The sequence below is a fragment of the Equus caballus genome, chromosome 16 (assembly GCF_041296265.1).
Source record: "Equus caballus isolate H_3958 breed thoroughbred chromosome 16, TB-T2T, whole genome shotgun sequence".
NCBI classification, from domain to species: Eukaryota; Metazoa; Chordata; class Mammalia; order Perissodactyla; family Equidae; genus Equus; species Equus caballus.
This window is the reverse complement of record NC_091699.1, coordinates 32,514,445-33,667,877: the sequence shown is the minus strand read 5'-3', so window position 1 is coordinate 33,667,877 and position 1,153,433 is coordinate 32,514,445. Positions and strand designations below refer to the sequence as shown.

The 1,153,433-nt window shown below is 39.0% G+C and overlaps 4 protein-coding genes and 4 long non-coding RNA genes across 11 annotated transcripts; 4 read left to right on the top strand and 4 right to left on the bottom strand.

The window, feature by feature from the left end:
* Positions 1-45,246: 45,246 nt before the first annotated feature.
* SUCLG2 (succinate-CoA ligase GDP-forming subunit beta) lies at positions 45,247-305,323 on the bottom strand. The gene is made up of 11 exons (XM_023620105.2): positions 304,981-305,323; positions 243,367-243,508; positions 173,342-173,441; positions 172,346-172,436; positions 166,947-167,099; positions 165,334-165,423; positions 157,178-157,274; positions 147,732-147,893; positions 145,422-145,564; positions 66,015-66,135; positions 45,247-46,346 (listed from the first exon to the last, which is right to left on the bottom strand). Exons 1-11 carry the CDS (start codon positions 305,062-305,064, stop codon positions 46,231-46,233), a joined length of 1,299 nt encoding a protein of 432 aa, XP_023475873.1. The 5' UTR covers positions 305,065-305,323; the 3' UTR covers positions 45,247-46,230.
* Positions 52,531-82,977, top strand: LOC138918216 (uncharacterized). Its single transcript, XR_011427257.1, has 3 exons — positions 52,531-52,812; positions 57,486-57,587; positions 81,677-82,977. It is a non-coding gene; the product is annotated as an uncharacterized lncRNA (long non-coding RNA).
* On the top strand, positions 121,977-128,727 carry LOC102149587 (uncharacterized). The gene is made up of 3 exons (XR_288531.4): positions 121,977-122,174; positions 122,920-123,121; positions 127,168-128,727. It is a non-coding gene; the product is annotated as an uncharacterized lncRNA (long non-coding RNA).
* LOC138918215 (uncharacterized) lies at positions 305,171-314,343 on the top strand. Of its 3 annotated transcripts, XR_011427255.1 has the most exons (5): positions 305,182-305,856; positions 306,318-306,374; positions 307,425-307,565; positions 309,637-309,760; positions 312,453-314,343. It is a non-coding gene; the product is annotated as an uncharacterized lncRNA (long non-coding RNA). The 3 variants fall into 3 exon arrangements; XR_011427254.1 differs by lacking the exon at positions 306,318-306,374 and having other exon boundaries at positions 305,171-305,856; XR_011427256.1 differs by lacking the exon at positions 306,318-306,374 and having other exon boundaries at positions 305,191-305,856; positions 312,182-314,343.
* Positions 314,344-497,045: 182,702 nt separating this feature from the next.
* LOC138918214 (uncharacterized) lies at positions 497,046-501,639 on the bottom strand. The gene is made up of 2 exons (XR_011427253.1): positions 498,075-501,639; positions 497,046-497,397 (listed from the first exon to the last, which is right to left on the bottom strand). It is a non-coding gene; the product is annotated as an uncharacterized lncRNA (long non-coding RNA).
* A 7,371-nt stretch (positions 501,640-509,010) lies between these two features.
* On the bottom strand, positions 509,011-624,788 carry LOC138918141 (uncharacterized). The gene is made up of 5 exons (XM_070238350.1): positions 623,676-624,788; positions 604,262-604,363; positions 595,920-595,990; positions 573,752-573,794; positions 509,011-512,859 (listed from the first exon to the last, which is right to left on the bottom strand). Exon 1 carries the CDS (start codon positions 624,786-624,788, stop codon positions 623,949-623,951), a length of 840 nt encoding a protein of 279 aa, XP_070094451.1. The 3' UTR covers positions 509,011-512,859; positions 573,752-573,794; positions 595,920-595,990; positions 604,262-604,363; positions 623,676-623,948.
* LOC100063855 (Krueppel-like factor 17) lies at positions 578,698-579,918 on the bottom strand. The gene is given in 1 exon segment (XM_070238650.1): positions 578,698-579,918. A coding segment is annotated over 1 exon segment (1,188 nt). The 3' UTR covers positions 578,698-578,730.
* TAFA1 (TAFA chemokine like family member 1) lies at positions 620,632-1,086,245 on the top strand. Of its 2 annotated transcripts, none has more exons than XM_070238651.1 (5): positions 620,632-621,112; positions 623,044-623,164; positions 984,390-984,527; positions 1,079,393-1,079,517; positions 1,085,131-1,086,245. In XM_070238651.1, the coding sequence occupies exons 2-5, from the start codon at positions 623,047-623,049 to the stop codon at positions 1,085,146-1,085,148; spliced, it is 399 nt and encodes a 132-aa protein (XP_070094752.1). In that variant the 5' UTR covers positions 620,632-621,112; positions 623,044-623,046; the 3' UTR covers positions 1,085,149-1,086,245. The 2 variants fall into 2 exon arrangements, with proteins under 2 accessions (XP_070094752.1, XP_023475869.1); XM_023620101.2 differs by having other exon boundaries at positions 984,387-984,527.
* The last annotated feature ends 67,188 nt before the right edge of the window (positions 1,086,246-1,153,433 follow it).

Sequence of the window (1,153,433 nt, the reverse complement as noted above, 5' to 3'; positions counted from 1 at the left end):
AACACACTCTGTATGATTTCAATTCTTTTAAATTTGTTGAGGTTTATTTTATGGTCCAAGTTATGGTCTATGTTGGTATATGATCTGTGAATGCTTCAACAGAATGTGTATTCTGCTGTAGTTGGGAGGAGCGTTTTATATGCCTTGATTAGATCCTTTTGGTTGATGGTATTGATGATATATCCTTGCCAATTTCTGTACAGTTGTTCTATCAATAACTGAGAGAGAGATACGGAAGTCTCCAACTATATAATTGTGATTTTGCCTATTTCTCCTTTCAGTTCTATCAGTTTTTGCTTCATGTATTTTGTGACTGTGTTGTTTGGTGCACAGCCATTCAGGATAATTATGTGTTCTTGTTGGATTGACACTTTTATCATATGTATTGCCCCTCTCTGGCCTGGGTAATTTTCTTTGGTCCAAAGTCTACTTTATCTGATATTAATGTAACCACTCCTTCTTTGTGTTTCTTTTTACTTTATAAATAACAGCTTTATTTGTATTTAATTCAGATACCGTAAAATTCCTTCTTTTAAAGTGAACAATTCAGTGGTTTTTCATATAATCATAGAGTTGTACATCCATCATTAATATCTAATATTGCACATTTTTGTCACCAAAACAAGTCTCAATACCATTTTTTCCTCCATCTAGCCCCTGGCAACAATGACCTACTTTCTGACTCTATGGATTTGCCTAGTCTGGATATTTCACATAAATGGAATCTCACAATCTGTGGTCTTTTGTGACCACTTCTTTCACTTAGCACAATGTTTTCAAAGTTCCTCCATGTAGTAGCATGCATCAGTATTTCATTACTTTTTATGGCTAAATTATATTCTATTATATAGATCCACCACATTTTATTTGTACATTCATCAGTTGTTGGACATTTGCATGGTTTGACCTTTTGGGCTATTATGAATAATGCTACTATGAACATCAATGTATAAGTTTTTGTGTAGACTTACGTATTTGTTTCTCTCGGGTATACCTAGGTTTGGAATTACTGGGCATATGGCAATTCTATGTTTAACATTTTGAGGAACTGCCAAACTGTTTTCCAAAGTGGCTTTACCATTGTACAATCTCACCAGTCATGGGTGAGAATTCTCATATTCCACATCCTCACTAAAACTTGTTATTGTCTATCTTTTTGATTTGGCTACCCTAGTGAGTGTGAAATAGTATCTCATTGTGGATTTGATTTGCATTTTTCTCATGAGTAATAATGTTCAATATCTTTCTGTGTGTTTATTGGCAAATGGCATATCTTGTTTGGAGAAATGTTTATTCAAACCCTTTGCCAATTTTTAAATTGGGCTATTTGTTGGGTTGTAAGAGTCCTTTATGTATTCTGGATAAAAGTCCCTTATCATACACATGATTTGCAAATATTTCTCCCATTCCGTGGATTGTCTTTTCTCTTTCTTGATGGTATCCTTTGAAGCAAAAATGTTTTAAATTTTGATGAAACCCAACTTATCTACTTTTTCTTTTATTGCTTTTGCTTTTGGTGTCATACTTAAGAAACCGTTGCCTAGGTCTCAAAGACTTACTCTTATGTTGCCTCCTGAGAGTTTTAAATAGTTTTATTTCTTTCATTTAGGATGAAGATCTATTTTGAGGTAATTTGTGTATGGTATGATTAATGTTTGCATGGTAAATCTCTATTCATCCTTTTACTTCCAACTTACCTGTACCATAATAATTAAAGTGAGTGTTTTTGTAAACAGAATATAGTCAGGTCATGTTTTTTAATCTACTCTGCCAATCTCTGTGTTTTAATTGGTGTACTTAGACCATTTAAATTTAATGTAATTATTGATACATTGCTGCTTAAGCCTGCCATTTCATGTTTTGTTTCCTGCAATTTTTCTTTCTTTTATTTAAAAATTATTTCTCTGTTTTCTTTTTCCTGTACACCTATGAGTTACTTGAAAATTTTTTAGAATTCCATTTTGATTTATCTACACTGTTTTTTAGTGTCCCTCTTTATATGTATAGCTCTTTTAGTGGTTGTTCTAGATATTACATTGTATATAAGTTATTACATAACTTATCAGTCTACTGGTGTCATCATTTTACCAGTTTGAATAAAGTGTAGAAATCTTACTTCCCTTGACATCTCATCACCCTCCCCCATTTAGAATATAATTGTCTTAAATATGTCTGTCCTCTATACACTTTGGGATCCACATTAGATACGGTTATAATTTTTCCTTCAACTGTCAAGCATAATTTAGAAAATGCAAGAAGAGAAGGAAAATCTATTATGTTTTTCTCGTTCCATTGTTCTCTTTTCCTTTTTGATATTCCAAGATTCCTGCTTTTATCCTTCCCTATCTGTTTAGAGAATTTCCTTTAGCCATTCTATTAGGGTAGGTCTGCTGGCAACAAATTCTCTTAGTTTTCCTTTATTTGAGAATGTCTTGATTTCCTCTTCATTTTTGAAGGATATTTTAATTGGATATAAGATATAGAATTCTGGATTGACATTTCTTTCAGCACTTGATAAATGTGTGCCACTTCCTTCTGGCTTCCATGATTTCTGATGAGAAATCTGCTGTCATTTGAAATTTTCTTCTTAAGTTAATGTATCTTTTTATTTACTGTCTTCAAATTTTTAATTTGTCTTTAGTTTTCTGAAGTTATGATGTATTTTGACTTGGATATCTTTGGGTTTATCCTGTTTGGGATTTGCTCATCTTCTTGACTGTAGGTGAATATCTTTTACCAAATTTGGGAACTTTTCAGCTATTAGTTCTCTGAATATTCCCCCCCTCCCATTCTCTTTCACCTCTCATCTTGGATTCCATGGACATGATTGTTAGATCTTTTTTTTTAATAGTCCCCCAGGTCCCTGAGTTATATAGATATAGATAAAAATTCCCTCTCTGTGTTGTTCAAATTGGGTGTTCCTATTACTCTATCTTCAAGTTCATTGATTCCTTTCTCTGTCCTCTCCATTCTGTTGTTGAGCCTCTTCACTTAGTTTTATATTTCTGTTCTAGAATTTCCATTTTGTTCTTCTTTATATCCTCTATTTCTTTGCTAAGACTTTCTATTTTTTCATATATTCCAGGTGAGTTCCTAAGTGCTTAATGAAGCATTTTTATAATGGCTGCTTTAAAATCTGTCAGATAATTTTCACATCTTTGTCATCTTGGTGTTGGTGTCTATTGTCTTTTCTCATTGAAGTTGGGATCTTCCTGGTTCCTGATATGACGCCATTTTTTTAATTGAAACCTTGACATTTTGGATATTATATTATGAGGACTGTATCTTATTTATGTCTTCTGTTTTGGTAGGCCTCTTATGGCACTGCTCTGCTAGGAGAAGGGGATGCCACATCAATACCACCAGGTAGGGGTAGAAGTTCAGGCTCTTGACTAGCCTTCTGTTGACACTTGGCCTTGAGGGCCTCCTCACTACCCCAAGGGGAAAGGGAGGGGCATCTCTTTATCACCAAATGAAGGTGAGGATGCAGTTTCTCTGTGATGTGTGGCTAACATACAGCAGTTATTTTCTAAAAGTATTTTTGTCTTGTACAGCTTCCCCTTTCCTAGTCCTTCAACTAGAGAGAGCAGGCTTTTCTGGGGCTTGTGTTGTTTCACGCATTGGCATATCTGGGTTGCTAGCTTCTTCATCTCCAAATCTGGGATATATGAAGCTAAAAAGAAAACTCTTGGAACTCATCACTATGTCATTCATGGGTTCCAAGGTCCCTAGCTGGTTTTCCTTCTTTTCTTCATCTTTCAGAGTCTTCTTATATTTGTTTAACCTGTAATATGCAGGATGTTTAGCTGTAATTATTGGGAAGAACAGGGAAAGATACATCTATTTTCATCTTTCTAGAAGCAGAAGTTCCCATTTAGAAAATTTTCCAAAACGCTGTTGCTCAAATCCACACTGGCCAGATTTGAGTGGGATTTATGATTCTTCTATGATCTCATTAGGTGCCCACTTCCCTTGCTCTAAATTCCCCTTCTGCTGTGGTTAAAGTCATTTCACTATGATGTCTTATAATAAGAAATGTTAATCTTTTTTGGAGAGATCCAAACCCAGCCTTTGCCTCAAGATTCTTGCCAAAATTAGGAGCCAATTACGAAGTTTTTGGAAGTCTTGTTTTTTGTTCTCAAATTCCTTCAAGCTTTTCCTTATCTCTCAGTTAAGGTTAGTCGAGTATTTTATGGTTGGCCTGTTATTAAATTATTCTCAAAGTGACAAAACTATGCTAACCTTTTACAAAATCTACATTACTAAGATGACTATTTTTAATGATATTAAATCTAAGCCATATACAACACCCAATAATAAGCACAAGTCTATGATTGGTGAGTTGGTGTGTCAATCAGTTCTGACAGGAAACATAGAGCATACTCAAATTAAGATAGAGAAGAGTTCATTTTGCAAAACTATTTACAGAAAACTATTTATAGAAAAATACTTAAAAAAGTGATATTGCAAGAATAAAGTGCTTATGGCAGCATGGCTGTAACCATACCCAGGTCTGCAAGGATGGAAAGAGCAGTTACCACCACATGGAAGGAAAGAGTCATGAAAAGTCTACTTTGAAAGTAATTTAGAGAAAATGTAGGCCAAGGAAACCTCAGAGGGAGGAATAATAAATATCCAGACCTCTCTTTCTTCTCCCTCTCCAATTTCCTCTTAGAGCTCCTAATGGTTACACTCAAAAGTAAGCCAAAGGACAAGGAAGCTCAGATCAGCCTCTTGGGACAGAAAACCAGGTGAAAAAAAGGTACATAGGGGATCTGTAGGGGCCAATGGAAAATATTCATCCTAGGTGGTTTGTTTATTAGTATCCAGGTACAAATAAGATAGGTTGGCTAGGTGGGTGCTGAGAGAAGGTTGAGAATCAATTCTTGAATCCTATGAAATCTTCAGATGAATATTACCAATTTGAGTAAGTGGAAAGTCACAATTTGAACAAAAGCTAGTGCATATGAAATACTGGTGATGCTTTTAGCTAGTGTCCTTATAATCAGAATATAAAGAAACCTGGGCTCAGGGTTTCAGGCTACCCTCTGATGAATTTACTTGGAAAGTTAATCATGATTGTCAGGCAGAAACTATTGAATAACTTTCCCATCTTCCAGTTTCTCCTCTCCAGCTTCTGCCATGGTTTCTGGTACTTAAGATCCATCCCATATTCACCTCTTAATACAGAAAAGGCTGAAAAAGTAGGTGAAGAAGGTGGCATATAATTGCTTTTGTATTCCTACCTCCTCACAAATTTCAGCTGAGTAATTGGGTGCAGCGTTCTCCAGCATTAACACTGTAATATTATTTTTAATCACCTACTATAGGACACAATTAGAAGATCCTTTTTATTTCCCGCTACCTTGAGCTCACATGGAAGGTGATTTCAAAGGAATCGCCTTTGGAAGCAGCATGGCTACATCTTTAGTATTCAGATGGTATCGCATCTACAATTACCTCGAGCTTTGAGATAGAGGAAGCATCTCAAACCCATGACTGATATTAATGCCAATATCTTCCTGTGGAATAGGAGGACACAGAACAAATAGGGATGGGAAAAGAAGGTGGACTGGTGATTACAAAAAAGGCAATAGACTACAGAACCTCTATCTTCTTAGAAGATATACCGAAGCCAACATACTTCATGAGATAATGTGTTCCAGAGTGAAAGGGAGGAGGGCAGTGGGAAGAAACAATAGCCCAGGGAACCGATGTTAAAGGAAATGAAACTTCCAGAGATGGAAAGTCAGGGGGATGCCATTCAATCCCGTCTGTCACCATGTCGACAATGGAGAGGGAGCAGAGAAAGGGAAAAATCTTTTTGGAAGAGTATTGGACAACCTATTGAGAAAATGCACTTAGCTACTAAAAACTACTGATTTGAGACAATTTAGTACTTTACTGAGGAGGATATAGAAACTAATACCTTTTAGTAGATATGAGACCATACTGTAGCATACCAAATCAACTTTGCCGTAATTAGCTCTGGTTAAATTATTTCATTTCCAGTGTTAGCTTTTTCTCATTAGGGCAATTATTTTATGTAATAAAAGATAGATGGTACTTCACCCTTATGTTCACTTATTCTAGTTTTTGGTATTGTTTAATTTGTCTCTTTATTGGTGGATAAAGTACACTACCATATGTTTTTATATTGAAAAAATACATATTTTTAGTGAGACATAGCAGTGGAAATTCCTGAAGGTTTTATGGTTTCCTGTGAGTTTGTGGTTCCTCTAACAACTTGTGGCAGAAGATTCAGGTAAAGTATGAAACAAACCAATCTGGGGCTTTCCTTAATAGTGAATCATGAATAAGAGAGTTAATAAGAGAGGTTTAGGCTAGGTATTCTTTTCTTCGTTTCATGTTCCTCACTCATTTTCAGTGAATAGTTTATGGATTAACATAAAATTCAAAAATATTGACTCTTAAGCACCTGTTATTTACCTAACTCTTGTCAACGAAAATAATCCATAACCAATCTATAAATGAAAATTTGGGTGAGTTTATTCTGAGCTTAAATCTGAGGATTATAACCTGGGGCCTTTCTTCCCGAAGGAAGAAAGGGCACCAAAGAAGTGGGGTGCACAGAGTGGTTATATACCCCCAGAGAGGATGTTTCACATAGGATTGAAATGTCCCTTTTACAATAGTGGTGAGACTGCTCTGTCTGCACAGCAATTGATGAACACAGCAGGTAGGTCTTCTGTCTCAGTGAACACAGGAGGGTGGCAGTCTGTTGTCTCCAGCTGAGTGGTGACAGGTGAGCTGGGTGGTCAAAAGTGAGTGCAGCAATCAGTTCCTAGCTTAAGGAAAAATGCTTATCCCTAAGGAAATGCTAATGTGGGGGGAAGTTGCACCTTTATCTCAAGGGCCTTTGTTCTGGCCATAGGAAATGTCTAAGCAGATATACAATGCGTGCTCAATAGCCACAGTCAGGCCCTTTTGGAAAAAACAAAGTCAGGCCGAATTAGGTTTATACCAAATGGCTTCCTCATATACTCCAATAGATCCTATTGCTTGCCATTTTTATTTGTCACCCTGAATGTCATAGATTTATTTATCTAAAAAGAGAAAACCTATCCACTTACCAAATGGGAATTTACACGAAGTGACAAACACCAAATAGTTTGGGATTATACTTTACATCTTGAAGGGGTCCCTGAGACTTCTATACTCAACATGAAATAAATATTTACCTAAAAATAGTTCTACTCACCTAGAAAATATCAGTCTCAGGGATGATAATGAGAATAATCTTTTGTTTTTTGGTGATGAAGATGGTTCTGAGCTAATATCTGTGCCAACCTTCCTCTCCTTTGTATGTGGATCACCACCACAGCATGGCTTGATGAGTAGTGCAGGTCCACGCCCAGGATCCGAACCTGTGAACCCCAGGCACAGAAGTGGAGTGCACATAACTTAACCACTACGCCACTGGTGGCCCCAAGAATAATGTTTTAATATAGCTACTAATAATCATTTAATATAATATCTTTGGAAAGCTAATAGAAAAGATACTCATTGGAAATAATTAAAAGATTAAAAATATTTTCTTCTTTGCTCTTTGCTATGTGAAATTGATCCATAAACTCAATGTTAATAGAGGGGGGTGGTCCTAGCCAGAACTTCCTAACCAGTGTGCCCTGAAGGGATTAAAAATATGCAGTGATATTAGTCCCTACAAACTCCAGGGCTGCTGGTTGGGGGCCCCCAGACCACAGACATCCTCTGGTATCTTGAATATTTATTCTACATATGTTTTGACAAGAAAATATCTAGAAAGCACTTGTCCTAGTTAAAAACTCTTACATCAAAAAAATACATGAACTGTTATGTATATGAAGCTTGACCAGGACAATATGAAGTCAAGTCTGCTTATAAAAGTTCTCTTTGTAGTGATATACTCCATTTGAAGGGGAAAATATATTTTCCTCTCAAAATTTGCTCCCAAGTTTAAAAGGCTAGAGTTCACTTTCAGCTTAAGGGTGAAACTTCATATTTGGCAGAATGGAATGAGGGTTTATAAATGATTCCAGTACAGTCACGATGTCTTCAATTTGGCGATGATCTAATTACTACGCAGCTTCATGTTTAGAGCCTGAATACCAGCAAAGATGGTTGGTAAAACTATCCCTCATGATACATGATCTCTTTATGCCACACGGGTTTTCCCAGGGGAGGAGCTTGAAAGATGCCAGGAAATCTAACCCTGGATGAAAGGCATTTGATGTTGATAGCATTTGACATCAGTAGTTTAGATATGTTTTTTCATTCTAAGCAACGGCAAAAAGGGGAGAAATAATACACAGCTTTTGTAAAAACTAAAGCCAAAAGATGCATGAGATCTACACCTCTCTTCATAAAATTATGATTTAGACTGGTGAGGATATTTCATTCCCAAGAGAACACTCACTGGATTGAGCACAGAGCCAAATCCACCCCTTTTCACGAGGGTATTCAAAAATCTATGCAATGTTTCTGAAAGCATGCTATATACTGTTCATATAGTTTCCATGGCGGCCTTATCTGTTCCACTGCGTAATCACCCCCTGATTTCCCTTCCATTTATTGTCTTCAGCACTTGTTCTACACAGCTTTTTAGTAACTGCATACGTAATTAGCAGTCATAATAGGAACAGGGGCTGAAATGACTGATGAATTCCACAGAAACAGAAACACATTTTTTTCCGGTGCAACTTGTCTTCAAGCAATGTTTTATGTCCATGAAAAAATAATTTCCCATTAAGAAAACAACACTACTCATTTTAATTAATGCATTTTCTCTAAGTAATCATTAAAAAGGCCAGATGAGCTCGTGTTTATAAATTCATATTTTTAGTAGGAGTGTTTGACTACTCCATAGATCTTTTCCTCTGCCTAATTGTTCCTTTAAAATATCCTGATTTATTATGATTAAGTGAAAACTAGGGTGGACGATTAATTGATTAAATTTGAGTTAAACCAAGACATTAATAATGACATTAGAAATAAATGTCTTGGGTCTACATGCTAAACAGAGAGCCTCTGATGTGAAATTTTACCTTCTTTGAAGCTGACTCTACCAGGAATTAAAACAGGCAGCCCCTGGGTTGAATTCAGCCTACATTTTATTTTCTTTGGACTGCATAGTATTTTTAAACAAATTGGAATTAGTGACTAACATTTGAAAATCAAGAGATTTTACATTAGACAAAGGTTGTCTTTGATTTCAGTTAAAACATGGAAAGTTCCAGCAATGCTAGTCTCATGTCACCTCTTAGCCACACTGAGCCTGCGATCTGCAGAGACTCCTTAAGTCCCTGCAGCTGCCCCTTTAAGCTGGTGTGAACTATCTATTTTGTTAAGTTTTCCACTCAGTCCAATTCACTCATTCATCCAGATATTCATTCAATAAATATTTGCCGAGTAAGTACCATGTGCCAGAAGACATTATGCTAGATTCTGCCGTCCTAGAACGTACAGTCTTAGGGGATATGGACAGTAAACGGTTCTATGAAATGGCAAATTTAAAAGAGGGCCATGTTGAAAAATGTAGAGGGTGCTATGAGAGTATTTGCTAGGGGGTCCTGAAGTATTCTGAGGGAAGAGGAAGAGTAAGAGACAGTTTCTCTGAAGGAGTTGAACTCTGGGCTGAGATGTGAAAGACAAGGAGAGGTCAACTATGCCCCGTGTGTTCTAGAGGGAGGGAACAATAGGAGGGGAGGGGAGGGGAGGATCGATTGTTCAAAGACTTGAAAGATGTGCACAAGATGATGGATAAGATACAATGACGCTGGGGCAGGGCTACACAGGATCAGACCAAGAATCTTATGGGTCATATTAAAATGATTGCCCTTTGTCTTTAAGAGCAGTGGGTAGATATTGAGGACTTTCCCAGCAAGTATATAGCAGGAGAATTTGTTTTAAAAATAACATTCTGATTACTGGTGGAAAAGGGTTTGTGGGAGGCAAGTATGGAAGCAATTGAGGATGATATGCACTAGAGCTGACCCCATGTAAAAGGCTTCAACAATTTACTTGCATGTTAAAAACTTGAATGACACTGAAAATGGCACAAGGCCACAAAGGGAGACCTTCAATTTGCTACTCCAAATCTACTTTACCCTTCTATGTACCCAAGAACCAGACCCACAGGGACTTCATCCACAGGCTCACTCACTCACTGCCTTCTGGTTGTGTTCAGCCAATGGGTGGCACCAGCAGATCGGAGGGTGGCAGAAGAGTGAGGCCAGGACATTTATTTACTCAGCTCTCTCCCTGCTGGATTGTTAGTGGTTGGATTCCTCTTCCAAAGGGCATGGGTCTTGTCAGACTATCCTCTCTCCAATTTCCTCAGCCTCTCCCTCTCCTGGCCCTTCAAGCTTAGGGGCAGTGATGGCTTTCCACTGTTGCCCAAACAAGGTTGTCATCACTCACTGTTAGTTTCCCTTAACTTTGTCCATACATTCTAAATAGTCCCTTCATTAAACTCTCCTTGGTTACCCCATTTGAGTGTGCCATTTGTTTCCTGTCAGGATCTTTGGCCCTAACCCCAATGTTGAGCATTAGTTGAAAAAAGTCTAGCTAGGTGCTAAAACTCCCAATCCTAGTATCTTTAAAGGTAAAGAGACAAAAGAAATGATAATAAAATCACTATGACAAATCCAAAAGAAAAGCATTCAAGAGCCATCATTCTGCCTGTCATGTCTCCTACAATGAGGTCAAGAAAGCATCAAGGACTGATGAGCACATGGGACAGATGCGAAAAGGGAATTGTAGTGGATTGCGTTTTGTGGCAGATGCTGTGGTGTGTTGCATAGATACCCCCTTCAGGCCTGCGCCTCATTCCTCACTCTCAGTTGCTGGGAGTGTTGGTGGCTGATGGGTCTCAGCTTAGTTTCTCTCAAGGACATGCCTTTAGTTGGAGAGCTTGGTTGATGAGGACATAGAAAGGCCCATGTACGCCATCTCTGAATGGGCATTCCAGCTTTAGGCTGAGGTTCTGCTGCAGCCACAACATCCTCTTTCTGCCCAATCCTGCCTCCCTTGCCCCTCGCAGACACTGATCTCGGGGCACTCCCCAATAAACTTTCTACACGCTAATCTCTATTTCAGAGTCTGCTTCCTGAGCAACATGACTTAAGACAGGTATTATGAATCATTTTCTTCCACAAACATAAAAGTCTCAAAGATCAGAATTTCATGCTAAAGCATGATAATCAAAAGGCATAGGGAATTTTATAAAAGTCCATGCAGTGTTGATACTTTTAATGTGGATGTCTATGCTAGGAACCAGAGGTAGCCAACTTGTTCTTTTGCGAAAGTTATTGACACACAAATCCTGTGTTAAAAGCACAACACGCATGTGGTTTTGGAAAGTAGTATTATTTTAAGGCTGATTAAGATGAATGACCTTCTGAGGAACGTGCCCCATGGAAACACATCTCCCTCAGTAGGCTGGGGACAGGGACAGACAAAAGCATCTGGTATGATATGGATTTCACCTAGAACTTTTGTAAGTTTAGCTGCTGTTTTCTCAGCTCGTACTATATCCCAGGCCCTGTGCTAAGTGCTCCATGTGCATTGCATAAGGCAATCCTCAAAATAACCATTTGAGGTAGACGATTTTATTATCCCCGCAAGTGTAGTAGAAGAACACCAAGCCAAATGGAAGACAACATGGATTCAAGTCACTGAAACTCCCTGGGCATCAACTTCTTCAGCTGAAAATGGGTATGAGAATTACCTACAGAAGTGGGGTGGAGACTAAATGAGATGCAATAGGCTTATGGAAATGCTGTCTGAGGTCAGTTGTTATGCAAATATTACAAATGATAATCAATGTAGTTTATGTGGGTACGCATGAGTGAGGGAGTGTGTGGGTTTGAGAGAGAGAGAATTGGTATTCAAAAGACCAGCAAATTGGCACCTTCATTTTATCCATGAACAACAGTGATATAGGAATTAAATTTTCTATTTCAAGTTATTTATCCGACACCAACAAGATGATCATATGCCAGTAGGAAGAAAAATGTAGGGTATAATATCAGAAAGAAGACAGAATTGAAAGACAGTTTTAAAATACACGACACACTTTTTGCTGCCCCCTTTTCCTTTCTAAAAACAGTATTGATAACTATACTTGCTATTATTCAAGGTAGAATGGTACCCTTTCTACATTCTACTGAGTGCCCAGGTCCCTCTGCTCCCTGCCGGTCAAGAATACATTCACTTGAAAATACTCCGCCCACCCTCTTTAAAAAGTTACCTGATCAGAGCATTTTTAAATCTTGCCAGTTCATTTTGGAGTGATAAAACACTCCTCGCAAAGCCAAGAGCAGTTTCCCAGCCGTGTGTCGTGGTGATTGGTAGGATTCCTGTCAGAGTTTTGTAAGAAATACAATAAGTTTCATTTCTATCAACTGGAGTGCTGGTTCACTGGGAAACATTTATAACTAAAGGTGTTGTTCATATGCAGGCTATGGAAGAAGAATGCAGCTCCAAATGGAAAATATGCTGAAAACCTACCCGCATAAATTGAACTTAATAGTACTAACTTGAGCCGATAGATCATTGCTCACAGGCCTGGGTGAGAAAAACCAGTGTCTTAGAGCCTGAATTATAGGGAGAGGAACATTGGCTTATAGGGCAGACTTCAAATGCAAATGCAACACAGAAATTTCCACAGATTCTGTTCTGATATAAAAAGAGGTGTTTTTTTGGAGAGCCTTGGAGAAGGCACTTGCATGAAGTGGTGACTTGGCTGTAACGTCTGCACGTCTACGACAGCAAGAAGGAGACAATCTCGACAATGATTTTTCAGGAACCTCGGGGAGTGTTAAAAAATTTGGCATGGTTAGCTCCATAGTACTGTCTATATCTAGACAAAAAAAAAAAAAAGGGAAGAACCTTCTAGTCTTCTAGGCTTCCTCCGGGAATGACCTAAATCCTCATTCATTTATTCATTCCTTCATTCAATATGCAATGTTTGAGCAACTACTATATTCCAGGTTCTGTAGATAGCTGACCATAAAAAAAAGAATAAGGCATAATTTTTTGTCCTCAAAGTGCACACAGACTTGGGAATCATAGTGTGAAGTGAGGTAGACCCTCTTTCTCTTTTCTGGACAGTAGGTATTTCTTCACTTTCGATTGTGTGTTTGTCATGAGTTACAATGGGAGAATGAAAGGAATTTGGGAAGGATGGAGAGAGGAAGGGAAGAAGGGAAAGAAGAAAAAAAATAAAACAAGAAGAAAATCAAAGGCAATGTCATCATGGCTGCTTCAGGGAAGACAAATCTTGATGCAGAATTGAGCTACAGTTGCCCCAGAACTGATCAGCTCAAAAACACTCTTGGATCTCTATTTTATTTTCCCTTACCTCTAATCCTCTTCCTTGGGATAATTTCTGAAAACAAATGACTACATGCAAGCCCCTCTCAAACACTGTATTTAGGGGGAATTTAGCTTAAGACAAGGCCCATTTAGACAAAGTTTAGCTGAGGTTGGGTCCGCATCCACTGATCTCTGGCTAATTTAAACACACAGATATGTAACAGGTACTGTGGCCCAAATAGCTGTTATCTATGAGACCAGGTCCAGCCTTCTCTGAAAGTAGTTATAATCTTATTTATTTTATTATTCAGCATGGGACAGTGGACCAAGTTCTGAGCTGGCAAATAAGCAGATGAAAAAATGCTCAACACCATATATCATTAGGGAAATTTAAATTAAAACTCCAATGAGATACTACTATGCATCTATTAGAATGGCTAAAAAAAAATCTGACAATACCAAGTGCTGGTGAGGACTCAGAGCAATTGCAATTCTCATATGTTGCTGGTGGTTATGCAAAATGGTACAGCTGCTTTGGAAAGCAGCCTGGTGGTTTCTTATAAAGTTAAACATACATTTACCATATAATCCAACAATCCACTTAATCTAAATATCCTTCAGTTGATGAATGGATAAAAAAAATTATGGTACATCCATGCTATGAAATACCACTCAGCAATAAAAAGGAATGAACTGATACATGCAACAACATACATGACCATGAAATGAATTATGTAAGTGAAATAAGCCAGACTCAAAAGGCTACAAACTGTATGATTCCAGTTATATGACTTAATTATGAAGGCACACAATAGAGGCAAAAAACAGATTAGTGATTTTCTGTGGCTGGTGGTGGGGAGAAGGGTTGATGACAAAGATGAATTGCAGAATTTATAGAAGCTATAAATGTTCTATATCTTGATTATAGTGGGGGATGCAGCACTATATTTGCTTGTCAAAATCCATTGAAATTTGCAATAAAAATGATCCATTTTATTCTATGTAAAATATATTTCAACAAACCAGACTCAAATGAGGAGGTTAGGTAGCAACCATCAAAAACATTCCTCAGAGTTTCATCTATTTTTAATTTATCTGACCTCTAAAGATACAGCTAATTCTTTTCAGACAAATATAGAAGTTCACTTTCTTCTAGATTTATTAATATAGACTTCACTGTTAATCACAGCCAAAAAGCTCACCCAATGGAGAGCAATAAATATCATCCTCACTGAATGGGAAAAAAAAAGAAGTGAATATGTGGATAAATGATATAAAGACATCAAGTTGAGAAAGTTAATGGCAAATTGTCTTAATTTTCTTACTGAAGCGGTATTGTTATGAGAAGAAGGAGTGAATTAAAAAGTAGGAAAAAATATTCACAACAATTGATAAAGAAAGAGGGAAAAGACATTAGTTAGGAATGAATAAAGGTCTAGAAGAAGATGCAGCACGAAGAGTTTAGAAATATTAGCAGTAGCTATAGGCGGAAGCAAATACACACAAGCCAGGAACATTCTATTAACTCCACTTCGTCTGATTATCTAGTTATGCAAAACTATTGTATGCCATGTATCTTCTCCCAGCTGTAGCTTCTAAGTCTAAGAAGAAAATCCATCTTATTTTCCATAGCGGCTGTGCCAATTTACATTCCCACCAACAGTGCACAAAGCTTCTTTTTTCTCCACATCCTCGCCAACACTTACTATCTCTTATCTTTTTGATAATAGCCATTCTAACAAGTGTGAGGTGACAAACTGCAATATATAACTGTTTCAAATCAGAATGCTATACACCTTAAACACACACAATGTTATATGTTGATTCTCCCTCAGTGAAGCTGGAAAAAAATAAAGCCTAAGAAGAATCCAGACTAGTCTTAACAGTGATGTGCTTATGAGCAAGCATCCTATGGATGTACTTGCAACAACTTCAGCTTCACAGTTCTCAGAAAGGCTGCTTTTGCCAAGGTCTCTAAGTCATAAAGACCAGGATAGTAATTTCCAGGAAGCAAGTATATGCTTGAGATAGATAAATAGAAAAATAAATATAAATGTGTGCATGTCTGCTCCTGTATACTGAAAACACCTTTCTGTTATCAGTTTGTTCTTTAGAAACAACAGTACTAAAATTCTCTTTTTATACAGTAGAAAAGGCGTGATGATAAGCCCAGATCTTGCTCCAGAATTAATGTGATTGATATAACAATCCTCAAGACAACACACAAAAGTATTTAGCAGGTCTCAATATATAAATTAAAAGAAGCCTTCAACCATATAGCCATACTCTGTTCCAATTAAACTGAGCACATTTCCTAAATTAGCTGCATAGAAAATTAAACTATATTACAAGTAAATGGAAACTGGAACTCACATTTCAGTAATAGGCAATCCACACAGTTGTAGGAAAAATCACTCCCACACAAGGAGTGATTTAAAATAGCATTCCTAGAAGAAAAAGTGAGTCTTTATCCTTGTGGAGAATGAAAGGTATAGAGGAGAAAGTAATGTCCTATAATCCACTGATATTCAAATACAGCTCTTAAACTCACTTTTAAAACAAAGCAAGTGTTGCTTTGCTTGATTTAAGAAAAAATATCCACCTTTGTTCTTTCTATTACAAAAGTAGAAATTTTAGTTTCAATTTCAAAACAAGAAAAAAAATCAACAATTTGAATTTCTAGGTAAAAATCTTCCCACAAAGAAAACCACAGTGTTCACTAGTGAATTCTACCAAACATTTAAAGAAAAATACAATACTAATCCAGATAAACTCAGTCAAGAAATAGAAAATAAGTAAACACATTTCATAAGGCCATCCAACCCTTGATACTAAAACCGAAGACATTACAAGAAGTCGTAATTCCAAACCAACATCCCTTATGAGCATAGATATAAAAATCCTTAACAAAACATTCATGAATTTAATCTAGCCATTTATAAAAAGGATAAAACATCATGGCCAAGTGAGATTCATCATAGGTTGGCAAGTTGGTTTAGCATTCAAAAATTAGTGTAATTTATCATATTAATAGACTTAAAAAAGTCATATGGTCATCTCAATAGATGCAGAGAAAGCACTTGACAAAATTCAACACCCAGTCAAGATAAAAACTCTCAGTAAATTAGGAATAGGAAAGAAAGGATCTTCCTAAATGTGATAAAAAGGCATCTACAAAATAGTCTATAGCTAATATTCATATATATTTTGTTTCCTCTAAAACAAAGAACAACTCAAGATGTCCCGCTCACCATTTTTGTCTAATACTATATTGTATTTCATTGTAGCTAATGCAATAAAGCAAAAAAAAAAAAAAAAAAAAGATAATAAAAGCATACAAATTGGGAAGAAACGACTAACTCTCTTTATTCATAGCTGGCATGATTGTCTTTGTAGAAAATCCTAAGAAATCTACAAAAATACCACAAAACAAATAAATGAGAAACTTTTAGAAGAAAACATAAGATAAAAACCTTTGTAAGTTTGGGTTAGGCAAAGATTTCCTAGGAGAGAAAGAACATAAATCATAAAAGAGGATTTTGATAAATCGAATGGCATCAAAATTAAAATATTACAGGACAGTGTAACAAAACGAAAAGAAAGTCACAGACTTGAAAAAATATTTGCAAGAAATACATCTGATAAAAAATAATTTTATCTAGGATACAAGACAAACTCTTACAATGCATTAATAAGAATATGGAAAATATAGGGGCTGGCCTGGTGGCGTAGCAGTTAAGTTTGCTTGCTCTGCTTCAGCAGGCCAGGGTTCGCCAGTTTGGATCCCAGGTTTGGACCTACTCATTGCTTATCAAGCCATGCTATAGCAGGCATCCCACATATAAAGTAGAGGAAGATGGTCATGGATATTAGCTCAGGGCTAATCTTCCTAAAAACATTTTTTTTGAAAAGTTAAGAATATGAAATATATAATTTAAAAAACAGGCAAAAGAGTTTAACATTTAATCAAAGAAGATACTCTAAGGCAAATAAGTATATGAAACAATAATCAACATCATATTCATTTCAGAAATGCAAACTAAAAGCGCAATTAGATACTGTAACATCCACTAGAATGGTTAAATTAAAATGCCTAACAACACCAAGTGTTGGCAAGGATGTTGAGCAACTGTAATCTCATATATTTACTAGTGGGAATGCAAATGATACAGACATTTTGGTAAAAGAGTTTGGCAGTATCTTATAAAGTTAAATATACATGTATCCTATAATCCTGGAATCCCTCTTCTGGCTATTTTCTCAGGAGAAATAAAAATATATTTCCACAGAAAGTCTTATATGCAAATGCTTATATCAGATTTATTCATAATATTCAATAATTTGATACAAACCAAATATCCATCAACTAGATAATAGATAAGCAAATTGTGGCATACCTATACAACGGAATATTATTCAGCATTAAAAATGGAACTAGTGATGAATGCAACACAATGGATGAATCCTGAAGCATTATGCTAAATGAAAGGAGCCAGAAACAAAAAAGTAGCTATTTTCAGTACAGAACACATGTTAAGCCATATAGCAAATCTCAATAAATTTAAAAGGATAGAAATACTACACAGTATGTTTTCTGACCATAATGAAATGAAATTAGAAATCAATAGCAGGAAAATCTCTAAATATGTTGAAATTAAACAACAGACTCCTAAATAACCAATGGATCAAAGAATAAATCAAAAGGGAAAACAGAAAAATACTCTAAGGTGAATGAAAATAAAGACATAACATACCAAAACTTATGTGACAGTGCTAAAGCAGTGCTTAGAGGAAAACTTATAGTTGTAAATTCCTATATTAAGAAAGAAGAACAATCTTAAATCCATAACCTAATGTACTACTGTAAACACTTGAAAAAGAAAAGAAAACTAAATCTAGACCAAGCAGAAGGAAGGAAATAATAAAGATTATAACAGAAATTGATAAAATAGACATTAGAAAAATAATAGAGAAAATCAACAAAACCAAAACTTGGTTTTCTGAAAAGATAAACAAAATGTATAAACCTTTAGCTACATTGACCAAAAAAAAACAAAAACAAAAACAAAAGAGAGAGAAAAGACTTAAATTACTAGAGCTAGAAATAAGAGGGGATGTTACCACTGACCTTACAAAACTAAAAAGGGTTATAAAGGAATCCTATGAAAAATTGTATGCCAATAAATTAGATAATTTAGATGAAATTGATAAATTCCTAGAAAGACACAAATTACCAAAGCTGACTCAAGACAAAATAGACAATTTTAATAAATCCATAATAATTGAGGAGATTGAACAGTAACCAAAGACTACCAACAAAGAAAAGACCAGACTCAGATGATACTACTGCTGAATTCTACCAAACATTTAAAGAAGAATATCAACTCATCACACACTCTTCCAAAAAACTGCAGAGAAGGAAACACATCTCAACTCATTTTATGAGGCCAGTATTATCCTAATACCAAAACCAGATAAAGACATCACAAGAAAAGAAAACTACAATCCAATATCTTTTATGAATATGAATGCAAAAATCTTTAACAACATACTAGCAAGCTGAATCCAGCAACATATAAAAAGAATCATACACCACAACCAAATGGGATTTATTCCTATAATACAAGCTTGGATTACTATCTGAAAATCAGTTAGTGCGATACATCATCTCGATAGAATTTTTTAAAGTTATATGATTATCTCAGTAAATGTAGAAAAAGCATTTGACAAAATCCAACACTCTTTCATGTGAAAAACACTCAACAAACTAGCAATAAAAGGAAATTTCTTCAACTTGATAAAGGGCATCTATGAAAAACCCACAACTAACATACTTCATAGTAAAAGAGTAAATGCTTCTCCCCAAGAACAAGGACAAAGCAGACAAAGTCCTATTCAACATTGTACTAGAGGGCCTAGCAAGGGCAATTAGGCCAGAAAAAGAAATAAAAGGCATCTGGATTGAAAAGAAAGAAGTAAAACCACCTCTATTTGCAGATGACATGGTCTTGTACATAGAAAATCCTAAGAAATTAACTCAAACTATTAGAACTAATAAATGAGTTCAGCAAGGTTACAGGATACAAGATCAAACACAAAAGTCAGTTATATTTCTATAAACTTGCAATGAAGTAGTGAATCAAATTACTAATGAAAATAATTAAGAAAAATTTCATTTACTATAGCATCAAAAGCAATAAAATATTTAAAAATTAACAAAAGACCTGCAAAATGTATATTCTGAAAACTACAAGAAATTGTTGAAAGAAATTTTAAAAGATCACAATAGTTGATCACATCCATGAACATGGATGGGAAGACGTAACATAGTTAAGATGGCAATACTTCCCAAACTGATCTATAGATTCAATTCAATCCCCATCAGAATCTCAGCTGACTTTTTTATAGAAATTGACAAGCTGATTCTAAATTCACATGGAATTGAACAGAAACCAGAATAGCCAAAACAATCTTTAAAAAGAAAAACAAAGTAGGAGGACTCACACTTTCTGATTTCAATATTTACTATAAAGCAATGGTAATAAAGACAGTATGGTATAAGCACAAGGGTAGACACTTGGGTCAATGGAATAGAATTGAGAGCCCCAAAATGAACCCATACATCTCTGACCAATTGATTTCAATAAGGCTGCCAAGACCATCCAATGGGGAAAGAATTGTCTTTACAACAAATAGTGCTGGGACAACTGTATAACCTTGCACAAAAGAACAAAGTTGGACCTTAACCTTAAACCTCCTTGACACAAAAATTAACTCAAAATAGATTAAAGTCCTGAATAGAAGAGCAAAAAATAAAAAATCCTTAGAATAAAGAAGGTGTAAACATTTATCGCCTTGGGGTTAGCAAAGGATTCTTGGATATGGCACCAAAAGCATGAGTAACATCCGGGAAAATAGGTACATGGACTTCATCAAAATTAAAAATGTTGTGCTTTAAAGGACACCATCAAAAAAGTAAAAAAACAGCCTACAGAATGGGATAAAAATTTTTCAAATTCTATATCTGATTTGTATCTACAAATTTGTATCTAATCTAACACAAGGAACTTGTATCTATTATACATAAAAACTCCTACAACTCAATAATAAAAAGACACACAACTCAATTTAAAAATGGGCAAAGGATTTAAACAGACATTTCTCCAAGAAAGACATACAAATGGCCAGTAAGCACATGAAAAGTTGCTAAACATCGTTAGTTATCAGGGAGATGCAAACCAAAACCACAAGATACCACTTCACACCCACTACAATGACTAGAATTAAAAAAATCAGATAATAACAAGTGTAGGAAAGAATGTGTATAAATTAGAATCCTCATATACTGCAGGCTGGGATGAAATATAGTACAGATGCTTTGGAAAACATTCTGGCATTTTCTCAATTGATTAAACATAGAGTTAACACATGACCCAGCAGTTTCACTCTACCCTGGAGAAATGAAAGCATATGTTCACGCAAAAACTTGAACATGAATGTTCATAGTAGTATATTCAAAATAGCCAAAAGGAGGACACAATTCAAATGTCCGTCAACTGGTGAATGGATAAACAAAATTATAGTGACAATAAGTAGATCAGTCATCACCAGGGACCAGGAGTGGGGAGAGGGAGTTGTCTGCTGAGGGGCCCAAGGGGAATTTTTGAAGTGATGGAAATATTCTATATCATGATTGTGGTGGTGGTTACCTTACTGTATACATTTGTCAAAACTCATCATTTGTACATTTAAAACTGAAGACTTTTAAGGTATGTAAATTATGCCACAAAGCTGATTTTAAAAAGGTAATGTTAAAAAAAGAAATACCAAGTGGTCTAGGAATTTGCTAGGCCATAATTCTTCTAGATAGAATCAATGCCAAGTGGTGGCACAAACATTTTGATAGCCTTGGTAAACACTAAATACTTTATCTGTTTCTTTTAAAAAGCAGAGTTTATATACCATTGCAAAGTATTCCTCCATTAGGCAGGCAAACAGACATTGCAACATTTGGTCATAAATAGACCCAAAAATGCAAATCTATTTTTTGGATAAAGACTCTTGGTTATATGATGGAAGATATAAGGGGGAAATTGCATTTGTATATAAGGAATTTTCTTCCCTAGACTAGTTCTTCAGAAACAGGGAGTTTTGTTGTATTCAAGTCTTGATATATTCTCTCATTACAGGGTGCTTTCTCAAATGCTTTGTTTTGAACCTGATACAATTGGTTCTTTAAAAAAAGAGAGAGAAGAAAAAATCTAATGCATTTAGTATTTTTTAGTTTTTCTGAGAGGAATGATCTCACCATGGCAAAACTGGATATTACTATAAACAAGCTTTTAAAAAAGCAATCCAGAAAGTGATTACATTGTGGAGATCAGGAACATAAACCTACAGACAAATGATGACCCTCACTTACTCATATGCTCTAGCAAAATTAATCTATCAAAGACAAATGGGATTGAATTTTAATAATCTAACATTTGAGGTCCACGCGCGGTGACCGTAGTTGTCATTGCTATTAGGCAAATTCACAGTCATGCTCTCTGAGCCTAACTTACTGGTTCCCGCTCTGCCTCAGGAGAGAGACTCAACAGACCAATGAATATGCCAGAACTAAATAGGAAGCTACATCTGGCTTTGCGTCTCTGACTTGAGACCAAGACATCTGCTCATCAAAATTGTTGCCAATTTCACTGTTAGTGGATGTGCAATTTTCACCAGGGACACTTTGAAAAGTCAAAAACAGACCATTAGTTTCCCAGAGAATGATCAATAAGAATAATACAGCACAATTTTAAAGGTGGTAGTTTCACACATTGAAATATTATTTTCCACAATAGAGGCCAAATAGCATAATGGTTGTGAAGCAAGGCTTTGCATCTTGGATCCATGATTTATAAATCATTAATCTCTTTGTACCTCAGTTTCTTCTTGTATGAAACGAGGCTATTAGCAGTATCCATCTAGAGGATTGTTGTGGGGCTTAAGTGAGTTAGTAAATGTAAAGTGCTTAGAACAATGCCAGGCACTATTTAAGTGTCATTTATCACTTGAGGTAGGTTAGGCAGACGTTATTATCCCCATTTTACAGATGGGGAAACTGAGGCTTAGAAAGAGTGAGTGTGTCACACAGCCAGTCAGTGGCTGAGCCAGAACTAACATCTCTAACTTCTTACTCTAGGGTTCTACCCCCTCCGTAATACATCCTTCAGTTCAGAGTCAAGAAAGATGGGCTCCTCTTACCCAACTGTAAGAAAAGAATTATCAACCCATTCACTTTCTGACTGTGACACTCTAGAAACTGCAAGAAATTGCTTAGGCTATTAGAACACTGCTTTTCAAAATGCTAGTAGTAACCCATTAGTGGGCCGAATATTCAATTTAGTGAGTTGCAACCAGTATTTAAGAAAAACAAAAAGCAACAACACAATAGCAAATATCAGAATGTATCAAACACAGTAAGAGTAATTACTATTCTGTGAAATTTGGGTTCAATTACATATGTACTCATGTATGCATACATGTACTGGACTGTATTATTTTCCACAAATATTTCCCTTCCTGTCTCCCCTACTCCCCACCATTCCTCCTTGAAGGAGTATTCAGCCCTCCTTGTTACCAGTTGACTTGCAGGGCTCCTGTGAGAGGGGTGTGCTTTTGCGCTGGTGTCTGGGAGGGGCCGTGGGACCTACTAGAGTCCATGGAAGCTGCGCATGTGAGGTAGGCCAAGCATGAGCAGTAACTTTCAGAGCAATTATATAATTTGGCTCAGAGTTTTACTCTTTCCCTCTGCCATGAGCACATCTCAGGATGGGGCTGCTCCTTTAGCCTGAGTCCTGGAATGACCAACTACTTGGAGCAGAGTCACAGCTTCCCTATAGCCTGGGAGAGAGAGCTACAGCCCAGAGCAGAGCCACTGTGGATGCACAGTCTACACGTAACATAATGAGCCAGAGACCTTTGGTTTGAAGCCACAGAGATTTTGACTTGTTTGTTACCAAAGCATAACCCAGCCAAAGACGACTAATAAAGATGTACAGGTATATTGGGTTGATAAGATGCAATGTATTTCTTACTGAGGACAGTGGTCAAAACATTTATAAATCACTTCATGGAATGACATTTGGGAACTTGACTCTTTAAAATAGTAGTTTGGCTCACTTGATTCTTAGGAACACTTAGCTGTTTCTGTGGATTTCCCATCGATTTACGCTTCACTTTTATTTTTGTCTGCTTTCCATTGGACAGACTTAGACATATTCTATCCCTTAAAACTTAGATCAGTATTTCTCAAATTATGGCATTCATAGATCAACTAATAGATTTTCAGACATGCACATCACCATATTTAGTCAATTAAAATATGTAAGAACGCAACAGCATTTACTATTTAATGGTAATAAAAGTCAACATCAATGAAAGAGATGGTTTTTATAACACACTAATAATATAAGCTAATATCATAGGCTAAGTAAGGTATACATAGCCACTTACATTATCTGTAAGAAAGCTGCCTCACCCCCTCAGTTTATTTTTGTATCCTTTATTTCTATAAAATTATAGTATCTAGGCCAACTACAGACCCAGATTACAAGGAAATTCCTCATTGAAGACCATGTCGGCTCACAGTCTGATACTGAAGATAATAACTATATCACATATCACACTCAAATGCTGGGAGGCTGAGTGTTTAACTTGAAGGATCATAGTGAATGGAATCCTAATCCACTCTGGTTGTCTTCAGCTCTAGGAAGTATTTTTCCTCTTGTTGCAGCCTTTGGATGGGTTTTGAAGCATGCCCAATAATATGTCAATGATTTCCTTCATAGACAAGCGAGAGGGAAAACACATTAAGCATTTGAAAAGAATTAAATATGCAAAGACTGTAGTGTTTGCACCAAAATTTGTTGTTCTTAAGAAATCCTGATGTCTTATCTCCAACAACAAAAAATGATAATGTTTCCTTGAAGCGATGGGTGCATGCATTCAAGGTTCTGAATGCATCGCTAAAATCTGCCGCTTGAACAAACCATCTGAAATCATAGAAACAGTCTTTACTGGCATCATCAGTGTAATGAAGAAATGTATTTTTTCTCATCTCTCATTTTAGAGTTATGCAAGCATCTTATTCCTCAACAGCAATGTGGAAAAGCAGAGTTTTGAAATTGCTATATATGCACCGTATTCTGTAAAGAGTTAAAATCAATTGCCATGATTTAATCTTTTTTTTTTTTTTTTACTATTTCTTCAATACTAAATACAAAGACATATTATCGAGTACCATTTATTCTCTGTAAATAAAGTGGTGTTGGATTGATAAGCAGGCACAACCGTTTTAATTCAGTCCTTCATTGTGTCACATGTCGTTGGTGCTCTTGGGTACTGATTACAACATACGTTTTCTATTCTACCTCATAGCTTTAGAATGATCATCGACCACACAAAATCTCTCTTCTTTAGAACGGATGCTCATTGGTAAGGGGAACAGAGAATCATCAAGCCCTTCTCTCTCTTAGATATACTATGCATATACCGAGAACACTTAGCCTGTTATCCAGTTGTGATGCACAGCACCTGCCAACTCCCACAATGCGGCTTTATATTACCCAGTGTGTGCCACTTGCATTCAATAATGGCCATCAGCGTCACTTGATAAAGAAATTGTGCTGGAAGTTCACTCAGCTCTCTTTCCAAGTATGTATGTCACTAACTCTGCTGCTTTTTGCCATGAAGCCTTTGCATGATGCCTCTAGTTTTGTTCCCTTCTCTGTCGTTATCAGCACGATTCATCCATTTTTTACTGGAAACTTTATTTTGCATTCCTTTTTCTGAGAAACACTTAGTTTACCAGCATCCTATTTGAAAACGATAAAAGTGTAAAATACATTATGGCATCATCATAAAAATTGATAATGCAGTGAGCATTGGGCTACCTATTTGTCCAATAAATTCTAACTTTTGGATGTTCATCACTGTACTTCTTAGACCTATTTTGCTGTTTGGGCTGCCTGGGTAATCTCCTCATGCCTGTAAGTTTGCTTGTCTCAGCAAACACAGATTCAGATTCCGTATTACATCCTAAGCTTTACAACTTCATCTTAAGCTGCAGTAAATAAGAAAAGGTAAATAATTTTACTTTTCCTATTACTCCTTTTAAGCTTAAACTATTTCTAGTCATTTATTCATTTTAGTGAATTGGTGGAATAAGATAACAAAATAACAGCAAAAATGCATACAATAATTATAAATAATAGCACCAAAGTCATAAAAGTACTATAGCTGAGATGAAATAAACCCTGCTGTCTACTTGGAAAAGCATTTTGAAAAATGTTTTTATAAGGCCTATTAAATGAAATCTAAGCTGATGCCTGAATAGGGGGATTGTTGGCCAGTATTCTCATCTACTTCTCCATTTTCCAATTTTAGACCTCCTTTAGAAAGTCACCCAAGGTACCTTCACACAGCCTGATACTCCATGTTATCATTCTTCTCATTTGAAAAATTGATGAATACTAAGAGATAAGTTTCTCCTATCAAAAGGGCCAGCTTTTACTTTTCTTTTTAATGGTTTATGTGTTCAGTGTCTTATAATCAATATTTTTAAAAGTTATTGATGGATATTCTGAATACTGCAATTTTTATCATCTGTAAAGAGGTAATTTTGTAAAATGAAAGAACCACAAAGGGATACCTTTGCATATTCTATGATGCAGAAAATCAGAGGTACTGTTTTTAGAGAAAAAAATAAAACAATGTTGAGAAAAATCCCATACAAAGATCTCTGATGCCTTGGCAGGTAGTCATCACACCAGCTGCAATCTTTCTAATGGGGACCATTTTGCTTAATCCTTCTTAATGTTTAATAGAATGATGATTCAGCCAAATGGAAATGTATGTGAAAATAAAAAACTTGCCATCAAATATTTTCACCATAAAACACTGTTGTGTGAGATATTTTAATCTGCTACTGATGTTTGACACAGGTTGATATTTTTATATTTAGATAGCTATCTGGTGTATTCATAAAGTGGAATTTAAGATACTTATCATTACTAAAAATAAAATGAATAGTGGTCAAAACTTAGGCTTTGATGTCAGATTGAACTGGGTTAAAACACTGGGTTTTTGCAAATGGTGTGATCTTGATCAAGGAAATCAACTTTTCTAAATTCAACTCAAGCTGCATAAGTGTCAGGACATTATCTACCGACCTCATAATTATATCTACAAAATTTAATACATTACCTGGTACATTCAAAGACTGAAATAACGAATTTAATAATGGGGATAGTCACGTACTTTACCTCGTGGGGTAGGTGTGAGAATGAAATATGATTAAGGATGTAAGTGTTGAGCACAGATCTGGAATTTAAATATTAATAATTAGTTATTATTAGGGTGACCATGTAATTCATCATACAAATCTAGATGCTTTTGAGAATGAGAAGGATGCTATTATTAATAACTACATAGGGACAAAAGCTGTAAACTAGGACCATCCCAGTTGAACTGGGATATGTAGACACCCTAGCTCTTGCTATTATTATAGGAAACCAAGAGTAGAGAAAAATACGTAATTATAGGTCTTCTTTGAAAACATCTGCAAAAGAGACAAATAGGAACACAGTAACAGTGTCTAATCTGACAAACAGTCCCCCATCTACTTGCCCAAGGCATTAGAGAGAGGAAACACTTAAAAATAACTTCCTGGGTCCAAATTTTCACATTTTTTATTTTGGTTCCTTTAATTTACCAAATCCAATTAGATTAAAAATTCTCTTTTCAGATTCTTTATCAAATCTCTCATAGTGATTGTTTTATACCTTCACCCGTTGTAGACCCATTCCTGGCCCTGCCTTCTCTAAGTAGAAAATCTCGCTTTCTAATCTAATAACAGCTTACTTATTAACCTAGGCTTCTCAGTCAACATTTTATCTTCCTCAGGATCTTTCTGTAACATTATCTTTCCTTTTTGCACATCTCCTGTCTCCAAGGAACACAGATCCTTCCTTAGGCCATGACCCAACCCTCCCATGGGCTATTCATCTCATAGGCTCTATGGTGTTCCCCCATCAATTATTCACTTCCATCTTATTTGCATCTTCAATAGCTCCATCTTGTCAAGATTCAGAAGTTCAGATTTTATGCTCCAGAATCAAAAATTTAGGCTCATATTTTGGCTTTCCAATGTACTATTCTTGTGATCTTGAGAAAACTGTTTAACATCATTGAGCCTCAGTTTCTTCATAGATAAAATGGCAATGGTAGTATCTACTTCAAAGCATAGGGATGAGGATTAAATGAGATGATGCAAACAAAATATTCAGGCAATCTCTGGGCAAGATGGCACCTTAGATTTAAGCATTGGTACACTTCCTCTGCTCTAACAAATAACAGTGACGGGCAGAATATGAAAAGAGAAAAGCAGTAAGATATGCTGTGGCTCAAAAACAAGATAAGTATACCCTGAACCAAAATAAAACAGAAATACAAAATGGTAGATGGAGCTGAAATTGCAGGCCTGCTGGAATCTGTTTCTGAAAGTGGGCAGTGGCTGTCAAGAGCTAGGCTCCTATGTGTTAAAAGGCACCAAAAGACATGCACAAAAGAGAGACAGTTGGAGTCAGGTTCACTGCTAGAAGCTAGGGATAGGGTAGCTGGGGAGAAAAGTTGCACACAACTTCATGGGACTAAGGCTTTTAGCAAGTCGTAAGCCTCAAGGGGCAGGATGATAAATACAGAGCTGTGTGAATGGAAATTTAGTCAATATCCCTGATATCACAGCCTCAAAGTGACATTATAAAGACTCCAGGTCCAGCTCCAAATGTCAGCAACTGAATGAGGGAGAGAGAGAAAGGAAAAGAAGGAGGGAGAGGGGCCGGCCCGGTGGCGCAGTGGTTAAGTTCGCACGTTCCGCTTCTCGGCGGCCCGGGGTTCGCTGGTTCGGATCCCGGGTGCGGACATGGCACTGCTCGGCAGCCATGCTGTGGTAGGCGTCCCACGTATAAACTAGAGGAAGATGGGCACGGATGTTAGCTCAGAGCCAGGCTTCTAGAGGAAGATGGGCACGGATGTTAGCTCAGAGCCAGGCTTCCTCAGCAAAAAGAGGAGGACTGGCAGTAGTTAGCTGAGGGCTAATTTTCCTCCAAAAAAAAAAAAAAAAAAAAAAAAACAAGAAGGAGGGAGAGAGGCAAAAACAAAAATTGAAATACTGGGTTTTTTTGTTGGCAAAATTCATTTTCTTTTCTTTTTTTTTTTTTGAGGAAGATTAGCCTTGAGCTAACTGCTGCCAATCCTCCTCTTTTTGCTGAGGAAGACTGGCCCTGAGCTAACATCCATGCTCATCTTCCTCTACTTTATATGTGGGATGCCTACCACAGCATGGATTTTGCCAAGTAGTGCCATATCCACACCTGGGATCTGAACTGGTGAACGGCCCCCGAGAAGGGGAATGTGCGAACTTAACCTCTGTGCCACCTGGCCGGCCCCATCAAAATTCATTTTCAAAGAAATTTATTTTATAGAACAGCTGACAACAACTTTAAAATAAATGTTTAGGATATTTAAAGACAAAAATAAAGGACTAAAAGCCATTAAAGTAACAGATTATGACGCATAGACTTAGAAGACAAACGACGACTAAAGAAACTTATGAAATATATCAGTAAATTTAAGTATTGACTATTTGGGGCATGTGTTAAAATTGTGTTTAGATGAAAACAACAAGATAGGAGAAGAGAGAAGTTTGGTTAGAAGAAGGAGGATAGAAATATTTTTAAAACTTTAGAATTGTTTAAAATATTTACATTTAAGTAGGTATGTGTGAAAAAATTAAGGGTTGCTACTAAAACTAAAGAGTACAATGAATGCCTTCCATATGTGTTTCTTACTGCCGTACAGCAAATTACCACAAGTTTAGCTGCTTAAAAATAATATGTTCAATATCTCAGAGTTTTTGTGGTTAGGAGTCTGGGCACAGGTTACCTGGGTCTCTACTCAGAGTCTCACAAGTCTGCAATCAAAATTTTGGCTGAGCTGCATCCTCATCTGGAGCTCAGTAGGGAACGATTGACTTCCAGTCTCCTTCAGGTTGTTCGCAGAATTCATGTTTTTGCAGCTGTATGACTGAAATCCTGGTATTCTTGCTAGCTATTGGCTGAGGACCGGTCTCAGCTCCCAGAGGGTGTTCTCAGGTCCTTGCCATGTGGCCCCCTCCATAGTCAGTTCACACCGTGACTATTTGCTTCATCAAAACCAGTAGGAGAACCTCTCTGACTTGTTTTTGACCTCTAGACCTTTATTTGAAAGGCAAACATGATTAGATAAGGCCCATCCAGGATACCTTCCGTCTGGATTAGCTTAAAGTCAATTGATTAGAGATCTTAATTATATCTTCAAAATCTTCTCACCTTTCCCATATAATACACCTTAATCACTGGAGTGCTGTCCCATCATATTCACCAGTCCTGCCCATACTCAAGAGGAGAAGATTATATAGGGTGTGTTCATCAGAAGGTGGGAATCTGAGAGGCCATCTTAGAATGCTGCCTACCACAGGTTGCTCTTTGATCCCCAACAACTCACCTCCCTCCCCAAGACAACATTCATTTATCCTCCCAAGGTTCCCACAAGTTTCATCAGCTCACAGTTCAGCAATAGGGAAAAAAATAAAATAAAAGATTACAGTAAATTTTATCAACTGAAAAGGACAAATAAAACATAAACAGAATAAGATGTAGAAAGAAATACAAATAACACAATTATCACAATAAATATAAAGAAATTAAATTCACCTTTAAAAATATATAGATTTTCAAAATGGCTAAAATCCAGCCATATGTTTCTTACAATGGAAACACTAAAACAAACATGAAAAGATTAAAAGCAAAGAAATGAAAGAGATATGCCAGTAAAATGGTAACACTCCAAATCTGATGTTATATTATAACATCAGAACCTAAAAGAAAACCTAAGTCCAAAGCATTACTGGAGATAAAGAATACTACTAACAATGGTAACACAAGGAATAGCTCCCCCAAAGATATAATAATCATTCACTTACACACATCTAACAATGTTATCTAAAATATATATAAGGACAAATTGAAACTGGGAACTTGCAACATAACTCTATTAAAAATGAATAGAACAAGCTAATAGAAACTTAATGAGGATAGAGAGGATTTGAAAATGGAATTATTATGTTTGATTTAATAGCAAAATATCGAATTCTGTACCAATACATTCTTTTCAAATACAAATGTGTCATTTACAATAATTCAATATTTCATAAAGAAATGTCAACAAACTTCAAAGTTTCACTATCATACAGAGTATGTTCTCTGATAGTAATTAAATTAAACTAGAAACCAACAATTAAAAAATAGTTACAAAGACCACATATTTAGACGCTTAAAATTTTCACTGCTATACAATTCCTAAGCCAAAAAGAAAATTACAGTGAGAGAATTATAAAATATTTAGGGCAGAACATCAATGAAAAGGCAATATAACACACCAATGGGATGTAGATCAAAAAATACTTGGAGGTGAGTTTAAATGCATATGTTCAATATCAAGAAAGACTAAATATAAATGAGTTAAGTATTTAAACTGAGGATCTATAAAAATATTTTAGAAAAATTAAACCCCAAATATCAGATGAAAAAATAATAAACATTATCAAGAAACAAATAAAATAGAAAACAAAAATACAATAGGAAGGGTTACCAAAACCAAAAATTAGTTCTCTGAAAACAGACAAATCTCTAGAAAGACTAACACAAAATAAGAGAATGCATAAATAAACAATAACAGGAACAAAAGGGAGTCAGAAACACCACAGATATTAAAAATTTGTTTATCTGAGATTCAAGGTAATTCTATTTCTCTTGTCTGTGTTTGAAGTAGGAAGAGACATATGACAATTCCTGTGAAAAGGACAAGACAAAATGGAAACTTTGGTAGAACTCTTCTAGGAAAGTTTTTCTTTTTACTCTTAGGAGATATCACAAGACAAGGAACTTCTTCTTCCTGTCTTTGGATGTTGTTGTCTGAAGAAGTGATGCTTGGTGTTGTGGCAGCCATATTGGATCATGAGGACAAAACTAAGGGAATCCGAGAAGCTAACAAGGATATTGCTGAGCCCCCAGAGTAATCAATCTGAGAACTATCCTACCTTCAGATTCCTGTTATGTGAGATAATACATCCCTTATTGCTTAATTAACTCTCAGAAGAGTATTCTATGAGTTGGAGCCAAAAGCATCCTAATGGACATAGCATTCTGTAAGCTGTTTCTTAATTTTATTTTAAAAAGAGGGATACAATGTAAAATCCATGGCTTTTCTTCCAAACAGAACAGAATAATCTGAGTTGCCTTCTTTCTTGGATAGTAAATTTGATCTAGGAGCCAGGAATGGAGAGAAGATGTTACAGGATGACAGCTGTAGAATCTTCTGAACTCTACCTCTTTCTCATCAAAGCAGTGAACAATGAATGGGATTCACAAGTGATGTCACATAAGACGTCCAAAGAGAGAGGATCAATGGCCCATTCTCCACCTAATTAAGAAGCCAAGACTCTTGGCAAATCTGATCATAGTCCTTGATTACAAATTCCCTTCTTTCCCATGGCTCTTCAAATGCCTTAATCAAACAAGTACATTTCTTCCACAAATTTCCTACCTAGACACAATCCTAAAATATTCTTGGGGATTGCCCAGGTAGAATCACGTCCTTCAATTTTCTAATTACATTACCAAGTAGCTAAACTTTAATGTAAAAAAGAATAACTTTGTGACAGTACTCATTAATTTGTGAAAGCAATTTTAGCAAATGTATCTTAACAAAATCAACCTTTAACATAAAAAGATGTCAATGGCACACTTATTCAGAGTTTGGAAGGTGACATGCTCTTAAAGACCAGTTATATTCCCATTTGAGTTCTCTGTTTCTTGCATAAGTACATACAACTTCCTTATTTTTCATGAGTACTTGAAATTAGAGTCATGATTTTTCTTCTTGCAATATATTTAGATATTCAAGATTACAGGATCTATAACGTCCTGTTAATACTCCCATTCATTGACGGAAAATAATGGATCACTGGTTCTTCTCTCACTGGAGGAGTATGCCATGAAAACTACACTTTTTTTTCTGTCTTTCCCTCATTTGTTAGGGAAACAACTCCATAGTCCCATCAGATTGCTGACATTTGGATAAGGCAGAATGTAACAGGTGAATTTTCTTGTCTCCAGACAGAAATAGACAGTACACATAGGATTTTCTTATAAAACAGAGAATGGAGTGACTATAATATAGCCCAGACTAGAAGTCAGGAATTTTGGGTCCAAGTGTTCAGTCTTAGACTTTTTCTAAGATACTGGGGAAAAAGATCTGGGCTGCACCTATAAATGGTAATTATACTTTCCTATTATAGAGTTCTCTACCATCTATTGTGATATGTAACTATCTCAAAGGAGTAGTTGACAGCTTAGTTAACGCATGGAGTATAAATCACTTTGAGCTTCTCATAAGAACGCAAAATGTACATTAAATCCAAAGTCTAGAGGTACAGGAAGGGAAACAGAAACTGTGAATCACGAACACGGCACTAACAGATGTCTTAGGACAGGGGTTATGTGGAGTACAACTGCAGCCTGTAGTTGAAAAAGGAAATTGATGCAACTGATGGGATGGGTTAATCTCTAAGGCAAGGCTGAGTAGATGAGGCAGACTTCTGCCACAGACTTGCAAATGGGCAATTGTGTGCACCATGGTAACTCTGGTAGAGCCCATGAGGTCCAAAGTGGTATGACCTTTGCCCACTTCTCTGTTACTAGATTAATTACATTAATGGCCAATTCTTCATCCTTTCCTGCATTCATGCCTTCTATTGTGGGATTTTAAGCAACTCTTATGTAGAGGCAGAAGCAGAGTATACTTACGGTATCTTGATTCTGAATTTTGGTCATGTGACTTGCTTTGGCTCATGGGATGTTAGTAGTTATGATGCAAACAGATGCCTAAAAAGTGCTTGCATGTTTTTGCTCTTCTGTGATCGTGAGGAGAACCCACCCTGGCTAGGATGCTGAAGGATGAGATGTGGGGAAGAGAGCCAAGTTGCCCAGGTGTCCCAGCCAAAGTCAACCTAGATCAACTATCAGCCAGTTGCTTTGCAGACATGTGAATGAGCCTAAGCAACAAGGGCCCAGACTAAATCACAACTTAGAATCAAGAGCAGAATAAATGTTTATTGTTGTAAGCCACTGAGGTTTGGAGATGATTTGTTATACAGCATTCTTTTGGCAAGTGATTGGATATACTCTCCGACACTTCCCCCTTGCTTTCTGTACAATTTAAGAGAATGTGCTGTGTTGCCTGCACAGGATCTTTGTACATGCTATTCCCCCTCTACCTGGAACTGTCTCTTATGCTTCTCCCCCTAGTCACTTACGTTAGTCAGTGTCTTAGTTGAGTATATTTATTCATCAGTTCCCAGCTCAAAAGTAGCTACCTTAGGCAAGCCTTTCCTTTCATCCCTAAGTCAAATTTCTTTACCATATATTCACATTACTTTATATCAGAGCACTTTTTACTGACATCTCTGCTAATAATTATACTCTCATTTTTGTGATATTGCTTTTTAAGTCAGTCTCCTACACTAGATTGCAAAGTCCAAGAGTTTAGAGGACACAACTCTTATCTGGTTGTCCATTGTGCCTTAATGCAGTGGACAATACCTAGTAGAATGACTAGTGCCAGTTTTTATTGAAGAAAGAAAGAAGTTGTAGCAGATGGATCTATCCTCCACCTTCTGTGGGTGATGACAGTTAACAAGTTCAACCTGTAGCCTTCTCCAGAGACGTGCCTTTAAGTGACAGAAGCTGCCTTATTCAGAAACAGGTTATCCAAATCAGCCTTCTCCTCCAGGGGGAGCCCATAACCAATGACTGAGGGATGCACGTATTGAATAGTCCCGACTGCTCCCCTCTGGGTGGGACAACCTCTGTGGTGCAATGTATGCTCTAGAGCTCGCATGGGATCAGGCTTAGGCTAGACTTCTCCTGAAATCACCTCTCTTCTAGTCCCTTCCCTTGCATTGTGCTAGTCTCCTCATCCTCTTTATGCTTCTCCAGAGAACTTAACCCCAATAAATCACTTGCACGAGAATCTTTGTTTCAGGTTTTGCTTTCAACCAAACACAACCAAAGACATGAGTTCAACTTGAGAATTTCTTGTTCATTCAAGAATGAAAACTAGGTTAGAACCCTGAAATATTATCTATTTGGATAAATCTTTAGATAGAGGGAAAAAAGAGCTCACTTTTCTCAAAGGGCCCAGAAATTCACAGACATCTAATAATTTCAGAGTTGGTTAGAGCGGCTATGGTTATTAATACTAACTGTTTCAAATATAAGATTTTTAGGGAGCAAATAAAACGCAGGAGCATATAGCAAAGTTTTATTCCTTCCTGGAAATGTGCGCTCCCATAACTGAACCACTCCACGATAATGCGTTTCTCAACAGAATTGCGCAGGTAGAGAGCATGTTTGATATCTGACTACCAGGATTTTTGTCTCACCCCTATATGTGGGTTGCTGCTTTCAGGAGATAATTAAAGAGGTGGTGGTGGCTGCAAAAATACCCATCATATACTGTTAAAAGAAAAGTGATACAAAGCTAAACACAGTGCAATCCTAAATAGCACAACAAATCTCTCTCTCTATCTGGGCATTGAAAAATGAGAGAAAGGAAGCATACCAAGAGGTCAACAGTAGCAGTGGAATTATGAGATGTTAATTTTCTTCTTTACATTTTTTTTTAATTTCAAAAGTTCTAACAAAAAGCATGATTGTATTATTTTTAAACGGTAAAAAAAAAATAAAAATGAGAAACTTAGCAAAAAGATCACAGAGAACAATGGCATTTTTCTTCTCCTAAATGAACTCAGTTCAAGTCTAAGAAGGGAGGTTTCCACTTCCGGGGAGGTGGAAGAGATGTACTTCCCTCTTTTCCTCCCAATAAGTACAACTCAAAATCTCGCACATTATGTATTAAATAAACATAAGACAACTCTGAAAGGTGAAGGAAAGAATATCTCCTAGGGACCCCAGGAAACAAGGAATAATAAGCTGGTGAGTTTCTTGGGTTTTCTTTTTGCCCCATGCATTCCAGAGCTGGAGCTGGAGAAGCTGCCAACCTGGAAACGCCGAAGGGGACAGCCAAGAAAGGACCCAACAAAAGCCTGTTGTCTTTGCCCAAAGGACAAGAAAAGGAGCAGCCTAGCAAGACATTAAAGATCTAGACTCTCACTTCTCTACTTCAGTCAGACACCACAGAAATGACCTGTGACCCACCCCTAGCCAAGCCAGCAAAGGCCGAGTGGGGAGCCTAGACTTCCACCGTCACCAGGCTGTAAGGTGGTGTCCCACCCTCCAATGTCCAGGCCAAAGTGACTAGCTATTACAGCTTCAGCTAGCCCAGGAAGATTCAGAGTTAAGCAGAGAAATGTTTACGATACCCCAATGCTCTATTTGAGTGGTAAAATGATATTTTGGCACTTGTTATGCCTAAGAAATATTTAGACTAACAGGTCAGCATCATGTTTCCATTCTAACATGTGTGACTGAGCACTTGATAAAGACTTGGGATTTTCAATTGAAATCTTACTAAGGATGCAAACAATATCAGCACATTTAAGATAATTTAAGAATGACTATTTTAAACTTAAATTTAATTTATTTGATTTATGAGAATTACGTAAGTGCTTGGGATGGCTTGTCATAAAATTGAGAACACTCAAAAAGAAAATGGAATATATTAAATTTGTACAGACAGTTTGAATGTTTAAAGGAATTTCACTAAGTTTAAAAACAGATCGAAATATAAATCAAAGGCCCCTTAAAAGTGATTTGCTACAATTGGATAGATTTTATATAGACTAAGAAGATCTATAAATTTAGGAAATAGGCTTTAAAATTTATAACTTAATCAATTATTAACGTTTTAACCAATTTAAATCTCTGAAAAATCTTTTCAATGCACAAAATCTGCCCCCAAAGGCATAAAATCCCTCACACTGACATAAACATTACGTGAACACGTGGTATGATTATTGTCAATGGGAAATTCTTGTTAGGTTTTTCTAGTGTTTCATTCTCCATCACTTCTCCAAGTCCTGTCAAGTTCCGGTGAGTTGTTCTACGCATATCTGGATTATCCACTCCTTGAGGAGACAGTTTTTCTTTATTTAATGTTTTCTCGTAGCAGTTGCCATGTTGCCGGGGAAGAGCAGATGTTAGACAAACATTTGTTTGAAGTAAACTTAATTAGCTACATTTTCAAGCTCTATTTTAAAATGGGCGTATGTTGGGACAGTGATCTTGAAGAGGTTTTGTGTTTGTGGCACACTTTCAAATACTAATTTTAGATATCACGCTTCAAAGGAGGGAAAGACTCAGAAGAACCTGAAACACACCAGCCGTATTTGCAACTTGAGCACTGAGGTGATGACAACTTTGAGCAGCATTTGGTCCTCTCCTGAACTCCGGGGCAGTTTGGGAAAATCTGTTGACTGTTTTGAACATGCTTTGTTATGTACTCAGGAGGCAAAGTTCTGCAATGTTCCCTTAGCCAGTCATGTTTCTGAGGTGCTAGCTTGTCCTTACACCACGCTTCTTCCTAAACAGCAAGTTTTACTCCCACTAAATGCCGCAACATAGATTCACATACTGTTGGACACTCATCGCTGGATCACAATGTGGCTCAATTTCAAATACTAGAATTTTAGGCACCACACTTTAAAGGTTTAATGGACTCCAAACAACATGGAACACACCATTAATACATCGCAACTCATACTGTAGAAAAAGTAATTTCTATGTATTGAACAATATTGGGGGCATATCCATGAAACATATGCTAGTTGAGAATCACTAACTATTCCAATCATAGGCCTAAGACTAAAATTAGCATTTATCCTGAGGCACTACAATGTAACGTGAGTGAGGAGGTTTTTAAAAGTTATTTAAATACACCAGTTTAAAAACAAAATTTACTTCTGTCTGTGTTGACCATATTTTATTTTCTTTTACAATATTTATTCTTCCAAAACAGAATATTACTTAAAAGAACAGTATAACTTACATGTTTTTACTCTTATAGAAGATTTGCATTGCAAATTAATCCAAGACCCCTAACACGGGACTGTATAAATGAATTTATATTGTTTTAAGTTGAATGCATTCACCTGCTAAGGAAATTCTTCCCCAGTTTCACTTTATGTAGTATTTTTCTGTTGGTAACTTCATTTTTATTATATCAGTAACCCATATTTACCATAGTAAACTAGTAAATACAATTAAATCAGGGTTTCTCAATCTTGGCACTATTGATTTTGGGCTGATCGATTTTTTGTGGAGGGCTGTCCTATGTGTGAGGATATTTAGCAGCATCCTGAATGCTATTAGAAGTGAGTGCCATTCTCCCACTTGTGACAAAAAAAAAAAAAGTCTCCAGATATTGCCAGATGTCCCTGGGGTAGCAAAATTGCCCCCAGTTGAGAACCGCTAAGTTAAATGAAAAGAAAACAAAATTGCCTATTTTTCTCCCAACTTTAATTAGTGTATAACCTTATGATTACTTTTCTATGTATACATATATAAATATATGGATAAATTTTTACTTTTCCATAAATAAGCCTATGTCAGCCTCATTATTTTAATTGTTACCAGGTATTCCACCGCTTGGACAGAATATAATTTATTTGCTCAATTCACTACTTTTAGATATTGAAGTAGTTCCCAATCTTTCTTTCTCACAGACAATAGTGTGATAAAGGTGTTCATTTGGTTGGTTAACATATGCTTGGCTAATACTTTCTTTTCCTAAGAATTTTACAGATTCTGTTTCATTGTCTTCCAGTGTTAAAAGTGGTTGAAGAGAAGTATAACTTCAGTACAATTGCTTCTCTCTTGTATTTTCTCATTTGCATGTTCAGTCAGGACACCTGAAGGATTCTGTCTTTATCCATGCAGTTGAGAAATCCTGTCTTTAAAATATCTATTTTTGTCATTGATATTTCCTGGAATACAGCGTTCTTTTTGAATACTTAGGCACAATACGACATTCTTTTCAATGAAATTTTCTTCTATTATATCTTTAAAATAACTTTCATTTTCAGTTATTGGTTTTCCTAATTCAGGGACACCAATTATCCTCATGTTGGATTATCCCTGTCTTTCTTATTTTTTTTGAATTGCCTTAATTTCTTCATTTTCCCCTCTGCATTTATTATGAATCATACAATCCTTCATTTCATGTCAGTGTTTCTTTTCATTCTTCATGTCTGGTGATTCTCTCTCTCTTTCACCTCTGCTGGGTAGCACAGACACCGTGCTCTTTTTCTCCTCCTTATGATTAACATAATCCACTCCATCTACCTTCTCTTTGTTCTGATACAGTGTGTGCAAATTCTCTTTGATTCCCTGCCCACCTTATCTGAAATTAATTGTCTACTTCTCTGAGGGCTGAGAAGTACATATTCCAACTCCTCTCCTGAGTCTGTGTGCCAGTGGTGGGAATACTAGGGGGTTGATGGAAACTGTTCAGCTAGGCCTGTCTATAGTCTTGGAAGAACTACGCCATGCTCCCTCCTCTGTGACTTTGCTAAATGTCCTGGGACAGGGTTGCCTCAAGCTAGTTAGGAGAGTATGCTGTTACCATTCACATGACCTTGATGGTGGTAAGGAGAGAGACCCTCTGGCATCTGATCATTCCTGCTTTCAGCACAGACCTTCCAGCCTTTGCTTCAGCCAGACAGATCATCCCAAGTGTTCCCTCTTCCTGTTTTTCCTGTAGTCAACCAGCAGCCATTTCCAAACTCTGAAAGAGGTGTAACTATGAATATTTTTAAGGCTGTTAATCCGTAGCAAAAAACTGCCCTCCAGAAAGGTTTTAGTGATTATATAGCAACTGCCAAATTGAAGAGGTGTATCTATTTCTCTAAACTCTTACCAACCTTACTTATTAGCATTCTTATTGTTAATACAACTGGATTTTGTTAAAAAATTAAAATAAAACTATAAGAAAACATAGTTTAATGCATTTTAAGGTATTCAAATATTTTACATATATTCCTTTTTTGAAATCTACATGCAATATTCTGAAAGCTTACAAACGTCATCGTGCCCAAAGTGTTCAATATTCTAAACAATTAACAGAAATTTAATCTTGACATTCATATATTATAAATCAATGTTACTTTAATAAAATTAATTAAATTAAAAAAGAATTTAAGGGTTCTTATTTAATTAATGTACAGAAAATCCAGTGAAAGGCATCTTTCAAAGGCAATCTTTAAAGCAACTATTTAAAAGTAGAGTTTATTTTAAAAAGAACAACATACTTAAATGCTTCAAGACATAGAGTTGAAGGTGGGAAACAATGACTTGTAAAATAGAGGTCTAAATGTTTTTCAAAAAGTAATAGATTTTTTTCATTGGAATCCAGAAACTACTCTTTCCATGAACACATACAAAATTAACATCAACTGGTAAGGTCACCTGATTGTATCCATTGAGATCATATAAATGAAGAGCAGGAAATAAACTCAACCTAACCTATGCTTTTATTAACACATGCAACTCCTAATCCAAGGCCTGCTATCTATCTATCTATCATCTATCTAAAACAGCTTTATTGAGAATAATTCACATACTACAAAATTCATCCTTTAAAAGTATACAGGTCAGTGGTTTTTAGTACATTTGAAGAGTTGTACGACCACCACCACTATCTAATTTCAGAACATTTTCATCAGCCCAAAAGAAAACCTATATCCATTAGCAGTCACTCTACATTCTCCCCTCCCTCCAGTCCTGGCAACCACTAATCAACCTTCTGTCTGTATAGATTTTTTTTATTCTGGATATTCATATAAAATGGAGTCATACAATATGTGGCCTTTGTAAGTGGATTCTATCACTCAGTATAATGCTTTCAGGGCTCATCCAAATTGTAACATTCCTATACTTCATTCCTTTTTACGGAAAAATATTATTCCATTTTATGGATATACCTGGTTTGTTTATCCATTCATAGGTTGACGGACATTTGGATTGTTTCCAATTTCTAGAAAATTCTTCTGGAAACTTTTATTTCAATGAAGTCCAGTTTATGTAGTCTTTGTCAATGTGCTTTTAATACAAAGTCTTTTAAAACTGTTCCCCGCCCCCTTTTTTTGCTCAGGGCAAATAATTTTAAGGATAGAGCACATGAATATTCAACATTAAAAGATAAATGAAAACAAACTCCAAATAAGAACCTTGAATTCTTCCAGTCCCACGTAGTCTGTCTGATCTCAGAGAATAGATCTCTAAATGACTGCTACATAGACTTGACTTCATTTCTTTCTCCCTTAGGAAAAGAGTTAGAAGAGCTCCCAGTCAGAGAAGGTTAGACCATGCCTCCATGCACTGCCTCTGCAAATACATGACAGGAACAAGAGAAACAGAATATTTCCCATAGCTGGCATATAAAACTTACTTAATTTTGGATTTATGAAGTTTGGCATAAGACATGTAGGAATTGCAATTGGCCTATTTTGAATATTAAAATGACACAAGATTATTGGACCTAAAGTTCTCCAGAAGAAGGGTGACGTTGCCAACTAAATTCTCTCCTACTGCTGTGAAAACAGTCTCCAATCTTCACCTCTCTTGTACCTCTGCCTTGTGTCTTGGAGGTGGTCACGGTTTTGTATATCAGAAAAGGCAGTGAATGAATGAGAAGGCATTTGGAATTAGGTCCCTAGAAAACAGCCCCTGCCTTTTGCACTGTGGGAGAAGGGGAAGGTGCCATTCCCACTGTAGTCTATACAACATGCCCAGGTGCATAAGGCGATCTTTCAGCTTTTCAGTTTTCCTTCCCATGGTATGGGGCGCACTAAAAAGGCAACACATTCAAGAACCCAGCCTGCTAAAGGTCTTTGCCTCCAACATTCTTTCAAGTTATCCACGACCATGAGGAGCACAACTATGGTGAATTTGGGTCTTTACAAGTTTAAAACAAAGAGAAGTGGCTTTGGATTCAGAAGATCAGAGCTTTAATCTTGATCAGCCACATGTTAATTGTGTGTTCTTGGTCATGTTCTTACCTTGCCTGAGATAGTGTTCTCATCTGTAAAACAGGAATGATAGATTCACAGAATTGCTAAGGTGATTAATTAAGGTAACATAGGTAAAGTTCCTAGCATACAGTAAGCACTTAATCAATGTGAGCTCCTCTAAATGAAAATAATACATCCTAAAACCCATTAGATTTAGACTATGGAGCTGCACTGTCCAATATGGTAGCTACTAGCAAAATGTGGCTATTAATTAATTGAAATTACCTAGACTTTAAAATTCAGTTCTCAAAGTTCAATAATCATGTGACTAGTGACTACATATTGAACAGCATCAATATTTTATCATCGCCATGATCACAGAAAACTCTGTTGGGCAGTGATGCAATAGAAGTGATAGAAATACATAAGAAACAGAAGTCCAGAAGCCTAAATTTTTGACACTAACTATATAACTTTAGTGGAGCACTTTTATCCCACTATGTCACAATTTCCTCAATGGTAAAATGGAATAATGCCTTTGCAGCAATGTTATTGGGATCAGGTGCACTGAAATCACTTTTTTCCTTGATTTCTCATCATCTTCCCAGGACCCCAAGATTAAATTATGCACAACACAGTCTCCAGCAAGGACCACTTTGAGGACGACTTGATAGGTACAGCTCTTTGGGAGTTTAATATTCATAGCCATGATTTGGTATTACTCCAACACACCTGTAAGTAGTTAAGAATAGCATATGTTTAGAAGCTCACCAAGCTACCTGCAGGCAGTTCTCGTGACGGAGAGACACAAATGAACATAAGTGAATAAGTTTTCATTGGCAAATGGCCTTTTGTAGACTAGTAAGTTCTCACAGGGTTTAAAATGGAAAGATCAAAGATATTTCCTAACTTATTCATTTGTTTCACTTTAATGCCTAAATCTGCCTTTTCCAGGTTTGGAAACCATAATCTCTTGATGTCATTTTGGGGGTAACGTATTTTTTAAATTTATCTACAGAAGGGGTTGGCAAACCTTTGCTGTAAAGAGCCAAATAGTAAATATTTTAGGGCCATAAGGTCTCTATCACACTACTTAACTCTGCTCTTGAAGCATGAAAGCAACCATAGGCAATATGTAAATAATGGGCATGGCTGTGCCAATAAACTTCATTTACTTAAATGGTCCTGCTGGCCTTGGTTCACCAACTCCAGATCCAGAAGGATATACAGAACATACCTTTCCCAACTCTCCCATATTATTTTTCACCACTGTTATATTTTTTTAATTTATTTTAATTTTTGAACATACCGCATCCTGCAAATGATCACAAACATTTAAATGTTTAACTTAGAAATGTCCAAACATAATTTTTCTTCTAATTTTATTAAGGCCTTGAATAAAAAACAATGTAATTCTTTAGGATAACGTTTTTTCCCTCAAGAAATTGAGCGGAATGGACATAGCATATAAATTGCAAAAGAACTAATTAAAAGTGATTCACAGATCTAGTCAGGTCATTTAAAGTTTCCTGGCTACTTTACTAATTCATGAATTGAATTACAACTTAAATAGAAAACTAAAATTGAGCTAAGTGCTTAAATGCCATTGTTTCTTATGTGGACATTACTGCTTGAGACAAACAAATCAAGGTCAATATTTAGATAATTCAAGCAGCATCTATACAAAAAACCCAGTAACTTGTATGCATGGGTAAAAATGGACTCCAAAGAACCGGTGAGAAATTGATAGAATAGAATCATGAAATTTTAGAGTTGGAATTGTCCTTATGGAATAATTTGTTCAACCTCCTTGCTTTACGGTTGATGGGTGTGGTTGACATCTCTTATTTTTCCTTCCCAGAAATATACCATTTCTTCTGATTAGAGCACCAATTTTCCTTACAGAACCACCTCCTCCCTCCCTTACTCCCAGCTTGGTAGTCTGGGTGAGGCTGGTCTCATCCTCAGGCCAACAGGTGTACTCATCAGAGCCCCGAAAACTCCTGGCCAGAAGGACTGGTTCAGGAGAAGGTTCCTGACCCAAAATTGGTCACTCAATTCTGGGATGTCTCTTGGAACTACCAGGAGAGAAAAGCCTCCTTGTTTCCTCTTTCCTTTCTCCCATTCTCACTCTTTTTCTTTCTTTTATTATCTATCCTTCCCCACCCCCCCACTCTCCTTCTCTCTTAGGGATGCTAAGCTTGAGAATACGTACTTGGGATGGCCAGCAGCCTCCTTTCCACATTGTAGAAATGACTGCTGAGAACGAAACCAGCACAGAGACAAGCTGGTCCGACATGCAGAGTCCAAGTTCTGACGGCTTTGAGTCTCTGGATCCACCCTTCACTGTGACCAGAAACCTCAGTCTTTTATAAATCGCCAGAGCACAACAGTTCTCCCCCTTTTTTCTTAAGCTTGAGTTGGGTTTTTGTCACTACGAGAGAGCCTGGACAAATACAATAGGCTAATCAACTCAAATAAGTGAATGTTGATAAGTGGGAAGGTCGAGACTTTAGTCTCCTCTAAATCTGACGCTTGTTCTAGGAGACTGACACGGTAGGCTAGCAAGTCTGTTAAAATCTTGCATGCAAAGCAGTTTACATCAAAAGTGTGTACTACTCTGTAAGCTCCTTGGACACCGGGTACCATGTTTAGATTGTCACCTCCTTTCATGAATACTCTTGCTTAGGATGAGGCCAAGGTTAAAAAATATTGATCAGATATAAAGGAAACTATTTTTCATATTTACACGTAGTACAAGTGAGACAAAGACTTGAAGGGGATGCTGAAGGTCAGAAATAGAGGGCACGCTGGTGTAGGTAATCTAGGGAGGACTTCAGATCTACCACTGACGCAAACTGCCTGGATTCTGCTCTGTGCCATCAGTCAGGAGAGCTGGGTCTACACACACACACCAGTAAGTCATTCTACAAATACTGATGGAATCTATACTGTGCTCAGCACCACGGATAGCATTTGAGTAACATGAACTCAGACACTTGGAGCTTCCAGGAAAAGAAAAGCTTAATTCTAACAACCACTTATTTGAAAATAAAGGGCTCTTTGCTTGTTATAACCCTTTTACAAAATAATGATGTGAATGATTTAATTCCTTTATCCCTTCCTCCAAATTAGATTGATTAGAAACATCGATATATACAGCGAGTGAACACAGGCCTTTACAAAGGACAAAAAATTCAAATATGCTGGTTTTTGTCTAATTGACAAAATATATATTATTTCTATTACCATACTAACTAGCTATTAAGCTGTCAAAAACAAAAACACACCTAAAGAGACATCATTAATATTTTTCATTCATTACATAACATATAGGAAAGGACATAAGACACACCTATCAAACAGTTTCTTTCTCCATAGCAAATATGAATGTATAAGATAATGACTTTGTAACTTTTGTCCACATGTGAAATTTATGAGAACAATGTAAACTGGTAAAAAACAAACAAAAATTTTGGTCTGCTACACATTTGCATTTTGAGAGGAAAACTGTTCATGATGGCGGCTGAGATCATTAAATGGGAAGAGTTCACGGCAGTATATTTCCTTTAGCATGAGGCAGACTGAAGTCACATTTTAACTGTGAGAGATCTGTGACACTTACCTGGGCTTCTGGTTTGTATATAACTTATATTCTTTCATTGAATAATCTCCTAACAGAAATGGTTGCTGATAAAGTTGAGTGGAACTGAAACAATCCTGGGACAACCCTAAGACACCAAGGCTAGTGTCTTAGTAAAATAAAAATTGTCTGAGGAATAAAATTGACTAAAGTGAGAAATACACAGATCTTAGAGCTTATAAAACAGGATTTTATTTAAATTTGTGTACAGATAAAAATTTACCAAAATTTCAACAAAAATCTAATTCAAATTCTTCCCCATCACAAAAATGGACATTATGTAAAAAAGTCATATTCTCTCAATTACATTTTCCCAGCTGGTAGATTCTGGGCAGGAAGGGAAGGGGAGAGAAGATCCTGACACTCACAACATAATTTGATCTTCAGTGATGTCTCATCTTGAAATGACTTAATTGCAGAGATTTCCATAAAAATCAGCATTCTTTAGTTTTGACACTAAAACAGATCGTTCTGCTCCAAAATCACAAATAAGGCTTCTGGCTTGATTTTTAGTGTGAGGTAAACAGTATATTCAACATTAAGGCAAATGGGAGAATACATGTCTAAGACATCCGTGTGGACCTTCCACTGTGATATATATTTTGGAATATTCATGAATTTTCTAAACATGTGTTGGAATTAGAACATTGTAAAAACTGTTGCGGTGTGTAACAGCTCTTTGTTTGAATATCTTCACTCTGCCCTTCTGATAGTGAAATGTTAAATGTAATCTTTTCTGAGTTTTTTAAGGCTTGCGATTTTTTTATTATATAGGACTAAATGTCCACCAAAATTGTAAATGAACTAGGGCCTGATTTCAAATTCTCTCTCTCTAGATACATACTCTGTTTGGCCACAGAGGCTCCCTAAAGTCAGCAAAACAATGCTTACTGAGCAGGCTTACCATGACAGAAGACTATGAGGACACAGGACATTAATTTAATAAAGACTATAAGTGAAATCAGATTATTTAGGCTGTCTAGAAATCTTATTCAAGAAAATAGAGATTTAAAATTTTTCATACAGTGATTCTCACTTATCCCCTCCCCCTGTTTTTTCCCAATGGGATAACCATTTTCTTCACAGTGATGAGAAAAACATCCCTTTTTATGGGAAAGTGGACTTCTTCCTCCAAGGGATCAGGACGAAGGCATCACTTCTTAGTCACACTGGCCACAGCTTTCTTGGCTGCATCCTCCAGGTCGACGGCCGAAGTAATGGGGAGCCCGCTGTTATTGAGTATGTTCTGGGCCTCATGAACATTGGTTCCTAGAAGGGTGGGATGATGGACAGTCACTGAAATGAAACAAGGTGGTACCCTGGGAAGTTTCGTACAACCTGAGATTACGGGATACCCGGTTGGGTCTCACTAACACAATTTAATTACAACTCAGTTTTAGCTTTTTATGATCCAGATTCGGTGATTTAGATAGATCCAGATGAAAAATTTATTTTTTTCCTCTTTTCACCTCAAATGTCTAGCATTACAAAGATACTGCATAAATTTTCTCTGGCATTTAAAAAATGGAAATAATGAGGTGTTTATTAACACTGTGAACAAAGAAAGGTAACCACTTGTTCAACTAGTCTGAAAGAGGAAAATCTTCTGAAATGGATTTCTCTTGATTGAAGAGTCTAAATACTGAATCTAAAGAAAAAGCCTCCTGTAAAAGATGAGCAAGAGAAAGGTAAATCAGGGTGTTGGGATGGTACGGAAGACTGGGAATAACACAGCAGGATGCATGGACTCATCTGTTTATAGCTGTATTCCTTTTCACCAGGAAGTGAATTAAATACAGGTTCTAATCAATGTCATTTACAGGAAAGATTATGTGACAAGATCTATATCAAGGGGTGGTCCTGCTAGAAAAGAAAATGAAAGACAGGACTTGCAAGAGACTAATAGACATTTTTTACTGATAAAAGCTAAAGTTTCTGCTGATAATCCACAGTCAAGCAGACTGAATGTGGCTTGGGCCCATACCAGAAGTCATTTGTCTTCAAGACTTCTTGAAATGAAGGGTCCAGATGGGGACCTAACCGAGATCATAAGTTCAGAGAAACTGCCCACCTATGGCCACGAATCCACTGCTTTGGAGACAATGACAATATCTGACACATGCATTTCTGCTTCCTCCTCACCTACACAACAAAAAGGGTAGAGGCCCTAAAAATGAGCATTGTAGCCTCTGATGATGTCTCCTTGCTGGCCAACTCACCCCACTCAAAGGTGTGCTTTGGCGCCTGACTATTTAACATGCAAACTGCTTTTCTGTTCCTTCAGAGTGAATAAGCTCCTAGGAGAAATGTGATAAAATTTAAGGGTCTAATGAAACATCCTTACATCATTTTCTGTGCTTTTATTTAGTTAGCAAGACAGGGCCTATCTATAAACAAAGACCTTGAAAAAGAGGCCTCAGAGGACCTAAGAGTGCAAATAAAAAGGAAGTGCTCGGTCAGAAAGTTTCATACAAAAAGGCAAAGGCTAAGTTAAAGATGAACAGTTGGACTGAAAAGGTGATGGAGCGACTGTCCCAGGACCCTGGGTCCACCAAAGCAGTGCTGAAGGCGACACTTGGCACTGGGTCGTTGGTTCAAGTCTTCTTGCTGCTGCTTGCCACAGGAATCTGAGGAATGGCCTCTCAGGAGAGCAACAACTCAAAGGGCAGGGCAGTTGTTAACTGAAATCCCTAGCGTCTCATCCTGGCTCTGCCGTGTACTAGTTGTGTAGTTTTGGGTAAATCATTTACTCCTTTGAGCCTCAACTTTATCTCCAGACATAACATTATCATCATCTGCCTTATAACTAATATTCATGAAGCATTTACATATGCCAGACGTAATGCTACATGACTTACACGCAGCCTGTGAAATCTTTACAATGACTACGCCTAGGTCCTATTGTCCCTATTTCACAGATGAGATAACTGAGGCACAGAGAGGTTAAATAACTTTTCCACAGTCATACAGGCTGTAAGTGTCAGAGATGGGACTTGAACCCTGTTCTCTCTAATTACACAACCTTAAATGTTCTAAAGATATGCTGGTCTGTTTCCCTGTCTGTGAAACAAGGATAATAATGCTGATAGGATGGGTTGCAATGAGAAGCAAATGAAATAATACATGTGAACATTTCGTAAATGGCAAGGTATCCGCGGCAGACCTGGCTGGCTGTCCACCCCAGATTCACGCTCCTTTTCTACAGAGGAGAGCCGTTACTGGGAGGAAGCTGCCAGACTAGGAACTGCGTTTTCCAGGCCCCCTTTCATCTAGGTGGGGCCGCGTGACTGAGTTCTGGCCAGTGGAGTGTGAGTGGATACTGACACGCCCATAAAAATCTCCAGTGGGACCCTCCATACTGTCTGTTTTCCCTGTCTGCTTTCTGGAATGTTGCCAACTAGAACAACACTGGAAGGCACCTTTTTAAAGATGGCAATGCCTCCATCAGCATGAATGACTGTAGAGCAGAGCACCCCACTCACTCACCCTCTCAGACTTTATATGAATAAGAAAGAACCTTCTATTATGTTAAGTCTCTGACATTTCAGCATTTATCTGCTGTTACTGGAGTTAACATTACTTTAACACAGTACTTTGTAAATGTGGTAGGCAGCTTCTAAAACGGCTCTTAAATGACTGTTCTCCACCTCCTGGTGTTCACGTCATTGTATAATCCTCTCCCCTTGAGTGTGGGATGGATCCACCAACTTGCTTCTAATGAATAAGATATAGCAAAAGTGATGAGATGTCATTTCTGAGACTAGGTTACAAAAGCCCGTGACTTCTGTCTGGCTCCCTCTGACTGTCCGTTTGTTCTCTCTGATGAAGCAACCCACCATGCTGTGGGCTGTCCTACGGAGAGGCTCACGAGGCAAGGAACTCAAGGCAGCCTCCAGCCAAAGGTCAATGAGGACTCAGGTCTTTGGTCCAACAACCACCTGAGTGTGCCTGGGAGTGACTCCTTGGTCGAGCCAGGACTTGACAGGAGCCCTGGCCCACCCCTTGACTGCAGCCTTGGTAAGAGACTGAGCCAGAGGACTCAGCAAAGCCACACCCAGATTCCTCATCACAGAAACTGTGAGATAATCAATGTTCCTTGTGTTAAGCTGCTAAATTTCAGAGCAATTTGTTACACATTGCTACTTAACTAACACAGATACAAAGATCCATTATTCCATTAACATAACCTCAGTGTGCATTTTGATTCATTCGGTAAAGTTTCAGCCAAGCTCCCAGAGGCTGAAAAGTAGGACAGAGGGTAGGGGTGCGTCAGGTGTTGGACACCAGGCTAAGGAATTCAGACATTAATCTGAAGGCAGGCCTTTCCTGTTGTAACGACACAGTATGGAGCAAAGCCCTGACTGACACAGAAGTGAATTGGTCTTTGGACCAGAAGGTGAATGGAAGTTAAATTAAATTTCTCTCTCCGTCACCAGAGACACAGACTAGAATTCCCTCCCCAACTGTCCTCTAATCTGCCAGGGAAGAAATCTAAGTTAGGGTACAAAAGGCTCCTCTCCATCTTCCTTTCTCTTCAGAGTGCCCTCCAATCTCACACACAGCTCCCAAGACCCCCAGGCATCACCCCAAGAGGCAGACTCATGGGCCCGAACATTCCTCATCTTCTGACTCTATCCGTGCTCAGTGCGAGTCCTCCTGTGGGCACAGATCTTACCCAGCCCTGTCAAGCTCTCTGTAACTGGAGTGATAAAGGCATTGGTAGTGCTAGTAGCAGTAACAGCAGCTATCACTTAGCATGTGTCACACATCGATGTGGGGTCCTAAGTGCATTAGCTCATTTCTTCCCCAATCACAACCCCAAGATAGCTACTATTACTATATTCCCTCTACAGATGAGAAGACTGAGGCACCAACTAGTTAAAGGGTAAAGTCTAGCTAGTATGGCTAGTAATGGCTAGGACTTAGTGGAATGATCATTCAAGGTGATCTCTCACTGGTTTGAATAATTTCTGGAACTAATGCTTGAAACATTCTTTCTGAACCTTGAATAACTCCTTCTCATGATTTTGTAAATATAGGTCATGATAATAATGTTGACAATAATACAAAATCTCTACATTTTTGCGGTTTATGAAGTCCACCGACATTACTTGATTTGACCTGTACAATGACCTTGTGAGCTGGCTGTTTATAAATCAGCTCTTTTTCTTTTAGCCGAGAGCACTGAGGTTTAGTGACTGACAGGATTCAGTCTCAAAATCCTTTGCTCTTCCCACACTATTTTGATTTTCTGGAGACTCTTGTTTGGCATTTAAAATCTGTAGCACTTTCCCATGCATGAGATCATCTGAATCTCAAGGATGCTATAAATTATTTAAGAGCAAGGATCACGTACAACTAGGGTGTCTGCTCTTTCCAATTTCCCCTTCTAATTAAACCTACCCTACCCACTGTCTCTTGCTCCAGGAGGCACCAGAGAGTGCTCTCTGAAGACATCCATTGTGGCCAAGACATCGACTGCTCCTGATCTGAGGGTGGTCCAAATACAGACGTTGGTCATTAGCTTGTCCGGTTAGCTTCACTCTCCTGAGAACCTGACGGGGTAGGTACACCTGAAACAGAAAGCAGGAGCAGGAAAAGGGCTTACCAGCCACACATAAGCAGGCAAGAGAAAGGCAGCCCAAATGTGCTGAGAGCAGTGGAGTGAAGGGAACAAGAGCCAGAGGGCTGCTCCTGAGGTCAGCCTCCGACTCACATCCTGCTCCTTCACTGTGGATCCTGCCCACTCTGAGAACTGTCTGTCCAGTTTTGCCTGAGTTCCCTTCCATGTGTATGGATGAAATAAGCTTTTGACCATTTAATTTTTTTGAGACAACTTAAATGCAACTCTTCCTTGCAACCAAGTAGCCTACTACATCAGTTCCTTAATTAACACCCTCTTCAGCACCCAACTAAGTACCAAATATTCCCAAGGGGAAAAAAGGACTGATTTAGAAATCCATTAACCTCCAGACATGCTGGGCCTTTGGCCTTGCGGTACCCTCCACTGGGAGCTCTGCTGTCCTCTCCGCTTGGCTGATACGCATACCTTCAGGAGCTATCTCTTTAAATGGCATTTCTTTCAGGATGCCCTCTTGTCACCACCTCCCAACCGCCAAACTAGAGCAGGGGCTTGTAAAATGAGCTTCCAGAGTACCTTGGACTTCTAGAATCATAGCACTATTGGGATTGCTTACTGACGTTTCTCTCGTCCCCCCTAAACATAAGCTTCCTGAGGGCTGACTTCTGTCAGGATTGCTGACCAGGAGATCTCGGCGCTTGGCACAGTATCCGTCTGTCACATCAAATGTACTTGTTGATGGACTGAATAACCGTGGATGGACTCATACATACAAAGTGTGCCTGAGGAGGTGAAGTGGGGGGTGGGTACTTTTCTGGTCACCTAGCTGGCCCAACACCCCAAAGTAACCTTTTATAGGGTTGAAACAGAAACCCCAACTGGCCTGAGGGAAAATAAGGAGGGACCATCCCTGAGCTTTCTCAGGGTTCTCCAGGGGCTTTAGCGATGACTTCTTTCTCTAAAAGGGGCCACGTGGCAGCTGGCTGTGTTCAGTGCCCTTGAGTGAGGGCTTGAAGCTGCTGCCATGTCTCTCCGCCCAGCAGCTCCACGTGCCCCAGACAAGTGAGGCCTTGCTCACAGTTAACAACCAGCAGGCGGGGCCAGGATAAGAGAGGACAGGGAGCAGCTCTCCAGAAAAACATAGCCCTTCTCTCCTTCCAGCTGCTCCTGTAGGGCCATATCAAAACGCCTAATTGCTTCATAATTCTAGGATCCACTAAAGTGAATTTTAATTATACTCCCAGTTACACTTTAATTACAGCCTTAATTATTAAGCATATAGTAGGCATGCTCAGAACCAAGCAGTTTTGGAAGGGGTCCTCACATTGAAATAGGAAGCTCAGGCATAGGGCTATGAGGAGAAATGGAGCACAGACAGAGGGACTGTGGCCAGATGAAAGTCTGTCAAACAGGGAGGGCGGGGGTGAGAAACAGAGGCAAGGAAGAGACAGAGAGAGAGACATACACACATGCACAGAATGAGACGAGACAGAGGCAGCAGAGTCAAAAAGAAAGAGACAGAAAGAGAGCCAGGAGAGAGACACAGAGAAAGAGCGACAAGAGATACACAGAAGGAGAAGGGGAAAGAGAAAGGATGAGAGAGGGAGACGAGACTCAAACAGACAAGAGATGGGGAGCGTGAGGCAGAGTGAGGGGTAGAAGAAGAAAAGGAAGAGGAGAGAGAGAGCAGAGACACAAGAAAAGAGAGAGAGAGCCATGAGGAAAACCCAGAGAGGGACAGATGCATGAAAAGAAAGAGACAGGAATTGACAAAGAGTTAAACACCGAGAGTGAGGAAAAAAAATGAGCTTGCCAAGTCCCTTCACACCAGCCCCTACCCTGACCCTGCCAGCATCTCCCTCCCTGCACCCCAGCTGGCTCCTCCCAGGATGGCAGGGCTGTGGACAGGTCGGGGAGAAGCAAAGCCAGGGCCAGCCCTGCTGCCCACCGACCCTGCTAGGTTAGAAACTATGACTTGCTTCCAGGTTCCTGTTGAGAGAGCAGCTGGAAGGGGAAGTGGGAACTCACAGAGAAGAGGGTTAAAACAGAAAACAGCAGCCACGGAAACGAGGTCACCAGAAAAGAGAAGGAGAACAGAGGAAGCCCTGGGCAAATGCTTGCTAGTTTGTGGATTCCTTTTGTTAACAATATTAGGTGAGTAATTAGGTGAGTATTTGAGGTTAGTTTCTTCTTGATTCACCAAGTGGCTGACATCGACTCCCTATCCCCTTCCCCGACTTCATTTCTAAATAGAAACCATCATAGGTACTTTAAACTCCGACATGGAATTAAGAGTTCCAAAGAGAGTGTTTACGCCTGTGTACCCAATTACAAAGGAAATTGATCTCTTCCCCACATTTAAATAGCACTGCTGACATGCTCTAATATTTATTAACTGCTGCATCGCTTTTTAATGAGGCTGCAGGACAACACTTTTAATAACCACCTGTACAGATAACTGATCAACTCACGCTGGGCGAACTTCAGGCACTTCTGAATATCTGCCTGTTGACAGCCACTCAGCTAAATGCTTATCTACCACGGCAGGCCTTCAAAACGGCAACGCACAGAGAATCAAAGGCAAGCAATTTTAAAATGAAATTTGCTCTGCTGGTAGAGAATATTATTAAAAATATAATAATTATTATTAAAATCTCAAAAATTCATCACCTCTTCCGTATGTTTTACCACTGACTTCCTGCCACTGGGTGGAGTGAGAGAGCTGTAAACAGAGATACAAGGGTAATTTATCAACATTTGTTCTTTGCTTTCATTACCTGTGAGAGTAGATAATGGTAGTGGACGCAAATTACAGGGTTTTGTTCAAAAGGTACAGCCCCTCCCCGCCCCCTAGGCCAGCCTTTTAGCTCAGGGCTGTCAAGAAAACCACTCTCTATTCTGGAAGTGTATAGAAGCTGTCTTTTTTTTTTTTTTAAGATTTTATTTTTTTCCTTTTTCTCCCCAAAGCCCCCCGGTACATAGTTGTGTATTCTTCGTTGTGGGTTCTTCTAGTTGTGGCATGTGGGACGCTGCCTCAGCGTGGTCTGATGAGCAGTGCCATGTCCGTGCCCAGGATTCGAACCAACGAAACACTGGGCCGCCTGCAGCGGAGCGCGCGAACTTAACCACTCGGCCACGGGGCCAGCCCCTAGAAGCTGTCTTTTTAAAGTTGTTATTTTAATATGAATTCAAGTTGTTTTTTAAAGAACACAACAGTTAGGACTTAGTATATACTAGGTACAATAAATGTTTGCTGGATATATGAGTTAAGGGGTTCTCAAACATCATATCACCTTCATCTTCAGAGCAACCCAAAAGTCGACATCATTTTTACCCTCATTTTACAGATGACACAACTGAGGCACTGAGAAAGCTGAGGAACCTGCCCAACATCCCCCAACAAGTCAAAGGGTGAGCCACGACTAGAGCCCAGAACATAACACCATGCAGCCTGGCCTCTTAGTGCTAGAAGGAATCCTGGGGATCCTTTAGAATAAGTCTCTTGTTTCCACTAGAGGAAACTGAGGCCCAGGGATGTTTGATGATTTGCTCAGGTCAAACAACCAGTTAAGCAGGACAGGTCTGACCTGGTCTGGTGTTCTGAATCCAGCCCACTGCCTCTTTTGGTACCACCTGTGAGCTAAGAATAGATTTTACATTTTTTAAATAGTTGGGAAAAAAAAAATCAGAAGAATAATATTTTGTGATACATGAAAATTACATGAAATTCAAATTTCAGTGTCCATAAATAAAGTTTTGGTGGAACACAGCCAAAGTGACTCATTTGCAGATTGTCGATGGCTGCTTCTGAGCTACAAAGGCAGAGCTGAGTAGCTGTGACAGAGACAGTACGGCCCATAGATCCTAAAACATTTTGACCCCTGCTCTAAGTAATTGTATCTTTTTTTTTCCCTCAAGAGAGGGGAGGTCAACGGAAACAAAACAAATTCTATAAAGTAGCAGATTCCTCCTAAAATGTTCACTGCCTTTGTGTCCTTGCTCCTCCTTTGTTATTCTCGTCAAGTGACAATCAAACGAAGGAGGTCCATTTTCTTGGTGGCATGTAAATTTAGATAACTTATCACATTTCTTTTGTCTTATTTTCGCACCGCTAGAAATGGAATAATTCATCGAGGATCAGAGGTCAAACTCCTGCTGATTCAGCAGCCCTCACTTGTTTAAGATGACAGGCATCCAATGTGTACCACCTGGCTTTGCAAACTGGAGCAGCCAACGGAGTCCTCCTATGTGGTCGCAGTTGAGTTATGGACAAGAGCTTAGATAATATTCATAGCTAACATTTATTGAGTGGAGGACCATTCTGGGTTATTTTAAAACTCATCTGCACCTTACAACAACCCTCTATAGCTTCCATATTTTTATCTCATTTCCCAGATGAGGGAGCTGAGGTTTTAAACCTGGTTCTGTTACCGACTGGCTGAGTGACCTGGGAAAGCTACCACAGTTGGATAAGTATCTAGTGAAATGCTGGCATCCCTCACATTACATAAAAATTAAAGATGATATAAGATGTCCTGGGGCTGTATCCTGTGCACACTTATTTTCCTCAATGATTTCTTCTCCCATGGAAAGAAGAAACTGATGACCAGGCTGTAAGCCTGACAGTTATTCCTATGAGGACAGCAGGAGTCACCAACGCCAGTGGTAGGCAGTCGATGGCTGGTTCTTCTCTACAATGTTTCAAAGAATGTTGTGTATGTGCTTACGATTGAGGAAACAAGGTTTAGGACCAAGTCTAACGTATATTCATTGAGGGCTCATGCTAGGTGCTCATGCTTTTGCTTTCAACTATGTTAAGCCTCAAAAAAGCAACATATATATTAAGGTAAACCAAAGCAACAGGAGGCTTAATATTAAAGTAGAATGGAATGAGCCCTCTGGCAGGCAAGAACACTCTACATTGCTGTACCTGCTAGGGATAGAACCATTCTTTTAAAGAAAGAACATTCTGTATGCCTAAATATCTGTGTGGACTTTCCTTTCATATCTTCCTTGAGTCTACCCTATGGCTTTCAACCCAAGTATATTCTAATTTATGGGTGATTCCAGGAATTTTACAAAGGTAATTTTGGCAGTGAGACTTTTGTCTGAAATGCTGACTTTGGAACCCTACTGTTGCCTAAGAAGTGACATCCCTGCATCACTGTGCATGATTCTGTACTTATGTGGGGGAAATGAGCTCATTGCTAATGTTTTCCTTGAGAAGAAGTTCGATTCCTAATATTCTTAATATTGACTGTCAAATTCTTCTTGACTTTTACAAAACCTTTAAGAGCTGAGAATGGAGAGATATTTAGACACAAACACCATGGGAGTTCCCAGAATTCTAGGTCTTACTTACTGCTGGCTTCTTCTCTACACCAGGTTGTAAACCATGTCCCACTGTCTGTCTTTGGAAAAAAGATTTATTGTGGCACAGCCACATCCATTCCTTTCTATCTTGTCTACACTGTTTCTGCACTACAAGGGCAGTTGACTTACTGTGACAGGGAAAACATGGTTTGCAAAACCTAAAATCTGACCCTTTACAGAAAAAGTCTGCAGACCTTTGCTCTACACAATCCAAATTTTTGGCCCTGTCGCTGTGGACGATAAGAACCCAGCCTCATTTGGTGCTTTCCCAGCTTGCAGCCCCCACTTCCTACTTCTGACAGAATGGGAAGCTATATTTCTCAGGAAGAAAATTCTACTTATTTCTGCTTTATTTGAATCAACAATGGCAAATACTTGGCTCAAGTGCCCCCACTCTCCTTTCTCATAACTGCGGTAGACAATAATGATCATCAAACTCTTTTCCACTGAGCTAGGAGACAGCCTCAGCATCTTTCTTGGCACAACAGTGCAGGCACCCACTGCCAATAAATTGAAGGTGGCACAAGATGAAAGCTATTTGTCCTCCCTCTACTAAAACATTCTCAGGGAGTCTTTCCACCTAGGTAGCTCTGACTTGGACAGCCTCAAGGTGGCGCTCTCTGGGAGAGTCTTAATAACAGGACACACTTGTTACCTGTAAAACAGCACAGACCAAATCGACCTGTGTGTCTCTCCCCTAATAGCAATGTGCTCTCTCTCTCTCTGATGGCAGATCAAATATGATTTCAAGTGTTACATAAGCAAACTGAGGCATGAAAAATGAACTGACTGGTCATTCAGAAAATATCGAGGGAGCAGACGACAGTGCTGTGATGTTCCAAGCAGGACTCAGAATATGCCAGTGCCCGGACAGGCCGGGCTCTAAGACCTCTCCTTATTAAAGTGCCCCTCCCCCAGACTCTGCTCAGGAAACAACTTCAGGCTCTTGCCTTTGAAGGGAGGACCACTGCCTAGACAGGGGTGGGCACCTGACCAAAAGGCAGGCCATTCCCAGGGCCAACTAATGGCCTGCGATGTGCATTAGAGGGGCATTTCCTTCCACACAGAGGGGCAGTCATTAGCATGACGCTCTTGGTCTCTTCTCTGATTATCAGTGGCTCTGGGGCGTCTGTGGAGAGACTTATCTGATTGGAACGTTTGAAAGGAGACAGTTGGCGTATGTAGCCCAGCCCCTTCCTCTGCCTCTCCTTTTCAGTATGCTGCTCACAGTGAGCCCAGGTCATCCTCTGCCTCTCAGGGTCCTGCCCTGGGGGTGGGAGGCCTGCCCAGGTCCAATAGTGCCCAGACTGAGTGTGTAAGGCTGCCTAATTCTGGGGTTTGGAGAAAGGAAGCTCAGTGTTGGCACACCATAAGGTGCCTCCTTCACTTTCTTCTTTATCAGTGATGAAGGTGATATTTTGGTCTCCTTAGTCCTTTATCTTATCTCTTACCAGGATCAGAACCTAGATGGAGAAGAATCTGTTGGGTCCCCTCAAAGACCCCAACAACATGGCCTGGTCGGATGGGCTGTGGACAACAGGAGTGACAGCTATTAGGTAAGCTTAATAGCTTGACAACCTGTGAGATCTGGACTTCTAGGGAACACAGCGGGACCAGGCTGGCCTTAGCGAGAGGTCGAGCAGGAAGAGGCACAAAGAAAGAATGAGAGGGAGTGAGTGAGTCAGAGTAGCGGGCTTTCCAGGTACAATTCCATTAAAGCCTTACAGTAAACCTCCTTTTTCTTTTTTTGAGGAAGATTAGCCCTGAGCTAACATCTACTGCCAATCCTCCTCTTTTTGCTGAGGAAGACTGGCCTTGAGCTAACATCCGTGCCCATCTTCCTCTGCTTTATATGTGGGATGCCTACCACAACATGGCTTGCCAAGCAGTGCCATGTCCGCACCCGGGATCTGAACCAGTGAATCACGGGCTGCCAAAGCGGAATGTGCACACTTAATCGCCGCGCCACTGGGCTGGCCCAAACCTCCTTTTTATTAAGGTGCTCAGAGAGTCTCAAGTCATCACATCCAAAAAAAAACCCAAAACCAAAAAAATGCTGCATAATGCAGAGGCCATCTTCCTTAAAGACGCCCTTGTCCTGTAACTACAATGATTACTTTCTTAAGGTGCATTAGAAGGCAATCTCTTATGTAAGGCCGCAGATGTCCAACACAGCATGAATTCCAGTTACTCACAGGAACTATTAGGGGCAAAATGAAAACCCAGAGTGTCAAATATAGTACATTATTTGTCTTGAACCTTAAATATTAGATCTAAAAAAGCTTTAACTAGACTAATACTTTAGGTTAGGTCCTGTGAGTCTTCGTCTAACGTTTAAGGGCAGCAAAGTTTAAGCATTCAGAAGTGTTTATTGATTTAGACAATGAGAGGATTTAAGGCTTTATGACAAAACAGGAATGTCTCCAATTTCTCATTTGGTTTAACCTGATGACGATGAATTAAACACTAGGGAGGAACAACAGGCCGAAGATGCTGGTGATGAAAGGGAGGAAGGCCACAGATGTCAACGTGAAGTGAAATGGGTCCCAGAAAGGATACAGCCACAGGGACAGTGATGGAGTGAGGAGGTGAAGAGAGGCAAACGGGCACTAGTGAGGCAGAAAGTAAGGTGAGGAATGGGATGTGCAGAATACGGGGAGCAGAAGAATGGGAAAAGAAGGAAGAATGAGAATCAAACACAAAGAGGAAAAGAGACGGTCTTTGACAGAACATCTGATCCCTCTTCCAGGAACCACATTCCCAGTGACAGCAACAACAGAACTGAAAGTGGAGAGAAGGGAAACATGTGCTCAGAGAGGCAGAGGGTGGAGGTGGGTCCATCTCACCTTGCAAGGGAGCAGGGATTGAGAAAGGGAGAGAAGGTGAAAACTCAGTACAGAGCACAAGTTGGGGAATGTGCAAAGAGGCCAGGGGCTGTTAACAGACACAGAGCCAGACCCCTGGTCCTGCTGGGCGTCTGCATTCGCTCCGCCCAGGATCATTCCACCACTCGGCTGGGAGTCCCTTATGCTCTGTTGACTCTGGGTGTACGCAGCCAACACAGGGTTCAAACATGCTGAATGAAAACTTTCCCAAGCTACTCAGCCACAGTCAATCTGCCAAGGCTGCCTCTTTGATGGGAGTCAAAGGAGTAATTACTGCTCTCCTCTCTTGGTCTCAGACCCCGGCATAACTGAAGACCTGCAGAATGGACAGCTGCCAAGTATATGGACGCAGCTGAGAGCTCTGTGGCGGTCTTTTTTTTTTTTTTTTTTTTTTAATATTTTATTTTTTCCTTTTTCTCCCCAAAGCCCCCCAGTACATAGTTGTATATTCTTCGTTGTGGATCCTTCTAGTTGTGGCATGTGGGACGCTGCCTCAGCGTGGTCTGATGAGCAGTGCCATGTCCGCGCCCAGGATTCGAACTAACGAAACACTGGGCCACCTGCAGCGGAGCGCGCGAACTTAACCACTCGGCCACGGGGCCAGCCCCTATGTGGTGGTCTTTTAACTTTAATACTTGGACATTTCTTTTCCACTGTAGCAGACCAAAGCATCATGTTCGCAATTTTACTGTGTCCATGCTAAGAAGGCCATTTGATTTGCACTCCTCTGGTTGTGGCTCTAATTTGTCAGTATTTCAGAGAGCAAGGATACGGAAGTGTTCACACAGAAGGGGTGCTGGTGCCTTGGTCAACAAAATAAAAGAATCAGAATACAAAGTTTTGGACTTAGAGACGCTTACATTCTCAACAACTTTAGAGAGAGTTTATGGAATGTTAGAGAGACTGGTAAGGATAAAGAGGGGGACCAGAGGGGACCCTTGTTTCTAAAGATATTTGACAAAAAGGGAAGCAAAATATGTATGTTGCTGAAACAAACCGTTTCCTATTAGATGGAAAAATCAAAATGAGAAGATCTGGCTAAGAGAAACAGGATCCAATCTAAAAACTATCTAGGCTCATTATTATTTTTTTATGAATTCATCATGGAATCACAATGAGCACCTAAGAGAAAATCAAATTCCTCTTTGGGCACATTTGAGGCATAGAAATTCGGAGCATATTTGCCGCAAATTTAAGTAGGAGAATAACAAAGAAAGAGGAATTCTAAAAAAGAAGTTCCATGAAGACGTTGGCAGATTCTGATCTAGAACTGTAAAACCACTCATACAAAATCCAAAGCTTGGGCTAAAACCCATTTGCACACTGAATGCACTAAGCTGTCAATAAATGTCTGTACACTTCTCAACAGTACTATGAGTTGGGCTGAATTAACCATCTAGGTCATTTTTGTGTCAAGTATGTATACATTTCAGAAAGGAAAAAAATAAAGCTCATTTCAGATGATTTGTTCTTTATTCATGCCAGAAATAACTGCCTACAAAGGCTAAACTCCCTCCCAAAATGCGGTTGTTCAATTTACCCAGGAATCTTTTAAATAAAAATAATCCTGTGTCTCAGCTGGTAGGTTCTATTCTGATAAGGCAAGTAAATACATGTAATTATAAAGTTACCATTTTCAAAGAGGAGAGTAATCCTTTCCTTATCCACTGGTAAAACAGCTTGTAATTATTATACAGCTGAGAACAAAGATTTGTCCACAAAATCCCACTAAATCAAGTCTGATTTGATTGATTAAAACTTTTCTCATCAGGACATTTCTAATACACCGTGTGTGGCAACAGAGTCTTTAAAATGTGGGTCACAAATTGTTGAAAGTTATGGCATGGATCCTGGATCTTCCAAATGGTCACATAACAACCAAGAGGGACCATCTTCTTTATTTATAGGAAAGAGATATTACTAACAAAACATATTGTTGGGCTTTTGAAATGTCTGTTATCTCGGCCATTAAAAATCTCACATTTGTTCAGACTATATAGCCATGCGTCAAAGTGCTTGAATCTTAGAAAGCATTCAATAAATGTTAGAAATAATAATTATTTATTATTGTAATTGAAACTCTGGTAAAATTTTTCTATCACACTCAGTTTTTATGTGTCACTCGGCTTTATCATGGATGCTGGGATAAGGGACACCTCTTTCTCATCTCATTTTCATTAGATAAACCATGGTGTATGTTCTGGAATGTGAACCAATTTTAATATGAATATGAGTAAAGATAATTGAGAAGCTCATCAGCTAAAAAAGAAAGTATGGTGTTATGTCAAGGCAAATAGAAACTACCACCAGAATTGTCCGAAATGTTCCTGCCTCTTTGTACCGCTTTGTCTTTCTCTGTCACGAAAGACAATGAAGAGTTACTCTGTTTAGAAGAACAGAAGAAACCAAATCATACTCTAAGGCTGGGTAAAATATAACTGAATGTGGAGAGATCTGTAGGAAGAGCAGAATTTATGTTCCAACCCAGAGGAAAGCAAACGAAAAATTCAGATTGAGTATAAGAGAAATTCCTCAAAGGGCCCTGTAGTTAGCAACTTTTTCCCCACTGGAAGCACCGAGAACCAGACTTTCTGTGATGAGAGATTTTTGTTTTGAGTCAGTTTCTCATTTTAACTGAGCTACTGCAGGGGAACAATTTCCAGAGCAGCAAGCCCTGAGTGCGGCTTACTGGGGGCCTTCGGAGTGGGGGTGACATCATTTGTCTTTCACACCTCTCCTTGGGCTGTCCCCTGAATTCCCACTTCCTACCTCCACACACATTGTGTCTGATATTATAGCTTCATCTCAAACTAAGGATGACTACGCCCTAATGTAACACTCTCCCACGCTGGGGAGTGCCCACTTCTGACTTTCCCAAGTCCACTAACTATGCCATCGTTCTCCTGGTCGTTAGATTTAAAATTCTAGGTCCCCCTTTTTCTCTCATCTCTTTTTCTATCTCTGCTCTTGTCTCTAACGCCACTGTTACTTCTATATGGCAATCCTGCTTGGGTTTTAGATTCTATCCAATGTCATAGACTCGGGCTGCTAGCTTGATTTTCCCACTGTGTTCTTTTAGCCATAACATGTTGCTGGGAAGCCATTACCCATGCGAGAACAGCCTTCTGATCTAACCTGTTCCTGCGTTTCAGTCTTTACCACTGTCATGATCCCACTACCAACTCTCAAATATGAAACAGATCTGATGACTTGCTTTTGATCCTCTACCAAATTTCCTCCTCCTTTTCAATGAATCAAATCTTACTTATTTCCATGCTCAACTTGGAAATTCTCCTTTTATAATATTTCTTTGCTAACTCACATCTCCAAATGTACTATAATTATAGTAGTCAATAATGAGTAAGCTTTAAAAGGGGGGTATGCCAATGAAAGAGGGCTGAGCTACAAAAGGCACTCAGCTTAAGGGACACGTACATTTCCTAGTGTAAAGAACACTGGCTTGGTTTGTGTTAGTTCCCTTCCATAGGGTCTTTAAGGATAATGTCTCCAAATTTCTGCATTTTGTCACCTATGATCAGCGCCAAAAGTAGAGTTGGAGCAGAATACTTCATCTTTCCCTAGTTTATTATGCAAGACCAATACAATTTTGGGGAGGGCTGTTGGTTTCCCAGAAATTACACATATAGATATTAATGAGTGTTCTTGATATCACCACATTGAGTGTGAGAACCTGTATCTATCTAAGGACATTTATCACACAAGATGCCAATTCCCACAAGAGGAAGAAAAAAACACCAGCTAAGACTCCAGAAATGCCAAAAGCCCTCCTGCTTCTTCTCTCTTGATGAAGGTCCTAGGTGCTTATTATACGATAGGGGCTATGATGGTGAAAGGAGGGTAGTGGCAAAGAAGGTCACCCTGGGTATTTTTAACGTACATAAATTTGGGGGACAGTATCCTCTCTGAGCTCGTCTTGAGTTGTCACATTCAATTCTCCACAATATAGTGGATACTGTAAAGATCAACATTTCTGAATATTCCATAAGCCATGCTGGTGACTGTGTGGGACGCCCCAGTGGCTATTGCTACTAAGAGAGAAGTAGATCCTATTAGGGCAAACACTGGTTAACACTTTATATATATTATCTTGTATTGTTAATGTTTCTATTTTTCTTTTTTGCCCTGGTTATCTAGTAACTGCGATCATTTCTTATATTTCTATACATCTTCCTTAATGTCTAAAGCTCAGTGACTTGCATATAGTATTTATTATATTAATTAACTAATTAAAAAGCCACAGGCATACACTTTGGAAGTGCATTAACTTAAAAGATGCAAATCTGATTATCTAATAAAGTTACATTCAAAGCTTCTTCCTGATAGCTCAGACCTCTGATACAGCCAGCAGAGATTATAAAGGAGATTATCTTGCACATGGTATTTTGCATATTTCAGCAAGTGTATCATCCAGATAGACATGATAGGGATATGTTACATGAGAGGGATCATTTAATGCTTTTGGAATACTAAGTGTGAAAACAAGAGAAGTGTTGCTTTTAATCTTTTGGGAAAAATTAAAAGGGTAACCTTCATTTCTAGGAATGTACCAATAACTAATAATTATGGACCTCTGCTGATGACACAGACACAGGAAGGATCACTAGACAGAATCAGTCCACCATAGCATGCACTCATTTCTAGTCATTTCCAAGTGACAGACAGACTAGTATGATTTGCTTATAGAGCCCTGCTCTCCTCTAAGAACACAAGAAGAAGAGCTGACTTTTAGAATCTGAGGGTCTCTGGTCACTTTGACGCTGAAAACATCTAACATCAACATTTTCATCAAAATTTTATACCCACACTGACGAACCCATTAACTCCTTGATCAATTTTCTTTTCATTATAGCTTTGCAAATCATTTTCCTTTTATAGAAATTGTTTTTATTGGGATCAATTATGGTGCATTTACATTTTTAAGAAGATTTAATTCATTCAGATGTTTTAATATCCATCTTAAACCTTGCCAAATGGGGATTCTGCTATTTCCATTTTTCTTTTGCGATTATTATTTCTATCAAGTCCATATGGCGCCGATCTAAGTTTGTGAGGCAGTGAGTCTCAGGGAGAAAGAAAGGAGAGAGGCAGAGAGTGAGAGAAGAAAGAAGCAGAGAAAAACGGGCTGCAGCTCATTCAGAGGCTTGACTTCAAAGGACGGGGATACAGAGCAGGGTGGAAATATCCCTGGGCTTCATCTTGAGGAGAAGAAGGTCTCTAAGGAATTACGGCACCAATGTAGAACTTGGGGAAACTGAGCTGTCACAAGAACGATGCTGTCGAAACCCACTCAAGGGCGCTGCTTGCTCCCTGTAATCTGAATTTGCTGATGATGTGAACAGGACTTTTGCATAGTTCTCACATTAGAGTGTCTGCTTTTGCTTCTCTCCTACAGTGGTTCTCAAAGTGTGGTCTACAGAACCCTGGGGGACGTCCCTGACATAAAAAACTACTTTTACACAAATATTAAAATAATAATAATTTAAGAAATAATAATACTCTGTTGGCATTTGCGCTGATGAAGGAAAGGTAATGGCACGCTACCCCGGAATCCAAGCAGCGGCACCAAACTGTACAAGTAGCCAGTGTTTTTCACCACCACACATTCACAGTAAAAAGTTGCCACTTGCAAGTAAGAATGTCCTTAATGAAGAGTGAAAAATATTAATTTTATTAAATCTCAACCCTTGAGGACCCGTCTTCCTAATACTCTGTGAGACCAAGCACTCCGCTGCACACTGAATGACAACTGCTGTTCTGACGAAAAGCAATTGTGCAAGTGTTGGAGCAGCAGGCTAAACCGCTCACTTTTCCACGGAATGCTATTTTTTCTGGAAAGAATGAAGGCCACACTATGGTTATTCAGACTTAGTTATCTGGCAGACATTTTCTTGAAAATGAGTGAAGTGAGTTTGTTACTTCAAGGAAAACAAGTGAATGTTTTGTGGCTGCTGACTTTTTAGTCAAAATTAGAATTATGGAAAACTTGCTTCTACCACCTTGACAGCTTCCCAATACTCAGAAACCACTCTGATGAGAATGATACCATATTAACAAATGTGAATTTTTTGATATGTATGTTGGAAGATCTGCATAATCCAAAATTTTCCATACGATCAATGTATGACATTACAAATCAGGCATGCGTAAAATTCATTTAATGTGAAAGACAGATCAACGAATTTTAATATAACAGAGTAGAAAAAGTTCATTGAAATAGTTTCAGATTCCTCATTAAAACTAATCAAATCTTTAATGAAGAAACTATTACTTGCAGACTTTAGTAGAGTACCAAAGAAAATATTCAAAATTATACGAAATGATTATTAAAAACTCCTGCCTTTACCAAATACATAGCTCTATGAGGCCAGACTTTCTTCACATACTTCAACTAAAGCAACATACAGCAACAGATCTAATGCAGAAGCAAATATTAAGCTAGATATTAAAGGGATTTGCAAAAATGTAAAACAGTGCTGCTATTTTAATTAACATTTTTAAAAGATAGTTATTTTTCATAAAGTAGATAGTACATATATTTATATATAAAATATATAATATAAAAAACTAAAATTTTATTATTTAAAAAGATGGCTATCTAAAAAGTTCCAAGTAGTTATTCCTATTACCAAATTAATCAATTAAGTTAATTAATAAATACCAACAGATATAACCCAGAATAAACAAGAAGTCTTTGGGGTTCTCAATTTTAACAAGTAAAGAAGTCTTGAGACCAAGATTGAGAGCCATTGCTCTCCCATGACGAATAATTCTTGGAGCAGCATTTCTCAGAGTGTTTTTCCCAGAACATAATCTCATGAAATGATTCAGAATGAAAGGGCTCTACTCTGGAATAAGTTTGGAAAATTTGGAGAATCATAACATATGCCATTCTTGGAGAGCTGCGAACTGTATTAGCCTGTGAGGGGCTCAGAGAAGTGCTGCTGTACCGCACTTATTTCATCTCATTTAATCCAGTGCTTCCTTATGTTGTCTCAGGAAGTTTCTGAGTGCAGACCACGCTGGTCACCTGGTCTTGAGGAAAGAGTGCTGGCGCTGTGGAAATCTACCATAACTTACCTTCAAGCCGGACCACCAGGGGCACCTTGAGCTCCAGCTCCCGGCAGGCTTTGGTAATCCCATTGGCAATGATGGCACAATTGACGATTCCACCAAAAATATTGACGAGGATGGCTTCAACCTGAAGTTGAAAATAGGAAGGCACTCATCAAAATGTTGACAGCTAACATTCTCAAAAATAATTGGCTAAACAAAAGAGCCAGTTAAAATAAGACTCCATTCTTCTTTAACACAGAACATAAAATATAAAAGTCCCAGAAAATGTTAGGGAAGTTAAAATTTAGTACTGAGTTAATAAATATCAATATATTACATTACCATGTTACCCATATTATCCCATCAATCACTTCTCTAAACTCAAAATGAATTCAATACCCACTCATTTATTATATACTGTCTTCTGCTTTTTCTTCTATTGTTGTCTGGAACTGTTCTTTTATGAGTAGTCACACTTAAAATTTCATGCACTTATGTCTTTTCTCCCCACGGTTTATACTTACATTTTTATCTGTCATGGTGCCTCATGGAATATTTCAAAACTAGGAACTTACTAATTATTTGTTGTTTTGTATTAGTAGGTAAAGTTTCAAAATTTTCCATGCTTCCTTAATACCTCTTTGATAACTAGATGCATATACTCAAAAGTCAGAGATAGTTTAATTATCTTAGATAACAACATTTTTGATTAAAAAACAAGACACCCCCAAAGAAAGAGACACAAGCTCATATCACAAACAAGGACGTAAGAAAAGTCAAGCCAGTGATGGGAATTTTTCAGAAATGTAAATTTAAAACCCTCATGTTAACCTGCTTATACATATTCCATATTCAAAGGCATGTGGGCCCCCCCAAATTACACTTGTCCTGATTTGATAAATAGGCATAAGAAAATCCTGTGTAATTAACATGAAGAACGAGATAATGAAGAGAATTCATTACCTAGATTAATTGATAAGACCCACAGAAAATGGCTATTCATCAAGCTGGAGGCATCAAAATTCCAACAATGGAGTCACAATTAAATTATGCTACACTAATTGCAAAGCATATACATGTGTTGCTTCATGCCAGTTTTAAAGCCCGTTATTTCAATAGGCTAAACTAACTACACAAAACATATGAGAACAGAACACCTTGCATTTGTTCAGCACTTAACTGTTTTAGAAAATGCCTTCACGTGACCTTCACTTTTCATTTTGACCCTTGCCAGAAGACTGTGCAGTAAAGCCATTCAGAGATTTCACAGGACGTGTCCCAAGGTTACACAGCTACCATGTAGCAGTGGTGAGGCTCAAAGTCAGCTCTCTAGATTGCCTATTCATTCTCCATTCACGCCAGCTGCTAGAGCTGGGACCTTGGGCAAGGTAGATACTCATCTTGAACATGATTTCCTCATCTATAAAATGGGAATAGTACCAGGTCCACAAGACTGTTGAAAGGCCTAATTGGGCTAATACATGTGAAATGCTTGGCACATGTGTGTAAAGTACTTAACAGATATTTACACATACATTTATTTCAATAAGCAATTATGAAAGTGGGCAGGTTACATAGCAAGTAAGAAATAAGGAAATCTCTTTCAGTAGTCTGCAGCTATGTTGAATTTGAATTTAATAGAAATACAAACTTATTAAAGTTCAATACAAAGGTAATATCTTAAGAATAAAATAAATGAGCAATATTTTCAAACGAATGAGAGATTGGGGCTATTCCCAAAAAAGAAGTCTGTCATTACCATTCACAGCAGGCCAACTGGTAAGCAGAAGCTTGCTTTCTAATGACAGATATTAAACACCATTAGCATTGAGACGTGGTACAGCAGTAGTTTCCAAATAACTGTGGGATGGAGAGGAACTTGCCAGAACAATGGAAGAAAAAAACACTCAAGAGCAATAATGGCTCCATGGGGTCCAAGAGACAAACTCAGGAACTGCGAGCCTCACTCAGCTTTGTGTAGAAGAACCAGGCTTTCTTGTGAAGTACACAGGCAGGCACCTGTACGCCTCTGCCACGTTCCAACCTGCGCATTCTTTAAGGGTGAGTTCAGATGTCAACAACTTCTCAGTGAAGCTTTCTTATTTCATTAAATTAGAGTGAATTATTCTGTTTATCCATCTAAAACAGTATGATAATTCTATAGAGTAGCCATATCATACACAACAAATTCATGTGAATTCATCTACATAGGCAGGAGTGGGGGCAAGAAGCAGGGAAGATGACCACGACCCTGGCTACTCAGTGAGTGTTGCCCTGGAGTGAATGTCAACTATGAGCTATGGATCTGGTGTGGCCTCAGTGGGTATCAGTTCTCATCAGTCTCTCCTACATCAGTATCTCATTGGGTTTAATGAGCATCTGACATTAAAAATAGATACTCTTCAGAAAACAATTTGTACCTAAATGGAAGCCAACCACTTCAATTGGCAGAGAACGCAAGGAAAAGCCCTCTTTTCCAACAGTGGGTGAATAATTGGCTTTGTTAGACTTACTGAGAAATAGACAGTTTTTCTCCAATGTAGTTTATTAGCCTTTCACCTTGCATCCCCATCCCCAAGAGGCAACTCCCTTGTGTGGGTCACCTTTGTGCTCCTCTGCAACAGGACTATGTATTGTTTCCATCAGCAGCTAGCGTAATCCATGACATGGTGTAATCATCTAATAAATAATGGTTTCAAGAGTAAATGAATTAAATTAATTTCAACAGACACTTAGTGATCATCACCCTTGTACAGGCACAGAGTTAAGTGCCTGGGATATGGAGATGAATAAGATATCATCACTGTCCTCAAGGAATTCAAAGACTAGTTTGCAATCCAGACCAGTAAACTGACAATTACAATCCTGGGTCTACGAATGTCTCACAGAGCTAAGGCCAGGGCAGGACCCATGATGCAGACTGCTGTGATGAGAGAGGCTTTTTGGAAGAGGCGATGTTCCAACTGAAAAAGAGAAGGAAAGAGCAGGAACTCAGGTGGAAGGGAGCAGTCAGGATAAAGGCAGAGCTGTCACCAACTTGGCTGATTCAGGATCTACGTGTTGAACAGGGAAGTAATGTGAGATGATACAGGGGAGGCAGAGAGTGGCAGGCGCCAGAGGCCAGGGATGGGAACTTGGTTCTTTCGGCTTATTCCTTCCTTTTCCAGAGCTGGGTAAAGGTAACTCTTAAGAAAGTCGCCTCCCTGGGGGGGTAGATGGGAAGTGACAGGAGAGGGAGAGAGAAACAGAGAGGTGTGAGTACATGAGTGAACATCAGATGAGAACTATAGACAACCAAGAGGGAGAGTGAGAGAAGACACGAAGTGAGAAAGGGAGAAAGAGATGTTGACCAACATTAACAAAGCAGTTAGCATTTTCACAAGAATAGCAATAAGGCAGAGGTACAGGCTGCTTAGGTCAGGGAAAGGGCTTGTTCAGGGTACCACAGAGCACGAAGAGGAAAATGACCACCAGGGGTGGTGGGAAAACCCCACGCCACCAGAGATGATGCCATTCTCTCTCACCATAAAGTAATTTGCTGCAGTCACGCACTTTAATGGAAATCTGATTTAAGGTTTCACTCTGGGCCAATTTCTATAATTAACTACCTTAATCTGCAATCTCAAACTGAGAATGAAATTAAGACAGTTTGCAAATGAAAGCCTTGTGACATCATTATTATTATTTAGCATTTATAAAGCATGTCAAATTTTCAATGTGTGCCTTATGTGTTCATTCATGATTACAACCACTAATTGCTGTTCCATGACAATACCAATAGCAACTTTTAGTAGTCTTTTTTTCTTTTTTTTCCCCTGGCAAAGAGAATGTTAAAAAAAAAAAAAAAAGTCAGTGCTTGCTCTATTTAAGTACCCAGAGACTTTCCCAGAAGATCCCTAAGTGCTTTCACAAACTGAAAAATTTTTCCAAATTCTTGGGTGAGAATTATGAGGGTTGCTATTTACTGTGTCATAAAAGTAAAGATTATCTAGTGAGGCAGTTATGGTGCCAGATACACTATACAGGTCCCCAGACCTGAAACAACTAATCCCAAGGTAAGGTCTGTGGCAGCTGTCGGCAGCTGTGCAGGTGGTCAGCAGTCCAAATGCAGGTTTTCCAAATGTCTGTGTTTGGCTTTGCAAAATACACTCCGGCTGCAGATGTTAGTCCACAATTAAAAGTAAAGAATGAACTTCGAAACAAGAAAAGCTACAGCCTTTGGCATTTATCAAGTTCCTCTCAACCCCACTTAAACAAACCAACAAAACTCACTACTAAAACCATTTTTTGGGAACATAATCCTTTTGAGTATCTGATAAATATTAAGGAACCCCAGTCAGATAAAACCACACACACAATTTTTTTGGATAATTTTAGATAAGTCCTATCACTAAACTGCTCCCATAGGATTTGGCCTTAAAGGCAGATAATGGCAAAGGGTAACATACAGCATATGCATATTGGACAGGGTATGAGTTTGAGGGGAATTGTGAATTCTTTGCAACTATTTGCAAAATTTTGTTTAAATGCGTACTTTTCTAGGAAAAGAGTCTATAATCTTTAAGAATCAAGATATTAATAATCATCACAAATACGACACTAGCTAACGTTTACTAGGCATTTAGCAGGTGGGAGGCAGTAGTCTAACTATTTTATGTGTATTAACATGTTTAACCCATGAGTAGCACATGAGGTGGGTGTAATTATTATCCTCATTTTACAGACAACAAAACTGAGGGTACCGAAGATCTGGAGAATCACTGGGCTACAGCTTTATCTACTGTCAGATGGCTTTCAGAACCAGCAAACCTACTGAAGACCTACAATGTGTACTGTGCTTAGTATTTTCTCATTCATTACCACAGGAGATTCTGCCACAAACATGTGAGGTAGATATTATTGATACCCTATTACGCATGAGAAAATCGAGGCTCAGAGAGGTTAAAAAAAACTTGCACGAAATCATACAGCCAGGATATTGTCAGGATCCAAAGTTCAGCTCTTTATCTTCTTCAACACTATCCTGACTCTTTTTAATGAAATACAAATATTACCAGATTGCTCAATGAAACGTAAATCACTTATTCCAATATATTCGTGAGGCCTATTCTGTGCTAGGCACACTTTTACCCATTGAGTGTGGTCAGTAGTTAAGCTGGCAAGAAAGATTTTTTAAAAATAGAAAAAAATGTTCTGTATTGAAAATTGCAAACCGTGATAATGGTTATGAAGGGGAGGGGAAAACTGGGTACTCATAGTCAGGTCTCATGTTACCCTGGGTGGTCAGGGAGGCCTCTTGTGGGCAGTGACATTGAACCCACAATCTGAAGGAGAGTCAGGAAGAGGCTGGGTAGATTAAGAGAACAGAAAGTAAATACCTCACTACAAGAGAACAGAATGGGCAAAGGCTGAGGGCAGAAGAGAACTTGGTGGGTTTGAGAAACTAAATAGAACCTGGAGTTCAGGTAACTGGGGCTTGGGAAGTGGGGTGGTGGGAAATGACATGGCCCACCCTGGCAGGGACCAAATCACGCAGAGTCTTACAGCACAAATGTCATGAGAAGGAGTTTGAGAAGCCTTTGGTTTCAAGATACCTACACAGACTTCAGGGAGGACAGGAAGAGAACTATCATTTATTCAGCATCCACAATGTATTTACATTAGGTTTGTAAGATAGGTTTTATGACCTCTATTTTATGGATAGACTGAGGCTCAGAGAGTGTAGGGTCTCATAGCTATTAAGTAGTTACAGTTCAAACCAGGTCTGTTTCACCATACAACACACAGGGCCGTCTGGAACAGCTGGGCAATCTTAGGGGTGCCACTGACATACACCAGGGGCTGGCAAACTTTTTCTGTTGAGGCCTGATCAGTAAATAGTTTAGGCTTTGTGGGCCAGTCTGTTCCCCAACTATTCAACTCAGCATGAAAGCAGTCATACATAATATGTAAATGAATAAGCATAGTTGTGTTCCAATAAAACTTTATTTACAAGCACAAGTGGTGGACCAGATTTGGCCCAAAGGTCAGCTCCTGACACAGACATGATTTGGTTCACGGTTACCCGCAAATTCACTGCAACCACCACTCCTCCTTCTTTGCATCATTTGATATTACTTTGAGAGCACTTTTCAGATTTTAAGCTTTCTTCCCTTGTTGCACCATTTTCTTGCCATCACTGACAACATTAAGCCACTCAGGCTGTAGTGGTGGCCGATTAAACAAATGTGTCCAGGTCAATTTTAATATCATTCCTTTGCAACAAAACCTGTACCTTCAATAAGTTCAAAACATGACTTGAATGCCTTTGCTTTATTCTCTTTCTCTCCCTGACATTGGCTGGAAGGGAACAAAGAACGACTTCAGCAATTAGTCAGCCATTTTGCAACAGTTACTGCAAATGGTTAAGTACTGTACTATTTAAAACATACTGAAGCATATACATTAAGCACAGTAAGCGCAACTACCGGGTTTTGTCACTGTTTATTCCAATTCAGCCTGATAATTTAGTCCCATTGCTGTGGGCAGTGCAGATAAAAATCAAGCAAGCATGTTTATATAAGGCAAGATAAGGATTTTTAATCACAAGTTATTTTAATTCTTGTTTAAGTATCTGTTTTTGTGGAAGTGTTTTTCTTTTTTCTTATTGTTTTTATTTTCCTGCTGAATTCTAACCATGTCTTCTAATCCACTGGCAGCCAATGAAGGAAAATAAATGGTGAAGGAAATTAGATGCAGCTTGGATAATTGATGTTTGCATGTCTGGCTTTAATAAAAATACTCTACTAAATTAGAGGGGATTCTAAATGGATTCAGTCAATAAGGAAGTGATTCAGGTGAGGAATTCAATCTTGCGCTTGGTTATAATCTTACAAACAAGCTGATTGATCAGTTCAATTGGGACCAGACTTGCCTTCTGCCGAACTCAGGGTGAGCTGCTCTGGCTTGCTTTTCCACCTTTGGTTTGTTCTTCAAGTTTGAAATTATTTTCTTTCATATGAATTCAAGCACTAGGATCCTTGGGTTAAAGCAAATGATGTACCCCCAATATGGCTACAAATGACATGAGAACAACTGTACTTCTTAAAAACACTCTCTTACTCTGCCCTTTTAATTTCTTCCAAGGAAAAAATACTTTTAGTGAGTTCACAATCTGGCCTGAAAATCTTAGAATCAAATGGAAATATCTTAAACATCGTCCTCAATACCAAACCACATTCTGGCAATTTTAATTACTCAGTCAAGACAAACCCATTTATTTCAACTTTGGAATCAGTTATTCCAAAACTGATAACGTAGAATAACATCTGGTGGATGAACAATATTTGGATAGAGAGCCAAGTTTCCATTAAGCTTGATCTCTGAGAATAGCCAGGGGGAACCGAGGGAAATGTGTCTAATTTGTCTTTGATTTATCTATTCTCTTCTTCCTGAATTCTTCACCCTACTTATATCCTGCAATCTTCTCCTCACTCGAATAAGTGAAATGGTTTGGAGGATTAACATTTATTGCACGTTAATTTTCCCAGGTTCTAGGAATTATGTACTACAACTTTCTCTGATAAGTAAACTGAGACTCAAAAACTTGTTCAACAGAATTGAAAGCCCAGAAACAAAACCACACATCTATGGACAGCTAATCCTCGACAAAGAAGCTGAGGGCATACAATGGAGAAAAGAAAGTCTCTTCAACAAATGGTGCTGTGAAAACTGGACAGGCACATGTAAAAGAATGAAAATTGACCATTCTTTTTCACCATTCACAAAAATAAACTCAAAATGGATCAAAGACCTAAAGGTAAGACCTGAAACCATAAGGCTTCTAGAAGAAAAAATAGGTAATACACTCTTTGACATCAGTATTAAAAGGACCTTTTCAGACACTGTCTTCTCAGACAAGGGAAACAATAGAAAGAATAAAAAAATGGGACTTCATCAGACTAAAGAGCTTCTTCAAGGCAAGGGAAAACAGGATTGAAACAAAAAAAACAACCCACTAACTGGGAAAAAATATTTGCAAGTCATATATCTGTCAAAGGGTTAATCTCCGTAATATATAAAGAACTCACACAACTCAACAACAAAAAATTAAACAACCTGATCAAAAAATGGGCAGGGGACATGAACAGACATTTTTCCAAAGAAGATATACGGATGGCCAACAGACACATGAAAAGATGTTCATCATCACTGATCATCAGGGAAATGCAAATCAAAACCACACTAAGATATCACCTTACACCCATTAGAATGGCAAAAATAACCAAAACAAAAAGTAACAAATGTTGGAGAGGTTGTGGAGAAAAAGGAACCCTCATACGCTGCTGGTGGGAATGCAAACTGGTGCAGCCACTATGGAAAACAGTATGGAGATTTCTCAAAAAATTAAAAATAGAAATACCATATGACTCAGCCATCCCACTACTGGGTATCTATCCAAAGAACTTGAAATCAGCAATTCCAAAAGTCCCATGCACCCCTATGTTCATTGCAGCATTATTTACAATAGCCAGGATGTGGAAGCAACCTAAGTGCCCATCAACTGATAATTAGATAAAGAAGATATGGTATATATATACAATGGAATACTACTCAGCCATAAAAAAGGATGAAACCGTCCCATTCACAACAACATGGATGGACCTTGAGGGTATTATGTTAATTGAAATAAGCCAGATAGAGAAAGACAATCTCTGTATGACTCCACACACATGTGGAAGTAAAACATGTAGACAAAGAGAACAGATTAGTGGCTACCAGGGGAAAGGGGGGTTGGGGGTGGGCACAAAGGGTGGGGTGGAGGACCTACAACATGACTGACAATAATGTATAACTGAAATTTCACAAGGTTTTTAACTATCATAATCTCAATAAAAAGTTAAAAAAAAAAAAAACTTGTTCAAGGGTATATAGCTACTAAGCTATGCAGCGAGGATTTAGACTAAGTCTGTTCATTTTAAAGTCCATGCTTTTTCTCCTCCCTCTGGCTGGCTCTCTATAACCAGTGACTTCTGATTAGTCAATAGCCCCAGCTCTACATGGTCCTATTTCTAAGCTTCAAGGGCATACTCCTGAGTCCTATATTCTGGTGCCCAACTATTTCTTGTTTTCACATGTCACTGCTCAATTAAAACGTATCAGAAGTAAGATATCTTTTGTAGTTTTGTGGAGTAGTGGGTTTTGGTTCTTCACAACCCAATATGTTTCCTGTTTCCTGATAAAAGAGTTGTCCAGAGCTTATGGTCTGCAACCCCTACTTAGATGGGATGGCTGAGTGGTGATGATGGGGTAAGAGTGGGTCCTGGCCTTCAAAACCTAGAGTCTGTCCTGAACTGGGATAGAGGTCCCTACTAGACCCCCTCTACAGATTGCTAAGCCCCTTTTCTCTTTTCTGACACGCTGAAATTTATCCCTTTGCCACTGTTATTATTTCTAATTATGACGAGGAAAATTCCAAAGGAGAATGATGCTGTTTGAGACACCATGTCATCGATACAGATTTTAAATATCAGGCGATGAAATGGCCACTGGAAGGTATGGTAATTCTATGAGAGTGGCTGTTTCGAGCGCTGGTTCTGGGGGAGAGATCTGTGACATATTAACAATGCCTGCCACAGCAGTGGAGGAAAGAGTCACCTCAAGTGTATTATATATCTGTCTCCCTAACTTTGGAATTACATAAACACATAGTTTGATAACTAGAACTTAAAAATTTAGCTTGTCAACACTACTCCTCCTTTAATGACCTTTACAAAGAAAACACCAGACAGTCAGGAGACCCAATTCACATCCAGCATCATCACAACACTCCCATTAATTATGTATATTTAAGTATATGAAAACCAAAAAAATTGAATATAGACTTCCAGCACTAGATAGGACCAAGCAACTTCCATTACAAATACTGGTTTAACAGGTTAAAAAATACTATGAATACTGTACCATATAAATTATAAAGCCATACTTCCTCTCAAGATGAGTGCCTGTTTCCTGAAGTCAAAGCTTTCTAAAGCTTTGTGTTCTATGAAGCATTAGGCCTATGTAATGCTCCACGAAAAAATCACCTGATCAAATCATATGGATTCTAGCTTATGAGTGCTTTAGCAGATGATCTGTGTTCTCACTTATATTATTTTAGTCATATTTTGCAAAAGAGTCAAAAGACTGGGAAGTTGATCCCCAAGGAGCTGGCAAAAAAGGTATTTAGGAGCTGGTGTATTGGGTGGTTAGGTGGCACAAGGATCTAGGGTCCCTCTCCCCAAAGATGCCAATCATTTCACCATTTGGATCATGTGTATAGGTATTGGCAAAACTGGAAGGCTTTCATAACCAAGAAGAGCAACCATGGATGCCTCGGCCAGTCCACGGGTGGGATACAAATGCTTCCCCAATTGCCAGCAAACACAGTGGTAGCGGTTAAGTCAGCTATTAACAGAATTTTCGGGAGAAGGAAAAATCTAAAGATGGAAATATTGGTTGGCATTATAAGCAGGCACAGGAGACAAGGAGTTAAAAGGACTGAAGAACACAGAGATGTGAGGGAATAGCACAGACAGGTTTTTTATCTTTTACAGAGACATTTCCCATATCCTTTTGAACTGAGAATCAGAACCATTGCCAGGATTACAAAAACCACTTGGACATTTAGAATGGCAAATACAAGGTTCTTTTTGAGTGTCGTGTGTTTAAAATAGCTCTTGCAAAAGCTACTATGATGTGTAATTTGGCCACAGAGCCATTTGAAGCTAAAAGAAAAAAAAAAGAGCAAAGAGATTTTGGTCTTACCTTTTTACCAGGAAGCATCAAAAGGCTTAAAAAAAAAAGGAGGGGGGCATACAATTCTCACTTAAGAAATGAGCTATTAGAATTGACGTAAGAAACATTTTGGTTACAAAACTGCCTTCCTAGCTTAACAGATAATTGCTTTCAAGACAAGATACTGCTCCCAACGCACTATCTATATTTTATTTGTAATGCGAGCTACATTGGTGAAGGTTAAGAATATTTATTGGCACATTCTTTCTGAGGAGTATTTTGTCCAATCATCTCAGACTTATGTCGTCTTGATGAATGTGAATGCGTACACTCCATCATCTTTAGTTAGAGAGTTAATACAGAGAACACCCATTAACTCGGCAACTTGGTGAGGGACCCATTTATTATTCTATAAACAGGATGTCTATCCGTCTATCGTTGCAAAGTAATAGTCTCCATAGGGTAACTGTTCCTACAGGAAAGGAAAAAAATGCTTCTCTGGGTGATTTCTTCACCTTTATTCATGACTGACATCAATTAAAAAAAAATTAGCTAAGCAGACAGAGCCAAAACTTAGGACCACACAGATTCACACTTCACACCACAGAGAAATGAAGATAAATTTAGTTAACAGCAAAACCCACTGTTCCTGTAAATAACAAGTCTAATGTAAGATGAAGGTGGCATATAATGATTCTGTGATGCTTCATACATCTGTTCAAATAAACCTATTTGATCATTTAGTTTTCTGGGAAAAAAAGGGTGGACGAAGATTCATATCAAAACCCCTAACAGATAAGTATCTGGGAAAACTAAAAATATAAGCTTCCAGCTAAGATTGCAATAAATTATAAGCTATTTATTATACACCGAAATTTATATTAGAATTGTTTTAAGTAAAATAATTTTAAAAACACATGTTTCTTCTCTTAACAGACCTTACTGGTATATTTGTGAAAATCAGTTTACTGCCAAATTCTTTGTAAGTTTCCAATTTATTTCCTAAAGTCTCACCCTTTGTTCATCACAGTAAAATGACCTCCAACCCCAAACCTCACACCCAGAATCTTAAACTCCAAAACTGTCATTGAAGATCATATGCTTTAGCATCAAAAATTTAAATTCAGGTATTTTAAACAAAACCAAAAAAAAAAAAACTTCAAGAAAGTCACCCACTAAAACATCTGTAATTATAAAAATCAACATCCGTTTTGAATTAGGGCTCCCCTAAAATGCTCAGGCAGGACTGGTGTCTGCTCATATTTAATATTAAGAGGAGAAGAATCTATAGAATTTATTCTGCCTCTACTAGCAACATCAGATGTCACTATTGCCCAAAAACAACCTCAGCTGTAGACCATATTCCAAAATTACTGATATCACTGTCTGACCTTGCTGTAATCTGTTGTGTGGAAGTCTGATCTATTTATTTAGCTGTTCAGCAAATGTCAGAATGCCACGTCTAGAGCGAAATAAAAACTACAGTGGCAAAATGCCCCCTACAGCCTGCGAGGAATGAAATTTAACAAAACTCTTTCCACCTCAAACTGTCTCAATCATTGGTTAGCTACACCCTCTTCTACCCATGGGTAACTTTTTGTGGACCTCCGTAGAGTTCTCGAGCTGTTAGACTCCCTTTATAAAAGGATTCCAGAATATTCTATCCTTTGAGGCACACGTTCAATAGACAATCAAAAGGATGTCATTGGGACCTATCTGTGCTGTAGATCACCTGTGTGCCTCTCCAGGTCCATTCCACCCTTTGCCACCTTGTTTCCTTTGATTCTGAAGGGCTGACTCTAGGCGCTACATCAATGGCTCCTCTCCTATCTGGCATTTGGGAAGCTTTGGCAAGAGGAGAGGGAAGTCAGGGTGTGTATATTCTTCCAGGTCCCTCCCAGTGAGTTTGCCTTGAGTGGCTGTGCCCCTCCACAAAAGGTCTCTGATCATCTCAAGAAAGCCTTCATTACAGACTTTTTATTCTGGTCAAGTAACCACCCCCTTCTCTCCTCCTTTTGGTTTAGGTTGTTAGCTCCAGGCTCCTCTACTTCCTCTTATGGTTCCTGTACCCCCTACCCACACACTCTTATTATCAACCCCTTTGGAAATAAACTCGGCCATATACCATGAGTGAGTGAGTCATCATTTCCTGGTGAGACTGGTAACAACATCCTATTTTGACCAAGTCAGCTTGTATTTGAGAAAATCCATTCATTTGAATCTTCTATAAGTAGAAGGTTAACTTTTTGTTTAGTTTCCCCCCTCTCTACAACATACCCACGGTCATGAGTTAAACAGTAAAAGTAAAAAAAAAAAAAAAGGTGAACACTCTCAACTCAAGCCATTTAATGCATATTATCAAACACTTCTTTCTCTGGTTCTTTTTGGGAGATGGCTAACACCTAAGAATTTGAAATTGTTGCTCATTAACAGTCTGGATCTTCACCCAAGGGAAAGGCAGAAAAAGAAAAACAAGCCAAATGCTTTATTATCTTGGGTCCTGTCCATTATAAGTGACAAATAATAGCTTGTCAGGTGAAAACGAGCTTCTCAGCACTGAAATGGCTTCATTTGGTTTATTAGCTGCAAACGAAAACTAAACAAGGCCCATCTAGACGGTGACTTGCAATCCTTATTTTCAGAATAATGAAAGATAGGCTCAATAAGTCCAAATCCCCACATGGCCTCTCAGTGTGTCTAAAGGAGGAACACAAGTAACACAGAGACAAACCTGAAAAGATGGTTAACAAGTAAAAATCCAGGACTGCAGCCTTGGACAAAGGATGATGTTTAACTTCCACAAAACTCCAATGATCCAGCTGCAAATAGTGGCCTCACATTTATCTCAAAAGTCATGTTATTCTATCAAGTAAATAAACTGTGTCATTGAGCTGTTAATAGTCAATAATAAAATACACCTCAAGGGAATCCATAGAGGATGGCTTAACAACCAAAAAAACATGTAAGGGAGGAAAAAGAAGCTCTCAGATTACATTCAGACACACCCAGCTTCTCCGGGAAGGGAGTAGAACCTCGTAAGGCCAGATATGCACACACACACTACTGGAATCCACATGGTTTAGACAAGCACTTGCTTTTCTGATATGTTAGAGGTTCCTTTTCTCTCCCCTATAACTTTAATTGTCCTTTAGTCTCTGATACACTTGGACAAAAATCCTTTTATGTGCAGAAGCCCACCTCACCCACGTCCTTCAGCGTGGGTTAATTTCATGAGTGTGTATTTTACTATGTGTTAGATCTAAAAGGTAGTCTTAAATCTATTTAATGCTTGTTCATGTCCTACCAAAGCAGAAGCTCCTTGGATTGACAGATATATTTTTATAAATGCCTCGAAGTGCCTCCTTTATTTCTTTTTCTTTTTAAGATTATCCTGAATATCATGTCCAAGTTTTCACTCTAGAAACCTTGGGATAGTCTTCTGAGTTGCTCAAGGCTAGTTAAAGTCATCTCCCATTTCTTGTTCGCCCTGTCTAGTTGACACCTCCCATAATGCCCATTCCTGCCACACAGCGTGATCTATAAAGTTTCTTCTCACGCCACGTCAACTGCTGCACTCCACAGTTCTGCCTGCCTGGCTTGCAGGACTGTAATCTCTGCCCAGGCAGGTCTGAGAACAGGAATTCCTGCTCGCTTTCATGCTGTAGTTCTAAATGGCTGTCTTTATAGATACATGGTGTACCTTGAAGGTGGAGGTATTTCTAATGGGAGACTATATTGACTGACTAAACTGCAGTCTTAATTAGAGAGAGGAGTTGCAAACTCAGTGGCCTCAAGGGCCACGCAGGTGAGTAAATGAGTTAAGAGAGCCTGGATTAAGACAAGAGGAAATACTCTGGAACACTGGAGAAGACATGCTTTTCTAAAGGGGCTGTTGCTACCTAATCTATCCAATTGTTGCCATGGGAATGTGGGCCTTGTGTGCCCAGACCTTTCCATTTTTTTAAAAGCCAGAAATCTGGATTTTTAAAAACACTGAGCTTACTAGACAAAACGTATCTGAGGGCTGCATCTGTCCTCAGTACTTTCATGGTAGCTGCCTCACTAACTAGACGGTTCAGCATCCGGGACGGTGCTTTCCAAACCAGTATGCTTCTTTTCTGCTGCTGTCACCACCCTCTCCACAGTGTTATGAAGTTTCCTCCCTCCCAAAGGATTTAAAAATTTCTGCATGTAATGAAATATTCTGGTGGAACACTGTTGCATGTGTGAAAGAAGGGATGTAGAATAAAGCTATAAAGGGAGAAGAAAATTAAGCAAGTTTGAAAGGAGATCCCAGTAGGTCTTCTCAGGCTAAATCAGAGGGAAATGAAGAGTTAGAGCATGAATCTACATATAGGAAGAATAACATTAATGCCAGAAGTAACTGCTGACACTTACTGATCCCTCTTTAGATGCCAGGCACTTTTTTAAGTATTTCAGATGTGCTAACTTTCCTATGAGAAAAGCGAATATTTTCCTATTTTACAGATGGCACACAGCACAGAGAGGTTAGCAGCCTTCCCCAAGATGACACATGTGGAGAGTGAAAGACGCTAGCCTGGCTCCAGAGCTACTATGTCATATTGCCTGCTCTACACTCTTTCACCACAATATCTTCAGTTACCCCATTGGAGTGACTTCGTTCAAGTCCTGGGCATAGCCTGAAATATCTTTTCTACACATATAAATCCAACACAAAGGGACAAATCTTTCCATGAAATCATCTTCTGTGTTGGTTTTAAAACATGTTCACAAATTCCTCAATGCTCCTTCCTTCAACATGTAGAACTTAACTTTCCTTCCCTTGGGTGTGGTTTGGACTTAGTGATTCACTTTGAATGAAGAGAATATGGTGGAAGTGACCATGTGTGACTTCTGAGACCAGGTTATAAAAGGCACTGGTGCTTCTTCCTCTTTGTTCTCTCTCTCAGATCACTCACTCATGCCATAAGGACACTCAAGCAGCCTGCAAAGAACTGAGGTCTCCTGACAATGTCCATGTGAGCGAGCCATCATGGAAGTGGATCCTCCAGCTTTATTCAATCAAGTCTTCAGATGACAGTAAACTTGGCTTACCTCTTGACTGCAACCTCATGAGAGACCCTGAGGCAGAACCACCCTATAAATAAAACCCAGGTATAATTTACCAAATAATCAGATGTTCAACTGCTGGTTCATTGGTTGGCAAGCATGGACTTTAGCAAGGGTTTAACTGGCTTTATTAAAAATATGATGAAATTGAGTTCTTTCAGCAGATCAGAGAATAAACATGGATATAATTTTACTATTTACTGACTACATACAAGACTTAAGACTGTAATCCTTTGTCATATTGAGATATACTAAACTGCAAGTACTAGGAAGTGACGTGGATTTATACTTTGTAACAGGATGATTTTCTTAAATTTTATATGTGGAAAAATTCCAGTATGATAATGCTGCTTTGGAACATGCTAGCTATTTTATGTTTTATGAAGACAATATACAGAGAATATAAGAGAATTTGATATCACATTGATACCTTATTTCTCTGAAAAAAGTAAGTTGGGTTGTTTACTAAAAAGATCTGCTACGTATGCCTTAAGTACAGTATGTGTTTAATGAGAACTACTATGGAATTAACATTACAATTCCATCTTTAAAAAATTCCAGGACATAATCTAAATTTAAGTACATTGATAATACACTAACTGTGCAGGCCTATCCACATACAGTTTAATCAATTTCATGATGAAATCTACTTCCAACCCTTGACAGTTCTGATTGTGCTGCTTAATATTGATTCTCAAAAATTATTAAATATGTGATATAGTGTTACAATAAGTGAGTTACGGCAAGACCAATAAGAAACATAATTGTGACAGGTATCCACTAGAGGCCAGTGTAATTCGGAGGAGGAATTTATGATCAATCCCTGCAGAAAAACGAACATTATTTCTTCCACTTAAAAGTGGAGCTCTTGTGAATTGGAGGGAAAAAATGATGAAGAAAGCTTTTTTGAGTTTCTGAAGTTTTAAAGAATAAGAAAGATGAGTTAAGGAAGGATGAGTCATGAAAAATAGGGGCAAAGAGAAATCTTGTCTCCAGAAAAAAAATAGTACTACCATTTAATGTTTGATGTTTCACGAACGTAAGCATAAATTTTCAACATACTTGGTTTAACTGTAAGCTTTTTCATAAATGTTTCATTTGGCAATGGCATTAGAAATAATTAAAGATCTTGAATACCTAGAAAGTGCCACGGTGATCTCATTTTTAGGGCAGTCATCATTGCTAGCCACCCAGACAATGCCAAGGGTTTTGAAAAGGAGTGGAAAACTGTGCATTTGCAATTTCCTTCCTTTAAACAATTTTATTCAGAACAAGTACTAAATGGTTCCTTCTTACATGGAATAATTCACATAAATTCATCTAGCACTACATTCATATTATACATTTCTTAATAATGGTGTTACACGATGCTTACAATAGTTTTTAATAAGGAACTGAACCAGCTTCTCTAAACTAAAAATAGGAGTAGAAATGAAAATCTGATTCTTTAGTAAAGCTTAGACAATAATAGTTTGTAGGATCTTGAGTAGGAGATTTTACTTTATAAAAGTGAAAGATGAACAATTTACCACATAACCCATAGATGTGTACTCTTTCCTCTCTCCTCTGGCAGAGAAAGACACCTTATGTGATGTGGACATGCCGAGGAGATTAATGAACCATAAAATCTTAGAGTCGGACAGGACCTGAGAGGTCAGCCAGCCGTAGCTTGAGCCTTGTCATAGACGGGGAGCTTCCTCCTTTGCAAGGTGGCCCATTCCACTATCAAAGCTGTAATTGTTTGAAAGGTATTCTTTAATCCTTATATTGAGGGACCTCATCTAACACACAATAAAATACTGTTCTGGTTCCTGAGGTCAAATAGAGGAGGCAAGATACAAAGATAAATACACATGATCCTCATTTTAGGGAGCTGTAAAATTCCACCCATGTGGTTCTGATTTTGGCCTCTGAGTACTGGCTCTATCAGTTAATAGCTGTATGGATTAGTTAACTTCTTTGGGCCTCAGTTTTTTTAAACTGTAAAATGGGGATAATAATAGTAGCTACCTCTCAGGGTGGTGCCAGGATTAATGAAATAATACAAGTAAAGTACCAAGCCCAGCCCCAGGCAAATGGTAAGTACTCAGTGATTGTTAGCTATCATTGCTAGGCACTGTTTACTTGACAAATAAACCACTCAATCTTTACCAAACCCCTATGAGGTGTGATTTATTACCACTATGTTTAGAGACAAGAAAACTAGGGCTCAAAGAGGTGAAGTAGCTTGCAAGGATCAACAGCTAGTTGGTGGTCAGACTAGGGTTTCAACACAGGTTTGTCTGACTACAAAAGTTTTAACCACCACATCAACCTGCTTCGATGAAAAATAAGTTGAATTCTTATTCCACGTGACAGTGACAAGAGCTATCTTGTGTCCCCAACTTTCCCTTTCTCTGACCTAAACATGATTAGTGCCAAAAGCTAACCACGAGACCCCTTCCTTCCTATCCACAGTAGAGCCAAGAGTCCTGGAGGTGGAGGAGGTGGCAACATTTGAAATTTCAAGCCCCCCAAGCCCTGCTTCCAGTGGGCTACCTCATCTGCTATTCAGATCTCTCCTCCCGGAGTCCCTATCCTCCTGGTTCATTATCACCTCTGCAGAGATAGGGCATATTTGTGCCTTCAACTGTTCCTCACAGGATGGGCACAAATAGCCTGGATCTATCCTGGTGCTCAGGGATCATAAAGAGCAATGAGAGAGCACTCTTGTCTCAAAGAGAACTATCTAATTGGGAATAATGGCACACAGATGAACGCTATGGGAAACGTGTTCAAGTGACAGTAACTCTCCGGATTTTGCATCCTTTTAAATTGTTCTGTACCCTCTACACACATTTTAAAAAATATTTCTACACATCAAGGCCAGGGACAGGACACTGCGCCATGCCACTCAACCTTCCAGGTTACTTGGTTTCTGATACTGCAAAAGCCTATTTCAGTCAGTTAACCTCCAGAACCAAGCACTCACTATGTGTCAGGCATTGCGCTGGGCCCAGGGACTAAGAGGCTGCTGACTCGGTACTATCACGATAGGAAACTAGCATTTTATTCAAACAAGCTATTGATTTTCTATTTATAGCCTGTTTAGAGAAACAAATTAAAACAACTTTAAATCATATGTCTTTAACTTCTTGAAGAAACACCCCAACTCAGATCACCAGGTCAATGGTTTTCTCAGCCTCTCCTGATCAAGATTTTTCTACTCCTTTCAATTTACCTTTGAGAAGATGCATTTCTGCTTCTCATTAGGAAGGAGAAAAAGAACTTGGCCTCCAAGCTACGCGTGAATCAGACCATCCAATTCTCTGTCTCTGGCTCTGAGAAATGTGGCTGAGACCATGAACTGTCACTTTAATAAAAATTATGGTCCTTTAAGCCAGGAAGCTCCTCTTCCAGAGATGCTTTAATATAGCTGGTAACGCCAGAGGAAACAAATAATTTAAACTCAAATCTCAGTGATTATTCTCTTAAAGGCTCATATGGGGAATATTTTCTCCCAAAAGTTAATGAGAAGAGAAATATACGAGTTGATCCCCAACTTATGACAGTATGATATGCAATTTCCTATTGGTTGTCAAAAATAAGGCCTCTCCAAACTAGTGTCAAACTAATATGCAACCATTTAAAAACTGTTATTGATATGATTCACAGAGTAGATAAACAACAACAGGAAAACAATAGGATAATTGATGAAGTGGAAAAAAATTTAGAATGGAAAGATGCATGATCAGATGAGACAGATCAAAAGCTATTGAACCAAGCAATCATGCCACAGAGGCAAGGATATCTTTAGGATGACTAAGAAAAGGTAGCGGGAGACATCAAAGACATTGAGAAGGCAGGGATGGTTTGAGTGCTTCATAAAGACAACCAGTTAGCATATATTAGGGTTTACGGGGAAGCTGTAGGCATTGATACAGGCAGCAACCCCCAATTAGTATGGTTTATTATTATCACCACCCAGAAACCAATTCATTTGCAAGGCATGAAGTACCTGCTTGCCATCCTAAATTCAGAAGAACAACAGGAAAAATGCAGTGGGGTAGAAAAAGCAAAATAGAATTGGATTTACTCCAAGGAGACTCACAAACCAATGTAAGGCCAGGCACTTGCCATAACTGGGGTATCTTGCCTAGAAGGCATGCAAGGCAATAGTCTGACCTTACTGAAATGCACTGACTTAAAAATTCTGTGAGATTTTCTTGTATAACAGTGCAATGTACCATAAATGGTAGTAAGTGAGGAAGATAATAGTCCAGAACAATGATTTTCAAAATAAATTAGACTGCCTATTGGCAAATTATTGAAAGAAATGTTTTTTATCTCTGGCTTCAGGAGAGGTGAGAGAAAGAGTAAAAAAAAAGAAAGTGGGAGGGATATTATTAAGCATGAACGCACGATAGAGTGGGAAATAGTAAAATATTTTCTTGCTATGGACTTCAAGAGGTCCATGCAGCACAAAGTAAAACTACTGGCCTCTCTCTGTTAATTTCTTCAATAGGGGGAACTTCAAATGTACCACTCAGTTTACTATTGTGCTACAAGATGATCTAGATACATGCTAAAGAGCTCTTTTTATACTTCCCTAAACAATCCTTCTTTATAGGCAGGATGATGTAGTAAAAACCAAACAAGCAAAGAAATATACACACATACACATGCTGATTGTGTGTTCCAATTAGAGATTAATAAGAAACATGGCTATCATCTTTTCCTGTTCCACTGCAGTAAGTCTGGTTTCACCTTCAGGCACATATGGGTTTGTCAACCACAACTCAGACAAACATGTAACATTTAAGAATAGTTAACTTTTTGTTAAAGTCGTGACTCTGTGTCAGGTATTATGTTAAGCACATCAAGGTATTAGGTCATTTCATCCTCATAACAAGTTCAAGCGTTGATGCTGGAGGGCATGGAGGTGAGTAACTTGCCCAACAGCTGCTAGATGTCAGAGGTGGAATTTCAATCCAGGTCTACTTCACCATAAAGCCCAAACTCTCACCCAACATAGTACACCACCTACGGCATTCAGAGCCCCACTGTCCTGCCACCTTGAAGGTACCCCAGACTTCAGTACTATAGTACAACATGACCCCAGATACATGCTAAAACGACACCTTTTTATACTTCCCCAAACAATCCTGCTTCAGTAAAAAACATAACAGCAAAGAAGTAAGCACTTCAAACATTTCACTAGTACTCAGGTGGGAGACTTGGGTCTTTAACCCGTCCTGTATTACATACGGGACCCTGCAAAGATCTCTTCATTTCTCAGGGTATCAACTGCATCATCTGTTTCGGGAATTCTGGAGGAACTAACCTGCGCAAATGTACTCAATGTAAAATCAAGTCATATGTGCCAATCATGGTGAATGCCACCAGCACCAGGCTGTTGCTTTTATTCCACTATGATACCTTTATGTAAACTTTTTAGTACTACAAGCAAGAGAGATGATAAAGAAATATTCATTGGGAGAATGGTGATTAGAAACAATGTTTTTTCATCTACCACTACACATCTAGGTCAAATTTGGCTTTTATGGATAAATGAAGATTGAGAAAAAGAATTGCAAATTAGAGGAGTTTAGTTAGAGAATAGAGATACTGTCAGGAGAACTGAATTGCATTTTTTGGAATAAACTGGACTGGAAAAATAATTAAAATGGGCTTTTATAAAGCCTATTTTGGGTTATGTTAAGGAGCTGAATATTTCAATAAGAAACATTTCCAATTCCTAGAATTAAAGCAATGAAGATCTGCACATTAATCAGTCTAAATGTATGTACATTTCCTCCAGGTAGGGGGACGTTTACTCAAATGACGCAAATAAATGCAAAACAAGAGTGACTGTCTGTCAGCTCTACCTGACTTTCAGAGACTAAGCTTCAAAAATTGTGTTTTTTTACCCTAAATAGCCTTGAGAGCAACATAGTATGACAGGGATATTAAAGGAAAGAACATTCAATACAAATTTACTACTATCCTACAATGTATCTAGCACTGGGATGAGACATGGGGATAGAGCAAGCTGGTGACCAGAAAGTCAGTCTGCATTTACTGATTTTATAATTCAAGTGGTGAACTTAATCTAGAAAAAGCGAGAGACTTCAAAGGCAAAGCTCAACTAAGACTATATCCTTATAAATGGTAAAACTCCCATTTAATAGCTACTTCACCATCTACTTAGGATGATATCTACAAGGATATGGCCACATACTTTTTACTCTGTGCTTCGGGTAGGCAGCTGACAGAGCATCTGTTTACACTGAATAAGCCTCTTCATCTACACCAAGAGGGATGGTCAACAGTCAGAAGTTTGCGAGGTCACCCATCACATCAAGCTGAATCCTCCAGATCTGAGAATGGAAGTAGGGCGATGTGGCCAGTGCCTTTGGAGACAGATTTATTAGGCCGAAGATGGTGGGCTTCCTTGGACTGGCTTGCCAAGGTTGATTTGGTCTTATTTGAGGATGGCTACTGGGTGTATCCTAAGGAATGATTTCATGTAGCCTCCATTAGAGGCTAGACTAAACTGATAAGAGTATCCAACTCTAGACACTAAAATGCCCTCCTCCTTCTATCCACCAACTTAGTTTTGGCCCCTTCTATGCCTGCCCTTTGATCTGTCTTCCTCATTGTTCTTTCACCTCTTAGAGCCCAAATGCCCACAAATCACGTTGCCTTTGCCAAAACTTGTCTAGTTTTCCCTCTTTTTTTTTTCTTCAAAAGATTCTGTAAAGATTGCGACAGAGCTTCCTTCCTATGTCCTCTACTCTAAAAGTCTTCAGATATTTTAACATTTCTGACATTAGATCCACCTTAGAAGGGATGCCTTCCTTTACAGAAGATTTTGTCCATGAAACACTGTTATTTAAAACACGAGTGTATCTTATGATAGTTGGGATTCTAGAACAGAAGAAACACTGCATTTCTGTGGTTTAGGTCCTGCCCAATGACAGGACTAACACTAATACTAATCATAAATCAGTTTCTCCTCCTCTTCCTCCACTGCATGAGGTCTCCAAAGGATCGCCTACGTTTAGCTCAAATCAGTTACAGAAATTTATAGGAACCATGATTTTGTTTTCTGTGTAGTCAGTCTTTAAGGATTGTTTTAGTGGAATGTAAAAGCAAATGATATCTCATTCAAAAAGACTACTCAGTGACATCTCTTAGGATCTCTTTTAAATAGTCTCATTTATCTGGAATAATTTTGTAATTCACTTCAATATTTCTACATAATTCCTCAGTCTCTCTAATATATAATGACAAGGAAACTCAGCCCACTGGGACTGAGGAAGAGAACAAAGGTGGACATCAGGCCATATTTATCACCTTCTCTCACAAACCTGACCATCTTCTTGATGTCGCTTTTCTCTTCACAAGAATTCAAGGATTCTTTATCATCCCAATTATCCTCCTCTGGATGGACTTCAGTTACCAACGTCCCCCCTGAAATGTAGGATGCTGTCTCTGAACTGCCACTCTCTGCAGCTGCTTATCACCCAGGGGTAATACAAGGGAAGTGTTTATAGACCATGGTGTAAAATTGCCTGGGTTCAAATTCTGGCTTTACAAGATACCATCTCTGTAGTCTTGGGTGAATTATAAACCTCTTCTAAACCTCCTTTCCTTGGCTGTAAAATAGATAATAATAATGCCTTCAGGTAGAATAAACCACAAAAAGTGAAAGAGCTTGGCACATAATAAGAGCTCAACAACTGTTAGCCATTACTACCACCCCACCATCACCATCATTATCACTACTCTTGCTGACTGACGGAAAACTCCAAGTGAACACGGCTTCAGTGCAACAACAGATAGAGGGGCGAGAACAGCTGTCCTTGGCCCTCGTGATTAGGCCCCTGCTCACCCAGCTGAATATCTTACCTATCATTCAACTTTTTTCTAATCTTGACAATCTCTTTACTGCCTTCTCCTGCTTGATCCTCCAGTCTAAAAGGCCTTATTCTTTCTCATCCATGTTTCCAACACTTCTCCAAGAATCTGCTCACTGTGCCCACCCAAGGTCTTCAATCCACAAGCACCTCTCCTTCCTCCTCACTTTTAGTCAGATAATTATTTCACATCTGATTAAGTCCTATTTTAGTTTTAAATTCCATGCTATATGAGGGTACCATGATTTAAAGCTTCCTAATTGACTCATGAATTTAACTTTTTCTAAATACAGGGTAAAGAGTTTCCTATTCTTACTTGGTATTGCCTTCCTGCAATTACCAACATTTTGGGAACACAGAATAAGTTAGAACTAGTTAGCGTAAGTGGACTGACTCACACTTATGTTTTAAGTGTATTAATTATCCCTAGAATTAATATCAGGAGCCTTGGAAAGTGAAGTAAATCTTCACAGGACACCACGGTACCGCTTAACATTAAGGCTACTGAGGTTTCCAGCAGTCTAAAATAAAAGAAATTTACTCTCACGTTGAGATCTTGTAAGATGTTACCATAAGCTCAAAAGGAGTTTAATGTACAGTCAGAGAGGAATTCTAGCCCAGGAGGATCCTGCCTTTCTGTAACCTAGAACACAACACATTTACTAATTGACTGACTTAAACTCAGTAAGACACCACTGCTATGTGAAAGGTTCTGTCCTAGAGGGTAGTGCAGAACATGAAGAAGTTCTAATCCAGAGGGTCAGACAAGAATGAAGGACTGTCAAATTTCACTATTTTTACAGTACTTTTTCCTGAGCTAAAAAATGAATAAGGAAAACAAAAGCAAGGGAACAAACAACAATGAAACCCCATCATCACCATTATTTCACTACTTATAAAACCTAGCATCGTATTTGTACCGGGGTCATCAAGGTTGGTTTGTACAATTACAAAAAAATTTGACAGCAAATCAAGAGACATCCAAGGAAGGATTTGTTGGCTGAAAGACTGCTCCAATTATTACACAAAATGCTAATAACGTCTCTTTTGCACAAACAGCTAAAACTCCTCATTTCAAATTCCATTTGTTCGGAATGTAGATGTGGACTTCTCTGAAATTTACTTTTGCATTATCTAAGAAAAAGGATTTGCTGAGTAAAAAAATATTGAAATTAGACTGCAAAGAACATACTTAACACATTTAAGGAAACAAATTTTTTGCTAGTATCAAAACCTCTTAAAAATACTTGACTCCTTAATACTAAGAAAATTATTGCTATTATTTTCACTTATTTATTTACTTATTGCTGTTTGGGAAGGTTTATTTCACTGCAATAGATAAACAAAATAGGCTATTAAAGGAGGCATTAGAGATTATTTGTTTAAAAAAGGGATTGTTAAATCTGACTGTTGAGAAAGCATTACTATCACAGACACTAAATGCTTTTTAATTAGGACTTTTTTAAATTGAGGTATAATTGACATATAATATTATATTAGTTTCAGGTGTAGAATCTAATGATTCAATATTTATATACACTGTAAAATGATCAGCATGTCTAGTTAACATCCATCACCATACAATTACAAAATTTGTTTTTTCTTGTGAAGAGATCTTTTAAGATTTATTCTCTTAGCAACTTTCAAATATGCAATTCAGCATGATTAACTACAGTCACCATGCTGTACATTACATCCCCATGACTTACTTATTTTATAACTGGAAGTTTGTACCTTTTGACCACCCTCACCCATTTTTGCCCACCCCCCTCCTCCTGCCTCTGGCAACTACCAATCTATTTTTTTTTTTTCAGATTCCACACATAAGTGAGATCATACAGTATTTGTCTTTCTTTCTCTGACTTATCTCACTTAGCAAAATCCCCTCAAGGTCCATTCATGTTGTCACAAATGGCAAGATTTCATTCTTTTTTATGGCTGAATAATATTCTATTGTATACATATACCCCATTTTCTTTATCCATTCATCCATTGATGGACACCTCTGTTGCTTCCATGTCTTGGCTATTGTAAATGATGCTGCAATGAGCATAGGGGTGCATATATCTTTTGAGTTAACGTTTCCATTTTCCTTGGATAAATACCCAGAAGTAGAATAGCTGGATCACACAGTAGTTCTATCTTTAGTTTTTTGAGGAACCTCTATAGTGTTTTCCATAGTAGCTGCACCAATTCACATTCTCACCAACAGTGCATGAAGGTTCCCTTTTTCTCCACATCCTTGCCAACACTTGTAGGTTTTTTCGTCTTTTTGATAAGAGCCATTCTACTAGGTGTGAGGCGCTATATTTCATTGTAGTTTTGACTTGCATTTCCCTGATGATTAGTGATGTATAACACCTTTTCACGTACCTGTTGGCCATCTGTGTGTCTTTGGAAAAATGTCTACTCAGATCTTCTGTCCATTTTTTAATTGGATTTTTTTTTTTTTTGCTGTTGAGTTCTATGAATTCTTTATATATTTTGGATATTAATCATTTATCAGATGTATGATTTGCAAATATTTTCTCCCATTCAGTAGGTTGCCTTTTCACTGTGTTGATGGTTTCCCTTGCTGTATAGAAGCTTTTTAGTTTGATGTAGTAGTTATTTAAAATAGGTAGCAAAAGATGTCTGCTAGACCACAGATCATCTGCCTACTTTAAACACATAAAAATAATAAAATGACACTAGGAATGTAATTCACAACAGGATCTCTTCCTGCCTATTGGCCTAATTTTAATAAGAATGAACACGAAGGTTTTGTACATTAGCAAGGAGACAGAACAGTTTTTCTCGAAATAATACTCTAATGACTGGTAATGGTTCTAGTCACCTAAATCACAGATATGTTTTTAGTGCTCTTCTCTTTTTAGCAAAAATTTATTGTCCTTTAGAAGTAGCCCACCAATTCACATGTGAAACTGAATCTATTGCTGTGAGATCTGGTTTTAAAATAACTTCAAGGAGGAGAGGTCCTTGACAGGAAAGTTAACAACAGAAACCAGGTCACCAACTCAAGACCCAGACATTCTTTATTGTTCATAGACACAAATGGTTGGTTTCAGAAGTGCATTGTTATCAAGGAAGCAATCGGCCAGCACTATTTCTTTGAGCAAATTATATCTCTGAAACTAATGCGGTCAACTGACTTTTCCTCCAACTAGGTAGGAAAAGTCAGTCCAACCTTCAAAGTGAAATTAAACATAAACAAATAATAATCATTTAGGGATCAGCAACCGGTGGCTTGGTTGGGCACTGAAGACCAAATTTGCTCTCCTTGGGTGGTACACTGAGGGCAACTGACCTTAAGAACAGCAAGAAGGGATGATGGATGCTCTGCTCAGACTCCCCTTGTCTCGACTGCATTTTTCAGCTGTCAAAATGTGCTTTGGCAGGCGCCATATTTAACAATGGGAGACCACCTGGGGGGCTAACTACCTATTCAACTATACCCTTGGCAGATGACAAGAGCATCTTTACTTTCATATCTGGCAACACTAGGTTGCTAGTCATTGCTTTGCTGGTTTATTAAACTTGTTTCAATAAACAAGCAGCAATTAACAGGCTACATGGTACACTAGGCTGAGAGTTCCTTATGGACAGTAATTGGTCTTAGTAAATGCCATATCCTGGGTGCCTAGGACAGTGTTATGGTGATAATGCTAATTTTACGAGCATCAAGGGCTCCCTTTTTAGATAAACCCTTATGCAATAGTAAAACTTGGGGCAAACAGCTGTGAAGAAAACTTTCTGTGGTCATTTGTCGATGTTCTAGCTACACAGGAGGATTTACCTATCCCAAATTTGTCTGAGGGCAGAAATGGAACATTAGTTATTTTATTTATTTATTTATTTTAAGGGAGATTGGCCCTGAACTAACATCTGCCGCCAATCCTCCTCTTTTTGCTGAGGAAGACTGGCCCTGAGCTAACATCTGTGCTCATCTTCCTCTATTTTATGTGGGACGCCTACCACAGCATGGCTTGAGAAGTGGTGCATAGGTCCGCACCTGGGATCGGAACTGGCGAACCCCAGGCCAGTTGTGGAATGTGTGCACTTAACTGCTGTGCCACTGGGCTGGCCCCGGAACATTAGTATTTTTATAACCCTTCCACCTTGAAGTCTATTCCATAACACCAACGTGAGAGTTCGAAAAGAAATGGTAGCTTGGTTCACATTTATTGAATTGAATTAACTTGCAAAGAATGTCTAACATCTCCTGAGTTGATTTATCTTCTTATCCTTTGAATGGATGAGAAATAAAATTGAGATGGAACCTTGTCATGCTGGCAAGTTCTACTCGAAGTTAGAGGGCAGTCTGGCTGTCTATTGTCTGTCCTTGTCACTGTATTTTTTGGGGGAAACTGCTGCTAGCCATTTCCTCTAGCAAAAGTTCAAAATACCATTTCTATAAAAGTTGCTCTTAGGCCAGCCCCATGGCCAAGTGGTTGAGTTCCCCCGCTCCGCTCCAATGGCCCAGGGTTTCTCTGGTTTGGATCCTGGGCGTGGACGTGGCACCGCTCATTGGGCCACAGTGAGGCGGCATCCCACATGCCACAACTGGAAGGACCCACAAGTAAAAATATACAACTACGTACTGGGGGGATTTGGGGAGAAAAAGCAAGAGAAAGAAAAAAGAAGATTGGCAAGTTGTTAGCTCAGATGCCAATCTTTAAAAAAAAACAAGTTGCTCTCATAAAATATTACTTTAGAACCATGTTAGAAATCCTAAAGTGGATATCCAATAGAAACCCCTTCATATGGCTTCCTCAAACCCTTGCTTAATGAGTTTTAAAATATCTAATTGGAATGTTAACTTGAAGTTTATTTGCTCACTCCATTTACCAGTTGTGACCTAATCTGCAGTTGAAATTGGCTGAAAATGACCAATTTTATTCAGTTAAAAGAAATTTCAGATGGGAGGCATGATGCCCTCTCAACAATAAAAAGTTGATGAGGCAGAGGGTAGGTGTCAAGGGGAGAAAATCTTTCCTAGCTCTAGAAGAGAGAGTAGCCTGGGATCAAGTTATTGAGTGACTATTCTCTTTTTAGCCACCATGTGGAGAAGAAAGGCTGTTTCCTCCTAAAGAAAACTGAGTAGTGAGTTAGAGTGAGCCTAAGACATTAGCTGCTTAAGCAAACTGCTCAAACTCCCAGAGGGACAAATAGTTCCCCAGGGAATTAATAATAAATCCAGAGATTGGGTAAATTAAATTTAAGGTCTGAAGACTAAACCAGGGTCATATTAGCCAGGAATTGTGAGGCACAGGATTTATCGAAAAGGGAACTAATTTGCAGTAAGATGTTTAGTTAAGTCTAGCTCTATTAAAACATCTGTAAAATACATCTTTTTAACTGTCTACTTGCTGGTTTAATAACTGCTGGTTTAATTTATGTTCATAAAAAACCTATAAAGAAAACAGCTTTCTATACCTCTGGGAAGTCTCTCTAATGGAGCAATGAGGGCAAATCTGAGATGCCACCACAGATCCAGAGGTTGACAAAGTACATGGGAAGACATGGGTCTCAGGAGTGCTGATCTTGCATCCTCAAATGATTAAAATGAGAACAACTGTTACATATGCAAATTGATCAAATAAAATAATCAGTTAAAAATCTCCTTGAAAAGCAAAAGACTATATACGGACATACATGCAAAGGATGATGATCATTACTGCTGTCTTACAGAATCAAGAGATGAGATAGAGCTAAAATAAGTTCAATTCAAAAGTGCATATAGGGTACTAAACAGAGACATCAAAATTATTTTTGAATGCTTGGGATGGAAGAAGGAGAAGGCCAGCAGTGATATTTTATACTCGTTGGGGAGCGGGGCGATGGTGGTCAAATCTGCATACAAAGCAAAGGCTGCTGCATTCAAAAACTGTATTTCCTTGTTTATATTTATTAATTTTTGTATATGTGTGCACACGCGTGCCATGTGGCAGGATGAGATGCAAAGGCTTCATTTCTTTCCTCTTTCCATTCATTCCAAATAAATGGGCAAGAGAACTATACTCAGGAGGAGTCAGGCCAAGTCCAAGCCCAAGCCCATACGTTACACTATTCTCAAATGTTCATTCTGCATGGGTCCCATCCCTTGTTAGGTGGGTCCATCACAAGTAACTAATAATAGTTCAACATATAAACCTGGGCATGATTTACTTGTGTTCCAAATGAAATAGAAAAGATTCAAGGTCAATCCTACAATGCCTTTTCTCTCACTCACTTGCATATCTATATATTTGCTTGAATGGGAGACTACAGTCATTGTTCTCCACCAGGTGGTGTAGCTATAGTTGATGAAGGTTCCAAGACCACTGTTATTTATAATTCTCACCAAATCACAAGTGCACTTGCATGAGTGCAGTTTGCTACCTTGTAGTATTGATTTAGAGCCAAACAATGTGCCTTCAGCATCCTTTAACAATTATTTTCCTTTTGAACAAAACATTGAGGAATTAACTTAAAAGACTGTCTACCTCAATTGTTTGCTTCAAATGCAGGTTGCTTGGAGATGAAGCAGAAAATATGGATTATTAACACCAGCAGCTGTTAATGGTAGCAACAATAATATGTTATCTCCACCACATGGCGATAATGGGATTTTTATCATTAAAGTAAGTTGTGGCCTTTATTTATAGACAGCAGCTAAATCAGAGAAAATGAAAATGCAAAATTACTACACAGCTCAAATTGAAGCAGCTCTTAAGACTCAGTGGGGAGAATGTATATCCACCATCTGATAGATTAAAAAGAATACACATTATTTTAGCCTATAACTATGTCCACACATACTATTCCTGCTATAAGGCTGCAGGAATAGGAAAGCTAGTCAAAACAAAGAAAACATTCTTTAATGACGTGATTTTTTTTAAAGGAAAATGAGTCAAAAGTAATTTTTTTTTTAACTAACCAAGTACAGACAAGAAAACATTATATGCTCTTCTCAATTATATCTTTATTCCCCTTAAATAAGCCCACTTAGGAGCAAATATGCACACAGCCAAATGGAATTTACACTGACCATTTAATACCGTTTAATGGTCTCTTCCTCTGGAATTTTAGAGTGAAGTTCTATTAATATTGTCTGAAACATGAGTGTGTGAAAAATAGTATCTCTAAAAAGTAGCCTGTGAAATTGTATTTGCTGTCAGAGAGATGCATATGTTCTAACATAGAGATATTTTTGAATACTTAGAATTCTAGTAAATTTGGTACTTTGGAGACTATTCTATTTGGTTTGTCCAATTCGGAAAATAAAATAAAATACAAAGAACGAATATTAGTTTTGAGGATCACAGAAATACACGTCATAAACTCAAATCTTAGTAATCGTTTTAGGTAATTTTAAGAATAACGGGCTCAAAAGTAGAAAAAAGAGCCTATTTTCCTAAACACAATGCCACTGCTAATAACAAATGAACAAGAAAAGGAAAAACCCTTGCTTTGTTTCAGTTCTTATAGCAGAAAAGGTGTCTGGTCCCAAATAACTGGAAAGAATGTAACGTTTCTGCTCACCACCCTTCTCTAGACACCCATATTGCAGTGATCTGTAGCCAACTCCAAAGGAGAGTCTCATCAGGGATGGAATGAGCCATCATGGAAGGCACTCACATGCTACAGAACGAACTGGAAGAAGGAAGGTAAACCAACAGTAAGAAGGCTAAACAGCAAAGCATCACTAAACGCCATTTACAAAAGTCCAATTGCCAAACAAGACCAATCACTCAAAAATCTTCATTGGTTGAAGTTCAAATCTGGGGAGAATGAACCAGCAAAGAGGTGCTAGTAAAGTCTATTGCTTAAATTACTATAGGACTCATACTAAATAGTTACTAAATTATCATCAATAATATTACTATGGCTTTACAAGGTATTTTTCATCTGCAAGTGCTAGGTAAAAATTCAATAGTATTTCTCTATAAATATCTCATTTAGTTTTTTTTTCTTATTATAATGATATAGATCAGTATACAAATTTTAAATATTACATTATTTTAAATCAATTTATATATTTTCCTTGTAGTTATTTAATTACAAACTCACAAATTCACAACTTTTTTCTCCCTAAATTATCAAATATTTATCAAATGCCACATATGTTCAAACACCTAATGTACCTTGTTCTTTTCCTTCAGTTTCTCTTATCTTTTATTTCTCTTTGTCTTTTTAAGCAATTCTCCACTGTCAAATAATATATGATCTTGATAGGAAATAGGAAAACACAGAAAAGCTGAACAAATCACACATAGTCTTAACACTCAAAGACAGAGAGTGTCATTACTTTTTATATATCCTTGTAGTATGTTTCTGGGGTGAAGAGAGTAAGATTGATGCGAGGGGTAGTTAAAATTATACCTACCGTGTGTAAAAAGAGAGAGTGGCAACCCCCAAGACAGAAGTCACAGTCTTTTTATAACCTAATCTTCCATTTCCATTTGGGAGAAGTGAGTCACCAAGTCCAGCCCACGTGCAGTGGGAGGCATTACACAAGAGCATGAGCATCAGGAGATGGGGATCAATTATTAGGGGCCATCTTGGAGGCTGCCTACTGAAAATACTATCCTATGTTAAACATCTTTTTGCATGAAAAATTTTGGCATTTTTTCTTAAGACAAAAGTGTAGAGATGGACTATGGGCCAAATGGTATGATAATTTTTAAGGTACTTGATAGAGTCACCATCCTTGTGTGTTAGAGGGATACCTTACTTGGTAATGCAACTTATTCTTTTAACAGTTGCTAAATCCTATTCAATAATACTTTATTATAAATACTCTCATCAATGATCATAATGATATCAATCTATCAGTTTATAACTTCTTTGGTTATATAGAGTCTGGTTTTATTATCAGGGTACATTTCCTTTATTAAAAAAAACTAAGAGCTTTTACAAAATGTGACAGTTTATAAAACAGAGCTTTGGTGGGGAGAATTCCACACATCAGACACTTTGGTTGAGTGTAAAGTTCCTAAGGAATGACGATGATAAGGATGATGAAAGATTAATAGATACCATTATTGAGCTCCTAACAAATCTCACTTTCCCATTTTATAGATGAGGAAAGTGATGCTAATATAGTGTGATGGTTTTAGGACATGTCCTAAACTTTTTTTATATTCCCTTCAAGGGATAGAACTTACTTCTCCACTTGAGTATGGGCTGGACTTAGTGACTCGCTTCTAGTGAATATCAATGTCACTTCTGAGATTAGGTTATAAAAAGACTGTGGCTTCCCTCTTGTGTGTGCTCTCTTGACACAAAGTAATTTGCCCCAGGTGACACAGCTAGAAGTGGTAGAGTTCAAGCTCTCAATCACTTCAATATACTTGCTGTTAGGAAAGTTGGAGAGGGCATGAAAAGAACTATGACTAACTTTCAGAATGGCTCCCTCTGCTCTCAATGAAAAGAAGAGAAACAGGGGGGCAACCACACTAGACTTCTGCTATTCTTCCCAAATCTTATATAAAAACACTTTTGCTATTTTATTCCTCAATCGTATCTTGTTCTGAAATATCTAAAATACCCGCTCAATGGAAGTCTTTTTTTAAAGGATTGATTTAAAAAACTAATACAGAAGATCAATCAGGTTGTTTACTTTCAAATTACAACTGACTTTCCCAGTACAGAGGTTCCCAAAGGATGGTCGCTGCACAGCAGCATGCCTGGAGCTCTTTAGAAAGCACCCTCCCCCAGCCCCCAGGCTACTGACTTGGGATCCCTAAAGGTGGGGCTCAAGAACCATGTTCTAACAGGCTCTCCAGGTGATTTGTATGCACTGGAGTTTGAGAAGCATTGCTCTAAATTTCAGACTCCCGTGAAAGCAACAATGGCTACCTTTGCTTTATGCCTATTATAGCTGAAAGTCTTCAAGATGAGAGCAAAGGCTTTGTGTGGCCTTCAGCCTAATTAAAATGTTTAAAGCGATTTAATTACTAAATACCAAGCCATACAAATGTAAAGATCTTTCCTACAGAGACTATGTGATGAATTGAGCGCATTTTTTAATCAACTGCTTGGCAAGCAGTATGGGTTTTCTTGTTTGTAAACAGCTATACTAATGCTAAACATATTTATTCACAACTTGACAAGAAATAATGCCCTGTAATTAATCATTTCCCAGACCTAATTCAGACAAAATAAAAACACAACTACAAAATGTGTATCCCTTTTCATTATAAAAGAGCCACATACATAAATAATAATTAGATCTATCTGGTAGGTACATATGTGCAGGTCTTTTTAGGCAAAACAATGCCAGATATTCAAAGCATGTTGGTCACCAAAAGGGCATTTCACTTTAAAAATATATATATATGCAACTAAGAAAATCATTGTTTCTTTTAACTATTTTCAATTGTGAGTTACTAAAACCAGGTTATCTATTAATCAGACTACCATTAATGGTTTTTTAATAAGATGGAAATTTTTAAAGATTCATCTATGTTTAAGAAAGAAAATGGTTAAAATCTAAATATTAACATTAGTTTTTTAAACAAGTTTTAAAAAAATCATCACTAGCAATTAGCTTGTGAAAACACATTGTTCTTTAGTTCACTAGTTTTATTTAATATGTATTCTCAAGATGCAGATGTTAACAGGAGTCACTCTCAACTGGATAACATGCTAAAATTCAAGGTCTATAAAACTGAGCTAATTTCTTAAAAATTGTTTTACTTATTCCCTTCTAGGATTTCCACCTCATTTCCCAAATGTAATAATACCAGAAGTACCATAAAATCCTGCAATTAAATACAAAACTCACTAGAAAGTTGAACCCCAACAATGAGAGGAAATGTTTTTAAGTCATTACAGAAAAGAAAATATTTGACTATAAAAAATATTATGATTTTATAAGTGTATAGGAGTGAGGTATTTCCTACCAAAAGTCATTGAGTAATTATTACATGGCAGACACTGGGACAGATGGAGTTAGTGACAAAAGTCAGTGACCCTCTGCTGTAAATGTGTTCACAATCTGGGCTGGGGAAGTGGGAAGGAATGTGGTGGAGGGCATCGCTGAGTATAATACAATGTGTAGACAGAGCAAATATGAGTAAGATACTTTAAGAGGAAACTTTGATTCCCACCATAGGAATTTTAGGTCATAAAGAAACTATATTCCAAACCAACCTATTTGCCAATGGAGAAGAAAGTTCATAAAAACTTGAGGCAATTTTTTAAAAAGTAGCTAATGTTAAAAGATTCATACATTCTTTTAGCAACTTTACTTCTAACAATTTATCAGAAATGCACACAAAAGTTCGTAAAGACATACAGTTAATAATATTCACTGGAAAAGAATAAACTATGAACAGCCTAATATCTATCAAATGGGACTTGGTAATAAATTATCAGACATTCACTTTATGGGGTGAAAAATAATGGGGTAGTTTCTTGTACAGCCATGCTCCATATAATGACATTTTGGTCAATGATGGACTGAATACACTACAGAGGTCTCAGGAAATTATTAGCATATAGCCTAGGTGTATAGTAGGTTATACCATCTAGGTTTACGTAAGTTGACAAGAGATTTAGATTTTCACATATAGAGGTATATGGAGTAACTATTTGGGTTCAAAACTGATTGGGCTTGAACTAAAGAAGCCTGACTTATGGCCTATCAACATACACTGTGCATCTGCTTTAACCATTAAAGGGAAAAATGCACTCTCTCAAGAATACAAACTTCCCCTCCTAGGCCCTATCGATAATGCCCATATTAGTCCCTTTCTGGGACATTAGGGTGAGTTGACCTGTTAATTTGCAACTAAATACCTCTGTGAAAGTTTGAAAATGTATTCTGGGTGTATTTAATGTATGTTCTTTGTTCTAAAAAGACAAGAGTGTACTGGAAACCATGCTTCTCTGGAATGCTTTCTAAGCCTTTCCTGGGTTATAATCTTCACTCTGGCTCAAGGAAAACTCACCTTATTTCTCTTATCTATAGAATTGTTATTGGTTATTTTGCATCAACAAAGTACACTCTATGATGTTCGTACAAAGACAAAATCAGCTAACAAAGCGTGTCTCAGAACATAGCCCTGTCATTAAGCGATGCATGACTGTATAGTAACATAAAAAGATCTCTAAGACCTATTATTAGTTGAAAATGCAAGTCACAGAAGAACACGTATAGGATAGGTCCACTTATTTAAGGACCAAATTAAGATACATGTATGTATGTATATGTGCACGTGTGTCAGCACATCAAAGGGTGGACTGAGAAGACTTACACCCAAATTCTGACTATAAGTGGTTTTGGGAAACAATATACTTTTAAGTTGTTTAAACTATGCATGAGGACACTGCATCTCTGTGGCATGTGTAAAAAAAAGTTCTCTCTCTCCTGGGTAAACTCTATTTATTCTGACTGCTTGTTTTTATTCCTGTTGATTCCAGTAGTGAAAAAAATCTTAAATTCCATTGAGAGAGTAATGAACATAAAACCCTACCAATGACAGATGGAAGTAATATGAAAACGCTGTCTAACTTGTTGAATAGTTCTTGGTTTTTTTGTTTTTGTTTTTGCAGAAACACATTCTTGTATATTTGCCTTGTAGAAGTGATGTACTTTATGATGTTTTCTAAATTCTGTTAAGAAAATTCTATAAAAAAAAGTGACTGTGAAGGACAGATTAACATTCAAACCACAGCCACGCCTGGCTTTGCAACTCACTCTAAGTGGCTCCTTTTAATTTCAGGAAAAATTATATATATATTTTTCCTTATTATTTCAGGGAAAAAAATACACACACACACTTTTTTTCCCCCCCAGGACATATGTCAATGTTTTCCAAAAGCAAGCAAAGAGTGCTACATCTTAAGTACTGGAAAACCAATAACCTTTACCTTGGAGCTAAGCTTTCATAGACTTTTGAAGAAAATTTGAATTTGGAGAAAGGCAGCCTTGCCAGATGTGGAAGTTTAACAGTAGCCAGAGGAAGTTTAAAAGCCAAAAACTGTATACATTCTGCAGTCACACAAAGAGCAGAAGGTGAATAATTTAATTTCTGGAAAATTAGTCAGGACACATAAAATTCTTCAATAAACGACCCTTTCCTATAGCACAGTACAGGCACACACCACCTCTACAATTATATTTTTTTGCTGCACCAATGTACCATCTGTCTATTATTTACTTAATATTTTAAAACTTAAATACATTATTTGAAAAGGGAATAGCATCACTATCAACAGTAAAAAATGTTGTATTAATTACCGTAAATTGTAGGTAACAATAAAAGAGATAAGAAAAAATACAATATTTTTATTAAATTCTAGCTAGATACATCCTACTCGTGGATCTGAGCCAAAAAGAAGTGCTAACGCCACATTACCACAAGAGACTTTCAAGAACTGAAAGAGAATTAAAGAGTGAATAAACTTTCTCATTTTTTCCAATATCGTAGTGTGAAAATTTTCGAGCAAACAGAGAAATTGAAAAAATTGAACAGAAAGCACCCACATACCCACCATCTAGAGACCACCAACTGGCATTTGGTATATTTCCTTTATCACACATCTCTCCTTCTATCCTTCCCTCTATCCAGGAATACAGTTATTTAATACTGTTATTTAACCACCTAGAGAGAGTTCTCTCAAGAATCACCAGAGGTCTCAATCCACAGTTTTGGAAACACTGTTCTAAAAGATAATATAATCATTTCATAACTCCTTTGCTTGTGGGAAGTCTTATTAACGTAACTGGCCCATCCTCATGTTTCCTCCTCATCTCTAACTAGTCCCTAACATACAAGCGCACAATTGTCTGAACAAACTATTTACAATCTCTATTACTTACAGCACTGAGCCTAAAGACCTCAGCATGACACGAAAGGCCATTCACAGCTGGGCCCTAATTCACCCCTTTGGCCTCACGGCAACTCTAGCAGCTAGGGTTTATTGAGTATTACCTATATGCTGCACCCTGTGCTAGGAATTTCACTTGCTTATCTCCTATTTCCTCAAAACAGCTCTAAGAGGAAGGTCTTCCTATTATTCTCAGTTTATAGGCAAGCAGATGGTAGCAGAGAAAATTTCAAAAACTGGCCCATATCTGCCTGATTCTAGATTCTATAATTGAACCTTTATACTCACTGTCTCATTTTTGCAGCAGCCTTCAGTCAGCTCATGTGTGTTTCTTCTAATACCTTTCATGATTCTATGCTTTTCGGTCTGTGGTTTCTGCTGCACGAACGCATTTCCTACCCTTCCTTTATCCAAACCATACTCATTCATTTAGACACAACTGAAATATCACCTCCTCAGTGACAAGTCCTCAAATATTTTAATAAGTGACAGTTAAATAAATGAATCAATACTTGCAAGGTCAAAATTCCCATCTGATAGGGCCAGCCCTGTGGCCGAGTGGCTAAAGTTTCATGTGCTCCACTTTGGTGGCCCGAGTTCGTGGGTTTGTTTCCCAGGTGCAGACCTACTCCGTTCATTAGCCATGCGGTGGAGGCATCCCACATACAAAAAATAGAGGAAGAATGGCACAGATGTTAGCTCAGGGCAGATCTTCCTCAAAAAAAAAAAAAAAAATTCTGTTTGATAAATTAAGTGAAACATTAAGTCTTCACTTTTGTAAGTAAGTCTTTAGACAACCAAGATGAAATATTTCTAAAATCTAGTTATTAGAAAGGAATGATAAAACAAAACTCCTGCAGATTCTAAGTAATCTATAAGGGAGAACCTTCAATACTGCAAGCTAGGCATTAGCAACTTCACATTATGCTTCCCTAGCAGGCATGACCTTTCTAGTATCCTTGAATTCTTCAGCTTCTTGACATCATCATCAACAGAAAGATATTCTATTAAAATGACTGTTTTGATAGATACAAATTTTCATTCTCTTCTTTAGACTTTTCATTTCTGGGGACAATTATATCATGCAGTTAATTTTAAACGATGGCTAAATCTCTCAGAATCCCTATGATGTAAGGTTACTTTCTAAGCAACAGACCATAGAATCATAGAGCCTTAAATTCTGAAAGGACTTTAACAATAGTATAATCTGTGATAGGTGGGTAAATTGGCTCTGGGTTGGGAGCATAAACCCCAATTGGTAGTGTGTGCCAATTTCCATGGTGTAAATAATCCCACCACGGCCAATTTGAAGTTACCAATTGTTTAACAACTTGCTTACAATCACTGCTGATATACTCCAACCCCGTTATGGAAAGGATGAGGAATCTGAAGAATAAGGATAAAGATAAGCAAATGAGTTGTTCAAGGTCACAGAAAAAAAAAATGTCAGTGTCTGGTCTAGAAGCCAGGCTGACTGATTCTTGGTCTAGCCCAGTTATTCTGAGCCCATTAGAACCATATGGGAACGGGCGAAAGATACTTTGGCAGCCTCACTCCAAAGCAATCAGAAAAGACTCTCTAGGGACTTCCCTCCTCCATAAAGAAAAAAGCAAAACCAAAAACTCCCCAGGAGCTTCTAATAAAATCAAGTTCAAGAACTCCTATAATTCTTTCTCCCCACTTCATGTTGCCCAGTAGGAGATCTCATTACTTTTTATTAACTTGGGGAGTGAACAAAATATACACTAAATAGCACAGATTATCATGATATTTTAAAATTGTATAAGTTTCAAACATATTCCATGTATAGCCATGAATTATATCTACCAGAATATTTTCTAAACTTTTGGGCCTGCTTTTAAGAAAAGTGTAATTAGTGTATTGATCTTATATAAATGAGTGCTTCTATCTTGCTTAACTGGATAGCAATGTTCTCTTAACAGATTAAAAATACTTTTTCTTCTATTAATTTCTTTATCAAACCCTTTCTTATATGTATAAGAGGTAACTTTCAGTTAGTCTAAAAATTAATTATGACAAGTTCCTTATCAAGTTTACTAAATAATTCCACATCCAGGGCTCAGCCCCACAGCCTAGTGGTTAAAGTTCTGCGCACTCTGCCTCGGTGGCCTGGGTTCATGGGTTCAGATCCCTGGTGTGGACCTACTCCACTCACTAACCATGCTGTGGAGGTGTCCCACCTACAAAACATAGAGGAAGATTGGCACAGATGTTAGCTCAGAGCGAATCTTCCTCAGCAACAATAAATAAATAAATAGGAAAAAAAAAAAAAACCTCTCCCTCCCTCCCTCCTTTCTTCTCATCCCTCTCTCCATTCAAATATTTATTGTCTACCAAGTACAAACTACTAAATCCAACCCAAGAAACTCCTGTGTCTCAGAGATAACATGCAATAAATTCAACTAATTGTCATTCAGCAGCTGAAATTCTACTCGGGTCTGCATTTTTAAATTATATTTCAATTAGTAGCTTTGTTTACAAGTTATGAATACCATTTTAATTTTACAGATCTTGTGGGTATGGAGAAGAGTCTACTAGCCAAATTACTTGCATTTTGCAACTACGTAATTTAATATGCTTTAAAGGAAGCCTCTAGAATTATTTCCTTTTCAAAGGGAATCACAGATTAAGGTCTATAGCAGACGGTCCTATTCTCTTTCCGTTAAGTTTCTTAAACTTACTACAATCCTGAAATCCATCATTTATTTCTTCTGCATCGCCTTTCATCCTCCACATGTTTCTCTGTCTTTACCTTGTAGTTGATCAGCAAGGAATGCCACACCAGACTTCCGATGCTATGATGTTTGAGTTACATATTTTCTTCTTTAAAGAAGGAATGTGAAGAAAATGTTTAGTGTGATGGTGTTTTGGGGGTGGGGTTGTTTCTTTTTGCCTTTCCGGTTACCCAGCAATAAATTAGAAAGTAGGAAAAAAAGCTTTCCTATTTTCAGGTAGCAGGAAACTCTTGATATTCTTTGATGTGGGATCCACATCACCACATGGCTCTTAAGACCCACATGGCCCTTGTGTGTTCACTGGTCACATGTATACCGGTTACAAATGGGACTTTCCAGTTCAAACACAATTCTTACTGTGAATGTTAGAAATATATTTAGAAATATATCTATTTCTATTAGAATGTTAGAAATGTATCTCATTTGTTATTGTCACATTCTTATGTTCCCCCACCTTACTTATCCATTACATATCCTTTACTGCCTATTGGTCTCATACAAAACTTATTAATAAAATTAGATGTTACAGGGCTGACTGACAACCTTAAATAAATATATACTGCTTTAAAAAGTTCTTAGGCATAGGCAGATGCAAATTTTTATTTTCATTCCCAAGATTTTATAAGAATTTGGCTTAGAACTGAATAAAAATAGTAAAAGAAACATACTAAATTATGAGCTCTTGAAGTAATGAGACAGAATCTTACTCATTTATACATCTCCAGTGCTTGGAACAGTACCTGGTATATACAGCGGATGTTTAATAAATGATAAACAAATGCAAGCTTTGAAACAGCATGAGCAACAGGCTGTGGTTGTGCCAGTGTTGATTAAGCAATACTTTTTCACCTTTTGAACTATAACAAACATTAAATATATAGAAAAATATAGAGAAGTTGAAATAATTGTATTGAATACTCATATATCCTCTACCTACATTTAATCTATTTAATTCATTAACATATATTTAATACATTTTAATGTTTTGCCATGTTACCTTTATTTCTCTCTCTCTCTATATATATATAGACTTATAGATATGGATACGTACTTGTTGTTGTTGTTATTGAACTATTTCAAAGCAAGTTGCCTATATAATGACAATTTGCCCTAAATACTTTGGAATGCCTCTCCTAAGAATAAGAACATTCTCCTACATAATCACAATATAACTCCCAAGAAAATGAACAATTCCATATTATCATCTAATATGCAGTCCACAGTGAAATTTCCCCAATTATTCCAAAAATATCTTACGGCCACACACACCCAAACCAGGATCCATCTAAAGTTCACACACTGCACATAGTTCTTAGGTCTACTTTATCATGTTTGGTCTTTAAGATTTACTTACTCCAAATTTTCCATTTCTATATATATCTTATTTGTCTCTCTATATATCCATTTGCCTCTGATTTATAGCAAGTATTTTTAAATCTATAACTTGAAACTGAGCTTTGTGGATTAAGATAAAAAGGACATTTTAGAGATCTCTGGCTCATCCTCCCCATCCTTTCAGTAAGGAGAGGTCATCAGGCCCATTCTACTGCAGGTCAGGCAGTAGTTCGCTCTTGACAATACACTTGAGATGTGAGGCATAAATCACCATCAGCATCTTTCATGTTTGCCTAACCAACTTGGTTTAAATCCTTTGACTAAAAAGGGAGCTTACTTTCCAGAATCAGATTGGTTAATTTCTTCCTGCTCCTAAAGATGGAATGCTCTAAGGTGATACAATATTAGAAATGGAGAATATTTTTTGGTGGGGAGAGTATAAAGAAATTAACTTTCCAGGGCTGGCCTCGTGCCTGAGTGGTTAAGTTTGCACACTCTACTTCAGTGGCCTAGGGTTTTGCTGATTTGAATCCTGGGTATGGACCCAGCACTGCTCATCAGGCCATGCTGAGGCAGCATCCCACATAGCAGAACTAGAAGGACATACAACCAGAATATACAACTATGTACTGACGGGCTTTGGGGAGAAGAAGAAGAAGAAAATAAGATTGGCAACAGACGTTAGCTCAGTGCCAATCTCAAGAAAAAAAAAAATTAACTTTCCAACTTAAACAATTTCAGTTTTATAACTCTCAATATTAGCATAATCACTATAATCAAAATACACTATAAGGTGTTCCAGGCATAGGGTGGAGGAAAACACTGACAGGACAGAGATGTTGCAGAAAAAGTGAAAAAAAATGAGGACTAAAGACTTTCAAATATGGGCACCTGAAAGGGTGAGCCTTTTCATTTTGGTTCTGCTACCCAGCGTTTTGATCTATCACAAAACATCACAACATTCCAGGTCCTCACCATACCTCTCTCACTCCACCCTGGGGATATTTGGGGTACAGGGCACTATTTTGCCCAGTGCTCTTCAAATTTAAGGTATTATTACCACTGTTATTGTTTTTAGCTATAGCATTACTACCACTGGAAGTAGTAAGACCTCAATCAGTGATGATTTGCTGTCAAGACATTAATTGGCATAATGCAGAGCTACTGGGATACCAAGCATTAATTCTTCCCTTCTTCCTTAGTAGCAGAATCTCAACAGGATGCCAATTCTATGACACTTTTCAGATTCTCTTTCAACTTGGGATCATGTGACTGCTTTCTGGCCAGTGTGATGTAAACAAAAGTATGGTGTGGGACTTCCGGTATTCAGTCTGGCCATAGGGTCACTCCTCCTCAGTATCCGAATATCTTAAACTGCATAGGACTCATTGCCCTTATTACAAATCAAATTAACAAATAGTTGGGTCAAAAATATATGGCCTATTATATGCAAGAGTTATAATATAGGCAGGTCTCAGAGAGGAAATAACAGAGAAACCACAGAAAAATAGGTTCTTCTATGAAGGAAATCAGTGCTCTGAAATGTTACTGAACAAGATGTTTGCCTACTCAGTCCCAGTATAAACCCTCAACCAAAGGTCTTTCTGGAACACTGGATTGAATACAGATAGTAGGGAAAGAGGTTGCTGATAACAGGAAGACTTGCTGTGCTGTCCATGGTATGTGAGGGCACAGGAAAAAACACACAGCTCAAACAAGAGTATAGTAATTTCAGGCTTCATTAGAAACATAGGGCGGTGAAATCAATGCAAGCTCGACAGGAAAGAATCAAAATCAGTAAGGAAAGAAAATTTAATTTCAAGCTTCTAAGGAGAGACTATAAATAATGCAAAGTTTAAAACATATTAGCAAAAATAGATCATGGTGTCTCTCTCAAGAAAAATAGCTAAACTTGAAAGTTTCTTGAAGATTCTCAGTTGTGAATATTTAAAAGCAAATGCACATATTTGCCAGAGAGGAAAAAAATGTTTGGGGGAAAATATTAAAATGAAAAGTCTGGGAAAATACACACCAAAGTATTAATGCTGACATGAATGACTCCAGTTTATTTTTCCTTTCTCCTTTATAGTTTATGTAGTCTTTGAAAATTTAAAATTGTGAATGCATAATTTTTATAATTAGAAGGATAAAGAGCTTTGCAAAAATGAAAGCATTCAAGTAGTCATACAATAACCGTGCTCAAACATCAGACATGAAAGGCTCATCAAATCCAAACATTTCTCAAATATCCTCCACAAAACAATCTAATAACTTGCTCTGAATGAAAGAATGGTGCCTCCTAATGATATCCATTTTTAGATGTTGCTAATGATTGAGACCAGGCCCTCTGAGTTGTAGACTAGAGCCTTGCTTCTCAAAGTGTGGGTCTCAAGATCAGCAGCATGAAAATCACATGGAAACAGGCGAGGAATCACATCGGAGGAAAAGTGGAGAATGTTTAATTTCTTGCTGCTCCTAAAAATGTAATGCTGTGAAGTGATATATATTGGAACTGTAAATTTTTATTTATTTATTTATTTATTTATTTTTGGTAAGGAAGATTGGCCCTGAGCTAACATCTGTGCCAATCTTCCGCTATTTTGTATGTGGGACGCCACCACAGCATGGCTGAGGAGCGGCATGTAGCTCAGCACCTGGGATCTGAACCTGTGAACCCTGGGCTGCTGAAGCAGAGCATGCAAACTTAACCACTATGTCACTGGGCTGGCCCTGTAAAATACCTTTGATGGGGAGAATATGCAGAAATTAACTTTCTCATTTGGACAATTTTAATTTTATAATTCTCAATGTCACATTGAATTAGAAACAAGGAATCTCTCTCCCAACCCAGACCTGCTTGAATTAGAGCATCGGTGAACTTACTGGAGAATTACTGAATTAGGGAATTTATTCTATGCCGTGCTGAAAAAAAAGAAAATGTTCCCATCTGTAGTTATACAGCAGATATCCCAGGTAAACTGTGGATAGTGATGTTATAGATTTAAACCAAGAGATATAGAAATAAAATTATTTAAATCTCTCAAAACTTCTGTATGAACTATTTTCCATCTATGCTTACTTCTAACAATAAAAACAACAAAACAACAAAAACAACTCTTAGTACTACTACTACATCAAGAGAGAGCAGCTGACATTTATTGGGCCTTAAGTATGTACCACATACAATGGTAGGTGCTTGTTGTGGTCTGCCTTATTGGTGTCCCACATTGAACCATGTCAACACTTAGAAATGCCTTATTGGAGTCCCCTCCTCTTGGATCTTGGCTGAGCTTGTGACCTGCTTTAGCTACCAGAATGTGGCAGAAGAGACGCTGCGCCAGTTCTAGGCCTGTGCCTTGAGAAGGCCTGGCAGTCTCGGCTTTTGTCCTCTTGGAAGCCTTGCGGTGTCATGGAACAAGTCTGACTACGCTGCTGGAAAGGCCCCAAGAACAGGTCGTGCAGAGAGATCATGTTGAGAGGGAGGGGCCCTCAAACATGAGCCCATCTGCCAGCCAAACGTAGCCATAGAGAGAATACCAAGGAGAACAGGAGAGACACCCACTGATCCCAGCCCAGATTGCTGAATTATGAGAAAATAAAATGGTTGTTTTTTTCAGCCACTAAGCTTTGGGGTGGTTTGCTACAGCAATAATAACTGAAACAGTACTTTATAGACATTTGTCTCATTTCAATCTCACAACCACCCTAAAAATGAGGTACTACTCATCTTCTTTCTACAGAAAGGCTTACCTAACTTGAATAAGTCATATATCAGTAAGTGCAGAGCTAGGGCTAGGGCTTCTGTGGATAAGAACCATTCTGTACAATATCCAATACCCAGCAGCTCAGTTTCTGATCCGAGGACAGCATTTCCAATTACTGGCTTTGAGTCTCCTCATCTGGAAGGCAAAGCGAGTGAACACACTGGGTGTCTAAGATCCTTTTCAGCTCTGCAATTCCGTGACTCTGTTTAAAGGAGTCTGTTTGCTGCTTACACAGCACGGTCTTCTTCACATCACATCTCACGCATGGGCATGCATTCTCGGCTAAGCAAAGGTCAGAAGGGCAAAAAGCACCCTGAAAACATCACATCCCAATTTCCCAGGCAATCAGAATCACAGGGACAACCCCACAAGGCTGGAAGGGATGGTCCAACGCACTCGAACGCATCCTAAACATGCTGCCCTTCTAGAATGTCTTTAAACAAGCCAGTCTGTCATACAGCCCTTTGAGTCTTTCAATTAAAAAAGAAATGACACATGTACCATCTCCTTTCTAGTCTGCTATTTGCATTTAGGAAAGTCTTCCTACATGAAAAAGACATGGTTAATCACCTTTGAGACCCAACACAACAAAGTAGCCTAGAAAGAGAAAGGGGCTTTTTTATATTTAAATTGTTATGTAGTCAATCAAATCTAATCTATTCTAATTTATTCACACGGAAGGTCAATTATCCAAATGCTCTTAATTCAGCCTGCACCTGATCTTGGTGGCCAGTGAACCATTCAAAGGGCAGCTGTTTTATGTATGTGTTTTAATATGCATTAGTTATCACATTTTTATATTCTCTTCTTTTTCTACCATTCGAGCTAACATAGCTTGCTGGACAAAGTACATTTAAGTAGAGGGGAAAAAACACTAAGCATTCTTTGTATCCTGGAATGAAAATATATTCTTTATAGCCTTTCTCTAGTCAATGTATATGAAGAACTTACCAGACTCACACTACAACCATCTGTTTGGAGGAAAACACCACAACAGCTTTAAGGAAATACTGGTACTACCTTTATAAACTCCCTATTGAACAGCAGACCACATACCACACACTTCCACAAGATGAGCAGCTGGACTGGGGGCCCATAAACTGATGGAACTCAGGGAGCAGATCTACTTCACAGGCCATCACTCCTTTCTCCATGACTATTTCGTCTTCAAAGTGAGCCTAAAATGCATGTCAAGTAACAACATACGCTGGTCTGTGCACTTACTCTGAAGGCTCTTGTTTGTTGACTTGCTCAAGGGTCCAGCTTAGAATCGAATCAACTTATTTATTTGTGTTATACTGGAAGAGAACTTTACCAGGGAAGAACAAAAATATTGGCAGTATTCCATGACAAGTGAAAGAGGGTATGCCAAAGCTCTGAGTAGCAAGATTGGAGCAGTCAAGAACAAAGAAACGTAGGGACTTAAACAAAGAAACATAGGGACTTAAACATAAAAATATGTATTCTCCCACGTAAAAGACTGGTGGTAGATAGTCGAGGGCTGGTACGTCACTGCCTGAAGTCAATCAGGGACTCAGACCCCTCTGATCGTCCTTCTCCACTATACAAGGCTACCATCCTAAGGTTATCTTTTAGTCCAAGAGTGCTCTTAGAGCTCCTGCCATTATAAAGGCATTCCAAGCAGCAGGAAAGAACAAGGAGAAGGGAAAAGGAAAAAGTCTGCCCTGCCCAGCTGCTTCAGCTTCCTAAGAACAGCCTTGCTAGAAGTCCCATCCCATACTTTGGTTTACATCTCATTGGCCAGAAGGCAATCCCTCCTCGTAGCTGAAATATCACAGAATTGATATTCCATTGAGATTCTGCTACTAAGGAAGAAATAAAGAATTAACATTGGATATCCCAATAGTCTCTGCCTTGTACCAATTCATGTCTTGGGAGTAAATAATCCCCAATTGAGGTCTTATAATTTCCAGTGGTAGAAGTATAGCTAAAAACAATGACAGTGGTAATCATACCTTAAATCTGAAGAACTTCCATGTAAAAGTTTTAATTTGGTTCACACAATAATCACATGATGGTAACAATAAAAGTGACAAAAATAACTAGTACTGATATCAGAAATTAGTAGCAGTATCTATCATTTATTGAACACTAGGTTCTTTGTGAAGTGCTATTATACCTTACTTTTTTTTTTTAAAGATTTTATTTTTTCCTTTTTCTCCCCAAAGCCCCCCAGTACATAGTTGTATATTCTTCGTTGTGGATCCTTCTAGTTGTGGCATGTGGGACGCTGCCTCAGCGTGGTCTGATGAGCACTGCCATGTCCGCGCCCAGGATTCGAACTAACGAAACACTGGGCCACCTGCAGCGGAGCGCGCGAACTTAACCACTCGGCCACGGGGCCAGCCCCTATTATACCTTATTTTAATCAATCTTCCTATCAACTTTGCCAGGATTTTATAACTCCGTTTTACAGAGAAGCCATTGACTTCAGAGATGGGAAGTGACTTTTCTAAGGTTATATTTCACAAGGAAGAGACAGAACTGCAATACCACCAAAGCCTCCTGATGACAGCAGCATTAATCATGACCTGGATGAGGTCGTTAACACTCGCATTTTACAGTTGAGGAAACCAAGGTTCAAATAATTGGAATGCTTTAATTACTGTAATTATAATTTTCTATAATTTTGAACCAATGGTAAGATTCTGTTTCTAAAAATTACTTTTCATCTACTGGCTTTAAGAGGCCTAGAGAAGGAGTTAGAAAATCTGGCTTCTTATCCTGGCTCTGTAGGTTAATAGGGATTCTGATTTTACTGCAAAAATAATACATGTCCACCGAGAAGGAAAAACACATATGATACAGAAAAGAAGAAAGTAAATATGACCCCCAAGATACCACCAATCTGAGAAAATACAATCAATGTGAACATTTTGGTGAGCATTCTCTGGGGTTTTTATAGATGGGGAGGGAGATCTGGGGGGGAGAGGTAAGTAATTTGCCTAAAGTCTGTGCACTCAGGAGCCGGGACTCAGGTTCACTCAATGCACGTCCCCAGTACATTCTCTGACCCAGGTCAGGCATGAGTCTCGTCTTTTCTGCTGAATGACATTCCATACACACATGCATGACTGAAAATCCTATGACAAAGGACTGCCCTTTCTTTTAATGGGCTTTTAAGAAAATGCCTTTTTATGTTTCTCTTCCAAGGACCAAGATGAGAAAACTAAAACATGATCATTAACAAATTAGCCGTGCTGTACATGGGTTTCACACCCTGAACGAGACTCGGGGTTTTGAACACTAACCATACATCGAAGCCAACTCATTTCTCATTTTCTTTTGCCAACTCCATAAATCTGCTTAAAATCTTAAGTGTAGATTTTACATTTAACTGACTCTGGTATTCTGGCAAGTAAAAACATAAAATGTAATTAGGTTTCCATATAACTATAACAGGAGCAGCACAAAGCAAGATGGCATTCTGTGAAGGAAGAGGTTTGTGGATTTATTTCAATATGTTTTTCATCATACACAGCTATCAGGGACTGAGAAGACAGAGACAAATCAGAAAAAAGTACCTTCCATCTAGAAACATCAAGACTATATCTCAATCTCGGTACTACTGTCATTTTGGGCCAGACAATTCCTTGTTGCAGGGGGCTGTCCTGTGCACTGCAGGATGTTAAGCAGCATCCCTTGGCTCTTCCCATTAGATGCCAGTAGCACACCCACCCCAAACTGACAATGAACAATGTCTCCAGCTGTTGCCAGATGTCCCCTGGGGGACAACATGACCTCCAGTTGAGAACCACTGATTTGGGAGATCCCCTCCATTTTATACTATCTGGGAAGATTTCAAAGGACATAGTGATAACTAAAGCAGGCAGAGTTCAGAGGAGGAGGAAGAACATTCTAGAACAGACAGTAGATCTAGTCTACGCTAGTAAAGGAAGATAAAGTTGTCTGGGCCCAGATGATACAAGCTTCTGAATCTCTGAGTCAGGAGTTTAGAGTTTAGTCTGCAGAAAATGGGGATCAACTCAAGTTTATAAGCAATACTAAGATAAAACACATATTGGGGCCAGCCCTGTGGCCAAGTGGTTAAGTTCCTGTGCTCCACTTTGATGGCCCAGGGTTTTGCTGGTTTGGCTCCTGGGCACGGACATAGCACCACTCATCAAGCCATGCTGAGGTGGCATCCCATATAGCACAATCAGAGGGACCTACAACTAGAATATACAACTATGTACTGGGGGGCTTTGGGGAGAAGAAGAAGAAGAAGAAAGAAAAAAAAGATGGGCAATAGATTTTAGCCCAGGTGCCAATCTCTAAAAAAAAATGCACAAAAAGCAAGTCCTAAGAGGTAGGTTTGAGGGTGTGCTGTGGTGGTTTCTGCCCTTTGACTGCTTTAGCTAAAGAAAAGTGGGGGATGAAGTAATTACTACCCCTCTCTGAAACTGTGTATGTAACAAAGCGGCTAAACATCACTGAAATTTTTCCGATTTTTAAAATACAAATATTTTAATGCATATGATGTATTTTGCACATTACCTCACACACAGAACACTCCTATCAATGTTAATTCCTCATTGTTATCCTTGTTGCTGCTATGCTTATTAAAAGAAGAAACGGTAATGATGGGCAATGTCAGCATTTCTCAGATCTGTGTCAAGAAACTCTGGTATGCGGGAAGTGTTAAAAATCTGTATACACATACAGATGTGCACATAGAGAGAAATTAATTTCCTTCTAAAAAGGAAACCATTTATAACACAGGGTGTAAAATAGGACCAATTTTTACCTCCATATATTTTCTTATTAAGGCTTAAATTCCCTAACATATTTTCTTATAAAATAAGGAGAAGAGTACATAAATTATCTTTTCTTGAATTAATTAATTTGTCTATGAGGCCACACTTTTCCTGTCTTCTCTCATGAGTTCATGTTGGTGTCCCACCCTACTTGAGATATTATAAATTTGGAAAACATTGCCCTGATCAAGCTGACTGCAACTATAGGGGAAAGACCCCAGCTTTGGGATCTCGAGGTTATTCAAGGGCCAGGGGCCATCTTGAAATGAGGAGAAAGAAAGAGTCATCCCTATGTGAAGGTCAAGGAGAAAGCTGCCTCGCCAGCTGTCTGCACACATCACTCCAAGCCAAACAACCGACAGAGAGTAAAATAATCTCAGGTAGGTATTAAAATAGTCAGTGCTGGCAGGCGGCCAGGGAAACACATCTGCAAATGCCAGGCAATGGAGTGTCATTGTTTAGGAGTTGGAGGGCCATCCTTTCCCGTGCCTTTGAGGCAATTTTCTCCCATGACACACTATGTTTTGTCTTCCTGAACCTTTAAGCTCCAGATGTGGACAGCAGAGACCTGGCTCGGGCCCATTCCTTTAGAGAGTGCTCGGATGGTTACTGAAAGTGACACTTTTCTAATTATTCTGTCAAGCATCAATCTCGGAAGTTCCCAGTTCCTCAGCACTCTGACTGACAGGGCAATCAGGGCTTTACTGAAAGCATAAGCACCAACTTCTCCTGGCTTGCGAGAGCTCCCCATGCAGTGACCGAACAGAAAAAATCAAGACTGGAAGAAGGTGAGAAGTCCTCACACGAGTGAAATTTTAAGTGTGTGCACACACCCCTCTTGGGAATAGACCTTTTGTAGTTGGAATCCCTTTGAAATGGGGACATCCTCAGCTCTAAGGCATGTATTTACAAATCTCAATCATCGTGGTTAGGATTTACTCTACACTCTGGTGCCAGGACATAATAACATCTCTCAGTTATGTGAAAATTAAAAAACAGAAACCTCTTTTGAAATGGAGTCGAGAGACCAGAAGGGAGAGCTCTCATGGATGTACCACTCAACATCAATTACAGACCCCAACAGTAAGAGACATACTTTGTATCTCTGACAAGAAGTGACACTACTTTTCTACCCTACCTGGAGAGAGGAAGATTTTCTCCCTGCCTGGCAACAGCCCAGCCAATGAGAGACTGTCACAACTCAGCCGATGAAAAGCCACTACATTTCAATACCCAGCTTCCTCCAATGGATTCTCTGTTTATAAGAGCCCCTCCCAACTCCTCCTTTTCCTCTAGAAAGAACTTCCTCTCCTGTGTTCTCTGGACTTGCCTGTGGTTCACCATAGATTGCATGTCCCAAATTGCAATTCTTTGCTGTTCCCACATAAACCCATTTTGCTGGTAAAATGACTGGGTGTTATTTGTTTTAGGTTAACATTACGTGACTGCTGAAAATTTAATCCAAAGGCACAGGAAAAGAGCCAATGTCAAAGATCTCTGTAGCTCAAGGCAGACCAGTGTGCTCAGGGGTGGAGCAGGAGTCTAGACCCTCCCAATTCCAAATCAAAACTTTCTTGATACTGGGCTTCTAAGGGAAAAAGGGTGGGGGCCGCACAAGAATTGCCACAATAGGAGAAATTATTTTTATTAATCAAATTTAGCCAAATTACACTCATATGTTTTTCTCTAAAAGTTGCCTCCATATATTAACTAATGTCCTACTTCGGGTTTGCCCTTCGGAATGGTATTACACATAATTTCTGAGACAATATAGAGAAAGAGAAATGACATTGGTGGATTAGTACTTCAGCTGGTTTGAATGCAATGGTTAAGGTCTGGGAAAGCTGTCTTAAAAGGTGAGGCTGCATGCACAGCCTGGTGTTAAAAATCAAGGGGGCAGAGACTAGAGAAACAGGTCACATGATGAGTGGAAGCCACCAGGATAAATCGACAAAACAACTGGCTGAAATACATTATGGGGGGGAATGAAAACAGGGTACCAGTAGTTATTTCCCGAAATATAAGTATACTACCCACCATATTTCAGGATCCTAAAGCCTTGGAGAAAAAGTAATTCAAAAGCAGATAGTTTGGGGTTGCCTACACGAACGCTATCTAGAGCCCAAGCTGGTTTGTTGTCTCTCTTCCCTTTCTATAATACATACTCCCATTTTGTCTCAGATTTCATCATTCTGGTGCTTAAAGCCCTTCAGAGTCTTCCCATTTTACTTAGAATAAAATTCACACGTCCTAACTCGGCCTACAAGTCCTTCCCGAGCTGGCCCCAACTCTCACCTCCTTCCCAGTTCTCCTCACTCGCTGTGCTCCTGGAACACTCTGTGTTGTTTCCTGCCTTCCAGTCTGCGCTTCCTTCCCCTGCTCTTTCCACTTCACCCCAGATCACCATAGATTAATTCCTTTATATCGTTCAGGTCTCAGCTCAAATGTCACCTCCTCACAGAGGCTCTCCCTGGTGACTCCACCTAAAGTAACTGCCTCCTTGCTGGTGAGGCCATGAGAATGCACCTCAGTCCTGCAACCACAGGAGTGCAACTGGCTGCTTTGGTGCCAAGGCCACATGTCCCCTGGTCTGCTCCCAGCCAACGACTAGGCATGGAGGGACAAGGAGACAGGCGCATTTCCAGGAGACACAGGACTTCTCTATCGGCTGACTTGGGCTCCAGGACTCCCCGACAGCCCTGCCAAACCTACCTCACTCTGCACACCAGTGTAGGATGCCTCCCTACCCAACCTTCCTTCCTTCTTTCTCACTCAGGGTCAGACCTGCATCGCAGGCTATAGCTCTCCCAGCCTCACCTGGCTCCTTCCTCATTTTCTTTCAAAGGTATTTCCTTCAGTAACATCTTTGCAAAGGAATCCTGTTTTCGAAGTGTCTGGGACCCTGATCAACATACTCACTATCATTTCATCCTGTTTTATTGTTTTAGCACTTACCACTAAAGAAAATGAGCTGGAATTGTACCCAGCAACTGGCATTTTACCAAGCCCTCCAGGTTGTTCTGACACATGCTCAAGTTTGAGAAACAATGACCTAATATTATACAGCTACTTAACAGTTAGAGTAAGAATCAGGACTCAGCCTTACAAATTCCCAGTTAGTTCACTTCTCAGCAACCAGAACTCTTAGTGGCATACACAATCCTTAGATTGGATTTCTGCTTAAGTACTGTGCTTTAACAAATGAATTTAAATGCTGATCAGTTCTTACACCTATTTCTTAAAATACAGATTTAATAAATGGACATTAACTCACCAGGTACTCTGAAGGAATTTCTAGAACATTGATTTGTTTGTGGCTGACTGCCTCCACGTATCTAACTGGCTTTGTAGCTTTTAGGCAGTAAAAATAAACTCAATTTATACCGGTCTCTTGTGAGGGAACCTTAATCTGATGTTCTGCCATTACTAACATGGAAAAGCAGTAGCACTATCAAGATGGCACCTGGCAAGATGAAATGGCACTGAAGTTTGTCACTATCGATTTCTATGTGGCAAAACCTGTGTCTTGTTTTCCTTTTTTTTCCTTTTAGATCAAGTGCTATGATCTCCAGGAAGAAATGCTAAGGTTTTGGTGAACAGTGATGGCTCAGCCACAGTGCAAGCAAGGATGATAAAGACAATTCAGATAGATTTTACAAGCAGGAAACGCATGGATGGTAAGGTATGAAATATTATCCGTCTGAGCATCCAAGATAAAAGGATATAACATGCTTTGCCACTTAGAAAAAGGAGGCAGCAAACTTTCCTTTCTAACATAAATCCTTAACCATCTTTCCCTGGGGGGAAAAAGTATATTAAATCTGGTCCATTATAACTTTAGATACAAGCCAGGGCTCTGAAAAGCAGGAATACTTAATCTGTTTTTAAGAATTGAGAAAGGGGACATCTACCATGATACACATTCAGAGATGGGGACCTTACTTACTAATTAATGACTTCTGGAGTGCAAAGTCTCTGTAGAATTTTAAAATGTTCTCCACAACTTTGCTTTTCTCTTACCTCTTGAGGTCAAGTATGTAAATATCCTTAACTCTATAATTAGCCTCTGAAATCTGAGTTTTATTATCCTAGCCAGAATCTCTTAAACTTTATAAATCAAAATAATAGGTTCTTGATATATTTTTCTAATCTCAAAAACTGAGGAATGTGAAGTTTTTCAGTTTCTCACAATTTTCTTACCAAGTGCAAAGGGTTTGGTCAAAGTGCATATCACACCTGCTTGAAGCTCTAGAGAGAACAACTTTGACAGGTGAAGTGAGGAGAAAAGCAATCCACTGCCTTCCTATAATACGGAAAAAAGATAAAACAGAAAGGCCTGGGATGACAGATTTTTCAAATAGAGTTTTAGTAAAAGGATAATATCTTTGGAAACTTAAACCATAATTTTACCTTGAACATGCATAGGGTAGAATGTCCTTGAAAGGGAGTATTTGAAAACTATAAAATGCTTATTCACTTTATAAGCATCTATTGAGTGATGACTATATTAGCGTAACATAATAGTGTAAAGTTATTAGAAATGGACAGTAACAGTATGTGCTAAGAGCTTTATGTGTCTTATGTCATTTAATACTCATAACAACCCTGTCGAACTGTTTCTATTAATACACTCATTTTACTGGGAAAAAAAGATGAGTCTTAGAAGAGTTAAGTCACTTGCCAGGGTCATGTAGCTAAGAAGGAGAGAGCTGAGTATTCCAACTCAGGTTGACTTGTAAGTGGCCCAGGTTCCTAACTACCACACTGTATTGTCTAAAACGGAGCCAAGTACCCTGAAGAATCTAATGCAAGTGTCAAGAAACTTTATTGGGAAAAACAGATGGGAGAGGAAATAACTATGATACAGTTGCTCAGCCAAGTGCAAAATGAGGGGCAAATATGTGAAATAAAAGCTTACTGGGTGGTGACAAATTCTAGAAGATATAGGGGTGAGGAAGGAAGACGACAGACTTTAACCTGGGGAGAGGCAAAAGATTCGGCCCACTTCCATTTGTTTCCTGGCTTCAACTTATATTTTTCTAAGACTTTTCCATGAAGCGAATTCATTTCTTTGCTTAAAAATATTTTTCCAGCACCTACTACGTGCCAATATAGTGAAAGACATAGATCTTGAGTTCATGAAGGTCATAGTCTAGCATGGGAAATTAGATCATTTTCAAAGATGGTCACAAAATGTCTCCCCTCACACATACTCTTCTTTAATATGATTCTGCCACTCCCACATTAAGAGATGGGGTCTTTCTCCAACCCCCTTGCATCTGGGAGGGACCTGTGATTGTGCTACTAATAGAATATGGCAGAAGTGACACTCCCAGCTCTGACCTGGCAGCTTCCATTTCCTGCCTTGTGGAAGCCAGTCACTATACATGGTCATTCTGAGACCACCATGCTGTGAAAGGCTAAACCACAGAGAGTGATGACATGGGATGTAGCAAGAAAGAAAAAGAGAGAGGACAAGGAGGAATGAGGCACCAGATGCATGAGGAAGCCATCATGGACGTCCAGCCTAGTTGAACTTTCAGATGGTCCAGCTCCCCCCACCAATGACTACACCTGCATGACAGACTCTAAGTAAGAACCACCTGGTGAAGCCTGGCGAACCCACAGAGCCATGAAAGATAAGAATAAACTGCTTTTAAGCCACTAAGCTTGAGGGTGGTTTGTTAGGAAGCAATGGATAATGGGAACAGAACTAAATACAAAATTACCTATTATGACTACATAATCAAACAAGAAGTAGAGTATAATTTGAGAGTCATAACTAGGAACGTACACTTGCCTTTAGAAAGCAGGTCTGAGGACTTCATGGAATGCTCTCTGCATAATTATGTTTAGGCTGAGACCTGAACAGTGAGTAGAAGAAAGAAAAACACAAGAGGGGAAGAGTTTGGGGCAGAAAGAACAGCCCAAGCAAAGTCCTGAGGATGGGGATGTGCTCATACATTCTAGGAAGGGAGAGAAGGTCAGTGACCAAACTGAACCAAATGGATAAAGATGGGTACAAGGTGGGCTGGAGAGTTGGCAGGGGCTAGCTCATCCAGAGCCTCATACTCCATGGTGGGCATTGGGAATGTAGCCTGAAAGCAATGGCGGCTAAGTCAAAGGAGTGAGAGATTTGTGGTCACTGTGGTTGTCATAGGTGGGTCTCTGAGGAAGTCATCGGGGAATCCAACTGGACATAAGGTCTTAGAGATTCAAGTGCAAGATGCCCTGAAATGAAACCCAACCTTTACCTTAGGCCTGGTTTTAGAGTCAGTCTTAAGCTAATCTTGTAAAATTAGCTGGGAAGGCCCCCCTCTTCCATCTGTTGTCTAGCTTCTGGAACAACTGGCATAAAACAATCAAAGGCTAGAAGATTTTTAGCTTAAAAGAAAAAAATGAATACAGTGTCCAGGGAATTAACTTTCTCAATTCAAACTTTACAACTCACACCATGAGTTTAAGTGTATAGTCCATAAATAAATCTGACCTAATTCAGGGAGCAGAATGTGGCTAAATGTAACAAACTAAAGAAAATACAACAAAAAGGATAACATGGTTTGAATAAGAAACTTAAATGAATTTTTCACATTTCATGTGGTTTTCTCAGGCCAAAGATGTGCACATAATAAGCTTCTTATACTTTAGCTTCTGCTTGAGCTTTCTGTTTCTGTCGGGTCTATAACTACATTTTATTTCATTTATATGCTTTTCTCTAAAATGTCCAGCGTTTTCATGACCACCGTTTAGATGGACAGATGCCCACTGCTGTCCCCACCCGACACACCAAACACGTAAGAAAGACGAGCTGCTTTCCAAGCACAGCTGTCGCAGATGGGAGATGCTCCGTGCCTCTGTCATGAGGAGGGCTGCTGGCCGGGAGGGTGGACACACTGTGCAAAAAGGGAGACCAGCACTTTGCTGCCTGAGGTAAGAAACGACAGGATGGTAAAATACCATGATGAGAAAAACTTGGAGAATATATATGTTGCTAACAGCACTGGGATCTGAGTGGTCTTCATTCGTTTTGTTTGTTTGCTTTTATGTATTTTCTAAGATAAACAAGAATCACTCTAGCAATAATTATTAAAAATCATAGTAGCAGTGTATTACTAGGATAGTATTAAAATGGCGTTTGGCCAGAGCAGCCGGGGAAGTTTGAAGTCTCTCCACGTTGACGATGAGGCTGCCGCACGAGGCCAATGAGGGAAATGATGTGCCAACAAAGCAAGCCAAGGCACCATGACCTCTATTATTAGCTGAGGTGAGAGCCCCCAAGTCTTACTAAGATAGAATGACTGTGTGGAGGGATTCTTTACCCAAGTTAAGTTAAAGACATTAGAACATCGTCATTGCTCCCTCTACCCCCAAGCTCCAACTCCAACCGTCACTCCAAGTTTCTGAACTTACCACTCCACTGAAACCAGAAAACCTCACTTTTCTGTCGTAACAGAAAAAGTAGCCAGAGAGAAAGACAGAGAAGATATGGTCTTTACTCCATAAATGGCTACAACTTGTCCAGTCTACATGGGTCCTGCTTTTCTCTGGGGCTAGATACAAAAGAAGGAGGTGGGAGAGAAATGATGAGGATGAAAAGTAGAGAGAAAATGGATTTGCCAGCTTTAGGGAGAAGCTTGGTTTGTGTTACCCACAGGCAGGATCTCTGAAAGGGACCTTAAGTTGCGTGGGCTCTGGATCCTCTAAGTGGACACCGTGACTCCACCCACAGGACACGGGCCAACGAAAAGTGCTTTAATGAAACAAATCAGATCCACAGCTTTCCTCCTCCTCATAGCAGTTCTGAGTTAAAAGCAGACATGAGGAAAAGAGTGATTAGGCACATGTGTGGCGATGGATTGTAATTAGTCTTTGGGTGGTGAACATGATGTAATCTACACAGCAATCGAAATATAATGATGTACACCTGAAATTTATATAATGGTATAAACCAATGCTGCTGCAGGAAAAAAAAAATAACATCAGTAATGCATAGTAGACATCATCGTGTTAAGTCAAAAAGTATAGTTATTTTCCATATAGTTAAAAACCGACTATGTTGTAGATACAATTATAACGTAAAACATGAAGGTAATCCTATCAACATGTGAAAAATAGTTATTTTCATGTCAAAAAAAAGTGGACGGGAGGAACTTGTTCTCCGAAAGGCCATAATGTGATTAAAGGAAACACATTAAACATACACACACAGATATTTGCAAAATTATCCTAATTGCTACCTATAAAAAAATATTCAAACAATCTTCCATGTGTTTAGAGTGCCTGATGGTCTTGGTCTAAAACATACAAAATGAGTGAAAATAACTCAATGTTGCACTATAAATTGATAATAACAGTGAAAAAACCAAGCGTCATTTCACCTCAATCATCTACTTTGTCCATCCATGAAAATCCATAAAATGAGTCCTACAAAACAGAGCAAACAAGCTCTTCCTTTGACTCTAATTTGAGGTACTTTTGAAACATTAATATCCATCACTTCAATATATGGAAAAAGTAAAGTCTAGAAAATTCACATATTCATATTTTGTTATTGACTTTTGCATTAAAAAAAGTTTTTTACAAAAGATCTTGTTTGCATTCTCGCTGGATACGAAGTTTAGAGCAACCACAAAGTGGCATATATTTAGTACCAAATCCAAAATCTGACAGGCACATTTTTATTACAAGATATACTAGATTTTTATATGATTTTTATATTTCATCACAGATTCTGTTTACTGGGTTGTTTTATAATGGAATATCCTTGATGATAATAATTTGGTTTTACGCAACTGTCACTATTACAGTAAGATTTATTTGGTTTAATTATAAACAGACCCTCTGAAGACATCTGTTAATGTCTAAGCATCTATTTGTTAATTGGTTTTTATTTAACATTTGGGATCATTTAGCAAAATGCTTTGTTTGGGGACTTTTCATGAAAGCCAACCAAGCTCAATTAAGTGAATAAGTCACCAGAGTACCATTTTAAGGAGGGACAGGAAGAATAAAATTCTTCCATGTTTAGGTCTAGGGTTAACAAAAGAAACATTTAATATAGTCCCGTGTCTCCAAAAGGGAAATAAAAACACCATAATTCCAAATCCATTTGTAAACTTACACCACAAAAATATGAAAGATGATCACATTATGGTGGCAGCAAAAAATAGGAAACCAGCTTAATGTCTTACTAACAGGAAAATGACTAAAAATATAAGTGTGTATTCACATAATGGAACACGATAAGGTTGCTAAAAATCTTGTTGCAGAAAAATATTTAATGATGTGGTAAAATGATTTCAGTATATTGTTAAGCAGAAAAAATGGTATGATTCTAACTTTAATTTAAAACATATGTGTATTTATACAGAAAGAAAAAAGAAAACACTGGAAGCAGACAGGACAAATTTTAATAATAGTTATCTATGAGCTAAGGAATTATGGGTGATTTTATTTTATTTTATATGCTTTTCTACATTCCAAATCCTCCATAGTGACGATATACTAAATTATGGCACTGAATTATTTAGGAAATGAAATAACTCTCATAGACACTTCTGAAGTTTTTTAAAAATTAGTAAAATAGAAATTAATTTGTAATTCTAAAAAGAATGAGTGTTAAGGCCTATGTTTTAGACACTTAAAAAAAAATTTCTTCTGTACCAAGCTCCCAGGTAATCATTACGACTCTTGACTACAAAGTAAAATGTGTGTAAGAATAGACATTGCATACTTCATGTTGGGCTGAGTTTTGATCCAACTTCTTCTTCTTCATCTTTTTTTTTTTTTGGTGAGGAAGACTGGCCCTGAACTAACATCTGTGCCAATCTTCCTCTATTATTTTGAGTATGTGAGATGCCGCCACAGCATGGCTTGATGAGCAGAGAGTAGGTCTGTAGCTGGGATCTGAACCCACAACCCGGGGCCACCAAAGTGGAGCATGTAAACTTAACGACTATGCCACTGGGCCAGCCCCTCATCTAACTTCATTTAAAACAAAAAGTTTCATTTGGGAAAGACATAAGGTTTTTACTACAGATAATTTCTGAGTATGAGCACTACCAGTCCTGAACTCCTCCAGGCTTGCCAAGCATAGCAACAAAGTTGGGAATGGTGTTTAATTAAAACCATGAGCTTTAAAGAAATGGAACACAGTTCACCTCTTGACTTATCAAGCCTGTGCTGCTATTCCCTAAAAGGGGCTACTACTGGTGTCCTTAGTGATGGAAAATGGGAGAAAGTCAGCATCATCTTCTTGTGGTCATTACTTTTTAAGAATATACTGTCAAAGAAACTATGACAGACGCAGGGAAAACACTGACATACTAAATTTTCTAGAATTTATATTTCCTTTACATTGAAGAGAGGAATATTGCTGCACTGAAATGCTTCAAACTGACGCCCCAAAAGGAAGCCTATTTGCTGTGTTCTTGCTGGTCTTGTTCTGTGGATTTCTGTGGATATACCAAGTAGCTGACAGGATGAGAGAAGACTTGATTTGCTTGGTGACTATAAAAGGGTTTGGCTCCCTTTCAGAAGAACATGCCAAATCTTCCTATATTTGCTCAAATTTAACTCGCCTTATGATAATCCTTTCTTTTATATTTAGAACGTCTCACCCAATTCTAAAATACTGTTGCATATAAAATTTTAAAATAGTTTTGTTAAGGAGCTTCGCTTAAAATCAGATTTAAACACATACTTTACTGGCTTAATGTAGCCCTCCTTTAATTTATTTTTAACAGTTTGTGTTTTTTTTTAATGCCCCATACAAGCGTCCAGGTCATTCACAATTCTTACAGGCTTATATCTGGTCCTTTTCCACTCCATAGATTTCTCCCTCAGCAACAGCCCATTCTGGGCCTAAGAAAGGAAAGAGAAAAGGTGTGTGGGTTGGGACTTCATCTCTTTCCAGTTCCTGACACAGTGGTCCCCACAAACCACATATAACCAGCCTCCATCTTCTCCATCCTCAGAATTGCTCATCCATGACAAGGCACAGACATCGATCAGCAACTGCCATTGCCTGCCCTGGTCTGAAAAGATGAGAGGAGGAAAAGGAGAGAGCGTGCTACTGAGCAATGAATAAAAGCATAAGTATCACGGACCGCTAATATGTGCACTGTTAAGCACAAGAGTCTTAACAGTCATGCCTCTTGCATCAGTGCAACATAAGTAAATGACACACGTAATCAACAAAATGTCACCAAGCACATTACGCTGAGCGCCCGAGTCACAGCTTGCAACCCCTGACATGGTATGAGTGTTTAGTTAAGTCTTTACATTAGGTGTAACCTTACATAAAATGTAACCTTTACATTAAGTGATCTGCTGAGCATGGAGCACTCAAATTCTGTCACCAATCATGATATACTTTGCACAAACATTTCCCTCCATCTACTCCCCTACAGCTGATTTTTTTTTCTTTTGAAAGTCCACACAATTATGAATCTGAAATACTGTCCAGAAGGATAACTTCATTGGGATATGATATGGAAAACTCTCTTAGAACCAAGAATTTCAATATGCATTCTCTCTCTGTGCAAAGCTCATTTTGCCTCTTTGCTTAATGAAATTTCAATTGGACTCAATTTATGTGTTTATGTGCAACTAATTCATAAACATAATTGTTTTTTAACATTTTTATTTTTTTCCTTTTTCTCCCCAAAGACCCCCAGTACATAGTTGTATATTCTTCGTTGTGGGTCCTTCTAGTTGTGGCATGTGGGACGCTGCCTCAGCGTGGTTTGATGAGCAGTGCCATGTCTGCGCCCAGGATTCGAACCAACGAAACACTGGGCCCCCTGCAGCGGAGCGCGCAAACTTAACCACTCGGCCACGGGGCCAGCCCCTCATAAACATAATTTTAACTTTGAATGTTGTATATGTTGATTCTGAGAAACCAAGAGTCAGGTCCATATTCACGGAAGATATGAACCAGGTTTACCTCATAATATTCTCCTAGCCATGGAGCCATCAAGTTAGGTTATGCACGAAGACTGATGACTTCAGGTAGCATGAGCCAATATTTCTATAAGTTAAGAGAAGGGAAAACTGAAATTCATAGATGTTTTTATTAGAGGGATCTAAATGATTTCATACTCAGCAAAATGGGGATAACTGGTTCCAGCTCTGGATTCTGGTCTTATGGAGAAGCCAAGAGCATCTTCTTGTGATTGATTTGAAGACATCTCTAAAACCAGAATAACTACTTATAATGTTCCCTGGCAACTGTCATGATTCCTGAAATCTCCAAATGCATGCAAACCCCCTTGTATCTAATTGTAGGCCCACATTCCCAGGGTAAGGCCTTCTGCATCACTCATTCTCAAACTCTCAAATGCACCGTGGCATTACCTGAAGAGCTTAAAAAATCTGGAGCCTCAGTACACCACCCCCCACCCCCACCCCACTGCTCCATCCCAAGAGACTCTGATTTAATCATCCTGGAGTATGGACTGGGGGTGCGGAGTGTTAAAAGCTCCCCAGCGGCTTCTAATCAGCAACCAAGTAAGAGAATACAAGTCCTTATAAACTATCTCTATTCGGCTGTTTTTTTGTTTTTTGGGTTTTTTTCCTGAAGGCAAAGTCTAGATCCTATGCATCTCTTTACCCCAGTGTCCTCTCCAGCACCTGCTTCACAGCATTGCTCACAGTCACTATCTGTAACTAGAAAACGGGTGAAACAGTTTTTTGAAGTCTCTCTGGCCCACGTACTGTAAGCTCCATACAAGGAGGATGGTCTCTGTTTTGTTCACTATGTCCTTGCGCCCCACAGAGTGGCAAAAACATGGCACACAATAAATAATTATTTTGTTGAATAAAAAAATTAACTGTACCAAAGTGAAAGAATAAAATAAATATTAATAACAGCAGCTAACACTTATATAGGCACTAACTATGTGCCAGGAAGTGGTCTTAGGGCTTTACAAATATTAACTCATTTATTCATTACCACAAACCTAAGGTAGGTACTAAATCATGTCCATTTTACAGATGAGGAAACCGAGGCATAAACAGATCAAGTAAGTTGCCAAAGGCCACACTCTGGTGACAGAGCCAGGATTCAAATTCAGGCATTCTGGCTCTAGAGTCCCTTTTCTTACCAACTAGATCATATAGTGCCTGGCTGGTGGGAGAGGCTGCCCAATTGCCCCTTTATATAAATGAGCACCGCAACAACCATCACCCTGAAGAGAGCCACCACTGCCACTATTTTTATGGAATGACTACCAAGTGCCAGGCATTGTGCTAAGCACTTCACGTTAATACCACAAGTTAACTCCACTTTACAGGTTAAATAAGCGATGTACAGAAAGGTGAGTCACCTTGTCCAAGGTCACATAGCTGGGAACTGGCAGAGATGGAATTCAACTAAGCTCTGTCTGTCACTGAAGTTTAAGCTCTTAACAACCATATAATGATCCTTCTGATTGGAGAGTTGCATATTTCAAAAAAAAAAACCTATATAATATACATGACAAGAATACTCTGCAACAATGTCTAAGGCCCTGGTTTTCCCTGCTCTCTTCATACCTTCACTAGCATGTTATCTAGTCTCATCTCATACATCAAAGTCACAGAATACACACATTTAATTTATATGAATCCAACTATACAGGCATAGGGACAGAACAAGCAAGTGGGCAAGAAAGAGTCAAAATTTTAGATGAGTAAAATCTAGTGGGTGACCCCACTGCCATTCCATTCAAAAGACACAAGTCCCTGAGGGAGATGAGAGGAAATGAGCACCTATTATTCATGCCCAAATGCTCAGTGGATCAGCATCTGACCACACTACTGGGACTCCAGTGTCGAAAGATATTAAAATGTATGGGGAACATAAAGGAATTTTTCAAAGCTAATTTTGGTTATAACTATTGTTTGCCTTATGAATTTTCCTTAGAGCCTCCCCCTTACGTGGGCTGCTACCCAACTGTGCAGTGGCTACAGCGAGCTAGAGAGGAACAGCAACTGCACACAGGAATGAAACCTAGCTCACATCCTGTTTCTTGGCTGGCCCAACCTCTAAGGAAGACGTGAGCACTCAATAATATGATACAACCTCAGAGGTGGAAGAAATAGCAAAAGCTCTCTGATTGATAGTGAAAATATGAGTTAAAAGAAAAGCATGCAAATCTGAATTCCCCAATGGTAGCTGACATACAGATGATCTGTCTAATAGTGAGAGAATGTTATATGCTGCTTCTCTGACCACGGAGTTATCTATAAAAGGAGCTTGGACAAAAAGCCATCAAGATAAAGAAACATTAAATTTTACTTTTAAAAAAACAGTGATTTTTCATTTCTCATGTGTACCAAAGAAAAATTCAGTGAAGACTTTATGTGACATATCATTATGACTCAATTTTCTTGACCAAATAAAAGCTGATTCAATATCTCCATCTTGAAACACTCTATTATCGTGACATTTGTCAAATACTGAACGATCTGACCACTTCCCTCTTCCCCGAATAGCATGAGGAACCCAGATAACAAATGAAGGTTGCACTTTGAAACAAGAACAGACAGGAGACGGAATCACAGCAAAACACTTACAAATCAAGAGAGGGTAAGAAGAGTACCAAGAGAGACTAAATGCACAGAGAACAATAATAGGAAAGAAATCTCTTGAGAAAAGCAGCAGCTGATGGTAACTCAATCGGGCCCAAAATGAATTAGCTCTCCTTCAGTGACTGAGCTGGAGATGAGGGAATTTCATAAAGTTGATCGAAAGTCACTTGAAAATGATACCACCTGTTGTTGTACTCTACTTCAAGAGAGAGAGGAAATAAAAGCTCTCTGTGAGGGAGCTGATCTTCAGAAAAATGCTTTTATAAACCCAGTTGATGAATTTTACTTATTAACTAGAAAATTATCCTTAATTCTCATTTGGATGGAAAAGTCACTTCAGAACCGAAAAAGTCCCTCTGAGTTTCAAGGAGAGATTTTGACATAGAAATAAGAGAATAAAACTCTTAAAACACAGGGGGATATAAAGTGTATGGGGAAAGAAATCAAAAGAAGCGTTAACAGAGTGGAGCCCAGGCAACTCCATGGCACAACAAGAGTATACTGGGGGCAAATTCTCAGTTTTGTGAGAAGAGTACAAATGGTATATTACACAGGACTTGCTGGGTTGTCAGCAACAGAAAATAAATTCTAACTTTAGAAGGGGACAGAAAAGAAGGAATTAGCTCATAAGTGGGGAGGATGCTGAAGTAGCTCACAGAAGAAGTTACAGAGCTACAGCAATCATTCTCAAATTTCAACAAACGTGAGAATCAACTGAAGGGCTTGTGAAAACAGACTGCCGGACCCCATCCCAGAGGTTTTGATTCAGTAGGTCTGAGGGGGCCAGAGATTTTGCATTTCGACAAAGGTTCCAGGTAATGCCACTTCTGCTAGCCCAACCTCCTGAGAACCTCTGAGTTACAGAAACCTGGGATATTGGAACAAAGCCCTGTGATAAGGGAGTCTCCATCACACACCTTTGCTCCTGGATCTCACTCAAGCTTTCACTAGCGGGAGGAAATACAGCCTCTTGGACCACGTTGTTTTAGTTCATGATTCTAGAGACAGGTGGCCTTTTTTTATGAGCTTCAGGAGGAAAGCCCCAGGGAAGCCTCTGACCAGACTGAGGGGCTTCTGCCAGGAGACCATGCCTGAAAGCAACCTGCTATGTCAGGGATGCAGTAAAGCAACTGGCCTGGCCTAGGTGTAAGGGTACTCTGTGGACAGGAGTGGGGAAGAGAGGATCCAAGTGGCGATACAGAGAGGGAAAGAAAGCATCACCAAGATTACAGGGAATGGGAGAAATATCCCCAAAGAAACAAGAGAAAGAGTCAAGGGAAAGCAAGATGAGCAAAAAACAATTATCATAGCACATGATACAGTTCACTTTAGCATCAAGATGTACAATCAAATTCACTTATGATACTGTTTTTACACACAATGTATCATCTATTTATATGCATAGAGCAGTGCTTCTCACATGAGCTGTGGTGAAGGACCAATTTTTTAAAAAATTCCCTGACAGTCACTGAGTGATATTTTTGTAAAATATGATCATACAAAATGCTAGAAAATTGATCTTCCACTTGCATGTCATGGCAATGGCAATTTGCAATAAAAGTTTCTAGACACTTACTCTGTTTCTGTACTTATTAAGGACTTAAACAGCCCATGAGCTGGTGTGTCAACACAAACAGGCACGGGTCCAATACCCAACTCTGAGCATCACTACTCTGGACCACCATGGGCCAGGAGAGGAGGTCTCTGCCACAACTACTAAACTCATTAAGAAAATGAATGAGCAAAGCTGTGTTCCAATAAGACTTCATTTATAAAAACACGCATTGGGCAGGATTTGGTCATGAACTGTAGTTTGCCTACCCCTGCTCTAAGGCAGTGCTTCTCCTACTCTTAATGTGCATAGGAATCATCTGGGGATCCGGTGAAAACAAAAATTCTGACTCCCAGGGTCTGGGGTAGGTAAATTACTAACAGCCGTCAAGTTGATGTCAACACTGATGGTCCATGGCCCATATTTTGAGTAGCAAGACTCAACAGACTCCTCTCTGTGAAGCCGGATACTAGGATATGACCTCAAATATAATAGGTGCTTTATACTGGGTCTTCATTGAGCTTAAGAAAGTCTATATCTGTCAGTCAGGCACATGTCCTCCACTGCTTTAAAGGGATGATTACAATCAGAAGGAACTGATAAGGACAGCCTCATTGGAACTAATGACATCAAATATTGGATGGTTTCCCATTCTTGCAATCAGCCTAGAACTTTACACACAGTAGGTGATCAAGAAATATTCATTGACTGCTGGCTGAAAGCAGGAATAACAAGCTGTGTCCATAGGGAGAGGAAGCTAGGGTGATGGTGAGGCTCCAATTTCTGCCTGATATCTTATCTGACTAAGGTATTTTGCTCTGTTTGATAGATTGGCGCAACTTTCAATACGTAGTGGTTTTAAGGTTGTACTTGCATAGAAAAACAGAATCCAGGATTTATTCTTTCAGTAAAAGTTCTCTTTTCATGTTTCTTTACCTTTGTGTTTTGTACTTTTGCTTCTTTCACTCTTCTCATTTGAATATCCAACACCTCTCCTTTGGAATTTGGTCTGCACCGTCAGCATTGGGATTGCTATTTGGTAGTTCAGTTTAATGGACAAGAAGCTCCACTCATAAAATGTAACCACTAATCACAAATTATAAACACAGAAAAATATCAGAAATCATCTACAGTATCAGTTGGGCATTTCCCCTCAGACCTGCTACTAAAATGTCAACATTCTTGGATCCCGATGACACTGTGAAGATTCTAAGTCACTTATGTCTCCACCTCAGAGAAATGTGCTGCTTGGGATTAACGAGCAAGTGAAAGCTAGAAGGTCAAGGGTTAAAGCTCCAAATGGATTTTCTGTTCGCTGTTTACGATCCCAAGGCCTCTGAGGTTTAGAGCAGATACCTAAATGTTTGCTCAGAAATATTCTACTGGAGTTCTAATTGAGAAAAAGGGATGTGTCCAGAATGCTTACAGATAACGATTAATGAAAGAACTCACAGATAAGCAGGAAGAAAAATAATTAACTCGGATTTGTGCCAGCTGCCCCTTGGGAATGCTAACTAGTCGGTGTGTTCGAAGTGTTCCATTTCATAAGACCTCAAAGGTGGTAACAGAGCATCCCCAAGAGAGGGTCCTGGATACATAGGTAAAATAACCATGGATGTTCACAAAGGACCTCTAATTGCAAGAGAGTTGCCACCCAAATTAGAGTAAAGTTGCAGTGTAAACTATTCAAGTGGACAAAACTTTTTTTTTTTTTTTAAGGTACAAAATAAAGCAAGCAACAAGGCTTAGAACACTTTGGTAAAGATGTAGCGAGTAAGAACAAAGGAAAGGAGGGCAGCTCCAAATGGGAGTAGATGTCAGACAGATTCCCTCATTGGTAGCATTCATGTCATTGCCCACAAACCCGACCTCCAAACCACGTAACAGCTATGACTGTTTCTCCAAGGTAAACTTCTCAGAGAGGTCTTCTTGGACAAATCTACAAAAATAACAAACCCCTGCTATTCTCAGGCCCTCTTTCAATTTTATTTTTCAACCTAGCCATACTATCACTCAATATATTAGGTCTTTGTTTTATATGATGTATTTATTTACTCATCGGCTTTACTGTCTATCTTCCCCCTCTAAAATGGCAGCTCAGCGGGGTAAGACTCTATTTCACTCACTGCTTTCTCCTCAGTGCCTAGAAGAGTGCCTGCCATATATAGACACAATGTATTCTTGTTTGGCTGATGTTTCTGAACGGCTTTCTGTCCAGCTTAGTCATTCTGTGGTCTGGAGAAGTAGTCCTGACCTCATAAAGGGATCGTTGAGGAGCTGCCACATAACAGGCTTGGGAGCCCCCACATAAAATCATTCTTGCTGTGGGATGAACCTTGTCAACCTCATAGTTCACACATTGACTTGTACCTATGGCTGAGTTCCTGCCTTAGTTACCTGCCTGGTACTCCAGTCTCCCTAGAACCAAGCTTCTCCTTATGGGATGTTTTGTATGAATGGAATTTGGCCCCTGCACTATGACCTGGGAACTATGGCAGTGGCTACTTGTTAACAGAATTTCCTAAATACCATTTAAGAATTACCTCCCTACGTTTGCACTCTTGTTGTCTTCTATTAACACACTGCTTTCAGGTAAGATCCCTTCCCTATTCTCACAATTCCCCCTGTATAAGCAACTATTATCTGCAACTATTGTGTCTGGCTGCTGGATAGGACCTCATTCCACCCTCTTCAACGAGGTACTTCCCTGCATTGCTTACTTGACCCTGAGGGACAAGTCTAGTCCTAGAGTACGGTCCCTAACAGGCTGCCCCATCCCACTAAAATCTTACCACACACAAGGCATTGGCATCGAGCTTGGGAAATGATTGTTTCAGAAGGACAACTCATTGTTTATTATGCTTTTCTTCCTGGCTGAGAACATTGAGCTGGATGACTTACAGGGAAATAAAGAAACATGGACCATCAATATGAATTTGTTCTGAAAAGACATTTTTGGAGAACCTTCTATGTTCCGCACACTAGAGCAGCTAGAAATAATGAAGTATATAAAAACAGCTAAAACCATCGACTGAAAAACAGCTCAAGGAAAGACTATACCTATAGCTATTTTTAAAGAATATGGAGCAAATGGAAAGTTTATTGAAAAAGCAGCAAGAAGTGGGAGGAAAAAAACAGAGAGAGGATATTTCAAGGTAATTTTACAGGATTTAAAAAGAGAAATGAATGAATAAAGGAGATGATTAAGTGGTGAGAACTGTAAACGGTAAATATCACATAGAAAAGAAAAGGGAGGTGGGGACAAATTATCAAGAAGGTGGCATCTGATGAGGGTTATAGAGACTAAAAGACACTTATTTTAGAAGTTTGCCTTGAGTGCGTTGCTGCTTTACAAAGACAGAGAATGCATAGAAAAATCAATGGATTCTTATGAAGTTCTTTAGTAAAAGAATTCATTTGAGAATCCTGGCAAGAAAGAGCATGGAAATATAAAGGTGAGTTTATTTTCCTACTTCTAAGCAGGTCTCATTCTTGACTCCCTCTCACCTCACTGAACTCACACATCAGGAAGATTCAGGAAGATAATGAACTCAGCAATCAGGAAGGGACATGAGGTCACCTCAGGAATTCTCAGGTATTTCTGAGTCCAGGCAAGTCAGAAGGACTGCATCAAATATTAAGGAAAAACTCACCATTAATCCCAAGATAATTAAAACAAACTCAAATTAGTAGTCCATTGAGGTAGTAAATGTAGAAAACAATCAAAGGGAACCTAGCTTGGTCCTACATTACATCGATCTTCTCTGTTTTTGTTATAAAAGTCTATTTTGCATCACAAAGCTTTTCATATTAGTTACTATTGCTTTTGTTAACTACACTGTACCCTGCTTTAGCAAACCTGATTCACAAAGTTCACATACCTTTTGAAAGAGATTTTACATACTGAGCTTCTTTAAATAATCTTCTAAATAATAAGATGGCTTTAAAACACTGCCCATTACTAACACTGCTAGTAAAACTGATGGTCAGGGAGACCAGCTAACTACATGGGAAGATGTTTATCATATAACATTGGATAAAGAAAAATGAAAGGGCATTCTAATTATAACCTTATAAAGAAGATAAGCATAGATAATGCCGGAAGGAAATTTAACAAAATTCTAACAGTGGTTGTGTTATGGGAATAAAGTTAGGGATAATTTTTTTATCTCATACATTTAGCAGGAAATATAAATTTATAAAAGAGAAAAAATCAATTTTTTTAAATGTAAAGAAAACTTTCGAAAAGCATAAAGTGAAGGCATCTAAATGAGTAAGGAAATCATTCTTAACTGCAAAGTGAAAAGCTACATTAAAATTTTCTCATTTTATTCACTTAATTCATAGGTATAAAGGCAATATGTCTAAAAAGCCATTACTAACACACTCTGATGGCTGTCATAATCAAAATCTTTCCCTTTAGGAAACATACAAAAGAAAATTATGAAAAGATAAGATTTTTTACTTTACACTCAGGCTAGAGGTTCCTGACCTTTCTTAAAAAGACGAAATGGAGTGGCTCTATCATGTATCTCTGAAGAGCTGTTCATAACTATCCAAAAGATTCAGGCATTGTTCTCCTTACCCACAGTACCTACGGTCTATAAAGTTGCAGTGAATACAGAATTAGTGAATATTGAACCATGGCTCCTAGGGGAAGCAAAGGGTTAGGTTCCTGCAAGCCTTTGGCTATAACGTTTTTGTCAACCAGTCACTACATAACCTTGTTTTCTGTATGATTCTGCTTAAGGACACCTTCTTTAATCTACAGTTGAACTTAACCACTTGGCCACGGGGCCAGCCCCCTAGGACACCTTATTTAATATCCAGTTGATTCATTAACAGTGAACTTACGGCCAATAAACAGCACTATAACTCATGCTTGAACAAAGCTTATCTAACATGCATTTTCCCCATAAGGCACATCACAGCATTCTTGTGCTTAGGAACACCAGATAGCACTTTAGCACTACATACGGGGCCATTTTAAACAGTGAAACCACACACCAAAAAGGACAAAAATGCAAAACATGTAGCACTAATAGATTACAAAAATAACACGTGTTTACAGTAGAAGAGCTGAAACGAGGAGCATTGCCTTGTTTGACGTTAGCTGGGAACAGCATGTCCGATAACTAAATTTTTTGCTCCTCTGCACATTTCCTCAAATGACAGTAAAAACACTATGAGTACTCATTGTGGGGTTACAAATAAATTTTAGCACATAGGTAAATTCGCAAATATGGAATTCACAAATAGTGAGGATGAACTGTACTAAGAACACTGGTTGAGAAAACACATATTAGGTGACAATGAAATTCCTTCAACACTTTGAAAAACATTCCTTGGAAGCAACTAAGGATCTTATTAATAACTAGAGGAACATGCTACTTCAAATCACAATATTCATCTTGCTTTAAATCAGATTTGGAGAACTGTCCTCTTTGTGGTAGGGCTGGGGGAATGCCATGCTTTGTCTTATTGTATCATAGTATGTTGATTCATGAAGCAATAAATTTGAAAAGTCTTACTAAAAGTTTCATGAGAAACTAAGTAAATAATAGCAAAATATAATGACAGGTGGTAAGTATTTTCAGTATGATAGTATTTTAGGTGTACATACATATAATGGGATAACAAAAACTTACATAGACCAATTCAAAGATGAGAGACAGAAACAAGAGACAACATATATAAAAGGTCCCATTCCCTTGATCTCCAACACACACATCCCTGTATTTTAAGTGAAAAAGAGTGACATATGGAAAACTGGGCAAAAGATATGAATAGCATGTCATTAAAAAAGTAATAAAAATTGCTCAATAAAAGAAAAAGACTTTAAAATCTTACCTTCATGATAGGAAAGAGTAACAGTAACGACGGCCTGATTGCATGAAAACAGGCTTTCTTCTCACTGATGACAACCCTCTACATTCTTTCAATTAGTATTGAGATAATTTGGCAAACAGTCTGAAAACCTTAAAATGTGCCCACATATTTACGCTCACATTTCTAGGAATTCATCTTATATGAATCATCTCAGCTTGATGTAAAGTTACAAGTACAAAGAGGTTCACAGCAGCATTATTTTAAGTTGAAACACCCTGAATACCAAATGACGGAGGACTGGTTAGGTAAACATATATCCACACAAGCGAACGCAATGCAGCCACTGAAGATGTGGTAGAGGACAGTACAAGGACAGGTAAAAGGTACATAGAAAGGGAAAAAAGCAGAATATGTCACAGTGTCAATTATACTAATACTAGCTTTGTCAAAAATACTATATTACATATTCATTAAAAAAGCATCTGTATATATAATTTGATTTGTTTCTGTCCTTTTCTATGTCTTATGTTAATTTAATAATTACCTTAACACAAAGAAAAAACACTACTTAGCAAGCCACTATGAGTCAAGCCAATTTCTTCAGGAAGCCCATATGGACATGTTGCTCATTTAGGAATGAAACAATCATTCTTAATTACTAATTCTCTGGCAGTGGGTGAGGGGGCAGCATGGAGGGAGAAGAAAGAGGATTCACAATGTCTTCAATCTCCTGAATCCACTGGGGTCCATCCCACCAGACTACACCTCACCATTATAGTCAAGAAATCAGAGACCTTCACAGTTCGAGGCTTCTGACCTTGTTCTACTGAATAATTTTCCTAAAATCACTCCCCACATCTAGCGATTCCTCTACCAGGCATTATTTGGAGTCTAAAGCAAAACCTCAAAAATAATAATAGTAAAACTTTCAGATGCCTTGATTACTGTACCATCATAAGATAATTCTTAAGATTCAGACATTAATCTTCTTAAGACCTGACATTAATCCTGGCCATTATCTGACCACCTTCTTAGAAAATACACTATTTTCTAATTGTCAAATTCAACTACTTCTGTTCTTAATGAAGTAACATTAAGAGAAAAAAAATCCTTAATTCTTCCAATAATTACATATTATTTACAACCTATATGACATTATAATTTGATTAGTGGTCCATTTCTCTTTAACAATTTAAAAAGGCTTCTCCATACAAGATTCATAATCAATTACCGAGCATGTTGGGACCAATGATAAAATTTACTAAAACATCCCTAAGCCTGTTAAATTCTTTAAATCACATACCATGAAACAAAATAAGGCACAATAAAATCTGAAGATCTTTGAAAAATTTTGAGAAGCAGAGCAAAGAGTAAAAATCTTATTTTTGATTTATTTCTGAGACTGTCAGCAAGGAGCATGAAAATAGATTTAGAGTGTTCCATTAGGGATGCTTTGAAAATATGGTAGCTATCAGACACACTGATCATGTGGAAGATACGGAACCAACTGCCTTTGCCAGGACTCAGCTCTTACTGGGAATTATTGGCAGGCAAAATGGAATGAGTGTAAGTTGGGCATGGAGAACCAGACATTCTTGGAAACTTGGACCAAGTGGACATCAGGAAAGGAAATGCAAAATTAACATTTATGAATTCACGACAGTACAAAAACCACAAGGAAGGGAAGAGAAATGAGCCAGGGGTGGATGGTTTTCCATTTTCTAGCTAAAGGTAGCTTAGTGTTACCTTAAACAAGGGGCTATTCTAAGTAAAAGATGAAGCCAAACCCAGGTTACAAATTCATAAGCACAAAATCATTTCCATTCTTCTCAGACTAGACGCTCAGGTAGGCTATCACCATAAAGAATGGCTGCCTGGACTTTTAATCTTTTCAACTCTATATGAAAAGTAAAAATTGTTTTCAAACAGGCCTGTAAAAACAGAGATGCAGGGTAGTCATTCCAAAAATAATGTTCATGTTGTGTAAAGTATTGGGTATTATATTTGAAAATACATCCCTATAAGAGTCCTATTACCCCAAAAAATATTTCCTTGCAGATAAGGTATTTCAGCAAACACATGTGGTATGTAATGAAATGAGTTTTGCTTCATGCCTCTGATATAAGCATGTATATATGAGAAAAAGAGGATATTGTGTTTTATATTAAAATAGACTTTAAATGTACGATAATTAACAATATGTAAGGCATTTAGCACATATTAATCTAAAAACATCTATTAAAACTTAAGGCATCTGCATAAACCTGATCCTGAAAAGACAGCATGCAGTTTTACCTCTCTGGCCTCAAATTCTAGAAACTTTTGGAGCACATACCACACAGCTCAAAGAGCTGGCCTCTTCGCAAATTTATACCAAATGGTATTTTTGTGGTTCTTTCAAACACGAATTGAATCCTCCCTTTATTAAATTGTGTTTTCTTGCTTGTCTGAACAGAGAATCATTGCAAGCTACTGAACATTTACACATGTCATCAATTTCAAAACGACACATGCAGTAACACTGGTGTCAATGAATCTGTTTCAGACACCTCCCATTTCTGTAGATAAACATTTACTCCCTACTGTTTCAATAATTCTAATCGTAAGCTTTAGAAATGATAATGGAATTGAACACAAAAAAAACCCACAAACTAAAGTTTTCGTTGTGTTTTAGAAATGTTTGCCAAGTACTTCCACATATATTATCTCAGCTGATACTTAAAACAAAGTTTGGGGGTATTACTTTCATGTCTACTTTAGAGACTAGGTGACAGAAGTTTAAAGAGTAGATCCAAATAGTTAATAAATATATGAAAAGGTGCTCAACCTCATTAGTCATGAGGGAAAGGTATTAAACCACAGTGAACACTACATCTACCAGAATGACTAGAATTGAAAAGACTGTATCAAAAGTTGATGAGGGTTTGAAGAAACTAGAACTCCCGCACACGGCTACGAGAGTGTAACCTGGTACATCTAGAAAACTGTTTGGCAGCATCAATTCAAGCTGAATGTATGCCTACCTTATGACCCAGAGATTCTAGTTCCAAGTAAATATGCCACAGAACTGTGCTCCAAAGGACATGTATGAGAATGTTCATGGCAACACTATTCATAATAGTTGAAACTGAGAATAACACAAACGTCTATCAACAGAAGAGGATAAAAAACTTCTGGTAGAGTCACACAATAGAATACCATACGGCAATATGAATGAGCGAAATACTGTGACTTAAAATATGGATGAATCTTAGAAATAAAAGTTAAGTGAAAGATGGCAAGCACAAAAGAGTATATATTGTATGGTTCCATTTATATTAAGCTCAGAACCAGGCAAAATAAATCTATGATATTAGAAGTTAAGATAGTGGTTCCCTTTGGGGAGAAAGCAGGATAGGAGAAGAAATGGAAGGGGCATAAAGGGCTTCTGGGATGGTGGTTGCCTTAGTCTGTTCAGGCTGCTGTAATAAACTACCACAGACTGGGTGGCATTTATTTCTCACAATTCTGGAGGCTGGGAAGTTCAAGATCAAGGCACCAGCAGATTCAGTGTCTGGTGAGAGCCCACTTCCTGGTACAGAGACAACCATCTTCTAGACATGTCCTTAGATTGTGGAAGGGGCAGACAGCACTAATCCCATTCATGAGAGGTCTACCCTCATTAACTAATTACCTCCCAAAGGCCCCATATCCAATTCCCATCGTATTGAGGGTTAGAATTTCACCATGTGAATTTGGGGGGGATACAAACATTCAGCCCATAACGCTGGTGACGTTCTGTTTCTTGTTCTGGCTGGAGGTTACATGGGTATGTCACTTTGTGATAATTCATCAAGCTACATACTTAAACAATCTGTATACTGTTCTACATGTAAGTTATACTTTTAAAAAAATGTTTATTAAAATTTTTAAATGATACTCTCATATGAAATTATTGTCTCTCTAAATGGGAAGAAGGTGTATGTATCTCAATTCGTGTAATAAAATAACCCCTCTGAGGTAATAAATACTGTTATTATCTCCATCTTATAAATGAGGAAATAGAGTCACATAGAAGGTAAATAATATGCCCAAAGTCCCACAACCAATAGGTGGTAAAGACAGGATTGGAACCCAGGCAGCCTGGCACCACAGCCCATTAAGAATCCCTACCTTCTTGAACCAGTACTTGATGCTTATAGAGCACAGTTCTTCCTGGACATTTAAAGGGCTCTGAAAACATGACTCTAAGTTTGATCTAGACCAGGAAGTACAAATCAAGCGAGGTGACTTCACTAATACCAATCATACGTGATGGCTTTCCAAAACAGGCCTCCAGAGGGCAGCAGATTTGCTTAACTCTGGCCCATAGAGTTGGGGTTTCTATTGAGATTCATGTCAACTGTCTTTTCCTTTTATTCATTTACGCAAAATGTTTTACACACTCCAGATGTTCTACTCATTTTCTACACCTTTAGGATCCTAAGTTTAGAATTAGAAATAAAAGCCAAAGCATGATTCAGGAAAACAAAAACCTAAGGATAACATTCTTTACGGTGTTTTTCCTTTAAATGTATTCAAATTCTTTATAGATTACTGCAAAATCCTACTTCTACTTCCTATTTTATATCATTTTACTCCCTATGATTTGAAGAATACTAGTGTTTAGAGTTCTGTAAGTTAAAAATGATGACTATCAGGTCAGATCTATTCTACCACCAGCAGAACAAACTCTATTACCTTTCTCTCATCTCAAGCCCAGCTGGAAAATAAGAGAATTATAAAATATTTAATGATACACTTCATGTGAATCCAGTTTAGTAAGTGAGCTATCTTGGAAAGACTCTTGTTTCAGACAGTTTAGCAGAGGAACTCCATTTCAAATATATTACAGACAAATAAGGAACACATTAGTCATAAAGGCACTCGTGTTAGGTCCCAATGAAAACCAGCATTTGGGCTAATAGTCAAGCAAAATAAATATCAGTTCCAGCCCTATGGCTGACATTAGGAATAGAAATATATGTCAATCCATAATGTTTTTCTTAAATGATGATGTTTATTGCTTGATCAATAGAATTAGTTTGTACAGATGACAAACAAGTAGTTGTTAGTATCAGTTGATTTAAGTTTAACAACAAAGGCCTTCTGTAATTTTGAGTTTCAGTGTAGTCAACTGACTAATCCTTATATCTAACAAGAAAATCAATACCTTTGAAATAATTAGCTTTGGGCTCTTGGGAATATCTACTTCTGGGCAGCTGGATGGGGCTCTGCTTCAAATAATTACCGCCAGAACTACAACCAGTTTCCTTGCAAAATCAAATCAATTCATCTATACTATGTTTTAGCCTCTGTTCTCTGAAATCTGTGAAACAATGCCAGGATTGAAAATACCCATTACATTTCTATGCTTTTTAACTGGCTTGGAAATTTCAAGATTTGGAAAATGTACTGTGAGATGAGCTATGCATTCATTTTCCTGATATAGCATGGGAAAAATAAAGTTACTCCCACACACCTTTATCTACCCAAGATGACGGCCAATCTCAAAAAAAGTTTAAATACGCCAAGCATTTGAAAATATTCCACAGGGTAAAGTCAAAATTTTTGAAGAGGTTGTTTAAAAAAAAAAAAAGGCTCTGCAAGTGATTTTTCATTCCCCTCTTGTACTTTTGTAAAATTAAAATTCAAGATCAGCCGCTAAGAAAAGATATTCCGAAAAAAATGCAATGATTGTCCTGGTAGATTTAATCCCTTCATGGCTCTCTACTATTCTGAGCACTGAATTTCAGCAGACACTAAAAGTTCAGTATTTTATTACAGTTGCCTGTCCTTCGGGTGCTTTGTGGTTCAAGCAGTTTAAAGAGCTGTGTCTTATATCCATGTTATTTACAGATTTCAATTAGGTTGAAAATCTCTGGGAGGAAAATGATTCTTCTCTTAGAAAATAATAGGAAGAAGAGATAAATGAATTAATAAATCATTAGGGAGCCACTGATAAGATTCCTACTTAAGCAATGAAAACAAGATACTTATGTAAACAGAAAAATCAACCCCTAAAACTTTCTTTATGGCTGGCTGTCTTTGGACTTCAATGACTTTGCTATTCCTGAACAGCACTGGAGAACTGAAGAGAAGTAGCTGATTATACCTTACCATTTATTTTGTGAATCAGAAGGAAAAGAGTTAGCAAAAGCTGACGATTACCAAATATCAAGTCATAATGAGAACAGACAAGCATACTACTAATATATAAGACGAAATTTTATGCATGTGATCCCATAAAGGCTACTGCCAATAGCCAACTTATTAATACCAACTTATTAATGGGAAGCTTCCATACTAAGTTCAGACCTCATTTGTTTAAAAAAATACCTGGTATTTTTTTATTCATGATTTTCTTAGTGATGGTTCAGATTTCCCATGTCTTCATACATGTCAGGAACCAACAGAATATATTAGATACTCTAATAATATCAAGATAATGACTCTCAAATAAAGCTCAAAATCAAATGGTTGTGGCATATACACTACCCCACAGAACTGTTAAGAGAATTCGATGATACATATCGGACATTCAAAAAATTTTAGTCTTTTCCACAAAACAAATGTCCACCTAAACCTCATTATCATAGACAACTGAGTACCTATAGGGAAACAGCATACTGATATTTAAATTGATTAACTATTTAGTGAATACTGACTATGCACCTAGCATGGCTATGACAGCTGCATTCTAGTAAAGACGCACATGAAGCAACATTATATGCACTGGGAGCATATGTTATAAACTGTAACATATGTAACTTAAAAGGCATAGAGAAGGAGGGGAGTCATTATTTTCCAGTGATATATAATAATATAATCCTATAATTTCCTTCCGTCTCCAATCGTATGATAACACTTTGAGCATCCTTACAGAAGGAAAGTGAGACTGTGTCCTCTCTAAATCATGGAAGCTTAGGATTACTTGCTTCAGTGTAAATTACCCAAATTAACGTTTCATGCCAACCAATGTTTCACTGTTTGGTGCACTATACCCTTCTTATTTCCTCTCATCTCCCAGAATTTTGTAAGCACAGCCTCCGAAATAAGATCCTGGGGGCACTTATAGGCCCTTCTCCCAATACGAGTTAAATCATAGTGTAATCCCACGTGATAGAAGGCAAGATTTGCATTTGGGGCTGCAGAGTACATGCGTTAGCTTATTAACTCTTAGTAGCAGGAACAAGGTAGCTCTTGATGGTGAGAAATCGGAACATTACACAATCTTCCTACAAAGAAAGAGGTTACCTTAGGATCAGCAGTCAGCAATTTGAATGCCTGATACACTTGAGATTCCTTTACACCGCCACCAAGATCCAAGAAGTTGGCTGGCTTCCCACCATTCAGGAAAATGATATCACAAGTAGCCATGGCGAGTCCAGCACCATTCACTGTAAAATGCAAATGGCACACAAGACAGGATCAATTTAGCAACAGGAAAAGGTGTGTGAACTTTTTCCCTCCCCCATATTGCCAAAAAAGAACTCTGTCACGATCAGGCCAATTTCTGCCATTTTGAATTCCATTCAATCAGATAAGTTCATAGATTTTTTTTTTAGGATAAAGAATCAGGAAATGTGCATACAAAGAACAAACAAAAAAGACCTGGGAATGGGTAGAAGGATTTCTTGAGAAATTAAATCATCTGAGAAACAGAAAGAAAGGAAGAGTTTAAGTAACTAATCAATTTGGGCTAGTGGTAGAGGAGGGAGTTTCAGGTTCTGGAAAGAACAGAGTTCAAGAGAATTGGGACAGAGAGAAAAATCCTATGAGAAGCTGCTAGGGCCTATAAATTACATTCTTTTTAATATCCTTTAAGAGACTCAAGTAAAGAATGATTTTTTGCTTGCTGAGAATATGTTCTTTTGAATGTGGCATCCCTCTGGGGTTGAACCACAGGGGTACCAACTTCAAAAGGGTTCCATACTTTTTTATACTTAGTGCAACCATGCACATTTATATGTTCTCTGGATAAACCTAGAAAACAAATGAACAAATAACAGCTTCCAAACAATATTCCTATCCCCCCCATTCCTCTTTCAAATTAATATAAAAAATGTTCACTAGCACCCTGATCATTAAAACTAGAACCAGAATGTGACAATATCTTAGGTGCCTTTCTTAAGAAACCAAGCAGACTTTCATCATCAAAATTTGTATTTTCCAGAGCTAAGTTGATCAATTGCACTTCTTTTGCTTTTTATACTTAATTATATGAAATTACCTTCCTGGGGTTAGAAAGCAAAAAAAAAAAATCTTCTGAACACAGCAAAACTCTCAAGGTAAAGTATCCTTCACTTTTTCTGACCCTTGGATTCCCCAGACATGCCTATAAACAGTGACCAATTTAATTAAGTCTGGGGCAACTAAAATAAAAATGGTTTATATAGGATCTTAAAACAACTTGAAATTTGTTAATCAGAGCTTTTGAGGCTACTAATTTGGTCAAATCATGCACATTCCTACAGAGGCTACAATGAATCTGTATTTAATTGGTTCTAAACACATCATTATATAGTTCTCCTTTCTAAATACTTATAATACTGAGAGCGCATTAACTTATCATGATCAAATGATGTGAGTGACCTGGTACATTACGGTTACTGCTCTAAAACAAAGCAAGTGCTTTTGGTATCACTTGTAATTGGATACCATTTTCTACTGTATTGATGAGCAAACTATTGGATGAGGTCTGTTCAGTTCTGAATATAACGATACTGTTGGTTTAATGAGCTACCAATCTTTTTTATTTTAATTCCATTAAGATTAAGACCTCAGTTTTCAATGCAACAAATTGGTTACACCAGAAACACAGAAGCGTACAAATCTCAGTACACTAAGCTATGGACAATAACAGAAATTGTATTGCCTCTAGAGACCTATTCTTATCTCAGCTGAATAAGCCATTTTCACAAATCTAGATGAGTATGATGAAATCAATTGTTTTATTAACAAACTGGCTTAATGGATGAAACATTTTATCGTTTGATTATAACAGAAGCTGAAATTTGAACATAATGATTAAAGTACATGTTCTCTTCTACTTCCTCTGAGAAAGTAATTTTATCTTAACCCCAAAGTTCAGAAAAGTTCCTGGCATATTAACATTGACTGGAGTAGCAAAGCTTCCGAGTTTTACTAAGCAAAGTTTAACTGAGATGCTTTAAAAGAGTGGTTCTCAACTGGGCTGATTCTGCCTACAGAAGACATCTGGCAACGTTTGGAGACATTTTTGGTTGTCACAAGTGCAGCTGCTAGTGGCATGTCAAAGCTGGGGATACTGCTACATATCTTACGATGAGACAGGGTTAGGCCCCTCAGCAAAGAATGATCCCACTCCAAATGTTAATAGTGCCAGAGTTGGGAAACTCTGCTTTAAGCCAGTGACCATTGACCAAAAGGAACTTTGAGAAGAAACTGGAATGGTTTCCTAAAGCTTTTGGGCTACAAATAACCTCATATGTTTACTTGCTATTGGGAAATAACATTTCAGAAATCAGGGGTGCTTAAATTCTGCAAAAATCCACAAATCATTCTTTTGATATACTGCTTTCTTACCAAAGCAGGCAATGTTCCCATCCAGTCCTATGTATTTTAGATCATATCTGGCAGCTTCATTTTCAATGGGCTCATTCTCTGATTTGTCGTCCATAGCAAATATGTCCTTTTGTCGGAATTCTGCGTTGTCATCAAAGTTTATCTTGGCATCAAAACAGACAACTAAATAAAGGGAAAAAGGGACATACATGAATATCTCTTAAGGATCTATAAATTAAGTTCTCCAGGCTGGCAGGCACAGGAGAAAGAAAAGTAAGATATTATCACTTTTTCTCATGATACAGGCAGGAGAAGCTTTTATGGCTTTCTTGACCTTAATTTAAACTTCAGGGCTACAAAGACAAATATGACATGGTCCCTGTTCTCAAAGGAATTACATACTAATAAGACCATAGTAATTTATCTCTGTTGGCTCTGTTCAATAAAATAACAAGTAAGTTGCTGCCACTCATTAAAAGCTACAGATCACCACAGTTACATACAGCTTTGATTTGCCATTTTTATTACATTTCTTATTTTCAGTATTTAACCCCTGATCATCACCTTTTTCTTCTATGCAAAGAGAGACTAGACAAAAATGCTATTCCTGTGGTCTTCCTTTGTCCTTCTTCTGACATCACAAAGTGAAATTTTCATTTAATCAGTGTCCTCACTAATATTTCTCAAAGATTTAGTGGAAAGAACACTGGGCCAGAATCAAGAGGGTTTTTAATTATTTAACTCTTAACTAACTCTGTAACCTCGATAAAGATAATCTGCTTCCTTTCTGGGCCTCAGTTTCTCATTTGGAAAATGGAAACCACAATCCCTAGACTGCTGGTATGCTTACTTTGGGGTCTGCTGAAACTAAGACCATCAACCTGACGTGAGCCAGACCATCTTAGGACATTAAGAGACCAAGACTAGTCAGTTACAAGGGAAGGTTGCCAGGCATTATCAGCACTGCTGTGTCCACCCTCTGGTGCTGGTATAGATCTCCAACTCTCCTATTGGCCAGGAGTCCTGGACACAGTGAAACTCACTTGGTGATAGGGATGGACCACAGAGCACTTTCCTATATGTACAGATCTTCGACATGTACAGAATCAGGGAGAGACTGTAGTGGGGAGAGGTGGTATGCTGGTTTCTGAGATCTGTTCCCTTTTATCACATCACTTAGGGTAGAAATCAGTTGTCTATGATGACATTTCATAATAATATTCTATTACTTTACTTGGGTTATTGATAGGTAGAGATTTTTGACCAAGAATTTAGAGATACTACCCATTCTCCTCCAACATTGCTCATAGGCACCTAATTCTTGAAAGGAAACCACCACCCCAGAATATTTCACTCACAACCAATGCCCATAGTCTGTTAATCCCATTTGCTTCCTATGAAGAGAAAATATTGTTACATTACAACATCCTAGGGTTCAGACCCTGGGTAGAGGGTTTTTTCCAATGGTCTCTCTACCACAATAGTCAAGCACTTTGATACAAATCTGTGCAGAATTGGCATATTAATATCTAAGAATACTCAGCATAAATAGAAGCCCAAACCACAAATCACTTAAAGTAGCATTGACTGACAAGAGAGAATCTTCTATGAAGTTAATGGCTGCCTGAATCCTTAGTCTTGCCACAAAACATCCAACCACTCGACCCACACACTGTGAATACGTGGAACAAATGAGTAATTACTTTCCAGAATACTGAAATCTTAATGATGGAATCCTACAATTACTGACCAGTGTTCTCTGCTCGCTACAATGGCATTTTCTCCGCAGCTAATGACCTGTATAATAATCGATAGGAAAGCAACTTCATTCTTGGCTTTCCGCTGGGTTTATAAATACATTTTAATTAATTTATTAGTAATTTTAGCTCCTCCATTACTCATTGGCAAGACTACTTTAACTGAGGCCTTCAAAATGAACGGGCAAAGGCGATCAAATTGACTTCCTAAATGAAGAGTTTCAAATAAAGTGATTCTTGGTCAAGATCAATAAATTAGTAAATCAAAATAAGTCCAGGCTGATCTTCAACCCTTACAAAGACTACAGTTATAAGCTACTTGAAAGAGAGCATAATTAATGGATATGTATGCAAAGTTCAGAAAGCAGTCCCACCTAAATGCCTGTAAAGCTAGATCTCCAAAAACCGCTTTTTCCTGAGGTATGATGCATACGCCAAGTACAGAAGTGAGTCCACTCTTTGGTGACTACCTTGACAGAACTTTAGAGTTAAACCAAGGCCTGAAGGTAGTGACTGTGGGATAAAAGAGGTATCTACAGGTGGGATAAAAGAGGTATCTACAGGTAGGACAAAAGGTGTATCTACAGGTATCACTCTTGTGGGCTAAAAGGTGTATTGACAATGGGCCCTGGCTAATTTTCTCCCTCTGTAAATCAAATAACCTAACTAGGTCCATGTATGTTATGTCCAAGTGCTTTGGGAAGTTAAAAACACTACATAAAGAGGAAGTAAGTAAAGGGTCTTAGGAGTTAAGAAGGGTGATCCAAAACTGACTTGCCACCCTCAAAGCCTAAATCGTTTGTTATTTTGGAAGGAAGAGAGGCGAATAAATGACTTTAAGGAGATACGTGGGCTCTCCTAGACACATCTTTGTTATAACTGCTCAATATTTTAAAAGTAGTCCCTAACATACAAAGTATCTTCCTGCTTTACTATCTCAGTTTATAATGTTGCATCACCTAAAATTTCTTCCTTAAACTTGACCACTTAATGTAGACTCTGACATCAAAAATACTTGGTATACACTACAGCTCTGGCACTTCCTAGCCAGGGAGCCATAACCTTTCTTAAGCCCAGTGGCCTTGTCTGTAAAATGGGGATCATAGTGTTTTCTACTGCATGGCGCTGGTGGAAGGAGAGACTATATGCAAAGCACTTGGCCTCACAAACAGCTGGCACTCACAGGTTATTCTATTACCACTGCCATCCTCTACATGCACAGTGCTTCTTACAGGTTCCCAGTGCTGCAGCCCAGGCTATAGGATTCTCCTCTCCTCCTGCCACTAAAAATGACCTGTACTTTGTCCCATTCGCTTGTAATCTCAGACGTCTGTTTAGAGTAAAGCTAAACTAATGTGTATTAGAGTTTACATATGTACTAGTTATCTATGGTTTTCAATCAAATGCCATCTTGTGAATACATAAGAATTTTCCCACAGGAAAGATTTTAAAGGTTGGCATTTCAGGCTTTGTAATTAATGGAGAAGGAGAATTCTGCATAAAGGATGAGGGTGAAAGAGATGCCTTTGGTGAATCTCAGATCACACCACATCTTTGCATAAAGCCAAGGTGGCTAAAGATTGGTATAAAACAGCCCCAAATGAGAATCTAAGTTAGGAGGTGGCAAAGTATGACCCTCAGGCCAGCTCATTGCCTATTTTTGTAAATATATTTTTACTAGATGTGGCTACACACACTCATTTACATATTTCTATGGTTGCTGTCTCTAGACAACAGCAGAGATGAGTAGCTGCAATAGAAACCACATGGTCCACAAACCGCCAAATATTTTCTAACTGCCCCTTTACAGAAAAAGGTTGCCAATCCCTGCCCAGTCACTGTTCTCATTACATTTGTATCCTGCTTTAACAAGTGATATAATAGCCACAGGTGTATTTGTTACAATGAAGGAGAAACTTAGAAAAGTGCATCCTACAATCATGAAAACAAAAAATGCTAAGAGAATACACAAAAGCTTGCAACCTGCAGAAAAGGAAGAGCTTAATCCCGGATTATTGATTGACTTTTCTATGCTCATTTCCCCCTGAAGACCCCTTCAACTACACTTCTATGTCACCAGCAGAGGAATAAATTAAACTCACTTGCTCAAACTTAGGCTTTTTCATTTAATAAAACAACAAACTATGGTAAAATACAACTTTGGAGGTGCTGAGCTCGGTTCAGACATTAAGAGTTTCAATGTCACATTAATGAAACCTCAGTTCTATAGAAAATTCATCTCGAACAAAGGCCGTTCTGTGTACAAAGTGGGTGAAAAAACACACCTTTTAATATTTATAAAACAATTTTCACCATCAAAAGCAAATTGTTACATGCTTGATAGATTGTACAAATGAATTTCCCTTCTGAACAAATATCAAAGAAGGCTGCAGTACTTATATTCATAGAGTGTTTTTGTTGTTTTGTTGAGTGGTGTGAGATCTGTGAGCCACTAACAACCTCTATGAAGAACATGACTGGGCCTCTGACCCTCGAGTTTTAACAGAAGAATGTGTCACTGAATTAAACAAAAGAAAAATACATTTCAGAGGGGAGACTCACACATAAAAGAAACACAGAAACAGCAGGAAATAAAATTGTCATGATTAGTTTGAAAAATAATCTGTCTTCAAGCAACGTATTGCATTTGATTTGTGATAAATAAACATAATGCACTATTGAAACCCGCCTTACCAAGATGGCCTTTAAATGCTGATACTTTCAAATTAGTCCCACTTCCCATTAAATATTGATGTTCCAAGAGTCGTATACTTTTTAGAACTTTTCTTTAGTTGCTGTGAAAAGAGAAAATAGATACGAGGAGGGAGGAGGGTTTAGAGGGAGGCAGAGAAATGAAAATGTTCTTGAAAATAGAGTCTTGTGTTTAAAGAGAGAAGCAGAGAGAAACACCCACCAACAACATGGGCACTTGCTAACACGAAGCAACAGGGTAGTTATTTAGGGAAATTAATCTGAAGCAAGAAAGGAATTTGATGTGCCAGTTAACTTTGGATCATCCAGCCTTAATTCTCATCGAATCTTGGCCAGATAGTCACTGATTTAAATTGGGTTTCACTCCTTTAGCTCAGTGAATGGATTTGGGCTCCAACTGACAAAGACGCCTTAGAACAGGAATTCTTAATCTCAGGGTTACTGACATGTTTGTGCAAGATCATTCTCTGTTGTGGGGGGCTGTGCTGTACATTATAAGATGTTTAGTGGCATCCTTGGCCTCCACCCACTAGAAGCCAGTAGCATTCTGCACCCCAAGTTGTAACAAGCAAAAATAGATATGAACTAGACTCACTGTGGTGATCATTTAGCCATAAATACATATATCCAATCATTATGTAGTATACAGCAAACTAATGTGTTACATGTCAATTTTATCTCAATTAAAAAAATGTCTCTAGACACTGTCAAATGTCACCTTGGGAGAAAAAATGTCCACTCTCCTGAGAAATATTGTTTTAAAGACACCAAAGAAACGAATCTGTGTGCAAGCAGATCTGGTTGAAAGTGGGAAAAAATAAAATAGGACATAAAATCTCACCATGGCTTGCAAAACAAATGAATAAATGGATAGGTAGATAAAGAAAACCTTTCTTCTAACTTGGCCACAGGTTTCATGAGTGAATTCCAGGACTGCAATTGGACAAGCAAAGAAAAGAGCTAATTTGTCTTTGACTTTGACTCCATTTCACTATAAGTTAGGTCATTCCGGTAGTCTTGTTTTGACTCAATATCCCTTTTTCCTTTGAGAAACTGCCTTTCTCCTACACCATGTGGTTCCACATCAGCGACTGATCTAGACATGGACATGTGACCCAAGCAGGACCACTCAGAATCATTTGAAAAGATTGCTATGGTTGCTGGAGGAAAGTGACGAGAACTGGGAGCCATCTTTGCCGACAGCTCCAGAGAGCCCAGCTGACAAAGAAGCTGAGTCAGAGGCAAGCAGAGCTGGAAGACCAGAGAATTCCTGATTCCCTTCACGCCTTAAACTTCCCTGTTATGTGAGTAAAGTCAGTACCCCCCCTCCGGGGGGAGGGGGTTAACAAAAACAAGGCTGGTATATGTTTCTGTCACTAACAACCATTATAATCCTAATAGCCACTAAACCACATCACAGACAGTAGTGCCAAATCATATTCTTTGAATCAGATTATTAATCATATTGGCAAAAATAGTTCTTGGACTGTACTTCTTTCTCCACACCAAAAACTCCCCATGCATAGATGTTATCAAGGCCATTACTCTTCATTCAACCAGATATCATCTGTTGTACAAATATATCACCACTTTGAGGAAGATTAGCCCTGAGCTAACATCTGCTGCCAATCCTCCTCTTTTTGCTGAGGAAGACTGCCCCTGAGCTAACATCCATGCCCATCTTCCTCTGCTTTATACGTGGGATGCGTACCACAGCATGGCTTGACAAGTGGTGCCATGTCTGCACCCGGGATCCGAACTGGCAAACCCCGGGCCGCCAAAGCAGAACGTGCGTACTTAACTGCTGCGCCACTGGGCCAGCCCTACCTTAAATCTTTTTAAATGTTCCTCATCAAACAATGAAAGACAGAGGAAATTCTCTCACAAAGACCCTCTGCAACGAATAAGTTTAAAGTAAAAATGTTTGGCATGATGCCATGCTCTTTAAAGTTCTTAATTAAAAGTAATTATTAAATAAAAATTTAATGTGAAAGGTTACATGTTCTGCTATTACTGATCTAAATGGAAAAATTTAAATATTCAGATTATAAATATTAAGATTATCAATACCGCTAAGATATAAATGACTGGTTTTACAGCTCCAACATAAAGGATTGCTTTAGGGGATTGTGACAATGATGAAGATCAATTTGTACATTTGGTCATTAATCACCGTTTCCTAATTGGGTTTAATTTAACTACTGTTCATTAGAGTTATAAACCAACACACTCATTTAATTGTGATTATAATTCAATAGCTGAATTTTTATGGTACAATGAACAAATTAATAGCTAAAGATAATTTTGCTCTTAAAAATATCACATAAGACTTATGTTTTAATGAACTGTATACATGGCATGTATTTTATGATGATTCTTTCCAAAAAGCTGAACAATTTTCCTTTCTCTTAATAATTACAAAGAAAACTTCAGATTTCGTGAGGTTTTACAGATACCCTCTAGGACAAGGTTCTCGCACTCCTGTTCCCTGCTGCCAGACCACAATCTGATGGACAACTTCCCCAAGGGTTGAATGAAAAGAGTGCTACAGCCTGAGTTTCATCACACTCCATGGCTGAAATTTCCTTTTTTTTTATGAATATGAAATAACCAGGGTCCTTGTGCATTCTAGTTTGAAAAGAAATATATGACCTTTAAGAACTTATATTGAACTTGCTTTTCTTTCATTTCTTGGACTTAATTTTGACTGGAGACTCAAACAAGATTCTCAGACTGGAGACTACTTCTAGATCATTCTGATGAAAGCAAATCAATCGTTTAAGAGGGACAAAAAAAGAGAGGAAGGCAAGTTACTATGGCAGTCTGGCATAACAGAATCAACATACACACTGAACTGAGAGAGACATGAGTTCAAACCCCAGCTCTAGTAACTAGCTGCCCCCGGGGGAGTCACATTAATTTTTCGATCCACTATAAAATGGGGATAACAACTCCTAATTTTGCAGAGGGCTGTAAGTAACAAAAATAATAAAAATGAATATACAGTCATCCCTTGGTATCCACAGCAGATTGGTTCCAGGACCCCCATGGATACCCAAATCCACGGATGCTCAAGACCCTTATATAAAATTTGCAATATAACGTATGCACATCCTCCCCTATACTTTTAAATCACCTCTAGATTACTTATAATACCTAATACAATATAAGTGCCATGCAAACGTTATACTGTATTATTTAGGGAATAATGACAAGGAAAAAAAAAGTCTATATCTTCAGTACAGACACAACCATCATAGGCCTTCTGATTCCCAGCTGTGGATGCAGAACCCACAAATATGGGGGCCGACTGTATGTAAAAGGTTATCACAGCGCCTGGCGTATGAGTTCCAAAAACAGTTATCTGCCCCTTCATTTCCTCTCTCTATGAAGTACTGATGATTTTACAACCAAATAGAATTTTCTTTTTTTTAAGATTGGCACCTGAGCTAACATCTGTTGCCAATCTACTTTTTTTCCCTCTTTTTCTCCCCAAAGCCCCCCAGCACATAGTTGCATATTCTAGTTGTAGGTCTTTCTGGTTGTGCTATGTGGGACGCCGCCTGAGCATGGCTGGATGAGTGGTGCCATGTCCGTGCTCAGGATTCAAACCAGCAAAACCCTGGGCCACTGAAGTGGAGTGTGCACACTTAACCACTTGGCCAGGGGTCAGTCCCCTCAAACAGAATTTTTAAAATATTTATGAATAAAGGTAGCTTGCTTATAAATGACCTATGATAGGTTTTTATCTGGTGGTCACTGTGTAAACCATGAAATATATTATTTTAAATGGCTTCCTAAATATGAGCTCTTTGCCTGTCCTAATGTAAAATCCTTAAAAAAACAACAAAAAAAGGAAAAAAATAAACAAACATGAAATCTATACCTTTCCTGGACTACTCTTTGTCCTATCTGAGATGAAGAACTACATTTTATGAATGTCAGGGACTGGCCTATTTTGTGTCTGACAGTGGATGCTTACACAAACACCAATCACCTCATTTTGACAGCCACCCTATGAGATAGTTATCATTTTTACCACTCTTTTGGATTAAAGAAATAAAAACAAAAAACAAACCCTGAGGCTTAACCCAGGTCTGTGGTCAGAACATAGCAGATCCAGAATTTGAACCCAGGCCCCTCTGTAAAACAGTGTACCATCCATCTTGGTCTACAGCTTGGTTGTTTTTGCGCATAATAGATCACCTCATTTACCTATCCAATGACAAATCCTTATTCATTGACTGCCCACAACACACTAGGAAGCATGCAAGACACTGGGGGCCAAATGTACTAAACAAACAAGGTTCCACCTGATATCCCATCCCCCAAAACATACACACACGCACAAGCTTTTGCTATCGCATTAATAAGACCTTACTAAATACTTGATGTATGCAAGACACAGTGCAATGGTGGTGGGTGCTGACGTATAAAACAGTTGTTTACACTGTATAAGTACCTGACGGATAGGAAAAACCTTCCCCACAAAAAGGTCTCCTCCTCCTACCGGAAGTGGAAGTTGGTAACCAAGTCAAGTGAGAACTGGACAATGGGGCACTGGGGGCTTCACCATGAGGATGTAAATCCAGCAGGGAATACAAGGTGAATTTATACAGATTTAGGTAAACTAAAAAACTTCGAGTTCCAATTCCATAAAAGCCGGTACATTCATTACACCCAAGTCCAGTGGCTCCTGTTTCCACCCAAATCTTCACCATAGTAACAGAGCAATGGGCCTCCAAAAATGAGGCAGTGCTGGTAGATGCATGATCCTAAATAAACCTAGAAGTAGCTTCCTCTGAGGCTTGGCATTTGGCTGCAAACTCAAGTGCTGAAATGTTCAACGGTATCACGGGAGCATTTGAAACTATGGCAGAAATTAAATTACTGAAAGAAATTAATGCAGAGCTGTTGCTACAGTCTTTTGTACAATTTAATTTATAGTTTGCATAAATAACTATATTCATTTGTTTTCTCTCTCTCTTTTTTTTTTACCTTGTCCTTCTGGAGTTTCACCAAAGGGATTCACTTCCACCTGAGTAGCATCAATTTTCAGGAAGAGATTATACAGCTTCTTAATTTGATCTGCAGCCTAAATGTGATCAAGTGAAATGAAGTTACATGAAAGCAGTAAAAGAACATTTATTTTGCTGGATTAATGAAACCTTAAAAATAGCAAGTTATGTCTTTATTTTCAGTTAAGTTTTCTGAAGGGAAAAACAGAAAAGCATAATTATTTTAATTTCCACTGCTATTCATTAGAAGGAATTGCTCAACTTTCCTCTAGACACTAGAAAAGACCATTATCAGTAAAGCAAAATATTTTCAGTACAGCCTAAAAACACTGTTAATCTTTTTGTAAATTATCATGTCCCTATTAGCTGAGCTACGCCACAATATGAGCTACAATCATTAATACAAACAAGCTCCATTTAAGTAAAAGGTAAATACGATTTTGAGAGTTTATAATGACTAGGTTTTCCTTATTATGCTAGAATAAAACAGTTATTATATTCATCAATCCAAACCTATAATCTGTGAAACAATTACTGAGTGTCTAATGGAAATTGTTGCAAGACAGGAAGATGAAAGTCCTGAACAGTACAGTTACTGAACAGCACAGTTCAAATTGAAAACAGTTTGTCCAAAGGGCATACACCACAAAGCAAGAATATCCAGTTTCCCTGATGTTACGCCCCAACTTCAGTATTCTCACTCTGCTTGAAATTCACTCACTCATTCATTCTTTTCAACCAACATTTATTAATTGCCTATGTCACAGCATGCTGACATTGTGTGAGCTGGGGCTAGGGGAAGACATCATGAATGAGGCATGACACCACCTAGGACAGCTCACACCTACAGTGAACACAGCTTGTGATGCAACATAGCAAGACTGTGTGATCATGGCTGAATGGTGGGTATCAGTCTCATTCCAGCTCCATCTCCTTTCCCAGCCAAGGTTTTCCCTTTGCCACATTTTTGCTCATTGCTCCAGCCCTGCATTACTTGTCCTCAGATCTGTTTCCGGCTTTTCCCCATCTTTGCTCTGTATATCAGGGGAGCTGATGCTTGTAGGCTGAGTTTCCAAGGCTCCTGGGCCAGTTGGTTTCTAGCTCGGTTCAGCCAATGGGAAGCAGCAGTGGGAGACAGGAGGAGGGAGGCAGGGAAAAGCCAGGGTATTTCTATCTTTTTCTTTCTGCCTTGGGCAGCATCTCCTCGTCTGGCTCTAGCTCCCACCACAGAGGCTCACCAGGGTTCTAGCTTCTGTATCCCAAGGTCCAACAAAACCACTGCCTCATTTTGTTCCTCAAGCATGCAGGTGGCAACAGTATCCTGTTGCTGTTTAGTTCTAGATTGTCTCTCTGTCCACTATGAAACTCCTCAGCTCTGGCAGCACCTATATAACCAACTCTCTAGAATAAAGTCCCACTGTGGTCAGTACTGAGAGTGGTTTCCTTGCTCCAGAATTGACTGAAGAACTCGTAGAGATGTAATTCATATCATCTTAATTTATTTTATGTATATTGGTAAACTTCCTTAAATCCTAATTCAAAACTCAGTGGACATAAACAAATATACATAATGAGTAAGACTGAATATTGTTTAATACAATTTTTCTTTTTCTGGTTAGATAATACATGTACATGACACAAAGTTCCCAAGGTACACATGGGTCTCCTCAGAACCTTCACTATCTAGACTCCCCAGCCATGCAGCTCCCCAGTTCCCCACCTGCAGCCACCTTACCAGTTGGTGGTTCATTGAGAGAGGGTCTGTACACATGCATGTCTGCATATTCTTCATTCACCTTTTTTAAAAAACCAGACTTGGTTCTACACCCTGTTTCTATACTTAACAGATTTTGAGAGACCCGTCATTGGCAACACAAATTGAGTGATAATATTCTTTTAAATGAATGCATAATATTTTATTGTATAGATGTATCATATTTAACCTGTCTATTAAATAATGGCTATTTAGTTTCCAACAGTTTGATATTACTTAACTTGCTGCCTTACCTATCTCTGTATATACATCATACATGTGATTAAATATTTGTAGGATACATTCCATGGAGTAGAGCAAAGAGAGGTGTGGGCATTTTAAATAACAGAAGATTCTGTTCAATTGTTCTTAGTAGAAGTTGTCCCTAATTTCCCCTCTCAGAAACCAGTATCATAGAGATTGTTTTGCTACTCACAACCATCAGCCATCTGGATTTTTCACAGGGTGTTCGGTGAAAATGGGTATCTCATATATAGCTTTAATTTGAATCACTCTTACAATGAATGAGTTTGAGCATTCGTCTATGAGCTTGAGACGTTTGTATCTCCTTTTTTATGAATTTTGCCCATTTTTCTGTTGAGATTTTGGTCTTTTTCTTATTAATTTATGAGTTTTTTTTTTTTAAAGATTGGCACCTGAGCTAACAACTGTTACCAATCTTCCTTTTTTTTTCTGCTTTTTCTCCCCAAATCCCCCCAGCACATAGTCGTATATTTTCTAGTTGTGGGTCCTTCTAGTTGTGGCATGTGGGATGCCGCCTCAACATGGCCCAATGAGCGGTGCTATGTCCGTGCCCAGGATCCAAACCAGCAAAACCCTGGGCCACTGAAGCGGAGCGCACGAACTTAACCACTGGGTCACAGCCCCTACAGATGTTTTTACAAAAGGAATTTAGCTCTTTATCTCACATAAATTGCAAGCATTTTTCTCTCTTTCGACCATGTTTTTGTTACTTTTGCCCCATGGAAACTGGATAACAATAATGCCACTCTTTTGTGTTATAGCTTCTGGCTTTGTGTCAGATTTCAAAAAGGCTGGTCCTACTCTGAGAGCATTAAAAAAAAAATTCTCCCATTATTTTTTCAAGTACTCTTTAAGATTTCTTTTATTTAATGTTTACTCTTTCTTCTTCTATGCAAACAAAATTTATTTGAGTTAAAGTCCAATGCTGATAAATAACTCACTGTTGAATAAATTTTATATTTTCAGAGGTTTCCTAGGTCCTTCATATGAGCTTGCAATGCGAGCTGTATGTAGAAGGCACGCTGGCTATCCTGGACACCATGGCATCACCCTGCTTCTACAGCCTCTGCACAGAGTCAATGCTCAATAACTACTGGCTGAATTCATGATGAATTTAATAAGGAAAGATTACATAATAGAAATAACTTCCGGGTGCATACATAAGATCTTATCCCAGCCACATAAAAATTTCTTTTTTTTTGAATCATAGTAAAATACATATAACATAAAATTCACCATCTCAACCATTTTTAAGCATACAGTTCAGCAGTTTCGAATATATTCACATTGTTGTGCAATGGATCTCGAGAACTTTTTCATCTTGAAACTCTGTATCTATTAAGCCAACTCTTCATTCCCTCCTCTCTCAGCCCCTGGTAACATCCTTCTACTTTCTGTCTCTGTGAAGGTGACTACTCTAGACACCTCATATAAATGGAATCACGTAGTATGCGTCTTTTTATGACTTGCTAATTTCACTTAGCATAACATCCTCAAAGCTCATTCATGCTGCAGCACATGTCAGAATCTCCCTCCTTTTCAAGACTTAACAACCTTCTTATATGTATATACTACATTTTGTTTATCTATCCATCAGTGGACACTTGCGACACTTCAAAACTTCTTAAGCCTCTATCAACCTAGCTTACTGTGAAGCCTGAATTTTCTGCATGTTAATGCCATTGTAGTTCTACATTAACACAGCATTTTGGAGGTCTTCACTATTCTAATTTTTAATTATTGTACAAAGATGGACTATAAACATTTTTTGAGTAGGGTTGAAGTATGGGTAGATGTGTGTTATAAGATCTATGAGGGATATGTGTTATAAACCCTGGGATGTAAGAGCTACAAGGGAGAACCAGCCTGGCTTAGAGACAGAACGTGCCTATTCCAGGGGCTATATATTAAATGACTATAAAGGCTAGGCAGGCAAAATGTGTCCATCTGATCAGGTGCAATAATAGGAAATGGCAGGGCCTGTGGCAAGTTGAAGTTAGCTCCCCTGCTTTCTAAATGGGCTCACATTTTAAAAATAAATTAAACACAAGTCAAAGAAAATATTCTGCTGGTTAACTTGCACTCAGCCAGTTTGCTACTGACAGCTACTTCCTCAAGTCGAAATCACGCTATATAGAAAATTTGTTTTCTTTCCTTTTGCCACCAGTTAATGTTATTTTAAGGTTATCTGTTAAACCCACCAATTAATGTTATTTTAAGGTTATTTGTTAAGCAATTAACTGGTGCAGGCACTATGGAAAGCAGTTTGGAGTATCCTCAGAAAATTAAGGATAGATCTACCATATGATCCAGCTATTTCACTGCTGGGTATTGATCCAAAGAACTTGAAAACACAAAGGCACAAAGATACTTGCACCCCTATGTTCATTGTGGCATTATACACAATAGCCAAGACGTGGAAGCAACCTAGGTGCCCATCAAGGGACGAATGGATAAAGAAGATGTGGTATTTATACACGATGGACTACTACTCAGCCATAAGAAATGACGAAATCCAGGCATTTGTGACAACATGGATGGACCTTGAGGGTATTATGCTGAGTGAAATAAGTCAGAGGGAGAAAGTCAAATACCATATGATCTCACTCATAAGTAGAAGATAAAAATGACCAAAAAAAAGAAAACACATAGCATTGGTGATTGGACTGGTGGTTACCATTGGGGAATGGGGGGAGGGCAAAAGGGGTGATTAGGGTCACATGTGAGTGGATGCACTATAATTAGTGTTCAGGTGGTGAACATGATGTAATGTATACAGAATTCGAAATATGATGTACCTCTGAAAAAAATAAAAATTAAAAAAGAAAAAGTTAAAATGCCTAAAATAAAAAACCCCTGGGGCCATATGCAAGAAACCCTGATAAATTTACAAATATTTTCAAAAATGTTTTAACAGGTTAAACAATTCTGAAATACTTTTCTTCATTAGTTCCAGGAACTAATATCATCAACATTCATAATTGGTTCTTAAAGCCAGCCAGAGGTCCGCAGCACTCCCAGAAGTGTTAGTGAGCCCGTATTAACTTGGCCCATCAGATCTTTTCATCAGCTTAAATCCCAGAGGTACATGTTGACAATAAATGCTGCCTATGTTTTCAGAAATCAATAGTATAGACAATAATTCAGACACACTAGAGAAGCTTGTGAATTTTTAGCCATATTCAGTATCCCCGTGGCTTTAGTCTTTTCAACCAATTCTTGCTAAAATGGATTTTCATCAGGGACACCTACCTGACAGGTTTTACGCAAGGTGATATTTATTTTTGTTAAATCTAATATTAATACATCACATTTTAGAGATAACAGGCATGAGTCAGAGGAATGATCTTAATAAATTTGCAAAATAATCATTTTATATGTTGTTCATCCATGAGTGAATTACCTCCAAATGCCTAAACCATACCCTAGATGAAAATTAAGTAACTTTTCAGAGTCACATTGACTCTAAGGGACCCCTAAGATACCATTTCTTTATCAAAGCATCAGCAATTGATAATCTTCATGATCACTTAAATGTTTTCTCTTCTCAGGTGCCACCTCCATTGGCTTTCTGGAACATTTCACCAATCCCCATGGCTTGAGGAAGCATCATAAAGCAGAGACGCCCAAATCTACAACTCCAGTGCAGTTTTTCCTGAGCTCCTGTGCCATATATTCCACTTTCTACTGCACAAAGATAACCGGAGTCCCTAGATGAACAAATTCCAACACGCCTACACCTGAGCTCGCCCCCTCTCCCCACGCTGTCCTTTGCATTCCCTCTTCCTCTCTTCACTGCCAGGAGGCTGCCTCCACTGCTCTGGGAATCCCTGAAGAACAATGGCTACCACTCATTGTCTCTCCGCCCCAGGATCCAGCAGAGTGAGCAGCACCCAGTCAGTGCTCACTCCAACACTGCTGAGCAAACGAAGAGTGAAAGCCTTTCAGTAGTCAGCAATGAAAGAATGACAAAAATAAATTTAAAAGTTTCTTTCCTTTCTCAATACATTAAATTAAAAATAGAATGACACTATTGCTACTAGTGATCCCTGAGGATCTACACATTCATCTTTCTTCCACAGGTAACTCATTTAAAACCTAGAGTGTTTAGGGCTCTGGGAAAACATGATTCAGCCATTCAACAGCTATAAATAACTCAATTCTCTCTTATAATATGTGGTGGGGAGGAAACTGTCTTATGATGCATGTAATACTATGATTGCCTTCTCTAGAACTCTCTGTCATATGCACCTCCTGAGCTTTCAAACCATGTGGTCAGTAGATTTTTCCCAATCCAGTTTATTCTCCTGCTGCTCACAGCTACCTATTGCTGACTCCCTAGGAATCTCTTCAAAGTGGACACCCCAGCTGTGTTGTTCCACTTATTCACGCATGTGACAGATGTTTCTTGGGTACCCGACATATCTGCCAAGCACTTTGCTGGCAACACAGCAGTGAGGAAGATGGACAAAGGCCCTGCTATGCTGCAGACGAGGATCCAACAAAGGTGACCACAAATGACTAAGAGGATACAGATGTGCAAAGGGATAGGGAGGACGTAAACGGGGTTACTGAGCATGTTCTGGAGCTAACTGTACAACAGTGTAGCTAGAACACAGTGACAATGTGGGAGAGTGGCTGTTGGTGACCACCACTGCTACACAAGAAGCCCTTTAATAAATGTCAAATGGATAGCTAATATAGTTAGTGGCCTCATTCTCAGGAGGGGTAACCAACCAGGGGTAACCAGCCCTTACTCAGGAATCATCTGTGTCTTCCTTTCACAGACCACTACCCTGGCATCTCTATGCCAGTCTCAGAAAGGACAATGAGTTCCTCTAACTGTTCAAGAATCCTGCCTCTTTCTATCTCCTACTGAGGGTCAGTCCCAGATGACCCTGACCCCTCTAATCTCCTGAATCTTTAGATTTTTAAGGGAGCTTTTCCTTCTATCTTCAAATAAGTGCATCCTCTCTTAATTCAAACAGATATATATTTTTAAAATTCTTATTCTGCTTTACTCTTCTATGACTTCCTTATTGTTAGCCTTAAACTTCCAGAGATAGAATCAGTCAAAAAAATAAGTAAAGGCAGAAAGAAAGGAGTTCAAAATCTCCTGTTTTATTGGAGGAATGCTACCTAACTAAAGTAAAGGAAATACTCTGTACCATCCTGGAGCCTTAGGGGAACACACACACATGCACACACACAGGATGTACGATTATTAAGGTGGCTTCTCTTAGTAATGGAGGAAGAAAAAAACAGCCAGCAAGTTCTGATTTAGCTGTGGGACAAGGAAGCCTGCCTATACAGACATACAATCAAGCTCCATGGGCCGGACCGAGGACAGTGCAGCACTGTGATGCTCAAGACAGACACTCTCCCTTAATAGCTTGGAGGATAATTTTTCTATCTTTGAAGTCAAGGGATATAATTACTAATTTGGCATATTTTAAGCTGTTTTCAGTAAAATATCACCTTAATGTTATTAATTAATATTCATCTCAAATGCTCATTAGCTATGAAAGAATAGCAATTAGGTAAGTAATGTGTATTATTAATAACAATAATAACTGACCTTTCCAGAATACTGAATAAGCACTTTCATACATTAGCGTACTCACTCCTCACAATAACCCTCTCAGTTAGGATTTCATCATCCCCATTTTACAGATGATGAAACTGATGTTCAGATGTGCTGAGTCACACATGTGCTGGGTAACAGTACAGGATTCAAACTCAGGTCCGCCTGACTCTACAGCCCGTGCTCCTAATCACAGTGCTGCCTCTTATAATTCATGGGCTGGAGCTGCAATGCCACAGAAGAAAATAAGGAGACTAACATACATAACAAAATGCATTTGTCTATGTGTGACACACACTTTCACAAACATTGATATATATATACACATATATATATACATAAACACATGTCATAAACATCCGCTTTTGGAACACCAGGAAAAAATTTTCCTTCATCATACACAGCTGGAGGAAAAAGATACAAAACAATAAATAATCCTGTTTCCTGTTAATCACAAACATTAGAGGCAATTAAGCAGGTTTCCAAATGATTTCTGAAACAGGTCAGACACAATGGTCTCCAATCACTCAGGTACCTGGTTTTTCAAAGGCCCAAGGAAGCCTAGATTTTCTGCCATCCGCTGAGCTTGGCTGTCCTTTATTCCTTCAATAATGTCAATTTGCTCCTAGTAAAAATGAATCAAATAAGCAAAATTCAGACAGTCAAATGTGAAGATTTACAACCTCAAAAGAAAATGCTTAGTATTTATTTGCAAATGAGTAATTAAAGCGTGGCACCTTTCCAGAGATCTCTGAGCACGGCATACCGCAGCTGCCTATAGGGTATGTTTTAATTAGCAGACCATCTATAAAACAGCCTTTCCAAAAACTATATAATTCTTCACGGTGGCATGCTGACAAGACAATCAGATGCCAGGTTTCACTTTTAATTACTATACAGATGGCACTGACGAATATTTAGTCAGTTAATTTTTATGACATCTTTTGGAAGGGTTCCAAAGTAAGGTTTTCCTGCCTAATATTGCTGTTAAGTTTAGAGCTTGTCATACATAGGTTAAATATCACCTTATGATTTAAACACTCTATTGATATAATTATTAATAATACCTTATCTCTACAAAGTGCCATTCTCCCCAACTCCTGAGTGCTGTTCATACACTTTATTTCATATATTCTCTTCACAAGTGGAATAGCTTGTTTTAAATCAAGTTAATTTTGCAAATGGCTAGGTATTATTGGTAAGCCAGCATGTAAAGTCTCAATTTAACTTCCAAGGCAGTTAACTGAAACATGTAACATTAGTGAAAATATTTTAAAACTAATCAACAAAGCGCCAGTACCTTATCCAAACAAAGCGGTTCAAGAAATAAAATTCCCACTTTTTGAATCACTTTCTAAAAGAAATCATGAATATTTCTGCCAGAAATTTTTAATGTGACTTTTTTGACACTAAGAATCCAGAATCAAAAACTGGACTTAAAGTTCTAACAACCTTGGCTTTTTCTTCTTATAGCCGAGGAAGGTTGAGAAGCACTTTATCCACATCTCCTCATTTAATCCTCACAATTCTGCAGGGTGGATATTACCCCCTTTTCATTTCACTGATTCAAAAAATGAAGCTTAAAGGCATTGAGAAACTTGCTGGCGAGTTAAGATGACCTCTGACCTCTTTGACTAGAAACTAATCCTAATATCAATTAAAGGACAAGATTTAAAGGATTGAAGCAACCAGAGAGAAGGTGGACCTTAGAAGGATTCTATTTTACATCAATACTATAGAGAGACATCCAGGTAGTCTCTCGTTCACATCTGGTCTCCTAGGAGAGCATTGCTGGATTAGACACACTGTTAAATGGGGCAGAGTTAACCAAGAGGAAATGGAAATATCACAATCCTGTCCCATTGCTTACTACTAGGGGCTGGTAGGATAGAAAGGAATGAGGAAGGAGGAAAAGGCAGGAAGGAGCAAAGAAGGAAGGGAGGGGAAGAGAAAAAGACCTCGAATAGTGAATACCTTGATTCTACCCAGCTTTCAACTGGATGCCCAGGAAGAGAAAAGACTGCACATTTTCTGCCTTAAATCCCAAAAACACATGTATTGCTACCAGTCTCAGACCCCACATTAAATCTTTAACAGCTTGTACAACAACAATCAGTGAACAAAGTACAGCCATGAATCTAAACATACCTTAAAAATAAGTTCTGGATTTGTAGCTGCTACCTCTTCAATGTCAACGCCCCCTTGGGGGCTGCCCACCAGTACGGGGCCATTGGAGGCCCGGTCCATCAGAATTGCCAAGTAGGTTTCTCTGGAAATGTCCAAAGCTTCAGCAACCATCACCTACCACATTAGTGGGAAAGTCAAATTAATTCAGCATCGAACTGAGTTCTACTTGGAAATCTATAAAAACTTGCTACACAAATCAAATGGCTTCATTTTCAGGCTCTTTAAACCCAGGAGCTAGCTTCTAGAGATTTGAGAGTTCTGCTCTCATGGCGCACAATGCCCATTTTCACCTCCTTAATTGATCCTGTTAACTTGTTCAAGTGACAGGTATTTGGTTTGCCTCAAGGAACCTTCCTACTTTAATCTTTTTTTTTCTTCCTTGAGAAACCCTGACACTTAAGAAAAACTCCAGGGAAGCAGCTGTTATTTTAATTTGAGACATTAACAGTACATATATATTACTACACTGATTTTTTCTCAGATTGCACTGGTGGGAAACCAAGTTTGATTGCCAAAGAAGGATTCTTTTTACAGTACGTCTGATGCTTCATATGTTTGTATACTTCTGTCTCTTGGATCACTGTATCTTTATTTCAATTTATGCTTTCTTTTAAATTACAAACATAACATTTCCTTGTTCAAAAATAATGCAAACAATAGCAAAGGAAGATAAACGAGAGAGTGAAAGCAGCCCCCCGCTGCACAAACAAACCTCCTGGGCTCCAGGAGTCAGGATGCTCTTGAGCCCATATGGAACATTTGTCATAATCAGAAAAAGTCACCCTGTCCTCGGGGAGGATGCAGTCACACGCCAGGACCATAAACGGGCAAGAGACAAGTGGGATGGAAGGGGTTCATTCCCCACTCACTGCCTCAGCCAGGTGTCCTTTTGCTCTGCACAGACTCAGAAAGAGCATGTGGCAGCCCTCCCACAAAAAACCACTGGTAATTACTTTTATCTTTTTTTCTATCCATCTGCAAGCATTACAGTCATGGAATCATCCTGCACACGGAAGCATATTATACATACTCAAAAGCCTTTCTTTCTTTCTTTCTTGTTTTTAATCTTAACACTACAACTTGGACATCTTTCCAAGGTCCTCTCTCTGCACTGTGACTATACAGTACTTATATGTCAAGATTTATTTAACCACATCCCTACTAACAGACATTTATATAATTTTTCTAAAATGCTACTTTGGTGATTATTTTTGCACATATCTTTGCTCGCTGTTTTAGTTTCCCTGTAGATAAGGTACTTACAAGTAAAATGGCTAGGTTTTAGACTCTTCATATTTAAAATCTGATAAATACTATAAAATTGCCCTAGAGAGGCTGTATCAACTTATACTCCCAATAAAAATGGTAAAAGATGTCTTGTATAAATTGTAAAAGAAAAAGAGAACATTCATAAACACTCAGTACTAGAAGTGGAAATAACAAAAACACTTACACTGCTTTTCCTAAAAGTAGTTCAGTAATACGTTTCACAAAAAGTTACAGATTCAACAGCATTCGATTTTAGCTACCCAGATGCCACAAAAACCTAAGTTTTAAGTCACAGGAAATGATAAATATATGATGATCTAAAAAGCTATCATGTAATGAATATAGAACTCCTTTTCAAATCTTTATGGAGTTTATCACCAGTTAAAAATAAAATACCTTATAATACCATTGATTCTTTCATCATAAATGGTAGTTCATGATTAGTAAAGAAATATTTCTTGGCACACAGTGTTGGGATTATCACAGAAACATTCTGATTTCAAGTTCACTTTCTAATACAGAGCTAGACTCGTGTATAAGATTTAATGACTTTCAGTAGTTATTCTTAGAAGCAACACAACATTGTAACTTTTTCGGATAAGTGTCATTCAAGAGTCCTATTCTTAATCTTCTAAACTGTTGACAGATGTGCTCTGCATTCCATCAAATTTCTGTTTGTAAAGACCAGCTGCTGTCTCAAACAGCTCCTGCTTGGTAGAAACTCTTTAAGAAAACATCCCCAGGAAAATGATGGTTGTCAATAGATAATTCAAGAAATTTTATATAAAAGCCAATTTTTTAACATTATTACATATGACCCAGGATGTCAGAATATTACAGGAACTATTACAGAGAGAATCTAAATGGACTCCATGAACACTCATGCCATGAAGAGCTCAGTTAGCTACATTTCACAAAAGCTTCATCTTGTGACTGACACAAACAATATCGTCAACACACCCTTTGGTGGAGTCCTCCAGCATGGAAAGCTTTTTAACTTACTTTACCCTATTTGACCACTGAACATATTTTTGTTTGTTTCTTTGCTTTCAATATTGTGCTACTCAAATTACGGGCTGTGGGTGAGTACCAGTGCACAAACTATTTGTAACAGGACTGTGATTAGATAAGAATAAAGGTAAACTGAGTTTTGGAACTTAACTCATTGCAGAGCAGTAACCATTACTGACAGTGAATCATGGAGCACATGAGGAGTAGTACTGTTTCACGTCCCCTACTACTATCCTAAGGAACATACTCAAACACACTGGCACAGATTGAGAAAAAAATATCCCATGTGTACAGATGTATTATATAGCTTCTCAAACAAATTTAGAAACCCAAAATTTCCATAATCTGGGGACTTCTTTTTTTTAATCGATTTATAACATTGCATAAATTTCAGGTGTACATCATTGTATTTTACCTTCCATATAGAATACATGTGTTCCCCACCAAAAGTCTAGCTTTTATCCACCACTGTACACACGCGCCCCTTTACTCTTTTCACCCTCCCTCCAACCCATTCCCCTCTGGTAACCATCAATCTATTCTCCTTATCTATGTGTTTGTTTCTTTACCTTCCACATTTGAGTGAAATCTTATGGTATTTGTCTTTCTCTATCTGACTTACTTCACTTAGCATAATACCCTCAAGGTCTATCCACGTTGTTGCAAATGGCAAGGTTTCATCTTTTTACAGCTGAGTAGTATTCCATTGTATACATATACCACATCTTCTCTATCCATTCATTCATCGATGGACATTTAGGTTGTTTCCAAGTCTTGGCTATTGTAAACAACGTTGCAATGAACATACGAGTGTATATATCTATTCAAATTAGTATTTTCCTGGACTTTGGATAAATACTCAGAAGTGGAATAGCTGGATCATATGGTAGTTCTATTTTTAATTTTTTGAGGAATCTCCATATTGTTTTCCATAGTGGCAACAGCAATTTACATTTCCACCAGCAGTGCACAAGGGTTTCCTTTTGTCTGTATCCTCTCCAACACTTGTTATTTCTTGTCTTTTTAATAACAGACATTTTGATGGGCATGAGGTGATATCTCACCGTAGTTTTAATTTGCATTTTCCTAATAATTAGTGATGTTGAACATCTTTTCAATCTGATTGAAAAATGGGTAGAGGATCTGAACAGACATTTTTTTCCAGAGAAGATATACAGATGGCCAACAGGCACATGAAAAGATGGGGACTTCTGATTGATGTCTAAGATCCCATAAACAAAAAATGCCCGTTCCTTAAAGTTGAATATAATGTTGTTGTTACAGAGATGTGGTAACATACATTTTACAGAGCAAAAGGACAGAAACAATATTATGTCAATTATTTCTCGGTGGTGAGAATACAAGCAACTTCTACTTTCTAATTTTTATATTTCTATACTATTGGAATTTTTTACATACGTTAATCACTTTTGCAATCAGAAAAAAAAACTACTTAAAAATAAATCACTCTAGTAGTTTCTTGGCAATGACTCAATTTACAAAAATGCACTTATCTCCCGTATTCCAGGAACCTATCTACAGACTAATTTTACGGATTATCTATATAGTGTGAATCTTCGTTGTGTATTTTCACATGCTTTTAAAAAGTATCACAAACTTTAATCTAAAAATCTATGTGTCCATATAAGACAATGAATTACTATAAAGAAAAATAGTAATCATGTGCTCTGTGGACAAATTTGAAGAAGTAACACAGGTAAAGGTTCACAACCAGATTTAAAAAGGAAATGAAAATACTGTGTGGGAAGAAGAAAAACAAATCAAAAAAACGCTTTTGAATTTTAAACAGTTTTTGCATCTACCTGAGAGGCAGCGGGAAAGGGAAATAACCATAACCTGTTTTCTTTGTTTGCTTCCGTAACATTTGGAAAGGCCCTGTGCTCTCAGAGAGAAGGAGCTGATGAGCTGCCAGTATCCCCATCTCCCACCAGCTCCGTGCCCTTTTCTGGGTCAGAATAGACCCTCCTACAGTACACTAAGCACCAGCTGGTGATTTTTTTTTCCCCATTATATCAAGAATTTTCCACGCAACTCTCTCTGAAAGTAAAAATAGAATGCACTGCCTCAGTTTCCCCAAACATGGCACACTGGTGGAGATCATCAACTGTGATGCTGTGTCAACAGAGCAGACCATTGTCTCCCCAAAATGTTGGGCCCTAATTCATTGTTACGACAGGGACTGCTAACCAACTGTGCCTCCCAGGGCTGGGGTGTGTGACCTGTGGAGATGCACAAGGCCCCATGCTCAGAAGGGTCCCACTCTTGGTCTCTTGGTTTAATGTTCTGCTGTACCTGACTTGAAACTTGAACGAGGGTCCCCACATTTAATTTTGCACGGGGTCCTGCAAATCAAGTAGCCAGTTTTGGCGTCTCCATACATGAGGAGGGTATAGCAAAGGTTAACAGATGGATAGGAGGAAGAGTTATTTCTGGCTTCAGCCCTGCCACTCACAATGTCATGACGGAAGCAGGCCACTTTGCTCTGGGCTTTATTTTCTGTGTGTGCACACACGTGCGCAAACGCACACAGCTGTGCACGCACCCTATGTACACTTGGATGCCCCAACAGACCTCACTATTACACTTACAAATTTACAATATTCAAAGCAACAACAGTGGCTCAAGATGGTAGTAATCTCAAAGTAAGGTGTAGGAACACTTAGAAAAACAACCATGACAGGTAATTGCGATACACAGGGTGAGGCTGCAGGGGAGCAGGAATGTCCCTCACTGAGTACAGGAGCTATCATACGAAGAGCTTTCCAGTTTTAAACAGACTGTTGTCTGTTCTCTGAAAGGGCAGGCTACTGCTCTGGTCATTCACCCACCCGCTTTTGCTAAATGCTGATAATAATAACAAACACTGTAACTATTATAGAACCCTCTTTATTTCTCCTCAAAGTCATACCACATTCTAAACAGATTAAATGAGGTTTAAAGAATAAAATGGCACATCGCCAGAGTGCACTGCTTCATTAGATTCTATCAAAACAGAAGTATGATTTTTTCTTTTTTTTTTTAACACATGCATGGAAAATGACCAAAAGCATTCACATTACCTTGTTAACTTTCACACCTTCTTTTGGAGTTTGTTTTGTTGCTAGATTATACCCAATCATCTGTTTAGCCAGCTGTCCCACAACTTTAGGACTAAGAGAAAAAAAGGAGAGAGAGAAAAAGAAAGGAAAATCAACGTCCACGTTGAAAACCATTTTAAAGCAGAGTCTATATTATATCCTCATGTCTATACTGCACAGGGTCCACCTCTACCCTCAAGGAATTCACGGGGCTTTCTGCTCGTCATACTATGTGCCAATGTACCAGAGGCACACTGAGAGCAAAACAGATATGAAGGAATGAGAACGACAGAGGGAGGAAGGAAGGGGAGGAAGAAAAGAAAAGCTGCTTGCTGACCTCTGCCTTCCTCCATCCCCAAATAAGTTACAGTCATAGTAAAGAGACAGTGCCAAAATAGGTAACAGATTTAGATAAGAGTTGAATGACAAAGACTAGATAGTGGGCAGTTTGGGAAGTACTGACTCATGAGAGGGAAAGGGAGGGGGTAAGGATCAAAGCAAATAATGAAAAGGTATGGGAAGGAGAGGAGAGGAAAGGGTTCAGGCCTGGGAGATACTGGAGATAAAGCTGAACAGATAGGCTCTGATAAAGGAAGGCTTGGACCATCACACGGGAGGGACAACTCACACCACTAGTGATGGGGAGCCACTGCAGGTTCTTGAACAGGGCAGTGACATTATGGAAGCAGCATTTAATTTGCAAGTGGTGTCCTTTCCAAGATTTATGGTAAACCATTGATTCTCTAGGAGAGGAGGAGTGTCAAGTTTTCACCAGTCAGTGAAGAAAAATCCCTTTATGGAAGCAGAAGGAAAACGGGCCTTGCCAGACCCCTCTACCTGTAATTTGTTTCCTCTGCTTGCTACCTCTTGCTCCTCACCCCACCCCAACCCTCTTTTTCAGTGCTCCTTTCAATCACCAGCAAGATCTTCCATATGTGCTTGGCCCAAAGACAAGGGAATTAAAACTTCCAGACTTACTCTTTTGTTAGATGAACGCCTCCTTTCAAACCACTACTGAAGACACCTTTTCCTCTTCCTCCAGCTAAGATCTGTGCTTTTAAAACAATTTCTTTTGCATCTGAAAAAGAAAATCCAGTGTTGGTAGCTGATTTAAAATCCTTTCTTTTTTAAACAACAAGGAAAGTGGTAACGATATACAACTTCCAAAGGTGGTAAAAGCTCTCTCAGACCAACTTTGAAAACGAAGGCAATAAAGAACTTCAAAAAACATCAATGTGCCTAAACACAAAGTCTGTTTATGGAGGATGTTCAAATATTTCCTACCAGTTTAATCTAATACTCTACCATCCCAAGGGTAAGCAAGGCATGTGTTCCCTTGCTCTTTGGAGTGTCAGAAGATGCTAAATAAATCCAAGCCAGAGGTACTAATTTTACTGTTAATGACACTCCCGTGTGGCAGAAGCACCAATCTGCCAGTCAGAGAAGCTAACTACCTGTCAGCCATCTGAGATGTCAAACGGAAGACTGGGTTACACGGGGGAAAGGTTTAAAGACAAGATGCAAATAGAGTATTTAATTTAATAACCGTATTCTTGGAAACCAACTGTTTTCTGAGTTGTTCTTCTCTATTTTGATAGGGTTGGATAAGGGGGGAGGAAATTGATTAAAACTAAAAGCAAGGGATATTTTTTAGACGTTGGCAGGGAAACACAACATCGTAGGAGAAAGTGGTTGTGGAATCTTCATTTCTCAACACACTCAAGGAAAGAGTGAACTGTCTGTTCATGACCTTTGAGACTAGAGTCATAAACTCAAATATGTTTATGGGCCTGGCAGGAAAGCTGGGTGTAGGAAGCAGCCCAGTGATAGAGATGGGGCCTACTGCAAATAGGAATGCTCTGCTCCCCAACTACCAGAAAAACAAAAAAGAAACAAAGAAAAAAGGCAGCCTTCAAGTCAAATATGTTTAATAAACCAAATAGGACTCATCTTCAGGCCAAGCTGGCATTGTCTGTTTGGGATTCATTTTTGTCTAAAATCAGAAAACTAAGTCAGGCAACCTTCTAGAAGGTTCTAATTGTTTTCTGGTTCAGCATACCAGGTTTAGAATTTGCATACCCAGGTTTCAATCCAGCCTTCATCCCTCACCCAGCTGTGTGACACTGGGCAACTTACTTAATGTCTCTGAGACTCGGTTTACTCAATTGTGAAACAATGATGAGGATTGCTTTAAGAATTAAATGAGATAATATATGCAAACACTTTATCCCAAGAGCCTGAAAACTCACATCATTAATGAAAGACTATTGCCACAATCAATTAGTCCATGTATTACCTCTGTATATTATAAAGAATGAAGAGGATTATTTCCACTGGAGCAGAGATGGTAAAAAAAAAAATTGTTGGTATCTGCCACCATTCACGTAAAGTGAGAGCCTCATAAGAGTTGGCTGTTTCAGCTATTAACTGTCGTTGTTATTACTCATAGACAGGCAGGAAAAGGTTCAAATACAAGGAGCCACAGGGGCAAAGGGGAGCTACAGAAGGATTTGACACCATGACACCTCTTTGTGGAGAAGAGGAGATTGAGATGAAGGCATTGAATAAGATAGTCACTCCAGCTGATCCATTGTCTTTATTAGTTGGTCTTCCTTTCTCCCATATTTGCTTACACTCAGAAAATCAGGGTTCACCTCTTCTCAGAAGCAAACTATAGGTCTTTCTTTGCTGCCTTATGTACCTTATGACAATTGTTTCTGCCCTGGATATGAACCATTATAACGTCACTCAAATCATGTCTTATATAAACTGGTTCCCATCAAACTGAGTAGAAGGCAAGCTATGATGACTGCTCATTATCAAAAAGTCACCAGGAAAGGAACCCAGTAAAATGGATTTATTGGATATTTAGGCTACTGCAGGTAAGAACAGGAGTAAACAGGACTTTGAAGTTAAACAGACCTGAGTTAAAATCTCCCACTCCGCCTAGCACTTTCTTTGTGGAGAAGAGGAGATTGAGATTCAGAAAGATAAAAGTAGCATGCCCATCTGTAAAATGGTCATAATAAAGTAATCTAGTATTAAGATCAGGTAAAGAATAAATGATATATAGTAGGTCAAGCGCTTATCTCAATGCCCGGTGCATTAAAAAAAAAAAAAAAAGAGTCAAAATATGATAGCTATCATCATTATAGTTATTTCCAGCAATTAACTAAAAAAGTGGTATATAGGAAGGCATTTCCAATTTCTCTTTTCAAGACATCAAGTGGAAAAAACACTTTTTTGTTGCCTATTCAAGTTTTTAATCATGATTTCTTTCAGATCTTGAAAAGGATAACCAGCATTCGATTGCCATTACCATTTTTCAAATCCTTGTCATCCAGGAGAAAGATGCTTTCCTCTCCAAGCCTGCCAAGAGCAAAACTAGAAGGCCGGACAGCATATCTAATTGGGCATTGTTAATTGGCATTACACAGGCTTGATTAGATAAGCTTTAGGCACTAAATGTCAAGACACAGAAACAGCTGTGACCTCCATGAAGTGTTGTCAAACGTACGTATTACCATTTGACCACATGTCAAACTCCATGCCACCCAGCTTGTAGACCAAGCAACCACTTCGGAGACTGTACAGCCACATATCGGGGTAAATAGAAAAAGACTATATCCAATCTAGGTACATCTTCTGCAATTTATACCCTAGGCCAAAAACAACTTCATCACTATAAACATCTCTTCTGGCTAGATTTCAAGTGCTAAATCAGTAGAGAAGGTCAGTAGCCAAAAGTAAAGGAAGTTTTCTCATCTTGAAGGAAACTCACAAATAGTAATTGAATTCATGTGGTTATTTACCCAAAGTACTGAAAATTAGGTAAAGTGACCAAATCCTACTGAACAGTAACTAGTCTCTTCATTCAGCATTTACCAAGTTGATCTACACTTAATGTCACTGTTTCCATTTTATTTAAAGATCTCATTTCTCCAAAAACTCACACAAATCTCTAGATTTCTTTTTTACATTACCTCCCCATTCCCAAACATAATTACTAAGGAATATCCCATACACAAATTCAATTTTTGTCTGCATACATAAGATGATTTAATCATACTTTAAGATAACAAGCTAAAAAGAGATGGAGGGGGAAAAAAACACTGACTCTAAAAGGTCTTGTGTGGAAATAGATGGCACCTATACATTGATAGCCATATTACTGGGTTCTGAGGCGGTAAAATCCAGGTCTATATAACTCCAAATTCCTTGCTCTTAACTGCTACTCTTATATGCAGTAGCCTAAACATGCAACACATTCACTCTCTTTTGTTCCTTTTCATGTGAGTTTCTGATAACAAGCAGGGCTCACAGCTAGGTTTCTACTCAGTCTGATGAGAACCAGTTTACTATAATTTATAAATATTTAGGAGAAAAAGCACTGTAAGAGACATATTTGATAAACTTATAGCTATGTAAGACTGTCAAATACCACACCAGTTAAGAGAACGATATTTATAGTCACTTAGAAAGCCTAAAAAAACCTCACTCCATGGTCTCGTTTCACTCTATTAGCTGCATTAAAATAATGTTGTCTCTTTTCCTCTCATTTTTTTACCACAACAAGTGTCATTCTAATTACAGTAATACTGTTTTATACCAACTTTATACCAGTTTTATACCAATTCTTATAGTCCCCCAATAGTCCCATGCTGGATAATAAACATTCTTGGAAGCATTATTAAATTTAAAAGAAAAAAAATTAAATTCATTAAGGAAAGCATAACCTAAATAGGGTAAATAAGAAACGTCTTTAATTAGGCAAGCTTTATAAAACTGGTTCACTTTGCTTTTTAGAGATGACATTCTGAAAACACATTTATGCAAAATAATGTCCACAAGATGTAGTTCAGAACCATAATGCAAATGGGCCATGGTAAATGTCTGAAAATGTTAATCAAGAATATTGGTAAGTTATTTTCAACCATCCTTTTTAAACAGTTTAGTGAGGAAGCAAATATTTGCGTTATTCAACTGGATTTTACTCAGCATTGCTCTCTTCCAAAATCTAATACTTTCCTAAGTACCAAACGTGGCACTCTACACAGCAACACTGCAGTGAGCTGATCACTCTGAGGATCCTCAGCTGGGAGTCAAAAATACGGGACTGGTTGGGGGGACTAGGATTTCTATGGTTTACTATCTGGAGCAAAATTGGAACAGCCACTTTTCAGCACAGCTGTTTGGTGTAATTTCTAGTATGACAATCACCTTTCATGAGGATTGATAGAATCCTGAATTGAGAAAGTTAAAATGTATTTCAGATTCATCTACTATAGGAAGGCAAGGAGAAGGCAGTAAGTGAGGCAAGAGAAGAGCAGAAGGGTATTATGGAAAGATAAACCTTTATGAAGAACACACAGTTACAAGGTGATAAGTTAGAGGCCTAAGCGCCAATTTCCAAAAGGAAATGAGCTAACTTCTGTGTTTTCACTATGACACCACAACCTGAACATAAAATTGGAGAATTACTCATCTTCAGTCATTAATGTAATATCTCCTATAGATTGACTCCTATTTGCTCAAGTTGTAACTAGGTTGCTAGGAATAAGATAATACTGTGGTGACTCTTTCCATATGCCCAATGACATCTCTAAGACGGAAACAATTATTTCAACTTTCAACATATCTGAGATGGGCTCACCAAAGTTGGGACAGAGAATTCCAAACATACAAGACATTAGAATATGCCACTTCCCCATTGGTCACAACCCTAGACTGAATTAGGATTAGAGACACCTGGCTCTCCACCAGACTGTTAGCCATCAAAGATGCAAACTGCACATACCTAAAACAGTGATTTATAAACATAAGTAAAAGATGGAAACAAGATCATCTCTAGGACAGGGGTTTTGTGATACAAATAGAAAACTGTCCAAGAAGACATTATTTCACATTAAGAAATCCTTTAGTGATAAAGCTTTTATGTAAGTTTTATATCTTAAATATCCTATTGAACATGGTAGCCAATTAATTCCACATTATCTAAAATAATTCCTTCATTTGGATACTGTGGGAGCATGATAATGCCACTTTGAACAACTTATTGATTATAATGAAAATAATAATATTATCTTAACACAGAACATGTTCTTGTTTTCAAGGGAGTAATTTTAATTTTAGTTCCTATAAAAATTCCTAATAAATCATTTTTTCATATTGCCATACTTTTAAAAACATTATATATTTATTACTAGATTACAGGCCTCATTAAAATCTATAATGATAAATTAGCCTACTCTTCTGATCTTGTCACTGATGTTATTAATTGCTTTCACAACCATTAATACACACTCCGTGGTGATAAAATTTTTAAAGCTAGATAAAAATTACCTCCAGAGAAGCTTGATTCAGTTGTCATAACTTACTCTTTCTGTAGTTTAATACAATAAACCAATCCTAGAGTTTGCCTATTAGATTAAAAGACATACTTCTATAAGAAAGCTTAAGGATAGAACCTCCTAAAATTGATGGCAAAAATATCCACGTGACCTTATTCAAGCACCTGTAGCTAATCAAAGAATTTCTAATACTACAAGATTGCAACCACAGGACATTAAACAAATCTTCTGCAAATTAAACCACTTTAAAAATGACAATTTTTCAGGAAAAAAGTTTCTTCCAAAGAAGAAATTGCCAGAAGAAAATTTTACTGTGGTCTTACAGATTACAAGATGGATTAATGATATACATTAATAATAAAAATACCTGTGTGACATTTGTAACCTCAACAGATCCTAGAAACGGTTATGGAAGATGAAAAGCATTCACGAAGACCAACAGTATTTCTACAGTATTTTGTGGTACATTTGAAGGGAAAGAAGGATAAAGGAGGACTAGCTATAAAAAAATCATTTTTTCTCTGATTTTCAAGGCAAATATGTGTTCATCCAGGGTTCAGTTAGGGAAGCAGAACTACTATGAGTTATGGATAAGGGATTTATTACAGGAATTAAAGATGACACAGTTCCGTGAGATGCTGAGAAAGGGTAGGTCTGAAGGTGGGGGCTGGAGGATCACAGGAGTCACCAACCTGCCAACCACAGAAACCAGCACATCCAGGAGCTGTGGAGAAGGGTATGGGACTTGTTGCCATCATCTCATGATGGGTCTGGGTCTCTGCTGATCAGCAAGGTCAGCAGTAGGGAAAATAGCCGGATACGGAGCAGAGAGGAACATGGGCCATCTTGCCAGCATGTCTATATCTGTCCATCATCCCATCAGATGGTAATGGCTGCCCTCCAAATTCTGTGCAAATTCCAAATCTGGTCAACTCTAACCTGAAATTATATAGGGAAAGAGATTCTGGGAAATGTAATTCCACCTTAACCAAGTCGACACAGTATAAATTACTACAGATGATGATAAAGACATCTGAAGGCAAAGCCCATTACTGTTGCAGGTTCAGAATTAACAGCTCTGAAATTTTTCTAAGTGGCTTCAGAACCTATCCTCGGTCAGGGCATATCAGTCCTTTAGTAGCAGACAGCGGAAGCTACTTGATAATAGAGACATAAAAGGGGATCTCCTGTTAACCTTAACCAGTGATGATAAAGAGGGGGGAAAAGGTGGCAATGCCCAGAACTAATATGGGAAAATAAACTCATGAAGGTTATTTTCAGAGTTAATTGAAAGGACTATGAAATTTAAAATGTATGTAATATACACACTGCCTGGTTGCACCCATATTTAAAGATGTTTCTTTCACTTTCACAGCAATATCATTAGTATTCTAAGATCTCCCACCATCTTGACTAGAACTCTTGCCTTTTCCCTGTTTTCTTTTCTTTAAGTCAATTCCTCTACCTGGCTGTCCATCTGGTGAGAGATGTTCTCATATGCTACTGTCTGGAGACAGCTCCACTGCCTTTCACTGGCCTCATTCTGCTGCCCACGGTCTGTTGACCACACCACCACCAGCTTCCTCTAGGCCTCTCCCTCTCGGCAACCAACGAAGATCCCTCAGCTTCTCACAAGAGGGTCCTTTCAAGAGCTTCTCAAGCAGAGTGCCTGAGCCCCCAGAGATACAGAGGGGGTGCCTCTATTTTGCTCAACAGCACAGTCTCTACCCCTGAGGACACACACTCTCCAGGGGAGACTCAAGCTCAATCAGGCACCACCTCACCCCAAACCTGAGATCTTTGTGCCCCTAGAGCTGCAGCCTCTGCTGCCCAGACATCTCCTGTCCTCACTCACATAGAGCATCTTGCAGGAACCCCTTGCCTCTCTAACCAGCTCTGCTCTTTACAGATCCTTTCTCCAGACAGGTCTGTACATGCCTGATTTCCCAGTTACAGAGTGCATTCAAAATCCTTCTCACCAATTCCTGAGCCCAGTGCAAAGCAAGGAATAGGACTAGGCATCTCTTCCACGCTCCTGAAAAATTCATGATGGGTAAGAAGCACTTGGAATGTTCTAAGACAATTAGGAGTCCATCTGCCCACTGCTCACAGAAAACCCTTTGGTAGAGAAACCCCACTTCTATGAAAATCAACTACAGAAAGAAGGATTTTCACTGCAGTGTAATTATAATGATGAAACACTAAAAAACACCAAAATGCCCATGAGCATTTGGACATTTGGGATTGGAAAAATAAATTTTATATATCCACATACTGAAGTAACACAATAATATATATCCACTAACCATGATGAAGTATATCTTTATGTATGAACATGGGAAAATGCCCCCCACATACATTATAAGCTTTAAATGGCCCTTAATGATTATTACTTAAAAAAAATAAATACTCACATTTGTGAATCATTATATAGTCATAATGAAATCTAAATGGACAACAACTGAATTATTAACAGGTTATCTTAAGCAGGTAGGGAGTGGTATTATGGGTGGAGCATTACATCTTTTCAGTACCAATTTAAATTTTTTTTTTGCAATTATCATGTGCTTTCATAAAAATAACAGTTTAAAATGTGAGATAAATGTAGGCAGTTATCCATTGTGGTTTGTCCTGAATATTTAAATGTTCTCTTCCAATCAGCCTTTACAGTTTTATGATATGGGGTCAGGGAGGCCTGTATTTGACGGGAGATCTCTTCAAGAAACATGGCTCAAGATCTTACAACACGACCGCCTAAAGTGTGATACAAGAAAATCAAGAGTGGCAGGAAGAAGTTTTGCCCTTTCAAAACCTCTGCTGAGCACTTCTCTGCGGGAATTTAAAGAAAAAGAAAAAGTCAGAATCTTAAAATCTACTGGAGGAAACAGATAAAAACAAATAACTACTGAAATATATTAATGCTATAATAAATATTAAGAATCAAATACATGAGAAGGGGAAACAGTCTCAAGTCAGGCTGAGCAGCAGAGAAGAGAGAAGAGCCATTAAGAAGAGTTGTGAGTTTTCCAGATAGACAGGGTTGGGGATGGGGGGGTGGGGGAGGTGGAGACAGGAAGGAATAAACAAATAAGAAAGCCTACTTTGCTGTTCTATCTATATTTGTTTGGCTTTCTTAATTACCTATTTAAATTAGAAATCACTAGGGCCCCACTTCAAATTAAGCAGTAAAGCACGCCAGGATTCAGCACTCACATTTGTCATTTCAGATCTTCAGAAAACCTCTACGTATTGAAGTTTATTTCCCTATATTCAAGAAAAGCAGATAGATACAAAAACACAATTATGGTCTTTGTTAAATTTAGTCATTTTATCCTAAGTGCTTTTAAGATCTCCAATTTTATCATGGCGATGTGAAAATAAAGAAAGGAAAACCTCATTTAAAACAGAGTCAGGAAGCCATGAAGGGGGAGCTCTCGTGCACGTACCACTTGCTGCGGCCTGAGAACCAACAGGAAGAAGATACGAGGTCAGTTTGTATAGAATTCTTTGTACAAAATTCTCTCCGGCTCAGCTTCTCATCCGTGATGTTAAAAATGTTACTTTCTTTGGTACAAGGGAGGACATTTTTCACAAGGGAATTTCATTTCCTGCTTTTAAGAAAAGAATCGCTCCCTGCCCCAACAGCGATGCACTCACCACTGCTTACAGCCAATAAGAACTGCCACAACCTGCAACGCTTGTTCGTCTCCAATGAACTGGTACTCAAAACAACCCTCCCCAATTTCCTCCTAAAACCTAATAAAAGTTGGCTTTCCCTTTGTCTCTTCGGACTTGCCCATGGTTCACCATAGTCTGCTTGTTCCAAATTCAATTCCTCCGCTATTTCCAAATAAATTCATTATTTTCTTGAGCTTGCCTCAGTTTACCTCTTTATTTAGATTGACAGAGTTCTTTAAAAAGCCGCCAATTAGGTAAGCTAACTCTCCAAAGGGCCCCTATGAAATGTCCCCAAGAGGTTAGTGAGATTCAAACTAAGCAGCTGTTTAAAAGCAGCAATAAAGGATACGTTCAGCCCCTGCCAATCTGCACATAAACATATATTCCAGACAAAATCTGCTACAGTTCCAAATGCCGGAGATACAGAATTCCAAATAATGGCTTGGTGATGTGCCATAAAAAGGAATCCAGGACGCTTTTATTTTCCATTTTAAATTGGTAAAGTGGTTGATGACACACTGGAGGTAAGAAGAAGCCAGAAATGACCCACCCTAAGAGAGATGAACGATCTCAGAACCACAATACGCACATCTATTGAGGTCCTGCATAATTTGTTATGTCGCTTTCAAATTGCATTGAGTTTTAAATTGCACTGTCTTATTCTTTTACTGCCTATCCTGATCCATGCATTGTGCCTGAAATCGATGTCTACTGCTTGAATGTTAAACACGGAGAGGACTTTAGATTGCATCCTGGAGGATGAAACCCTGCGATTTCAGTGAACTGGGGAGAGTTAATAGTTGGCTGACTTTCAAGGGCTGTGAAGGCCTGAGAAATACTTTTCCCTTTTCTCTCTCTGTCAGCTTTCTTTGGTTTCGTTCTACCCTTCCTTCCTTTCTCCCTCCCTCCCTCCTTCCTCTTTCCCTCTCTTCAATCCTCCTTTTCTCCCTCCCTTCTTTGTAATGCTTCCAAGGTATTTAAGGGCATGTTCAACTCTATCTGAGATAACTAACTTCAGTTTCAACAGCCAGAGAGATGGGCACTGACTTCAAATTCCACCTCCTGGCACACTCTCCTCAGAACCACTCCCAAATAAGGACTTTCACACTTAATCCCTGTGAACTGGAGCACTCGTTATCAACCCCCTCTACACCCGACCTCAGAAGCCATAAAACCTGGACCTGCTTTCTTGGACTGTGTTCAGAACTACTTTTCTGATTATCTTTGAAGCATTAAAGCCAGGATGGTCTCTTCTGGGACTTTCTGCATCTTTTTTTAAAATGCCCAGTTTGAACAAAAATTCATACTGGAGGGAGTCAGGTGAAGTGTTATAAACAGGAAATTAATGCGTGAACAAGCTGGTATGCATTTTACTTCTTGGGGAAAACATAATAAAATTTTTAAGTTGAGTTTGGAATTGTAACACCCAAGACAACACAGGAAAATACTCAAGAGCTAGCTAGCATCCATATCGGTAAGACTAAAAGAAAATTCTGGCAGCTTTTAAGTAGTTCCCCAATGGTATTAGTGTGGCAGAGAAATCAAGTCCTATTTCACACATGACCAACTAAGAAGTCTTTGAAATCCCAATCATAACAAGATATTTACTCTCAAGATTCACATTTCATTAATGCTGCTGGAAAGCCAGCATATAAGTCTACCCCTCCTACCCACTGGCAGCTCACTCACCTTTCAAACTGTAGCCAATCCTTGTTCTATACTCCACACTCTCCCTCAACTCCAAAATATTTTACTCTGTTTTCCACCTTAGTTTCCAGTAGCATGATATCAGACAGCCAGAAACAAACAGCACATACACAGAATTACCTGAAATATTCTCTTTTCATCCCCCATGCTGGTGTCCTTAAACCAAGCTGCAGCCTTTTCCAGGTTCCTGACCCTTTCTCTTTGCCTCCCAGCACAAGACTGGAACAGGCTGTCATAACACATCAACATGATTTGACTGTGGGTAGGGGAGGAGAGCTTGCTACCCTAGAATTTCCCAGGACACCTGTCTATAGAGCTAAAAACAAGATAACCCCCAAACAGGAGATGACCTAGCCTTACCCAAAAGGAGCAATTTTTACAATCAACTAAATTAACATCAACTCGAGAATGCTAGAGTCTAACAAAGCAGATGCCACCTCTCCTCCGAAGCCCCTTCTTGTTCAAAGGAGACGTCATGCCAAGGAGGATCCACAGAGCCAGGGAGGGTTGCTGTCAAACTTAATAAAGCCACTCTCTGTTTTGCTAATCACACCCCTCACACCTTCTCTAGCGTTTGTTTCTACTGAAGGGCACACGCAGTGTGATATGGAGTGAGATCACCTCATCCCCCCGGAAAACGACCACATCAGAGTGCAAGGCACATGGCAGGCCCTCAGCACATGATCCTTCATTTGTACCGTGACTTCCTCATCACAGTGTTTGTTACGAGCTTACATGGAATGGGATTTGTGTTAAGTGTATTCATCATCCATATTAAGAAATAACCCAACTGACGTTGAGTTTCCCAGAGTCACACAGCTAGCAAGAAGCAGAGTCAGAATTTTTAAGCCAGAAAAATAATTCTAGAGACTATGCTTTAACCCCCTTACATAGACCCTCATTAATGGGTTCCCCCACAATATTTTATTATGAAAATTTCCAATCACATAGAAAAAAGCCGAACGATAGTAAACATCCATAGTCACCACCCAGATTCTACACCTGCCAACAGTTTACTACATTTGCTTATCATATATCTCTCCATCCATCACAGCCTGTCTTATATTTTCATGCATTTCAAAGTTAAGTTGCAGACATCAGCACAGTTACCCTTAAATTCTTCAGCCCCCCCTATCAGTAACTAAAGTTCAGTATTTATTTATGGTTCCTTTTTGGTGAGAGAGAAAATTTACATACAGTGAAATACCCAAATTTGAAGTGTGCCATTCAATAAGTTTTGATAAATGCATATATCTGAATGACCCAAATCCAATCAAGAAATATATTATTGCTTCCGAGAACACATTACAAGAGTGTCCTTAGAACAAAATATCTAAATAGAGCAGCACTGACAACGGGGATCTTGAGCCTCTTATTGAACTTCCACTGAAACTAAACATAACAAAATATTAAGTTCATACACCTCAGCACAAAATTCAATGCTTGGCCTCTAGTAGGTAGCCAACAGAGATGCAACTATTCAAGGCTATGGACAAAAGGAATCAGCATCCCCACACCCCGACTGCCTCCAAATCAGAAACCTGCTTCAACCATTCCTAAGCCAGAGTCAATGATATGCCAAGTGCTGATTTCAAAAGGAATTTCTTTTTAACCATGAGCACATGTAACTTTTTAAGAACAACAAACTACTTTAAAACATGCAATTTTACAGCAGGGATGTTTTGTAAGCTCAGGGGAAACTATCAATAATAGCTGCATCAAAGATGTTTCTTTGCACCACATCTGTCCTGGTATTTTGGAGTGGCTATTCCATTTTGAAAAGGGAAGTGAATTCTCCTGGGGATACTTGCAACCTCCAGAAAAGCCAGGATGAGGCTGGGAGCCTTGGTCTGATGCTTAAGTGATGGAGTGATGAAAATGACAATCTTTAACCCAAAGCTTTTCTATGCTTGTCAATGTCACTGCCACTTGCCTGAAGCTTAACATTGTGGGACTCTAGACTTTCAATAAGCCTGCAGAGTTTTTGAATGAAAACCACCAGAAAGTATTTAAAAGATAAAAGCCAAAACATATCTGTGTTATAAACTAGAGTACATTACCTTTTTGCAAACTTAAGAAAATACAGATATAAATGCCTAAAAAAGTCTGAAATGATATTAAACCCACATCAACAGTGGTTATCTATAGGGAGTGAAGGTTCAAATAATTTCTACTCCCTTCTTTATAGTTCTGATATTACTTGTACTTTTTTAAATCACTGCTTATGCCATTTATAATCAGAGAAAAAACATTTTCAGATTTAAATAAAATGTTTATTTGACCTGGTAAGAACAGTAACAGTATATTGCTAAATGGAGATTTAAAAAAGCTTGCTGTAATCCAAAATACATACCATTAAATATATGTACAGGCACATATATTATATTATACATATTTTATATATATATATATATATATATATACTGAGGATAAATATGGAATGAAATATACCAAAGTGTTAGCTCTGATTATTTTGGGGAGGGGGAGATTACAGGTAATTTTTTCTTCTTTTCGACTGAAAATTTGCTACAAAGAACATGTATTATTTCTGAAAATAAGGGGAAGTAACAGTTATTTTTAAATGAGCTTATCACCCATCAGATTATATGGGTGCCTGAGAAGCACACAGAACACTGCCTTTCAGCTGAACTGGGCTTACCATGTATCACTCCCTCATTTCATGGAAGATGTGGTTCCAAATGGAGGATAGTGGCGAAACCCTGCCACTTCTCAAGTCAGCAGCTCATCCTCCGGTTCAAAGCCAGCCGTGGTGTTTCTTGGGCCTGGGGCACAGACATCTGTGCCTGCCAGAATTACCTGCATCTGACATGCCACTCACATGAGGTCCATGCAACTAATATGAAGATTCACCCCTGTGAGACTTAAGATAAGTCACTGTTCCTCAAATCATCTGTCTTCTTAAGGGTGACACAAAGGGGTGAAGTACCCTCTTGAGGTACCCTTCAGCACCAATATTCTAAGATGTACAGATGTGCAGAATTATTAAAACATCTCCTTTCTATATACACCAATTTACCATCCCTCTGAAGTCTCTCCTAAAGAAGAAAACATAGTGGAGATGAGCAAGGTGCAGTGGCCAAGTTCACGAGCTGTGGGTCAGGGAGCTTAGAATTAGAACTCAGGCTCTGCCCCTTATTGCCAGCTAAGGGACCTTGGCCAGAGAAAAGAATCTCAATTTTCTCTATTCTTCATCTATAAGATATCATCTTCATCTATAAGATGAAGATGAAGATGACAAAAATAGCACTTACCTTCCAGAGTTGCTATGAGTATTAAATGAGGGGAAAAAAATATATGTATAGTATGTAAAGTACTTAACACAATGCCTGGCTTATACTTACTGATACCAGCTTATACTTATACTTACATCATAAGATCAAGTAAATAGTAGACAATGATGATCAAGATGAATATGCTGTCCAATGGGCAAAGTAATTTTATAATAAATAATAAATCTACTATTACTGACTTTTACAAGGGTTAAGAACACATAAGATGCTGTCTTGTATTTTTTCCAACCATTCAGAAATGATAAATAAAATATGGTCATGGTTGATAAGAACATAAAGTTCACATCAGGTTAAAAAGAGTCAGATGCCTCCAAAAGCAGCCGAAATCTATAGACATTTAGCACAGCCTTAGCCCTTCCCAGAGGGACTATCGCTTGAGTAAGTAAACTGAGTAACTCTGGACCCCAGACAAGATTCCCTTGCCACAAATGCACACCATGTTTTTATTTACATGTGTACAATTTGTTTAGTTCCAAGGCCCAAGTGTTCCCTTACTTTTAGCCCATCACCCTTTTGATATCCACGACTGTGGCCTGGCACTAATGGCCCTGGCCCATCCTCCACACTTCCTGGCAGAGAACACAGCATTTGATTCCATCTGGAGCAGCTCAACTTCGGGCCTCATTAGTGGGACGAGGCTTGTACCAGCAGATGCCTCCCTCCCCCAACATTGACACTGGGACCTCTCCAGCCCTGTGGCAGCCTGCAGGGGAGGGAAATTGAGCTGGGAAGCAGGCTAGACGCTGAGCTTGGCTGGTGTTTTGTACATCAGCATTAGGACACATGGTTATCTGTCCTTTAGTGTCTTTACTGCCTTTGCTATTATTGTTACTATGGTGGTTGGGTTGTTGTTATGTGTCTTAAGGATACGACATACTCAGCACTAAGCACCCACCAAGAACTGTTCAAAGGACTTTACTTACGTCTTGTCTCATTTATCTTCACTTTAATCAGCCCTCTGCAGGAGATACTATTCCTAGAGATCAGGACACTGAAACTCAAAGAAATAAAGTCCCTTGTCCAAGAACACACAGTTAGAAATTCCAGAGCACAGGATCCAGCCAGAGCTGAAGCTCCACCCACGCCACCTGAGCATGACTGCCCATTACCCTCACCTATTCAAGTTTAGGGGAGTGAAAGAGATTTGGGGCAGGGTGAGGTGACATTGGTCAGAGAGAAGGCAAGTCATCCAGTTTCATATCTGACCAGAAGTCCTAATGATGGCTTCTGGGGTAAATGGCGGCCAACTAAAATGGAGAAAAGATGATGGCCTAGTAACAGCAGCAACAAAAACTTCTCATTGAGCTATGCATGAAAGGCTACGCCCATCAGGTAGCTCACCAGGATTAACAGCCTCAAGGACAATTTATTTTACTGTCTATGCAACCAAATGTTTTTGTGATTTCATATACCCAATCATAAAACAAAGCCCACTCCATTGGTGTACTCCCCCAGTACTTTTATTATGCACGTTAAAAAAGACAGCAGTCCAAACTGATGGCGTGCAAAAGTCAGAGCAATTCTGCAAAGTCAAAGGCAATACTGGCCCTACCTTCTCTGAGGCACTGTTACTGCAGACAGGAATGTCTACGGCACAGGAACACAAGACTGTGGATTCAAGTCCACTGTCTACCATAGGGTTGCTGGGATTCAAATTCTGGTTCAACTTTTACTTGATTTTGTAAAAATTTAAAGTCACTTAAGCTCTCTAAACCTCAATTTTTTCATCTGTAATGTGGAGAAGATAACAGTAAATATCTCATGGGTTACAGGGAGAAGTCAAGGATGTAATTCATGTAAAGACTTTGAACAACGCCTGGCGACATAGCAGATGACTAATGAATGTGACATACTATGGGGTTTATGCCTTACACCCTCTGATCTGGCCCCAAGCAGTTCCCAAACTAATTCATCAGCCTTCACATCTTCTTCTATCAAATGCCACAGTTGTCTGAGCCCCTCCTAGGTGACAAGCAACATACTGGGTGCTTTATACCTATTACCTTTAATCTTCCCAGTATTTCCATAATTTAGAAATTATTGTCTCCAGAATACAGCTGGAAACACTGGAGTTAAAAAGACAATAAATGACTTATTGAGGGGTGTTGAACTCCAGCCCATGCTTTTTCTATTACACCTTCCATCCCAACCAAGAGGGGATGTGAATATTGTCTTGGTGCCCGGGGCAGTGGCTCATCTGCTGGGGGCCAATAGTCCCCAACCTCACCATGTTGGCATGGACAGTGTCACCAGAAATCAGCTTTGGCGATCAGCCTGGCATCCAGTCCCTGGCAGGACTGCAATCTTGTCCACCATAGTTCTTTGGTTATCGCCACTGTAGGAGGGGAACATTCCATGTGTTAATGTGTTTGGGAGATCTAGGGTGGCTTTGAGCAAAGAAGAGTCCACTTGTGGTTTTAAAATAAATATTTGCTTTAGTAAAGTGACAAATGCTTAAAAATCCATTTTTTTTATAAGCCATTGAGTTCAACTTGCAATTCTTATCACTCTATTTATAAACTTAAAATTTCAACATTCACTTTCAAGGGGGCTTTTGATTAATTCAAACAACTCAGGCTCAAACACTCAAGTTGGACACACTAAACTCCCCTTCAGCAATCAGTATCATTTACAAATTCAATTTTTCTTAAACATTTTAAACTGAATTTATAAACTGAATATATCCATTTTCTTTTCTTAAGCACTTCAATTGTCTGGTCTGACAAGCAAAACCTTCTCAAGTACTAAATTGAATCAGTGCTTCCCTCACAAATTAAAATAAAAGATTCTGTGAACTTCCAAAGTATTACAATACTATTTATAACCTTTGTCAAAAAACTTATCTTTTGGGTGTGGCCTGGTGGCGTAGTACTTAAGTTCATGTGCTCCACCTTGCTGGCCTGGGGTTCACAGGTTCAGATCCCGGGCATAGCCCTTACATGTCACTCATCAAGCCATGCTGTGGCAGCATCCCATAGACAAAATAGAGGAGGATTGTCACAGATGTTAGCTCAGCAACAATCTTCCTCAAGCAAAAAGAAGAAGATTGGCAACAGACGTTAGCCCAGGGCCAATCTTCCTCACCAAAACAAAAAAACACATTTTTCATAATGTAAATAAAAATTACAACAGTAATGTCAATTATACAATTACACCTATAAAGTGGACTCAGTGCCTACTCTTTTAGTTATTTAATATGCCAAATTCTCTTAAACATTACAAAGACGTCAACTAAAAATGTATGCAGATAATAACTGATTAGGATTAATCATATGGGTTTCAGAAGTTTTATTATCTGTTTACTAAGTTCTAAACCTACCTGGGGTTAAGAGTAACATACAACTAAGGAAACACTTTTCAAATCCCTTGTCACAGATGAGGTCACAACTCTAAGGAATTGAAGTCACTCTCTCAGCCAGGGTAGGAGTGATTTTTCGTGTGCTCCTGACAAGACAGGTTGGTACCATATTTAACAGCTCCTGAGACAAATGGGGGCTCTCAAACTGGGTGACCTCATGGACTGTATAAAACCTACTTTCATTGGGTTATACCACCACCTAATTCTGCGGAATTCCATCTGATTCCAGCAGGTAGAAGCCAGCCACCCTGTGTAGGGCTTCACCTTTTACCTTTACTTACTGCGTGCATGGTTTTTTGTTTTTGTTTTGGCTTTCTTATTGCTTGATAAGGTTAATGCCATTCCATAGGATCCTTTGTATCATGTAATTCTTTTAAACTTCTATAAATTATGTCACTTCATTGAGGGAGATTAAATTCAGCACTCACTATTCCTCTATAAATTTGGTGCTGGCCTCCTTTATACATTTCTTTACAGTCTCATGGAATTCAGAATTTTTTTTGTTTCCTTCCTATCTAGCAGGGGAAGTATGAGTTAGAATTATGTTAGTTGTTGAGAGAACAAAAATTTTAAATAATTTTAAAATTTGAAATAATATAGATGTTTATTTTTCTCTCACGTAAGTCCAGAGGTGAGTTGTTAAGAACCGGTGTCACAATTCTACAACCATCACAGTCCCTCAACAAATCATCTCCACTTCATGGTCAAACTGGCTGCCGCTGGCCATAACTAAAATCACAAGTTCACAAGTAGCCACAAGGGAGATTGGGAAATACAGTCTTGACTGCAGGTAGCCATGTATTTACTGAAAAACTGAGTCTCCTGGTACCTGAGAACAAGGGGTGCTGACGGGGAGAAGGGGAAGTGGCACAAAGTTAGTGGGAGTATGCCTGCTGGTGTCCAGGCACACGGTTTCTGAGGGACATGGGGAGGTGCCTTATAGAGATACATCAATGACATATCTGACAACATCCCCAAACTGAAGATGTTGGAGGGAATGCAAGATGGCCTAAAAGCAATGACACTTCGACAATAACGAGCACAAGCACATGCCCAGACCTTGGTTTTTAAATACCACCTCTACTAAAAAGAACCAAGGCTTCATAGAGAAATGCCTGATACCAGGCGTGGAACAAGAGAAGGGCAAAGATGAGACAGGGACATATTGTACCAGAAAGTAAGAAAGTGCTCAAAGAAATGGTGAAGCCATGTCAAAAAGACTTAGAAACGATGACTATCCACTGAATAAAACAGGAATTCATAGGTCCCTGCTGATATAAACAAATAAACAAGACAGAAGGAAAAGCTCTTCCTTATAGATTACCAACTCATAAATATAGCACAAATGATGCAAATGAGCATCACCAACTGGCAACCATCATAGAGGTAAGTGATTCAGGCAGGAGTTGTCCATTGATTCTAATCAATTGCAACGAAAATATATCAAATTTTAGGTAGAGAAACCTGGAAGACACCAACATGATCAGTGGTGGGACACGTCATGTACTTCCCGATGTGACCAACTGTGAACAGCTCACCATTATTGTTATGGCATTTTTACCAAGAATGTAGGACCTGAATCTGGCCATGAGGAAACACTGGATAGACCCAGGCTGAGAGACATTCTACAGAAGAATAGCTTTAAACAAGGACTTGAAAGACAGGGAAAGACCAAGGAAATGTTCTAGAGTGGACGAGATTGAATAGACATAACAGCTAAATGCAATGTGTGTTCCTGACTTGGATCCTGGTTTAGGAAAGAAAGAGACACCACTGGGGCAGTTGATGAAATCTGAATGGGTTTTGTGAACTGGATGGTAGTGGTACATCAACATTGTTTCCTGACTTGGAGGGTTGAGGGCTGATGATGTGGAAGAGCTTCCTTGTTGAGGAGGCATCATATCTTTAGCTTGCCCTCAAATGTTAACAGCTGGAGAATCTGGATGAAAGTGTTTGTATGGTACTTGGAATTCTTCATAAGTTTGAAATTATTTCAAAATAAAGTATTAAATTAAAAAAAGAAAAAAGAAAAAACCTCAGGGCTCCATTGTTCAGGAAGAAGGGGAGTGCTGATATTGAGAGGCAGCTAGTGGTCTCTGCTGGTGAGGCCACAAATGATGCTACCATATCTGCAAGTCTTCCTCGGCTTTGTTCAGCTCGACAGTCAAAGTCCTTCTTCCCATTGTCTCTGCCTGAGCTGTTTGCCTTAACAACATTATTTCCTTCCCTCTGGTCCATAAATGAGATCCCCTGCCTTACATCCAAACCAGTCAGTTACCACAGGCAACATGTTTTGGGCCAGATAACAAGGCGTTTTCAACGTCACAGTATCTGTACAGCATTTAAGAGCTTCTCAACACTATTCTGCCTTGAGGCAGAAATAGAGCAGGAATAGAAGAATGGAAGTAACATACCCAAGGAAATTGGAGAACAAATGTAATTGTTAGGCAATGTGAGGCGCATGAAACAGTAAAACTATAGAAGATAAAACAGAAATAAGAGCAGGTTTCATAGATACAGCCTTGGGGCACCTTGATACCATGCACGAAGAGCAGCCACCACTGGCACAAACATCTACCGGGACTGGTATTTACCCAAAAAGTCTGATCAATGAGTCTCTCAACTAGAATTCTAGACACAGCTCTTACATGTATAACTTAGGTTTACAAATCTATCACTCACAGGAAAAGAACAAAGATTAGGAAAAATCTCCTTTTTAGTTTCAAATCTATGGATTCTATCCTCAATTATCTAACAGAAGGTTGGATACTTTAAGAAATACGAATAAAACAAATTGTGTAGCCATTTATAATACTGTTGTGAACATCATCTTATGAATAGAGAGTCTCTGATGCCTATAATGAAGAGAATATAGTTAATTTTAAAAATGAACACTTTTGCCCCTTTTCACATTCAGATTCACAGCCCATAAGCATTTACTGACTTCCTAGCACTCTGCCTTGAACGCCAAGATGAATACAGCAGCCGCTGCCCTCACGGAGTCCATAGTCTTGGAAGGGAGACAGACACGTAAACTAACAAATTCCATTCAAAGCACACAGACATCACATTGTTCACTATTTCTAGGTTTACCAAATGAAGTATCAGACCATAGGTTATGTTTTTATTCTAACTTATTTTATTCTGTTTTAAAGTTTGGAACCAAATTAGGGAAACTGAACACACACTAGCTGTGGACTTTATCATTTAAATATAGGTATCAAGCCACGCGATGATATATCATTTAAATCAGTGGTTTCCATCGTCCCTGGCTTGAGGTGTATCGGAATCGCTGATAGTGCTTCTTAATAATTCAGAAATCCAGAACTAATGAATCAAAATCCCAGGAATTAGATTCAGAGTTCAGTGTTTTTAGAGTTCCAAAGATTTTGATGCATGGTTAAGTTTGGGAACATCTAATTTAAATAACTGTCACTAATTCTACCAAGAGTGACCCTAGCTCACCACAACACTAGTTTGGCAAAATAAAAATCAGTCCCTTGGCTGTGAAATTCACAAGACTGCTGATTAATTCATTTGAATATGATTAAACTGCTTCCCTCTAGCCTGAGTTTATAGATGGTGAGGAACTGAAATGTTTGCTGCAGCATCCATTATTAATGCTATTCCTTTCCAAAGTCTGTCCCTTTGACCTCTGCTTATCCCTCCTGGTCTCCTATATGAGTTTATAGTTACTTGTTGTTATGTGCAATTACATCACGCTGAGTATGAGGACACCCCGCAAGCTGTTAGCTATATTAACTTAATAATAGATTTCAGGGTGTGATTTCCAATTAATTTCATTTTCCATATGCACATGCAGCTCCATGGGAAGCCAGAATTATAGAGTAGCCATATGGTGCCTCACAAGTAACAATTAAAACTAATTTTCTATTCTTTGATACTAAAAAAAAAAAAAAAAAAATCACACAGTTTAAATGCCACAGAGAAAATTGAAACTTCAACAGCATCTGTAGCTCTCTAGAAAGATGTCCCACTTTCCACATTTGTAGTCCTGATACTCCAGCTTCCCGCTTGGCAGAGGTTGGGTGAGGACTGAGGTCCCACCTGGCCTTTAGCATGTTTGCTCCTCAATGCTCCCACCCTGGTGGAAAGTCTTAGAGCAGGCATCAGAAAGTATTGCGCTTTCTATTTCATATCAGTGAGCTGGGTTGGAAGAATAGTTTCCTTTTGAAACAGATGATTTCTGGTAATAGAACTTTCCTACTGACCCATTTCCAAAAGGCAATGTCTGAAACAAAGCTGCAATCTGCCCAAGCCAAAGGGTAAAAGACACAGTCCCACTGGAAGCAAGCGATGTTTTTCAAGCTGTAAATGTAACTGTCCGAGGCTGGGGAGGGCTGGGGGAAGAGCGCTCCCTCTGGAAACTCCAGCTAGTGTGTTAATTGGATGGATGGTCCTTTTATACCTATCATAGGGTATAATTTTGTCAATTCCCCAGAGTCTCATTCTGGCAGATTCATCAGCTGGGAGGTGAAAAAAATAAAGCAAAACATGTCAAGATTCTATGCATGATAAACAGGCTGACAGAAAATAAAAATCCTTGATTTCAGTAGTCTTTCACAATTTTCAACTCTAAACTTGTCAAGTTTTTATGTGAGAGCAAATAATATCACAGTATAGATTGACTCTAAAGAATACTTTAACTGTTGTGCTGAAAACATGACTAAAACTCATTATTTCATATTTTATGATGTATACCCTCTCTGGCTAATATATGTGGGTAGGAGGAGCAGAAGGAACTATGGCAGGAGAAGGAAGAGACCAGAGGTCTCTTCAGATTCTCATATGAATGAGTGAGAAAATCATCTACACGTCTTTTTGTTGGGGGAAAACAGGTATCAAAGGTAAAACTTTGTGAAATCAATATCAAAAGTTTCATCAATAAAAATTATAATGGCTGCAAAAAAGAAAAACTCTGAGTCTATGTCATAGGTGGAACTGTATCCCCCCAAAATTCATATGTTGAAGTTCTAAGCCCCGCTAACTTAGAAATGTGATCTTATTTGGAGACAGAGTCATTGCAGAAGCAATTAATTAAGATGAGGTTATTAGGATAGGTCCTAATCCAATATGACAGCTGTCCTTATAAAAAGGGAAAATTTAGAGACAGACACACACAGAGGGGAACACCATGTGAAGAGGAAGGCAGAGACTGGGGTGATGCTTCTGCAAGCCAAGGGATGCCAGACTGCCAGCAAACCACCAGAAACTCGAAGAGAGGCAGGGAGCAGATTCTCCCCGACAGCCTTAGATGGAACCAAGCCTGCCCACTCCCTGATCTCAGACTTCTAGCCTCCAGGACAGGGAGACAGTTAATTTCTGTTTTTAAGCCACCCAGTCTGTGTTACTTTGTTACAGCAGCCGTAGCAAACTAATACAGTCCATGTCAGGCAGGTAAAAGACATGAGTGCTGGGTGCTAGCCCTGACTCTACCACCCGTTAGCTGTGTGACCTTGGGTAAGAGATTTCTCTAAACTGGATTTCCTCTTCCGAACGACCTTGCCAGAACAGCACCCTCCTTACAGAGTTGTGATGAGGGCAACGTGCAGCACTCGGCGTGCAGGTAAGTGCCCTGTATCCACACAGTTCTCATCACCGGCCCCAGCACCCAGAGTAAGCTCAGCCCCTGGGAGCACAGGGTAACCTCAGGTGATTTTCTCGTGTCTCCTCCCAGTAACTCCAACATGCCTGGATCTTGCACATCCTTTTCACACCCCTGGAATGACAACCTCCTCTCTTCTCTCGAGTTACTAAACAGTAAAACCTCGATATTCCTGTCTTTCTGCCCAGCCTTGAGATGTCCTAGGTGGCAGTGATCACTATTAATACTGTTAAACACACACCTTCAACTCAGGCCCCATTTTTTTCCTTCCCCTCTCACCCACATTCACAAAGTGAATATAAAAACAGACCAACAAACACAAAATCAGCAAATTAATATTAACATAGTTGTGTGCTTTGCTCATCCAGAACGTTAGGCTTCTGACCCTGCCAGATGCTTAGAGAACAGAAAAAGATCCTCTTTGCTAGCTAACTTTTTTCTCTATAAGGAGCAACACTACCCTGTCAGTCATTTGGTACTATATTCATTCGGTTTGTCTTATTCCAGAAGCTACCTGCACCTTGTTTTAATGACCCCTACAAACTCACTGAGCAAAAGCACTGTAAAAAGTACTGTTATGTTTTTATGGTAAAGATTAATAACCACTAAAGACAGCAGTTATTTCCTCCCATGCTTGTGGACACTGATAAACACCAAGAAAATGAAGTGTCTTTGATCTCTTCTGCTTTCTTCCATTAATTTTAGATTAAACATTGTCAACATTAAGACAACATTGTAAGTGGCGTTTCATGCTAAGCAAATTTAAAACCCTCAACAACTATTTAAAAAAAAACCCTCTTGTCTGACAAAATAGCACAAAACTTAGCAGCTGCACCATCCTACCTACCTTGCTAACTAACCATATAAACCAAAATGAGCTGGAAGATTACGTGTATCTTCATATTCCAGTGAAAATAAATATATGGAAAAGCAAATGTTTCATCAAACACTTCCCCTTCAACATCCAATTATCGTTCAATCAATCATTCTCTCTCAGTTTCTCCTATTTTTTTTTTATTACTCTATTCCCATCCCCTCTATGAAAATGACTAAAGAAATTCTTGGAGAGTTTCACTTTCCAAAGGTGCCTACGAGTAATTCAGATGAAATTAAATAGCTGTGTTTATCATGTGCATCCAAGGTTTCTGGACTCCTGTCTTTTATCAGTTTAAATGCAGTCCAACAAACACATGCTGTATACGTAGGTAAATAAATTGAGTGGTTGATAGGCCGCTATCACATTACATTATAGGAGTTTCCAAAACCCAATCTATCATTTTTGTTTTGTTTTGTTTTGTTTTCCAATCTATCATTTTGAAGGTCACTCCTCTATTTATGAGTCAGTCATCCAGAAGGCCATCAGATCACAAAGTTAGACTCGAAGACAGGGCAAGACCAACATGTGGTTTCCACCAACGTTTTGGCCCCTCTTCCTACAGCCCTGCCTCCATTCTCTTTTTCATTTTTATGTGGTAATGAGAACAGGTCAGTGAGAGGATGAAAAGCTATTGCTCATTGAAAGCCACCAACTGCCCCTTCAGCACCCTTTGCTTGGGATAGATGAGTGGAATACAAACATTTTCACTGTGGACTCTTCCTTGAGTAATCTGAAGTCATGGAGGCTTTCTTCCATGCTTACCTTTTAAAATGTACTCTAAGAGCCCACGTCCCCCAATTTAGATCCTATTTGGCCAAAGATTTCTCCAATTTTATGTAATAAAAGCAGCAGTACGATGTTAATGGTCAAGAGCATGGCAAGTTATGTAAATTTTCTCAACATCAATTTCCTTGTCCGTAAGAAGATGGCAGCAGCTTTCACCACATAAGGTTGCTAAAGAACTAAAATGACCTGATTGTTATAAACTGCCCCGGCACAAAGTAAGTGCTCAGTAGGTGGTGGTTCCTATTACTGCCATTAATATTATTCTTATTAAGACTAAAAAGTTTGATTCATGCAAACATTAGTGGGCTGTATATGTACATAAATATACAAAAAAATATATTTTAGTACTATAACTTCTAATGTATAATTATATAATTCATACTTTTTATTTTTTAAGTAAATTAATATAGTGACTGCTCAATATAATTTATAAGTTATAATGCATAGAATTTATATTTTATTTTAATTGATTTATTTTTATTATAGCTTATTTATAATATATAATATTTTGTTATATATAGTCTCTGAAAAAATCTCACAATACCACAAAAATTGACTCAAAACGCCTTGGGTTGTCCCAAAGTCGAGGTCAGAAATTACTGTCTCAGGGAATAATCTTTGGAATCCTGTTGCAAACAGGGAAGAAGAGTGTAGTGTCACAGGGAGAACCAAGCCTCTTATTCTTGTTCTGACTTTGAGCAAGTCTGGTCATCTGTAAAGTGCTCTATTCTTCCTATTTCCCTGAGTTTCAAGGTCTCAGCCACCGCAGAATAATACTTTCAGGCCTTTAACAAGAACAGCAGGGGAGATGGGGCTGGCAGTGATGCTTAAGTAAATATGGTACTTCCATAAACGGGGATACTATGAACTGTCAGAAAGGAATGAAGCGCCCTATATAACGATCTCTAAGAGATTGTTCAGTGAAAAAGTACAGAAGAAAATCTACAATACGCTACCTTTTAAGCTGACCAGGCCTCATCAAAGTACATACGGGACCTGCATTTGAACTATTAGCAGATACTAGAAAAGAAGCAAAGGACCAGTTGTCCCTGAAGTTCTCTTTTGCCAGCCAATTATGTAATAAGTGTGAAGGAATAAAGGAGGAAGAATAAAAAGAGGAAAACTTTGAGGTTATAATAATGTTTCCTTCTAGAAAAATCAAGCCTACCTGCAATCAGAATGTAATCTGACTAACCTAACATGCTCTTTCTTTTTATAAACAGAACAGGCTGCCAGCACCAGAAGTAAACAGTCTCCATTTATATGAACAGCTTTCCTCTTGGAACGTCGTATCTGAAGTGTTAGATCCCAGCATATACACTTTACTGAGCTGACTTACAGGGCTCACTGTTTTTGGTTTTTTCCTGCTAGTATTCACTCCAATATTTATTTCACATTTGGATTTAGATTTTCAGCAACTTACAAAGTAGTCTACCGAAATAGGGAAGGAAATAAGTCCAAGTGGCACGCTACATTAGCGAAACTGGATGGAAACCAAATGCCACAATTATCATCTCTGTATTCACCAGAAGGGACAAGAGCTCCTAAATGAAATTCTCTCTTGTGGGTGCTTGGCACCCCTGTCTTAACTATCTGTTTCAGAATCTGCACAGAACAGTTAGAGCTTGAAATCTATTCCAGTAGAAGAGTGTCATAATTTTTAAAGAAATAATTGACACAAGCATATACTGCTCTTTGTAATCTTGGAGCAATTTTTCCTTTTCAGTGAAAATAAAATGTACCTTGTATTATAATAGTACTTCTTTTCTTCCCACAGGATTTTTTTAAATAATAAAACATATATTAGATTTTCAAACTGTGGCATTTGAAAATCAAAGTAATGGGCAACTCTCCGTTGCCTAACAGAATCAATCAAACCTTATCTTAATAGAATTTTGACACGAATGCATTATTAACTATGTGCTATATATGCCAGGCACCGTGGTAGGTGCTAGGGATAGAGAAGCACATAAAATAACCGAGTCCTTGATTTCACAGGGCTTATGTTTTATGTCTGGGGAAGAAAAAGTCATTCCACAAATAATTTCATAAACCATCCAATGTAGTCATATACACTCTATCATAGTTCCTGATTTATGAAAAGTTAGTAATAAAAACTCTACCAAATATAGGATAGTTTTATTTTTAACAGATGTACAGTAGCATTACAGATTGCCTTGGGAGCATCTGTTTGAAAACCATTTATTTTATGATTTCAGTCTTACTTCAACTCTGTAACCCAATATTAGCTATTAAAAAAGAAATATGCTGGGGCCGGTCCAATGGCTGATTGGTTAAGTTTGTGTGCTCTGCTTCGGCGTCCTGCAGTTCACAGGTTCGGATGCTACATGCAGACCTAACACTGCTTGTCAAGCCATGCTGTGGCGGTGTCCCACATAAGATAAAGGAAGATTGGCACAGATGTTAGTTCAGCAACAATCTTCTTCAAGCAAAAAGGAAGATTGGCAACAGATGTTAGCTCAGTGACAATCTTCCTCACAAAAAAGAAAGAAAGAAATGTGCCATATTTTTAAAAATGTAACACATTTCATTAGTCACTGGCTTGAGTCCAAACCACTTAACACTGGCAAGCAAATAAATATACCCTTCATAATCCATCAGCGTGAGAAATCCCACTGCCCCTGAGAAGCCTTCCTGACTGCCCATGTAAGGTTTGTAACCCCCCTGCTCCCACAATAATTTATCCATGCTTCTACTACTAGGTTTATCAGATGGTTCTAGAGTTATTTGTCACCTTCCATAACTTGTAAGCTCCTCATGTGCAGGAACTCTGTCTCATTCACAAGGTATCACCAGCATCCTCCCAATGCCTGACACGCTACATACACGCTTGATACAGTTTTATTGAAAGCATCTGTGACAGAGGGTGACCCAAACACTACAAGGTGGCTGTCACTCAAAGTTCCCCAAGATTCCACAAAGCATTTCTCTGCTTAAACTGGAAATGCCCTGAAATTCTTGTCCATCTCAGCTGTCTACCATATGTGAAAATCATTCCTTCCTCTTCTCATCTTGATGTATTGATGATGCGCACGCTATTCCAGTCACTGTGGTGACAATCCTGGCTCAATCAGACAGAGAGCATAGCCTAGTGGAAGGAATCACACACCTGTCCACTTCAGACACAATTTCGCATTCAAAGACAAGCATCTGCAGGGAGATGCTCGAGCATCAAGCAGCCGAGGAGCCTGTTTTATGGACCATTTTGTTCTCTGAAGACGATGAACATCCCAGTGTCTCTTTGACCTTATAAAGTTATGTCTTTACTTCTCAGGTCATAAATTTAAAGAAATCAACCTGAAAATCCTACAGGAGGAAAATGGATAAATAACTTCTGATTCATCAAGTGATGAGCTTCAACGTAATCACTACAATTACACTTGAAGGGACTATTTAACGACATGAGCAAACTTTCATATACCATGCTAACGTAAACAAAAAGCAGACTGTCATTGTATACGCAGTATGATCCCAATTTTGTGAAATACAGCTATATGAAAATGGATAAATAACTTCTGATTCATCAAGTGATGAGCTTCAACGTAATCACTACAATTACACTTGAAGGGATTATTTAACGACATGAGCAAACTTTCATATACCATGCTAACGTAAACAAAAAGCAGACTGTCATTGTATACGCAGTATGATCCCAATTTTGTGAAATACGGCTATATGAAAATAGTTAATATACATATATATTTGCACATAGAAAAATAAATTAAAGGAGGGGCCAGCCCACTGTCATAGTGGTTAGGGTCGCATGCTCCTCTTCGGTGGCCCAGGGTTTGGGGGTTCGGATCGCAGGCACGGACCTACTCACGGCTCATCAAGCCACACTATAGTGGCATCCACTTACAAAATAGAGGAAAATTGGCACAGACCTTAGCTCAGTGACAGTCTTCCTCAAGCAAAAAGAGGAAGATTGGCAATAGATGTTAGTTCACGGCCAATCTTCCTCACCAAAAGAAATAAAATTAATTAATTAATTAAAGGAGATGAATTAAATTATCTCTCTGGTGACAAATAGGTAAGTTTTACTTTCTTCTTTATAATTCTCTCTGGTTTCAACTTTTTCTACTATGACCATGTATTACTTATAGAAATTCTGAAAATAATATATGTTTTTTCCTAAAAGTAAAAAGCATATTTTCTCAACAGATTTTATAGTGGATTTTACAAAGTAACAATTCCTCCAGTACCTTCCACTAATACACTTCCTTTTTTTTTTTAAGATTGGCACCTGAGCTAACATCCATTGCCAATCTTTTTTTTCTTCTTTCTTCTTCTCCCCAAAGCCCCCCAGTACATAGTTGTATATTCTAGTTGTAGGTCCTTCTAGTTGTGCTATGTGGGACGCCACCTCAGTATGGCCTGATGAGTGGTGCTAGGTCTGTGTGCAGGATCCAAACCAATGAAAACTTGGGCCGCCAAAGCAGAGCATGCAAACTTAACCACTCAGCCATGGGGCCGGCCCCGTTCCTGTTTTTTAAATTAAATTGTATTTATTAAAAACACAAGGGCCCAGCCCCATGGCCAAGTGATTAAAGTTCCACGTGCCCTGCTTTGAGAGCCCAGGTTCATGGGTTCAGATCCCAGGCACAGACCTACTCCACTCATTAGCTATGCTGTGGAGGAGCCCCACATACTAAATAGAGAAAGACAGGCACAGATGCTAGTTCAGGGCTGGTCTTGCTCAGGCAAAGAAAAAAAAAAGAGGAGGGTTAGCAATGGAGGTTCGCGCAGGGCAAATCTTCCTCAGCAAAAAAAAAAAAAAAAAAAAGAACCACACACATAGACCAGAAGTAAAGACAAGCCAGTATGTTCCTTTCCATAGCAAATAAAATGACTTTTAAGAAATTTAAAAGATATAATTATGTAGGATTTTAAAGATTAACAGTTACCTTTATAATTAGGGATTTCTTTCATTCTACATTTTTAGTGTCTCATAACTGCAGTATGTTTAACTGCCTTTTGACAGGAGGAAAAAATATCAATGGAAATTGAGAAAATACTTTTAAATATAAGGTAATGCTGCATTTTAATATGGCAGAATGATACCTGATGTTAGGAGTTTAAAGACTAAAGCAAAGAGCAATTTGAAAAGACTGTGGCAACCTTTTCATTCAGGTCACTCCCTATTCCCATTCCCACAGAAGAAAACTTTAGTCTCTTTTTAATTTATTCCATTTGGAAAAAGACTGCTTGAAGTTCACCGAGAAATGGAGCCTTAGCCAAGCGTCCCACACCCTGCCCTCTGTTGAGACTGTTAGCTTTGCCTTTTGATCTTTCTGTGCACTTGAAGAACCTAAAATTGATTTTTTCCCAGCTGAACCAAAGTAGAGGAGGGGCAATGTTTTATTAAAAGATTCTTCATTCCCCCAGCATAAACCGTCTTCTTTATTTATATACAAAGAAAATCTGTCCTTTTGTTCTTGAGAAAATGTTTTCAGAAACTATCGCTCTGGAAAGTTAATTCAATTGTACATCACTCCGAAAAGAGAAAGAGGGGAAAGAAAGGATGATGATGACAACCCCATTAGTTGCCTCAGCAAAGAATAAAGACGCACGTTGATTAGCTCTCTCATGAATAGTTGGCACAAAGGAAACTCCACCAAAATGTAAAACATGGCATCTTGGGGACCGTCTTGCGTGACTTTTGTTGTGGCTGAGAGGGAAACCATGACAGCAAGAGAACTGTGGTATTAGAGCCATTGAACATTTTTCAATTTAAGAAAAATTCATTGTTGGGCTTAAATGTGCTAAAGAAAAGGGTGCTTGTGTTACACAAAAGGGAAGAGAATGAGAAGAATACAAACTGATCCCTTAAATGAAAAAAGAATGAAGGGCGTGGTTTGGGGCCAAATGGTGAGACCCAGCAGCTACAACTCTGAAGGAATGCATCAAATAGATTTTAAAGTAGCCAACTAAGGAAAGAATGAAAAATAAATAAAAGACTAAAAAGTAATATGATTCTTTGATCCTACATGGAATCCTGAGATTCCATAGCAGCAGAGAAAAAGACAAATGAGAGAGAAAATGTGAAAAAGTGAATGCTTTCCATCCTGGTCTTAAAGAAAACTTAAGTGACCTTTTTTTAACGATTTTATTTTTTAAGACCAGTTTTTGGTTCACAGCACAAGTGAGCAGAAGGTACAGAGATCTCCCATATACCCCCAACCCCACAGCAGCACAGCCTCCTCCACTATCCACTCCCCCCAACCAGAGGGAAGCTTTGTTACAACTGATGAACCTACACTGACATCATAATCACTCAAAGTTCAAATTTACATTAGGGTTCCCTCTTGGTGGTGCACATTCTATAGGTCTGGACAAATGTATAATGATATGCATCCACTATGATAGTATCAGAGTAGATTCACTGCCCTAAAGCCCTCTGTGCTTCACCTGTTCATCCCTCCTTCCCCTTTAACCCCTGGCAACCACTAATCTTTTCACAGTCTCCACCATTGTGCCTTTCCATAACGTCACAGAGTTGCAATCACATAGTATGTAGCCTCTCCAGAATGACTTCTTTCACTTAGTAACAGGCATTTAAGTTCCCTTCATGTCTTTTCATGGCTTGACAGCTCATTTTATTTTAGTGCTGAAAAATATTCCATTGTCTGGATGTTCTACATTTTATTTACCCACTCACCTACTGAAGGATATCTTTGTTGCTTCCAAGTTTTGGCAATTATGAATAAAGCTGATATAAACATCTGTGGGCAAGTTTTTGTGTGAACAAGTGACATTTTTTAAAGAAAAGTCACAAATATTTTCTGAACACAAACTTTGAATCCTTAAAATTATCTTGTCTCATTCTTCCAAGAGGAGCAACCTTTTAAAAATAAATATCGAAAGCTCTCAAAACAAATTTAGAGCTATATTGGGAAAACATTCCTAAATCTAAGCTAAGATTATTTATGGAGGTTAAACCTCTATTAGAAACATATTTAGGAATGATGATCGAACTGTTGAGCTTTTCAGTTACGATCCCCAATCCCTTGTGGACTCCTGAAATTCTCAAGCTTACCCAAAGCAAAGGCACTAATTCTCTCCTTTAGTGATTCATTAATTCAATCATCTCTTAAAATGAGGCCAACAAAAATCTCAAAATATCCCTGAGAATATTCCAGATTAAAATTTCTAAAATCTTTCAACATAATCTTTCAAGTACTCACAGAATTTACTACTTATTACAACTGTTTGTTTATTACAACTAGTCTGTTAACAATTATTTGTGTAGATGCCTGTCTCCTCACCTTGACTATAAACTCTATGCACATAAGGATCAAGTAGAACTTAATGTTTCTCTTTCTCTTAGACAGATCTAACCATATTTCCTTTGGCCAGGAGTTATAGGGGTGAGGCTACTGCTCACAGCTGAGGGGACAACATTGCTGTCCCTATGAGCCTGGAAGGCAGGGCCGCCACCCCAGTGGGCTCAGAGGATAGAGCATCATTGAAACAAAGGGGATTATTCTTGAGCCTTAAAATCTAGCAGAATTTGCCCTGCTAGGTTTTGGACTTGCTTGGAACCTGTGATCCCTTTCGTCATTCTGATTTCTCCCTTTTGGAATGGGAATTGAAATCCTATGCAGGTCCCACCACTGAATTTTGGAAGCAGATAACTTGTCTGGTTTCACAAGTTCACAGCTGGAGAGGAATCCTGCCTCAAGATGAATCATACTCAGAGTCTCACCCATGGCTGATTTACATATTTAGATGAGATCCTGGAGTTGATGATGGAATAAGTTAATACGTTTGGAGCTGCCGTGATGAGGTGAGTATAGTTTGCATGCAAGAAGAACACGAATTTTGGGGGAGAGGGGAGACTAGAGGACAGAATGTCATGGGCTGAACTGTGTACCCCCCACCAGGATTCATAATGTTGAAGTCCCAACCCCTAGTAACCATATTTAGAGACAAAAAGATTTAGGTCTTTAAAGAGGTGATTAAGTTAAAGTAAGGTCATTAGGGTAGAGCCCTAATGATGACTGGTGTTCTTATAGGAAGAGAGAGACACAAGAGATGAGTGGGCACAGAGGAAAGACCATCAGAAGACATAGCAAGAAGGCAGCCACCTCCAAGCCAAGAAGAGAGTCCTCAGAAGAAAATCAATCTGTCGACACCTTGATTTTACACTTCTAGCCTCTAGAACTGTGAGAAATAAATTTGTTTAAGCCACCCAGTCTGTGGTATTTTATATCACAGTCCTAGCAAATTAATATGCCTGCCATTTACATTATCCCTGGACTGCTACTGACTGAGGGTACATGCCATGCTACTTCAACTACAAATGGACATCTGCACCTTTTCTCAGGGATTGTGTAATAAGAATCTGGCCATTACCAAAGAGTGATTCGACCTTTGCTTTCAACTTCTGGGAAGTAATCTAGGTCATACCTGACAGAGCCTTTGTTTAGGGTGGAGCACTGTGAGGGTGGGCCCAGCCACACCTAATAGTCTTAGAGTAAGGGCTGGCCATGCCAGAAAGACCGACCATGTGATTTTGAGTTGGGGCTTTGGGTTACACAAAAGCTGAGATCAACCCACATGGGCAATCAATCAATCAATCAATCACACCTTTGTAATGGAGCACCAATACAAACTTTGACCGCTGAGGCTCAGGGAAGTTTACCTTGTTGGCAATACTGTGCATAATGTCACACATTAATGCTGGGAAGGTAATGTGTCCAAACTCCAAGGGGAAAGGACAAAGGAACCTCATGTATGGGACTCTTCCAAACTCCACCTTGTGCTTCTCTTCCTTTCACTGATTTTAATCTGTATCTTTTCCCTGTAATAAACTATAACCATGAGTATAACAGCTTTCAGTGAGTTCTGTAAGTCCTTTTAGCAAACTATCAAACCTGAGCGTGGTTTTAGGAACCCCTAAACTTGAAGTTGGTGTCAGAAATGAAGAGGATCTTAGAGACAGTCCCCTCTAACTTTGTAGTTTAACTAACTCCAGGCAGGGATGAAATCTCAGATATCACTGAACATTTCTTCTACCTACCCAAAGCATTTAACCCTGATTTCCTTCTCAGTGCACCACAGCACATAATCCAAATTTGCCTGGTAATTACGGTTGTTCTAAAACTCAGGGTAATTCTGCCCCTCAGAAGATATTTGGCAATATCTGGACACATTTTTTATAGTCTCAACAGAGGGTTGCTAGTGGCATATAATGTGTAGAGACCAGCGATGCTACTCAACATCCTCTAATGCACAGGACAGCCTCCACAACAAAGAATTATCCAATCCAAAGTGTCAATAGTATCAAGTTTGAGAAACTCTGCATTAGACCCTTGATAGTCATTGGGTGAACACCCAGATATGAGATGACAACTCTAGAAGTAATGAGAAGATAGCACCCTGAATTCAAAGGCCCAGTGTTCAAATGCCAACTCCACAAAAACAACTTTTGTTTGACACTGGACAAACTTCCCAACACTCGGCCCTCAATTTCCTCACTTTTAAAGTAAAATAATAATACGATTTACTCCACAGGCTTGTTTATGGAAGAAATAAAATCATATATTAAAATGACTTAGCAAAGTATCTGGACCAAAGCAAGCGCTGGCCAAATGTTGGCTCTATGTCACTTAATTTTCCTTGTATAATCAAAACCATTTTTTCAAAAATTTTTGCACAGACTGGAATACTGGTAAAAGCAGGTTCACAAATCAGTTTTTCTTGATATGTTACAGAACAGATAGATGACTCTTTGGTGTCATAAATCTGAGCTGCCAGCAAATTAAATATTTCTTTCTATGCAAAATTTCTCTTCTCTGCCCATGACCATTTTTTTGTCTCTTTCTTTCCATCGTCACCACTCATGGCGGCTTTTTTGTGTGTCCATTTTCTACAAAGAAACAAAGTGTATATCACACATGAGAGTTACAATAGAGGCAACGACAAAGGAAAACAACCACGAAATTGAGAGATGACAGTGCTGGGTGGTGAGCTGAACACAACCACCTGTTAAACTCAACCACCAGGTAAGCAAACCCCTCGTATATGGCCATCTCCCAGAAAATTACAAATTGCCCCATATTGGAGATATTCAGGTCACAGACTTGTGCATGTTATATCTGAGAACTGAAAAGGTTTCTTTGTGTGTTGGTGTCTTCTACCGTCCTCCATTCTAAAGTGAACTCCTTCGAACAAGAGGCGTAACTTTTCCCTCTAAGGCCTCAAAACCTACCATAACACTTGGCATGCTATATGAGTTAATTCATATCTCTTGGAGGGATGGGAGAACAGAAGAGCAGATGGCCAAATGGATGAAAAAGTGTAAGAGTAAAGGGAGGAACAAATAAGAAAATGAATAAATGAATAACTAAAGTGAATTTTTTCTTTAGCTTATAAACAGCAGTAGTACTCATGTCTGCTTGAACTTGCACAAAATTCAGATATCAGTGTTCTTACAATATATACTCAGGACATAACTGTTCAACAACAAAACTTGGTTTACAGCCATACTCTAACAAGGGAAAAATGTATTCTCGCAGTTCTAATGAACAATACAACCCAGAGCAATAAAAACAGGTTTGATTCTTGCTGGGAGGAAGTTGCTATTCTCCATCTGGCAGCACCACACCACAAACCCCAGGTTAAAACTGCCAGGAATATGGCAAAGAACATACTTTAATGGAAATATCGTACCGAATGGGTCTCACGGGCTAAAATCCAGGTGTAAGCAGGGATGCTTTCCTTTCTAGAGGTTCTAGGGAAGGATCTGTGTCCTTGCTCATTTAGGTTATTAACAGAATTTAGTTCCTGGGATTGTAGTACTGAGATCCCTGTTTTCTTGCCGATTGTCAGCTGAGAGCTGTTTCCAGGTTCTAGAAACCATCCACATTCCTTGGCTGGTGGCTGCCTTCCTCCATCTTCAAAGCCAGTAATGGTGGGTCAAGTCCCTATCATGCTCAAGTATTTCCTCCCTCTCTCATTTCACATCTCTGACCTAGCACAGAAAGTCTTGTATGATTAGATTGAGCCCACCCAGTGATCCAGAATACTCTCCATTTCACCATTCATACCATAATCACATCTGCAAAGTCCTTTGTGCCGTATTAAGCAACAGAGTCATAGGTTCTGGGGATTAGGGCGTGGACATCTTCAGAGGGTTGTTTTTCTGCCTAATACGTGGCATAAGGATAGATATATAGGTGAATGGAACAGAATTGACGGTCCAGAAATAAATCCTTATACTTACAGTCAACTGATTTTTGACAAAAGTTGTCAAGCCAATTCATCAAGGAAAGGATAATCTGTTCAAAAAATGGTGCCAGGACAATAGCAAAAAGATGAACTTAGACCCTCTCCTCACACTGTATTTATTTTTTTTTAAAGATTTTATTTTTTTCCTTTTTCTTCCCAAAGCCCCCAGTACACAGTTGTATATTCTTCGTTGTGGGTCCTTCTAGTTGTGGCATGTGGGACGCTGCCTCAGCGTGGTATGATGAGCAGTGCCATGTCCGCGCCCAGGATTTGAACCCACAAAACAGTGGGCCGCCTGCAGCGGAGCGCGCGAACTTAACCACTCGGCCACGGGGCCAGCCCCCTCACACTGTATTTAAAAAGGGGCTCAAAATGGATCATAGACTTAAACATAAGGGCTAAAAATAATAAGATATTTAGAAGATAACACAGGAGAAGATCTTTGACACCTGGGTAAGGTAAAAATTTCTTAGATACGACACCTAAAACACAGTCTAAAAAAGAAAGTTAATAAGTTGGACTTTGCTAAAATTCTAAAATTTTGCACTTCAAACAGCACCATTAGAAAAAGGAAATGACCAGCAACAGTCTAAGAGAAAATATTTGCTAACACATATTCAACAAAGAACCTGTCTCCAGAATTTATGAATACAACTCAATAACAAGAAAAAACCCAATCAAAAAATGGGCAAAAGATATGACCAGATAATTTACCAAAGAATGTAGATGAACGGCTAATAATACATGAAAAGATGCTCAACATGACGTCAGTAGCAAAACGCAAATCAAAACCACAATAAAATACCGTTCCACAGCTATTAGAATAGCTATAGTTAAAGAGACAGAAAATAACAAATGTAGGTGTGGATGTAAAGAAATAGGAAAGCTCCTGCATTGCTGATAGGAATGTAAAATACTGCTCTTCTTTGGAAAACAATTTGGTAGCTTCTCAAAAAGTAAACAGAGAGTTGCCATAAGACTCAGCAATTCCAATCCTAGGTAACTACCCAAGAGAAATGAAAACATATATCTACACAAAGACTTGCATGTGAATATTCATAGCAGCATTATTAATAATAGTTTCAAACTTGAAACAATCTAAATGCCCACCAACTGGTAAATGGACAGACAAAATGTGGTATTATCCATACAATGGAATACTGTTCAGCAATATGAAGGAAACAACTACTGACACATACTACAGGGACGAACCTTAAAATCATTACGGTAAGAAAAAGAAGTCAGACACAAAAGGCCACATATCATATGATTCCATTTATATGAAATGTCCAGAAAAGGCAAACTTAAAAAGACAGAAAGTAGATGAGGGGTTGCCTAAGGCTGGGGATGGGAAGAGGGATTAACTATAAATGGGCAACAGGGATCTTACTGGGGGGGATAAAAATGTCTACAGCTAATTTATAGTGATGGTTGTATAAGAATAAAGTCACTAAAATCCATTGAATTGGACAGTAAATGCGTAAATTTTACAATACGTAAAATGTTCTCTAAAAGTTGTTTAAAAAACAATTTATAAAAGAGAGGAAAAGAAAAACAGCCAGGAAATCCACGAAATGTATCCAAATAGAAAGCATTTGATTTTGGAAAGTAATCAAAATTATGCTACTAACACTGAACTTAAGGGTAAAAAAAACTTAACTTCAGCCAGACAGATTTGAAGAAAATGAATGACACAGAGTTGACTCTCTAGTCGATTCGGGGCAGCTGTTCTCTGGGTCCATGATGAACTGAACTAGAGGAACTGAGCACTTCCCATCAGGCCACTCTCTTCACATGAAATACAGGAACATCCATAAAGAGGGCCTGACTTGGACTCCACCTCCATGGACATCTAAGCCTTTTTACCCTGGTTTTCTGCCTAACTACAGGTGACTAGATATACTGGAAAAGATGTGTTTCCTTGCTATTTATACACCAAAGCTGTGTGTGGATGACCGAAACTATAAACAGAATCAATTTGCCCCAAGTACTAATGCCCAAGAAGAGTGAAGCCTACTCTTTTTAGTTCGCTATCAATTAACAGAGAGTGGAGAACAGAGGACACAACTCCTCAATGCAGGTGCCCTCAAGAAATCACAGATCCAGTCTTCTCTGCATGACAGTTTCATTAAGTTTGCAGAGATGTTGTTCATTCCTAGCCCAGAGACTCTCTTCAAAGGGAGAGACAAATTATGCTATGATATGGTTTGTATAAAGCAAAACACAAAAACATTTCAGGTTTTTTCATAGAAAAAAGGTAGACTTAGGAAATTTTCCTGATTCAGAATCGAACAGAGTTTTAAGAAGTATTTCCCATTTACAAGTGTGTTGAAACATTCTCCTCTTTAAATAGCAAACAGATGAATTTAGATAAACATATTTAAATTCCCAGAGCAATCATGAAGAGCTGCGACAGTTTGAGAAAATGTCAAGAACACCCTCTGCTTGAAAAAACTGCTCTGCTATGTAAGATGGAGACTATCTCAAGGAAAATAAGAACCTTCTTAAAGAAGCTTATTGAGTGCCTCATTTTTCCCAACTGTTGATTTTAGAGAATTTCAGTTGAGAGTTACCTTCACTCTGCCAACTAAATGTAAGTATCTCAAACCAACTGGGTTAGAGGGAATAAAGATGTCAGCTGGTTGAGAAGACAGAAAATACTACAGGTTCACTTGATTCATAGTTTGAACACTTCTAATTCTCACTAAGAATTGACAACTAAATTGTTCAAATGAACTTTTACTATCAATACCAAAACAGTGATAAAAAAAAGGAAAAGCTCAAAATGGATAAGCCACCTGAGTGCAAACAACTCTACAGGTTGACCTGGCCCAGCTGGATGGCATAGAAAAGAACTAAGTTCAATTAGGGCAGTTAACAGTAAAGTTCACTTTGCCATAAAAATAAGCTATGAGAAAAGAACTACAAAGTCATACAGGAGAAAATTAAAGAAGATTCATAAAAGGCCCCATGCTGAGCATAAAATAAACAAAACAAGTAGCACTTCTCTGAGATGTCCAAAGTCATGCTGAAGTCATAAAGAAAAGGACTTTTGAGAATACAAGGTATACTCTTCATCACAAAAGAATGGACGCCGAGCACAGTTTGGTTAATAAGTTTACGTTGAACCATGAGCTAGAAAAAAAGAATTAGACTAAGTGAAGGAATTACACTAAGTGAAAGAAGACATAGAAAAGAAATGACATGGGAGAAGGAAATCTGATTTAAACATTAAATCTTCATAGCTACTAAATGCTAAACAGAAGATTTCTGATTTTCATAAAGCAGAAATTTAAAACCTAGTGGCATCTCAACCAGCGAAGACTTAACAGAATTTTTTTTAAATGCTCAGGGCAAAAATCTGACAGCCAAAGCAGCTATATCAGAGCCTCTGTCTTGACTGGATCTTTCTCTTAAGTAATGGCAGGAATGGGAAGAGAGGACAGGAGCTCTTCAAAGCCTCATAAAGTGTTATACAACCAGGGCAGCCAAGTATAGCTGTACTTTAGATGGGTAGCCACATTACAGTCTAGCCAGTAGATATTTTACATGCTCTTTCTCTTTCGACTTTATCTTACTGAGTAATGGAATCAAATCTCTATTTGCTCAAAGAACTAATGGCCAAGAGTGAAGGATACTCTCCTTAGGTCTCTATCTTAGGAACAATAGGAGAAAGGGAAAGAGGTATGACCTGTCAAATTTGTATTTCAAAAAACATCATCAAGCAATTGATGAGAGCTTGATGAGAAGAGATGGGGCAGGGGAAGGCAATGGGGTTTATATTTTTTCAATCTTCCCTTCTCCGTGTGCCCTTGTGATTTGATCATAACATTTTTAAACCTTATCACTTCAAAAATCACATGTCTACTTTTCATTAAGAGGATTGGCTATATATTGCATAATGAATAAAAAGCATAAATTCAATGATATAATCAACACAGTGTAATATATATTTCATATATAATTTAAAAGGCTATTTTTGTATCCAAGAGATAAAGAAATTGTGGCACCTAATCAAGAATAAGGGCTTGTGCCTGCTGAAATTATCAAGTTACCTAATAAATATTTAGACAAAATAATGATGAAATTCACGTTTTCAAAATGTCTTGGATTGGCTTATCTGAAAAACAAGAGCATACTAAAGGAAAGTATGCCAGGGGTATTCTTTATCTGAGGGTGGAATTGCAAGGAAGCCGGGATGAGAGGGGACAGGGCAGCAAGGCAGGGAAGGAAGAAAAGGAATATTAACTGGTATGTCCCCAAGGTGGCCAGGGCTTCAGCAGAGAGCACAGCTGGTTGGTTGGTCATGGAGGGTGGGATGTCTTCAGAAAGGCCATAGGAACCACTGTGTCAGGCTTTTCTGTCTTCTATCTCCTTTCTCTCACTAGTCAAGTTTGCCAAAAATTGGTGAGAGGAGCCTGAGTCTCAGAGGCTCTGGTGTGGTTCAGCTTGGGTGTCAAAGGAGAGGAAGGGTCCCACTGAGGCCCACGACATGGCAGAGGCATGGGGAGGCTGTTGCTCTGAGAGAGGACCCAGGAGTACCTGGCCTGGTAAAACTCGAGTTCCTCCAAAACATTTTCTGGGATTTTACAGTATTTTCCAAAGGTTAAAATTTATATCATGAAATCCTAAAATTTCCTTTAAAAAAAAGTAATTAGAAGTTTCAGTATATTATATGTAATATCAGACTTTATATTAAAATAAAGTTGAAAAGAAAATTGTTTTGCTCTCAGAATGAAAATTTTCCTTCCTTATTAATAGATCCTTTTGCAACTGAGTTTTCAGTAAGATAAAGGGTCCAAGTTCACAGTTTATCTATCATGGTAAAATGAGGCAATTATAAGATTAAGAGTAGAAGAATTTAGAATGTCAAGTGGCATTAATTTAAGTGAGGAATAATTCCTCTACACCTAATTTAATTAATGCTAAGTGCTCATGGAACTTTGTTTTTCTGCGATGATACCTGAAATTGGATGAGACTAACACAGTAATCATAGTCTAATACCCCACCCTTCGGAACTACAGGTTTTATTTTTCACTGTTTAAAAGAAACCTTGTCACTCACACTGTGTGTAATAGAAAATCAGAGGGGAAAACCTCCAAGTAGGTTTTAATAAGCTTACTGTAGCTAAATCACAAAGCAAGAAAGCTGCAAAGGGGGTCCTCTGGCCTGGCAGGAAAGACTGTTCTGGGAATAGAGTGACATTCCAAGCTGGATACTAATTCCCCTGGAAATAGCACTTACAGGGTTTCAAACAAATCAGGATGTTGTTAGAAAAACAAAATTTTTGTTTTTCTGGTACTGGGTATAGAGTCCATGTCAATTGTCAACCAGATTACAATGCCATCCTCTAAAATGATACTAATATGTTTTAAAAAAAAGAAACATCTTGTTTATAGGAGAACACGTGACATTGAGTTGCAAGTAAAATAATGTCTATTATTCTAAGATAAAAAGAAAGACATATTACAAATCTTTAAGTCACAGGTGTTGGCCAGTACAATACCACAAGACTTTAAAATAATCATGATGGTGAAGGAGTCAGCATAAAGGGAAAAAAAGGGAAAGAAATGAGAAACCATCAAACTAGAATATACTCTGGAAAATCTCAACAAATTTGGGATGTTTTGCAATTTTGTCCAACCTTATTTTATTTAATACTTATTTAATTCCACTATTACTAGATGAATATATTCCAAGAGTTTCTAAAAATATAAACTTTATAGAATGAAGAATACAAAGTAAACATTCCTCATTATCTTTATTTATTTCAGCATATTCAAGATGAGGAGCACAGAGAAGGCACGCATCAATACCTTTTGCTGTGTCCATGATATTTCATTCACAACACAGGCAAAGTTTGAGCACAAACCTCAACCCGAACTAGGCGCCAGGCTTTTCTAAGAGAATTACTGTATTCTTGTTCTGTATAGGCACTGGTTAAGACCACAGGCTTTGCAGTCACACAGAACTTTGTTTTATTTTCAATTAATGGGTGTTTGGTCTTGGGCAAGTGCTTTGTTTCCTCATCTCTAAAATGGATGCTGTAGAAATCTGTTTAAAAAAATCCCACCTCACAGGTGATAAGAGTTAAATGAAATAATGGAGGTAAAAACAGTACAGGATCTGGCAAGTGTAGCTGCTCTGCTCCTTTCACTAGGATGCAGCCGAGTCTGCAGTGGAAGCTTCCACCCCTACCCCAGGATACAAGGAAAAAGCACTATTTTTATATTCTAAAAATAAGATTTAAATGTCAAATCTGTAAATTATCAGGCAATTTACTTGTGGTCACTGTTTATAGTGGTTTGAATAGTGGCTCCCCAAAAGAAATGTCCACCTGGAACCTGTGAATGTGACTTTATTTGGAAAAAAAGGCCTTTGCACTGAGTTAAGGATCTTCAAATGAGATCACCCTGGATTATGCAAGTGGACTCTAAATCTAGTGACAAGCATCCTTGTAAGAGAAAGGCAGAGGGAGATTTAAGGCAGAGAGAAACAAAGGTGAAAGCAATGTGAAGACAGAGATTGGAGTCATGTCTCAACAAATCAGGGAGTGCCGTGGACTGTTGACAGCCACCAGAAGCTAGGAGACAGGCGCAGAACAGAATTTCCCTGAGAGCGTCCTGAAGGAACCAACCGAGCCAACGCCTTAATTTCAGACTTCTGGCCTCCAGAATTGTGAGAGGATCAATTTCAGGTTTTTTTAAGCCACCCATTTCATGAAAATTTGTTACAACCACCCTAGGAATTAGAATGTGCCCCAGTGTACTTATCTCCACAATGTGTTCTCTTTAGATTCCATGAACTCAAAGGAAGTTATGTTCAGGAGGTATTTAATAGGATATCTGGCACATGAAAGACCCTCAATAAAAGTGAGCTTTCTTTGTACTCTAGCTGCTCTCAGCTCAGCCAGGTTTTTCCACAATCCCAAACCATCCACTGCAGAGAAGACCAACCATTTCCCAAGAGGAGAATATATAAAATATTCTGGCCAGGGCAATACAGATCAAGCCCTTTCCGTAACCATAAGGCCACTTTGCCTTCTTTTCCTACTCACTCTCTGTCCTTTATTTCCTGCAGAGCTTCTCCAGTAACCACTGTCTGAACTTCTGCCCCCACAGCTTGACCCACCCTCTGTACTTTCAGCCTGCTGGTTGTATGCATTCCTGGATTCGGCTGCTGTTTTTTCCTTGGAAGACAATAAAAGCTTTAAGTTTTCAATTACTTTATAGTATTTTTTTAGAGTTCTTATATTCATGAAATTTCATTTCATCTTCACCACACTCTATGAAATAGATAGATTACTTTACTAATATTACATACAAGTAAAGAGCTTTAAGAAGTATTATGACTTTCCCAAGTCACAAAGGCACCAAAAGAAGCAGAGATGAACAAAAATTGTGATCATTTTATTTTGTTCTCACCTAGGTTATACAGACACACCATTTGCTCAAATAAAATCTAATAAATGCCCAATGCAAATGAATTACATGTGAACCCTTAAAGCTGAAAAAGATTAGAAAGAATCAATTCTCCAGAATAGCATAAAAAATGCTAGATAAAGACAAGAGATAGAGGAAGACAGAACAGACTCCAATACATAAAAGGAATTTGGTTAAAAATCCAGCAGAATAGCATGAAGAAGCAAGCAGAATCATGCAGGAGAGTGCTAACTCCTGATTTTTAAAAACAGACATTGGAAAAATGCCTATATATCGGGGTCAGGAGCACTGACAAGGAGAAGAAATTGTGAAGAAGCTGCCACTGGAGATCTATTTGTGTACAACGTTACACATACTGTTTTGTGTGCTGACTACAAAAAAAAGAGGCTATCCATGTCTTCAAGGAGCTTATAATCTAAACTCACAGGTACAAACTGTTTCAATATACAGCATATGGCTAGGTCTCAAATAATGTAATATAAACTCTATAACGTGATACTGCTTGATATGTTATATCTCTATCAGAATGAGTAGCAATCTCCCAAAGATAGTGGATGCTGGTAAAAACTCAAAACGGATGACAATACACACACTGAGAAAGGATGTGGGGAAGCAGGCACACTCACATTCACTTTGACTAAGAGTGATTCAGTCATTCACTCTGACTGAGAGTGCACAGAGGTACAACCCTGAAGGGGCAGTAAGTATCAAAAGACTTTCAAAAGTCATACACTCAAATACCAGCAATTCCTCTCCTACAGCACTAATCACCCAAGTAAACAAAGATACATGGACTAAGGATGTTCATGGCAGGGTTTTTTATAATAGGGAAAAAAATACATCCTAAATGTCTAAGAAAACAGGATTGGTAAAATAAGGTAAAATGTAGCTAATAATGATTTTGCATACATTTATGGCCTAGAGCTCTACTCCCTGACAAGATGGCCCTGATATCCTCAGTGAAATGGGGAGGTACATACACTATAAGCCATATTTTCTGGCTGTGTATGCACTTATCCATTCATAACATAAGTCTAGAAAACCATAAATCAATCTGACAACAGTGGTAATCTCTGGGTGGGAGGATTCCAACTGATCTTTTTTTTAATTAAGGAAATGAGCACTAAATAAGTTAATTAAAAGATAATGCAAGACACATCCTCAGAGTGGCAATATTAGTTCATTCACCCAAGACATTTGCTGAGTGTCTCCTCAGAGGATTGTGAGAGACGTACACAGGCTGGCCAAAGCTCTGAGTCCAGAAATGAGGGCTGAGACCCCAGACCACCAGCGGAGACATTCCCTTGATTAACTATTAATACTGTCTCAACTTCCAGGGTGACAATGTTATCCATGGGTCACAAAACTTGGAACTGGTGCATCTTTTAAAACTTACCATTGGTCAATTTTGAACAAAATTGAGCTGAACATTACAGAGTGTCAATCATAATTTCACAACTGAGTTGTCAGGAAGAAAAAAATATCTACTGCACTTGGAAATGTCAAGTGTAACCCAATAAATGTCAACTAAAATTGAATTGTTTGCAGGAACTTATGAGAAAGTCTGGACAAGACCCTCTGAAAATGAGACCCCATGTATTTGGCAGAGTTTGTGTTCCCGAGAACAGGTTTTTTCCCCTCCATGATACCCTGCACGGTAAACCATACTCACTTCCTCTGAAGGGTACATTATTCTTTAAATGCTTGGCTGTCCAGTTACTTTTCTTATAAACACATTTCTCACATACGTATCTCTGTGCAGTGATGCAGGGGGAGTTCCTAAGGCATGTAACCAATCCTGGTTAATACATTCTTTGACTTTCTCGTGGCAGTCTTTTCTCAAGAGCAAACTCCAAAGACACAGCCAAATTAATAAGGCACAAGATCAAAAGTGCTTAGCGCGTGGCTTTTTCCTTTATGCTGAAAAGGATCTTGGCGACCATATGTGGCACCCACTCGTCTGTGGTGAACATAATGTACTCTCTTCTGTTTGTTAAAAGGATTGGGAGGTCTGTCAGTCACAACTGGTTTTGTCTGGACATTTATTCTTTCTCTGAGAGATTACATTGTATTTTTTTTTTAAAGAGGAGGAAATAAATGAAGTGGTGCCTGTGATTCTTTGTTTTAATTCAACCAATATTTACTGAGTACTTCCCTGTGACAAGTTGTTTGCACTAGGGATGCAACCGTGAACGCTGAGCACTGAACTTTTGGAGTCCAAAATCAAGTCAGGGAGACAAATGAGAAGCAGACAAAGACAAAACAGCATATGATGAGTACAGTGCCCAGAGTGGCAGCATCTCAAAGGGACACTTAACTTAAAAATGGAAGATCAGAGAAGTTTCTTGGAGTATTAGCCTAAGAAGTGAGGCGAGCACTAAAGTACCAAAGGGGAGAGAAGAAGAATGCATATGTAAAGACCTAAAAGTATTTAAGAAGCTTATGGGATTCAGTCAGGTCAGGATGACTTCCAGCAGTATGGTTAATTGTCAGACATGCATTTAAGATGCAGAAATCGTGAATGAGTGAGTCACCAATTCGCTTCAAAAAACCTGGAGAAGGAAACATTAACTTACAATACCTGAATTAGGAAGCCAAATTAGAAAGTCTGCTTACCTCTCAGGTCAAATCAAGCTAAGCATGTCCTTTGAAAGTTTGGTACTTAACACTTGATAGTAAGTACTGGGGGTATTTTGCAATGTGTGTGACATATCAATACACCACATGTGTATTTGTGGGGAATGACATTTCCCACCCTCAAAACCACCATTTTTTTTTTACATGACACACTATTTTTCTCCAATAAGACAACTCTCAGTCTATTCATTTTGATGTTCACTTTCCTCTGTCAAACCTCATCACCTTCACCAGTAACTAGATTGTCTCAGAGTGGTGAGTGGGGGTTTATTTACATATAATGACAAAAGGGAAAATACCCTGCAGTGCCTTTCTTTTACCACTGAGTCAATCTGTATGCCTCCCTCCTCCTCTGAGAACTCGGACTCCACCTGAGACTGACCAGTGGTCTTGGGATGTTCAATCACCAAGGGCTCTTGGATGCTACCAACACCTTCTGCCATGCCACCTCCAGGAGAAGGCCAAACCAGCTCCAGGTGCCTGTCCTCCACGACTCTGTCATCACTTGTCTTGCCTCCTGTTTTCCCTGCTTCTGTCCTTGGCCCCTCTACAGACTAGTCTCAGCATAGCCAGAGGGTTCTTTCAAAGTATCATGTCACTTCTCTGCTCAAGACCATCGGAAAGTTTCTTAAAGTGGAAATTTACCAGATGATTTAGTAATTCCATCCCAGGGATCGACTTTATTAGTTTTCTTTTGCTGTTGTACCAGATTACAACAAACTTAATTGTTTAAAACAATACTCATTTACTATCTCACAGTGTTTATAGGTCTGAGGTCTGGCACAATGTGACTGGATTCTCACTTAGGGTCTTAAGGTAGTGGCCAGGACTGTGATAATCATTTGGGGCTTAGGGTCATCTTCCAAGCTCACTGGTTACTGGCAGAATTTGGTTCCTTACAGCTGTTGGATTTAAGCCTCCATTTCCCTGACATATGGCCATTCATCTTCAAGCCAACAACAGTGCATCAAATCTTTCTCATGCTTCAAATCTCTCTGACTTCTTCTGCTACATCTCTCTGAATTCCTCTTCTGCCTTCCTCTTCTGCTTTTAAGGGCTCATGTGATCATACTGGGTCTACCCAGTTAATCCAGGATAATCTCCCTATTTTAAGGTGAACTGATTAGTAACCTTAATTGAATCTGTAAAGTCCGTTTTGTCATGTAATGACACATATTCACGGGTGCAACACCAGGGGTGAAGGTCATGGGGCCAGAATTCTGCATACCACACTACCCAAGAGAATTAAAGACATATTCCACACAAATACTTGGACATAAATGTTCACAGCAGCACTAATCACAAAAGGCAAAAATTCAAAACAACCTAAATGTCTACCAACTGTTGAGTGAACAAAGTGTGCTATATCCATACAATGGAATACTATTCAGAAACGCAAAAGACAAACTACCAATAGATTCAGTGACACGAGTGAAACTCAAAAATATCATACTAGGGGCCAGCCCAGTGGTGCAGCAGTTAAGTTCGCATGTTCTGTTTGGTGGTCTGGAGTTCACCGGTTCGGATCCTGGGTGCAGACCTACACACCATTTATCAAGCCATGCTGTAGCAGGTGTCCCACATATAAAGTAGAGGACAATGGGCATGGATGTTAGCTCAGGTCAGTCTTCCTCAGCAAAAAGAGGAGGATTGGCAGCAGATGTTAGCTCAGGGCTAATCTTCCCCCAAAAATAAATCATACTAAGTGAAAAAAGCCAGAAACTGGAGACTACCTGCTGTATGATTCCATATTCCATTTACAGAAAAAGCAAATCTATAGGGAAAGAAGAGTTGTCTGTGGCTGGAGGTGGGGATAGGATTAACAGTAAATAGGCATGAGGGATCTCGTTGGAGGATGAAAACGTCCTAAAACTGGACTATAGTGATGGTTGCATAACTTGGTACATTTATTACTCAAGGTCATTGAACTGTATACTTGAAATGTGTAAAATTTTATGATATGTAAAATATGACTCAATAAACTTGTTAAAAAATTAAAAATAAATAAAATCACTGCAAAGTGGTTTCTCTTCACACAAATTTCAAGCCAGCGTCCCTCCAATTGCTTGCGAGGTCCTACATGATGTGTATCCCTAGTTCCCCCATGTGACCTCATTTCCGACTGCATTCTCCCTTTCCCGTTAGTCTGTTCCTACCATACTGACTTCCTGACTATTACCTGACTACTTCGCACGCATTCCTGCCTCACAGCCCTTCCAATTTATCCCATCCACCCAACCCTCTGAATTAGCCTATCACTGCTTGGGATCCAGCTCTCTCTTGAATCAGTTCTGAATCAACATGGTCTTGAGCATGGAAGAACAAGAAGAGGACACTCAATGCTACCCTCTGCTCCTTTTGCTCTCCTACAGGGTAAGGGAATGAATGTATAATGAAAAGTGATCACACTGTGAAAATCAGTGCAAGTTTAACATTGTTGATACTTAGAGAGCAGGCAAAGGACATTCTTCAGAACAGGGCTACTCCATCATCCGTCCCCAGCTGCCACTGGCTGCCAATAAGCTGCTGGAATATAATAGCTGAACCACATCAGGAATGCAGAAATCACTGCCATGCTGAAATGCTTTCTCCCTGCTGCCACTCTCCCTCCCCTGTCCAACATGAGTCTTGGTTTTTTTCAATTATTTCCATGACAGAGTTTCCTCAACATTTGCAAAATAATGCCAAGATCAACCAACCTATATCCTCCACTAACAAAAAATCCCCCCCATGTTAACAGAACCACTTGTGTAGTGAAATAAACTGTAATGTACTTCCAAAAGAAATAAACCAGGCTTTTTTTCCCTTTTTGTAATGAAGATAAAGCATCCTACATGTAGCACCGGTGATTTCCACAGAGGCCTAAACTAATGACCATCAGGAGAGGCTCCTTTCTTCCTACAGCGAAATCTCCCATCACAAAATTCACAGGACAGAAACTTTAGAATTCAGAGACTGTACCAGTTAACCTCAGAAAGCTGTTGGATGGCTTCTCCACAAGCCCCTAAAACAACCTAGACTGCATGGGACAAAATTCTCTTTTTGCAAATGAAGTGCTTTATTTAAAGAAAAAAAAATTAAAGCTATTAATAATAATGAAATTCACTGATCTTGAGAGACCAGAAACAAGCAAGCATTGTAGCAGAGTCCAATACGCCAATCTCAGTCCTCAGGCAGTCAATTAATCTACCTTCCCCAATTAGTCTGATATCCATGACCCCATGGGGTATTTTTAAATTTCTTTAATGAATATTTTGAAGAAGATAAGCATGTCTCTGGCCTCTCCGGAGCATATTTTTATATGCTCTTTTAGATGACCTTTTCAAATGCTCTAGAACATGTTTTGGGGCTTTTGGGGTTTTGTTTTGTTTTTTAAAGGCAACAGTATGGTGGTTAGGAACACATGCTAAGAGAGGCGTACATTCAAATCCCAAATCTGAGGTTTACTAGGTTCAGAGATTTAAATAACTCGCCCAAGTTCACACAGCAAGTAAGTGACAGGAGGGATCTGAAGCAAGACACTCTGGCTCTGGGGTCTTTGGCTTAGTCACTACCCTAAGCTGCCTCCCATTTACTATTATCACTACTGTTCTTCCACCAGCACCAACAATATCATCCTCTTCCTCCTCCTCATCACTATCAGAGAGCCATATTATAGACAATAATTAAAACCATTTTTTTTAATTAAAGTCTCAAACTCCAAAAAGGCACACTCGGCAAATGCCATCCAATAGACAGTCACCCCATTCATTCATTTTTCTAATGCTATTCCAGTGAAGTAAAGAAGAAAATGTCATAAACCTCATTTTGCAGATTTGGGAACTAAGGTAAAAATGATTAAGTCTCCTAGCATCACTTGGTGACTGAGAGGCAGAGAGAGAAATGACGAAGCTCAATGTTATTTACTCAGCATTATCACTCACCTTAAAAATGTTTAAGCTCTCCAAATGAAAATAGGTATGACTGTTTCCAGCCATCTGGTCTACCTGGAGAAAAACAAGGCCAGACTGGCTTGCTAAGCACTTTGGAATAAATAAAGTATTAAGACATGAGTAAGGGCCTATCATAAAGAATTTCCACGTTGTGTCTGCAGTCAGCATAATAACTGTGGCATTTCTTATCGTTTCACATTCAGCCTGGGTAATTCAGTGACACCTTAAAAGTGACAGATGAATGTGAAAAAGAGCTGACATCTCTTGCAAGATTTGAGAAGATGCCAGAAGGACCCTAGCAGAGTGCAGTGACAGCTGGAAATGGAGGAGGACAGAGTTTAAAAAGCAACTTACCACTTATTTTTTAGGTTTAATTTTTGCACTAAAAAGATAACAAAAACAACATCAGATGGCACTGATAGAAACAAATGTTCAATAAACCCTTTCTGAATGGAACAGTTAATACTCCTCAGTCTGGCCAGAACCAAAATCAATGAGCGTCAGATGTGTTCCTGATGCCACAGTCCCTCTCCTATCATTTTTTGGCAAATATTTTTATCTAACTATTTCAAAACATACGAGAAAAAAAGATTCTTAAGGATTCCACCAGATCATTAGAAGGGCGCTAAAAAATTCCAAAGCTTGATAGTATTTTCCTAAAAGTCTGCAACATGCACATTTGCCAACATTTCGCTAAAACAAACCTCTTAAAATTAATAAATTACCTGTCAAATCCCATAAAAACAGATGGTCACTTGGAGACAGGAGAAGATGTTATCATTCTGTTTTACACAGCTGTTCAGACTAGGAAAGATCATTTCATTTTCCGTAACATACAATAAACCTTGTCTAAGATTTCCAATATTATGCATAAAAATGAAAATTTCATGCAGCTGCTTCTATGTTACACATCTGGTTATTGTGAGGAGACATCTTTAATAGTAAAAAGAAAATCATTACAATAAATAAAAACTAAAATTGGCCTGTCTTTGTTCTCTCTTAACAAGCATTAAGCTACTTCTAAGTTTTTTGCCATTAAAAGATTTTCAACTGCCTAGAGTTCCTAAATTGAGGTATTCTAATATGCTATTTAACACAATTAAGAATTTATTAGCAATCTCATCAATGAGAAAGGGCACACAGATGAATATCTGATCCCACAACTGCTTCTTCCTGTTACTCCTTTCAAGAAGGTGTTTTAGGAATTTTATCAGAAATCTAACACATGAAACAATAAGTCAACACAACATTAGTGTCACATATCTGAAATGAGATTTTGATTTGTTAGTCTCCAACACATTACTTACATTACTATAAATCGCATGAAGATGAAGACATTTGGCAACTAAGAATAGTTATGAAATAACCAACACCAAGAGCATGCCTGTATTTATGTTCAGAGCTCTCTTGGTTCTATATTTTTAGCAAAAGACATGAAACTTGATAGCTAAATATATAGCCACTTTGTTCACATTACTTGCCAGGAGCATCAATGTTTAAGTCTTCAAAATGTCCACAAAATATATCCGTGACATTCAACTATTATAAGAGAGGGGGGATTTGTATGGCAAGGGGATTCATTTAATTTTGACAAAATAATTAAAATTTGACAGGCCACTTTGAGCTAACTGTTCGGTAGTGAATTACATCGGAAAGTTTTACTATCACTCCCCTGTTTAATGTCTTCCAAAAGATCCTACTGGAACAAAATCCAAATCCCTTACAGGGCCTACCATGCCCCACTGCCCTCCTAGACCCTTCCATCTCTCCAACCTCACCTCCTTCCACTACCCGACCAACTACACCCAAGCCTCCATGATCATCTTTCTGTCCCCTGAAGCTATCAAGCTCGTGGCCGTTACCCATATGTTCTATCTGCTTAGAACACTCCTCCCTTAGATCTTCTTGCAGCTGTGCAGCATTCACATCAAAAATGTCACTTCCACAGAGAAGACTTCCTTGACCATCAGCCCTTACCCTTCCATCACTAGCTCACCATCCTCTTTTATTTTCTTCATAGCATTGATAACCTTTGGACATTATTTTTTAAATGTTTACATGTTTATTCTCTGTCTCCTCCCACTAGACTGTAAAGCCCTTCCCAAGAGATGTCTTATTCACAGCCACATCTCCAGCACCAAGTATAGGCACATAGCAAACGCATACTGAATGAAGGAACAGACTTTGTTTTTCACTAAACTGACAAACGATGTGACTGAAGTGGCCAAATAATCCATTTGAGTTAAACTTGTATCTTGGATACCCCACCACTGGCCTCATAATCAAACAATCACAGATGAGGTAAGGAGTCAATGAGGCCAAGGGGACATGCCCAGAGTCTATCCCTTTGAAGTCTTTGCCCAAATGGTCCAGTATGGCCCTCTTCTCAAGATCTGGCCCTCCAAGGGAAGAATAGGGTGTGCCCTGTGTACACTCAGGCTGAAGGGACGGCTGTTTGCAGAAGTGGATGGATCTGGATGATACACATGAAGCACCTCACAATACAGGACTGAAGTGAGGTGAAAAGAGGAACCACAGGTCAAGGGCCGGGAATCCCTATGCTGCATGTTCTACACATATGGTATGCAGGCCTCTACTTGTACTCTTGCCCCCATCCTACAAATGCTGGGGGTGGGCTGATCTGCTCTGGGAGGACTTGATCCAGTCCCTTGAGCTCTCTGAACCTGTTTCCTCTTTGGAAAAAGAGAAATAATTCCTGTCCTGCCAACATTCCATATTACTTGAAAAACAAATGAGATCATACAAAAAAATCTATAAAAAGTATAATTCAAAACTATTTGTATTGTGTTCTTTCCCACATGCCGCCTTACGCATTCCAGCAAGCCAGGACCATGATAATCTCCACTGCCAATCGCAAAGCTACTGCGGCTTTTGAGAAACTTCTGAGCTAGATGGGGTTTTGCCTTTCACTTCATTTTTTCAGAGTGTTAAGTATTCATAAAATTATTTCTCTATCCTGTAAAGTTTCACATGCTTCCAGAAGGAAAGGATATCAGACTGTCCAAGAGTTTAGGCATTAAAAAAGAAAGAGAACTGGGGCCGGCCCGGTGGCGCAGCGGTTAAGTTCGCACGTTCCGCTTCTCGGCGGCCCGGGGTTCGCTGGTTCGGTCCCGGGTGTGGACATGGCACTGCTTGGCAGCCATGCTGTGGTAGGCGTCCCACGTATAAACTAGAGGAAGATGGGCACGGATGTTAGCTCAGAGCCAGGCTTCCTCAGCAAAAAAGAGGAGGACTGGCAGTAGTTAGCTGAGGGCTAATCTTCCTCCAAAAAAACAAAAAAAGAAAGAGAACTTAAAAAAAAAAACCTTCTAGAATTCTTTATAGTTATTTATAGTTATAGAGGCATGCCAACTGAAAAATGCCTCTTCTACTATTTAGCCCATTGAATACAGACTTATTTTCCAGGAAAAGCTCATAATATACACTAGCGCTGTGCATTTATTGATCTCTCATCAGTTGCTGGAATGAACTGAACATGAAGTATACCCCTGGGGCTGTTTTAGATCTCCCAGGCTGTCTGTCCAGAAGCCTTTCCTCCTATCCCGGAGAAAGGATGATCTCAGAGATTTAATAAATCAGGAGCACAAACAGAACATACAAAGAAGCTGGGACAAATAAAGAGAAACTCAAAAACTTAGGAGAGCGGAGAGGTAAGGTGGCCAGAGCACAGACAAAGTCAATACAGACTCTGACCAATACAGGACAAGGAAAACCGAAGTAAGATTTCAGTGGACTGAGAATCAAATCAAAAAGACTGCATTTTAGATGACTAAAAAGCAAAAAACCCTTTTACGTAATGCAGTAAACTCATCAAATGGGGTACACTAACCACGATAGAAAAATCACAGATCACCAAAAAATAAACAATGGAAATCTGTATCAAAGTACTCTTTAGAGTTCATAGACTTTCCGATTTTCTGTATAACCAGATATTTCTGTCCCACCTCTCAGGTCTACAAATCAAGTAAATTCAGCAGGAAACTTACCTGCAAATAATAACAGCAATAGTAATAAAGCAGCTAACATGCATTTAGCAGTTATAATTTCCATGCACTGATCTATTCGTGTTAACACAATGCGTTATTACAATTAACATAATGAGGAGACTCATAGCAAATCTCTGACGCAAGAAATACCATTAGCCCATTTTTAGATGGGGAAACTAAGCCACAGAGGGGTTAAGTAACATGCCCATGATCTCATGCCAGGAAATCAGAAGAAAAACCCAGGAGGTCTGGCTTCACAGAGGCATCCAACAATCCAGAGACATAAGTGGTAGACTTGAGAACTACTAGAAACCTGACACTTTATCAGCCATGCCCTTCACAAACATGTGTTCATCCCCACCATGCACAAGGGTGCAAAGCACAGCGGATGACAAAAATTAAGCCAGTATGAATTCAGGCCTGGAAACTTATTGTTCTGGTGGAGAAGGAAGAGGGTCTTATTGATAGGACCTCACAGAGTACCCTTACATACAATCTCTCATGTGATCATCACAGCACCCCTAAATTGTTACTCCCAGCTCACAGAGGAAGAAACTAAACTCAAACGTGCTAAGCAAGTTATTCAGCATCACGAAAGTATTCAGTGGAATTTCCAACATGCAAACTGGTATTAATTCAATGTTTATTCAACCAGCATCTCCAAATGGGCTAGGGAACAGGTTCTCCTCATCATTCAACATATCAAACTAGACAGGTAGGGAAAAGAAATTGGCAATATCTAATCACAATCATACATTCTACTTCCCCCTGCCCCTAGCCCCCAGTAAGAAAAAAGGAAAAAAATGATTGAATATGAAAGCCACAGCTCAAATTCAGACCTTCCGAATCCTATTCAAACATTCTTTCGATCACACCAGGTACACGGTATAGGAAACTCAGGATGTAAATGTAAAATGTAAATCATGATGGGCTGAACCCCTGGCAAATCAAAATGAAGAGAACATACCCATTTTCCAGTATCCACAGCTTGCTTGCTCACCATAGAAGCAAAGTGTTCTGGTGAGCTAGGCTGCCCAATGCAGGTTACTAGGAAGATTTCTTTTGTTGGTGGCCATCATTTTTCTGATGCAATTTGTTTACATCATTATAGGACTGGGTCTATATACAGCAATCTCCTCATTTATTCCACTGATTTTTTGGTGTGATTTTGAAGAGAAACGCCATATTGTGTGACTATAACACAGAATGCATTTCCAAGTATTAGGTTATCATATTCTTGCAGTAATTATTAAAATTTGCTATTCTACTCTATAGGTTATTCAAATCCTCATACTCCAGCAAACAGTATATTCAATTGATCTAACACATCCTTAACTCCTTTCTTCATCCACCACATCCCATACATCAGCAAGTGCCATGGGCTCTACCTCCAAAATATACCCAAAGACATCCACTTCTCTCTAACTCCTCTGCCACCCTCATCATCCAAACCACTACCTTCTCTCACTTGGATGATCACAACAGCAGCCTACCTCTTCCCCACTTCTCCTGATGCCCTGTTAATCAACTCGCCACAGGACAATCCATAATAGAATAACCAACTCATCCTGGTTTGCCTGGGACTTTCTTGGTTTTAGCACTGAAAGTCCCATATCCCAGGAAATCCCTTATTCCTAGGCAATAACAGGATAGTTGGTCACCTTAGTCTATGATGAGTTTTTATAAAATACATAAGACCAGGTCCTTGTTTGTGGTTCAATGAATCACTGGCCCCATCCTTCACCCCTCCCTGGATCCACACCCTTTGTCATGTGCCCTTGCAGATCCCTCCACTAGAGGCCCTTGTCCTTTGACTTTAGGCTCAACCAGTGGGATGTCAGCAGATGTGTTGCAAGCAGAGGCTTCAAACATGCTTATAGTTGAGCTCACTCTCTTGCATTTTGGCCTTTTCCCTGTGAAGATATGCCCCAGCTAGCCTGCTGGTCCAAGGAAGATGAAAGACACATGGAGCACACCTGGACCCAAACAGCAGCTTGCAGCCAAGCCCAGTGAGGCCTGCCTGGCTCTGCCACTATGCAGACATTTGAGCAAGAACAAATAAATCATTGAAGTTTGGGGATGGTGTGGCATCTAGCATTGTTGAGGCCATACCAAATTCATAGGGGTTTTATCAAAATCTTTCAGTAGCTCCTTATATCACTAAGAATAAAACCTGAAATACTTACGTAGGCCTACAAAGCCCTGTATGATCTGGGCTCTCATCTACCTCTCAGAACTCACCCCACTGTCATTCCCTAAACTTCAATCTCACTAGTCTCTTTTCTGCTTCTCAAATTGACAAAGCTGTTTCCAACACAGCATCTCAGCCCTTTCGGTCACTTCTGCCTAGAACAGCTTACTCTCTGTTCTTCTCACCACTGGCTCCTTCTACCCTCACATGTCAGCGTAAAATCACCCCCTCCGAGAAGACTTCCTTGACCATCCTAAGTCCTCCATGATTCTACCCCTTCTTTATTTCTGTCACAGCACTTCTCACAATCTGTAAATCATTTGCTAACTTATTTGTTTACACACTGTATCCCCACCAAGCTCAAATCTTCAAAATATTCTCTGAATAAGTTACTGAATATCCATTGAATGGGGCCCAATGGTCCAGAAAATTTGTTAATCTCATACTCTCCTGGTCTGAAGTGTAAAAGATTTTTATTATTGAAAACAGAAAGTGAAAATCGATAAGACAGTAGAGCTGCAGATGATGTTTATCAATCATTGATATAGTTCTACATTCAAAGTTCAAAAGGGATTCAATGAAAAAAAAACATATGTTAGCTGGACACAAGCTTATAAAAACCAGAGAGAATTATACAAAACTTTTAGTTGTATCAGTCTTTCCAAATGACACAGTACCTCAATATCAGATTCCTATAACAATACCCCACCACCACCGAACTACTTTGCTTAAATTAGAGGAAGCTGAACAAATGAAAAGTTGTTTGGCCTGGTATGAAATCGCAAACCTTTTAGCTACAGAAGTTAAAACAGAGGCAATGAAAGTATCATTCTCTATCATTAGCTATAGCTCCATACTACTGTCCAAGTGGAAAATTTCAGCTATTCGCCGTCTTCAGGGACTTCAATGTTCACAAAAGACCCCTTTAAACTCCAACCACTGTGAAGTTAAAAGGCACTGAATCATGAGAGCAGATGTGTTTCTATAGTGAGAATGTCTTTGTAATGTGAAACACAACAGACCCAGTTCCTTGTTCAGCTAATGGGTGTTGCTTGCAGTATTCACAGCAGAGCAGGGGAGACCTCGGGATTCCTGAGAGTTTTGACTAATAAAATCAATCTAAGAGACAGGATGTTAGGCTTGCCTCCAGCAGGAAGGGAGGGTTTTGGTGGGGGCCTGTCCAGTCTAGGGTGTTTCAGACAAAGCTCTGGGGAAGAGGAGGGTTTGAAGAGATGGATCAGAGCCCCTTGGTGAAGGCAAGCAATCCTGTGAGCAGGGCTCTGGAGGCTAGAAGCCCTGGTCCCTTCACTTTGGGCTCAGAAGTAAAGGGCCCTTGACCCTGCTTTTCTGTCACTCAGAGGTGCTCCATCTTCCCTGGCATTTGTGAAGCCCACTAGTGTGGTTACCGAAAGTGCAACCCCAGAGTCCAGCCTATGTGGACCCCTTAGGGCCTCTTAGAGGATTCTTCTGTGAACTAGGAATAAGGATGATGACATATCTCAGAAATGTCTTAGGAGGAGCCAATGAGATACAGTAGGCAAGGCATTTAACAACATTTATTAAACATAAAAGGAGCTCTCAAGACAAAGTTAGCCATATTTCCCATCACCCTAGCACACGCACCCAATAAATATTTGCTGAGTGCGTGAGTAAAGGCAAGTCTGAGCCTCTGTTGAAGTGTGCTCCTCCACTTGAAAAGGGAAAAAAACTCAGTAAGGGTAAGACAAGACAGATTTGTCTTCTAAGACATTAAACAGGATGGCAGATAGGAACATTCCAGTCACAAGAAAAACATTTTGCTTTAGGTTTTGGTTTATATATTATTCTCATAGGTTTGACTGGTAAGTAGCCAACCTATTTAGTGTGATGAATTCAGATTGGGTACCCAAAAGTTTCCCGGCCCACGGAGGCAAGGAGCAGCCTGGGGTTTACTCAAAGTAGCATCCCTTAAGGGGTTGTCCACAGAATCCTATCTTGGAAGGTAGGCATCTTCACTTCCTTTAGGCAGCACACTTCTCTCTCTTCCACAAGCAACTAACTCGACCCACTACTAGTAAAATGATCTAAATTATGACTCCTCTCTTCAAAGCTAGTATTACCAATTTCTTACCAATCATTTCGAGAGATCATTTCGATGAGACCCAAAGAGAAAAGAAATAAGGCCAAGCTTTGTAGTCTAGGGTCAGAATAAAGTCTGTTCACTAGACGTATTAGATTTCACAGTGAGTCAAAAAGGAAATGCAATTTTCACCTCTTCCATGACGCCTTCCTTGATCACTCAACATCTACAATAAGATAAGTACCTCTTTCCCCTCTGAGTGCCCACAACGTATGGCTATGCTTCTACCATCAGAACGACCACCCTTTATTCCCATAGGTTTATACATCAGTCTCTCTATAGGCAGTGAACATCTTGGAAGCACCAACAATTCTCAGTCCTCGTTGTGCCCAACCAACCTCAGTGCCCGACTCATTTCAGGTGCTCAATAATTGTTAAATGAATTAATACCACATAGAAAAACGATTCTTAAATCCCAAGTGCATTTGAGGCCTCACTGGGTTTCCTTATAGTCCTCTCTCTTATTTTGTCAAAGGATAGCAAACACAACACGCGGGCGAGGATAGAAAGCTACTGTCTAAGACGGCAGAATATTAATTTTTTCCAAGAGTAGAGGACACAGTGATAAAAGTGGCACTGAAATGAGCATACTTGGGGTGCCTTTCAATTGAAATGAACACACACGCAAAGATTCTATAACTGAAAGGTGAGCTGGTTGATGTAAATAGAATAAAAAGCCACTGTGGACCAGGGACTTTCATTAACAGGACCTGCAAGAACTCAGAGAGAACCCGGTAGAAGGTGAAGCTGTTTTCGTCTAAGTGGGTTCATTCCTGGCAATACCAGAAGATATGATCACCCCCGCATTTTGACTGAGGCTGTTCCGTGGCATTAGACAGGAAGACCAGCCTGAGGAAAACCCTGGACTAACTTCTGCCAGAAACTGGCAGCAGGCAAAGCTGCCAAGTTGACATCTCCCTTCATGACTTCTCACCTTCCCACCATGGCCCATGGGGCTGCTGCTCCCTTAGCTGTACCTTCTCTCTAAACCAAGCTTAAGGACATGACGCAGTGGCATTGGAGAAAACCCACTGGGTGTACACAGCAGAGAAGTTCTGCCTGGCAAGTATTAACCTAGATGGAAGGCTTCTTGGGATGTTTGTTCTCTTATTAATTTTTTCCATTCAGTAACCACTTATGGAACCCGTACTATTCCATACCAGGTATGCAGAGATGAACGAGAAACAGCCCTGCCCCTGGAATGTAGAATCAAGCCTTGTTCTAACCAACTTTGCTTATATCACACTCCCAGCAGTCATGCCTAACAGTATCAGGAAGGCCCTTTCATCTCCCGTTCATCCTTCGTTTAAAAGCTGCATGAATTAATGGGATAACACTTAAAGCTATCATATTCCATTCTACAAAACAGGCTTCACGTTAAAGGCAGCTGCTACCAAGGAGTCATCCTTCAAGTGACTCTTGGAGTAAGGTAACCACACACTTAATTGTTTAAATGGAGACAGTTTGGAGAGGGAATGGGATTGCTATTAATAATAGTTCTGGAATAATAGATGTATCTAAGTCTGTCCCAGACAAACCAACAGGGATGATTATCTATGTTTAGAGACACTTAGGAAAACTTGAAATGCCAGATGCATTTTGAAACTTCCTGTCCTGATTTATAGGAACACATATAATCTATTTCCTCTGTAAAAAGCATTGTGTAAGAAGTCAGTCCACAACTATATCATAAGGAATGAACTTCCTCTCTCTGGGATACAGACGCCACAGGTTAAATTACAGCCTCTACGCCCACCCTGTGCACCCTAACATGTAAAGCGACCACTTACCGTAACAGCAAAAACCACAGCAATATAATGACCACATCCGCACTGTTGGTGGGATGTATATTGGTGCAGGCACTATGGAAAACAGTATGGAGGTTCCTCAAAAATTAAAAATAGATCTACCATACGATCCAGTAATTCCACTCCTGGATATTTAACTGAAGAAAATGAAAAACTAATTTGAAAAGACATATGCACCCTCATGTTCACTGCAGCACTATTTACAATAGTCAAGATATGGAAACAACCTAAATGTCTATCAATGGATGAATGGATAAAGAAAATGTGGTATATATACACATGCACGCACACACACACATACATATATACATATACACACATGTAATGGAATATTATTCAGCCATAAAAAAGAAGGAAATCCTGCCATTTGTGACAACATGAATGGATGAATGGACATTGAGAACATTATGCAAGTGAAATAAGACAGAGAAAGATAAATAGCATATGATCTCACTTATATATGCAATCTAAAAAAAAAAGAACGAACTCATAGATACAGAGAATAGATTGGTGGTTGCCAGAGACAGGAGATGGGAGTTGGGCAAAATGGGTGAGAGTAGTCAAAAGATACAAACATCTAGTTATAAAGTAAATACGTCCTGGGGATGTAATGTACGGCATGATGACTATAGTTAATAACACTGTACTGCATATTCGAAAGTTTCCAAGAGAGTAGATCTTACAATGTCTCATCACAAGAAAAAGAAAATTTGTAACTATATGTGGTGGCAGATGTTAACTAGACTTATTGTGACAATCATTTCACAACATATACATACATCAAATCATTATGCTGTACATCAGAAACTAACACAGTGTTGTATATCAATTATGTCTCACTAAAAAAATCTATATAATGGCAACATCTACCCATGTTTCCTATGAGCTAGCCACTGTATTAACAGTGAGGTCACTCCTCCCACCAAACCATGGAGAGCTACTACTGACCTCCCATATGTCACAGATGAGGAATCGGAGACCTAGGGAAGTTAAAACACAGCTAATAACGGGTGGATCTAGGCTTGAAACCAAGGCCGTCTCCTCCAGAGCCCACCTTCTTAAATGCCACCAGAGTGCCTCCCAGAAGATATCACTGAAGAAGTGACAGTTAAGCTGGACCAAGATGGAGGGGTGACAATAACAATGATAATGATCCTAGCTACGCTTTATGGAGACTGTGGGATATACAACTCTGCTAAATCTTATACATACATGGCCTCATTTCACTCTCCCTGGCTCCCCTAGGAAGCAAGTATTATTACTAACCTCATTTTACAGATGGGGAAACTGAGGATTCCAGACGTTAGGTCACTTGCTTAGGGTCACGGAGCTAACACGTGGCAGACACAGGATTTGAATTTAAGCCCAACTCCAGAGTGATCTCCACTGGATTAGAGGGCACTCCATGGAGGAAAGAATCTGGACAAAGGCAGGAGGGAAACCGATGTAGCCACACACAGGGAAACAAGTACAAAACGGGGACAGTTTGGGAAAGGCAGACCATGATTGTGTCATGCACAACTGGCCATGTGAGTTTAAACTGAACCTGCTAAGCAGGGAAGAGTAGTCAGGAATTCTGAGCAAGAGGAAGTCATGAAGGGATCTAGATTTGCTCACATTTATGAGGCTCGTGCGTAGATTATTTACAAAGAAAATATATATTTATGTGAAGTTGTTTTTCAGGGCTACATCTAGCACCTGAAGACTCTGGGAACAGTTTGCTTTTTGCATATCAAATACTTTTAGCACTGTTGTTTTTCCTGTTATCCACATCCCATCTGCTTCCTTTTCCCCGTACTGAACTGACTGGTATATTCACTCAAAAGCCTGAAGACAAAAAAAATTCTAATACTTGGCCCACACTTAATTTGAGAGAAATAACAGACTCACAAATCCCTTAGCTTGTTCCATGTTGAACGAAAGAAAAAAAAAATAATACATAATTGAAGTAGCTTGTTTACTCATTCAGTTTCATCCTAAGGCAGATCAAGCAATAGATTTTTTTAAACTTTCTCAATTCACTTCTTGACTTTTTGTGGGTACCCTAGAAAACTCAAATGAAGTCTGAGTACTATTCATGAACATCTGTTAAATATTGCCAACTCTGGTAACAACCACCTTGGGGGACAGTGTAGCATCTTAAAAGCTTAATTCCTTGGATAATATTTATTCTGTTGCAAAGTAAAGAAAGAACGATCTTCATTTTCTTTCAAAATTATGGAACTTTGACTTCACATACTGCCATCTCCCTAGAAAATATCAACCAACAGTATGCCAGTAATATATTCATTATCAAATCATCTGGGAGCTGTACACTAAATATAGTTTAACACTTGGGTGTTACTGCAAAAGCGCTGAGCATTTTTATTTTTTTATCTGCTGTTGATGTTTTTAATAGCTGTTATTATATTCCTTTTATGGTGGCTCGCAACATTCACTCAGCTGACATCAAAAAAGATGGAAGGAAAAAAGGAGGGTAAATTGGTGAGTGCCTTGTTGGCATGAGGCATGCACTATGTGTGTCTTTTTTTATCTGCATTCTTCCTTGAAGTATTTGTTATTATCGTCAATTTTATAGGCAAGTAAATTATGGCGTAAGTAATCAAAGCAGAGTTGAGATGGGAGCTCTGTTCTGACTGTATAGTCCACATTTGCTTTAAGCCAAGAAACAAAGAAACAAATTTCCCCCAAATTCTAAATGCTATAGATTCTGCTACGTGATCACCAAACCCATTTCCTCTCCTTCCTAAGTATGCATTGAAACTGTATTTCCCAGTCTCTCTTGCAGCTCATTATGATCATTGGATGAATTTTAGCCAACAGAATGTAAAGTGACACAGTTGGTGCAAAATCTCCACATGTAATCCTCCTCGCTCTTTCCCCTTCTAAGCAGCTGGCATGAACACAATTCCCAGGTCATCTTTGGGAGCCACGTGTTAAAGAGTGCAGAGTGAAATGATGAAAGGAGCCTGGGTCCCTGAGTCACCACTTAGAGGCAGACTAAGAGCACCATACTGCACTTTTATGTGATTCAGAAATAACTCTTTGTTGTATTAAGCTACTGAGAACTGGGCAGTTTACGAGTTATAGAAGCCAGTTTACCTAATACACCAAAATAGAAAAAAACAATCTAAGTCACAATAGGAAATAGCATAGTCAATCTAGGGATTACCATACAACCATTTCAAGTATTTAATACAGTCGGCCCTCTGTATCCACGGGTTCCACATCCACAGATTGAAAGGCCTGCAATGGCTGAATCTGTACTGAATACATGCATACTTTTTTTCTTGTCATTATTCCCTAAACACAGTATAACAACTATTTACATAGCATTTACATTGTATTAGGTATTCTAAGTAACCTAGAGATGACTTAAAGTATACGGGAGGATGTTTGTATGTTCTATGTAAATACAGTGCCATTTTGTATAAGGAACTTGAGCATCTGTGGATTTTGACATCTGTGGGGGGTCCTGGAACCAATCCCCTTACAGATACCAAGGGATGACTGTATCTGGGTAATGCTCATGTTAAAATGCGGAATTTTAAAAGTGGGATACAAACCTGTATGCATAGTATTTTCCCAAATTTATAACCATTCTCTCTCAAGTATATTTATGTAAATACATACACAGAAATTAATATTGCTGACTGAACGAATAAATGTGTAAGAAAAATGGAGGGAAATATGTTAATAGGATTATAGGAGGTTTTCACTTCTTTGTACTTTTCTATATTTTCCAAAATCAAAATAATGAACATATTCCTTTGATAATCAGAAGGGATTTGTGCAATTATGTTTCAGATTTCTTTAAAAAGGCCAATATATTCAGACAGCTGGATAATAAGGAGCTAGCTCTTATGCTCCTTTACCCCAGGCAAAGTTTTTCTACATTTACAACCCCATAAGGTACCCTGTGGACATCCAGAACATTCAGACCCCAGGGAAAAATAATTCACAGGGAAGTCCTAGAAAATGAGACCATGCTCCTAACTTCTTTGTTAATTCACAATGAGGTAGCTTTAAAAAAACAAGTTAATAAATAACTCCATTAATGACCCACTGAACAGACAAAGTCAAATTGTGTTAGTTACCGTGGATACACAATCATGGGCCTGCCGAGATCTAGTGATATGCAGAATCAGTCCCTAAAGGAAAGCCTTCCTCTTCGGTTTCAAAGAGCATTACATGAGACTACACTTAGAAAATGTTCAGCATGATGCCAGATACATGCAAGAGGCCAAAGGTTAAATGCCACCACTGTTATCTTCATTGGTTCAAATGCAAGAAGAAGAATTAATCCTTGCTTAATTATATAGCCAAAATTCAAGGGGAGGCACTGACTTTCAAAGCGCTGTTCTCAATTGTTTCTAAGAAAACTGACAGGAAGCTACGTGTGCATTTGTGTAAGCCTGCCTGCCCACAACCTGCCTTGATCTCACCATTCACTCTGGAGGTCTCCTGTGCTTCTATTCAGTGAACACCACCGACAATTAGGAAAAGATATTCCAGCACAGAGGAATCCTAAGGAGATGACCAGAGAAGCCCATTTATATTTACAGACTTGGAAAGAAGAGAAAAGAACATTTTATAAAAGAGGGGATCTCTTTGCAAAAATATATACAGTAGGAAATGTTATGAAAGGTTACAAATTATTGCACGAGATCCTCTTTATAAACACAGTTAGAGAAAGCCTTTAATGTCAATTAAGGTGTTCCTTTAAGGAGCAAGTTTAAGGAGTAAGTTGCTTTAAGAAGCAAATGAATACTTTCTGAATAACAATAATATTTATTGAGTGTTTACGATATCTCAGGACCTAAGATAAGCACTTTCTCTCTAGATGAGTCAGGGTTCTCAGCAGTAAGCAATAGAAATTGACCATAGCTGAAATAAGCATGAAGTAAACTATAGAAAAGATATTGGGAAGCTCACATAATCTCCAAGGAGACTGGAAAGAGGGGAGGAACCAAAGGGGGCCAGTGGCAGCCAGGAACACAGTCAAATCTCACCACAGGAACCATCTATTTCATGAGGACGCCATCATTATTCATAGAAAGCAAACACTGCTTCATCATCTGATGGCCTGCCTTTGCCATTACCGTCGCTTCTTTGCATTCCTGACTCCAGATTCAAAATAATGGGTGGCTGATAGGGTAGTAAAATGAAGATTTACTACACAGAAATCAACATTACTCTTGCCTGTCATTATAAGACAATAATGACCATCATCTCAACACAAAGGATGTAAGATCTTTTTGCAAGATCCTAACCACATAACGTGATATGACAAAGCCACAACAATCGAGGAGGCTTGCAATATATTTAATTTCCTACAGGATTAATAGTACATGTCAATCAGCAGTCAATGGGCAGTAGTTCCCTTTTTACATAAAATGCAATTCTTTAATGATGTAGGTAATTCACCAGGCTTTAGGATGTGATTACATAAAATAAAAAGAATAAGTTATCATATTGATGAATGGAAACATGCTGTAGCTGAAAGCAATCCAAAGCTAGCCAAATTCAATAAAAGCTCCTTATCTCCATTTTAGGATGAATGTCATTAGCTCAGAGAAGATTAATTTCTACATTCATATTTCAATTTCTTTCCTTGCAAAGAATAAAACTGAGAGTTTTTGAAATACAATCTTCTTGCTTAATCAAATGTTGAGAGTCTCATATTAACATAAATGGAATAATTAATAAATTGTGGAGACTTCCCAAACAAAAAAGTTGTGGTCCTAGATAAGTTTCATCAATGCTTATACGTAAATCCTCCTTTAAGATAGGACGTCCGAGCCATGGGAGAGACATGTTCGTCACTCATCTTTAAAGAGAAGTGAAAAGCAACATAAAGATTAGTCATGTACACAGTAGGTATTCTATAATTATCCATTGATTGTATACATTAAATTTAATCCATAGAGGAGAAAAGGGTCTAAGTAATAAACCTCCTGAGAAAATTGTAGGCAAGGGAAACAATTCCCTCCTTAAAGTACGATTATAAAAGGCGGCTCCTACAAACTGCTGCGGAAACTAATATTAGCCACACATTAAAAACTTAATACACCAAACCCAATTTACACTCGCCATCAGACATAAGTCCATTTTCTGTGCAAGAAAATGAGGCTCTCACTCAATATCTTATCATTATGAATTGTGTTACAGAAACAGTTTTCATTACCCGTTTTAAACAAATGTTCAAATTAACAAGCTTTCCATAACTATATAGCAAAACAGTCTATTGCCCAGAGATATGACAAAATGAATCATTAAGAAAACATCTGCAGATTACAGTTTCTATAAATTGCGCCTTAGAACCGAACCTGTCAATCTAGTTTTAATTCAATCTTCTAATTTTATTAATATGCATTTTCCATCTTAAAAATGCTGACTCACACATAAAAATCTCCCAAGAATATCATCATCAAGTTAGCAAAGAGGCAAAACACTTGGGGAGGAGATCAAATCTAATCTGGCCGGGTGGAAATCCCATCTTCGTCGATTATTAGCTGTACAACCTTAGCAAGTTTTTAACCTCATCTTGCCTGTTTCCTTGCTTTGCAAAATGACAATGCTGCACTAAAAATGGCAGGATTTGGCAACCGATTGAATACGACACATATGAGAGGCATTAAAGATAGTCTGGAGGCATCTCAGCTGGTTATGTAGGGGGAGCTAAGAGGAAGAGAAGGTTTGAAGCCACTCAGGGATGACAAGTGCTATTTGAGCCAAGAGAGTCAGAGACGCCCATAAAAGGACAGTCAACAGACAACCAGGAATGTGGGTTCAGCCACAAAGAAAGAGATTTTGAGATTATCCACACAGAGATTACTGGAAATCTTAGGTATGAGTAACATCCACACTTGTTTTCAAAATATTTTATAAATATCATTATATTTCAAAACACATCCAAATAAGGATAAAGCAGAAAGGTAAGCAAATACATTTCAATCACTTACAAACTTTTCAAATTAAAATCTGAACTCTCCTAACACATGATTGATAGGATACTGATTATTACACGTCTCTGATTTGTCTATGGATTTGAATCATGAGAGCAGTTAACCCCCTGGAATTATGATGATAGCAATAAAATCTTATATAGCACTGACCGCATGTTATTATCCTTCCATGTAATTCTTCTCCATTAAAATACCTTAATTATAAGGTGACAGACCCATTTTCAGGACAATCAGAAAGATGTGTGATCCAGCTTTAACCTTAACCTCAAATCTATTTGGTAAAGCTTCAATTGTGCTCCTGGTCCTTGGCAATCTTGTAGCAACAAGAATGTGAACACTGAAGTTTTGCCAGATTCTTCTTGTTTTGCTCTTTCTAGGCAATCTCAGTGACATCTGTACTTCCTTTTATATTTACTATCAACTTGTTTCATTTCTAACGAACTAGACTTAGTACCCTCTCCTCTTCCAATACTATAAACCTCCCCTCTGATCAAAGCTTCTATCCAACAACAAAAACCAGTAGAGCACTTCCTCCTACCAAAACAACTCACCGAGTAAGAGAAGGATTACTCATCCATTCACCAAAGAAGGTGCTTGGATTAGTTCTCCAAATTCCCTTTAGCTCTCTGTTGGATCACAGAAACGCCCCCGTGTGGCCACACCACCCAAAGGATTACCACAGGTCTGCACAGGCCAAGCCACACACACAGCCACATCATTCTCAATCGTTTTACCCAGTTTCATTTTCTCAAAACCACTCCTCCAGAACCAAACGGCTGTTTAAAAAGTTTATTTTGACTTCTTACTTTTAGCTCTCCTTTATTTAAAATTGCTTTATTGTCTGTCCCTTCCCCTCCCTTCACCCCAGCCCCAGTATGTAAACGCCACCTTTGGTAATGTCTCCAGTGCAAACATTCTGTCTTACAGACACAGTATACAATCCCCTACCACAAAGCGGTGGCTAAAGAAATGCTTATAATACAAATCCATGATGAAGAAGCCAATTAGTTCAGTAAGTCCAAATCTCCACGAAAATCTGAAAGATAAGTCCTCTCAGCTGTGCTCCGGCCTGAGCAGAATAATCAGCTGGCTTCCAGAATTCCCTTAAGAAGGACCCTTAGACCTGGAATGCTAGTGTGTCAGCACATTTAAGAAAATAATGGGGAAAATGAAGACCAAAGACCAACTTGAACTTTACATTTCTTTGCTCTCATTAGCCAATCCCCAAACCACAGGAGTATAAAACAAAAATGATCCTTTCATGTAAAAAGGTTGGAATATTAACCTTTACTGAGTCTATTACCACAGATCACTGAGGAGCTCTCATCCACGTTTAGGGCTAATTTTACTAGGGTTTTTTTCACCATAAAAACCAACTTTGATAGTTTTTGAAAATGAAACCAATTTTCATTTCTTAAACTCTAAGTCACTCTCAATTTCTACCTTTAGCATCTGAAAATTACAAATTAATTCCCTTCTAGAATGTAAGTTCTAAGAAGAAAGAGGGCTCACTTGTCTTCCACAGCTGTATCCATGGTGCCTAACACATGTGGTTGACGATCAATAAATATTTGTTGAAGGAAAGAATAAACATACATTCCAACTGACATAACATTGAAAGAATCTGGCAAATAAGCATCTGGGAGAACTTGGAAAGGAAGAGAAAAGAGGAACAATTACTAGCTCAAGTACATCATTGCTTACTCCTAAAAGAGCATAGAAAACCAAAAAATTGAAGTACTGAGCCTGCCTCTATCTTGCATGCTCAAACTTTGCCACAGCTGCCTGGGCAAGGCCAGTTAGCAGATGCTCTTTTATATTTAGCAGGAAACAGCTGCTCTCCAAGGTTGCAGGCAAAGACCACACCTGCATATCCATCTAGTGTCCAGATCTGCGCTGTCCAATATGGTAGCCCACTAGCCACATGTGTCTACTGAGCACCTGAAATGTGGCTAGCGTGAAATGAGATGTGCTGAAGGGGTGAAATACAAACTGGATTTGTGAAGGTTAGGACAAAAAAAAGAATGTAAAATATCCCATTGATAATGGTTTCATATTAATTACATGTTGAAATGAAAATACTTTGGATATACTGGGGTAAACAAAGTATATTATTAAAATTAATTTCACCCATTTCTTTTTACTTTGCTTAAGGTGACTTAGAAAATTTAAAAATATTTATTTGGCTCACATTATATTTCTAGTGGACAGTGCTAATCCAGATTGACAATAAGAGCGTCTGTATGCTACCAGAAGGAATGTTCGCTGAGTAACATGAGATCTGATTCTGAATTTCTCAGTCAATAACTAGTGAAACTGGTTAGATTTTCTACCATGTACCAATGTACAGTTTCCCTTAAAGACTCACAACAGCACTGGGAGATAAACAAATTAGTTTTGATTTACAAACCAGGAAACTGGGGCCCAAGAAGGAGAGGGACCTATGCCAAGTTACAGGGCTGGTAAACGCGAGGGCAAAACAACGAACTCAGGTCAGCTTGACTTCAAAATGTGCATTCTTCCCCTTTCTCTTTAAATGTGTGTTCTTCCCCTTTCTCTCCAACAGTCACTCAGAGGCAATTTTCCCTGTGTTCTAAGAGGCTTAAAAAAGGATGCCAACTACCTTTCCTGACTTATCCTGTGATCGGCTTCCCTTTGACACTCCATGCCCTTCAACCATATTTCTCCCAGCCACTAAACCACAGAAAAGAGAACTTGGTGAAATGGTGACTGAAAAACTCGGAAAAGTTACCATAGAGTCACATCCCATATGCTCTCTCCTAAAAGAATAAAGTTTTCCTAATTGGGCGTTTTTGCCTTTGCAATTCAAAGTTTTCCACTGTATTTGTCACTGTTAGAATAACCCACAGCATTGCAATTTACCTAGTGGGAAACTATCTGTGAATTCACTAATTTGGGCAAGCGTATGTCACCCGTTATGACTTAGCTTACTTAGTTTCTTGGCGGCCTCCAAAGCTTCATTCGCAGTGTCTGCTACAAAGAATCTTTGAACTTTCACTCCGTTGTCAGACATCAGTTTCTTGCTCTGGTATTCCTGCAGATTCAGCCATCTTCTGGGGGTTAATTGAACTGCCTAGAGAAATTGGGGAAGACAGGTACGAACACTTATAAATAACAAGAAAAATAACAGTCAACCTTATGGCCAGTCTCATAGGTACTCTCAAATGGCAATCAGCAATGCAGGTTTTGGAGGCAAGAGAAAGAAAATCTATATAAATTCTTCATGCTTAATTGTTTTGGGTTTTTTTTTTTTTTGAGGAAGATTAGCCTGAGCTAACATCTGCCACCAATTCTCCTCTTTTTGCTGAGGAAGACTGGCCCTGAGCTAACATTCGTGCCCATCTTCCTCTACTTTATATGTGGGACGCCTACCGCAGCATGGCATGCCAAGCAGTGCCATGTCCACACCAGGATCTGAACTGGCAAACCCTAGGACGCCGAAGCGGAACGTGGAAACTTAACCACTGCGCCACCTCACAGGCACCCTTAATTGTTTTTTTAATCAAAAATGTTAAGGACAACTACACACACACACACGCACAAGAGTGCAGGTTTAAAAAAATGGTGAGAACTGAATAAAGTCTATAGGCTAGTTAATGGGAATGTACCAATATCAATTTCTTAGTTTTGATACTGTACTAAAACTATATAAGATGTCAAACCTAGCGTGAAGTGTGCACGGGACTGTTGAACTATTTTTGCAGCTCCCTGTGAGTTCATAAGTACTTCAAAATAAAAAAATTATTTGAAAAACTTTTAAGGACTCTATCATATAGCACTACCTCCTCCCATCCCCACCCAAAGTAAATAAAGCTTGCAGCTTTATTTTAATAACTGTATGCCCACCATTAACCATTGTAAGGTATCTCAGGAAGCTTTTTTTTTTTAACGCTTTGAGGTCAACAGGCCACAGACTAATCCATTTCTTTACCGTAGCTTTTAATGGAGTCTAGGCACAGTCATTAAGTGTTTAATGAGATTATCTCTAACCAAAGTTGAGTGCAGCAACCTGAAAGAGTCACCATTAACTAAACTAATTCTCCAAAACTGCAACTTGTGTATTAAAGTAACCTTGCTTAAGTATCATGTAGAAGTGGTTTTCCAATATGCACTATCAATTAGTTTTTATCTGTGCTGAAAGAAAATAATCAAAGGGCAGAACCACATGAACAAATAAACTCTTCTCATTTTATCCAATACGATCAACAGCATTCCATATCAAATCCATAAGCTCCATTTTATTTTTTTAATTATTTTTTTCATTTTTATTTTTTAAAGGTTTTATTTTTTTCCTTTTTCTCCCAAAGCCCCCCGGTACATAGTTGTGTATTTTTTAGTTGTGGGTCCTTCCAGCTGTGGCATGCGGCATGCTGCCCCAGCATGGCCTGATGAGCGGTGCCATGTCTGCACCCACGATTCAAGCTAGCAAAACCCTCAGCTGCCGAAGCAGAGCACGCGAACTTAACCACTCGGCCACAGGGCCAGCCCCTTTAAGCTCCATTTTAAAGGGAAGAAATGAATACACTTAATTTAAGCACGTTTCCATCCATGAGTCATGATGCAAAGGAACCAGTACTCACAGGAGGTAGAATGATGATGCCATTAATGCACAAACCAACCAAAAAAATCAGTCACACAACTGGATCACAAGACTGGTGGTGGAAGGTCACCTGGCACAACTCCTAGCGGCTTCTGTTAGTGGCCGGGGAGGACATCCAAGGCAGTATCACACAGACCATAAAGTGAGGTCCACAAGGACCCATTAGCTTTCAGGACTTCTAAAGGGTCTTTCAAGTGGCATTTTCCTCTGGAATCTCCAAGCTACCACGCCTTCATGGAGCTCTTTTGGATAAGGGGCATTTCAAAGAGGCTCCAGAACCTTACAACTAGACTGGGTTCTACTCAAGGGCAGAGTCTGTCTTCAACTTCTTTGTATCATGATGAAGAATGTGACAGTGCTTGGCATATGGAAGATACTCAAAAAATACCAATTATATGGCCAAATGAATAAACCTTGTCTTTGGTCCTATTGTCCCATGATACAGACAATTTTTCATTCCCAGAAACTGACCTTCCCTAAAAATAGAAAAGTAAAAGTCCTTCAGACTTGAAATAAACATAATATAATTTACACACACTTGTAAAAAATTGAAATTTCGACATGAGCAAGTCTAAAGATATCTCTCTGTTCCATCATTGTAAACACTGGTAACGATGTACTTAATATTGAAGTTGCCTGCAAGTCTCCTTTAGAAATAAATGATAGTGGGGTAAAAATAAATTGCCAGACAAGCAATGCTTATATTATTTACTGTATATGACTTATTAACAGTATATGATTTATTAATCTTCTGAATTTTTAAGTCTTAATGAAACATCAGTAATTTGAAAAATACAAAATTTCAAAAATGAACCAATTCTTTGTCTTAACAGTCTTACTAGCACTTCACACAAACTACAAAGAAAACTTCATGTATAAGGCATATAGTAAAAGGCCTCTGATGAAAGAAAAGAGTATATGGTAGCTATATACCATATTCTGGGACCACTTTTAAAAGGAAAATGGGAAGGATTAACAGAGTAAGTCTATGTTGACATAGCAATTTAAAGCCATTAGTAGAAAAAGGAAAAAAAAATACACTTTGGAAAAAGCATTTGGGAGAAACTAAAAACAGCCACAGTGTGGTTGTGGTTGTGGTCAATTCCTTTTCATCAGAACACTCACTGTATTAATTTTAGATATGTTAATGCAATCTGCTGCAAACTAATTGCAATTGATCCAGAGACCAACTTTGCAGACATGTAATACATATTGACTGTTTCTGCACTGACTCAAATGGAAGCCTGCTTAAAGTCTGTTGCTCTTAACCTGAAAACCAACACAGTGAACAGAGTTGCAAAGCCACTGCTGATCTCTAAGCTATCACTCCACAAAGCGATCAGCTTACAGAATAATCACCTATCTTTGTCATTCCCAAACTCGGAAGAGCAGGGTACGTGATGGGTCTAAAACTTCATTAACTCAACTTCATTTATTAGGAATTTGTGATACGTCTAGAGAGGAGCAACTTAAGTGCACATTTGCATTTTCAGGGGACAGGAAAAAGGAGAGCAGAAATTTCCTAAGCAAATGGATACTGTAAAGTATGCTGGAAATGTAATTAACTGCTGAATAATAACAACAACAATAATAATAATAATTCCATCTACTATTGACTGAGCATTTACCACGCTAGCCTTATACTAAGTACTCATGTTCTCTAACGGTCAAAACAATCATGAAAGTCAAGTATTATTTTCTTTCTATGTAGCTATCATTAAGGCAAACCAACAAATATTCCTAACCTGCCTCCTCCCAGGCACTTCCTTGCTTTAGCTGAAGTTAGGGGAGGCTGTGTAACTAGTTCCAGCTAGTAAGTTGTGAGAACATATGATGTGTGACACACCTGGGCCAACATTTGATTGCCAACCCTCCCATCCATCCAAGTTCTCTCTCTCGACTTGGGAAATGCTAATATTCAAGATGGCAGCTGATCTATCAGCCAGGGGCCAGAGGGAGGACCAACACATCCCCAGGTAACTCACCATGAAATGTGCAGTGAAAAAAAAACCTATGTGGATTTTTAGCCCCTGAGATTCTAGGCTTTATTTATTACTATTGCAGAACTGGCCTATCTATAGCACCTAGCCTGTCCTGATTAATAAACCATCTTACGAATTACAAACCCAGGGTGAAGGTTATGTCTCTGGCCCAAGATCACAGGTGGCCCTAAAACAGCAAGCTTCTCTGATCACCAGTATTGATGGACTGTGTGATATTGTTGGTTCCCCATGTTTATATTCTGGCCCCACATTCCCAGAGGCCCCCGACTGGGATGAATAAGATCACATTCCTGTCTTCAAAAGAACAAAAGTCTACTAGGAATAGGACTCTCACAAAATGTTGGCACAGCACTTGTAAGGAAAAATGTAACTGCTCCAGGCAGGCTTTGGGAGGGAGAGGTGGAGATGTGAGTAGGTGCTGTCCTAACACAAGTGAATGGTAGAAGTACCAGTTTATTTTAACTCTTAGGAAGACCTACCTATTAAAACCCTCGACTAACACCTTCATTGCGGAAGTCAGAAATCTCCCAGGGAATACCTAACTCAGGAACGTGAGCAATGGAAGGGAGGTTAAAGATCATCTGACCCAGTGCCTTTGGATTGTTCCTGTCAGTTATTTGCCTGCTTGCCTTCAGGTCAGTCCCCACGCTCTTTGCTTACTGGGCTCTGTCTGAATTTGAGACTCTGTTCAGAGAGTGGACAGCGAGAAGGAGACACCAGGCTTTGCCCTCCTCTCTTTGAGTTAGGCAGCAAGTCCAGCATGACTGCCTCTCCTCTGACACTTCAGGTCCTTCCAAACAGCCCTTTCTTCCATAATTCCAGCACCCGCTATCTCCCCCACCATGACTCCTGCACCCATCAGCTGGCCTTGGACTCTGATAATACCACCTCCTTCCACTCCTCAGCCTGCTAGAAGATTCCCGCCATTGCCAATCTCTGGGCTGCCTCCCCAGTCTGTTTGCCTTCTGATGGTTCTAACACCATTGTAACTAATTGTCTTCTCTTAAATTCTATTAAACAACCTGGTATTCTACAGAGCTGAAGGACCCCTTCAAGGCACAGGAGCGGAAGTGGAATGGCAGTGGACCACTTACAAAGCCGACTTTGGGACTCTACTCTGCAGTACTTTCCCAGGCAGTTACACGTTTCATGTATTGAGGTTCTAAGGTATGAAAGGACTACAGGGGTTCAACCTCCTCATTTTAAAGTCAGGAACTTTGAGGCCTAAAGAGGGGAAGTAATGTGCCTAGGGATCCTATAGTGAGCCAGAGGGAGGAAGAGAACTGGACTCATTCTAATTTTCTTTCCTTGTTTCATACGGATTTTGGCAAAGTGGCCATATTAGGAAGAGCATCATGTTCTCAAAACAGTTGGGTGGAGGGGCACCTGGGTTTAGTTCCCGTGGAACTTGTACACTGACTGTTCCATTGCTCCCTTCCCTTGCAAGTTTCTTTGACAGAGCAACCCTTTCTAAGCTTAGGGGGGAAGGGAAAAATACAACTTAAAAGAAAAGCAGCACATAAAGAGGTAAGGGCCTATGGGATCAAGGGAGCAGAGGCAAAAGAAAAAGAATGCAAAATAAGGGGAAGGACAAAGAGAAGCAAGAGATAAAAAGACAATGACTAAGCGGGCAAAAATGCGCAAGAAAACTCAAAGCACAAAATTAGACAGATGCACAGAAGAAAATGACACGACCGAGAAATCATCCTTCGCCCCATCATTTTAAAATTAGAGGTGTAGAGACTACTGAAATAGCACCACAAGAGGAAAAACAATCAATAAAGGGAATATAGAAAGAAATGTCATTGAGCCGGGTGCCCCCCAAAGGGAGAATCTGTGAGCCACATCTGCCCACTGGCTCTTTGCACTTCCTGTCTTTCCTCAGACTGCCTTTCCACAGTAGTATGGTTTCCCTCAGCCAGGCAGCATAAAAGAATATTAGAAAGAGCCAAAGACTCACTAGTAATCAGGAAAGTAGAAATTAAAACAAAACTGAGAAGCCATCTGGCCAAAAGGAATGAAGACATCATCGGACAGGGGTAAAAAAATGAAGGTTTGATAACGTCATTGGTGAAATGATGCATTCTCATACACTACCCTTGCAAATAAAACCCCAGTACAACCACCTCAATAACAATTTGACAGCATTTATGAAATTAAAACACTCCTCTCTGAACTTGAAAGTCCACTTCTTGGGTGTCTAACCTGGCAAAACCCTCACTCATGGACCGGGGATACAGACAGTGATCTGTGTACTGTTGTACATAATAAAGGGTAAAGTTGGAAGCGATCCAAATGCCCATCAAACAGGAGATGGGCTAAATAAACCACAACATATTCAAACTATATGAAGCATTTCAAATATCTGTGGCATCCTGATAGCACATGGTATCCATGTGTCCCTCTATATTCTCAGTTTCCTTGTAGCCAGTGTGCCAAAACTTTTAAGCAACCATGTGCAACCCTCCAGCACCTTTTTTGTTGGCTGCAAGGACCTGGAAGCCATATGTGAACAGGATGGAGTCACAGGGCTGAAGCAGCCTGGATTACTGAGTTACTCCAAGGAGGAGCATGGCCTTGGAGTCACCTGACCCACATGTGCACGAATGAGAAATAAACCTTAGATGTGTTTATTGCTGAGATCTTGGGAATAACTTGTAATAGCCTCATTGACTAGTCTAGCCTGATAAGTATGAATGTCTAACATTGATTGTTCTGCAAGGCACATTACTGAAAGAAAACGGCAAGTTTCTTTCAATATAGAAAGTAGAATAACATTTCTATTTCAGACACATATGTCCACACACAAAGCAACATTCTCTATCTTTTAAGGATAGATACATGTATAAGTAAATGTATAGGAAAAGGTCCAGCTGAAGTTCACCTAGCTTAATGCCAGTAAACTTGAGGAAGGCAGACCAGGAAGATGGTGATCAAAGGAAGATTTACCCTAATCTAAATTTGTTTTTAATTTTATAGAAAAATAATCATTTATTATTTGTATAATGCAAATCAATCTACTTAAAAACAACATTGAGAGAAAGTAATCAAACTTCGGCTTTAACCCAATGGCATAGCCTTGAGTCTCTACTAACTTGTCTGGAAAATGAAGAGCTTGTACCCTTACTGAAATGTAGCAGGGTTCTCCAATGCAGTGTGAAATCAAGGAGGGGAGCAAACGCTTGCATTCTGTGTTACAAAGAACTACCACCTCTAATATAAACTCCTGCTGTTGGAGAGGAAAAGGCTCTTAAACCTCATTTGGAGCTCTCAACAGCAATGACGACAGTGGAATACAAACAGGGAATTAGCTGTAAACTCAGAGGAAAATATATTTCCCTCTCGTTACAGGGATAGCAAGGAAGGCAGATGCTCAGTGGGCTGTGACAGGCCAAAAGTTGGTATGTATTTGTTATATTTTAGTTTTTGTCAATGTTATTCTGTATGCAAATTAGCACTCATAAATCTACCTTAGTCACGTTACCTAGGAAATACTGGGCTTCAAATAAACGTGTTGGTGCAAATGAAAAGACAGATATACCTCAATGTGTCTCAATATGGGTATCATAAAACAAAAGGGCTGCTTATTTAAAACAGGCTCTGATGAAGAAGCCACTTCATTGTCACCCTGTACAAGAGGTTAAGTGAAATCCCATGTGTAAGAGGAAAAATAATAGTAATAGTGTTTTCTGTTTAGCCCTTAATGTGATGATATCAGCACACCAACTCATCCTTCAGAAAGAAAACCTGCTAAAGAAACAGATAAAGAAAAGCAACATTGTGATTAGAAGCCTAAGCTTACGGAAAGGAAAGAATAAGAACCTCAGACATGAAAGAAAGAGCAGGAACATGGGTACTAACCCTTTGTTATATTTTACTCTGTGTTGAGGCTAAAGTGTGGGGCCTTCCTTTGGAGACACTTTTGAAAATGTAACATCCCTTGTGTCTAGAAGTGGAATGCTCCTGACCCCTCTCCATTTAGGTTATCCCCACTTTGCACACTGTAAGGAAGTTAATTAACAAATTAATTTGCCCCTGTGGCTGAGTTCTTACACTGCAGCAGGGGTGGGTACAGAGGGATGCTACCCACCCTATGGAGAGAGAACTGGCAGCTGAAATGAGTTTCCTCATCTACAAAATAGAGGAAACTAACAGACCCACCCTCATAGGTTGTCCTGAGGATGAAATGAGTTATATATGCAATCATTGGAACAGTGCCCAGCATATCATAAGGACTCAAAAAAAAATGTTAGCTTTTATTACTTAATGCAGAAATACAAAGGAAGAGGAAAAAGGGTAAAAAGGAGACACTTAGCAATTATTGGAATAAAAATAGTAGGTGATCATCGCATAAATGATAAAGAAGTACCCACGGGTGTCCTGTTCATTTTAAATGCTTTGGGGGAGGTATTTTGAAACTAATCCTGGAATCTCTATACTTAAATCACTCGACAATCACAGCAAGAGAGAGAACAGTAATTTACAACAGGAAGGACCAGACAAAGCTCACATTCAGTAAGCATCTTAAAATGTGCTATTTGTGCTAAGCAAATTTACCTTCCAACTCATTTGAGCCAGGATGTCCCCATCTCACAGATGAGGAAATTTAAAGATGAGAGAAGTTAAGAAACTCTAAGGCCACTCACCTAATTAAGTGAGAGTCAAGATTTGAATCCAAGTCTCTCTGCCTGAAAAACACCTCAGCTTTCTACCATTCCAGCTGACTTTTTTTTAATCTTTGGTCAGTCTGTGAAGCCTATGTCAATAAAAAGGACTGAGAACCACCACAGACAAAAACTAGTGCCATTCCTAACCTAAAAAGACAGTGTTCCATTTAAAAGAAGGGAAAATAAAGCAGCTGAGAACTTGAGAACACTAACAAAGATGGTGTGGTACCTGAAAACAATGTTGATGGCATGTGGAATTGAATCAGAGTAGATAGCTGGAGAAGAAACAGACTTTAAACTTCACCGATCAAGAGAAACAATACTTAAGTTCTTCTTTACGAGAAATCAGACCAGGATCAGACTAGGTGCCCGAGGACTTTTTTGCTCCACTTACAATGCATCTCTGATTGTACCACCTCTCTTTCTAAGGCCCCACAGTAAGCAGGGGTAGCATCTGTTAAAAAAAATAAAATAAAAATCTGTCCTACCAGGAAAAAATGGAAAGATGAGCTCTCAGACTATCCAGCAATTGGATCATAGCAGTTTCCTATTTTAGAATTAATTCCTCTTGAGGTACCTTGATAAAGTCTTTTTTTTGCCCCCTGAGGAAGACTGGCCCTGAGCTAACATCTGTTGCCAATCTTCCTTGTTTGTTTTGTTTTGTTTTGCTGAGGAAGATTAGCCCTGCACTAACATCTATGCCAATCTTCCTCCACTTTATATGTGGGTTGCCGCCACAGTGTGGTTGACAAGTGGTACGGGTCTGCACCTGGGCTCCGAATCCATGAACCCAGGCCACCAAAGAGGAACGCACCAAATTTAACCATCGGCCATGGGGCCAGCCCCTCTCATATTTTTAAACCAAACCAAATACTGGCTAACATGTAGGAGTGCTATGAAGTTACAGAAACCACACACTCGATGACCATTAGATTACCTCATTGAATTCTCACAACAACCCTATGAGGAAGAAACTGGCAGAAGCCCATTTTACAGATAAGCCAATTAAGGTTCAGAGAAGCTAAGTGCCTGCGGAGAGCAACAGAGCTGGTGAGAGGCACTGCCATATTTCTAATCAAGGCATGCCTGATTTTAGAGTCTGTGCTCTTCAATGGGACAGTAACCGTGAATCCCCTTCCAGCCCACAAAAGCGGGTCCTGAGCGACGAAATTGACTGTGCTGGAAAAGTGGGAGGCGGTTTATAGATTTCACTGCAGGAAGGTACAGAGCTGAACACAAGAGTCAGGGGAAAAATGGGAAGCTCTGAATTGGAGAGATTCCTGGATGGGTTTGACTATGTCGAAAGAATTAGTGAACTACTGCCTCATTCTTTTTATCCTAGGTTCAGCAGAAAAGCAGCATATTTTTTAAGGCACAAAGAAATACAAAACTCTTTGTAATAAGGACAGAGCCCAAAGGAGAGATCACTCCATATTGCTGTTCTGCCAACAAGAAAGAAAGGGAGGGAAAAAAGTAAAACCTTGATAAACATTAGCATGTTAACACAACAGCAAAAACAAATGCATAAAATACTGAGTAGCATCATTGCAAAATGCCTGCCCCATTCCCCGGTGCAGAGTGTGCCAGCTCGATATGTTGCAGAGGAAAATCACCTTAACTTTACCCTATGAACAGACATGGGCAAGATATATTTATATACAGAAAACAAATTAAGGGAGCACAAACATATACTTGCATTTAACTTCCACCAAGGAAACTGACAGAACCTATACTTTGATCCTTCATTTAACCATTTTCCACTGTGTGTTTATAATGTGGCGGCCACTGTGCTTAGCATCCCAGACCTACTGGGCAACGGCACAGACAAGATCTTTGCTGTCACAGAGCTTTTGTCCTGGGAGAGAAGGCAGGGAAGAAAGACATGAACATAACTGAAGAGTGTAATTACAGAGAGTGAGAAGTGCCATGAAGGAAATAAAATATACATGATGAATTATGAGGCCAACCGTAGACTGAATGGTCACCTCTGAGGAAATAACATCCACGCGAGACCTGAAGACAGAAAGATACTCAGGAAAGAAAGAAGACACTGTGAGGAGAAGCCTAGCAGGCATGGTCCGAGGCTCTGAGGCAGGAGACGGGTAGTATGAGCAGGAACAGGGGGCCTACAATAAGAGATGAGGTGGAAAGGTGAGCAGAGACCAGACCAGGCAGTGGCTTACAAGCTTCCCGCTGGAGTTTGGATTTTATTCACTCAGAGTTTTAAGCAGGGGAGTAAGAAGATCAAATGCACATTTTAGAAAAGTCACTCTGTCTTCTCTTTAAAGAATGAAACCAGTTACGAGAGAGCGGCATTAAACCAGACCAGAGTCAACAACCTATTTCTATAAACAGCCAAACAGGGGCCGGCCCCGTGGCTGAGTGGTTAAGTTCGCGCGCTGTGCTTCAGCAGCCCAGGGTTTCACTGGTTTGAATCCTGGGCACAGACATGGTACCGCTCGTCACACCACGCTGAGATGGCGTCCCACGTATCACAACTAGAAAGACACACACCTAAAATATATACAACTATGTACTGGGGGGATTTGGAGAGAAAAAGGGAAAATAAAAAAAATAATAAATCTTTGAACAGCCAAATGGTAAATAGTTTCAGCTTTAAAGGGCAGACAGTCTCCTTTGCAGCTACAGTCATGCACTACATAATAACACACATACATACACAATGGTGGTCCCGTAAGATTAGTACCATACAGCCCAGGTGTGCAGTAGGCAATGCCATCTAGGTTTGTGTAAGGGCACTCTAGGATGTTCCCACGACAACAAAATCACCTAACAATGCATTTCTCAGAACATATCCCCATCGTTAAATCACCATGGAACTCTGCCTTTGTAGCATAAAGCAGACATACAGAATATATAAAAGTATGGGCATGACTGTGTTCTAATAAAGCTTTATTTACAAAAACAGGATTTGGCTAGCAGGCCATAGTTTGCAGACGCCTCAACCAGACAACAGAGAAGGGTGGGAGAGTTGGAAACACAGAGAAATGAAGCGATTCTGGATTCAGTTGGGTGATGAAGCAAAGCTTACTCATGGATTAGATGTGGAGTTTAAGGTAAAAAGAAATCTAATAAAACATAGGCACACACACACTTTACCCAGTTAGTTCATATAAACCTGGTGTAGTTTATGTACCATGCAGTCATAAAAAAGCAGTTCTTTAGAAACAATCTGAACCTTGGTATTTTTGCCCAAACTGGCCTTTGTATTATTACACTTCGTGATTGAGATTCCTGTACATCATTCCACCACATCAGAGCTGCTGGGTCTTTGATCTTATGACCTTCTTTCGTTATTTAATATTAATCCCAGTGGGCAACAGGCAAACGGCCCTGCCGTAGCCCCATCCTGCTACAGTGGCCCATCTGCAGCTTCTCTCCAAAAAGAAAACAGAAGGCCCCACCTTGATGAAAGAGACACGCAAGAATAACAAAAAAGGAGAAACAAAAACTAAGAATTAATAAGCTGCGGCACATCCAACGGAATACGGTAAAATGGTTCAAATGAATGAGCCAGCTCTTGAAACATATCACTGCAGATATATTTCCAAAGCAAAACACAGAGAAGGAAAAACAAGCGAGGGACACATAAGAGTATGCACACTTAAACAGGAAAAAAAGAATATTAAACAATCTTATTGAGACAAATGAAGGGGTTCAGAGTATGCCACCCCAAAATATGCCACTCTGGCATAAGGATTATTTTGAGCTAAAGGCAACTGAAAAGAAGGAGACACAAGAAAAACTCTGCTCCCCCTACACCCACCAGGACTGGCAGGACAATTCTTAACCATGGGAGACAAATCTAGATTCCTAACCCAACGAAAGCACCAGAGGGGTCTACAAACAAACCTTATTAACTCGTCTTTATCTCCCATTAGGGTCCCCCATATATTTACTTTCCCACAACTTCCTGCCCCTGGAAGCTCAAAGTCTTTTTCCTTCGTCTTGTCACTTCTCTACAAATGTATTGTTCTTTTCTTAAGATACTACACAAGCCCAAGTTCCGATCACGCCTTTGGGTTACCCACCAGTGAGTGCTCCCACGTGTGTGCACACTGTACCTGTTAACAAACTTCTGGTTTGCTCTTGTTAATCTGTCTTTTGTCAGTCTAATTTGCAGGAGCCCAGTCAATGAACCTAAGATGGGTAGAGGGAAAAAGCTTTTTCCTCCCCTGCACATACAAGTTGACACATCAAAACCGTTTGGAACGGGACATGCCAAGTTTAGCATAGTGACTATGCTAGAGAGTCAGAGAGGGGCATTGGTTTTGGGAAGGGGCACCAAGAGACTTCGACTTCATCAGTTAAGCTTTATACCTTTTATTTTAAAATGATCTGAAACTTCTTCATATTGGACACACTGATGACTTGATATTAATCTCAATATTCTCCATTTTTTCTAAATATAGTTATAAACTGAATGTAATTACTTTAATAACTACACTTTAATTCCATGAGTTAAGATGGATTTATTAATCAATAAAATAAAAGAAGGCAAGCCAGAAAAAAATTAATTTTACTAGAAAAAATAAAATTGAAAAGAAACCTGAGACCATGCTGGGCCAACAGCTGATGTTATACACAAGTAACTGACGCCTGGAGGTGTAACTACACCTGCTGCCAAGCTGGCAGTCCCTCAACAAGACAGCAGGAAGTGTCCAGCCATGTGGTTAGGCACTGCCCTTCCAGCATGCCAACTCCACATCTTTGTAGAACCAGTGAGCTCAGAGAAGGAGGGGAGGAAGCTGGTTTTCATCCATGGACTGTCTCAGGTTTGTGCCAGGTGGCTTGGTCTTATGTCAGGTTCATGTTCATAAAAATCGAGTTTCTGCTCACTTCTGGCATGAGTGAATAACTCTGGAAATTATTTCCTGAAAATCAGGTTACAGTTTCATCTCATTAAAAATATATGCATGCGTGTGGTGTATGTGTAAGAATGTGAGTGTGTGTGTCATTTCCTCCACTCACTCAAGTGAGTCTGTGTGGTGGCAAAAGGGGGCATTAGGGTTCCAAGAACAGTCTTCACGGAAGTGCTCACTTGAAAACAAATTCAAACAGCGCAATAATACAACAGCCGTGGGCTCGATCTTGTTCTAGGGCCATTAATTGCTCAGCTAAGCCCAGCCAACCATTTTACACATTTACATGTGCCATCAGATAATATATATAATAATATATACTATGATATAATCCTCAGAGAAGGGAAAATACTAGATATTTTTCAACTACATTGCCCAAATATATCCCCTGTATGAGAAGACCTACAGGGGTGTTTTTCAAGATGTCCACTCAAATGAGCTTGTGACACTGAGCGAGTAAAGCAGAGATATTAGTAAAACAGAACACCCAACTAACCAGAGTTGCTGGGAGGATACAGATAAGGTATGTGAAGACATTCTGTCATACGTGTGTTCAGCACAGCCATTACCATGGGTCAAATGTGTCAACCCAGCAGATCAAATACAGCTCCGTCATGGAGCCCTGCCACCTCCCTCCATCCCCTTCAGTTCTGAATTTGTTAGCCCTCCTTAAATTACTCCCCACAGTCCCCTCCAATAAATTCAGTTGAAAGCTTGCAAGGGGCAGACTTTATTTCAATCAACCCACTCATGCTCTTTCTAACAATCTAGCAGCACTTAACAGTTTAGGATACATTTGAGTTTAATGGGATCTACCTGATAGAAATAGACTTCTCATCATTTCTTGATAGTGGCAGTTTTGAGTGTCCTAGCTAACTTAATCTCACAGGTCTGCCTGTCACTCGGGCATGCTGAAGAAATGACTCGGAGAGCAGTAAATGAGCAGCCTTTGTGGGGAAATTCCTGAAATCATCTCTCTGACATCTTAAAGGTCTGCTGTACAGAATGATAACTGGTGTCTGCAAAATCGGAAGTCCACTCTTTCTATTTAGAAAGAGACTTCATTCTTGTTGACGAATAAAATATTACTACTACAGTAATCTAGCTTTTAGAATTTTCTATTAAGAAAGTTGATAACATTATAGAGTGCCCCTTTTTTCACGTTTCCATTGTCAGAATCCCCCTTTATAGAGAAATTAAAATCTCAAGTATTAAATTCCATTTCCCTCCCCAATATTCTACATAAAATGTCCTAGTTATGAAAGAAAAGCACACGACAAATTTTTCGGTTCACATTAGTCATCTCTTCTCTGGCTATAATTTGAGTTTCTTTAGCCAGGGTGGGGAAGTGGGAGAATTGCTAAATCCTCCCTATATCTGTATGAATAACCCGTAGAAGTTAAATTTAAGGCAAGCTCTCAGAAAACTGGATAACGTGAAAATGAAACTTTGAAATAATCCCTGAAAAGAGAATTTATACCACAGAGTAGGATACATGACATTCACTTTCCTCCAGAAAACTTTTGAAATAACTACTGTCATGCATTTGAAAAGTCCACTGGGGTGACAGAAAAATCCAAAAAGCACACTTAGAGAAAAGGACCCTTTGTAAAATAGACAAGCTGACACAATACCTAAGCAGCAAAGAAAATAATATTCTAATCATAGTATACCCTCTTAAAACTGGGAGATTCAATAAAACCTATGAAATTTCAAGGAAGTTTAATCCTAACGATTTTTCTTCCAGGAAGCTATAGTGAAATGTTGTATGATCACTATAATTTAACAACTGGTCCAAACTAAAAGTTAACAGAGAAAATGAGACACAAAGGAGCAAAATATGATATATTGCTTGGTAATGTTAGGATGACAGGTTCAAGAGTGACAGTGAGAAACTGGCTTAAGAGGGTGAGGCTGAACACGTGGTGGGCCATCTTTGCCCTGCCTCTTATTGGCAGGTGACTTTTATTTTAACCTTGTTTACTTACATTAAATGAGAATATTAACCACCACCACATTACAAGGTTGCGGGTAAGTGAAATGAAAGATTTCTGTGAAATCCCTTTTCAATCTGGTCTGGGATCAAGAAGCAACCCCCAAGAGGCAAGAAATGTTACCACAGTGCAAATATGGTGTTCCATTACTTTCCATCTAGCCAAGTCCAGCCAGAATGCCAATGGCTATCCAAGGATAAAAAGCCTAAATAACTGCCCCCTGGAGGCCCTTACTCTCTTCTCTTGAGGACCTCATCACTTGTTTCCAGAAGGGGATAGTCATCTCAAAATTGATCTTGACATCCTGACTGATCTATAGACTTGTTATCTTTGTGCCACCTGACCTTCCCAAGGCAAAAGAAACACCTCAAGGTAGTACTACCACACTGAGGGCTGCAGAATTGACCTGAGGCCTTGAGACCAAGCCTCGTCTGAAAAGCAACCCACCAAACAGTAAGTATGACCTACTCTACAGGGTTAGACATAGTGCTAAGCAGACTAGGGACAAAGAAAGAAAGAACACAAGATTGGACCAAGATGTTTGCACAAAATATTCATAGCAGCACTGGGGAAAATAATAAAGAAGGGAGTATGCCTGGTACACGAGAAATTGAGAGGAATCCCTGAAGAAGGGCAGGCAGATAAGAACTAGACTGAAGTAGAATTCTACAGCTAAAAGAGCCCAGAACAGGACTGTACAAAAAGTGGGAGGAGCTCTGGTTATATTTTAAACTTGAAGGCTGGAGACACGGGGAGCAGAGGAGGAGCCAAGGCAACCATTAGGATGACCGGTATCAGGTAGCAGAGGACATGCTCCTAGACAAAAACAACTGTGGGGCACGTGGGCCCAAGAGTTGACACAGTGCCCCAGGCAACCTCCGATACCTGGGGAAAAGATCAGTTACTGAAACAAACCACATGGCTACACACTCTGCCCCTCTCCCACTCACGCATGGCAGGATGCTGTGAGCACAATTTCAAGAATGATTAAACAATGGAGGCCCACCAACATCATGAAAGAGAAACAAACAGAAGAACTAATACCTGAGGAAAAAAGTTCATGGAGAACAAAGCACAAAACTGCACTTTAAAAAGTACAACACCTCCAACAGATGTGAGAGGATATTATAGCCATCAAAAAAAAAATAACTAAAAATCTGGAAAAATTTAAATTGATCATTGAAAAAAAAGGCAAGAAGAAATAGTTTGAAAATAGAGGGACAATAACCAGAAAAAGAATGAGTGGCCTAGAAATTGGAGAAGGGAGGTTCATAGCCAAATATTTGTGAAATAAATAACTTTATTTTCTTCATTTAGAGATTCTCAATACACTTTATCTTACTAAAGTTTCTGAGAAGTCCAACCATTTTAAAAAATCTGTTTAACTATATTTTAGACAGTTTTCCCCAAATCCATTTTCATTTGGCAACTGTTTTAGATCCCATGGAAGTAGTAACTCCTTTGGGAAATGCCATAGACTGCAAAAAAATGACAAGTACACAACTAACTGCAACACCACACAGAAGGAAACTGGAGCCGTTCCACCTCTGTACGAAAGTAGCTTTGCTTATTCAGGTGTTTCCACTTATCTTTTCATTGCTCCACACCACCTCACTGGGACTCAGGGCCGCAGATCTACAGAAAAGGGAAGGGGGCCCTCACTTGGGCCAGATCAGTGAAGGGCCAGTTATTAAGCTATTTTCTGTGAGCTCCAAAACCTCCCTTCTAGGTGCTCACTGCTCATGGGCTGAAACTCTGCAAATTACTGTCTTCTTAGCCAGTAGGCTTCCCACTAGGTTCTGCCAACATGGGGCACCACTGGGAGACTCAAAGGCTTGAGGACGGAGAAAGTATCTGCTCCTTTGGGATGTCTGATGTTCTAGCATCAGAGCCCCCAGCCACAACTCTTCAGCCTGGCAATAGCAGCTGGTTCCAAGAGAAGTTTGTTCCCGTTTCTAGGTTCTGCCAGCACTCCCAGACCCGCCTCAGAGCCACGGGAACCAGGCAGGCGGCACCTCTTCCTTAGCACTCTGGGTCCCAGTGCTGCAGGACCCTTCCTCCAAGTTCTTGGAGAGCCGCAATCAAGTCCTTTCATTCCACAGGCGGTAGCCACTTCCTGCAATTACAATCTCTGCTTTAGTCAGAATCTCTTTTTGCCCTTCCACAACTCTTTAATCCACCATACTTCTTCAATCAATTCTCTAGGTTAAATTATCCCTGTTAAAGTAACTAGTATAGTTTCTTTATTTCTGACTAGACTCCAATGATAAAAGCAGGAATGGAAAGGAAAGCATGAAAACAGAAAAATATAGCCGACACTTCTGCCTGTTTCATCCTTTCTTACCTGTAACTAATTTTATATCCTTACACAGCCAGAACTCCATCCCCATTGAACACTTGTTTTGTTCACAAATGAATGCCCAGTGCCTAGAACACTACATGATACACGGAAGGTACTCCATTCAGTTTTTTATTGAATGGATGCATGTATGAATGTAAAAGATGGACAAAGGTCGATCTACTCCCAGATTCTCTCAGGAGGATTCCAACATGCAGTTGGAAGGAATATTTTGATAAGCTATTTGGGGTGAATGGATGAGATACCCAGAAAGGCATGTTTAAGCAGTCAGAGATGGACACTAAACTTTCACCTAAGAGAAGGGAGTCTAGATGGCTACAGAGTTTTGTGATGACTGGATATCGCAAGTGTGGGGACAGAGTTAAACTGTTCCACATAACATCGGAGAAGCTCCTCAGTATGAGCAGAAAAGGCACATCCTACGAGAACGTTTGAGGTAGGCTGTTGTGGGTGTGACATGTCTTCACATTTCTCCTCTGAAACCTTCAGCATAACCTGGTTCACTGATGCTTTGACGTAAGAATGTTCTTTCTGCCAAATATGAAAAGATGCTGGCATTGGCAAGAACAGATATTATGTGCGGTGTTTTCTAATACAAATAGATGTCACTTTTCCATACCAATTCTCTAATTCTCTTACACCAACTAGACATCCAACAATTCAATTTAACGGGGTCACTAACCCCCGGTTAGCACAGACCACAGAGCTTAGTCCCACAAGACTACCCCAACTGCATACACCAGCCAAAAATGGGGTTCCCAGGCTACCCGAAAGTCTGCCTGGCCAACTGCAAATTCAGGGGTTCCCATAAACCCCTCCTCAGGTTCAATAATTTAAACTGACTCAGCTATCAGGAAAGTGCTTTACTTTACAATTGACAATTAACAGCTTATTATCAAGGAGACAATTCCACAATAGTCAAATGTAAGAGATGCATAGGGCAAAGTATGGGGTGCGGTGCAGAGCTTCTACGGCCGCTGGGGCACAGCACCCTGCCAGGCGGTATTTAGATGTGTTCACCACCCTGGAAGCTCCCCTAATCTTGTTTCAGAGTTCTAATCAAAGTTTCATTACACAGGAATGACTGACTCAGTGATTGGCCATCGTTGACTGATCTCAATCTCCAGGTCCCCTCCCCTACCCAGAGGAGAGAGGGAGGGGACTGGAAGCTCCAATCTTCTAAGCATGGCCATCATCTCCCTTGAAACTATCTAAAGGCCCACCAGGAGTCACCTTATTAGCATAAACTCAGGTGTGGTTAAAAGGGGCTTACTATGAACAACAAACAAATTTCCCTCCTACCGGAAATTCCGAGGGTTTCAGGAGCTCTGTGCCAGGAATCTGAGACAAAGACCATATTTTTTTATTATACCACACATCACGTGGCAGAAAGTCAACTTTATGGGGATTACGGCACTCTCTTATCCTGCCCTTTGCTTCCTTCTCATCCTGTAACCCTAAACACACAAAAGATAAATTTCGCAATACAGCCATGAAATGTATATTGTGCTTATAAAAGATAGATTCAGAGTATCATAAATATATAAGGCACTATACTCTATTTACTAGAAACGAATAAAACCAATTTTATGAAGCACACTTGAAAAATCATTAACTATCCCTTCTACATATTTCAAAAGAAATGCTAACACAAATCCTAATTGTACTGTATTGTTTATATTATTTGTAAGAAATGTAAAGGCCCTAGTCACAAATGCGTTAAGAGTAGAACTAGAGAAAATCATTTAAACTGTAGACTTTGGTGGTTCTGTTATGTAGGAAGATAAAATACTGATGGCCAAGGACATTAAACATAGAATACAATGAACTTCCTTTCTTTGGAAAACCATTAGAATAAAAAGATATTTACATTAGAGTTACAAGCATTTAGCAAGTACTTACTGTGCAGTACAAATGGTTTAAATGTGGTTTTGTAGGAAGGGATGAAGCTAAATGTCCATTCATTTGCTAAGCCTTTCTTGAACTTCTATGTATTGTACTATAAGTATCTGATGTATAAAGATAAATGGCAAAGTCTTTGTTCTCAAGGCATTCCTAGGGGCAAGGACGTAAGCTGCACAGCGCTTGGGCCAGTCCTCCCCTAATCTGAATTTATGACCGATACCACTAATCAATCACCTCCTTTTCCCCAAAGAATGGCCTCAGCCTCAGAATCCTCATCACACAGTGCTCCACATGGATACCATAGCAAGAGTTGGAATATGAGGTAAAACCTACTTGCCTGGTGTCTTAGTCAACTATGCTGCTATCACAAATACCATAGACTGGGTGGCTTAAACAACAAACATATCTCACAGTTAGAGAGGCTGGCAAGTCCGAGATCAGGCTGCCAGGATGGTCGGACTCTGGTGAGGGATCTCCTCCTGGCTTGCAGACAACCGCCTTCTTTCTATATCCTCTCATGGCTGAAAGAGAGAGCATCTGTTTTCCTCTAGGGGCACTAATCCCACTCACGAGCGCTCCACCTTCATGAATTAATTCTCTCTCAAAGGCTCCACCTCCAAATAACATCACATTAGGGATTAGGGCTTCAACATAGGAAATTGGGGGGGGGGGGGCGGGGAACATAAACAGTCTGCAGCACCTAGAATTTTGAGTCTTAATCAACTCTTCTGAACTAACGTTTAATACAAAGGCTTTTAACAGCAACTTTTACCACAACACAACCATGCCTGCCCATTCATGTATTGTCTACAGCTGCTTTGGCACTACAACGGCAGAGTTGAGTTGTTACAACAGAGACCCTATGGCTGCAAAGCCTAAAATATCTACTGTCTGGTCTTTCAAGGAAAAGTTTGTTGACTCCTGTCCTGTATTTAAGAGAGATGTGGATGAACCCCTTTTTATTCTAATGGTTTTCCAAAGAAAGGAAACTCACTGTATTCTATGTATTCAAATAGTATGTATAATAAATAAAATAGGATGTATAATAAAATAAATACATACATACTATTTAAATAAAATAGTATAACCAGAATCTTACCCTTTTAACTACATCCTGCTGCCTTCCTGCACCAGCACTGAGAGGACCATAAGACAGCTTTCTACCTCACTGGCTAAGTGAAGATACTGCTTTATTAAGGGAAAACAACCTATGGATTTTGATGAACCTCTCTGAGTGTCATCAGAAACACCTGCTTGCCCAAATGCCCTTTCTCATCATCCACACCATAGGAGAAGAGGATGAAGAGCTGGTCTACTTCCAGAGGCACAGGGCAAAAAGGAAGGGAGGGTAAGATTCTGGTTATACTATTTTATTTCCCAGTTGAGACAACGCAAAACAGCTCACGGATTATATTAGCATGAGATTCTACGACAGGAAACAAAGATGGAAAATTTCACCAGCAGCTATCAAATCCAAGTTTTGAGCACATTTTCAGCAGAATGCCACACACACTTGGCTTACTTGAGAATAGCTCCTTGTGTAAAATTACAAAAGCGAAAGGAGTACAAGAAGCACCAGATTGTAAATTTCATTCTTCTAAGTCGTTTTATGGCAATTCCAGAGGTACTCCTTCTCCTCATGCTAATATCATTTTTGTCATCAGAAGTGTCCCAGGGGCAGACACTAATTTTCAGAAATCCTCATCTATATTAAGTACTGAAAGACTGCCTCCCATCTATTGATGGAGAAAGAAGACGAAGCAGGAGTAGAGTTCCCCAGCTTCATCCCTTCATTGAGGAGCAGCGGACCTGGAAGCAGCAGCACCAGCTTTTTTCCCATAAAAAATTTGCCTAACTCAGCTTACCAAATAAATAGCCTTTAAAAAGTTTATTCGAATTTACAGGAATGGTTTATAAAATAAACTACAGTAGTCCTCTCTTATCCACAGTGGATACATTCCAAGACCGCCAGTGGATGCCTGAAACGATGGATGGTACCAAACACTATATACTATGTTTTTTCCTATACATACATACCTATGATAAAATTTACCTTATAAATTAGGCACAGCAAGAGATTAACAACAATAACTAATCTTAAAATAGAACAATTATAACAATATACTGTAATAAAAGTTACCATAAATCTTAGCAATCTCAGCATACAATTTTTTTTCTTCCCTTAAGAACGTTCACCTTTTCACTTAAAGGAATCTCTTTACAAAGCTTCTCTTTGGCATATCTGAATTGCCAGCATCACTATTCTGGCATTTGAGGGCCATTATTAGTAAAAATAAGAGTTACTTGAACACAAGCACTGTGATACCACCACAGTCAATCTGATTATTGACATGGCTACTAACTGACTAACAGGTGGGTAGCATACACAGCATGGGTACCCAGGACAAAGGGATGGTTCATGTTCCAGGGGAGACAGTGACAATAAATTATATTAGACAAGGCCAGGCACTTTTCTGGGCTAATAGTTCAGTAGTCATGTTTTCAGAATGATACAGATTTCAGCCCATATGCCCATCATTTATCTCTGAGGCTCCAAAGCTGAGAAGTTTCTCACTGCATTCTGTCATATATTATCTACATATGGCCAAACAAGCCAGTTCAAACACAAACTCTCCAGGGAAGACGCACCTCAGAGCAACTTTATTGATCACCACTATGTGTCAGGGAGCATGCTCAGACTACAGTAAGGCAGTTAAACTCAGGGACTCCGGAGACACAGACCTGCTTTTGTGCCCTGGTCTCACTACAACAATGACCGCGGCCATTAAGGAGAGGTGACCAGGGCAGGTGGCTCTATCCCAGGGCATTGCTCTGGAGACAGCAAGGTAAGAAAACCATTATCCCCAACTGCAGATGGAAAACTGAAACACGGGGAGACTAAGACATTTTCCCAAGGTCCTAGGGATTCAAACCAAGCTTGTGAAGCCGGTGACCTTAATCACCATACTGTCAGGTTATCATTTGTCATCAATGAGATCCTCCCTTTGAAGTATGTATCACAGTACCTAACACAAAACACTCAATAAATGCTTTCATTATGACAACTATTACATCTCCACAAGCACCTAGACAATCAAGAAAACAACTCATTTGGTTTTTTACATATTTAACAAATGCGCACAAAGATATTTCATAATCCTTCATATTGAAATACAAATCTGAGCTTGTACGATTGTGCTTTTCCACCCTCATTGCTAGAATTCACAAGTGTAGAAGGATGAATGTGCAGGTACTGCATTTTTTAATTAATGTGCTTAAGCCATAAACCAAAAGCAAGAACAAAATTAATAATGAAAAGTAAAATGTTTTAAAGGTTACACAAAAGGACATGATTATGTTTTTCTGGCTGTTTCACAGGCTGATTCACATAAAATTTCTCTAATTCTATGCTAGATGAAGTACTTACTGGCAAATGTATCCATTAAATATTTATTATATCAATATTCAAAAACATTGTAATACAATGCAATCAGTTTCTGTAGTAAAGTCATTTACACAGAGGTCAAACCTTTAAAACGCAGAAAAAGCTAATGAATTTTCCATGTTTTTGAAAACCAAGTTCTAAACCAAAATCCATAGGGTTAATATATGTTGATTCCATTCTATATTTGATTTCCTCATGTCCTATAACCCATGAAATAATGTAAGTCTCCTAGTTTATGTGAAATTAAATAAATATCCCATAATGAAATACCAGGAAAATATCTACTTGAAGTAAATATCAACTACAGAACAATGCTTCCTATCATTGCCAATAAGTTTTCCTGGCAATAGCATAGCCTACACCTCATTAGGTAAATAAGGAAAAATAGCATTTCAATGGACAGCTGTTCGATGCTCTGCACAGGCCGGGAAGGGTGCTCAGAGGAAAAGCTATAGAAATGTGGATCTCGTTCAGTGCACTTCCCTTCCTTCAAGCATGGACTCCTCCCCAGTCTCTGCCTAATTTTGGTTACTCTCCAACAACTCCAAATATGTTAATATTTTTCAAATTTTGGCATATTTTGTCTAGAGGTTATCACATGTTATGTGTCATCTGTCAGTCCCATACAAGCTATTCCATTACTGCAATAAAATGTCCATTTTATAACTGTGGTGTTCAGAAGAGGACAAATTTCCAGATGCAGCGTGGACAATATGGAACAGAGCAGAAACAAAACATCTCCATCATGGACACTCTCTCTCTCACCTAAGCCTAATACTGTAACAGCTTTCTTTTGTATCTAGATAGACCCTGCATCGTCTAACCAGTACATTGCAGAACTCGGCATATCATTAAAAGCTCTTTGCCACAATAGGAGGGGATTTCTCTTCCCTTTGCCAATTCTTGACTAGGACCACTACCACCATCAAGGTTCCAGCCAAGAGTCTGTAGGACTCTGAGCAGATTACAAGAATTCCACTCCAAACAAATTAAACTATTAATTCTCTTAAAAGTAGAATTTATTTTCATCTTTTCTCTTTTTCTTCTTTTTTTTTTTTTTTGAGGAAGATTAGTCCTGAGCTAACATCTGCTGCCAATCCTCCTCTTTTTGCTGAGGAAGACCGGCCCTGAGCTAACATCCATGCCCATCTTCCTCTACTTTATATGTGAGACGCCTACCACAGCATGGCGTGCCAAGTGGTGTGTAGGTCCACGCCCAGGATCCAAACCAGCAAACCCCAGGCCACCAGAGCAGAACGTGTGAACTTAACCGCTGTGCCACCAGGCTGGCCCCTCATCTTTTCATTCTAATTGACTATACTCAATAATTTGCTCCCTAACATGAATAAAAATGTCAGTGGTATTTTAGCCACAAGAGTCAATAAACAATTGCCTAGGCAGAATCTAACTCATCTAAGATAAGCTAACTGCTCACTCATTATCTATCCCTTTAACTAAATTAGGATTCAACCTTTGGGCCTACATTAGTATTCCTTAACCTTTTCCCTACCAAGTTCATGCCGGTAAACTTGATAGGACACAGTAGCAGGAAAATGGTATTTTTCACATCTACCTTGCTCAGGAATCTGCTGGAACTCAGTCCAGACAATACCTATCTCCCAATTCAAACCACACTTTTGAGAGTGTGCACATGAGTACAAAGCATACTAACCTATCTTCCTTTTCCTCTTGGCTCCTGGCTTTATCATTTTATAGCTGTGTATTCAACCTCTCTGGGCCTTTATTTCCTCATCCATAAAACAGGAATAATAAAACAGGATTACCATGAGAACAGAATGCATTACTACACGTGAAGTGCTTAGAACAGTGCTTGTTGCGTAATGAGAGCTCAGAAACTATTACCTATTATCGTTTGTTATTACTGTGATTTTTACAATATTCAATATTGCTTCCAACATCATTGTGAAGAGCCAAGAGAGCAACATGAGGTAACCCATGACACAAGAATGCATGAGGGGAATCCTCACAACTAGGATTTGTGCAAAAGAAGTAGGTATTGTGGCAGAACCATCATCCTTAAAATCTCCTATCAAAGTCTTGCCTTGGAAGAGGCCTTGCACTAGTTCTAAATATTTTAGGGGCCAGCCCGGCGGCACAGCGGTTAAGTTTGCACGGTCTGGTTTGGCAGCCCGGGGTTCGCCGGTTTGGATGCCGGGTGCGGACCTACACACCACTTGTCAAGCTACACTGGGTCAGGCATCCCACATATAAAGTAGAGGAAGACGGGCACGGATGTTAGCTCAGGACCAGTCTTCCTCAGCAAAAAGAGGAAGATTGGTGGCAGATGTTAGCTCAGGGCTAATCTTCCTCAAACAAAAAAAAAAAAAAAGAAAAGAAAATTTTAGACCTCTTGCCTGCCCCCTAAGCCCAACAACTGTGAATGAAGTATATGAAACGCAGACGGGCAACTGAACAGTGGGAAAACAGTATATTTACACTGTGTATATCAGACCTAAGTGAAGATAGCTGACTTCTCAGTGACGAGTGATTCACAGGTAATGCATATTTAGACTCAAGCTGCAAACTGTGCTCTTGGACAGCAATTCAAACCTTAATTCAGTTCTTTTTTACTTTAGCTGGGCCGCTTGCTGTCGGCCTCCTGCACTATCCTGCAGGGCATCCCCTCTGATCCGGGCAGAGTTTATACACAGAATCCAGGACTCACCCTCTCTGTCTCTCTCCTTTCCAGGATACCCCCTCTCTTTCCAGCTGCTGTGGCTACCCCAAACCCTGTCCTCTGGTTCTTCAGGGCAGAAAGACTATAGGTTTTCAATTGGAATTTTAGACATCATTGTGGCCTGCTCTCAAGAAAAAAAATGCGAGTAAAAACTAGAAACTCAGTATGCCTGTCCCTTCCAATTTTGACTCCCTTCCGGGATCTCCCTGCTTTTCTTCACTCTCTACAGCCTTTAAGGAGCTGGTTTTGGTATTTTGTCCAGAGTATATAGTCACTATGGAAAGTTTAGTCTGTTAAGAGCTTACATGGCCATATTTGAAATGGCACCTATCTAACACATAATCAGAAGGGATTCAAGCAGAGATGTTCTTTTCTATTCCAAACAGCCAGGGTACACTAACTCATTAGCAGAGAAAATGCTTTGAGAGTTTATATTATTAAACGAGGAAAGAGTTCTCACCTTAAGACAGGAAGTCACTTCTAAGAACAAACTCCAAAGGAATAAGCAAAGACTGGTCAAGGAAGAAGTCCGGTAGTTTGTTCTGAGATGCACACGCTATGTAGGCAGCTTGAGGGATCTGAGTACACATGGAAGTAAGATGATACAGAGAGGTCCAGTAAAGGGAAAGATCTTCATGCAAACAGGTAGGAAAATAGGAGTCTGAAGCAGAAATTTAGAAAAATAACCAGCTGAGAGCAAAAATTTAGAAAAACAACCAGCTGATAATGTAACTTACTCAAGAGGTCCTAAAGAGGGATCTACAAATCTAGACCTAAAACAGCCAACATCAGGACCCAGGGATAGCAAAGAGTCAACTTTGACCAACTGGGAATGGCTGGTTGGCATGCTACATGAAGAAAATCCCACAGGCTTTGTCCGGGCTCACCAGAACCATCACTGATTATTGATGTCTGCCACAGGAAGAGAGAGGAGCAGCACAGTTCCATGTATTCACAAGCCAAAAGCAAGAATAAGGTTATGGAACTTATAAAGAATAAGATAGGACAGTTTCGTCAATATCATCATTATTAATAACACTGAATATCTTCAATATGTCCAGATGATGTTTAGTGTAATTCAAATTTAAGTGAAATTAAAAAGGGATATCAGACAGGCTAAAATAAAAAAGTGCCTTGAATCTTAACAAGCCCACAGTACATGAACTGCCTCTAATTAGATTCAGGAATATGACTCCTTTTGAAACCAACCAAGAGAAAACACTTATTCAGAAGATTTCAATGAAAAATTAATAACCACTTGGTTCCACTTTATCATGCACAGACCTTAACGGTGGATTTTAAAAAACGAAAGTACAGTCTGTCCCAGAGAAATTATACTCGTGAGTCCTTCAAGAGCTAGGACATTTTAATCAATAAGGTCTAAGGGCAATTTACTGATTTACATAAATGGACAAAATACTTGCTATTCAAAATGAGTGGTCTGTCACTGAAATCCTTAAAGGTTTTTAGAACCATACTCCTAAATTAAAGAAAAAAGCCAAACTTGCCCTCCAATCTGATTTTCATGTTCCAGTTAACCAACTCCTTAACTAGATAATGCTGACTGAGGTTTTTAGAAACTATTTGGCCTTACGTCTCTCTTCTTTAGAGAGATGTGACTTGCCAAGGTAAATACCATTACAGAAGGGGAGCTTCTATGCTCCGATTTTTGGTTCATATAGCTTTCCTCTGTACCACATTATGATTTGCTAAAGAGGCTAATTAAGTAGAGTGGATAAGAGTACAAGTTTCACGAATGAATGAGTACCACAAAAATTAGCAGTATGGTAACCAATCAGTAGACAGAGTGAGCATGGGATTTTCTGTGCTATGGGTAACTTTCTATTTTGGTCCTGGGGAGTGATGTTCTCTTTATAATTACAAATTAAACTACACATAAGTTGAATGGATTTTTTTTTCAGTATTTTATGCTATATTTCACAATTTTAAAAAGCTTGAAATAAAAGTGTAAGCTTTGAAGTCCCATAGCCCTGAATTCAAATCTAGACTCTGTCATTTACAAGTTGGGTGAATGTAGGCAAACTGCTTAACCTCTCTAAGCTTCCGTTTCCTCTTTCGTAAAATGAGGATAATAATAATGATAATGATAGTATACACTTCCTATACATCACAGGATTACTGTGAGTGTCAAGAAGAAAACACAGTTATAGTGCTTACCTGGCACTTACTGGGCCCTGTTTGGTTTGGGCTGTCCCTATAAAGGCTCAGAAACTGCCTCCTGCATCATTTCCAAGCTGACACACCTCAACACATTTCCAGCTTGTAGTTACACTTGACGTTTCACCTCTTAGCTGACAGCGTGCAGCTGTTCAAACTGCCGTGGGGCAGCACACAGCTGAATGCAAATGCAATCCTCTTATCTTGGCCAGGAGCTCCACGGATCAGGAGATGCCCTCACAGCTGAGGGATGAGCCAGCTTGGTCCATAAAGAAAGCCAGCAAGTGGATACTTGAACATAATTTGAGATCACGGGCCATCAGTCTAATCCCAACAAGAAACCAATGAGAGAAGATACAACTAGAAGCCTTTACAGCCAGTAGACAGATATTTAGGGAGGCATACGGCATAGAAAAAATCATGTTGACATTGGAGTCTGACAGATAGGGGGTTCAAATCCTAGCTCTGCCACTTACCAGCAAGACGCCTGTAATAGACACTGTGACTTTGCAGTATCTTTTTCTAAGCCATTCAGCAGTCTCAGTCAATGATGGGAATTCTGCCTCTTTGACAAGGACTGGTTCTGCAATGAGCACAGGACCTAATCTTCCCCAGTGACAAGTTAGAGGGAGGCTGATGGGAGGGTTATGGGAAGAACTCCCCCATTGTAGGAGAATAATAAAAAGAGATCACCTCTATTCTTCCTCAGGATGTCTCTCACGTCCACAGCAAAGGCAAACCCAGTGCCAAAGGCTTCACAGCAGAGAGAAGCAAAGATCCTGGAATCTCAGTAACATACATGAGCCACTGAATCACCCAACCTAGGACACACTTACTGCTGGAGTCCTTGATATTTGGGATCATGAATTCTTTATTACTTTTGGTTTGAGTCAGAGTTTTTCACTTGTAGCCAAAAGCATCCAAACTGAAAATGACTTCAGATGCTACAAATTTTAGTTTCTTCATCTAGAAATTGGCTTATTAATGCTGAGTTGGCCCAGTTATGGAAGGTTTAAGTAAAAAAAAAAATTATTTAAAGCAATCAGGACAATGCCTGGTACCTATTAAGTATCCAATAAATGGTCCCTATTTTTTCAAAATATACTCTCAAAATGACTTCTCATGAAAAGGTATTAAAATATTTCTTTTCTTTTATTCAAAAATTCATAAGACAGACCCAAGTGGGTTTCTTTTCCTATGCCAGAGATAAAATGGACCCTAGAGATCACTAGATCAGTAGTTCTCAAACATTAAAGTGGAAGATATTTGTTAGAATGCAGATTCCTGGGTTAACCACAGATTATATCCAAGGGGCCCAGGAATCTGCATTGTTAACGAGTAGCCTGATGATCCTGATGGAGGTGGTCTAAGAATCACACAGATGTTTCCGCTCAACTCTCCAAACAGCCTCCTAACTCTGGTCTCACTACCTCCACTTTTGCAGCTACAGTCTACTCTCCGTCCAGTAGCCAAAGTGGTCTTTTGAAAACTGAAATCTAATCACATGGTCTCTTTGCTCCAAACCCTCCATTGGTGAAACTCAATTAAAATGCTTAACTGAGCAACACGGCATGAAATAGACTTCAGTCCCCCTCCCCAATCCCAATTATTTATAATACACTAAGGCCCTGAGATACATCCATTAGGTCATGCAAATTCAACTTAATGAGGAGTTTCATTTAATAAACCTAGTTTGACTTACATGCACTTATTTGCATTTACAAGGATCATTTTCAGCACCTCATGCCTGTGAGAAGCTGGAAGGTGGGAAACAAGAAACATCATGCAAGTAGCCTTATGTTAATAGATTTGATGTAAGTGTGCTCATGGTTTGCTAATTCATAATACTGATTATCTCATGTATCGCTTGCGTTGTTTTCATTGATTTTTTTCTGTATGCTTTATGGTTTTCTTGAATGGGGCTTGCATTAAAGTTTCAATTACATAAACATTGAGTATCAATGAATATTTAGTAAGTGGAATATTAAGTGCACTGAATGCAAGGCTAAAAAAAGTTGAAGGAACATGGGTAAGAGACATGTTACAGGGTAGATAATGAAACTATCTTGTTGTGTCAAGTTATCATGACTGACTAATTCCTGAAGAAAGTGTGTCCATTTCAACCGCATTAATGTTGTTTAGCATAACTTGGTGTTAATTTTAGAGGTCAGCCATGCATTCAAAAACTTCCTTTTGAAATTAACAGTAACAATATTTTTGACTCATGATCATTTAGAATTTGTCTTAGAAGATTTTCAGGAACAAATTTCTTCCAAAGACAGAGGAAGACAAGTTGGCTTTTTGACAGACGAAAAACATGCACAATCTTTGCAGTATCAGAGCAATGTAATCCGAAACAATGAGAAGTTATTTCCCACCTAATAAACAGGAAAACTGTTTTTTAATTATCCTATTTGATGTTGATCAGGGTAGGAGAAAACATATTCTCATATGCCGCATGCTGATTTCCTTATCTCTGGAAGAAGGTCAGAGTTTTGTGAGGAATAAATGAATTAGTCTACACAAAGCGCTTAGAATAGGATGTGGCATACAACATAAAATAAATCGTCAATAAACAGGAGCCAGTACTATATGTTGTTATTATTAATCAGGAGGATGATTTTGCACACCCTTTTTGGAGGGCAATCTGGCAAAACGTCTCAAGAATCCATCTGATTAGTAAACAGAAATTTATGTTCAAGAAAATTCATCACAACATTAAAAGAGTGGGACATCAGAAATAATACAAATGCCCACTAATAAGCAAATGACAAAATAAATGAGGACTTCTATGTGATGGCAGCCTCCTTTTCCTCCCAATTCTTTAGCACCAGAAATAGTATTTGGAAAAATTTTTAATGCATAGATTAGTACTCCTGATTTGATGTCAAGTGGGAGGGAGATAAACAAAATTATCTAGTGGGTATGATCCCAATTCTGTTAAAAGAAGATGCATACAGGAAAGGGCGGGACCAAGATGGCGGAGTTAGTGGTCTTTTTTGTCTCTCCCCCTTCAAATCTACAACTAATTGGACATTCGCCGATTAACAAAGGATATCCAGATAGCATCTCAAGACGCCTGAGAGACTCATGCTGCTATACATCGGAAGGCGGATGGACTTCCCCCAGGGAGGAGGTGGAAATAGCTGAAAACTCTCCAATCCCTGACCCCCGGACAGCCTTGTACCTACAAGAGACTCTCTTCCAGCAGATTCCCCCATAGCATCGCCACGCCCCAAGGGCGGGAGTGTGCACTCACCAGCGGAACAACGGTGGAAACACATGACTACAGCCCTACCTAAGCCCCCCGCAATTACACCTAAGCCCAGGGGGAAACCCCAGGGTCCCAGACCTGCCGGCAGGGAAAGCCTCTGCTCGCTATTAGCAGAGAGGCTCCACCCATCATTCAGAACAAGGGGAAGCTCCCAGGGAGCAGATTCCCCGGCAGGGCACCAGCCCGCCAGCGGCTGCGAGGCCCATGGTCTCCGGCTGTGCACGGATGATGCAAGAGGCACCCAGACTTCCCGTGGACGTGATTGGGGACTGGGTGGAGATCCAGCACCCAGCTCTGCGACCCAGAGGGAAACTCCAGGGTCCCGCACCCGCCGGCAGGGAAAGCCTCTGCTCGCCATTAGTGGAGAGGCCCTCCCAGCATATGTAACACTGGGAGACTCCCAGGGAGCAGATTCCCTGGCAGGGCACCAGCCTGCCAGCCGCTGCTGGGCCCACGGTCTCCGACTTTGCATGGACGGTGCAAGAGGTGCCCAGACTTCCCGTGGACGTGCTTGGGGACTGGGTGGAGCTCCAGTGCCTAGCTCCGTGCCCCAGGAGGAAACTCCAGGGTCCCACACCCGCAGGCAGGGAAAGCATCTACTTGCCATTAGCGGGAAGGCCCCACCCAGCATTCGTAATGCCAGGAAGCTCCCAAAGAGCAGAATTCCCAGCAAGGCAGCAGCCTGCCAGATGCTGCCAGGCCCACAGACTCTGGCTGTGTCCCAGACGAGGCAAGGGGCTTCCAGGGATTCCGTGAGAGTGGTATGGGGCTGGGTGAAGCTCCAGTGGAACGGCTACATGGCCAGGGGGAACTCCAGGTTCCCACAGCAGCCTCAGTGAAAGCCTCTCCACAGCACTAGTGGAGAGGTCCCGACCAGTAATCACAAGGCTGGAAGACCCTGGGGCAAAAGTAGCACAGCTAGGTGAGCTAACCACAAACTGCAGAAAATACCCATAGCTCTGCTGGGACCAGCAGTGGATAAGTGTGATCTTGTGGGCTCTGACAGTGACAAAGCTGCGATTTTGGGTGATCCTGCTCCCAGCTGCTGGGAAGGCCATAACACCACGGCAGACCCAAAGGAGGGAGCACATCTAGGTGGGCTGCAACAGTAGGCACCAGCAGCCTGAGGCTCCCTTGCAATTGCCCCCACAACCAACGAGGGACCCCACAGGACCACTGTGACTATGAGGAGAGGCCCAGGTCCAGTCAGTAACAGCTAACAGGGTTCCTGGTTGGTGCAGTCTAAACAGCTGCTCCCCCCCAACACCAGTTGGAACAAGTGGAAGCAGCGACTAAACTCTATCTCTCTGCAGAGGCACAAATACACGCCACCAAGCAGTATGAAAAAATATATTAAATCTCCAGAATAGAAGGAAAATGATAAGCACCCAGAAAACAATCCCAAAGACAATGAAATCTATAACCTAAATGATGATGATTTCAAAAAAGCCATTATTAAAAAACTCAATGACTTAAACGAGAATTCAGATAGACAACTCAAAGAGTTCAGGAGCTATGTCACAAAAGAGCTTGATACTATAAAGAAGAACCAATTAGAAAGACTGGAGATGAAGAACACAATGGAAGGGATTAAGAAAAATCTGGACTCTCGGAACAGTAGGGTCAATAATATGGAGGACAGAATTAGCAATTTGGAGGATAGGAATATAGAAATGATGAGACAGAGGAGGAGAGAGAACTAAGACTAAAAAGAAATGAAGAAACTCTCCGCGAATTATCCGACTCAATTAGGAGATGCAACATAAGGGTTATAGGTATACCAGAGGGAGAAGAGAAGGAGAAGGGGGCAGAAGGCCTGTTCAAAGAAATAATGGCTGAGGACTTTACAAACTTGGGAAGAGAGATGGAACTTCATGTGACAGAAGCCAGTAGATCTCCAAACTTTATGAATGCAAGAAGACCAACCCCAAGGCATACAGTAGTGAAGCTAGCAAAAGTCAATGACAAAGAGAAAATACTAAGGGCAGCCAGGCAGAAGAAAATAACTTACAAAGGAAACCCCATAAGACTATCAGCAGATTTCTCAGGAGAGACCTTACAGGCTAGAAGAGATTGGAATGAAATATTCAAAACTCTGAAGGACAAAAACCTGCAGCCAAGAATACTCTACCCAGCAAAAATATCCTTCAAATATGACGGAGAAATAAAATCTTTCCCAGATAAACAAAAGTTAAGGGAGTTCATTGCCACAAATCCTCCTCTTCAAGAAATGCTCAGGAAGAACCTCATACCTGAAAAACCCAAAAAAGGAAAGGGGTTACAAAATCCAGAACAAAGGAGGTAAGCAGAAGGACAATAACAGAAAGTAGCAGCTCTCCATCAGAACAGGTTAGCAAAAGTTAAATAAAACATTAAAGATAAACAGAACAGAAACACCAAGAATAAATATAACCTAGTCATTTTAACCACAAACTCACAACACAAAAAAGAAGAGAAAAAAAAAATCTGACAATAAGAACCTAGAAGGGTAAGAGAAAAGGGATAAAAGGGATGGAACGTTTTAATTTAAGGAAATAAGAGGCTATCAAAAAAAGGACTATCTCACCTACGAGATGTGTTATACAAACCACCTGGTAACCACTAAACAAATAACAAGAATAAAGACACAAATTGCAAATAAGAAGAAAGCCAATAGAGAAATTTACCTACTTGAATTAGGAATCCAAAAATCATGGGACGAGAAACAAAGGAAATGCAAAAGAACCAGAAAACAAGTAATAAAATGGCAGCAGTAGGCCCCCACGTATCAATAATCACTCTAAATGTAAATGGATTGAACTCTCCAATAAAAAGACAAAGAGTGGCAGGATGGATCAAAGAACAGATCCAACAATATGCTGCTTCCAGGAAACACACCTCAGACCCAAAGACAAACACAGACTCAGAGTGAAGGGGTTGAAGACAATACTCCAAGCTAATAATGAACAAAATAAGCAGGTGTTGCCATTCTTATAGCAAAGTAGACTTCAAAGCAAAACAGATAAAGAAAGACAAAGAGGAGCAGTATATAATGATAAAAGGGACATTCCACCAAGATGACATAACACTTATAAATATATACGCACCCAACACAGGAGCACCAAAATTTGTAAAGAAACTATTAACAAAGCTAAAAGGAGACATCAACAACAATACAATAATAGTATGGGACCTCAACACCCCATTAACACCAATGGATAAATCATCCAGACAGAAAATCAACAAGGAAATTATAGAATTAAATGAAAAATTAGACCAGATGGACTTAATAGATATATATAGAACACTTCATCCAAAAACAGCAGGTTACACATTCTTCTCAAGTGCACATGGAACATTCTCAAGGATAGACCATATCTTGGGAAACAAAGCAAGCATCAATAAGTTCAAAAGGGTTGAAATAATATAGAGCATCTTTTCGGATCATAATGCTATGAAACTAGAAATCAACTACAAGAATAAAGCTGGGAAAGGGGCAAAAATGTGGAGACTAAACAACATGCTACTGAACAAACAATGGATTATTGAAGAAATTAAAGAAGAAATCAAATATTATCTGGAGACAAATGAAAATGAAAACACACTGTACCAACTTATTTGGGACGCAGCAAAGGCAGTCCTAAAAGGGAAATTCACTGCAATACAGGCTCACCTCAATAAGCAAGAAAAATGTTAAACAAACAACCTCAAATGACACCTAACAGAATTAGAAAAAGAAGAACAAACAAAGCCCAAAGTCAGTAGAAGGAGGGAAATAATAAAAATTAGAGCAGAAATAAATGATATTGAAACAAAAAAGACATTAGAAAGGATCAATGAAACGAACACTTGGTTCTTTGAAAAAATTAACAAAATCAATAAACCCTTAGCCAGACTCACTAAGGAAAAAAGAGAGAAGTTTCAAATAAATAAAACTAGAAATGAAAGAGGAGAAATCACAACAGATACTGAAGAAATACAAGGGCTAATAAGAGAATACTATGAAAAACTATATGCCAACAAATTGAAGAACCTAGAAGAAATGATAAATTCCTACACTCATACAACCTCCCCAAACTGAATCAGGAAGAAATAGAGAATCTGAATAGACCAATCACAAGTAAAGAAATAGAAACAGTAATCAAAAACCTCCCCAAAAATAAGAGTCCAGGACCAGACGGCTTCTCTGGAGAATTCTACCAAACATTCAAAGAAGATTTAATACCTATCCTTCTCAAACTATTCCAGAAACTAGAGGAAGATGGAGCACTCCCTAATACATTCTATGAAGCCAACATCACCCTGATCCCCAAACCTGACAAGGACAACACAAAGAAGGAAAACTACAGGCCAATATCACTGATGAACATAGATGCAAAAATCCTCAAAAAAATTTTGGCAAACCGAATACAGCAATACATCAAAAAGATTATACACCATGATCAAGTGGGATTTATACCAGGGACACAGGGATGGTTCAACATCCGCAAGTCAATCAAGATGATTTACTACATTAACAAAATGAGAAACAAAAGCCACATGATCATCTCAATAGATGCAGAGAAAGCATTCGACAAGATCCAACATCCATTTATGATAAAAACCCTCAATAAAATAGGTATAGAAGGAAAGTACCTCAACATAATAAAGGCCATATATGACAAACCCACAGCCAACATCATACTCAATGGACGAAAACTGAAACCCATCCCTCTCAGAACAGGAACAAGACAAGTGTGCCCACTTTCACCACTCTTATTCAATGTAGTACTGGAGGTGTTGGCCAGAGCAATTCAGCAGTAAAAAGAAATAAAAGGAATCCAAATAGGCAATGAAGAAGTAAAACTCTCACTGTTTGCAGACGACATGATCTTATACATAGAAAACCCCAAAGAATCCATAGGAAAACTATTAGAAACAATCAACAGCTACAGCAAAGCTGCAGGGTATAAAATCAACATACATAAATCAGTAGCATTTCTATATGCTAACAATGAACTAACAGAAAAAGATCTCAAGAACTCAATTCCATTCACGATCACAACAAAAAGAATAAAATACCTTGGGATAAATTTAACCAAGCAAGTGAAAGATCTCTACAACGAAAACTACAAGACTTTCTTGAAAGAAATCGACAACGACATAAAGAGATGGAAAGACATTCCATGCACATGGATTGCAAGAATAAACATAGTTAAAATGTCCATACTACCTAAAGCAATCTACAGATTCAACGCTATTGCAATCAGAATGCCAATGACATTCTTTACAGAAATTGAACAAAGAATCCTAAAACTCATATGGGGCAACAAAGACCCCAAATTGCTAAAGCAATCCTGAGAAAGAAAAACAAAGCTGGAGACATCACAATCCCTGACTTCAAAACATACTACAAAGCTACAGTAATCAAAACAGCATGGTACTGGTACAAAAACAGGTGCACAGATCAATGGAACAGAATTGAAAGCCCAGAAATAAAACCACACATGTATGGACAGCTAATCTTCGACAAAGAAGCTGAGGACCTACAATGGAGAAAAGAAAGTCTCTTCAACAAGTGGTGCTGGGAAAACTGGACAGCCCCATGTGAAAGAATGAAATTGACCATTCTTTTTCACCATTCACTAAAATAAACTCAAAATGGATCAAAGACCTAAAGATTAGGCCTGAAACAATAAGTCTTCTAGAAGAGAATATAGGCAGTACACTCTTTGACATCAGCCTCAAAAGAATCTTTTCGGACACCATAACCGCTCAGATGAGGGAAACAAAAGAAAGAATAAACAAATGGGACTTCATCAGACTAAAGAGCTTCTTCAAGGCAAGGGAAAACAGAATTGAAACAAAAAAACAGCCCACTAATTGGGCAAAAATATTTACAAGTTATTTATCCAACAAAGGGTTAATCTCCATAATATATAAAGAACTCACACAGCTCAACAACAAAAAATCAAACAACCCAATTACAAAATGGGCAGGGGACATGAACGGACATTTTTCCAAAGAAGATATACGGATGGCCAATAGACGCATGAAAAGATGCTCATCATCACTAATCATCAGGGAAATGCAAATCAAAACTACACTAAGATATCACCTTACACATGCTAAAATGGCAAAAATATCCAAAACCAAGAGTGGCAAATGTTGGACAGGTTGTGGAGAAAAAGGAACCCTCATACACTGTTGGTGGGAATGCAAACTGGTGCAGCCACTATGGAAAACAGTATGGAGATTTCCCAAAAAGCTAAAAATAGAAATACTTTATGACCCAGCCATCCCACTACTGGGTATCTATCCTAAGAACCTAAAATCAGCAATTCCAAAAGTCCCATGCACCCCTATGTTCATCGCAGCATTATTCACAATAGCCAAGTCATGGAACCAACCTAAGTGCCCAGCAACTGAGGATTGGATAAAGAAGATGTGGTATATATATACACTGGAATACTACTCAGCCATAAAAAAGGACAAAGTTGTCCCATTCACAACAACATGGATAGACCTTGAGGGTATTATGTTGAGTGAAATAAGCCAGACAGAGAAAGAGGAACTCTGTATGACTCCACTCATAGGTGGTAGTTAACATATAGACAAAGAGAACTGATCGGTGGTTACCAGGGGAAACGGGGTGTGGGGGGAGGGCACTAGGGGTGAAGTGGTGTACCTACAACATGACTAATAATGATGTACAACTGTAATTTCTCAAGGTTGTTAACTATCATAATCTTAATAAAAAAAGAAGATGCATACATATACATAACACGCATGTGTGCAAAATAATGAAAAGGTTCGCACCATTATTCACAATGGCTTTCTCCAGATCACAGGTGATTGCAGCACATCTTTATGGCCTTTTAATATTTTTCCGTAGTTTCCCAGTTTTTTACAGTAAGTAGAAGCTAAATTTTCTTATTCAGAAATAAAATTATAAAAGACCTAATACTACCTGGTTAGACCAGACATCCAAAATATCTGATATCCATAGGTTTTCTCCAAGACTATGCTTTTATATCAGCCATTTTATGTCACACCTTAATACTTTCAAAATATTACTTAACCTTGAAAAAAGTTTTTAAAAATCTTCTCAAATTCTTACCAGAACTTAAGTTTCAGTATAAAGCCAATTGCTACATGTCAAACTAGAAGACATCCTATTTTGAGACGGATAATAAAAACTTGAACAGACTAGTATTAGGAAAAGCCAGAGGGGCCGGCCTGGTGGTGCAGTGGTTAAATTCACGTGCTCTGCTTCTCAGCCCGGGGTTCCCAGGTTCAGATCCTGGACACGGGCCTACACACGGCTCATCAAGCCATGCTGTGGCAGCATCCCACATGCAAGGTGGAGGAAGACTGGCACAGATGTTAGCTCAGTGACAATTTTCCTCAAGCAAAAAGGGGAAGATTGGCAACAGATGTTAGCTTAGGGCCAAACTTCCTCACCCTCTCAAAAAAGAGAAAGAAAGAAAGAAAAAGCCAGAATGGTTGGGCAAAAGAGCACTAAATATCCGGATAATAACAAAACAAGAATTTTTTTTTTAAATCAAGAGGATTTCCCTGAAATAGTTTGCATACCTAAACAAATGAAATATTTTAGAAAAGACTAGATTTTGGCTTTGCTAGCACCCTCAAATAGTTTATCTTATTGAATCCTTCATTCCTTAATTTCCTACCACAAAATAAATGAAAACATCAGTAGCCACCAGGGAAACTCTGGAAACTAAATACAAAGCTAGGATGAGAACCACAACAACAATGGAAAAAAAGAGATCAAATATTCCGTCCACCACGTAGCTGACCTCACACTAGAACCAAAACATTTTCCATCTATGCCCATGTTTATCTGCAATATTGCCATTTGGTACAATAAATTCTAACGCACTGGAAAGCACACCAACAACTGTAAATAAAACAGAAAAGAAGCACTAACTGGAGGTATAGCATAAACCTCTCCAGCCCTGAAAATTAAGAACAGATATTAAACTATCAACTCAACTTCTCCCTTACAATCTATTCCAAATCACACTGATTCAAGAGTTCCTCAGGTAAAAGGGTGAAGTAATTGGTTTTTCACGTGTGGGAGGGAAATGGCTGGAGGCAATATTCCATTATTCTCTCAATTAAATTTTTATCTGTTATTCATGGGCACTTTTTTATTAAATGAGAAGCAGAATTATTCTCTCAACTTTTCAAGTTCTGATGATGCCATCCAGATACCCAAACTTTCTCCTGGATAATTTAATGTTACTCATTATTCATCAAAAGCAGAAAACTCCTTGGCTTCAATTAACATTAAGCCTCTGTTAACCAGCAATTGGACATATTCATTCTACAGAACCTCTAGGTGCTAGATGCTGAAGAGACAAAGATGAAAGAGACTCAACCACTGGAAAGAATAGTGGGAAAACAGAAAACATTACAAGAAGGACATTTGAGCTAAATCTCGAAGACGACAAAGAGAGATGTTAGGAAAAGGCATTTCCAGCAGAGGAAACATAATATGCAAAAGCACAAGGACATCCAAGGTCAATGTTTGAAAGAAGCTCACAGTTGAGTGTGGGACAAACATGGGAGTTTGCATTTGCATGTGAGTCCACACAACGATGGAGAAATGAGAATGAGGCCCATAGTGGGTTGGAAGAGGAAATGGGAAGGTTGTCCACAGGCAATGTGGTACCCAAAGTTACTAAGATGGACTTCTGATCATCCAGAGAGAATACTATCAGAATAGATTCTTACTTTCCAAACTGGTAAGCTGTGCAGTATTTATCATAAGTTATTTAGCTTGCTATTTTAAGAAAGCATATCATATAATTCAACCTTACAGCATGCCCATATGTAAAACGATATACTAAGAAAATGTCCATCTTATTAAACACAAGACAAAATGTATTATCATTCCTATCAAAACAACCAGTACTACTAATACCATCACCATCACCACCATTTATTGAGTAGACTTTACCTTGGTTAAGTCTTCACAACCCCCTCGTTGTGTTTCCTCAATTGACACATGAGGAAAATAAAATTCTGAGAGTTTAATTAGTTATCTACCTAACACAGAGCTAGGAAGCTCATGGACAGAATTAGAACCCAAAAGTCTGCTTGAGAGACTGTGTTTTTGCTTTTGTTTTGCTTTGTTTGCTTATCTATTGCTTTTTAATTTTTTCCCAGCTTGACTGAGGTCTGTTTGACAAATAAAATGGAAAGCTATTTAAAGTATACGATGTGATGATTTGATATATGTATACACTGGGAAAGAATTCCCCCCATCAAGGTCATTAACACATCCCTCTCCATCACCTCAAATACTTACACCCTTTTTTTTTTGGTGACAACATTTAAGCTCTACTCTCTTTGCAAATTTCAGTTACACAATACAGTGTTATCAGCTCTAGTCACCATGCTACAATTAGATCCTCAGACCTTATTCATCTTAAAACTGAAAGTTTGTACCTTTTTACCAACCTCTCCGTATTTCCCCCAGACCCCAGCCCCTGGCCTGTTTTTTTAACCCACCAAACCATATATTATTTTCAGAGTCTTCGTTACAAGTATTTATTACTAAAGGTGAATGAAAACGAAGTCTTTAAAACACCTGTTTGATTCCATATAACAGCCATACACTAGTACAGAAGAAAAAAAAACCACACAGATTTCTGTTGCCAGGGCCATAAACAAGTTTTCATTGCCCATATAAAATGGCTTTGGTTTCTGTGTTAGGACTGAATCATCTCCAAAGTTCCTCACAGTCTAAGATTCTATAAACTACCATGGAAGTAGAATTACAATCTACAAGTGGGATTCTTTAAAGAGTCGGGAAAACTTGAGCTGCTATCAATTTTTTTCCTGAGAGAACCACAGAAAGGAAGCTGAGAGCAACAAATCTGTTATCATCAACCATCCGAACCCATTTCTGCAATTTTCATTTGACCAACATGCTGTAAATGTTACTGAGACTATCATTGATGGATACATTCTCCAAGCTCCTGTGGTCCATTACACTTCAAAACTGTAGAAACAAAGCTTCTAAACAGACAATATATAAACTGATTTCATCAAAATACCAAGTTTTGAGAGTAATATCTTTTTAATGCAGATGGATAGACCAGCTCAGCCAGGGTTTATGAGCCCAGGGTCCATGGGAATATTAAAGCAAATGTTCGATATCTCTTTCCAGAATCTCAAATGGTCCTTAATTCAGAAAAGCTTAAAAACCAAGTGATGCCATGTAGAGACACAAATCAGAGTTTGTGCGAGAGACACAAACCACATCAAAAACAAAATATATCTAAAGACCCAAATGCATTTACTTTACTGGAATTAGAAGCTGTAAATGCTCTGGATTGGGAGTCAGAAGACAAGAGTTCAAGTTCCCTATTTGACCAAGGCAGCACAACCGGTCTTCCACATTTAACTTCTCTGCAATTCAGTTACTTTATCACGTAAGAGATGTCAAGACATTTAACTGTTCTAAAATTCCAGAATTTCATCTGAAAAATTAAAAGTTTTCTAAGAAAAATCAAGTCAATGGAGGAAGGATAGCCTTTCCAACAAATAGTGCCCGAAAAACTGAATATCCATAGGCCAAAAAATGAACCCTGATCTCATCCTCAAACCCTACATAAAAATTAAGTCAAAATGGACGACAATGTAAAACTATAACAACTTTTAGAAGATAACATAGGAGAAAATCTTGTGGATATAGGGCTTGGTGAAGATTTCTTAGATATGACACCAAAAGCACGGTCCATCAAAAAAAAGAAATTGATAAATTAGACTTCACCAAAATTTACAACGTTTGCTCTGCAAAAGATAACATCAAAGGGATAAAAAGACAAGCTATACACTGGGAGAAAGTATCTACAAACCACATATCTGACAAAGGACTAGTACCTAAATATAAAGAACTTCCAAAAACAATATTAAAAACCAAACAATCCAATTAGAAAATGGGCAAAAGAAATGAAGAGACATTTCGATGAAGCGGATATGCAGATAGCAAAGAGCACATAAAAAGATGTTCAGCATTGCTGAAATGCAAATTAAGACCATAATGAGATATCACTATACACCAATTAGGACAGCTAAAATTTAAAAACAGTGAGAATATCAAATACTGGCAAGGATGCAGAGAAAATAGGTCTCTCATATATTACTGGTGGAAATGAAAACCAAAGGGCCACTCTGAAAAACAGTTTGGCAGTTTCTTAACAAACTAAACATACCCTCAAATTATGACCTGGTGATTGCACTTCTGGGCATCTATCCCAGAGAAATGAAAACTTACGTCCATCTAAAACCTGTACATGATTGTTCACAGCAGTTTTATTTATAGTAGCCAAAAACCTGAAACAACCACCATGCCCCTTAACAGGAGAATAACTAACGTAACAAATGACAAAACTATAGGATGCTGGGGATTAGGGATGGTAGGAGGAGGAAGTGGGTGTGACTATCAAGGGTTAGCGCAAGGGAGATCTTTGTTGGGATGGAATAGTTGTGTGTCTTGATTGTGGTGGTGGTTACAAAAATCCACGTGTGATAAAATAGTAGAGGACTATATACACACATTGTATCAATATCAAATTCCTGGTTTGGGTAGTCTATTTTAACTATGTAAGATGTAACTACTAGGGGACCTCTCTGTACTATCTTTGCAACTTCCTGTGAATCTATACTTATTTTAAAATAAAATGTTTTTTAAAAAAAGCTTTCCAGGAAACTTTTCGGTGTTACATGAAATTCACAAGCAAACTCCCTCTTGCCAATTACTCAGGATTGAGTCATTCTTGAATCTTCTCTCTCCTTCTCATTCCCAACATCCAAGCCATCAGGAAATTCTCAGTCTCCTCCCAAAATGCTTCCAGAATCCAACTGCTTCTTATCATCTATACCCAACATGCTGGTCCAAGCCACCTTCATCTCTCTTCTGGATTATTGTCTGGTCTCCCTGCTCACACACACAATTTATTCTTCTTACAGAAAAGGATCTATTCTTTAGGTTTCTTTACAAGCTAGGTCAAATCTTTCAATGACTTCACTTAAAGTAAAAACTAAAGTCCTTAAAACTCCCTACAGGTCCTACAAGATGTACAACACCCTCAACTCTGACTGTAATGGGTTGGATGGTGGTCCTCTTCCGTGACATTTATATCAAAGAACTTCTGAAAATGACCTTATTTGGAAAAAGGACCTTTGCAACTGGTAATTAAAATAAGGATCTGCAGATGAGATCATCGTGGATTATCCAGGTGGGCCCCATTCCAAAGATAAATGTCCTTATAAGTGAAAAAAGATAGTACACAGCAGGAGAGAAAAAAGCCACATGAAGATGGAGCCAAAGATTGGAACTATGCCGCCACAAGCCAAGGAACACCCGACGTCATCAGGCACTGAGAGAGAAGGAAGGATTCCCCTCTGGAGCCTTCAGAGGGAGCACAGTCCTGCCAATACTTGGATTCAAGACTTTTGCTCTCCAGAACTCAGAGAGAAAAAATTTCTGCGGTCATATGTCACATAGTTTGTGGTAATTTATGGCAGCTCTAAGAAAACAATGCACTAGCCATCTCGCCAAGTTCCCTTCTCTCTCCTCTACTCATTCCTTTCCAGATACACCAGCTGCTTGTTACTTAAACAAGCCAGGCACACGCCCCCATCTCAGGGCCTCTGCGCTGCCCCACCCCCTGCCTGGAACACTCTCCCTCTGGAGATCTCCATGGCTCCCTCTTTCACCTCCTTCAGATCTTTGCTCAAATGTCACCTTACTGATGACTACTTCTGACAGCCCTAATTAAAGAAGCAACCCCATTACCCACACTCCCTTTCTCTCCTTCCTGCCTCATTTCTCTCAATAGCACCTACTGTCATCTGTCACACCATACATGTTCTTTGTTTACTGTCTCTCATTCCCCACTAGAAAGGTGGCAGAGAATTTTTGTCTGTTTTATTCTATTATATCTCTGGTGCCTAAAAATGTTCCTAAATAAAGGTAGGTTCTTGAATATTACCTGCTGAATGAATGAATGAAAGACAAATGAACTAAAGATGATACATACAGGGCTCTGCCACACATAGTTCTTCCCACACTCCAGGTCCCCCACATACCAACCTCTTTAAACTTTGCTACAGCTCCTTACCAAAAGTACAACGTTTTACTTAAACTTTTTAAGTCTGTTATCTGAGCTTTACTTAAATACCTACTTAAGCCTCATCCTAACCAATGATATTTATGAAGTTACAGGTTCAGAATGCTAGTTATACATTTGTTCCTAATGTACAATGCATAACTATTAACATTTAAAATGTTCACGAAGGTGCCCCTAAAGTCAGTCTTGGTGCCACCAGCTGTCTGTGCACCATATTGAGGCAAGTGTTGGCCTTCTTCTGCCCCCCCAGTTCACCACACCCAGTGTAACGGGGGTCACAAGGAAGCAGGGGCCCTGCAAACATGGTTAAGTTCGAGAGGAATCTGAGAGGTGAAAATGGAGGCCAAGTATGGTTGTCCCCCAACCCTAGCTGGAATGGCACAGAATCCCCTGCTTCCTCCTCTTCACAGACACAGAGTAAAAGACCGTGACAACCTCTGTCTGTGTGGAGCTCTTCACTGTCCACCCAGCCTTCCTCATCTCTATTTTCACTCTCACATCTACCCCCGAAGTCACGCTAATTATCCCCATTTTACAAATGAGGTAAACTGATTCACTCAAGGTCACAGGTGTGATTTTAGCCAAGATTTTTTGAGCTCTGTATCAGTTGATGTATGATAGCTTATGGTAACAAGCTCAAACATGAAGCGGCTCAACACAACAAAAGTGTCCTTGCTAAAGTCACAGTTCTGGCGACGTGGATCAAGCCTGTCCCAGGGAGAGGAGCCCAAGGCGTCCTTACCTACGTATGAATCTATATTATCCTCCAGGACTCATAGGACGTCCTGACCTGATTCGACCTGACTCGTACCCAAAGTTATACAACCACCCAATAACCAGACCCCTCCTGCACTGATACCATTTGAACTTTTTTAACATGATCTTTCCTTTGTCTTACAAAGAAATAACTCACATACCTATGCCTCATAAATTTAGCTCTACCCTCAACCCACTGCAGCTCTTCCGTGCCCATGGGTCCTGTCCCTACGCTATTCTCTGAATAAAGGAGCACAACTACCAGACCTTGAGAGTCCAAGAAATCTTTCTTTTGACTCCTTGGCTCGCCGAGCGCACATCACTGGGAGGGTGAGCAGGCAGGTAGGATAGTTCTCCACAGGGGTTGCTCAGGGACCCAGGTGACAGAGGCTCTGCCATTTTGACCACAAGCCTTCCAAATTACCTTGGTCATCACCATCTCAGTCAACAGGAAACCAAAAGGGCATAAAGGAGCCAAGCAGGAGTTCTTCATAAGCTAGACTGGACCACAGCACATCTAGTCATCCACTGGGCTAGAGCTCAGCCACCTGCCCATGCCCAGCTGCGAGGCAGGCTGAGAAGGACAGCAGAGCCACATGTCCAGAGAAAAGGAGAGACGCTTCAGTTAACAGATAATAGTTCTGACATGAGTGCTTTCTCTGTGTCAGGACTCCCTTCTGTGCGCTTGTTATTAATGTATGTTAGGAAAAAAGTTTATATCAATTACCTATCAAGCCCATAATTTCACGGATATTGTTGCTTAAGGTGAGGCTTAAATGGGGATTTAATGTTTTAAAAATAGTGAGTAGATTTAAAAGAAAAATATTAAATGTATAATACTGATACTTAAACATCACAAAAATCCCAGAGACAAAGCCTACTGCTACTCTAACCTAGATGAGGAAATCAAGACACGGAGGGTTAAACTAACTGTCCAACTGTCCCAGGCACAAAGCTAGTCAGGGGCTTACATATCACTTCCATATGGAAGAGACTTGCCACAGACGCTATCAGTGCTCTGCCCACATGGCCTCAGATCCCTCTGCCATTTCTGCACAGACCCCCTGAGTGCTCTCACTCCCAACAGCCAGCCCCTGTGATGGAAGGGATGAGGGTGCATAAATACCCCAAGGCCCTTACCCCTACTGGGGACAACTCTGAGGTGTAACCTACATATGCAGTCTCCAAAGCTGCCCCGGGGAATCAGTTACCCTCCCTGAGACTCAGCCTAATAACACAATCTTCTCAGCCTCCTTCTGTTACCGGTTCAACTCCCCCAATCCTCTTCCGGGAACACCTCCAAAAAAATCACTTTCACTGTAATTCTTTCCTCAGGGCCTGCTACCAGAGAACACAAACTAAGAAATCTAAGGGTTACTCTAGTTCAAAGTTCCCCAAATGACAATCACTCACACACAATTCTTGTTATATCCACAGAACACTAATACTATTGTCAATTTCTTTATGTGTCTGGTTTTAACTTTAAAAACTTATTTTAAAAGGATACTTTATACCATTACCTATGCTATTTGCATAAGTAGAAGGTAATAGCAATACAATCTAAAAATAAAAGGGTATAAATTCTGGCGAGTCCAGGTAAAAATCCTGAGCTGAAGATCTTTTTTTTTCCTTTTAATTTTTTTGTGAAGAAGATTGGCCCTGAGCTAACATCTGTGCCAATCTTCCTCATTTTATGTAGGCTGCCAGCATAGTGTGGCTTGACGAGCCACCAAAGCAGAGCATGCAAACTCAACCCCTACGCCACTGGCCTGGCCCCCAAGCTGAAGATCTTAAAAGCACACTAGTAAAACCAAAAACTTCTCCTTGACAAAATCTTAAGGTTTCAAAGATATTTAAAAGAGAGTAACTTCCTCATATGTGATCCGCTGTTTCGCTGCTGCACCCCTGTCTGACCTAAAGTCTTGTGTAGAGGTAGGCACCCCTCTCTGGGAAGCACTGCTTAGCGGCCATTTTGCAAAGCTGTGTATGTATCTAGCACATGGCACAATTCCTGGTAGATAATCGATGTGCAATAAACGTGAAACAGTTTAATGAGAAAACTGAGTCTCAGAAGTTGAATGTCACCTAAAGCCACACAGCTGATGAGTGGGCCACAAACAGACAGAACTGAACTTTTTCTCTCCAGGCCATCTGCAAGCATCTAGAACTGAGATGTGACTCATTCCTAAAAACCCCCCAGGACTTTTCCCAGATGACTTCATCTACGGCAGTAAATCTACACAAGCATGTACCTTTTTACTCTCCAATAATCTGTGTTTCTCCATTCTCCCCAAAACTCTTTGAGAATGCCATGGAACATCACTGCTGGCTGATTTTCATCCGCTATTAGCCTATTAGCACAACCATACCCTCCTTTTATTACTCTCCTTTTTCAACTACTGCTATTATTCCTTTTTTCTTTCATTATAACCCTCAGAATTGATTTCATTTTTCTGTTCATTACAGTTCATTTATAATCAGCTTTCGATTGCATGCTGATTATTCTTAAATTTCAACTTTATACTACTGAAGAAAAACAGTGCTTGGTGTTATCTTCTGATTACAAAATCAGCTGGATTAAGTTATGTAACTGTTTTTTAAAAGGCCTGTAACACAAGTTTCAAAATGTAGTTTTTTTGTTTAACCTTGGTTGAGCTGTCTGAATAAAGAGAATGGTTAAGAACTGGGTGAGATCAAAAAACAATGAGGTTTGTTGTTTTTTTTATTTAAGCAAAATGAAAAATACCAGAATTGACACATCTGAATAACTAAGGCTCTATATTTATTCCAATTTCTTGCTACGGTTCAGAATATTTCTAAACTCCTTTTTGGGAAGTGGTTTCAAAGCCTGTTCCCCATTCCTTGGAACATTCTTCTCAATTGCAACTTTTCTTTCTTTAAATTGATTTCACTTTCAGGTATGGTCAGAGCTTCTCAAATCCAACAGTGGTGAATAAGGTAGTGGGAAACAATGTTTTGGTTCAAAAACAAGTATATGAAGCATAAAGCAAGACAATTCGTGGTCATGGTCCATGAGCTAGCTTTCCAAGCAGCTATAAAAGAGGATGTGCATATCTAGGATAAGCCCAGAGACTCCAAAAGTGTCTGGGTGGAAAGGCTCAAGATGAGCCGAGCAGCTTGCACACTGCACAGCGCCAAGTGGCACTGTATTCATTTCCCAGGGCTACCATAACAAAGTACTGCACACTGGGTGGCTTCAACAAGAGAACTTCACTGTCCCATAGTTCTGGAGGCTAGAAGTCTGAGATCAAGGTGTCTTCAGGGTGGGTTCCTTCTGAGACTGTGAGGGAGAATCTACTCCGGGCCTCTCCCCGAGCTTCTGGTGGTTTGCTAGCAATCTCTAGCATTCCCTGGCTCGTAGAAGCATCACCCTGATCTCTTTCTTCATGTTCAGATGGTGTTCTCCCTGTGTGCATTTCTGAGTCTGAATTTTCCCTTTTTATAAGGATACCAGTTATACTGGATTAGGGCCTGCCCTAATGACCTCATTTTAACTTGATTACCCCTGTAGAGTCCCTATCTCCAGTTAAGGTCACATTCTGAGGTACTGGGGGTTAAGGCTTTCAACATCTGAATTCTGGAGGGGACACAATTCAACGCTTAACAGGCACAAATGAGTAGACCCATGTGAATGGCTTCCCAAGGAGTTGTGAGGGACAACAGCTGTGACAACAGGGAAGTTGTTAAAATCTCTGAACCACAGTTTGAGCCTCTTTAAAATGGGTTTAGCAATGGCAATACGAATGCCTACCTCCTAAGGTGGCCAAGAGGACCCAATGAGATGATCCTCTTCAAGTGTACAGCACCGGGCTTGGCCCACGGAATGTGCTTGATAAATGTGCGGTGTCTACTTCTTCATGTACCCAACATCAGCTTATCCAAACAGACACTACTAACAGCCATAGTCTGAGTGAGGCCAAGAGAAATGCTATGGTTGTATTCCCAGAGAACCCCAGGAAGCGCTCTTGAGCCCCAAACACATCTCTCTGTAATTACCCAATTCTTGTCAGTCTGGGCCTAATAGTGCACGTATTTTGCATTTAACAAATACCCACTGGAAGAATAAATGAATATGAATAATTAATAGAATATTAACAGTAAAGGTATTCATAACAGACCTTTTCACCAGACATGGGAAACAGAAAATGTAGCCCAAACTATACAAAAGACAACATTTCTACTCAGTTGAATATTAACATAAAATACATATTCATTGTATACCCATGTTCATAGCAGCATTATTCATAACAGCCAGAAGGCAGAAGCAACCCAAGTGTCTATTGATGAATGAATGGATAAACAAAATGTTATGTATACACACAATGGAATATTACAGAACCTTAAAAAGGAAGGAAATTCTGACAAATGTTACAACATGGATGAAACTCTTCCATTATGCTAAGTAAAATAAGCCAGTCACAAAGGACAAATATTGTATGATTCCTCTTATATGAGGTTCCTAGAGTAGTCAGATTCATAGAGACAGAAAGTAGAATGGTAGCTTCCAGGGGCTAGGGGAAAGGGAGATGGGCAGTTAGCGTAAATGGGTACAAAGTTTCCGTTGGGGAAATTGAAGAAGTTCCGGAGATGGATGGGTGGTGACGGTTTCACAATAGTGTAAATGTATTTAATGCCACAAAAAAGCACACTTAAAAATGGTTAAAATGGTAAATCTCATGTTACATATATTTTACCACAATAAAAAACAATTAATTTTAAAATTAAAAAAATACATTCATCTTTTCAGTGCCTTTAGAAGCTTTGAAAAGCAAAACAAGGTTTCAGAGACATAAAAGGCATCTGCTGGCGCAAACTTTAAATCAAAAAAGCCATTCATCTGCCACTTCCCTCAACAGCCCAAAATTCAATCACAAAACACTGCTTTGCATTCATAATTAATTTCACTTAAATTATGACAATGGCTTATTTAAAACTTCAAAGTTCCAGGAAAGGGATTCTTTTCTGACCTATTAAAAAAGACTTTGAAGTACATTGGGGGAAATAGATTCATTGTGCAGCACAGAACAAAATATCTTCAAGAAAGGAAGACTGTAACTCTTAGATGACTGGAAACACAACATTTTTTATATACTGCCGATATTAAGGGAAATGAAATGCCACACTCGGGGCCATTTAAGGGAAAAGGAGATTCAACAATTTTCTCTGATCTTTATTTAAAGTTTAAGGGTTAAGTTTTCCCACATTAAAATTATATTTTATATAAAATAAGGTTATAAAATCTATTTTATACCACTCATAAAAGCCTCACCATAAACTTACATCAAACAAAAAGGAAAGTATCCATTGAACTCACAACATGCCCTGCTAGGAGTTTTGGATTTGGTAGTCCAACCTAAAAGCCCCCTGTGATGCTGTGATTTGTAAGAAGAAATACATATTTGGTTTTCATCCCCATTTCTGGCACAGAGCTCCTAAAACCCTTAGAATTTCTTAAGTGATGACAGTGATACAGATGTTTTTCTGTTAATGAGGTGACTTTTGGAAAGCATCTAAGGATGGGGGCTGGTTGCCAGGGGAACCAACCATGTGATTAAAAGGTTGGAACTTTCAGTCCCACCCACTGACTTCTAGGAAGGGGGGAGGGGCTGGTGATTGACTTCAATCACCAATGGACAATGACGTGTTCAACCACAACTATGTAACGAAGCCTCCAGAAAAAGCCCAAAGGGCAGAGTTCAGAGAGCTCCCTGGTTGATGCACCTGTGGCAATTCCAGGGGGGTGGTGCACTCAGAGAGCACGGATGCTCCATGCCCTTCCCCACACTTTGCTCTAAGCATCTCTTTCATCTGGCTGTTGCTGAGTTGAATCCCTTTAAAATAAACCAATAATCTAGTAAGTAAAACGTTTCTCTAAGTTCTCGGAACCACTCCAGCAAATTAATCGACTCAAGGAGGTGCTCGTGGGAACTTCCTACACACAGCTGGTTGGTCAGAAGCCCAGGTGACAGCCTTGGCTTGCACCTGGCGTCTGAAAGCGGGAGGGGCATCTTGTAGGACTAAGCCCCTAACTTGCCGGATGTGATGCTATCTCCACACAGACAGTGTCAGAACTGAGTTCAATTGTAGGACACCCGGCTGGTGTCAGAGAATTGCTTGGCAGTGTTGGAAAACCCACACATCCCAATTGGCGGCAGAATCTACAACCCTCGGCTCAGCCTCCCCAAGGACCAATCACAAAACTTCTGCTTCCATGTCAAACTAACTGATTCACCACTCAGCCGTTCAATCCTTCTTCATCATGTTTATATTAATGAGGATAATCTGTTTATAATTTCACCATCTTAAAATTTATCTAGTTTTCCTAATAAGCCAAATAGCACATTTATTTTTTCATGCTAATTATAAAAAAGTTGAAAACTGAAAAATTCATTTTTCTTTTCCCTGAATTGTTGGTTTTCAATTTTAATGATATATCACTTTAAAAAGAGTTCTGAATCTTAACAAAGAAACACTCACCATTAATAGTTTATTCCCTTAATCAAAAATAATTAATAACTCTCAGCTTTCTTTATTTTACTTATTAAAGGCCTATGGAAGCCCTAAGGCTGGAATGAGAGTGCATATTAAATGTGGTTGTCCTCCCCTTCTTTTCAAAGGTACGTTAACCCAAATAAGTCCTTCAAAGTCCAGGCAGTTGTAACACAGCATCTTGACAGCAATTAGGAGTGCCTCAGCAGAAGATGGTGACATGGAGCAAAAGATAAAGATAGTTTCCTTGTAAAAATATGAAGAGATCTCCATTGATAAGAGGAAAACTGTAATATTTTCTAATAAAGCTAATATGCTGGTTTCCACTCCCAATCGATGCTGAGTGCAAGAAAGTTCTTTACCCAAGAGATTGCATTTTATTCCTCCACTCCTGAGCACACACAAGGCTCTACGGGGAGCCTCTCTCTCCTGTCATTTCCCCTCCTTGACTTTTCTGATTCTCTACCCTACGCTTACATCGCTCATCTCCCTTGCAAGTTGAGGGAATTTAGGACGAAGCCAAGGAAAACATGGAAGTTGGCTTTTTATGAAAATAAAGCCTTTCTGTTTACAGTTAGTCATAATACCAAAACCAATATTTGACATTTATTGATCATTTAGGGCACAGTGCTAAGATGGCCTGCATGAGCTCACTTAATCCTCAGTCTGGGAGGTGAACACTGTTACTCTCCCCATTTTACATATGAGGAAGCTGAGGCACAGGGAAATTTCACCAAATTTAAGAACCAAAAACCTCTTTGTACCACTTTTAGGTACCACTGGGAAAAACCTGCCCATCAATCTATGACACAAGCATAAACCACATCTGGATTTCAGAGATGCTGAAATGGGAAAAAGAAAAAGTATGCCTGACTATAACATACGTAAGTAATTTTCACAAGATCATAAATCTACTAAATGATGAAAGCAAGATTTGAACCCAGGCAGTCTGGTTCCAGTCCTGATTTCACTTCTTATCCTGCATAATTACTGACAGTCCTCCCTTTTACTGTCAAATTCCAGTTTTAAGGTTAAATTATAGGGTCTTCCTCCTCCCGGTTTGAGTGAAATGAACCCTGCCCCCGTACCCCAGCCAACTGCCCCAGGGGCTGATGTGGGAGGCAGCAGCCTTTGCAGGTGGCTTGAAAGCAGCCCTGCCCAAGAGGGGAGCTCCTTATCGACTGCTGGCAAAAGTATCCAAACAAATCCTCTGTGGGAAGCACAAAATGGAGGTGTACCAAGAGAAAGTGGGTTCTTTCATCTCAGGATATTGTTCCAAACAAAGTTGAGGAAGCTTTCCAGGCCTGTGTGAAGCCCACTGTCTACATGTGTCTTGGAAACATTCACTTGGCTATTTGGATGCATGACCTTAACTCCCCATGACACCCCTTCTTCCCACCTAATAATTCTCTCCCAAGAATTACCTTTCATTGTGCAGCTAAGAAAATGATCTAAAACAAGGCCCACTGCCATCACCCTAAACTCTGGTAAATCAGTCCAGCTCAGACCAGAAAAGTCAATAGTAAGAGAATCTTCAGCAATCTGGGAATGTGAAAAGCGAAACAAAGCAACCGTGAACATGTGAACTTGGAGAAAAGAAGACAGACGGGTCAGCAGCAGCTCATGAAGGAGAGAAAAGATAATGGTGTTCTAAATGGACAGTCTTGAGTTTTAGTGTGTGTCCCTTCCAATAAAGCTTTTTTTTTTTCTTGTGATAAGTCAAGTAGGTCTCTTTCTTTCAACCTAAGACGCCTTCGGAAGCAACTGCATCGTCCACATTGAAAGCGCAGAAGGAAATACCGTACCTAAGCCAGACGCCATCATTCCAGCAGGGCCCAGAATGTCCTCAATGTCAGATAAGGCAGGCTTGAGGCTTGGAAATCTCCTCACTAGACTCAAGATTAGAAACCTGTGCTTTGTAAGCCTGGCACATTTATGGCTCTTTCTATTTCTCTTCTTTTATTTGCCTGTTCTTTTTCTGAGGCCTAACGACATGCCCAGAGAATACTTGGGCATAGGGACAGAGTACATGTTCCATGAGCAAAGATAAACAGGGATATTTATAACTAGAGGAGGTCCCCAACACCCTCCCTGCTCCGGTAAACAGCCTTTTATCACCTTTTTGCTGTAGGGCAGAGGACAGGAGAAACCAGCCAAGGTGACCCAGCAGGGGAATCACGAGTCCTGTCCAGTGTATTTCCTTAATAACGTCAGTCTTTCTCGCCTATCCCCACTGCTACCGTTTAATCCCTTTTAGTTAGGGTGACTGTATATTTTCCAGGGACAGTCTTGGTTTCTGTTACATCTGTTGTCCTGGTGTAATTATGCACAGTGCTCACAGCCACTCTCAAAAGTATCCTGATTTGGGCAATAAATTATGCAGTCACCCTAATTTTGGTCCAAGCCCCCATCTTCTCCCATTTTGTGTACAGTTGGAGAAAAAAAAAACCTGTCAATCAACCGATGACACAAGTATACAAACATACAGTTTTCAGAGATGTGGAAATGTGAGAAAGAAAAAAGCGAGTCTTGTAATAAAATATGTAGCTGTCACAAAGATAATCAGTGTTGAAGGCAAGATTGAAATCCAGGCAGTCTGGTCCAAGTCCTGGCGTATGCCTCTTCTGGGATAATTACTAATGGCACTGGATCAGTGCAACAGTCTCCCAGATGATCTCCATTCTTGCATTCCTCCAACCCTCTCCCCACTCTATGCAGAAAGAGAAGTCTAAAGCATAAAACTGCCTCTGACACCCCCGCCCCCGCCACGCCTAATACCCTTCAATGGCTCCCCATCACCGACAAGTACAAACCTTAATTCCACCACCAGACTCACAGGGAGCAGCAGAATTTTGCCCCCGTTTATGTGTCCAGCCCCACCTCTCACTGCTCCCCCACCTCAAACTCCACAAGGCAGCCCTCCTGAACCTCCCCAGTGCGCACAAGTCACAACCCCAGGACTAAGACAGCCCAGAAACGGAAATGGGACAAGCGGGTGGAGAGATGGATAGGGGTTGAAGGGGATGCCAGATCCCCTCCTACCTCCATTCACAGGACCCAGACCCAGACGAGGACACTGACCTATTCCTTGTCCTTTGCCACGTCTCCAATATCAATTCACACATTACACCAAATGCCTCCAATTTAAAAATAAATTTTAGAGGTAAATTTTAGAACTCTATGCCTTCATGGCTAGTGCCTATGTGCTATTCTTTTGGAATCATTTCTAGAAAGGAGCAAAAGCTGGCCACATAATCAGCTCACTGATCAAAGTCTGAACTCAGAAGACCAGGAAACTCCATCCTCCATTATCATCCCCTAAAGTCAAGCCTGCTAAGATAATGCAATTTCACAATTGCTCCAGCAGTCCTGAACCCCTAAGGCAGTGCTCACATTGGCAGACAGTGAAGGGCATGTGCCAGTTGCCATTTGGTACATGTTGTGACTACAGTCTACTTTTCAGGTGTCCCCACACCTCAAATCTTTGATGCACATGAGGTCCAGAAGCCATCGCTACTAGGTCAACACCAACACATGCAAGTATTTCTGGAATGAGCAATACCCAGGACGAGGCAACCGAGCTTCCTCTGTGACCCTCGCCACTGCCACCTTGGGCCTCACCAAACCTTCACCCGCTCTGTGAGATAACGAAGATAACGGGGCCCAGGAGGCAGGCTCTGAACTCTCTGAGTCTCAAGTTCCCCAGAAGTCAACTGAGAATAATCATCTCTGTCTCACAGGTTGTTGCCAGGATCAAGTGAAATGAAACACACGGAAAGTCCAAGCCAGTGCCTAACCCTGAGATGGCAGCAAATAAATGTTTATTGAACATGGGAAAGGAAAATTATTCTAGCTTAATAAAGCTGAAAACAAATGCGAGTCAATTTAGCTTTCTGAAACTCACTGCAAGAGAAATAACCATTTTGAGCCCACCATCTAATCATAATGCTAAATTTCTTACATATCATCTTATTTAATCTTTATAGCCATCTGTGAGAACTATCCCCCCTTTCAGAAACAATAAATTTAGGTCCAGTCAAGTTCAGTAATTTGCAGAGTAAGAGCTGGCACACCCAGAATATGAACTTGAACCCAGAGCTCATTCCTTTTTCTCCTCTGCTACTCTGTTTTGCAGACCCTGAAGCCAGGGAAGGAAGGAGTCAGCTAAGCGCCCACACAAGAGCTGGGCAGTGTTGGGTAGTATACCAGGATCAGCAGAAGCCCAAATGACCACAGGTGCCTGTCACTCAGGGGCAGAGATGGGGAAAGGTAAGCAGTCAGTCTAACTGGACAGTTCGGCCCACATATGATCCTTTGACAATACCGCTTAATGTTTTAACAGCATAAATAGCTTATCAGCGTGAGATTTTAAGCAAGTTACTACGTAACCTCTTATGCCTCCATTCAGGTAACAGAAACATGAAAACAGTACACTCTTCCTTGCCATAATGTTGTAAGGGCTAAAGAAACACTGTGCAGAAATAACTCTGCACAGGGTCTGTCACATATGAAATAAACGTCCTATTACTACGAAAGGCCTTTCAGAACTAGACTTTCTACAGCCCCTTCCTTCCCCACTTGCCTAAATCATCTGCGTCATCCCTCAACTTCTTCTGTCACTTACCTGCCTCTGCTCTCTCTGTGTACCCCACTCATGCATTCAGACCACAAACCTTCCTGAACACCTAGTCAGGCCAGCTGGGGAAGGAGTACAAGAAAAATCGTCACCCTCACAGAGCTGACATTCTTACATTTGCAGAAGAGGGAGGAACACAGACAATAAAGAAACGAACAAAAAAACCACATAATAAACCACCAGGTAAAGTTAAGTGCGATAAAGTACAATAAAGCAGGTAAGGGGTAGAGAATAATCCCTGCGGAGACAGGGAGGCAGGCTAGATAATTAAGGAAAGTCCTGTCTGAAGACTTAACCTGGAATCGGAGAGCTGAATGAAGGGTGAGAACGAGGCATGTGATCAGAGGGAACAGTGTTGCAGACAGAGGGAACAGCAAGTGCCCCTATGCAGGAACAATTACAGTGTCTCCAAAGACTAAGAATATGGCTCTACAAGAGTATTGACAGTGCAATAATTATTGGTTTACATGCCAATTTTGCCACTAGACTCTGAGCCCCCTGAGGGTAGCGGCTTCTTTCTGCATTCACTCAGTCATACAAGACTCATTTATTAAGTGCATCCGTATGCCCAGCACTGAGCATTCTCTTAAGCACTGGGCTTACAGTCAAGAACTAAATATAGTCTCTGCCTTCGGGGAGCTTACAGTGAATAGCATTGGGCACAGACCAGGTGCTCAGAAATTATTTCCTACATGAACAATACCTGCTTGACTTTTAGTTATGTAGTTCTAGGCCATGCCGGCTTCTGGGCTTGGGACTGCCTACAGCCCTGTGCTTCCTTCCTCATTGCCTAAAAGCTCACCGTCATTCCCCAACTCCTCCTGCGACTCACCTGCCTCTCCCTTCTCCACGCCACTGTTCAAACGACTCCTCTAACCTCCCCATGTTCTCTCTCTCCTCTGCCTTTGCTCGCCCTCCACTCCACCTGGGAAACCCTCCCCGCCTCTACCTTCTTCACCAGACTAACTCCCGGTGCTATTTCCCAAAATTTCATTAGTATATTGATTTTATCATTTGCTCAAACATGTACAAATCTCTCAAGTTCTTCAGGCAAAATGTTTCCATCAAGTAACAGAAAGCAATGTATCAAGTGACAATTCCAGATTGAGCAGGAAAGAGAGTTGAAGGACGAATGAGCCAAGGTAACTTATATAATTTCTTTTCTCTCCAAAATACGAGATATTTCAGCGACTTCCTGGACGTTGTGCCTGCAGAATCGGGCCAGGGTACAAGGGCAGCAAAGTTCTCCCCACTGTGGGTCTGGGCCATCCATCACTCACCCATAAAAGAAATGTTTCACTTACAGTAAACAAAACCACTGTGGCATAGGAGCCGTCACTTAAAGGTCTTCCCCACACAGAAGGTCAATCGTTTAGCATCTAAATTATTGGAGATGAATTTCCTTTTCTAATAGCAGAAATTCAGCTGTACTTCATTAAAAAAAAATCAGGTATTTATTCTTCTAGGCAAGAAGGCAGCTATCGGTAAGGACAATTTTCAGCGCGGCCTCCACAGCCTCAGTGAGCTGATAAGAACTTTCACATAACCTTTAGTCCTTCACTTCTAAGAGCCCCGCATCCATCTTTCTCCTCCCACTTCCAGAAAGAGCAGAAAATTAAGCTGGAGCCATCTGTTTGGAAGTGTACGACAGCAGGGCATAGGTTTAGGCAGTTTCCTTCGACAATACACATTCCTCTCCAAGTGCATGGACAGAAGCTCTGGGCTTCCTGGAGAACCACACAACAAGGATTCTAAAGCTGGGGGCCTGAGAGGCAGTTTCCCACAATGTCTATGCTTCTCTAAACAGGACAGCTCCATGAACATCACCCAGCCATTATGAGAGGGGAAATGTCCTAAAAGGCGACAATCCCATGCACGGAATTGCTATTAAGCATTTAAACTCAATGCCCTCAGCCAAGATTTTCCCTAAGACATGTCAGATAGGATGGGCTCATCTCTGTGCTCACTGTGGCTGTGACCTGCTGTATTACACTGCCATGTACCTGTTCTCGTGGCTGACTATTTGGACATGGCAACCTGGTCCCTGTCAGCCAGGATCTGGGTCTGTGAAAAGTCATCTAACAATGGTTAGGCCTTTACCGGAGTGCTGAATTTACTGAACAACATTCCCTCTTAAAGTTTCAAAGCCAGCCTAGATTTATAAAAGAGAGTGCACGGTACAGTAAATAAATGTCTGGTCTTCGGCAGCCAGGACTGGGACTCAGACCTAGCTGTTTTTTTCTATCTGAATAACCTTGGGCAAGTCACTTAACCACTCTAAGCTCTTAAAAACTCCTTCTCAGACCCTGAAAGTTCCCATGTGATCTGGCCCCTGCCTACCCCTGGGACCTCGGCTACCACTTTCCCCATCTTTAACTGCCTGGACATGCTGAGCTCATTCCCACCTCAGGGCCTTTGAACTTGCTGTCTGCTCTTCCCAGAGTCTCAACTGGCTGGCTACTTTTCATTACTCCGGTCTCAGCTCAAATGTCAAAAAAGTCACCTCCAGGATCTCATAAACATAATGTTCAGTATGTGAGTGCATATTGTATAACTCCACTTACATAAAGTACAAAAAAGAACAAAACCAGTGTATGCCGGTATAAGTCAGGGGACTTGTTACCCTTTTCCAGGTGAAGGTAGTGACAGGAAGGAGCACCCAGGGGCCCTCTGAGTTACGACTAAATGATTAGTTTCTGGATCTGGTTACCTGGGCATACTCAGTTTGTGAAAATTCATCAAGCTGTTCACTTATAATATGTACCTTTTTAGTACGTGGTTATATTGCAATAAAAAATTAGACCAGAACAAAAAAAGTACCTTGTCAAATTGGCTTTCCTTGGTCATTTAATCTATACCCACCCTCCTGGCTGACCTATTCATTCTCTGTTGCATGACTCTTTTTTTTTATTTTCTTCATAGCATTTGTCACTGGCTGAAATCATCTTCATCATTGTTTATACATGTACAATCCAGCCCTCTCCCACCCTCACTACAATAAACTACCATATGGCCAAGGATTCTGCCTGCCTTGTTCACCAACCCCAAATCTTAGCGCCTGGAACAGTCCTGCGAGACAGTAGGGGCTGAATAGAAAATACATGTAAAATAAGAAATGGATAAATGGAACCCTTTAAGGATACAACCCCAATCAAAAGTCAAAATAGTCAAACTAAGAGCAGAGAAAATAGAAAACTTCAATGACATTAAGCGTTAGGAATATATGTCAAATGTTACATTTAACCACGGAGAGGACGAAAACAAAGTGTCACTCTATATATCTTTGTGAGAGTGGTTAAAGAGACTTCTCAAAGCAGAAACTGGGTCTTTTGTCTCTGTACAGCCAACAGTTTTGCACCAGGCCTGGGTCAAAGTAGGTCTGGGCCAAGAGGGGCAACAGATTTCTGAGATGCTTGGTGAGTATTCTCAAGTCTGGTGGAAAAAGAGGGTCATGTTCAACTGTAATGTCTGCCATGGGCAAGTGGCTAGGTAGGCACAAGATCAAAGCCTACTTAGCTGGAGCAGATAACTAAGAAGCACCCCAGAACCTGAAAATACAGTTCCTTACAAGACACCAGCAATACACACCTATTTTTACTGCCAATTGTAAGATGTTTATAAAGAAAAAATTACAAAGTGTCAGTAACGCTAAGAGACTTGGATGTTACATAATTAATACTAGTATACAGACTAACTTACATGCTGACATAATGTATTTTCATGAGGAAACAGTGAGCAATAGCCTGATGTAATAGAAATTTAAAAGTAACTGGAATCAGGTCTACACAAACTCTATGACCTTGACCAAGGCATTGAAATTCTTTAGGCCTCAATTTCTCTACCTGTGAAATGAGGCGGTTGGACTAGATGTTGGCTAATGCCCATTTCCAGTTCTTGGACACTGTATACTATTCCCAACTTTTAAAAAATATTCTCATCTTCTAAGCCTTGTGTTTACAGGATAACACATCATCCACAAGTATGTAAGTCAAAGTTACCAGATGGAGCGAGGTAACATCCTTTTACCCAGTCTTCTTGCCAAACCAAGGGCATCTATCCCCAACCAGATTCTCCAATCTTGTGTTCAGGCTCCCATTTCTTGGTTAGGCAAGAAGCCTTATCATACTTCAGCTAAACACTTGGGCTTCTCTGCACAATTACTTCCTTTGCTAGAGTTCTCACTGCTCTGGGCCCCATGTTTCTCATCAATTCAAGTCTACATTTACAGTTAGCACCACAGCTCTTGCTTTGTGTAACACCTAAATAATGAATAGGACTTGATCACCTGGAGGTGTTCACCTTACTTTATTACGACAGTTATTAGTTATTTTAATTAGACAAAGCCGCCATTCCTTTTGCTATCCCACCCTACTGTCAACTGCCTATTAAGGATATTACAGTAATAAGTATTAGCACCTTTTAAATTTACATTAACAAAAACAGAGAAGTGAGAAGCCAGGAAATCAAAGGATAAAAAAAAAAAGACCTTGCAGATGTCATAATTAACCAAAGCTTAGAGTAACTCAAAAAACCATTCGTAGCTATCTTATAAATTTTCTTAAAAACTATACTATGCATACCGTCAAGGGCATGCGTGATCATTTGCCTCTCATCAATTAAAAATGGGGAAAATGGACAAGGACATTGCTTTGCTGCAGGTGACCCCACACTGTCCTTTCTTTAAAAGGGGAGAGAGAATATGTGTGGAGAATAAGAAGTTGAGTGGTTGAGTGATTTCTCCAACAGTTATCATCCACTCAACTCCCCAAAGGCCTTCTGATGACTGCGACCCTTGGCATATGCAGAACGTTAAATCTACTGGGGGCCAAGTTCGAATAGCATTCAGCATCCACCACTGGCCCTCTTGGGTCTTTATTCTCCATAAACAAGGAGAAAGTGGACAGGGGCAATGGTCTGATGCGTTTTAGCGACGGATTGATTTTTCATTGAAAGAAAGGAGAGGGCTTCCCACTCCTATCGTTGACCTTCGCATTTCACCAAGTCAGGCGCCCCGGAAGTCTGCAGGAGCAGGCAGCCGGCAGAAAAGTTCGCCCCAGGCGGCTGAATTACCAACACCAGCGACTCTGGGATGGGTTTCTAGGCAGGTTCCTCTGGTGGCCTAACAAATGCGCCGGGGATAGAGACGTTTCAAAAGCAGAGCTGGCAAAGCAGATAATAAAACCTCAGGACTCCAAAACGCGGCCCAGGAACTTTGCCTGAACTTGCACGCAGCGCCTGGGACAGTGCCAGGCGCCTTCCGCGTGAGCAGAGGAGTCCGACGTCAGCGCCTCCCGAGGGGCAGCGGAGGCTGTCGTCCCCCCGGGGCTTACACCCCCGCAGGATGCGGGGGTCCCTAGTGCGCCCCGGGCGCAGCACGGCGAGGCACCGCGGAGCTGGGGCGCCCGGGCGGCCGCGCGCGGGGCCAGGAGGGGCCGGGAGGAGCCAGGAGGCCAGGCCGGCGGGCGCCCCGCGCGCGCCCTTCCCGCAGCTCTGCCACGCGCCTCGCTCACCTGGGACCTGGCCGCCAGCAGCCGGGGCCGGAGAGCCAGGTGTCGCAGAAGTTTGCCGGCCTGCGCAGCCACGGGGGACGCCATCTTAACCAGGAAACCGGGCGGGGCAGCCGGACCGAGCGCGGGCAGGGGCAGGAGAGCGAGGGGCGGAGAGGAGGCGGGCCCGGCCGGCCCCCCGGGCCGGCCCCCTGTGCTCGTCCCGCCTGGCCCGGGGGACGCGGCTGCAGGCGCGGCGCGAGCGCCTGCAGGCTCGGCTCTGGGGCGCTGTCGCTGCTGCCTGTCCCCGCCCCGACCCCAGGGTTCCCTGGAGCGCTCAGAGGCCTGCTGGCCCCGCCGCTGTGCCACCCTGCGTTACCACGGGAGCCAAAACAGGTCCCAAGCCCCGGGATCGTGGGGCTTCAGCTGTAGCGGGGAAGACAGACAGACAAGCAAGTATCAGTCATTGCAGTGAGTGCTAGAAGGACCGGCCCAGAGCTGACGCCATCTACCAGAGACCTCTGTCTATCCCCGGGTCCCAGGGGCCCGTGCAGGGAAGCGATGTTTGAGCTGAGACTTGAAGGAGTAAGGGGGAGGAAGAGGGTCTGGTGAGGTCGGAGGAGACCCTCTACACCTTAGTAAGATTGCTTTATCCTTAACCGAAGATGCATGCAAAGCTACTGAAGGATTTTAAGCCCAGCAATCACCGTAAGAGCAGACATTTATTTGGAATTTACATGACTCTAAGCACTGTACATGGAATAACAATGACAATAGCAAATCTGCTTAATATGTGCCAAGCACTTTGCAGATGTGAAGTCATTTAGTCTTCATAGCAGCCTTTCCACCATGTGCAAGTGTAAAATCCTCATTTTGCAGAAGAGGAAACTGAGGCACAGAGTAAGTAACTTGATAAGGAGTGGAAATAAGATTCAAATCCATGTGCTCTCCTCTCCCCACCCCATTAAGCACTATTTTAGAATTTTTTATCCTTACTTATTCTTGATCCTATGATCATGAGAAAAGGTACAGTGTAACAGAACTAAGCAACTACTGCTATTTCCTTCCTTCTCTCCCTCTTTTTTTAAAAATTTTATTTTGACAAATCAAATTTACAGAAAAGTTGCAGGAATATTACCCCAAAATGCCCAAATATCCTTTACCCAGATTCCCCACTTACATTTTGCCCCATTTCCCATTCTTGATAGATAGATAAAGATACATAGATTTACAGCCCATTCCTCATCACAATTTGACCTGCTTGATTTAGCATCTGTTGATGATTATTGCTTGAATCAGTTATTATTATGAAGGTTGCAAAATCATGATTGTCTGATTCTAACCTTTTCTCCATTTTTTAGCTTGCATTCTCCTCTGAGAAGAGCTTTACCTTCTCCCTCGTATCTCTGTTTATTCTTGTACGTATTCACTGGTATCCATATGGACTCATGGATTCCTTTTTATTCACTGTCAAACCTATGCTCTTTCCTATTACATACACTGTGCTGCTCTGGACCCCGGTCGTTTAATACACACAGGAACCCTGCAAGGGGCTCCTACTGTTATTTCCATTTTGCCAGAGAGAAAACTGGGCCACAGAGAGGTTAGGGAACTTGCCCAGGGTTACACAGTTTGGGATCAGACCCCAAACGTGAAATCTAACCACTCTACTCCACACCTTCCTCTTGCCATGAGTGGATCTGAGTTCCCATCTCATCCATCATTCCTCTGGCTGGGTCTGCTATCTAGCTGGGATGGAGCAAAGACTCTTATTAATGTTTGTAGACTGAATGTTTAAACTTGGTGAGAGCTATGAATATGTTGTCAGAAGGAAACAGACCACCTGTAGAATTAGTCAAAAGCTGTTTATTCAGACATTCCTCTGGTAAGGGAGTCAGCTATTATGACTTTCCCTCTGGCAGAGGCTAGAAGAGGTTTGAAAGGAGAGTGTATTTTATAAAGAGAAGGGAGAGACTCTTAAGACAGTCTTTAATTAATGAGTGTTCTATTAGGATGAAATTTTTCTATTAGGACAGGATTTTTGGAAGTGGAGTGGGAGAGGCTTTCAGATTGCCCTTCAAGTACAATTGGCAGTCTTTGATTGCTTAACTATCTACCAGCACGTACCTGGGAACTTTCCCAATTGGATAGCATGGTATGAGGTTTCTTGTTTCAATTGGAAGACTGCCTGGTCCTCAGTTTGGAGGCCCAGGTCTTGCCTTAGCAATTCCTCAATGTCTGCACTCGCATTCTCTCATTCTGCCTTCTCTGGAGCCACGAGGTTGGGGGAGATGGAGCAGAAGGACATTCATATGGTATCCCCAGTGCTAGGCACTGAGATTAGAGTAAATGTAGTAAAAACCAGGATTAGAGTAAATGCGCAACAAACACATGTAGGATGAATGACACTTACTGAGTTCCTCCTAAGACTTTTCCCTATTTTCTACCCTTTTTTCCCAAACATGAAGCTCTCTGAGGTCGGGGATTCTACCACAGAGTTCTGCACTGTGCCTTACTGAAACGAGTGCTGGATTTGCAGTAAAAATTGAATTTGAATTCGACCTCTACTAGGCCTTATAAAGCTGTGAAGTACCTACTTCAGGATGGTAGTAAGTATTCAATGAGGTGAAGTGTATAAAGACCTTGCACAGAGTAGGGACGTAATAAATGTTATTTTTTTCCTCTAATAAATTATTAAATATGTGTTTGCTATCTAATTGAAATACCAGAGCCGAGCTGAGATGTGGTTTAGAAGGTCTCTGACACTTTGTAACTTATCTTGGTAGCACTGGAGAACTATGGAGATGTGTAAATGCCAGATGAAAGTATTAAAAGATCTAAAGTGGTTAGATACTTCCTTCCAGGAAGAGAGTGGAGGATAGTGATCAGGGAACCATTATATTTTTAGAGCTTCAAAAATGCAGATTCCTAGACTCCATTCTAGACCTAGTGAATCAGAATCACTCAGGATGGAGTCTGGGATCTGCATTTTAAATAATCTTCTCAAAGAGTTCTGTAGTTTGAGAACTAAAAAAAAGCAAATAGGGGCTGGCCTGGTGGTGTAGCCGATAAGTTTGCGTGTTTTTCTTCAGTGGCTTGGGGTTCACCAGTTTGGATCCCGGGTGCAGACCTATATGCTGCTTGTCAAGCCGACGAAGATGGGCATGGATGTTGGCTCAGGGCCAGTCTTCCTCAGCAAAAAGAGGAGGATTGATGGCAGATGTTAGCTCAGGGCTAATCTTCCTCAAATAAATAAATAAATAAATAAATAAATAAATAAACCAAACCATAGGGCAAACTTTCAAGTTTCCTGGTGAATCAAGAGACAAGTTATTCTGCCTTCCTCCTCTGGGTTTTTAAATTTAGAATGATAAGCTGATACATTATAGATGGAGGTGATGGCCAAGAGCTGACTTTTAGAGAGCCTTGACATGTTGATACAAAACTCATCTTCTACCAGGGGTCTAGGTCAGCTGCAACATGTAGGAGCATTGGAGAAGGGTGAATAAACAGCTGTTCTAAGCTTTTCCTTGATCAAAATTGCAGTTGCCGACTGCTTGAACAGTAAGTGTGGCACAGGCAATAGCACTATCCAAAGCATTCTGTGCCATCTGGGGTCAGATTGAAGCACAGAGGTAGTCATCAGACAGACTCAGTGCAAGTCCGGACTCCGTGATTTAAAAGCTCCATGACCTTGAGCAAGTTACTTCACAGCCTCATTTCCTTTATCTGGAAAACGGGGTGATGATAATGCCTATTTTGCCAACGAGATGCGTTGTCAAATGCTTGAGCTCTCAGTGGCCAGTATCCACCATGCTTTCTTTGCTTGACTAAGAAATCCTTTTTCCTGTTTGTTTCTTTAGTATTCACATCTATGAGCCCCCGTTTCCCCATTACTAAAATGAAGACCAGGCATGACAGCGTCTCACATGAACTGGGAGTTAGCAGTATAGCACTTCTCACAGACTTTGCCTGCATTGGAAGTATTAAGTTGTAAAACTCCATGCTCAAACTTTGGCTTTAGAACACCCTGCCTACCTGTTTCTCATTCAGTTAATCCTTCCAGGAAGGAAAATAAAAACATCAGTAGGCCCACACGCCTTCTCTTTCATCTCAGCAGTGCATGTTAACAGTGAAATAATGTGCTCATTTTCATATCCACACGGAGTACTCCAGGGGCCCTGATTTGCCAAAGAGGCATGTCATGAAATCAAGCACCCGGATAGTGCATCTAGCAGTTCCAATGGTTGTTTATCATTACCTTTTCATCTAAGCATAAAAACCATTTGACAAACACCAATTCATTATAACTAGCAGAGCTGAATAGAATTTTTTAAGAGACAGCCCTAATTTTCATGAATAACATATTTGAGTGCATGCTGCTGCAGGAAAGGAATGAGAATCACTATTATGATGATGAAATAAAGGGCATTTGTAGATTTTGTTTGGTTATTTCTTTTTTAATGGATAACAGATTTCTTGAATTTACAGGCAAAGAAACTTTGGCCTTTCATTAAGTATATAGGTAATATCTCTGCTTCTGTTTATGACAGCCATTTTAACCACTGCTTCAATTGTGTTATTTGTCAATGGCATGGAAAGAACTTTCATTGTGCTAAAAGTTATTTTTCCCTCTTCAATAATGCATTAAAAATTATTCATTCTGATGGCATTTCTCAGCAGCTTGTTTAAAATATAAGGTGCCCAGAAGAAAAGGGATCTAAAACTAAAAGTGTTTCCTCTGGCAAAAGTGCAGTGGGCCCAAGAGAAATTCTCGCGACAGCCTGGAGAGAATTCAGGGGAGGTAAGTTTAGAACTGTGGTAACAGGTCAAAGTCAAGATGAAAAAGAAAGAAGAGTAAGGAGCAGCATAAACCCAGAGAAGGAGCAGTCAGGGACAAGGTCAGCTGAAAAGATGAAAAGTGGAGGACCAGGTGTAATGATGGAAACAAGGGCGGTGATGTTCTATTGGCAGAGAGTTTGGAGATGGATGAAGAAGACGGTGAAAGCAGGTGAAGAACATTCACACAGAGGACCTGGAGGGGCTTAGACTGAAAGAGAAAAATGGCAAGAGATGGTGGGAAAGAAGTTCCTTTCAGAAATAAGACCTATATCCCCATTGCAATTGAGAGACATAGAATTTAGCACTTTCAATAGTATTAAAACATCCTTTTTAAAAATACTAAAATAACAATTAAGAGATCATTCCATTTCAGATGCGCTGCTTTGTTAGAAAGTAAGCAGTCACCGCAGTGGTTCTTAACAGAATCCCTTTAGCAGCTTTTTTTTTTAAAAAAAGTGTCTGTAGGACTATATTCTCCAGAGGATCTGATTCAGTAGGTCAGTCTTGGGGCCCAGGCATCTGCATTTTTGTAACTTCCTCATCCCATCATCTTTATTGGAGGTGGTCCATGGTCCTTGGTTAGGGAAACACTGCCCTGGAAGGTGGGACTTTGAGAAGACTAAAGGGAAAGGACAGTAGTCATCCAGTTCCCCTCTCTGTCTCATTTTCTTTTCCGTTTCATATCCCACTTCTATCCTCCTTAGTCTTTCCCTCCAAAATCTAATTTACTACATGAGAGCAAGGAGCATGGAATGAGGCTCCAAAAGAAGTCTCCATGCTATTCCCTCTGCCTGAAACACCTTCCCCATTGTTCACCCGCCTCAAGGTCTCTCACCCCTGGAACTTCAGTCACCCCCTGCAGGAAGCCTAGCTGAAGGCAAGGCTGGGGTCATCTCAGTGGTTAGCACCAGGGCAGTTACTGCATTGGCTTCTTGTCTGCTTCTTCCTTTAGGATTTTAAAATCTGCAACCACGGGGACTGTGTCTTCTTCAGTGTTACTATCCAGCTCACAGTACAGTGCCTGGAGCTGAATGGATAAATAAATGAAGATGAAGTCAGTGCAAAAGTAATAAGACATAAGAAAATTCAAAGATTCATTAATGTCTAGAAATCTGGCGGTACCCCCCAACAAGAAAGGAAGTTGAGGCCCCTGAAGAGAAATGACGCTTCCATTATCACACACCACAGTAGTGGTTTTTGTATACTGTTCCTTGGCATTCTTAGATGCCTTGGAGATCCACCTCTCTTCCCTCTCTCCCTCTCTCTCCTCTGCATTTATTGAACATTTATTATGTGCTTCTTCAAAGCTTTACAGAAATTATCCTACTTAATCCTCACCACAGCCCCATTTTACGGATGTGCAAGCTGAGTCTTACAGCCGAGAGTAAGTTACCTGAGAGAATAAATAAGAGGAGGCCAATCCCAATCAAACTGGGATTGATTCTAGGCAAGCAGGACCCAACGGAACTTTTTGCAGTGATGGAAATATCCTATATCTGGGCTGTCCAGGGCCATAATCATTAGCCATCTATGGGTATTGAGCACTTGATATGTGGCTAGTGGAACTAAGAAAATCAATTTTTAATTTTATTTAATATCAATTAATTCATATTTAATTTTGAATAGCCACACATGGCTAGTGGCTACTGTATTGGCTAGCACAGGTCTAGGCTATCTAACTGATGGCCAGATTTGGCACCATCACAGTATTTTCTTAACTGAGTTTCTCCCAGAGTAGTTCCTAAGGCAAGGATTTGGTTACAAATAGCTTATTATAAGGGCTGATCCTAGGCGTCAGGTGAGGGACTGGGGAAGTGGGACAGAGAAGGTGGGAAGCTAATAAAGGCTGCATTAACTGGCTGTAGGCAATTGAGGGTCATTTTTTCAGGGAACAGTCCGAGAGACTGCTATAGAACACGTCTCATAATCATCCCATTGAGGCGTGAGGCAGTGGTCATGTTTGTCCACCAACTCCCACGCCTCCTTGGTTGAGAGCTGCCCCTGGGAACATTCACCCGCACCCGCATACCTCCTGCCTGCCTCTCTTCAGGGCAGACATGCCCCTGTGGCTTGATAAACTCTTAGGGCAGAAAGACACAGTGCCTGGGGCAGGGACTGTCCTGCAAAGCTGCAAGTGACTTCCAGGGAGATAAGGGGATGTGGGGTCAGGTGAAACAACATTGCCTCTCACTTTAAACTGACCAGATTAGCTCCTATTAATGTTTTATGTGGGGTCAGAAGAAGAGCACTTGAGAATGTGTTGGAAAGAAAGTTCTGCTATTTAAAAAAAAAAGTTTGTGAACTACAGTTCTAAACTGTGCCCATGGCTGTTTTCCTGCCCACCTCAATTACTGAACTGCATCCCGCTCTGTATCACTTCTAGCTCAGCGTGAATGCTCTAAGCAGTCTGAGCCACACAACGGAGCCGTAAAATAGCTGACCCTGGACTTTCTCCATGGAGATATGAAGAGACTCAAGCATTCTAGAAAGCGTTTGGTTGGTTTTTGTTTGATATATATAAAAAGATTAGAGGCAGCAAGAGAAGAGAATCAGAGAGAACCTACGCATGGATTTTTTTAAAAATACAAAATAGATTTTACAGCAGAAGTAGATAGAAGTGGTGCAAATAATGATTTCTCCTCCTCTGATATCAGGCTTTGTTGAGCTCCCGGAAAAGCAAACACATAATTATAATGGAGGTAAATGGACTGAAAGCCAAGTCAAAGAGGCAGATCGGCTTCACCAGGAGAGGCACTCACTTCTGCAAAGACAGCAGGATAAAGAGAACTAGCCTCTCGACCTGGACAAGAGGTGCCTACAACCGTGGGCTGAAAGAGTGTGGAGAACTGTTGACACTGCAGGCAAAAAGAATGTTATCAAAGTTCTGTTCAAGTCAAAGGCCTGACACGGAGGCTAAGGAGAGCTCACTGCCTCAAAGAAGAGCCTGCCTGGAGAGATTTCTTCACGCTACAAACCTCTGTAAATGTCCTTTCAACGATTCTGTTTAAAAAAAAAAGGAATAACCTTAGATCAAAGTTAGGGCAAGAGTTTCCACAACAGCGAAGCCCACAATGCCGCAAGGGGGAGATTAGAGTGAAATTTTTACGTGAAAATGTTTCAAGTATTTAGAAGCTCTTATGGAAGTAAAAAACACCACAATGGACAAATGATGTGAATAAAAATTCACAGAAGAGGTAGCAGTGGCCAATAAATAAGAAAAAGGAGGGTTAGCTTCATTGATTGCATTAAAGAAATGCAAAATAGGGGTTGACCCTGTGGCCTAGTGGTTAAGTTTGGTGTGCTCCGCTTAGGCTGCCTGGGTTCGTGGGTTCAGATCCCAGGCACAGACCTACACCACTTGTCAGCCACGCTGCGGCAGCATCCCACATATAAAGTAGAGGAAGATTGGCATAGATGTTAGCTCAGGGCTAATCTTCCTCAGCAAAAAACAGAAAGAAAGAAAGAAATACAAAATAAAACCAAAGACAATATTACCTATTAAAGTTGCATATGTTTTTAAATAAATAAAAGTTCTCAATGTGGGTAGAATGGTGGGGAAATGAGTACTCTTCTATCCTGTTGGTGGAATTGTTAGATCTTTCTAGAGGACAATTTGGCAACATATATCCAAAGCCTAAAAGAGTTTAAATCCTCTAGCCTAATAATTTTATTTCTAGGGATTATCCTAAACAAATACTTAAATTTGCATCAATGATTTTTGTTCAAAGGTATTAATTGCAGCAATATATTTAAGAATGAAAATTTGGAAAACACACAGCTGGTGAATAGTTAATAAAAAAAATACACTAGAATATTGGGTAACCAAAAAAACTTATTATAAAATTTAAATTTACTTAAAGAAGCAATGTATGCACACTATAAGATTTTTTAACTCTCTGAAGGTAATAGCCACTGTTAATAGTTTCTTTTGTTTCTTCAAGAAGTCTTTTTTAAGACATTTTTGATCTATACATTTGCTATTTACATCTATCTGTGTATATACTATCTCTATATCTATCTATCTATCTATTTATCTATCTATCTACCTGGCCCACTGCTTGTCTTTGTAAATAAAATTTTATTAGAACCCAATCACAGCCATTTGTTTATGTGCTGTCTATGGCAACATTCCAGTTGCAATGGCAGAGTTGAATAGTTGTGGCAGAGACCATAAGGCTAAAAATATGTAATATCTGACTGTTTACAGAAAGTTTGCCAACCCCTGCACAATACCCTGATTAGCATGTGAGCTCAGTGAGCTTTTTGTCTGCCTTGTTTGCTGTTGTATTCCCAACGCCTAGAACAGTGCCTGGCACATTGTAGGTGCTTACTAAATATTTGTCTGATGAATGCATAGGATCAGTTGCTCCTGTTAATGTACATTCATGTGGTTTCTACATTTAGTGGGTATTTTAGTATTACAAATAATGCTGTAATGAAGACAGATCTTTGCTTCTCCAATTATATCAGAAACAGTATTTTGAAAAATATTTAGTGACATGGGCAACCTATTGATAAATAAAATTTTAAAAAACAGGCTAAAAATTTTGTCACTTTAACTTTTTTTTAAAAGAGAGAGAGAGTGTGTGTGTGTGTGTGTGTGTGTGTAACCATAAAAAATTTAAAGACTAGTAGGTGGGATTGGGGTGATTTTTATTTTCTTTATTGTTTTCTAAACTTTCTACAATTAACACGTATTGATAGTAAGAAAAAAACAATAACATTTATTTTTTAAACGAGTTAAAAAATCCTTTTTATTTTGTCACTTCTATGTCCTATTTAAAAACATTTAATGCTTCCCATCGCTATAAGTTAAATCTAGATTCTTCCACCTAGTGCTTAAGGCTGTTGAGCCTCTGGTTTAAATACGTGTTTCTAACGGTTTCCTCAGTGGCTGTTCTGCATGGAAGATTTACTCAGCCACACTGGGTGGGATATTACTCTTTGTCCTCAGAAAACACTTTATAAGTTTCACCTTGACATACTTAGTCATAGGTTTTATCCTGCCCCAAATGCCATCCTTTTCTCCGCCTTCCTGAGCCTGCCACTGAAGTGCCGAGCTCTTCCCAGCAGCCTTCCTAAGTCCTTCCCATCGCCACATCCTCCTGCAGCATCTATTGTCATGGGTGGCAAACCCGGATGCCTTTAGGAGACAAAGCAAGAAAACCTAGATGAATAAAGTAAGCCATACAAGGGAACGAGGAGTCGTGGGGACCATGGCAACAACTACGTGTTTCATCTAAAGGCAGTCAAATGAAAATAATAAATGTGTTTTTAAAGGCAGACACCCAACAAAGGCAAGACTGCTGATAAAATCTGCCCCATAGTTATACTGTCTGGTCACATGAACTGCTTGGAACTTTTCCTAAGACTATGGGGTTCAGGGACACAGAAAAGGTGGGGAGAAGTTTAGAGTTAACTAATATTCAAGAATACGATGGCGATATGTTGAGAATGAGGGATGAACAAGACGTTTTGGGATTAAAGAGAAGGAGAGGGTGGGATTTAAGAATGGACTAAGATGTCTGTGGTAGAAGTTACGCAGTAATTTTTTTCTTCTTTTTTTTCTTTGGAGGAGGATTAGCCCTCAGCTAACATCTGTCACCAATCCTCTCTTTTTGCTGAGGAAGATTGGCCCAGAGCTAACATCTGTGCTCATCATCCTCTATTTTATATGTGGGACGCCCGCCACAGCATGGTTTCATAAGTGGTGAGTGGGTCCACGCCCAGGGTCCCAACTGGCGAAACATGGGCTCCAAAGCAGAGACCGCGAACTTAACCACTATGCCACCAGGCAGTCTCTAAGCAGTAATTTTTTGAATGAAATTCTAGTGTTTTATCTTTTAGGCTACATCAAAATATCCATAGTGTCAAAACGGCTTCATCAAAACAGACCAAACAAAATATGTTGCTTCATCCCCCATACCTGCTGTAATGAAAACGACAATAGCTAAGTTGAGTTGGGTCTATATTACGCGCAGTTACTGTGTTAAGCACATTTACCTGGAGTAGCTACCTGATTCAGTTCTCAAAATAGCTCTATGAGGTTATTGCTGTTGTTCTGGTACAGATTAGAAGAAAGATGCACAGAGAGGGGAAGTGATTTGCCTTAGGTCACATGGCTAGGAGGCGGCAGGACTGATTTTTGAATCCAGAGTCCAATCAAGAGGTTGTATAATGAACACAGGTCTTCTGCAAGTGTTAACCACTTAACCAGTGCAGTGTACGGCTTAGAAGTGGTCAAAGAAAGGGAATGTTTGGTAGCAAGGGTATAAATTAGGTTTTCTCATGCTCAATACTATTGACATCTTGGGCTGGATAATTCTTTGTTGTAGGGGCTGTCCTGGGCATCGCAGGATGTTTGTCAGCATGTGTGTCCTCTACTCACTAGGTGTCAGTAGCAAACGCCCCCTCCACCTAGTTGTGGGAATGGAAAGTATTTCCATATATTGCCAAATGTCCATGAAATAGGGGGAAGGGAGAAGGAGCAGCACAATTCCCCCTGGTATCAATATTTATGCCACTAGTATAAATATTTGTCCTTAGAGCAGAAATTTAACACTTCATATTTTGTCATTCCCCTTTTTATGGACTTTCATAATCCTAGATATATCTCTTCCTCCACCAAAAATCCAACTAAAGAAACAGAGATTACTGCAAAAATGTTGTGCGTTTTATGTGTCTCATTGTTTAGTAGTTTAATTTCTTAAAATATAACAAGAGGGAAGCAAAAAGTTTTAAGTCATCAGGCAATCATTAAATGAATTAAAATAGTAATTCTCATGTTATTAGTCTGATTTTAGCCACACAGAGGAAGTGCTGTTCTAATATTCTGCACAAATTAGCAAATTTCAATTTGAAAATTCTCCAAGCAGTTAATGGTCCTGCAATTCATTTGATTTAGTAAAGGGTTCAGAGCATTTGTGAGCTACACTTTCTCAGGAAGTCTTTTTTATGCTATCAGCGTTAGTCTGTGCCATTAAGATCATTTTTTTCCTCAGTAAAATGAATTTTTATGTTATTGTTCTGTGTCTCAGGGAGAAGTGTAATTTTTAATGGAAGAAACCTAAGATTAGCCCTCAAATTCCCCCTATGTGATTTCTTATCATCCGCCTGTGCAAAGGGAGTTTTCTAAAGAAAATCAGTTCAAATTTTTAAAAACAATTGACATAGGAGTATGGAAAATGTTGTTAAAGTATTTGATTATGTCAAAATACAATTTGTATTTCTAAGCTAGGAAAAAAACGTGAAATCTTTTTGAGCTACAATTCTGAATGGCAAAATTTTGAAAGTTAACACTGGCTATTTCCTGTGGCCTAATTGGATAAGAATAATTCACTTGTTTGATCCAGTTTGTTCTATCCCGTCCATCTGGCTAATTTCACATGACAAAGGCAGAAAGTCCTAGTTCCACTGCTTACCAAGGGTTTTAGTCAGGACTCCTTCTGTTGCAAATGACAGACACTGCAGCCAAACCCAGGGTATTTATTGGCTGACGTAAAACGCCTCAGAAGGAAAGAGTGTCTGTTCTGAAAGGTAACTGGCCCATGGACCCAAACATCATGAAGGATCTCTCTCTTCATTGCTGGTCTGAGATTCTCTCAGTTTGACTTTCTTCTTTCAAAATAGTATTTTTTTACAAGATGAGGATCTCGGGTACTAGGAGCTCCAATTTCACATCCTTACCTCCTCTTGATTGTAGAGGAAAGAGCCCATATCCCCTAGTTCAAGTTCTAAAAATATCTAAAAGACTCTGATGAGGCCAGCTGGGGTCCCAGTTCCATTTCTGCACAAATCTCCGTTGCCAAAAATTCCTGCCACACTGTTTTAGGTTGGTTTCAAGTACAAGTGGTTTTATTAAGGAAGTTCTCCCAGTGGAAAATGGAAGAGAGGGGGGAAACAAGATAAGGAATGGAAAAACGCTGCAATTTCAGACAAAGTACTAGCCTCCATCTGGGAGCTCTGGGGCATATTTGCACATCAGAGTTTGTCCCGATCTAGAAGTGAGGGAGCTGGGATTTTGCACCTATGTACCAGCCATTGACTACAGGTTGCCCTGAGGGGATATAATCTTCTAGGCACTTTCGGCTCTGGCTCTGTGGGAGGTGAGGCAGCTCTGGTGCCCAGGGGCAAACCTGTGAAGAAGGTTGCAGGTACCAGCCTTTTGCAGCAAAGCCCAGGGAAGTTGGGGGCTGGGCACACAGCACTGCTGTCTGCTGCACATGCCCATCGCTGAGAGGCCAAAATGTTGGGTCTCTATGATTGGCAGCCCCAACCAGAACCATGATTTTGAGCCAAGGAAGAGTAATTTACCAAAGAGGGAAGATTCTGTTATGTGGGGACCTGGAATTGGCCACCCCAAGATATGTCTCTTTGGCATCAGGATTATTTGAGGCTGATTGCTTTTGATAAAGTGGGACAGGGAAGGAGGCTCTGAGGAATGGAACTTGCCCTTCCTTAGGACACATTTACATTTGTAAGGTAAATCTCTATCTGTAAAAGGTGCCTCCCTCTCTGTACCAGGAAGAAGAGAGGCGATGACCTTCTCTCTAGAAACTCTTAATCAATAACAAAGGCGAGAACTTAAATCTGCATTTTATTGTGCTAGTCTGGTAACCTCCTGTAACTGACTTCCCTCCCCCTCCCAACGCTGGCATTTCTTTAAGGATTAAGCATCTTTCCTTAGTCTAGGAACTGATTGCTGCGCTCACCTGTGACCGCCCAGCTCCAGACAATCGACTTGCCTCCGGCTACGCCCTCTGAGACAGCAGACCACTACCTGCTGTGTCCATCAAGCACTGTGCCGACAGGGCAATCTTGTGACTATTGTGGGAGGGACATTTCAATCACATGTGAAACACCCTGTTTGGGGGTATATAACCACTCTGTGCACCCCACTTCTTCGGTGCCCTTTCTTCCTTCGGGAAGAAAGGCCCCGGGCCATGGTTACTCGTAAAGCTTTGTTTAATTTTTTCTTGCTATTCTGTCTCATGTGAATTTAATTCGTTCTCCGGCCAGACAAACCCCCATTTGGGAAGAGGAAATGTCTTCCTCCCCTACAGTTACATGAAGAAGAAAGAGGTGATGGGCAGACAGAATAATGAATGTCAGTTCCAAATGGCTTTGACTGATGTGGACTCACCAAATTTGACCCCAAACAGGTTGAGCCAAGGTCAGATAAACACACATTCAGAGAAGGAAAATTGCATTTACTGAGAGTCAGCTATGTCACTAACGCTGTTTTTGTTAACAGCTTCACTGAAGTTTAATTAACATATAATAAATGGCACATATTTAAAGTCTAAAGTTGATAAATTATAACATATATATACACCCATGAAACCATCACAGTGATCAAGATAATGAGCATTTCCATCACCCCAGAAGTTTCCCTTTCTACCCCATCCCGCCCACCACTCCTCATTCCTCCGTCCTCAAGCAATCAGTCATGTGCTTTCTGCTACTTATAATTATTTTGTATTTTCTAGAATTTTCTATAAATGGAATCTTACAGTATGTAGTCTTTGTTTTTTGGTCTGGTGTAATTATTTTGAGATTAATTCATGTTGTTTTGTCCATCAGTAGTTCATTCCTTTTTATTGCTGAGTAGATTCCATTGTAAAGATATATCGTAATTCATTAATCTGTTCACCTGTTGATGGGCTCTAGCGCTTTTATGTGTCATGTTACATTTATATGTTATATTCTTTTTCTTTTATATTTTATTATTACTGTTTTTTTTTTGAGGAAGACCAGCCCTGAGCTAACATCTGCTGCCAATCCTCCTCTTTTTGCTGAGGAAGACTGGCCCTGAGCTAACATCCATGCCCATCTTCCTCTGTTTTATATGTGGGATGCCTACCACAGCATGGCTTGCCAAGTGGTGCCATGTCTGCACCTGGGATCCAAACCAGCGAACCCCGGGCCACCAAAGTGGAACATGTGAACTTAACTGCTGCATCACCAGGCCAACCCCTGTCATATTCTTTTCACGGTACTATGAGGTAGGTCTTATGTCCATTTTCTAAAAGAGGCATTTAGGCTCAGAGAAATGAACTAAGCTACCTAATTATGCAGCTCATAGTAATGGAGCTTAGATCTCAGGTTTTTCCCTCAAAAAGTCTGTTTTTTCCTACTCCCCCACCTTTCTAAGAACACAAATTAGATACTCACTGAGTGTTATCCACTCTAATTAGCAAAATTTACATATTCAGAAGAGGTTTTCCAATTTTGTAGTCTTACTTAAAAGACTTATTTCAGCTTTGATGCTTTCCTCATGCCACAAGTGGGAAAAAAAAACTATTTCTTCCTCTCTTTACTCTTAAAAATAATAAAACAGAATAATTTGATAGGATGTTTCCTAGCAAGTGTCCAGTCTTTGGTCATTTTTACTCTACCGTACCAAATCATTTGTCCATTTCACTACTGAGCTACACAACTGATGATTGAAGAAGTCAGCACTAAGTGTGTGCCTTATTCAGATGCCTCGAAGTTTCCAAGTAAAATGGGAAATGATACTAGATAAAAGCATTAGCCTTTTCAGCAGATTTCTCAATGGCAAAACCTCACACCTCCCTTCTTAGAAAACTCCATTGTACCTGCCTTGGCACCTTAAATTTCCATAAAATTTAGATTTTTTACTTGTGTAGGTCTAATCTCCTCAAGTCAGTTGTAAACTATTTGAGAGCATCTACCAAACCAACCCTGTATAGAATCTGGATGTCCAAGCTCGAAATTCTAAATCCACTCAACCCGGAGGGTATATACTCAAATTCTGCCAGCCTAAAGTCTTCAGATGAGAAGATGCCTAAGATACAGTTTCTCAGATTTTACCTATATTATAATAACCTTATAAAGTAATGAGAGTTGAGGAGCCAGGGAGCCGAGGAACCTGGCACAGATCACCAGAGCCTTGGTGAGGAAGAATGCAGCAGATTCTGGTGGAGCTCCGCCCATATTCCGTAAGTGCTCACCTCTATACTCAGAAGGCCACTGCTGAAATCCCTTTGATTTTCTCTCCCTAAGGTCACTTCTCTGCCTTTGAGAACAGGCTCAGCCAACATGCAGGATAGGCCAGACATGCAGGAATGCCAGTGCCCCAGAAGCAATCCTCAACTAGTAATGGAGAGTTGGTGGATAAATGCCCCAGCTCTCTTGTCTCGTGGGTGGGATAATTCTGAAGCTGTTCTACTTTGTCCCTTAGAGTTCCCCAGTAGGATTGAGCCTCAGTTACCTGCAACAGTCACCACTCAATAAATCGTCTGTTATTGTCTTCCTTCCCTTCTCTGTCTCACTTACCAACTCTTCTACCTGTAAACCTCTTGCACCAAGATCCTTGTTTAAGAGGTTACTGTTGGGGAAAACCAAACAAAGACCGCCCTTAACTAGAAAAGTAGTAACAGCAACAACTGTTGCACATCTACAGCATTTTGGGTCACACGCTTCATATTCATTAACCCATTCAATCCCCATAATGAATGTAAGAGGTCGATATTTTTATTCCCATTGACTAACAAAGAAAACGAGTCTTTGGAAAGTTAAGAAACCTACCCAAATTTACACATTAAGTGGCAGAGTCAGGTTCCACCGAACTCTTACTGACTCCCAACTATGTTTTATATGGTATCAAAACTCTCAGGCCAGCCCCCTTGAAGTTGTGTAATGCACAATTAATACAACCTCACTTGGTGGCCCTGGGAAATGTCAACATCTTTCTCTCAAATGTTTGATAGTGCCCAGGAAAGGACTGGGTACATTGTAGCTCCCAGTAAAAACCAGTTAAATTGCAAGAATTTTTTCCTTATTTCTTGTGACTCTTGAAACCTTGACATGCAATTTAAAATGAGCATTAGCTCTCCTAGCTGTGTTTGCAGAAGCAATATCAAAACGATACCCTATTCACATTTCTGTCTGCCATTCTGGTCTCACTGATGGTGTGCTGATGAAATTACTATAAGTGAACATTCTCATTCTGTGCCTCTCATTATTGAGGAAGGAAATGCAAGCAGTTCCTAATATATTTTGTTTTTTAATGAGATAACACACACTCACCCAATTGTCCTTGTTCTTGAATATATGCACTTTATCTATGAGAGCAGGTTACATTTCTTATTCACTTGTTTTTATTCCTCTTCCATCCATATGCCAGAGAGAAGGAATTTTAATCACTGAAGGAGCATTTGTATAATAAAAGTGATCTCTGCAATTCCTTCAGCGAAGAGCATGAATAAACGATCTGTAGATTCTTAATGCATTGCTCCAAATAGGAGTTCCAATTTGCACAGAAGTTTCAATAAATTGTTTTGTGTCCCTAAAGACCTACAGATGCCTCATGGGATACGTTGCAAAGGATCTCATTTAGAAAGAATTTTGTTTATGAGTAATATATGCTCTGCACTTTTCTCCCCTCTGTTAATGGCAAATGACGTTGAATAATACAAGCATGCTGTTTTTCTTTGCTTTTCAGTAAGATATCCAATGTGAACTGCGGGCTAAAGTTTTCTGAGTTTTTCAGAATTCAGCACCAACTTTTCATTCCAGGATTTAAAAGCACAACACAACAACAATTGAGGTCAAATGATATCTTAAACTTGTACAATAATTAACTTTATGCTTAACAACACATAGTACATTTAATTTTTATCTCTTTCATCTTTAGAATTTGCCTATGATGCAGGCACTATTATTATTTCCATTTTTTAGATAAGCAAACTGAGTCTTAGAACGGGTATACTTTACTGAAGCTCAAATAATTATTACAATGTTTAAATATCACCTACAAGTTTTGTCATTTTGTACCTTTATAATAAGTCCTATGCAGACTGGCCATATAGACACTGCCTTGCAGGTTAGCCTAAATGTCAAATATTTTTGTCTCTAAACTTGGCACTTGTTCCAAAGGCCTTAATTGGTTTATGCTTTACGTTGTATGGTTGAAGTCTTTTCAGATTACTTTGCTTGATAAAAGGTGGTAGTTAACATTTTTGTGACATCTCAATCAACTTTAACCTATTCAACTTAAAGAATAAGTCAAATTTTTCATGTTTTATTGGTTAAGAAGAGCTCAGAAAATATATACATATGCTGATGATTCATTTATGGATTTATTGTGGTCTGATAGTATCGATGAAAGACTATTTAAAACAAAATAATTATCATAGGCAGAATAAATAAATATTCTTCCTCTTAAAATTTAATTTTAGATTTTTTAGCTTAAGTATATTATGAAGCTTCAAGTCTGATCTCTGAAAGCTTATACATTCTAACATCAGTAGAGTATCATTTTTGTAATTGTTTATAAAATTTCTTATGGAAAAGGAGAGAGAGGGAGCCACCATGCTTTTGTACCTGATTGGATCTCTAAACTGTGCCAGGCATGTTCCGAGGTATTATTTACTCTCATTGTGTTGTTGTAACAGCCATGAGAAGCAAGTACTGAGGTGCCACAGCATTGAACCAAGGTTCTGCAAGGTCAAGGAACTCGTCCAAGCTGAAGCCACTGGGCAGTGGCAGGGTGGGCTTCTGAATCCTGGATTGTCCAACTTCACAGTCCAGATTTCTTCTGTTCCAGTGTATCCCAAAATGTGGATGGCACAGAACACTAATTTCAAAGCTGATGACAGGTGTCACGTGCAAACAAGGTTTTCACATAGGCCAAATTAATTTGAAGAACAGTAGGTGAAACAAAGTTAATCAGATTTCTTTACTCTAGGATTTTTCAGGGCCCATAACATGTTAATTCACAAAATGCATCTGGATTGTGGCAGAAAGAATTCTAAGACAGCCCCAAGATTCCAACCCCTGGGTGTACATGTCCTATGTAATCTCCTCCCGTTGAGTGAGGGTATGTTTTGTCAAATTGTTGGGCATCACTCCTGTTAAGGTACATTACATAGCACATGTGAAGAGTCCCAAATCAGTTGACTTTAAATTCATCAAAAAGGAGATTATTCTAGGTGGTCTGGATGTAAAGGAGGGACTGGGTCATCCAGATGACATTGAAAAACAAGCAGCCACATGTGATTGCCTATGGAGAGGGGCTGCCTCTAGCTGCTAAGCACCTCAGTCCAACCTCCACAAGAAACTGAACTCTGCCAACAGCCACATGAGCTTGGAAGAGCATCTGAGCTCCAGAAAAGAGCAGAGCTCAGCCAACAGCGTGATTTCATCCCTCTGAGAATCTGAGCAGAGGGCTCAGCTAGGCCAAGCTTGGACTCCTCACCTATGGAAACTGTGAGATAATTCATGGGTGTTATTTCCAGCTGCTAAGTTTGTGGTAATATGTTACACAGCATAGAAAACTAATATAGAGGATATAACACTTAATTGTCAAGAAATCTTTTTTTTTTCTTTCTTTTTTTATTCTAGTGTATTGTATGGGACTAGTGTTCCATAAAATTAACTTTGGAAATGCTGCATTTTTAAAGACATTCTTCTCTCCTTTGGAGATGTGGTGATGGTCGGAACACAACATTTGCTCCCAGGAATAGGCAGACTTTGTTTGAATTAAGAGGAGAAGGGATGCAAGCTCCTTTAGTGCACCCGGACTCAGCATGGGATGAGGGTTTAAGCTGATGAATTAGCAAGGTCAGGCCAGGTAAGAAGGGAAATGGCAAAGTTTAGCTTGAGTGATGGTTAATTTTACATGTCAACTTGACTGGGCCATGGGATGCTCAGAATTTGGTTAAACATTATTTCTTGGTGTGTCAGTGAGGCTATTTCTAGATGAGATTAGCATTTGCATCAGTAGACTGAGTAAAGCAGATTGCTCTCCCCAGTGTGGGTGGGCCTCATCCAATCCACCGAAGGCCGGAATAGAACAAAGGTTAAGTAAGAAAGAATTGTGCATCTCTGCCTGACTCTCTTGGAGCTGAGACATCAGTCTTCTCCTACCTTCGAATTCAGACTTGAACTGGAACTTATACCATCCGTTCTTATCCTTCTCCAGCCCTTGAACTGGAACTGGAACTAATCCGTCAGCTCTCCTGGGTCTCCAACTGGCACACTGCAGATCTTGGACTTCTCAGCCCCCATAATCATGTGAGCCAATTCCTTATAATAAAAAAATAAATATTTATAAATATAATGTATGACTATATACATCTTGTTGGTTCTGTTCTCAGGAGTAGACTGATACAGCTGGGTTCACAGTGGTGGGGACCTGGAATAATGGGTGGGCTACTCAGACAGGTCTTCCCATAGTGACATTTATCCTGCGGAATGATTCCAGTTAAGGCACTTTCCTTCTCAGCCTGATCGATTCTGAAATTCAAACTTTCACTGCCCCAGAACTGATGAATAATGGTTTCCAAAAACCCTGAAAAAGGAAACCAAAATGCGAAATGATGCGGGGTCGGTGAGCCAAGGAGTCAAAAGAAAGATTTCTTGGACTCTCAAGATCTGGCAGTAGTGCTCTTTTATTTAGAGAATAGAATAGCATGGGGACAGGGCCCATGGGCAGGCAGGGCCGCTGCTGCTGCCCCCGCTGGCATGGGGACAGGACCCATGGGCAGGCAGGGCTGGTGCGTGGGGATAGGACCCACAGGCAGTCAGAGCTCCTGCTGCTCCCCGAGTTGAGGGTTAGGGCTAAATTTAAGGCATAGGTATGTGAGTCATCTCTTTATGAAGACAAAGGAAAGAACATGAAAAAAAGTTAAAATGGTATCAGTGCAGGTGGGGTCTGGTCGTTGGGTGATCCCATGACTTTTAGACAAGAATAAATCGGATTAAGTAAAGGTCAGAAGCCACCACCCTAAATCAGTTACATGAGATTGCCAGACAGCAACCAACTTAAGTTCTTGCCTTCCCCATTAAGAGTTTCTAGGGATAAGGTCATCTCTCTACTTCTTCCTGGTACAGAGAGGGAGGCACCTTTTATGGATAGAGATTTACCTTACAAATGTCAATGTGTCCCAACAAGGGCAAGTTCCATTCCCCAGAGCCTCCTTCCCTGTCCCAGTTTATCAAAAGCAATCAGCCCAAAACAATCCCGATGCCAAAGAGACACATCCTGGGGTGGCCAATTTCAGGTCCCTACAAGTTCATCCCCCCCTTCCTTCACAAATGCAAGTGTCTCTCAAAAGGGCAAGCAAAATTCCAGTCCTCGGAGCCTGCTTCCCATCTGTAGTTTTAAAAGTAACCAGCCTAAAATCCTCATCACCAACAATTTACGAGACACACACATAGTCGGAAAGACCATTTTGAATGGGCTTGATCAGGTTGACCCCCTCTTAGAAAAGCCACATCTGTGATGGTTTACATATGGAACGTAAGAGAGAAAGGTGCTTCCTAGATTTCTGGTTTGCTAACAGGATGGCTGGTTGTAGCCATCACTGAAAAGGAGCTCAAGTTTAGTAGAGAAAGGTTGTTAGTTAAGTCATGTTGCTCTTGAAGTGCTTTGAGATATGCAAAAAAGAGATGTCAAAAAGGCAATTCAATATGTGGTCCTTACTGGGCTAGAAATATATATGTGGGCCATCTGCATAAAAGTCATCGTTGAGGCGGGAACCAGGGATGAGATTATCCATGGAGGGGGATAGAGGGAGAGGACCTAGGATTCTTGGTTAATTCCTGCAGCTAATGGGCTAGAGGAGGACAAACCTGAAAAGGTGGCAAGGAGCTTTTGTACAAGCATAAGAAGATAAAGTTCGAGCTCTTACTTGAAGGATAATTAAGCTTCCGACTAGAAATCAGTAGGAAGGACATTCAGGGATAGAGGAAACATAACGAGCTAAATCACTAAGGACAAAGCGAGCAGGGCAGATGTACAGAAGAGCAAGTTAGTTTGATTGTTGAGGCTGAGAGGGAGAGAGAACTACAAAAGGAAACGTCTGTCACATGATGAGCAGGCTAGAATGTCATTGTAAAGATTTGTCTTCATTCAGCAGACTCGTGGTTTTTAAACTTGGGAGGCTGAGTATCAGGGCTCTGGACATCCTGTCTACACCTCAACTGTAGCACCTTTGCTTTTTCTTTTCATATGTGGCTAAGACAGTATTTTGAGATATGAATCTATGTTACTTTTCTTTGCCGCACTTCCGTCCATTCCAATAGGAGTTTGCTGTGTGCTCATTGCCTATTTTGTTTTTCCATGATGGCGGCCAGGCATTGGAAACTCACAATGCCTAGAAGCATCAGGCAGGTAATGTAAACAAGTCAGCTGGCCTGGGTGCAGGAGAACCCAGGAATAGTGAGGTCTGTAGTAAACTGGAGAGCACTTTTCTCTTTTAAAGGATTCAAATTCAAACTTAAACAGACAAATACATAAACAAATAAACAAAAACACTGTGCAAGCCACACAAAGCTTGACCATGGGCTGTAGTGAGCCCAAGCGCCACCTGTTTATGACTCTGGACTAAGCTTTGAAAGAATTGGGTGAAGAAAGTGGCAGAAAATTGAAAAGAACAAAATTTACAGGTGTACTGTAGGAATAAACTTAAGCAAGGAGGTGAAAGACCTATACACTGAAAACTATGAAACATTGTTGAAAGAAATCGAAGAAGACACAAAGAAATGGAAAGATATTCTGTGCTCTCAGATTGAAAGAGTTAACATAGTTAAAATGTCCTTACCACAGATTCCATACAATCCCTGTCAAAGTTCCAATGACATTTTTCACAAAAATAGAACAAAGAATCCTAAAATTTATATGGAACAACAAAAGATCCTGAATAGCCAAAGGAATCCTGAGGAGAAAGAACAAAGCTGAAGGTATCACACTCCCTGATTTCAAAATACACTACAAAGCCATAGTAACCAAAACAGCATGGTACTGGCACAAAAACAGACACACAGATCAATGGAACAGAATTGAGAGCCCAGAAATAAACCCACACATCTATGGACAGGTAATTTTCAACAAAGGAGCTGGGAACATACAATGGAGAAAGGGAAGTCTCTTCAATCAATGGTGTTGATGGGGCCAGCCCCGTGGCCAGGTGGGTAAAGTTCCCCACTCTCTGCTTCAGTGGCCCGGGTTCGCAGGTTTAGATCCTGGTGTGGACCTACTCTACTTGTCAGCCATGCTGTGGAGGCATCCCACACACAAAACAGAAGAAGATGGGCACAGATCTTAGCTCAGGGCGAATCTTCCTCACACACACACACACACACACACACACACACACACAATAAAGTGTAGGGAAAGCTGGATAGCCACACACAAAAGAATGAAAGTGGACCATTATCTTACACCATACACAAAAATTAACTCAAAATGGATTGAAGACTTGAATGCAAGGCCTGAAACCATGAAACTTCTAGAATAAAACATAGGCTGTATGTTCTTCGACACCAGTCTTAGCAGCGTATTTTCAAGTACCATGTCTTACTGGGCAAGGGAAACAATAGAAAAAATAAACAAATAGAACTACATCTGCTAAAAAGCTTCTGCACAGCAAAGGAAATCATCAACAAAATGAAAAGACAACCCAACAATTGGGAGAAGATATTTGCAAATCATATAGCTGATAAGTGGCGAATATCCAAAATATATAAAGAACTCATACATATCAACAACAAAAAAACTAACAACCCAATTAAAAAATGGGCAAAAGATCTGAACAGACATTTTCCCAAAGAAGATATACAGATGGCCAACAGGCTCATGAAAAGACGTTGAACATCACAAATTATCAGGGAAATGCAAATCAAAACTACAATGAGATATCATCTCACACCCATCAGAATGGCTGTAATTAATAAGGCAGGAAATAACAAGTGTTGGAGAGGATGTGGAGAAAAGGGAACCCTCATACACTGCTGGTGGGAGTGCAAACTGGTGCAGCCACTATGGACAGCAGTATGCAGATTCCTCAAAAAATTGAGACTAGAACTACCATAGGATCCAGCTATTCCACTGCTGGGTATTTATCCAAAGAACATGAAAACACGAATTTGTAAAGATACATGCACCCCTATGCTCATTGTGGCATTATTCACAATAGCCAAGAATTGCAAGCAACCTAGGTGCCCATCAAGGGATGAATGGATTAAGATGTGGTGTATATACACAATGGAATACTACTCTGCCATAAAAAAGGATAAATATGGACATTTGTAACAAATGGATGGACCTTGAGGCTGTTATGCTAAGTGAAATAAGTCAGAGGAAGAAAGTCAAATACTTTATGATCTCACTCATAAGTAGAAGATAAAAACAATGACAAACAAACACATAGCAACAGAGATTGGATTGGTGGTTACCAGAGGGGAAGGGAAAAGTGGAGAGGGCAAAAGGAGTGATTAGGCACATGTGTGTGGTGATAGATTGTAATTAGTCTTTGGGTGGTAAACATGATATAATCTACACAGAATTCGAAATATATTACAATGTGCACCCAAAATTTATACAATGCTATAAACCAATGTTACCACAATTCAAAAAAAAATTTACAGGTATACCAGAATGTGCTAAAGAATCAAGGGGGAGACTACAATTTCCTCTTCCCACCCCCTAAGATGAAGGGATTCGTCCAGATTGGGGGTGAGGAGAGGGACCAAAGTGAGGGCTTAGAAGGCCCCTGAATTCCTCCCATCTGGAGGGTAGTAAGGCCTCAGAACAATAGCTCTTTGTAGCAGACATGACACAGAAGCAGCAGAGAGCCTCTGCCCTGGAAAGGGCCAGGTAGACAGGGACGGGGGGACTCAGCAGCTACTTCCGGGGACCCATGCATGGCTGAGGACCAGGGAAGCCCCTCTGCCTCTCAGTCTGTTGGTTCTGCATAGGATCTCAGCTCTGTGCTCAACCCTGGAAGTGTGCGGTTGGTCACAGCGTAGACTGAGGGTTTCTTTCCTTCTAGAAATATGAGGGACAGTCAGAACAATGAGAGAAGTCAAAATTAAGCTAAATTATTTTAAAAATAATAAAAATAATAAAAATAAAGTTATGACAAACTGCTCCCACCTGAGTGTGAACCCAAGCTTCCTCTCTGTTATGTACATTCTGGAGTTCCACCAAACTGTCTGGAAATAAACTGTGCTGACTGCTGTGGGTGACTCATCACCCTAGTTTGCCTGGACAGAGGTTCCCTCAGTTTTTCAGTGCTAAAACGGGGGAAGATCCAAGCAAAATGGGACAAATTGGCCACCCTATTGCTGCCAATGAATAGTTACAAATTGCTGGCCAGAACAGGGGTAGGTTTTCAAAGAGGAAGGTATATAATTAGAGCTGTGTTTGGAGAGATCGATCTACTTACCATGTGTAGGATGAGTGGGGAGAGAAAAGAGGCTCCAAGATTAGCTCAGATCATACAAGGGCTCTGATGAGAGATGGGAGGGACTTCGATTAGGAAAGAGGCTGTCAGAATACAGAAGAGGGGCAAGACTCAGATGACACCATGCCACCAGATTTGGAGATGCCGAGTCAGGATTTGGTAACTAGATAAAACTTTAGCTGTGCCAGCTTATTTAGACAATAACTCCTTAACAAGTAAGAATTAAAAACCCTAACTTAGATGATAAAATATTTTCTATTTTCAGTTCTGTCAGTTACGCCTACCTACTTTTGAAGACTTGGCAACACATTCACCATCAGGCTATGCCAGGGGTTTTCAACCTAGGATTTTGCCCCCCAGGGGACATTGGGTAATGTCTGGAGACATAGTTGGTTGTCACAACAGGGAAATGCTACTGGCATCTTGTGGGTAGAGGCCAAAGATGTAGCTAAACATCCTACAATGCCCAGGATAGCCCTCCACAACAGTTATCTAGCCTAAATGTCAGCTGAGCTGAGGTTGAGGAGCCCTGGGCTATGTGAAACAGAATGAGAAAAACATTTCCATGACTGTACGGAACATAGATTCTAAGCCTGTATAATGATGCATAGTGTTTTATAGAAAATATTTCTTAGATTAGATAGTGAACTTTTTCAAGTCAGGTGTTTTTACCTATGAACTTCTAGACCCTAGCCTATAATAGCTACCCAATAAATGTTCAATGAACAAATGATAAAGCAGTAGCTATCATTTATTGAGCTCCTACCATGTGTCAGGCATGTCTTTAATATCTCACCTAATGTTCGTAACAACCATCAGAATTAGATGCTATTTTCATCATTTCATTTTACAGAAAGGTAAGTCACTTTCTAGCAAGAAAAGCAGCCAGTACTGGAACCTTTGCTCATCTGACGCTAATGTTCATTTTATTAACTGTCACACTGCACCATCTCTCTTTTAACATACACCCAAATTGTGTTGGCTATAATCAGATTTCCGATTACCCAAATGCTGGAATAAATGCCTTTATAAGCTTCATAAACTATCCTCTCCCCTCCTTCTTTTGTTTTGTTTATTGTCACTCTCTAAACTTGCTATTGCTATATGCTATATGCACATTGAATTTATAAAGTACCATATTAGTCAGGAACATTCTATTTTTTTATAGCACAAACATTTCCAGATGTATTCCTGGGATTTATGCATTAATATCACCATTTGGATGGTGTGTTTGATATTATTTCAGTAAATAAGAAATCCTTGAAGGGAGGTTTGATGATAACAGTGAGCAAATATTGCCACTCCTCTCCCCATTTAAACAACCTCATTCTATTATTTTGGGGTGAAATGTAACCCAGTACATTTTCATTTTATTCCCTGCTTATATTGTTCTCACAGTAACTTTATTCGTGAAGGAAAAAAAAGTTACCTGAGATGAGGAAAATTCTATAGCAATGTACAGTAGACTCTAAAGAATGTATACCGTCACTTACACCATTTGGATGTGTGATGGTTGATTGCTTTCTGCAAACGGTAAAAACAGGAGATCAATACGCTGCTAAAGTCTGTTTTAGCATTGCAGGAATTTTTACCACACTGTAATGCTGTCAGCAGGTGGCTACAATGGACTAATGCTGCAAATAATTCATAAAAAGCCTTCCACATTTCTTACCAGCTGGCCCCAATCTACCTTTCCCATCTCATCTTCTGTCCCCACCTATACTCCTGCCTCATAAGATCAAATATCATTGACTGAATGTGCCCTAAATATTCACCTCCCATGACGTTCAGATCTTTTGGTCTCAAGCGTTCTTCTCTTGCAGGTGAAGACCAGTTATTTCCTCGAAAGCAAGTTCAAACAGAAATGTCAAATGTGAGGCTTTTCCTCATCTGCTTCTTTCTAACCAGTAATCACTCACTCACTGCTTATTCACTTAAAGTTTTCTTGAGCCCTATGTCAGGGCCTGTTGAGAAAGTGGCGAACAAGACAGATGTGGTTCCAGGCCTCATGGAGCTTATGGCCTAGGGGAATACAGAAAAATTAATTACTGCATTCCCTGGTTCCCACACTGTTGCTTTTTTGTCTCTATTTGTATTATGTCTTTAAGTTTTGTTATGGGCCCACCCCCGAGCATCATGAGCAATTCAGTGCCTTATTCATCGCTGCCTTCCCACAATCCCATCCAGTCTCTCTGACATGGCAGACGCTCCATAGACTTCTGTGTAATAGGATCAGATTTTCTATGTGCCTTCTCAGAAGAATCCAATAAACAAATTAAATAATCCAAAGACTTTTAAAAACTTCCTGATACCGATCTCTCCTTTCTCTTTAACCATTGTTCCAGATTTGTAGCAGAAAAATAAGCAAACAGAATTGTCCCGTCAAAGTCAGTTGGTTTCTTCTGGTTTAAAACACCCTAAGATTTAAACTCAATTTATTCTAGATCTGTGCTGTCCAATACATATGGCTCTTGAGCCTCTGAAATGAGGCTGGCCTGAATGGACATGTGCTGTAAATGAAATCCAGTGAAATACCCACTGGATTTCAGAGATGTAAAATATCTGATTAATATCTTCATATTAATTACATATCAAAATGATAATATTTTTATCAATGGGGTTAAATAAGCTATATTATTAAAATTAATTTTATCTGTTTCCTTTTACTTTTTAAAATGTGGTTACTGGAAAGGTTTTAATTGCATATATGGCTTGCTCTGGATTCTTGTCTCCCACTTCTCTAGCCCTTTTGGGGAACTCCCATATCATTCTGGTATTTGGGGTGAAAGTCGTTAATTCTGGCTTTACCTCTATCTAGCTTGTTTCACCTGGTACCTTGGTGTCCTAAGGTGATATCTACCAGACAAGGCTGGGAAAACACAAGGGTCTGGAATCTTGCCCTCTTTTTCTTCTCTCCCCCAAGACTCCTCCTGTCGGCTCTGCAAGGGCTTCCCAGTTTCCCTCATGGAAAGCTTTGGTCTCATGTCATATTTTTCTCCTTTCCTGGGTCCATCTGCCTCAGTTTCTGACCTAATCTTCACGGTAGAAGGGCTGCAGATGGGGAAAACCAACTTCTTCCCAAGAAGCAAAATATAGTTTGATATTCGAAACTATCCTCCCCTCCATGTTTATTTATCGATTGAATGAAAACTCAAAACATTGAGCCATCGCTGGAGTTCATCATGTAGGAAATGAAACAATCTTATTCTCCTTTTCATGGCCCAAAAGCATGGAAGAAAACCACATTTTTGTTACTGTCTCTTTCACTTGCAACGCAAGAGGATTTTTCAGAGAGAGAATGTTGCAGTATGCCTTACAAGGACATAGGCTTTCTTGAAAACCACTCATTGGGTAATTACTAGTTTTGCAAACCTAGAGTGACTCACTGAGTAACCCCAGCCATTTATAATTTTCCCAGGATTTAAAATCTCAAGCCATGAAATTCTGTTTTCTCCTGTGAAAGGACAGAAAGGAGGGACTTCCTTTAGGATCACTGGTTCCACATATTTCATGTCACTTGGGGCTCCAGCTCACATTCTTAACTTAACAATTCAATGTGAAATATCTTCTTTTTCATTGCTCCACCCATCATTAGGTTGTAGCTGTACACAGGCTATCATCATCAAAGCTTCTTGAATGAATCTCTTTAAAAGTATTGCTAAGCAAAGTCTCCATTCTACTTCATAAAATGTCAAATGATTGTCCCTGGATGCTTGCCCTGCCCTTTTCATTTTAATCTGTAGTACTATCAACAAGCTGGTCCTCTTCGCCCGCCCCCACTGCCAGTGCCCCCCCACCATTGTTGTTCATCCCATTTTCCCCCTGGCAAATGTGACTGTTGTTATTTTCCTCAAATGAGTTTAAATTGTGAATTACATCTGTTCATCACAGCCAAACCTCTTTTTAATTGCAGATCCCAAATGTCCCCCCTCTAAATTAAAATGAAATGCACAAAATGCTGCCAACTGTTTCTCTAAGTCTTCCAAAATGGAGTCTATCCAAAATGCTATGGAGCGTTCTGATAGATTGAGCCACATTAAGACACATAAACATTTGAAATTACTTACGACTTCTTTGCTGTTGGGGGGAAATGTTAACATTTGAGTCATGGAGGTTACTGGCAAGGGTGAGTGTACTGTATATCTGTCGATTGCCATTCGTGTTCCTTTGAAGTTAAAAATGAGTTTTGCCAATTTTCAATAGTCTGCCACTGAGATTTCTGTCATTTGTGATCAAATATGGCCTGTGAGAAAGGACAGAGTTGTTGAGGACAGCCATTTTTAAAAAAGTATATTTTATGATTTTAGAGCAGTTTTGTTCACACCAAAATTGAGGGAAAGGTACAGAGATTTCCCATATACCCACTGTCTCCACACATGCATAGCCTCCCCCATGATCAACAGCCTCTACCAGAGTGGTATATTTGTTACAATTGATGATCCTACATTGACACATCATTATCGCCCAAGGTCCATTGTTTACATTCCGGTTAACTCTTGATGTTGTACATTCTATGGGTTTGGACAAATGTATAATGACATGTGTCTATCATTATAATATCATACGGAATATTTTCACTGCCCTAAAAATCCTGTGTGTTATACTTATTTATCTTTCTCCCCAACAGACCCTGGCAACCACTGGTGTTCTTATTGTCTCTACAGTTTTACTTTTTCCATAATCATACAGTATATAGCCTTTTCAGATTGGCTTCTTTCACTTAGTAATATGCTTTTAAGCTTCATCTATGTCTTTCTATGGCTTAGTAGCTCATTTCTTTTTAGCGCTGAAAAATATTCCATTGTATGGCTGTACCAGAGTTTATTTATCCATTTACCTACTGAAGGACATCTTATTTGCTTCCAAGTTCTGGCAATTATGAATAAAGCTGCTATAAACATCTGTGTGCAGGTTATTGTGGCTTAGGTTTTTAGCTCCTTTGGGTAAATACCAATGAGCATGATTGCTGGATTGGATGTTAAGCATATGTTTAGTTTTGTAAGAAACTGCCAAATTGTCTTCCAGAGTGGCTTATTCCATTTTGCGCTCCCACCAGCAATGAAGGAGAGTTCCTGTTGCTCCACATCCTCACCAGCATTTGGTGTTGTCAGTGGTCTGGATTTTGGCCACTCTGGTAGGTGTGTATTAGTATCTCATTGTTATTTTAATTTGTGTTTCCTTGATGTGGGACTGCCATTTTCATAACTGTTTCACCTTGGGCTGGTCCTTTAACTTCCATGAACTTCAGCATCCTCGTTTGTAAAGCATGAATGGTAATGCATGTCCTGCATGATTTGGGGGCAATTATAAATAACAAATGCAAAGTGCTTGATGCAAATAGGCCCTCAACAATGAAGCTATTATGAGGATCCACAAAGTGACAGCACCCAAGTGTCACATGACAAGTCAGAGCTCTTAGTCTTTCATGAACTCAAATCATTTCAATTTTTTTTGATGGAACTAATAGAAAGTTCACAAACTTTACTTCCATCTTGCTAAGTGAAGACAATAAAGAGGAAAGCTAAACCAACTATCCTTTGCTTTCATCATTTCATCTAAAAGAAAGGAACTTTTGCAACAACAGCAAAAGAGGAAGAACATAACCTAAGAAAATAATGCTATCCTTTAAATTAAATAAATGGAGCTTCATGAAAAAAGTGAAAAACAATTCATCTGAAGCAGGCATTGGTTGAACCGAAGAATCCTCGGGAAAGTCTGGAACCCTTTCTTTGGTGATGTCTTTGCCCAAATCCATGTTTCTCTCCTTTGGCTAGGCTCCTCTCATTTTCTAAATGATCAACATGTCAGAGCTATATCTTATTAGGAAAATAGGATGACGTTGAGTCTTTTTTTTCTCTCCCACTGAGGTTGAATTTAAATTCTGCTCTTTCAAACATGTCCCTTCAGGCTTTGGTGCTTTCTGATGTATTTTCAGTGGCTGTTTATGTGACCTGAAAACATGCATCTGGGTGCTTGTTCACTTATGTTCCCATCTGTACAGATCTTCTTATATTCTCATATTTAACATGCGTTATTTTGTCAACTTTCAGTTTCCCTTCCTATTTTCAGAATATCACAGGTGAACTCCCTGAAAATCTTATCATATGGCTTTGTTGACAATTTCTTTAGAAATAATGACGGCCATAGGTATTCATTTCTCCTTCACATTTGGAAACAATTCTTTTCTTAATTTTTTAAGGTTGTAAATCTTACAAAGTTGGACATTTGGTTTAACATATGTATCAACAGAAGAAATGTGCATTCTGTAACTGTGGAAAAACACATGGGATTGTCCCTATCAGGGTGGAAAACTTGGAGGAAGAATGTCATGTTGATATAGAATTAGAATTTTGAATTCAAAGAGAGGATTATTGATAATATATAGACTAAGACCTTTAGTTTCAGATGCAAAAAATAACGTCCAAGGAAGGCAAAGACTTGTTAATGGTCACAGGGAGAGTTAGTTCCTGGATAACTAACTGCAAGACCATATTGCAAAGGATCGTGTTTTAGAGACTGAGCTGGTAAAGAATGTTTACTATTCTAGAATTACACTACTAGTATTGCACTCAGAGTTTTGGATTATAACCCACCTGTAACATAAGTATGACTGTCCTGAGACTTAAGGCTATTAATTGCCCTGAAACTGAGATCACAGTTATAGGACAGAGTCAAGAAGAGAAACAGTCAGTCAAGCATAAATGTTGCATTTGCGTCCTGAATCCAGTTTCTGGCTAGACATTAAACACATACTGGCTATTCAGTGCATAGGGAGCCAGTACTCAGTAATGGCTAAAGGTCTGAGCTTTGGTGCCAGAAAAACCAGTTTGAGCCTTGGTTCCGAAATTTATTATTTTCATGAACTTCAACAATTTGCTTAACTTCTTTAAGCCTTGGTTTCTAATTTTTAAAAGAATAATATTAACTTCAGGAATTTTGTTTGTCACAGTAGTTAATACTGTGATAAAAAACAAGTAGAATATATTCACTTGTCAGAGCAAGACTGTATCTGAAGGTTACTGCTCTGAACAATTTTTGAACAAACAGGATATTAACAGAATTTTGGAAGAGCAAAGTTAGCTGATCAGATATGAGAAAATTGCAGGGAGAATTGTGTAAAAAGTCTGAATGGGATAAAATATATAATGACACCATACAGGATGGTTTATGGCATCATGTATATCGGCATATAGTATTTGATGGTATTTAACAGGAACTGGCAAACTATAACCCATGGGCCTGCTGCCTGTTTTTGTAAATAAAGTTTTATTGGAACACAGCTGTGCCCATTCATTTATATGTCATCTGTAGACATGCCATTTTTGTGCGACAATTGCAAAGTTGAACAGTCATGACAGACACTATTTGGCCCACAAAGCCTAAAATATTTACTATCTGGACCTTCACAGAAGATGTTTGCCGATCCCTGGTATATAATGATGCTGATGCTATGGGTTCATTTTCTTCTTCACTGGAAGGGCAACGAGGCATCAGGCCATCTTTATTTCCTTTACATTCACTGCAGTGCCTCGCTCAGTGTTCGGCACATATTAAGCAACCTATAAATTCTGTGGTGTGCTTTTAGTATTTATTTCCTAAAACTTTAGTAAAAACAAATAATTACATAGGATAGTAAGGTGGCTAAAATGCTTTCTAACATGACTGTTGTAAAGAGCTAATTACATTCCTAAAACTTGGTTCATAACACCTCTAGCCCAGCACAAACCTTGTTAGTTTAGCTCAGTGGTTCTCAAACTTGAGCATGCAGCAGAATCACCTGGAAGTCTGGCAAAAACACAGAAGGCTGCCCTCAAATTTCTGATTCAGAAGGGCTAGCGTGGGGCCTGAGAATTTGCATTTTTAACAAGTTCCCAGGTGATGCTGATGCTGCTAGTTCACAGACCATCCTTTGAGGACCAGATACATCTGGGCTTTCTGCACAGGTTGACTGGATTGCATTCTCCACAAGGCCCTGGATGTATGTATTTTATTCATTTAAGTGTACCCATCCTCTGTCACAGGGCCCGGGCCGTCTATACTTAGCACTCAACACAATTTGCCAAATGGATGAATAGAAAGACAGTATCTGCTCTAGAACCATTAGAAGCTCATGAATCCTGAGAAAAGACATTGAATCTGAACCAGCTCTGAAAGGGAGGCTTGGTGAGGCCTCAGTATAAGACAAGATTCCATCTTGATCGCATCAACACCTATCTGTGCATATCCCCTAATCCTTGTCAGATATATTAAAAATTTATTGTAAATGAAAATGGACATTCACTTGTAATCTTTCCACTCCATGAATGCCGGTTTGTGAGCTAGACCAGGGGTCAAGAAACTTTCTTTTGAAGACCCAGATCATAACATTTCAGGCTTGGCAGGCAAAGAAGCAAAACTGATGCCATTATATAGGTACTTATATAACCATTTACAGTACAAGTATTTAAAACAGTTCCTAGTTTGAGGACTGTTAAAAAATAGGCAGCTGGCTGGATTGGGCCCGCGGGCTGTAGTTTGCTGACCCCTAAGTTAGATACAAAACAAGATCGGAGGGAGATGAGGGAGAGAGAAGAGAAGGTGGAAGTGTAAACTCTGAGGGGTAGGCAAAAGAAGTTAGGAAGGTGAAATCTAAATAGGAACCCATTTTATTTTCCTACTTGAGCCTGTCCTAAGACGTTGGCATCAAGTTGTTCAATGCTGTGATAAGCACAACACAATGTAGCCACTGTCTCGTTTAACTCAGAGCTCATTATCGCAGTTACTGTCTACGTAATCTGATACAGCAAGCAGCTTTGCTTCAAAGGGGGTAGGAAGAAACTACACTCTCTACTTCATTATAACAAATACAGCTGGTTGTTCGCAGCTGTTTGCAGCCTGACATCATTCAGAAAGTTGCCTGCTGCAGCCCAGAATCCACTACCACAGTTGTGTCATCCCACCTCAGAGCTGGCCCGTGCCTGAAGTGTGTAGACTCACTCAGTTCACACATCCATACTAGACTTTCTTCCATTCACTCTCTTTCCGTGTCCTGGAAACATAGTCGCGTGCTTGGCTGCCAATCTGCTGGGGGAGAAGCTTGGCTCGAAGGCTATGCTTTTGGTTGTGCCAGTTTCTGTGAATAATATCAAGAAACTCAAGAAAATCCTGCATGGAACTCCTTGTGGTGTGCCATGAAAGACAGACTCTATAATTTTGACTTAGTTATTTTTTTTTTTTGAGGAAGATTAGCTCTGAGCTAACTACTGCCAATCCTCCTCTTTTTGCTGAAGAAGCCTGGCCCTGAGCTAACATCCGTGCCCATCTTCCTCTACTTTATATGTGGGACGCCTACCACAGCATGGCTTGCCAAGTGGTGCCATGTCCGCACCCGGGATCCGAACCCGCGAACCCCGAGCTGCCGAAGCAGAACATGCGCACTTAACCGCGGTGCCACGGGGCCGGCCTCTTAGTTGTTATTTTTGACATCACTGCCCGCTGGTTTCCTGGGTAAGCAGACTCTGACACAGAGATCAGCATGCAGGAAGTTTATTGGGTGCTGCTCTTGGGATCAATACCTGTTGGGAAGTGGAAGAAGCAGGATTGTCAGAGGAGAGTTCCTGGAGGGGGCCTGAGCTGTGAGCTGTCAGTAGCCAACCTTCTCAGCAGCTAAGAGAATGTCCTTCAGTCTTGGGAAGGTGGGGGTGGGGAGGGGTGTATCTGGGAGACACACCACAGCATCCACTACAGACCCAAACATTTTCCCAGTTTATTTTTTTCATAAATATTTCCATAGGTATCTCTAAGAGATAAGGACGCCTTAAAAAAAACTGTAATACTCTTATCATACCAAAATTTAATTATCAATAATTCAATTTTCAGTTGTCTGATAAATATCATATAATTATATATATATAACTGTAATTATATGTAATTATATAAAATTAATTAATTTGCAATTTGTTTGATTTGAGGTTCAGGTAAGGCCCATAAATTGCTATCGATTGATATCTCTTAAATCGCCTTTAATCTATTGATTTTCTTTCATTTTTTTTTCTTGAAATTTATTCTTTAAATAAACCTGCTAGACTTCTGGTCTACAGAGTTTCCTGCAATAAATCTTTACTTTTAAAAAATCCTTCGTGGTTACAAGAGTAATAGACACACATTATAGATAATTTAGAAAATATGGAAAAGTATAAAGAAAAAATGTTAAACATTTTGAAATCTCTCCAATAGATTAGCACTGCAAATATATTGTTACATTTCTTTACAACAGCACTTCCTAAAGTCTGCTCGTTGCTCCCATGATAGGTTCCACCAAAACAGGATGGGTTATTGTGTTGGTTTTCTATTGCTCCCGTAACAAACTGCCGCAAACCTAACAGTTTAAAACAACACCTATTTGATATCTCCTAGCCCTTTCAGAGTCTTTCTGGTCATGAGTCCAGTGGGCTTAGCTGGGTACTCTGCTTAGGGTCTCACAAGGTTGAAATCAAGATGTTGGCTGACCTGGGCTCTTAGCTGGAGTCTTGGAGGAGGTTCAGGGATGGAAAATCTACTTCCAGACTCATTCACATTGTTAGGAGAATTCAATTCTATGTGTTTATAGGATGGAGGACCCTGTTTCCTTGATGGCGGTCAGCTAGGGATCATTCTCAGCTTTTAGAGGCTACCTCTAGTCCCTGGCTTGCGGCTCCCTTCATCTTCAAAATCAGAGTCAGAGGGTCAAGTCCTTTGCATGTTTTGAATCTCTCTGATTTCTCCTTCTGCCTCACCTTTCCAACCCCCAGCTGGAGAAAGTCTTCTGCTTTTAAGAGTTCATGTGATTAGATTGGACCCATTCAGATAATCCAAAATGATTTGCCTATTTTAAGGACTGAAACCTTAATTACATCTAGAAAGTCCCTTTAGCCAAGTAAGGTAATACACTCACAGGTTCCAGGGAATCGGACGGGGACAACTTTGGGGGTTCATTCTGCCTACTACAGTGATCAATTAAGTTTAGAGAGTGTATGTTTTCTACTTCTTTTCTAGAGATTAAAAAGTCATTAATATTTTTGGAGCTCTGAGTCAGGAAACCTTTTTAACTTCCTTTAACCCAGAAGTCCTCAAGCTTGTCTGGCCATAGAGTCTATTTTTTACACATAACACTTTTAAACATTCTGCAGAACTAGAGTTTTCTAAAGGACACATTGAGGTACAGAAGTTTTCCTGTATATATTATTTTATATCTGAATACGTTTTACATATTCAGGTTCATATCATGTATTTCCTGTCGTAATCCACTTTTTTGGGTTATCATAGTGCCATGGAATATTCTTCTGAACCAGGGGTCAGCAAACTTTTTTCTGAAAAGGGTTGGACAGTAAATACCTTAGGCTTTGAGACCACATGGTCTCTATCACGAGTACTCAACTCTTCCATTGTCGTGTGAGAGCTGCCGTGGACAACATGTAATGAATGGGCATGGCCATGCTTAGATCAGGTGGCAGCTAGATTGCTGATCTCTGTTCTAGACCGTGATTTTTAATGACTACATAATGCTCCATTATGTGGACATTTGTACCGTCATTGCCTTTTTATAAATTTTATTGTATTATAATATTCATATTGAAAGGTGTACATATTGTCTATATTAGCCTGATGGGTTTTCACAAACTGGATATGCCCATGTGACCAGCACTCAGGCCATATCACCTCTGGATGGACATTTGAATTGTTTCTAATTTGGGGCTTTTCCTAACAATGCTATTATGAGCATGATGCCTGATCTACTTTTTCTTACTACAGTTGTACACTGGTCATATTAGTTTTCTATTGCTTCTGTAACAAATTATCACGCATCTGACATCTTAAACAATAGAAAATCTTACATTTCTGCAAATCAGAAATCTGACAAAGTTCTCGCTGGGATAAAATCAAGGTGTTGGCAAGTCTGTGTTCCTTTCTGGAGGCTCCCAGGGAACAATCTGTTTCTTTGCCTTTCCCAGCTTCTGGAGGCCACACATATTCCTTAGCTCATGGTTCCTTCCTCTTTCTTCAAAGCCAGCAGCCTTGCATCTCTCCCATCATTTTCCATAGTCACGTATCTCTCTCTCTGCACCATAGGAAAGATTCTTTGACTTTAAGGACTCATGTGATTAGATTTGACCCACTCGGATAATCCAGGATGTTCTACATGTCTCAAATTTCTTAATTTAATCACATCTGCCTTTTGCTAGGTAACGTATCCATGCCATGTTCTAATGAGAAAGTGAATGTTTTGGGAGGGGGAAGTTATTACTCTGCCTATCACACTGGTTCTGTGAGCCAGTCAGCAAGCATATGCCCTAATTTGTAGGAAAGCTGAGCTCTAGGATTTTGTCAACTTTGCTTTTCAATTTTTAAAAACAGTACAAGAAAACTTAGCAGCACGATCAGTTAGCTACCATGGATCATCTACACAGTAGATAGCCTTGTAGTGAGAATGAGTATTGAAGCACTGTTTTCACTTTCAGTTTGATGAAACAAACCCAGCCCACTCAGCATGTAAACTGTAAGGTCCGTAGCGCTCTAACAGAAGGCCTTCTGTATATTATTCCTCTCTTGCCCAAAGCGTGCTCTGACAAGAGTTCCTTTGCATCTTCTCCTTTCACTTGACAAGCTCTCTTGCACTCTTTGCCTTACCTTTCACACATAATTTTTCACACAATTATTTGTCGGAGGCTCGTATACAGATGCTCTGTCTGGTCTCTAATAGGATGAAAATACACAGGGCAGAAACTCAGAGCTTGGGTGTGTTTTCCACTCTGAGATCACAGGCCTGAACGACACAACCCTTGAGTTTTTTCGAACTTCTTCCCAAGGGAGGGGGCAGAGGGGAAGAGGGTAGAATTTCATTTGTAAGAACTAATTTTCAAAAAGCTCTGCAGGATCTTTAGAGAACTGTCAGAGACTCACTCCCCAGCCAAGATCACCCTAAAAGGAAAGAAAATGAATGGAAGTGCATTCAGAGAACACAGACTGACCTACCAGGGCTAGTGAGGGATCTAACAGGAGGGACAGGTGCAGAAGCTTTAACTATTCAGTCTAAGACAAAGAACACCTTGGGGTGGCTGAGAGGGAGGGGTTGGTAGAGCTGTCTTTAAGCATCCTATGGAGTGTAACATGGAGGAGGGCTTACACTGGTTTTGGAGAAGGCTAAAACAGCAATTCTTACACTTGAGGGTTCATTAGCATCACTTGGGAAGATTCTGAATGCAGATTCCTAGGCTCCACCCACTAGAGGTTCCAATTCAGTAGGTGGGGGGAGGGATATAAAGCTGACACTGCCACTGCTGATTCTGACACAGATGTTACAAGGAGCTTATTCATATATTTATTTATTCATGTATTTATTAGAGATTATTGAGTATTTACGATATACCAGGCACTGTTATAAGTGTGGGGATATAGCAGTGAATAAAACATACCAGCTCCCTGTCCTCAAGGGGCTTATATTCCAGAGAGAAAAGACAGATGATGGACAAATACGTTAGGAAAACTTATGTCAGATAGTGACAAAGAGAAAATAAAAAGCAGGAAGGGAGTTAGGGAGGGCTGGGGAGGAAGATGAGGTTGATTTTTAAATAGGTGACATGAAAGCAAATAACTGAAGGGAGAAAGGGAGAGAGCAAGTCTTGTGGCTTCAGGGAGAACAACAAGTACAAAAGAACTTAGGTAGGGTTGTGCCTGGTATGCCTAAGGAATAACAAGATGCCAGTGTCACCTTGCAGATTGAGCTGGCAGGAGAATAGCTGATGCTACGCACAAGTTGAGATACCTTGTTTATGCAACAGGGCCACGAAGGAGGGCAGGCTCCTTTGGAAAAGCAATCAATGTGTTTATTCCGAAAAGAAAGATTTTTGGGTCATCTTGGGAAGGTTATGTTGCTCTGTCTATTACAGGGAGACTTCAAATATCCGGCTGGAGGTTGAACCAAGCCATTGGTTTAAACCTGGCTGTGTCTCAGCATCACTTGGAGAGGGAGACGTGGATATGTGCTCTCTTTACCTGCCAGCATCCTTGCCCCCTTCTCTAGTAGTAGCACCTTATTTTTTGTCTTTGATCAATTACCACTCTATTATTTGCAGTTTTGTTGGAATTGACAATTGAAGTGTCTGTCCTTCCCTGGCCAAGAAGTGGGAATGTGTTCCAAGTTCAGCTAGTCATATTCTTTGTCACCAGAATTTAATCTTGAGTAGAGTGACACATGCGTGGGTGACAGTAGGGGCCAATTCTTTCTGACTAGGGCCTGTGGAGAAACCCCCCTTTAATGGTTGCTACTCAGGCCCCTGGAGCTGGCCTACTTCTTGTCATTTTCAAAGCCTGCCTGGTCAGCATCTCCTTTGATTCTGTGAGCCACGCCATAGTCTTCCAAAGTATTTATTTTTCCCTTAAGTAAGCTAGAGTCAGTTTTTGTTGCTTGCACCAAAAAAATCCCCTCTGATACAGAGATTTATAAAAATACGTATTCCCTGGCTTCACGCCCATCCCTCCAAATAAGAATATATGGGGACAAAATCCTAGGATTCAGTATTTTCAAAAGACTCTTAAGGTAATACTGATTTGGTTCTGATCCTCAACAAGTTTGGAAACCCTGGACAAAATGGTGCTCCAGACAGACCTCTGTCCCTGAACCTCAGGCCTCCCAGCTGATCTGGAGAGGGGCTGTCCAGTTTGCATGCTAGTGTGTTCCTCCTTCTCCTCCAGGAGTGATTCTCCTCTCCCCAGCTTCACTAAGTTGTGAAAACTCAAGCCAAGTGAACAAATTGTCTAGGTCCCTATGTTAAGAAGAACCGTGTGTAGACAAGACCGAGGGAATATTTGCAGTAGCTCCACTTGGCCAGGGTGTAGCTCTGTGAACTTGGGAAACTCACTTCTTTCTGCACCTCCACGTACCTGTAGAGAGGGAACATTTTCAAAGTGCCCCAGAAGGCTCTAAGTTTTCTGTGAAAGGTAGGAGGGGCCATTATGACATGTGTGGATATGTTTATTTACTTATTTATTCACTTTCAGCTCATTTATGCATCCCCCTCTCCCACTGTAAATCCTACAAAGGGAGAGACCTCCTCAGTTTTGTTTACTTCTGTATCCCCAGTTTCCAGAATAGTCTTTGGCCCATAGTAGGCTCTCAGTACTTTTAGAATGAATTAATTTTTTAAATATATTGGACCTCTGCTGAAGCTTCACCGGAAGTTCTGTTGTTAAATACCAACTTGAAAACTTTGCAACTATGACAGTATTTTCCAAACCCGAGACTACAGATGGGCCACGTCAAAATTACAGACATACCTCATTTTACAGTGCTTTGCAGATATTTTGCTTTTTACAGATTGAAAGTTTGTGGCAACCCTGCATTGAGCAAGTCTATCGGCATCATTTTTCCAATAGCATTTGCTCACTTTGTGTCTCTGTGTCACATTTTGTTAATTCTCACGATATTTTCAACTTTTTTTTTTATTGTGATTGTGTTTGTTATCATGATCTGTGATTACTGATCTTTGATGTGACTGTTGTAATTGTTTTGGGGCCCCATGAACAGCACCCATATAAGACGGTGAACTTAATTGATAAATGTCGTGTGTGTTCTGACTGCTCCACCAACCAGCTGTCCCCCTGTCTCTCTCCCTCTCCTCGGGCCTCCCTATCCCCTGAGACAAAACAGTATTGAAATTAGGCCAAATAATACTCCTAAAATGGCCTCTAAGTGTGCAGGTGAAAGGAAGTGTCGCACATCTTTCACTTTAAATCAAAAGCTAGAAATAATTAAACTTACTGAGAAAGGTGTGTTGAAATTTCAGATAGACCCAAAGCTAGGCCTCTGGCACCATTTAGCCAAGTTGTGAATGCAAAGGAAAAGCTGTTGAAAGAAATTAAAAGTGCTCTTCCAGTGAACACACAAATGATTAGAAAGCAAAACAGCTTATTTCTGATGTAGTGAAAGTTTTAGTGGTCTGGATAGAAGATCAAACTAGCCACAAGATTCCCTTAAGCCAAAGCCTAATCCAGAGCAAGACCCTAATTGTCTTCAATTCTATGAAGGCTGAGAGAAGTGAGGAAGCTGCCGAAGAAAAGTTTGAAGCTAGAAGAGTGTTTAGTTCATGAGGTTTAAGGAGAGAAGACATCTCCATAACATGAAAGGACAAGGTGAAGGAGCAAATGCTGACGTAAAAGCTGCAGCAAGTTATCCAGAAGATCTAGCTAAGATAATTAATGAAACGACAGATTTTCAGTGTAGATGATACAACCTTATATTAGAAGAAGATGCCACTAGGACTTTCATAGCTAGAGAGGAGAAGTCAATGCCTGGCTTCAAAGCTTCAAAGGACAGGCTGACTCTCTTGTTAGGGGCTAATGCAGCTGTTGACTTTAAGTTGAAGCCAATGCTCATTTGCCATTCCAAAAATTCTAGAGGCTTTAGGAATTACGCTAAATCTACTCTGCCTGTGCTCTATAAATGGAACAACAAAGCCCGGATGACAGCACATGTGTTTATGACACAGTTTACCAAATATTTTAAGCCCACTGTCAAGACCTACTGCTCAGAAAAAAAAGATGCCTTTCAAAATACTACTGCTCATTAACAATGCACCTCGTCACCTGAGAGCACTGATGAAGATGTACAATGAGATGAATGCTGTTGTCATGCCTGCTAACACAGCATCCATTCTGCAGCCAATGGATCACGGAGTCATTTTGACTTTCAAGTCTTATTATTTAAGAAATACATTTCATAAGGCTATAGCTGCCATAGATTGTGATTCCGCTGATGGATATGGGCAAAGTCAATTGAAAATCTTTTGGAAAGGATTCATCACTCTAGATGCCATTAAGAACATTCATGATTCATGGGAAGAGATCAAAATATCAACATGAACAGGAGTTTGGAAGAAGCTGATTCCAATCCTCATGGATGACTGTGAGGGGTTCAAGACTTTGCTGGAGGAAGTAACTGCAGATGTGGTGGAAATAGCAACAGAATTAGAATTAGAATTGGAATCTGAAGATGTGACTGAATTGCTGCGATCTCATGATAAGACTTTAACAGATGAGGAGTTGCTTTTATGGATGAACAAAAAAAGCGGGTTCTTGAGATGGAAACTACTCCTGGTGAAGATGCTGTGAAGATTGTTGAAATGACAACAAAGGGTTTAGACTATCACACAAACTTAGTTGATAAAGCAGCAGCAGGGTTTGAGAGGATTGATTCCAATTTTGAAAGAAGTTCTACTGTGGGTAAAATGCTATCAAATGGCATCACATGCTACAGAGAAATTGTTCGTGAAAGGAAGGGTCAATTCTTGCGGAAAATTTCATTATTGTCTTATTTTACGAAATTGCTACAGCACCCCCAGCCTTCAGCAACCCCCACCCTGATCAGTCAGCAGCCATCAACATCAAGCCAGGACCCTCCACCAGCAAAAAGATTATGACTCACTGAAGGCTCAGATGATGGTTAGCATTTTTTAACAATAAATTATTTTTTAATGAAGGTATGTACATTTTTTAGACCTAAAAAATGAACATTTACTAGACTTAGTAGATTACACACTCAGTAGACTACAGTATAGTGTAAAGATAACTTTTATATCCACTAGGAAACCAAAAAATTATGTGACTTGCTTTATTGTGACATTCGCTTTCTTGTGGTGGTATGGAACTGAACCCACAATATCTCAGAGGCATGCCTGTACATGAGGGACTTGAAATCCAGATTCTGGAGCTTGTTCCTGAAGATGTTGATTCAGTTAACCTTGGGATTTGTATGATGTATTCATTATTTCTATTATTATTGTTGTTATTATTATAGTGGAAGCTGTTTTGAATTGCACTGTTTAAAAGCCCCTTGACTAGATTGCTAATGTCCCTCCCCACTCCAACATCCTAGAAGATGGTTCTGGTGAGCAAAATAATGCTGAGAATCCACCTAAGCAACCCTAAGATTTATTCCCTTCAAAGTTTGGTTCTCTTCACAAGGAGTTGCTGTTGTTGCCCAAGAGGATTTTGCTTCCTCGCTTTAGGAGTGGGGAAAAAGCACTCCACTAAAGTAATTTCACTGCTTTGTGTTCAAAGAGAAAGGCAAGCAGAGGTGGGGGCTCCACATTCTCTCTTTCTCAGGGATGGTAGGAGTTCTTGTTTATTAAAATCTCTTAGATGTGCTCCTTCCCCGTGGCGGGCACCGTGGATTGGGCAGTGAAGAAGGTTGACAGATTTTCTGCTACCCCAGAGTTTAGAGTCTGGTGGGGGAGACAGATATTAAACAATGATGCAAATAAGGATTTAAATTGCTATCATGAATAGGTGGAGCACAGACGAGTTTTAGGGCAGTGAAACTACTCTGTATGATACTGTAATGGTGGATATATATCATTATACATTTGTCCAAACCCATAGAATGCACACCACCAAGAGTGAACCCTAAGGTAAACTTTGGACTTTGGATGATGATGATGTGTCAATGTAGGTTCATCAGTTGTGACAAATGTAACACTCTGGTGGGGGATGTTGATAGCGGGGGAAGCTATGCATGTGTGGGGGACAAGGGACATGCGAGAAATCTCTGTTCCTTCTGCTCAATTCTGCTGTGAACCTAAAGCTGCTCTCAAAAAAAAAGTCTTAAAAATTACTGTCATGACCTATTTCTTCCTTGGGAATGTTGCGATTAAAGAGGAAGAATTAAGTATTTATCCTTAGTGTTCCTTGTATGAATTGCATTTTAGGATAAGCAAAGAGCTCAAGGTGATAAGACAAAGTTGTTCTTTAGAAAGAACTCTTACTAATAAAGGGGAAAGGGGTGATGCAATCCACAAATCACCATTTTATTACCCTTAAGTAATAAATAACACAGGCCACACTCATCAGTGAATGGAACCATTAAAAGGAGAGTTCATGGAGAACTTGGCAATGAAGGGATTGAGCTGTTACATCCCTATGGTTACCTGAAATTTATCGTCTTGGAGTTCTGGAGGCTGGAAGTCTGAAACCCAGCACCGCTACGTTCCTTCCTGGGGCTCTAGGGGAGAATCCATTCTGTGTCTTTCCAGCTTCTGATTGCTGCCCTGCAGTTCTGGGAACGAGACACTCTAATCTCTGCCTTCATCTTCACACGGCCTCCGTGGAGCTGTCCAAAAACTTCCTCCGCCTCTCCCTTATAAACATATATATGATTGCATTCAGAATCCTCCTGGATAATCTAAGATAAATTTCTCTTCTTAAGATCCTTAAATTAGGTGCCGGCCCCGTGGCCAAGTGGTTAAGTTTGTATGCTCCACCTCGGCGGCTCAGGGTTTCACCGGTTCGGATCCTGGGCACGGACATGGCACCACTCATCAAGCCATACTGAGGTGGCATCCCACACGCCACAACCAGAAGGACCCACAACTAAAAATACACAACTATGTACCCAGGGGCCTTGGGGAGAAAAAGGAAAAATAAAATCTTTAAAAAAAAAAATCCTTAAATTAATCCCAGTTTTTGCCATAGAAAGTACTATTCACAGGCTCCAGGGGTTAGGATATGGACATACCTTTTTGAGGACCACCATTCATTCCACTACAGGCATCTAATGATGGGATGCGCTATGAAGACAGGGCATCACTCACAATGTTTTCTTGCCATAAAAGTTATATCTGAATCTACTAAAGGTTGTGGAGTGTATGATCATTTACAAGAAATATTGAGGAGAGAAAAATAAGTGAAATAACTCTCTAATGAGGCAAAACTATAATGTGTAGCAGTCTCCAGGACAACCGACATGTTTTTTGTATAAATCAGTGGCATTTAAAAAGGTAGCAGAGGAATGTTCTAGAGTAAAAGAGATTTAAGGACATAATTTTAATTAATTAAGGACATGATTGGTGGACCTTGTTAGACCAGATCAGCTCTAAAAAGACATCGTTAAGGTATTTGGGGGAATTTGGGTTTGGACTGGGTGTTAGAGGATACCGAGGAATTGGAACGTATTTGGTTGGCTGTGCAATGGCATTCCAGTTGTGTTGGGCAGCTCTTGTGTCCTGGATCTGGTCCTTTCAGCCCAGCGTTCACTCCAGCTGTTGCTGTTGTACCCAGAGTTGTGCAGGTGAAATCTGATAGCACTTCCGCTAACCTCACCACAGATTTCTCACTCTCTGCTCTGGGCTTCTCTCTTGCTTCTGTAGGGATTTTTCTGGCCATTGTGTCTCATTCTGAAGCATTCCATTGCAAACCTGAGAGTGTAAGAGAGTTGCCCCTTGGAGAATCCCTGACTACAGGGTATGGAAACCAGTGGATAAATACTCCTCATTTCGGTCGCTCAATAAACAATTTGAATCAAAGTCTACAGCTCCTCAGAGGGTCCTTGACAGAATCGAGCCACAGGTGCCCACAGGACTGGTCCTCTGATAATGCATCCTTGGATTGGCATCCTTGGATTGGAGAAGCATCAGAATGCTTAGGTCTGTTTGACGCCAAGATTCAAGCCCTCCTTTCTTGTTCCACTCTGCCCGGCCCTGTATTCTTCCTGGGGATCACTCCCCAAAATAATGACTTGCATGCAAGCCCTTGTCTCAGGCTCTGCTTTTCGGGGAACCCAGGCTGAGACTGTGGTTATGAAAGAAACTGATCATTTTAAAGACATGCATATTGAAGTACTTAGTGAGGAAATGGTGTGGTGCCTGGGTTTTGCTTTCACTATTTCACCAACCTGAAAGAAGAAAGAGAAAGAAAGAGGGAGAAGGAGAAAATGCGGAAAAATAGCCACAATTGTTGGATCTGAGCGTTGAATATATGGGAGAATATTCTTGAGTATTTTTCATCTTGTTATAACAAAAAGTTGAAAGAGTTAGATTTATGTGAGGGCTGTGACGTAGAGGCACAGGGAGCCCTGAGAGAGTCTACAGAGGAACTACCCTAGGCAGAAGGTCAAAAAAGACTTTTCTGATGAAGCAGCTTTAAGCTGTGGCTGAAGGGACAAGATGGATTTTTCAGACCCTTTCTCCCAAGGCCCTTAAGGTATGTTAGTGGCTCTTCCCATAGCTTCAGGATCATGTCTGGAATCTTGCTTAGAACACTGCAGACAACGCCTGCCAACAATGTCCCAGGGCTACCATTTTTTTTTTTGGCACTTACTACTTCCACATGGCCCATTTTTCCGGTGTTGAAACTCTGCTGCCGGTGGTGAATCATTTTGTGTGAAATATATCCATTCACTCATAGCCACCAACTGTATCTGCAAGTGACTCTTTGACACCTGATTGTTTCTTTGCTGTGAATGGTAGAGAGAAAATAGGATGGCTATTTTAAGGTGGTTCAGTGTTGAATGAACGCCTGGTAAACTCGACTGAATAACTGCCTTCCTCGGCTCTTGGCGACATCAGAATGCTTAGATCTGTTTGATGCCAACAGATTCAAGCCAGGTCCTCTGTGCTGTCATTTTGTGCTGTGAATGAAGCTGCAGGGAGAGACATTTCCCTTGTTAAAGCCCGTTCATCCTCTATGCTCAACAAAGGAGGATTTCAGAGCTGTGTTGCTGACTGGGTTAGGAGAATGCATATTGCCTATAATTGCAGTAAATAACCAGTCAGGTCATTCTTTTTAATTGGCTTCGCTTTATAGTGCCTTATTTACGGTTGTTTCCTGCATTGATATTGACATTTAATTCTCAAGGCTCACTGATATGCACCAACATTATCACGTGATAGTGCCTCACACATTTAGCTTGCTGTGCGTTCGTTCGTCAGTGTGCTTGTGACTGTATCTCATTTAGACCTCAACACACCCTGTGATGTTTTCTCTCTTCCTTTTCTTTTCCTTTACTTCCTTTTTTCTCTCCTTCTTTCCTCTTTCCTATCCTTCCTTCTGTGTCCCACTCTCTCCTTTCTTTCCTTCCATCTCATCAGTCCTTATTCCTTCTCTCCCTCTCTCCTTCATTTTTTCCTCTCTTCCTACCTTTCTTTTAATTTTTTCCCTCACCAAAGCCCCAGCACACAGTTGTATATCCTAGTTGCAAGTCATTCTAGCTCTTCTATATGGGATAGCACCACAGCATGGCTTAATGAGCAGTGCCTAGGTCCGCACCCAGGATCCCAACTGGTGAACTCAGGGCCACCGAAGTAGAGTGTGTGAACTTTAACCACTTGGCCACAGGGCTGGTCCCCTACTTTTCTTAATTACAACAAATATTTTTTGTAGGTTAGCTTGCACGTTTGATAGCTGGAGTTCGAATCTCAGTTCAATCACTTCCTATTCTGTGTGATCTTAGATAAGTTACTTGAGCTCTAAGCCTAAATTTGCCCATTCATAAGATGGGCATACTCATGGTGTGCTTTAGCAGTGAGATACATGCTTATTTGTTTACTGGGCTCAGTTTCTGGCAGATGGAAAATAATCAAAACTGTTTCCATTATTGTCATTACTATTACTTATGACTCTCTTTAGATCCAGCAGTGACTGTGACCAATAGAATTACCACACCATGGAGTTTATAATGGAGCTATTGAGAAGACTGAGGCAAGCAGCTAGTAAGTGGCAGAGCCAGGGTTTAAATTCAGAGTTGATTGTTTTTAAGGTAAGAGCCTTCTTCACTATTTTGCTTGCTGTTTTAGACTAAATTATCAATCAGTCAGAATTATTTTTTGTTTTTAGAAAGGAGTCTCAGAATTCCTGATAAGTGTGTGTTATTATATCTATGTCTATGTCTATGTAAGAAGAAATTTTAATTACCTGGTATGCAGAACTCGTTACTCCATAAGTCATGTTCTTGCCCTCCAGGAGTTTGATTCCTAAGAAAAAAATAATTTAGTTACTTATATTTTGATAATTGAATATAATTTAACACTTAGCTACATGCCTATTTTCTGGAAAATCGGACTCAAAATAATATTTTTCCAAGACTGTCATTTTTTAATAAAAAGATATGTTGGAAAAAATCCATAATTTCATATGATTGCTACTTGCCTAAGTAGATACGTGAATTCCTTGCAACTTTGACAGGAAGAGTGAATGAGATAACTAAGAATTGCAGAATTTCCTGATCTTTTCATGGATAATGGCAAGTAGTTAGCATGATTCTGGCCCAAATCTCTTTTTATTCAATAACAGTATTTCCACCCCACCTGCAGCATCTCATCATAACCTATGGGTTGTGGAGTATCTGATTCTGTGAAATAATAGAAAAAATATGTATGTTGATCTCTGCCCCTGGTTCCTGGCACAGAGCTCTAAAACCCTTGGAATTTCCTAGGTGATAGGAGTCTCTCGTTCTAATGAGGTGACTGCTGTTGGGCTCCTGGATAGCTTTAGGATGGGGGCTGGTCACCAGAAAGACCAAACCATAATTAGAAGCTTAGAACTTTCAGCCCCACCCCAAACCTTTTGGGAAGGGGAGAAGGGCTGGAGATTGAGTTAACAATTGATCATGCCTGTGTGATGAAGTCTCTGTCAAAATCCCAATAATATGGGGTTCAAAGAGCTTCCCAGTTGGTGATCACATCCACATGCTGGGAGGGTGGCACACACCAACTCCACAGGGACAGAAGCGTCTGTGCTCGAGACCCTGCTGGACCTCACATTATGTATCTCTTCATCTGTGCAATGGATACGGGTTGTCCATCTGTATTCTTTATCATATCCTTCATTATATAATAGACAAGTAAATGAAAGTAAGTATCTCCTTGAGTTCCATGAGCTGTTCTATCAAATGATCCAACCCAAGAAGGGGGTCATGGAAACCTCTGATTTAGAGTCAGTCAGAAGTACAGGTGACAACCTGGAACTTGCAGCTGGCATCTGAGGTGGTGGGGGATGGTCTAGTGGAACTGAGCCCTTAACCAGTGGGATCTGACACTAACTCTGGTTAGTGTCAAACTTGAGTTGAGTTGTAGGGTACCCAGCTGGTGTCACAGAGAATCGCTTGATGTGGGGAAATCCCCACACCTCTGACGTCGGAAGTGTTGTGAGTGTGAGTAGAAAAGAAACACGTGGTGTGTCTTTCCTAGACAGATTCTCATGTCCACGTAGACATCGTGGTCACACTGTACCAATGAATATTCACACGTGCCCGTCACCATTTGCTTACTTTTTACACACTCTTCTAATAGAACATAGCAGTTAAGACTGGGGACCTTAAATCTACCATGACCTATTCTTTATCCTTTACTAGCTGTGTGACCTTTCTGAGCCTCTGTTTGTCATCTGTAAAATTAACAACGGTAATGACATTGTGGTGTGATTGTGAAGAATTAGTGAGAAAATTCACACAAAACATTTACATAGAGTTTGATGTATAGGAAAGTGTTATTATTATTATTATTTGTTAAATGTTTTTTGAATACTTACTATATACTGGACAAGTGCTGGAGATGCAAAGGGGAGCTTTGTTTAATTTACCCTCAAGGAGTTCACAAAATATTGTAAAAATATTTTTACATAGGAAGGCAGAATAACATTAAAAAATGGTGAATGCTCAAAGTCTCCTGATCCACAGAGATACAGTGGTATATGTCAATCGTATGGTCAGACGAGGCATTTAATTTGGCCCGATGTATAACAGTAGCTGATTTCAATTCTGACAGTTTCCTTTTCCGTTCAGTGTCTGAAGCTTCATTCATTTCAAAGAATTATCTTCCAAGCAACACTCTGTGAAAAGTGTATGTTAGAACCTTATCAACTAACCTAACGCAATTAGAGCCAAACGTTGCCGATGTGGTCAATTTCGAAACCTCTAGCCTTTGAGTATAACACAGAATAATTTATAGTTAAACTCCACTGGATTTTTCAAATTAGATCCGATGTTTTTTTGGCTGAGTAGGAACTTACAGAGCCTCAAGGCGTGAGGAAAATGTAACTAACTGAAAAAAGAAAAAGAACATAGACTGACAGCTTACGAAAAGTTATCAAACTTGAAATTTCACGGAAATTGAGCATTCACAAATTATTATGATACCACGTAATATCAAATCGATACTAGCCATCAACTGGGTTTGTTAATTATTACAAGCTCTTACTGTTGTGCAGAGGTCAAACAGGGAAGGGAAAAAAAGGATGGTCATAAACCAAAGACTCAGAGGGATGTATGCTAGCTTTACTGAAAAAAATATTTGCTGGCTTCAGGGCAAAGCAATGCATACCCCAGGATGAACAGCATCTTTACCTCATCAGCAATGCTGATAGAAGAAGCCACATATGCTTTAGGTTTTTTATTTTGCAAAAAGGAGAATATTGGAAAATTGTCTTGTACCTTGGATTTAAAGATCAAAACCAAAATGGCTTGACCAATCTGGGTTTATGGCTCAGGTTTCATTTAGTGAAAATATAGTTTAAATGAAATAGAACAGGAGAAATTTGAAAATCCATTCATCTGATAAGCCAAATAATTCACGGAAATAATGCGTAAAGATAATGCAGGTTAAAGAACAGAACCCATATGATACTGGAAATTTCCTGTTTTGGGGCATTAGCAATAAGAGTATCTTTCCCCAGTGTTTGTTTGCTTAACCCTCCTTGCTTCCTAACATTACCCAGGTGACCCAAATCTTTCCCTCTTCTTAAATGACTCAATCTATCTTTCTCTATTATCCAGCTAGTCTGAGTAGTCTGGCACCACGTACTTTTCCAGACTCATTTTCCTGCTGTTCCCATTGCATTCCTTCTTCCTTCTGGCTCTCTAGGATTCTGTGCTTTCCCCTACTCATATCTGGCTGTGCTCATACTTTGGCATTTACTATTCACTCTTTGTTTTTGTTTGTTGGTTTTTGTTACGTGATAAAGTCCTATTCATCCTCTAAGACCCATTTCTAATATTCCCTCCCTATGAGGCTGAGGCTGTATTCCATAGGTTACTCCTGGCTTCACTGTTTACATTATGATACAATTATTCATTTGGTTTGGGTCTGCCCAAGTGAACTGTGGACTTCAAGAGGGACAGGACTATATCTCATTTCCTTTTGTTATCTCCAGAGCCCAGCACAGTCCTGACACATAATAAGGACTTCATAGATATTTCTTGGATGCAGGGCTTCTTTCTATGTGATTGGCACCCTGCACCAAGACATCTAGCTAAGAGGCAGTGCACTAAAATCCACCTTGCCATGGTGTGTACCCTGGTGTGGGCCTGTGCCAGCCCTAAGGAGGGGCATCTATTTTGTAACTTGTCTACCCCGGAGGGCCCCTTTTTTCAACTTCCATGGGACATAGTATGTTCTAATAGCACACCTGGTTGGATGGATAGATAAACAAACAAGTCAATGAAGCTCCCCCAAATCACCTAAAGCTATTAAAAAACAAAAAAGAAGCCAAAGAAGCTTTTCACTGGTCTAAAACCACCTAGTCTAGTTATCCAAACTGATCAAATTCAATAAGTAATTGCTCTTCTTTTTATTCTATTTAACCTCTGACTAACTCTGTGAAGGATGAGTCCTGACACCTGTATCTGAGATTATGATTCCTTTGACAATGGCATCTGAATGGCATTATTCTGAATGCAAGAATTTCTTACGACGATTTTGTGTGTGTGAACTGTCTGTCTCTTTCTCTCCCAGAGATTAGGGGCACCTCTTGGACATTCTGAATGTCCAGGGATGCTTAAATGTGTCAACAAAGATCCATCAGCTGTTATGTGAGCATCTATATGCTCAGCAGAAGAGGATGATCCTCAGGCCCAGTTATATAAGAACTATTACCCCCCAAAAATCAACATTTTCTAGACAAAAGGCAGGCTGTTTGGTTGATTTAAAATAAATATTTTAGTTAGAGTGGATTTGTCCCAGCATACTGAAAATGCTAAGTCCTATGTTGTAACACCCTACTCCGTATTATAAGTAGACCAGAAGGGAATATCGGATATAATCTCATTCCTTCATTCACTTATTCATTTCTCAAAAAATATTTACATTTCTCCAATGTTTAATGTAATGCTTAACACATAGTAGTCACTCAATGAATATGACTTGACTTGAATTTATTCATGCATCTGTTCTTGCATTAATATTTTTGGGACAGCCACCTCAGGCCAGACACTGTTAAATCATAAGGATATTTTGATGATCAGTACAGATAGTCTCTTCCCTCATGGTGCTTAAAATAGCTGATCTACTTTATAGTTTCCCCTCTGAATAATAGTAGACACTATTCTTAAACATTCTAGTGAAGAAGGCATTTAACGAGTAGTTTTCATCCTGGCTGTGCTTTAGAACCACCTAAGACGCTTCTTTAAAGTACTCATGCCTGGGTCCTCACCCAGACCCATTAAATCAAAATCTGTGAGGCTTGGATCCTGGTATGGCTACTTTTCAAAGCTCCCGAGGGGATAGGGAGGCACAACCAAGATTGAGAATAGTAAGTGATTCCCTACCTTGTTGGTCTATCATTGTTACGGGTTGAATTATGTCCTCTCTCCCTCCAAATTCATATATTGGAGTCCTAACCCCTCGTACCTCAGAGTGTGACTTTATCTGGAGACAAAGTCTTTACAGAGGTCATCAAGTTAAATACGGTCATTAGGATGAGCTCTAATTCAATATGACTAATGTTCTTATAAAAAGGGGATATTTGGAGACAGACACCCACGTAGGGGAACATCATGAGAAAAGAAAGGCAGAGATCGGGGTGGTGTTTCTGTAAGCCGAGAAAGGCCACAGATTCCCAGCAAACCACCAGAAGCTGGGAGAGAGGTATGAAATAGATTCTTCCGCACAGCTTCAGAAGGATCCAATACTGCCCACATCTTGACTTGGACTTGTAGTCTCCAGAACTGTGAGACAATGAATTTCTGCTGCTTAAGCCGTCCAGTCATGGTCCTTTGTCGTGGCAGCCTGAGCGAACAAATGCAATCATCATCTTTATAACTGCAAGGTTTTTAAAGAGCTCACTTAAAATTTTTCAGTTTCCTTTCATTTCCTTTCCCTCCTGAAAATAGGCCAGCTCCAGCCTCTGAACCCAAGTGGAACACTATGTCTCTGCTCTTTCCAAGATAGGTTATCTTTATTAAGAGTCAAAGCGTTGAAACGTAGATGACCAGCCCACCTGGAGCCGGAGCCTGATAGCCCAACTCCACGGTGGGTAATCAATGTACAATAATTCCACTTACCAAGCAAAGCTCTGGTTGACAGGAGCTGCTTCTGGCTGATCGATAAAGTCCTCGAAGACACTTGTTTCAGTGGCACTTTAAATTCCGCATCGTCGTTTGATTTGCTCTGACAACATTCAAGTCTTGCCTCTTTAAGTTATTGTTTTAGCAAATTCAATTTACAATTGCTTTCAATATGAAAAGCTTAAGAGATTCAGTTTAATGCCTTATTAGCTGTAAAATCAACCACCGTTTCAACTGCACTGTGTGAGGAGCGGTGAAAAGGCCTCTTGCTTGGCTGAATTTCCCTCTGAGTTTCTGACCAGGAGCAGCTTCTTCAGTTGCAGAGCTGTGCTCACAACACCTGCTTTCTAAGTTCCTAATCATTGGACCCAAATTCGAATTCCATTTCTCTCTAGTGTCAGGGTTTCCTGGGGAACTTTGAAGCTACAAACTACTTTGAAGACACTACTTCCAGCAGTGAATTTTTGTTCATCAAATGTGGAACCATGCCACAGACAGCTTCCAAATCTCATAATGATGCAGATTTTATTTTTAAATCAAGGGACAAAATAGCCATTACAGCAGGCTGCCCTTATTGGGTGTAGAGGGGAGAGTTCATTGCTGCATCATTTGAATTATTTACAGCAATGTGTTTTGTATCTCTGGTTAACTAAGTGTTAAAAGTGAGGAAAATCCTCAGTGCTTGAGATAAAACAGACCTTCTGACTGTGGTGCACAAGGTCCTACAAGATCTTTTCAGCACCTGCTTCTTGGACCTCCACTTCAGCCATCCAGCCCTCATTCATTGTTGCCTCCTGCACCTGATCTTGCTGCCCCCAAAGTGTGCCAGCCTGATCACACATCACAGCCTTTACACCTATTCATAGAATGCTGTTCGCTCACATTTTTTACCTGTTTCCTTTCTTCTCATCATTCATGTTTCTGATTAAATGTCACCAAACCAGAGAAGTCTTCTCTACCATCTTCTCCCCGCCCCTGCTCACCTCGGTCGCCCATCATCCCTTCATAACCTGCTTTGTTTTTATCACAGCTCTCACCTCTTTGTATGTGAAATTATTATTTATTTCACTGTTTTTTAATTGTCGGTCTTCCCCTTCAAACACTAGAACTTAAACTGCATGGAAAAATGGATCTTTGCCAATGTTCACCTCTGTTTCTCCAGCGCCAGTGACTGGTACATAGTTCACGTGCAATAAACAGCCGTTGGATGAATAAATAACTGAAGCAGTACTTTATCTCTTGCCCTGTAACAAACCACCCCAAAACTAAGTAGCTGAAACCAAAAACCATTTCTTTTTCTGTGTGGGTTGCTGGGTGGTCAGGCAGCTCTGCCTTCTGGTCTGAGTGGGCTCAGCTGGGACAGTGGAGGGAGCTGGGTTCCCTCCACACGCTCTTTCATCTCATATTCTTTCATTTGTCAGGCATGGTGGTCTCAGGCCTTAACAGGGTAAGAGAAGAAGCTGCAAGGTCCCATAAGGCCCTGGCTTTGGAACATACACAAAGTCACTTTTGCCAGATTCTGTTGGTTAAAGAAAGTGACAAGGCTAGCCAAAATTCAAGTGAGTAGAGAAATAGACTTGGCCTCTTGATGGTGAAACCAGTAAGCAGTTAGCCATTGATGATTAGGTAGCTAGTAACTAAAGTTTTTTTTTCAAAGACTAATTATAGCTTTTAGTTGTTCTCACTCATTGTTAACTGTGCTGTTTAGGCAATATACTATCTGACTCCCACTAGATTCCTATAGATAACATCTTCCTGGTGCCTGGGTCACCATGGAGACAGATGTTTGAGCTGTTTTTCAGGAATTAGGACTCCTTGTTCAGTTCAGGCCTGTTGAGACCACAGTCTATCAACTGGGCCTGTGCAGATGTCCAATAAGTGACCTTTTAACGTCAAGAGGCTAACGACTCCACCCTCAGATCATGCTAATGCCGCCATTTTGTGAACATGCATCCTGTGAAGAGGCATGAAGTCCAACTACGCTTGCGCAGGTCATCAGTTACCTCACCTCTCCTCACCTCCAATCATCTATCTCCACACTTCAGACCACCTTGCCCCCCTACCCCATAAATATCCCTAAGTCCCCATTTTCGAGGAGGTGGATTTGAGACTTGTTCTCCTGCTTCCTCACTTGGCTGCCTTGCGATTAAACTCTCTCAGCTGCAATCTCATCCTCTCAGTGAATGGCTTTTTGGGCGATAGGGAAAAACCAACCTGGTTTGGTAACAATAGGAGGAGAAAATGGAGTATGGGTGCAAGGAACGCGGTTCATTATGGGGTCATTGTTAGAGTGATCTGACCCAAGCCTCAAATGATATATTTTTGTGCAAACTCTCCATCTGACCTATATGAGTGTAAGTTTTGGGACAAGGATTCATGTCTTACACAATCATATCTCAGACATTTGCATTTCTACTGCCTCTCATAATACCCCACACATCATAGACACTCAATAAATGCCTCATTGCTTTGCTGCTACTCCTGTATTTACAGTGCTAGATTTAGGATAAACTTAATTTTTACACTCACACAGTGGAGTGGATCTCCAAAGACCTTAGGTACATTGTTTCAAGAAAATGGAAGCAGATTCTGGAACAAATTTTATTGATTTAAATTTGGACATTTAATTTTTTTTTATTGGTTTTGCAATTGAAGAATTGATCTCAATAAGGCAGACAGAGCAAAAATAGATTGGTTTTATTGAATTCACAGTGATCTGATTAAGAAACGTTGTTACAAAAAAATAATTTTACTTCCTATTTCATTATAGAGCCTTTTTTCCTCCAAAAATTTATTGGCTTAATATAATAGGTAAAGAGGATGTTGAATTTTATTTAGCATTGATCAGAATGGTTTGGGGGCAGTTAGAAAACACATTTCTTAGAATATTTCTTTCTTATTCAGGTGATAGCAAAGCTCATTTTGATCAAGAAGGTGCCTCTTACTGTGTTGACTGAGCAATAATCCGATGGTCAATCAGACAATTCACATTAATACTGACTTAAATCTTTATTTCTGGGAAAAAAAGTTGAAATGTGAGTCACTAAAATTCTTTTCTTAAAACAGAACAAAACATTCAAATTTGATTTAGAAAATTTCTAGAAAACAGAAGGGTGTCGACGAAAATAATCCATAACCAATCTATAAATGAAAATTTGGGTGAGTTTATTCTGAGCTGAAATCTGAGGACCATGGCCCGGGACCTTTCTAAGTGGGGTGCACAGAGTGGTTATATACCCCCAAGCAGGGTGTTTCACATATGATTGAAATGTCCCTCCCACAATAGTCACAAGATTGTCCTGTCAGCACAGCACTTGATGGACACAGCAGGTAGTGAGTCTGCAGGTAGCAGGAGGCAAGTCTCTTGTCTCGAGCTGGGTGGTCACAGGTGAGCGCAGCAATCAGTTTCTAGCCTAAGGAAAGATGCTTAATCCTTAAGGAGACGCCAACGTTGGGAGGGGGAGGGAAGTTGCACCTTTATCTCTAGGGCCTTTGTTCTTGCCATAGGGAATATCTAAAGCAGATATACAATGCATGCTCAAGGGCCATGGTCAGGCCCTTTTGGAAAGACAAGGTCAGGCTGAATTAGGTTTATACCAAATGGCTTCCTCATATTCTCCAATATATCCTATTGCTTGCCATTTTTATTTGTCAAGGGAATAGAGAAGAAAGTAAAAATCACCTGACTTCCTGAAATCTCATCACATCTGTTTATGATTAAGATATGACATCCAATATTTCATTAAATCTTGAACTTTCCCTATTTGAACTCAGGAGACAGGTAGATTTGGATACACTTTCTGATAATTCCTTCACTATCCAAAGTACTGATACCAAATAGATTTTGGATAACATAGACTCCCTTTCTTTTGTGTTCTGAGACCCATTTCCACAGTGAGAGTGTGGAGGAGCTCCCTATACCTCCAACAAGCAATTTTCAGAACATCAACTGGGCATCCAAGAATTTAACTCACTTCTGGCCTGTCTATCTGGAGATAGAATCAGATTCCACAGGTGGAGGGCTCAAGCCTACAAGACTGCACTTCTGCCCCTCCTCCCCCTACTTAAGATGCCAGTTGCAATCCCAGGCTGTTACCTGTGCTTCTGAATAACCAGCCATAGACTGGAGGTTCCAACCATCCCTCCTTGAACTTCAGATGCTAGTCACAAGTCCAGGTTGTTAACTGTACTTCTAACCAACTGGCTATAAATCAGTGGTTCCTGAGACCCCCTCTCCTCAGGTTCCATTAATTTGCTAGAGCAGCTCACAGAACTCAGAGAAACGTGTTGCTTACTAGATCACTGGTTTATTGTAAAAGGATATAACTCAGGAACAGCCAAATGGAAAAGATGCCTAGGTCGAGGTATGTAGGAATGGGTGCAGAGCTTGTATGCCCTCTCCAGGTGGGCCACTCTCCCTGCATCTCCACATCTTCACCGAGTGGGAAGCTCTCTGAACCCTGTCCTTTCAGGGAAGGCTCCATTATGTAGTCATGATCGATTAAATCCTTGGCCATTGGCAACTGGTTCAACTCCCAGCTCCTCTCCCCTCCCTGGAGGTGAGGGAAGGGCTGGGACTGCAAGTTCCAACCCTCTAATTACATAGTTGGGTATCCAGGCAACCAGCCCAAATGCTTAGGTGGGGTCCAAAAGTCACCCCATTAACATAACAAAAGATGCCTTTATGGTTCCCATCACTTAGGAAATTCCAAGGGCTTTAGGATGTCTGTGCCAGAAACAGGGACGGAAACCAAATGCGTATTTCTTATTACAGATCACAATATCACCTTGTTATCTGAATTTGCTGTGCAAACTCCCACTAACCAATAACATATTTGGATAGTAAGGCATAATTGTATGCATCTTGTGTCAATTAATGACAGGGATATGTTCTGAGAAATTTGTTGTTAGGCAACTTTGTTGTGCGAACATCATAGAGTGTACTTACACAACCTAGGTGGCATAGCCTGCTACACACCTAGGCTATATGGTACTAATCTTATAGGACTGCTGTCATATATATGGTCCATCATTGACCAAAACGTTGTTATGCGGTACATGATGGCATAGGTTATCTATGCTTTTCACAGAAATTGGTATCCTGCTGATCCCATGGTCTGTACTGTTGATGCAAAATAACCAATAACCATTCTATAGATAAGAGAAATGAGGTGAGTATACTTGAGCCAGAGTGAGGATTATAACCCGGGAAGGCCTTAGAAAGCGTTCTGGAGAAGCATGGTTTTCAGTACCTTCTTAAATCTTTTTACAAGAAAGAACATACATTAAACACACCCGGGATACGTTTTCATCCAAATTTCAAAGAGGTATTCGGTTGCAAAGTAGCAGGCCAGTGTGATCCTGATGTCAGGAAAGGGACTAATCCGGCATTACCAATAGGGCGAAGGAGGGGAAGTTTGCATTCTTAAGAGAGTGCCTTCTTTACTTTAATGGTTAAGCAGATGTACAAATGTATGTTTGATAGGCCATAAGTTAGTCTTTTTAGTTCAAGTTGAATCAGTTTAAACCCGAATAGTTACCCGAATATGTCAAGGTGAAAATCTCTTGTCAATACAGTTTCTAAGTTACTTTTTTCACTGAAAAATGTGTTATGAAGGGAAGATTCCAACTGCGGAGCGTGATTTGTCAATCTCTCTAAATCCTCACATAAAAATAGAACAACTAGACAGCAAATCAAAGCCCTTGGACAATATTTAGCACAAAACCATGCCACATGGTCTCACCGCCAACTCCACATCCAGTCCAAGAGGAGAAATGTACATACACATGTAATAAACATGGTGTGATAAATGCCCTGTTCTGAGCACTTTTGGGTTGAGGTTGGGATTCAGGGGGTTCCTAGAAAGGCTTCACAAGAGCATCAATGAATATTTACAAAGAAAAATGTCGTATTGGCTACTTAGGGGCAACCTTCACACATAGAGCACTTCATTCAGTGTCACCCACATTCTTCTTATGTTTAGTTTACTCATTCAAACATATTTTCTGCTTGTCAAGCTTTGTTGATGAGAGGCTGGGCCAGCACGGTACTAGCTGTGCACATCTGACATTTTGAAATTCTAAAAGTTGTGTCGACAAAAATAATCCATAACCAATCTATAAATGAAAATTTGGGAGAGTTTATTCTGAGCTAAAATGTGAGGACCATGGCCTGGAGCCTTTCTTTCCAAAGGAAGAAAGGGCACCAAAGAAGTGAGGTATACAGAGTGGTTATATACGCCCAAACAGGATGTTTCACATATGATTGAAATGTCCCTTTTACAATAGTCATGGCACAGCGATTGATGGACACAGCCGGTAGTGGGTCTGCTATCTTGGCGGGTGTAGCAGGAAGCAAGTCTCTTGTCCTGAGCTGGGTGGTCACAGGTGAGTGCAGCAATCAGTTTCTAGCCTAAGGAAAGATGCTTAATCTTTAAGGAAATGCCAACGTTGGGAGGGGGAGGGAAGTTGCACCTTTATCTCTAGGGCCTTTGTTCTTGCCATAGAGAATGTCTAAAGCAGATATGCAATGCATGCTCAAGGGCCATGGTCAGGCCCTTTTGGAAAGACAAGGTCAGGCCGAACTAGGTTTACACCAAATGGCTTCCTCATATACTCCAATATCCTATTGCCTGCCATTTCTATTTGTCAGTTGCTTCCTACTTTTGTAAGACCAGTTACAGATCTTTCAAGAAAGTAGGTGATCTTGTCATTTATCTACATCAAAGTGGAGAGTAATGACTAAGTACTGAGTTTAATCCTTAATTAGAGTTGGATTTGTTGTTTGTCTACTCCCCAACTGAGGCTTTACTTTACTCTATTTTTTCCAGCTTTACTGAGATTTAATTGACATGTAACATTAGGTAAGTTAAGGTGTACAATGTGTTGATTTGTTACACTTGTATTTTGCAAAATGATTACCTCCTTAGCTAACACCTCCATCACGTTACATAAGTACGGTTTCTGTTTTGTGGTTAGAACATTTTACTCTCTTAACAACCTTCAAGTTTACAATACAGTATTGTTAAATATAAGCACCATGCTGTATATTAGATTCCCAGAACTTACTCATCTTAAAACTAGAAGTTTGCACCCTTCAGTGGCTTTATTTTAAAACAATGTTTTTCCACAAAGAACACCATACACACAAATGAATGCAAGTTTTAGATGTTAGAATGCAAATGTAGAGGGTTGTTAAATCTGTTATTCTTGTGCTTTGGCCCTTGGTGTACTCCAACCAATGTTAAAGCTTAAGAGATTACTCAACAATTACAAACCCTTGTATGATTTCTTTATAATACAAGTAATGCATGTTAATTTCAGGACAAATTATAAAACACTTCTTAAGAAAGAGATAAAAGATTACCTGTGCTTCCAATTTTTGGCAAAGACTTCTATTTAGTATTTTGGTACATATTCTTCCAGAATTTTTTCTATGCAAAGATATTGTTTTTCCCAAATGAGATCATGATTTATATATTGTTTTGTAATCAGTTTCTTTTAACAATTTCAATAAATAATTCTCAGTAGCTTTGTTTTAAATGACTCTGTAGTGTTTTATTATATGGATGCACCATAATAAATTAACTGATCGTCTATTGTTGTTAAATATTCTGATTATCTCCAATTTTTTACTTGCATAAAAATGCTGTAATAAAAAGCTACACATTTATTTTGACTTACTTGTCCAATTGCTTAATTAAGAGTAATTCATGGATGTGGAATTTATGAAAAAAAGTATGCATTTTAATATTTTGTTTGTTTGTTTAAAGATTGGCACGGAAGCTAATATCAGCTGCCAATCTTTTTGTTTTCCCTCTTCTTCTCCCCACAGCCCCCCAGGACATAGTTGTATATTCTAGTTGTGAGTACTTCTGGTTGTGTTATGTGAGATGCCGCCTCAGCATGGCTTGAGCAGTGCCATGTCCGTGCCCAGGATCTGAATGGGCAAAACCCTGGGCCGCAGAAGTGGAGCACGTGAACTTAACCACTCGACCATGAAGGCTGGCCCTCATTTTAATATTTTTAATCAAATTACCAAATTGCCCTTCAAACTGTACCATTTTATACCTTATAAGCAATATATGATAATGCTGTTATTCACATCTTTTGCAAGTAATAGATTTTTCCCATTGTTATTTTAATTTTCATTTGTTTGGTTATTAGTATGGTTGAACATTTTTGTTACTTTACTTCCATTGGTTACTAATAGACCAAAGAAAGAATTAATAGTGAATTAAGAGTAGAGAGCTTAATTAAATTAGACCATGAAGCACTTATTGACTGGCCTCCAATCCAGTGAGTTAGTATATAAATAGAATTTTAAAATAAACTTTGGTTTATCTGTGTTGGAATAATGTGAAACTTTGAAAAAGGATTCAGTAGCCTCCTATGTATTGAAAAGGAAACAATTTATGACACCTTGTTAAGAGAGAAGAAGAATATTAAAAAGAAATCCATATAGTAAAATTCCATTAATGTAAAAACAAATCACATGATAGAACTTAATATTGTTTTTCTTTTGCTGAGGAAGATTTGCCCTGAGCTAACATATGTGCCAATCCTCCTCTACTTTATATGTGAGTCACCACCACAGTGTGGCTGACAAGTAGTGTAGGTCCATGGCCGGGATCCAAACCTGTGAACCTGAGCTGCCGAAGTGGGTCATGCTAAACTTAACCACTATGCCATGGGGCCAGGCCCAGACTTAAATTTTTTTACAACTACCATTTGTTCATTAAAAAATTTAATTACCTTATAAATTTTATCTACCTACTTAAATAAAACGTATACAATAGGTTAAGTGTGACGAGACTCCCACCTCTGCCTCAGCCACTTGCCTGCCTTTCCTGGAAGTTATCAGGTTTGTTTTTCTCTTTTTAATCCTTTCAGAGATATTTTCATGCATTTTTTAAAGTAAAATGGATGCATTAAATACACAGTGTCCTGTACTTGCTTTTTTCATTTGACAGTATAACTTTGAGACCTTGCCATATCTACACATAAAGAACTCCTGACATCTCTTAGGGCCTCAAGAATTCTCTTATATGGATGTATCACTTACTAGTCCCAATCTTTTGCTAGTACTAAAAATGCTGCAATGAACAAATATATATATATTTATTTACTTATAAAATTTGAAAATGGATTGTAAAAAATGCCTGAAAGCTTTAAAAATAAACAAGGACTATCCCTGTGGCATGGGAATGGGGGAGGGGTGCACCAGGGAGGCTTTTCTGTTCGCTTCATGCAATGTTTGGACCATCTCAATTTTTCATCTCAAAGTTTTACTACTTTGAATTTTTAAAAAAATGAATTTAAAAATCAATAAATTCAAGAAAAGTAATTTTGATTGAGAATTATGATTTGGAAAGATAAACACATTTGGGAAATTGGCACTGGAAAAAACTTGTCATGGAAAGTTGCTCACTTCCAACACCAATGTGGCCTCCTTTTTGGGGTGGTGGTGATGCACGTAAATATTAGCTCCCAGAGAAAAAAAGAAGAGTTTTTGTCCTTTAGATCCTCAGTTCTGGAAAGTAATAAAACTTAGAATTTGATTCTGCTCTTTCAATTGTCAAATTCCTTAGCTAGAAGCCGAGATGACTGAAGGCTGGTGGGCCAGGATTTTTGTAGTTGAAGGACATTTAATATCTATGTAACATACTGTCAAGAGGCATATTTATAAATCAACAAGTTATTTCTGTGAAAATGAAGATGAACGCTTTTAAAATGATTTATCTCATTACATGCTGACATCCAGACTTTTCACCAAATCTTAATATTTCACGTTGTAATGCTTGATCAAATTGAATATTGAACATTAAAAAGAGTATGAACATTTATGAAAAATGACATAATTTATTTTGTGAAACCAATTCTAAATACATGAAAACACGGGACTTGAATTAATTCATCAAGAATATCAATAAGCTGATAAAGTAGGGGCATTTTCATTTCAGTCATAATCTTTAAGCTATGTTCACAGAAAAATTACTTATTAAAGCAGCCATATGTGTGATTAATGGGTAGGTAGTGGTACTAATTACTCATTAGAATGCAAGGACTAAAATACTCTAGGACTTGAAAAAACATAACGATTTTCATTGAAAGTGTTGGCTAGGATCCAAAGCCTCAATGGGTTTGTATTCTGAGCTATAAAGACATGGTTTTGATCTAAAATGAAGGGAAATTATCTTGGGAAGGTCTAAATTGATACTAAAATAATAAAACCCTTCTTTTGTATATGTTTATTTAATAAAAAGTCCCCATTTTGAGATAAATAAGCAAGTTCTCATTGGCCTATGTATATTTTAAAAGTTAAAATATTAGAATGTGTATTTTTTAAACCTATTGAATGCTTAATCATCTACACAGAAATATTCCTCCATTCCCTATGGCTAATTGCTTGGGTGCTATTTTACAATGGTGGCCCATGTGGCTGTTTAAACAATAATCAAACTTCAAAATTCATAAATTCAATTGAGCATCAGATTCATAGCATTAATCATCATTAGAAGACAAATAGTGCATGTAAGGATGACTTACATATTAAAAATATTTTCTCCATCATTACCACTGAACACTGTGGCTCAGAGTAAGGATAGATATTAGGTAGAAGAAACCCTGCTGTTAAACAAAGATGAGTATTCTGAAAAAAATTTAAAAAATAAGTTGCAATCCAAATAAAACGGATTATTTTATATTTTGGATACCACAATCACGTAAAAACTCTAAGTATGGACTCTAATTTTGACACAAGTAATACCATTAATTTTCATAAGCAAAGAGTGACAACAAAAATCCCCACCCTACATGGGGCCAGTCCAGTGGCAGAGTTAAGTTCCTGTGCTCCCGCTCTGCTGCCAGGGGTTCTCCAGTTCGGATCCTGGGTGTGGACCTGCGCATCACTTATCAAGACATGCTGTGGCAGGCGTCCCGCATATAAAACAGAGGAAGATGGGTACAGATGTTAGCCCAGGGCCAATCTTCCTCAGCAAAAAGAGGAGGATTGGTGGTAGATGTTAGCTCAGGGCTAATCTTCCTTAAAAAAAAAATGCTCACCCCACAAAATGCTTTCATTTTAAACAAGTGCCGTAGAGATCTGTGCTGTGAATCACAGTGATGTTTGCTTTTGACACTGGATACAGAAGAGAGAGCTTGATGCTTTAATTTTCATGAAAAAAAAAAAGTCAAGAAGGATTCAAAATATACTAAAGAATACCTTAAAAACATTGAAACACCAAGTTAATGTTCTGAGCTGTGAAAGAATAGTATCTTGTGAGTGATGATGGATCTAGTGAAATTTTTGCCTGTGTAGACAAGGAGAGGTTAGCAATTCTGCAACTTCCCTTCATGAGATGGTAGAGAAGGGCGGTAAAAGCCACATCACCAATGACGAATTAAGAAATAGCAGAATGATGTGAAAAAAATATGGACGTTAATTTGGATCTTTTGCTCTCCCTAAGTCTAACTCAACGTAGGCTTTTAAGCAAGATCATTTAGTGGAGTAGTTGAATGTGTAGCAAACCACAGTACCTTCTCTTAAGTAGGTTAATTATAATTTTATTTCTTTTTATGTCAGGGGGAGTTTGACTAAACTAATCTGTCATTCTATAGTGACAATGGGTCAAGATTTCATTGGTAACAGAAAACTAAAATAATTATACTTAAGCCTGTCAACTCTTGACCGTTCAAAAGACGCACAGAGAAATGTGTTGGTCACACAAAGCTATCATTAAACCTACTGCAGTAAGAGAGAACACTACCTTTGTGAAGTCTTAGAACCGTCTGAAAATGTGAAACTAGGGGAGAACATTTATAGGTCTTCAGGGTACAGGTTGAGTGATTTTAAGGTGGATCTTGCCAGGCAGGAAACGTCGTGATTGGGCAGGGTCTATGACATAATAGCTCTACACTGGTGGGCACAGTGAGGCAAGGGTCTTGAAGCAGCTTTGATGAGCAAGATGTCAGTCTTTCTAAGGAAACGACCTTACTTTACTCTCTTGTTTTCCAAGAGCTGGTGTTTCCTAGAGCAAGCCTCTAAGTAGTATTTACTTGTTCTTAGTACTGTTTAACATAGGGAAAGTATGCCCCACCCCAGAATCATTTTGCATGGGGTTAGGAAGGAATGTAGGGGCTCAGTACTGTTTCCCATGGGAGAAGGAATTACGTTACAGGATAGGCAGCCTCTAGGATGGCCCCTGTGATCCCTGCCTGTCAGTGTTCGTGCCCTGATGGAATCCTCTCCCTTTGGCTGTGGGCTGGACTTGACTTCTAACCAATAGAATAGGAAAAGGGTGATGGGTTATCACTTCTGAGATTAGGTTACAACTCACTGTGACTTCTTTTTGCTGCTCTCTTTCTCACTCCCTTTTGCATCTCTCATTCTGGGGTAAATAAGCTGCTGTGTTGTGAGTAACCCCGTAGAAAGGCCTAGGTGGCAAGGAACCGATGTCTGCAGCCAACCAACATCAAGGACGTGAGGCCTGCCAACAGAGTGAGCTTGGTCACGGCTAAGGTGTGAGATGACTGCAGCCCCCGCTGCCACTTTGATTGCAGCCTGATGAGAGACCATGACACAGAGGCACCCAGCTGAGCCATGCCCTGATTCCAGAACTTTAGGAACTATGAGGTAATAAACACTATTTTATTTTTATTTTTATTTTTATTTTTTTAAGGAAGATTAGCCCTGAGCTAACATCTGCCTCCAATCCTCCTCTTTTTGCTGAGGAAGACTGGCCCTGAGCTAACATCTGTGCCCATCTTCCTCTACTTTATATGTGGGATGCCTGCCACAACATGGCTTGCCAAGTGGTGCCATGTCCGCACCCTGGATTTGAACCGGCGACCTCCAGCCCCTGAAGCAGATTGTGCGAACTTAACCGCTGCACCACCAGGCCGGCCCCTAGTTATTTAAATTTACTATGTTCTGGGATAATTTGTCATGCAGCAATAGATGATTAACACATGTTGTTTTCACTTTTCAGGATGCATGAGTACATTTTCTACTAAAATTTCTACTTATTTCAGAATAAGCAGATTTATCGGCTGAAATATTGGTCACATTTACTAATTCTATAAAGTGATATTTAGACTTGATATATGCATCATATATTATGTTCATTATGAACATTTCTTCATTCTGCTCTGGAGAAACTGGCCGTATTGAAGCAGGTAACGACTATCCTATGGAGAGTCAGCTGAAGGGACTGATGTGGGATTAATGTTTCCTTGATGAGCACACTGGTTTAGCACCTTGAGAAGAGCTACTCTCAAACCAAAGCATCATTTCTCTGCAGCTTTGTCTCTTTGGCACTTGGGAGGCCTGAAGTCTCCTTGAGATGAGCAGATATATGCCTTGGACCTGCTTCCCACGCAGCATTTCCCGGTTTTGGACCTCAAAGAAACATTGCTAGAGGCTATGTGGCAGTGAGTCCTGATCCCTCCCACTGTCTGTCATTGCCCTTCACACCATCCACATACCAGATGCTTGAAGGGCACAGTTTTCTTTCCTTATCACCAGCCTAGGGAAATTCAGTTCTCAGGAGGCAGACACCTTTGCAGAACTTTATCATTGTTTGAATTTAAAAGAACAACCTGTCAAGTGTGTTATTCTGAGAAGTTTTAAAAGGGACATATGGTCACTAACTGAAACAAGAAAGACTGGAGTGCAAACCCAGATAAGATATGGCTTCTAGAGTAATTTGTGAAGGGACAGTTGCCAACACTGTCCTGAAAAATTTCAAGATACCAAGTTTCTACAAGCAACTGTTAACAAGCTGATGAATTCAGCTGTTCTTGGTGGGGGTGAGAGAGAGGCAAGAGTGATGAGAGTGCATCTGTGTTCTGCATGGTACCCAGTAGACTTTGGCCTCAAATTTGAATTCAGACAGAGCAGTAGCTAAATGCCATTTCTTCCCGATATTCAACTTATTTTGGTCCATGCACATCTACTTTGATTGTTTGCTTTTTGATTTGTGGAATTTATAAGCTCTTTTCCATTTGTATTTTTCTTTACCAACTTTTGTGCCTATCAGTTACCCATCTGTCTCCCTCAATTTTGCAATGTCTGTGAACATTTTGAATGAGGAAAAATAAACTAATGACCCAAGTGACATTTGGTGACTGTCCATGGATAAATATGTATAGATCAGGTACTATGCAAATAGCCCTGCCATGCATTAGTCCATCTGTCCTTGCAATAGCTAAATCCTTCAGGATAGTATGGTCAATGATGTCATTCTTTATCAGCTGTTATTAGCCTCGGTTTTTCCACTTTCCAAGCCTCGTTTTCCTTATCTGCATTCTCTTTTGCCTACTGAAGAGCTTAACTGATACATGATTCACACTTGTAGCTTTTGCAAGTCATTGCTAACGTCTTTATTTATGAAAGCCAATGGTTCATACGGTGGGGACCCTGTTCACATTTTCTAATTTGTATTCCTTTCTCAAAAATGGGCCTCATATGTACTCAGGTGAGCTGTTGCTGAGTCTGCTGTGAAATTGTTTTCAGAAAAGCTTCAGGGCCCCAAATGTCTGTATTCCCATATTGCTCTGGGCTGAGGCATCAAAGGCCTCCATCTGAATTTTTGCATCAGAGAGGAAGGTGTTGAGCCTTCATTAGCCTAAGCCCTAGTGTCCATGAGTCTTCTCGGTCATCCAGGAATTCTAACCAGTTTCTCAGGGGCCATATTCAGGATGAGGGGGTTCCACAGTGTTGGGTGTACTTAGAACCTTGGACATGGAATAGGCAGAGATGTGCAAAGGAAGGTTGGTAATGGGAGGCACCTGGGCAGCCAGAGTTTTAATCAAAAGGCCAGATAGGGGCCGGCTCCGTGGCCGAGTGGTTAAGTTCTCGCGGACATGGCACCGCTTGTCAGGCCACGTTGAGGCAGTGTCCCACATCCCACAACTAGAAGGACCTGCAGCTAAGATATACAACTATGTACGGGGGCGGGGCGGGGGGGGGATTGGGAAATAAAGCAGAAAAAAAAAAAAAGATTGGCAACAGTTGTTAGCCCAGGTGCCAATCCTTAAGAAAAAATAAAAAAGGAAGATTGGCAACAGTTGTTAGCCTAGGTGCCAATCTTAAAAAAAAAAAAAAGGCCAGATAATGGTGCAGTGGTTCCCAAATGGGCTGCACATTGGAATCACCTGGGGATCTTTCGGAACATACTGAAGCTGGCTTCCACTCCGGACACTCTGATTTCATTGTGTGGAGTCCGACCTGGGATCAAGATTTTTAAAAAATTCACCAGCAATTCTAATGTGTAGCCGAGTTTGAGAACCACTGGAATAATGGTTAAAGGCTTGAACTTCGAATTCAGACAGATCTTAGTTCAAATTTCAGCTTTATCACTAGACTAAATGACTTCGGCCAAGTTATTTGACCTCTCTGAATTTCAGTTTTCCTTCCTCCCTCCCATCTTCCCTCAACTTCCTTCCTCCCTTCTTTCCTTCCTTCCTCACTTTCTTTCTCCCTCTCTTCTCCTCCCTCCTTCTCTCCCTTTTTCTTTCGTAAATTGGAGATAATAATAATGTGCACACATATGGTTATTATTAACCTTCACTGTATGATTCGCACAGTGCCTAGCATGTGGTAAGTACTTAGAAGAAATTAGTTAGTGTTACTACTAAGTGTTTGCTTACTACTACCGCCAGAGTTTCAGTGTTAGGAGGCTGGGTAGTGGTGGTTAAAGGGGAGGTGTTCTTAGGAACCAAGACAGCATGGCGTGGAGAGAAATCTGGGTGCTCCGTCTCCCCGCTTCCAGAATCTGGCACCGAGAATATTTGGGAAAGCTGCCGTTATTCCCCAGAGGTCCTGCCTTGCAGGATCTCCTCCATCAACTCATTTGACTTAATACCATTATGTGTAATTTTAAGGTTTGTGTCAAAGGAACAGGTTTGTCAAGGTTGTTCTAATTACGAGGAAATCAGATAGTATATAACCTGTAGTTTTACGGCAGCTTATTTAGGAAATAGGCTTTGTTTCTAACAATTTACCAGAGGAAGAGAGGGGTGGTCTAAGGCTTAATCAAACTGTTTTAAGTGCATTGTTGAACTGATGACATGGATGGATCCCGTATTTTAATTCTGCGCTGAGAACAGCTGAGAATGCACTCAGAACCATCAGGATTTAATTTGCAGATAGATATAGATATTTTCAATTCACACTGTCCTTTATTTCATTTTTCACTAGAGCTAAGCATACATTTTGTGGACACTCCTGTTGTTAGCAGATAGCTGCCTTCACGCTAATGGACAATGTCTTTTTCTTAAACTCTTTAGGTTGAGATAATTGTGATTATTTCAAAATGTAGATCCACAGGCAATTGTAAGAAATATCGTGTGCCCTTTACCCAGTTTCCCCCGATGGTAAAATATTGCAAAGCTGTAGTACAATATCACAGTCAGGATATTGATACTGATATAACCAAAACCAAACCATTTCCAAGGCCACAAGTTTCTTCATGTTGCCCTTTTACAGCCACACCAATCTCCTTCCTGCCCCTACTCCTTCCTTAATGTCTGGCAAACATTAATTGTTCTCCAGTTCTATAATTTTGTCATTTCCAGAATGTTAGATAACTGGAATCAGACACCATGTAACCTTTTGGGATTGACTTTTTTCACTCAGCATAGTTTGGTCTCTGGCTAATACTAGTTTCATAAAGTGAGTTGGGAAATGTTCCCTGCTCTTCTACTTTCTGGAAGAGATTGTAAAGAATTGATGTTAATTCTTCTTTAAACATTTGATAGATTTCTCCAGTGAAACAACTTGGGCCTGGAGATTTCTTGTTTGGGAGTTTTAAAATTATGAATTCAATTTCCTGGATAGCTATGGGGCTAGTCAAATGATCTATTCACATCCAGTGAGTCATGGTAGCTTGTGCTTTTTTGAGGAGTTGGTCCATCATATATAAACAGTCAAATATTTTTGTGTGGAGTTGTTCATAGCAGTCCCTTATTTTGCTTTTGATGTCTGCAGGGTCTGTAGTGCTATCTCCCATTTCATTCCCCCCGCCCTTTTTTTTTTATTGAGAGTATGATAGTTTACAATCTTGTGATCAGTTGTACATTATTATTTGTCAGTCATATTATAGGTGCACCACTTCACCCTTTGTGTCTACCCCCTGACCCTCCCGTTTCATTCTTGATATTGATAATTTGTGCCTTCTCTTTTTTCCTTTGTCAGTCTTAATGGATATATGATTTACATATATTTCTTTCATTCTGTGGGTCTTTTCACTTTGTTGATGGTGTCCTTTGAGGCACAACAATTTTTAGTTTTGGTAAATTCCAACTTACCTAATTTTTTTTTGATTGCTTGTGCCGTAAGTGTCATATCTAAGAAATCATGGCATAATCTAAAGTCAGAAAGATTTGCAACCATGTTTTCTTCTAAGACTTTTATAGTCTTTGCTCTTACATTTACATCTTGATCCATTTGAGTAATTTTTTGTAAGTGGTATGAATTACGAGACCCAATTTCATTTTTTATGTGTGAATATCTTTCTTTTGATTAATGTTTCCATGTTATATCTTTTTCCATATTTTTACTTTCAATTTGCCCATATTGTTATATTTAAAGTAAGTTTCTTGCAGACAGCATAATTTCTATCCTTTAATTAGTGTATTTAGACCATTTACATTTAATGAAATTATTGATATCTTAGGACTTGAGCCTGTCATTTTATTTTTTGTTTTCTGTTTGTTCTCCCTGGTTTTTGTTTTTGTATTGTTGCTTGGTTTTCTTTTTTCTGCCTTCCTATAGCTTATTTGAAAAATTACTAGAATTCAATTTTGATTTATCTACGGTGTTTTTGAGTGTATCTTTTTGTAGAGCTTTTTACATGTTTGCTCTAAGTAGTACATTATATAGACCCAGCTTATCACTGTCTAATGGTGTCGCCATTTTACCATCTTGAGTGAAGTATAGAAAATTTGTTTTCCTTTATGCCCGTTTACCTTTCCCCATGTATAGTTGTCTTAAATATTTCCTATTCATACATTTAAAACCACACCAGATAGTGTTATAATTTTGGCTTCAAACTTCATTTAAATTAGAAAACTGGAGAAGAAAAATTTCCTGTATTTAGCTATATTTTTGCTTACTGTGTTCCTTCTTCCTTCCTGATATTCCAGTTTAGAGAACTTCCTTAGCCCTTTTTGTAAGGGTAGAACTGCTGGAGACAAATTCTCTTAGTTTTCTTTCGTCTGAGAAATGTCTTGATTTCTTCTTCATTTATGAAGGATGTTTTCTCTTGGCTATAGGATTCTGGCTTGGTAGTTCTTTTTTTTTAGCACCTGAAAAATACTGTGAGAATTCCTTCTGGCCTCTGTTATTGTTGATGAGAAATCCACTACCGTTCAAATAGTTTTCCCTTTAGGTGTCATTTCTCTCTTACTGCCTTCAAGATGCTTTTCTCTGCCTTTAGTTTTTGGAAGTTTGACTATGATGTTTCTTAGTATTATGGACTGAATTGTGTCCCTCCAAAATTCGTATGTTGAAGCTCTGATCCTCAATGTGGCTGTACTTGGAGATAGGGACTTTGAAGAGGTAATTAAGGTTAAATGAGTTATCATAGTGGATCCCTAATCCAACAGAACTGGTGTCCTTACTTGAAGAGAAAGAGACACCAGAGATCACTCTCTCTCCACATATGCACAGAGGAAAGGCCATGTGAGGACACAGTGAGAAGGCAATTGTCTGCAAGCCAGGAATAAAGCCCTCACCAGAAACCCACCCTGCTGGCACGTTGATCTTAGACTTTTAACACAGAAGTGTGAAAAAATTAATTTGTGTTGTTTAAGCCCCCCAGTGAGTGGTATCCTATTATGGTAGCTTCAGTAGACTAATACACTTGTTGTGGATATTTTTTTACTTTATCCTGTTTGGGATTTTCTCAGGTTCTTGAATCCATAGGTTTATGTTTTTAGCCAAATTAGGAAGTTTTCAGCCATTATTTCTTCAAATACTTTTTCAGTCCTGTCTCTTTCTCCTATCCTTTTGGGACTCCAGTGACATGCTCCAATGGCTAGTTTTACTCCCATGGGTTCCTTAGGCTCTGGTTATTTATTTTTAAAATCTATTTTCTTTCTGTTAAGATTGGGTAATTCATGTTCATATTGCTTTATCTCCTAGTTCAATGATTCTTTCATCTGTCTTCTCCATTCTGATTTTTAGCCCATCCATTGAGGTTTTTTATTTTGCTTACTGTGTTTTTCAAATTTAAAATTTCCATTGGTCTTCCTTTATGTCTTCTATTTCTTTGCTGAGACTTTATATTTTTTCATTTGTTTTAAGTGTGTTCTTACTTTCTCAATGAATCATTTTTGTGGTGGCTGCTTTAAAATTTTTGTCATGTGATTCTAACATCTATGTCAGCACAGTGTTGGCATCTATTGATTTTTTAATTCATTTCAGGATCTTCTTGGTTCTTAGTATGATAAGTGACTTTTTGATTGAAACTTGGACATTTTGAGTTTTATGTTATGAGACTCTGAATCTTATTTAAGCCTTGTATTTTAGCTGGCTTCCCCAACACTACTGGGGAAAGTGAGAGTTCCAGCTCCATGGTAGTCTGTTAGTGGAGGATGGAGAGTCATGTTACTGTCCTTATGGGGATAAACATCTTGGCTACCTGTTCTGCCTTTGCTTTTTTTTCTTTTTGCTGAGGAAGATTAGCCCTGAGCTAACATCTTTTGCCAATCTTCCTCATGCTTTGCTTGAGGTAAATTAGCCCTGAACTAACATCTGTGCCAATCTTCCCCTACTTTATATGTGGGTCACCACCACAGAGTGGCTGATGACTGGTGTGAGTCCATGCCCAGGATCCAAACCTACAAACCTGGACTGCCGAAGTGAAACATGCCAAACTTAACCACTATACCATGGGGCTGGCCCCCTGCTCTGCCTTTTGATACTGGCCCAGCAGAATATTTGGGGTGTTTGTTCAGCCTGGCAGGGGTGACGTCTATGTTCCTTCATCAGCCTTTGCTGCTGTGAGTTGGGAAGGGGCCACAATTATTTTGTGTGTGTTGTGTGTGGCTGGAGTAGACCAGTTATTTTCTAAAAGCTTTCTGTCTTGTTAGCCTGCCCTTTCACTGACCTTTGGCTGGAGAGAGCAGAATTTTGTTGGGACTTCTTTTGTCTGCGCCTGTTAGAATTTCTGGATTGCTGGTTTCTTCTGTCTGGAATCTATGAAGCAAAAAACCAAAAAACAAATTCCAAAATACCCAAACCAAACAAACCAGGAAACGTACCAGTTTGTTGTTCCTTGAGTTCCAAGGCCCCCCAGCTGGTCTTCTCTCCACCTTCCAGTCTCCTTAAGTTTCTTTCATATGTAATGCACAGGGATTTTAGTTGTAATTAGTAAGAGGAAAAGGAAAAAGTATGTCTACTCATCTTCCCTGCCACGGAAGTCCACTGAACTCTATCATTCTAATGGTTAATGATTTTTAATTTGTTACAATGTACATTTTGCTTTTTCTAGATTAGACACAAAACAAGCAGATTTTCTACTCATGTGTTTATCACCTGAGTCAAGAGAGCATCATAGAACACTGTCACGGAGACTTTGGCAATAAGCTTAGCACCACAGTTTCCCAAGAGGAATATACTGACAAATATATTATATATACAATTCAGGGCTGACCTTATACTGCTGCTTTTAAATCTGTGCATATTATGTGGTTTTATATCTTAAGTAGCTTGTTAACATACTACCAGCAACCCATTCCATTTGGAATTAAAACCTTTCTTTGGCCTTTAAGTAGCTGCAGAAAAAGTAGAAATTATCACTATAACATTGGTTTGTTTTATAACCAAATGTCAACTAATTACTTCAGTGAATTGAAAATCCTTACTCATTTTAACCAGTTATGTTAATTTCTAGAGAAAAAAATCTTCTGTCATAAAATCTCTCCTCCCCTCTCACCTCCTTGTTATAAAAAGTTAAGTGTTTCCTCATGTGAGTTTTACTATAGGAGTCACATAAATCACCAGATATATTATGCATAAACTTTTTGGATGCATTCATCAAAGCGAAGATTACAGCCTGCAGTCAATGGACAACTCCTTATGAATCTGCAATACCTGTGGTGTAAGTCGCTGTCTCGGGCTGATGGTACTGCCAGTGGGCTCCCACCGGGAATCATCTGGCTCACAGTCTCTTCCCACCCACTGTCTCCCTTCACTGGAACTGTGTTGAGCCACGCCCAATTTTCCTGTCCTTCGTTGCTCCCAGCTCAGTTAATTATACCTCAGGAAATCCCTTTCTTACTGGGATTGCCTTTGTTTTAACCCTGGTCCACAATTCCTTTCAAATATCAGAATCACACTTGCTTCTTATACAAATATGGAAGATCTGGAGAGATCAGACCTGGAGAGAAAAACCTAGAAAAATTAAGTTGGTTTTGCTAGGATGTATATATCTTTTCTTAGTGGAAAGAAAGGATAAGAACTCCAGTTCTCTAACAAAAATTCTTTCTGTCTTTGTTAGATTTCAATAATTCTTTCCTTCCCTTTTTGTTATTTCAATAATCTTCCTGGAGGCAGGGAAGGGAGGAATAAAATATCACTAACAATGGGTGATTGATGGTAGGAATAGACCAAAATCAAGAAAAGGAGGGGCCGGCCCCATGTCCGAGTGTTTAAGTTTGCACGCTCTGCTTCGATGGCCCAGGATTTCGCTGGTTCGGATCCTGGGCGTGGACATGGCACTGCTTGTCAGGCCACGTTGCAGTGGCGTCCCACATTCCACAACTAGGAGGACCCACAACTAAAAATACACAACTATGTGCTGGGCGAATTTGGGGAGAGGAAAAAAAAAAAGCAGATTGGCAACAGTTGTTAGCTCAGGTGCCAATCTTTAAAAAAAAAAAGAAAAGAAAAGAACAGAAAAGCCATACATAGATAAGTGGAATATGACAAAATAATCAGTGTCCTCTAATTTAAATCCCCTTGGAAATCTCTGAAATCCAAACCATCTAATGTCAGAATCTGGACAGAGGTGGGGTGGGTCTTCCTTTGCATTCCCAAAGAAGTAGTCTAAAATGTATACTCTTAGTTGACATTGTTGTGAAATAAAACAAATTCTTTCAGTTGAAAGTGACAGCAACTCAACTAAAAATGTCTGAAACCTAGAGGGAAAATCATTGGCTCATGTCTTTAAAAAATAAGCTCGAGGCACAGGAGTTTAAAAGTTGTGGTCAGGAATTTATCTTTCTACATTGCTTGGCTCTGCCTTCCTGTATTGGATTAATTTCCAAGTAGGCTCAACTTTTTTTTTAATAAGCAGCATCAGGCTTGCATCTTACAAGCTTAGAAACTCTAGGGGAATGAAGGTCTTTTTCCCAATAGTCTTCGTAAAAGCCAGGCACATTCTCTCTGGAACTGCTAAGGTCACGTGCTCATCTCTGGACCCCTGAATGAACTGAGGACTGGAATGCTCGGATTAGCCCACCCAGGACTAAGTTCCTGGTACATTTCTTAACCTCAGTGATGGAGTTAATTCTATTTAAACTTTGTAAACTGAGAGTAAGGTGGGAATTTTTTCCCTAATGGAATTGAGATGCTATCATCAGAAGAAGGGGGAAGGGATGCTGGAAATATAGATGAACTTATATCTATTGCCCATAGAAGAGGAAATAATGTGAGTACACAATGACGTCAGGGGAGAATTAATTCCGTGAACACCAAGGCTATCTTTGCGATTGCTGGCTTAAGTATCTCTTCTGAGTTGGAGATAGACCCCTAAAGTTTCAGATTTCTCCCCCAAATCTTTCAGAATATTTCTAAAAGTCTTCATCTATCTCATTTCTTTCATTTAAAATTGATTTTTTCAAAGCATGGGCCTTCAAGATACATTTAAATAAAGAAACATTTATTATTCAATTTTATTTCTTCTGCTTTATGAACATCAAGGCAATATGAACCCATTTGCAAATAGACTTTATTCTTGCAAAGTTACAGGCTAAACAAATTTGAGGAGCTAGGCTGGAAACTGAACCACCTTTTATAACCATTTTTTTAATGGAAAAATGAATTTCATGTTCCAAGCAACTGATTTACAAATGAACTATTGGGATATAATCCATTTGCAAATGCACATTGCTAAGAAATCTAGCAGATGCATCGATGAAATTTCATTCCATGGAATCGTTTGGATTAACTTAGTCTTCCTCCTTCACTCCAAAAACCAAATATTTCCCTGAAGCTAAGTCACAGCAGATGTGATCAGACACACAAGAGTTGGGGCAATCATGTTTATGACCTTGAGATGACCAAGCCTTAAACAGAACTCACTCCCCTTCCTGGTGAGTATAGGGAGAGGTTAGGGAGATGCTCTTATGTTCAGTGAATTTATCAGGAAATCTTGTTTCCAAAAAGTTAGAAAGATTTTAATGACTCAAGATATGCAAAATCTTTGAGCTGATGGCTTTGGAGAAACTCTTTAAAAAACAGAATTCTTGGAAGAGAACTTCTCAGGGGGTGCAGAAAAGCAGTGTTTATATTGGTCAGCCTTGGGTTTCCTGACTTACAAGACTGATGGCAGTGATGTTAAAACATAGTTCAGCCTTTTGGGGTGAATTCATTAATTCATCCATCCATCCATTCATTCACTGAGTATATACAGGTATAGAACTCTGAAAGGCGGGGCCAACCAGACCATTGGGCCCCAATCCTCAAGCTTAAAAGAACCTTGACTTTTGACATCTTATCAGCTACAAATGTGCATGGGAGTAGCAAGAGGCCTCATCACAAATGCTGAACTTGCCTGAAATCTGAGGGGTCCAAGTATAACTTAGTAGGTTGAAAGGGTATCTTCAACCTGAATTTAAAAGCTGCTTGATTCCAAAGAAAGCTCTCAGAGTGTTCTAGATGTTTTGCTGGGAGAATATGGAAACAAATAAGAAATGATCCAGGCATTTACAGTCTAATGGGGGAGAATGATGTATAAAAATTCATTATAATACAAAGCAGGGAGAAACAGTTGCTATGCTGGAAGTACAAGCTCTGGGCCAAGGAAAGACTCATGAGAGCTGTAGCCCTGCCTTCTTGACCTTGTCTGTGAGCAGGATAGCCTTTGGCTCCTACTACCTGTCTTTACCTTTGTGGTGAATATCTTAATCTTTATAATTCCAAACAAGGAGAATCCCCTACCCCAGAGTTTCAAAACCTTCCTTGCTTCATGTTACCTCAAGGCCAAAAGAAATGTCTACTAGTTTTGTTTATTAAGTAGTTAGGTCCAGACGATTTAAAATGTATAATGTCTTTAGGTCCTAACCACTTAGTAGCTGTTTGGAAGAATACACATACACTGAACAACAACAATAAAGTTGTTTATTTCATTCTTAAATAACCACAGTTGTTTACTGATGGATGTGTATGCCTGTTGGGTACTGCACAACTTTTCAAACCTTGGCATCGGATAGGATGCTGCCACCCTTATTTCCTGTTGCACAGTGATTTTTGCATGATACTGTCTTTTTATCCCAGCAATCACTGAAAACCCAGCTTTGTAAAGGTGGAGAGTCATCAAAAGAAGCTGGAGCTAATGTTGAAGCTATGAACTACCACAAGCTCGTAATTCATGCAGTGTCGGCAGTTCTAGGGTATCGCTGTGTTTCTCTTACAAACTTGAAGTATCCTCCAGCACTCCCGTGTTTGCTGTGGTTCCCCATGCACAGTCTGAGAACTGGACCTTAGCTGTCTTGCCTCTATTCACTGTGATGCAAGAGTCTTCCTCCCAGTGATATCCAGTGCCTTAATCTCCAAATCTTATATTCAGATTTGGATGGGGACTGGAGTGTTCCCCTGAGTCAAAAATGTGGACTCAGAGAGTTGTCAATAAATGGAATCAATATCAGTTGAGTTGAACTACACCCGTGGGAATGAACTATCAAATCTGGAGAGGATAAGAGAATACATTTATTACTTAAATCTAGAGTCAATACAGTTTGGCATAATTCTATTTTTCATGATTCAGAAGCACTTCCAAGTCTTCAGGTTCTTACAATGATCAATTATTAGTGTAGTTCTAGTGAATTCAATGGGGCCCAGTTTATAGATTTTTGTCATCAGAATGCTGGTTTTATATTAGCTGTACTGTACAATACATTGTTTCTCTAATTCGACTAATGTCAAATTAGTCTAGAGCTGCAGACAATTTTGGAATAACTTTGTTTTCTGGCGGCAGTGAAGGAGAACGAGGCGTAGGTTTGTGGGAACAAGAAATCCTGGTGAAAACGGGGACCCAATAGACTTGCCAAAGTTTTCTTTCAGGACAGGACATATATAAAGAGGTTCAGCTTTCTGAAATTTAACATAGTTCTATTTTTCATTTAAGTAAATCTTATGGCCCTGTGGTTCCCCATCCATGAAATCCACAGCGTTTGTTGGCTTAGGAGAAGGACAGGTACTATCCAGAACAAAGAGATGATTGCTGGGCTCTGAGCCTCAGAAAGAATATTCAGGAGTCCATACAGCAGCAGTTCTCCAACTTTAGTGAGCATCGGAATCACCTGGCAGGTTTGCTAAGAGACACATTCCTGGGCCCCATTACGGAAACCCATCCAGAGTTTCTGATTCAGCTAATCTGGGGCGGGACCCAAGCATTTGCATTTCTAATGATTCCCAGGTGGTCTTGATGCTGCTGGTCTTTGGACCACACTTTGAGAACCACTGACCTAGAGAAACTGTAGAAAGTTGACTGTACTGAGAGAGAAAGGCGATTTATAGCTTTCAGAGCTTCCATTCCATATCAAAGCCAAAGCCTGGAGTTATAAAACTGGGGTTTTACCATTCTTAGATGCTAGTAGGTATCACTAGATAGGATAAGTCCCTTTGACTGCTGAAGAGAGGTAACAAAGGAGCGGGGGAAGGAGAAAAGAGATACTTTGTTCTCATGCCGGTTCTCTTAACACCACCTTAGAGTCTAATTTAAACAGCATGAAGTGACAATCCTTAGGTAATGTGGGGGAATCAGATATTGTCCAAAGCTGGTGCCATTTTCTTGCCTCGAAAGGTGTCAGGACTTTCATGAAAACTTCTCTGCTAGGGTGTTTCAGTGTCCCATCCTATTGCTATTAGATTTTTTTCTATGCATTAAAAAATTATTTCTACTTCAGAATCTAAGTTACAGCTTGATGAATAGTTTCGCATCCATGAGCAGTGAATTCACCAGTGACTTAAAATAAGATATCACTCTACTGCCGTAGGAATCAGTGTTTCCCAAAGCACCAAAGATCTCCCTTTTTTTGTGAACAGAAGGTAAATTCAGGACTTTAATTGTTAAGAATCTCCTTTTTGTTTCCCATTGAGGACAAAGCTATATTCTTTTTGCACTGGGCACAACTCTGTAATGGCATTCTTTCCTATTTGGATATGACAGATACCCTCTCAGGAACTAAACTCATTTCTGCACGATGTACTTGAGACTTGGAGAAGTAAACCACAATTTATCTCCTCTAAATAGCGCTCCCCAGTTCAGAGCATGAGGCAGATAACCTCCATGTGAACTTTGCCTATGGACGTTTATCTACAGCCTCCAAGTAATATGGATTTATTCTGGTAATACAGACCATTTTGAAGATAATGTCGAGAGCAAACATTTTATTACTGATTTCTTGTAAACTGCACATGGCTGTGTTTTAATGGATTCCCCTTCCAAGCCTCAGTCTCACAACATGAGTAGTCATACAGATTTTTATTATGATCTTGAATATTGACTTTTAATTACGCATTCGGTAACAAAACAAATAAGGCTGTCATTTCCATCAAGGGAGCGTTGAGGATGGGAGGTGTCTTTTGACATCCCTCCTACCTTTCCATCCCAGTACTACTTGCTTTAACATCACCCATGCCAGGCATAAAAATGTAAAAATTTCATATTACTTTAAGAAGACCCTGGAGCAGTTGTTAGTTATGTTTATTACAAAGGATACATGGCTTACTGTAATGATAGTTGAAGGGCAACTTAACAACCATATTCAAGGGTAAGAGGGCTGTTCAAAGGGGCATAGGAGGCATTATTTCCATTTCAGTAGAGGACGGAAGAAACATATTTAAACTGAAGCCAAAGAAGGTAGACAATCAAATGAACTTTCTGACCACAGGGATGTCAGAGGGAGTAAGTCATTAAAAAACCCAAGAACTAAACTCCACTCTATCTGATACATTTCAGTTCTTAAGATGGCCCTATAGAGGACTCAGCATCTGACAGCAATGGCCCAAGAATCCTGCAAATCTGGTCAGCATCCAGAAATGGTGACCCCTCTAACACCACTCCCATTCTAAGACTCAGTGATCTCATCCTTGGAGATAAGAAGAGGTGGTGAGGAACTTCTATCAGATGTGTATATTTTTAGATTCTGTTTCTAAGTATGAGGAGGGTTAAAGGCTTTTGAATTTCTTTCCTGGCCATTCAGGCAGGAAAATAGGTCAAGAGCTCAGTAAGACCAAGGAGATCAGTGTTTTATTTCTGTGTGACAGTTAGGATTCTTTTTAACCCTTTTTCCCCCAAATAACCTGAAATATATCCTTTGAGGAAGTGTTAGTGATGAAGACAAATTCAGAGTATTGAGGTCTTAACGGATGTTGGTGGTTTAATATACTTGGTAGGATGTATGAATGGACAAATGAACAAATAAAATTTTGACAATAATATAGATGGGATCAAATTAGTTTAGTGTATTTCATTTAGAACTATAAAAACTCAGAGTAGGATAGGACCTCAGAAATGAAGTCTAATTCATTTTAATTTTTTTTAACTCGTGGGGCAACAGAATAACTGCCCTTTTTCGGTCGTCTGAATAACAGTGTCAGAATTGGGAATTGAAGCCAGTACAATGGTGTCTTCATCACATTATGCTTTTCTGGGATGCCAATTCTCTCTGCAACTTGTCTTATGGAAAAACCTAGACTTTTTTGTTTGTTAGCATTTCATTCCTATGCTCAACAACAATAACAAAAAACCCCAAATCAGCTATTTAGATCGGTCTTGGAAAAATAGAAACTACTCCAATGTTTTGCACCATGTTAAGATTCTTTATTCCCTTCTGGGGTCACCACGCCAACTTTGCAAACCAAGGAGCAAAAATAAGATAGTGTTAATTACTTTAAAAAAATTGTCACTACATAAAACAATAGTTTTGTAACTATTATAAAACTTTGCAGACCCTAGCCGAAAAGCGAGAAATCTGTTGCCGCAAAACAAGTACTTGATGGGTCAGTAGGCTCTTTCCTATTTTATCAATTGACTGTTTCCTGACTTGTTGGTTGAAATGGAATGAAATCTTCACCATATTGAGGAAAATTAGTAAGTTCATGGGAAATGGTCACTTTGAATGGCGAATGCATGTATTTTGGGAGCAAAGATAAAAATGGGTCATTTTTCTAGTTCTGAATAGCTTTAAGTTTGTCTTAACACTTTGAGAGAAAGAAGCGCCTAACTGATAGAATTTCAGCCACTCTGGCCAATTATCAGGAATTTTTTCTATCTTGATAATGGAATCAACTCTCAAAAAGGAACAGAAGAACACAGGCAAACTGCAACTTGAGGAAGCTATGTTGATTTCAGAGTCTCAAGGGGCCATGTGGTGTTAAACAAAATATAAAATGTGCCATAAACTTTAGGCACTAAAGGACTTTGTTGGCTATAAAATTTTATTTTACTGCTGTCCTCCTATAGCTAAACACATTCAAGATCAGTAAAGTATTAAAATATTCAAGATGACAGAACATGAAGCCTAATTCCAGAAATACAGCAGTAAGAATGAATGACAAGGGGCAGCCACAGAATGCCTATCGTGTCATCTGTATAAAGTCCATCATTTCAGTATATGTTTAATTAGAAAGGATGCAGAAAGTAGAGAGAGCATCCCGATTGATCATTTCCATTACTCTTCACACAGACACCCGTTGAAACTGAGAGTGACAACTTTGAGCCAGAATCTCCGTGTTACAGTGAGTCAAATGCAGGCATTTCCATCTGACTTAAACACACAGTCGGGATGTTGGAGAATTTTCCTGAGGCCTAAATTGTTGTTTTCATAAGACTGTGGGAGTCAGAAAAATATACGCTGTTTTAAATGTCCCTGAATGTGCCAGGAGGAAAGGATTTTTATTGTGAAATAGAAAACCCCTTATATACGGTCTAAAGAAAGCCTTTGTTACAGAAATAAGTCTTCCTGTGGAAAACTATGGTTTCCAGGGGAGCTATCCCTACTAGTTAGACTCAAGGTTGATTTGGACATTGCGAAATTGTATTATGTTCCCTCAGGATAGGAACTACTAAATAAGGGAATTAAAATCTTAAAAATGAGAGGACAATGGTGTTTTCTACTGAGCCACTTGTAAAGTAGGAGAATTAGAAAATTCTTTTGGATCTTCTATCAGACTTAAAAACATGATTAGGATGATGTCACCAAAACCCACCATCTTCATTGTTTTTGGAGTATCATAGTTACATTAGAATTTGATTTTTCAAGTTCCAGCTTTCTTGTACGCACACTTGGTTTGTTGTGATTTTTGTTGCTCTTGTCGTTCCTCTGTGTGTGTATGGTGTGTGTGTGTGTGTGTGTGTGGGAGGGGGTGTTCTCATTATTGTATCCTTAGTTTCTAAGACAGTGCCTGGCGCATAGAAGGCTCTCAACCAATACACCTTCAAGGAAAACATTTTAGAATGTTTACTTTTGTCTCCTGTTTCTAAAAGTAATGCTCATTAAAGAAAAAAAAAAGGACAATAGAAAAATAGAGAAGAAAATTCAATTCACCTATAATCTTACCATTCACTAATAATCAATTTTGGTGTGATTCCAAGGATCTAATTTGTATTTGTATATATATACACAGGCAAGTATACCTAGAAACACAGACGCGCACATAGACACATACATATATATAGCAGACACTCACAATTGATATCAAACCAAATACTCTGCTATATATTCTTTTTTCAATTTGACTTCAATTAGTTGGGAAATATTCCATTGAATGGAAAATTGTTTGTGGAGTTCGCAATGCCCACCCACTGAAAAACTCTCAAACCACGAACTCCACAAACTGGGGTTGAAGAAGCTTCCCTATGGTTCCCGTACTGGCCAGTAGTAGCATTTATTGAGCACTTACTAAGTGTCAGAAACTCTGCTAAGTACTTGACTCGTAGTATCCTGTGTTGCTCTTCACACCAGATTTTTGAGGTAAGTGCTGTTAGGATCTCCTTTTAAAGATCTGGAGAGTGTAAGTAACTCACCCACGTTCACCCAGTGGTAGACAGGAGAGCTGAGTTTGGAACCTAGATTTGCCAAATCCAGACCCTGGGCTTTGAGCCTCCGGGCCTATTACTGCCTTGACTATTACCATGACTGTTACACACTTAGACACAACTTTGAGCCTTCCACCTTTTGATCATTTGGTCCTCTTCATGCTATTTCTGAAATGTCCCGTTTTCCAATCTTCTATCCATGCCTTAACTCATTGATTCTTTTTTTTTTGAGGAAGATTAGCCCTCAGCTAACATCTGCTGCCAATCCTCCTCTTTTTGCTGAGGAAGACTGGTCCTGAGCTAACATCCATGCCCATCTTCCTTCAATTTATATGTGGGACACCTGCCACAGCATGGCTTGCCAAGCGGTGCCATGTCTGCACCCGGGATCTGAACAGGCAAACCCTGGGCCGCCGTAGCGGACGGGGCGAACTTAACTGCTGCGCCACCGGGCTGGCCCCAACTCATTGATTCCTAACGAGGCACAGTTTGCCCTCCAGGAGGACATTTGGCAATGTCTGGAGACATTTTCCTTTGTCATAACTTGAATGGAGATACTACAGGCATCTAGTGGGGAGAGGCCAAGGATGTTGCTAAACATCCTACAATATTCAGGAAACGCTCCCACAGCAGAGAATTATTTAGTCCAAAATGCTAATAGTGTCAAAGTTGAGAAACTCTGCATTAACTATTTCCCCAGTTTCTCTTGTCTAAACATAAACAGGCTCCTAATAGTTTCTCCAGCTTAAGTTTCATCCTCATCCACAGTGCTGTTATGGTTATCTCTATAAACACAAATGAAGTCATGCACTCCCTTGCTCTGTTTAGCTTTGCAGCTCTGGAGGACTTCCCGGGTCCAAATCTGGATTCGAACAGTTCTAGCCAATATGACTTTAGGCAAGTGATTTAACTTCTGTGAACAACTTCATTATCTTTACTATAAAGAAATAATAGCTGCTCCTCCCTGGATAAGGTTCTTGTGAGGATTTTATCATTTCGTGGTTGGCACAAGTTAAGCTCTCTAAATATTATCCATCATTAAAAATAAATCTTTGAGGGTTTTCTACTGCCTGCAGAAGAAGGTCCAAACTTCTCAAAATGACATTCCAGGCCCTTCACCATATCATCCCACTTAGTAGGTTCTTCTCTAGGCTGCTGCCTTGGATGACCTGTGCCCCAGTCGTGCAAGACCACCTGTCATCCTCTAGATTCACGACGACTTGGACGTCTGTGTCTTCGCTCATGTGTCTCTGCCAGCCTGGGAAGTTATCTCCAGCTCCTCCACATGGCAGCATCTGCCTTTTTAGGACTCACGTGGTCTGTCACCTTTTCTGTTTAGCCTTCCCTAATAGCTAGTCAGATTTACTTACTCCTTCCCCTACGTGATCATAGCATTTTGGTTATACCATCTCTCTTTCGAGTCCATCTATCAGTCTAGACATCCACCCACCCAGCTACCCATCCATCCATCCATTTATTGGATCACAAGCTCTGAAAACAGAATCCTTAGTTCAAAATAAGATTCCAAAATCAAATTTTTGTAATCTTGAGCAAATTGCTTGTCTTTATAATGACTTAATTTCCTGGCCTCTAAAAGAAGTATAATAATATTATACAATTGATAAAGTTATTGCGAGGATTGAACAAATGTAAAGCACTTACCATATTGCTTGTTATGCATAAGCCCTAAATAAATGTTAGCTCTCACTCAACTTGTATTTGTTGAGCATTTCCCCTGAGATAGGCCCATTCGCATTACGTCTTGCATCATAATGGGTTGTGCGCGTGCCCAAATCTCTCATTAGATAAAAAGTTTGTTGAGGAAAGGAAAATTTTTAAAATCTCCTCTTCACACTAACATTTGAAATATAAGTGACAAAAATACCACTTCTGTCAACATCTGGTCTGTGTTTCACAAAGTCCTGCTGGCCAGTCTTTCTCTCTTAAGATGCTACGTATGCATCTACTGATGTGAGAAGTATGGCCAATCAGAGGGAGCCTGCTATTCTCCTGCAGGAGTAGACTCCCCTTCATTTCCAACACACTTTTAAAGCTACCTCTCTGGGTATAACACAATCAAAAGAAATCTCTGCATGTTTATAATAATGGCCTTCAGCCTTCTCCATTCTCCTGGAGCTGGGGAGATGATGTCAGTGACATATTCCCATGGAAGGAACTCAGTGACTGTTTAATTTTACATGTGAATTTTGAATGCTTTGCATTTTGTTAAAATCCGGATTACATTATTCTCACTAAGCAAGTGGTCCAATCTGATTAATATAATACATTCTCCTCTGTTTCCCAACATTGCCAAAGGCAAGGTATTACTTAGGGAACCGCTCCCTCCCCCCAAGATACACACACATAAATGCAAAATAAATAGATCTGTACAATCATTATTGAGCTAAAATAGCACTTAGAAATGTATTTCTATTGTGAAAAATGGCCAAATAGGAGTTGCTGGCTGTTTGTAGCCCTATAATGTAAGTCAGATAAATTGGTGCCCAGAAGTCTGACATTTCAAAAGCCTGAGAATATGTTGCATTTTTTCTGATATGCCATTTTTGTAATTCTCCCAGCTATTTTCCTTGAGCAAGAAGCAATTCTTTGGCGCCCAGGCAGTTCAATTAGAGCATTGTAAAAGTTGTCAGAGTGACTTCAACGTAAGTGCCCCTGAGCAATAGGTATAATTTCGAAGAGGAGCAAGTTCTGCTCTACCACCCTGGCGCAGGCAATGGTGCTAACTAACTTGAAAAAGAACGCGCCATCTGCACCTTCTCAACTCAGAGAGCTAGAAACACACCATCTCACCCCGGAGAGGGTTATCTGGGTCAGCTCAGCCTCCTTGTGCCCTTCTTGAGCCAACAGCGCCCTCACTGTCCTCTCGCTGTGAGTGTATTAGGTGGCTCCATCTCTGGGTGGTTTAGAACATACCCACAAATTCTTCTCCCCTGGAGAATAGGTTGGCCTCAGAGGCTTACTTTTAGTGAGTAGAATGCAGTAGAAATGACACTGTGTGCCATTTGAGACTATGTCAGAGGTCAGCAAACTTTTTCTGTAAAGGGCAGGATAGTAAATATTTTTGGCTTTTCAAGCCATGACCCCTATGGTCTCTGTCACAACTACACAGCTCTGCCATTGTAACATGTAGCACAATGGGCTTGGCTGTGTTCTGAGGAAACTTTATAAAATTAGGTGGAGGGTCAGACTTGACCCACAGGCTGTAGTTTGCCATCCTATGGGTTAGGCCATAAAAGATGACATGGCTTCTGCTTGGCTCTCTCCCCCTCTTTCTCTCTCTCTTTTTTTTTTTGCTGAAGAAGATTTGCCCTGAGCTAACATCTCTGCCACTCTTCCTCTATTTTGGATGTGGTTTGCTTTCACAGCATGGCCACTGACGAGTGGTAGAGGTCTGCACTTGGGAACCCAACCTGAGAGATGGAAGCAGAGCACGCCAAACTTAACCACTAGGCCATGGGGCTGGCCCCTGGCTCTCTCCTCTTAAATAGATTTTATTTTTAGAGTGGTTTTAGGTTCATAGCACAATTGAGGGGAAGGTACAGAGATTTCCCATACACCCCTTGCCCCTAGACATGTATAGCTTTTCCCATGATCAACATCCCCCACCAGAGTGGTACATGTGTCACAACTGATGAACCTACATTGACGTGTCATTATCATCCAAAGTCCATAGTTTATATTAGAATTCACTCTTGGCATTGTACGTTCTGTTATTCTGTGCATTTGAGTAAACATATAATGACACGTGTCCACCATTACGGCATCATATAGAGTATTTTCACTGCCCTAAAAATCCTTTGTGTTTCACTTATACCTGCCTTTCTCTTCCCAAACACTGGCAACCACTGATCTTTTTACTGTCTCCACAGTTTGGCCTTTTCCAGAATGTCATGTAGTTGGACTCATACAGCATGTAGCCTTTTCAGATTGGCTTCTTTCATTTAGTAATACACATTTCAAGTTCCTCCATATCTTTTCATGGCTTGATAGCTCATTTCTTTTTAGCACCGAAAAATAATCTGTTGTCTGGATGTACCACAGTTTGTCCATTCACTTACTGAAGGACAAGTTTTGGCAATGATGAATAAAGCTGCTATAAACATTTGTGTTCAGGTTTCTATGTGGACATAAGTTTTCAAGTCATTTGAGTAAATACCTAGGAACACAATTGCTGGATTGTATACATGAGTGTGTTTAGTTTTTAAGAAACCACTAAACTATCTTCTGAAGTGGCTGCACTATTTTGCATTGCCAATAGCAATAGATTAGAGTTCCTATTGCTCCACGTCCTTGCCCACATTTGGTATTATCAGTGTTCTGAATTTTGGCCATTCTAATACATGTGTAGTGTATCTCATTGCTGTTTTAATTGGCATTTCTCTGATGACATATGATGTGCAGCATCTTGTCACATACTTACTTACCCCATCTATATATCTTTATATCTTTTTTGGCATCTCATTCTCTCTTGAGGCCATCATGTCTAGCCACCCTGAAGCCATCATACTGGAAAGGCCATGAGAAAAGACTATATAGAGATAGAAGAAGACGCCCAAGGATCTCCAGCTTTCCTCACAGATATATGAGGAGGAAGTCTTCAAAACGAGTCCAGCCTAGCCACATCTATCTGACTGCAATCATATTGCAAGACTTCCTCCAAAAACAACCGAACTGAGTGAAGCCAACCTCCAGAATTGAGAGATGATGGGATGGGCATATGATCTAGTTCTGGCCTTTCACTATTTTTAACACCCTGTCCATACTGATTTGTATAGGGCTGGACATACAACTCAAATTGATCCAATAAGATTCAATTCCTTGACCTTCACAAGTAAGGAAGAGTGGAGGAGCTCTCTTTTTGCTGTGTTTCTAACTTGATAGCATGTAAGCCTGGGCCTGCTAGTGGACATTTTGACATCATACAGGAAGAGCCTGTCCAAGACAATAACCAATGGAGAAGAAAGCAGGGCAGACAGGCAGAGAGAGAGAGAGAGAGAGAAAAAGAGAGAGAGAGCAAGCGATCACTGACAGAAGAATTTGGGTACCTATATGGAGCTATTCCTGAGGGTAAATCCTGGGTGTTTATAAGGACCAATTGTTATAAGAGCCAATTGTTATATTATATCTATATATTCATATATCATAAGTTTACAGGTTGATGAATTTTAACAAACTGAACACAGCCATGTAACTAGCAGCAGGTCAAGAAACCAATGTTCACAGCTTTCAAAATCCTTTGCCTCTTACCTCTTTTCAACGACTCCCCAAAGGGAACCACTCCCTGGAATTTTAACAACATATATTAGTTTCTCCTCTTTTAGTGCTTTGTACAAATGTAATCATATACTATGTACTTTTTTCCTCTGACTACTTTCATCCAACATTCTGCTTATGAGATTTCTCCAATTACATAGATTTAGATTATTCATTTGCAGTGCTGTATACTTTTCAATTGTGTGACTATTAACACAATTTATTTAGCCAGTCTATGGTGCATGGACATCTCCAGTTTTTTATCTATCATGAATAGTGATGCTATGAACATTCTTGAACATATGCACACATTTCTACTGGGTATGTAGCTCACAGCAAAACTCCTGGGTTATAGGAAATGCATATATTAGGTTTTATTCAATACTACCAAATAGTTTCCCTAACACTGCCACACAATATTCCTCCAGCAATGCATGAGAGTTCTCATTACTTCACTTTCTCGTCAGCACTGAGTATGTTTCATCTTACTCATCTTAATTATTCTGGTAGATGTGGTATAATATTGCATTGTGCTTTAATTTACATTTTCCACATGACTCATGAAGTTCAGCACCTTTTATTTATGTTTACTGATCATTTCAATAGCTCCTCTGATCAAATATCCAAGTTTTTTGCCTATTTTTCTATTGGGTTACTTAGCTCTCTTTTTCTCATTGATTTTTAAGAGTTCTTTATATATTCTAAATGCGTGTCCTTTTTGAGAAAATATAAGTGTGTTAACACATTTTTAAATGTGTGTTTGAATTGGGACTTTGCCACTTGAAAGAGTGGCTGTTTAAAGGAGGGGGCTTGGCTGAAACACTCAATTTGGCCACCAGGACAGTAGTACACTTGCTGTTCCATGAATGGGAAGACCCAGGCTTTGCGGCTTTGTTGGACGACAGGTAAGAATTCCCTTGACTCTCTCCAGTAGGCCTTTGTTATTAAGTGCAGCTTCATCAGTCATGAGCATGAGCGTAGAATGGCAGCTCATGCCCTCTTCTCTGCTAAAATAGGAGAGTTAGAGAGGAATGGATATTTACGTTAAAATAGGCAGCATGGATGAATTCCTTGCATTTTCTATCTTCTCTGTTTGCCTTTTAAAGTAGACTGCCCTAGAACGTACTGCACTGTCACTTGTTGGTTCTGAGTCCACCAGAATCTCTGATGATCCTCAGGTTGGTTCTTAATGATCTTTCAGAAGCCCAAAGAAACCAATGCGTCACTCATTCCAATTGTGAAAAAGGAACAGTGGGACTTCTAGGCTCTCAGATTCTTCAGAGAATTGCCTAATCTTTTCAGAAACTCTCAAATTCTTCCTTCTTTCCACTGCTACTAGCAGCAAGATGTAAATCAAATGCAACACTTATAATCAGTAGGGGAAAAATGTCTTTTCCACTCTCTTCTGAAATCTACCTTCACCTCCAGGTAAAACATGTAAATGTGGATTTTTGAGCCTTTCTCTCTCTACATAGCATTGACATTAATTCATCCTTGAAGTTCATGCTGGTAGGGGAGTCCATTATCAATTTAAAAAAATTGATAGCTAGGAGACTGGGAAGAAATAGAAATTGACAAATCAGTTAAAATGGCAAATCTAAAATAAACACACATCAATAAATAAGACCACATCCATCTCAGGTTATTAATATACTTGGCTCTTTGGAAATCAGATATACTGAAGGGCTAAGAGATCAGATAATGCACAGGAAATATTTTATTAACCACTTTGCTGACTTGCAAAGAGATTTTATACCAACAAGTTGGTGCCTACAAACAGTTAAACTTGAATTTGCTGTCCATAAAAGTAAATCAGCGAGAGACCAATGACTTTTAACACATCAAGCATGGGAACCTACTTCAATTCTCCTTTCAACACGTTGCCATTAAGTTTTAAGATCAATTAGAGTGAGTTTCACATGGGATATGACTGGTGTTCTCGAGTAAGTGAAGCTCAAAGGATTTAGAGAGAGGTATTCACTCTTCCTAACCCTTACACCCCAACAAACAGACTAGTAAACAATTACATCAATCTCTTAAGCTTGACGCATCCTAAGGAGATCAACATTGCTCATGTGGTCATGCTGATACTGTCTGTAGTCTGTCAGGTGTGGCGAAGCATCTTGCCTTTACCTTGGTAAAGAAAAACAAGATAATCAGATTGCAAAACCCATCGACTTTGATATCTGATCATGTCTAGACAGCTGATGGCCATGCCTCTTAGGACAGTAGTCAACTGCTTTTCATCAATAATTTGATATGAGGGCATTTTTGAGATGCTACACTTTCTTGTCATCCCTTGCTGTGCCAAACATCTATCTTTCCACATTCATTATGATCTGGTAACTCAGTGGACTTAGTTAACTCATTTGCTTTAATTAAAAGGTTTTCAAGAAAGAAACAAGAAGACTCATCAACTTAAAATACCATCTGTGGACAAGTTAGAAAAATGTGAAATAAATTTTAAGCATCTAAAATAGTCGCACAAGGTAGATTTGTTGTAATAGAATTTGAAAGCAATTGTGATTTAATTCAGATATGAATTTTCAAAAAACTGATATCACTCCACTTTATAATTAAGGGAAAGATTCAAGATAGCATGGTCAATACTTTTTGGGAAAATGAGAAAAAAGTGAAGAGGTGAAATAGCAATGAAAGAGTCAGAAGTTAATGATGCTGACTGAAAATGATAGTAACATTGCCACCAACATTTGTACAAACATTGATTTGTGTCAACTTTACCTCTAGACTAACTCTGTGGCATTAGATTGAGCAAACAGTATTATACCCATTATAGAAAAGGGGACGTTAGATGATTTGACTAAATTCTCTTTAACAGCAGACCTAGGCCCAGAATTGAAGTCTTTAACTTCTTGTCTATTTAAGTAGGCAACGAAAACATACAAAAATAAAAACAAAACCTCTAGAGAATTAAAACAGACTTTGGGAAACAAAGTTATTATTATCTGCTTCATTTTTAGTCAACTGATAACAACAGCATTTAGAGCTACTGTTTGTGTTCCTTTTACGCTATGCACTGTGAGAGTGACTCCAGTTTAAAATATGCAACACTCTGTGAAGTAGGAATTATTATTCCCATTTTCCAGGTAACTTGCCAAAAGTTACATATGGCGACTGCCAGAGGAAGCATTTTCAATATCCTACAAACACACATATAAACTAACAACAACAATAATGAAAAACCCTATCGAACTTAGTGCCAAGATATTGGTTTCTAACACCATTCTTCCAAAGAGAAACAAGGGTTTCCTGAAAAAATGGCTGATAATAAGACTGTGGCAGAAAATAAACAACATGAGCCTGAAGCATCTTGTAGAGTTAGGAAGTAAAGAATTTCTCTGAAAAGGAAACCCACAACAAAAAGAGTATGTCAAAGGGACACAAATCAAATAAAAGAGCTCCCAATGGCAAAAATTGGAACAATTTGAACAACAAAGTAAAGTAATATTGGATTACAACCCAATGTGCAAAACAAATTACCCATGAGTCTATACAATATAAATAAATGATTGAGTAAATAAATAAATTGGAGAGAATGGACCAATCTCCTGTGTAGAAAAATTCCAAGTATTTTATGTAGACACTCTGCCCTCAAAGAGATGGAGCATAACTCCCCACTTCTTGAGTGTGGGCTGTGCACAGTGACTTCCTGCCAAAGAGGACGGTATGGAAAGGGGGAAGGGAACTTTACAATGGAGAAAGCTGACAAGCACTACCTTAGCCAAATGATCAAGGTTATCATCATCAGTAATAAGCCGTGTTGATGGCATGTACCCGTGATACGATGCGATGAGAATGGCTCTTTATGTCTGTGGCCTTCCAAAAACCCCTAGCCACAGTCTAATTATAGAAATACATCAGATAAAGCCCAATAGGACCTTCTACAAAATACCTGACTAGTACTCCTGAAAACACTCAAGGTGATTATAAACTTGGCTGAGAAATTGTCCCAGCTAAGAGGAACATAAAGAGACATGACAACTACATATGATATGGTATGTGAGATGGAATCCTAGAACAGAAAAAGGATATTAGGTAAAAACTAAGGAAATCTGAATAAAGTATGAGATTTAGTTAATAATAACACATCAATATTGGTTTATGAATTGTGACAAACATATCATACTGCCTTAAGGCATTAACAATGGAAGAAAGAGATGAGGTATATGGGAACTTTGTTCTATCTCGTAACTTTTCTGTAAATCTAAATCTATTCTATAATAAAAAGTTTATTTAAAAAACCCTATAGCCTTGAAATAAAAAGTGAGAAAGACAAAATAGGGAAAATTTAGTTACTCACAACTTAATCAATTCATCTGTTCATTAGTTTATTTGTTCATTTATTGATATCTTTAATTATTCAACAAACATTCTTTCATGTGTACTTTGTGGCTGTATAGCTCTAGGTCTTAAGACTGCTCAGCTCTAATGGGCAACCTTCTATCCAGTGACAAGCATGTCGCTGAGAAGTTGTGGGATAGTCCGAAATTCTAGGGCAGTGCAGTAGACTGATGCCATTTGGCAGCATCCATAAAAGAAAGGAGAGAAGCATTAGACGGGGAAGTGGCTACTAGAGGATACTGTGGATGGAGAATCCTCATAACTAGATTTTGATTATAGATTTTATTGCATAGACTGGTTCATTTAAAATGGCTTTGATTGCTTTTTTTTCTTTTTTGACTACAAGGTCTTCCAATGCACTATAGTGTTACTCAGAGCTTACAATGAGTACTTGTTACCAGTTGACTATGGCATTATCATTTTCTGATAGTGGCAAATAATTAAGCCACTTTAGAAAGCTCACCTTTTTTGGCCCGAAACATAATTCAACAGAAGTTAATCTCACTTCTTAAGTCTCATACTTTAAAATAAGTGATTGAATTATTCTCATGGTCATTTTGCCTTCCACCAGGAGTATACTCTGACCATCAAACTTGTTTTCCCACTGAAAAATATACTGAACACAAAAAGTCAAGTTCCTGAAGCATTTAGATACCCATTCGTTTTGTAGTGACCACGGCAATGTTGATGAAGGCTAACGTGACATGCATACTCAACTTGATGACCCTTCCCCAAAGATGCAGAGATAACACATAGCATAAATTTGTGTTTTCTGAAAATATCACATTGTGTTCTTGCAGACTTCAGAATGGAAATGATCTCCAGTGTAAAATCTATATGAGACGTATGAAACTCTCTACAAGGAATATTGGATTATTGCACTCTGTAGCTTTGAAAACCATCTTTCTTGGATGGCAGGAGAAAGCTTCAATATACTTGCATGAATTATAGATGATACCCAGTATTCTTGTTAAAGTAGCTACAGGATGCTTTTCTAAGAAAGACCCTTCAGCCTGTGGATGTTATTATGCATCTGTCACACCAAAGATTTGCCTTCAGAAATACTTTAGTATTCTAGACATTTTTCAACAAATTGAAAATAATACTCAAAGACTGATTTCCTTTTCTTTCTTTCTTTTTTTTTTAAAAAAAATTCTGAGAATGGTACAGACATGTATTTAACCTGGAAATGAAGTCATGGCTTTTAAACAATTAGCCCCAAAGAGGAATTGATTTCAAAGAAAGTCTGTCTGTGAAGGGATGGGAGACAAAACCAGCATTGATTCTGGAGTACAGCTTCTTAATAGTTCAGACTTTTAGGTGCCTTAAAATGAACATCTTTACTGTCAGTAGAGAAATGGAGTAACACACAAATCAGAGGCCCCCAAATCAACTCTCCTTTTCAAAGACACACCGTTGGCTTAATTCACATTCTTTTCCACACTGTTTTTGATGTCTCTCTAAACACTGTACGCATTTCCAGCATGAACACTTATCACTTCAACAATTTTCTTTAGTGACAGACTAAATAAATAAATAGTTGGATTTTAGGAACTATCTATTGTTTAAAAGCCAATGGAATGAAATCAGACTCCTTGAGTATTTGAAGTGAAGATCATTCAACCGAAAAAAAGGAGACTTTATATTTTTAAACTTATTCATTTTTACTTGAGCCAAAAGTACTTTTTTAATACTTTTAAGTGGTTTTCTCATTAATTATAAGTTGGAGTCTCCAAGGAAGTGGACCAAATAAATGTGTGTGATATTAGATTATGTACATTTACAATGATTTTTCTTTTCAGCAAGATAAAGCATTAACAGAAAGTCCACTAGGTTTGCAGGTTTACCATCTTGTATTGTTTTGAAAGAAAATGATAGACTAAAATTATACCTTGGAAGTATGCAGAGACAGGGCCACTGGACATGAGTCCAGAGGATCCTAGAGATTCTACTCTTTCTCTGGGGTTAACCAGTTATGCAGCTGAGGGGGAGTTACTTAGCTTCTTGAACTTCAGCATTCTCATTTGTAATAAGTTTTTCATAGACTTGTGCGTGATTGAATTTTAGAATAATGCTGTTAAAAGGGATCTGACTATAATTGCAGAGTCACCCTTACCAAGCCCTACTAAAGATCAACATCTTTGTGAATTAGGATCAGAAATACACAAAAAAGATTCCAGAAAGAATAGAAAATGAGTGCTCTAAAAATGTAATGCATGAAGTTCCAGTTTCAGCTCCATGATGTAAAGTGCTTAGGATCACTTACCAACCACTCCCATCCTTACAACAGCAGCAAAAGCTGAACAAACTGAAAATCAATGACTTGACTTAGACCCATCAGAGAATTGGAGTCCCAAGGCAAACCACCATCTCAAACTCCGAAGAGACAGAAGAATACAGAGAATCACAGTAAAGGTCAACTTACCTGGAGCAGAAGACTCTGGAGTCACAAACTACAGGAATGAATTGTGAAGGCTGAGTGTGGACTAACTTGAGAGTAAAAATTTTGTGGGGGCCCAGTCTTAAAGTAGTCCTCACACTCTCATGGGTTTTACCTTGAAGTAGTTCACCACATTTTCATGCTGTTTATCCCGAGGAAATAACCTCATGTTTTGGTCAGATGGAAGTGGAAATTAACTCTTTTGAAATGATCCCAGGGCATTCTTCATAACAAAGACTTAATCTGCAAGGGAAACAATTTTGCTAACCTTATTTGATCTGAAAAAGGATAATTAACCAACGCCAGCCCCTCTAGTCTTCTTGTATCACCTGAAGGAAGAAAAAAAAGGCTAAGAAGCACTTCTGAAGGTCACAGCCCAGGGACTCAGACCCACTACAAGACAGATGTTATAATAAGATTGTAGAATGCTTCCCTTCCCCCACACCTTACCATCACATCAATGGCCTCCAGAATAATAACAGAAAGAGCTGCAAGAACATTACAACAGAAAGAGCTGCAAGACAAAGACTCTATTTAAGGAGTTGTTAGGAAAATCTGATAGTTGAGGAAACAAACAAGGACAAGTGAGGAAACTGAAGCCTCTGGTATCTATAGCAACAGAAAACACTAAACATAACCCATTTCCTAGACAGATTAATGTAAAACCTCACACTAAAGGCCTATTTACCTCAATTCCCATTACCTGATATGTCATGTTGGATTTTCCACAAAAAAATGACATCAGGTTAAAAAGAAATAAAAAACACAGTCTGAAGAGACAAAGCAAGTACCAGAATTAGATTCAGATATGACATAGAAATTGGAATAATAAGACATGGAATTTTAAATAACTACGATTGTTTATATTACAAATGCTAATGAAAAAGTAATGGATAGTATGCAAGAAAAGATGAGCAATTTAAACAGAGAGATTAAAAACTCTAAGAAGAATAAAAAGAAAATGGTAAAAGTCAAAAATACTATAACAAAAATGAGGACTACTTTGATGAGCTCATCAGTAACCTGGACACAGACAAGGAAAGAATCAGTGAACGTGAAGATATGTCAATAGAAATTTTACAAACTGAAATACAAAGAGAAAAAAGAATGAAAAATAAACACCCTAGAATATACAAGAACTGTAGGGCAATTATGAGAGGTATAACGTAAGCATAATTGGAATACTAGAAGGAGAAAAAAGAGAAAGGATCAGAAGAAATATATATAAGTAACTGTGGCCAAGAGTTTTCAAAAATTAATCACAGACACTAAACCATAGATCCAGAAATCTCAGAGAACACCAAGTACTATAAATGCCAAAAATCTACACAACATATCATATTCAAACTGGAGGAAACCCAAGACAAAGGGATAATCTTGAAAGAAGCCATGGGGGAGGTGAAAATCTTGCCTTCATATAGAGGACAAAGCTAAGAGTTACATCAGACTTCTTATCAGAAACCATATAAGTAGAGAATGGAATAAAGTATTTAAAGCATTGAAAGAAAAAACCTTTAATCTAGTATTCTATCTGCATTGAAATTATCCTTCTGACAAACAAAAATGGCAAGCAATAGCATATATTGGAGAATATGAGGAAGCCATCTGGTATAAACCTAATTTGGCCTGACCTTGTCTTTCCAAAAGGGCCTGACTGTGGCCATTGAGCATGCATTGTATATCTGCTTTAGATATTCCCTATGGCAAGAACAAAGGCCCTTAAGATAAAGGAGCAACTTCCCTCCCTCTCCCAACATTGGCATTACCTTAAGGATTAAGCATCTTTCCTTAGGCTAGGAACTGATTGCTGAACTCACCTGTGACCACCCAACTCAAGACAATAGGCTTGCCTCCTGCTACGCCCTCTGAGATAGCAGACCCACTAGCTGCTGTGTCCATTAAGCGCTGTGCCGACAGGGCAATCTTGTGACTATTGTGGGAGGGACATTTCAATCATATGTGAAACGTCCTGTATGGGGGTATATAACCACTCTGTATACCTCACTTCTTTGGTGCCCTTTCTTCCTTCGGGAAGAAAGACCCTGGGCCATGGTCCTCAGATTTCAGCTCAGAATAAACTCTCCCAAATTTTCATTTATAGATTGGTTATGGATTATTTTTGTCGACACTTCAAAAGTGAAGGAGAAATAAAGATTTTCTCAGACAAACAAACACTAAATGAAATTGTCACCAGGTGACCTACCCTGTTAGAATTGTTAAACTAAATTTTTCTGAAAAAAAGGAAAGTGATATGGGCAAAAAATTTGGATCTGCATAAAGAAAGAAAGAGTATTGCAGAAAGAACACGTACAGTAAAATCTGAATTTAGATAAGTGAAATGAATGACAGCAATGTTATACAGGACTGGAGTGAGAAAGTAAGAATACTCTGTTACAAGATACCTGCACTACCCAGGAAGCATAAAAGTGTTAATTGGATGTGATTAGTTGTAAAGGTATATTGCAAAGTATAGGGAAACCATGAAAAAATTAAAGAAAGAAGTATAACTGATATGCTGAGAGAGGAGAGAAAGTAGAATCATATAAAATATGCTCAATTAAAACCAGAGAAAGCAGAAAAAGAAAGGAAGATAGAAAAGGAAATAAAGAACATTGAAATGGAGGCCGGTCCCATGGCCAAGTGATTAAGTTCATGTGCTCTGCTTCGATGGCCCAGGGTTTCACCTGTTCGGGTCCTGGGTGCAGACCTAGCACCACTCATCAAGTCATGCTGAGGCAGCATCCCACACAGCAGAAATACAACGACTTACAACTAGAATACACAACTGTGTACTGAGGGGGCCTTGTGGAGAAGAAAACAAAAATAAAAGCTATTAAAAAAAAAGTATCTTCTTTCAGAAAAATAAAAGAACAGTGGAATGAATAGGAAATAGTGACAAACATGGTAGATGTTAATCCAACTATATCCATAATCATTTTAAATGTTAATGGTCTAAATATATCAATTAAAAGTAAAGATTGTCTAGAGTGAAATTGAAAAGAAACCCACTCTAATTATAAAGACACAGGTAGGTTAAAAGTAAAGCAAGAGAGAAGGATATACTCTGTTGACAATAATCAAAAGAAAGTTGGAGTAACTATATTAATTTCAGACAAAGAGGACCTCAGAAAAAAAAATTATCAGGGACAAAGAGGGGTATTAAATAATGGTAAAGGGGCAATTCTCCAAAAAGACAATCCTTAATACGTATGCAAGTAACAACAGAGCATCAAAATACATGAGACAAAACTTATAGAACAGCACAAAAGGGCAAATGTACTGTTCTAGTTGGAGACTTCAACACCCCCCATCAGTAATTGATATATACGGCAAGCAGAAATCAGTAAAGATATAGTTGAACTGAATAGTGCCATCAATGAACTGGATCTAATTGACATTTATAAAATAATTAATTAAATAGTAGCAAAATACACTTTCTTCTCAAGCTCACATGGAACATTCTTGGTCAAAAAACATAGCTTTGTTTTTACAAATGTAAAAGAATAGGAATCATAAAATGTATGTTCCTAGACCATGATGGAATTAACCTAGAAGTCAGTTAACAGAAAGAAAGCTGGAAAATCCCAAAATATTTAGAACCTAAACAACATATTTTTAAATAACAGATAGGTCAGAGAAGAAGTCTGAAGAGAAATTTTAAAATATTTGAACTAAATGAAATGAAATATATAACATCAAAATTTTTGGGCTGCAAGGAAATCAATGTCTAGAGGGAAATTTACTGCATCAAACACATTATTAGAAGAGAAGACATCACTAATCTAAACTTATACCTTAGGCAAGTAAAGAAAGATGAGAAATCTAAGCTTAAAATAAGCAGATGAAAAGGCATAAGAAAAAATAAAGCACAAATCAATGAAGTTGAAAAGAGGAAATAAGTAGAGAAAGTCAGTGAAACCAAAAGCTGGTTCACTGAAAAGATCAGTAAAATTAATAAACCTATAGCAATGCTAACCAGGAAAAAAGGAGGGAAGACACAAATTCCTAATGTCAGAAATAAAAGATGGAAATTATTGATCCCATGGACATTAAAAAGATAATAAAGGAATATTACAAACAAATCTACAAGGACAAATTTGATAATTTAGATAAAATGGACTAAGTCCTTGAAAGATGCAAACCATCAAAACTCATGCAAAGAAAAGTAGACTATCTGACTAGAACAATACCTACTAAGGAAATTTATAAATAATTAGTAATCTTTCAAAAATAAAGCACCAGGCCCAGATGGTTTCACTGGTGAATTTACCAAACACTTAAGGAAGAGATAATATCAGTTTTCTACAATCTCTTCCAGAAGACAAAACACAGGATGCACTTTCTATCCTAATACCAAAACCAGAGAAAGACAATACAAAAAATGGAAACTATAGCCCAATATATTTTACGAACATCGATTCAAAAATCCTCAACAACATATTAGCAAATTGAATCCAACAATGTATAAAAATAATTGTATGCTATGATCAGTGGGATTTATTTCAGGTATGCAAGACTGGTTTAACATTCAAAATTCAAAATCAATTAATCTGATCCATCACATTAACCAGCTAAAGAAAAATCATATGACTATATTAACTGATGCTGAAAAAGCATTTGACAAAATCCAACATCCATTCATGATAAAAACGTTTAGAAAACTAGGCATAGAGAGGAACATCCTAAACCTGATGTAGAACATCTAAAAAAGTATGGCTGTTATCATACTTAATTGTGAGAAACTAGATGCTTTCCTTCTGTGATTAGGAACAATGGAAGGATGTTCCCTCTTGCTACTCTTCTTCAACATCCTACTGGAAGTCCTAGCTAATACAATGAGACAAGAAAAGGAAATAAAAGGTATGCAGACCGGGAAGAAAGAATAACCATGTCTTTGTTTGCCGGTGACATATGAACATGTCTATTTAGAAAATCCCAAAGAATCAACAAAAAACTCCTGGAACTAATAAATGATTATAATAAGGTTGTAGGATACAAGGTTAATATACAGAAGTCAATCGCCATTGTATATACCAGCAATGAACAATTAAAAATTGAAATTGAAAACATTAAACAATTTATATTTGCATCAAAAACCAGAAAAGAGCAAAAACAGATAGAAACTTAAAATATGTACAAGATCTATGCTATAAATGAAAAACTATAAATTTGCTGAAAGAAATCAAGCAAGATCTAAGTAAATGGAGAAATATTTCAAGTCCATGGATAGGAAGACTCAGTATTGCTGACATATCAATTCTTCACAAATTCATTAAGAGATTCAATGTAATCCCAACCAATTCCTAGCAACCAATTTTGTAGATATTGCTAAACTGATTCTAGAGTTTATATGGAAATGTAAAAGACCCAGCATAGCCAACACAATACCAAAACAAAAAAGAACAATGTTGAAGGATTGACAGCACCCAACTGCAAATAGTATTGTAAAGCTACGGTAATAAAAACAGTGTGATATTGATGAAAGAATTGGCAAACAGATCAATGGAACAGAAGAGAGAGCAAGACAGGCCCCAATAAATATAGTCAACAGATCTTTGACAAAGAGCAAAGACAATTCAATTGAGAAAGAATAGTCATTTCAACAAATGGCCGTTGAAAAATTGAATATCCATATGCAAAAAGAAAAAGAATCTAGACACAGCTCTTACAGTTTTCATAAGGACTGATTCAAAATTGATCATAATTCTAAATGTAAAAAAAAAAACTACAAAATTTCTAGAAGATAACCTATATGAAAATCGAGGGCACCTTGGGTTTGGCAATGAGGTTTTAGCTACAACATCAAAATCATCATCCATGAAAGAAAAAATGGTTAACTTGGACATTATTAAATTTAGAAACTACTTGTAAAGTAAATGAAAAGACATGCCACGGACTGAGACAAAATATTTGCGAAATGTATATCTGACAAAGGAGTTGTATCCAAAACATACAAAGGTATATGAAAAACTTTATATAATAGGCAAAAGATATGAACAAGCAACTCACCAAATAAGATGTGCAAATCACAAATAAGTATGTGAAATGATGCTCAACATCATATGTCATTAGGGAACAGTAAATTAAAACAATGAGATACCACTACACACTTTTTATAATGGTTAAATTTAAAAAACCTGGCAATACCAAATGCTGTTGAGAATGCTGAGCAATAGGAATTCTCATATTGCTAGTGGGAAGGGAAAATGGTACAACTACAATGGAAGACAGTTTGTCAGTTTCTTATAAAGCTGTACATAGTCTTACCAGATAATCTGCAATTGTGCTTCTAGGTATTTACCCAATTAAGTTGAAAATGTATGTCCACATGAAAAGCTGGACACAAATATTTATAGCAGTTTTATTCGTAGTAAGTAAACAAAAACTGAAAGCGCCTCAGATGTCCTCCAATAGATGGGTGAATGAACTATAATATATCTACATAATGGAATATTATTTGGCAATACAAAAAATGAGCTATTAAGCCATGAAAAGATATGGAGGAAACTTAAATGCATATTGTTACTTGAAAGAAGCCAGTTCAAAAAGGCTATATGTTGTATGATTCCAATTATATGACATTGTGGAATAAACAAAATTATAGAGATAACAGAAATATCACTGGTTGCCAAAGTAATGGGGAAAGGGAAGAATAGGTTAAGCACAGGCTATTTTGGAGGCTGTGAAACTATTATGTATGATACTGTAACGATGGATGGGTGACATTACACATTTGTCAAAAACCATAGGACTTTACAACACAAAGAGTGACCATAATGTAAGTAAATTTAAAAAATAATTTAGAGGTCAAGGAATGCCAGGAACAATGCAGACTTGACAAGAGAATCTACCTGTATTACAAAGTATGAAATAACATTACTGAGATGGTGGGAGTAAAAGATGCTAATTTAAGTAACTGGAAGTGTTTGGAGTCTGTAAGATTAAAATCAATAGGACCTGCACAAAAGAACTGTACTCTAGTTGATAAAGTTGTTCCCCATGGGATTGTGGGTAATAATTCTGAACTGAACAAGTAATTCAAGGACGACAAATGGTGGGAGGGAGATTTCTCACAGTTGGAGTGGGAATTTACAGATCAACTAGAGGAGGAAGCTAGAATGATCCATGTGGTAATGGATTAGAGTTGGAGACATTTGTAAGAGTTACATAGTGTTTAACATAATATAGATACAGATGGTTACACAGAGAAATATTGACAGATACGTGAATATACATGGGTTAGTATATATATGTATGTGTATATAAATATCTGTGTATGTGTATATATATCTGTGTATATATATGTGTGTATAGATTTCTTTGCTCCACAAACTGAGATAGTCTAAAAGAAATGACATCCCAGTAGCAATGAGCACACTTAGAATACAGATCTTGGTTTCTAATATCTTCTTGCAATAAAAGTCACAAGGGCTTCTTAGAGAGATGGCTGATTATAAGCCAGGGGCAGAAAAAGTACAAGATGATCCTGGAGCACCTTGTAGAGCCAGAAAGTAAGCAAGTGCTCAAAAAAATACAGCACATTGATGACACTATGTGAAATGAACAAAGAAGACTGCTGAAAGACATCTCAATGACCAAAGCTGGAAAAAATTTGAGCGGGAAAATAAATAAAATAGCATTAGATTATAACTCAAAATATTTTTAAAAATCCATGAATATATGTATAATATAAAGGATGATTAAATAAATTAATAAATGACTGAAAATAGATAAATCTCCTAGGCAGAAGAATTCCAAAGAAATTATGTAAGTGTAAGAAACGGGACCATAGCTCCCTATTCCTTAAGTATGGGCTGTGTATAGTGACTTCCTTCCAAAATGTAGAGTATGGAAAGGTCGGAACAAAGGAGTCACTTTTCAGGGGAGAAGCCTAACAAACACTACTTCGGCCTGGTTATCAAGGTCAACACCAATAGCCAAAAATCATGTGGATAATATGCACACTAGATATAACGTAATGAAAACAGCACTTCCCATCTGTGGTCTTTCTTTCAAAAACTCATAACCTCAATGTAATCATGAGAAAAATATCAGACAAAGCCCGATAGAGGGACATTCTATAAAATACCGGACCAGTACTCCTCAAAACTGTCAAGGTCATCAAAACAAAATCTGAGAAACTGTCCCAGCCAAGAGGAGCCTAAGGAGACAAGCCAACTAAATGTCATGTGCTACCTGCAATGGGATCCTGGAACAGAAAAAGGACATTAGGTAAAAATTAAGGAAATCTGAATAAAGTGTGGAGTTTAATTAACAATAATGTATCAACATTGGTATATTAATTACAACAAATGTGTCTTACTAATGTGGGCTATGAGTCATGGAGTCGCTGTATATGAGGCTGGTGAGGGGAGTAATGGGAACTGTGTACTCTCTGTTTAATCTGTCTGTAAATCTAAAGCTGTTTTAAAAAATAAAATCTGTTAATAAAAAACTTGTGTATCATTGAGAAAATTTGATACATAATATTAACTTATGGTACAGCTTAGAAGACTAATTTGCATTTCGGCTGTTACTTTATAAAACTATTAATGTAAGGGCTTCTTTAAAGATAAACTGCTCTACCCAGCACATCCACAATCTGATTTTATTGACAAATACATTATTCTACAGTATTATAACTGTGGGCAAATTGAGACATTCCTGAATGGAAATGATTGACATACACAGAACTTTTCAAGAGAATCCAGCTAGGTATCTTTTTTTTTTTATTATACTTTAGAGGACACAATTTATTCAACGTTTAAGCCTCTCTTCTAATCTTTCATACTTGTAGGGTTATCATGGTCAGTGACAAGTACACATACATTGAATTCTACACAATGTTGTAGTCATAAGATATCTTGGATGAATTGTTATGAAATGTTATTTTTTAAAGTAGTGTTACAAGTTTAAATCCTGATCTGCTAATCTACTAAAATGAATTATGCAAATTGCTTAATTTCCATATATTTTCTTACCTATAAAGTGAGTTATTAAGAATACTAACCTCTTTTTTCTTTTCAGTATAAATTAAGACAATCAGTGTAAAGCTCTTAGCACTAAGCTTAGCATATTGTATTATTAGCTGTTGATACTATTATTACCTTGTAGTGCCTAAATCATGTAAGGGATTAAAAACAGTATAAGAGATTAATAATATTTTATATTTGCATAGAACCCTAGGGCTTTTTAAATGCTTGATGCATGTGAAAGCACTTTAAAAACCTCTAATGGCCTTTTGCAAGCGTAAGAAATTAACATTTTCTTGGCCTTTTTGCAGCTCACTTCAGTTTCACAATGGTTCTACGGGGTCTGCAAGGAAAATATTTGTCTTGATTTTGTAGATGAGGAGCTGAGATACAGAGGATTTACCAGCGAGGTCCATCACCTCCACCATGCTATCTTGGACAAATTGCTTCATCTCTCTGAGCATCAGCTTCTTCATTTATGACATGGAGGTGTCACCGTTTACCCTTAGGAAGGCTACTGAGTGAGCTAATGTACGTTATGCACTTAGCTTCATGCCTGATTTTCTAAAATTTCTATAATAATAATTATTGTTATTAAATTATAATCATTATTATTGTGTTGTATTATTGTTGTCTATTTTTATCCAGCTATCTTCACCCTCTCAAGGGCAGGCAAACAATGGATGGATAATAAGGACAGGGATCATCATTTAATTTTCATCATTCAAGACTGAGTTTGAGCAGAGAATTATGACTTCCAGATCCGAGATTTTATTTATTTGCTTAACCATTTATTGAACACTTCCCATAGCCAAGCCCTGGATGAGGTACAGTGACCTATGGAAAGATGAATACAACCTAAATTTTGCCCTCCAGGAGATCATACAGCTGTATAAATAATTTAAAGAGCATGTAGGGAGAGGATGTAAAAAGATTGTAGGAGCAGCTGCGATCACTTTATACTTGTAACAGTAAAGGCAGCATGTCGGAATAGGTGGCCTTTGAATGGAGCCTTGAACAAGGAGGGGAATTAGTGTGGCATGAATTTGTGTGCTGGAAATCCACCTTTTTTCAATTCAAAGACTGCATTTCATTCTTTCAATAATTATCAATGAAATCATTGTTTTAATAATAAAGATAAATGAGCTATAGAGTCTGTTCTGCTGCTACACATGTTACCATGAGACGAATTTGTTCACGTGCAGTTGTAAATAGGGAATGATGTCAATTTAACACGACAGTGATGTTGGAGCCATAAGTGCTTTTACTCAGGCAAGAGAAGCAGGAACAATGAAAGTAGAACTATCACTTTCAGCAGGAAAGGAAAGGCCTTCAGTTCATCTGCTCTGCATGCAGGAAACTTTTCAACTCCATTTCAAAGAAAATTAAAAATAAATGTCTGCATCCAACATCCTCCCCAGAGAGAAATACCTCAGCCTGGCCGCGCTCTTATCTTGTAGCAGGTTGCACTTCCTCCCATGCCCAACTTACCGGCAGCCCCGCTGGCTCAGAACTTCCTCTCCATCAGCACTGTCTCTCCCACAAGCCAGCATTTGTATCATATTGTTTCTTGTTCATTTTCAATTCCTCCTAGGCAGTCTCACTGAGCTGCCTTCTTGAGCTGTCAAGTCCTCTTCCAAGGTACCAATTGTTGTTTTGTTAGTGACTTGCTTAAGTTGAATAGATTTGGAGCACCTTTAACTGTATTTTTTTTTTTCCACAAGTGCATTGTTTTTAATGTACAATTTTTTTCTTTTTTTGGCTGGGAAAGATTCAGCCTGAGCTAACATCTGTTGCCAATCTCTCTCTGGTTTTTTTTTTTTTGTCTCCCCAAAGCCCCAGTGCATGGTTGTACATCCTGGTTATAAGTCCTTTTAGTTCTTCTATGTGAGCCACTGCCACAGCATGGCTACTGACAGACAAGTGGTGTGGTTCCACAACCAGGAACCGAACCTGGGCCACTGCAGTGGGAAACACGCCAGACTTTAACCACTAAGCCATCAAGGCTGACTCCCCATGTATGATTTTATAGATGACAGAAGTTTTGCTCAGAAAGTATATATCATGTTCCCCCTAGTATCACCCTTAGGTCTTGTCAAGAGGGGCCCTGGGCCCCATGATTTAGAGGCCCACCTCTGCTCTCCCCAGGGTGAGAGTTCACGTGGCATGAGTCTACATGGAGCTCGTACTCCCTTCATCTAGGACATGTTCTTGGTGCCTAGATCTAGAATTCCCTGGCCAGATGGTCCTGATTCTACTTACAGAGCCTGTTTGAGCTCATTTCTGAATCTCTCCTGCCCAGGATAGACCATGCTGCCAGTGTGGAAACGCTAGACGTGAAGGGCATTTGAGGGACAGTTATGTGCAGGGATCATTGATAGGGATTGGATGTGCAGGGCCTCACGGTGTGAGACGGAGCTGTGTGGGTGAGAGAAGGGTGAGTGGGCTTAGGGGCTGGAGGATGCCTCTTCCCCTGCAACCACTTTCTGCTTCAGAACACCAAGGACTTTGGGAATTCTAAATTCAAACCTGAGCTGCCGGGTCTTTATGAGGATATATTTGTCAGTGTAGGAAGAGAGAATATGTTCATTTAACACATAGTGTGCTATGTGAGATTTCAATATTTAGCTGTATGATCAGTGGGCCTCCATTTTTGGTCTTACTCTGGACCCTGTCAATATTAGGAGCAGGCCTTGTTAACAGCAAAATACCCATGCTAAGAAATAGGGCATTAGAGGATGAACTTTCCATCTGGTTTGAATGAACCGCCAACCTGAGTAGCAATGTATAATGGGTTTAAAGGAAATGGTGATGTAAATTAGAACAGTTCTTTCCAATGATTTTTGCAGCACTGTAAAGGATGTTGTTATTACCATTGCTATTATTATGCTGTTGATCAATATCCCTCACTTTCCTCCCTCCCCATTCTGGTGAAAACAGGGCTGCCATACCCTGACCATAGAGTTAGATGCATGACCCATTCTGGGCCAATCATTGTCTTTCTAGAACTTTCTTTCTTTTTTTTTTGGTGAGGAAGATTGGCCCTGAGCTAACATCTGTTGTCAGTCTTCCTCTTGTTGCTTGAGGAAGATTGCTGCTGAGCTAACATCCGTGCCATTCTTCCTCTACTTTATGTGGGATGCCACCACAATGTGGCCTGACAAGCAGTGCTAGGTCCATACCCAGGTTCCAAACCTGTGAACCCCAGGCCACTGAAGCAGAGCATGCAAACTTAACCACTATGCCACCGGGCTGGTGGTAGCAGAATTACTCTTTCCCATGGACACTGAGTTGTAAGGAAGTGACTCCAGGCCTGTGGAGTTATGTCTACTCTCAAATGAGGGGCCTGAGATAATAAGGCCAATAAGAGAGAACTGAAACAAGAAACAGAGCGATGGAGAGACCCTAGAAACAGCCTACTGCCAGCCAGCCTAGTCCCTGCCTTTGGTGCTTTATTCACGCAAGCCAATGGATGACCACATTGTTTACGTTGGTTTCAGATGGGCTTTTGTCATTTCAACCAGAATGCTGACCAACACAAGCATCTATTGGATCGTTGCACTGGAAATGGAAACCTCTCAATTGTTCTTGCTCATTGATCATGTGGAACAGTGGTTCGACGCCACTGTTCACTAGTGGGGAGGTGACTGCCCCCAGGGAACATTTGGCAATGTCTGGAGACATTTTTGGTTTTTACAGCTGAGTGGAGAGAGACCAGGATATTGCTAAATATCCGACAATGCACAGGACAGCTCCTCCCACCCCCACCATGACAAAGAATTATCTGGCCCTAAATATTAGTAGTGGAGACAAAAAATTTGGATCGAGCTAGAGGAGCTATGTCCTAGTTGTATTTTTGTCCTTAACCACTGTGTAACTTTGGGCAATTTATTTCTTCATTTTAGGCAGAAGCACTTGCTGCATTACATGAAGAAGCTGAAATAAATGATTTTTAGGGTTTTTCCCCCCAGCGCTTACTGTATTTTATTATCTTTTGCAAAACTGTGGTTTGTTTTTTCCTGCCTGCCCCCTTTTCCTATCAGTAGAGTCTCTTTTATGAATTTTCATTCCCTATAGTTTTTCTTACTGCCCTAGTCCTTTTCTTCAAATTCAGTGCTATACAAACCAAATTTGCAATACACAAAGTTATCTCTAAGGACTCTACATAAAACAATATTCAAGAGCTTTAAACTCGGAGTGACATTTAAGGCTAGAAGCAGTCAGATAAAAAGCTAAGTTTCTGATTTGCTCTAAAACGAATTCTCTGAATCTGCATTTCTAAAGTCTAGTGGAAATGGTTGCTTCAGTCATTATGCATGGCAAGGTAAAACCCCCACAGCCAGCAGGATTTAGTCGAAGCCTTTCCTTGTTTCTGCGAGCTACAAAGTATTTCCACCTTGCCTGGTGATGAACTTCCAAAAATCTTTTTCATTTGTGAGTTACATATTCTTGGTGACAACTTTTACCTTCCAAGTCAACTCATGGCAAGAACAGGATGACTGATTTGACTGCTGGGGAATGCGACTGGGGCGGGTGGTCAAAGATTATATTCAGTCTCTTTAGTGGAAAAGTGCTGTTGGCGCTCAATTACATTTGAAAAAGAGACAATCATTAGAAGATTAAAATATATTTTAAAATAGATATCAAAGTGAGAACAATATAAGAGGGATCATGAAATCCAGGGATGAAATAAGTCAAGAAGTATTTATCTCCCAAATACCTGTAGAGTGATTCGTTCTCTGCCAGTAATGGGGGAGGATAAAAAACTAGAACGTGGCTCTTTCTCTTCAGCTTCTAATTTACTGGAGGAGACAAGCCATACCCAGAGCAATCAGAACAAGAAGGAAGCAGCGGGCATTGTGGGGGAGTTTATGAATTCGGTGAATGAGTTGTACAGTGTGGAAAGGAACATGCAAGATGGGGGAACTCTGACTTAGATTGGAAGAAAGAGAATTTTATCAAAATTTCTCAGCAAAATTTCCTATTATAGAAATACCTTAATCATTCATTTTACCTATTTATTAATTTAGTATTTTCTATAAATATAGAAGGCTTTCTGTGTCTCAGGCAATATTCTTGGTGCTGGTGACCAAAATATGTACTTAATGAGAGAGATGGATAAATCAGGTAAATATGTAAGTAATATACTGTTGGCATTAAGTTCTATGAGAAAACAACAAAAAAGTGGAGGAAAAAACATGGAGCCTGTGGTAATGTGACATTCAAGAAAACACCTAGAGGATAGGCTTAGGGAAGAACATCTATGGTAGAAGGAAAAGCCAGTGCAAAGGCCCTGAGGCAGGGGTTTGACTGGCATATTTGAACAACAGCTAAGAGACCAGGAAGGCTAGAGCTGAAGGATGGAGTAGAGTAGAAGATACAAGGTAGAGAGAAGTACAGTGGGAGTCATATCATGTAGGACACAGAAAGTGTTGCCAAGGATTTTGACTTTTTCCATGATGGTGTTTATGTTTGGAAGCCATTGAAAGGTTTTAGAGAGGAATGTCATTATCTGACTTGTTTTAAAGGGTCACTCTGGCTGCTTTGTTGAAAATAGACTGTAGAGCAACAGGGAGGTGGTAGAAGCCATTTACAAGGATGTTAGAATAATCCAGGTAAGAGGTGGTGGTAGCAGTGGAGTTGATGGAAAAGTGGTTGGATTCTGGATCTATTTTGAAGGCAAAGACAACAGAATTTGCTGACAGATTGGGCATGACGTGTAAAAGAAAGAGAACCATCAAGGAGAACTCTAAGATTTTTGGCGTGTTTGGCTATAATTTTGGAAAGCCCAAGTGTGAGGACAATGCGGTACTTCTCCAAATGCCTACTACAAACGTCCGCGCTTCCCCAGATATCCAGACACCAGAGTTCATAGGCTGATTTGTCTTTTGTATGCAGTTTGGAGCCAAGCACAAACCTCTTCAGCTTATACTCACAGATGTTAACATCTGGTTGTGATCCACCCAGAGTCGGTTGGAACCTGGGTGCTTCTTGTTTTGTTTTTACAAGTACTCAGCCTTTTATGACAGCTTAGAAGTTGAGGCAGGCTCTGCCTCCCTCTCTCGTTTTAATTAAGCTTTTAATTTTTAGATCATTGTAGATTTATATGTAGCTTTATGAAATAATGCAGAGAGATCTCATGTACCCTTTAGTCAGTTTCTCCAAATGGTAACACCTTGGGAAACTGTACAGCATCACAACTAAGATATTAACCTTCATACAGTCATGGTACAAAACAATTCTACTGCCACGAAGATCCCTAGTTCTCGGTGCCCTTTCATAACTGTACCTACTTTCTTTCCCCGACTTTCCGCCCTTGACCCGGCAACCACAGCCTCTCTACTCCCTGCTGTTTATATCACACTTACAACACTGCAATCGCTTTAAGAAAAAACTATTGACATTGGATTGTGTTCAGAAAAGACCGATTTAGGATGGGAAAAGACCAGAAAAGCATGATATGCGAGGGAAAAAACCTGAGAATATTTATCATAAAGAAAATCAAGCTCAGAGCAAAAATAAATTAAGCTTTCTTTAAGATTTTGAAGGGCTACCATGCAAATAAGGGCTTACTGCTGTTTTGCAGGATCAATGGATGCAGCTGCTTGAAAAGAGATTCCATTTTCAAATTTAGGAAGAACTTTTCAGATTGAGGAAAACTGTTACTGATCACCTCAGGAGGAGGTAAATTCTTGGTTTAAGTAAATAGAGGTTAAGCAATCGCTAGTTAATACTTCAAGAATTTTCTAGGGGTTTGAACTTGAAAATTTCCTTTCAACACTGACATTATGTGAAAGTGTCTTTTTTTTTCCTTTTTTCTTTTCTTAATGGCTTTGTTTAGTTTATTTTTTAATTGAAAAAATTATTTTTTGTGATATTGTAGACTAAGATGCAGCTGTAAGAAATAATAAAGAAAAGATTCCATGTGCATTTTTTCCCAGTTTCCACTAACGGCAACATTTTGCAAAAATTCTAGTATAATATAATAAATGGAGTATTGACAGTGACACAATTCAGCAATCTTATTTAGCTTCTCCCAGTTTTCTTTACACTCATTTGTGTGTATTAAATTTTTTTTTTCTTTTTTGTTTTTTTTAAGATTTTATTTCTTCCTTTTTCTCCCCAAAGCCCCCTGGTAGATAGTTGTTTATTCTTTGTTGTGGGTCCTTCTAGTTGTCGCATGTGGGACGCCGCCTCAGCGTGGTTTGATGAGCAGTGCCATGTCCGCGCCCAGGATTTGAACCAACGAAACACTGGGCTACCTGCAGCGGAGCGTGTGAACTTAACCACTCGACCACGGGGCCAGCCCCTGTGTGTATTAAATTTTTAACAATTTTATCATGTGTATGAGTTCTTGTCTCCACCACCACAGTCAAGACACTGAACAGTTCCATTGCTACAGGGATCTCTTGTGTTGACCTTTCATAACCACCTCCACCCTCCTCTTCCCTCCTATTTCTCCACTGCCCTCCCCAACTCCACCCTGCCCTCTTCCCTGACAGCCTCTAGTCTGTCCTCCATTTAAAACTTTTGCCATTTCAAAAGTGTTACAAAAATGTCATCAACAGTAAGTACCCTTTTGGGATCAGCTTCTTTCACTAACCAGGATTTCTTGAGATTCATCTAAATTATTGTTTAGATCAATAGTTTGTCTCTTTTATTGCTGAGTCATATTCCATGGCGTGGATGTGCTATAGTTTCATTCATCTGGTGAAGGACATCTGGGCTGATTCCAGTTCTTAGCTATCACAAAGAAAATTGCTATGAATATTCACGTACAGGTTTTTTTGGTGAACGTAAATATTCCTTTCTTTTGGAAATTTCCAGAGTGCAACTGCTGGATCATATGGTGGTTGCATGGTTAGTTTTTTTAAGAAACTGCCAAACTCTTTTCCAGAGTGGCTGTACTGTTTTATATTCCCAGCCTCTTTCTTTTTTAAATATTGTGGTTTATCTTCTGTTCATAGAATTCTAATTGGGCTAAATAAACCACAATGTGGGAGGGATTTTAGAAACCTTACTGGGACAAAATAAAGTATGTTCTGTACTAATTTGGAGAAGAGAAAATCCTGTTTAAATAAACCTTTCTATATAATAAAGTCATAGAAGAGCCTACATAATAACACAGAGAGTATAGTTCTTTGGGATTTTCAGAGAAGCCTTTGATAAAATTCCATATGACTCAGTTTTACTTAAAACCAAAGCCATGGGGATTAAGGGGGAAATATAAAGAATCAAAAGTCTAATTCCCTGGAAGTTGAACAGCCCACTTTATGCCTGAATCCTTGTGTACTTTCAGGTGCCTATTGCACACTACACCTAGAGTTGCTGGATGCTCTCCTTGGGGTCTTTAGCTTTCCCAGAACTGCCTTGATGTCCTAGAACTACTAATGTGGACAGAATGCGATGGGCTGCAAGGGGAGGTGAGGATGAGAAAGAAAGTATCATACCTTCCTCATTTCCCATCAGAGGGACTCTGGAATTGAAGATAAATGTCAGTCATTGTTTTCATCCCAGGAACAATAAGCACATATTATTAATTATAACATTCATAGATATAGCCACAATTTTTGAGTGTTTGCTATGTACCAGGAGCTGTGCTACATAAATTACATATAGTCGTGCATCACATAATGACAAGAATATGCTCTGAGAAGTGCATTGTTAGGCTATTTTCTCGTTATGCGAATGTCTTAGAGTGTACTTACACAACCCTAGATGGTATAGCCTACTACACACCTAGGATATATGCTACTAATCTTAAGGGACCACCATTGTATATGTGGTCTGTCCTTGACCGAAACATCAGTTATGTGGTGCATGACTATACATTATATGAAATCTTCAAAATAAGCCTGCAAAAGAGGCATTTTTTTTTTCTAATTTATACATGTAGGACCTTAGGTCATCAGAAATTAGCTGCAGGCATTTATTAGCCTAGCCCATGAAACTGATCCAACAGGTATTGTTAATTTCCATGCTGCCATTACTCTAAGGGAACCTCAGTTCTCATTTTCACCTACTCTTAATGATGTCTCCATCCATCGTGACTCATTACAGACAGTGAAGGGCAGGAAAAGAGCTGAGGGATGAATGGTAGAGGTAGAGTGACTTAGGGTACACAAATAAAATGATCATAGTGATAACAATCTTTTTATTATGCTATTGTTATTGAGTTTCTGTTATATGTCCTTCCTTGCTATAGTATTAGCATTTTCACAAGTACAACCATGAAACCAGTTGATATTTACTCTTAATTTACATAAAATAATGGTGTTAGTTAAAGAGTGATTAAGCATGATGTTCAATAAACATTTATTTTTTTACTTGGCTCTCCATCCTTTATAACAGGAAAACAATTTCATTTTGTGAAATATCCATGAATATCTCTTATTGCACTTACAGAATGACAATGCCCTGCAAGGACTTCTATACAACAGAGAAGGCAATCAACAAATATATGTTAAACGCCAGAATAAATCCCAGAGTTATATGGTAGGGGGGATAAGAAAGAGGTTAAAATTGGGGGAAAATAAGAAAAAAATTTTGGGGTTGAATTTATCCGGCGTAAAAGAAATATGGGATGGCAAAGCATACTCCACTGTTTTATTGCCACTTCTTGGGGAAGGCCTGTGTAATTCATTTGATGCTTCCCTTCCTGTGACTTATTCTGTCATCCTAGATTCATGGTAATGTAAGTTTATAGCACTCCATATCGACATACATTCTCTCTCCACTGTGTTCGCAATCCCTCTCTACCTCAGCTGCTTTCCCAGGGGACAGGGTTAATCCTCCAAAGGCACCACATATGAGAATGTTGTAAGTGGCATTGTTCCAGATACACAATGCCAGTATTACTGTCATCCCAGTGTGCACTGCACAATGTATTTGTGCGTAGCATTTAGCTGGCAGCCTCCAGGAAAGTGTGGAGGGCCTAAGACTGGAACTACATATGCCAAAACTTTGCAAACTGAACTGCATTTTTTTTTTTAATCAAAGTACTCTCCTTCTCCCCTACTCTCATCAGAAAAAAAAATTTTTATTGATTATAGATAATATTTAGTGAATTCTTGCTCTACTGCCAGATACCATGTAACCCCTTTTTATGCATGACAAATTTAATCCATCCTAAACCCTATCACGGAGCTAATATTATTGTCTTTAGTTTTCATTTGGGGAAACTGAGTCTTAAGGAGCATAAACTATTAGTCTAAGATTGAATATCTAATAAATGTCAAAGTCTAGTTTAAATCAAATACTGTTGGACACCAACGTTTGTACCTTAATCACCATACAGCATGGCCTCCTGTATGGAAACTGTGTTGATATCTTTTCACTAACTTGGCTGATTTAAGTCATTCCTAGAAGCCAGCTACCTACGGAGTTGTGTTAACCTTATAGAGCAAACGTTGGGAATATAGTTTATAACTTGAACAAAATCTCTACATGTCAGGCAGACTGCCAGAGAAGGAAGACACTGGTTTATTTCCCTCCTTTATCCAATCTTTTATTCTGGTCTTAAAACTGCTTGGTTGTAACTAATAAATGTTATTGGGTAAATAAATGTTCATCCAATATACCATTTTTGACATAAATAATGTAACGTCCAAACAATGCAAAAACTGCCTTAAATAAAACATGTGAATGCTGGGTCTTTCTTATAATAATTTGAAAAATATCAATAATGTTGTCAGTTTAACAACAGAACATACTATCTGCTCTTTTCATCTTCTTGGCTATATGAGAAAGGGAAAAATGGGCCCCTTCATCACATAAAAAAGTCTTCTTCCCAGCACCATTGTCTCAAGAGTTGTTTTAGGAGCCCTACATTGAATTTTAGAAATGAACAAATGAATATCTGTGCCATGTTTCTAAAACCTTAAGGAAGGTGGTGTGGTTAGAGGATCAAAATGTTGGCTTTAGAATCAGATTACTTGAATTTGAATCTCAGTTGAAAACCTTTGGGCAATACATGTACCTTCTCAGAACCTCTGTTTTCCTTGTGTAAAATGGAGATAATTACTTCTACCTCAGAAAGTTGCTGTGAGGATAAAAATGAGATAATGCATTGGTATCAATTTATTAATCAACTTAAATTTCATAGAAGTACAAGCAAAAAAGAACTTTATTCTTTGTTTCTCCAAACACAATCTTCTATTCCTTGTTCCTTATGCCATCTAGTTGGAACCCATGGTGGAAGGTAACATTGAGTGATAAGAGTAATTTCCTTCCAGTAACTGTTTTAGTTTGCGTTTCTCCCCCAAAATGACCCTGAGACAAGAATTTGGGTAGAATTAGTCTATCTGAGAAGTGGTTCCAGGTAGTACAAGTGAAAAAATGGGGAAAGAGACAGGAAAGAAAGAAAAGCAATGTTATGAGCAGGTCACTACTCTGAATAACTAGGGCTCAAAGTCTCTGAAATACCATGTGGAACATAACTTAGAACCTTCCCTTTAGAGGAACGGGAGTGTAGTAGATGCTTCTGGCTCTGCAGCTGGATCCCTTTACTGGTCCAATGCACACATCCTCTAATTACCCTGAGTGTTGGATGGCTTACAGTTGCTCCTCACCGCTTCTCCTGAGAATTGTCCTTGGTTAAACCCGTTGTCTCACTTCAGTCGCTAGTAGCCATTGACTAATTGATGTAGGAATACAGAAGTCCAGCCCTGTGCCTCACAAGGGAACAATTCTGCTGGGTAGTTTATGTTACAGAGCCTTCCTCCTCCCATGGATCAGACCAAGGCGAGACTTACCTGTGACCACATCTAGCCTGACTCTTTCCACTTCCCTGTTCTCTTGCATTCTCTTCCTTACAGGTCCCTCCTGAGATGTCTCCATCACTAAATCCTGTGTATCTGAATCCTTGCCTCAATCTCTCCTTCTAGAGTACTTGATCTAAGACAGGCACAGGGGGCAATTATTCAACAATATTCATCTTGCATTGGTTGATGGTTTGGTGACACTACCAGCTGCTGCCATCTGTGGCCCACGACACAGCCTGTTTCTGATGGAGTTCCCCTGCTCCCCTCATGGAGTGATCTTGGGAATAAGCCTATCAGGATGGTTTAAGCCAGGTAACCAAGTTACTTGGTGTGTTGAAACCTTGCCATGCTGGGTAGGTGTGCAGGTTCTTCCCACTGCTGACCACTCCTCTCCCTGTTCCTGGGGTTGACTCCAGCCAGTCTCCTTTCCTATCTTCAGAAAACTTCAGACAGGAAGCAAATATCAGCTTCTTGTTTCGCATATGCTCCCAAACATATGGGACACATGTAAAACTCCTTCAAGAATCTTGTGACTGAGCTCTCTGTGAGTGTGGGGAGGAGAGGAGGGGAATGCCCAGATTTTCTGTAAACCTGAAAGCAGTCTGCCAGGGAATGAGATGTTAGTCTCCCCATCTTATAATCAGCCTCCAAACTCTTCCTGGAAACCTCATTACTTGGTTTGTGGGATGGCTGCTGGGCCATCAATCATCCTGATTCAACCAATCCCTCTTAACTCTAGTTTTCTGCTTATGTGGCCTGGGTGAGTGATGGGGTGAGTGTGAAAGGACCTGTTTGGCCACCTTTATTGAATAAGGGGTTACCTATTGCCTCTTGGGACTTTGGGACTTAGTTGATTTGCAGAAGCCACAGAAAACATTCTGTTTAAAGTTCTTTTATATATTTAAATTAATTATTAAACACTCACAGCTGTTATTTTGGTTATAAAATTAGTTTCTAGCATCTTTGAAAAGCCATCACATCTTAGCATTTATTTTAATGATGTGACTCAGCCTGTTTGATGAAAAGACCGCAGGTCTAAGAATCAGGAGACCTGGTTCATCATGGTCTCGACCCTGTGATCTTTTTCAAACCATTTCACCTTCCAGGACTGAATTCACAGCCACCAAATAGGATAATCAAACCTGCTTGATATACCCCACAGGGTTGTTGTAAGTCTGAAATAAAGGAAAACGTGAAAAACATATTTGAGAGTGTAAAATAAGGAAATGTCAGGTAATAGTAAAGTAACCCACCTTTAACAAAATCTACCAAAAGGCAGTTTCCCCTTCCCTTTAGAGACTCATGCCAATCCAGCAAGCTGCTGTGGCTGAGACCTGACTCATGTTCAGCAAACAGATGCCATGCTAAATGATGACGAAGTGATAAACATATGTAAATATTTCATATGGAAGTGAAGTCAATATGGACAAATGCAAAAGACACGGTTCCAAGACTGGGAAAGCCGGGCTACGCATAGTGACAGCAGAAAAAGACGCGGGTGTCGGAGTGGATCATAAGCTAAAAACAAACCCTGTGTTGTTATTTAAAAGCTTACCAGAAACTGTTAATAGGCAAGGACCATGCATAATTTTGCCGTTTGTCTGAGACTTCATGATATCACGCGCTGTTAATTGGGCAAGGGTGTAAGTATAGGTGAGATGTGCTGGGTTCTAAATTCCTGCTCCCAGTGACATCGGACCCACTACTCACCTCTCCAGGTTCTCTGTTGGTCAAGTTGGCATAGTTATATATATCTGTTCACAGAATGGTTACAGATGCTATGAGATCCTGTATGTGAAAGAGTTTTGAGAAGTATAGTTGTACTGTAGAGGTATAAGGTAATCATAAACAAGTGATAAAAAGAGTGAAATGTCTAGAAGAAAGCGAGAGAATAGCTTGGAGAAGAGGAAGCCAGAAGCTGTTTTATTTTATGACATCACCATGAACTGCCCAAAAGAACAAATGTCTCTGAATTTCAGAGAGAGAGAAACAGTGAGAGACAGAGAAGGAGGGAAGGAGAGGGAGAGAGAGGGAGGGAGAAGGGGAGAGGGAGAAAGAGGTTGAATGGGCACAGTGAGACAAAAACAAAGATCAAAGCCCCAGAGATGGACTAGATGACCCTGGAGTGGTCATGCAAAGCTGTGCAAGCTGCAGCTTTGAAGGCATGTTTTGTGTGGTGTGGATGTTCGCTTGTCCTGTGTGAAAGATATCACTTTTATGACATCTTACCAGTGTTGCCCTTCTAAATGGCCCATGGTCACCACATGAAATCAATCATTTCAACAAAAACCAATGAGTCAAACCATATCTGAAAAAGAAATAAGCTCCGTATTATGAAAGATTTCAAATGTATACAAGATAAACAGAATAGAATATTGATCCTCTTATATACCTGTCATCCACAGTCAAAATTATCACCATTCTGGAAAGATTATTCCTTTAAGAAACATATTCTTTATAATTTAAAGAATTTTATTGGGAAGTAATTTCAAATAATAATAGTATAGGTAGAATAATATAGAATAATGTGGTATAAAGGGAATAATTTCAAGCAAGAATAAGAATAGTGTAAAGAATATCCAAAGACCCTTTATCCAGATTCACCTATTGTTAATATTTTATTCCTTTGCCTTTATCACTGGCACATAAGCCCTCTCCCTCTCTCTTGCTCTCCCTCTTTCTCCTGCTCCTCTCTAACGTTTTGTTTTTTTGAACCATCTGAGGATAATTTATTCCTGTCATGGCCATTTACCCAAAAATATTTCACTGCGTATTTTCCAAGGATAAGAATATGCTTTTTCATAGCCATAATACAGTTAGCGATTTCATAAATTTATATTGATACAATTTTATTATATTCCAAGCATGTTGGTTTACCCAAAGATGTCTTTCATAGCATTTCTCCTCCTCCATTAGGGGACTCAGTCTAGAGTCAGGTGTTATGTTTCCTTGTCACATCTCTTTGCCTTCTTTAATATTGAACATTTCCACAGGCTTTCTTTGTTTCTTTACAATGCTGACAATTTAAAAAACTATAGTCCTATAGTTTTCAACATACAGGTCTTTCACCTCCTGGGTTGAAAGTGTTCCTAGGTATTTTATTCTTTCTGATGCAATTGTAAATGGGGTTGTCTTCTTTATTTATCTTTCTGATAGTTCGTTAATAGTGTATAGAAACACCATAGTGTTTTGTGTACTGATTTTCTATCCTGCAACTTTACTAAATTTGTTCATTAGTTCTAATGTTTTTTTGGTGGAGTCTTTAAAGTTTTCTATATATAATATCACATTATCTATAAACAATGACAGCTTTACTTCTTCCTTTCCAATTTGGGTGCCTTTTTCTCGCCTAATTGCTCTAAGACTTCCAACACTATGTTGAATAAAAGTGGTGAGATTGGGCATCCTTGTCTTATTCCTGATCTTTGAGAAAAGGCTTTCAATATTACACCATTGAATATGATGTTAGTGGTAGGCTTGTCATATGTGGCTTTATTATACTGAGATACATTCCCTCTATACCCACTTTGTTGAGAGTTTTTATCATAAATGGATGTTGAATTTTGTCAAATGCTTTTTCTTCATTTATTGAGTTGATTATATTATTTTTATCCTTCATTTTGTTAATGCGGTGTGTCACATTGACTGATTTGCAGATGTTGAACCATCCTTGCATCCCTGGAATAAATCGCACTTGATCAAGACATCAATGAAAAAAATTGAAGAAGACACTAAAAAATCGACAGAAATTTTATGCTCATGGATTGGAAGAATCAATATTGTTGAAATGTCCATACCACCCAAAGCAATCTACAGATTCAATGCAATCCCTATCAAAATTCCAATGGCATTTCTCAAAGAAATAGAACAAATAATCCTAAAATTTGTATGGAACTACAAAAAAACCTCAAACAGCCAAAGCAACCTTGAGAAGGAAGAGTAAAGCTGGAGGCATCACGCTCCTGGTTCCAAACTATACTGCAAAACTATAGTAATTGAAACAGTATGGTATTGGCATAAAAACAGACACATAGATCAATGAAACAGAAAGAGAGGCCAGAAATAAACCCATGCATATAAGGTCAATTAATTTACAACAAAAGAGCCAAGAATATACAATGGGGAAAGGACAGGCTCTTCAATAAATGGTTTTTGGAAAACTGGACAGCCACATGTAAAAGAATGAAACTTGACCCCTATCTTACACCACACAAAAATTAACACAAAAATTAACTCAAAATGGATTAAAGACTTGAATGTAAGATCTAAAACTATGGAACTCCTAGGAGAAAACACAGGTGGTAAGCCCATTGACATAGGCCTGGGCAATAATTTTTTCAATCTGACACCAAAAGCAAAAACAAAAATAAATAAGTGGGACTACATCAAACTAAACAGCTTCTGCACAGCAAAGGAAACCATCAACAAAATAGCAACCTACCAAATAGAATAAAATATTTGCAAATCATAAGTCTGATATGGAGTTAACATTCAAAATATTTAAAGAACTAATATAACTCAATAGCAAAAGAAAAAAATCCAAATAGAAAATGGGTAGAAGATCTGAATAGACATTTTTCCAAAGAAGACATACAGATGGCCAACTAGTACATGAAAAGATGCTTAACATCATTAATAATCAGAGAAATATGAATCAAAACCACAATTAGATATCACCTTACATCTGTTAGAATGGCTATTATAAAAAAGACAAGAAATAACAAGTGTTCGTAAGGAGGTGGAGAAAAGGGACTCTTGTACACTGTTCGTGGAAATGTAATTTGGTACAACCACTATGGAAAATGGTATGCAGATTCCTCCAGAAATTGAAACTAGAACTACCATGTGATCCAGCAATTCCACTTCTGGGTATTTACCCAAAGAAAATGAAAAAAGTAACTTGACATCTGCACTCCCATGTTCATTGCAGTATTAATTACAGTAGCCAAGATATGGAAACAACCTAAGTGTCCACTGATGGATGAATGGGTAAAGAAATTGTAGTATGTATGTATGTATGTATGTATCTACCTATCCATCTATCTATATATGCATATACATGCACACACACACACACACACACACACACACACACACACACAATGGAATAGTAGGCAGCCATAAAAAAGAATGAAATCTTGCCATTTATGATGACATGGGTGGATTTTGAGGGCATTATCCTAAGTGAAATAAGTCACACAGAGAACAAAAAATACCACACGAACTCTCTAATGTGTGGAATCTCAAAAAAAAAAAAAGCTCATGGATAGAAAACAGATTGGTGGTTGCCAGAGGTGGGGGGGTGGAAGGTGTGGGAGAAATTGGTGACTGAAGGGGGTCAAAAGGTAAAAAGAAAAAAATAACAAAATTAAATTTAAAAAACCCCAAAAAACTAAAAATACTCAAAACTATGGTCCATTTGTTTTAAAAGAACACTCCTCATTTGGACTTGGTCTAATGTCTCCTCGTTTAGATTCAGGTTATGCATTCTTGGCCAGAACAATGCATGGGTGATGGCATGTTTCTCTAGGGTGCCACGTTTGGAGGCAGAACACCCATTTGCCCCTAACTAGGGGTGCTAATTTTAATCACTTAGCGAAGGTGTTGTCTGGTTTCTCCACTGTATAATCAATATTATTTCCTTTGCAACATATAAATAATCTGTGGGGAGACACTTTAAGAGCATGCACATATTCGGCTCCCTATCAAGTTTTTCCCCTAGATTTTAGCATCCAATCATAAATCTCGCCTGATTAAATCTTTACCACAATGATTGCAAAAATGCTGATTTTCTAACTCAGTACTCCTTCTACATTTATTAGGTAGCACATGGCATTCTGATATAAGCAAGAGATTTCTCCTTCTCCTGTTTATTTATTATATATTTATCTATCTATTATTCCAAAATTGTTGTTAATAGATTACTATAGTTAATTATTTTGATGCTAAAATTGTCTCATATTTGGCTAGTGGGGGCATCTTTAAGTTGGTGTCTGTGTTCTTAGACCTGCCCATCAGTTCTTTAAGCACTTACTTTATAGCATAACAAGATATTCCAGGCTTGTTTTGTACCTATTCATCCAAGCCCTGGAATCAGCCATTGCTCTGAAGACCCCTGGTTCCTTTTGGTGAAGAATGGTATTAAATACCTAGTTCTAGGCACTAGGTGTGCTCATCACTGTTGGGGTGTGGCATTTGGCCCTTTCAGTGCACAGAGCCAGGAAATATATGCATGTGCACACACATTTATATACATACACCAACATACATATATACTTAAATGTGTACACATATGCACATACGTATACGTCTTCAAAATTACTGCATCAGTATCTCCATTTCGAACCATCGCTACATGGTTTTTGCTCACCTTTCCCTTTCCATCTTTTGTGTACCTTCTTCCTCATTGAGAAAGCAGGTTCCTAAACATATTCATTTGTTCAATCTTAATCTTAAATAGTTTCACAATTGTTTTGCCCATTCCACTACAAAGAAGAAGCCTGATTAAAATCAGTTCAGAATTTGTGTACAATTCTTGCCCTCGCCCCTGCCTACCACACCCCATTCTGCCGCAAATGTGGGTATACAGTCAGTTACTTGGATTAGTCCATTCGTCCTTCCTCCTTTCCTTCTTCTCTTCCTCTCCTCCTCTCTCTCTATTTCACTGAAGGTTGGTTGTGGCATTCTTTGAAATACAATTGAATTTTTGTGGTTCAGTTTGCTTTTAGTTTTAGTCTTTTCCTCCTTCCATCCTTATTTATTTACTTAATCTATCTATTTACTTATCTATATGTAGAAGATTAAAAGCTTCAGAAAGTCAAACTTTATACAAAAAGGAATATTCAGAGGTATCACTTTCTTCCATATCCCTTCCAGTCTTTCTCCAGCCCAACATAAGAATACATGTGAATAAAAATACACGCAATAAACACAATAATGTGGTTGTCTACAGGGGAACCAGAATGGAATGGAGTTAAAGGTGAATTGGTCGATCAATCAATTGATCGAGATGGGGCCTTGCACCATGGGTCAATGATGATAAGTGCTTAAGGTTAAAACATTCTTTTCCGAAGCCCCATAGACATACAGCTGCATTTCCAAATGTATGTTCTGCAGAACACTAGTCTCATAAGATATCCAGTAGGGGAAGAAATGTTTCTGGTCAAATAAGAATGGGAAACATTACATATTTGATCCTCTTCTTGGAAGTCTTTCTGTCAAGGAACTAAGTATGTTTCTATGAGTTCGAGTTGTTCTTTTTTTTTAACTCACAGAAACAGAGAGTAGAAAATAGTTGCTAGGGGCTGGGGAGTGGGGGAAATAGGGAGATGTTGATAAAAGGCTATAAGTAAGGTCTGAGGAGCTAATGTAAAACATAGTGCCTATAGTTGATAACACAGTATTGCATAATTGAAATTTGCTAAGAAAGCAGAATTTTAATGTTCTCACACATGCACAAAAAATATAAATATGTGAGGCGATGGATGTGTTAATTAACTAGACAGGGGGAATCCTGCCACAATGTATACATATATTGAGTCACCAACATGTACACTTATCTTTTAGAATTAGTCTTCAGGGGGACAAATTTTGGGAAATTGGGATCCATTCTTTCATTCAGTTAACATTTGTTGAGCACTTTGTTCTGGGTGCTGTTTCCAGTGCTGTGGATGGACAGCCAACAAAGCAAATGAAGGACATGTACTTGTGGAATTTATATTTTAGGAGGGTTTAGAGAGGTGGTGAGGCAGACAGAAACATTATGTCCGGTAGCGACATCTGGTATCCACTATTGTATCCACTCAGGAAAGATGAATAAACCTGTCAATTTCCTTTGGGAGGACTTCAAAATGCTGATCTGAAAGGAAAAAAAAAATGGAGGAATAAATCTTTCAACTAACCTGGATGCTAAGTATCAGGTCAAGAGGGAACATATCAAGGGGCCTCATCCTTCTACTTCATTTGCATACATCTGAGCACAGGCCAAAAATTAAGGGTATAAAATAAAAAAAAAATCAAGGGAAAAATTCTTGAGTTTAATCACATTCCCATGTTGATAAAATATTTATGAGCTCTCCTTCAATTAATTAGAATAAACTATATAACACTGCAGGAAACAAATTGAAAATTTAATAAAGTAAGTTCACTTCCAATTTCTTTTGAAGAAAGAAGCTAATTATATTTAGTTCTGTAATTATAACTTTAATTAAAATATAATGCAAAATATTCCATAAAGTGAAAACAGTGCTGAGTAATAAAACGGGTCCTTTAAGACAATTTGCTCTTTAGATGAAAATTTATAATTTAAAATGAAGGCCTTAGTGTACCATTTTCCAAAAACTTCATCCTTTCAGTCTAAAGTTTAACAACCTTCCTATAAAGACTGATTAATGTTTATTTACTGTTTTAAACCTATTTCTTTTTGTTTGCTGTGTGCTGGAAATCTCCTTTTCCTTTGTTTTAGCCATCTCTCTTTTAGAGTTGGTTTTAAAGAGATGCTCCTATTTCCCTCTCACATATTGTAATTTACAGCACATCGCTTCTGAGTTAGAACATGGCTTGAAACTTTCAGTGACTTCAAACTTGAAAGCTCAGATGCTCTTAGAAGCCTGTTCACATATCAGTCTCCTTCACCTGGCTGGCATGGAGATGAGTTAACTGCTCCAGGCAGACATCCAGGTAGAAGGAAATTCAGATCCTCTAAAATGAAATTAGGAAGGTGATGAAATGACCTTCTGCTGATGTTTTTAAAAATCATTTGCTCTCAAACACTTGTCAGAGGAACAGAGTTGACTAATAGTTAGCCCAGACATTAGACTTGAATTCCAAAGTCTCCTGGAACTTGGGGCCATGTGCCATGATGTTAAAGTCATATCCATTTCTAAAGGCCTTTTAGACTGCTCTTCAATTTGAAAGCTACTCTGCTTTTACCCAAATCACAGAGGTTTATGGAAGAGAAATGCCAAGCTTAAAAACTCATACTTTTTCAACTCAACATCTCTTTATACTTTAGCATTCAGTGAAAGATTCACTTGGTTTCACTGAATCAATTTAAAATGACTAAAAAATATTTACTGAATGCATACTGTATAAAAAATGTTATACTTCCTGTGCAAAAATATCTCCCTGAGGAGTTATTAAAAATCAGATTTCTGCACCAGCACTGTACCCCCTAACCCCCACCCGCCACTTATATTCTGATCCAGCATGACTGATGTGGATCCCAGAGATCTTTACTAAATTAGTTTGAGAGACGTGTACTAGGTGTTTCCAGGCTTTTAGAGTTGAGTAATATAGTCCTTAACTCAAAGAACTTACAACCCTAATGGCTGATGTTGGTAACTGAATGAGGGAGCATAGACAATCAGTAATCTTTTCTGCTTTCCATTGGGGAAGAGCTTTTCTTGCCCATGCAGGAGTGGAGAAGACAGCAGAAGTAAGGAAGGAGTATGCAGGGAGTAAGTAGGGAGGGAGAATAGTCAGCCCTTTGCATGTAGGGAATGAAGGTCCTCTTGCCTATGATTTGGGCCTCAGTAACTGGTGGGGTGGTTACCTTGATTACAAGTAATCAAGAAAAGACGTTTGTTGGGGAATGCTAGGATGGAAGGTAATGATACATGTGGAATTAGTTTCTTGCTAGGTGCTTTGCTTTAGGGCCCACAACCTTGTGTGCCCATTCCTAGAACACTCAAGAACATTCCTGGAACATTCTGAGAACACTCTCTTAGCTTTTCAAACCTCTTGATCTTTCCAGAAAGGATTGGTGGCTTCAGGCAGGGACTTTTTAGGTGCTTCATCTTGGTCTACATCATTGTGTCTAACTTGGGGTCTGCACGTACTGGGTGTACTAAGTTTTACTGCCTGTTTAATTGTAATCGATAAAATTATTTGAAAAAGTATTTGGAAAAGTTTTGCTCATTCTAAAGTCAAACCACAGCAGAAGCATATTTAGAAAAATCTCGTTATCTCTCTTACTCTTGCTTCAGCCCACATCCCTGATGTAATGAATGTGACCAGGTTGGTGGGTATCTTTTCATATCTTTTGCTGTAGGTAGGTTTTAATGTTTTTAGACCAAATGGTATACTAAACACAATACTCTGCGTCTTCTTTTTAGGTTTAGTAAAAGTGTGCACTGCCCTTGGGGCCAGCCTGGTGGCACAGCGGTTAAGTTCATGTGCTCTGTTTCGGCGGCCTGGGGTTCGCCGGTTCAGATCCCAGGTGTGGACCTATGCACTGCTCATCAAGCCATGCTGTGGTAGGCATCCCACAAATAAAGTAGAGGAAGATGGGCACGGATGTTAGCTCAGGGCCAGTCTTCCTCAGAAAAAGAGGAAGACTGGTGGCTGATGTTAGCTCAGGGCTAATCTTCCTCAAAATAAAAAACAAAACCAATTCTGTTATTTAAGCCACCAGATCTGTGGTACTTTGTTACAGCAGCCTGAACTAACACACTTATTTCATCACGACTTTGATACTTATAAATTGTGTACAAGTTACTCCTTTAAGCCTCAGTTTCCTTACCAGTTATGTGGACCTAATAACAGAGTCTACCTCACATGGCTACTGTAGGAATTTAAGGAGATGGTGCACATGAAAACGCATAACACTGCGCTCAGCCATGGACAGTGCTCAATATGCATACATTGTTGCTATTGTTTGGGATTCAGAAGTTCATTGGGTAAATAGAAATCACCCTGTGTATTCCAGTATAAGGAGACTGAATTTAAGGAATTAGAGGCTTGTGCAATTTTTGGAAAGTAGGAGGGAGGAAAGGTCAAGAAAGCCACTTCTAGTCATCTCAACCTGCAGCCCTGAACTGGCTGGTCTGGATGCTCATGGAAAGCTGCTGTGACTCGCAAGAGCTCCAGAAAGCCCTGCTGACAGACCGCCTCAGCCTGCCATATGGACGGGAGAGAGTCCCAGGAGACACGACCCACTACCTCAGGTGCCCACAGCACTGACACGGGTGACACGCAGAGGTGCACCCAGAAGCTGCTGCAAACCTCACATCTGTTGCAATGCCTCTTTACACTCATCGCTTGCCTTTCCCTCTGCTCCCCAAGTCTTCTACATTGATTCTCCCTCACAGAACCCAATCTGGAGATGGTTTGACAAGGGGATTCTGGGAATTGTTGTTCTGGCTTCTTCTGTGCAATGCAGAGGACACCCCAGAAGGTGGTGGCAATGACGTCAAGGTATCAACAGACCATTCGGCATACTTTGTTATTACTCTTACCTCTGCAGCTCTTCGAAGTAGAGATTAGCCTCACGTTTTGGATGAGAAAATTGCCACTCAGACAGGTGACGTCATTCTTCTCAAAGTATAATTTGTGGCAGACCTGGACTCCAAATTCAATACTCTCTCCACTATGCCATCTCCTAGATGTAGTCCGAAAAATTAGCCACCATTTTGGAGTCATTAAAAGGAATGAAAGCCTTATTTTCATAAATATCTTTAGTATTTATTTGGGTTAAAATACTGAGTTCCTCTTTTAAAGTAATAGTAAAGTAATAGAGAGGGGCAGCCGTAAAGACGTTATTGATCATTAACACCTTCGACAAAATATCTTTTTCATCAAATTAGGGTATTATGTCGAAGAGATCCTGTTGACCCCCTGGCTGATTTCCATATGGAGCAATGTAATGGAAAGACAGTGGAGTGTGGAGTTTGACCTGGGTTTTGGGATTTGCTTTCTAAGTGACTTCAGGCAAGTTACCAGCTTCCCTGAGCTCTGGTATTCTCAGAAATAGAATGGAGATGACATCATATACTTCAGAGCTCTGAAGGTTAAATAGGATGGTATCGAGAGAGCATGGAGAAGGCATCTTATTTCTTTCCACACTTGTATGAAAAATATTTGAGGTGCTTCACTGTGTTGGGTGCTATGCTAAGCATCATGAAGTCCCAGCCCCAAGAGAACATATGATCTAGTGTGTTTGGGAGGAAGACATTATATGCAAATAAATAATATAGTAAATAAGGCAGCACAGATCTTCTAAATCATAATAAAGAAATAAACAGGGCAATAGGCTAGAAAGTAGGGGTGTGGAAGGGTATTGTGGATGGATTAACCCACACTGAAGAGGTGGGTATTTGATCTAAGACCTGAAGCATTAAATTAATTATTTCTGCAAATATTTACTGAAAAACCTGCTATGTGCCAGGCACTGTTCTAGACACTGGAGATAAGGCAGTGAACAGAACTGACAGTATCTGCCCTCAGTTCTAGCAAGGGGAGACGGATAATAAACAAATATGTAAGTAACTACATACTGTCTCAGAGGGTGATACATTTTTTGTGTAACTGCGGGGCCTCCAGGGCCAGTTCAACTGACTCCATCTTTTATCAACAGAATGATTAAGAATTGTCTTTCAGAAAATGTGCAAAGTCACATAGCCAGAGCATGCTCAGAAGAAGAAATCTTGACCTGAAATGACCGTGGAACTAAAGGACTGGGATACAACCGGAACTTAAAAATCGGACTCTCATCAGAAGTGAGGTGTCCCTCATTCAGGAAGATCTGGTGTTAAAATTCCTTCCCCACCTCATCATAAATGTTTAGAATGCTATCATAAAAGTTTAGAACCTCCTCATAAATGTTTAAAACCTTACCATAAATGCTTGAGGCCCACCAATCAAAGCCTGTCCTACCAGCATTTCCACCTGCCAGCCTGTTCTCCCTAACCTCTTAAATTTCCCCAAATCCTGAATTGGAGAGACAGATCTGAGGGCACACGCTCCCTGTCTCCCTGCAGGGCAGTCTCGCAGAATAAAGCTGATCTCTTCCCAAAAGCTGATGCTGTAATTAATTGGCCATTTATGCACATCAGGCAAGAGAACCTCAATTTTGTGCGATAACATATGGAGAAAAGTAAAGTAGGGTACACGTCACTGCCAAGAAGACAGCTGAGCAGACTCTGAAGGGAGTCATTGATAAGCCATGAGAATATCTACAGAAGAGCACTCCAGGCATTTGGAAAAACAAACACAAAGGCCCTGAGGCAGGAGCACTCCTTTCTGTTTGAGGAAAGCTAGGAAGCCAATGGGAATGGAGTGGAGGGGAGGGGAGAAGGAAGCAGATGATAGAAGAGAATCTCTGAGAGGTAGCAGGGGTCCAGATCACGTGAGGCTTTCTAGTTTATTGTAAAAATGTTGCTTTTTTCTTTGAGTGAGATGGATGACTCTGCAGTTGTGCAGAAAATAGACTGTAGGGAGCAGGTGTGGGAGCAGAGACACCCAATAGGATGCTAGAGCAGTTATCCAAGTGAGACATGATGGTGGCTTGGGCTAGAACAGTGGTAGTAGTGTGGTGACAGGTAGTTGGAGTCTAGATATATTTTGAAGGCAAAGCCAACAGGAAGGATATACTGAAAGATTGGATGTTGGGTGACAAAGAAGGAAGACTCAAGGGTGTCTTCAATATTTGGGGCCAGAGCAGTTCAGAGGATGGAGCTGTTATTTACTGAGACGGGGAAGCAAGTTTCAGGGAGAGAATCAAAAGTTCTATTGAGGTTGTATTAAGTTTAAGATGCCTATTAGACATCTAAATGAAAGCGGAAGTCTGAAGGTTAGGGAAAAGTGGAAGATAGAGATCTAAATTTAGGAGTTGAAAGCACATAGATGGTATTTAAACCCAGGAAACTAAATGAGATCACTGAGAAAATGACTGTAGATAAGGTATGAAAGAGGTCCTAGGTCTAAGCTCTGGGGCACAGCAATTTACAAGTGGTGCAGATAATGGGGAGCCAATGGATAGGATCTGTTAGTAAGGTAGTAGAAAGTCAAGAGAAGGAAGTGTCTCAAGAAGGAAGGTTGGTCAGTTGTGTCAAATGCTGTGAATAACAAGTAAGACAAAGACAGAAAACCCTTTGGATTTAGCAAAGTGAGGTCATTGGTGATTGTGGCATGTGCAGTTTTGATGTAGCAGTATAGACATAAACTTGATTGGAGTAGGATTAAGAAAGATTATGATGGGGCGGGCCCTGAGGCTGAGTGGTTAAGTTCATGCTCTCCACTTTAGCCCAGGTTTTCACTGGTTCGGATCCTGGGCACGGACATAGCACTGCTCATCAAGCCATGCTGAGGGGGCATCCCACATAGCACAATCAGAGGCACTCACAACTAGAATGTACAACTATGTACTGGGGGGCTTTGGGGAGAGAAAGAAGAAGAAAAAAAAAGATTGAGAACAGATGCTAGCACAGGGCTAATCTTTAAAAAAAAAAAGAAAACAAAAGATTGTGAGAAAAGGAATTAGACTCTTTGAGGAAGAAAGAAATGGAAAATAACTCGGAGGTGGGGTTGCAGCTGTATGGTCAAGAGAGGATAGACTGTTACTTAAGAGTCACCAGAATTTCAAGGTGCATCAGAGTTACCTGGACGGTTTGATAAAATGAGATCACAGGGCCCCACCCTATTTCAAGAGTACATCAAAATCACTTGAGGGGTGGAGGGGATGGTGCTTGTTAAAACAAGACAGTGGGACCCACCTCCAGAGTTTCTGATTTGGTAGGTCGAGGGTGGGGCCCAAGAATTCGCATTTCCATCATGATCTCAGGTGCATGTGCTGCTGGTCCACAGAACACATTTTGAGTACCACTGCTCATGGGCATCAATTCCTTTGCTGACCCTTCTGTCTAAAGCAGCCTTCCACTCTCCTGTGCCTTTCTGCCGCTCTCTCACTATGTGAATCTGCCTTATTTATTGTCCATTATTTAAATCCCCAGAGGTATAGTCTTTGTAGAAAAGCAGGTCTTTCTGCCTTGTTAACCACTGTTCTCTGCCTGTGTAACACAGACCTTGGCATACGGTCGAAAGTAAAGGAAAAAAAATGGGGGAATGGATTAATAAATGAAAAAATGAATGAATGGGGGAAAATTTCCAACAATGATATGCATTGTTTCGTACAAGCTATGGGATATCTAATGTTTCTTTGGAACTATTTGTAAAGAAAAAAAGTTATATTTTGCCAAATGGCAAGTAAAAATATTAACAATTAAATTCCAACCTGCAAGATGCACTGAGGCATCTGAGCTGGTTATTTACATTTCAAAACTCATGGTAACCGGCCCAGAGATCTCGAATGTGGCTATTAGGTGGAGTTTCAAACATGATCACATAACTTTCAAAGAAAACGCTGCTTGGAAAGCAATGGATTGCTCTGTCATTAACTATTTACATTTAGGTCCCCCAATTGTCACCATTTTAGAAACCTCCCTAGGGTAAGAAAAAACACTAAAACCATGCTTTGGCCTTCAATGCACTAATTAGCCTGAAGTTAGCCCATTTGTAGCAGAGTATCTAGATTTTTACATGAGGGATATTTAAGGCCCATCCAGTTGGAAGAATTTATCTGTCAATCCAAGTCTTTTTGAAAAAAGAAAAAAAAAAAACAACAGCAAGAAAACAGGGCAGCCATGTTCCTGTTAAAATTTTTTTCAGGAGTGTTAAATGAAAACATCTCTGCTTGATATTCATCATTTGGCAATGACCGTTTCATCACTCAGACAGCATGAATAAAAGATATTACTCTTAGTCATTAGCAAATCGGTCAGGGAAAAGAGAAAAATGGGACGTTTAAGTACATTTTACTTTTCTGTCGTTTTAGACTAAATGACACTCTTAAATGATGGCTAGTCAAACCTACAGAATCTATTAGTAACTTGAAAATAAGTGTGAAGGGATGCCAAAACCCAAAGGAATCTTAAACTTGCATTTATCAGGCTTGTCACATCATTGCTACTGGTAATAAAAGCATTTTGTTTTATGTTGCAATGTCTACAGAGAATAATATTTTTTTGCACTAGAATAAAAAGTGATATTGCAACATTCATCACATTCTTTGATATAAAAATAGCCTAAAAAACTCGAAAATTGACACTCATTATTTTAGGGCTAATTTAGAAGCCTGGTGTATTTATAGGAGTTTTCCTGGTTGCTTTTTATAAAGTTCCAGTATTCAATAGTCATTCAATTTTCAAAAGCTTTTTCTACATAAATTTCATGGATTTTGTTTTGTTCGGTTCGCAGCAGTAAATGCTCAGGTTTTAATGGTGGTGGTAGTACCTGACCAATTTATTGCTGCACTTATTTTCTTATAATCTTTAAGATGCTGGTCCTGTTGCATTGCAATGACCAAAGAAACAATGAATTGTCATTTTTCAAGTTCTGTAAGATTTAACCAGAGCCCAAACTTTCTCTTCTATTTTTTTTTTCCCCAAGGTCTCTAAAGCACTGATCCAATGAAAGAAAACTCAATCTAGGAGTTGAAAGAGAAGCCAAGACTCCAAGGCATGGTTGAAATGGATTGCCACATTTATATGTACATTGATTTTTATATGACTGCATTCAGAAATGAAATACCATCCTCTGTGATCAATTCATTCAGAGTTCCCTTCTCAGATAAATTAAAAACAAAATGAATCCAAAGCAGCCACTCTCTTTTAGCTAGAGTTATGAAACAACTTTTAAGAAACAAACATATACTTACACCTTCCTCATTTGATGGACAGCTAGGCTGACAGTTAAATTCTCTGAAATGATTGGGAATTTGCACAGTAAAGTAGGTACAATTTCTAGAAAATCATATTTAAGACAAGCTGCTATACTGGAGAAGTAAGGAATTCTAATTCTGTCACTCAATCATCTTCCAAATGTTAGAGCAGGAAAAGGGAGGTATGACAAATTTTTTGAGAATACTAGGGGGTCTATGTAACCTCTGTCTATGATTGTGAGCATCACTCAAGCTATTATAGTATTTCCCAGAACGTAGCACACCTATCTTCCGGTAAAATGCAAGTTGATTTAAGGAAGTACATGAACCAATGTATTTTATTGTATTGGTCAGGGATTCATTTTTATATGTATTAAAATATTTCTAGAAGCTCAACTCTTCTCATTTCGTGGATAATATTCTTAAGGCAAAGTTAAGAAAAAGAGTTAATTTAAAATAAAAAAAAATAATGGAATGGGGTATTCAAAATATGGGTGAAGAAGTGTGAATAACTGAAGTATGGGAAATACTATTGAGGCATTTTTCCTTCTCTTGAGATATCAGTGAGCTGTATTCAACATTTATAAGGTATTTGGACAATAGTGTGGGAAGAGAGAGAGGGAGGGAGGGAAAGAAATGGATCTGGCCGTTGGAGAGGTATAGCTTTTGGAAGTTCATCAAGGAGGAAGAAAAAGGACATATTAAAAACTGTATTTTGAAAAATTGAAAAACAAATACAAAAGTATAGAGAATAATATACTGAACACCAGTGTAGCCATTGCCCAGCTCAACAATGATGAATTCATGACCAATTTTGTTTCATCTGTATCCCCATTCTCTCAGGTTATTTTGAAGCATCCCAGATATCACATAATTTCATCTATAAATATTTCTAAATGTATCTTTAAAAGACAAGAACTGTTTTTAAAAACAAAGCAGACTTCCAGTCTCTGATCTGGAACTTACAAGTTGCTCTGTCCCAACAACAAGTAATAAGCTGAATAAACTGAAAAATCAATTCTTCTTACATCTCTCGGAGAAGTGAGCTCACAGGGTAAACCATTGTCCCCAGATTGAAAAAACAGACAAGTGGACACAGAGAATCATAACTTACTGGAGCAGAAACCTCCTTGGGAACCAGCTCCGCATAGGAAAAACTGAACTGTAGTTGATAAATTACTGGAGGCCCAGTGTGGACAACTCTGAGAGTTAAAAACTCCAGGGGGACCCAGTCATGTGAGGGACCACCACATTTTTGTGAGTTTTACCTCCAGGAGCTCTATTAGGTCCTCATAGTGAATATTGAAGAAAAATCCACATATGCTTCCGGCAGGAGGAAGGGAAAAGGAACTATTTTGAAATACACCAGACTATTCTGTTTTTAACAAAGCCTGCCCTCAGGAAAAACTATTTTACTAGAGCCTAACCTGCCGAGGTTTTATCAGAGCCTAAATGATCTGGGCAAAGGGAAACACCCAGCTTCAGTTGGCTCTAGCTTTCCACATGGGGGAAGGAAAATACCCAACTCCAGCCACCTCTAGCCATCTTGCCTTACCTAAATGGGGGGAAAACCCTGAGAAGTACTTGTGAACTTCATAGTCCAGAGGCACAGGCTCATCAAAAACTTGAGACCTAATCATAGGACTATAGAACATTTCCCTCCCCCACCGTGTCCTTACTAGTATATCACTAAAGGTCTATTTACTGCAATTTCTTTTACCTAGTACATCATGTATAGTCTTCAGCAAAAAGTTACAGGGCATACTAAAAGGAAAAAATGTAGTTTGAAGAGACAGAGCAAGCATCAGAACCAGAGTCAAATATGACAGGAATATTGGAATTATCAGACCAGCAATTTTAAAACTACGATTACTATGCTAAGGGCTTTAATGGAAAAAGTAGACAACATGCAAGAATAGGTGGATAATGTAAGCAGAGAAATGGAAATTCTAAGAAAGAATCCAAAAGAAATACTAAATATCGAAAACACTAACAGAAATAGAGAATGCGTTTGATGGGCTCTTTAGTACAGACACGGCTGAGAAGAGAATCTTCGAACTTGAGGAGATGACAATAGCAACTTCCGAAATGGAAAAGAAAGAGAAAAAGACTGACAACCCCCTCACTCCCCAGAATATCCAAGAACTGTGGGACAACTACAAAAGGTATAACATACGCATAATGGGAATACCAGGAGAGGAAGAAAGAAAGAAAAGAACAGAAGCAATATCTGAAGCAATAATGAGTGAGAATTTCCACCCAAATTAATGTTAGACATCCCCCTACAAACCAGAAAGTTCAGAGAATACCCAACAGGATAAATACCAAAAAACTCTATGCTTAGGCATATTATACTGAACTTTCAAAAAATGAAAGATAAAGCAAAAAATCTTGAAAGAAGCCAGATTAAAAAAAAAAATCATGTCACCTACAGAGGAGCAAAGATAAGAATTATATCCAACTTCTCCTCAGAAGCCATATAAGCAAAGAGAGTGGGGTAAAATATTTAAAGTGTTAAAGGAAAAAACTCCATTAACCTAGAACTCTGTACCCTGTGAAATTATCCTTCAAAAGTAAACGAAAAATAAAGACCTTCTCAAACAAACAAAAATTGAGGGAATTTGTTACCAGTAGACCTACCTTGTAAGAAATGTTAAAAGAAGTTCCTTAGAGAGAAGGAAAATTATATATGTCACAAACTTGGATCCACATATCAAAAGGAAGAACATTGGAGAATAGATAAGTGAAGGTAAAAAAAAAATTTTATTTTTTTATTCTTAACAGATCTAACAGATAAGAGCTTGTTCAAAATGATAGCAAAAATGTATTCAAATATATATATTTGAACTATATATAATGAACGATATATATGTATATATAGTTGTAAATGCATATTGCAAACAAATCTAGGGAAACTGCTAAAAAAAGTTTAAAAAAGTATAATTGATATACTAAGAAAGCAGAGAAAATAGAATCATATAAAATGCTCTGTTAAAACTACAAGTGGCTGAAAAAGAGTTGAAGACCAAAACAGGGACAAAGAACAGGGGCAACACATAGAAATCAGTAATAAATATGGTTGAAATTAATCCAACTATCTCAATAATTGCTTTAAATATCAATGTTCTAACTATATTAATTAAAAGACAGAGATTATCAGAGTGGATCAAAAAATAAGACCCAACTTAGATATAAAGACTCATATAGATTAAAACTAACGGGATGGAGAAAGATGTAATAGGCTAATACTAATCAAAAGAAAGTGGGAATAGCCATACTAATCTCAGATCGAGCAGACTTCAGAGCAAGGAAAGTTATCAGGGATAAAGAGGGGCATTGCATAATGATAAAAGGGTCAATATTCCAAGACAATAACAATCCTTAATGTGTATGCATCTGACAACAGAACATCAAAATACATGAAGCAGAAACTGATAGAACTGCAAGGAAAAACAGATAAATCCATTATCACAGTTGGAGACTTTAACACCTCTCTACTATAAATGGATAGATCCAGCAGGCTGCAATCAGTAAGGACATAGCTAACTCGGCAGTACCAACAGTCAACTGGATATAATGGACATCTATAGACCACTTCATCCAACAATAGCAGATTACACATTCTCCTCAAGCTCACACGAAACACTCACCAAGATAGATCACATTCTGGGCCGTACAACACGTTAAAAAATTTAAAAAATAGAAATCATACAATGTCTGCTCTCACACCACAATGGAATTAATCTAGAATCAGTAACAGAAAGATAGCTATAAAGTCTGAAATAGCTGGATATTAAATAACACACTTCTAAATAACACATGGGTCAAAGAAGTAATCTCAAGAGAAATTAAAAAATATTTTTAACTAAATGAAAATGCAATTATCAAAATTTGTGGGATGCCATGAAAGCAGTGCTTAGAGGGAACTTTCTAGTATTGAATGCATATGTTAGAAAAGAAGAAAAATCTAAAACCAATAATCTAAGCTTTCACCTTAGAATACTAGAAAAAGAGATGTAATAAAAGAAATAATAAATTAGAAGAAAAGAAATGGTAAAAATTAATAGAAATAAAAATTAGAGCAGAAATCAATAAATTTGAAAATAGGAAATAAATAGAAAAAAATTAACAAACCCCAAAACTGGTCCTTTGAAAAAATCAATAAAGTTGTTAAACTTCTAGCCAGGATAAGTAAGAAAGAAACAGAGAAGACACAAATTGCTAATATCAGAAATGAAAAAGGGCACATCACTACAGAACCTATGGACATTAAAAGGATAATAAAAGAATGCTGTGAACAATTCTATGCCCATAAATTTGATAACCTAGATGAAATGGATGAATTCCTTGAAAGACTAAAATCTGCAAAAACTCACACAAGAAGAACTAGATAATCCGAATAAGTCAACATCTATTAAGGAAATTGAATTAATAACTGATAACCTTCCAAAAAAATAAAAGAATAGACCCAGATGGGTTCATTGCTGAATTCTATCAAACATTTAATTAGGAAATTATACCAATTCTCTACAATCTCTTTGAGAAATGAAAGTAGAGTGAGTACTTCCCAATTCATTCTATGAGGGCAGGACTAACACCAGACCAAACAAAGACTTTACAAGAAAAGAAAACTACAGACTAATCTCTCTTATGAAATAGATACAGAAATCCTCAACAAAATATTAGCAGCTTGAACTTCAACAATGTGTGAAAAGATTTGTACAACGCTACCAAGTGGGATTTATCCCAGGTGTGCAAGTCTGGTTCGATATTCAAAAATCAAGTAACATAATCTATCATCTCAACAGGCTAAAGAAGAAAAATCACATGATCATATCAATAGATGCAGAAAACACATTTAACAGAATCCAACACTGATTCATGATAAAAACCCTCAACAAGCCAGGAATAGAGTGGAACTTCCTCAACTTGATAAAGAATATCTACAAAAACCTACAGCTAACATCATACTTAATGATGAGAAACTTGAAGCTTTTCTGCTAAGATCAGAAACAAGGCAAGGATGTCCTCTCTCACGACTGCTTTTCAACATGGCACTGGAAGTCCTAGCTAATGCAAAAGACAAGAAAAGGAGATACAAGGCATACAGATTGGGAAAGAAAAAACAAAACTGTCTTTGTTTGCAGGTGACAATATTGTCTATGTTGAAATCTGAAGGAATTGACAAAAAACTCTTGGAACTATTGAGTGATTATAGCAATATTAGTATACAGAAGTCAATCACTTTTTATAAAACAGCAATGAACAAGTGGAATTTGAAATTAAAAGCACAACACCTCACAAAATAAAGTACTTAGGTATAAATCTAACGAAATATGTACACACTCTATATGAGAAAATCTACAAAACTCTGATAAAAGAAATCAAAGATGAACCAAATGAGGGAAGAGATATCTCATACTCATGGACAGGAAGATTGAATACTGACAGGATATTAGTTCTTCCAAATTTAATCTATAGCTACATTCCAATCCCAAGAAAAATCCCAGTAAATAATTTTGTGGATTTCAACAAACCAATTCTAAAATTTATATGGAAAGGCAGAAGACCCAGAATAGCCAACTCAATATTGAAGAAGGACAAAGTTGGTGGACTGACACTTCCTAAATTAAGGACTTACTATAAAGGCAGAGTAATCAAATTGGTATTGGTGAAAGAATAGACAAATAGATCAACGGAACAGAACACAGAGGCCAGAAAGAGACCCACATACAATAGTCAACTGATCTTTGACAAAAGAGCAAAGGCAATACAAGGGAGCAAAGATAGTCTTTTCAACAAATGGTGCTGAAACAACTGGACATCCAAGTGCAAAAACAACAACAAAAATTGATATAGACACAGACCTTACACGCTTCACAAAATTAACTCAAAATGGACTAGAGACTTAAATGTAAAATGTAAAACTACAAAACTCCTGGAAGATAACATAGAAAACCTAGGTGGCCTTGGGTATGGTGATGACTTTTGAGATACACTACCACCAAAAGCACAATCCATGAAATAAATAATTAATAAGCTGGACTTCATTAAGATTCAAAACTGCTTCTCTGTAAAATAGAGGGTCAAGAGAAGGAGGAGACAAGCCACAGACTGGGAGAAGATATTTGCAAAAGACCCATCTGACAAAGGACTGTTATCCGAAATTTACGAAGAATCTTAAAACTCGACAATGAGAAAACAAACAATCTGATTTAAAAAATAGCCATGGATCTTACCAGACACCTCAATAAGAAGATATATGGGGGACAAATACACATATGAAAGATGGTCCACATCACACAGCATCAGGGAAATGCAGATTAAAACAATCGTGAGATAGCACTACACACCGATTAGAATGGCTAAAATCTGAAGCACTGACAACACCAAATGCTGGTGAGGCATCAGGAACTCTCATTCGTTGCTGGAGGGAATGAAAAAAGGTACAGCCACTTTGGAAGACAATTTGGCAGTTTCTTACAACACTAAACATACTCTTACCATATGATCCAGCAGGCATACTGCTTGGTATTTACCCAAATGAACTGAAAACTTATGCTCGCACAAAAGCCTGAACATGAATATTTATAGCAGCTTTATTCATAATTGTCAAAATTTAGAAGCAACAAAGATTTCCTTCATCAGGTGAATGGATAAATAAACTGCGGTACATCCAGACAATGGAACATTATTCAGTGCTAAAAAGAAATGAGCTATCAAGCCATGAAAAGACACAGGGGAACCTTAAATGCACATTGCTAAGTGAAAAGAGCCAATCTGAAAAGGCTACATATTGTATGATTCCTACTATATGACATTCTGAAAAAGGCAAAACTATTCAGAGATGGTAAAAAGCTTAGTGGTTGCCAGAGGATAGGAGGGAGGAAGAGATGAATGGGCAGAGCACAAGGGATTTTTAGGGCAGTAAAACAGTTCTGTATGATTCTACAATGGTGGATCCATGCCATTTTACATTTATCAAAACTCACAGAATGTACAATACCAAAAGTGAACCCTAATGTAAATTATGGATTTTGGATGATGATGTATCAATGTACGCTCATTGATCAGAACAGGTGACCCACTCTGGTGGGGCATGTAGATAGCAAAAGAAGTTGTATGTGTCTGGGATCAGAGAGTATGTGAGAACTCTCTGTACTTTCTGCTCAATTTGTTGAGAATCTAAAACTGTTCTAAAAGAGAAAGTTGTTTGTAAGAAAAAGTATCAGTGTGATTCTTATACAAAATAAATGACAATAAATTCCCAAATGCCATCAAACATCCACTCAATATTTAAATATCCCTCATTACCTTATGAATTTGTTTTTAATTTTTACAGCTTGCTTGAATTTCTAAATAAGGTCCATCCATTACCATTAGTTGATCAATATTGCCTCTTAATCCGTAGATTACCTCCCACTCTCTCTTACTTTTTCCTTAGTATTTATTTGTTAAATTAATGTAGTTTCCTAGGTCTAGATTTTTCTTGTTGTATTCCTATGATATCTTTTAACCAGTTACTCTGTCCCTTGTATTTTTGAGTGGGTGATGAGATTGTTAGAATTAGAGATTTGATTAGATTCAGTTTTGATTTTTTTTTTTGTGTGTGTGTGAGGAAGACTGGCCCCGAGCTAACATCTATTGCTAATCTTCCTTTTTGCTTGAGGAAGATTGTTGCTGAGCTAACATCTGTGCCAGTCTTCCTCTAGTTTGAATGTGGGACATCGCCATAGCATGGCTTGATGAGTGGTGTGTAGGTCCTCGCCCGGCATCTGAACCAGCAAACCCCAGGCCACTGAAGCGGATCATGTGAACTTAACTACTACCACTGGGCCAGCCCCAGAGTTTTCATTGTTTTGATAAGAATACTTTAAGTGGTGAGGTGTGAATCGATCAGGAGCCCATAATAACCTGGTCTTGCCTTATTTTGTAAAGTTAGTGACCACTGATGCTTATCAAAATCATTACTTCATCAAGTGCTACAAAATGATGACCTAATTCTCTCACTTCCTCTGCAATTATTGGTTGAAATATCTCTATAAAGGAAAATTTCCTCCCATCAATTATTGGTTAACTGGAAGAAGAGTTCATACAAGACATCTTTGATTTTTTCCCCCTCATTTACTAGTTTTCAAAATAACATGGCCATTTCCCTGACAAAGTTGACCAATAATGTAAGAGGTGACACAATCAAATTCTTGCTGTCAAAATAGCATCATTGAATTGTCCCTTGAGTCAATGATCAGTTGTATTATACTAACGTACTCTCGGTTTTTATTTTATTTTCTATTTTAATGAAAGTAAAAGGCCATTTGTAAGCTATTGCAGAGCCTTTAATATTGGCACTTACATTTCTTCAGTTTTTAAGTGTCAGGCACCCAAATGTCTCCAGGAGGCTGGCGTGTAACATAGATGCGTGAAGTGGCTCAGGTGAAGGTTGTGGCCAGCTGGAGAGCGTAGGTTCTCTCTGAGGGTTACTCAGCCCTGGCCACCTTTACCCTGTAGGAGGTTGTATGGGAGGGGAGGGAGTACAGACAGACCCTCAAAAGAAGCTGGTAATCTGAATTTTCATATGCTGTCTCCTGACCTTTAAAGGTTGTCAGATACTGTGAAAGTTTAAAACACCACCACACAAGGCCAAAGAAAATACACGTGCAAACGCATCGAGCTTATGGCCTGCACACTATTTCTACTATAGGTAATTTAATGCACTGTTTTCATTTCTGTTGCCTTCTATAATTTCCTTTTGAAAGTTGAAAGGGCACGTGCTCCCCTCCTTATTCCCCAGCCTCCCTCCCTATTCTAGGTTGTGACCATATCTTAAGAAGAGATCATCCGGGGCCGACCCTGTGGCTGCATGGTTAAATTCACATTCTCCACTTTGGTGGCCCAGGGTTTCACCAGTCTAGATCCTGGGTGCAAACCTAACACTGCTCATCAAGCCATGCTGAGGCGGCATCCTGCATAGCACAACCAGAAGGACCTACAACTAGAATACACAACTTTGTACTGGGGGGCTTTGAGGAGAAGAAGGGAGAAAACAAAAAAGATTGGCAACAGATATTAGCTCAAGTGCCAATCTTTAAACAAAAAGAGATGATCTGGCCCAAACGTTTTACTGATAGGACACTGTGGCTCAGAGAGAAGTGTCTTACGTAAAGTTAATTGACTTATGGATGATCTAAACCTTGAAAGCAGATGGATGCTGGTGCAGTGCACCTTCTACTGGGTACCACAGCCTTTTATCAGCCGAGCAATAGTGCAGCACTGTCATCACCTCTCCCTGCTAGAAGCATCTACTTTCCCAGGCCTTGGCCTCCCATCCCTTACCTATTGCTTGGAAGCAGAGAAGGAAGAAGGGAACTAACATTGACCTAGAACCTGCAAGGCTCTGACCCTGTCCTAGATGCATTATATTTGTTATCTTAGTAATTAGCCATCCCACAAAATCCCCGAGATGTGAAGACTATTACCTTTTACAACATGAAAAAACTGAGGATCAGAGATTTCGGTAACTGTCTCTGGGCTACAACTACATAACAGACCCAGGACTGTGTGATCCTCAAGCCTGTGTTTATTTCATAACCTCATACTGCCTCCCATCTCCACACTCCCAATGACATCCAATGTCATTTTCTTAATTTCTGCAACACCATAACCCAAGCCAGATGGCTCCAGTAGCAGTGCTGCTTTCCTAGAGGACAGCCAAGGACCACAAACAGCATGTTGTCCTGGAGCTTTCTCTCCCGTCATCACTACTACTCTCTTTCCTCCCCTTCAGATTGCCTTTCTGGAACTCATTTACTAGCGAGAACAAATTCACTGCTTAAGTTAGGGTGCTGGCAGGAAAGAGACAAAACTTTCAAACGGAGTAATTGAGTTGAGAAGATCATTACATAGGTATGGGCAGTGTTAAGAGAAACCAGAAGAATTGGTGAAGCGCCCTGTGGCTAGCAACAGCAGGGAGCAGTTACTGCTGCCCAACGGCAGCTGCGGCCTTGGAAGAAGAACATGGCCACTGCTGCCTTATAGCTTTGCAGGGAAGGAGCTGGGGAATAAACATGATGAACCCTCCCACTTCCATCAAAAAAAAAAAAAAAAAAAAAAAAACAAAGAAAGAAAAAGAAAAAGGCAGAGAGTGGAACTGGAGGGGCGAACAAAGAATAACTAGATTATTTCCCCTGCTTTTCTACAAGCCGCTGCCACCTAACTAGACAAGAACCCCGTTCTGAAGGGCACCTCTATTAGAAAGGATCAAAATGCCTCCCTCTCATTCCCAGCTTCACTTCTGTCTCCCTGGCTGGAGTCCCAGCCAGCTTGCATCCAGACACACCTTCAGCTCTGCACTGGCAGACGTGAGAGTCTCTACCATCTGGGTCGGGCAACTGGGGTTTTCAAGTTTATACTACAGTATCTTCTGTAGAAAAGCTGTATTCTTTCCCCAGCACATCTGCATCATTAACATCTGTATGTTCCTGATCTTTCCAGAGGCCTGCCCTGTGTTCTCACTTCACTCTCTTGCTTTCTCTGGCCCTGCTCTTTTTCTTGAACCCCTAAAATACTTCTCCCCCAAACCCCTCTGCTTCCAGGCCCAGAGTGCCAGCAAGTCGAGTTATTTTCATTTTATGAATATGCATGTACAAAAACCCAAGATATTTTCCGAGAGAAATTGCAAATTTGATCTGCAGGAAATGTGTTGCTATTTCTGCCAATGGATAGAAGCATTGCTAAATTACACCAAGGGCAAGCTAGTTTTGTGCTCTGAGAAAGCATTTTGCCTTTTTGGGGGAGGGGACTACATTTTTAGGGTGCTGTTGTTGCTTTGAAAAATAGCTTTTCATCTTTTGGATTTTTACCCTCCTTCAAAATATTTAGGGAAGGTGACGTACAACCTTCTTCGTACAGACGCGTAAGTTAAGAACTTTGCTTCAGAGATCCTCGACCACACTAGAACAAGCATTTTTCTCCTCATGTTAAGTCTTTTGTCATGTAGTCAACAAAAATGTTGCAACTTTACACACTTTTGGGGTTCTTTACAACCTCCCCCCTTTCACTTGCTTAACACTGTACAACATCATGCACGCAAAGCAAAAGAGTATGTAGTTTATTTTTCTCCATCTGCAACATGGTACAGATAGGAGAAAATGAAAAATACAGAGTGAGCACAAAGGGTGGGAGTCTTAGGCACTGAAGCACTTCAACAATAGAAAGCTTATGCCTGTTGAGCTGTCTGGCAGTTGACTAAGGTAGATCAATGTTAAATTACTTCTGTGGCTACCATGTATGGCTTCCATTCCTCTCCTAAGCAGGAGGACACCTTTAATTGCAACTTGTCTTTGTTCTTCCCATTTCTTCATTCTGAAGCAGCATGCGCAGTGGCTAAGAGCACAGACTCTGGAGTCTGGCAGACAGATTTGGGTCTGTGTGTTGGTTCTGCCAATTGTTAGTGGCCTGGCTTCAGGTAAGCCTTTAACCTCACTGACTCTCAGATTCCTCACTTATAAAATCGGGAAAAGAATAGTCCCACTGCAGAGGAATTCTGTGATTATTAAATGAATAAATGTGTGTACAGCATTTAGCACCATGTCTGAAATATAGTAAGTGCTCAATAAGGGTCAGCTAATATTGTTAATTTCCATTTAACTCTGAAATTAGTGCCACATATAGACTTATCTTCCCTTCTCCATGTGAACTTTCTTCAAAATTTGATAGACATTTCCACTAAATTTCTGTTTTTAGTATTCTCTGCCCTAATGATTTGGTTTTGCTGCATTCACAGAATTCTCTAGGCTCTTCCTTTGTTGAGTGTCATATTCGAAAATGCTCTTCCTTCTCCTTAAAGCCACTCATACACTGAAGTGCTAGCACATCTGATGGATGGCTAGAGCTTCCTGGGTCTTCTCCATCCAAATTAGCAAAGGCCCCATCTGCTTTTGAGCATCAGCATGCCACCTTTTTTCAGTTAAGACCTAGCCCAGCATCATCATTTTACACGCATTTACAAAGTGATTGCCTCATTTTTAACCTTGAATTCTGTGTTCCCCTTTCATCTCTCATCTTGTATCTTACTGCCACCTTGTCTCTAACCACATTCTGATCAGTTTTCTGTTGTTTGACATAGTTTGTTCAGAAGCAGAATATAACTTCTATTCTTTAGCACTAAAAGCACTATTTATTTTTTATGGAGATTATTTAGCACATGTTACTGATGGGTATGGACTTTTCCTTTTCATTTCTAGTTTATTGGTGCACTGAAAATATCATTTAAAACCACACTAAAATAGAAGTTTTTTCCTTACTTTGAAAAGAAAACAAAGTATTTTCAAATTTATAAAATATGTGTACAAATTTTGTAAAGTATGTGTACGATATAAAGAGTCATGATACAATGAATGCCTGTGTACCCACCACTTAGTTTATGGGGAAAAAATATTACCTTTACCTTGAAACCTCTTTAGGTGTCCATCCCTGAAATCATCTCTCTCTCTGTCCTTCAGAAGTGATACTCTCTACTGAATTTAATTTATTATCTTTCGCTTTTGCTTCCATTCCAATGAGCAAATGAATATATCACAATTTATTTCGGCATTTTATGGTTGATGGATATTTGAGTTGCTTGCGTATTTTTAAAACTAACCTTTTTAGAAAACCCTAAAGAATTCACCAGAAAACTATTAGAAATAATCAACAACCACAGCAAAGTTGCGGAGTACAGAATCAGCATACAAAAATTATTTGCCTTTCTGTACACTAATAATGAACTAGCAGAAAGAGAAGTCAAGAATACAATCCCATTTACAGTGGTGACAAAAAGAATACAATATCTAGGAATAAATTTAACCAAGGAGGCGAAACACCTATAGACTGAAAATTATGACATTATTGAAAGAAATCGAAGAAGACGTAAAGAAATGGAAAGATATTCTATGCTCATGGATTGGAAAACTAAACAATCAAAATGTCCATATTACCTAAAGCAAGCTACAGATTCAATGCAATTCCAATCAGAATACCAACAGCATTCTTCATGGAAATAGAACAAAGTATCTTAAAATTTATGTGGAACAAAAAAAGACTCTGAATACCCAAATCAATCCTGAGAAACAAAGAACAAAGCTGGAGGTACCACAATCCCTGACTTCAAAATATACTACAAAGCTATAGTAATCAAAACAGCATGGCACTGGCAGTAAAACAGACACACAGCTCAGTGTATCAGAATTGAAAGCCTAGAAATAAAACCATACATCTATGGACAGTTAATCTTTGACAAAGGAGCCAAGAATGAACAATGGATAAAGGAAAGTATCTTCAATAAATCATGTTGGGAAAACTGGAGAGCCATGTGCAAAAGAATGAAAGTAGACTATTATCTTATATCATACAGAAAAAATAACTCAAAATGGATTAAAGACTTGAATGTAAGACCTGAAACATAAAACTTCTAGAAGAAAATATAGGCAGTACACTCTTTGACATTGGTCTTAGCAGTATCTTTTCAAATACCATGTCTACTCAGGCAAGGGAAACAAAAGAAAAAATAAACAAATGGGACTACATCAGACTAAAAACCTTCTGCAAGGCAAAGGAAACCATGAACAAAACAAAAAGACAACCCACCAACTGGGAGAAAATATTGGCACATAATATATCCAATAAGGGGTTAATTTCCAAAATATATAAAGAACTTGCACAATTCAACAACAACAATAAAACAACCTAATAAAAAAAATGGGCAGAGGATATGAACATTTTTCCAAAGAAGATGTACAGATGGCCAACAGGCAAACGAAAAGATGTTCTGCATCATTAATTATTAGGGAAATGCAAGTCAAGACTACAATGAGATAACACCTCATACCGGTTAGGATGCCTATAATTAACTTGACAAGAAATAGCAAACATTGGAGAGGATGTGGAGAAAAAGGAACTCTCTACACTGCTGGTGGGAATGCAAACTGGTGCAGCCACTATGGAAAACAGTATGGAGATTTCTCAAAAAATTAAAAATAGGAGTACCATATGATCCAGCTATTCCACTCCTGGATGTTTATCCAAAGACTATGAAATCAACAATTCAAGAGATTTATGCACCCCTAAGTTCATTACAGCATTATTCACATAGCCAAGATGTGGAAGAAACCCAAGTGCCCATCAATGGATGAATGGATAAAGAAGATATGGCATATATAGTCAATGGAATACTACTCAGCTGTAAGAAAGGCAAAGTAGTGCCATTTGCAACAACATGGATGGACTTGAGGGCATTATGCTAAGTGAAATAAGCCAGACAGAGAAAGACAAACACTGTATGATTTCACTCATACATGAAAGGTAAGCAAACACATGGATAAGGAGAACAGATGAGTAGTTACCAGAGGGAAGGGGGTGGGAGGAAGGTGAAAGGGGTCCAAAGGGCACATATGTAGGGGATGGATAAAAACCAGACCAATGGTGGTGAGCATGACGCAGTCTATACAGAAACTGATATATAATAATGTACACCTGAAATCATAATGTTATAACCCAATATGACCTTCAAAAAATAATTTTAAAAAATTACACCTGTTGTTTTGAGATAATTTCAGACTCACATGAAGTTATAAGAAATAATACAGAGACGTCCCACATAACCTTTACCCAGTTTTCACCAATTATAATATCTTGTAAAACTCTAGTACAATATCACAACCAGGAGATTGACATTGATGTAGTAAAGATACAGGACATATCCATCAGCCAAAGGATAGTCACATTCAGTCCCCTTAAGCCCTACTCCTGTCCTTAATCCATGGCAACCAATAACCTGGGCTCCATTTCTATGATTTTCTCTTTTCAAGAATGTTTCGTAAGTGGACTCATACAGTATATATAACCTTTGAGGACTGGCTTTATCCACTCAGCATAATTTTCTGGAAGTTTATCCAGTTTGCTGCGTATAACAATAGTTCATTTCTTTTTACTGCTGAGTTATTATATTCCATGGTATAGATGTACCATAGTTTGTTTAACTATCTACCTGTTGAACAGCATCAGATATTTCCACTTTCTGGCTATTATGAATAAAGCTGCTGTAAACATTTGGGTCCAGGTTTTGGTGTGAACTTAAGTCTTCATTTCTCTACGTTAAATACCCAGGGGAGCAATCTCTGAGTCATATGATAATTAGGCCTTTAGTTGTCTGAGAAACTGCTAGATGGTCTTCCAGAGTGGCTGTGCCATTTTACATTCCCACTAGTAATGTTTGAGTGATTCAGTTTCTCCTCATCCCTGTCAGCTTTTTCTGTTGTCATTGTGTTTTATTTTATCCACTCTGACAGGTGTAGAGTGGAATCACGTTATGGTTTTGATTTTCCCTAAAGGCTAATGATGTTGAGCATCTTTTCGTGTACTTATTTACCATCTACATATCTTCTTTGGTGAAATGTCTTTTCATGTCTTTTGCCCATGTCCTATTTGGATTGTTTGATTTTTTAATGTTGACTTTTAGGAGTTCTTTAAGTATTCTGGGTACCCGACCTTTGTTGGATATGTGGTTTGCAATATTTCCCCCAGTCCTTAGTTTGTCTTTTTATCTTCTTCATAGGGTCCCTAGATCCCAGCCAGTTTGCCTTCTCTCCTCTGGGCAAAGTCATATGTATCCCTCCTCCTCATTCACCAGAATTTTAGTTATACTTAGGGAGAGGAATAGGAAAAACTACAGCTACCCTTTCTTCCCAAAAGCATCCACGGTCCAGTTTTTTTTTCCCTAGGCGTGTGCTGTCCAATACGTTAGCCACAGGCATATGTGGATATTTCAATTAACATTAAAATGAATTAAAATAAAATAAAATATTCATGTCCTTTGTTACAGTAGCCACATTTCGAATGCTCAATAGCCACATGCTGCAAGTGACTACTATGTTGGACAACCAGATTATAGAATATTTCCATCGTCATCAAAGTTCCGTTGAGCAGCACTGGCCTAGAGTATATACCTAAGAGCAGAGTTGCCGGCCTGAAGAGTCTGAGCTTTTTAATCTTTCTTAGGTAATGCTAAGATGTTTTCCAAAGTAGTTGTATTGATTTATACTTCCATTAGCAGTGGGGGAAAATTCCTATTGTTCCACATTTGTGTTAACACTGGGTACGGTCAGACTTTAAAAAATCTTGCCATATTCAACAGATGTTAGCTCAGGGCGAATCTTTCCCAGCAAAAAAAAACCCACCAAAAACCAAAACCAAAAGCTCAGTCATCAAGATAAATATTAAAAAAAAAAAATCTTGCTGTATTGATGGGGGTGAAAATGATGAGGTACCATTTTCTCATTTACTAAAGAGAATGGCTATCTTTTTATGCGGTTATTGACCATTATAAAAGAGGCTGTTCAAATCTTTTGCCCGTTGTTCTATTGGGATATTTATCTTTTTCTCATTAATTTTTATAGGAGTTTTAAATATATATTGGATACTAACCTTTTGTCAATTAGATGTACTGAAAATGTCTTCTCTAATTTGTAGCTGTCATTTTCTCTAGGGAGTTTATTAGTCAGTATAGGATAGGCTAAACTGGGGTAACAAATAAACCTTGACTCTCAGTGGAATAACAAAGTCTGATGTTAGTAGAGCGGGCTTCCATCTTGAAGCTGTGCTCTAGAAAACACATGGCCTTCAAAGTTGCCGTGGTAAGGGAAGGAGAGCTGGAAGTCTGCACGTATTACTTTTCAGTGCCAGGCCTAGAAGTGGCTATGTCACTAGTGTCTAAATTGCATCTGATCATGAGGCCCCAAAGGAGACTGAGAAGTGTAGAGAAGCACATCAATATTTGAGGGTACTCATAGTCTCTGCCACATGGTGTTTTAAATGGACAGATGCTCTTAATTTTAACGTAATTGAACTTAACTCTCTTTATGTTACTACTTCTATCATATTTAGGAAATTCTTCCTTACTGCAAGACCAACTCCAGAAAAAATGGAGCTCCTTGAATGGAATGGTAAAGACATTTTTCTATATTGCTTTCTAAAATTGTATATCTCTGTGGTTCGCATTTAGGTCTTTAATTCGTATAGAAATGTCTTGTTTTAATTAGGGGTCAATTTTATTCTTTCAGCACTATTTATAGAAAAGTCCATATTTCCCAATAATCTGGCAATCACTTCCATTTATGTGTGGATATATTTCCGGATTCTTGATACTGTTCATCAGTCTATTCCTCTATCCTTGGACCAGTACCACTATATCTTAAATATTAGATTTTTATAACTCTTCATACCTGGTAAGGCAAATATCTCCACTATGTACTTCCTGTTATGGTCTGTTGTGACTATTCTTGGTCTTTGCTCTGCTATATAAATTTCACCATCTTCTTGTCAAGTTTCAGAGTAAAACCTATGGGGACTGAATATACAGATCAATTTGGGGAGAAGTGATATCTCTACCTTATTGGATCTTCCTATCTATGAACCATGCTACATTTTTACCTTTATTTAGCTCTTATTTAATATGTTGCAATAAAGTTTCACAGGTTTTTGATACTGTTAAGGTCTTGTACATCTTTGGTTAGATAGATTTGTTGGTGCTGTTGCAAATGCTATCTTTTAAAAAATTACATTTCAACTGTTTATCATATATGGAAATTTAATTTTTTTTTGTATATGTGTGCTCTTTTCTTTTTAATTTTTAGATATTTCCTCCTGGCTTCCATCCAGAAACAAGGTTTAGATAGCTAATTTTATTTTCTCCTCCTAAGAGGTACAGTTTTATTTCTAGTTTGCTTGCTGAGGGTGTAATTTTTAGCTCAGGTATATATGTAGAATCTCCTATGAAGCTTCCCACTCTGAAAGATTTTTCCCATGTCTTCACTTCCCGTGAGTCCATGACAAGTGAAGCCTAAAGTTATTTGGGCTCAGAAGATGTCCTCAGGGCAAAAATGAGCTCTGATCCTCACTTACCATGTTGGACTCCTGTTTTCCCTTAACTTTAGGTCTCTGGAGGATCCTTACCATCTTGCCAACTTATCAATGCAGTAAAACAGATATTCATATTTATATTTATTTTTACTTAGTTGTAATCAAGAGGGTCAGTTAGATTAATTAGTCTGCCATGCCCCTAGAAACTGAAATTGAAATATATCTGATACATATATATATTTTAAACATCTTCAAAACACAATATTAATAGTAATTCTAAAAAGATATCTCTATGCTCATTTTTAAAGGCTTAACTTAATGACTTAATTTCAACTGAATTACAAATCTTGGGAGTGAAATTATTGCCATTCAACCCTTTTAACTTTTTTGTTAGCTTGATTACCTTTGTTTTACCTCATTTTTCTTCCTTATTTGGCTAAGTCAATAAAGTACTCTAAGCCTTGTGGTCAACAAAGTTAGCCTTCTTGTTAGACGGATTGACATTTAAAAAAAATCCTCTCAGCCTCTTAACACTACAGCCTTTATACTACATGGTTCTGAGACAGTGCTAGTTGATGCTAACCTTGTTAGATCTTGCAAAGTCAAGTTGTCTCTGATATAAACTCTCTTCCCTTTCCTGCCAATTAATCAACACTTGGCTATTGAGTTTTAGCCACAAATCTGTTACCATGATAATGGCAATTTTGTTCTGACAGCCATGGGTGTTAAGTCAGATTTTCCCCAGAGTGAGAATCTGACTAAACAGATCTTCTATGATTCCCCTGATCCTGCCCTTTCTTTCGCAGATTCCCCATAGGAATTTCTCAGGGAAACTACATTTTAAATGATGGTATTCTATCGATGCTAAACTTCTCAAATTTGATCACTGAATTGTGGCTATATAACGGAATGTCCTTATTCTTAGGAAATGTATCCTGAAGCACTTAGGAGTACAAGGGTATGATAGATGCAACTTTCACTCAAATGAATCAGGAAAAAAAGTAAATATATATACATGTAACTGCATATATAAAAAAATAGGCATATAAATAGAATATACGCATGCAGAGTACAGAAAAAATATATATACGTGCATATACAAAATCTGGGTGAGAGGTACATGGGAGTTCTCCGTATTATTCTTATAACCTTTCTGTAAGTTTGAAATTATTTTAAACAAAATGTTTTTGAAAATGTTATAGTGGTTACTTCTGAGTAATGAAATAAGAAATTTTTTCCTCTCTCTTTATTTCTATTTTGTTTTTCAAAAGGAAACAGGGATCAATTATGTAAAAATACAAGTATTTTTTCATGACAAGAAAAATATATCAATTAACCCTATCAATCACTCAGATGGGAAGTGTTTCAGTGATCTGGTCCAATACTAATTTCACGAGAAATGTAGTCCATATTCAAATTTTGTCAATTGTCTCAACAATGTCCCTTTTGAGATTTTTCTCTGATCCAAAGTTCAGTCAAGAATCATGTAGAATTTGTGGTCATGTCTCTTGTTTTTTTTTTCTGCTTTTTCTCCCCAAATTCCCCAAGTACCTAATTCTATATTTTAGTTGTCGGTCTTTCTAGTTGTGGCATGTGAGATGCCGCCTCAGTGTGGCCTGATGAGCAGTGCCATGTCCGCCCCCAGGATCCGAACCAGTGAAACCCTGGGTCTCCCAAACAGAACGCGTGAACTTAACCACTCAGCCACGGGGTCAGCCCCGTCTTTGGTCTCTTTTAATCTGGAACATTTCCTCTGATTTTCTTTATCTTTTATGACATTGACATTTTTGTGGAGAAGAGACCAGTTGATTTCTAGAATGTGTCTCAATTTATCTGTTATTTCTTAATTTTGAAAGGGCTTTGAAAGAGTTGTATAAACTCGCTGTCAGCCCTGCCTTCCCACTCTCTCTTGAGATCCCAGTCGACTCTGACTTTTGTCCCTATCATTCTTCCAAGATTGCTTCTGTTCAGGTCACCAGTGATCTTCATGTCACAAAATTCAATGGTCAATTCTCAGTCCTCTTAATCAACCTCTCAGCAGAATTTGGCAGAATTTATCTCATCCCTCTCTTTGAGAGAACCGTATTTCTGCACTAGGCTTCCTTCACAGAGCTCTGTCCTCTAACTCCTTCCTCAGTGATCCCTCCTTTAAGTAACCTTTACTGGACTCTCCTAATCTTCCAGACCCCTAAATGGTGGAATGCCCCGTGGCTCAGTCCTCACCTCTTTGTCTTCTATAGTCATTTTCAAGGTAATCGCACCTACCGAGAAAATGGATTTAAATACCATTCATATGTTATCCCAAATCTATGATACCAACCCAGACTTCACTCCTGAACTCTAGATTGTGTATCCAACTGTCTACCTGCCATTTGGAGCCCTAATAGGCATCTAAAACTTAACATGTTCATTTGCAAACTCTTGATTATTTTTCTAAAACCTCCCAGTCTTCTTGCTCTACTCAGAATAAAATCAAAGGCATTATAGGGCATTACATAATGTGTAATTCTCTGATCTCATTTCCTACCACTTCTCCTTTTACTCACTCTATCCCGCCACACTAAGTACACATGTACCTCAGGACCTTTACACTTGTTCCCTCTGCCCAGAATCCTCTCCCCCCAGATAATCATGAGGCTTATTCTCTTACTTCAGGTTTCTGGGGGAAATAATCCCTCATCAGAGAAATATTTCCTGACCACTTTATGGAAATCTTCTGCATAGCAGCCCTATCACTCTGTATTCAATTTTCCTGCTTTCTTTCTCTTTGTTATATTTATTATTATCTTAAGTATAGTTTTTCTTTTTATGCTTTCTCCCACTAGAATGTTAACTCCATATGCATAGAGATTTTGCTTCAGTTAATCATGCATATGCATAAATATACACATATATCCCTGGCTAATAGTAGGTGTTCAGTAAATATTTGTGAGACGGATGAATTAATATCCTTTCAGATATTTTCTATACATAGAAATATCTATTTAAAAAATCAGATAATACTCTTTATGGTTCTGTCAATTGCTTTCTTACTTAGCAATATATCCTGAACATCTTTCTACATCACCAAATATAGATCTCAATAGTTTTTAATAGTCTCAGAATATTCCATTGTGTGGAGGTGCCTTAATTGATTTATTCAAACTCAATTGATGGACAGTTGGATAGTTTTCAATTTTTTGCCATTTCAAACAGTGCTGTAATGAATAACCTTATATTGAAGTCTTTTTGTAATCTAATTCATCGAAACAGCTATTGAGTATCTGCTACAGGAAATTCACTGTTCTGGGCAATGGGATGGGAAGGCAGAGACAAATGTAATGTGGTTCTTGCATTCAGGGAGCTCATGACCTACTCCAGGAGATGGATGATGATAAATAATGATGATATATTTTAAAGAATTATGAGTTCTGCAAGGCCACTAGAGAGGTTCAATGTACTAGTAGAATTCAGAGATAGGAACTACCAAGAGAGATAGAGAAAGACATAGAAAAGCTTTCTGGAAGGTCAAAGTATTTAAACTGGGCTTGATAAAGTTGTCATTCAACTAGCAGAGGGACTGGAGTGAGAGAGAGTGCCATATATTTAGAGGACGGTGGGAACTATTCTTGGATAAGATAGCTTTCTAGTTTGGCTAGAATAGAAGGTGGGTGAATGATAAGGCCAGAAATGTAGGTTGAGGCAGGAACATGTGGCCAGTCCAAATCATTGTCAAGCCAAAGGACCTAGGGATAGAAAATAAGGTAGAAATGGATCCACTTGACTTCGCTATCACACCTTTTCCTTTTTGGGAAGAAAGTTAACCTGGGCTATGGGAAAGCAGACTCATTTCCAGATGTTGTGGTATTCCAAGAGAAGCTGAAGATCTGTATTTTTAAAATATGAAACTTCCTGACTTTTAACTGCTGGCCACCAACTCTGTTTTTTCCAAACCTGTTTTTCTGAACCACAAAGCAAAATAAAACAACAATAATAAAACTCCCAATTTACTGAATCCTCATGGGGCATAAGCATCCTGTGATTAACAGTTTGTAAACTCTGTCCCGAGGAGACCCTGTCCCCTATTATGGTGAATTTCTTTCTTTTCGGACCTTGAACCATAGCAAAAAAATTCCATTTTATGTCACAACCTAATATGCACACACAGAAACATATATACACGAAACAAAACAAAAATAATACTTAATCCTAACAATTTATTAACTGAAAGGAAAGCACTCTGATTTAGTCTAGTTCAATCTAGTCTATTCTATTCTAAAAAGAAATGTGTGTCTTGACCTACTAAATTCACTTCAGGGCTCACAATGGTTACAAAACTTATTAAAAACGGTGTCCTGACCATGAAGATTCTTTTGCCACCTAAACCTATGTTATTTTGTAATATCTCTTAATAATTGCCTTCTCAGGTGTTTAGGATTTGGGGAACCAACTGGAATGTAAATAGCTCTGGGCAGGATCTGCTCTTACTGTTAGATCCACAGTCTCGGCAAACTTCGCCGATATTCAACAATTGGGTGTTGGGACTGGGGCCTCTGAGAGTCTCCACAAGTCAGCTTTTATTTTCTGAGTCCCAGCGGCCTTGGGTCGGTAACCCTGCTTCCTGGCTTAGCTGGAGGAGATGTTCAGTGGATTTCAGTTATAAACCTTTTGTGGCTAGTTCATCCAGCTCCTCTCCAACAATGTGTCCATGAACCTCAGCCAGAAACTGAGATTCTCCTAATGTTGAGGACAAACTGACTCAACTGACCACTCCTCCAGCTCCTACCCCAACCCTCGTCCAGGTCCTGATCTGTGGATTCATTGTGAAGGACGAATCATAAAAGGCCCTACTATTTTAAGCTTTGTGTGATCAGAACCCTTTCTGGTTACTAAGAAACACAAATGATTTTAGTTACCTTGGAATTAAATGTAGCCTAGAACATTCAATATTTGTCAGGTCATGTTACAAATGAGCTACTGTATTCATAATGGATGTGTCACCATCATAAATATGACAAAAGGACATTTTCAAAAAGATGATTATCCACACTGACAGGAGAGAAATAGAACCTCAAGAAATTAACATTCTCGCCACTTTCTTGTCTCTCTTTGCTTTGCATTATTTAGGGATCTCCGGTGACTTGACTGAAGTCCTCCCTGCCCCACAAAACCCACAGTGTGCCGAGCTTTTGGAATATACACCACTCTGATATCAAAGGAGGGACCCCTGTTGGAGGAGTTGACATTTCCCCTCTCATCTCTGGGTTAATGGGAAGACCTGTATTCAAAGACACCTTCATCTCAGTGGGAGCACCGTAAGACGTCTTTGGTATTGATTTATATTGGTTGCAGGTACATGCTGGATCAAAGCAGATGAGAGTGGGAGAAAGAAGTCAGATGCAGAGTAGATCCACGGGGAGAATTGAAATACTGAAAGTTTTCTCCTTCGGTTAGCTCAGCTGTGTAATAATAATTGGCCAACATTTATTGTTTATTATTATATTATTTATATTTGTATTATATTATCTATTATAACATTTATTATTTATTCTTATAATTTATGATTGAGCACTCACCATTCACAAGACCAATGGTCCCCAACCCTCCTGTTCATTCAGATCTCCTGGGGAGCCTTTTAAAACTACCCTTGTTTTGACCTCACCTGCAAAGTCTCTTGGTTTAATTGGTCGTGGGTAGGGTTAGGCAATGATATTTTTAACAGCTCCTGGGTGATTCTAACATGCAACCAGGGTTGAGAACCACTGTGTTAGATACTGTTTAAAAGCTTTTAAATTATTAGCTCATTCAGTCCTCATAATAGGTCTATAAGGTTGCTATTTCCATTATCCTCAATTTTCAGATGAGAAAATAAAAGTAAAGAGAAGTTAAGCATCATGCCTATGGTTATACAGGCCAGTAGGGCGTGGAATCCAAATTTGAACCCAGGTAGTTGGATTCCAAAATGCAAAGCAAGTTTAATACAAAGATTAAGGGAGAGAGGAACACTTCCTGCTGGGTGTTTGGGACAACAGTAGCAGAAAGATGATTGCAAAGGAAGACAAGGAGAGAAGTAGGATGTTTAAAGCAGCAGCAGGCCGGGCTGCATGGGTGTGCAACCTGTGCATGTGCTCAGAAGGGTCCTATACTTGGTTTAATGATCTGCTGTTGCTATTTTGAAATTCTTTTTTTTTTTTTAATATTGAAGCTTTTTTTTTCCTGAGGAGTATTGGTCCTGAGCTAACATCTGTTGCCAATCTTCCTCCTTTCTTCTTCTTTTATTTTTTCTCCCCAAAGCCCCAGTACATAGTTGTATATCCTAGTTGTAAGTCCTTCTATGTGGGATGCTGCCATAGCATGGATTAATAAGCATATGTAGGTCTGCTCCCAGGATCTGAACCAGTCAACCCTGGGCTGCCGAAGCGGAGTGCGTGAACTTTAACCACTTTGCCACCGGGCTGCTCCAATTTTGAAATTCTTAATATGTTCTCAACAAGAAGCCCCACATTTTCATTTTGTACTGGGACCTACAAATTATATGGCCAGTCCTGAGTATCAGACTCGTGGAAATTGACTACCAGCTACTTTGCCTAGTTTGAATCACGAATGATGTGGTAGGCGATTGCGTCCCTGGAGTGATTTCAGTGAAGCAGAAACCACACCCCTCCCTTCTTTGAGGGTGCTTTTCCCAGAGCTGAAGAATCAGACATCAGAGGCTCTGGCAGGGAGCATCAGAACCCTAAGTGGCAGACTGTCAGATGCAAAAGAGGGGGAGATGAAGAACAGCAATGTTCTAAAATACAAGTCTTTCCATCTTTCTAAATAATAATTGCTAACATTTACTGAGTGCTTTCTATGTTCTGAGCACTATTTTATGTGGTCTATATGCATCATTTCCTTTACTCTTTACCACTCAATGAGATAGATATTACTATTTTATCCTCTTTTTATGGATGAGGAAAATGAGATACAAAGAAGTTAAATAACTTATCCAAGGTCACAGAACCACGGAGGAGTAGGAACTGAGGTTTCAGCCGGAACTGTGCACTTTCCTGCAGCACTTAGAACAACTTTGTTAAATAATTCCTCATGTGTTTGCCCGAGCTTCTAACCATCACACTCCAGAGATGACCCTTACCAATCTTCTGTCTCGTAATTCCTTTACATTGAAGGACTAGGGTATCATAGGTAATGTTAAAAAGAAAGACTTCTAACAGAAGAGTTAGGAGACGCAATTTCTTGTCCATTCCTGCTATCTACTAGTCAAACATCTGTAAGCAAGTCATTCTATTAACTCAATTCTTTTTATCCCATCATCACTCACACAACAGTTATTCATGTGCACTTTGAATATGCTGGGCGCTGTGCTCCTTTTTTGAATTTCAACGGCAAATAAGAACACATCTCTTCCCTCTTGCAAGATTCCTCATTCTGAAAAGGGATTTGAGGTACTTGACTACCAGTCTAGGTTTCCCTGCTGGTTAGAAAGAAGGCATTGGAGAGCTGGGCTGGAGATGTGGGTGAGGGGAGATAATAGCTACTTAAATGATAAATAGAAGGATTGCAAGGCAATGCTGTGCAAATACAATCTGTTGTTACATAGACCTCTCCTCCTATATAGTTTGGGCTATTTACTGGGTTCCCAAGTGTGACTCGTGATTACATGATCAGCTATCTCTTTTCCTGTTTGAATCCTACACTTCCTTTAAGACTGAGATCAAATCCCATCTATTTTAATTGATTTCTTTTTCTAGAATTTTGTACAACTGAATCATAACGAGGATGGTGATTCCAAGAGTAGCTAACCTTTATAGAGCACTTGTGATATGCCAGACTCAGTGACAGCACTTATTTGCATCAGCTCATTTAACTTAACCTTTACAACAACCCAATGAGATAGGTACATTTTACAGATGAGGAAACTAAAGCTAGGAGAGGAGTAATAAGCTATTCAGCATCACCCAGACACTAACCCAAGAGGCAAGAATCAAACTCTCTTTTGCATGAGTTTAATGCCTACGCTCTCAAACACCATGGTAGTCAACCACTTACTTAGTATTTTTATTGTTATGTAAATATATTACATATGCATATTTATATGACATACAAATGTTAGCATTTAACTTATATTATTATTGCATGTTGATATAACTCCACTTAGCACTTATATTGTTACTGTATGTTGGTTTAGAATATATGTCGTGTTAGCATCTAAGCTCCTAGAGGGAGCCATATTTTAGACTTAATGTCTTATGCAACATTTTAAATGGGTTCTTTCATAGTGTAGATACTAAAACACATGGATTGACCAAAATCCAATTGGAAAGTATACAATAATACCTAATCTCAGGTCAAGTAAAAAATCTACAAAATGGTTTATGTGAGACCATGATTTCTCCTGGTTTGATATAAATTCTTTGTTGCCCAAACTTGTAGAATTTTACTTAGAAAAATAGATTAGTTAGTTTTAGTCCCAACAAAAGAGCAGCTAACGTTATTGAGCATTTTTCCATATCTCAGGTATTGCCTAAGTGCTCTACCAGCCTGAAGCCATTTAATCTTCATAAATGTAGTGGATGTATCTCTCCTTCCTGCCTCATTTACCTTTGGATATTTACATTTCCTCCTTGTAGCACCAATGCTTCAGGGGAAGTGGGCCTGTCTCTAGCTCCTGAATGAATCTGATTCGTTTCCTAGCTCCTTGACAGTAATTCTTGTAGGAACTCAGGGCTAACACAGCCAACTATTCGTGGACAAAAGAATTGGTTAAGGAAATGGCATATGACTCAGTGAAAGTAGAGGAGACAGGAGGTGATGTTTGCTGGGGACATTTGGAAAAGAGAAAGCCATGGAAAAAATGGCCGCCTTTGGCTGTGGACATTGTCTTGTCAGACTATGGCAGCCTCCGCACTACCAGCTCAAGGAAGAAGCCAACAGAGAGAAAAAAGGGCGAGACAAGAGAATCATGAAGGAACAGAGCCTGGGTCCTGATTAGTCTGCACTATCTGTAGAACTTCTCAGATATGTGAGCCAATAAATTCACTTTATCGCTTAAGCTGGGTTGAGATGGGTTTTCTGTTCCCTGTTTCCAAAACCATCCTCTCACATAAATAGTTTGTTGTGTTATATGCCAGTACTAAGAGAATACCCCAAGAATCAAAATATGATGATAATAATAAAAGACAGATGACATTTCAGAGTGCTTGATATTTTAAAAAGTGCCTAATATGCATTTTAATCCTATTGAGTTCCTAAAAACTTAATAAGTTAGGTTACACAAATATGGTTGCAGTGGTATTGTATTTTACTTAGGAAATGGGTTCTAATTATATAGGGAGAAAATTGTGTATAGTCAAAATTATCCTTAGGAATTTCATCCTTCAATAAGTATTAGCCAGCCCTTTTCTCCTTTTTCTCTCTCTTTTTCTCCTACCATTCTTTTCATCACTCAAAAATATTTATTGAGCATCTTCTATACACTGGGCACAGAGTGATAAAAAGGTCTCTGATCTTATGAAAGTTACTTTCTAGTGAATGAAAAAATTATTAAATAGATAAGATAATTAGAGGCTAAGGTAGTTTCTAGAAAGACTGGTGTTATTGAGGTGAACAAGGAGCAGGAGACTTTTAGTGAAGGTGGTCAGGGAAAGTTTTTCTGAGGAGGTGACTGAACCCAGAAGGATGAGAATGAGCTAATCTGTTGGTAAGGAGCAGGGAGCATTCTAGATGGAAGGAAGAATACTAACGGCAAAGACCTCAGTTGGGAAAATGTTTGATGTATTTGAGAAACAGAAGAACAGCCTATCTGGACAGTAGTGAGTGACGGGGGAAGGGTAGGAGATGAAGTCACAGAGGTAGGCAATTGTCAGTAGGGCATGGTACGGGAATTTGGGTCTTATATTAATAGGAATGGAAGGGAGATTGTTAAAAGGCTTTGATCAAGAGTAGTGTTATACTCTGATTTGAGATTTAAAAATAATCATTATGATAACGGCTGAGAGAGGAAAATGCCTCAGTTAGGAGGCCATTGAAATTCAAAAAAATTTATAGTGGTATGTAGTAGGGTGATGGTAGTTGGAGACCGAGAGAAGGGGTTAAAAATGAAATATATTTTGGAAGAAGAACCTACGGGGCTTGGTGATGTTTGGATGTCAGGAGCAGGTAAAGAGAAGGAGGGCATCAATGATGACTCCTAAGTTTTTGTCTTAATCACCTGGGAGTAGAGGGATGCCATATACATGGGTCGGACTGCAGTACGAGCCTTAAAGTGGGAACTGAAGAGCTCTGTTTAGGACCTATCAAGACTGAGATGCATGGTGGACATTTTACAGTTGCAGAAGAGGACGCAGAGAAGATAAATGACCTGTTCCAAGTCATACGACAAATAAGTGGTGGCCCTGAACTTGACCTTAGGTCTTCCTGAAGACACAGGTGGCCCCCTTAACCATTAGCCTGCTCTATTTTAGCAGTGACTGACCAATTGAGTTGTCATTAGATTATAAAACACCTCACAAATAGTAATTGATACATGCTTACAAGCTTAACAATGGAGGCAAAAGCTTTTAATTGTTTGTGAACATGTCTATTGACAAACCCCACAGAGCCAAGATGGGAATGTCAATAATGCTACAAGGCTAAGTTGGCTGATAGAATGAGTAGCAGATGTTTCCTTCCTTGACTAATTTTCCTGTCCTTTGGGTAGCATCATGTCCAGTAGTTCAACTGTAAAAATTCCCTTCGTCAGGTAACTGCAGAAACTGTACACAGCAGTTGTGTTATGTAAAAGAGTTCAATATAAGCAGATATACTAGTAAGTGAAGTCAGATAACGATACAAATTCTTCTCACCTGGCATTTGCATTCTACAACAGCATTCTGTATTTTAACCTTATTGAGTCCTTATATGAGCCTAGTGAGTTGGGTTATGCAAATATTGTTACAATTATTATTACAGTAAAGTTGCATCTTGGCAGTTGGGTTCTAAAGTACATAAACAGAAAATTGTGTATGGTCAGAATTATCCCTGAGAATTCTGTCTCTCAAAAAGTCCAACACAGTTTTCCCACAAATATTAGAATGCATTGCCGCTTCTTTCACTTTCATCTAGTAAAGAGGATGGCTTCTCCTTGGGGTCATGACATACTAAAAAAATAGAGTACCGTACAGTAAGATGCTTGCAATTTCTTCCTTTTTCTCTTCCTCCCCTCCCTTCCTTCTACAAATATTTGTGACCTCCTACATAGCAGCTATTATTTTAGACACTGAAATACAGTGGTGAAGCAGAGAGATGAGTTCTTGACCTCATGAGGCTTACGGTCTAGCATATATTGTGAGAGGAACGCGGGATGCAGGAACAATGGTCCAGGCTCCCTGGAGCACACAGCCATTGCCATTAATGGCCAGCGGAACTCTTGCACTAATTAAATTGCTTCTCTTTCTCTTTGCTAAGCACTTATATTTGAATTCGCATAAGATAAATTCCCATCAGCTGTAATTCTGTATCCCTATAATACATATGAAGAAACAGACTTCAAGAGGTGAGTTCCTGATTGTAGTAGAATTAAGTTTTAAATCTAGGTGTTTTTTTTTTTAAGCTTAAAGTCCTAAATTCTCCCTCCTCTGCCCTCATAAGCATCTTTCTCTCTCCTCTGACTTAGTCAGTCTTTTGGGTCTAAAGTCTTTGCTCCCCCTTGTCTTTCCTAAATTTGACCTCTTCTATTATATTTATGTCCCAGCTCTCGCCTTTTGTTTACTGACTTTACCCTGCTCAATTATGACTTTCTATGTTTTTAGCCTGGTCTTAATCTCACCTAAAGAAAATAAAAGGCTCCTAACGTTTCCATCGGTTCATCTTTCGCGTTTGAGATCCTTGACTTGTGGTCAAGATCAGCCTAGGCATGGCTATTCAGTAGGAAGGACCTGACTTCACTTTACTGACATCTCACCTCTCCAACTTCCCTCGAGATTCCATTATATTCCTACAACCCAGGTAGGGGATTGTCATTGTTACAGAGGATAAACCTATTTAGGTGATGTCCCTCTGCAGAATCATTTATCTTCCATTTCAATTTATACTGTAGACATGGCTCTGGTCCAAAGCACAGTGATTTATTAGGGTTTCTATTTAGGACTGTGTTTAAAGACACTATGCCCTACATTGTGGGATTGTTAAAGCAAGAAATTCTCATATAATTAAGTTTACAGCAGAACAATTGGTATGGGAGAGGAAAGAGAGAGTTGCATGAAGTAAGTCAAATTCTTACTGTTGAGACTGTGGAACACTTTGACTGTGTCGTGTGAGGCTGTCCTCTTCTATTACTGGGTAAAAGTAGAAAGTTTAAGCAATGTTACTTTATTTATTTGAATGTGCTGCATTATAGAGCTACTTTGTTTTTGAGTAGCTGCCACTGTAATTTTATGATATAATGACTTGGTTTAACGTTGTGGTCATTTAGTGAAATTTTTACATTTATCTGAGGTGAGCTATGAAAGAAAACAAAAGGTTACTTATCAACAGGGAACTTTTACAAATTGGTTTTACAAAGTAAGAGAAATCAAAGGATGGAGTTCCTTGTAAAGGAAGCAATATCTTTAGGTAGAAAGAGTACAGGATTTCTATGCCCTTAACTCACTGTGGAAATTGGGACAAGCCACGTTTCTCAGGGTAAGTAACACTAGCCGTAATAACAAATCACCTCAAAATCTCAGTGGTTTCACACAATAAAAATTTCTTTCTCACTCACCTCCATCTAAGGAGTGCGTGTAGGGTGGTGGGTTTCTGTCCTTTCCATGTTGTGACTTTACCATCTTTAGTACAGAGTCTCAAATTAATACTATTTGAAAGTTTGTTAGTGGTTAACACCACTGCCCTTATGAGGAAATCACCTTTAATGCTGAACTTGTTCTTTGTAGGATTTTTTCCCTCTTATCTTTCTCCTATCCTAGTGGAGGGTTACAATTTTAACTTGGATAATAATGGAAGAATCTTCTCTCTTTAATAGTAAATTATTAGCTTCCAAGAAAAGGCTTAGGGTAACCTACCACTAATTATGTAACACTTTAGTCTTCTTAATTATTTAAGTACTTAAAATAACAAATGTAATGACTTTTTAGTTCAATGACTCTGGAAGTTTTCTTCACAAAATCTTATCCATAAAAACAAAGATGTCTGGTTGCTTCAGAAGAAAAAAAATTTTTTTTTTCCAAAAAGCATTTTCCCAAAGCAGTTATCTCATAGAATTACAAGTTTTTTAATATCCAAATTCTTCTCTCTATCTCCTCTAAGAAAAGGAAACTCAAATGCTAAGTATTTTTTCTTTTGTTTAAATAGAATATGTATTAACATCTCAAGGAACACATTTTGGATAACACCACTGTAGGTAGTAGGGACAATTAGAAGATTCTAAAATATGGCAAAGAAATGAAGAAAATGGTATTTGGGGTGGATTAATTTGATAAGAAGTTTTAAATAAGTAATTTGATAAGTGTATGGGACAGATTGATGGGAGATGGGACAAGAGAGGCATGCAAATATGTTTGGAGTCTTTGGTTAAAAAAACAAAGTAACCAAAAAAGCAAGAAAAAAAAGTAAAAGAAAAGCAAGGGACTGTTGTGTATGCTATTTCAAAAGAAAAAAAAAATCAGAGGAAAAGAGTGAGAGATAATGCAGAGTGATGAAGGGAGAAGGCAGTGTATAAACTGCAGAAGACAGGAGACAGGATGGTTACAGGTAATGGTGTTGAGTCTAACAGATCAAGATTCATTTCTTGGCTCTACCCTATTCCCTATGGGACACAGGGAAAGTACTTCACCTCTCTGACCCTAAACTTATTCGCTTGAACACACAGGTGTAATTATGGGATCTACTGCATACAGTTGTTGGGAGGATTAAAAAGCACATTGTAAGTGCACATAAAAGATCTTTTATTATTTTTCTTATTGAATTTAGATTACTTTGGGGAAATTTGGAATGAAAATGAAGTTTTTGTTATAAATAGGACATTTAGTTATTTTAAAACTTTTTCTAAGTCATGGAACCCCATTTTTCAAGCTATTATAAGTGATTCATAGATCATGATTGATATGACATTGCTATAGTTAAAGGGAGAAGCCCATCAATTTGCTCCCGTTCCTTTCCCACCCTGAGGAATTACTCAAAAAAGCTGTGTAAGAATGCCACAAAATCTACAGGTTGCTTTTTGAAACCATTGGATAAAACTAAACCACCAGTGGTAATTTTTGAGATAAACTGTGAGAAAGTCGTGGCACAAGTAGAAGAGCATTGTTTCCCCATGGACCATACCTAAAGAGAAAAAAATGATATATCCTAACCAATATAAAGCATCCGGAAACCCCCAAAAAGCTTATTTCTGAGGAAAGAAAGTGAATGAGCAGTATGCCTGATTACTGATGCTAGCATTTGTGTTCATTATTCCTAATGAAAATTTAGTTCTATAATATTATTGTAACTCTGTAGGGCAGGTGCAGTCTTATTCACTGTCAGATCCCCAGGACCTCACTCAACACATGTCACTTAGCGATGCTCAATAATTATCAGAGGAACAAATGAATGATGGAGTGAGTGGATAAAGGAATGAATGTTTGCATAAAAGAGGGCAGTACAGATGGAAGTGGATAAACTGATGTGAGAAAGTAACACCTAAAAAGAAAAAGAAATACAATTTGGCTACAAGTATATGCACTGAAGGAAGGAATGAAACTTTTTCATTTATAAGAAACAAGACGGCTGAACTATATGATTCTCTTCTGGCTTAAAAAGCCAGAATCCTAATGTTTTGTGAGTTCCAATATTTTCTAAATCATTAAGCTTGGTTCCAGACTGCTTTAATAGTAGTGCATTTGCTAGAAATTTAGGATTCAGGATGGAAAGCTCATTTGGAAGGGAAGATAAAAGAATATACTGTGGGGCCCATGGTGTTTGAAGATTGGACGTTGAAGCAGAGCTATCTAGTAGACAACTGGACATATGGGATAAACTAAAATAGATAAGGAGTAAATGTTGTGGTTCTCAGGTCCCTTTCCTGAAGAGGAATGCAGAATTGTAAGGAGAGATCTACTAGCTGACCATTTTTGGTATGACCTGAGCATCAGTCATTATGTTATACACATCACGTGGAGAGTGTTGATTAATTCAGGGAATTGATTACGTGGGGGTCAGAGAATAGAAATCCTAAAATAATGATAATGATAACAGCTCATATCTACTAAGCATTTACAATGTGTCAGATACATTAGTGTTTTCTTTTCTTGTATTTTTATATTTAATCCTTCCAGCACTTCTGTGATGTAGATCAAGGATTGCCAAACTTTTTCTGCAAGGACCAGATAATAAATATTTTAGGCTTTGCAGGCCATAAAATCCCAGTTACAACTACTCAGCCCTGCCATTGTAGCAGAAAAGGGTCATAGACAATATGCAAATGAGTGGGAGTGGCTGCATTCCAATAAAACTTTGTTACACAAACAGGTGGTAGGCCAGATTTGCCAATCCCAGATGTAGATCATCACTCTCATTTAATGTCTTTTGAACCTGCAGAGCCAAGACTACGACTCAAGTCTGTCTGTGCCAGAGCCATGCTCTTAACCACTCTACTATGTTGCTTGAAATCAAGCTTCAGAAAGGTAACCTCAGCAGAGGAATGATGGCTGGATTGGAAAGGAAAAATTGGTGGTAGGAGACCAGAAAACTAGATGGCAAAAGTCCAAACACAACCCACAGACATCTAAAACTAGGAAGTCCAAACGTGACCCACCAACATCTAAAACTAGGGAGGTGAAGGTAGTAACGAATGCCAGAGAATAGGTAGAGGTTCGCTGTAGGAATAGAATCCTCATGGTTTTGCAACTGTTTGGATGCGTGATGGTGCACGAGAAGTCGGAACGTATATAGAAGGGTTGCCAAAGGTTATGTGAAACCAGCTCCTGACCTTGTGCTTGTAAACTATGGCTATTAAAAAAGATAAAACATTGCTGCACAAGATAAGCCAGGCCTGCCTTTGTGAATCAAAAAGCTCTTTCTCCCCAAGCATGAAGAAAATACATGGAGTATGACCATTAGTGCAAATCTCCTGAGCCCCAACGTTGTGTCAAGTACAGGGCATCTTCCCTACTTGACCCAGCCCTGACCTTGCACTTAATCAGGACGTACTTGGGTAACTGCTGGGCACAGCTGCATGGAGGAGCTCCCTGTAAATCTGTGACAAACTGTAGTTGCTCACACAAATGCTCTTACAGCTACAAGACTGTTCGCAGGGCCTAAAAGTATTTTTTGCACATTTTCAGATTAGTGCTACGCTTTTGTTGGCCATGTCACTTATCACTTGAGAGATGTCACAGAGTCTGTAAATGACTAAATGCCCAAGCTTTTGCTGATGCTCTCAATGGAAACAAATCCTTCCTTTTCCCAATTTCCCACCTTTTGTACCTACATTATAGCATCAGCCAGAGCCCACACTAAATCCGGGTTGTTTATGCACGTGATCGTCTCCTTAACTAGATTAAAGGCAAGTTAAGGGCCAAAGACAGGGTCTCATTTGTCCTTCTAGTTCTTTGGGTTAACACAAAGTGGGTCTGCCAGTTGACTCTAACATCAGATTAAAAAAGGCCCTGGAAATCTCATGAGGCTAAGGCTGCTGAGGGACTATGAGGGTTCATAGACAGATTTTTAGAACTACAGCGAAGAGACAAAGATGATGTTTAAGTTTTTACAACATATTTACATGCCACAAGAATCTGGATCTAGATGTACTTCCTTCTGTTGCTAAAAGAAATACGGGTTAGCAGATGTTAATCTTTAGTGCAGTCATGAGGTGCATCACAGTGTTTTGGTCAACGACAGCCCACATATACGATGGTGGTCCCCGAAGATTAGTACCATGCGGCCTAGGTGTGCAGTAGGCTATACCATCTAGGTTTGTGTAAGTGCACTCTATGATGTTCACACAACGATGAAATCACCTAACTATGCATTTCTCAGAACATATCCCCGTAGCTAAGTGACGCACGGCTGTATGTGTATCTAAAAAGATTTCAGCTGCTCAGAGAATACAGAAAATAAGAACGCTACAGAGGCAGAATTGACATGATTACCCTCACTGTAGAAGCTGAACATGTCAGGCACTCAAGTTTCCAGACTGCCTACAGCTAGGGCATGGGCTAGTGATTGACTCGGTAAATCAGGCACACCCACCCTGGACTTTGTGTGGTTTCTTAGTTTGGGATCCTCCAAGAGCACACCTTGAGACATGTTTATTTGGGAAGTATACCCCAGAAGCACAAGTGAAGGAATTGGGAAAGCCAGAGAGGAGATGGAGAAAAGCCCATTAAAGAGAGTGTTGATGAATGTGTTATGCCTATAAACAGCTGAGTCTCAATCTTTCTGACCATCATCTGAAGAATCTTGCAGAAAACAGATTAGAAGTGCCTCAGTGAGAAGCTGGGCTATTTATCCACCAACTTCCATACGTCATGGGTTGAAGATTTTCCCAGTGCATGGGCTAAGTAAGCTCCTAGGGCACCAGAGAAAGTCCCAGGTGGCAAAATAAAAAGACATGAGAGTTGGGAGATGACCAGCTTGCCAGGAATTGTCTACTGTAGTGATGGGTCAACTCAGAGCTGGGCTGAGGGGATATGGGGCAGGGTGGGGCATCAGCAGCAGCTGCTCAATATTAGGGGCTAGATTTAAAAGGAATGAAACAGTAGGAGGATCTTCTGTGGTAAAGAAGCCCTGGCTGAAGCACTCAGGGTCTTGGGTCAGCATTGGTACCAGGCTAGAGTGCAGAATTAGTCAGTGATACACTCTGAGGTTATTTCATTTAGTCTTCACAATAGCTCCTTCAGATCAGGTGAGGGGGAAACAGTGCCTTAGGGAGGAAAACATAGCTTGTCCAAGATCATACAACTACTATTGCAAGAAAAGACGTTTTCATTCAAAGAGTGCATAATAGATAGTCAACAAATGGGTAGCTGTCCTTGGTATTTGGAGGAGATTAAGGATGTTATAACAATAGCAACAATAATGACAGTTCTTTGTCTTTATACAGCACGTGTGGATGTGCTTTCTCAAACATCTTGTTTATCTTGCTTCAGTCATGGAGAAGTATTTCTATTGTCTTTTTACAGATGGGGAAACTGAGGATCGGAGATGCAATAATTCGCCCAGGAAACCATGGAATTAATTGCACTCCAAGCACAAGTTGTCTGTGTCTCTTCCCAGCATGTTTTCTGCCCTGCCTCCCTGTAGGCAGCCGAGGACGAATGTGCTGTGCAAACAGTGCGGTTCCTTTCTCTTGTAGGTGTACGCCTCTCCGTATTCAATTCCCATGAAACATTTCATGAGGTTAAAGTCTGTGTTTGCAGAAGTTTTGGAAAACCTCACTGTTACAAAGGTAAACACACAACCTGAATATGTATTCCAGCCTCCCTAGATGCCGGATGGAGCTGGCAAACCCTTGACGGAAACACCTGCCATTCTCAGGAGAGAAGAAAGATCTAGAGGGGATGTGAAATCTGGAGAAATGGTCCCATAGAGAATTAAGACCTTTTTAAAAGAAGTCTCTGATTGTTATGACTGGATATGTACGCATTTTTCCTCAGGGTTTAAAAGAGAACAAAATTAGATTTTACAAAATATTTATGTAGCGACAGTTTGCTGATCTCTCCATTTGGATTTTCTGTGCTTTCTCTCATTTTGGAGAGACTAGTGGTAGGAATGAATGGCATTACAGATGAAGTGTTAGAAATTTTGACTGCACCTAGTTGTCCCCATAACCTATAGAAATGTGTCGTGCTGCCAAGGCAGGTGACGTAAGGCTGGAGGATGAAATGGGTCACTTTGAAGTCAGTTCTTTTCGTCATCAGCCCCCAAATGCACTGAGGCGCATGCAGTTTGAAATGCACATGAAACCATCTTATTAATTAGGTCATCATCTTTGTATTTGACCATTCCAATTTTTTCTGATATTCCTGTGATGAAAATGAATGTGAGAAGTAACTAAAAGCCAGGCCTAGATTATGGGACTGTCAGAATTGGATGGAAAAACAACTCCTCTTGGGTTTCTTCCTGATACAAAAATCAAACCAAAAGGAGTGAGAACAGAAGAGTAAAAGAAAACTGTTATTGGAAACTGGTAGCAAATAACGTATGTGTAATCACTCATTTGGAATCGGTATGTTTTACAAAGCACCTGAAAGTGCTTGTGCGCTGGTTAAGGCTGCATCAAGATGAATTTTTATGCAGCGTATATAAGCTGAGCAGCACCGGCTACTCTTTGAGTTAGCTCTTTTGGATATCTGCTGCTGCTTAATGAAATGCACCAAGCTCGGCGGCTTAACCAATCACCATTTTATTCATTTGCTCCCAGATGGCAGCCAGGGCTGTGCAACTGGAGCTGGAAACTCCACTTCCAAGATGGCCTCACTCACGGGGCTGGCAAGTTGGTGCTGGCTGCCGGCTGGGAACCTGACTGGGGCTCCTGGCTGGGGCCTTGGTTCTCTTTCACATGCTCCTCTCCACATGACCGGGTTGGACTTCACACAGCATGGCAGTTTTAGGGTGGTCACCTCTTACATGATAGCAGGCTTTCCCCACAGTACAAAAGCAGAAGCCTTATGCTTTCTTAAGACTTAGGCATAAAACAGGCACACCAGCATTTCTGCTCCATTCTGTTGGTCACAGATTCAAGGGGAGTAGGCTACAAAGGGGCGTGAATACCTCATTTGAATGGGAGCGGCGTTCATTAGGGGCCATTGAAGTCTACTACACCAGCTCTGTGTATTGTAATTTAGGACCAATTTATGCACTTTCCTATGGGATTCGATTTGTGTGCAAAGATGTGAAATCGATGTCCTGCAATAGTGACCTGGTACTGGGTGTGCACCCATCCTTGTAGGCCGGAGAAGGAGGTGAGGTGGGCAGAGGTGTGGGCTTGGACCCTTGTGAGATGCTGAATTCTCTGACAAACTGTTTTTAAAAATCCTCAGCATTGCTCGTTCACATGCACCAAGTGCCAGGGACAACATGAGGTCTATTAACTACTTGAAATGAATATTTGGCATAAGTTATTTGAATAATTCCCCCATTATGCCTTCGAAGGGGCAAGCAATGGAGATTTTAGGTGATTTGATTTAAACACATAGTACTACATCCTCCGTTTCTTTGGAAGAATTGTGGAAATGTGTAAAAATTTCAGCACACTGTTGTCACTCAGCGCATTCGCAGCATCCTTTCTTCTAGGTGGGGAACAACTGTGCTCTAGGAATGGAGGAAAAGGTCTTTTACTAAAGTTTAGACTTAAATATTACCGAACATACCTCCGTCAAATATAGTTATCCACTCGAGCATCATTAAACTTTGATAATTTGTTACTTAAGTCTCTGGAAATGTATCAAAGTCAGGGGCTCTAACCTTGCTAATGGAACTTTTAAAGAAAGTCTTGTAAGTTCATATCCTAAAGCAGTATACTCGTTGATGAAAGTTTCAGGACCTAGGAGTTTCATGATCATTCCTATAATTAAGATTTCTGCCTGACGTTAATTTCCCCAGGGTCTGCCCAACTTCTTAGAAGGCGTATTTCCTAATTTATGATACCTTGTTAGTGAGGGCTCTGCAGCATCAAGGAAGATTGCTAAGCACGTGTAGCCTGAGTCGTGACAAAATGAGGGTAGCCAATAATTATTGAGCATTCTCTGCCTTGGCCACACACTGTGTAAAATTATCATCACCATCTCTATTTTTTCAAAAGAAAAAATTAAAATACAAAAGAGCTAATTATGTAAATTACCAAGTGGCAGAGACAGAATTCAGGTCTGGGCAGCTTTACTTCCAGGTCTGAGGGCTTACCTCCTGTAGGACCGTCCGCAACAGCACACCCCTCAGATGGCTGGTTCTCAAGCATGGTCCATGGCCCAGGACTTGTGAGGACGCAGAATCTCGGTCCCACTCCAGAGCTACTGAACCAGAAACTCTGCGGGGGAGGCCCAGCAATGTGTGTTTTCTTCCTCCTGGTGTTTGTGACACATGCTCAAGTTAAAGATTCACTTATTTTGACTCTTGCTTCAAGAAGAATGCTATAAATCACAGGGTTCACTAATTAATGCAAGGATGCCATGCGCTTCTCAGGGCATCTACCACTCAGCAGAGACCAAGAAGAAGAGATCAGAGAAGTGATCCGCATCCAGCAAACATTCCAGCTGTAGCTTGCCTTGACGATCACGTCTTTCTCATTTGGCTTGGAGTCTAAAATTGCTCTATTTCCCATCTCTCCTGTTGGTTCTGTGCTTCAGTTTCCTCATATTAAAATATAGATAATGATGCTTGCTTTCTTCCTTCACAGAAATAGTCTCAGAATTAATGAGCTATATTAAACTCTTTCAGTTCCTGGAAGAAAGGCAATATATAAACACTATATTAATATTTTAAACAGGTTAACTTTTTCTATGTGAATCAGTCTTTTTTCTTTTGGTGATCAAACGTGTTGCCTTTTCCCAAAAGAACTTTATGATTTACAAAAAGTTTCTTCTTTAAAGGTACTAACCAGATTTCTTTCTCAACACCAAAGGGGAGCGTATCAAGATGAGAAAGCAGTTTTCTGAGAAGAGCTGAAGTTTTAGAGTTCCTAGTTTTACCAGTAATAAGAGGCAGTGTGATGTTGTAGCAGGAACCCTGGGTTAGAGATCCGGTAATGCCAAGTTTAAGCACTCCATGTTACTCTTTAACTGGGCAAATTAGGGCAGCCTCTTCCTCTTTCTGGGCTTCAGTTTAGTAAATGGTGACAATTTAACACAGAGGTAAAGAGACAGGCCCTGGCTGCAAAGAACTGGATGTGAATCTTGACTTGGTCATTCACCAGCTGTGTGACCTTAGGTTAGTTATTTACCCTCTCTGATATCATATGTACAATGAGGATAACGATAGGATTAAATAAGGCAATAAATCTAAAGTGCTCAGCTCAGTGCCTGGTACTCAAAAGAAGTGTTGGCTATTGTTATCATTAATACAAATTCAGGTATAGACTAGATGATTCCAAGGAAACTTTGTTGCTTTGGAATTTTAGGACACCTTCTGGAAGTTTCTCCCAGCATCCCAAGTTGCTTTCTTTCTTAAGGACTCAACACACATCATGTATTTATGGAGCTCCTATGAGGTGCCAGGACCATTCAAAGCACTAGGGCCACATTAAGCATAGATAAAAATCCTTGCCCTTCAGGAGTTTACATGTTAGGAGGAGCTGGCCTTTCCTGAACTATTCTGGGTACCTAGAAGTAGTCAATATATCTGGATTCCATTGAACGGAATTCCTTTTTTTTGGACTGGAATATCTTCAACACAGACAGGAAACTCTTTTTCTTAGCCTTCGCTACTCAAAGAGCTAAAGATTTCCCTTTGATGAATTCTCTGCTTATTTGTTTATTTATTTTTATGAAGTGACGGCTTTCCCCTTAGTGAATGTGTAAAGCATTGTGGGAAGGAGGTGGTTGTCTCTACTTCGTCTCACCTGCATTAAGGGAAGACTTGACAAATTAGGGTTGGTTGGGAAGGAGGGCATAGCAGCTTGATCAACGGAAAACAAAAGACATTTTGAAATCTGTCTGTGTAGTTGCCAATTCCTGTTTGTGGGTTAAGAAGAAAGGTTTTGAAATTCAGCTACCTGTCTGCATAGGGGAGTGTTAGTCTATCTGGAGGGTTTGGGAAATCTGAAATGATGCTGCTCCAACCTGTTGGCAGGAGGGTGGTGTTAAACCTTTCTGGATTCAGACAGAAAGTGTTCCTCCTGATGCTTTGTCTCCACAGCACAGGCAGAGCAGTGCCAGACCTCAGCTGATGTAAACATTTTAAGCAGGAAGGAGTGCACTTCTTTTAGTTCTCACAGCATAAATTAAACATCGCAGCAGACATCCGGCTGGGAAAAGTTACAGGAACCTAGGGTACTTCCAGCATTTTATTAATGCAGTCTGGCCAGTGGCTTCCGAGGGGCTGTGAGATCACCAGCAGGTGTGGAGCCCTGGGTGATCCCAGCCAGCCCCACAGACAGGCGGAGGCTCGGAAGGGCAATTGTTCTGGCTGCGGATGCTGAATTGCATCCAGCCCACTTAGGTCTGGAGACGGGAATTGGAAATACAGGCAGAGAGACAGGACCAAAGAGCCTTATCAGCAACTCGCAGCATCACCGAACCATGGCCAGAACAAGCTGGGAAGAGTCAAGATCAGAGACAAGGCTGGGATGGTGAGGGAAGTGGCTAAAGCAGTGCCCAGGCTACAGCAGAGGCTGTGCCAACATGCTTGTCTGCATGGAAAGTGTAGTTTGTTCCAATGAGACTTGCTGGGAAAATAAGGTTAAGTCCAGATTGTTGAGCCAAACAGGAGACCACTTTAGTGTCCAAGGAAACATCAGGCTATAGAGGATGTATTCGTTTCCTAAAGCAGCTGTAATAAATTACTACAAACTTTTTATTTATTTATTTTTATTATTTATTTATTTTTTTGCAGTAACATTGGATTATAACATTATTTAGTTTTGGATGTATATCATAATATATTTCAAATTCTGTGTAGATTATATCATGTTCACCACCTGAAAACTAATTATAGTCCATCCCCTCACATGTGAGCCTAATCACCCCTTTTGCTCTCCCCCCCTTTCCCCTATGGTAACCACCGTCATCACTCTTATTTAACATAGTATTGGAAGTCCTAGCCAGAGCAATCAGGCAAGAAAAAGAAATAAAAGGGATCCACATTGGAAAAGAAGAAGTGAAACTGTCACTCTTTGCAGAAGACATGATTTTATATCTAGAAAACCCTAAAGAAGCCACTAAGAAATTTTTAGAAATAGTAAAGGAATACGGCAAGTCACAGGATACAAAATCAATGTACAAAAATTGGTTGTGTTTCTATACACTAACAACGAAGTAGCAGAAAGAGAAATTAAGAATATAATCCCATTTACAATTGCAACAAAAAGAATAAAATGCCTAGGAATAAACTTAACCAAAGACCGAAAACTATAAAACATTGTTGACAGAAATCGAGAAGACACAAAGAAATGGAAAGATATTCTGTGCTCTTGGATTGGAAGAATTAACATCGTTAAAATGTCCGTACTTCCTAAAGCAATCTATAGATTCAACACAATCCCTATCAACATTTTTCACAGAAACAGAACAAAGAATCCTAAAATTTATATGGAACAACAAAAGACCCAAACTAGCCAAAGGATTCCTGAGAAAAAAGAAACTGGAGGTATCACACTCCCTGATTTCAAAATATACTACAAAGCCATAGTTACCAAAACAGCATGGTACTGGCACAAAAACAGGCACACACATCAATGGAACAGAATCGAGAGCCCAGAAATAAACCCACACATTTATGGATAGCTAATATTCAACAAGGGAGCCAAGAGCATATGATGGAGAAAGGAGAGTCTCTTCAATAAACGATGTTGGTAAATTACTGCAAACTTGATGACTTCCAGTATATACTCAATCTCTCATAGTTCTGGAGGCTAGAACTCTGAAATCATGGTGTTGATAGGCTCTGGAGGTGCTGAGGGAGAATCCATTCCTTGACTTTCTCCTACCTTCTGGTGGCTGTGGGGCAATCCCTTGTGTTCCTTGGCTTGTAGATGCATCACTCCAATCTCTGCCACCCTCTTCACACCATCATCTCCTCTTCTAATAAGGTCATTGAATTTAGGGCCCACCCTAAATTCGGGATGATCTTATCTTGAGATTCTTAACTTAATGAATCTATTTACCAAGTAAGATCACCTTTACCTGTCCAGGATTTAGGGCTTTAGGTCCTATCTTTTCTGGGGCCACTATTCAACCCACTACAGTAGATAGCGATATAAACTCAGAAAACTTGGGTTTCAATCCCAATTAATAATATGATAGTAGCTAGATGTAAGCTTTTACCATTTGTCAGGCACTCATTCATGATCAATAAATATTTATTGAACATCTACTATATGCCAGGTACTATTCCAGATTCTGGGACTTTGGTAAAAAAAACCTCTGTCCTCGTGGGGGCTGAACTCTAGTGAGGGTGTGTAGACACAGACAAACAAATAATAAATTTAAGTATATGGTATGTCTGGTGGTGATGAGCACTACAGAGAATGTGAATTAGGGCAGGTGGATAGGAAGTCCTGGAGTCCGAGAAGGGTTGCAATTTTAAATATGATGGTTCAGGAAAGCCTCAGTAAAAGCTACTATTTGAGCAAATTCTTCAAGGAGGGGAGGAAGTGAGCCTGGTAGACACCCAGAAAAAGTCTTCCATGTAGAGGGAACAGCAAGTGCAAAGGATCCGTGGCTGGAGGTTGGAGGATGAGTAAATAGGTCAGCCAGGCAGAAGATGCATGAGAAAGAGGGAGGGGGGGAAGTAGATGAGGTGAGAGAGATAGCAGAGGCCAGATCGTGCATGTACAGCTGGCTGTCTATGGTAAGGACTTTGGCATTTTCTTGGAACAGAAGGTGGAACCATTGGAGATTTTGAGAAGAGACATGACATGACATGATTCCATGATTGCAGGAGCACTTCTATGTTTGTATTGGAAACAGACTCCTGTGAAGGCAAAGGCACAGCAGGAAGACCATAGGAACTACTGTCCCTATCCAGGAGACAGACGACTGGGGCTTAGACCAGTGGAGACTGGGAGAAAGAATGAATATTCTGCATGTATTCTGGAACTACTAGAACATGCTGATGGTTGAATGTGAGGGATGAAGGAAGGGAGTCAAGGATATCTCCAAGGTTTTGGGCCTGAATACTGGAAGAGTTTACTGAGATGGGATAGTGCTAATTACTTCACATGGAGTAGACTACTCAGTGCTCAGCCTTATAATACTGGTAATATTGTTATAACCATTTTATAGATGAAGAAACTGAGTCTTTCAACACTTAAGTAAACTGTTAAGATCATAAATACCTGAAATAGGATTTAGACCAAGTCTCTGATGTTTATTATCTCAGACTCCTAACTTGCAAAGCCCCAGTTTTTTTCTCTGTAAAAATGATCTTATTATCTTATCTATACCCACAGGATTATGAGGGTTGTATGAGAATGAATGTAAAAATGCATTTATAAACTACAATGCACTATACAATTCTGTATATGTTATCTATTATAGCAGTGTTATCTGTTGCTATGTAACAAAATACTCCAAATTTGGTGATGTAAAATAATAATAATTTATTATTATCTCCCATAGTTCTGCAGATTGACAGGGCTCAAGTTGGTGGTTCTTGCTTGGATCTCTCCTGTAGTTGTAGTCAGATAGTGCTGGGGCCAGGGTCATCTCAGAGACTTCTGCACTCACGTGTCTGGTGGGTGATGCCGGCTATTGGTTAGGACCTCAGCTGGGACTGTCGGGTAAAACACCAACACATGGCCTCTTCATGTGACCCGGGCTTCCTCACAGCATGGTGGCTGGGTTCCAAGAGCAAGCGTCCCTACGAGAAAAAATCAGGTAGAAGCTGTATTGTCTTTTATGATCTAGCCTGGGAAGTCATATAGAATCACTTCTGCCATACTCTATTGACCAAGGCAGTCAGAGGTCCCCAGGTACAAGGGAAGGGATACAGACATCACTTCTTGGTAGAGAAGCAGCAAAGTCACGTATAGGACACATATTAAGAGAAGCATGTGGGATGAGAGATGTTTCTATGGCCATCTTTGGAAAATACATTCTACAACTAAGTGGAAGATATTACAAGGGAAGTTCATCAAGGCAAGAAGGCTTGACAAAATTAGAGTGATTGGGCCCTGGGTTTAAGCCAGGCACAAGTAAACAGAGAAATTTAGAGCAGGTGACTAGAAACAGCCTCCCAGGGTTGTGGCAGAGCAAGCCGACAGCATCACACAGCCAGATGGTGATGGATGTCCGGGCCTAGATCAGGACAATTTTGCTCATTGTTGCATTTTTTCCTATCTTTTTTTATGATTTGTTCCTAAACTTATAAGAAAGAGCCCCAGGTAATAATGTTATAGAAAAAACAAAAGCTATAGAGAAGCATAATAGAAAAACAATTACCCATCATCCCGCCACACAACCAGAATCAGGTAAATGTGCTGCTGTTGAGTCCTGTTGTCTGCCTGGGTCGAGGCCCAGTGCAGAGCGTAAGGGGTTTGGGCCTGGAAATCCCACAGATTAGCTGGATGATGTTGGGCAAGTTACTTAACTTCTCTGTGCTTAAACTTCCCAAACTAGAAAATGCTAGTAATTATGAAATAATCCTATAATGTGGCCCAGGGGCTGGGAAACAGTAAGTTCTTGATGCATATTAGCTTATAAAATCATTATTAAATAAATATAACATTCTTTTTACAAAAATGGTCTCATATACAAAAACAGCATGCATGCTGTTTTCAATCTGCTTTTTTCACACAACGATTTTATCTTGAACATCTTTCTGTACGCCTCTGGAAACAGACACCTATATCATTGTGTTCATGACATGCACACCTCCCCTTGTATACATGAACTACAACTCGTTTCACAGCGTCTAATTGTTTGATATTTAGCTTTGTAAAATATTAGTTTCTACCTATCATATATAACACCACAATAATCAACTTAAATATTTGCCTAATTATTTTCTCACTGCTTGGCACATTTGTTCAATAAACAAATGAATATTGGAGAATTTCTAGAAGTGGATTTGCTGGGCCTAAACAGTCCTATTCAAGTGTTTTTTAAATTTACTTTTACAATGAAAAATTTCAAACCAACAGAAAATTAGAAAGGATTGTATAATGAACACTAATATATAGCTAGTGCCTAGATTCAACCTGCTAACATTCTGCCATATTTGCTTGATTTATGTTTTTCTTAAATATTTAAAAATAAAATACATCCGTCATGCCATTTTTCCCTAACACTATAGTGTCTCATAAAAGTGAGGACATTTTCCTACATAATCATCATATTATTATCATATATAATAAAATTAAGTATAATTCCCTAATATCATCGAATACACAGTTTATTTTAAAATTTCCTAACTGTCCAAAATAACTTTTACAGTATTTTTTTCAAATCAGGACCCAATGAAGGACCTGAATTACCTTTGGCTGTTATTGTCTCTTAAGTGTCTTTTAATCTAAAGCCGTCCTTATTAATTGTTGTTTCTCCCCTTTAACACTGACTTGGTGAGGAGCCCAAACTGGTTGACTCTTTCCCCTTCTGACCATTAAAAACCTCCATTTTAAAGAAAATTCTCAGAAGCTGACAAAAGTTGGACCAAGTTTTTAGGCCATGCTGGTTGTAGGCAGCCCTCCTGGTGTGGGCACTTAGCCTCAGGATGGGCTGTTCCCAATGAGGCCCATCTTGGTAGACAGATGCCCTTGATTATAAAGGTTGGCTTTGGCAGGCTGCTGGGGAGGCCCCACTCTTCCAGCATGGATTCCGGAGTCTGTTGTTCAGTACAAAATTTCCTCAGGGTAACAGGGACCACGTAAATTAGTGCCAGAAATGACACTCTGGTTTAGTGGAAAAGGTGGTCTGAAGTCCAACACGAGAAAAGAAGATGCTTGGAGATTCCATTCCACTCCTTCTTCAGAGGCAGGTGCGTGTCTCCTGGGTACATTTCTGTTCCTGTTGGTGGGGTGGCTGAGAGCGGACCTTAACAGTCACAGATGTGCACTGAAATCCTGATTCTGCCTGTTACTAGGGTAACTTGTTATCTTGGAAAAACCACTTAAAATTCCATTCTGTTTGGCACTTTTCTATCTGCAAGGGACTGAGTCCTTTCCGATGGACACCTGTGTTACTTACTGCTGCCAGCAAAGATACTGCCACTGAGAAGTGAGCAGCTGTCTTATCCTCCAGGACAGGGCTTCTTAAACGTTTGTGTACATAAGAACCACCTGGAGGGCAAGGAAGGCGGGTAATAACCAGAGATTCCCCTGAGATTCTGATTCAGTAGATGGGATCCAAGAATCTGCTTTTCTTAACAGCCACTCTAAGAGATTTTGACTCAGGGACCAAATGTGAAAAATTTGGATCTGGGAACTGCAGTTTACTTGTCAGTGATGGGTAACACTTTATAGCAATTACTGAGTGCCAGACACCCTTCTAACTACTTTGCACACGTTGACTATCAATCCTCACAATCATCCTGTGAGCTAGATACTCTTTGTACCCACATTTTATAAGTGAGGAAATTAAGCCTCAGAAACGGTAAGTAACTTGCCCAAGGTTCACACTGTTAGTCGGTAGTACAGCCAAGATATGATGATACATGTGAAATAAAGCTTAAATTGATTTGTAAGTTCAAAAATTCTTAGAGTAAGAGGTTACTACTATTCGGTAGTGTGCAAGGACTATTTCCCATAGTGATAAAAGAGGTATGTCTGAAGTACCTTTTATTTGTGCTTCTACTGAAACTGAGGCCGACTATCCTCAGTGGATGAATGCTCGGCAAATAGATTTACTCAATGAATAAGTATGTTCTGATATATTCCAATACTCTGCAAATGTTAGTCCTTGAACCCTCTATGTGTCCTTTCTTGATTTTTCTTCCTGGTCCAGTTCTGCTATGTCTGCATAATGCCACCAATTAGAGGTCCAGTTGATGCGTCATGGTAGCCATGATTAACAAGTGACCTTGCTGTCTTTTTTTTCTCCTCTGCATCTGCCATGATGACACAGTGGGTAAATCTTCGACCTGGAGCTCTTCAATGCAGAGTCCAAATACTGATCATGTCACTGGTCATTGTAAGACTGTAGTCTGGTCACTTAGCCACTTAAGGCTTCCAATTTGCTTGCATAAAGGATGGTGTTTAAAAGCACATGTTTGGATTCAAATGTCAGCTCTGACATCAGGGAAATGGATTAAATTTTTTGACTGTGAGTTGCCTCTGTCAGGTGAGGTGATGTTCTTGGTCATTAGCAATGAGGACTCTGGAGCTATTTTGCCTGTCCCTCCCCTCAATTGTTTATCATCTCTGCAGACCTTGGAAAAATAACTTGCCTAATCTGCAAAATGGAGCAAATAATATCTACATTAGAGGATTAGTGTGAGGATGGACTGAGTAATATAGTAAAGCCCTTTAGTACAGTGCTCAGCATATAGTAAATAATCACTAACGTTAGCCATGTTATTGCTATGAAAATGGGGTCATTGCACCTAGTCTTTTGGGAGTTTGAAAGAAGGTTTGTAAATTATTCTAATGTTTTGTAACTGCTCTATAAATAGTAATTGTTTGACTACTGTCACTATACCATGAGGTTAAGCTCAGAGATTTACAGGAATTTTTCCAGTGCTAACATTCTGTGATTTGTAAAAAACTAACAAAATAAATGACCTGCCATTTTAACTTTGAGAGATACGGCACCACCACAAGAAATAACCACATGATGTTTCTGAGGCTGTTTGGCTTATGAGGAGCTCTCAACTCAGCACTGCCTTCTAGAAAACAAGCTGTCGACTTAAAGGGTGAGAATTGATAGAGATGTTTCCAGTGAGAAATTTCAGTACCTGAAGATTAGACAAGATCGTTGAGATTCGCTATTCTTTCAACTAATGGAAATGTCAGTTCTTTTGAGTGTTGTTACATTATTCAATTTGGGGATAAGAAACACACAATTCTAAAGGATGCTTTTAGAAACCGAAGTTGAGTCTTTGACTATCCTGTCCTGACACCATCCTGGTGAACCTATCCAGTTCCCCCTGTACCCTGGGAGAGAATGCTGTGGTGGGGTTTCCAAATAAAATACAAGATGCCCAGGTAAATCTGAAATTCAGGCAAACAATGAGTATATTTTAGTATAACAACGTTTACTTATGTATGTGTATATGGACAAGAATGTCTCAAACATTGCAAATGTTTATTGGCTAAATATGGTAACTCTAGGCTGTTGTGCAGGGCAGTGCTTCTCAAACTTTCTTATGCATGCAAATCAGTTGGGAATTCCATTAAAATGCAGATTCAGATTCAGTGATTGTGATGTTGAGGCTGCTGTGTTGAGGATCACATCCGAGTGGAAAGGGTAAAGGGTGGAGTTCCTCAAACGTGCTGGAGAAAAAGAATCACCTGTGGTGCTGATTGAAAATACAGCTACTGTGCTGTAATAACATACCACAGACTGGGTGGTTTAAACACCAGAAAGCCTGGAAATCCAAGATCAAAGTACCAGCAGGTTTGGTTTCTTCTGAGGCCTCTCTCCTTGGCTTGCAGACGGCCACCCTCTTGCTGTCTCTTCACATGGTCTTTTCTCCTTGCCCACATGTCCCTGGAGTCTGTGTGTGTGTCCTATTCTCCTCATCTTATAAAGATACCAATCGAATTGGACTAGGACCCACCCTAACAGCCCCATTTTAACTTAATGACCTCTGCAAAGGCCCTATCTCCAAATAAAGTCGTATTCTGAGGGACTAGGGATTAGGGCTTCAGCATAGGAATTTTTGGAGGTCACAGTTCAATCCATAGTACAATGTGAGACCAATGGAGACAGAACTTCTGTGGGAAGGGGTTTCAGAGGCTTATCGGTGTCGCCAGCTAGAATCACCAGTTGACGAATAACATCCCAGGTGAGTTTTACCAGGCAAATGTAAGAAATCTGGTCAATGAATCTTAAACTAGAGCATGAATCAGAATCACCTGAAGAACTTGTTAATCCTCTCCAAGTTTCTGATTTCAGAGGCTGGGGTGGAATTCCAGATTCTGCTTTTCTAACAAGCAGCCATTCTTAAGAACTACCACCTTAGACAAATCCCTAAACCTCTTTAAAAAGCAGGGACAGTAGTAACATGCTCCTCATGTGGCTGGAGAGTGGATTTCCTGAGATTGGGAGGCAAAAGCTCTTGGGGACTCCAGAACCCGTTATTAGATTTAGGTGAATTCCGGTGATGCATTTTCTACAAGTTCTTAAACACAGGAACCAAAGTCATTGTATTTTCATAAAGAGAAAAACATCAATTTTTTTTTTTTAAGAAACTTTTACCTCTTACTCTATTCTTGAAACAGTCAGCGAACTGTATTTCATTCTTGTCACCATAGTGGTCTTTATTAACTAGCACATTATTAGATTCCATGAGCCTGCTTTCCCAGACGCAATGGGCACTTGGAGATCAAATCTACCTACTTTTGGGATGCAAAAGAGTTAGAAGGACCCCAAATCATGTGATTAAACCTTCAGTCTTCTGAGAAAATGCTTTCTTGTTAAAACTAGAATTCCTGAGACACGAGTTACTTTGAGTGACTTTGCAAACAAAGTCATGCAGAAAGAGAAACCAATAGCTTCTTTTACGAATCTTGAAAACAGTTATGAGACTGCCGCTTTCTGGCATATTAGAAATCTAGAATTTAGCAAATCCGGATATAGAGGTCTTAGGAAAATGTACTTTTCTCTAAATGGTAGTTTCCTTAGGGTCTCCTATTAAAAAACAATACTCTGTCATTTTCTCTTTTTTCTGAAATGGGATGTAAGTGATTGGCTAACCTGCAATTTTAAAGGTCTTGTTTATGATAACAGAACCATAAGTTGATGGTTTTATTGTCATAAATAGCAGGTCAGAGCATCTCTTGGAAGTCCAAGAAACCAGAGGTGGGAGATGATTTCTCCTGTTGTGTGTTCTTAAACAGGCTACTTTCAGAGCTTAGTGTCCCCTTTGATGCAATGGGTTTAAGAATGCTACCTAGTAGGACTTTGGTGAGAATTAAATATGTGCAAAGCCATTCCTATGCACATGGCTAAGTACAATAGCTACATAAATGGCAGGTGTTTTATTATTTATGATTATACATTTGAATGTGCTGTCTTTATCTTTTCAGCTCATTTTAACTTTTTCTTCCTTTCCTTGGCCTTCCTAACTGAACAAGCAAAACATTGTCTTTTTTGAGTTAGAGCACTTTGACCAGAAACATTGTGAGGTAAGCTATTTATCTTGTTTCTAATCTTTATGTGATAAGGAAACTGAGACTCAGAGTTTAAATAATTTGACCAAGGTCAGTCAGCTGGTTGCTACAGAACAATCTGAACACAGGATTCTGACTGCAACCGCCATTCTCTCAGGGTTATGCTCCTCCAGCTGGTCTTGGACTCAAGGTTGACAGTTTTGGGGTTTTAATGTTGAAAACTGATATGGGGATAAGATGTACAATTCACTGCTGTTAACTTAGAGGCAAACCATCTGGCTGATTCGGTAGTAGATTCCTTTGTCTCTTCGATAATAGTCTTTGGTTGCTGGGTTCGTTAATAATTCTGCCAGTGATTTATCAACTTTACACTTTAGAATTTCTGGTTAAGAGGTAAAGAATAGTTGAAGAGTAGAACACGTCTCCAGTTGAAAACTGAGATGTCGTATTCAAAACATCTAGTCAGACTGCATGCTGGGCTGTTAGTCTGTTTAAGCGTTAATGCTTTAGCTGCTGGATTGAAGAAGTTCTGGGCAGCTGGGGTAAGAGGTTGGATACTTCGGAGCTCAGGGCAGTGGCTATTTACCAACCAGTAAGTGTTTAAATAGTTTAACTGCTGGCATAGTAATACCAGTGTGAACAGGGTGAACATCCACCCAGGTTGAAAGCCTGGCTGTCTACATATCCCTATTCCTTTGGATAATCAATGAAAATTTACACTGGTGGTACAAAAACAAATTTGCAGCACCAAGATTTTTAATCTTTCTGGGCTAGTAGGAACTATAAAATAAAGACTAAAATTACAGTTTAAACTAAAAATGCCAGATACTCGCTTTTTTTTTTTTTTTGGCTGAGGAAGATTCGCCCTGAGCTAGCATCTGTTGTCAATCTTCTACTTGTCGCTTGAGTAAAATTCGCCCTGAGCTAACATCTGTGCCAGTCTTCCTCTATTTTGTATGTGGGTCGTCACCACAGCATGGCCACTGATGAGTGCCGTAGGTCTGCACCTGGGAATGGAACCCACAGTGCCAAAGTGGAGCACGCTGAACTTAACCACTAGGCCACAGTGCCAGCCCCCCAGATACTCTTAATCATAAGTGTGTATCATAATTGCCTATGCAGATTTCCCAAAGGTCATATGCCTATGAAATTTGCTGTGATTCTGATTCGGTAAGAGTGGAGTATGTCCCTGGAATCTGTGTTTTTGTTAGTCTTCCCTGGATGCATCTGATTCCTGTTGTATTGGATATCTTCTGTTTCACCCTCCAGATGTACACTCAACTTTTTTTTACCATGCCCTATTTTCAGGAGGCCAAGCTCTACGCACTGGACTTCCTTGGTGAACTCCCTTACTTTCTGGCTTCCTGTTGGGAACAGCCAATGGAGAGCCCTGGAAGGATATGGAAGGAGGGAAGGAGAGAGAGGCTGGGGCGTTTTAGTCCTTTGGTTCCCTCCTTAAGGGATCACTTTGCTCTGGCTGTCACTTCCACCAAAGATCACAACCTTTGGAAGGTGATCCTTTCCATTTGTCTCTTCCTTTTCATGTTCTCATAACTGTCCTCTCTCCTTGCCCCTTCCAGCTAAGGGGTGAGCACTAACATCAGGGTGCTGTTACGGTCTTTATGGTTTTCTTACACCCTTTGTAAACAGTTCCTTTCTTAAAACTCTCCTCATTATTCTATTTGTCTGTGACACTTATTTCCTGCTGGGACCCTGACTAACAGACACTACCTTATCCAGTTCCCTAACATTTCATTGCACTTAAAGGGTTTTTAAGGAACCTCCTGTTACCAACACTCTGACTCTTTCCATTGCTCAGATAAGTCAGGATAAATTCTGCCATGGTTGGTCTCTCCAAGGTACAAAGAGAAATAGGGAAAACCAACTGGAATTCTAACATTTACCTTCTAATATCCTGCCCCCTTTGTGTGAAATCTCTGAAGAAAGTCTTGCCAATCCCAGATGGCAAAGAGCAAATAAAGTGAAGATGATCCTAGGGACAAAAAACCTAAGTGGACTTTGTAAGTTTTATTCAAATTCTACAATATGGTTAAAATATGAATGTGCTCCCAAGGAGAAATACTTTAAGAGGCCTTAACTAGGTCTGTGTTTGACAGCAGAATTTTATGCCTCTCAGTATTTGCATGGTCAATTAATTTCTTAAAGTGATGACTAGTAGGCAATTTATTTGGATGGTATAAGAGGCTAATTGGTAATATTGCTACACAAAATCTTGTGGGTAAAAATTATGCCTGTCTTTTAAAAAATGTGCCTTTGGTATTTGAAGGGAGAGCTCTAGTGCCTTAGGCCTCAGAGGAATTCAGTCTGCTGATGTCAGAATTAATGAAGAATACAGAAACTTAAGTGTAGGATGGATGGAGTGAAAAAAGCATTAAAGATTAATGACATTAGACTAGCCGGAGAGCCACATTTTCTGGTGATCAAAGACTCTGAGGCTTTCATGTGCAAGTGCCTGGGAGAATGTTGAACATCTTGGAATTTGTCATATCACCTTTGGTTAAATTTTATCAGCCTGCTATTCGGCAAGATGCTCCAAGGAAACTCCCTCTCCCCTCCAGCTCTGATCTGTTCCTTCATTCAACAAATGTTTTTTGAGTACCTACTCTATGTCAGGCACTCTTAAAAGAACTGAAAACGCTGTTGAGTCAAACACATACATTGCCTTCTCTCCTGGAGTTTACAATGTAGTGAAATGGGCAAGCTTTCTTAAATGATAGAAGTACACATTTACATTCTGAGGTACAATGATCACGTTTCTCATAATATTACATACTAGAATAACAAGAAATCCTCCAGTTTCAAAATATCCCAAACTTTGGATGAAATATAATAAGAAACATTTCAAATGAAGGGTTGAACCCCTCCAAAAATCAGGGAAATTCTTAGAAGCCAGGAAAAAAACAAAACCCCTGAAAACGAGAGGGGAGTATGTGCTAAAATTCTGGTTGTTTTGTTTCTGGAGCAAGAGGGGAAAATTCTCACAGATAGCGCATGAAGGGGAACAGTTTGCCATGAGTGAGGATCAGCAGATGCACTGGACAGTAGAATGGAAGCCCCCTCAATGAAGGTAATATTCTGGAGGAAAGCAAGATTGTGCTCTGAGAGCCTAATAATCTGGCATAAAGTGGGCCAGGCACATGTTGTGGAAGCTTCACTGAAGACACCGTGCTGGGAGCAGGCTCTGAGGCATGCACTGGACAGACGTAGTCATGGCCAGGGTGGACATTCCTAGCAGAAAGTTGACTGTGTGAAACATAGTCTGTGCCACAGGGTTCCTGGTGTGATGGAAGGACTGAAAGGCTGCTGGGGCTAGAGAGAGTCGGGGGTGGGGTGGGGTCGGGGGGGGACTATGCAGTGTCAGACTTGAAATCTAAGCTAACAGAGGGCAATCTTTATGGGCAGGATTTTTACTCACATCTGAAAAGTAATGGGCAACTATTAAGGATCTTAAGCGGTGTGATATCTATCATCAGAAATGCTATTTTAAAATCTCCTTGCCACTTTATACAGTAGGAAGTGTCGCGGAGTAAGAGTAGAAGATGATCCAGATGAGAGAACGTGTGGCTTAAACCCTGGTGGGAAGCAGAACCTCATGAACAGAACATCCTGAAATGCAGCGGGCATGGGGGAGACAGCCTCCGGAGAAGGATGGAGAACTTTACTCAGGGCTTCAGTTATAAGTCTGGTGTTTTACTCTAATATGAGCAAAAAACCTGCACTATACGCATGCATGGATTTTCCCAGTTGAAGCATTTAAAAATAAACCGTGAAGCCCAGAACACTAAAACAAAGCACCACCACCACCAAAAATTTGTTTTTAAGGAGTAAAGAAGAAAATTTCAGTTGCATTAAGTTCTAAAGCAGAAGCAAATACAGAATATGGCTGTACATATATTTCAGGATGAATACACGGCAAAGTTTGTTCGCGTTCTCCGCCCTGCTCTAATTTCTCACCAGTGCACCTCTGGCTCCCTCTCTTCCCCTAATGACCAAATTCTTTTCCCCTCTTTCTTTTCATATCTTCATTTGACTGATTTTTCTTTCTTTCAGAGTTTAAATTAATAACAAAAACTAACACCATTGAGAGGTTATGCAACACGGCTATGCTAGCGCTTCTAGATGGACAATTTTTTAGTTCTCACAATGACTCTGTGAAGTAAGTGATTACATTTCCATTGGCAGATGAGAAGACTGAGGTTGGGTAAGCCAAATGACATGGTAAAGGGTCCAACATTTAGTAACAGTAGAACCAGGATTTAAACCCAAGCATCCCGTTAAAAAGATTGGGGCACGCTCAGACCTCTCTATACCTGTGTCTCAGACATTAAATTTAATATGTATCACCTGGGATCTTGTTAAAATACAGATTCTGCTTCTGTTGGCCCCGTGTGGGGCTGCAGTTTTGCTGGTCTGTGGACCCTAATTTGAGTAGCACTGGTGTATGGTGCGCATTCAGAGAATGTTTATTCATTGCAACAATGAAGGAAACAATTCAGGGAAGGAAAATGCAAAGATGTGTATGTTGGTGATTTCCTTCTTTGGAGATCCTATTGTTGCCTTGCACTATGGTTGTCCGAGTAGTGATTTTTTAGTTAAACCTTGATTGAGCACCTAATATAGATGGGACCCTGTGGAAGCTGCACGGGTGAGTGAAACACGACTGGTCTTCTGGGCTGGAAGCCCAGAGAGGCATTGTCAGGCGGAAGGACTCTGGCTCAGCAGCACTTCCTGGAGTGCAGTTGCCCCCAGCCTGCTTTCCCTACCACTAGTCATGCGGAGTCACCACCAGTGCCAATCTTGGTGCGAGTGGTTTACCTGCACTATTTCATTTGTTCCCTTCAACATCCCTACATTCTAGATACTATTGCTTTTCCTCTTTTACACATAGGGAAATCGTGACAGAGGGCCGTTGAGTAGCTTACCCAGGTACACAGCAAGGCTGGCATTGGATTCAAAGGGGTTCTTATTCCAGATCCACATTTCTTTGCCATTATGCTCTTCGGCCAATTGAGAGCCACAAAGTTGCAAGCATAGGGAGCATGTATTTCTTTTTGAGAAATACAGAAAATGTAAAATATAGAAAATTATATGACAAACATTTGGATTTTCACATTGATATTTACTTTTTTCAGTCTTGTTTCATACTTTTTATTGTTAAAGAAACAAAACGTAGCAGTAATATTGACATTCCCTTTACCCTTCTCCATTCTCATTTCCTCTCCTACCCTCTCTGAGTTGGTGATGTGTACTTCAGGCCATGTTTTTCTATTTATAGAAAATATTTTTCTATTTTCTAGGAAATGTTTGAATATATGTGCATATACATATATACACATGTATACAGTCATGCACTGTGTAATGATGTTTCGGTCAACAATGGACTGCATATCCAACAGTAGTCCCATTAGATGTGTATCATATAGCCTAGGTGTGTAGTAGGCTATACCATCCGGGTTTGTGTGAGTACACTCAATGACGTTTACACAACGATAAAATTGCCTAACAACACATTTCTCAGAACATATCCCCATTGTTAAGTGATGCATAACTGTAGCATTGAGTGTTTAAAATACTCAAAAATAATCATATGCTATATGAAACAATCTACAATGTACATTTTGCACTTGGCATTATGTTTTTGATATCTGTCCATGTTGTATCACATAGTATAGCTTTTTCATTCTAAATTCTACTGCATTCCATCTTAATCACCTATTCTGTTGATGGATGTTTAGGTTGTTTAGATTACAATTTCATGAATGCTGCTGTAAACATTCTCAAACAGTCTTCTGGGATACAGGTGCAAGCATTTCTATAGGCTACATACTTAGAAATGGAATGGTTGAGTGTAGACGTCCTTTTTAAAAATTACTGATACATTGCCAAATTGTTCTCAAAAGTGGTTGCAGCAGCTCAATTCCTTCCAGAAGCATACATTGTTATCAGCATTTGTGAGGTCAGTCGGACATTTTTACCCCCTATTTGAGGAATATAAATTGATGTCCTATTGCTGCTTTAATTTGCAATACTTTGGTTGCTAGTCCAAGTTGAACTTTGTTTGTTTTTGGCTATTGGGTTCTATTTTGTTCGTATCTTTGGCTCATTTTTTCTAACTCATTTGTAGAAGTTCTTCTCTGTTCTGAATGCTGTTTCCTATTTGGTATGCATTATAAATAACTATTTGTATCCTGTTGCATCTTTAAATAAATCTTATGTTATCCACAAGTTGACACTTTCCATTTGAGTTGACTTTGTTTTCTCTTTTGTGAATTGTACTTTCCCTTTATGAAGGGCTCCTTCGATGAGGCAGCAGAGTGGAATGGTTAGGAGCTTTGTCTCTGGAGCCAGATTGCCTTAGATGGAAGCTGGCTTCACTTTCCCATCCTAGCCTGTCTGGTCCTCTCCATCTTATCTTATCGTATTGTATTCACGATGACCTTCAGTACAATGTGAAACAGGAGAGGTGGTTGGAAGAGGTGGGGTCAGTGGAGTTCCCTGTGAAGTAGCAACACTGTCTTGATTAGGAATTACAGAATTATTTTTGAGGCCTGCCCTGTGTGGCAGGCACTGAGAGGAGGATAGTTTTTGTTGCTAGTACTGTGGTCGAGTGATTGTTTGCAAGGAGTAGTTGTACTATATGTGAGTACAGCAAACTCAACTCAGAAATGCTGAAATCTATTGTAGGTCCACCACTAATTTACTGTTGGGCCACATATGTTTTTTAGTTGCCTTTTTATTTACTGATGTCCCTCACTTGACTTATGAGGATAATGCCCAAGTCAATATTACTGTTCCAAAAGCCTAGAATAGTATCTGGCATATTATTGGCAGATTTATTAAATGATGAAATTAATGATTTCACTTTGCCTCTCTATTCAGTAATATCTATGAAATAGTTTCAGTGGAATTTGCTCTACCTCCCATGGTGAGTTGGGAAGACGAAATCAGGTAATATTCTTTGAAAAGCTACGCACAGTTTATGACGACCATAGTTCATGCTGAATAGAAGCAGGCAAGGAAGGAAGAGTAGGTGGTACATTTGTCTGTCTCCCGCATAGAATGTGAATTCCTTGAGAACAGGAATCCTCTCTGACTTGTTTGTGGCTGTGACTCAAGTGCCTAGAATAGTGCTTGGGACTCAGATATTTGTTGGATAAATGGAGTAGAGTAGAATTTAATCAAGATCTTTATTTGACTCAGAGAAAAATAAAAGAAAACATAAAGTTGAATTCAAGGGTCTGATGTGAGAACGTATTTATTACCGAGGGTATATGAGAAGAGTGGGAAAGAAGAAAGCAGAAGAAAAAATGGAAGTGAAAACCACAAATGGGAATGAAGGAAACATTGTCTAGGACTTAAAAAAATCCTAGACTGAAAAGGTCAATTTGATATTTGGGGTTGTCTTTCCAACTGAGTAAGATTGATTAAATGATCAATTTGATTGCATAAAAGTGGTTATTAAGATAGTAAAGGAACCACAATTTAACTGTGACTTCTCAATTTAGTATTTGTAAGTCTATGAAGAGAGATGAGAGACCAGAGTCCACAGATCTCTGACCTTTTGCATTTTGCAGAAGTGCTTTGAGAGTTGGACAGTTGCTTGTGCTCTTAAAACAATAGTAATGTATCCCAAAGAATTTTGAATTTGTACTTGGGTTTTGTCCATCTTAGCATCCTTTGTATTTTCATAAAAGTAGTTTTAGTAGGCATCTGTTGTTTTTGCTTGCCCTGCATCTATTTCCCGTTTTCTTCCCTCCTAACAGCATCCCAATTTGTTTGGGGGAATAACCTTCCAGTCTCATTCATTTGATTTGTGTGGGGATGAACTACTCTTTCATTTCCAGGAGTGGCCATGTGACCCAGGCCAGGGCAATAAGCATAGACCATTTTTCTGGTCACAATGCTTGACTCAGAGATGGAGCACAAGGCCCAAGACAGGCAAAAGCACTCAGTCTTGGGACTGGACTTGGGTCTAGTAGTTGTGAAAGGGAAGTCATCCTTCAGCTAGGGTTGCTGCACTGACTGTTACCCAAAGGAGAAGACCTGCCCAAGAGAAGTCAGCCCAAAAGAAGTGAAACTAACAGAGAGAAACTGAGTCTTGATGATGATGTTTGAGCATCTGAATTATTTTTTGCTTGAAGCTCTTCTATTCTAGCCATTTCAGTTAGGTCAGCTGATAAATTCGCTACTTCATTTAATTTGAGTGGAGGTTCACTTGCAATTCAAAAGAGTCTTGATGAATACACTTTGATTTTTTTTTTAAACTTTTCTATGGAATAGATTCTTTCAAGCAAAACCCTCAGACCTAGGCTGGTGAAATTCAGGAGCATATATCATACACCTTATTCTAGGTAATTAGTTATTGAAAATACGTCTTTGGAAAATTGACCTCTCATCAGTGTTTGTCTATCTATAGCTAGAGGGAGTTTGCATATCTATAGCTAGAATTAGGTGATCTCAAGGTTATTTCCAGGTCAAAAATGTAAAATTCTGGGACAGCTTTTTGTGTAATGACCTCACAGTCTCTCTTGTATTTGCTAGCAGCTTCTGATGACTAAGGCTAACTCCTACCGCGTTCCAGAGTGTACTCCTGCTATTTGTCAACTTACAAAAACAGAAGCCAGTTTAAGAGGCAAAGCATTTATTTGGGATCAATGAATCGCAATTTGGGGGATACAGATTCAGGTAGAAACCCAAATAAAGTCCCAATTACAGGAGAGGGGTTCAGGATTTTTATGGGAAAAAGGGAGGAAGATGAGGTAAGTTATAATAAAGAAGAGTCCATTGGTGCTAGATGAGGTAAGGCTAGGTTTGTACTTCATAGATTGGCTTGAGATTCGGTCATCAGGCAAAAGGCTAGACTTGTACTTCATTGATTGGTTAGCGATTCAGTCATCAGCAGAGCCCAATTTCATCAGTACTTACAAACAGGATCTTCTTGTCTTTACTGACTTCTTGGAATATTGGTGGTTTTGTCTAGTTTGGAAGATAAAGAAAACAACACAGGCAAGGCAATTCCTCTGAAATGGCTGCTCTGGCTCTATTTTAATATGGCTCCACTCATGTCATCTTCCACACATTCATCCCCCTTTCTTATTTCTGCTCATGTTTCCTAATGTCCCAATAACACAAGGAGGCACTGCAGCTATGATAAGGAGGATGAAAATTGCTACCATTTTGAATCCTCACAATACCAAGAACTTAATGTAAGTCATTTCACTTAATCTTTCCAACAACCCAATGAAATAGGAAATAATAGACAATATATAATCATTGATCCAGCATGAAAATCTTGGGTTTATTTAATTTAACTTCATCCCACCTTCCCCTCACCCTAAGTAATGTCCAGAGTCTGATTACCATTTGAGGGGCTTACAGGTTCCCTAAGGAGTAGAGGGGTGTATTCATGGGGTGTCACTGGGCTAAATCAGGTGAAATCTACAAGGTGTTTTTCCGTGAATACACGTAACTCCTGCTGGCTGTTTATAGGCGAGGTTCTGTTCTTTTGGCTTTCAAGGGAAGATTAACTGACACACTCTTCCTTCAGCCATGGCTGGACAATTAGGGATGAGGGTGGTAGCTCATCTCCTACACGACCCGCTGGTCTATGTGAACAGTGCCACTCCAAGCCATCCTTTCCTGAGTTTGCATACCTGGATCTTCCTGGGTAGACGATCTTCAATCTCTTAAGGCAGTTGTCGCCAGATTCTCACCTCCCACAGCTTTTTAAAAAATTAAAGGAATTCTCCCACTTTACTTTGATTTCTCTGCTGCCTTCTCCTTCTTATTCTTTTTGCAAACATTTTTTCTTGTTCTTTCCCAGTTGACAGGAAGGAGTCAAACTCACAACAGTAATAATAAGGAACCAAGAAAATAAAAAAAAAAAAATAATTGTCTTTTCTTCAAAATCAAGAACTTAAACTTCAAATCATACCAGGAAATGAAGGGAAGTTCTTAGAATTAATCCTGCAATTTCATAAAGAAAAAAGAAAAAGGAGTTGACTTTCTTCATTAAAACATTGTAAATGTTCTTATTCTAAAACCATGTCAATATTCATTTTAGAGATTAGGAGACAGTCTCAGGGAATTTAAGTAACAAGTCAAAGTTCACAAACTTAAGAAGCTGTAGCATTCTGGGTCAAACCTCAATGGGTCTGAGGGTAAAACTCGACTACAATCTATTGAGCTTAGAAGAAGTGGGCAGGATATGGCCCATGATGTATTCTTGGGAAAATAATCCTAGAAAAATGTCACAAATAACAGATTTTGGAAAAAACAAACATAAATCAATATTTGTCAGGTTCTCATTTCCACAGATTGTTATGGGAATGAACCAATAAAACATTTAGAAATCCATGTAAATTTCTAAAAATATATATATGTATATAAAACCCATAATAGTCCTTGATGATGTACATTTTCTCTGAAATTCATAGTTTATAAACAAACATCTAGGCATTTGTTCTGGCTCTAAGTTTTAAAAAGAACTCTGATATGTTCTATATATAACTTTACAGATTAAATTTTGCAACCAGTATCTGTTTGTAACCCATTCATAGCTTTATTTCTCAATATCTAGTGGGCTGTGTGGTTAACTGTTTTAAATAATTTTGGTCCTTATACAATAGCTATGAACATAGTCCTTCGTGATCCTGTAGAAAATGAAAACTATTCTTTTAATATAAACAACTATTGGCTTTTCACATTTCACATGAAAAGTTTTGATGAATAAAAAATTTCTTCTCACCAGTTCTTGATATATCTTCTTGTCTCATTTCTCATGTCAGGGTATAGGAAACAAAAAGGTGTGTGTTTAAAATCATAAGAGAATCTGGCTACATCCAAAGCAGAACGGTTAATTATACAAGGTTCAACTCGCACAGGAATGACTTACAAACCTGATAGTGAAATTCACTTTTGATTAGCAATTTCCATCTGCAGAAACTGAACATGACTTTATACAAAATTAGACTTTCAAATGAGGGAGTGCCTGATGACTTGTTGCTATATAACCACGTCTTTGCTAACTGGTAAAAATTGTCGCTTATAAGTTACAAGTATTTCTTCTGTTTGCATTTTCCTTCATGGCCTGAGAATTAAGGCATTGGATGGATAGTGATAGAAACGTTTTATATGACAGGTTGGTGTAGACGGGACATCAGTTGCTCCATACTGGATAATGTTAGAAATCGTATGGATGTAGTATGTCAGTTACTGGACTCCAGTTAGAAATGCTTCTCCAAGTTCTTTATATAAAGAGTGAAGAGGGTTTTTTTTTTGCTTTAAACCCCATCATGAAAGACTCTTTACAATATAGTCATATCAAAATTGGGAGGGAGAGCTAATGTGAAAAATGCCAAAATGAAAATCTGACATGACAAGCTAAAAAGATAGCAGATTTCTTTAAGATTAATTCTGATAACAATTCGGGTTCAGAGGCATCAAAAATCCAAGAATGATATCAGGATGATCTGGATTAAAATCTACTCATGAGGGGGAAAAAAATAGAGGTCTTAGGTGACAACAAGCACTGCTTAGAGAGATGATGCTTAAATAGATGATGCGATCTTCGGTAAAGACCTTAAACCACTACTTGCAATATTGTCAGATTATATCTACAATGTGGACTACTTTCTTGAGGTAGTTTTGACAGGCAGGAAAGCCTAAAATTCTAGGATGGCTTTATGTAAGAGAGACCTGGGGACGTTGTTCAGAGACTTAAAGGTCAAGGTAGAAATCATGTTTTCTCCTCCTCTGGCCTCCTGGTACTTTATACCCAACATGCCATAAATGGAATGAACATCATTCTCCCTCAAATCTGCTTCTTCTTCAGTATTCTCTCCAAAGCGGTAAAGTGCATACCACTGTTAAGATTTAGAGAGATAATGTGCCACTTAGCTGTGAGCTTGGCATATAGTAAGAGCTCAATAAACAGTGGCTTAGAGTTATAATGATTGCTGTATGTCACTGCACTTAGTCCTTGTAAGAACTTTCTGAGGTTTGTACTACTGTTACCTACATTTTTAGATGAGAAAACCGAGGGTCATAGAAGTTAGGTGGTTGAGCCGAGACAACACAGTCTGTAGGCTTTGGAGTGGGAGGTAAACTGAGGTCTCCCTGACCTCCAAGGAAGCTTATATTGTTAACCAATAGTCTCAACCACCTCTCAAGAGTGTCTGATATGATTGGATAATGATGACGAAGTGGGAAGAGGTTATGATTTCCACATTCCTTTGAACTTGTTCTGAAAGGCTCGCTGCTTTACTTTGGGTCTTTAGAGCTTTCAGCACCACTCCTTTGTACTTTGAATGTTCTTCTCAACTAGAGAGAGAGAACTGCATTAGCTATTAAATTGGATACATGACCATATACTATTTTCTGACTGAACTTTTTAGCACTTCAAAGACTTGAAGTACAGTATAATGGTGTTTTAGCTGTCACTGGAATTAAAAGTCGAGTGCCATTGTATGCTGGTTTTTGTCCTCCCTTCGGCTGATATTTAGCGAAATAATTATTCGACTTGAGGCTTGCAAGGATGTGTGTACCATGAAACAAGCAATAAAAATAGACCTCTTGAGTAGTGCCATGGATTTTTATTTCCCCTTACTATTCCTCACTGAGAACAACTCCCTGCCTACATTTTTGACCCACTATAACTTTTTCCTTAATAGAAAGGTAAAGAGACCTTAGATCTAACTCTCCCAGATTTATATCATCATTAAATCATGCAGTAAACAACAGAAAAATCTTCTAGTCCTTAAGGTTGCCAACACAGGGGAGCAAAAGCAGAGTTAGCTATTGCCAGGCACTGATTAAACACACCCGAAGTGGTCGTTCTCCAAAGAGACTCATGGGATGGACTGAGCAGACTCATAATTTTCCAGTGAGGAATTTATATCCTTCCATTTCCCCTCTTTTGACTATACCAATGGGTAGGCATCTTTCCTCTGCTAAAATTTCCCAAGGCTTTATTGCTTATATTTTGCCAATTGAAATTTGTTGGTTGTTGACTTCATTTCTCAGTTAGAGCAACACATCCCCTTACATTCGTCCTTTTCATCACGTTTTGAGTAATCGTTATATACTAGGTTGTGTAAGGGAATGGGGATGGATAAGAGGCACAGCTTCTGGCCTTGAGAAATGGCCCAATTAATTTTGTGTCTTCCACATTATTCAACACCACTCCTGGTTTGAGACATTCAGGAGATGCTTAATAGCTACTTGTTAACTTGATATGCTTAAGAATGAGGCAAGAAGGTGATGAAGCCCTGATTTGGTCCCAATAATAACCATGAGAAGCCTTCTGAATCAATCCCACCTGTGGCATATGGCACAGGAGCAGCAGCAGTTGTAACCCATTCTAAGTCAGGAATATTTGTTGTGTTCTGGGAGCCATGGGCCAGATAGGTAAGGGATGGATGAAGGGAACTGATCTTCAAGACAGGAAGGAGTTGTGGGGTTTGTGGGAACTGGAGGGCATGCTACATCTAAAAGTATCCAAATTTAAATCTCTGAAAACAAAAGAAAACAAGAAAGGGTCCACAGACCTGTAGGTTGATAGTTGACCAGCTCTTATTGTAGAGAAACTGGGGCAAGTTCAGAGGAAAGCATCAAGGATGTCAGGAGTTGAATCGTGTCTTATGAGGAATAGTTGGAGCTGGATACTATATCATACATAAAAGAGAACTCAAATGAAGGATAATACTTTATTCATATTTCTGAAAGACTGACCAGAGTAGGATAGGACTTACACAGTGTCTGAGGCCAGTAGTTGGAATTCAGAGGGAGAGAAAGATTTTGCTTGAATAAGTTTGCTTGAGTTTTGGCATGAATTCTGATGAGTAATGAGTTCCTGTCACTGAAGGTGTTCAAGCTTAGCTTGAAGAACTTATAGCTGGCATGTTGAAGAGGGGTTGAATTTGAGGACATTTATGATCTTCTACCAATTTTGCTACTTTATGATTCCTTGAAGGTCAAGGTGCAGAGAGATATTCTGGGTGCATGGATAGGTGGGAGCAGCTTTTCACAATTTCTTGCAGATGGAGTAGGGCTACTTGTCCACAATGCCAATGTGTCCTAGAACTGGATATGTGCTGAATGGAGGTTACAAATGCCTTCAGTCTTAGAAATCTGTCAAATCCCAAGCATGAGATGCGTAGACCATTGAAAAAATATTATGGGCTTTGTATTTTAATAGTAGTCGGCATTAACGGATATTTAGAACAATATTCACTTTATTATTAAATAAATAATAGCTTTACAGTCTAGAGAATAAGGAAATTAACAGGTCATCTGTCTAGTGAATTAGTTATCTATCATTATTTAACAAATTACTCCAAAGCATAGTAGTTTGAAACAACAATAATCATTTATTTTTATATTTTTATTGAAGCATAATTGACATAACAATGTTACATTAGTTTCAGATGTGGAACATAATGATTTGACAACTTCTTTTTTGGGGGAGGAAGATTCGCCCTGAGTCAACGTCTCTTGCCAATCCTCCTCCTTTTCTTTTTGCTTGAGGGAGATTAGCTCAGAGTTAACATCTGTGCCAGTCTTCCTCTACTTTGTATGTGGGATGCCTCCACTGCATGTCTGATGACTGGAGTAGATCCACACCCAGGATGCGGACCTACCAAGCCAGGCTGTTGAAGCGGAGGGCGCAGAACTTTAGACATTCGGCCACGGGGCGGCCCCCAGATTTGACATTTTTGCATGTTAGGAAATGATCACCATGCTAAGTTTAGTTACCATCTGTCACCATACAATGTTATCACAATATTATTGACTATATTCTCTATGCTATACATTACATCCCGATGATTATTTCTTTTATAATTGGAAGTTTTTACCTCTTAGTCCCCTTTAATTATTTTGCCCATCCCCTACCACATCCCTTCTGGCAACCACTAGTTTGTTCTCTGTATCCGTGAGTCTGTTTCTGTTTTATGTCTGTTCATTTGTTTTGCTTTTTATATTTCACATATAAGTGAAATCATACAGTATTTGTCTTTCTCTGAGTTATTTCATTTAGCATAATACTCTCAAAGTCCATCTATGTTGTTGCAAATCCAAGATTTCATTCTTTTATTTGGCTTAGTAATATCTGATTGTATATGTATACTTCATCTTCTTTACTCATTCCTCTATCGATGGACGCTTAGGTTGCTTACATATCTTGACTATTGTAAATAATGCTGCAGTGAACATTGGGGTGCATATATCTTTTCAAATTAGTGTTTCCATTTTGTTTAGATATGTACCCAGAACTTGAATTGCTGGGTTACACTGTAGCTCTCTTTTTAATTTTTTGAGGATCCTCCATACTGTTTTTCATAGTGGCTGTACAAATTTACATTCCCACCCACAGTGCACAAGAGTTCCTTTTTCTCCACCCTCGCCAACACTTGTTATTTCTTGTATTTTTGATAACAGCCATTCTGAAAAGTGTGAGGTGATATCTCATTGTGGTTTTATTAGCATTTCCTTGATGATTAATGATGTTGACTACCTTTTCATGTCCCTGTTGCCCATCTGTATATCTTCTTTGGAAAAATGTCTACTCAGGTCCTCTGCCTATTTTCTAATGAGTTTTTTTTGATATTGAGCTGCATGAATTCTTTATGTATTTTGGATATCAACCCCGTATGGGATACATCATTTGTCAATATATTCTCCCATTAGAAGGTTGCCTATTTGCTTTGTTGATGGTTTCCTTCACTGTGCAAAAGTTTTTGGTCTGATGTAGTCTCACTTACTTATTTTTTCTTTAGTTTTTCTTGCTTGAGGAGACATATCCAAAAAATTGTTGCTAAGGTTGATGTCAAAGAGCTTACTGCCTATGTTTTTGTCTATGTGTTTTATGGTTTTAGGTCTTACATTTAAGTCTAATCCATTTTGAGTTTATTTTTGTATATGGTGTAAGAAAATGGTCTAGTTTCATTCTTTGCATATAGCTGTCCGCTTTTCCCAGCACTATTTATTGAAGACACTGTCCTTTCCCCGTTGTTTATTCTTGTCTCCTTTGTTGTAGATTAATTGACCATGTAAGCATGGGTTTATTTCTGGGTTCTCTATTCTGTTGCATTGATCTATGTGTCTGTTTTTGTTCCAGTACTGTACTGTTTTGATTATCATAGCTTTGTAATATAGTCTGAAATCAGGGAGCGTGATACCTCTAGCTTTGTTCTTCTTTCTCAAGATTGTTTTGGCTATTCACAGTCTTTTGTGGTTCCATACAAATTTTAGGATTATTTATTCTAGTTCTGTGAAAATGCCATAGGTATTTTGATAGAGATTGCAATGAATCCATAAATTGCTTTGGGTAGTATGGACATTTTAACAATATTAATTCTTCCAATCTATGATCACAGTATATCTTTCCATTTGCTTTTGTCATCATTAATTTCATTCATCAGTGTCAGATAGTTTTCAGATTACAAGTCTTTTATCTCCTTGGTTAAATTTATTCCTAGGTATTTTATTTTTTCAACGCAATTGTAACTGAGAGGTTTAAAAAATTTCTCTTTCTGATAGTTTGTTACTAGTTTATAGAAATGCAACAGATTTCCGTATATTAATTTTGTATCTTGCAACTTTACTGTATTTGTTAATTAGTTGTAATAGTTTTTTTTTGTGGAGTCTTTAGGGTTTTCTATATATAGTATCATGTCATCTGCAAATAGTGACAGTTTTACTTCTTGCTTTCCAATTTGGATGCCTTTTTTTTTCTGTCAGATTCTTGTAGCTAGAACTTCCAGTACTGTGTTGAACAAAAGTAGTGAGAGTGGGCATCTTTATCTTGCTCCCAGTCTTTGAGGAAAAGCCTTTGGCTTTTTCCCATTGAGTATGATGTTAGCTGTGGCTTTGACATATATGGTCTTTATTATGTTGAAATATATTCCCTCTATATCCACTTTTTTGAGAGTTTTTTTATAATAAATGGATGTTGAATTTTGTCAAATCCTTTTTCTGCATCTATTGAGATAATCATATGATTTTTATCCTTCATTTTTGTTGATTTGGTATCACATTGATTGATTCATGGGTATTGAACCATCCTTGCATCCCTGGAATAAATCCTACTTGATGAAAAGTTATATAATCCTCTTAATGTATTGTTGAGTTCAATTTGGTAATACTTTGTTGAGGATTTTTGGATCTATATTCATCAGGAATATTGGTTTTGATTTTCTTTTTTTGTAGTGTCTTTGTCTGGTTTTGGTATCAGGGTAATGCTGGTCTCACAGAATAAGTTTAGAAGCATTTTTCCTTCTTTTATTTTTTGGAGTAGTTTGAGAAGGATGTGTATTAACTTTTCTCTAAATGTTTTGAAGAATTCACCTGTGAAGCCTTCTGGCCCTGGACTTTTCTTTGTTGGGAGTTTTTTGATTACTGATTCAATTTTATTACTAGTGAGTGATCTGTTCAGATTACCTATTTCTTCCTGGTTCAGTCTTGGAAGATTGTACGTTTCTAGGAATTTCCTTTTCTTCTATGTTGTCCAATTTGTTGGCATGTAATTGTTCATAGCAGTCTTTTATGATTCTTTGCATTTCTTTGATATAGCTTATAACTTCTCCCCTTTCATTTCTGATTTTATTTATTTGAGTCATCTCTCTTTTTTTCTTGATAAGTCTGTCTAAAGGTTTATCAATTTTGTTCTTTTCCAAGAACTAGCTCTTAGTTTCACTGATCTTCTCTACTGTTTTGGACTCTATTTCATTTATATCTGCTCTGATCTTTATTATTTCCATCCTTATCCTAACCTTGGGTTTTGTTTGTTCTTTTTTTTCTAGTTCCTTCAGGTGTAAAGTTAAATTCTTTATTTGAAATTTTTCTTGTTTCTTGGGTTAGGCCTATATTGTTATAAACTTTCCTCTTAAAACTGCTTTTCCTGCATCCCATAAATTTTGGAAAGTTGTGCTTTCATTTTTATATGTGTCAAGGTATTTTTTGATTTCGTCTTTGGTTCCTTCATTGACCCATTTGTCGTTTAGTGCCAGGTTGTTTGGTCTCCACGTGTTTGTGTTTTTTCTAGTTTTCTTCTTATAATTGATTTCTAATTTCATACCATTGTAGTTGGAAAAGATGCTTGATATGATTTCAATTTTCTTAAATTTATTGAGACTTGTTTTGTGGGCTAAGATGTGATCTATCCTGGAGAATGTTCCATGTGCCCTTGAAAAGAATGTGTATTTTGCAGTTTTTGGATAGAATGTTCTGTATATATCTATTAAGTCTTTCTGGTCTAATACGTGTCATTTAAGTCCAATCTTCCCTCATTGATTTTATGTCTGGATGATCTATACATTGCCATAAGTGGGATATTGAAGTCCCTTACCATTGTTGTGTTGCTGTCAGTTTCTCCCTGTATGTCTGTTAAAGTTTATTTTATATATTTAGGTGCTTCTATGTTGGGTTCATAAATATTTGTGATTGTTATCTTCTTCTTGGATTGAGCTTTTTATCATTATGTAGTGTCTTTCTTTGTCTTTTGTTACCATCTTTGTTTTAACGTCTGTTTTGTCAGATATGAGTATTGCCACTCCAGCTTTCTTTTTGTTTCCATTTTCGTGGAAAATCTTCCTCTATGCCTTCACTTTCAGTCTGTGTGTGTGTTTTTTTTCCTGAGGAAGATTCCTGAGCTAACTACTGCCAATCTTCCTCTTTGTGCTGAGGAAGACTGACCCTGAGCTAACATCCATGCCCATCTTCCTCTACTTTATATGTGGGATGCCTACCACAGCATGGCTTTTGCCAAGTGGTGCCATGTCCACACCTGGGATCTGAACTGGTGAACCCCGGGCTGCTGAGAGGTGGAACGTGTGAACTTAACTTCTGTACCACTGGGCTGGCCCCTTAGTCTGTGTGTTTTTAGATCTGAAGTGAGTCTCTTGTAGGCACCATATAGATGGGTCTTGTTTTTTTATCCATTTAGCCAACCTGTGTCTTTTGATTGAAGCATCTAGTCTGTTTACACTTAAGGTAATTATCAATGCATATGTACTTTTGCCATTTTGTTTGTTGTTTTCTGGTGGGTTTTTTTTTGTTTGTTTTTTACTTTTTCTCTGTTTTTTTCCTTCTTCTCTTGGTCTCTTCCTTTGTGATTTGGTGATTTTTTTTAGTGTTATGTTTAGGTTTTTTCTCTTTATTTTTGGTGTATCTATTGCATGTTTTTTGTTACCATGAGGTATATATCAATTTATTTTAAGTTGATATTCACTTGAGTTCAAACACATTCTGAAAACACTATACTTTTACTCCCCCTTTTATGCTTTTGAAGTCATATTTTACATCTTTTATTTTGTGTATCTCTATCTACTTACTATAATTATAATTGATTTAACTACTTTTTTCACTTAACTTTCATACTACTTTTTAACTGGTTGATCTACTGCTTTTACTAAATATTTGCCTTTACCAGTGAGTTTTTTTCTTTCATATGTTTTCTTATTTCTATTTATGACCTTTTCTTTTCCTCTTAGAGAAGACCCTTTAACATTTCTTGTAAGGCTGGTTTATTGGTGATTTACTCCTTTAGTTTTTGCTTGTCTGGGAAACTTTTTTTCTCTCCAATTCTAAATGATAGCCTTGCCATGCAGACTATTCTTATTTCTAAGTTTTTCCCCTTCAGCACTTTGAATATATCATGCCACTCCCTTCTGGACTGGAAGATTTCTTTAAAAAAATACACTGATGGTCTTATGGGGGTCCTCTTGTATGTGAATAGTTGTTTTTCTTTTGCTGCCTTTGAGATTCTCTCATTATCTTTAAATTTTTCCACTTTAATTACAATATGTCTTGGTGTGGATTTCTTTGAGTTCATCTTGTTTGGGATTCTCTGTGCTTCCTGGGCCTGAGTATCTGTTTCCTTTCTCAGGATGATAATGTTTTCAACCATTATTATTATTTTTAAAATTAAAAAATTTTTATTGCGGTAACATTGGTTTATAACATTATATACATTTCAGGTGTAAATCATTATATTTTGACTTCTGTATAGACTACATCATGTTCACCTAGATTTTAGTTGCCATTTGTCACCATACAAATCTATCCCATTACTCTTTACACCTTCTCCCCTCCCTGCTTCCCCTCTGGTAACCACCAATCTAGTCTCTGTATCTATATGTTTGTTTGTTGTTGTTTTTGTTTTATCTTCCACATATGAGTGAAATCATATGGTGTTTGGCTTTCTCCATGTGACTTATTTTGCTTAGCATGATACTCTCAAGGTCCATTCATGCTGTCAAAGTCTGGGGTATCTAATGTGGAGCTCAACAGCCCTGCTCCTCTGGGAAAATCTCTGTATCTTGGAGATGGCTCCTGACCATGAAGTACCTTGGCTAGGGTATGGTTTTTTCCTCAGAAGGATTGTATGTTTGCTTAGTTGTAGGTATATTGTGTCTGTGGGAGGAGGCAAGTTCAGGATCCCTCTATGTCAACATCTTCCCAGCCATTATTTGTTTAAGTTTTCTGCCCCTTTCTTGCTTTCTTTGCCTTCTGGGAGCCCTATAATACAAATGTTAATACACTTAATGTTGTCCTACAGTTCCCTTAAACTATCCTAATTTTTTAAAATTCTTTTCTCTTTTTTCTGTTCTGATTGAGTGATGTCCACTATTTTGTCTTCCAGGTCACTGATCCATTTTTACATATCATCTAATCTGCTGTTAATTCCCTTTAGTGTATTTTTCAGTTATTGCATTCTGAAGCTCTGATCAGTTTTTTCTTGTATTTTCTCTTTGTTGAAGTTCTCACTGTCTTCCTTCACTTTTCTCTTGAGTTCAGTGAGTATCTTTATGACCATTGCTTTGAATTCTTTATCAGGTAAAATTACTTACCTCTGTTACATTAGGACTTTTTTCCTGGGTTTTTTATCTTGTTCTTTTGTTTGAAACATATTCCTCATTCTCTTCATTTTGTTTGACTTTCTGTGTTTGTTTCTATAAATTAAGTGAAACAACTACCATTCCTGGTCTGAAAGAAGTAGCTTTGTGTAGGAGAGTCACCTGTGTAGGCTGCATGTACTCGGTAGCTTTGCAGGTCAGTTGAAGCTGGAGTGATCACAGTTAGGGATGTCCCAGGGTGCACTGCACTGGGGATGCCCAGGCAGGATGGCTGGATCTGAATCTGGGGTCGGTTTTGTGGCCTGTGAGGGGGGAGGGTTCCACACTAGGGCTGCCCTGGAGGGATGACTGGAGGTGGATTGGGTGTGGGCTGGGGAATCCCAGGGCACTTCGCAGTGTGGCCACCCTGGCAAGATGGCTTGGGCTGGAATGTGTGCAAGCCTGGGGTTCTGGGGCACTCCATGCTGTGGCCACCCTTGTGGGATGGCTGGAGCTGGATTGGGTATGGGATCGGGAGGTCCTGGGGCTCACAGCAACTTGGACCTCCTGGGGACGATGGCTGGAACTAGTATGGGCCAGGGGCCTGGGGCACACTAGAGCAGAATTGACAGGTCTGCAAGAGTGCCCTGGCCGTGTTGCCGCCTTCCCTGTCAAGGTGGAGGGTAAACCCCCAAAATGGCAATTGCTGGCCTCTGGTCTTGGAGAGAGTTCCAGCAGTTCCCTGCTTGTTTGGCAGATGCTCTAGAGTTTGTAAGTGGATTTTTTTTTTTTTATGTAAGTCTAGGTGCCTTTTAAATGGGTGTTTTTTTCCTGTGCCCCAGGGTGGGCAAGTCTGAGTGTAGGCCCTTCAGTGACATCCCTCCCTGCTGTAGGTCACTAGGTCAGGGTTGGTGTTGCTGCCATTACCCTGTGTCCATTCTCCTACCCATCTCTAGGTGGTCCCTCTACTATTTAGTGTACAGAAGCTGTTCAATCAGCTCTCAGAATTGCACTGTATATGTGTGTAGATTCTGTGCGTCCCTGGGAAGAGGTGAGTTTAGAGTCTTCCTGTGCCGCATCTTGGATCCTCCAACAATAATGATTTATTATCTCATGACTTCTGTGGTCTAGAATCCGAGACTGGCTTAGCTGGCCAGTTCTGGCTCAGGTGTCTCATGAGCTCATAATCAACAGGTCAGCCAGTGCTGCAGCCATCACTAGGCTTGATGGGTCTGGAGGATCTTCTTCCAATGTGGTTTAACTCACACGGCTGGCAAGATGATGCTAGTTATAGGTGAAAAGCCTCAATTCCTCCTACTTGGTCTTCTCCAGAGGGCTGCTTTAGTGTCTTCATAGCATGGCAGTTGGCTTTCCTGAGAGTGATGGACCCAAGAGAAAGCAAGGAAAAAGCCCCAACATCTTTATTGACCTCAGAAATCACACTCCTTCATTTTTGCAATATCGTATTGGTTTTTTAGGCCTGTCTTATTCATTGTTGGAAGGGACTACACGAGGGGATAAATACCAGGAGGCAAGAATCACTGGGGACTGTCTTGGAGGCTGGCTGCCACATCTGATTGGCTCTACCCTTGTGGATCCATCCTCTCAAGTATTCCTCCAAGTTTGAATTATCTCACTCAAAGAGAGCTTCATTATAATTCTCTGTTTTAGGTTTTTTGTTTTTTACTTTGTGCTTCTTCATTCTGAAGTCACTCTTTATAAGGATGTTCTGAAAGACAGCTTAACATCTTTCCATCCTAGATCTCTCGGAGTGTAATTCCTCACAAGGTCTTTTGTACTTAACCAACACAAGGCAAATAGATTGGGAAAAACTCCTAAGACCAAATATTGAGCAATCTAACATTATTAGTCCTTTGTGTGAAATTTTTAACTAAGGGTTGAAAATTTCAGTTGTTATAATTTCTGGTGTGTAATTAATACAAACACATAAAATGCATGGAAATTCATGTTGCTCTTCACTGTTGACTGATATTTAATCTACTGCTCGAATCCTGACCAACTCTACTATTTTCTCAGTAAGAGAGCCATAAAAGAAAGGTTTTATTGAGTCCATTACATCAGCTTTGTGATGGATTTACTAAACCTATCAAAGAATTGCTGTGTCAGCATATATCACTTTTAACAAATGGGCACTTGGATGACACATTTTTGTTTTCCTGGTTACAGTTTTGCAGCATGTCAGTTGCTGTTTTTTTTCCCCGTCTACCACAGATTGTTATAGTATTTAACGTTTATGTGTTCTCTCTCAGTACCAACTGGGGCTATGGCCAAAATTCTGATTGGACGTGGGTGGTGGGGTTGGAAACTATATACATGATGGCTGAACAGCTGTGATAATCTATGTTTTTGAGGCAATAGTCATGAATAATGCAAATTTAGCTGTTAAAATAGAATGAGGGGATGACATCTTACTGGGTGAGAATTTTAAGGAAAAGTTATAGTTCTAGAGTTATAATGATAATACTGATGACTAGGCGTCAACATTATTGACTCACTGTGCTCTCAGACTGAGGATGAAAATGTAGCATCTTTAACCCCTGAAGAACAGGTGACGGAATCCATCCGATGTTATCCTCTCTGAGAAGTCTTACCCCGCCTGAGTCTTCTAAATTGGGTCAAGTGTTCCTGCTGGGTGCTTTCATAGCCCCCTGTATTTTTTCACTGTTAGTAGTTATTATGACTCATTGACTCATTGGTATCTCTCATAAGAATGTTGACTCAATGAGGCAGGGTCACTGTTGAACTCCCAGCACTGAGCATGCTGTAGGTATGTTAGTCAGTAGACTTTTAGGAGTAAGTAAGGGAAAAGTAACTCATTCAGGCTTAACCATAAAAGATAATCTGTTGCTCAACGTAACTGAAAAGTCTCTTGGTGCATGGCTTCAAGCATGACTGGATCCAAGTACTCAAAGGTATATGTGTCTTTATCTGTTGAACATTTTTTCTCAGAGCTAGTGTTAATTTTGGGCAACTTCTTCTTCTTAGGTGTCAGTATGGCCGCTAGAAATCCCCAGACTTACTGAGAAAAGGGTTTTTCTTCCTCCGTGTTTCCAGCACAAGTTGCAGGTGCTAAAGGACTTTCCTTTGATAATGCCATCTGGGGTCACATGTTCTCTTGAATGATTCACTGTCATTGGAGGGACAGAAATACAGTAATTGACATGAGCTGTCTACACACAAAGGACCTGACAATGATGTGGAACTCGGAGGCTTTGGTTAATGACTTGGCTTAGGTAAGAGGAGAGAAAGGGGGAAGCCATTCGGGCCAGGCAAACTAGAGGAGAAAAAACAAAGAAAGGCCCACAGATATGGAGAAACTAAAGAGGCAAGTAATTGGTGGAAGTAGCATTTGAACTCCAGTTTTCTGAATGTGAGTAATACTTACCTACCATTATGCCACGTTGCTCTCTTATAAATGCTATTTTATGCCATTCTTTATATCTTTATGTACTAAGACAATTTCAAACACTGAGTAGGGTAAGCCATCTGGAGGAGGCAGAAGGAGTTGATGTTTTTTGCACTCCATATATTGGTTGAACAGATTTTACTCACCTGGGTGAAAAAGTTAGGTATAGCTCTAAAGCTGTTAAAGCAACAAAAGAAATACAGCAAATGAGTCAGTGTGATTTCTGAAAATAGAAAGCAAATATATTAATCTATAAAGACAATGATTTTCCTGAAATGAATCTCAAAGCGGAAATTAACTTAAAGTTCTTACATCAAGGATATTGAGACAAAGTAGCATGTCCTTGCTTAACCCATAGTTGTTCAAAGATTCAAATGTTATTTGTTCTTTGGCTGTACAATATCCACAAATGAGGTGAATGACAGGCATTTCACATTTCATTTTAATTAAGTGATTGTATGCCTTTCAACTCCTCCCCTCCTTAGCTGGTGGTGTTCTATCTGTCCTCCCCAAGCGTACACCCATATAATGTTTATACATGTGCAAAAGCATAACACCTGATGTCCCCAGGCATGTGAAATATTACCTGATGCCTGATGTGTTTACAAAGAGCACTTCGTGTTGGTGTCTTTGCACTGAGGTCGTCTTCTCTTTGGAATTTTAGATGCATGCAAAATATCATTAAGTAGTTTGGAATATGATTTATTATTAATTGCAACTAAGATTTACTGGAAGCCTTACTATGTGTCAGGCCCTGGTACCAAGCACTTTATCAGTGTAAACTAATTTAATTGACCAGGATATGTATAGATTAATAGTGGTCTGGACAGAGTAGAGGCAATTCATTTAGCTCCTTCCTTGGAATTCACACTAGGAGAAAGGTTATTACTTCCTTATCTCCCTCTTGAATTAAAATAAGTGGCCAGGACATTGGTGTGCATTTCCTCCCAAGACCCCTATCATTCAGGATCTGTCTGCAACCATGAGCAAGGTGGCTGTGAGTTTCCATCCCAGCCAGATGTTTCAGGCCACACTCGGAGGCAGACAAATGTGTCCAGTGGAGCAGTCACCACTTTTACTGGTGACCTTGTGTTTGGAAGAACAAAGTAGCCTCACTGGGCAGTTAGGAAATGCCTGGGCTGTTTTCTGGTCAGGATAGGGAATGGGGCCCTCTCATAACACAATGGTTTAATAAAAGCCAACTAATAAATTTTGCTCACACTTCAGTCCCAAGATAAAAAATCAAATACTCAAGATTTCTAAATCATAAATATTTAGCTTATAAGTGGTAAATTAATTCATTAATGCAATCAGAAACTGTGGTCAAACTTGGAACACTAAATTTCCACTTAGTGAATAATTCTTACGCTAAAACATAAGTTCCCATTTCCCAACTGCCACTGAGACCTCAGAACCATAATCATCCTTAATTTGTGCATCTTTTTGTGGGTTAATAGCAATAACTCTGGTCTGAGTTTTGTCTTAATGTTGACACTATAGCCTCAATTGAAATACTTTTCATCATCCTATTTGACCAGATTTATTTCTGATTATGTTACACAGATGCTAGACCTTTGAGTATAGAGAGAGAGTGTGCTCAATGTTCATGTAACAAAGGAAGTTAAAAAAAAAAAAGCCCAAAGAATTCCCAATCTGGGATTTTCACCTAGAAACATAATGATCTTTTCTACGACTTGACTCGCTCCACAGGAAGGGAAAATCACTTCTGGCCAGCTGTTGCTTCTGCAGCATCTTGGCTGTCTCTGGCAGGAGGAAATGCTTTTTCTTTCCTCAGGCAGAAAAGAATTTGGAATTTGGGAAAGCATTGAGGAAAAGGTCAAGTCTGACGGGAAAGGGCATATGAAACAGCTAGTGAATGCTACTTTTGTTCTTATGAATCATTGGCTATTTCATATTCTAGAAAATGTCTCTTAAAATCTCTGAAGTTGGCATACAAGTATTGGTCTTCTTTATTCAAGAATTTAGGGTTTAAGCTATGCACTGGTGACCTTGAAGGTGTGTAACAGTTAATAACTTTCAACTTTCTCAGATAAGGTGAAAGAATGAGTCTCTTAGCTGGTGAGTGAACCTAGCTAAATGCCCAGCATCAAGATCTCAAAAGTCTTTGATATCTTTATGTCCAATATTTAATAACATTTATCAATTGATTAATACAATAACAGCGACTTGTTTCTTTGGGAAAATGGCTACCAAGTGAAGGTGAATTTGAGTAAAAGTTGAAAAGTGGATTATTAGTATGGTGAGGTCATGCAGAAGAAATACATGTTTCTTGATGTGAAGGAAAAAGCAGCAGTCAACCTGTATTCATCAGCTTCAGCATTTGTGATGATTTCAATATGTATTTCCTTCTCCATGTCAGGACATAAATGTCATTTAATGTGTGTGCTTTAGTAGACAGTTTTATTTTAGTGTAAAATAAAGTCATGGTTAGTGACTAATCACCATTTGAGATGGGACAAAATAAATAAAAATTGACTAGCCTTCAGTGAGTCTCACTTTCTAAACAATGACCAAACCTGATGCTGGTGTCTTTACTCAACTCTGACACTGTATTTTCCAGAAGTAAAATAAGGGAGGGAATTAAAAAGGAAAAAATAGGAAGAATCAGCGTTGTAAGTCAAGTCTGCATTTATAGATCAAGCAAGGAGAACAGGTAACATCATTCAAAATGATGGAGTAGGGATTTCCAAAAGTTCTTTCCTTCATAAAAGCAATGCAGAAACTGGCAAACAGCGTCTGAATCAACTTTTTCGGAGCTTTGGAAATTAACAAGTGCTTGCAGCAATTTGGGGAATGTTTATTCAAGAAAAACAAGTGAAGGTTCATAAGATGAGTGATATTTGTTGCATTTGAACTTGCTTTGTTGCCATCTTCCTCTCTACAGCTCCACAGCAGCGTTTAAAATAAATAGACCACAATCATGGTGAAAACCAGCAGTCTGGTAGCTGCTGGGGGCATAGAATGTGGTTGGAGCTCTTTTGAAGCCATATTCCCAGAGAATTGTCATTATTTGGCCTGCTTGGCAGCTTCTGGGAAGACTCTACTTGCAAAGCTGTCTTTGTTTGACCTAACTTACAGCTTGCCCAGTGGAAAAACTCCTAGTGAAGAAAGCCTTTTCCTGGAGAAATTTGCCAAAAATATGTAGAGGCAGGGGCTGGCCTGGTGGTGCAGCAGTTAAGTTTGCACATTCTGCTTTGGCAGCCTGTGGTTTGCTGGTTCGGATCCCAGGTGTGGACCTATACATCACTTGGCAAGCCATGCTGTGGCAGGAATCCCATATATAAAGTGGAGGAAGATGCACATGGATGTTGGCTCAGGGCCAGTCTTCCTCAGCAAAAAGAGGAGGATTGGCAGCAGATATTAGTTTAGAGCTAATCTTCCTCAAAAAAACAAAAAACGTAGAGGAAAATGTTTAACTTTGTGGCTGCCTGAGGCAATGGGCAAGAGTTGGGAAATGGGAAATTAATAGAATAACCAAAAAGCTTACAAGGAAAAGCTGGGAAATCCAGAAAAGTTTTGAAAACCTCCAACATATTTCAGGGAATTTATAAAGCTGTGTACATGTGTAGGGCTGTGAACATGCCCAGGGCTGAGTGTATGCTGAGTAAAGACCTGAGATATATGTTCTAAGCTCTCACCTCTGGCTGAACTTGAGGCTCTAAGCAGGCATGAAATAAAGAATAAGGTAAAGTTGTCAACTAGCTGGCTGAGTGTTCTGGTGTGCCCCAACAAGCACACAGGGACCCTTAGCAAAGACTGGGGCATCTACTGTTTTCAAGTACTTAAAGAAATCTCTGTTTAATAATTAGCAGCCACTAAGCCAACTGAGTAGACATTTCATCTACCAAATAAGACAAAAAATACGGATTTTACAGAATTAGTTCAGAAAAGTCACTAAAGAAATAAACAAACAGCAATCAGCAATAAAAACAAAACCTAGAAAGGGGAGGAAATTTTTTTTCATAGTTTCCACATTATGTTACTTGAGTGTCCAGTTTTCAACAAAAATTATAAGACATGAAAAGAAGCAAGAACGTATCACCTGAACGCAAGAAATAAGCAATTAATAGAAACTGTCCTTGAGGAAGCCCTGATGTTGGACTAAGTAGATAAAGACTAACTCTTTTAAATATCTTCAAAAAACTAAAGGACACTGTGTTTGTGAAACTAAAGGAAATAGGAAAACAATTTCTCACCAAATATAGACTACTGGTAAAGATATAGAAGTTAGAGAAGAGAATCAAAGAAATTCTGGAATCAAAAAGTACAATAACTGAAATAAAAAATTCATTAGAAGGGCTCAATATCAGATTTGAGCAAGTAGAAGAAAGAATTAATGAATTTGAAGACGGGTCAATTGAGATTATCCAATCTGAGGAATAGAAAGAAAAAGGGGAGAAAAATGAATAGAGCCTCAGAGACCTGTGGGACACTCAATATATTAACATACACACAATGGAAATCCCAGAGGGAGAGAAGACAGCAAAAGGAGTGCAAAGAATATTTGAAGAAATAATGGCTGATACTTCCCAATTTGATGAAAATCATTTACACATCCAAGAAGCTCAGTGATCTCTGAGTGTGATAAATTCTGAGAGATTCAATCTAGACAAACCATAATCAAACTGTTGAAAAGCAAAAACAAAGACAGAATCTTGAGAGCATTGAAAGAGATGTGACACCACTTACAAGGGATCATTAATAAGATTTACCACTGATTTCTCATTTGAAACCATGGAGGCCAGAGGCAGTGGGATGGCATATTCAATGTGTTCAGAGAAAAAGATGTCAACCAATAAATACATCAAAGCTATTCTTCAGAAATAAAGGAGAAATAAGACACTCTGATATACACAAAACTGAGAGAATGCTATATACGAACATCAACTCAACATGGATCAAGGACCTAAATGTAGGAGCTAAAACTATAAAACACTCAGAAGACATAGGTCGAAAGTTATATGACCTTGTATGAGGCAATGGTTTCTCAGATATGACACCTAAAGCACAACCGAAGAAAAAAATATGTCAAAGGGCACCATCAAGAAAGTTAAAAGCTAACTCTTAGAATGAAAGAAAATATTTACATGGACACACACACACACACACACACTGGATACCATACCCTTTTCTGATATATAGGCCAAGTTAATTTTTGTATATGATGTGAGGTAATATCCAACTTCATTCTTTTGCATGTGATATTCAGTTGCCCCAGTACAATTTGTTGAAAAGACTATCTCCCAATTGAATTATCTTGGCACCCTTGTTGAAAATCAATTGGCCATACATGTATAGGCTCATTTTTGGACTCATAGTTCTATCCCATTGATCTATGCATATATCCTTACACCATTATCATGCAGTCTTGGTTACCATAGCTTTATGGTAAGTTTTGAAATTTAGCTTAGGAGGAATTTAAGATCGGAATTTGAGGGAAGTGATCATCAATTTAACAAGTGGCTGACATGAAAATACATTACAATCTTATGTTTAATGCCCCAGCTGGGGAATTTCCCAAACTGCACTTTGCGAATTGGATCCATGTCAAGATATACAGCCAGGAATGCTAGTTTGTTTGATAGGATGAGGAAAGAAACATCACGTGGGAGTGTGGCATTTCTGAAACTTGAGTCACCCAAGTACCCCTGCAGTATTTTTTGCTATGGCTACTTACAAACACTTTTCTCTTTTTTTTCTGTCAGTTGATTCACCTTAAATACCTAATTGTTTTAAATGACACCACTCTATTAAGCACATGTAAGTGTTATCTGTGAAATCATGGGCTTAATGTGTTGATAATATTTCTTCTAACACATATTAAAGTAAATACATAATTATTAAAAGTAAAGATTGTCCACTTAACACCCAAAATTCTTTCAGGAGCCATAAGGCATACGAATACACTATTTTCAGAGACACTGCTATTTGGAGCTAGCCTTCCTCCTATGAGGCATTATTTGACAGGAATTCTAGTTTCCATTATATTGATTTTGTGATTCTTGGTGAGCAAGGCAAATTCAATGGCCTTATCTGAAAAATATGAGCAGAATTTGTTACCCAATATTAGCTATTATTTGAGGGCCCCCTGGAAGCCGAGATCTTGGGTTGGCTTACCAGACATTACCTGGTCTGGTTGTCCCTTACTTACTGTTGTGAGTTGAATTGTGTCCCCTAAAAAGATATGTTAAAGTCCTAACCTCTGGTACCTGTGAATGTGACTTTATTTGGAAATAAGAGTCTTTTCAGATGTATTTAAGTTAAGATGAGGTCGTGCTGGTTTAGGGTGGGCCCTAAATCCAACGACTGGTTTCCTTCTAAGATGAGGGAAATTTGGACACACCGACTCAATGGGAGAATGCCATGCGACAATGGAGGCAGAGATGGGAATGATGTGTCTACAAGTCGAGGAATGCTGAAGGCTACTGTTAACCACCAGAAGCTAAAAGAGGCAAGGAAGGATTCTTCCCTAGAACCTTCAGAAGGCACACGGCCCTTTGGACACCTTGAATTCAAACTTTCAGGCTCCAGACTCTGAGAGCATATATTTTTGTTGTTTTAAGCCACCCAGTTTGTAGTAATTTGTTACAGAGCACCAGGGAAATAATAGACCCACCTTTTCTTTTCTTTTTTTTTTGAAGATCGGCACCCAGGCTAACAACTGTTGCCAATCTTCCTTTTTTTTTTTTTTTAAGGATTGGCACCAGGGCTAACAACTGTTGCCAATCTTTTTTTTTTTTCTGCTTTATTTCCCAACTCCCCCCCCCCCCCCATACATAGTTGTATATCTTAGTTGCAGGTCCTTCTAGTTGTGGGATGTGGGACACCGCCTCAACGAGGCCTGACGAGCAGTGCCATGTCCACGCCCAGGATCCGAACCCTGGGCCACCACAGTGGAGTGCGCGAACTTAACCACTCGGCCACGGAGTCGGCCCCCCACCTTTTCTTTTCAATGTAAACTAGATAAGAGCAGGAATCTCTCATTTTGTTCACTGCTGATCCTCAGATCCTGGAACCATTTCTACTTTTAGTAAATATTTAATTTATATTTGTTTGAATGAATGAATCAATAAGGCCTCTTAACAATTCTGGGAGTTACATGTTCATCGTATTACGAATAAACCAAGCCTAGGAGAGTTTGAGAAACGTTTCCAAGGTTACACAGCTAGTAAATAGTGAGCCAAGATTTAATCCTAGATACATTTAATTCCAAAATCTCTACTCTTTTCACTGCATGCTGCCTGCTGAAAAATACAGAGCTGGAATAAAATCATCTCTTGAAGTTCCTTGATGCTGAGAGCCATTGTTGTATGATAACATACAAGTCTTTCAAGGTCATTGCTAAATAAGGAGTCATTGTTTGTAAAATATTTATTCAAGTTGTGGCAAAATTGAGACCTCTAGAGAAAAAGTAATAATAACTAGTTTTCATTCAATAAATATTTAGCGAGCACTTACTATGTACCAGAACACATATATATTTTACTAGATAGGTCACTTCATAATACTTCTCACAATAGTCTTGCCAAGTTGAAACGCTTATCATTTATTTCCATTTTACACGTGAAGAAATTGAAACAAAGTCAAGTCATACAACTTGCTGAAACTCACAGCTAGGAAGAAGCCAAACCTAGATTCAATCCAGACTTTGAAACCAAATCAGACTATCTCAGGATGGGATCTTCTCAAACTCCACATATGTTGTTCCCAATGCCTGCAGTGTCTTCTCTCAGTTCAATGGCTTCATGGAAAAATCCTCTTTGTGTTTCAGGTGTTAGCTTAGACGTCCCAGTCTCTGAGAATATTTCTTCTCACCCAAGGCTAAAGGTGAGATATTCCCCCTTTGTGCTCCCACTGAGCTCTTTGGGACTTAGCACTTTGCCGTTTTTTTTAAGATTGCCACCTGAACTAACATCTGTTGCCAATCTTTTTCTTTATTTTTCCTTCTCCCCAAAGCCCCCGAGTACATAGTTGTATATTCTAGTTGTGAGTGCCTCTGGTTGTGCTATGTGGGATGCCACCTCAGCATGGCTTGATGAGTGGTGCCATGTCCGTGCCCAGGATCTGAACCAGCAAAACCCTGGGCCACAGAAGTGGAGTGAGAAAATTCAACTAGTCGGCCACGGGACCCCCCCGCCCCCCCGGCATGTTTTTAATGGTCTCGCATCTTTGCTTGTGAGGCTCCCTTTGACATCCCTGTGGGCTCCTTGGGTCCAGGGTCTTTCTGTGTCATATCCCAAGTTCTTATAACAGACCCTGGCATATAGCAGCTAGTCAATAATAAAGTAGATAAACGCACAAATAAAAACTGATAATGGAATTAAAGAGCAATTAGGAACACTTAATCTCTACTCAAATTTCTGCCAAGAACACATAGGGACAGAATGTGTCTTCTTTATTTAGTGTTAGCTTGGAGGTCACATTTTGATCCCCACACTCAGCCATTTTCTCAGTTATAGGATTCGAGCCAGAATTAATAGTCATAAGAAAGCAGAAGGAAACCATAAGAGTTGATGGAATTGTTTGTCTTACCCATCTATTTTGAGAAGGACACAAATGCAGTAAATTTAGATGTTAATGGGACAACAGCCTTAGCCTGCTACATAGTCCGAGGCAAGCTTGTCACGGCTTCTGTGGAAATGCATGAAGAAACCAATAATGACAAACATATAATTTTGCAAATCACAGTATTTCAAACAAAACACACCCTTTCGGCAATCCAGGCTCACTACAAATTAAAGGAGCCAACATCACTTCCTCTTACAATCTAGGATGTTTTCATTTCCTGATGCCATGTAGCAGGTGCTCCACTCATTGTGTACCCACCTAGGCAATGCTTGTGGAATGGACTTAATGTGGCTAGCAGCCTTCACAATCATGTATGTGGGAAAGAAAAGGAAATGTCTTTGGGATTCCTTTCCTTTGTGGTCCACACGTTTACACAAACCTGCCTTTGGAGAGGAGAGGAAAATCTGCTTTGTTCATCCATTCAATGAGCTGGTGGTTTGTAGAAAGATTCTTGGATCATGATAGATAACATTCTTATATTTGGTCTAGAGTTTGTCTCTAACTAGCCAGGTAGCCTTAGATAAGACACTTGACTTCTATTATTTTTTTATGTCCTTACTTGTCAGAGAAGGAAAATTTCAGCCCCTTTGTTAGCTCATATTTTTATTCTGAGAATTTAATACGACAATGTGCTAATGAGGGTTTATCTTGTAGATAATAAGCAGTCACTTAATAAATATCAAGAATAAATAAATAAGGAGATGAACCACTGTGTATGAAAGAGCTTTAGAGGTGTAGAATTACCCAAGAATGTGAAGCCTGTCAAAAGATCAGAAATTTCCAAGGGAAATTATTTCTGAAAGATTCAGGTTCCTTCCTACTTAGCCAAGATCAGTTAATCTCATCATCTGGGCACTGCAGTGTCAGAATAGGTCCTGAGGAAAAAGGACCACAGAATTAATTTTGAGAGAAGATAAAACAGTAAGGACTTATTGAAGGAAGGAATGACTGGAGCCCAGGTGGAATGTTCCAGGGTCGGCCCATGGATCGCCATACCTTGGGATCTGAAGCAACTATAAAATGATGATGGTGGCGAGGGAGAGCAGAGAGGAACCTAAGCTGAAAAGCCGACTTTTTGTACTACCGCTGAGAAAGTTTGCCAATTACATGCAGAGTTCTGTGCATTAGGCCTTGGGGTCGTAGGCGGTGGTGTCCTGGTTACTGCTTAATAATCAATTCTTCAGAAAAAAAATAAAGCTTTGATTGTAGCATTAGATGATTTCCATGGTATAAATACATCCACCATGGCTGATTTCAAGCCACCAATGTTTTAACAACGGGCTCATAAAATTTCTGAAACAACTCCAGCAAAGCACTGGATAAGTTAACTACGACGATATGAAAACTTATTATGGAAGATTTCAAAGACTAGAGAGAATTGACTAACAGATTCCTATGCTCCCATTACCTAGCTTTGGTAATTCTCAAACCATGCAAATTCTTGTTTCATCTATACCCCACTGCTCCTTCTATCCCCAAATGGGTTATTTTGAAGCTGGTACCGCAATATGTGTCTCTAAAAGATAAGAACTCATTCAAAGTATAACCACAATACAAAAATACTAACAATGATCCCTTAAAACCATCAACTGTCCAGTCGGGGTTCAAATCTGCCTAATTGCATATGTATATTTTAGGGTATGCAGTTGGTTTGTTTAAATCAGGCTCCAAACGAGATCTATGCATTGCATTTAGTTGATATAAATCTCTTTTAATCTGTAGGTTTCCTCTTTCTTTCCCTATCTTCTTTTTTTTCTTTGCAATTTATTTATCGGGGAAACCATATCACTTGTCATGTAGATTTCCACAGCCTGGATTTTGCTGATTGTACTTCCATGGTCTTACTAATGTGTTCTTCTGTCCCCTGTTTTTGTCTATAAAGCGGTAATTGGATTAAAGGTTTGATCTTATTTAGGTTCCGTGAGTGTGTGTGTGTGGTGTGTGTGTATGTATGTGTGTGTGTGCGCACATGAATGCACAAGGGTCTTTCATGGGGAAGAGTATAACATTCCCACTGCTTCATATTAGGGGATACATTGTGTCTGGTTGTCTCTCTTTTGGTGATATTAAGATTGATCAGTGGGTTCAGCCTGAAATGGATGACATTCAACAGTGCCAAAAAAAAGCACCCAAAATCTGAGATAAATATTTTCTTTCTCAGTCTTGAAGATGCCTTTTACCACAAACACATAAATCAATATACAAGTATAAACAGTTACTAAATCAACCCATCTATTTTATTCATGATCACTTCACATTTGAAAGCTCTTGCTGTGTTTATTTTCTTTGAACTGAATTTGGGGCTTTGACTGGGAAGCCATAAATCCAGTTTTTGATGAAATATGACTTCACCACTGGTGCCAGATTGGAAAGCGATCCTTGCTAATTTTTCTTCTTAGCATTGGTTTGGTAAGTAGTGAGCATTTGATTTCATTCCTTTCAGGACTAACATTCTAGAAACTTTTTTCTTTAATGTTTAATTCTTGATGGACAGTGTATTACCAGGGACAGTCAAATCCGCAGGTTGTATAGGCAGAGTTTGAAGTGTGCCTAAGGTGTGGCCAGCTGAACAAGTTCTGTCACCTGGAGTTTGGCTGCTGCGTCTAACTTTCTTTAGCCACTAGTTAGGCCTTTATACACTTAGAAGGTTGCTCTTCTAATTTGAACTGTGTGAGACTTTGGCTGGAGGGTAGTTCTGTGTCCCAGTGATAAAAGAACACATAAAACAACCCAGTGCCTGATCATTCTCCCTGGCTGTCACTGAATCATGTCTAATAGCATCTCCATGCAGTTTGCGCCAATTTGCTTGCAATGGCATCCTTTTCCGTGGGCTTGCTGCTCAGCAGGCCCTGAAGCAATCTATGAATAACTTCCCAACAGATGCTGTTTATGAATTGAAGCAAATGGCTTCCCTGTTTCTCTTTTTTCTCACTTCAATAATTTTCAGTTACATTACGATGAATGTTTATAGTCCTGTAGCAGTGCATAAAAATGGAGAACAAGCAGACCTGGGCATTGTTTCATACGTGAGCGCTGTCCTAATGGGTTTTGGCTGACTGGTTTTAATAATGTTCTGTTGATGGACTGAAAAGAGGATGCAAATTGTAGATCAGTCATTTTCATTCACTGTTTTAGCAGGATGGGCATTGATGGAGTGCTGGCTGTATCCGTCGCACACACATGACACCTTAACTTGCCAAAACAACCCATCGTGAGGATGTCTGTCTCCTCTTTATACTTCTTTTGAGTAATTTCAAATCGTTGACTTCAACAGAGACTGTGATGCTGATATAAGGGCTCATTAGGTTTGTTTTACCACTCTCTACAGGTATTACCATTTGTGATTCAAATGACTAACTGCATTAGAAGCTGCTGCATGACCAACATACTATTCCTAGGAATTAAAATGTAAAGTCACAAGGAATATATTGGTTTTGTTTTAGCTGGCTTCTTTTATAGAAAGGTACTGGGCCACATTTTACTCTAAAATGTCTTTTTCAAAATGTTTCATGATCCCATGTTCTCTTAAATATTACAGAAATGAGAGGACTTATATCTAAACATAGCTCCTAAATTTGATTCTAAGGGAACTACTCTGTCTTCAGTGGCTTATGTTTCAAATAGCTGATATACCTTACTTGCATTTTCTCTTTACAATAATGAGTTAGTTAACTGGCCTATATTTTCCAAACCATTGACACTGTCATATTGGCCCACATACAAATAATTGCCTTTTTGGCTATTTGCTTATAAATAAGAGTGTTGAAAATTATATGTAAATATGTATATGCATGCACAGTGAATACATATTAAAGCCTCCCAAAATATTCAAATTGTCCCATTTTCTACTCGTGCATTATGAAATGCTCGCCAACTACTGAAATGAAACCATATTTATTATGCATGCAAACCTGCAATATCTTTACCACCTATCATTTGTATGCTGTACACAGAAGGTTGTGCTGTAACACAACAATAAAAGATAGAAAAGGCAATTTGAAGAGGAGTGTGTTTCTTGCTCTAACTGCAAAAGATGCAAAGAGTGATTTTCCTTTGAAAAGGGGAAGTATAACCCACATCCTGAAATATTCTAAAAATTAATGAAAAGCTGGAGAATTTAATATTTAATAGAGAAATGTTACTTTTAAAGAAACTAATATACAGCATAATGTCTCAATGTCATTATCCTGCCACAAAAATACAAAAATAAGAAACTCTGGAAAGATTTCCAGGCCTAGAGCAAAAGGGCTAAGAATAGACTGAGGTTGCTACTTTTACAGAACAATTCACCATAGCACTTTCCCATTTGTTTTTAATAATAATAATACATTGGAAAAGTAACAAGTGCAAACAGTATTTGAAGCTAATGTGAAAATTGTTCCCCTCACCAGGATAACAGTGATTTGCATATAATTTTAGATAGTTATATTGGATATGTAGCATTCACACAGGAATGCTTTTCTTCATATGCAATGTTTTCTCTTTCAGTATTGGAAATTTCTAAATCTTTACTTCCTTTTTGCCTCTAGTTCTGTGATCAACAACTGTTCTGATTTCTAGATAGGCAAGCTTTTTATTAAATTCCTCTTCTTCCATATTATTCTTTCACCCTAGAGTAACTTAGAGTTTCATTTTAAAGTATGATATTTAAAAAGCAGGAAGAGGCTTTGGAGAAAATCATCATTTTCTGAAAGTCCTTTCTATAGCAGCCACAGCATCAGGTAAGGAGTCTACTGCCCAGTGCATGGATGCTGCAAAAATGGTATTTGAGTATGGAGAGTTATGTGTGAGCAACTGAGACCTAGAATGTTCCAAAGCCACACTGGCCCTCTTGGGCTTTGAACCTAGGTCTTTGTGGCACCAAAGACCATCCTCTTGACCTGTTTGTTCCACCAGCCTAATGCAAGAACTCCCTCGAGGCCGGAGGTGGGAAGAGCTCATCGATAGAAGAGGTTATCCCAGAGGTAGCATGCTCCAGATTAATGAAACAATCTGGATCAACCTGTTCCTATTAATGAATTCTCCCCTATCCCTGACTGAAGGGGCTGCGAGTGTCCCCACATGAGGTGGCAATTGGGGCAGCAGGGATTGTGAAAGTCATTTGCATAAGGCTTATGTCTATGAGTGTCCAAAACATCTAGAAACATAGGCAAATATATTACTGTTATTATATAATATCATCAAAGACATCTTCAAGTTATAGGAAATAAAATATTATCTGTGTTTCCAGACTTTATGGACACCCTGTAGAGATAACGTGAAGAAACAAATAATTTTTTCTCCCTAAAATTGTGCTTTGATACGTTGTAGCATTAAATATATTATTCTTTGATTCCTATATCCGAGGTGACTAAATTGCTTTGTTATGTCTTTCATGTCTATCCTTTCTTCTCCTTTCTTGTCTGTCCTGTCATGTTCCCCCAATAATTCGTTTATCCATCCATCTCTTAATTTGCTTGACAAATAATATTTGTTGAGCAGTTGCTGGCAGGAAGTATAGTAAGCACTAGAGAGTCCCTAGTAAATAAGATAGGGCTGGAACCTACCCTAAGGGAATACTACCTCTAATGGGGTTTCTGGAAAAACACAAAGCTTATTATGGCACAGTGAGATGACTGTTAGAATAAATAAGGGGAATAATATGTAAATATGCCTGGGTAGGTGGGTTTGGAGTCAGGGGGATGGTAAATAAACAGGTAAGAGTTGGCAGTAAAATGTGTAGGAATGATATAAAAATGTTCCATGCAGTGGGACCAGGAGATGGAAGGGCCAAGCTGGAGAAAAGATCATGGCCTTGTGAAGAAATGAAAGGAGGCTTGTGTGTCTGGTCTCAGAGTGTAATGGGTGACTGGGAGCCTGGGTGGAAATGGAGACTGAGGAAAGACATTATTAGAGATGAAGGCTGGAGGGGTAAGGAGAGGTAAGGAGGTATGGTTGGGCCTGATTTTAAAAAGCTGTGGAAGCTGTGGTCCCCATCGTGTTGTCCATTATTCTGAGGGTAATGGGAAATCAAGATGGGTTTTAGGCAGAATAATGACGTAAAATTTTCATTTTGGGAAGATCATTGTGAACACAGCATGGCAGATACATTGGGAAAGCAAGACTGAAGACGGAGAGAACACTTAGAATTCTGCTGCGGTCCAGTGGAGAGGTGACAGTGGGCTGAATTGAGGGTGTCCAGAGAAGAAGACAGACTAGCATCTGTAGTCAGAAACAGCTATATTTCCTACCAGCATTTTCTTCAACCTGACATTCAAGAGGCTTCCCAATATGGAGCTTGCTCCCTCAGTTAAATCTTAAAGCTCAACCCCACAACTGGGGTCAATATGAATTCTTTGTAGTCTCCTGAAAAAACTTCCTTTTCTGTTCTTCCAGCCTTTTTGTGTTGTTCTTGTCTCTCGTGTTTTTCTTATCTATATTCTCTGTAAATCTTTCATCTAAATTTGTATAAATTTATAAATTTCATATAAATTTGGTATATTTTGAAACCCTGTGGGGAAGGGTATAGGCTTTGGTGTTAGACATACATGGGTGTAAGTTCTGGCCCTGCTGCTAAATATCTTAGTGACCTAGGACAAGTTTCTTGACCTCCTGAGCCTCCATTTCCTTACTTTTAAAATAGCCATCATCATCATCATCATTATCAATCACCCATATCTATCTTCCAGCTTTAAAACCGAATGCTAATCCATCACAAAAAGCTTTACAATGTCTGGTTCATCAGGCCTGGAGAGGGGCCCAGGATTTATATCACCTCGAGGGAATTCCAACTATATGTGGAGAAATGGTGCATTAGTCCCTGTTTCTTTTTCATTTGGTATAAATACAAATTCAAACATTTTGAGACAATATAAACTAAAAATTCCATTGTTGGGAAAATCGGTTAGACTTTGTAAAACATTAATGCCAATTGGCAACTATAGGTTCTAAATTATTTTAGAAATAACAAGTAAATCTTATACTGTTTTACTCACATAAACCAGGAACTAGAGGTTAGATGTAGTTAAAAATGATTGTTGCCCCAGTAGTCATAAAAGCATGCATTTTTAAAAAGCCTATTTTAAACCGCACAGAAGTAACTAATGGCAATTTCTCATGGAAATTACCTTTTTGTCCCTGGACAAAGAGTTCAGAGCCAATCAAAAACCAATCAATATAAAGGCTAATATAAACCATAATTAAGGATGACAAATAGGTTCTTGTATGATGTTAAATAATGTATTTATGAAAACAAAAATCCAAAGTAACACTTAACAACAAAACCATCAATGTCTAGAGGATGCATTCTGGTGACAATATCAGTACAAATTTTTATGGATACCAGCAACTGACTATAAATGCCTCATGGGGTTGCAAATGCTGGACGTGTGAGCCCTGTGATATTTTAAAAGTAGTTTAGGTTTTCATGTACAGATGACTTATTTTAGCCAACTCTTCCTATTCAGTGGCCATCCAGATAGGGCCATGTTGTTCTAAGATTTTCCTGAGGGATGGGCAGGGAGACCTCTGATGTGCATGGTTCTTAGAACTGGAAGGGCCGGTGGATATCTCTCATGTGTTAGCTGAAGTCAACACCTGTAAGAAGTCACACAAAGCAAGAACATAGACACTGTCCATTTCAAAGCAAGGGTTTATAGGAAAAAACACAGACAATCAAAGCTTGGAAGAATTTTGGATAACTTGCCTAACAGGAAGCCACCATTTGGGAAACAAACAAGGTTGTCACACTGCACACCTCCAGAAGGTGCCAGTTCCACTGTGCTCCAACAAACATCATTCACACTGGGAAGTAATTATTCCCGTAGTGTAGAAAATGAAAGTGAAACACCAGTGCATCCACACCTTGTAGAGATGTCATGCAGATCAATTTGTTGGTAAAGGGGCTGAGCCTTGGAAGAAAGGTATAAATTTATTACATCTTTGTATCAGGTAGTTAATATTTAAATAGAAGCCATGTACTAAAAGTATAGCAATCTTCTAAACTTTCAGTATTTCTAATGAGTTATTCAATGTTTTGTACTTCTAATGTGCTGTCTGATCGATAAAGTACAGATAAAAGGTATCATACAAAGTTACAGGTTATATTATTAAAGAACACAAATTTAAGTGGACGACTCTAGTTTGTACTACTTAAAAGTAAATTTCTGTTTCAAGTCACCAGCTGTTTATTTTGTACTGCCCTGTTTGAAGGTAATTTTCAAAGGAATCTACGCATCTGATGTAGGCACACACAGATCCTTGTCTTCAAACTTTGGTCCATACCATATCTGCATGTCTGACTCTGAATTTGCCTGTATGAATCACTTTTGGGCTGTGGGCTCTTTGCTTTCAGTAGGCATCTGGGGAGATGGAGGAGATTTGTAAATCAGAACTTCTGAATACAAAGCATGGCAGCACCAAAACCAGCGGCAAGATTTACCTTTTCAAGAATAAGGATAAAAATACTGTTCCTCTCTACCATGTAGAGAGTTAGGTGGCAGGATCATTGGCTCAATCCAGCTAGTTCTTTGTACTCAGTCATCCTCAGATTGAGTTTGCTTTGTTCCTTGAGTTACTTGAGTTGGAAAGGGTCTCATTAAATAACGCAATTTAAATTGTAGGCTGTCTTAGGTGTACTGGAAACCCTTAGATGCAACTGCTTCTCATGGGCTTGGTAAATACACCCAGAAAAATTGACAAAGTGTTTCAAGATCTAGATTTCTTTGACTTTCTTTCTCGTTTTTTGCTGTATATGCAGAAATACCTTGATATAGTGAAATGGCTATGTAGGTTACACTTTTTTTCCAGCTCTACTCAAGCTGATAATAAGAACTATTTATTGAGTATCTACTAGTGCTGTGCCCTAGCACTTTAAGCGTATTACCTAATTTATTCTATGCAAGAACCCTACAAAAGAAGACTCTGTAATGTTTTTCCTCTTTTATAGAAGAATAAACTGAACTCAGAAAAAGTATATAATTTGCTCAAGGCCACAAATCCAGTGTTAAAATCTAGGTATGTTGGACCTCAAAACCTATGACCCCTATTGGCTAATTGTACACACTTGGCAGGTGATTTCATTTCTGTGGGTGCATTTTTATCATCTGCATAATGAAAGGTTCACGGTAAGTTACTTCTAGGGCTTCTTGCAATGATACAAAGCCTTGATTCCATTAATTCAATACTATTCTATAGAATGTAATTCGGTGTAATGAGTGTCTTTTTTGGCCTTCTCCTTATTCAAGAGGTTTAGTTAATAAATTACAAAGCATCTTACTAGGACCTGTTATGGACGGGGGTTTGCCTACTAGTTAAGCTTTCTCATAGCAAGGACCTGGGAAACAGCATTATCAAATGTTTCTGATATACTATTCTCCTCTCTAGAAGTCAAACAAAAAAAGTCCTTCCTAAAACTAAAAAGTTAGAGGCAGATTCCTTAATTGCAAGACTTTAAGTGCTCACATTTTATTCCAGGAATTGTCAGGGCAGATTTTTTTTTTAAAGTAGTATGCAGGGCCTAATTTGCAGTGAACTGTGACAATTGGCTAAAAATTTATTTTTAAATGATACCTGTTGCATCTTCTGTGGCTATGCTGGGAAGATAAAAAACAGAGCCCTTTCTTAACTCAATTAAGAACACCACAAGTGATATCTCCATTTCCCTGTGTTTTCTCCCAGCGTGAGATGACTCAGCCAGAAATAGCAAGATAATATCGCAGATGTTCCTTTGCTAGGATAACTGGTTATTGCTTATCTCAATGATATTTTAATACAAACACACAACTGTTCACCCTGTTTTATGGCTGTCAGAATTTTGCTTCATATTTAACAAATGGAAGTTTACGAGCAGATGTATCATTGACTCAGATTTACTTTTTGCCTCATTATGTTGCATGGAAAAGCTAAATGCTGGAGAGGGTATTAGCCACATCTGCACTAATAGACTGTTGGATTCAGGTCGTTCATCCGGTCTGTCAGTTCCCACCAGCTTCATAGTGCTGTGAGCGTCATTCTCCCTGGTTAAACCCACAGGATCAAAATTCGAATATAGGATTCCAAGTTATAATGTCCTCCATTCTTGACAATGGACTATGTTTAATAGCACTACATTCTCTCATTGCTCCAGGTACATTTTACAGAAATACCAAGACAGATTCCTCAACCATCATCATCTTCAAATGATTTTTTTTCCTGATATGGCTCAGTGCACCGAGCAAGGCTTTGGAACCAGGCATACCTGGCTTCGTGTTTTGACTCCCATTGCGTTAGCTATATAACCTTGGTCAGTTCACTTACAATTTGATTTGGTCCCTTTCTGTCTTCCAGCCTCATCTTGAGCTTCCATTTAATCTTGCTTTAGTCATGTTGGCTTTTCAATTGTTTTATTGAAATAAGTCACAGGATTTGTTTTCAAGAGGGCCTGAAGCCTCAGTGTACTGGGGGGTTGATACACCTTGGAAATTCATCTTGGATGGCACTGAGCAGGGTGCTCGGCTGTTAGCAACTTCTTCCACCTGCTGGAAAGTCAGTCTCCAAAACCATAGAGATGAGACAGGTTATTAAAACCAAACAAACAAACAAAAATGAGTGAGGCTGGCAAACAGAGACCCTTCCAGATGACCAGCTGCAATTCTTACTCCAATCACAGTGTGATCAGCACCTGGGAAACTTCATGAAGACCGTTTAAGGCAAAAAAATTTAGAGTTCTGCCTGCATATTGAAGAGTCTGGCTCCAGGCCAATATCCTATGTATGAGCTGTCAGACTCAACCATCGGCAATTACAAGCCTTTGCCCGACAGTCCTCATCAGGGTAGCTGCTCTCCCCACCCCAGACTTGGTGCACAGGCAGTGCATTGCAGTTTTCTGGAGGAGAACTTACCGTCAAGGATCAGCCACGTTCCTGTGCATCTCTGCTTTCCTGCCCCAGACACCTCCTCTGTGACCTCCTAATCAGGGACCAGGACTGAGGCACTTTCTCCACTCAGACTTGGTCCCTTTCTACTCCTACCCCTTTCTCCTTCTCTCTCCCCCTCCCCTGGCCCACGGGGTCAATGAAGATTCAGGAGCCTTTGTTCAGGGCTCCTCAGCCATGAGATGATTCCCCGCCTCTGCACTGCATCCACCTGACCCTTGCCAGGTACAGTTCCTCAGGGGAAAATAGAACAACAGGGAGCCAGCACCTCTCTTTTGCATCTTACTTACACTTTCATAGTAAGAGCATAAAGGCTTGATTGTTACTGTCATTTTGGCTCACTCATTGCCCTAATTAACAACCATGAAAGCTGATTGCTCATTCGATATGCCACTGTTTTCTGTTCTGTGTGTTTAATAATAATAAAAACTAAAATTTACTGAACACTCATTGTGTGCTAGGCACTTTTTTAAGTGCTTTAAAAAATTAACTCATTTAACAAAATTCTTAGGTAAGTATCGCTTCTATTTCTGGTTTGTAATTGAGATGGCTGAGACAATAAAGGGTTAAATAAATGCCTAATCTTGTACAGATAGTAAGTGGGAAAACCTGGATTCGAACCCAGGCAATGTGAGTTCAGAGCTTTTACTTTGAGTCACTAGGCGACATGACTTCTTTACTTCCCTTAAAGAACATGCTATTTTCTACCCGTGACGTCTGACATATTCCCATCAATAATGTGGCTGTGCTGCTGTGAAGTCAGGACTGAGTCATTTCCCTCCTTTTGCACATAAAGCCCACCCATACGTCCATCCTTTCATCCTTCAGTCATATCTCAGCTTAGAGATCATCATGTCAGAGAAACTTTCATGGCCTCCTCTCTGCGCTTTTTTTCATACCATCCTTTACCTCTTCTTTGAACGCTTATCACAAGTGCCATCGGATGATTATTTGTTAACTAGTCTCCTCTGCTGACCTCAGGTTCCCTGCAGGTGAAGGTCATGGCTCTGCTGGTCATATACCTCCACAGTGAGGGACAATACAATTCTCATCATTGGGCTGAATGTGAGAACTGTGGTGGGAGAAGTCAAACTTTCTGTGTGTAAGTTTCCTCATTTGTAGAGAAGAAACAAACACAACTATCTTACAGGGATTTTGTGAAGATGAGATGTAATGTGTCTATACGATGTTGAGCAATGCTTGGCATAGAGTAGTTACTCAATAAATATTATTACGATTAGGTGTGGTAGCAATAGTATTATACTTCAGAATGTTGTTTCCCTTTCCCTGTGGAATGATTATATATCCCTGACCCTTTGAAGTTATGCCAGGCCTTGTGACTTCCTTTGGCAAGTGAAATGCAAGTAGAAGTGGTATGTGTTGCTTTCAAGTTGAAACTTTAAAAGTCATTGAGTCGGGGCTGGCCCCGTGGCCGAGTGGTTAAGTTCGCGCGCTCCGCTGCAGGCGGCCCAGTGTTTCGTTGGTTCGAATCCTGGGCGCGGACATGGCACTGCTCATCAAACCACGCTGAGGCAGCGTCCCACATGCCACAACTAGAAGGACCCACAACGAAGAATACACAACTATGTACCGGGGGGGCTTTGAGGAGAAAAAGGAAAAAATAAAATCTTTAAAAAAAAAAAAAATTAAAAAAAAAAAAAAAAGTCATTGAGTCATTCCTCGATGCTCCCTTTTCCCCTCTGCCATGAGGCCAGTCATGGGCTGCTCTCTCAAAGATGAAGCATTCATTAGATGACAAGAGGCCCAGCTTCAGTTGCACTAACATAGATGTGAAGCACTATCTAGAAATTAAACTTTGTTGTTGCAAGCCAATGAGATTTTGGGGTTGTTTTGCACAATAGTAAAAATTAGTCTAAGCTAACTGATATCTTAGCCTAATATCAGTGTCAGTAAGTTAATGTGTATATAGTGATTCTTTTTGGAAGTCATTTCTTGAGGGTAGTGTTTTTAGTATCAAGTGGTCACTTAATTTGAGACACACACCTGAGTGTATATACAACATAAAAATAAAAGTTAACATTTATTAAGCATTTATAATAATTTAAGAACTTTTATAAGTACTTTGCAAGTATTAACCCATTTCATCCTTAAAAAACTCTGTGAAACAACTAGAAACTACAAAATCTTTTTAACAGATAAGGAGACTAAAGCACAGAGCAGTGAGATTACATGCTCCAAGGCCATACAACTAGTCAGTGACAGAGCCAGAATGTGAGCCCACGTGTTCTGAATTCAGAGCCTGTACTTACTCACTGTACTACATTGTGCCACATATATAAATGCACAAATGTGCAGACACAGGTAGAAAGAAAAACACCTATAAAATGCTAAGAAGAATGTATGTAGTTGACTGAATGTGACTTAGTTTCATCATGTGGGAAATGAAAGGATGGATGGTATGGAGAGTCTTCCCTGATCTCAAGTTCTGTCATTTAACTTTATTTTCTTTTCTTCCGTAAGATGAGTGTGCTTCACCCAAGGAAAGAGTCCGTCCTGCTCATTGGAATTTTCCACCTGCTGCCCTACAGGAAAGTGTTGGTGGACCGGTGGTTGAAATTTACAGATGCTTGGAAAGCATACCTTCATCAGAGTTGTTTTCAAAGGGATTATTCAATTCTCCCCCTTCATTTATTGATTTAACAAAGATTCTAGGGTGTCCACAGTAAATATCCAAACCACCAGCCTGAAATTGGTTAGATGGCCCACAGTTTTAAGAGAGTCAACACCCAAATGAGATTTTTCGAGTTGTCTATGATAACTCCTAGAAAGATTTATGCTTTCATTTTGCTGAAAGTGTAAAAAATTAATATGAATACATTTTGAATCATTTAGGAGGTGAATGGAAAAATTGAGGAGAAGCCAAATGTTAGAGTTGTCGGAGGCAATGAGTTTTGAGTCAGTCAGATCTGGTTTTCAATCCTAGCTCTGCCTCCATGTGATGCTGAAGCACGTTGCTCATAGTCCCTAAGTTTCAGGTTCCTTATCTGTGAGTTGAGCATGATAAATTTCCAAATCATAGGGTTACTATGAAAAATAAATTTAATTTTGTCATTCCCTAGACTATAAAAATGCCCAATAAATTAATAAAGTAGCTATTATTTATAATTAATTATTAATTAAGGAACAAATCTCTTAAAAGAATAATTCCACATTGTAATGTTCTGGCTAGGTACTTATTAACCTAGATATCTCCCAAAGAACTTTTCCATGGATTGATAATATCATGAATGTTACCGCAGAAAAACTGGCTTCCTTTTAAAGATGTTAGTGCTATTTGGCAAATAGGTAAAGCCCAGCCTGCTCTAACTATCATTCAACACAGTTTCTAAGGAGAGCCTAGAAAAATGGATATCTCAAGGAAGAAACTCTTTTAGCATAACAGCAAAAAACAGGTAACGCAGAGACAATAAAATAGAGCAAAACAAATAGATTTTATAAATATAAAGTGAAAAGCAAACCACTCTGGCAATTACAGCTTTCATATGATTTATGGCTTTAATTTGTCTAAATCAGTGACCCACGGAGTATTGGCATAAAAATTTCAAATTCAGCAAAAATCTAAACCACTATAAGGAAACACTGAATTTTTATTAGTTATCAGTCTTTCATTGACTTCTCCGAAACAAAATGAATTCTTCCCTGAGTGAGGCAAAATGAAGTATTATACTTTACTGAGATATTATTGATCTGTGATTCTTCGCATCCGATACGTCACAGTAACAAAGAAACACAACTTGACTGTAAAATCGACAGTGCAGAATTACTATTCAGAGCATTTTTCCCTTTGCTTCTGTTTAAGATTAACACTAGATATCACATCAGGTAGAAATGGACCCTGGCTAACTTGGGTTTTAAAAAAAAATCTCTTGGAGAGATAACATATAGCTCAAAGGGTCAAGAGAACAGGTGAATATCCAGACCTCGGAAAGGCTGCAAATCAATGCCAGGGGTCTAGGAGGCACCAGGAGGCATGGAGGAACGACTAGTCATTCCAGGTCCCCTTACATGTGATGAAATAGCTCCAATGGATTACAATCTTGAATTACTCCACTTAAAATTCAAATACTTGGGGAAAACTGTCTGATTGTCCTTCACTGGCCAGAGGAGGGCAAGTTACCTTGATTAACAGTATTCACAATAAGGAGTGGATGTTCTGCACACTGGGGATCCCCACCAGCCTCCAGAACTGATTGCATTCCTGTCAATTAAAACGTTGATTTGAGCCCAGTGAGACTTATGCTGTATTCCTATCCTACAGAGCTTTCAGATAATAAATTTGTGTTGTGTTAAGTTGCTATATTTGTGGTAATTTGTTATGATATCAATAGAAAACTAATGTAATAACACTTTTTTAGTGTAAATATGTCCCATTATTGCATGTGATGTACTTATACCAAAAAAGACCATAGATGCTAAGTACCCTCATATCATAAATGAGGAGCTAATCACCAAAGCAGGATATGCTGAGAGATTGCTTTTCTAACTGGGTTTTCTTAGATTTTGTGTTTGTCTACTTGGAATCCATGTCTACTTGGAATCCATTCATCACAGGGCCAATTAAATTAGCTATATTTCCTTATTTTCTGTATTCTTGATGCTCTGGCATCTGGGAGCTTTAAAAACCCAGGGTGTGACACCCCTCCTGGGGCTAGTGAATTCTTCAAGATAGCAAAGGTCTCAACCAGAAACACATCTCTCATACGCAAACCAACCAATCCCAAGTCTACAGCCCCAACCACCTCCTTTATCTAGCTTTCACAAGCCAAGCCAATATTTCCCTCCCCTAAATCATCCCAGGGCCAGATGCTGGATAACAAGGGACAGTGCCTATGCCCAAAGCCTGCCTGAATTATTCAAACTAGCCAATCCTAGACTGTTTACTCTGCCCTGCCTAGCTTTTCACACAGAAACCCCAGTAAAGGCTCTGGCCTAGACTTTCCCCTCACTCCTGTCTCCTGCCTCCTGACCATCCTGATGCTTCCCTTGTGGCCCTGTGTGGCATGGTGTATCCCTTCTCTTGGGAAATGTAAGTAATAAATTTTCATTCCAATGGCATTGGCATCTGTGTGTCATCACTCACTCAGGCCACTATACTTTAAGTCCTGGGTATAATTTTAGAACAATGCCAAACCTGATTCTGCCAGGTTTTGAGAATACCACCTCTGGCTTAGATAGGCAGTTCGAGTTGGATGGGTGGATGAGGAAAAGCATTAGTGTGGTGCACCTTTTAGTTTTCACACTATCCTCTCCTGGGGAAGGGGAGGGCAGTGTGTCCTTCTACTTAAACCCAGGTGAGATGTGATGCAAGGGGAACACCAAGGGTGGTGGACAGCTGTCTCTTCTTGTTTAGGCCTGTGGTGGTAGAGGAAAGAATAAGGAACTGTGTATGATTCACAGAGGCATTGCAAAAGAGATCCCACCAAAGAGAACTTCCAGGAAGAGCCAAATGAGCCAAGAAAGGGATGGATACAAGCAAGTCCAGGAAGAGGAGGGAGGTTGAAAGTGGCCAGCTGAAAGAGAAGCATTGCTGGTGGCATGGGAGCTGTAGTGAGAAGCCCCCATCCCCATGGGAGAGTGTCCCGGGTTCAGCTACTAAACCACAATGTCTTCCAAGGATAGATATTCAGGCCTCAGAGACCTATTTCATGAGAAAACTGTAGAAGGATGGGCAAGGGAACAAGAGAGGCCAACCACACCCCCTCTACTCACTGCAGACTTCTCTGCTTGAAGTGGACCTGAACTTGGATAGGAGAGCAATTGACAATGTAGAGTTATCTTGTGCTTTAGACGGGACTTTTGAGTTATTGAAAAGAGATAGTTCTTATGACTTGAAATGGACCAGAGAAACCATAGGACTTGTCCAAATTTTCAGGTAAGAATAAGAAAGGATTAGCACACAGTACAGACTGGAAGACATAGTGGGAGGAAATATATCAATTTTTTTTTATGATTGTATCCTGTTGAGTCCAGTATTTTTCATGTATCAGTTACACAAACAACAGAGTAATTTGTAGACCTAAGAAAGCAAATCTAGTCCTAAAACAATGTCATTACAGAACAGATAAAATAATTAGAAATGCTAAGTAAAAGGATCAACATTGAAAATTGAATTATTGACATAGAAGGAAAACTAGACACAGTCATAGTGAATCCTGATGAGATTAAAATAAGAATGCCAACAGATAAATATGACTAAAATTGCCAGCATAAGAATAACTGATCTCTGAGGTGGATATTCCTCCAAAAGCTGAAAAAAAAAAAAAAAAGATGCATTTAAAAATGTAACACAAAAGAATTTGCCTGAAATGAAGAAAGAACCACATCCGCAGATCGACGAGCACACACTGATCCAGGAGCACATTCAATCCTTCAGGGTTCCAGCAGAAAAAGATACTCATGTAGTGGGGGAAGAAATCCGGCTGGCCTCAGACCTTTCCATAGTAACGTCCAGTGCCAGAAGACAGAAAGAATGTCATTAGCGTTTTGACAGAGAGAAAGAGTACCACACGTGGAAATATGCCTGGCAAATTTGTTTTTATTTCTAATGGTTACAGAGGGACATTGTCACACATGAAAGAAATCAGGGAATGTAGAGTCTGTGAGCCCTGTTGGGGGAAAATATCTTGAAAACCAAAGCCAGTCAATTGAGAGACCAATCAGACTAAGAATTCAGGAATGACAAAGCCAGGAATGATAAGAGGTCCCATGGGGAGCACTGATTACATTTAAGTGTAAACATAATATTGTCCTTGTAGATATAGGGAAGTAATTCAGTCAGCATCCATTCTGCTCTCCTTTGATAGTGCAGCTTTTCCCAGCATCCTTTGATTTAGACTGTGCCAACTGGATGCTCTTGAGGAAGGTTCAGAAAGCAGAAATACAGTTTCTTTCTATATACACTTTCCTGACTTCTGTTCTCTTTGCCTGCAGCCTCCCTCCCCGCCACGACCCCCAGGGGAAGCCTTGAGTTTTATGTCAACATGCTCCAGTGAGTAATCATGAAATTGTGGGTTCAGGCTAGAGTGAAGGGCATCCCATTAGTTTTCTTGCCAGTGTGAATCTAGGAAGCAGGGTGTGGCTCTGAAACCACTTGTTGTGCTGGCAGTGGTTTTCTCATATTTGTGTCTGTCCTTGCCTGGAGTTGGCCCTTCCAAGTGGCTTCCCAATGTCCCACTTTCCTGAAAGTGGTAGAGGCCATAACTTTCACTTTGGACCCATTCTTTTGTATTCTAAAGAAGTGTTTCTCAACCTCAGTAATGTCGACACTTTGAGTCAAACAGTTCTGTTCTGCTGGCTGTACTGTACATTGTAGGGTGTTGAACCTTCATCCATTAGATGCTTGTAGCACCTGTCCCCCTCCCCAGGTGTAACACCCCAAAATGCCTCTAGACATTGCCAAGTGTCTCCTGTAGAGAACTACTCATCTAAAATCCTACAGCCTGTTCTACAGCCTTTCTGATCTTCTTGTTTGGTTCTGTGTTGTGTAAGATTTGGAAAAAGGGAGAAAGTTTCAAAGTGTTCCATAGAGCATGAATTTGGAACAAGGAGCACAGCATGGCTTTCTACCCCTGAAACAGCAGGGCTCTGTTTAGGGAGACTGAATTACTTTCTTCCTGGGTGTGTGGCATGAGCAGTGGCTGGGCATATTATTCCCCCAAATCCTCAATCTATGATCCTTTGAGGAGTCTCTTCCATCCCCTTCCATCTTGTGGTACAGGTCTGGGGATGTTAGAAAACCACATGCAGAAGCATATTCTAAGCAGAGAATTACTCTGCCTCACCCTGATATGCAGGACATTATTATTATTAGTAGTAGTAGTGTCCTAGCAGGTACGATTCTTATCTTTTAATGAATTATAAAATGACTATTTCTTATTCTACTTCCTTCTCCTTTTTCCTCTATTGAATTTTGGTCTGACTTTTTATAGCATCACTTTTCAAATTATAAATTATAACACATGTTCATTTTAGAAAACCTGAAAAATATAAAAAATGCAAGAAAAATGACCTATAATTCAACTGGCTACCGATATCTATTGTTTATGTTTTGTTGCATTTTCTTTAAATGTTTTCCTTTACATCTCTCTACATGTGTGTATGCGTATGTTTGTGATTACATGCTTTTTAAAACAAAACTGCCATGTGTGTATGTATATAGTTTCCATGCTGCTTATTTACGTAGCTGCATTTTATGTACTATTCCACACAACGTTATGATGAAAAAATATGAATTTTCTTCTCACTATTCTAAGTTTGTGCTTTTTACGACCAATTTTCTCCCACTTGTCTGTGCCATTCATTTATTCAACAGATATTTATTGAGTACTTCCAACATGACAGATCCTGGCTTACGCACTGAGAATACAAAGCTAAGCAAATAATAGTTCCTGCCCTTGAGGAGCTTTTCAATCTGAGAGACATGAAGAAACAAATAATTTTAACGCCATTTTCATTGCTGCCACTACCACCAAAGCAGCTTCTTTGCCGTTATTTAAAAACAGGCATTAAGCTCTTGATTGCACAAAGGACTGATTTAGGGAGGGAGTTAGAAATCTCAGGCAGACATGTCGATAGAGACACACATTTCTAAGTCAGTGAGCTGTTCACATCAATCGGAGGTTAAGGACAGATGCATTTTAGCGGAAGAAGGCAGGGGTCAGTTCCTAATTGGGAGGAGAGCTGGAAAAGTGATCACAGGCACAGCAATCAGTTCTCTGCCCAGCCAGACCCTAGAGAGGTTTTGAAGCAAAAAAGTTGTAAGAGAAAGACCGACTAGTGGCACCAGCTGGTGGAACATATTTTATGCAGAATATTACCTATTGCTTTTGATTTCAATGTCTGCAACATTTCTTAAAAATAGAATAGTAGCAGAATCATTTGCATCCATCCTCTGCTTTCAAGCAGCGTGCCCCTCAGCCATCACAAACAGAAGTGCTTGACTTGGACTCACCCACATGTGTGGAAAGCGTTCAGAGGGTCAAAAACCCTAAAAATCAAGAAGACTTGAAATCTTACTGCAATTCTCTGCAGCTAGGGTTTAAATTGGCTGAACAGTAGTGCAGTTGGCCTTTGCATACAATCATGAAATTGTGTTGCACTAGATACTTTAAAAAGCATCTTTGACCTGAGTCTTCTATCTGTGAGGAAGAACCATGTATTCTTTATAGGGATTCACAGTGGGGGCATGAGATCCAGGTTATATGTCCCTTTGTACCTGTTAAGCCTGCCTGCACCTTCTCACTGTGGGGGTCAGTTGCTTACTTGGATTCCCGTAAGAATGGCCCCTGTGGAGTCTCCTGTTTTTATGGTTGTAAAATTTTTGTGGATTTCCCACCTCTGGGGATAAAAGCGGGACTACTGTGTGAACTTCATCATGCTCACTATGGTAGAAGCCACGGTGTTTCTGGCTCTGAGTCTGGACCACAGAGCTCTGGCTTTACCAGTAGTTGCCCAGAAGGTGCAGGGAAGATAAGAACCCATAATCCAAAGGTGCAGGGAAGATAATAGGCCATGGGGAGAACTTTGGCCAATAAGTGACAGGAGAGGGAAATGAACCAGCAGATACTGTTGCTGCTGTTCCCCTAGATGGACTGTTCTTAGACATAGCCATCCCATATGGCTTCTGAGTACTGGGTGATTGTGCTGTGTTCTGCTGGGAAGTTGACACCAGCTTGGTAATATACTACCCTCACTCTTGCTTCCCTCGGATTAAACAACCCTCCATCAAGAGTGAACACATTTTTAAAAAGTATGTCCTACCAATCATGCTTAGATAGTTACAGGTAATTCTTTTTATTTAATTTATTTTTTGTTGAAGTATAACTGACATATAACACTATATCAGTTTGAAGTGTACAACATAACAATTTGATATTTGAATACACTGAAAAATGATCACCAATCCTTAATTTTGAATATTAATTAATTTCAAAGACATAAATATGACATTTATAGGCCATCTCCCTGAACCTTACTGAAAAAACAACAGATTTCACCTCAAACTAGCAGTGATACTGTAACTAACAGAACAGTCAATGGCAGCGATTAGCCTGCAAGATCACAGTGCCAGTGGTGTGGAAAGGGCTGGAATTAAAGACTATCCATCTGTGTTTGGAGTCTCTTAGAGAAGTGTGTGAGTGTGTGATAGGCTGACCATTAGGTCAGTGGGCATCACTGTTGGGGATAAGCATTATGTTTATAATGAGAGAGCTTGATACACTTAAACACAAATTCTCTCTTGGAAGTGGGCTTTGTGCATTTCCAATCTTTATCGTCTGTCCCTAAAAAATGTGTCACTGAAAAAAATGAAAAGACCAATGCATCATAGTGGTGCTTACCACCTTCCAAGCAGCCAACTGGGTGTTTCAATCAAGGTATAAAATGTACCAGTTCAACCACATTTTCCAAAATGGAAATGGCACCAAGAGGGAAAAGTCCTCAGGCGTAAACTCATCATACATACTCGATACTCAATGGGATGTTTCAAATTAAAATGAGGTCCCTAAAGCAGAAACTAACATTTTACTAGATGAAGTAGATTGAGGATATTGGCTGCTGAGAAATCTTTGAAGGACTGTCTGACGTATGTAATATCAGTATAACCATATTGCCAATTTTTGCTCCTGATGAATAACTTAAAATGCCTTTCAGAAGCAGTAAGCTAAATTCCTAACTCTCATTCCCTGTGGACTTATGAAGCAAACCAGAACTTCCACATCCAGGCCACTGCTCTATCTGTTCGGGGCAGGCTTTTCAGCAGCAATAACAAATTTTCCTCTTCCCTGATTTAGTCTCAGCCTCAAGCTGACTTTACTGTAACTTTTCTTTGGCAGCTTATTTCCTTTGAGTAGTTTTTTGTTATAAAAACTAACAGGAAATGAATAATAAATTTTGAAAACTACCCTTCTCAACTCTCTCGTTATGACCCGCTGTGTTTTTAGGACCATATGTGTTAGTGGAGTGTTTGCAGTATTCATGACTTGAACTTCTAATATATGAGCTCTTAAAGGTACACTAATCATCAGCACACTAATTATTAATATTGTTCTCTGAGGATTTCCTCTCCAACTCCTATTCTAAGCAAAAGAATACTTTTAAAAGTAATATTTTATGACTTCACTGAACAGGCAGGTCGGGTTGGAACATGGGCCATTGGCATTGACGTATGGATGGTAGTATTATAAGAAGTTATTTACTACATGAAATGCCAACCTTGCCAATTTTTAAATGTTAATGGCCTTATGGTGAAGACGAAAGGTTTATATGTTCCACCTAGGGATTTCAGAATTTTGTCATCTTGGTATGGGAATGGCTTGATTATCTAATAAGTCATTTTTACTTCTCTTTTAATTATAGGTGTTTATGAACTTTTATAAATTTAAAAGGATAACTTTCTGGGATATGGTATATAATAATTGAGTCTAAAAGACTGAATTTAATATGCTGGATTTACCAATTTTGGGGAAGGACAGATTTCTCTGTTGGTCGTGGGGTAAAAATGAACCAAAATAAATTTTAAATGGATTATGTGGATTTGTCTAAGCAAATCCAGGATGTTCAGCTGCATTTATAGGAAATTCTAATTGACTCACTGTAACTTGAATGTATCATCTTTAGCAAATTAAAAACAGTTGCCCAGGGTCCAGCTTATCCTAAGACACTTTGCCTAAATGTCCATAAAAGTTTTAGTTCATTACTTAATTTTTATTTATTATATGTGAAACTACTTTTAAAAATGTTCAACTCAAAATGTACCTCATATTTAGATAATGTTCCTTAGATGTGTTTTATCTTAATTAATTGCATACTAATTTCACTATTTTAGGAGGCTAGCCTTGAAGTCCTTATTTTAAGAGATGGTTAAAAATTGCTCAAATTATTCACGAGATACTACTGTAGTTAATAACATATTATGTACATGTTGTTCATATGGATGATACCATTAAATCTTTTAGGAATCACTACCTAAACACTTGCTTTATAATAGAAAAGCTATATACTCTTCTTATCTGAAGTCACTTGTGGTTTCAGGAGATTTGGAGAAATGTATTACCTTGTCAAAGTTGAGTTCAGAGAATAGGTAGAAATTCCTGTGACTATTCGTAGTACTTAAATTGGAATTTTCATTAACCTCTTTGAGAAACACATTTTCAGCAATGATTAAGTTGTAACCTAATACAAATGCTGACATAATTTAGTAATTATAGAGGATAACTTTCTAACCACACTAGTACAAAGAAATGGAAAATAGACAAAAATTACTCATGTTAGTATTCCCTAAGACAATCACTGTATCTTTTGGTATATTTATTTTTAGTCTTTTATCTACACAGAGCCTACTTTTGCTTTTAATAGTTATATGTTCAAATATATAATGAAATTCCATTCTACATTATACTTAAGCTACATATTTTTCTATGTAATTTCAATTCTGTAATGGTGGCATGAAGATGAGAGGTAATTCCTCCTGCAGAAAACAGATTAAAAAGACTCATGTCTAGAATTTACCATCTGTATATACTCTTCAGTGAAATGTTTTCTTATGTCTTTTACCTATTTTCCAATTAATTATTTCTTATCTATATATTCTAGATACAAGTCCATCAGGAAAATGCAAATTAAAACCGCAATGAGATACCACTACACACCTATCAGAATTGCTAAAATAAAAAATAGTAACAACATTAAACATTGGTGAGGATACAGAGAAACTGGATCATTCATGCTGAAGGACATGAGAAATGGTACAGTTGCTCTGGAAAACAATTTGCCAGTTTCTTTTAAAACTAAATGGGCATTTGCCATATACCCCAGCAATTATACTCTTGGGCATTTATCCCAGAGACATGAAAACTTATGTTCACACACACACAAAACCAACAACCTGTACATGAATGTTCATAGTAGCTTGATTCATATTAGCTAAAAACTGGAAACATCCCAGATGTCCTTCAACAGGCCACTGGCTAAACAAACTGAGTATACATTTATTATATGGAATACTACTCAACATTGAGAAGGAAATAACTATTGATATATGCCACAATAAGGATGAATCTCTGGGGAATTATGCTAAGTGAAAAAAGTCAATCCCAGAAGATTTCGTAATGTATGATTCCATTCATATAACAATTTGGAATAACAGTATTCTATAAATGGAATGTAGATGAGAGGTTACAAGGGGTTAAGAAGGGAAAGGGGCAGAAGAGAAGTGGACATAGTCATAAAAGAGCAACAAAAGGGATCCTTGTGGTAACAGAACTGTTGAGTACTTTACTGTGGTGGTGGACGCACAAACCTACACATGTGAAAAATTTTGTAGAGTGAAATACACATATGCAAACCAATAAAATCATGGAAATGTGAATGAGATCAGTATATTGTATCAGTGTCAATGTCCTGGTTGAGTTGTTGCGTTATAGTTTTCCAAAATGTTACTATTGAGGGAAACTGAGTAAAGTATACATGGGAGCTCTCTTAATTTGTCCTTACAATTTCATAGAAATTACAATTATCTCAATAAAAACTACCCCAACCACCCTTACTAGTTGGAAGGAGCAGATGATAAAGTTCAGAGTGTAGCAAAGTTCAATCTTTAAAGAGGAAGCTTTGGAAGTAAAAGAGCTGCAGACGTACTGAAGTCCAAAATCTGAATATAAACTCTTTCCAAATCCCTAGCTGACCATAAAACTACATATGCTTGGAATAAAGGAGCCCAGCAAAAATATAAACTAGAGAGTTAGCTACCATTAAAATTCAGAACTGCTACTGGTGAGGTTTGTGAGTTTGCTGTATTTTTGACTGAATCTGTTCTCCAAATCACACACAACTCAAGTGGCAGAAATTAGAATCCTTCCTGATCTTAGGTATCAAAGGTATGAAGCTGAGACTGGAAAAACAATTGGAAATTTAGAGGAAAACCCCCAGAAACAAAAGAACCACAGAAAGAGTGAACCCTATTACCTGAGGGTAAAATATTTCAAAATCTTTGACTGACAGCTTAACTATGCAGTCACAGGGGGGACTTCCAGGGGTCAAGCCAAACAACAAGCAACTGGAAGCCAAAAAATGGATCAAATGCCAGCTGCTACATACAGCAGGAAGGACTATTTCACAGTTTGACTCTAGGCAAGTAAATCGCCTACTAGAACAACAACAACAAAAATAAACAAACCAAACAACCTCAGAATATCCCAGACTCTCTATAAGGTATTATCTACAATATGTAGTTTCAAACCAAAAATTATGAAATATGCAAAGAAGCAGGAATGTTCTTCTTTGCCTAACTATGAGTGAGAGTCAATAGAAACTGACACTGAGTGAGCCCTGATGATGTATTGAGCAGAGAAAGATTTCAAAGAGGGAGTTTAAAATACATTCAGACAATTAAAGGAAAACATGATATTAATGAGTGAACAGATAGGAAATCTCAACAGAGAAACCTAAGCTGTAAGAAAAAACTGAATGAAAATTCTAGAACAATAAAATACAATACCGGATATGAACAATTCACTAGATGAGCTCAACAGCAAATTTGAAATAGCATAAGAAAAAAAATCAGTGAAATTAAAATTAGATCAATAGAAATTACCCAATCTGAACAACATGGAGAAAAATATTTAGCAACAATAACTGAAACCCCAGACAACTCTGAGCATATTGAACAGTCTAATATATGTGTAAATGGGGTCACACAGACAAAAAGAGAGAGAAAGTGACTGAAAAAACATTTGAAAAAAGAACAGTCAACTGTTCTTAAATTTGCTAAAAAAGCCCATTGACTTAGAGATCCAAGAAGCTCAATGAAGCTTAAGTAAGATAAACACACACACTCATAGCCCCCCAACAGTCTAATCTCAGTACTCCATAGTAAAACACCTGAAAACCATGGATATAGAGAAAATCTTGAAAGCAGCAAGAGCAAAAAGATGCATTACAAGCAGAGAACCAATAATATGATCAACACCTGACTTATTACCAGTACTAATGCAGACCAGATGACATTGGACTTACATGTTCAAAATGCTGAATAAAAATATCCCCAAAACAAAAAACCCTGGCAACCAAGAAATCTATAGCTAGTGCAAGAATTCTGCTCTGCAAATATGAAAATAAAATAGAATTTCTTGACAAAACCCTAAAAATTGATTGCTTGCAGACTGGCACTACAAGAAATACTAAAGGAACTTCTTTAGAGTCAAGGGAAATGACACCAGATGGTAACATGGATATTCAGCAAGAAATGAGAAGCAGTGAAAAAGATCCATATGTGGTGAAATGTAAAAGATTAAGTAATTTTTTTCTCTTCTTAATTTTTTAAAAATGCAAATGTAAGATTTACAAGTAACATTGATAAATATGACAACAATAGCACAAAAGAGAGAGGTAAATAGAGCTATACTGTTTCAAGATTTCGATATTTTAATAAAAGTAATAATTCAATATTAAATATAAGTGGATTATCATGAATTAACAATGCATGCTGTTATTCCTATGCAACTACTAAAAAATAAAGCCAAGAAATATAATTAAAAGCTAATAGATATTAAAATGACATACTAAATATTTTCAGAAAACCAAGGAAGGTAGGAAAGGAAGAAGAGAGGAAGAAAAAGGAGGTGAGGCAAATGGGGAATAAATAGCACAATGGCAGACTAAAATCCTGTTATATAATAATCACCTTAAATATAAATAGATTAAATATTCTAATTAAAAGGCAAAGCTTGTTGTATTGGATTTAAAAAAAGATTAACTATATGCCGTCTACAAGAGATGTGTTTTAAATACAGGGACGCAAATAAATTGGAAGTAAAAAGATGGAAAATGACACAATATTTAAATAGTAAGCATAAGAAAAAGAGGATGGATATATTAATATCATATAAATTTGACTTTAAGACAAGGAGTATTAGTAGAGACAAAGAGAGAGATTTGATGCAAAAAAGATCAGTATAACAGGAAGATAGAATAATGATAGAAGTCTATGTCCCTAATAATAGCTTCATAAAACATGAAGCAAAAACTGCCAGAACTGAAAAAATAGACAATTTAACAATTAACAAGTGTAGTCAGAAGTTTCAGTGCTTTTCTCTCACTAATTGACAGAAAAATAGAACATTGGTGAGGATATAAAAGACCTGAACAACAATATGAACCAACTTGACCAAAGCGAAATTTATAAAATAGTCCAGACCTAAACAGCAGAATATACATTCTTTTCATGAACACATGGAACATTCACCAAGACACACCAAATGCAGGGTCATAAAACAAGTCTCAATAAATACAAAAATATTGAAAGCATACAGAGGATGTTCTCCAACTATAATAGAACAGACAGAAAAGGACAAATACTGCATGATTCCACTGCTATGAGGTATCTAGAGCAGTCAAACTCATAGAGGCAGAAAGTAGAATGGTGGTTTCCGAGGTCTAGGGGAAAGAAGGAATGGAGAGTTACTGTAAAATGAGTACATAGGATCGGTTTAGGAAGATGAAAAAGTTCTAGAGAGGATGGTTGTGATAGTTGCACAACAATGTAAATGTACTTAGTGCCACTGAACTGTACATTTAAAGACAGTTAAAATGGCAAATTTTATGTTATGTATAATTTATCACAGTGAAAAAAGAAAGAAATTATAAGAAAAATTAGAAAATATTTTGAATGGAATAAAAATGAAAATAAAACATATTAAATTTTGTGGAAGGTAGCTAGAGCAGTGCTCAGCATCATTTTTATAGATTTAAATGCTCATATTCAAAGGAAGAAACATCTCAAATCAAGATCTAAACTTGCACCATAGGAAGCTAACAAAAAAGAGGAAATTAAATTCAGTAAGAAGTGATGAAATAATAAAACTAAGAGCAGAAATCAATGGAAGGGAATATTATGAACAATTTTCTGCAATAAGTTTGATATTTTGGATGAAATGGACAAATATCTTGAAAAACACAATTTATCAAAACAGCCTCAAGAAGAAATAGAACACCCAAATAACACTATATCTATTAAAGGCATTGAATTCATCATTTAAAAATGTTCCAAGAAGGAAAACTGTAGGACCCTATGGCTTCACTAGTGAAACTTATCAAACATTTCAGAAATTATCTTTTGGGAAATAGAAGCATCCACTTCCCAACATATTTTATGGGGCCTGTACTACACTGATACCAAAACCAGATTAAGAATCCTAAGAAAAGAAAACTATAGACAATATCTCTCATAAATATAGATGCAAAAATCCTTAAAATAATATTAGCAAGTGAAATTCAGCATTCTATAAGAAAAATAGTTCATCACAAAGTAGAGGGTTTAACCCCAGGAATTCAAAATTTGTTTAACATTCAAATATCAATGTAATTTATCAGATTGATAGGAAAAAGGGGAAAAACTATTTGAGCATCTCAATAGTAGCAGGAAAAAATTTAGAAAAAATGTAACACCATTCATGATAAAAACTCTCATGAAACCAGCATTAGAAAAATACTTTCTCAACTTGGTAAAGAGCATCTATAAAAAATTCACAGTAAACATCATACTCAGTAAAAGACTGAGCGTATTTTGCCTAAAAATCTAGAATGAGTCATGAATGTCTGTTTTCACCACTTCTACTCAATGTGTTGCTGGAGGTCTGAATACGTGCAATAAGACAAGAAAAAGAAATGAGAGGCATGCATATTGGAAAGGAAGAAAGAAAACTGTCTTCATTTACAGATGACATTATCATGTATGTAGAATCCTAAGAAGTATATTTAAAAAGATACTAGAACTATTAAATTTAGTAACTTCATGGGGCATGAGATCAATATACAAAAATAAATTATATTTCTAATGCCAATAAGGAACAGTAGGAAAATGAAATTAAAAGTACAATCACATTTATAATTGCATTTACAACAGCAATCAAAACAAGTAAAGTACTTAGGAATAAATTTAACAAAGGTTGATGTGTAAGAACTGTGTTCTAAATATTAAAAAACATTGCTGAGATAAATTAGAGAAGATCTAAATAAATGGAGAGAAATACCATGTTCACAGATTGAAAAATTGATGTCGGTTCTCCAATTGATCTACAGACCCAATGCAATTCCCACCAAAATTCTGTGAGGACTTTTGTAGAAAGTGACAAGCTGTTTCTAAATTTACACGGAAATACAAAGGACCTGGAATTGCCAAAATGATTTTTAAAAAGGGCAAAGTTGAAGGACTTATACTACCTGATTTCAAAAGAGCATAAATCTTAGTATAAATCTACAGTGAACAACACAATGTGGTCATGTTCAAAAGATAGATAAATAGATCAGAGGAACAGAATAGAGTCCAGAAATAGATTCATATATACAGGCAACTAATTTTCAACAAAGGTGCCAAGTTAGTTAAGTGAGGGAAAGGAGAGTCTTTTCAACAAATGGTCCTGGTACAGTTGATACAGCAGGCCAAATAACAACCCCCTCTCTCTGCCAAGATGCCCACATCCTAATCCCCAGAACCTATGAATATGTTGGTTATGTGGCAAAGAGGAATTAATGTTGCAGATGAAATTAATTTTGTTAACCACCTGACCTTAACATAAGAAGATTACACCGAGTTTTCCAGGTGGGCCCAATAGAATCACAAAGATTTTTAAAAGAGCAAGAGGAAGATAGAAGAGAACCAGAGGGATGGCAGGGTGAGAAAGACTGGGCCCAATGTTGCCAGTTTTAAAATGGAGGAAGAGGGCTGTGAGCCAAGGAATGTGGATAACCTCTACAAGCTTTGTTACAAAGGACAAAGAAATGGATTCTCCCCAAGGGCCTAGAAAGGAACACAGCCCTGCCGACAACTTGGTTTTGACTCAGTGAGATCTGTGTTGGACTTCTAACCTACAGAACTAAAAGATAATAAATTTGTGCTGTTTTAAAGCAGTAAATTTGTGTTAGTTTGTGACAACCATAGAAAAGTAATACAATTGGATATCTGCGATGGGGAAGAAATCTCAATCCTTATTTTATACCCCTGACAAATTAAATGAAAATCATAAATCTCAATGTAAAACCTAAAACCATAAAACTTATGGACAAAAATGGAAAAAAAGAATCTGTGTTCTTGGTTTAACCAAAGATTTATTAAATATGATAAAAAAGCATGCACCATAAAAGAAAAAATTGATAAATTGAACTTCATCAAAATTTTAGAATAATTTCTCTTTTAATTTAGTAATTTAGAATAATTACTCTGTTAAGAAAGCAGAAAGATAATTGACAGATTGGTAGAAAATATTTGCAAAACCATGTATCTGACTAAGGACTTGTATCTACAATAGGTAAAGAACTTATAAAACACGCAACCCAAAAACAAATGGGCAAAAATTTGAACAGACACTTCACTGAGGAAGATACATGATGACAAATAAACACATTGTTTGTGCTCTATGTCACTGGTCATCAGGGAAGTGAAAATTAAATTAACAAGGAACAACCACTGGACACCCACTAGACAGCTAAAATTAAAAAGATTAATGATACTAAGTACTGGAAAGGATGCGAAGCCAATGGAACGCTAACTCATTACTGATGGAAATACAAAAATGTTACAGCCACTTTGGAAAACAGGTTGGCAGTTTCTTATAAAGTTAAACATACACTTGTTTTTGTGACCCATTAGCTTCTTTCCTGGTTATCTACCCAAGAAAAATGAAGCATAAGTCTACCCTAGGATTTATAGTATCACTATGAATATTCATAGAAACATTACTTGAAATACACAAAAATTGGAGCAAACCAAAATTATCATCACCTGGTGAATGGATAAACAAAATGTGGTTTATCTAAACAATGGAATACTATGCAGCAATAAAAAGAAACAAACTGCGATAGAGGAATTCCAAGATGGCGCCGTGAGTAGTCCTCTTTGTCTCTCGCCCTTCGAGTCTACAATTATTTGGACACTTATCGCTTGACAAAGGATATCCAGACAGCATCTCAGGACGTCTGAGACACCCACGCGACTATACATCGGAAGGCGGACGGACTTTCCTCCGGGAGGATGTGGAAATAGGTGAAAACTCTCCGACCCCGACGGGCAGCCTAGTACCCGCAAGCGGCTTTCTTCCAACGGACGCCCCCAGAGGATCCACACACATCTAGGGCAGGAGCGAGAACACAACAGAGGAGCGACGGTGGAAACAGGTGACCAGAACCCTACTTAAACCCCCCGCAATTACTCCTAAACGCAGAGGGAAACTTTGGAGTTGCACACCTGAGCCCGCGGGGAGAGTCTCTCCCCGCCATTGGCGGGGAGACCCGGCCTGGTGCTCGGGGCGCCCGGAGGGTCCCAGAGAGACGCCCGCCCCGGGGGACTAGGGATTGCCGGAGATCTCGGAGAGGACCGGGGCGGGGGAACTTTCAAAGGCGGGTCCGGCGACCCGGAGGGGAAGCGCCGGAGCTCCGCCAGGCAGCAGACAAAACTCTCTGTCTGCCGGTAGCAGAGGGGCCACGCTGAGCACTCAGGGCTCCCGGCAGAGGCTCGGACAGAAGCCCAGAGGGCGGGGCGGCCCCCAGCTGCCGTTGCCCGCCCCGTGGGACTAGGGATTGCTGGAGATCTCGGAGAGGACCGGGGCGGGGGAACTTTCAAAGGCTGGATCGGCGACCCGGAGGGGAAGTGCCGGAGCTCCCCCAGGCAGCAGACAAAACTCTCTGTCTCCCGGTAGCAGAGGGGCCACGCTGAGCACTCAGGGCTCCCGGCAGAGGCCCGGAGAGAAGCCCAGAGGGCGGGGCGACCCCCAGCTGCCGTTGCCCGCCCCGTGGGACTAGGGATTGTCGGAGATCTTGGAGAGGACCGGTGCGGGGGAACTTCCAAAGGCGGGTCCGGCGACCCGGAGGGGAAGTGCCGGAGCTCCCCCAGGCAGCAGACAAAACTCTCTGTCTGCCATTAGCAGAGGGGCCACGCTGAGCACTCAGGGCTCCCGGCAGAGGCTCGGACAGAAGCCCAGAGGGCGGGGCGGCCCCCAGCTGCCGTTGCCCGCCCCGTGGGACTAGGGATTGCCGGAGATCTCGGAGAGGACCGGGGCGGGGGAACTTTCAAAGGCTGGATCGGCGACCCGGAGGGGAAGTGCCGGAGCTCCCCCAGGCAGCAGACAAAACTCTCTGTCTCCCGGTAGCAGAGGGGCCACGCTGAGCACTCAGGGCTCCCGGCAGAGGCCCGGAGAGAAGCCCAGAGGGCGGGGCGACCCCCAGCTGCCGTTGCCCGCCCCGTGGGACTAGGGATTGTCGGAGATCTTGGAGAGGACCGGTGCGGGGGAACTTTCAAAGGCGGGTCCGGCGACCCGGAGGAGAAGCGCCAGAGCTCCGCCCGGGCAGCAGACAAAACTCTCTGTCTGCCATTAGCAGAGGGGCCACGCTGAGCACTCAGGGCTCCCGGCAGAGGCTCGGACAGAAGCCCAGAGGGCGGGGCGGCCCCCAGCTGCCGTTGCCCGCCCCGTGGGACTAGGGATTTCCGGAGATCTCGTAGAGGACCGGGGCGGGGGAACTTCCAAAGGCGGGTCCGGCGACCCGGAGGGGAAGCGCCGGAGCTCCGCCAGGCAGCAGACAAAACTCTCTGTCTGCCGGTAGCAGAGGGGCCACGCTGAGCACTCAGGGCTCCCGGCAGAGGCCCGGAGAGAAGCCCAGAGGGCGGGGCGACCCCCAGCTGCCGTTGCCCACCCGGTGAGGCTAGGGATTGCCGGAAATCTCGGAGAGGACTGGGGCTGGAGAGAGTTCCAGAGACCCAGCTTAGTAGCCTAGGGGGAAACCCTACAGGCTCACAGAAGCCTTAGGGAAAGCCTCTGCACAGCATCAGTAGAAGGCACCCAGCCGCCAGCCACAAGGCTGGAAGACCCCAGGGCAAAAGCAGCATAGCTAGGTGTACTAACCACAGACTGTAGAAGATGCCAATAGCTCTCCTGCGACCCATAGAGGACAAGTGAGATTTGGTGGGTGCCGACAGCAACCGAGCGACAAATAAAAGTGATCCCACCCCTGGCCGCTGGAAAAGCCCATAACACCGTTGCAGACCCCAAGGAGAGAGCGCATCTAGGTGGGCAACAACAGTAGGCACCTGCAGCCTGAAGCCCCCCGTGACGGCCCCCACGGCAGAGGAGGGAATCCAAAGGGCCACTGTGGCTACGAAGAGGGGCCCAGGCCCAGTTAGCAACTACGGACAGGGTTCCTGGTTGGTGAAGTATAAACAGCTGCTCCCCCCACCGCAGCAGCTGAAACAAGTGAAAGGAGCAACTAAACTCTATCTCCATGCGGAGGCACAAATCAACATCATCAAGCAGTATGAAAAAATACATTAAATCTCCAGAACAGAAAGAAAGTAACAAATACACAGAAATCAATCCCAAAGAAAATGAGATATATAACCTAAATGATGATGACTTCAAAACAGCCATCATTAAAATACTCACTGAGTTAAGAGAGAATTCTGACCGACAACTCAACGAGTTCAGGAGCTATGTCACAAAAGAGTTTGATACGATAAAGAAGAACCAAACAGAAATACTGGAAATGAAGAACACAATAGAGGAGATTAAGAAAAATCTAGATGCTCTGAACAGTAGGGCCGATAATATGGAGGAAAGAATTAGCAATTTGGAAGATGGCAATATAGAATTGTTGCAGGCAGAGGAGGAGAGAGAAGCAAGACTTAAAAGAAATGAAGAAACTCTCCGAGAATTATCAGACACAATTAGGAGATGCAACGTAAGGATTATAGGTATACCAGAGGGAGAAGAGAAGGAGAAAGGGGCAGAAAACCTATTCAAAGAAATAATGGCCGAGAACTTCCCAAATCTGGTGAGGGAGATGGATCTTCAGGTGACAGAAGCCAATAGATCTCCAAACTTTATCAATGCAAGAAGACCAACTCCACGGCATATAGTAGTGAAGCTAGCAAAAGTCAACGACAAGGAGAAAATATTAAGGACAGCCAGGCAAAAGAAACTAACCTACAAAGGAACCCCCATCAGGCTATCAGCAGATTTCTCAGCAGAAACTTTACAGGCTAGAAGAGAGTGGAATGATATATTCAAAAATCTGAAGGACAAAAACCTACAGCCGAGAATTCTCTACCCAGCGAAAATATCCTTCAAATACGATGGAGAAATAAAAACTTTCCCAGATAAACAAAAATTAAGGGAGTTCATTGCCACAAAACCTCCTCTTCAGGAAATCCTCAGGAAAACCCTCATTCCTGAAAAATCCAAAAAAGGAAAGGGGCTACAAAACCAAGAGCAGAGGAGATAAGCAGAAGGACAACAACAGAGAGTAGCAGCTCTACATCAGAACAGATTAAACCATGGGACGAGAAACAAAGGAAACTGAAGAAAACCGGAAAACAAGACACAAAATGGTAGTGGTAGGCCCCCACGTCTCAATAATCACTCTAAATGTAAACGGATTGAACTCCCCAATCAAAAGACACAGAGTGGCAGGATGGATCAAAGAACAAGATCCAACAATATGCTGCCTCCAGGAAACACACCTCAGCCCCAAAGACAAACACAGACTCAGAGTGAAGGGATGGAGAACAATACTCCAAGCTAATAATGAACAAAAGAAAGCAGGTGTCGCTATACTAATATCAGACAAGGTAGATTTCAAAGCAAAACAGATAAAGAAAGACAAAGAGGGACAATATATAATGATAAAAGGGACTCTCCACCAAGAAGACATAACACTTATAAATATATACGCACCCAACACAGGAGCACCAAAATTTGTAAAGCAACTCTTAATAGAACTAAAAGAAGACATCAACAACAATACAATAATAGTAGGGGACCTCAACACACCATTAACACCAATGGACAGAACATCCAGACAGAAAATCAACAAGGAAATAATAGAATTAAATGAAAAATTAGACCAGATGGACTTAATAGATATATATAGAACACTTCATCCAAAAACAGCAGGTTACACATTCTTCTCAAGTGCACATGGAACATTCTCAAGGATTGACCATATTTTGGGAACCAAAGCAAACATCAATAAATACAAGAGAGTTGAAATAATATCAAGCATCTTTTCTGATCATAACGCTATTAAACTAGAAATCAACTACAAGAAAAAAGCAGAGAAAGGTGCAAAAATGTGGAGACTAAACAACACGCTTCTCAACAAACAATGGATCATTGAAGAAATTAAAGAAGAAATCAAATATTATCTGGAGACAAATGAAAATGAGAACACGACATACCAAATCATTTGGGATGCAGCAAAAGCAGTCCTAAGAGGGAAATTCATCGCAATACAGGCTCACCTCACTAAACAAGAAAAAGCTCACGTAAGCAACCTCAAACGACACCTAACAGAACTAGAAAAAGAAGAACAAACAAGGCCCAGAGTCAGTAGAAGGAGGGAAATAATAAAAATAAGAGCAGAAATAAACGATATTGAAACAAAAAAGACAATAGAAAGGATCAATGAAACAAAGAGTTGGTTCTTCGAAAGAATTAACAAAATTGACAAACCCCTAGCCAGACTCACCAAGAAAAGAAGAGAGAAATCGCAAATTAATAAAATCAGGAATGACAGAGGAGAAATCACAACAGATACCAATGAAATACAAGAGATCATAAGAGAATACTATGAAAAACTATATGCCAACAAATTGAACAACCTGGAAGAAATGGACAAATTCCTAGACTCCTACAATCTCCCCAAACTGAATCAGGAAGAAATGGAGAATCTGAATAGACCAATCACAAGTAAGGAAATAGAAACGGTAATCAAAAACCTCCCCAAAAACAAGAGTCCAGGACCAGACGGCTTCTCCGGAGAATTCTACCAAACATTCAAAGAAGACTTAATACCTATTCTCCTCAAACTGTTCCAGAAAATTGAGAAAGATGGAGAACTCCCTAACACATTCTATGAAGCCAACATCACTCTGATCCCCAAACCTGACAAGGACAACACAAAGAAGGAGAACTACAGGCCGATATCGCTGATGAACATAGATGCAAAAATCCTCAACAAAATTTTGGCAAACCGATTACAGCAATACATCAAAAAGATTATACACCATGATCAAGTGGGATTTATACCAGGGACACAGGGATGGTTCAACATCCGCAAGTCAATCAACGTGATACACTACATTAACAAAATGAAAACCAAAAACCACATGATCATCTCAATAGATGCAGAGAAAGCATTCGACAAGATCCAACACCCATTTATGATAAAAACCCTCAGTAAAATGGGTATAGAAGGAAAGTACCTCAACATAATAAAGGCCATATATGATAGACCCACAGCCAACATCATACTCAATGGACAAAAGCTGAAAGCCATCCCTCTGAGGACAGGAACAAGACAAGGGTGCCCACTTTCACCACTCCTATTCAACATAGTTCTGGAGGTGCTGGCCAGAGCAATTCGGCAGGAAAAAGAAATAAAAGGAATCCAAATAGGTAACGAAGAAGTAAAACTCTCGTTGTTTGCAGACGACATGATCTTATACATAGAAAACCCCAAAGAATCCACAGAAAAACTATTAGAAATAATCAACAACTACAGCAAAGTAGCAGGGTATAAAATTAACGTGCATAAATCAGTAGCATTTCTATACACTAACAATAAACTAACAGAAAAAGAACTCAAGAACTCTATCCCATTCACAATCGCAACGAAAAGAATAAAATACCTTGGGATAAACTTAACCAAGGAAGTGAAGGATCTATACAATGAAAACTACAAGACTTTCTTGAAAGAAATAGGCGATGACATAAAGAGATGGAAAGACATCCCTTGCACATGGATTGGAAGAATAAACATAGTTAAAATGTCCATACTACCTAAAGCAATATACAGATTCAATGCTATCCCAATCAGAATCCCAAGAACATTTTTCACAGAAATTGAACAAACAATCCTAAAATTCATATGGGGCAACAAAAGACCGCGAATTGCTAAAGCAATCCTGAGCAAGAAAAACAAAGCCAGCGGAATCACAATCCCCGATTTCAAAACATACTACAAAGCTACAGTGATCAAAACAGCATGGTACTGGTACAAAAACAGGTCCACAGATCAATGGAACAGAATTGAAAGCCCAGAGATAAAACCACACATCTATGGACAGCTAATCTTCGACAAAGGAGCAGAGGGCCTACAATGGAGAAAAGAAAGTCTCTTCAACAAATGGTGCTGGGAAAACTGGACAGCCACATGCAAAAGATTGAAAATTGACCATTCTTTTTCACCACACACCAAAATAAACTCAAAATGGATCAAAGACCTAAAGATTAGGCCTGAGACAATAAGTCTTTTGGAAGAGAATATAGGCAGTACACTCTTTGACATCAGTTTCAAAAGAATCTTTTCGGACACTGCAACTCCTCAGTTGAGGGAAACAATAGAAAGAATAAACAAATGGGACTTCATCAGACTAAAGAGCTTCTTCAAGGCAAGGGAAAACAGGATTGAAACAAAAAAACAGCTCACTAATTGGGAAAAAATATTTACAAGCCACTTATCCGACAAAGGGTTAATCTCCATAATATACAAAGAACTCACACTGCTTAACAACAAAAAAACAAACAACCCGATCAAAAAATGGGCAGAGGACATGAACAGACATTTCTCAAAAGAAGATATGAATATGGCCAATAGACACATGAAAAGATGTTCATCATCGCTAATCATCAGGGAAATGCAAATCAAAACTACACTAAGATATCACCTTACCCCCGTTAGATTGGCAAAAACATCCAAAACCAAGAACGACAAATGTTGGAGAGGTTGTGGAGAAAGAGGAACCCTCATACACTGTTGGTGGGAATGCAAACTGGTACAGCCACTATGGAAAACAGTATGGAGATTTCTCAAAAAGTTAAAAATAGAAATACCCTATGACCCAGCCATCCCATTACTGGGTATCTATCCTAAGAACCTGATATCAGATATCTCAAGAGTCCGTTGCACCCCTATGTTCATCGCAGCATTATTTACAATAGCCAAGACGTGGAACCAGCCTACATGCCCAGAAACTAATGATTGGATAAAGAAGATGTGGTATATATACACAATGGAATACTACTCAGCCATAAAAAAAGACGAAATTGGCCCATTCACAACAATGTGGATGGACCTCGAGGGTATTATGTTAAGCGAAATAAGTCAGTCAGAGAAAGACGAACTCTATATGACTCCACTCATAGGTGGAAATTAGTATATTGAGAAGGAGATCTGATTGGTGGTTACCAGGGAAAAGGGGGGGTGGGGGGAGGGTACGGAGGGGGAAGTGGTGTACCCACAACATGACTAACAAAAATGTACAACTGAAATCTCACAAGGTTGTAATCTATCATAACATTAATAAAAAAAAAAAAAAAAAAAAAAAAGAAACAAACTGCTTATACATGCAACAATATAGATGACTCTCAAAATCATTATGATTATTGGTAGTATTTAGATATTAAATACTACATACTTCATAGTCCCATCCATTTGAAATTATAGAAAAGGCAAAACTATAGTGACACAACATATTGATGGTTACCAGGGGCGAGGGGAGAGGACTGAGTTTAAAAGGGCTTTAAGTTTGAGTTTAAGAGGAAACACACAGAAATGGGAGAAATGTTCTCTGTCTTAGGTTGGTGGTAATTACAAGGCTGTGTATTTGGGTAAAATTCATCAGACTGTGCACTTAAAATGGGTGCATTTTATTATATACAAATTATACCTCAATGAAGCTGTTAATTAAAATATATTGACCTCATAGTATTTGTCATGTTTACGCTCTGGTGTAATTAACACTAACAATGAATAACATTTACCGAGTTCCCACTAGTGGGTTCTTACTTCCTGAGTTTACTTTTATTAATTATAAGGCTCTGTGAGTCTCAGTTGCCTTATGGAAGTACAGGAAATAACCAAGATTGGTCATTCGAAATACATCAACTTGTACACATAGAAACTAATCAGTTGAAAGGGGCATAGGCATGGTATAGGTAAATTAGTACATGATCGTATATCATTCCTGGAAATAATAACAGTAGTGTCTACCTCAAGATTGTTACAAGGATTAAATGAAGTGAGACATGTGAAATGCTTAGCACAGTGCTTAACATATAATCAGTCCTCAGTACAAAGTAGTTGTTACATTCATGAAATCTGAGTTTTTTCCATGGAGGAAAACGCATTAAGACAGTAGCAGTGAAATATTGTCCTTGCGTGTCCAACATGTCTTCTCTTTCTTCAGGTAACAAAACAGTCTATCTTTCCTTTGGGAAACTGCCCTTTACCCAGTCAGTGGGGTCCTAGTTAGGCAGTTAATCCCATATAGGTATTTAGGCAGGGCTGGTTTGGATATTTGGTCTCTATGCTGCAGTGGTTACCGGAAGAGGCCCTTGGTCCAAGCCAGGCCAATTAGAAATGTGTCTGACACTTAGCAGCTCAGTGATGATGTCGATTGTTGGGATTCCTTGTTAGTGTTTTCTATGCCTTGTAGAAAAGCCAGCCTGAGAATGCAGCCCTCATTGTGGCAGAAGATTTAAAAGCTAGGTACAGCAGAGCCTAGGGACACTGTTTGTGCTTCTAGAGTCAGCTGAACCTGTGACTTTCCAGTTCTGTGACTGAATAAAATCTGTTCTCCATGCTCTCTTTGCCTAAACTAGTTTGACATGGGTTTCTGGCATTTGCAACCAAAGGAAGCCAGTGGTTCAGACATTGCTTTTAGAGAGAACCTTTTGTCATGCACACAATTGTTTTTATTTCTTATAGTTTATATTTTCTTATTTGTTTGAAATTTTAATTCTCATGATTCATTAATGATGGTAAATTTTGAGTATTGCATGATAAGCCAGACTTAAAAGAAAATATTCTTAGGCCATTGCATACAAGGCTGTCTGATATTTCTGACCTTCAAGCCCATGGGGGAGGTTTGCATTTGGACTGGTTACAGGCAGTGCATACACTCTCGGCCAGTCCCTTGGAACAAACTGTGACAAGTTTTGGAGACTTTCAAATATTTATTTAAACTTAAACATACTATGTTGATAGTTCTGAATCTAGGATAATTGGCACTTGTGATACTTAACATACTTGATTTATATTTTAAAAATCCTTATTCATGAATATAACCAGCCTTGGTAATCTAGTAGTAAAGATTCAGTGCTCTCACCACCCCAGCCCCGGTTTGTTCCCTGTCAGGGAACCACACCACCTATCTGCTGGTTGTCATACTGTGATGGCTGCATGTTGCCGTGATGTTGAAAGCTGTACCACCAGTATTTCATATATCACGGGGTCACCCTGGTGGGCAGGTTTCAGCAGAGCTTCCAGACTAAGACAGACTAGGAAGAAGGACCCGACCACCCACTTCTGAAAAAATTGGCCACAAAAACCCTATGAATAGAAATGGAGCATTCTCTGTTACAGCACTGGAAGGTGAGATGATGCCACAAAAAGACCAGGTAGGGTTGTGCTCTGCTGTACACAGGGTCCCTAAGAGTCAGAATCAGCTTGACAGTACAAATTCATGGATACGCTGATAATGTCTCTTTTAGGAAATTTAAGTATTTGAATCCTGGATCTGCTACTTACTGGCTGCCAGACCCTGAGCAAGTTTCCTAATCTCTCTGTGTCTGTTTTCTCATCTCTAAAATGAGAGACAATTGTCCCTATTTTGCAGGAAGGTTGTAAGGATTAAACGAAATAATAGAGGTAAAGGGCTTAGAACAGTGCCTGAAACTTAGCTAGTGCTATACAAGTGTTTCCTATTATTATTGTCATCCATGTTCCTTGTTGAAGCCGTGTTTTGATAGAGTGAGGAGGATTATATAAAAGAGGTTTAAGAATTTTCTAACAGCCATTATCCTTAGTGACTGGATTAATGAATTGATGAAATTGAATGGGCGATAGATTGAACTAATATGTAAAATAAGATTATTCATTCCCAAGGCATCTTCCTTAGCATGTGTCTTGCTTGGGGTAGGAGCCCAATATGGATAGAATGAAATGGATTCCTGATAGCTCATAATCGAAGCTCACATAGCACCATTGTTTACCTTACGATATTGGAAAGTCTGAGTCCTCATAGGTGACTTGCTAATTACTGTTCTCTCTTCCGTGAGTAAAACCTTAACAACAACAAATTTAGCCATAAAATGAAAGCCTGTCTACAATGAATTATAACTTTTTCTGTCATCTCAAATAGTATTTTGAACAAAATTTTTCATAGGGCAATGAAAAAACTAAAATTGTTCAAAGTATGTCTAAACTAAGAGTAAATAAGTCATTAGTAAGTACATGTTCCTAAGAGTAAAGTACGTTACTTGGTGTATTTGACACATTTTAGCGCCTCAGGGTTCTGTTTGGGGTCTTACTTACCCCAATTCCCCATCTCCACTTGAATTCCACCTATAGATTTGCTTAAAAGGGTCTCCACTTGAATGAACTATTGTCATAAAGCTCTCTGATAACTCTAGGAGCTCAACTGGTGGGACTGGATTTAATAATATTTTTTAAAACAGGTGATACGGACAGTATGACTTTTCTTTGATTATGTAACATATTAGAAGGGAAACCTTAGGATTTAAAAGGCAAAAATCCCTAAATCATTACTACCTGCATGACACTTGGATATGCAGTGGATTTTTCAATATTATAAAAATTTAGTTTTTAATCAGTGTTGTCTAGGAGTTATGGTCTTTGCCAAACATCCCATAGATGCCCAAATTTGCATTTATATCTTGGTAAATGAGCAAAATAGTTCATATTTACAGTGATTTAAACTCAGGATAGGATTTGGAATAAAATCTTCATCAGGTCCTTCTGTAAACAGCAACAAGAGATAATGAAAAAAAAAAGGAAACTATCATTTGTGGTCAACTATATACTAGCAAAGTGAATCTCCCTCATTATGAAATACAACAAGCCATCATTTAAAATAAAGCGTGAGGGGAAGTTCAGTGACAATGACAACATACAGACTTGATATAGAGCTTCTTTTAATTTTTTTCTCACTATTTGGGCTTTAGGCAACGGTAATGGGTTATAACGGCATTTTCATAAATGCTGACATGCTTTTCGGAGGAGATTTTCACAATATGGAGAAGTCACAGCTTTCACGATTAGCTTAAACTGAGGGGTCTGATCTTGCCTCCTCCAAGTCACATAATTCTCATTTTAAGTTAATAGAAGTTATGCTTAATTATCAAGGGGGGAATAGATTTCTAAATTATAGTCTGTTCTAGAAGAGTTATGATTGCAACCTCCATTAACACTGGGGAATGTTAAGAAGGCAACTCTTTGAATGTTGAGATAAAAATATGTCCCTCTAGTGGAGGGTTATATTTTATCTATGACTGAGTAATTTTGACTCAAGTGACCTATATTGAGAAGTAGATTTAATAGTGAAAAGATTGTGGACTGATGGATTCCTGTCAGGCAGGAACAGAAAGTTCAGAACATTAACAGTAACTGGAGGAATATAGGACATGATGTTATTCCCAAAATTATCAGGAAGAGAAAATATAATAGAGGGAAAAAAAATAGTGTGAACTGTTTCCCACCTCTACCTCCCCGGATACTGAAGTTAATGTTTACTTAGCTGGAGTTTTTGTATTAGGTTTTTCACTTTTGGAATGTCCAGTATTTTATAGGCTCTCCTCTAGTAAGAAATAAAGCAAAAGCTTTTGTTTATTTTTATAGCAATGACTGTGTCCTCAGTATATAATTCTCTGAAGCCCATTTCTGGTGTTCTAAGAAAATTTGCTGCTTCATCTGATAAAACCAGCATACACAGTACTCCTCCCATTTAAAGTCCAGATAAGAATGTCTTCTGGTCCTCAGAAGCAGGCTAAGGGCATCTCTCTAATAGAATTGCTTCTTCATGGAATTACTAGCTTTGAGAACCCAGGTATCTCGGCTCTCTTCCTTCCTCTCGCGCCGTCTTTCCCCTCCTCCCCACATCCTGCCCTCTTCCTCCTCTCTCTGCCTCCTTCCTCATTCTGCTCTTCTTCCTCCCATATTAGTTCCCATAACATTGCCGAAAAAGATCTGTCCCAGATTTTAAATACTTTGAAATTTTCATGATAGAAAACGCACCCAGAATTTCATATGATTATTAGAAAAAGAACTGCAAATTCAATTTCTTATAATGACTTGCTACTATTTTATTGATTTTATGTCTTCAGGGCATAGCTGGTGTCATTTGAAATAGGTGGTAAAATAAAAAAAACCAACAAACAAAAAAACCCCAAACAACCTGTATTTCTTCAATATATAATACAGACTGAAAAATGTTTCAAAAATTGAGGAACTATATCTCTGATTTTTTTTTTTTTCTGTACTGGATGCTAAAAGGAGCAAGGAGGGGAGCAAGTATACACACATACACACAGATAGACATCCATACATATGCTTTTGTGTATACATACACAGTATGTATACAAACAGATTCAATATCACTGAAAGGATGCATAAGAAATTGTCAGTGAGATTGCCTTTAGAAAGAGACAGGAGAAGAAGATAAATTTAATTTTCACTATTTGTAACTATTTAAATTTAGAAAGACGATTAAAAGTACCTCCTTCTGTATAACTATTCACAATGATAAGCTGGTATTAAAGCTGATCTCCTCAATTACATGTCTCCTAACTATATATCAAGTCTGAAATAAAGTGCTTATCCCAATACCTTGGCGGGAATCTCTTATGGATATGTTGATTAAATCATTTATTTATAATATGACACAGAAAATGACCGGATTACACTGGTAATTAGGGTCTAAGTTTTGGGTTCGTCACTGTAGGTTTATAGGAGCTCCATTGAGAAAGAAACGCAGAAGATTCTGATGTAAGTCAACGAGAGACATTCTTATAAAACCAATTATAGGTTTGTGTATATGTATGTCTCCTTGAAATCTTATAGCATGTCTGAACATATTGTATAATACAGGAATACTACACTGTATCTGAACGTCAAATTTACAACTAATGTTCTAGGGTCAAAAGAAGATTTTGAAGAACTAATGAGAAAATATATGGTCTGTATCAGTTAAGGAAGGTTGAGGGAAAAAATGCCCAAAATGTGATGACTTAAAATAACATGAATTGCATTTACTTGGCTCATGATTTTGTTGGGCACTTCTAGCATGGTCTGGTCTCCCTCACGTGTCTGTGGTTGGCTGTGAGTGACCATAAAAGAGCTACAGGCTGGCTCTGATCATTAGTCTGGGGTCTCACATATTTCTGGGACCTCAACTGGCACAATTAGGCTGAATGGCCTCTGACCCACATTGTCTCTTCCTCCTGTAGGCTAAGCTGAGGTTGTACTCATGACTGAGCCAGAGTCTCGAGTCACAAAGTAGCAGCTAACCTGGCCTCTCAAGGCCCAAGCCTGGACCAGGCGCTCTGTCCCTTTGGCTGCATCCTGTTGGCCAAGCACTCCACAAGCCAGCTCAGATCCAAGGGGCTGGGAAACAGACTCACCTCTTGATGGAGGGCCTTCAAAGCAATATTGCCAGGGGAATGGATCCTGGAAAGGAAACCCCTGTGTTCACATGGTCCTGAGATGTGGAGGAAAGATCCTGAGTTGGGTGAAATGTACATTTTTAATTTTTTTTTCTTATTTTCCAAACAGTTTGAAAAAGAATAATGAATTCTAAACTTTGTTTTGGAAATGTGTCATAATAACTGCATGTCTTTTGTTTATTTTCATGTTCTTCTACCACAATAAGAGCTGTAACTTACTGAGCACTCACAATGGATCAGATAGTCTACAACTCATAGGGTATTTTATGTATGTTTATCTCTCATTTTTACCACTATAGTGTACGATAGATATCATTCCCATTTTTCAGACAAGTAAACTAAGGTTCATCAGTAGACAATAAGTGGCAGATCCAGCCATTGATTCCAGATTTGGGTTGCTATAAAATTCAGGCCTTTTCATAATACAGTGGAGTCCCATATCTGGAACTAATTTTTGTGAATTCAACTATGAGTGCACCACATTGGGGCAAGGGAAGGGGATCAGAAGAGAATGAAAGAAAAAATAATTTAACTAACTTGTATAATCCAGCCAGTCATTTTACCCAACGAGGATGTGTCCTACAGGAACTCTGAGTTGGGCACTATAAATCCGCTGTTACCTTGGGTTATTTGCTGCTCCCAGTGGCCTCTGAGGCTGATGTGCTTCTGATATTTTTGTTTCCTCTTAATAATAATATCTCTAAATGCAAGCCAACTCCTTTATCTCATGTTTAATCAGAGAAGAAAATGATTGAATTCGGGTTAGAGGAAAAATCCCCTATCTTGTATGGACTGTGAGTTGTAATTCAGTCTCTGGTGTGTCACATTACTGAGGAATTTTCAAGGGTCATTTTCACTCTACATACTTTTCATTTTAAGAGCAAATTTCTGACCCTGAGCTTCAATAGGATGCAGATTCAGTTAACTACGTTGAGTTATCTGGAAAAACAGATTCTAATGTTTGAGTGATAAAATGCCTTTCTAAAGTGGGGTATACGGTATTTACGCTGCAATCTTCAGGTGTGTTAATCTAGTTAGGCCTATCAGAAAAACAGGTGACAAAACGATGACAGTTTTACTGCAATGCTAAAAACACTGCTCGACCCATCTTGCAGAAGATCTAGATTTTGCATCATATTTTACAAATGAACCACAAGTTAATTTATAAAAAAAAAAAATTCTGCAAGGACGATGATAGTTTTGTTAATAAGTACATTTAGCTGTTAATTATCATAAAGTCAGCATGAAAAACAGTTTATAAATTGACACGAGCAAACAAAATTATCACAAGCATTTTATTTTATAATGCTCAATTTTTATTGAAATAAAACACACTGTAGACACATGTGTGAACAGAAATCACAAACAAGTACATTAGAAGCCCCTTCATGCTCCTTTCCATACATGACTCCCAGCACCCTTCAGAGAAACCAGGATTCTGATTTTGACAGTGTAGATTAATTTTGTCTGCATTGTACCTTATTCAATGGAATCATATGGTATTACTTTTCTGTGTGTCTGACTTCTTTTATTCAACACTGAGCTTATAAGTTGATCCATGAGACTGCACATCATCGCAGGTGGCTCATTCTCATTGCTGATGAGAGACTATACCACTATTAATCCATTCCATTGGAATGAGCATGTGGGTAGTTCTCAGTCTGGGGCTATTAAAAATAATGCTGCTATAAATATTCTAATGCATGTCTTTCTAATACATGAGTAATACATGAACATTTCTGTTGTGAATGTACCTAGGAGTGGAATTTTTGGTTCATGGACCATATATCTTTCCATCTTTGGTAGAAAATGTCAGCTTTCAAAAGTGGTTGCCAATTCACAATCACATCAGAAATAGATAAGGGCTCCTAACACTAGAATTTTCTATTTCTTTCATCTTAGCCAGTATGGTTACCTCTTACCTAAAATAATGTAATGATTGAAGGTTCCTATAATTAATATATATCATCTCAAGTTTCCGGGTTAGCAGTGCCAAGAAGATAATTATTAAAAGAATCCTTTGATTATTAGAGGGAAGATATTGTTCTTCTTAACAGTTACGTTGAAACTCTCCCTCATGAAAACAGAGCAGAGAATAATTATAGAGTTAACTTAAAAGTGATGATAGCTGGTTTGTGTTTATTTTTTGGCCTTCTCCTTTATCTTATCAAACTTCTGGGAATAACCAACCCATGCTTTATATTCATTTTTTAAAAAAACAAACTTTTCAATGTAAAAGTCTTTTCTTTTCCATTGTATCCAGTGACTTTGGGTTTTTTTTCTAAATATGGTTAAGGTCTGATTAAAGTTAGAAAACAATCCTTTCAAAGCAGTCTTATGCATTACAATCCTAAGACCCAACTCTATGTAGAAGAAATATCTGTGGTTTCATTTTCTTACTATATGCTTAAGTTAAAGAAGCCCCTTTATACATACAAGTTCCCCTTTGGCATCTCAAAAGATAAGTATTTCTCAAAATAGTAAGTCAATAGAGATCATGTGATTTTTGGAGAAAAAAATTTCGTAAGTATTTAGTTAGGGAGCTGTGATTTATAAAGTCAGTAACAGCATTTTTGTGAATTGCTCAATAAATTGTAAATAGGTTTTAAAAGTTAAAATAGTAGAAGTTATAAGAAGATGATAGTATCACTCTACAAAGTTAATGGTGGTAGGACTTTGAAGGTTTGTATTTCTTAATTGTAAATATGCTTTCAAAGGCCTTTAAATCAAGGATACACTCATTTGCAGACGATTTTAATTATTTTGCTTTGATTGTATGAGTTGGTTCATTTCTAGTAACCTTAATGGAAAAATCACAAGAAGTACTGAGCCATGTGCAGTTTAACCACTAATTATTTTAATTATTCCTTATATGAAAAGAGGCTATTTATATTGCTATGCAGGTCATGACTTTTCTGAACAGTGTATTCTAATCAAATGGGTGAATGGCGACTGGTTTGAGCAGAGTTCAGATTAAAACAACAGAAATTCTACTTTTAACACACCTGGATGTGCAGTCAGAGGAACTTAGTGAAGGCAAACTTATCACATAGAAGAAGAAAGTGATTATGATGAAAGTATGAAGATGTCCAAGAGAAGGTGACATCAGCAAAAAACTTCACAATAAAAGAACTCTTGGAGATATTTCATGACATTGGAAGCTCAAGGATAAAATGTTGGAAGGTGATTCCTACTAGAAAGGTGTATGACAATTTGCCAAGGCATAGAAAAGATGCTAGCTCAGTATCATAAGTTCTGTGATGAAAAGAGGAAGGCAAGCACTGTTAAAACTACTCTTGATACATTTTATTTCCCGAAGAAATAAAATATCTTGTCTAATGCAGCTTGGGCTGCCATAACAAAATACCATAGACTGGGTGGTTTAACAACAGAAATTTATCTTTCACAGTTCTGGAGACTGGGAAGTCTAAGCTCAAGGTGCTGGCAAGGTAGGTTTCATTCTGATGCCTCTTTTCTTGTTTTGTAGGTGACCATCATCTCCCTGTATGCTCACATGACTTCTTGTTTGTGTGCTTGCACACAGGGAGAGGGATAGCTCTCTCTCTTTCTCTTCCTATAAGGCCATCAATCCTAACAAATTAGAGCCCCACCTAAGATATCCATCTTAAGGATGGGAACACATTTATCTATCAGCTCCCAGCCCCTAGTGGTCAGAAGCAGCCCCATGGATATTAACTACCTCACACTTCCAGGACTTAGGCAGTTTCTTGAAGGCACCCCATGCCATGATATCTTATATAAGTTTTGGGGAAGGAAGCAAGAAGGACATGTGACAAAAACTTCACATTAAAGGAAATCTTGGAGCTACTTAATGACATTGAAAGTGCAAAGGATAAAATGTTGGAAACTGATCCAACCTTAGAAAGGAGTGAGTCACTTTGAGGTTGCACCAGGACAAAGCTGGTCAAAACTTGAAATAAATCATCATCACATCAGTGGCTGGAGTGAAAGATGGGACAAGGAGGTTATGCACCCAACATAGAAGCACCTAAATATATAAAGCAAATATTAACAGACCTAAAGGGAGAAATAGACAACAACACAATAATAGTAGGGGAATTTAACACCTCATTTACATCAATGGATAGATCATACAGGCAGAAAATCAATAAGGAAACATCAGCTTTAAAAGACATATCAGACCAAATGGACTTAACAGATATATATGGAACATTCCATCCAAAAGCAAGAGAACACATATTCTTCTCAAGAGCACATTAAATATACTCCAGGATAGATTGTATGTTACGCCACAAAACAACTCAATAAATTTGGGAAAATTGACTCATATCAAGCATCTTTGTTTGACCACAATGGTATGAAACTAGAAATCAATTATGAGAAGAAAACTGAAAAATTCACAAATATGTGGAAATAAAACAGCATGCTACTGAACAACCAATGGGTCAGAGAAGAAATCAAAATCAAAATCAAAAAATACCTTGAGACAAATGAAAATGGAAATACAACATATCAAAACTTATGGGAAGCAGCAGAGAAGTTCTAAGAGGGAAATTCATAGTGATACTGCCTACGTCAAGAAACCAGAAAAATCTCAGATAAACAACCTAACTTTACACCTCAAGGAGCCAGTAAAAGAAGAACAAACTAAGCCCAAAGTTAATAGAAGGAAAGAAATAACAAAGATCAGAGTGGAAACAAATGAAATAGAGGCTAAAAAGACTATAAAAAAATCAATGAAACTAAGAGCTGGTTCTTTGAAAACATAAACAAAATTGACAAACCTTTAGCTAGACTTACCAAGAAAAAAAGGGAAAGGACTCACATAAAATAAGAAATGAAAGAGGAGATGTTGCAACTGATACTACAAAAATACAAAGGATCATAAGAGACTACTATGAACAATTATATGCCAACAAATTGGACAATCTAGAAGAAACGGATAAATTCCTAGGAACATAGAACCTACCAAGACTGAATCATGAAGAATAGAAAATCTCAGCTCTCAACAGACTTACAAATAGTAAGGAGATTGAATCAGTAACCAAAAACATCACAAGAAACAAAAGTCCTGGACTAGATGGCTTCACTGGTGAATTCTACCAAAAATTCAAAGAAGAGTTAATATCAATACTCCTCAAACTTTTCCAAAAAATAAAATAGAAAGGAACACTTCCAAACCCATTTTACAGGGCCAACTTTACCCTGATACCAAAATCAAACAAGGACACCACAAAAAAAGAAAATTACAGGCCAGTATCCTTGATGACCATCAATGCAAGAGTCGTCAACAAGGTATTACCAAACTGAATTCAACAATATATTAAAAGGAGCATACACCATGATTAAGTGGGATTTATTCTAGGGAGGCAAAGATGGTTCAACATCCACAAATCAATCAATGTGATGCACCGCATTAACAAAATGAAGGATAAAGATCATATGATTATCTCAATAGATGCAGAAAAGACATTTGACAAAAATCACCCATTTATGATAAAAACTCTCAACAAAGTGAGCACAGAGGGAACATACCTCAACATAATAAAGGCCATATATGGCAAGCCCACAGCAAATATACTCAATGGTGAAAAGCTGAAAGCGTTTCCTCTAAGGTTAGGAATAAGACAGAGATGTTCAGTCGTGCACCACTATCTTCAACATAGTATTGGAAGTCCTAGCCAGAGCAATTAGGCTAGCCAAAGAAGTAAGATGCGTCCATGTCACAAAAGAAGAAGTAAAACTGTCAGTATTTGCAGCTGACATGACAATATATATAAAAACCCTAAAGACTCCACCAAAAGACTGTTAGAACTAATAAACAAATTCACTAAAGTTGCAGCATACAAAATCAATATACAAAAATCTCCTTCATTTCTCTAATAATGAACTATAAAAAGAGAAATTAAGAAAACAATCCCATTTACAATTGCATCAAAGAGAATAAGATATGTAGGAATAAATTTAACTAAAGAGATGAAAGATCTGTACACTGAAACTATAAGACATTGATGAAAGAAATTGAAGATGACACAAATAAATGGAAAGATATACTGTGCTCATGGATTGGAAGAATTAAAAATTGTCAAAATGTCCACACTACCCAAAGTAATCCACAGATTTAATGCAATCTCTATCAAAATTCCAATGGCATTTTTGACTAAAATAGAATAAACAATCCTAAAATTTGTATGGAGCCACAGAAGACTTCAAATAGAGAAAGCAATCTTGGGAAAGCAGAACAGAGCTGGAGGTATCATGCTCCCCAATTTCAAATTATATTACAGAGTTATAGTAATCAAAACAGTATGGTATTGGCATAAAAACAGACATGTAGATCAAAAGAACAGAATAGAGAGCCCAGAAATAAATCCAAGCATTTATGGTCATTTAATTTATGACAGAGTTGCCAAGAATACATAAAGGAGAAAGGACAGTTTCTTCAACAAATGGTGTTGGGAAAACTGGACAGTCACATGCAAAAGAATGAAACTGAACCACTATCTTACACCATACACAAAAATTAACCTAAAATGGATTAAAGACATGAATGTAAGACCTGTAACCAGAAAACTTGTAGAAGAAAACATAGGTGGTAAGCTCCCTGACGTCAGTGTTGGTGATGATTTGTTGGATCTCACAGTAAAGACAAAGGCAACAAAAGCAATAAGAAACAAGTGGGACTACAGCACACTCAAAGCTTCTGCACCACAAAGGAAACCAACAGCAAAATGAAAAGGCAACCCAAGAAATGGAAGAAAATACTTGCAAACCATTTTTCTGATAAAGGATTATTATCCAAAAAATATAAGGAACTCTTACAATTCAAGAACAAAAACCAAATAACCCAATTAAAAAATAAACAAAGGAACTGAATAGACATTTCTCCAAAGAAGATGTATAAACGGCCAACAGGTAGATGAAAAGATGTTCAACACCACTAATCATCGGGAAAATGCAAATCAAAACCACAGTGAGATCTCTCATACCTGGTAGGATGGCTATTATTTAAAAAACAAAAGATAACACATATTGGCGTGGATGTGGAGAAAAGGGAACCCTTGTACAGTTCAGGGAATGTAAATTGGTGTAGCCGCTATGGAAAAAAGTATGGAAGTTCCCCAAAAATAAAAATAGAGCTATCAAAAGATACAGTAATTCCACTTCTGGGCATATATCCAGAGGAGTTGAAATTGGGATCTTGAAAGATATTTCTACTCACACATTGATTGCAGCATTATTCACAATAGTCAAGACATGGAAGCAGCCTAAATGTCCATCAAAAGACAAATGGATAAAGAAAATGTGGTATGCACACAGAATGGAACATTATTCAGCCTTATTAAAGAAAGATATACTGCCATTTGTGACAACATGAACGGACTTGAAGGACAGTATGCTGAGTGAAATAAGTCAGATACAGAAGGCCAAATACTACATAATACATACCACTTATATGAGGAATTTAAAATGGTCAAACCCAAAGAAGCAGAGAGTAGAATGTTGCCAGGGGCTGGGGGAAGAGGGAACCACAGAGGTATCTGTCAAAGGGTATGAGGTTTCTGTTATGCTAGATGAATAAGATCTAGAGATCTTCAGTACAGTGTAGTGCCTATACTTAACGATACTGTATTGTATACTTAAAAATTTGCTAAGAGGGTAGCTCTTACATGCAGCACTTTTACAACAAAAAATAATAATAAAGAAGAAGGGAGGAGGAAACTTTTAGAAGTGATGGATATGTGTATGGTATAGACTGCGGTGATGGTTTCTGGATGTTTCTCCAAATCCATCAAGATGCGTACATGAAATAGGCACCGCTTTTTGATTGTCAATCATAGCTCTAGAAAGTGGTTTTTAAAGAAGTGTATTCATATAATTTTCCATATTAATTTATTTAAAGATCAAAACCACATGATTTCAATAGATGTCAAATAAGCACTTGATAAATTCCACACTAATTTGTGATAAAACTTTTAGCAAATTATGAATAGAAAGGAATTTCTTTAATCTATTAAAAGTATCAAAGAAAAAAAACTACAGCAGACATAATTGGTAGCAGCAAAACAGCAGAAGCATTACCTTTAAAACTAGGAATGAAATAAGGATCCCACGTTTACTGCTTCTATACAACATGTACCGGAGGGCCCAGCCAGTGCCACAAGGAAAGAAAGAGATGCAAAGAGTATAAGGATTAGAAAGGAAAAAACCAAGCTCTCATCATTTTTTGGCATGTGATTATCCTCAGAAAACTGAGAGGTCTATATAAATTAGTTAATACAATAATAGAATTTAGCAAATTGGATGTCGTGCCAACAATCAAAATTTGCATTTATATACACCAACTTAAAATTTATAAAACACAATTTTGAAAAGATAATGTTACGTTAGCAACAAAGAATATATGGTACTGAGGAACAAATTCAACAATAAATGTGTAAGACATGTGGAGAATATTATAACACTTTATTACTTTATTTTAAAGTATAAATAAATTATATAACCAATTCTACGAATAGGAAGACTTAATATTGTAGAAATATTAATTCTTCCAAGTTGATCTATAGATTAAATGAAATTCTAATCCAAATCTCAATAGACTTTTCAGAGGAGCTTTACAAACTGATTTTAAATTTTAATGAAAGATCAAATGCCCAGGAATAACCAAGGGACTTCTGAAGAAAAAAAAAGAGGAAGAAGATGAAAGTGCTAGCTCTATGACATGGGAAGAACCATAATAAAGTTACAATAATTAGCACAGGATAGGGTGAGAGGCAAATTGACCAATGGAACAGACTCAAGAGTCCAAAAAGTAACCCACATTTATATAGCACTTTCATACATGATGGAGGCCATGCAAATTAATGCAAGAAAAGAAATGAACCTTTCGGGGCCAGCCCGGTGGCACAGTGGTTAAGTGCACATGTTTCCCTTCAGCGGTTCGCAGGTTCGGATCCTGGGTGCAGACATGGCACCACTTGGCAAGCCATGGTGTGGTAGGCGTCCCACATATAAAGTGAAGGAAGATGGGCACAGATGTTATCTCAGAGCCAGTCTTCCTCAGCAAAAAAAAGAGGAGGGTTGGCAGCAGATGTTAACTCATGGCTAATCTTCCTCCAAAAAAAAAAAAAAAATGAACCTTTCCACAAATGGTGCTGGGACAATTCATTAACCAAATAGAAGAAGACTAAACAAAACCAAAAATAAAAGAAAATAAAGTGAGATCCCTACCTCATGCTCATAAGCAAAATCAGTACTTCATGAATTAAAAACGTATGTGAAGGTAAGTATTTAAAATTGTAGAAGATGATTATAGAGGATCTTCACAGCTTTAGGATTACAACAGAGAAATTCATTCTCTCACAGTTTTGGAGGCTAGAAGTCTGAAATTACGGTGTTTGCAGGCCCACATGTCTTTTGTTTTTTTTTTCAAATTTTTTCCAAATTTTGTTGGCTGTTAACCTTAGGATTGAAGAAGCTCAATGAACCCCAAACAGAATGAAGTTCAAAACCACATAAAACCAATCGCTATACTGTCTAAGAATAGATACATATATGGTAAAAACAACAGAGAGGCAAAGGCAAAATTAACCAAAATTCATGATAGCAGTTACCTCTGTGGGAAGGATGAGGGGATGTGATCAGAGAGGGCCACTCAAAGGCTTCAAATGTACTCCTATGTCTTTTTTAAGTGGCATAATGGGTAAATGAGTGGGGCTTTTTCTTACCTTCTTTTTTTTTTTGGCGAGAATGATTGGCCCTGAGCTAACATCTGTGCCAATCTTCCTCTATTGTGTATGCGGGATGCTGCGACAGCCTGGCTTGATGAGCAGTGTGTAGGTCTGTGCCCAGGATTTGAACCTGCAAACCCTGGGTCACCAAAGTGGAGCACAAGAACTCAACCACTAAACCACCGGGCTGACCCCAGGTGTTTTTTTATTATTTAAATTGTATACATACAAAATATTTTTTGCCCATATAATAAGTATCACAGTAAAAAATAGAAAAATAAATTAACGAAGTTGTTCATTCTCCTGTTACTTGTAACACAAGCTATAAACCCGGGAGTCATCCTTGACCACTCCCTCACCAATCAACTCCAATTAATTATCACCAGAGTTAATCTCTCTCCTAAATCTTTCTACTACTCTCCATCCATTTTTAAGTGTGACTAATTCTCTTTCTCTTCAGCTTGAATCTATCAATCTTGCCCCACTAGCTATCTGAAGCAAAGAGATACGTAAATTGCCCAGGGCCACAAAGGCAGGAATTGGCAGAGACAGGATTTGAAATCTACTAGTCTTACTTGAGAGCGCACAATTTCTTACCCACCCATCAGCCTGCCTTGTGTTGAACAAGATAATACTGGGAAAGCCTTAGCCCCAGCCTCCCATGGGGTAATCGCTGGATAAAGGATAGATCGATTTCTTCTCCTCCAATCACCGCCTCACCTCCTTTCTCTGCCTAACTCCTAGTTAGTCCCTACCTCTGAGCTCAAACCACACTTCCCAGTGAATGCCTTCCTAACTCCTTTGCTCTAATGCAGCAAGTCCCTGATACTTGTCCTCACAGCACTCTACATTCCTGTCATCCCTCCTCCACTAGATCGCGACCTCCACAAGGGCAGGGACCTGTTTCGACCACCACTGTAATGTACATAGCTCACCCCTGCCCTCTCTAGCTCCTCCTCCTTCCATTCCTCAGTGAAAGCGATGGGTCACCAACAGGCCTCTCTTGCATCCCAACAAGCAACCTGGCCTGCTGACCCTATCTGCAGGGCTGTGTGTGAGCCAAGTATGGGGGATGAGGAGACAGAGACCAGCCCTGGCCCACTGAGCCTGAGATGCCCTGCTCCACAAAAGGGACCTAGTGCCCAGGTGAGAATGAAAGAGACTTTGTGTACTCAAAACCTCAGTCTCTGGGATAGCTGGGTAACAAATAGCACTCCCTGTGCTTTTTTTTTTTTTTTTTTTTTTTTAAGTCCTCTCCCATTGCTTGGAGTTTGAGAGGAAGGCACCTGGATGCCCAGCCCAGGTAAGCTGGGGCCACTAGGGGAATAGACCAAGATGACCATGCAGGTAAGGTCAGGGTGGAGGTGGGAGGGGCAGGGCAGGCACAACCAAGTCTTCCCCAGACGCCTATAAGTTTGAGTCCATAGAGGTTCGGCTCCTGTCCTTGGCAGCATTGAACACCTTCAGAATTTTTGTCTGCGATCCCTCTGCCCTGCAGCAAGGCATGGTCACACCTGAATCCTTAGTGTCCAGCACAGGGCATGACCAAGGGTAGACGTCCAGGAAATGGGAGGTCCAGCTAAGCCCCGTGAGCCCTCAGCTGTGACTCAGGCACCTCCTTGACAAGTCTTTCTTCTCTGACACATCCTCTCCTCGTCTCTGTGCCCCTCGTGAGTCCCCATAGTGGTGGTGTTCTGTGTGTTGTGGGCTCAAAGAACACTTGTCGAATGAGTGGAAGCTTTCAGGTTGACTCTCTGAGCAGCTGCCAGGTTCAGCGTTCTCTCTGCTTGGAATGCTCTTTCCTCTTCATTCACCTACTCAGTTTATTTCCACATTCAAGGGATTACTAGGTGTTACACACACTCACTCAAGGTTCACTTCCCCAGAAAGCCTGACCTTCCCCATTGGAGCACCTCTTCCGCATGGCCACCGCACCTACGTGCTCCTCTCAGCCCCTAGACCAAGGCGGTTTCTTCACCACGGGAACCAGACCTGACCACCCTTCTGTGGCCATCTCCTGGCAGTGCTTGGCACTGGACTGGGTGCAGAAAACACCTGTAAAAGGCATCCTCTCCGGAGTAGACAGAGTCTGGTTGGGACCCCAGCTCTGTCACTTGAGAGCTTGCACAAGTTCCTTTCTATTAGTTGCTGGTCAATAAAATGATTGCCTGCTAAGTCCAGAAATGAGGTTTTTAACTGGCTGGCTGATGACCAGGATAGTTATTATGCCCCTCCCCCTGGGGGAGCAGCAGGGCAGGACAGGGCCTTTAACACCTCGTATGTGGAAGTCCAGGTACCTGGACTTGGGGTTGGGGAGCAGGGGAAGTTACAGTGGGGTTCGTCCTTCTGTGCCCCAGTCTAATGTCCTCCACCCCAAAGTCACTAGGAAACAGAGCCTACAAAGAGAACAAAGTACTGATGTTTTATTTGGGTGGTGCAAACCCGAGGCATTGAGAGTGAGAAAAGGGAAGCGAGGCAGGGAAGAGCTGGGGGTAATGCAAGCTGACAGCAGGCTGGGTCCTGATTCATGACTAAAGTCCAAGAGTCACTGCAGGTGTGTCACTGGCTGCTTGGGAGGTCTCCCCATTAGCTGTACTGTTTGGAGAAATCGTGCCTTGCAGCAATTCAGGCAAGGGAGGGAAGAAGAGGGAATCTATCTGCCTGGCTCTCTCCCATCTTCACTAGTCAAACTCTACCCCAGGAGCAGTTACTCCCCCACACTTCTGGGTTGCTGGTGGCTACTTGAGATCCCAGATCCCATGCCCTGTAGTGGGGCATTCCATCCAAGTCTGGAAGTGGTGGAAAGAGACAGAAACTCTGAGCATGTGGCTGGTGAGTACCGGAGGGAATCTGATTCGGTGCATAGATGTGTCCTGAATGGTCCAATACTGTTCTTCTCATTTACCAGAAGAGGAAACACAGCATAGTGCTCAAAGACCTTTCCCAAGGTCATCTGGTTAGTAAGTGGTAAATTCAGAATCTGGACATAGCTTGGCCCTGGAAACCATGGACAACCAAGCTAAGGCACTTGGCTCTTACGTAGTAGGCAAAGGAGAATCACTAAAGGGTTTCAAGCTGGGGAGTGACATATGATAAAGAGCTTTTTAATAAAGCTCCCAATCTCTACTTTGCTCCGTCTTCCCATGTGGCTAAACCCGGCAGAAGACAGTTTTTGAGGAGTCCCTGACCGGGTCCAGAGCTCATGTGGGCTTCAACACTGCCTCATAATCTCTGTCTTCCTCTACGCCTACACCTACCAAAGAGACTAGCTGGTCAGAGGCAGGCAGGATATGGGTGGATATGCCAAAATGAGAGGAAGAGGAGATTGACCTAAAGACCAGGAGCAGGAGGACCAGGTATCTGTCCATTGCTGGCCTGTGCGTCTGAGGATCCTAGCACCTGCAGATGAGTCCTGTGGTGTTGCCTGAGATGGTCAGATCTCATGAACTGTCGGCCGCACTGATCACATCTATACGGTCGATATCTGGTGTGTATCCGCATGTGTCGTCCAAGCTCATCGGAACGAAAGAAAGACCACGTGCAGCCTTCCCACGTGCATTTATAGGGCCTCTCACCTGTGTGTTTGCGTTGGTGACTCACAAGGTGGGAGTGCTTAGTATATGCTTTTCCACAGTTCTCATACTGACAGTGGTAAGGCCTTGAAACTGGGGATCTCCTCCTGGGAGCCCTTTCCTGGGGTCTGAAATTCTGCTCTGCTCTCTACGGAGCAGGTATGGGCTGCCTGGGTAGGAAGAGGTCTTCCTGGGAGGCTGGCTGGCTCAGAAGAGTGTCCTGGGATTCTAATGCCAGCAATGTTGGGGAGCCAGCTGGGGACATCCCAAGGTCGCGGGGATCTCTAGCAGCTAACATCTGAGCCAAAGAGGGGAGTGTTGCCTGGGCCTCAGTGGAAGGCATGGTTGGGGACAATAACATTTCAGGTGTTAAAGAGTCTCTGTTAGAAGGTACTGTTGGGGGGCCAGAATAAGGCATGGTTGATGCCCTGATGTGGGACATTGTTGAGGTTCCACTAGGAGCTGGGACTAGCCCACTGTGGGGCATCCTTAGATTCCCACTGAAGGGCATGGCCACCCCTGGAATACCCGGCTCTCCTAAAGGCATCGTCTGGGGTTCCTTGAAAATCATCATTCCTGGTTGGGAGGGAGACACTCCCCAACAGTAAATCATCTGGGAAGGAGTAAGAGTCACTTGGGAGTAGTAGCTCACACCACGCTCAGGCAGCAACATACTAAACTGTGGCCCCATTTCACTCTCATTCTGCCTAGGTGCCTCTACAAAGACCAAGGGGATCCTCTCCAGCTCTGTGCACTGAGGGACGTGTTGAATGACTGGCAGGCCATGGTTCCAAGAGGTGTGCACGCCACTGCTTCCGGGAAACGGAGACATGTCCAAGATGGACATTAACTTGTCAGCATCCTCCTCCAGCTGCTGCTGAGCCACCTGCCACTGGCTCAGCCCCTCGGCCTCCTGCTCCATCTTAGCCTGGAGTCGGCTACACATCGGGACCGTGTGCGGGTCCAGACCCACATCAGACCAGAGCTGAGACTGGCAGCTGCGGCGTGGCGGGTCAGGTGGCCCGCAGCACCACGCCCCACGTGTCTTTTGAATGCTCTGGGGAAGAACCATTCCTTGCCTGCTCCTAGCCTCTGTGACTCATGGCGCTCCTTGGTGTTCCCTGGCTTGCAGTGGCATCATTCCACTGTCTGCCTTGGTTGTCACATGGCCTTCTCCCTTGTGTCTCCTCTCTCTGTCTGTCCAAATCTCCCACTTAGAAGAATTGGGTATCGCGCCCACCCTAATCCACTGTGACCTCATCTTAACTTGATCCTATCTGCAAAGACACTACTTCCAAATAAGGTCACACTCACATGTTCTGAGTGGACGTGAATTTTGGGGGGACACTATTCAACCCAGTACAACTTGAAGGAAAAGATTGAGAAGTCTTTTCATTATTTACCATAAAGAGAAGGAAAAGACAAGAAACAAGCTGAGAGAAGATATTAGTAATACACATAATGGACAAAGTTTATATAAATCTGCTGTATATAATATATACATAACTGATATGAATCAATAAAGAAGATAAATAACCCAACAGGAAAGCTTACCAGGGTCATGAATAAGCAGTTCATAGGACAGAAAACATATGTGGTGGATTGCCTAATGACACTATGCTAAGCCTTCTTAGTAAGCAGGGAAATGCAAATTAATATCACAATAAAATATTGTTTTATGTCCCCGAAATTATGGGATGTGACAATGCCAACTCTTGGCAAGGATGTAGAACAACAGGATCCCTCACACATTACTGGTGAGATTGTCTGTAGAACCTTATTTTTAATGGCATAACATTAAAAGCAAGCCAATATTCATTGGTAGGATAATTGAGATATTTTGATATATTCACTAAATGCACTATTATATAACAATAAAAAATGAATTAACTATAGAGATTCATGTGGCAGCAGAGCTGAGGGTTCAACCAAGCAAAACTATTTGATACAGACATAAGTGATCAATCTATGCTTAAAAAATCAAGAGAATGATAAATATAAAATTTAAGATACTGGTTATCTTCAGGGAGGGGACAGAAAGTCGACACAGAGAAGGAACATGCAAGGATATTGGTAATAATCTAGTTCTTGGGTGGTGATTTCATGTCTTCATCTTATTAGGCATCATGTGGTAGATGCATGTTATATATATGCTTTGTGCCTAGCAAATATTTCATGATATAAATAAAACAAAATTCACATAATTTTTAGTGATATGGTATGGGAACCCAGATATATTCAATACTTTGAAACTAGCCCCCTTTTCTTTTGGTGAGGAAGATTAGCCCTTAGCTAACATCAACCGCCAATCCTCCATTTTTGCTGAGGAAGATTGGCCCTACTCCACCAGGCCAGCCCAAAACTAGCCCCATTTTAATTGCAGTGTTGATGGACTAAGATTTAAGCAGTCAGTAGAATGTACTGTCAAATCTTATAGTACCTGGAGTCGCACTGCCTACTCTGGAATCCTGACTCTGCTGTTTACTAGCTGCAGGATATTGCAAGGTTTCTTAATTTCTCTTTACCTCCATTTCCTTGTCTTTAAAATGAGGATACAAATGGGCCCTGCTTCACAGGATTGTCGTGAAGATTCTACGAAAGAGCGGGGATAAAGCTCTCAGTACATAGCTGCTTGGTGAGTGTGTAGTGAATATGACTGACGTGGGTAGCGTAGATCAGAGGCCTGAAATGTGCTCACACACGTGCACTTTGCACTTCTGCCATTGCCCTGAACAAGCCTTTCTCCTAGGTAGCTGCTGCCCCTTTTCCTGGGTTCCAGAACGAACACACATGAGCCCAACTCACCATGAGAAGCCAAGGCCAAGTGGGCCTGCAGTCTGAGCTGCCTGTCTGAGCCCAGTCTAGATGAACCAATCCTCAGCTAATATGCAGTTAGAGAACTGAGACTAAAGAAATGTTTTTAAGCCTATGAGTCTTAGACCATTCTGTTTTCAAAAGTAGTTGACTGATACGTGAACTGCTATTATTGTTATAATAGTAATAATTATCAGGATTAAAGATTTTAAAGATAGTTGCTACTGGGCCTGCAGAGTTTATCTCACTCACACTAGTTGTATCCGGACAGGTTGGATTTAATACTTTAAAACGCTGAGAATTTTCAGTTTTTATCTTGAGCAGCTGCCACAAGCATAAACATCTTGCTTCTTTGACCTCGCCTCTCCTCTAGCTCCAGAACACATAGGCTTGTACCAGCTCTGCTTCAGCACACTGCCATTGTCAGTAAGACCTGAGGACAGAGAAGAGACGCACTAACCCCAGTTCAGTAAAGAGTCATCTTTGTAACTAGCTGTTTGACATCTCTGTTATGAATGCCTCCCTATGTCGTTAGAGCACTGCACAGTCCATAAACCACCTATGTGCAGATTGTTTTATTGATCTGCACTGCAACCTGCCTGGTAGCCAAGGTCAGGATTATGTTGCCTCTTGTGTAATGAAGAGCCCTAATCTCAGAGCGGTTATAGTGACTTGCTCAAGGCCACCGGGCTTGTAAATGATACAGTTGGACTGAAATCTGCAACTTCTGATGCCAGTTACTGGCTTTCTTTCACGGCTTCATGTCAGATGCCTTTTATTTATTTATTTTTTTGGTGAGGAAGATTGGCCCTGACCTAACATCTGTTAGCCAATCTTCCTCTTTTTGCTTGAGGAAGATTGTCACTGAACTAACATCCCTGCCAATCTTCTATTTTATACGTAGATGCTGCCATAGCATGGCTTGATGGTTGGTGTGTAGGTCCACGCCTGGGATCTGAACCCGTGAACCCTGGGCCACTGAGGCAGAGTGTGTGAACTTAACCACTATGCCACTGAGCCAGCCTGAGAGATGCCTTTTAATACCTCCAATTTTCTTGTTTGAGAATACACACTTTTCAACAGGTTGGGTCACCAACAGATTGGGTCAATCTCTTATGTCACACTGGTGGTGTGAGAAGTGTGCTAACACATAGATAACAGCAGTCTGCCACTTGATTATTTTAAATCATACATCTTATTTTTACCAAATAACATTAGAAGAGTGGCTAAAACAGTTCCTTGTTGTTGGGAGAGAGCTGGGTTCTGTGATTTAGTGTTAGGAGTGAAGGCCTGGGTATTTTAGTGCCTAAATTACAATCTCAATTCGACTAGCTGGCTGTGTGACTTCGGACAAGTTACTTTAGATCTCTAGCCTGCAGGTTCCTCATTTATGAATTGAGACAACTAATAAGGCCTTTATCACAGCTTTTCATGATGATTAAACAAGATAATTCATATACAGTGCTTAGAAAAATAACTGGCACAGGTAGGTGTTCAAACACTAGCAATTTATTACCAATTGTTCCTCAAACAGGCATTCGCTGGGTATGGCCTTTGGCAAGTGATTTCATCTTTGTCATTTCCTTCATCTGAGTAGTATATGATACTGATTGCTTTATCTCAATGTTCTGTGGTGATTGAGAGATGGGACTTGAGTCAGACTGCTTAGATTTCAGATTCCACGAGCAAGTAACAGAACATCTCTAGGCTCCAGTGGCCCCTTTTATTTAATGCTGAAAATAAGACAATCTACTTCATAGGATTGTTCAGAAGATTAAATGAGAAAATGAAGAGAAGATATTTAGAAAAATGCCTTACACATGCCAATACTTAAAAAACAGTAGTGATAATACAACAATGAGGAAGTTGGAAGAAAGAGCTAAAGTTTATTATCTTTGTCTCCATTGGTCTGGAAGTGCTGGCTCTGTAAGCCTCTAACAAGAATATTTTGGAATCAAGTCATTGCATCGTTGTGCTGTTAGTCCCCTATCTCGGGTTGTTGGTCTCTGGCTCCTGTGGGGTAGCTGGCCCTGAGCTTGGCTTTGGGCCACCACTCCCTAAGGGGCATGTTTGGGACTCAGGCAGAGTCCATACACATGCGGTGGGTCCCACAGCTCACAGCTGCTGCCAATATGTTGCTTAGAACACACTCTCCTTGAGAGATTTCCTCTGAGCTGTTGTCCCAGCGGTAGTTGGAATGGTAGATGTCCCTCAAAAGTTCCTTCTTCCTGCATTAGATTCTACATTTCTGACAATTCTGGAATTCCATTTCTGTACATCCCTTGCCCCACCCCAGTCAGGTTTTCTCATCTCTGATCCCTTATCGCTACCTGGAGTACTTCTGTCTTTCATCCCAGCCTGTAAAAATCCAGGCCTATCTACCTTTAAAGGTCTAGTTAGGAATGTTTCTTTCTTCACAGCTAATCAGAGATTCTCTTCTTCATCGAAACCTCTCAAAATACTTAAAAACAGATCTCAACTCTCTGCCATAGCCTGTAAGGCTCTATGTGATCTTGTGATCTATTCTTGTCACCTCTCTGATACCCTCTCCTACTTCTATGCTTTAGTCACACGAGCCTTCTGTCTGTTCCTTTAGGACTCCAAGTTCATTATCACCTTATTGCCTTAGGACTTACTATTCACTCTGCCTGGAAAACTTTCTTCCAAAATCATTTCCTGGTTGGCTTGCTTTTTTTTTTAAGCCCTCAAAGTCTTTCCTGACCATCCAATAATAATAAAGAAAATCCCACTCTCATTCCAGTCCTTCTTGTACAGCGGTTTCTACTGGTGATGATTTTTCCCCCAGGGGACATTTGGCAATGTCTGGAGATATTGTTGGCTGTCATAACTGAGAAGGTGCTATTGGTATCTAGTGGGTAGAAGCTGGGGATGCAACTAAACATCCTACCATGCACAGCACAGCCCCCACAGCAACAATTACCTGGCACAATCTATCAGTAGTGCTGAAGCTGCAAAACCGCACCTAGTAGACAGTCTTGTTTCATTTTCTTCAAGGAATTTGGCACTCTTTGAAACTATCTTATTCATTCATTCTTTTCTTGATTTTGCCTGTCTCCTAAATTAGGATGCAAGCTCCATGAGAGCAGAAATCTTGTCTGTCTGGGTCAGTGTTGCATCTCCAGTATCTAATATGATGCCTGACACTTGGTAGAAGCTTTAAAAATATTACTTGAATTAATAACCGATCAATGAATAAATTTCTTCAGAAACTTTTACTATACATAGTACTTAAACACACTGGGTCATCCATGGGGTGTGTGCGCGCGCGTGTGTGTATATGTTGTTATTTGTGAATGTTCTTGGATTATAAAACTTGGTGGCAGAATATGACCCCAGAGTGACTGGCATGATGAATAAACACATGATGGCTGAAATGAACTCATTAGTAGGAAATATTCATTGTAAGTGTATTTTGCTTTTCCTGTATAAGTATTCATGTAGCAATTCTCTGTATCATAGACTGGTGGTTTTCTTAACTGTGCTCTGCTGAGAGTGCTTCAGGGGGTTTTACTATAGTTAATATCTGATTTAATTAAATTAATTAATTTATTTATTTATTTTAGTTGAGGAAGATTAACCCTGAGCTAACATCTGCTGCCAATCCTCCTCTTTTTGCTGAGGAAGATTGGCCCTGAGCTAACATCCGTGCCCATCTTCCTCTATTTTATATGTGGGATGCCTGCCACAGCATGGCTTGATAAGCGGTGTGTGGGTCTGCACCTGGGATCTGAACCTGCAAACCCTGGGCTGTCCACGCAGAGCGTGTGAACTTAACCGCTACACCACCAGGCGGGCCCCTGATTTTATTTTTAACTGTCTTTTTAACTATCTAAAAAATTAATAAAACCCAACATACACTCTCATAATACCTGTGAATCAGTTTTAAACACATTGAAATGGCAAGGTTAATAACCTCCTTTTGTGTAGACTATACCCCAGCTCTCAACACATCCCCTATTTCTATGCATATGCAGTGTTTGAAAATCTTGAGAAGATACTAATGATTAGGGATTGTTTAACTCTGCACAGTGTCATTGGATTAAAATTCAGGAGTTCACTTGTCTGGTCACTTAAAACCAGGCAGCTAAGTGCTAGCTCAGTGAAATGCCAACGATGTCTCTTTGGCATAGTTCTTCTAATGGCAGAATAGCGTACAGTGCGATGACAAGGATGTGTGTAACGTGTATTGGCACTGTCCTGTTTGGGATAGTTTCGGCAATCATTTTAAGCATGATAGAATGTGGAATTGGACTTTACTTGCTGTCATGGATTTTCGGGCACTATGCACCCCTTAGTTAGAAAGGGAGCCAGCCAGGAGTATCCATGGGGCTTGTCAAGAACTGACTGTGCCTCCATCATTCCCACACTGCTCTGGCAGTCTATGTGAGCAGAAGACTAGATGTATTCGTGGAAACAGGGAGTTGTGCAGTCAGCTTTCCCCCTTCCTCTGGAAAAGAGGGCAAGGAATTCAAGAAGACCATGTAGATATTGTGTATATTAGATCAAGGTTGCTAATTGTGTTGTTTAAATGTTCTATATCCCTGCTAAGCCTTCTGCTGCTGGTATAAAAGGTACATCATCCTTCCACTCTGATGGTGAACTTGCCTATTTTTCATCTTGTAGTTGTCATTTTTTACATTATATATTTTGAAATTATGTTTTTAGCTTTATACTAGTTTAGAATTGTATACTTAGTGAATTCAATTGCTATTATGCTTAGTGTTAAACTATTACTATTTGTGTGACTTATTTTTGTCTTAAAGTCATTTTGTCTAATATTATTATTTCCATACCCATTTTCTTTTAGTTAATATTTACCTGATATGTCCTTTGTCTTTCAATTCCTCAGAGTCTTTAAATTTAGATGTACCTCCTATAAGTAGCAGACAGCTGCTGGATGTTTTAAAACCAGGACGGCAATTTCGTATAACTAACTAGACTAGAGGGTTTAGCCCATTTGCATTCACATGATTTCTAATATATGCGCATTTATTGCTGTCTTCTTATTCATGCGCTGTAGGTATTGATTTCTCTCTCTTTTTTTCCCTTCTTTCTTCTCTTACTTCAGATTAATGAAGGATTTTTCCCTCATTCCATTTTATCCCTTTATTTGTTTGGAAGTTCTACGCCATATGTCCATTGTTTTAGTAATTACTCAAGCTATTGTAACATGCCTGCCTATCTTAATGACATGTGAAGTTCATCAATATCTTGATCATGCTGCAGAATGATATAAGACCTTATAGCAGTTTACTGGGATCACCTGCCTCCCAACTTACGTATTACCGTTATCTAGTCTCCTAGTTTTAATCCCTCCCAAATCAGAAAATATTATTATATTGTATACTGAGTTATTTTTTTAATTTACCCACTTATGTGCCAGTACATTTTCTCACATTTCTTCTTGCAACACAGCCCATTGATGTGATATAATTTTCCTTCTACTTGATATACATCCTTTACAGTGTTTTTTAGTGAGAGTTGGAAGCTTGAATAAAACAGTTTTAGTTGTATGACTCCTATGATTGTGTGAGCAAATTCTTGATATTGTTAGCGATTGAATTTTGAAACAAATTTCATCATATTTTTATTTCAAGTTTCTGGATGCTGTACATTAAACGGAATGGAAAGATCACAAGCAAAGATATTTAAGAAACAAACAAACACAGTTATTACCATTAGGTTGAACTACATGATGTCATTTTTGCTGATTAAAATTGGTCAATATCAGGAATTTCATATGGTTTATCCTAATATTTATAGTTATTCATATATAAAGGTACAAACACAGAGAGAATAATACCCCAAGATTGATAATAATCTTAGACTTATTTTAAATATTTTAATTGATCAAAACTGCCTTCTTATTGACGGATATTAATAAGAAAATATAAATTATTATTTTTTTTGGTGAGGAAGATTGGCCCTGAGCTAACATCTGTCGCCAAACTTCCTCTATTTTGTATGTGGGATGCCACCACAGCATGGCTTGATGAACCTTGTGTAGGTCCAAGTCCGGGATGTGAACCTGTGAACCCCGGGCTGCCAAAGCAGAATGCAAACTTAACTACTACACCACCAGGCCAGTCCTGAATAAGAAACTATAAATATGAAAATAAAATTAAACTTACACTAATAAAATATCACTTGAGTTTGCTTTACATATTGGGGTTCTACAAAGTATTTCATTTGAAAAGACAATTCTTCTAACTAAACCAAACCAAAGGATAAAGGATGTATTTTGTCCTTAGATACAATTCTTTACCTGTTTATTATTCTTTGATGTAGAACCTTACAATATACTGTTGTTGTTGTTGTTTTTAAAATCAAGTAAATATTCCTTGCTTTACCTTGACTAATACACAGAGAAGTTTTGAAAAACCTTCTAAAAATGAGAGTTAATCCAGATGTTTCTCTCATGATTCTGTGCCTGACATTTCTCTCATCAAAAGTGAAGGCTAGGGGCCAGCCCGGTGGCCCAGCGGTTAAGTTCGCATGTTCTGCTTTGGTGGCCCGGGGTTCACTGGTTCGGATGCTGGTTGCCGACATGGCACCGCTTGGCAAGCCATGCTGTGGTAGACATCCCACATATAAAGTAGAGGAAGATGGGCACGGATATTAGCTCAGGGCCAGTCTTCCTCAGTAAAAACAGGAGGATTGGCAGCAGATGTTAGCTCAGGGCTAATCTTCCTCAAAAAAACAAAAAATTAAATAAATAAAAGAATTTTAAAAAAAGCAAGGCTAAATACAATTTATGTCTTTGTACACTTTTCCTAAAATTCTTTAACTACCTTCTAGCATAGAATCTTGTACTCTTACTTAAGAAGAGGATTTGATGTCTGTGATAAACTGGTTGAGAATAAATGAATTGTTTATCCAGTTAATGACAATTATTAATTAATTAAACTGTTTCTCCTTAAAATTCCCTGCTTTCTGGTAAAATATAATATCTCTCTAGTTTACCTATTTCATTGACCAAAATGTTGACATAATGATTTCTTATGATAATATAGTCAAAATGACTTTTCCCTTGCCTATAATAAACTTGCATTTCATGCAGCTCTTAGAAATATAAATCACCATTCTCATTATGTTCTTCATGCTTACCTCCTTTGGCTCTTGATGTATTTTTAGAACTAAAGATCTAATTTTGGTGAATAAATGAAATAAGGGCATCTGTTAAGCAAATTCAATAAATATGTAACTGGTCGGTAATTCTACTTTTAATAATTTTATAATTTAATGATTCAAGTATGGCTCTGTTTTTTAGAATTATTTTCCTGTGGAATGATTATTTTATATAGATTTTAGTCTAAAAAGAACAACAATGCTGACATCATCATCATCATCACCAACATTATCTCAACAACAGTCACAGTTACTATTTTTTATATCACATTTTCTTCTACAAGTTCATTGAAATTATTTCATTTAATCCTCAAAACAATGCAGGGAAGTAAAGAGAACATGTAATATTCCTCATTTAGATATGAAAAAAATGAGCTGTATGCATTTTAAGTGACTTAATCAAGCCAGACTTGATTCCAGGCCTTCTGTCTCTGCCCGGTGTTCTTTCTCCTCCCTCATGCAATCGCAATACTTGTGAAACACAAACCTGTAGCAAGCAGTGAATTCTATGTAAACTAGAAGTAGCTTATTAAAACAATTCTTGAATCTCAAAATAGAAGTAAATACATGGTTACCGTAGATTAACCTAGTGTTACACTTTAGACATTAGCCGCAGTTTAGATGAACATAAACCTGTCTTTTCCAACTTGTTAATCACTGGTTACATGTAGCTGTTGAGCACTTGAAATGTAGATGGTCTGAATTGTTGTAAGTATCAAAAATACACTGGATTTCACTGACTAAATGGGACAAAAATAGCATAAAATATTTCATTAATAATTTTTAATATTGATTTCATGTTGAAATGAAAATATTTTGGATGTAGTATGTTTAACATATTACTAAAATTAATTTCACCCATTTTCAAAAGTTCTTTTAATGTGGTTTCTAGAAAATGTAAAATAATATATGTGACTCACATGTATGCTTCAACTTATATTTTTATTGAGCAATACTGTGCTGGAGTTTTCATTTTTCTTGGACATATTTCTCTTATTTCACTCTATTTAGCATGTTTTCCCTTTCAAAATGATTGAAACTTTGTCAGCACTTGCGTCTCATATTAACATAGTCATCTGTTTAATGCCTGTATTTGTAACTCTACCCCTTAATTTAGACCCTGTTAGACTCTTTAAAAGTTGATTAAAAATTCCTAGATATTTAAAATGACTTTCAAATTAAAATTTCAGGTATGTTCTAAAACTCCAGTGTGTTCTAAAAAAAAAGTATAAAGGTAGAAAGGGAGAATTAGATCACAAATCAGTTTTGTCCTGCCAGGATAGAACTTAATGATAAAGTAAAATTTTATTGAATAATTACATCAAGAAAGTTCTGCTTGAGTTTCCTAATCTATTATATATATACATATACACTTCCTATGTTTATATATATCATATATATTAGGGTCTTATATTAATTAATTATAATTATATATTAACATATAATATAAATTATAATATATAATACATTCACGAAGATCTCATGTTAGGGATAAATATATGTATTATATATTTTTTTATATATATAAAACTTTCCCAATGTATATGTGTGTGTATATATATGTATATATATGTATGTGTGTGTATACATATATGTTAGGATTTTTCAAAGATCAGATGAATGAATACACAGAAAACATTCAGAATAATGCCTGCCATAAACAATAAATTATAGCTTTCATTTTATTATAAATTTTGATTGAAGAAATGTCATATATAAATATAATCCCAAATGATCTATGGCACAATAGAACCTTATAGAGAATATGAAAGTGATTATTAATAAAAGATAGTTTTAGAAACAAATCTAAATACATCATTGTCCTTTCATATCCTGTTACCTAAATATCCCTTCACTTTGCAACTGTGCAATTTATATTTCTATTGTTCTTAGAATTTCACTACTGAACGGGAGATGATAGATTATTATCTAGTTAAATTCCCTTACTTCACAGATGAAGAAGGTGCCACTCAAAGACTTTAAGGAACATGTCTTGCACTCAAACAGTTACTTATGAGCTGCAAGAGTGACAGTGGCATTTTATTGAGCAATTGCTAAAGGCCGGAGCTATGTAAAAGCTTTGAAGATAGAATCTCGTTTAATCCTCATAACAAGCACCTAAAATTAACGCTGTTACTTCGCCCCTTACATAGGTGAGAAAAGGGAGCTGGAAGACATGTGGTTGTCCAAGGTCCCATGTCAGGGAGACTGAGAGCCAGTGTATAACTCCAGTTTGATTCCAAAACTCGACCGTGTATTGTGGTGCTTTTCTCGTTAGTTTGTTTTTAAAGCAAAGTGACAAAATAAGGGGATTACAAACAAATTATCTCTTTTTGATTAGTTTTGGATGAAGGTGAATTGAAGCCATATGTCAGATCTAGACTCTCACTGGCAGCAAATGCCAGCAAAGAAAGGAGGCAGCCCAAGTTCCATGGCTATGGAGCCCTGGGCAGAGCCCTCAGCGAGGCCCTTGATCTGTTCATCGCAGTGGGAATGAACATACAAGATGAGGAATTAACTGGGTTAAGATGGACAAAATATATAGACACACTTCCTTGAGGGACATGTAAATTGATTTAAGGAGCACACAGAGACAGAATGTGAAATGGACTGTGAAAATGATTTTTTGCTTCTTCTCTGTATAGAGACCTCAGAGCTTAACTTTTATCTCCCAATGGTATCACCAAATTATCAAACAAATCTCAGGATCTTTAGTCTGACAGACCCATTATTTATAGATTAGCTTTAAAATTGGGTAAAAGAAAATTGAATTAATTGCTTACTAATTAAATGAAAAAATCAACTTCTCCCCCATAATTAAACTGTTTTAAAATTTATCTTAAATATTTATCTAAAGTAATATGATATCTACTGGGCTTAATGATTTGAACAGCCAAATTTGATTTGCAGATGACGTAAATTCTTTGGATCCTTCTAGCTTGAAAAAAATCCTCCACAAATAAATAAATCACTTAATCCTAAATTGAGGAGGTGGAAGGAAGAACAGACGATGAAGACACTCTACTCAAACCAAAAATATTGTTTCTAATTTACTGGACCCAATGAGTATAAAGTAAGATAATTCTAGAAAATTCACACGAAAAGAGGCTACTCCTGGTAAGAATGGGTGTATATGTTTCCTACAGCTGTTGTAACAAATTACCACACATTTAGTGTCTTAAAACAATAAAGATTTGTTATTTTACAGTTCTGTACACGAAAAATCTCACTGAGCTAAGTCAAGGTGTCTGAAGGGCTAGGATGCTTCTGGATGCTTTAGAATAGAATCCATTTCCTTGCCTTTGCCAGCTTCTAGAGCCTGACTGTATTTCTTAGCTTGTGGCCCCATTCTTCCACCTCGAAGGCCAATCAGAATAGCATCTTCAGCTCTCTCTCTCTGACTTTCGCACACAGGCATTCTCTCTTCTGCCTCCCCTTTCCAAGTATCAGGACCCTGACTCAACCAGCCTTCACTGCAGAGACATAATCACCTTGTGCTGTCCCTGTCTCCTGTGTTCAGCCTTTCCCCATCCCTCTCTTCCCACCTCCTCTGTCATTAAGTTTTGGTAGCCGCAGGTCCTGCTTTAAATTAGTGTTGTTCTCATTTAGATAACTTGCCATTTTACTATACTCCATTATCACCTGAAAGACATTATCTACCAGGAAACAGATTTATCTGAGATGAGATTTGTTTGGTTATCTGTCCTCCTGGGACTTTTGGCTAGCTCATAATTTTGCAACAATGTTACTGGATCCTTTTTCTGCATAACGATTGTGTGTCACCACTGGCATTGTTCATTCCAACCTCTTCATATATTTCCCGCCATTCGTAGAGTTACCTGTCTTAATCCTAGTTCCCTACTTCTATTTTGCCATGCGTACAGTTGCTCACAATGTATGTGTACAGACACACACAATATCTGAATGTATACAGGTGCTCACAACATCTGAGAGTGTGGACAGATGTGCACAATATCTGAATGTGTATACAGACACACATATATGATTATAATTTATGGGGTAAACATTTGGCAAGAACACACTCAATTAAGAGGAGAATAATATCCAGTACTTGTACTATGTATTCCGAAAGTTTGGGAGATGAATTATGTGGAACCGGTTATGGTGAAACTATGTAGATAGTTTTCTCCAAAGACATTGATTGACAGAGGACCATTCTCTCTGTATAAATACCAAACCTTGGTCTCTGGGACCCAGACAAGTCTCACTGACAGAAGGTAAATCTTATCACAAGATCCTAGAAATATTTAATCACCAGTGAGTCAGCTCACAGAAGCAATGCACTCTTATATTAACATGGATTACTACTGGTGAATTAATGGTAGACACTAGATGTTATTTTATCACGTATTTTATACCTAATATAAACCACGCTGTGAAATAAATAAGCCTATAAGCGGTATACTCAGGTTCAATAAATGATAATTTTTCCTGTTGAAGTTTGGTAAATAATTTAATAAATCTCCCACTAGAATCCCATGGAATTCTAAATAAACCAGTAGATTTTCAGTTTAGCTGTTTACTACTTGTAATGAATCCTTAATGTTTAACAGCATCTACTGTTTACATTTGCCTGGGGTCTCTAAGACATTATGAGATGAAATGATTTTTCTGGTCCTTGGTGTATGGCTGTCACAGAATTAAAGTGCTTCATGAATTTCATATTTGAGCGAATGACTTCCATTCTTCAGTCTCCTGCGGGAAAGGAGAAATAGGTGGAGCTGCATTTAATGGTGTGCTGTCTTGTCTAGATTGAATTTGTTATGAATTGCATGGTTCTCAATTGTACTCTCATGCGTCCTTAAAACAAACCACAAATTCTGTGGGACACATATTTTGTTCTTTGCTGAACACCAAGAGTGTATAAATGATGATTTAAGGGCCATGAAACTGAAGCTGGTATAAGGCTCCAAACAGTATGTTAATTTTCTTCAGAAACATAAAAGCAAGCTTGTTTTGAATATCTTTAAAAGTTTAATAAGAGTTCCTTTCAAGGTACTACAGAAAAGCAGCTCCACAGAAAAATAAATATGTGTCCATTAGCCTTTGCTAAAATGTACCCAGATTTCCAATTATAAAGTTCTTGTAAAGCCAATGATTTCCTCCTTTTAGAATCACTTAAAACAAGTGGTAAGAATTATATTGTTATTTAAATAGAGAACATTCATGTATAGAGAATGATCTCTGTCTCAACTTAGGAAACTGCAAAACTTAAATATCATTCTATTTGAATACTTTGGAGAATCCATCAGAGGAAATTGAAACAGCAGAGAGGAGTGAGTTAGCTGGCTGGGCTCTGGGGAACAACTGGTCACTAACCTTTTCTATGAACTCATAACTAAGTTCATTTGGCAAATCTCTGCTGAGGTCCTATTAGGGCTTCACTTTGTTCTAGGCACTGGGGACACAGTGCTGGACCTGTTAGGCAACGTCCCTGCCCGATGGCATTTACCTTCTATGGGAAGTGACACACAAAACTCATAAGCAAATTGATATGTAATGTACTGTCAGGGAATTATTTATAAGTGCTATGATGAAAACTAAAGCAAGGTCAGGGTCAAAAACAATAGGAGTGTGGCCTAATTGCCCCAGGTTTAACTTTCCTCACAAGGAGCTTTACTTTATGATTTCGATTTGCACAGGAATTTAAAGCAGCTTATAAAAATACACAAGGCACGGAATAATTTCATAAATATTTGAAGAAGTTGGGCATAAGGTTGGGAAAACTATTACGTTCCAGGGTTAAATTAGATCACAGAAATATAGATCTTATAGCCTGGTATTCTTGCTGCATTTGAGCCACAAACTTGGCACTAAACCTCTTGGCCAAACAAAGAGGAATATTCAAGCATTTTGTAAGACTGGCTATTTGCAAAACATGAGTACCATCCAGGAGTTCATGAGAAGAACATTTTGCTGAAATAGACTCAGAAAGATTTTCTGGTATGCAACAGACACCATGCCATGGAGCGGATGACTCTTTGATAGCTCTCAATGAAGGCCGGAAGCTCATCACGAAGACCAGTTTGACCAAAGTATTAAAGATCAAATTATCTCAGCATGATTGTTCATTTTCTCTTGGTCTTGTTTGTGTGTGAGTGTGTGTGCATACATGTGTGTGTGTGTATGATGTGGGGAAATGTTCCAGACTCCTTTGAGAATTTAATGAAACTTATAGACACTGGCCCCAGATTATGTCCGCCCATGCTTTAGCACAGAGGATCCAGGTGTCAAGGAGGTTCTGAAGATCAAGCCAAAATCTCCAGATATCTGTTTTCCCCTAATTATATATCATGAAAAAGGCAGAAATATGCTCACTGTTGCAGACTCTGATTTAAAAAAGAATTCACGTGCAAATAGTCTTTGGCCAGTTATTAACAGAACCATATGCTTTGAAAATTAAGAGCTTCTAAGAAAAATTAAGCAATGAAGCAAGACACTGGCATCTTTGACAGTATGTTAACAGGTTGGACAAGCCATCTCTCATAGTGCACCTAAGTCCACTGCCATTTGTGTCTACACTGTCTGGGTGTCTACCTTGTCTTTGTATTTCATTCACTTTTATATTTTTAAGCAACATAGAAAGGATTGCTGTGACAGTGTATATATCTGCTTGTCAGTATAATTTTGTATCCTAGGAAATTGAATTAACTAGCTAACTAATAGAATAGAATTCAATATAGTTTAACAAAATTTCTCTAGTTGAGCCAAAATTGAAACTCAAATCACAGAAAGATCTATCATAAACAGCGAAGAAAAAAGTACCAGTCTAGGCGGATAAATGTGATAGTCGCCAAGCATCACATTTTTGCAGTTTTGTTTGGCATCATTAAGAGGATTTCAAATTAGTTCACCTGCTGGGACTCATTCACCTAAGCCCACAACACTCACCCACCTGACCCGCCTAAACAAAATTACATGAATCAGAATAACAATGCTCATTGTAACATGATGTAACGTTACCCGTTATTTTCCAGTGGTTTCTTTTCCATTCTCTCTTGTTTTTCCATTTTCTTCCTCATGCTATTCAAAACCTGTATTGGAAGCCAAGAAAGCGGAGGGTGGGGGAGTCATTAGTTACCATGAAAGGGAAGTAAGTCCTCTGCGTGGGGGATACAGGTCTTTGGTGTTCAAGTGGTGGTGCCGAGTTAACGAATTGTAAATGCCTGCTTCTGTTTTAGAGCCCCCCAATGGTACTACTCAGCAGGAGAGAAAAATACTTTTATTTTAAGAACATAATTCCCTTTAGTGTGAATTTCTCTTTGGGTACACTTGCATAAGCACTTGTTTTATATGAGTGGATCTTTTGATATACAGTAGGGGTGTTTCTTGAAAGTTCAATACCCATGAGGCATTGTTAACATGAGTCCTGTTTTCCCAGAGAACTTGACTAGATCTTCAGAAAACTTTTTATTTGTGACTTGCTAGTGTGCTGATCATTGCTTAAGAGAATCAGAAATGATAATTCAATAAATATGTCCTTACAGCTACCGATTTGGGGATATTTTCTGGGCTTGCCCATGTACGAAGCAGCTTGCAGCAAATCATTGCCTGGGATTCAAGGTGTCTTTCCTTATGACTGTTGATTTGGGTGTGTATTTGAACCAAGGTTAGTGTTGTGTTTTCTTGGTATGTTAAAATGTGACTTCACCTCCCTGATCTTCAGTTTGCTTATGGTAAAATGGGATGAAAACAGTGCCTGGGGCATAGAGTTGTGGTAAGGATTAAATGAATTGATACATGTAAAACACATGGAACAGTGCTGCCCACAGACAGCACCCAACAGAGCTGGCAATCATGAGGATCATAGCTTTTCTCTCTTGATTGGCAGATTCATAGATTTCTCTTTGTACCTCAGTTCAGTTCTAGCTGCTCTGAAGGATGGTATCCCATCTTTTTGATGGGTCCCAATTTTGCATACATAGTTTTGCAGAGTTTTTTGTTTTTGTTTTTGTAATCTACCTGTAATTGCAGATGTGATGGATGGTTCCTATGATTCTGATGGCATCCTACCTAAAATGCCCCCAGGATCTCTCTGCTCTTCTGCCTCAAGACTTTTTCCAAAGCCATGAATAGCTCTTATACGCAGGGAAGATGATGCCCACGGCAAATCTCAACCACTGGAAGATTAGAGTCTCTATATAAATGTCCCAACCTCTCCAGTTTTGGGAGGGACCATTCTGAAACTCACGCTGTGTGGTTCTCAGGTGTTCCCCAGTAGGAATGGACCTAGTTGATTACATTCACCAACAGTTCAAGAATGCAGCTTAACTGGCTTTGTTTCCTTCCACCTTCCTGCTTCCTGGAATCATCTCTCAAATAAATTATCCAAGACTTTGTCTCAGGCTCTTTTGTGGAGGAATCCAACTTGAGATTCAGAATATAGCTTACATTTTCACCCAGGTCATCACAACTATACGTTGCAAAATTGGTGAAAATTCATCCAGATATCTTTTGTGTGGTGCAGTAATGAGGAGACAAACTGATAAAAATCTAATTTTATTTATATAGAAAATCCAAAGCCCAGGTACCTTTTCTTAAAATTTTTCATGGATTTCAATATACGGAATGAATTATCAGTAAATAAACACTTAGATATCCTAAAGATGCTTACTTCTTAATCCTATTAATCTTTCCATCAGAGAAAAAAATCCTATTTACAGTGTTAATTATATCCTCACTTGTCTATTTTCTAGGTTTGGGTATTGGGGCAGTTCTTGTCATTTATGACCAATGAGTCATTTAACTTAGAAGCTGAAAATGAATGGAATCTAGAGGGGAAATACAAATTAGAAGAAAAAAAGAAAATAAATTTTCATCCTCCAGTCAGGTTGATTGACCAGTCTGCCCAACCATGACATCTGCTGCTCCCCATTTGGCCAATGGAACTGACCAGTAAAAGAACATATCTCGATTTAGAAGACGACAGCTCAAATCTCAGTTGGCTAAGGCTCCTTTGAAAATTAGTTTGCGTTGTTTTGTAGGCATTTTTACAGTATCCTGTGTCCGTCTTTCTGTCAGTCTATCTTTGACTATTATAAATGCTCTATTTAACTATTTCCTTGGAGGAGCATGCATGAGATTAATAGTTATTTTTCAGAGAGAAAATTAATTAAGACAAGGACACATGCAACCTGATCTTCCCCTTAAGAAAACTTAGCATGCAACAATAATCCCTGAAGGGAGAAATCCTAACCAATACATCTTCCACCATGCAAACTAATAGCTTGTATTTGGGATTCAGCTGGAAGACATGCTGGTTTGGCCCGCACAGTGATGACAATGTTTTTAATTTGAATTACTTGTCATTTAAAGATCAAGGTGTTTTAAACAAGAATGAATATTTTGAGCTTCTGAAACCTCTGAAGCTCTAACAAACCCAGGTCTCTATTCTTACAATGCACACAGAGGCTGGAGCTCAGCATCAGATGTCCTTCAGTCAGAGGTCACCACAGTCCCCTCCGAGGCAGCCACTTTTTGGTCCTTGACTTTGCTTTCTTTGATCCTCATTTGTTTCACTCATTTATGCTACTAGCCTACCCACTATGAGATTTGAATTTGGATCTCAGTTTTTTTTGTTTTTTGTTTTTTTTTAAAGATTTTATTTTTTCCTTTTTCTCCCCAAAGCCCCCCCGGTACATAGTTGTGTATTCTTCGTTGTGGGTTCCTCTAGTTGTGGCATGTGGGACGCTGCCTCAGCGTGGTCTGACAAGCAGTGTCATGTCCGCGCCCAGGATTCGAACCGACGAAACACTGGGCCGCCTGCAGAGGAGCGCGTGAACTTAACCACTCGGCCACGGGGCCAGCCCCTGGATCTCAGTTTTAATATCAGAGAGGACTCCAATTAAAATAACTTCCCTTTTTAAAAGCCAAAACAAATCTAGGATACATGGTACAATTTAAATCAGATAGTTCTAGAGCTTACTGGGGGCTTCACGATTTGGTCCAAACTCCTTTACTGATACAGAAATGGAGGAACAGCACTCCAGCAGTGTAAATAAGGCTTTGGAGATGCTTCAGTTTTTCCCTTGGAGTAGAAAGGTCATAGGCTATGTCTTTCTCCAGGATTTTGGTTATTTAAAAATATTACACTTTTTTAAAGTCAAGGTATTTATAAAATCTAAATTACAAAATTCAGAATGTCTTTCAAACAGCTGAGAAATAAAACCATTATGTTCTGAAGCAGTCTGGGTAGCTCTTATGAGCGTATTGTCAAGAAGATAGATCAAAAAGAAGGTGAGAACACACACAGAGTGAAAAAAGAATGTGTGAATAGAAATCAAATGCTTTAAAAAGGTTGGATGTATTGTTCTCTTCAAAATATTACATTTTGGTCATTATTAACCCTAGTATTTTGTTTTATTTTTCACAGTAGAAATTTCTTCCACTGTAAGATTTAGGCTTTATATAAAAAGATAATATATATTCTAATCTATTTTAGGACCTTCTTAAAGGTCACTCTGAGAACGAGCTGAGAGCTTTAACAGGACATGCACACTAGAGTCCTCATTAGCTACTCAGACAAAAACTCTTAAAATTAAAAGAATTCTGAGTTGGTGTTAGGACGGAGTAAAGGGATCCTTTTCTCTTTCAAAAGTAATCCAAGAAATCAAAACTCCAGTGGATGGTCTACAGCGCCCATTAAAAGTTTCAGGATGTGACATGTGATTGATTGCTGAATTGGCTATGCATGGAGGTGAGTGGAGGGGAAGTTGGTGCCACTCAGAGGTAATATAACTCATATTAAATAACTGTTGTTCTCTAAGAATGCCAAGCCTTTCAAGGTACCAGGCAACTCAAATCTCTTATTTATATATTTGTTTTCTGTGAACTACTGCAAACGCTCCTCTTCCTCCAAAGAAACCCTGGGTCATATGTAACACTTACTAGTTCATATCTACTTTAAATCAGTACTTCACATTATGCACTTTTTATTCTCATAGTCTCACAACTGGTTTCTCTGCTTCCACCTGTCACCCCTTACAGTATATTCTCAACCCAACAGGCACAGTGTCCTGCCAAGAGAAAAGTCATATTGTGTCGCTCCTCTGTTCTAACCCTCTAATAGCTTTTAGCTCACTCAGAACAAAGATCTCAGTCATTATGATGCCCTACAACAATGGTTCTCAAAGTGTGGTCCCTGGACCAACAATACCAGCATTGGGAACTACTTAGACATGCACAGTCTCAGGCCCTGCCCCAGATCTACTGATCAGAAACTCTGGGGGTCTGGAGGTGAGCCCAGCAATATGTGTTTTAACAAGTCTGCCAGGTAATTACTTTGCCCAGCTAAAGCTTGAGCACTACTGTGCTACTGGACTCCAGTGTTTAGATCTCTTTACCCCTGAACTTCATCGACTACTTTCCCTCTCCTTACCCTACCCCAGCTGTTCTGGCCTCCTTGCAGCCATAAGAACTGTTAAGTCCACTCCTACTTCAGGGACTTTGTACTTGCTGTTCCCTCCTGCCTTGATAGCCATGTGGGTGGCTCCCTCACCAACTTCAGGTCTTTTCTCCGATGTCATCCTCACAGTTGAGGCCTCCTCACCTAATAACTAAACTGGCAACCAGGAATCAGAGAATGGACAGATATCAGCAATATAGTTAATCATAGCAAGACACAGTGAAAGGCTCCTACACTGAGATCTCTTATTCCTGGGTCATAAAATCTCTGTTCACTCACTCACTCACTCATTCATTCATGCAACAAATACTTGGGTATCTAAGTGCCAAGCTCTGGGCTACAAGCTTGGGATATAAGACTAGGTCTCTGAGCTTATGGAACTTGTACTGAAGTAAGGGATTAAATATAAGTGACGTATAGTTGCACCACATCCACCTTTCCCATGGGGCAAGACCTGCCTGAACTATCTTTCTATCCACCCTAAAGAAAATCAATTTTTTTTCATCCAGTCCAGGCACAAAATAACACAGGTGTTTGGTGGCCAGGTGGCAATTCACCAAAATAGAAGCCTGGATTGGAATTTCAAAAGTAAGGTTGCTGTTGCTCAGACCTTGTTCCTAAAGTCAGTATTCCAGCAGCCCCCAGAGTAATGGAATTAAAGAAGGATCAGTGAAGTAGTGGTTAGTGAAGTAGATTAGAGAATGTGGGGCTTTTAAATTGACATCCAAGTTTCCCTTTCTGCTTGGCCATTTATGAGCTGTGTAACTTTTCAAAAGGTACATAACCTATCTGAGACTCTGTTTTCTCCTCGATAAAATGGCATTAATCTTTCAGTATTGTGAGATGAACACAGATAAAGAATATAAGCATTTAATTATTCACAATAGACAAGACTGGGAAGCAACCTAGGTGCCCATCAAGGGACAAATGGATAAAGAAGATGTGGTATTTATACGAAATGGAATACTACTGAGCTATAAGAAATGATGAAATCTGGCCATTTGTGACAACATGGATGGACCTCGAGGGTATTATGCTGAGTGAAATAAGTCAGAGGGAGAAAATCAAGTACCATATGATCTCACTCATAAGTAGAAGATAAAAACAACGATAAACACATAGCAATGGAGATTGGATTGGTGGTTACACCAGGGGAAGGGGAGGGGAGGGCAAAAGGGGTGATTAGGCTCCTATGTGAGGTGACAGACTATAATTAGTTTTTGGGTGGTGAACATGATGTAATCTACACATAATTTGAAATATATTACGATGTGCATCTGAAAGCTATATAATGTTATAATCCAATGTTACTGCAATAAAAAAATTAATTAATTAAAAAAAAAGAATATGAGCATTTAGCACAGCAGCTGGTCCACAGGGAACACTTCTTAAGCTTATTAAAGGAAAATGCAAATCCAGATGTGGCATAGCTAAGAATTTGGTGGATCTTTGCTTCTCTTTAATGGCATCATAGGATAAAAGAGAAGGAGCCATGAAAACAACATGAGCCTAAGATCTGAAAATGTGAAACACCTACGCAAATAGACAGGCGGACAACTGTGTTAAGAACAGCAAAGAAAATTACAAACTTCTATTTATTTTTTAGGAGAACATCTAAATTTGATCAGTTACGAGTTTTGGAGGCCAGATTTAAGGCGAATTTCATAAAACACTGCAGAGAAGTGAACATAGTATGAAAGCTTGAGGTTTCATCCTGGTATCGTTAAAATTAGCCCGAATGGCTTTGGAGCCTTTCTCTTTTGCAGCTCGCTTAACCATTTTGCTTATAAAAGACAGCAGTGAATTGAAACTAAACAGTAAACTGTGCTCTCACCATCTGTCTTGAAAGAAGTACGATATTGGAGTGGCTGTCATTCAGATTGTTTGGGAAGGAAAACCACTTACATTTTTCCAGCTTCAGGTTCAGCACTCTGTACAGAACTGGGCCCAACCAATTAAAAATGCCTCCTAAGGTTATTTCCAGGGCTGGAAGTTCAAGAAGAAGGCTTTGAGAGCAAAGTTTAAGCTGTTCGTTCATAATTCAAATTACTTTATTAGACTGGGTTAATTAAAACACTGAAGGTAAGAAACCCTCTTCCATCCTCCCATCTCCTGTTTCTCCTTTAGTTTTCCCTCAACTGATTATTGAAATTTGGATAGGATATTGGGGTCGACTCAAACCATTGGTATTTAACAACCATGGTCTTTGCAAGCCTGATGGCTTTTAAAAATCTACATCTGCAGCCACAATCAGGTTTGAAGCTGTGAAAATAACAGCATGTTTTTTAAAACTCTGGACCTAGACAAACAAATGCCCTTTTTAGAGCAGGGATGTCGTCTGCGTTTTAGAGGCTGAGGAAGGGAATGAATGGAAAGTCCAAGCATCCTCCATCCCCTTTGCTAGGTTCTCCAGCATGCTGTCAAGATGCTGGCCCACTTAGGACTGAACATAAATATCTTTTCTTACAGGTAAAGTATTTGATATACATTTTTCTATTCTGGAAACACGAGCGGTCGCCTTTTTAGGTCAGATATATAGGTCTACATTATGGATGGTACACAGTGCCTGCTTTTATAAACTGATTGCTCTTCTGTCCTTGCTTCCCCTAGAGCAGAGAAGACGTTCCATCGATGCAGGCATCTTTCTGCTGAATGACCTTTGCTCCGCCTTACTCTTGTTATAACTTCACAACATGTCTACAGCGTTGGATTAAACTAGGCTTAGTGTCTATTCGGTAATTCCTTGAGCAGTGGAGTTTTTATTTAAAGCAATACAGAAGAACTCCGCTTTACTGCCAGTACTAGGGGGACGGTTTTATAAAGAGACATAATTTGACTTAGAATATTCCCACTTCTTGTAACAGTGTGCTGTATTTTAATAGAGTTCCCATATATTATGCAAACTACATGTTTTACAGACTTGTCACAGATGGCAGTTGGAAGTGACTATTGGATGATCACTCCATACCACCCTCTTCTTAAAAACGACGAGTTTGATTTGCCTCCCCATGATCCCTAAGTTGAGGCACATAAGCCATACAATTAATAAAAACTTCTAAAGAGGTATGCAGGGGTAGAAAAAATAGAATGTTCTTTCAAGAATGACTAGGAAAAAATGTCTTCCTATGTGGTTCACGAAAGACAGAACTTCATGCCTCCACTAAGAAGTTTTATTTTTTTTAGTATATATTGCGTATTGCGCAGGAGGAAGGTGGGAGGAGGGGGGGCTGTTTATTTCCTACAGAGTTGAACACTTCTCATTAGCAAAATTGTAGGACAAATTTTCCACTCCCGGTTGTCTCTTTTAGGTCCTCCCAGACCAATTTTGGATCATCTCCCAAACTGCATGTTTTCTGGAATCTGTTTTCTGCTTCAGACGCCATTCACATCTCCCGGTGCCAGCAGCTCATGGCCATCTGACCTCTATTGCCTGAAAGCAGAGCCTTCCCTCCATTTTCATTTATTACTCCTGTTTCCAAATCTGGTCATCATTAATATATCCATGGAGTTTAGCTTATTTATTGACTGAGCCACGTTTTGTTGTAGTGAATACAATTTGTCTGAAAGAAATCCGGTAAACCTAGTTCAAGTAGCAATGGAGGTTGTTGATGGGACGCAGCGAAATTTCATAGAAATTGGGACAACAGGAAATACTCTAATGCCAGGGCTTCATGGAAGATGAAACTGGAGAGTGAGCCTAGATCTGAACAGTTCCGGGAGCCTCAACAGTCATAGAGTCCACAGACGTCATTTGAATGCTTTGTCATCATTGTGCTTTGGCCACCTTTTATGTGTCCTTAATTTTTGGCCCTGCACCAACCCATCCAATGTCTCACCATCCCAAATCCAAATTCCTTTTCTTTTCCCCAAATCCAAATCCAAATCTATTGGCCTGACTCACCTTTTCCCTTTATTTCCCAGGTCAGTGGCCAGCCCATGGTTGATCCTTCTTTGAGTTAGGTGTTCACCTCTGCTCCAATCAGATGCAACTGTATTGGGGTGCCTGTGGGGAGAGTTTGGAGGAAGAATCACACACACTTGGAGTATCAGATGCTATGCCCAGTGACAGGTAGTTTCAGAGAGGGGTGTTTTCTCCAAGGTAAAGTAATCACATTTGTCTCCAGGGACCTGTATGGAATAGCTAATGTGATATTTCAGCGAAGCTAGAGCTTTTGGAAGAGGCTAAAGGTGGTTTTCACTTATACTGAGATCATATTGAATAAGCATTTCTTATTTTGCTCAGAGTCTATTTCTGACAACAATTAGAAATTGGAAGAAAATACACATGCTCAGTGTGTATGTGTGTGTGTGCATGCACACATGCTCATGTGCATGCACATGTAGTGGGAACAGGAGAAGAAGCAAAGTTTTAGTGCCAAAAGAGACCTTAGAGATTCTGTGGCCCAACCCATACACTTCACAGATGAATAAATCCAGGCTCATAAAGTTCATGAGGCTAGCTTAAGGGCATACAGCCATGAAGTGGCAGAAAAGAGACTCAGCTCTCTTGAGTAATCATCCAATGAGTTTTATAACCCAGCTCTATTATAATTTTGTCTCCAGAAAGAAAGTCCTTTACTAATTGAAACAGGCCCAAATGTAAAACATACTTTGTCGTCCATGGTTTGTTTATTACCTTTCAGGTCTTAGCTCAAAGGCCCCGCCCCAAAGGGCTGCCTGACCACTGCCTAAAATCAGTGCCATTCCTAGTCCCCTGCTCATCTTTAATCACATTGTTTGTTTTCTCGTTATTCTCCTCCACTAAAATAAGAGATTCCAGGAAGGTAAAGATTGTTTCTCTTCTTCATGTCTGCATCCTCAGCTCCTGTAATTGTGCCTAGTACATAGTACGCCAGCATAAATAATTAGTCATGCCTACGTGCATTTAATAAATATAAAATATTAAAATAATAAATATTTGAGGGGAACACATAGACTCTTTTTTGATCACATATACTTCCTAATTATTGAGGTCATGCGAAATTTAATATCTCTTTGGTATTAAATTTCTCTAAAGGTCTCTATGTATTTTTATATGTCATGTTACAATTTCAGGCTGAAACAAAACCTGGAATTCATAGCAAAGGGAGCCAGCAACATCTGATTCAGACGTGACTTTACCTGCGTGGGCGTATTCCATATAAACTGTGAGTGTGTTCATGACACAGAGTAACTCAGCTTAGAGATGCTGCACCCCAAATATCCTCTTTGTTTGTGAATGTTCCTGTGACTCTCTGACAGTAAGAACTATTCATTCTTATTTCTGCCTCTTGGCAGCCTACAGATGCTTCCTGTTAGTGCTCCTGGCAGGTTACTGGTGGGGCCTGTTGTTTATTGCCCTATCTATCAAGTCCTATTTATTTTTAAAATAAACTTTAAGTATATTGTAAACTCCCTTCACAAACAGATTTTTCCTCCTCTTTTACACTTGACAAGGCTCTAAAAGGAATAGTAACTCTGTCTCATAAATATTTGAACCTGAACCTTTTAGGAAAGAATTATACTTAAGGTACTCAAGAACAGAAACAGTCTCAGTCTAAAATCTCCCTTCCAACTATTCATTCTTTCTTTCTCTCTGTCTGTCTTTCAATCCCTTCTTTTCTTTATTGCATTATTTCATTCCTACTTCTATAATGCCTTTCTCTCCTTCCAATTATCCCAGCCCAGGACCAATTCTCTAGTCAAAACTGCCATCCATATCTTGCTTAAATACTGCTTATATAATGTAAGTGTCCTTATCAAAAAGGTTAAAGGGCTTCCTGTTTTGTCCTGCATCAGGCAAACCTACTATTCCTTTCATCAGTAAACTTCACTCTTTTCCAACCCAAAGCTGATGAGAAAGTTCATTGACATGGTAGATATAAAAGAGCTTGGAATTTAGAGTCATACTGACTGGGATTCAATTCAAACACTATTACTTATTAGTTTATGGCTTTGAGGAAGTCTCCCAACTTCTCTTATTGTATTTCCACATTGGAAAGGTGAAGACTAACAATACCTATTTGGATAAACATTCTTGGTATTCTCTAAATATTTCCAGCTCTTCTCCTTCTGAGCACATGATAGTATTACATTCCAATAGCACTTTTCAATTTAGACATGGTCATATGACTTGTTTCACTAATGAAATCTGAGTGGAAGCAATGTGTTTCACTTGTGAACAGTTTTTAGAGGCAGTGTGTGATTTGCTATGATCCCTCCCCTCAATAATGCAAGTATAGAAATGTGTTGAGAAGGAGCCACCATCATTCTGAGATCTGGGCTGTCAACAATAAGCAGAGCCTTCTACTTCTACATCATGGATATGTATCATGAGATATTGGGGCTGTTTGTTACTGCAGCAAAACTTATCCTATCCTGACTGATACATTTACTGTGCAAAGTCATTTGGAGGATGAGAGACAGTATATCTAAAGTAGCAACATAATATGCAATCAATAAATAGTAGCTGCTACCATCAGTAGCATTATTATTATCATTGTTACTATTGTTATTCTGTTAGATTTTTTCTATTTTGTATTTTGTTTATTTCCCATTATCATATTGTGCCATAAATATGTATCTGCATTTCTGGCCCTTCAGTAAATTATAAGATCTTTGAAAAGGATAAGATAGTTCACGTGGTCTCATTCAGGCATTCTCAGTTAGATATGGTATCTGCTTCAACTGAATTCTACCATTGTAGCATGAAAGCAGCTATAGAAAATACAGAAACAAATGAGTGTACAGTCATGCCTTGGTATCCGCAGGGAAGATCCACGGATACTCAAGTCCCTTAGTCATTACACCGTTTTTGTGGGTTCAGCACCCATGGGTTCAGCATCTGAGGATTCAACCAACTGCAAATCAGAAACATAGGACATGATCCTCAGTTGGTTGGATCCGTAGATGCAAAACCTGGAGATAGGGAAGGCCAACTGTATTTGTGTTCCAATAAAAATTAATTTATAAAAACAGGAGACAGACCATAGTTTGCCAGCGCCTGATTTAGACCCTATTCTTACTCTCTTCCCTCCTCCTTTTCCATCTTTCAGTCCATGCTTGTCTGTTTCTTTTCTGGGTGTGACTGTATTCTCTGCTGACATAGGCAGATTTTTTTCCTCATGACAGATAGAAATAGCCATCGGTAGCCCAAAATCTATGCTATAAAGGAAGTAAATCTCTTTCTCCCTAGCACTCTTCCTTGGGTAACATGCCCACACTTGGACCAATCTCTGCTGACAGGACACAGGAGTTCCTGATTGATCAGGCCTGAGTCATGTAACTCCACTTGTGATCAGAGAATGGTTGAGGCACTGTGATTGATGACCCTTCAGAACCACCAGGGGTAGGGATGGAAGAGAGAGGGATGCTTGGGAGACACAATAGGATGCTCATGATAAGCCTCCTTTCTCCTACATATGCAGAGAGGCAGGAAAGAGCCTAGTTCAGCTGGTCATCCCTAGCAGCTCTTCACTGAGTAGTAATACTCGATACTTTATAGCCAATCTCCCTGGTCATTCTTCAAAGACCTTCTGTGGGGTCTGGAAGCAAAAGTATTGGCTGGAATTTCTGATGTATTGGATGTGAGAAGCAGGAAAGAGAGCAACCAAAGAAGATTCTTGAGTTCCTGTCCTAAGCACTTGGGTGAGTAAAGGTACCCTGCATATAAATGGTTAAAAACCATTTCACAAACTGTATGTGTGAGGAGGACAGCAACGTGGACAATCCCCAAATGGCGTGTAAGTATTTTTCTAATGGTCTGAGAAAGCTCACAAAACTTTACAAAAGGTAATAAACAAAGCAATATGATGGTATATGAGTCAGGACCCTTTGGAAACTGTCCAAATTCCTTTCTGCAATATGGGAACACCTGCAAATTCCTAATATGAAAGGCCATAACAAGGGAAAAAACTTCTTCTTGTTATTTCTGGCCACATAAATTCTGCCTAAAGGGCATTACTGGCTACCACTGTTATGTGTTGGGCACTCAAAAACTGAGTCACTTTGATATACCAGTACTTCCTCTATTTTTAGCTGGCTCAGAAAATTTAATGAAATTATACAAATCCCTGAAATCTAATATTTTTATGTGATAAGATTGTGTAAGAGGAGGGGGTGGAAGAGAAGTTTGGAAAATGTGGTGACAGATGGCAAGTGGGCTCAGGCACACAGCGTTCCTATATATAGGGGAGGGGACAATCTGGTTAATCAAGGAGAGGGGGGAGCATTTTTAAATTTAGATTCAAGTATTTTATATATTCAGCAACATCATTTACTGAAACAGCCTAGCTGGATAGAACTTTTAAATATTTTTTTTAGTTGGGGGTGGGTTGTGTGATACATGTTTTCAACAGTTTTACATATTCTTTCATGACGTCTACATTTAAAAATCAAATGGTAGCTATAGGCTTTGAGTGTGTCTTGTAAGAGAGGGCTGAGAATATCTATTTCTAGAGACAGTTCCTTCCAAGGAAATTTAGTGACATTTTAAAAATTAGGGTCATCACAGCTAATTTAGCAACACTGGAAAATTAAAGTGAATTTTCACAACAAAGAGGACTATGGTTTAGTAGAATGAGCAATGGGAGGGCATTGAGGACACCTGAGATCAAGGCCCAATTCTAGGTAATATAAGGCCAGTGGAAAGTGTTACCTTGCACAAGTCACGTCAGCTGTTTGGGTCTTAATCTTTTTATTTTTAAAACGGGAGTTTGGAATAAAGAATCTTTGGGATATGCTTAGTTTTATATTTCCATTGTTGTAAGCTATCCCTTAACATTCTGTCAATTAGGATGCTTCAGATTGCAAGTAACAAAAAGCCCCACTCAAACTGCCTTAAATTGTAACAGGGAAGGTCTAACATTGGGTGGACTTTAGCGTTGGTTCGATTCAGCAAAGGACGTCTTTCCCACTTGTTCCTCTGCTTTTTTAGCCTCATACTAAAGTTGGCATCTCTTCAGATCTCCAAATGCCTATTACTGATGCCTAGTCAATGACCTGCTTCTTTGTTCAGGTCTGGATGAAAAGGGAAAATCACTTCCTGAAGCTGTTTTAGATGAATGAGGAAGAGTCTTTCCAAGAGATCTCTGCACACCTGTCCTTGAATGCCATTGGCACAAATTGGCTTTTGTGCTCACCTCTGATCATGGCCAGGGGATGGGGCTGCCCTGAGCCACAGGAGAGACTCCTAAAACCAGTGGTTGGCTCAGTAAGGGAGAGTGTGGTTAAATGAATGAAAATCAAGAGAGGGGGATACATGTAACAGAGGCACTCATGAAGTCTACTAATCATTGCTTGGAACACCCAAGGTTCACGTAATCTATGCAGTTAAGAGCTAGGAAAAAAACCCCAAATGAATGACAGAGGTTTTATATGGTTGCTATTATCATATCAAGCACGTAGTAAGCATTCAGTAAAGATGCATACTTTGGTCTAACCTTATATCTGTTAAATACAGAGGAAGTGCCTCTTAGTTGGCAGCTAATTAACAAGCAATTGCAGGTAGTTCTCGGGTTGCCATAGTGACCAGAGGCCTACAGCAGTCAGCTTTTGTTTTAGTGTAGTGGTTTTCAAACTTGGCTGCAAATTGGAACCACCTAGAGAGCTTTGAAAAATACTGTTGCCTGATTCTCACCTCCAGAGATCCTGATTTGTTTGATTTGGGTGGGGACCTGGGTGTTTAGAGTTTTAAAACCTCCCAGGTTATTGTAATTCACAGCCAAGATTGAGGACCTCTGATTTAGATTTAGGGAATTTTAGATTTAGGCAATCTAATATGGGCATGCTCAAGTGCATTCTTCTACCCACTTCAGTCATGTCCAAGGTTTCCCTTGAACTCCTTTTTATAATTCTCTTCTCCTCTACTCTAAAGTAGTATCTGCTAGATTCTCCTCTCTAAGCTGAGATCCCAGAGATACCACATGCTCTCCATTACAGTATGAAAAAATACCTAAATGTGAAGGTGGAAGCCAAGAGTGGGGAAGGCGTACTGTCAATATGGTGTGTTAGGAGATAAGGACAAAAGGGTGGATGAGAGAAAGCAAGAAGTAATGCGAAAAGCCTTTCTCTCTGGCACTGGGATGTGGTTGGAGATACACTTAGGCATTTTCAGACTCAGATTCCCACACAAACACCCATACACATACAGACACATCATCTGAAATTCTTCCCAGCCTCCTCCCTGCTCAGCCCACTGCCAACCACTTGCTTAGAATATTGCTGCAAATTCATAAAACACCTAAAACATGAATAAGTGAGAAATGGCTATGTTTATTCATTCACACACATTTATTCATCTATTCTATAAATATTGATTGAGCACCTACTATGTGCCAGGTACATTGCCAGATGGTGAGTGAACAGTGATGAATAAAACAGGAGCTTATAGCACGTATAAAGGCCCTGGGTCTGGAAAGTATTTGGAGTGTATGAGATGGGGCAATGATTATCTCATGTACCACTTTTGAGTTCTAGTCTCTGTACCTTGTTTGTTGAATGGATACTTGCTGAATGAATGAATACCTGAATGTGTTAGTAAGAGAAGACCAGAGTGACTGGAGCATGGTGAATGTGGGAGCGGGTAGGGAGGAATGGAATGATATTCAAGTTGGACGTGTGGGCAGAAATTGCTTATGCTGGCCCTTGTAGTCTACATTTAAAAAAAAATCAGACATTATATTCTGTGCATTGGAAAACCATTGCTTAATTCCAAACAAGGAATGATAAGGTCAGGGAAAGTCTCTCTGAGACCAGAGGGATAAAAAAAGCCACTTGGGAAAAGAATAGATGGAAGAATGTTCCAGAAAGAGGAAACACTGTGCAAAAGCTTTGAGTCAAGAAGGGCATATATGTTTGAAGAACCGAAAGGCACTATAGTCTAGTGAAGTGAAGTGACAAGGAAATAGACAAATATGTCGCAGAGCAGTAGATGCTGAGCAAATGCAGTTGGCACTAAATCGTATGGGAGTGTAGAGGAGGGGTGTCCAACCTAGACTTGGAAAGCCAAGAAAACCTCCACAGAGAATGATGCACCAGAACCAACTCTAGAAAAGTGGGTTGATTTAAGAGAAGGAAGGGGAAGGGGGATGGCAAGTGGAAATGCAGGGGAGGAGAGCAAGGATGTTGCAAATAGAAAAAGTTGAATCTGCAAGGACGTAGAGAAGTAAGAACGCATCTTAAAATTTAGAGCAAAATCTTAGTTATAGTATAGGAGTCAAATTTAATTTTAAAACTTTATAGAGACTTGTAATATTCTAGGCACCCTGATATGCGTCCTAACAATAATCCATTGAATTCGGTATCAGTGAGGCAACTTACGTAAAGTTACTCACATAGGATCCAACAACAGTAAGTGGTGGTGTTGAAATAAGGACCCAAGAAGTCTGACTCCAGAGTCCATTCTCTTAGCTCTTCTATTTTACTGCCTCACTGACTAAGTCAAAAAATAAAGAAATAAAAGGAGGAAGGCCCAAGGAGATATGGATTAAAATATATATTTCTATTTTTCTATATTTTTTCTATTTCTTGAAATTATCTCTTTCCCATAATTAAAATTCAAACCAGATAAAAGAGAATAGATTATCAACTACAGTAGTAATAAGACAAAGACCAGAAAAGAAATTTACTTGAAGGCAAATCAGATACAAACCTGGGAAGTCAAGAAAAGTTAATGGGATTGAAGGCCACACCAGGCAAAGGGGATTTATGTTTTTTCTGTTGTAGTTAACCACTGGTGTCATGTAGGATTCTATAGAAGAAGAAAAATGTTCCTTTTTTTGATTTTCTGTCTTACACAGTAGGAAATTTATTACCATAAATGTAAGATCAACCACAATTTACAAGCAACAAATGGATGTGGAATATTTAGAGAAACGAAAGTAGTTTAGATTGGTTAAGTAAATTAAGGTCACCATCAGAGGAATAGTTACTGACATTGGAAAACGTAGTCTTTTCAGAGGAAAAAAAAGCAAATCATAAAATATATTCTACATTAAGTATAAGTTTTAAAAAAGCAACTAAACCAAATAGGTATATTTGGACAAGTGTCCGCACACTTAAATGTGAGTACTGATAATCTTTGTGATAGACTATAGATGACTTTTAAATTTTTCTGTTTAGATGTTGACTTTTCTACCTTTCAAAAAATATGAATCTTACTTTATAAGTAGAAAAAATTATAAAAATATCAAAATCCTTTAGTCACAAAAGAACATATGAAAACATTACTAGCTTTAGTCAACGTTGTGAGTATGTCTTTAATATTTATTCCTTCTCACTCACTACTGTCCTAATTTTCCTTTACTTTTCACAAGTCTCTCACTTGGTTCATTTCTTTTGGGGGAAGCTGATTTCTTTCTTGATCTGGGTGTGGGGCATGTGGTGAAGCTCTAAGCCTAAAAATGTACTCTTTTCCCCTGGCCAAGGTAAAGTGGTTCAAGGAGGGGCAGGTGACCCATGTCAAGCTAATGAGAAGTGGTTTGCTGGTGGAGGATAGGAAAGAATCTTCCTTGCTCACTGGGAGGGTTTCTCAAAACAATCCTTTCTCTTGCTGTTACGTGAATGAGGAAGCACATAGCCCGGATAGCTGTGGGCAGCCATGTTTCATACATGGTGGGGAGCCTGCCTTACAGTGAATCAATGCCTTGAAAGGCAGGGAGAGAGTTGGAAATGAGCTAGGTCCTTGAAGGCTTAGTGGAGTTGCTGAATCCAACCCACCTAGAGATAAGCCCTGCCTGTGGACTGTCGACATTTAGGAAACCACACACCCTCTTTACTATTTGTTCCACTTTGAATTTTTTTTGTTTTGTTTTGTTTTGTTGTTTTTTTCCTGTTAATTGTAACCAAGCACATTTTACCTCCTTCATTCTGTGTTATCCTTGTCCTGGAAAGTTGCTATCAAGTAATTTAAAATCTTCTAATTTACTGAAAATTATTCGATGTCACAGGTTTTGTTTTCCTTGATTTAGCTGGTATATTCTAGAACCGTGCTGTCCAACACAGTACCAACTAACCATATGTGGCTATTTAAATTTAAATTAGTTAAAATTGAATAAAATTACAAATTCATTTCCTTGGCAGTACTAACCACATTTCAAATACTTAATGGCCACAGGTGGATAGTGGCTACCATCTTGGCCAGCACAGATACAGAACATTTTCTGCATCAGAGAAAGTTCTACTAGATAGTGCTGAGAGAGAGAGAGAGAACATTAGATGAGGAGACATGCATTTTATGTCACCCTTGCCAGGGAACGCCTTATATTCCTTGGGTAGGCCTCTTTCCCTTTCTTAGGGCTTTTCATTTCCTCTAGAACAGAGAGGCTGGACCAGGAGACTCTGGAAGGGAGGAGTCCTTTCTACGTTCAATATAACGAAATTCTAGGTGCTTCTTTTGATTTTTAACATTTGTAGACTTTTCTTTATTCTTTAGGGCTCAACTGTGAGCTCTCCATTGGATCATATTTGGATATCAAATATTGAGAACCAAGGCTGAAGATCTCAGAGAGTTTCATTTTTTTTCTTCTAACAAAAAAATCCAACACAGATTTAGTGGCAGGTAGGTATGGGTTTAAACAATGTATGGGCCAATTTCCTTAACTTAGTGTCATAGCAAGAGAGTAACACAGAATGAGGCAGTCATCCTGAATATGTGTCACCACTTCATAAATGCATGCTGCTGGCTACCAAAAGAACTAGCAAAGGCTATTGCAGGGAGGGAGCACAAAACCTACTTATTTCTAGAAAAACAGTTCATTATGCATGCCGTCTTGATAGTGAACTCATATTTTATTTTTAATTCATTCATTATTATTCATTTATTCATGTAAACATTTGAGTGTCCACTATCTATACCTATATGTATATCTATATACTCGATTATGAAGATACAGCAGTTAACAAGATGCTTGTTCTTCTTGCTCTCATGGTGATTCTAGTAAGAAGATAAAGCAGATATCAAGCAAATAATTCCAGAAATAGTTATTTACAATTGTACTTAAGGCTAGAGAGATGATATCCTGAGGGCTGTAATAGCATGTACCATGGAGAAACTTGATCTGGTTTGGAGCATTACAGAAGACAACTGGGGGAAAGTTTCCCTGTGCCATTCAAAGACCCAAGAGAAGAGTGTAGCAGGGGCCTAGAGTGAGAGTGATTATAAGAGATGAGGCTAGAGAAGTAGAGAGGGGCCAGATCATGCTGAGCCCTGTCAACCATGGTCATGAGTTTGGGTTTTATTTTAAGCTCAATGGAAAATCATTGAAAGATTTTTAAATAACTGAAGTGACCTGACCAACATGCATCTCAAACACATTCCCTCTGGCTGCAGAATGGGGAAGAGATGGGTGGGAGGTGCACATGTGAAGGCAGGTGGGCTAGCTGGGAAAGTATTATCACAGTTCAGGTGAAAGATGATGCTAGCCCGGGCAAGGGTGTTTGAATGGAGAGGGAGAGAATGGACAGATTTGAGGCGTAGACAGGAAGTCAAATTAATAGAAAGTGACTGATTGGATGCAGAGTTCATGAGGGAGAGGGAGATGGCAAAGAGAGTCTTCCTTTCTGGCTTAAACCATTGAGTAAGTGAAGGGCCATTAGATCACGGTGGATTTGGTGAACAGTGATTACGAATCCAGCTATGGATCTGAGAGTTTTATAAACCAAATAAACCATGTTATTGTTTTTATTATTGTCATCAAAGCAGATATTTTCATGACCTTTATGTGCTTTTAATATATGTTCATACTCTTGTAATAAAGAGACCATTTGGTCTCTAACACGATAGTTTATTTATTACTTTGATTAGAGAGAAGGCAAAGCTGTTGTGGTTTCAACTTTCTCTCTGTTCTAAAAGGAGAATAGGGAAGTGGAAGAACAAAAGAAATGACCTTATTCTTTCTTTCTCCTCTGCCTGGAAGACAGACAAGATAAGCAATAAGGAATTATAATTGATAAAGTAATTACAGAGATAGGCTGCTGGAGGTGAAAAATGAGACTCCTACGTGAAGGTTATCTTTTCTTCCAGCCTAAGAAAAATTTTGTCTTCCATCTCCCTTTTCTTTGTTGCTGAAAATTCTGCCTGATGTATCCAGATCCAAATTAGCATTGAACATCACCAATTTTATAGAAAATGATTTAGCTTCTGCTTATTTTGTTATTAATAATGATTTTTATTCTTTCTTGAGCAGCAGCTTGGATTTTTGGTTTGTTTCTTTGTTGGCTTTTGTTAAGTTTTTTACCTTGTGGATGCTGTGTATTTTAAAGAAATAACTGGTCCTTCTTCACTTCTACTGCTAGGAAGCTTGAACAGTCAAAATAGGGTTTCCTCTGTATCACTTGACGGTTTGCATTTCATGTTCAAACTTCACATGAGGCTCATCTTACTTTGTTTACTTGGCCTTTTATATTTATGATGTAAAATTTATTGTTTCTTTCTAATATTGCTTGCCTAGAATATGATTGCTTAGAGTTTAGGCTATGAGAATCAGAGATGAGTCTGAATCATAGTTCTTCAACCTTACTAGAGGTGCAACATTAGTTCAATCACTAACTTCTTTGAAATTTGGGTTTTCACCTATAAAATAGAGATCACTGTAATATGGACCTATTAGCACTCCTATGAGTAGTGAATAAGACACAGCATGTAAAGGCTCAGCCCAGGGTTTGGCATGTAAAAAGACCCCCCTTCAAACAGCTATTAATATAGTACAGTCATGTGCTGCATAAGGATGGTTTGGTCAACGACCAACCACATATATGATGGTGGTCCCATCAGATTAGTACCATATAGCCTAAGTGTGTGGTGGGCTATACATCATCTAGGTTTGTGTAAATACACCCTAGGGTGTTTGTACAATGACAAAATCACCTAGCGATGCATTTCTCAGAATGTACCCCTGTTGTTAAATGACACATGACTGTAGGATCATCATCATCATTATTATATGATCATCAACCATCATCATTATTTTTATCAACTCCCATTCTCTTGTTATACTTCATCTACTTTCTTTTAATCATTCTGTTCCTCTTCTTAGATTAAAGGTACTTTGAAACAAGACAGGATACAGAATAGAGAAGTAAATAAGACAAGTATGTACAATTTATTAAGACCCTAAATGTAAAACTGATAAGCTAAGGATGTTGCTGTGTATCTGGTTTGGAGCACATAGTAGGACTCCATGGTAGATGGGGAAATTTCAGGTGACTTCCAGAAAAAAACTGATACAACACAAATGATCTATGCGATTGGGCTCTGGGAGAAAGACAGGGTAACATTTCTTAGCTTAGGGAAAAAGTCTATTGCTTACTCATGATCAGAGATTTAAAATAGGTGTCAGCCAACTGATGGGCAGCCCCAGTGACTACAGAAAAGAGAAACTGGGCTTCGGTGCTACAGGAGGGATATAGATTAGAGATAAGGTGCCATGACAATGATCTTTTCATCCATGCCTCCATTTTCATCAGCCAACTGAAACGGAATAAGAAAAACCCTCAGGGTTGTGAAATCACAACCAAAATGTGTTATTTCAAGAAATACTTAGAGCCGATCTAAATGGTGTATATCTAAGCCACTTTAATTTGCATTGGACTGAAACTTGGCGTGTTTCTCAGTCCAGATGTAATTTATTTAAATTCCTTTAGTTGTTTTTCAATTTAGAAATATGCATAGACATAAAATCTTGCATGTCTCAAATTTTTTTCTAGACATTTGTAAATTAAAATTAGCTAAATTATTAAGCGGATTGTTCTTAAACTGAACAGAGGATGGCTTTCATTTCTAATGCCAAGAAAAGAAAAGTGTGGTAATCAGTGGAATGAGGGATTTCCTGGTGGTGCTTTTGGCCTGAATGTGGGATTCAGCCCCTTCAATGGGTTTCTCAAGTAACTTAATAACTCAAAGTATATGTGAGGTTTTTGTTTTTTAAGACTTTTATAATCATTTGGACAGACACAGTGAAGAGTTATCCTCCACAGGATACAGTTTTCCACCAAGGAATCCCCATTGACCATTTTGGTCCTCAGTCCTTCTCCTCCTGAGCCTCTAATGTGTTTCTCTCTATCCTCTGCCTCTTTGCCCCCCACCATTTGTTTCCTCCCTCCAGGTTTCCACCTCATTACATCCTCAATCCCCCTTTTCTCCCTCCCCCTGCCTCTTACTATGCAGGGCAATTTGATGAATATTCTTGGCTATTTAATCATTCTGAGCATTTCAGCTTTCATCCCAATTATTTTCACTGGGCCTTTCTTCTGTATAAATGTGGGTTTCTCCAGGGGGAGGAGTTCTGGTGAAAAGGATTTTCTCACAAATGTACATAAACTTACATACTCTATTTGAATGTGTGTCTTTAGGCATTTGGCCTGGATCATGGTTTGAACACCCAACTCCTTAGGGTATCTTGAATTCATGAAACTTGGTGGGCTAAGAGAATGGTGCTGTAGCCTTTTGCATTCTGAAATATTGTGCTGGCATAACAACATGGCTGAGCGGAACATGATCATGGGCCACATGAGAGATCAGTTTATAACTCTTGGCTTATAAGAACCCTAAGGGTTTTCAGCTGCAATAATCAATGCTTTGGATTTATCACTGCTTTGATAAAAAATCTATATCTATTGCAGGGGGTTCTGTGAAGGTAGGAACTTGGTCTGATGTGTTTACTGCTGTCTCCTCGGGCCTTAGGGCAGTACATGGAACATAAAAACTTGATGAATACATGAATAATACAAGTTAAAGTCTTCATCAATCAGGACAGACTATGTTATGCCACAATAACAAGTAGCCCCTGAGTCTCAATTGCTCTAAGAACAAACTATTGCTTATTCACTATGTGCATCCATTACGGGTTGGTAGGACTAGGGGAGAGCCTCTGCTCTGTGTAGTCACTCAAGGATCCAGCTGATAGTGCTAGTCTCTGTTCCAGAGGCAAAGAGAGATGTGGAGGGTGTCGCTTCAACAATTAAAGGCTCCAGCCTCAAAGCAATACCATCAGTTCTGCTTACACCTTATCGGTCAGAACTTTATAGCTCACACAACCAGGAAGTGCAATTCTACCGTGGGCAGAAGGTGGAAAGGACTAACTTCTTCGAAAAGTGTAAGAGTAGTTTTGTTTTGAATTGGGAGAATGGACGAAATGGTCTTAAATGTCAATATCTGTTGATGCTTCTATTATTAGGACAAATGATCATTGGCTGTTATACAATGGACTACAAGGTACTTGGAAGAAAAAATGTTGAACAGTGTTGATATCTTGTTCCAACACACACACACACACACACACACACACACACACACACACACAGAGTTACTTAAACCTGAAAGAGCAAGTCTTTCTTCCATTCTTTTTTTTTTTTAAATTTTTCAGCAATGCCTGTCTCAGTGCCTTGGATGTAATCCATTAGTACATGTTTCTAGTTTACTAAATTGAACTGAATTGTAGGTAGGTAACTATGTTGGGTGTCAATTTAATCCCTAGAAATGAAGAACATAATGGTTGCAGTTTTTCAAAATGGTAACCTTAATTAGTGAATGTGAACTTCCTTTTAATTTTTATGCATTAGCATAGCAAAAACAAAACCAAAAAAATCATAAAGACTATATTCCAGACTTCTATATTTCAAATGTATGGAATGTACTTAACACATGCCTCGTGAAAGAATAAATAATTTTTTGAGATCGTCTTAATGCTAAATAAGAAAATGTAATGGTTAATTTTGGGGGCTTGTTTTTCCCATAAGGTATTTTGTCCAAGTGTTTAAGAGATAGGCTCTTGAGCCAGACCACTCGGGTGTGAAACCTGCTCTATCACTTACTATACTCCCTTAAGCAAGTTTCTTAATCTCCCTGTCCCCTCTCGGGTTCCTTATCCATGAAACGGAGATAATAATAATAATACTTATCTTATGAGGTTAGTAAAAAGGATTAAATTACACCTTACAGGCAATATACTATAAAGTAGTGCTAGCACATGGTGACGGTTTAATAAGCATTAGCTTTTGCTACTGCTCTTATTATTATTTTTGTCCTGATATTGCACAGTTGGCATGAACTTTCTGTATATACTCACCAACACAACAATAATAAACCACAGAAATGAAACATGCAATACCAACTAGAACTTTGACGTCCTTGACTTATTTTTAACTCTAAGATTAGCATTTACTGTTATCTTGAGATTTGTTTAGTGGTAAGGTTTAATAAACAGTTGTTATGTTACAAAGAGCTATTACGTGCATACTGTGCAATGTGAAAGACCCGTGGGAAAGACTGATGAGTCTGAAGGGTCCCTCATTCTCTCACTCTACGTAACAAGAGAAAAGAGAATGGCTTCCAAAGACGCATTGCAGCATGGAAACTTCTTTATAATGCTTGTGAAAGGCGCAGTATTCTGAATCATTTCCAAAGGTTTTCAGGGAAGGAAAATTATGAAAACTAGCTTTATTTGGGAAATAATATGAAAGACTAGACAGTATGATCTAGTACAGTGGAGATCAGATCGATGTTGTTCTCTGCCTTGTCCCCAAGCATTTAACACACAGTAGGTGCTTTATAAGTGATTCCTGAAATAACTGAATGAGTATTTCCGAGAATCATTGCCAGTGCAGTCTATAAGTGAAAACTAGGTCACCGTATATGCATCGTTGATGTCAGGTACCATCACACTATATTTCCAAAGAAGAAAATGTTCACGCCATGGCACTAGAAACGAAACGTTGACCTTCTGAGTTTTTCCTCTCCCCATCCCGGCATGTAATTTGAAGGAGAGGAAAATTTAAAAAAAAAGTGCCTTGGGCATATTTCTTTGTCAAAACCCAGCCTTCGATGCTGAAAATGACATATTTCTATTTATTAAACATGTTCAAAAAACTCAGAAGGTTTTTATTGGGCTTATTCATATAAACATCTATCTTGTATTCCGGGTATACCATATTCCCAGATTTAGCTGCCAAAACAATCGATAGACTTAATTTATATAAACCTAACAATATTTATGGTTAACTTACTGGCTAAAAGAACATTAAGAGGTAAGAAATGGGTTATATTTCACTTTCTCATTTACTGTTAGAAGTATAACACCTATTAACACTAGCAATATTTTGCAGAATGCTTTTTTCTTTTGTTTCTCCTTCCCTCTTTACTCTTTCGGCAAATGAATGGTATCAGTAAAATGTCTAACATAGCATGCCAGACAATATAGTGTTAAAGTGCTGCTTGAGTTGTTGAAGAGTTAGTGGGCAGGTATTACAATACACCGTGGCTGTAATAGAGGGTAATGTCACTTTAAGACATGTGATACTTTACAGAGGAGGGATGTATTGAAACAGACTACTGCTACTTACAGCACCAGCACCGTATAGCAGCCTGGCTCCTACATTTTGCTGCCTTACTCTGCCCCGAATGCACTGGAGTGGGGATGGTCCGTCATTAACTATAAACTGATTCTCATCAGGAAACTGCACATTATCTCACCATCACTTCAAAGGTCTCGTCAGGCAGAGGTGACGCCAGGAGATGATTTAAAGGTGAAAATGACAAGGTTTCCACCCCTCAAACCTTGGCTCCTTTTCTGACAATACAGTCTGAATGAACCCTATGTCTTCTTTACTGTGGAAATAGCATCGGAAGAGAAAAATATATTTTTTAATCCTGATAAAGAAGATTACTGGGAAGCTCTTTTTTAAAAATCTCGAATTGTGGCACAGATGGATTTTAGAAAGTGTTAGAGCTTTCCAATGAACACTAATAGAGTACTCTGCTCTTGGCTGGATTTTTCAGGTAAGAAGCCTCTTTAAGGATTTAAGATTCAGAAAGCAGATTTGTAACCTATTCAGTCATATCTAGGGAACTATGTAAGGCTGGATGCATTATTTGGGGGAAACACTGATTAACATAAGGACAACCTCTTGGTAAGACAGCGAGCAGTAAGAGCAAGATGCGGGAACCTTGGAAGTAAAGCTGAGAATTAAAGAAAGTTAAATGGAAAGAAGGAAAATATTGCAAACATCAAGTCACAGAAATCTTTTGAGTGCTAAGATCTATGTGGGTGAAGAAATGAGCAAGAGAAAGCAGAGTCACTGAAAAACTGTTGAGTTTTGATTGTGGTAAGCTTTTTTCAAGTTTAGATGAATTTCCAGTGCATTTTAACTGAAATTCTCAAGCAGTCAACGCATGCCACAGTCACCTCTGTTTTGTCGTTCTATAATTTGCAGAGTATTTTGAAAAGGCCCCCAAATGCATTCATTTCAGGATTCACAGGAGGGGTGTTGCTATTTATCTCTATTGAAGAGAATGTATCTATATTATGCTGATAGTTCTGAAGACAATCAGGCTAAATCTGCTGTATACAAAAGTAAACAGTGGGCAGTGAAACTAATTATAAAGTAAGTGGTCCATCTGAATCACAGACTGGTGCATGAAAGGCACCATGCTGTTGAAAATAATGTTTTCCTACTTTGCACTTAATTATGGTTGTCACCATTTGCCTATTACAGTCCCAAAACCCTTCTTAAAGTCTACGTCTCTCTCCTAAAACCCATAAATTATCCTGTATTATGCCTGTATACATATATATACAATGTATATTTTTGCCTTCTGAACATCACAGTTTTTGAAAGAATACCAATTTCCATGAATAAAGAAGCCACACTGGGAGGTCACTAGCAGCTTTTAAACGTACAGTTGAAATACCTGAAGTGTATGATTTGACAGTGGAAATTAAAAGAAGGAAGAAACAGTCTTGGTTCCAAAGCTCTCTCTGTGAAAGAGAAAAGCATATACTTAACTGGATTCTTGTATAGAAAATGCTTCCATATCACTGGCTGACTAAGGACGATGTTTCAAGTTTGATTAATTTGGCAATATGAAATGCAGCATAAGGTGTTGTTTAAAAAATTGGACTATACGTAGCACAGTTGAGCCTTTGTAGCTCCTAAGATCCTTATGGGTGCAGAGAAGACTGTGAAAGTTTCAGCGCCTAAGAGGTGTATGTTCATCCATAAATACATACACCACCTGTATATGCATATTCATCAACCCTGTACAACAAATGCCACAATGGGATCTTAGGAGGCAAAGCAATATTGTAAATTATGGCTCGCTCTAGGAAAGCAGCCTAGATCTTGCATCTGAAACTCATTCTGGCTGAAGACAATTCCTTCTGGTTTTAAGTCCAGCCCAAAAGACCGGTTCTATCAGGAGATTACAACATGCCTCTGAGAAATGATTACTTAGTTTAGAAGACAGCATACTGATTAAAAATTCATGACTGTAGAATTAAAAAAAAAAGAATCCACTCTTTCCTTTCAGGCTTATGTCAGACTTGCAATGAAGTTAGAATGAACAGGAGTATGCAGCTTTTCAATGCCTGGAATAACTATGGCTTAAAGATCATTGTGTAAAACAGGATGTTTAGTCAGGATACATGTTTCAAACTGCCTAACTGATCGTCAAAAACTTTCATTTATTTTTATATTTTGGCAATCCTTGGAGTTTGGTTTTGCAGAATTTCAAAAATGAATTCATGATCTCCTGGAGCGTGCCTTCCCTCAATCTCACTTCACGGCGTGACCTCTGCTGGGTCATTAATTCCAGCCAGCAAAGTAGCAGAGGGACATGACGTCTGAGACCCCCTTTCTCTTGCCAGTGGGACTGACTGAGCTGGGGGCTTGAAGCTGGCGGTAATCCTTCCTGTCTAATGTTCTCTTTAGAGAATGGCAATGGTCTCTGCGATGTCCTGGGTCCTGTATTTGTGGATAAGTGCTTGTGCAATGCTGCTCTGCCATGGATCCCTTCAGCACACTTTCCAGCAGCACCACCTGCACCGACCAGGTAAGTCCGGAGCTGGCTCCACTGCAGCCTCCTGTCTTACTGCTGTCTCCTTAACAGATGGTTGAAGGCAAGTGACAGAAAGTGCTACAGTGTGGGCAGCTTCCCTCTGAATTCCAAGACGTATTGTTGGTTGGATGCTTTGGGGAAATGGGGGATACTAAAATGCCTTGGAGGTGTTTCTATTAACTTCTCATAAAAGGTCATTTTCTCTGAGTCCCCTCACCACCTTGCACAGACCTTAAAAGGTTTTTTGGTTTTGGATGCTTTGGCCAATTGCAAAATATTCTGCAAAAGGTGGGATAACTTTCAAGATGAGGATTTTTTTAGGGACGCAAAATATGATCTTTGCACCTAATAAAATAATATGTGTATGTTCCTGGGAGGCATTTTTATCTAGTGTAGATCCCATAATCTCCGTGTGTATGTGGCTAAGGATTTTGTGGGGATGTTGGTGCCAAAATTAACTTTGGAGGTAGTTTGTCAGTGAAAAAGAAATTAAAAAGTAACTTACTATTTCTTGTCTGGTTTAATCTTTCTCCTTTTCCCCTTCCTTCACTCTCTGTTCTTCTAGTATGGTCGGTGGCTTTTTTTTTTTCCTCTCTCTCTCTCTCTCGCCAGTATGAGGGACAAGTTCCTTTATCTTGATTTTTTTCATATTGAATTTTGAGTTCCTGACGCATTTTGCTTTCTTCGTTTTTCTGTTCAAAGTCTATTTCGTCCCCTTCCATGGCCTCACGCTTCAGTCTGGATTTTTCTTTCCTTCTTTGCCCCTCCAGCTTTCTCATTACTGTCCCCCAGCTTGATTGTCCTTACCCGCCCTGGTTCCCGGAAAGATTTCCTTCCATTTTCTGTTTAGCTTCAGCCTTTGCATCCGTTTACTCCACCCTCCACCTTCATCCACCCGACTCTCCACCTCCCCCTCCCATCCGACCGCCAAGTTCGGGCTCTGGGGACCAGTTGCGCTCCCAAGCTTCCGATCCTCGCTTCTCCAGTGCTCCCAGCCCCTCCATACCCCTCTCCAAATCCATTCCTGGCCTCCTCCCATGCGCTGGCTTCCTCCAGCTGCGCGGTCCAGCCTTTCCCTGGCTGCGCAGCCGGCCTGGGCACCGATCCTGGGCTCTTCCGCACAGTCCTCCAGAAGCACCTCCCAGGGCGCTGCTTGCTGCCTCCAGGGGTTCTGCTTCCCGGCTCGGGGCAGGATCCAAAGAGCACGGGCGCAGCCCGGGGTCCTCCTGCGCGTCCGCACCAGGCTGTAGTCGAGCGCATCAGCTTGCTGCTTGCTAGAGCCTGGGTCGCCCCTGGAGGAGAGGCGTGTGGAGGGGCTGAGTTTGGGGCAGAGGCTGGGGGCTACCTCTGGACCCCTGCCACCCTCGTTCCCCACGCCCTGGGTTGGGGAGGGAAGGCGAGGGGGCGCTGGTGCCCCTGCAGGTGGGCGTGGGAACCGCTCTGCCGCTGCTGTGCATTTGTGTTTCTGCCTTGTGTGTCCTGAGCCTGGAGCGCGCACCGCCGGACTCCCCCAGGCTTCAGTGCGGGGGCGGAGGAAAAACAAACGTGGGTTCTGGAAGCCCCACGTTACCTCCAATAGGTTAATCACCAATCTGTTTGGCAAAAATGCCTTTGACATGTTAAATAATCATACAAGTAATACGGGGAATCTGCAGTCACTGTAATACTTAATAAGAAAAGATAACAAAAATAACTATTGTGAGTGTTTTAGGCACGCTCCCAAGGTTAATACACATTGTTTGGCTTAATCCTTATACAAGTAGGAGTAAACCCCCTTACCCCCATTGCCCTGAGGGATTGGGTGACTGGTTTGAGACCACGCAGCCATTATCTGCCATTGGAAGTCTGTCCCAAAGAGGACATAATGTCTCCCGGTGCACAGAATAATCGTACCAAGTAGGCTCTTTGGGGAGGTGTGAGCTCTGTCGCGTAATTCGTGAAAACTTTTAAGTTATATGAATACATGGACTCCTTTGAACTGCAAACCCATTCCGAAAGGTAGCGGCTATGGCAGCACGTGGTGATGGCAGAGCTCAGGACTGGGCATCTGCTGTCACTTAACATTAGTGATGTGACCTTGGGCAAGTCACTTTTCTTCTCTGAGCTCAATTTCCCATTTAGGGACATTGTGGGGGTAGTAAATAAAATAACCTTCGTGAAAGTGCTTTGAAAAATGTAAAGCTTTTCATAAATATCAGGAATTACTGACATCGCCACTTAATAAACTATAATCGTTCATGTCAGAGATGTTGAATGAATGAAGTTTTGCTTATACAGAGCTAATAATCCGTAGGGTCAGGACAAAAATGTTGTTTTTATTCTTGCTGTTGTTTTTTTAACTATGTGGTACTTGGCTGGAATATGCCCCCAAATGCTATGTGCCTTATTTTGTGCTCTATGCTTATAGTCATGAAAAACAGTGCAGTTTGCAATGACCTTTCACCTAGACTATCTCTATTCATCAGTTAATATATGAGATTTTTTTTGGTGGAGGATTATGGCTATGATATTAGTAATAAGTAAACTCATGTCTTTATGAGGCTTATTATCAACATATTATAGTTTTAAACTGAGAGACACATCACTAGGTTCCAACTGAAATTAGACTCAATGTTTGTTTTTTCCGTTGTCTACCTCTAGAAATTGCTTATTATCACCAATGTATGGGTGATCTCTGCGTCAGGTACCCCAAGAAACTGCAGCAATGAAACCAATTTCAACCCCAAGTGCTTATATGTTTCAAACTCATTTCAGATTCGTTGATGAAATTAAGAAACTATAAATACTCCTTTCTAGATGCAGAAAGATCAAAATGATATTAAACCAAAAGTCTAACAGTTCTATGTAATACGTTTATTCAACTTTCTTGGGTTTTCAACAATAGCTGCCAAGATTAAAGCGATAGATCTTGGACCTAGCAATATTCTAGATTCTTTCAGTCAGGAATACAATCAACTTTAATACCATCTTCTGTTTTGATTTTAAGAGTAAATATATGCTTTTTTTGATGAGAGTTGTGACGTCTCCCCTTGTGGGTCTTAAATCTTCAGGGACACTAATGAAATGTGTATGAAAACAAGAGAGAAATCAGGGCCAGTTATCTGTGACAATCCACCCCTAAATGAGCAAATAAATAAATAAATAGCTGGATAAATGAGCAAAAAGGAAAAAAAAAATCTCATTTTCTCAAATCCGTTAAAACAAGTGACATGATGAGAAAAAATGAGACACCAGCAGACCCCGAGCTTTGCCACATTTGCCTAAGCTTGAAAAATCGCCTCTTTCATAAAGCAGGAGCAGGCAGACACTGCATGCATACCAAGTATCCAGCAAATGTGAAAAATGACAAATCTTTCACTCAGAGCCCTGAATGAAAGGAGATCGAAGGCCTTACAGCTGCCTCCTCACCTGCTTAGGAACGGCTGGCCCCCTCTCGCCAGCCTCTTACAGGCACTTCGCCATCCCCTATACAGGAAGATTGATGGTGTTCCCATCCCAAACAGCCAATTTCAGTCTCTCAAGAAATAATCCACTACACTGACAGATGAGTGGAATTTGACGCGATGTTCCCTGTGTTCGTTCTGTGCCGCACCTGGATGGCACCAGTCAGCCAGGGTCCTTTAGGGGAAATGGTTAGAGATTTGGGCCAATTTCTGCTGTCAAAACATGAAATCCGGACAATGTTTTTGGGAGGCCGTGAATGTGTAAGCCGTCGTCTCAATGCAGTGGGTTTGTACACAAACAGAATGAGAATATGTTAACTAGAAAACTGACTGATTTTAATGTATTCCCCTGCAGTCCCTGAGTACTCCCTATTTTTCATATTTATAGTATTAGGAATGCACCATTTATTTTCAGTTACTCACTAGTTAAGGAAGATTAAAACAGTCAATCAAATGAAAGTGAATTTTAAAATTACACAAATGAGTAAAATGTGCTATAGATTAACAGATTTTTAATATCAATAATTTAATACTTGGCTAAATCAAGTTTTTATTTTGGGAATGATGTAGGAAATTACCAGAACAACTTGAAGAATACTTGTGCCTTTTTAAATCTATATACAGTAAAGCTATAAGGAGGACACAATTTAAAAAAGACAAACTAAACAATGAAAACTCAAAAGTGGTGTTCCATTGTTTCAGGGAATTCAAATAGACAACTTCAACACTTTATAAATCAGTTGTTGTGTAACAGGTAAAAAAGGATGAGTGATTTGCTAAATTTAACTTAGGATTAGTTTTTTTTTCCCTTCATGGATATATGAATCATGACAGCAATTTTAATTGTTACTTAATTTTGAGGGTGTGGGTGTGGGGTGGGGGTGTCCTTGAAACTTAATAAAATATGGATCATTTCAAAATACTTTAGTGAAAAAAGATCCTTGAGATTCTTTAGTAATTTAAAATTATATAGATAGATTACATGAGACAAGAAGTTATAAGTGCCTAATAAATCATTTATTCTTGAGTCACTGCTATTTTATTGACAGGGGTGTATGGAAATGATACATGAAAAGATCACTCTGAATAGAATTATCTATGTAACTTAGACTGATTTAAAGCTATATTAAGCAAACTATATATTTAGAGGTATTCATTTATGACTTTATTATTATATACTGAACATCATTATCCATTTTAAGGTGTGGTATTTTTAATTAAAATATTAAAAAGCATTCTTGTGTGCCTTATACTTACTTTTACCTTATTGTTCAATATTGCTTTATTGAAAACTACTTGAAGAATATGCATTAGAATACCAAGGTATGCTACAATAAAAGATTGTTTTATAATTGTAATATAAAAGAAATAGTGAGAACAACAGTGGTTGCGTATTGGCTTTTTAAGAATGCCTACCAGTACTAGGTTGCTAAGTGTAGTGAATTGGCCTAAGGATTAGAGCAGACAGGTTGTTATTTGGTGTAAGCTGGTGCTAGGGATAATCCATTGATCATCTGATTGATAATATTGACTTCATCCCAGAGTCAGAGCATGCTATGGACATTTGGTAAGACCCCAAAATATCAAAACCAAGTAGAGATGCAAGTAAATATTTTCCATTGATTCCATGGACTTATAAGAGAATTATTACAATGCTATATAAATACTGTTACTTATGTGAGCTCAACCCTATGGCCTCAATTTGTCGTTTGGGAAAATAGATGTTATACCATAGTGTAAGCAAATATTTAGAAGTGGCACAAGTGAACATTAGCCTTTAATTGTTGATTTCTTAAAATTCATTGAAGAGAACTTGAACTTTTAAAAACTCTTCCAATTTTACACTATATAAAAATCTCAAAGCTTGAGCGTATAAATTGGTACACCAGGTTTTGAAAGTCATTTGGCAATATCTCCCAAAATGTAAAAGTGTAAGACCTGACACAATTCCTGTTGTAGACACTTATTCTAAGAAAATGACTGGACAGGTGTGAAAAGATGTATGTTAAGATTTAGTCATTGCAACAGTAACTTTAATGGCAAAAAATTAGAAGGGAATTTCATCTCCATCAAAAGGGGACCAGTAAAAAAGATCATGGTACATCTGCACAATGGGATTCAATGTAGCTATTGCAAAGGTTGAGATATGTTCATATGTGTACTATTGTGGAAAAACGTCCCTGATACGCTGCTGAGTAAAGAAAACAAGGGATAGAATGCTCAGCTTCAAAATAATTTTGGAGAAAAAAATATTTGCACATGCATAAAAAATGTCAGAAAGGATATATGAACATTCTTTATACAGTGTTAGTTCAAACTAGTAGGAGGACTGGAATAATTTAGAGTTTTTATTTCACATAATTCTGTATTTTTTGGATTTGTTTTAGTATGGGTGTCTATTGCTTTTTAATAAAAAGCTCAAAATATTGGTTATAGGGAGTTTTATGACAAAATTAGAAATATATCAAACAACATTTCCAGTTTAAGGAAAAAGAAGGAAGTATAGGGAGGAAAATACCATGAGGCCCCTTTCTTTCTCAGAGCCTTAATCCAATAAAATGTCTAGGCTAGCATTTCCCAGCTCACAAAACACTGTCCCCTCAAGATGCTCCTTGGAAAAAAGCTATTGACTGTTGGGGTAGCACTCGCTGCATGATATGTTCGCCTCTTGGAGATCTGCAGTGCATGTAGGTGTATGAAAGTTCCAGAAAGATTTGCAGATAGGAAATCTGATTGTGTGTAATTCAAATTTTGCAAACATTTTTTTATTTGGTCGACATCTATAGTGCCTGTTCATATCACATGTGCTGAGAAGTATGGGCCAAGATAATTCTGGAATCCTGTGCTATTCATCTGTTTATCTCCCACTTCTAGTAAGGAACTTGACATATAATAGGTGTTCAGAAAATATTTGTGAAATTATTAAGGAAAGAAGGAATGACTGTTCTGGTGGAATCTTAAACTCTCCCTCATTTGTTACTATTTGTGTGTGAGTATGTGTGCGAGTGTTCGTGTGTGCGTATGAATGGATGCATGTGTGTCTGTTTGTGTGTTTAGGAGATAGTTCAAATGGAGAATAACATAAACATTAAATTGCCAGCATAACATACACATGTGAGTATTTGCGTATCTGCGCAACCTCTTTGAGCCGATGTTTGACTTTATTCTATATTTGGTAGCTATTCCATTAATCAAAACAATCCAAAGAATATACTTACAACTGTAGTAAAAAATTAAATCTCTAAAATTTTCAGTCATGGTATGAATTTTTTTTCCCTAGAGATTTAAAAAATATTATCGTTTTAGTCTTGAGGGAATGAAAAACTTCACTTAGCAAATAGGGAAAGGCCTTTTGCTTTCAAATCTTGGTATCAAAAGGCAAATTCACTTCATCTTTGTTGCAAGGAGAAAATAACACCAGATAAGCAATTTTTACTTTCTTTGGGGTAAAGACAAGATGAATTATTATGTTAACAATTTGCATAAACCAATCATGTTCTCCAAATATAATGTCCTCAAAGTACTTAGGGAACCTGTCGGTCCACTATTTCTTTTCTGTCTCTGATTTTATGTAATAGAGATCCATAGAAAGAAAAGAGAAATGATATTATCTAAGATTTTCTCTCAGAAGATGGCTAGATATTCTGAGTGATCTGCCTACTTATTAAGTGGATTCTTCCTCCATTTAGTGAAGGAGTCAAACCAAACCTCACCCTGAGTCTGGAAGGGAGGAAAGCTTCCTACACCCCCAGCCTCAATTCTGCTACTGCACCCTTACCAGATCTTCTTTTCTAGGCGTGCTTCCACTTTACCCAAGAATTAATCCAAGCTAACTGGGTCTGTATATGTCCAAAGGATTTTTCTGATTTCCCACTTGGATGAAGAGTGGGCAGATTGAGTTGCATGCTTTGAAGTGAATACAGAATGCCAGCTGCTAGATTAAGATGAGCTACCCCACAGTGAGGGGAAAAGCACTTCAATGCTCTTGAAATTGACAACACATCCTGGATCTGGGTCAGCAGACCAGCAGGTCCTCCTTCCCACTGAATAAATGCTGTGTAGGTATTCAATAATATTTTCTGATCAACTACGTCAGAACTTTATATCCTTTAATAATGCAAATACTGGTGGGAAAGCTCCATGTTAAGCCTTTTTTATATGAAATGTTGATGAGGAAAGAGCACCAGAGCACAGGTAGGACACCAGAGCTTTCAGGATCTCACTTAAGTTGTCAATTGCAAGGCCACAGATGAGAGCAGTGGAAGGAATCGATGATTTTCATATTGTGCCCAGCAGCTCCAAGGAGGCAATCCCTGCATTCCACAAACAGTTAAGTATATTCTGCCAAATAATAAAGTTTTATGCTGCCTGATGATCTGGTCATTGATTTTATCCATTTGATAGAGCAAGATTCAGTGTAGAATCACCTCTGTATATTTTTAAAAGCCTTCTGCTAAAACTATTTGCAAACTTTCCGGATGATTTCATAGATGGACAAGGCAAATGCCTTCACAGACCAGACAGTTCACAAAAATGAGTGGGCCAGCATGGGGGCCAGATATTACAAAATGCTGAAAACTGTGATGACTAAAGAGCATATGTACATCCAGAGGGCACAACACATCCTTAGCTACCCCCGAGATGGGCTCAATGTGACCAGATCATCCAATGGTACAAGGCAAGCCAGAAACCTAGAATTTTATGTGTAAGTTCATTATCCTTTAAATGTCAGATGGGCCAAGTGAAACTTGACTCAGGACTATATTCCACCTGCAGGATGTCGTGTGTGACCTCAGACAAGATTATCTCCAGCTCCAATATTTTATGATTCCTAATGAGTTTATCAAATTCTTTAATGCAAGCAAGGTAGAGAGAGGCAGAAGGCAGTGGGGCCAAAAGGGGAATTTCTATGCACATGTCCCTTGACCTGCTTTAAAATTATGCCCATGGTTTAGTTCGATCCTGGGTTATACCCAATATGCTAGAACGCTGAGTGTCTCTGAGCCTTTTGTAAGCAGCTAGCTGCTGTCACTGGAGGGCTGATAGAGAGCATTTATATAACGAAGCCAAAGGCCTGGACAGAGGTCTCATTTGAATCACAGGTAAATGTCAATTAACTTTCCTTTAGATTAACGTTAGGGAGAAAGAGTAATCTGTAAATGTAATAAAACAGAGGGCAGCATCAGGCAGCATGGTGATGCCTATATAAAACACTTAATTTAATACTTTATTGAAGTTCTCAAAATCTAGTCTGCAGTTCACTGGTGGGCTATAAATTTATCTCCAGACCCAAAAGTTTTTTTGCAACTGTTGTTCTTTTGGGCAAGTGATTTAAGATTTCGAGTGCATTCATTTTATATGTGATACTTACTAGTATACTTATTAGTCTTAGGTTGCTTATTAGTATACCAGTGAGTTATCATTCTGCTAGAATGACATGTAACTAAGGTTTACTGAGCTGCCTTGATTTAGTATTCCACTAAGAAAACAGGCTGCCAGCTCTTGGAAACATTGCGAAATGCCTGCATGCAAATAATTAGAATTCATGCAATTTTGGGAAGGGTAATTTGTTATCAGAGTATCTTGAGTGTTTTAGTTGTTAGTGATTTTCACTTGCTGTGGTCCTTGCTTTTTAATTATAAATTAGTGTTGGTTTACTTTCATCATTATCAATTAAGTTCGCTGTGGGCTGTTTCATTAACCCTATAGTCTGTAATGATGCATCTTTGCATATTTTGGATTTTAAATTTGCTAAAGACTAGACTTTAAGAGATTCCTGAGTTGTGGTCCAGAAATGATTCATCTATATCTTTATTGTAAAACATGTACATGTAGTCACCCTCAAACTTATTTGTATGGTGACACTTGTATAGTGACATCATTTATATACTGCTTGTGAACCAATGCAACATAATTCTCAAGATAGGTAACATTTTTGGTTTATTTTTACATCCATAGGGCATCACTTCATAATATATGAGCATGTTAATAGGCTCATCTTATTTTATAAAAATAATTAGTGATTCATAAATGTATTTTTCCAAGTATTTGTTACCTAAGTATTTTTCCAGTGGAAACAGGTAGGAATTGGAATTTCACCACCTCAGTGTGCTGTGGTCAGGAAAGTTTGAACACCTCTATTTTATGAAGAAATTCTAACTGGAGGCCAGCTCCTCGTAGAACTCTGAATTTGAAAATACGTGACATAGCAAAAAATAAAAATAAAGTCATTTTTTTGAAATGAAATGGTAAGACATAAGACAGGAGAATGTGCCATTTGGAATCTTTCCAGATGAGGTCTTATTTAGTTGAATTGTTTTTGTAGCTCCTTAAATCTCTTTATCTGATGAAAATGCAAGATGCCATGCACTGGACATGTGCTTGAGAAACTAGGTCACTGGGTGAACATTTGTAGGGCAACATTTTTGACAGCTACTCCCAGGATTGTTTAGAAGTAAGGGCAGATTTATGGCATACATGCTGCCAATCTCCAGCCCTCTATCTATCACAGGCCTAGGTAATCAATCACAGTGAATGTTCCCACAGAGCCTAGATGTGATTTCAGAATCTTTTTCAATCCTTCTCCAGGCACCGCCTATCAGTTGATTGACACTGGCACGCAAGTTGAGAGTCTTTAACCATCTCTGATGCGGGGTAATTGACTGACCATCTGCAGAACACTCTCCTATCCAAAAAATGCATGCCATGAAGTAGTTCATCAAAAAAATAGAAGAGTGAACCAAAATGTAATTAAATCCAATTTAAATTTAGAAAGCCACACATATGTAGTAACTACTGTTTAAGATAGTGGAGCTTTAGACAATTCCATTGACTTCTAAGAATTGTAAAACTTTCTTTTTATTACCTCTAGGAATTTTTGATTCCTTTCCCCATTCTTCTCTAACTCTATGTCTATGATGCAAAGCTGCTTGTGATATAAGCTCTAACCAGATAGGGTGCTCTGTGATCATAAAGCACAAAGCAATTCATTCTGAGCAGAGAAGATTTGGGAAGCCCTCATGAAGGGGGGCGATTTTGTGTTGGGCTTTGAATGTTGGGGAGCAAGTTAGCTAGTAGGAAAACATCAACGGTGGCCTGTTCAACCAAAGGAACAGAACAAGTAAAGATTTAGAGGCAGGTAAGGGGGATAAGGTGGAGCGATGACCCTAAACTAGTTGGAGAAACTCTGTACAGCAGTCTGCCTTATCTGCGGGGGCTGTGTTCCGAGATCCCCAGGGGATGCCTGAAACGGCAGATAGTACTGAACCCTATCTATACTATGTTTTTTCCCATATATACATACTTATGATAAAGCTTAATTTATCACTTAGGCACAGTAAGAGATTAACAACAGTAACTAATAATAAACTAGAACAATTATAACAATATACTGTAATAAAAGTTACTGTAGATCTTAGAAACCTCAGCATATGCTTTTCTTTTCTTATTAAGTCGAGGACTTTCACCTTTTCACTTAAAGGAAGCACTTTATGGCTTCTCTTTGGCGTATCCAAATTGCCAGCATCACTACTCTTGCGCTTTGAAGCCGTTAAGAAGTAAAATAAAGATTTCTCGAACACAAGCACTGCGATACCGTTCAATCTAACTACCAAGATGGCTATGAAGTGACTAATGGGTGGATGGCATATATAGCATGGATCCGCTGGACCAAGGGATGATTCAAGTTGGGGGGAGGGTGACACGGGATTGGGGACAGGATGACTGAGCAGACCAGCATGAGGTTTGCTACTCAGAATGGCAGGCAATTTAAAACTTCTGAATTGTTTATTTCTGAAATTTTCCATTTAATATTTTTCAGGTCTTGGTTGACTGTGGGTAGCTGAAAACTGCGGAAAGTGAAACTGTAGATAAGGGCAGACTACTGTATTATTCTAATTAAAGAGAAAGTAAGACTTTTTTTCTTTGTTACTGTTTCATAATCTAAGGCTGCCTTATCAATGTACACTGATGATCACAGGTGGAAGGCTAGGTGAGATGGAAGAAAGGAGCCCCAGGATCCACAATTTGAGTCTCTATGGAAAGCGTGTCAGTTAATTAACAAAAATGCAGCATCTGTACTCTGGCCAGACTCTCTGAGTCCCAAGAAGCCTTTCACAACTTTGAATTATTGTTACCTTTGTGTAATAAAAGACAAAATATGTCATTACTGTTGTTTTTAAAAGTCTAGTTATTATATTAGAGGCAACTGCATATATCTAAATCAAAACCTAAGGATAGTCATTTTTATTGCTAACATAGAACAAATTGAATATGTGTTATTCAACAAATGTTTATTGATCACCTACGAGGTGCAGAGAACTATACTTCCACGTTAATAATAGCGAGGTCCCTTTATTATAATCAGTGGTTTAACACTTCTTTCCCCTCCAGCTTGCAAGCTTTGTGAGGGTGGGGAACCCAGCAGTCTAGCAATGACTGAAACAGTGTCTGGCACGTGGTGGGGACCAAATAAATACTTGATGAATGAATGATCTGAAGCATTTGATGTTTCATTGAAGCCTCATGATAACCTTATGAGGTAGAACATCTTTCCATTTTACCCATAAAGAATATCTTAAAGAATAAATTAGGCGATTTGTTCAAGTTCATCCGGCTCAGGAGGACAAGTTGGGAATTTCGTTGGCCTCTGAATAAGGGCTCAGTTTATTGACTCTTTACTGTGTGTAGGCCCTGAGATGGGCTGTTCCTCATGATATGACATTTGATCTGATACCACAACCCTACATGGTCAGTTCTGTGATCCTCCTTCTACAAAACCCTGCAAAATGTGGATAACAATGATAAAGCTGAGAGGAAAACTTAGGGTGTGCATCAACTCAGTCAGGTGCTCTTTCCATCAAAACCAACACTGCTTTTAGGAATATCAGCAAGCTAGTCTTCGTGAAATTAAATTACAAAACAAATTTCTATATTGAGGGGCATTGTTCTGCATTAGCAGGCAACTGTGTCTTGGACTTGGCTATATCATGCAATAATTTTGAGTACTGCGGCTGAGTAATGCTTTAGTCTTAATTTCGCTGTGCAAACAGGCCTGGCTGAGAATATCTTTTCTTTGCTTATTGGATTAACAGCACCTCATTTTCCAGTATTTTTTATAGGGTTATTGTCTCCCGATAAATTCTTTTAGACTTTGGAGACCCGTTTTGTGCTTCAGGTAGGGAAGCAGCAGCATAGGATAAATCTACATTTATTAGACTTAGTCTTAGTGTAGATTTTCTGTTTTACTTAAAATGAAGTTATAAATCATTCACACTGGAAAGGAGTTCTCTAACTGCAGTTTAACTTTTTGTTAAGACTTTTTGGCATTAATCATGTTAAGACTTTATAAATTCTCTAGAATATTGTAAAGTGGGCTGACCTTTCTGGTAAGGGGTTTGCAGCAGTGTCTTTTTGCTAAAATATGGAATTTGCTATCTTTCCAATAAAATTTGCTAGACTCACAGGCCAATAACACGTCATGTAGAACTTGCTTATATAATCAGACCTGAAGTCTCCCTTTCAAATCCCTCTCATCATCAAAGTAAATACTTTCCTCTGTTCCAAAATATCCTCATGGCCAGTGATGACAAATTTGTGACACACAGCCCACTCTTTGACGATGCCATTGTAGATATTGCTAATCAATATGGAACTCTTTGTACCTGAACCTGGATTCAATCTCTGTATCTTCCCAAGTATGGTGCTCCAGTTATTGAGTTGTTAAAGGAGATAGGAATGGTTTCAAAAACAACCACAATAGCCACCTCCAGAACCATTATCCTCACCACCTACACTGTCACATACTGTGTGAAGTGCCTTACATGGACTTACCCCTTTAATTTTGAGATGAAACATGTTGTCCATTCTTGACCTAGGCTGTTCTTACATGTAACTGAATTCTTTCCTCCAGGTGGGTCATGTTATTCATTTAAAAATAATGTTTTAAATGATTAAGCAAGCTAATACATGCAAAGTACTTAGATTGGTTCCTGGAACAGGCTAAGCACACACCATACGTGTAGCATATACATGCATCTTTGAGAATTAGGTGAAGGTTGACTTGCTTGCAGGTTGTTTACCTGACCTCACTCTCTTTGCCACCAGTGACTCTTGGCTAAAGTAGCTGTAGGGATAGGAGCAAGCTTAGTGGTCACACCCCAGCTCTATCATTATCATGCTATTAGCAAACCAGGAGTTCACATGCCAGTTCTATCATTATTGCGTTATTAGTTCTAAGTGTGGGCAAGCCAGTGTAATTCTCCCTGCCTCTCCCATAAAACGGGGATTCCTGTTTATAAAATCCCCACTTTGCAGGCTTTAATAAGGCATAGAGATGATGTCTGTTCTACATCTGCCATCCAGTAGGTGTCCAATCATGGCATCTTGTTATATTGTTATGTAAATATATGAATGGCAAAGAAAAGATGGTATAGAAGGAATGTTTGATACTAACACATGCACCCATAATATTTTATTGTGTAAAAAAGGATGCATATAGAAATTTTACAACTTGGACTTATTTACTCACTTATCTCACTGAGGCGTCTGATAATAAAATCCATGTACTCAGCACAGGCAAAAGATAGGAATTTCATGGCTAATCTCTGCTCTGGAATACGTAATGGTTAGTCATGATTCTGAGTCAATATGAACAGTCAATACTTACAGTATCCTTCCTTCCAATAGCGTGTTGTATATGTAATTACTGATGGAGGTGCTCTATTCAATGTTTGGTAGAGTCTGTATGACGTCAAATAATAGGAAAGTTTGGTTAATTAATTTAAACCTCTGGCCAATAACTTGTTAATGGGAAAGCATCCAGAAGTCAGCATTGGTGCTTTGTGGTTCTCAGAATGGATTATAACTCTATTATAACACTATTACAAGAGCCACTAGTCAACTGAAACCTTATACCATTTAGCCATACTTCCTCAGGTGTTTTTTCTTTTCATTAACTGTGCTGTCCTTACAATAACCCACCCATTGCCTTTTATCATAGGACCCAAGTACTAAAGGAAGAAACCCAGGTATATACTGATAAACGCATTAGTACCTAAATGTCTGTGGGTCTCATCCCAGGGTACCATCTTTGTGTACTCTTATGTGTACCCCATATTTTCTACTCTGAATACAAAAATGATATCTTTGTGTATTAAGGATTGCCTGAGTATCACGGTGTCTGTTATTTTGAGCCTGAGCAAAAACAACAAAAAATGAGGTGCCAATGGTCAGGTTTTTATGTTTTAAGACTCTAGGGGAATTTGAGTGAGCATGAGAAAATAACCTATACAGTTAGAAGCATGGATTAAAGATATTATAAGATGGTGATAAATTTGCAATTAGTATTTCAGAGTCTCTTAAGAACCATACTCAAAAGGCAAGAGCTCTCTCCTGAAGAGGTCAAAGCCTTCTAGAAGCCTTGCTGAGTTATTTGATAAAACTTTATTATCTCTTTTTTACTGTTCTCATTAACATACTTCAAAAATGTTGTTAAGTATTTCTGGCAAGCAGAGCAGCAGAGTAATTTTACAGTAGTGTAAAGATTTATTAATTATAATCTTTTCATGAGTCTATTTATATTCAGTTGTGACATTAATAGGTTGCCAAAACAAACTAGAGTTAATTGTATTTAATTAAATTGTTGAAAACAAGTAAGGGTAGTTTATTATTATTGTAAGCAAAAAGCTCTATTGATGTACTTGTTTGTGTGAATAAGATCTGGTGTAAAGTTCTTTCTACTGGGTATGGTATTATTCATCAACAGAAAGCAATATAAAAATGCTAATTCAAGAGAGTTGTCATTATAATAGAACATTTGGAGGTGGAAGCTTCACAGAGTATTTGTAATCTTATAACCAGTGTTAGGTTAATATAGTGGGGTTCCTGCTAAGACAGATGTGCCTGTCTCCCTACTATTCCCTTGAGGAGCTCCAAGTCTGTCTATCTATCCCCTCTTCCTTCCTTGGAGGGGTTATTTGGTCAGGGGAAGTGTCTAAAATATGGGTCAGGCTCCCATGAAAACAATGCTTCAAATGGGACCTGAAAAAATAAGAAAGGCCATTCTAAGAATTAGGCACGGAATTTGGGCAGCAAGGAATTCTAGGCAGAGATAACAGCATTATGAAGGTCTGGAGGCAGAAAGGAAGATACATTAGAAGAATCTGAAGATCAGAAGATCAGGAAAAAGGTCCTCCTTTATCTTGAAGACAGCAGGAGACAAAGGCTGGAAGCTGACTTTGAAAGAAAAGATTTAATTTAGTACACCTCCACCTCCATTGTATCTTAGATTTTATATACATTAAACATGGATTTTTGAAAAAGTACTTACTATGTGCCTGGCATTGTACAAAGAATTCCATATTATTTCATTAATCCTTCCACTGACCACTGTGAGGCAGCCACTCTTGTTCTCTTCTTTCTACGAATGAGGTTCGGAGAGTTTAAATAACTTTCTCAATGGCACAGCTAATAGGTGGTAAAGCCAGGATTTGATCTAGGGTAATCTGGTTCCAGATGCCATGCTCTTAATGATTATTATACTGAAATTCTTTGCCTCTGCCAGTATCACTAGTTTTAATTGTGATGGACAGTATTAAGATGGAAATAAATTCACTTCAGAATAGGCTAGGTGACGCTCTGGTAACCAATTGCCTCCAAATCTCAATGGTTTGAGGCAATAAAAGTTGTTTCCTGCTCATGCTACTGTCTGCTGTGGTTGGCTGGAGGCCAGGCTCCCTGTTATCTTGAATCCAGAATTAGGAGCAGCAAATATTTGAAATAGTAGTGTGCATCAAAGCAGAAAAAAGAGTTTGAAGGTAACATTAGCAAATAAATACTTCAGCTTGGAAGTGACACATGTCACTTCTGGTCATGACTCAGTGGCCATACCTGGACAAATGGCTCAACCCAATGGCAAGGGGCCACAAAGTGCAATCCTACCTTGTGCCCAGAAGGCAGATAGCGGGAGATACTTGGTGAACAGCATTCATGGCAACCATCCAATGCCTTAGTGGTTAGGAAATGAGATTTTCTTTGTTACAGTATTCTTCCATCCTCAGACATCCAAGCTTAGATATCTTAGCTTGTTTCAGTATTTGGATAAGGCTCCAGACACTTCAGTCACTTGGTCTATAAAGAAGAGGATAATTGAGCTAGTGAATCCAAAAAACCAAAGCAAAGCAAAGCAAAACAAAACACAATGTGACACCAAGTATCAGTTTTGTTTTCACATAGCTGACTTCTGAATGAATGGGTGTCACAGGCCCAACTCCTCATTTGAGTGAATGTGAAGCAGACCTTTGAGGTGGTGGGAATTCCTGCCCTTTTCTCCATTGAGTCTCTTTCCCATAAAACACATCTAAGGCTCTTGCATGCTCACTCTCTCCTTCCCTCCCTCCACCTTCTCATTTGTGTGAATCTAATCTGTGGACTGATTCTCAGCTTTAAGAAGAGTTGCTGCCTGGGAATAAAAGGTCAAAGCATTCCATGCTACACTATCTGGGATGTTGTTGTTTGCTTTAGGTGAAACTTTTATAGGGCATATTTAGTAAGTAGGTGATATTTTTATATTATCCTAGGCACTTTTTATTCTTATTTTCATTTTCAGAACTGTATCTGTTTCTAGTTGGCAGGCAGAGAAATCAGTTATGGATCAAATGCACCCATTTGTCATGGATTAATGCATATAAATGCTTTGATGACAGCAGGACACAAAGGCTTGGAAGGGTGGATGCTGACTTTGGAAGAAAGAAATTAATGAAGCTAGGAAAGCAGTGATAGCAGAGAACATTGCAATTTTAGGTGCTAAATGACTTATTTTCAAACCCTAGGAGTATGATAATATTATTCCTCTCCCCTTTCCTTTAATTAAGTGTTCTTATAATCCATAGTGACCTCAGCTGAAGAAAAGCTGTCTTAGGGAGAGTTAGGCTTCCTGAAAGCTGTTATTTAACCAACAGGGTTTTTCCTTATTAGCTAAAAAATTCTCTGTTCTTGGGCAGGAAAAGCTGTAATTCACAACTGTGAGGCTAAAGGAAGAGAAGAAAAAAATAGGAAGACTAGCTTAGTCTGTCAACACTTCTGTCACAAATGTCATTAGCAAGTGTTGCTTTTCCATGGATGGTTCTGGAAGGCAACACTCACATATTAGGTTTGGTTTTGTGAAACTTGGCTTTAATATCTGACCTCCCACATCTTAGAGGTGAAATAAGGCTGAGGCAATTATTTTGTCAAGATTTTAAAGGGCTCTCTAGACTGCCTCTTTGGTACGTGCGTGTGCACACATGCTCCACCATACCCTGTTAAGATACTTAAAAATCATACTTAGGTAGCTTAAGAGTTAGAAATTTCTTTGGAAATCATCTAGACCAAGCTTTCATCAGACGCTTACTTCATTTGCCTCAAAACATCCCCGGCCAAATGGTTGTTGATTCACCAGTTGGGTCCTCCAACATGTTGCTTTGGGGCACGCTGACACTGGACCCCTTTCTTTGGCCTAGGTAAAATTCTTTTAATGGTAAAACTGCTTTGCCCCTGCCTCCAAAACTCTTCCATCCAAAGTTTTCTTCCTCTCAGTTAATGGTTATTCTATCTTTCCCATTCTTCACATCAAAAACCTTGGCCTTGCCTGCAACTCTCTTCTTTCTCTTGCATTTCATATTTAATCTATCAGCAAAATTATTTTTTCCTAACTTTAGACTATATCCAGACTCCAATCTCTTCTCACCACCTCCACTGCTCCTTCCTTGGGCCAAGCCACGATTCCCTCTGAGTTGAATTATTGCAGAAACCTATGGGGGGCTCTCCGGCTTCCACCTTTGCCCCCTACAGTCTATTCTCCACACAGCAGGCAGAATGGTACGGTGAAAAAGTCAGTCACGTCACTCATCTGTCCAAAACCTCCACGGTTTCATATTTCTCTCAGGGTAAGGATCAAAATCCTTACAACGGCCCTGCACAATGCCTCCTCTCCTTGCCCCCATTATCTCTGTGACAGCTTCTTCTACTCCCTTCTTTGCTCACCCTTCTACATCCACACTGGCCTCCTTGCTGTCCGTTCAAAGACAGACACAATTCCATGTGTGTTGGCTCTTGCTCTGCCTAGAAAGCTCTTCTCCAGATATCTGCATCCTCAGTCCTTCAAGTCTCTGCTCAGATATTGCCTCTTCTCTGAGAGAGGTCTCACCTGACCACTTTATTGATTTTTAATTTCGCGTTCCTCCCGGCACTTCACATCTCCCCTTTATCCTGCTCTACTTTTTGCAGCAGCATTTGTTGCCTTTTAACATACTCTATCATTCACTTGTTTATTAACTTTATTATTTGTCTCTGCCCATTAGAATGTAAGTTGCACAACGGCAGAGATTTTTGCCAGTTTTGGTCTCTGATGTATCACAGGGTACAAAGAAGGGTCTTAAGGAGTATTTATTGACTAAATGAATGAATAAATAAAAGAGAAACTTTAGGACCTCATGAGATAGAGACCATTCCTTCTACTCCTCATCAAATGTTATATAATAAATATGTAATCATATATTCCCCTCACAGAACTTCAGCCCTTGGCTGAAAATGAGATTCTTTCCTAGCTTCAGTGATCCTGGCCTCCCGCCCGAACTGGCATGACTCAGTTGACCATGGGAGTGAGCATAGGGGTTGGCCTGAAGCCCATAGCCCATGGCCAAACCTTGTGACAATAACTTGAGGAGATAAGAACTTTTATCATGCCAGTTTTTCAGATAGGGAAATAGAACCTTAGACAGGTTAAGTAATTTGCCCAGTGTCAAACAGCTAGCAATGACAGAGCTAGGGTTCAAACTATGGCAGTCTGAATCTACAGTCTATGCTCCTAACTACTGTCCCAACTCTTACTTGTGTGTACCTTGTTTCTGGAAAGGGGTACACAGTTATCTTGGGATGTCACTTTTCAGGAAAAAGAACAATATTCTCAAATCCTGTAGAAGCCACTTTCCTGAGTTTCTTCTAAGACATGAGAAGTTTATTACCTTTGTGGTAGCCTATTTCAATACCGGATAGCTGAAATTATTAGATTTCTCCCCCTATGATACTTAGCAGAATCCTCGGGAAGGACATCTGGATTGTTTTTAATTTTGTGGCAGGTTACAGAGCAAGCTCAATGTGTCTTCCATAGAGGAGCCATTTAGATGTAAAGACAGTGTGTTTCTCCTAGGTCATCCCTTTTCCAGGCTAATTGATTGTTATGTGAAAAAGTGTAGCTGTGGGCCAGGACAGGACTATCACTTGCAGAACCCCGATTTTTATTTAAACAGCCCAAGGTCACAATAGCTGTTTTGGCAGCTCTGCCACCCTGCCAACTCAGATTGAGTTTATCATCAATGAAACCCCCCAGGTCTCTTTCACACATGCCACAGTGAAGGAACATCTCCTCATGTCTCTGTTTTCACAGCTGGCTATTTGGACCCAAGTGTGGACTTTAAATTCGCCCCTGTTACTTTCTATCTTGTTAGATTTCAACCTTCATTTCATCTTATTGGAGACTTTCAAATATCTAATTCTTTCATCTAATATATTAACCAGACTTTCCAGCTTAATGTTTTTGAATGACTAGAGAAATCCAGAAGTTAACTATTAAAATATTAATTCCTAAACATGAAGTGAGCACGACCATGTGCCAGCAATGGTGGTAGCATGCCAACATTTCATCATTTTGTGAATTCAAGCAGGTTTTTGAGCTGCTTCTTACATATGTGGCTGAAGAAATAGAAATTCCAGGAAAAATATTACTTGGGAAGATAAATAATATCTGATAGTTTATTCTAGAGCAGTGAGGTACAGTTGAAATATAATGAGAGCGACATGTGTAGTTTAAATTGTTCTAGTAGCTACATTTTAAAAAGTTTAAAAAAAACAGATAAAATTAATTTTAAGAATATTGTCAACCCAACATATCCAAAATATTACTTTATTTGTTTCCTGTGGCTACTGTAACAAGTTACCACGAACTGCGTGGCTTAAAACAATAGAAATTTATTCTCTTATAGCTCTGGAGACCAGAAGTTCAAAATCAAGGTGTAAGCAGGGCCACACTGCCTCTGGAGCTGGGGGCAAGTTTCTTCTCTGCCTTTTCCATCTTCTCATGGCTGTTGATGTTCTTTGACTTGTGGCCGTGTCCCTCCAATCTCTGCTTCAGTAGTCGCATTTCTTCCTCCTCGTCTGCCAAATCTCTCTCGGCTTCACTCTTAAAAGGACACTTGTCATTGGAATTAGAACCCACCTGGATAATCCAGAATAAATGCCTCCTCTCAAGATTCTTAATCACATTTGTTTTGCCAGGTATATTATTCATACATAATACACAATGCTATTCACTCGTTTACCACATAAGGTAATAGTCATAGATTCTGGGGATAAGGACAGGGACATATCTTTTGGGGAACCACCATTCAGCCCCTTACAATGATCGTGCTCAAATAAATCAACATAAAGGATTGTTAATGAGATATTTTACATTCTTTTTTAGTGTACTAAGTCTTTGAAATCTGGTGTGCATTTTATACTTACAGCACATCTCAATTCAGACACTAAACTTTCATTGGAAATGCTTGATTTGTATTTAGAATTTATAAAGTTTGAAATTGAAAAAATTGATTCACATACTCAAGTTGTTCCAAACATATTTAAAGTTTTCTAATGAAAAATCAAATATTAGTTTTAAGGTTTAAATTAAATAAAGAAAATTTAAAATTCATTTCCTTGGTCTCACTAGCCACATTTTAAGTGCTCAAAAGCCACTTGTAGCTAGTGGCTACTGTATTGTACAATGCAGTCCTAGAATTTACTTTATTAAATATATATTATGATACACAATAACTGGTGTATTCTGTTATACAATGCTGACTTAACTTTAAGTAGTGTTAAGTTTTGTCATTTACTCTACAAGTATTTTTGATTACCTACTGTGTGTCAGGACCTCGTAATATTGTAAGAAACAGGATAGACAAGATCCTTGTCTCGTGGGGTTTTCTGTCTGAACTCATGTTGGTTTTCTCACCTTGCCCATGTCCCGATTGTCAGAAGTTGGGATGGGATGATAGATAAAGAAACCAATGGAAAAATACATCTGAAAATGTTTTGCTAAGAAGCCAGTTTAGTCTAAAGAGATCCTGTGCTCAGCACCTTGGTGGAACTTTGTTTTCAACTTTTCATCAAGCCTGATCTGAATGCCCTTTAAAGTTCCCCTAATTAACTTCTTTTCAGGACGTTAACTTGATGTTTTGTAAGATGAAGAAATAAGAGAATATACTTAAAATGTCAAGAGAATGAATATAACTGGAAATAAAATGGATAGCATTATTAATAATGGCAAACAGTAATGTCACATCAGTAAAACAAGTTATAAAGATGAAACAAGTTCATGCTATTTTTTTGACCAGCAAACAACTTAATGGGGTTTTAAGCTATTTATCTTTTATATAGTGCATCTTACCTGAGAGGTTTCCCAAATAAGATGCTGATTGTTTGGTCCTAATGGCAATCCATGGTTGAAATGTACCCTTCTTAGGAAGAGAAAGGATGTCCCCTTTTTAGTGGTTTTAAAAAGACCACAAGTCAGCTCGTATATTACATTACAAGAACTTAGATTCGATACCAGACAGAATTGCATCAACAAAAGATATTGTGGCTTTTGAGTTGATCAGGCTACTAAAACATGTTGCTACCATTTGGCTGGCGTGCATCAATTCCAAACTTTGGAATTATTTCCTATCTCAACTCAGAAGTTCCTATCCAGAATCAATCCCCAGCAAATTGTAAGGAAAAAATGCCTATTTAAGAGTAGAAATGCACAGCTGGGAATATTTTAATATAATCATTATTAGAAAAGGAGAAATATTCAGTATGGATTGGGGCCTGGAATTATCCATATTGAGAGATGAATGTTAAAGGAATTTTCCTGTGGGATGGCTGGTGATCAATTTTCTGTCCTACCTGGCTTCCGATTTCATCCCTCCAACGTTGATGTGGTGCTGTGCTAACTATTAGGTGCTGGAAGAGAAGAAGAGTAAAAGTAGATCTCATCACCAAAAGTTCTCATGATGTAGTAGGCGATGCCTGAAGAATGAATGATCATATCAGGCTGGGAGAAGTAAGTGCTGGATAAAGGCATGAGGAGGAAGAAAGAACGATTCTAGCCTAGATTTGGGGAAGACCTCATTCGTTAAGTAGATGGCAGAGGTGTGGGCCTAGAGGAAAGATGACAGTGATCATTTCCATTTGTCAACCTGTTCCTAATTGGCAGGTTTGTCATAAATCCCAAAGCCTGGTGTAGAGTGACCAGCAATTAAAAAGGGTAGTGAATAAATGAAACAAGTGATTGAAAAAGTTTTATTTAAAAAACATTTTAGCTTCATTGTGTAGACATCCATTCCCAATAATGCAGAGCTATACTATTTTTGTCAGAGGGTTAGTTTCAATGACTTGTAGCTTCTGTTATATTTCCCGTGGCCTCTATTTTCAGTTCTATTATGAATACTGCTTGAGTCATATCCCATTGTGATAAACCGAGTCAGAATCTAGGAGACACGATTTTCATAGTTAATCTCTAAATTATACCTATTTAAATCTTCTTATAGGTTTTCATTCTCTAAGCTGCAGGGTTTATTTACTTATTTACTTATTGGACACACTAAAAATTGAATCTTGGTATTTTTCTCTTCTCTGAGATTTCATCGTGTTTTTAACCTTAAGCCTCCTGCAGGTACCATCCTGTCTTTTCAGACTGTTTTTGGGTTTGAGCAGACTCATCTTTGCAGAACAAAGAGCTTATCTGGTCTGTGTCTGAGGTTTACTAGTTGAAGCTGTCAAAATACTCTTGTATTTTTATAGTGCTCTAGAGAGTAGACAAATCTTCTCTCTAGATGAGCGAGTGCACTAAAATACAGAGAGGAAACATGCAAGATGATATGCTAAAATTATAAATGACGGCATATTTAGTCTACTATTGTTTTGATCTCTTGTCCCTTATCTCCTCCTTCCCTCTGTCCCTCATCCCATATCATTTGTAGACATCTAGCTCGCATCCAAAAACCCATCTCGTCTTCTTAACACATCCAAAAGAAATACCAGCCTGATGGCAGAAGTTTTAGAAAGTAACATAGACTTTTGCTGACGGTCTCTTGAAGAGGTAATACAAAGGGAATTACACCTTATAACGTGGAGTGAGACTTTGCTGAAATCCTCCTTTTCAGCCCAGTCCTCCAAGCAGATGCCTGTGTCTTTGTCCAAGTTTTTCCAAACCCCAAACAACTCCTCTCCCAGCCACCTGGCTCCGCTTCCCCCTTTACTCCTTCCTCCCTTCTCTTGCCTCTGCTCTTCCCCTTCCAGACTCCTCTGTCTGTTTCCTTCAGGGGAACTCCAAGCCATTTCTCAAGTACTGAAATCTGTTCCGCTTGAGCCTAACATTTCCGCCATCCTGCCCAGTAAAACAAAGGCTCTCCCTTAGGCCCCACATACCTAAGAACATGGGAGAATGTTAATACTTGGAAATTAATCATGTGTCATTGTTAGGCTTCCTCCTTCACCTCCTCACCTTTGCTCCTTCTCTCTTCTCCTCCCAATTCTTCATTCCCTTCCCTTCTCTTCTTATGTGTAATAGCCTTTCATTCCTCCCAAAATTAAGTCAGGGAAAAAATATTTATATAAACATACAGTTGATGAAAAATATATGTGCTTAATAGTCATTTAGGAAGGTAATGCCTAGTTGTGAAACACTTTTACAATAATGAAAAAGTGGCTAAATTGCCTTCAATTTTCAACAAAAATAGGTAACATTTCTTGTAATTTTCCACATTTTTCCGTTGACCTAGTTGCTCTTTGATTGTATGAAAGTGGAGACTCATACATTTTTCTGTGTCTGAGCTTTCATACTCACTTCCTTTTCTGCCAAGCTGCTCCACTGTTCCAATCTTCACCTTCTCTCGGTCCTCACAGTTGGGGACTGTATTTTTACTTTCAACACCTGACATATCTAGAACAATCTATCTGGCATTCATTCATCTTTATATCTTTCTTTTAGGAGTATTGGATTACTAGGGGTTTCTTTTTTAGGTTTGTGTTTTTGCATGTGTGTTCTTAAAGGCATTCACAATGCAAGTATTTAGCTTCTGACGTTGATACTGACTTTGCATTATGTGTCCGACGTTTCTTTTTGAAGCAAGAACATTCTCCATCCAAGTTTCATATCCCCTCTGATAGCATGGTACTTTCTTATGCATATAAACCAATGTGATATGACAAATATTAGCTTACGGTTTGCTGGATTAAATCTATACTGCATACCTCTTTACTAAGGCAACAAATAGAATGAAAAAGTTAACATATAAAGAATTTTTTTTAAGTAGGCAGTATTTATTCTTCTCTACAGAAAATGTAACTGGAATATGTCTCCTTGTCAAAAAATCTTTATTAGAGGACATCTTTATCAGCGTATAAAGCTGGAAGTATAGTTTACAACCTCCCTTGGGTTAGACTAGATGAACAAATAGACACACAATAGCACCTTTCAGTTTGGAGTTGGGTGTACCTTTAAGATCAGTCCTTTCACTAGCAGAATGGACAGGTGACAGTATCACTGTAAAACAAATGAAAACATGATTAGACTAAAAAGGAGCAAAGCAGTATAGTCAGGAGCAAAGAAAGTCACTGTGAAGTGACCCCTCAGCTTTCACCTACAAACCAGAGACGTGGTGTCTTTTGAAGGTGTAGCACTGCCCACTTGCTAACCCACGACCCAATTTATAGACTGAGTCAAATAAAACTTCCTTGGGCTTATAGCAAAAATAAAGCCATGTGATTTTAGCATAAAAGGAGACTTGGATTTCCTAGAATACTTCCTTCCGTTGATACGTGATGATGGTGATTATAATGATAATAATAACCAACTTAAAAGAAGTAACAGCTAATGTGCAACACTTATCATGTTTTAGGCACTATTCTAATCTGCTTACTTGTGTAAATTCATTTAATCTCCACTATAGTCTTATAGGATTCCTATTATTAACCCCGTTTTCCTTAAGAGGATCCTACAATACACTTCTTCATATCTTGCGCAGCAACGTCACACACCTGGTAGTGGGGTTTGAACCCAAGCGATCTGATTCCAAACTCCAGGCTCTTAAAGGTTACCTTGAATTGACTCTGCTCCAGCCCAACCTGCTGCGTGAAGTCTAAGAGAGTTTCTTTACAAAGTGGTACTTTCTGCCTCCAGTTCTTGTCTTCCTTGGAATGGAGAATGTCCCTGCTTAGTGAGTGAAGGCTTTCTGTTCCAGGATGTAGGATCCAAGGCTCTTCTGTCTCTGACCACATGGCAGTTTACAGGAAAGAGAGATTAGGACCACTATAGATTGGTGAGGACGAGAATGCTGAGATGAATGTTTGGCTGAACACATGGGCTGGCAAATATCTGATACTGTCTTAGAAAGGGGAAATAAAAAAACAGAAACTCCAAAGCAGGTGTATTAGGTATTCCTTATTGTTTACACATCCATCCTTATAGCAGTTGGAGGCATCTTAGGGCTTACTCTTAAATTATTTCCACTTGAAGATTATGCCTCCAAGATACCCATCCAACATTTACAAATAAGGCTGCTGATACACTGGACTTTGACATTCTTTCTCTTCCATCATGACGCTAGCTTGGCTTTTTAAAATTTTTCTTTAAGTTTTAATTGTAATTCCTTTCCCAGATCTTGCCTCATCTCAGAAAGATTTTAAGAAACCAAGCATCATTCTGATTTCTCATCTGAAATCAGATCTTTCTTTCCAGACATTTGTGGTCCAGTCCATCCTATGCTCTTATCAGCCCAATAACCGCTATATCTTACACGCAATGTTGAAGTATCTCGCACCCAGGGCAAAGCTTCTATTTCACCTCTAATCGTGCACTCCATCTTCTTAAATCTCAGACTCTCTATGTATATATATCCTTACATTTTTCCTTATATTGAATAAATATTTGTTATATTTGGTAAAAAGGACACACTCCATTGTTACTATATCATTAATACTACTAACTTATTTTATAATATTATACATAATTCCTGTTCGCTTGTTTAAAATCTCACCTTCTATTTCCAAGTATCTCATCTCAAAGATCCTGTGACTAGAACTGCAAAATCCAAAAACACCTGGCAATACCAAGTGCTGGCGAGGATGTGGAGCCACTCTATGGGAATGAAGAATGCCACAGTTTCTTCAGAAAACCATTTGGCAGTTTCTTATAAAATTAAACATACATTTTCTATATGACTCAGCAATCCCACTTCTCTGTATTTGCCCCAAAGAAATCAAACTTATGTTCACACAAAAAGCATTCATGAATATTTATAGAAGCTCTCCTTACAATTGCTAAGCACAGAAAATACTCCAAGTGTCCTTTAATGGGTGAGAGTACATAAACAAACTGTGGTGTATCTACACAAAGGAACAGCAGTGAAAGGGAGCAAACTACTAAAACATGCGACAATACGGCTGAGTCTCAACTGTATAATGGCCAGTGAAAGAAGCCAGACGCGAAAGGCGACATCCTATATGATTCCATTTATAGGACATCCTGGAAAAGGCAAAATTATAGGGACAAAAAACTGATCGGTGCTGTCCAGGGCTAGGGCCGGGAGTAGGGATTGACTAGAAAAGGGCAGCATAAGGAAATCTGGGGAGGATAATGGAAATGCTGTATATTGTGATAATAGTGGTAGTTACATGACTGTATGAATTTGTCAAAACTCGTAGAACAGTTCAGCAAAGGGAATGAATTTTACTGTAGTTAAATTTGAAAATAATGAATAAAATATAACACAAAAAGTTTCCCTGGTATCATTTATAAGTTAATTGCATATTTTGCCTAAAGTCCTGGAGCCTGTCACCTATGTTTATTTGACTTTCTATCTTTTGAATTGGCTAAAACTCTTATTTCACCAATTCCTCAGTGTGTCATTGTTTGGATGTAGGTGATCATTAGGTAGGGAGAGCATGATAAATCCCTATGGAGTCAGGCTAGGTGCACATGTGTTGATGAAGTATTGATAACTGCCTACCTTTATTCTTCTATTCATCTGTCTGCTCTGCCCCCAAATCTTACCCTTTTCTCCCTTGTAAATGTTAGAGCATGAAATCTTCTTTGTGGATACCCCAAAAGATGTTGACCTCTAGGGCAATCTCTCCCATTTCTTTGCTAGAATGGTTCCCAGAAATACAGAAAATTATATAATAAAACCATTTCTTTAAATAAGAAGAACCTAGTCTGCAGCCATTTCAAGATCAACAGGGTTTTGAATACTTTTTGACACATTGGAATCCTTTTTTTTCCCCCCCATTTGTACAATCATTCATTCATTGAGCACTTATCTAATACCACTAAGTGCCAAGTGCTGGGCCAACAACTTATGAAGTACAACCAAGTCCTGTCCTCTGAATTCCATAGTCAGGTGAAGCAGACAGACATGCAATGGTTCAATGTAGCATGATAATTGCAGGAACTGCATAGAACTATGAGGAGGCAGCAATTAATTTTTTCCTGGAGGAGGTCAGGAAAGAATTAACAGAAATGATGGTAGCTGCACTAAATCTCGAAGGATGAATACATTTTTTCTGGGCAAAGAAAGGTGGAAGAAGGGTACTCCAGATGGGGGCAGAACAAGAGGAAAGGCACTGGGGCATGAACAGTACAGTATGTTCCAGGAAATGCGAGTGTGCAGAATTGCTGGAAGGTGATGTATAAAAGGGCTTGTGTCTGGAGATGACGCCAAAGAGGTGAGCACTAGATTTGCAGGGCCTTGTATATCGCTCCGAAGAATTTGTATCTTGTAAGTCTGTGATGAGTAACTTACAAGCCACAGGTCCCATATGACTCTACCTGAGCCCACGATCTAGTTTCAGGTTGAAAGATTAGAAAGCTATGCTCTTGTTGCTGCTTTTCAAAAATGTCCAGGTATGAACTTTCGTGTGTAAATTGAAGCTTCATTTTTCCCAATGACATTCTTCTATTCAATAAAGTAGGTAATCCATTTTTGGAAGAATATGCAGTGTATGCGTGGAATTGGTAAAACTATTTTCAGTTTTACTGGAAAAAAATTCAGCCCGTAAATATTTTAATCGTTTCCTGTGGTAGATGGAAAGGGTCTTTTTAAATGCTTTTCGATGGGGACGAGACACAGTGAGATTTGCATGGTAGAAAGATCAGTCCAGAGGTGGTGTGGAGAGGGGAGGTCTCTGCCAAGATATGTTTTACTGCTCTGGAGCCTTAATTTAAGCAAATCCTTTTTAAGCATCTTATGGCCAGATAGGACGACAGAGGAAGAAAACCTGTTCTCTCTGTACTCCATTCTATGCAGGTGGGGATGCAATCCGAATAAAATTGTGTGGCCTCTCTCTCCTTTTCTCTGAGACGGAGAAATAAGGAAAAGAAAGACAAAGAAAACCACAAAGAACCTTTCCATATAGTTGCATAAAAGCCTGATGTCATTTGAATTATTATATTCTACATGATTCTCAACTGATTGTACCATTAACAGACCACAGAAGAAGCATTAGGAAATTCCAGAGCAGTGCTGAATTTTGCCCACAGTATATTTAGCCTAATGAAGTCTTGTTTTGCCTTGTAGAATACTTTACCATATTTTATCATAATTTTAAAGACTGTCATTGTCACATTTAAGAACAATAAATCACTGAGTCTGAAAAGTCTTCCTTATGTTTTTTTAATAAGTCACTTTGGGAAGGTGAGAGGAAAGAAGGGATTTAGAAAATTGAGACAAATAATTAAAAGCTTCTGAAAATCAAGGTTTTGTGTCACAGGAATCCTTAGTCAAAGTTGCTGGGAAAGTCAACTTCAGCATAACCAGTGTAGAGTTCACTGTTGAGGTTGGTGTAGTAATTTCTGCAATGCTTTTCTTAATCAGTGTTCTTTCTTGGACTGTAAGTTCCTTGAAGCCAGGAGCCACGTCGCTCTCTGCGTATAGTTGAATTCACAGCATGTGGCATAGAGCATGGACTCTAGCAGAAACTCAGTAAATGTCAATGGCGTGAATGAATGATGGCTGAATGGTGGCAGTGTTGATCTAACCACTGAGTGGCTCAAAACAGTGATGAGATAAGGGAAGGATAAGCTAGAATCTGAGGTGGGGTAGGTTGGAGGTTGATCAAATCTTCTGAGCTACAAGTAGTTTAAGGGAGAAGCCATCTTTTTTCTTTTTCTTTTTTTTAAAAAAAACAACTGAAAACTACATAAGGGTCAGTGTTTGTAGGAAAAAAGTGTATATTCAAGGAACATACACAAACAAACAACTCGAGTTCCTTGTAGTTGTAACCAAGATGATTTTGAATGAATCTTACTACCCAGATATCATTACTGTTACCATTTCCTTATATAACCTCCTATCTTTACAGTGCATGGATGTATTTGTTTTTATGAAAATTGGATGATATTGTACCTACTGTTTAATAGCCTATTTTTTCTACTGATCTATCACAAATATCTGTATTTTAATTCATATATAACTTGTACTAAATGTGATTCTGCTTCAGTGTCTTCCTTCCTCCATAGACTGTAGACTCTAGGTGGGCAGGAACCGTTCCTCCCTGGGTCTCAGCTCTATACCCAGGCCCTGCATCAGCATTGGTTGATCGATGACCATTGTTTTGTTATTATTACTAGTTTCATGGTTTCTTATCTCCTGACTATACCATCACTCATTTGTTTGGTTTTTTATTGTTAGAATCTTAGACTTTTTATAAATGTTTTTCACAGGAGCGTCTATGAGTGATTTCACTCATAGCAATATTAGGAATTACGCATACTTTAAATTGTGTTAGTAATTATTAATTATAGAATAATACATGAATACATTCACCATATAAAAATGCAAACATTACAAATAAGGCCCAAGTACTCTTCACCCATCAGCTCTCCTTGCAGGAACGGCCGTAGCTATGACTTTGATTTGAATCTTTCTATATCACTTTCTCGGCTTTTATATAATATATATGTGTTCATGAAAATATATACTATTGTTTTGTGTGTGTGTATGTTTTATATAATTGATATAATGTTCTTATCATTCTACAAATTTCTGCCCACTCAATGATTATGTTGGATTTCATCTTATAGATATGCCGTGATGGACAATTTATTTTTCTTTCTTACTATTTTAAACACTGTTTCAGTGAACAGCTGGCTTCCCCCAGATGCAGACCTTGAAACAAGGATTGGAGTGTAGATAGTTTACTGGGAGGCAGCTGGTGATCTCAGGACAGGCCAGTAGGGGAGTGGGGAAAATGAGACAGGAAAGGGAAGGAAGCCAATGCTTGTTGCTTCCATAAGTAGATCGTTGCTCGGAACAACTGGGAGGCAGCCCCACTGGGGCCTCCTAGGGGCTTGTGCGGAACATGCCTCAGGGAAGTCCTATTTGAGGGGTGAATAAACAGATGTGAATCCACCAGCTCCAGCTTGTTATCAGCTGTGGGCTGCTCCCAGGGGTATTGCCTCCACAGCATTTCTGACCTGTCCTGTGAGTGGGCGGAGCATGCCCTTGCAGTCACGTCCATCAAAGTCCTGAGTCACGTGCTCACAGTAGAAAGCCATCGGTGTGTGGAAAGGTGACTGCTTAAAGAATTTGGGCAAAACATTGAGAACATCGGCTACAACATCCGTGTGCATGTCTTCTTGTGTGTTTATGTCCACATTTTAATAAGTATTTTGGGGAAAAAATTTAAAATTATTTTTTTAACTGGGCCCTGTGTCTTGGCCCAGTGTGTTTTCTTGTGAAAAACACTTTATTGCAAAGTGATCTTAGTCACTTGCTCCATTGTTCAGTTCCATGCAGAGCTGTTTCTATTCCTTTTGAACTTCCTCTCCTGCTGAGTCAGCTGCTCACGTTAATTGTCTTGAAACACTCTCTGGCTCTCCTGATAAATAGTCCAACTCTGTAACTTTCTCCCAGGGGAGGTTTACTGCTCCCATAGGTGGGTTTTAAGTGAATAGAATCAAGAAACCCAGTCACTGCTTTAATGACTCTGTAGCTGAATGCAACCTGTCTGTCCAAGAAAATGTCATTTTTAGTACTGACTAAGCAGAATGTAATTTTTGCTGGTGCTCCAGTGGTGGGTTAATGATTTACCCACAGCCACTAGAGCTTCTTTCTAAAAGGGTATTACGGTTTCCTCTAGTCCAGCATCTAATGCAGTGTGGCTGTCATACCAGCAGCATCAGTATCCCCTGGGAATTTGAGGTGCACATTCTTGGGCCCTCTCTCCTCCACACCTACCAAGTCAGAATCTCTGGGGTGGGACTCAGGAATCTGTTTTAACAAGCCCTCCAGGAGGTTTTGATGAGCACTACAGTTTGAGAACTGCTGTTCTTTCGACAAACTTACATTCTTCCAAGTTTTTATGGCTAATGTATTTTTGTAAAAGAAAATTTCTTTTTTTGAACAAATAGCAAATTCCTTTCCATTTGAGCCACTTTTTTTTTAATAACACGTCAGTAACGAAAAGTCCACTGCCCTCAATCTCTGCACGTTTATGGGTTACGTGACTCTGTGAAAACAATGTTATTTTGAAAATCGTATTGACAAAGCCCTTGTCACTTCCAATGCATCAAAGATTAGGGAACCATACAAAATAATTATCTCATGAATTTATCTTTCAAATTGTTTTCATGGAATGACATGATAATATTTGCAAGAATTATGGCTAGTAATTATAAAGGCAAGTGCCTCACTATAAAAAAATCTATAATCCAAAACCCAAAAACTTTCATTCCGGTCCCCTTCCTCTCAGCCTATGTGGTGGTTCACATTCTGAATAGTCTCTTTGTTGATACATAAAACATATCCTTCTTTGCTTGTAAAATGGTCTGGTTAAAAAACAATGAAACTACCTGATTTGGCTTACTGAAATTCAGTTTACATGTTCTCTAAGGGTTTATACATGGATTAAAGTGAGAGAACACACGTGTATGCCTTTGAGTTGTCTAGAAACATTCCTACGGAGAACATGAAGCCACTCATATAGATTATTTCATGCCTCTTTGCTCTGTCCCTGAGAAACATACATTTCTCGTCTTCCATTTTCCTGATAGGAATAATTCAAATGTGGAGAGTTCATAAAATGAACCTGTATTGAAAGGGTTTGGGACCTGACACTTTGCTCATTACATCATTCAGTCATGGAAAAACATTTATTGAGTATCTACTATGTTAAGCATTGTGCTAGGTGCTGGGGCTGCTGGGGGAAGGAGGATAGGCACACAGTGTGCTTCTAGTCCAAAATGGGCAAAAACCATTCTCCCTAGTACTTTGCCCTCTACAGACCAAGTTTTTCCAACTTCTTATGAGTGGAACCTCTTGATTCAAATGTGTCTTATCTAGAAGTTCAGCATCTGGATGATAAAATTAGAGTTACTCTGGTGGAAGGGAGTATGGAGAACCCAAGAAGGTGTGGTTTTCTGAACACAGACATGATTCCTAGTCTCCCAACATAGCTCTTGATCTTTTCCATAGTATAGTTTGAAAACTATTGACCTACACTGGAGATTGCAAAATATCTTAGAGAGAGCTTTTGCTGAATACTATCAGTATTGTCAGAATATTCAAAAACTTTGAATTACTTGCCAATACTTTTAAAATTCAGAAAAATCCAGAGTTCCAGCTTTTCTGGAAAAATTGGCCACAATTTGCCTTCATTTTCCCACAATTGGCTGGAATTCACCAAAGGCCTCAGTTTTATGACTATGTTTCTCTTACCCTAACTTATATTTCCTGCCTCAAGCCTGTAGGTTATTCTGTTTATAGCCTTAACTTCCTATCTGGAATCCTAAACAGCATGTAATATTCAAACTTGTTTGAGATCATAATAATCCTTTACCCTTGTCTTTACACTTGATTACATTCCTGTGAGTTATGCATAGCATACATTGTTTTCAATTTTGACTAATGAAAACACTGAATTTTACATATTTATATTTAAATGGAACACTGGCTATCGCTTTGCATAACCTATATGTGTGTGTATCCTCATTTAATCCTTACAACACGTCTCTTAGAAGGGTATTATTTTTCTCTCTTTTTATAAGTGAGAGGTACAGAGGCTGGGAACTCTATTTCGAGTCCCCAAAACTTTAAGTGTACATTAATTTCCATTTCAATCCCTGTTTATATTGCACTGTTCTGAACTTATTATGTTAACAGAAGAAGAGCACAGTGTTTTATGTGAAAAACTAGCAGGTTCTGTCTTTTGCCTCACTTTTTGCTTTATGACTGTACTACTTGCTCAAAGGGGAAGGTGGTGACATTGGAGAGAGAGAAGGAATTGCTAAAATTGTTTTCTCAATGATTTCCCGTTTCTGTTCTGAGCTTCCTTGAGTTCTTCTATTTGGGGTAGGAAAAGAATTGTTTTTAAGAATTGATTGAAAGATTAACCTTCTCAAAGAACTTCCTTCAAAAGCACAGAACTAACCAGATAGAATAGACAATATTATTGTTTCAAAGAAATTACTCACAATTTTTTATTTTTGGTGAAATATGTATATACTTATTTTAATGTGTGTTTTAGGAAAGATGATTAAAAGATTAGCCATGCAAAAACATGTAAACATTTAGTCTATTTTAGGAGCTAAACTAATTTCCTTTAATATGTACCAGAATTCTTCAAAGTAGGTTGATTTTGCTTTCACTTCCAAAGAAAAAGCTGAATCCATAACATGGAAAATAAAAATGCAAGTTCATTATTCATAGAATTTTCTATGAGTTCTTTTTCTCTGGCATCTAAAAGTAAGGCTAGAGTTTTGCTTTTTTTCCTTCTGCATCCTAAAAGAAGCTGGGCCTGCTTGCAGGGTTTAAACATCTTTTTCTCTCCTTGGTTTCCTTCTTCCTGGGTCCCTCTATATGGGTTCTTGCATGCTGCTTGCCCGAGTCAAATCTGCTTACATTGTTGCTGATGGCATTTGCTTTGAAGTAAGCTATTTCTAAGGGATGCATATGGGAATTCTTCAAGAAAAACCCATTCTGATTTTCTGACCTGGAACCCCTTCCTCATCATCCCAGTCACCCTTTCTGCTCAGACATAAAGGTGAGAAAATTCATAGCCCTCAATTTTAGGATTCTACTCTTTGAAGACCCACATTGGGTACCATGTATGGCAAACATGTCATGCTCTTAGATTTGGATGGAAATCCTTTCTATTAGTTTGTTCATTCATTCATTTATTTATTCAGTCAGCTTCTTTCTACTTCAGACTTGCAAAGAATTATGTACTTCTCCTTTCTAGCACTTATGACAGTTATCTTTTTACCTTTATTTTTGGTTCTTCGGTTAATATGTTGCTCTCATCCCCTGCACTGTAAAGTCAACGATGGGAGAGACTTCTGTTCTTTTATTGCTTACCATCGAGACCCCAGTGTCTAGCAAAGTGCTTACTAAATATCTGCTGAATGAATACATGGATGAGCACATTCTATCCTCCCCATTTCATGGCCCTCTATTGTACGCAGAGTAAAATCTGAACTTTGTTCAGTGACCTGGGAGGCCCTGGATAACCCAGCCTCTGGTCATCTCCCTGACCTCATGTCCTACTGCTTTCCCCTCTGTACACTTCACTCCAGCCCTGAGCTGGGCTATTCTATGGTTAAAGAAATGTATATATTCTCTTCAGGGAAATTTCATTGTTTCACATTGATATATTGATTTGATAGCTTGGTAGGAGGTAAAAAGCAAGAGAAAGCGTGGTGTTTATGAAAGAACATGGAATTTTGGAACTGGACCAGAGTTCAAACCCAAACCAGCTACTTACTAGGTGTTAGACCTTGGGCAAGTTTTTAAAACTTCCTGGGTCTCATTTCCCAATCTCTAAAATGGAAATAATAATACTGTTGTTGCAGAAATGTTGTGAAGATTAGACATAAAATGGCAAAATGCCTGGCCTATAGAAGTTATTTTAGATAGTAATCATCATCATCATATGCATCATAGTTATATCAACCAGCTACTCCTGTGTAACAAATATCCACATAATCTCAGGGCATAAAATATTAGCCTTTTTTTCTTCCAGCTTCTGTGGGTTGACTGGAGGTACCTTATAACTGATTTAGCTGGCTCACTTATGCAACTGGGAGTCAGCTGATCTTGGCTGGGAGGTTTTGCTCCGAGCTCTGGGAGCAGCTAACTCTGATTGATTGTGTCTAGCATGGGCACTAGAGAGGGGAGTATGGCACAGATGATTTGTATTTATTATGTATTTTTATTATTCGGCTATTAGATGATCTTTTAAGTGCTTTTCAGCTCTGTCATCATTCATTTCATTATTTTTCCAAGCTTTATTCTGGTTTGAAAATGAAGTGCCAAAATTAACAAAGGGGAACATTCTTTTTTTTTTTTTTCTGTGAGGATGATTGGAGCTAACATCTGTTGCCAATCTTCTTCTTTTTGCTTGAGGAAGATGGTCCCTGTGCTAACATCTGTTCCAGTCTTCCTCTATTTTGTATGTGGGGCACCACCACAGTGTGGCTTGATGAGTGGTATGCAGGTCCATACCCGGGATCCAAACCTGCGAACCCCAGGTCACAGGGGAACATGCGAACCTAACCACTACACCACCAGGCTGGCCCCAAAGGGGAACATTCTTATGGTGAGAAGACCTGGTATCCTAGAGAAGATTTCATTCATAAATGACTATGAGGTTTAAGCAATCTGAAATAGAACTCTAGTGATATTGCCATAAATTAATTACTAAAGTTTTGGGAATTATCTTAGTGACATGTTTTAATTAACTTGCCCCATTGGCAGCATATTTTCCCTAATAGGTTTACAGTTCCTCTTAGATTTACAGTAATTCCTTCATTTTCCTCTTATCTCCATTATTTATGTGAGCCATATTCCCATCGAGGATACTCACTTTTGCAACCGCAGTGTTGGATGGTGTACAGTTATTTTGGCAGTGGTTTTCAGGATTTGAAACAAATCCATATCTTTATTTAGTTTTTGTACTACAAGAAAAATTGAAACAGGTTTAGATAATTTTTTTTGTATTGTTGCCAATAATGATAAGGTTATATTTAAGTGACTCTGATTGCAAAGTGTAAAATAATTCATCTTCAAAATAAAGAAATGGCTAAGTAGATTCTCGAAAGTATTGTAGCTTCCTTAATCCCAGAATTTGCTTGATTTCAGTTTTGTTTAAAAAAATATTTCCATTACTAAAAGAGTCTCCCATAACGATTCCTGAGTTTGCAATGATACACTTTCAACTTTTTAAGCAATTGATTGGTTATAAATAAATATTCTAGAAATAAATTAGCAAAATTATCCAAGGTAGGGTCTAATTGTCTCACTGTTAAGATCAATGTTGAATATGTTGATTCTTTGATGATAGTAAATATTGACTGGTTTTTACATTGTTCAAGCATCATGATAAGTGTGGTCCATGGATTGTCTCATTTAATTCATACAGTACTCTATATAATAAGCACATCGATTGAATTTATGAGTAAAGCAAGATTCAGGGAGGTTAAGTACCTTAGGTGGTTAGACACAACAAGTAGCAGAGCTGGGACCTGACGGCAGGTAGACTGATTCTGGATCCTGAGCTGTGCTTTAAATGCTGCTACCGTAGGTAGCATGACCATAATAAGGCGGTAAACCTCATGATATGAATTTATCCTTGGGAAGTAGTATCACATACGGCGTATCGACTTTTAAAAGAAAAATACATTTAAGATGCAGCACTTGCATCAGAAGTTGTTAGAAAAATTATGCAAGTGCTGTACTTAATAAAGATTTGCCTTGTTAGTCATTCTGGTGTGATAGCTATGGAAAACTGTTTTATCATTCAAAATAGTTCAATTTCTCCTCAATAGTCTGCATCCTCATGAAGGTAAGCAAGCTGTGGATTTTCCACATGCTAGCTTCATAAAGTGCTTACACTTAGAACGGTTTTCCTCTCCTTCAGATAACTCTTAAGATGTGCTATGGGGTTCTATCACACCTTTCAGCATAGGAAACTTGCGTATAGATTCAAAATGACCCTATTCAGATGGTGACATAAACCCACATACTTGGACCCAGGTATGAAACAATTCTGAAACAATCTTCCAGTTGAAATAAAATACACAGAAAACATGAGTAAAATGAGTAAATTCAAGAAAGGGCTCATCACAAAGGAATAATATAATAGCCAATCAAATTTTCATGGAAAGGCACAGGGAAATTTTATTTTATATAGGTAGCAGGTACTTTTAATGAGGACTGAAAGCCCTCATCCCTGGAAGGCACTAGAATTAGTGGATTCTATTCTTTCTTTTGGAATGCCATGTCATTTCACTGGATTCAAACTGCCGTGGGAGAAACTACCGTTTCAGGTAACAGCCAACTGAGTTGTTTAAGCAATTTGGTTACAAGGAACAGAAACTCACTTAAGTTATATTAAGCAATGGGAGGTGGGGATATATTAGAAAGATTTACATATACAGAACCAAGGAACAAAACATCCAGGCTTCAGGAAGATACCAACTATTGGGTGATTCTAGGTATGTGACAGCCATACAAACTTCAGAAACCTAAGCTTCTGACTCTATCACTGTACTACAAGAGAGGGGGACCCCATGACTGCAAGGGCCTCTCAGATTATGCAAATGGATGAGGTTGGCCAGGTGTTTATGAGGGATGATGCTTGGAGTTATGGTAGCCATCTTGTGACCAAGAGGTGGAAGCCAGGGTAATTGTAGAGAAATCAATCCAGAGCTCACGTATCATGGAATCACTAAGGTAACAAACCCTAGAACTGCCCTGTTTCCTTTCTTCCCATCTTATGAAATACAACTGCTGTTAGTTGAGTACTCTGTTACTGCCGAGTAGAAGCATTCAGATACTCTCTCTGAGAATCATTAACACTAAATAATATAATAGTTATGATTGTAAGAATGTATTGGACAAGACATACAGGGTTCATGGACCTTGGAGATGGACTTAAGGCAAGGTTGCCATGGACAGTTGGACAGATTTTTGACTGCACAATTCTAGAAGCACCAATCATGTAGTCTGCAATGTATAAGTGTTTGTATCGGCCCTGGTGTAATTCCTCATTTTCTCTTTCTAAGACCACTTATGTTCTCAGAAATTTCCTTTTTACAACACATAGGCTACTAAAAGAAAATAAACCCCAAATCTTGCCTATAGTGCCTAGGGTAGGGGCAAGTCAGGGGTGTCTATTGAAGAACTTCTCCCTTTGGGGAGCAGCTCTTACTGAGCCACCAGGCGGGATGTCTGCATGACAGGCAGCGTGATTTCAATGCTTCTCATTACATAAGAGTTGTAGGCTGTGTATGAGGAATTATGGTAGTGGTATATCAACCAAATGTGTGGTTTTCTTAATTCCTAAGAGAAAAGAGAATGATAGTCTGTTTGTTTTCCCACACTGAAGAGGGATAGAAATGCAATTTGTATTGGTGGATACACATGGATTCTGCATCTCAGGGATGAACTCTACATGGAGTCTATTATAAGGGCTACGGAAATGGTAACCCTGATTGTTTACTTGGGGCTTGAGAGAATATTCTGGGTCGGGGCTGGTAATAGAGCACAAGCAAAGGGAGTGGATAGATGTTACTTTCTAAGACTAGAGAGAGGAAAATTTGCCTCTGTCTCTGCCCCTGGCCTTTGGCATGGAAATTGAGAGTCCCTCCTAGACAGAGAGGGGAAGAAGCAGAGAGAAAGCATTCTGTGTGTGTGTTTCCCCTGAAATGACTTTCATTTCTCCCTGCATAAGCTTGGAGATAGCGCTCAAGGTTATCTGTTTTTCCTGCACAGTGGAGAAAGGAGAGCCAGCCCTGGTGCTGTAGTGGTTAAGATTTGGCACTATTGCCTTGGTGGCCTGGGTTTGTTCTCTACTCAGGGAACCACACCACCCATCTGTCAGTTGTCATACTGTGGTGGCTGCACGTTGCTGTGATGCTGAAAGCTATGCCACCAGTATTTCAAATACCATCAGCATCACTCACGAGAGACAGGTCTCAGCAGAGCTTCCAGACTAAAACGGGAAGAAGGACCTGGCCACCCAGTTCCAAAAGAACTGGACATGAAAACCCTGTGAAGAGCGCGAGCATTGCCTGATATAGTGTGGTGAGAGGATGGCACAAAAAGACCGGGCAGGGTTCCATTCTGCTGTACATAGGGTTTCTGGGAGTTAGAATCTACTGAACAGCACTAACAAGACAAAGTAAAACAGGAATATTCAGATGCCCCCATAAATGGCTATTACTTAGGAGTGGTTTGGTTAAGAGTGTGGACTCTGGAGCTAGATAAAGTAGTTCAAGTCCTGACACACCAATTACCAGCTGTGTGACTTTAGGCTACATACATAACCTCTCTGGGCCTTGCCTGTAACAGTGGCAAATCTTGGTTTTAATTCCCTCAGACACAGGTTCTGATGTAAGAATTCAAGTACAGGTAGTTTATTTGGGAAATGTTTCCAGGAAACTTTGGTTGGAAAATGGGGATGTGAGAGAGGGAGGGGAGAAAGCTAATTAAGGGAAGAAAAGCCCTCAGGGTGTAGAAGTGAATGCTGCCAGAGACAGGCTGGGCACCAACAGTGTGTGCTATGCACATCATCATACCTCATTGGGTTATTCAGACGATTGAGTGAGTGTACACATGTTGAGTCCTTAGAGGAGCGCCTGGCACGTGGTAAGCTGTCGCTCTGTGCGGGTGCCATTCCTGTTGTGCTCAGCAGAGCCTGTGGGTGAGAGCCTGGGTGTGAAACTGGGCTGGGTTCAAGTCTGTCTCTACCACTTCCCTTTCAGGGACCAGCTTCTCAGCCTCTGAAGCCTTTTGTATAAAAGTCCAGATGGTCATTCTTTTCCTCCTTGACTCGATGACTCGGCTTGCCTTTCTAGAGCGAAAGCAGCCTTGGACAAACGTCAATGAATGGGCTTGGCTGTGTTCCAATAAAACTTTACTTACTAAATCAGCTGATGTGCTTGGGTTTGACCCGTGGACCATCATTTGACCCGTGAGCCAAAGTATCTTTTTCCGAAGCTCTCTAATAGGAGATAAAAATAACGTTTACTTCACAGGAGACAGCAGAGCATAGACATTAAAAGCAGGGTCTGTGTCAGCCCGCTTGGTTTTGGATCTCAGCTGGTGTACTTTCTACTTTGGTGACTTTATGCAAAGTGTTTATTCTCTCTAACCCTCAATTTTCTCATCTGTGAAATGGGCATGATAAGAATACCTGCCTCGGGGCCGGCTCCATGGCTGAGTGGTTAAGTTCACGCGCTCCGCTGCAGCGGCCCAGGGTTCAGATCCTGGGTGCAGACATGGCACCACTCCTCAGGCCACGTTGAGGTGGCGTCCCACATCCCACAACTAGAAGGACCTGCAACTAAGATATACAACTGTGTACAGGGGGGGTTTAGGGAGATAAAGCAGAAAAAAAAAATATTAAAAAAAAAAAAACAATACCTGCCTCATAAGGTTGTTATGGTGATTAGACAAGTTACTCCATGTACTAGGCTTACCATAGTATCTAGCACAAAATCAGAACTCAATAAACATTTCCATTACATTCATTTTGATTTCTACTACTACTCTGCTTTTTCATTGAAAGAATCTGGATGGGGAAATTCTGGAATTCTGTTGGGGAAAAGATAACAGCATAGTTCTTGAGATCCTTGCTAACATTTGGATTGGCGCAAATTTTTACTGGTTTAATTTGAGTAATCTATTAGAACTACACGGGCTTAGATTAGTGGTTCCTAACTTGGAGTAATTTTGCCCCACAGTGGTCATTCGGCAATGTCTGGAGATTTTTTTGGTTGTCCTAACTAGGGGATGGGGACTCCTGGCATCTTGTGGGTTGAGGCAAGGAGGGTGCTAAACATCCTAGTATACAGGATAGTTCTGTAACAAAGTCTTATCTGGCCTCAAATATCACTAGCGCTGAGGCTGAAAAACCCTGTTTAGATTGGATGTGTCACTTCTGAACTTTTACCCTCTAACATTTGGCACTGTGCATGTCACAATATTTCAGATGACTTTTAAATTGCCATCATGATTTGTCCGATTCACAGGCTTCAGAAAGATGCATGGAAATATTCTGTCGAGATAAGTCGATGTAGGTGTGAAATGTTGATGTTCTGAATGACACTATCATTTAAAAAAATACACTAGGTGCCTAGTTGACAAAACCACATACTTTATTTGCTTCTAAAACAGTTTTTTAACTGTTGAAGAATCTTTTTCACAATACAAATGATGTTCTTTACATTCCAAGTATTTCTATCAATCTCGGACAATTTGAGATGATAGAGGACAGCCTCCCAAATCCATCATCTTGGTTGTGATTTAAGGAAGCCTTTTCTTCATAAATTACTGAGGTATCTGGCAATGAGAAGTATGCAAGGCTATTATTTATTCCCGTTTAACTCTCAATATTATGACAGCACGATTTTTGAAATGGACTAACCCATTTCAGAGTGCTTTCTGTTCTGAATTTCACCACACTGGGGTGATTGTTAATAATTCTTCACTGTTGAGAAATCACCATGACCTCCTCTTCCTCTTATTTTTAAGTGTAGAGCTTTTCTCAACTTGACAGAGGAATTTGTTAGAGAATTTTCTTAAAAAATGGCTCTAAATAGGGCATTTCCATCAAAACATTCCTCCTCAGTGACAGCCTCTTTTGTTTTGGTGTTCAACTTTTGCCTAAATCTTCCCAGATGTTTACAACTACTCTGAGTCTTCCAATGTCCTCACACTGTTCTCACATCCTCCCCTAGTCTGTGTGGAACATTTGGACTAATTAAAGAAAGGCATTCTTTCTTCTGAGAAAACACATCCCCATAAACCAGGACACAGAGCCTTGATTGGGAGCTGTTGGGCAATGCACAACTTGTACGCTCTTACAGGTCATTCCTGTAGATTATGTTCTAGCTAGGCTTGTCCCCTGGCTTTCTATTCTATTGGGCCATGTCCATTCATTTTACTTGTTGATTTATTTGATCATTTATTCATCCAGCCAACAAATATTTACATGTTCCTTCGATGTACCTGGCACAACATTGAACAAGACGAAGTCCCCTTTCTGGTTCGCTTTTGAATCTTGTGTCTAGTGTTAAAGGACAACTTTCAAAAATGTAAAGCTATGACTCACACAAATACAAAATGAACACATCAAAGGTTTTATTTAACTCATTAATTAATGAAGGAACCAGTAATATTTTACGGTTGGTTCGAATGAGAATTGGATTTAGGAAGATTTATAATCTCTACTGGACAGTATTCATTTGCATTGCCACAAGTGGGAATCATTTGGCTTGCTTTCTAAAGAAAACATTTATTTCACCAGCACCATGCATAATTTGACTCTTTTTACTCGAGGTTGCAAAATAGATTGGCGAAAGATAGTCAAAGGTGCACACCTTATGCAATCAGATTATCTCTGGAGGGTCCAGCAGACATCATCAAGCATTCTACAACAGTCATCTATGGCTCATTTTGAAGTCTTCACAACTTCTCCTAAAACTAGCACAGACAATTTTCAAAGATACAAACATTTCCGATCATGATGAATGCAGTGACAGAATAAAACAGTGTGCTGTGAAAGAGGGTGGCTATGTAGGGATGGAATCTTCTTTAGATGGGAGATCCAAGGAGAACCCCACTGATAATTGTTTAAAGTAACACTACTGGTAGCTTACCTATTTAAATTTTAAAAGATGTGGTAAAGACCTTATTCTACAGGTGAGAAATGATGACGTTTAAGGCATAAATGTAGGCTATTACTAGAGTCCATTGGTGCTTTTTCCAATAGAAACAAAAGCAGATTGACCTCCTAAGCTACTACAGGTCTCTGCATTTCTCCTCCTAAAACGTGGTGTCCATATTTTAATGTATGTGCTTATTTGACTAATATGCAGCCTATAGAATCTGTCTCTGCTATTCATTTTGTAAAATTTTATTTTACAGTAATTTATGTGGTATAGAATTATCCAAATGGTAAATTAAGCTTCCAGCAAAGCAGGGTCACTAAAAATGAGAAAATCTATCTTTTTGGAAAATAATTTTATATTTTAGAAAGTATTAACATAGCCACCAGAGAAATCAGAGCTTTTCTGGACTTCTCTTTGCTTATTTGGAATTTTGGTACCATTTTAATTTTGATATTCATCAGGGTTTGGCAAACTATGACCTGTGGGCCAAACCAGCCTGCCAATTGTTTTTGTAAATAAAGTTTTATTGGAACACATTTGTTTGTATTTTATCTACAGCTGCTTTCACTTTACAACAGCAGAGTCAGATAGTTGTGATGGAGATTGTGTGACCTGCAAAGCCTAAAATATTTACTTTCCAGCCCTTTGCAGGCAAAGTTTTGCCAACTCCTACGTTACGTAATTGGTGGGAGTTAATTTTTTCTTTTATTCATTTGTTTATTCATTTATTGAACAACTACTTAATAAGTAGCTACTATCTTCCAGATGCTGTTCTAAGATCTAGGGTTAGAACATGTTAGAACTATGAGAGATAAGTTTCTCTTTTTTTCTTTTAATTTTGGTGATGCTAGATTTAAAAATGTGCTCTAAAATTTTAGTAATGAGGTATTTGCCTTGATGTTTTGGTTTGGGTTCTTCCAGAAGCAAACTCTCAGGCAAGAATTTGGTTGCAAACATTTTATTTGGGTGGTAAAGGAAATATCCCCAGCAGTGAAAAAGTAAGAAAGGGAAGGGAAGGGAAGGTGCGTTACTAAGCCACCTGCCGTGGTGGGTGACTGGAGCTTAATCCCATGGGAAAACTCTGGGAAATGTGCAAATCACACACCTCAGAAATGGTTCACCCAAAGGGCGAGGGAGTGGGTCTATTTATGTACCACCTCTCAAGAGTCATTAATTGTGTGTGTGTGTACGTGTGTGTGAGTTGTGGGGGGCAGTTTTAATTTCTTAAAATTTTTGGCTTGCCTTGTGTGGGTCGTGCATATCTATAAACTCTCCCTTATTCAGGATTTTATTTTGCTCCCCTCCCCTACCCCAAGGTGCAACACCCTCAAGATCAACTACCAGCCGTGTTTACCCCGTTTGTGCAGGTACCTATTAGCAAGTCCTAAAGCTCTGCTGCTGAATCGTTCCTTTCTTCCTGAAGCAAAGTTAGTACTTCTCTAGTCAAAGTGGTACTCAAACTTGACACTAGGCACTGACCGGCCTGGGAAGGAAGGGGCAGATCTTGAGGAAGCAAAGTATCATCTTGCAAGGCCTTCTCCCCAGTGAAGCCTCTGCTTGGTCCCCAGACAGGGAGAGGATGTTATCCTTTGACAATGGGATGTAAGTGACTTCTGCAGTCCCAGAGGGTTCAGAGGAATCTGAGAGTTTAGGGCTCTAAAGTGCATTTACCCTGAGGGCCCTATCCCATATCTCAGGGGCCCCTGTTTTCTCTATCAGTGCCCTGACTGTAACATTGCAGGCTTGCCGAGGCTGTGACTTATTCCCCACAATTCTTCTCTTGCGTCGGGTTCTGGCCCTAATTTTCAGCCTGATCTTCCCTCAGCCTGCATAAGATGAGAGTTCCTTTAAATGCTGCCAGAGAGGCTTTCTGGCTTTCCCACTGTGCCCTGGCTTGCTGTTCAGCTTGCCTGACTTTGTCATTTTTTTTTCCAGCTCATTGACGGTACTTGACACAACCATCCAATTCCACAGTCCTTCCAATGGCCATTGCCACCGTATGTCTCAAGTGCTAGAGAGATTGCATAAGCCGGTGCATCCTCTTCCAGCTGTGTCCCATCCCAATTCAATCTCAAGAGAAAGTTGTAGTAGTTATGATAAAATAGCCCACTACTCCACCTGCTACTAGCAATGGTGACTGTGTGGTCATTTTGCCAGTTTCTAGCAGCAGAAACCAATTCCAAACATTTGTTTCCTAAGACTACTTTGGGTTCCAACTAGGGTGACTAATTCATCCTTGTTTGCCCAGAACTTTCTCAGGTTGTAACACTGAAATTTCCACATCCTGAAAAAGCTTTCAGTTCCAGGCAAATATGGAATGGTTTCCCCAAGACTATCTTGGTTTTAAAATTGAAAGTCCTATATTCTAGGAACCCCCTCAATCCTGAGCAAACCAGAATAGTTGGTTAACCTACTTCCAACTGTCTTATTACGCCAGAAGTAGATCGTGAGGTAGAGCCAGATTTATTTGGGAGGTTCAGGAAACAGTAAAATGATACAGCGAAGGGAAGACAGCCAATCAAGGCATTATTAAGCCAGATACCACAGCGAGCAAACAGATCTTAATCTCATGAGAAACTGGGAAATAGGGCAAAACCCCTGCACCTGGAATTTCCCAGTAGAGAAGCAAGGGCGCTGGGAGATTTACATACCACGTCCTGGAGGCCTTGGGAAGGGCTGTTCCTAGAGGGTGTTAAATTCCAGTTACTTCCAGCCTTTTGACCAAGGTCAGGGGGCCCTGATTGCCATTCCAGAAAAAAAGCTTTTCTGGGGTTGCAGAGATGGGCAGCTGGAATTTGACTGGACACACTAAAAGGTTTGGAAGATATGAATGGGGCGATACCACATTTGTTACCTCCCACCCCGGAAGTACTTGGATCCACTTATGACCCATGTTAAGTTGATTGCATCATAGTAAGGAGGTGGCTGGACATGACTAACAACAAGAGATTTAATGGGAAAAAGCCGTAATCCTGGCTGTTAGACTTGAGACACAGGTGAAGTCCATCATCTCTCTTCTATCTATTTTAGATTCCTATCACCCTTGGCCAGCAATTTGCTTGGTCTCAGTTTTTCCCCCAGTGAGTGTAGGGCATCATTTCCTGAGTCAGAGTTGATGTATAGTCCTCATCCCTGAATTGGGAGCCTGGGATAGAAATCTATAGTTTGCAGATTTGCCACTGTGATAACTGAAATAGTGTCTGGTGGTTTATAGCTAGAGATGCTATAGTTAGCTGTGTTATGGGACAGAATCCTATCACTCGAAGCAGAGTGTCTTTATACGTGAAAGAGGGAGGCTCCAGTCAAAGTCAGAGAAGGAGTTGTGATGACAGAAGCAGTGGTCAGAGCGATGTGGTCGCTTTGAAGATGGAGAAAGGGAGCCGTGAGCCAAGCAGTGGGGGCAGGCTGTAGCTGGAGAAGGCAAAGAATGGATTCTTCCCTGGAACCTTCAGAAAAAATGCAGAACTGCTAACACCTAGATTTTTTTTCCAAGTAATTTTATTGAGATCATAATAGTTTATAACATTGTGTAATTTCAGGTGTACATTATTATTTATTAATTTCTGAATACACTTCACTGTGCTCACCCCCAGCAGTCTAATTTTTATCCATCATTGTACATATGTGCCCCTTTATCTCGTTCTCCCACCCCCGCAACTCCCTTCCCCTCTAGTAACCACTAATCTGTTCTCTTATCCATGTATTTGCTATCTTCCACGTATGAGTGAAATCATGCAGTATTTGTCTTTCTTTGTCTAGCTTATTTCACTTAACATCGTACCCTCATGGTCCATCCATGTTGTCACATATGGGACAATTTTGTCTTTTTTATGGCTGAGTAGTGTTCCAGTGTGTGTAGATATATATATATATATACCACATCTTCTTTATCCATTCATCTGTAGAAGGGCACTTGGGTTGCTTCCACGTCTTGCCTATTGTGAATAATGCTGCAACAAACATTGGGATGCATAAATCTCTTTGGATCATTGATTTCAAGTTCTTTGGAAAATTCCCAGTATGGGATAGCTGGATCATATGGTATTTCTATTTTTAATTTTTTGAGAAATCTCCATTCTGTTTTCTATAGTGGCTGCACCAGTTTGCATTCCCACCAGCAGTGTGTGAGTGTTCCCTTACCTCCATATCTTCTCCAACATTTGTTGTTTTTCTGTCTTGGTAATTATAGCCATTCTGACTGATGTAAGGTGATATCTCATTGTAGTTTTGATTTGCATTTCCCTAATAATTAGTAATGTTGAACATTGTTTCATGTGTCTGTTGGCCGTCTGTATATCTTCTTTGGAAATATGTCTGTTCATATCCTCTGCCTGTTTTTTGATCCAGTTGTTTGTTTTGTTGTTGTTGTTGATTTGGAGATCAACCCCTTGTCTGATAAATGATTTGAAAATATTTTCTCCCGGTTGGTGATTGCCTTTTTGTTTTGTTCATGGCTTCACTTTCTTTGCAGAAGATTTTTAGTTTGATGTAATCCCATTTCTTAACTTTTTTATTTGTTTCCCTTGCCCAAGCAGACATGGTATTCAAAAAGATGCTACTAAGAGTAATGTCAGAGTGTACTGCCTACATTTTTTTCTAGGAGTTTTATGGTTTCAGGTCTTACATTCAAATCTTTAATCTATTTTGAGTTAATTTTTGTGTATGGTGCAAGATAATACTCTACTTTCATTCTTTTGCACGTGGCTGTTCAGTTTTCCCAGCACTGTTTATTGAAGAGACTTTCCTTTCTCCATTGTATGTTCTTGGCTCCTTTGTCGAAGATTAACTGTCCATAGATGTGTGGTTTTATTTCTGTGCTTTCAATTCTGTTCCATTGATCTGTGTGTTTGTTTTTGTACCAGTACCATGCTGTTTTGATTACTATAGGTTTGTAGTATGTTTTGAAGTCAGGGATTGTGATGCCTCCAGCTTTGTTCTTTTTTCTCAGGTTGCTTTGGCTATTTGGGGTCATTTTGTTCCATATAAATTTTTGGATTCTTTGTTCTGTTTCTGTGAAGAATGTCACTGGGATTCTGATTGGGATTGCGTTGAATCTGTAGATTGCTTTAGATAGTTTGGATATTTTAACTGCATTTATTCTTCTGACCCATGAACGTGGAACATTTTTCCACCTCTTTATGTCTTCTTCAATTTCTGTCAATAATGTCTTATAGTTTTCAGTGTATGGGTCTTTCACTTCTTTGGCCAAGTTTATTCCTAGATATTTTATTCTTTTTGTTGTGATTGTAAATGAGGTGGTATTCTTGATTTCTCCTTCTGCTAGTTCACTATTAGTGTATAGAAATGCAAGAGATTTTTTAAAATTGATTTTGTACCCTGCAACTTTGTTTTTGTTATTTGTTACTTTGTACTTGTTATTTCTAACAGTTTTCTGATGGATTCTTTAGGCTTTTCTATATATAGAATCATGTCATCTGCAAATAGCTAAAGTTTCACTTCTTCCTTTCCTACTTGGATTCCTTTTATTTCTTTTCTGGAGAATTCTAACAAACATTCAAAGAAGATTTAATACCTATCCTCAAACTATTCCAAAAAATTGCAGAAGATGGAAACACTTACTAACACATTCTATGAGGCCAACATTACCCTAATACCAAAACCAGACAAGGACAACACAAAGAAGGAAAACTACAGGCCAGTATTGCTGATGAACATAGATGCAAAAATCCTCAACAAAATATTGGAAAACCAAATACAGCAATACATTAAAAGGATCATACACCATGATCAAGTGAGATTTATACCAGGGACTCAGGGGTGGTTCAACATCTGCAAATCAATCAATGTGATACACCACATTAACAAAACAAGGAGTAAAAATCACATGATTATCTTAATAGATGCGGAGAAATCATTTGACAAGATCCAGCATCCATTTATGATAAAAACTCTCAATAAAATGAGTATAGAAAGAAAGTATCTCAACATAATAAAAGCTGTATATGACAAACCCATAGCCAACATCATACTCAATGGTCAAAAACTGAAACCCATCCCTCTGAGAACAGGAACAAGAGAAGGGGCACTCTCGCCACTCCTATTTGACACAGTACTGGAGGTTTGGGCCAGAGAAATTAGGCAAGGAAAAGAAATAAAAGGAATCTAACACCTAGATTTTAACCCCATAAGACCTGTTTCAGACATCTGACCTCCAGAACTGTAAGATAATACATTTACGTTGTTTTCAACCACTAGTTTGTGATAGTTTGTTGTAGCAGCAATAGAAAACTAATACATAGGGTATAACAGATTACAGTCGTCTTTGGAGAGAAAGTGGAGGCAGTGATGTTTCTAGTTCCGGTGGAAGTATAATATAGGTGCTAAAAATCTAGTAACTGCGTTCAATTTCCATGGCTCTATTGCTTATTTGCAATGTGACCTTCAGAAAGTTGTGCAACAATTTTGAGCTATGGTTCCCTCATTTGTAAAATGGGAATAATAATGACATGTATCTTATATTGTTGTTATGAGCATTGAACAAGATAATCTATACAATTCATTTAAAAGAGTTCCTGGCACAGAGTAAGAGCTCGGAAACATTGACTATTATTGTCGTAGCATAACAATAATGATCTTTATGCTTGTGAGAGTCTTAGAGAGTTTACAGTGTTCTCACATATGTGAGTTTAAACTTAAATCAATCCCATGAGATTGTTTCCCTATTTCCTCTCTCCCTCACTCTTTCCAGATAGACAGAAAGAGATGGGAGGGGATAATGGATATTTGCCAGGTCTCCAAGTTATTCACTGGCACAGATGGGAATGGCCCCCTAACCCAGTGTTCTTTTTCACTCCTGAGTTGATGTTGAAAATATAACAAGGGCTGCATTCCAGACAGGTAAAGCAAGAAAAACGTGCTCAAACAATGTCACATGCAAAGCCGCACACAATTAGTGACATCTCTCAGGATACAGTTGGCTACTGTTTGTTGAACAGAGCTGTCTGCTGATGCCTAAGTCTTGAGATTTTGGTAAACTTTCCTGTTTGATTATTTTTAAGTGAATAAGCCGTAGAAAAGGCTCATATAATATCCTTGATGGCTCCTCTATCTTGGGGTTCAGTCGCTGACTACCTAGAGAGAAGACTCTAGTGGCAGAAAAATGTCCTAAAGGGAGAAGTTTCAGGATCAGAAGCCACCCAGGGATTGCCGAAGATAAGACCAAACTGTGGAGATGTCTGCTACTGTATATAAAAATCCCCACATGCTAGGTGAGCGATAAGTAATTGTTCCTATCACTTTCAGGATGTGAATGATACCAAAGCGCCTCCTTTCCTGCAACCTCATATTTCCTAGAGGAGCTGAGAAAAAGTATTGGAGAATATCCATGCTAATGGCTTAAAAAAGAATACCATGTGATAAGAGGAATATTGCCCTGGATGCCATTTTTAACATTAGCAATAGGCAACGCTTATGGAGTTCTTGAAAGGTGCCAGGCACTACTCTGATCACTTTGTATATATAAATGCATTTATTCCTCACAGCCACTCTGTAAGTTGGAAACTCTCAGTTGTCTCATTTTACAGATAAAGAAACTGAGCCAGAGAGGCAAAAGAACTTGCTGAGGATCACAGAGTTAGTAAGTGGCAGAAATGGGATAAGAAATCAGGTGACCCCTCCCCAGAGCCTATATTCCTACCAATAATCAGTTACCTTGGAAGGTAGGAAGCAAATCTCTGAGAGACCAGAACACAGCACAGGTGAGTTTTGAGAACAAGAAGAGAGAAAACTGTGTAGAATGCAGACGTGGGTAAGGTGCCTTCACAGGGCCCCTGCCCACTGTGGTAAGTGAGGGGCACTCGATATATGTTCGTGCGATGACAGAAGGGGCCTGGGATGTAGGGAATCAAACTGAGAGAAGATGCCCTTTGTCTATTCCACAATCTAGCCAAGGGCCAGCCCTAACTAAGTGAATTAAAGATTCAGAGGAAATAAGGTCTTTGTAAAAGTGTGCTTGTTTGATTTACCGACTCAGTTGGGAATTATTAACCCAAGTGCCATGGTGGAGTGAGAGTAATTGTTTTTACTTAGAAGAGCACCTGAGCCTAAATTACTGGGTGCAAATAAATCTATTTCTGTGAAGCAGCAAGGGTGGGGGTGGGGGGCTCCAAGTGTTTGTTCCTGGCTTCCTCATCTGGGGGCTAGATGAACCGGCTATTCACATCCCATTCAGGAGACGAAAATGAGAGAATTTGCTCCCGAATGCTTTAAGAGGGCTTGCTCCTTTGATAATCAGGGCTTACTCAAGCAAAACTGGGAAGGAAGAAAAGTTTATCTTTGATGTCTTTATATTGTCCATTAACCTACATGCTCCACTGCCTCAAAAACCCACGATTGCATCCATATCCCTCTCTCTTTCCAGATAGACACAAAGAAATGGGAGGGGATAATGGATATTATCACAGCAACACAAATTACCTCATCTTCCCTTCATTGTGGCTCTTATACCAGGTGGTTTGGAATGCACATGAGCAGATACTGGGTGTATGAATGACTTATGCAGCTTCAAGTTGTTACCCCCAGGATGGATATTTTTGTTTCAAAAGACATTGTTCAAAGCCATGACCCCTTACCTTGAAGGACTAAAGCTAGAATGGTGGAATTTCAGGCAGAGAAGCAGGCAGGTGGGGAAAGGAATATTCTGGACCAGCTAGTGAGGTTGTGAGCTCTCCATGGGAAATCTGTGCATTGTATTTTTATAGGGAACTTCTGTTTTGCTTATTAAAAACGTTACCCAGGCCCCTGTGAATGTGGAGAAACTGGCTTCCACTGCGACTGCATCCTGGGTCTGTTCTCCGTTGAGCCCTGGGTCTTTGTCATGGATGTCAGGTGCATATGCCTTAGAGGAAAGATAAAAGTGTTGGAGGGGCGGGCTTGAGAGAGGCTGTATAATTTTATTGAGCAATATTTCTTCTTTAAATGGGCTCATGGATAATTCAATTAGCTGGATTCTGATTGCTCTTCTTAGCGGGTAGGCTCTATATAATGAAAATGTGGATTCTTCAAGTCCCACTGTCACAAACAATCTTGTCAGGATGGATGATTCAACTTGATCCCATAGTGCAGTTTGACATAGGTTCAAATTTGTACTGACTGCATACTCCTCCTTAGCGTGTGCACTCTCTCTCTCTCTCTGGATGGTTTTTTTTCAGCTTTGTTTGGAGATGGAGCTAACAGCTGTAGAAAGTAAACATCTGCTTAAACTGAGTGGACAGTAGCCAGCAAGGAGACAGTGAAACTCTTCCCAGTGGAAAGCTCTGTGACATGGCATGTGTGAGTCTGTCATTCTCATCAGTGCTGTGAGCGGATGATATACATCTGGCAGCAGAATTTGAGGACATTTATTAAGTTGCGGGTTGAGAGTTAGGTTTTGCATCTTGATCATGAAAATGTCATAAGTACATTTTAAAAAAATTCTCTGTTCCTATGGACTTTCCATACCAAGAAGTCTACATTTAATTCAATTTGTGTGCCTCATGGAGAATGAGAATAGCAGGGAGAGCCCTGAGAAAGGAGACTGAATTAGTTCAATGTGATGCTGTGGTTTCTTCATGAGAACAGGCTAAAAAGACAGAGTGGGAATCAGCGTAGGGACGCTAGGTCCGAGTAGAAATTAGAAAATTAGAAAGGGGCCGAGTATGATAAATGTGTCCTTGTTTATCACATCCCTGAAAACTGAGGGTTTTGCTTAAAGTTTGAAAGTGATGATTTAAGATTAGAATAATGGATGCATTTTACGCAGGTCCTAAGCACTATTGATCATGTGCAGCAGCTTGAAAGCAAAGTAGATTCTAAAGCAAAGCAGATAAATAAGTGAAGAATAAAACTGTAGTTGACGATTAAAGGTACATTAAGAACATTCATGAAATATCTCTATTTCTGAGGATGAGGTCATCTTTCCCCAACAAAACACCCTTCAGGGAAGGAGGGGGAAGCTGAACTACTGGTACCTCACGGTTTCTCTCTTTTTATGTTCCCTGAATGTTTTGCAACACAGTCACTGTTCTCAGACTCATGATAGGGGTTCCCATGCTCCCAGCAAAAATATACTAGGCATAAGAAAGTGATATTTTGGATTGGAAGCTGTCAGTTTATCTTTGGCTACTACATTTCTAACAGTCAAAACCTCTTGGCTGATTATTATTTATGTTTTTTTCCTTAAATAATTTTATCTTTGTGTAGACTAGGTGGTCTCAAACCAAGATGCTTCAGATGGGGGCAGGCAGGCAAGTAACATGGACTATTGAGGTCAATCAAGGGTACTACAATAGGGAATGGTGAGGACTGTAGCAAACTGGAGGTCGTGTTCCTATGTTAAGGCAGGCTGCTGCTACTCAGTTTCAGCCAGTAGTTGCCATGTGGGGCTGCAGGCCCAGTGCTGTGATTCTGAACAAATATTTTCAAGAGATGCCAGAAATATGGTCAAAGAAGGAATGTTTTCTGTTATTTAAAATAATGTACAGGAGGTTACTGAGTGAAATAAGTCAGAAGGAGAAAGTCAAATACCATATGATCTCACTCATAAGCAGAAGATAAAAGCAGGGGCCAGCTCCGTGGCCTAGTGGTTAAGTTTGCGCGCTCCGCTGTGGCGGCCCAGGGTTCAGATCCTGGGCGTGGACATGGCACTGCTTGTCAGGCCACGTTGAGGCAGCGTCCCACATCCCACAACTAGAAGGACGTGCAACTAAGATATACAACTGTGTACGGGGGGTTTTGGGGAGATAAAAGCTGAAAAAAAAAAAAAGATTGGCAACAATTGTTAGCCCAGGTGTCAATCTTTAAAAAAAATTAAAAATTAAAAAAAAAAAGAAGATAAAAACAACGACAAACAAACACATAGCACTGGAGATTGGATTGGTGGTTACCATAGGGGAAGGGGGAAGGGGGGAGGGCAAAAGGGGTGATTAGGCTCACATGTGAGGGGACGGACTATAATTAGTTTTTGGGTGGTGTACACGATGTAATCTACACAGAATTCAAAATATATTATGATGTACATCTGAAAAAAAAGAAAAATACTACTAAAATTTCAACAGCTTAAAAAATAAATAAATAAACTAAAATAATGTACAGGCCCCAAAACGCTGCATTGTGACTTCCGGAGAATAATCTGTTAAGGGGGAAATTGAAACCAAGTAAATAAACACCACCAACAAATCATCAACAAAACAAAAAAGAGGTTTTTGACTGAACTAATTTCAACCAAATCAACAAGAAATTAATGTCTTTCTATATATGTGCAGGAGCCTAGGATTTATCCACTTAAAAATCTAAACTGTAAGCCAAAAAGTGTACTCTCTGTTAGATGCACAGTGGGAATGGAGGCAAATGTTTCAGTTTGGAGTAGGAGAGCAGGGTTCATAGATGAGGTGATATTTGAATTATGATTTAAAATATGAATATGACCTGGTTAAGAGCAAAAAGATAATGAAGAAGCAATCCTGTTGAGTTGAATGAAGGGAAGAAAAGCCCCATGGTAGGAGAAGCTTCCAGTTCCTTTCCTGGGATAATGGCAACAGCACTTTGATTTGAGTAAGGAGCTCATGAGGGGCCAGCCCCGTGGCCCAGTGGTTAAGTTTGCATGCTCCACTTCGGGGGCCCAGGGCTTCCTCAGTTGGGATCCTGGGTGCAGACCTAGCCCTGCTCATCAGGCCATGCTGAGGCAGCATCCCACATAGCAGAACTAGAAGAACCTACAGCTACAATATACAACTATGTACTAGGGGGCTTTGGGGAGAAGAAGAAGAAAAAGAAAGGTTGGCAACAGATGTTAGCTCAGGGCAATCTTAAAAAAAACAGTTCATGGAAACAATTAGTGGAAGGCACTGGTGGTTGAGTCTTAAATGACAGGCTAAGGAGTATGGGCTTTATTGCCTAGCAGCTGGTTGCCAACTCAAATATCCACAAGGACCAGGCAGGTAACCTGAAAACAAAAATTATTTTGCAGAGGGGGTACTTTGTCTAGATAAAAAACAGGCTCAGTTCCAGTGGATTGTGGCCATGTAGAAACGCAGCACCAGCATAGCCCACGAGAAGTTTGAAATCTGAGTTTTTATTTGGAAGTTATGGTTTTTAAATGTTGGCAGCAAATTCACATTAAAAAAGAAAAGTGTGAATCAAAGCTTATTTGGAAGCCCATCTGTAAAATAAACTTAGCGCTGCTAGCAGGCGGGGGAAGGGTGCTCATGCCCCAGTCTACATTCTTCCCCTTCTTGAGCCAATAGTGGGTCTCTCGTCTTAGAGCATGTTTTAAATATTATGCTACTTGTAATGTGAAATCACTGAGGATATAATAAATTTGGCATGCACTATAATTTCAAACATGTAAAAAAAACGTATGCACATGGACAAGAAGTATGAAATGAAAATAGTTTTTGAGGGTAAAAAGATGATTTCTTTTCAAATGTTATGTTCCATAATTGTAGTGTAACATTTCAAATTAGGAAAACATTAATTAAAAAATCTTTTTGGAGATTTAGCAAATTTGTTCCTCCAACTCAGTAGATGAAACTTAAGAAAATTCAGAGGGTATGTGGACTTGAACAAAAGCACAATTATATCTTTATTTTCATTATCCTTTCACTGAAGTGTAGCATGTCCTTCAGTTACGAAATAGTTGACAACCCACAGAAGCATAAGCCATACCCCTGTGACTTTGTCACCAATAGAAATCCCAGGTATTTTCATACTGTTGACAGGCAGATGGCTTGAAATAAGAATTAGGTTTACTACCACAGATACTGCGAAATCCCAGTGCTTAGCAGACCTGCTGTCGGATCATGTTCTCCCATGCATTAATGAAGAAGCACATATACAACTAGTCACATATCTTAAAAATATTATTTCACTATAATTAGTTCCCTTTTTAGTCCCATATTTGACATGACTTTGAGCACAGGGCCATTGGCTTCACCAAGCCTCCAAAGGGACGCGTGATTTGAGAAAAGTTCAGAAGCCCTGCTCTGAACCTGTGTAGCAGTAGGCACAAAGATTACTCACCTAGAGATGCCAAGATTGCTTCCCTTTCTGCAAGCTTTCCTACCTGGGGTAAGGACAACCTTTCCAACTGGAATTTTTCTATTGCTTATAGGAACTCGTGCATAGTTAGGGTCATTCATCACTTTGATACAGAACAAAAATGAAGATTTTTGAACAAATTAAATTAAAATATGTAAAAACAGAGTAAGGGAGAACTGACAGAATGTTGCTGTGTGGTTGTGTCTGTAGCAAACCAAAGTGGAGAGGTAAAAACACGATGAAGTGGGACCTAAAGATGGTCAAGCTGGACCATGCAAAGCCGTCTAAGAGCACATTTTCTCCAAAACGGAAGCAGGGCATCAGTATTCTGCATGGTTGGTGGGGAGTGGGGAGGAATCACTTAGCTATTTAGAAAAAGTATCTTCTGAAACATTTTTTACCTGAGTGGTGATTAAAGGACAGAGTTTCCATCTCCCTGGGAAATGTACTGACTGTGACCAAATTAGCTCTGAATTTGCTATTATTTAAATGCAATTTCTTGTATTTATTAAAATGAAGTGACTGTCATATTAAAATTGAAAACGAGCAGTTGCACATGCAAATTATTTCTAAAGTTCAACTGCTGCTAAATGAGACGCGGTGCTCCTAAACTTAGAAATGCTTCACATAAATTATGACCTAATTAACATTTGCATGGTAATCCGGACTTCCTACAGCTTACTCTGCTAATTAACACATGACAAATGAGCACACATTAATATTTTATTGTAACATAACTTGTCCAAGAAAGCTTCTTCACTCTTTGGAAAACATTTTTTGTGTTGTGTTCTTTTGTTTTTCCATTTTCTGCCTGAGAAGCATCCTATTGTGGTTTATGCCATTATATAATTTTGATGATAAAATTGTTTCATGTCATAAATTTAATAAGAGAGACCAAGATGAAAGTTCTAGCAGTGTCTTTTTTCTTCATTTGAATTCTTTTTTCCTTACTCTTTCTGGGAAATATCTGCATTTTTGAGAAAAAATTTGCCTTGCTATGTACATCTTAGCTAATTGTCACTTGCTGTGGTATGTGTACATTATACACCCACGATGTTGTCTCCTAGAGCTATGGGGTCAGGAGTAAATCCAGACCCCTCGAGGAGAGCAAAAATGTGTATAAAGCTATGGATTTTGTACTTTGCAAATGATTTCCTGTTGGTCTTATATTCAATTAATTTGTGTTATGTTTTATCCAAATTACAACAGCCCTCAAATTAATAAGGGAAGCTAGATTGCTGCCATCTCTCCCAGGGACAGAAAACACCTCCCAGTGTCCACTGTGACTCTGATTGTTGTTGGGTTGCAGTTTTTCAGTCTTGATTTAACTTCCTGGCATATTGTAGAGGTTTTTGTTTGTCTTAGTTTGTTTTACTTGGGACTTTCCAAGGATGATTGCAAAGTGGCTTCTTAACTGATCACATAAATTTGCAAGTGTGATCTTTGAGCTCTGAGAGAAGATTTTCTAAACTAGAATGAGAGCAATTGATGATGATGGGCAATGTATTGGGTGTTTTTGAAGAACATTGCAAGAGCACCTAATGCGTGATTGAGAGGGTCCATAGTATCTTGCCTTCTTTGTTTAAAGATACCATTGAGGTCACTGAGCAAGCTTTCTTGCCTAATGCTTGACTCTTACTCACGGCCTCCCAAACCTATTACTTTTGAAAGTGTTTTCACCCACACTTGTGACACTAACTTTGTAAGATATTTTTCCCCACACCAACTGATTCTCCAACTCTCTGGGCACCAACTGCTTATCCTACAATTCAATTCAATTCTGCTACTAACTACCTGAAGTTAGCATAGACCCCACAGGCTAAGGGTTTAGTCCCACGAGACTGCCTGCCACTTCAGTTGCCACTCATAAGTCCCAAACTTCCTGTACTTCTGACTGACTGGCTAGAAATGGAGGGTTCCCACAACCTCCTCCTTCGGCTTGATAATTTGCTAGTATGCCTCATAGAACTCAGGGGAACACTGTATTTACTATCACCAGTTTATTTTAAGGCCATCATAAAGGACACAAATGAACACCAGATGAAAATGTACATAGAGCGAGGTTCAGAAGGGTCCCAAGTACAAGAGTTTCTATCCCTGTGGAATTGGAATGTGCCACCCTCCTGGCACAGGCATGCATTCATCAACCCAGAACCTCTTCAAACCCTGTTGTTTAGGGATTTTTATGGAGGTTTTATTATATAGTCATGATGGATTAAATCAATGCCTCTGGGTGATTGAAGTCGACCTCCAACCCTTCTCCTCTCCTTGGAATAGGAGGGTAGGGAAGAAAGTTCCAACCCGCTAATCATGCCTTGGTTTTTCTGATGACCAGCCCCCATGCGGAAAGTATCTAGGGGCCCTGAGCCACCAGTCATCTCACTAGCACGCACACAAAAATACTCATATTCCAAGGATTTTAGAAACTCTTGTGCCAGGAATTAGAGATGAAGACCAAATAAATATTTTTTATTGTATCACAATATCACAAATGTCAACCCCCTTCTACTTAGAACTCAGAAGAGAACCAGTTAAAGTGCTGGAGAGTACAAATAGTGAGTGGAGACACAGATGTTTTCATTTAATCTATTAAGAATATGTATGTATGTGTGTGTATAGGGGTGTGTGTGTGTGTGTGTGTGTGTAGAGTCATAGATATAGATAGACAGATAGACATATGTAAATATATAGATCTATCTTTCTGTATCTTTATTTGTAGTAGCCAAAAACTGGAAACAGCCCAAATATCCATCAACAGGTGGATAGAGAAATCAACTGTTTAATATCCATATAACAGGATACTACTAAGCAATAAAAAGGGATGAACTAATGGGATATGCAACAACATTCAGGAATCTCAAAATAATTATGCCAGACAAAAAGGAGTACATATTTTATGATGTTATTTGTACAAACTTCTAGAAAATGTAAACTAATCTAAAGTGATAGAAAGCAGATCAGTGGTTACTTGGGATGGGGTTGGAGGGAAGGATTTTGAAGGAGAAGGACAAAGCTATCTTGATGGTGGTTATGGCTTTCCAGATGTGTACATATGTGAAAACTTATCAAATTATAGACTAAATATTTTCAATTTATTGTAAGTCAATAAAGTCATATATGTGTATGCAATTGCGTGTGTGTGTGTGTGTGTGTGCGTGCATGCCTGCTCCATTTTCTGCCAACAAAGAATATTAGCCCCATGAAAGCAAAGAATTTTCTCTTTCTCCCATTGCTATATTCCCAGCTCCTAGAATAGAGCCTGAAACATGGTAGGTACTCAGTAAATATGTGTTTAAGGAATAAATAAATGCAAAGAATGGGTTTATACTTCTTTTGAATGTGTTTGTACAAAAACTTATCACCATCTTTTTCTTTCTGTCAAGAGAGGAGGAATGATGTGTAAGCCAGATGGCTCTAAAAAAATATAAAAAAACCCCAAATGATAAGGAACTGAGCAGCACCCTACTCATACAGAATAAACAGGTAGAAGGATAATCCAACTGTGGGTTGAAAGACAGAAGATTAGCCAAATATTTCATGAAAGGAGCTCACTGTATAGAATTAACTCCTAGATAAAACCTCTAGGTGATTCTAGGGCTTATGGTAAGATTACAGAAAGCATCAAGAGATAACAGTAAACTGAGACAGGATAACCTGTGACCAAGATTGGATAGATTCAGGGAGAGAGGAAGAGGAGCAAAATACCAAGGGAGGAACTGGAGATGGGGCTCTGGGATGTTTACAAGCAAGATGCCTCCTATGGCTCTGCATCTCTGTCGGGGTGGGAGAGTGACAGGTGTCCTGGAGGCAAATGCTCTTAAAGGGAAAGACAGCCAACTCCACAGAGAATAACTGGGAAATCGAATTTCTGGTTAGATTTGGTTTCGGGTACATGGCATAGAGACTTATAGTAGAATTTAATTGTTTCTATAATACTGGCCAGGATTCAAGTTTGACAATCAACAGTGACATTACTTTTCCTCAAATTAACTGAAAATCTACTTTCTTGTGACATTTACATTTTGGTCCTTGTTTTGCATCCTGTAACCATCCTAAAAATGTCTAGGATTTGCCTGTTCAATTCTTCGAGAACGTTTTTATGATCTTCCTAATTTTCTCCAGGTTATACATGCCCATTCCTGATCCATTTTCCATAGAATATATTCATGTTCTCTCACCAGCTTTCCTGTCACTTGCTCCATCATTGTGGTGTACTTCCTCCCTTGCCATGAGAAATTGACATTTAATTAAAGACTGAAGCCTCCATGAGGATAAGGGATGTGGTTATCATGTTCTTGTTTATTGACAGCATTTAGCAAAGTATCTTGCATCTGCTAAGTACTCAGAAAATATTTGTCAAAAGAATAGATTGACACATTAGTTACTGTTTTCTGGACACAAAATTGGACCCACTTCTTTAGATACAGACTGTTTTTTGCAAAACACTAACATCTTTCATTTGGGATGCTATATTTCCATCAATGCATCTAAGTGTTTGCTAATTTTTTACATCACGTTTTTGAATTTATGGCCAACTTACCAACTTATCATTGACCATTTATTGCCCATTTACATCTAGAATTTGTGGCCAACTTAAGTTCTTAAATATCTTTTCAATGGGATGCTCTGAGCCATTTTTCTTGTCTTATTCTTGTGCAACTGAGTTTGGATACTAAAGCGTGTGGCTTGACAGGTAATAGAAGCGTGTAGGTTTAGGAATTAGCACGTTGCCTGGCACATGGTAGGTGTTTACATTATTTCTGGAGGGAATGGTTTTACTAAATTGTTTTTATTGTGTTGTTATTGCAAGTTTGGAATTTTCATCAATATTAGTTGTAAATTGCTAAGCATTATGACTGTCTGTTGATGAACTTTCCTTCCTTCCTTCTACCCATTCAACAAACATTTATTAACTGCCTGTTCTGTACTGGATATTATGACACAAAGTTGAATGAGACCCCGGCCCTGCTGTTGACGAACAGGCAGAAAGACAACACAGGAAATTATAATATAATTAGGAATATAATTCATCTAACAGAGGAATTAGGAAATGCTTAAACAGAAGTGTGAAGATAAGTGTGGTTACTCTTTTGTGACCACCATCACAGTTCCTGTTGCTTCCTTTGATATTTGCCATCTTCACAATTCTTCAGGTGGCAGCAATACTTCGAAACCTAAATAACTGGTTTCTATGACTGATGCATATAAAGTCTGAAATACAATGTGGAGCAAGATTTGAAGTTGTGGAATATCCTGCTCAGGATGTCATTCTGGCAATCAAGGACTTTAATGCACTCATGGCGTTAACTTTACCATAGATCTTCTCTTCCAGAATCAGACACCTATTTCTAGTTCAGACAGGTTCCTCTTGTTTATATTAGCTGGCTATTTCTGCTGTTCTGAGGCTTGAGACATCATAGTATGACACTGCTGATGGCTCTAAGCTTTTAAATCTTTAATCACTCCAATTCCTGTACTTGGGGTCATGTTACTTAAGTAGGCGCCACTGTTCTCAGGAATAGAGCCACTAAAATAAAAATGCATCTGTGTCTTCTCTTCCCCTGTGGTCTACCTAAAACAAACCCCAAAGAACATGGAACTGGAAACCACAAACTTCTTATTTCCTCCAAACGATTCTTTTTCTGATCAAGAAAGACTCCATGTGTTACAGTTTTGGTAGCATGATGTTCTGTCTCCCTTTTTCCATCTTAATTCTTAGTGAATAGAAAAGTTGTTCTTATTTACTCTTCTTGGATCAAACAATAATAAAGACAACCATAATCATAAGAGCAGCTAACATTTTGAGCATTTACTCTGTGAGAAGCCGTGGGCTAAGCGTTTTATACGCATTACCTGATTTAATCCTCAATATTCTTACACATAAGAATCTACCATGTAGGTTGCCTATAATGCAGATTCCCGGGCCCTGCCCTTGGAGATTTCAAATCAGTAGGTCTGGGGTGAGGTGCAGGACTCTACATTTTTGGGTTGGTTTTAAGAAAGAGAGTAACTTGAACTCTACAGTTTTTAACACACGTGCTGGGTCATTCTGAAGAAGGTGTTGCTAGGAATGCACCTTGCGAAACCATTGTGTATATGTACCATAATAGATAAGTCACTGGGATAGAAAATAAGAGACAGGACCTGCTAGTAACTGTCTTACCAGTGGGGTGGGTAGAGTGATATTGGTAAATGAGGGAAAGCTCACTCGAGAAGGTGAGGTGTAGTGGTTAAGAACAGAACTCTGGATCCAGGCAGACTAAATTCCCGTTTCAGCTCTGCCACTTGCTAGTTGTATGACCTTGAGTAAGTCACTTAGCTTCCTGTGCCTCAGCCTTTCCATACGTAAAATGGGGATAGTAATAACACTTGACTAGTAGGATCGTTATAGGAATTGAATGAGTTAATACCTGTAATTTGCTTAGAACACTGCTGGCATATTGTAAGTGCTGTTTAGTTCTTTGCTCTCATATTTGTGTTATTCAAGGGTGTAATCCTTGAGCTTAGGTTTAACGGATGAGGAAGAGTCTGCCAGGTAAATTACCAGATGTATTAATAGCAGGTAGCCTTCCCGACACAGCAGACATCATGTGCAAAAGCATAGAGATAAGAAACAGCCTCATGTTGCTGGAGCAGAAAGTCTGGGCTGTGAAGCTACAGAAGCAGGTGGGGGTCAGGTGGTAAAGGCCCTGGGTTTGTAATGTGGGTTTTAAAGCTATGGAGAACCTTCATAGGCATATCAGAGGTGGGTATTTTTGGTGTCATTCTGGTGGATCTGTGGAGCTTGGGTTTGAGGGAAATAAGATGACAGGCAGGGCGACAAGTCAGGAGAACCTGCAGGGATTCAGGTGACAGATGGTGAAGAGATGGAACACAGACAGTAGCGAAAGGCTGGAGAGAGGATATTTAAGAAATGCTTAGGACATAAAATAGGCAGGTCTTGATTTTATAAGGACAGGCAAGAAAAAGAGAGGAACAAAAGTCAGGTTTCTTGTCTTGATAATTGGGTGAACAACAATGCCACTAACTGATGCGTAGCATAAGGGAGTATTTACAGGTTCAAGAATTCAGGTTTGGACTGTGGGGTTTCTGGTACCCATGGGATGTCCACTTAGAGATGTCTACAGCCAGTTGGACGTTATAGGTCTAAAGTTCGAGTCATTGATTTGGTCTGAAGTTTGAAATGCATGACCTAATATATGAAAGCTCTAGTAAACTGTAAAAATACACTACAAATACGAGGAATTCAGAGCAGCATTATCCTATTCTTGCACTTTTCAGCAATAATTAGTTTATGTTAGACTACAAAGAACTCCGATAAAATTTTTCTTAAAAGGAACAATATATTTTTACCCCAGCTCATTAGAAGAATTTCTGAAGAGAAAATACTGTGTGTAGTGACATGCATTTCAGTTCTAGATTTCCAAAGGAATTTTCCAGACAGGCCCACCTCGTTCTTGGTTAATTAGAAAATAAGTAGATAAACCAGCAGACGAGATCTCCTTTGGGTAGAATTTTCCGTTTGTTGTGGACTTCTGGGAGGATTACTTATACCTATGGCTTTATTATAAAAAGAAGGCATTTTTATAGTTTTACAGCATATTAGAGTTAGAAGCAACCTGATATTATATTATATGTGAACAAAAGAGGTCCCCTGAGAATGAGGGATTTACTCCAGATTTCACAGCAAATACATGACAGGACCAGTCACTAGGAGTGACGTCCACTGGATTGGGGCAGTGGGTTTCTCCGGTGTCCCATGTGGACTCATTTTCCAGTATTGAAATATATATATCTTTGCACCTTTAATTCTTTTCTTCTCTTTTTACTACTTACCTCGCAGCTAAGGAGAACCTAAAAATATGGTTAAATATAGCAGTACCAGGGTGATATGTTGGCTTAGAAAGTTCTCCTCAGCGAAACATAGCATAGTAGTTTCAAACTGTCCGATAAGCTTTGGTTAGAAAATTCTGTTGGATTAAAATGTTTTCATATTTAAAAGACAAATGTCATATCCCCCTGCACAATCAAACTTTTCCTGAATGTGTATTATTATAGTAGTGGTAGTAGCAACAGCAATGCTACCAGTAGTAACAGGAGTGGGTGTGGTAGTAACTAGCAGAATGACAGCAGTGGAAGTAATAATGGTGATGATGGTGACAGTGGTGGTGAGGATGATGATGTATATTTATTAAGTGCTTTCTATAGGCCAGACACTGTATACAGAAGAGACTGTACTGAAGTATAATTGAAAACTTTAATGCTCAAGTTCAAATTCCTGGGATTGTTTCCCAGTGCAACCATTTCCTAGCTATATGACTTTGAGCAAATACTTAAATTCTTGAAGTCTCAATTTCCACATCAGTAAAAATAAGGAAAATAAAAGTGCCTACATGAATGGGATGTGGTGAGACTAAAAGGAAAAAGAAGTCTATAAAGCATCTGGCAAAGGTGATAACCCTAACTCTGTGAAGGAAGATTTATTATTGTCCCCATTTTACACAGTAGGACACTGAGGCTCAGGGAGGTGGAATAATGCACAAGTTTGTTATACAGTAGAGCCGGAATTCAAATCCAGGTCTGTCTGACTCCTGAGCTTGTTCAGATGCACAACATACAGTTTCTTTGGATAAATTGCTTCAATCTTGAATCTTGAAAATGGTTTCTTAAATCTTGTAAAACGTCTTTCTAGGCACCTTAGCATTTGTTATTCCAGGACAGTTTTCAACATATAGAAGGTTCCGTTTGTGAATCTTCTGCAATTGTTGGAGCGAGATGCCTCTGTTGTAAACGTTAGTTCTTTGGCTCATGGGTGATTGGCCTTTCCCAGAAAGTTGACAGTTGAAAAAGGTGCACATTTAGCATGTAAGACTGAAGACTAGACAAAGTAGACTCACAGAAGGGAGATCCAGGGTCAACAAATATTGTTATTGGAACAGTATTTAACATTGAAAATCTGACTGCTTCTTATGCGTACAATATTGCATCAAGACTGGCCACAGTTGGATCTGATTTATGTGGGCTTCACAGTTACTGCCTTCTCTACTAATTGGCACCAGCATTAAATGAGCTGCTTTTTGGCTTTCCATGGAAGTCTGGGACCCCTATGACTGACTCTTACTCCTGGGCTAATAAACTGTTAATCACCTGCAATGAGCTTTCTTCCTCTCTATTCATTTTCCATAAGCTGATTCAAAAACCAACTTGCAGTTGGTGATAAGAATATTGAAACCTGGGGCTGGCCCCGTGGCCAAGTGGTTAAGTTCGCGCGCTCCGCTGCAGGCGGCCCAGTGTTTCGTTGGTTCGAATCCTGGGCGCGGACATGGCACTGCTCATCAAACCACGCTGAGGCAGCATCCCACATGCCACAACTAGAAGGACCCACAACGAAGAATATACAACCATGTACGGGGGCGCTTTGGGGAGAAAAAGGAAAAAGAATAAAATCTTTAAAAAAGAAAAAAAAAATAGAATATTGAAACCTAATAGGATGTTACATTCTACTCCACAAAGAAGAGATCGCTTCAGTAGAACTATCATGAATTGCTTTCATTTTGCACCATTTTAAGTCCCAAAGACTTTAACAAGGGGGTTGTTAAAATGAAATGCTGTTTTATCACACAATGTGAAGAAGCAGTTAAGATATTGTCTAAGTTAACCTTCTAACCCTTAGACATCTTCTGAGTGTCTCAAGTGCATAGAAAAGTAAAGCTGATGTCAACATTACTGCTGATGGACCAAGAACCATTATCTTTCACAGAAAAAAATCTCTCCCAATCATCTAAGAAAAATCTCCATCAGCAGAATTACACGAGCATCGTAGAAATGTTGTGAGAGTTTTTGGTTGTTATTCTACTACCGTGTAAGCACTCTTGGTGAAAGACGGATGAGAAAGATAGGACCTGAGTCCAGGTGATTTCCTTCTCATTCTAGTTGTCTTTGGGGATCAGAGCTTGATAAAAGAGAGCAAGATTCCAAAGTAGCCCCCATAAAAGTGGATAAACCATAAGGAGTCTTTGCATTATTTCCATTTCCTATTTAAATTATTCCTCATTTTTGTTCCTGAAGCAATTTATACAAATCTTAAACAGAGGAGGCATATCAACACAGCAGTTATGAGCCTGAGCTTTGTTGTCTGATAAACCTAGATTCAGGTTCTCAGGATGACATTGTCTAGCTTTCTGATATCAAGTAAGTTATTACTCTCTCAAAGTCTGGTTTCCACACCTGTAAACTGGGGCCATTGATCCTACCTAAACTGTTTTGGTTGTTTGAGGACTGAAAGATAGAATTCAAGTAAAGAAAATAAGACAGTCCTAAAGCATACTCTGTGTTGTTGATGCCGACGGTGATGATGAAGATGATGATGACTTCCTTGGTACAGTGTGTTATAATAATTTGTTTTGCCTGTTCCACTAAACAGTGAATGCCTTGGAGGTAAGAGTGAATTGTACTCATGTTCTGTTCTCAGAGACTGACACGGTTTTGGCTATCTTGGAGGCCTCTAATAAATGTAGGACTGAATTGAATGATTTGGAGTTTAAGAGCAATCAAGGCCTAGCTTGTCACTACTGATTATGCTGCTATTTGACTCTGAGGAAGTCACTGCCCCTCTTGGTTTATCCATTTTTTCATACTTAAGGAGATGCTATAAGAATGCATTTAACGTTTGATGGCAAATAGTCCCTTAATTTGTGAGAGATTAGTATTTGATATTAATGAAGTTCATAGCCTTCCATTTCACTTCTTTTTTTCGTAACTGCACAGTGCTCACGGCATAAAGGAATCCAAATGATAGAATGTGGAGGCCAAGCCTTATGTCATACACATGCCAAGTGAGCGTGCCTCTCAAATCAGAGGAGGGCTCTATCTAGGAAGAAAAAAACATTGTGAGCAGTAAGAAAACTAACTGAGCCACTTAACCCTCACCTATCAGTTCTAAATAGTTAAATATTTTAGGTGATGATCTCGTTTGTCTTTGAACTATCTGGATTTTTTTTTCATTTTTTGAGGAAGGTTAGCCATGAGCTAATATCCATGCCCATCTTCCTGTACTTCATATGTGGGATGCCTGCCACAGCACAGCTTGATAAGCAGTGCGTAGGTCTGTACCTGGGATCCGAACTGGCACACCCGGGGCCACTGAAGCAGAGTGCATGAACATAACAGCGGCACCACCAGGCCAGCCTTTGAACTGTCTGGATTTTAATTGCCTGTTTTCTATAGACTTTTATATAAAATTTAAAATAAAATTATACATCAAAAAGACTGGAGATGAATACCCTAAAATGATCATTTTGTGTGAGCAGTGAGATTATAAGTGATTTCTTTGTTTGTTCTTATGCTAAACTTGTTTTAATTTAGGCTCTTTTAGTGGCACAGAACAGACTTATTCAGACAGGCACAACTGCCTGAGTGCTTATGGCCCACAGGCCAATGTGGCTTTCTTGAGAATCTGGGAACAGACGTTGTTACACAATTGAGGGTCATGGGAGATGAAAATGAATGAAAATCATCATTGTAAACCTCAGTAGTAGTTCCCTCTTCACTCTGGCAATTACAGCCTTCAAGACTGTTGGTCTTGGCTTCTTTGGGTGTGTTTTCTTGTTTTGGTCCATTGTCAACTAGCCTTCATTCATTCTTGATTGGATATTTTTCTCTCTCAGCCTTTGTTTCCTCAGGGTCTCTGCTTTTTCATAAATTTAAACTTGCTCACCACAACAGAGTTCCTTAGTAAGTTGTCAAATATGGCTCTTGAAGGTTATCACCACTCCTGACCCTTATAAGAGACTGAAGATCAAGATAGTGCTTTCTGCAGAGCTTAGAAGTGAATTTAATTTGTTTTGAACTTTTATTCATTTCAAACAGTGTATCTACCTATTCCAAGAATGCAAGTTTCTGTCACATATTTCGAATTCATTAGAGTTACTTCAGATACTCTGTTGTTTGAGCAGGTTTTTGATAAACTCCCCCAATGTGAGGGCTTTGATATTCTCCAGAAGTGTTCTTATGGGGGCTGTTCTTTGGCCCAAATCTCTTTCCACACTTGATATAGAGAAACTGCAGCACAACGCATATCCCTGCCTGAACAGATGTGACCAACGTGGAAAGCTCTAGCCACAGATCTTCATCTTTATTGTATTTGAGGAAACCAACATCTGCTACTTGACGAAATTCACAATTCTCTGTATTGCCCTGAAGGGGTTTTCTCTGTTCACAAGAGGCACAGCCATTTGTAAATACTAGAATGGCCAGTCATTAACCAAGACATCTGGAAGTGGAGGATTACCTAATGTTCTGATTTGATTAGTAGTCCAGAAGGAAAACCTCCTAAAGTTACATCCTCTCCTTTCTCAAGGTGTTCTGTGGTCACAGACACTTCCAGAATATGGTCCAGGTTATTGAAGGCACTGATCATTGACTTCATCCAGGAGAGGCCCCCAACCAGTGTTAGATGTCAATAACTGTATGGAGTCTTGGGTATGTTTGGAGCTTCTTGGAGATGCAAGTTATGTTCTGGCTGCTCCATCACAACTTATAGAGCTTCTCATCTTTCTCTTTGCCCTTTCATTTCAGTAGTGTGAGCTTTGTATTTCATACATCTCTATTGCCTGATTGTTGTAGGTGTCTCTAATTGTTGTGTGTTAAAACAGCATTTTGCTTCTCGTTTTCATTTATTCTTAAGTCATCAGATCAACCAACTGCATAAAAAAGCATTCTGACTATAATTTCCCCTTCGGATTTCAAAATTCATATCTGAATTGTTGGTTTATTTTTTTTAAAAAAAGTCTTTATTCTGTAGTGAGAATGCAGGGAAGGGAAGACAAGATACCGTTATTTACTTCTAAGTTACCTTAAAGACTTATGGCTGCTTGTTGCCAATAATAGTGATTTTGAAGTTGTCAGACTTTGGCCATATAGGCTTTTGTGATATAAACGCATTTTCTCAGACAGTGGCCTTGTGGAGAGGAATTCTTTGATGTTATCAGATAACAAAAGGCTTTAGGTAGTGTTCTCTTAAATGATTTACAAAAAAGAATCTTTCTCCTTGATCACGACCGTTGAGGTTAGTTAACATGAGATGTTAGAGCATTATTCTCCTTGCAAGATCATCGCTTTATCAAAATAAAAAGCATCTTCAACAAGACACCCCACAAATCCCAAGACAATAATTACATTCTTGGAACTGGAAATCTTGCATGTTTGTAGACATTTTAGAGTTTGGCATTTGTGGCTTTTCGCACACTATGAAATATTTATGCATTGTTCAAATAACCCTGCTTAGTTACCATTGGATACGTACTGTAGTACAGGAATTGCATTTAGAGAGGAATTGAATCTGATGTGCAAAATCCATAAAGCTCTCATCCCCAGATGCTTCAGTAGAAATCCTTTTGAGACCATATTTGAAAATGCTGGGAAATAGATGTTCATTTGGTTTGGAAGGTATTTTGTTATTTGTGATGGTGAAAGAAAATAATTACTGTCAATATTTTGCATTTTATTTAGAGGACATGAGGTTGCCAATAAAATTTGACTCTGTGCTAGACATGTTTTAAAACAATGATTAATGTTCATACAAGTGATGCATTTTATTAAACACAAAAAATTTAAAAAACCCCAATAGATTGTTTATAATGATCATCTAGAGAAAACATTTTAGAAAATACCCTTCCAGATTTCCTTTTTTTGTTTTTCTTCCCTTTTTTCATTTCCTGCCTTCTTTTCTTCCTCCCTCCATCCATCTCTCTTTCCCTTCCTCCCTCCTGCTCATCTTTTCATCCTTGTATTTAAGACATAGTGTTATAGTAAACATAAACTTTTTTGTAACTTGCTTTTGTAATGGAACAGCATACTTTAAGTTCTTCCAAGCCAGTAAATATACTTCTACTTCATAAGAATTTTATTTCATTATGTAAATATTCCATAAATTATATATCCAATCTCTTACGCCTTGGCATTTATATTTTTTCTCATTTTTGTCTATTATAAACATTTCTGTGATAAACAGCATTCATTCATTCATTTATTCAATAACTATTTATTGAGCTGATACTATATGCCAGGTTCTGGGTCTATAATAATGTTAGACACAGCTCCTGTTTCTGTTTTCCTATGCTTCCATGATAAATAATTGAACAAGATCATTTAAATTTAGTTTGGAATAACAACTTTTGTTTTTACTGAGACAGTCCTTATCATCAGTTAGAAGGTTAATACTTCTGATTGTTATTTTCCAAGATCATTAAAAGATTTTATATAAATAACATTGTGGTGTAGACTTGGAAATAATAATGTGTACTCATGGAGCATTCATAGCCTGAATTAATTTAACTGAAAAATAACATAGCAATTGTATTATCTGACTGTCTCCACAGAGTCAACTGATAATATCAGGCAAATACACAGAATTTATCTTTCCATTGACTTTGGTTTTATTGATCATTTATGGTTTTGACATATATAGAGGTTGCCACTCATAGCCACCAGGTAAGTGGAGACGGTTTGACATCATTATTAGCTGCTTGACCTTTGGAGGTCATCAAATATTCCTGAGCTTCAGTTTCCTGCTCTGTAAAATGAGAACATATTACTAGGCAATTTGTCAGTTTCCAGCAATCTAGCAGTTCTGAGCCTGTGCGTTTTTCATTGTTTCTACTAGAAGTTACCACCTAAATGGTCTGGGACCCTGTTATGAATATTAATCCCATGTATCAGAGCTATGCTAAGAGATGGGGATGACAAAATAATAAATACAATGAGAGCTTTGAGCCAAAGAGTGATTTGATGTTTAAAATTTTGTAAGATTATGATCGCTATGTGTGTTTGAAGAGACTATAGGAAGTCAAATGTGGAAGTGGAAAGACCAGTTTGAAAGCAATTACAGTTGACAAGGTGAGAAATTATAGTGGGGTCTCTGGAGATGGTGAGGAGTAGTCACATTCTGGCCCTGTTTTGAAGGTAGAGCTGATTGGATATGCTGATGGCTAGGATGTGGGGTGAGAGGGAAAGAGAGAGTCAGGATGACTCTCCAGTTATTGCCCTGAGCAACTAGGTAGATGCTGGTTGTCAGTCACTGAGACGGAAGATACGAGGGAGCGAAGGTTTTCATGGAGGTGGCAGGAGGGTGGTCAATATTTTGGTTGTGTACATACTGTGTTTGAGGGGCTTATTAGACCTGCAGCTGGAGATGTTCGAATGCAGAATTGGATATATGAGTCTAAAATTCAAGAGAGAGGTCAGAGCTGGCAATTTAAAATTGAGAATCATCAACATTGGCTAAATGATCTTAAGGCAGGCAATTAGTCTTGCTGTGCCTCAATTTAATCATCTGTAAGATGGATATAATGCTTTTTTGGAAAGATTAAATGAGATAATATGCACTTTGTAAAGTTTTCAACATACTTTCTGTTATATAGTTAAGCAGATAATAAACATTAGCTCCTCCTCCTCCTCATGATAATGCATGGATGGATGGATTGGTGATGAATTAATTAATCAACATGAACACTTTTAAAACCCAATTTAGAGGATTTGCCTGTCTTGGAGAAGACAGAGAAAATGTGTATTCATCTGGCTTCAGTGTAGGGTATGGATGGTATAGGAGAAAAGATCCTAAAATTTATTTAGAGGTTGAATAAACATGGGTTATTAATCACACTTTCCAGGGAAACCGAGCCATGAATCCCAGGGTCCATACTATCATGGTTGACTGTGCCAACTCTAATCTTTGTGTTTGAAGTGTGGTCGTGACCCTCCTTGCCTAGATGGAAACGTTAACTGGAAAAGCCTTGTGTAGTCCTTGAGGTGCTCAGAGAGAATCCTGTTAATAATTCAGCCAACTATATTTACATGGTCCCTCGATGTCTGGGCTAGGGCTTGTTAGGAATAAAGGGTAAAATATTAAAGAGAGAAATATAAACAATCCTGGCTTGAATTATAATTTCTAGTTAAAAAACATGTTCATGACTCACAGAAGCTATTATGTGCGTGATCTCTGGAAATGATCTGGCTGACTCCTAACAGCCTTTCTTAAACACTAAGTGAATGTTTCACTATAATGACCAAGACTTTGCAGTTGCAGTTAGCAGTCTAACCCTGTCTGCTCACTAAGAATTCCCTCATCCATTCAATCACCAAAGCTGTGAAGAGCCATTAATATGAGCGAGACATGATAGTCGCTGAGAATTTCAGGGTTTTTGGAGTTGTGATGGCTGTGTTGTCATTGGGTGATAACTCAAGAGTCTTCTCTCCAACACCTGAAACTAACAAAGCCTTGCAAGACATGTATTTCCTTATTTTAAAATTAAACATTTATTTTGAGATACTTGTAGATTCACACAGAGATGCTGTGTACCCTTTACCCAGTTTCCCCCAATGGCAACATCTTGCAAAACTGTAGTTCATATCACAGCCAGGATGTTGACAATTCATTTCTACATTAAGTTTTGAAATCTTAAGATTATAGTAAGATTTGAATCCTTAGAATTACAAATGTAAGATTTGAAACAACATCTCTAAAGACATGCAAAGATGTCTTAGCTAATGCTATTTTCCCTGTTTTGTTCCCTATGCTCTCCCTTCTAGCTGTGACTCTGTGGGTCTACTCAGGCCTTCTGAATGTGCACTAGTGGTCCTGTGTACCTCTCCTTTTGTAACACTCAGCTCACCAGTAATTCCTTGTTCAATGTCAGCTTTCTTTGCGACTTTAATCTCAGAGGGCAAAAATTACATCTGCTATTCACTACTATTTCTATGGTACCTGGTGAAGTATCTGGCACCAAGAGAGGCTGGATGAGTTTTATTTTGATGACAGAATCAATTAGTCTACCCAGCGGCAGGTCATAGAAAACAGGATGTTAGTGGTGATGTTCCTGAAAATCAATGTCAGTAAGATCTCTGCCTCTCTGAGCCCAAATCTGTCCTCCTTAGAAAGATTTCCATCCACCAAAACAGTTAAAATATGTGTATATTCCAACACATGGGACAAAATTGTTATTCTTCAAAACAAACCAATCTGAGTTAAATATCAATCAGCCAACCGAAATATTTTGAAATCATGTCTGAAAAAATAATCTATTCCAGAATAGCTTTCTTGATGAAAAATACTTTTTTGGTTCTCTAATGTTGTTCTAATCAGCTGGACAATCATAGCTGAATGGTTTCCCCTCTTAAATGACAATGTGAGTTAATGCTTATGGAAACTTTCACAGTAGTTACCCAAGACACCCACAGGCTTCTCGCTAGGGATAATGGAACATTGATAATTGGGCATTTTAAATAGCTTGGCAGGTTATCTGAAACAAATAGTCTAATACAGAAATATACCCTAATGGCTAGCTCTGAGAACATACGGTATATCTTAAAAACTTTGAAAACTTTTGTTTTTTGGAGTCTGGGATTACTGGCTGACTTTGTATCTGTTCTCATTTCTTCAACGCTCTGAGCCATAAGATGTAACTATCAGTGTCTGATTTGAGACCTTCCAAGATTTCTCAGTCTGCTGGGTGCTCTGTTCCTCGGCAGTGAGCAGTTACTTGGGATGAAATGATGAGCCAGTTAGACACGGTATTTATCTTCACAGAGCTTATTTTCTAGTAGAAGGAATAGACAAAACATCAAGTAAGAAAACCAATGAATTAAATAATTATCAATTTTGATAAACCACTACAAATGAGTAAGTGAATGAACAAACCAAGAAAGAAAACAATTGCCTTGAGAGGCAGGAACTGGCCTCACACACATAGTTGGGCCCCAGTTGTCTCATGCTGAACATGAAGAATTTCACAGAACATCAACATCAGGCAAGGCCTTTCTTTGACTGTAATTGATCAAGACAATGACTCTGTAATCATTTTTGAACACAGACAAAAATGTGAACATTGTCCAAACCACAAAAATGACCAAATGTTTCTCTATAATAGTTAATATGAGTGACTACGGCTTCTTTACCAGTGAGTTTTAGCCTTGCATTTTGTTCTCACCTTCTGGGTAAGAATTGTTGAGATTTCTAGTCATAGAATTATCCCAGCTTCCTGACAGTGTCCAGTGCAGAGCAAAGTCCCATTTCCTTGAACTATCTCCCAAATTACCTAATCCCAAATCCTATAATAAGCCTTTCTCATACCCTGTCCCCCAGTTACCCATGATGTTTCCCACGGTGTGAGCTCTCCCTCCTTGCAATACATCAGTAAGCCCAACATTGCTCAATTAAAAGTGTGCCTGCTGGGGTCGGCCCAGTGGCACAGTGGTTAAGTTGGCACGTTCCGCTTTGGTGGCCCGGAGTTCGCTGGTTCGGATCCCAGGTGTGGACATGGCTCCACTTGGCAAGCCATGCTGTGGTAGGTGTCCCACATATAAAATGGAGGAAGATGGGCATGGATGTTAGCTCAGGGCCTGTCTTCATCAGCAAAAAGAGGAGGATTGGTAGCAGATGTTAGCTCAGGGCTAATCTTCCTCAAAAAAAAAAAAACCGTGCCTGCTGTTCTTTTGCTTGAAGGCATTGACAAATGAAAGACAACTTTTTTCTGATGCCTAAAAACTTCATCACTGATTGAACTGCTAGGTCAAGATTTGGAATAAAATCTACTAAAATCTAAATACATATGAAGAGGAAAATAGCTTAGTCAACAGTACCTTCTCACAGAGATAACGTCAGGAAGATCTAGAGGCCTAAGTGGTTCTCAGAGAGGAAGGCTCTGAGCAGACGGACATCAGTGTCTGATTTTGGAAGAGGTCTGCATGTGTCTCGGTGGACGCTATGAAGTTTAGAGACCAGCATCGGGGGAGATTTCAACTAACTCAGAGAAGAGTTTGAGACTGATGAGTGATCTCTTGTGACAAATGGGCAAGAAAAGAGGAAGAAAATTGAGCCCTGTTCTGCCAGTAAATTCTTCCTCCTATCTTAGGTAAATCTTTCATGGGGCTTATTAAGCAGTTTTCCTCAAAGAGTTTATAGTACATCAACAGGCAAAAGAACACTTCTCCCTTCCAAAAGACGGCTCTCAGAAATCGTAAACAGCAACTCTTAATATCTGGACACCTACCAGAATAGCAATTGCACTCCCCAAATGTGCCAAAATAAAATCAGCTGGTTCCACGTGCATACAGAATAAGGCAGGATAAATCACAACAGCAGAGTCAGCAGCCCTTTTACCCAGGGATGAAGATTTATGCACTACAACTCAGCTTTATTGTCTCTAGCTGGAAAAGGTTGGCTGGGAATAGCTGAATTTTAGATATTTCATTCACTGCTAGTTTTATCCAGTCTCTTTCATATTAACTCAATCTCTTTTGGATAAATATTCACAAATTAATGGTTAAAAGTCACTTTCATATATGTTTATTTTCTCTCAAAAGTTTTCCCTGTCCTTCCTCAAAATCCAAGATGGCGTTAGTTACAGATAAAAAGTTTTTGTATGCTCATGGTGATGGAGAAAGAAAAGCTAGAGAGAGCATGGGTAGCCAGACCATTGCCTGAGTTCTTGCTGGGCTCCATGGAGATCATTCTTGTCCAGGTTGGTGACTGAACATGTCTATTTGTATGTCTTTCAAGTTCACAGCTGGGGAAACAGTTCTTTCCATACACTGACCCCTAGTGGCTCTCCTTTCCACTTCCCATTTCCCACTCTGTATCTAGGTCTCAGGAGATCCTGAGACCTGGCTCAGGAGATCCTCTGGGGTCTCAGTTGTGATAATATTAAACTGATGTCCATCCCCCTTGTTTCAGCTGTGAGAGAGACCTTAAAAGTGACCCTAGCAGATCCATGGCAGGTTCTTGGTTCTTTAATCTCAGCTACCATTTGTTGTACCCAAGAGATTCTTTCAGGTATTTCCCATAGCATAAGCAATCCATGAAGTCCCATGGTGGGTTCTGGGGAGATGGGTCAGTCTGATGGAGTCCCTTTCTGACTAACTGTGCCATGTGGCCATTTCTATTCTGTGGCAACTGCCCCATATCTGAAGGGTGCACACTGATAGTACATATTCCCAAGTTGCAGGTGGAAAGCTGCTATGGCATCTCACATCAGTATATCTTGTATTTTTGTTATTCCCTTTGAGGATTGGTCCCCAAAGGTGGGTTGCTGAGAAATAAGAACCTTAGTTTCTGACCTCCTTGGAAGCATTCTTTATTTCCCTCCTTAGATGGGAACTTACATTATATTCTATCCTGAGTTTTCTCTACCCATGGCATATAGAAAAGCCCCGTGGATACAATCACCAGACTTGTCTCTTGACATGGAAAGGGAGCTTTGAGAATATTTTCTTTCTCTTTTGACAAGGCCCTACTGTCAGAACTATTATCTTGTTATGGACTCAAAATAAATCTAATTTGACAGTCAACATGAAGCATGGATTTTGTTATTCTCAGTGATGCTTGCCCTTTCTCTGAGGCACTGAAACCCATTAGGGTAAGGGAGGCCCAGGGTATCGTGATTTAAGATGAATGAAAAGTACATCAGTTTAATATTTTCAAAAATATTATACCTATCAAAACTCTAATTCCATCTAGTCATGATTTCCAACTTTGATGGGTTTGTGGATGTTTAAATCATTCGTCTCCTCTGAGTCAATGACTCTTTCTCTGACATTCTAAGTGATTTATTTATTTATTGTTTATTACTTATTGTCTCCCTTCCTCCTTTAGAATATAAGATCCACAAGGGCAGGGATCTTTGTTTTATTCATTGATGTGTCTCTTGAGCCTGGAACATAGTAGAGTCTTATAACTATTTGTTGAATGAATAAATAATGAATGAATCAAAGAAGCAGACTCCCCTATGCCCATTTGGCAGAAAATATTAAAAAGAAAGTCAGCTCTTGCATATAGGTGAGAAAGTAAATTGTCTTAATCACATTCGTTGAAGAATGCTTAGGAAGTGTCAGTTAGGTACAATATGGAACAAACAGACATGTGCCAGCTCTACCAGAAGGAGAGGATGAGAGACATTAATTTTAATCCCAGCTCTGCCACTTACTAGCTATTAGGCATTGTGTGAGCTATTTAACCCCTGTGAGCCTCAGTATCCTCGTCTGAAAATGGAGACAGGGTTGTCTATCCTAAATGTTGTGCCTAACACATCTCAGGTCCTCAGTGAATGTTGGTTTCCTTTTTGTTTCACTTCCCCAGCTATCAACCTGTAGGGAGATGTGAGAAATTGGAGAAAAGAAGGGAGAAAAAAATTGAACATGGACTCGGGTCTTCAACCATAATTGGAAGTTGCTTTAGCTCTCGATGGTCATTTTTCTCTGGTTAATGAGGAGTCGTGTTGGAGAATAACTGTTGGCAGTCCCAGAGAATTGCCCCTACAGCAGAAGGTACAAGGCCACCCATCACAGGAAATGGGCTATGACCCTCTCAGAGGCCCTTCAGTGGTTTGGCCTCAGGTAAGCCTCATTCTGGTCCCTCATCTTCAAGCCAGAGGGGTCTGATTGGCTGTATTCCAATGTGTGCTTACCGCTCCCTGGACACTTCCGTTCTGCCCACATTTGATGGAGCTCTTAGGTTCTACACTCTGCTGCTTACAGATTCTCTCATTTCTCACTTCCCATGAGGTGAAATTCCTAGATCTTGATATCAGTTCAAATGGAAATATGCCTGAATCTCTTTTAAGTGGTCTTGCCATTAAAAAGAAATAATTTTTATTAATTCAAAGAGTACTATTCAGAGAGATTTTGCAATGAGATATGTTTGTCTGCTGCTATTCAAGCATGTGGGTACTCAGACTTGAAAAGCTTTTGATATCAGTTCCAGAACTCACTGACTTTTCATATTATGGGTTTAATGTCTGATTATTTAATATCAGGGTCCTCCTTCTCTGGTGGCATGTTTTTACTCTATAGAGATTTTACCTCAAAATTCCCATGATGCCCTTCCACAAATACTGAAGAATAGTTAGCTCCCCAGGATCTGGGCTGGGGAAACATTAATAACCCATTGCCCCTGCCCGCCAGCAGATTATCAGATGATGATGGTTATGGTGATGATGATGATGATGATAGTAATAGTAATAACAGGACTAATAGGTAACATTGACCAAGTACTTACTATGTCTCAGACGCTATGTTAAATGCTATGCATGCATTAATTAATTTAATCCTGGCAAAATGGTCTATGAGTTAGGTACTCTTAGTGTCCCCATTTTACAGGTTAAAAAACTGGGCTCAAAGAGGCGAAATGACTTGCCAAAGCAGTAGAGCAGAGTTCAGAGAATTTCCTACTTATCACTGTACTAAAAATGTTTTGGCTACATTATCTTATTCTGTTCCAGCAACTCCGTGAGATAGGAGCATCAGCTACATTTTCCCACTATTGAAACTAAGGCTCAGAGAGGTTAGGAAACTTCCCCAAGGTCACAAAACTTGTAAATGACAGAGCTGGAATTTGGAACGACAAAACCCGAACTCTTACATTCTAGATTAAACTATTATAAGAGCTTGAAGTCTAACAAAAAAGACACTACCGTTAACGTGGAACATGTCTAAATATTGAGCAATTATACACATATGCCTACACCTTCAGAGAGTAGTAATGACAAAGCACTTTTATATAGTTTAGAAATGAGAGTTTGGGAAGTTTACTCTTAGAGATAATGGTGGAGAGCAATCAGATGGTTTGGAAGGTTTTGAAAACATCTAATTACCATCCAGCAGGTGTCTACCCTCTGGCACATTCAGCAGGTAAAACGGCGTCTGGGGACCTGAGTGAATAGTTCCTTTGCTAAATGTGCCTTTCTGTCTGCACTGTGCTTCTGTGAGCTGAGGGATTTGATAGCAGATGCTCTAGGATCATTCTTACTAAAGCAAAAGAATCGTGTCTTTTGTCATCATAGATGCATTTCTTGTCCTTGTGTTCACCACGAGCACATCCTAAGAGAAATGATCGTCTGACACAAGTACGGTAGAGATCACAATGGGAAGTTTAACCCAGGATTAGGTTTGTGGTGATAATAATTACAGAATCTCAGCTTCATTAACATAGACTTTTACACATGTGCTTCTTTCCCGTAATAATCCTCATTTGAAATGAGTACCTTTCAGCCTCAAGGCCGCCACAATTACGTTCAGGTTGAAGAGCAATTACTTTCTACTTATGTTTGACTAAACAAAATAAATTATTGTTTCTGTTTGTTTTTCTTCCCAATCTGGGTTTGATCCTGTGTTCACTGCACAGCACACCAAGACTAAACATTTTTTATTTGTCCTAAAAGGAGCATTGGATGAAATATCTCTTTATGTATAGTTTGGGCTTGTATTCTGTTGTCTCAGAGCAGCTATGTAGCCTACATGTAGCTTACATGACATGGCTTTAGGTAGCTCACAGTTGGGCAGAAGGACAGGGCAGGATGTCTTATCCCACTTGTTCACTGCTGTGCCCAGTGCCTGGCACTTAACAAGGGCTCAATAAATACTTGTTGTGTGAATCTATTTGCAATGAAGTGCAGTAAGGGCTATGAGAGAGGGATTAGCAGAGAGCCATGGAAATGTATAGTACCCCATTTCCCCTGGAAGAGAATAGAGCGCCTCACTGGAAGAGAACCCCCACAGCACGGTGGTCCAGAGCACGCCTCCACTGTCAGATAAACGTGCGTCCAGATCCTGCTTCCCCACTTGCTATGAGTGAAAGCTGACGTGTTATCCCTCCCAAGCCTCTGTTTTTTCATACGTAAAATGGTAAATGATTCGTGTGATGCTCTTAGGGATCAGCACAAGCTAAGCAATCAAAACCTGTAATCGCCATTGCCTCTGAAGGACTGGTTGGGTTCTCGCTGCACAAAATCATGTTATTCCTTTCACATGAGACTTTGTAGTGGATTCAGTGTCTTAATGGAAGCAGAATGGAAGTCAAAAATGGAATACATCAAGTAGGAGAAAGAAACAATCACAACCTCCCAACTCAAGACATTTTAAAATGTGACTACTTTTTAACCCTTTCTATAGTATGCATCCAAGTGACTAATGTTTTAAAAAGAGCAGAGTTTTCTATTATGCTATGCTGCTTCCTCACTTGTGACTTGAGAGTAGCCACTGGAACTCCCTGAGCTTCAGTTCCCAATGTTATAAAATGCAAAGTATAAAAATAAATTTGTAAAGGCGTTTACTTCTCTATCTCAGAGAGTTTTCAGGAGACCTATGTCTGCCTAGGGTCGCCTGCCTTGGTTCATCAATTCACCAAATATTTATTGGCCACTAGTCATATGCAATGCATCATGCCAGTCACATGATCAGCTTTCTGCCTTGGAGGAGCACATGGTAGGGAGATGGGGGAGCCAGAAATATGCACCAACTATTACAAGGGAGGATAGTAAGTGCTAGCGTAGAGGGAGATGCCAAGTGTGATGGGCGTGTAGAAAATGGGTCTTGGCTTAGCATGGGATTGTCAGGTGCACCAGATGGAGCCTCTGCTTTCCTAATCCCAGTCCCAAATTTAGTGTTTGATACTGCTTGTCAATAAGTCTGCCGTGAATGTTTAGACTGCATCCAGGTCAATTCATTTCTAAACATTCCTTCATCGGTCATCATTCATTATTCCAGCTCTCTATTTACCTAACATCAATCAATAAAGGGATATTTCCAGAGCGTGCATCATGTTTCAGATACTCTGCTTTGATATCAGGGCTAAATGAGATTCCATCCCTCTATTTAAGAAGCTCCCAGTTTATGAAATGATGTAGGAAAATGCAGATCACTGTCGCCCAAGTCAGCACATAGTAAGACCATAAGCAGAAACAAAAGGCTGGAAGCAACATAAGCTCATGTTTTGACACCTGGCCAGCACCAAGTGCTTGGTTCCCTGCCCAAGCCCTTCAGGCGCTGGAGGGTGAGACAGTGTTTTGGCTATAGGAGAGAAGACAGGTGAGGCCCTAAAGCGAGCTGCGATCTCAAAGGCCTTGGATGCCAGGTTGTAGAGGTTATTCAGTAGGAAGAGCCTTCTACATTGTGGAGGTGGAGGGAGAAGGGGAGCACAGCAGAACTAGGAAGCAGCACTACCCAGGGCTTGCGAGAAGGCTGAGGCTGAGAAATGTGGTGGAGAAGGGGTGTCCCCGCTAAATTCTATCAAGGGCGGCTTCTCTTAGGGGACTTCACGCAGAGTGGAGGCATTTCAGATGAGTCGAAGAGTTTTCTCTGAAGACTCTGGCAACTTCCTTTACATCCAAGCAGACATTTCCTTAGCTTTGGACAGCTCCTGAAGCCTGTGTGGCCAGGTACTCCCAAAGCACATTTCCAGGGACCCGAGTTAACACAGATCTCAAAGTGGAGGACTCTGAGGTAGAGAAACTTACATGAGGAGTGCTAAATGGGTCTCGATTTTTTTCTTTGGGGGTGGGGGTAGGGCCAGACCAATTTTATAATCAGGTGCCTTGTCAGAGACAAAAATGTGTCAGAGACTGTTGTACTTTTTTACAAGAATAGAGATACAGGTGTTATAGTAGCTAGTAACTTTTTGACCTTCGGACTCTGGAAGTTATCAAGGCTTTAGATTCAGTGGAAATGCTTCCTTACTTTCCCTCTGTGCTAATTCATTTTAGGTAGAAACATCAAGGTTGGCTTGAACTGTGAGGCTGATGGGGTCTCATAAAGTTTGGAAGGTTGTAAATTCTCCCACGATGAAAGTCCTAAAACCACTTTCTGATTCTTTAACTACTCTATGCTTAGGATTTAAAAGGCTGTTATTTTACTACCATTTAATTATCTACCTCTCAGGTAACTGTGAGATTACAATTTAGCAACATCCTGTGCTCAGTCCAACCATTCAATTATGTGTGAAGTAGGATTTTTACACTACCCTAATTAATAGGGAAACTGGGTAAGGCATTAATGTCCGTTAACCAATAATAATATGCATAGAAAGCTGACTCTGAAAATTTTTCCCCATACTGAATTGCTCTATATGCACATAAAACTTTAACTGGGGCTGAGTCTTGGACTTCAATAAAAAAATCAGTCAGCTTGCTATTGTGTATTATGATTATCAAAAGTTTATTGATCAATTTCTAGGAAGATAGGAAAAAGATGCCTGGACTTGCAGGCAATCTCAGTTAGTAATCTACTTCAACTACTTGCTAGGAAGAAAGTCAAATAAACTCTCTGGTTCTTGGATTTTTTGTCAATCATTTATAGTCAATATCACCCTCAGACCCAGGCCAGCTGGCCCCACCCTAGGCCTTGGCTTTAGGGTCCAGATCTGACCCTCTTCTGGTTGTGCCCCTCCCAATGGGAATCTTCCAACCAAAGGGCTGTGTCCATCCAGAACCCATTTCATTCCACCCACACCGCGCTTTAGATATTGGAGAGCCTAGGGTTCTTAGCACAAGTGGCCCTGAACCTGTTTTTAGGTTCTCGCTTCACTGAGTTCATTTCCTCAAGGTCAGGAAAGGATGCTGGGGGTGTGCCTACGTGAGGTACCAAGGGATGGCTATTTCTAGGGTGGAGAGGAAGTGTTCTGATGCCCCAGATCATTTGCTTGACTCTTCACAGTGCAGGCTAGAGTCAGGGAGAGGCAGATGGGCTGGGGAGGAGGTCTCCATTTGTACTCTTGCTTCAGGTGCTGTGAGCGCTGGGACAGGCTTGGTTAGACTTGTTAATGCCCGCTCTTTAGGAGGAGGGGCAGGGGAACTCGCTGCAGGAAGAGCAGCCTCACGTTTTTGAGGAGGAAATGTTGTGAAATGTGTTTAAAGGTTTCCTTGGTCTCAAATATGCTTGTTAACTATATGTCACGGTGATTCCAGCTTTAGCAAGTCATTCCTTGAGTTTAGACGTTGAATATTTGTTGAATTGTGAATAATTCCTGGGAGGTGCTAATACATCTCTAGTTTTCACCAGCAGCAATTAGCATCTTTGCATGCATTTATCCCATGAGCCCGTCACCTAGCAAGGCTCGGAGGAAAAGCACACAGGATTAATAAGTTTCATTGGTGGTGAATTAGTAAGTGTCTGGAAGAGTACCGGAATTCCCTGAATTTCTAAGCTACAAGCTTCAGAACTATAGCAATAACGACAATAATAATAAATAACACCAGTGGTTAATATTCATTGAATATTTGCTATGTACCAGGCTCTAGTCTAAGCACCCTACGTGGATCATATCATTCAATCCTCACAGAACTTATGAAGTAGGTCCTTTTATTACCCCTACTGTAAAGATGAGAAAAACTGAGACAGAAAGTATCAGTGATTGTCCCAAATCCTGGAGTTAATAAGTAGCAGGGTCAGGATTTGAACCCAGGTCTCTGACTGCTCCTTCTTGTTGGCTTAGGGTTCCCACTGTATTTGAACGTGTATTTTGTCAGCCTAACTTACTGATTGATCATTCATGCATCTCCAGGGCACTATAGGAATGTGAAGTCTAATATTAGACCATCTTGTACATAATAATTAATCTTTATGGCTCTTATTATTATAACTGTCACGCTTTGAATCAGCAGCCACTATTCTACTAGCCTCCTATCCTGGTCTTTTAGAGGCTTGGGACATTGCCAACCTTCATACCAATATGGGTCTCCTGTGTTTACTAGCTGACTACTGAAAAGAGAAATTTGCATCAGACAATTCCTTAAGAATTAATTATCATTCAATTAAGTCTTTGTTGTTTTTTTAAATGTATGGTAAAATATAGAATTTTTAAATGAGAAAAGATATGTAAAAATTGTGAAATATATTAAGAGAAAAAAATTAAGTACTTTCTATTGTGGTTAAAAATATCACATTCCTAGAATACACAAAGTCACCTTTAAAGGAAATGAATTACTTTTACATTTCATTTATTTTTGTACAAACGGCATTGAAATGAGTTTTTTCAGTTTTGAAAGAATGGGGATGAAGAACTGTAACTGTAAATCAGGGGCAGGCAAACGACAGCCTGCAGGCCAAATCTGGCGCACAGCCTGTTTTTGTAAATAAAGTTTTATTGAAAGACAACCAAGCTCATTTATTTGCATATTGTCTGTGGCTGCTTTTCTGCTACAGCTTCACAGCTGAGTACTTGTGATAGAGATTGCGTGGCATGAAAAGACTAAAATATTGACTAATTGATCCTTTATGGACAAAATCTGAGGACTCCTGCTCCAAACAGTTTGTCCAAACTGAAAAGTTGGTTGATATACATTCCAATAATAATTTAGAGTCCTTTATATTGGGGACTTTCCAAATGGACAAAAACAGAGTTGTGTCAAGACAATTTTTGAACTCTAAAATGTTAGCCAGTTAAAGAAACGTGTTTTATTTTATTGTCACCAGGATTGATTTGAAAAAGCTCACAAAATCAAGGTGAGGTCACCCCAATCCTATGGTTCTTCTTTAAGAAAAAAATGTTTATCAAAATTTACTCACTAAAAGAAGGAAATAGAAGGCTACAAAAGCCATGGGAGGTTTTGTGATAAAACTCAAAATCAAGGGGGCCGGCCTGGTGATGCAGCAGTTAAGTTCGCACATTCCGCTTCTCGGCGGCCCAGGGTTCGCCGGTTCGGATCCTGGGTGCAGATGTGGCACCGCTTGGCAAAAGCCATGCTGTGGTAGGCGTCTCACATATAAAGTAGAGGAAGGTGGGCACGGATGTTAGCTCAGGGCCAGTCTTCCTCATCAAAAAGAGAAGGATTGGCAATAGTTAGCTCAGGGCTAATCTTCCTCAAAAAACAAAACTCAAAATCAAGTATTTACTTTTTTCTCTAAAGAAGAATTAAATGGGAAAAGATAAATACCAAAGTGCATGTGAGAAACAGTTTTTTTTCTACTAGGTAAATTTATTTAAAGTAAAAAAAAAACAAACAAACCCACTTGCACCTGTTTGCACTAATAGGTCCATTTGTAGAGGCCCATCTCTGGACAGCAAGGGGGAAAAGTGATGCTTTCCTACCTTGATTAGATCGTTCAATAGTTTCTTCACACGAGGAAGGATTTCGCTTGCACCTGAGCTGCCTCCCTATGTAAACCAGGCCTAACCTACCTGATATTCACTGATTAATCCCTAAGGCCTAATAGACAGGATGTCAGAGGCACATCTTGGTTGAGGAGACAAAGGACAGTAGGGAATGCAATTGTCACTTGGTCATTTGGTAGGCCTAACTCTACCACAGATTTTAGTATGTAATATTGTATCCCCAGGTATGCCTTTTTAGAAAGAAATTTAAAAAAATGCCAAAGGGAAGCCCTTGTGTCTGACTTTCACCCACAAAAATTACATGGTAATAAAAATGAAAGTAGATTTCAAAAATGCTGTTGGAACAATCTGAAATTCACGTGTGAAAACAAAAACTTTACTCATACCTCACACCATCTACAAGAACAGACTTGAAACATATCAGAGACTAAATGTGAAACCTACAACTATAAAACTTTGTAGAAAAGTGCCATCCAGAAGGAACACTGAGCAATGATGGAAATGCTCAATGGCTGCCCTGTCCGATATGATAGCCACTAGTCAATGAGGTTACTGAGCACTTGAAATGTGGTTAGTGCGAATGAGCAATTGAAGTTTTAACTTTATTTAATTTTAATTAACTTGAACTTAAACTTGAACTTCTAAAACTTAGAAGAAATTACAGGAAAAAATATTTGTAACTGGGGTTAGGCATAGATTTCTTAGGATGGAGGAGGACAAACAATAAAAGAAAAAAATGATAAATTGGACTTTGTCAAAAATAAAAATATGCTTTTTAAAAGACACTGGTCAGAAAATGAAGAGACTATTCACTGGGAGAAAATATTTATAACCAAATACCTGATAAAGGACTTGGATCCAGGATATATAAAAAATTCTCAAATGTAACAATAAGAAAAAACATGGATGAATGATTTGAACAGACACTACAACAAAAAGAGATACAAAAGGCAAATAAGCACAAGAAAAGCTGTTCAACATTATTAGTTATAAGGGAAACTCAAAACTGCAGTGGTATAATATTGTGTATCTAATAGAATGGCTAAAATAAATTTTTTTAAATTCTGAACTATATGAAATTCTGGCTAGAATGTGAAGCAACTGGCTCTCATACATTGTTGGTGGGAATGCAATATGTCAGAGCCCCTTTGGAAAATAGTCTGGCACTTTCTTATGAAGTGAAATACACACTTACCATCTGACCAGTGTTGTGTTGAAGTCAGTCCTTACTCGCTCGTGAAAGCCATTCGTATATATATATTTCTAACTCCCCATATAATGATGCCATGTTGGAAGCTTGAAAGAGGCTAGGATGGGACTACTTACACAACAAGAATTGGCTAATGTCATGCATAAGAGATTTTTTTTGGAGGGGGGCAATTACTAAATATTTTTCATTATGACACTGCATGTAGCCTAGCAATTGTAGTTCTAGAGAAATGAAAATATATGTCTATCCAGATACCTATATGTTAATGTTTATAGTAGTTTTATTTATATTTTCCCCAAAATGGAAACAAAATATCTGTAAATTGGTGAATGGATAAACAAATTGTGGTATATCCATAAATGGAATACTACTCAGCAGCAAAAAGGAATGAACTACTGATAAATACAATAACATGGATGCATCTCAAAAGCATTATGCTGATTGAGAGAAGCCAGACACAAAAGATGACATGCAATATGATTCCACTTATATAACATCCTGGAACAGGTGAAATTGTAGGAACACAAATCAAATTAGTAGTTGCAGGGGCTGAGAGTGGGAGAAGAGGATTAATTACAGAGGGGCGCAAGGAAATTTTTGGGGGTAATGAAGATATACTACATATACCTCTTTCAAAATTTATAAAACTATACACTTAAAACAGGTGAATTTTATTGTATCTAAACTATACCTCACTAAGCCTCACTTTGAAAAAAACAACAGATATCCTATGGGAAAATATCTGTGTTGTACTTTTTTGATCCCTTGCAGAGAAACTGTTCTGAAAACTTATATGAGAGGGAAACCACAACGCAGAAGTCAAGAGCTGGATGAGGGGATCTCTCTTTATCTCCATCTCTTTGTCTCTGTCTCACTTTCTCTCATTTAAATATAAAACTACAAACATGAATTAAGCTATTTCCCTTGGGACCTGAATCTACAATATTTTTTTTCAAGAGGATCCACATTGCCCCAGTTCTTTAAGCATGAGAGGTGTTCCTGAATTACCAAGCAAGCTATAGCTGCTATTAATCCATCAAGTGAGTTTTCAGAGACATGTCTTATCTTACATCAGACTAAAATGCTCAGAATTCTCTCTCTTGATGAAGTTCCTAGGAATGACTTGATTTCATATGATTTCTCATACTCAGACAATAGCATCAAATAACAAAGTCCAGTTTTAAATCCAAATTCAAAGGGTTAAATTCTTTTAGCACATAATTTAATGCCTATTCCAATTTGCTACTTGTGTTTTTATTGATTTAACAGGAGTCGTTGCATGGTTCTGCCCTAGTCTTTAGGCTGCTAATTCTTAACATTTATAATTATAATTACCTATTTGTATTTAACTCTAGTGATTTGATGCTAAAATATATGGGTGAGGAAATACAGAGATTAACATGCTGGTTGGATTTTTTTCTAATCATATTATGTTCCAATATTTCTGGCCAAATTTGTCAAGGATTTTGTGTTAGTAAAGGTCAAATCACCTTTTTGTTGTTACATGTCGTCAAGTTGCCTTCAACTCCTGGAGACCCTATGAATGAGTGATGGCCACAATGTCCTGTCCTCAACAGCCCTCTCGGCTTCTGTAGACTCATGCCTGTGGCTTACTTTACAGAGTCAATTCATCTCATATTTGGCCTTCCTCTTTTCTTGCTACCCTCTACTTTTCTCAGCATTATTGTCTATTGCAAAGAATCCTGCCTTCTTATGATGTGCCCAACGTAGGACAGGCTCAGTTTTATCATTTTTGCCTCCAGAGATAGTTCAGGCTTATTTTGCTCTAAGACCCACTTGTTCATCTTTCGGGCAAAATCACCTTTAGTAGATAATTATTGTATAACTCTATGGGATGGGTGCATCAAATAGTGTATGATGGCTTATTATTTCTGTCCTCTAAAGTGTTAATTTCATGTCATAAGATGTAGAAAGTTGCTCGGACAAGAGCTGTGGGAGCTGTTTTTGAGTGAGAATATCACTTGTTTTAACTTGTAGTAAGTAATATAGTATGTCTTTCTAAAGCATCCATAAGTCCCAGACCAAAAAAATATTGACCAAAATATGTTCAAATTAAGTAACTTTTCTCTCTGGAATGTCCACAGTAACAAAGCCAAGATATAGTAGTGGGAAAGATGTCTGATTTGAAGATTTTTTTATGCAGTAGAGTTAAGCATTACAATAAGCTGTAACTGCTGGCAGCCACACCTACCTATTGGGCTTGGGGTATCACAGCATTGGTTAGTGAATGGTGAGTTTCCTGGAAGACCTTGCCTGACTAGACATGAAGGGAAAAAAACGAATTAATCTAGATAGCATAAGGCTTTACAAGTGCATTAGTAATTTTTCACACTTTGGGAATAGTGTCATTGCTGATTAGATGAGGACATAAAAATACAACTAAATGAAATGATTAAAATTATATGGGATTTGATTTTTATTATTTCTGCGTAGCTACCTTGGTCCTTATTATAAAAAACATAACATGTAAAATAAAATAGTAAAACAAAGATGTAGAAATGGAAAATATTAGTCTTTGCCCAATGCCAATTTCACTCTGTACACATAAATTGTATGTGTATGTATAAATATATTTTCAAAATAAAAACTTTATCATATTATACATCTTCAGTCATGTGCCACGTAATGACATTTTGGTCAATGACAGACCACATATATGATGGTGGTCTCATCAGATTAGTACCCTATAGCCTAGATGTATGGTAGGCTATACCATCTAGGTTTGTGTAAGTGCACCCTATGGTGTTTGCACAATGATGAAATTGCCTAACGATGCATTTTTGAGACTGTATCCCTGCCCTTAAGCAATGCATGACTGTCCTTCTACAATTTCTTTTTAATGGGTAATGAACTTCTTCCATGAAAATACTTACAGGTCTTCCTCAAGGCAGCATAAAATTAGGCTCTAAGATACATCATAATGTGCTTAGCCAAACTTAAAGAATATTTAGATTTTCCATTTTTTCTCTATTACAGTGCACATTTTTGCACCCAATTAATTGCTTACTTATGTGACTGTTTCTTTGGATATGTTACTAGAAGCAGATTTTTTTGGTTGAAAAACATGATGCTTTCTTGGGAAGGAAATTGGGTGATATCAAATGAGAGATTTGGAATGAAGGATAAAAGGGAAGGGAATCAGGTTGCCATGTGAAGGATGAATTCATAAGAGCATGACTGGATTAATGATTTATAAGTGATAGCCAGAGCTTTGTGTTCTCAATTTCAGCAAATATACTTAAAATATCTTCTACTTATACTTAAAATATCATTGTGCCACATGCTTTTATATGTTCTTTCTTTCTTTTTGTTGACTTAGTTTTATAATCAATTATGACATCTTCAAGCAATCTCTATATAAAAAGGAATCTTTTCATATTAATTTTGACTGAGGTGTGTTGCATGGAATAAAAAGTATAATTTTAGAGAATGGTAAATGCATGAACAGAATTAAGTGGAGCAATGCACAAGAGAGTTGCTGAGGGAAGAGAATTTTCACTAGGATGGTGGGTGAGGGCCTCTTGGAAGAGATAACATTCCAGGAAAAACTGAATGACCAAGAGGAGCCAGCCATGAGATATACCAAGAAAACTATTTTTTTCAGATAAAGGAAACTATGAGTACAAAGAAACTAAGGCAAGGATTAATTTAGATTATTCATAGAACAAAAATGATTCTAGTGTGTCTAGAGATAAAGACAGGGGCCGGAGCATGGAATGCCTCGAAGCCCAGGGTGAGAAGTTTGGGTGTTAGAAAAACAGAGCACTCCAAGTTCAGTGGGAAGCTCCTGGAGACTATTAAAGTGGGAGCATCTTAATCTGATTTATGTGATTGTGTGGCTAATTTTAAACTTTTGTTTGGTAAATGGACTAAGGAAGACAAGAGTGGAAACGAGGAGACAAGGTAGAATGATACTGAGGTCATGCAGGTAAGAGGTGATGGTGGCATTGCAACCTGAGAGCAGTCATGGACAAGGATATATTTTGGAGATATTACACAGGACTTGCTGATGAACAGAATGTGGAGTGTGATAGAAAGAGATAAATTGTGGCCAACTTCCCATCTAGAAGAGGAGGTTCTCAGAAAGAGAACTACTTCTAACAGCTCATGGTACTCAGGAGACAGAAAAGTTGGAGTTCAGAACCTACTAGGGTGGAGTCCATTATAAACCTTTTCTGCTTTGGTCTGGAATCCTGAAGCGTGGCATCCTGGGAGTAAAGATGAACCAAAAGTAAACCAGACATTCCATGGACTATATCACAGTATGAGTTGCTTAAGTCACTGCCAAAATCTCAATCCCCAATACTAGAATTAGTGTGATCCTGAATTGCTAGGACCAAGATGCCAGGCTGAAACAAAGTGATTATCTTTCCTGGAGAAATATAGGATATTTCTAGGACTCAAATTTTTTCTACAAAGAACATTGTAAATAAAATTTCCAGCACACAATCAAAGATAACTAGGCACATAAGAAGACATAATACGCTGTTTCCTGGATGGCATTTTGAGTAGGAAGTATCCACTAGCAGACTTCTCAACAGAAATAATGGAAGCCAGAAGAATAATGAAGTAATATTTCCAATGCACCAAAAGAAAAAAAGCTGTCAATCATAAATTCTATGACCAATAAAAATGGCCTTCAAAAATGAAGGCAAAATAAAGATGTTAATAGACAAAGAGTGAGTGATTTTGTCACTAATACCCACACTAAAAACTAAAGGAAGCTTATGGATCAAAGAAAAATGTTCCCAGAGAGAAAACTGGAAAATAAGAAGGAATAAATAGTGGATAAAGTGGTAAATTAAATATGAATATAAACTATATAGAGAGAGTTAAAATATTTGAAAATTATAGCATGTAGGTCAGATGGGGGCCAATTGGGCTAAAGTATTCTAAGATTCTTGAATTTCTGGGAAGAGGGTAAAAATTAAAATACCAATTAATGTTAGATTAAAATAAGTTAAAAACACATGTTTTAATTTCTAGCATAACCACTAAAAGAATCAGAAAAATATATTATAATTTTTAAAAAGAATAATAAAATAGAAAGAGGGAGGGAGGAAGGGAAAGAGAGAAAGAGGAAATATAGGACAGGATACATTTAAAGCATGTAACAAGAGAGTTGATTATTTAAGGACAAATATATCAATAATTGCATTAAGTACCCCAATTAAAAGCCAATTATTTTTCAGATGGTTATTTCACTAAAACAATGGGAAAAGATACTCCATCAAACACTAACCAAATAAAGCTGGTGTAGCATATTAATATCATATTAATATAAAACCAACTATAGGGTGACATTACCAGAGAAAAAAGAGGAAATGGTTTCATAAGAAAACACAATTCACTAGGAAGATATAACAATTCTAAATTTGTGTGCACTTATGAACATGGCTCAAAATACGTAAGGAAAAACGGTTACAACTACAAAGAGAAATAATCACAATCACAGTGAGTGAAAACTCGTTTCCAGTATATTTTATTCTTTAACAACCCTCTTTCTTTTTTGTCTGTTTTTTGTGCTGATGCTCTGTGGGATGAATGACATCATTCATCCTAGAGAATGCCCATATTCTCTATTTGACTAACTGCTTCTTCATGATGTTGTTGACCTTATTTTTCTAGCCTTCTTTTCCCAGTAAAGAGGTAGTTGGTTCTGGAGACTTGATTTGATGCAGGTTCAGTTTATTTTAGACTAGATTTCTTCATGGATGGTGCTATACATTTCTTTATTGCAACTCTCCATGAGGCATGTGACGGATGGATCAGTGTGTTCTGGTGAACAGTGGAAAATTGTAACACCTCTTGCTCAGTAACTGATATCACAAGCAGACCAAAAATCACTAAGGGTATAGAAGATTTGAAAAACTCAGTGGATATATTTAATGCTATAGCCAATAACTGCAGGAAACACATTCTTTTCCAAGCACATATAATAGGTATAAAAATTTACATCATTTTAGAATAAGTAAGTTTCAACAAATTTCAAAAAATTAAACGTAGAGAGTGTGTGTCCTCTGACCAGAGTTAATTAATGTAGAAATTGAGGAAAAAAAAGGTAACTTGAAATTCACAAATGTTTGGAAATTAAGCAATGCACTTCTAAATAGTCCATGGGTAGTATAAAAAAATCACAATGGAAATCAGAAAATATTTTCATTCAAATTATAATGAAACTAGCATCAGAAGTTGTGGGATGCAGCTACAGCAATGGTTAGAGGATAAAAGTAGCCTTGAAGGCATATATCGGAAGAGAAGACTGCTGAGAGACCTTCTCAAAGTTAAAAATAAAGAACAGAATAAATTCAAAGAAAGCAGAAGGAAAGAAATAGTAAAGGTAAGAACAGACATTAATAAAACAGAAAACAACCATAAGAACTTTAGTGCAATCAAAAGTTAATCCTTTGAAATGATTAATAAAATTGATAAACCTCAAGTGAGGTTAATTTTAGAAAGGGGGAAGTAATTAACACCAAGAATAACATGGGGATCTCGTTATAGACCCTACAGATATATAAAACAATTTAAGGGACGTGTTATGAGCATTATGCCAATAAACTTGCCAATGTTAAGCAAAATGGATAAATTCTAATATAAATACGATTCCTTAAAACTAACACAAAATATTCATGCGAAATGTGAATGGCCCTACAGCAGTTAAAGAAATTCCCTCTGCAATAATCTTCCCAAAAGGAAGCTTGATGCCTGGATTGTTTTGTCAAATAATTCAACCAAATATTTAGGGAAGAAGTAACAATAATCTTAAACAAATTCTTCTACAGAATAAAAAAATTTGCAACAATCTGCAGCTCATATTATGAGGCCTGCATAACCACTCAAAACCCAAAAAGGGAATTAGAGGAAAGGAAAATTATGGGATGGTCTCATGTCTAAGTATAGGTGCTGAAATCCTAAAGAAATATTAGCAAACTGATTCCAGCCATATATCATGCCATGTAAAGTTTATTCAGAAATTCAAAGTTACTTGACATTGATTGATTAGTAAGTGTAATATACAGCATTAACAGAATAAAAGAGAAAAGCCATTTCAATTAATGCAGAAACAGTGACAAAAATTAAGCACTGTTTCATAATTTAAAAAATTGTTAGGAAACAATGAAAAAGAGAATTTCTTTAAATAAATACATTATATTGACCAAAAACACAAGTAGATATTATATTTAGTGGTTAAGTGCTAAAATTTTCCCTTTGAGTTTGAATTACTAAGTTGTGGAATCAGCAACAATCAACTGATACAAAAAGCCAATAGACTTAAACAGGTACTGTACAAAAGAGCATGTATGAATGACCAATAAGCATATGAGATGATGCTCAGGCTCATTAACCATTAAGAAAATACAAAACTGCAATAAGACTCCTATAAGAATGGCTAAAATTAAAGATTAACAATGCAAATACTGATAAGCAAATGGAACAAGTTCGATTTTCACACGGTGCTGGTAGGAACGTAAATTGACACAAAACACTTTGAAAAACAGATTACCATCAGCTAACACAATTGAAAACACAAATACCTTATGGATCAACAACTTCATTTTTAGATATATATTTAAAAGAAACACGTGAATTTGTATACTGAGACATAAACAGGAATGTTAATATCAGCATTATTTATAATTGTTTTAAACTGAAAACAACCCAAATATTCATCAATTTATAAATGGGTAAATAGTGATATATTCATACAATGGAATACTATACAATTATGAAAAAGAAAAAAGCTACATTTGAAAGGAACAACATGATGAATCACACATGTTGAATATTGGCCAAAAGAAGTCCGCTACAAAGAATATATACTATATTATTTCAATTATACACAGCTCACAAGCAGACAAAACTAAACTGTAGTGTAATTTATAGTTCACAGGAGATAAAAGTACAGTCATACATCACTTAATGATGGGGGTATGTTCTGAGAAATGCATCGTTAGGCAATTTCATTGTTGTGCAAACATCATAGAGTGTACTTACACAAACCTAGATGGTATAGCCTGTTACACACCTAGATGGTATAGCCTGCTACACACCTAGATGGTATAGCCTGCTACACACCTAGGCTATATGGTACTGATCTCATGGGACTACTGTTGTATATTCAGTTCATCATTGACCAAAACATCATTATGTGGTGGATGACTGCATAAAGAAAAGCAAGGAAGTGATAAATATAAAAGTTAGAACAGTGGTTACATTTACCGGGGAGGGGGGTTGTAATTGGGAAGAGGCAGCCAGGGGCCTTCTGGAATGCTGGCAAAGTTTTATTTCTTGACCTGAGTGAAGGTTACATGAAGGTTTTCTATGTGGTAATTTATTAATTAGTGTGGTTACATTTTATGCACTTACTGTAAGAATGTTCTATCTCACAATGAAAATGTTAGAATCAGAGAGGCATCATGGGAGTTCCAGAATAGCCATCATCTATCTGTTGCTGAAAGTCCAACCAGCCTGTTACTGTTCCCCCTGTGGCACCACAACTGCTTCATCTAGGAAGCAAAAAACTGGTTGACCAGATGGCTTGAAGTCCTCCTTTGGCATTCCACAATGTTAGGAGTTAAAGTGCTAGCACAGCAGTGTTGACACATAGTCCAAATGAGCCCTAGAATTAGTGAGAAATGACACCTGGTGGACCAGGATGTGGTTTTGATGTGATCTGGGTAGCAACCACATTAGCTAAGGGGGACTCCTTTGCTCCTTGCTCTCTGGGCGGCTCCAGTTGTGCTGAAGGTGTGTACCTGTCTCTCAGTTTACAGACTTGTCAGCAGGGAACACAGCAGGATGCAAATCACCAGGTGCCTCTACTTTATCAGTTTATTCCTGTGGGCTGCTCCCTATCTCATGTTTTGTGACAAGAAGATGGTTTATTTATCTAATTCAAAGCCTGCTCAGTGTGTCTTGGGATGATTTAGAATTGCTCGCAATACTTGTGTAACACGTCCTATTGTCACCGTAAAACATTCTGGATAAAAACAAAATTTGGGGATGAACTACCCTCTGGTATTGATATGCAAAAGTAAGCTCTAATAAAAATAGGTCAGTCTGAGAACTTCTTAAAGAATAACGTAGAATTTACATCATACACATAATACAAGTGTATTTAGCTGTCTTATATAAGGTAAATGTAAGTTCCCAATCAGCCAGGCTATTAGAATGTACACATATTGGCCTTTGGGTGTTGAGGAAGCTGATTCATTAGTAGGTCATTGATTCAACTTCACTATTGCTCTGTTTCTCTAGCAATGAAATTAGCATTAATAATCTAATTGTTCTCAATCATACTTACAGAACAAAGGTTGTTTGACCAGAGGTCTCACCTGGAGAACTTTTTAAAAAAATGATGCTCCCCAACCTTTATGCTAGATCCACTTAGTCAAAAATCTTCCCAGATGAAGCCATATAATCTGAATTTTTGACAAATCGTTATGAAAACCTATTGAATTGCCATATCTGAAAACCATTAGTTTGGAAGATTTTGGAACAATCTCTTTTTAATAGGACGTAACTTCATGTCACTTAATATCATCTGAAATTTTTATTTCATTTATTTATTTATTTCTGTTTCCCTTTGCCTCTTTGTGGAACATAAGCTTCATGAAAACAAGGCCCCTTGGCCTAATTCACCATCGTCTTCCAATATATAGAACAGAAGTTCACAGCTATGGCGTATGGGCCACATCCAGCTCACTTGCCTAATTTTATAAAGTTGTCTTGGAAAACAGCATTGCCCATCGATTCACATTTATTCACGGCTGCTTTCATGCTTCAGCAGTAGAGTTGAGTAGTTGGCGACAGAGACCCTTGGCCTGCAAAACCTGAAATATTTACTACTGCTCCTTTATAGAAACTGTGCTGACCCCTGATCCAGAAGAAGAGCTACAATCTCGTGGTTCTCCATAGTTGTTGAATATTAAATGAATGACGTAACAATTAATTAGTGTCTCTAAGCAACTCTCTCTTGCCCAAATAAGTTTCTTTTTGCGTGTTACCCTTAATCAATTGTTTTATTATACTGTGGTCTCTCTTTGGAAACTTACTCCCCTCATTGTGTTATTAAGTGCCTTTCATTTCCCTTGGAGCCAGTCTAGGGTTTTGGTTATGCTAAAGTACAACAAGATAGGAGAATATATGAATCAATTTAAGCACAACTTCTCAGGAGCACATTAATTACGTACTATGAGATTTGTTCCAGCTCTCTTTCATTCTCAGAAAAGTGGCAATAGGGTATCAGATTACGAGCTGAATGGAAAGCCAAGTTAAAAAGGATGGAATGTGCTGTATTAGAGTGGCGAGAGTGATTTGTTATCATCCCCAGTTGGACTTAGTGATAGGTTATCCGCATCCAGGGCTGAAGTACAGTATCTTTTATTAGATAGTTAACAGAAAGTACAGTGGACTGGTTTCTAGGATTGTAATTCCATTAGCTATCTGCAAACTTGGGCAGGAGGCCCCTTCTCCAGGTGGGCCTTCCGCAGTTTCTTCTTCAGTAACTAGAAAAAGCTCGGTTACTTGACCTGTCTAGTTCTCTATAATTCTACTGCTTTATAAACAGGAAATTTGATAACAAATAGCCAGAAAATATAGCAGAATCACAGGTAAATGTAAGGGTTACTTCATAATGAAAAATTTCATATAGTCAAAATTACCTTTGATTTTTCCTTAAGAGACTTACGTAGTTTTTTTAATTGTGGTAAATTATGTACCATCTAAGATTTACCATCTTAATTATTAAGTGTGCAATACAGCAGTGTTAAGTATATTCACATTGTTATGAAACCAATCTCCAGAACTTTTTCATCTTTCAAAACTGAAACTCCATACCGTCAACAACAATTCTTCTTTTCCCCCTATTCCCCAGGCCCTTGCAACCATCTTTCTACTTTCTATTTCTGTGAGTTTGACTACTCTAGGTACCTCGTATCAGTGGAGTCATACAGTATTTGTCTTTTTGTGACTGATTTATTTCTCTGAGTATAATGTCCTCAAGTTTCATTTGTGTTGTAGTATGTGTCAGAATATCCTTCCTTTTTAAGCTGAAGAATATTCCATTGTGTATATATACCACACTTTATTCATTCATATGTCAAGGGACACTTTGGTTCCTTCCACCTTTTTGCTATCGTAAATAATGCTGCTATGAACATGGGTGTACAGATGTCTCTTTGAGACCATGCTTTCAATTCTTTTGGGTATATATTCAGAAGTGGAATTGCTGGATCATATGATATTTTGTTTTTAATTTTTCAAAGAACAGCCATACTATTTTCCATAATAGCTACACTATTTTGCCTTCCAACTCACAGTGCACAAAGGTTCCAATTTCTCTCTCTAATAATTATTATTTTCTGTCCTTTTCTTTGAATATTAGCCAACCCAAGGGATGTGAAGTTGTATCTCATTATGGATTTGATTTGCACATCCCTAATGATTAGTGATATTGAGCATCTTTTCATGTGCTTCTTGGCCATTGGTACACCTTCTTTGGAGAATGTCTGTTCAAGTCTTCTGCCCATTTTCTAGTCGAGCTGTTTTTTTATCGAGTAGTAGGAGTTCTTTGTATATTCTGAATATTGACCCCTTAATCAGATATAAGATTTGTAGATATTTTCTCCCATTCTGTTGGTTGCCTTTTCACTTTGTTGATTGTGTCCTTTGATGTGCAATTTATAATTTTTATGCAGTCCAATTGATCTATTTTTACTTTTGTTTTCTGTGCTTTTGGTGTCATATCCAAGAAATCATTGCCAAATCCAATGTCAAGAAGACTTTCTCCTATGTTTTCTTCTGAGAGTTTTATATTTTTAGCTCATATATTTAGATCTGATCCATTTTGAGTTAATTTTAAATATGGTATAAGTTTAGGATAAATTTCATTCTTTTGAATGTGGATATCCAGTTTTCCCAACACTATTTGTTGAAAAGACTGTCCTTTTTGCATTGAATAATCTTGGTACCTTTGTCAAAAATCCTTTGACCATCTATGCAAGAGTTTATTACTGGGCTTTCTATTCTATTCCATTGGTCTGTATGTCTGTCTTTATGCCAACACCACACTGTTTTGATTACTGTAGTTTTGTAATAAATTTTGAAATCAGGAGGTGTGTGACCTCCAACTTTGTTCTTTTTCAATGTTGCTTTGGCTATTTGGGGCCACCTATACAGTTTAGTATGCACACTTTCTGGCAACCCTATAAAGAACATTTAGGTATACCACAGTTAGAGGACTATTGACCTAGATTAACAGAAGGGAAAAAAGGAGGTCCACATGCAAACATCTGGTAGGAGTTTTCAATCCATTTCTCCTTTAAGAGAACTATGAAATCTTTAACAGTGGGGGAGTGGGGCAAGGGGGAGAATATAAATGGCCCTTTTTGCCTGCAAGATTTTGCCAGTTTTCATAGCAAGCCTCAGTACCCTCAACATTTGTGTCTAGGTCTGTTCACCCTGGTGAGGGTTACAGAGGTGATATGGCCTCAATTCACCTGAGGTAAGTTTCATAACCTTGGGGTAGAGGACCATTTGAAGACACCACTGTCCATCTTCATGTTTCTATGCAACAGATATTTATCGTGGGCCTGCTGTTTCATGAAAGTTCATGGAGGAAGCTTGTTTTCCCATGAGTCTTTAGAGATCGTTATTCTAGAACCTTTGGTAAGAGATATTCTCAGAAGACTTAATTCTCCTAAGAGAATGAAAAGGACTGTTCGAAGTACTAAAATGGTTAATACACTTTTCCCAAGTAACTGTCCCCTTTAGGAATGTCAGGGTATGGCTCCATTTTTTTTTGGACAAATGCCTAAAAGTTTCATTAAAGACCACTTAAGAATTTTATACGTAGCTTGAATTGAGAGTCAAGTTGCAAATTCAAGTCCCTCATGAAGTCAATCATCTCTTATTTTTTCCAGCAGCTTCCTGTTTTGTCTCAGCTAATTTCTATTACTGAGTGAGCAGTATTGGGATAACAAGCCAGGATGTAAATTTCTCCAAGTATTAATAAAGAAAAAAATTATTTTAGTTCCCTTGCTAATAATGTTTCCATGTAGGCTGATAAATGCTTTTTATAATGCATTCCTTCTTAATTATTCATAAGACATAATCTGATTTAGAATTTTAAAATATTGTACAGGAAAAAAAATATATATATATATATCCCTCACCAGAGCTGGTCCCTTATATGAGTGAACTCAGAACATTCTGGCTCAATAATTATTAAATGATAGACAGGAAATAAGAATCTTTCCCTGTTTTTAAAAAGCTTAGCAGAACTCATGATTCTGTGACACTAGATCTTTCACATGTGCAAGCTTATTTTTGGTGTTCCAAGAAATCTGAAGTTCACTAACAAGGTTTTTGAAGAACACTCTTGAACTGAATGTACGGGCTGTAATTGAATAAGAACAGTATGTGTTTAGAGCGTGAATGAACCAGCTGGGATACTGAGTTCTCCAAGGGTGTCCCTAATTCAATAATCATGTGTTTCTAATTCTTCCAAAATGAGGCAGTGTTCATGGTTGAATATAAAAATGCTAACATAAATGGACATAATTTATTATTTTGTTTAATGTCTTACCTTTGTCATCTAGATAAATTAAAATATAGCATATGCTATGATTTCTAACAACAAATGACAATGAATTCAAAAGGGAGTGTCCTTCCCTTCGGAAGTTTAAGTGTGCTTCTTGATATGAGCCTGAATTTTGCAGGGAGTCATCATTCGGAAGCATAGAGGGAAGATTATTGCAGTGTCTTTATACTGCGTCCTTTGTGTCTATTAATAATACCAGCTAACGTTCGTGGAGCACTCAGTATGTACCAAGTACTCTACTAAGCCCTTAGGTATGCTGTCCCTTTGTTCACATCTATCTCACAAGGTAGGCATTCTTTTTATCTCCATTTTACAAAGATGGAAGCTGAGCTCTGTGAATAAGTCAGATCTGGGATTCAAACTTCATTTCATCTAAGTCCAGAGTCAAATTTTCATGATGCTTCTATTATGTCTGGGCCTCTGATACAAGTATTCTTTATATTATTTAGTTCTGAGGCTTTTTATATAATTTCACTTTACTAACGATTTTGAGGATTTCCCAGTCAACCGCACAGCCAGTCTTTCATCTCCTCCGTGGCAATGACACCAACACTGGGAGGGGTGATCCTTGTAACGTATAGATTTCATAATATTTATAAACACATTGGCCCAGAGGAGATTCTGTCTTCTGTGCAATGTAAGTTATAAAAGATTAAGTAATCATGTATGTCCCAGGAGAAGCGCAGATTGGGAAAGAATCATAAATGAGATGAAGGTAATAGAAGGAAAAGATTATATGGAGCTAAACATAATGTGCAGCTTAAGCAATCCACATGACAGGAACACTGATTCCTGTATGAGGAGAGAAAATGAGTTAAATGTGAATTTAGGACCATGTTCTAATGAAAACCAATGTCAAGATAAACCTAGTCATTTGCCATTGGCATAGTTTATGTGTTTATTGTAAAATGCAAAGACTGGAAAAAAGCAAGTTGCTTAAAATTCTGTAAGCAGGACTTGAAATAATTGAGAAATTTATTTACTCTTATATTGAAATTTCAGTTGCTCTTATTCATCATATCTTATTTCATGGCATTTATATGTATGTATGTGTGTGCGTGTGTATTTTCATGACATTGAAATTTCATGACTCATTGGGTAGTGGGAGCTGACCCACTGGAAATAGCAGTAAAGAGAATAACAAAGTTTAGAACATCCTCTTTCAAAAATATTTCTGTGGATTCCTTCCTTCCTGCTTTCCTTCCTTCCCTTCCCACCCCAGGCAGCTCTTGCACAAGAGTTTCCTCTTGTATAGGAAAATGTGTTATTTCTCTCCCTTGACAACACTCCACCAAGCTCATTCTCAGATTCATCTCCTTAGATGCTAAGATGCATTTTGAGTGCAGAAAAGTTAAGAAGGTAAGAGGTACTCACTGGGGCGCAGGGTTGACGAGAAGCATAGAAAGAGTAGGCTTCTGCCTTTAGGATAACTTTTAAAGGTTTGCCAAAGGCTCCACTTCTTTTAAATATTTCCCAGAGTGCCTGAGGGGCATATTGTCTGAAAGGAAGAGATGGATGAAGGACAATGAAGAGGAAAATGAGGAGAATGGAAAACAGTCATTTCCTCTTGCACAACTTGCCTAGGCCTGGAGAGATCCTTGCCTGAGATAATGCAGAATTTCCCTATTGTTTCCCTGAGACAAAATGGTGGATAGCCATGTTTGCAGTGACTTCCAGGTCCGGCAAGACTTCTTCATTTGTCTGAAATAGACAATCTGTTGTTGACGATAGTTTTAATTAAATGATTGAATTTATTTCGTTCAGCATGAGTTCATCTCTTCCCAATTAACATAGTCTGGAGTTGGTTTAACAACAAATTCATGGTCTGGAGTTGGTTTAGCAACCAATTGGTTTAATGGTGTGTCTACTGGAAATATTTCTAAATTCATGTAGTTGTTTGGTTGTAGATTTAATAATAAAGAGTATTTATTATTATTATTATTTTTTGGTGAGGAAGATTTTCCCTGAGCTAACATTCATTGACAATTTTTCTTTTTTTTTGCTTGAGGAAGATTAGCCCTGAGCTAACACCTGTGCCAGTCTCCCTCTATTTTGCATGCGGGATGTCTCCAAAGCATGGCTGATGAGTGGAGTAGATCCACGCCTAGGATCTGAACCCACGAACCTGGACCGCTGAAGTGGAGTGTGCAGAACTTTAACCACTCAGCCACGGGGCAGCCCCAAAGAGTAGTTATTTGCATTAATGCTATGGGCTACCTCTGCTTTCTTAACCAGCTGTGCTATGAGAAAAATTTCACTGCCTTTAAACTCTGATAAAAAACAAAACTTTTTAAAAAGATGTGTTTGATTCACTAGAAACTTTAGGAATCACTGTCCTTGAGCTGTCTTGGGTTTTGTCACTATTTCCTTACATCAGACCATTGGATAAGTCAAGTGAAGGATGAGGATCTGGAGTTCTTTTAATGTTGAAATCCTTGCGATATTTGCTGATTTGCTGACGTATGTTAATCGCCATGTACAGAGGTGTTTTTTTTTTTTTAATAAGTTAATGTTGCCTTTGGCTTAATTAATTAAAATTTTAATTGTGCTGGTTGTAAGCTTCTCCACTCAGTGGTAATAGAGGTTTTATAATTAGTAGAGGCTAAAAAATGAGAGAAGATTCTTTTTTTTCTTTCTATTTCCACTGCTCTTAGCAGTTGATGCAACCCGTGGTCATCCTGTACTTTCTGAAACACTTCCTTGGGTAAGATTTCCCATGGACTGGTTAATATGGATGATGTCTTCCCAGAGTCCACCTAGAGAATCCCTATGTGGCCCATAGGCATTCTTAGTGGGTTGAGAGGTCTCTGAGACTGTGTACAAAATTATGTGTATATGTGCATTTATGAGGGAAGCCTGTCCATAGCATCATGAACTCTTAAATGGAGCCATGACCCTCTAAGTTAAAAGGATGGGCTCCTTCCACAGTAGGTATGTGGCAGTGGAGAAAATGATAATAGCCAATGCTTTCCAGGTTTGAGACACTGTGCTATAGAATTTATACACATTGTCTAATACTTTAGGCACTGTTACAATGCCCCTATTGCAGATAAGGAAACCAATGCTTTGGAGAACTTCTGTGAGTCTGGATTTGAACCCAGGACGTCTGAGTCTAGAGCCTGAGCTCCTAGCCCCTTTACTGAACAAGGGTTCTAGAACTTACTCTAACATTACCCAGCTATGACACATCTACCCAAAAGAACAGAACTTCTGCTATCTCAGCACATCTGTAAATATGGGTAAGGAGGTAAGGATAAGGGGTTTGAGGGTTAGGGTTGGGGTCTCAATGGGTGAGCTCTGTATTTCCTTTCAGTTGTGGAATAGAAAAAAACCAACTCTGCTTCCACCAGGCCTTGACCGAGGCTCTTGTGATATCTGAACATACTGGATTGTATACTAGAAATAGATATGAAAAGGATGCAGATGATTGGCAGGAGGGAGAAATGCCTGAGTTTTCCATTATCTTAGAGAGATAGCATGACGTAGTGAGTACAGAATCTGGAAAGTGACTGTGTGGGTTTCAATCTTTGCCCTGCATCTCACTAGCTGATTCACACTGCTCTATTTTATTTACTAAGTGCTGTACCAGAAACATGGCAAGAGGTTGTCAAAATCTTCCTTGGAGAGCTCTTACATCTTGCTTGGTTACTTCCATCTTTAGTCCCGGCAAGCATTTTATTTTCCCTCGCAATCCTGAAGGGGAAAAAAAATGGTGAATTTGATGGTTCTCTGTCTTTCCAAAGAATATATATATTTCCAAAGATAAAAGTATTTCACAGGTCAGCAAATATTCATTGATCTTCTGTTACGGGCTCTGCCTCACGCTGGGATAATACATAAAGATGAACTGTTGGATGCACACCTTGTAAGAGGGAAGTGATATAGCAGAGGCATAGTCAAGGCTGCATCGTGGGGCAATATTTGGGCACTAGGAGGTTATAGCCTGAGGCGTGTCATGTTATATGAAGGCTCAGTGAACCACACACCTCACTTGCTAATGATATTAACACAACAGTCCTCCCAGGCTGGTTTGAGAATGTGGAATGCTCTCCAATGTGTGGTCACGTTCCTGCTTCATTACACAAGAACGGTTTCCACGAATTCTTCAGTACCATAGGTTCATAATTTCAACCTTTCTAAAAGGGAATGATTTGAGTTTTAGAGCATTTAATCGGTGGAATCCAAATAACTCAGTGTTTTCAGATATTGATTTAGAATAATAATATTACTATCTAGCCTGAAAATATAAAATGTGTACAACAGGGCTTCATTCTATAATTAGTACAAACTGAAAACTCATGAACAAGCTTTACTAACTGACTTTTGACTGGACCAAACCACAAGCAAAATTTACCAACAAGAATGCTGGAGGTCCTGAGCAGATCCGTGACTCACTTGGTCACTAAAGAGGAGGAGGAGGTCTTTATAGATTAATTTTAAAAAAAGAATGAGTCTTATTTAGCGACTAATAATAAAATATTAAGGCCATGACAATGTATGAGAGATAGAAAGTGGGTGAAGGGCAGAACATTTGAATTCAGCTTTCTAAAACGAAATAAAAATGGAAAGTCTTAGAGACCTCAGCTAGCTGCCCCAATGGCTTTTGCTTAATGTCTTGTTAGCTTAAAATCTTCTTTTAGTTGTAATGTGGAAAACATGAGTGTAGGTGAAACGGACTTGGGAGAAAGAAAAATGTCTGGATTCAAGAAGAAGAGAAGGAGACATTAAGTGGGTCTTAAAGAATTGGGTTAATGGGTCTGGGTGGACCATGAAATTTTTGTTGCTGCTGCTGCTACTGATAATGGTGACGGTGGTGATAACGATAGTAGTGGTGATGATAACGGTAATAATGACGATGATGGTGGTGGCGGTGAAGGTAGAAGTGATGGTGGTGATGGTGGTAATGATGATAGTGGTAGTGATGGTGGTGCTCATGGAGGTGGTGGTGGTGGTGATGGTGACAATGATAATGTTGGTGATAATGGTGATGATGATGATGGTGGTGGTATTAGTGATGATGGTAGTGGTGATGGTGGTGGTGGTGATGGTGGTGGTGATGGTGGTGACAATAATGATAGTGAGTGTTCATGGTCCAGGCACTCTGCTTCCCCTTTAATTGTGATATCCACTCACTGATGTAGGGTAGGTATTATTTTATTATTATTATTACTATTCTTTGAGTTTTAAAGCTGAAGAAATAGGAGAGGTTACACAGTTAATAGTGGAGCCAAGACTTAAACTCAGGCAGACTGACTCCAGAGGCCAGACACTTAATTCCACATAGTCTTTATACTAATCTAACATCTTGTGTTCCAATTTAAACCCATCAAGATCAGAGACCATCCAAATTCAATTTAAGCAAGACCCTATATCCCACTACTAAGGGACTTAAGAGTGTAATGAATGGAAAACTGTGCTCAGATCCTGAAGTTAATAGCTAGGAGGCAGGACTTCAACCACAACTTTATTAGCCAGGCAACAATTTCATTAAGTAGACAAGCAATTTGCAGGGGGACTGTGAACAAGATGATATTGTGTTTTAAAGGTCAAAAATTGGTTTCTGTTGATTTAACTAAGGTGAGAATAAGGTATGATTTGAAATCAGCAGCTTTATTTATAGTCAGAGCAGACCCCTCCACACACATGCACAAATGTCACTCCTGATCGCCTGCCACATTCTCATGATCCATCCTCCCTCTTTTCATCCCCACCTGATAGAATGTGGATATGCGCTCTGAAGAGGAAATCTGTGGTACCTAGAGTAGAACGTAGGGCTTGGGAGTCATTTAGAGATCAGGGGCTAAGTCCTTATCTCTCACTAGGATTCCAATTTTCCTCATATTATTCAAGGTCAGTGAGTTAACACCAAACTTAGTGCTCTCAGAAAAAAAAAACCTAGAAAACCTTTTACTCAAAGCTGATTTCTAGAAAAAGATAATTTCCCTAGATTAAGTGAAAATGTGCAGCTTTTGTCCTTTGTCATTTAAACACGGACTTTGACATCAGAATGAATCATGCTAATCAAAACCCTGAGAGGGGAGGAACTTTTCCTCATCTTTTGGTACCCAACATCCCCTCAGGAGGTCTTCGCCCCTGGAAAATCTCACATTACCAACACAGTATTGTACAAAATAATCAGCAAGCCTAAACATTTAGCAGGGGCCCCAATGTGCCAGGAGCTGGGTTAAGTACTTGACGTGTATTGTCCCATTTCGTCGTCATGACAAACCTAAGGGTGGACGGGGGCGTTGTTGTCATCTGCAGATGAGATAGCCAGGCCTTGGAGTGGTTAAGCAACTTGCCTAACATCACACAGTTGGTAACTGGTCAAGCCAGGATTCAAACCCCTTGACCGCCTTGCTCTTCTTTTTGCTGCTGCTTGTGGTTAGAACAGAAGCCACACTAGCCTCATCACTGCTACATCTAATCCTGACATTTAAAAAAAGCCATCTGCTATAACAATTAGAAGGACCAGGTTGGTTACACACCAGTTGGATGAACTCATGCGGGTTACTTGACCTCCTCTCACCTGTTAAATGGGGATCACAATGGCTGCTTTACAGTTTCTTGTGTGAATCGAGGGAGACTGCATTCCCAAGATGTCTTACCTAAGCATCCTTTTTATTTCATTCTGTGACCTATGCCTTCTGTTTTTGGTGCCCAGGCAAGATGCTGGCTCCATAACCTGGTAATTCTTCTCCAAAGCATTGATAATAATAAGTGTGCAATACATTTTCACAGCTGGAAGATTTTGAATTTTAAAAGGCCACCTGGTATCTCAATAATAGTCTTTACATGTCTGTAATACGGTATCTATCTGCCAAACTGAGTTAAGTGAGAGTTGTAACCAGGTGGTCTGAAAGAAAAAAATTTCTTCTTGAGATAAATTTGAGAAATACAGTATGCTGTTGGCAGCGACCATACACATTAACTCATTAAAGGCTCTGGCAAGTCCTGCAATGTAGAAACCTATACATGCATTTCACCATGGTATGCTTATTTTCATATTTCTTTGAGCAAATGTTTCAGTTTGGGAAATATTGGCATGGAGCCTTAAAGGCTTTTGCTTTATTTATTATTAATTAATTAATTTATCACAACGATCCCACCAGGTAGCCAGGGTGGACATTGCCCTGGGATATAGAGTATATTCAATATAGACATATTGAATACCAGTTTTCCAAACTACAATCCACAGCAGAGCATATTGCTTCTCTTGTAATCCTCCGAAAGCTTCTCTTTTCTTAGAATAAATCCTCAAGCTTGTACCCCGGCCTACAAAGCTCTTCATATCTGGCTCCTGTCCACTTCAACATTCACTCACCTTGGTTTCTCTATCCAATCATAGTTCTCTTCCTCAGGGCCTTTGCACCTGTTGTTTCCTCTGCCTGAAAGGCTCTCTCCACACCAGATCTTTGTAGACATGGTTCCTTCTCCTTCTCATCCTGGATGTCTTAGCTCAATTAATATCTTCCCATAAGACCTCCCTGTCACCTCTCCAGGCCTTTTCTAGCCCATGCATTGTCTTTTTCCTTCATGACACAGTTCTTTTCTTGTCACCCATTGGTTAGCTTGTTGTCTGCCTCTCCCACATAAAAGGCAAGCGGAGGCAGGGACCTTTCCTGACAGTTTACCGTTTCATCCTTCATACCTGCATATTGCATGGCTCATAGTGGGCATTTAATAGACATTTTAGGAAACCAGTCTACATGGAATTAATGAATTGGTGAATTATGCTCTCCCAAGTTGATGATTTGCACCACGTGTGACAGGCCACACATGAAATCGTTGAAACCATCAAGTGGCGGTTCTTTTTCTTACTCATAAGTGACTCTGTTATAGCTCCTTTTAGGAGATCCTGCATTCTTCCATACTCTGGGTGATGTGTAATGTTGTCACTCTGTAGTCAACCCGGGACACACACACACATCCCAAAAAGGAGAATCTGGCCCTAAGGTGGATGTCAGAACAGTTTAAGCTAGCCAATTAGTTGACTTCTGTTCTCCCCGGAGGAAGAGCATAGGTTAATTACCTTCAAGCCTCACCCTTCCTGCATCCTTCTTTTTATTTTTAGACTTCCACCATCACGCTGCTGCCCTTCTTCAATCTGCTGCTGTATTTATTAGTGCTGCTCCAAGGTAGATTGAGCAAACTTTTAAACTGTTGCTGTGAGCTATTAAATCCACAAAGAGTAAGTACAGGTTTTAGCTCCCGAACTGGCCGAGCTGGATGGTTTGTGAGTCCTGCTGCATGGGCCTGGCCTGCACAAAACCTTCAGCATTCAGCTCATGCCTTAGAATCACTGGAGCATCAAGGCTAGAATTTAGTTTTTAGAGCCCAAGAGCCTGGATGGCAATTCTGGCTCTGCCATTTACTGGATATGGACTAGCATATGTTATTTAGTTTCTGTGCCTCAGTTTCTTCATCTGTGAAATAGGAAAAATTATAGGACTTCCCCATCTGTTGAGAGGTAATATATGTAAAACACATAACCCAGTATCTGGCATCTATAAAGCACTCACAATATGACTTAGGAAATAATAAGGACTGATATTTCTTTGGGTCATATGTGTTTCTGCTTCCTACTCACAGAAGCTGCTTTGTTCTCGATTTCAAAGAAATTAAGATCTCAAAGCAAACAATCAAATTGCCCTCATTTAATAAAAGCTTATTGGGTACTAGGCACTGTGTCAGCCAATGGGGGTCAAAGAGGCAGAAGACATGATCCTTGCTCTCAAAGATCTTAGAAATGAGCTGAGGGGACATGATATTCATATGAGAAAAGGATAATTCTAAGATGCAAGTAATTGGACAGAGAGTTAAGGAGAGAAGGAATGAAAAAAGATGGAGACATTTCTGACATCATAGTGGTAGGACTAGCTTCTTGGAGAATGTGGGATTGGGGCTGGACCTCAGAACAGGGGTGGGAATGAGTTGGAATGACCAGCACAGTGATGATAAGTAGAAGCGAAACCCTGGTTGATTGTTTGATTGCAGTTGAGGGAGAGCTAAAATGGTTGACCCTGTGGAATTGACTCTGATTGAGTCATACAACCGAGTCCACCAATATTTACTGATTGAAAACATCTCATGAAGCAGATGCTACGCCAAGCATGCTAATCTATGACCTCATCGAATCTTCCCAACAAGCAGATAAGGTTGTATTCTTGGTGTTCCCATTTACCAGTGGAGAGACTGTGGCTTTAGAGAAGATTATATTTCTGCAGAGGAAAGTCTTCTAGGATGGTGTGTGTGAAAGGGAAGAGTGACTATGCAAAGTGGGCACTGGGGTGGTGGGAAATTTAGAGATTTCAACAGCAAATAGATCTAATCGTCTGAAGGGCAACAAGAACACAGTGAGTTCTGTAGAGAAAGGAGGGGGTTAAATTAGGAGACCAACACTCAAGTTGCATTCAAATTCTTACTGGGATGAGTTTCTGCAAGGATCTCGGATGTGTGTGTATAAAAAGTTGTTTCTTTGCCAACTGTAATTTAAAGATCCATATACATCCTTTGTTAGCCACTGTCATTTAGAGAGACAAGTTTAATTCTGGGTTGTTGTTTCCTCCAGGCTGAGGAAGAGTTGGTTCTTGCTGTCAGCCAGTGTTCGTGGCCTGCTGGAATCTGTCCAGAATATATTTTCTTATAGTTAAAGTGTTTAAATGGGGTTTAGCATTATAACAAATGACATCCAGAAAGTTAGACCTTCCTCGGGACTTCTTCTAAAATATCTACTGGTTTAAGTAAACGAGTAACTACAGACTCTGTGCTGCTTATCTGGAAGAGTTCTAGGCATTGGAAGAAATATAAAAGGAGAAATGAGACGCAGGTCTGTAACCTCCAGGAGACTGGCATCTTATGGGAAGGCAAGGACATGAATCCTGACTCCCATTTCTCTCTTATTCTAACAACATATGCTTTACTTGGGACAAGTTTTGACTTTGTATAACAGGAACCCCAAATAATAGTGGCTTAAATGAGATATAGGGTAATTTTCTTTTACGTAACCTGAAGAATCGTCGTATTCAGGTATGTGAAGTTTCTTAGCATATGGTTTCTATCTTTTGAGTGGCTTCCCGATTATGACTTGTCACTCACCTTTTAGCCACTGGATGGATGTTCTGGACAGTAAGAACAAGGCAAGTGGAAAAGCAAAAAGGGCACATGTCAGCCAAATAAAACCTTTTTAAAAAGCTTTGCTGAAAACCTTACCCAACAGCCTCTGATTACATCTCACCAGGCACACATATCTGTGAGAGAGCCTGGCGAAGGCACCTGTTTAGCTGGGCACATTGCCACCTGTAAGCAAAGAGGAGGGGAGAATGGATTTCAGGTAATTGTCGAGCAATATCTGTCATAATATATTTCCAGGGTACTTACCTCTAGCCAAACAAAACCTATAATTTCTTCTCTGACATTCTCCCAGTACTCAGCGATGGGGCACGTGCTTTGCATGGCTGAGGTCCTGCATTTGGGTTTTGGCACTTCCTGATTTCTAGGGAGCCTGGAGCAAGAAGGGTAGACGCTAGAGTCTGCAAGACCCAGGTTTGAACCCTCAGATTGACTGTAGTGTGGAAGAAAAGACTTAGGCAAGTTGCTTAGCCGCTCTAAGCCTCTACTTTCTTGTTTGTAAAAACCATTGTACAGAGCTCCTTTGAGGATCAAATGTAGTTATGAAGATAAGGACATAGCCTTGTGCTTAGAACATATTAGATGTTTAAGACATGTCAGTGGTGTTTGTTGTATGCTCAAAGTTGGAGGCTGATTCTTTAGGGATTAGACCATTTGCATTTGCCAAATAGCAGTTTATTTAAAGAAGTCTTTTTGAATCAAAACCACTGTTTCCTCATTCCTTTCGATCTACCAAGATTTTTCTTTCCATTTTATATTTAAACAACAATAGGTATGGTCACAGATAAATGTTTCACACATATTTGGGGGGGGGTGTATATCTCATGTGCACATTGATATATTTCTTTTCATTAAAATCTGGGCAGTTATGGTGAAGTCTAACAAAAGAACCTAAATTTGCTTACATAGTTTTAAAATAATTCTCAGCCAGCAGAGGAAGGGATTGGACCTCAAAAAGATGAACTTGTATATATTCCTCTGATTTTGGCTGATGTCTCTTTTCAAGAATGAGAGAAAGTGTCACTATGGCAGCACATGATGGACATGTGTTTTCCTTCACTGGGAAACATTAGAAGTCAGAATTCTACAGTTTATCCCACTATAAGAAAAGCTAAGACATTGAAACCTATTTAGGAGGGGAAAAGGCTTTTAACAAAGGATTGCCATTAGAGTTCTATTAAATATGACACTGTGTACATGCTTTTGAAATGTGCTTTGATTTAAATCCAAATAGTCAGGATGTGGCTCTTCTGTAAAGCAAGGCACACCCACAAGAGGACAGAGCCTTTTCTGGAGACCATCAGAGAATCGTGTTGTATTTAAATTAGCGGGGGCAGAAATTATGAGCACTCTGGGGCTGCTGTAGCATTTCTGCTGACAAGTTGCATGCCACTTTCTGTAGTGACTATTCTTTACCTGGAACAGCTTCTCCATGGCAACCCCTTTCACAGGGTGCACTCATTACTTCTCTCTTTTTAAAATGAACACATTGGGAAGGAAATGGAATTTATATGTTTTGAGGCCCTAAATGGAGAAAGGGAGGGAGCAATAGCCACTAGGGAAAGGGCAGAGGATATTTTTTCTTTTTCGTAATTTGCCTCCTTCTTGGATGGATACGGGTCAAAAAGAAATGATTAAAAATCACCTGGTACCTTGGATTTTCTCTTCCATCAGTGAACGTCCTGATGAGATGTGGTTTGGATCAATTAATTTGTATCTCAGTTGATACTAAGTTTTGGCCCAGTGGCTTGTGAAAATTTCAAAGGATGCTTCAGTCTCCTTTTCACCTGTTTATTAAGGACTGTCATCAGCTTCTCAGGCCTGGAGGATTTGGCTGAGGGGAAAATCTCAGAATAGTGTTTTCAAGGATATAAGTTTTCAAAAGAGAAGAGTGAAAGCACCAGGATAATTTTTCCATTATGTGGGAGCAATATTCTTTTCTAAACTCTTCTCAAGGTCTAGAGATAGGAGTATGTTGCAGGAAAATCTCTCTGTTCACATGGAATAAGAGACTCCTGTAAACAGAAAAACAAAACAAACAAAAATCCTCAAGCATTCGGTCACTTCAAACCATTTTGTATAATTGCCCTGATGTTTTTTTCTTTCCAAATCTTCTATTTTTCATTATTCTTTCAATTTTTTGATTAAATGGAGGAGCAAGCGTTGATGAGGTATTGACCTTCTTTCAATGCTATGGCTGTCTTAAATAATTTATCCCATCAGATTATATTCAGGCAAAGAGAATTTGATTTTAAATCACGAAAGTAAGTAACAGCAGCAGTAGGAGATGGGGACCATGTGATATTGCACAATAGAAATCCTAGGAACTTGATGGGTTCCTGGAATATACAAAAAGCAAAAGAAACTAAAACCAGTAAATCTATGGATGCAGAGGTTTTCTACTCTAAAATCTTGGCTCTAGATTTGAGTGAAGGATAAAGGGAAAGGATGCCTTGCACACAAGTTATTGCCCCTGACATGGATGCCCTTTGGACCTGTAGCTGTGTTGGTCTGCTGTGTGTGGTCAAAAACTGGGGGCATGGACAGAAACATGGGAGCAATGTACAGAAATGTCCAAATAGGTCATCTTCACATCTGTCTGGCACTTAAACTGGATATTTTCCCATAAAAACTATTGAGAGAAAATAGGAGCTGTGATATTTATCAAGAAATGGCAATGTTGTTGTGTTCGTAATGAGATACTAAAGATGTCCAAACCCATTGCTTGCCACCCTACAGTTAACTTTATTAAAGGTATTTTCTTGTAGCCAGATATCCTAACTGCTAACACATATGACTAATCTTCGTTACCATTTAGAGTAAAAAAATATGGATTCAATGAGCAGATATTTACCTCCCAAAAGTTAGGGCAAAGAACTTGAAAATGCCCAATAGAATGTGTGCGCAAATGCCCAATGTATAAATCTCCTCCTACTTAGGAGTCATGAAAAGAGTTTTATGGGAGAGACATTTGCTGTTCACCAAATATCCATGTGCCCACCTAACCCTGCAGTTTCCAGACTCCTTGCATTTGGGCAGAACCTTGTGACTAGTTTTGGCCAAAGGGCTAAGAGAAGAATTGATGTGTTATTTGTGGGCCAAAGCATTTAAGAGCTGGTGCAAGATCCCCCAGCTTTTACCTCCCTTGCCATGGGAATCATAGTGGAGTCACAAGGTAAAAGTATGGAATACATACTGAAAATACATACATAAAAGTATGAAATACAGAGGTCCGGGAGAGTTGCCTGTCTTGCATCAGATTTGGTGGCTTGTGTTCAGAAATTCTGGGATTAGTGTGTTATCGCAACACAGCTTCTTCTATCCTGACTAATAAATATGAAATGTTTGAATTTCTTCAGCCATTTTTTTTGGTGTAAGGGAGGTGGTAGAGCGATTGTTAAGATTGTAGACTTTGGAGTTAAACAGCTGGACTGGAATCCTGACTCAACCACTTATGAGCTGATGGACCGTGAGCAAGTTATTTAACATCTCAGTGCCTCAGTTTCCTCATGTGTCAGAGAGAAACCCCTTACCACATGAGCAGTTTATATGAAATAGCTCTTGCAAACCTTTCAGCATTTAGTGCTGAGCACATGGTGTGTGTTCAGTAATATTGGCAATTATCCTTGTTACTGTTATTATTGATATTTGGTTTCTAGAATAGTGAGGTTGTATTTAGTAGGGAACTGAACCACTGCAAATCTTTTCAGGGTGGAATTAGGATATGTCTGACATTGCTGGAAGTTGCTAGGACTGGTGGAATTGGGGCTCTAAACGCTGCCAAGAGAAGGAGAAATTCTGAATGAACCAGGATGTGACAATTCTTCTGTGGGTTCCAGCCCTTGGGTGTGGCCATATAGAATCAGATTGTTCTTGTCCTATATTTTAGATTTGCACTGATGTACCTTTAGAATTCTTGGAACTATGAGCGTATTTTAATTGTTAAGGAGTTCCATTGGGAAATGAATTTTTACTGCATTGTTACATGCATCATTGTATATAATATTTATTTATGTTAACACATGCAAACATTGACATGCCAAATACCAGGTCAATTAACCTTAGAAATTAATTGTGTATTTAAATGGCACTAAGAGGAGAAATAAGCACCATTGGAAATTAGAGTTGGGAATAGGTTCTGTAAAGTGAACACTGTTTCAATAATGTGTGGGAATGAATAATTCTCCCTGAAACACCAAAGTAATAATGTACTGTAAGCATTACTTTCCTCTGTAGAATTTTCCAGGAATTTAGTGGGAGACAAGTAACATTATGGGAAAATATTGATTCACTGTGGGCACAGTGAGTCTTGTTATGATAAAGACAGAGTCTGTGGACATTTCTTTTGTCATTTTCTTCTTTTTAAAAAACTAAATATATACAATTGCTTATTGGAATTGGGACATTTATGTTGCTTCCTTTTATAGGATGAACTTGAAAATTTCTTGGGTCTCTGCAATTTTTTCACGACCTGGATACCCTAAGGTCATGAAAAAGTTGAGCTCATGCAGTTACGGTTTTTACATTTTGACTATGCCTGGAGGCTGGTATAGGATTCTCTTCTAATCAATAGCAAGCCCATCAAAGTTATCTTCGCTCATCTCTTGCTCATCTCGCTCATCTCATCACTCTCTTAAGAGTACAGCTCTTCATCCTTACTACCTGTATGTGATTTTGGACCAAGTCCCTCAGTTAAGACTCATTTTTCTTACCTGCAAAACAGGGATAACTTAGCCCATGGGATGGTTGTCAGGACTAAATGAAATAATGCATGTGAAATTCTAAATCAGTCTTCCATAAATACTAGGTGTCACCCACCTTGGCTTTCCTATGGTACCTTGGGCTCAGTTTCACTCTTGCACCTCAAACTTCAGCGAATAACACGTAATAGAAATGAGTGAAAGCAGTCTTGTGTTCTGGCCTGTGATACATTCTGTCTATTCACAGCTTAGATGGAAGGATAATTTGGTGATGAGTGCACTTGACATTGATCATCAAATTTCATTCAGAAGATGCAGCCAGCTTGGGGTCCAGTGACTTCTTTGCTCATTGCCTATGAAGGTGATCTGCTCCTAAAGCTTTAAAGGAAGAGGGCTGGGCCTTTATCAGAGGTAGCTTGGTATGCTGCTCTCTTACTAGAATATCAAAACAAATCTCTTCCAGATTAAACTACTGCATTTTCTAATCAAGAATCATATCCTTTTCTCCTCAGTCATAGTGAATGATATCCACTACTTTTGGATAGTACATTTCTCGATGGAGGAAGTGCATATATATCACTGACTCTTGCTCTCCGTGAGCATTTTCTGATTGCCTACTATGTGCAAGGCTCTGTGCTGAATACTTGCCTGCCACTTTCTAGAGAGGCACCTTAGTCAAGTTCCTGAAGCTCTTGTGCCACTATCTGAAAAATGGAGATGATAATGGCATCTACGTCATGGAGTTTGGTATGAGGATTCAATTCATTAAAGTACACATTTAGAGTAGTTTGGGGCACACTGAAAGTACTCAGTGGGCAGTAGCCAGTATTACCATGATCTCTATTTTATAGCAGAAGAAATGGTCTAAGGACAGTTAAACAATTTCTCAGGGTTTTGGAGCCCACTCTGCCTACCTTCAAAGCTCAGCATTTGGCCCCATTACTGCTCTGCCTTCTAGCATCCACCTGCACAACTATGAAACCAGGGACTGTCATCCTTAAAAGCCACTTATTGTTGGTTAGAGTGACCCCAATGAGCTTCAGAAGAAATATACCAAACCTGTGTTGGAGAAAGACAAAGCAGAAATGTTCAAGAATAAGTTCAAATTTTTGCTTGCCTATGGGTTTATCAGACCATGGAGTTATGCTTAGAATCTGGTACCCAAGCTGAGTCTCCTCTTCTTGCTTTGTTAGGCTGAGCTCTTTGGAGTCTGAGAATGGTGACAGGGGAGCCAAAGGGCAGTGGCTGGCAGGAACTTGTGAAAGTCTATTTTTCTCGTGCAGCCAAACTGCTGCATGAGAGAAAAGCAACATGGAACATGGCACCTATTTCCAAGGTGGACATTTAAAAGTAAGGCTTAAGTAGCTCACAAGAAACTTCTTCTAGTCCAGCCATACATACTCTACTCGCATTTCAACCCTTGCTCAACTCAATTCTATACCCACCCACATAACATAGCAAGGGGAAGGAAGGAGGTAAACCCTTTATCAAGAAAGAGAACTTGGGTGGTCAGCAAGTGCAGTGGAGGCTTCTGTTTTTGCCTGACTAGCATCTATTCCACCTTTTTCTGGTTAAGCCTCTGCCCTCTCAGTCTACCTAGTTCCAGTGTGGTGCCAACTGCAGGAGTAGGCACATGACCCAGACCTGACCAAAACAGACGGAATTCTGAGACTTTCACCAGAGTGATTGGGAAAGGTATATTTTCGTCTACTGACCTTGACATTAAAGGGCATATGCCTGAAGCTCCTGGGGACCACCACTGCAGAGGGCCTTTCTGAGAATGAAGCCAACACAAAAGAAAGCAAAGCCAAGAGATGGAAAGACAGATCTCCAATGATCTCTTTTGACAACTGGATACTGCCTGGCCTGAAGTTTTCCACTGGGCTTCTCATCTACAACGAGAGTTGATAGATGTCTCTATTCCTTCAGGCAGTTTTTGTTGACTTTTAATCACCTGCCACTGAAAGAGATTAGTTCAGCAAATTTTATCCTTATTCTGAGATATCTGCCCTCCCAGGTCACTTTTACCTTCTTGTGAGCACTTGGCATGATGTGAGACTCCATCAGTTGTCTCTGAAGAATCTGAGGTCACTGAGCTTCTTGACTTTTGGGTTCTGCCCTTCGACCTCTAGGTTAGCAGAATTACCTAGGTCCTGCATGTTGTATTGGGGAAAGGCGAAAAGTCTTCTAAGACAAGGAGAATAGAGATCACCTCCAGGATAGTTCTGTTTCATACATGAGGAAATGCTAATAATTAATAGAAAATTGCCTTATATCTCATTCAAGCTCCTCAGCATCTCAAGAAAGTTACTAATATCCATCCCTGTTATGTATGGGGAAAGTGAAACTTGGAAAAGTTAAATAAGTTACCCAAGACCAGACAGTTAACAGCTGATGTATCTGGGATTCGAAACCATATCGTCTTATTTACAGGTGGCAGAAAGGCAAGCTGGGAAGCTGTAACCGTCTTCATGCAGGGGCACCTTTAATCCAGACCTTTCACGCTTTGGTGTAGAGCCCAGAGTTCTTCTCTCAATCCTGTTTCCATGGTGCACCTACGTTCCTTAAACGTTCTTGCATTTGCTGGGGGTGGGAAGCCTTACTCCAGACCTCAGCTTCAGTGCTGCCCACCCAGCCATCTGTGGCAACAGATTTGTGTGTTATCAATTAAAATCTAAAGGAAGTTGGCGAAACCTCCTACTCTAACAGGATGGGCTAAAGCAGTTCCTGTTAAAACAGAAATGGGTTGTGTCTGTGATATCGGTAGTTGGTAGCTTTCCAAGAGCACTTTAAATACACCCCAAGCCATCAATTGCTCAGCTCTGATTCTCTTGAAGACATTCCTCCCAGAGGTGGCTCATTTCCAAGAAGTGGACCAGTCCACAACAAAATAGGGTTGCCCTTGTGGAAGGCAAAGCAATATCCACAATTTGGAGTATCTGTCCCTGTGACTTTCACTTTGGGCTCACTTTGGAAACCATAATTATTTTTTTAATCCACAAAATCTTCATGCATATGGTACGTTGTGCCCCATTTACAGTCACAAAGATTCTTCAGTTTCAACTACTCTAGAAGACTAACTATCTGTCTGGAATGCCTCACCAAGAGACCAGGCATTCGGGGTGGGGGGGACCCAAATACAAGTATACAAAATAACCTGTAACTTTAACATAGACCATCTCTAGTACATGCCCCTAATTTTGTGAAAATCTATCTTGCTGTTTCTATATAGCTAGATGATTTAAATTTTTACTTAGAGATTTGTAAAACAATTAAGCAACTACTATATTGCCATTCCCTGTGGTAGGTGGTAGGGGAATACAGATTAACCATACTCAGTTTCTGCCCTCTTGGAACTCACTGTCCAAGAGCTAAGATTAGCTGGTCAGTAGAGAATTAGGTCAGTCTGAATACAAACGAGTTATATATTGGCTTATGAAGAAATGTGTTTCTGAACATAGAAATTTAGTCCCACTATAGGTAGGTCCCTGTATTGACAAACATCATATTATCTACCCTCTCACCAACACTCTGACAGCAATATGCAAATAATGATGCGCTCCCCCATGTCTCTTCTGTGAAGTTTATCAAATTCAGCATCTTCACTTTTGGGCCAGATAATTCTTTGTTGTGTGCACTGTCCTGTGCATTGTAGGGTATTCAGCTACATCCCTGGCCTCTACCCACTAGATTCCAGTAGTAACCTCCCCTCAGTTGTGACCACAAAAACAGTCTCCAGACATTGTCAAATGTCCCCCAGGTTGGTGAGCGGTTGGGGAGGAGGGAGGGAAAAATCACTACCAATTGAGAACCAAGACCAAGAGTAGGTGTGTAAGCATGGAATTTGAGGGGGCGTTTTCAGGTGTTGATTCTTAGATCCACCTGCTTCCCATTTTTCTCTAAAACAGAATGAATTTGTTCTCTGATGGTCCAAATTAATGGAGAGAGGTGAGTCATTCCTGGAGAGAGAGGAATGGACTGACCTCTCGAGATCCCTGTTGACCCTAGAATTCTAGGACACTGTTTACCTATGACCTGGCCTAATTCTTCTATTTCCTTGTCCCTGTGGGCCTGTGATGATTGTGCCTGTCAGGATGCCCTTTATGTCGGCAGGAAGACTGGAGGAGTCTTTCTCTTTTTTAAGTTTTATTTTTTTTGAGAAAACTTGGCAGAAACATTTTTTTTTTAAGAAAGAAAAAAAATCAAATTTAAGGGCTGTGGAAAAATCACTTTCTGTGCTCTTAGGTACCATAATTGACCATTTGTTAGAACCAAACGTCTGCTAAAGTGTGAAAAATTCTTGGAAGGCATTTTCTAAATTTTGTTATTGTTGTTTTATCAGTTCATTTCCATGAGCCCTCTCATTTGCTGTCTGTCAGCTGTCTAGGCTGAGCTGGCCAACTGAGGTGTGTACCTATCGTGTTTGATTCGTAAGGTCTAAACATTCATCTGATGGTTGGGAAGGGGGTTATGCCACAGTGGAAGGATCTGAAAGTTTTAAGACTGTGTTTTTTAATCTTATCATCATCACCTCCAGACTTCGAGATCTCAGGAAAAAAATCCTTCAATATCCATGCCTTACCTTATCCCTAAAAACGTGGATGGTAAAACTTTCCACCGGATTGCTGTGAGGATAAAACAAGACAGCGGCTCTTTGTTGATTTCAAAATGACTATGCAAATTATTTGTCAATATGATTAGACATTGTAATCATGTAGCAAATGTCTGTTTCACCATTGTCTACTTATGCAGAGTTCTTAATTTCAAATTGGGCAAAACCAAGACCATGTCCCCTAAGAACACATTCTGGTCACACTTTTTATATTAATCTCTCTCTCTTCAAATACAATCCCTAAACTCTCCTTTATTTCTCACCTGTAGCTATCCTACAGATTTTTTAAACCCAGTTTTTCTGTTGTAACAGCATGATCTCTGAAGCAAGATTTAGGGTCAAATCCCAAATCTACTATTTTCACGCTATTTGATCTTGAGAATGACTTTTTTCTTTTTTTTTCTGAGGAAGATTCACCCTGAGCTAACGTCGGTGCCAATCTTCCTCTATTTTGTGTGTGGGTTGCTGCCACAGTATGGCCACCAATGAGTGGTCTAGGTCTGTGCCTGGGAACCAAACCTGGGCTGCTGATGTGGGGCGCACTGAACTTAGTTTAACCACTAGGCCGTGGGGCCAGCCCTGAGAATGACATCTTTTATAAACTCATAGGAACCTCCATTTTCTCATCAGAAGTGAGGATAATAATAGATTATATCTTAGAGCATTGTCATGTTGATAACATATAATAATGACTGTAAAATGGTATCAAGATGGCTAGACCCTATTAAGTGCTCAGAAGCACTTAATCAACTATTATTGACAATTGAATTAATTAAAGCTCTTTGACAAAACTGATGTATAAAGGCTCTGTCTTCCACATGGTATAGTGTCAATTTTGCAAATATTTTTTTGGTTTACACCATTCTAGGGGACATTGTCCACTTTATGTCCTGTGGGCCTGGGGGCTCCTGAGTTGGTGAGCCACAGCCCTGGCTTTTCCTGCTTTTCAGTGGAATGTGGAAGATGTGCTACAGAGGGACCCAGTGTTGACACATCGGTAAGGGTTTCCTCAAGGCCAGAATGTTGAAACCCAGGAAGGGGTTGAAACACGTGGTGGATTAGAGCAAGGCTTCTTAAATTCTAATGCGCATTTCACTGCCTTGGGGATGTTGTCAAAATGCAGATTCTGATTCACCGGGTCTGGGATGGGACCAGAGATTCTGCATTTCTAACAATCTCCCTGGATGCAGCTGAGGCTGGTGCAGGGGCCACACTGTGTAACGAGGCTCTAGACTAGGAAGCTGGGAATTAGGGGACACTGGAGTTGACAGATTGGGTTTAAGAGCACAAGGACTCTTAAACAGCCCTTAAAACCCTCCATGCTGTTGAATGCACGTCTCTATCTATGTCTATTATAGGCTCTGACCTGAGAATTTCCTTGCAACCCTTGAAATATTTGAAAGAAAAGCATTTTTGATAACTATATTGGACATGAGTTCCACTCCTGGCTCTTTTATCTGTGTAAAGATAGACTTTGAGCAAAGACATTTAGTCGCCCCAGGTGTCATGGTCCTTGTGCATAAAGTGGGGCTCACATCTGCCCTGTCTGCTTCTCAGACCTGTTGTATAAATTAAATGTGACCCTGTGTAGAGAAATATTTAATAAACTACTGTACCAAACACATGTAAAATATTATGACATAGTCTCATTATTATGAAACAAAAATGTCATCTCCCTTTCTGAGAATTAGGTAAATTATTTTGCATCTTTGATTACATGCTGCAGAAATTTGTTTGACAAAAAGCAAGGCTGTGTTTCTGCCAGTGTTCTTGTGTTTGACTTCTGCCCAGTGCCTGGGTGCTAATTGGCTCTGTGTGGAAGAGGCAGGAGAAACTCCGTTACCTGGCATGTCTAATTAATAGCCACAGATCAATTTGCTGCTCTTATAGGTTACTTTTTGTTTCTGATTAATGGGTCGTGTCCGAAGATGGATTCATATTGTGGCACAAATTTACCTTACCACTGATAAAAATATGTCCTTTTTATGACCATCTGAAGTAACGTAGCAGTCTATACCTTGCTAGAAGACGTATGTTTTTAACCTCCATCTCCCATGTCATTTTGAAGGAGTGTTTCCTACCTGCTGGGTCCCTCATTAACAGCCAATAATTTGAGACATGTTCAGATCAGTTTGTCTAAGAAATTTTGCATTGGAGTTACTGTGTATTTGCATTGTCCTAGTCTCCTAAATTTCAGTGGTAGGAACCGAAATACTTAGCATCAAGGCACACCCTCCATTTCTCATCTGTGAAATGATGGGCACTTGAGAAAGTCGGCTCTGCAGAATGTCACAGAGATTTCAGAAAAGCATTTGGCCTGTGTCCCTGTAGCTTCTCAGCTCTGTCTCCATCACATCCCCTGCTGTGTTCAGCTCTCCTCTCAACTCTGGTAGCGTTCAGAGCAGCCTCCTGATTCATCTTCATCCACTAGCAGAGAATTCCATGCGCGCTTCTGGTCAGCTCTCTTTGGAGAAGTAGATTTAAAGGGCCTCCCAACAATGCACAGGACATCCCTTTATACAAGGGATTTTTATCAAGATTAAATATATTCAAGTCCAAGATGCTTTGTGAAAATCCAGTCCCCACTAGTATCTGCATCAAAACACCCAAATGAAAAAACTTCCTCCAAATAAGTTCTAAGGCCAAGACTTGGTATTTGTCCACAAAAGAAACTTTAAAAAAATCGGCGATTTAATTGATTTTATCTATTTGAGGTACAGCTGCTGCTATTACTATGTCTACTACTGAGTATAATATCTGGTGTTTGTGTGCCTGGAAGTAAGCCAGGCACTTTACATGCGTTATATCATTTCATCGTCCTGACAACCGTTTGAGGTGTACGATGTTTTTATCCCCATTTTATGGTTAAGGAAACTGAGGCTTGGAGAGCTTAATAAACACTCCCTTGAGCGCTTACTTGGTGCAGCCTTGACTCTAAGTTCTTTATATGCACTAATTCAATTAGTCTTAACTCAATGAAACTTAACGACCTAGGGAGGTGAGCACGATTGTTATCCTATTTAATAGAGAAGAAATTGAGGTGTAGGGTTTTAAGAAACTTACCTCAGGTTTCTAGATTTAGCTAGCAATGTTAAAATTGGATACAGCTGGTGTGTTTCTAAAGCGTGTGTGTAAGCTCACCTCTCTTTTGACAGGGAACTAGAATTTGGAGACACGGTAGATGAAACTGGCGGCTAGGTTGTCCGCAACACTTTGGTCCTTTTCCTTGAGGTCCAACTCCACCTGAAAAACTGCAATTTATTTTGTCTGAGCTGCTGCATAGGAAATGAAGCAAAATCTCTAGTGCTGAGAGGCAAATACTATAATCATCTGCATGACTTGATTCTTTATTCCAGTAATATGAAAATTGTCAATTACGGATGAATTATGGATGCTACAGATACCTGTAATTTGCAGCTGCAGTTTTGTAAACACATGCAGCTCCCTTTAATTTTATTTTGCTAGTCATGTAATTCATTAACACACACCTGCAGTTACCTAAGATACTGAAACTAATGAAGCTGGTTTTCAATTCCCACTATTTATGTTTTGTACACCTCTCTGTTTAATTAGCACATTCAGAGGTTGAGAAATTACTTAAAAACAGATGCATTCCAAGAAGACTCCTAGTGATCATCCTTTAAGAATGTACTCAAATTCCCACATCAGTCATCGACTTAAATCATTGCTTTATCAGCTGAAGCCCAGGCATTTTGGAAAAGGAGAAAGTTGTAGAATTGATGTTTTTGCAACTGTTATGGCAGCAAAGGCTAATTGTTAAAAAATGAATTTGGGGATAGCCATTGGAAACGCTTTAATGTCAGAGCCATAGTTGGTGCTGGCTGGTTCTTGCTGCCTCACCATGTGCCTGGGCAAAGGCCAATCAAAGCCTTACCTGGGAAATGAGGCCAGAAGTACTTGTTCAATTCCTTCATCTTCTTCTTTTCTCCTCACTTACTGAAATTGATGGGTTGGGTTTTTTCCGATTGTCTCTTCTCCTCACTGTCGTGTCTGTACAAATATGAAATGCTTTGTAGGTTTTTTTCTGCAAAAGCTTATCCTTATCTTGTCAGTTTTTTAAAAAGTAGGATCTCCAACAAAACAACTAATAATAATAAACAATAATATTGGCTACTTTTTAGAATGAGTTCTCAACACAACCTAGCAAGATTGGCTTCATGATTCTCAACTTATTCACTGGGAACCAGAAGCTAAGTGACTCATCAATGTGATGGCTCATCTAGTAAATAGGGCCTCTGTGATTTAAAGCCAGGAGAGTTAGCCCTCCTTTAAAGCCTGTCTTCCATATCAGGAGACCATACAGACTTATACCTTGTACAGGTATCCTCTTTATTCCCTCCACAACTTTCACCATTATCACCCTCCCTTGGATAGCTATGCCTGTTATACAAGCTGCAAAATGCTTTGTGATTTTGTACCAGTTCCATTGCCTTACTTACTTCTGTGTTTATGCCATTGTTGTTTAATGTACAAAAGTTTTCAGTGTGAGGACTTACAACTATATTGGTAAACTTAATGTCCTAAGCCGCTTTTGGCAAGATTATAGGTAAGGTAGATGGGGTTTTGTTGGTATTTTCCTATCCTTTGTACACCAGAACATTTATCAACTGAGAAGCAGAGCCTGCTTCCTCTTTTCCACACTAAAACTATATATCCTATGTCTTATTGCTACAAGGTCTCATATGCTGCTAGATTCTAATTAGTAATAATTGGTTTGTCTGAGAAGCTAATCCATGTAAATAAATTACCAATAGATACCATTTATCAGAGCCTTACTATATGATATGCTTGGTGCTAAAGTCTTTATAAACATTTTTTTTGCAAAGCCCTCTAAGATGGCTTTGTTATCATCATTTGTAAATTAGGAAGCTGAAGCACAGAAAGATTAAGCCGTTTGTCCAAGATATAGCTTATAGGCAGTAGAAACAGGATTTGAAATTCATTTGTATGTGACTTTAGTCCCTGAGTTCTGATCTGCTCATCATAGGACTACTTCTTAAATTGTGGCTGCCTGTATCAGAATCATCTCGGTTGCTTATTGAGAAGGATGATTTGTGGAATGCTCAAAAGACCTCCTAAATCAGAATCTAACCATATAGGATTTAGGAATCTGCAAATTTTACAATTTTTTCAACTCTCTCTGAAACCCATATAACTTTTACTCAGGTAAAAAGCTCATAACTTTTTGGAAAGTCCCTTAAGAAGTTACTACTGTAGTTTCACTGGTACAAGTCAGTGAGCAAGACACTTTTGGACTGTCAAAAATAAATGATGACTGAATACACTACCTCTATAAAAATCTGACCCTGATGCTATCAGTTTAATTCATGCTTTTGGAGAAACTCAGTTCAAACTGGATGAAGCATAAAAGGTCATTTATTTGCTTATGTACAATACAGCTAGATCCAGGTGCTCAAAGACAATCATCATGAATATCTTTCTCTTCAGGTTTTGCCTCACCTCTCCTATTTTGGCTTCATTCTTAAGTAGCCACTTCCAAGTAGTGATCAGGTGGCCAATACCACCTCCAGGCTTATATTCTGCCAGGTTAGAATTTCCAACAGAAAGAGCACATCTTTCAGCATAATTCCTTCAAATGTCCTAGGACTTGGACTCAGGTTACTACATAACCTTCCTGAGCCAATCAGAAGTCAAGGGGATGGCATGCTCTCAAAGTCTGGCCAAACTTGGATCCTGTCCACAGTTCTGAAGGTAGGAGGAGGAGGGAGTGAAAGATGGAATCAGCCACTCATGGACCAAATGAACTTACAGGGAGGCTTGGTCCCCAAAGGAAAGTTAGGTCTTCATACTACAAGGGGAATGAATGTTAGGCAGGTAAATCAGTGGATATCCTCACCCATGAATAGGTAAAACTAGCTATACTCCTTGCTCATAGTTCAGCTGTCATTTTCTCCTAGCTGATTAGATGTAACATAATTTTCTTAGCAAGTATTTTTAAATGTTATCATGTCTAATGTGATCCAGTGCTCTGTCAGGTATGTCTCCATATAGATCAATAGTGAACTATTCACATCAGACCCAATTAGCATTCCACAAGAATTTATTTCCCAGATGCTTCAAATCACTGAAATGGATAAAGTGGTTTATGACAGGTTGCAGGACACTTTCAAGGACCAGTTAAAAACTGCTGCAGGCTGGGGAGAGCAGAAAGGTCATGAGTGGAAACTGAGGAGATACAGATGAGAGGCTGGAGAGAATGAGAACTTTCTTGGGAAAGCTAAAAGATACGGAGAGAGATGAGGGTATTTCTTAGGTGTAATTTGAAAAGCTCTCCTACAGCTTTGAAGGCCTTTGGAATTGAGATCTCAAAGACAAGTTTATTTTGCTTGTTCATATTTTATTTATTTCAAAGCCTCCAGGTATTTGCATCATGCATATTTGCAGAGAGGACTTCCTTCATGGGGTGGTTAAGATTCAGATGCTGGTCTAATCAATCTCTGGTGTTCTCGTGGTCAGATGGCTAGGAGATGGCCACTCCAACCTTGGACATTTTTCTTGAGTGAGAGAACCCTGTCATATGACTCTCCTGAATTAGTTAGTGGGACAACCCATGGTCTTAAGTACTTTCATTTTGTAATTCCTATTGCTCACATTTTACTTAGATTACTGGATGGGAAAATCCAATTTTTGTAATAATAAAGCTATGCACAAACTTGAGTATGAGGCATATATCCTTTATTTCCCTAAATCACTTTAATTCTGTTTTCTATTCTCCACCTTTTAGGGCTGATGAAAAATTCTATGTCAGGCATTTTATTAATCAGAGTAATTAACGCTAGTCATTCTAATAAATAGCATCCAATTCTTAGTGGTTTAACATCACATAAATTTATTTTTCAGTCTCATCGCAGTCTGATTCCATATTTGGGAAGTGACTTTTCATGTGGTGATTCAGGATGGAAATCCTCCCATCCATTTTCTAAGACATTCTCAGATTCCCCTACTGCATCCTATGCATTCAGTCAGCTAATGAGCAAAGAGAAAGAGCACGGCACATCTAAGCCTGACGGGGTTTAGAGACGTGGAAGTAGGGTATATGACTTTTGCCTGTATTCTATTGTCCAGATCTAGCTGCAAGCCCCACCTTAACTATAAAGAAGGCTGGTAAATGTAATCTCCCTGTGTACCCAGAAAAAGGAAATGGGTTTAATAAGTATTCAGCCACTTCCTGCTACCATCATTACTGGGGCTTCCTTTTGCTTCTAGATTATAGTAAAATCAAGGGAACTTGGTTGCAAAATAGGGCTTCTTGAGTCTATTATGACTGCAGCTGGAAATCCTTGGATCCTTTTACCCAAACCCATCCATTGCCTTGAGGCTCACGTTTTTCTTCTCTCACCCCCACGCGGGGATTCACACTGAGGCTGGAAACATGATGCCTTGGTCTACCTTCCTTAGAAGAGCCATGTAGCCATCCACTCAGTGTTCTTGCTACTGCTCTGGGTTTTGCCAAGGAACATGTGGATTTCCCTACTCTGGAGGCCCACAGACATTCTCTTTCCTGTCCTGGGGATGGTTCTCCTCAATCTCTCCTTGAAATTCTGTCGTTCTCCCCCGACTTCTCCTCCCCCAGCCTTCATCTCACACACACACACACAGACACACACACATAGACATACTTCTAGTATTATCTCTCCAATGCCCTTGAGACATTTCAAGTTCTATTTGCCCTACCAAAAGCCCTGTAGCAAGAAGCATAGAAGGGCTTGGCTACTATTGTGGAATAAAGATAGGGAGAAATATCAAGAAAAAAATATATAAATTCTAGTTCCAATGAATTATCATGACACTAGTAAATGTTAAAATATATTACTTATATTGGTTACTTAGGCTCATGCCTTATTGAATTTAATCATCAAACCAACCCTATGACCTAGGTAACATCACTCTTCATTTTAAGATGTGGAAACTGAGACTTGAAGAAATTACATTGCTGCTCTCTGGACACACACCTCATTAGGTGTAGTCTATGACAAGAACCCATGTACAACAGACTGCAAATCCTGAGTCATTAACAACTATATCACACTATAGTGCCTGGTCAATGGGGAAGCTACAAGTACGACAGTGGCTCAGTAGAAGCCTTGCTGATCCCCTGAAATGTGCAAAGGTTAGCAGAGATTGGTGGCACTTTAGCATTTATCAACCATTAACTCTGTGCCAGACAGCACGTCAATCAATTTGCATACTCGTACTTACTTTCTCCAGCATTACTATTAGCCCTATTTTACAGATGAGGAAATGGAGCTTGAGCGAGGTTATCACTTGCCCAGTTATTTGAGGGTGGAGCCAGAACTCAAACCCTAGTTCCTATGATCCCATAGTCCATGATCTATTCCACTCTCCTGTCTCTCACTAAAGATCTCACAGCGTGGCCCCGAGGAAGGAGTCATCCTCCTTCATGGTCTGTGAGAGGAATAGCCCTATTTTTCAGTTTGGGGCCACGAGTTGGAAATTAACAAAGAGAACGAGTTGGATGCACATGGTACTTAAGGATTAAGTATGATCCAACCCTGAAAAAAATACTTACAGAAACCTTATTCATAGCTATTTTCCTTTATTTGCTGCAATTTTCCGTTATATCCAGCTTCATGAAGTAATTTGGGGGGGTTTTTAGCTTAAACAGCTTAAAGTTATGTAATTAATTATATTCAGCTTCAGTTACAATTACTAATTGATCCAAGCCTGCCAGCTTAGCACCTGGCAGCAGTCAGGAACACCACAGTGGTGACAGGCAGGTGGTTCCAATAATTAGGTTATTTTTTTTTCCCCCTTCAAGTACCAAGTGGTCTAAACCCGAGGGTCAGGCAGGCTGTATTTGACCCGAGGGTACCATTTCTGATGCTGGAGTTCTTTTGAAGAAACTAAGAGCTGTGGCAGAATAAGCTAGTAGATGAGGATAGGGTGAATAAAGCACAAGTACCAACTGGTTTTACTGAGGCTGAATTGGGGAAGAGGATCCAGGATCCTGAGATGAGGTCTGGAGAAGGGAGACGCTCTTAGATGAGCAGTCATTGTATCTCTGAGCTTTTGATTTTCGTGTTTGCTCCTTCTACCTGGAGTCTCTGGGAGGCAAGGAAGGATGAAGATCTAAAGGTAGGCATGCAATCTGAAGTTGTGGGCGATGTTGCTTAGTGGTGATAAGCATCGGATTTGAAATCATGTAGAGTTTGTTTGCTTGCTCTATTGTTTGTTTTAGACTTTTAGGCAAAATACATGACTTTACTAATTCTCAGCGTCCTCATCTGCTGAATGGAAATGGGTAATATGGCTTTGGTGCCCACTAAATGAGAAGATACACATGCATTGCTTAACACAATGTCTGTTATACAGTAAATTGACCCATTAATGTTAACCTGTTTTACCTGGATTGTATCCAAAACAGGAAACTGTTGCGAGACCTACATTTTGAGCTAAGACGATTGACAATGAATAAACTTTGAAGTGATAAACATTACCATCATCTTCATCTTTATAATAATGAAAGCCACAATTTATTCAGTATGAATTATGTGCCAGGGAAAACATTAAGTCCTGTGATAGCTTTAATTCATGTTGTCCTTAACCTTGAGGAAGATATTAACATCCCCATTTTATAGATGAAAAACTGAGGCACAGAGAGGTTATGTTACTTCCTGAGGTTTATACCTATTTTTAGCTGGTAAATAAGGTAGCTGAGTTAGAATTCAGATATCTTGATTCCATTCCATTAATCACTGTGCTTTTTTTTACTTTATAAAACCTGGGGAAATGTTCCTTTTTGCAATATTAACAAGCTTTTATGTTGGGGTGCCAGGTTATCCTGTCCTAGCGCTTGTATCTTAATTCCAGTTGACCTCAGTAGCAATTGGTATGCCACGGAAATCGTGTTCAGAGCATATTCAGAAAGGACCTGGGAAAATTCTTATTATTCTTTATACTTATTTACTACATTATTTTTTTTATTTATTATCTTTTCTCTATTTTAGTTTGCTGTCTTTGTGCTTTAAAACATGGTCTTGTACATCCCGCAAAATCTGTGCTGAGGTCAGTGTTCAGTGGCAGGTTGGTAACTTTGATAGGTCCGTGCTCTTAAATCAGAAAGTACAACATTACCAAGACGTATTAAAAATAACTGCAATAAAGATGATCACCACTCTTCAAGAACATCTGATAAATAAGCTTTTTTCTTTACTGGAAACTAATTTCTCCCAACTGCCGTAGTGAGGAGGGTAAAAACCCCTTGCTTGGAAGGCACACAAACAAACAGGGAAAAGTACAGTTTGTTTATTTTTAAATAGTTTTGAGTCGTTTTGGAGCTGTCTTCCAATCAATAGAAATGACTAAGAAATCCTATGGTCTCATCTCCCAGGTTTTATGTTTTCCATTTATTTAACCAAGATAATAAAAATTCACGTGGTCTCTTTAGTCATTTCCAAATAGGGCTGGCATCTTTAGTTTATCTGCAAATAGGGCTGGCTGCAAATTTCACTTTAAAACCATCTTTAGTGTCATCCACTACTAGCTGGATAGCCACACATCACCTATAGTTTCCTTAGTAACGAAAATAAGTCTCCTTGGTTTGAAAGTCTTGGGTTATGATCATAACAATTGTGTTATATTTTTGGTCCATGGGGAACCACTGTGAGAGCTGGGCAGCTTGCACATTTTGAGTCCCCTCACTCTCAGATCCATCCTCTCAACCCTAGATTTAACAAGTTCCAGAGATCAATACCTCTCGGTAAGAACCAGCCGAAATTAAAATCCATGATGGGGCTTCCCCCAACCCTTTTACAAAATCTGCCCTGAAGAGCAGCCTGACTACCCAAGGCCCAGTCAAACGGCTTTGCTGGACCTTGGTTCTCCTGACAGCCTGAGATTAATAGGAAATAGGCTTCAGATTCCAGCAAATCGTTGATGCTGGCACTCTCTGTCCTGCTGAAGTTGCTCTGCAGCATTGCCAATTCAGGAGTGCCTGCCCACGCTATTGCATCGTCCAAGCAGCTAGCTTCCCAGCGTTCCATGGGAGTCCCTACTTCTTATTCATAACTCTGCCAACATTGAATATGTGACACATACAGTATAGCGGAACGGCATCTCATGCAGGGGATGATTTCAATTCAATTTGTAATGTGTAAATTATATAGCTTGCTCATAACAGTGATGTAAATTTCTCTTGATTAAATCTTGGGTACATCGTGGCCATATTGATGCTGGGTTGGAGATGGATATGAGGGCTCATCAATCAAAAAGTGCTACCCATGGGGCCTGCCCAGTGGCATAGTGGTTAAGTTCATGTACTCCGCTTTGGCAGCCCGGGGTCCGTGAGTTTGGATCCTGGGCATGAACATACACATGGCTCATCGAGCCATGCTGTGGTGGCATCCCATACAAAAGATAGAGGAAGATTGGGGCCGGCCCAGTGGCGTAGCGGTTAAGTTTATACTCTCTGCTTTGGCAGCCCAGGGTTTGCCAGGTCAGATCCCAGGTACAGACCTATGCACCGCTTATCAAGCCATGCTGTGGCAGGTGTCCCACATATAAACTAGAGGAAGATGGGCACAGATGTTAGCTCAGGGCCAATTTTCCTCAGCAAAAAAATAAGAGAGGAGGATTGGCAGTGGATATTAGCTCAGGGCTAATCTTCCTCAAAAAAAGAAAAGAAATACAGGAAGATTGGCACAGGTGTTATCACAGGGGAATCTTCCTTAAGCAAAAAGAGGAAGATCAGGGGGCTGGTGAGGTGGTGAAGTGGTTAGGTTCACTCACTCTGCTTCAGTGGCCCAGGGTTCACAGGTTCTGATCTCAGGTGTGGACCTACACACCACTCATTGAGCCATGCTGTGGCAGCATCCCACATACAAAATAGAGGAAGATTGGCAAAGATTTTTATCTCAGCAACAATCTTCCTGAAACAAAAACAGAAAGATTGGCAACAGATGTTAGCTCAGGGCCAATCTTCCTCACCAAAAACAAAAGAAAAGAAAAGAAAGAAAGTCCTACCCAGCTGAGTTTTCAGGCTTAGTAAAGTTTACTCTTTCTTCCGTTGTATATAAGATAAAGTCATTGGTTTGCATAGAGGGCCGTTTCGTATGAAAAATATACCATGAAACCCTGGAATCCTACTCTGAGATGAGATGGCCTAAATTTGAGAGGACCCTAGAAATTTTCAACCAAATTAAATTATTTTTTTCCTCTTTTTTTCTTTCACTCACACATTCTTTCTCTTTTACAAAGCAAGCACCTCTGATTTCATGTAATTTAAATAAATGTATGCCAAAACTTTAGATACGTGTTTTGTATCAGGAGAGGGCATTTTGCATATATTGAGGTAAGTAGAGAATCTTGTAGTTTGGGGAATATCTGTATCTTTGAAGTTAGCAAGCCAGATGCTGACTGAAGAAAGAAATTGCAAACACTGGGAAAGGGCCTGGCTTTTTGTTCAATCACCTATTCGTTCAACAAGCAATTGCTGAATGCCTCCCATACAACAGGCATTATTCAATTTGCTGGCGACAGAGATGAGAATGATACAAACTCGAGTCTCAGAGAGCTCACAGTCTTGTCTGAAGAAGGAGAGGGCTGGTAGACAGCAAGGAAGTCATGTGACTAGAAGGAACCTCGGTGAGGATTGGATAAAGGGTGAGACTGGGCAGCCTGGGGTGGTAAAGGAGCCCCTGGAGATCCATGGTTTTTAGTCCTCCAGAGCAGAAGTTAGCCAACGACAGCCCTGCTGACCAAATCTGGCCCACCACTTGTGTTTTTAAATAAAGATTTATTGGAACACAGCTGCATCATTTGTGTAAGTGTTGTTTATGAGCAGCTGCTTTTATACTACAAGAGCAGAGCTGAATAGTTGCAACCGAGGTCGTATGGTGCACAGAGCAGAAATTCTTTACTGTTTGACCTTTTCCAGAAAATGTTTGCTCATCAGTGGTCTAGAGGCAACAAATGTGTCACATTACTTTCGATTGATAAAGTAGCAGAAGAGAGAGCCATTAACTTCAGTTTCCTAACTTTAACGGTTCCTCGATTCTTCTCTGCGTGTGTTTCCAGTGGATTAGACCAATCCATTCACATTAAGGTTATAGTTTTTCCCACCCCAATGAATAAAGCTAAGTTTATTTTCTCTTTCCCCTATGGCTCAAAAGTGTGAACTCTATCAATATTCTGAATATTAAATTACCTCAATGAAGTATTTTCTAGTCATTCTCTGGAAGTCCTGTTAACTGTGTGTATACTAAGCTGACATAGTGAAATTCTGAAAACACTCCAAGAGGAATATTTTGAGCCCAGGCAAGAATCAAAAAAAGGAAATATAATACACACTTGCCTGGGTGATTATATTATCAGAAAAACCTAAAGTGCTTTATAGTGAGCTCTGTGTCCAGCCTCAGAAGGAAGAATGACAAAATTTTTAGATAAATTGGCTTGTGAAATATTTATGTGCACTTTAGTGGCACAGACAGGAGGTAATCTGTTTTGTATTGAATCAGCTCGGACAGGAAAAAAAGGCACAATGTTAATGAGATTTTTTAAAAGCCACTTTTAAATTCATGTTGGCAGAAGACAAATAGTCAAGACTTTTAATTTCTATAAACTTAGCTAGAAAACAAATAAAGCTTTATTAACTTAAATAAAAGTAGCTTTCCTTTCAAGGGCATAGCAATTCATTTTTCTTTCTGTGTAATCTTCTGAAGGACTGCTTTTGTCTATGTATTGATCAGCCTTTTTCAGCATGTTTAGTTAGATTTTAACTAAGTACTGTTGATTTTGAAAGAAAATAAAGGATGACTGCAGCTTGATACCGCGGGCAAGCCTTTGATCGGGGAGTTAGCTAGCCAACAAGCATCTTATACTAGCTATGCTAGGGTATTGCCATAGCCTACATAACCATGGGAGACCCACTTTCTTAATTACTAAAGTAAAAGTGTGAACAAAATCACTTGGAAGTAATTTTGTACCACCACTCCTGTCACTTTCACCATGGCAGACATCACTAGTCAATCCCTGCACCTTCTTTCTCCACTGAGCCAATCTCAACATTTTTCTCAGTTCAGTTTCTGAGCAGCTGATATGGAGGAATAAGAGCTACTATATAAATGTAAACTATTTGCCAATAAATAAGTAGATGATCTCTGGGTTCTATGATGGTGGTAGTATCATATTTTTTTTCCTGTGTATATTCTGTAGTTTGACCTTCTGCTAACAAACCTACATTTTAAAGACTACACATGTTAAGATGTGGATAGAACCCAGAAGAATGAAAAGCTACCCTTTAGTTGTTTGGGGGACAATAAAATTACAATGAAAATTTTAACTTTGTCTTGTCCTGAAAAAAGAAATCCTGGGAGATATGGGTATATAGCAATTATAATTGTTAAAATACATTTACCATTAATCACTATTGAAGCGTGATTCCTGAATGCAGCTCTCATTAAATGCTATATACTCTGCTTGAAATCTGGGTGCATAGTATATTAAATAGAGAACTTTGTCTAATGTTCAAAAAAGATGATGGGGATAAAGAAATTGACCCCCAGGTATATCAGTGTCTTGGTAAAGTTGTTTTTCTTATTATACAAACCTTATTTTGAGATAAATATTTATGGACTTATTGAAAATTGCCTGAATTCTTTATTTCTTTTTTCTGTTCCAAGTTTTCCGTGTTGGGAGGGAGGGGAGAAATCCCTTAAGACCATGTAATGGAAAACCACAAGCAGATGTTGACATACCGAAGGTACCCCTAGAGCTTCCTGAATTCACTAACTGCTGTGATCCAGAGGTGAAAGGCGCAGCCTCCATGTTTAAGGAACCCAGAAAATTTGTCATTTCAGTGCAAAAGCTTGAGCTGAGCTGTAATGTCGGCGCTATTCCATGAATATGGCATGCTTCTCTTTGAGGGTGTGTGTTTTTCTTTACCAGTGACCTAAATTAAGGAGCAAATTCGTGAACTAAAGAGAGAAAATTCTCTTCATCTGACGTGGTCCCCACCCATGGTAATGCTTGCTAATCCTCTTGATCCTCTCATTGTTCAGTGCGTATCTTGGAGGATTGTTGAGAGAATTCAGTGAATAATGAATGTAAAATCCTAGCAGAGTACTCAGCAATCAGTAGTACTTGATACACAATACCTATTATTTTTGTTGTTGGTATTGTCATTTCCATCTTTTAGTGTGTTTTAAATATCTCTTCTGCAACAAATCTTAGGCTAGTCTTTCAATTAAGCTCAGCTAAGATTTAATGGCTTTCTTTGACCCCTGGACCTACTGTTTTCCCTGGCCGATGACAAGCTGGCCAAGCTCGGTGATCTTGAGAAAGTTACCTCAGTTTCCTCAGATGTGAAATGGAGGGTGATAGTGGTATCTACTCTTAGGGTCATTGGAGAAATTAAATAAGGTAGTACAGGTAAAGTGTCTCAGTATGAAGTAAGTGCTCAATTAAAATTAATTAGGGTGTATCCCATTTTTTTAGATGAGAAAATAAAGACTGTTAGTAATATTCTAGTTGTCTATAAATTTGTGTTCTAACCACAGCCACTCTTTCCCTTTTACTGTCTGTTCTCATTCTTGCCTCCTTACGATGGCTTTCCCGATTACTCCACAGTAGAAGGACCCTCCACCCACAACCACTTTTGTATGAATTAATTATTTTTTAACCCTTTTAAAATAGTTTTTCTTGGCACTGACCAGGTGGCATAGTGGTTAAGTTTGCTCACTCTACTTCACTGGCCCGAGGTTCGCAAATTCGGATCCCAGGCACTGACCTACACAGTGTTCATCAAGCCATGCTGTGGCAGCCCCCTACATACAAAATAGACGAAGATGGGCACAGATGTAAGCTCAGGAACAATATTCCTCAAGCAAAAAGAGGAAGATTGGCAATGGATGTTAGCTCAGGGCCAATCTTCCTCACCAAAAAAGAAAAAAAAAGTTTTTCTTTTGTAATTGTTGCAGAAGTCTTAACTAGCCTAGAAAACACTAAAAATTTCTTTAAAATAGAAAACAGATCTTACACTCAGGTTCTGTTCTGCCTACAGTGCCCAGCATAGGGATACCCTTCAAGAAAATATATTTTATTTAATTAATACCTCAGGGCCCTTCTACAAACACATGGCTGTAAAATCAAAACTGTGGAGTCAGAGGTATAGAGCAGGGGTTCTCAATACCTGCGTTCTTAAGAATCTTCTGTTATGCTTAATAAAAATGCAAATTCTCATCATCCTTCCTGATTAACTGGGTCTGTGGTGAGATCGGGGTATCTTGATGTTTAGCAATCACCTTAGAACTGCACTGTTCAATCCGGTACCCACCAGCCGCACTGCTTTGCCTTACTCTGTTCAGGCTGCTATTCCAAAATCCCACAGACTGGGTGGCTGAATAAACAACAAACATTCATTTCTCACAGTTCTGGAGGCTGGAAGGCTGAGATCACAGTGCCAGGACGATTGGGTGAGGGCTTTCTTCTGGGCTGCAGACTCCTAAATTCATGTAGCAAAATTGGTCAGAAGTCCCCCGGGAGCCCCTTTGATAAGGCACTAATCCCATTTACGAGGACTCCACCCTCATGACTTCACCTCCCAAAGGGCCCCCCTCCTGATCCCATCATCCTCAGGGAATGGCATTTCAACATATGAATTTGGGAAAGACCCAAGCATTTAGACCATACCATGGTTATTTAAATTAATTAGAGTGAAATAAAAATAAAAATTGAATTCCTCAGTCATACTAGCCACATTTCAAGTGTTCAATAGCCACATGTGGCTAGTGACTACTATATAAATATTTTCATTACAGCAGAAAGTTCAGTAGAAAGTTATGCCCTACACTATTTTGATGAGCAGGGTCCTTCAATCCTACATTAAGGAATGTAGGAATAGATGCAGAGCCATGAAAACTCTTGCACTTAGTGACTTCAACTGGAACAACCATAATTATTTCTGTGTTAATAATATTGGTAAACTCAGCAACCACAGCAGCAGAAGGAATATTGCAGCTACCACTTTTTCTTAGGTACGTTTTTGGTGTTCTCCACCAGTTGCATCACACACATTATTTCCTTGACATCTCAGACTTGGTGAGTGGCTATTATTGTTCCTGTTCATAGGAACCCAAAGCTAAGTAACTTGCTCAAAGTCATTCAACTAGTAAATAGTGAGTCAGCTCGCAGCCCTGGTCTGATTCTAAGGCCAGTGCTTACTCTCTCCACCTCATTGGCTGGTTCTACCCATAGATAGGCACTAAACTGGTTTGAATGTCTGAAGTGGTTGCTGCACTAATCATTCTAGAAAAAGTGTGCTGAAGGCTAAGTCAACGCTATGGTCCCAAACCCAAGGCTTAAACCTTTCATTTCACTGACCTCCCCCAACCTGGATCAAGTATCTCATCTCTGTATTCCCATAGTCATCTCTACTTACTTATCGCTATAGTTGCATAATTCACTCTGGGCTGAAATTATTTGCTGTGCTGGCTGTATTCCCTTTGTAAACTATGGCGTTCTTGAGAGTAGGAGCTGCATCTTGATTATCAGGTTATCCCAAGTACCTGGTAAGGGTGGATGCTAAAGAAATTTCAGATAGACGAGCTAGTTAAAGAGACTTAATTTTTGCCAATAAACTGGACAATCTACTAGAAGGATGGGAATGACAATGTAAGCAGTGTCAAAATCTGCCAAGGGCTGTGCTGAAGAACCCTCTTCTGGAACAAGTTAGGCATAAAGAGGCTGAATCTGGAATTCCACAGCTCAAACTCTTAGGTCTGTAAACTGTATAATCCTTTTTAAATCTCCTGACCTTATCTCCCAATCTTCCCATTTATGCGGAAATTCTTTTTCTGCTCACCACTGGCAAATACTTTAGCTGGGCTGCTGAATGTTCTTATTTTTTACTTTTTAACAGATATGCTAATCTCAAGAATGATGCATTTCAGCTCTAGCATCATTAAGATAGTATTCCATTGCCATTCTGCAGTTCTCTGCTGAATTCAAAGCACCTCCTTTGTGATCTCTATTTTCTAGGTTTTCCAATTTGGCCATAAAAATTCACTCAGGGTAGAAAGTTGTCACAGGAGGTCTTGCCTCTGAATAGTATTTTTATCAAACTGAATCTCAAAGTAAGTTGTTTAATGTATGTGAACTATTGTGGACTTCACAAACATTCAAGTGGAATTCTGAAAAGGGCCTTTAAGGCATTGTAACTTATGCAGTTACCTGAAATGTTGACACTTCATCGTGGTGGTGTCGTCAGGCAAGTTCTGAATAGATCATTTTCTCCCTCCTTGGGTCATGGCCCAGGCTCCCTCATATAGAATATTCCCAGTTCTTGTAAACTCAACAAAGTCTCCTTTTTGCAGAATCCTTGCTTTCTCATTGCATTCTCTCTCCCCTTTCCATCTGCTCTTGCCCTTACTCAGCTTTTACCTCATGATTTCGTCTACCACATTCATTCTCTTTGCAACACGTGTGCATATGTAAGAGGTGTCTATGTGGGAAATTAAATTAATATCTAATGTATACAGTCAGCTCGTAAATTTTCACATATCGTTACCCACTTTGTGGATTGTCTATGATATATTTTTCCCGCAATTCTACTTTTCCCATCCATCTGGAATATAACCAAATCGGCTCCTTTCCCCCACGCTAATACACATTGAGTGACTGTAAAATCCTTTGTAGATCCTCTGAGGTATATCATTTTAGGAATGTATCTTGTCCCCAAACTCCATAAAATATGTTTAAAGTTGGTTATTTAAAACGCTGCTGTACATATATGCCACTGCTTTGTAGTATCTGGCTCCCCTTCCTTCCATATTGTGAATAAACAGGGTGGCTGTTCATATATGAACTGTTTGCATAATTGTTCATCATGGATAGCATGGAAGGTAAAGTTCAGGCTACAGTACAGCAGCCCCAAGGAGAATTTAAAAATAGATGGCTAGCCCAGGAATCTATGCTGTTTTGTGCATGCAGAACCTTCAACTGTTGGAATTTTAGAATCTCACCTTCTACTTGATGAGAGAGTGTCTGAATCAACCGACACATCTAACAGTGAAAAATATTGGTAAATTTGCAGCAGTCTCTAAGGCATAAGGTGGGAACCCCCAAAGCCCTTTCTGCCACATTGAAACTGCCTACTCAACAGCAATGAGACTCCCACCCACGCAGATTCTGTTCATTCCCACGTCTGTCTGAAGTCCTATACTTAGAATAAGACTTAGGGTAACACTGTGATCTTAAGCTGTCTCAGGATGAATAATTGTCTAACTTGGCCAGCTAACTTCTGAATATTTCGTGCATAGATGTAGCTAAAACAATAAGCTTAGATAGTTTTATTTATTCAAGAGTATCTGCTCCATGCCAGGTACTTGGCTCTGCTCTGCAGATATAAAAGGTGAAGATGTGGCCTCTACCCTTACATTGCCTGTAGTCTGTTATGCAAAACAGATACCCAACTAGCATCCTATAGTAAAATTTAGTATTAAAATAGAGGTTTATTTATTCAGCAAATATTCAGTAAGTGTTTTCTACGTGTCAGGGGCTGCTCTAGGCTACGGGCATACAGCGATGAACTAAACAGACAAGGCCCTGCTCTCCTGTCTTCCAGGATAGACAGACAATACACGAGTCACTAAGCTTGGGGGGCAAATGGCTTGGCTTTGCTCACTGCTGTATCCCCAACACCTGGCACAGTGCCTGGCACATAGCATGTGTTCAATAAATATTTGGAAACTTGAATAAAAGTAATTACAAGTAAAACAAGGGCTACAAGTGCTTTGAAATGAGGAATATTTACATGACAAAGTAAACAGGGAGGACTACGGAGGGAATGGTTCATTCTGCCTGCAGGGACTAGAGAAGTCCAGCCTGACCTCAAATTGTTTGTAGGAGGTGGAAAAATGGAGAGAGGCGAAGTGGCAATGCTGCATGGAGGAGGGAAAATCCCAATCACAGGCAGGCGTGAAACAGCATAGTGCATTCCAGATACTGAAACTCACTGTGACCCGAGCTCAGAGACTGGACAGGTGGGTTGGAATTTGATTGTGGAGGTCTTATTTGCCAGGGACAAGGTTTTGCATCCAATGGACATTGGAGACACCTAAAGATTTTTAAGCAGAGTGGCTCTTGAACCCATCTGCATTTCAGGGTTCCTCCTTTTCTGAGCCACTTTCCCCATCATCGTTGGAGGTATATTTCCTTCCTTTTAGTGATTTTGTCCTTCATCTGTCAGCTGCTCAGACAGACTATCATCCCTGTGAGGCTTTTTCAAGCCAGTCCCCTCCAATGCGCAGAGTTAAGCCCTGTGTCCCCTTACAGAGACAGTAACTAAACCACTTGCCATCTTGAGACCCCTGGCAAGGTAAAGCCACCTTTCTGGAGCAACTGAAGGGGTGCATCCCATAGAGGGTGAGAGGCCAGCAGCACAGTCAGTAACATAAAGAAAGCCGGGAGAGTCTGACTCCCCACATTAAAAATTAACAGTGTGCAGTATACAGCAAAGCTTGCCACACTCCTCCCCTGTGAAGCTCATAATGGGAGAAAGCACCCCTCCCCAGAGGATGGGAAGAGAACATTTTCATACAAAGGTGCCAATTTAATCATCAGAGGAAAGTTCTGCGTATCAAATGGAGGGCAGAACTCTCAGGAAGAGTCTGGAGGTTTAATTGCCCATTTGTGAGTCCTGAAATCCCCTTATAGGCTTGTATAAAGGCCAGGGGAAGTACATCCGCCATGAAGCCTTACGCTGAGTAGACATGCAGTAAATATCTTCTGAATGATAAATAAGCTCAAGGATGTAAACTGGCCACCTCTGGCAGATGCCTCAGCAGTAAGACTATTCTTCAGATCGTTTGCAGAGGCTTTACGGTTTATAAGGGCTTTCACGAATGCTGGCTCTTTTGTCTTCAGCATCATCCAACACATCACTGCAATTTTCACCATGATTCTGAGGGGGCCTAGGAAGGGTCAGTGAACCACCCAAAGTTACATGGCTAATTCATGCTGTGGTTGGGCCATGAACTCAGACCTGCTGATCAACATGTAGGGTGTTCTGGGACCCGCCTGGTGGTGCAGTGGTGAAGTTCACACATTCTACTTCTTGGCGGCCTGGGGTTCGTCGGTTCAGATCCTGGGTGCGGACATGGCACAGCTTAGCAAAAGCCATGCTATGGTAGGTGTCCCATGTATAAAGTAGAGGAAGATGGGCATGGATGTTAGCTCAGGGCCTGTCATCCTTGGCAAAAAAGAGGAGGATTGTCAGTAGTTAGATCAAGGCTAATCTTCCTCAAAAAAAAAAAAAATGTAGGGTGTTCTTTCTATGTTTTGAGAGCATAACTCCTATGCAGTAATACTCTAATTCTCGAAGTGTGGTCTTAGATGATTGCTTCAAAGTCACCTATTGGAGCTAAAATGCAGATTTGAGGGCCTCACCTAATCAACCTCTCTGGAAGCAGGGTGTCAGGAACCTACATTTTTAACAAGAACCCTGAGAATTCTTAGCACACGAGTCTGAGAACTGCTTCACCAAAGAATACCTAACATAGGCTGAGGTATTTAATGAAAGTTCCAGAAGTCTAAGTTATTCCCAAGATGGAGCTTAAAAACAAAGGAGAACCTACATATATATTTCTTAGGAAACTGCAAAGACAAACTTGGAGGTGGGTCTAAAGGCCACTTTCAGTGTCATTGGTCAGGGGATAGTGTCCTCTATTTTTTATTCAGTTTTTGACTACAAATTTTCTGATTTTAGGGATAACTGATTGCTGGTGTGAATTTAGAAGGTTTTGTCTATTTATTGGTCCTAATAACCTTCTTTTCAGATGCAAAAGAAAATATGCTTGATTTGTTTGGTTCAAGAGCAAATCATAGGAACCAGTATACCTTGTGTGGGATTCTATTCCTCCCAGCCTGGTGACACTTCTTGTAACTGCAAGTTCTTTAATTTCAAAATTTTATGAATATGTATGTACCTATGAGTCAAGTTCAACATACTTAGCATTGTTGGAGTAAATCATTCACTGAAGTTTCAGAATGTTCTAGCAGACGATGCAGTGACCACACATGCATTCTCTATTGCATATTTGTATATTTGCCAGTTTTCAATGCAAGTGGTTAAAAGCTATACAACTATACATTTCTTTAAAGAGCCATCATTTAGATGATGATTGGTTATAAACAATCTGGCTTATCTCTATTCCAGTCTAGGAAGATTGAAATTCAGAAGACACTGGCTTTTCTTCGAATGCTGGTGGCAGATTATAATTGTGGTCAGTAAATTCTGGTATCAATGGTTGAGTTAAAAATTATTCCCAATATTTTGAAGTTGTTTTGCCCACCATGAGGTTGAAAGTCTTTTTACAAAGTCTTAGTTCAGGAGTCTACGTCTGTTTCTGACTTAAGCAATTCGAATAAGTATATTTTCCTTTCTATCTGAAAGGGAATTTATTGGGACTAACAAATAGACAATTGTTTTCTGATTTCTCAATCATGGCCAAGAGTCCCTCTCAGTCTAAACCCCCATGGAAGCTGGATGCAATCTCTATCTTTGAATTCTCTGAGTATATAGTCTTTCTTTACCTTATGAAACATCCATTATTTGTAGTGGTAGTATTGTTATTGCGATGCATGCCTTTTCCTCTGCAAATAACTTTGCACTTCTTTAAAGGGTGGGTTATAGTTATAAAATTGTATGTCCTGCATGAGATCTAAAGCAAAATAGGTATTTTACTAGTTAGCCTCTATGATATCCTCAAATAATTCATGTCTCCATGTGCTTGTGCCCTTTCCACATTGACTCAGAGCTGGCCCGTGTGACCAACAGAATATACCAAATACACTGATGTGCAACTTCCAAAGTTAGATCATAAAAGACACTGAAGCTTTTTCCTTATTCTCTTGGGTCACTCACTCTGGAGGACACAAGCTGCCATATTATCACGACACTGAAATAACCCTTTGATAAAGTAAATGTGGTGAAGAACCTAGGCTCCTGAATAAAAGCCTACACCAAGTGGCCAGCTTTGTCATTGAATCACCTTGGAAGTAGAACTTTCAGACCCAGTCAACATCTGATTGCAACATGGTGGAACCCAAGCTTGAATCACTCAGCCAAGTAGCTCCTCCTTCCTTTCCACTGAACCATGTAGCAATAGCTTCTTAATCATGTATCCCTGACCATCTGCTTAATAGATGAGATTTTATGGCTAATACATAATAATCATTGCTCTAAGCCAATACGTTTGGGGGTAATTTCTTACTCAACAATAGCTAACAAATACAGAATTTTATGATGAAAGGCAAGAATGTGACAAGTGAAACGTTCAAATTATTGGATGCATGCCAAACTCCATGGTAATCATGAGTCTATATCTCACTCTCTTGGTTATGTAAAGATTTTTAGAGAAAAGTTAGTTTTTAACTAGGTTTTAGAAGAATACATTATATGATGGTTAGGTGGAGAGAGAAACAACTTATATTTGTGGTGAATTTACAAGAGATTGAAAGCTGGCTACCTTCAGTGATTGGTCCAAAGGTTTGCAGTCCTGGTAATAACAAATTATGTTAGCTGCAAAAAAGGTAGATTTTGAAAGCTAACAAAAGCTTTCAGGAAACTCTTCCAGAACAGTAGAATAAGGACTTCCAAAATCTGCTTCTTCATAAAAGCAATGAGAACACTTGCAAAAATTCTCAAAATCAACTTTCAAAGAACTTTGGAAATAAACCAAAGATTTGTAGCAATCCAAAGAGAACTTACTGAAGAAAAGCAGCTGAATATTGGTAAGAAAAGCAAGTTTTGTGTCATTTTAATTTGCCTTATTTACATCTCCTGTCCAAGATCTGTAGTAGCCTTGGAAACCAATAACCTTGCAAGCATGGTTTCTGTTAAAACCAACAGTCTAGCAGCCACTGGAGAGGGCAAAACATTTTGAGATTCCTGCAAAAGCCTCATCCCTAGAGAATTTTCACTATCTTTTCTTGTCCAGTAGCTCCTCAGAAAGTCTCAATTCTCAGGGCTTCTTTTTATAAAGCCTCACTCAGATTTCTCTGTGCAGACAGCTCTCAAATGCCCCAAAACTTAAAATGCTCAAACAAATAGCTAGAAGGCAACACACATGTGCAGGGCTGTGCTCACATTGGAAATACACTGAGAAGACCTTAAGCTTTAATCTCTGGATGATATTGAGGCTTAGTACAGAACAGGAAATGCAGGCTAAGGCAGAGTTGTAGAATACCAGTGCATTGGAGGCATGTCCCAAAAACACACACAGGCTGTTAGCAAAGACTAGGAGATTTATTGGTTCAAGTCATTTAAGGAAATCTCTGCTAATCATTAGCTGACAATTTAGCTAAGCCAACAGAGACTCCACTGGGTACACACACAGAAAAAATACAGACTTACATAATTAGCTTAGGAAACCCATTAAACCAATCAACAAGAGCAAATGCCAGGATGTGTGGTAGGCAGTATAATGCCACCTCCCCAAAGAAGTCCAAGTCCTCATCCCCAGGAATTGTGAATCTGTTGTGTTACCTAGCAAGGAGGAATTAAGGTTGCTAACAGCTACTTCAAAATAGAGAGATTATCCTAGATTATACAGGTGAGCCTGATGTAAGGGTTCTTTGAATACAGAAGAGGGAGGAAGAGCAGTTAGTGTCAGAGTGATGCAATGTGAGAGACTCAAATAGCCACTAATGACTTTGAAGATAGGATAGTGCTGTGCATGAAGTAATGCAGGCAGTATCTAGAAGCTGGAAAAGACAAGAAAACAGATTCTACCATAAAGCCTCCAGAAAGGAATGTAGTCCTGACAACACCTTGGTTTTAGCCTAAGGATATCCATTTTGGACTTATGATCTGCAGAAGTGTAGAATAATAAATTTGTATAGTTTTAAACCACTAAATTTGTGGTAATTTGTTTCAATAACAATAAGAAAGTAATATGGGGGTGGGAAACAACCTGATTTTCAGACTTGCTAGATTATATATTTAAGATATACAGTTACAAAAAAAGGAAAGTATGACCTTTACTCAGGAAAAAAGCTGGTCAATATAAACTACCCCAGAGGAAGCACAAATTTTTGACATGCTAGATAAAGGCTTTAAATAAGCTATTAAAAATATGCTTAATGAACAAAACAACATTGTATCTAAGATTTGGTAAAAAGTTTGAAAAAAAAGTCTCACCAAATGGATTTTCAATAAAGATATAACCATTATAAAAGAAAGAGTCAAATTCTTAAGTTGAAAAGTACAAAAAGTGAAATGAAGGCCAATCCCATGGCCTAATGGTTAAGTTCAGTGTGCTCTGCTTTGGTGGCCTGGGTGCAGTTCCCTGGTACGGACATACACCACTTGTCGGTGGCCATGCTGTGGCAGTGACCCACATACAGAATAGAGGAAGATTGGCACAGACATTAGCTCAGGGCAAAGCTTCCTCAAACAAAAAGAAGTAGATTGGCAAGGAACGTTAGCTCAGTGTGAATTTTCCTCAGCAAAAAGAAACCAAACAAAAAAACAATAATTCACTAAAGGGGATCAACAACAGATTTGAGCTGGCAGAAGAAAGCACAAACAAACTAGAATTTAGGTAAATTGAAATCATCCAGTTTGAGCAACATAAAGAAAAAAGAAAGAGAAAACTGAACAGAGCCTCAAAACTGTGGGACCCCATCAAATGTAACAATAAACAGATAACTGTGGCAGGACAGAAGAGGGAGAGAGAGAGGCAGAAAGAATATTGGAGGGCCAGCCCAGTGGCTCAGCGGTTAAGTTTGCACATTATGCTTTGGTAGTCCAGGGTTTACCTGTTCAGATCCTGGGTGCAGCCATGGTACCACTTGGCAAGCTATGCTTTGGCAGGCATCCCACATATAAAGTAGAGGAAGACAGGCATAGATCTTAACTCAGGGCCAGTCTTCCTCAAAAAATAAATAAATAAACTTAAAAAAAAGGAAGAATATTGGAAGAAATAATGGTTTAAATAGTCCTGAATTTGATGAAAAACAGCAGTCTTCACATTGAAGCAGTTCAGTGAACTCCAAGCAGCAAAAACTCACAGAAACCCACAGCTAGACATATGGTCAAATCATTGAAAGACAAATACAAGGAAATAAATCTTGAAATCAGCAGGGAAAAATAATTCATAATGTTCGACGCCTCAAAAAGATTAACAGATCACTTCTCATCAGAAATCATGGAGGCTGGAAAGCAGTAGGATGATATATTCAAAGTACTGAAAGAAAAGGATGATTAAGAATTTTATATCCAGCAAAGCTATCCTTCAGAAATGAAATTAAGTAAGACATTCCCAGATAAACAAAAACCTGAGAGAAACCATTGCTAGCAGACTTTTCCTACAAGAAATACTAAAAAGAGGACTTTGGGCTGAAATAAAAACACATAAACAGTAACATGAATCCACACGGAAAAATAAACACTGATAGAGGTAACTACAAAGGTAAATATAAAATACAGTATGAATGCATTTCTGTTTGTAACTTTTTTCTTCTATATAATTTAAAAGCAATTTGCAGAAAGAAATATTGTTGATAGGCTTATAATGAATAAAGATGACTTTTGTTTGACAATGGTAGAACAAAGGAGTGGAGAGGATTAGGGCTATACAGGAGCAAAACTTTTCTATATGATTAAATGAAGTTGATATTCATCAAGAATAGATTAAGTTAAGATGTCAGTTGAAATCCCAGAGTAAAGACTAAAAAACAATCCTCAAAAATGAGGTATAAGAAACAAGTGTTTAAAATGTACACTAGAAAATATCTATTTAACATAAAAGAGGGAGTCATGGAGAAATAGAGGCAACAAAATGACATGTTACTGAAAACAAACAGCAAAATGGTAGACATGAATCCCACCTTATCAGTAATTATATTAAATGAAATGAACTAAATCCTCCAATGAAAAGGCAGAGATTGGCAGAATGGATAAGAAAACATGATTCAGTTATATGCTGTTTACAAGAGATGCACTTCAGATCCAATTATAAGAATAAGTTGATGGTAAATGTATGGAAAAAGATATACCATGCAAAAGTAAAAAGAGAGACCTGGAGCTGCTATATTACTATCAGACAAAATAGGCTTCAAACAAAAATTGTTACTAGAGGCAAAGACGATTATTTTATACTGATAAAGGTGTCAATCCATTAGGAAGACAGAACAATGATAAATATATATGTTTCTAATATCAGAACCCCAAACTACATGAAGCAAAAACTGATGCAGTTGAAGGGAAAAATAGACAATCCAATAATAGCTGGAGACTTCACTACCTTGCTATCAACTATGGGTAGAACAACAAGGAAAGAGAAAACTTGAAAAATACTGTAAACCAACCAGAACACTCCACCCAACAACAACAGAACACATACTTCTGCCAAGTACATTTGGTACATTCTCCAGCATAGACCATATATTAGACCATAAAACAAGTTTTGATAAATTTAAAAAGATCGAAATAATACAAAGTATGTTCTACAACCACAAGAGAATAAAATTACAAATCAATGGTAGAAAGGAATTTGGGAAATTCACAAAAATGTGGAAATTAAACAACTAGTCCTAAGTAGTAAATGGGTCAAAAAAAGAAATCATTAGTAAAGTTAGAAAATACATTAAGATGAATGAAAATGAAAATATAACATACAAAACTTAAGGGATGCCATGAAAGCAGTTGCTAAATTTGTAGCTATAAATCCCTATATTTAAAAAGAAGAAAGATTTTTAAATCAATAACCTAAACTTCCACCTTAAAAAATAAAAAAAATAGAACAAACTAAACCTAAAGTAATCATAAGGAAGAAAATAATAAAGATTATAATGGAAATAAATGAAACAGAGATAGAAAAATAGAGAAAATTTTAAAAACCAAAAGTTATTCTTTGAAAAGGCAATGAAAACAAATCTTTACCTAGGCTGAGCAAGAGAGAGAGAAGATTCAAATGACTATAAGCAAGAGTTGAAAAAAAGGTATCACTACCCATATTATGGGGGAAAAGGAGAACAAAATAATATGAATAATTGTATGCAAACAAATTAGATAAGCTAGATGAAATGAACAAATTCCTAGAAAAATGAAAAGTACTAAAACTGACTGAAGAAAAAATAGAAAACGTGAGTATACCTATAAGAGGTCAACAAATTAGTGATCAAGTAACTTCCCATAAAGAAAATTCCAGGCCAAATGGTTTCCCTGGTAATCTACCAAACTTTTTAGAAAAAGAACACCAATCATTCACAAAGTCTTGTAAAAAAAACAGAAGAGAAGATAACACTTCCCAACTCATTCTATGAGGCCAGTATTCTCCTGATACCAAAACCAGAGAAAGTTCAATATCCCTTATGAATGTAGCTACAAATATACTCAAATTAGTAGGGACTCTAGGAACATATAAAAAGGATTATACTCAATGACAAAGTGAGATTTATCCCTAGAATGCAAGGTTGGGTTAACATATGAAAATCGATCAATGTACTATATCATATTAATAGAATGGAGGACAAAATCACATGATCATATCAATAGATACAGAAAAAATATTTGACGAAAGTCAATACCCTTTCACAACAAAAACCCTGAACAAAATATGAATAGAAAGGAGCTTCTCAACTTAATAAAGTACGTCTACAAAACCCCACAGCTAACAGCACACAAGGGCCAAAGACTAAATGCTTTCCCCTTTATGATCAGGAACAACATAAAGATGTCTATCCTAACCACTTCTATTTAGCATTGTATGGGAGATTTTAGCCAGGGAAATTAGGCAAGAAAATGAAATAACAGGCAATCAGAATGGAAAAGAACGAATAAAACTATTTCTATTTGCAGATGATATAATCTTGATATAGAAAATCCTAAGGAACCATTTAACTGTTAGAATAAATGAGTTTGGCGAAGTTGCAGGATTCAAGATCAATATTAAAAAAATCAATTTATTTCTATATATTAGTAATGAAAACTCCCAAAATGAAATTAAGAAACCAATTCCATTTACACTAGCAACAAAAGGTATAAAACACTTGGGAATAAACTTAACAAAAGACATGCAAGTCTTGTACACTGACAATTACAAAACATGATTAAAAGAAATGAAATACCTAAATTAATTTAAAAGCGTCATGTGTTCCGGATTGAAAGCCTTAATATTGTTAAGATAAAAATATTCTCCAAATTGATCTATAGATTCAATGTAATCTCTCTCAAAATTCCAGCTAACTTTTTTGCAGAATTTAACAAGTTGATTCTAAAATTCATACAGAAATGCAAGGACGCAGAATAGCCTAAACAAGATGTGTTTCTGGCGTAAGGATGAAAATTATATATATATAATATATAATATAAAATAAAAATGTACATGTAAGTATGTATATACATGTAAATACAATAGTTGCAGTAGTAATAAGAGTCCAGAAATAACTCTTATATTATGGTTAATTGATTTTAACAAGTGTGATGAAATGTTCTAAAATTAGATAGCAGTGATGGTTGTACAACTCTGTGAATATATTAAAAACCACTGAATTTTACACTTTAAAAGGATGAGGTTTATGGTATTTGAATTATATCTCAATAAAGCTTCTATTAAAAAAAACATTCCAAATTCTTAAGTAATGTCATCAAAACTATAGTAATTTGGGTTAAATGTAGCAATCTGAATTCAGGAACCAGAGCAAAGCTGTGAAATCACTGCCCTGGTATACACATTGAGAAAAATGTTTTAACTCAAACTCTCACTAGTGATATTTAACTGTCCTACCGGTTGGAACACCACCGTGTCATGGTGGAGCACTGCCATGGACCAAGAAGAAGGAGAAGCCAGCTGGAATTCTAGTTCCAGTTCTGACAGCAAGTACCTGCGTGTTATTTCAAAAATCATTTCATAGCTCTGGAGTGAAATGTGAGGCTTGAATTAGACCAGTGGTGGAACAGTCTACTTCAGGGTATCACCTTCAGGAGTTGTAGAAGGTGGCACGCCATGGGCGAAGTGGAAGAATCCAAAAGAGTAGAGGGACCCTAACCAGAGCAAATCTGATTGCATCTCGTTATCTGTTTTATGTATCATACAATATTTTGCTAGGCTAAAAAGAAAGTATAGGACTCCCAGAGAAGATGATTTCCAAAATGCTATTCAGCTGTGTCCCTCTATAGGCCCTTTCTATTTAAATCTAGTCCTTTCTGTCTTTTATTTTCCTTGAAACCCCCGCATTATCCCCTCCCCAACAAAATTGCATTGTCCCTGGAAGGTAAAGTATACATTGTCTGAATTACCACAAACTTTGAGTAGATAGATAGAATTCCAGTTAGTTTATGTGTTGCTAGATCACTAATATTTCATTTGATAGAATGTCAGCATTGTGAATCACGCAAGTCATTCAAAGCCGCTTTGCAAATATTTGAGTGGCAGTTCACACCTAGAAATATATGTGTTTTCTGACAAGTTGGAAATGTAATTCATCCAATAAATATGACAGAATGTATATTCGCTTCTACAGGGCACTTAAGTGGCCGCTTTATGTTCCCCTGCCAGTTGATTATTGAATCTCCCAATACATTTGAATAGAGATACATATCATGAGCAAATCCTCCAAGCCTAACAGCAGTATTCTGTGTTTACTGTTTTGGGGTGGTGGTGGTGGTTTTTTCAGACTAGAAATTGGAATTGGTAGTCACAGAATGTGGCCTAATATTTCCTATGTGACGCTTGTTCATGTTGAGTTTAAGGACGGCAGCTTTCGAGCCAGCCCTCCTCCTGAGACTTTCCTTCAAAGTAATGGAAAATCCTCATGTTACAGAAGAGCATAGTTAGTCATATTGCATCATCAAACTTGAAAGGAAACAAAGGGAATCAAAGAAGTAGTACATTGTGAGGTGCCATCTGTAGCTAGATTTTAAGTGTCCGAACATCCATATATTTATGCAGAGGGTATATTTTGAAAACCTTAGACACTTAAGAAACTTGAAGGATTCAAGACTCATTTTCCTATGAAAGTACATTTAAAGAATGGGGAGTTTAAGTCTACAAGTGTTTGCTTTCATGCTGCTTTTTGTCTTCTCAGCACTAACTTTGATATTTCTCAGGATCCTTGTCCTAAATTAGCAACGTGGTGTGTCATCCTGGTTGTTTGCCTTTCTTCATGGTATTTTTAAGCCACTCCCTTCATTTCCAAGATCATTGATTTTCAGAAGCCTTTTGGTTTGTTTAAACAGTGTTAGAACTACTACTTAAGGAATGTTTAGATGACAAGTTATGGGATTTTTAATTTTTTAAAAATCATATTTCCAACTTGCAAGAAAACACATATTTCTGGGTGTGACTCTGTCACCCAATGTATTTTCAAAGCGATTTTTGAATGTTATAAAAACAGTACATTGGTAACCAAAATCTCGTGTAGAAATTCCATCCCAAATTATCAATAATATGAACCAGCAGCTTGTGAGTAATGCACAATCTGAAGCCCCACTCCAGACATACGGGATCAAAATCTGCATTTAACAGGATGTGCTTCACAAGCACAGTACATTTTGAGAAGTGCTCGTTTGCATGGAACTGAAAACTCATGGCTGGTATTTCAATTTAAACTCAAATTATTGCTGTTGATGGCAGTAGAGGAAATAATGTAAATATAAATACAGTTTACAAATCATTTAGTGTCTTTTTTTTTGCGGGGAAAGATTTTCCCTGAGCTAACGTCTGTTGCCAATCTTCCTCTTTTTTTCTTCCCTGAAGCCCCAGATCATGGTTGTATATCATAGTTGTAGGTCCTTCTAGTTCTTCTACGTGAGTCTCTGCCACAGCACAGCAACTGATAGGTGGGTGGTGTGGTTCTGGGACTAGGGAACAAACCCAGGCCACTGAAGCAGGGAGAGCACTGAACTTCAACCACTAGGCCATCATGGCTGGCTCTAGTGTCGTTTTTTAATCTTGATAAAATTTTTAAATTGGGAGAATTTATATTATTTCGTGTTTTCTATAATGGCAAACACTATCACCATTTTGATGTCATACTCATTAAAATTTGCATAATTCATATTTGCACTCAAAGCTATACACATACACACAAACACCCCCACACACAAACATATTCACCAGTACTCCATTCCAAAAATATCCCACTAAACCCTGACCAGTGAGTTTGTACATTTAGACAATGCTCCTTTTGGGACACCCAGGCCACATAAAATAGCAAAGAGTTCATTAGAACCATGTCACTGGCATAGTGATAATTAAGGTGTATCAGCAACTTAGCGGTTTATAACTCTGTCGTAAAGTTGTACTCTGGGAAGAAACTCAGCACAAAAGCTCAACCAGGGAGTAGATTGTTTGCCAGATCTGGGAGGAATGTAAGGGAAAATTGATTTCGTTGTTTACGATTCACTCTACTGCTCATCTGATTCTTGGTGGCATTTGAATTAAGATGTTTTATGGACTGGGGATCATGGAGAACTGGTATTTTCACAGATATCTTCATAGACCTTACTCAAACTGTATATATTACTGTAACTCAGACGGTGCCACTGTTTATATTACATAAATTGGGACAAATATGCATAGGAATGCAATTAAAAGCAAAAGGGAGTAATTCTCATTAGGCAGAAATAGTAACGTATTTCATCGAAGTGGGATGCAGTGAATTCCTTAGTTGCCCGTATATTTCCACCAAGGAGACACCAAGGCATGCTCCTGTGAACTGCTTTGGGATATTTAATTGGTAAGTCAGTGTTAATGCTCAGAAAAGTTTAGATCCAGCTCTTTTAGAAAACTGCCTTTCACTTTGACTTCTCTTAGATGTAGCTACAGAAGTAGTGGCTAAAAGGAAAACCTCTAAGTATAAAAAAATTCTGGGATTCTATGCTCCTTCAGCTTCTTTACTATCACTTTGCTCTTTTGAAGAGAGAAACTTGCCATCCTGAGACTGCTAGCTGTAGTAATCAAGACTATAATAGGAGCGAACTCCTGTTATTGTCAGTTTGTGACTAGATACATTGTCATCCTGAGTACAAGTTTAAATGTGGTTTTAGGCAGTTATCTAAAATATAATCCCGATCTAAATAATTAGGAACTCTTGATTTTCAGCAAGGGATTTAATGTTAATGATATGCATTATAGCTACAAATGGGAACTCTTGAGTAAGATGGAACTGGGTTCAAACACTGTTCCTGTTCCCTTTACTATCTATCTGGGCTTTGGGCAATAACTTCATGCTTTTGAGCTTCGGTTTCTCTTTCTAGAATATGATGGTGATAATAGTAGCTACTTTAGAGGATTGTTACAAAATTTAAAAATGTAAACCTGTAAAGCACAGTGCCTGGTAACTGGTAGCTATTAGTATGTTAATGGTTAATTGGTATTAGTATGGTAATTGGTTATCCAGTGACCTAATCAAAATGACTTTTTGATTTGCTATTTATTTATTTATTCATTTATTCATTCACTCACTCATACACCATGTACTTACCAATTGTTTCCATTGTGCCAGACACTCTGATTAGATACTGGGTAAAATGGTGAACAGGGTAGGTAGAGTCCCTCTCTCATTTATCTAGTAATCTGGTGGAAGGAAGTAATCAGACAAATAATTATGAATTGTGATAGTTGTTAGGAAGGAAGCAAGCAAGGGGCTAAGATGAAAATTAACAATGGGGAGAGGGGCATGATAATTAATTCAGCGTGTTCAGAGAAGGCTTCCAGGAGACAGTATCTATAAAGCTGACATCCTCACGGGGATAAAGAGTGTTTGGAAGACCAACTCAGGGAAAAGCATTCCTGCTAAAGGATCAGCAGGTACATATGCCTTGAGGTAGAAAGATCTGAAAGAAAGCTGGTTAGCTAGACCACAGGGGAGGTGAAGTGAAATGATGAGATTAGCTTGGGGAAGGAAACAAGGGCAGATAGTACAGGACTTTGTTACCCATGTAAGAAGTTTAGATTCAATTTAGAATGTAGTGAGAAGTCCTAGAAGAGATGACGTCATAAGGTTGACAGTTTAAGGTCGTACATCAAGCTGCCCTAATGGGGAATGGCTTGAAGAAAATCGACAGTGTCACCCTGAGTTTTCTCCTTACTAATCAAAGGGAAAATGCCCAAACTTCCATACCTGGGGCTATTTTGTAGCTGATGAACTCTGAGATGTTAGACGTTTTCCTTATCCATGTATCAGGGAGTGGGGGAGGTGGTGCTCAGAAGGCACATATTTGGTAAGAGCGGTTTTTTACGGCTGAACCACTCAAGATTCCACTTGCTGTTGTTTTGAAACTCTCCTCATCATTCATAATTTCATTAGGTCATAACTTACTTCCAGGAAAACTATATTTTATGTCTCCCCACCTTCCCTGCATGAAAACATCACTTTTGGTATTTTTAAAATCTAAAATTCAAGGACATGTACCAGATCAGAATATTTCTCTGATTTTCTCCTCTCTCGGTGGAAAATATTTTAGGCCTGTTACAACACTGTACTACTAAATGACCTTCAGAACTCAATTTGAGTGCAGACATATCACAGAGTGAAAGTGGGACTCATTAGGATTTTTTGGTTTGCACCATGCTTTTTCTGCTTATTTGATACATCTTTCCTTTTTGCTCATTTTAGTTTGGCCTGTATCTTTAGGGAAACTGAACTTGTAAAAATTGAACTAAGGGTTTTCTTGTTTTGCACTCCGTGTGTTGATGAATTATTAAGTAATAACATAATAACAAGCACTTATCAAGTGCTTTATTCAAGGACTTCTTATTGGCAACTCTGCCCCTGGAGAACACTGAAAATGTTTTCTCTCTAAAGTTTCCAAAGTAACATCAGCTCATCTGCCTCTTCTTGATGTCCCCCCACAATGTTAGAATTTTCCCTTTATTTGTTATCAGATAAATGAGTTGGATGATATACCTCTGTGAGGTGGGAAATAGCTTCTCTTGAATTGTGTTTGAAGTCAGGACAACTTGAATTGAATGTATGTTCTCAAAATTTGGGAGGACAGCCTTTTCATCTACCTGACCCAGTTTATTCATTTGTGTGTTTTGTGAATGCAAATAAATTGTCAGCCATAGTTAAGTGCTATAAGCAAGTCAACCAATATACATGAAATTTTGACACTTAAATAAGATTTGCTCCTGCCTATAACTGAAGACATATATATTTTAATTATAACTGTGAGACTGATATTGAGCTGGGCAAATTGGAAGCAGAAATGACAGAGGAGCTTGTAACAAATAAGATATAAGACACTAACCAAGGATCTATAGGCATGGTTTGCTTGGCCAACCCATATTGTCCCAACATTTGAAATTCTGATGATTTGACACAGAAACCAGGATTTACAATCTCTGTTGAAAAATCAGTCAGTTGGCAACATAGCGCCCTCAATCCTGCTTGACAATATCAGCAAGAGCTGAGTAGTAGTTACCCTTTCTAAAGGAGGCACATGCCCCCTAGTCTGCCACAGTCCCTGTCACTCCTTACTTCTCTTAGCATCTGACATGCTTCAGTCATTTACAATACTTGCCAGGCCCCGGTAGCCTTTTAAGTGTGTGGTTACTAGAACAGTAACATCACCTATGTGGTAGGCAGCTTTTAAATGACCCCCCAGTGATCTTCTCCTAGTAGTCAACCCCTTGTGTTACCCTCTCCTCTTGTGTGTGGGCTGGACCTAGTGACTTTCTCCTACAAAAACAGAATGCAATAAAAGTGATGGGATCTTACTTCTGAGATTAGATTATAAAAGGCATTCTCTGTTATGCCTTTTCGGCTTGCTTGCTTTCATGAAGCAAGCTGCCATGATGGATAAGCATTCTAAGGAAGGAACCAAGGGCAACCTCTGGCCAAGACCCAGTGAAAAACTAAGGCCCTTGGTCCAACAACCCACAAGGAACTGAATCCTGCCAACAACCACGCTTGAGCACAGAAGCAGATTCTTCCCCACCAAGCTTGAGATGAGACCACAGCTCTGGCCGACACCTTGATTGCAGCCTTGTGAGAGACCCTGAAGCAGAGGATCCAGATTCCTGACCCACAGATACTCCATTGTTTTAAGCTGCTAAATTTCAGAGTAATTTGTCATGCAGCAATAGTCATGGAGCAATGCTCCGAAGAAAGATATTGCATTGACTGGTATAGACAGGAAAATCTCCTTGGGATTATATAAATCAAGGCAGTGAACTTTTCTATTCCCTTGACTGTGTTTTTGCATAATGGTTGATATTGGAGGTACTCAGTAACTATGAATTGAATAAAGGATAACTAACGGTGAGTTCACTTTTTTGTGAGAGGCTGTTATACTGAAATATTGCATGTATGGTAGTTATTACTTTTTCAGTATCTTTTAGTTTATCTTTTTTAAGTCCCTTCAGATGTGCCTTCAAATATTCTGATTATCAGAAGTATGTCTCAGACACAAAGTTGGAAACTATTGACCAAGACATGTTCCCAGAGTACCAGACTCCGATAGGAGTCTACCAGAAACTGTACAGACGTCTGGGATGGGCTCCTCTTAGTAAGCATCAGGATAAAAGTGGAGGTTGCAACTCCTTCTGCTGTAAAATAGGGTGAAATCTAAGTTACGAAAGAAGCAGAGCAGGGCTAAAACATGCTCTTCAAACATCCGCGTGAGGTTCTTTAGTGATAACATGTGTAACCCTTAGTGGGTTACGCAGGATCTCTCTCTCAGTTGGAAAACACGATACTGTTCACGTTTGTATTCAGGAAGCTTTTTAACCGCGCCCCCTCCATTGTACCAATTATTGTGGTCAGTTTGGAGAAAAAAATAAACAAGATATAGAGTGTTATACTTGGTATCGTTAGCTTCTGAAGTGGTGATTTTTAAGTCTTAAATGCTACATACGAGGCAGAGCATTTTACTCAAAACTACTCTGACAGCTTAATATATTCAAATGTCGAAATGGGAATTAGGATTTATTAGTGCTAAGTTGTTGCTTCAACCTGTACCTCTGTTATTTCTTAATTTCTCTGCTCCTATAGAATACTGAATTTTTCAGATTAACCTGAACATCCTTTTAAAGTGCTTAATGATATTCCCATACACACGTTTTAATGTGTGTTTTAATGTAATCTCTTGTAGCCCTTAAACCATTTCTTTGTATAGACCTTGCATTCCTGTAAAGCATATTGCTTTGTGGATTTTATACATGTATTAGTAATTTTGGCCAATGCAGTTTCTTGTTTAGTAATAATTTTGTATTTTATGAATGTTGTTTATATTTTACTCATATAGTGGTGATAAATGTGAGTTGGATTTAATTGAAAATAAAAAGGAATGTAATTTGTATCTAGGTTTAGGCAGTTCATAGATAAAATGTTAAAAACATAAATGATCAAAATCATGTTTCTGTCTTGTCATTTAGTTCAACAAACCCTCTCACATAATTATCCCATCGTAAAATCCTTGCAATACTCCATCCATTTGACCTGGGGGGTGTTTTATCATCAGTCAATAGCATCACCTAGTTCTTGCTTCAGGTGAAAATAGTGGTTTGAAAGGGCTTTCACTCTTTAAAAAATCCGCTGGCTAGTCTTGCCCAAGTTCACCTTTTAAAGTTTCCCCAGGACCATTCATTGTCCATTAAGTATGCAAAGTAGATCAAAGGTTAATGATTCTTAATTGGACTTCATTAAGTGATAATATAAGATCTCGAGCTTCTCATTATACCCCAGGATTGGACAGCAATGTCATAACATCAGGAAATAATGAACTAGAAGGCATGCATTATCATGCATTAGAACACTCCAGCAACTTATTATGTTTCAGATGTATTGTCTCAAGTGGGGTATAAAGTGAGGTGCATATTAATAGCTTGGTCAAGTTCCCATTTTGAAAATGAACTATATTTTTGATATGAAGACTTTCTGATTTGAACTGTTATAATTTGGAAGACTTTATTGGATCCTGTTTATCTTTTATTACTGTTTATTAGCTGCCCTCAACCACTAGAGACAAGGTTATTTGATCATTGCACAGCTTGTACAGACCACTTGAAATGTAGATTTTTGCTCATGCATCACTTTTAAATTTAGGGACTGTCCATTTCTTCATTTCCTGTGATGATTTCAAACCCACTTTGGTAATACAAAGGATTAAGATAGCATATTTGCTATTAAGCACATTCTATTTAGATCAGAGTCAGTTCTGTAGTTTCCATTTTGCTCTGAGAATGGGAATCCATGTGTACAGGACAGTCGTAAGTTAACATGTCAGGGAAAATGAATACATAAGTGTGTAGTGTAATGCCATGTGCTTCGGAGATAACTGCAATGAGGGATAGTAAGCTAAGCTTGATCTTCTGTAATGCAAAGCTAATACGCTCAAAAGGATATTGCCCTTCATCACAGTTTAATGTAATTCCTCCTAATCTGTAACGTAAACAATAAACGCAAACATCTTATCCAAACACTAACATTAAGCAGCTTTTCTCCAGAATGTCTACATGACATTTTACACACATGTGCCTCACAGAGGAACTGGACAGCAAAAAGGGCCATGTACGCTGTGTTCTCCTTGAACTTTTCCATGAATTTCTTTGAATAATGAATCAAGTGACTGAACTGACACTAACATTTATAACTCAGATGATAGAGGGAGGATGAATATGGTGATGAAATAGATCACCTCCAAAAGATACAGGACAGCAAGCTCATCCTAAATCCCACACAGAAGCAAACATCAGCTTTGATGGGCCTTGCAGGGCTAGAGGCTTAGAAAATTATGAAAGTTAATTTTTGGAAACACTGTGGCTGGAAGGTATACCAACATATTTTTCACATTTAAGATGATAAGCTCTGTGTGTGTGCATGCATGTGTGCATGAGTGTGTGTGTGTGTGTGTGTGTGTGTGTGGCTGTGTCTATATAAGAAAAATGGAATGAGAGTTGGCTTTACTCTTTGTAAGTATAAAAATTATCTTTTGCCCCAAGAAAATAATCCAAAATGCTGCAAAAATATTTGGGGAATGTCTTTTCTTCTATTCCTAAATCAGGACTATTGATTAGCTCCAGTGTATACTGGGAACATGTAAGCTCCCATTTGCTAACAAAGCAGGTGGTGAATAAATATTAGGTTTGAGTAAATGAGCAAAGATTAACTACTCACTCATGTGAAATTGCTCTGGAAAAAGAAAAGATATCAAGCCCAAAGGGTGTTGACCATCGTATGTATAGACTTAATATTTCCCAAAGTGGCTCGTGGACCACCATTTTACTTGTAAAATATATTGGCTCCTGAACCCAATGACATGAAGCAGATTCTCAGGGGCAGAGGCCTGGGAAAGTGTCCTCTACACAAGCACCCAGGAAATCGTTCTGCATCCTTCCTTTGAACAATTATTGGTATAAATTCTATTTCTTGCTTGGGATGCTATTTTTCCCTATTCAATTCAAATCAATAAATATTTACCTCTGCTATGTGATAGGAACTCTGCCCAGACAGTTGTCTCAAAGTTCCTATTCTCATGAAGCTCCCAGGCTGTTAGACATCTGAGTATGCTCTAAACATGCGCATGAACTAATCTGAGTCAGGACAGCAGGAAAGACAGCCCTGAAGACATGATGTTCGAAAGGCCCTTGGAAGATGAATGGGAGACAGTCAAGGGAAGGCAAGGAGGAGAAGAAAAAGGGACGAGACGTTTCCAAATAGAGAAATCACATTGTGGGGCCAGTCAATAAAACAGGTAGATTTGAAACAGAGAAAGCCTTCATGGCTGGAAAAGGGAGTAAGAGAAGTTTGTGGCATGCAAGGGACTGGAAGGAGGTAGAAACTACAGGATCCCATAAACCTGTGTTCACCAGTCTGTGGTATTTTTATGGTTTTGCCCTACCTGAGTACCGCTTGGCCTGTTTTTTTTCCTTCATATGTTACTTTACATCTATTCACTTCTTTTCTTAAAGGAATTCATTTTTTTAAAAGGCTTCATATCACTCTGTAAACGCAACACTAGCATCATCTAACATAAATAGAAGGTCACTTTTCCAATGAACTAAACTGAAAGAAAACTAAGCTGTTAAATTCTATCTCAGTGTTGTTGCTGTCAGGAGGTGAGCAAGTGTTAGGAAGGAGGAAGGCTCTCCCAGCACCCACAAGAGACTTTCTCCCGGGAAAGAAGGCTGAAAAATGAACCTCTTTCTCGTGCAATTCATAGTTATTTAGCGCCTTAGCCATGTACCAACTCTTTGTAGTACTATCTAATACCACCTTGAGGATCTTCTATAAAACATTTCCTACTTTGGAAATAATTATTATAAATGATAAATATTTTGAGTTTTGTCCTCAGGGCAATTGTAAACTGTTGGAGGATTTTTAAACTGTTCACACTTTGCTTCCCTAACTCTTCCACAGAAGCACCCAGAACAGCCTGAAGCCAAAGCAGCAAGTTGAAAATATCTTTGAGTTCTCATGCTCTGTTTTCAAAGTCAAGTGTGATTTTGTGCTCTAAAGCATAATATAGCCACCTCTCATTATAATAATAATAGGCCATTGAATAAAACCTGTCTTACTGAGATGAGAGAGCAGAAATGAGACTTTTTTTTTGCTTTCTTTCACTGTTTTACCCCTCATCATTTGCACAGGAACAGACGTATAGCAAGTGTTCAATAAATATATGTTAATAAGTGGACAGATTCATTGTGTTTAGAGTGTGGCTTTTTGTGGCCTCCAACACATGCATTTTTAGGTTTGAAAATCATAGATTTAATGCATTTAACTCTCTCTGGTACTGAAGGAAAAGATGCTTTTGAATTGTCAATAGATTGATATTTCTCTATTTAAGATTGCTTCTAAGCAGTCTTTGGTGGCATCAGTTACTAAGGAAGCAGAGCTCTGCATTCTCATTACTCGGTTTAACCAAAGCAACTCAGCTTTTGTGTTTGATGTGTGGGATTCTGGGTCAGACTACCATTGCTGAGAATTTTTGTGTTCTCTCCACCTCGAGCTGGAAATCATTGTGGAGGCATCTGTACCTCCTTATCTACCTTCCTTCTTTATCCAGGCACCTAGCTCTACCTGGGCTATTTCCTTCCCTCTTTCCATCCTCCCTCCCTGTCTCTCTCTCTTTCTCCCTGCTCCCCTCCCTGCCTCCCGTTCATTCATTCACCAAACATTAGTGTGTGCCAGACTCTTTACTAAGTGCTCAAGATGTATTGAATTACTTTAGATTGCCAACGAAATTCAAGCTTTTAGAAATGGAACACTAATTTCCCACCTTGCTAGAAGTTGGCCCCTTCAAAGCACATTTTGTGATTAGCCCACAAAATATGCCCCTAAAAATCATCTGTCCTTCTTTCCTCTGTGGGTAATTAGCAGATTTTTGAGAACTTGTGAAGACAATGAGTCAGGCTAGTTTCCTAGATATGCATTCCACCTTTAAGTCTGCATCTTTGTTTTGGGCCAAACTTTCATGGAAATTAAGAGTATCTTTGCAATAATGAAGCCCTGAGTTCCATGCTGAATGCATTCTGCTTACCATTAACTGGTGTGGATAAAGAATAAAACATGAGTGTTGCCTCCTTGTTTACTCCCCACATAATCTGACATCATTTTCTGTATATAAGCAGCCTCTCAAAGTATCTTTTAAATTTTTGTTTATGGAAGGATAACATACAGAGAAGTGTACAAGTCATAAACGTATAGCTTAATAAATTATCACAAAGGGAACACACATAGGTCCATAGACGAAACATTATCAGTGACTCAGAAGCCTTTCTGATGTCCCTCCTAATCACTCCCCTCTTGGCCAAAGCTATGATCCTAACTCTTAACTCTACCGATTAGCTTTGTCTATTCTCGAACTTTATATGATGGGTTAATACACTGTGGCTCCATTTGTTCAACAATATGTTTGTGAAATTGATTATGTTGGGTGATGTATTTCATCATTGCTTGGTATGATTACACAACAGTTTTTAGCAACCCTCTGTAATATTGACTTTGAGTTTGGTGCTGTTATAAATAACAATGCCATGAACTTTACAGTGTATGTCTTTTGGCAACATATACTCCTACTGGATACACCCTTAGGAGTGGGATTTTGGGTCATTATATGCAAAGCAGTTGCTTAGCTTTAGTAGAAAATGCCAAGCAGTTTTCCGACATGCTATGCAAGTCTATATTTATGCTAGAAGCAGAATATGATAATTGTTTTGGCTTTACATTCTTTCCACCACTTGGTTCTGTCAGTCTTTTTAATTTTTGCCATTTTAGTGAGTATTGGGGTAGCATTTTGGCTTTAATTTGCATTTTATTAAGTACTAATGAAGTTGAGCACATGTTCCTGTAGTTAATGACCATTGGGATATTCTTTTGTGAGATTTCTGTTTAAATTTCTGGTCCATTTTCTACTTGTTTGTCTAGCTTTCTCTTATTGATTTGAAGAAGTTCTTTATTATTCTGGATATTAGACCTGTATGTTATAGTCTGTGGATTAACTTTTCGTTGTCTTAAGTGTGTTTGCTTGCTTGTTTGTAAAATGAATAAAAGTTTTTAACTTTAACACAGTCAACTGTCTAAGTACTTTTTGCATCCTGTTTAAGAAATTCTAAATTAGGAAAGATTAAATTCCATGCTTCCTAATTTTCTTAGACACTGGTAAGTGTAAATTCACAATGTTGATTCCCCAAATCACTTGCTAGGTTAATTATTTTTAATAGTCATTTGGCTTAAATAAAGAATTTTTAAATGGGTTATTTTCCTTTTGCACATATTCTGCATGTTTTAAAGTTTTTTCCTGTTTTTAAGCAATCTCTCTAAATATTTTTCTATATAGCCATTTGAAACTAGTATCTCTTATATCTGTGTTAATGTTTACAGAAGTCACTCTGGCTCTTGAAAAGCAGTTTTTGTATTTCCATTAAGCATTATGCAGTTTAGAGAGAAAGGACAGTAGGTTTTCTTGACTCTGGATTCCATGCTCTTTTGGACTGAGGACAGAACCATGGATGAATAGGGAAAGATGACTTTTTGACATTGACCAACAGTTTATGTGAAGCTTCTCTTGGTTAATTTTTATTATTCAAGGTAGTTTTGGTCAAGGCTATACTTTGTGGCCTGCCATTGCTATTTCCTTAATGGATGTGGGACCAGGCGTATGCCAGGGGATGAAGAGTGTTTATGACCATACTCAAGTATTTCTAGGTCCAGTCTGCAGTCATCAGTTTTAGACAGACTCTCAAGTTGGATTACCACTAGTGACTATGTTCTCAGGGGCTGATTTAGACCAAATAAAATATTTGGAGAGTGATGTAAATTCTTGGAATGTAAAATCCTAGAATGGAAGTTCTGTGAAGGTGGGGGGTCTACATCATGTTCATCACTGTGTTCACAATGGCTAGGCACATGGTAGATGCTCAATAAAAGTTAGCTCAATGAATAGAAGAAGGAATGGTGTACTAGTTATAATAACTAGCCATGTCTGTCCCAACCTTGGCTCTTTCAATTCAGCATACTCACACACATGCCACTGTTTTCTGGCAAGAGAAATCTAGCCCCAGAGAGCAACTTTTGTTTTAAATGTTGCATTGTATAGATCTTTAATAACATTTAACCCTCCCCTTGTTCTTATTATCTCCATTTCATTAATTCCTGCCTCTGTACTCCCAGTTTAAATATCAGCCCTGGGATTGGTAACCCATTTCGGTTCGTATATGAGACATGGCTGCCCACTCAAAGCTCTGCCCAACACCGTGATTTCATGGTCTCAGTGAGAGCTTCCCACTTCCATAAACAGCCGTTTAGAAGTTCACAAACTGAGCCAATGACTAGTGCTCTGTTAGGGAAGAAGGAGCAAGATAAGAATTATAGAAGGTAAGTTCTGGATTCCGGTAAAAATAGCCTGAGTCATGACTCATCCGCTTAACTGCTATGTGACTTTCATTCAAATTATTTAATCTCTCTGACCTCAGTTTCTTCATCTCTAAAATGAGGGTAATAATTATACCTCTCTCATGGAGATGCTTTGAATATGAAATGAGATAATGCAGGATAAGGACCTGGCACAAAGGGAACTGACATTAATATTGCTCTTGTCGCTTCTGTGATTCTTTTTTTATGAGGAAGATTAGCCTTGAGCTAACATCCACTGCCAATCCTCCTCTTTTTGCTGAGGAAGATTGGCCCTGAGCTAACATCTATGCCTGTCTTCCTCTACTTTGTATCTGGGACACCTGCCACAGCATGGCTTGATAACTGGTGCACAGGTCCACACCCAGGATCTGAACTGGCGAACCCCAGACCACCAAAGTGGAGTGCTCAAACTCACCACAACCGCTATGCTGCTGGGCCAGCCCCATCACTTCTGTAATTATTATTGGCACCATTGGTGTTGTTAGTCATCTGCACTGGGGAGTGTCTCCTGGTGTATGAGTGGACTTTGAAGACCCAGTTACACAGAAGAAGCTTGCTTGTTAAGGATGAATTAGAACTAAAGAAGGTGGTGCACTCCATAGATACTTATATCTAACTGCAGTGGTTGAATGTCTTTCTCCACCTGAAGGAGATCCTGTGAAAAGAACCACTATTAGTCATGTGGAATCAGCCTGCTCTTTTCTTTGAGTGGTGTCAGAAAGAGATATTAATGCATTCTAACATTTTGTCGTTCTTTTTTTTCCCTTCAGTACTCATTGTTAGTTACCAAAAGCCTCTTTTATGGCTACATTACCCCGTAGTGGAAGAAATGATTAATTAGGTCACAGCTTATCTAGCATTCTCTACATTATAGCGTGGCAGGCTTTCTGATATGAGGAAGCTGGCTACACTTCTGAATAAGCTTTAGGTGGTACCAGCATGTCATTGGGAAAATATTTCCAAGTATTTCGTGAAGATGGTTCCACTCATCCATTTGAATTTGGTTTCCACGATTTTTGTTGTCTGAAGACAAAATACTGAGGTGGGAATAGTACCCTCTTCGAGTCTGTCACCCTACTGCTCTGTGTTTCTCAAAATATTTTCTTCAAGGGCTGGCTCCATGGCTGAGTGGTTAAGTTCCTGCGCTCCACTGCGGTGGCCCAGGGTTCGGATCCTGGGCACGGACATGGCACCACTCATCAGGCCACGTTGAAGCGGCATCCAACATCCCACAACTAGAAGGACCTGCAACTAAGATATACTACTATGTACAGGGGGTTTGGGCAGATAAAGCAAAGCAGAAAAAAAAAAAAAAAAGAAGGAAATTGGCAACAGTTGTTAGCTCAGGTGCCAATCTTTTAAAAAAAAAAAATTTTCTTCAGACCGCTTGCCTCAGGGTCATTAGGGATATGGGTAAAATATGCGGATCCCAGGCTGGGGCCCCGTCTTCCTGGTTTTGCTCTGTCTGCATATTTAGCGGACACCCATGTGATTCTGCTGCACATTAAATCTGAGAGCCACAGCCTTAACCTCTGACTGTAGTGAATGAACGTGTGTGTGTTGGGAGGAGTTTGTGAGAGCAGAATCGGAAATTCACCACATGGGCTGTTAATATTTTTCTTAATATATCTTTATGAACCAGGGAAATGTAAATTTTTCATTTATTCCTAATTGAATATGTGTGTGGGCCCTCCACAAACAAAGTAATATGGACTTCTAGTGAGACCAGAGTATAAATGAAATAAGAAAGTGTCTACCCCAAGACACAATTTTAGCAAATACTTCTCACTTCACATTGACATTCTAATAGTTTCTATATTGCCCATATTGTAGTACTCAATGTTTTAGAGATCTTAAAACTCACCTGCATAGCTGGTTGAATTAAAACATTTGGATTCAGCACATCTGGGGTGGAGACTTCAAACATGTCCTAGAGGAAATCCCTTGTGAATGGTCCTCAAACTACACTTAGAGAACGGAGTCGTGAAGCTGTTTTGTGATGAGCCTATGGCCTGTCTATCTTGTGTTAGATTTGCTTTGTTCTGTTTTTTCATTTTCAAAGTCAGTGGCAAACACATTATCATACTTTTCATCTGTATGGCGTACTTTCTCCAAGAAGAAGGCAAAGAGCTGAGTCTATACTCAGGGTAGCGTGTATCATTAACTTAGAGTTTAAATGAATTTCCCACAGGACACGTAGGACTATCATCATGGAAACACTTATGAAGCCTGTTCAAGCGGTGGAAAACCATGACTGTAGTCAGAGTGAATCACCTTCACAGGTGAATTCAAGCTGAAACTCGTGGTCTCACTAGAGATGTTAAGTTGAAGTTCCATCCAGTTACAGTCGTCCCTTGGTATCCACAGGGTGTTGGTTCCAGGATCCCCCGCAGATACCAAAATCCATGGATGCTTGAGTCCCTTATATGAAATCGTGTAGTATGATGAATACAGTTGACCCTCTGTATCCACAAGTTTCTCATCTGTGGATTCGACCAACTGCAGACACCACAGATTCAACACCTGCGGATGCAGAGGGCTGACTGTATTTTTTGCCTTTCTTTGTGTCTCTACTGGTTTGGTTTTAGTGGAGTTACCTGTAAAACTGATGGGGTGAAATATCTGAGGAAATGCTTATGGATAGGTTAATTTCCATACTAGTAAGGTGGACTTTACTAATCTTCTCAGCCTAATTTTACAGTGAGCATAGAATTTTTTATTACAGCAAAGGCAGTAGAATCAAGAAGGGGAGAGAGGACTTTTAACAATGGGGCCACTGTTTGGCTTAAGGTCCCAACATGACAGGTAAAGTTTCATGTATGTTTGCAGCAAATGCTCATGGGTCCGTAAGCCACATGATAACGGTCACTTGGTTTTCACCATGGGAAATTTAGGAAGCCTGATTCATGTAGTCATTAGCCAGGAGATGATTTGCTGGTGTTTTCATAATCTTCTCACTGTCACAATAGCTGTTGAATGAACTGTTTGCTTTCTTTGCTTCAACCATTTTTCAGGTGAATTCTCATTGTAGGGCCTCCTTCCATACTCTTGGTTTCCTTGCTTTTACTTTGATCCCTTCCTTCCCAAATCACTACCTAAATTTATCAATAACTTTAATTCCTAAGTATTTGTCTTCTGAACTATAAGAGTTCTGTTTACTCTAGCCCAATAACTATTTTTTGAGCGACTACTAAGTGCCAGACTCAAGGTCTACAGGGGAATAAGCAACACAGCTTCTGTTTTCATGGACATCACTACAATTCAAACTGCAATTGTCTTTCAGTTATAAGATGAATAAGTTTTGATCATCTAAGGTACAGCTTGGTGACTATAGTTAACAATACTGTATTGTATACTTGAAATTTCCTGAGAGAGTAGATCTTAAGCATTCTTCACAAAACAAAACAAAAAACTGTGTGACTATGTGAAGGGATGGATGTGTTATTTAAATAGGTTGTAAGAATTTTTACAATGTATACATATATAAAATCATCACATTGTGCACTTTACATATATTACAGTTTTATTTGTAAATGATACCTCAATAAAGCTGGAAAAAAGTAAACAAATGTGATTAAAATCATAATGAAGGTTTTAGTAAGGAAGTGAGGGGGCTCTGAAAGCATGTAGCAAGGGGCTTTATCTAGTCTAAGGACGTAAAAGATGCGGTCCTGGTGTTTGTGATGGATGGTCTGAGGTGCAGGATGGCTGAAAAGCAAATAGTGCAAGTAAAGTCGAGAGTATCTTGGGAGGAGCCCAGATGGTGGGCCGGGGCAGATCCTGCAGGGCTTCTTAAACATTATTAAAGATTCTGAGCTTTATCCTATTGGGGATGAAAAACCATTGAAGTATTTTAAGCATGAGAAATTAGTTACAGTACTTGCCTCTTCCTTCTGAATAAAAAATAGACTTCAGGCTAATAGAAGGTTTGGAAAAGTCTTAATTCTATATGTCATGCTATTGACCATGGTGCTTAGGGGATGAGATCTGGTAAGAGAGAGATACCTTATTTTTACTTCAGGTACTTCCCTTTCATTCAAACATATAGTACTTTTGTGTTAAAAAGGGGTTATGTCAAATTAAAGAGACAGTAAAGCATTGTGCCCCAGCTTCAACATCTCACCAAAAGTATCAAGAAAGGGACCAACAAGTTAAGTAGAATTTACAGAAAGAAAACTTGCCCCAAACAGTTACCTTTGAAACTTAAAGTAAACAAACCAAGAAAACAAAAAAGCGAGACTATGTCTTCTTTCAGCGCGCCTTCTCCCTTTGGCACGTATTGATGCTCTACAGTTTCTTGCGTGGTCAAGGACAGAGACTTAGGCAAGATTTAATTGTTGAGTCTGCTGCATTCTTGAGAGTGTGGCCTTCATTATCATTTCGAAGACAATATTTTTCCCTAGGCAAAAACGTCTCTGAAATGATTATGCAAGTCAATAGGAAAATATAATTTTATTTACAGAAATTGTTTTTCCCAAGTTTCTCAGGTAACCTAGGCTTCAAAGTTGGGTTGTGAATAATGAAAAGGTCTCCACAGCATCTCTTGTGTATGGTGGCTATGTTAGTCAGGTTTCTGTTGTTCTAATGCTGTGTAACCCTCCTAATCCCAGTTTCTTACAACTGTAAATATTTATTTACAGGTTCTCAGGTTTGCAGTTCGGTTGTGGTTCAGCCCATCTTGGATGAAAATGGCTGGGCTAGGCTATATTTCAGGCTTTGTGTCAGGTTCAGATTGGCTTTCTGTGCCTTCATTCTGAGACTGAGGACAGATTAATTTCTATCTGGGGTGTCCTCTTCCTGTGGCAAAGGGCTGAAGCTCAAGAAGACTGGTGGAATCTTGCAATCCCTCTTAAAACCATAGCTTAGAACTGGGACGCTGCCCACTGGTTAAGTGAGTAAAATGGCCAAGCTCAAAGTCAACAGGACAGGGATTCATACTCTGCCCTTGAAGATTTACTACCAAGTCACATGATAAAGGGCATGTGCAATTCTATCACAAGGAGAAAGTGAGGCATTGGGAACAATAATCCAATCTACCTTGGTGGCTGAAGTATCATTAAATGGAAGTCTCCATTGTCTTCTCCGCTTAGATTATCCCAGTGTACAAATTGGAACTCTTTAACCAACATGAAAAAATTAAAAGGATTTGACTAACCAGAGAATTATCTTTCCAGACATGCTGATGGAAAACCCAATGACAATTGATTAAACAGCGAATGCTGTGTTATCATTATGGAAGATATATTCCACTAAAAGAATTTAAATCACATGATCAAGCAGCATGAATTTTTTTTGCCGCGTAATATCCACTTAAGAAAGAATGTTCTTTCAGGGATAAAGAATATTTGTGTTGAGTAAATCAGAAATGTAAAATCAGGAATGAATTATTTTCAGGGATGATGTAACATCAGGACACTGTTTCAAGGAAGAAGCCTCTCATTCTTAGCTAATGTAGTCTTTTCCTCAGGATTTAGGTTGCATTAGGAGTCCCACAGAGTAATAAAGTCAAGAGTATTATTTTCGGATGGGCAAACATAGGTAGATTTTACCAGTACTCAATAAATTTACTCTTCAAATTCTTTTTAAGAGAATGATAAGACAATGGTTTTAAAAATGATAATAGGGTGGTCAGGATAAGAGTCACCTTATGGGTTAACTGAGCTAAAAATAGCAAAAGGAATAATGTTTTGTTAGGTGTCAGTCACGTATCCATGTGCCTAGACGCTGTTTTATTGCATTTTGCATATATATTTTTTACCTGCAGTGACCTTCAATTACGTCCTAGAGATTTAAATTGTGATTTATAATTAATTGTGCAAATTGGGATGTCAAGATGGCAGAGTAGGTAAGAGTTAGACTAGGGAGATCTTAGTTAAGTTTTGTAATTCTCTGTGCCTCAGATACCTCCTGTGTAAAGTGGGGATAATGATAGCACCTGGGTCTCAAGGCTGTTAGGAGGATTAACAGCAGGAATACTTACAACACGCTTAGAAAAATGCCTATCACAGTTAGTGTTTCTTAAAGAATAAGCACTTGTTAAATAATAGGGCTTACAGGTAGAGAATGCATATGGGTCCTGAGTGGGAGTGCCAGTTCTGCACTTTTCTTGCTATAGTGGACTAAATTGTGTTCCCCAAAGAGATATCTTGAAGTTCTAACTCCCGGTACCTGTTGACGAGATCTTATTTGGAAATAGGGTCTTGGCAGTTGTAACGAAGTTAAGATGAGATCATACTGGATTAGTTGTGGGCCCTACATCTAATGACTCCAAGCAGACTGGGGTCCTTATAAGGAGATGATGATTTGGAGTTAGACACACACACCAGGAAGAAGGCCATGTGAAGAGGGAGGCAGAAATGGAAGTGTTGCAGCTACAAGCCAGGGAATGCCAAGGATTGCTGGCAACCACCAGAACCTGGGAAGACGCAAGAAGGGATTCTTCCCCAGATACTTCAGAGGGAGCATGGTCCTGCCAACAACTTGATTTCAGACTTCTAGGCTCCAAAACTATAGGAGAATACATTTCTGTTGTTGTAAGCCACACAGGTTGTGGTCATTTGTTATGGCAGTGCTAAGGCAAAGAACTTCAGTGTGTGAAGCCTTAGTTTCCTCTCCTTAAAATGGCAGTGACATCATTAGCTGTCCCACTGGGTTGGTGTAAGGTTTTGTATGTCAAGTATGTAACGTAGAGACTGGTGTATAGGAAGTATTCATTACAGGGGAGGCTTTGTCGTTGTAGTCGTCATCATCATCATCATCATCAATCAGTGATAGTTGCCTTCTCCCAGATTTCTCTGTAATAGTCAATCTTTAAGCACAACCATTTGATTTCCTATAAAGCTGTGTAAAGTGGATGTGTCCCCTGTATGCTAATCTATATCTAGGTCCTCCTGTGCTTCTTCACTGTTCTCTTGGTGGCCAAGGAGGGTGAATGTGTATTTGCAGGGGATGGGACTATAGGTGGAAATAGCCCACAACATTTAGAAGTATTCTTTCAAGCTTTTACTAAATTCGAGTTTACCCTAGTAATATATGTGCATTTGCTTAAATATAAATATGGATGTTCTGAATTACTACCTAAATTGCTTAATTTCCTTTTAAATCATTAAGGAGGAAATCCATTCCCTGGGAAGATACAACATGAGGTTTCTTGTTGCCATTCACTCTCCTACCCCAAGTACGCTGCTATAAACTCCTGAGCTTATCAACATTCTAGTTTAATAATTAGAATTTGAGAATTTCTTGAATATAGACGTTTATGATCATGTCTTATCTGGAATTCCAGGTTATGACCTTTCCATTTCTAAACACCAGTACTTCTAGCCAATGGTTCTCAACCAGGGGTGATTGACCCAGCCAGGGGACATATGACAATGTCTGGAGGCATTTTGGATAGTCATAAGTGAGAATGCTACTGGCATCTAGTGGTTAGAGGCCAGGGATGCTGTACAACATCCTACAACCTCAATGCACAAGACAGCCCCACACAGAAAATTATCTGGCCCAAGATGTCAGTAGCGCTAAGGTTGAGAAACCCTGCTCTAAGCCATGCCCAAGATGATCAAGTTGTGTTTGTACCAGGCCACAGGGATTTCTGCTTTTCATTAGGCTCATTACCATATAATGTTATGTGTTTTTTGTGTTCCCTTAGTTCCCAGCACCAGGCCTGGAAAGTAGTAGGTGTCCAGTAAATGTTTATGGATAGAATCTGTTACCATGAAAATGACCTGTACCCATGTCACTCTGCCACTCACTGATATAAAAATATTTTCTCTCTTCTTATGGTTTAAATAGCATCAGAAATGCATAGAATTTCAGTGACAGCAGTGTTCTTAGAAGGTGGGTCACACATCACAGAGCTGAGGTTTTGGGAAAAAAATCATTCTTGAGCAGGAGCAGAGTAGAAGCTGGTCAAGAATCAGGGACCTGGTTCTGTCCTTGCCATCTGTGTGTAAGCAGCTCCCAGCAGGCCCAGACATTCCTCTCTTTTATATAACTTGCTAGCTTCCCCTAAGCCCTCAAAAGGGATGCAATAGTAGTAATAATCTCATATCAATGGGTAACTTGTGTTTAGTTCATTGCTCGGTGCTCCAGTCCTTCTAGAAGCATTCCCTAATTGCTTTGGCCTCCAGGAATACTCTCATCAGATCCTTAATCCTCAAGGTACTCTACACACTGCAATTAAACCTGTCATCACATTATATTGGAATACCTTTTTAGTATGTCTGCCATTCCCTCTCCATATTGAACTCCTAGAGGGTTTGTGTATCACTTATCTTTATTTTCCCCAGTGCCTGGAATATGGTGGGTGTTCACTGACTGTTTGGATGAATGAATCTAGTAGTCAATTAATCTATGAATCAATCAGTCAATTTTGATGATACTTATGTGAAGTTTATATTTGTTCTGGCTCACCTGTTCCCCAATGTACATTCAGCATTCTTTTGACTTAGGAATTGTAGTTCAAATTAGTTTAAGGAAAAAATTTTGAAGACCTCAAATATTTTCAAAGACCCAGAGTGTAATTGCACGTTGGGAGAAAACACATATTGTCATATTTCCGGCTGTCATTGCTCCTCCTCCTCCTCCCTTTTTTTTCCCTATGTTACATTTCATTTATGATTGGAAAAAGGGGCTCAAACTGCTGATTCAGTGCCCCATGTCTCTGCCCATCTCATAGACAGGCTCTTTCAACTCGGTGGGCAAGATGGCCTCCATCAGTCCCTGCCGAGTAACCATGCCCCATAACTTTTTTAGAACAGTTGTAAGAAGAACTTGAGTTCATCCAGTTTGGGTCATTTACCAGCAACTGAACCAATCACTTTGGCCACGGGAATTGGATCATTTGATCAGAGCCAACCACAGGGGAGGTAAAGATAGCTTCAGCCAACTGCATGGAATAGATTTCAGAGGAGAAAGAGGTATTTCATCCCTAGGAGAAAGTGCAGAAAGAACTGCTGGACAAGAGAGCGTGGTGGATGTCCAAAGTAGCAGATATCCTATCACAGCTTTGACATGTGTCACGTCCCCTTTCTTCTACAAGAAGCATGCTGTATACTCCAGCAGTAATTGGTGAATATACATAGCTGCCAGCTGAAGAAAATGTGTAATAATTTACTATGTTAGGTATTGCCAACAATTAGTTTACTTAGGATAATTTGCCAGCACAAAGCATGAAGACTTTCTTAGCCCATACATAGAACATTTATGCTCTGCTAAAATATTTTTCCCCAGCATACTGTACCACTTTCCTTAACAATAAAATGGTGAAATTTAAGAGAACTAAGTGGGTATGGTATTATAGGGGAGCAGACTTTGCCCACCCAAAATGTATCTCTTTGGCTTGAAGATTCTTTTCAGCTGATTTTTTTAGGAACAAAAGAAACTTTGACCTTCCCCCTAATAACCTAAAACAGTTTAAGATAGAAGGCCTGTTCCAGAAATGAGCTATCACCATAGATAACTATAGTATAATATGGGCTTAGTGTGGTGGGGGAGATTGGCAGGGCCTAGAGATCAGAGTCTGTTCCATGTCCCATTGCGTGGCATGGCAAACGTTTGTTTACTGAACATTTGCTTTTCTATCACCATGTGAATTGCTTTCTTCCCCTTTGAACTCTTAAACCACTACCCACAACATCCTCTTTTGTCTTTAGCTGAAGATGTATTTAAGGTGGTGGCTTTGGCCATCTTGGTGAGTTACTCAGTTTTCCTGGGTCTCTGATACATGCTATTAACCTTTGTTTGATTTTTTTCCTGCTAATCTATTTCCTGTCAATTTAATTCTTAGACCAGCCAGAAGAACCTAGAGAGTAGAGGAAAATTTCTTTCTCCCCTACAGTCTGGAGTATATGCCTTCATTGGATCAGGTGTATCTTTTGGAATTACCTGATTTTTACCTAGTAGATTTTATGATAATTCAATCAGAAGGACAAGCTTCTCTTGGGTTCGAGAAATGCAATGAGCATTGCAACAGGAAACAATTGAAATTCAGTACCATGGTGTCTTCGTTCTCCATATCAGTGGCAACATCTAATTATAAAGAAGGAAATGTCAATGCTTTATTTTTTTATTGTTGGCAGAGCAGTTGTATTAAATCTAACTTTAGCTGACAGGGACTACTCAAAATTTGTCCTACAGAAATGTAATCGGACAAGGCATGAATATATCTTTGTCAAAACAGCAAGTGGGATCTCTTTTTTAAAAACTTAGCAAATGTTGTACCTTTAGGCTCTGATGGTAAACTTGGTTCCAAATTCACAGGGGGAAGAAAAGCATTTGGAAAGCTGAAATCCGTAAGTCATATAATGTTATTTTGCATTCTGGGTTTAATTTATCCTAAATATAAGGAGATCGAACATTTCTGAGACTTGCATTATGTGTAATTAAGTATAATGTAACTCTGATCCTGCTAGAATATTAGCTCAATGGGTACAGAGATTTTTGTCTGTTTGGTTCAGTACCACATCCTCAGGGCGTACATAGCATGTAAAAGTTGTTCAATAAATACTAATGAATGAATGAATGGTGATTAGACTTTTAAAATGAAAATCTTTACATATTTCTTAACATAAATTTAAATATTGGGCATATGTATATTTCCTAGAATCACAGAGCCATTCATAGTATATATATCATTCATTCAATTTATTAACACTTATTTAATGAGAAACTACTTCACTGCAGCACAGTGCTCAGTTCTAGAGAATGAATAACATAATTTATGAATGTCTCAATCAGAACTCTATCAATAGTAAGTCACCAAAACCCAATTCAAATTATTTTAAGTAAAGGAAGGGAGCTTATTGGCTTATGTTTTGGAAAGTTCAGGGGAGGAGATATGACCTCAGGTATAGCTGAATCCAGAGTTCTTAATAAAGCAAACTGGATTCCGCCTCTCTGTTTCCATTTTTCATCTCTACTTTCCTCTGGGTTGGCTTAATACTTAGACGGAACCTCTTCACCTGGTAGCACAGATGGTCTTGGGAAGGCCCATGCTTACACTGGCCTTAGAATCAGTGATCCCAGAAAAGTTAGTCCAGTCCTTCATCCCATATATCCATGAGAATTTCCAAAAGTGACTCTGTGGCCAGAGGGAGGGAGGGAGGAATACTGTGACAGGTCAGCCTGCATCATGTGCCATCACTGGTATAGGGAAGGTGTAACTGAAACTGGCAGCCCATGGGACTCTCATGGAGTAGAAAAGAGGCAGATCCCAAAAGGAAGAACAAAGTAAAAGCAACAACCGCAGATGTCCAGATGTCCACCATATTCCCTCTAACAAGCTTCCGGAATAGTTTTAATTGATTTAGGCGGTGAACTTTTCCAACTCCCTTATGAGCAATTGAAATTCTCAAGGCTGGAATGATTTGCTCAAGGTCATCCAGGAACTTAATGACTAATCTATGAGATAAGCAAGATCTACAGTTTCCTAGTCTAGAGCCTTTTCCCGCTGTATCATTTGGCCTCCCAGATGCCCTATAAACCTACTTCCTTTTATTCTTTCACTTCAAGCATAACTATTCCCATTTAGTAAATCATATCCTATTACAGGATTATAAAGTAGATTGGCCAATTGCAGTTCCATGTAGAGTATATAACTGACCTTGTATGTAATGTTTTGGAATTCCATAACCTGGATAAGCCCGAGAAAATGAACCAAGACTTAACCCTGCAGTGCAAGGCTTATGGGAAGGAGGATTTCCTTTAACTTATTCTATAAGATATAGATAATTTTTAGACATCACACTCTTCCTGAGATGATTTAAATTAGTTCAATAATAGGAAGTTTGTGCTTTATGAGCTGAAACTCTTGGTCGATAAACCCAATGGAAATGATTGCAAGGAACGAGGCTCTGGCTGTGCTCATTTCACAGCCGCTCTTAACAGTCTCTGTTGTCCGGCTGGTATCCATGGCAATATTCTAGACTTTGTCCTCAAAGTTTTATGGAGAGGTAAATTACTGTGAGGGATACGGGAGATGGAAAAGAATATAGGCCTGGGAGTCCATCAGGACTCGGTGGCTCTGGAGAAGGCACATGATCTCTGAGTCTCGCATTCTACACCTGTAAAATATGGATATTTACGGCACACGTGCGGGACAGTTCCATCAGTGTTTGGTAGCCAAATTACCACAATCACGCAAAGGTGAACTTAGCCTGACTTTAGACTCACAGAAACTGAAAAGTGTCCCCAGATAATCTTTTCTTCAAACCATCGCATTTGTTTGTAATCAATGTGAATTTCCACAGGAACAGATTATAAGTGAAATATAAATTATTACAAGCTGTGTTCCAGAAAACCAAAATTACTGTTCACCTAAGGATGGATGAAGGAAAAAGAGGAATTAGTCACAAAATTGGTCCTCTTCACACTAATAAGAAAATAAGTAGCAAAATATTAACACAGAGAAAAGGTAAAAATTAAGTATTGTGCAGATTTTCTCTTCAGTTAAATTGAGCTTTCAGGAGACATGCAAAAACATTCGGTGGTTACAATGCATTGGAATCCTTTGTGGGGGATGAAGTGGCCCGACACAGCAACCGTATCTTTAAGGACATGGTCTGAAATTTCTTCATCGTTCCACATGTCTCATGGAGATTGGAATGATTTTAAATGTTTTCATTCCTTGTTCCTTGTTTTATTTTAAAACTACAGATTGACACATAAAATAACCAGCAGCATAAAATAAAAAATTGGGGGTAAATTTTAAACTATGTCTAATATTATGACAGAAAGAGATACACTACGTGTTTATTAAGCGAGTAAGATAATGGCTAATGTGAATTTACTTCTGTATCAATGTAGAGAATATGATACTGTCAGTAAAAAAAAAGAAAATGTAATATGACAACCAGTGACAGAGAGATAATAGCTAGTTGACAGCTTTAAAATTAAATAAATGTTAAATTCTTTTCTCTTTAATATGTCTCTGATTAGTCAAGAAATGCTATAAAATATTATCAATGTGTTGATTTTAAGTTGCTCATGTTTTATTAAAAATAATTTCCAAATTATATTATTCAGGGCTCTTTCAGTTGCAGATAGAAAAACCAGCTTAAACTGGCTTAAGCAAAAAAAGAGGATTTATTGACTCATGTATATGAAAAAATATATATCATAGCTTCAGGCATAGTTGGATCCAGCCATTCAGTGTCACCATGAATCATACTCCATCTCTGAGCTCTGCTATCCTCTGAGTTGGTCATGTTGTCTGTAAACATATTTGTGTATGAAAACAAGAAAGCTGTCCCCAGCTCCTGATTTACATTCTATCTTAATTACCTTGAGCCCAAAAGAAGTGCTTTTTTCTCAGGCCATTCCAACCAAGTGCTGGTGTTGTATCTCATTGGACCAACTTAGGCTACATGCCCATACGTGAACCAGTTACTGTGGTTAGGAGAATGGATTATGCAGATGGGCCAGACCTAGGTCACATGATCTCCACAGAAGGCGGGAGTCAGTCACTCCCAAACCACATTCCAAGAGTGGAGATGACTCGCCTCCCAGAGTGATAGGGATGCTTTTTCCAAGAAGATGGGGTAATTTAACATCAATAAAATCCAGAAATTTTATGTATGTAGTAAACTAAAGGTTTAGGTCAAGGTTAATACCAAGTTGCCTGGTACGCACTACCCTGAATGTCACCACATTGTATGATTAATGGTTTTTAGAAAATAGGTATTTTTCAGCCCCAAATTAGCAAAAAATGAAGACACTGTCCCTTTTGAATAATATGGAGTGACTTCTCGGTAACCAAGACCCATACATTTACTGTTGTCTGAAATTTTCCTAATCTTGAAGCAGGGCTTGAAGATCCAACACATTATGCTTTCTATGTTTTCCAAATTAAATGATGTTAAAATGTCACCATTAATTAAAACTGGTGCTGTTCCTATAGGCCATCAGAAAAACTCATAAAAGTGAAATATATGATCACATGTTAAGAGTTTGCCTGTGCAGTAGAATATCATATGGCTACTTGGATTGACCATTTTTCTCACTCCCTTAGTGACAAATTTCAGAGTAGACAGTGGTCATGAGCATGTCACAGCAGTTCTCAGGGCCACACCCCAGACTTACTGAATCAAAAACTCTGGGAATGACTCCCAGTAGTCCGCATTTACTCAAAGCCTCCAGGTGATTCTGAGGCACACTAAGGTTTCAGAACTACCAATTAAGCATCGACAGCAATTTGTCGTCAACAATTTTATAGCAATAAAAATTCTATTGAAATGTTTATTCTGCTAGTACTAGCAGTAGAAGTAGTAGTACTTATTAATCTCTTACTACATACAAGACACTACGAATATCTCATTTCATGAGCACAACTGTAGAAGTTAGATACTCATTATTCCCATTTCACAGAAGAGGAAATTGAGGGGGGAAATGAAGTTCTATTCAAGGTCACACAGCTAGTAAATAACAACACTTCCTTGTGTCATCCATCCCATTCTATAATTTTGGCATTTGGAAAGGTACTCTCCTCAGGTAGCAATGGAGTAACAATCCGCTCAGAGAATTTTAGACATAGGAAGGGCCTTCACTGTTTCCTTTATATTCACTTGAATGTAAACCTTGTCCATTGGTATTTTCAGTTGTATGAAAAAAGAGGTGGCGTTCTTTTTAAAGACTTTACACCCTTTTCATGGTAAGATGCAGTATGCCAATGACTGCTGTGTAGAGGATGCAGAGGTTGGGAACTCTCCCTTCCATCTGCCTGTGACCCGTGCACCAGTGCAAACTTGCTCATTTTATGTCAGTAATGAGCAGCATCAGCGGAGCACATCATGCGTTTCCAACATGAGAGCTCACCATGGTGATTGGATCCGTGGTTTAGCCTAGTTCTCATTCCATTCAGCAAGGGTGTTATGGCAAGCAGAATCAGTACAGTACATCTGGGTGCAGCTTTTTCTCTTGGCCATGAGTCCCCTCCAGGGTACATAGTTCCAGAGACCCCTTTCTGTGCAGGTAGAGTCCTGCTAGATTTGAGGACCTGAATCCTCTCTGGACCACTGTCTTTTTGCCACCAATCGGGAGTGGCTATTCAAATGATTTGGATTCTTTCATTAAGGGAATGGCTGACTCTGGAGCTGAACTGAGCCCCAGCAAGGCCTCATTCTTCTTTTGAGAAGAAAGCAGAGTCAATTTTCCCTGAACAATATATATATTTTGTTTGTTTGTTTTGTTTTTAAAGATTTAATTTTTTTCCTTTTTCTCCCCAAAGCCCCCCGGTACATAGTTGTATATTCTTCGTTGTGGGTCCACCTAGTTGTGGCATGTGGGATGCCGCCTCAGCGTGGCTTGATGAGCAGTGCCATGTCCGCGCCCAGGATTCGAACCAACGAAACACTGGGCCGCCTGCAGCGGAGCGCGCGAACTTAACCACTCAGCCACGGGGCCAGCCCCCAACAATATATATTTTTTAAAAGATTTTATTTTTTCCTTTTTCTCCCCAAAGGCCCCCAGTACATAGTTGTGTATTTTTAGTTGTGAGTCCCTCTAGTTGTGGCACATGGGACGCCCCTCAGCGTGGCCTGATGAGCGGTGCCATGTCCGCGCCCGGGATCCGAACCGGTGAAATGCTGGGACACCGAAGCAGAGTGGGCAAACTTAACTACTCGGCCACAGGGCCAGCCCCTGATGCATAATTTTTGACAAGAATGTGTTCATGTATTCTTTGAATTTAAATGAAGATTGTCATCAGCAGGTAACTGATGTATCTGGAAGATCTTTTCTCTTTAAGTTTGCTTTGTAGCATAACATTTTTTTTATTAAGATTATGATAGTTAACAACCTTGTGAAATTACAGTTGTACATCATTATTAGTAATGTTGTAGGTACACCACTTCACCCCTAGTGCCCTCCCCCCACACCCCCTTTCCCCTGGTAACCACCAATCAGTTCCCTTTGTCTATATGTTAACTACCACCTGTGAGTGGAGTCAGACAGAGTTCATCTTTCTCTGTCTGGCTTATTTCACTCAACATAATACCCTCAAGGTCTATCCATGTTGTTGTGAATGGGACAACTTTGTCCTTTTTTATGTCTGAGTAGTATTCCATTGTGTGTATATACCATATCTTCTTTATCCAATCATCAGTTGCTGGGCACTTAGGTTGGTTCCATGATGTGGCTATTGTGAATAATGCTGCGATGAACATAGGGGTGCATGGGACTTTTGGAATTGCTGATTCCTTGAACAATATTTTAACCACCATCTTTTCAGTGTCACAGGAAGCTCATCTCTCTGGGGAAAAAAAAAGTCAGGGCTCCTGGTTGCATAGACATGCTTGCAGCGTGTGCTGCCGTCCTGTGAAAAATGCCCTCCAAAGTGTACACCTCCGTGGTAGGCATAGTTCTAAGATGGTCCCCAAGATCCCCACTCACTGGTGTGCAATCCCTTTCTCTCAAGTGTGGGTGGGCCTTGCCTAATCAGATGAGCCCTTTAAAAGAGCATCTAATGGTCAAAGACAGAAAAACCTGAGAAATTTGAAGCTTCAGAGGCACCTCCTGTTTACTTACACTATTTAGTGGATAGGGCCACATAGAAAGGACCCAAGAATAAGCTCTAGGTGCTGAAGTGCCCAACTCATAGCTGGCCAAAAAATGAGAACATACCATCATACAGCTGCAAGGATGTGAATTCTGCCAGCAACCAGAGGGAGCTTAGAAGCAGATCTTTGCCCAGTCAAGCTTCCAAAGGAGGACATAGCCAGCTGATAGCTTGATTTCATGTGTGTGAGACCTTGAGCAGAGGACCCAGCTGAAACGTGCCAGACTCCTGAGGCAGAGAAACTGTGACATGGTAACCTTGTGTTGTTTTAAAGTGCTAAGTTTATGGTAATTTGTTACACAGCAATAGAAAACTAATACAGCCTGGAACATGCTTAGCCCTGCATCCGGAATAAGGCATTATGTAGCGATAATTTCCAAGGCTCTTATGCAAAACCTGGATAATGTGGTTTCATAACAAATGGAATACAACACAGAAATACTGTGATTCTCATAGACAATTAAGTTACAAGGGTGGCATATCATATTATTATTGTCCCTTCTTGCTTCTTAACCAGTTTACGTCCCAGCTCCCACAGGCAGTGTTATTGTATACGTCTCTTCTCTGGAGTTTCAGTTCATGATTCTCTGGCTTCCAATGTGTTTAGACATTGATTCAAAATTGCAATAATATGTTTGAATTTAATTGTTGAAATGCTATCATTCTATTGACAAATACTGCAACATCCCTAAGACTTTTTTTGTTGTTCCTGTTTGCTGTGTTAGAGAACTTAATTTTTTATAATACAGATACAGTTATAATAAAAAAGTATAAAAGCCAAAACAATTTATATGTAATTTATTGTATCAGATTGAAATTCAAAAATACATAGTCCAAATCAACAGACAGGAAACCTGAAATTGTGGGTCTATCTTTTAAATTTGACATTATTTAAATTTTTTTCTTCAGTGTGGTCGAACATGATTGAAAAGCACCAAACTCTGTGACAAATCTATATTTTTTCTTTTTGCTGCCCTAGATTTGTAACGAGTTCGTGTTTGAGAGAAAGAGAAAGGGAGAAAATAATTGGGACTCTCTCTCCTAGTACCACCAAGTCCCATTTTTTAAGACATTTCTATTATTTAACACTTTTCATTTGTTTTACCTTAGAAGTGTGATTCAGTTATCAGAACCTGAAGAAATTGAATCTAACTTAGAAGTCTTCATCACAAATATCTCAAGTCAGGAAAGTCAAACTTGTCACAAGTCCCATTTCTTAGAGTCTTTCCTCTAAAAGGAAAGTTTGCCTAGAGAGATGTCAACTCAGGAGACCATCCTGAGAATCTAGGTATGGTCGCCATGATTATCAGCATTGATACACATTCATTAGTTGCTTTTGTGATCCGGGCTTTGCTAGCTGCTCATTTATTAGTGAAGTCTGGTGGTGGTGTCGTGGGCCTTGCTCCCCAGCTGATCATGTCCGATGGGATCACCCCACTAACAGACTGAGTTGTCTTGAAGTTCCAGTGTGTCAACTCTACCATTTGGCCTGGCATAAGGAAGGCAGGCAATTTTGATGTCCACTCCACACTGTCCCAGCCTCTCAGGGCTGACTAGGACTATAAATACCCCAACGTCCTTTTCCTTACTCCTTTGCCCATTCTTCCCCAGTCCCATTCGGGTAGCCACCCTGCTGTTGCTCCTACTACCCATGCAGCAGCTGCTGCTTGTTGCCATTTTTGTAATATTCATCGCATTCCAGACACTATGAGGTAGTATTTTGGTTAGGGATGGCTGCATAATAAATGACTTTGAAACTTGGCAGTTAAAGCAGCAACAAACGTTTATTACCTCACACAGTTTCTGTGGGTCAAAAATCCAAGACTGGCTTAGTTGGCTGATTCCAGCTCAGGGTGTCTCATGAGGTGGTGGATAAGATAGCACCCGGGCTGCAGTCATCTACAGGCTTGGTGGGGGCTAGAGGATCAAATTCTAAGCTAACTCACACCTGGCTGGCAAGTTGATGCTGGTTATCGGAAAAGGCCTTATTTTCTTATGACTCGGATCTCTCCATGGGACTGCTAGAGTCTCTTCACACCATGGCAGCTAGCTTCCCTCAAAATACATGATCCAGGACAGACCAAGGCAGTCATAGCTCTATATTTTATAACCTAGCCTTAGAAATCATGTACTACCATTTCTATAATATCTTATTGGTTATGAGTGTTAGCTCTATGCAGTGTGTGAGAGGACCATACAAGGTCATGAATACCAGTTGGTGAGAATCAATGGGGCCATCTTGGAAGATGACATCCTTATGTATATTAGGCATATCATATAATTTTTGCTCACAAATACCTTTTCTGCATGCTATTCTCAACTATTAGATAATTTTCCTGGCTTGAAGGATGTGCCTAAGAGAGCAGATTCTGAACGTACTGATTAATGCCTTCACTTTCATGGTGCTTACATCTGAATCTGCCTGAATCTGGATATGTGAAAATATTTACTGACATTCTACTATCTGTCAGTCGCCATTCTGGGCACCAAGGATACTGTGGTGATTGAGGTAGACAGAATGCCTGCCCTCATGGAGCTTACATTCTAGCGGGGAGAGACTCTAAAACAAGCAAATAGATACTATGATGAGCATGATAATGAAAACAAATAAGCGCCGAGATAGAAAATAACTGGTAAGTGTAGGATACGTAGGATAGGGTAGCCACAGATGAAGAGATGACATTTAACCTAAGCCCAAAAATATGATTAAGGAAACTGTGATGTGAATATGGGGAACAGTTGGGTGGGGGGAGGAGGGAAGCAGGTCAGAGGAAAGAGCAAAGGCAGGCGCCATTAGGGAAATAGTTTGGACTGTTTAAGAACTGAAAGAAAGATCAGTGTGGCTGAAATAGAGTGAGTAGAGAGGAGAGAGGCAGAGATGAAATTGGAAAGAGAGAAAAAGTCCAGATCACATAGGATCCTGTGGGCCACTGCTAAATGCAATGAGAGCCACTGAGGAGCTTTTAGTAGAGAAGTAACATGATGCTCTTCACGTTTTGGGTTGATCAGTCTCGCCACTAGGTAGAAAATGGATGGTCAGTTTCAGCTGCCACTATCTTTGTTCCTCTTTTTGTCTCCTTATAAGTCTGTATGTCTTTAGCTTTAGAATGAGAATGTGCAATCACCCTTCTTTCCTCCTGCTAGTAGAATATTATTAAAACCACAGATCACTCACACAATACAATAAATGTGTTTGTTTCCATTTATCCATTTCTTACATTTTTCTCAGACTCTACTCCATTTCACAATTGTGCTTTACCTGGAGTTCTTTTTCTTAGTGTTATCCGATAATACGTCAATCACTTTTTTAAAAGTATGTCTAAATGAGGCCAGCCAAAGTGAGAAGTTGAGGCAACGGTGGGGAGATTAGAGAAGGGAGATTGTTGCTATGGAGATAGTCCTCCCTTACCTAAGTAAGCATCTTGGCTTGGTTCTGCGTGTGCACACTCAGCCCTGTGGTTGATCAGACACTGAACTGCTAGATGGGATTACAGCACGCCATCCCAGCCAAAGAGGGAGCTGTCATCTTTAGAAGTTCTCAGGATATTCCACATTCTCCCTCAATAACCCTTCTCAGGGTATAGCAACCTTCACTTGTAAATGGTGATACTTATAAAAACCATTTTAGGTAGAGGAAAAATATGACCCAGACCTAGTGAGGTAGCCAGTTCCTCTGCACTTAAACAGAAATTGGTACCTGATTCTGTTGGGTGACATGATGACTTTAAATACTTTGTTCCCTGTAAAAAAGAAACCAACTCCAGCTGATACAAGCAGAAAATGAACTTATTGGATCACTAATGGGACACTTGGAAAATTGAAGGGAATGTTAGAAAAACAACTTTCAGGAAAAAAGTCAAAAACCAAAACCCAGAAATCAGCATCCATCCATGATTTAAGATGTAGCATCTTGTTCACAGTCTCTTCAAATTGTCACTTCTGGAATGAATGGACTCTACCACATTTTGTTGTTGTTGTTGTTTCCTTTTGCATCATTCTTCTTCATATCAAAAATTTCAAGAGAGAGCACATCTAGGTAGCCAGGATGTAGTTTGGAAGAGTAATATTCCAAAAGGAAATGGGGTGCTGTTACTAAAGTGATGCTTTTACTTTCCCTTTTTCTACCCCCCCCCCCCAATCCCTACAGAGTCAGGAGGTAGGATATTGGGTGTATTAATAGTATTTAAATCTTAGGGAAAATGTCATCAAGGCTGTGGATTCTATCAGTCCCACACCCAGCCAGAAAGACACCCAACTTACATTTTCAAGGTAATTTGATCGGTAAACTACAAGAAGTCACAAGCCACATCTTTCTACGTAATAACCTTCAGTTTAGGAATTACACTCACAACAAATACTTGAGACCAGAGGGTGTGCCCAGCTTAAACCTTCTTACCATTGGTGCCATCTGGAAAGATCAGCTTAAATCCAAAAAAGCCTTTAGCACAGTCTTCCAATATTGAATCAATTCAACCTTGATTTTAATAAAGTTTTTGACTTTTGCCTGTCTTAACTTCAGATGGATATATTAAACATAAAACATATGACTATATAAAAAACTTCAAAGTAGGTAATATTGTTCCCAATATCAACTGTGTGTGTATGTGTCTACTGTGCTGTGCCTTTGGGTAGTATTGAAGCTGTGTTTCCATTGATTCTGACTATCCCAGTCAAACACATTAGCAGTGGTTTCTTGGATCAGCTTGTTAAAAAGAATAGATCAACTAGGCCATTGGTCTTTTCCTTGATCTACATTGACAACTTGGCATTCACCATGATCCAGATGCTTTTGTCTATCCCTCTCATTCCTTCTACTAATTTGTAGAAAACAATCATTTCCTTGACCTGTCAAGCAATTCTGGAACACTACAGCTTACTTACTAAAGGGATCAGGAACTGAGCTCTGTGTTTAGAAGCTGTGATGCTTTGTTGCTCTCCTGGCCACATGGCATAGGCAAAACTTTTTGAGTAGTCTTCTAAAATTCTCCCATCCCATCTCAGGTGCTGTGAGGTCTTTCCCTTTGCAAGAAACTTGTCGTGATGAAGTTCTGACCTTCTCACCATATGACTTCCATTGGGAAGAAGAGCACAGTGCTTCAGAACACATTTCTGGGTTCAGAGAGACTAGAATTCAAATCCTCATGCCATTTTTTTCTTGCTGTGTGACCCTGAACAAGTTACTTAATTTCTCTAGGCCTGTTTCCAGGTTTTCAAATAAATATAATAATAATAACTGAGGTTAAGTAATGTAATATGTGCTAAGTTCTTGTACCGTGTCTAGCGTGCAATAAGAGATCAAAAACTGTTTTAAGTTAGCAGCAGCAGCTTCAGTTTGCCCTTACAACATGCTTCACAGGATGTTCCTTGTCTCCTCTTGTACAAACTATCTTTGGTCATTGATTGCATTCAAAAAGAATCCATTGCCACTGCCTTTTAGATAATAAATGCCAAATGTTTTCTTTTGAAGGCGGTAAGGAAAGAAAGACCCCAGCGAGCAAGTGGGGACATTTCTACAATCTTAGCTGAAGTGTCGTTATAAGGAAGAAAGTTATAGTGTTGCTGACCTGTGAAATGAAGGGCACTCAGATTTCTGCATTATTTAATCATATCAATATAAAGTTCCATAAAACTACTTTAAATTCAGTGATGCATCATTAGTCCAGTTTGCCAAGGAGGTTTCACTATGAATTAGTGTGTTTATAGCTGAAATCAAAATCTGGGGTAATGTGCATGCCTAAGAGGAATAATACTAATAAAAACAAAACAAAACAACAACAACAGTAAATAGATAGATTGTACTCAATATGCCCAGAATACTTTCCATGCATTTTCCAGAGTACTTTCCATGCATCATCTCATTTAATCTTCACACTAAACAACATGGTTTTCAAAAGACATAAAAAAATGCTAAGAACAAAGGGCTTGGGGGTCAGAGAAACTCAGTTGAAAATCAGGCTTTGTGAGCTTGGCCCATTTATTCTTCAAACCCCAATTTTGCTGTCTGAAAAAAGGAATATATAATTTTTGAAAAATAGAGGGTTGGAGAAATCTAGGTGATGTTGGGTTTGGTAATAAGTTCTTAGATTTGATGCCAAAAGCGTGATCTACAAAAGAAAATATTGATAAACTGGACTTTATTAAAATTAAAACTTCTGCTCTGTAAAAGACTTTGTTAAAAGAATGGATAGAAAGACTACAGGCTGTGAGAAAATATGTACAAAACTAATATCCAATAAAGGACAACAAGCCATTAGAATGGCTAAAATCCTAAAAACTGACAATAGCAATTGCTGACAAGAATGTGGAGGAACCGGAACTCTCAATCATTGCTGGTGGGAATGAAAACTGGTCCAGCCACTTTGGAAGACAGTTTGGCAGTTTCTCACAAAGCTAAACATAATTTTACTATATACTCCAACAATCACAATCACACTCCTATTTACCCAACTGATTTGAAAGCTTATGTCTACACAAAAACCTGCACATAAATGCTTATAGCAGCTTTATTCATAATCACCCCAAACTGGAAGCAACCAAGATATTCTTCAGCAGGTGAATGTATAAACAAACTGTGGTATATCCACATAATGGAGTATTATTCAGCCATACAAAGCAATGAGCCATCAAATCACAAAAAGACATGGAGGAAATTTAAATGTATATTACTAAGTGCAAGAAGCTAGTTTGAAAAGGCTACATACTGCATGGTTCCAACCATATGACATCCTGGAAAAGGCAAAACTTTAGGGACAGTAACAGATCAGCGGTCACCAGAGACTCAGGAGAGGGCACAGTTGAATAGGTAAAGCCCAGAGGATTTTTTAAGGCAGCGATGCTATTCTGTATGACACTGTAGTTGACTACACATTTGTCAAAACCCATTGAACTTTACAGAAGAAAGAGTAAATTTTAATGTATGCAAGTGTAAGAAATCATTCCAGAGGTCGTAATCCCAGATGGATGCAGAATGTGACAAAAAACCGACCTAACCATATTAAAATATATGAAACCTCCTCATTGAAAAACTTGGAAGGAAACAATGCTGACAAGTAATTTTGGAAATAAGTAGAGTTTCTAAAACAAAAAGTGAAAGGAAGTGTATGTAAGCAGTGTATTCTGGTTAATAAAAGTGCATCCCACAGGAATATGGGTTAAATGTGTACACATGTGGCTTGGTATACACATTTATTTATTTAGAGTAGCAGTGAGCCCACCTCATGCCCTGGTCTTGGTTTTTAATACCATTATCTGATCAAAGGATCCAGAGCTCCTTGAAGAAATGGCTAATTCAAGAACTGGGGCAGAAAATATACCAGATGAACCTGGAGCGTCGTGTAGTGCCAGAAATTAAGGAAAACATCCCACACTGGTGGAGTCAAAAGGACACAGGTAACTGGAAGAGCTCCCAGGGAGCCAAAATAGAAAAACCTGAGCAATAAAATAAAGTAGTAGTGGGTTATAACCCAAAGTTGAAAATAAATATCCATGAGTCCATACTGATGTAAACAAATGGTTGAATACATAGATAGGTGGAATAGAATAGACAGATCTACCATGTAGAAGAATTCTTAATAATATATGTAGATACTCCACCCTAAGGAGGTGGGGTATAACTCCCCACTCATTCGGTGTGGGCTGTGCATAGTGACTCCTTCCAAAATGAACACTATGGAAAAGGGGGAAGAAAGAATAACGTTAGAGTAGAGAAACCTGACAAATGTTAGCTAGCTCAGCCAGGTGGTCAAGGTTAACATAACTGTGACGTCATGTTGATAGTAGGTACCTTTGATACATTGAAATGAAAATGATACTTGGTTTTTGTGGTCTTCCTCTTCAAAACCCATAATCTCAGTCTAATCATGAGAAAAACACGAGATAAATCCAAATTCAGGGAAGTTCTACAAATTATATGACCAGTACTCCTCAAAACTATCAAGGTTATCAAAAACAAGGAATGTCAGAGAAATTGTTGCAGCCAAGAGGAACCTAAGAAGATATGATGACTAAATATAATGTATCCTGGATGGTATCCTGGAGCAGAAAAGGACATTGGGGAAAAAAGCTAAAGAAATCTGAATAAAGTGTGGAATTCAGTTAATAATCCATCAATACTGAATCATTAATTATAGCAAGTGTACCATACTAATGTAAGATATTTATAATTGAGGATACTGGGTGTGGAGTATGTAGGAACTCTATACTATCTTTATGATTTTTCTGTAAATCTATTACTATTCATAAAAATGCAGTTACCTTTTTTTTCCTGAGGAAGATTAGCCCTGAGCTAACATCTGTGCCAATCTCCTCTATTTTGTTTGTGGGTCATCACCACAGCATGAGCACCAATGAGTGGTGTTAGGTCCATGCCCAGGAACCAAACCCAGGCCACCAAAGTAGAGCACACGGAAATTAACCATGAGGCCATGGGGCCTGCCCCAAAAATAAAGTTAAGTTTTTTAAATGGAGGGTTGTTATGATAATTAAGATAATGTATCTTCCAAAAATTTTACATTATTGATTTATTTCATTTTTACAACTAAGTGCACTTGTAATCTTCACAATAACCCTTTGCATTGCCTAATATGTGTTAGCTTTTATTATTATTATTATCATTTTTATTTTTTCCAGAGTATTTAGATTTGGAGAAAATGAATACCCCCTTCAAGGAGATGGGAGAACCTCATAAATTATATGCTAAATGCTATGTATTTGTACAGCTTTCTGGGAAGAGTGTCGAAAGCATTCACCATGTCTTCAGATCTTTATGGCAGATGGATCTCTACACAATATGTTCCTTAGAGATTTAATCTGCATCCCACATTGATGGTTCAAGATTCCAGCATTAATTCAATGTAAAAAATTCCAGCCTTTCAGATAAAAACTGTAGAAACTCAATAAAGGGTCTCAGGATTTCCATTTCTATGTATTTAAGGAGATGTAGATTTCAGATTATCTTCTCAACACTGAATGGCAATTAGCTTTAAGATATAAATGGTGTTCTAAGGTCTCAACTTATAGCATGTTTTGATGTAATAATGTGTTTAGGAGGATCAGATATGACTTAATATATGGGTTAATTAATTACAGCTTTTAAAGGGGGGAATTTTATTCTTGAAAATCCAGGTTGCTGGTTTGCTATGATTAATTCCCAAGTTACCAGATGTGGATGAGGAAGGAGCATGGCTGCCCTGTTAGATGGGGTGTTGGTCCATCAGTTCTCCATAACGCTCATCACTTCCACTGTCTTGTATCTTTATGCCTATGTTTACAGTTCATACCTGACCTATAGGGATCCAGTTTATGAAAGTTGGGAATAGTAACAGCTACCTGAACCTATTGGAGTGCATCCGTAAAGAAGAGAGATAGAACTTATTCTCTGGAGCGCCAGAGAGCAAAATGGATATAAATGTTAACATTTACATTGAGTTAAATTTCGGCTTAATTAACCCTAGGCACATGTTGCTGCGTGAGGTTATTAGATCTCTGTCTGCTATAGCTGGTGTAAAAGAGTATCTGAACTTGGGTTGGACTGAATGAATGGCCTGTGACTTTCCATCAAGCTTTGAGAGTGTACAATTTCGTTTCTCTGGTAAGTTGAGTTTCTTACTGCCCATGACCATCACAAATATAACTTCATTTCGCCTTCTTAACTCTGAATGTGAAATCCTTTTGAGTGTCCTTGATATGGCTGAAGGATTTCTAAATAGCACTACTCAATGCCAAAGCATTTTTTTTTTGAAATTATTTTAAACCAAGATGTTCTCTAAAAGGATTTATAACTTACCATTAGAAATCCTCTTCATTGCATTCTAGCTCTGTAGGATTTTGTAGGGATTACTAGGGGGATTTCTTTTTATCACCGGGGAAATATGGCTGCAGCTATTACATCTTAAAAAAATAAATCTTAGGCATAGCCTGACAGTGAGGAATGAATTTATATTCCTCTCCAGAACAGGTTTCCTTATAACCCAAAGACATTTTTTAAAGTATTTTAATTTGACAAGAACTATAGTAAAATAAAACCCAGAAGAGTTAAATTCACCTGTGAATGTAACTTACTAATATAGACATTATTGAATATCAAAATATAGTTTAGAAAGCACAGTACTTAGGAAGTTGTGATGTTGGAGCACTCTGTCACTCTTCTTGTTCAGCTCTACCAACAACAGCAATTGTACATAAATACAGGTGTCTTTATAACCTCTCCCTCTGGTCCTGCCTCTCCATCCACATCCATTCAACCAGCTTTCTTGCTGGCTGTCAGCCTGGGGTCACTCTGAGCTCTTAGGAGGCAGCCTCTTCTCACTCCTGGCTGTTTGCTTTCTTCCAGGCTTTCCAGGGAGCGTGTCTTTGATGCTTCACCTTTTAAATGGCTCACCTAATTGGTCAAGTTCATCCAGGATAATGTCTTTTGATTAACTCAAAGTCAACTGCTTAGTAACCTAATCAAGGGAATACTAACCTTTCATATTTTCTGATCCTGCTCATACCTAGGGGAGGAGATTCTGCAGGTGTACACAGGGTACAGGAACCGTGGGGGTCAGCTTCAATTCTGCCCATCACAGACATCATAGATGGGTACAAGGCTTGGCTCAGTATTGGTTGAGTCTGGGGATTATACTTTGTTACCAGAACAAATAGGAGACCTTGTACATACTGGGCAAACAGAAAGCAAGAGCCAAAGCATAAGAAGGTTTTGTCCTCTCTGATCATTTGTGGATTTAATATGATAAATCTGTTTGTAAGTTTTACATGGCCCCACTTAATTATGCAAGTCACAGTATGAACTGTAGTAGAGCACAAATTAGACCTGTGAAACAAAACATTCTTAATTAGGAATGCCATTTACCTTCTAAATTCAGTTAATGTGTTAACTCAATAAGACAAAATATTATATGATTGCTGGAATAGGTGCCCTGAAAGAGCTTATCATTTTGTGACATAAATATGTAAGGCTTGTCAGTAATACAAGACTGAATGAAGTCAGTGTTAAAGTAAAGTGAGATCTTGTGAATCTCAGAAGAGGAAGTGATTAAGTCAAATGGAGTTCATTCCCACAGCTGTGGGGGCATTTGCGCTGAGGCTGGGAGCAGAGCGGGGTGACAAATTTAATGCTCACTACAGCTTGGTGTGTATAGAGGATGTACTTTCTTTAATTCGCCTATAAATAACGTGGTCTTCTTCCCTAGTCCTTTACCCTGTCATTAGTGAAGGGAAAAAATTAACAACAGGTGAATGTCCAATCGGGTTTACATGTCTGTCTGATTCATTAGTTCAAACAGTCTCTTTAGAAAGAGCTCAGTCTCTTGTGCAAAATGATAAGGAAAAAATTGCTTAGTCTCTCAGATTTCTACCACCACCTGTGAGATACTCTCCAAGATGGTGTCTGGAAGTGCGGGTGAAGGGGTATGGCTCTCTTAATCTCTTCATGGAGAAGATGGGTTGAAGCCCTTGGCTCAAGGTATTCTCTGGCTCCTCTGTCCATTGAGTAATCTCCCTTCTTCATCTCTTTCTTGCTTGTGCTGCTGGCTTTGGGATGGCTTGACTAGGTCTCTTTCAGCTTCACTAGAATGTGGTGCTTCTGGCTGACTGAACTTTACATTGTCTCTGCTGGCACCATGGACACCTCTGCAGACTTGGATGTGATCTCCATCAAGACCCAGCTTCAATAGTTTGCTTTACAGCCCTAGTGCCAGAGTTGCCTAACTCTTGCTATGGCACCCCTGTCAGAAGCCCCCCAGTCAGATCCTTAGCATCTTCCAGTCTTGCTTCTACTGCCCAAGAATCAAATGTGGCTCAGGAATGCTAAGCCTCAGGACTTCCCTCTATCTGCTCTTGTGATACACTATGTCCTCAAACTGATGTGGCAAATGGCTCAAAAGACCATCTTGTTCCATTAACAAACACCCTTTTTCATTTGTCCATCTAGTTAACCCCACTCATTGGGCCTTGGCCTAGAGGGAAGAAAATTGGGACCCAATTTTGCTCTCCTTCTCTTCTCTTTTCTCCTTCCCATTATTTCCTAGGGCCTTAAAAAAGGGTGGGTTTATCCCTATTCCTCCTCTTGTCTAGATCTTCTTTGTATAAAACCCTAACAGAAAGAGGCTAGATTGCCTCTTGATATGTTAAATGAGAAATAAAGTAATTTCAATTATATTTTCTCAAGAAAATAGTCTGTCTTGTAAGGCAACTATTTTGTGACAACATTGATTTTTTTTTTTAAATATCAGAAGCAAAAAGTTCCATTTCTTCAGTCTTGCTCTTGTTCCTACACTCCTACTATCCCCCACTTTACCTCCAAACAGGTAGATGCACTGGAACAACTGGGGTGAAAATCAAAAAGAGTCAAAGTGAGAAGAGGGAAAGCCCATTACTGTTTTTCAAAATCATTTCAAAGGTTAAATAGTATTTCAACTAGCAGAGTATCTAGGTCGAGAGAACAGAATGAACAACCACATAGTGGGAAGTTTCTCAATGAACCTGACATACAGTAAACATGATGGGACTGTGCTACTTTGATTCTCTTAATCCCTTCAGATGCACCACTAAAACTCATAAGATTTGCAATATAATTTGAACTCAAAAATGGTTACTTATTTGTGTAGTAGAGTGAGAATTCACGATACATTTATTGACACTGAAATAGAATAGAGAATGACATCTGGAAGATGCTTTGGGGCCAACTGTGAAAGCTTATTCCTCAGATGAATAACTTGCTCCTGAGCAAGCCCAAAATCCTCTAACTTTTTCATTTTACTTTTGCCATTCTTTTGATGGGGAGAGGAGTGCAAGAGAAAGCCTGACTTATTTAAGCTTGTGGTTCTGATTTACAGGTTGAAAGGTCATACATGCAGTGCCGTGCATTTTTAGAAGAACTGCAACCTGCTTGAGGAGTAAAGGCCGATGTAGTTTATCTTGCCCTTTAGAGCAAACTTTATCTGATGTCATTGAGAAAGAAGTCTGTCTTTAGATAATTGTTCTTTTCACAAGATAAATTTCATGCCAGATAGGAAAGCACTACATTGTCCTTCGCATCTCCTCTTCTGATACATCTTTATTTGTAGAGTTTAAAGTAAGGTGATTAGAGTCACTTTCTTACCCAATTATCTCCTTCTCTGACAGGTTCTGAGTTCTTTGAAGAGTGGGCTATTTTTCTCTGTATTTCCATGCCCTCTCACCCCCACAGTTCCCAGCCTAGGTTTTTTTCTTTTGCCCCACCTAGTAGGTATTCAGTATCTATTTGATCAATTAATTTGGTTGAATTAACTTTCCAGAGTTATTTGTACAGGATCTTTCTTCCCTCTCAATATGGTAGATTAAACACTCATTCTAACGGAGGGATCATTGTTCTAAAACGTACCTTAAGAATTGTTATTTTTGAGGAGTGGGGAGTATTGTTTTTTAAAATATCGATCACATTCTATTGAACATCCTTAATTATGACCTTATTTCATTCTTTAAGTCTTGATCTCCCTTTTGGCAGAAAGCAAGTCTTTCAGAGCCAAGTTGGTGACTAAGGTAGGTGATCAGGATGGGTAATCCTCTTTCCAGCTAAAATAATCAGTGTGATTTCCTTGAGGGCCCATTAAATAATTTCTTAGGCACTTCCAAAGTACTTAAGAATGATATAGCTTACCAAGCCTCTCAATATTTCCACATACACTTGAAAGGAAATCTCTGCCAATAAGCAAGGTGGAGTTCCCACTCAAAGTGTTGTTTCCATAAATGAGCACTTAACTATGTCCCAGACACTATGCTAAGTACTTTATACATATCGTGTTACTCAATAGTATCATCCAATATTTATACCCAAGGTAGCTGAGCCATAGAAATAAACCAGACTTAAAACGATTTCTAACTTTCTTCAATATGTATGCATGTGTATGCGTGTGTATACACATCCATGCACATAAGCTTCTTATGCACATTTCTTACTGCCATGCCCTTGTAATGAAAATCTAAGTCTTCACAGAATTTTACCTACAAAGAAATGGATAATGTGCAATTCCTGAGAGACCCTCCGAGCTCCCTAAGTGATGTCCCAAACATTTAGCTACCCAATGGTTTTTTTCCTTGCCCATTGAGGGGATGTTGAAATTTAGACAAATGGTGGTGTCTTATCAATAATAGTTATTTATCTGAAGCCATTAGTGATGCTAGTCAGGGCAAATGTAATTCATGACACACCTGAATTTGTTAGCAATTTTGGGCTGAAATCTGTAATTAATCAAAGCGTTCTGGGTTTTACCCAGATTTTTTTAACTTTTGCATTTAAAATAGAATGCAACGCCATACGCCCATGTTTATGTGGATGCCTCAACATCAAATACATTAATTTGACTAAGCCTTAATCCATTGTTTTCTTTGTCCAGAATGCAGTTAATGAGAATAAAATTTATTGAGAACAAATGTTATAGCCATCAACCATGCAAGTCTTGGCAAACTGCCGGTATTTTAGGGTGTTTTATATCTCCCTCCCTGCCCAATGTTTTCTGGTTTGCTGCTCACATTCAACGTAAAATCTAAAATATTTTAGAAAGGTTTAAATGCGTGTCTGAATCGCCTTCAGTAAATAAAGGTAGATGTAGGCAAATTTAAGACTAGCTTATATAAAAGAATTAAGACTATCAGTGACACCTCCTTCAAGTGGGTGTCCTCTCTCTCAGGACTCTGACCCTCAGCTTACTTAGCTCTACTTCAAACATAAGAGATTATACAATCACCCACTCTTTAGGGTCCTGGCTCTGACAGAGGAAATCACAAAAAATTAAATTTCAATCCTCTTGTTTTTAACATTTTTGTAGTCTAAGATGGAAGGTTGCTAATTTAATTTTAGTTTCTGTGGCAAAGCTTTTTGGATTCCAGAAATCCAAGAATTAGAGGGGTATTAAGTTTGAGACGTGTGCTTGTTTCTTGAAAACTCTGTGGCCTGTGGCTTTCAATACGAGGATCTGTACACAATGTGGTAAAAAAAGCATCAGACAGAAAGACTGGCCACCAGAGTCTGCCTCCCAGCTGAAGCTCACATGCTCTCATTTTTGGCAATTCCCCTTCATTGCTCTGGGCCTCAGTTTCCCCATCTTTGAAATGAGACATTTAGCTTAAATGATTTCTGGAGGACTTTTAACTCATATTAATAATGATAAAAAAGAGGGGAATCTAGGGGGCCAGCCTAGTGGCTCAGCAGTTAAGTTTGCATGTTCCACTTCAGCGGCCCAGGGTTCACTGGTTCGGATCCCAGGTGTGGACCTATGCACACTGGTCAAGCCATGCTGTGGTAGGCGCCCCACATATAAAGTAGAGGAAGATGGGCACAGATGTTAGCTCAGACCAGTCTTCTTCAGCAAAAAGGTGAGGATTGGTGGCAGATGTTAGCTCAGGGCTAATCTTCCTCAAAATAAAAAAGAGGGGAATCTAGACTTGTAGTGAGACAGGTGGTGGAAGACACAGTTGAGTGGGCCTATGATCTCACATTTCAGAAAGCTTTGGGTTGTGGCACTTCATTAGTGGTTTGGGTGGCAGTTTATTTCGCTGGGTTTAATCTAGTGTAGTCTCACGTGCAAGAGGAGGCAGGAGTGGGAAGTTTTCAACCACCTCCAATGTCTAATCAGTATCCTGTGTCCATATATTCATAGCAACTAATACAGGGTCATCTATTTAAAATAAATTTACTCACACCAAAGGAATCCATTGAGAGCAACAGTTAATATAGATGGCCTTATAGTTCCTGCCCGGGGTGGAAATATGGTACCTCAGAAGGAGGGCCAGCTGGCGACCTTGAAGAGGTCACGTCTCCTCTAAACACGTCCGCCCTCTATGTCTCAGGGCCTGCAGACCAATAGTGATAGGAAATACACATTTCCTAAGCACTTACTCGGTACCAAGCACCCAGCCTCTGTGTAAGGGCATCATGGTAAGAGAATGGGGCATGGAGTCAGTCTCTTTGGGTTCAAGTCCTGCCCCTACTACTTATTAACTCTGAAACCTCAGGCAAGCCACTTAATTTCTCTAAGCTTGACTTCCCACACCTTAAATTCCTCTTTGCCTTTATTCTTGCTTGGCAATTTGTGGAATCTTGAGCAAGTTGTTTAATATCTCCAAGCCTGGGCCTGGCCCCGTGGCCCAGTGGTTAAGTTCGTGCGCTCCGCTTCAGCGGCCCAGGGTTTCTCTGGTTCAGATCCTGGGCGCAGACGTGGCACCGCTCATTAGGCCATGTCGAGGCAGTGTCCCACATACCACAACTAGAAAGACCCACAACTAAAAATACAACTATCTACTTGGGGGATCTGGAGAGAAAAAGCAGGAAAAAAAAAAAAAGAATGGCAACAGTTGTTAGCTCAGGTGCCAATCTTTAAAAAAATAAATAAATAAAAAATCTCCAAGCCTTAGATAACCCATCTATGAAAGGGAAGCAGTGATAATATCTGTATCTCAGAGTTGCTGTGAATACCAACTAGACACAATACATATCAAATACTTTGAAAACCATCCAGCAATATGGAGAGAGAAGATATTGTCATGTATAAATTTACAACATATAGTTGAGACATGATTGAAAAGATCATTTCACAAAAAAGAATATTTATATCAAAACACTCATTTGGCGTGCAGTCATTAGGAGAATTGAAATTCAGGTCCCATTTTCAGAGTTCAATCTACTTATGTTCAAAGAAAGACTGATGGAAAAATGTTGTGATTTTCTCAGTCCTAAGTGGTCTACTTTTCCCCACTGTTCCTTAGCTCTTCTTGATCAGACAATTAAAACCAAAGGGTCAGGCTGTAGCTCAAAATGAAATGATTCTGTGCCACGTATGAATGTTTTTCCCTTATAGGCAGGCTGACGTGCTCAGAAGTGCTTGACATACTTTCATGCCCATTAACAAAGGGAGAGGAACAGCTGTATTATCACAACCACAGGTTTTCTGTCCCTCTGTTTCATGTTCAAATGAATGACTCTCACGCTTCTTAGGGACATAATTTTATTTGGGCATATAATTATCATTTCAAAATGTTGACTTGCCCCCCTCCCCTCCACCATCTCCTTCCATCTCTACCTTTCTGTGAGGTTCCCATACAGGAGACACAAGGATTAACAAAAACAAAACTTGAGATACGTTATTCTTGACCTCAAGGACCTTGCAATCTAAATGGGAGAGGAAACTTAAGCAATTCTTCCCCTCTCCCGTGCCCTCCTCTTCCTCATATTATCTTCCACTATACAGCACATTTTACAAGATACTTTCATGTATGTTATATTACTTAAGACTCTCAACTGCCCTGAGACGTAGGCAGAGCATGAATTATTACCTTTCTTTTAAAGTCTGAAAAACAGAAGCTCAGAAGTGATTTGGCCCACATCACAGAGCCAATAATTCTCAGATTGTGGTCACTTCAGCTCAGTCTACTCCTAATGCCTGTGCTTCTTCAGTTTACCACACCCACTGTGCACATACTCGGAAAAACAATTATTTGAAAAGACAGTAACTACCAATGAGTGGCACCAACAAGCAGATAAGAAGTTCAGAGGAGCTATGGGTACCCAGCCTTGTCCTAGGGATTGGGGGACGCGTAAGAGAAGGTGATTTGGCCTGTCATTTAGAGAGCATTTCTTAAGGTGGAGGAGCAAAGAGGCACACGTATGAAACAATGAGCTGTTACAAGCCTGGAGTCAAGCGGTCATTGATACTGATGCAGCTCAATCTTTAAACATTTCAAGATTTTTTTTTTTGGAACAGGAGGCAACTACTTCTAGTAGGTCTAGCTTATATGCAAATATTCATGTAGAAAATGCATATTTTTTAAACGTGGATTATCTTGTATCCTAGCAATCTCTGTTTAGGTTTTATCTAACAGGAGTAGAACTAAAAATAAATCACATGTCATTAGATAATCTCACAGTACATCCATTAATTTCCCTTCCTGCTAAAAAGCAATGAAATTGTGGTTTGCGCTGTGTTAAGAACATTACATGAAAAATGAGGAGAGGGAATAAAGACAGATTAGACCGTAATTACAGGGGCTGGAATTCAGCCAGGTCCCTCGAAGCCTTGCCAAGTCGGAGGCAGCCTCTCTCCAGGTGAACACGCAGGCCGAGTACTTCACTCTCAGATTGCCACCACCCACACAGCAGACTCCATACGGCACTATTGGGGGAAATATTGAATCATAAAAGCCACCGAATGCCAGGGGAAAAATGAAGAGAAAAGCTGAATGGAAAATGGAAGAAATAACACTGATGACTTCTGTATTACTGTAGAAGAGACTGTTGTGTTTTTTTCTAACTTAGCTCAGAGCTACCAACTTTCTCTCCAAAGATCTGGCTTAAATCCTTGGTGAATTCCCAAACAGGGTGTGAATTCATCCCTCAATATTGGGAGCATCTGGGATTTTTCATTTTATTAAAAAGGTTCTTTTCTTCCCACCACAGATGCTCCATGGAAGCAGGTTTGTATGTTATCAGTGAAAAGTGATTCCCCAAAAGGAAATCTTTTATCACTGGCTGTAACTTAGAGTGGAACATGTACTTTATTTTGGAGACTGCCTTGTGAAGAAAACAGCAAAGGGTGGAGCTTGGAGACAGGCTAAGTGCTTAAGCTTCCAGCTTGCCGCTGGGATCCAGGACGGAAAGACAGAACTCAGCCTATTTCAGCTGATGCATTTGAGGTTTGTTCATCTGTAAAACCGGAGGAAATGAAAGTAGTGACCCGACTGGGTTATTGTGAAGGTAAAATGAGATAACACCTAGAAAGCATCATCACCTCACCTGATATATTGTAAGCCCTCAACAAATATTAACTAGTAGTGTGTCAAGCCTGCCTGATAACCAGACTCAAAAATATTTCTATAGAAAATAAATGCATTGTTACTGTATATTTTTTGTTCCATATAGCAGTACCATAAGGGTTTGTCCTTTTACTTTATTCATTCACTCTGACTCAACTGGTTAGTAATTAATTTGTTCCCCTGCCCATCTCCCCTATTATATTATGACTGTCTCATGAACTAGGCGTATTCTTGTTGTTTCTGTACTCCTAGTGCCTAGCAAAGAGCTCAGTATTTACTAGTTCTCAGTGTTCACAAGTTTGCCTTAAAAGCAGCAATTCTTTTCTTCTTAGTAAAACTTGACTTGGGAAATACACCAAGACTGGAATAAAACCATCTGATCTGATGTCAAAGTTGCAAGGAAAACAGATGGGTTGGCACCCTTTCTCTACCTACACTGAGTCTTACTCAAAGATCTAATGTTAAGTGACGGTCAAAGAAAGGAGCATTGGGAGGAAGAAGAAGGCAAAGGGGGCATTGTGGGGGTTCAAGCAGAAGGATTGCCCCAAAGAGTGCATTTGGCCCAAGCAGGCTTCCCACTCATTCTCCTCCTCTAAACCCATGGCCACCCACTCCTTGTCCCCTCCAAATATGACAGCTGACTCAACTTTTGAAAAACAGGTGGCTTGATGTTCATCAAATTTGAGAAATCTTGGCTACTGACTTTAGATTTTTGAACCAAATAGGCACAATAGTCTTAGCAACATCTTGTGTTGGAGCAGATTTGGAAGTCATAATGACTGTTTCCTCACTGGTTTTCTGCACTGGCAGTCAAGCAGATAATTAAAATTTCCTATTGCTCTTTCTTATTTTTTTCAGTGTTCAAAAACAACAGTTTCACCTCTGTGAATAAACATGTATAAGATATTCTTGTATGCTAGCTGAACAAATGTAAATTCTTGCTGGGATATCTTATTCTAAAACATAAAAAGTACCTGCTGGTCTGCAGTCTAATATATCATGTCTTAAACATTCTCACTGATCTGTGGTTGAGATAGGGGAAAATACCCCGTCGTAATCAAAGTAGTAGCACAGAATGCCTATTTGTGCGTGTGTGTAAATGATGCAAAATACATTTCTAATGTAGAAAATGTAGAAACATAGGATGGAACTACAGCATGGCTAAACCAATTGTAACATAGTCAGTTGATTTTTTTCCACATTATTAAACATGCTCTTTGGTGGGTGGGGGAAGAAGTAGATTAATAAAATCGTGATTGTTGCCATGTTAGCAGCTCTCAATGTACATTCATTAGACAAGAGTATAGTTGTCAATTCTTTCAAGTCAGATTTGTTTCAGGTTGTAATTCCCCCACATACATGTGAATTTCAAACCCCATAAGCCTCAGCTTCTTCATCTGTATAATGGAGATATTTATAGTGCCTGCCTCAAGCGGCTATTTATGACAAATAAGTGTGATAATATATGTAAAGTCCTTATAACAGCACAGGAGATATGGCAGTGCTTAATAAGGTCTTAATAAGTAATCGTTTAAATGTCATTCATTCACTATTTACTGAGTGCCATCTCTAACCACAAGAATCTTACCATCTTTGGTGTATTTTTCTTAAAGACAGTAAGGTTTGTTCACATTTATGTTTATTTAAATATATGTGTATGTGTATTTACACAGAAATATAGAAAGTGAAAGGTCTAATCATTTCCACCAAGCACAGAGATATCAATGTTTGTACACGTATATTTTAACTGATATTTTATTATGAACATTTCAAAAACCCATAAAAGTGCAAAAATTGTACAGTGAACACCCATTACCAACACATAGTTTGCACAATTACCATTTTACTGTATTTGCTTTACCACATTTCAATCAATTCATCCATCCCTCAATCCATCTGATTTTTGCTAACAGCTTTATTGAGATATAACTTATATACCATAATATCCACTTGTTTTAAACGTACAATTTAATGATTTTTAGTAAATTTACAGAGTGTACAGCCATTACCACCTTCCAATTTTAGAACATTCTCATCATTCCCCAAAAGATTCCTCATGCCCATTTGTAGTCATTCTCTCTTCTCACCCCCAGCCCCAGGCAACTACTAATCTACTTTGTTTCTATAGATTTTAAAGGCCATAAATTTTAACCAATAAAACAAGCATTCATGGGGTGCTTCTATACTATAAATCCCAAGATTGAAAAGATCTTGAAGAAACTGTCGCAAACTAGAGGGACCTAATTCTTTTCATGAAGCAGAAGTTAGATGGCACAGAAACTTCTCCCTGTAATTTTTTTTACTTTATGCTCACTCTAATTCCTTATGCCTAGAGCATTAAATCATTCCCATTTCACTGATGAGAAAAAATGAGGCAAGAAAGCGGTGAAGGAAAGACTGAAAGTGACTGGAAAGCCACGATAGTGGTGGAATCATGTCAAGAGACCCCTGCTCTTTATCACTCTGCTCACTGCTCCAAGCCTGGCTTTGCTGAATATCTCTGTACCTCCATGGAACAGTGGGATGGAAGGTGGGAATATATACAGATTATCCAGTGTTGATTGCTTGAACTGATTCCCCACTATGGCATTTGAGAGAGAAATCCAAGAACAACAGTGGCAGGTATTTAGAAACTGCCTTTTGAATTGGCCTCCTACAGAAAGGAGCTAGATTCTGGCTTTGTGGGTGATGAGGGAAGTTGACGGCGTTCTCAGAGGGAAGTTGCTTCTATGGCAGGCATCCAAGCAAACAGATTTAGATTTCTTTCACAGTAAAATCCCCTAAATATATATATATGGGGGTGGGGAGCAATAGGAGTGCCACCTTCAGATGTTGAGTATCTTCTCTTTTGGAGATAAAATTGTCAATGTTAACCTAAAGGAGAGTATTTAGAATTCATCAACTCTGGGTATGATCAAAGTATAAAAAAAGCACCAGTCCTTCCAAATGCTATGCAGCCACCATTCCCATTTTGCTATTTCCATAAAGACTGGCTCCTGACTCATTCACAAGTGACACTGTTCTGGGTTCCCTTTCACGACTTCGACTTGGCCCACCAAAGCTCCACTTGGCCCTCCAAGTTGGAGTCATCACTGTCCACATTTTTCACTAACAGGTTAATTTCTCCCATATTTTTTATTTTAAGCCTTGGGAAGCTAAAAATAACGCACAAAAACAAAGAAACACACAAAACAGCATAATTGGTGTTTGCAGTAAATGTACTTAGATTTCCTCTGACTACTTGGTACCTGAAAATCACATGGTTGAGACCAACTGGCAGAGCAGGTCACTTTTAATTCAAGCCATGTAGCTTGAGTGTCTCTTTGCTGCAAGTTGCTTTGAATTCCTGGTGGTGTCCATGCTCAGTAAATACCCTTGAATGAATGAATGAGGAGTATAGAGGAATACTCTATTGTCTTGAATAAACATTTGAACGTCCCTGATTGCCTGCCCCACCTCATGTATGCACACATGTGCGTGTGTACACACACACACACACACACACATTCCCTGGAGTTTTGAAGGTCTCACTCTTAAAGGTCAATATGCATTTTCATCTCAGCTCAAGTGGAAGGGGCTATTTGCTGCTTCTCTAAGGGTCATAAGTATTTTCCTGCCTCAAAGATGACAACTTAGTAAAAAGACTTTAAGTTCAGTTAGTTAGGTAGAAATATTTTACTCAAATCAAAATAAGTGAATTGTTTTGAGTTAAACACCTCCCCATCCCATATTGTACCACATTAATCATCAAAAGCATTTTAGAGTCATGCCCTTACAGACCGGGCTCTTCCGAAGTAATTCCTTTGTCTTTATTATGTTAATAGCACCTCTAACCTACCAGTTAGGAAATTGTGGGCATGTTATTTAATTTTTTTGGACCACCAACTCTTTCATCTGTAAATTATGTATATGATTCTAAGAAACAGGTGGTATTCTAAGGATTAAACATTGCCTTATAGATTAGTACTTAGCTAAAATAAACAGCAACTGCTGGAAATGGAGAACTTTGTTTGTGCCTATGCAATACCTAATTCCATTTTTCCCAGAGCGTGGGGAGTCTTTGTGATCTGATTGGTACAGATCCTATCCTCACGTTGTAGATGAAGCATGCCTGGCCAATCAAAGCTTCCTTTGACCCATAGTAGCCCAGTGAGACTCAGACCTGGGACCTTCGTACATATGTTGGCAAAGAGAAACTGTCTCTCAACTGGACTTAAAGCTGGGAGGGTATAAAATTGGAGTTCCCAAGAACCACCACACACATTGAAATGTCTTGAGAGTGAAGACAAAGCAGAGAAAAGTAGAGCTGAGACATGGGAAAGAGAAAGAAGGAATACTTACCACATGGGTTGAGTATATTACAGCCATCCCTAAAACTAGAACCATTCCAGGGCTTTTGCATTAACATCGCTATAAATTTCCCTTATTTGTTTAAGTTAGTTTGAGTTGGGTTTTTGGCATCTGCAACTGAGAGTCTTGATTAACATACTGCTCTAGGTATTAATAGTAAAACCACCATAACCTCACCCTCCTCTGCTAGTCTATCCTTGTTGTACAAGGTTGATGCTTGATAAAGACTGAAAGTTCATAGTTACGTAGATTAGAACCAAGGAAAGGATCACTTTATAAGAAAGGTGGGAATTCTAGAGCCACTTAGATATTCACACCTCGAACTCCTCAGGGAGTATTGGGTAATATTCTAAGCATATTATTTAAAAAAATAACAACAGAAAAATTACTTTGGCTATAGATTGATTTCAATAATTCATACTTTTAAAAAATGCATTTTAAAAAATGAACAAACCAGTTCATTCAGAGTGAAATTATAAATTACTATCATTACTGGAATTAGATATGGCATTCTTATATAGATCAAATGGCAGGCTAAGTCCAGTTAAACTCACAACCTTTCATTATTTGATAATTTGCTCTGTGACAAACTTATACCAGCAACAAGATATGCTGAAAGAAAATGTTAATGGGCCCAACCTACTCAGGAGACTGATATTAACTAACCAAGTACATGATGGGAAAAATGATATGGTGGAGTTGTCGAAAGCATCTCTGATGCATCAAATTTTTCACTTGCAGTCTTCCATATTAATTGAGTTAATATTAGTAATGGAAAAATGTACATTTTAAAGTGGATTTTAATTATTTCTGAAACTAATTGTCCATTAGCCTGTCCCTGCCTGGTTACATAAACATGGCTTCCTGCAAGGACATCATTGCTTCCTTAAACTGCTTCCTTGGACCTCGCAGCTGAGTTATGTTGGGAAAGTAGCACCTTCTCATAAGATCATGATTGTGGAATCCTTTGTGGAGGATTATTGACAGCACATCGATAAGAACTCATAAAACATGTGCTGGAATTAATGTGGGCTCAACAGGAACTTCAGAGATGAATTAGCTACTCTAGACAAAATTAGATTGTGTTCACTAAACAGTAAACCATTGAATAACAACACAAACATTTTAGCATTGTAAGATAGGATACGTAACACAGACTATTGATTCTCAAGTAGATAATAGACCCCCAGTTGGTTTGTTTGAAATGCTACTCATACATCAAGTACAAATGGGTAACTAGGCATATATTATGAATTCATGTATTCGTGAATATGACATATGACATTCCGGCAGTGACACATCTTAGAGTCAGATTACATCACAATAATAAACATATAATTGGGATCTTTATTTTTCTTACCTACCCATTTTTTTTTTTGCTTTAAAACTTTTCTTTGTTGATTTTTGTTCAATTGCAAATATATTCCTTACTCATTGTAAAAAAGTAAAAGTCTATCCAAAGATGTCAAATTAGTCAGGATCCAGCTAGAAAAGAGAAGCCATACAGTAATTGGAATAGGAAGTTTAATACAAAGATTTATAAACTCTAATAGCAGATGGTAGTATCAAGGGATTGGCTACTAGGAATAAAAGAGAACTCTAAATAATCCCGGAATAACAGATATAAGGAGCATTCACTACTCTTAGGGCTGAGATAGCACTGTAGGGGAACCTTCCTCACTCCAGCTTAGACCTTGTTGAGTTTCATGGACTGTCCTAATTTTACCAGCTGATTTTCCTTATTGGTTACACACAGTGGATAGGGGAGAAATTCAGGATTTTCTCTGAAGAGAGATTGGTGAGGCAGCAAGAGTCTAGCACTAGTTAACACGTTTCCTTCAAGTGAATTGTCCAGAAATGAAGCTTTAATTTTGTATGCGTAATACACTATATGATCCACTAATTCAGCTAATTTTTGAAAATTTCATTTTTCTGATGATGACAACTTGGTAGGGGGTTGAATAAGACTGTTTAATCAAGTGCTGGCAGAAAGTGACTAAATACCAAAGGGAAGAGTGGGATTGTTTTGTTCATCCTTTCCATTGCCAAATTTGTGGCTAATGATTAAATATTTTGTAATATCTTAACAGAAACAAGGACATATCAGACAACTATACTATTAAATCCATTTTTTTTGTCTCTCTTCTCTCCATGGACCTAATCAATACATATCTAATTTTATAAGAGAAAATTTACAACAAAGGAAAATGTTATCTTATTGAGTATTTAAATCCATAGATTAAGGTTAGTTTGACTTAGCTAGATATTTAAATTTGAAACATGTGGAAATTAATGGTCTATGGAGTTCTTTTGGGGTGAAAACTTAAAAGTATCCCACTTTTTTCTTATTTATGGGTTTATTTAGGCTAATTTCCAAGAAGGTTTTCCCAGATGGAAATACTTTAGCTAAATATTGCCTTTTGTGTATTAAATTTTTGCCAGAGAGTGATTTTAAGAGGCACAGACTTGAATCATGGTAAGGATGTGTATTTATACTTATTTAGACCAAATTAACTTTTACGGATACCTTAATCAAATGAGAAGTAAAGAATCTTCTTAGTTTTGCATCTCTCCCTTTTATCTCACTTTACATTTGTCAAGAATTTAGTATTAATAAACGGAATAAAGAAGAAAGTATGGACCCAGAATTAGTACAGTGCTGATTTAAGCTGATGTTAGAAAGTTCATCAATAAGTTACTGGAACTCAGGAGTCCTGACGCTAAACTCAAACAGTTATTTATAATCAAGGTGCTTGAGTTCCCCTTTCTCAGTTAGTTGTGCTGAATTTCCAATTTATGATTAAACAGATAACATTCTTTCTTCCCTAATACTTAGTAAGAGGATTTTTTTTCCCAATCTGCCACTGTTTACCCAGGAGAGACATCTAAAATTCTGTGTGAACAACATCCCCCACCCTGCCCCAGCCCCACGTAAAAACAGTAGCCATGATGATGATATTACTAGTATTTGGAAATGAGTCCATGCCTCTTAGACAGTTCTCAAGTCACACGCAGAAGAGTTCAAGTAGTATTTTATAACTTCTAATCTCTCAGAGGCTTAGCTGCCAAAACAATTAGCAGGTTTAGCCAGGGGGAAGGAAGCCATCCATCTGTTTCTTTTGTGCCATTTAGAGCAAACAGCCAACTGATCTCCTGAATCCCTCAGACAATTAGTCAGAACCATTTGCAGGCCCCATGTCCCAGTGACAACCTCATTGACACATTCATGGATGAGAAGACAGATGGTTTCATTGGAAATGAACTTTCCTTTTAAATACCTAATAGCACCTTATAAATAAATAGTGCTTTACCACTAAAAGGTTTTCTTATGCTTTCTGAAATCTGATACCCACAGCAGCTCTTTTGTAAAATGGGTAATTTTACAAATGAGGCAACAGAGTATTACAGAGATGAAGTGAGTGCCCAGGTTTGTACATGAGCCAGGATTAGAACATCCCATCTTTAGACTGCCGTCCCGTGCTCAGTCTACTATGCTTTTAAAGATGATGGAGGCAATGGGATGCTCTTGGATATTTTATGCCAAAAGATCTGGGAATACTCACATCCTCTCCTCAACGATCCCACCCACTTTATTGTGCCCCCTTAAGAGACAGATGGACAGGGGAAGTAGCTTAAGAACACAGTAGCATTTCATGGGCAGCTGAGCTTGTGTAAAATAGCAGGTGAGAACTCATAAATTGGGGGCAGAAGGGATTTTTCCCTTTCTCTTAAACACAGAGGCAAGTCTCAGGCTATTGTCATTGGTCAACTACATGGGAGTACAGGAAAGGAAAAGGAGAGACAGAAGATGTATGATTCAGAGCATCATATAGCCCTTCCTTTTTTATCTCTCCAGTTGCACAGAAAAAAGTGTGATGCTCACATTGTGTCTCATTTATATGACCTTGTAGCAACCCTGCCCACTGGTAAACAGGGGTCATTTTGTGACATAGACATATATGTGCCAGAATCTGAGCCATCGAGTTTTTATCACTCTTCTTTGGAAAGGAGCAAGCGAGATGGAGTAAGGAGAGCAAAAGCCTTGGTTGGATCCCTTCTTTAGAGTTCAACTTGTCTTCTGAAGCTGCTGTACATTTTCACAAAGACCCCTTTCCAAAGAACTCATGGACAGTCTCTTATTGATTTGAACTTCCAGGGAAAAAAAGCAGAGATGCCTCTATTTCTCAGCCTAGGCTTTGTTGCACAGAGACCAAGAGCAACTTAGCCATGGATACAGCATTGTAAGAAGTTTTAAATAATTCTGAGTTTTGGCCACACTTATCTCTGCCAAAGAAAGCTTTGAGGCTGTCAAATCAGCCCTAAGGGGGATATTCTCATATTTTTCTTTGATTGAGAGGGAGAAAAATATCTCCATAGATATAAACCATCTGGCTTGCCTATTTAAAACTAGAGTATGAAATTTTTATGTCTTCACAATGGTTGGGTCAATAATCAGAGGTGTAACAGAAAAGTTGGGGTTGCAAAATAGTATTTAGATTTTTCATAAAATTGCCAATTAGAACACTTATTTTATCTAAAAGCTTTGCTACTTGGTTCTATTGGCAAGAACACAAAATAAGTGAACTCTGTTTATTACAGATTTAAATAGAAGAAAAAGAATGCAGCAGTTGCTTGGTGATCTTCCCTGCTATTTTTCCAGATATCCTGAGATGGCACAATTATCTTCTGAGGATATTTTTGGACAAATAATATGATTTCCATGGGATCTTGTTTTTAAGGCTCTCTGGACTCAATGTGTAACGGAAGAAACTATATTGAGAAGTCCATCTTTTCACGGCTCTTAAAGAATTTTTTTCAGTTTACAAGTGAATTAGTGCAAAGAGAAATAGCACTTTAGAGCAAACCACAGAACAGGACCCTAGACTCCAAATAAATGTGCTTCTCCAGGGCTGTAGTAAGTCTTTCCACTCATGGCTTGGGTGGGATGTTGTTGCATCTCAATTTCCTGTGAACTGATCATCATACTTCCTTATGACTCTTTTTAGGAGAATGACCCAACTTCCGTCCTCTTTGGGGGGTGATGGCTAGGTAAACACATGAAGGGGCAGAGGAAAGAATGTGGCAGACACATGGGTATCACGCTCCATTGAACGCTTGATTCAAAGGTTTTATATCGCCCTCCCCGGCAGAAACAAAAACCCAAAAGTCCAATTAATTTTGGAGCCAATGCCCAAAGCAGGACCAACAGGAAGGATAGGGTATAAGGAAGACATAAAAAAAAAAGTGATAATTGGAAAACCCTGCAGGCTTTGCAAATTATCTGAGTAGTGCCACATAAAAATTTGGATCCGGAGTGTTTTTTTTGTCATTTTGTCACATTAATTTTGTTTTTTATCCTGTTAGCGCTGGTTTTTGGCCTGGCCAACCCCTTGCCCTGCCTGAATGTGGGGTAAGACAGCCTAAGGCCAGGTTAATAAACTGACAAGCCGGAGACGCTTTTCAGGGTAGCAGATGGGAGCTGGTAGAGGATTCCCTTGGCATGAATAGTTTAGGAGAATCTCTTGTTAAGGTTTGGTCCCTGCTCCTGCTCTATCCTAAGCCCTCCTATGACTCAAAGAACAGGTAAAGTTTCTAACAAACCCCTCCATTCTTGCACGTACACGGGCACTTCTAAAGTTCTCACTGATACTTTAAAAAGTTTGCACAGTTTAAATATTCTTCTTAAACTCTTCTTTGTCCAGTTTGCTTAGATACTAAATCCTTCTTTCCTTAAACATTAAAAATAGTGATATGTAAAGCAGCCACCTGAAGTTGTCACAAGTTCTAAATCAGCGGAGCCTAAATTACTGAGGTTTTATCGTACAGGAAGTCTGGGACATCTCTAGCACTTGTGCCTAATGAATTTTTACTCCTAGTAATTGTGTTATTTAATTACAGTTAGAATCTTTAATATTACCTAGTTTATTCACCATATCAACTATCTTGAGAGTTGAAGTGATTTGCCTAACATCACAAATTCAGTTACAGAACTGAAAATGCGGTTTCTTTTTCCTATTTCGGTGTTATTGGTGAGAATTAAGTGCAAGCATTATTGTTATATAAACTGTAATTTTGATATAGACTACATCACATATACTCTCGCTGTATGTGTTGTGTATAACACTTAGCATATGGTGACTCTTAAATAACGATGTGTGATGTGTGTGAATGTGTAATGGAAGAAGCGTGATGAAATAAACTCCATTTTCTGAATCTTCTTTCCTAGGAAGCATTTTAAGTTGACATTTACTCTTCTGAACAGCACAGACACCAGTGAGCTTTAGGTTTCACTCTGGAACTTTACATAAAGTAAACGGCTTTGAAAGTGCTTACCTAAAAATACTAAAATCAGCACATTTTTTAACTTTTTATTTTGAAGTAATTATAGATTCACAGGAATTTGTAATGAAATGTAAAGGGATGTCTCATGTACCCTTTACCCAGCCTCCCCTGGTGGTAACCTTGTGCATGATGATAGTACAACATGGGTACCAGGAAATTGCCCCTGGTACCATCCACAGAGCTTATTCAGACTTCACCAGTTATACATGCACTTATTTGTATGTGTGCGTGCATGTGTGTGTGTGTAGATCTATGCAATTTTGCACGTGGAAAGTTTCATTAGCCACCACCACAATGAAGATACTTAATTTTACCATTGTCACGTTTTCCTTGTCTATCACTTTACAGCCACACCCATCCCATTCTTCAATTCCTAGCTCTTTACAATCACTAATTTGTTCTCAATTCTATAAATATCTTATTCCACAAATATTATATAAATGGAATCATACAGTATGTAACTTTTTGAGATTGACTTTTTCTATTCAGCATAATATCCTTGAGGTTTATGCAGGGTGTTGTGTGTATCAATCATTCATTCCCTTTTATGACTGAGTAATATTCCATGGTATGGATATACCACAGTTTGTTTAACCATTTACCTATTGAAAGATATTTGGGTAGTTTCCAATTATTAGTTGTTATGAATAAAGATACTATGAACACCCTGAGGAAAACACATTTTCATTTCTCTGGGAAAAATTGTCGTATGCAATTTCCGGATCATGTGATAAGTCCATTTTTAGTTTTTTGGGGTTTTTTTTCCAAGGAAGATTAGCCCTGAGCTAACATCTGATGCCAATCCTCCTCTTTTTTCTGAGGAAGACTGACCCTGAGCTAACATCCGTGTCCATCTTCCTCTACTTTATATGTGGGATGCCTGCCACAGCATGGCCTGCCTCGTGGTGCCATGTCCGCACCCGGGATCCAAACCAGCGAACCCCAGGCCGCCGAAGCGGAACATGCACACTTAACCACTGTGCCACCTGGCCAGCCCCCATTTTTAGTTTTTTAAAGGAACTGCCAAGCTATTTTCTAGGGTGGTTGTACCATTTTACATTCCCAACAGTAATGTATGAGTGATCCAGTTTGCCTGAATCATCACCAGCATTTCTTGTGATCGGTATCTTTTATTTTAGCCATTCTCATAGGTGTGTAGTGATACCTCCTTGTGGTTTTAATTTGCATTTCCCTAGGAACAAATGATGTTGAACTTCTTTTCACGTGCTTATTTCCCTTAGGTACCTTTTCAGTGAAATATCTGTTCATGCCTTTTGCCCATTTTCTAACTAGCTTGTTTGTTTTTTTCACGTTGAGTTTTGAGAGATGTTGGTCTCTTCTAGATACAAGTCCATTGTCACATATGGGATTTGAAAATATTTTCTTCCATGCTCTAGTTTGTCTGTTCATCCTCTTAATGGAGTCTTTTGCTGAGCAAATTTTTATTATTAATAAGGTACAATTTATCAATTTTTCCTTCCATTGATTATTCTTTTGATGTCAAGTCTAAGTCCTCTTTGCCTAGTCCTAGTTCCTGAAGATTTTCTCCTTTTTTCTATAAATTTTAGTGTTTCATGTTTTAGATTAAATTCCATGATACATTTTTAGTTAATTTTCATAAAAGGTGTGAGGTTTATGTTCAGGCTCATTTGAATGCCTGTGATGTCCAATTACTACTCCACCACCATTCGTTGAAAAGATTATTCCTCCTGAATTGAATTACAGCAAGATTATTTTAAAAGATGCTGTCATGAACCACATAAGAACATTTCAGTCAACAACAGACTGCATGTAAGATGGTGGTCCCAGAGATTAGTACAATATACCCTAGGTGTGTAGTAGACTATACAATCTAGGTTTGTGTAAGTGCACTCTGTGATGTTTGCACAATGATGAAACCACCTAATGATGCATTTCTCAGAACATATTCCTGTCGTTAAATGACACATGACTGTATATAGTCCTTAAATAAATTGTGTCCACCATGATAATAATTAGAAATTTTTGAGAACTTACTCTGTACCAGGCATTTTACTTGCATTATTAACCATTTATTATTTGTAGGAAAAAAAAACCCATGTGGGCAATATTATTATCTTTATTTTAAAGAAACGGAAACTAAAGTTTGAGAAGCATTAAATGACATGCCAAGATCACAAAGGTAGTGTGATATAAAGATAGAATTACAATCCAGGTCTGTCTGACTTGAAAAAACGTGACATGCTCAATACTAAAATGTTTTCTCACCAAAGGAAGCTCGGAATCAAGGCTTTTCATTGCTCACGTCCTTACTATATTGTTCAATCAAGACTGATGACCTCTTTGGCCAACCCTTCAAAATATGTTTCTGCAGCTCAAGAATTTACCTGGAAGTTTGGAGACTGGTCATGAAATTCAACCAGGCATTTACCATATTATCTATAACCTCTTTAGAAGATGACATGGTACCTTCTTCCAGAATCACTTTTTAACAATATTCTTTGCCATCCCAATAGTTACAACCAGATAATCTAAGACATTTTTGCTCCTTTTTATTCAGTTTGTATTTAACAGAATTTCTTCCAGAGCCATGTTGATTTTTTAATAAAGGTCATGTAACTAAGGATGACTTTCCTTATTTACTGAGTCTCTAACTCCTTTTAAAAACCTTGATAGCCTATTTTCCCGGACATTAACCTATAGTAATGATTTCTTTGTGATTTACATGTTACACCCTCAATTTACATATATTTCTAGTGTGCTTCTTTTCATTTCATGGAGGCTTGCTTAGATGTTGCGCATTAAGGGAAAAGGGTCATCTAGTGCCATATGTTGCTTGGAAAGAAATTGGTTAGGGGGTTTTACCATAGTCCTACTTTCTTTCATAAACATTTGGTACTTGGTCACCTTTTGCAAATGGAAAATCTCTTGGAGAGAACAAAAATCAGAAGATGGATTGCTTTGCTTCCTCTACTGATTACTTGCTGAATGACCTTCAGCAGCCTCCAATTCTAAACCTGTCCATCTTGCGAGTGCAGATCACAGAGGAAATAAATGCTTTGCTGTTAGCTTGTATTGTTTTCTTGTTTGGGGAAATGTATAAGCTGGTCTTGTGGAAGCAAGAGTAAGTATGTGAGTCTTTTACAAGAGCCAAGAGAGGGCCCATCTAGGGCAGCAGGCAAGACATAGGCAGGTAAAAGTTAACCTGACACACAACGGTGTCCACTAGTGGGAGCTCTCTGAGGATGGGTAATCTGTGTGTTTGGTTCTCTGCTCTATCTCCAGAGCCAGCAGCAGTGTCTGGCACTCCCATCAGTTGTCTATTTTGGTTCCTGTTTCCACATCTCCACATACAGCTTTTAAGGTAGTGAAATCAGCCGCGTATGCCTTGAAACCTCACTCTCCCTCCTGAGGCAGTGCTCCCATACCCCAGGCATCTGTTGCCTTCATTGTGCCCAGAAAAACCTACCAAGGGGTCCCAATCTTCCTGGGGAAGCAAAATTGAACCAAGAAAAAAAGAGTCTTCAATAATCTGCTTTCCCTCCCTTGGTCTCAATGTTCTCTCTGTAGAATGAGGACATAACTCCAGACCTCTCGGGTCTGTTGTAAATATGAAATGAGACTCTACAGTGAAAGGATTTTCCAAATGACAAAGCACTCCCCCCAGTGCTAAGGAGGCTTGTTACTGTTGCCACAGTGAAGTGGCACCACAGCATCGCTTCTCCTCAGATTGGTTCAAATGTTAGCTTTAAGACTAGGATAAAAATACTTCGAAAATGAGCAAAGCCTCATTCTTCCAATACGTAAAATGGGAGTAAGAATGGGTAAATCTGAGGATTCAGAATGAAGATAAAAATTAGAACATAGAATTAGGCCACTTGGGTTCAAATATTGGCCCTGAGGCTTACTGAGCTCCTTGTTGCCTCAGTTTTTCTGTTGGTTAAATGCCATATGATAATGATTCTTACCTCACGGAGTTGATGGGAGAATGAAATGAAATTCCATAAAATGATTAGCAAAATGCCTGCACATAATAAATTTCAATAAATATGATTTATTACTCATTATTAAATTATTATTAACATTATTAAAACCTCCAACTATGCTGTGTACCTCTTCCTTGGTTCTCTCTTCTTCCTCCCTTTCCCTTCCCAGGATATTGAAAGAGGACAGTAATTAGAAACAGGAAACATTTTGTTGTGTATCATCTTGAAAAGTCCACTTAGAATATCCCCTCAGATACTATCTAAACCTCTTTCTTTCATATGCATCATTTGGAGAAGATTCTCTCTCTTTTTGCTAGGAATTCACTAATTTCTTCTCCTCCTCCTTTAAGGACAAAACAAAACAAAGACAAACTTGTGCGAGGGTTATTTTTTCTTGTCTCCGAATGCCACTAGAGCTAAGGCCTGTCCTGGTTCCGGCTCTGGTGAACTCCAGCAGTCCTCCTCAAATGGACACACTTCGAACCTTGTCAATTTCACAGCAATTTTTGCCTGAAGTCCCTCATGTTGCAGGATTTGCTGAGGGCTCTGGAGGTGACAGGCTGGTCAGGATCCCTGCACACGGGGCCCTGGGTTCTGCCCTGTGAGAGTGGTCATGTTTCACTCCCCAGCCCCCACCGCCATTTTATTTGCTCTTTTTGGATTCTTCCCATTTTTGTAAGTCTCTTTCAGTGATGATCTGAATGCAGCCCTGTATGGGAAAAAGGAATCTAATATCTATGGTGTTTTTTAAAAAACAACACAGCTTCTGACTCCACCACAGAATGTGAAGGAGAAAGTCTCTCCACTAGGTGATTAAATCAAGCTCTGGTGGCATCTTGGGCTCTGAGCTCTCTGCAGTGTTCTGCACTAACTGCACCCAAATCAATAACCTGATCGCTCTTTCTCTTCATTTGTGTGGAAATGAGTAGAAATTCTGTCCTTGTTAATAATGTAGTGTAACTTTGGAAAGGTGACAAATTCTCCGGCTGTGGTTTATATTCTTTATAAAGTGAAGGTGATTTGAGTATCAAACCATTATCGGCTACAGGGCAGAATTAAAGGTGACTCCATCTGGAGTACTTAGTTGCAAAACTATTAGTGAAAAAAAAATCTCCTTTTATGATCTTTTTAGGACCTAGACATTGAGAATAAGGTGAATGTGAGTCTTTAGAACATGAGTGACTTTCAAGGCATGCTTGTTGAAAAGAAAATCTAAAATGATTATAAAACACTGAAAATATTGATAATAGTAATTTCTAATAACCGTTATGCAGTGGCAATACCACATAAAGATTTATTTGTAAAGTCTGAGGGAGGGGCTACTTATTTTATAAATCAAAGAAATTCCCAGTGTGGTTAATACAAAACCATAATAAGAATCACTAAGTTGAAACATTTGATAAAGCTACGTAACTGCAGATCATTAGTAGAGAGAAGATTTCAATTTGGCTTAGGCTTGATGTTTCTAGAAGTAAAATTAAATTATTGAGAAAAGATTGAGGATGAGATAAATCTCCTGGAAAGAAAAAAATTCATAAAATGACTGAAACCAGACATCAAAGTAAATATCTTATTAAATAAAGTTGGCATGCCTAGTCAGAAGATAACCCACACACAACCCACCTGCCTTCTGAAACCCAATTCAAACTGGCTTAGGCATCAAAAGGAATGTTGTAACTTAAGTGACTAAAATAATCCGGAAAGAAAACCAGACCCAGGAACTCGATGATGTCATCAGAGCTTGATGTCTCCCAGCCTCTGACTCTGTCTTTCTTACGAGAGTTTCCCTACTAGGCAGGACCTTCCTATCTAGTCAAGATATTTCCAGAGTTCCAGGCTTCAACCCCACTGGCTCAGCAATTCTGCTTGGGAGAAAATGTCTTTCCCAGGTGTCTCAGTAATAGTGCTGAAACCGAGTCTCAGTTACCTGCTTTCGGTCAAATGACGGTCCCTGAGAGAAGCCCAATAGTCAGGGCTTGACTTCAATGCTGTTCATCCCTTGTATCAAATGGCATAAGATTAGAAGAGGAGTGCCTTTCCAGAGAAAACTGAGGTTCTTTCAACTGAAAAAGAAGAAGTGGCTGCTCAGGAGACAAAAACAAGATGGGTAGTCTCCATCACTTGTCTGCCAAAGCTGGGTTTGAAAGCTATAGGTTAGGAGAAGGTAGAACTGGGAGCAAGGAGGGCCCAGAAAGAAAAAGAAACTGAAAAGGGAAAATGAGAAAGGCCCCCTGAGGTCCATTTCAGCAACACAGACATAAAACAGTAGAATTAAATTAAGGCTGCCAAAGACCACGAAGGCACAGCATTGCCCCAACGTGAAGCCCTGACTAGGAGATTTGTTGGATATTTTGTGAGTACCCTCCAGAGCCAAATGTGGAGCATCTGCACCAGTGTGGACCACTTTAGTATGATGTATGTGTTTCAATCACATATCCTCCAAAGGTCACATATCTGAATGACACCAAACAATGAAAAATGGCTCTCTAAACATTTATTGTTCTTTCAGCTTTGTCTCCCAAATGTACATTGAGACTATTTTATTAATGCTAGAGCATACAGTAAATTCATTCTAGGGAAAAGTATTTCAGTGAATAATCATACCCTCTCATCACCTATAGTTAAATCTCTGCCTTATTTTTCAGTGTAATGATTCTAATTTAATCTTTTCCACCTGCTAACTATGTAACCCTGGGAAAAACTGGCTCTCAGTTTGCTTATCTGTCCAATGGGGATGATAACAATAATACCCTCTGCAGAGGTTTGTTATCACCATACCTGACAGAGGGTGAGCACGTATTGTCTGTAATTACCATTTTGACTTCATTTGGAAATGGTCTCAGAACTAATCAGACATCCTTGCTTATAGTATTACAAGAGGGTATAATACATCAATGCTCAAGATTAGGGGCTTGGAAACTTCACCAGGAGTGACACTACTCCTGGCTCAACCTCACCCCTGGTACATATTTTATTCCAAGAACGTCTCCCACCTTTGTTGTCCAGGTTTCCTAGGAATAACTCCTGATATTTCCTGTTCTGAAGAGACTAGCTCTCTTCACAAAACATTGGTGGACTCAGCTGCAAATTATCTTGCATATTTTAAAATTCCCATCTATTATTTCTTTTTCAGGCGACCAACCCCTGAGGCAAACTTGAAATTGCTTGAGTGGGGATTCAGACAGGGATTCAGAGAAGAAAAGGAATTTTCTAGCCAAATTGGGCAAGCCTAAGTGATCCTTTAGTGATTTTTCTAGCAATTTCCTTCTTCCCTGGAGCCTGACCCTGCAGGACAAGGATCTACTTTCAAGTCACTTACTATTCATAAAGAGCATAATTACATAAAAATCAGAAAAGGACCGCTATTTCTCTTATTATGGTAATGTAATGGTAATTTCTGAAAGAACTACAATGCATATGATAGAAACGGCATTTGTTTCCTTTTAACTTCTCATTGCTTTTAGTTTAATACCATACCATTCCCAAATCTCCAATTTATCAGCAAAGCAGTAAGTGGCAGTTTGTAGATTCTCTTCAAACAAAAAAAACAAAACAAATTATTAGTTAATAACACAACATTGTGGCTAATCAGTCTCTCACTGGGTAACATTCAAAAGTCTCCCCAAGAATTCAGATGATACACCCTCGAGAGTGTGGGTGATGACAGTGGATACAGATCTAGCTGCCCAGAAGCCTGTTCAAAATTGCAGACTCCAAGCTGCAGGGCTCACCTCCAATTCCCTGCCCTCGTCTTGACATTTTCTATCCTTATCAGCTACTTAAAAAAAGAGTGTTAGGGCTGACCCCATGGCATAGTGGTTAAGTTCATGCTCAGCTTCAGCAGCCCAAGGTTTGCAGGTTCAGATCTCAGGTGCAGCCCTCGCACCACTCATCAGGCCACGCTATGGCAGCATCCCACAAAAATAGAGGAAGATTGGCACAGATGTTAGCTCAGGGCCAATCTTTCTCACCAAACAAACAAACAAAAATGCTTGCTATGGTTATATGCTAAGTCCTTTTCACACATTGTCTCATTTAATCTACATACCACTTCTCTGTTAGGAGTTCTATTATTCTCTTCTTTCGGCATTTTCATTCCATTTATTCATTCTCTTCAGTGAATATTCATCGAATGCCAGGCAGTATCCTAGGTGCTACATATATAGCAATGAGGAGAACAAAGGCTTGCATCCTAGTCAGGGAGAAAGACAATAAATGGAAGGAGGAGGAGAAAGGATCAGGGAGATGATATTTGAGCAGAGACCTAAATGAAGCAATGGTGTGGACTCAGGGGAAAATTGTTCCAGGTTTAGAGGAGGAAGAAATTTTCCTCTACCCTTCTAAGTTCTTCTGGCTGGTTTAAGGATTAAGTTGACATGAGACAGATTAACTGGAGAAAATCAAACAAAGGTTAATCACATGTATACCTCTTGTATCCTTGGCAAAGCCCCAAGAAAACTGAGTAACTTCACAAATGGTTGAAACCCTCACCTTAAATACAATCCTCTTAGCTAAAGACAAAAGAAGCTGTGGGGGTTGGGAGAGTCAGTGACTTCAAAGAGAAAGAAGATAATGCACACGTAGGTAAAAAGGAGTCAACGTTAGCAAAAACAAATGTTTGTTTTGTTGCGCAGAAACAGAAGAACACAGAGGGGAGCCAAAAAACAGGCTGTTCCAGGCTCTCTCCTGTCTATCACCTAGTTCACGTTATGCTAAGGTGATAGCTCACTTGCTGAGGCAGATTTTTTAATCTGAATTCTTTTAGGAAGTTAAGGGAAAAGCTTTTTGAGTATTTTATTTCTTAAAAGTAATCAGTCTAAAATCATCCTCATGTTAAAGAGACAAATTTTGGGGTGGCAAATTTTGTTTCCCTTTGGTCCTACCTTTGAAACTTTAAAAAAGAAGTTTCACAATCCAGGAGCTAAGTTGATAGGTTGCTCTATCTCATTGAACCAGTCTCTTAGTCCTGACAATAGGTCAGTCCAGTTAAATTCATTAAGAGAGTAAGTGATGTAGGTGGGCTCCTAAAGTAGGCCTATGTTGTGTAAGCAAGCAATCAGGCATTTAATGAGACATTTGTATGGAAAGAAAAGGAAAACAAAGATTAATGGTTGGAACAAGTTATAAACCAGTTTCTGAGCCCAGGGGGCAACCAGTCAAGAAGATTTCTAGATGTCAGTGTTGAAGCTTCTTTTGCAGTTGGAAATGTCTCTGATGATGTCATCAAGTGTTCAGATAACTTTTTGAGTAGGTTACATGGCAATAGGCATGAAGATTGTCTAAACATGGGCTATTATGTTGATCTCACTTAAGTTTATATTGAGTTATTCAGCTTCAGTTTGCAGGGCTTCAGGAGAAGGACAGCTTTAGTTCTCAATGATTCCAAGTCAAAAGTGACAGAAAAATTGAAAGTGTTAGTTTGGAGAGTTTTAATCAAATATTTGAAGAAACTAGAAGAAATTAGGATCCAGTCCAGGTTACAGGTGGGAAAAAAAATCTCAAAGACAACTAACAGAGCTAGGATCTAATATCCACAAACATGTATTATAGTTTCTACTCAAATATAATTTTTCTCTGTAAAATCACCCTCATTTCTACTAAAGATAGTGAAATTAAGATTAATTTGCTTGCTAAATAAGTCTAGTTTCAACGAACTTGGCCCAATTATTTACATAAGTGCAGCAAGAAGCAATTGATCATAGAGGTCCTTTTAAATCTGCTTTGCTGGAAGTTTTCATAAAGAATCTCAGACTGGGCTTTTAAAGGTCCAGTGAGACCAGGAAAGCCATGCCAAGGACTTTCATCAGATTCTGCCTGCATTACCTAGATTTGGGAGAATATCTCCCATCTTGACATCTCCAAAATATTCTGATGTTCTTGCACCTGCCAGGAAATGACCTTCTTTATTCACCTGGTAGGAATATTGGGAAGCCTGTAAGCAAGGTACCTGGCCAATATTGGCTTTGACAGAGTCAATCTTAGCTCCTTAAAGCTGTCTGGTCATATTTAAGTCTATGCATATCTCTCACTCAAATGTGACATTCCAGTGAAAGCCTTGGTAATATAACCAGTTTCAAATTGTGTCCTGTTACAAAGAGAAGAGATTCTTAGAGAATTTATGTAAATAACTATATTTCCATGAAAATATAAGAATACCCAATAAGAGTTTCTGAATGCTGGAGGGATCAGGTAGGGAGAAAAAATTAATGTTTTAATTATGCTTACAAAGGTATAATTTATCAAATTACTATAAGTCATAGTTAGCGTAAGAGAAAAAGTTTTCCTTAAATCTGGAAAGATAAAACATTAAAATAATCAAAATTTCAAACAAAAAGTCATAAAAATTATAATCATTGTCATTAGTTCATTCACTCCCATATAATTATTTCCTGATCTTTTTTTTAGCAGTTTTATGAAGCCATCAGTATCTCCATTAAAGTTATCAGAAACCTGTATGTGTCAACATGTCATTTTAGGAATTTCTTTTAAGATGAAGCACTTTTGCAGGAATACTTTTGTAAAATAATAACTCTCTATAAATGACAAAAGACTTAAAAATGCTTCATTATAATGTAATTGACAAAGAAATTTGGTTATTTCTATAGCACACATTTTAAGATAGTGACTAGAATTATGACTGATAACATACCAGGACACATAGATTTTTAGGAAGTTCATGTAATTTTTAGAACACATATTAGTAACATTCACCCTTGCAATTTAACATAAGAAGGTTTATAAGGAGGTTTATCATCACTTCTTTGACAATGCTTCCGATGTAATTTAACATATCAAATAAGCCTAATTAGTTTAATATCTCCTTTTTTATAAGAAGAGAGAACAAATTCTTTGAGAAGTTGCAGGGGCCCTCTGGGACTTCTCAAAATTAATTTCAGGTCAAAAAATACTTCACTTAGGATTTGAATTTAGGGAAATTTGCCAAAAATACTAAAAAGTTTTAAAACACTTGGTCAAATAGGATCATAGGTCACAATGAAACAGTGCCAAATTATCCATTTAGCCAAAGTGACAAGAGGAGAAGTTACAGGCAAAAACAGAAAGTTAAACAGTTGGAGAGAAAAAAAACCTCAGCTCTGTCAATAAAGAGACCTCAGCTTTTTGAACATAGGGAATTATTTTGACAAAACATAGAATCTTTGTCTTCTAGGCAGATCACTTTAAAAAGGTCAGGAAACTTCCCTTTTATCAAATGAAAGAAAATTAAGTTCCAGTCTTATGTAAGTACACTATTGATATTAAAGCTTAATTTCAAAACTCTTATAATAATAACTCAATATTTAGCCAGCTTGGCTAGACAAGGTAAGTTTCTCTTTTTCTTTTTGTCTCTTCAACTTCTCAGATACACTTAGTTTTGTCCTCCATAACCAAAAGTTAGTTTAGACAGATTACTCTCATTCCCTTAACAAAATGTATCTTCATATTAGAATCTTTAACCTTTAAAAACCCTAATTTCTAGTGAAAAATAAAGAAGTAAGCAATTATGAACTGTCTTTGACATTAGGATTCTGTAGCTTGGCAAATTTATAACTACTTCTCATAATTTCCAGAAACATTTACTCCTTCATATGTATAATCTTTCAATAAAGTGTGAGAAGTTTTGTGCTTTACCAAAGCACAAATTTTACCAAAGAGATTTAGGAAGCTATTGTAAGTACACACACCATAAAATAGAATTATTTCTAAAAAGTTTATCTATAAACTCTTACCTCACTTGCATCTAACTAAATCATTTGTTCCCAACAACTGTGTCTCGATTACCTACAGAAACTTCATGAGACATTAGACAAAATCAGCCATCCTTCTAAGCTAATATATATATATATATATTTCTAAGTTTTATAATACAGATAATATGAACTTACTTGTTTAATAACCCAGATTGAATGAAAGTTGCATGTCTCCATTATATCCAATGCCAACAACCTGGAGGACGTGCCTATAACACACTTAAACTAGTTTTTATTTACCAAAGATTATTTATATCATGCTAACTTGAAAAAACATTTGGAGTTAGTTCGATTACATTTTTGAAAACTTTAAAATGCCCAATCCTTACAAGTGCTTGACCTTTAACCCAATTAAATAGAGCTGTTAACTTTGGCAATACCATCCAGAGATAGAAAAATATGTCAAATGTACAACACATAGAGAGAGAGACATATATGAACACACAGACAGACTTAAACAGAGCCCCTATAGCTTCTGTTAAATTTTTGCTATGAAGCAGGTACAATACAAAACTCACTAGTTTATAAAAGAACAGCTGGATCCAAATTTTGTTTTGGCAGTTGGAAAAAGTTAAGTTCACAGGCTAAAGCTTTTTACTAATATTTGTGGAAAGGATATTTAAGATTTTTTTATTTGCCAAATTTTCAAATACTTCCTTCTCTTAGCATGCTTAATTAACATTGCCTGAGGGGCAGGTTTACATGCCTTCTGTTTTATAACACGAGGCAGAGGAAAAGGAAACGTTTTCCGGTGAGACACAACATCCAACCCCATAATACAATCAGGCAAAAGAGATACAACCACTTCACATAAAGCCCATTCAAATACACCACAACCGCAAACTTTCATCTTAATTCCATTAACTCTTATACCTCCAGCCATAGCTATCATTCGGACCCCATCAAGTCTCAGTCTTATAATACGGGGTAAAGGAAGCATTCCTGGGCAGACATAACATCCATCCCCATAAAACTCTTGGGCAAAGTTAATATTATGTCTTGCTATAACACTCACTCAAACACTCCAATCTTTATAATCCTATCAACACTTACACTTTTATGTTTTCTCAGTCTAGCTGTAGCCTGAGTCTGGGTCCCACCAATGGGTTTTGGTATCATAGCTTGTAGGGTTCCCACATCAGAGTCCCAGAAATTTCTCCTCTCCATCTCCAGGTTGTTTTTACCCATTCTTATACAAAAGGCTTTGGGTTCCCAGTGAGAGGTCAAACAAAGGGACCCTGGCCCTGTTGTCAGTCTTTAACTTGATTAACTGACCTGTGGCCCCAAGCAATTGTTGGCTACATTTCTCATTCTCATTTTAATTTCTGCCTTTCATATTTTTAAATTCCTCCAAACTGGGGTAAATACAGTTGTGTTGTTCTTTGGGGCCCTTTAAGGTTGGGGGACCAGCAGGGGATCGCTTTGGCCCACCCAACCTTAAGCAGTGCTGTATTAAAACCTTTGTTTTAAACCCCTCAATGTCCATTTTATTCATCCCATTTTTAATTTTTATTCATTTATTTATTTTTAGGAAGATTAGCCCTGAGCTAACATCTGCCGCCAATCCTCTTCTTTATGCTGAGGAAGATTGGTCATGAGCTAATATCTGTTCCCATCTTCCTCTATTTTATATATGGGATGTCTGCCACAGCATGGCTTGATAAGCAGTGCATAGGTCCACACCCAGGATCTGAACCAGTGAACCCTGGGCTGCCAAAGCAGAGTGTGTGAACTTAACCACTATGCCACCAGTCAGCCCATCATCCCGTTTTTTAATAACCATCTAAAGGTTTCCACCCCACTGGGATGAGTCTCGTGATTCTTGATTTTTTTATTTCTTTTTGTTTTACCTCTTTCAATATTTGCTTTATTCACCTTATTTCTCAATAACCCTTTAAAAAATTTTTAATCTTGTTGAGAAGAGTCCCTTAATTTTCCCTTTGGTTTCTTCCCAGTTTCTTGTTAATTAACCTAATGTTTTAATTAACATCTGTAAGAACCATGAGGGGACGCTGAGACTGCAAATTTAGTGAGTTTTTAAGGCTAGTCACTGTCATTGTATTTCTTTGTATCTACCCTTTTAATTTGGTCTTTTCATAGGTACCAATAAAACAATTGTTTATGATGAGAGCTCTCTAAAAAAGTTTTTTTTTTGTTTCAAATGTAGCCAATTCAAAGGATCCATTACCTGGCTGTAGGATCTTAATAGTAACTCAAAGCAATAAGCCTTTTTGTGATTTAACCAAGGACACAATAGATGTCCCACAAAAGAGTGTAAAAATTGCAGGCCTTATTAGATCCAGAAAGTTCACTCCAAAAATAGTCCAAGAAAGCAAAGGCCTTCATTGCACAGGTGGTAAGGATGGTGTACTGAAAACAGTCTCTCTGAGCTCCCACAAAATTGTGAGACCCCTCTAGTCACAAACCCGCTGATTTGTGACACCAGGCAGGCACTACTGGAATGAGCTGTTTCAGCACTAATGAAGCAATGAAGGTTGAGACAACAAAGACCCCTTATGGACTGGGATCCATATGACAAATTCCCCTGAGTCTGGCATGACCAGACAAAAAGAGTGCTCTGTGTCTCAGAACCCCAGTCTATTTGGCTGGCTGCCAAGATTCCCCCCTGTATGTACATCCTCCAGCTGGTGGAGATCAGAGAATATTCTCCCTGGTCACAAAACCAAGCTCTCATGCCTAGTACAAGACAACACAGACAGGGACAAAAAAACAGTGACTCTCTCTGGAAGGAGAAGAATCAATAAAGCCAAGAGTACTCTACCAAATTTACCAGAGTCTCTAAAAACCCAAGGAACTAATTTCACAAATATTTTCTCCTGCTAATCTAAATTTAGAAAGAAAAGGATCAGCACTCTTGGTTCCATTGGACCCCGAAGGCAGAGATCCAGGAGACTGATGTGGTAAGAATTCTTACCTCTGTTGGCTCTTATTAGAGGTCCAGGATATCTCAGCTGCAGTAGCCCCTAAGCAAGCAGCACCCAGGCAGTTAAGTTTGTCCCTTAATCATAGCCAACTGTAGGGGAGGAAAAAATTTTCCTCTACCCTTATAGGTTCTTTTGACTGGTCTAAGAATTAACATGACATACAGAGGAAAAAAACACAAAAGTATAATAATATGTATACATGGGAGAAACCCAGGAAAACTGAGTAATTCACCAAAATGTCCCTCACCTTAAATACCATCCTCAGTTAAAGACAAAAGATGTTGAGGGTGGCGAGAGTCAGGGACTTCAAAGGGAAGGAAAGCAATTCACAGGTAGGTGAAATGGAGCAGCCACTTGGAAAATAAGCATTTGTGTGGCCGCATAGAAACAGAAGAACACAGAGGGAAGCCAAACAAACAGGCTTTTCTAGGTTCCTCCTTGTCTACTACCTAGTTCATGTTATGCTAAGGTGATAGCTCATTTGCTAAGGCATTTTTTTTTTTTTTGGTGAGGAAGATTGGCCCTGAGTTAACATCTGTGCCAATCTTCCTCTATTTTTTGTATGTGGGATGCCACCACAGCATGGCTTGATGAGTGGCAGGTAGGTCCACACCCAGGATCTGAACTTGTGAACCCCAGGCCACTGAAACAAAGCACGTGAACTTAATCACTACACTGAGGCATATTTTTTTAATCCAAATTCTTTTAGGCAGTTAAAGGGGAGGTAACAAGAAAAACTGTCTGAGTCTTTTGTTTCTTGAAAATAATCAGCCTAAAATAGTTCTCATGTTAAAGAGACATATTTTGGGGTAGCTAATTTTGTTTCCCTTTACAGACAATGGGCAAAGGTCCTGAGGAGGAAACTGTTTGTGAAGAACAGAGCATGGCCTCTCTGAATGAAATATGGTGAGAGGAGTAGGAGAGAAATGAGCTGGAAGAGGGGACCAGGGCCTTGTAGGCCAGGGAAAGACTTGGGATTTCTTTCTGAGGATAATGGGAAGCTACACATGGATAACAGCAAGGGAGTAACATAATTTACCTGCAAAGAAACTGAAACTAAAGGGATGTTATGTAACTCAATATCACACATGTGGGAAACCCATAGCCAGGACAGGGGTCTATACAATTCCAAAACATTAATCATCCGTAATCACAGAATAGCTTTTCAGTTACTCAGTAGAAAATCTCACGGATATGTGCTTTGTTATTGCCTTTATAAATAAGCTTAACCCTTGAAATTAACTTCTTTCTTCTACTGAGATCCCCTCACTCAAAATCTCAGATGGATTATTTCTCATTTTATTCCTTCATCTAACTTTTCCCAGTCTCACCCTCTGGTCACAGATCCAATTAATTATTCCTTATAAAATTCATGGAATGTATTCCTTCTTTTCCATTGTTCCTGCTACTATTCAAACTTCCAGCATTATATCGTTCATCTTCTCAAGATTTCCAAACTCTCAACAATCTGCTACCAGCCTCCCTTTTCAATCTCACCCCTTCTTATTTCTCGACATCTCAGACTGGTCACCTGCAGGCTGTATTTTGACCAAATACTCTTTTGTTTTTAAAAAAATTTACATAAAAAGAATTACTGGCTTCTCTTTTTAAAAATCAGACCTGATGACAGAGCTCATGTTCCCACAAAGCTGAAGCTGAGTGGTGGCTGCCCATTTTATAGGGAGCACAAGACTTCCAGTTCTCCATAGTCTCCACCACTCCCTATAGTCAAATGTCCACAGGCATCATGCATAACCTGTCTGGTCCTTGCAGACACTGACATATATTTCAGCAATAGTTAAGAATAGTGACTATACATACTTTCTGGAGCTAAACTTACTGGGGTTGAAATTCCATCTCGACCACTTACTGATCTTACGATGTTGACCAGTTACTTAAAATCTCTATGGCTGCCCCATAAAATGTAGGTTATAATGATACCTACCTCATATCCGTGGTGTGATGAGTAAATAAATTAATACATGCAAAAATGTTTAGAACAAAGGGTGAACATAGAAAGTTCTCAATAAAGGTTATCTTTTGAGGTTCTGTTTATAATTCCTGCTACTAATTTTGGTTAAGTTGGTATACTTGTCAAATTGAACATTCCTTTTACAATCCTGTCTCCCCGCCCTCCTTCCCAAGTGTATCCAGTCTTCTATGGTCACTGAATCCTACCCATCTCCTAAGGTCTACTTCAAATCTCACCCCTTTATGAAGTCTTCACTGGCCACTCTGGCCGGACATCATTTCTCACTGCTCTCCTTTCCTCCAGCTCTGATCTTGTGTGCTACCCATTGTACACTTATCTGTTCCTTCATACTGCTATTTAACTCTCGTGCTGATCTTTTATCTCTTTAAGTAGATTGGAGGATCCTAATGGAGATAAATGACAGGTGATGTTTTGGTCATGTTACAACTTGCTGGCGGATAGTTGGCACCAGTGCTGTATAGTACAAAATTTATTTTCTGAAATCTCACGAGAATTTTATCATGAGACTTTTCTTGCCCAACAATACCAAGTTAAAATGTCAGGTTTCTGTCTAATCAGTGGAATATTGAAATAGGTAGCCAGTTATAAATAATACAGTAATGGGATTGAAACAGACTTTTTTTACCTCTTCTAATATAGGTTGATTGAACCTATATGGATTGAAGGTCTTTATCATGAGACATTAGTTTCATATTGAAGGTTATTATCATGGGACAGTTGTGTTATGATTTAGTTCCTTCCTTACAGAAGCTACAAAACTAATTAGAAAATTTGTAAAAATGACCAAGGAGTCTGTTTCTTTGGAGTTCTGAAAGTTGTTCAGGAAACTGTATATATATGTTGAGAAATTAGTATGGTTCATACTGGGCCTTGCTCTTCAACGTGGATAAAAGACAGAACATGAGAATACAACATGTATTAGGTTATGCAATGGGAATGATAAAAAATAGTTACTGGTAAAGTGGGAAAATCAATTACATCTAAACTGAACCATTTAAGATGATTGTTAGTGGAGGTGGAAGGTTCAAAACATGCTTTTTCATTAATGCCCGTGAATGCATGCCTCAAATTCAGTCAAATCTTAGAAGAACTTTTAAAACTTGGAAGCAAGGTAGTTGTGCCAACATTTGCATAAATATCTGAAATAAAATACCTTTCCATATGCCATCATGGTGGGGAATGGGACTGTAATTACTTAGGCCACTTTCTAAATACTTCTGCTGGAATCCATCCTTATGGGAACTAAAGAGGTTCTGTGATATAGTTATTACCTCTGGGAGGAAAGCTAGAGATACATAGGAATATTGCAAGTAACTTTAGGTTTTAGCAGTGGATCTAAGTCCCAGTTTCCTGAAATTGACCTTCTATAATGTTCATGTCTGATTCTACTCTACCAAGGGCCATGGTGTCATGCAGGCAGAAAGGAGTAATGAGATTTTTTTGATTGATCAGAGCATGCCAAATTAATTCTGCTGGCAGCAAGCCAAAACCACAGTGCCAGCCTACATAGTGCAATAAATAGAAAAGGTAATTTGATCCTCTAGCTAAAACGAGCCTTAGAAGTGGCAGCCACTTGGCTCCATTGAAAAGGTGGGGAGGAAATGAATTCTATAATGAATTTCTTGTCATTCAAAAGATATTTAGTTTTAAAATAGGAAATAATTTCTCCAAAGAGTGGCCATTTTGCCAAAAAGGAAGCAATAAATCAAATAAGTACTAGTGAAACAGATGAAGAATATTCATTCATCTTTAGGTCATCTACAACCCCGAACTATTAGATTAAAGTAGAATGATCCAATCTGACAAATGTGGCTGGGTAGAGAAGGAATAAAGAAAACTCTTTAGTTCTCAAATGACCTTCTATTAACTATTATTCTTTTTCTATTATTAAATTTGACTTAAAAACCTGTATCTTATAAATCTGGTTTGTGCCCAATTTAAAAAAGTGTAATCCATTTACATTTATTGGTTTGGTTCTGATGGCAGGTAATCATTAAATCTGAATAATCAAAAATATTTTCCAACTCTTCAGTGTACCAAAGAAGTATTGTGAACTGAGGACCTTATATCAAGTCTTGGTGAATGATCAGCAATTACCACTATTTTTCCTTAAATGTGATGTTTATTGGGAAGGAACCTATATATCCTACTTTATTTCTGGTATTACAAGCTACCTGTTGCCTATATACCTGTTCAGAGGATACCAGGATTGAGGGCCACAACATAGGAAATCACTAAAGGAAAACTAAAGCCCATGCTAGAGATCTTTATAGTTTTTTTGTTTGTTGTCTGAGGAATAATGATTTATTTGTTTAAGGGACCCAGAGCCTCTTGGATTTGCTTTTGTCAAGGTGTCTGCAGAGGGGATGGTTGGAGGCAGGCTGAGAGGAAGTGAAGGACTAGTCCCTTTTTGCTGACAGGCAGTTAAATCTGTAAAAACTGGCAATTTCAGTTTTAACATGTTTTTAATTAACAGAAAAGAGATTAATGAATCAATTTACTAGTGATTCAATTTGTTAAGGAATCTATTTACTAATAACGCTCTCTTTCAGAATACTAGCTCTAACTGCTACAATACATAGGATTTATCAAAGCCAGAAAATTGCATTAAAATATTTTCCAAATATTAGATTCTAACATCAAGCCAGATGGCTACTCCGGCTACCTGTACTTTGGCATCATAACAATCCTTTCAAGTATGGAGTAGAATAAAGGACTTTTTATTCTCACTTGGTCTTGGATGACCTCTGGCAGGAGATCCCAGTGCCTGGTTGCTAAACAGTTTCCACATTTTCGAAATATACTTCCTCATCTCAAAATGTCTTCCTTGGACCGGTCTGGTGGTTAAGTTCATACATTCCCCTTAGGCAGCCTGGGATTCACAGGTTCAGATCCAGGGCGCAGACCTAGCACTGCTTGTCAAGCCATGCTGTGGTGGCATCCCACATAAAGTAGAGGAAGATTGGCACAGATGTTAGCTCAGCAACAGTCTTCCTCAAACAAAAAGAGGAAGATTGGCAACAGATGTTAGCTCAAGGCCAATCTCCGTCATACACACACAGAAAAAGAACGTCTTCCTTTAGCCTGGGGGAAATGCCAGGGATTCTCTTAAACGAAAACTCCTTTAGCACTGAGTTATGTCGCACTGGTTCAGAGCAAATAGACTGAATGTGAAACAAAGACATTGATTATGTTAACTAACGTGTTTGTGCCTCAGTTACCACATCTGTAAAGTGGGGATGATCATTGTGCCTGTCTCCTTGCATTGTAATATAAAGTCACATTTTAAACAGTAGTTGACCCGTGATGTTATTTATGTGCTGTTACATTCTTTCTGAGAGAATAATTTCTCTATTCAAATAATTTTCAGTGCTCTTTGTTAAAAGTCTCAGAAATCTACCCTAAGAGATAAAGATGTCATTGAGAGCATTCTGTTTGTAAAATTATTTTGAATTTTTTAACATACATAATCTTATATGTAGTTTAATGCCTTGGCATTGGGAAGAAGGTTATTTGGAGACCGTGGGACAGGAGAAAGGCAAATTCCACCCTAGGTTTATAAGCCTGGAGGGTTAATTATGATATAAACCAAGTTGGCAATATAAGAAGAGAGAAGAGTGGAGGAGACGTGATGTAGGTGTATGTGTTTCTCAAGTGGTACACCCACTTTTCCCTCTCTCTCTGCTGCCACCATCACTACCCTGAACCTTTGTACTAGCCACAATAGTCACATCTCCCGAATCTCTTTGTACCTCCTCCAGTCTGTTTTCCACACAGCAGCCCACCCAATTTCTTCTGAGTGTCCACAACCTCATGTCACTCTGATGCTTTGCATCACTCATTAGTTGGACTTTGGATAAATAGAAAGCAACAAGCTCCTGCCTCCTTCTCTAGTTTCATCTCCCGTCTCCTCTCACTCCAAACACTGTGACTATGCCATCCCTCTCCCTGGCCCTTGAATACAAGAAGTATTTCTAGCCTCAGTGCATGTGCACATGCTGTTCTTCTTCGTAGGACATCTTCTGTTTGCACTTTCTATCACTCCCGTTTATCCTTTAAATCTTAGCTAAACATAATGTTGTTATAGACCAATTCTTTGAAGCCCAGCCACTCCACCCCAGAATTTAAATTAGCCTCCCCTGTCATTCAGCCAGCATTTTGACATATCATACTGACCTTTTCCTTTGTATCACTTCTTCCAATTTGTAGTGCTATGTTTTCCATGTTTGTTTAACATCTATCTTCCCCAGTAGACAATTAATTCCATAAGGGCAGGGGTTGTGTCTGTTGTTTTTTTTTTTGAAGATTTTATTTTTTTCCTTTTTCTCCCCAAAGCCCCCAGGACATAGTTATATCTTAGTTGTGGGTTCTTCTAGTTGTGGCATGTGGGACGCAGCCTCAGTGTGGCTTGATGAGCTGTGCCATGTCCGCACCCAGGATTCGAACTGACGAATCACTGGGCCGCCGCAGCAGAGCGCGCCAACTTAACCACTCAGCCGCAGGGCCGGCCCCTTGTGTCTGCTTTTTTAACACTGTATCCTGACTCCCAGGACAGTGCCTCAGACAAAGTTGGCACTCAATGACCAGATGTTGAATCAATGAATGCACGGACCAATGAACACCTACTGTATGCCAATCACTGGGCTAAGTGCGTGACACTCGTGACTTTATTTCATCCACACAATAAACTTTTGAGCTAATTATCATTAGAATCCCTATTTTACAAGTGAGGAAATGATCTGTCTTCACAGAGCGCCCATACTCTGTTAGGCACCATTTAAAAAGTGACTACCCTTCTCGCAGAGTATGGGCTGAACTTAGTGACTTGCTTCCAAAGAATAGAGTATGGAATGGAAAAAAATAGTAACTTTCCAGTGGATAAGCCTGGAAGACTCTGCCTTAACCAACTGATCTAGGTCAATATAACCAGTGCTAATGTGTTGATGTCATGCACCCCTGATATGACATGATAAGAAAGGCACTTCACCTGTATGACATTCTTCCCCCAAACTCATAACCCCAGCTTAATCATGAGGAAACATCAGATAAACTCAATTTTAGGGACATTCTACAAAATACCTCTTCCAAACTCTCAAGATCATGAAAAACAAGGAAAGACAGAGACACAGTCAGAGATCAGAGGAGACTAAGGAGACAAAGGCTTGAAATACAAGGTGTGATCCTGGAAAAGGAAAAGGACAAAAGTGAAAAAACTGGTGAAATCCAAATAAAGTCTGTAATTTAGTCAATAGTAAATGTGCCGTTGTTAATTTCTTAGTTCTGACAAATGTACTGTGGTTACATAGGATGTTAATACCAGGGCAAGCTGAGTAAAGGGTATACAAGGACTCTGTTTAGTAACTTTGTAACTGTCTGTAAATCTAAAATTATTCCAAAATTAAAGAAAAATTTCTAAAACATAGCTAAATTGGATCAGAAACCATGGCTGACCTTTAGTTGGTAGACTGGTTGTTTACAGCTGCCATGATTTAAGTTGATGTAGCATGTTGGTTCCAAGTGGTTCCTGCATGGCGTGTTGTTGACTATTTTGCAAATTACAAGTATGCTATACTGTCCTTGTCTCTTTAAAAAAAAAAACAACCTATAATAATATTTCTATTTGCTCTAGAGTATTTTCTTCAAAATATTTTTTTTTCAAAATCATAAGAAGCTGTCATGTGACTGTGGTCATTCTGTTTAACTGAGTGGCTGTCATAGTGAATAGAAGTGTTTAGTGAATATTTTCAAATCAAAATTTCACATAATGGTAATGCCACAGCATAAGAAAGACCAGGTGCTGATGGTGTGGTTTCAGAGTCATATAACAGCATGTAAATTTATGCCTATATTGGAAGCCTTCTAGTCCAACCTAATTTGGGGCACGTTTTGCTTAGGATGTCATCAAAGATATCTTAGCACCTTTCTTTCAAAACGCAGTGTAGAGATAACCAGTGGCACCTGGGAGCTTTTTAAAACTCAAGAATCTTAGGCCCTAGCCCACACTCACTGAGTCAGAATCTGCAGTTTATCAATAAGGTCTGAGGATCTAATGTATAACATGGTGACTACAGTTGATGACACTGTATTGCATAATTGAAATTTGCTGAGAAAGTAGAATTTAAATGTTCTCGCACACACAAAAAAATGATAAAGACGTGAGATAATGGAAATGCTAACTCAATGAGGGAGAATCCTTTCACAATGTATACGTATATCAAATCATCATGTACATTTTAAATGTCTTACGATTTTATTTGTCAATTATATCCCAATAAGGCTGAAAAAAGACATTAAGATTTTATTGATAATTATTCAGATCTGCTATAATAATGTCTGTCTCTTCAAATAAAATTAATGTATTTATGTGAAAGTGTACACAAAAATTGGGGCATTTTTATATAATATTGAAATTAGAAACTCATATGCTGCTTAGCCGGCAATGTAAGAAATGTGTTCAATTTAGTGTAATTTCCATCATCCCAATTTTTTTTTTACCTCATCATGGTTCTGTTTAACTTGGAATCTCTTTTTAAGAGTCTTATCAAAAACCCTTTCTGAGGCTCTGTTCACTTAGATCTCAATATCCTGTTTAATTTTCTTCAGCCATTATTAACATGTCTTGATTTCATTTTCTTTGTCTTAATCATTTCCTGCTAGGAAATCTAACCACAGCATTCTCACTGCATATTCCCAAGGGGCCCTGGCCCTGCCACCTTCAACATCAACCTAATTTGAGTGGTCCTTTCATGTGAAAATGACTCCCCATCATCAAGGGCAACCCATTCATTAATTAAAGATGATCTAGCACACTGGCCCAGCATCCTCCCAAGACCAGACTATTGACTCCTGGCAAGGTTTGGCCACATCACACTTGATGTTCCCAGTGGGAATTTCTATGAATGCTGAAGTCTCAGAAAGCTGTTTTGATCTGTCCCTCTAGGGAGAGGGACTTTTCTGGGGCATAGATGCAATGTGAAGCCTGAACTAAGTGGGTTCATCTCTGGGCCTGAGAAAGACTACTCGAAGAGAAAAGCACAGCTTTGCAGCCAGTTTGAAGGAACTGTCTTGTGAGACTTGTTACAAAACTGGCCCAAGACACCCAAGTGCCTTCATTCCCATGGTCTGTGAGTGCTGCTGAGTGCCAAAAAAAAAAAAAAAAAAAAAAAAAAAAATCAGCCCTCTGGAAAGGTCTGGGCTTCATGGCTGTGACACAGCTAATTAAAGTGCCAGGTCTGAGTAGCACTGGGCTGTTTCTCCAGGACACCTCACAGCTCTGGTGTGTCATCTTAACGGGCTTCTACCTGGAAGTAAAAGTTCTGAATATTTAAAAGAAGGAAATTATACAGTCATCGGAACGCTAATGTCTTGAGTTTCTAAATGGAATGGCGCTATTACATGAGGCTCCCGAGACACAGTCAGTAAGTTCTTATTCTTTGCGCACGTGCCTGGCTGCTGCACTTTAGGACATAAAACATTTCCTTTGTAAGAAAAAGAAAGCATCCGCGATAAGGATAACATTAAAGAAAAGTGGTCAGCGTTGGGGCTGAATTGAGACAGAAGTGGACTGTCATCTTTTTCATGTAATGCAATTTAATTTATAGCAGGGATGGTCATTTAAACTTTTATACTCCATAATAAAGGTGTCCCTGCACTTGGTGGAGAGTCAAGTTTGATCTTTGGCTTAAAAGAATGAGATTGAGGCATTAAAAAATCTTTAATTGAAGAGATCTGCATCACATGTGTTGTGACGTTGAAGATTTTTGTAAGAAAGATGCTTAATGTCTTTACCTAAATGAGGAGATGTGAACAGGTTGACTCTAAGTAAATATTTGCCCCCTTCAGTATTATCATTAACGATACTGACACTTGGCTCATTTTTTTATGGTTTACAAAGAACTTTCGCAAACAGAAACTCGTTTACGTCTCTATACCTCTCAGGTGTACACAGTATTGTTACTCTCCCTTAACCAAGACCTGTTTCAGGTTTGAAACTCTGCATTTCTAAGATCGTAGGGATGCAAACTATTTTAAGCAGATTGGGAGCACGGGGCATTTCAGGAGACACACAGTCAGGGGGCCGTGGCAAGAGCTGGGAAAAGCACAATACCCAGATGCTTGTGACACGCAGAGGGTGGGGAAAGGAACGCCAAAGATTCTGGCTGCCCTTGTCCAGCAGTGTCTCTGTCTTCTGCAACCCTGCTCTCTAGGGGATGCCGCCCAGTTCCAGGGATAAGTGTGTGGTCTTAATTGGCTTGTTACCATAATTTGAAGCTACGCGTCCTGCCTGACTGGTCTTTAAGGAGTCACATCCACTCAGGCTCAGTCAAGCAAAAGAGGCTTCTGTGGATTAATATGCTTGAATTTCTCCTGTGAGTATTGCCAAAGGTGAAGGGGGCTTTGAGAGCCAATAAAAACAGATTTCTCAGTGATAGACTTCCTGCCCATAAAAGATTCTCCTTCCCAGGAGATAAATTAATGAGAGAAAGCTCAGTTTCCCCTCGCAATAATACAAGTTTATTCCCACCCATTGGTGTAAACTGGTCCATTGGAATGCATCAATTAAGACTTACTGAACCCATACTTACATACTTAGCACTTAACGTGTATTATCGTATTCAAGTAAAACAGTTCTGTGTCAGGACTATGATGGGTATAATACCATCATTTTGGCCAAGGAAACCAAGCTCCAAATGCTAAAGTAACTCACACAATTTACACAGAAAATCAGATGTGAAGCCAAAATTTGAAGTGCAGCTGTAGGATCCTAGAACCTGTGTCCCTTGTAGTCACTGGAATTATCCCACCCGATAGATGGAATGGTTTTCTATCACCACTGCGATTCAAATGAATTTGTTTGTTATTTTTGTGGGGTGGGGACTTTTCATGAAAGGATAATTGACTCTCTTGAGATATCTGTGTTGACTCCTGGAAATTTTGTTCTACCTGCACAGATTTTTCTGAAGGATTTTTTAATATTTAAGAGTTGGGAGTGGGGAGATCCAAGACTTATATTACTCTTTGAGTATGTAAGTCTTTTCTTTTGAGGACTTTTTCTGTGACTCCTCTTATGTCTTCAAATAACACTCTACAATGGGAAGACTACTTTATTTGTTGTTAGTGCCATCGAGTCGATTCTGACTCCTAGCAGCCCTGTGTACAGCAGAACAGAACCCTGCCTGGCCTTTTTGTGCCATCCTCTCACATTTCTGGTGCTGTATCAGACAATGCTCCGCTGCTCGTCATAGGGTTTTCCTGGCCAATTTTTTCGGAAGTGGGAGGCCAGTTCCTTTTCCTAGTCTGTCTTAGTTTGGAAGTTCCACTGAACCCTGTCCACCATGGGTGTCCCTGCTAATATTTGAAATACCGGCGGCATAGCTTCCAGCATCACAGCAACACACAGCCACCACAGTAAGACAACTGACAGACAGGTGGCCTGGTTCCCTGACTGGGAAATGAACCTGAGCTGAGGTTGTGAGAGCACCGAATCTTAACCACTTAGACCCCCAGGGCTGGCCGGGAAGACTACTAGTGTGATAAGCCTCTACTAGACAATCGTCAGATATTATTCAGGTTTCTGGATGCTGCTATGGATATGAACCGGCAAAGATAACTTAGTTCCAAAGTTTTTCATACTCATGAACTCATTAGAAAAGCTATAGTCCCTTCTCTTGCTGTTGGCAGTCCAGACAATGCACTTTACCTGTTCTTTGTGTTGAAATTTTCTGACTCTGTTTAAGAGGTGTTAAGAGGTGAGGCATATTTTCAGAATCATTCTGTTGCTGTCTTTTATATAGCACCAGTTCCAAAAATAAAGTTCTAAAGTGTTTGACTGCCAATATGAGACTTTCTTATTCTGAGAAGATGCTGAAAGTTTTGGCTCCAAAAGATAATATACTAAAAAAGAACAGCCAGGTCAGGATATAAGAAAATAAGAGAGGAGAGAGCACCATTTCAGTTTCAATAAGGAAAGATGTATTTTAAGCTTTTGCCTAAACTTTGACATTTTGAGGTTTAGCAGATCCAAACCAGAGATGGAAAATGCCTGGCCCCCATGATTTCATGCACTGTGGGTGCTGAGAAGGGGAGGGGGCTGGGCGGGCAGTTCAATTGTCAGCTAAATATTAGAGGCCTTGAGATATTTTCTTCCTGTGCTACTTGACCTCTCTTTGACGGGCATTATCATCATTTTTTCCCCCACTGGGAGAAAATATGGTGAAGAAAATGAAAGGTGAAAGGGATATAAAGGAAAAGAATGGATGAATGGTGGATAGAGGCCAGACACCCTGACACAGGGAGAAGAGGGTCAAACGCAGCTCTTGGCTTTCTTCCAGAAACCTAAAAATATCCACCTCTTGCCTGATGGACATCTCCCCTCTGCTTTCCCTACGCATGTGCTATAGGAGCTGCTGGTGTTGCTCAACTCACATGCTCCCTGCGCTTTCCTGCTGTTAGAAAGAAACCAGGCAGTTGGGTAATCACGATAATTAAAAAAGATGTGAACTTTCAGAGGGGCTGACACTAACTCATAACACTAAGCTGTCTTGCCTGACCAAACTAACATTAATTCCAATTCCCATTACATCAGGTAGGTAAGAGTTTCCAGCTAAGGTGGATATTTCTTCCTTCTCTCCATCCCTCCCTCTCTCCCTTCCTTTCTTCTCCATCTCTAATGCACTCCTATTTATGCTAATGCTGCCTGTCCGAGGACCACACTTTGATAGCATGTTCCAGACCAGTCTATTCCAAATTTGAATGTGCAAATGCATCACTTGGGGGTCTTATTAAAATGCAGAATCTGATTCAGTGAAGTCTAGGGTCAAGCTTGGAGTTCTGCTTTTCTATCAGAATTCTATGAGATGAAGCTGCTGATCGTGGGACCGTACTTTGAGACGTTTCAAGACAATGGTCCACTCATTTCTAGTGCTGTTAGAGATAACCAATTTTAAACACAACCAAAGGCTCTGCTGGAACCTGTTACTTAGATTTTCACTTGGGGAAGTAATTTCCTTGCCAACCCTGGGAAGTCTATGACCCCTTTTCTCTACTGCTGAAAGGCAGGCTGCAGGGAACCACATCCGAATGTATTCTTCCCTTCTGTTGTGCTGCGGAATTGAAATGGCTAAGACCTCTAGATTCAGGAAGAAGTGAATTTGAATCTCTTCTCCATCACTTTCTTATTTAGCCTCTCTAGGTCCCTTTTAAAATGGAGATGGTGGTAGTTACCTAATGGGGCTGTGGAAGGGCCTCAATGAAGGGTTAGAAAGCATCAGAACACAATTATTTTACAAATCTGAGCTGTTGGTATTTTGAGGTGGTTCTTGTCTCATTTGGGGTGTTTGTGTCCAGTAAGAAGATGAGAGAACATTCCAAGATCTCTCACATTGCAAGTATACTTGGCGTTAGAAAACGTTTAGTGTTACATTATGTGGACCAAAAGTTAGACAATTCTCAATGTATTCACAAGTCCCTTGATGTTTTTATGCAGCATTGATTCCTCTGTCAGTACAATCATTTGGAATTTGCTTCCTGTGTAGAAAAGATTTTTACAAAAGGTCCAGGTTATCTGTGGGCCAAGAATGACAGTATACACTGGGACTACACAAAGGCTTTCTCAACCAAAAGTACCCTTCCCCTTGGCCTGGAGCTTCTATCATTAGAGCCGACCTTTCGAATGAAGGCATCAGAGGAAAAGTCAAAAGTAACTTTATTTCCTGGGAGATGTGGTAGACTAACCCATTAGCAGTTATGGGATATATTATGGATAAAACGTCGAGGAAAGTCAACTCTCACTTTAAAATTTATAAGAAGCACATGGGAGCCAATTAGCATATATGAGCTTTTTTAGAAAATGAGCTTACAGGATGACGAAAAGAGAACTGAATGTATTGTTTCTATTGAAGGCTTCTTAAATAAATTGATTTTTTAATCTATATTCATCAGGAGTCTTTGTTGAAAATGATAGAAACTCGAACAAAACTGCTTAAGCCAAAAAAAAAGGAGGAGGAGGAATTCGTTGGGTTGATAACTGAGATTTGCAAGGATGTAGCCGGTTTCGGACACGGACACGGCCGAAAGCAAGGGATCAAACAGCATCATATTTCACCACCCCCTTCTTCACCAGCCCCTTCTCCTTCTCTCTCTCCCCTTTTCCATCTCTTGGTGTTGCTTTCTTCTGGATTGGGTTCAACTTCAGGAAAAATCTCTCCGTGAGGTAGCAAGGACAGCCACTAACCACTCCCAGTCTCTTTTCTACCATGTCATAAAATTCCAATGAAACCCAGAACTCCTGTTTCCCAAGTGGACCCATAGAAGTCCTGGGATTGAGTTTTGTAGGCCTGGTTTTGTTGCATGTTCATCCTTGAACCAAGATATGGTCCAGGGAATGGAATTGTCTACCTCCGATTGGCCAGGCCTGGGCCATGCAGACCACATAACGGAGAATGCAACAAAGACGATTTCCCTGGTGAAATCGGGGTCTTGTTCCAAGAAAAAGCGTGAATGAATTGTGGGTAGGGAAAACAATTGATTTCTAAGATCCAGGAGGGTATAAATGTGATATATTCCTTTAAAGAAATTGAAGGAGAGATGGAGTCCAAGGTTTTGTGACAAAGAGGATGAGCAGCATTCCCTGATGTCTGTCAGAAACAAGGTGTTTTTGGAAAATACTGTACAGTTTCCAAAGAGTTAATAGCTCAGAAGATGGGGGTGAGGCAAACGTTTGGATAAGAGCTACCTGTGTTCCATCTTTCGCTTTCCCTATCAGATTTTGCTCCCACACTGACATGCATGAATATATACATATATATAGAGACACGTACATATGTCATTTTTCAGATGTATACAATAAGTTTATTCACCTCAGAAGCGGGGATATGATGTCAGCTAGAGGGTTTTACTCAAATGATTGAAATGTGGTTAAGTGATTTTCAAGTACATGTGATTTGCACTGTGTAACTATAAATAGATGCTCGGGGAGAATTCTCTTTCCCCAATCCTGTTGACTCATGGAGATGTATGAGGAGATCTGAGCTCTGAGCAGAGTGAAATATGACTTTGTATTGCAGTTGCTTTCTGCCAAAGATAAAAATCACTTTACATGCAAAGAGCCTTATTCTCACAGGGTGAAAAGCTGCTCTTCTGTAATAAAGCACAGAGTTCTGGAAGACCACATTAGCTCCTGTGGGCCACGGGAGCGCCACTCAAGGAGGCAGGGAGTAGCAGGCTTAAAATCACCCACTTTGGCACCAGCCTGCCCTCAGATTGTTCTCCTCCGTGGCCATCTCTCAGCGGGGCGACCTGCTTCACTTGCTAGGCCTCGGTTTCCTCATCTCTTCAATGACTATGATGAAGTTACCTAAAACACAGGGAGTTATGAGGACAAAATAACATAAAACCCGTAAAACATGAAACACAGGACCTGGCATATTACACAGGCACAAACAATTGGTGATGGGTGAGTGTGTGGCTATTTGGTATGTGGGAAGGCAGTAAATGAACTACAATAATTCAATGCAGGTTAGACAAAGTAGTACTTTCAGCCTATTTTTTGAGAAACTAAATTTGAGAAAACAGACTAGGTGTTAGGCTAAGAAAATAAGCAGTTTTTGTGATAGGTGTGGTAATTCATCTCTCTGGGCTGCAGTTTTCCCATCTATGAAACGAGATTCAAATGAGATCTTTAGGATCCTCTCAGACTTTAAAACTCTAAAGTTCTCAGTAAAACATTTTGGTAGCTTCAGTTTTTGAGCACTGTAAGAAAATCCTGAACGTTTTTGAAACAGAGCGAACTTTTATGTCAGGCTAAGCAACAATTTAGGAGAGGATTAAACCACTAAAATATTAAAAATGCATTTCTTTTAATACTTTCATCTTCATACAGTTGGATATGCATTGGATTGGAAGGTTGTAGCTTTGAACTCCATCACCTTCGTTCTTTTATTCTACAAGGATGGGCTGAGGGCCTGCTCTGTCCCTCGCTCTGTGCTAGGCACAGGAGTTGTTTTTTACCTGGGGGAAGGGGGTAAACATACGTAACAGAAAAATAGTTACAAACTACACTACGTTATTTTCTATGAAGAAAAGAAAGCAAGAAAAACAAATATTATAGTGGGAGCAGCCTCATTCCCATATAGCAAGGCCTCTAAAAGGAAGTGACACTTAAGCTAAGATACAGAGTAAAAAAGAATCCAACCTTGCAAAAGAGAGAAAGAAGAGCATTCCAAAGAGACAGGAGAGCAAGTGTAAACGCCCGGAGGTAAGTAAGAATGGATATATTTGAAGTACTGAACAAGTATGGCTGAAGTGTGGTGAGTGGGGGAAATATGATATGTGATTAGAGAAAGGAAGGGGCCAGGTTACACATGACCTTGGAGAGTTGTCAAGAGCTCACATTGTTTTCTTGGTGCTTTGAGACAATATTACAAGGGACTAAAGTGATATCATCTTAATTTAAAACCAGTGTTGCTACTGTAGAGAAACAAATTGGAGCGTATAAGAGTGGAAACAGGGAGACCAGTTAGAAAGCTGTTAAAGAAATCCAGAGAAGAGAGAATAATGGGAAAAACTAGGTGATGATAGTATAATGCACAGGAAAAAATGCTTCCCCCTTGTCTGTGCGACTTGCTTAAATTTCTTTCCATCTCTGAAACTCAGTTGTATTGTACCATGAGCATATAGAATGCAGTCTGTAAAGACTTTCCTAGATCAACATTTTGCTCCATTTTATAGATATCTCTAAGCCAGACCAACCCTTCCATCAAATCCATTCAGCTTTGGCAGGAATGCAGTGATTTGCTCTGACCAGCTTTGCAGCCATTCCCCCAAGGCAGAGATGAGCGAGTCTAGACGGACCAAAGGAATAAGAAATTAGCGTAGCTCGTATTGAGAACTGGGAGTTGGCTGGCCTTGAGATGGTGTTATTTTCTTTATTTTACACTCAGAATGGCTTCAAAATGGTCCACTCAGGTACACAAATGAATTTCCAATTCCAACTTCAGGCTATAAATTTCCTAAATCCAGATTAAGAATATTAAACTTCACTCCATGGTGTTTAGGATGATGGATTTCCTGAAGAAGTACAAAAGATTAACCAGAGCTGTGATGAAAGTTCCATTAAATGAGGGATTAGAAAGAGAAAATTCCCAAAACCTCCTCCAACAGTTTTCTTTCTGGCGTTCAGATAAAAATGGTAAATTAATAGAAGAGCAAAACAGTGTGGGATGCCAATACATTCAAGAAAAAGCCAAAGTTCATTTCTGCCTACAGATTCAAACGCTGCTGACAAATCAATGTGAGCTTCGTCCTCTGGTTTGCAAAAATCGTTCTGCAACTAATATCTTCAAGGACAAGAAATGGCTTGCTTTGGCTGCTCCAGGAGTTTGCCTGGACTGTTGTGGGAAGCGATATTTTCCACTGAGAGGAATTTGGGGGACTGTATAGTTACACCACCCAGAAATCATATCATCAGGGCTTCACAAAAGTCGTGATGGTTTTGGTGTTCGCATTTTTTTTTCATGAAGAGCTCTGTGTATGGGGTCGGGGAGGCGGGTGTTTGTGTGTGTCTGTATCACCAGCCTTAGTCAGAAATTCAATTAGGTGCTTCTGCTTCAATTTAATCAGATCATGACTGTTTGTGCATGCTCTCTCTCTTTTCTCTCTTTCTCTTCTGTTTAGTCATATTTTCTAGAAATGATTCTGTTAGCAAAGGACCTTGTTCGCATTTTTGTTGTTGTTGTAAAATTAATACTTAGTCCACGTGCAATTTGCAAAAGCACAATAAAGGTGGGTCCATAAAGTTAGTATTTCGCGAGAAAAGTGGATAAGATAAAAGTGTTATTAAATATTTTATTAGATTTAATTTTTAAAAAATCAGTTTCAGGTCTGCAGGATAGAGTAAGTTAATACATATTTGTTGAGCACACACCATAAGGAAGGCACTATGCAGGCTCTGGCGTGGTTGCAGTGAACCAGAAGATGAAGGCCCTGCCTTCACAGGGCTTATAGCCAAAAGAGAAGGCTGGCAAAGGAAGCCAATAATTAAAAATGTCATAAGTAACATTGGGGAAAAAATGGAGGGCTGTCCTGATGGATAGCGGAAGAAGTCATGTTTGAAGATAACTGCTGAAGGATGAATATTTATTAGCCAGGAGGTGAAAAAGAGAATTTCAGGCAGAGAGAAGAACATCCAAAGTCTCAGAAAGCGCATGATCTGATAAATGAGCAGAGCAAGACCAGTGTAGCTGGAAAGGAGAAACAAGGAAAGAAGGATGGATTCCAGTAAGACCACCCATGTCCTCAGACATCCGATCTTCCAAGGCCCCAAAGGATTATGGGACATTTTTCCTAAAGTCATAAAAGTTATTGTTGGGGAGACAGACACTAAACAAGCTAGCAAGATAATTTCAGATAAAGTGTATGAAACAGGAAATGAGAGAGAGAAAGCTTAGAGAAGACAATGGCTAGGATGATCAGTAACATTCTCTTTGAGGAGGGGACGTACGCGCACAGACCTGAATGGCACAAAAGATCCAACAGAGAAGAGATCCGAAGAAAGGTTATTTCCAGCAGGAAAGTCCACAGTGCAAAGACCAGGAAGCAGGACTGTGTTGTTTGTTTAATGAACAGAAAGAAGGAAATGGTTAACTGCAATTTGGACCTAGGCCTCGAGTCCAAATTCACAGTTCATTTCACTGCCCCCAAATGCCATCACCTACCTGGGCTTCCTGCTTCCCAAGGTTTAGGAATGTTTTCTGTTTCACTACACGCTAAGTACCAGCGCAAAGGGACCTTGCCTGCTCTCTCATTTCTGTATACTCAATGCCTGGGGCAAAGTCTAGCACATATTAGACACTCAGTAAAAATTGGAGCATGTAGAAATCTCTGAGATAAAGTGGCCACATAGCTAGTGTTAAATTCTAAGACTAGGAAAAAGAGTTTATATGTTGTAATTCAATTAGCCAATTAGTAATCTAATAACCCAAGAAAAAAAATCCAGAACTTAAGCAGTCAAATTACTTGTAGGGGTAGATATGGCCTAAATAACAAGAAAGGGAAAAAAAATAGCATAAAGCAGAGTTTTTCAACCTCAGTACTATTAACACTTTGGACCAAAAAATTCTTTATCATGGGGACCGTCCTGTGCATTGTTCAGCAGCTTTGCTAGTCCCCCTGCCCACTAGATACTGGTACCATCCCCTCAGTTGTGACAACCTAGAATGTCTCCAGACACTGCCATATGGCCCTGTTGAGAGCACTGGTATGGAAATATTAATGCCAGGACCCTTACTAAAATGTGGCTGAAGTCTGTGTGCCACCAGAGGGGTTTCAGCTGATTTGTGTGCAGTTTTCCCTAGAGGTATGATAAACGTCCCCTGCATTGAAATACTGTCCATCATACATGTGTTCTTAGCAGCAGAAAACAAAGATGCTTAATTTTTTATTATTTTTTATGGTGTGTGTTCAGACATCCATCAATGTAAAAGAAACCACTTTCAAAATTTTTCTTTATAAATATGTAATATAATTGTAGAGTAAACCTCCTTTATCATCCTGATGGCGGATCATACTAATACTCATCTTGTATATTGAGTTTTATCAGGATTTTATTCTATTTTTTAAGTAGTTTGCAGAGGGAGAGAGGGGGAGAAAAAAGGTTTGATTTGCAATATGTTAAATCTATGGAATAACATAGTTCTAGTTTATTACTAAGCTGTACCACACAGCTGTCCTATACAGTTTTAGTAATTTTTAAAAACAGCTTTTTTTCTGATTTTAAATATTCAGAGAACACAGGCAAGTATACAAAAGGAGATTAAAATCATCCATAATCCCACAATCTAGAGGTAACTGTGTACGTTACTCTCTTATAGATTCATTTACTCCTTCATTAAATTATGTGCCAGGTACTGTGCTGAGGTTGGGAATTCGTGGTGGACCAGATGTACAATGTGCCTCTTTAGCTGAGGCCTATTTGCATATATATTAGTATATATGTCCTACCAGATGTACCTGGACACCTGGATAGTTAAGTAAAGCTTTGGCCAGGAATTGTTAAGCTGTGAGTGACAGAAACGTGAAAAATATTAACTTAAACAAATAAGTGGCTTTATCTTATTTATATAATGAGAAGTTTGAAAGAGAACCATTCAGGGCTGAATCAATGAGTCCGACTTCCATCGGGAAGCCAAGCTCCTTCTAGCTTTCTGTTTTGCCATTTCTAAGCGTGGATCCATTGGCCCAATGCTTACAAAACAACTGCTCCTTCTTCAGGTTTACATACAGGTTCTGAACTGGAAGAGAGGGCAAAGAGCAAAAGGCAGAGGCCACCTGAATCTGACACCATAAACAAGCTTTCTCAGAACTTAAAAGAGCTTTCCCAGCGACACCCATTTATCATTGGCTGGAACTGGGTCACGTGGACCAAGATGCAAATGGTAAAAAGAATAATACAAAACTGTACAAAGTTAAAAGTGACAGGCATCTTCCTAAAAGTAGACATGCTCTTTCCCCAAGGGAACCATTAGCTGTTTAGAATTAGACTTCCAGATGCTTGCCTGTGTACATACAAAGAGAGTCACACATATGAAGGGGTTTTTTTCTTCCTATTAAAAGGATATGGTGGGCATTTTCCCTTTCTCAACAATATATCATTGGCAACCTTCCAGATCAATACATTGAGATATAAGTCACTTAGAAATAATAATTGTAACAGTAGTCCACACTACGAACATATCAGAATTATTAAACTGTCCTATGTTAGTAGGTACATAAACTTTCTCCAAATTATTGTTGTTACAAATAAAGCCACAGTGTATATCGTTGTACTGTACCCATACATACACAAATGGATAACTTCCTTTGTACCTAAGCTTTCTAGAAATAGAATTACTGGGTCAATATGTGTGAAACATTTTTAAACTTTCTGATATTTCCTGTCAGATTGCTTACCAAAAGGACATAATCATTTATACTCCCAACAATAGTATATGAGGGTTTCCTTTACCCATACTTTCATCAACAATGGATATTATCAATCTTTTAACGTTTTCTAACTACATTGGCAATAATATATCCCTAGGCAGATTTATTTTAAAATTTTTTATTATGAAGAATTTCATATATACTCAAAAGTAAAATGACTAGTATAATAAATTCCCATTACCCATCATGCAGCTTCAACACTTACCAATATATTGCCATGCTTATTTTATCTGCATGAGGTTTAATCATTTTCTTATTTTTCCTGCCATCCCCTCCCATTTTTTAGGTTGTTCATCTTTAATTTCTCATCCAAGCACCAATTTTGATTTCTTCCCAAGTCCTATGTATTTGGTTTTAAAGCAACATATCCATGAGTCAAGTTTTCTATCTAGAGCAGAGAGAATAAATATGTGGCATGAATCTCATCACTTTTCCCCTTCTGCACCTGGGTAGATATTATTAATTGATCAATGCATCTTTTTGCAGTAAGCCCAGGCATATCCTTACAACTCTTTTCAGCACAGTGCTTTAGACAAGTGGTTCTCAAACTTTAGCACGCCTACTTGAAGAACTTATTAGAACGTACATTCCTGGATCCCTTCCTGATAGATTCTCACTCACTAAGTCTGAGCTGGCACCTAAGATCCTGCATTTTGAACAACCTGCCAGGTGATGCTGATGTGCCTGTCCACATATCACATTTTGTTAGCATTTTTCTAGACCAGCACTTCCAAATTTTAATGAGTGCATGAATCACTGGGGATCATGTTCAAATGCAGATTTTGATTCACTAGGTCTGCTGCACAGCCTGAGATTCAGCTTTTTAACAAGCTTCCAGGTGATACTGCTGGTCCATGGACCAAATTTGAGTATCTAGGTCCTCAATGGCCAATACCAGAGATGGTTTGTGAAGTGAAATCAATTGGCTATGCCCCTCCTAGAAAAAAGGGCTTCCTTGATGTCAAAAATTCCTAAATATCACTGTACAGACTAGGATCAGACTGGCTGCGGAATATTCAACTGAGAAACTTTTCTTAAAATTTAGGTTCCAGGGGGGCCAGCCTGGTGGCATAGTGGTTAAGTTCGTGAGCTCCCCTTCAGTGGCCCAGGGTTCACAAACCTACACACAGCTTATCAAGCCATGCTGTGACAGTGTCCCACATACAAAATAAAGGAAGATTGGCACAGATGTTAGCTCAGGGCCAATCTTCCTCACCAAAAAGAAGAAATTTAGGTTCCAGGGCACCACAGTGAGAAATTCTGATCATTGAGTCTGGAGTAAGGCCTGGGAATCTATTTTTCAGACAACTCTTTTGTCAATTCTGGAGCACAGATAAGTGTTGGAGCCACTACTTTACATACCATAGATGACACACAGGTGTTCTTTCTTGAATTCATCTGGTCCTCCCCAAACCATCCATCTTATCAAGACACATGTATTTGCGTTGACCTTTTACACGTCTATGCTGCATGCTGTGGACCACGCAGAGATGAATCAGGACTTGAATCAGAGATGATCCTGCTTCTCTAGACCTGATAATCTGGTGAAAGACATAGACATAAAAATACATAATTAATGCCTATAGGAAGTCAGAGAAGAAAGCAATTTTCTTCTCCTCTGTTTCCTCCTATTAGGAAGTTAAAATCAAAACATTTACTCAGTAGGAAATTGCCCATTTAAAACAGAAATCTCACAAAAGCATTGAAATAGCAAAGTGATGGTTTTCCATGTAATGTTGTCATAATGTGGGCTTTACACATGGGTTGTATTCCCAATTATTAGCTGGTTTGTAAGTATAACGCAACATGTTTATGACACAGTACACACAACAGTGGGGAAATGAACACCACCTAGAGAACCATAGCTTCATTCTTTGACTTTTGGGGAATTTCAATTTGTAGCCTTAATGACGTGCAACTGTAGTTTTTGCATTTTATGTAATGTGCCAATTGCAGTCTTGCATATCATTTTTGTTTTCCCAAATTCTCATTCTGTAGAGCTTTCTATGCAGGGTGTAAAAATCATGAGATGCTAATAATGTAAGTGATATGTTTACTGTCTGCTGGATGATGCTATTCACCGTCATTAAGATTCTCAAAGAACTACTCAAGAAAACAGAATAATGAGGAGGAAGAAGAACTGTAATCAAGCATAAAAGGACTTTTAAAAGGGGAAACAGAGACATCTTTCAATAGCGACCTTTATAACACTGATATTGGACTGGGACTGTAATTGTCCATCACTATTTTCAATGGTCAATATTCCACTCTCCACAACTCATTCTTTCAATACCATTGATCCTTTTAACAACCTTGGCTGGCAATCACTCTTTGTAGGTTACAAAGTTTGTGGCATTCCTTCTGCCCTATTTTGTGGTTCACTGTTGGGCACTCTTAGCATTCTATGTCTTGATGAATGTAGCCTGGTAAGTGAATTAAGAAATTCCTCAGGTGGTAAAGAGTGACTTTTAAGCAGGATATCACATCAGTTAAAGGGAATCATGGGTATAAACTGGCAGCCTCACATCATCACTAAAGAACTCTACCTCCGCTTTTGAAGGAGTTGACCATGCGTTGAGCAGGTCCCTGATGTGGTTGTCTTTTCCCTGCTACGTGGTTAAATATATTTTGATGCTGGTATGAAACATTTCCTATTCTTTTGGAGAATTCTTATGGAATAAGAAATCCAAACAATTTATAACACAATATTTTATAAGATGTTAGAATTTTAAAGTTTATATGTATTGTCCCCTTTGATTCTTACAACAGCCCTATAGGATAGGCATGATAAATGTTTTATTTGAGGTTTTACAGATGAGTAAATGGAGGCTTAGGGAAGTTAAAGAAAAGAATGGCTATAAACCGACAGCCTTATACATTACAAAACAAAGTTGCACAAAAAGAAATAATATTATGAGACTAAAACCCTCGTTTTCTGACTCAGTGCTTTTTTCACCACACCATTTTACCCTTGAGATTATCTTTATACCATATTAAGATTTTATTTTTAGTGTTTCTCAGATCAGAAATGCTGAAAACATGCTGTGACATCAAGCCCTAGAATCAGTGATTTAAGATGTTTTGATTTTGCTGGGCACCAATTTCCTCATTAACCATTCTAATGAAACATATAGCTACTGTTGTGAAAGGAAGACCAGGAAAGTGCAATTATATATTTAATTCTATTTATTTATAGCACAATAGTGATATAGGTGAATTGCAACCAATTAGAGTTCCCATTCAGATTCTTCAACCACCTGGGCCATTGTTCACACAGAATCTGTCATCAGCTCTAACATTCAATGAAGGCGTGGGGACCTTTTATTTGATGTGGTAGCTCTGTTGGAGTAGATGAATGTATTTTTTCTTCCACAGGAAGTTTTTACATTGCTTGGGATACTTAAAACAGTGGATGCATTTGTGGCCTCATTGTTCTACTTCTTTGATTTCCATTAGAATAAATTATCAATATTATTTCTGATCCACAGAAGGGAGAGAAATCACATTGCTGGTTTCATTTCTATTTTTGATGGAGATGATCGTGAATAACAGGTATTGAGAGCTCACTGTGGACCAGGCATTGTTCTGAATACTGTGTGTATATTTGTGCATAATCCTCCCAACTACCCTATAGGGTAGTTAGAGTTATCATCCCCATTTTACAGATGAGGAAACTGAAAATAAGGGATAGTTCAGTGATTTGCCCAAGTTTACACAGCAGATTAATGGTAGAATTGGGATTCATACTCTAGTTCTCAGCGCCCATTGTCTTGGAGACTAGATTATGCTGCTTCTCCTGATATAATATAAAGCAAAGCTGTGGGCATCTCCTTGTACCTGAAGAAGAAATCTCTTCTGCCCCTAGTATCCTGTGAGGCCTTATGATCATATGTCCGAAATTACTTCGTTTCCTTCTCATCAAAATCATTCTAACCACCCTTTTGTGTATCAGGATAATAAAGACTATTTTAAGGGCCTTTTCAACGCAGAGGCTGCCTCTTTAATGCTGAAGGTAGCTGCTGCTTAATGATGTAAGATGGCAAGTTACATCCCTCTTTCTTAGTTACTCCCTTAATTGTTTTTGCCCATACTCCATTTTCTTACTCATCACTTTTAACACTACGTGCTAAGTGCTCTAAGCATGGTATGTGTATTATTTTATTCAGTCTTCACCAGTCTCATGAAGTAGGTATGACTGTCATCTTCATTTTACAAATGAGGAAACTATGACAAAGAAGGTTTAAAGTTGTCGAATGTCTAACAAAACAGGGCTGGGATTTAAGTCTAAGAAGTCTGACTCTCTTCTCTCTTCTTTAGCTTGTGTTCAAAGGATTCATGTTTGCCTATTTAAGGTCCCTACGGGAGTATCATTGCCACAGGAATGGGTGCCACATTTTATGAAGCTAGAGACCACACTGCAAAGAAAATGCCCGAAAGCAGTCATTTCTCCGGCCTGGAATTAAAAGTGACCCCCTTTCATATTTCCTTGGGCTCTGCAGGCCGAAGTGGAGACCCTATTTGCCAAGTCTCAGCCCACAGTTAATTTACTTTTGTTTTATTTTTCCTTACTCCTGAATTGAATTATCACCTTCCTGAAGAGCCGTGTGTGTAATGGAAAAGCTGACACCAGCCAAAGTGGAGTATTGCAGCCCAAATGAGGCTCCTATTATTGCCCTGTTATGGGAGGAACGGGCTTCTGTTTGCCCTTCATTCATCACCTGCTGACTGTGAAAACCAAGTCGAGCTGCTTTGTTTTAATGGCAGTTGTTCTGCCCTGACCTATGCTGCTTGCCCACCCTGCTCCAGGAGCAAACAGATGAGTTCCATTTGGAACTGAAATTACTGTGCATGAAAATCACGGGGGCAACGAGATTTTTTCTTTGCCTTCATGCGACGGGGAGCATTAAGCACTGCATTCTGTCCCTTGAAGTCCAGAACAGGACACCTGGCTAATGGGCACCCTATGAGACCATCTTATCACACTTTTCAGACCGAAGGACCTCAGCTTTGTGCTGTCCCTCCTGCTAAGGCCTTTAAAGATCCCTCCTAAGGTTTCCATACACAAGTGTGTTAAAAATATATCCGAGGAAATGATTTTCATAGTGGATGTTTCCTGGCTTGTGTCACACACTATATATACTTCCAATTAGGACTATTTATTCCTCCCTCCACCATGCCCTGAAGCAAGGTCCATTTGTGAAATCTAATTAAACCTGCTTATTTCCTTGGAATGAAGGACATTTTTAGATCTTTCACTAGGCACGCTCCTCCTGTCTGGAAGAATTTTGTTTGTTGGTGCGTTTTAGTCTTTCTGGGGGAGGAGGGATAGTTTTTGTTAGTTTTTCTGAGAACCCAAAATGATTGGAGACCTTTTATTTACTTATTTTTTAAACACCAGTTTCCACAGGACACTGTGAAGGAGCCAGTGCAGACTCCCTTTAGTGAAGCTCTTTCCTTGGGTTCTAAAAGCTCCTTTGTTCTCAATTCCCATTACTTTTCTCTCTGGCTGTGGATGGTCTCCCCTCTCCGCACAGAGCTGAGAGTTCATGGCTGTTTCTAATCCATAATTAGCTGAAATAGAAAAATACTCTCCTTGAGGTAATAATTCTCCTGCATTTGCCGCTCTTCGCCCATCACAATGCAAAACAGAACATTCTCAGACCATGTATGATCACTGACATTGCCACAGGCACCAAAAAATTTATTTTTTTAAGCAGCTTTGCTAAGATGGGGCTGTCCTTTGGCCTCATATCTGTGGCGAATCTAAAGGAGTCGGTGAAAGCAGAAAGGAGGCAAATAAAATGCAGATTGACTCTGGGAAACATCCATTTCATTGGCTCTGCTTACTGGAGAAGTGGCCCATGGAAGATTATGTCACCTTTTGCACCAAGTTAACGCGGCTGTTTGTCAAGTGAGACGAGAATTCTTTGTATTTATATTCTTACCTAGCTCACATTTTTAACGATGTCTCTTCTCCATTTCTCATCCAGACATTTTTCCCTATGTGCTTTCAATGCTAATGTGTCCCTGTCCTGTTTTTCAAATTAAATACCATACTTAAAATATTAATACCCCTTGCTCTCTGATTCTTTGTTTATTCATCTTATGCAAAACACAACAGTGAGCTTCCATCCGTATTAAATGCTACTGTATGGGCCAATTCAATGACTTATTAATGACTGTTCCATGATATGGAGAGCTAGGCTTTATATAATCATGCAATTCTTATTCAGAAATGCTCCGCTAGTACTACCCTGTAGGGAAAAAGAATGAAATATGTCTGTGTTTTCGAAGAAAAAATGACTTACTTTGTGAAGACCATTATAAGATGACTAAGTATTGAAACTAGGCCAAGTTACTTCAGTCTCCAAGGAAGTTAGCTCATGTCTTGAAGTATTTGGGTATGTAAATTTTTGTCACATTTTTATAACATTTATTGAAGTGGAAACCACATAGCATAAAATTATAGGTCAATGAATTAACACAAAGTATATAACTGCCATGGTCAAGAAATAGGATATTTAAGGAGCCTTATTCATGCCGCTAGCCCATATTCTGTTCGGGCTGTTTCCTCTTTTTGTACGATTTATAGGTGTTGTTTATACACATTCTTTATAAGCACTAGATATGAATCCTCTGTCTACCGTACATGTTAATAAAAGCCCACTAGGCAGGCTGTGTATTCTCTCTTTTAAAGTGTCTTTGATGAATAGAAGTTCTTAATTTTGTTGTGGTCCAATTTATCAAAGCTTTTCTGCTTTGGTTAGAGTTTTTTTGTATCCTACTTTAAAAATCTCTTCCTATCCTAAAGTCATGAAGATAGTCTCCACTATGACTTCCTAGAAAATTACTGCTTGTCCTTCATAGTTAGATTGACATGAAAATTTATTTTGGTGTTAGTGTGAGAGCCATGGAAGCCACTAGAATATTCTTAGAAGAAGCTTGGGATGGCTAGTCTATATTTTATAAAGGCCTTTCTGGATTCTATACGGAAGATGGACAAGAGTTGAAACAGGGAGAACATTTTGAATATTCTGCTACATTAGTTCAGATGAGAAACGATTATGGCCAGGATTTGCATGGTGGCAGTAAAAATGAAGAGGACTAGTTGGATCTGAGATATGTTTCAAAAGATGAGCATTCAAATTTTACAGATTGGGGTGAGAGAAGAAGAGAAATTAAGGATGCCTCCTTGGTTCTTGATTTAAGCAACTGGGTGAGTGATGGTATTATTGATTATGATTGAGTAGACAAAAAACGAAAATATCTGTAGAGCAAACTGAAGAATTATATTTTATTCAGGATAAGTTTAAGAGGACTCATCTAAGTGGAGATGCATGAATGAGTGAGTGAACCAATAGAGTTGTCCCTGATAAATAAGCAAGTTAGTGGTGGAACTAGAGCACCCAGGTCTTTTGACCCTATGCTTAAGATTTTTATTCATTATGCTAACATAACCCAGAGAATATTCCATTGAACTCTAGTTTGAAAGTATTATAGAAAGCTAAAGATCTAGTCAAGTAATTTGGGTTATTTTCTGTAGTAACTCCCTTGATGATTTATTATACACATTACTTAAGTCTCTGAGAAATTCTGCAAGAAAAAAATACTTCTTTAGGGGCCAGCCTGGTAGCACAGTGGTTAAATTCACACATTCCACTTTGGTTGCCCTGGATTCGCCGGTTCGGATCCCGGGTGCAGACATGGTGCTGCTTGGCAAACCATGCTGTGGCAGGTGTCCCATATGTAAAGTAGAGGAAGATGGGCACAGATGTTAACTCAGGGCCAGCCTTCCTCAGCAAAAAGAGGAGGATTGGCAGCAGATGTTAGCTCAGGGCTAATCTTCCTCAAAAAAAAAAAAAAAAAAACTTCTTTAGCTTTATTTAACCTGATATTTCTCCAATTTATTTCTCCATCAAAGTGTTCTTAGAGGAAGATCTGTTAAAATCTCACAAAACTAGTATTAGTGTTCTATAGAATAATCTTTAGGAAAAGTTGTTCTTTAACATGCAGCCACATTAACATGTTAAATACACACACACACACACCACTGGAGACTCTATTGCCTTACTGTAACACTCAAAAAAATGCAAACAGTAAACATTATTCTTGTTCAATTTTGTCTATTTCTACAATCTTATAAGAGTGATAAAATGTCTTTTAACTGCCCTTTCTCAAGGGCAGTTTCACTGTGTCATAATAATTGAAAATTAAGAAGTTACAGAGTCATAATTAAATTGTCCCCTTTAAACCTTTGTTGACTGAAGCTGCATATTAACCACATCCCATTCAGACAGGAGTAGGGAGAAATATTCTGATCACCAGCTGCTACAAGAAAACATAACAAGCTTTGACAGCTTCCTAATTACCTGACTACCCACTAGTTAAAAGCTCTTTAATATTGTAGCAATTCTCTTCTTTGCACATAAGTCAAAAGGTATATCTAATTTGCTATTTAATTGATATCTATATTGCTGCTTTAAAAAGAATGCACACTCCCTCAGTATGTTTAACTATTAATTTGTAACCTTTGATCTTCATGTGAGAAATAATTATCAAAAGAAATTACACATTTTATGAACCATAATAACGTCAACAATAGAGAAATCTAAAACCTGCAACTCAAAATGGATTGAATCCTTTTTTTAAAATAAATTCTTTTTTCTTCATGATCTAATCCACTTTCTATTTAATAGCTATATATTCTTGCACACTTTATTTCACCCTGCTAAGCTTTATTTTTCTCAAGTGTAGAACAGGGAAAATAGTAGTCTTATGGTCATCATTAACACTGAATAAAAATGATGCACGTAGAAAGATCATTACAGAATCTGGCCCATATCAAATGGGCCATCTATCCATTTCAGCTATAAAGACGTTTGGATCTGACAGCAATGTGGGCTCAATATATATTTGTTCAATTAAACTCACGTTGAAGCTTCCCTTATTACATAAATAGACTACGAGACATTTAGAACCAAAGTCATGGTCCATAAGATGTTATCTAGCCTTAGACACAAGTGGCCACAAAACTATGAACAGTTAGTGGATTTAGAAAACACTTTTGAGAACCATGGTATGGCTTCCATGTATAGAATATTTTTTCCTTGCCCTGGGCTGTGCTAAGCCTTCTACAGCTGTGATCTCAGTTAATCTCCATGACAACCCTATGAGATAGGCAGTATGATTGATCCCATTTTACAACAAGAAAAACAAAATTAGGCCTAGAGATTCCAAGTAATGTGCCCAAGACCAAAGAGCTAGTAAGTGGTGGAGGCAGATTTTGACCTAAGTCTGTGCCTGCAGAACTCATACTCTTAACCACTCTAAGTACCACTATTGAAAGACTTTCATGAAAATAAGTCATTGTACGCAAGGATTGGAAGCAAAAAAGGATCCCCACATCAAGATAGTGCAAATTGACATAACATGTCCATTCTCCACAAACAGAATCTGGATCATGTTTAAAGAAGCTTTAAATTATTATGAACCAAAAGGATGTTTATGTCCCTAAAGCCACAGATCCCACTAGACTGAATACTTCCTTCCAAATAAACACATGTTTATTTAGAAAATCCTGGGTCAGGGGCCATCCCCATGGCTGAGTGGTTAAATTTGCATGCTCTGCTTCAGTGGCTTGGGGTTCACCAGTTCAGATCCTGGGCACAGACCTATACACTGCTCATCAAGCCTTGCTGTGGCAGTGTCCCACATAGAAGAACTAGAATGACCTACAACTAGGTACTGTGGCTTTGGGGAGAGGGAAAAAAAAAAAAGAAGAGGAAGATTGGCAACAGATGTTAGCTCAGGCCCATCTTCCTCACCAAAAAACCCCAAAACAAAACAAAACACAAAAAAAGAAAATCCTTGGTCTGCTCCCAAACAAGGAATAACAGAAATAAAGCATATTTCCTTGCCTCTACAAAGCTAATAGTCTAGTGGGAAGATAATACAGTGCCAGGCATATAATCTTTTCTCTATAAATATATGGGAGATGGCTGTGTGAATGATGTCGTTCTAGAGCAACCCAGAAAAGAATATAACCACAAGTAAAATATGAGGCAGCAAAACCATTCTGGAGGGAAGTGAATGAGGAGAATTTGGGCATTTGTGGAAGCATTTTAGAAGAGATGGCTCTTCATCTGGGTCGGATTAGAATAGGTAAACAAATTGGACAGTCTAGCTACATTTGTCCGCAAGAAGATGAGTATGGTAGGTACTAAGCGTCTGTTCTGAAAAAACTCAAGGCAGTCAGCCTGCCTGGAGGTAGATCCACCAGGAAGTCAGAGAAAAAGTGAAGTTCCCAGGACAGGAAGTTGACACGTGATGGAAAACCAGTTCTTAGAGACTCTTTCAAAAGTTGCATGATTCCCTTGGCTCATGACTTTGTAATGATTGTAACAATGATTTCAGCAAAATTTATGAGAAAGTGACTCTTCAAAATTTTTGGAACATTATTTCTGTATTTGTACAAATATCACTTCAATTTTTGTTCATGTCCTATATTCTCTCATTATCATTTTCTCTCCCAACCAAAATCAACCTCGGCGTCATTGTAGTTTTGTCCATATACATTACATCAAATGTTATATATTCTAAATATCCAAGTAAGCATATTTAGACCACATTTAGTTTACCTATGTATATATAAATCTCAGTAGCTGAGTGCAGTTCTTCAGTCTTGCCTACCCAGAGATTTAAAGAAGGACCAGACATCTGTTCACATTGCCCATATCATCCTCTCCATGGCTTTTCTTCTTGGTCTTCTTTTGCTCATTTGCCATAAATCTTCCCAGAAATATTTCAAAACTTTTGGGATTCTCATATACATCTAGTTTAGGTTTCATGTGTTTTCATAATCTTTTGCTTCTCTCTTTTTCCCTCATCTTGTGAGAGCTCCTAAGAAAAAATAATCACTTCCACATTCTCATCCACAGGTTAGATTAAGAGGCATTTCATTGATGAATTCCCTTCCACTCCATAAATTCCGAAAAGCTACATATTCAATTTTGTGCCTTCTTTAAATTGTTAGTATAAAAGTATGACTTTCTTTTTCAAATGCCTTAGGTTTGTACTAACAACCGTGACCTGATAGCTAAAAATGTTCACTAGAAGATTCACTTCTCTGTGGACCACAGGTGCTCAACCTTTCCTAGTTGACTGGGCCCTTTAATTGTGTAACGAAAGTTATAGATCCTCTTCCCAAGGAAAAACCATCACATGCAGGCAAAATGTAGCAGCAGCATCCAGGATATTCATATACTTTCTGATATTCATCCTAGAACTCCAGATTAAGAACCCCTGTTATCAACCCCCTCAGTTATCTTGGGGACTGACAAGGGTGTACAGACACTCTAGTGTTCACAGTACATACTCAGGATCAGATGGACATAGGCTCAAACCCCATCCTTGCCTCCTTCTAGATATGTGTTCATGGGCACACGGTCCACCAGTAGTCCCATGGTTAATATTTGCATCTACATCTTTGGGACTTCCTAAGGATTAGATGAGATATTGCATATAATAGAGAATAGCATGTTGCTTGGCACATGGGCTTCAACAGTGTTGGCTATTATTCTCTTCATAAAGCATTTGAGTTTATTTAGTGTCTCAGGCTTTTCAGTGGGAATGGAAGCCAGGGCAAAGAAGCTGGTCTTTGGAGACCTTTGGGAGAACCTGAAGAGCAATTTCCAGGTCAAGAACTGCGGTGGGAAAGGCCCTTGTTATTTCATTTCAAGGCCCATCAGGGGATGCTCCCTCCAGTCCTCTTAGGAACGAGGTCAGGGAGAAAAGCAAAGCTTGTCAAAAAACACAAAGAAGCAGAACTTGATCAAAGCACAGAGAATCTTTCTGCAAAGCTATTGATTAAGATTTAGGATTTTTGTTCATTTGCAGTGAAGTACATTCAGAGAAACTTTACCGAAACATACTCTCAGCAGTCAAGAAAACTGCCTCTGGTTTGATTCCTGCTTGAGTCTTCCCCTATCGTAGTGAATGCTTTGGAATATCTGTAATTGTCAAAGTATGCAATAAATAGAAATTCAGATTTTAATATTCTACACACAATTCTCCCAGTGGTCAAGGAAGTGATAGGATAGTGTAATTCAAAGTGACATTACCCAAAACAAGTAAAATGCAAGCCACATATATAATTTTAAATTCTTATGTAGCCGCATTTTAAAAAGTTAACATGAAATTAATTGTAATATATTTTATTTAGTCCAATATATCCAAAATGTCAATTTGACATACACTCAATAAAAAAATGTTATTAATGATATATCTTACATTCTTATTTTTGTACCAAGTCTCGAAATCCAGTGTGCTGTTACACTTACAATGCATCTATATTCTGATGCTCAATTTTCAGTAGTAAAATACAGTTCTGCCAAAACAAATTGTGTTCAGAGAAAAAGATGTTTTATATTATTTCCAATTTGAAATTGAAATTAAATAAAATTTAAAATTCAGTTCCTGAGTCACACAGCCACAGTTCAAGTACACAATAGCCACAACAGCTATTGGTGGCTAGTGGCTACCATGTTAGACAGCACAAATGTCTGGGAAAGAACATCAATTTAGAGTCAGAAGCTCTTGATTTGAATCCTGTCTCTCCCGTTTACTTAATGTGTGTCTTTGTGCAACTTGCTTACCTTCTCTGAGCCTCAGTTATGTCCCATTTACCCAGCCCCTAAACTCAGAAACTTATCATGAGAGTCGAATGAGATAATATAAGAGAAAGTGCTGTAAAATGAAATGTAAACATAGGGTATTTTTAATTTAATGATATGGAGAGTTAATCCTTAGGGATTTTGAATCAGATTCCACATTTGTAAAGGCAGAAAGAAATCGCCTCCTCTATTGCCAATGATGATTATAAATCCTAAAGCCGGGATTCAATGGGTTGGTACCTTTTTAAAGTAATTCTTTTTCATACTTCCTGTTAGGGAAATCAATGCTTTCATCTTGATTAAAAATGCTCAAGGTATATTTTTTAAATAAAAAAAGACTTTTAAGTTTTTTGAAGAAGAGTTTAACTGACAACGTGGTCACAGTGGTGTGTGTGTATGTGTTGGAAAAGATGTACATCAAATTGTTAAGACTGTTTACCCAGTCAGAAAGGGATGGAAAAAAAGACAGACTTTCCTGTTTTATTTTATAGACTTATCTAGTATTTCATGTTTGAACAAAGAACTGTTTTATTTTTGTTATAAAAGTCAGTTTTATATCCCACCAAAAATTAGTACTGGTAATCTGGATCATCTGCCCTCACAACTTTTTCTTTGGGTTTATATTTGGCATACATGTTTGTCGTTCCCATCTACAGTGTTTTAAAACATGGGACATGTCTTTCCACGTGTATATCTTCTTTAATTTTAGTTTTAGCTTCTCTGGAAAATTATTACCTGTTTGGTTGAATTGCTCCCAAGAGCCCCCTAAGTGAATTTCTGTCACATATGCCTTGAAATCTCTATCTAGACCACATAATCTCAAACATTACCTTGGAATTTGATGAAAATCCATCTAGGTGTTTTCATGCTAAGCAGCCGCAGAAAGACAGACTTTATGTATCAACTTTATGTATTCAGATTATCCTTGAAAAGAATACAAAGTATCAAGTGATTTTTAAGGGCTTAGAAAGACATCTACTCAAAAATACCTCCTGCGCTGGCTTTCACCCAACTTCCTCTCAGTTCTCTCTTGAACTGACTTGTCCATCTGGAAGCACTTCCTGTTTCAATGTACAAATCGCCCACCTGTGTGCCTTTATATTAATATACCGTATAATTATTGAATGCTTACTCTTTTAGTTCGGACTGCTATAACAGAATACCATAGACTGGGTTACTTAACAAAAATTTATTTCTCCCAGTTCTGGAGGCTAGAAGTCTGAGGTCGGTACCAGCATGATCAGGTTCTTGGTGAAGGCTCCCTTCCTGGTTTGCAGATGGCTGTATTCTCATTGCATCCTCACATGGCAGAGAAGTGAGAACGATCATCTCTCTCATGTCTCTTCTAATAAGGGCACTAATCCCATTTGTAAGGGCTCCACCTTCATGACCTAATTACCTCCCAAAGGCCCCACCTCCAAATACCATCACATTGGGGATTTAGGTTTCAACAGGTGAATTTTGAGGGGACACAAACATTCAGTCCATAGCACTCACCTTGTGCAGACACTGCTAGGTGCTCAGGATACAGTAGTGAACAAGCACAGACATGGCTACTGCCTTAGGGAACTTGTTATCATTGGGGAGACCTGTGCCTCAAATGACCAAATGGACAAATTTAACCTTGGGGAGTAGCATATAAAGATGAGGAAAACTGACATTGGAGTATTAGGGAGGAAATTATCTAATTAGAGGAGTCAGGAAGGCTTCCGTGATTGAACGGAGACCCAAATTATGAAAAAGTGTTAACTGGGCCATAGGAAAGAGGAGAACAGACTTCCAGGTAGATGAAACAGCACGTGTGGAAGCTCTAAGGTAGAAAGTAGGGCACATTCAAAGAAGTCAAAGAAAGCCCATGGTCGCTGGAGCTTGGAGAACAAGTAGGAGTGTAACACAGGATGATACAGAAGGGACAGGCAGCGCTAGACCCCGCATGACTTCATAGGCTCTGTCACAAATGGTGACCTGTATTCTGAGTCTTTAATCTCAACCTAATCTGACCTTTATTCTAATACCCATTCTAATAGGGTATTCCTTTTCATTAGCCAAGGTTGTTGGGACTACTTAGACCACCACTAGCCTATCTTTAATCCTGTAAGCAAGCCCCGATTTCACCAGTTTTTACATGCACTCATTTTTGTGGTATTTCACTCAATGGAATTTTATTACATGTATAGATTTGTGTAACCACCACCAAAATCTGTTGCATCTTTTTAAAAAGGTAATATATTCACAAGGTTAAAAAAATAATAATATTAAAAATATTCAGTGAAACATTTGAATTCTAACCCTCCCACACACATACTCGTCTTCTTCCCTGTGCCATAAATGGTCAGTTTTACTATTTTCTTGTGTTTTCATTCCATTCATTCTTCTGGAAAATGCAAGCAAAAGTAACATGGTTTTATTTTTATCCTCCTTACATAAAAGCTCACTTATATAAACTATTCTGCTCCTTGCTATTTTCACCTAATATATGTTGGAGATCATTTCATATCCTCATGCAAAGAGTTCCTTGTGTTTTTATAGGTGCAGAGTAGCCCATTGTATAAATCCTGAACCTTTAATTTACTTAAGCAATCTTTGGGTGGCTGTCTATGTCAAAAGACCAAGATGTGAAATCTCTTACAAAACAAGTCTCTGTAAAGCTCCAGAGAAACTGTTCAAATGTGCACAGTAAACTGGGGCAACTCTACCAGATGGTGAGGAGCAAAGTGGCCATGTGACCGGGAACAGGAAAAGTGAAGCAGAATTAAAGGCAGGAGTATACCTCTGTGCTGAAAAGATGGACTTTTTTTTTTAAATCAAAGAGAACATCACCTGAACTATTTAAGATAATGGGGTCATAACTAAGTTAAAAACTGGCATTGGGAACTCAGACAGCACTCTGAAAACGGTCAGAAGTCTGTCAGATGCCTGACAGTTGGCGCTTATGTGGGAAAGCCAGAAAGAACATCATTTAACTGTGTTGGCCAAGTTAAAAGAGAGACTACATTTCAGAATGATAGGATTAACTAAATGTACATATTTTAGAGATAGACTTTTTTTGGTAAGTTTATTCAGCTCTATATTCTTAGTTCATTTTATCTTAGCTCACTTTTTGTAAATTACCTATTGTTATTTTATCTTTAATCTTTTGTGATAAACAAAAAGTGTTCAGAATTTATTCTATAATTTCTCTCGAGCATATATGCTTGTATATAGTTAACACAAACTAAATCCATTTAAGATACATTTGAAGGTCACTGTAAAAAATCAGATGTTTTCTTTTACCCTGATTGAAAGGAGGACATAAATACGCTTAGTTGGAATTTGAAAGGCCAATGAAATAATTACATTAAACCTCAACTCATTAACAACAGTAGTAGAAATAGAAAGGTGTTTATTCCCAGGCCAGGCCAGTAATCTCTTACTGCTTTAGAGATTCCAAGAATTCCCTAGGAAGGCAGTTAAATTCAGTGAATATTTATCGAGCATCTTTTATGTGTCAGGCACCATGCGCATATCCAAGATGGAATTTCCTACTCAAAGAATGCCCTGGTCTCTCCCACCAAAATTTACCATGACCTCTTCATGTGGAGCATTTCCAAATGACAGCTAACCACTCTGAAAAATGAGCGGAGTTAATTTACTGGTGGGTGACAATGGCAATCAGCTTTCCCAACCACTTCTTTTTCTTTTTTAATTGCAGTAACATTGGATTATAATAATATATAGTTTTCATACATACATCATAATATATTTCAAATTCTGTGTAGATTACATCATGTTCACCACCCAAAAACTAATTATAGTGCATCCCCTCACATGTGAGCCTAAGCACCCCTTTTGCCCTCCCCCTCCCCCTTCCCCTATGTTAACCACCAATCCAATCTCCATTGCTATGTGTTTGTTTGTCGTTGTTTTTATCTTCTACTTATGAGTGAGATTACATGGTATTTGACTTTCTCCCTCTGACTTATTTCACTCAGCATAATATCCTCAAGGTCCATCCATGTTGTCACAAATGGCTGGATTTCATCATTTCTTATGGCTGAGTAGTATTCCATTGTGTATAAATACCACATCTTCTTTATCCATTCGTCCCTTGATGGGCACCTAGGTTGCTTCCAAGTCTTAGCTATTGTGTATAATGCTGCAGTGAACACAGGGGTGCACGTATCTTTATGCCTTTGCGTTTTCAAGTTCTTTGAATAAATACTCAGCAGCGGGATAGCTGGATCATATGGTAGATCTATTCTTAATTTTCTGAGGAAACTCCATACTGCTTTCCATAGTGGCTGCACCAGTTTGCACTCCAACCAGCAGTGAGTGAGGGTTCCCTTCTTCCCACATCCTCTCCAACACTTGTTGTTTCCTGTCATGTTGATCATAGACATTCTGACCAGAGTGAGGTAATACCTCATTGTAGTTTTGATTTGCATTTCCCTGATAGCTAATGATGTTGAGCATCTTTTCATATGCCTGTTGGCCATCTGTATATCGAGAAATCTCTGTTCAGGTCTTTTGCCCATTTTTTAATTGGGTTGTTTTAATTTTTGTTGTTAAGATGTATGAGTTCTTTGTATATTTTGGATATTAACTCCTTATCTGACATATGGTTTGCAAATATCTTATCCAAATTGTTAGGTTGTCTTTTCGTTTTGTTAGTGGTTTCCTTTGCTGTGCAGAAGATCTTTAGTTTGATGCAGTCCCATTTGCTCATTTTTTCTTTCGTTTCCTTTCCCCAGTCAGACAAAGTACTTGAAAATATGCTGCTAAGACCAATCTCAAAGAGCGTACTGCCTGTATTTTCTTCTAGAAGTTTCATGGTTTCGGGTCTTACATTCAAGTCTTTAATCCATTTTGAGTTGATTTTTGTGCATGGTGTAAGGGAATGGTCTACTTTCATTCTTTTGCATGTGGCTGTCCAGTTTTCCCAGCACCATTTATTGAAGAGACTCTCCTTTCTCCATCGTATGCTCTTGGCTCCCTTGTCAAATATTAGCTGTCCATAAATGTGTAGGTTTATTTCTGGGCTCTCGATTCTGTTCCATTGATTTTTGTATCTGTTTTTATGCCAGTACCATGCTGTTTTGGATACTATGGCTTTGTGGTATATTTGAAATCAGGGAGTGTGATACCTCCAGCTTTGTTCTTTTTTCTCAGGAATCCTTGGCTATTCGTGGTCTTTCGTTGTTCCATATAAATTTTAGGATTCTTTGTTCTATTTCTGTGAAAAATGTTTTTGGAACTTTGATAGGGATTGCGTTGAATCTATAGATTGCTTGAGGAAGTATGGTCATTTTAACGATGTTAATTCTTCCAATCTAAGAGCACAGAATATCTTTCCATTTCTTTGTGTCTTCTTCAATTTCTTTCAACAACGTTTTATAGTTTTCAGTGTATAGGTCTTTCACCTCTTTGGTTGAATTTATTCCTAGGTATTTTATTCTTTTTGTTGCAATCATAAATGGGATTGTATCATTAATTTCTCTTTCTATTACTTTGTTGTTAGTGTTTAGAAATGCAACCAATTTTTGTATGTTGAGTTTGTATCCCGTGACTTGACTGTATTCATTTATTGTTTCTAAAAGTTTTTTAATGGATTCTTTAGGGTTTTCTATATATAAAATCATGCCATCTGCAAAGAGTGACAGTTTCACTTCTTTTCAATATGGGTCCATTTTATTTCTTTTTCTTGCCTGATTGCTCCAGCTAGGACTTCCAATACTACGTTAAATAAGAGTGGTGACAGTGGGCATCCTTGTCTGGTTCCTGTTCTTAGAGGGATAGCTTTCAGTTTTTCTCCATTGAGAATGATATTAGCTGTGGGTATGTCATATATGGCCTTTATTGTGTTGAGGTATTTTCCTTCTATACCCATTTTATTTAGAGTTTTTATCATAAATGTATGCTGTATCTTGTCAAATGCTTTCTCTGCATCTATTAAGATGAAGATGTGATTTTTATTCTTCATTTTGTTAGTGTGGTGTATCACGTTGATAGATTTGTGGATATTGAACCATTCCTGCATGCCTGGAATGAAACCCACTTGATCATGATGTATGATCTTTTCAATGTATTGTTGTACTTGATTTGCTCATATTTTGTTGAGGATTTTTGCATCGATGTTCATCAGTGATATTGGCCTGTAATTTTCTTTTTTTGTGTTGTCCTTGTCTGGTTTTGGTATCAGGATAATGTTGGCTCCATAGAATGAGATAGGAAGCCTCCCCTCCTCTTCAATTTTTTGGAAGAGTTTGAGAAGGACAGGTATTAAGTCTTCTTTGAACGTTTGGTAGAATTCACCTGGGAAGCCATCTGGTCCTGGACTTTTATTTTTTGGGAGGTTTTTGATTGCTGTTTCGATCTCCTTACTGGTGATCAGTCTATTCAAATTTTCTACTTCTTCTTGGTACAGTTTTGGAAGGTTGTATGTTTCTAAGAATTTATCCATTTCTTCTAGATTATCCAATTTGTTGACGTATAGGTTTTCAGAGTATTCTCTTATTATCTTTTGTATTTCTGAGGTGTCCGTTGTAATCTCTCCTCTTTGATTTCTGATTTTATTTATTTGAGCCTTCTCTCTTTTTTTCTTGGTGAGTCTAGCTAAGGGTTTGTCAATTTTGTTTATCTTTTCAAAGAACCAGCTCTTGGTTTCATTAATTTTTTCTATTTTTTTTTTTTTTTTTTAGTCTCTATTTCATTTATTTCTGCTCTGATTTTTATTATTTTCTTCCTTCTGCTGATTTTGGGCTTTGTTCTTCTTTTTACATTACTTTAGATGTTCTTTTAGATTGCTTACTTGGGATTTTTCTTCTTTGTTGAGGTAAGCCTGAATTGCTATAAACTTCCCTCTTAGAATTGCTTTTGCTATATCCAACAGATTTTGGCATGTTGTGTTTTCATTTTCATTCATCTCCAGGAATTTTTTTATTTCTCCTTTGATTTCTTCATTGACCCAATCATTGTTCAGTAGCATTTTGCTTAATCACCACATTTTTGTGGCTTTTCTGGTTTTCTTCCTGTAGTTGATTTCTAGCATCGTACCTTTGGGGTCAGAAAAAATGCATAGTATTATTTCGATCTTCTTAAATTTATTGAGACTTGTTTTGTGGCCTAATATGTGATCAATCCTGGAGAATGTTCCATGTGCATTTGAAAAGAATGTGTATTCTGTGGTTTTTGGATGGAACATTCTGTATCTATATCTACTAAGTCCATCTGGTCTAATATGTCCTTTAAGTCCAGTGTTTTGTTCTTGATCTTCTGTTTGGCTGATCTATCCATCGGTGTAAGTGGAGTGTTAAAGTCCCCTACTATTATTGTGTTACTGTCAATTTCTCCTTTTATGTCTGTTAATAATTGCTTTATATATTTAGGTGCTCCTATGTTAGGTACATAGATATTTACAAGTGTTATATCTTCTTGTTGGATTGTTCCCTTTATCATTATGTAGTGCCCATCTTTGTCTCTTGTTACAGTTTTTGTTTTAAAGCCTATTTTGCCTGATATAAGTATTGCTACCCCAGCTTTCTTTTCTTTGTCATTTGCATGGAATATCTTTTTCCGTCCTTTCACTTTCAGTTTGTGAGTGTCTTTAGGTCTGAAGTGTGTCTCTTGTATGCAACATATGCATGGATCTTGTTTTTTTGTCCAATTGGCCACCCTATGCCTTTTGATTGGAGCATTTAGTCCATTGACATTTAAAGTAGCTTTTTTTTTTTTTTTTGAGGAAGATTAGCTCTGAGCTAACCACTGCCAGTCCTCCTCCTTTTTTGCTGAGGAAGCCTGGCCCTGAGCTAACATCCATGCCCATCTTCCTCTACTTTATATGTGGGGTGCCTACCACAGCATGGCGTGCCAAGCAGTGCCATGTCTGCACCCAGGATCTGAACCGGCGAACCCTGGGCCGCCCAGAAGTGGAACGCGCAAACTTAACCGCTGCACCACCAGGCCAGCCCCTAAAGTAGCTATTGATAAATACGTATTTATTGTCATTTTTTTAACTTTTTTTTTCTGGGTGTTTTAGTAGTTCTTCTCTGTTCCTGTCTTTTTCTCTTGCTCTCTTCCCTTACGGTGTAATGGCTTTCTTTACTGATATGTTGGATTTCTTTTGTCTTACTTTTTGCTTACTTATTATAGGTTTCTGATTTGTGATTACCATGAGGATTCTATATAATATTCTATGTATATAACCGTCTATAGCGAGTTGATAGACTCTTTAGCTTGACCTCTTTCTAAAAAGCTCTACTTTTTCACTCCCCTCCTCCTAAGCTATATGTTTTTGAAGTCATATATAGTCTTTTGTTTAATGTGTCTATCCATTACCCTCTTATCATTGAAATAGGTGATTTTAGTACATTTGTCTTTTAACATTCATATTATCTTCACAGGTAGTTGATCTGCTACCTTTACTATATTTTTACCTTTACAAGTGATTTTACTGCAAGGATTTTTGGTAATTGTTTTTATCTCTATTTGTGGTCATCACTTTCCCACTTAAATAAGTTCCTTCAGCATTTCTTGTAGAACTGGTTTCTTGGTGATAAACTCCTTTAATTTTTGCTTGTCTGGGAAGCTCTTTATCTCTCCTTTCATTCTGAGTGACAACCTTGATGGATAGAGTATTCTTGGCTATAGGTTTTTTCCTTTCAGCACTTTAAATACATCACGCCATTCTCTCCTCACTTTCAGGGTTTCTGCTGAGAAGTCTGCTGATAGCCTTATGGGATTTCCTTTGTGTGTCGCTTGTTGCCTTTCTCTTGCCGCTTTTAGGATTCTCTCTTTATCTTTAATTTTGGACATTTTAATTATAATGTGTCTTGGTGTGGGCCTCTTTGGGCTTATCTTGTTTGGTGCTCTCTGTGCTTCCTGTACTTGTATGTCTGTTTCCATCCTTAGGTTAGGAAAATTTTCATCTATTATTTCTTCAAATAAATTTTCCACCCCTTTTCTCTCTCTCTTCTCCTTCTGAGACACCTATAATCAGAATGTTAGCACGTTTGATATTGTCCCAGAGTTCCCTTAGACCATTCTCATTCTGTCTAATTCTTTTTTCTTTTTCCTGTTCAGCTTGGGTGATTTCCTTTACTCTTTCATCTAGCTTACTGATCCATTTTTCTGTATCCTTTACTCTGCTACTGAGTCCCTCTAGTGAATTTTTCATTTCCAGCATTGTATTCTTCATTTCTGACTGGTTCTTTTTTATATTTTCCAGTTCTTTGCTGATGAGCTCACTGTGTTCATCTAGTCTTCTCCCCATATCTGTGAGCATCCTTATGAGATTTTGTTTGAACTATTTGTCAAGTAGATTGCTTATTTCTGTTTCATTTAGTCCTTTTTCTGGGGTTTTGTTCCTTTTCCTTGCTTGGAATGTATCCCTTTGCCTCCTCATTATGCCTCTTTCTCAGTGCTTATTTCTATATACTAGGTGAGTTGGTTATTTCTCCTGATCTTGGAGAAGTGGCCTTATGTATGAGATGCCTTATGAGGCCCAGCAGTGTGCTTCCCTCTTGTCAACAGTCCAGAAGATCCAGGAGTGACCCCTTTGTGGGCTACTTGTGTCTTTCTGCTGTGGCAGGGTTGCTCTTAATGCAGGTACCCAGGGAGTCTAGTCTTTCCTTCCCTGGCCAGTTGTTTGTAAATCCAGTTTGGGGAGCCTCAGTATTGGCTACAAAGTCTATCAGCACACTCCTGTTGCATTTTTCCTCTTAATTGGGTTGCTACCCAGCGTAGTTTGTTGCTAGGCTCAGGGGTTTACAGTTGCTGTAGGCCTCAGGTCTACAATGCTGTTGTCTATTCTCTTAGAAGTGCAGCTGAGTGGGGCTGGTCCTTGGCATGGGAGCACTCAATTGTTTCAGGCTCTGGAAGGTGGGGCTGATCCTTTTTATGGCTATTTGTGAAGCACAGGTCTTCTGCTGCTGATAAGCCTCACCCCCCACAGGACCACACACACCATCAACACAGTCCTGTTCCATGCACACTTCTCAACCCCCTGGAGCATACCCCAACACTGCCCTGCAGAGCCCCCCACCTCTACACCAATGCCCCCTACAGTTCACCTGGTCCTCACAGAGGCGGACACAATCACCTACCTGTAGAGGATCAAGGCACCCAGTCAATGCAGGCTGAAAAGTAGCCTGAGGGCTTGCTGTTGGGTGGGGTCAGTCCCTGGGGCAGGCTGCCTGCATTGGCTGTACTGGATTAAATCTGCACTCTAGTGGGCATGGCAGACCCCTGAGCTAACAGGCCAAGGGAAGAACCTCAATGGTGCCCACTAGAGTCTGTGTCAGCATGCCTGGACCAGGTCAGAACAATGACCCCCACCAATGTCTCAGTCTCTAGAGAGGTCCCTCCTCTCACCAAGATGCCCCCAGAGCCCACCAGGTGAGTCTTGTTTCACCAAACAACTGTCAGCCTTCTCTGTGGTGATTTTAGTTTGCTGCAATGAGTGAGTTTGAGCATGGGCCCTTTAAGACCCGGGTCTTTTTGGCTTTCAGCTGATAGCTTTTCTGGGGGTATCCTCACTGCAGTTGATAGCCAGCAAATCCAGACGGTAAAACCCCATTTTCAGTTGAGCTGCGTCTGAAGGATGCTTATAGCAGTATCGCCCCCGCTCCGGACCTCACTCCTCCAGGGAGGGCTGCGTACCTTAGGGTGGCTCTCGCCTGCCCAGCTGAGAAGCTCCTCTGTTCCCAAAGGTGGCTTTTTTCCTCTCCAGCAGGAATTTCTGCCTCTTCCGCCTTAGTCAGGACTGTCCCTTGTTGTGGGGGTTCTTTTTATCCAGTTTTCAGTTTTCTCTCCAGGGTAATTTTTCCAAAAATAGTGGTAAGCTGGTTGTGTTCATGGGAGGAGATGAGTTCAGAGTCTGCTTATGCCACCATCTTGACGAGATCCCTTGCCCAACCACTTCTACATCACCTTTTTAAATTTTATTTTTAGCTTTTTGGGATCTTTTTTGAATCTCTGTTCACTTATTTGTTTACTTACCACTTACCCTCACACATGCAAATGAAAGTTCCAAGAGTCCTTGTCTGTCTCCTCCACTGTCATGTCCCTTGCATCTAGGACAAAGGCTGGCACATAGCAGGTGGTCAATAAACACTTTTGAGTGAATGGGATAGAGGCGGCAATCTGGTCTACAGGAAAGAACCACTGGACCAGAAGCACAGGAGATTGAATTCCCATCCCTCCTTTGGCATGTGCTGACTATATAAACCGGCAGGAAAAATAATCTCTAACTTCAGTTTCTACATTTGCAACATGAGACTAAAGATTCAGGCCTAAAATGTGGGTTCTAGAGTCAGAATATCTGAGTTCTATACCAGCTCTAGTACTTATTAGCTGTGTATAATATTGGGAAAACCACTTAAATCTTTATATCTCAGTTTTCTCATTTTTAAAATGGGGAAAATATTAATAACGTACCTCATAGAATTGTTGGAGATTACGTATTGCCTGCATAGAATGTAGCAAGGTGCCTGGCACACAGTAAATGCTCAGTAAATATTGGCCACTTCCATGACCAGCATTCTTGTGAGACTCAAATGAGACACAGTGAAGGAAAGTACTTTTACTGCAGAAAGAGCTACCCAGGTATAAGTTGTCAGATTACCATGTTACCCCTTTCAAGGACATACATTTGTCTTCCAGCAGGATGCTTCTAGAACCACAGTGCTTTTAGCCAAATTCATAGATGTAATGAAGATCCTTCCAAATACTGGCATCCTGATGGAGTGAGATTTGGGGAAAAGGGGTTCTTGATTGAACCTAACATAATTCTTCAAAGTTAGCCATTTACTCTGTCTAAAGAGGGGACAAAGAAAATGCCTTTTGGTCTAACTCTTCTGGTAGTGGCAATTCTTAAGAAGAATTCAAAATATGTCACAAAGAGGCAAAGATCTTATAGAAAGCTACTGGTTTGCTGACATGTAGTTGAAAAGTAGTTAGAAAATCACCATCCTTCCCCTTATTAAAACATTTTTTTAAGAAAAAAATAAAAGCTTTTTATTGCCTTGTGTTACCTTGGAAAGATACCCACTAGAATTTCAAATATTAGGGCTGCACCTGCAACATAGTGCTCGCTTAACAAAGGTAAACATTATATTAGTAGAAAATTGAAGTGTACGGTAATAGTTTTACCCACAAAGAGTTTCAAAATGATAGAAATTTGAAATTGGATATTTAAATATGGCAAAATGAAGGTGTCTAAAAACACGTGGAAGCTTTCTGACCATATTTTCATCCTGTTGCATGTTAAAGTAGAAAATATTCAATAGCTGTGTGATTTAAATGATACATACCAGATGCAAGCATATGTTAAGAAGAAGGTTGCATTTTGAAGAAAGTATCTGAAATTCAAATACTGTAGGGTTTTATTTGTAAAAGCCCAAGTCAATACAAGCCAATATCTAACCACAGTAAGAAACCTCTTGAAAGTTTTGTTTATATTTGAACCAAGCCAAAAGGTCTTCCTGGTTATCATTTAATGTTTCTATTATTGCTAAGTTTTTAGTTTGTAATTCTTTTCTAAATAACATGAATGAGCAGTGGGAGTTGGCTCTGAACTATGTCCTATCCCCTGCAGACATTGGCATGGCCATAAAGCTTGAGGGTAACACCTTATTCCCAGGATTTGTACTAACAACGGAGTGATAGCCATTCCTGTTGTACCCAGGAAGCGAGATAAAGCTTGTATAACATTGTCCCGGTTTATTCTTTCCAAACAACCACTGAAACATAATAGAAAAATACTTAATTACTTAAATAAGTTGAAGAGAAACTTGGCAAGGTCACAGTTTTAAAATGGAGGAGTAAGAAAATAAAATTCTTTTTGATGCTAATGAATCACTTGATCGGTTCATAAGAGGAAGTAAAAATGAACTCACTGGGGAAAAAGTTTGCCAAGGAAGGTTTATTTGGTTGTTTGGTCGCCTATTTTCATTTGTTTTGTGTGTTTTGGCTGGCCAGGCAAAAAGTCACCAGAGTAGACCCCATAAACCTACATAGTAGCTAATCCCTGGCTGAGATTTTTACCTCTCCTCATGCAAACTGGAGCAAAAATAGAATATGAAAGACTTAAATAATCCCCCAGGACTTCCAAAACAAAGTGCCATAAACTGGGTGGCTTAGCACAACAGAAATTCATTCTCCCACCGTTCTGAAGGCTAGAAATATAAAATCATTGTGTCTGCAGAGCCATGCTCCCTCTGAGACTCTGGGTAGAATTATTTCTTGTCTCTTTCTGGCTTCTAGTGGTAGCCATCAATTGTTGGCATTCCTTGGCTTGCAGCTGCTTAGCTGCAATCTCTGCCTCTGTGGTCACATGGTGTTTTTCCTGTGTGTCTGTTTCTTCTGTTGTTTTCCTATTTCTATAAGGACGCCAGTTCTGTTGGATTAGAACCCACCCTTATGGCCTCATCCTACCTTGCTTATATCTGCAAAGACCCTATTTCCAAGTAAAGTCACTTTCACAGGTACCAAAGGTTAGGACTTCAACATATCTTTTGGGGGAGGGAGCAATTCAACCCATAACAAAGACTTAGGGAAAAGGGAAATTCCTTGAAAGAATAACTTTCTAGAAGAAAGTAGTAGGCACTTTGGATCCCTGAGAATTATATGAATATACTAATACATTTCCTAGTTAGACCAAATAATCACAATGATTCTTGAGCTGGAGTGGGGTGACGACACGGAGAAAAGGTAATTTGTACTTCTAGAGGGTTTATAAGTATCACTAGGAGAAGAGCATACATAATATTATGAACATTAAGAGGCAGGAGTGGAATGGTTAAGAACACAACTAAAGAGACAAAAAAGGCTGCTTCACATCCTGCTCCACCACTTACTAGCTGTGTGAATTGGGGCATTTATGTGAGGTATCCATGCCTCACTTTCCTCATGTAAAATGGGGATAATAATAGTACAAGGCAATTGTGAGTATTAAATTAGTAAATATATCGGGGCCGGCTCTGTGGCCGAGTGGTTAAGTTCGCGTGCTCCGGTGCAGCGGCCCAGGGTTCGGATCCTGGGCGCGGACATGGCACCGTTAGTCAGGCCACGTTGAGGCGGCGTCCCACATCCCACAACTAGAAGGACCTGCAACTAAGATATACAACTGTGTACGGGGGGGGGGTTGGGGAGATAAAGCAGAAAAAAAAAGATAAATAAATTAGTAAATATAATACCTAGAATAATACCTTGTGTAAGGCATGGATTTAATGTGTTTGGAAACAATGGATTAGCATAAGTTACTCATTACAGCCCTTTGATGATTGAACGAGAGAGGAGAGAAAAGAAGAAAATGTGTGATTTCATATAGTGGCTGGAAGTCTGAAGTTGTTCTGTCAGGGAAAATATAAACTAGAGAATTTCAGATTCCCAGAGAAGACCCAACTGTTGGGAGAACACTAGATGTAGTCAAATGGTAACTGATAATTGTCTAATTAGAGACCTCATGGCTTATACCTAGGTGGTTGCATATCGTTAAAGTCATATTACATTGTATCTCATTTTTACTGGGTGGGTTACTGTTTTCAGTGGGCTTGGTGCCTAAAGGGAAATAATGAGTAACTCTTTGACTTTGATCTTCAAAATTTTAATTAAATGACAGTACTTATCAGGCTGCTATTAACTTCGAAACATCTAAGACTTGTATATTACCAAAGTTTGCCTGAGTTTAGTTTTCAAACTTGCAGGAACACTATTTTTGAATTCAGACATACACTTGTGTGTGTGTATGTGTGTGTGTATGTGTTTAAATATACATGCTGTCAAAAATATATTTTGGCTGAACAGTTTATATTTGGTCTCATGCAAATTAATTGAGTCTTCACACTGAATAGATCCAGATCTCAGAGGAGCTACAGCTGGTCTCTGGAACCATATTATGTGAAAAGCCTTCTCAACCACAGTTATTTGTCTCCAGTGTTTGAACCGAGTTGCAGGCTTGCATGGACCAGGCTGCCTCAGATGCCACCTGGGTTACTATCCTTGGTGCTGAATCTCCACTGTACAAGAGAAGGGATCTTCCTCTAGAGTATCCACATTCCAGCACCAGCCTCACCCCATTCTTCCCCATGAGATAAATTGCAGCTTAATTCGCTTATTTTCGACGACTTTCTGCCAAATATTTGCATTCCTTTTTCAGTAAACGTTTGGTGATATTTCAAGGCAGCATTATGTAGTGGTTAAGAAAACGATCTTTGGAGCCAGCAAGGACTGGTAAGATGCCAGCTCCACCTCACGACTTTGGAAAGTCATTTAACTTCTATGGACTTCTGTTTCTTCATTTGTAAAATGCTAATAATAATAGTGTAATTTGGATAATGTATGTTAAAAGTTTAATACATTGCCCAGCACATAGCAATGTGTCTAATCAACATTGGTAACCGTACCTATCATTTCTCATCCCACATTTTCCAAGACCAAAGTCCATTTTATTACAGTGATGAAAGGAAATTACTTAAAATATTTATTTGTACCTTATTATTTAAAAATTTTGAATTATTTGAGTTAGCTTGAGTAAGAAATATTTGCCCAAACTTGAAATTTAAAATGAGAAAGAAGATGGGCAGTTTAAACAATTTTTCTAGCAACCCATTGCCAATCTAGAGTGATCTTGTAGGTAAGGTAATCTTCAGGTAACTAAATACAGAATACTTACAAATTTTACAGTTCCAGCAATATGATATTTGGATCAGTAACATCGACTACATTCAGCAGTAACATTCAACTACACGTATAAATAATATGACATTTTAATTTCTCGAATTAACTGAATGTAGGGATTTGTCCAGTTCTCATTTGTGGCTTTAGTTGGAAATTTGCCTCCACTTTTCCTTGAAACAATTTTCATATTTTTTCTCTATTATCTGATTGCTCCTTTGTTAGCTGAGCAGGGCAAGACATTTGAAAGGACTGCGGATTTGAAGTGTATCCCAGCCTCCTTTCTTGACTTAGCATATTAGTTTCATCTGGAGAGTTTAAGAATTCACGAGACAGTGGCTTCCCCAGGACTGGAAAGACATAATGAGGGGATGAACTCCATGTGACAAGGTGAGCCTGAGGTCAGTGTTGGGAATATGGAAGATGCATAAGAAATGGCTAATCACTGCACTAGAGACTCATAATTGCCCTTGTCACTTCATTGGTTTCTAATATGACAATGTTAGCCTTCTTAAATGTTTCAAAGTAATTATCTATTTTAAAGGGAAAGTTTATTTTTAATAGTGCCAAGTGTTGAATAAATATGTGTAATCATTCCTCAAAATACTAAGTATAGTACTAAATTAGGTGATGTGAATGGAAATTTCACTTCCTAATTAGAAAATAAGCCTCAAAATGATGAAACATTCAGGTACTGAAAACCTAGGATTTACAACCCAAAAAATTATGTGAATTCAGAGGCCCCAGGAAGGCTTCAAACCTAAGGTACATGCCTCACATACACTGCTTGATATATGAAATTCCACCTTCTCTGTTGCATTCTGTCTTCATCAAAATACTGCCACCCCTGGAGTTACTGGTCTTTTTTTTTTTTTTTTTTTAAGAGAAGTGCCTTATACTCATGTTGTAATAAAATAGAAATACCTTTTTTATTTTTGTTATTTCCCTATACTCCTTCCTGCTTTTCCCAGTGAATTTGCAATCTCCTGTACAGAGCACACAAAAAGGAGAGTGTAGTAAGTAGATGCCTTTCTAATAATGAAGAAAAGAAAAGCTTCCCATTTGCCAGTTTGTTCATAAAACCTCATGATACACTCTATATTCAACAATGTTGGGTGGTTTCTATCGACCCCTACATTGGCTTGGGAAAATTGTCACTCCTATCAAATGATTTTGTCAAGAGGATAATGCTCATTTATTTTGAGCATAGGCTTATCAATGACACAGGGGGAAAAAAGTGCTATTAGAAAGTAGTAAGTATCCCAAACTATCACACAAACACATACACACACACACGCACACACGCACACTTAGCTGAAAGTAGCAGACGATTGAAAAGCATTGGTTATACTAAAGTAAAATCCAAATTTTGTATCCTAGCCTACATGGCTTTAACGATCTTCTTCCTGCACAGAGCTCTAATCTTTATCATCTTGCTTTCTCAGTATGTTAACTGCTATACCAGTCTCTTCCTATCCCTAGAATGCCAAGCCTGCTTCGGAGCCCTTGACCTTGATCTGGAATGCTCTCATCACAGATCTTCACCTGGCTAATTCTTCCTCATCGTTTATGAGGGAGCTCAAAATTCTTCCCCATTTAAGGTACTCCTTACCTCAGACACTCTGAATCCCACAACCTTGTTTTATTTTCTTTATAGTGTTTATCTCTCTTTGAAGTTTGTTGATTTGCTTTCTTATTCACTTTTTTACCCACTCTAACATAAGTTCTATGAAAGTGGAAAACATGCCTTGTCGATACTATTCACTGTGTCTTCAGTCCAGAACATACCAAGCATATAGTTGGTGCTCAGTGAATATTTGTCAAATGTAATAATGAATTTATAATTCAATAATAAAATAAGTAATCAATCATAGTATGTGCAAAGATACTTAGTATCTTGAAGAGGAAAGGAAGAATAAGCTATAATAATGACTATCATTTAATGAACACCTATTAAAACCAAGATATTATGCCTAAATTATCTCATTTAATCTCACATTGACTCTATGCCACAACACTAATAAATAACCAAGAGGGATTTGAACCCATGTCTATCTTATAGCAAAACCACGTCATTAACCACTATGCACAAATGTGGAAACAAATCCAGAATATGTACAACAGGAGACTCAAAGACAAATTTACCTACCTAACACTTTTCCCTCTGGCCACCAGAAATGGTTATTTGTGAATGAATACTCTTCATGGAATTTGTATCATTTAGATTTTTTTTGTTAGCAGTGGCAGAAATTTCCACTTAAATCTTTTGAGCAAAAATATAAAATAAGATAAATAAATGTATCAGCCCACAAAATTGAACAGATTGAAGGGATGGCTTTAAAGGAAGCTTGATCTAGTGCTCAAATTATGTCACCAGGACCCAATTTTCCTCTCAATTTTCACACTCCACTTCTTTAGTGTTAACATGGCAGGTGGATAGTTCTAGAAGCTCCAGGCATTATGCATTCTTTTTCATGTCAGTGGGAAGAAGGAAGTTTGCTTCCCCAGTATTCAAAGCTGCTGCCAGCCCATATGGCACATTTGTGCAAATTAGAAAAAGGAACTCCTTTCCTAGGGAGATTTCCAAAGTTGGTGTATGATTTGTCAATAACAATTATTGGAAAATAATTCTAAAAAATATTCTAAAAAATAACACAAATCACACTATTGAAAATAATGTAGTAGAATATGTAAATTTTTCATCACGAAATTCAGAATCCAAAGACACTACCATATATTAATTGGTATAAAACAATTACGTGTCTTCCTTTCAGAAAAACAAAATATAATAGTTTCAAAGCTTATTTGTATCAACAGTCAAACCGTAGACTTCACCATCTTTCTAGTGAGAGTGGGGACTTGTAAGCAGTTTTCCTTTTATTTTTGAGAAGCCAAGCTCTTTACTAGTGACCAATATTGACTACATTAAATATAGTTTAAATGTTTTAAAATAAAAGCATTTGGAAATTTTTCTGGTGAATTATTCCCATGAAATTGTACTGAATCAGTACTGAAATCAGTACTGCAATAAGAGACATTCTAAATATTAGGAAAGTGTATCTAAGTTTAGCTCTTCATGTGCTCACGTCCCCTCGGTATCACATTCCTCACTATGTTCCTTGGTCAATTTCAAGTTTGCATTTTATTTTGTTGGAGTAGTTCATGTTCACTGCAATTTTTCAAATCACATCTCATCTAACAGTATCATAAACTATTGTGAACTTGTATTTTAAAGGTAAAATATGTTAATATAAAATACAGTGTAAGAAGAAATGTATTCTAAAATTTAGTTCTGGATCATAGAAGTTATAATTAAGACATTATTGGAAATAAGTCTAATATTTTCTATGCTGAAGAAGTCATATTTAATACCAAAATATTTTACTTTTATGTACCTTCAATTTTATGTATTTTTAAAACATCGCTTCATCTTTCTTCAAAGAATTTATTTCCTCTAGTATTTTCAAGTGCTTTATGTATGCTGGATGTTTATTGCTCATTATGTTGCTTATAACATTAATTTTGTTTAAAATATTATACCAAGTTTCTACTAAACAAATACATTTAAAAGTGAATCGTTTTGGAAGTATGGTATTGTCTTGCATTCCAGAATCTATCTACTTTGTAAGCTCCTTGTTTAAATTAAAACACAATATTTTTGATGATGCTACATTGGTGCAGTCTATTAATTCCCAAACTTGCTTATTTTTCATAAGTCAGAGCATAATGATCTATATATATTTTGTTAGAACAACAGTTTTAACTTTCATCTGTTGGAAAATTGTCCTAATGTGCTGGTTTTCTTAGAACAAGACATCTGAGCACCATCTGCCAAAAAAAATTGTTAAGATAAAGATATAAATCACCTATACTGGAGTTAACAAAGTTATGATAAAATAAGAAAAAATGTCAAAATAATAAAGATGCTTCCGTATGAATAGTACCCTTGGATCTAATGCCCGTCTTCAGCGTGTGCCCTACACGACTATATGCAACTACTCTGAAAAGAGTACGAAAGAAGCCCCCCGACTCACTCTAGTTGGCCCTAAATGGCCGGACTTGGGTCACTTGCCTAAATCAATCGGTGTGCCTAGAGCACGGACTATACCTCTACTCTCAGGGCCTGGGCTCAAAGGTGGTTTCAGTAGAAGCCCTGGGCTAGGAGTGTAGGAATGGTTTCACTTTAAGAAAGGGGTGTGAATATTAGCCTGCAGAAATAAGTAATGCGCCTTGCATGATTGACTATAAAAATAAGTAGAAATGTAGGTTGGAATGCATTTTTCAACATTAAGCAAAACCACAGTTTCCACTCCATTATATCTGAGTATCCTTGCATAGGATTAAAATGACTCCACTCCTTCTTTAGAGTTTAGAGTTTTGTTTAGTTTGGTGTTTGATTGTTGTTTTTCCTATGATAGCCGTGAAAGATCTTTAGGAAGAAACTACCCTGTATATTGAACACCTGGTCCAATTAGTTAGCACTAGTTGACATGTGGGTGGGTAGGCGAGTGCACATTTCTTTACAAAATTCAAACAAGAACACCTGTTTCTCCATAGAGGAGCTGATCATATGTTCAGGGCTGAGCTTTATTTGGATACTTACTCGTAAAGGAAATTAATGTCTGTCTTTTTGCAGCAGAGTTACAGCAAAGTCATGCTATGGACACATAATCATTCCCGTCACTTCCTCAGTCCCCAACACTTGATTCTCCTGCCATTAATACTCCACAAATTGGTGTCTACAAATAATTCTTCCTATATCAAAACCACACACCATTGGATAAAATAAAAACAATTGGCAAATTTTTCTTTTGATGAGATTGATTTATGAAAGAGAGAACATTACTCTGCACACACACACACACACACACAATCACTATTTATGATGACTGCTAGTCAATAAATGAGAATCACTTTTCACTGATATTAGTACTTCATTTGTGAATGCATTTAACAAGTACTTTTATATTTGAAATCTTAAAAGTTATTTTTAAATACATGACCTATGATGAGAGAAGGTCAGTCTGGCCCTTTCATCTTAATGAAACAGGAGAAGCTCCAGCACAGAAAAGATCACAAATGACATTTAAAGGAATACTCAGGTCCATAGTTTGAAAGAGTTGGCTAAAACTTACTCTTGATATTCTTGGATCTCAGGGTAGTTGTATAGATAGTGATGGTGACAGTGAGATATGTAGATATGTGTATATATATATACATATACATATATTGAATAAGAGAATAAAATATATTAAGAAAATCATCAGTTAGACATTAAAAAAAGGCTTTCTTCTCTGTTAAAGAGGATTTCAATAAGCAAGAAACCATGGAATATTCTTCCCTGGAAATCATGAAAGGCAGACTTTCCAACCATTTTTCTATGACAGTTTAGTTTTGCTCTTCCTGGAGGAACGAATGCCAACCTACATGTCATTTATCAGTTCCACCAAGCAATTAGATTTTATGATTTCCGATTGGAAAGTGACGGAATAGGAGAGCTGGAGAATTATCAAGTTAAATCAGTTCCACAGAAAACTGTCAGAGGCAAGTTTCAATGGTTACGGCTTGGTGAACAGATACTTGATTCTGTCATGTTCAGTGGTTGGTAAGGAAGACCATCATGTCCTCTCGCAGAGTTAGAGAATGGTGTAACTGAGCTATCCTCCTGCTCTGAGTCGTGCATGGATTTCCCTGAAGCCCTTTGGAATTAAGTTAATGATGAATTCTTATGCCCTAAAACCCTAGTGATTCCTTCTGAAGATGCATTACTCAATTCACTTTATTCTTCTATGTCATATGTGCACAACTCTCAAAATCAAAAATTTCGCCAAACTTCCTTAAGTAATTTTACTCACAGACTTTCAACTATCCTAAAATCTAACAAATCAAATCATTTTAATGAACCACGGCAAACAGCTCATGTTGAAACAGCTGTAAGCACAATATGCAAATCATGTTTACTGGTAGCTTATGCTCCAGAGAAATAATCTTTATATGACTGCTTTATTATTTACAGTAGTTTCGAAATTTAATTTTCGTCAACATTGACAGATGCCATCCATGTTAATGCTTGGACTGCTGTATATGGAAAAGGCTAAACATATGCAGACATCTCATGTTTGTGAGCTGATAATGTGGTTGACAAATGGGTTTAACAATATCCAGTCATTTCTGAGCAGTTGACGAAATTCACCTGAGGTCTGTGGTAACAGTAAGCAGGAAGGTCAGAGGAATATGAATGAAGAAAGAAGAAAGCAAGGCTCTGGAGAGCAGGGCATGTAATGAAAGCATGACAGAGGATGATTAATTATATTTCAGAGCCGGATAATTCCCAGAGAATATGTGTGGATGATAAAAAAGTTTCTAACCTTTCTAGTTGTAATTAAATGAGGGATTCACTAATCTAAGCTGAGTAAAGACTATTTTGTCCCGTTACCTTGCTAATGCACATATTGAAACGGTTTATTTTAAATATGCATTTTACTGCTTGGCTTGTAAAGTTGACAAAACTGAACAATACCTCGGGGTGGGGAGCAGGTTCATGCCACCGGAGAGAGCCCTTTCTCTTAGAAATGACTAAAATGGTTAAATAAAATTACAGTGGCTAGGAAAATTCATCTGCCCTAAAATAGCTCAGAATGTACCCTCAGGTAAAAAGGAAACAAAGTGAATCCTTTACCAATAGTGTTTCATGTTGCTTTAGATTTATATCTTCCTCTGAATAACGTGTTTTTAACGTTTGGGTTTTTCATAATGTTCTACCTTTTAGGTTGCTAACTTGCAATGGACTTTTTCTTTCTCCTTTTTCTTGGCATTTCCTTTCAGACAAGGCAAAGTTGTAAGTCTGGAAAATATATTGAAAAACATTATAGTTTTTATGAGGTTGTTTGAGTGCATACTAAATTCATTAAATTCCCACCTTTTCTTCAGCAATCTTTATTGACCACTTTGCACATGCCTCATACCACACTAGCCATTGGGGGATCAATACTACCTGGCACATAGTAGGTCTCAATAAGTATGTGTGGAATGAATCAGTGAAAGTAGAACTATGTGTCAGTATTTGGTGGCTTTTGTTAATTCTTGGTCTGCTTTTCTAAGATGTGGAGAAAAAGTAGAGAGAACACAGTTAATGAATGAACATTTCTCAAGTGTTTTGATTCATGGAAAAATAGCCTTATACCTCCATTATTTCCTTCTATATTTTTTCCATTGCAAGGTGGTGGTGGCATGTAAGCGACCCAGAGCCAAGTTAACATTTGAAATAGGTGGTACTAGATAAGAAAAAAGATTAATCAAACTAAATGCATATTAATTGAAGAGTCAATAATTTGGTAATGAGTTGTGGAAGGCGATGGCTATAAAGACGATTGATGGGGAGTTGATTATTAGGAAAAAGGATTCCAATGCTCTGTTTAAAAAATTATTGTTTTTCATATATAGTAGAGACATTATGTGTTTAGAGGGCCTATCTCTCATGAGAAATCTCTGGGGATTTTATAGAGGTTCTTCTCCCCAAGTGAAATGCCATAAATTGGTGGATTAGTGAAAGTAGGTCAGATTATGCTGCATTGACAAACCACCCCTATATGTCAGTTACTTGCCACAATCAGGGTTTATTTCTCCATTAGGCTTCAGATTAGCTGCAACTTTACTCAATGTTGCTTCTTTCCTGGGACCCAGGCTAAAGGACCAACATCTATTAAGAATATTGCCAGTCACTGCAGGAGAAGGAAAACTGACCTGATGAACTACGTGCTGGCTCTTAAAGCCCCTGTCTCAAAGTGACATTCAACGCTTCTGCCCACATTTCATTAGTCAACGCAAGTTGCATGGCCACTCCAGAGATCATTAGGGAGAAGAAGTATTTTTCTGCCATTAGGAAGGACACCCAGGGATGGAAAATAGAATATTTGATAAGCTAGTAATTCAATCTACTGTAATTGATTTTGCTAATTTCTCACCAGCATATAGGGAATGTCTTTATAAGGAGTCTTGATAAGGAATGTCAGGGATGGGAGGTAGAGTAATAATGTTGAAGTCGGCGAAAACTCCCCAAGGGCTGGAATGTGCTTTGTTTTGCTCACCATCAGGTCCTCTGTACCTAAAACAGTGCCTAGAACACACCAGATGTCCGGTAAATATTTGTTGATTACATAGTCAGCTACATTATTTGTGGAGCCCAGTGCAAAATGAAAATGCAGAGCCCTTTATTCAGAAAATAGGAGGGAAGTACCATTAAAGTTATGAAAATATGAAATCTTTTCTTCTCTCTCTTGCTCAATATCTCTCTTTCACAATCTCTCTTGTCCTCTGTCTCTGTCATGGTGTTTTTATTTGCTCTTTAATGTCAAGTTTGTTCAGGCAAAGGGATCCTTACTGGCAAGTGCAGACCTGCAAATGTGCCTGAGAGCCCTACCTTGTGTCCCACCAGCTGCTCATTCCCTTTCTGACAATCTTTTAATTTGACTGTCTTCTCTCACTGCTGAGGAACTGAAACCCATGGAAATAAAGTGACGTGTCTGTGGTCATACCATAGTATGTTGGTACAGACTTGACAGGAATCCAGCTCTCCTGACCGTCTTTCTAATGTTATACTGTTTTGACTTCTTGTTATGTTTCTCCTCTTGGTTTAACTTTCTTTTTGTTTCCAGTTTCCATTAGAAGTGATAAGAGAGGATAAATATTTTTCTTAAACTGTTCAAGAAATTTGTTTTATGGAAACCTAGTTCTTTCCACATCTGAAGAACATATCTTTCCTAATAATTGCTTAAAAAGATTCTAAGGTAATCTGGTCCAAATAGGTTTATTTACCTGTGAATTAATTGAATTTAAGCCTTTTGAACTACGTCCTCTTCAGTAAAGATGCACCATGTAACGCACCTACTAATAAAAGGAATGGGTTGTAATATTTAAATTCATAGCAAGAAAACAGAATTTATAACATGAGCAAATGTTCACTTTTTTAAGGAATTACTCTAATGCATCAATCTCAGAAGACAGCATTTTATTTGAAGATGAGTCTTTCTCCTCCTCCTCTTCCCTTCCTACTTTAGCATCCTCAGCAAATACATCCTTTTCACCTGAGTTATCTCGGGTCCCATTAAGCATATTGAAATCAAAATTTTGGTTCACAGTAAAGACATATAAGAGATAGTCATGAAAAGATTTAATCCCACAAAGAGATTTGATCCTTAGGTATTACTTTTACACTAGGAGAATCCAGTTCAATGTGTATGATTTTTAAAGATAAAAATTGAACTAATTCAACAAAAGTGGCCAACAGTCACAATCAACAATAACATAAGTGAAATAACTGTAGATCTCTAGAGCTGTAATTCTCAGCTGGGGGTTATTTTGCCCCATTCCCCGCCTCGTACTCCCCACAGGGGACATTTGGCAATGTCTGGAGGCATGGTTGTCATGACTGAGTAGGGAGTGCTACTGGCATCTAGTGGGTAAAAGCCAGGAATGCTGCAAAACATCTTCTTTTGGAAAGGACAGCCCCCACCTCCAACAAGTAAGTACCTGGCCCAAAATGTCAATGCCTATGAGATTAAGAAATGCTGACCTAGAGGCTCCAATCCAAGGCATCAAGGAGGGTGGGTGGCTTATCACATAGACATGCATTGCTGCTGTCTGTCATTGTTACCACTAAGGATTTTGACTAATGTATTCATTCTGGGCTTTGTCCCTCAGGTTAAAATCGTTTTTTCACATCTCAGCCTCAAAATTAATTCATCATCCTTGAAACAGAGTGAGAAGTATCTTTTTAGAAAAAGTAACTTTCTTCTTTAGAGATGCACCTTTCTTTATAGTTCTAAAGAGACATTTCCATATTACAAGGATTAAATCCTTCATTCTAGTTTAGTGTTCCAAAGATGGAAGAAACTAGCTAAGCCATGGTTTGGATCTAATTTTATCCTACTGAGCTATTTAAAGTCTTCATTATCATAAAAATAATTGGTATTTTCATAGTAACATTAGAATGGTTGTTAGCTTTGATAAAGCAAGTAACGAGAATACTATTACAACAGTGTTTCTTCTAAAATGATTTTACCTAGTATTTTATGTCCAATTTGAATGTATATGTATATATATATATACATACACGCACAATACACATATAGGCATACCATGGAGATATTGCAGGCTTGGTTCCAGACCACTGCAATAAAGCAAATATTGCAATACAGAGAGTCACACAAATTTTTTGGTTTCCCAGTGCATATAAAAATTTTGTTTACACCATACTGTAGTCTATTAAGTGTGCAATAGCATTATGTTTAAAGAAAATAATGTACACGCCTTCATTAAAAAATATTTTATTGCTAAAAAATGCTTATCATCATCTGAGCCTTCAGCAAGTTGTAATCTTTTTGCTGGTGGAAGATCTCGCCTCGATATTGACGGCTGCTGACTGATCAGGGTGGTGCTTGCTGAAGGTTAGGGTGGCTGTAGCAATTTCTTAAAATAAGATAGCGATCAAGTTTGCCACATTGATTGACTCTTCCTTTCGTGGACGATTTCTATGTATCATGCGATGCCGTTTGATAGCATTTTGCCCACAGTAAAACTTCTTTCAAACTTGGAGTCAGTACTCTCAAATCCTGCCACTGCTTTATCAACCAAGTTTATGTAATATCCTAAATCCTTTGTTGTCATTTCTACAATCTTCATAGCATCTTCACCAGGAGTTGATTCCATCTCAAGAAAACACTGTCTTTGCTCATCTGTAAGAAGCAACTCCTCATCCAGTGAAATTTTGTCATAAGATTGCAGTAATTCAGTCACAACTTCAGGCTCCACTTCTAATTCTAGCTCTCTAGCTATTTTCACCACGTCAGTTTCCTCCTCCACTGAAGTCTTCAACCCTCACAGTCATCCATGAGGGTTATAATCAACTTCTTCCAAATTCCTGTTAATGTTGATATTTTGACCTCTTTCCATGAATCATAAATGTTCTTAATGGTATCTAGAATGGTGATTCCTTTCCAGAAGGTTTTTAGTTTTCTTGGCCCAGATCCATCAGAGGAATCAACATCTATGCTAGCCTTACAAAATGTATTTCTTTTTTAATGGATATTTTTTATTTGCATTTTTATTATGTTGTATTTATTGCAACAGCTTTATTGGAATCTAATTCATATCCCATACAATTCACCCACTTAAAGTGTACAGTCCAGTGATTTTTAGCATATTAACGGAGCTGTGCAAGCATCAGTGTAATTGATTTAGAACATTTTCATCACCCCAAAGAGAAACCCTGCACCCATTAGCAGTCACTCCTCATTCCCTGCACCTCTCCCAGGCCTAGGCAACCACCAATCTACTTTTTGTCTTTTATGTTGTATTTTGATGTATTTTTCATTTTTATGTCAATAGTAACATCAAAAGATCCCTGATCACAGATCATAACAAATATGATAATAATGAAAAAGTTTGAAATATTGTAAAAATTACCAAAATGTGACACAGAGACACAAAGTGAGCAAGTGCTGTTGGAAAAATAGTGTCGATAGACTGACGATGCAGGGTTGCCACAAACCTTCAATCTGAAAAGACACAACACCTGCGAAGCACAACAAAATGAGGTACGCCTGTATGTAATAGAGCAAAACAAATCCTTCAGTGCTTACAAGTTAACCATAAGCTTTGCCATTTGATTTGGGATGTAGCATAATAATTAATCAAGCCCTTTCTCTTCTCCCTCAAATTCCAAGTCAGTTGACAGATAATATGTCATACAAATGAAGATTATTATAATATTTTAAATTTATTAATGATAAAGCCAAATTGAGAACAAGGCTTAGGAATGTGGGCACAATCTGGCTTCTTTGTGTCTTTCCCTCTAAGGTGAATGCACCCACTCTGTGGGTCCCGGATCTTCCTGCCCTCAGATCCACTCATCACCATTTCCTTGCTCCACTCTGCGTAGTGAGGCTGCCCACCGCAGACTGCATTTCCCTGGCCTCTGTGCCAGCTGGGTTCAGACAGTGTGGAGCACGGATGAGAGGCTGGAAGGTGCTGGGGAAGGAGAGACTCGGGTCTTTCTCCCTCTCTGCCTCTGCAGTGTCTTCAGTAGTTCTATCCCCTCCATGGTTCCAGATGCTGCAGAAGAAACCTGCCATGGTTCCACCCCCCACGGATAGACTCTTGGACTTAGGCCCCAGTAAAACACGACCTCCCAGTCTCCTTCTGACCCAAGGCCAGAGGTGGCTCCCACTACTGCCAATCTCCATCTCCTTTTTGGCTTCACACCTCCTCTCTCACCTCCATAACCAGTTTTCCAGTGAAAACCCTGTTCTAAAAATTCTTACACTTACACTCACCCAGAACTCTAGGTTGTCCCACAGGAGCAGGAACTGGAGAAGAGAAAGTCCACATCCTTATGATAGGCTTGTCCTCAGCGGGAGCCAGAAGAAGTGGTCCTGCTCATTTCCTTCCCCTAGGTTCTCTGGTCAAATACGACACCCTCTCCCCACAGGGACAAAGAGAAAAGGTGCTGGAGAGGAGCTGAAGAAGCTCTACCCCATTTCTCTCCTACTAGAAGGTGGATTAGAAGTTTCCACTCTTTTTCCACATTGGGGACCCTAGATACAAGAATGGGCACCAAAGCCAGACTGTGTGGGTTTAAACCTCTGACCTGCCTCTTGCTGGCTGTGTTATGTAAGCAAGCCAATTAGCCTCTCTTTACTTAGATCTCTTTCTATACAATAGGGGATAATATGGCCTACTTCACAGGACTATTGTGAGGTACATGTAGGCTGATGCACAAAAGAAATTAGAACATTGCTCAACACATGGGAAACTTCCTGTAACAATAGCTACCCTGATTGTTATCCTTTTTGATCATACCCATAAAATGGGGATTATAATAGCCCCTACTTCATAGGTTAGTTATAAAATTTAATGGGATAATGCATATGCCTGGCACATAAGGAGTGCTCAGTAAATTAGCTATTATTATTGTCACCTCATATGGAGGGGTCTTAAATCAATATTCCCTTTGATGGTGGAGACAAAGAAAGAGGGAAGTAAAAGTATGTTAAGAAATAAATAAATTAAAAATGTAAATACATAAGGACCAAATATACAAGACTTTTCTTTTTACTCTTTATTCTTTGGAGGTGTAAAAAAGCAGCTCTGATTTATCTAAGAACCATTAGTAAAGAATGTCATATAATAATAAAACAAGACCAGAATAAAAAAACACTAGGGGTTTTCAGGGAGCTGCATGCCTTCTAAGTATTTGGCTAACAGGAAGCCATCGTTGCTCTTATTTATCTAGCCTATCCTCTTTTCCTGACCAGGTTCCTGCTTCTCTGACCCTGCCAACCCCCCCACCCCCCCATTATTTATCCATCCCCATCATCTCCTCCCACCTTGCCCTCTAAGTTTTATTACCTCTGTCAGCCCACTCCAGTCTCCATCTGGACTTTGAGGCTATGAAAACCACAGGAGGACTTTGTCTGCCATTTTAAAGGAAATAGCCAACTGCGACCTTCAGGGTTTTCTGAAAGGCCCTAAATATGAATAATTACTTTCTTCTCTTTCTGGTTAATGTCGTTCATAAAGGACATATTTCCGTCTTAAAATAAGTTCCCATGTATTTCAGTCATATCCATTCCAAAAGGCAGAGATCTTTTTCCACAGCCGTGTATACTTTAGGATTGTTCTGGAACCTCACAGAGTATTTTATCAATACAAAGAAATTTTATAAATTATGTCTAATGACAGAGAAGGCTACTTTTCTAATTTTATGGGCCTTGGACCATAAGCCAAAATTACCTACATAAGTACAAATTTTCTATGATCGGAATTACAGATATCTTTATTGAAATAATTCACATTTTGCTTCAAACTCCATAATAATTGTTTTAATGTAAAAATAGTTTAAAATATTTACTAATTAAATTACTGAAAGCTCAATATTTAAGTAAAACAGAATGCTTCAGTAAGATTTGCTAAGTTTGTGTGCATGTCTATCTGTTCTTCTCACAACCATCATATACCCTTAGAAAGGCACAAACTTCACTCAAGAATTCCAGAGAGTCGTTATGTTAGTTAATTCTCACAATCCTAAAATGTCAGTACCATTGTGTCTACTGTATTAGACACCTCAGGTTTGAAGGAGTCACACAGCTTGTCCAATCAAAGTTGTGTAGTTAGAGACAAAAGTTTAGACACGAGTTAAGTATCTGGCTTTAAGAACCAAGTCCTTCCCATTACAACACACAGCCTCACTACCTCCAGGAAAATCAGGGCCAGTTGGGGTCTATAATCGTAATCATAAGTTCTAGGAAAAGGTGACATTGTTTATATTAAAACATGTTTTGAAAGATAAATCTTACATAAAATGCTAACGCAATTTTGCAAAGTATCATCTCACCTTAAACATTGGCTTCAGTATGACCAGAGCTGTCTACCCTGGATCCAGGTAAACTAAACATATCCCAGGGAAGGCCACTATCTCTGCCAGATGAAATGAATCAGAATTTATGCAGCCACCTGTATAATACATTAGCTGCCACCTGCAGACCTACCCAGCTGTGTAAAATTCAGTGAAATGAATAGATTCCAGTGGCCAAAACTTGGAAACAGGTTGAAGAGTCAGGAAATAGGAGCCAACACAAATGCGAAGAAAAACTGAGCGGAGTTAGAAACCAGACCAAACAAAATAAAATGTTGAGTTTTACAAAGAAAGGAAGCAAGAGCTTCCAAGTTAACTACAGGTCAGTGACTGACAATTCTCTGCTCAGAATTTATTGAATTGCTTGTCCTTGTGTGTGTAACTAGGTGATTTGGGCCATCAAAATTACCCGGTTTCAAGACTGAAACACCCATAGGTGTTGAAACTGAATGGGAAGGGGGAAGAATTGCTGTTGTCAGATAGTGAAGGTGAACCAAATGATAGAAATTATTTGCTTACTCTTTGACCTGTGAGATCAGTTTGAATTCACTTCTTGAAAAATAATTCTCAGAAGCAGCATGACATGAGGCAACGTCTGCCAAATGCCAGCACTTGGTGGATTTACTGTGAAACGAACGAAACTTCCGCTTTTGAATCCTCCGCTTGCACAGACGCTATATTGTGTTCCAGGTGAGGAGGGGAAGCCCGATTGCAATCCGCAATAATTTCTATCTAAGCATTTCTGATAAAGTGCCAAAAAGATATCAGAAGGCACCCACATCTCTAAGACCCCAGAAATTATTGCATTTCTTTTGTCAGTCTCAGTAAACGCCAACTTTCCTACCTAAATTTTGTATTTTTCTTAAAAAGCTTTCCCCACTCCCAAATAGTATAAGCCTAAGGCTTCTCAAAACCCAGCTGTCTTCCGGCAGTGCTGGTCCATGGCAAAGGTTTTGCTAGTCCAGTATGAATTAGGAAAAATAAGAACAGCATAGAGACTTTTTCGAAAAGCTGAGTTAATGATATTGCCCATAGTTTTGTGGGTGTTTTTTTGTTTGTTTTTTCAAGAAAGAGGAGAGAGTAGTTCCTCACTATATTTTGCTGATAAGTGCACTTCATTTAGGAATTATGGCCAGAGACAGTAGATGGTAATTTTTTAAAAACTGTCTTCACCTACTAAAAAATATATTTGAAAATTCTATATTGGTACAGCCAAATAGCACCAAAGAATACCAGAAACACAGCAAGAATACCAGGAACATTAACAAGGCAATAAACGTTGGGCTTCTTAGCCTGTTACAGAGAAGGAGACAGCACATCTTGGGAGAAGCAAAGCAAATTGCAGCCAGACTGTGAGAAAGGGCTTGTCATAAGATTTGCGTTGTTAGATATTTGGACGTGGTTTCAAAGTTTTGCTCTGGATTGGATGCTTCCAGAAAATGAGCAATTCTATGATTTGGTATCTTGACAATTTTTATAAGTAAGTGGGAGGAACAAAGCGGGGCTAAAGCAGCAATTAGTAAAGAAATAGCAGTAACATATTGTTTAGGCAAAGGGGAAGTTTGGTCATTTTCGTGGTTTGGATTATGTTCTTGATTTTGTCTGTGATTAGAGAGTGGTCTCTTTGTCTTGCCTTGATCGTGGTCACAGAGTAGCCTTATTTGAGGTTGGTTGCTGTTCTGTGAAATTGTTTATATTCAGCAGGAGAACATATGGTCTAACTGTCAAAGCCAGCTCTACTCCAAGCCGACAGAGAGAGAGACCCGTGACTCTCTATCTCTCTCTCATCTCTCAATATCACAACTATTTATGAAATCCCAAATTTGGGAATCACTGCAATAGAGGATCGAGGACTGGTCTTAGAAGACATGAGTTTGAGTCCACATTTGTAGGTGTGGGACCCTAGGAAAACCATTTAATGCCCCTAGACATCAGTGTCATCAGTTATAGGAGAGAGGTCGAGTTAAACATACATCATTCACTGTAAAGCCCCACGGTTAAGAGTACAGGTAGGAACCACAGGGTTTAGTGTGAATCTTGTCCCCCACATCCTATGGGACCTTTGGGCTAGTTATTCAACCTCTTCCTCATCTCTAAACTGATGAAAATATTAGCATCTCTTTCTAAGGATTGTTTTGATGATTCAATTAGGTAATATATGTAAATATTTTAGAGCAGTGCCTAGCACTGAAGAAGTGCTCAGTGTATATTTGTATCTACTAGGATGATGGTGATCATGAAGATCACTGTCGTTATTAATTGTGCACCTGTTATGTTCCAAGTGCTGGGCTGGGCATCCTAGTGAATTCCCCTCTAGGAGCTACAATGGCAGTGAGTTTGAGATGAACCAGTTGAGGTTTTGAGATCCATAGTTGTATTAATCATATGTAATAATTGACAGGTATTGAGTTCTTCATCACTTTATTCAGTTCTCATAACTCTTTAAGGCTCCCAAGTTTCTTCTAAGCCCTCTTTTTTGAGTGGGTAAACTGAGATTCAAGAGAGGTTAAATTATCTGCCCAATGGCACATACCTTGCTAGTGATAAAGCAGGCTTGAACCCAGATCCCAAACTCTCAATCACTCCTCTGTGATTGCAGAGCTGCTACATGAAGGGCTCAATATGGAACAATAGATATAATGAGTTTTTTGGTCTTAGCTATTGAAAGAGGTCATTTGAGGGGCTGGCCCAGTGATGCAGCGGTTAAGTTTGCACGTTCCACTTCTCGGCGGCCTGGGGTTTGCCGGTTCGGATCCCAGGTGCGGACATGGTACCGCTTGGCACGCCATGCTGTGGTAGGCGTCCCACATATAAAGTAGAGGAAGATGGGCACGATGTTAGCTCAGGGCCAGGCTTCCTCGGCAAAAAGAGGACTGGCAGTAGTTAGCTCAGGGCTAATCTTCCTCAAAAAAAAAAAAAAAAGAAAGAAAGAGGTCATTTGAAATAGACTTGAAACAAGTTAAAATGTCTGAGAACCAAAGAAAATGGCAATTCTAAAGAAAATATAAGACTTTGGTGGAATTTACTGTACTCCCTAATCCTAAATGCTGTTTTTCTGAAGCTGCTTCTTTTTTTGGAACAAATAAGGAATTGAAATTTCCAGGCTGATAGAGAATACTGGGTTTTCCGTTTGTGATGCTAGTATTGAATAAAACCAACTTGTGAAGTGTCCCTTGTATCACGTTTGAATTTAAAAGTATCTGCAGTTGTTTTAAATGAGCTTTGGTTTCTGTAGGCTTTGTGGTCATTGACAATTACCTTTGGAAATTAACCCTGGAAAGGGGGAGGGATTATGACAGAATAGACAGAATAAGAACCACTGGGAATTTGTTGGGTTCACTAATCATATCTGTGCCACATAGGTATTTCTGGTTCAAATTATCTGTATATTCACATCAGTCTTGGGCATGTTTACCTGAGAATTAACGTTCAACACACCGTTTCTGCTGCCCTGCATAATTCTGTTCAAGCTATGCTAAAAAGCTAACTGCCCCATCTATATAGCCAGTGCATTATCAGAATCTGATACTTGAGAAGATATATAAACTTTTCATCAGAAGTGTAAAAAGAATGATCATGGCAGAAGGAAAGCAAATAGAATTTAAAGAGCTCTTATTACTGGATACATACAATACCAGAGATATTTGTGAATACTATCTCATTTCATCCTCACAACTCTGGGAAGTAGGTATTATCATCTCCTTTGAAAAGATGAAGAAACGGGGGCTGAGAGATGTTATGTGACAAACCCAAAACCTTAAAACAGAGTTTAGACATCTTCAAATATAGGGTTCCAACTTCTGGCCAAAACTTCTTCTTCTCCCAAGGGTATTTGGATATTAACAGGGAGACTATTTCAAGATGTTTTAGCCTACCATTTAGAGTTTTAGCAAGAAATAAATTTTACAAAGTTTGAAACTAAAATGGATGTATAACTGAGGAGAGACAATATGAGTTAAGTATCGGACCTCATGTTAGACCAACTGGGTGGGTCAAGTGCTAGTTTCACCACTTATTAGAAACAGTAAACAGTGGTCAAAGCATTTAACATCACTAAGCTTTAATTCTCTTAGTAAAATGCAGACATCTGTACTAATTTCGTAGGCTTATTGAGAAGATTAGATGAGTTAATTCATATAAATCCTTGGTGTAGTGCTGGGCGCAGAATAAGTGCTCAACAAAGGGTGTTAGGGTGTTATTATTGCTCTGTGTACAGTTCCACATTGTTATTATTATTTTTTTTTTTTTTTTGTAATTAACTAAAATGCATGAACACCGCCAATCTCTCATTAACGACGGGAATTTTCATTAAAAAATTCTTTTCAAATGGATCATATTATATAAACAAGACATAGGGCTTCCTTACTCCACTATCAGTCTCCATCAGGAGAAACACATGGACCAAGATAATCTAGACACCCTGCAAATCCTTGAGAATTACTACTATTACTAATTACCTTGAGAATTACTACTATTAGGTTTTTATAATGTGAGGAAAAATTTAAATGGAGGTATCAGGGTTTTGGAAGACTTAATTGATTACAGGAGTGTTAACTTTATTAATAGGGTATCTTCAAGGGCTATTCATTGCTCATCCTGCTTAACGTAAGTAATTGACCTGTGAATCTGTTGGTATAAAAGGATATTATTCTTTGATGCTGCCTAGGATCTTATTTTTCTCATCTGGCTCAACAGGAATGCTAGACTCAATTTTTATATTTTCTACATGCCTAGTTTTTATGAATCAGCTGGTTGGTGATCAACTGAGATTTTGTGCCACTCTCAGAAATACGTTCCCCAGTGTCTGGCCTGGGCTGTGTGGAGTGTTGAAATTACCAATTTCATAAAATTGCTTTTGATGTTGGGTAAGATGCTGTTTCTATTGAACGTGGCAATTGCCGCCCCAGTTTCAGAAGGACAGTCTCTTCTTTTTGATGATCCTATTTAGTTTGAGATTTGTGTTTGGGGAAAGTAGTTATTACACAGCTTTGAAGCCCCTTGAGCTGAAATTGCTGAGGAAAGTGTCTGCTGGGCTGGGAAGTTAGTCTAAGCCTTCTGGCTGCTTTCTGAGAGGTGTTAACAAACCTGTGTGGTTGCCCTGTGCACATCTCAGCTTTGGTAGATTATCACAAATTGTTTATGGCATTTTGAAGGGACTTGCATAAACCAGCAAGCTAACATGAGGCCTGGATACATTACCCAGTTTTTATTGTGCAGTTTACTTTGGAATTCACTCTGCCTGAGCATCAACTCACAGATAACACTGCTTCTGTGCACTCTTTATTTCTTCATTCATTTCAGAGAATAAGCTCTTTATGTATAATGGATGTGTACATAGCCTTACAGTTCCAAAGAGCAGAAACAAATGAAATTGAACCAGAAATTAGAGCTCAATGGTAGGAAACAACGACACAGAAGCTAAGAAGAGTTAGTAGTAAACCAAGAGGGATGACAGAATGTAATGAAATAAAAACCAAACTAGGAAGGCAGAAACAAAATGCAGGTTGGTTCAGAGCTTTGTGTAAAATGGAAAAAATAGAACATATAACCCTGTGATGTCGCTAAACACTCTGGTACTATCTATTCCCCTAGTCACTTCTTTCAAGCTTCCGTGGAGGAATAGAACATAATCATGCTTGCGGCCACTCTTAATGACTAATCTACCCTTTTTGGTGCATCAGCTTCCAAAGTCTGCCCCTTATGGATAATCTGAGACAGCACAACCTTTCAAAGCTAGTTCTGTCACAGGATAAATCTGTACTAGGTGTTGATGGTTAATACCCCTTGGAGACTGGCTTGAAAGCTCAGAGGACACAGTTCTGGACTACCAGAGCTATTTTGCTTTATTCAAACAAAATTCCCATGTGTTCGTTCTTTGGTTTTGTTTTTAATGCCCTCAGTCTCACATGTTGACCATTGGCTTTCTACAAGCTCCAGGCACGCATCTTCAGTACTAGCTGCTGGTAAACCCTACCCTTTGGAAGAATTTTACATGTATCAAGTTGGAAACAGTAGACCCATAGTCAGCCTGCGGCAGTGCGTGAGTAACCTCTGAACTGTCGTGTTTATCATGATGCCCTGTGCAGAAAGATGGAGAAGGAGAAGGTTTCTCATGCCTCACGAATTCAGAATTATGTAAACATATTAATTTACCTAGTGCTACGTTAAATTTTGCATTAGTCTTGGCTCTTCAAGGTAAAAGTGACAGAACCCCAATTCAAGCTGGCTTAAGCAAAATAAAAAGTAAATACATACATACATGAACTCAAGTACCGAAACATTCATGAATATCTACTTGCAAGCATAGCTGGATCCAGAGGCTCAAAGGATGGCCATAGAGTCTCTCTCCGTCTTTCAGTACCACTCATATGTGTGTGTTGGCCTAGTTCTTTCTTACTGCAACTGGCTTTGTCCGTACAGTATGGGCAAATAGACAAAAGAAGCTGCAGGTTACAACCTCCTTAGGGTTCTAGATGCTAGAGAAGCCTCTCTCTGTCAGTGTCCTTATAAAAAAAAAAAATATCTCACGTTAGACTCCAGTTCAGTTTGGGTCACATGCCATTCCCTGAAGCAGTCCCTCTGGCCAGATGCTAAGAGTCCTCGGACTGGCCAAGCTGGTTCAGGTGCCCGTCTCTGTGAGTGCCTCACCAAACCACGTGAATGCATTACTTACTGAGTAGAGAATCGCAGTATTCAAGTAAGGAAGGGCCATGGAGAGAGAAATACCCCAGGCCTCCTCCATATGTTTTCACTTTACCTTATTTAAGCACCATTTTCTTCCAAATACATGTAACAATAATGACCACTTAGTAAGCTCGTATAATGCTTTATATGTATTATCACATTTAATCCCCAAAACAACCCTATGGAACAGGCTATGTTATCATTATTTCCAATTTACAAAGGAGGAAATTAAGGCTTGGAGAAATTAAGTTGTCTAGCATTGCACAGCTAGTAAGTGAGAGAACAGGGACTGGAATCAGGTTAACCAACTACTAAGCCTCCTAACCTTGCTTTGCTGGTTGGTGAGTTGGTTGGTTTTGTCTGACTTTGGGGATTTTTAGCTCTGAGACATTTTGCTAAAAGACTGCCTTGACGGTCTTACTCTAAGTGGCTCTGACATTTTCTACTTTCAATAGTTAAAAATCTTTTCCCCTTACTAGATTTAAATCGCTTGGAGACAGGGAATTTCCTCTGTTTTCCTCAGTTTAAAAATGATTCCAAGGCCAGGCCAGTGGCGCAGCGGTTAAGTTTGCAGGTTCCGCTTCGGCGGCCCTGGGTTTGCTGGTTCGGATCCCAGGTGCAGACATGGCACTGCTTGGCAAGCCATGCTGTGGTAGGCATCCCACATATAAAGCAGAAGAAGATGGGCACAGATGTTAGCTCAGGGCTAATCTTCCTCCAAAAAAATAAAATAAAATAAAGGTTCTACACCCAAAAGAATTGAAAACAGGTGTTCAAACAAAAATTTGTACAAAATGTTCACAGCAGCACTGTTCACAATAGCTAAAAGATGAAAACAATCCAAATGTTCATCAACGGATGGCTGTACAAACAAAATGTGGCATATCTATGAAATGAAATGTTGTTCAACCATAAAAAGGAATAAAGTACTGATACATGCTACGAGGGATGTACCTAAATAGCATTATGCTATGTGAAAAAAACTAAACACAAAGGCTACATATCATATGATTACCTTTATATAAAATATCCAGAATGGGCAAATCCACACAGATAGAAAGTAGATCGGTGGCTGCCAGGGGCTGGAGGGAGGGAGGAATAGAGAGTCACTGCATAAAGGGTCCAGGGATTCCTTCTGGGGTGATGCAATTGTTCTTGAACTAGATCGTGGTGACGGTTGCACAACACTGTGAAAGTGTTAAATGTCACTGAATTGAACGCTTTAAAATGGCTAAACTGGTGAATGTTATGCTGTGTGAATTTTATCACCATAAAAAAAAAATAGTCCAAGCACATAGTAGGTACTCAAAAACCCTTGTTGAATAAACAAATAAATGGATTCTAGTGAGATAACAGACTTTTTTCTAAATTGTGGGGTAATTTCGTCACTAGGACTCCGCTCACCTCCGTTGCAGAGAAATATGTTCTTTGTGATAACCTGGAGCCAAAATCACCATCTTATAGGCAGTAATTAAGAAATTTGTAAGAGTAAGACCATTTGTATGTGTTTCTTGATTCTTCAAGACAGGAACAGAAAACATTCATTCTATTAGGTATGTTTAATGCAGTGCTGATGTGCTATATTTCACTACTTCTTTGTTGTGTTTGCCAAATTCGTGAGATAGCTTCAGAACCTATTGAAGAAGATCCTTAAACAGAGAAGATATGATTATTAGGGAAAGCAAGATCTTTCTTGTACCTCCATTGGACAAATTCCTCAAGCATTGTATAAAGCAGAATAGCCACTCAGCACTTCTCAACTTTAATGTGCATATAAATCACCTGGTACTCTTATTAAAATGCAGCCTGTAACTCAGTGGTTCTGAGATGGGGCCTGAAATTCTGCCTTTTTAATCACCTACCAAGTGATACCAAAGCTGCTAGATCATACACTACACTTTGATTTTTGCTGTGGGGAGAAAGTGATTCTGAAGCCCGCTCAGGCACGTGTCTTACTCGTGTGATATGTGTGATGCAGCTTCAATGAGATACTCTGCTCTACAGAGTTACTCGGGGACGCACATCAGTAGAGCATCTTCCATCTCCTGGTTGACCTGTCTGAGGGATGGGAAAGGAGAGGCTTGGGAAATTGAGCAACAGCAGTTAAATACTTTGACCTCAAGGTGTCCCATGTCACTTTTAATCATATTTCATTAGCCAGAACTAGTCCCATGAGCATGCCTAACGTCAAGGGAGCAGAGAAATGTAATCCTGTGCATGTTCAGAAGTAGAGCAGAACCATATACCTGTGAATCTTAGCACCTTTTCACGTTAAGGGGCTGTGCATGGGATTTCGTCCTGTGAACATGTCAGTTGTTCACAAGTTTCACAAGCAATGCATTTGCCATAGACTTTAGGTACATGCTTTCTGTTTATAAAAGAGTTTGGAGTGATTTTTCTTTCTCCTTATAGGATAAGCTAATAATTCTTAGAGACTGATAAGAGTTTTAGAGCTGAAAAGAATTGTAAAAGTTATTTGCAACCCTCTTATTTAAGAAATAGTCAAATTCATAGAAAGAAGGTAATCACTTTTCTTTCTAGAAAAGGAATATCAAGTCTAGAATTCAATTATTTTGGCTTCCACTCTGAATTTGTCCGTGGCACCACTGTCCACTTCTAACTCTGACAAATGGCAAGTGATGAATGGATCATCCATACAGAGAGCAACTTTCCATACCCGTGGTTAGTACACATGATCTTACAAAGAATTTTGTGCCCTTTTAGTTTTAAAAGAGTTGAATTCGAATGAAATGTCTATGCTGAATAACTGAAATTCCCAGACCGTTCCCATGGTTTATGGGCAGAAGGGGATCAATTTTTTAAAATTGGAAGATATCCTATAAAATTTAGGACATATGGTTTTACACACACAGACGCAAACTCATAATGGCATCAAAAGACACGTGATTATATTCCAAACTTGGCAGGTCATCAGGTCCACCTATTGTAAGAATTTCCATTAATTCTAAAAATTACCGGATAAATAATGGATAATGTCAATAGCCAGAACGAACACGAAGTTGTCTTTCAATTATTTGCTCAAACAAAATGTCCTTAGAAAGGAAGACAGTCACATGATATGTGTCTGGAAATCTGGAAGGTTTAATTATAGAAAACATTTCTTAGTTGCTTTGTCAAGTTTTGATTTGTAAACCTTTTTTGCAATTCCTGAATCCCAGCCCACTGCTTTCAACATTTGTTCCACACTTCTCTTCCTCCTTAATATGCTGAGTTGGAAAAGCAATGGATCATTAAGGAAGGGGAGCCTTGGAGCCAGGCAGACCTGGGCTTGAAGCCCTGCACCACCCTTTGTCAGCTGTGTGGCCTTAGGTAAAACACTTAATCTCTCTCTCGGATCATTGGCTATCTAATCTTACAACAAAGGACATAATATCTACTTTGCAGGCTGGTTGTGAGGATTAGAAACATGTAAAGCATCTAGCAGAAAGTCCAGCTGGTTGCATGCATTCTTTAAATGCTGGCTATGATTATTACAGTGCCATGTGATCTGGGCTTTTAGTCTGAAAGCCTTAGCTCTGACATCCTCTTAACTGACCTCCCGGCCACCACTCACCTCCAGTGCATTTTTGTCATGCAGAAACCTGGCTCAAGAATTGCTATGTCTCCTTATTTTTTAAGAAAATGCAGAAATCTATTTATGTGAAATTTCCTACTGTTGGGAAACCACCAAAGAAAACAACTATGTGAGCCAAGGAAAGCACATCTTTGGCTCATGGTCCACTAGTTTGTGACCTCCGACTAAATTTATTTCAATATGCCTCAAAGTATGGTCCTCAGACTATAGGCTTGACAAGCACCTGGTACACATGGGAAAAAAAGTAGGGCAGTCCCAATCATTGCTCCAGACCACTGAATCAGGAAACCTGGATGCTGGGCAGGATATGCATCTTAAATAAGTTTTCCAGGTGATTCTCTGCTCTCTGATGGTTGATAACTTAGACTAGTTGAAGTACTGCCCTTTGGAAGTAATCAGGAAAAAGTATCTGGAAGAGAAAGGAACAGGGCACATGGTGGCCTCCAAGGGGAATCATTGCTGTGCGAATTGAGATACTTATCCACCTAGACTTTACATTTTCTACTATTTGCCTATCTTCTCTCTTCCATCTGAAAAAGAGCAGTGGGGCATGTCTAAGACAGTGAGTCCTCCACCAATTTTATTAATTCACTGAAGACCACATGGTTGAGTTTTCTAATCACTTAGTGTGTTTCTGTCAAATTAGATTAGCCTGTGTTCAAGCACAAGGCTCAAAGTTCTCTGGCTTGGAGTTCATTTAATGATGGGTGTGTTTGTTTTTCCTGTACAAGCTGATGTTGAAAACTCTCCTCCCCAGTGAGCTCTGGGCTACCTGTATGGATCTTTAGTGCCTGTGGTTAACAACACTTGGATAAGGCCATGCCTTAATTTTTACTTATGTAATGGAACTCATCCATCAAGCTTTACAGAGACTTTTTGATATGGTCAGTGCTTAGCGGTGTTCAAAAAATAAATTCCTGTTCCAAAACTGTGTTTAATTCCAAAGCAATTGCCTTTGGCTGTGTTCTGCAGTCAATATTGAATATGTTGCCTTGCAGGTGATTTGTTTCATTAGTGTTTTCTGACTCTAAACCAAAAATACGCTTTGCTGCTTCTCCTCCAGATTTGTTAGTATTAGCGCCTTTGTCAACAGAAAATGTTCAATAAATGCTGTTTAGTAAAAACAATACTTATAGCTATCAATTTTTGAGCTTTTATTATGTACCAGATTCCTTGTCAAGCCCTTTATAATGGATCTTCCTCTTTTTGCTTGAGGAAGATTGTTGCTAAGCTAACATCTGTGCCAGTCTTCCTCTACTTTGTATGTGGGATGCCGCCACAGCACGGCTTGATGAGCACTGTGTAGGTCTGCACCTGGGATGCAAACTCACGAATGCCGGGCTGCTGAAGCAGAGCGCGTGAACTTAACTACTATGCTACCAAGCCAGCCCCTATTGTCCTGTTTTTATAGATGAAAAAACTGAGGCTAGAAGAGTTGTAAATAATCAAGCCAGGCTTCAAAATTTTGCTTTCTCATTCTGAAACCTGTTCAAGGTTGATTTATATAAACTGTCGTAAAAGAAGGTTCAAATAATTTCTACTTCTGCCTAATGTCTGGTAACTATATTAGTCAGCTCTTGCTAGCATATTGCTGCATAACAAATTATGTCAAAACTCACAGGCTTAAAATAGCATTTATTGTTCACTCATGGATCAGTGAGTCACCTAGAGTTTAGTTGATCTCAGCTAGGCTTGTCTGAGTTTGGATGCAGGCTGTGGGTTGCATTCAAGTCTGTGCCCTGTTTCTCATTCTGAGGCTCAGGCTAAAGAATGGCAGCTTCCTAGGACATAGTCGTCTCATGATCAGTGGCAGGAACAGAAGAGAAACACACATGCCTCCTGATGGCTTGGACTAAGACGAGATACGCTGTAGGTTCCACCCATATTCCCAATGGCCAAGACCACCGTCACTGTGATGGGAACTAGAGTTGAGTGTGAAAACTGGGAGAGGGACAAGTGTGTAAAGAATCCCAGCAATGATAAAATATAACAAAACAACCCTTCCTTTTCTTCTCACTGTCAAAGAATTGTGATTGAATTCTAATGAGTGCCACATTAAAACATCTGTATTTGTCTACAAAGTACAGCAGGATTTTATTTTGTGACTCTTATTATTCTTTTATCATTTTATAGCATTTTTACCACAGAAAGCTTGGTCATAAGGATAAAGACAATTGTATTATTAGAAATGGGCTCAGTATACTATGATTACTATTCAAAGATGATTATGATGATATGGATGGTAATGGCCAACCAGATGTGACAGACAAAGTGAGTTTAAGATGCATTCATTCTTTGAAGATGTTATATGTACTACAAGAGAAACAGGGGAAATTTGTTTGTGTATTGAGAAGACATTTTATTAAGAGCTCTTTTGATGCTTTATTTGGTAGGGTTATGACATGGTCCTCTTGTTCCAAATAGAATCATACTTTGGCAATGTGTACAACTCTTCTTAAACGTTGTCAGTGTTTTTGAATATGTAGTCACTGATGTTGTCCTTAATGTAGATGTTTGAAGAAACAAAATATCAATAAGAATATCTCAGTTTACTTTTGTTTTTCCTCTTTTGCAAACTATAGCTATCCTAGCCTCTACCCAGTGGTATGTCAGTAAACCACTCTTCCAAAAGAAAAATAAAAAGGCTTTGATTTGTAGCATTTGCCAATTTCTGTGGTGTACATATTCCTACCATGACTTCTTTCTATTTACCAACAGCTTGACAACAGCTCACAAAATGAGCCAGCTCCTAAAAGCCTCTCCTAATATAAATAATACTATTTGTTCCATTGAGGAGTTTCTTACCCCTTTTATTTTTTTTCTAATTATTCCTTCATATGTCCTGAGTTTGTTCTCATTCACCATCAAAACAATGCATCAAGGGGTTGGCCCAGTGGCATGGTGATTGAGTTCACACGCTCTGCTTCAGCAACCCGGGGTTTGTGGGTTCAGATCCCAGGCACAGACCTAAACACCACTCATCTGGCCATGCTGTGGTGGTATCCCACATGCAAAATGGAGGAGGATTAGCACAGACGTTAGCTCAGGAACAATCTTCCTCACCAAAAAAAGAGAAAAAAACCAAAAAATGCATCAAGCTTAAGTGATTTTTGAAAACTAGTATGAAAATATTGTGCTTGAAGCCTGGAAAACAAGCCACTGTGTTATTGATGTACATGCAAATTATGTGTTCTATGTTAGAAGGTAGTATAGAATTACAAGATATCACAGCATGTCATCTGTTACATGTTCCTCATCGTATAAGAAAGAAACTAATGTCCACTTTGAACTTAAATAGCCAAGATTTCAGTAGACCAGGAGGACATCTCCTTTTCTACCTGAAACTCCATCTGAGATGGGCTATGTGACATCCAGATAACTAACTCTGCTGATTACATTGGAGAATGTGGTTGTTATGAAATATATCTATACCTTCTTGCCTTTTTCATGTGAATGGATGAAATGGATTTGAATGAGGCAAAATAGTCCCTCCCTTGCCAAGTATTAAGCAAGACAATTAAACTAGGTAAAGTTTATCTTTAGTCTCCCTGTGCTGCTATCCTTCCATAGCCTCTGACCTCTGACCCCAGAGTTGAGTGATGATCTCATATCCTGTGTATTCTCCTCCTATTCTCTTTCTATGAATATTCCCTTGCATAGAAACAGGAGAGCTCAATCATTTATACCTTAGACACTTTAGAGTCTTTGAAGGATTTCTAGGGGTAACTGCATATCAATTCTTTTCTCTAATTCATTAATTCATTTACTACTCATTGATAGCAGGATATATGCCCTGTCTTATATATCGGGAAGGATGCAAAAAAGAATCTGACCTTTTAAAAAGTTGCAATCAAATGAAGAACACAGGAATCTGACCTATATCCACCTTTCCATAATATCAGGAGGAGAGTCATGGGCACGTTATGCACATTGAGATCAGCATTATGGGTCCAAATAAAGAAAAGAGAGACCTTGCAGTAGGGATGCTGTAAGTCAGAGAAGCATTCCTGGAAGAGGTAGCATTAATAATGTGTAAGATGTTAACATATAGAAGTTGAGAAAGAGTGAGATAGTCTTCCAGAATTGAAGAAGTCACAGCAGTAAAGAGATAGGGGACTAGAGCATATACACCAAGAAATCCTGGTTCTTCAGTTTGACTAGTGCTTAAAATGGGCTTAAAAGAGGAGACATGGAATAAAAGTTTATCCTTGATAAAAGGGCCTTCGGTACCAAGGTGGTTTCGGGAATGAATGGCATTGACGGTACATTTTGGGAAGGAAATCTTGGTAAGGAAATTGCATCATCAGATGGTTCCCACCTTCTCCTAAGGCTGGTCACACTCACAGCCTGGCTGAGCTGTGGAAGATTGGAACGTTTCCACCCTTTAGACCAATTCTTCTGAAAGCTGGGTGGCCTCCAAAAGAAACGCCACTGACTCTGGCAAAAATAAGATAGAGGGAAAAACCCACAAAATAAGTGCTGCCTCTGTCTTCTAAGACCTCCGTAATAATATGTCAGCGGAATTTGAGATCCAAGCCAGGTTGGAAGTGAACTTAAGAAGGTGCTAGAAAACCTTAGGTTTGCCACTTCATGCAAAACAACAAAGTGGTTGCCCTTTTGGCTTTTGTTGTTTCTCTTGTCCAATCCTGCTTAGAACTGATGGGAGCTTCGGCAGAGGATCTGTAATCAGCCCAAAAAAAGCTGCGAACTTGTTTACTCCCATATCACCGCAGCGAAATGGAGCTAGTTAAATTTAGTAAAACATTGAGTACCACTCAAATATTTTTTTTCTCTTTTCTTAACTGTACAAATCCCGTAGAAAATAAGATTTTCATGTCTTAATTGTGATACCGAAAGTGTCTTTTATCCTCAGCCTGCTTGAGATAGCAAAGTCATTTTCGAGCTGAATGTGATTGTCTCAGACAGTCATGATTCAAATATTTAATCTAAAGGGAAAATTCCCAGAGTGCTTCTCTCATCATTTCTCAGTTCTGTGCAGAATAAAAGCCTCAACTTTATATGATCTGATATTATTTCCATTATCGGCATTATGCTGTAGGCAAATATCCTTCAAGAGGCAAAGTCTGCTTCCCTTGTGCTTAGCACATTAGGCTCACAAAGGCCCAAGCTGGCCTCTACAATATGAGCCGTGCTACCTTGTAATCTGGGGAGAATTTAAGAGCAATAATTTCACTTTATGCAGTGCAGCCTTTAAGATTTAATAGAAGATTCTTCACACACTCTAAGTATCTTTTTTTCCCTTCAAGGCCTTTTTTAATTCATGGATCAAATTTCCGATAGGTTAGTTGTTTTAACAAAGCCCTATCAGGTGGCCGTGTGGGAGTGGGTGAGAATCTAGATTGATTACCTAGGGAATTGGATGAAAGAAACTTACTTAGCAAGCCCCTGGAGTCATTTTGAGCTTTCTCCTTGCCTCTTAAGAAGAAAATGTCATAGGTGAACTCTCTTCTCTAAATTGCTGGCATTTTCATGCATCTCAAATAAATAAATGTTACGTCCCAAGCAGTTTTTCTGCAAGTGTAGTCTTCAGACGACGTACACCTAAGTCTCCTGGGGAGAAGAAAAATGCAGATTTGTGGGGCACTCCCCAACGCTAGTGAGTCAGAATTTCTGGGGATAGGGAACCGGTAATTCACATTAAAAAAAGAAGGACTCGTGATTCTCATGCACACTAAAGATTGAGACCCACTGGTTTCTGTGCTTGGCAGTTTCACTATTTAATTGTATTCTCACAAATGCTATACATATAGTAGCCTCCCCAGATTTGTAGGTAAGGATAACGAGGCTGAGAGTAGCTTCAGTCCGTGGCTCTTAAAATGTGTGCTGAGGGACCCCTGGCTGCTCCAGTGATCTCACAGAGCCCTACAGGATATTTTGCATTGCCTCGGAAGATACAGTGGTCCTCCACATCTCTTGAATACTGAGCCAACCACCTGCTCGAGGTAGTTCAGTTTCAAACTACATCTCTTTTGTACTTTTTGCTACATACTTTTGATGATGTCATATCTTTGTATAGCTGGGTTTTCAGCAGTTGCTGCAACCAAAAGCATGTGCCATGAGAAAATAAATGTGGAACAAGAAATAATCATAATTGTCTCTAATCTGGTTCCAGCTTCCAAGAAGAGGTGTGGCAATATTATTTTATAATGTTTTACAATGTTTACATATTTATATATATTTATATTGTATATATTATATGTAATATTGTATATATTCTATATATTTTGTATGTTTGTGTTATATAAATATGTAAAATATTTATATAATTTTATTATAGAGATAAATGATATATTTTATAATATTTTATCTTTCTCGTTATGTATGTTATGTTTTCAAATGGTTGCTAAGCTATTAGGACATAAATATCTATTGAGTTGTTTGACGTAACTATTTAATACATGGAAATGTTAAGTATTCTTTGGGCCTAGCACGTACTGGGAAGAAACTGAGGGCACCACACAACCCGACCAAGTTTGCAAACGTCTGGCTTGAGGCATGAATTTATGGAAATAAAATATGAACTCAAGGCTGTCTCTCCATGCTATGTCTACTCAACTATGCTTCTTAGATCATCTCATCAAGGAATTCCAGAGCACAGATGAGTGTGTGAGCTCTAAGGTGACATGCTCTTCAGGTCTGAGTCATTAGCATAAGAATTTTCCTCCTGCTACAAATGGTCAGATGGAATATTGGATATCAAGTAACCTTGATCCTGGCCCTGACTTTGCTCCCAACTAGCTGTGTGACTTGGGCTAGGTCACTTAGTCTCTATGTTTCTGGGTTTTATTTGAGTCTACCCTAGCTAATAACAGAGATGAGAAAGAAGGTAGTGATAAATATCTACAGAGGCTTTCCCTGGCAGGCACTCCACTAAGCATTTTGTGTCATTATTTCTATTTAATCTCCAAATATCCCTCAGTTAGTTTCTTTTATTGTCCATATTTCACAGATGTGCAAACTCAGGTATAGGGAGGTAAAGGGAGCACAGGCTATTCAGCACCAGAACTTATGCTCTTACTCACTGACTACAAGAGTGATACATAAACTGATTTGAGTTCCTTTATACTCTTTAAAATAAAAAAGTAAAATCAAGTGCCTCGTTCATATTTAGATCTCAGGAGATTGGTATCATTTGGAGTCTGATAAAATGTTAACCTTCACTAACAGTCTATATTCAGGGCATGGAAGAAACCATCATTTTGGACCAGACCAACTATTGACTTCCTGAGACCATCTTTGGCCTGCTAAATCCCCACAGACCTGTCATCAAGGCAGGAGCTCACAATGGATTGGAACAAAGTGGGCAACCAGGCCCAGATGTAATCTCTGCCTAGTCCAGGCAAAGAGGCCAAGAAAAGAACCTGAATCCAGGAGCAGGCAGTGGCTGCTGTGTATTTCCCATCTGCCTGTATCATCACAACAGCCCTTCCTTTGACAGCGGGATGAATATAGAAGGAGAGCTGCTCTTTTGCACAGGACAATCCTCTGACTCAAGGAAACCAGAAAGGCAATTAACAGCATCCAGAGTGTAAGAAGTCAGAGAAAAACGTGAGAGATCAGCAATACATTGACATGAACAGGAGAGTGACACTTAAGCTTGACAAGGAGACCCAAGAGATCATGTTCAAGCATTTCGTTAAGGCAGAGAGATACCATCTCATTGAAGTTTTTGCTCTTGCCTAGAAAGTGTTCTTATACCTAGAAATAAAAAAAGCAGGCTTCAGCAATAAGTACCATGTTTACCAGATGATAGTGTTGGAATTTTTTAATGAAGATTCTGGAAAACCAGGGTATGCCTTTGGAAATTTGTACCGCTATTTTTTGGTGAGAGAGGGTGGAGGTAGGAAAAAGTGAGTCAGAATCTGTATTGAGGATACTTGATAATGAAATGTACATTCTCTTTCTTAAAGGCAAAGATGGGAAAGATTAGAAAGAGAGAGCAGCTTGTTAAGTTACAACTAACCAGCCAACTAAAAATCTGCTTAGAATTTTTCTAGAAGGAATAGCTTCCTAGAAGGAATAGCTTTCTAGAAGGAATGGCTGCTTAGTTGCTGTTCTTCATACACAGTTTCTCTGGGACCTCACTAGCTGCACAGAGACCAGATTTATCTAACTGAGAAGCTAAAATATTTAAAAGTACTAGAGGAATGGGTAGCCCACCAAAGCGCAAAGTGCCCCAGAATCTTGACAGCCATAGTCACAAAGGGACCTCCCAGCACAAATATCTCCAAGAGACAGTACTTAGAGAGTTCTTTGTCATGATTTTTATGAAGACAGCAGAAGACTTGACTGCAGTAGAATGATTGCTCCCACTTTTTTGAGCCTCTACTGCCTGACATTGCTGTGCACAGCACTTGATGTGCATTATCTCATTTAAATGCCAAAGCAGCCTTCAGAGGTTTCAAACCGCAAAGTAAGTTGCAGAAGTTTAAATTTTCAGACAAGACTTGTTCCATAGTCTTAAATAATGAACTATACCAGTTTCCCAACTTCTTTCTCTCACATGAGACACAGAGAAAAAATATATCTATTTATGTATATATTTCACTACATACAATATATTTATTATTTTTATTTTATTTATGGTTTTCATATTTCATTTTATATGTGAATGGTATATAATTTTTATATATTATGTAAAGAATATATATTAAAATATATAAATATAAGAAATATATCTAAATATATATAATATAAATATAACGAAATATATATGTTATTTATTATATATATTTTTTATAGCATTTTGAGGTAAAGTCATGCAAAATGTCAGAAGCAGCTGGAAGGCTGATGAGATTGGTCTCATCACATAAGATCTGTGTGATGTAACGTCCCAAGTTCTGAGTTCAGGCTCAGAAAAAACCTTTTGCTTTACAAACCCATGTACAAAAATGATTAGGCTATAGAAAATATGTAACAAGTTCCGGTAAAAATCTCCAGATCTACCCACAAGAGAACTGCTGCTGTCCCTTAACTAAGCAAGGGTCTTTGCATTGGTGCAGTCTCTTCTCCCCACTGAGTTCTGGCATCCTACTCTCATCCCATGCCACCGGCACTGAGGCATCCAGTTCTTGAGTCGTGGCTGTTATTATGCATCATATTCATCTGGAATGTTCTTAGTGCTTATACTTTTGCAGAAAGTACAATCCTCAGTGTCGAGTCTGGATGAAAGATTTTGCTTCCCTTTAACACACTCTGCAAATACTAGTTGTCTACTTTACCCATCAACAGGGGTGCCTCCAATGATGCCACAGCTCCTGCGTGCCTCCTCTCTCCTGCTCTCTCGCTCTCAATCTCCAGGCCTCCAGGGCTAGAGCAAGAGTTTTTGGTGCTGTTCCTGTTTGCAGGAAACCTCACTTCCTGCTTCAGGTCCTGGTTGGAAATGGTTCCCCTGTGGCACAGCGCCATAACACTTCCTGGATGACACGGTTAGCGTTTCTCTAGGCAAAGGCTTGGGAGCCTCATTTTGTAATGGATCAGGCAGTAAATATTTTTAGGTTTTGTAGGTCATAGAGTCTCTTGCAACTGCACAATTCTTTCATTGTAGCATGAAAGCAGCTGTAGACAATACGTAAATGAACAACAGTGGCTGTGTTCCAATCAAACTTTATTTATCGTAGCAGGTAATAGGTTGTATGTGGCCCAAGAGGATGGATTTGACCCATGGGACTACAGTTTGTTATCCCCACTCTAAAATCACTAGCTTTGGCATTATTTTGTACATGTTTTGTAGGAGCCTTACTTGTTTGTTTTTGGTGAGGAAGACTGGCCCTGAGCTACCATCTGTACCAGTCTTCCTCTATGTTGTATGTGGGATGCTGCTGCAGTATGGTTTGATGAACCATGCACAAGCCTGTACCTGGGACCCAAACCCGCCAAACCCTGCTGCCGAAGCAGAGCACACAAACTCACCACCATGCTACTGGGCTGGCCCCAAGAGCCTTACTTTTTAATCACGTTACTTATTTTAGCAATAGTTAATCATTATCTACCTTTTGAAAGGGTCACTTTTGAGGTATCTGCTTTTTTTTTTTAAAGATTGGCACCTGAACTAACAACTGTTGCTAATCTTTTTTTTTTTCTGCTTTTCCCCCCCAAATCCCCCTAGTATATACTTATATATTTTTTAGTTGGGGGTCCTTCTAGTTGTGACATGTGGGACGCGGCCTCAACATGGCCTGATGAGTGGTGCCACGTCCATGCCCAGGATCCAAACCAGCAAAGCCCTGGGCCACCGAAGTGGAGCACACGAACGGGGTGGCCCCTGAGGTCTCTACTTTTCTCTGGAACTTGTTCACTGGTAACATCTCTGAATAGCCACACTCCTGTGGGGATTCTTTCTCTGTCTCTCTCTATTTGGAATGTCTGACTGGAAGATTTTCAGGTGAGGAATGCTGTGTCATTCTGGCAAGGACTCCAAAGGCAGGAGACCTGGGTTCTGGTTCTGATGCTCCCATTTACTAACTCCATGATGTCATTCCTTAGAGCATTTACATAAAAGTATGAAGAGGGGGAGTTTTTTATTCTGGCCTCTACCTCTTGCGAGCTGTAGCTACAGCAAGTTACTTACCCTCTGTAGACTTCAGTGTCATTGCCTGTATGAGAGGTTAATACCCTGTAGGAATTAAATGAGATAATATGTGTAAAACTGCTCACTGCAGAGCTTTGTATACAGTAAGTCTCTACAAATTAGTATTCTTTCTATTTATCCATATACTTACGCTGATGGACTGCTTCATAAATTCCCAGCCAGAGTACAGATTTAGACACCATATTTGTCTGTTTTTCCTTGTCTGAACTTTCTTCTTTCTAGGGTTCTTGAAGTTGTTTATCTTGTCTTCAACCATCAAACATATCTGACTACTTGAATAACAGAGCTTATTTCATCTTACACATGTACTCTCTTGAGCTAAAAATCTCCAAGATGGAACCCCCTTGGCAAGTTACCTGAGACCTGTCTTCCTAATTTTATTCGTTGGGTACATTTGAGAGGTTAAAGGAAAGAACATTTCGGCCATGAGACCCAAGCCAGGACTTTTTTTTTTCCTGAGCTATTAGTTAAATTTGAGTTTGGCTCTGGAAACACCAGTGAGCTGTAGAGGACTTCCATCTTGCTATAGTTGTGAAATATTTCAACCCGAGCTTCTTTATGACCCTTGTTTTCTACCCTCTCTCCTCTACTCCCAAAACCTCTGAAAGCAATTTTTAAAACAACGTGAAATGGAAGAATGAATTACTGCAATCCCCCAACAGCCACAGGGATCAAGTTCCTTCATGAAAAGTAGCATGGTTGGAAAAACTGCAGTAGAAAAGATCAAGGACTTTTATAAATAGAGGGTTGGGGGAAAGCAACAGAAATGGCTTTTAATAATTTTAAAACATGGTTGGTAAGAGTTCTAAAAGGCTTTTGCTTCTAAAACAAACTGGATTTCTGATGTTAAAAGGTTATTAGAAGGGTGATATCAACCTGCTTCTTGTTCCTTTATAGGGGACTGAATTTTTTTTCTTTCTGGAAAATTCTCCAGAATCATTCTCAATGTATTCAGGAAATTTTGCTAGTTTTTCTGGGGCATCATAGAATCTGAGGTAATTTCTCCCACAGGCTCTGTTATCTAGACTGTACCATTTCTTTGAAGGTTTTTTTCCCCTTAAATTAATTTGGACTTTCAGATTGAAAGTCCTTTGTGCCAGCTTTTTTTGTTTGTTTGCTTCCACAAGCAAAATGCTTTCTAATTGCCAAAAATTCCCACCGAATGTCACAGTACTTAAGTACCCATTTTTCTGGACATGATATTCTGTCGTCACAGTACTTAAGTATCCATTTTTCTGGACATGATATTCTGTCATGAAAAGGTGTTACAAAAATAAATATCTTGTCTCTGCTGTGCTTTATAGAATCATATTCCCACCCATACAGGCAAGAGGAAGGGTGAATAGTAATGATTTTTTTTTTTTTTTGAGGAAGATTATCCTTGAGCTAACATCTGCTGCCAATCTTCCTCTTTTTCTGCTGAGGAAAATCCGTGCCCATCTTCCTCTACTTTATATGTGGGATGCCTACCACAGCACGGCTTGCCAAGCAGTGCCATGTCCGCACCCAGGATCCGAACCGGCAAACCCTGGGGCCGCCAAAGTGGACCGTGAGCACTTAACCACTGCACCACGGGGCCAGCCCCTTAGTCCTTCAGTGTATCTGTTTTATTTGGACATGCAGTGTTTTTAGTATTTGAGCTGGCATTTTAAAATTTCACAGACAAAAATTCTAGATCGGGGATGAGCAAACTAACTGTAAAGGGCCAGAGAGTAAATATTTTAGGTTTTGAGGGCCATAGGTCTCACTTGCAAACACAACTCTGCCTTGTAGGGAGAAAGCGGCCATAGGCAATATGTAAATAAAGGAGTATGGCTGTGTTTCAATAAAACTTCATTTGCAAAGGCAAATGAGGAGTTGGATTTGGCTCTTAGGTCTTACTTTGTAAACTTTTGATGTAGATTATCACCTCTTGGGGGCAAAGACCAGAAGATCACGTCTGGGTCCATATTCCCACATCACTATAATAGCTCTGTGACACGTAACAACTGCTCTTTTTAAACACAGCTTGAGCTATAAATTTGCCACAGTCCCCACTGCTTCCTATGAGACTCCCAATCCAGTTGGCTGGATTCATTAGCACTACTTCTCTGGCCTTCGTAGGATTTGGAGTCTACGCCTGGTTTAAGGGATGTAAACCGAATCATGCATATGCAAAAATATTGGTATATAAATAGCAAACATTATTTTAAAAATCTGGTGAGCCAAAGTGTGGATGACAAGACTGCAGTTAGGAAGAAATTTATATGTACTCAGTCAGTGATTAAATTGGCTTTGTTTGATAGAGCATTACTTTAGAAGCTGTGAATATAATCTCTGATCTAGAAGAGCTAAGAGTTTAATGTTCTGCACAAATTAGGAAAACAAAATGTCGAGTGTTGTGTTATATATAATGAGAGCTAGTCGCTGTTCTCATTTAAATATTTTACACCAGTGTTTGGAATCAAATGACAGGACGGAGCTTCTCAAAGTCTGGCCACTGGACTATTTGCATCAGAATTATGGGGGGCTGGGGGGATGCATGCTTATAATTGGATAGGAACTGCACATTCCTGGGCACGCCACAGATTTCCTGAATCAGCCTTCCAGGATCTGCATTTTTAAAAGGTCCCAAGGTGTTCCTTATGTGTGGCAGAATTTGTAAAACTGCTCCTATAAAGCAAGGGCAGGTGTTATACTGTTTGCTTATTGGATGTAATTTAAACTCCATTTTCACAGAAAAGCTGCAGGAGGCCTCTTCAGAAGAGAGTCAATTACATGTAAGAACATTTATTCTGGACACAATTACACATTGATAAAGAGGTTGCTTATCTGTGGCAGAAAGAACTCTGTGCGGGGTCTTCTAATAACTAGCTGTGTGGCCTTGGACCAGGCACTTAACCTCTCTGGCCTCAGTACTCTAACCTAAGGGCAGAAATGAGGGCATTGCTAAATGACCACTGAGACTCCTTGTAGCTGAAACATTGATTTTAAAATTCTATAAAAGAATTCCCATGCTGGAGCATATAGCGCATGTCATATTTTGCTAGTGAGTTGGAAGAAAACTATTCTCTCTTAATAGATGGCTCACCTTTATTCCAACAGAGCAGGGCTTCTGACCCTCAGCTGCATATTGACATTGTATGGGGGCTTCTAAATCCTGATGTCCATGCCATGTTCCAGATCAACTAAATTCAAATCTCTGGACCCAGGACCCAGGCATCAGCGTTTCTTGTTAAATCTCCTTGGGTGGTTCTAATGTGCAGCTAAAGTGACTGAATGTGCAGCCCAGAAGTTACTCGATTACAAGAGTCACCTGGGATGCTAGTCAAATATGCAGGATGTCAGGCCCTTCTCCGGAACATTTCAATCCATGGGAGCCTGGGGTGGGTCCTGGGAATCTGTACTTTTAATAAGCAGTGGAGGTGATCCTTGTGATCAGGTAAATTTGGGAAAAAGCTATCCAGAGAACTGCTTAGTGTATCAAGCAGAGTTCAGTGTGGGAGGCAGGACCACCAAGAGTGTTAAGGAATAAGGGATGTATAAGGGGAATAAGGCTACACAATTGTGGGCGAAGCTGGAGAAGTGAGAGTCTGAGGGAGTTGGAAGATCTGAGAAAAGTCACTAACCAGCCATCACGAAGCTCTGGTGAAGGTGGACAGGGAGGAGCTTGCATGGGAATATGGGAAGGCAGTTGCCGCTGCCACTGGAGGAGAAGCCCATCGAAGGCTGTTGTCCCAGAGTCTGGTGGTCGGCCTAGGATCACTGATCAGCAGGGTCGGCAATTGGGAAGAAACACTGGAAGTGGAACAGGGGAGAGTGAGGATGACAAGGAGCCCACATCTGTCTTTGACCACCTGTAACTAGGACAGCCTTCAGAATCTCACTCAGCCTTCTCTTCTGACCAACTCTGACTCACAGTCAAAAAGCGAAGGAGAATCTGGAAAATGTCTCTCCAGGTTAGCCAAATATACACAGTAGTAAACCACCACGCTTGGAAAATGGATTCTTTGTCCTCCTAAAATTATGCCTTTTCACAAATAAGATTACTCTCTTATCACTTCTTGAGTTGTGCCCACTGGAGACAAAAAGCACACGCCACGGTTTTGTTGCTCTCCTCCGCTGGAATAAAGTCATTTATCCCAGGCTCTTATTTTTCACTCATTTCTCTGCCACCTGCTTTGTGCAACTCACCTAAGCCTTCCGGTCCATCTTTGGACAAAAGAGAAATCTGTGGCTGTTCTTCATTAAGTTCTGTGTCTTCCCTGAGAATCATATTGTCAAGATGGACTTGCCTGCAGACGTCTTTGTTTCTCAAGTGAAGACACATATTTCCTGTTAGCCATTTATAGGTGATCCTGGCCTTATCGTTTTATGCTCGGTTGCACAAGCATATAATGTGACTAGTGTGGCATAAGCACTCTAGTAATATTTCTTATTTGGTGGTTTGAAAATTTCTTGACGCTTTAATGGAACGGGTGTTTCTGAACTAGGTTTATGGATAAGTACGTTGTTTTGTATTCATAGCCACTATTTGCCGCATAATCTGGCTTTTCATGCAACAGTGGCTACAGGGAAGTAGGGAACAATAAAAGGAAAAACGGTAAATATTCAGGAAAAGGTGGGGAAGAGAAAAATCAAGCCTGAGGCAGAGAACAGGGAAAGAATACCAGTGGGGAAGGAATAAGAGGCAGCATCTTCATCAATAGCAAGGTCGCCTAACATTGCCGCATGTGGTGAACTTCACAAGTGAAATCCATAAGGCTTGTTTTATTCCAAGGATAGACTAAAAAAGAGAAAGTTCTATTATGATTCCAGAATTAATCAGCCCTGGCCTGAGCAGCGAGAAATGGAGTTGCTAGACAAAATTCTGCAGCTAATTCGTATGACAAAGCAAAGTATTTGACTTTGGGCCTCAGCTTACTCATCATTAAATGTGGTACTTGGACTGGATTAGAGGTGGTATATTAGCAGCCCAAGCACTGCATATGTATCAACGGACCCTCAAGTTTTGGCCACAGGGTCTTTTTTTTTTTTTAACTTATTTAAAAAGTAAACTCCAGATTTTCTTCAGATTTCATTTGTTTTTCCACTAGGGTCCTTTCTCTATCCCAAGATCTCATCTTGGATACCACAACACATTTAGTACAGGGTGATTTTTTTAAATGAGTTGATTGTCAATATTTAAAAAGTGAAACATTTCACAAAAAAGATCTAGATTTCCCACTCCCCTTGAAAGCTCAGATGATCTGACAAGAGACCTGTGTGCATGACTCACTGAGCCACCACCTTCCCATTTTTTAGCACCTGAGCTAACATCTGTTGCCAATCTTCTTTCTTCTTTTTTTTTTTTCACCTTCTCCCCAAAGCCCTCCACCACATAGGTGTATATTCTAGTTGTAGGTCCTTCTGGCTCTGCTATGTGGGATGCTGCCACAGCATGGCTTGACGAGCAGTACTAAGTCTGCGCCCAGGATCCGAACCTGTGAAACCGTGGGCCACTGAAGTGGAGAGCGTGAACTTAACCACTCGGTCATGGGGCCAGCCCCACCACTGCCCCTTTACAAGGGGCATATGCCCTCTAAATTTGCCACAGTCTCTTCTACTCTCTATTTCTTACCAGACCATGGGACAAAGTGACGGTAGCCATTAGCATCACTTGGCACCTCCAATTGTAGTATGATCAAGAGGCTTTGGAACATTCATTGTACTCATATCTCCACGAAACGTGAGAAATCAAAAAATAGGCTGACAGCATATTTCCAGAAAAATGAGCAAGAAAAAATTTAAGAAAATCAAGATACATCTAAATAACAAATTCACTTCACTCATTTACATGAGCTTCCTGGCCTCTGTAGATATTTTGGTTTGAAACCCCTGGGCAAAAGCAGCTTTTCCATTTCCTTTCATTATGGCCATTTGAGGAAGTGGTGTTTGGCAGCCAAGCCCGGGTTCTCGGGAAATATAAGATCCCTGAAAAGTGGATCTATAATGCTTTCTGTTTCAATCCTCTCTGACTGAATATAGGAGTTCTGAGCTCCAAGCCTTCAATTAATATAGTGCTATTTCATAGTCTTTCAGTTTCTCTAACTTGCATCCTGAGAAGCCAGATTGCCATGTGGTTAAGAATATGGGCTTTGAATTCAAACTACCCAGTTTCAAATTCTGCCTTCACCACTTTCAAGGGGTGTGACTTTGGTGAATTCACTTAACTTTCCTTTGTCTCAGTTTCGTTTTCTTAAAGTTGGGCTAAGATAGAACCCAGTCTATAAGGTTGTTGTAATAGATAAACGAACCAATCTATGTGAAGACTCAGAACAATATCTAGTATGTAGTAAGTACTTAGTACATGGTAATGATTATTGCCATCATTTCACCATCCCAGTAAACTGAATCCTCACAGTAGCCTCATAAAAAGACCTTGATCCCAGAATGCTTTGCAATTATGAAGATTTGTACATGGTAAAGAGTATTAAGGGATACTATTTTGTGAAATTGATTGAGCATACTTTATGTAGCTCCAGGGGAAAATTAGGACCAAGTAAGTAAAAGTTAGAGGGAAACAGATGTTGGTTCAACATAATGAAGGCATTTCTTATGTTCAGAGATAGAAAGCAGTTGAATGGGCTGCTTGTCAGGTCATGAGCAACCTTTACTTGGGTCGTTCAAGCAAAGACTAGACGATTTTTGGCCAGGGATGTTGTAGATATGCTGTTCAAATTGGTATCCATGAGCTATGTGTGAGTATTTAAATTTGTTATTTAAAATTAAATGAAATAAAAAATTCAGCTTCTCAATCACACTAGCTACACTTCAAGTGCTAAGAGCAATTGCCACGAATGGTAGTTGGACAGTGAAGACATAGAAGATTTCCATCATCCGTCGAACGCCATACTGTAGAGGGCTGTCCTGCTCTGGATTTCTGAATCTGGTTACTTGGGAAAGGTCAGTCCGGGAATCATGGAACAGGAATAAAGAAAAAACTTGAGGTATTGAGTGGTATGAAGCTTACTTACCCATGGACTCCTGGATTTCAGACCCATGTATGACTCCAAGCAAAGCACTGTTTCTCAGTCTCGTTTTCCCCAGCTATATAATTAAAACTTGGCCCAGAGGGTCGTTATGAGTGTAAAATGGACAAAATTCAGGTTCAGAGTCTGGCACAAAGCAAGACTCACAGATGCTCGGGTTCTTTCTTTAGCTGAAGGGAAGGAAGCATGTAGAGCCAGCAATCTCAAGTACAACAAAGCTGCCACTTTGTGTCAGCCTCCCAAAGAGCAAGATCTTTCCAAAATCAATAGCTATTACCAGTGAGCACTTACCCACGTACCGGGTTCCAAGCTAAACTCCTTGCCCACACTATCTCATTTGATTACCGCTGCCACCTTGCAAGGTGCCTACTCAAACTCATACTATCCTGTTCTGAGGAAACCAAAGCTTAGAGAGATTACATGATCTGCCCAAGGTTGTAAAGGGATGGATACAAAATTCAAATGCAGATTGTTTTAACTCAGGATGAGTGCCATTTATAACTGTTAATATATAGAGATTATTACAAATGATAGATACTGTGCTAATAACATTAATGCATCATCTCGTTAAATCCTATAGCTATTTTATAGGGGAAACATTTTTGAAGATTTAAATGCCTTGTTTAACAAGTCATATGTAAGAACTGGCTCGACTGGTATTTGGATCCTAGTATGTGGATTTCTAGTACCAGGCATTTGACCACTGTGCTCCCAGCCTAACCTCCTTGTTTATAAGTGAGCAAAATATTTAAGGGTGACATCACAATCGCCTTTGTCATACAGAGAAAAGAGTGCCAAGTATATCTTTCTCCTTGCCAATGGTACTGTAAGCTCTTAGTAGACAAGAATTATATCTGTAACATTTGTTTCTTCTAGGTCTCCCAGAACATACAAGAATTAAATAACTATTAGCCTAATTAAATGGAGGTAAATCTTCTGAAAGGACAGATTGACCAAGAAATGTTTCTTATTCAGCAACTTACTTCAGTGGCATCTTGTCCATCTTCATGAAGCAAAGCAATGCTCGTTGTGTGTATATTTGTTACCACTTTAATTATTGATAGATGCCTGTTGTCAAGGTGGGAAGGTCTGTTTGTTCTCAGAAAGATCACTGGGACTAATGGAAGAAGAAAAGCACTTGGCTGATACAGGGCCCGGCAGTAATTTTTAAGTTTTATTTTATTGTTGTTGTTTAATCCCTTAAAATGCTATGATAGCATTTGTTTACTTTTAGGCAATTTCCAACCTTTCTATTGTGAAGATAGATTTCCCTACATTAGTCGATGTAAGTTTCTCTGCTAAGCCAGCCATGCAGAAAATTCCAATGAGCTAAACAATTGGTTAGTTAAAGAAGTGTTCCTGAGATGAAACACAGGGGAGGAAAATGGCTGTTGGCAATCATCCTTTCTAAGCATTCTGATCCTTGTTTGTTGTGCAAAAGGCAGCCTGAGGGTGGAAGGACCAGGCGTTTTTATGTTCCAGCTGGAGATGTAAATGTTCCTTGAGCTTGTGGATTTCCAATTACATTTGTTCTGGTTCCCAAGGAATTAGGAGGATGATGCTGCATTTTATTTTAGATTTTGAATCTTGGAAATTGGGGAGAGGATTTTTCTTTGAAAGATGATAGAATGGTATCAGATTGTGAAAGGCTTCAAGTATGACACAAAAATTCTTAGATACACTTTACATGTTGGTTTATGTGCTTTGTTGCTGTTTTTTCAAAGGTATGATGTATTAGTTAAATAGATTGTCTTATCAGCAGGTTGTTTTAGTGATAATTCAGAAAGCCAGCGTTCAACAAAGCTGTTTATTCTTACCATGGTAATAAAGCTGAAAATCAAAGATATCTGTATCCGATCCTACTCCCAGAATTATTTTTAACAATTAGGTATATGTGTGTTCAGACATTTTCCTTTTCTTATATGATATCTCTGTATACATAATTTTGAGTTGTTTTTACAGAAAAAAAAGGAATCATTCTAGTTGTCTATCTTTATTTTTCCTACTTTTATATTCTGGGTATCTTTCTATATCTTCTTATTTACCTAATAATAATATTTATAATTTTAATACCAAAAACAGCCAGTAATTACGAAGGACGTACCATATATCAGATTCTGTACTGAGAAATTTACACCAATTATCTCATTAACATTTTGATAAATCTGCGGCACTATCCCATTTTTATCATTCTCTTCATTTTACAGGAAGGGAAACTGAAGCTTAGCAAGGTCAAGAAACTTGCTCAAGGATGCACAGCTAGTAAATGATGGACTCTCTCAAACACTGTAGTATACGGAATCATATTTTAAATGGTTGACTATTATTCCATTATACTGATGTCTCATTATTGCCCCCACAACTTAGAAGGACCCAATTCCTGTTCTGATCACCCTCATCCTCCATCCCCAAATCTCTAGTCAACTCTCTGTCCCCATCACTGCAGCCACCTAGAGCCCTCAGCTGCAGTTACTCCATATGAATGAATGCTGTCCCTCTTTTAAAATAAACCTCATAGCCTTCAGAATTACAGCCCCTGTGGCATGTGTTTGTAATATCGTTATGGTCCTTAGATATAGATGTAGAAAACTCACGATAGCATTATGGAAGAAGGCAATAATCCTTCCGCAACTGTTATTTTAAGCTATTGGCACCCAATGAGTGGTCTGAATTGATTTTCTGCTTCCAGACCTCAATCTACCTCTAACGCTACCAAAGGCAGAAGTTAATTCAACTTATGGAATTAATTGGATATCCTCTTCTGCCAAGGGTATGGCTAATCCACCTCTAAAATATAGCTGCGTCTCACCACTTTAACAAAAAGTCTTTTTCTTGCATGAAGCTGGTTGACAGCATAAACTTTGTATCCAATGCACCACTGCCTACTCTTGGACCAGATACATATCTATCATGGGACCCTTCTCTACGGAGATAGCTCCCTTTTTATTGCTCACACATGGTGCATGTATGTCAAATTCTTCCTATATGTTCTGTGGCAAAAGGGAAATATTCTTAAAATCATGTTTATCAGAAATTGCCAAACAGATTCCCGTAACTCTTGGGTTGGCCACTGTGATAAACAGACTAACACCCTCCTAAAGATGTCCACCTCCTAATCTTCAGAACTTGTGAATGTGTTGCCTTAAATGGCAAAGGGAAACTAGGTTGCAGATAGAATTAAGATTGCCAATCAGCTGACTTTAAAATAGAGAGGTTATCCTGCATTATCTGGATGGGCCCAATGTCATCACAAGGGCCCTTAAAGATGGAAAAGGGAGGCCTAAGAGAGGACTAGAGTGATGTGATATGAGAAGGGCTCAATCTTTTGTTACTGGTTTTGATGATAGAGGAAGGGAGTCATGAGCCAAAAGATACAGACAGCCTCTAGCAGCTGGAAAAGGCAAGGAAAGAGATTCTCCCATACAGGCTCCAGGAAGGAACACAGCCCTGCCCACCCCTTGAGTTTAGCCCAGTGAGACCCACGTCAGACTTCTGAACTAGAGAACTATAAGGGATGAATTTGTGTTGTTATAAACCTCCAAGTTTGGGGTAATTTGTTACAACAGCAATAGGAAGGTAATATAGCCACAAAATATCCCTTCATAGATTACCAAATCATGGCTGGAGCTAAATCTTATTTCACTGTCAAAGCAAAGGGCTTTTTCCATCAAATAAAACACCTTTCTATTTTCATAACGAGCCGTTTTGTAGATTCCACTAATGGGGACCTTGATATGAGGCCAATTAACAAAACATGGATAAACAACAAAAAAATTGACCTTTTTGCTCCCTTATAAAATCTTACATTAAGAGGGCTTGTAGGTTCACCATTCTGGTTGGTAGTTGTGTATGTTTTTTAGACCCCGATTTATATTTATCACTATTTAATTCATGCTACTGTATTATTCACAGCTATGATTGCAATACTGGTACAGATTTCCCCCCTTAAACAATATGAGTAAATAACCAACTTCAACGGTTCTTCAATTCCATGCCTCCTAATGCTAAATGACATGGTAATTTGGTGGAGAATGTTTATTCAACAGATTCTCATAGAGACAGGAGAATCCTGACTGCACCACTAATAGCAGCCCTTTTGAGCACCACTTTAACAAATGCAAAGCTTTTATGGTCAACAATTTAAATGCTTAGTAGAGCATAGGTGTTTATCCTCTCTGCAAGGCTGTTTGCCTAGTTACGGCCATAATACGTGACACGATATACATCGCGGCATCCCGGCACTACTATTGGTATAACTAATTCACGTTTTCCTCCCAGAGCAGGATGGCAACTCCACCTGACACCCAAGACACTTTTACAGACAAAGGGGCCATGGGTGGAAGGAAAAGGGCAAAATTCACCTTATTAGTTACACAGTGGCTATGTCATTTAGTGTAGATTTTTAAAACCACAAATGTTCACTCAGTGGGTTGAAAATTTCAAATTGGTATCACTAATATTGTCATCGTTAGTCACTTGAAATACTGTCTGTACACATAAGTATGACATATGCTACTATTTAAATTCACAGCTTGGTCTCATATGAAGACACAACAATGCTAAAATCACTGACTCATATGGAAATGCTTACATTTTACGCTAAAACAGAAGTCACTGTACTATACATTAGCATGTTGACAACATAGTGCATCCACGAAAAAAGTTTTATAGTACTATAATGAAAACTAAAACTTATTAGTATCAGTTCTTATTTATTGGATGTTAAAAAGAGCCAGTGAGAGGCTTAAATCAATAAGTTTAATGTTCACAAGAAATAAATGTTGTTTCCAGACTTTTCTATCATGATGATGGATAAACGTGTGGTACAATCTTATCCTAAAGGAGTAACAAGGCAAAATACAGTTTTGCTGAAAACTCAAATTAATTACTAATATTTGATGAATAATCTCACAATAGTCTTGAGGCATTTAAATAGTTGTACATGAGTAGCCAGTATCCCCTGGCTGCCTTCAGTAAGTGTTGAGCAAGAATAAACAGGATTAAACTGTAGAACATCAGAATTGGGTAAGACAAAAGAAAGAGAGTGAAAGAAAGAACCAACATTTCATGAGCATGTACTATATGTAACCTATTGTGTTGGGTGGTTTTGCATGTTATTTCATTTATTGATGATGCAAAAATCTGCAAGGTATGTTTTATTCCCATTTTACACATGAAACTTGGTCTTCAAGAAGGTAATGAATTTAAGTTCACATAGCTAGTGAGTTGCAGAGCTCTCTAAATCCAAAATCAACTCGCACTAAATTCTATCAGGTAAATAATAATGTCGCCATTTGATAGATGAGAAAACCAATCCTCAAAGAAGCTGAGTGACATTTCTAAGGTCTCATAGCTAATACATGGAAACAAGGCACACTCTTGACCTCTAAGCTATGTGGTGCTACCAAGACCAAGGGGAAGAAATCCCTACCTGTTCTAATCATTTCCTAAGAGAAGACAATTTGGAGGAAACATAAACAAGAAAAATTTTTGTAATTTTTTTAATGCCTTCTGCCTGATTTTCTTTGGAAGACATATCTGGTTCTTGTCTTGGTTCTTTTTAAAGCATTGGCTCTTTTTCTTGCCTGGAATAACCAATGAAGTTCTCCAATGCATCTGAACAGAAAGGCAAGTTACAGCTTTTTCCTTATAACTACCCAAGCTAAGATACAGGTGGCCTCGCTGGGTTTCTCAAGCTTACAGTGATGCCAACCTAAGATTTTTACCTATTTTCCTCTTCTCTGCAGAGTCTCAGGAGTCTCATTGCTTCTGTCTTGTTCAACATGACATGAAAACTGTTTCTAGCTGATCGATTTGGGGGGCTCGCAAGCGTGAACTACTAGAGGTTAGGAATCCTGGAAATGGAGATTGCACAGTGTGTTTGAGAGTAATTGCTCACAGGAAAAAGCTGAGAAATGTACCCATTGGGGCTGGAGTGGCAGTAGGAAGTGAAATGAGAATGAAGTGTAACTGGAGCCCTTGTTGCTATCTCCCACTTCAGCTTCAAGTCAGTAGTTAGGACGGAGGGATCCAGCCATAAGAATATCCTGTAGTGTTTGTTTAAAATACAGGCCTCTGGGCTCCAGCTGAGACTTGCTGAGTTTGGATTTCCCAGGGAGACGCCAGCTATCTGAATACTTCACAAGCACTTTCGAGGATTCCTAGCAGACGACTTTAGGAAACAGGGATGCATGGCAATTCACATACATTTCATAGCCTAAATCCTGTTTGACTCAAGTGGCACATCTCTAAAAGTTCAGAAAATAAGTTAAAAATGACAAGAAGAACACCTTAAAGAGGGACTTGGAACAAAGACTTAAAGAGGATAAGGATAATAAAGAGAAGGATGCATTTCGGGAGAAACACATTTCTATGGAAATTTATTTATTTATACCTTTTATTTTATATAAATAAAATTTGTACATTTTATTTATAAATAAATTTTTATATAAAAAGAAAATTTTTATAAATTCTTTTATATAAATAAAACTTATTTATATACCTTTAAGTTTATAACCTATAAACATACAGGTTTCTAGGGAAACTTAGATACATACCTAAGAATATCATAGACTATATTCTTCAATTCACTTTTGCCTTTGTGAATTGAGGTAAAATTAACTGAAATAATAAGAAAAATAGCTAACACTGATATATGGTTTAATAGGTGCCAGGCGTTATTCTAAGGATTTCACAAATGTTAATTTTCATATTAACTTTTGAATCTTCACAACAATCCTATGATGTAGATATTATTTTTATCCTCATTTTATAGATGAGGAAACTGAGGCACAGAAGTAACTTATCAAGGGTCACACAGAAAAAGCAAGGACAGAAATTTGAACCCAGGCATCAGGCTGTGGAGTCTCTGCTGCATATACCTTTATTTTGGATGACAATCAGCTTGTCTATAAAGGAGCTTATGTCCTTAACCTTGATCATAAAGCTGAAAGACATCTTTATTCTGGGAGGGGTGGGAGATTGTAGTTATTTTCACTGTAGCAAATAACATATATTAAGCCAGCTCTATGCTTAGCTGTTCATATGCATTGTCTGGTGAATTGTTCAGGGGAGTAAGTATGCTTAGGTTCATTTTGCAGATGGGGAAACTGATGTTCTTTCCCAAGATCCTCAGCAATTTTCCTAAAATCACACAGATAGTAAATGATAGATCCGGGTTTTGAATGTAGGTCTGTCTGACTGCAAAGCCCATTTTTTCTGGACACCATACTGCTGCTTCTTATAGAGGTGACATTGGCACGCGGAAGAGTTCAGAGCCAACAGTCATACATGACTTCAAATGCAAGGACAATGGCTACCGAGGGCATGTCTATATCTGAAAGTATTTGTGAAACTTCCAAATTATGGAGCAAGGCAGGTGGTTTAGATGCTTATCAAATGGAATGTAGGAAACGTTTTGACCATGAGAGAGGTGCACGGAGGAGAGGGGACACTGACCCAGAACATCTAGGATGTGAATTACCATGCAGGATGTTTCAAAGAAAGATGGATAAGTGTCCTTTCCAGTTTCTCTCTTGCAAGAGTAGCTGAGCCAGACAGAGAACTATTGCAGGGAGAATATGAAGTGAAAGGGCTTGAATCCTGACTTCCAGAAAGGACAAGAGGCACTATGAGCCTGGTGTAAGCACAGAAATCCTCGGCTCTCTTTAACATCCTCACACCAAGTCCCATTTTCAAACCATTACCTGATCTGCTGTGGGTTCTTCTTAAGCAGAAATGTCTAAAATGGAGATGGGGACCTCACTGTGTAGAAATGTAAAGACACAGGCAGTAGTGTAATGTAATGGATACACATGTTTTAATCCCCTCCTTATAGCAAGGCAGTATGTGGCAGAGTTTCAAAATGCAAGCTTCCAGGCCAGACAGTTCAAATTCAACTTTGGACTTTGGACAAGCTACTTAACTTCTCTAAGCCTAAATTTTCTCTTCTGTCCATCAAGAAGAGTAATAGTACTTATCTGAATTTTGAAGATTAAATGAAATAGTGACTGTGAAGTGCTTAGTATAGTGCCTGATGAATAGCATGTGCTAAATAAATAGGACCCATTGTTACCATTGGAAGCAAGATTTAGAATAAAAAACCAGGAATCATGTCTACCTCTCTGAAGCCAGATCATATTCAAAGATGTTTATATTCTGACCTCTGTCAATTATTACACCTTGGACATTGACCATGACTCAGTCAAAGATTCCAGAACTCACTGTCTACACCTTCCACTTCTCCTAAGTTAATCTTAGTTTCCTCACCTCTTAAACAGGGATAATGATAGGGATAATCCGCTTCACAGGGCTGTTCTAAGTAGTGAGTGAATTATGACACTAAAGTACTTAGGATAATACCAGCACATAAATGGTCAGGTTGTCTACTTATTTTCTTAAGTCCCATATGAGGCTTTAAGTGGGATGTTTCTGGCTCAGAATTCCCTCAGAGTTTACTGCCTTCTGGTCCCCCCTTTGAAAATCGGAATTCTTATAAATGCCCAGTGCCTCTCTTGAGTAATCTTGGTCCATTTAGCAGCCCGTTGCTTAACTTGAAACAATTGTCTTAGAAAGAGTGCAAGATCTCTTTTGGCTTTAATAATGTTGCAATGGTGGGCTTAAAATGGGACAAAAGTAGAGAAAAGTTAGATCAAATGAACTTCTCATCCTCTGGTCTAGTTACAGCTTGCAGTGTCCATCAAAAGTCATATACCATGACTTTTCTCCATCAGGAGGCAAAGGATAAACACATCAAGGGCACCACAAGTCACCTGTAAGCAAGGAGGCAAGGATGGAAGAGCTGTGTTCATCGAGGTGATGCTCCTAAAATCTGATGAAACTCAAGCTGGGATTCCTTGGTCTACCACCTCAGATGCACATTAGAATCACCTGAGAAGCTTTTCAAAGAATGCTATAGCCCAACCATACCCCAGATAAAACATACGGTTCTCTGTGGTAGGACCCATGTGTCAGTTTGTTTGTTTGTTTTCGAGTTCCCCAGATGGTTCCAATGTTAAGCCAAGGTTAAGAAATGAGATATAAAAGTTCTAATAAGGCAGATTCTAGGCTGGAGACAGAAAAACAAGGGCAACTGCTTGGATGGAGGGAGTGGTTCTATTGTCTGTAAAACTAATGTTCAACATTAGTGGCTCACTTAGCTGCTGCCTGTGTCTGGTGGTGAAGCAAATTAACTCAAATGCAAACAGTCCATTTGTATGTTCATAGTCCCATACATTTATTTGAATCCCTAGAGATGCTCTAAAAGCTAAGTACAATGAAAAATAAGCCATCCTATGTGTAAAGATACATGCAATTCTGCCAGTTAATTGTGTGGAATTTTCCATTTGTCCACATTTCCAAGTGAAAAAGCTCAGAAATTTTTCCCCTAAGTAACAAACAACCTGGGTAGCGTTTGAAAACACGTTCAACCTCACCATTGGCTCTTATAACCTCTTAATCAAGCTAAATTTATGAGATGAAACAAACCTAACAGATTAACATTAGATTAATGTAGCTTTCCTCTGGTCACCCATGATTCTGTCAAGAGAAGCACTGCATTACAGAATTTGGTCCAAGAAAGAGAATAGCTGTTTCTCAGTTCCCAGTGAGAGATAATATTTGGGGTCACAAGTACCAATGACCTCATTACTAGACCCTGAAATCACTTCTGATGGAGCTAAAGCCCTTACTTCCCTATGTCCCATAAAGATGGCATAGTCTAAAGAAGGAGAATCCCATTCTACAGAATGTCAACGATGTGCCTCATAAGGACAGCTCGAATGTCAAGCTGACAAACAACCTGAGGCTTTCTTGAGATTTTCAGTTTTCTTTGTAATAAAAAATGGAGATTGTAGATGGTCTTCTCTACTCCCTTCTTTAATTCTTCAGCATCATTTTTAGATTTCCTTATTTGCACAGGTAAAAGGACACAAAACAAAAATCTATTTCATCTGTGCCACCAGCATCTCCCCCAACAAACCCCTCACCAGGACCCAAGGGAAACTGGGGACAAGTCAGTAAAAAGTTACTACAATTTAGAAGCAAGACGCCACCGCACATGAATGTGTTCTGAATTCATGGCTTACACCTATTCTTCTCTCCTGTTTCCTCTGTGAGTAACTTCATATTAGACCCAGGACAAGTGTGTGATAGAGAGTGAGGAAATCACTTAAGGAAAGCATTGCATGAAAATAAAATTCGTTGTGTAGAAATATCAAAAAAATATATAAATAGCTATTTTATTGCTTGATATGGACTTCTGATATTATCAGAATATGTAGCGTGTGTTTTGTCATGGCAGAGACTTCACTTCTCTAAAGTGGGTTTTGTAACTTCAATACCACACGGCTGGTCAAGAGAAAGACGTTCTGGGACATCAGTCTGGCATGCGAATGTGCACACGACACACACATATGCCAAACAAAAGTAGGACTAGCAAGTCTAGTATATAAATTGTTTCGTAATGGAAGGCTGTTGGACCAACAACCATTGTAACCGTTGGGATGAGCTTTTGACAAATCCTTGGATCAGATCTCTTTTACGGTGGATGTGAAGAAAAAGGTGATGTATTAGCTTGCATTACATGGCAATATGCTATGATGAAGTTCAACTCAGTTGTACAAAAGTAAAGTGAATTTTTATTCTTTGCAAAGAAATCATGCCTGCAATGGAGATATATATTTAAACAAATAATTTAACTTGACAAAATATTTATGAGGTCCCAAATTAAAAATCGGTATTGTCAACCACTTTACCCCTGTGGTTATTAGTCAATAGTAGTTACAGTTCAAAGACGATTGTCCTATCTGGTTTCTGAATGATCTTTCTCCCATGGCTGATTCTATTTTTATAGCTCTTGTTCCATTTAAATCCTCAGTTTCTTAGGGATTTGCCATCACTTGCTCTCACACTGTTTTCAATCTCAGTATAAATTGGTCTGCCTCTTGCACTGTTTCTCCAAATACTCTTCTTCTTAAACAAGAGCTCCTGTTTCTAGAATTCTTACTAAGAAAAAACCCAGGTTCCTTCTCAAAATATTTGCAAGTGCCACACCTTCAAAAACAGGAGAAATGCTCTCTTAAGACAATAGAAAAGAAAATAAGACCACCCATATGCTTTTAAAACACTCAAGAAATTTAATGGCTGAATAAATACTTAAGTCACAGAGCATTCATAATGAAAAAAAACATGTTTGCAGCCCGAATTGAACCAAAGCGAAAGAAACAGCTGAATTTTGCTGGCAAAAAATCTAAATAGGTTGTTGACTACTTAAGGAAAGAGATGTTACAAATGGGATAGTGGAGTTGTGTTTTTTTTGAGTATGTGGGAGAAGGAACGTGGTGTTGAAAACCTTATAAGAATTAGAAGTTATCTTCATGAAACCACATGTAAGAGCCACAAAAATACTTTTAGAAAATTGGAGATTGGCCAATCTCTTTGTTAAAACTCTTTCCTTTTTTGTGTTTTGTTTATTAATTGTTGAGACTCCGTAATCACTGAAGGGTACCAGGCAGGAGGCTGGGAGTGCTTAGAATGAATGCTTATATGATTCCCCTTACACAGTGTGTGAAGACACCTGCCAGTCAGTTCCAATTTCTAGCCAATGAGGGAACAGACTGGGCAGCCTGGTCCAGTGGAGGAGAAAAAAAATCTATCAACTTGATTGACTGTCACCTCGTCTTTGAATCGTCTGGTTTGAAGAAGATATTCTAGAGTATAATCTTCCATTACATTGCTTTTCCTTTTCCCTCCTGTAGCTATTTTTGGGTATTTTTCCCTCTAACTATGACACTGAACTAATATAACAATCTAGAAATCAGTGAAGAAAAGACATTTACAGACCAAGCAAGCCAGAAACATTTTATTTTTCTTTTTGACTCTTCTGTTAAAAGAAGATTGTGACTTTTTTCCCTCTCCCCATTGATACAATATAAATAAGCAAGAGTTCACTCTTATTAGTAAAAAAAAAAAACCTCTCTGAGTCTCTGTTTCTTCGTTGGTAAACTGCGGACAATACTTATTTCTTGGGGTTTTTTTGAAGCTAATCACCTAATCCAGATGTTGCAACCTCAGATGCATACAAGATGCAGAAAATTAAAAAACAACCCAAGTGCGGGCCGCCCGGTGGCTGAGCGGTTAGGTTCATGTGCTCTGCTTCAGTGGCCTGGGGTTCACCCTTTCGGATCCTGGGTGTGGACTTAGGTACCACTTATGAAGCCATGTTGTGGCAGGGGTCCCACATATAAAATAGAGGAAAGCAGGCACAGATGTTAGCTCAGGGCCAGTCTTCCTCAGCAAAAATAGGAGGATTGGCAGCGGATGTTACCTCAGGGCTAATCTTCCTCAAAAAAAAAAATAATAATAACCAAAGTGGCCAAATTGGAGACAAAAGGGAGTGGTGGAGACTGTGATAAACAGGTTAGGACATACTATTTTTAATTGGGATGGGGGCTACTAGTCAGTATAAGCACCAGCTAATTATTCCCACTGGGACTTGAGGACTCATTGCTACCAAACATTCTGATACTTTTCAGAGAAACTATAAATTAGATTGTGACTAATTCAAACTTTTGAAAACCTCATGGTAGGCCACTATCTAACGAACCAATGCTTTGTAGGAAGTTTGAGATCTGTGGTCTAATACATAGAAGGTATTTAACAAATATGCCTCCTTCTTTCTCTCCCTTTTATCTAAATTATAGGATAAATATTTAGGTTATTTAAGGTGCCCTTATAGCTTTAAAATAAGAGATCAACGAAGCACAGAAGTTAGGTGTCATTTGTTTGGTTCTGAAATACAACAAGGGCAGTGTTAATAATTTTGTGGTCTGGCCAACCCCAGAGGAATAACATAGCCTTGCACTATTTGGAGCTCCTCTAGACCCTGGTGACAGCGTGATGGTTTGGTGACAAAATGTACATGTGAGTAAAATAAAGCAAGACTGTAGTGGATGCTGATCAGACTCTAACAGACAATAATCAGTCCCAGAAACTGATAGCATGGAAGCCCAAACTTTGAGTTAATGAGCACTTTGATGAAGAGAGCCAGATGGGTTTGGAGATGGACTAACCAATCTTTGATGCTCCTCTGGGCATGTGCTCAAAATGCCATTTTTACTAATTACTAATCACATGACAAATAGCTCAGTTTGGAACTGGCAGGTGATACAAAATTGCAGGGGAAAGAAATTTCAGGGCATAATACAGCATAGCCTTGTTGTCAGATAGAGGCAAACAAAAGCTGATCTGGGAAAACACAATTTGGGCAATCAACGGCAAAGACCTACATACAACAAAGGTTGAATTAATAAAATGAAATAGCACAACCAATCAGATGGAAAAAAAGTAAATCCAGCACTGAAGAAATCGGTGATTAGAAAAAAAGTGAAAGACACAAAGAAATAACCTCAAAAAGAAGTGAAACCCAGGAATTTGTGGGAAATTACAAAACTTATTTGAAAAACTGTCGAGGTTTATAAAGGAAGCCAGTGTGCCAGGCCCCCAATCTGCCCGTGGGCAAATCTCCCACTGAAGATGGAAATGGATTTGTTTGCCTTCAAATTCAGTGGAAAAAAATTGGTCCCTCTATATGTAAAGTTGACAGTTAATGTATCTTTCCAGTTTTAAATTGCAAGCTTCCACTACCATTTATTGAGCACCAGGGTGCTGCCTACAAAGAGGATAAAGAGCATAAAGATCATAGCCTTGCACACCGTGGCCAACAGAAAATTGCCCAAATGGTTAAACCCTCATACAAGTGGTTGAAGAATCAGCATAAGAGGGGAGAAAAAAGTCTGTTTATGCACACTGCATTTAAAATGATGGCAAACAGAGGCTACTGTGTGCTCAGACAGGACCTTGTAGGGTATCTCTACCTTGATGGGGTCTCCAAAGACCAAGAAGGTTGATCCTCCATTATGTTTGTTGAATGTCTTAATGCCCACTGAATTGTAAGCACCATGAAGACATGGTCATCACTTTTCTTCACAGATGCAATTTCAGCCCCTAACATGGTGCCTGGCACAACGTAGGTACAGAAACAATATTTGTGGTATGAATGACTAAGTAAGTGAATTAAATAATGCATTAAATCCAACAGCTCAGTCTGGCCTAGTAACAGTAACTACTGTGTGATGAATAACTACTGTGTGCCCAGGCTTACAGTATTTCTCATTATAATTCTATAAGGGAAGATAATAGTATTATTTTCAGTTTACAGATCAGGAAACTGAGGCTCAGAAAGTGTGAGGAACTGAATTAAAGTTACATGACTAGTAAGTGACAGAAGTGAAATTCAAACTGGTAGCTAGTTAACTCTAAAAGCTCACTCCTTTCTTTATACAATTGTGTTTAGCTTCACCCAAATAAGCTTAGAAAGAGTGGCTTAAACTATTCAAAGAAAAAGAAAACTTAAATCCAGGTAATCGACTCAAACCAGTCTGCCCTTATACCACGGTCCCCATACCCGCTTTGTTTTCCTCACCAAAGCCCTGGCAGACAATACATTTTGAGCATGTTTTATGCAGCAGCCACCAGCACACCCTGGCTGTGTAATAAATGTTGATGTCAGAGATACCATAAGAGACAGAAGTCATTTCATTTTACATCAAGACACGAGTCACCATCTGGAAGACCAGATATGCCAATCTTAATTTGAGACTAGATTTTCAAATCTAACTCCAATGTGAGGAAATACTTATCAGCATTCAAACTGAAAACTTGGGTCACTCTGCCCAGCAAACATTCATTTTGCTAGCACTCATTTTCATGAGTGAAAGTGGATGGATTCTGCAAACAGCTAGAGCCCCTTTCTGTATTAGTTCAGACTCTTGTTTGACAGGAATAGAAACCCACTTGAACAAGAATAAAACAATAGAAGGAAGTTTATTTTAAGGATATACAATGTCTCCTGGAACCTGAGGGCAGACATGCATCTAAGACCCAGAAACAGACCAAAGATGGAGCCACTGTTCTCTCTGCATCTCTCTACTCCACAAACTTGCCTTCTCTGCTTCTCAACCTACATGGTGAAACATAGCCATCCATAACTTCTGTGATTAAATTCAGTTATTCAGGAGATCAACCAGATGGATGCAAGAAATCCAAATCCCCTTTGGTCCAGCTTGGGTGAGTGGTCCAGTCCTGGCCAATCAACTGAAACTATGGAGGCAGGGGTCATATTTAATGAATAGGGTTGCTTGCATGTAAACATATAGATAGAGTATAGCAGGAAGGGGCTTGTCTCTCTAAAGAGGGGAGTGAGGAAGAGTGGGTTCTTAGCAGATTAACTATTCTCAGTTGCCCTCTGTGCTGTTATCTATGTATTCTTATAAAAAGAAAAATATCCCTATTGTGTACAATCAAATACAGAGTGGAATTTGAAGTGAGAGTTTACTGATTGTAAAGGTTTTAGCAGACTAACATTTATTACAATAAATTGGCTCTTTGATCACTCTAGAATTAATGTGCCTTGATGCATAAAATGACTATTAGAAACTCCCACAACTATTCCATATTATCTAATTCCACCCCCTCTATTTCTAAAAATCACCACAACATGTCAGCATCATGTTAAGCATTCACCTTATGATTTTATATTGATGAAAGTCACTGACTTCCAGATCTCTTAGTTGTTAAGTTACTTGCTATGTTTTCTTGCGAGATCAATGTCCCCATCCTTGCTAGGAACTCCAGCTCAGCCTTTTCACGTTATCTCAAGGATCTCAGGAGCTCTGTCTCTATACAGCCTTTATGGATTGCATTACTTTCAACACCTCTTATCTCCCTGCCTGCAAAATCATCCTCCAGCGGAAAAGTAAAAGAAAAGCATTATCCGCAACCCACTTTCTGTCTTGGTGACGGCATCGTAGACCCTCCTAAGCTAATCACATTTCAGAATAATTGTATTTGGGGATAAATTTATCTGGTGCCGATCTTATCAAAACTGAATCTTTGTAGAAGATCCTCTTTTGACATAACCCTACCGGATTTTTTTTCAGTGCTCCCACCTGAACTCTAATCATCCCAAACGTAAATAGCCTTCTTGCCTCCTGTTTTTCACTCCTTTTGCTGATCAGCCATTGTCATCACAGGCAAGAGCATCCTTTTGTTCTGGACAGGCCTGGTTTCTATTGTGCGTCCTACTCCAGATAATGATGTTATTGTATGACAATGTCTATCAAGGCTTTCTATTACCGTGCAAATAATGTGTAAACCTATTCTGATTAAAATATAGTTCACTAAAATCATAAGTGCTTACTTATGTAAAGCACACTGGGAATCAACTCAGTGAATATATATTGTGTACTTCATACAAGTCACTGAGCAAAAAAGAATGCAGACGACTCAGATGTTGTCCCTGACCTTAAGGCAGTCACGATCTATGCATTCTGTATATAAATAAGCTCAATCAACTCTCATGTCTGAGAAAAGTCAATATCAGATTAACTTATAGATGATTTCCAAGGACCGCTACGAATCATTTATCCTTGTTTAACTCAATTCGTTAAAATAGATATGAAATCTGCTCCATCGTTTTTTAACATTCTTGACAATAATCACTAATATTTGTGAGTGTTCTCTGTTTGTCAGGCTGTGTGCTAAGTACTTTACATAACAAGTGATTCAAGTGCATGGCTGAGTTTGAGACCCTTGCCGTAGCTCATTTTTTATACATACATATATAAATCCCCCAGATGCCTCCAATGTACAGTCAAGGGTAAAACCTCTGGTTTTGCTCCACCTCAGTCCAAAATGAGTGAGAATCTCTGGACCAGCAGCCCAGATATCAACATATTTATAAAGCCTCACAGAGACATTGACCAGCGAGGGTTTGAGAACCACTATCTTAACTCGATGGTGTTTTCCATTGATTTTCACTCCATTCCAAATTTTATCTTTTGTCTTCTGGTCTTAAGCAGGATGTGGGTCTTTGAGCCCCAAATCCTCAATCTCTATCAATTATATGACATTCCTGAGCTGAAAAGAGACACTTTAGCAGAGTTTAAGTGCCTTAACATTTAACCTTGAAATCTAACATCTTGGGGTTGTATCCTAGCACTGTACTTGACTAACTACGTGAGCTTGGGCAAGTTAACGTCTCTGAACCTCAAGTTCCCCATCTGTGAAATGGAGATAATGATAGAGCCTACCTTACTGGATTTTTTCCCCTGAGGATTAAATGAGATAATGCATGCATCTAATCTGTTATGAAGAACATGTTGTTTCCCTTAGAAAAGAAAATCTTTGGCTTGTTATTCTGAAAACATTTCCAATGAGTGTAACAAAAGTAATATTTCTCTAGGATAAACCCTGGCCAAAGGGTAAAATCCTTGGTAAATCAAGTTATTATGCGTTTTTAAACAAATTATCAACTATCAAACATTGCTTTTGTAAGTGGGTATACCCCATAATAAATCATTCTTAAACTTTTGTTTGACCTAATAATTTGGATCAGCCCTGTGCATCTTTATCAATATCATTGTGCGTTCATTTTCCTTCAAATTATGTCATAACATTGAGGGAACTTACACAATGACTTAGACATAGAATGCATTCCCAGGAAAACTACGTAGTGATGGGAGAAATCAAAGATAAAGCTAATTGAAGTTGTCCTAAACTCGCCACCTATCTGATGCTGATCATAATTATGAATGGTACATTTTCTCAAAATTGAACTACAATAGTGTTTTGTTTGAACCTTGATTACAAACAGAATTTCACCTGGAATTTAGTTGCATTCTAATAGAGAAGATAGTAGATAATAGTCAATGTCAAAAGGAGTGAATCAGAGGACAGACTCTGAAGCCTGGGGATCTGGGTTTGAATTCTGGTTTTTCAGCTTATTAGCTGTATAATTGTGAGTGAGTTACCTAATGTCTCTGGGCCTGTTTCATCTTGTCAAAATAGAGATAGCAATAGTTTCCACCTTAGGACAACTGAATAAGTTAATCAATGTGAAGTCCTTAGCAGGGTATGTGGCATATTGTAAACAATTTCAAATATTTGATATCATTAGGTTTATTCATAATAATATTATTAAGCATATCTATAAACCATGACACATTACAGCCTGTGATCCACATTCAGCTCACCTCCTGTTTCAGTAAATAAAGTTCAATTAGAACATATAAACAAACACTGTTTGCTTATATATTGTCTCTGGCTGCCTTTGTGCTACCATAGCAGGTCGAATAGTGGTGAGGGAGACCACGTGGCCCCTGAAGCCTAGAATATTTACCATCTGGCCTTTTATAGAAAACGGTTGCTGAGCTCTAAGCAAGTCTTTGTGCTAAATTTAATCCCCACAGCATGAAAAATACTTTCCCTCTGTCACACTAGGTAGGTACTACCGTTATCTCTATTTTGCATAAGAAAAAGCAAAGACTCAGAGTTATTATGCAAAATGCCCAAAGTCACACAACTAGTAAATAACAAAGCTGGAACTTGAACCACTTTTTGATGACTTCAAAATCCACATTCCTAATCATATTTCTCAGATGTGCTTAGGTAGTTCTTTGATGATGTATAGGAACTGTAGTAGTTACTGTTTTACTTTGTCTCTAATCTCCTATAGCACAAAGATTACATATTTGAAAAGTCCACATTTGGGCTAATCAGTTCAATTTCATCTGTGTCGAGAACTCACTCAGGATGCTATGCACTTGATCTAGCCTGACAAGCATGGCTAAGACTGGCCTGGCTACACATATGTCTTCCTACCTCTATCTTTGTTGACAACAATCCTCCCCATCCTGGGAGGAAACTATTTGCTTTCACCAACAGCATTGGCTCCAGAAGGCCAGCTGTGTAGCTGATGAATTAATGTCGTAGACTGTGGCTTGCTTTCTTGTTGGCCTCTTGGATGTCTGCTCTGTAGCTGGTAAGTGTGGAGCCAGCTGAAATGCCGAGTGTCTAAAGCTTTGCCTGCCAGAAGCTAATTTTGTTTGAGAACGTACCATTTCCCTTTGACTTATTTTTGAAATATATGCATAAGAAGTAAGTCCTAGGAAAAATTTCCCATGAGATCAATTTGCAAGACCCTGTAGTTTAGAAAGAAAGATCATTCTCTAGTGTGTATGTTGATTTGATATGGAAATACATACACTTGCCCTACATCTAGAAAGCTAGTGTGCTCGGAATTTTCTTTGTAAAGTTAGAAATGAAATCCACACACTCTAGGCCTTGTGGTATCTGTATACAGACATTTTCTTAAGGCGTAAGCGCTTAAGTGCAAGAAAAGTGTGGTGGAATGAATCTCAAATCTACAGCTTCAAAAGCTATCTTTGTTTTTGGCTGAAAGCAGGACTAAAATTTCTGGTGGCTATAAATCCAGATGTTGCACTTCCAGTGATAATTAGATTTCTTAGATATCTGACATCCTCTGTGCTAGACTCAAAATGGCAGTCCATAGTTCAGTTTGCAAAAGGGACCTATTTTAAAACACTAAGAAAGACATTATTAGACTGTCAAGTGACTTTTGGAGCTTTCCATTTATACAAAAGCATCTCCTTAGGATCACTTATTAAATATAATGTTAATAAAGCCTAATTTGTATTTATTTATTTTTTATACTAAATTAAATAGTGCCATCCAGGCAACTGTTGTGTGTGGTAATTTGTGACAGTGTACCATGGAAATTTTATGTCTCAATGAAGAGTCTTGGTAGGATTTTCCCTTCTGTTCAAGCTTCAACAAACATTTACTTAGAAATAACTCTGTGCCTAACATTACGAGGATGCTGGGAAACAAAAGCATGAGCGTGTACTAGACTGATCTATTATGCCAGATTTTCTGCTTCTTTTAGCAAGTCTTCTTTCTCCTCTCGCTAAGGAAATCATTTATGAGTTCCCTGCCATAGTTAAAGATTCCTATACAGAGTCATCGGCAGTACATGCAGCTTCCGATAGTGACATAAAAAACTTTTTTTCTTTTTTTTCACTGGAGGAGCTCACAGTTGCTTTTTGAGATCACCACCTTGGAAGGTGTTTAGAATATGCACTCAATTCAGCTCTAGATTTTTACACAAAACAGTGATCATTGTATTCCTTAAAGCATCTAACCTCTTCCTGACTATATCATTAAAACTAATTCCTGAGATTCAAGGTGACATTTGCCCATTCCACCAAAGGAACTTGTGTTATTTTACGAATGAATATTAATCACATAATAAGCACATTCTATGTAATTTGAAAAGGCATGTTCAGTATTTCAATACAATGTCATTTTTAGAAATGAAATAAAATTCCTGACGCCTTAGCTCACATTACAAAAAGTTAGGGTCAAAGAAATCTTAGCTGGAAGAGATATGCAAAAGAATTCTTATTAGAAGGGGTGAGTGGGGGATATTGCCACTGAATGAATGCATATTAGAATGACTGGATTTCAACCTTACCTTTATAACGAGGCAGTATGGGTTTAAAGAAAAAAATGGTTGGAATTGCAAAACTCGGTACTAAACTTTTTGTGTGTGTGAGGAAGATTGGCAATGAGCTAACATCTGTTGCCAGTCTTCCTCTTTTTGCTTGAAGAAGATTGTCCCTGAGCTAACAACTGTGCCGATCTCCCTCTATTTTGTATGTGGGACGCCACCACAGCATGGCTTGATGAGCAGTGTGTAGGTCCACACCCGGGATCCGAACCCACAAACCCCAGGCCACTGAAGCAGAGTGAGCAAGCTTAACCACTGTGCCACTAGGCTGGCCCTGGTACTAAACTTTTATTAATGAAGCCCAAAAGCACCTTAGCAATTTTAGTAACCACATCACACAGACACCTCATTCTGAATTCACTGTCAATTTAAGATTCTTTTTTATAAGCTGTAGCTACTGCTAAACCTCTTTTCCATCTATACTTAAATGCACCTTTTTTCTAATATGTCGTATCTGACATTTATCTCTATTTCTTCCTTTTTCCTGTATTCAGCTCATTATCCTGCCAATGAATTTCTTTTTGGATCTTAACATCAGCGTCCTATTTATTTGCTCTTTCTAAAAAATCTCCATCATCTTCAGATTTAGATAGCATGCCAACTGGATCTTCTTTGTGCCAAGTTCCTTTGGACTCCTTTAGGCCTATATTCCAAAATTGTGAAAATGACAAACAACTCCACTAACCAAACCATTCTTAATAAACACATACTCCTTTCTAAAGAGTTTGTAGCCATCTGATTCCTTCTGAATATAAATTTTAGGTGCAAAAGGGGCCTTTTGAATGGTCTTTCTAAACCTTAATAGTTAGCCAACAATTCTATCACAATGGAAAATACATCTCCATGTGATTAGTCATCAATGCTTTAGCTTTACTTCAAAAATCTGTTTTATAGAAAATTAGATTGTAATTTTTGCATTTCTAAGTGATGTTAATCTGGGGATCTGGCCCAAGAGAGTCGTTGTATATTGGTGGTTTGGAAAAGGGTTTTTTATCATGAACGTTACTGAACCATGATGCAGGTCACTTTATTTGTACTTTCTGTGTTAACTTTTTCCATGATGAAATAAGGAAATTTTTCTGACTGTGGGTCAAAGAGTACAAATAACTTTTTAATTGAAAGTAGAATTGTGGATTCTGCCAAGTAACACTTGGTCCATGTCTGTAAGGACAATTCTGTATTTTCAAAGTTTATCCTTGTAGGTAGCTATCCTGGAAAACATGGCTGGACAATCTCTACCTTGGATCAAGGAGACCTTATGTATAGTTGTAAGACTGTCCTATGTTTTGCCTTGATTTTTCAATTATTCCATCTACGCCTAAACATAGCAGGCATTTGACAGGATGTTTTAAGCTCCTATTTTTTTTTACCAGAGGAAACACATAAAAAGCTTTTGTTGTCTTGGCCTCTTTGTAACTAAAAATATTTTATTCATTTTTATATCATCCTTAATAACTCTCATTTTTCTATCTATTATAAATAAGGCTATATTGAATATCTTTGTACATACAGCTTTGTAAACTTTTGCAAGAATTTTGGTAGAAGAGACTTAGAATTGATATTGCTGGGTCAAAGAATATGTCCATTTGAATATTGGTAAATATTACCAAATTATATTCTTTAAAAAGTTTGTAAATATTTCCCCAATTGTGTCTGAGTGTCTGTTTCTACATACTCTCGTCAACTCTGGATATTAGCCTTCTTAATCATTTTTACCAAACTGATTGGGGAAAAATATTTCTAGATTTACTTTACATTTCTGTGTTATAAATGAGGGTGTTTGTTTTCATTTATTTATTTTAGAGTAAAACCCTGTTGAGACAGAGGTTTTATAAAGTAGGAAATCTACAAGTTTCCAGTGTTTGCTTTTTAAAATAATTTATTTATTTAATTTATTTTTTATTTATTTATTTTTCTTCTTCTTCTTCTTCTTCTTCTCCCAAAAGCCCCCCAGTACATAGTTGTATATTCTAGTTGTAGGTCCTTCTGGTTGTGCTATGTGGGATCGCTCCTCAGCATGGCTTCATGAACAGTGCCAAGTCCGTTCCCAGAATCTGAACTGTTGAAACCCTGGGCCGCCAAAGTGGAGCACACGAACCCAATCACTCAGCCATGGGTCCGGCCCCTAAAATAATTTTTTAAATTGAGACATAATATACATTGAGAAAAGCACAACATCATGATTGAACAGCTCAATGAATTTTCATTAACTGAACTTACCCATGTCACCCCAACTCACATGAAGAAATAGAACATTACTAGCAATCCAGATGCATCCTGGTGACCCCTCCCAATCACTAGTCCCCTCCCAAGGTAACTACTTTCTAACTTCTAACACCATAGATTAGTCTTGTCATAAAAAAAAAGAAAGCCCTTTTCTTTGAACTCATTAATATACTGTATCCTCTTTGTGTCTGGCTGCTTTCATTGACTTCATTGCATGTAGCGGTAGATGGCTCATTCTCATTGCTGTGGAGCATTCTAATGTGGGAACACACCATGATTCAGTTCTGCTGTTGATGAACATCTGAGTTATCTCCCATTTGGGCTATAATGAATAAAGCTGCTATGAACATTCTTGAACATTTTTCGGATGGATGTGTTTATTATTCCTGGGTATATACCTAGAAGAGGAATAACAATTTTCCATACAAGTTTAAGCAATTCTATTAAAACACTGCTTTGATCATGTCATTTTACTCAATGTCCTTAGAATAAACTAAGAATATTTTAACATGGATTTTAAGGATTTTGCATCAGGTTATCTTTTCACCCCTCCCCTTATTGTCATCTCTAACAGCACCTTCCCCTATATTGACCTCAGCACTCTAACCTCCAGCCACACCAATTACTTGCCATTTTGCTTAGAGCAAAACCTCTTTGAATACTATGCTCGGAAAAGTTTTAACTCTTCTTTGCTCTGTCAAAATCTTGCTCCTCTTTCAGGTCTTAAAACATTTAGAAGCCTCCCCCTACTCACCAAACTGGAGTTAGGTTCCTTTTCAAGTGCTTATCAATATCATACCATTTATATCACTGCATTGGATTTTGTTATTTGTCTGTCTTTCCCACTAAACTGTAAATACCTTGAGGATATTTACATTGTTGTATCCTCTTGCCTAGAACAGTGATGGCAAACAGTAGATAGTCATCAAAATATTTGTTGAATGCATAAATGATTGGGTAAAGGCACAGATGAAAGTCACTTACATGCCTCAGTACCTAGAAATGCTGGCTAATAATAAGGAGCTATGAAATTTTAATTCTTCTACTTGAATTTCTAGAACTCTTCCGTGCAGCATGTCTCTTTCTGTACATTCACTTTTACTTTACTCTCCACTGCAACATGGCTTACGTACTCTGTTCTGTAACTCCCAACCCTCTCCCTACTCGAACCAAACATACCCTGCACAAAATATGTGCTAAAAATTTTAACCCAAAGTGGATGATAACTTTGCACCACTTCACTACCGTGGATGGCGGTAGATGGTACTCCTGGGTGAGAGTCCCATTTCTGAGGTTTACTAACTGTGTCCTTGGGTAAGTCTTGCTGAGTCTCAGTTTTCCCATTTACAAGACAGGTAATGACAGTAACTAAGTCTTAGAGTTGTTGTAGGATTAAAAAAACTAAGGACTGAGAGGTAAATCATTACGACTAGATCTACTAGTGCTAATGGTCGCTATTGCTCTCATAGCTTCAGCATACTCTCTGATATAAAGGAAGGGTGGGACAGACCAGGCTTTTTTCCCTTAATAGCAAAAATGCTCATTTCCCTCTGTCCATCACTCCACATAGCGTATCCAGTGCCTAAGTACAAAGTTAGAGTTTGAATTCAGCTATCCTCTTTTTTCAGCTATCCAAACTTTTCCTATAAAGAGCAAGATAGAAATAGTTCAGACTTTGTGGGCTGAAAGGCAGCATTGAGTACATTGTGTAGGTATTTAAACAACGTGTTGGGAGGCCTGAGACTATTGTTTTCCACTTCCTCTTAATTCTTGTTGCCTCCTACACTGTGTGCATCTCTCCCGTCTAATGAAGGAGTTAACGGTTTTCAAAGGTAATTTTGACCTAATGTGGTTTTTACCTATTCCTCTACATGCTTCTTAAAATCAACTTCATTTAACAGATACGGAAAATGAGGATTAGAGTAATTTGTCAAGGATTCCACAGTGAAATTAATCCCAGAGCTGGAAGTGAAACTGCACCCTGAACGATCAAAATCTGTTCTCCTGACAGCTGTTTTCTCTCGCTTCTCTAAGCTTCCAAAACAGATGTGCAGAAAAAAGAAAAAGCGAAGCGATGAGTTTAGGGGTGACAGATGAGAAGGAGAGACGTGGTTGTGTACAAAAGAAAACATTCTAGGCTGAGACAAAAGTCTAAATGAAACCATGGAGGAAAAAAGGGAAAGGCATGCCTTCTATAAGACTCTTCTCATGAAGACCTGGCATTTTCGCAAATACTGTCTGGAAATAGCGTCCCTCCACATGGCTTTCATGCATTATTGACTGCAGTGGAAATTTGGTATGGGCTGAGGGGCCTCCTCAGTAGCTTCAGTTCCCATGTTGACCCCATTAACCTGAAGATAATTTTCTGTGAGAATAAAACTTCAGCCTTAGGTTGAAATTTATGTACTTTTCAGCCAGCTTTTCCTTAATGTTATCTCATTACGATCATTAACTTACATGACTATTTCTTCAGGAAACTCAACTTCAGTGACCCTATTCTGTTTTTCTGATTATTACCCATGTTTGCCAACAAACGGACATCTAACCTAAGAAGAATGGCCATTTTTTTTACAGCCTTCTCACTGCAAGTTTACTCATTCTTTATGTCTTATCTAAAGGAATAAGTTTAATATCTTAAAGATTGCATTCTTTTACATTAGGTGGAAAAATTTCTTTCTCATTTATGTAAACAACTTAAAGTCCAGATTAATCTATTTCTACGCATTACTTCTACATTGCTCAAATGACAGTTAATCAATATTGTTTGGCCATAAAAATGTTAAGGTCTAATTTACATCACTTTAGAGTTGAACTAGTTTGCTCATGTCAGTTGATATAATTAAAACATCAAAAGTGATGATGACTGCGAAATTTTACAGTTTGAGTCAGGCTGTACTGAGCTGTTCATATTTATTACTCCATTTTCTTCACAGTTATAAAGGAGATCTTTTTTTGTGTTTTTTTTTTGTGGAGTTTTTTTTTATGAGGAAGATTGGCCCTGAGCTAACATCTGTTGCCAATCTTCCTCTACTTTGTATGTGGGATGCCGCCACAGAACATCTTGATGAGTGGTGTGTAGGTCCGCACCTGGGATCCAACCCCGCAAATCCCAGGCCGCCAAAGCAGAGTGTGTGAACTTAACCACTACACTACCAGCCTGGTCCCTGAAGGAGGTGTTCTTATAATCCCATTTTACAAAGCTGAGAGAATTTTTGAAATGTATCTATTTTACATGACTTAAAAGGGGTAGATGGGCCCGCCCACTGGCACAGTGGTTAAGTTCACACGTTCCACTTCCCAGCAGCCTGGGGTTTGCCGGTTCAGATCCCGGGTGCAGACATGGCACCGCTTGGCAAAAGCCATGCTGTGGCAGGCGTCCCATGTATAAAGTAGAGGAAGATGGTCATGGATGTTAGCTCAGGGCCCGTCTTCCTCAGCAAAAAGAAGAGGATTGGCAGTAGTTAGCTCAGGGCTAATTTTCCTCCAAAAAAAAAAAAAAGCAGCAGAGTTGGGATTTGAATCCATATTTGGTAAATTATTGAGCCCAAGAGACTTCACTATACTCTTTTGCCAATCTTTTCATGCCTCTGCTATTTGGGACCTCTTAACAACGGGGGCTCAATCATCTGGTTGACTATGAGTCAATTCAAGTGATTGTTTATCTATCAACTGCTAGGAATCAATATGTGAGGTACTTGAACTTCACTTGCTGTAGAAGTCTCGGAAAATCAGTATCTAATTGATTCTCTCTCCCAATTGCTCGCAGTAAATTAGAGATATTCAACAATTCTTACAGGCCCATACACATATTAACACCATAAAATTCCAGTCATTTCATAATAAAGAATATGATAATGATTATTATAGTAACAATAATGGTAACAAAAATGACTACACAGTTTGAGTGCTTATTATGTTCCAGACACTGTGTTAAATTCTTTATGTGCATTTTTTAAATTCAGTCTTCACAAGGATTCTTTGAAGTACAGTGTTAGAACCCTAAAACTTAATTCCTGCGGTATCATAGAAAGATATTTGGTCTTTGTCCCAAATTCCTGCCCCACAGCTGCTAAAACCCTTGGACTCTCTGATGTAGTAAGGGTGTCTTTTGTTTGCTAATGAGATTACTGGTGGCTGGGTGCCCTTCGATAGTTTCAAGATGGCAGCTGGTCACCAGAAAGACCAAGGCAAAATTAGAGGGTTGTAACTTGCAACCTCACCCAGCCACCTCTGGAGAGGAGCGAGGCTGGACATTGAGTTAATCACAAATAGCCCACGATTTAATCAAAAAGGCCTATGTAATGAAACCTTCATAAAATGGCAGGGTTTGGAGAGCTTCTAGGCTGGCGAACTAACTGAGGTGCTGGGAGGGTAGCAGCACCTGGAAAAGGTACGGAAGCTCCATTTATCCCACCCCTTCTCCACACACACACAACACACACACCATACCTTGTCCTATGCATCACTTCCATTTGGCTATTCCCAAGTTGTATCCTTTTAATAAACCAGTAAGCATAAGTTAACTGCCTTCCTGAGTTCTTTGAGTCATTCCAGCAAGTTATTGGACCTGAGGAGGAACCATGGGACCCCAAATTAATTGCCAAGTCAGGCAGAAGTGCAGGTGGTTTGGGCACCCCATTTACGACTGGTGTCAGAAGAAAGGTCAGTGTTGTGGGACTGAGCCCTTAAATCTGTGAGATCTGTACTAACTCCAGGTAGAGTCAGAATTGAATTGAATTGAATTGAATTGTTGGACACCAGTTGGTGTAGAAGAGTTGGAGAGTGGCGTAAGAAAAAAGCCATGGAAGTCTAAATGGCTAAAGCAAATATACTAAAAGGAAGAGAATGTATTGGCACACTTAAATGCAAAGTTCAGAGGTAGAGCCAGCAGTGTTGGATCTAGCAGCTCAAATGCATCATGAGGGATGGGTCCCTTTCTATCAGTTCTCTCCACTGTTCTCCACCTCAGCTCAGTCTCACACAGCATCTCTCCAAAGGTCAGCTCACATCTTCAAGTCCAACAGAAAGAAAGATTTTGTCCAATATTTCAGCATAGCCCTCAGGTTTAGTCTGATCGAACCAACTTGGATCACAAGCCCATCCTCAATCTTTGTGGCTGGGGAAGGACTATGCCTTTGGCTATGTCTAGGTCACAACTCCACCCCTGCAGTCTTTGTTCACCTATACTGCATGGACTGAAAATAGGTCACTCCCCAAACGAAAGCTGACATGGTGTTATCAGAAGAAGAGGGAATGAGACATAGGCAAGAAAAAACAGTGGGTTTCAACTACAGAAAGTGATAGTCCCCATTATCCCCATTTTACAGACAAGTAAATTAAGGGTGAGGAAGTTTAACTGACATGTTGAAATTTACCAATTAGTAAGACATAAAGCCAATATTCTAGCCAAGGACTCTAAGGGTAATTACAAAACCATAGAGCATCTCTAGAAGTCTACACAAGTAAGATTTTCAAGAGAACTTCATTGCTTCTACTTCTTATTCCAGTCCTGACAAGGAACCAACAGCACTTGAACCCAGTAGTCTGATATTCCATTATCTTATCCTCACAATTTTAAAGAGAACAAAGAGTTATATTTAGACTTAGTAAAGTAAATTTACTAAGTTCTTTCCTTCCATGAACAGTCAGATTCTTAAAGAGCAAATCTATGTTTTCGTATTTGTAGGAATCTTATAAATGCTGTTGATTCCTGAAAGATGGTCTTAGTAACTGGAATCAAATATCAAATGAAGTAGACACTTCTACCTCAAATTACCTAAATAATCCCTAACCATTTGAGGGAGTATGAACTAGGCAGGAATGAGATGACATAGACCCTCATCAGAGGACAGACTCAATAAATAGCCACTTCCAAGTTCCCTAAGGTTGTTGGAAGAATTCATCTCCTTGTGGTTGTATGACTGCTGGCGTAGGGCCACTCTCAGTTCATCGAGGGCACCTGCAATTCCTTGCTACATGGACTTTTCCGTGGGCCCTTTCACAGTTTACTTCCTCAAAGCCAGCAATGGAGAGTCTCTCTAGTGCATAGTAAGATTTGATAGAGACAGAGATAGAGATATAAAGATAGTCATGGGACTGACATCACATCATCCTTGCCATGTAACATAACCTAATCACAGGAGCAATATCCTATCACCTTTGTTATATTCTATTCTATAGTCTACATTCTAAAAGTCCCACCCTCATTGAAGGGAGGGGGACTATACAGGCATGAGCAGGGGGCCACTCTAGAGTCTGTCTCTCACAGGCCCCATCCTTGGGAATTTGCCCAATTTGTTCTCTCTACCTAAAATGCCCATTTCCCATGACCACTAGAACAAATCATCCTTGAAGTAACAAGGATCTGAATCACGTCCTTCTACTCCAGTAAGTCTGACTTAACCCATTAGGGTGAAGGTATTACCTTCTGGTTCCTCAGAAACCTCCAGAAATGATCCCTACACTCTCATGATTTTTATTACTTTCTACTTTGAAAGATGGATTTTTTTCTCTCTCTGTCTAACCTCTCTGACTAGATCTTTGAAGCCAAGGGTGCTTGCTTTCTTTCATTCATTCATACATTTTACAAATATTTATCAAAATCCTAACATGTGCCAGTGTATCAGGACTGCATTTGTTTGCATGTAATAGAAACCCCAACTAAATGGGGGGTTAAACAAATTTGCAATTTTCTTTTCACACAATAGAAAGTCTAGAGGGAGGGGTTTAGCGACATTGGCTAAGTGGCCCACTTTCAAGGTTAAAGTCTCTGTGATTCTCTTGGTCTTTTTCTTTGACTTTCTTTTCTCTCATTGGCACACAATAACTGCTGTAGTTCCAGCCATCAAGGCTGCATTTCAGGCAGTAAGAAGTAGAAAATGGTAAAGAGGAAGGATCAGTTACTATGCCAGGAAAGCAAAGTCTTCCTGGATAGCCTCAGCAGCCTTTCATTTATATCCCTTTGACAAGAACTATGACATATGTTCATCCATAGCTATAAGGAGAACAGAAAAATATTTTTGCAAGTGTGCACATATGGCCACTCTGATCAAAAGTATTGTTCTAGCTCTGTGAAAAAGAAGAGAATAAGCATTGAGTTGGCAACAGTGATTTTCTGAGTTAGGCATTGTGCTGGGCACTCAGATTAACATGATCAATGAAAACAGATATGGCCCCTGCCTCATAGAGCTTTTACTTATTAGAGGAAGCGGACAATAACAAAAAGTATTTGACAGGGGCTGGCCCAGTGGTGTAGGGGTTAAGTTCACGTGCTCTGCTTCGGCAGCCTGGGGTTCATGGGTTCAGATCCCAGGCGTGGACCTACGTAGCACTCATTAATCCATGCTGCGGTGGCATCCCACATACAAAAATAGAGGAAGATTGGTACAAATGTTAGTTCAGTAACAATCTTCCTCAAGCAAAAAGAGGAAGATTGGTAACAGATGTTAGCTCAGGGCCAAACTTCCTCATCAAAAAAAAGTATTTACAAACATATTAAAATTGCAGTTGTAATATGTGGAAGTGGGAAGGTCACAGTGCTCTGAGAGTCAAGAGTGGGAGGGAGGAGGTGTAAGTAACCTCATCAGGGAAAATAGGAAGGCTTCCCTGAGGAGGTGGCACTTAGGATGGTATCCAATTAAACTGTGACACCTAATATAGTGTCCAGCATATAACAAAATTTATAGAAAAGAAGAGAAGATAATTGCCAAAAATCCTCTTGATGCCTTTAGAATAACTACTTCATGACTCTTTATTGCAAATGGCAAAAAATCTAATCCAAACTCAATTTTTTTTTAAAAAAAAAAGGGCATATACTAGCTAAAGTTTAGCTCCAGCTTCAGGCATGGTTGCATCAAGTAGCACTAACAATAGTGTCAAGAAGAGCTCGTCTTTTCCACTCGGCTTCCCTCTGTGTTGACTCCATTCATTTGCAGACTTTTCTATCATGGTACTAAGATAGTGGCAAGCTTCAGATTTACATCTTTTCATCAGAAATACTTGTAAAAAAAATTATATTTTCCCAAGAATAAAAGTTTTACAACTGGATCTTATTGTGTATGGCTTAAGCCAGGTACCAGCCCTATAGCAATCACTTGATCACTAGAGAATGCATGACCCACTTTGCTAGCCCTGGGTCTTGTGCCCTCTCCTGGATTGGAGGTAGAACCAGCACCTCTAAAACTCTGTGAGCTGGGAATGGGAAAGAAGGCTATTGAGCCCCCAAGGAGAATCAAGAAGCAGTTGCCAATAGAAGTGGGAATGTTTGCTGAACAGGCAGAAAGAACAGGGAGTAGAAATGACTAATGGCATTAATGACTGCCACGGCTCAATAATAATAGTAGCAATACTAATAACAAGTGTTTAATTTATAAGTGTTTCCTATTTTGCATACTCATGCAAATTCATTATACATTCCTGGCATGTTGAGAATTTATCCGGCCTGCTTCACCCAACCCAGAAGGCAAAACCAGCTCTGTGGTTTGAAATTAGGGAGTATGAGATTCTCAAAAAGCAGGGTTTCTAGTAGGACTGACACCCTTCCCTCAGCCCCTGAGTCACCACTGAATGTCCCAGTGCTCATGCTCTCATGCAAACATACCCCTGTCAGTGCTGACCTGCTCAGAGAAGGTCCCTTAAGTGAAACTCATTTCAAGTGCAGGTGGTTCCAGGTAGATAACATCAGCCTGGTGGCCGGACTAAGTGATTTCGGATGGCCTTAGACTTCTGATCACATCCATGCAGCCAGGGAGGAAATGAAACCTTGTTTATCATCCTGATAAACAGTCCCTTTCAATGCCTCCAGACACTGTATGTAACACGGTAGAGTCAAATACTATTAAATTGTCATCACTGTCAAAAAGAGAAGTAATAAGTTTTTCTACCTGACTCATAGTTAATGACTTCTACAATGTGTAACACAAAGCAGAGTTTCTGTTTGCCTTCTTTTCCCCTAAATGTGTGTTTTCTGATCTCACTGTCTGTGAACGTGAGGCACAATCTCATGATATAAATATATACTTTTATTACTACCTCTCAGCTAAACCAATAAAATACCAGGATGACAAGGACCCGATTCTTGGCTTGGATGAGGTATATGCACGGAGGAGGAAGTGAAGCGGCCATATCTCATTCTAGTTCTTCAGAGAAGGCATAGATTTGAAACAGCGTATTTCATGGGTAAAAGCCTTGGAGATGGTTCCATCCTAGTTATCATTAAACATATTTACAGAAGTTATTTAAGCACTCTTAAGGGAGTAATGTACCTCTTTTACTCTCATCTTCTTAAAGAATAATTTATTAGTCAGATTAGGCTGTGTAAAGCTGCAATAACAAATAGCCCCCCCAATCTCATTGGCTTAAAGTAATAAGGGTTTATTTCTTGATCATACAACATGCCCCCTGCGGTTCAACAGTGTGACAGTATTTGTAGGAGTCACCCAGGGACTAGAACCGCTGGAGCAGCCCCCATCTAAAATAGGAGTGGGCAAACTGTAGCCCATAGGCCGAACCTGGCTCACCATCTGTTTTGTATGGCCTGTAAGCTTTTTCAAATGGCTGGACAAAATCAAAAGGAAAATATTTTGTGACAGATAAAAATTACATGAAATTCAAGTTTCAATTTCCATAAATAAATTTTATTGGTGCACAGCCACACATTTATTTTCATGTGGTTTATGGTTACTTTCATGATAAAACGGCAGAGTTTGGTAGTTGCCACAGAAACCGGATGGCCAACGAAGCCAAAAATATTTTCTATCGGGACCTTTATAGAAAAAGTTTTCTGATCCCTGATCTAAAATAGTTATGGCTGCCACACCAGTAGGAAGAGAGCCCTGGAGAGCCTTGCACAGGGAATTAGAAGCTCAGCATGGAAGTGATACGTCACTTCCATTGACACAGTAGTCACGTGGCCCCACCTCCCACAAGGGGACTAGGAACCACCATAAGCCCAAGAGGAGGAGAGCCAGAGAGACCATTTAGCAGCCCTGATGGCTGCCACAGCTAAAGCTAGTAATGGCAAGAATATTCATTGCAGACACTTGCATTGTTCTTATACTCCAGGCACTATTCTAAGTGCTTTGCCAGTGTTCGCTCAGCGATCTCCACACTAACCTTATCATGAAAGTACTGTAATTTCCCCATTGTATAGATGAAGAAACTAAGAATAGAAAATGTAACTGATTTTTCTGAGGTAAATACAGCTAAAAAGGGAGGGGGAAGTATTTAAACCCAGTCAACATGGCTCCGAAATCCAATCTCTAACACTGTACTCAACTATCCTACCACAAATAGGCCTTCTGGGACTTTAAAAGTCCCAGCCATGGATGCTACAGAGACCATTTCCTCAGAAAGCTCTCAATTTTAGAATTCAGTAGATGCAAGTAAAATATTAATTTTAGTGTTTGTATAACAGATTTCCGTAATGCTTAATAATTCACTTAGGAAGTTACTAATAATTAGCCCATAGATGGAAGTAAAATCTAACCCCTATGGATTTTTATGTGGTTCTCCTATAGGTACCAAAGGAAGGACTTATAATTTAAGATCAGTTTATGACTCAGCAAGAGGACCCACTGTTGGGCATCTGATCCTAAAGTGAGAAGGCTTCTTCCAGGGGACAGTATTGACAGCCACTTCTCCCTTCATTACCGCAATTTTATTTTGATCTTCTTGTCATGACTTCTAAGTCAACTCGGAAATGTTGTTCCATGGGCATGTTTTTGTGCTTAACTGGAAGAAAAAGTGTCGTAAAATAGTTATGATTTAGAAGTGATGGGTTTGGAGTCCATCAAATGCAGTCCATTTATTTTGTGGGCTGTACGTTTATATTTTCATAATGGAGTTAATGTGTAATCACTCCTCATGTTCCTTCTAGCATCCATTATACTTACTCATGAAGCATCATAGAAGAATCTCATTTAAGAGAATTTTTAAAAGTTCATAACTATTGTTGGGCTTTATTCTCAGAGTGTGTTCCTGCCTGTTTGCCATAAATAAATGCCATGCAGAAACATAGAGCACGAATGAATAAAGACACAAGAGCAGGTAAGGCAAGGATGCAGTGTAGAGAGCATATTTGACCGCCCACCACTGCATGAACAGCTCAGACATCTGACCGGAAGGTCATGGAGCCTGAAAGGGAAATGCTGCTTCTATTTTCCAGCCTTTCGTAATTCCATCCTTCCATCAACACTCTTGTCAAATGGAACCTCCTCCAGTGTTGTCTTTGAAATTGGGTTTCGTTTTTTATGTTAATAATAAGAAGAGTGTCAGCTCTGATTTATAGTGTACCTACTGTGTGCTGCTCAGTGTAGTAATTACTTTTTATACACAATCTCTAATGCTCACAACATGCCTTAAATTAGGCATTTTACTTATCAGGAAACAGGGCTTAGAGATTACGACTTGCTCCAAGTCATGCAGATAGTAACCCAAATGATGTTGATTATTTGAAATATTTAAATATTAATATATTCAACCTTTCATGTCAGTGTTTCACATAATTTTAGGGAAATTGATATAGCCAGAGGAGTGGACTCATATGAAATACAATTGCCTGTCTCTTTTCTAGAAATTGTTTCTGAGCCTTGAAGGCTGGCAATGGAGAAGAAAAACCTGATCATCTATTACCTAGCTAGACCAGTGATCTTGGGGCAAGCATAGCGTTGGGGGAGATCCAGGAGGGATTTCAATGGAGAACATTGCACCATAGAGGGGAACAGTAGACATAGCTATTTTCCTGTCTTATTTCATTCCAACTCGTCCTAATTACAATAGTAGAATACAACTTATTTATTTTAGATCACAGCCTGGGGAAGCTGAAGAGCACTGACACTGTGATTCAGTTTCTAGAAACTTACATCAACATCCAGGGTAAATGCTCCACTTTGAGGTAGAAGCTTCCCCTTCAATTGTTTTAGCAGCCACCCAGCCTTCGAGTGGCTTTCCCAACTGGGCAACAACTCACTTCAAAGATTGCATTAATTTGCAATGTATTAAAGTTAAGTCCAGATCTTGCAAGTAAATTTGGGAGCAGAATATGAACAAATGGAGATATTAGGTTCTCAGCCTTATTTTAACAAAAATTCTCAGGCAGATCTAAGAATAGCACAAAGGCAGTCTGATACCTAAACCATTACTTGGGTTCCCCTCCCTAATACTACTAAGGTATCCTTACTGGAAAAGAATGCAAGTTCTGTAGTATTTAAAGAACAGTGAGGAATCAAGGATGTGCTTCTTGTAAACTCATTGATGCATCTTTGAGTAAAATTTATCTCCATGTTGTGAGAGCAGTTATTTAAAATGATTTCTGAAGTAGAATTTCAACATATCCAATGTTTAAGCCATTTTCTTCTTTAAAAAAAAGAAAAAATCTAGGGGATGGGTGTTGAGTTTATCATGATATTACATTACTTTTAGCAATCTTATTTCAAGGGGATAATGAGGTCTAAAATTAGTTTCCCAGTCATTGGCCTGGGGTGAGAGTAGGAAGATGGGCGTGAGGAATGGTCCATATTGATGAAAAGAGGGAAAAAATGAGAAGAGTCCATTTTTTTTCCAGTAATGATCCTGATCTAATCAAAGTTGATGATTCCAATAGTATTACCAACAGCAAAATATCTTTTAAAGACTACTCTGAACCAGGTATTATTATAATCACTTTGCCTGCACTTATTTAATTCTCATTCCTTCTTGGTCCTCAAGACAATCGTATGACGTTAAGGCTATTATTATCCACATTTCACAGATGAGAACCTGAGGCATAGAATGGAAAGTAATAGGAAGCACCAGATCCAGGATTTGAATCTTGGCAGCACGGCTGTAGAATTTGTAATCTTATTCATTACGCTACCCTGCCTCAAACATTGCTGTCCCTCCCAGAATTTCTTCCTTTTGTCTACATTTGTCTGTTCTCTGCATACCCTAGAGCCCTAAGAGGGAGGAGATGGTAATTTGTTTAATCTCAGGCATAAACAAATCAAACAGCCATTTCTCCCTCCTCAACCAAAACATGCTTAAAGTTCCCTTAGTGTCTCCCCTGTCCATGATTTACAGACAAAGACACTTGCAGCTACCTTCCATTCCAGTGGGTCAATAAAGCATTTTTAACACAGTCTTAAATATGCATTTCTGACATCCGCTACAATAGATTCTAAGAGAGCTATTCATAAGGGCTTGATCAAGAAGTCTTACAAAAGTGAGTCTCAAAAAATCTGCGCTTTGTCTTACACTTAGCTTTTAAAGAAAGGAACTAGTTGCAATAAAGTGAAAATGCTAGGATTCGAGCAATCGTGTCAGTCTTAATATTCCTTAATCACGTTTTATTCATTTCCTCTAAAAGTTGTCCTTGACTATAAGCAGAGATATCCTGGCTTAACTATTAATGAGGACTAAAATTTCCTTATGGTTACTCTTAATTGCTATTTCATTTTCCAGTCATTTCGCTTAGAATAAAAAGCTTTTCCTTGGTACATTTTGGCTCTACCCCAAACCAAGTTTCCAAGTAGATTTTTCTATAGAAGTGTATTGGAAGGCCACTTCTTTGCAAAAGCTACATTTATGATTCAAGTTCATTTTCTGAAAAGACCACATCACAGATATTTAGGAAAAATGCCCCAAAGAGGATTCATTTATATTTATTCTTCTCTTCTTTTCCCTTCTCTTATCTTCTCTTTTCTTCATCTTTCTTTCTCCCCTCTCAGTCCTTCCCTTTCTTCTTTCTTCTTTCTTCCTCTGCTTCTTCCTTTTCTTCCTCTCTTCCATCATTGAGTCATTTGATCATTCAATCCTTTAGCAAGTGCATGAATGCCTACTATCACACCGGGCACTAGGGACAGAGAAGTAAACAAGATGTGGTCTCTGCCATCATAGAGTGTCTCAGCCAAACAGGATAGACAGGGACTGAACCAATCATCCCAAGAAGGAGACATGCTGCAAAAGAGAAGTTTGGCTTCCTAAGAGAGTGCACAGTGAGGGTCAAATCTAGTCTTTGGGGAAGAGGTTCATTCAACAAATATTTACAGACCAAACATGGGCCAGATTCCAAGCCTAGTTCTAGGGACAAAGTGATGAAACAGAAAAACTCCTGCCCTTACCCTTTACAAGAAAAGTGAGACATTATTTAAAAATACCAAAATAATGCATTCTGAATATTATTTTGGGATAATTACAAGAGGTTATAGGATCATATAACAGGGGAATCTAACTTACAGTATAGTTCAAGGAGACCACCTGAAGAAGACTGAGTGATGACTACAGAGGCCAAAAACAAAATGTCCAGGGTTTAGACTTATGTTATCTTTTTATCCGTAAGATAAATCTCTTCTATTCCAACTTAACACTCTACCCTAGCATCTGTTTCCCAGAAAACCTGGTGTCGTGATAATTTTGAATTGCTTGGCTATGTTCAGTCTTGGACATGAAGCCATCAACACCAAAATATACTACTGAATGTCAAATTCTCTGGCCATAGACATTAGCAATTTCCCACAAATGCCCATTCTTAAATGTAGACCCAGTTTGTAGTCCAAAGCAATCCAGTTGGTTGGTATCTGCTATTTCTATAAGATGTCCATTCTGAGAGCAAACTCTGTTTTATGATGCCAGGCTTCAAGTTTTTAGCCATCTGCTTGCCAGTCATTCCTAACCTCATCTTCCCTTTCCATCATGGCATAGAATTGTCATCAGTAGGGACTCTTTTTAAAAGAAATGTTACCCTTAGCAATTCATCTTCTTTGTATTTCCTCGCTCGTACAGGGCAAGACAGTGATGCATTGAGCTGGGAAGGAGAGATCATTGCTAGGAGCATATTGGGATTGGCATTTTTTTAACTTCTCCAGTTCAGAGAGAGTTGCTGCTGCCAGAAATAATCTTGAAAAGCTGTCTTTTTTTCCCTTTTTGGATATTAGAAACTTTCTCTTCCTGTAAAAAATAAGATTTTGATAATGTACTCAGAGCTCCAACAAACCCAAGAGAAAGAGCAGAAGAGGAAGTGGAGAGCTGCGCGGTGGAGCGTCCCTGCAGGGGACCTTCCCATTGTCACCTTGGGGAACAAAGGGAATGAGAAGCAAGGCCACCATTTTGAAAATTTGTGGTAGTGGAAGAACTGGGAAGTGATGTCCATCTAACTTTTTCAGATTGGCCTGCATTAGCCAGATAATTACTGTGTTTACCTTATAATCCGAAAAAACAATGGGACCTCTTATGAGGCTGGATTTAGGGTATGAGACTAATTTCTAATATTTTATCTTAGATTTGTTTTCTATAGACAAAGTGAAGTGATGATAGCAGCAATAATCTAGAAAATCTGAATAGTAAATAGCACAAATAACCTCTATACTGGCTTGTTCCCTGTGCCACATTCTCTACTGTTAGCTAATGTGTTACCTCACCTGTCTTATTTGCTGGATCTACGGATGCTAACTGAAATCCAGAAAAGAAGTCATTTTCCGAATAATCCATAAGTAAAACTGGGAAGCTCAATTTTCTGAGCACTTAAATGGCTTTGCTTTAAGAGGCCATAAATCATCTTGAAATCATTTTGGCTTGGATTGAGGTAAAATTTAAGAATGGATTGGCATTGGCACCAAAGAAAAGTCTGAAAGGCATTTACAGGACAAATATTATCCTTATGGTTTTGCAGTAACCATGGCCGTTAGGTTTGAAAGGACAGTTCACTAGGTAATCCTTAAAATGCAGATGAAAAAGATTTAAAGGGACAATTTTCCAGTTCCCAGAAAGGGTGGTGACAAATCTAACTCTTCCCTTTCATCGGGGACAAAATGGGAACGTTTTGCTTTCCTGTCCCCTTTTCAAGCAGCCAGCTAATGAGGACAATGGACAAAGAAGACTTTACAGTCAGTTCCAGAGGGTCTTGAAAAATTCTATCCCTGTTGTTACTACAGAAGTCCGGAATTTTATTTCTTTTCACAGAATTTGATCAACTTCTCACTGTGTCTTGGGTGGACCATGGTAAATGTGGGCTCCTCATATAGTCAAGAAGTAAAACACACGTAGAAATTGGGAGAGAGGAGTGTATCTTATAAGCTTACTATACTAAAGACATCCAAGCTTCTCAAGAAACAGTACATTCCATGTTATTTGATTGTTCAAAAATCCATGAGAGATTTGTAATTAATTTTTCATTTTGTTTAGACGTCCGTCCATCCATCCATCTGATGCAGGGTCGGTGAGCCGAGGAGTCGAAAGAAAGAGTTCTTGGACTCTCAAGATCTGGCAGTAGTGCTCTTTTATTTAGAGAATAGAATAGCATGGGGACAGGACCCATGGGCAGTCAGAGCTTCTGCTGCCGCTGCTTCTGCTGCCCCCGCTGGCATGGGGACAGGGCCCATGGGCAGGCAGAGCTGGTGTGTGGGGACAGGACCCACGGGCAGTCAGAGCTTCTGCTGCTGCCCCGAGTTGAGGGTTAGGGCTAAATTTAAGGCGTAGGTATGTGAGTCATCTCTTTACGAAGACAAAGAAAGAACATGAAAAAAAAGTTAAAATGGTATCAGTGCAGGTGGGGCCTGGTCGTTGGGTGATCGCATGACTTTTAGACAAGAATCAAATCGGATTAAGTAAAGGTCAGAAGCCACCACCCTAAATCAGTTACATGAGATTGCCAGACAGCAACCAACTTAAGTTCTTGCCTTCCCCATTAAGAGTTTCTAGGGATAAGGTCATCTCTCTTCTTCTTCCTGGTACAGAGAGGGAGGCACGTTTTACAGGTAGAGATTTACCTTACAAATGTAAATGTGTCCCAACAAGGGCAAGTTCCATTCCCCAGAGCCTCCTTCCCTGTCCCTGTTATCAAAAGCAATCAGCCCCAAACAGAGCCGATGCCAAAGAGACACATCCTGGGGTGGCCAATTTCAGGTCCCTACAAGGTCATCCCCCCTTCCTTCACAAACGCAAATGTCTCTCAAAAGGGCAAGCAAAATTCCAGTCCTTGGAGCCTGCTTCTCATCTGCAGTTTTAAAAGTAACTAGCCTAAAAATCCTCATCATAAACCGTTTTAAAATTAAGCAGCCTAAAAATCCTCATCACATCCATCCAACCAACAAATACTTGTCATTTAATATTAGCTTTAGAGAGCTGCTCATTAGCTAAGTACAGTCGTTTTTTACTTTTTCCTTAGCAGAGGAATCCTTTTGAAGAATAGATTTTTACACTCAGTGTTAAAAATAAAGTAATTAGAGTTGCTGACTACTTTCCTCCAATGGAAGTAACTGAGCTCACTCAGAAAATCCATAGAACCCCACAAAGCATAACTTGAAAACTTCTGAGCAAAGGACTACAGATGTAAGAGAGCCTTTTCCTGTCAAAGATCTAATGTTTTCACTTTGTCAACTCAAATCAGTGGACCAGGGTTCCGTGGTCGGGATAGACTGAAAGATTAAATTGCTCTGATTGACTGTGGCTAGGTCAGACACAAATATAAACCTTGGGAATCAGGAGATTTGGGTACGGCAGGGTCAATCAGACTTTCTAAATATCAGAGTCCTGTGGGCCTGCAAGACCTGATTCTGGGCTCCACATTGGTGTGCCAGAGCAGTGAGTGTAATTGAAGCCACAGTTCAACTTGTCAAGATCAGATGAACTTGTTATTTAGAGAATACCTCCCTGACTTCCAATGTGCAAATCCATCATCTGTGAGCCAGAGGAAGATATGGTTTGGGGTCATTGACTTTATATACAAGGTTTTAATGAAAATGGAGCACTTGTCAATTTCCAGTTGCCAAGTTTTCCTCTTCTTTTCAGAGAAATGGCAGCATGTGTGCAGGGCTGGGACTAAGGAAAGAGCACTGTATATGGGGTCAGAGGATCGAGGTGCTGGTCCAGATGCTGCCAGGTACTTGCTAGATAAAATATGGGCAAGCATTTAAATCTTGATCTCAGTTGCCTCCCTATAAAATGAGGGTAATCATAACCTCACTGGGCTTTTGTGAATATAAAACGAATTGAAGGTTTATAATGTATCTACCTTGGTGTCAGGCATATAGCAAATATTCAAGAAACGGTTAACTCCTATAATACTATTATTATTACTGTTAGTTAAGTGGCTATGTCATTTGACTGCTCTAAGTCTGCATCCTCACTAGCTAATGGGGATAACAGTAGTCCTATTTCTATTTTTGAACTGTTTTGAAGATTAAATGAAATATGTCTTAAAAGTACTTTTCAACCCTAATAATAACATTACAGACAATGTTTAATAAAGAAAACAATAGGAATCCCTATCCTTGAGATCATCTTCCAGGGAGAGACTCAGACAATAAGTATAATAAATGAGCACATTATATACTATATTTGAAAGTTGCAGGTCCCCTGGAGGTGGGGATGGGGGTGCATAGAACAATATAAGGGAGATCATGAGTGCTGGCGGAAGGACTTATGATTTAAATAGGGTGGTTAAGTGGGCCTCTGATAAAATGACACGTGGCAAAGATATGGAAGAGGTGAGGGAATGAGCCAGAGACCTACCAGAAGTGTGTCCCATGTGGTGCATAATTTAGCTTGTCAAGCCTCTTATTTAGAACAACGCCTCCCTGGATTTAGAGCCATCCTCAAGAAGCATCACGCCTGCCATGTTCAGTCAACAGCCTACAAGGACACCAATGTCCCTGGAGCAGAGAGAAGGAGAGACACGTGGTAGCAAATCAGGTCCATTTGTGGGGTAGGGGTAAATTAGATACTTAACCTTGGTAACTATCCTAGGCCAACTGTTAGACTTCCTTTTGGAAGTTTTTCATCAACAAAGAATGACTACTTGTGACAGGATAAAAAAAAAAAATGCATGAGTTTTAGAGTCCAACAGACCTGGGTCACACATGTGTGATTCTGGGCAAGTTATTCAACCTCTCTGAGCATGAACTTTTCATCTGTAAAGTGGGGATATTACCTTGTACAGTTGCCGGGAGTTTTATAATTAATGTAGGTAAAGTGCCGAATACAGTGCCAGCACCCAAATCAGAGCTTCCTAAATGTCAGCGGGTGCTGAGATGACGCGGAACCACTCCTTTGGCTCATCTACAACAGTGCCAGGAGGGACTGCCTTTGGGGCTCATGGCCACCTTGTTGTCTGTATTATTTAACTCAGTGCGGTAACTCAGACGATCTGGCATGTCTGTCACTGTGTCTGCTGGCTTGACTATAAATCAAATGAGATTCAAAATACGTCCTGGGAGCTTTCATATGCCTTGTGCTATTTTCAATCACAAATGTTGCTCCAGTCTTGTATTAAAGCCAAGTGGTGACTTTAACGTTAGTGGTATTTTCATGCAGCATAGAACGAGCTATTACTGGCTCGACTGAGGGTGCTTGTAGCTGACAATTTTAAGCTGAAGTGACCTGATTACAGGTGTCTGGGTTAAAGAGTATTGTGTGCAATTAGCCCTATTGTTCTATTAACTCTAATCCCAGTGATGGGCAGATGGTGAGAGTGAGAGACTCTTCTCATGATCCAAGTTCAAGCCTGCTTACTTCCAGCTCAGAATTTTGCAATGGCCTTTTCTTTTCTTCTGCTTTGCCACCTTGCGCTTCTCCAACTGCTCCTGAACCCAAAGGTCAAGGTGGTCACTCTGGAGCAATATCCACATCACATCAGTCCTTCACTTCAAAATGCCCATTTGTGCCTCCCTGCAGCATAGGATCATACTGAGCCTTCTCCAGTTAAGTCCTATCTCAGGGCCTCAGTTCCACCTAATCTTATGTGTTTTTTAAAATGCCCTGACCAGCTCCTTAGAGAAATGACTGATTCTAGGACAGGAAATGTACAAGATAAGCCTGGAGCATCTTGTAGGGCCAGAAAGTAAGAAAGTCCCCCCACTAAAAAAAAAGGGGACACAGAAGCCAATTGAAAGAGCTCACAATGGCCAAAGCTGGAACATTTTGAGCAAATAAAGAATAATAGAGTATTGGATTATAACCCAAAGTATAAAATACATATCCATGAGTCCATACTGATACAAATGATTGAATAAGTAAATAAATGGGAAAAAGGGCACAAATATGCCATGCAGAAGAATTTCCAATTATTCAAGTAGATATCCACCGTCAAGGAAGTGGAGCTTAACTCCTCACCCCTTAAGTATGGGCTGCACATAGTGACATCCTTCCAAAGAGGACAGTGTGGAAGGGGACAGGGTCGAGGGGAGGGAAGAGTAGTGTTACAGTGAAGAAATCTGACAAGCATTACTTTGGCCAAGTGATCAAGGTCAGCATCGACAGTGATCAGTGAGGTTGATAGTATGTACCCTTGATATGATGTGATGAGACTGACACTTTACCTCTGTAGTCTTCCTCCAAAAACACATAACCTCAGTCTAATCATGAGAAAAACATCAGATAAATCTAAGTTGGGGGACATTTTACAAAATACGTGACCAACACTGCTCAAAGCTGTCAAGGTCGTGAAAATAGGAAGCAATGTCTGAGAGACTGTCATAGCCAAGAGGAGCCTAAGGAGATAAGACAACTAAATGTAATGTGGTGGTGTCCTGGATGAGATCCTGGAACCAAAACGGACATTAGGTAAAACCTGAGGAAATCTGAATAAAGCATAGACTTTAGTTAATAATAATGGCTTATTAATTGTAATAAATGTACCATATTAATATATTGAAATTAGGGCAATAAAATAGGAAGTAATAGGGTATGACATATGTGGAGACCCTCAGCACTATCTTCACAAATTTCCTGTAAATCTAAAAGTGTTCTACAATTAAAAGATTGTTTTTTTAAAAAGGCACCAGTCTCTCACATTAGTGAAATGCTTGCCCTTCATCATTGCCCGGTGAAGCCCTACCTTTCAATGCAGAACTTAAGGAGCCTTCCTAGATCTTTGAAAACAATTGGGTCTCCCCATCCACCAAAGTCCACAAAACTTGGTTCTATATTATAGTGTTCATTTTAATTAATTCACTTATTCTTTCATTTGTTCAACCAACAATTATGGAGTCCCTACAGCAGTTGTTAATGATAGGGCTGTAAGGAAACAAGCAACAACCCTGACCCCACTTAGAGTTTGCCTGCGGTCACAGTGTAGTTACAATTGCGAGAGGAAATGTGTGGTGTACTCAGAGAATGAACAATAGTGAAAGCTAGGGGAAGTTCTCTAAGGAACTGACCTTCGCGTTCAGTTCAAGGGAGAGTTAATTGAGTGAATGCTTTTGAGTTGGGGGTGGAGGGATGGGAGGTAGGAGAGAGTATGCCAAGAAAATCGTACTCGCAAAGTTTCTGAGGCAGAAAGGAGGGAAGCATCCTCAAAGAAATATAACATCAATATTTTTATCATAGGTAGCATATATGGACTCTTTACTTTGTGTCAGGCTCAATGCTAACCCCTATATGTGTGTTATCTTGGTTTATACTCACACAACCCTATGAGACAGGTGTTATTTTTATTCCCACTTTACAGATGAGGAAATTGAGGCACTCAGGTAGTAAGTGACAGAGCTGGGATTCAGACTAAAACAGGCTGGTTTGAAAGCCCCAACTATTCCCTCCCATTGAAGGAGGCAGAATTACTCTGCCTTAAGTCAGAGATCCGTGTGGGGGTTTCTTTCATCTGAAACCAGGGTTTCTCAACCTCAGTACTATTGACATTTTGAGTCAGTTAGTTCTTTGTTGTGGGAGCTCTCCTGTGCATTGTGCAATGTTTAGCACCATCCCCGGCCTCCACCCACTAGATGCCAGGAGCACCCACCCTCCACCAGTAATGACCATTAAAAATGTCTGCAGACTTCGCCAAGTGTGGTGGGGAGGGAGAGCAGCAAAATCACCCCACCTCCCACGTCTGCGTTGAGAACCACTGCATTAGGCTATGTTCTCAGGACAGGTGCAGCTGTGTGTTGTCTGCCCTCCTCCCTTCTTCTCTCCCATGTTCCCTCGCTCCTCTCCTTTTTTCCACTCTTTCCCAAATGCTCACCATGGATGGGCTGGATACATATCCCTTACAGTTTATAACACAATCACTTATATATAGTGGTTGCTTAACAAATGCTTGCTGAATTTCTGCCAACTGAATCCTAAATGCCAAGAATCCTAAATGTTCTAAGCTCATTCTTGTCAAATGAAAAACATTCTTCCTGAATGCAAAAGTTGATGTTGGGTAAGGTAATTCCTGGTTTCTAGGCACTTGGAGAATCTTTTGTGTCCCTAGAGAACTGGCTTAGCTGATGTCCTGCAGGCTGGAAAGACCCACCTGTGTGCTCACCAACCCTTAGACAGACTCGGCAGTGTGCCTGTTAGAATCTAGTGGAGAGTGACAAATGTTAGGTTGCCAATAAATGTTGATGAATGCACAGCTGACCTGTAACACTTAAGCGAAACCATATGCCTAGGTCTGTAATTTGAGATGACATTTAAAGCACAGACCCATTTTCTCCAGCAATTGTTTCTATCATTTTTGGATGAGACCTGGATTTGGGAAATGACTCCCCAACTAGATTTTCTATTCAGCCCCCTTGAGGGTGGGCAGGCAGTGGGAGGGAATGCTAATTTCTGGGCAGTTTTCCTGCCTCTACAGGTTCTGTATCACTGGAGTGTCAGTTGCTTGTCATTAGTGGGAGCTCAGAGAATTCTAAATGCTAAGATAACACAGGAGTGAGCTCCCAAAATATAATGCATTTAAATCAGGATTGTCTTTATTTTGTGTTAGCTCCAGGCATCCACTGCTCCACTGCCTCTGAGTACATGTGGCCTGGAATTGTTGCCTCTTAAGGGCTATTCATTGGTGTTCTCGGTTGCATTTGAAGTATAATGCTATAATACCTGTCTTCTCCAAAATTACGCATACCTTTTAGATAATCTTATATACATGTATATGTATATATATCTCATAAATATATATACATGTGTGTATACATATATATCACATCATATATAGTGGGAGAGAACCCATTGGTAATTATACTTCATGGAAACTATTTCTATAATTTCTCTCACTTTTCCCAACACCTCCACACATATCCCCACAGGCCTGAATGGCCACTGAGTCATTTCTAATCAGTGTCCCTGTTCCTTCTCTCTTGCCAGAAGGAGGGACATGTGAAGTGATAGCGGCGCACAGATGTTGTAATAAGAATCGCATTGAGGAGCGGTCACAAACAGTAAAGTGTTCCTGTCTACCTGGGAAAGTGGCTGGAACGACAAGAAACCGACCTTCCTGTGTCGATGGTAAGTAGCTGGTTGTACATTTCTCTCTAGGCGTTCATCTAGGTGTGTACCATGCATAATATACTCTTCTATTTCATCTAAATATGGTTGAGGATAATGAACAAGGTACATGCGAATCTGGAAAGTTATACAAATGCCAGCCCTGAGCATAGAGTTCGAATTCTTGTTTCTCTGGCTTTGGGATTTTCGAATGGTTTATTCCGACATTTTTCAGAGAAGATTAAGGTAAAGAAATTTTTCCAAGTCAAGAAATTTGAGAGTCTAGCTCATTTGGGAAGTGATTTTGGATTGAGGTGACAGATCATGGGGCTGGTGATAATGGTAGTAAAGTTAACAACATCTAACATTCATTCAACACATATTTTAAGAGCATTTACCATATGCCAGGCACGGCTCTGGGTGCTTCACGTACATTCATGAACAGATAGACGTGCCCTGAATGTTCACCGTGTGCCAAGCGCTGTCTTAAACACTTCTCACACGTGATTTTATTTACTCCTGCCAACAATCCTATGCTAGTTTTTTATTGATGTATAAAAAATTACAGCCCCCCCCCCAACCCCGAAAAAACTTAGCAGCTTTAAGCTGCAAGTATTATCTCACAGCTTCTGTGGGTCAAGAATTTAACTTAGCTGAGTGGTTCTGGCTCAGAGTCTCTCCTGTGGGAGCAGTCAAGATCTGAAGGCTTGACTGGTGCTGGAGGATGGCTCACTCACATGGCTGTGAGCAGGTGACCTCAGTTCCCTGCCACATAGACCTCTCCATAGAAGCTTGGTGTCTTCACTTCATGACACCCGCCTTCCCCTAGAGTGAGCGATCCAAGAGAACAATACAGAAGCCAGGATGACCTTTTGTTTTATGATCTAACCTCAGAACTTACACTTCATTGCCTCCACAATATCCTATTGGTTATACCAGTAACCCTATCTATTCAACGTGGGAGTGGACCACAAGGGCTTGAGGACCATAAAACAGGGATCACTGGGGCAGATAGACTTTCCTTCCTGTTTTAAACATGAAGAAGCTTAGTCTTAGAAGACTTAAGTAATGTTTCATTGGTCCTTTGACTGGTAAGTTGTAGCTTGACTGACTCTTGAGCCCAGAGCAACTGACTCTAATATCAAGTCTTGGCCACTATCTTTAAAATAATTTTGTATGCTCCGTCCCACAGTGAGTCCAAGGTTTAAAGGGACCTAAAATATCTCTCCCCATCTTTATCTTTCATAATTTTAAAACCGCATGTGAGTTGATCTTCAGATTCTTCAGTAAGAAAATCAGAACTCAGAGAAGTAAGTCACTTGCTCAAGGTCACATAGCAGGAATTAGAACCTGATTCTCTTGGCACAGGGTCTCTTGTTCTTCCTTGAGTTATAGATGAGGAAGGACATCTTCTAGATTGGCTCGTGTTACTTTTTTCTAAATTTATTATGAATCATTAGGTGGTTAGAAAGAGAAACACACTGAAGCTAGACCAAGCAAAAAGGAAGTTACTTTTTAAGAAAATAGAGAAATCCGGCGAACCCAATTACGGGAAATTCAGCCAAACCTTATGGGATTCATAATTCTTCAGGCAGCTACCATCTTTTTTTCTTTATTTCTGATCTCTGTCTCCTTCATTCCCCTCTGTGTGGACTAGTTCCCTCTTCAAGCATTTTAGCTTTTCTCCCCCATAATTTAGGGACTCATGTGAGGCTTTTATTTGCATGGTGCCAACTCTGATCTCACTCAGCATCATGGTATAATCCAAATATATTGGAATCAATTCCTGTGTCTTAAATGCATTCTCTGAAAAGACTAAATATGATTGGTCCAGCTCAAGTCATCTGTCAACCTCTGCTTAATCAACCACAGCCAAAGGGACAAACTCATGTGGCGTGGACAGTTGCCTATTCTGTACCATAGAAAGGTCAAGCTTTTTAAAAAAAAAAAAAAAAAAGATGTGAAAAAGCCAGGTTTGGAAATACACTGTGATCAGCAGTTCTCAATCAAGGCAAGTCTCAGGGGCCATTTGGCAATGTCTGAAGACATTTTGATCTAGACATTTGTTACAACTAGGGGGATGCTACTGGAATCTGGTGGATAGAAGCCAGGAATGCTGCTAAACATCCTACAATGCACAGGATAGCCCCACAACAAAGACTTATCCAGCGCCCCATGTCAATGGAGCTGAGGTTGGGAAAGCTGCACAATGATTATTTCCTTCTTCTAGATCACAGTCAAAACAGTAAGGCAACTCAAATGCAGGGAAGGCAGACAGCCAGACTAGAAAGCCTGTTCCATCCTCTTTCAGGAGGAAACTCTTGGCCTTAGAAGCCAATAAACATCATAAAACCATGATGGTTTCTCATGTTCTCTTGCAAACAAAGCATTGAGTCTGTAAACTATAAATCTTCATTTTGTTTCAGTTCATTTTTTTTATCTCTAATGATCTAGAAATAGAATTGCCTTTAGGATTTGGATGCAAGACACAAAGAGCAATGCACTGTCTATGCTGGCAGAGGAGGAAATGGCATCTGGCCCTGAGTCTCTGGGAGAAGCTAAGCCACATATTGGTAATATTTTCTCTCGGAACAAGTTTGTTTGACTTTGGAAACTCTCAGCACTTTAATGTGGTAGTTTCAGGCAAGAGAGCTGTTAGTCTCCATCTTTCAAGCAAAAGTCAGTATATTGTATTCTTTAGCCTCAAGCTGATTATTCCTGGTTTCCATAGAATTCCACTCCTCCAAAATCTTTGAATCCACTGGCATTTATGAGTAAGTCTATGTGTTGCTACGACCAAGAATTTTTTTATGGCTTAGATCTCTACATGCAAATTAAATATAAAGTGTAGATACGAATTAATAATTCCAGGGTAGTTATTAACATCATGAACTGTGAAATTAGACAGACATGAGCAGAATCTCAGCTGTACCAGTTACTAATAAAATGACTTTTGGCAAGTCACATTTGCTTTCTAACCTGTTTCCTCATCTGTAAAGTGGGAATAATAATTGCTTCTACTTCATAAGGTTGTGGTGAGGATTAAGGAAATCATACGTATAATGTGCTTTGCATAGTGTCTGGTTCCAGTCAAGTGTTTACAAAAGGATGGTATCTATTTCCTATTCTACTAATAAATGTGGGTAATGCTTAGAGACAGACATTGTTTTACAAAGTTTTGTTTCATGTTAATTCAATACAGTGGCACTTTAGCGACCATCTTTTCTTAGAACTGCTTCTAACTAATTATCCTGGACATCGCTAATGCTGGTAGGTCACCTTCAGGAGTGCATGTTTATTATAGGAATTGTGAAAACTACAGAAATATGTCCATACATTAAAATCACCCATGATATTGTTGCTCAGAGATTATCATTGCTTTGTAAGTAACATGTATATGTCCTTCCAGGCTTAACCCAGCATTAAATAAAACTTACGTACTATGTATTTTATTGAACCGAAATGTTGTAGTACCGTTTTGTCAACAGCTTATTTCATTTAACATATGATAAGCATTTCCCAACTTAATACATACGCTTCAAAAACATTATTCTTAATAGCAACATAGAATTTCAGGGGTGGATACAGCACCGTTTCTTTAACTATTTCCTCCACTTTGGCACATTTACAATGTTTTGCACATTTTCCTTTCTCAACCTAAGAATGGATAGAAACCAGCTTCTCTCCATGACAGCAGTTGACAATCCATGCACCGCTTTTGTCCTACACATATTCTGTTGTACATAATGCATTTCCTGTGGTAAGTGTTCCAATTGCTGTCATTTGCTTTACTCTGAAATTGCAGGTCAGTTGCCTTCTACAGTGTTTTCAAAAACAGAAAAGTAGCTATGATTTTAAAATAGCATATATTGGACTGTTTCAAGATTCAAAATCTGAGATCAGGTTATGTAAAATGAGATATAGATTTGGGGGTAAAATCTTAGCAGTTTATTCAAAAGTAAAGCATATGATATTTGGAGAAATTTCTAAGGAGCGAACTTTTATTTTAAAAATAATATTCTATTGCCTAATAACTAAAAACACCAAAATACACACCCAACAACTTAAATTATGGGATAGTCATTTATAAATATTTTAAAAAGCATTACACACTTGGATTTGTGCCTAACACTATTCTGAAGAAATATAAGTCATTCCATTCTAATTCACACCCTGTTGTGTTTTATTAATCATTATATAACCCAAAATGGGGTGGGAGAGAGCACCTACTCAATATCTGTGGTTGGGACCAGCTAAAAATACCATGTACAGCCTTTCTGTAATCTCTAATTACTTCCCATGCACTAAAAGTTAGAATCAAAGACTCATAAACAAGAAGATGATGACTCAAAACATAATTATTTATTTAAGGGAAGAATTTTTCCAAGCAGATGATGTAAAACAAACAAAAATAAATTTCTAGGGGGCTTCTTATTATTCTAACTGATCTATAATTGCATAAAAATAGTATCAGTCTCAAAGTTTTAAAAATAATGAGATATAATTAAATAATAATGATAATAATAAAAATAATGGCTTACATTTTCTTGAAGGCTTATCATGTGCCATTCTTCCAAGTCCTTCAAATCTATACTTTCATTTAATTCCAACCTGAACCCCATAACGTGTATCCTTCTATTACTTCCATTTTACCCATAAGAAAACTGAGGCGGAGATTTAATGACTTGCTCAAAATCATGCAGTCAGTAGTGGCAGAGACAGAAGGTCAGCCTAGGCTATCTGCCTCCAGGGCCTCCCATTTGTCAAGCATAGGCAAACCAGGATATAACATAAACACACATTACATTCCAAAGATTTTCTTGCAAGATACCAAAATATGTGAGTGAGAAGGGGAAGAAAGTTTAACCAGGTAGATACAGTCATGCATCACTTAACAACGGGATACGTTCTGAGAAATGCATCATTAGGCGATTTTGTTATTGTGCGAACATCACAGAGTGTACTTACACAAACCTAGATGATATAGCCTACCACACACCTAGACTATGTGGTACTAATCTTATGGGACCACCATCGTATATGCGCCTGCATGGCAGTTATGCGATGCCTGGCTGTACTGATAGAAACATCCAGTACTTTGGGCAATACCTGCCCTTTCCCTGTATGTGTCATAGAGATGATTGATTGTCCTTCCTAAGGTCATTGTCATAAAGTAATTAGAAGTGTTTTTGTAAATAATTTTTTCAGTTTTATAAGATGATTGAAGATTCATTATTTAAAGCATGGGGGAATAAAATGACTGTTTTATGGGAAAATTTTCATGCAGTTTTCTCTACTTAGGGTTTTATTTTTGTGTAATTTATGTCCATTTCTAATTTGGACAAATATGTGAAAAAAAATCATTTCAATGACTGGTTAGTAAGGGAGGTCCGTTAATGCATTGCATATTTTAGTATCACTCTAATTAAGGGAAATCTCCATGACAAGCTCATAGGCCTTTCCTTCTCAATTCAGTGTAAATTATGATCATTTCGATGACTCTAATTGCTAGAAAACTTTACCTGGTGTTCTTGTCTTCTTCAACTGGATTACCAGCCGGATGGAGCAGCAGGAACAGGCCAGCTTATATCACAGAACTTTCTAACTTTTACAGCTTTGGAAACCCCAGATGTTTTGTTTTTAAATATTACTATACAGTTAATATAATGAAAAAGCCATCATATTCCTGGCTATTTCTGTGAAGAAAAAAACTCAAACTATATCAAGACACTTTGCTCCCAACTCACATACTTAGCCTCCAAGACAAGTACACAGAGGCAGAAAGAAATATACACAAAGACTCATTCCCCGGAAGACAGACAGAGTTACAGGGAAAGAGACAGACAGGAAGATAGAGGGACATACAAAGAAAGACATGAAGGAGAGATTAGAAAGAAAGTGTGATAAAGGAGAGAAATAAGTCAATAGACGCTGAGAAAGAATATTAGAACATCTGTCCATACAATGGCTTGATTCATTTTTCCAAACAATTGTTTGTATTGTCTCACAGTTTATAAATAATTTTAAAAAAATAAAATCTTTTTGTTAGATTGAGTCTTTAGATTTTTTTTCAAGTTATATTATATTAGATTCCAGATCCAGAATCTCTGCAAAAATTGCTTCTGGAGACTGCTTCTTTGGAAAATACATGATAAAATTTTCTTGATTACATACCATCATATTCTGTAGAGATAGCTGTGGTAGAGAAAGATGTCTGAGAGTTGAAGGAAATTTGAAATTTAGCACCAGTTTTCTGTAGAATAGCATGAAATATATATAAGAAGGACTGCATGTAATAGCCCCTTCTTAGCCTTCTAGAACATGATACCATATTAAAGGCTCTGAGAAGTTCTGTAGATAAGAAACTTGTTGAACTTTAACCCAGTATTTTCCAAACATTTTTGACCACAGAACCTTTTTCTATGTAACACTTATTCACATTTTTTAGACCCAATGTTCCGTGAAATGGACTTAGGGTTATGCTGGTATAAACCATATAGACTGTGCTTTTGTTTTTATTTCTAAGAATGTTTTTTAGGTTTTCCAAGACCAAATGATAATTCCTATGCCCATAGCTCAATGCTTTTCCTAAGACTGGCTGACCACACACTGTACAACGAGTCCCAGTAGTAAGGTGATTTATAATATCTCAATGACATGTCAGGCTCAACTGGAGTTTGGAAATCATCTAGGGACCTTCCAGAGAAAATGTAGTATGAAAAAAACTGAAGCCCTTATTTTATTCACAAATATTAAACATTTTAGGAGACAGGGAGGATGACCTACTTTGGTTCCACCATTTGTTACTTGTCTTCCACACACAATGCAATACCAAGATAATGAACAGCTGTGGTGGATCAGGGATGCATGCCCCAGCAGCGGTCTGTGCTCCCTTCATTACTGTCTCTGTTTGAAACTTGCCTTGTTCTTTCAAGTCAGACTCTAGCTTTTTTAATAGATGGAATGCTGAGCTCTGTTGGCTTCATCAGGAGGCATTTCTGAAAAAAGATTCCATTATTCTTTTTAGAAAAGGGTCTTCTGTGGCATCATTACTAAAACTGAGGCATTTCCAGGCAAAACTTCTAAATTATATGTAAATTTTCTTTTGCTCCCCTACTTGGCATCTAATCCTGCCCAGGTATGTGAGGATCCAAGTCTGTGTTAGTAAGAGGAATGAGAGGAGGGATGCACAAGAGCTGACAAAGCTTTTTATACTGTCTAATAAAAGGTCTGTCTCTGTATTTCTCATGAATTCAGTCTTCAGATATGCCCCTACTTCGAAGAGTAAATATCATTTTGTTTGTTTGTTTGTTTAGTTTAAAGCAGCAGTTGCCAACTGACAACCCACTGGCTGAAACCATCCTCAAACCCATTCCTTAGGTTGGAAGAGTAATGGGAAAATTGACTTTGTGTGCCTTTGGATGGGATACTCCACTTTCCCACAGGCCTCACCACTCCCTATTATAACATCTGCCTCTGGCACATAGATGTTACCTGCCTGATCTCTGAAGACAGTGCAATGTAAGGCTCCTGGCTCATAGAATTATTTCTCTACTATTCTCAAGTTAATAAGCAAATTAATTTTTTGGAAAAAAATTTGTCCTGTGATATAAAAGTAATATACATAACCTGGTGTAAATAGAAATGTATGTATACAAAAACAGCAAAGAAAGGAAAAAAGAGTAATCCTCCTTCTCCTCCCCTTTCACATCTTGAATGCCAGAAGGAACAATTTCTGCCAGATTTCTGTGCCTCCTTACAGAAAATATCAGTGTACATGCAGCCCTATGGATACACACACATAAAACTTGATAAATCAAAATGGTGTTATGTTATAAAAAATGATCTGAACCTATATTTTTTAGCAAAAGGAAATATCTTAAATAGTTCACTCTTTCAGCGAAAGCTTGGCTGGTAAACATAGGGAAAATGCTCAATATCACTCAAATGAAGGAATGTAAATTAAACACTGAAGCGTAATGTTTCATCAATCAAATAGGCAGAGATGAAAGTTTGGTAATACCCAGTATTAAGGAGGGAGGAGAGAAAAACTACATATAAATCATACTCAGTGATAAAAGGCTTACAAACTCAATTAGTTACCCACTTTTCTTTATTTTGGTTCACCAAAAGGGAAAATGATAAATAGGAAATTTTGTAAGGGGACTGGATGTTTGGGGACCATGATACAAATTACATGCATTGTAATGGCTTGCAGCATTTTTATTTAGTAATAATTCTTGGACATACAGTTCCCTGCTTTGCCTCAACAGGATCAGGTTCATGAAGCTGGGTATCATCTAAGAAATCTTCTAAGGATTTTGATGTCATTTCAGTGAGAAAACTATATACGAAAGTGTATTTAGTGCAAATACTTTGACCTAAATATGAGAAGTCCCATTGTAAAGCCTGTCTCTGCCACTTGGGAGGCACAAATTTCTCTGCACAAATATTTGTCATGGTTTGTATGTTGTGTGTGTGTAATCATGGTATAACATACTCGAAATCCTTGTCATTTATCTAGTTAGGATGTTCTTGGTTACACAGAATTCCAAATTCATCAACAAGAAAATTTCCCTAAAGTAGCTCGAAAGTGTTATTTATTTCCAAAGAGCTCAGGTGTTTTCAGAGACATTTTCTTGTCTGATATGAGAGCACTTTTAATCAATTTTTTTTTCAGAAAGGGGGAAAAATGTTGTTCTAAATCTAAGGAGTCAGCTCCTCATCCCTCTAGCTTGGCTCCAGCCTAGATAAGGCAAGATTTTAGGGTCCTGTGTTATTAAAGTGCTGTCCATACGAATAATGAGCAAGGCTTGTGAATTATTTCACACTTCTAGGAAAATCTATAATCCTGTCCTTCTGCAACAGCAATGGAAGCTGCTGAGGATATTGGTACATTTCTATGTGGAAGATTCTGATAACTTTATCTAAGGAAGTGGTAAACTATGTCCCCTTCTGAGGCTGATGTAGAAATTTATGCAGATGAATAATATTTGGAAAAATTAATGATGTGTTCCTCCATCCTCTCAAGCTCCTTGAATTTTTGAGGCCCAACCCCCAGCCCAAACAACAAGACATGAATCACCCACTAACCAGAGAACAGAGGACCAAATATTTGGTGTTTAAGTTCAAAAGCCATTCAGAGACTCAGATAGAAGATTGAAGAGTTATTTTCTTCCTGCCCCCAGACTAATATGATTGCCAAAGCCTGAGGGAGGGGGAGAAAGGGCCACATGGGTAGAAGAAATGAGGTCCACTGAGCAAAAGCTTTCTACCACTGCTACCAGAGAGCTGTGTCACCATCTATAGACCCCCCCCCCCCCTTCTCCAGCTGCCAACCAAGAGAATACCATACATGATAGCTCAACACACTCTTTTCATGTCCTTTTGGTTGCCTTCCAGAGAAGGCTATGCATGAACAGCATCTAGCATGTTGGGCACTGATTGTCCAACAGGAGTTATAATCTCCAGTGTCCTAAGGTCTCCTTAGCCTTCTACCCTGCAGAGGTGACCTCCAGGATGTTTATAAACCCAAGGAAGCAAGAGAAGGGACCTGGGCTCCTTAATGAGCAGGGTGGACATAGAGAGGAAATTTCATGCACCAACTACACAAGACGAAATAGAGTCAAGATCTCCAATTGAGCTAAGACATTGGTAGGATACTCTCCCCTTCTCCAACCCACCTATTTCACTTCTATTCCCTGATATTGTTTGGTATTTTCAGTATTGCATCATTGAAATAATTGAATGGCAAAATTCAGTGGAGTAAAATTCAATATCAACTCATATTACTTAGGCTGGTCAAATGATTGGGTGATTAACCAGCCACTCATTCAAAGAAAAGTCACATTCCTTCAAGTTTAGAATCTCCTACGTGTGCTAGCTTCAAAGCTGTCATTCATCATCTCTGTTGTTACTACATAACAATTTTTGTCTTATGCTGAGTACCTCATCCCTTAATGTTCTGCAGGGTGCAAGAAACCTAAAGCCCCTCAATAGTAGCTAAAGTGAAAAGAGAAGTTATTGTAAGAATATACTGGGGTCATGGAATCCAAGAGCAGATACTGCTCTATAGCAGGCCTCAAGGCAGCCAAAACTGAGCCCAGCTGTGTGTGTTCACCACAGCTCTGTCTTGCAGACAGTGTCATCTTTCATCTTGAGCTGTTTCTGGATATCTACCTCCTTCTCCTTTCTCTGCAAAGTAGGGTGGTTAAATCTGTCTCTGTCAGGTATCAATGGTCTTCTCAACTATATGGAACACTAGTGATAGTGCTAATTTTAAACTGCTAACTGTACTGGTTTATAATTACTGAGTCCTTACTATGTCCCAAATCTTGTGTGTTGCATGTAGTGCTTTAGATAATTCTCACAATAGCCACCTTATAAGATAGGTACTGTTATATCCCCATTTTATAAAGGAGGAACCTGACGCCTTAGAGAAGTTAAACCATTTCTTCCAGGACATGGTAGCAGTAGGTCTGGGACCCCAAATGAGGAACTGCTGGAAATGATGGGTAGGAGACAGCATCAGAAGCACAGGTAGGAGAAGTTCAGAGTACCTGCTTACTTCTTGTATTCCCTTCCTTGGTGAACGACAACGCTATTCAGGCAGGCTAGACTCTTACTTAACCGTCTCCTCCAACATACACACCATCATCATTCATGTCCCATATATCTCAAATCCATCAATTTCTCTGTATTCTCTAATTTCAGTACTGCCATAATCTGTACTCTTATCTTGACTCTAATTAATCCCTCTGATTAAAATGTGCCCTCAACACTCCTTCCCCACCCCATCTGACTCTGAATTCATTATCCAAATTATATCACCAACTCCAGAGGTCCTCCCTCAAACCACCATACCCAAAGCTAGTAGATGCCCTCCTCTGCATCCCTGAAACATCCCATACCACGTTTATCACAACTTGCCATAATGTATTATAATCCTTTGTTGACTTATGATCTCCTCTCCTAGAGAGACTCGCCCATTCATTCATTCATTCAACAGTTATTTTTGGAGTGTTGACTGTGTGTGACGAATCATGCCAAACACTTGATCATATAATGTTGAACAAGGATAGGCCCTTGCTTTCATGGAGACTGCAGTCCAGCAGGGAAGAGAGACCTTAATCTAACCAGATGTGAAAAGGTACAAGTAGAATCTTGTACCTTCAGAAAGAATAGAATTCAGTTCTTGGAAAGGTGGTACTAACAATAAATATAAAGAAGCCTGGGAAACTCAGACTTCTGTGAAGAAGTGACAAGAGGTCTGAGATGTGAGATATTACTCAAGCTCATTGGGGGAAGAGCATTCCAGGCAGAGAACAGCATGGGCCAAAGCTTTGGGTTTTGATCAAGAGCTCAAGAGAAAACCATTGTGGCTGAAACCCAGAGAACAATAAGACCCCATGCGAGAGGAGGCTGAAAAGATAGGTGGGACCAAACATTCGTGTGATAATTGAGCTGTATACCTCTAGTTCCTAATATGTTTCCTAAAACTGAGATGTGTTCATCAAACACTTAGAGAAGGCAGCAATGCAGGATGTGCTGTGGGAAACTGGATGGTAAATCAACCTGGAATTTTGTGAGGAGAGAGCATTGGAGCCCCTCTACAGAGACAAAATCTCCCTGTGTAGTGTCTGACAATAGTTTTCAAAACCTCTATGCTAACACTTCAGACAACACCAAAGCAAAGCAAATCAAATTGTCATTTTGATATCACTGCCTTCCGCTTACACCGTTATCCACACGATCACTGTCACCTGAGTGTCTCACACTGTTTCTAGTCTCAGCCACCCTCACTACTGTGAAGAATCGTCACAACCACCCCCAAATCAAACAAACAAAATCTTCTGATAGAAAATTTTAGTCACTGATTTTCAATTCTACTGTCTGACTTTAGAAAAAAAATTTTGCTAGTAGGTTCTTTATACATGGAAGGGTCTCAGGGTAAAGGGCTTATAACATGGGTATATATTTAAACATAGTGGATAACTATAGGCTCATGGCAGTTTATTTTCTTCCTGATTAACATATAGCCTCCTTGACTTCAAATCATGTCTTTATGAATCGACAAGGCCGTGTTCTATGTAGCCAAAAAAAAAGGCCTCCATAACACTAATACCAAAGAATGCCTGACCAACCCATTCCTGAAATCCGGGGTAGTGTGTAAAATTCAAACGGGTGTGCAGGCATTAGATGAGTCTATTTTGTAAAGAAGGAGATAATGGAAAAATGGTTGTTTCTCACATTACCAAGTCCTGCTCCCTTCAAAATCTTCAAGCACGTGAGTTTGAGAAGCAAAGTAGTAAAGCCACATGTACACTATATAAATTCTCTACTGTATTTAACAGCCCATGTGGAAAAATTATTATACTAACTACAGGAACTGAGAGTTGTTGAACACTATGTATCTGGTGCTCCACTGAGAATGTCACCAGCATTTTCACATCTAATCTTTACAACAACACATGAGATCGGTACTGTTATTATTATCCCCACTATACTGATAAGGAAATTGAGGCTCAAAATGAGAAAGGACTTGTTGAAGATCACCCAGCTACCAGACTGTGGAGCCAGGATTCAATCTCAGCAGTCCGATAGCAGCATCCGTGTAAGAAGTTAAGGTTGCATTTGTTTCCAAACAGACAAGTGGAAAATTTCTATGGCAGTATGGAGTCGCTGTAGCTTGGGTTTCAACTTTGGTTTTGCCACTGATTAGTCACGTGTCCTTCAGCATGTTATTCTCCCAGAGCTGCAGTTTCCTCATCTGTGAAAAGGGAATGAAAAGAGTGTGACATCAAAGAGTTGATGAGAATATTAAATGAGAAAATTGATATAAACCACAAATTTGTGATTCAACCTCCAGGCATACAGTGAGTCCTTAATTATATTAGCTATAATAAACTCATTGTTATTTTAAGAAAACAATACTAAATTTATACTTTTATTAACCAGGGCGTTTCTAGATTTTGAGATGAGAAACCCTGAGTTAGAACTGTTACAGTTTTGATTGTAACACGTAGCCCTTTATGGCTCTTCTTCATTTGATTACCTCCAACCACAAAACAAGGCTTTTAAGCTTCTAAAACTGTGTGCAGGGAAACAAAAGCAGATTGGATCATGATATAGAAGCCAGTCTCCAGTGAAGCATGAAGAGAGAGGACAATTTGAATGTGCTGTGCTTGTTCTCCATCCGTAAGTGAAGATATTGAGGACATTCTCTTCTAATCCCAAACCAAGGAAGAGAAGACACTCATTTTCTGAGTGCCTATTGGTCCATACAAGCAGCTCTGAGATTAAAGATCTCGTATGCATGATGGATTTCAGAAAGGAATATGGAGTGTGCATTTCCTCGAAGATTGGGTTCGTTAGGTGCAGACTAACTTACTCCTGGCGTTGATCTTCTCTCAGCCCTCAAACAGAGGCTGCTTTTCTCTTCTCACTATAGTGACTCTCCCCAAGTGACTTCATTCATTCATTCTCATGACTTCAGAGAGCCATATAGTGCCTATCTAACCTAATCCATTTTTCCAAACTTTGTTCAGATAACTGTTAGATATCTCCACTTGGATTTCTTAAAGACATCCAAATTCATTATGCTCAAAATGGAAAACACGTTCCTACCCACCTGGCAACACAAGCATGGTTCCCACATCAGTAAATGGCATCTGCATTGCAATGGACTGATGTTTATGTCCCCACAAAATTCATATGTTGAAATCCTAGCTCCGAAGGTGACGGTTTTAGATGTGGGGCCTTTGGGAGTTAATTAGGTCATGAGGGTAGAGCGCTCATGAGCGGGATTAGTGCTCTTATAAAAGGGCCCCCAGAGGTCTCTCTAGCCCTCTTTCTGCCATGTGAGGATATAATGAAAAGTTGGCAGTCTGCAGCCTGGAAGAGGGCCTTCACCAGAACCTGACCACCCCGGCACCCTGATCTTGGACTTCCAGCCTCCAAAACTGTAAGAAATGAATTTCTACTGTTTATAAGACACCCAGTCTACGGTATTTCATTATAGCAGCCTGAGACATCCATCTGCTCCTGATTCAAGCCAGTCTCCTGGGAAACACCTTTTCCTTTTCTCCCTTCCTCATGGCCCACATGCATTCTATCAGCCTTCCTTGATTCTACTGCCTAACCATCTCTCCAGCTTTTCCCTTTTATCCTTTCCCACTTCCAGCAACCAAACTCAGGCCATTGTCATCCCTTGCCTTGATTACTGAAAGATCTTGCTTCTATTGTCTGAAGCCTTCATTATACACGGCGTCCAGAAACTAATCTAATTCCTCCTGAGGTATGCTGCTGGCTTGTTTTGTTCTTCCCTTTTTGTAACATAATTCCTACCTTAAATTACATTTCAGTACTATTTTCACTGCTGTACAACAGATGCTACATGAAGGTCTTGTTCACGGCTGTACTCCAGTGCCCAGCACAACACCTGGCATAGATGCTCAGATAATTCATGCCTTTTGCACCCAGGTAGTGGAATCGACAGATTTACGTTCCAATCTCAGCTCTACTATGACCCTAAACCTCAGTTTCCACATCTGAAAAGAGGAATTATATAAACACAGCTTCACAATGTGATCACGAGGATTATTTGAGGAAATGCATGTAGAACGTTTAGAACAGAATTAGCTGTCAATAAACATTAGCTCTAAGAGTTGAGAGGATTGGTATGGGCTCAATATTCGGTGGACCATCTCTGGGGCTCTCTACTCTTAATATGGAGAAACACAGACAACACAGCAGCAACTCCCAGACTTACACTGAGTATGTGTTGTTCATCCATAACGGGACATTCTTGGGCCTGAGTATTCTACAAATTCAACAGAACTAGTATACTCCTGCAATTTTCCTCCGTGGAGAAAGCAGAGGAAAGATGAGGTCCTTGTACTGGGTAGGGCCCACCAAAAGCCAGGTGCTTTTTTAACTTCATAGAGGGGATAATAATCATTATCAACAAAATTAAATTAACTCTTTTAAACATTTATATAACCTGAAATAAATGAACTTGGGTTTTTATATTGTGTTACTTTTAAGTTGCTGGTGTTCTGTGCTGTGGTTGCTTGGGGCTGGTATGGACTAAGTTAGTTTTTGCAGCAATTAGAGGACTATTCTGTGGAAGGTTTGTCTGTCCTGTGCCTCTGTAGTTTATCTTAATGCAGCCTCTTCTAGCTACAAGCTTGTTACAGCAACGTTCATTAAAAGACAATGTAAATATTCTCTTGGTTGCTACTTACAAGAAATGGTGTATAAACAGATTCATCCATAGAAATTCATTAGATCCTGCACTGAAAATGGCTGTTTTAAAGTACACTAAAGAGCTTGACACTACTTACCCCTTTCCATGGGTTCATATACCAAGAACTTTTTATTCCATTTTAACGTAAACAAAAAAGAAGAGCTCAAACAGAAGTACATTCTACCCCTGACTGTTTCTGATGTTCCAGGTGGAAATAAAACATATAAAGATGAAGCTTATGCAGAACTTTTGATCAAAGGTAGAATTATTCAATATCAATGATTATTCAGATGGGTAAATACTACAAATGGCCTTGCAGCCTGCTAACTGATAGAATTTTGGTATATTTCTCAAAGTCAACATCATTTGTTTAAAACCTGTCAATTTTGAGGATTTCATCTTGCAGGATCTGTAGAATTCAAGAGAAGACTGTCTAAAACTACTTCTGTGAAAACCAAAAGTGATATATAAACTGGCCCAAAAAAATGCTCAAATCAGAAGATTCATTCCACAAATCCTGACTCATTCTGATTCCACAAATACTGACTCCGATGCTGAGCATCAGTGATAGAGTGACCAATAGGACAAAGTTCCTGCTTTAATAATTGTGAGGTCCAGGGGAGACGACAGTAAATGGGTGATTTCAAAATTGTGTGATTTGTGCTGTGATGGGGATTAGCCCAGGAAGCCCTGAGAGCAGAGGTGAAGGTGTTAATCCATGGTAGGGAAGGGCTCTGGATGGCTTCCCAGCAGAATTAACATCCAAACTGAGATCCTAAGTATCCAGATAAATGATGCGATAGAATGTTTAAAGCAGAAGAAAGAGTATATGCAAAAGTCCAGAATCAAGAAGGAGCCAGATGAATCCAAGGAACTGAAAGATGTTCAGTGTGCTTGGGGAGAGAAGAGCATGGGATAGGTCTGGAAAGAGGTGAGACCGAAGTGGTCACTTGGGTGAGCTCATACAGCACCCTGCTGGCCATGGTGAGGCATTGGAACTCTGTCCAAAAGCAAGGGAGTTAGGCACTAAAGTTGATTTCCTTCTGATACGTGACATGGTTAGATTTCTCTTAGAGTCTATCACCACCTAGCAAAAGAATTAAAGAAATTGCTTCTACTATAACTGCTATTCACTATACTTAGGTCCATACTTCTAACCCATACAGAGAACAAACCCAGGAAATGCCAGAAAGAATGCAGGTCAATTCTGATATTTAGGTCAATGCTCAGTCAGCAAAGGTATATCACAGGTTTGCTAGCAAAAACTTAAAGTGAAGATTATGCAAGAAGAAGTGCCTCCCAGAGGAAATCCTAGCATCTCATTGGCCGTATGAAGGGAAAGCCCCTCATGTGCACATTCAGGGGGTCTTGGATGAGATGCCAAAGTTCTTCAGGAAAACTTTTGGCAATGCATCAAGATCACTATGGCAAGGGGAAAGTTAATTCCACTTAGGGAGAAAAAGTGAGAAGAACTGGGATTAAGATGTCTTAACCATGGAAAGAGGAATTACTTCACACCAAGAAGATTGAAGAGTACAATCAATCTCCACCTAGACACACATTAGAATCACCTAGAGAGGTCCTAAAAATGTCAATGTCTTGACCACACCCCTAGGAATTTTTACTTAATTAGGCTAGGATGAAGCCTGGCCTTTTGTATTTATCAAAAGCTTCATGAGAGATTCTAAGTGATTCAACAACCAAAGGTGTAGTGGCCAAAAGTATGGGCTGGGGAATGAGGCAGTGTGAGTTGGAATTCCAGCTCTTTCTGGAAACAGAATTACTTTTGCTCTTTTACTTTTTCATTTGTAAACATTCCATAAAGCATTAATCGTGGCTTATATGGATATATCCAACACAGCAAGATGGACATAAAATGCAATATAGACATGAAAGGAATTTAGGTCTTACTCCTCTGCCCTCAGTTCCCTCATTTGTAAAATGGGAAAAATAATAGTATCTACCTGATAGGATCAATGTAAGGATTAAAGGAGTTAACAAGTAAAGTGATTTACAAATACCTGGCAGAGAAGTGCTCCATAAATGTAAGCTATTGTTCTTAACTCAGATGCAGTTAATAGGAGAAACAAAGACAGAGAGATGGAAATCACAAAGCATGCTCGAGGGCACCAATTAGCTTGGCTGGTGCCTTGGGGAGCACAGGCATATCTTGGAAATACTGTGGGCTCAGTCGCAGACCACCAAAATAAAGCGAATATCACAGTAAAGTGAGTCACACGAGTTTTTTGGTTTCCCAGTTATGTTTATGTTTACATAAAAGTTATATTTACACTATACTGTAGTCTATTAAGTGTGCAATAGCATCATGTCTAAAAAAAGTGTGCGTAGCTTAATTTAAAAAAACTTTATTGCTAAAAAATGCTAACCATCATCTGAGCCTTCAGAGTCGTAATTTTTACTGGCGAAAGATCTCACCTCAATGTTATTGGCTGCTGACTAGTCAACGTGGCAGTTGCTGAAGGCTGAGGTGGCTGTGGCAATTTCTTAAAATAAGACAACAATACAGTTTGCCACATCGAGAGATTCTTCCTTTCATGAATGATTTCTCTGTTGAACAATGAATATCTCACGAGCGATGATGCTGTTTGATAGCATTTTACCACAGTAGAACTTATTTCAAAATTGGAGTTAATTTTCTCAAACCCTGCCACTGCTTTATCAACTAAGTTTATGTGATATTCTAAATCCTTTGTTGTCATTTCAACAATTTTGACAGCATCTCCAGCAGGAGTAGTTTCTGTATCAAGAAAACACTTTCTTTGCTCATCCATAAGAAGTAAGTCCTGATCTGGTAAAGTTTTATCATGAGATTGCAGCAATTCAGGCTCCACTTCTTAGCTATCTTCTTCCTTCCACCACATCTGCAATTACTTCCTCCACTGAAGTCTTGAACCCCTCAAAGTCATCCATGAAGGTTGGAATAAATTTCTTCCAAACTCCTGTTAACATTGATATTTTGATCTCTTCCCATAAATCACGAATGTTCTTAATGGGCATCAAGATGGTGAATCCTTTCCGGAAGCTTTTCAATTGACTTTGCCCAGATGCATCAAAGGAATCACTATCTCTGGCAGCTATAGCCTTACGAAATATATTCCTTACATAATAAAACTTGAAAGTCTAAACGACTCCTCGATCCATGGGCTGCAGAATGGGTGTTGTGTTAGCAGGCACTAAGACAACATTAATCTCATTGTAAATCTCCATCAGAGCTCTTGGATGACCAGGTGCATTGTCATGAGCAGTAATATTTTGAAAAGTATTTTTGTTTCTGAGCAGAAACTTTCAACGTTGGGCTTAAAATAGTCAGTAAACCATATTGTAAACAGATGTGCTGTTATCCAGGCTTTGTTGTTCCCTTTGTAAAGCATAGACAGAATATTAGCATAATTCTTAAGGGCCCTAGGATTTTCAGAATGGTAAATGAGCATTGGCTTCAACTTAAAGTCAGCAAGTGCATTAGCCCCTAACAAGAGAGTCAGTCTGTCATTTGAAGCTTTGAAGCCAGGCATTGACTTCTCCTCTCTTGCTGTGAAAGTCCTAGATGGCATCTTATCCCAATAGAAGGCTGTCTCATCTGCATTGAAAAATCTACTGTTTAGTGTAGCTGCCTTCAGTAACGATCTTAGCTAGATCTTCTGGATAGCTTGCTGCAGCTTCTACACCAGCACTTGCTGCTTCACCTTGCCCTTTTATGTTATGGAGAAGGCTTCTTTCCTTAAAATTCATGAACCAACCTCTGCTAGCTTCAAACTTTTCTTCTGCAGCTTCCTCACCTCTCTCAGCCTTCACAGAATTGAAGAGAGTTAGGGCCTTGTTCTGGATTAGGCTTTGGCTTAAGGGAATGTTATGGCTGGTTTGATCTTCTACCCAGACCACTAAAACTTTCTTCATATCAGCAATAAGGCCATTACACATTCTTATCGTTCGTGGGTTCACTGAAGTAATACCTTTAATTTCCTTCAATAACTTTTCCTTTGCATTCACAACCCAGCTAACTGTTTGGCACAAGAGGCCTAGCTTTCAGCCTATCTCGGCTTTCAACATGCCTTCCTCAGTAAGCTTAATCATTTCTAGCTTTTGATTTAAAGTGAGAGACGTGCGACTCTTCCTTTCACTTGAACACTTAGAGGTCATTGTAGGTCATTATTAATTGGCCTAATTTTAGTATTGTTTTGTCTCAGAGAATAGGAAGGCCTGAGGAGAGGGTGAGAGATGGGAGAATGGCCTATTGGTGGAGCAGTCAGAACACACATGACATTTATCTATAAAGTTTACCATCTTATATGGGTGTGGTTCCTGGCACCTCAAACAGTTACAATAGTAACATCAAAGTTCACTGATTGCAGATCACCATAACAAATAAAATAATAACGAAAAAGTCTGAAATATTGCAAGAATTACCAAAATGTGACACAGAGACATGAAGTGAGCAAATGCTGTTGGAAAAAATGGCACTGATAGACTTGCTCAAGGCAGGGTTGTCACTAACCTTCAATTTGTAAAAAATGCAACATCTCCAAAGAACAATCAAGCGAAGTACAATAAAACAAGGTACGCCTGTAATAGGAAAAAGCATTTAGAAAGGCCACTTGGGGCCAAATTGCCTTCTTGAGTTCCAGACTAATGTTTAAATTTGAGCAAGTGTTCATTAATTGATCATCTAATAACATATACTGCAAATGTGAGGCAAGCAGATGTATATTGTACAAAATAGAATAAATTAAAGGATTGATCATGATCCATTCCAAAACTTGAGCTCTGATTTGAATTTAACACAAATGTGGAACCAACAGACGTCTCTGTGAAAAGCTGAGATTAAATCAGCACAGAGCTTCAAGAATGAACAGCGAATCACTGGTATTAATAATCCCCGGTGCTCAGGGAGACAGATGCTCATCTTTGTGACACCTTGACTCTCTCATTCACAGATCAAGCCAACTTCGCTTCTCTTATTCAGATTTGGCCCACTTTATTAGGAACCTCTAAAGCGTGCCTAAGTTGTTTCTGTTCTTTTCATTTTTCATTTATAAATAGTCTGAAAAAGATTAAAGGTAACTTATATGGATCTATCCAAGACAGGAGGGAAGGATAAAATATAATATGGACATGAAAGAAGTCAGGATACAGGGAAAATGAGGGTAGGAGACTTAAGAGGAGGCTTAGATAGCAGTGAACATACCAAGGGAAGGCCACGTGGGCCATAAATACGCCAGCAGTGGGCCACAAATTCACTTTAAGCCTTCTAACAGGGTGGAAAGGAGGAAACAAGATTGGTTACAAGCTTCAGAAGGCTCCCAGCTTAATCCAGGCAATCGCTTAGGAGAGAAATAGCTATTCTTGGAATAGTGCTAGAGAGAAGTATCTCCAGGTTTAAGTAGAGAGGATATTGTGTAGAATAGTAATATCGTCATCGCATCCCAACACTCATGACACACAGTGGCTGCTAATACGTATTTAGAATGTGAATGGAAGAAGAAAGGAAGTGGGGAGGGGGTCCTGGACCATAGATCCCCAAATTTCTGGGATTCTTTGCTAACATTCCTCAGAGTGGGCTGATGGCCTCCTGCAATTCAATGAAAGAAATTCTAGAGCTTATATATGCAAAATGACCCCGTGCAGGTGTCAGTGCTCAGCTGATGAAACCAGATAGATTTTTAGGACCTAGAGAAGGGAATATATTAAGTATGCCACAGGTAATCTTTCCTAATGACTGTTTCTATCCACCAGGCATCTGAGAAGGATTGAGGAGCAATAATTTGATGTTATTCCCCTGTATAACTCCAGCTGGTTGATTCAGTGGCTTAATATGATAGAAATTTACTTCTCACTCACATAAAAACTGATTTGCGTGTGCCTGAACAGCACGTGGCTCTCCTCCACATGGTGATGCAGGAAGCCTCCATCCTGTATTGTGCCTCTGTCATGTACGGCTTCTGGGGGCATCACATCAAGTGGCAGGCAGCGGAGAAGGCCCACCTACTTCTCACCTACCTTGATCCAGAAATGGCCCACATTATTTCTACTCACATTGCATTGGTGAGAGTCCCGCCTTGTTTCAAGGGAGCTGGAAAATAGAGTCTCTGGCAAGGCAGCCCCGTCACATCCTTCCTCTATGAGATAAGAACGTCGAGCTCTGGAAGACAGCTGGCTGTCTCTTCCACAATACTTATCTCCTGCCATCAAATTTCTTCCCGTACACAGAGCACACCCTTCCCCTCACCGAAAGAGACAGCCCAAAGTCCAGAGTCTCCAGCTCATCATTAGTTTCTTCATCAGATCTAGATGAGATTCCTCCTCACAGTCTGGCCTCCTAGAAAGCAGAACATGAGTGATCTGTCCCTCACTCCACCCCCATGCCAAGTATATAAGTGTTGGAATAGGAACAGAATCAATCAAAAAAACTCCTTTTCAGAGGAGAGAAGAAAGACAAAGAAACAGCAGTCACCATTTGCTAACAGTCTGAAATCCTGCCTGGTGGGCTTGTAGGGACCCCTGCCCTGGTAGTGGGGAGGAACTCCATGGTCCATCCCATCCATCGCCCTGCCTCTGCCCTCTGGCAGGTGTTCCTTGTCCATCATCCTCCATGGACTCACCTGAAGGGAGTGTCAGGCAATGTGCCCTTCTTGAGGCTCTACAGCTTTCATAGCATCCTTCTTATTCACACTAATGTGGGAGCCCAAGGCTTGTTTTAAACTCAAATAGGTAAATGCTTTTTTTTTTAAATCTGAGCTTGTTGTTGTTGAGGCAACATAGTTCCCTCAAATGCTCAGAAGGTTTCTGATCTATTTTTTTCCCCATGACATCTACCCACCAGTGATCACTTCCAATGTTATTTCCTAGAAACAATTCTCATCTGCTCTATTTCTTTGCTTCTCACCCTCATGTGACACACATTCTTTCCACTCACATGCCATTGGCCAGGAGTAGTCATATGACCCCTCCTAAAGGAAGGGAGCCTGGGAAATGTAGTCCTTGTCTGGCCTTTCCAGTAACAATGCTACACATGGAAGAGAGTGACCATTGAACTATGTCTCCCTAAGACTCTGCAGGAATATGAGTGTTCTGCTATATATGTGTAATACAAAATGCTACTATCGCTAACTCTTCTTTTAATTAAGACAGATCTGGGTTCAAATTCCACCTTTACCATTTGCAGTCCCTAGAATCTCAAGGGTTACACTACCTCTTCTGGATATCACATTTTGTTATGCATAAAATGTTGATAGCAGCATCTATTTCACAAGGATGTTTTATTGAATGACATGTTTAAATGATGTATTTATCTAACCAATAACTATTCAGTAATTTAAAATGAGTGTGAACAGTTATCTTGATAATTATAGCCACTATCTATGTTTAGCTTTTGTAGTAATCCAATGATAATTAGATAAGACTTGGACACACTGATATTTACATCTTTAAGGCATTTCATGCTTTATAAACTTTGCATTTTGAGTATTTTATTTCTTTTATTGCAAAACTAGCTGATTTACTAAGACACTTGATTAGCAGATTATATATAATACATTGTCTATGTCTGCCATTTTTAATTTTGCATTTTGTGAAAGCGATATCAACAACTCCAATCCAGTTGGAAGAAAATCTGACTGCACACCAAGCAGTGCATAATTTGATCCAAATTTGTGTGGTGGTAAGATGTGCACCTTTTTAGAATTTGGCACCAAAGGATTATCTGCTTTACAAGATTCTTATTTTAATCAGTCAACAGATGAACAAATGATCTATGCAATGAAGTGTAGGCAAACAAATTTTCTCTGAGGAATTCTCCGTGGATAATTTATATTGAACAAATACATAAAAACCAATGCAGTTGCAGACATTAAAATTAGCATTCAGCATAAAAAGTTTTTGAAGTGAGTTCCTGCTGTAAACTGGGCAGGAGGGAATTTGACTTGGATCAAACATATGATCACTTAGGCTAAAGCAGTGGTGCTCATGCATCAGAATCACCTAAAGGGCTTCTTAAAACACAGATTGCTGGACTTCCTCTCCAAGGTTGCTGATTCTGTACATCTAGGCTCAAAAATGTACATTTCTAAAACAACTCCAAGTGATGTTGCTGCTGCTGCAGCTTTTGAGATCCCATTCTGAGAACCACTAGCCTAAAGCAGAGGTCAGCAAACTACATCTTGCACCCCCAGTTTGACCCACCATCTGATTTTATAAATAAAGTTTTATTGGAATTCAGCCACCATCATTTGTTTACACATTGTCTGTGGTTGCTTTCACACTGCAATGGCTGAGATGAATAGTTGCAACAGAGACCATATGGCCTGCAAAGCCAAAAATATTTAATATCTGTTCCTTTACAGAAAACTTTGCTGACCCCTGGCTAAAGAATAGGAAAGTGAGTGTGGAAGAGAACAGCAGGAGAGCTGGCCCGTTCCCTTCCATCTGTACCTCATATAAGTTCTCTTTATTGCCCTGAGTTAGGGATCAACTGTGAGCTCACCAGCAGCACAGTCAATTATAAGGACAAATCATTTATATACGCCTGTCATTAAAGAGTGAAAATTAAAGGGAATTGAATTACACACTTCAGTACCCAATTTCTACTAGATGGATAGAAGACTTACATCGAAAAAGGATTACAAAGTCAACTTTCATCTCAAACCTTTCGCTGCTGGAACAGACACAGTGGTTAGCTTTCCCTTTTCAGATGGTAAAGGGGCTCCATCAATGTGATGAATGGTTCACTGCCATGTCCAGTTAATTCGACACACATGCTCATCTGCAGGGGAAACGAGAAGTGAAACAAGGTGTCCATCGGACAGAACCAAATAATCTGAAAACAATCACTGCTTGATGAGGTCATCTTCAGTGGAGTGAAGTAGACAAAAGGGAGACTGTACCATTCTGGTGACTTCTTGGATTTGAGCACTGCAATTTACTTAGGGGCATCAAATATCTATCTGCTGCATTTCTGAGTTTGTCCAACAGTAAAGGTTGAGGAATCAGATTCTCTTTGTTAGAGTTGGGTCATTTGACATCACCATTTAGATAAGAAATTTATACAGTATTAGAATGATGTTCCATCCTTTAAAAGTGAGGTAAAGACAAGGAAGCTGACATTTGTTGAATATCCCTAAGTGTGCCGTGTGCTGCTCTTGTATTTATGTGTATAAGCTCCAACACACATCATGGCAGCCTCATGACATTACTGGTAGCATTACTCCATCCTAAAAGAAAGGAAAACTGAGCTTTAGAGAGCTAAAAGGACTTGCTCAAGTTCACCCCACTAGTGAATGCCAGAGCCAGGCGTGAACCATGGACTAACAACCAAACTGTAGGCTGCTTTGCTCCACCCACTGCAAATTCCCTCTCCTAAATTTCCTGGTTGTGATGATTAGATTCTCCACAATGCATCACTTGCTGTAGTTCCACTTGTTCCCCTGATAAGCCTCGTGTGTACTCTACAGAAAATGCCCTTGGCAGGGTACCTGTGACCATTGCTCCTAAACTCTAGTTTCTGGTATGATCATTCGCAAGCCAAAAGTTCATTCCCAAGATATAGACAATAGGCGGACAAGTGTGGATGGCAGTTGAAAGTTAAAAAGTATAAGTTTTCATACAGTAGTGTAACTCAAAGACAGAGAAGAGTGCCGAGGCCCATAACCTGAATAATTCCAAGGCTGACAAGTAATTTCCGCCTCTCGATCACCTCTGATCAATTGTTAGTGGCTGCTGCAATGCTCCATTGAGATGGATTCTGAAGCTTTGTTCTGTGGAAGGAAAGAATGCTATAAATAGTAATCAGAAGAATCAACACATCTCACACAACTTTTCAGACACACAACTAAACTTTTTTTTTTGAGTCATCAACATTGGAATATTCATTTTTTTAAATTGAGGTAACAATGGTTTATAACAGTATATAAGTTTCAGGTGTACATCATTATATTTCAGCTTCTGTGGAGACTGCAACATGTTCACCACCCAAAGTTTAATTACTATCCATCACCTTACACATGTGCCCTTTACCCCTTTTGCCCTCCCGCCTTCCTCTCTGGTAACCACCCATCTAATCTCTCTATCTATGTGTTTGTTCTTGTTGTTTTTTAATCTTCCACATATGAGTGAAATCATACAGTATTAGGCTTTCTCCGTCTGACTTATTTCACTTAGCATAATAAGTCAAAGTCCATCCATGTTGTCACAAATGGTAAGATTTCACCATTTATTAATGGCTGAGTAGTATTCCATTGTATATCTACATAACACATCTCCTGTGTCCATTCATCCATTGATGGGCATTGAGGTTACTTCCAAGTCCTGGCTATTGTGTAATGCTGCAATGAACATAGAGGTGAGTATATCTTTTTGAGTTAGTATTTTAAATATATTAACTTGCTTAATTCTGCAACAGTCCTACAAGATGGGTACAAATGAGAGAACAAAAGCACTGAGGTTAAATGATTTGCCTAGTCCACACATTCCATATAATTAAGCAGCAGAGCTGGGACATCAGGCCAGAAAGTCTGCTGCAGAGTTGGTGGAGGGTTTGATCATTTGTCAGAGAGAGCAGGGGTGTGCGTGACACATCTTTGTCTCCCTGGGGTACTCTGCTAGTGAAGGGGCAACATAAGAAGGAAGTGTCAGGACTTCTTAGTCTTTTCTGTGCCATGGAGCCCTTAACAATCTTGTAAGACCCATGGACTCCTTCCCAGAACAATGTTTTTAATGCAAAAAAAAAAAAAAAAGACAGAAGACATGGGGTAACTAAGAAAATCAAATATATTGTAATCCAGCTTTTAAAATATGTTTAGAAGTAAAATTGTGAAAGAGTAATATGCATGCTCCTTTATTAATGAAGTAAACAAGATCCATCAGTGAGTCTAATAGCACCCATAGTTTTGAAATAATGAAGAGCACAGACAATATTTCAAAGGATCAGCAATAACTGTGCCGTGATAGGAGAAACTTTGTGATTTCCATTTGCGGCCAAGTCACAGGTGCTGCTGATTTTGGTGTGGTTTGTTGCCTTCTGACATAATTGAAAAAGATGCTAAATTTTAGTTAAAGGTTAATAAAAGCAAAGATGCATTTTTCCCCCCACTTAAGGTCACAGACCCTCTGAATTCAATCCACTGAAACTTTGAACTGCATTAAGAGTAGCTCTGATGTTATAAAAAGAAAACTGGATATGAAAGGCAGAAGAAGTAGAATTTAATAACTTCTTTGTAATTATGTAACCTGAATAAGTCTCCTAACCTCTTTTCGCTTTCATTTTCTCACTGTAAAATGGGAATAAACCTCTCTTATAGGATTGATATAAAGAAGGAAAAAATAACATGGTTGTAAATGACTCTGTAAAGTATAAAACCCTTTATTAAATCTAGGAGGCTGTGATTATTTTTTCAGAAGCTGCTCCAAAGTAGTATAGGAATTTAAGTTACTTCTTACTTAGCTTTTATTCATACTATTAAAGAAAAAACTTTTATTGACTGCCTACTGTATGTACACAGTGGGCTAGCTTCCATACTAAGGTACAAATCTGAATGAGACAGGCCCCTGCCTTCCAGAAGGTTGGAGTCTACTATGGGAAAAGCAGACGCATCTGCACACAATCGTGAGGGAAGTGCAGCGAGAGGGAAATGCACAGAGAGAGGCAGGGCAGGCATCCCCTAGGAGAGGAGGCACCAAGCCTTAGGGTTGAATAGGAGTTAGTCAGGCAAAGAAAGAGGTATTGACGTCACAGTTAGAGGGGACAGCATAACAGGTAGCACAGAAGTAAGATGTGGGTTTACGTGCAGGAAATGAGACTCATTCTGCCATTGACAGAACACGATGTGTACTGGAGAGGAGAGAGATTTTTGAGAGAGAAAAAGGGAGAGGTAGGGGGGTCAGAACATGGAAGTCCTTGCTTGCTGTGCTAAGGATCTTGGACAGTATTCGATAGTGGATGGGAGAATCTAATGCCTTCCAGGTAGGTGATTTACATGATTAGATCTACATTTTAGAAAGAGATTGCAGATTGGTGATCCTCTGGAAAAATGTAGCCTACATATGTGTTTGACCAGTATATTGAATTTTTTATATTCTCCCAACAGTTAAAAATCAGGAGACCACAGGGACCAGCCCAGTGGCATAGTGATTGGGTTTGCATGCTCCACTTCAGCAGCCCAGAGTTCACAGGTTCACTCCCCGAGCGTGGACCTACACACTGCTCATCAAGCCATGCTGCAGCAGCATCCCACATACAAAATAGAGGAAGATTGCCACAGATGTTAGCGCAGGACCAATCTTCCTCACCAAATAATAAGAATCAGGAGACTACCTTCCCTCCAAAAAAATTGAAAGATCCAACATCTCTGAGTTCAGATTCCACATGGTGTCTATTGGCCATAGCTGACTAGTGACTGTCCCACTAAGACTGGACATGGGCGCTCCAAGTGGCCTTGATCCCACCACCCTCTGTTTCCTTGCTAATGCTAAGCCCAATGAATGATAAGAGTGGTCATTTATCACCAGGCTTACAGCACATTCTTCTTATAGTAAAGAAATATTTCTCTGCACTCATGTCTGTGTGAAAAGTGGGAAAATGAAAGACAGACCAAGAGGACCATGTGTTTCTTGTTCTAGCCTGCTTCACTCACTCACAATACCTGCCTGAAGCTTGAAATTTGAGTTTGCAGCCCCTCTTGCTATGGACAGCATGGACTGATGGACTCATGGAAGACAGATTTCATGGAGCAAAACTGGAGGCAGGGAGAACAGTTGGGTGATGGCTATGATCCAGGCAAGGAATGATTAAGAGTGAGAGTTACAACCTTGGTGCCAGAGGTGGAAGGAAGGGGTGGATTCAAACAATCCATAGGTGCTGTAATCACCAGGTTCATGACTCATTGGCTTTGAGACTAAGAGAGGAAAAGGATGATTTCCCTGGGTTCTACTTTGTACTTGGAAGCTGCTGGTGGTTCAATCAACTAAGGGAATACTAAAGAAAAGGCAGATTTAGGGTGAAGAGGATGAAATTAGTTTTGGACATGTTGAGTTGGAGGTAAAGTTGGGACATGCAATAACTATGTTGAACAGAAGGTTGGATACGTGAGCGTGAAATCAGCAGAAAGATCTGGGGTAAAAGTTTGGATTTACTGAGTCAGCAGCAGATGATTGGTAAGTGAAGCCATGAGAGTGAATTCCATCAGTCAGGGAGAGCCTGAGGTTCAAGAATGGCTCATGGGAAGATGCCCAGGGAATGGCACATCTAAAGAGTAGATCCCACAAAATGGACCCAGAAAAAGAAAACAGACAAGAATGAAAAGAATCTAGAGATGAGCGTATTATGGAGGCCAAGAAAATATGATATTTGAGAGTCAAATGCAGTAAGAAGTGAAGAGAAGACAATCCTTATATTTTGGAAATTCATTGTTAAGCTTAGTGAAAGCAATTTTAGTAGAGTTATAAGGACAATGCCAAGTAACAATAATAACTATAGCACTTACCACATGCCAGCCAGAGTCGTAAGTGCTTTACATTTTAACTCATTTGAAACAATAATCTTATAAGCTAGGTACTATGGTTATCCATATGTTACAGTGAGGAAACTGAGGGACAGAGAGGTTACATAATCTTCCCAAGGAAACACAGCAAGTAAGTGATAGAGCCAGTTTCAAACTCAGGCAGTCTAGCTCAAAGTACAGGTTCTGGATTTCATTACTATTAGACTATTATTTCATATTGTAGTGGGTAATAAATAGGGTGACCTAGTTTGTGCCTGTTGTCCCAACATCCTGTCCTAGAAGTACTTCCTTTTCAGAACTGAAATGATAAATTATATCTAATCACTCCACTCATGCAATTAATGGGCAGTCAGGAAATAAACATTGTGACCCTAGACAGTTCTTTGAACCACAATGTCTCACAGTTCATAAACTCTCAAGAAAGATTAGTTAAGTGAATGCATAAGAAATGTTCATTATGAGGGGAGAAGAGAAACTGACTGATACCTAGCATAGTAAAGACTTGAATGTATCAATAAGACTTAAAGGAAGTTGTCAGTAAAGGAGAAACTTGAAGGAATACAGGAGAATGTAAATGACTGCGTCAGTGATGCCTCAAAAGAGGGAGACAGAGATGGTATTGAAGGCACTCCCACATCACAAAGAAAATAAAGACTATTAGACCTTTTTCCCTAGACTTATATTCCTGTCATTTTCTCTCTCCATTTGCACATTCATCCATACATTCAACAAATAGTTATTGAGTACTTATAATGTTCTAAGCACAGAGGACTTGCCTTTGAAAAGACGAGTAAAACTCAACCTCTAAAACAGGGAAAACAGGTGCAGGTGTACACAGGTATAAAGACACAGGAGGGAAAGTTAAGAAAGACCATCCTGATGAATTAGATTCTTTCCGTGAGACAGGGGTCAGAGCCATCTGCTAAGATAGAGTTGTGCAGGCTTGAGGAGAGACGTGAGGTTTGGAATAGTCAAAATGAGACAGAGTTGGCCGATAACAAATGAAAGGATTAAAGGGCAGTTCTGTTGGCCTGAGATTGGAAACCAGTCATTTTATGATGAAAAAATAAGTTTAATGCTGTTTCTGCCTCAAGGTTTTCCTGGACATGTGTGATGGTAAGATAGAACTGTGAAGGAATCCAGATTGCTTACGAGGGAGCGTTTCAGATGGTCACCCAAGAAAGAATGTGACGCCAAGGAGGGGATGATGGGCTGAGAGAAAATAAAGGGACCAAGTGCCTGAGTGCCTTGATGACGGTGAAGAGTAGAGATGGTGAGAGAAGAGCCTGAAGGACAAGAGGCTGTGGTCAGAGAATAGGAATTTAACTTCAAGGAGTCAAGTTGCCTTCTCTTTCACCCCACTTTTAATGGAATGTATCTACTACTATACTTACTCAGCTATGGAAGCCATACTCAACATTGAACTTTCATTCAATCCCAAAACATACCTTTTCTCTCTAAATAATGCCCCATGTTGTCGGTTGACCAGCCATGTAAATTTAAATACTGTACCAAAATGAAGACTTGAGATTGCTGTGCCCCAGTCAGAGGACATTTTTGTCTTCCATCAGGGAGACATTCCTGGGCATGTGTGAAATTGATTGTAAATCACTTGTGTTGTTTCCTAGATATTGAACATGCCCATTTAACATATTTAATGTGTCTCTGACATTTACAAAGTGTCTAGCAAGCTTTGGACAATCATTATTTAAAGCATTTTGCTGAAAGTACCCCTGAGTAGTTCCTAAACACTGCATTCTTTTTCAATCGATTCTGAATATCCCCGAAGAGGGAATTGTAAATGTTGAATACTGTAGTTGTCAATCATGGGCTCATCTACTTGCCTCTTTGAATGATAATATAAATTCATTTGAAACACTGCATGTAGCCAGATATTCATTTTTTTCCCTCACTGCTATGGCATTGCTTGATTTCACTAAGATTGAAAAATCAGATTAATCTCTAGAGACATAAGCACTTGCTAACCTTGAGAGTTAGCAGACTCAAGATTTTTAAATTCTTTCAAAGAATGATGGGGTTTGAGTGGGTCAAAGGTGGTGCCCAAAACCCTCTGTCTTGACAAGAGAGCCACTGCAGACTCCTCTCACCCTCATGTAATTTGTGCTGGGGAGTGACAGGTCCTATATTAGGATGTGAAAATGTCTCCAATCAGAAAATGCAGCATGCTTCAAAAATGAGAGAAATGGTGCACATTATAAACGCAACTCTTCTTCAAGCCACTTTTCACTCCCGTTAAGACCAAAATACAAGCTGTAGTCCTATACTCAGTGACTGGTACGTTCTGTATTCCCAACATGAGAGGCTGGGATATTAGCAGACTTGAACCAGCAGATGAGTGGAGGTGAGGGGTAGCAGAAGTCATTGTCATAGTGGAATACAAATATGAATCTCTTTGTCCTCAATTATATTTGATACATTCTCTGCATAGAATATCAATGCTATCTAATGAGAAAATGTGCAGCTAGGCCATTTGGCAATGGGCAACAGATTTTGTGTTAGCATCTGGCATAGGAATAATTTGACAAACAGCAATATGCCAAAATTGTGTTAGATAATTTTTAAAGAACTATTTGTCAAGCTGAATACTCATTATTCCTGGGATGTTATTCATCAACCCCATGATTTAAACGACAATTAGCTACAAAGTTTACATTTCAGTCAAGGCATTCACAGTCCCCATAATCCTCTGCACAGTTATTCTTTTTTAGTAAAGATGCAGAAACCTCTGCAGCTTCTCACCTTGGCACTCTGCTGGAAATCTGAATTTAACTCTCAGGTGCATTTGAGTAAATAAAGCTTAAGGAGAAGGACTGAAATGAAAAATTAATTCTTTGCACATCTCGTGGAAGTAGAATAAGGTTAACAGATGTTTGGTACCAATGGGGCACCTATACCCGCTTATAAATTGATAGCAGTGACTGCGATTGTGTTGTCAGGTGAGCATTCTGCAACTTCAAAATATGAGATCTACCGTAGTCGACCAGGGAATTGCACAAGAATAGTGGCAGCTTTTCCAGGCTTCTAGCGTTCTCTTTACAAGAAATAGGGTCGCCATATGTATTTTGTCTCAAATGTTCTTCTCTGTCTTTAAACTTTTGTTCCTTTTATCTACTCTGTTGCTTCTACTGAACTTGGTTTTACCACCACTGAGAACCCTTTGGACCCTCCTTATTTCCCTAGTCTATCAGCCCCCAGTTGGTCTTGGTATCCTTCCTCCCCAGTCTTTGATCTCAGTGTCAGCTGTTTCAAACAGCTTTGCACCAAAACTGTGAACTTGGCAGCCTATATCTACATTCCCTCACTGTATCCTATTTGCTACATCTCCCAGCTCTGGATTCATTGAGGCGTTCATTACCTTCAACGCCATTCCTGAGCTTCTAAGAAGTGCTAGAAGTCTTGGGCTGTTTGGATAATATGTAAAACCATTTCATCCACCCTCAGCTAAACTTTCAGTCACAATTCTTTGCTATTGTTGTTGCTAATCCATAGCAGTATTGTTCCAGACCTTTTTTTCCCTCCTTAAGCCCACACCTACCCCTGTTCAGGTTGCATAAGAGTTACCAAAAGTATTTACTTAAAATGCTGTATCCCTAACACCACCCCCCTAGAGATTCTGATTCAGTAGGCTGCCAGTGGAGGTCCAAAAATTTGCATTTTTAACAAGCATCCTGGGTGATTCAGATAAAGTTTTCCTGTGGACCATGCTTTGAAATAGTTTTCCCTACCACTCCTGGGTAAGGAGATGAATCCATGAAGCATTTTAATCACCCGGTCTTATTTTACTATAGCAGCGTATTGTATAAATTAGTAGATGAATATTTGATAAGCCAGAATTATAGCTTTGCTTTTCACAAGGATCACTTACTTGTTCACTGTTTTACCATTTTCAAGAGGGCTCAGGAAAGTTAAGTGGCTTGCCCAAAGACATCAACTTAATTCAACACTAGGACACAGAATTTTGATTCTAAATTTATCATTCACCCCATCTTCCTAAGAGGCTCTACAGAGTCTCAAATGGGAGTAAATAACACAATGGCAACTACTATTGTGACATTTCCACATGTCTTATGTGCAAATACTCCATAATGAGGTCACTTAGAGCTGCTTGAGTGAGATCATCTTTGGTTGGAGTAGAGACGTTTTTGAAGAATGCCTTCTACCTTTTTTAAGAACTGTATCACTCCTCCCACAGGAAAGGGTAAACCACATTGTATTTAATAATATCTTAGATGAGCTCCTTGGGAAACAGACTCTAAGACAGATTTGCTTGTATTCTCCTGAGGACATTACTCAATACACTTCCTCAGGACCATCATGTGTAGGAGAGGTGGGTGGGGCAAGTAAGCAAAGATGGCAGCGGGAGAACTTGAACTGAGATACAGTCACAGCAAAGCCCCAGCCGCCCCACTGGAATAGCTCTTCAGGATTGTTCTCCCAAAAGCAAAGAACAAGGCCCTTCTCCCTTCACATTTGCCAGTCATTGAATGCAGGGTATCCTCTGGGAGGGGGTATGACTTTGGGCAAGGAAGCTCCCTTCAGCTGAGGGCAATTCCCTGTGAGCCATCAGCCAGCTCTGGAGCTGGGAAAATGAGTGTCTTGGTCCTGAGGCGAGATGCAAGTGGCACACAATGGTATCCACAACCGGTAATAAGTTCCTAATCTTTAGGACAATAAGCAACAACAACATTTAAAAAGAAAAATAATCCACCTATTTTAGAATATTAAGAGCACTGGAAATTATTGAAAAATTCTTATATTTTTATACTTTGATCTTCAGTTCAGAATCTATATCTTAGAAAGAAAAAACACTTTTAAGCAGGGACTCATTTCAAAGACATGATGTTTTGTTCTCTTTATCTTTTAATGATCTAGGAGAAGTAAGCAATGATTCAGCCTTGAATGTTCATTTTTGCAAAACACAAGTTCTGAGAATTGAATAAATATAACTAAATCCTGGTTCTGAGGACAAAATAAATGGAACTAATACTAGTTTTATGGGAGCTAAATGAAAGCGTTTGCAGTTGATAGAAAGTATTATCGCATCTTTGAAATGAGTGATAAGATCAATACAAAGAAGTCTCATCACTGCTTTTTCCCTGATTCCCTATTTGCCTGTAGAAGACTTTCACTTTAAGACGCCCCAGTCAAATGCTCGGGAAGTAAAATCATCCCCAGTGAAATAAAAGAAAATCATAAATAAAGGTAAACTTCTCATGTGTAATTAGAGGTACCTGGAGCTCTGGCAAAGATAATGAAGCTATGTTGCACTCATTATCTTTAAACTTGGGCTGTGTTTTCAACAGTGATTTGTTCATATTTGCACAGTAATTAACCACTGCTGTATTATTTAGGTAAACAAATACACTTACGACCCTTTATTGGGACTTGAGAGAGGAACAATTGCTCCATTATCTCCGAAAGGATCACTTTAGGATCTGCCCCCAAATGTCCAAGTGGGTTTAAGAAATAACTTTTTTAGGACTCGGAAGAAAAGTGGAAATGAGGCTTTTTTTTCCAATGCCTCCTCTCCCTACAGCAAAAATTTAGCTGGAAATTGGTTAGAGGTGGCATTAGCAAAGTTAAAAAAGGGAAGAGACAAAATGTACATTTTTCAGACCTTAGAATTCCAGATTTGGAAAGAAACTTAGAGCATCCTGTCCCATCACAGCCCATCTGATGCATCAAGGTTTTCCCTTCTCACCTCATGGAAGAAATCCATGCAAGGAGGGTAGGATGATTTTGTTTTCCCCTTCACACCCACTTGCTGGGGTCTGGTTCCTCCATACATAAAGGATTTTTATTTTTCAGTACTGTCGCTCAGGTCTAGGGAAGAGACAGACTTTTTAGCATAATAAGCTACAGAGTGGATGCCAGCAGGAGCATAGCCATCCCAATAAAAGAAGTTGAATTGTATTTTTAGATATTGCATTCAGAAGCAAGCTCTCTGTGAGAATGTCTTCCTCTTCGTGTTCCAGGTTCAAAGCACTCGCCGCCCCTTCCCAAGAGCGAAGCCCAGGCAAACAGAGAGTGAATATTGACCCACGCAGATGCCAGGGACAAGAGGAGGCAGGACTTTGAGTGGCTTGTTAATACAGTTTGCTGAGCCCCACCGCCAGAGTTGCTGATTCCTTAGAGCTGGGCTGGGGGCTGAGAATTTGCATTTCCAGCAAGTTCTCAGGTGACGCTGATGCTTCCGGTCTGGGAACCACCCACTGAGAACCACTATACTTTCAAAAACTTTCAAAAAAGTTAAAAAGTACATTTAAAAAGAGGAAGATATCTTAAAAAGAAATCTTTCTCCAAAGCCCAAGATTTAAAGCAAATTAAAAAAAGAGCTGCTCTCAGGGCCTCAGGTAAGGAAGAGAAAGAGTACAAATAACCTGGCCAGAGGGTCCTGAAGTAGCCCACACCCACTGTGCTGCACCTAAGTGTACACATCCATGTGAAGATTTTCAGCTGGTTGGACCTGGCTCTGTGACCCGTGTGTAATTTTTTTCCCAGCAGCATCCAATCTGCCCTCAGATCCCCTGGCTCTTCTCACTGACTCCCTGAATGTTGGTAGAGGTGACAGCTTGAAGAGGGATTGAAACCTTGATCCATACACCTCCCTCTCCTTATTTCTGTACCGTTTTTGTAACATTGGCCTCTATGATTTTTGTGGAAACTCTAATGCTAGACAGAGCACAAACCTACCACAACATATCATCGTCATGCCACTCAGGATGAAAACCTAGCTCAGTCATTACGTTCTTCTGTTCTCAAGCAGGAGACAGTTATCCTTGTGGTCCCATTTGCCTTTCTTCCCTGGAATCATGGCAGGTCATTCCAGTGGCACCGTCCTGTGACTCAGGGTGGAACAGTAGATATGTCCATCTCTGCTGGTGTTCTGGGTACTCTTCCCATGACAGCCAGAGTTCTGGGGGCACCTGTGGCTGTTAATGCCTAATGGGTTAATACTTTTGGAGAAAAGAAACAGTTGCTCCTAGAGCCATTTTCTGGGTTGCAACAAAGAAGTTCAAGGTTGGAAAAGTGGCAAAATCATACCACGTAGCAGTAGGAACATGAATGATTGTGAGTCATCAATAAGACAGAATGTATTTTGGCTGTTTAAAGTTACACTTTTGAAGACTTCAAGTGGGAAAATGCTCAATACAATGGAAGGTAAAAAAGAGAGCTCAGGAGAATAGAAGATTTTCACTTTTTTCTTTACATTTTTGTTATTTTAGAATATGCATGAACATATGTACATAAATACATAAACAATTTTTTATAAAATATAATTTAAACGGAAATAAAAGTTAGGTAAACATAATACATAACAGATCCTAGATACATTTTATGGAAAGAAGACATTCTATACTAATAAGTAAGACATATCTAATTACCACTACTTTTGTTTTAAATTATATCGGAGTGAACTGTTTAAGCTTTGGGCTCATCTAATAAGCTAAAATAAGCTAATGTCTCATGATAAATGGAATAATCACCTTTGAGAGTAACCATGCATTTTTCAGATTAAATCATGGCATATACCCAGGACTTCTTTTCATTTTTTGACAAACAAATTGAAATTCTATGGCACATATACATTTTAGCTCTTATTAGCAGGGAAAGTTGACCTTTTGTTGTTAGTGTGGCTTATGTACCATTTAGTGAATTCCAAAACTGGCAAGTACTGAGATAAACAAAACAACCCAAAGGGTTTGTTATTTAAAATTTAAGTCACCTCTTTCAAAATATGGATTAAACTGTTGTAGGTAACTGTAGTCACTTTCTCACCTCTTTGTATGGTACCTGCTTCTTAGTTCTTTGCGATTATTTCCTGTGATTATTATAATTTTAGCTGAAAGCATCATAGAGTTTTCTAGTGCATGGGAGGGAGGCATAGATTTCTATCCAGGGTAACGCATTGATTGAGTCAGCCAGTAAATTAACAGCAGCAGGACACCATTAAATTAAAACTTAATTGCCTTCTCCTCTTAATTTCTGTGGATATAATCAATAGATGCCAGAGAAAAGTTAAAGGAGTTCTTTAGCAAGCATTTATTTCCTGGAGCATAATGGAAAAACCACTGTTTCATCTCGGAGTTGATGCAAACAACCTGCATTTCAAATGTAGTCACTTACAAAATTTTTATCAAGAGGTTTTATTTTAGTTGGTTTTTTGATTAGCCCTTTTTCTTGACAAGCAAATGGGAATTTTAGCTGTACAATCAGTTTGGTTTTCTCCCTGGATCTGCCCCAGATATCCTTGCCTGTTGAATTGTATTGCTTATCTTGTCCATTCTTGTCACTTGAAAACTCTTTTTCCATCTCCATGTTAAATCTGTGTCCTGTGTTCCAGATTTATAAAGAAACAAACAACTCAGTATAAAATAATGAGCATGTCCACATACCCAAGAACAAGCTCTGCCAGTTGATGTTTTGTATCGTATTGGGTGAAGTTAAAATCTGATGACATATTGTTTTTTATTTGCGGGATTGACATTCAGTTTTATTTTCCTTGAGTCATTTCTGCTGAATTATCAGCCATAGCTTATCAGGCAATTTCATAGCCTCTTGAATAGCCATCATGAATGAGACGTGTGCTGTTACCAAAAAAACAAAAGAATATTGGTTTTAAAACAAATTCAGCGAGCTATATGGATTAAAAACAGTATTACTCATTAAATGGATAGGCTTATGCTTTTCATTTTCAAAAATAACAACTATGCTTCACATGACCCTTTATAGATTTGAGTCAGCACACTCTTGATGAGATAGGATGTCATTTCACTTTTGTAGGCAAAGGAAACTTGATTTTATGTCATTTCCTTTAGCCAGGTAAGGATGATCCACGAATACCACCAGCATCACCCAATTCTTTGTTCCTTTGTTGAGCCCCTACCATGTACCAGGTACTGGCGTATTTTCTGAAGCTATTTAGGTAAAGAAAATGGACAACACCCTGGCTCTCATCCAGCTTGTAGTCTATTATGGGTAGGACAGTATATAAGAATGCAAAAAATACATAAATAAGATAATTTCCAATACTGAAATTACCATAAAGAAAACAAAACCAGGTAGAGGTGTAGAGAGTTGGAGTGGAGGGAGCTCCTTTATGCTGAATGGTCAGAAAGGGTCTCTCAGAGAAGGTACATCTGAAGTGAGACCTCAATGGACAAGGAGACAATCAGGTAAAGGTTTATGGGGCACCATGACAGCAGGTTCATATTCTCCAAAATAGGAATGAGTTCATAATGTTTGAAGAATATTCAGAAGTCCATTGTGGCTGGAGCACAATGAGAGAAGGAGAGCGTGGCATGAGATGTAAGGCTGAGGGAAGACAGGGTCACACAGTGTAGGGCCTGTAGGACACAGTCAGAGGAGTGGATGTTTTCATCCATGAAATTGGAAGTTTCCGATGGGTTTTAAGCAAGGGCAGTAACAATATATGATTTGTTTTAAAAGCAGTGTAGCCATTGCCTGCCGTTTGAGAATAAGTTGAAGGTAGAGGATAGATGAACGGCAGAGCAGTGACGAGGTGTCCTTTCTCTCTACCCTGTCATGTCATAGTTCTATACATTTAGAAAAAGACATGGAGGTGTGTGACTTTCTAAGCGTGAAAGTATTGGAGAAATCAAAGAGATTCTTTGACAACCGAGGCAGACCCTTTCTTCCTTAGTCTATAGAATCCTGGTTTGGGCAACAGTCTGCTCAAGGAAGGGCAGCCCATTCCCCAGCCCTGGGAGATGAGTCATGATTCCCTAAGCCATACATAGTAATTGCAGTCCCCTTCGCTAATGATTGGTTTAGGGGAGGGCATGTGTCTTCATTCTAGATACAGAAGGAGAAGATTCCTTGTCGGTTGGGGATGGTTGGGAGGGGAAAGGAGCAGGGAGCAGTAATAAACTTCTGTAAAGGATATTGCTTCCTGATAAAAACAGAGATAACAAGAGGCTTCTCTCCTCTTTATGCCCTGAGTACTATTAGGAATAACTGGCATTGTAGCAGCCATCTCATAACCATCTAGTGAGCAAATCCAACATGCTGAGGATCACAGATCAGAAACAAAGAATCTCTGTCCATGGAGCATCACAATGTGGAACCAACCACGTCTAGAGACCTCTAGGTGTCTTTCACGTTTAAGCCAGTATTGATTTTGGTGTTTTGTTACTTGCAAAGAAATGCATTCTAATTGATATACCTGTGTGTAAATTTGCTAAGCCCTGTCCAGTTCTTCATAATTGGCAGTGAGTGGAGAAGTGAAGCCCAAGATAGCAGTGATTTAAACAACAAGTAGTCTATTTCTCAGCTAAAGTCTAGATGTAGATATTCTAGGACTGTAATGGTGGGTCTTCTCTCTTGTTCTCCTACAATTGGTGAACTCTATCCCAAAGCTAACTTGAGGGACAAGGTCGCTGCTCCAGTTTCAGCCACCAGGTCTATATTCCAACCAGCAGAAAAGAGGAAGGCAGAGAAGGATACAGCCTTTCCTTCTAAGGACAACCATTTCCACTTACATGGCCTTTGCCCTGAGTTACATGAATACCCCCAGCTGCAAAGGAGGCTGGAGGATATTGTCTTTTGGCTAGGAAGTTAAGACTTGGAGAATCAGATACTAACAGAAGAAGATAACATATTGGAGGAAGAGGGAACTAGTGGGCAGTCTCTCTGCCACAGACAGGTGTATCAAAAGACTGGCAATTATCAGTGTATTGAGACCTGATTGTGTTGTGTAATGGCTGTAGTAATAGCTACCATTTGCTGAGTGTGTCAGGCTCTGTACTTTAACTGGCTTCCAAATATTCCTCTTCTCCCTCTACTTCTGAGCACATGGTAGATTTATGCACTTCCTGGCACTCTTGAGATTAAGAAAGGCATGAGCAAAGTGACATTCTTCCCTGCTTAGCAAAGCATTATTTACTGATGTGAGGCTATACAGAGGGTTTCTACTCTGCCACAGTAGCTGGCAATGCTCCAGACAGTGGCCGTTCTGTTGGTCTAATTCCTAAAGTATGAACAACAGTGAGATGGAGCAGACACCGCAGGCCAATGTGCAGTGGACGTGAGTGAGAAAATAAACCTTTGTTTTAAGCCACTGAGATTTTGGGATGTTTGTTCTCAGGATGTGACACAGGAATCCTGACTGATACAATACATGTATTTTCTCTTGAATTACAACAATCCTGAAATGTAAATATTATCATCCCTACTTTTCGTATGGTCAGAGATGGTAGATGACATGTCAAAGACCACACCCCTTGACACATAGGACCCTGTTTAGATATGAACCCTTGAGTCCTTCCTGTTCTCCACACTCCAATCCAAATGTTGAATTACTTATTTATCCTAACAATAAATACTGTTGAACAAACTACATATTTTTCAAGTCCCACTGGACCCTCACATCCTTTGATTTCAATATTTTTGTTTTAACACTAGCTCATAAACCACGAAACAACCATACTAAGACCATGCCTATGGGTAGGTGAATAGTCCAAAAATGAGACAGGTTCATAAACTTTATATAAATATAGTAAAGATTTCATGGGTAGCCTGTGTCTTTTGAAAAGTAAAGATAGCTATATACCTTAGTGTGATGTCAAGAAATGATTATCCTGTCCCTCACAAATTCTCTTAAATTTTCTTTCCCTGCCACAGGCCACTTCTACTGTGTGATGGCCTGGATACATAAAAATGTCAAGAGATACTAAAAGAGCATTTCAAAAGTTTTGGAATAAAGATACATTTAACAATTTAAGCTTTTAATGCAAAATGAAAGTAACACAATATAATTGTGTTACTCATACCATAACAATAGGAAATCTAAAAAATACTAATTCATGGTACCTAGACTGGAGAGATGGTGATCTAGAAATAGCATAGAAATTTAAATATGCATGAAGAACATATTTTTCTTTCAATCCTACATTGCGGCTATGTGTACAAAACTTTATTTGGAGATATTTTCAAAAGTCTAAATTGAGGTTCTTTGTATTCGTGAGACATGAGCCAAATTATGCTCCCAGCCCCTCAATGATAGGCTCCGCTTCCTGCGTTTTGCATTTTGCTAGGTTGAGCACCTCTCCTGCTAGGTTGTGCCAAGACAGGAAGAAGGAGATGAAGTTCAAATCAGTCACACTGACTACTTGTTATCCATTCCTGTCAAGAGTTTGGCCCAAGAGGGCACAGCAACTATCCGATAAAATGAAGATTTTAGATTATCAGTGGATTTCAATTACAGTATTTGTGCTCTCCTGGACCCCTATTACCATCAATAGTCGAGAGTTGGCAATATTGTTGAGATTTATGATGCTTCTTCACTGGCTAGCTACATCCAGCGTGGGGCCCACATTATCAGCACTTTTCTATTATCTTCAAATTTGGTTTCTAAGAAAGACATATGTTTGCTGCCCGCATGACTTTAGAAACTGCCAACTCATCAATAGCTACACCATTTTTAGTAAGAAATGAATTCCACAAGGTGTCAAATTATTCCTTGTCGAAGTGGTTGTTTCATTGGAAAGTCACAGAAGAAAAAAAAAAAAGAAGAAATAAGTAATATGCCACAATGGTGCCAATTGAAGCTCTTTTCCAAGCAATTGGCAAGATCAGAGCTGGAAAAGGCTTAAGGGTTCAGAGAAAAGAATGCATTTGGAGTATGTTTACACTTTGTTTTCTTTTGTTTTAGTATTATAAGATACTGGAAGAAGAAATTTTATATGGAACAGTCAGGAAACTTACTTGTTCTCCAAATGGAAAGGAGGCATGTTAACCATGGAAAAGCTTAATTCATCCATCATTTGTTGCTCATTTTTAAGGCTGGCCTTCCTATTTTCTCTTTTGAAAAGTCAAAAAGATGTTCAATGAGATACTGGGAGCTTCAGTGGCTATCTTACAGTGATAGTTCCAGTCTCCCACTGGGCCGAACCACTGGCTTTGATGTTAAATAACTTGGATTCAAATTCTGGTTCTGATACTTATTAGCTACATAACCTTGGGCCAGTGACTTACAGTGTCTAAGCCTCAGTTTTCTTATCTGGAAAATGCAGATAATCATAGCACCTAGAGGGACACTGTAAGGATTGAACCTTAAAAGTACATATACAGTCCTTATGGTGATGGAACTAACTGTTCAGTATCTTGACTGTGGTGGTGAATACACAAGCCTATAATATAACATGTGCTGAAATTGTTTAGAATTTAATACACACATACATACACACATACATATACATACATGAATACAAGTAAAACTAGGGAAATCTGAATAAAATCAATAGATTGTATCTATATCAATATCCTGATGTCATTTTGTACTATAGTTTGGCAAAATGTTACTATTAGAGGGAACTGGGTAAAGGGTACCTGGGATCTCTATATTATTTTTTACAACTGCATGTGAATATACAATGATCTCAATTAAAAGGTAATAAAATGCATATAAAGCAATTAGATCAGTGCCTGGGACATCGTAAGTCCCCAGAAATGGTAACTGCTTTGAAGCTAAGTGCTTACTTGTCTAATAAATTACTTTCACTAATAAAATTACTTCTTGTATGTGACACAATAACATAAAAAATGAGGACTGGTGTATCAGTCAAGATTTGAACAGAAAAATAGAAGCCACTCTAGATATTTTGATTAGCTAGACATTTAGTACAGGAATTACAAGGCTTACCCAAATGATATAAGGACTAAGGTGTGGGGAGTGAGGAAATGGTTAGGAGACCACTGTCAAGAAATCTAGAAGTAACTACAAACAGTTCAGAGCCAGTGATCTCATCTGCTTTCAAGACCAAAGTGGTGATTTTCAGAAGAGCCCACAGATGATAAAGCAAACCAGTGTCCTTATCTCGGCTACCTGGGAATCCTCAGTAGCCCAGGACAGCTGTTGATCTGAACCGCCTTCCTGAAACTTTTATCAGAGAATAATGGTTTCTATTTCTCTTCCACCTTCCAAAACTCACTAGAGTGTCTCTTTGTATCTAACCAGAAAACATATGGAGAATGGGATTCTAGTAAATACAGTCCTATGCTTCTTCCCAGTGACAAAGAGGAAATGTAGAAGAGGATGATTTATTTACTTGTGTGTTTGTTTACTCTTTATCTCCTCTCCACTAGTAAATAATCTCCACAAGGGACGTAATCTTTTCCACTTCTCTTTTTTTTAAGAATTTATTTTATTTTATTTATTTATTTATTTATTTTTCTTTTTCTCCCCAAAGCCCCCCAGTAGTTGTGTAGTTTTAGTTGTGGGTCCTTCTAGTTGTGGCATGTGGGATGCTGCCTCAGCATGGCTTGACGAGCAGTGCCATGTCCGCGCCCAGGATTCGAATGGGCGAAACCCTGGGCCACCAAAGCAGAGCGCGCGAACTTAACCATTTGGCCACCGGGCTGGCCCCTTTTCCACTTCTACTCTACATCTCCAGTGCCTAACAGCACCTGAAACATAGAAGGTGTGGGATAAATATTTGTTGAATGAAGAAAGACTTTGTGGAGAAGAAAGTCATCATGGGCAAAGTGTATTAGCTTACAGCCTAGTGTGAAATGGTACATTTGCAAGAAAACATATCACTCTAAATAAATAAAAGGCCAAGCTATCATTATAAATCTTTTCTACAATTTGAGTGCTAAACCATTTCTTAGGCACTTTCTGTGGGTGTTTTCTATATCAGAATGCTACTCATTAGGTATTATTGATCCCGTATATAGGCAATGAAACAAAGGCTAGGGAGATTAAGTGACTAAACCAAGGTCATTAAAATTACTCAGAATATAAGTCTATGTTTCCAGAGCCTGTATTTTCACCACTATTCCAAGCTGCTTCACTTCTATGAAGGGACTACGAACAGGGCTTGCAATAGAAATGAAGAACTTGTCCACTCATCCATTTGAGAATCTGGGTCTTTCCCTAAGGGTTGATTTCCACATCTGTGCCCCATTACTGAAAACTTTGGGGAGTAGGCTGTACCATCCATAGGATCAAGCCAGAGCTATCCAGCTGTTGGAAGTTTATACACATCCAGAAGCTTTAGAAGTTGTTTAATAGAAGCCACCAGACTTAAGCTCAGTAAGTCATGGTCTCACTGTGCAGACATGGTCTCTAGTGACCAGAAATAGTTAAATGCAGCTTCCCGAGAGCAGTGGTTGTAAAGAGAACCAAGCTTACATGACGTATTGCAGGTTTGGTGTCTTGGTTTCATAATTTAAAAATTCTTGAAAATTATTTCTGTAATTATATTCCCAAACATTTCTATTACCTTTCCATGGAAAGCAAATTTAGACAGTCATACATAGAAAGGCACACAAGAGATTAAGGCAGAGGGAGCCAAATAAATCATCACTAAGATATGGTCTCTAGCAGAGGGGAAAAAATAGCAGTAGAGAGAGAAGTAATGAAAGTGGCAAAGATAACTCTGACTCCTGGGACAAAGTTCTGATTTATCACATTAGCACGGCTTTGTCTTTTGGGGTTTTTTTTTTTTTTTTTTTTTTTTGCTTTGTTTTGGTATGTCTGTGTTTTTCCTGTTGAATATTAGAAATGTGGAGAGTTTCTCACAGCTGAGATGAGATGTGCTGAACTGATTAGCTAAGGTCCTACTTCCTTATCAAAGAGGCTGTGTTCCTTTGAGTTTACCCTTGATGTTGGAATTGAAAATCCCTCTTGCTCAGGGTCAGATGTGAAAAGATTCTGGCCCCACTCTCTAGAGCAACTTTTTAAAGTTTGCCTTCTCATTTTGAAGGGCCTGACCTTCAGCTGTTGAGTCTGAGATAGCCACAGTCTTCAGAACCCAGCAGCCATTCAACACAGTGAGAAAGTGCTTAGAACCTGTCCTGTCTGGCACAAAGGTTATGAAAGGGAAGCATGCAACTCAACCAGTCTTTAAAAACACAGAGACCAGGCACTGGAGAATTTGAGGTGATATGTAAATGCGTGAAGAATTCAGGTTTAACCATCTTAAATTTTATACCTATACCCCATTCACTACATATCTCAAAGTGGGAATAAGAATAAATATTTTCTCATGATTAAGAAAACTCAGTAAATATCATTTTTCTGAATTGTCTTAGGATGGCTTCATCGTTAGACACCTGTTGCTTATTCAACAACTGAGGCTACAAGATATGGTATGACCTGGGGCCTCATCTCAATGAACCCTGAGTGGATTATTTCCTAATGTCTGTCCTTTCAGATTCATAGGACTTTTTTGGGGGGGCCAGGATCAAGTTTTTTTTAACGGAGATATAAAGCACATTTATAACCTGAAAAATGTTATACCAATGTTAGTTTTGGTTATTAGAGTCTCAATATTGCTAATACTATGAAATGAGTAAACTCTATGACCATAGTTATTTTCTTTTAATCTTTATCAATATATAACATACATCCTAAAAAGTTGCTGGAACTTACACTACGTGAACACACTCACATATCCAGCACTCTGATGAAGAAGCAGAACACTATCAGCATCCCAGAAGCCCCCTTGTGACTCCTTGCAGCTTCCACTTTCACCCAAAGATATCTACTATCCTAACTTCTGACACCATATTTTCATTTTAGCTCTTTTTGAATTTTATGTGAATGAAATTTTATGCTATATACTCCTTTATGTCTGTTCTTTAACTTATTTGTTCGTGAGACCCATCCATACTGTTACATATAATAGTTGTTTCTTCATTCTCATTGCTGTATAGTATTCCACAGGGTGAACATAACACATTTGATTGATTTATTCTACTTTTGATGGGCATTCAAATAGCTTCCAGTTTGGGGCTACTAGGAATAGTACATTTATAGACATTCTTATACACATCTTTTGGCAAGCATACATGGATATGTCTATTGGATGTAAACCTAAGAGTGGAATTTCTGGGTAAAAGAATATACATATTTTCAGTTTTGGAAGATACTGCCAGACAATTTTCCAAAGAGGTTCTACCGGCTTATACTCCTGCTGGCAGTGTACGAGAGTTTGAATTGCTCCACGTATTTGTCAACGCTTGGTATTATCAGGTTTAGGTGTTGTTTTTTTTAAAAATCATATTGCTGGATGTATAATGGTACCTCGTTGTCATTTTAATTCGAGTTTTAAAATTTGAGTTTAGAATAAGCATGGATTATCAGGGACATGGAAACAGTTCTACTAGTGGTTTGGGGATCATTCATCTATTTGTGAGAGATTTGGATCTTGTGCTATATTCACTAGAAAACAGGGGGACATTCTAAATCACAGAGTGGAATTTTAGAGCAAGAAGGACTCTCAGAGATCAAGACTGAAGTTGGTCCCAGGAGGTGTGAGCAGACACATTCCCTGCGATTCTTGAGTTCTTGTGGGTGACAGCAGCAGCATTTGCTGTCTCGTTAGGTTCTCCTAATTTTGCCGCTTTCTTTATTTAAATCAGAACATGGTGTGGCAAGGTGACAGAAAGGGTGAGGAGAATTCTCAGAGATGCTTCTAATGTGCTCAGGACGCTTGCGCATATTTATTTGGTCTGCTCATGCTATCAGCAAGAAAGTCAGTGGGCCCTTCCTAAATGAGAGAAATGCAAGACTTTCAGCAATCTATTTGAGAAAAAGCATCTAGCAGCTTCTATAACATGAAGGGGAAGTAAGAAAAAAAGACAAGTAAAAATTATTTTCAGTAAGGCTTAGAATCTGCAAAACATGAAACTCTTTCTCAATGAATATTTATTCACTTGTCATGAGATGCTAAAAGCTAAAATAACCATTCTGGAATCATCTCTGTGCCATGGTAGTTTATAAGCTATGAGAAATGATGAATAAATATAAGTTTATGTCGATTGAACCTATCAATTCTAAGACATTTTTACAAGTGGTCCTCAACTTCTGTTCCACTTTGAAGCAACCAGCATATTTTTTTCATTAACATAAAGAGAACCTGAACTATAACATGTAAGTGTATAGTAGTTAAAAATTATTAAGTGAATAAATGATTTCCTGAAAAATGTATCCAAGTGTCATGAATGCAAATACCATCCTCTGTATTTCTATAATATGAGATTCCAGAAAGAAAATTAACTTTATGAAATTTTTAAGTGCACATTACCTTATAGTAATTACATATACATTAATATGTTGTGTGTACGTGTGGTATATATGTATATAAATATACATAAGAATATATATATTGCTATGCCCTACAAATGGTGGCTCCATACACACACATATACTTTGTGCTATGTGTATATTTATGTGAATACATATATTTCTATACCCTATATAAATGGCAGCTCTATGCACTGTGTTATATCTTGCTTATATCTTTTCACTTCGTAGATCTCTTAGTTCTTTCAGTGTCTTAAGTGAGAGTTCTGCAAGATTTTCAGGAATCAATGTCAGTACATCTCTCTTATTTTTTGAAATGGCTGCATAAGATTCCATAAGAGGCATCTACCATAATTCCTCTGAACACTCTCTTCTTGATGGACCTTTTGGTTCTTTGCTGTTTTTTTCTATTAAAACAATGGTGAAATGAATATCTATACTTGATATGTTTATATAACATAAGACTATATTTTTAGGATAGATTCTGAAAAATGTACATGCTCAATCAGAGGGGTTACATAAATTTTAAAGATATTTCCAGGCTTTTTCATATGATTGTCTTTGCAGGTGGGCATGATGTCAACTCCACTCAAATCATAGGAACTAAGAGGAGGGGAGGAATTGTTATGACCAGAAGAAGGATTAATGGATGCTTCACAGGACAAAAAAAAAAAAAAAATAAGCGTATATATCCATAGGTGTGTACATAGACATTCACACATACACACACGTACACAAACTCATACACACACATCTTGACTTTAGAGAGGAGCCCACAAATTATCATTTGCCTCATTTTCAGTTGTGATGTTAGCTAACATAGTTTAGGACAAGGCTTCACTTCTCTGGGCTTAGATTATCTCATTTGTAAAATGAGACAATTGGCCTAAATCAATAGCTCTCAGAGTATGGTCTGCATGCCAGTAGCATCAGCATCACTTGGAAACTTGTTAGAAATATGAATTCTCAAGGTCTGCTCAGGACCAACTGAATGAGAAACTCTGGACATGGGGCCCAGTAACCTATGTTTCAAAAAAGTCCTCAAGGTCATTCTGAAGCACACTGAAGTTTGAGAAGCATTGGCCTAAATGATCTGGACTATCTCTTCCATCTCCTATGTTCTATGAACCTCTCAAATCCTCAAGACCCTAGTTGTCTCTTTTCTTCCTTTTAGCTTGTAAGCTTTTTGAGAGCAAGAAGTGGGCCACAAATCCAATTAATGCTCAGTAGATATTGCTTCATGTAGTAAATAAAGAGTTCATAAGTATTATAAGAATCCCTTATAAGCTTGGCTACCTTAGAAACAATTATGTTTAAACCTGAGTGATTGATTTCTAATAGCTCTTTGGTTGCTGGGTCTGAGACTTGACCTGGTGACAACAAAGCCATGAGCTCTTTATTCAGCCCATGACCATGATCTGAATTCTGACTGCACTGGGCTCCAACAGGGAAGTCTCCTGAGACCTTACTACACCAATAGACTTTGGAGAGCCTACAACAGTCAGTGTTTTAATCTATTAATTTTCTGAAGAGTATTACCAAAAACAAGTGATGTCTTGCTCAAATTGTTAAAACTAACCTGGACCTTCAATCCAAAAGTCACTCTTTTTGGGAAGTAAAAGAGCTTTAGAAGAACTGGGTGATCTGCATACCTCTTTTGGCCTTATGATCAATGAAACCGTTGGAGGCAGATTTTCACTCAGATCTAGAATCTACCCTAATTCACTGCATAACTTTGGACAGCTTGCTTAATGTTGCTGAAACTCTTTCCTTATCTCTAAAATAGAAAGTTACTTACCTCAAGGAGTATTGAGAGACTTTAATTTGTTAATTTATATAAAGCAGATAACATAATGTCTAGGACAGAGGCAAGTATCAATAAGTAGTAGCTTTTGTAATTGGTCTAAGCTTTTGATCAATAATTTAGAAATTTGTTTCTAGATCAGTGATATGGAGAGAGAATTTCTAGACATCAAGTTCCTTCATCTCTTTTCTTCCTGCCGTTGCCCAGCCCTTCTTCTCATCCCTCTATTTCACACCAGAATATGCTAATGGCCTTCTAGCTGCAATCTTCCCAAACTTACCCAAGAAGTCACTACCGGAGTAATCCTCCTAAAATACAACTTTTGTACGGTTATTCCTTACTCAAGAAAAGAGTGGTTAAAGTACATGTTCATAAACGTTTGTTCAGCATGTATTGGCTTCCTTTGGTATACCACGCACTGTATTTGGATACTGTGCCTACAAAGAGCAAAGTCCTGTTTCAAGAAGCCAGAAGCCTCTGCAGGAGAGAGGCAAGTTAACCAATTACTACCATGTAGCATGAGCAGCGCTGAAATAGAGGGAAGCCCAGGGCCACAGGAGACCAGACTGAGTGTAGGACTCAGCTGGAATAGTGGTGAAGGGATCTGTGAAGACTCCCAAAAGAAGACGATGGCATTTCCACTAAGACTTCAAGGACAAGGTAGCAGACATCCATGATATTTGCCACACAGTTTTAGTTTGCTGCTTCTCCTCGTTACAAAGTCCAGGTTTTCCTCAGGAAGATCACCTTCCCTACTCTCCACCTTCTGGTAGAATTGTCTGCAGACCTCACTCAGCAGGTTGAAATTAACCTAGTTCTGAGCCAATTAAAACAACACATTCTTTGGCCAGGGAGATGGGTTCAGGCATGGGCCTATGGTCCAACTGGAACCAATTCAGTAACAGTCTCCCTGGGACTTCTGGAACATTACAGCTTTGGGAGCTCTGGGAAGCCTTCTTGCAAGCACAAGTGGAAAATCTGCCTGAGATCAGAGCCAGCACAGAGGAAGATCAGAGCAATGGAGAGAAAGAAACCAGATCCTGTGACATTGTTTAAGCCACTGGACCTGGCAGTCCCTAAAATTGGTGCTATCCCTGGACTGTTTAGGTAATGAAACCACTGAATTCAGCTTCTTTCTTAAACCAATCAGGGCTGTTTCTGTTGTCTTTTGCAACCAACATAGGACTTTGCTAGATGTAGGAAAGAAAGACATTTCTAGCCAAGGAAATATGTAGAAAGGTATGCCCGTGAGAGAAGATGCTGCATCCAGGCCTCCACACGTGGTCTGGCTTGGCTGCAGTGTAGGATGGGAGAGAGGAAGTGACTTGCAAAGATATTGGTGAGACAGACAAGGCACAGCTCGAAAAGGATTTTGTATTACTTTTACGTATATATATATCATGGATTGACAAACTTTTTCTGTAAATGGCCAGATACTAAGTATTTTCAGCTTTGTGGGCCAAGAGGCCACATACGGTCTCTTTCACAAATATTCAACTCCACCTTTATAGCATGGAGCAACCAATAAACAGCATGTAAACAAGTGAGCGAGGCTTTGTGTGTGGGTTATACAAAATGGGGGTGGGGAGAGGGGTGTTGGGGGCAAGCTTGGCCTGTGGGCTATAGTTAGTCAACCCCTGATCTGTATAATGCTTCACAGGGCACAAAGCACATTTACAAATTGCCCATTAATCCATTCAACAGATATTTGCTGAGACTTGCTGTACTACACGCTCTGTTGCAGCCTCTAGATGTGAAGCTCCACTTAGCACACACACTGTCCAGCTGTTTGTCCCAGTTGTGGTGGGGCCGGGGAAGAGACAGAAAACAAATGACCAGTGAGATAGTTTGAGGTTATGCTGATTGTTCCGAAGAAAGGCCAGCAGGGTGACGTGATTGGAGAAGTCAGGCGGTCACTTCAGCTGGAATGGTTTGGAAAATACCTCTCTGAGAAAAGGGTCTCTGGGACTGAGATAGGCGAATGCCTGAGAGAGAAGCCTTCCAAGCTGAAAGAACAGGAAGAGCAAAGACTTTAAGAGGAGAATGCTTTTCATATATTTAAAAACTGGGCAAAAAGCCAGTGGGGCTGGAACCTAGAGTTTATAGAAGGGCAAAGAGGGGGTGGGGGGCCAGATCACCTAGGGCTTTATAGGTCATGGAGTAAGTCTTGGATCTTATCCCATGGGACGCCATGAAAAGATTTTAAAGGAACATGATCTGACTTGTTTTATAATAGTGCTGTCCCATAGAAATATGCAAGTCACACATGTGTTTTTAAACTTTCTAGTAGACATAGCCAAGAGTAAAAGGAAACAGGTGAAATTAACTTCAATAAAATATTTTCTTTAATCCAAATGCATCTAGAATATTATGATTTTAACATGTAATCCACATAAAAATTATTAACAAGATATTTTACATTCTTTTTTCATTGTACTAAGTCTCTGAAACCCAGTGTGTATTTTACACATGCAGCATATCTAAATTGGAACTAGCCACATTTCAGGGCTTGATAGCCACTTCTATTTAATGGCTGTCGTGTTGGACAGTGTGGTTTTAGAGAGGTCACCCTGACGGCTGTGTAGGCATGAACTCTCGAGAGTAAGATGGGAAGAAAGGGGACCAGTTAGGAGGCTGTTGCAGTGGTCTAGATGGAAGGGAATAGTCCAGGGTAATAGTAGCAGAGAGACATTAATTTGGGATGTGTTGTGGAGATAAGGTCTAATGAATTGGCTCTGAGGAGTAAGGTGAAGCAAGATTCAAAGATGGTTTCTAGGGGTTGGTATGAACAACCAGGTTGTTGGTTCCATTTTCTGAGTGGCCAAAGCCTTGGAAAGACTGAAGCTAGGCAGAAGCAGAATGAGGAATTTGGGTTTAGATATATTAAGTTCGAGATGCCTATTAGGCATCCAGGAAAGCAGTTAAACAGAGTGGTTCTGTCCTAAGGATCCATCATTAATCTTATAGGCAGAAATAGTTTCTCATATTTCAAAATCTTTGAAAAAGCAAGTTTTAATCTACATCTACTTGGCCCACATTCTCCCCTTCTCCCTCTCATCCTCCTGTTTCTAAAGAGATTGATATCACTTTGTATGAGATGCTACAGTATTTTCAATTTAAATAGAAACCTCAAATAAATGGGATTGCAAATCTTCTCAGGGGAAAAGGAAACAATCTGTTTGCTGGGGTTTAATTTCAAGGCAAGAATTGTAACCAGGACTATTTTAACCCATCCCTTGATTACCCTCCATGGCAACACACACTCTTGCAAAGATAGAGGGATTACTGAAATTTCAAGGAGGTGGGTGTGGCTGTATCTTCACAGCTGGAGAAGCCATGAAAGGGCTCATTGGTTGCAGTCCCCAGCCTCTAGGTCTCCTAATCCACCCGGAACAAATAACTGTCTTTTTTCTTCTGAACGATTTCCACAGCTACAGGCTACAAACTCTCTCTTGGTAGTCAATTCCAATACTTTATCACACACAAGCCAGCTGGGAGAGAAGGGTAAATGTTGTCAACTCGCCAGCTGGCTTTACCAGATGTTTAACTGATTCCAGCCAGTTGTTTTTGAAATATCCACTTGTTTGAGTTAAGTTACTCTATCCCAAACCACACTACACGTGTAACAGTGACCTAAATAAATCTGAATGTTTTTTCTGCTTTGCCACTGGCTTCCTTAGAGAATTAGGAAAAGTCAATCAATCCATTTTTCCCTCTACTGACAAAGTAGGGATTTAGATAATAAAACTGGGGTACCTGATGGAAATTTACTGAACCACTTCTCGTGCACTATGACACTTCAATAAATGCAGGCAAATTATAGTTATTTAAAAGGCTTTGTGTCTACCTGATAGAATTCTCTATCAAGTCGATTACCTTTGAAGGCCCAGTTATTCATTCCTTAGATGCTTCTGGCCCTCTCACTGGCCACTTGCCTAAGGGCAGTTCACCACTGAGTAGCACCTTGAACTACAATTTCTAGGAAACTTTAAATAGTAAAATGTGCATTTTACTACAGTGAAAAGCTAGTGTGAGGATTTAAGAGGAGAGCTCAAATCACTGCCTCCACTCCAGGCACTGCTTTAAAAAGTTTAACCTATATTTCCTTCAAATTTGGTAACATGGAAATCTTTCTTTCATGGCTAAGTTCTTATTGAAATATTTCAGCTGCCTGAATAACTAGTGGCTAAATGAAGAAAGAAACCCATATTTATGGGATTCATGTGGGTTTTGCTTTGTTTTATCTATGTCAGATTGGCAAACTAAAGAATCGGGAAGAGCAGGTGATTACAATTTCTTTTGCCTACATAGTGCTTTTTAGAGCGTTGGACTTGAAAGCTATCAAATAAGGCATGCGATCTGCGGTTCCTTACAGGTCTGGCCGCTCCCTGTGGATTGAAACATGACCATGTCCACATGTTCAGGCCATCTGTCTGGCCCCTGGGAGCATTTCCATTTACAGCTCCTGAGCCACCATACCTCCACTACAAGCAAAGTCTGGGCTTTGAAATCAAACAGACATGGGTTCAAATCTCAGCCTTGCCATTTACCAATTCAGAGATTGGCAGAAACTTTCTTAATCTTTCTAAGGCTCAATTTTCTCACCTATCAAATGAGAATAACTCATCTTTTTGTAAGGTAGTTGTTATAAGAGATAATGCATTGTACTTACCCAATATGTGGCAGATAGCAAAGCGCTTAACAATGATGACCTCTCAAATCTGTGAAATGAATGCTTTTTTGATGTTGTCAACACAACAATAATCCTTATAAAAGATAAGCATTAAGTTAACTACCCAGATGTCCTGACATCTGGGCATTTGGACCACTGAGTTACCTATTTCTCATCTGACTGCTTGGCATTTTGTCATCATAACCAGAGCTCTACACAGCTTTTCAGAGGCAGTTTGGCATCACCCTATGTGTTGGTGGTAGGCTTATTTCTGAAACCATTAAAAACTAAGTATGAGTTTATTGTGATGCTTATTTCAGTAAGTTTTGGCAAGAAACCAAGGACAAAATGAAGTAAAATACTAGAAATTATAGCCCTTTGGGATCCAATTAACCCAAGCAAGGTCATTCTTAAAACTTATGAAAAAATGGAAGTTTTATGATGGGTCAAAGAGTGTTTGAAAACTTGAGAATTTAATTGCAAATAAGCGATAATGTCAATTGCCCAGAAATATGACCTAAATCCAAAATATTATAATGTCAAGAAAGGTTTTAGGAAACTTGATAGTACACTCCAGCAAAGTTCAGGTAGTTCTAATTACAGTCAGAAATCAGCAAGATCTTTTTTTTTAAAGATACTGTGAATTTATTTCATTATTTAAAACCTCTAGATCTTGAGAAAAGAAAAAATAACTGTGTTCACGGTTTTAATTTTTCACATCCAGTTAATTATGCTTTGTTATATGATTCACAAATTGTGGCATATTTGTGAAAGTGGAAGAGTGTGATTATTTCTATAAATGCTGAAACTTCAGTCAGTGTCAAACTGTTCTCGCTACCAAAAAGGTGATGTGATAAATTATAGAAGAATCTTGTTGAAACGTTTAGAGTCTTGTGGATGTTTCTGCTTGTTCTTTTCATTGGTGTGTATTAGAGTATTTCCACAGAAAGAAGCATCTTTGTGATTTGACATTCATAGGCTGATGTCGGTAACATGGATTTCCTCCTTGTAGATGCTTCCCGTTGGTAATTGGTGACCAGTAGACATGGTTAGAAGCATATTTCAGCTCATATTAGTATTGTATATGGAAGGCAGAACTTAGGGCTCTTAAGGACAAACTGTGGAGCCCTATCTGAGTTCAAATCCAAGCTCTACTGTTGATTTTAAGCAAATTCCTTAGATTCCCGATCCTCATTTTTTTCATCTGTATAATGGCAATAAAATACCTCCATCACAGGGATTTGTAAAGATTAACTTAGATGATGGATAGAAGATAATTAGCACAGTATCTGCAATATGGTAAGTGCTCAGTACGCAGCATTTGTTGTTGTTAGAGTGGCAATGGAATGGTTGCTGTTTATTGATTACCTTTCTGAGCCTCATTTTCCTCATGTCTAAAATGAGATCATACCTTCTAAGGTCACTGTGAAGATTAAGTGAGACAGAACTGTTATAACTGGCATCACCAGCAGAACTTACATGTATTATGCACTTATGGATTTGACAGATTCCGAAAAAAATTCTTTACTTTCATAATTTCATTTAATCTTTGTAACTTTCATATTATTATCCCCATTTGGAAGATAAGAAAACTGAGACTAAGAAAGATTGAGCTAACTTCACGAGTCACATAGCTAGTACGTAGAAAAGTTGGGGTTTTAACTCTTGCATATCCAACTTCAAAGCCTTTGCTTTTCATCATTTTGTTAGAATACCAGGATTTATAGACTCAAATTGCTTTGTACGTAGAAAGGTAAATAGAATGAATGAAATAAGCGGAGTGGGGACTTTGGCAACTAGAGAGGAGCCTGCCTCATGTAAAGGGGTGGCCAACACTCATCATCACCACCAAGGAATGAGGATCCAGGGCTATCAGGTCAAAACCTACCCAGAAAAGTCTGGAACCCAGATTTGGATATGAAATCTCCTGATTATTAAACGTTTACAGCTAATTGAATTTATTTTTAAACATGGTGGCCAAAGAAATAAAATTATGCCAATTTTACTTACGAATCCCATTAATAAAGCAGTATAAATTGTTCATTTATGGAATCTAAGCCTTTGAGCACACATCTTTTAAATAGTCCATGTGATAAAATGGTAAGTTTATATGAAGTCCTTTTCTCTAGAAGGACTAATATAATTGATCAAATGGCAAGCTGAACTAGATGCCTTTTATATGTAACACCATTTTTACTTAAAAATTTCACAAACTGTGGTTATTCAGATTTAGCATTTGGCAGACATTTTCTCAAAAAAAAAAAATGAGCCCGTCACTTCCAAGGAAAACAACTGATAATATTTTTTGCCAATGATAAAGCTCAAACTTCCAAGTGAAAAGTTAAAATTTTGGAAAACTTAAGTTTGACAGATTCCCGATACTTAAAGACTTTTCTGGTGTGATTTGTAGTTATATTAACAAATGTGCTTTTTTATATATATAGTATAATAACATATGTCAACGTTTGGAAAGTCTGCTTAACTCAGCAAACCAACATTTTCCAATGAACAATTCATGATATTACAGAATCTTGCTTGGAGATAAGAACATTTAAAGTGAAAGATAGAGCAATGAATTCTCATGTAACTGAATGTGAAAAGTTCATTGATATGGTTTCAGAGCTCTATTGCAATAAAACTTTAAGAAACAACTACTTTTTGAGTTTTGGGTATCAAAGAAGAATATGTACAATTATTTTAAAAAGCTCTTATGATACTATAATATTACCATCTACTATAATATTCCCCCCTTTTCCTACTATTTATCTATGGAAACCAGATTTTCTGCATATACTTCAAGCAAAACATATCACAACAGATTGAACACGGAAGCAGCCGTGAAACTCCAACTTTCTTCTATTAAGCTAGATGTTAAAGAGATTTACAAACTGAGAAACAAGCTACTCTTCTTGCTCATTATTTCATTCTGGAAAATATAGCTATTTTTCATTAAAATTGGCTATTTATGTTAACATGCAGAGTTTATTATTATTTGTTTAAGTGAATTAATAAATAAATAAATACATTTTTAAATTTCTCAGTTTTAACATCTAATTTAGTAAGTACCAACAAGTATCAATAGGTAAACAAGTATTTGGTATCCTCAACCATTTTTAAGAGTATAAAAGCAAAACATATGATAACCACTGCTTTGGAATAGGGCTATTCGAAGTGTTGTTTATGAATGAGAAGTGACAACACCACCTAGGAAATAGTTAAAAATGCAGTTTCATGGGCCTCGACCTACCAAATCAGAGTCTCTAGATGTGGGTCCCAGAAATCTGCATTTCTGAACCTTGCTAAAGATAAAGCGTTGTTCTGCATCAAACTGTGTTGATAACCTACCTCATTAGTAAAAACAATTTGAGAACATTCTCTCAATTTATGTCTGCTTGTTTATTTATTTAGTCTGTACACCAGCACTTCTGTACCAATATTTTATGAATTCTAGATTTAGAAAAAAAAGAAAAATGCACAAGAAAATAGAAACTAGAAGATGAGATGTTTTCTGTGCTGTTTATTGCACCTCTATGTAGAGACTGGTCCATGTGGGTCTCCAGTTATAATTCCATCACTCCATAAAAAGCTTTTGTAAAAACTCCCTTCTCTCTTGTGATTGAACTTTGATAAATTAAGAAGCATTGCCTCTTTCTGATCCTATTCTATTTCAACCAGTGCCCTTTTTAGCATGAAGCCTTATCTAAAACATTCAGTGCAGGCTTCTATGTCACTGAGACTCTTTTATAAAATGTAAGGCAGCAAAGCCCAGGGAAGCCAGACTACAGAGAGAATTTCTGAGTGAGCTGCTTCTCTGATAGTCTGCATTCCCTCATTTCTCCTGAGTTCATCTGATCTCTCCATGAATGAAAGAAGAAACCAATGAATGAATCAGAAAGGAGTGTTTGCTCAAGGTCTCTGTTGTTTCACTGTAGGCTTTCATTCTTGACTTTATTCATGGATGACTTTTTAATCTGAAGTTTCAAGATAAGTAACTTAGGAGTTTGAGTGATAGTTTGCTTTGATGTTTCCATATTTATTCTGCAGAGAAAATAGGAGCACATCAAAGATAAGCAACTTTTTTTCCTTTTTGTTGAAAGGAACGTCTTAAAAAAAAAAAAAAAAAAAAACTATGGTAGGAAGACATTTTAACCTTCAAGCTCTCTGTGAACTCAGCATTAAAGGAGAAAGAACTTGATTAAACCGTGTAAAAGGTACACACCTTCCCACATTAGCCTGATCTTAAGGACGAGCTGCAACAGTTCCTGAAAATAGATTTCTTGGCTCTACCCCAGACCTACTGCTTATAGCCTCTAGGGAAAAGAATAGAGAATTTATTTTTTCACCAAATACTTTAGGTGATTTTTATGATCAGACAAATTTGGATACTGTGTGATTGGAAAGTTTGAAAACAGATTTAAGGATAATGAACTGTATTGCTAATTGCATATTGTAAATGTGTGATATTTTCCTGCACTGAGAAACATTCCCTGGGGGCTTCATGCACAGAGGTTTGAGATGGTATGTAGAATTTGTGTTGACTCTTCCCAAAAGTACCCAGTGGAGTCAGTAGGGTATGACGGTTTACAGCTCCCGCTTTGGAATGTGATAAATCAGGATTCCATTTCAGTCTCTCATCTTATTTGCCATGTAATTGTTTGTGGGCTTAACCTCTCTAAGCTCGTTTCCTGAAAACTAGGGCTGATATCATGAACTTCACAGGGTTGATGGTAAGAGTTAAATATAACACCACACTGGTTCTAAATTTCAGACCTCTCACTGCTTTCTTGATCACCATCTTAACCTGGATAAGCCTCACTTCTCTCTTCTATAAAACAGAGATAGTAACAAGAACTATCTGGGTCCTAGTCTGCTAATTGATGCCCAATATCCATTCTTTTCCTCCTTTGTGGGAGAACCCAGATTTTATGCTGAGTATCAAATTGCACAGCTAAAAAATATACCCCAACCTCCCTCACAGATGAGCATGACCTTTGCACTGTAAGTTCTAGATCTTGGATAAGTCTCCCAGAGAACTTTCCTCCCTTCTACCATGTGCTGCCAGAAAACAGATGTGAAGATACCAAGTCATCTTGAATCATGCAAAAATCTTGAAAATGGAAGTCACATATGATGAATGAATTCCTAATGATACCACACAAGCCCTGGGCTATTTACCTTTTAAGTCATTTTCCTTACAAGAAACCTAACCTTCTCTTTAAGCCCCTGTTACTCCTGCACCAGCAGCTTAATGCAATTCCTAACTGATACACTCCCTCAGAGGGGGTTTGTAAGGATAAAATTAAGTACAGGATGTAAAACATATGTAACACTGCCTGGCACATAGAACATAATTTAAAAATGATAATTTTTGTATCAACTGGGCTTAGATTCCACAGGAATTTACAAAAAGATCATGCTGATTCTCCTTTCGACTGTGGATAATGTGATTTTCAATGAGGTTAAGTGACAACCAGAGTGAAAAACAAAGGAACCCAGCAGAAGATCTCATAGCTGACCTCTAACCAACACGCCAGGTGAACAGACACTCTCCGTTCCCTCTGGAAGCACCTCATTGGAGACCAACAACACAGTGAGACTCTGGCTCATGGGCCACTTTCTAGTTCTTCTGAGTACTTTCATTCTCACCAATTGAGTTCTATACTTAGCAAGATTCAGCGTTTCCAAATCTGGTTATGCCTGTTGTATTTGCTATTAAAATACATCATTGAATTGTATACAAAATACATAATTTACTGTTCAGAAAGGCTAAATAAAAGAGAAACATGATCCTTTTGCATGTGGGAAAAATCATTAAAAAACTTGGAAGTAGTCTATGCTCTGCCTTAAATTCTCATTTTACTTTAAAGAAAACAAAGCTGGGTATCAAGGGTGATGCATAACAAATGGGCTTCTGCGTGAATGATGACTTGGAACCTCAAAATCTAGACTCTTAATCCAAGAAAAGCCCTTGACCTTACATTTAAAAATTGGCAAATAAGTAACATTTAGTTGCTTTAAGATACACTAAAATGTATATGAGGTGTATGTGTCAACTTGTCATTTATTGCTTTCACTGAATTTTTCAACTCACTTCTAACTACCATTCTCCATCATTTTGGATGAGGAGGCACATTTTCAATGCCATCCAGAGTCCATGCTGCTGCAGGCATAGCCCGAGGACACATATCTAAAGCAACTCACGGTTGATTGTGAGTGTGCAGAAAGACACATGCTCCCCCAGCTCCCACGTGGATCAAGAAAGAAAGGAAATCAAGGAAGGAATTTACATCAAAGCAAGTTAGCCATCGCCAAACTTCCTTCACAGGCTTAAAGAGAAAAGTGATCTCTGTGGACAGTGATTTAAGAGGCATCCTTTGAAGTGCTCCTGTTTGTTCTGCAGGATTTTCCCACTTGCCTCTTGAAATAGAATGATAGTGAACTCTCTTTCCCTCAAGCAAAAAAAGACAAACAACAGACCTTCTCAAATCAAATCAAATATCACTATGTCTGTGGTTTGCCTGAAGAATGCCTGAAATTGTTCTCCTATGAGACCTGGAAAGAGTGTAGCAAGGCCTACCTTCTTAACAGCATGATCAGAATTAAAGACTAGTAGTACCAAGTGTGAATAAATTAGGGGAAAAGATAGCATGTTGAGTAGATAGTTGCCAAGAGGGCCTTCAGCAATTTCTTCCCTCTGCCTGCACATATGCTGCTCCCCATGTCGAGTAGTTGAGTTTAATTCCTCTCCCCTTCAACCTGGAATACTCTTACTGTTTCCTTGACCAGTAGAATATGAGAGAAGTCATGTTCTGAACTTCCAAGGCCAAGTCACATGAAGCTTTACAGCTTCCTCTAGTATCATGGAATGTTCCTATTGGCATGATCCCTATCGAAATCTTTCTTCAATGCTATGAGAAGCCCAAGCCACATGGCGAGGTCCTATGTAGGTCCCCCAGTCAACAGTCTCAAAGAGCTCCCAAACAACACCAGCATCAGCTGCCAGCCCTGTAAGTAAGCCATCATGGATGTCCAGCCCAACCCAACCTCTAGATGACTAAAGACTCCAACTGACAACAGACTGCAATCTCATCAGAGAATCTAAGCAAGAATCACACAGCTGAGCCCAGGCAACCCACAAAATTGAGAAATCATATTCTTGTTTTCAGCTACTAAACTTTGAACAACAGACAACTGGAACAGATGTTATCAAGCACAGTGGTTAAGAATGTGCACTCTGAATGTCAAGCCTGGGTTAATGTGAATCCTGACTCTGGCCTTAGTATCTATGTAAATATAGAGTTACTTAACCTTTCTGTGTCTCAGTTTCTTCATCTCTATTATATCGGTAATAATATTACCTATCTCATGCAGTGGTCCTTAGGACCACATATGGTTATCATGCATGTAAAAAACATAGCATATAGTAGGACGTCACCACCAACATCATCATTATCACCCACCATTGGATAATTATCCCTGATTGGTAGCCAACTAATTGACTCTTTCCAAGGAATCCACTTGAATCTGATGCTGCTCTAGAGAGCATCCCCTATCGGTGACTCAGCTTATCTTGCTTGGTAGTAAGTACACTCTTCACCAACAGTGGCTTGAGGTTCAGTCCTTAGTATTGTGAAATAGTTTAGAGATTTTGAGTCAGAGTTTGAATCCTGGCTCAGCCCTTACTGGATGTTGTAGGACATTGGACAAATCATTTCTCTGTGCCTCTGTTTGCTCATCTGTAAAATGTGCATAAGAATCATGTCTACCTCATGCGGTTGCAGTGAGGATCGGAAGTTTGGAAAGTATTTGTAATAGCACCTAGAATGGAGACAGTCCTCAATAATAATAATTACTATTATTTTGTAATCACTCATCCCACACATACCTATTGAGTCAGGCACTGGGATTCAAAGATGAATTGGTTAATGTCCTTATTCTCAAAGATACTTACAATCTACAAGTGTTGAGTTATAAATCACAGGGATAAGTGGGTGCTGGGAGCCAAGCACAGTGCTGCAGCTGTGCAAAATATGAACAGCCATTTAGAAAAACATGTTGTGGCTAAGTCAGCCAAGTAGCTGCATCTATATAAAGCAGACAAGTTTATTATCTGAAGAAAAAAAGCCCAAGGCAACCCCTGTCTGAGAGCGTGGTAGGTGCAGAGCCCAAGATGTCACTGGAAATGCAAGACAGCTTGAGGACACAAAGATAGTTTTACTTCGAAAGCTGATTCAAGTGGAGGATTTTAAAAAGCCTATTTTGGATCATAAAAATGCCTCCAAAAGTTTTTGGTGGCTTTTTTTTTTTTTTTTTGAGAGAAAACTATTTTAGTAGCCACCATGCAGAAGGAAGCATTTGAAATAGCGCCTGTGTCTGGAGGGTCGACTGCCAGGGTGATTGACTTTGAAATGGTCTTTGGAGAGCTTCATGAGTACAGGAGATATTTTTTAACACTTCCTGGGAAATGAAGCCTTGAGAGCCTGTCTCCAGCAAACGGGATTTTTGACACATATTGGCTCAAACCTAGAAGCAGATTTTCTCTCTCCTACTTTTGCAGTAATCTTTTCCCTTTATCCTGGTAGAAGTTAAGTAGTCAACTTCATGTCACTAAAATGGAACTAGAGAAATCATCGAAGAGATGCATTGTCTCCCATCTCTCATTAAGCAGCCTGGGATTAAATATCTTTTGAGATCCATGTAGAAATTTCATTTATATTAAGCAACTCATTTTGTTCGTCAGAGCCAAACTGATAGGAATAACAAATATTTGGAGCAGTATTTTCCATGGAACTCTTTATATGTTAATTTTAAAAAGAAAACTACTGTTTATTGAAGCATTCAAATCATTCTTAGCATATTTTGGTAATGGCATGATTTAACCCAATCTTGAATTCCTGGAAGGGAGGGTATTTTTGGTTTTGGCTTTTGTTTATTGTCTTGGGGTTCTTTCTTTCTTAGAATACGCACTACAAACTAAAATTCTTGAATTCACATTTTAAATTTAGAACATAAATATCTTTCATTTAACCATAAATATGTAAGTATAATAATACATTTTAAAGTTCTAATAGAGCTAAGGTATTATTTGGTAAAGCCTCATTATTTTTGTAGTTGGGAAAAAGAGTGATTTTCCCAACATCTCACAGTTAGTTAATGGAAGCAAAAGGTAAGGAAATTTATATTTGTTAGGATTCTCTTGGTTTTAAGTGACAGAAAACCCAATTCAAACTGACTTTTTTTTTAAGGGCGGGAAGGATTTGTTGCCTTATATACAAGTAAAGTCCAATGGTAAAACTTATTGGTTGGGCAATACACAGACAAAACAAGTAAACAGTAACAAGTAAATTGCAGATTTTATAGAGGCATAGTCTCAAATGATGTCATCATGCTCGATGGCCTTCCTTCTAATATGTTGCCTTCCTTCCTACACTCTTTGGGGTGGCCCCAGACAGCTCTAGGCTCACATTTTTCTGAGTTTAAGTGCCAAGGGTGAAAATGAGTCTTTTTATGTAAGTCTTGGGATCAACTTGGTTTGGGCTGACGAGTTTGGCTTAAGTTGTGTTGTATTCTAAGCCAGTGCCTGTCAAACTCTCTATCATGAAGGACCTTTTTATTGTTTTTTTAAAATATCCATGGACCAATACTTTTGTAAAATACAATTAAGAAACAGACTTACAAAACAAATTGTTATTAGATTTCACAGACATAGAATTACTCTGTCAGATTAGTATAAAATTTTCTAAACACTTACTCTCAATTCCTGTACTTATCTTGTTGCAGACCAGTAACAAACCATCACACTGTGAGGAGCAGTGCTCTAAGCCAGGGGTCAGCAAACTATCACCCACAGACCAAGTCTGGCCCACCATCAGTTGTTAATAAAGTTTTATTGGCACACAGCCACATCATTGGTTTACACACTGTCTAGGCTGCTGTTATGATATAAAGACAGAGTTGAATAGTCGGACAGAGACTGTGTGGCCTATGAGGCTGAAATATTTACTATCTATCTGGCTCTTTACAGAAAAATGTTTGCCATCTCCTACTCTAAGTAATCACTGTGACCAGATGATATTGATTTATGATGGGCCAAGAAAAAGTCACATGCCCATTCCTGAAGCATGTGGGTGGAGAGTAGCAATGGGATGATTCTCCAAAGGAAGAATATATCTAGTAAAGAATTTAGATCTCTTTACTCCTAATTTCCTTTTTTCTTCGCTCTACTTAAAATTACTATATAAAATAAATAGTGCAAAGTCAAAACATGTCTTAAATGAATTCAGGCTGTAACCAAGACTCTATAAGATTTGTTATCTCAAATCCTTTCAGGGATGAAGAGGGATAAAATATGCAAAGGATTAAATAAATAATTTTAAAATGTTATAAAAAAGAATTCATATCTGATATCTACTATGAAAGTATATAAAATAATCATACTTATAAAATACTTATTTAACTTCTTGCGGAAATGAAAAACTATTTGGAGATTATTTAGAAAATATTGAATAAATATATACCACAAATATCTAAATATTGTGCTAGCTATCGGTCTTTTTAAGAGATTTGAAAGGACAAACAAAACCGTAATCAGTGGGTAATTAAATAATTGCAGGTTATAATTAGGCTATCATTTGACTCTAGCAAAAAGGGGTGGAAATAGAGATTAATAATCAAATATCTCTTTTAGCAAGGAAGGCGTCTACGAGAAAGTGACATTGAGGCAAAGTTCCACAAGAAGAGAAGCCACTAGCCAAGAGGGACGTAGCGTGTGAACATTCCAGCAGAGGGAAAGCAGGTGCCAGGTGCCTGTGGAGGAAATCTTGGTCTGTTCTAGCAAAGAAAGCCAGTGTGGTTGGAGCAGAGTAAGCAAGAAGAAAAATACTCCAAAATCCTCTGGAAGTTAGAGGCCGAATTATTCAAGCAGAACCTTAGTACACGCAAATTCTTTACCGAGTCGATAAAGTGCAAAGACATTGAAGGGTTTTAAGCAAGTGGGTGACATGGTTTGACTTACTTTTTAAAATATTGCTTCTGCCGCTGTGTACTGAGTGAGTAATAATAATGATGATAATGGTTGACTCATATTAAGGGCAATGTTGTAGGCAATTTAAACGTATTAAGTGACTTGATCCTCACAGTAACCCCATTTTACATATAAGTATTATAATTACCCTTTTTTTTTGTCTGCTAGGAAAAATCAATTTGGGTCTTCTTGTGCTTTAGAACACACAGAAATACAGACTGTCCTCAAACACAAAATAGTTAACAGAACCTCGGGTAAAAGTACCCAAATATCCTGATTCATGATCATTAGTCCTATTGTTTCAGACAATTGATGAATGACTAAATATTGAGTAACTGCATAGAAACAGAACGTATTCCTAGAAACGTAGATGAGTATAGACAGTCAGACTAATTATCATAGGCAAGCAGATACAATCTCAAACACTACCAATATGGCAGATTATGAGAAATTATATTTAATTCAGAGAGGACCCAGGCTCCTTTTCCTGCATGGTTCTCCCTCCCTGACTCCTCCCCATGTGCTTTCATCTGCCACATTCATCTTCATCCTCCCAAGTCAAACAGCTTCTTCTTGATGTTCTTAGAAATGCAACATGCAAAAAGCAATACTGTTGTCAAAACCAGGCTTGACCAGATCCAAAGACTCAAATGAAGCCTTAAAACATTCCAACACCAAAAAGAATCAAAGACATGGGGCCAGCCCGTTGGCACGGCAGTTAAGTTCACATGTTCCACTTTGGCAGCCGGGGGTTCCCCGCTTCAGTTCCCAGGTGTCGACCTATGCACTGCTCAGCAAGCCATGCTGTGGCAGGTGTCCCACATATAAAGTAGAGGAAGGTGGCCATGCATGTTAGCTTAGGGCCACTCTTCCTCAAAAAAAAAAAAATCAAAGGCGTATATTCAAACAAAACTCTTACACAAATGATCATAGTAGCATTATTCACAACAGCCAAAAAGGCTACTATGTTCATCAATGGATGAATAGATAAGCAAAATGTGATATAGGTATACAATAGAATATTATTCAGCCATAAAAAGGAATGATGTACTGATGCATGTTACAACAAGGATGAACTTTGAAAAGATCATGCTATGTGAAAGAGCCAGATATAAAAGGCCACATATTGTATTATTCTATTTATATGAAATGTCCAGAATAGGCAAATCCTTAGAGACAGAAATAAGCCTCGTGGTTGCCAGGGCTTGTGAGGAGAGAGGAATGGGGAGTGATGTTTAATGGGTACAGGGTTTCCTTTGGGGATTGTGAAAATGTTCTGGAACTTGATAGTGGTGATAGTTGTACGTTAAGAATGCACTAAAATCCACTGCCATGTACACTTAAAATGGTGTGTTTTAGTTGTGTGAATTTTATCTTAATAATTTTTTTCTTTCTTTCTTTCTTTTTTCATGAGGAAGATTGGCCTGAGATAACATCTGTTGCCAATCTTTCTCTTTTTACTTGAGGAAGATTGTCGCTGAACAAACATCTGTGCCAATCTTCCTCTTTTTCATGTGGGATGCCACCACAGTGTGGACTGCAGAGCGGTGCTAGATCTGCACCTGGGGTCTGAACCTGCGAACCCCAGGCCACTGAAGCGAACACACAAACCCAACCACTATGCCCCTTGGTCGGCCCACCTTAATAATTTTTTAAAAAATTGTTTCTAATAGGGAGGCCTTTCTGGCAAAAAGATAATATGTGTGCTTTGCCCAGAAAGAGTCATTATTTTCTAAGAATACGTATTTTGGAAATGAAGCTAGTGAAACAGCACTGATAGATTTGTTTGTGTATTTTAACTAAATGCTCAGTGCTGATAGAAGGATTAAGTAAGTAGTTGATGATAATGATGACCACCATGACGATGATGGCTATGGTAATCTTCATCATCATCATTATACCATCATCATCATCATTTAATCTGGATAAATGTGATCATCACAGAAAAAAATTAATCCAATATACAGCAAACTGAATTTTAGTGCACACTTAATTGCTTTATTTTTAAGGGTTATATATTTAAAGCATACATTTGCGGTGAAGGGATAAGGAAATGATGAATGACCACATTTTAGTCTCATTTATGTACAACCGAATAAAAAGCAAAGGGTAAATCTTTCCAGCCGTGGAGTCTGTCTATCCCCTTAGTCTGTTAGAGGCATTTTTCCCTCAGGATCTTTTCGATATAGCCAAGCTTCCCTTGCCTAGCTCACCAGGTTGAGCCGCAGAGAAACTGTTTGCTAGGCCTTTGTTCTGAAAACCAGCAGGGCTCCTCCTAACTTGAATTGCTCTAAGCACAAATTGTTTGCAAAGCAGATAGTAGGCATTTGCCTGCCAGGGCACGGTGAGGGACCTCTCTGGACTCAGGTTGTGTTCCTGGAGCATCTGAGCTAGGATTGTAACCTGGATCCAAGCATGACAGCCACATTGTTCCTGCAGCGTCTGCCATTGGGACTTTCAGCTGACTAGATCATTTTCACCTGGTCCACACAAGAGCACCATCACAAGAGACCTGCATCTGTCCCTGTCATGTCACCCTGTGTCAAGCATCCTCACATCTGACTCAGTCTCTTTAAAATGAAAAGGAAATCCTCCATCAAATCTGAATTGTGATTAGCAATTCTTTTCTTATCCCTTTACTATGAATTTACCATCCAACCTCCTAACATTTAAGCTAATAAGTTTTAAAATTTCCCCCATCTGCATCAACAAAAATATTAATGGCCAGGAAAAGTGAAAGTATCTCCAAAGGTAGCAAGGCCAAGGGATGATGGTGTCAACCTGGTGCTGTGGTACTCAGGTGTATCACAACCCCTTCAAAGGATCAAAATATGATCAAGAAATAAATATCACTCTTGCTAAAATGGAAGATATCCCTTACAGCCCTGGCTCTTGAAATTCCACATTCCATTTGTCCACTTGGTTAAGCTGTTATCAAGATAAAATGAAAACATTCCTACTTTTACGTGAACATAAAAGGTTCAAAATGTTATCAGTATTTCAATTTGAATCATGTAAAAATTAGATGTGCTTATGGGCAAGGACTAGTAGAGACCATGAAAAACGGAAGACATATTTTAAAAATCACTGTTGTCATCCTTATTGTTGCTAAAACCCAAAGCCCCTTGAAAGGGTAAAGCATCTAGTTATTATCAGCTATTACCACTTGAAAGTAATTTATTGGTCCCATCATTTTCAGAGAACGGATGACAGAAAAGTGCTCAAGGAAAAGCACAGGAAAGTCCTAAGAATGTGGACACTACCTGGGAAATAGAGATGGGTGATACATCAGTCGGAAATAGGATCTTGAAAGGGAGAATAAAATGAGGCTGAAAGGAACTGGACCCATTTGCTGAGGCACCTGGCTCCGGAGGAATATTACCTAGTTTATGTCCTTTCTGGACTCAAGGTGGGGGAGACCCACATTATAGGTAACTTTGAGTCCCCATTATCTCAGGATAAAGTCCAATGCCATTATTGTGCCTTCTCTGATTCTAAATGATCTGTGCCCATCTCCTTGCTCCATGCTTTCTCTCATGTTCAGGAATTTGCAAAGGTTGGTTGCTCATATCCCACTTTGTGTCACTATCTCCTGACAGAAATCTTCCTTAATCACCCTCCAAAGCTGGATCTGGTGCCCCTCACCTGTACTGCTTTAGTATCCATTGCTTAATCTGCAACAGGACTTATCACACTAAACCACAATTGCCTGTAACTTGACTGTCACCCCTACTAGACTCTGAGCAACCCAAGGAGAGAGAATGGACAGTGCTTTGGCCATCCCTGTAACCCCAGTTCTTAGCATTTTGCCTGGTACTTGAAGGCTTCGAGGTGATGAAATGATTGAGCATGTGTCATGCACACACATACACACAAACACACTCGCTCATACACAGACATATGCATATATTTAACCCTCTTTGATATTTTCCTTCCACTCAGAAAGTGGAGTTTTCCGAAGTGAGAATTCATGCCCAGTCATACCACCTTGAGCTATAGGAAGCACAGTTGAACTCTCTCATCTCCTGAAGAGTAGCTCACATCCTTGCTAACCCAGAGAGCCAGCCATGCTTGACTGGGTGTAACATCACATTTCCCTGTTGCGTGTCTCAGGGCATAAGCCTCAGCCATCTGTGCTCCTAACTGCCCATAAAATATTACCAAATTTTACATTGCGTCTAGAATTTAGAGTTCACACACTTCTTAGGATAAAGAGACTGAGCCTTGAAAAAGTTGAGTAAGTCAAACCAGATGACACAGTTAATTAACAACAGATTACCGACTTACACCGGGGAATCTTGACTCACAATTCAGTGTTCTTTCTGCTGTATCATTTTGCATGGTGGAGGGAAAAAATGAATAAAACAAAAATAAAAATGCAGGAAGGTGACAGATTTATTGGGCTCTACGAAAGAGCCAAGAGAAGAAATAGCCAAGTTATTCTTCTTTGGCTATCAGGTAAATATGTTAGAAATTTGCTCCCTGATGTAAACCAGCTCATTACAGTCCTTAAGATTTTATGCCTTCTGATTTCAGTCTGTTCTTGCTTATTCAGAAGAATCAGAGGAAGGTCAGGGATCTAGTGTATTGACTTTCCAGAGAATATATTAAAAAGACTCAAATGCAAATGCGTCTCTTCACTCTGCTACCTATTCTCCTGCCCCTGAAAGGGGAAAAAATTCATTAGATCTTTTGCAATCATATTTCATTTTCTTTGCACATTCAAGATTATACCCATTGCCGTTTTTTAAATAAATATGTAGTATAAATATCTGGGTAGCAATAAATATGGAAATAAGGCTCTACCTCTTGCTGTGATGAATTTAAACGTGATGTAATAGGTCTGAAAACAAATGTGAAAATAATACTATTAGCAAATGTAGTTGCCATAAATGTTATTAACGTAACTATCTTCATAGCTTCAGTAGGCTTCTGATCATATATTTCTAGTAGCAGACAAGTTGAAATAACTTATCCTTTCTAGAACTCACTTAGAAATACACTAGAAAAGGTAACCACTTTTCTTATACCAAAACAATAAAACCTAAATTAATTGAATAGAATCAATGGGGTGTGAGCTGAGTAAATATGACGAGTTTTTCATGCTGTAAAATAATTCTAAGGAATATTTTATTTACTCTAAGTAAATGTTAAGAATGATTTGGTTTAAAAAAAGTGGTTTTAAATTTTAAAAGAATATTATTAGTTAAATATAGATTAATATTCATTAGACTTAAAGTCTTTTAACCTTTTTCTGGTAGTCTTGGTTACCATAAATTTAATTTACTGAAATCATTTGTCTGTCTTTATTATAACTCTCAATATACTTTACTTATTCAAATTAAAACCAAATACATCACTTTAGGATTACAGTAAATAATAATAATGTAAGTGAAATCCAATATTTAAGTGAGCATTTGTGATATACCAGGAATGGTTCTAAGTAATGTAAGTGATGATGGGGGCCATCCTCGTCCTCGTCAATAATATATATTGCACTATATATAACAGGCCCTCTTCTAAGTTCTTTCTATATTAACAGTTTAATATATAATCATCCCAACAATTCTATGAGGTAGGAACACTATGATTATCTCTATTTGATGAAAGAAGACAGCAAGGTTTACAAAAGTTACATGACTTAATCAAGGTAACACAAATCTATAGGCCTCCCTGATTCCACAAAGTTACCAACGATTTCCCACACTGCTGCAGAGCAGCAGCTCAAAAACCAGTCCTATCAATTTGTTTACAAACTTCATTCTGTTTCTTTCATCATTTAGGACTAACATTTTTCCCACAGTATGGAACTGAGGCACTTCCAAAAACCTTACTCTTTAAAAACCATCATTGATTAACTTTTAAAAGTAGAGACTACTTTATCAGCATGAAGAATAATGAGCAGTCAGCTTAAGAAAATGTACTTTAAAAAAATCAGATACTAGTATCATTAGCTCTCTGCAATTTTCTTTACCCACCATCAGAAGCACAGATAAACTCCTAGAACCATCTTGCATATGTATTGATTGAAAACCCTGTGGTGGTCTTGTAACAAGATGGCTCAGGACTGCCAGAGAGAGGATTCCAAGGAGCTGAGTAGAAGCTGCAAGGCTTTCTATGACCTACCCTGAGAAATCCTCGAATGCCCCTTTGCTGTAATTCTGTTGGTCAAGCAAGTTACTAGGGCCATCCCAGTTACAGCAGGAGGGAAATGATGCTTTACTTCTCAAAGAGAGGAGTAGCTAATTTTTTGCACCAATCTTTAATCTTCATAGAGATGGAATGATCTGATTGAACAAGCCTGGTCATGTGCCATCTCTGTTTCCAAGGGGTAGGGTCAGCTCCATCTGGGGCATGTGGCTAACACTGTGAGACCCAAAGTTCCCCAAAGGAAAATTAGGGTATTATTGCCAGAAGACAAGGAAGCAGATGCTAAGTATGTGGAACAACAGCTAGGTTACAAATTGATGCTGGCATCACCAAACCTGTGATTCCAACAAGCATTATGGAGTAAAAATAAATCAAAATTTGGGTTTCATAAAAGTCTGAATTTGTATCCTAACTCTGTCATTCATTAACGTGGGTCAGTTACTTAAAATCTGAACCTTACCTTCATTATCTATAAAATGTGGATAATAACCTTCCCAGGGTTGCTGCAAGCATTAGATCTAGTACAGTATATAAAGAATTTAAGGTTTGCTCAACAAATGTTATTCTCATTTCTTTCTTTCCTGATGAAACCTCTTAAACTGTAGACATGAGCTACCCTTGAAACTAGCACCCCTTTGAAAGTGGCATGGAATTTAGTAGCCTGGGGTGTTTCAAAAGGTATAGAAACCAAGCGTTGTTTACAGGCTACACTGGCCATTAGTTCTCAAATGCAATTTACATTGTTCACTTTGATCAATAAAAGCAGATTCAGTTTGTTTTCTGTTCATGTGAGAGAATGCCTCTGTGCATCTTTGCAGTGACATACTATTTTCTATTTCATCTTCAAAATTCATTTCTCTCAGAATCCTAAGCATTCAAGGCCATCGGTCTTTTAAGGAATATTGGAGGTCACTCAACCCACCTTAATAATGAAATTTAAGGCTGAATTTAGCTTTCCTCTTTTATTGGTCATTACCGACAAAACTTGATTGCGTAATATTTTTTCCTGGACATTCAGGTCCTGGAAGCTGTCTTCCAAATTCAGCAATTAAATGTGTCTTAAAATATCAGACCAATGATTTCCCAGTCTGGTGCTTTTCATCGTGGAGACATGGCTGAAACTGAGCTGTCCTTCAAGACATGTTAGCCTTGGTTTATGCAGTTTTTAATGTGAATGCCAGCTGAAAAGCTTAACCTCTTATGCTGCAGCTCTTTCATATTTTACAGTTTCACTTGTTTATCTCTTCAATTAATGTGTCTAATTCTTGAATTTGATCTAAATAAAAGTGGTCTTGGGTTGAAAGCAATCAGGATGTTGTGTAGCATCTAAGTAAAGCACTAGTTGTTTCTCTCTCCTGCTACTAGAAGAGGCAATAAGAGAGATCGAGAGAGCCAGAGAGAGTTTGTTTCATTGTATTCAGTATGTCAGGGTCATAACACTGATGATAAATAAGATCATTTGGGTAATAACAGACGTGGCGCTAAATAACAATGAAGTACACGGTAAATAAGTGCTCCTCTTTCAATTTCCTTCAGTCTGTCGGTTACCTTTGATAGAAGAGGAGGAGGAGATCTCAGTTTGCTACTATCATATCTTTAACACCTCTCTAAAATATGCTTATTGCTAATTTTTAAAAACAAACAGTACTTTCTAGGAAGACAATAGTATCTAATTAGATTCAGTAACCTTGTTGGTTTTGGGGGGGTTGTTTGTTTTTTGAGATCACATTGGTTTATAACATTGTGTAAATTTCAGGCATACGTCTTTATATTTCAGCTTCTGTATAGACTGCATCCCATTCACCACCAAAAGTCTAGTTTCCATCTGTCACCATACATCTGTGCCCCTTTACACTTTTCACCCTCCCCCGACTCCCTTCCCATCCGGTAACCACCAATCTGCTCTCCTTATCTATGTGTTTGTTTGTTGTTCTTCCACATATGAGTGAAATCATACAGTATTCATCTTTCTCTATCTAATTTATTTTGCTTAGCATATTATCCTCAGGGTCCATCCATTTTGTCACAAATGGCACAATTTCATCTTTTTTAAGGCTGAGTAGTTTCCATTGTGTATGTATACCACATATTCTTTATCCAACCATCCATTGATAGACACTTCACTTGCTTCCAAGTCTTGGCTATTGTGAATAATGCTGCAATGAACATAGGGGTACATGTATCTTTTCCAATTACTAATAACCTGGTTTTTCTTTATTGTATTTATTTTTATATTGACCTTAAAATAACTGATGTCAGTTTTCCACTAACAGCAAGGAAATAAAGTTTCATTTTTATATACACTCATTTAAGTAAAAGAAACAATTCCTAAAATTGACACCCTATGTTTTAGAACTTAGGTGGAGTTCTCTACTTGGGTCATGGTCTTGCGCAGTTTCTTTTACCCTGGCTCCTTGTTTATAAACTGAGACTCCCCAGTTAGTTTTGCAGCCTGGGTAGAGGACTGTGCAGTCCTGTAGTCAAGTGGCCTGCAACAGGAAGAGTGGTACAAATGCTGAGCAAGCATCCTCCAGGCTACATCTGATGGAGATCTGCACTGAAGGAAATATTCCGTGAGGACAGACTACTTGCTTCTGTCAAATGAATTAATTCATTCCTAGTGCCATCTACTAAATTGTAGTTTCCAAATGCAGAACCTTAGCCCAGGAGGGGAAATTCATCTGACAGAGAAACGGTATTACCTGAGATGAGACAGAGCTTGCTCCAGATCAAAAGTGATCATTTCCATTATCCTCATAGCATCTTTGATTTGCCATAGCGATTGCATTTGTGTAAAGCCTACTTAAATAAGAAGACTGTGGTCAAATTCCACAGCACTCAAAATGCATCCGGCCTCACCTGCCCTCACTCTCTCACAAACACTCACGCATTTTTCTCCAGAAATGGTGAACCACTAATAGTTCCTAGGATACGGCATTCCGGCTCACAGCTCTGGGCTGTGCACAACTTTACCTCCACTGAGGTTACCCACCTCTACTTTGCAAATTGTTAATCATGCCTGATCTCTTATCTCAGACATCACTTTTCCAACCTCCAATCAGCTCTGGGAAAATTGCTTCAGCCCATTCACGATTCTGCCCCTTACCAGCTGTGTGAGCACGGGCAAGTTATGTAACCTTGCTTTGCTTCAATTCTTCCTCTCTAAAATGGGATGATAACGGTGCTTACATGCCAGGACCATTCTAGGGATTACATTATAGAATCAATGAGCACAGTGCCTGGTCCACAGTAAGTCCTCCATAAATGTTATGATTTCAAAGTATTATTTATTTTATCATTGTACTGACCACATTGATTGCAATTAAATTATAATATCTTTTATTAAACTGAGAGCTCCTTACGGGCATGGATTAAAATGTATTCAGTTTGTCCTCAGCCCCAATACAGTATCAGGAATGTAATACATTTATGTTTAATTAAATTGCATCTGGACGAGCTCAGCTGATGCTTACTTGTATAATAATAAGAGCTAAGGTTTTTGAGAATTTACTTTGCACCAGGCATTGATCTGGGGCTTTATGTGTATTAATCCCTTCAATGCTACAATCCTTAAAGCTAGGTCCTATTATTATTATTATTCGCATCTCAGAGATAAAAATACTGGGCAGAAAGAAGTTAGTGCTTTTCCCAAGATCATACAGTAGTGCCAGGTTTTAAAACAGAGGAATCTGACTTCACAGATTTCACTCTTAACAACTATGCTTTAATGATTTCCTACTCAAGACATTCATACAATAGGTATATGTCTGTGTGAGTATGTGTAATAGATTGTTGTCAATTTATTTCAGATGATAAGCTTTTAAATAAAGCTCACAATGATACCACTATTTGCATCAAAACCATGTATTACTTATATTAATCTGGATTCTTTCTATGTGTCAGGTACAGAGGCACCAGCCAAATTGACTTAAGCACAACAGGAAATTTAGTGGCTTCCTACTGAAAAATCCAAATATCAAGTTACCTTCAGGTACAGCTGGACTCAGGCCATCAAGCAGAGCTCAAGCCTTGGTCTCTTGGTCACCACCTCTTGGCTGTGATGTCCTTGTGTTGTCTTTATTCTCCAGCAGGACCACTATATGTGGCGATCCTGGACACTTCACATTTATGATTTATCAATTTAGCAACCCCATGGGAAAGAGAGCATCTATCTCCCAAAAGAGCCAATCAAAGTCCCAGGACTGACTCACTGGCTAGTTGCATTCACATCTGAACCCATCACTGAGGCAAAAGGGAAGGTCACACGACCACCTGAATTAAAAGAGAGAGAGAAGATTGTTTCCTCCAAGGTAAACCCACTGTCACTATCACAGGAAAAAGTGGGATTATTGCTGGGGAGGCCAAGTAACAGGCAAGAACAGCACTGGTTTCAGAGTAATTTTTATTTGTCCATAAAGCCTGCTTCTTGGATCTTTACATGGCAACAACTCTAGTAATGACTATAAATAAGACTTGATTTACTTCTTGAATCTCAATAATTCTGCTTCCACTCTCAAATAATATGAGTTGGGTCACGTGTCTATATGTTTCAAGATGTTGAGCTTCTTAGTCTAAACTACCTCTAGGAAGGGGCCGATTAGGAGGTTGCTGATGACTGCCTCATAGTTTTATATCAACTACATTGCAGAGCACGATGCATTTCAGAATGGATTGCTATCAGGATGTGTGTGTATAATGGATTTACATACTATACATAATTCACTTTTTTGAATCACGGGAGGACACTATTCAAGACAGGTCGCATAACAACATTCATGATTAAAAAGAAGTGATTTGGGTATATTCCTTCCTGTAGAAAGGGGCTCCTGTGACCCAAAAAAATCCCAATACAAAGCAGCAAGCCTTTCCTCAGAATTCCATGTTGAGCCATGTTGCGCTGGTGATGGTTTTTTCTTTGAGAAAAATTGTCATCTCAGAAGGTGAAATGAAAATAATTTTGGAGCTTGGCACTTGGGCTAGAGCCAACTTACAAACTCAGAGCATAAGAAAAAAGCGTTCTCTTTAGACCTGTCTTCTGCCCAAATCACATCAACTCAAAAAGATTTTCAAACTCTGTGCCCAAGGCTCACACTCAGGTATAGACAGATTTCAGCCTGCTACAGGTAGAAGAGAAAATGATTTTAAATCAACCATAAGTAAATATTAGGAACCTTTTTTTTCAGTTGCTTTTTTGCCCTTTTTCATCTGATGGCTAATTTTCAATCCTCCTCTAATTTCTTTCTTGTGCTACAGCAAGCCTCAGAAAATACTTCACCATGAGAGCAATTTCTATATGCTCTCCTCTTCTTGTCCAAATAGAACTGGAGATATCCAAATGAATCTTAATAGTTTAGTAAAATTGAATTTAGCTTCTCTAGACCATAACAATTAGTATTACTCCATTGTGAGCATATCTGGGTTGTAATTAGGAAAACTCAACATTACCTCTGACACTGAAGTGCTCTGGGAAAATGCCTAATTTACATACAGCTATGCCAGTTCTGTGACTTCGGCATCTGGTGCATTGTGAAGGACGGTGTGATTGTGCATGCAAAGTGGAGAGACATATAATAACGACAGAAAACCACTCTCAGGATTGTCTATAGGTCAATTGAATTTCTGAATTTAAATGTCAAAAATAAAAATCATTCTTAGGCCATTATGAATATTCAGTACTAAGTAGATAGAAATGGCAGTGGGCTGGCCTCAGTCTAGTCAAACATCCGGATTCATTCATTCCTTCAGTTAGTGCACAAATATTCATTGAATACCTTCAATGTTACTTAGGATTGTGTTAGGCATCAAGTAGCAGAATGCCTACCTGCCGTAGCTTGAATAATAGAAATTGATTTTTCTTGGATAACAAGAAGTCCAGAGGTATTGTTTGACGATCTTGTTTCAGTGACATAAGTGCCAGTATTGTAGCAATTTTCCTGAACTTTCTTTCATGATAGCTACCAAAGTGGCAACTGTCGTGTAATTGTTCAAGACAGCCAGTGCCAGGATTGAGGACCAGGCCACCAGTGACTTTGTGGAGTTGGGGTCTAGGCTGGCCTCAGTTACATATGTGATGGTTAGCAGGCTACTTGGTCCAGGAGGGATAGCGTCTGTCTGCTCCACGTGACCTTTCATCAAGGTCAGTTCAGGGCTCCAAGAGCAGCAAGCCCCAAGCACAAGCACGTTCGAGCCTCTTCTTGTGTTGTATTTGCTGATCGCTAATTAGGTAAATAAAGCACATGGCCAAACCCAGATAGAAGGACTGGGAAAATAGACTCCACTTCTTGATGAAACGAGAGGCAAAGTCACATTGCAAAAGGGTTGACACAGAGGGAGAGGAAGAATTTGTGGCCATTTCTACAATCGGAAAATGAAAAGTTAGTATCGCCTGACATAAAGAGTAGGTAAATACAAAAAATGAAAACTGGGGGCTGGCTCTGTGGCTGAGTGGTTAACCACTCCACTTTGGTGGCTCAGGGTTCCCTGGTTCAGATTCTGGGCGCAGACCTAACGCCACTCATCAAGCCATGTTGTAGCGACATCCCACATAGAAGAACTAGAATGACCTACAACTAGAATATACAACTATATACTGGGGCTTTGGGGAGAAAAAAAAAAAGAGGAAGATTGGCAACAGATGTTAGCTCTGGGCCAATCTTCCTCACACAAAAAAAAAGAAATAAAATGGCTGACACAAAAACAATAAAAATGAATTAGCATTACTAAACCACTATTGCTATTTTAAAAAGCTTTTCAGACCAGGATGACCACCACGACCCTCCCCACCTCCTTCAGAGATCCTTAGCTCTCAGATGGGGAAGTGCTGCTCTCATCTCTAGGTTTTGCTGTTGAACTTTGTGAATGCATTACATCCTTCTTCCAATTTAGCTAAACTTACAGCCTTTCAGTTTAACAAGAAGAGGAGGAGATATGTGGCTTGAAGCAGTAGAACTATGATTCCTAACTTTTTGCAAATGGCTACATCGGAAACATTGCTGCATTTATATTTCTGGTCTCTGATTTTCTAGCTTTCCTGATACCATCATTGACATGAACAAAGTAAGTTGCAAAGTGCCAATATTGTGGATTTTCTTTTCCCGTGTATGTTGGCAGTTTCTAAAGGTTCACTCTGGTTGTTTAAATAAAGTTGCTTGATATTATTAAAATTGAGTATTTAAAAATAAGGACTTTATATCATCTCTCATTTGCTCATCTACTTTAAAACTCATATATGAAAGCTCTGGCATGCTTTTCTGGAGCTCAGACTGCCTAGATTGAGTGGTGCTAAGCATAGAGTGGATAGTCTAGAAATGTTTTCTGATAGGTAAAGCTGAACTCTTCCAAACCATCCAGACAATTCCACAAAAATAACCATGCTAATTGTGTGGCATTGTGTAGGGGAAAAGAAAGAAAGCAGATGATTATTATTTTTCTGCTTCTCGAGGAGCTGCTGAGCAAAGGCTTATGCCGAAGAGATATTGGGAAGTTCTTGCCAAATTACAAAAATAACCAATTATCGAATTATTTTGCCATTTTAAACACATATACACAAATAAAACTAGATCCAAGGGTGCTCCATGATGAAGACTTACACGTTTCATCCTCACATGAAAGTCAGATTATATTTTCTGAAGTTAAATTATAATAAACCTGAAGCCACAAAGTCTCCCCCAGAGACTCTATGAGCATAAGAACATTACAGCGTGTTGTGCTCTTATTTCATCAAACATCTGTGAGACAGGCATATGAAGCATTGACAGTCAAAGTCTTTTCATCCAGGCTTCATGCCTCCTACGATTTCCATGTTCTCAGTTGTAATCCACTCAACCACCCATGACATCCTAACAAAATAAGAGAAACTGTGTGTCTCATTCAATTCCCCAGGATTTGGCTCCTAAGGCAGTAGGTGAGTTCAGGGTTAGAATGCTTCTCTCCGACTTGCTATCAATTTTTATAGATCTGAAGACGCCTAAGAGCTTTTTCCTGCTCTGTTCTTTCTCCGTGGTCTAAAGTCTCCCTCAGCGCCAAGAGCATCTCACTGGGAGTTTGAACTTTCCTTTAATCTAATCCATTTAGAAAATGACTCACAATTTATTGAATAAAGTAGAGAAAATTGATAACTTTTCATTAGGCTGACAAAGTCTTTTTCACTGCTGGCATCCAAAATGTGTTTTCTATTTAAATTTTATTTATATCAATCTTCTCTAGTGGGAGTGAGATTAAAATGAAAGACCTTACAATCAGTGTACAACTTTCCCATTACTGCCAAGCTTGTGAACACTAGTTTTGCAAAGGAACTTGATGCCAAAGAATTTTCTGCGAATAATTTAATATTTGAGATCGGTTTGCAAAATGGAATCAACCAAAAGTGATATTTTAATATATCAATAACTATAAAAGTGATTACACATGAAAAGAGGAAAGTGTACTTTAACGTTATTTGATTATGGTAAATCTGTAGCAATTCTAGCAAAAACTGTATTATAGAATCTAATAATAACCTCATAAAGTAGTTTTTCAAATTGAGAAAATGCTTGTATACAAATATATTCCTCCAAAGAGCCATTTCTATAGTTTTAAGATCACAGAGAACTAACATTCAAAAGATATATTTACAAGCAATTTTTAAGGCACATGTGCAAAAGATATGTGTGTATATATATATATATATCTCTCTTGTAAATATTTTTTTTAATCTTATTTTCCCTTTGGTTTAAAATGTAGAGCCATTTTGGAGTTCTTCTCTCCACCCACTTCCAGGTTACACACCCCCCTCCCCATTCTGTTACCATGGATATAAATGGATCACATAGAAGTGGCAACCAAATTCCAGAAAGACAAACATAAATGCAGTTTCTATTCTGAATTAGCAAGATTCTCCACACCAAGTTGGCCAAACCTAAGACGTGTGTTGTAGGTACACCCCATTCATTAGGGACCTCCAAGAAATATCAATCTACACTAAATAATCTAATATGGTTATTTCAGGAGTTTTTTTGGCTTAGAGCCTTCACTATTCTTGACCTCTTTATTCTCTCCTCATTCTGTTACAGCCCTCTCAGTTGGATTTCTTCGAGGAAGAATTAGTCACAAAGAAATTGAGATTCTATTACTATATTAAGTCCGCTCTGTAGATAGTCACAATGGAATATGAAGACTAGCAGTGACTAGGGTCATTAGCTAGCTAAGCAACGTGTTTCTATAACCCCAAAAGATGAGCAAAATCCATACTTCACTAAAGGCATTAAGAATCCTGAGCAGTGTCGGTGAGGCTATGCAGAGAAATGGTTACCTCTGGTGGGAAATAGCAGTTAGTACAATTTTTCTGGAGGACAATTTGATTATACATATAATCTATAGATAGATAGACAGAAAGACAGATAGAGAGAGAGAGAGAGAGAGAGAGCTCACAAGTACTAAACATCTTTTTACCCTTTGATTCAGAAATTCCACTTCTTGGAATTCACTCTGGAGAAATAATTAAATATATTAGCCAAAATACATGTGCAAGAATGTCCACATAAGCATCCTTTCTAATAGCAACCAACCAACCAACCAAAAAAAAGACAACTGAGATTTCCCACAGTGGGGGATTGGTTAAAAGATGAAGCTGCTGCCCTGCTAGGGGATATTGTACATGCATTAAAATAGTGATGCACTTCATTTATTTATAGGCATGGAAAAAATGTATGATTTGATGGTTAGGTTTCAAAGAAGGATAAAAGATAGTATATGTGGTATGATCTTACTTTTATCAAAAAAAGTATATTATATATGTGTTGGTGTACGCATTTATTCAACCACTTTAAAAATATATATTGATCACCTGCAATGTGTCAGCACTCTTCTAACCACTTGGGAATACAAAATCCAAACCTTCATGGAGCTGACAATCAAGTGGGAGGAAAAGACAAATATCCAGGTAATTAAAAATGTTGTGTGAATTACATGCTATGAAGAAAATCAAAGCAAAATATAAGGGAAAGTGGCAGGGTCAGATGGGTGTGGATTGTTTTAGATAAGTTATCAAGAAAGGCCACTCTGAAGAGGCACAATTGAATTGAGACCTAGTTAATGTCAATTCTGGGAGAACACAGCCCCAGACAGCGGGTAAGCCAAGTCAGAAGAGAGTTACAGGTTTGCAGAATAGCTAGAGGGGCAGAGAGATTGGAACCAAATGAGGGTGAGTGTGGGGATGGCAGAAAACATGGTTGGAGAGATGGGAGGAGCCAAATAACGTGGATCATTGAAGGCCGTTGTAAAGAGTTTAGAATTTATTCTATGTGATGAAAACCACTGGAGAGTTTTAAGCAGAGGGATGATTTGAAATTATTTGCATTTTAAAAGATCACTCTGGATGCTGTGTCAGGAATAATCAGAGAGAAAGTCTGGGGAAAATACACCCAAGTGTAGCAGTCTATCTCTGCCTAACGTGATTCTGTTTATTTTCCTTTTGCTAATTATCTGTATGTTTCCAATTTTAGAAAAGAATATATATTACTTTTAAAATTAGGGAGGAAAAATGTAAAGTTTTCTGTGATTGGCGAAAATAAGAATGTTAAAATGTTTGTGTCTCAACCAAATTGCAAATTACTATCTACTATAAACTTCAAGGTTACTCTCAAAACTTTTAAACGTAGAATGTTAAATTTGAGAATACGAGGAATGCACAGTAGCAAATTTGTTTAATAATCATGATTCTTTGTGTTCCTTCTTAACCATATATTTAAAATTGTGTACCTACGCAAATGCAAAAAAATATATAGCGAATTTAATTCTAAAATAAAACCGTCCATTTAGTGAAAGCAAAACTAACATCCGGTGTCTGATTTATAAGTGTATGCAAGGATAGAGTTATCCTGTATTGAAAGTGCAGAATAAGCTCGGGACTCTAGGTGTCCAGCCCATGAAGAACAATATTATTATCGACAGGAGTTAGAAGTGCTCCCTTGAATTGGCAAAAAGTCTCTGAAAATTCCCTCTCACCAGAGAAGACAACTTCTTTCAAAGCAGTAGGAACTATACCCTTGCATTCTGATAAGACAGCTTAGAACAGCCCATGACAAGTAAAAAGTTTCTTTATGTTTTGTATTTTATCTTAAAATTCATGTGAAGTTAGCCTTTTACCTCATAATATGTATAATTATTTGCTTTAATGTGAAAACCGTTTTGTTGATTACTTAGTTGTCATCAACGAAGATTTCTCCTACTGCCGTCACCCTGACAATCTGAATCAGACCCACTTATTAGTTTCTCTCTTATAGCACAGCATATCTTTTTCCATATCACAATTTGTCAATATATATTATCGTATCATGACATTTAGTGTCTTATCTCCCACAAGAGACTGTTCACCTCTTTAGGGTAGGAACTGTGTCCATTTTATGTCCACACAGCAGTTAATGAATGGCTTTTGAATGAATAAAAGATAACTTTTGTCTTCAGATACCTTCAAGGAAAATTACCACTCAAGGAAATTGTACCACACTCATCTTGTGGCTTTAAATACTGCCCATTTCACAATCCACACCCTCGCCTCTATCCTCCTAAGATGAAATTTCCTGAGTTTGAAAAGAAATACAGTCTAATCAATAAAAAATGAGTATATGCATCCCAGAATTAGTATAAGCTTCCATTAAAGATAAGGCGTTAACTCTCTATGAAAACAATTGGATGGATGCATACATAGCTGGATAGAGGACATATGGATAAATAATAGTAATAATTGCCATGTGTTGAGTATAAAGTTTATTAGGCATTATGTTAAGTACTTTATCTGATCTAAAAGTCACTACAACCAGTTGTGATTTTTTTTTTAACTCCATTCGTAACTCAGGAAACTGAGACTTGAACTAAGCAACTTTCAGAAGCCATACTACCAGTAAGTGGTGGAGTTAATATTCAAACCCAGGTCCCTCTAACACATACCCAAGAGCTTAGAGTCTTAAGCATTACCTAATGCCTCCACGTGGATCCTATCATTAAATGTGGGCTCACAGGAAAGAGGGAGTTTGGAATGACTGCAGGCAACAGTATTCAATGCCTTTAATTTTTGCTCTGCTTTAATAAAGACAATAACACATAGGGAGTCACTCTAGGTCTTTCGAAGAAAAGCAATGTAACAGCTGTTCCAGTAACCTGTGCGAAAAGGGAGGCCAGAGAGCTGTCCCAGTCCACTAATGGAGTTCCAGCCGTTGCTTTAAATTGCATGACAGGTTGCACAAAAATGAGCCTGGAAATTTGTCTTGACTGATGTATTTATAACCCACTTCTGGGAACATGAATGCAATCATATGTTCAACCATTTAATTTATGCTCAAACTCTGGTAAGTCACAGAAGCAAGCTGAGAGTTTGGCATAATATCGAAGAGCAATCGTTTACTCTCTAACTTTGTGAAGAGTTGCCTTTTCTGTTTTGGAGCAATTTTATTTTTTGAGTCATAAAAATGATGAAGCTACTGATGATAATAGTAGCTAATATTTGTTGAAATATACTGAATGCCAGACACTCTGCTAAGTGCTTTGAATGCATTTTCTCGTGTAATCCTCACAATCCTTTGATGGAGGCACTACTTTTTTCTTTCTCTTTTTGTTTCTTTTTTTATTCATTCATTCTTAAGTTGCAAACCTGTTTTGAGCTACACTATGCCATTCAAAGTTTAATGCAAGATGATCCCTGCCTTCAAGGAGCTCACTGCCTTGTGACGAGGCAAGGGCATGACCTGATAACTACAATCCCGTGTGGTTGGGGTTACAGTTAATATGGTTGAGTTATTGGCCATAGAGTTTCCTCAGTTGCAACTCTGCCCTTATTCACAATTAGTGAGTAGGCATCCAAAATCAAGACCCTGTCCCTTCTGTGTTTGAATGTGCTTAACTGGCATTTCAGCTGCTCGCTTCTTCCTTCTTCCATTTTACACATCACTGCCAAATTCACCTTCCCCAACCAGCCCTGTAAACATATCTACCATTTGCTCACTGAATACAGAATCTTTAGTGACTTACCATTCCAAAAAAAAAAAAACAAACAAACAAGCCCAAGCTCCTTGCTTTCAAGAACTTCCACAGTCTTAAGCTTTTCTCTTCATACTCCCCAGTGTGAGCCTTCTCTCCCAGCACAACGGCATATTTCCTGCTGGAGGAGTACTTCACTCCTTTATACCTTCTTACCATACTTCATGCCAAAATGCCAAGAGCGCCCATATTGAGAAACCCGGAGCTGAATGATAAGCTCTGAGGGCAAGGACTGTGCCATGTTTAGTATGCGATCCTCTCAGTAAATCAGGTAGTGGTTAGACTCCAGAAAGTGCTTGGTGAACATTTGCTCAATTGAGACTCAAACATTCTCTATTGAAATGATAAAAAGGGACTGCAATTCTTAGACAATATATGTGTATTTGCCAGATTTATTAAGCCCATTGCTTATTAGTGCCATGTTGTATTCACATGGGAAAATGCCTCAAAGTGAACAACAATAACAAGAAAAAAAGGATTTCTGCTCTTTTTAGGATTTATCTCTGAAAGATAGATGATTCTTCCTTTCCAGTCAACTTTTGCTCTACAGCAATATGACCTGGTATAAGGGCAAAATCAAGACTCATGATTAAAGTGGCTTTAGTGATTTTAAGAATCTCTCAAGGATAGATGAACATCCTTGAGAGAGCTGAAGATCAGATATTTTCCTGAGCGTGGCACGTTCATAGAGTGAATCCCGGAACCCCGGGGGTAACAGGGAGCTTTAAGACCCTCTTCCGTAATCACCACAGAGGAGAGTTGGGTTTTGCAGCTGAAAATTAACTCAGTTCTTCTAGAGGATAAAAAGTCTTTCTAACAGTTATGCACCTACCTCACAAGTTTCCTGTGGCTTCAGAAAGTGTGGAAATTTCGCTAGTGGAAATTTCTATTAAAATTCTATAACTGATGAAATCAAGTGCTGTGTAGCTCAGACTTGGAAGAAACAAGTGAGATATAAACTGGCTCTTGCTCAAATTATTTTTGTAAGCTAATTTTGCAAGAAACTAAATGTCTTTGTTATCCACAAGTGTTTGTGTTGACGTGAGATTTATTTCAATAATAATATAGCAGAGAGAATTCATTCATCCGCTTAGCAGTCAATAAATGCTTTCTTAGAGCTCTATGAATCCTGAACACAAAACTAGAATAAGTTAGCCCCATCATGATGAAAAACATGGATGTTGTGGTTAAGCAGCCCTGAATTCTAGTGTTAACTCCTGCACTTCCTACCTGAGTAAGCTTGGGAAAGTCACTTAACCTCTCTGGGCTTCAGTTTTGTCATTGATAAAAGGAGTTCATAATAATACCCGCTTTATAGGGTTGCTATGAAGATTGAGGTAACATATTTATTATTTATGTGTGTGTGCATCATAATATATTTTGCATTCTGTGTATATTACATCATGTTCACCACCCAAAGACTAATTATAATCCATCACCACACACATGGGCCTCTACACCCCTTTCGCCCTCCCCCCTCCCCTTTCCCCTCTGATAACCTCCAACCCAATCTCTGTTGCTATGTGTTTGTTTGTCGTTTTTTTCTCTTCTACTTATGAGTGAGATCATACGGTATTTGACTTTCTCCCTCTGACTTGTTTCACTTAGCATAATATCCTCAAGATCCATCTGTGTTGTCACAAATGGCTTAATTTCATCATTTCTTGTGGCTGAGTAGTATTCCATTGTGTATATATACCAGATCTTCTTCATCCATTCATTCTTTGATGGGCACCTAGGTTGCTTCCAAGTCTTAGCTGTTGTGAATAAGGCTGCGATGAACACAGGGGTGCATGTATCTTTATGCATTTGGGTTTTCAAGTTCTTTAGATAAATACCCAGCAGTGGGATAGCTGGATCATATGGTAGGTCTATTCTTAATTTTCTGAGGATACTCCATACTGCTTTCCATAGTGGCTGCACCAGTGCACCAGTTTGCACTGCCACCAGCAGTGTACAAGGGTTCCCTTCTCTTCACATCCTCTCCAACGTTTGCTGTTTCCCGTCTTGTTAATTATAGCCATTCTGACCTGAGTGAGGTGATACCTCATTGTAGTTTTGATTTGCGTTTCCCTGATAGCTAATGATGTTGAGCATCTTTTCATGTCCTTGTTGGCCATCCATATATCTTCTTTGGAGAAATCTCTGTTCAGATCTTTTGCCCATTTTTTAATTGGGTTGTTGGGTTTTTTTGCTGTTGAGACATATGAGTTCTTTGCATATTTTGGATATTAACCCCTTATCTGATATACGGTTTGCAGATATCTTCTCCCAATTGTTAGGTTGTCTTTTTGTTTTATTGATGGTTTCCTTTGCTGTGCAGAAGCTTTTTAGTTTGATGTAGTCCCATTTGTTTATTTTTTTCTTTTGTTCCTCTTGCACAGTCAGACATAGTACTTGAAAATATGCTCCTAAGACCAATGTCAAAAAGCATACCACCTATGTTTTCTTCTAGAAGTTTCATGGTTTCAGGTCTTACATTCAAGTCTTTAATACATTTGAGTTGATTTTTGTGCATGGTGTAACATAACGGTCTACTTTCATTCTTTTGCATGCGGCTCTCTAGTTTTCCCAACCCAGTTATTAAAGAGACTCTCCTATGAGATAATATATTTAAACAACCTAACATAGAAACACATAAGAAGCATTCAGAAATGTCAGTTATCATTATTAATATATATCATTATTGAGCTGACCATAGTAATTCAAGTCATTTAAGAATTATTTATATTTACATTTTTCTTGTTATAAGTTTCTCCATAAAGAAATTATAAAAACAGTTAAATAGCATTCATAATAGCTAATTTTACTAAGCTATTAATTTTACTATTTATTAATCTAATTGATCATTCTTCTTCCAATAATCTGAAGGTTTTCAGTAGCTCCAAGTTTGGGAGAAGAGGATGCAGTTTTTAAATCTTCTTTTTGTGAATTTTTTTAAAGATATTGCGGGAAATATGAGTTTATGAAAAAATTAGGATGAGAGACCATAATTTGAACTGGAGCATGAAATAAAAAGTATTAAGATGACCATGTAATGCACAAATGAGAAAGAAATAAGTCTAACAGCATCCTGTGAAAAGCAGCACTGGAAGAATTGCCTAGAGTCCACAGAGGGTAGTGCCAGATCATCAAATTCTCTTTGGAAAAGACAACTATAATAAGAATGTTTAGAGACTATGGGCAGGTCTGGGACGTTCTTATTCTTAGAAAGCCTTTTCTTTTTCCTTATGAACCAACGGATCTTTACAATCTTGAATTAAAGGTCATATGTGGGTTTCGAGACATACTCTTTTTCCTACTGTCTCCATTTTCATTTAGGAGATAATGCATAAGAGAAGGAGAAACTGCTTTGTTAGCTCGCAACAAAGTAGGTCAACTCCAAGAGGACAGAGAACAGCCAAAGAAGAAGGAACAGGGTTCTTTTAGGAGACAAAGATGCTAAAGGCTGACCTCACCAGCTGTGGTTCATTATTTGCGCACCTCTGAAAGAGTAACAAACCCTAAATCAAAGTCTGTTGGGAAAGGCAGTTTCCCCTCCGAGCTAAGATCAGAGGGTTTCCACCCATGATGGTATAGATTTAGGGCAGCAATGTTGAAGTATTAGGTGGGCTTTAAGGGGATAAGTGTGGCAAATGTGACTGGCCTGTTTCTGACTGAGCACCAGCCCAAAGGGAGCTTCAGATTATAGGCTCTCAATAAACACTGCCAAACCCTGACTTTTATCTTATGTTAACAGAAGGTTTGCAATTTACTTTTGTTCCCTTTCTTTTTTTTTTTAATTAAGGTTATGAAAGTTAACATCCTTATGAAATTACAGTTGTACATCATTATTAGTCATGTTGTAGGTACACCACTTCACCCCTAGTGCCCTCCCCCCCACCCCCCTTTCCCCTGGCAACCACCCATCAGTTCTCTTTGTCCATATGTTAACTACTACCTATGAGTGGAGTCATACAGAGTTCCTCTTTCTCTGTCTAGCTTATTTCACTCAACATAATACCCTCAAGGTCTATCCATGTTGTTGTGAATGGGACGACTTTGTCCTTTTTTATGGCTGAGTAGTATTCCATTGTATATATATACCACATCTTCTTTATCCAGTCCTCAGTTGCTGGGCACTTAGGTTGGTTCCATGACTTGGCTATTGTGAATAATGCTGCGATGAACATAGGGGTGCATGGAACTTTTGGAATTGCTGATTTCAGGTTCTTAGGATAGATACCCAGTAGTGGGATGGCTGGGTCATAAGGTATTTCTATTCTTAGCTTTTTGAGGAATCTCCATACTGTTTTCCATAGTGGCTGCACCAGCTTGCATTCCCACCAACAGTGTATGAGGGTTCCCTTATCTCCACAGCCTCTCCAACATTTGTCACTCTTGGTTTTGGATATTTTTGCCATTCTAACAGGTGTAAGGTGATATCTTAGTGTAGTTTTGATTTGCATTTCCCTGATGATTAGTGATGATGAGCATCTTTTCATGTGTCTATTGGCCATCCGTATATCTTCTTTGGAGAAATGTCTGTTCATGTCCCCTGCCCATTTTGTAATTGAGTTGTTTGATTTTTTATTGTTGAGTTGTGTGAGTTCTTTGTATATTATGGAGATTAACCCTTTGTCAGATAAATAACTTGTGAATATTTTTTCCCAGTTAGTGGGCTGTTTTTTTGTCTCAATCCTGTTTTCCCTTGCCTTGAAGAAGCTCTTTAGTCTGATGAAGTCCCATTTGTTTATTCTTTCTATTGTTTCCCTCATGTGAGGGGTTATGGTGTCCGAAAAGATTCTTTTGAAGCTGATGTCAAAGAGTGTACTGCCAATATTCTCTTCTAGAAGACTTAATGTTTCAGGCCTAATCTTTAGGTCTTTGATCCATTTTGAGTTTATTTTAGTAAATGGTGAAAAAGAATGGTTGATTTTCATTCTTTTACATGTGGCTGTCTGTTTTCCCAGCACCGTTTGTTAAAGAGACTTTCTTTCCTCCATTGTAGGCCCTCAGCTCCTTTGTCAAAGATTAGCTGTCCATAGATGTGTGGTTTTATTTCTAGGCTTTCAATTCCATTCCATTGATCTGTGCATCTGTTTTTGTACCAGTACCATGCTGTTTTGATTACTGTAGCTTTGTAGTATGTTTTGAAGTCAGGGATTGTGATGCCTCCAGCTTTGTTCTTCTTTCTCAGGATTGCTTTAGCAATTCGGGGTCTTTTGTTGCCCCATATGAATTTTAGGATTCTTTGTTCATTTTCTGTAAAAAATGACATTGGAATTCTGATTGGGATAGCATTGAATCTGTAGATTGCTTTAGGTAGTATGGACATTTTAACTATGTTTATTCTTCCAATCTATGTGCATGGAATGTCTTTCCATCTCTTTATGTTGTCATCGATTTCTTTCAAGAAGGTCTTGTAGTTTTCATTGTATAGATCTTTCACTTCCTTGGTTAAATTTATCCCAAGGTATTTTATTCTTTTTGTTGCAATCCTGAATGGGATTGAGTTCTTGAGATCTTTTTCTGTTAGTTCATTGTTAGCGTATAGAAATGCTACTGATTTATGTATGTTGATTTTATACCCTGCAACTTTGCTGTAGTTGTTGATTGTTTCTAATAGTTTTTCTATGGATTCTTTGGGGTTTTCTATATATAAGATCATGTCGTCTGCAAACAGCGAGAGTTTTAATTCTTTGTTGCCTATTTGGATTCCTTTTATTTCTTTTTCCTGCCGAATTGCTCTGGCCAAAACCTCCAGTACTATGTTGAATAAGAGTGGTGAAAGTGGGCACCCTTGTCTTGTTCCTGTTCTGAGAGGGATGGGTTTCAGTTTTTGTCCGTTGAGTATGATGTTGGCTGTGGGTTTGTCATATATGGCCTTTATTATGTTGAGGTACTTTCCTTCTATACCTATTTTATTGAGGGTTTTTATCATAAATGGATGTTGCATCTTGTCAAATGCTTTCTCTGCATCTATTGAGATGATCATGTGTTTTTTGTTTCTCATTTTGTTAATGTAGTAAATCACGTTGATTGACTTGCAAATGTTGAACCATCCCTGTGTCCCTGGTATAAATCCCACTTGATCATGGTGTATAATCTTTTTGATATATTGCTGTATTCGATTTGCCAAAATTTTGTTGAGGATTTTTGCATCTATGTTCATCAGTGACATTGGCCGGTTGTTTTCCTTCTTTGTGTTGTCCTTGTCAGGTGTGGGGATCAGGGTGATGTTGGCTTCATAGAATGTATTAGGGAGTGCTCCATCTTCCTCTATTTTCTGGAATAGTTTGAGAAGGATAGGTATTAAATCTTCTTTGAATGTTTGGTAGAATTCTCCAGAGAAGCTGTCTGGTCCTGGACTATTATTTTTGGGGAGGTTTTTGGTTACTGTTTCTATTTCTTTACTTGTGATTGGTCTATTCAGATTCTCTATTTCTTCCTGATTCAGTTTGGGGAGGTTGTATGAGTCTAAGAATTTATCGTTTCTTCTAGGTTGTTCAATATTTTGGCATATAGTTTTTCATAGTATTCTCTTAAATGATCTTTTGTATTTCTTCAGTATCTGTTGTGATTTCTCCTCTCTCATTTCTAATTTTATTTATTTGAGACTTTTCTCTTTTTTTCTTAGTGAGTCTGGCTAAGGGCTTATCGATTTTGTTAATTTTTTCGAAGAACCAACTGTTCGTTTCATTGATCCTTTATACTGTCTTTTTTGTTTCAATATCGTTTATTTCTGCTCTAATTTTTATTATTTCCCTCCTTCTACTGACTTTGGGCTTTGTTTGTTCTTATTTTTCTAATTTTGTTAGGTGTCATTTGAGGTTGTTTATTCAAGATTTTTCTTGCTTATTGAGGTGAGCCTGTATTGCAATGAATTTCCCTCTTAGGACTGCCTTTGCTGTGGCTCAAATAAGTTGGTATGGTGGTTTTCATTTTCATTTGTCTCCATATAATATTTGATTTGTTCTTTAATTTCTTCAATAATCCATTTTTTGTTCAGTAGCATGTTATTTAGTCTCCACATTTTTGCCCCTTTCCCAGCTTTATTTTTGCAGTTGATTTCTAGTTTCATAGCATTATGATCCAAAAAGATGCTCTATATTATTTCAACCCTCTTGAACTTGTTGATGCTTTCTTTGTTTCCCAGGATATGGTCTATCCTTGAGAATGTTCCATGCACACTTGAGAAGAATGTGTAACCTGCTGTTTTTGGATGAAGTGTCCTATATATATCTATTAGGTCCATCTGATCTAATTTTTCATTTATTTCTATAATTTCCTTGTTGATTTTCTGTCTGGATGATCTGTCCATTGGTGTTAATGGGGTGTTGAGGTCCCCTACTATTATTGTATTGCTGTTGATGTCTCCTTTTAGTTTTGTTAATAGTTTCTTTACGAATTTTGGTGCTCCTGTGTCAGGTGCATATATATTTATAAGTGTTATGTCATCTTGGTGGAGTGTCCCTTTTATCATTATATACTGCCCCTCTGTCTTTCTTTATCTGTTTTGCTTTGAAGTCTACTTTGTCTGATATAAGTATGGCAACACCTGCTTTCTTTTGTTCATTATTAGCTTGGAGTATTGTCTTCCATCCCTTCACTTTGAGTCTGTGTTTGTCTTTGGGGCTGAGGTGTGTTTCCTGGAGGCAGCATATTGTTGGATCTTGTTCTTTGATCCATCCTGCCACTCTGTGCCTTTTGATTGGAGAGTTCAATCCATTCACGTTTAGAGTGATTATTGAAACATGGGGGCCTACTGTTGCCATTTTATCACTTGCTTTCTGGTTCTTTTGCATTTTGTCCTGATGGAGAGCTGTTACTTTGTGTTATTGTCCTTCTGCTTATCTCCTTTGTTCTGGATTTTGTAACCCCTTTCCTTTTTTTGATTTTTCAGGAATGAGGTTCTTCCTGAGCATTTCTTGAAGAGGAGGTTTTGTGGCGATGAAATCCCTTAACTTTTGTTTATCTGGGAAAGTTTTTATTTCTCCATCATATTTGAAGGATATTTTCGCTGGGTAGAGTATTCTTGGCTGCAGGTTTTTGTCCTTCCGAGTTTTGAATATCTCATTCCAATCTCTTCTAGCCTGTAAGGTCTCTCCTGAGAAATCTGCTGATAGCCTTATGGGGTTTCCTTTGTAAGTTATTTTCTTCTGCCTGACTGTCCTTAGTATTTTCTCTTTGTCATTGACTTTTGCTAGTTTCACCACTATATGCCTTGGGGTTGGTCTTCTTGCGTTAATAAAGTTTGGAGATCTATTGGCTTCTGTCACATGAAGTTCCATCTCTCTTCCCAAGTTTGGAAAGTTCTCAGCTATTATTTCTTTGAACAGGCCTTCTGCCCCCTTCTCCTTCTCTTCTCCCTCTGGTATACCTATAATCCTTATGTTGCATCTCCTAATTGAGTCAGATAATTCTTGGAGAGTTTCTTCATTTCTTTTTAGTCTTAGTTCTCTCTCCTCCTCTGTCTGCAGCATTTCTATATTCCTATCCTCCAAAATGCTAATTCTGTCCTCCATATTATCGACCCTACTGTTCAGTGAGTCCAGATTTTTCTTAATCTCCTCCATTGTGTTCTTCATCTCCAGTATTTCTCATTGGTTCTTCTTTATAGTGTCAAGCTCTTTTGTGACGTAGCTCCTGAACTCATTGAGTTGTCTATCTGAATTCTCTTTTAACTTGTTGAGTTTTTTAATAACGGCCGTTTTGAAATCATCGTCATTTCGGTTATAGATTTCATTGTCTTTGGGATTGTTTTCTGGGTGCTTATCATTTTCCTTCTGTTCTGGAGATTTAATATATTTTTTCATACTGCTTGATGGCGTGGATTTGTGCCCTGAGGCTGCTGTAGGAACCTGGAGTTCCCCCCTGGGCTACGTAGCCATTTCACTGGAGCTCCACTCTGCCCCACTCCACTCTCACGGCATCTCTGGGAGCCCCTTGCCTCGTCTGGGACATGGCCAGAGTCCGTGGGCCTGGTGGTGGCTTGTAAGCTGCTGCCTTGTGGGGAATTCTGCTCTAGGGAGCTTCCTGGTGTTCCAAATGCTGGGTGGGACCTCCCTGCCAATTGCGAGCAGAGGCCCTCCCTGCTGGGGGGTGCAGGACCCTGGAGCATCCCCCCGGGCTGCAGAGCCGGGTGTTGGAGCTCCACCCAGTCCCCAAGCATGTCCACGGGAGGTCCAGGCACCCCCTGCACCCACCCGTGTGCTGGAGATTGTGGGCCCAGCAGCAGCTGGCAGTCTGGTGCAGTGCCAGGGAATCTGCCCCCCCGGGGGGTTCCCTTTGTTCTGGATTCTGGGCGGGGCCTCCCTGCTAATGGTGAGCAGAGACTTTCCCTGCTGGGGAGGTGCAGAGCCCCAGAGCCTCCCCCAGGGCAGCAGAGTCAGGCACTGGACCTCCAACCATGTCCCCAAGCACGTCCATGGGAAGTCCGGACATACTTTTGTTGCCTTTCAACACTACATATGTTTTTCTTGCTGCCAAAATATGTGCTTCTTCTATTTGCTGGTAAAAACCCACGACTGCAATTTTCCTCTACTCTGGATCCTGATGCAGAGTCCTGCTATTAAAAAAAAAAAACTCTCATAATCATTTTGTACCCTGGGGAGAATTTGTGTCTTCTGTTACTGTTCTTTGTTTTGCCAAAATATCACTTTGTCTTGCACATGGATAGAACTATGTACAGTCATGCACCGCATAACGATGTTTCAGTCATCAACGGACCACACTTATGATGGTGGCTGCTTAAGATTAGTACCATATCACCTGGATACGTAGTAGGCTATGCCATCTAGGTTTGTATAAGTACACTCTATGATGTTCGCACAATGATGAAATCACCTAACAGTGCATTTGTCAGAACATAGCCCCGTCGTTTAAGCAACGTGTGACCTTGCAAAATTCTACTTCCTATATTTGCTTGCCATATCCAATAGAGTTGCATTTTACGTGGTTTGGTCTGGTCCAATAGAGTTGCATTTTATGTGGTTTGGTCTGGTCCACTTACAAGGTATAAATCAAAAGTAGGCAAAATTACCATTGAAAAAGTCCTTAAATTGACCATATAATAGAGTAGGTATGATTTTGCATACATAATCCTGCATAGTAATTTTTACTCAAAGTGGAAAGAGGAAAAAACTGAAGAAAGAAAAGTGTAGAATGAGGGAAACCTGAGTGCAGATAGATGTCTAGATGTTTAAACCATTCTACTTTTAAGTTAGGAATCTAATGCCTCTTGTGAACAGTGAATGGATAGAGAATTTTACTGTGTTCCTGCTTACCTGCAGTGTCTACTCCATTCCATTTTAATAGGAATCCTCTGTGAGGGTAACAGATGTCATCTGGCTTCTTTGTCATTGTGAGAATTAAACATCATGGTGGGGACTCATCTTTGGGATGTGAGGGGTTGAGAGGTAAGTATCTAAAAACCTTGAGTTCCAGTCCAGCGTAAAAACAGCCAACCAGAAAGTCTTCCAAAAGAAATACTGGTAGACATTTTGAGGATTTTGAATGGAAAAGCCCAGGAGGATCTGTGAAAAACTAATGCCTTGAGGAGCTTCAGAAATGACTGATGCTCATACAGAAATAATTTTTCACTCGGGGCATTAAAGAGGGTGTGGAGTTTCTTGATTTGCATTGAATGAATCTAGTCACTAGTTTTATAAAATCTCATTTTCCAAAAATGGTGTACTGTAAGTACATCCACTAAATTCATTGCCAGCTTCCTGTTGTGGTCATCGCTGCCGTCACCCTGACAAGTAGGGCTGTTCTGTCAGAGGCTCAGCTTTTGAAAGTTCCACACACATCGTATCAAACGCATTAAAAGACAACCACAGCTCATATCAAACATCATTTTGACTGAAAACAAATAGTTTCATTTATCATTACTCTTGGCTTTTATTTTGCAGGTTTTCTGTTCTACTTTTGGTCAATTCATTTTTTCTTCTGGTTGGCCTTTGAAATTCTCAAAGGTCCTAGGCTGGGGGATAAACCCTAATGCTGGGTGGATAAACTGGCCTCTGAAAAGTACAGCTCAGTCATTGTCAAGGACATTTAGCACTTTTGGCCCCTTCATTGAAAAGAAATAGTACAAGATCCTTGATCTACACAAAGTAGCAACACACAAGTTTCCTCCAAAAAGTAAGTCTCCTCATTCCATATGTTTTCATCGTGCAAGGAAATTTTGGACGAAATGTGGCTTGATGAAACCAGACATCATAATTATATCTGCATTGTAAGATTTATAAACTAAAATCTTATTCTTCGTAATAGAGTGTTCCTAGGCAGCCATGGAAGGTTAGAGAGGACCTAGTGTGCTTCGAAGAACATTAATATCTGCAGAGGGACACAGCACCAGGGCCCAGGTTGCTTGGACAAATTACAAACACACTTGTTTCCTGTTTTTGTACAGCCTCCATAGTGATTGGGAAATGGTGGTGTGAGATGGAGCCCTGTCTAGAGGGAGAAGAATGTAAGACACTCCCTGATAATTCCGGATGGATGTGCGCGACAGGCAATAAAATTAAGACCACAAGAGTAAGTTCTATTTCATCTATTTCAAATGTCTCGTGCATGTTACAAACTACTATTTGCCTTTGTGTTGTACAAACAGCACCCAGAGAAGCTCTGAACAGGAAAGAAGGAGGCCTTTCCCCTGACAGAAGCCATTCTTAACCATTCAGATCAGAGTCCATCTATCAACAAGAAGTTAGAGATTGAACTTGACTTTTCCATGCTGAGAAGTTTAGTGTTTCTGTTACTGACTCATAAGCAAAGCTAGGTTGCCAAAGGGAAGAGGAGCAGTGAGGTAATTATTCAGATAATTCATCCAACTTCTATGGTACTCAGAATAGATAATAAAATAAGGGTGTTATCTAATTCGTCCAGGTAGTTTGCTGAAAAGGTCTGCATTTAAGTATAGCCATTTTCTGGGTTCTTTAAGGGAATTCTTTGATTATCTCTTAGGGAAGTGAAAGGTTTTTGTGATGTGAATAATCCTTCCTTGATTTCTGTGGTTAAATCAGGAGTTGTCTTCAAAATATATAACCACGTTTTATGGTGAGGCTACCCAACCCATCAGAACTGGTGTCATGATGTTGGAGCAGGTGATAGAGGCCCAGCTCGGTCAGCCATTGACCTTATAGATACTGGACCATAGGAAGTCTGGGAGTCCTATGGGGGTGGGGAGGGAGGTTTGCTCAGGGCACTTAAGACACTGTTTATTCACTAGTACAAAAGGATGTCAATAGTTTAAAAACAGTGTGGTCATATGTGCCATGTGAATATCAGTCCTGTTATGTGTGTATGTATTTTAATGCATGGGGTATTTTTTAAAGCAAGCTCCACCAGTTACAAATCCCAATATGTTGAATTTGTGGTCTTCCAAAAGCATGACTCAAATTTAAAAGGGTATCCTCTGATTTCAACCCCTGTGTTACGAGTCTTAATTTGATCTTTCTTCTCAGCATTATCTTTTCAAAAAATAAAATTGGTTCTTGAAGGTTTATGATGCAGAAAACATAAGACCCTATAAAACATTTTTTTATACGTAAAATAAGGGAGACTCTTTGTGTGTCAAATATAGTTGCCTCTATTGACCACATTAACCAGTAAATGGCCATACCTCCTCCTTGGCTTGCAGCCAGGAGGGATTCCTGGACCATCCTAGCTTGTCAACATGCATTTGCATGCACCTGAGAAGTTCAGCGTGGATCACCATATTTCACTTCAATGAACTGCCTACAGAAGAGAGTTTTCAAAAATGAGCCTCATTCATGCCACTTACCCCCAGAAACCATCTTAATTAGCTGGTGGAGTGTAGATTTCATGTTTCTCTTTTGGTTACGTTTTGCCTGCAAATGATTTTACCAAATAATCTGAAGATGCCGTCCTAAGTTAGTTTTAAGCTACTCTGCATTCTGGCTATTATGATTGGAATCCAATCACTGTTGTTTTAAACATGTTGCTGATATATTTTCTGCCAAATCTCCATCCCTATTCCAAAAGATAACTAATTACCCTTTATTAAAGGTTAGCCTTGCTCTCCTGTTGCCTCCTGACCTGAAACTCAGTAGAGAACAATAATGCAAGTGAAATTATTTCAGGATTTAAATATGTGTACCAACAAGGAGACTCTGGATGATAGAATATAAACAAACAAACAAAAAACACACAGAAATTGCTAAGGCTACTTTTTTGTGACCTATGTAACTCTTTTATTTGGCCTCTGTACAGTATGTTTTAAAACCATCAGGCATGTTGTAAACACATCCTAGACATTTTCTGGCATCACAGAAGTACGGTGCGGAATCTGATCACGGTAATAGAGGCTGGAGCACACTGTGTTTGCCACTGCCCTGGGTGGGCTGAATGCAACCCAGACAGTTGAGTGTACAAGAGAAATAAATTGCCCTTGTACTTGGTTTGAAAGCAGAGGATGTACCTGTTCTGATGTGTGCATCCATTTCAAGCAAGGAAATAAGAGACTGCTCTACCGCCATGTGAGCGGCGCATCAGTCATCTAAGAATTCTCAAGTCTGTCTTTAGAGAAGGAAAAAGAAGACACTAGAAAAAGCTATCCTTTTAAACCTTGAGATGGCTCAGACACCACTGCTGACTTACATTTTCTTCCCCCTTCCATAACAAGAAATTTACAATGAAATAAGCACTTTTAAATACAAAAGGCACCAATTAAGTCCAGATAATATACACAGGAGCTTTTCATTCTGTATAAATGGCGTGCCAATACAAGTCCTTAGATCATGTGCCCTGAAAGTAGATTTTATATTGGTTTTTCTAGTATGCCCTGTGTCCTTTTCCCCATCAGAGTATAAATATGCCTATACACCTCAAATATTGACTTTAGCAATTTAACTTTTAAAAGAGTTTAATTCACACATGTACTTCAATTATGAATCATATGTTTTTACTATTCTGTTCTTATCTAAGAGGCAATTTTTAGGGCAAAAAATTCTTCAACTTCTTATCAAAGGAAAAGGAAAAGTATAGAAAATCATCTCTGTTGTTCTTACGTGTAAGATTTATTCGAGGAGGCTGCTCTCAGGAAAAAAAAAAAAGAAACTGAAGAAACATACCCAAATTGTTAATGGCAACTGAAAGTTTCCTCCTAGAGTTATTTTTTAAAGTAACTCCAACATAAAGATATTTGTAAGAAAGATTCCTGGGACATCATTCTTTTTCAAAACCTTCCGATGAGGTGGGTTACTTCGCAAATAATCATCCCCAAACAAAATTCTCAGTGGTCTTGAAACGTATATAAGCAAAAGATGCTTCAAAATGTGATCTAATTTAATTTTTTATGATGTTCATTTTTAAGGAGGATGGAGAGTAGAAACTCACTCTTTCAGTTAAATAACCAAACACCCCAGAATGTGGACTAGCCAGGGTAGCAGGCTACAATTGAAAGGAAAACCTTGGGGAAATTGGATCTGGGTGACAATAAAACCCGCAGAAGGAAGGAGAAAAGATAGATAAAATTAGGGGTCGGCCCAGTGGCCTAGTAGTTAAGTTTGGCATGCTTTGCTTCGGTGGCCTAGGGTTTGTGGGCCTGGATCCTAGGCATGGACCTACACCACTCGTCAAGCCATGCTGTGGCAGTAACCCACATACAAAAACTAAAGGAAGATTGGCACAGATGTTAGCTCAGGGCCAATCTTTCTCACCACACACACACAGAAAAAAGAAAGATTGGTAGAATTAGGCAAAGGCTTTACTTTCAGGAGATTTGGAACAATAAATCTTAGGCAAAGAAGAAGCTTCCTGAATGAATTCTACCCTGTGGAGAGGAAGTAGTCACTCTTGAAAGGTTTTCCAAAACCTAGCCTGGAGTACCTGGAGGATGACAGACACCCTTCTGGGGAGAAGCTTGGCACATCTGGGTGACGTTTTATGGCTAAATTTTAACCCTGTCCATGCTTGACCATTGCTTCAATTGTTTTATTAAATTGCCTTGTTGGTAGTTTGTAGCAAGACTAATCAATCTAAATATTGATTAGAGATTTTTTCCTATGGTTTTAGATACGCATTAGTTTATTTCTTTTCTTTAAATTTATATATCAAAAGCACAAGTTTGAAAGTTAGAGAGGCTATATCTCATGCTTTCAGGAACAAATCTGTACCCTGTGTTTTCAGGAACAATGGCTTAATTTAGAAAGACAGACCTCCCCAAAGAGGAAATAACCTGTTTGACAATGCTGTAATAATTCACATGTGAAAAGCGAACATTGGTTTGTTTGGGGGAGGGAAAAGGAAGGGAATGAAATGAAGAGAAAATAAAAGTCACATGGAAAGAAAAATTAGCAGATTAAAATAGCAGAACATAACGGGGATAATACCTGGGGAAGTATCAAGCACCTTTGGATCTCCTGGAACCCCATATGTTCATGTCTTTCAGACTAGTGAGAAAATCAACAGTTAGTGCCCAACGTAGAGACGTTTCACTCCTAAACAGGCAAGTTAGCAGACCTCAGATTGTACACCTAACCACAATACCCATCTGATCAAATCAGTGTTTTATGTGACTGGCCCAACACAAATCCATCAGAATTATTTGTCCACACCCTCCTTGTCCTCGTCGCCCTAATGGCGACTCTTGACTTTGCGTGTCTCCACCCATTCTAATCACTGCTGATGTTTTTATATTACCGAAAGGTGAAGTACCAGCAGCTTCACTCAAAATTATGCAGGTCTAAAGTGTTTTGAGAACCTTGACAATCCTGATCTCCACTCCATTTTGCATGAAATGCCTTTAAAAGAGAGAGAGAGAAAGAGATTTGGAGATTGCAGGAAGGAAGAATAAACCGACTTACGTTATCACAGTTTTCCCTGGGTCCAAGTGAAATTATTCATTTCTTTAGCTAATAAATATATTTAAGTCTCTACTATCTAAAGTTAGTGTATTAAGGTCTCAGACATGTGCTGGTGGACATGACAGAGCACCTGGGCTTCCATGGAGGGTAGCACCTAAGGTTAGGTAGTGGGAGTCGGGGTGGCAGGTAGAGTCACTAGAGATAAAAGAAAGGCAATTCCAGGTCAGTTTTATAAATGTCTCTCTCTCCTTCCTTTTGCTGAAAAAGAAGACAGTGAAAAAAGAAGGTGCTAAATACCACTGAAATATAGGAAATCAAGGTTTGGAGGGATCTATTATTTATATGGAGAGAATAAAAAAATGAAAATGTGAAGATTTCTCATACATTCTGCCCCAGGCCCAGGCAACTTTTGAATGCAAACTTTTATTACTGTTCCTACCTAACCCTGAAAGTTTTAAATGGACTCCACTTCTGGACTCAGAACACTCAATTTCTAAGACCGTAAAGAATTGAGATGATGAAGAAAAATCCCTTATGTCCTGGAATTCTAAAGTAGAACCTTCAACTCAGAATCGTCATTTATGCTCTAAACCAGTGATTCTCTGTGCACACATCCTTTTGAATATTAGAGTCTTTGGGACCATATTCAAATGGCTTAAATGGCATCAATAGTTATAGGAGGATGCTCTTGATTGCCCTTGAACACTATGTAATTGTTTGAGTGGAACACTTCCTCATCTTGCAAAGGTCCTTTTGTTCCTAAACAAACTGGTCTAACCTTGGCAATGACTTCACTTTATGACACCCATTTACATCTTACAACAGGCCAACTTGACAAGGCCATGGAATAACTTACTCGGTTCAAATTCTCATCAGACAGGCACAGGACTGACTACAGAATTTGCAAGGCCCAGTGCCAAATGAAAATATGGGGTCTTGTGTTCAAAAATTACCAATAATTTCAATGGCCAGAGCAGGTTATTAAACGAAATGCAGGGCCCTTTTCACCACAGCGCTCTGTGCAACTGCGTAGGTCACGTGCCTGTAAAGCCAGTTCTGGTTAGATCTTGCTCCAAGAGTCTATCTCCTAGTTGTGGCAAAATTAATTTAATGAATTGATAAAAATATGGTGGTCTGTCAGTGTGCTTTGATCACCACTTGAGAACCAGCTCTCTAGACTTTAACATTTTTGACTTCAGATCACTTGAAAGAAGCAGCAGCCTAAAAGTTCAAGCTGTCCTCATTTTCTGCCTAATCACTTTTCTATGTGCCTTCATTTTGTACTTTTCTTCCTGAAATTTCTTTCTTTCTTTGGTTTCAGATTCACCCAAGAACCTAACGGAAGCATTTGTTGTAGTAGTAAAGGAAAACCAACTCTGCAGAAAATACATTTTAAGAATTTAAAACATCTAACACATTACAAGCCAAATGGATTTCTTATTTGCACTTTGACTGGTTACCAGATAATCACAGTACTTTTACTGCGTGTCACGAAGTATCCTACAGTGAGAAGACTCAGAGTTTTCGGCAACACCATGGAAAGTGGATTTTAAAAAAGGGTTTTCTCAGTGAAAATTTTGGGGATTACGAAGACAAATCAACTATCTTCTAATTTGGATCTATAGTTACTTTGTACCATTTGAAATATATGTATATATATATATAATATTTTGAAATATTATATATTCTCTTCAAGAAGTGAACAATACCACAGTTTGAGGCGGCTGGTGTACCTCTTTGAGTTTTGGGTGTTTTGTTTTGTTGTCGTTTCTTTTTCTATCGGCAAGGAAGACGTGCCCTTTTGAGAGTTCGACATGGCAGTCACACTGGAAGGCCAGCTACAGGTGGACTCCTGGAATCTGAGGCATCCTAACAATATTGAATCAAGAGCTTCCTTCTGTTTCTACTGGAGGGCTCCAGGAAGCACATCGTCCTGTTTATTGCTTTCTACCCTGTGCAATATTAGCATGCAAGCTTGGCTTACATAACCATACTTTATATTCAATTGATATATAATAACCGTTCTAACCTCTTCCAGGAAAATATTTTTAGAACTACTAGTTTTTCCACAGATAAGAAAACGAAGATTCTTGAGGGAGCTGCTCCACCATGCTATTAAGACTCTGGCAGAGTTATAGTAGAATATGGATCCCTGTATTAATAAGTTCTGTAAATACAATGTCTTAAGGCTTTGTATAGCTGTCCTAGACTACAGAAATGTCCTCTGAGTAAATCCAAAGTCTGGCATCATTAAGTACATAGTGCTGTAGCAAGTCTTATCATGGCACCCTTTCTGTGTTTGATTTGCTTTTTCTAAGAGTATTTAGATCTCTTCTGGAGAGATAGGAAGACCATTAAAGCAATTAGGTTTCAGAATGATCTATGTGACCAAATGTTGGACAGCCCTATTAAAGTGGTAAATAAGTTCTTTCTAAACCTACTTGTCCTCTTTATTTGTCATTTATTTTTCCTGAATCAGCTTTAGCCAAATTCAGAGAACACCCTTCTTAAAGAGTCGTAGTCAGGCAGAATTTTTTCCACAAGGTCTTTGCTGCCATCACAGCCAGTATTCCCAAGCCTAATATTTTCAAAACCAGAAATTCATTACTATAACTGCAGTGTCCACAGTCAGTGAGATGAAATGTCAAATCCCGTTATTGGGCTTCTGTAGTGGTCACATATGGGGCTCACCTCCCAAAAAAGAAATTTTTGTTCATCTTCTTTTTTTGAGAATTATTCAGCTGAGGCTGATAAGAAGGAAATATCTACTTAAGTTCTGGTTTACCTGGTATATCATACTAGTACGACACATTCCTGTCACTTACCCTACCGTACTGTAAGTGTATCTGTTTTTTCTCCAAAACCATTTCTCTGGAGTACATGTTGTTAGGGCCTATTATCAGGTCAGCAGCACAGTGGGTCCTTTAGTATGAATTCTTTAAGTTAAATTAAACCTTAGGTAAAATCCAGAGGCTCTTTCATCTCTACCAATATAGCTTTCATCTCTACCAATATACCTATCTCAACATTGTAACCAGATAGATTGATTCTGCATCTTGAATGCCTATAAAAGCATCTAGAAATGGAAATGGAATCCGCATTGCAAAATCTAGGCTTCCCAAATACTTTCACAAATATTTGCCAGAAAGTAGCATAAAATTCATACCAGAAAATCAAAATTTCTTGAATTTATGGTCCATATCCATGTACCAAGTAATATATTAGAAAATGACTTTCATCCATAAACTTTGGAGTAAAAGCTGAAATCATAAACCCAAAGAATTATCTAGAACAGTACATCTCAAAATGTGGAGGAAAAAACTTCCATAATCAAATGTACTTGGGAAAAAGTTACAAACGAAATAAAATAGAAATATTTACTGAGGGAATTTTCAGAGGCTTCAATACACCAAATGACACTATGTCTTCAACAAAGACTAGAACAGGGGAAGCCAAGTAAAACGCTTCCAGAATCCAGGCATATTGAGTGGTTCCTTGACTAGCGGAGAGCATGTTCCCCGCCTAATGGGAAGCTACAAGAAATGATTTCTGTGTGAGGATATATTCATTACATTTTCATATTTTCAATTTTTCAATAGTACCAGAAATTTGGATTTTTACATAAAATCTCCTAACATTCTTAAATAAGATTAACTAAAATGTGATTGTTTCCATTTAAAAAAAACCTCTGTAAGCATCAATGTTGCCCAAAATTTCCTAGCCCTCTGGCCTTGTCTATAAGATTAGTGTTTTCTGGAACGCTCTTTTAAAAGTATTGATCCTGAATGAAAATCCAATGAGAAGAAAAAAGGACATTCTCTTTTCTGTGGCCTCATGCGTACCGACCCTTCTTATAATTCACAATATATGGAGCTTACAGCTTTTCCTATTCTGTAATCAGAGCCTGTAAGTTGATGGAGGAGCTGATATAGAGGTCCAAGTCTGCGAGTTTATTTCCTGTTGGTTGCTTAATGCCATAGCCTCCCTTGGAGAGATCTGGAAGAAGAGAGAAGGGGAAAAAAGACCACATCAGAATCTGGCAACCATCCAGTGAAACAGTGCAAATATTTGTAAATGTCGTCAAATTCAGTTTGGATTTATCCAAGTCCCTCACACAAATGTGTGAACCATCAACTTGTGTTTAAATTTAACTTGCACCAGTTTGGGGAATTCAGTAGCTACCATCTGCCTATTGAATCTGAACAGTTATGGTTTAAAAACTTATATCACATATTTCTGGTAATATAGAGCTCAGTGGGGTATGACTAATATTGATTTTGAGCTTGTGCATCAAGTATGATGAAAATGTTAAAATATAGTTAGAGCAAATACAAAGGGTTCATCCGAGCCCTTCTTTTGATAAAAAGGGAAATATGGCTTATTTCATAAGACAAAGATTTTTGAGTAAAGCAAAGCTTATTTGTTGATTTTTTGTGTGTAATTAAATTTATCTATTAATGGACTTGGCAAACGTTGAGAAGTTTTACTACTTGGCTTTTTTCCATTATAGCATGATGAAGAAGGTTTTCACCCACACACAATTCAAAGTCTTTTTCTGATCAAATCCAGTGTAACTTTCACAAAGCAATATAGTGATTTTATAGTGCTGTATATTATGCCACCTTGCCATTGTCACTGCTATCATAAGTTATGGGGGATATAAAAATTGTTTATATGAGGAGATCCACACATTCCTGACCAGCATGAGATATGCACTCCTTCCTAGAAGGTTAAATATCATGTCATAATACGAGTTTCTCTTTTAATTAAGCTTGACAGTCCCATTTCAAGACTATTAGGGTTTGCTTGACAAAGAAGTGTGTCATATCTCTTTTTGTGAGCTACCTTCTGAATAAAAGATTTAGTGTCTAACAGATTCTAGGGCTCAAGCCACCTCCATCTAGATTATAAATATAAGAAAATTAGATGAAAAGTGTACTAAAGGGGGCTGGTCCCATGGCCTAGTGGTTAAGTTCAACAGCCCAGGTTTGGTTCCTGGGCGAGGACCTACACCACTTGTCAGCAGCCATGCTGTGGCAGCAACCCACATATGAAATAGAGGAAGACCGGCAACAGATGTTAGCTCAGGGCAAATCTTCCTCAGCAAAAAAAAGTATACTAAAGAAGATGAGGACTCAGGACTAGTGGCAGCAGTGATAAAATCTGATTTCCTAGCACCCATGGGCACAGTACAAAAAGGACAAAATAGAATCATGTTCACATTTCAAAGTAAATTAAATAGGAAGTCATTAATTGTACACCCACCCTCCCTCAAAAAATCCCCTGCTGTTAAAGATTTTAAAATTTTGTGTGGAATAGGCCATAATTTTTATTTCCCTGTAAAAGATCCCTGGAGCATATCAGTGCATGTTGCAGTGTGCTCACATCATTGGTCCACAAGAGGCTCTCATTTTATTTATTTAGGTAGTTTGTTTCATTTTCAAAAAATGTTAAGCCCTCATTTATTTATTTTGGTAGCTAGTTACATTATTAAAATAATACTAACTGATCACCAAACATGAAAGCCAGGACCCGAACCGTAACTGATGATATTTACAGACGAGGCAATGTTTATCCAGCTTATCTCATCTGCTTAGATAGGCTGAAACCCAAAAGCAGACTCCATCAGGAAAACCTGAGGCCAGACATTCCTTAAGACAGTGGTTCTCAACCACTAGGCCGTGGCACCTGGCTATGTGGCTGTATGTCATGGAGCAGAGTGGAAGCGATTCCTTACTATTCATCAAGTCTGCAAATACATTTTTAGAGGAATTATAGTTGGCTCAAGGGTAGTTCTCAAACAGAGCCAGAAAGGCATATACGCCTACAGGAGCTGGCCAGGTAACACAAGTTAGTTTTACCCAGGGTCACCTGTTGATGCCTAAACACACAGTGATCAGGGGAGACACCTGGCATACTGCAGGGTTCTGGCAGCCAGCATTTGGTCCCAGCCTATTGCTACCATGCAGCATTAGACAGCCAGTCTGGACCAATTTACAATTTGGGGGGGGACGGGGATTGAGGGTGGGGGGGATCCAGAAAAACTCAGATATTTATATGAAATCGCCAAATTTTATATATTTATACCCCATTGAACTTTTGTTAAAAGATATGGCTAAAGACTCTATTCTGTCTATGAGACAGCAGTTTGCAAATCTGGCCTAAAATTACCTTATTCTCACGGATTTGCGTTCTCACGCGCTTCCTCTGGTGGTAGAAAAAGTGATGGAGATAGAGCTAGTTTGTAGTCCATTGCTTATAATCTGTAGCCTGTCTTACTTTTGCCACTGAGAATTCTATGGGTACAGAATAGACATCAGTTGTTCTCAACTAGGGGCACACCAAGTTCACAAAAAACAGCCAGCCACTGTACTAGAATGCAGAAAATGGATTAAACTTTGATAGATTCCAAACTTGTGGTCACCAGGCTAACGCGGCAGCAAAGTTTAGAGATAGAAGGAGGCAGTGTAAGTTCAGCAGATCCCACCAGCTGGTGCTAAAAGACTTGTGAAGCTTGTACATTTAATTAAAAGAATGCTAGACACTGGCCGCCCAATCGAAACGGCCTTCTCTCTCTGCTTCCGTGTTCCACACACACCCTCCCATGTGCATGAATTCTCGACTGTCCCCTGTTCTGGATGCTCCTCAAGATGGCCAGGTTGCAAAGCTCTCGAGGTTTCTCACCCTCTTAGCTCTGCCATTCACCTCACCACTGCCACATGTCCTCTTCTCCCTTTTTCATTTCAGGCCTAAAAGCACTGTATACGTTGAAAAGGACCCTAGAATTATAAGCCAAAGAAGCCTCCCAGAAAGTCAAGTCCTTTCCCTTCACTTACCACCTAGCAAAGCTTATAATCGATCTCTCTGAGTTTCCATGTCTATAAAATGGAGATCACTGTACAACGTTTAAGGGTTATGGGAGAACTAGGGAAATAGAGAAAATGGAAATGTTTTATAAATGTAAAGCAGTAAGCAAGCTGTTATTATTATTATTATTATCATCATCATAGATTACTCCTACCGCATGTCACCTAGAAGCTCCCTGTGTCAGTGCTAGCACTACTCAAGGCAAACAAAACAATAAACTTGGAAAAAACAGCCAAAGTATTATTTCACACTCTCTTTCTAGAAAGCTCAAAAACTAGACTCTTGCTCCACTATGTAGAATTCCCCATTTGCTGTTACCACTGCTAATGTTTTGAAGCCATTGGAACATGCCAATATAACCCACACTTGAGCAATGCCATTGACACAAGCTAGTAATTACATGTTGGAGAAAGCACCCTGCTGGTGTCCAGAATGTTTATCCAGAACCTGAATTGCTAATGGCCTGAGCCATCTGGCATGTAAGACAATTTTCAGCAGCTATGCATCAGCAGGCCACTCTTTCCCCACACCCAGCCCTGCTGTCATTCAGGCTAAGTATCCAAGCAAATTCTCACGTAACCCTTGTTACTGCAGAGATAAGACCATTCGCACCCACTCTTACACCCACACCACTGGTAACGACTGCTTTCATTCATTCATTCACTCATTCATTCAATAAGCAAATATCTGTTGTGTGTTTACTGTGTTTCAGATACAGTACTAGATACTGAGGATGATTTCAGACCTCGCATTATTCTAGGGGAAACAGACAAAACAAAAGTGAACAAATAATCATAAATTGTGATAAAAGAAAAAAGGAGCCGGGAACATAAATAATGGGAGAGAAACATGAGCTTTAGATAGGATAGTCAGGGAACAACTCTAGGCAGAGGGGGCATTGAGTTTGAGACCTGGAGGACAGCAGGAAACAGCCACACAGAGAACCGAGGGGAAGTGGGAGTGAGGAGGTGGGGGTGTTGCAGGTAGACAGATTTGTACGTGCCAAGGCCCTAGCCAAGGAAGACTTCAAAGTGTTTGCAAAATGGAGAGAAAGTCTCTTTCAGTTTGCTGTCAAAGCAGAGTAATTAGAGCAAAGGGTCATGAGACTGGGAAAGTAACCTTGGAGTCAGATGATGGGGCCACATAGAGCATGATAAAGAGTTTGGGTTTTATCAGAATTGTAACAGGAAGCATGAAAAAAGTTTGTTAAGCAAGGAGTGACACAATCTTATTTATCCTTATATCAGAGACTATTGGTGTCCATCCATACCCTCTCCTTGGTCCCATACACATGCAGGGCACACCAGATATACCAGAGAATTAAGAGAGCAACCGTCAACCGTTGGTAGACGGGACTTGATGTATCAATTCCCCAATCTCCTTGCTCCCAAATGGGACAATCCTGAGGCGTGTTCTATACCATCACTGTCCAGTGGAACTTTCTGCAATGTAACAATGTTCTATATCTGAGATGTCTAGTATGGTAGCCACTCGCTACACATGGCTGTTGAGCACTTGAAATGTGTCAACTGTGACATAGGAAGTGATTTTTACTTCTATTTAATTTTATTAACTTAAATGACAGCCGCATGTGGCTAGTGGCTACCTTATTGGATAGTGCAGTTCTGTTCAGTCTTCAAGAGGTGTCAAGTGGCTGAGCTGTGGTTGCCCAAAAGTCACAGCCTACTCATAAACACAAATTTTATTGGCTTTCCTTCATTCTCTGTCTCACTTTCTCACTTCCTTACCACTGTTGCCTGGATTCACCTCTCAAACAAACTACTTGCATTGAAATTTCTGTCTCATTGCCTTTCTATGGAGAGACCCACCAAAGGCAATGTTTTAAGATGACCACTGTATTTCCAAAATGGAGAAGGACGGGAAGGGCACACAAGTGGAACTGAGGGGACCAGAAAGGAGATTTTTTATAGTATTTAGTAAACATATGTGGAGCACTTCCTTGTCAAAACCTGAGGTCAGAGCAGTAAATCATGCTTTTCCTTTTATAGGGGAACTGGCATCTTAGATTCAGGTCTCAGCCATATCAGTCAATTGCCATTTCGTAGACGCAGTTATCTAAGGCCATCTTGGTGAAACAGGAGTAAGGCTGTGCTGCATCTCTTAGAGGTAAGTCCTAGTGAGAAAGCTTTAGTCCCTCTTGATTCAGCTACTTCCTAGAAACCTAGCCTCATTGTAGAAGAACAAAGTTCAAATTGAATTATTAATGAGAAAATTTCAAATTTGTCTTTAATACTAGCGTTTTCTTTTACCAAATGATAAAACAAGCATGGCATCCTAGAAAATACATTGAATTAGAAGAACCCTGATTTCTAGTCCTGACTTAAGGAATCACTTAAACTTCTTGAAGTGGTTCTCAGAAACAGCATTCTGTGTAGGCAACAGCAAATCATAACAATGGGGAAAAGTGATGAACTAGTTAAAGGACCAGTTTGGGATTTTTTTTTAAAATAAAGATTGGCACCTGAGCTAACAACTGTTGCCAATCTTTTTTTTTTTAATTGCTTTTTCTCCCCAAATCCCCCCAGTACATAGTTGTATATTTTAATTGTGGGTCCTTCTGGTTGTGCTATGTGGGACACCACATCAGCATGGCCTGATGAGCGGTGCCATGTCTGCACCCAGGACCCGAACCAGCGAAACCCTGGGCCACCAAAGCAGAGTTCAAAGCAAGTAGGACAAACCTACACCCTGACACCAATAATGTGTAGATAACAGAGAATTCAGGTTTTTCTCTAGCAACTATGTTGTTTCTGCTTTCTCTTTTCTATGTCAACAAAAATTATCTTCTGGCTAAAAGTTATGGAAGGAATATTGCTAAGAGAGAAATAAACTCGAGATAGGAGAAGAGATTTATAAGACAGCATGTAGCTCCCTTTGATGATTCAAGCACCTGGGTACAGTGATGGGGGAAGAAGGAAAGTCCTGATTCATATTATTTATTGATTTCTCTGGTGTAAATACTCCCATCATGGCTGACTTCCAGCTCCCAATGTGAAGCTGGGAAGAGATGTTCATGATTGGCTCTCACAAGCCATCGAGAGTCAGCGCCAGCATATCGCTACCTGCAAGAGAGAAATCACATTCCCTGTACCAAAAATAAACTATCAAAAAATTACCACAGTAGGGCCAGGGAATTCGGAGGTATCTGGGAGAGGCACCAGAAGTCTAGTGTTAGTTAAGTATAGTTACCATTGTTAAAAAGAGGAAGTGGATTCTGAAAACTGGAGACGAGTGACCCTGAGGTCAACCTGGGGCAAGATTCCGGAGTAGGTCATTTAAGGAATTTTTATGAATAATTAGGGAAACAGTAATCACCAGGAGCCCACTTGGGTTTGCTGAGAAAAAAATCATGCCAGATACTTTTTTTCATTAGCCCCACTGTTTCTTTAACTAGTCTGAAGGATTTTAGAAAATTGATGGACACTATATGTCTAGACTTTAGCAGAGTATGAATCTAGGCCAAGAATTGGCAAACCATGGCCCTTACACTAAATCTGGCCGGCTGCCTGTTTTTGTAATAAAGCTTTACTGTAACACAGCCACTTGTTTACATATTGGCTATTGCTGCTTTTAAACTACAACAACAGCTGAATAACTGCAATGAAGATATTATGACTCAGAAAGCCTAAAATATTTACTATTTGGCCCTTGATAAAGTTTGCCAACCCTTGGTCTATTTTGGAAGAGGCTGGATGATAGTAAAAGTTGTGTGGGCTCATAACCATAATGAATAACCATATTCAAATTCTAATTCATGGAATAATTGTATCCTGGAGAAAGATTTCTACTAGCAGGATACTGGGTTCTGTCCTCACCATGTCCTGTGCATTGTTTTATTATCGATTATGTGAAAGAGGGTATTGACATGCTGTGCAGACCAATTTTGCAGACAATCTACAGTCAAAGTGGTCTTTGACTACCTAGTGTGCTTAAATCAAGTTCAAACATATAGACAGCAGAGGAAAGCAGTTATGATGGTTAGAGACAGTTGAAGAACGTGATATTTAGATTCACGGGAAAAGAATAAGCAGATCAAGAATGAGAAGTTGCATTTAAATATTTGAAGGTTTGTCATTTAGAAGTGGGATTAAATCAGTTTCTAAAGAGTTTGTAGAAGTTATAACTAAACATATTTCAGTTTAATATAAGAACAATTGACCCAATAGACTTTCTAGAGTAGATAGTAAGTCTCTTATTATGAATGATGTTCAAACATAGACCAGACCAACTCTTTCCTAGGAGTGCTATAGAAGAGTTCATGCCTAAGCAATCTTGCACTTCTCAGAATTTGTGATTATTCAAGCCTGATTTCTTTTCATATAAGAAAATAGAATTAGAGATGCTCTGTAATGTCAGATTCTTATGACACAACAAATTCTTAAATTCTCAAGAGCGACTCTTATGGCCTATATCCCGATTGCTTGAGTCAGACATACACAGTCCCTTAAGTGCCCCATAAACACTGGTCACCAGCAAAAACAGGTCCTCCTTCCCAATTTCAGCGGCATCTGTTTCTTCAAAGTAAGTCAGCCAAACCTGGAGCATACTAATCAGGCACAGGAATAACAGGGTGATGATGTAAAGGACTTGAAGTAGGAATTTTATAATAAGCCAACAACCCTTTGTTACAAACTGGCCAAGAGATTTCAGGATGCCCACTCAGGTGCAACTACGACTGCAAGGATGAACCAGACAGAAGTTGGATAACAGGGAAGCAGACCAAAATCAAACAGTCTTAAACAAAAGGGTTGAAGGCAGAAATTGGTTCAAAAATGTAAAATCGAACAAGTCACTGAATATTTTAGCCAGAGACGTCTCCACTGCCTTTCCAATGATTTATCGGACTGTAAATATCGTCTGATTATATACTAGATTTTAAAAGGCAATAACATGTGTGAGTACTGGAATATTCAATAAATGAAAATTCATCTAGACAAAAATCTCTCAACTCTATTTCAGATTCCAGTTTTAACATGCTACTTACAATCTTAACGCTCTTTCCCGGAATGTCTAAATAAAAACCCACAGATATCCCTTTGCTCTGTTGCAAGTTTGTTTTCCTTATGTGGGAGAAATTGTTAAATGCAAACAGTCAGTGTTTAACTCAAAGGTGCCACATCCTTTGTTAATTAAGCTATCATTGTAGTAGATTACAGAGAGTCCAACAGCAAAATGCAGATTACTTGTCCCAAATACGCTAAGGTTGTTAACAATGCCTGCATGCACACAAACGCCGCCAAGGAAATGTGTGGCCTATATCAGAGGGGCATCACTCACAAGAAACTCTCTTTATAATCCTGCCCTAATACAGTGATTGGCACCCCTACAAGATCCAACGCCCCCTTTGGACATCACCTTACCCTCCTGAAATGAAATTCATGGATAATATAACCTCCCTATACATGTAATCCAAAAAAATAATATAATTCACAAACATAGTATAAAAGAGAAATGAAAGAAAATCAGTTTATAAATATTTATTTTCATTTGAAAATGCTCTGGCACATAGTGTTGGAAGATATAATGAAATACTTAAAGATTTGAGCATACTCACAATGGTTAAGTTTAGATTTAAGAGAAGTAAAATTTAGCCAGGTAGTGTTGACACATTATATTTTAAAATACAGACTAAGCAAAAGGAAAGATGTATATATATATAAAATATGTGTAAAATATTTTATATAAATATATTTTATATAAATATAAAAATTAAATTTATTTATATAAATATTTATATTTTATATTTATTTTAAAATTTATATTTTACATAGATTTATATTTTATATATAATATAAAATTAATAAAATTAATATAAAACAAAATTATATAAATTATATATTTGTTATTTGTTTATATTTATATATTTTATATATGCTTATATTTATATAAATATATAAAATACCAAGAATGCAATATTTGTAAATAAAAACTGAAACAAATAGGTTTATTGCTGACTCAAGTCCATAATCCATGTTCCTATTAGTAACGTGATTTTTCTAAAATGGTGACTAATTCTTGCTAAAATTCAGAACAAAACAGGGCCATCTTTCCCCCATTTACATGGTAGTTGCACTCCTGAGTGATTTTAGCATAGATCAAAATCATGCCAGTACAGATGTCCATCAGTTGACAAATGGCTGACACAAACTGTGGCTTATCCATACAACAGAATACTACTCACCCATAAAAAGGAATGAAGTACTAATACGTGCAATAACATGAACAAACTTTGAAAACATTACACTGAGTGAATGAAACCACACAAAAAAGGTCATATATTGTGTGATTCTATTTATATGTAATGTCCAGAACAGGCAAATCCATAGGGACGAAAGTAGATTAGTTTCCAGGGGCTGGAAAGAATGGAGAATGGGAGGCTGAGTGCTAATTGGTTGTTTGGGATTGACAAAAAATGGTGTGGAATTAGATAGTGGTGACAGTTGCACCTTGTGAATATACTAAAACCCATTGACTCGTATACTGCTTTAAAAGGTTGAATTTTATGGAATGTTAATTATGCCTCAATTTTTTTAAAAACATGCAAAAAATTATTTTTTGAATCTGAATTCAGTTCTGGGTTCAGATCACTACAAGCAGGTTTTTCACTGACATTAACATTCAGTGCAAAATTAATAATTCATTGGGACAATAATTCTCCTTTGAGCAGAAAAGTCTCATGCCCTTTGGGACATAGAGCATTTCTCCCTGCCCACCACATCGTAGTAGCAGCCCACAATCCCTGTTAACAACCAAGAAATCACTGCACGCATTTCCACAAGGCCCTGGACGATAAGATAATGCTCTTGTTGGGAACTACAGTTGTAATAGCTTGCAAAAATAAGCAAAACGTATAAGTAACTTACACTGCAACTTTCTGGATTTCCAAACTGACAATGAGCCACCACTTCCCACCACTTAGAAACCTCTTCAAGGACGATTCAAGCTGTATCAGTTGGTCTTTTCACCTGCCTCTCACTCCCATTCCAACAACTTTTAAGACAGTAGCTCAGAATACACTCTTGTCCAGTGATCCATGAAACATTTGCAGGATTCGGTTTGGGTTTTTCCCAAGTAAGTATTCTTAGGCTGTGTGGTATTTCTCAGAATTTGCAGCATCCCTTCAGCTTCAATAATAATGTGTTTCTTGAGGAGTTCGACAACTTTATAGTTGAATGGTACTTTGAGATAGAGAGTGAAAAAGCAAAAAAAAAAAAAAGCTTCCAAGCTATTTGAGGATGTTTTTCTGTCTCTCCAAGATTTTTTGCTCTTATTTTTTCACTTAAAAAACAGCGGTTAAGAGGGCCTCAAGGCATTGGAAGTTCTTCAAATGTGAAACTGAGTAGCAGACTGCTTGCAGAGTAGAAGCACCATGGGCTGCTGGTGTCACAAAAAGGAGCAAAGAACTTTTTTAGTTTTTCTTTACATGCCTCGGCCCCTTCCAAGTGCCAAAGGCTTAAAACCCAGGGTTTCAGTCAGTGATTCCTAAACCAAGTTTTGGCACACACAAGGATGTCTCTAATGGTTTCAAGGAGAGTCTGAAATTCTCAAAATACTTCACTTTTCTTTGCAATTTTTTTCAAAACAAAATATTCCGCAGAGTAACTTAGAAGAGGTGGGCAATGCATGCAACCCAGACTCTCTCAAAGGTAGTATCCCAGCCCGCTGGGCACTAGCCGACATCACAGTGAGAAGACCGTCTACAGCCTCCTGTGAACCATTTCCGCTTGTGGGATGGGATTTTGATGAAACAATCATTCGGCTTAACAATGACTATAGTCCAAGAGAGGAGAAAAGGACCCATTTTATTAAAAAATGCCATTCTCTTCCTAAACACCATGGAGGATTTTTAAATCCCATAGCAGGATTAGAGACATGTCTTGCATTTTCCAATAATAATTCCATTTGGCCTCCTAACAAGCAGTGCAAATTCTACGACTGGAAATAAAAACTCTTTTTGTCAAATATTTTAATGTGAACATATCATTAATTATCTCTTTGAATAAAGTGAAATCTAGCTTTGAAATTGCCCCCCCAGCATTTCATATTGGGTCAAGATGATATCTGAAAAGAATAATAGATTTCGGTCAGATCAAACACACTATTAGAGAAACTCAAGATGGGCTGAACATCTATGGAGGAGAGTCTTTCAATTTGCAAGAAAATGGTCGTCATTATGTTGGTTTCATAACTTCCGAGATGTTTAACAATTTTCAATGACATTTGAGATGTGTAAGTGTGTGAGACACAGGGATTTTACAGAGGGGGCTTTGAAGTTCTATGAATTTCAGAGTTGGCAACTCAAAACCTAATTTAAGCATTTCATAGAAAAGTGACTCTTTTAGGCCCTCCCCTTAGCCTGTCTGCTGTTAGAGCTACCAGCTCTATGGCTATAACCCCTGAACACGCATGAGGATTTCTAGTTCCATTGCTTGTTCCAGGATGGAGCTCTTTTTCCTCTTTGTTCATTTTTCAACTTTTTATTGTGGTAAACTTCAAGCATAAGCAAAAGTAGATAGAATACTATAATGAACCCTTGTTTACCCATCGCCCAGCTTTAACGAATACCAGTACAAGGCCCATCTTATTTCATCCACATCCCCACCAACCCACCCCACCCCACCCCAGATTATTTTGAAGCAAATCTTATCATCTCATCTGTAAATACATCAGACTGCAAAAAGAAGGCATCTTTTAAAAAACATATTCACAATATGATTATCAAACCTAACGAACAATCAATAATGTCATTAATATCATCGAATATCAAGTCAGTGATCTTTGCGCTTTCCTGATTGGCTCATAATTTTTCATTAAATTGCTCGAGTCAAGATTCAAGTCAGTTTCATACATGGCAATTGGTTGATATGTTTCATAAGTCTCTTTTGATTTATAGGTTTCCCTTTTGTCTTGCATTTTTTTCCTTGAAAAAAAAAATTTTAAGAAGTGGATTGTCTCTGTCCTATAGAATTTTCCCCAAAACCTTCATTTTCTGGACTACATCTTCATGGTTACTCTTTAAAATGTTCCTTTGTCTCTTGAATTTCTTGTAAGTTAGTAGTTAGATTTAGAGGCTGGATCAGATTCATGTTGTGTTTTTTATTCTTTCTTTCTTTGGACAAGACTGCATAGGTGCAGATGTGTACTTCCATCAGGAGGCACATAACGTCTGGTTGTCCCTTTTTGTGATGTCGTTGAGCCATTAATTTCTCAGCAGTTACAAATAGTGATATTTTTAATCCTAGCATTCCTTCTTTGTTTATTAGCTGGAACACTTCTCTAGAGAGGAATTTTTCTTCATCAATATCTAGAAGTACAGATTTTACAAGAAGGCATGATAAATGCTTGATTCTCGTTTGTAGCTTTCAAAATATTGAGATGTTTCACCAGCATCCTCCAAAGTGACCAGTGAATTTTTTAGTATCATTACGACTTCATGGAAGTAAACATATGTGATGTGTTTTAATTCTTTGCATGTATTGTCCTTATTGAAGCTTGAATTGCTCCATCTTCGGCCAACTGAAATTTGTTGAGGTCTTACCAGGGACTTTTAAAGGCAAACCAGAAAGAAATTTCAGTAGGAATTCCAAGGGCTTTCTGAGCAGCATATTAAGAACTCCTTCCCCTTGTAGAATGCTTCACAATGTACTAACACTCTTTCATCTCATTTTGGACTCACCCAAAGTCATAGTAATTTTGGAGGTGAGCTTTCAGATGGTACATGGTGGTGTCCACGTTGAACAGTAGAGGACACACAGCCCAGATAAATGAAGCAACTCTGCCAGGATCACCAGGGCTTTGTGACGGTAGAGCTGTGAAGAGGCATCATGTCTTCTGATTTCATGGCTCTTCACACCATCTTAATAAAACTAAGCCATATTATCCTTATCATTATTATTCCCATCACAGTCTTGAGAACAATCTTAGACACCTTCTAGCTATCTGAAAACACAAATGTGCGATTGAATCAATACTGTTACCCCTTCCTACAGAAAATTTTAATGGTATGGGTTAATATGATGGATTATAGCCTGTTATATTTTCTCTTGATTAGAACCACAGTCTATGGCATTCATCAAAAAGCCCAGGCCCCAAGATGGAGGGAAATTGAGAAGGTGTTGCAGAGTAAGCACCTCATAGAGAACAGATCTTATTTTAACAAGCGCTTTTTGGTTGAGCAGAAGTAGGAAGAAGGTGGAGATAAAAGAGGAGACTTCAAAAAATTTTTTCAGGTCAGACTAGCTTTTCTTGGGAGAGGATTAAGCTATCTTACCACTGTCAAGCACTTTGCTCTAACTCAGTAAACTGGATCTTCTTCCTGCTGACTGGAGATATCAAATGAGCATAATATCTTAAGCATGTTTCAAGTAGATTAGCTGCAATTGTGGTGTTTAAAATGCTGGAATGCTCTTCAGCCATTTACTGTTTTCCTCCATCACAGTTCCTGTTACACAGTTTGGTTCAGTGAGGTAGGGAATAAGTGGGAATTTGCTGAAAAGTTAGGCAATGATTTTGTTCTCCTAGCAAAGTAACATTTACATAATAAGATGAAATAAAATGTTTCTCTTAATGACTCTTTAAAGAAACAATTGACTAAAAAATGACTGTGACTCAATGTGAAGGCAAAGGTATTTCAGTAAAAGAATAACAGCAGATGCTAGTAACATCTCTCCACATTTGTCCCCTAACAGATATGCAGGGACCTCTGGATTGCGTCATGGGCTACGTGGAAATACGTGGATGCCGCAACAATATGAAACATCTGAAGGAAAAGCTAAAAATGAAATCAGCCAAGTTTTAACAGATGTCTAGATACACAAGTTTCTTAAACCAAATAGCTAGATCATGGGTTAGCAAACTTTTTTCTGTAAAGGGCGAGAAAGGAATTATTTTAGATTTTGCAAGCAATTACTGAACTCTGTCATCACGGCATGAAAGAAGGCATAGACAATAGATAAGTGAATAGACAGGGCTATATTCCAATATAATTTACTTACAAAATTATTTACCAAACAAGCAGCAAGGCAGATTTGGTGTACGAGCCGTAATTTGCAGACCTCTCACATAGACGATGACAGAGTATGTGAGAATTTGGCACCTAGTTGCAGGTGTGAGAGGAAAAGCGCAGATTATAGGAAATTTTTCTTTTTTTTTTTCCTTAAAGATTGGCACCTGGGCTAACAACTGTTGCCAATCTTTTTTTTTTTTTTCTGCTTTATCTCCCCAAACCCCTCCTGTACATAGCTGTGTATCTTAGTTACAGGTCCTTCTAGTTGTGGGATGTGGGACGCCGCCTCAACGTTGCCTGACAAGCAGTGCCATGTCCAAGCCCAGGATCCGAACCCTGGGCTGCCGCAGCGGAGCGCACAAACTTAACCACTCGCCCAAGGAGCCGGCCCTGGAAATTTTTCTTAAAAAGTGGCTCTGGTAGGAGGTCACAGCTCAAATTTCTACAGAATGAAAAGTTTCAGCTACATGAGAGATGTAGGCGTGTATAAGTTGTTTGGAAGTGGTAAGAATGTAGCAAAGCAGAAAGAACCTGCCCTCCCAGTGTCAAGGGACCCTGTCACTTAGTTGTACCTGATTGTCACCATGTGGAAACATCCAGCAATGCCATCTCCTCTAATTGTTCAGTGAAATTACCCCATTTTTAAATGTTGGAAAACAATTTAGAATGTTTAAAACAATACACGGTTAAGCTAATACAAACGGCAGGGCAGCCAGAAAAGCACCTCGTAGGCACACAGTAGTTTCTCAATAAGTACGTCTTGGAAGGGAAGACGAGAGGGACAGAGGGGAGAAGAGAGGGAAGGAGAGACTAAAAGGAAGAAAAAAGAAAAGTGAAAAGAAGAAAAAATGAGAAAGAGACAAATGGCCAAAACCATTCTTTAACCCAACAAATGTTCGTTTCCCCTCATGTCACAGGCTCCTTCTGGCACTGAGGTTCTTCACCTTTTTGCGCCTTGGACCCTTTGGAAAGTCTGGTGAAGTCTGTCAACTCTTTTTCAGGATAATAGTTTTAAAACACATGAAATAAAATACATAGGATTTAGAGAAAATTATATTAAAATTCAGTAATCAAAATATTTTTTAAAAAGTGAGATATAGTAACATATGTGCTTCTTTATTAAAGCATTAAATAACAAAATCTAGCAGCAGGTTTAATAACCATCATAATCTTAAAGGAGTGTTAAGTGTAAAAAAATTTTGAAATATCTGCAACAACTGTGACGTGATAAGAAGTCTCTGTGTTTTCTCTAGGTGACAGTCACAGGTCATGCTTAAATCATTGTGGCTATTTGTTTACATTCAAAATAGGAGGAAAAGTTAAATTTCAGTTAGAGCTTCATGAAAATAGAGATGTAATGCTTTTCTAACCAAGCTTATGGACTCCTTGAACTTTGTCCATTGATCAGGGGTCCAGGGACTCAAATCTAAAGATACCTGAGGGGCTCTGCAATTTCTGGACCCATGGAACCTTCCATTGGGCTTCTGCTTCCCACTAACGGTCAGGGAAGAGAGAGTAAGCACAGAGGACCATTCTGCAATGTTAAGGGGCAGGCCTCGAAGTGATATAAAATACAACTGTCCACAGTCCATTAAGCAGAACTCTGGCTCATGGCCCATCTAACTGCGAGAGAGGCTGGAAAATCAGTCCAGCTGTGCGCCCAGGAAGGAGAAAAGACCCACTTGGTGAACGCCCAGCCAGTCTCCACCACAATCTCCTCTCCAGAGCACAACACAGAAGACCTTTGAAGCTGTACGAGTTAGCTTGCACTGCCATAACAAAATACACAGCCTGAGAGGCTCGAATAACAGAAATTTATTTTCTCCCAGTTCTGGAGGCTGGGAAGTCCAAGATCAAGGTGCTGACTGATTCAGTTCCTGGTGAGATTTCTCGTGCTAGCTTGTAGATGGCCACCTTCTCACTGCATCCTTATGGCGAAGAGCAAGAGTTCTCTGGTGTCTCTTCTTATAAAGACATGGATCCTACTGGATCAGAGTCCCACTACTATGACCTCGTATAAACTTAATTACTCCTTATAGGTAGGCTCTATTTCCAAACGCAGTCACCTTGGGGGTTAGGCCTTCATCATAAGAATTTTGGGAGAACACATCTCAGTCCGTAGCAGAAGCTATGTCAAGTCTGTCTTTAAGACTTAGGGAAGCGGGGATGTTTTGTTCAGAGTCTTCCTGGCTGCTTGAGCCCAATATGGTAAACAGCTCCCCATTTTTCCATTTTCCTGTTTTATCCCGAAGCAACAGATCATTGCATTAATTGACTTGTCTTATTAATTCAATAAGCTGCTTCCAGGATGAAATGCTTAGCTATGCTTGCTTGTTTTGGGTCCTTTTTGGTTGTTGGGAGAAGGCTTCAAGGCTCAAACTGTTCTGATGTTTTTCACAGTCACTGAAAATTTTTATGCACTGGTGAAGATTTGCCACATTTGGAATTACTACAAACTGCTAGTTTCTCATTATATTATAATTTAATTCACACTTTTTGGTATGATAAGAAAATATTGGGTAGTTAACATATTGTAGTAAGATGTTTGCTCATAGATAGTTAATACCATGTTTTAGCATTTATTTTGAATGGCACTCAATGCAGTAAATTTGACAGCCTCGAGTAAAGCCAAAGGCAACTCTCATGTGAAAACGGTAACTCTGGCCTAAAGCAGTGAAATGTGGACTTCAGTCAAATAGTTTTTTGAAAATAAAATTAGGAAATCAACTGAGTAGAAAGTGAAAACCTTTTACAAATGTGGAGGGGAAATCTAGATATTTAATTATCTAATCCTTATGTTGTACACCTTAAACGTATACAATGTTACATGTCTGTTAGATCTCAATAAAACTGGAAAACATGTAGATATTTAAGAGACTAAAATCTTGCAGGAATTAAAATAAATCTTGATAGAGGCTTTCAAAGGACTTTGCAGACTTATATTATTGGTTTCCTTCTTCCCAGAACCCTTTGGTGCAGCACCAGAACAGAATGTACAGATGGGTGCCTAATGTGTGTCTTTAATGAGATTGTTATTGATGATGATAAATATGCTTTTTTGTGAAACCACATGGGATAGGTACTAGAGCATGGGAGGGAGATGTTTTAAACAATTATTAGCAATTTAGACACTAATCTCAAGGACAGTTTGAAATTTACACCATTATTATATAAACAGCATTTTAAAGCAACAGTAAAGACAGTCTCCTCTCTCCACACGAGGACACAGATATGTATGTGTTTTGTTTTGCTTCTTTGCAAAGAAACCATTGAACAATAGTTTTTTGAAAAATTTGGAGAAGGTTTAAAATGCTTATTGTACAAAATGTTTGATATATTGAGCCTGCAAAACAACTCAACCTAGACAAGTGGGTTTAATAGGAATAAAGATTTGCGGCTCAATGCCCACTTAAGCCTGGAACAAGATGTGGAAGTAACCACATATTATTTGAAGCTCTCCCCTGGTATATTATACTAAAACCTGATGAAAATCAAAGATTAGTGCATTAGGTAAATGAGTTTTTATTGCAAAGAATTGACTTCTTAACAGGTTTCCAGTACTAACATTATGAGAGCTGCTAATGAGGAAAATTATAAAGTTAGTAGCTTGGGTTGTGAATCTTATGTGATCTTCCTGAGAGCTGCTGGGTTAGCCTGGAACTTCAGAAACCACCTCCTTGCTTCCACACAAAAAGTAGCAAAGGGGCTGGGAAGACGTGAATCCCCACATTTGTTCATTCATTTGAACATTTAGTTCATTTATTTAAAACACGTTTATTTAAAATTCATCCAGTTATTCAACAAATATTTCTTGAATACCTACTGTGCACCAGGTTTTTCCCATTCATTTATTTTATTGCACAATTTTTCCCCCTACATTTCAGGAATACATTTCCTGAAAAATATAATTGAAACGGTAGATAGCATATAAAGAAAAAACTAACGTCTCTCTTCACTCTTCCCAATGCCGCTGCCTTCACTCTAACCAACCAAACCCTAGATCAAGAGCACACAACCCATGAGCCCAGAGGCTAGATTTTATTTTTGTACATTCTGTGAGCTAAGAATGCTTTTTTACATTTTGAAAAGATTGTTTAAATACAAAAAAAAAGAAGAATATGCAATAGAAACTGTTATATGGCCTGCAAAACCTTAAAATATTTACAGTCTGGCCTTTTACATAAAAATATGTTTAACCACTGGCATAGACTTTCAGACCTTTTTCTAGGTGTGTATGTGTGTGTGTACTTATATGAACACACAAATAAACAGAAATCTGTAGTTTTATTTATTTATTTATTTATTTTGAGGAAGATTAGCCCTGAGCTAACATCTGCTGCCAATCCTCCTCTTTTTGCTGAGGAAGACTGGCCCTGAGCTAACATCGGTGCCCATCTTCCACTACTTTATGTGTGGGACACCTACCACAGCATGGCTTGCCAAGGAGTGCCATGTCCGCACCCGGGACCCAAACCGGCGAACCCCGGGCCGCTGAAGCGGAACATGTGCCCTTAACCGCTGCGCCACGGGGCTGGCCCCTGTAGTTTTATTTTTTTATTTGTTTATACAAATAAATTTATATTTGTTCATTGCTCTGCAACTTGCTTTTTTTACTTAATAGTGTATCTTGAAGATTGTTCCATGTAAGCATATTCATCTCAACGTTTTCTTTTTTAACTCCTAATAGCATTTTATGCATATTCTATGTTCCCGGCCTCTATGAAGCCATTGCCCCCTCTTCAGTTTGGAGCACCACGTTCTCTGAAAAATCTCCCCCACACGTCTTCAGTTTAGCTCTCAACCGTGTGTCCCCACCTTCCGTTTTAAACATCCATCCACTCATTTATTCGTTCTACAAGTATTTTTTGATATGTACTATGTATCAAGTACTCTTCCAAGCCATGAGGATTCAATAGTGAAAAAAAACAAACCAAAATTTCTGCCTCATAGAGCTTACATTTTGGTAGAAGAAACAGAATCAACATTTGAAACAGAATATGAAGCCAGAAAGGGCAATGTGAAATGTCAGATGGTGGGGCTTGAAATGGAGATCAGGTGGTCACAGATGGCCTCAATGAGAAAGTGACTCTTGAGAGAAGACCCTTAGGAAATGAGGGTGCTAGCCATGTGAATATCTGAACAGCAGCATTCTAGACAGAGGGAACAGCAAGTGGAAAGGCCCTGAGGTGGGTTCATGCCTGGCGAATCTGAGGAAGTTCAAAGATGGCAGAAAGACCAGCATGGCAGAAGTAAAGTGAATGAAGAAAAGAGTAATGGAGATGAGGTTAGAAAGACAATGAGGACCTGTATGACATAAGACCTGTGGGTCATAATGAGGACTTCAGTTTTTACTCCAAGTGAGATGAGAGCCATGGAAGCATATTGAGCATAAGAGTGACATGGTCTGATTTCCTTTTAACAAAATCACTCTGGTTGCTTTGTGGAAAATAGACCATGGAGATATAAGTACAAGAATAAAAGCAGTTGGACTAGTTAGGAGGCTGTGATCCCAATCCAGGAGAGATATGATGGTAACCCAGAATTCAGGGGTAGTGGTGGGATGTGTTATGGATGGAATATTTATGTCCCCCTAAAATTTGTATGTTGAAATCTCAACCCCCCCAAGGTGATGATACTTGGAGGCTGGATCTTTGGGAGATAATTAGGTTTAGATTAGGTCATGAGGGTGGGGGTCTCATGATAGGAGTAATGTCCTTAAAAAAGAGGAGGAGACATAGGGTCTCTCTCTGACCTCCACCATGTGAGATACAATGAAAAGACAGCCATTTGCAAATCAGGGAGAGTGCCCTCACCAAACACCTGGTCTGCCAGCCCCTTAATCTTGGACTTCCCAGCCTCTAGAATTGTGAGAAATAAACATTTGTTGTTTAAGCCACTCAGTCTATGGGAATTTGTTATGGCAGCCTGAACTGATTAAGACAAGATAGTAAGAAATGGATGCTATAAAAAGCTGGAGGAGGAGAAAACCACTTTTGAGACTCCATCACATGGATCAATGATGAAAATGTGTTAGAAGAAGAACCTTCAGATCTCGGGGAAAGACGAAGATCAGCCTGGAAAATAAATCTTAATGTCTGAGATCACATCTTATGGGGTAAACACCTTTAACATAGAGGTTTATTAGTTATTTTAAGATCAAGGCCATGTTCTCATGAAGTGTCATCTTAGAAGGTTAGTCATAGGTCCTGCTGTAAAACCAGTCAAACTGAGACAAGGAAAAAATGTTTCTCTTTGCAACTACTCCAAGAGAGAGTTCCAATCACATATACAATTGTTTTTAACAGGAAAATAGAGTCTGAGTCTACGCCAAAGAACAAGGAAGTTTCCAAAAAGTAGGGCTTTTTGGCAGTAGCCACCAGTGTGAGCAGATATGGGCAGAGCCTAAGGAAACAGCCAGCACCAGCTGTGGTCATGAAAGGCTCTTGGCCAGCTCCCAAGGGCTGATTTTCAGTAGACTGGGACAGCTCTGAGGGAGAAGACTCACTTCTGAGAGGCTTGACTTCTTCAACTGTCAGTGGAGGCCACACGCCAGTGTTTCTCTGCTTCTCCAAATGAAGGGGTATGGCTTTCCTCTTTCTCTTTACAAATCCCAGAAAGTTGAGGTGAGTTCTCTGTGTTGAAATGCTTCTCAGAGGCATGGTTTCAGAGGCAAGTTCTAAGTCAAGAGTCTCAAGAACATTGGGGAGACTCTGAAACCCAGAAGGTTCTGTGACTTTGTTAGGGCTCTATCTACCTTTAAACCAATAATGATGTTTGGCTATGGATATGGAAACTGGGCTTCGTATACACTAAGGCATATAAGATCATTCTCCCTTCAATGAGAGGCACAATGAGGTTGGAAGATGTCGAGACAATTATTGTTTTAATTTGTTTCCAAGAAAAGGGAGAAGCCCAAGGTATGTTCCTACCTATGAGAGAAAAAAACTGATAATAATTTTAAATATAGTAATACTACTAATACCATTATATTGATCAGATTCTTTTGCAAAATCACAGAAAATGACTCAAACTAACTCAAAAAGAGAACGTATTGACTCATCCAGCTGTGAAGTCCAGGAGTGAACAGAGACCTAGAAGACATGTGCATGCTGAGCATGGGAGGTTCCAGGGGCTCAGATGATGTTCAGCTGCCTTTCTTTCTCCATCTTAGTTCTACTTCCAATATTCTTCGGGGTCTTTTTCATTCTCCTGCCACATAATTGGATAGATGACAGCCAGCAGTCCCGTGTGTACATCGGTCTTTCTTACAATTTGTGATGCGAGCAAAAAAGGATACATCTTCTCAAAAGTTGCAGCAGAGATGTTCAAGGAGGACTGTGATTGGCCTATTTGACTTGAGTATCCATCTCCATACCAGTCACTGCAGCCATAGGAAGGGGCTACATTGGCCAGAACTGATTACATGCTCATCTTTGGACTCGTGGAGCAGGGGCAGCCACACACAAAATCATATAGAAAATAGGAGGAATGATCCTCCAAAGAAAGCAGAATTGAGGAGACAAAAATATATGTGTCCACTATAACCATATTTCTTGATTCTAGGAGGAATATATCCTCTTAGATTACTCATATTAAATTACCCACATTTTAATGCATGCATTCAAAACAATGTATGCATACATTTTATGTGGAAACATCCCTTTTCTCAAGCAAAGATTATCTTTTTATTGAAGTGTAATGTGCATACATACATATACCAAAGTGTGCATTTCATAAATGTACAGCTTAACAAATTATGTGGTAGTATTTCATTTCTTCTCAAAATGTTGAGAAGTGTTTCCTATGTTCAAAAACAGCTATACAGTTTAAGCTAAAGGAGAAAATAGATTGACAGAGATGTGTTGAGGAAAGTTCCAAGAAGGTAGGGCTGAGGGGAGATGGTCCTGGGGGCTAAATGTCTGAAGTTCATGAGCTGTCAATTGTTGAAGGCAAACAGGACCTGTGACTTATTCAGCATGGTTTTCTACCAGCTGGGTCTGAATTTGGGTCTAGCTCATGCATAACAGTAAAATCTTACCAAGTAGTTATTGCAATGAACTATCGGCTTAGTAAGAGAGAAGCTCCAGACAGCTATCTGTTTCTCTACAAGTGAGAAGGGAGATGCTACCAAGAGGCTAAGTCTCTGTCCTGGTGTGACCACTTTACATATCGGGAATACACAGGTCATCAGATGGCTTCACGCACCCCTTTCACTACGGTCAGGACTCAGGAGCCCTTTCTAATTGTTAGACTAGAGATTAATTTCCCTCACGATGTTGTAGATATCTCACTTTTGCCCCTCTCTCTCCAAATCTCCACCCTCCTAATCTCCATCTCTCCTAATCTCCACCCTCTCTCTGCCTCAAGGCTAACCTGTATCAATGACTTTAGCAGTTTTCCATATTTCCTGGCTGTCATTTGGGTTCAGTCAACAGAAAGCATGAGCAGGAAATTGCAGGGAGGGAGAAAACTGAGGTCAGAGTATGAATCCCCAGATCCCTCCCTGAAAAGTTGCATGGAATATAACGGACGAAATGTCGTCTATTTGCTAACTGTGGATTAGATGAGCTAAAACGTCCTACGCACCTCTTAATGTCCTTAATTCCTTACTTCTCCTTTTTATTTTTTTCTATTTCTCTTTTTCCAACTTATCCTACATGTTTCAGTATTAGGAACCATAAGTGTCCTCCCTTGTGTCACTCTTCAATTTCTCTTGGCCTTAAGTTTGCAAACTTAGATTCCAGACTTTCCTTTCTTGTTCTGATTATCTGGGACCTGGGTACATTTGCTGTTTAAGGGTATATAACTGAAGGTGGGCAAGTTCTCCTTAATGATCCCTAATAAAGTTCATCTCATACAATTCCCCAACCCAAGGGTCTTCCATCAATCTCCTGTATCCCCCAGTCCACATAAGGAAAGATCCCAAGTCACTGTCACAACATCTTCTGTGCCCAGAAAGGCAGATACTATCTTTGACGCACTTTTAGAAAGCAAATTCTGATTATATTTATTTCCTATACCAAGACAAACAGCAGTCTCTATCACCAGCAACAGTTATGATAGGGTTCATTTCTTCCCGATGAATTTAATTGGCTATATTTCTAGAGCGGCAACATCAGCAGTGCTTCACCGGTTCATCAATGGCTGTTATTTCATCTGCTGAATGCAGAGGAGGGCATAAATCCACAGCAATAAAGACGTTCAGTAGTTAAATAGTCTCTAGCATATATGACTGCTAGGTTGAAAAATGAGCTCATAGAGACGCCGTTATACTGGAAACTGGCTCTTGTGTGGACCTAGAAAGAATGGAATTAAATAGAGTAAGGGGTCCTTCACAAAGCTTATTTAGTTTTTAAGAAAGCAAGGACGTCATCAAAAGATGGCTTCACTTAGGAGATCACTCCAGAGACAGAAGGGAAAAATTACACAGTAGGTCAAGCAATCACTGGCATCAGGAAGCCTTGGACTTGAATTCTTCTCCACTCCTTGCCAGTTGGGTGACCTTGGGCAAGTCACTTAACCTTTCTAAGTACACATGTTTCCTTCTGTATATTGAGGGTAATGATATACCAAGTTACTGGCTTGTTGGGATCATTAAATTAGATTACCTTTGGAAAAAAATTAGCACAGTGCCTGGCACAAAGTAAGCACTCAAGAAATACATGCATTTTGATGATGATGATTATCATTATCACTATCATTATTTGTAAGGCTGCAGGGAATTCTACATTCTTATTTTCCTCAAACAAATCTCCCCCTCCTATACTCTTCACTGACCAAACAGCCATCTCTCTAAATACCCAAAGTCATCATGGCCCCCATTTTCTTAAAGATCACTCCTGGCTCACTAGTCAACTGGGAAAAGTTGAAACCTCTTAAGATACCATACAAAGCATTCACAATCTGTTCCTCTCCCACCCCTTCAGCTTCATATCTGGTTTCTTCCCACCCTGCATGTTTCCATGCAGCCCTAGAGACGTTTTCGCTGCACCTCACGTGCTCACGATGAGATGCCTTCCCTATACTCTTCCTCGTGCCTGGGATGTTTCTATGGAGGCCTCAAGGCTTTAGTCAAGGATCACCTTATTAGCTCATATTTGTTCACTGCATGCCATATTTGTTGCACTGCATGCAACTGTGTTGATCAACAGCTCTATGATGTGGTACTATTATTAGGCATAAGAAGGAATCTGAGGCTTGGCAAAGTAGAGCTTGGCAAAGTGATACACATCCAAGGACACATGTCCAGGAAGTGGCAGTGAATTCAAGTCAGGGCCTTCTGACTCCAAAGTAGCTGTATCAGTTTCCTATTCCTGCTGTAACAATTACTAAAAACTTAGAAGCTTAAAACAACACCAACATATTATTTTACATTTCTGGAGGTCAGAAGTCCAAAATGAATTTTACTGGGTTAAAATCAAGGTGTTGGCAGAGCTGCATTCCTTCTGGAGGCACTAGCGGAGACTCTGTTTCCTTGAATTTTCCAGCATTCCTTGGCTCATGGCCCTTTCCTCCATCTTTAAAGCCAGGATTGTTGCATTTCCATCTCTGTCTCTCTCTCTCTGACTCTGCTTCTATAGTCACATCTGCTTCTGTGACTTTGACCTTCTTGCCTCCCTCAAATAAGGACCCTTTTTATTACATCGAGCCCACCTGGATGTTCAGAATAATCTCCCCATCTCAACTCTTAATTTAATCCCATCTGCAAAGTCCCTTTTGCCATGTAAGGAAAGGTATTCATAGGTTCCAGAATTAGGAATAGACATCTTTGGGAAGCCCACCACAGTAGTGTTCTTAATTTCTATATTATTTTGTCCATTTTCTCTAGGAAATTTTCCTTCTTTAACTTTCCCATGACCATTTCCATGGACAAGGAGCCAACTCCTTTCTTGGGTTCCCACAGCCATCTATTCAAAAGCTCCTTTTGTACTTATCATATTGTATTGAAATTGGCTCTCTGCCTTTCTGGCTCCACCAACTGAATGAAAGCTTCTCGAAGGCAAGGTTTACGTCCCTAGCACCCAGCCCAGGACCACCATGTATATAGGAGACATTTATGGAAAGTTCAGTGGATAGATAGTGGATAGAAGGATGAAACGTTTGAAGTCATTGATATCCCTATTTGAAGACGATGGCATCCATAGCCATATTAAACAAAAACATTAATTGTGGCTGAAGATGTTTCCAGAGTTTGTATATAGCAAGAGTGACCACAGTTCTGCAAGAGGTGAGGATGCCTGCAGTTCATAGGGCCTCTTCCTGTTGACCCTTGACTTCTCCAGTCATGCAACACTTAAGTGCTATCTATCTGCCTACTAAACGCCAGCCCCCAGGGACATAAAGATAAATTACACTCTTGCCAATGAGCAACTGACAGTCTTAAGGGCAGACATATATAAACTTAACAATTGATGGGTAGTAATAGATGCTGTTCTCACATGTGAAAGAGCCATCTGCCAGGCCTTACTGGAATCCACAGAGGCTCTCTGCAAAGCCAAGCTTCTGTAAAAAAGAGAAACATGGGTTGTAGTCTCCCTGAGAAGACAGTGCCCCCTTAGTAGTTAAGGATACTCATTGGAAAGCCAGAGGTTTGGAATTATGCCCATGTATTCCTTTCATGGCTTAATCTCTGCCACATAGAGGTCATGTGGTCTTGTTTAAATGACCTAACTTCATCTTCTCAAACTCCTCCCCCCTTATCCAAAGGAAATGAAATCAGTATCTCAAGGAGATCTCTGCACTCCCATGTTCATTTGAGCATTATTCATGTTGAGCTAAGATATGGAAACAACCTAAGCATCTGTCGACAGATGAATAGGCAAAAAATGTGTATATGTATATGTGTATGTGTGTGTGTATATATTTATATATATCCATCTCACACACGTATACACACATACACCCATGAAGGAGCATTATTCAGCCTTCAAAAAGAAGAAAATCCTAACATTTATAACAACATGGATGAACCTGGAGGACATTATGCTAAGTAAAATAAGCCAGACTCAGAAAGACACATACTGCATAATCTCACTTATATGTGGCATCTAAAGTAGCCAAACTCACAGAAGCAGAGAGTAGAATGGCGGTTGCCAGGCACAGCAGGGAGGGGGGAATAAAAAGATGTTGGTTAAGGGGTACAAAGTTTCAGTTATGCAAAATAAATAAGTTCTGGAGATCTAACATACAGCAATATAACTAAAGTTAACAATTTTGTATTGCATACTTGAAATTTGCTAAGAGGGTAAATCTTAAATGCTCAAAAAAAAAGAAAAGAAAATGATGACTATGTGACGTGATGGATATGTTAATTGGCTTGATGGTTGGGATTATTTCACAATGTATATAGATATAAGACATCAAGTTGTATGCCTTACATATATATAACTCTTATTTGCCAATTATACCTTAATAAACTGGAAAAGAAATAAAAAATTAAAAAACAGAACCAAAAAACTTTGTAAGCAAACACTAATTACTCCTGTAATGGGGACGAAAACAAAAATTATGTCAAGTTAGATTATTATGGTCAGCATTATATCTGTTCCTGAATAACTGTTTTAGCCATTTATTAAGCTATAAAGACATTTTTATAGATTTGGTTGACATTTAGGTGTTTTATTAAATACAATAAATGTCATAGAAAAATGAATTAAAACAAAACTCCTCTCCCCTAAAAGTAGGGATTATAATCACACCTATCCCATAGGGATTTGTGAGATTTAGATGAGATAATGTTTGTGAAAAGCTTAGTGTAAGGTCTAGCATATTCTTTGCACCCAATAAATGCTAACTATAATTGTCATTTAGCATAATCTTTTGCCTTTTCTGGATGTCAAAGCAACTCATTACTCAATATAGCAGAATAATATTTCAAAGTGTTAACTGAAATATTACTTACTACCTCCCAAGTAGTTGCTGACCATCCATCTTTGGCAGCCAAATGGATGAACACCATTGCAGAAGTGACCGTCCACTGATGAGAGCAAAGGTAACATCCTCAGCCTCCAAATGGAGGAGTGAGCAGAAAAAAATGTTTTCTTCCTGCCCCCAGATTCTGCAAAAGATCCTCTAAGCTTCAGATGGAGAAAAGAATTTAGATAAGAAGAGAGAAGAAACATTGAAGAGCTGACTTACTCTGTCTCTGCTCCCTGGAGTAAACCCCAGGGATGGAGAGGAGAAACCACCTCACCAGTTATTTTAATTGGGGATCTAGGAATAGAGAGGGTTGGCACTCAGCCTATTCTCTCTCAAACTCTGGTCATTAGTAGTCTAGAAGAGTTAGGAATAAGGTGTTAGGGGAAAGAGTAATTCTACATCTCCTGTGGACCTCCAAAAGATGAGAGATGACAATCATACCTATAGAAGAAATCCCCAAGGACTTAGGTTCGGCTGAAAAATCTGAATGAGCCTGGAAGCAAGGACATAAAGGACAAAGAATGGCCTGAGGGCCTAAGGATCAGAGCTAGGGCAAAACCTTGAACATTTCAGGGGAAAGAGTAGCTAGAGGCCAATGACCATAGTGGTGATATCAAAGTCAGAGAAGAAGATGTGATTATGGAAGTAGAGTCAGAGAGAGAGAGAAAGACAGACAGATTTGAAGATGCAATGTTCCTGGGTAACTCACCCAAGACTCAGGCAAGACGAGTTTTGCATATTAAAAAACTCTAACAAAGTACTAAGACCAAGATCTGGACTTGGCTTCCCAGTGGCATGTTGCAGCAATTGTCTTAGCCCCAGAGTGTTTCAAATCAGGACTGAATTAGGGGGAAGGAGAAAACCTCAGGATGCTTGTGTGAGATCTTCCGAATGACATTGAGTTTTAACCCAGAAGTAACAAGTCCTGGACTAGACTGGAAAGACTAGATTAACCTTTCTCTCTGAGGGATTCTTGAGTCAGAAAATCAAAAAGTTTCGTAGAAATAAAGTTAATTTTCACACACCTGAGATTGTCCACTTAGGTCCGTAACCATCAACATTTCCCTTCCAGTAACTCATTCTCTCAGGCTGCATATGGACAGTTTCACTGAATTAATCATACTTGTGACAACTGTGTTTGGAAGAACTCAGGTTGTATTTTGTATTAAGTGTATTCCATTAGCACTACCACAGGTACTGGGTTACTGAAAAGATTCTCTTCAGGGTCATGTGATTTAAGGCATAGTTTTTGCTTAAGGAAGTATGATGAGTTGAATCCACTAAATTAATCGCCATTTTTTCAGGTGCTACTCTTCAGATGGAGGTAGCTATGAAGCAACAGAATAGGAGGGCAAATTGCTGAGAATCGCATTCTTCCTGTGCTGTTTTGGAACTTAGGAGATAACTTCTGCAAATAAAATTGGTTACCATGTAGCTCCAGGGTTGGCAGTTTTTTCTGCACAAGGTCATATCTTTCTTAGTTTGGGCTGCTACACCAAAATACCTCAGACTGGGTGCCTTATAAACAACAGAAATTTCTTTCTCCCGGTTCTGGAGGCAGGAAGTCCACGGTCAGGGAGCCAGCCCAGTTGGGTGAGGGCTCTCTTTCAGGTCACTGACTTCAAGTTGTGTCTTCACATGGCAGAAGGGGCTAGGGAGCTCTGTTGGGCCTCTTTTATAAGGGGTTTAGGATTTCAATATATGAATTTTGGGAGGACACAAACATTCACATCATAGCAGGCCAAATAGTAAATATTTTAGGCTTTGTGTGCCTTAAGATCTCTGTTGCAATTACTTAACTCCGATGTTAAAGCATGAAAACAGCCATTGACTGCATAAACAAAGGAGTGTGGCTGGGTTTCGATAAAACTTTATTTACAAAAAACAGTCAGCAGCTGGATTTGCCCCATAGGGCATAGTTTGCTGACCTCTAGTCTGTCTTATCTGCACTAAAGAAGGTTGATATGGCCATTAGACATTACACTTGGGACCTAAAATGTGGGCATACAAATGGACTTGCCTGATGGATATAGTAAACATAAGTACCAGTGGGCATTCTTGGTTGTGTTTTCTGGACTACTTGCAATCTATTTCCCTTGATGCCCTTTGGGAACCACCATCACCCCACCCTCGGTCCACATGTTTTTGCTGGGCTGGACTCGGCCTCATGGGTAGAGTATACGATCAAAATCTAACCGATGAGCGCACCAATCCTCCTAGCCACAGTGATTGGTGCAGAGATGGGGAGCAGTCCTAACATGTCCGTTCAGGATAAGGTTTGTGACACGTTCAACAAGGAAGAATCACCCATTAGCTGACGAAGAAATAAAGATTTGAGTGTAAATGGTTTATTTGAGAAGTGATTCCAGGAAATATTGTTTGATGTTATCGAGCAAGTTATTACTGGGGAGAACTGGAGCTTCATCCTGCTGGGGGACTCTGGGAGCCAGTGTGGAGCAAGAGCCTCAGAGCCAGCCCACCAGAGAGGTACACACCAACCCCCAGCAGTCATTGTTGGAGGGCTGTTCCTCGGGGTGTTCATCCCTGCTACCTCTGGCCTGCCTTGGAATACTAGAGAGAGGATGTTTCAGCCAAAAAAACAAGACTGCAGGCAAAGAGGTACAGGGGCAAGGAGTTGGAAATCATGGCCTGCTGCACTGAAATAAGACCCAAGGGAGATTTGCATGGGGCACCACAGCTTTTGCTACCATAGAATTTGGCTTGTCTCCTTATTAGGGTTCTGAAGAGACTGGGGGCTTTTTTGACTCAGTTTGAGCCTTTGAAACACACCGTGCCTGAAGTCATCCCAAGGACATTTTCACTACGTGGGCCAACAAATTTCCTTTTTGCTTCACCCAGTTTGAGTAAAGTTTCTTGCATATGAGTCAACAAGGACTAAATAAAGCCCACGGGAAGTTGGAAATCATCTTCTCCTGATATTGAGTCATCCCACAATTTGATAAATATTTTGGGGGATATAGAATTCCTAAGATTATAGGTATAGAAACATAGAGATATATATGTATATATATCATCTATATTAGAGATAGATATATTATCTATATTTGTGTTTATACTTACATCTGTATATAGGGATGTGATACTGCATTCAAGAAAGAAGTACCTAAATATATTGATTTTTGATAGTATACAAATAGTTAGATAAGAATATAATGCAGGACCTCAGAGAAAGGTCACCAAATCGTTCAATCCTTCCATCTATCCACAACATGTAAGCCCTTGAATATCAGCTTCCATGAAAAGAAGCGACTGTACACAGTTGCCCAGGCGACTCTCAGGAGCTGTTTAATAAAAGAGACAAATGTCCTTGCCTCATGAGAACTTATTTTTGTCCGCAATCTCTGTGCTTGAGGTTTATCTCCCTTCCTTATTCTTTCCACTCCTATTTGCTAAATGGAATTAAAGGATTAGAGTTAAGATGGTCTGGACAAATAGAAGAGGGTCAGAAGATAATAAGACCAGGAAAACCAAATGTAGTCATTTCAGGGAAAGTCAGAGAGTCAAGGGAGTAAGCAGAGGACATGTGCTTATGAGAGCAGGAGAAGGGTCAAAAAAAGATTACGAGAAAGTTTTTTGTAATGCCTAAAGCGTACGTTCCTCCTTTTTTGTGTTCTCTGAGGAAATGGAATATATTTCCATTATATTTTTGTTCGGATGCTATTTCACTCGTTGGGATTCTGTGCTGATCCACCCTGAGGTGGGCTAAATAAGCGTGTGAAGTCCTGTTGAATCTGTGACCCATGTGGTTCACTCCATGACATCTTACCCAGAAGGCACAGTTCAACATCCCGGAAATAGATTAAGATGGAATCCATTCATTCATTCATTCAACATTTCTATCAAACGTCTTCTATGCCAGCCACTATTCATGGCACTGGTCATTCAACAGTGAACAGACTAGACAAAAAGCACACTCTTGTGGAGTCTACATTGAGTGGGGTAAGACAGGTGAGAATCAAAAGAAGTAAAATGTGTAATAAGTTAGAGGATAAGTGATATGGAGAAAAACACAGCAGAAGAGGAATTGGGAACACTGGGAGGGGAGGGCCTCTTTGAGATAGTGACTTTTGACCAAAAACCTGAAGAAGATGAGGAGTGAGTCATGCAGATATCTGAGGAAAGAATATTCCAAGCAGAGGGAACAGTAAGTGCAAAGGCCCTGAGGTGGGAGCATGCTGGGCCTTGCTTAGAACTACCAGGAGGCCAGTATGAGACTAGAGCAGGGGTCAGCAAACTTTTTCTGTAAAGGACCAGACAGTAAAAGAGTTTCAGCTTAGAGGGCCATCCAGTCTCCATAACAACCACTCAACTCTGCCGTTGTGGTATGAAAGCTGCCACAGGCCATAGTTTGCTGACCCCTGCTCTGAAGGAAGAAGCAGGTAGTAGTGAGGCCTGAATTTGTAGGGCCTTATACATCACTGTGACAACTTTAGATTTTACTTTGTGTATTAGTCACGGTTCTCCACAGAAATAGAACCAATAGGGTGTGTGTGTGTGTGTGTGTGCATGTGTGTGTATGTGTATGGAGAGAGAGAGAGCGAGAAATAAATTATAAGAATTGGCTCACAGAGGATAGAGGCTGTCAAGTGCCAAGATCTGCAGTTGACAAACTGGAGACCCAGGAGAGCCGATGGTGTAGTTCCCGTCTGAAGATAGCAGGCTCAAGACCCGGGAAGAGCCAATATTTCAGTTTGAGTTTGAAGGCAGGAAAAAAAACCAACGTCTCACCCAGTTCCAAGGCAGTCAGGCAGGAGGAATGCCCGCTGATTCAGTGAGTGCCAGCCCTTTTGTGCTATTCAGGCCTTCAACTGATTGGATGAGGCCCACCCCCACTAGGGAAAGAGATCTGCTTTACCCAGTCTACCAATTTAAATGCTAATCTCATCCAAAAATGCCCTCACAGAAACACCCCGAAGTATGTTTGACAAAATATCTGGACACCCTATCGCCCAGTCAATTGACACATAAAATTAACTGTCACATTTTGCATGGGATGGAGAGCTATTGAAGGGTTTTGAGCAGTGAAATGACATCACCTTCTGTACACGTTAACTGTATCACTCGAGTTGGTGTGTCGGGGCAGAAAGAGAGAGACCAGCTATGAGGCTATTTTGATATTCCAGGCGAGACATAATGGTGGTTTGGACAAAGGAGGAAGCAGTGGAGGTGGTGAGAAATAATCAGATTGTGATTATTGTGAAAAATAATCAGACTGGTTTTTGACAGTAGCACTGTCTGAATTTTCTGATTATGTGATATCATTGTGGGAGAAAGATTATAGTAATGCAGACTCTAAGACTTTGTCCCGAGCAATTTAAAGGATCAAGTTGCCTCCAACTGACATAAGAAAGATGGTGAGAAGAGCTGGTTTGGGGGGGAAATTAGGAATTCAGTTTGGGATAGGTGATGTTAAATTGCTTATTAGATATCCAAGTGGCAAAGTAGATGCCATGGGCTGAATGTTGCATCCCGCCCGCACTCCATGGCCCCCAAATTCCCACGTTGAAATTCTAACCACTGAATGTGGTAGTATTAGGAGGTAGGGCCTCTGAGTGTTGCTTAGGTCATGAGGATGAGGCCCTCATGAATGGGTTTAGTGCTGTAATAAAAGGGACCCACAGAGACCCCTTGCCCCTTCCACCATGTGAGGACGCAGCAAGAAGGCACCGGCTGTGAACCAGGAAGAGGGCTCTCACCAGAAAGCGACATTGCTGACACCTTGATCTTGGCCTTCCAGCCTCCAGAACTGTAAGAACTGCTGCTGTTTATAAGCAGCCCAGTCTCTAGTATTTTGTCACAGCAGCTGGAATGGGCTAAGACAATAGAGCAGGCGGTTGCCTATACTTGTTTAAAGTTCAAAAGGAGAGGTCCATCCTTTACCTAAATTCATACGACAATTCAAGAGACACAATTCAAAAATTCCAACATACAATATATCCCCTTTCCTCTTCTCTCCACACACTTGAAACTCCTTGGAGCTCTCATTTGCCTACTGTCTACTTGACTCTCCACCCTCTGCAAATCCAGCCTTCCCTCTTCCCCATGGCTTCACTGTGGAGATTCACTGAAACTCTCACTGGGTCCCCCTCCTCCACCCATGCCCCTGTGGGTCTGCCCTTCTCTGCCCTTTGCCAGATCTGCATCCCCGGGTCTCCTGGCTGGGGAAGGAAAGAAGTGAATTACAAAGAGAGGGGATGAAGAGAGAATTTGCACTGGAAACTGTGATCGTCTTTGGGGGACTATGAGGATGGGTCAGATCTGTGGACAACCCTAAGACAAATAATAATAATGACAGTTTTGTGTGTTTGTAGGTATATCACTCATAAGTGACTAATTTTCATTATTTCAATGCATATTTAAAAGAGTCATAGAATTTTAAGATTTTAGCAACTCTGGAAGTTTAAAGATCATATTGTCCCACCCTATACTTTATTAACGAAGAAACCAAGACCAATAGCAGTGGACTGACTTTTCTGAGCTTTCACTTTTTCTCAGAAATGTATTCCTGTATTAATCACCATATCAGTATAATATGTTTACAGTGAAATTTATGGAACATCTACAACATTAGCATTATGAAAAGTGCTTTATATGCACTATTTCATTGAATTCTCATAACTCTATGAGGTAGCTAAAAGAGACCCGTTTTACTAATGAGCTAAGAGAGATTAAGTGACTGGCCCTGGGTCACCCAGCTAGACAGTGACCCAGCCAGGACTAGAAACTTATCCAAGTCCAGTGCCTTTCCATGCACATTGCTGCCTTTCCATCATGAATCATCTTGTGTGTTGGGTTGAGGGTGAGGGGTAAGAATGACCCACATTAGATGGTGATTTTTTCTCTCCCAATCTGCTTTAACCTGCTAAAGACACATTTGGTTGTGCCAGGATCGTTGGCGTGCTTCATAAGCTCTAACCTTCTTTGAATGACCTGGCTTTGTCTTCGGCCATAGTTTTGTCCTTTTATTCTTTTGTTTGCAGGAATTTGCATCTCTATAAGTGGGAATAGTAGGGGGACAAAGATGGATAAAGTAACCTTCCTATTCTAAAAAGAGAGAAAAAGAGCTCACATAAGGGAGAACATGCAAACTCTATCAGGCGAAAGTCTTATAACATGAAAGTCCATTACAAACATAAATTTGACGTGAACGACTGTTAGGAACTTGTGACACCCAAACACAAGGCAGTAATTGTTGCCCACTCTAAACTAACTATGCTTAATCAAGATAAGGCACAAACAAGCCACCGATCTGCTCCTCTTACCACATACTGCCTTGTATTTTCCAGCCATATAATTTCTCCAGGGTGAATTCTAAAATATCCTCCTACAGAGGAGCATTGGAAAGGCATCTGATTTCCTCTTGCTACAGAGAATTTGCTAGAAGGGAAAAAGGAAAGGTAAGAGAGCTTTCTCCAGGGACACACACTTTTATTTTTAATTTAGCAGATGCTAAATTCATGTTCTCATTCATAGCTCCTTCTGTCTTATGTTCTCTACTTTAACAAGCTCTCCTCCTTTTGTCAAATACATCTCATTCTTCAAGGCACACAGAAAGGCAAGAAAATTTGTGAAAATACAAAAGAATCTTTAATCAGAGTGACGTTTTCCTTTTGGTTGGAACAGTGTACATAGTGTCCATGGATTGTGTCTCCACCTTTCCTACATTTTACCTCAGGTGGTTTGGATAAAGAGTAGGCAGTAATTGTCAAGATGACACATTTTAATTTCTGGAAATAGACCACGATTTCTCAACCTTGACATTGTTGACATTTTTGACCAGCTGATTCTTTGCTGTGGAGGGTATCCTGTACTTTGCAAGATGTTTAGCAGCATCCCTGGCCTCTACACACTAGATGCCAGTAGCACCCTCCCCTGACATGACAATCAAAAATGTTTCTGGAGAAATGGCTGATTCTACGACTGGGGATGGAATATGAGTCCGGATGGTATATACAAGACGAGCCTAGTGCATCTCCTAGTTTTTCATCAGAAAAAAAAGGGAAATTATCAAAACACACACATATAAAATCAATGATGGGGATATGTCAAAGGGACATAGGAGCCAAGCGAAGAGATCCCAGATGCCAAAGCTGGAACAATTTTGAGCAACAAAATAAAGTAGTATTGGATTATAATCCAAAGTATAAAATAAACACTCATGAGTACATATTGATATGAATAAATGATTGAATAGTTAAATAAATGAAGATAATATGCAGGTCTCCTCTGCAGACGAATTCCAAGTAATTTATGCAGTTGCTCCGCCCTCAAGGAGGTGCTGTGTAACTCCCCACTCCTTAAGTACAGCTGCACATAGTGACTTCCTTCCAAAGAGGACAATATGGAAAGGGTGGATAAAGAGTAACTTTGCAGTAAAGAAACCTGAGAAACACTACTCAACCGGGTGATCAAGGTCAACATCAACGGTGCTAAGTCATGTTGACAGTGTGTACCCTAGATATCATGTGATGAGAATGACACTTTACCTGTGTGGTCTTCTTTCCAAAACCCACAACCCCAGTCTAATCCTGAGAAAAAAATAGACAAATCCAAGTTGAGGGATGTTCTACAAAATATCTGACGAGTACTCCTCAAAACCATCAAGGTCATCAAAAACAAGAAAAGTCCAAGAAACTGTCACAGCCAAGAGGGGCCTATGGAGATAGCTGACCAAATGTAATGTGGTATCCTGGATGAGCTCCTGGAACATAAATGGGACATCAAATAAAAGCAAATGAAATCTGAATAAAATATAGAATGTATTTAATAATAACATATTGATATTGGTTAATTAATTGTTACAAATGTACCATACTAATTATTAACATGAGAGATGTTATGAATGGGAGAAACTGGGTGTGAGGTGTATGGGAACTCTCTTACTATCTTCAAAATTTTTCTATAAATCTAAAATTATTCTAAAACAAAAATCTAATTTGAAAAAAAAATGTCTCCAGATATTGCCAAATGTCCCCTGGAAAGTAAAATCGTCCTCAGCTCAGAACCACTGCTGTAGAGTATCATATCTGGGTTGAAGTCCCACTTCTACCTCTTTCTAGTTGTGTGGTTTTGGGAAAATTCCTCTGAGCCTCTGGAAAATGGGGACAATGATAATACCTACCTCGGAAGTTTGGTGCGAGGATTAAGTGAGTCATGTAAAGGGCAGGCTGGTGCTTAATAAGCACTTGACAAATGTCAGCATTGACAACACTAACCACGATCATTATTATCCTCAATTCACCTTGTATGAGCCATGCACTACTCACACACTCCTATTTGTTCCTAGCCCTTCAGGCTCCAGAAAAAAAACTATTTTGAGGGCAATCTGGATTTAGACAAATCTCCCTTCTTGCCTTGAAGAACAGAATGTGCCTTTTAAAAATGACACACCCTCCCCTGACCCTGCAGCCTTTCTCAGGAAAAGCCCAAACAATGATAGACAGCAGTATTTCCTGCCCTGATACTGAGTCAGCCTGCTCAGATTCACTTTGGTTAGACTCATTTATTGAATCCCGGGGTGAGAAAGGCAGCGCGATGGCAGAAGTGGAAGATGCAGCCATCTGTCTGGCTGGGGAACAGGGAAGGGGAAGTGAGAAGAGCGTGGGCTCCATTTGCATGAGGAGCCAGCCCCCGACACTGGATCTGTTTAGTGAATCACCCCTGGGGAACGTTTCAAACTGCCCAGACTATTCAATATTGGGGCCTTTCAGTCATCTAACCCACCCCCCCCCCACCCACTTTATAGTGTCCTGGCCTCAAAACTAGTTAGATGGTATGACCTGTGCTGTTAGGAAGCTTAAGGCTAAAGCAAAAAGCAGAAAGCCAGGCAATTACATTTTTAAAAGGACACAGATTGAAGCAGGCTGAAGGCTACCCCTCCAGCCTCTCCTAACTGCGGCTAAAACGAAAAGTTCGGCACCAGACAGCCCTGCAGCTTTTCATTTGCATGTCGACGTGGAAAAATATGATCCTACAAGTCAGATTGACTGGGATTCAAATTCCTCCAGCCTCACTTTCCAGCTGGGTGACTTAGGGCCATGGCTCTGTGAACCTCCATTTCTTCCTCTATAAAATGAGAAGGATTGCGAGGAAGAAATGAAAGGATTTTTATAAAAGAAACCCGAAAGGACTAAAATGATAACCGTGGTCAGTGGGAAGATGATGAGCCTGGATGAACTGATCCCGAAGAACGATACCTTCCTGGAGTTCAGGGACACAGGAACAACACGCTGTATCTCCTAAGGGATTCTCCCCACCCAAGGACCAGTGGGATGCCTTATCCCGTTTGAACTGATGTCAGAAGACGTTGATGTCGTAGAGTGGAATCTGTTCTACCGCTGAACCCCTGTGTTCAGTTACTGGGGAATAATTTGAAAGGCTAAGTGATGCGAATAGTTCAGTCCAAGCAGAGGATGTGCTAGAGAGCAGGCCAACTCCAAGGGTGGGGTGGGGATGGGGTGTAGGCCCCCCAACTCCAAGAGAGACAGATACATAGGGCTTCAGGAGTCAGCTCTGTGCTGTTGCATTAATTAATCCTCAGCTTCTCACATGTGAAGTGATGGACTATAATTAGCTTTTGGGTGGTGAACATGATGTAATCTACACAGAATTTGAAATATATTATGATGTACATCTGAAAGCTATATAATGTTATAATCCAATGTTACTGCAATAAAATTTTAAAAAAAAAACTCCTCAGCTTCTTAGACCTTGACCCTTCTCTTGCACCTTGACCACTGAAATCCTGATTTGAGCCCATTTTCCAGGATTTGGCTTCATTCATTCAAGAAATTATTAAGTGCCTACTGCGTGCATAGGCACTGGAGATCCAGGAGTGAAAACAAGCAGGATGTCAGTTGGCATTCCTAAGGCGGGAAACAAATATTACACAAAGAAAGAAATGAACAAATGAAGGAATAATCAAGATAGCCTTGATGATGAGTTCCATAAAGAAAATAAATAGGTGTTGGGGGACAAAAAGTGACTAGATGTGAGGTAAACCCCAGTCAGGGCTGAGGAAAGCATCTCTGAGGAGGTGGCATTGGTGATGAGCACTAAAGGGAGAGAATGAGCCAAATACATGAAGATTTGTAGAGTTGTCCAGAAAGAGGTGATAGCGTGAACTGAGGATATTCTTGATGGTTTCCTGCTTTTGCCTTTAGCATGCCTTACCCAGATCTGATCATCTAACTTCTTCCTACTTAGGAAAGTATTTTAGACTCTGCTCATATGGGCCATTTGCTTATTTGTTCATTCACTCCCTTGTACATCCAATTATTTATTAAGCACCTACCAGTCCCCGACACCAGGAACAAAACAGTGAAAAAAACAGACAAAAATTCCCAACCTCATGGAAATTAATTAAGAGTGTACACAGACGATCCTCAAAGTAGTTCAGTGCCTGAGACACCAAATAGCAGTATCTTGGGAGGATCCTTCAGAGCCCCTACCTCAGAAATATCTCATCTGTTTAGGGGGTCAGCCCATTGCTGGTGGATGGAACCTCAAAAGTCTATTGCAGATGAATGTTGGGAAAACATTAGACTTAAAGTCAGAAAGAACTTGGTTTCAAATCCTTGTGCTGCCACTGACCAGCTGTGAGATCTTGGTAAAGCCACTTAACCTCTCTGAGCCTTAGTCCTCTCATCTCTAAAATGACTAGATTTCATGAAACTTCGCTGTAATATGTAGCAGAGGGCCCAGCACATAGCAGACTCTCCATAAATGATTAAGGTGACATTTTGCCCCATTTTTGCACTCTTTTTGAGTTAGTAAACTGTAGTTGTTTCTCTGAGAGAATAACACTTTGTAACCTACATCAGGAAGAAATGGAGGTGTTTGAATAAATCTAGTTTAATCTGATTTGCGTGAAGAGAATATCGTATCCCCATAAAATCCAAAGGAGGCATTTTGCCCAAAGTTACCCATTTCACTTTCTAGATTAATACATTCATTCTAAACACAGTTCACCTAAGCAGCCCTTTTCCTGAGAGCTAGATTCTCCTGTTGTCTATGCGATAATGTTAGTTGAATAATTATCTAATATTTACTTGGCTGGCATGTAGAAAAAGGCTATTCTTCCCACACCTTGGATGGGGTCTGTAAAGGGTTATTGAAGCAGAATCCATGCAAATATCCTGAAAAATAACTGCCGTGTCTTATCCTTTGCAGTAACCAGCTCATCTAGGAAAACGGAATTTATCAGTGTTGAATTATGCCTTACTCGCTATGCTTTACCAAATATGGAAACCAGAAACTACTGCATAATGTTACCCCACAGCATTAAACTACGCCTCAAAGCAGTTTAGCTCTGATTACGAAAGGAAACAGATGTTGCCACTTCCCATCTCTCACACAGCCTACACCTGCCCGGGCCCTCCATGGGCTGATGGGGGAGATCCTTGGGGGGTAATTAGCTAGCTGATGGGTTTCTTCATCACCTCCTGGAATTAGGATCAGCAGTAGAAATAGAGAGGTGTTATATGAAGGTCAATTTCTAGCCACACCATGCACCAGCCCATAACTGGCAGCAGGGAGCAACACTGCTGATTTGTACCGAGGCCCTGGGAGTTACTCAGCTGTATTAAACTATTAGGAGGAAGAATGAAAATCGAAATAGATCGCATCCATTTGGGGCGGGCTGCTCAAAATGCGTTCACTGGGAGTGTTAAATTCAATATAGATGACAAGGTCGGATGAGATCCACTGCCCTGTTCCGAGCAGATTAACGTTCAGGTGCTCACCGCAGGATATTACTGCACACTTCATTAGATTATACTTCTAACCTGAAACAATAACTGTTCAATTCCAAACGACATGTGAGTCTTGAAGATCTTACCTCAGAGATACCTTAACCTTGGGACAGGGAGCTGAATGGGAATTGATTTGTCACCTTCTAAAACTTGCTAGAGCTAAGAGTGCACAAATTGACACTCAGATGACAAATTTTGAATTCTGCTGTGGTTGAAACTCAGCTAGAGACTTGAATAGTACTGTGTCTGGGCAAAATTGCTGCAGCCCCTTAAAATATTCCATTGGAATCACTCACAAATAGGACGCTGCCCTCGCTATGGAAAGTTGTTTACATTAAAATTATGTCTGCCTTGTAACCCTGCAGCCAAATTTGTCATCAACTAACTTTGGCCAAAATTCATTTTCACTGCGCCATTTTGGGGTCATGAAGTTTAACTTGACCAGTGAGACTATAACCACAAATTTTCAACCCTTTCAATTCTGTGTTTCAACGTCATCTTTTTGCTGCTTTGTTCTTACAGGCCGGGGGGTTATGTTCCTTGATCAATCTTGTGCTTTCATAAAGCGACAACATTTTACCCAGACATTATTTTTCACCTCCCTAACCCTCCAAGGTGTCACCTGTCTTCCAGACAAAAGGAATATTCTCATGATTACAAGCAGCACTCAATCTTGGCTTCAGACAGTGAATCCATTCATCCATTTAACAAATAGTAAGTGGCTCCCTACCATGTGTCAGGCATTATTTTAGGCCCTGGGACTATAGTGATAACACTGAGGCAATCTTTGGAACTCACATATTACTGGGAGTGAGAGACAATAAAAAAGTAAACAAAAACACCTAATGTCAGATCGTAAATAAAGCAATAGGGTTAAAAAATAGGGCATATGATTAGACAGGGTGACTACTGAATGCCTTTCTAAGAGGTGGCATTTGTGCAGAGATCTGAAAAGATATGAGGAAAGAATATTTCAGACAGATGGAACAGCAAATTCAAGCCTCCAGGGGCAGGAACAAGCTTGGTTGGTTATAAAAACAAGAGGAGTCCTGTGTAAAAAAGATGAGGACTCAGGTAGGCAGGGGCCAGATCGTGTGGGATCTTCTCGGCCCAGGTCAGGAGTTTGGGTTTTATGTTCTGAGTAATGAAAAACCATCACAGGGCCTTAGTAAGAGAAGGACTCAATCATGTTCGAGCTTTTTAAAGGTTAAATTTTGGCTGATACGTAGTGAATAGATCTATAGCTTTTTGCTTAATAATAATAGCTTGATAAAATAGGTTTTGGTGATTAGATGGTTCTGAGTTCAAATCCCAGCTCTACTATTTACTAAGTTACCTTGGATAAGTTAATTAATTTCTTGCTTTAAACTCTTAATGGGCATAATAATACCTACCTTCTTAAGTAAGATCATATATATGTATGATACATAGTAAATCCACAATATATGATAAGGGTTATTTATTCACTGACTAATTCATTCATTTGTTTGTCTATTCAACAAATATGTGTTCAACCACCAATATTCTGTCTCTTTGAAGTCCTGCATGTAGCAATTTTTTATTAGCTTCATGTTATTCTTTATTATTTTTAGAGCTTTGATTTCCTGTCACCACTCCCCTCAACATTTTAATACAAGGAAGTTCCAAACTTGCCATTCCTCAGATATTTTTGTGCTTCCTCAAATCTCAGAGCCCTCCTGAGAATCTGGAACATCTCACATATAAGCACATAGATCCTAGATTCCCATTCACTGGGTAAATTCTGAGCTTCTCTCCCTACAGCATTGGAAAATAAGGTTTTGTGGTGCTAAGTTAGTGAATCTCAATCTTTAAAGAACCAGAAATTTTGGCCGCTTACATTAAAGCAATTAAGAGATTAAAAACAACAATAAATAAGTCTGTAATAACTACAGTGCAATTCTGTTAAAGCAGGATAATAGTTCATAGTGTTTACCAAAATGACCATCATTTTATCTTCTTTGTTGAGTGTCCTTCAACCCAACTCAGACTGTTTTAGAAGAACAGTTTACTTCCTTGACTAAGCTCCCTAACATACCCACATGGCAAAGTCCTTGAGTATTTTGAGAAACCAAGCTTTTTTTATTAATGCTGTCTTGATACCATGATTAGCCTCTTCTTACTATCAGCAGGTTTTCTCTACTCTACAGGGCTGCCTAAGTCTCACTCAGCACAACCTCATATCTGATGGAAATCATTATAATAATAGGTACCCTCAGTTGTAACAAAAATTAATTGTACACATTGATCAAAATTTGAAGGCAAACATATGAAGGACTCATGGCACACTAGTAATTTTGTGACATCCCTTTTGAGAACCATTAAAACAAGGGCTGTCACTGGACTCCTGATTTTTATTTCAAACAGCAATAATTGCTCCTGGGATAATACCACATAGACTGTGATATTGGTACACAAACTCCCAGCCTAGCATTTGATCAAATTTCTGCGAACTCATAGAGAGCTCTGATATTTCCTGAGAGCTGTCCATGTCCTAAGTCATTGTATCCAGACAGGTTTGTGACTTACGAACAGATTTCCCAGAATGATACTTCTTACAAATTTCAGACTAATGAACACATTCCAAAGTTCTAATGCTTCGAGCATGACAAAATAAAGTGTGAAGCTGAGAGGTTCCTGTGAACAGCGCTTCCAGCTGCTGCTTTGTTCTTCCAAGGAAAACTCTGACAGCATGTTCAACAAATGTTTCCTGAAGTGACCATAAACCAACATGTCAAATAATAATGCAAGGCAGAAATGCAGAGCTGCCGATTTTTAGCAGCCACATTGGTCACAATCCCTGTGTTTCGGTATCCATTTTGCTCTATTGTCAGACAATATCTCTTAAAAGTATCATTAAAGCATTCTTCCTTCTCCAGTCATCTTGAGAAGAACTTGATATAACGTGTTCTGTGGGTTATACTTCCTGAGAGTTGTTAGGAGTACTAGGAGCAAGGAAAAAACATTTACTGAGAAACTATTGTAACAAGTACTTCACCTGCATTATCTTATTATTTCTTCTCAATAATCCTATGAAGTAGACACCATTATTAGACTTGTTTTGTCAATGAAGACACTGAGGCATAGAGAGGTTAAGTAACTTGCTTCAGGTTATCAGTTATCTATTTTGTAGCTAGGAATTAGATCACAGAAACGAAGAAGGATTGGATTTTCCAGTTTGACTGGTGAAATTTTATTCCATGTTCACCTATGTGCCACGTGTTAGCTCTGGGCAAATCAACCATGGCCCCTAAAGCTTGGATTTGGCAATGAAAGTAAAACTAAATAGAAAAAATCAACTCACTGCCTTGAGAAAAGGTGCTTACTTAATAGGCTGAAGGAGAACTTAACTCACCAAGCAGGGCTTGGTCCTTTTAGCCTACAAAACCCTTCCTCCCATGGTGTATCTGGACTTCTTCACCTGGAGTAGCATAAGTTACTGATCACAGTTCTTTAATCCTCTGTATTAGAATTATACATCCACACCTCTGCCATGGCCTCATGGTAGTCAGAATACATTTCCCAGCCTTTGACTTTGTTATTGGCCATGTGACCTGTTTTGACAATAGGAAGTTAGTGATGGTTATTCAAGCATAAACTTGAATTGTTCTTTCAGGTGGCTTGCCCTCTTGCATGAAAAGAGCATGCTCCACATAGCTCCTGACCTTTCAGCCTGGGCCACAGAACAAACTGATCCCAACCCCAAGCCAGAGCCAAGCCCAGCTGACCCACAACTGGAGGCAGATATATCCAGATGGCCACACCCTAGATCCGCTACACAACTGACTGACCCAAGTGCATTAGAATAAATTATTGTTCTTTTTCGGTTTCTGTGTGAATTCTTAGGCAGTGTCTCAGTATTTTCCTCCTGAACTTGCTGGGTCACCGAAGCACAGCATTAGCAAGAACTCCACTCCCAGTAAAGTTTTAAATCCTGTGCTGTTTACCCCAGTGATTCAAAGTGTACATCCATCAGTTGGCTCAAAGAGAAAGGCAAAGCATTAGTCAGTGTGTTAAGGTAGAAATTATGACTGATCAAAAATACCCTTGAAAAATGTCTATATTATCCCCAAAGTTCAGGTCCATGATTTTGTGTACACAACTCTGTAATTACATGCTTATCAAAATTTGAGAACCCCTGAAGGAAGAAACAAAAGAAAAGTCCTTATACGGACACTTGGACATTCAAACCCTTCAGCCTCTAACATAAGTAGAAAATCCTTAGCAGTAAATGAGACATGTGGAACAACTCCAAAATGCCCCTACTCATTCAGAATTTGTGCCATTTTCCATTGTCTCCCTAAGATGAGAGGATGATAGACGAGAACCTGGATGTGGGGAGCAGGTGGGACTGGGAAATTCAGCTTGTAGATTAAATGCACGCATGCTCCATCTCCACCATAATTCCTATTTTACCTGCTAAACCCATAAAAACTTCAAACAATGAAGAAACAATTCTCTTTCATATTCCCCATGGCCCTGCATTATCTTCAGTGCTCCATCTCAGGTACTGTGCTGGGGGCTAGGAATATAGGCACAGTAAAAAGACACTTTGAGAGTCTTAGACTTCACCTCAACCTACAGAAGAATAGTACCTAGAAATCATATCCTCCTTCCCATGGAACAACCACCAAAATAAATTAATAAATAAAATATACTGTTCCTAAGGACATTTGAAATTGGGTCCCATGTGATCTGATGCTGTCAAAGTATGAGACTTTCATCTTTGGTATCAGAGGCACAATGCAGTGAATTTCTCATGAAGCCATACTTATTCTGTTTAAAGGACTGACATTTTACTGAGGTTATGTCTTCCCTACTTTTTAGGCATCCAAATGTCTTTCTTTAACAGAGGACTGGTGAGGACAGACAGTAGTGTGTGTCTGTGTCCATGTGTGCACGACTATGTGTGTTTTGTGTGCAAATGTGATGGATCTTTTTATGACCTACTTTGAAGTGTAGAAAGTTGTGTTCAAAATTTATCTTGATCATTTACTCGTTTGAGAAATTCAAACACCTTGTGAGCTTCGCTTTAGATGATTAAATGGTCTGGGGCAAGTCATTTAGCCAAGGGAACCTGAGTGAACTTTCCAGTGGAAGCCACAATCCCCAGAAATAACCAGAATGAGGGAACAAATCTTCCAAAGAAAATTATAATTCCTCACGTTTGCAACCATTTTATCTACTTTATCTCATCTGAACTTTCCAAAAGCTGGGAGGAAGGTAGGGCAGAAGTTATCACAGCTTTACTGATGAAGGAATGTAAGTCTCAGAGTGGTTAGGTCCTACTTCTGTGCCAGAATTAGAATTTGAAACCAGGCCTTCTCCTCCAAGTTCAAGGCTCTTTCTACTAGAGTGTAGTATTTACTCTAGCAAACTGCTGGGGCCAACCTTTTTTGTTGGCCAAGAAGGTGCTTCCCTTAATGATGTGAGTTTCTCCTACCTAAAATCATGTTGTTGTCTGGGATACAACTAATAAGAATTCCATTATTTGACTTTTTGAAATACACTCATCTCTGCCTGCCAGAATTCTGCCTTCCTTTCAAAGTACAGCTCAAATGCCACCTCCTCCAGGAGGCCTTTTAGGACTCCATCACTTCCATCCAAGCAGATAAAATTTATCTCTGCTTTAATGCAACCAGATAACCCCTGTTGAGCTGTGTGTTTTCCCTTTGGGCATGTATGCACCTGGTCTATATGCACCTGCTACTAGTCTGCAAACACTACCAGAACGCTCTCTACCTTTAGTACCACTACTCTTTCCTTTTGGCAACACCTCACGCTTCAGATTAGTTTTAGCTTTAAACTAGAAAAAAAAATCCACCCTCTCTCATTCACTTAGCAAAAAGGGGTCACTTTGTCAGCCCTGACTCCACTCCATCTTCACTCATATAAACCCTAGAAATCAAAGGAGCTAGAAAGATAAGGCCACCATTCAAAATTCATTGAGAGCCTTCTTGATACTCCATAGCATGATGGAATGGAAAGACGGTGGGCTATAGACTGAGATGGATTTGAATCCCAGTTCTCTATCAATCTAGTTATGTAACTTTAGGTAACTCACTTAACTCTCCATTTCCTCATCTGTGAAAATCTCACATGTTTTTCAGGGAAAAAGCCAGTCAATGTATATGGCAGACCTTGTATAGCACCTGACACACACTGGGCACTCAGTTAAGTGGTAGCTGCTTCGTTGTTATTGGTGTCGCTTCTATTTTTGCTGTTGCTCTTACTGAAAAAATATCTGGGACATATTACCCCCTAAGGAAACAGTAGCTCTTATCTACCATGCCCTTTTTAGTCACAGCCATCTTTGCCTTCTCTCCTTTCCAGCCCACTCCAGGAGGCCACCAGCAGGTTTCCTAGTGCAATATATAAATAGTAAATATTGGAACCAGAGTGTTAATTTAGCCTAGTCTTTGTTCCAGCCTTCCCACTGGCCTGCCTTCTAGATGGATGAACTGGAGCAGAAATAAGGAGGCAATGTTCTTTCTTTATATCACATACCTAAGGGAATTTTTTCTTTAGTCTTTTGAGAACATTGAACTCTACCTCAAGCTCAAAGTAATTCTCAATGAGAGAAATCGTTCATGGGAAACATGAGAAGTCTACTAAACATCAAAGCTGGACCAAACTGTAGCTGGTCCCCGCTACAACTCTTTCAAGAATGGGAAAGCAGCAGGTGAAAAGCTAGAGTGATGGGATAGGGGGTGGAGACCAGGGTACCAACCACCCTGGCATTTAAATAACATTGACAGGTCGAAATCAAACCAGCATTTCAAAGAAATTCCAACTAACACAAATACTCTGCAACAGAGGCAACTTTTCATACTTTAAACTACTTGTCATTCTCATATGAAACCTGCAGGTCCATATTAAGAGGCTGTTGCCTGGAAATTGGAAGTGTTAAAGATGATGAATAAAGGTACCTTACAGGGAAGTCTTTGAGCCAAAGCTGGCTTTTTTTTCCTGTTTAGTTTATCTTGTAGGCATGTTAAGAATGCATTGCTGGCTCTTAAATGTAGCTTATTATTTGGCTGGTTATGCAGAAGGTGCTATTTTGGACTCCCTCTGAGTTCCTGGCTTTCTGATGGGAAGTTTAATAGCTCATTAAAAGACACGCCCACTCATTTGTTTCCCAGCCTGCTTTCTGCTGTTTTACTGTGTGCTGAGGAATTTGGAGATGTACCTTCATTTTAACAAATAATGCTAGATAAAGAGCCTTGCTCAGCCCACAACACAAGAAAGTTTTTTTTTAATAATGTAAATTAAGTTCATAATGAATATATAAAATATGATTGAAACAGTGCTATACAGTTTCCAGGATTCTTTCACATGTCTGATTTCATTTAATTTTTACAAGGTAGAAAAGTATTTGGCCATTGAAAAACAGCTTTTTACTTCCTACTAAGTGCTAGGCACTATGCTTAAATGCTGGGTCTGCAATTCTAGATAGCATCATTACTCTCTTCATTTTCAGATAAGGAACCTGGCTTCAGGAACATCAAATGACTTTACCAAGGTCACAAGCTAGTGAAGTATCAGGCCCTCTGATTCTAAATCCCATGTCGATTTACACAGAAGAAACTTATTGCTGAGTGGGGCCTTGGAGATTACACAATTTAACGTTTTTACTTTATACATTAGAAAAATAAGCATTCCGCCCAAGGTTACAATTTACAAATAGTTGAATGGGAATGGGAACTCAAGTCCCGCAGCACCTGGTACATTGTTCTTGCCCAAAACGATAATTTAAGATTTACTGGATATTTTTAGGTCATTTCTAAAACCCATGTTCTTCACTGGAGGACATGCTCTAAAATTCTTTCCCCAACTCAGAGCCCCTCAGAGGACCTGATCTGAGAATACAGAGGAAAACAAGGGAATTGATAATAATTAATAATATCAATGAACATTTGTAGGAAGTACCATCTCATTATATCCCCATGTAGTTGTTAACGACCAGTGGATTTGATCCACCCAGGGGTGTGTGTAGTTAAACAACTTCCACGTGAAGAACTATTCACAAGCTCTTACCAGACTGCCTGGCACACAGAAGGCACTTCATCAACATTTTAGGGAGGAAGGTACAATGGATGGATGGAAGGAAAGAAAGAAGGGAGGAAAGAAGGAAGGAAAAAAAGGGAGGGAGGGAGGAGGAAAAGATGGAGGGAGGGGAGAGCCTAGGAATTTTTGTCTTTTTTATTCACTTTTGTTTCCCCAGTGCCCAGCATGTAAGAGATGCTTAGTAAATAATTATCAAATAAATTAATGAGATATTCTGACTGAACTAGTATCCAAATTGACTTCAGTTACTTTAGTCAGTATTGAAACTTCTTGAAGAAGATGATGAGCATGACCCAGCTGACAATTCATACTTACGCCTTTTGCCTTTCTTCTGTCTACAGTCATAGTCATCTTCTTAAAATGCACATTGGATTATGGGGTTTCCCAGTGCATTTAGAAGAAAACGCAGATTCCACAAGAGTTTCTACAGTGTGCTGTAACATAAGCTCCCTCTGCCTATTTGTCCAGCCTCATCTTATTTTTCTCTTCCTCTCCCTCACAGCCACCTGACCACATGGGCCTCCTTTTAGTTCTGGAAAGTACCAAGTTCTTTCCCACCTCGGGGCCTCATAACATACTATTCTTTCTTCCTGGACTGGTCTTCTCATCTCCTTACCTAGCAAACCCCTCCTTATCCTTCAGAGTCTCAGGAGAAATGTCCCTTCCTCAGAGCAGCTCTCTCTGACCCCATTCTCAACGAGGTCCCTCTTTTTTCTTCTTTATAGCCCATCTAACCCTTCATCAATTTGCCATCACATATTTATTTGTGTGATTGGCTATTTAATAAGCTTTATTGAAGGGGGGACTGTATTTATTATTTTCACCACTGTGGCCTGGCACCTGGTAGTGGCTTAATAAACATCTATTAGATGAAAACATTAATGGCCTACTAAATCCTTTAAAATCTCATGTTATTAATACATTAGTTCTGGCCTGCATTTAGATCTCTGGAAAGCAGGCACTTATCTCATTTATCTTTGTTACTCCGACAATACCTCACATGGTCCCTGCCGTGAAGCAAATGTTGAGTAGTATTTATAGGAGAACCATCCCATAAAGGAAGAGAATTCAGTATTATTACTGATACCAAGAAACAGATATTCAACAGAGGCTGCTAACATCCTCAATGCAATGAGAATAACTCTCTATCTTATCTCCCTGCCTGCCTTATTAAGCAGGCCAATGTGCCTCTGTAGCTTTGCTGAGTTTCCATTTGTGTTTAAAGTTGTGTTTGTGAATGTTATTTAATTTAAGTGTCATTAGTTTGAAAAAGCTCTTACTCGCCCCTCCACAGGAGTCTCCTAAAGTATCGGCAACCTAACTGATGATGGCTTCCATGGAGACTAGAAGTCTTAAGAAACTTAAACAGAATCAGGGGAAGAAGAATAAAAGTGGCAGTGATACTCTTCTGGCCACCAGCCATCTTCCTCTGGATAGTAAGTACTTCATTACCGCAGTTTTAAAGCAAGAATTTTAAATGGAATAGTGGAATACAGGAACAGTGGTAACATCCTGAAGGTATCAGTGTAGTATTTGCACCAGGAGACTCTACCTACCTTCCCAATCATCCCTTCATACAAAAAGCCTGAGAGAGTTGTACACACAAGGGATAAAAGCAGAAGAAAGCAAAATACCAATTGACCGTTAGGTGGATTGCTACCCTAACAGAGGACTGCACTCTCCGGCAAGCTGAGATGAAGCTTAGAGGTGTCCTTGTGTGTGGTCCACAGACCAACAGCATCTGCATCACCTGAGAACCTGTTAGAAATGCAGAATCTCTGTCCTTCCCCAAAAGCTACTGAATCAGCATCTATATTTTAACAAGATCCCTCCAATGATTGTAGGCACATTTATCTTGGAAGTTAGAAGAGAGGAAAGCAGCGACAGAGATGCATCCAACTGCTGTGTCCAATAAAATCCATGTGCCACCTTCCCCCCTCTAGTCAATGTCCCTGAGAGAGAGACCATTAGGCTGGCAGAACTCGGGATTTTCTCTTCCTGTGTGGCATATTCCATGTCATGGGAGTCAAGCAAAGTCCCAATCCCAGGCTGCCTCAGAAAGGCTTTCACAGGATTTTATAAACTCCAAAATGGTAACAAGTAACAAACTCGCTCCCTCCAAGTCCTTCAGCCAAAGACTGTAAATGCCCGTGTCTCTGTGACAAGATGAGGAGAGGTGGAGGCCTGTGAAAGTTCACCACTTAATATTCCAAAGATACAAGAATAAACTGCTTGGAACCCAATAACAAAACTCGAAAATAGAAATCCCTAGACAAGAAAACTTACCTGTATTCGCCTTTCACACCTATAACCTTGCTTACAGAGGGCTAACTGGTCCTCAGAACAGAAAGTATAATAAAGGAGAACATCAAACTCGGTTATCTGGGAGGGAAAGAAAAGCAAGAAAATTCATTCGGCCATTGTCTGACCATTAAAAGAGATCTAGTTTTGCAGACATGGGACAGATATTAGGGGAAGAATTCTAGATTTAGAATCTGCTTTAGTTCATTCAAAGTCTATTTTAAATTGACCTTTCTTAAAAGTTTTGATACTATACCTCAATACCATCTATATGACCTCTTAATTTGCGGTGATTCCATCCACTAGTAAATTTGCCCTAAAGCATCCTAGAATCTGACCAATAAAATAAGTATTCTCTGGGCTGGCCTGGTGGTGTATTGGTTGGGTTTGCATGCTCCGCTTTGGTGGCCCAGGGTTCGCAGGTTTCGATCCTGAGCGCGGATCTATACACCGCTTGACAAGGCACACTGTGACAGCATCCCACACAAAATAGAGAAAGATTGGCACAGATGTTAGCTCAGGGCCAATCTTCCTCACACACAAGAAAAGAATATTCCCTTTTCTTGAGAGGAGCAACAAAAAGGGTGATAAAGAAGGCTGATAAGCTCTGTATTAGATGCAGGGCTATCCTCATGCCAGTAGGCTTAAAGGGGAAAATGAGTTCCAAAGCGCATTGCGAAGCAGGGGATGTGTGTGTGTGTGTGTGTGTGTGTGTGTGTGTGTGTGTGGGAGAAGAAAGAATTACACAAGAGACTGAGGGATAGGGAAATATCTCTTGATTTCAGACCCTTGAGAAATCCTTCAGAGACCTCATCACAGCTTTAAATCTTCCCCAAGGAGAGGGGAAATACTGCCTTTTAAATATATTTTCATAGAGTAGTAAACCTTCATCTCTTTCTCAGCGTATTTTTTTTCACTCCCACCTGAGCGAGGAGCTGCCCGGGGAAGCATCTTCCCTCCTCCACAGGATCCTTACACTTAGATACATAAATTCCCATTATCCAAATTAGTATAGTTTCACCTTCTATTAAGGTTTTTGAGACAGGATCTTAAATGCTGACTTGAAACCATGAGGAGCAGTAACTACATTAAACGTGGAGTTGTTTTTCCTCTCAAATCACCTGTAAGATATTTAAACCCTAAAAAAACAAATTAATAGATAAGAAACTTTATGAATTTTAATCTCACAGTATTGTTAGTGCATAGGCAAATTCAGAATGACTTATTTAAAAGAAATCTGATTTGTGATAGATTTCAATATCCTCTGCCCACACAATCCCAGCTGCCTAATGGGCTGATTAGTCAGACGGTGCTGGGGCTTGCGGGATCAAGATCATCTTAATAAAAGCTATGGGTTCTTGTTACTTACCAGAAAAAAATTTAACTGTACTTATACAGTGATCAGACATAATATGTTCTTCTATGATTGCCAGAATCACCCTCCAAAGTAGGCAGAGAAAATCTGATTAATTTTGTTTACGAATGAGGAAATTGAGCTTAGTAAGATTAAGTGATTGCCCAGAGTGGCATATCGAGGATTATAACCCAGATCTCTTGACTCCTACGCCTTTGTTATTTCCATTCTACAAAGTTGCCTCATCCGCTTCTAGAAGAAGAGCACTTCTCTGAATTCCATATCATGTGTGGATGTGAGCTGGACAGCCAAAACATTGCTCAGTTCATGTGATGTTTTGCAATGGGTAAAGAATTCCAGCTTTGTAAAGTATCTTCTATATTTTGCCTGTACCCCCTTATTAGCAAGTGAGAGAGTTTTTAGAAGGGCATGCTCAGAGGTCAAAAGAGATGAGGCCAGTGGCCCACACGGCCAGGTTCTTAGTGGTCCTGGCTGCTCTCCAAGGTGCTGATCTAGGATGTTTGGCGATGTCTACAAAAGCAGCTCTGGCTCCTATTTCTTATGAAGTATGAGGTTGTAATCTATTTTCATACAATAATTTTATAACCATGTTCTGGATGTCTACTATGCATCATGGCAATAAATCAGAAACAAACCTGGCTCCCAACGAGGTGTAAAAAGAGGCAAGTACCTAAGTTCCTGAGTAAATAGAGGATGGCTTCAAAGAAAGGAGGCATTTTATCTAGGTTCTGGAAAATAAGTAACATTTGGATTGAAAGCTGAAGCATCCTGTGTGAAAGAATAATGTCCATGAAGAGGCATGGAGATAATAAATGTGAGAAATAGCCTTCAGCTGGAGAATTAAATAAAATATGATACATAGTCAAAGATACAGGTAAGAGTTGAATTTACCCAGGACACGTTTTGAAATTTTGAGCTTTCCAGTAATACCACTTTTGGTCAATGAGTTTTACAATGGGCTACTTTCTATGTAATGTTGTATTTCTTTAAGGTGCTATCAATTCAATCTTTTCATGCTGCCAGTGAAGTAGTGGGGTACAGTGACAAGGACTGGGGAAGAGAAAGACCCAGGTTCGCATCATGGCTCTGCTGCTTCTAACTTTTTAACTTTTGACAAGTCATCTAACTTCACTACAACTGTTTCCTAATTGGTAAAAAAAAAAAAAAAAAAGATTACAATAATTTAATAAAGTTATATTAACCTTCTGCTGCTTATCAATAAATTGGAACGATATTACCTTCATACTGAGAATTATGGTAGGTAATGTTCCTAATGCACCTTGCCACACATTGTCAATATTCAAAAAATGTAGGTATCTGAACTTCCTTGGATTCCAGAGCAACCTCCTATCTATGCCCCAGGATTTGATAGATTGGAATTTCCCCTTTGCATCCTATGTCCCTAATCATTTTATACACCATCATTTAATTATTTCAAAATTACTTTAGTTTACAGTGTACTTGAGTTCTGTTTAACCCATCAATTTGTTTTACCAGATTTATGCATTCTTTAATCCCAATATTCAAGAAAGCCTATACAAGGAATGTGTGGATGTGTATACAACAGGAAATGATAAACATGCAGCTGGTATCACAGCCCCTCCCTCTCTTCTCCTTCCCTGACCCCAAGATAGAAGACACTCCAGGTAGATAAACCTCCGAGGTTCCTTCCTCTAGGGTTTGTTTGACTTAGGAAGAATGCTATGTTAATGGCACTTTCTAAACCAGTTACTTGGGGCCCCCATCTTTTCCATCCAGGGAGAACCAGAGAAGTAACATTGGTTCTTAGAGCCTTACTCTAGTGACTGGTTATAATGGCAAAGATGCAGACACAATCTCTTCCAGAGCTCAGAAATTTTAGGGTGTCTCTCCCTACTTTCCATCAGAAAAGAATCCATTTTTCACAAGTCCCTCTCCCAAGGCAATTCATCAGAATCTTGGGGGCTTATCTCTCACTGGATTTCTTCTTCCTAAGATCAGGCAGCATACAGGGAAAATACTAATGCATCAACTATTTTATCTTAATTAGGGAGTTACATTTCATAAATCACAATACTCATCTGGCTGTTTCCTATTGACCAGTGCAAAGTTGTAGACTGATTTGTAATATTGAGCTAAAATACACTTGCTATGTCTATACTGCATGTTAGCACCAAGTTGGTTTATTATTCCAGCTGTCAAGGTTAGATAATCACAACTTGAAGAATTATCTCCTACACATCTTCCACCTATCTTAAGACTAGCATTCTTTTCAAGAGAGTTATGCAAAGACAGTCCAGGTCCTAAGCTGGGGCAACAGTATTCACTGCCAAGGTGCATTTCTTTGTTCATGGAACCATTCAATGTGTGGCACAAACTGCCACTCTATCATTCATTTAACAAATATGTATTGTGTGACTACTCTGTGTCAGGCACTGTTTTAGGATAGAGCAATAAAAAATATATGTATAAAAATCTTTTCATTCAGGGGAGCTTACAGCCACGCTGGAGAGAGAGATAAATATATCAATATCCATTATTATATTGGGTTAAGAATAAAGAAAAAATTAAATAAAGCAGTAAGTAGAAGTGGGAAGTGTTAAGGAGTGAGGCTGGGAGATGCAATTTTATATATGGTCATCGTGGAAGGTCAAATAGAGAGGGAAACATTTGAATAGGGACTTCAAGGAAGTGGAGATAAGCCATGCAGATATCCAGAGGAAAAACAGTACACGTAGAGGAGTTGGGAAATGCAAAATTCCTGAGGCAGGAGCAAGCTTGGTGAGTCTGAGAAACAGAGGAAGGACTGCTTGGCTGGGGAGGATGAGTGAATTGTAGAGTAAAAGAAGATAGATGAGGTTAGAGTGAGAGTTATGGATCAGATCATCTAGGGCTTGGGAAGTCATCACAGGGACTTTGAGTTCATCTCTGGGTGAGATGGATGCCACTGCAAAGTTTTGAGCAGAGGAGTGACACAATAGGTATTACATTTTAAGAGGTTCGCTTTGACTTCTGTATGTATATTTAGCACTTAGTTGAGGTCAGGTATTGGGGACACAAAGTGGAACAAAATCTGGTCCCTCCATTCAATTCACAGACTCTGCATCAGCTGTTTTTATAGGTTGCTGTGAAAATAAGTAAACATCTTGCTTAATTCAGTCCATGGGCAAGAACCATGGGTTGAAAGTGAGGCTTTAATTTTATTCCACTGCTGAGTCCCTCCACCCTTCCTATATATTGCCTTCTGTTTTCTTGGTGGCAAACACATTTTTCACAGTCTCATCCATTACTTCCCTAATCTGACTAATAACTCCTTTCTTATGGCTGAACCACGGCTGGTGTATATTCAGCTGAAAGTGTGTCATAGCTAGATACATTTAATCAGATTTCAAAAAGCCAGTTTCTCTCTGTAGGGAAAAATGCAAATTATCCAAAGGAGCCCTATCACTATTTGCAACTGTGGCTTGCTTTGTTAAGAAGCAAGCATGTAAGAAGTGCTAAAATAATTTCCTCTCCTCACCCTCCAAATTGGCAGTTTATATATCATTGTACGTGAGTCCTGAGGCAGAATGAATGTTCCCAGACTAATCTTGGGGTAAATCATCTGGCACAAGAGCCCAAAACCAGCCTCCCTAATAACTTCCATGTCACAAAGTCACTCCTTACTCTTGCTGTGCCTGTGACATAGTTTACAATTCCCTCTTGCCAGGAGGAAAATAAATGGGTATGTTCGTCACACCTTGTGTATTTGTCAGCTTTTGCTGCATAACAAACTACCGCAAAGTCTCAGTGGCTCACAATATTCAGCAATTATCTCTTGTTCAAGTTTTGGCAGAGTGGCTGGTGTGCTCTGCTTCAAGCTGTGGGTTCGGTTCAAGTCTATTGAGACGCAGATTGGAGAACTGAGGCATGTTCTTCTCACTGTAGGAGTCAGAAGCTGCTAGAGTGTAATGACTTGAATGTGGCCCCCAAATGACATGTCCATGTCCTAACCCCTTGAACCTGTGAATGTGACCTTTCTTGGAAACTCAGTCTTTGCTGATATAATTAAGGAAGTTGAGATAAGACCATTTGTAATTCAGATTTGGGCCCTAAATTCAAAGACCAAACATCCTTATAAGAGATAGAAAAGAAGAAGACACACATAGAGGAGAAGGCCATGTGAAGATGAGAGAAATTGGAGTGATGCAGCCACAAGTCAAGGAACACCTAGGGCCACAAGAAGTTGGAAGAGGCAAGGAAGGATTCTCCCGTAGAGACTTGAGAAAGAGTGCAGCTCTACTGCCACCATGATTTCAGACTTCTGGCCTCCAGAACAGTGAAAGAAAAAAATTCTTTTGTTTTAAGCCACTTGGTTTGTGGTAATTTTTTACAGCAACCACAGAAAACTAGTACACAGAAAGATGAGGGGAAACATACAGAATCTTGTGGTATAGGCTTGGAATTCGCACTCCGTAACATGTACCCACCTTCTGTTAGCCAACATAGTTCACCAGTTCAAACCCAACATCAAAAGGGCTGGAAATGTACTACTCCCATGGAGGTCAAGGAGGAGTGCAAGCAAGTGATTGTTTGCTGAATGATAATCTAAACTACCACACTTTGTTTCTTTGGTAGCATTTGCACACTAGATCTTCCTTCTAAACCCAGTGTTCCTGGAGACAACTCAGAACTTACTTGTGGATTGCTGGACAAAGCAAAAGGTGTTTCAGGATAAAAAAGACTGACAGAATCATAGAAAATGCAGTGGATCTGAGCTAGGTCCCCAAGGACCTAGGAAACAGTAAAGATCTCTGAGACTCAACTAGCCTCCCATCACTGCACAGGTTTCTAATACTGTAGATACAAAAGATACTCCACACAAATGCATATCCTTCTTATTACCTGTACAGTTTGCCCTGAATCCTTATGGTCTCTGACCCTGATGCGTTGGACTCAGATATGCTAAGAGGCCTACTTTTTAACCCCTTTCCTTTCAACCCATCGTTTTTAGAGCAGGCCTTGGACCACCTGTATCAGAATTCCTTAATGTGCTTATTACCATGCAGGTTCTTGGATTTCACCTCTCACACACTGAATCAGATTCTCTGGGCATTTTAACACATATTGTAGAGAATTTTGATGTGTAGTAAAATGTAACCACTACTGTTTCTTTTCCCATTCTTACACTAAATTGCACTCATTAGCAGCCATGAGTGGTCCTCTATCCTCTGGGGACATGGGAGCACCATCCTAAGCCTCCACGGTAGGAAATTTCTTTGAACTCTAGTGTTTTCTGTCTAAAGTTCATGAATATTTAGCCTTTTATTCCACAATATATTTGATCCATGAAGATGAATATTTTCCCCTAGTTTTTAGTTAAATTGACAATCATCTGCTATGTTGAGCCAGCAGCTTTGTGCATCCCTTACCAGGCCACCCCTTCTATTCCCCGATGTCTTCATCTTGATGCTGGATCTCTCTGGTGATGAGCAGAGGATGGGAGAGGGAAGGGGTTTATCGCACTCTCTTTTCTAAAGAAATCTAGATACTCTCATGCCAAAAGTATTTGGCATTCACAACCTCCTGTGAAGCCTTTTGCAGGCTCCCGTGTGAAGAAGCCTTCATCCAACACTTACAGCAAAGTAGATAGATAATTCTTTTTTATAATAAAAATAACAATAAGAGGGGCAACAACTAATGTTTTTCTGAGCACTTGCCTCATTCCAGGGACTGGGCTAAACTTCTTACCTGCCTTATCTCATCTTACTCTTGAACTGTGCTGAGGCTTATGTGGTATTATCGCCCCATTTTGCAGCTCAGAAACATGGGCCTTTGAGATGCTGTGTAGAGATGCTGTGTGAGATGCAGTTCAATAACTCTATACCTCATTCTCACAGGCCACATGCTCGTTATGCTCAGAACTCCCAGAATTCTCCTAGCTGAGGACCAAGGTAAAATCCCCTGGCCTATTGTCAAACTGTTCAGGTCACCTGAATTTTCCCCCTGGCAGGAGGAGACTTTGGAGAAATAGACTCTTTGGCTTGGTCCTTGGGCATCCCATTTTTGTGTCTTACTTGTGCATTACTTACCTGTTCATTTTCCTTAAATTATTTACCCGTTCATTATTTTCACACAAACTTGAGTCCCTGGAGTCCAGTGGGGAAGACCAACAGTATATAATATGGTGGTGGTGATAAAACAATGCGGAAAATTAGGCAGGATGAGGAAAGAGAGTGGTGGAGTTGGAGGTGCTATTTTAAATAACGTAGTCAGGGAAGTCCTTCTGATAAAGAGACATTTGAGCAGAGACTTGAAGAAAGTAAGGAAGGAGGCATGAGGATAATTAAGGGACATGGTTTCCAGCCATAAGGAAGAGCAAGCGCAAAGCAAGGACAAAGAGGTCGGTATGGAGATCTCAAGTGGAATGATTTGTGAGAGTGAGAGGCATAGCAGCTGGGATCTGAGAAGATGGGGAAGACGAGGAGTAGGACACAAGGGTCCTGTATAGACCATGGCAGGGATTCTAGATTTCACCTGTGATGGGAAGCCCTTGGAGGGTAGAAGAAGGGGACAGACATGATATAGCTAACCTCTGACAAGAATCACTGAGATTGCAGCCTGGAGAATAGACCTCAGAGAGTGCAGGAGAAAACAGGGAAACCAGAACAGACAAGAGTTTAAACTTTCTGTGTCCCTTTGGCATCTGACCCCTCCTAGAAAAATGTTTTCAAATATTTGTAAAATACATAGGCTTACAAAGGAAACAGTCCTACAAAATGAAACTAGAAAAATATTAAAAGAAAACGGCCATTGAGAAATATATATATCTCTTTATGAAGACATTAAATAACTGAATCTGGTGGTGAATCTACAACAATGTCAAAGACATGATAAATACAAAGACTATTTCAAGATATTTTCAACATCTTTAACATATGAAAATTTCTGTGATTTTTATCGGTAACAAGTCACAGATTCTACCCATAGTACTGTGATTTGCTATATAGAGACATAATTAAAGGAAATGCTCAATTTCAGATAAAGATTGGTGAAATGAAGATGTAGTTTTTTTCCAGTGAAGTTCAAGGACCTGAATTCTATGTATGGACCCAGGTTAAGAATTCATGAGTTAGGATGCTATTGCATTATACCACGTAGGAGATGATGATGGCCTAGATTACAGTAGGCTTGGTGGGATTTGGGGAGCAATTAGGGAAACAAATTCATTCTAATGTACAGTGGCTGCTTTTTTTAACCAAATTCCCAAGTCATGGCCTGTCTGTCCAAATCCTATTCTTTCCTATTATTCATTGAGCATCTGTGGTTTTATGGTCACGAGCTAGGCACTTTGTTCTAAAAAAGGTAGGTGACTAGATAGATAGATAGATAGATAGATAGATAGATAGATAGATAGAGTGGTGGTCTAGTGAGCTAACTGAGCACTGGGATAATATCTTCTTCTTCTCCCCATTATCTCCACAGTACCTAGAAAAGTTGTGAAACTGCTTTGAAGTAGGATTTAGACCTCACCTCCAGTCCTGGCTTTGTAACTTTTAAAAATTTATTTGCCCTTCCAATAAAACGGGAGCAGTGGAGTGCATCCTCAGTGAATACCTGTGCACAGACAACTAACAAAGTTTGATTATGTGTTGGCCAAGCCAGGTGCAGCAGCAAAGAGGGATGTAATAGTGCTGCAGTTGACTAGTGATGTCTGTCGTGGCCAGGAACACCACATTTCCCCCATCGTAATGATGGGCAGTTCATGGTGTTCAGAAAAGGAGATGTTAGTAAATGTGTCCTTGAGAGAATTTAGGGGGTAGGTCTGACTGTGACAGAGGACAATGATCCCCATAAATGTGGAAAGGGTGGTGTGAGAGTGTGTTTGCCCAGAATTTTATTTGTATATTCACCTTGCCTTAAATCTTATATAAAAACATGTATCATTCTCCTTGATAATAAACCATCTTGGTTTTATTTTTAGAAAAATATACACTTATTCCAACTCTTTTACTTCCAAACTTTGTGTACCTAGGGATTTAAATGTGACTGGGGACAGGGCAATTTTCTTTGCTATCTACTGAGTCATTGGCAATTTTTGTTATAAAATGTCATTCTCTCCACCAAGTTTCCACTTGTTACAATTTAAAACGGGCAAGTGATCCACAACCAGGGAGAGAAAAAAAGGCCAAGATCTATTGGAAAGGCTGACAAACCTTTAACAATACCATTGCTGCCAGACGTTAATACTGTATTTATGAATAATTCATCGATCACATGGCTTTGAATAGTTCTATCAAACTCCACTAGAAGAGGTGGCAAATTATTCTTCAAAACAATCATTTGTTTTCATCCATGAAAAATAGTATGCATTAATACCATGGCAAACAAGAATTGAGACTCCAGCCAGGCAACGTGTTAAAGAGGTTTTTAGATCAAAATCTGTAGTATACTCTGTGAAATTGCCTCTCTTGTGCCACCACTGCATGGAGTCACTGTGCTTGTTAATTTTATTAATACATAGGTTTGGCAATCAACTGCAGAAATGGTTCTGAAATTCTGCATCGGGCTCAATAAAATTTTTTCAAAAGTCTAGCAAAAACATAGCTGAATCAGGGTGTATAGAAAGTCAACCATTAACTCTATGTGACAAGCAGTTCTTTTATAGTACTTGATTTGGTGTAAGAGTCTGATTTCTCATCTGACCATTACAGAAATAAAAATATAAGTACAGAAGTAAAAATATAATAAATAAAAATATAAGGAAGAAAGACAGGAAGGAAGGAAAGAAGGAAGATAAATGTTGGATGCAGAAGAAGTGAAGAGAGAAAATGTTCTACGTATCCTTGAAAAACTAGCATTAAGATTCAGCATGCAAAATATCTCAAAAGTTCATTTTAGTGACTCTATTGGTCTCACTTTCTAAACAAGCATGATGAGTGAAGTTAGAGCAAAGTCCTCAAAGATGAGATGAACAAAAAGGTTTCCTCCTAGTCGTACCCAAACATCCACATAGTGAGACACCAAATCAGTGAGAGCACTCTATCGAGGCACCACTGAGGGATGCCAATTTAGCATCATGGGAATGAATTTTAAAAAGCTGAAAAGTAACTGGAACTAAACAGTCACTACTTTCTCTCCTGTGCACAACTCTACTAAAAATTCTAAGCCAGTTTTCTTTGAGTCAAAAGCCAGTGTTCCTTATTTCTCAGAATCCTAGTCATGTTGGAGCCAGCATCATATTGTACCTGGACCATCGGACTTAAATGAGAAAGACCCAGGCTCTGATCTAGGCCAGCCACCATGTAACTTCAGATGAGTCACTGCCACTCTGGGCATCCATTTTGTTGTCCTAAAAATGAGGCAGCTGGAATACAGAATCTGCTGGGTGCATTTTAGGTTTGAGCACCAGCTAACGTGCAGAGGTTAAGAGCATGGGATTTGGCAGACAGGCCAAAGCTTCCACTTAAATAGCTTTGTCTGTGAAGTTCCTTAACTTTTTAAGTCTCAGTTTTCTTATCTGGAAAATGGGCTTAATAATAGTGTCCACTTAACAAGGAGAGAGTTTAGATAAAGCGCTCTGAAACATAATGTACAGTCAATGACTAATTGCTGATGCTCTTTGGGTTGTTTCGTAATAATGACTGGGGTTTTAACTTTTTAAACCAGAAGATTTTATGGGAGAGAAATAAAGTAGGAGGCAAGTCATGTGAAAGTGAGGCTGTGAAGTGGTGACCCCCGATCATGCTGTGTGGTGGTCCATGTGGTGATCCATGTGATCTCAGGCCATCTTGGGCGATCATGGAGTGAAGTTAAACCATATCATCAACTCCTATTTGTGATACTACTTTTTAAGTGTTTGGTAATGGCAGGCAGAGTGAAGTTGGGGGAAGAGCAGGAATGAAACAGAAAACGATGTTATCTCTTTTGATAGAAAGCTTTAAAAAAGTAGAGAATGGCTTAAAAGTTTTTCATTTGTTGAACTTTTTAAAATAAAACTTACTAATCAGGAGCAGGTCCGCTCCACATGTTCCTTTCTCAGTTCTATATTCATCTGTTTCTGAGGTCTTGACAAATTGTGAGGTGGCAGAATGAGGTGGCAGAATAGCCATAAATTCCACTGGAATGCGCATGCACTATGTGTGGGCTTCAGAGACCTGTGCTAAAGAGGAGGGCCCCCCCAGGCACCCTCATTACTGTTTCTTGACTTCACAAGACAACCTGAATGTCCTGGATGAGGAAACCAACCCCAGAAGAGAAGAGGACAGGCCAAGTTTCCTAATAGCAAGTTATAAAATATGAAATTGATTTCTTAGGCCCATGTGTTGTGGAATACTAAAGTCTGTGCCTTGAATTAAGGGTCTGTCATTTGTTCCATGAGGTGCTTCTGTTTTCAAGAGGAGCTTTATAGGGAAAATGAAATAGAGGTGAAACAGGAATGCAGGATTTTCTCAAAATGTGTTGCTTTGAAGAAAATTGGTTGTATTGTTTGAGCCTACATGGAATTGACTTCAGTGTACACAATAAGGTTTACTTCAAACACTGTGACAGATCTATCTATCTGGTTTTTATGTAGGCTTAAATAACATATGTGCCTGAATATAAGGCAAGATATTTTCCCCAAAGTTCACCATTCTGAAAATAGGGAATCACCTTACATACAAGTCCTTACAAAGTTTCTCAATTACTTTATTTTGAACAACCAAGTATAATTTGGGGAAAACCTAGCCTGAAAGACCGTCAATCAATTCTAATTTAAGATACTTGTAGAGGCCCCTGTACAGAATTCATTTCTTATATTTAATTTCTACTTGTCTTTATAAACAAGATTGAGTATTCATTTCTGGAGGTATGACCTTCACAATTGCAAAGCTTCAGTGTCAAAAACAGGCTTTTAAAAATGTTCTTTAAAACAAAATAGAGTAGGTGGTGGCATTGGGGAGATCAAAACGTAATCACTGCAGAACGAGTGTGGAAAATAGTGTCCTAATGTTATGCAAAGAATGCTTGTAGCTTGGGGTAAAAAATCCAAAATTAGCAAAATGCCTGGATTCATAGTGGGCTGCATGTTAAACTAAGACATAAAGGTGATATGCTTTGGAAAATTGTTAGTTCACCCAAAGTGATTCCAATGATGACAAAGACACTGAGTCAGAGATACACAACTCCAACTGTCAGTGCCTTCCTGATTTGTTCAGCAGCAGAGAGCTGCCTCATCCAACAGTACACCCTTCTGAGGGCAGCCCACATTCAGTGACTGATGAAGGAGGAGTATAAAGGCCTCACCCAATCTGGGACAACTCTAATGGCCCATATGCACTCCAGAGCTCTCCATGGGGTAAGCCAAGTCTTTGTTGGGACTGACTCACAACAAAACTTCTCCCTTTCCTCAATTCTGCTTCTCACCCTCTCTCCACCTTCCCATCAACAGATATTGATCCCTAATAAATATGCTCACCAAACTCCATCTCAACATTCACTTCCAGAGAACCCAACCTTCAACAGCAGATACGAAAGCACAGAGGGAGGAAAATTAAGAGTTCTGTTTTGGACGGGATATGAGCAAGGTATCTATTAGACAGCTAACAGGAGATGTCAAGGAAGCAGTTCTAAATATGAGCCTAGAGCTCAGGAGAAAGGTCAAGACTGGAGATACAAATTGAGAGGCAACAACTTATAAATGGTATTTAAAGCCATGGACAAGACAGGAGCTCTTAGCGAGCAAGTATAGATAGAGAAGAGAAGAGTTGCAAGGACTGAGCTCTAACATTCAGAGGTCAGAAAGAGGAGAATTGAACAAAGGAGAGTGAAAAGAAGCCAGTGAAATAGAAGAGAAACCAGGTGAGTTTGGTGTACTGGAAACCCAGTAAAGAAAGAGTTTCAAAGAAGTGATTAGCCACATCAATGTGCTGAGAGGTCGAGTGAGATAAGCTCAGAGAGGCAATCATTAGATTTGGGAAGACAGAGTCATTGCCAACTTGACAAGAATGATTCGGTGGAATGGTCTGGATAAAAAGCCTGATTGGAGTGTTTTCAAGATATATTGGACATAAAGAAACGGAAAAAGGGAGTCTGAAGAATTCTTTAGTTTTGCTGTAAAGGAGAAATGGGGTTGTGGCTGGAGGGAGAAATAGGGTCGAGGGAAAGCATTTTAAGGAGGGAAATAATTTCAGTATGATTATAAGCTGATTAATATGTTCCTGTAGAGAGTGAAAACATAATGACACAAAAAGGAAAGAGGAAGGTTACAGGAGGAAAGTCCTAGAGTGGGTGAGAAGAAACGGCATCTAGTGCCTAGGTGGAGGGACCAGATATGAGAAGGGTCAGTTTATCCCATGTATCAGTAGGGAAAGAAAAGAAATGGGTACAGATACAGGTGGGTGGTAGATTCGGTGGTGGAAATATGAGGGAATTGTTTCCTGGGTGCTCCTATATTCTCAGTGAAATAAGAAGCAAGGTTGTCTTCTGGGAGCAGGAAACAGATCTTGACTTTCCAACACCAAGAGCATAATCCTTTGGTCCTTTGTAGTCATCCCCCGACTCATTCCTCTCTGAACTTGTGGATTTTGAAATGCTTGTGATTGGCCACTTCTCACTCTCCTTCCCTTTTCAAATAGCTGTATCCTCCTGATTCCATGTCAGGGTCTCCCTGATTCATTTTGTGTTGTTCACTTTTTTAAATGAGCTCACCCTCACGGCAACGCAGCTTGACTCACAGCTAGGCCATTTCTTCACACCAAAGTCAGTTTCCCTTCAATTCTCATGGCCCATTGATTTAGCTCCTTCTTCCATTCACTGGGGCAGGTTTTTGTCTTATAATTTTGTCAGGCTGCATTTGTCACTAACTAATGTGTGCTTCCCTGCTCAAATCCAAATCCTGCAGGTAAAAAAAGGAGTTGATTCCAAATGGGAATATTGAGAGATAGAAATAATTTGTTCAGCTCTTTGAATATGTCTGCTCCACTGAAGGTCATCGATAACCACTTCAGTTATCCTAAACTGCTTCAGTTCACTTCAGGGATCCTAAACTGCTTAAATTCTGAAATACTCTCAGCAGTAGAACGTGTGTGCAATGACAAGTCCACAGTCACTTTCCATTGAACATTCATCCGGTGAATCCTCTGCGCAAGAAAAGATCCTGCCTTCACCACGGCAGACCTTAGGGCTACCCAGCGGCCTTCATGCACAAGGATAGCCCAGGCTCTGGGCTCAGACTTCCAGACTTTGAATCTTGGCTCCAACACTCCTCACCAGTTCTCTAAGTCATCTAACCCACTCTGTGCCTCAGTATCATCATCCCTCAAATGGGGAGAGAAATATTCCCTAATTTCATAGAGTTTTTGAGTCAATTAAATGAGTTATTGTGCCTAACGTTTTTGACACACCTGGAAAGAGAGCATTAAGTCAACAGGAGCTGCTAATTTTATGCCAAAAGCCCTGAGAAATGTTATAGAGATTAAGTCTTTAGCTTTGTTTATTTTTTTCCTTGTTAAACTTCTTTGGCCATAAAATGCTTTTTTACCTAACACACATTCAAGTTTTATTCCACAGAATCCACTGTTGACGTGTGAATTTGTTTACTAGGGGTGTGGTAACAAAGTATCACAAACTGGGAGTGAAAACAACAGGAATTTATTCTCCTGTAGTTCGGGAAGCTAGAAGTCCAAATCTAGGTGTGATCATTTCTGTGTCTCTCCGAAGGCTCTGGAGGAGGAGGGTCCTTCCTTGTCTCTTCCTTTCCTCCAGTCGTTGCCAGCAGTCCTGACGTTCCTCAGCTTGCAGCAGCATAACTCCATGCCCTGCCTCCGTCTTCACACAGCCTTCTCCCCTGTGTCTCCTCTGGTCTTCAGATCTCTTTCTCTTATAAAGACACCAGTCGTTGGATTTAGGGCCGACCCTATTCCAGTATGACCTCATCTTAACGTGATTATGTCTGCAAAGACCTATTTCCAAATAAGATCATATTCACAGGCACCAGGGATTCAGGCTTAAATATATCTTTTGGGGGGGACACAATTCAACATACAACAGTGTATATGAGACAAACACGGCCAATCATTCTTTACTTGGCCCAAATCACCTCCCACCTACTGACTGATCTAACTCAACGTCTGACCGGTGACTGATGCCTCTCATGAACTGTCTGACTAGGTCTGGGGTGCGATAAGTATAGAAATGGAGCGGAAGCTTTTAGAAACTTCCATAGCAATTTGACATTGCCATGACATCCGAGCACATATTCACCGGACTTACCTTGTTTTAAAGGGAATAGGCTGGTTTGGATGTCGTCTAACTCACCTGGTGAGTCACGGATAGATTGG

Coding starts and splice junctions, on each gene's coding strand:
- TAFA1 (XM_023620101.2), top strand. CDS start 623,047: ATGGCAATGGTCTCTGCGATGTCCTGGGTCCTGTATTTGTGGATAAGT. Junction 623,165..984,386: donor GCACCACCTGCACCGACCAG/GTAAGTCCGGAG, acceptor CTCTCTTGCCAG/AAGGAGGGACATGTGAAGTG. Junction 984,528..1,079,392: donor CCGACCTTCCTGTGTCGATG/GTAAGTAGCTGG, acceptor GTTTTTGTACAG/CCTCCATAGTGATTGGGAAA.
- LOC138918141 (XM_070238350.1), bottom strand. CDS start 624,788: ATGTCAAAGGCATTTTTGCCAAACAGATTGGTGATTAACCTATTGGAG.
- SUCLG2 (XM_023620105.2), bottom strand. CDS start 305,064: ATGGCGTCCCCCGTGGCTGCGCAGGCCGGCAAACTTCTGCGACACCTG. Junction 167,100..172,345: donor AAGGTGTGAAAGTTAACAAG/GTAATGTGAATG, acceptor CTAATGTGGTAG/GTGATGGTTGCTGAAGCTTT. Junction 66,136..145,421: donor TGCTGACTGCTGATCCTAAG/GTAACCTCTTTC, acceptor TTTCAACTTCAG/GTTGAAGCCATCCTCGTCAA.